We start from the raw sequence: 1,153,433 nt of genomic DNA, 5'->3' as shown, positions 1-1,153,433 counted from the left end.
GACTCCCCTCCTTCCCTTCTATTCTCTGGTCTAATATCTCTCCCTTCCTTCAGTCATCTCTCCCCCGCCCCCCCCCCCCCCCCCCAGTGTAACATTTCTCTTTCTCTTCCTCCTTTCTGCCCCCTGCAGTCCACCTCCCTTCATTTCCTCCTTTCTGGCCCCCCTCCCAGTCCAACATTTCTCCCTCTTCCTCCTGCATGCTTCTCCTCTGGTCCTTTTTCCCTCCCCCAACCAACATCTCTCTCTCTCTCTCTCCCTCCATTCCAACTTTTCTCCTTCCCTCCTTTCTGTCCTCCCTATCCATCTCGCCTTCTCCATGAGTCCAACACTTTCTCCCTCCTGCACGCTTTCTCTCTCTATCCTTGCCTCTTCCCTCAAGTGGCATCCCTCCTTCCCACTCCCCAACCATACATGCTCTCTCCCCATGTACCATCTCCCCCTCCCCCTCCAGTGTATAGCACCTTTCCTTTCCCTCCCTTTCCTTCCTTTCCCTCCCTTTCCTTCCTTTCCCTCCCTTTCCTTTCCCTCCCTTTCAGCAGAACCTCTTCTCCCTTCCCTCCTTCCCCCCCGTCCAGCAGTACTACTTCCCCCTTCCCTGCTCCCCATGTTCAGCAGTACCCCTTCTCCCTTCCCTGTCCAGCAATACCTCTCCTGTCACTGCTAGCGGCAGCTCACTGTGTGCTTTTAACTTCAGCACACAGCTGCCACTAGCAGTAGTTTAGCCCGATTTCATCAGGCAGCCTCGGGGCCTTTGCTAGGCCAGCCTGCTTTGATGATGCGATGTTGGCCGGTCTAGCAAAGCCCCCAAGGCTGCCTGATGAAATGCTAAACTACTGCTAGTGGCAGCTGTGTGCTGAAGTTAAAAGCACACAGAGCTGCCACTGCTGGTCCGGGGGCGCGGAAACGAGGAAGGCAAGAGTCCCTGCAGATAAGCGCATGACGGCAGAAGTCAGCTGACACAGGCACCGGAGCCCCTCTTCCTGCCCTGTGAGCCGCGGCACACTTAAAATCTCAAAAGGCACACTAGTATGCCGCGGCACACAGTTTGCAATACACCACTCTAATTCCTAGGATTTGAGTTCAAGACCAACCATTAACAATGGGTCCTTGGCCATGACTTTGGGTGGGTACTACCACACCACTTCAAATATGCAAAGTCCCAAAGACGTGGTAGTACACAGGCTTTTAAAATATATAACCCCCCCCCCTCCTTTACAAAAACACAGAAGCGGTTTTTGCGCAGGCTGGCGTGCTGAATGCTCTGCACTGCTCCGGACACTCATAGAGTTCCTATGTGTGTCAGGAACAGCGCAGAGCATTCAGCGCACCGGCATTTGCTAAAAAAAACGCTTCTGCAGTTTTGTAAAAGGGGGGAATAGTGTTTTGTTTGGGGGTTGTTTTTTTTATACAGTGCTCACATGAGGAAACCATGAATAAAGCGCACATTGGAACTTCTGTAAGTCGCGGGGCTGCCTTATGTGATGAATCTACTTTGTCTTCATTTGCCTCTGGGACCTACTTGAAAACATGCCATTTATCTCAGCCTGATCTTCTCTGTGAATTAATTAAATTGAAATTGTGCTGACTCCACTCCTTTCATAGAGAGTTATCCTGATTTTATACACTGTGATTTCTGTCGATAACTTCTTTGCAATTCATAAAATACACAATATAGGCTGTATTTGATAAGCTTTCTATCCTAATAGATACAGAATGGGAGAAAGGCCCTTAGTGAATCAGGCACAAAATGTAGAGAGTTGATATTTAAATAGATATGCTCCGAGGGGAGAATTCTACTGGTATAAATTGAGCTCCATCAAAAATTTCAAAGACTAAAGGGACACTCAATGAAGTTATAGGGAAATACTTTTAAAACCAATAGGAGGAAATATTTTTTTTTTCACTCAGAGAATAGTTAAGCTCTGGAATGCATTGCCAGAGGATGTGGTAAGAGTGGTTAGCGTAACTGGGTTTAAGAAAGGTTTGGACAATTCCTGGAGGAAAGGTCCATAGTCTGCTATTGAGACAGACATTAGGGAAGCCACTGCTTGCCCTGGATCGGTAGCATGGGATGTTGCTTCTATTTGGTTTTTTATCAGGTACTTGTGACCTGGATTGGCCACTGTGGAAACAGGATACTGGGCTAGATGGACCACTGGTCTCCCCAGTATGCTTTTTCATACAGTATGTTCTTATGGAGCTCAAAAAGGGGGTTCAGGAAAAAATAGATGCTTAGCACAATTCTATAAATTTGTGCAGCCTTTATAGAATAGTTTATAGAGCCCAGTTCTTAAGCGAAGAGTTTACCATAGTGGCTGGAGCTACAGCCTCAGCACCCTAAAGTTGTGAGACTCAAACCCTATCCTACTCTTTTTGACTTTGGGCAAGTCACTTAATCATTCACTGCCCCAGACACATTAGATAGATTGTGAGCCCACTGGGACAGTTAGGGGAAATGCTTAAGTATCCTGCTTTGTAACCCATTCTGAGCTCCTTAGGGAGGACAGGCTAAGAAATCAAATAAAGTGCTAGACTTATGCCTGACGAAACCTAGGGCTCCTCTTATGAAGGTGCGCTAGCGTTTTTAACGCACACGCGCGTTGGCTGAAAAACTACCGCCTGCTCAAGAGGAGGCGGTAGCGGCTAGCGCGCGGGGCATTTTAGCGCACGCTCTTCCGTGCGTTAAGGCCCTAACGCGCCTTCGTAAAAGGAGCCCCTAGTGCAAATGCTGGCACCCAAATTAGGCACACTGAGGCAGCATTCTGTAACTATCCCCCCCTCTTTACCTAAGGTGCACTAATCGAGTAGTACGCGCTAAACGCTAACGCGTCCATAGACTAATGTACACGTATTAGCATTTAGCGCACACTAAATTGATTAGCGCGCGCTAATCGGTTAGCGCATCTTAGTAAAACAGGGCCAATGTGCACAACTTTTCCAAACACTCATGGCCATGCCCCCTAAGAACATAAGAACATAAGCAATGCCTCCGCTGGGTCAGACCTGAGGTCCATCGTGCCCAGCTATCCGCTCACGCGGTGGCCCAACAGGTCCAGCACCTGTGCAGTAATCCTCTATCTATACCCCTCTATCCCCTTTTCCAGCAGGAAATTGTCCAATCCTTTCTTGAACCCCAGTACGGTACTCTGCCCTATTACGCTCTCTGGAAGCGCATTCCAAGTGTCCACCACTTGTTGGCTAAAGAAGAACTTCCTAGCATTTGTTTTGAATCTGTCCCCTTTCAACTTTTCCGAATGCCCTCTTGTTCTCTTATTTTTCCAAAGTTTGAAGAATCTGTCCCTCTCTACTCTCTCTATGACCTTCATGATCTTGTGAGTCTCTATCATATCCCCTCATATCCCCTATTGAGCTATGTGCTAGTAGAGTTAGGCACCATGCCTTATCGAGTAGCGCACAGCCAAATGCGCATGCAAATTTTAATGAGAGCCAATTAACATCAGTCATTTGTTGTTGGCACCCAATTACTGATGGTTAAGAGCTCATACATCAATTAATTTGCATGCACATTTCAGCAGCATAGCCAGATTTGGGTACCATGCATTGGATCCAGAGGGGAGTGCTTTAAAATGGTCTCTTCCATATTTGAATACTAAAGCTTTCCAGACACAACAATAAGAGCTTAACAACCCTGAAAGTGAATTATGAGAATATAATAATTTGTGTATTTATTTATTCAAATTTATTTGATACCTCCTTAATGAACAGCAAGATGGTAGACAGCAAGTGTGACTGAGTATAGGCAAATATACAATTCTAGTGATGGTATGGTCATAGAAAAATGCTGAAATATCACAATGAACCACAACTAGAACAGCAAAATAGTCTTGGAAATAAGTAAATTAGATCATCATAATAATAATAATGTTTCCTTTTACTATATGGCGCTAGAGGTTTTTAGCATGGGCCGGCAAGATAAATGCTCCAATGCTCATAGAATTCCTTTGAGCATTGGAGCATTTACTTCGCTGGCCCACGCTAAAAATCTTTAACGCTATTTTAGTAAAACTCAGAGAACATGATTAAGGCTTCTATTCTTAGGTGTTAATGACCTGAAAATTTATGTTTGTTGTCCAACTAATTGGCAGTTTTTTGAGGATACAGTGTGTCGGTGTTTGTTGATTTTGTATCAGGTACTATCGGTGAGTACATTTTTCGGTGGAATCAAATATATATATTTAGGAGTTGTCGGCAAAGAAACAGCACAAAAACTGAGAGGATGGTACAAGGCAAGCCAGGTGAAAGTTGTGACCGTACCAGGGGATGTGGCATTTTTCTACTCTGTATCCAATACACACCCATTTAAATTGTTTGGATCCTGAAAGTTCTCTCAGTGTTTATTCATCAAAACCTAAAATCAGAAGGCCTATACATGCTACACTGTTAAGTATGCATTTAAACAACACAGTAAAACATTCATATAATAGAAGAATGATAGGATGTCAACACATGACACATGAAAATATCTTAGACAAAGATAGGTACTGTGTGGGAGTCTATAGGACACTGCCCCTTTCCCTTAAGAATACTCCATCACAAAGCCAAGACCACCTTAAGCCTCTTAGTCCCACCCAAAGGGGAAGTAATATGGGAGAAGTAGAGCCAGGAAGACAGCTGACAAGAAGTATAAAAGGTAGGGCAAGAGTAAGGTTAAGGAGGCCCAGAGAAGAATGAAATGAATCCCCAACATGTGACTTCCCCTGCTGCATGTAACTACCATAACTTGGCTGAGGTAAAACTATTCTTGATTTAGTGCTGGTGAGAGAGAAACTGTGGTCTGGCTGGAGTCAGACCAACATTGGGTTAACTGCTTAGTGCTTCTGAATATAAGAACATAAGAATTGCCATACTAGGACAAACTGAAGGTCCATCAAGCCCAGTATCCTGTTTCTAACAGTAGCCAACCCAGGTCCCAAGTACCTAGCTAGATCCCAAGTAGTACAAAAGATTTTATGAGGCTTATCCAGGAATAAGGAGTGGATTTCCCCAAGCTATCTCTATAATTACATTACATTACATTACATTAGGGGTTTCTATTCCGCCATTACCTTGCGGTTCAAGGCGGATTACAAAAGGTTAATTTAAAAAGGACAGAATTACAATGATTATCTAGAGAGGTAAGTTGTAGATCTTAAGAGCATTTAGAGGTCGTGTTGTTATTGCTGTTTCAGGAATTTCTTGAAAAGTGTGGTTTTTATTTCTTTTCTGAATGTCTTATAGTCTGGGGTGGTCATCAGAAGGTTGGAGATCTGGTTGTCCAGTCTTGCGGCTTGAGTGGCTAGGAGGCCGTCGTGTAGTTTTGTTCTTTTTACTTCTTTGATTGGGGGGGGTATGAATGGGGAGTGCGTTTTTCTGTGTCTGGTACTGGGTGCTTGGATGAGGCGATTGTTCAGGTATGATGGGCTGTCTCCGTGTAGGGTTTTAAATAATATGCAGTAGAATTTGAAATGGATTCTTTCTTGGATTGGGAGCCAGTGTGAGTTGATGAAGGCTTCAGTGATGTGGTCATGTTTTTTCAATGAGAAGATGAGTCTCAAAGCTGTATTTTGGATTGTTTGGAGTTGTTTTATCGTAGTTGCAGGACATGGAAGGAAGAGTATGTTACAGTAGTCCAATATACCTAGTATTAGTGATTGTACTATAAGTTGGAATTGTGTTCTTTCAAAGAATTTTCGGACTTGTCTCAGGTTTCTCATGATTGCGAAAGATTTTTGAATTGTTTTGTTTATTTGCGGTTGCATTGTGCAGCATCTGTCTATGGTCATGCCTAGTAGTTTTATGGTGGTTTGGATGGGATATTTGGTTGCGTTTATGTCTAGGTTGGTTGTGGTTTGGATCTTGTCATTTTCTAGGAGGATGAATTTGGTTTTGTCTTGGTTGAGTTTAAGTTTGTGATTTTTCATCCAGGATGTGACTGCTTCAAGTGTTTGGTGAAGTTTGTCTGTCATGGTAGGTTTAGAATGGTCATATGGGACGAGGATGGTGATGTCATCCGCATAACTATAGGAGGTTATGCCTAGATTGTCCAGATGCGTTCCTAGAGAAGCAGTGTAGAGATTGAAGAGGGTGGGGGATAGTGGAGATCCTTGTGGTACGCCGCAGGGGTTTGACCAGGATTCTGACTTTTCTTTGTTTGATTTTACACTGTAGGTTCTGAGTTTTAGGAATCCTTCAAACCAGGAGTATACTTTATCTGAGATGCCTATTGCATCTAAGATCTGTAGAAGGATGTTGTGGTCTACTAGGTCGAATGCCGCCGATAGGTCCAGTTGTATGAGTAGCATTTTTTTCCCTGTACTAAGTTGTTGTCTGACGGTATCCATAAGGGAGCCTAGTAGTGTCTCTGTGCTGAAGTTTGTTCTGAAGCCTGATTGCATGGGGTGGAGTAGGTTATGGTCCTCTATGTAATTGGTGAGTAGTTTGGCTACTAGGCCTTCTATAATTTTGACATATAGCGGAATTGAGGCTATAGGTCTGAAGTTAGATGGGAGGTTTTGTGGTGCTTTTGGGTCTTTTTGGATTGGGGTGATGACAATTTCGCTGAGGTCAGCAGGGAATGTGCCTTCTGTGAGCGTGAATTGGATCCATTGTAGAGTTATGGTGCGGAATTTTACACTAGAGGTGGTAAGGAGATATGAGGGGCAATGGTTGAGGTCACAGGAGGCATGGCTGTATTTTTTGTAGCATTTGTTGAATTCTGACCATTGTATGTTAGGGAATTGAGTCCAAATGGCTTATGGACTTCTCTTTTTGGAAATTATCCAAACCTTTTCTAAACCCTGCTAAGCTAGCTGATTTCACCACATTCTCCGGCAATGAATTCCAGAATTTAATTACACATTGTGTGAAGAAATTTTTTCTCTGGTTTGTTTTATATCTACTACTTAGTACCTTCATCACATGTCCTCTAGTCCTAGTACTTTTGGAAAGAGTGAACAAGCAATTCACATCTACCCTTTCCACTCCACTCCACAATTGCCAACTGGTTATCTCCTAACCCAGTGCTTTTTTATCGTGGTCCTGGAGTACCCCCTTGCCAGTCAGATTTTTCAGGATATTCACAATGAATATGCTTGATAGAAATGTGTATATAATGGAGGAAGTGTATTCAAATCAAGTTTATGCATATTCATTGTGGATATCCTCAAATCCTGACTGGCAAGGGGTACTCCAGGACTAAATTGACAAACACTATCCTAACCAGATAGGTTAGAGTTGGGCTGGGGGCGGAGCACCTACTTCACTGGTTAGCGGTGATTTTCAGTCTGTTAACTGGCTAAGTAGCTGTATAAAGTTAGGATAGCAAAAGTTAACAGACACCAGTCTGAATATTGGCCAGTGCGTTCCTGGATATTCAATATTGGGAGACATGTAGGCTCCAGTATTGAATATCCAGGGTCAGTTCAGCTTATGGCTGCTAGCAGCTCAGACACCACTTTCTGCCACAGGCTGACTAATGGATGGAATATGTGTATCTACCTGTAGGATCAACCTCAGCTCCAAGGCATGCAATTTGTCTGAATGAGTAAATTGCATTTCTAAGATATTCAGGGACCATGAAATACATGTTTTTGATTTTCAAAGTAAATTCAGGTTTTTAATCTATTGTACCCACTGACAGACTGCCATCAGTAAGGCTAGATCAAATCCCGCTTACATGAAGCACTGTTAAAGGTACCTCACCTGGGTTATCTTGCATCAAAGGATTTCAATAGATAGCCCGCGTGATACTGTCTAATGAGTTACGTACAATGCTTTACTTTTCTTGGGCATTTATAAAGTGCATATGGTTTAGAGCAGTAGTCTTCTCTAATTTTTAAGTTGGTGCCATTTTGGTTCTAAATGAACTGAAGGAGGGCTGCTAAATACGAGAGAACTGCTGACCAGTGTGGGCCACAAACTTTTCATTGGGTGTACCTCAAGGAGGTGGGCATTTCCAAATGCATTCTTGTCATCTATTGAGAAATGCCTTGTCCTTCAAGCATGTGGATCTTCTTCACTTCTATATATACAAAATTACTTCCCATCAAATTTTGTGACAAGCTTAGCTGTGCCTCAGAGACCGAGTCATCCAGCAAAATAGTAATTATTGCTTGTCATCGGTCAGAGTCTCATTCATTGGCAACAGGCATATGCTTGCTGCATCCAATACTTTTTAATTCTTTTTTAATTCTTTTAATTCTTTTTATATATTTGTGGTTTTTTATATTTTGAAAAAATCTTTAAGAAATAAATATCATAAGCATTAATAAGATAGTGCCTATATTTAAGAAGCACTTATCTGAATGAAATGTCAGCACTGTTGTATCCCAATGGGGCCCCGTTTCACCCGATGTGGCTTCGTCAGGGGAGAAGTTGACAGTGCCTGAAACACACAATTGCATTGATTACATCAAACGATAACTTAAAATGCTTTAAAAGTCGTTATGATGTTATATTGATTAAACAGAATTTTTTACAAAATTTAACGTGGCAACTTACGGAACGAAAATTTTCTTGACTTCTCTGTCTATTTTGCTTTTTGAAAATGGCGGCGAACCTGAGGAACGCCGAGATTTTAAATGTCCAATGTGAACCTACCAGGACTTACGTTCATTACGTCACCAATGTAAAAAACGTGATGAGTAAACATCTTTAGAGAGAACCATGTGATCAAACTAGATACAAAAAAAATTTTTTATCTTCAGCCAAAGACTGGCTAATGTGTTGTATCGATAAAGGAATTGAAACCAAAACAAAAAACAGACCAAAACAGAACAAAACAAAACAAAACAGACAAACAGATAGCAAAAAAGCATTATGTTGATATTATGCAAAGTTAGTAATAACTAGACCAATCGATCTTGTCATTTAACCCTTTTGGTTGAAGGGTTTGTAACATAAAAATCCAAAATGTTTCACGTCGCTTTAAGGATAAAGTTCTATCCCCTCCTCTGCTGTTCTTCTTAATGACATCTATAACAAGTCCTTTTAATTGATCAAAGGTGTGACCTGCCTCTAGGCAGTGTTGTACTAAAGGTTCTTTGGTTTGTTTTCTTTTTATATTCGACTTGTGTTCAGCCAGACGGGTTATACTAACTTTGCATAATATCAACATAATGCTTTTTTGCTATCTGTTTGTCTGTTGTTTTGTTTTGTTCTGTTTTGGTCTGGTTTTTGTTTTGGTTTCAATTCCTTTATCGATACAACACATTAGCCAGTCTTTGGCTGAAGATAAAAAAATTTTTTTGTATCTAGTTTGATCACATGGTTCTCTCTAAAGATGTTTACTCATCACGTTTTTTACGTTGGTGACGTAATGAACGTAAGTCCTGGTAGGTTCACATTGGACATTTAAAATCTCGGCGTTCCTCAGGTTCGCCGCCATTTTCAAAAAGCAAAATAGACAGAGAAGTCAAGAAAATTTTTGTTCCGTAAGTTGCCACGTTAAATTTTGTAAAAAAATTCTGTTTAATCAATATAACATCATAACGACTTTTAAAGCATTTTAAGTTATCGTTTGATGTAATCAATGCAATTGTGTGTTTCAGGCACTGTCAACTTCTCCCCTGACGAAGCCACATCGGGTGAAACGGTGGCCCCGTTGGGATACAACAGTGCTGACATTTCATTCAGATAAGTGCTTCTTAAATATAGGCACTATCTTATTAATGCTTATGATATTTATTTCTTAAAGATTTTTTCAAAATATAAAAAACCACAAATATATAAAAAGAATTAAAAAAGAATTAAAAAGTATTGGATGCAGCAAGCATATGCCTGTTGCCAATGAATGAGACTCTGACCGATGACAAGCAATAATTACTATTTTGCTGGATGACTCGGTCTCTGAGGCACGGCTAAGCTTGTCACAAAATTTGATGGGAAGTAATTTTGTATATATAGAATTCATTTGATACTTCCTCAAGTACTTGCATTTTGGTTTTACCAAGTATTGCCATACCATGTCTTCAAGCAATTGGAACACTACCTTTGGGTTCAATATTGAACAAGCAGAATCCATTCTCAATGTACCTTCTCAATATGATATCAATCCTACCGGGAGTGAGAATTTAACCACAGATTGGAACCTTTTTTTCAACCAAAATAAAATAAAAAAATTATGAAGATTGAGCTTAATAGCGGCATCCTTGTAGAATACTGCAAAAGTGAAAGAATCCCCAAGGGTTTAAGAATTAATAAAGAACCCCAGAACTTTAAGGAAGACAAAGAGTTTCTGACTAAATGGAACATGATCCTAAATAAATGTTCCTTCGACCTAATGTTGTTAATTATAGAAAAAAGTAGACAACAAGTTGATGAACTTAAACAAGATTTAGAAAAAACTTTAACAACCTTAAAATTAATACAGTCTCCAGAATTATTCCAAAGTCAGTTAACCACAACTAATGACAACTTACAAAAGTTCAAAGAGAATACTAAAAAATTCAAACTGAAAAAATTCTACAGAGATGAGAAAGATTATCAGAACAACAAGGTGTATCACTGGATGCAGACCAATGAAAATCAAAATGCTGTGGCTTTAACCAACAACGCTGATCCTAGTACTTCTTCAGGCAGCCTTAGTTCTTCAGGAAGCTCTTCCTCAGGAAAACCTTTTTTTGGGGCAAGAGGTGGATTTCAAGCAAGAAAAAAGACGGGGCCGGACTGCCAACAGAAGCAGACCTTGGACAAGATCTCAACAAAAGAATCAATAACAACAGTCAATCTTTCACAATATGAACTAAATTCTGGTGACATAGAACTACTTAACCATGGACTATCGTTTGTTCCGACGGTTCCCAGCAATGAATTTCAGTTCAACATTGATTTTGAAAGATTTATTAGAGTTTTGGAAATAAAACTTTTCTTTGCCACCAAAAAAGATTTTGCAGACAGAACTACAATCGCACCCAAATCAACATGGAAACCCTCTGGTCCTATGGATGTCAATATAAAAGTTTTCAAAGATTTAGTATATAAAGATTGCAAAAAAATCTTCACTCAATCTAATAAAACCAAATTTAAATCAAATTTGACATACCAAGAACACACCGCTTTAACCAACCTTCAACATAACAAAAACATTATCATAAAATCAGCCGACAAAGGCGGAGGGATTGTGATCCAAGACACTTCAACTTACAGAAGTAAAGCTATAGAACATTTACAAGATCCAGCAGCATATATGCTGATTAAACTAGACCCTACCAAAAAATTACAAAACAAAGTACGTAAAATGACAGATATAGCTTTAAAAGCAGGATTCATTACCAACAGAGATTATCGTTTTTTGAATGTGAACCATCCAGTCATTTCTAATATATATTTTCTCCCCAAAATACACAAAGATCCAGTCAATCCACCATTCAGACCCATCACTTCAACTAAAGGGTCTGTTCTTGAACCACTATCTAGATTAAGTACATAAGTACATAAGTAGTCGCCTCCGCCGGGGCAGACCAGAGGTCCATCTAGCCCGGCGGTCCGCTCACGCGGTGGCCCATCAGGCATATTGCCTGATCTGCGGTCCTTGACTAATTTTATGCCTACCTCAACACTTATCTCTAAACTTTCCACTGCTCTTATCTGTACCCCTTATCTGTACCCCTCAATCCCTCTGTGGACCAATTCATAAAAAATGAAGTTTTCAAATGCAAATCATATGTTAGAGATTCCAAACATTTTCTCAACAAATTGAATTCAGTGGATGTGAATGAAGGACCTTTTATAATGGTCACACTTGACGTAGCTTCATTATATACATCTATTCCACAACATGACGCTCTAGAACTCATCAGAAATACACTTGAAAGCCAACCAAAGCCACAATCTGTACCCACAGAATTCATCATTGCGCTTGCAACATTAGCTATGTGTGAAAATTATTTCAATTTTGATGGAAAACTCTACAAACAAACACAAGGGGTAGCCATGGGGGCTACTTTTGCCCCCTCGGTTGCTAACCTCTTTATGATTGCATTTGAAACATCATGGGTTGAATTTTCCCCATTTGAACATCTTATATTTTCGTGGTGGCGATACATTGACGATGTTTTCATGCTTTGGAAAGGATCTGAAAATCAATTACGGGCCTTTGTGTCCTGACTCAACACATGTAACACACATATACAATTTACTTATGCATTTTCCACTGTACGCATTCATTATTTGGATATAGAAATCACTCTCCAACAACAACATTTTCACACACGTACCTTCGAGAAACCTTTAGCAAAAAATACTTTTCTTGAATATGGCAGTTGTCACCCTAGACATTTGAAGAACAGTTTGCCATTCTCGCAGATGCTTAGAATAAGAAGGAATTGCTCTCTTCAAACTGAATTCAAAACTCAGGCGAAAAATTTGAGCAAGAAACTTGAAGTGAGAGGATATCCAGCTAACATCATAAAGAATGCCTACAGACGAGCAAAGTACAATAACAGAGACTTGTTACTAGATGAATCAAAACATCGAGAGGATACTGCTAGCGATCCGGTCTCTACATGTGTTTTAAAACATTCCATCTCCAGTGCTCAGTTGAAGAAGATTATTAGAAAACACTGGACCATTATTCAATCTCTTCCTGAATTTGAAAATCATAAACTACGTTCGCTTTTTCAAGAGGCAAAAATCTCAAGGAATTTCTCAGTTCAAATAAGTTCCAAGACATCGGCATTACCCCGACATGCATAGGGCACTTTAAATGTGGTCATTGTAGCTATTGTGATTTTTCAATTCAAACAAAATTTTTTGTCAATCCTATTAATTCAACGACATATAAATTTAATCATTTCAGCACATGTATAACAGACCACGTGGTTTACATCATAATGTGCCCTTGCCAAAAGTTATATGTTGGCATGACCACCAGACCTTTTAAAACCCGTCTGGCTGAACACAAGTCGAATATAAAAAGAAAACAAACCAAAGAACCTTTAGTACAACACTGCCTAGAGGCAGGTCACACCTTTGATCAATTAAAAGGACTTGTTATAGATGTCATTAAGAAGAACAGCAGAGGAGGGGATAGAACTTTATCCTTAAAGCGACGTGAAACATTTTGGATTTTTATGTTACAAACCCTTCAACCAAAAGGGTTAAATGACAAGATCGATTGGTCTAGTTATTACTAACTTTGCATAATATCAACATAATGCTTTTTTGCTATCTGTTTGTCTGTTTTGTTTTGTTTTGTTCTGTTTTGGTCTGTTTTTTGTTTTGGTTTCAATTCCTTTATCGATACAACACATTAGCCAGTCTTTGGCTGAAGATAAAAAAATTTTTTGTATCTAGTTTGATCACATGGTTCTCTCTAAAGATGTTTACTCATCACGTTTTTTACGTTGGTGACGTAATGAACGTAAGTCCTGGACATTTAAAATCTCGGCGTTCCTCGGGTTCGCCGCCATTTTCAAAAAGCAAAATAGACAGAGAAGTCAAGAAAATTTTTGTTCCGTAAGTTGCCACGTTAAATTTTGTAAAAAATTCTGTTTAATCAATATAACATCATAACGACTTTTAAAGCATTTTAAGTTATCGTTTGATGTAATCAATGCAATTGTGTGTTTCAGGCACTGTCAACTTCTCCCCTGACGAAGCCACATCGGGTGAAACGGTGGCCCCGTTGGGATACAACAGTGCTGACATTTCATTCAGATAAGTGCTTCTTAAATATAGGCACTATCTTATTAATGCTTATGATATTTATTTCCTAAAGATTTTTTCAAAATATAAAAATCCACAAATATATAAAAAGAATTAAAAGAATTAAAAAAGAATTAAAAAGTATTGGATGCAGCAAGCATATGCCTGTTGCCAATGAATGAGACTCTGACCGATGACAAGCAATAATTACTATTTTGCTGGATGACTCGGTCTCTGAGGCACGGCTAAGCTTGTCACAAAATTTGATGGGAAGTAATTTTGTATATATAGAATTCATTTGATACTTCCTCAAGTACTTGCATTTTGATCTTCTTCACTTCTAATTTCCCCTTTCTGTTATAAGCTTATACCATAAGAATATAACTGCTGTCATTCTGAGACAAACCAAAGGTCCATCAAGGTCCAGTATCTTGTTTCCAACAGTGGCCAATCCAGGTCACAAGCACCTGGCAAGATCCCAAAAGAGTAAAATAAATTTCATGCTTCTTATCCTAGAAATAAGCAGTTGATTTTCCCAAGTCCATCTTCATAGTGGCTTTTGGACTTTTCTTTTAGGAAATTATCCAAACCTTTTAAAACCCTGCTAAGCTAAGTGCTTTATCACATTCTATGGCAACAAACTCCAGAGTTTAATTACTTGTTGAGTGAAGAAATATTTTCTCTATTTAGTAGTTTTACTGTATGCCTCTTAGTCCTAGTATTTTTGGAAAGCAATTCACGTCTATCCATTTCACTCTGTATATTATAAACATCTCCCCTCAGTCATCTCTTCTTCAAGCTAAAGAACCCAAGGGAAGTCATTCCATCCCCTCTATCACTTTTGTCACCCTTCTATGTACCTTTTCTAATTCCACCATATCTTTTTTGATATGTGGTGACCAAAATTACACACAATATTTGAGATGTGGTCATACCATGGAATGATACAAAGGCATTATAACATTCTCATCTTTGTTTTCCATTCCTTTCCTAACAATTCCCAGAATTTATCTGCTTTCTTAGCTGCTGCTGCCCATTGAGCAGAAGGTTTCAATGTATCATCAACAATGACACCTAGATCCTTTTCCTGGGTGGTGACTCCTAATGTGGAACCTTGCATCATATAGTTATAAATTTGGTTTCTCTTTCCCACATGCATTATTTTGTGCTTGCTCGCATTAAACGTCTTCTGCCAGTTTGATGCCCAGTCTCCAAGTCTCATAAGGTCCTTTGGTAATTTTTCACAATCCTCTTGCAATTTAAGAACTTTGAACTATGTGTCATCAGCAAATTTATTTATCTCATTTGTTTTTCCTATCTGTAGATCATTTATAAATATGTTCTTTTTTTTTTTTTGTTCAAAATATTTTTATTGATTTAATAGATATAAAATAGACAACAAAAGGTTTCAAGAAAGCCCAACAAGAAAAACGAAGTGACAGCTCCTTTCCAGTACATCATATCATAATAAGATATTATATCGGTATTAAACATAGAAACAGCAAATAATAATAATAAAGCAAATACTAATACAGTCTTCTGGCCAGAATACATTATGAGATAGATAGGGTGGCAGGGCCATGAATTATGTATAGTATCAAAATGTAGGCGAGTATATAAGCCATAGAGATACAAAAGCTTAGTAAAATCCGGTATTATAATTGTGGAGAGGGTCACATTGATTCCTAAGATTCATCAGATAAGAGTCACCAATGAAAAGTGCCAAAGAGTAAAACAAATAAGTGAGTGATGTTATATCGGTAAATGGTCTCATAAGTATTAGTTCAAAGGTCTTGAGTAAAACGGTCCATTAGAATCGACCATGTTTTATCATAAGTGGATAGTGACTTAGAGCGTTCTGCCATATGCCTCTCATATTTAGCATGGAGGCAGACAGTATAAATATGTTCTAAAGTAGCAGTCCTAGTACAGACCCCTGGGGAACCCCACTATCTACCCTTCTCCATTGGGTAGTGAGCCATAGAGTACAGGGAGAGAAATATAGAATGATAATTGGGGCCACGCCAGAGGTCTCAAGGGACTGCCACTGGCTCCCAGGCCTTTCGTTTAAAAATACTGGTTTAGAGGTTATTTAGATAATCTTAATATGTCATAGTATTAGTTTTACCCTTCTTATTTTATTTTAATTAAATTTTAAAATTAGCAGATTCAATTAATTTTTAATATTATAAATCGTCCAGATACATGTGATGGTCGGTATATCAAGCTATAAATAAACTTGAAACGTGAAACTTGTTATCACTTTACAATATATTGTTTTTAAAAACTCATATAAACTGTTTATTAAGGAAAACATGCCATGCCTTTCAAAATAGCACACTGGTTCTTCTCATATGAAATTCAAAAGTCATCTCACTGTGAACTACAGAGATGTGCTTTCAAAGCATACAGCTTCCTTAACAGTTGTATACCCAGAACCCCTCTAAGAAGACCAGAGACATAAAGACAAAGGCTACATCTTAAATTTCTTTAACAACCTTACCACAGGCACGCTCCCTAGAAAACCTCAAAAAGGACTGCTAATCCCTACTTTGTGGAAACTCCGCATTTACAAAATGAATCCCCCTCAAGCTGAAATGAATTGCTTTAATCGTCACAATCCCAGATGATCACTGTTCAGAGAGGCACAGCTGACCACCTGCTATGTGACATCACACGGGATACAGCAGCAGTTCCCCAGTCACTAATTGCTGATCTTCCACACAGCCTGTGCCCTGCTCTGACTCAGATGGTCTCCAGAGGACTGGAGGGCAGACGGGGAAGACAGTGGAAGTGCATCTCTTCTGTAGCTTGGGGTCCATATTTACCGGCCTGATGTGGCCTTCTGCTGAGCCTAGCATAAAAAAGCACTACTGCGGCTCTGCATACAAGGGTAAAAGGCCTCAATCATTTTATCTTTAAAAAGTGATGTGGTCCAGGCATCCTATACTGAAACAAAACTCCACTGTAAAAACAAAAACCAATCAATAGGAATGGGCAATTCAAGAATCAGTCTTAACTCAATAAACAGATGCATCTGAAGGATGCAAAATATGTGGCAGGTGGTTAGATTCTTCCAGCTATTCTTATCATTTCAGCGACTCATTTGGCAGTGACTGATTCAGGGCAGGCGTGCGCAAGCTAAATAAAGCCGTGTTGGGCTCTAATGTTGCAGCCATCATGCTCACCTTGCTCTGAGTGGTGTTAGCTACTGCTGGCATGTACAGCCATGGCTCTCATACCCCACTTGCTAACCAGAACAGAAAGCCGAAAGGTCCAGCTATTCAATGTAAACCTGCAAGATGTCCCCTTAAATCATCTGTAGCCTCAGCTCTTCCATAATCATCACTGCCACCTTCACTTGGGACATAGAAATACGCAGTCCTAGATCTCATTCCCTTAAGCTGACAGAGAAACCGCGGTTGAGCCCAGGGCTCCACGCACCGATTCGGAGAGCAAAGCTAACCCCCGCCACACGCAGGCAGAGCACACACTGCATCCCGTGTCACCGATGTCTGCGCATCCTCATCAACGTGTTTCCAGAAAAACTGCACTGAGAGAGCCCGCCTTTGTTTTAGGAATCGCAAGGTGGCCCTTCACCATGATCAGTATGGGCCATCCACCAATGCCAAGGGAAGAGCCTTTGCTTACAGCACTGGCTGTCAGATCATGCTTCTATCCAAAACAGCCCTCTCCCAGAAAGCAGTCACTGTGCACAGTCATTTAATCAAAGGAAGGATCCACCATACAGCGTATCTTTACACGATTATGCACATAATACATGTATATATATTATGTACAATCTATTGTATGTAGCTACATACTAGACTTAGGCAAATATTAATATGTACACTCATAAGTCCAGGTTTTTTTTAGTATACAGAGAACCGTGGACTATAAAATAAACAAATGCATTTAGATTCTACTTGAAGAGTAAAGTAAAATCTCATGGTGGCAGCTAAGAAAAAAGCAGCTTATCTTCTAAAATGCGGTAGGGACCGTGTCAAGATAATGAGAGGGCAAACAAAATTAAAAAGGATTAGCACAGAGAGAAAGACAAAAGAGACACTGACAGAAGGTGACAGCTAAGCAGTTTTGCCTCTTACCTGAATAATAATGACCCAGGCAGAACAAATAAACTCCTTGCCGTGCAGAGAGCCTTAGATCCCCCATTTGCCATTCATGGCTGCTTCCACGTAATAGTGCAGCAGTAGAGTGCACTATATTTCCGCCTCCTTCAGTAAATCTGGCAAAACGGCGCGTGTGAGTGGCAATCCTGTCAGAGATGCACCATATTCCAGCACCAACGACGGCTGCTAATACGCTGTAATGCTGCACACTGCATCTCTCCTTGCCTCCGCCTCTCTGTGGGTACCAGGCAGCTGTAGCCAACCACAAGCTGATGCTCCTGTGCACTAGTGCCTCCCCTCATCCTCTCCGATGCATATCAGACCCAAGACCCCCCCTCCCCCCTTCTCTTGCTCTCCCCTCCCCCATACCACACACAGAATCTGAGGTTTCCACTTTGTTTCCCTCTCATCCCTTATCCCCTCCCCTCCCCCAGCCCCTGTCATTAGTTCTTCTACCACACAAAGAGATACTGCGAACACACAGACACACGGTGAGAAGCCGTATATCCCTCTCTTGGGTACTGCACTGTGCAACCTCCTTTCCAACTAATTGGAACCTCTCTGACCTTATCAGTGCCAGACTTGCTCAAGGAAATTGGGAAATCACTGGGAAGAGGGGAGGGGGGTTGAGAATGAAGCAGGAATAGCTTGATCATTAGTTGATTAAGATCTGTGCCCAGATGAGAGGCAGCAATGTTCTCCCACAGCAGCCATCCTGTTCCTTTCCAATCATACAGGATGCAGTCTTGCAAACAGAACTGCTGCATGTAGGACAAGACTAGGATAAATGGGAAGATGGGAAGGGTGAATTGGTCTTTTTCTACCATCATCTTACGTAAGAGCATAAGAATAGCCATCTAAACCAGTATTCTGTTTCCAACAATGGCCAATCCAGGTCATAAGTGCCTGGCAGAATCACAAATAGTAGCAAGATTCCAGGCTCCTGCCCACTTAACCCATGCTGAGTGGGCCTGTTGCCGATACTCAGCAGCAGTTAACTGGCAGTTAACTGGCCAGTGCCCCCAAATATGGACACCAGCCTTGTAAAAGTTGGCCAGAAACAGAGTACCCAAACACAAAACTGGGATAGAATATAACCACGTGGGTGATACGTGGAATGATACAAATACAAAACCACCCACTCTATACTTTTACATAAACACCTTAACGATGTTGATAGTGCTCAGAAATCTCTCCTTCCCTTCCCTGGTCTAGAAACCTAGAAAACATAGAAACATAGAAATAGACGGCAGATAAGGGCCACGGCCCATCTAGGCTGCCCACCCTAATGACCCTCCCCTACCTTTGCCCTGTGAATAGATCCCATGTGTCGATCCCATTTGGCCTTAAAATCAGGCACGCTGCTGGCCTCAATCACTTGCAGTGGAAGACTATTTCAGCGATCAACCACCCTTTCAGTGAAAAAGAATTTCCTGGTGTCACCTCGCAGTTTCCCGACCCTAATTTTCCACAGATGCCCTCTTGTAGCCTTGGGACCCTTGAAAAAGAAGCTATATTCCTCCGCCTTGATGTGGCCCGTGAGATACTTGAACGTCTCGATCATGTTTCCCCTCTCTCTGCACTCCTCTAGCAAGTATAGCTTTAATTTATCTAACCGTTCTTCGTACGGGAGAGCCTTCAGTCCTGAGACCATCCGGGTGGCCATTCTCTGGACCGATTGCAGCCTCAGCACATCCTTACGGTAATGCGGCCTCCAGAATTGCACACAGTATTCCAGGTGGGGCCTCACCATGGATCTATACAATGGCATAATGACTTCCAGCTTATGGCTGACGAAACCCCTGCGTATGCAGCCTATGATTTGTCTTGCCTTGGATGAAGCTTGCTCCACTTGATTGTCAGCCTTCATGTCCTCACTGACGATCACCCCTAAGTCTCGTTCTGCTACCGTTCTTGTTAGGATCTCGCCATTAAGGGTATACGTCTTGCATGGATTTTGGCTGCCCAGGTGTATAACTTTGCATTTTTTGGCATTGAAGCTCAGTTGCCAGGTCCTAGACCAGCGCTCCAGTAGGAGTAGGTCATGCATCATGTTGTTGGGCATTGAATCTTCATCCGTTGGGCATTTGCCCATTACATTACTTAGTTTGGCGTCATCAGCGAATAATGTTATTTTACCTCGAAGCCCTTCTGCCAAGTCTCTTATAAAGATGTTGAATAGGATCGGGTCCAAGACCGAGCCCTGGGGCACTCCACTGATCACCTCCGTAATTTCGGAGGGGGTGCCATTCACCACTACCCTTTGAAGCCTACCTCCAAGCCAGTTCAAAACCCATTTCTTCAATGTGTCGCCCAATCCTATAGAACTCATCTTGCTCAGCAACCTGCGGTGTAGTACGCTATCGAATGCTTTGCTAAAGTCCAGGTATACGATGTCCAGGGACTCCCCAACATCAAGCTTCCCCGTCACCCAGTCAAAGAAGCTGGTCAGGTTGGATTGGCATGATCTCCCCTTAGTAAATCCATGTTGACGGGGATCCCGTAGATTCTCTTCATTCAGGATCTTATCCAATTGGCGTTTGATTAGAGTTTCCATTAGTTTGTTCACTATTGATGTTAGACTCACTGGTCTGTAGTTTGCTGCCTCCATCTTTGAGCCTTTCTTGTGGAGTGGAATGATGTTAGCCATCTTCCAGTCCAACGGGACACTGCCTGTACTAAGGGAGAGGTTGAAGAGCGCGGACAGTGGCTCTGCCAAGACATCACTCAACTCCCTGAGCACCCTGGGGTGTAGGTTGTCAGGCCCCATTGCCTTGTTAACCTTGAGCTTTGACAGCTCACCGTAGACACTGCTGAGCGTAAACTCGAAGTTACTAAATGGGTCAACTGAGTCAACCCTTGTCTGTAGCTGAGGGCCGAGCCCCAGCGCTTCTCGGGTGAAGACTGAGCAGAAGTATTCATTTAACAGTTGGGCTTTTTCCGAGTCCTTTTCCACATAGTCTCCGTCTGGTTTCCTAAGACGTACAATCCCGCCTGTGGTTTTACTTCTGTCACTGATATATCTGAAGAAGGATTTATCTCCCTTCTGGATGTTCTTTGCCAGAAGCTCCTCCATGTGGAATTTAGCCTCCCTGACTGCTGTTTTGACAGCTTTTGACTTGGTCAGGTAGTCTGCTCTAGAGTCCTGTTTCCCCAATTGTTTGTAAGAGATGAATGCTTTTTTCTTCTCCTTGATGAGGTCTGAGATCTCCGCAGTGAACCACTGTGGCTTATTGTTCCTTCGCCATTTACTTACTAATTTAACAGCGGTTTGTCGCTTCCTGTATGGTGGCTTTCAAAATCAACCACATTTCTTCCACGCTATCGGTTTCTGCTTGGCTTTGCAGCGCCTGGTGAACAAAGGAACCCATGCCTTGGAAGTTTGTGTCCTTGAATTTGAGGACCTTGGTCAGTGTGGTAGATTTAGTGAAATCTTTCCTAAGATTGAACCATACCATGTTGTGGTCACTGGAGGCCAATGTGTCGCCTACCGAGACCTCTGTGACACTTTCTCCATTGGTAAGTAATAGTTCCAGTATTGCCTGATCTCTCTACTTCCCTTCCCTCCCCTCCCTCCTCCCATCTCCCCTAGTCTGTTACCTGTCTCCTCTCCTTCCTGGCCCTTCCAAGAAGTACCTTTAAAATTCCTGGTGGTCTAGTGACCTCTTAGGGGCAGGAAAGATCCTTACTCTTTCCTGCCCACTGTTGCCCCTGAACTTACCACTAATACATTTTCAAAATGGCTGATAAGACTTCATAGGCAGATTCGCAGAAGTATTGTGAGGCTTCTGCAAGAAGTCTCTGCAGCCATTCTGAAAATGTATCAGTGGTGGGTCCAGCAGTGGCAGGGGGCAAGAAAGAATGGGGTCTTTCCTGCCCTTGAAGAAGCCACTAGACCACAGTTCTTCAACCGCCGGTCCACGGACCGGTGCCAGTCCGCAGAAAATTCCTGCTGGTCCGCACAGGGCCGGCGAGATCAACGCCGTTAAATTTCCTGCCCCGGTGGAGTTTGCGGAAATCTTCTGTTTCTCCCAGCCTCGGGCAATCAAAACAGGCTGCCGACGTCGGGCATTCCCTCTATGAATCTCGCCTATGCGGAAACAGAAATTTTAAACAAAATAGGCGGGACTGAGAGAGGGAATGCCCGACGTCGGCAGCCTGTCTTGATCGCTGCCCCTGCCGAGTCGTCGAAGAGGGCCACGGGGAAGGTGCAAGTAGAAGGGAGATGGTTAGCGTGCACGGGGGGGGGGTCAGCGTGTGGATTGGGACCATCAGCAGCGTCTGTGCTGAGAGTCTGCCCACGTGCAGGATGCGGCAGGTAGGGGCCTCTGGCTCGTCTTGGGTGGCAGGGCCTGCGGTGCAAAGCTGTTTTTGCCGGCTTGGGGGGGTCTCGAATGTGCAGGGCACAGCAGGAGTAAGATCATGGGGAGCCTTCAACAGTGGCTGTCTCCTCTCCTAGCAGCTCTGTACTTACCAGGGCAGTGATTCACTTAGGCAACTTCCCCTTTCCTCAGAGGCAGCAACGGACCCAAGGCTGCCTAAGTAAATCACTGCTGCAGACAAGTACTGAGAGCTGCTGGAAGGAGAGGAAGCCACTGTTGGAGGCTGGGAAGCTGCTGGATAAAGGGAGAGCTGCTACTGCACCTGGAGGGAGGTAGAAGGAGAGATGCTACTGGGAGGGGAAGAGGGAAAGGGATGGGAAGAGAGCTACTGTTAGATAGGGGGAGGAGGGAAGGGAGAAGGAAATGGAAGGAAACAGCTGGCAGGAAGATTAAAGGAGGGAAAAGAGTCAGGGTGGAATGGAGAGATCAGATGAGGGAAAGGGGAGAGACAGGAATGAGAAAGTAGAGAGAGATTGATGCTGGAAAGGGGGTCAGCAGAGAAATGAGAGAGGGATAAAGATGCTAGATCTGGTGTAGGAGAGATAAAAATGAAGAAAGCAGTGAAGCTGGAATGAATGATGTAAAAAGGAGAGAGGAGTCACAGGCTGGATGGAAAGGGGAAAGGGGCATAGAAAGAAGTCAGATACATATGGAAGGGGAAGAGGGCAGACAGTGGATGGAATGGGCAGACGCTGGAAGGAAAAGAGTGAAAAGAAGATGAAAGCAGAGACCACAAAAGGTAGAAAAAAATCATTTTATTTCTATTTTGTCATTAGAATATATCAGATTTGAAATAAATATCCTGCTAGAGACATAACTGGGGACTGCAAAGCCTAACACTATTCCTGTCATATGTGACTGCAGTATTCTGTTAGCATGATATTTCTGTGTAGCATTCTGTAATAATTTGGCTTGTTCAGTTTTCTTGATAGTAGAGGGGATATATGTGAAGGGGAGAGGAGACAGGGGTTTTGTTGGTCCTTGCTCTGAATATTTATATTTATAAAATGACAATTGTACAGAATATTGTTTCTTTTTATACTTTAATGAAATATGTTCAATATAAAATCATAACTGAGGCTTGTGCAAATGGGATCAGATGGTTTGTGGGAACCGAGCTTACGGAGACGGGGCGGAAATGTGTTTTTTTATTTCGGTCTTAGTAGTTTGCCAGTCCACAAAATAATTCTTTTATTTTTGCCGGTCCACGGGTATAAAAAGGTTGAAAAACACTGCACTAGACCACCAGGATTTTTAAGGTATGTCTGAGGAGGGCTGACCTGTTTCCCCATTACTGCAGAATTACCACAGTATTAGGTCCCATTCCCATGACAATACCGCAAAATGGTCTACCGGTACTGTGGTAATACTGGGTAATTTCCTGACACTGTCCACATTACTACATTAATTACCATGGTAACTAAGGTATCACCATAGTAATGGTTACTGTGTCACTCTCTACTTTACATGCTCAAGAAGGCCTTAAGATAGAAAAAAAAATTCCTTATAAAACTGACCCCCTTAGAGTGTGAAGAAGCTTTGCATTTATAACACCAATATACAATAAGTTTAGCCTAGTTTCTGACAGAGAACCTAGTTTTATAAAACTATCATGCTTCTACCTGTCTGTCTTTCCCATGTTATTGGGTAAAGAAATAACTATATTAATTGCTTATGATGGATATTTTCTCTTTAGTTTACAATACTGTTTCTTCATCAGTCAACCTCAGTTCAGAGTGGCGGAGGATAATATACTTGTCTGAGATGTTAATATAGAGATGTATGATATCTCTTTTTGTTCTCCTGTTTTCTCCTTTACTTTTCTTCTCCCTCTCTTCACACTTGAATGGGTTTTTTTTTTCCTCTTTAATTAAATGTTAATATATAAATATCCAAGTTTCTGTAAAAAGCTTTAATTAGTAGCTGGCTACTCTACCTATGATGTGAACACTTTTGTAAGGCTATAAAAAGCCATTATTGCAGTTTCAGCTCAGCCCTCCCACCTACCCTCATCCACCCTGGTCTTCTTTTCTTTTATAGATAGGTCCATGAAGAAAGATTTTTGGGCATTTTGCTAAGCAGTTCAACAAATCTCTTACCATTTTATTTACATACTGCCTAAACTTCAAACAATCCCTCCTGGTTTACCGGTGCCCTCCTACAGTTTACAATTGGAGGAGTAATGAAGAACCCTACTACAATGGTCCCCAACCCTGTCCTGGAGGACCACTAGCCAGTCGGGTTTTCAGGATAGCCCTAATGAATATGCATGAAAGAGATTTGCATTTAATGAAAATGATAGAAATGCAGATCTGCCCCATGAATATTCATTAGGGCTATCCCGAAAACCTGACTGGCTAGTGGTCCTTTAGGACAGGGTTGGGGACCACTGCTCTTCTACTACTACTATTTATTATTTCTATAGCGCTACCAGACGAACGCAGCACTGTACATTAAACACACAAGAGACAGTCCCTGCTCGAAAGATCTTACAATCTAATTATGAAAGACACACTGGACAAAAATTGCAAATCAATATATGCTGCTCGTGTAGGGAAATATAAAGGGAGAAGAGTTAGAGAGGGTAGGGGGCTACAGAGGGAATTGCAATCAGATGTGGTAGGGTTGGTAAGGTTAAGACTTAAATGCAGTTTCAAAAAAGTAGGCCTTCAGCCTGGACTTGAATACCGCCAGAGATGGAGCCCGACATATCGAGTCAAGCAGGTTGTTCCAAGCATATGGTACAGCAAGGCAGAAGGGATGGAGGCTGGAGTTAGCTGTAGAGGAGAAGGGTACAGACATGAGAGAATTACCTGACAAATGTAGTTCCCAGAGCAGAGTATAGGGATAGAGAAGAGATATTGAGGAGCCACGGAGTAAATACACTTGTAGGTCAGTAAGAGGAGTTTGACCTGTAACCTGAACCTCATGGGGGGGTCAGTTTTTTTTTTATAATAACTGGGGTAAGTTATAAGCAGAGTGGGATATATGGTATACTGTATGCCTTACTGCACTGAAGAACAGAGATTAATCAATAACAACATTCATATGCATAATTCTACTTAATGGTTTATAGCCCCAAACATCGCATTTGATGGTAAACAAAATCCTCCACTGCATGTCCTGTCTGTCTGCCTTGATGATATTATAAGGTCAAAAGAGTAGGGACTGTCCATGTCGGGGATAATTTTATTTAAACAAGTTTTATACACAGATAAGGTCTCTTCATTGCAAGCCTGTATACAAACACAGAAGTACACGTGCCAATAGGAGAACGAGTATATTACATAATTTGAGCTTAGTCTTTCAAGCATTGCATACATGCACACATTTATACATACACTGCTGAGGACTATTCTATGATCTTGTCGGTCAATATTCAGCTGACAGTGGTCAGCTTTTTTTTTTTTTTTATGCTCACAATTATCAGCTAAATTAGCCCAGGATATTGAATACCAGGCCATGCCTAGGCAGTGGGATTGAATAACAGGGTTTCACAAGACATGAGCTGGCTGTTTGAAGTCATGTGAGTCCCAGCCAGTAGCTGAGACATAAAGGTCCTGGCTGATTATATGTTGGGATCTGCATAAGGGGATTGTTTTATTCTCTCATGCCCCCTCAAGATGATATAGGACACCCTCAGCCTACCTAACAGGCCTGGTGATCTAGTTGTGGTTTGGCAAGAGTGAAATCCACTCCTTCTCATCCCTAATTAGCTCTGAACAAAAAATGGCCACCAAAAGAACATAAGAACTTAAGAATTGCCGCTGCTGGGTCAGACCAGTGGTCCATCGTGCCCAGAAGTCTGCTCACGCGGCGGCCCTCAGGTCAAAGACCAGTGCCCTAACTGAGACCAGCCCTACCTGCGTTCATTCTGGTTCAGCAGGAACTTGTCCAACCTTGTCTTGAATCTCTGGAGGGTGTTTTCCCTTATAACAGACTCCAGAAGAGCATTCCAGTTCTCTACCACTCTCTGGGTGAAGAATAACTTCCTTACGTTTGTACTATCCCCTTTTAACTTTAGAGATTGCCCTCTAATTCTCTCTACCTTGGAGAGGATGAACAACCTCTCTTTACCTACTAAGTCTATTCCCTTCATTATCTTGAATGTTTCGATCATGTCCCCTCTCAGTATCCTCTTTTCAAGGGAGAAGAGGCCCAGCTTCTCTAATCTCTCACTGTACGGCAACTCCTCCAACCCTTTAACCATTTTAGTTGCTCTTCTCTGGACCCTTTCAAGTAGTACCGTGTCCTTCTTCATGTACAGCGACCAGTGCAGGATGCAGTATTCCAGGTGAGGGCGTACCATGGCTTGGTACAGCGGCATGATAACCTTCTCCAATCTGTTTGTGATCCCCTTCTTAATCAATCCTAGCATTCTGCTCACCCTTTTCACTGCCGCCGCATACTGCGCAGATGGCTTCATCGACTTGTCGACCAGTACTCCCAAGTCTCTTTCCTGGGGGGTCTCTCCAAGTACCGCCCCGGACATCTTGTATTCGTGTATAGGATTTTTGATACCGACATGCATTACCTTACACTTATCCACGTTGAACCTCATTTGCCATGTCGCTGTCCATTTCTCAAGCATGGTTATGTCACGTAATACCACAAGGCTACCGTTAGGGGGTCACAGTGGCCATTTGTTTTATCCGGACCTGCTAGGGGCAGAAGTGAATGGGCTTCACTCCTGCCCAACCAAAGCTAAATTACCAGACATGTTAAGGTAGGCCCAGGGAGCCCTACTAGGACTTCAAGGAGATGGAGGGGTCCTTTCCCAGGGTGAAGTTTGAGGGGTGGCCAGTTCTTGTGGGAAGGTCAGATAATATGGGAGGGGGGGTTCATCTTGTCTGAACAAATTAGGACTACTATTTATGCAGTCCTGCATGCCTGATTAGCTATGTAGATACCGGCCTGTGATATGATTGTCACCTGTATTCTGACTCTGCCCCTGGAGCTCCCCTTTCCTGTCCTTTGTTTAGATGGCCAGTTACTGCTGATATTCAAAGGTACTGCCCGGTTAAGTGCCATCGAATATCAGCAACCAGCTTGCGGAGCAGAATTTAAGCGGGCAGGATACTCTTCTGCTCACTTAGAGTTTTGGGTTTGTTTTTTTTAACTAAGCTGCAGAAGGCACTAATGCATGCTTACCATACCCCCTAAAAATGCTATAGAGCACACTCAAGTATTGGAGCCAGCTCCGTGGATGATATGGGTGCTTGAGCACCCCTAATATTGAGCAAACTCCTAGAGTGTGTCTACAGATGGGTAATTTCCATTGGGTTTAGCACCCCCAATCATTTTGAAAAGTTGGCTCCTATGCCCTCAGGCATCCTGCAGAAATTTTTGCATGTGTGTGTGCCTCTCACATACTATAAAAACAAGCTCAGGGATGGAGAGTAGGTGTATTCCACATTAATTGGTTGGCACACCTATACTGCCATTCACTAACCATGAGCCCTTGCGACCTACAAAATAGGTGTAATGGGAAAATCAGCACGTGGCAATTAATGCTGGAAACAGAAACACTGACCATTTTACCCACAGGGTAAAAAGGACCTTACTACATGAGAATGACTGGCGTAAGGACATGCTGAGGTCACTTTTTACCGGAGGTTGGTAAAGGGTCCCTTAGGGCAATCAGTTCATTCAAAGAGGATATCCAGAAGAATTTATATTGCAGGGATACCAGTGCTCCAAATTCCAACAATGTGAAGAGCTATTGCATACTGGAGACAAGCATAAAATCCCATCAGATCTGTTTTGTGTGCTAAAATATTCCCATTTGTCACACAAAATTCAAAACATTAGTTTAAAACATTGGCATATACTAGAAATATACAGATGTTGCAAAGGAAGAAAACCTATCATTGCCTGTCACGGCAACCTACGGGACAAATTAGTACAATCTGCACTCCCCAACATGAACAACCAACAGGATCAACACCTTGGACATAAACCATGTGGATCATGCTCAGTTTGTAAGCACTCTGGGCTGGATTCACAAAGCAAAGTGATCGTGTACCGATCTGTTTGCGACCCCTTAGTGACCAAATTTCCTTCTGGCCTGATTCAATTACCTCTCTACCGACCATCCTCCGATCCATGCTGGCAAATGAGGGCCATGGCATGCAAAGTAGGCAGGGGCCCAATTCACAAACCAAAACCCTGCAACACCGACTGGGCTGGCCGATCACAAATAAGCGACTGCTGAGGACCAGTCGCTGAAGCCCTTTCCATCTGCCCTGCCTTCTGCCGCCCTGCTCTCTGCCCTGTCAGCCCAAGGGCAGAAATGAATGAAACAGCAGAGCCGCCTTCTTCCGAATAGCACTGCCTGCACTGAGGCAAAGGGAACAGTTTTGCAGAAGTGCATTGGGAGGACAGATCTGAACTGCTTCCAGGCAAAGGAGCATGCTTGCAAACGACATAGCTTCAAAAAAAGAAAAGAGGAAAGAGGGGTTTGTAGGATCACATTAGAGTAGAGGGATGAAACGCTTCCTGCCTGCCCCGAACGTCTGCTGGCCCCGACTCTCCCACCCTTCCCCATAGTGCAAACCCGTGGTTTTAATCCGCGAGCTTAAAAGCGGGTTAAAACCACGGGCTCCAAAGCTTTTTTTAAAAACCCAAAAAACAAAAACTCTGTCGGGACTCTTGCTGATCTCGCTGGTCCAGCACATGCGCAGACCTTCTACAGATGGTCTTTGCATGCACTGGGTTCACTTTAGAGTGATCTGGGCAGGCAGATGGGGCGTTCCTCCCATCGCCCCCATCTCCATATTAGGCTTTGGAGAATTCATCGGACCTGCCCAGTTCGGGCCTGAATCGGACCCGATCAGGCAGGTTGGTGAATCTAGCCCTCTGTGAATATGACAGAATTCACATCCAAGATCCGGAAAAAGATACACACTAAACTTTTCAAGTATATGCACTACAAGCAATGTGGTCTATACTGTATAATCCAATGTCCATTAGGAAAACCAAAGAACAAATTCAAACCAGAATTATTGAACAGAGAAGCAATAATCTCAGAAAAGCAACAGCACCTTTAGTCAACTATTGGGTAGAATATGGCCACAACACTGATGACATAGAGGGATCCTTTTACTAAGGCACGCTAACTGACTTAGCGTGCGCTAATCGATTTAGCACGCGCTAACGATTAGCACACGCTAAATGCTAACACGTCCATAGAATATAATGGGCGCGCTAAATTGGCTAGCGCGCCTTAGTAAAACATTCAGACATCGGTGGAGAGGAGGTTGTCATCAATCAGACCTTACTCAGAGCAGAGCATAGAGCAATTTACAACCTGAATACGGTAACCCCTGCAGGACTAAATGCTGAGATCGATTACATTCTTTTCCTCTAATATGACACATCTTGACTCCAACTTACACCCGTTTGACTTACAAGTGCATACCTTAGTAGAACTCTAAAGGTGGCCAGCATGTTTATACCTTTGTCTAATATTGTCTCTGCAGAAGTTTACGGAAATTGGAATGTCATACCAAGGATACCAGCTTCTACAGAGTTTTCAAATGCTCTTCTCGTCAAAATGGTTATGTCCTGTTACTTGTGTTTTAATTGTGGCCATCATTTGGACAATTATCGTTTGATTATTACCCCGTTTTTATCATTACCGTTTATTTCTATGTTGGACAAGGTTGTATATAGCTGTTACATTTACAGATATCAGAATGCTTGACAAGGTTGAAACTACCAGTCATAACAATTCTGTCACAGATAACTATGCATAGCTCATTTAGTTCTAAGATGATTCCCTATATATGATTTTTTTTATTATTATTATTTAAGCATAGCTTTTGCTCATGTTTCTGCACCAGAACCTCAAAAGTTACATATATTTTGATGTCTTTTATTATGCACATCGGATCACTTTTCTTACGCACATGCCAGCACATTTGAGAGTATCAAGATACATTAGTCAGTCATATTGATCATTTTAGAGCCTCTTCCCACAAGGCAAATGACCTATGAACACCTAAAATATTTCCAACATTATACCTAGCAATGAGAACTCTCTTGCTCTTCCTTATTTTTTCCCATACATGCACTTGCAGTCAGTCATTGGGTCCTTATAGTTTTCTAACACTAAGTTAATTAGTGGTCCCATAATTATGGAATTCTCATCACACATTCACAGCTCTCCTCTGATGTTCTTTGCATCTTCACCCACTTCACACAATACTTTTAATCATGCATCCTTTTAATTATGCAACGCGGTTGCTTGATGACGTCAATTCCCTGTGCTTTTTAGATTGGTTCTGTCATGGCTCCCTCCACTATAGCCCCTTCACCACAGCTGCTCCTTGTCTTATTTCCAGGCATCTCCTTTGCTTAAGATAAGCCAAACAGCCACCATTCTATTAAGGCTGACATCAACATTTATTTTATATTTTTGGTAAGCCCTTTCATGTTTTATGGTTAGAACATGAAGTGCTATGTTGGACCGTGACAGCAGTTTCATTTCACTTTCCGTCTTAGCTCTGTGCCTGCCATGGCCCCCTTTAAACACACTATGAAAGGCAGTGCTAGGGTTAAACATACTACTCAGAAACCTAAGTTACCTTATCCTGCCAAGCTCACTGACTATGCCCATGAAGCCTTGTCTGAGAGCAAACTCTTTCTTGATGAACTCAGTGAGAAAGAGATGGAAACCCTACCCAGTAACAACCCACCAGTATGTAAACCTACAAACGTGAAATTTAAATAGAAACCTGTTTGTAGAAAATCTTGCAGTTTGCAGGAAAACCACCAGGGGAGCCCAAGAGGGCTAAGAAATTGAAACCTCTGTTATTGAGCTCTGTGTCTTATTGTCATTTTCGAAAGCAACTGAGGACACATTTATTTGCTAACTAATCAAATCTTTCTAATCTGTATTATTTTTTAAATATTTGTTAACCACATTGAACTTACCGGTTATGCGGTATAGAAGTGATTTGTTGTGTTATGTTATGTTAGTAGGTGCACACAAGGTTAGGCATGATTTTCCTACTGAAAAGCCGGTAATTTTTCCCACACATTCAGAGAGGACAGGGAAGAGAGAGGAGTCTCTTCCTTCAGGCAGAGAACCAAGCCTAGGTCAATATAATAACCTGGAAGCCATGGATATTATCATTATTATTTAGCAAGCACTGCTATCTGGAAACCCAGAAAGATTTACAAAAAATAGATGCATATACTTAAAACAAATTCATATCGCTCTCTCCCTCTCCCCCGCCATTACCAAATTCATATCCAACCACAATGCATCTATGCTTAAATATTTTTTAAAAGAAAAAATGTTTTCACAGCTTTAGGAAATATAGATATTGTATTGTTTAATGAGATGATCTTTTAAATATTGTGGTCTCAAAGGAGGTGCACTCAACCAATTCATCCCTTTGCTTATCTTCCTACAAGCACCTAATAGATTAACTGAAAAGCTGCTGGTGAAAATTATAAAGCAGCATTACATCATGAGAAACCAGTACTAGCCTAAAATCTTTTGTAATTCCTAATGCATTTCAAACTTAGAACTCTGATTATTTTAAGACCAGAATAATAGTATGTAATTGTGTAGTTTGTGTCTACGTAGTAAGTTATGCAGGCATCTCAAAACCATTTTGTGCTTCGATTCTGTTCTTTTTTGCTAACATCATCTGTGGCAGCTGCTTGGCCCATCTGTGCTCCTCACGGAGCAAAAACATGGTGGTACCCAAGGAAGGATCATCTGCCAATGTGAAAAGGGTTCTAACGCATGCAAGGGAGGTGAAGGAGAACAAGCGAGGGAGAGTAGAATCCTTAATTAACAAGACATAGAAATACTAACAGTACGTAAGTAAAGGATGCAATATTCATAACCCAAGGGAAGGGGTAAAACGCGGACCTCACGGACCTCGCAGATCTAAAACCGCACGTCCTTAAAAATCTGAGGTCCGTGCATTGATAAGTCCGCCTTCGCTTTCCCTGCAGCTCAGCTCAGGCCCCCGGCTCCCTCGCGGACCTCACGGATCTGAAATGCACGTCACATCCTTAAAAATCCGAGGTTTGCGCCACTTTTGAGGTCCCTGCCACTTTTAGTCTCTGGCTCTGACAGAGCTCTATGACAATTTAACTCTGAAGGATCCTAAAGCTTTTCTCTCCCTATGCTTGGATCTGTCAGAGTTAAATTGTCATAGAGCTCTGTCAGAGCCAGGGACTAAAAGTGGCACGGACCTCAAAAGTGGCGCGGACCTCAGATTTTTAAGGATGTGACGTGCAGTACAGATCCGTGAGGTCCGCGAGGGAGCCGGGGGCCTGAGCTGAGCTGCAGGGAAAGCTAAGGCGGACTAATCAATGCACTGACCTCGGATTTTTAAGGACGTGTGGTTTTAGATCCGCGAGGTCCGTAAGGTCCGTGAGGTCCGTGTTTTACCCCTTTCCTTAACCCAATAAAGGGGCTACATAAGCTCTAGCTTGAAGAAATAAAGTAGTATATCTTATATAGTATTATGTATATAATATTTTGACTTTCTACGTGCTGAAATTACAAGAGCTCACAGTGTAGAACAACCAAGGAAAGATCACATTCAATCCCAGACCCAGACCCAGATGTGCAGTAAAAGTGAATTGATAGCAAATACAGATGACACACACAGTAGTTAGCATATTCCCCCCACCCAACAAAAAAAAAGGAAAAATGGGGTAGTAAAGCTAAAAACTCTTTTATTGGTTATTGAGAGGTGAGCTGATATCAAAGATGATGTTGCCATCACCATGCCCAGCTAGTGGCATGCCTGAATAAGCAATCCATGAGGTAGCCTGGGACTAACAAATGCATTGACCTAAATGCCAATCGGATGATTTTGAACCATTCCAACATGGGTTCAAACCAAATTTTACTATGGAAATCCTCTTACCCCCCTCTTTTACTAAGGTGCACTAACCAATTAGCACATGCTAATCGAATTAGCGTGTGCTAAACGCTACAACGTCCATAGAGTAACATGCACACGTTAGAGTTTAGCGCATGCTAATCAGTTAGCATGCCTTAGTAAAAGAGGGCCATAGTGTCGCTAATTTCAAAGATTCAAAATTTACAGGCGCAAAATAAATATGCAGTACTCCTGCAATTTGATTTGTCGGCCACGTTCGATGTTGGTCTGTCGTGATATCTTGACCCGTATGTTATCAGATATTGGCTTAAATCAAGTAGTTCTGAATTGGTTTAGTAAATTCCTTTCACTGCAATCCTATGAGGTATATTCGGAAGGTGCGGTACCACAGGGTTCCCCTTTGTCGCCGATTGTTTAATATTTACATGACCTCATTGAAAAACTTTAGTCTCACATCTGTCGAGACTTTATTCATCTACGCAGACCATATTTTTATTTTACTGGAAGTCGATCCCGATCTCAGTAATTTAGTTTCAAGTATAGACTGTTGCATTTCTAAACTTCAAATGGGGGTGTTGTCCATTCAAATGAAATTGAACGCTGCCAAAACCAAACTACTTTGGGTTGGGCCAAGATTGGAAAATCTCCCTGTCTCTGTCACCGAAGTCTACAAAATCCTGAGTGGAGTAGAACGGGTATAAGTGGATCAATTTTTCACACTATCAAAAATTACAAAGACTAGGGGACACTCGATGAAGTTACAGGGAAATACTTTTAAAACCAATAGGAGGAAATATTTTTTTCACTCAGAGAATAGTTAAGCTCTGGAACGCATTGCCAGAGGATGTGGTAAGAGTGGATAGCGTAGCTGGTTTTAAAAAAGGGTTTGGACAATTTCCTGGAGGAAAAATCTGTGGTCTTGTTATTGAGCAAGACATGGGGGAAGCCATTGCTTGCCCTGGATCAGTAGCATGGAATATTGCTACTCTTTGGGTTTTGGCCAGGTACTAATGACCTGGATTGGCGACCATAAGAATGGGCTACTGGGCTTGATAGACCGTTGGTCTGACCCAGTAAGGCTATTCTTATGTTCTTATGATTTTGTTTCTTAATGTATTTCCTCTTTTCTGCCAGGTTCTCACTCAGAAGTATGAAATATCGAGTACGTATCTTAATATAAAATGTTCCTTTTTAATATGTAATGAAGATTCTTGCCTCAAATCTATTTTCAACTCCAGGAAAGATAACACACTTCCCCCTTCCGTATTCGCGGTTTCACCAATCGTGGTTTCGGTTATTCACGTTTTTTTGTTTGCAGGCTCCGCCCCCCCAAATTACATCAGAGAAAATCGCTGCTCCCAGTGTTGTACAGAGAAAATTGCTGCACTTTTTTCACAGGACAGGTCAGGTTATTCGCTGTTTTAGCATATTCTCTAGCGTTTATAACAGAAAACTGCAAATAACATACGAAAAATTATTCATGATTTTTCCGTATTCGCCAAGTTGTTTTTCCCTATCACCGTGAATATGGAGGGGGAAGTGTAAACAGAAATAAAAGAAAACAGAGAAAAGAAAATAAGAGGATATATATTTTTTTTTTTAGTTCAAAAACTTTTATTGATTTTTCAGAAAATATAACAAATATGATATACAAAAGTAATGCCTTTTACGTTCAAATCTTTTTATTGGAAGGAATAGGAAACAGCAAACGACAAATACAACAATGGCAATGAATAAACTTCCAGGAATACACAAGTCAGTGCGTTGTAGAGGCAAAACAGAAGAAACATCCCCCAGCCCGAACTCCCCCCCCCCCAAACATCCCGTTTCCCCCGTACAAACCCCCCACCCCCATCCCCAAAAGCAAACAGAAGCTAAAAGACGTAACTCCAAATTACCAAAGGCCCGTGCTCTGGTGGAAGTAATAAGAACATAAGAAATGCCTCCGCTGGGTCAGACCCGAGGTCCATCGCGCCCAGCAGTCCGCTCACGCGGCGGCCCAACAGGTCCAGGACCTGTGCAGTAAATTTCTATCTATACCCCTCTATCCCCTTTTCCAGCAGGAATTTGTCCAAACCTTTCTTAAACCCCAGTACTGTACTCTGCCCTATAACTTCCTCTGGAATTGTATTCCAGGTGTCCACCACACGTTGTGTAAAGAAGAACTTCCTAGCATTAGTTTTGAATTTGCCTCCTTTCAACTTTTCCGAATGCCCTCTTGTTTTTTTATTTTCTGAAAGTTTGAAGAATCTGTCCCTCTCTACTCTCTCTATGCCCTTCATGATCTTGTAAGTCTCTATCATATCCCCTCTTAATCTTCTCTTTTCTAGAGAAAAGAGTCCCAGTTTTTCCAATCTCTCAGCGTATGAAAGGCTTTCCATCTCCTTAATCAGTCGTGTCGCTCTCCTCTGAACTCTCTCGAGCAATGCCATATCCTTCTTAAGGTACGGTGACCAATACTGGACGCAGTACTCAAGATGTGGACGCACCATTGCCCGATACAGCGGCAGGATAACTTCTTTCGTTCTGGTTGTAATACCTTTCTTGATTATACCTAGCATTCTATTCGCTCTCTTAGCGGCAGCTGCGCACTGTGCTGTCGGCTTCATTGTCATGTCCACCATCACCCCCAAGTCCCTTTCTTGGGTACTCTCATTCAAAAACATCCCTCCCATCGCATAATTATACCTTGAGTTTTTGCTTCCCACATGCAATACTTTACACTTCCCAACATTGAATTTCATCTGCCATCTCTCTGCCCATTCCCCTAGTTTGTCCAAGTCTCTTTGCAATTCTTCGCAGTCCTCCTTTGTCCGAGCTCTACTAAATAGTTTGGTGTCGTCCGCATATTTTATTATCTCACACTTCGTCCCTGTTTCTAGATCATTTATGAATATGTTAAAAAGCAGTGGCCCGAACACCACTCGTGACCTTTCTCCAGTCTGAGTAGTGGCCCTTCACCCCTACCCTCTGTTTCCTACCTTCTAACCAGTTTCTGATCCATCTATGCACGTCTCCGTCCACCCCATGGTTCTTCAGTTTCTGGAGTAGACGTTCATGAGGCACCTTGTCAAAGGCTTTCTGGAAATCTAGGTATATGATGTCTATGGGGACTCCTCTGTCCATTTGTTTGTTAATTCCTTCAAAGAAGTGCAGTAAGTTAGTCAGGCACGATCTTCCCCTGCAGAAACCATGTTGGCTGGTTTTCAGAAGTTCGTTTCTTTCAAAATGTTCATCGATGTTTTCTTTTATCAGTGCTTCCGCCATTTTCCCCGGAACCGAGGTCAGACTCACCGGTCTGTAGTTTCCCGGGTCCCCTCTTGATCCCTTTTAAAGATAGGCGTAACGTTGGCTATCTTCCAATCCTCCGGAATCACATCTGTTTTCAGAGATAGGTTGCAAATTTGCTGCAGTAGTTCCGCTATTTCCTCCTTTAGTTCCTTCAGAACCCTTGGATGGATTCCATCCGGACCCGGCGATTTGTCAGTTTTTAGTTTTTCTATCTGCCTGCGCACCTCATCAAGGCTCACTTCCATGGATGTTAACTTTTGTGCTTGATTTCCCTTGAAGATTTGTTCAGGTTCCGGTATGTTGGTTGTGTCTTCGCTTGTAAATACCGATGAAAAGAACATGTTAAGTCTTTCTGCGACCTCTTTCTCTTCCTTCACCGCTCCCTTCCGGTCTCCGTCGTCCAGTGGTCCCACCTCCTCCCTAGCCTTTTATTGACTCAACTAAATGCATTTTTGATTAACTTTAGAAGGAAAAAATATATTAGGTTAGTCCAATAAAAAAGGTATCATTTTCTTTTCTCTATTTTGTTTTATTTCTATTTATTGTCTTTAAAAGAGGACTAACACGGCTACCACACCACTTTACTCTCCAGGAAAGAAATTACCCCCCCTCTTTTTTTTACAAAACCATGCAAGAGGTTTTTAGCGCCGGCTGGTACGCTGAATGCTCTGCGCTGCTCTGACACTCATAGGAACTCTAAGATCATCCGAGCGGCGCAGAGCATTCAGCGTGCCAGCCAGTGCTAAAAATCTTTTGTGCGGTTTTGTAAAAGGTGGGGTTTAACGGGTAAATTAAATTGCTGAGCTCTCAAATTTCTAAAATTACTCTAGCTTTGCAAATTACTCTTCAGTGTAAAATACATGAATATAGTGTAAGTTCACAAGCTCCCAATTTACTTTCGTGCTGTTATGCAATTCAGCCAGGATGAGTCTCTCAACTCTCAGCTCTACTACAATACTTTTAAGGAAAAGGAACCATTTGCTGCTAACATTGTCAAAATTTAGGATGGGTGTCAATATTTTGGTGCCATTGAAGCTACCAAACAGGTAAAGTTCAAGATTTCCTAAATAAATAACAGGGAATAGGGAAACTCACAACAGTGATACTCACCCACAGGTACAGGGGTCTCAGCTTCCCCAGGCATGAGTTTTGTCTTGGAGAATCCTGACTAAGGGGCCCTCTTGCAGCACTCTTTCTGGCACTCTGTCCCTATCCTCTTAGCCCATTCAGCATTTGTTACAGCAGCAGCACTCCCTACTCTGGCTTTCTCAGACCTCTGATCATCTCTCTAGCCTAGGTACTCCCTCTTTCTCTTTGCAAGGTTTCTATCTGGGGTCTTTACCTATCTGCTGCAGTGGCTGCCTCTCTCTGCTTTATTTTATTTATTTGTAGGAGGGGGTGGGGGCTCCATCATTGGATTTGCACCCCAGGACACTACATAACACTTAAGAGGCCCCAACTCCACCTACAATACAGCACTCTCCCTTCCACACTTTTCTTCCTGTCCTTCTGCGTTAACCACAGTCTCCCCTTTCCAGGATCTACTTGACATAGTCTTCCCTTTTTGAGTAATTTAGTATACTATACTTCCTCCTGTTCTCCAGATCCTAAGCAGGGGTTCTTTCCCCTTGATCCCATTGGATTGAGGGCCAAGTTGCTGCCCCAGTCTTCAAACAAATATCAGAAAGAAGAGTAGGCAAAACCCATTGGACATAAACTAGAAAGGTTAGCTTAAAACAGAGGCCTGAGTGCTGAGCCCAAAACAAATACTGCATCTGCTAACAAAACCACTACCACACACTCTTAAGGAGTTTCTGACTTTACAAGGGCAAGCAGTACCACTTCAGCCATGCCACCTTCTCTCTAGCTTGATATGGTCCAGAGAAGCAATGTCAAAGAAATCCAATTGTTGCTAGAAATAAAATCCACATCCATCCCCTTCCCCTACTACACAGCACGTGATACACATAGCCATAATATTGGTTTGATGGCCATGTGTTGTGACCTTTTAATAAAGAAATTTTCAACAATGACAAAAGAACATCTCAGAGAGACACAGAACTATAATAAAAGTAACAAGGGATACATGCATTAACCTTGTAAAGCATTCCATAATCCACTTCTCAACCTAGGGATCAATGAGTTCAAAAAAGAGGGACTCAAGTTGAACAGAAGCAATCTTTTTGGGTCCTCTGCCTACAATATATAAACTCTCCATACAGTGGATAGGTTGCAAAGATTGTGAGACAGCACTGCAGGATAATGTAGGCACACCCAGTCTTTGCCAACATGTTCCTGAGGCTAGCTTTTTCTCAAAACAGGAATTTGAAAGAACTTCTAAGTCTGGCGGTACCATATGAACCAGCCAGTCTCAGCGGAATGCAAGGTAGACATAGAAAATGTAGAAACTGAACAACTTATAACTTCACATTAGATATAGAGGAGTTCACCAATCCTGGGGATGGCAGGAAGCATGTGTTAAAATATCAGACAACTTGTGATTCCTCCTTTGTGGTCTAAATTATCCAGTGCCCATGCAACAAGATATATGTTGGGAAGACTTCAAGAGTTTTTCGGGTGAGGATAACTGAACATCGATCTACCATTTCAAGAAGAGGTAGACCAGACACTGGGATCTTTTAAAGCACATAGTTGCAGATTTTTGGTGTTTTGTACTTGAACTTGTGGAGAAGAATATAAGGGGAGGGAATCAGGGCAAAGTTCTGTTAAGACTTGAACAACACTCTTTATTTTTAGATTAAAGAGCTTAAAACCAGCTGGGCTCAACTTTTACATTGATTGGTGGGGTTTTCTATAAAGAGGTTCTTTCTGATGTTTGGTTGGCTTTCGTGGTAGCCAATCAGTGCTATTGATGAACATTTTGATTGTGTCCTACTTAAAGGGTTGCTATTTTTCAGACAGTTTGATCAGTGGGGAACAAGCAGTGCAAGAAGTGTAGCAGTAAGGTGGATAGTCATGTGAAAAATAAATATATTAAAAGCAGATTGACAGACTGAAAAGCAGCAAATCACCGGGACCGGACGGGATCCACCCAAGGGTTCTAAAGGAACTAAGTCAGGAAACAGCGGGTGCAATCCAGCATGTTTGCAACCTATCCTTGAAAACTGGAGAGGTACCAGAGGACTGGAAACTGGCGAATGTCACACCTATCTTTAAGAAGGGATCGAGAGGTGACCCCGGGAACTACAGGCTGGTGAGCCTGACTTCAGTTATAGGGAAGATGGTGGAAGCAATGATCAAGGACAGCATTTGCGAGCACATCGAGAAAAATGGCCTACTGCGGACAAGCCAGCATGGATTCTGTAAGGGAAGGTCGTGCCTGACAAATCTTCTGTACTTCTTTGAGGGAATAAGCAGTCAGGTGGACAAAGGGGAACCCATAGACATCATTTACCTCAATTTTCAAAAGGCCTTTGACAAGGTGCCACATGAAAGGCTGCTTAGGAAGCTGTGGAACCATGGGGTGGGCGGGGATGTACATAGATGGATCAAGCACTGGCTGTCAGTTAGACTACAGAGGGTCAGAGTAAAGGGCCAATATTCTGACTGGCGGGGAGTCACGAGCGGTGTGCCGCAGGGATCGGTGCTGGGGCCGCTACTCTTCAACATATTTATCAATGACCTGGAAACGGAGGCAAAGTGTGAGGTTATAAAATTTGCAGATGATACCAAACTCTGCACCAGAGTTAGGACCAGGGAGGAGTGTGAGGAACTGCAAAGGGACCTCGATAAGCTGGAGGACTGGGCAAACAAATGGCAAATGCGCTTTAACGTAGATAAATGCAAGGTCATGCACATAGGGAAAAAGAACCCGTTGTTCGCGTATAAAATGGGGGGGAGATTGCTGGAAGACACCGGACTTGAGAGAGACTTGGGTGTGCTAGTGGATCCATCCATGAAACCATCTGCACAGTGTGCAGCAGCCTTGAAGAAAGCCAACAGGATGCTGGGCATCATCAAGAGGGGCATATCAACCAGGACGCGGGAAGTCATCATGCCGCTGTATCGAGCGATGGTGCGCCCACATCTGGAATACTGCGTTCAATATTGGTCGCCGCACCTCAAGAAGGACATGGCAGTTCTTGAGAGAGTCCAAAGGAGGGCAACGAAACTGGTAAGAGGGCTGGAAAACTGCCCATATGCCGAGAGGCTGGATAAACTGGGGCTCTTCTCTCTGGAAAAGAGGAGGCTCAGGGGGGATATGATAGAGACCTTCAAAATACTTAGGGGCATAGAGAGGGTGGACAGGGACAGGTTCTTCAGACTAAAAGGGACGACAGGTTTGAGGGGGCACTCAGAGAAACTGAAGGAAGATAGGTTCAAATCAAATGCAAGGAAGTTTTTCTTTACCCAAAGGGTCGTGGACAAATGGAATGCGCTCCCGGAGGAAGTGATCCAGCAGAGTACAGTACAGGGATTCAAACAGGGATTGGACAGATTCCTGAGGGAAAAGGGGATCGTGGGGTACTGAGGGAGGTGCTGGGGTGTTGCATAAGTATAGACAGCTCACCAGGTTGTGCAGGTGCAAGGCCGGAGGGTTAGGACATTGATGTGAAGATAGGACTTCGATGAGAAACCTAGGGGGCAAGGGGGCCCCTTCTGGTGATTAAGGCAGGTCATGACCTGTTGGGCCGCCGCGGGGGCGGACTGCTGGGCGGGATGGACCTCTGGTCTGACCCGGCAGAGGCACTGCTTATGTTCTTATGTTATGTTCTTTTTTGCTATATGGGTAATCAAGCCAGAAGAAAAATTTGAATGAGTCACTTTTAATATTTTAATCAATTAGTTTTGTTTTCACAGCACGCTAACATTGGCCTGAGTTAGCTCCTGAAGAAGAAATGATTCTGAGCTTCTGGGAGAACAGGATAGAAATCGAAATAAATAAATGGACTCTTCCTTTGAGTAGGATCAGAACTGAGTGTCTATTGCAAAGCTAAGTGCCAATTTGATGATTGAGCTGAGTTTTTTTATGTGCAGAAAAATAAAAAAATAATTGAAAAATGTATAATTAGTGGACTGCAGTTAGAAGATTAATAGGAGAGAAGACTAAGGATGTGATGCAACGATATGAACAGCAAAATTATGCTTTGACATATCAGATTATTGAACATTACTGAAATATCCCCAAGTCTTCATATTCTATACAGCTGCACATGGTGGATTTTTGATCTGAATGAGAATTCTTTTTGCATATTGAGTATGTATCATTTTAAGTGAATTCAGATAGCCAAGTGGATTTAACATTAGCACTTGGCCATTTATTGGAAAAATAAAAAATCAACCATTGCACAATGTGTGGAAAATCCATGTATAGACTGCTAAGGCCACTTTCTACCACAGCTTAGTATAAGGACCGCTTAACTATAATAAGCAAAATAGATTAGGAGGGTAGGTAGGTAATACACAAAGAAAAACAAACACAAGACAAAGGACACAAGTCCAGTATTTAACAAATTAATTTGGAAAAGATTTGACAAATTAGGAAGTCTTCAGGGCTGTTTTAAACTTCTCATGTGAGGTTTCAAGACAGATATCAGGGGAGTAAATTGTTCCAAACAGGGGTTTCTAGTATCAACCAAATATAACTGGTGATGCAAAGGAATATATCCAAAGCAAAAAGACTCTGTGGAGAGTTGATGTTCCTGATATAGACCTTATTATAAGTACAGTTTGATAATCCACATAAAAGCACATATGAACAAAAAGGACCCAATGCACTGGATATATTTCTCTACTGTGGAGCCACTGGGTCAACTTCCTTGGTTTTGATGCAAAGGAATAGCCATGAGATTATATTGTGATGACCGAAGGATACAAGCTGCAATATAAGGTATGGACAGATAAGGATAAAATAACCCAAATGGGAAATAAAGATCCTAAAAGGGATCCACCAGAAAACTGGAAGCCAGCAATTTTTCATCAAGAGGGGTTGGTGACATGGCCATCTTTTTTTTAATTCCAAAGAGCATCTTAACTGATGCATTTTAACTAACTGTGATTTTTTAATATGGGAGATCTTGCAGCCCTAGATTAATGAATTAGAGTAATCCAGGCGTGAAAGTGCTAAAGAATGGAGAAAAATGAAGAATGCACGACATGATGCACGACCTACTCCTACTGGAGCGATGGTCTAGGACATGGCAACTCAACTTCAATGCCAAAAAATGCAAAGTTATGCACCTGGGCAGCCAGAATCCATGCAAGTCTTATACCCTTAATGGCGAGATCCTAGCAAAAACGGTAGCAGAACGAGACTTGGGGGTAATCGTCAGTGAGGACATGAAGTCTGCCAATCAAGTGGAGCAGGCTTCGTCCAAGGCAAGACAAATCATGGGCTGCATACGAAGGGGTTTCGTCAGTCGTAAGGCGGAAGTCATTATGCCATTGTATAGATCCATGGTGAGGCCCCACCTGGAATACTGTGTGCAATTCTGGAGGCCGCATTATCGCAAGGATGTGCTGAGACTGGAGTCGGTGCAAAGAATGGCCACCCGGATGGTCTCGGGACTCAAAGATCTACCATACGAAAAACGGCTTGACAAATTACAGCTATACTCGCTCGAGGAGCGCAGAGAGAGGGGGGACATGATCGAGACGTTCAAGTATCTTACGGGCCGCATCGAGGCGGAGGAAGATATCTTCTTTTTCAAGGGTCCCACGACAACAAGAGGGCATCCGTTGAAAATCAGGGGCGGGAAACTACGAGGTGACACCAGGAAATTCTTTTTCACTGAAAGAGTGGTTGATCGCTGGAATAGTCTTCCACTACAGGTGATTGAGGCCAGCAGCGTGCCTGATTTTAAGGCAAAATGGGATCGGCACATGGGATCTATTCACAGGGCAAAGGTAGGGGAGGGACATTAAGGTGGGCAGACTAGATGGGCCGTAGGCCCTTATCTGCCGTCTATTTCTATGTTTCTAATGCTGTAATCCAGAAGTGAATGGATATTGCATGTTGGTATCAACATTCCCAACGTTTACACCTACCATAGATCTGGCTTAATGTTGGTATGTAAATGCAGCAAGGACATGTGAAACTTACAACATTCTGTAAATTACATACGTAAATGGGAGCCTTCCCAAGTCCTACCCAAATATCCATCCCCCTTGTAGAACAGCACTTACATACCGTACTGACACTTTTGTAAGTAAGTATACTCTTGCATGTGTAACAGATAGTATTCTACACAATTACATGTGCAAGGGGTCAGTAATTGCAGGAACCTAGATTATAGAATAACTCTTCATGTGAGAATGGGCAGACTATGTGAACTATATGATCTATTTCTGTCCTCATGTTCTCTGTCTTTATATAGAAAGATGTACAGATTACAGAGCGAAATAGTAGGAAATAGGTTGCTGCCTTTAGCATCCTGTCTCTCTTCCTTCAGGCCTGCCCTGGATGTTTTTTTTTCCCTAGCAAGTTATTCATTAAGTCATCAATAAGCAGGGTTGAATTTCATTACTTACAGTAAAGCCCATCCTTTAATTAAACCTGCTGTCATCTAATGAACAGCGACATAGTGTAGTTCAGGCACAGGACCTCTGGCATCTACCACACACTAATGAAGGAGATAATTCAACCAGAATGTAATACACTATAAATTCCATTCTCTCTCTTTACAAGGTGCAAAGCAGTAATTACCTGAGAATCAGACTTCAAGAATGATTTCAGAATTGCCACTAATGGTATGAGCATTCTGGTGAGGGGTGGGGAGAGGAAGCACGGAGGGGCCCTTCAGCTTGGAGAAGAGATGGCTAAGGGGAGCTATGATAGAGTGGAACAGGTAGATGTGACTCACTTGTTTACTCCTTCCAAAAATACTACTACTACTACAATTATTTCTATAGTGCTACCAGACGCACGCAGCGCTGCAAAGAGTCACAAAGAAGAAGAAAACAGTCCCTGCTCAAAAGATCTTATAAGCTAAACAGCCAAGACAGACAAACAGGATGTCATGGATACAGTTAAGGGGAATAATCAGCTGGCTGGGTTGGACGACAGAGATGTAGGGTTAAGGATTGAAGGCTATATCAAAAAGGTGGGTTTTCAGTCTGCTTTTAAACAAGGTTAGGGAAGGGGCTTGACGGACTAACTCGGGTAATTTATTCCAGGCATAGGGGGCAGCAAGATGAAAGGAATGAAGTCTAGAATTGGCAGTGGGGTAGAAGGGTAACGCTAAGAGCGACTTATCTGAGGAACGGAGTACTCTGGGAGATGTATGAGGAGAGAGATTGAGGGGCAGCAGAATGAACACACTTGTAAGTCAGCAGTGAGGTTTGAAAAAGGTTTGGATAATTTCCTAAAATTCCATAATGCGTTATTAAGATGGACTTGGGAAAGGAATACAGTATAGGACTGTGAAAAGGAGGGATTGTCATATGAGAGTACCATCATGTACAACCAGTTATGAGAGGCACCAGTCCATCATTTAGTTGGAGGGAAAAGCCAATGTAATGTTATGAAAGGGGGGTTGTGATCAGATATCCAAGGGAAATGCATTCCAAAATGTAGGAGCTGCTGCACCAAAACAAGATCTTCTGGTGGAATCCAAATGAATTTGTGGGTTAGAGGGAACAACTGACAATTTTTGTTGAGATGATTGGAGGGTGTGTGACAGAATGTAAGAAATAAGGGACTGAAGAAGGAAAGGGGGGGATCTATTTGGGAGGTCATATGTCCATATTATTTATTTTAAAAATGTATATTCTGCTCATCCCACAGTTCATCTTGGATTACACCTTTGCACCAGGCAGGCAAGTGACCAGGTGATCCTCATACCCACCAGCCACCCAGCTATCTACATTCCTAATGATTGAATCTCCCACTACAACTGCTGCCCTAACTCCTCCCTTCTGGGCTGAAGCCCCTGGAGATAGATCCTAGGTGCAAGAGGATATTGCATCTGTATCTCCTGGCTACAGGATCATTTTCCGCATCACCAGGAGGGTGATCTCCTTTTAGGTGACCTCCCTCCTCCAAGGCAGCATAGAGGCTGCCGGACTGGAGGTGGGACTTCTCTACAATGTCCCTGTAGGTCTCCTCTATGTACCTTTCTATATCCCTCAGCTCCTCCAAGTTTGCAACTCTAGCCTCAAGGAAAAAGATTCATTCTAAGAGCCACGCACATATATTCTTGCCAACTGGGAGATAGTCATACATGTGACACTCGGGGCAAAAATTGGATAGCTCCCCTCTTGCTGCTGGACTACTGTCTGCATCTTATTACTCAGCTGCTTAGTTCAATCCTATTAAAGTACAGGGTATGTTAGACTGGTATAGAAAGCCTTAAGATAATTTGTATGCTTTATTTAGTTTTTCAGTCTTAGCAAGTAATGAAATGAAAATTATATATGTAGTTCACAGGGTGTGTCTTATGAATATACCCCCCTCCCCCGGGCGGTTCCTTTAAATTGTGGAGATCGGTGGATGGCTGCATGCTGCTTGTCGGGGCCCGTGGCGCACAAGCTCGCTAATGCCTTGGCCCGCGACACTTCCTAATTGTGCCGGTCGCTGGTGCTTCGCTGGACGGCTGCCTGCTGTTCTCGCTAGCTCCTCATGAGAACTGAAGCAGCTATTCAGAAGTGGCACACGCCCATACAGCTACGCGCTTGTGCACCACTGGCCCCCAACATGCCGGTAATCAGCAGGCAACCATCCAGCGAAGCATCAGCAACTGGTACAATTAGGAAGTGTTGCAGGCCCAGGCATTAGCATGTGGGTCTCAACAAGCAGCAGGCAACTGTCCACTGACCTCCACAATTTAAATGTATTGCCGGAGGGCTGGGACAGAATTTAAAGGTGCTGGGGGTATGTAAAAATGATAATTGATTAGGGAGGGGAGCTGGGATGGAATTTAAAAGTGTCGGGAATATATTAGTATACAATTTGGTTCAGAATTGTTTTTTTCTTGTTTTCCTTCTCTAAATCGGGGGTGCATCTTATGGTGAGGTGCGTCTTATGGAGTGAAAAATAGATATCTTTAATGCTAAGCCTCTACAACAGGGGTGTAAAAGTCCCTCCTCGAGGGCCGCAATCCAGTTGGGTTCTCAGGATTTCCACAATGAATATGCATGAGATCTATTTGCATGCACTGCTTTCATTTTATGCTAATAGATCTCATGCATATTCATTGGGGAAATCCTGAAAATCCGATTGGATTGCGACCCTCAAGGAGGGACTTTGACACCTCTGCTCTACAACCTCTCTCTTAGATGCCTTTTTCTTTAGCAGGAAGAGTTATACTGCTATTGAAGGACATTGCCGAGATCCTGATTTTAAAAAACACAATTAAATTTGAAAAAGCTAATGGTTGAAATAATCTGCTGAGTATTCTATTCTTACTGATATGTGATTTAAGTTAGATACTCATTGAATGTTAGTTAGCTGGAAGTCTTTCTCGAGCCGCAGCACACTAAACCTAGTGTCTGAGGCTCGAGACACCTGGAAGTGCACAATGTCGCTGTGATGACATCATGCATACACGTGACATCATTACATTGACGCCCACGCATGCGCAAAGGCCCTTCAAACAGGCCAGTGCCGGCAGTGGGGGGTGTCAACAAGGAAAAGGGCCGGTGAGAAGAGTTGACTGTGTACAGGAGATGCCTCTCACCGTGAGAGACTTGTCCTGTACACAGTCAGCTGGCACCTCACCTCCTCTCCACTGTGTCACCGCACACCGTAGCACACAATTTGCATATACTGTGTTAAACAGTAGGCATAGTTATGAGTGGAGAATAGGCATGGTTGAGTTTGGCATCATTAGGCATTCGACAAAGGCAGAGTGAAAATGGAGCGGCAACTATATTTAGGATGCCTAGCAATGCCTAAGTTTGCTTAGGCACCGCTAGGTGTGATTCTATAAATGGTGGCTAGCATTTGATTAAAAACTGCACCTAGTGGTGGCCTGCAATGGAGGCGCTGCTAGGCCATGAGTTGTCTTCCCACAGCATTTTACGTGCATTAGGAATTTGCTTCCTTTTTTAAATATTCTGGGGTTATAATGGCTGGTATAGAATTATGGCAAACTGAAATAAAGTGTGTTTCAAAGCACCTATATTTCTGCAAGAGTCTAGACTAGTGGTTCTTAAACCTGTCCTGGGGAACCCCCCAGCCAATTGGGTTTTCAAGATATCCCTAATGAGCATGTATGAGGTAGATTTGTATATAATAGACTTGACAGGCATGCAGATCTGCCTCATGCATATTCATTAGGGATTTCTTGAAAATCCAACTGTCAGGGAGTCCCCCAGAACAGGTTTAAGAACTACCAGTCTAGACCACATGGTATCAACACTGATTTGATGAAATTCACTGAATAGCCAGATATCTGTCCAAAATCCTTTAAAACACTGAGTTTGAGAGTGACTAGGATAAATTTTGTAAGAAAATGAATGTGTCATCTGTATATACAGTGACAGAATATTTTTCTTACTTTATGCCAATACCTTGTTTCCAAAAAGAGAAAGGTCCAATAGTTTCAGCGGTTTCGCATCTTTGACTTTTGTCAATCACCAACTGCTTCTAAACACACTCAGTGAAATAGGCATAACGGGCACAGTATACAATTGGTTCAAGACTTCGTACAGAATAGGAGTTACCTTGTCCGGAAAGACGATGAATTCTCAAAAAAGCTGGCAGGTATTTTGTGGTGTTCCCCAAGGATTCCCCCTCTCCCCTATACTCTACAACCTATTCATGAGCTCCCTAGGCAACATTACTCTCAACAACAATGCAAGCCTATTATCATACACTGATAACCTACTTCTCCTCATTTCAATAGGACACAACTCCAAAGACATCCCTCAGAGAATCGCCAACAACGTAAAAAAGATACAAATGTGGGCCACACTCAAAAAGCTCAAATTGAACACAGCAAAAACAAAAGCACTGATTTCACAGTTCCCTGCAAACAGTCCCCACAGCCGTCACAGGAACCAAACTAGAAATCAACGAAACCTCCAAAATACTCATGGTCATACTAGACTCAACTCTCCTATCCCATATCTCCAACATACAAAGAAAAACCTTCTACAGCATGAGACAACTTTGACTGATCAGACCCTTTTTCCAGTCATCACTTTGCGATACTGACACAGATAATAATAATAATAATAATAACTTTATTTTTATATACTGCCATACCATAAACAGTTCTAAGCGGTTTACAAGGGAAGAGACTGTATAAAGACAGTGACATTACAGAGAACTTTCGAATTTACATTGGCATGTTAAGTTTAGTCAGGTTTAATTGGAAGTGTATTGGAAATACATCAGGTTGAAGTGGGGTCAGAGAAATTTGACTTTCTAAACGTTTGTTACGAAAGTGTGTTTGAGATTAAGTTGGTTAAACATTTATTCCATTTGCCTGCTTGGAATGATAGTGTTCTTTCCAGGTATCTTTTGTAGGTGCAGCCCTTTAGGGATGGAAAAGTGAACAAGTAGGTACTGTGTGTATTAGTTGTGTCTGGGAATTTGAATTGGTGAGACAGATAGGTTGGGGATGAACCTGTCATGGTTTTGAAGCAAAGGTAAGCAAACTTAAAAATGACCCTTGCTTCCAAAGGCAGCCAGTGTAGTTTTTTACAATATGGGCTTACATGGTCTGATTTCTTGGGGCCATAAATGAGACGGACTGCAGCATTTTAGACGACTCTTAGTCGTCTGATGTTTTTTTTGAGAGATCCCAAGTATATAATATTGCAGTAGTCCAAGGTACTTAAGATCAGGGATTGAACCAGCAGTCGAAAGGAAAAGAAATCGAAGTATTGTTTAATGGTACGAAGTTTCCATAGAGTGAGAAAGCATTTTTTGACTTGAGCATTAGTGTGATCTTCAAACATCAGGCTTCGGTCCAGGGTGATGCCAAGGATTTTGGTTGTGGGATTAATTGGGGACTCTGATCCATTTAGTCACATGGAGGTGTTCACGATCTTGTTATTGGGACTTGCCAAGAAAATCTTGGTTTTTTCGGGATTCAGTTTTAGTTTGGAGTGCATAGTCCAAATGTTCAACCTTGGTAAGAACGGATGAGATGAGTTGTTCAGTCTCTTGGGCCAATGAGGTTATGGGAATAATTGTTATATCATCTGCGTAAACGTACGATTCCAGTTTTAAATCGGATAACATATTTCCCAGTGATGCCATATAGATATTGAAGAGTGAGGGGGAGAGTGGGAGCCTTGTGGCACTCCGCAGGGATTGGACCATGCTTGAGAGTAGGTTCCTTCGCTGTACATCTGGTAAGTACGTTTTTAAAGGAAACCCGTGAACTAATTTAGTACCTGTCCAGAAATTCTGATGGAATCAAGGCACCTAAGCAGGAGGTCATGATCGACAAAACTGTTCGGTGTTGTAATTTGTTCGGAAACCAGATTGAGAATCATATAGGATGTTGAACTTCTCTAAGTATTTTGTGAAGTCGATGGTAACCATACCTTCCATTAATTTAAGAAAGAATGGTTGTTACTGTGTCAACTGCACTATTGTAATTCACTTTATGCAGGTATAAATACTTCCCTCACTCGCAAACTGTCTTAAATCCTTCAAAACACTGAGGCCACCTTTTACTAAGCTGCAGTAGAGGTTTCTACCGCAGCCCAGGGTACTAAATACTCCAACACTGCTCCGATGCTCATTGGCGTTCTATGAGTACTGGGAACATTTAGCGCTCCAGGCCATGGTAGAAACCTCTACTGCAGCTTAGTTAAAGGGAGTGACTAGGATACATTTTGTAGGAAAATGAATGTCATCTGCATATACAGTGAGAGAATATTTTTCTTACGCTATGATAATACCTTATTTCCAAGAAGAGAAAGGCCTGACAGTTCCAATGAGTTACATATATAACTCATTTAAATATTTTGGGAAAGAAGCACATCCATCAACAGATGTATTTAATTCAGCATACAATAGAGTGATGCCTGGAACTCTGCTGCCATCCACTGGCTTAGAATGGAACAATCCTACTGTTTTGAGGACAACTGCTGCAAAACCAGTTACAACTTAGTTTGGGCAAAAATAAAAGTGAAGAAAAAACCACTTTTTTTCTTGTGATTTTAGGGCTCCTTTTACAAAGCTGCACTAGAGATTCTCATGCAGCAAATACGATGAAGTCCATAGGAACTGAATGTGCTTCCTTGCATTTGCCATACAGGAATTTGCTAGCTTGGCTTTGTAAAAGAAGCCCTTAATTTCCTGTAGCTTCTGAAAAGGGGAACAATTCCACAGGGAAAAAAAAAGCACACAAATATTCCAAAAGCACTATAGGATTTCTTCACAATTCATGAGTAAATTGGTGTGGTAGCCATGTTGGTCCACTTTTAAAGGTAATAAACAGAAATAAAACAATTTAAAAAAAGAAAATATTATACTTTTTATTTGACTAACGTAATACATTTTTTATTCAAAAAATATATTAAATTGGTGGAATTAAAAAGGCATCATCTTGTTTTCTTTCTTTTTCTTCCTAATTCTTAAAACTAGAACTGTCTGGGAAGAGTCCCACAGTGCTTTATTTATTAACAGGGCAATTCTATAAACTGACACCTAGAGTTATGTACCAGTCAGGCACCTACGAGGGGCTGCTGACAAGTTCCGAGCCCAACCAAGAAGAGAATGATATGGAACCATGAAACTTCGTTATTCCACACTTTTCTTATCACTTTTAATTTAATTTCATATCATTGAAACAAAAAGTGTCAAGAAAAGTGTGGAATAACTAAGTTTCATAGCACCACATCATTCTCTTCTCGGTTGGGCTCAGAACTTTTCAGCGGACCCTCATATATGCACTAGGCATTATTTCTATAAAAGGTTACACCTATATGCCATAGTGCTTAACTGCAAAAGGAGCATACACATGGGCAGACCAAGGGTTTCTCTCCCAGTTACACATATAATTTATATTATTCTATAAACTATGTGCATCACTTGTGCAATTAAGTGTGCAAACATGCCTACCACTGTCATGGTAGAAAGGGCATGCTTAAACTTGCTAAAATTCTATAATGGAATCTTTGACACCAAGAAAATGCTATATAATTGTTGCCAAGCACATAGTATTGAGACACCTAGACTGAGGCACCAATTCACACATTTGCACAAGACTTTTACTCAGTGGTGTAGTAAGGGTGAGTGCCCCCCTCCCCCTTCCCTGTTTAACTTCTCTGGCGTAAACAGCATGCCCACTTCAGTATCAGCTTGCCCTTTACCGTCACTTCCTAGGCCCGGGTCCCAAAAGTGACGTCAGCCGGTTTGTTTCAGTTTGACGCTGTTGCTGATGCTTTGGGAAATTAGCAGCAGAGGTGGCACAAGAAGAAAAGTGATACTGGAGGGGTGCCGGTCCCGACTCCACCGACTGCGCAGTGGGGCTGAATGGCTGTGCAGTCTCCTGCTAAAAGATATATGACTTTGTAGCCATGCAGCTTAGAGGGAACATTGGTATAGATAGGTCATACAGAAAGCCATTTTCAATATGACATCCAAATCCCAATTTGGTCATTTTGCAGAAGACACACAAAAATCCAGAAGCGAATATGACCATTTTCAAACTGCAAAATGTCTAGCTTGTTTTTTCAAAAATGGTCATTTTTTTCAGATGTGCATCTATCTTTTTGAACCATTAAAAAAAAAAAAAAAAAAGGCCAAAGGAAAAACACACTAAACAAGCCATTGGGATGTGGGAGGGGCCAGCAGTTTTAGTAGTACCCAACTAGGTACAGTAGGTATTCGGTCGGTTTTGGTGGACTCACACTTTCCACCACAAGTGTAGTTGTAGAGTATGATATGGGCCTGGTTCCCCTTCTCTGCAGGTCATTGCACTGCTACGACTGGCTATAACACCTGAAACTGACATACAGAGAGGTATGTACTGTTTCATTTACATCTCTGGGAAGTGGGAGGGGGGTCAGTGACCACTGGGGAGTATGGGAGCGTCATGCTCATCAGTGATCATCTGATCAGTTTGGGCATCTTTTTGGCACTTATTCATCATTAGAACAGGTCCAAACTGTGCCTTGGACGTATTCTTAAATGTATGATTATTGCAGAAAAACATACAAGCCAACCCTAGTCCCACCCACACCTCTATCACGCTCCCTTGCAGTAGCATGTGGTCAGGGGCAGGGCCTTCAGGAGATCTGCCCCACCCCCTAAAGGCCCTGAGGGCACTACTCTGAACTTGATTGGTCGAGTAGGCAATCGTCAGATGCTGCTCAGCCAATCAAATCCAGATCAATACTGTCAGGGCCTTTAGGGAGTTTGGAGAATCCCCAGCCTACGAGCCCTGTTTTTGGGGGGAGGTTTACTTTTTATTTGATGAGTTTGACTGGTTAAGCAGGCTACCTACTCAACAAATCAAAACTGCATCAAGCAAAACGTAAATAAGAAAGTAGAGCTGGAGATTCACTAAATCCCCTGAAGGCCCTCATTATACACCACAGCCCCCTTGAGATTTAGGCAAACTGCAGAAGAACAGTATAGATATCCGTCTAGAAAATGGGTTTTGAAAAACAGCTATCTGCCCCTTTAGGCCATTTTTTAGACATATCTGTGCTAAATGTTGTCATGTACTGACATCTCACATGAAGTCCAAAACACACAGTGATCACTTTTTAAAGAGGTATCTACTGAATAAAGTACATTTAGCCTGACAGCTTCCTTTACATGAACCAAATACATTACACTACTGATATTTTTTAAAATATGTAATTTTATTTGCTTATATTAGTTCATTTTTTCATGCTTAAACCGAATCCACTACTGCATTTGTTAGGATTAATTGCAGTATTTTCACAATCAGTTCAGTGTGAACCATGGTGGGCGTTTCCGTGGTCTTTCTACGATTCTTTTTCCTTCGCCTCCCTCTAAGGACTTTTCCCCTTCGTAGAGGACAAGTGTCTCTATCGTAGAAGCTTGGGATGGTCCTCCTTCCTGTGCTTTTATCTGACCTCGAATTTTGGCAGTCTCCAGGCGAACCTTTTCATAGCAAAAGCCACAAAGGACATGTTTCTGTTTGAAATGGCCACACTCTGGACAGACATCAATGTTGTACTTTAATTTAAAAAAAAAAAAGGGAAAGAAAATGAAGAATCAGAAATTTTTTTTACATAACACACAAGAAACAGTATTAGGAATGACTGAAAACTGACCATGACAGCAAGGCCTCGAACTAAAAAAACTCTGGAGTGACGATGTTCCCAAATGGACTTTATTTGAAAGTATCAAGCAGTGTCTCACTTCCGGTTCACCACACAATTGTTTCCCACGTACTCACCTTTATAGGACCCCCAGGGACCCCTGAAGAAGACTTTTTGTCGAAATACGGACCGTATTGGGTCCTGTATCCCTAGCGGACTAGGTCCTTTAAGGCTCTTATGTGGATGATTCACTTTTATGTGGATGGAATTATTTTATGTGGATGATTTTAGTGTACCTTTGGAACTTTGATACTTTCAAATAAAGTCCATTTGGGAACATCGTCACTCCACAGAGTTTTTTTGGTTTTCTCTGGATTTTCTTCTTTGTGGATATTTTAGGGTCAATTCCTTTTGTTTTTAGCAAGGCCTCAAACCACAATATTGTGTTAGTTGACAATTACCTAGAGATAATCAGCAATTTCTGGAGGGAGAAGTTTCAGTTTCTCTATCACAAAAACTTACATGTGGTGAAACAGAAAGGAAGAATTCTCTAACTTATAACTGTTTCTCCCTATTCTCTACTCTCTACCTCTCAAAACTGCACCGCCTAGAAGACTCCTTCCTCCCAGCACAAGCTGCCCTACCCCAAAAAACTAGCTTTCTTACAACCACCTCTACCCCCAAAAAAACTACACCTACAAGCTCCTCCTCCCCCGAAACTGCCCACCGGCTCTCAAAGCCCCCACCTACAAAGTTTATCTACTATATACTGCCCCTGCCCCATAGCTATTTACCTCCTGCAAACTACCCCACCATCCCAAGTTATCACCACACATGCAAAGCACATATAGAACACAGAGATTCACACTTCACACAGATTACAAACAATTCTCTAACTTCAAAGTACTGTATTTTTAAGTTATATATTTTATTTCCTTTGTTATTCAAAATTTTGCAGTAACATTTTCAGTTGGCTTGGGCAAGACTAGGATTACCAGACATCCTAGAGGACTGTCCGGACTTTCCAAAACCTAACATTTGTCCGGGTTTTGGAAAGCCCTGACGAGCTCCGGCCGCATCTGGAGGCCTCTAAGCATGCACAGATGATGTCACACACATCTGCTTATGCTCCAGGCGCGGCTGGAGCTCAACTGGAAAAAGAGAGAAGTCTTTGTGGGAGCGGGGCTGGAGGCAAAACTGGGCAGAGTCATGTGTCTGGGTTTTCCTGTAGAAAAATATGATAATCCTAGGCAAGACTAGATAAAGGTATTGGCAAACTAGGAACAAACAGTTCAAAGTTTAGATTTTTTTTTTTTTTTTTTTGGGGGGGAGAGGGGGCAGCGCATGTCAGATGTGCTCAGAAGGTTAATTCTAATACTTTTCTGCTTCTCCTCCCCCCCCCGAATTCTACATTCATATCCAAAAACTAGAAAAGATGGTTAAAAATATCTGGACATCAGAGTTCAAAAACATTCATTTGCACTTCTTCAGTCTTCCCTCTTGTGCAAGTAACCATGTCATCCCTGTTTCTAGTATAACTAGTGGGTAGGACCCAGACAATGGGAAGACTGCTTTAGTCACAGAAAGAAAGGTATTGTACTGTATGCAAATATTCCGCTGATATCTCTTTCCATATGTTAGTTTTTTATGGTACACTATTTGATACATTATACACTAGTGTTGGTTCGCTTAATATTATGCTTGTACTTTTACTGTACTCTCTTATTCTTATTTGAATTTGAAATTAATAAAAATTATTGAACATAAAAATTTTTTTGCATAAAATCATCTCTGTTTCTGGGGGGGATGCAGGGAAGAAAATTAAGATTGCGGGGACAGTGAGGAGACAGGGATGAATCTTTGTTCACGCGTCACTCTAGTTGAGATTTACTATTTAGGGAGCTTGAATGAGAGGCCTGCAGATCTTACCCCTTCTCCCTGCAGGGAATAAGGGAGGAGATATAGACCCAATATCTCTCTTTCAAGAATGAAGAATGGAAGAACTCCTTTGGAATCTTGTCAGGTATTAGTGACCTGGATTAGCCACTTTTGGAAACATAGAAACATGACAGCAGATAAAGGCCAAATGGTCCATCTAGTCTGCCCATCCACAGAAAACCATTATCTCTTTCTCTCTCTGAGAGATCCCACATGCCTATCCCAGGCCCTCTTGAATTCAGAAACAGTCTCTGTCTCCACCACCTCTTCCGGGAGACTGTTTCAAGCATCTACCACCCTTTCCGTAAAAAAGTATTTCCTCAAATTACTCCGGAGCCTATCACCTCTTAACTTCATCCTATGCCCTCTCATTGCAGAGTTTTCTCATTGCAGAGTTTCCTCCCGGAGGAGGTTGTGGGGGAGATTACTGTTCTGGGATTCAAACGCAAGTTGGATGCACACCTTCTTGCATATCATATTGAGGGATACGGTAAATCCGGGTCTCCAAAAAGGAGTACCTAAATGGGCCGCCGCGTGTGCAGATCATCGGACTAGATGGACCTCGGTCTGATCCGGTGAGGGCGTTTCTTATGTTCTTATGAAAGAGACTCGACTCATGCACATTTATATTACATAGGTATTTAAACATCTCTATCATATTTCCCCTCTCCTGCCTTTCCTCCAAGTAGACAGATTGACATCTTTAAGTCTGTCCCCATACACCTTATCAGGAAGACTACACACCATTTTCGTAGCCTTCCTCTGGACTGACTCCATCCTTTTCATAACTTTTTGAAGGTGCGGAAGTAGGATACTGGTCTTTATGGACCTTCGGTCTATCCTAGTATAACAACTCTTATGTTCCTATGTACAAGCAGGTGGACCATGGATACCACAGGTTCCTATTTACCTGCTGAGTACCAACACAAGGACCAACAATGCTGCAGATCCTGCAACTAGCCTGTTGGGATGCAAAAACTGAGTATGGTGGTGGTGGAGGTGAAGGCGAAGGCAGCCCTTGCAGTCCTGAAGGGCCCTTCTTCACCTTCATTTATTTTTTAAGCAGTTGGGAAATAGCTGTACGAAAAAAGAAAAGTAAATACAATAAACTTTATTAGATTCTGTTGCCTGAAGTACAGGATGTACCAGTAGATATGAAAATGCCTTTTTATCTATGATCATTTTTGCACAGAAAACAAAAACGTCTCAGATTTAGGATGGTACAATATTTGATAAAACTAGGGGAAAAACCGTTTGGCACAAAAGGGGACAAACATTTTAGGCACACATTTATATGTTGGTAGTTAAGATGGATCACATCAAGAAGCAATATAATAACTGCATGCACAATGAACGTTTTAATGTACTGTGGTTTGTTAAATAGTATCTATAGCACATCTGACTGCTGTCTTCCTGTAAAAAGCAATGCATGTTAATTCCCTTGGGATGCCTTTTTATTACAACAGTATATCAAAATGGCAGCAACTCATAAAAAGTAACATGATCTTAGCACTTTCTACCGATTTTATCACAGTACTCTTGTACCTTATATGCCACTTTCCCTTTCTTCTATGTGACAAATTATTTTAGGGTCTGAATAACTAATGACATCAGTAGTCATTTATCACAGCCTCCTGAAATATTCTGTACTCACTGTACCAAGAGATGAAAGAACCTGATCTAGAAACCTCATTCCGAGACCTCATTTAAAACTGGCAAGGAAAGTTGAATGAAAAATAAAAACCAAAATACAATTTCAGAATGAATTGTGCCACAGGATGCTGAAAATAACCCCCAGCAAAGTGCATTAAAAGGAATTAATTTCTATCCGAAGCCATGTTAGCAAGTCTGATCCTCAAATACCATAAGCAGGTCCAGCTCTTTGGATTTCCATAATGAACATTTGAGATACTTGCTTACATTTACTCCATAAGGAAGGTTAAATTTGCATAGTTTATCTATCCTGAAAACCAGACCTCTTAGGAGGACTTGGTGGAGTGGAATTCAATATCTGTAAGGCAAAACTCCCAAACTATAAAACACTCTTCCACACACACTCGGCCTCTTCATTCTGAGCTTCACATTCCACACAGCTAGCGAGGGTGACCAGGTTACCCATTCCAGAAGGGAGACTTTTTGGCCAGTCCTGGATTTCTGCCACTTCATCTTGGTGCATTATGGGACCTGCAACACTGACTACAAATACTGCATTGCTTTGGGATGTAATTTTAAAACCAGGACTGGCCAAAAAGTCTCCCTTCTGGAATGGGTAACCTTGTCACCCTACTCATATCTAGCCTGGCTACAGGAAGTTACTTTCCCAAGCATCTGGATATCTAAAGTTTGGCTGCCAGTGAAAACTTTAGGCTAGATCAGCCTCACTGCTGCTGAGTTGCAGAAGGGACTTGGACTAGTACAGAAAGAGCAGAGCCTAGACTAAAGCATTGAGATGGGGAAAAGGAAGGAAGGAAGAGCTGAGTGAAGAGACTACACAGATTTGGGGAGGAAGAAACTAGAGGGACGAAAGAGCAAAATAAGGGAGACCGAGAGTGAGAAAAAGCAGAAAACGGAAACAAAATGGGCAAAACAAAGGACAACCCTCCCCAAAAATACAAGCACTAAAAAAAGGGTGCAATATTGTTCCAGTGTTTACTGAATAAACAGATTTTACTTAATTAAAACCCAAAACATAGAAACATGATGGCAGATAAAAGCCAAATGGCCCATCTAGTCTGCCCATCCGGGTTACTGTTAAAAAAGCTGTTTTGGCTCAGTGGTTGGAAAAAGGGGACCCCCCCCTTCAGACATCGGCCAGATTATCTACTATTCATTCATTTACTGTGATTTCTTGGCAATGCTCACCACCCTAGCCAGCAATTTAGCCCTCCCCTCTAACTGTAACCCCTACCCTGTCATCCTGTTTGTCTGTCTTCATTAGATTGTAAGCTCACTCAAACAGAGACTGTCTCCTTTGTGACTCTATACAGTGCTGCATACGTCTGGTAACACTCTAGAACACAGTTCTTCAACCGCCGGTCCGCAAAAAAATGTTGCCGGTCCGCGAAGGATTCGGGTCCCCAGCCACAGCAAAAAGTGCCGGCGTCAGCTGACATGCAACTTCCTGTTGCCGTCGCTATGCCGACACTCCTGCCTTCCACTTCCTACTCCTGCCGCGTATGTCTCCGCACCCCCAGACAAGCAGGGGCAGCTTTGTGTGCTTTTAACTTCGGCACACAGCTGCCCCTAGGCAGTATTTTAGCGCGGTTTCATGAGGCAGCCTCGGGGCCTTTGATAGGCCGGCCCACATCGCATCATCAAAGTGGGCCGGCCTACCAAAGGCCCCGAGGCTGCCTCATGAAACCGCGGCTAAAATACTGTTTAGGGGCAGCTGTGTGCCGAAGTTAAAAGCACACAAAGCTGCCGCTAGCCTACATAGAGGAAACATTTGCTGGAGAGGGAAGGGAGTAGGGGTGCTCCTGGACAAGGGAGGGGAAAGGGCTACTGCTGACAGGGGAGAAGGGAAAGGGAAGGGATGAGAGTTATTGTTGGATAAGAGGAGGAGGAAAGAGAGAAGGGGTACTTCTGGACAAGGGAGGGGAAGGGGCTACTGCTGACAGGGGAGAAGGGAAAGGGAAGAGACAAGAGTTACTGTTGGATAAGAGGAGGAGGAAAGGGAGAAGGGGTACTCCTGGAAAAGGGAGGGGAAGGGGCTACTGCTGACAGGGGAGAAGGGGAAGGGAAGGGACGAGAGTTACTGTTGGATAAGAGGAGGAGGAAAGGGAGAAGGGGTACTCCTGGACAAGGGAGGGAAAGGGGCTACTGCTGACAGGGGAGAAGGGGAAGGGATGAGAATTACTGTTGGATAAGAGGAGGAAAGGGAGAAGGGGTACTCCTGGACAAGGGAGGGGAAGGGGCTACTGCTGACAGGGGAGAAGGGGAAGGGATGAGAATTACTGTTGGATAAGAGGAGGAGGAGGAAAGGGAGAAGGGTTACTCCTGGATAAGGGAGGGGAAGGGGCTACTGCTGACAGGGGAGAAGGGGAAGGGATGAGAATTACTGTTGGATAAGAGGAGGAGGAAAGGGAGAAGGGGTACTCCTGGACAAGGGAGGGGAAGGGGCTACTGCTGACAGGGGAGAAGGGGAAGGGATGAGAATTACTGTTGGATAAGGGGAGGAAGAAAGGGAGAAGGTACTGCTGGACGGGGGAGGAGGAACATTGGAAGGAAACAGCTGGCAGGGAGATTAGAGGAGGGGAAGGAGTCAGGATGGAATGGAGAGATCAGATGAGGGAAAGGGGAGAGACAGAGGAATGACAAAGTAGAAAGAGATTGATGCTGGGAAGGGGGGATCAGATGAAAAATAAGGAAAGAGGGACAAAGATGCTAGATCTGGTGTAGGAGAGAGGGGCATAGAAAGAACGCAGATACCATATGGAAGGGGGAGGGGTAGAGGGCAGACAGTGGATGGAAGAGGCAGATGCTGGATTGAAGAGACAGAGGGCAGACGCTGGATGGAAGAGAGTGAAAAGAAGATGAAAGCAGAAACCAGAGACGACAAAAGGTAGAAAAAAATAATTTTATTTCTATCTTGTGATTAGAATATATCAGATTTAAAATATGTATCCTGCTAGAGCTGATATTAGACATAACTGGGGAGTGCAAAGCCCAGGCAGTGCGTCTTTAGCTTCCAGCTGGCTTAGGGCTCTCTCTGACCAGGAGGCAGTTGCCCTAGTTCCACTCCCCTAACACCATTCCTGCCATGTGTGACTGTGGTATTCTGTTAGCATGATATTTGTGTAGCATTCTGTAATAATTTGGCTTATTCAGTTTTCTTGATAGTAGATGGGATATATGTGAAGGGGAGGGGAGACAGGGGTTTTGTTGATCCTTGCCCTGTATTATTTATATTTATAAAATGACAATTGTACAGAATATTGTTTCTTTTTATACTTTAATAAAATATATTCAATATAAAATCATAACTATTTGAGGCTTGTGCGGATGGGATCAGATGGTTAATGGGATCGAGCTCGCGGGGATGGGGCGGCAATGGGGTTTTTAAAAATTTCAGTCTTATTAGTTTGCCGGTCCACGAAATAATTATTTTATTTCCGCCAGTCCATAGGTGTAAAAAGGTTGAAGAACACTGCTCTAGAAATAATTTAGTTGTACTAGATGAATGGCCTAAATTTGCTGCTGCTCCTTCTTAACTCTGATCTCTGGAGGGGGAAATTATCAAGGTGGAGTAAAAGGCGAGCCTTCACTGCGCCTTGAGTTTTCAGGGGCTACCAACCTGCAGAATCTCTATACTACAGGTTGCTGAATCCCATTAGTAGGGTTGTCCAGAAAAACCTAAAGTTGGAAAAACTGTGCGGATTGAAGTTTTTCCTATGAGTCTGATTGTGTTTTATCAGAAAAAATATATTTTTAAATGTTTTAAAGCCTATCCTGGGGTCGTTCAAAGCCACTGATTACATAGAGCTCCATTTTTCTTAAAAAATTGCTATTTTTACTTAATGGAACAAATTTCTTAGTATTATACTATAGCTATAACTTTATGTTTTCACAATCAGCAATGATACATTGATATGAAAACATTTTATGCAAAAAAAAAAAATCTAGTAGTATTTTATTAAATAAACCTTCAATATCTGCACTTTATTGTGGAAAATAACAGAAATTTAACATACTTCGCTAACAGCTAAACGCATACACTTTGGTGTAGTCATCTACCAAAGACATTCCAAACACTAAAGCATTCAAGGCCCAATTCTTTTTTTTTTTTTTTTTTTAATATCTTTATTCATTTTAACGCTAACAATAAGTGCAACATATTATACAGACATTTTACACTTTAAACAGCACTTAAGTTCAATCAAATTATATTTCACAACAAATACATGTCTCTTCCCACACCTTTTATATACACACAAAATTGCAATCAACAATAAATTAAATTAACGGTATTTCCCCACTTGTATAATCAAAGGGCAAAATCAATAATCACTCCTTACAGAATTTTGTCAATGGTTCCCAACCATCCTTAAATTTTCTATAATAATAATAATAATAACTTTATTCTTATATACTGCCAACAATCTTGCGACTTCTAAGCGGTTCACAATAAAGAGAAACTGCGCCGGCAGCGATTTACAGAGTATAGCAGTGTACATCTGATAGTAAAAGCATTAGTAATAGTAACAACAGTTTATATACTGCAGGACCGTGAAGTTCCATGCGGTTTGCAATGAATTAGAAAAATTCCGTAAATTGATTGGAGCATTCATAGTTATTGATTAGGGGTTGACAGTTTACAAGATCAGATTTGGGGGGATTACGAAGGGGACTATTGTCCTGATTCGTTACCTAGGTATTTCGAGAACAGGTATGTTTTTAGGTGTTTCCTAAATTCTCCATAGTTGTTTGTGTGTGTAATTAGTTTTTCTAAGTCTTTGCCCCATAAGGCTGCTTGATACGATAGAAGTTGTTGATGGTATCTCTTATATTTGCATCCTCTAGCCGGTGGGGAGACAAATTTCAGGTGTGCTCTTCTCTCAGGTCTGCTGGTTGGGAATGAGAAGAGGTCTGTTATGTATTTAGGGGCTAGACCAGATAATACCTTGAAGCAGAGACATCCCAGCTTGAACTTCGTGCGTGCCTCCATTGGCAGCCAGTGCAGGAGTCGGTAGGAAGGGGTTATGTGATCGGACTTTTTCAGCCCGAAAATCAGCCTGACTGCTGCATTTTGTATCAGTTGTAGTCTCTGCATTTGCTTTTGGGAGATTGCCAGATGGGTAATGTTGCAATAATCGAGGTGGCTTAGTATTAGGGATTGTACTAGAATTCTGAATGCTGATGCGTCGAAGTATGCTCTAATGGACCTGAGTTTCCATAGAGTAAAAAACCCTTTTTTGGCCAGGGAGTCCACGTGGTCTTTCATGGTTAGACCTTGGTCCAGTATTACCCCCAGAACCTTCATTGTTGGTTGAATGGGGTAGTTAAGATTGTTAATGCATAGTAATTTTGTCGTGATATGTGGGTGTGGCGAGGCTATAAAGAATTTGGTTTTGTCTGAATTGAGCTTCAGTCTGAATTCTGAGGTCCATTGTTCCATCAGGTTTAGAGCCTCTGTTGCTGTGGGGATGATTTCGGAGGGAGATGTATTAAACGGGATAATGATTGTGAAGTCATCCGCATAGCTGAATACTTTTATACCCCTCTGGGCCAGCTGCGTGCCTAGTGAAGATATATAGACGTTGAAGAGTAGCGGGGATAGTGGAGACCCCTGTGGAACGCCTGATGGGTTTCTCCATGTTTTAGAGAGGTTGCTGTTGAAGCGTACTTGATAGGTGCGGGTCGTAAGGAATTCTCGGAACCAGTCAAGTACCTCACCTCCCAGTTGTAAGGCAATCATACGTTCCAGTTTAAAGTGCGGCATAAAGATTCCCACTAGAAATAATAATTTAACCGGTCCCAGTTTTTCCAGTTCCTCAAAATAAGTTGTATGGCAACTTAAGGTCCAATTCTCAAAATGGCATCCCAACTGTAGGTGGCGGTAGGTGTAAGTAGCCTTAAGCATCTGTAGGCATTAGTAGGCACGAGTCATATGCCTTAAATCAGCGGTCTCAAACTCGCGGCCCGCCAGATACTATTTTGAGGCCCTCGTTGTCCACTCCACAAGTGTCCGGGGGTCGCTGTAACCTCACGCAAGCACTTTCCTGCATTTGTACGCGATTGTGAGGTGGAGTCCAATCGCGTGCAGATGCAGGAAAGCTCTTGCGTGAGGTTACAGCAGTGAGGCGGGCAATGTTCCAGAACGTGTAGCTTGGAGCAATGGTTAGAGGCAGTGCAGCTTGTGCGTGTGTCCGGTGCTGGAGGAGGTGAGAGCTGTTGATACTTTTTCACTTTCTGCATGTTGTGTAGAGCTGAAATTATCAGACACAATTAAGGAAAGATTTAGTTTATAAATCTTTACTTAATTGCTTCTGATAATCCACATTTTGGATTTGTAGGTACTTGGAGGGCCGCAGGAAAAATAGTTAGGGGTCCTTTTACGAAGGCGCGCTAACCGATTTAGCGCTCGCTAAACACTATCGCATCCATAGAATCTAATGGACGCGTTAGCATTTAGCGCATGCTAAATCGGGGTAAAAGGACCCCTATTTTTTCTGTGGCCCTCCAAGTATCTACAAATCCAAAATGTGGCCCTGCGAAGGGTTTGACTTCGAGACCACTGCCTTAAATGTAAGCCTGTAAAACACTGGCCTACATTTAAGGCATTTGTACAAAAATCAGGCACTATTCTGGACGCAGCACCTGCCAGTGATTGACATGCGATAGGCACCCATTTTGCAAGCACCTACCACAGCAGGCACTGACTGTTTCCAGAATCAGGCCCTCAAAGTCATCTTGAGATAGTCAGGATAAAGCCTACAATGCTGTCCAACTCCTTGCAACAAAGCCCCACAGGCTTTGTCCTGACTATCTCAAGAAAACATTGAATGCTTGAGTGTTTGGAATGCCATTGGTAGATGACTACACCAAAGTGTTTAGCTATTAGCAAAGTATGTTAAATTTCTGTTATTTTCCACAATAAAGTGCAGATACTGAAGATTAATTTAATACAATACTGCTAGATTTTTTGCAAAAATGTCTTTTTATCAATGTATCATTGCTAAGTGTGAAAACTTAAAAGTTATAGCTGTAATACCAAAACATTTACTCCATTAAGCAAAAATAATAGCAACTTTAAAGAAAAATAGAGCTTTATGTAATCAGTGACTTTGAGCGACTTCAGGGTGGGCTTTAAAACATTTTAAAAACATTATTTTCTGATCAAGCACAAATTAATGGGAAAAACTTCAATATGCTCAGTTTTTCCAACTTTAGGTTTTTCTGGACAACCCTAATCCCATAGTAAAGGGCTAACACTGCCTGCAGAAGAGGGCTGGCACTGGCTGTCTAAATGTAGGTGCCAGCCCTCCCCCCACCAAGTGAACCCCAAAATATCCACTCAAGGCCCCTCCATGAAACCTATCAACAAATCCTAAGCTCCCTACCCTCCTGAAGGACCCCCCGAGCCTACCATTTGTAAATTGTTTGTGGTCAATGCTCAGGGCAGTAGCGATGACAGGATGCGCCTCCCCTTGCTGCCACTGTAATCTAAAATAGCACCGGTGACCTCAAATGGTAGTTTACTGATACTACAGCTAGGGGTTCATCTTTCCATAAAAGGGCAATATGCTTATTATATACAGGTGTTATAACACAGTACTTAGTAAAAAGTCATAAAAAGTGTACAAGTCTTAATTTCTGGTCTACAAAGAACATCAGTTAAAACTTATAGAAGGGGATAACCTGCAAATTTAAGTCAATTACACGAAACTGGAAGGTTACCTTGACTTTAATCAGCTTGTTGGGATTTCTTCTCCTGCAGCGGTTCACTTCGATTGTGCGCCTTTTCTTAGGAGCTGCCATCCAAAAGATACTATCTAAAAAGCTAGGTGCTTCATCTATTTCAGTATCACCCAGTGCCAGATCAGGAAGAGTGACCGGAGCTTGAACCACTAAAGCTGGATCTGGCAAGAAAGAAAGAAAACATAAGACTACGTTTTAATAGCAGAAAATGCCTAACTGTGACAAACCAAATAGATGAATGGCAAGGGAAGAGAGATCTTTTTAGTAGGAGGGGACAAAAACTAATTTCCAGTCCTAAACTCAAGTTTCTAATTGCTGATACCGTGTTGGACAAAATATTAGCAGGGCCATGGCCTCTGTGGCCCTCCCATCCCCTGCCTATGGTAAATGCAACATCATCATAGTAACAGAATAGATGACAGCAGATAAAGATCTGCACAGGTCATCCAGTCTGCTTAACAAGGCAGCCAGAACTGTACACTTTGATCAATTACTGGAATCACAAACAGGGCAACTGACAATTTGACAAAATGTCAACTAAAATACATAAATCAAATCAGGATAAAAACTTTTTTTTCCCCCAAATAAGGATCTTTGTGTTTGTTATCCATACTCAAGAACATTATTCCATAGAATAGGTTGGTGGTTGGATAATGGGCCTCTTACCTAACTAAATCAGTTAATAATACAAGTGGTCAATATCCCAGAGCCAACCAGACCCAACTTCATAGTATAGTATCAACAGATAATCCCTTTGTGCATTTTACAATCTTACTAATTTTATGCTTTTTACTTCTGATGTCAGTTTTAACTTAGGTAGTCACCCCTGTTGTCAGCAGCAGACAAATCCAGATGCATGGGTTAAATCTACCCACCAGCAGGCAGAGATAGAGGATAGCAGATTGGTGATCCCTATATCTTGGATGGCATGCTCCTTCCACATCCAGTATACTCTATCTCCAGCAGACGGATGGATGGCTTCACCCATGCTTCTGGATCTGCTAGCACGAGTGGCTCCCCTTGATTCCAGCATATTTATTTCAACACTAGCTGATTACCCGGCATTGCCCGGATATTTATTTATCCCAAAATGTCCCACCCCTACATGTCCCACAGGAATGTCCCTCTCTATGGGGCTGAACTTGGACTTAAACGGCATCAGGAGTATCATCTCAGCGAGCCCAAAAACTATGGAGTATTAGACACCCCCTTCCCACCCCCACAGTATTTTCCCCCACATAGTAAGTGATATGTATACAAAGTTTGGTTGAAATATGTCCATGCGTTTCAGAGTTATGCTGTAACACACATACAATCGATGTTACAGCACTCTTATTCTATAAATTCTATAAACATTCATTCATAAATGACCTTCTCTTTAACTCGTTCCCCTTTAGAAACAAGTCATCAGAATGCTAATATCTAACTCGATCCTCAGATGCACCACTCCACGTTCAAACTTATTTCATTACATTAAGTTTGATGTGTTGCACAATCGGTGCTTGTGTGTTCTCAGTGTTAATACGAGACTTATGCACATTTCATCTCAGATGTATTGGGCGTATTGTATGCCAAACATATACCATCTTGCAGGGGCAAATTATAATATATATATATATATATATATATATATATATAAAAACCCTGCCATTTTACATGTAGTGTTTTCTTTTGCTTTATCTATATGGTCTGCTTTTTATTCTGATGCATTATTGAAATGTATGTATAGTTTCCTTGCTGTATTTTACCAGGATATTTTTTTACGGAATTGTTTGTATTATTTCTTGTGTTGTGAGCCACTTAGAACCTCCCCGGTATGGCGACATAAAAATATATTATTATTTTTTTTAAATTCTTTATTCCTTTTTAATCATTCAACAAGTGTACAAGAAAAATCATACATAGTCTCAGAAACAACACTTGATAAATCCATCAAAACAATAACAATTGATATATATATATATATATATATATATATATATATATATATATATATATATATATATATATATATATATAAACCCCTAACCCACCCTCCCTCCCAACACTATTATTAATAATGGTAATTTTAGTTTGAGAGTCGCGCCATTCTTCCCCTTCTATTGTATATTCGCACCGATTGTGCAACACTGGCTGGCTGTTGAAAAAACATGACATCAGTGATATTAGGTGGAGGATTATCGATAATATACATGGGAGGGAAGATTGAAGAAATTTTAAACTTTAGAGAGAAACACTGGATCTACCGGTTGAATACGGTAGCTCCCCACGGATTAAATGAAGAACTAGAATGGGGCTCTCTGATCTAATTCTAGGAGTTATGATTTATCAAGATTTAAGTTTCCATAATGCAGCAGTATAACATTGGAAGTTTTCCTGTATTTATCTTTTGGGGAGTTCTTTGTCCTCCAGTAAAGCAATAGTGTGTTAAAACTAAGGGCTCCTTTTATCAAGCCACGCTAGCGGGGTTAACGCACGCGACATTTCATCATGCGCGTGGCTAGCACGGCCGGCGGTTTAACGCACGTTAAACTGCTAGCGCGGCTTGATAAAAGGAGCCGTAAGTTTCCTCCGCTGCTCAGCGAGTAAATTTTGAGTGATGATGTCAGTACGTTTGCCACGTCTCACTCAGCTGATTTGGCGTGTGAGGTATGAAAAGGGGAGTTAACCAAACCGCCGCCATCTTCATCTACTGGATAGAGTGGTCGAGACTAATGGCGGTGTGATTATTAGGTAAAGAATTTATTAAGAGATAATAGTATTTTACAAGTATATTGGGTGATGTGTATTTTGCTAAAACTTTATGTTTCCACACATGGACCCAGCCTTGAAAAAGCTTTTTGTAGTGAAACATTTTGGCAAAAGAAAGTCCCTAACAGAGACCACAACAATAAAGATTTATTAAAGAACTAAAATATAAAAAGTTTAAAATTAAAAAATGATTAATTAATATACAAAGTTGATCCGGTGAAGATAATGCACATCAAGCTTAACGTAATGAAATAAGTTTGAACGTGGAGTGGTGCATCTGAGGATCGAGTTAGAAATTAGCATTCTGATGACTGGTTTCTAAAGGGGAACAAGTTAAAGAGAAGGCAATACACATACAAACACACACACAGACACAGATACATCTGATTTTATATATATATAGATGGCAGAGTGGGTAGCTATCTTCTGGGGTCACTCTTCCAGCTGACCTCATTTTTAACTGACTGAAAGAGAAGGATAGTTTGGAACTCTCCCACCTCTGCCCCAAAGGATACAGCGCTCTTCATGGCCCTAGACAAGCCAAAAGAGGCGGCGGTCTAGCTCTGATCTAATAAAACTCCTTTCACATTTCACTGATTGACTCGTCCATTCAACAGGACCTCAAGTACATGAAATGTGTCTTACAGGATGAAAACATCTCACCAGCTTTATAGGTCTGCTACTTATCTATAGGCCACCAGAACTATGGTTGCTACACAGTAAGAAACTGCAAGAAATTATCTCAAGCCTCACCTGCCAATTCACATGATTGATACTTATAGGAGACATAAACTTACCGCTACAATCACCTGACAATCCTGCAACTATAGACTTCAAAAACTGCCACCTCACCCTAAGCCAACCAAGCCCTACATGTAAAAAAGGACACACACTTGACTTCATAGTTATCAACTCAATTTATTACCTCTATGATCAAATGAGCACTAGTTCTTTCGTCGGACCACTAACTCTCCTTCTCCATCAATCTCTATATGGGAAGCTCTTCCCATTATATCCCTAAGAAGCTAACTCTCCATAGAGGCAAAATAGACCCAATCAATTCTGGTCCACTGTCACTACTCACCTAACACCCCATCGAAATGATCAACCACTGGAACAGTGTCATAACTCAAAAGCTTGACTCCACTTATCTACTACTGCATGAAAAGGCTGCGACTGATCAGGGCCTTCTTCTACGAGTACCCTTTTGCTACCATGGTGCAAATGTTCATCCTATCACAACTGGATTACTGCAATTCATTATACGCAGGCCTAAGTATCGAACAACTATACAGATGGCCGTTAATACAAAACACTTCAATCAGACTGATTTTCCACTTAAGAAAATATTTGACTACTGTACCTCTATAAGCTGCACTGGTTATCTATAGCACCCAGAAAATACTTCAAAATATCCTGCATTCTGTACCAGATACGCCACTCCAGCTCAGCGGATGCAAAAAGTCATATTTTCTCCGAACTCCAAGTCTCATCCACTAGATCAACACCTCCAAGATGATCCATCCCTCACCAAAAGGAGGCAGACACAAGATCAAACTAACTACCTGGGTTTTAAAAGAAAATTGAAAACATTTCTTTACAAAAATCACCTTTCAACAAGATCCTTTTGACTTCCCAGGATTATCCAAGCTCTGGCTTCTATAATCCCGCAAGCTCCCCATATTTCGCATACACTCTTCTTTGACAATAAATTGCTAAACTAAAAACTAAAACTTAGCTTTGTATACCGGGTCTTCAGCCAGAAAGGAGCTCGACTTGGTTAACAATAACTAAAAAAAATACTGAGAAAAGCAACAGTCAGAAAATATTAATATTTCCGAAGTGTTTAGCAAATAGAATAGTTTTTAAAGATTTACGAAAAAGTTGAAAAGGACCAGGACCCTTTAAAATAAGAGGAAGTTCGTTCCATAGTTGAGAAAATTTGAAACCCAAGGATTGACTGAAATTCTCGACTCCTTTGATTCCTTTCACTGAAGGGAGAGTTTGAATTGTTGGATGCTGTAGTGACTTCTTCTGTATGCCACCCCCCAACACACACATATTTGTATGGGCACTTGATTAATTGTAAATCGCTTTGAACCTTTATAGCAGACATGGGCAACTCCAGTCCTCGAGGGCCGGAATCCAATCGGGTTTTCAGGATTTCCCCAATGAATATGCATTGAAGCAGTGCATACAAATAGATCTCATGCATATTCATTGGGGAAATCCTTTATTTCCACTGGTATTTCACATGTTACCTATTCCAATTTCTCCAGCTGTTTAGGCACTTTTCTTTTGGAGTTCTTTTCCAGATTAGAACATCAGAATTGCCATATTGAGACATCTACCGATTTCACTCTATTATATCCCCCCTGAGCCGACTTTATCATGTTTGTTAGCTTGTAAGCTCTTCTGAGTAGGGACTATCTACTAAATGTAACAAAATACTTCGTTGCATAGGCCTTTCAGTGCTATAAGTGATAAATAGTAGCATCGCGTTTCCCCCCAAATAAGCCTAGTGCGTTGTTATCACTTTGATTTTACCAGAGATCTTAATTTTGTGTCCACTGCTTTTTGCAGCTTTTCTTTTGATAGTAGTGTAACCCACTTTTATGAAATTGTTATCGCTTAGTAAATCGAATAAGCGATCCATCAAATATGAATAGAAACCTGAAACCTATTAACTCCTTTTTTGAAGTTTTGATCATGCATTTTGTGAACCTCCCAATTTACATATACTGTACCTCCTAATTCTATAAAATGTGCTGAAAATTGTGCACGCAAGTTTGGGCACTTACCTGATTTACATGCGCAATTTAACTGAACAGGCTAATTTGTGCTAATTGGCATTTTAACAAGCAATTATTTGGGCTAATTAGAATCAATTACAAGTTAACATACATTTTGTACCTGTGAGTCAAAAGAGGGGGGGCATGGAGACAGATCAGAGGCGTTTCATTAAGTTACAAGTGCTACCAACATTCCCCCGTTCATCTCTCCGTCCAACTGCAGTTCTCTCTTCCAATAAGACACTTAATTCTGCCCCCAAATTGTTCTTTGGCATGCAGTACTCCCCCCAATTCTTCCTCCCCCAGGCACACTTAGAATTTTTTCTTCTGCCCAGCTATCACTGAATCTCTCTCCTACACTCCCCATGGGATACCCTCAAGCTTAATTTCTACCCTCACAAGTGATAAACTCTCAGCTATCTCTCCTCTAATCCCTATTGTACACTCTGTTTTCTCTAGCCCCTTCTGTTTTTCTTGCCTCCCCATCTCTATGGCACACACTCACTGCACTCCCCAAACCGAGTACACTGTCACCTTGCTTTGCCCCTTTCCTCCCACCCTCCCCATGGATACTGTCACATTGGTCTGACCCCTTTCCTCAGCACACTCATTTGCGCTGTGTTCCCTCTCCATCACAGTACATCAGTTACTCTCTCCCCATCTCAAAGACTGCACGCAAGAGGAGGAGGTTAACCGCTGCACACCAGGTCACTTCCACTTCCTCTGCTTAGACCAGTGGTCTCAAACATGTGGCCCGCCAGGTACTATTTTGAGGCCCTCGGTATGTTTATCGTAATCACAAAAGTAAAATAAAACCGTTTCTTGATCATATGTCTCTTTAGCCATAAATGACAATATTATTATTAAGACTTAGCCAAAAGGAAAGATTTATAATCTATAAAGAGTTTTACCTCATGCAAAATTGTCATTTCTTTAATAAGATATTAACTATTTTTTTTGAGGCCCTCCAAGTACCTACAGACCCAAAAGGTGGCCCTGCAAAGGGTTTGAGTTTGAGACCACTGGCTTAGACCTAAATGTTTAGATCAGGGGTGTCCAACCTGCGGCCCAGTGAAGTATTTTGTGCGGCCCTGCTCAAGGGCGATGCAGTATTTTACTCTGCTGCCCCTGGGTGTTTACTGTCTTGCCGGCTCCCTCCTCTGTCTTGCTGCTACGTTTGGAAGTTTTGAAGCCCCAGAAACATTTTTTTCAGCCAATGCGGCCCAGGGAAGCCAAAAGGTTGGACACCCCTGGTTTAGATGGACTGCAGGGTGGCCCAAGTAGTTCATTTAAACAATCTAGTCTAAGTCGGCAGAAGTGACCTGACATGTAGCAGTTCAAGTCCTCTTTCTCCTGCCACATGATTTGAGGGAGGGGGATTCAGACCCAAAGCCAGCACTTCAAGCAGAATTCTGCACTGCACAGAATTCCCCCCCCCCCCAGGAGTACTTCTCATGCCTATCCTTGAATCTTCTAGTTACTTGGAGCTATCAAATCAGACACTGCAAGAGTCAGCACCTAAGAAAAAGATCTGGGTGTCACTGTAGAAGCTATACTGAAATCTTCTGCCTTGTGTACGGCAGTAGCCAAAAAAGCAAACAGGATACTAGGAATTATTAGAAAAGAAATGATAAAGAAGACCAAGAACATTATAACATCTCTGTACTGCTGCATGATGCAAGCTCACCTTGAGTACTGTGTTCTGTTCTAATCATTGTATCTCAAAAAGATATAGCAGAATTAGAAAAGGTTCAAAGAAGAGTGACCAAAATGATAAAAAGGATAGAACTCCTCTTGTATGAGGGAAGGCTAAGGGCTCCTTGGCTTTAGCGTACGCGATTTTTAATCATGCGCTAACCCTTGCGCTAGCCGAAAAATACCGCCTGCTCAAGAGGAGGTGGTAGCAGATAGCGCATCCGGCGGTTTAGCGTGCACTACTGCATGCGTTAAACCGCTAACGCGCCTTCGTAAAAGGAACCTAAAGAGCTTAGGGCTTTTCAACTTTGAAAAGAGATGGCTGAGGGGAGTTAGGATTGAGGTCTACAAAATCCCAGGTGGTGTAGAACAGGTGAAAATGAATTGATTTTTCACTCTTCCAAAAAGTACAAAGACCAGGGGACATTCAATGAAATTGCATGGAAATACTTTTAAAACAAATAGGAGGAAATACTTTTTCCATCAAAGAATAGTTAAGCTCTGGAACGCTTTGCCAGAGGATGTGGTTATAGCAATTAGCAGCATATCAGAGTTTAAAAAAAAAAAAGGTTTGTACAAGTTCCTGGAGTAAAATCTATAGCCTGCTATTGAGGTAGACAAGGTGGGAGCCAATGCTTGCCCTGGAAACAATAGAATGGAATGGTACTATTATTTGGGTTTTTGCTAAGTACTTGTGATTGGATTGTCCACTGTTGGAAACAGGATACTGGGTTAAATGGACCATTGGTCTGACTCAGTATGGATATTGTTATATCTTGTTCCCCCAACCACTACAGCTACTTTTCCAGAACAGCAGCAGCAGAAAAAAAACCACCAACTTAAAGGAGATGCAAGGTCGCAGTCTGCATGCACATACTGTGACAAAAATGGGCAGGGAACCAGCACAGCCAAAAGCACTTGAACGGACATTGTAGCCCAATGACTGCTTTAGATTGCTTTGTCATTTATATTGCTGGTCTGGAGAAGCAGAAGCAGGGAAATGAGGAAGATGTACTGTATACTCAATACCTTCTGCAGAGTTTTTGTGTGCTCCTAGGGTACACATACCACAGAGTGCATACTGAGAATTTATGCTCTAACCCACAGGGAAGGATGCACAGAGCTCAGCACAAATAGAATGCAAATTATATGTATACTATTTGTACTGAATACCTTGATGAAAGAGAGAGGCACAGCTTTTGTGTACAAGGCTATGCTCACAGATCTCTGGTTAGCAGCAGCAACAAGAGGAGGGGGCGGGGGAACAAAAACATTTTTTCAGCCATAGCTGAAGCCTCTTTTGCTGTGGTAAGTTTGGAAGGATTTTTTTCACTGTGCAATTTGGATGCAGCTGTTGGATAAACATGCACAAACAGCAACTATTAAAGCAAAATTCAAGCTATTGACAGCTCCAGATCTGCCAGAAAATTTTGACCTCTGCAAGGTGTGTGTTGCCTGCTGTATATTATATGGAATGCTCATTTCAATACTAATAAGCTCCTGTAATGCATTTGCATAGGATTCTTGATGGCTACCCCCTCCCCAAGAACCCTTTTGTGCATCGGAGACTGAGTTGGAGAAGAGACAGTTCAGGGAAGATATGATAGAGGTCTATAAAATAATGAGTGGCCAGGAAAGGGTAGATGTGAAATGCTTAGAGAAGGTGTATAGGGACAGATTCTTCAGACTGAAGGGGACAGCAAATACGAGGGGGCATTCTGAGAAACTGAAGGGAGACAGGTTCAAAACAAATGCAAGGAAGTTTTTTTTCACCCAGAGGGTCGTGGACACTTGGAATGCGCTACCGGAGGAAGTGATCAGGCAGAATACGGTACAAGGATTCAAACAGGGATTGGATGGATTCCTGAGGGATAAAGGGATCGTGGGATACTGAGGGAGGAGCTGGGATATAACACAAGTATAGGAAGTAAATCAGGTAATGAGTATAAACTAACCTGGTCGTGCATGTGCAAGACCGGAGGGCTAGGACTTCGATAGGAAGGCAGGACTTAAATGGGAAACCAAGGTGGCAAGGGAGCCCCTTCTGATGATTCAGACAGGTCTTGACCTGTTTTGGGCCGCCGCGGGAGCAGACTGCTGGGCAGGATGGACCTGTGGTCTGACCCGGCGGAGGCACTGCTTATGTTCTTTCCAAAAATACTAGAATGAGGAGACATGCCACGAAGATACTAAGTAGTAAATTTAAAACAAACTGAAAAAATATTTCTTCACTCAATATGTAATTAAACTCCAGAATTAATTGCTGGAGAATGTGGTGAAAGCAGTTAGCATAACAGGGTTTAAAAAATGTTTGGACAATTTCCTAAAACAAAAGTCCATAAGCCATTATTGAGATGGACTTAGGGAAATCCACTGCTTAATTGCTAGAATAAGCAACATAAATTTTTTTACTCCTTTGGGATCTTGCAGGTACTTTTGACCTGGTTTGGCCACTGTTGGAAACAGGATACTAGACTTGATGGACTTTCAGTCTGTCCCAGTATGACAACTCTTATGTTCTTACCTTGCACATAAGATTGGCTACAGTCAGCCTTACTTGCACGTCAAGCTTTTGAGGATCGGGGCCCAAATCTTTTCCAGAACTATCACATCAGATGAAAAAAAATTATTCCACATTTTGCCTATCTATATAGATATTTTTAAAACATTTTTCTAGATACAGTTGCTGCATACGCCTAGAACACATTACAAATGATTTAACAGACACACTGAAATATATATTGAGAGGATCACACTGCAGCAATCTCTTATTTACGTATGCACGTAAATAAGCCCCGCCAAGTACGCCTGACTCGCCTCCCCAGCTTACCCCAGGGCTGATACAGCCCGAGTGCCTGAACCATCCTCAGCTCTGCACGCGCCCAACACCGGCGCAAGAAAGGCACGAGAAGCCCAATCCCCTGCCATTGGGGCTTCCACACCACAACACGCGCCATCTTCCGCACTCTCTATGGGCGCACGCCTACTGACGCTCTCGATTAGAGCTTTAGCAATAATAGTAGGCGGGGAGAGAACGTTGGACTATAACGGCTTTCTCTTTTCTCAAGGGACATTTAAGATAAACGAGAATTTCCGGAGTTTCTCCTGAGAGTGAAAACCTGTAATTCTCCTCTACGGTCTCCCCCGTTGAAGCAGTCCACTCGTACGTGTGGGAATCGTAGTTCTTCTATCTACGTGCCGTACAGAGTCGGTTTTCCCAAAGGCGCAAAGTAGACTACAATTCCCAGCGTGCCTCGACGGGAGTGCGTTCCTCCTTCTCCCTTCCAATCAGTAGCGGCACCGGCTGCGCGTGTCAGCGGAGCCCGCCCCGTGAATCTGGTGGGTAGTGGTGTGCTAAGAAGTGAAACATGGCGGAGCGTGGCTACAGCTTCTCGTTAACCACTTTCAGGTGAGGGACGTGATGTAGGGTTCGGGTTTGAGCTTCAGATTCGGGCGTTTGAATTCTTGCTCGGATACCCAGAGGGAACAAGGAAGAGGGCAATGAATGCCGAGGGGCTGATGGGAGCTTTGCTGAGTCACTGGTTCCTGGGGCGATGGGAAACGCTGAGCCCTCCCCCCCCCCCGATTCTCTCTTCTACAATCATTTTCCCTCTTTTTTAAAATAAATTTTTAAGCATCCCTTTTGCGCGTATTCTAGAGAGGGTGGGGAGGAGAGGAGCAGGGTGAGATCTTTCCAAGCTGGAGGGCTGCAGTTTCACTTTTACTTTTGTACATTGTTGCTGTTGGATGACCGCACAGAGGGGTCCAATCTACTACTATTAATTATTTCAGATGTAGGCAGCGCTGTAGAGTCACAAAGAAGCAAACAGTTCCAGCCAAAACAGACAAACAGGATGTCATGATTACAATTAAGGAGGATGGTTAATCAGCAGGCTGGGTTGGAGGGCTGAGGAGTAGGGTTAAGGATTGAAGTCTATATCAAAAAGGTGGGTTTCAGTCTGCTTTTAAACAAGGGAAGGGGAGGGGCTTGGCGGACAAACTCGGGTAATTTATTCCAGGCATAGGGGGCAGCTAGATGAAAAGAACAAGGTCTGGAATTGGCAGTGGAGGAGAAGGGTAACGTTAAGAGTGACTTATCTGGGCGACCTTTTTTCTCCGTCATTACATTACATTACAGATTTCTATTTCGCCATTACCTTTCGGTTCAAAGCGGATTACAAAAAGAGTTATGGAAGAAGGGTTACAACATTAGATCAGAGAAGGTTTCCAAGAGAGGGAAAAGTAGGATCTGGGGTTAGGGAGGGGATGGTAAGAGGGGGGTTAAGCTTTATCATGGTATTAAGCTTTATTAAGGGATTTCTTGAAGAGTGTAGTTTTTATTTTCCATGTAAATGTGTGATACAATAACCTATGAAACAATATGTTTTCTTTGATCCAAGCCAGCTGACAACATTCCTGTCTACAGCACCCCAGGTTGAAGGGGAAATATGAGGGCTGTATTGATTATTTGTTATTCTGTCTCGGCCAAATGGGCCTGTTTTTCTTTTATATAGTGATTTAGTTTGTTAAATTTCCTTATTTCTTGCATTTTATACCTTGGATCCTAATTGTAGACTTGAGCTGAAGTTAAGCTGTAGTAATTTTCCTATTTCCTGTTTGATGTTAACTTGAATATTCTTTATTGGTTTAACTTTATCTTTCTGTACAAGTCGATACTTGATTTGTAATTTGAAATTGATAAATAAATAAAAAAGTGACTTATCTGAGGAACAGAGTTCTGTAGGAGATGCATAAGGAGAAAGAAACAAGGAGAGATATTGAGGGGCAGCAGAATGAACACACTTGTAGGTCAGCAGTAGGAGCTTGAACTGTATGCGATGGTGGATAGGGAGCCAGTGAAGTGAACTATTCTAATTGAAGTGGATCCCAAACAAATATAATTATTATTCTGGAAATTAAACATTTACAAGGAAATTTTAAAAAGAAGATAGCATTCAAAGTAACCACTCTAGACTTTGAAGCCAAAAAGACCTGTCTGAGTTGGGTTGTTCTGGCTACATCAGGCAATATCATTACCCTAGCTCCACAGAAATTCTCATCTTTCTTTTTAAAGTATAACTTCATTATCAAAGATTTATCACCTTCATTAGGCTAAGTTACCAAAATAGTGGATCTTGTCTGTATCTTGTCTTGGGAATCCTCCAAAAAGGCAGTCAAATCTAATTCTCAAGGTACTAGATGATCAACTCCTTGTTCATCTGGTAGCTTTTGCTTAGCAGGAATATACCATATATACTCGAATATAAGCCAAGATATGGGACAAAAAAATGGGGGCCTTGGCTTATATTTGGGCCTTCGCCTACCTGCCCCCTCCCGAACCTGTTGCAGGCCTCCATAGGACCTGCCACAAGACCTTGTGGTCCAGCGGTGGACTGGAACATGAGGGATTCCCCCCTGTCTCCCATCCTGGTCGAATCCAAAACCCCCCGCACACCCCCTGACTCCTCGGCAGCTTCATGGTGGACGGGACAGGAGGAATCTCTTCTGCCTCCTGTGCCTGCCGAAATTGACAACCACATCTCACTCCCACCTCCCTCATGTACCTTTCGAGTCCCTGGTAGCCAGCCAGTGCACGGAGCAGGAGCGATCTTCCTGCCCTCCTGCTCCATTCGAGGCCGCTGGCTGATTGGCTGCTGCAAGTTTTCACAAGTCGTAGAAGATGTAATTCGTTTCTTGTGGGCAGCGAAATTGCTTCGTTCTCCGGTTCATCTGTCAGTACCAGCCTAGGATCTCAATCTGGTACTTTCCGTGCTGTTTTCTCCAGTTCAACAGCAGAGATAGGTGTCGACTAGCGCTATCCATTATGGTTTTAATTATATGTCATGTAGTCTCATTGAAGGCTACAATATTTATGGAAATTGACATGTTTATTGTAAGCAGATACATTGGGTATTAAGATTTAGAGCACTATTACTTAACATGTCATTGAAAACAAGTAAAAACTGATAAAGAAAACATACTACTTAGTTGTAGAAGTATTTGCAGAATACAGATGCAGTCTAATATGATCAAATTCATTCAAAATGTCTTTATAAAAAAAGGTTTGTTCTTATTCTAGCCCATCTGGTAAACTTGTCCAAATTGAATATGCTCTGGCAGCTGTAGCAGCAGGTGCACCATCAGTCGGAATTAAAGGTATGTTAAATTTTTGGATGATGTAAGATTATACTGAAGTATTCTTATTTTATTTCAAATTGTTGTATTGCTCCTTGTATACAGCCACCCTTCAGGCAATAAGAGGGAATTGCGGAGAATGGAATGGGAGGTGGAGACTCACTAGGCAGTCTTGGTGATCTACAATTATGTTATTTGGGTCTTTACTTGATACAGGTGTGCAGCTGCAGAGGCCAAACAATCCTATTTTACTACTTGTCTAGACAAGGCAGTAGACCATCCAGAGGAGCTTTTCATGGTTGTCCAAGAGCTGATAAATGTCTCTGTTTCCTTCATCCTAATGTTCTATCAGATTATTATGAATCCCAATCCTTGGCATAAGACAATGTATCACAAACTGTGTGCTGCAGCAAGATTCAGGGTGTTCTGAGAGATGCTGGTGAAGAGGAGAGGCGCCAGCTGACTACCTATAGGATGTGCCTCTCACGACGAGAGGCACGTCCTGTAGGCAGTCAGCCGACGCCTCTCCTCTCTACACCTCTCCTCCCAGGGTTAGCAAGTACAGGGACCCACCTGGAGGGCCTCCGCGTATGCATGGACATCAATGTGTTGACATCACACATGCATGTGACGTCATCACATCAACGTCCAAGCGTGTCCAGATGCCCTCCAGCCGCAGCTCCGAGTTTAGTGTGCCATGTCTTCAAAATGTTTGTGACATAGTGGCACAAGACGATTTTTTAATATTCTATCACTGGGTATTGTTACTTTTATTACTTGAACAGTGTGGTGTATTTGTATTGATTGGTTCAAGTGATCCTAAGTATGTATAGAATTGAAATCACTCATTATTATTGTTACCCAGTTTGTTAGCCTCCCTAATTTCTGATAACATTCAGCATCTGTCTGTTCATCCTGGTCAGGTGGACGGTAGTACACTCCTATCACTATCCTTTTCCCCTTTACACATGAAATTTCTACCCATAGGGATTCCAAGGTGTGTTTTCTGCTCCTGTAGAATTTTCAGTCCATTCAATTGAAGGCCCTCCTTAACATATAATGCTGCACCTCCACCAATTTGATCTACCCTATCAGTGTGATATAGTTTGCACCCCAGTATGACAGTGTCCCATTGGTTATCTTCCTTCCACCAGGTTTCAGAGACGCCTATTATACTGTATCTATCTTTTCATTTTCATCTTGTTTCTTAGGCTTCTGGCATTTGCATAGACATTTCAAACAATGTTTGTCATATCTATTTATAATTTGCTCAGCAGTTGGCATGGATAATTTGCAATCTTTAAAATCTGTCTGCTCTGTATTTAGTGAAATCTGTTCTACTGGGGCCTATATTGCAATCTCACTATCTGGATGCTCTATCTTCCCTTTTATGGTGATATCTTTTAAAGATACCTTGTTCCAAACCATGTTCTTTTGAGCGACTGTCGGCCTTCCCCCAGTTTCTAGTTTGCTGCTCTATCTCCTTTTTAAATGTTGACGTCAGCAGCCTGGTTCCACCCTGGTTAAGGTGGAGCCCATTTTGCAGAATTGGCTCCCCCTTTCCCAGTATGTTTCCCAGTATGTTGCCCAGTTCCTAACAAATTTAAAACCCTCCTCCCTGCACCATCGCCTCATCCACGCATTGAAACTCTGGATTTTGTCCTATGGTTCAGCATACCATCCTTATCTTTTGGAAAAGATATTATCAAGGTAAGAACATAATCTCTTTTTATTCATGAATAGCCATGTATATGTATTGTGCAGACTTTGTCATACCTCTGATGATGGCGTTCTGCTAAAATATGGCTAAAATATGGCTGCATCAGGTCCTTATGAGAAATTTCACTAGAAAAGTCTTTTTTTTTTTTTTAACCATACTGGTGCTTTCTTGCATCTGGTTTAATTTTAATTCTCATTAATGGACTTTATTTTGGCATTAATGGGTATTTCTATACAGGCTCTGTATTTTACAGTGGTACCTCGGTTTACGAGTGCAACGGTTTGCGAGTGTTTTGCAAGACGAGCAAAACATTCGCAAAATCGGTGCCTCGGAAACCGAGCGCGCTTCGATTTGCAAGCGCCCCCGCGAACCGACACCCTCCCCCCAATGATCCGGCACCCCCCCGCCGCCATTGGGCCCCCCCCGCCGCGACCTGAGGTCCCCCCAACCCACTCGAACCCTCTTCTTACTTTGCTGTAGCCTCCGCAGCGGCACCGGCACCAGCATGTCCTATGCGTGGAGCCGGTGCCTGAAGATCTGCTTCCTGTTCTGTGCCTTGAGCATGTGCGCATACTCAAGGCCTGAGAGTTCACGTCGAACGTGAACTCTCACATCGAACGTGAACTCTCAAGGCCCAGCACAGGAAGCAGATCTTCAGGCACCGGCACCACACACAGGACATGCTGGTGCCGGTGCCGCTGCGGAGGCTACAGCAAAGTAAGAAGAGGGTTCAGGTGGGTTGGGGGGACCTCAGGTCACGGCGGGGGGGTGAGGATCGCGGGGGGGGGAGGGTGCCGGTTCGCGGGGGGCCTTCGGGGGGAGCAATGCCGGTTCTCGTGTGGGGGGGAAGCAGCGCTGCTGGCCTCGGGGGGGGGGGGAACACCTATCAAAGCGAGTTTCCATTATTTCCTATGGGGAAACTCGCTTTGATAAACGAGCATTTTGGATTACGAGCATACTCCTGGAATGGATTATGCTCGTAATCCAAGGTACCACTGTACTTTGAAAGTCTTTTGAGTTGTGCATGTTTAATCACCTAAATATCTTTTTCTTGCTTCTTAGCTGCAAATGGTGTGGTATTGGCTACTGAAAAGAAACAAAAATCTATTTTGTACGATGAACAGAGTGTACATAAAGTGGAACCAATCACCAAACATGTGGGCATGGTGTACAGTGGTATGGGCCCCGATTACAGGTATATTTCTGGTGGGTGAACTCTGCTCACAGAGGGGAGGAGGTTCTTTTGTTTAGATATGCTGAATTGTGAGCAAAACATTTTGAAATTTTCATTATTAGTACAAGTGTCAGTAATTAATCTTTGACTGTATCTTTTACGGTTTTGAATATAGGCATAAGTTTTCCAAAATTTAGGAATTGTTTCAGTTAAAAAAAACTTTTGAAGTGTCATTTGTTCTGCAAGATGAAAGCAGCTCTTTGACATTCTTTGTTGTGACTATTAATGGTTATCTTTGTTTTGGTTTTTTGTATTATGTTTTAATTATATATGTCCCGGCATAATTTGCCTTGGATAAAGGCAGAATATAAATAATAAACTACAAACTGTAAAGCAGTTATTTGTACTACTGTATAAATAGTGTCCACTATCAATCACAGTGTATCTTCCAATTATATTTTTTTATTTATTAAAAAATTTATATACTGCATACAACTATGCGGTTTCCATATCACTTGCATAAAAATCTTGTTTCCCTCCGATTATCACATATAACATAAACATGTCTAAACAACATTGTTAATCGTCCCTGTTATAATAGGCATAGAGCACAAATTCAATCAATTCAGAAATACAAGCAAGCTTTAAATCATACATTGATGTCAGAAAAGGTTATTGGCTATTTAATCTTTTGCAATTTCAGTGACAAAATTATTTAAACAACAAAATATTCATTAAAACATATTACTGACCTGTTGGTGAGTTTTTGAAAGAATCTTTCCACAATATCAGTGTGAAAAACACCAGCATATGCGTAATTATATCGGGTACTTTTAAAAAACCCACTTCAGTTGTGGCCTTTAAACCTCGCAGGGTTGCATTATACCATGTAAAGATGTGTTTCTGTTCTTTCCTACCCAGTAACTCAAATATATCTCCACCTTGTTGAGAAAAACTGTTGCACCCAAAAAAGTTCTCAGTTATCTGTACCCAAAATAATTGTTTATCACTGGTGTTTTATGTGCTGGTGTTTTTTTACACGGATATAGTGGATAGATGTGGACGTGTTGGATAGATTTGAGAAGTTCCTTTGTATTTTTTGGAAGAATAGATTTTGGGCTTACATGCAGTATATAAGATAAATAACAAAATAATAATTCAATTTTTTTACATGTTAGATATCATAAGTGAGTGAGTACTCTTTGTATATGTACAGTATATGTATATTCATGTATTTACATACACATAAATGCTCATGCCTGATGGGTAGTTTTAAGAAATTCATAATGAAAGAATGTCTTAATTAGGGCAAGAGTGGGTTATATATTGTGAATGTTGAAATTTACAAAATATTAGGGCTATATGTTGATTAAATTTTTAAGGTACGCGATTAATCGCATGATTCAAATATAACAGAATTGAACTAGACTTGGCATATACACACAATTGTTTACTGAAAATAAAATCTCCTTTTATGCCCTTTTGTCTAATGATTTTTATAATCGTCTTCCCTTCCTCTCCATGAGTACATCTCTTCCCTTCCCTCCATCCATGATTACCATTTTATCCCTGCTCTTTCCTCCCTTCCATTCCATGAGCACCATCTCTCTTCTTTGATTCTTTCATTATCCCAGGACAAGCAGGCAGCATATTCTTAACGTATGGGTGACGTCACCGACTGAGCCCCGGTACGGACACTTTTAACTAGAAAGTTCTAGTTGACCGCACCGCGCATGCGCGGGTGCCTTCCCGCTCGACAGAGGAGAGCGTGGTCCCCAGTTTCTTCGTTTCCGCAGAGCGAAGAAGACGCATGTGCTTTCAACGGCTGTTGAAATATCCTACTTGCCTTCCCGCTCACGTAATTTTCTTCCTTTTTTGCTTTTTTTCCCTTCGGGTTTCTTTTTCGTCTTAAAAAAAAAAAAAAATTCTTAATTTGTCTTTTCCTTTATTTTTTCTGGCCGGCCCCGGCGGGGCCTGTTGCCAACATACAGGCCTCCGGGTTTGATTTTGCGGAGGCCGTGTTTCCATTCATGCCCCCTCAGCCGGGTTTTAAGAAGTGCCAGCGGTGTGCACGCCCGATCTCTCTCACTGACCCGCACAATTGGTACTTACAGTGCCTGGGTCCAGAGCATCGGGCTGACACCTGCACCCGCTGTGCTACTCTTAAAAAACAACCCTCTCGTGCAACTACACTCTGATGCCGATCCTCCCCGACATCAGGACCGTCACCAAGCCCCCTGGGACCGAGACCGGCACCGCTCTTCTTCCCCCGGTACCGTCTCCATGCGCTCTGGCAAATCTCTCTCTAAGACTCGCCACGCAGAACCATCCACACCACCGTCCCGTCCTATACACACCGACTTCAGAGACCCGGACCTCTGGGAAGAATCCCAACCCGGTACCGACGATGAGGCTTCTTCAACCGACGAGGAGCCCTCCACAATTGATACCGGTTCCAAGCCTGAACAATCCTCGTTCACCAAATTTCTTCGGGAAATGTCAGCGGCTCTCTCTATCCCATTAGAATCTGACTCTAAGAAGTCACAGGCTTTCTTAGATGCCCTAGACTTCGAGCAACCCCCCAAAGAATTTCTAAAGTTACCCGTCCACGATATCTTACAGGAAACTTTCTACAAGAATTGGGAGAACCCTCTCTCGGTACCGGGGGCCCCTAGAAAACTGGATAGTCTCTACAGGGTCATTCCTATCCCGGGGTTTGACAAACCCCAACTACCCCATGAATCTCTTCTTGTCGAGTCCACCTTGAAGAAAACCCACGGATCCAGTATTTATGCTTCTACCCCTCCTGGCAGAGAGGGCAAAACGATGGATAAATTTGGCAAGCGCCTTTATCAAAATTCAATGCTTGCAAACAGAGCCAATAATTACACCTTTCACTTCTCCTTCTACATGAAGCATCTGGTTCAACAACTCTCTTCATTACAAAAGTATCTTCCTGAACGTAAGATCCCTCTTTTCCAACAACACATTTCCAGTCTGCTCCAACTCCGCAAATTCATGGTGCGCTCTATTTATGATTCTTTCGAGCTCACCTCTCGAGCTTCGGCCATGGCGGTTGCCATGAGACGTCTGGCCTGGCTGAGAGTTTCCGACCTCGACGTTAACCACCAAGACCGCCTGGCTAACGCACCTTGTCTTGGTGATGAACTTTTCGGAGAGTCCCTAGACTCCTCCACCCAGAAACTCTCTGCTCACGAGACCAGGTGGGATACTCTCATCAAACCGAAGAAGAAGACTCCGCCTGCTCGCCCCTATAGACAGCAGTCTTCATACCAACGCAGATTCTCAGCCAGACCTCTTCATCCACCTCCGCAACAACCTCGCCGACCTCGTCAGCAACAACAAACTCAGGCTCGCTCCCAATCTCATCAACCTGCCAAGCCTCTCCCTCAGTCAAAACCTTCTCAGCCCTTTTGACTCCTTTCTCCAGGGCATAGCCAGTCTCTCACCAGCGTTACCTCTTCCTCAACCTATCGGAGGACACCTGCAACTTTTTCTCAGCCGTTGGGAGGCCATCACATCAGACCAGTGGGTCCTCTCCATCATTCGCCACGGCTACTCTCTCAACTTCCAGACTCTCCCACCAGACAATCCTCCCGTAGAGTCTGCTTCTCACTCCTCTCAAACCCTCCTCCTTCTCAAGGAGGTTCAATCCCTCCTTCTTCTCAATGCCATCGAAGAAGTCCCCCAAGACCAAAGGGGTAAGGGATTCTACTCCCGCTACTTCCTGGTACCCAAGAAGACAGGAGACCTAACTCCCATCCTCGATCTCAGGGACCTCAACAAGTGTCTGGTCAAGGAAAAGTTCAGAATGCTCTCCCTTGCCACACTTTACCCTCTTCTCTCTCAACACGACTGGCTATGTTCCCTAGACCTCAAGGAGGCCTACACTCACATTCCAATCAATCCGACTTCACGTCGCTACCTCCGGTTTCAGATACAGCACCATCACTACCAGTACAAAGTGCTACCCTTTGGCCTCGCATCATCGCCCAGGGTGTTCACCAAGTGCCTTATTGTGGTGGCGGCCTTCCTCAGATCTCACAACCTCCAGGTGTTCCCCTACTTGGACGATTGGTTGGTGAAAGCACCTATGTCTCCACTTGTGTTACAAGCCACCCAATATACCATCTCTTTCCTCCATCTCCTGGGGTTCGAGATCAACTACCCCAAGTCACATCTGCTTCCCACACAGTGACTTCAGTTCATTGGAGCTGTTCTCGACACCACTCTGATGAGGGCGTTCCTCCCCTCCGACCGTCAACAGACCCTGCTCCATCTTTGCCGTCAGGTGCTCCTTCATCATTCAATTCCTGCTCGGCAGATGATGGTCCTCCTGGGCCACATGGCTTCCATGGTCCATGTACTCCCTCTGGCACGACTCCACCTCAGAACACCTCAGTGGGCTCTAGCCAACCAATGGTCTCAGACCACGGACCTTCTTTCTCATCCCATCTGTGTGACATCGTCTCTTCAGCGATCTCTTCAATGGTGGTTGAACTCCTCCAATCTTTCCAGGGGTCTGCTTTTTCATCTACCCCCTCACTCCATGGTCATCACCACGGATGCCTCCCCCTACGCATGGGGAGCCCACCTGGGAGAACTTCGCACACAAGGTCTCTGGACCCCTCAGGAGCGTCAACATCATATCAACTTCCTGGAACTCAGGGCCATGTTCTATGCACTCAAAGCTTTCCAACACCTTCTCTACCCTCAGGTTCTTCTCCTGTGCACAGACAACCAAGTCGCCATGTATTACATAAACAAGCAGGGCGGCACCGGTTCTCCCCTCCTCTGTCAGGAGGCCATCCGCATCTGGACCTGGGCCACAGCTCGCAATCTCTTCCTCAAGGCTGTCTACATCCAGGGCGAACAGAACTCCCTGGCCAACAATCTCAGCCGCATCCTTCAACCTCACGAGTGGACTCTGGATCCGACCACACTCCACTCCATCTTCGATCGGTGGGGCACTCCTCAGGTGGACCTCTTTGCAGCTCCTCACAACCATCAACTGCCCCTTTTCTGTTCAAGACTCTACTCTCCTCATCGTCTGACCCCGGATGCGTTCCTGCTCAACTGGACGGGTCGGTTTCTCTATGCCTTCCCTCCACTTCCTCTGATGTTGCGGACGTTGTTCAAACTCCGCAGAGACAATGCCACCATGATTCTCATCGCTCCTCGGTGGCCTCGCCAACACTGGTTCTCTCTCCTGCTCCAGCTCAGCTCTAGGGAGCCCATTCCTCTTCCTGTGTTTCCTACTCTACTTACACAGCAGCATCAGTCTTTACTACATCCCAATCTGTCTTCGCTCCACCTGACAGCTTGGTTTCTCTCGGGCTGACCTCTCCAGAAAATCTGTCTCAGCCTGTCCGTCATGTTTTGAATGCCTCCAGAAAACCGGCCACCCTCCAATGTTACCACCAGAAGTGGACCCGGTTCTCCTCTTGGTGTCTACTGCATCACCACAATCCCACCTCTTTGGCGGTGGAGACTGTACTTGACTATTTGCTCTCGTTATCTGACGCTGGCCTCAAGTCCACCTCAATCAGAGTGTACTTTAGTGCCATCAATGCGTTTCATGAGCCAGTACTCGGAAAACCTCTCACGGCTCATCCACTTGTTTCCCGGTTCATGAGAGGCCTCTTCAATGTCAAACCACCTCTGAAGCCTCCTCCAGTCGTCTGGGACCTGAATGTGGTTCTGTCCGCCCTCATGAAACCTCCGTTTGAGCCTCTTGCCTCGACTTCCCTCAAATTTCTTACCTGGAAAGTGCTTTTCCTCATTGCCATCACCTCTGCCAGGAGGGTTAGTGAGCTGCATGCACTGGTTGGCGACCCACCTTTCACTGTTTTTCACCATGACAAGGTGGTTCTGCGCACCCATCCTAAATTCCTTCCCAAGGTGGTCTCGGACTTTCACCTCAACCAGTTCATTGTTTTGCCTGTCTTTTTTCCCAAACCCCACTCTCATCCTGGGGAACAGGCGCTGCATACGCTGGACTGTAAGCGTGCCCTTGCTTACTATCTTGATCGCACCAGGGCTCACCGCTCATCCCCTCAGCTCTTTCTATCTTTCGACCCTAACCGTTTAGGTCGCCCTGTCTCTAAACGGACGCTTTCCAACTGGCTTGCTGCCTGCATTGCCTTCTGTTATGCTCGGGCCGGTCTCTCACTGGAAGGTGCTGTCACGGCCCACAGAGTCAGAGCTAAGGCTGCTTCTGTGGCTTTCCTCCGTTCCTCGCCCATCGAGGAAATCTGCAAGGCTGCCACTTGGTCCTCAGGTCACACGTTCACTACTCACAACTGTCTGGATGCCTTCTCCAGACGGGATGGACTCTTCGGCCAATCTGTGTTACAAAATTTATTTTCCTAATGGCCAACCATCCCTCCTCCCCCTCTGTTAGCTCCACCCATACGTTAAGAATATGCTGCCTGCTTGTCCTGGGATAAAGCACAGTTACTTACCGTAACAGGTGTTATCCAGGGACAGCAGGCAGATATTCTTAGGACCCGCCCTCCTCCCCGGGTTGGCTTCTTAGCTGGCTTACCGTAACTGGGGACCACGCTCTCCTCCGTCGAGCGGGAAGGCACCCGCGCATGCGCAGTGCGGTCAACTAGAACTTTCTAGTTAAAAGTGTCCTTACCGGGGCTCCGTCGGTGACGTCACCCATACGTTAAGAATATCTGCCTGCTGTCCCTGGCTAACACCTGTTACGGTAAGTAACTGTGCTTTCCCTAACACTCCCCCCCCCCCCCCCCCACACACACACACACACACATCTGTTTCTTCTGCTGCCACCCCCTGCATATCTCTCTCTCTCTCTTCTTACTTCTGTGTGCTCCCTCTCGTTCTCTTCCCTCACTACCACTGTTGGCAGCAAGGATGGGTGACCTGCAGTTTAACACTCTTATCATGTGGGGGTGGGGTGCTGAAAAGTTCTCAGCCCAACCAACCAACTTCATAAATTCCGACTGTTATTTTGCTACTATAGCTGAAAAGTGTTGATCATATTTCATTAAGTGCCAATTTACAGAAATGAAATTCTATGTTTTGACATTGTTTCAGATCATTAATTGAACCATATCCACATCATTTTCTTCTTTCTTGCTTTTTTTCACAAATCAGTGTGAACATAAAAACAGCCATACTGGATCAGACCAGTGTTCTATCTAGCCCAGTCTCTTGTTTCCAACCGTGGCCAATTCAGGTCACAGTACTTGACAGAAAGTCAAATAGCAGCAACATTCTATTCTACCAATCCAGGGCAAGCAGTAATTTCCCCCCATGTCTGTCTCAATAGTGGACTGTGGACTTTTCCTCCTGGAACATGTCCAAACCTTTCTTAAACCTACCTGTGCTAACCACTGTAACCACCTCCTTTGGCAATGAGTTCCAGAGCTTAACTGTTCTTTGAGTAAAAAAATATTTCCTCAGAGAATAGTTAAGCACATTTATATATCAGTATTACAATATAAACCCCTGAAGAAGGCTATTTGGCTTAAGCACAGTCCATGTAGGGTCTGTTTCTTAAAATGTTTATGTATATCTTTAAGATTGGATGTCTAGTCAGTCTTGTGGCACATTTAATTAGCTTCTTGAGTATCTTTGACAGTAATGGAGTTGCATTGGTTTTAACAGAGTTCTTGCGCGTAGAGCTCGGAAATTGGCCCAGCAATACTGGCTAGTTTATCAGGAACCTATTCCAACTGCTCAACTAGTACAAAGAGTGGCTTCTGTGATGCAGGAGTACACACAATCTGGGTAAGTAGTGTTTGTATGGGTTTTTTTAAATATATATAAAATGTCATGGAGACATAATTCAGTGTAATACAGGGTTGTTGTTTTTTTTAATATCGGATGTTCATATTCAGATTCCATTATAACATCCACCATTCCACCATATTAATAGTTTTATATTCACTGGGATATTGTACACCAAAATTGTCATAGGTCGCATAAATCCTTCAAACTTAAATTCTCTAAAACATTTTTTTTTTAGCTTCCCATATTTTAATATGTTTTTCATCTTAAACGAGATCCATCACTTTGACCTCACATTTCACTCTACAAGTCTTTGTGAAGTGAAATATGAAGGACATTTCCTTGAAACAGCCTGATGGAAAAACATGGATGTCGGAAGAAGTCTCCAGCTGACAAAATTAAGTTGAGAAACATATCAAAATGTGATAATTTATTGGAAGCTAATGTTTTAGAGGGGAGACAGCCACTGTCGAAGGCTTCCCAGGATCTTGCTCCCGCGCACGCTGACCATCTCCCTCCACCTGCACCTGTACCTGCAGCTCTCTCCCTTCCACCTGCACTTTCCCCACGGCCCTCTTCAGCAACTCGGCAGGGGTGGCAATCAAGACAGGCTTCCGACGTCGGGACCTTCCCTCTCTGAGTTCCACCTATTTTGCTTCAACTTCCTGTTTCTGAACAAGCGAGACTCACAGAGGGAAGGCCCCAACGTCGGCAGCCTGTCTTGATCGCCCGAGGCTGGGTGGAACAGCAGCCTTTCAACACTACCGCAGTCGGCAGTTAATTTAACCACCGACTCGACCTCGCCGGCCCTGTGCGGACCAGCAGAAATTTTCTGTGGACCGGCTCCGGTCCGCGGACCGCCGGTTGAAGAACAGTGCTGTAGTCAATCAGTGGGTGCCAGCACCTATCCTTCTCTCTGGCCCTCTTCCCTTCTGGCACCCCCCACTGGCATCTCAGGGCCTGCCTGGAGGGCCTTCACACACACACATGGACATTGACATGATGATGGCACGCATGTGCGTGATGTCAACACGGCGATATTTTGCATTTGCAGGTGCCTCGAGCCACGGCCACTACCTTTACTTTGCCACGGCTCGAGAAAGTTTGAGGGACACTGATCTAAGGTATTCATCAAAGAACACACTCTTATGATCTAGAGGCAATGACCCAGTACTATACAAGCCAGGCTTTTATGTTCAGGCTTCCCTGGGCAGCAATGGGAAGGGACATTAAAAACATACTTCTTTTAATCAACCAGAATAAAAGTGGCCTTCAGCCTATCATCAAAGAGATCTCACAAAATGGAAATTTGTGCAGAACTTAATCATTGTGCTAGACTTCTAGTGTATGTTCAAGATATTTTAATTCATTAGATCCTTCACCAGACACTCCTATGACTTCAAGTAGAAAGTTTCCATCTGGTAACATAGTAAATGATGGCAGATAAAGACCTGAACGGTCCTTCATGAATAGTCACAATCTCATGCCCTTCTGCCATTGAGGATTTTTAAGCTGCTTCCCTCTCAGCATATCCTGCTCATATTAATAGGTTATGAGCTTCCCAATGTTCACTAATTAATGGAGGGGCTTCTTCATGCCACAGACCCCCATTTTAGAAACTTTCTGTGCTATAGGCCCTTAATGCTGTCCTTACAACCCTTATGAAGCTGCTATTTTAACCTTATGAAGCTGCTATTTAAACTTATGAAGCTGCTATTTAGAATCTGTTGGACTTTAAAAAAATAACATGAAAACTGCGCTTGCTGTGTATGCAGTAAAGGCAACACATGCAAATATCTCTTATGAATACCTAAAACAGTCAAATAAAAAATTGAACAGAAACAGCAAGAGATTTTTTATTTTGGGGTGTTTTTTTAAAATGAAGATTCCCACCTTCCTACCATCTCCTCCTCGTGGGGCCCATGTTGTCTTCTACAGCTTCCTGCCTTGCTGGTCTTGAAAGAATCTTGCAAATGCTCTAGTAAAAGACATTATGGACAAAAGTTAGTAAAATACATTGGCCCTGTTTTATTAAGGTGCGTTAAACACTAACGCGTGCATGTTAGTCTGTGGATGCGTTAGTGATTAGTGCACGCTAATCGGTTAGTGCACCTTAGTAAAACAGGGGGATTATGGTCAAAAGTAAGTTATTATGGAAAAAAATTGGAAAAAAATAATTTTCCCTACATTTTGAATAGAAGCATAGATTTTCCAAATAGATAACTCACTTTCTACAATGTTCACATTTGTTGACTTTTTTATTTTTCCTCAGTGGTGTACGTCCATTTGGAGTATCATTGTTAATTGCTGGATGGGATGAGGGACGGCCATATTTATTTCAGTCTGATCCTTCAGTAAGTACCAGAGTTATATATTTACTCAAATTCCTTTTGTCTAATAATATATAAGGGAGACAGACTTAAATGTTTACTTTATAGAATCACAATGTTAGTGGTTACTTATTGTTTTAGATGCCTTATTTTACATTGCATGTATAATTTTATGTAACATGTATAACTATGTATGATTCTATGTATACTGTATTTTTCGTTCCATAAGACACACCTCACCATAAGATGCACCCCAGATTTAGAAGAGGAAAACAAACAAAAAAAAAAAAATATTCTGAATCAAATTGTGCACCAGCCTCCCTCACTCCCTGCACCCAACCCCACACTCAGGCCCTACACCGCTTTCAAAATGACTGCGTCAGTTCTTGCGGGACTTGCGAGAAATGACTGCAGCCATTCTGAAAATGGGCCGGGCCCAGGCAGCAGTGCAGACAACACGCTCCTGCTGGCCCATATACTGCTGGACCACCAGACTTAAGGGGCGCTTAAAAAGGTACTGTGGGACGGGAGGTGTTTTTAAAGGAAGGAAGGGTGGTGTTTTAAAAAGGTATCGGGGGTGTGGAGTGACATCTTCTCTCCATTGAGGGTGGAAAAAGTGCGTCTTATGGACCGAGAAATACAGTAATTCTATGTAGCGATGTGCTGCTTGTAACTCGCCTAGAATTCCGGTTTGTGAGGATTTGGCAGGATATAAGATTGCACATAACATTTTGTTTAAAGATCAGAAAACATTCAGTGCAACATACAAGGGATGTTCAATAATTTATCTACCTGAGTATGAAAGAAAGGAGCAAGTGTGTTGAAACAAGTCTGAGCATGTTGTGACATGTTTCAAGCTTACTCATGCACAGTTACGACTCAGTACAATTCTAATATTCCAAGTACAGGATGTCAGGAAGGTCCTCATGTGAATCAGGTAAGAAACTGCTAGACTTGGAGCACCGTTCAGTGATATAATTTCTCACAAATGAATGGAAAAAGTCAAAGGAGATCAGTTTATCCTAGTTTATCGTAGTTATCGTCCTACGAAATAAAATTTTGGAGCAAGCAGTTCAACCGAGTAGAGAGTCCATTGAAGCTGACCCTCACACTGTACGGGCTGTGGAAGCAACTTCCACGGAAATATGAAAGAAAGTCGAAGATTTAATTTGTCAGGCAGACAAATTAAGGTTTCTCAAATAGCTGAAGAAATGGGCATCTCAGCAAGTACAGTTTGGAAAATAATTCATAAAAAGTTGAGCATGTCTAAGGTTAGTGCAAGATGGATTTCAAGAATGCTGACATCATGTCAGAAGGCCACAACACTCCCGTGCTGTCAGGAGAACTTGGAGATGCTCCATGAAGATCAAGTGAATTTTTTTCATCGTTTGGTGACTGGAGATGAGACTTGAATTTATCACAGAGGTCCTGAGTCCAAAATAGAGTCAATGCAGTAGAAGCACAAGTGATCCCCCACCCCAAAAAAGTTCAAGACAGAAAAAGCTTCAGGCAAACATACAAACATGATGGCAGATAAAGGCCAAATGGCTCATCTAGTCTGCCCATCTGCAGTAGCCATTATTTCTTCCTCTCTCTCAGATCCCACTTGCCTATCCCACGCGTTCTTTAATTCAGATACAGTCCCTGTCTCCACTGCTTCCTCTGGGAGACTGTTCCACACATCTACCACTCTTTCTGTAAAAAAGTATTTCCTTAGATTACTCCTGAGTCTATCACCTCTTAATGTCATCCTATGGCCTCTCATTCAAGAACTTCCTTTCAAATGAAAGAGACTCGACTCATGCACATTTACGCCACTTAGTTATTTAAATGTCTCTATATCTCTCTTTTCCCTCCTTTCCTCCAAAGTACACAGATTGAGATCTTTAAATCTGTCCCTATATGCCTTATGATGAAGACCACGCACCATTTTAATAGCCTTCTTCTGGACCAACTCCATCCTTTTTATATGTTTTTGAAGGTACGGTCTCCAGAATTATACACAATATTCTAAATGAGGTCTCACCAAGGTCTAATACAGTGGCATCAATACCTCCTTTTTCCTACTGGCCATACCTCTTCCTGTGCACCTTAGCATCCTTCTAGCTTTTGCTGTCACCTTTTCAACCTGTTTGGCCACCTTAAGATCATCACATACAATAACACCCAAGTTTTGCTCTTCTGTCGTTCTCATTTCTTCACCCCCCTAAACTGTACCATTCCTTTGGGTTTTTGCAGCCCAAATGCATGACCTTGCATTTCTTAGCATTAAATTTTAGCTGCCAAATTTCAGACCATTCTTCAAGCTTCGCAAAGTCATGGCAACTGTCTTCTGGGATGATGGACTTTTTCATATCACTGTAAATTGAGTACATTTTCTTATGTGCAAGTAAATAGAGCTAATTATGCCAGGAACGATAGAGGTGAAAGGATGGCCCTTCTGATGCAAAGACAAAGCCATGCCATCAACCATACTTTAAGCTGACAAGAACAAAAGATTGATCTGGTATTGATTCTGGTGCAAGGTTGAGGCAAGATCAAAACATTTTATTCTCATGACGTAACATTCTAAAATTAATATGTAAAAATTTAGAAAGGCTCGTGTCTTAATATAACATGAACATCATTTGTTAGAGTACCTGTTAATTGAGAAAACTTAACAGATCAAATTGTAAGAAAGAATCTGTTATAGAGGACCCTTTTAGAAGCATGTATTAAAATATTAAATTGATACCTTTTTCTGTAGAAACCTTGCAAACAACTTATGCAGACACCTGAAAATCTAGTTATAGAGAACATAAGTGATACAGTTATAAAAACTGGCTCATTGGGTGTTATACCTTAGCATTCTAAGATGATGAAATTCTTATCCATAACAGACTCTTCTGTTGCAAAGGGTTCATAGTCTTAAGCGTGTGAGACTGACGCGCGCCAACAAACGAGCGCCGACAATTCAGCGCAGGACTTCATCGCGCCGAAGAAAAACCTTCTTTTAAAAGGCTCCGACGGAGGGTCTTGTGGGGGAACCCCCCCACTCTACTTAATAGTGATCACCACATTATACTGTAAACTTAACTTTTTCTCTATTTTTTAGGGAAAAAGTTAAGTTTTCAGTATAATGTGGGGGGTTACACCTCCCACACTTCCCAACGCCAGCACGATCCCTATTAAGTAGAGTGGGGGGTTACCCCCACACCCCCCATTGGAGCCCTTTAAAGGAGAAATTAGGTTCTTACCTGCTAATTTACTTTCTTTTAGCTTTTCCAGACCAGTAGAGGTTAATCTTTACAAATGGGTATATATCCAATCATGACCAGCAGGTGGAGACTGAAAACAAAACTGTGGGACAGTATATAATATACTCCCTTCTTTATTTACCTCAGTCTGCCGAATAGCCAAGCAGAACCAAGAACTGGAAAACAGAAAGAAAACAATACTCCGAACAGGAGTAACAACTAACATACCCAAATGCTGTTGGGAAAATGCAGAGGAGAAATACCCGAAGGAAAATGTCCCCACAGCTCGCCAGCTAAGCCAGCCGAGCCACAGCCGCTGTTCTTTAATTCTCCCCGGCCCTAGAAAAATACTAGAACCCGCAGCAAAAAACAAAAACTGCCCGTGAAACAACCCAACAACACAACAATAACAACAACAGACAGGGTGGGGACCTCTACTGGTCTGGAGAAGCTAAAAGAAAGTAAATTAGCAGGTAAGAACCTAATTTCTCCTTCTTTAGCACTCTCCAGACCAGTAGAGGTTAATCTTTACAAATGGGACGTACCAAAGCAGTCCCTCTCACGGGCGGGACCCCCGCATGGCCAATACCAGAACACGCTCACCGAACACCGCGTCCCGATGCGCCTGAACATCTACCCGATAATGTCTAACAAAGGAATGCAAGGAGGACCAAACCGCAGCCTTACAAATATCCACTGGAGGCACGAGCGACGACTCAGCCCAAGAAGCTGCCTGACCCCGAGTGGAATGAGCCTTGAGAAACTCTGGAACAGGCTTCTGTCTCGGAAGATAAGCGTAAGCAATCGTCTCCTTGATCCAGCGCGCAATAGTAGCCTTAGAAGCGCCAGCCCCCCCAACGAGGACCCGCCAGAAGGACAAAGAGATGATCGGATTTCCGGACTTCCTGGGTCCGCTGCACATAAGAGCGAAGGACCCTACCGACATCCAACTTGCGCAGCTGCCGTTGCTCAGAAGAGCCCTCCCGACTACCCAAGACTGGGAGGACCACCGATTGATTGACATGAAAAGGAGAAACTACTTTCGGCAGAAAGGAAGGAACAGGCCGCAAGACAACCCGCTCCCTAGAAAACTCCAAGAAGGGAGCCCTACAAGAGAAAGCCTGTAGCTCAGAAACACGCCTAGCGGAAATAATGGCCACCAAAAAGACCGCCTTCAGAGTAAGGTCCTTCAAAGAACAGCCATCCAACGGCTCGAAAGGCGGGCGCACCAAAACAGAGAGAACCAGATTGAGATCCCAAGAGGGAACAGAGGGCCGTAGGGGAGGCCTGAGCAACTTGGCCGCCCGCAAAAAGCGAATCACATCAGGAATGGCCGACAAACGCTGACCTGTCACCAACCCTCGAAAAGCCGACAGGGCCGCAAGTTGAACCCGGAGAGAAGACCAAGCCAGGCCTCTATCCAGGCCATCCTGCAAGAACTCTAGAATGGTAGGCAGGGAAGCGCGAAAAGAGACCACTCCCCGCGCCCGGCACCACCCCTCAAAGAGACGCCAAACCCGCACATAAGCCCGAGAGGTAGAAAGCCTCCGGGACCCCAACAGCGTAGAGATCACCTTATCTGAATATCCCTTCTTACTAAGGCGACCCCTTTCAAGAGCCAAGCCGTAAGACAGAAGGGAGACGGGTCGAACATGGGAATGGGACCCTGCGTCAGAAGATCGTCCAAGAGAGGCAGAGGAAGAGGATCCGCCACCAGATGCCTCACCAGATCCGCATACCACGGACGTCGAGGCCAATCCGGAGCCACCAGAACCACCAGACCCGGATGGTGAACAATGCGAAGAAGTACTCTGCCCACTAATGGCCAAGGAGGGAACACATACAACAGCCCCTCCGTTGGCCACGGTTGGACCAGAGCATCCAGACCCTCGGCCAGACTGTCCCTGCGACGACTGAAGAAGCGGGGCACTTTGGCGTTGCCACTCGTGGCCATCAGGTCCATCAGGGGCTACCCCCAAGCCTGCACTATCAACTGAAACGCCACGGAGCCGAGACACCACTCTCCTGGATCCAAGAAGTGACGACTGAGGAAGTCCGCCTGAACATTTTCTACCCCGGCTATGTGAGAGGCCGAGAGGTCCAGAAGATGGGACTCCGCCCAAATCATGAGCCGAGCCGCCTCCTGCGCCACCTGAGTGCTCTTGGCACTGAAGGGTCTGGCGAAAAGCCTGCGTCTTCCAAGGAGTCTGACATGGAGAGGCTAGGAAAAGGTCCGGCAGAGAGCGGGTGAACTCCAGGGCATAACCGTCCCGCACCACCTCCAGGACCCACTGATCGGACGTGATCTCAGCCCATTTGGGGAAAAATTCGCGCAGCCGGGCCCCCACCGGAACCAAAGGGGGCGCCGGCAAGGAGTCATTGTGCAGGATGGGAAGCGGGGGAACCGGCGGAGGGATTCCCTGCCCCCCGACGGGCCCCCCGAAAGGGCTGCATGCGCTGGAAGAACCGACCCCGGGAAAACCCTGGAGCCGGGAAAGAAGCAGCCCCACGCCCAGGGCGATACTTGCGAAACTCCTGCAAATGCCCCCGGGCAGTGCCACCCCGAGACGCAGGGCGGGCAAAGTTCTCAGGCAGACGGGGCACCTTTGAGTCCGTCAGAGTCTGAAGCAACTTATCTAATTCCTCCCCAAACAAAAAAGACCCCCGGAAGGGAAATTTAGTAAGCTTAGCTTTGGACGCAGCATCCGCTGACTAAGCGCGTGGCCACGCCAAGGCCATAGACTTAGCCGAGATCCGCACCAAGTCATAAAGAGCATCTGAGAGGAACGAGGCAGCCATCTCAATCTTCGCCACCTCCTGATCCACCAAAGACCAGTCATCAGACTCCCGATCCAGGCCACGCTCAGCCCACCGAAACACGGTGCGAGCCACCAGCCCCCCACAAATAGCCGCCTGGACCCCAAAGGCAGAGACCTGAAAATTTTGCTTAAGAATGTTCTCCAACTTGCGCTCCTCAGAGTCCCGCAAGGCAGAACCGCCCGCAACAGGCACGGTATGCCGCTTAGAAATCGCCGAAACCACTGCGTCTACGACTGGCGATGTTAAAGTAGCCCGATCCCCCTCTGGGATGGGATACAAACGAGCCATGACGCGCGCCAAACGAAACGGCGCCTCCGGCGTTTTTCACTGTTCCAGTATAATATCCCGAATATCCTGATGCATGGGAAAAGAGTGGGAAACGGTACGGATCCCCCGAAGCAGAGGGTCCCCCACACGCGGAGTCTCCGGCGGCGCATCCTCAAAACGCAACACCAAAGAAACCTGTTGAATCAGGTCCGGTAGCTCATCTCTCTGAAAAAGGCACACCACGGACGCCTCTTCGCGGAGGACGGGAAACCCGACAACCCGCCGCCAGCGGCCGTCCCCTCGAGAGGGTCCTGGAAATCCTCAAAAGGGTCCAGGTCCTCATCCAGACCGACACGCTCCTCAGACCATAAATCCTCGTCCCAAGACACCCGCAGACGCTTGGACAAGGGAGGAGGAGGAGGGGACGCCACAACAGAGAGAGGCAAAGCCGCAGGGAGCGCGGAGGAAACCCCACTCCCCGAAACCCCCTGGGCTCATCCGGGACCCCTAGCTGCCTGAAAATAGGCTCTGCACAAAGAAAAAAAGAAATCAGGGGAAAAAACCCCCGAGGGTCCCAAGGGACTCCATGCCAAAGCAGGGGACCCAGCAGAAACCTGCCCCTGTTTTTCCAATACAGGGGGAAGGTCACCTGAGGTGGAAGACAAAATGGAGGGGCCAGACTGTGAAAATGGCGACTTTCCCGCCAAAAATGCTCCCTCCATAGCCTGTAGCGGCTGAGAAGCCTGAACAGTCCCAGCCGCTAAAACAGGCAAGTCGGCATGAGCTGTCAAAACATCAGCTGAGAGGGAAATCCCCAACAACCCGACCGGAATCCCTCCGTGGGCGGTTGGGGAAGACCGGGCTTCCCCACTGCTCCCAGCCGACTCGCGAGGCACCATCGGCGGGGAGCTCTGGGCGCCTGCAGCCGCTGCCGACGGAGCTCCTCCACCGCACCGGCCTGAACACCGCTTGCACAGGCCGGCCGTGAGTGCCTCGCGCCTGGAGCACAATGAGCACTTTTTCCCCTTAGAAGTGCTCATTGCTCCATACGCGACCTAGCTATAAAAAAGTGCCGGTTAGATGAAAAAATACAGTAAAATACAGTTTTCTTAAAGGGAAACAACCCTCCAGACCAGCACTACCTCAGGATTTTTTTTTATTGTTTTTTACAGAACAGACTCCACAGGCTCTTGAAGCAATATGCCTTGCTTGATTTAGGGGGCAAGGCTTACTGCTGAGGCTCCTCTAGAAAAATGTGGGAAGGTGGAGGAAGTGGGGGGAGGGACCCCGCTCGAGACCCGCCGGGTTTGACACCCCCGAGGTCGGACGGACCCCCAAACAGGGCCCGCCCAAGCTCCGTCCGGCCAAAAACAGGGACTATAAACCCCCTAAACAAATTCCAACAGCCCTACCAAGGGAGATGGGTACAGATCACATCAACACCTGCTGGAGACTGAAAGAAGACTGAGGTAAATAGAGAAGGGAGTATATTATATACTGTCCCACAGTTTTGTTTTCAGTCTCCACCTGCTGGTCATAATTGGATATATACCCATTTGTAAATATTAACCTCTACTGGTCTGGAGAGTGCTAAAGAAAGAAGGTTTTTCTTCGGCGCGATGAAGTCTTGCGCTGAATTATCAGCGCTCGTTTGTCGGCACGCGTCTGTCTTGCGCGCTTAAGACCCGTCACCGTTGCAAAGACATAGGAATCTGTACTCTAGGTCAGGGGTAGACAATTCTGGTCCTCGAGAGCTGGAGTTAGGTCAGGTTTTCAGGATATCCACAATAAATATGCATGGGATAGATTTGCATCTCAAGGAGGTAGTGCATGCAAATCCATCTCATACATATTCATGGTGGATATCCTGAAAACCTGACCTGGGTCCGGCTCTCGAGGACCGGAATTGCCTACCCCTGCTCTAGGTGATTGTCCCCTGGTCATGTGTTGCCTGCAGAAGGATGTCAATCGCATCTTTCAACTACGGTTACCAGATGTCCAGGAAAACCCAGACATGTCCTCTGGGTGCCTGGAGGGATTTCCAAAACTTGACAGTTTGTCCAGGTTTTGGAAGGCGCTAAGCTCGGGGTTGTCTGGAGGACCTCTGCACATACATGGGATATTGATGTGATGTCGTCACATGTATGCGTGTGATGTCATCATGCCGATATCCATGCATTCTTCCTCCAAGGCTACCTTCAGCAAACTTCCTTTCAAGGGACAAATGTTGTTCAGAAAGGGTCTGGACAATCTCATGACCAGCGTGGCAGATTGTCTGCAAAAATCTTTACCTAACGAGCCTCTAGAGGTCCGGGGAGTCTGCTCTGCATGGCTCCAGGCACTTTTAACAGTACTCTGATGGAGCCTCCTCTGAAGATCCTTCCAGGGAGCTAGACAGAGATTCTCAGGTCCCAGACGGAGCCAAGCCTCCAGTTTTTGTCCCACTCCAAGAAAGCACGACGACACTAGATCCCGAGCAGTTCCCCTGAAGATAATGGGACGGTTCTTGGAGTATGTGGAGGCTTGGGCATAGATCTCGTCAGACCGTTGGGTGCTAGAGATCATTCAGAATAGTTATAAGCTTGAATTCGCCTAGCCCCTAACAAACTGATTTGTGGACTCTTCTGCAGGGCATCCAGATAAAGCAAGCAAGGTCACAGCTGTATTTCAAAGGCTGTCTTGATCCCCAACAGGCCTGCCAAAATATGCCTTGTAGGCATTACCGTATTTTCACGCATATAACGCGCGCATTATACACGATTTTACAAACCGTGCATAACCATGCGCGTTATACAATTTTTTTTTCTTCATTCTGATCCGGCATTCCCCCTGCGAACCGGCATCCTCCCCCCCCCCGCTCGCGTCACCCCCCCTCCCCCGCGATCCTACATCCCCCCCCAGCACCGCAAAGACAACTATTACCCGATTGGGCACCAGCACCAATGCACAGGATGTGCCAGTGCCAGAAGATCCTCCCTCGTTGGGCTGGGCTGGGCTGGGCGAGAGAAATCCTCCTGCTTCCTGCTCAAAGCCTTCTGGTCTCGCTTTCTCCGAGATAATCTCAAAGCCTAGACAAGCCCAGCACAGGAAGAAGGAGGATCTCTCTCGCACCGCCCAGCCCAGCCCAACCCAATGAGGGAGGATCTTCGGGCACTGGCACATCCTGTGCATTGGTGGCTGGTGCCGGTGCCCAATCAGGAAAGAGTTGTCTTTGTGGTGCTGGGAGGGATGTAGGATCGCGGGGGAGGGGGTGACGCGAGCGGGGGGGGAGGGATGCCGGTTCGCAGGGGGAATGCTCCAGCCCAGCCCAGCCCAACGAAGGAGGATCTTTGGGCACTGGCACATCCTGTGCATTGGTGCTGGTGCCGGTGCCCAATCGGGTAAGAGTCGTCTTTGCGGTGCTGGGGGGGATGTAGGATCGCGGGGGAGGGGGTGACGCGAGCGGGGGGGGGGAGGATGCCGGTTCGGAGTAGGCGGGAGGAGGTTTTAGCATGCGCGGTATACGCGTGTGCGCACTATATTAAAATTTTATTACATAAATTTCTGTTCCCCGCGCGCTATACCCGTGTGCGCGGTATATGAGTGAAAATACGGTACATATCTTAGCGGATACGGTACATATTTATGGAGTACTTTATCCCTCTTGTCATGATAAAATTGGCCACACATATAGCAAAATACATCTGCCTTATTAAAGGCCTTATTAAGTTTACTTAGCTTGAAATCAATCTGGAATATTCCGCAAAAAAGGTAAATTTCAAAATATCAATGTCTTGTTCACAAAAGCAGAATTAGAGGGGAATTCTAACCATTGTCTATACTTTTGTGGCATAGGCAATTAAGAAAGAACACTTATTACCCAGGAACAAAAATATACAAACAGTCCCCGGGTTAAGAATGAGTTCCATTTTTTTAAAAACATTCTTAAGTTGAATTTGTATGTAATTTAGATACTGTACAGTACACAGTCTATAAAAACATTAAAGAAACATTCCTCAAAACAATTTAAATAGAAAGAAAAGATAGGTTTACACTTATTTTTGTTCTTCATCAGTCCCACTGTTTCCTCTCCACCACCACATCTAACATTTCTTCCTCTCATCTCTCTCTTCCCCATGCATCTGTACCTCATGCCTCTCCCACTATTATGTCCAATATTTTTCTCCCTCCCTATGCCCAACAATTCATGCTTTCTTCATCCATGTGCACCATCTCTTTCCCTCTCACTCAGACACCCATGCCCAACAATTCTCCCTTTCTATTCCCTCCCCACCTTAGCATCTCTTTTCCTCACTTCCTCCATTCTGTGTTCCAAGTTCATGCTCCCCTCCCTCACTCCATCCTGTGTGCCGTGTTCATGCTCCCTTCCTCCTTTATTCAATCCTTTGTCCAGTTTGTACCCCTCCCTTCCATGTCCCAACGTGACCCTGCTTCTCCCTTCCTATGCCAATGCAGTCCCTCCTCATCCCTTCCATGCCCCAATGCTCCCCTCTTCGTCCCCCTCCGTTCTGCATCCCAAATTCATGCCTCCCGCGTTTATCTCCTCTGGCTGGCTCCCTCCTCCCAGCCGCACTTCACTTGGCAAAGCCGCGATCGGCGGCTCCTGTACACAGTCCACTGGCCCGGAAGCCTTCCCTCTGACATCTATGGAACAGAGGGGGACAAGAAGAGGTGCGTTGGGAAACGGAAGGGAGAAGGAGGGTCACATTTGGAGAGGAAGGAGAGGCATGTTGGCACAGGAAGGGAGAGGCAGTACTCCAGTTTTTAAGTACAAGTTCAACGTAAGTTGAGCATTCTTAAACCGGGGACAGCCTGTATATAAAATTTTGTTACATAGTGGAATCATAATTGTCTGTGTGCTTCAGGAGCATAAACCTGCCAGTTCAAAAATGAAAGATTAGGTTCTATTAATCCTCTCAGGAGTCCATACCAATGTTCTCTCTAATTTTTCATAGGCTGTGTGCGCATTTTAAAGAAAAACTAAATTTGTGTGCGCTATAAAAATGATTGCCAGAGGGCCCGGAGTTCAGTTATGGGCATTTATGGGCAGATCTTTGAGTTTAGTCTGAATTAACAAAAACACAATGTAATTTTAGTTACACTTTATGTTAGTTACACTTTATGTAACATAAAGTCTCATTTCAATAAACATAAATTATCTCCATTCCTTTTATCATCCTAGTTGCTCATAAAAGGAATGGAGAACCTTTCATATTCCGAAAGGTTACACAAACTGGGGCTCTTTACCCTGGAAAAGCGGAGACTGAGAGGAGACATGATACAGACGTATAAAATCATGAAAGGCATATAGAAGGTGGAGAGGGGCAGATTCTTCAGACTAGCGGGGACAACAAAAAGCCAGTTCAACTGCCAAAGATAACAGAATCACGTGAATGACTTAAAATTTATATTATAGTGCTTCAATAAATGTGATAAATGGGAAATCGGAACAGCTGGTCTTCTGCAACATTTCATTTTAGCAGTGAAAATCATTTTAGGCAAAAATTTATTTTTTTGTGCGTGCTATTTTAATTTGTGTGTGCAGGTTCGGCAAGTTGTGTGCACGCGCACAAGCGCACAGCTTAGATGGAGCATTGGTCTATACGTATGGGTGATAAATCTGTTCCTGCAAACTGGACATGCAGAAGTGTGAATACGTACAGTTTTGAACACCTCCCACATGGAGGCAGAACCCAATGTCTCCTTTTAGTTATGTCCCAAAGCAATCGAGCTCCACTGGAACAGAATACAAAGGATAGGAACAGGGAATGACCCCACATACATTACATAATTCTGTACTGCTCTGTAACTTAGAAACAAGAATTAGAACAACAATGAACAGGAGTTTGTTTAAAACAACCTTAGAGAACCACCCTGCTGAGTGCAACTAGCACTAACAATAAGGGAGCCAGAGGCTGAAGAATGCACTTACAGTATACAAAATTTCTTCACATACAGCTATATTCCAAGCCATATTGCTCCTGGGGATTAGAAAAATTGAAGGGATGCTTCTTAAGTTTGTCAATAAGCCTCTATTATAAAATTATTTTACAGCTAATATTCAATTTTTGTAATGTAGAAAGAGTGACCAGTACACAGAAGATAGTTTATTTTACATTATATTACATTATTGACTTCTATTCCGCCTGTATCTTGCAGTTCTAAGCAGATTACAGTATAAGATAGCTGGACATTTCCAGGAAGTTACAATTTTCAGATCCAAAATTATTTTACCATTGAAAAATTTCAGTGCTATATTCTAATTCTAGAAATATGTATCTATTTTCTCATTCTGGTTACAAAATCTGAGTGTGATTTCAGTAAAGATTATTTTGGTAAATCATAAACACAATATAGAATCAGAAATATGTAGATGATGATGTAGAAGTATGTCATGTTTGTATTTTATTTCTTTAGGGGGCCTACTTTGCATGGAAAGCAACTGCTATGGGAAAGAATTACGTGAATGGAAAAACTTTTCTTGAAAAAAGGTAACATTCAAAGTTGGCTGAATTTTTAGTTGGTGTTTGCCCCAGAAAATTATTGTTATAGGTTGATCAAATATTCTAGTGCAGAAGAGAGTAAACTTTTTCTTTATTTTTACAGTAGGCCATATTCATGGCTCTTGCATGTAAAGGGGGAAGAGTGGTTTTAGTTATCTAGCTGAAGAACAGAAGGCCCTTAGGAGTGCTAAGGAGGGAGACCCTTGGTCCATACAAAAGTTATCTAACAACATACTACTCTTCCTGCAGTAGGATTCTTGGGGAAGAGAGGAGGCAGGGGTCACTGCTATTAAAACTCACAGCCCCTACACTTCCCATGTGTGACAAATTATAGCTTATCTACAGCTCACTTTTCCTTGCTACTCATTTTACAATAGGAGGAAGGTAAGATGATACCAACTCCTGATAATCAAAATCCTCCTTTTCCATAAACCTGTATCACAGGGGAGGACCAGATTGGAAGCATTTTATTTCTGGCATAAACTGTATTTGGTGGCCTTCAGAAGATGCAAGCCACCAAACACAAGAAAAATAATAAAAGGCAAATGCAGGAGGAAGTGAAGGGGCTGTAGCTGTTTTGCAGCACCAGTCAGCTTATCACTTTTTCACCAGTGGTCAAATCTTTTCTTCCTCTTAGCTGATTATTTTTATAGCAGTTTGGGAACTCCATGTTGTGTTCCTAGAGGTCTTTGGATCTTAAGTTTGCATTTTGGAATCTGAGCACAAGGCAAATTACGTTCAGGTACACTAGATTGCCCTAGAGGCAATCGAGGATAAAATGATTAGAGTGGCTTCCCTAGTTCTCAGCCCACTGCTATAATTACAAGGCTGCTTCTTCTCTTTGTGGTAATTTGGCTACTTTATCCACAAGGAGAACACAGATCTGAACAGTATGCTGTTGTGTGATCACATGCTATCTGTTTGCCTTTTTACTATTATTTTGTCTGTTATGCATGTTGTCAAGGCCAATACACAGAATTTTTTGATGAGAAATTTAAAAGTGTTCTGATACATAAACATAGGAGTCTGTACCGTAGGTGAATTTCCTCTGGTCGCGAACTGTAGTAGAAAGATGTCAATCACATCTTTAATTTTCTTCTTCACCAATGAAGGTTAGTGCCCTCTTCAGTTTTTCCTTCTGCAAGTGAACTGAGAAGGTATGTTCTAAACTACTCTGTTCGGTTTTTATTTTGGGGCATTTTTTATCAATTTCAGGAGGCTTTGGTTCCTAAAGGTCCCCAATTTGGGGCAAATCTGCCTGGGAAAGGATGCAGATTCCACATGGGCAATCTGCTGCTTGCAGGGTGACCTCCAGGTGTACTTGCTGAGCCAGCATGTTTGCAATTTGGAAGCTCAGGGACCATTCCCCTGGGAGCTACCTTGTCTTCTGATTTAACCGAGACTTGAGCGCAGGCTGTGGGGCCTCTGAGACCCTTTGAGCTTCAGGGAGCCAACTGTGTTTTTCACTCTCCCTATCACAGCACGAGGATCTGTGGGGGTTGAGGCTGCAAGTGCATCCCTACCTGAACGACTGGCTGATCCAGGCTCCCTCATCTGAGGGTCAGCACACAGCGGATCAGGTGATACAAGTCCTGGAAGATAGAGCCATTTGTCTCCAACACAATCCCTGGAGTACCTGGGGGTCTTGTTCAACATGGGTGCCAGTCTTGTCTATGTTCCAGAGGCATGCAGAGAGCAGGCATCCTGACCAAGCCAGCTGCTTAAGCATGGGACCATCTTCAAGTCCTAAGTTCTATGGCAGCCACAATAGATGTGGTTCCTTGGGCGAGGGCCCACATGCGTTCTCTCCAGCGTATGTTGGTCTCTGCAGACTCTTTACAGAAGTCTGTGCCTTGGACACTGAAGGCCTGGGCCAGCATGGACTAGTGGATCCTCTCTCAGTATCTCACCAGGGACATGCCCCTCTGCATAGCATTCTGGGTGGTCATCATGACAGATGCCATTTTCCTTGGCTGGTGAGCTCATTGCAATCATTGGCCAATTCAGGGACATTGGTCACCCACCCAGAGGAAGTGGTAGATCAACCAGCTGGAACTTCAAGCCATTCGGCTGGCTCTGCTGAAATTGTGGAAGACTCTGAAAGGCCAAGTGGTTCAAGTCTTCTCAGACAATGCTACAGCAGTGGCCTGTGTCAATCATCAGGGGATCACCAAGAGTGCCCCTTTGTCTGGAAGTCCGCTTTCTCTTCAATTTGGCGGAACACCATCTGCAGGCGTGCTCACGTAGCAGGAGTGGACAATATCCAAGCTAACTTCCTCAGCAGACAGGCCTTGGATCTGGGAGTGGACTCTGTCGGTGACAGCATTCTAAGCCATTGTTTGTCGCTGGCATCAGCCACAATTTGACTTCATGACTGTGGCAAAGAACAAAAATTTGGACAGGTTCTTCAGTCAAAGATACGCGCCCAGATGTGCGGGTCTGGATGCTCTAGTCCAGTGTTCTTCAACCACCAGTCTGTGGACCGGTGCCAGCACGTGCATCAGGCCCCAGACAGTGCTCTTCAGCCGTTAGTCGGGCTGACTCCCTCTTCCTCAGTGCTGCAGTGCACAAAGCCATAGGCACATGCTCCTATGTGTGTCCTGCGCCTGAACCGGAAGCCTTTTCTTTGATGTCACGTCAGAGGGTAGGCATCCAGATGAGGCACAGGACACGTGAGGAGCCGCTGCCCACGGCTTTGTGCACTGCAGCACTGAGGAAGAGGGAGCCGGCCCGAAGATAACACCGGGGAGCAGGCCAGAAGGCAAGGCACAGCATGGAGGGAGGGAGACAACAGTAGGGGGAATTGTTTTATTTTTTAATTTAGTGATTGATTTACATCTGCTGTCTGTTCAGGAAGAAATGCATTTGTTTCTCTCTCTCTTTTCCTCTGGGGTTGTACTGCCTGTAAAGTCTTGCATCTTAGGGTTTGTTTCATGGGGACTATGTGGAGACACAGGTGATATGTTCAGTTGTTGACAGTTACTTCTATAAAAAACGGTTAAATGCATTTTGCCTTTACTTTTTTATTTACCCTCGTACAATTGGAGCAGTAACAATACAGAAATATAGAGAATCAAAACACTCGCAGAGATATATAAAAGCCAAAACAGTAGCTACACATTTGCAATAGCCAAAGGAAATAGATGAGCCTTCAGATTTATTCTAAATTGAATTATAAATGTAATCCTATGTAAGGGCAGTGGAAGAACATTCTAAAGAGAGGCACCCTTTGTATAAAAAAATAGAAGCCACTATTTGTCTAATTGATGGGAAGATGGAATATCGAGGGACAATTTATCTGTTGATCTTAGTGCACAAGTAGGCCTACAAATTCTTAAAGGAGTTAGCAATCACTATAGACACAATATCATTCATTGTCTTATGGATAAATGACAAAATCATAAACTTCACCCTCCAAGCCACAGGTAACCAGTGTAGTTCTTTTGAAACAGGAGTGATATGAGTGAATTGAAGTTTATCAGTCAAAAGGCAAGCTGTAGCATTTTGAACTACTTGTAAAGCATGCAATTTATACATTGGCAAGCCCAGATAGACAGAGTTACAATAGTCTAGTAGTGGAGTAATTAAGCATTGTATCACCGTTCTAAAATTTGTAGAGTTCAAAAGAGATGTGTAACAGAAGGTACCTGCTTGTAGAATTTCACCACAGTTGTTTGTGAAGAATTAGCAGTGCAGAATAGAAAAGGATATAATCTGTTTTTGTTTTACAGATACAATGAAGAACTGGAACTTGAAGATGCCATTCACACAGCTATCTTAACATTAAAGGTAGGCTACAGATCCATTTATTAGGTATCTTGTCTATTTTCTAATATTGTTTTCATGTGTCTTATCTTTTTTTTTAATAGGAAAGCTTTGAGGGGCAAATGACAGAAGACAACATAGAAGTTGGTATCTGCAATGAGACCGGATTTAAAAGGCTTACTCCAGCTGAAGTAAAGGATTATTTGGCTGCCATTGCATAAGCAGCATGCCTAGACTTTTTTGTGGGGGGGGGGGGGGGTGAGACTTTTTTCTGCCACTGAAAAAAATATTAGTTTGAAATATTTTTGTTGTAGATTTTGGCATACTGGCTTATTTCTACAAGGTTTTGTTTGACAGATCTTTATAAGCTTACACAAGTATGGATCACAATAAAAGATATCTATTGAGCTTTGAGCAGTTTTTTGTTAAAGGTTTTGTGTTAAAAGTGCTGTAGTTCCACTGTCCAGGAAAACATTGACTGATATAAACAGTTATGTTAGATTTATTTTAAAAAACTAAGCGGGTAAAAATCTTTGCACCCTTATACATTTTTCAAATTCAAATAGGTTTTTTTACTGATCTAAATAATATATGCTACACTTTTAATGCAAAATTGTGACTCTTGGCAAACCACTTAACCTTCCATTACCCCAGGTACCAGTTAGATTGTAAACCTGCCAGGAGAGATGAGAAAAATACTTAGGAATACCTGATTTCTATTCAGAATATTGTAAACTGCTTTGGGTAAATCTCTTCATGAAAGTTAGTTAATAAATCCCAATAAATAAAGAAAAATTCCTTTGCAAAGCAGCAGATGAATCCAGAGACCAGTGGGATATAGCTCACATCGACCAGCAGGTGGAGATAGAGAACTGATTTCCAGTTGGCTTTATAGCCTGGTGATCCTCCTGTTGAATCAGTTTTGCTCTATCTCCCAGCGGTGGTGGAGCTATTTCTCTAGCTCCTAGAATCTAAAGGTGCCTGGTGGATTGGTGATCTTATAGTCTCCTCTGTTGAGCCTTTGGCTCTTCAGTTGGATAGGGGTGCCTGGCTGATTGGTGCCGGCTTTAGGAGTTACACCTGGGCCCTCCCAGGTCCCTGCTCCACCCTCCCCTCCGAGTGATTGAGGGTTTGCCTGCTCTCAGCGTTAGTTTCTTCATTCCAGTTAAAAAAAAAAAAAAAAAAAAACGTTACTGCCTGTGCTGAGCTGTGCCCCGGTAAGGTAGCTTGGATTAATTACCAGCTTTATCCTGATTGAGGGAGGCGGGCTGAGAGCGTGGTGAGTACTGAACTTTGGTTACATTTATTTGTTTTAGTGTTACCTCGAGTGCCGGTCCGGTTGGGAGGGGCGGCGTGGTGATGGACGAAGAGGCTCGTCAGCGGTGTTCACCCTGTGGGAAGCGTCGAACACCGGCGGGCTTGTGCTCAGCGGGGTGCTTAGACGCACCAGCTGAGGATTATTTTTTGCAGGCAGGCGAAGGGGCCAGTTCCCGCGTCCGTGAAGCGCGCTCGGCGTCCCCGCCCCTCGCGGTCGGCTCGGCCTCACGGCGTGGTATTGCCACGGCCGAAGGGGGGGGCGGCAGGGGGGGGGGAGTCGGAAGTGCGGGAGGGCGCGGGGGCTCCGCTCTCCGGCGCCGAACAGGGGGGAGCTTCAGCGGTTGGCCTGGGCTCATTCACCCCGGAGTTTATTATGTTGATGCATAAGGCTTTCATGCTGCAGTGCAGTCAGCCTGCTCCTCCGGTCTCAGGGAACTTGCCGGTGCTTTCTGTGCCCCCGCCTGGTCCCCTGAAAGTGGATGCTGGGGAGACGGCGAAGGGGGATGGTTCTCCTGTGAAATCGCCGATATTTAAAAAGCGCAGGCTTGCGTCCGCAGACGAGCCTATGGTTGTTTCCCCTTTTTCCCTTCCAGAGTTGTTGGAGGAAGGTGAGGTAGAAGAGTGGGAAGAGGAGGATCCCCAGTATAGGGAAGTGGATGACCCTTCCACCCTCCGGCTTTTCCATCGGGAAGAACTTTCCTCCTTAATTTCTAAGGCTTTACTGAGTTTAAACATTTCTCAGGTGGATTCGAAAGTTTCAGGTAACCCTCTTATGGCAGGTACCCGTACGCCACCGAAGGCTTTTCCGGTGCATGAAGCCATGCAGGAGCTGATCTCGGCTCAATGGGATACGCCGGATGCCGGGTTACGGGTAGCAAAGGCCATGCGGCTTTTGTATCCGGTAGACCCGGACGAACTTGAGAAATTTAAATTGCCTAAGGTGGATGCACTGGTAGCCGCGGTTACCAAACGGACGACCTTGCCTGTAGAGGGGGGGGTTACATTAAAGGATGCCCAGGATAGGAAGGTTGAATCTTCGCTGAAGTTATCTTTTGAGGTTGCTGCAGTGACTTTGCAGGCCGCAATCTGCAGCTCTTATGCGGCAAGAGCCTGTCTGCAGTGGTCTAAAGGGATGGCGGATAATTTGATGGAGTCCGGAGGTGCGGTTCCTTCGGAACTGGTTGATTTGGAATCAGGTTTAGCTTATTTAGTGGACTCCTTGTATGATATTATTCGCGCTTCGGCGAAACAAATGTCGCTTTCAGTTGTCTCTCGCAGGTCTTCATGGCTGCGACATTGGGCGGCAGATGCGGCGTCTAAGCTTCGTCTTGTGAAACTCCCTTTTAAAGGGGGTTTATTGTTTGGGGAAGATTTAGAGAGATTGGTAAAGGATTTTGGAGATACCAAAACCCAGCGGTTACCGGAAGATAGGCCTAGGCCCCCTTTGAAGTCCTCGTCATCTAGACCTCGTTTCTGGGAGGTATAGGTCTGGGAAACCGTTCTTTGGTTCCGCGTATGGTGCCTTTTCTTCGGCTAGACCTAAGGGGCGACAGAGAGGTTCCTTTCGTACGACGAAACCCGCTTCCGGTCAGCCAGCTCGTACCCCGGCTAGTCGCGCTCCGCAATGACGGGGTCTTGGCCCCCTCTGCTTTTCCACTAGGGGGACGCCTGTCGGCGTTTTGGGCGGAGTGGGCCAAGATCACGTCGGATCGTTGGGTGTTAGATATTATTCAAGAAGGGTACAAGTTAGAATTCGCCGCTCCCGTCGCCGATTCTTTCTTGGTATCCCCGTGCAATGGAGCGGCCAAGGGAGAGTCGGTCCGCTTAACTCTTCAAATTCTCCTGGATCTAGGGGCGGTAGTACCGGTACCGCCGGAGGAGGTAGGCCGCGGTATTTATTCCCTTTATTTTGTTGTTCCAAAAAAGGGGGGTTCCTTCAGGCCAGTGTTGGATCTAAAAGCAGTCAACAAATTTCTCAGTGTTCGCCATTTCAGGATGGAAACGGTTCGCTCGGTGATTGCGGCCGTACGGCCGGGAGAGTTTCTCACGTCCCTCGATCTCAAAGAGGCGTACCTCCATATTCCAATCTGGCCTCCGCATCAGAAGTTTCTGAGGTTTGCGATCCTCGGCCAGCATTATCAATTTCGGGCTATGCCCTTTGGCCTGGCAACGGCTCCCCGCACCTTTTCAAAGGTGATGGTGGTGGTGGCTGCCTTTTTACGCAAAGAAGGGATTCGGGTTCACCCGTACTTAGACGACTGGTTAATCCGCGCGTCATCCAGGCAAGAGAGTGTGGAGGTAACTCAACGGGTAATCTCGCTCCTTCAGTCGCTAGGGTGGATCGTCAACTTTCCCAAGAGTTCTCTGTCCCCTTCTCAGTCTTTGGTGCACCTGGGGGTCAGATTCGAAACTGGCCTAGGAATGGTGTTTCTTCCCCGGGAACGGGGAGAGAAATTACAGTCTCAAATTCGAGGGCTTCTCGGGTCGCCCAATCCTCGGGTTTGGGATTATGTTCAGGTTCTAGGCTCGATGGTGGCGACTCTGGAAGTGGTTCCCTGGGCTCGGTTCCATATGAGGCCCCTGCAGATGTCGCTTCTTTCTCGGTGGTCCCCGGCTTCTCTGGACTATTGTCGCCGGCTCCGTTGGAGTCCGCGGGTGGCTCGCGGCATGCACTGGTGGCTGACCGAGGTCCATCTGTTCCGGGGCATGCCGCTAGCGACGCCGGATTGGGTCGCGATTACGACAGATGCCAGTCTCCGAGGATGGGGGGCTCAGTGCCGGCAAGCTTCCGTGCAGGGAGTGTGGTCCTCGGGAGAGGCACACTGTTCCATCAATTTGTTGGAACTGAGGGCGATAAGGCTTGCGCTACGAGAGTTTCAGGCCATGATTCGGGACCAGCCGATCAGGATCTTTTCGGACAGTGTCACGGCGGTGTCATATATCAATCGTCAAGGGGGAACTCGGAGTCCTCAATTAGCCGAAGAGGCGATGCTGCTGTTTCGGTGGGCGGAAAGGCATGTTCCGCTTCTTTCAGCAGCACACATTGCGGGTCGCGAAAACATTCAAGCGGACTTCCTCAGCAGGAATCGTCTCGATCCCGGCGAATGGGAGTTGTCTCCAAGGGCGTTCGAACTGCTGGTCCTTCGGTGGGGGCTGCCAGACATGGATCTCATGGCCTCATCCCGCAACACAAAGCGGCCTCGGTTCTTCAGCAGACGGAAAGAGAAGGGCTCGGAGGGGGTGGACGCTTTAGCTCTCCCGTGGCCTCCGAATTCCCTTCTGTATGTATTCCCCCCTTGGCCGATGATCGGTCGAGTCTTACAACGCATCGCTCTCTTTCAGGGCAGAGTGATCCTGGTGGCTCCAGATTGGCCGCATCGGTCTTGGTACGCGGATCTGATGCAACTCGCGTCGGGCGATCGGTTGAAATTCCAGGTGACTCCGGACTTGCTGACCCAGGGTCCAATCTCCATGGACAATCCGGCCCACTTTGGTCTTACGGCCTGGCTATTGAACGGTCGCGGTTGACTAAAAAGGGCTATTCGGATCAGGTTATTGCCACTCTTCTTCGAGCGAAGAAGATGTCTACTTCTACCTCTTATGCTAGAGTGTGGAAAGTTTTTGAGACTTGGTGCGGGAAGCAGAGTATTGCGCCCTTCCAGGCGTCTCTGGCGGCTATTCTGTCTTTTCTACAGGAAGGCGTTTCTAAAGGGTTAGCCTATAACTCGATTAAGGTTCAGGTGGCGGCCATTGCATGTTATAGAGGCCGGGTGTCGCGCTCGTCAGTAGCATCTCACCCGGATGTGGTGCGATTCCTTAAGGGGGTTCACCATATCCGTCCGCCGGTACGGCGCACCTGTCCAGCTTGGAGTTTGAAGCTGGTACTCACTAGGATGCAGGCGGCGCCGTTTGAGCCGCTGTCGGCGGCGACGCTAAAGGATATTACATTAAAGACTGTATTTTTGGTAGCTATGGCGTCTGCAAGACGTGTGTCGGAGCTGCAGGCGCTGTCTTGCAGGGAGCCTTTTTTGCGCATTTCGGATGCTGGGGTGTCGGTGCGGACGGTACCGTCCTTTCTTCCGAAAGTGGTTTCTTCGTTTCATGTGAACCAGAGTTTATTCCTCCCGGCCTTTCGGAAGGAGGATTGGGGGGCGCGTTTCGCGTTATTACGGTTACTGGATGTACGCCGTATGATTCTTCATTATTTAGGGGTGACTAACGACTTTCGCCGGTCGGATCATCTCTTCGTGGTTTTTGCAGGTGCAAACAAGGGTATGGCGGCGTCAAAAGCTTCGATAGCTCGTTGGGTAAAAGAGGCTATTGCGTCGGCTTATCTGTTGGCAGGGAAGATCGTGCCGGAACAGCTTCGTGCACATTCCACTCGGGCGTTGGCAACGTCGTGGGCAGAGTCCGGTGGTATGTCTTTGGAGGAAATTTGCCGGGCGGCCACTTGGTCGTCAGGGAACACCTTTTCTAAGCATTATCGGCTGGACGTGGCAGCCTGTGCGGAGGCAAGTTTTGGCGCTTCGGTGATTGCAGAGGCGACTTTGGCTTCCCACCCAGTTTGAGTTTGCTTTGCTACATCCCACTGGTCTCTGGATTCATCTGCTGCTTTGCAAAGGAATGTAAAATTATGTCCTACCTGTTAATTTTCTTTCCTTTAGAAGCAGCAGATGAATCCAGAGCCCCACCCAGATGGGCTCTCTCTCTCTCTCTCTCTCTCTCTCTCTCTCTCGCACTCTTTCGCTTGTTCTTCGAAATTCTGAGTTCGGTTGGGAGATTGTTGGTGATTATTATTAGTTTCTTACATTTCTAATTACAAGATTTTTCACTGGAATGAAGTTTTTTCCTTTGGTTTGACGGCTCATGCTCCTTTACTGGGATGCTGGGGCAATATGCATAACTGATTCAACAGGAGGATCACCAGGCTATAAAGCCAACTGGAAATCAGTTCTCTATCTCCACCTGCTGGTCGATGTGAGCTATATCCCACTGGTATCTGGATTCATCTGCTGCTTCTAAAGGAAAGAAAATTAACAGGTAGGACATAATTTTACATTATAGATAGTAAAAAACAGTCATTGTAAATCTTCACCCTTTTCATAGCTAACTCTAATTAGCTTCTTCGTCATAACAAACCCAAATTGCTTTAAGGCCCAGTAGTTGAACTGATTTGAGAATCAAGCTGTTATATGACAGTGTTCTTCAGTGTAGGGCTTCTGTGGTGGCCCTCATAATCATTCTGGCTTTTTTTCTGTTACTCTGTGCATCTCTACCCAAGCTCATGAGAGAAAAAGCTACCTGCTTGAAAGACAAAGCATTTCTCAATAGATGAAGAGAATGCATTTTAAAATGCCTATCCTCAATAAAAAGTCTGAAGGCAGGCTAGTGGGGTATATGTCATAGAACTCTCAAAAAAAATCATATAATAAACGAAAATGAAATAAACCACCAAAACTACCAGACACTCAAGAGATTTATCAAAAAAATGAAAAAGTGCCACATTGAAGGAAAAGATCTCAGAAATCCATGCCAAAAGATCATGCAATCCCTTATAGGCTTAAATGTAGATGAGGGTTTCATTCATTGATTCAAAAACCTTCAGTATTAATTGTGCATTGTTTTCGCCATCTTTATTTTAATTTTTTCACTCTTTTTTATATTTTCCTTTCTATTTCTAATTTTTAATTGTTAATTATATCCTATCAGAGAATATGTAAAATTTTTCTCATTCATAAGAGTACAAGAGACTTTTTATCATAAATACTTAAACTTCATTAAGTGTTTGAATTTCAACAAACCACTTATCTGCAGCATAGAGAAGTCCTTGTTTTGCTCCTCCTGCCAACCACTTTTCCTCTCTTAGTAGTAGTGATTTATATTAATTTTCCTAGGGGCAGAAAAAATACTTGCATATAGAATATATATAAACCGCTTTGATTGTCCCCACAGAAAGCTGGTAGATCAAATCGATTACCCTTACCTACCACTAAGGTCAGATGAACAAGATTGTAGTTCTCAACTTCCTTTCTCCACTTCTGTGAACTTGTGTGCCACTGTCTCTAGTCCTCCACAACCACTCCTAAGGATGCATTGAAAGGGTTAGACAGTGGCACTTCCAGGACTTACCCCCCATTTCTAATATGTCCGGGCTGCCTCGCTTTATCTACTTATAGCTTAGCTGGCTCCTTATGGACACATTATTTAAAGTCTGCCTAACTTCCATTCCTATTTGTAGTTTTCTGTAGTCCTCTTTCCAATCCTTAATTAATGCTGAGCAGAAGTATTTTTCTTCATCAGCCTTTACATAGTCTTTTCTCTTTACATTCAAGTCTCACAATGCCACTTTTATACTCCAAAAGCATCTGTTTTGTTCCATATCTATCTTTGTTCTCCTTACTTCTCTTAGCTTTTCCTGATAGATTAGGAATATAAACTTTGTCCATTATATTTTGTTACTTTAGAAAACCACAATGGCTTTTTTTTTTTCTTCAAATGTAATTTTACTTACTCAAAAAAAGCTTATCTATATGTACTTCAGGTGTGAGAAGCCTGGATAAAAGACGCCTTGCCATCAGTATGATGGTTCAATTTTGTTGCAGAGGTGATAGTTTGGGGAAGGGAGGGGGTGGAAACAGCGGCAGATTGTAAAAGTAGCTTATACTGGTTAACTGACATTAGATTAAGGGTTCATTCTCCACATCAACTTTTCTGTCTGCCCAGGCAGTAAAGAAAACCATGGACAATACAAAGAATCTTTTAAATATGCATATCTTAACTAAATTCATGCTGGCTGAACAATATTGTCATAAAACACACTTGTGATTTTCTCATGCACATAAATTCTTGGCAAATGATCATAGCACTAAGTAGCTTGTTTGCTCACATTATTTTCTTTTATTTCTTTGTGGTATTCGCTCTATATGAAATGTCAGTAATTTAAAACCACTGAAAGCCTCTGACCGCTCTAAGGATTTGCCACAACAGAGATACTTCAGTAACTTTGATCACCTCCTTATTAAAGGGAGAGATGATCAGCTTTTACTGACATTGGGAATGGCCCTCCTGAAAATCAGTACTTCTGATTAAAGCTGGAAATTTCAACCCCTTCCTTTATAAAGCTGCGCTAGCGTTTTTAGCGCCAACTGCGGCAGTAACAGCTCAGACGATCATAGGAATTCTATGAGCATTGAAGCTGCTACTGTGGCAGCCGACGCCAAAAACACTAGCGCGGCTTTGTAAAGGACATGATAAATGATATACAAGTACTGTATTTTAATAAAGATAAAATAATATCACATATAGCACCAGTATTTCTTCAAAGCGGTTTACATAAAATCACACTCCCAAAATTGAATAGCAAAAAACACTGGATAACAAATTATTCCAAAGGTTTTGCTTCCTTAAAACAAACTGGTGATCATGATAGATTCCTTCAAATTAAACAAAAATATAATTTCCTACTGACTGTATCATGTAGGAATTTTGAGAAACACGCTGGTATCTTTAATTGACTATAATATATTTTAATGCACAAAGTTTCTGATACGCTGGAATAGTTTGCCAAGGCTAAAAGTGTTTTCCTGCTGATTTTCATTTATACTCAGTGTCGAGTGCATCTCGTTTGTAGTGTCCAACAATAGTCAGCCAACATTGATGGATTTCAGTTGCCCTGATATCTTTTTTCTTTAGTGGCAATGTCCTGGTGAAACCTTTCACCATATTTGTCGCTGACTGCACCAGGATTTGCAGGGAAGCCCAAGTGTGAATGTAGAAAGTGCCGCCCTCTCCAGTCACCTGGAATGGAACCACCGCAAATATCGGGGGAGTACTGTAAACAGGCAGTTTTACAGGGAAATGAGCCCTGTAGACCGGCACACCTCAGTATTTATTTTTTTTAATCAGAACAGACTCCATGGCTCTCAAAGCTAGAGGGCTGACCTACCACGGGGCCAGGCTGCCTGATGAGGCACCTCTACAAAAATATGGGAAGGTGGGGGAGGGACCCAGTACGAGACTCGCCGGGTTTAACACCCCCCGAGGTTGGACGGATCCCCAAACAGGACCCATCCAAGCTCTATCTGGCACAAATAGGGGAACCAGGAGTCCAAAAACAAAGTTCCAACAGTGCTAAGAGGGAAGATTAAATTAGCCTTACCTCCTGCTACCAGAGACTGAGGAAGACAGGATTAGTAGAGGGGAGGCTATACTGATATATAAGTTTGATCTCAGTCTCCACCTGCTGGTAGCAGTGAGGTATAATACCCATCCATAAAGGAACTATACCGGTCTACCAGGTGATACAGAAATGGCCCTTTTAATCTATCTGGAAATTAAAGCTCTAGACGCTGGCCTCCCTTTCTTGGCACACTGGTCAGAACAAAAAGGTGATCTGAAAGGCAAAACTCATTGGTCATTTTGAGGCACCAAAGAAGCACTCAACATCCAGCAAATGCAATGCTTTATATTTTTTCTTAGATCCCATAGGGTGGAAAGCAGGCAAATGGACTTCCTGATTGATATGGGATGCCAAGACCACTTTTGGTAAGAAGGACAGAACTGTAAGGAAAGCCCTGCTTCCATGATCCTAAGGCACGACTTTCTGCAGGAAAGAGCTTGTAACTTGGAAACTCATTTTACTGACATTGCCACCAGGAACACTGTCTTGACAGTAAGATCCAAAAGGGAAACCTCCTATAAGGGTTCATATGGAACAGTAGTGAGACCTTGCAACACGATGTTAAGGTTCCAGGAAGGGAAAGAGGAAGGCAGAAAGGTTACAGAACCTGGCAGGGAAGGAGGGGAGCTGGGTGCAGAGATTGGCAAGGAAGGGAGGGAATTGGATGCAGAGCAAGGGAGGTGGAACAGGGTGCAGGGCAAGGCAAAGGCACTACACTTGAATAGTTACCCCCTCCCAGTTTAAATTTGAGTCAACCTTTTTCCCTCTTTTTTTTTTTTGGGGGGGGGGAGGTTACCTGTTTATATTCAGGTATATATGGTATAAAAAAAGTCTTCCTGTCCAGAACAGCTGAGGGGCATGAAGTTGCTTTGGGGCTTCCCCTGCTGGCTCTGCATATATACGGATGTAGCGGTATATAAGAAATAAATTACATTACATTACATATATGTAAAAGTTGCTTTTCCCTGTGTGAAATGTAACTTTTCCAACGATTGGTGGGTAGGATTACAGCTGCCCTCTACAAAACAGATTTGCATGCAAAGTCAGCTGAACATCGATCGCCATTTTAAAATCAGATAATTAATGAATCTAGGTTATAGTATACAAAATAAAATAGGTGCACTACAATTCCACCTCAGCTCCATCCAAATGCAGCCCCTGAGAATACTTAGAGGTAGTTACCATAAAAGGGTATCCATACTTTGTTGGGTATGTACTTGCAGGTGCAAACAGACCCAAACAATTTTATTGGAGGTATTTCCACACGTAAAGGGTCATGAATTTGATATACCAAAAAGTGGTGTAAGATATATTATATGCAAGTAATTTAGCTTACAGAAAATGCTTTAGAAAGTTATAGAATGATATCTGGAAAGTTTTCAAAGGGAAGCAAACTCGCAATAACAATAGAATAAAAACTGATGGCTGTAGAAAGGCTCTTGCATTTACCAATGCAAAGGCAGTGAGTGTACAACAGTTAAGAGTGCACGGTGCAATTCCCAGCATTTGTGTTCGTGTCTAAACCTAGAGTCCACTTAGCAAGAGTGTAACAGTATCCTTTACTAGACACGGGCAATGCCTATGACGAAATACGGCGCGAGAGCCTCCCTCCTTAGGAATGTCCAAGAGTGGATTTTCCGAACAACTTCAACAGTTCGCAGACGTTAGCGAAGTCGAAGAAAACCCCGGTGTACAAGAGTGATTAGAAGCAAAAAAAAACCCTGCCACATTGCTCCGCTCCGCCTCCCCTCAAGTCCCAACTTTTTTAAACTTAGGCTCGAAGTCGCCTGCGTCAGCCGCCCGTTCCACACGTTGCTTCCGCCGGCTCCCAGAATTCCCCCCCCCCTTTTCTGCCTGCGCCCGCCCGTCCACCGGAAACCGGAAATTGCGTCAGAGGAGGGCGGGATGCTGCTGGCAGAAAGAGGAAAAGCTCTGAGGCCGCCGGAGACAACGTGTATAAAGTGCGGCCGAGGCTGGCGATCTCAAGCCCAAGTTTGAAGGTGGGACTTAGGGGAGGGAGATGTCAGACCACGAGTGGAGGGTAGAGCAGTGGAAGGAGACAGTTCTGAGTGTGGAAGAGAGAGGAACAGACGGCGGAAGAAAGGAAAAGAAGGGAGGGGGAGAGGGAGGTTCACTGGCCGCTTGGGAAAGGAAACGTGTACAGTCGTGAAGTTAGCGAAGCAATACGTTTACCGATCTGGCCTCAAAAACTGTGGTCGCTTTAGTGGAACGGTCTCGGCTCCAAATGCTTTTGCCGACCTTTTAGTTATTGATATAATTGTCGACTCGTTGTGCCTGTTTATAGTGGTTTGTTTTTTTTAAGTTGATAAGTTTTCAGTACTGTAGTCCCTAATCAGGGAGGCTGTAGCCCAGTGTGTAGATGTTGTTTAATCAGGTTTTCTATTCCGCCTTTACCTGTTCACTTCAAGGTCGGATTACATTACAAGAGGTTGGGTCAGTTGTCCAGGAAGTTACAAAGGACAGTTTGACACAGACATTCAGTAGAGTTCCTAGTACAGGTAGATCAGTACAACTTTTAATACAGTTAGGGCATAGTTAAAATACGAGAGTTACAAGTATAAGTAGGTCCCAGGAGTTGCATTAAACAGTTTATAAATGGACTTTTACAATTGCCATTAGGTTACTTTAGGGTTGATTCCCTGTAGTGGCATAGTAAAGGGAGGAGGTACCCAGAGCATTGGTGTCCTCCTCTCTGTGCCACCACTCCTTCCATGTCTTCCTGCCCCCCCCCCCTATTCCACATATGCGCTATCCCTAACATCCCTCCCTCGTACCTCTTAATCATTGCCTGCATAAGTGGCTTCTGCAGCATGCTCCTCGCACCAGTGTTGGATTTCCCTCTGATGTCACTTCCTGGCCCCATGACCCGGAAGTTATTCAGAAGGGAACCATGCTGGCACAAGCAACAGGCAGAAGTTGCTCGTGCTAGTGAAGATAAAACAGAGGTGCGGGGTGGGGAGGGGAATGGCATGAGTGTGGTGTAGTGGGGCGGAGAGGTGCCAGTGCCCCCACTGACTTGGCACTTGGGGTGGTCCGCACCCCTCCCTCCTTACTACGCCATTGGCTCCTTGACTTGTTTTAGAAATGGCTTTAAAAGTTTTTTGAACCTGAAATAGTGGCCACAAGATCTAATGTAAGTGGTAATTGGATCTAGCATTTTGCTAATTGATATTGGATGGATAAGGTAATTTGCCTGGTAGACTTTATGAGAATTTTAAGTGGAAAAGATTTCTGGTAGAATATCTTTTGGATGCACCCTGGAATAGAGTGGCCAGCTCTGTTAGATAGTCAGGGGCATTCCCTCTCAGGATCTTAATAAGAAATATGCTCTTTATATGACTTCACATACTTTTTTCAGGTAGGCTTACTTACTATGCATAGACACATACATAGTTCTTTGCTCTAAAACACATTTATCAAACACAAGGTCCGTGGGCCGAATCCAACCTGCCTGGCTGTTTTATGCGGCCCACAGTGACTCTTTGCCTGACACTGTACTCTCCAGGAACCTCCTTGAGTCCTGACTCCTCCACTACTGACTCCCCACCACTGAAATTTAAAATCTTTGGGCTGCCGACACAAAGCCAGCTTCCCGCTGTTGGTCTACCGGCCCTGAAGTGTTCTTTCTGCAGCATCCTGCCAACATGGGAAGAGATAGTGGTGCAGAAAAAACACTTTGGCCTGCAACTTAGCCTGTGTTTTAGATTTTGGCCCCTTATGTGGTTGAGTTTGACACCCCTGTTCTAAGACATTGCTATCACATCTACAACTAGTTCAAAATGTAGCAGTAAGACTCATGGACATCCCCTTGCTCTTCCCTGCTTAGCAACTGCTTTTATTTAGGAGAAAGAGGTCATTTGTTGCTTCAACAACATGGCAGAACCAGAAGATTCTGTGCATGAGTTTATGGACAATCTATAATCACAATATATAAAACTCCATTAGTGTACAAGAAAAAATGTTTTTTTTTTGCCAATGACTGTATGTGAGCCAAAAGCAGCAATCTTGCTGAACTATATGACATTGGATAACAGTGTTAAGAGGCTCAAAACTCTGAGGCTTTTTTCCCCTGTGATCAGATTAAATTTGATGCAACTGAATATGAAGTAAACTTTTGATATATTTTGAAGTAAATCCTGGATATAATACATTGAATCATTGGGAAATCAATAAGGAATAGCACTATTCACTAGTGGAGTTTTATATATTGTGATTCTTTTGCTGTTTTGTATGAGTTTATGGAGTCATATGTGAGTCATATGTGAGTGCACAGTTTTAAAGGGAACAGTGCTTTACAATCCAAGTATTGTATGATTATGAGATGCTGCTGAAAAGTTCTCAGCCCAGCCAAGAGAATGATGTGGAGCCATGAAGCTTACAAGTTATTCCACACTTTTTTTCGTTTCAGTGATATGAAATGAAAAGTGTGGAATAACTTGTAAGCTTCATGGCTCCACATCATTCTCTTCTTGGTTGGGCTGAGTACATGTCAGTGGCCCTTTGTGAGTTGCCCAAGACAACAAGGAGCATCAGTGGGATTAGAACCTGAGTTCTGCTGATTTCAGAGCCCTGTGTTCTAACTAGTGCTGCCTGATTCACGTTTTGAATCGGTTCACCGATTCACTTCGGGTGAATCGATTCAAATCGATTTAAATTTTAAATTGGCTTCCCGATTCGGACCCTCTCCCCTCGCCCCCTAAAGCAGGAGCGGCAGCGCTGCTCTTGCTGGCCGCTGCTGCACCTGTTTTAGAGGGCGAGGAGGGAGGGTCAGTCGGGAAGTGCTGCGGCCGGCTTCCCTCCTGGCCTCCCTGAAGGCTTCCCTGCGGTCCCACCCCTCCTCTGCCGTCAGAGGAGGGGCGGGACCGCAGCAGAGGAAACAGCTCAAAGCACTGCAGTGCAAAGAGCTGTAACCGCGATCTTCGGCTGAAGCTGTAAGGTAAACAGTTCGGGGAGGCCAGGGGGAACATGGAGGCCTTCCCGGGGGGGGGGGTGCACAGTCTTTCGGGGGGGTGCAGGCCTTCAAGGGGTGAACAGGCCTTTAACGGGGAACAAGCCTTCAAAGGGGGACAGGCAGGCTTGGGGGGGGCAGTCCTTCAGGGGGTGGGACAGGCCTTGGGGGGGGTGCAGGCCTTCAAGGGGTGAACAGGCCTTTAATGGTGAACAGGCCTTTAAAGGGGGGGACAGGCAGGCCTGGGGGGCAGTCCTTCAGAGAGGGGGGGACAGGCCAGGGATGGTGGCATAGGCCTTCAGGGAGGACAGGCAGGCCTTCAAGGGGGGGACAGGCCTTCGGGGGGGAGTCCCTGGTGTAGAAGTACATGGAGGGAGGGAAGGAGGGTTCAAAGAGATGTGCATATGCCAGATTTTGGGGGGGAAGAAATAATGGGTCTAAAAATAGAGAGTGAGAGAGATGATGGACAATGGGAGTTAGGGAGGGAAGGAACAGAAAGGGAGAGAAGTTGGACACAAGGGATGGTGTGGAGGGGGGATAGAGATACTGGATAGGAGGGTAGTTGGACCCTGGGGTGATGGGGAAGGAGGGGGCGATGCTGGATGAAAGGGTAGTTAAGAAAAGGTGGATCTGTGGATGGAGACGGAAAAAAAAGAAAGATGCCAGACCTCTGGAGGAGGGAAGGGAAACGGAAGGGTAGGACAGAGATGGCAGATGGATGGTTAGCAGGCAAAAAGAAGGAGACCCTGGCAAGCAAGTTATCAGAAGACAACCAGAGCCTGGGACCAACAAGATTTGAATAATGACCAGACAACAAAATGTAGAAAAACTAATTTTATTTTCCATTTTGTAATTACAATATGTCAGATTTGAAACGTGTATCCTGCCAGAGCTGGAGTTAGACTGCAAATGTGAGCTAGGATTTAACAGAGAGAGGAAAAGTCTTTTTTATTTGTTTATTTTGTTTACACCACAGCGCCAGTGTGGTTAGGAGAAGGCAAAGGGGGTGAAGAGGCTATAAAATAAACTCACCAGAATGTTTGAAAAAAACACCCAATTGGGCAGGAAAATCGAATCGAATTGAAAAACCAATTCAGTAGGCTGAATTGAATCGAAATTTTTTTTCCTGAATCGGGCAGCACTAGTTCTAACTATTAAGCTACTCTTCTACTTGTGTAATACATACTTGCTTATTCATCGAAACAATCTTTTTTTCTTTCAATGTCTTGTATCCATTAGTTTTATATTTAATAATATGAATAATAGAAAATGCTGAGGTCTGGTGTGTTGTTTTTCCAAGCAAAAGTAATTATTTTGTTTTTTCCTGACAGAAATTATGTCATCAGTATGTCTGTGCAGGCTATGCTTTGTGACAGAATTGCTGTAGCCAAGGAGCTAATAAAGAGAGCAGAAGCCCTGTCCCGCTCACGAACTGGAGGTGTTGAAGGTGGAGCCAAGCTGTGTAGCAAACTCAAAGCAGAATTGAAATTTTTACGGAAAGTGGAGGCTGGTAAAGTAGCCATTAAAGAGTCCCACTTGCAAAGCACAAACCTCACTCATCTCCGTGCAATTATAGAATCCGCAGAAAGCCTGGAAGAGGTGGTTAGTGTTCTGCATGTTTTCAGCTATGAAGATAAGTTTGGAGATAAACAAACATTGGTGGTGGATGTTGTTGCAAATGGTGGCCATACATGGGTAAAAGCCATCGGTCGAAAGGCTGAGGCCCTGCATAACATCTGGCTTGGTAGGGGCCAGTATGGTGACAAAAGCATCATTGAGCAAGCTGAAGATTATCTACAGGCAAGCCATCAACAACCAGTACAGTACAGCAATCCTCATATCATCTTTGCTTTCTACAACAGCATTTCGAGCCCAATGGCTGAAAAGTTAAAAGATATGGGCATTTCAGTGCGAGGGGACATAGTTGCTGTTAATGCATTTTCCCTTGATCACTCAAATGAAGACAGCTACATAAGTAACAGTGGATCTGATGATAGCGATGAAGGCCAAGAGCTCTTCCAGGGTAGCAAGGTAGATTGTGACAACATAGTAGCCAGTGTTGCTTTTCCTACTGAGATCAAAGTAGATGTATGCAATAAAATTAATCTGGACATCACTACTTTAATTACTTATGTTTCTGCCCTTAGCCATGGGGGCTGTGACTATATTTTTAAGGAGCACGTACTGACTGAGCAAGCTGCACAGGAGAGGCAGCAGCAGGTGCTGCCACAGTTGGAGGATTTCATGAAGGGGAAAGAGCTGTTTGCTTGCAAGTCTGCAGTCAAGGATTTCCAGGCCATTTTAGAAACTTTAGGTGGACCTGGAGAAAAGGATCGTGCCACACTACTTATTAAGAGAATTAATGTGGTACCAGACCAGCCATCTGAACGTGCCTTAAGGCTTGCAGCCAGTTCAAAAATCAATGCTCGCTCTATAACCATCTTTGGAACAGGAGAGACATTGAAAGCCATTACAATGACTGCCAACAGTGGGTTTGTTAGAGCAGCAGCCAACCAGGGAATCAAATTTAGTGTATTTATTCATCAGCCCAGAGCACTTACTGAGAGCAAAGAGTCTATTGCCATCCCTTTACCAAAGAGCCATGATGGTGCTGATACATTATGACTGTAGTTATCTGCAAAATTTAGGATCCTTTGGAACTGTTTAATGGAAATGGCTACTGATGGTATCTATTCAAAATAAATATCTATAAATGCATATAAGTTCTTGGTATTTTTTCTACTTTCCTTTAAAACCTATACTTTTTTTTGCTAATTAATCATACGCAGGAGATAACATGTTAAAACCTTGCGTGTTAACAAGGAAATATTTAGTCACCTACCAAAGGAACTGCTTTCAGGAAACACTGTAGTTGATAGATTTTCAGTTGTGTCTAAATAGCAACCAGCATCTTTTCATTTCTGGCTGCATGTTTTCTGGAGTGTTAGTTTAAGGTATGAAATGAATGCATAAGAGAAACTAGTATTGCAGGCTTATCTGTTGACAATGCTGCATTTTAATTTATGAACACCAAGTGTCAGCAGATTAATGCAGACTGAGAAGAACGTGTCCCAGAAAGTAAAATTTTACTGATATGTCATTAAGACAAAGGGCTCCTTTTACGAAGGTATGCTAGCAGTTTTAGTGCGCGCTAGCTGAAATTCTACCGCCTGCTCAAAAGGAGGCGGTAGCGGCTAGCGCATGCTATTCCATGTGTTAAGGCTCTAATGCAGCTTTGTAAAAGGAGCCCAAAATTGTCTGTGCAAAAATTGGGATGCTAACAGAATGTAATGTAACAGGAGAAATCCATTGTTATTGGCAATACTCTTAAATTCAGTTTTACTATGTTTGAACTGAAGACTATTTTGAGTTTTACTGTTGGTTGACCTCTATTTTGTGAAAGACAGAAATGTGCAGAAACCTTGTTGAGTCTTTCTTCCTTAGACCTATCCCATGAATGAGCAAGCCCCAATTGCTGGAGCACCGTAGCAGTCTGGTAATCCAGAGCTTCAGGTTTTAGGCAGCAAACTGTTGTGTTCTCTCCTTCACAGTGATTATTGGTGTTTCACTCCAATATCACATATCATAGTTATAGCCATGTGACCCACTTCAAGTGCCTCTTCTTCATTAGTCACATGCAGCCAACAAATCTCAGTTGTCTTGTTACCCACATTTTGGTGGGTGTCTTCACAATGTGAGGCCTTCTCTCTAGGCATGTTTGGGTGAGGGATGAAAGTACTGGAAGAATGGATGAGAAATGAAGGCTCAGAGAGGTCATAGGCCTGGCTGAATGTGTACATACTGTATGACTTACTACTAACTTGATCAACAAGCAATCAAGGCTTTGTTACCATTTGGATCTTCTTATCTTTGCAAACTTAGATTTTCAGCTCTGACAGAAATTAAATTAAAAAAAGAACAACTGCAGATGCTGGATGATGAAATATGTATTTGCTTGTCGACTATCAAACTGTGTTTTGAGTTAGTTTACACTCAAAAACAAACACATCCATTACATTGATTAGCAATTCTATTCTATCTCCTTTAGTTTCACAGTTGTTACAATTACCCATACATAGCTTAAAGTACTTTAAATAAATAACTCAGATTTAATATTTTGTTGGTTTTGCAATTTTATAATTTCATTTATAATGTGCCGTGAAAAATATTTGCTCCATTTACAAACCCAGCTCCTTAGCTTATATCTGCATCCCTGACTGATCCTTACGGCGGTCCACTGGACCAAAAACCCACCATACTTCAATGACACACAAACCTACAAAGCTATTTTAGCTTATGTTAGGCTATGTTCTTACAGAAAATGATGTAATTTAAACCACCATAGGCTATAGGCTCCTTTTACTAAGCTGCGCTAGTAGTTTTAACGCACGCTAGACGCTAACGCCACCATTGAGCTGGCGTTAGTTTTTGGTGCGTAGCATGGGGGCAGTGCACGCGGCAATGTAGCGCGCACTAAAAATGCTAGCGCACCTTAGAAAAAAAGGAGCCTTATGTCTTTTCGGAAAATGCTTCAATTTAAAAACACCCTAGATTTCCAAATCTGTATGTTATCACTATACTGTAAAAGCTGAAATTTATATCTATGTACACCAAGTTTGGTTTTCCCACCAAAGTTTGTCCTGTTTATACTTTGAATGTACTCTTGTAACCTGTTCTGGGCTCCTTTGGAAGGACGGGCTAAATAAATAGTATGCCAGAGCTAAAAAAAGTTTGAGAGAGACACTGTATTAAAGGGTCCTTTTACTAAGCCCTTTTATGAAGGTGTGCTAAGCGTTTTAGCCGAAAATCTAGCGGCTACTCAAAAGGAGGCGTAGCGGCTAGCGCGTGGTAATTTGGCGCGCGCTGTTCCGCGCATTAAGGCCCTAGTGCAGCTTTGTGAAAGGAGCCCTAAGGTGCACTAATAGATGTAGGAGCCCTTTTACTAGGCTGTGGTATTATGGGAAGCACTAATGCATGTATACCACAGATTATAAAGTGTCCCACATTAGTTTTGGAATAATCATGTGCAATAAAACAAAATATTTTTTAGCGCTGTGGGCACTAATTGGTTGGCACAGCTACATCAGCACGTGCCAACCAGCTAGTGGGTGATTAACCTGGGAGCCCTTTTTGCCTAGAAAATAGGTGTCACCAAATGCTCCTGTGCTAATAGCCACATGCTAATGGGATAATTGGTTCGTCGTCTAAAGCGCGCAAGGACAAAGGCGCGCCGACAACCGAGCATGGACAACTGAGCGCAGGACTTCATCACACCAAAGAAAAAACTTATTTTAAAGAGCTCCGACGGGGGGGTGTTGGTGGGGAAACCCCCCCCACATTACTTAATAGAGATCGCACTGGCGTTAGGGGGGGTTGGGGGGTTGTAACCCCCCTCATTATACTGGAAACAACTTTTTCCCTGTTTTTTTAGGGAAAAAGTTAAGTTTTCAGTATAATGTGGGGGGTTACACCCCCAACATGGCAGCGTGAGGCAGCGCGATCCCTATTAAGTAGAGTGGGGGTTCCCCCCCACACCCCCCGTCAGAGCCCTTTAAAATACGGGTTTTCTTCAGCGCGATTAAGCCCTGCGCTCAGTTGTCCGTGCTCGGTTGTCGGCGCGCCTTTGTCCTCGCGCACTTTTGGCCCGTCACCGGATAATTAGTGTGTGCCCACTAATAGAAAAAAAAAAAAATGGAGAATGTGGCTATTCTACAGCAATGCTAAAAATGGTCTCAGTGTACAAGAAAATGCCAAGCTAATGATAGCACTGGCCACATTAGAATAGCGATACTGGGTTAGATCAGTGGTCCATCTAGCCTAGCATTCTGTTCCACAATGGCCAATCCAGCAGATCAGCATTTTTAAGTGCAGCTTAGTAAAAGGGCATATACTATACGAAATTCATTAGAGTACCTAGTAAAAGAACATGTAAGCCTGGAAAAGGCACCACTGGTTTATGGAGTGGCAGTATATGTTTATTTAAAATTTGATATACCGCTAACAACTTCCGATGGTTTTAAGTGGTTTACAATTATAAAAATCATTTAAAGGTAAAAAAAAGGTAGTCATAGACCATTCATACATGACAATCATTAACTAAAAAACAAACACAAAAAACCCAACCCTGATCATGCCTTCCAGGTTTTATCCATGGCTACCAGTCAAGGTCAGCTAATATATATGGTTGTTTTGAGGAATATACTCAGCAAAAGCTTGTTGGAAAAAAAAAAAGAGGAATTTTAACAATGTTTTAAAGGCTTTGAAAATTGGGTTCCAGAAGAGGGAGCTCCAATATAGAATAACAACATCAAACGTTATACTATCTTTCAAAAAAAAAGTTCATCAGTTAAATTGGTGGTCAGTTGAGAATATATCCTGGTAGAGCAGTACTTTACATACATTATCTTCAAATGTCTCTGTTGGAATAAAATATGATAGTGTGATTTTTTTTTTTTTTTCAGACCACATTCATACTCAAAAATTCAAAATATCATGGAACAAAGAATAAAATACTTGGTACAAAATTTTGCAGCAGCAATATAATGTAGCTTGCAAATATATTTTTGAAGGTTTTATGAATGGTATTTCAGCTCATCACACCATAAAGATTTCTATATTCATACATTTTAATAACTCTCCAGAACTGACCTACAGGAAAAAGTGAGTTTGATAGACCGATCATTTATGATAAAGCTGGAGTAGACACTGTTGCCTCTTCTGATGACTATATTTTAATTCACAAGAAAGTTTTAAAATATCAGTTCTATTTAGTGAACATAACATTAAGGGGATTATCTAATATAATAAAATGCTAGGCCGCGCATGCGCACTCAAAAGTCGTGTTCCCTGATCCGTCGCGGAAACACGAGTGCGCATGCGCAGCCCCGGCTGCGGCGGCGGCTTTCAAATAAAAAAAAAAAAGGTACACAGCTGCGGCAGCCTTCCTCACCCCCGGCTCTCACTGTGCATGGTACCGGCTCCTCTCTCGAACTGCACCAGGATCCAGAGAGGAGCTGCAGCGGCGGCTTTCAAATTAAAAAAAAAAAACCGGCCCACTGAGAGGGAAAGCGGCGCTGGCACTGCCGCCAGCTCAGCGGTGACATGTAAAAATTGAACCGATATCGGAAGATGTCTCTGCCAGGGCTAACAGCAGCAGCCCCCGAAGCTCCTCAGCAGCCTGTCCCGCCCCCTTGAGAAGGGCTCCCGCAGTGTCCGGAAGCGGAGATGGCAGCGCTGCTGCTGGTGGCACTGCTTCCGCTGCTAAGCCTTTGAGCAACGCGCCGGAGCTGAACAACATGGCAGCGGCTGACAGGAGGAGACAGAGAGGAGATGCTTGGTTGATGGGAGATAGAGAGAAGGGAGATGCTGGACTGTTGGGAGGATAGAGAAAGAGGAGGAAAGGAAGGGAGGCCTACTGCTGGACAAGGGGAGCAGGAACAGGTGCTGATGGACAGGGGAGGAAAAAGGAAGGGAGGCCTACTGCTGGACAGGGAGAGCAGGAAGAGGTGTTGATGGACAGGGGGGGAAAGGAAGGGAGGCCTACTGCTGGACAGGGGGGAGCAGGAAGAGGTGCTGAGGGGGGGAAAGGAAGGGAGGCCTACTTCTGGACAGGGGGGAGCAGGAAAAGGTGCTGATGGACGGGGGGAAAAAAGAAGGGAGGCCTACTGCTGGACAGGGGGAGCAGGAAGAGGTGCTGATGGATGGGGGGGGAAGGAAGGGAGGCCTACTGCTGGACAGGGGGAGCAGGAAGAGGTGCTGATGGACAGGGGGGAGGTAAAACAAAGGGAGAAGGGCTGCTGCTGGATAAGGGGAGCAGTGAAGGGGTGGTGGTGGACACAGGGGAGGTAAAAGGAAGGGAGAATGGACAGGGGGAACACGCAAGGGGTGGTGGTGGACAGCCAAAAGAAAGAAAGACAGAAATACAGAAAGTGGCTAAGGAGACAGAGAGAGAAAGAAATAAAGACAGACACACACACACATATTCTAGCACCCGTTAATGTAATGGGCTATAAAGCTAGTTCATTCATAAACATTCATTAATTTCTTTTGGTGTACTGATCATAAAGTTGTTGATGCAATGGTCTGAAGTACCTATTTATTTACCCCATCATTAACGTTCATTATTTGCCACTTGGCCCATTTGTTTGTCTGCACTAATTGCTAGTAAATGACCTCCTAAAATCTGGGAGGGTACAACTAGGTTTATCTAATGATGCAATAAAAGTTGCAGTTACAGCAGCTGGGAGTCATAATTTCCTGGTTTCCAACTTTTCTAAAATTTTGTATCTTTTTGTTGTTGTTTTGACTGCAACGGTTTATCTTTGTATGTCTATATACATGGCATCAGTATGTTTAGAGCAAGGACTCCTTCCAGTTGTTAAATATGAGCTTGCTGAGCTGGTCCACTTGTGTAAACAAAATAAATGCTAGTAAACATTTATCGATATTATACACTGTCATCCTAGCAGCTACATTCTGTATTAACTGCTTCTGAGTGACCAACTTCTTTGACAAACCCAGCATAAATTGATTTGCAATAAACTAGTTGAGAAAGGACCACCTACTCACATAACTACAGGCAGTCCCTGGGTTAAAAATGTCTGACTTATGTCTGACTTGTACTTACAAATTGGTGTCCTGCTTCTCTCTTCCTGTGTCAATGCCCCCTCTTTCTCAATTTCCATGTCCCAATGCACCCCTTGTCATCCTTCCCTCCCTCTGTTATGTGTCCCAAATTTGTGCCTCCCTCCCGCAGGCATTTACTTCTAGCCGGTTCCTCTCTCTCCCTATGGCATTTACTTCTGACCAGTTCCCCCTTTCCAGCCTTGCTTCTCTTCACAAATCTGTGAGCAGTGGCTCCTGCATGCTGACATTAGAGGTAAGACTTCTAGGTCATCCGCGGGCCGCATGTAGGAACTGCTGCTAGGAGGAAGCAGCCAGCCAGAACAGTAGTGCTTACTGGGGGAGGGGGGCAGGGTGAGCCGGGTGCAGCCAGCGTCGTGAACCTCCGGCAGTGGCAGCGTTCACAATTCATTGCTCTGCCGACATCAGGCCTTACTTTCTGCCAGGTGCTGCCAGGAGAAGAGGGAAGGGGGAAAATGTTGCACCCAATTGAGAAGAGAGGGAGGGAGAACAAAGACCATGGGGAAGGAAGGGAAGGAGAGAACGATGTGGAGGGAAGGGAATGAGACACAGATGCTAAACTGGGGGGGGGGGGGAGAAGGAGGGAGGGAAGGGAAAGGAAGGAGAGGCGAGAGATGCCAGGCATGGGGTGAGGGAAGGGAAGGTATGGAGGCTCAGGGGAGCAGTGGAGTAGGAAAGAAAAGGCCTGGTGTTGGTGAAGAGGCATAGGGGAGCAATGGAGAAGAAGAAAGGCCTGGTCTGGAGGCTCACGAATGCGGAGAAGGAAGGCAGAACTCAGGACTGTGGTAAGTGAAACCTATCTTTTTCTATTTAAACTACAGTACTTTATTTTACAGTACTTTTATTTTATGCATTCATATTCAGCCAAATTGTGATTTAAAATTGGAATAAGAATAATCCGGGGCTCTACTGTTCTAAATACTACTGAAATAAACACTTGGAGGGGCATAATCAAAAGATACATATAAGTCCGTTTTGGGCCTAAGTCACTAGTCACCCAAAGTCGGACATGGAAAAAGTCCATTTTCGATAAATACATCCACGGAGCACGTTACAAGGCTTCAAAGAAGGTTTGGATAGGTTCCTAGAGGATAAAGGAATTGAGGGGTACAGATAAGAGTAGCGGTAGGTTATAGGGATAGTCTGGGACCATTGCTCAGGCAATGGGCCTGATGGGCCGCCGCGGGAGCGGACCGCTGGGCGAGATGGACCTCTGGTCTGCCTCAGCGGAGGCAACTTCTTATGTTCTTAAGTACGGCGACCAGTGCTGGATGCAGTATTCTAGGTGAGGGCGCACCATGGCTCGGTACAGCGGCATGATAACCTCCGATCTGTTCGTGATCTCCTGGGCATACTGCAGCACTGTGAAGGCCTATGTCGTTTTTAGATACATCTAAAACCCGGTTTGATTATCAGCACTTGGACGACTTGTCTCACTGATCGTATAAGTGCCTATTTAGGCCGGTTTTTAGATGTATTTCCATTACAATTATGAGCCCCTTGGTCTCTAATTTTACTTTGTTTTTTTATTAAGCTATGTTAAAGCTCAATGCCCATTATTCATATTTGTATTAGGCCAAATAATATTTTTGTTATTCATATTGGCTGAACAGTAATATATGCTATTTGGTACAGCTCTAATTAGGATACTTCTGAAGGAAATATGTGAACTCTGTGTTGTTAATTTTATAACACATTTTTTGTTCATGTAAGTTTACATATAAAAAAGGGCTCCTGTAAAACTGCACAGTCAAATCCAGTGTTATATGGTAACTAAATAAATGTAAATAGTTATTGTATTTAAGTAAGTTTTATTACAAGTACAATACTGTAGAGGTACAGAATACTATTTGTTACTGTTACTTTTACTGAATAACAATTTTTGCAACCTTTACTTAGTTGCATGTGATGCTTGCAGTGAAAAGTAAAAATGGAAGCAAGGTGGAAATGATGATTCCTTGGTAAACCAAATGAAACAGCAAAACCTGGAACAGGATTTTGCTATTACAAACTTCAATATGCAAACAGTAGATTATCTAATCTTAAATCTTGCAGTTCTGTGAATATAGCCTATGCGAATCTTGCAGTTGCTTATATTTGCTGAATTGGTTACTGGTCTCCTGCTAAACTGAACAATGATGAGTTGGGTCACTTTGAAGTGGCGATAAAGCTGAAGCTGTTTGCAATTTTGGTGAGCAGATCTCTGCCACAGCAGACTACTTGTCATCCATTAGAAAATGGCTGCTCACTGGATTGATAGAGCCTTTAGAGAGGAAGTCTGCATGTCTGGCCTTAAGTCTGAAAGGTTCCCACACTTTTAGTGTTCTAGCATCAGTTCTTGAATATATTCAAACAGAGGTTGTCATCGGATGAAAAACTTTTAGAACAATGATAGAAAATGATTATCTGTACTGAGCTGTTGATGCCCCTATACAAGTCATTGGTGAGGCCCAACTTAGAGTGTTGTGTTCAGTTTTGAAGGCCTTATCTGGCTAAGGATGTAAGAAGACTTGAAGCGCTCCAAAAGGAAATAGTGATCTGAGCAGGACAGTGAAAAAATTCCTGGATCAGAGTACTAAAAATTCAGTCTTACTGTTATTGATGGAAATCAAGTGAAAAGCCCCATCAGCCACACAAGTTGGGGCATCCACTAGTTGTTTAAAACCCAAACCCATAATTCGATAAGAAGGCACTGCTGTCTTATTAAGCACAAATCTCTATGATAGTAAAGGGAGGGAGGTGTTATCACATAGGCTACTGTTAATACAGGTTATTTTACTATTTACCTGAGTTATCAGTAAATAGATCTCATTGCATAAAATGGGACCTGTGCTAATATTGTACGAGTTAATGGTAATATAATCCATCTTTTAATGGTAGTCCATGTTGATATAATATTTTCTCCAACTGGGGATCATCCATGCTAGGAGTGCGATAGTGAAATAATCTCCTCTCCCATCTAAAGGCCTCGGCTTAACCAGAAAATGGTTCTGCTCCTCTAACTGGGCATATCGCTTGCCTACAAGGATTCAAATTATCTTTAAATAGCTAACTCCTTTCGCCCTGCTCTATTTTTACTTCCCGGTCTAGGGCTTTTACAAAATAAAAACCCATTGGGAATACACTTCAATTCATCTCTTTCGTTTGAGCCTCAAGTCTCTGCAATCGTCAGATCTTCTTTTTTTTTTTGTGTTTGTGTATTGCTTGATCCGCTCAGTTAGACCATTCCCAGAGATCAAGGATCTTCAGCTGCTGAAGCATGCATCAAATCTTTGTTGCATGGACTTCAGCAATGCCCTCTATAATGCTCTTACTCTTAGAACATTAACATTCTAGCCAACTTATTCAGAATGTGGCCATAAAGTTATCGTCAGCTGTGTGAAAATGATTGTTCAGCAATGACTGCCAGTTACATACAGGATCAAGTTTGAAATTATTACTAATTTTTGTTTGTTTGTTTGTTTTTGCTATTTACTCTAGCACACAGGTGTCAAAGTCGGTCCTCGAGGGCCAGAATCCAGTCGGGTTTTCAGGATTTCCCCAATGAATCTGCATGAGATCTATTTGCATGCACTGCTTTCAATGCATATTCATTGTTGAAATCCAGAAAACCCGACTGGATTCCGGCCCTCGAGGAGGGACTTTGACACCCCTGCTTGAAGCACTACTAAATGTTTAACTGATGTGGTTCTACCTCTGATATGTCACTGTCCCCTCCCCCCCCCTCTTTTTATAAAATCGTGATAGCAATTTTTAGCATAGGCCAGCGCGCTGAATGTTCCACGCTGCACGGAGCACCAGCCTGCGCTAAAAACCTTTATCATTGTTTTGTTAAAAAAAAAAAAAAGGGGGGGGGTTATTCTTCTCCCAGCTTGGTCTCATTTTTTTTTGTTTTGTCTCTCATCATCTAAAACTCATTCAGTTCTTCTATTCGACTCCTTTTGTTTGCATCACCTAGATTATATTGCCTTTTGTTTATATCACCCACCTCCCACTCTAGATTCTGTATTTAACAAAATACAATTTCTCCTTTTTCACTTCTTGAATGCATGTATAAGAGCCAAATCCCATCATTATCCCAGTTTGCTGAGGGATCTGTACTGGACTCCATGTCAAGTTTCTAGATTTCTATCTGCTGTAATTATGTTTCCAATAGGATGTACATTTATTAAAAATGTTGTGGGAAATGTCAATAACCTGAAACTGGAATGCTCCCCAATTTAGGATTTTTTTTTGTGTGTGTGTTTATAAATAAGTGTGCATTATTGCCTTAAAAAAAAAAAAAAGCCTAGAGATAAAGGAGGCTAAAGGTGTGGAGGGCCATTTTCAATATGACATCACAGTCCGACTTTAGACATTTTGAAAAAATAAACATCTAAAATTGTCCATTTTTGAAACTATAAGATGTCTTCCCCCCTCCCCCGAAAATGTCCTATGTAGATGTTTTGGCCCTTAATGCATCTATCTTTTCTTTTCTGGCCATTTTTGAATATGCAAATTTCCACATGCAAAGCGTCCAAAACCAATCCATTTGGACATAGGCAGGGCCACCATCTATACTAGACTGGCCACACAGAAATGCCAGCAAAGCAGTGGGGCACCATAGGGGGGCACTGCTGTGAAATTCAAATAAAGGGTACCAGGTACACATCTCTCCAGGACCCCCAAAACCTACCGGACCTAAATGTCTGCCATCCCGATAGCCCTTCTAATGCATTAGGTGTATCATTCTGGATAATAGGTATTCTCTCCATGCTTGTGAGCTGTGCAGAAGGAATCCACTCCAGGTTTTTGATTCCTCTTCCTTCAACAGAGGGCTCTGCTGCCCCCTTCAGTTTTTCCTTCTGAATGTGCGCCAGAAGGAGTCTTTCTGATCGGCTCTGTATATTTATTATTTTTGGTGGTTTTTTTGGCAGTGTTCAGTGCTCCAGAACTCTACAGGTTGAGAAGAAAGCTCTTCCTGTGTGGAGAAGAAGCAGATTCGAGATCTGCAGCAGACAGGCCAATCCCTCTTTGGTACCTGTTGGCCTGCCTGGAGAAAATTGTGAAGCTCAGGGTCCAGACCGCTAGAAGCTTTGCTCATCTACTGAGTCACAGGGACTTAAATACACCCACAGGGCTCATCAGGGCTCTTCAGGATGCTGGCTGTGTTTTGCCAAAGACAAAATTTACTGCGATGTCTTGTGCTAAAACTTCTAGTGCTGATTAGTAAAACACAGTGGTAATTTGGCTTCCTTTTGTCAAGGTCTCTCCTCAACTTTAAGGGGGGCTTGATAATATGGGATTTCTTATGTATTTTTTTTTCAGTGCAAATATATTGGCTTTGTATTGTTATGTTTCGATCACATTTAAAGAATGGTTGTGGGGGTATCGTTGGGCAGACTGGAGGACAGCCACAAGACATTAGGAGCCTTTATTTACAGAGACGACGAGAGACGAGTCCATATCTTATAATAGTAGCTAAAATACCAAAGGATTTATTTGCAGGAGTGGAAGTAGCTGGTGTATGGTTCACTGACAGAAAAGAAAAAACATACATGACAATTTCTATCTATCTAGATATGGATAGATATTGATTTGCTTATCAATTGGTGTACACTGGTACAATACTTTTATAGAATAGAATATTAGTAGCCATATGGGTCCCAGAGAAAACTGTCTATCTTTTGAAGGACCAACAAAAAGGTATTTTTCATGGTCTTTCAAGATTTCAGTTCTCTTTATGGGAATTACACACCATCATATTATCAATAAAACAATGCATTTATTAATAATTTTATGATATTAATAGGGCTTTTTATTATTAAATCTGCTGTCAATGAAATTTATGGGCGTGAGATTGGAGAAAAATTTAAAAAAAGTGAATAAAAGAAGAGATATACACTTTCAACTGTTGATGTCACAGGAATATAAACCTAGGGAATTCAGAAGTTACTGAGAGACTACACTTGGATAATGAAAGTATCTTTCCCATTAAACCGAACAGAAGGCTAACTTCAGACACGCAACAGGACAGAAAGAAACTTGTAAGTCATGGAGAGTTCAAAAGGAAAGAATTAAGGAGAACATGCAAAGCATCATGGGAAGGGCTATTCAAGTGTTCATGTCATAAACTGATTAACAGCACTTCCGAGTCAGCCTGATCACCAGGGAGTCTGACAGATAAAATTATTTCCCTTCAGAGAGAATCTTTCTGAACTACACAAATGCTTCCTTTTAGAATATCATTTTATGAAAAGGAAGACAGTTAAGAAAGAATAAAGGGTAAACTCCATAATATACTTGACATAATATACTTGACATTTTTTAAATCTGACATTGCACATCAGTGTTGAAGTTCTGAACAAAGCTTTATTTTTTATAGCAGTGGATAAATAATAAAGTGAGAATAATTAAGGACTCCTTTTACCCTTTTACTGGCTGCCGGGACAAATTAGGATGAATCAAGGGGACCTATTAGGATTTATTAATTAGGATTTATTTACCACCTTTTTGGAGGGATTCACTCAAGGCGGTGTACAGCAGGACAAAGTCAAACATAAGCAACAGGCAATTACAGCAGTAAAAATATTCAAATAATAATATAAAGTATGACATAGTGTGCTACGTTACAATATCAATACACAATAGAACAATTTAATAGACAGCCTATGGTATAAGCAGGAACAAATTGAACGGTGCTTATTAACTAGAAAGAAAGGTTCTTATATATATTTTTCCAATATTTTGATTAATTTTATATGATAATTAGCAAGGTATACAAGAAACACAGATATTATCTAAGATAAAACAGTAAAGGTTTCTACCGTGGGCCGTCAAGATAGGAATTCTATGAGCATCAGAGCACTTACCTCACTGGCCCATTAATATTTTCTGAGGAACAGAAACTTTCTTTTGCGGAAGTGACCAGCATATATCCACATATCAAATTTTAAAATTTTCAATGGAAAACAAGCAAGAGAGAAGCTAATTGAATCTCTGAAGTGTGGTTGTTTATAGCTTCAGGGAATCATGAAATAGAGCAGAAGTGTGAGTGAATATTTGCTGCTTTTGACAGTTCAACAACCTTGAGGGACAGAGGAAGGCAGCTGGTGTGTGTAACGTGTCTCCAAGGGCTGTAGAAACCGGAAAAGGATAGTACTGCCTTAAATGAACCTGCAGTGAGATGAGGATTTTGAATCCTTTAGGAAACAGGGAACTAGGAAAGTGTAAGCAGTAATAGGATAATACTACTGTGATTCTTCACAGTATAGTATTGCCAAAAACTTCTAAAGCCAGTCAAAGAGAGTTGTAATTAGCATAGAGGCAGATACATTAAAATTAAATGCATCTGCATTTGCTAAACATAGCAGTCATTAACTAAAGTTATTTCTGCTTGTAAAATAATGGAAGATTTTTTAACCTGCAAAATTAGATCCATAATTGTTTAACCTCATTGCAGATAACATATTGTCACCGGCCAGGGTCTGCGCTAACCTTACAGCGGCCCTCCACCAGGTGGCAGTAAAAGAAAAAACAAGGCAAGAAGACTGAAGTCCTACAGGGGGGTGCTAGTCTGAAATACTAACCACTCCTTCTTTCAGACAACCCAGACACCAAAAAGGCACAACAGTATAAAAACACAAAAGAGTTCAGTTTCAAAAATGAAAAACAAATTGTACAAGTCTTTGCACAAAATAAAGTATTCTGGGAAAACCATGAACATAAACAGTAGTGATAATAGATGGCAATGATTCACTCTGCATAAGAAAGAGACTGTTCAGTATCTGTCAGGTTCCAAGATAGCCACCCAGGTGCTGGCAGTTTGTTGCTGGGCCACACCCAGTTTCCAGCTTGTAGTATTTTCAGGTTTTTCTCCAACAATAAAACAAAGCAAAAATCAATAATTACTTCAGTGCCATGTGCTATCTTATTTCATAAGACTTTAGTTAATGTTCTTATTAAGTCAGGTAAGTATTGTAACCTTTGCAGCTTTGGAAAAGGTCTCAATTGGAAGCTTTTTCTTAAAGCAGAAGAAAAAAAGAAAACCACATTCATGTAAAAGGCAAAACCCAATAATAAAGTCTTGCTTGCAGCAGTTCTCCTGAAGCTATCACCTCTAGTTTCTTAAGTCCTACACCGGGTCAAAATAGTAGCTCCTGGCACAGCTAACAAAAAGGTTTCCAAAGTTCAAAAATAAATCAGAAATGTCCCCAAATACTCAGTTCCTATGTCCTGCGTACACCTGCATGGGATAGGAATAGCAAGGTATTCTCTCTGCCTTCCCCCTTTGGTGAGACTACAGATTGCAATCAGGAAAAAGAAACCTGCTGTTTTTTCTGTGTGGGGACAAAATGGCTTCTCTGCCTGTTTCTGTGTGCTTTCCCTTGGTGCTGCACTGGGCTTGCTTGCCCATGATCTTGGCTAAGAGAACTGGACCTAGGATAGACAGCCCTGCTTGCCTCCTCATCAGGGAAACTATCCTGATGGGCTTTAAAATCCTTTAATCCTGGCTTGCTCTGATAATGCCCCTGTGGCAAGTCAGGAATGTCACTAGACTTGCCACAATCTGCACATTTCTACAACTGTGTGATAGAGGGCTGTGATTGGTAGTATATATGTGAAGCTGGTGGAAATAATTACAATGTGCACGTATAGGAAAGGGACAAAGTTCAACTAAAAGTTTCCTCAGGGACCTTTCACCTCTCAGATGCCTATCTTAAAATATATCTTCCTGTGGCCTTCCCCTCTCCAGCTGAGGGATAGATTCTACAGCAACAGCTAGAAAATTCTTTAGCAAGTTTTCAGAAATTCTGTAGTACAGTGATACCTTGGAATCCAAACTTAATCCGTTCCAGAACCCATTCGAGTTCCAAAACGTTTGAATTCCAAGACAATTTTTCCCATTGAAAATAACAGAAACGGGATTAATCCGTTCCTTGGTCCCACAAACTCAGATTTTCAAATAATTTTAACACTAAATACACTGGATTTTTTTGTAATGCAGAACACTCTCAAATACAGTGCCGTAAAAGAAAGGTAAAGTGAACCTTGATAATGAATGAGTCCAAAGCTCCAGACACCATCCAGTATCTTTCACTCATAAACTCACCTCCTCCTGTGTATTATTGCACCTGATGCAACTTCTTCCCTTTCTAGTGGCCGCTCCCACAACTCGCCTCCTCCTGCGTATGAATGCACCTGACACATTTCCTGTTTACGACAGAAGTGAACGCATCTGAGAAAGAAGTCGTGTCAAAGGGGGCGGGGCGCTGGTGGCGGTTGACTTCACACAAGAGCATGAAAGTAGGACGGAAGAAGGAGTTTAAGTGAGTGGTACCATATCGCAGAAGTGAGGGGAGATAACGCCGGGCTGGGGAGGGTGAAAGAGATGGCAGGGATCACAGGGTGGGAACAGGACCGGACCCCGAATGCATGTGAAGAGGGGTGCTGGGCATGTTAAATTTTCCAGTCTTTTTTCCTCTTTGTCTGGGGCTTACGTTCGGATTCCAAAGCAGCGTTCGGATTCCGGGGAAAAATTTGCTCTAAAAATTAGTTCGGATTCCAAGCTGTTTGAGTTCTGGGGCATTCGGATTACGAGGTAGCACTGTATATTTATACACAAATTGGATAATGTATTTTTTCTTTTAGGTTTCTTTGAGTGGTGGGTAAGAAATAGTGATTGGTGCATGAAAGGGAAGTAAGAGAATCAGCATCAAGATGGGATTTGGGGGATGGGGAGTAGAAAATAAAAGGAGAGAGATGTAAGGTATGGGGAAGGAAAGGATAAGAGGAAGAAGGCTATCATGATTTGAGATAGGGGGTTGAAAAAAGGACTGGAGGAGGCAGAGGAGACTAGAGATAGTGTTGGGTTGTGGAAAAATAAGGATGGGACATTGGAATCTAGAATCAAGTGAGGGAGAAGTAAATGGAGGAAATATTCCTTCTTTCACCCCTTCTCCCTACCTGCGAGCCATGGACTCGAGGGTGAAATACTCACGTGGATTAAAAACTGGCTGGAGCATAGGAAACAGAGAGTGGGGGTAAATGAAAAATACTCGGACTAGAAGAGCATCACCAGTGGGGTGCCGCAGGACTTGGTGCTTGGACCCGTGCTCTTCAACATCTTTGTAAATGATCTGGACATTGGTTCGACGACTGAGGTGATTAAATTTGAAGACAATACGAAGTTATTCAGAATAGTGAAGACACAGGAGGATTGCGAAGATCTGCAACGTGTCATAATCAGGATCGAGGAATGGGCATCAACATGGCAGATGACGTTCAACGTGGATAAGTGTAAAGTGATGCATGTAGGTAACAAAGATCTCATGCATGAATACAGGATGTCCAGGGCGGTGCTTGGAGAGACCTCCCAGGAAAGGGACTTGGGAGTTTTGATCGACAAGTCGAAGCCGTCCACGCAATGTGCGGCGGCGGCAAAAAGGGCAAACAGAATACTAGGAATGATAAAGAAGGGGATCACGAACAGATCGGAGAAGGTTATCATGCCACTGTACCGGGCCATGGTGCGCCCTCACCTGGAGTACTGCGTCCAGCACTGGTCGCCGTACATGAAGAAGGACATGGTACTAGTCGAGAGGGTCCAGAGAAGAGCGACTAAGATGGTTAAGGGGTTGGAGGAGTTGCCGTACAGTGAAAGATTAGAGAAACTGGGCCTTTTCTCCCTCGAACAGAGGAGATTGAGAGGGGACATGATTGAAACATTCAAGGTACTGAAGGGAATAGACTTAGTAGATAAGGACAGGTTGTTCACCCTCTCCAAGGTAGGGAGAACGAGAGGGCACTCTCTAAAATTGAAAGGGGATAGATTCCGTACAAACGTAAGGAAGTTCTTCTTCACCCAGAGAGTGGTAGAAAACTGGAACACTCTTCCAGAGTTTGTCATCGGGGGAAACACCCTCCAGGGATTCAAGACAAAGTTAGACAAGTTTGTAATGAACAAGGAGGTACGCTGGTAGGACTAGTCTCAGATAGGGTGCTGGTCTTTGACCAGAGGGCCGCTGCGTGAGCGGACTGCTGGGCATGATGGACCACTGGTCTGACTCAGCAATTCTTATGTTCTTATGCTCCCCTCTCTCCCCTCTTTACCTTAGATAAAGTGGTGTGGTTGCTGTGTTAGTCCACTTTAAAAGTAATAAATATGTATACTGGGTTCGTTGAATAATTTATCTACCTCAGAAGGAAAGAAAAGAGTTATCAAAAACTTTTTTGTTTTATTGTTCAGTATAGTCCCCTGATAGCTCCATACACTTCATCCACTTTTCCTGCAATGACTTTAACCCCTTTGAAAAGAATTCTGTTTGACTTTCAAACCAGGATGTCATAGCTTCCTTGATGTCTTCATCACTTAAAAACTGCTGTCCACAGAGAGATTTCTTCAAAACTTGGAACAGAAAATAATCTGAGGGATCCAAGTCAGGACTGTAGGGTGCTGCTGCTCCTGAAACCCACATTCTCGGATTGTAGAGCTATTCTTGCACTGCCATTTTAGGCTGTGGCCTGACTTAGACCAAGATGTACTTTCTCTCCCACTTAAAGCATCTTGGAATTTTCCAAGCTGTGTCTGTGCTCTGACATGTTCATCTTTACCAAAGATGGGCCCCTTTGCTTCCAGTGGAATGTGTGGAGGACAGGAACTACATCTGCAGAACTTGGATAATTTGTGCCTGGTTATGGTACCCTTATCTTTATGGCATGATTTGTGGGTCCCTCTGACATTGGCACATAGGCTTCATGATTCTGCTATGTGATCGAAATATACCCCTTCAGGATGGGCAATGATTGGTCTGTAGGGAGGACCCTCGGCGGAGGAAGGAAAAGGGAGCACAGTGGGAGTTAGACAAAGAAAGGTGCTAGAGAGGTTTGGAGTTCCAAAGAGACAAGTTTCAGAGCTGGAGGACTGAGGAGTAAAGTTTGGACTTCATGCACTACCCCTGAAACAAGATCACAGAGAACTGTCTCCTTGTGCCTTATCTGGGCTGGGAAGAGAGTAATGGGATTGTCTGATTTCAGAGACCTGTGAACTTCTCCTCTGAAAGACAAAAGTAAGACTGACAGCTTTGGTGCTAGCTTTTATCCTCCTGCAACATCTGATTCATCAGTAGTGCTGTAATTTTGTCTAAGACCAGCAGACCTTGGGCATGTCTTGGCTGACTGCCCGGAGAGAGAGAGACAATCCTTCACAAACCCGTGGAGACATTCTCTACAACCTAATGGTGAGTTCAGGGATTCCTCTATTGTTTCACTCGATTAGACAGGAACATATGGCAGTTGCCTAAAAAAGGATAGGTTTATGGGGCGTGATAATTAGTTCAGTGATACCTTAGCCGTGTGGTTTCTGTATACATATTCTGTGTCTGATAAAGTTTTGCTAAGTGTTTGCACATGTTGCCTAGCAGTACTGTATATATATTTATGCATGTATCTTATCCTTTTTCCAAAATACTTTACTCTTTATCAATCCACCAAATCACCTAATATATTGCTTCCACAGGTGATAAAGAACCAGTCTTATAATGTACTTAACTATACATACGTCAATGCTCAGGTATCCAGGGATTTTCAGACAGCCACCCGAGTAGCATAACTCATGGTGGTAAAATCCTCATTACTCCCAGCCTAGCATTTATGACGTTTTAACGACTTTTTTTCTCTTTTTACTTATTTCTTCTATGTAGTATTCAATAAATAAATAATTTATATTGTACTTTATGTATATAAAGCCAACTTAGCTTTTATATATATGATTTCTGTCCCCTTAGCAGACACGTTTCGCTACCACTTCATTAGGATGGGAAAATCTTGTTTCATAATGCTTACATGCTTCACATAGTCTCTTCACATATTATGAGAAGCATGTAAGCATTATGAAACAAGATTTTCACGTCCTGATGAAGTGATAGCGAAACGCATCAGCTAAAGGGACAGAAATCATATATATAAAAGCTAAGTTGGCTTTATATACATAAAGTACAATATAAATTAGTTATTTATTGAATACTACATAGAAGAAATAAGGAAAAAAAGAGGAAAAAAAAGTCATTAAAATGTCATAAATGCGGATCCAAGATGGCGACGGCATAGGCAGGCTGTGCGATTGCTCCTGATAGCCCTCTCGAAGTGGATATTATTCCCGGAATTGAGTACAATTTCCTACCTTTGAGATGCCCAAATGGAGAGGGAGAAGCGCCGCTGGGGCCTCGCGGCGCTCCGAGACTTCCGCGGTTGGCAACATTGAGGAGCTTATCCGACGCATGCAGGGAACGTTGACAGGATCAGGGCTACCCCCGCTGGAGACACTGCAGGAGAACGGCACGCAGCAGTCCTCCTTGGGGCTTGAAACCACCTTTAGCCCTGATATGCGAGCACCTCCCCCGCATCCTCGAACGGCTAGTTCCCCGAGGGAAGGGAAACTTCCGGGTATCTGAGTATTTCCTCCTCCGGAGGCAGTGGAGATCAGTCCGGGGGACAGAGATTCGGTTTCCCAGTCCCTTTCAGGGAACCTGAATATGGAGTTCGAGGCTTCAACAACCGCAGGAGATGGATTAGCCCAGCCTGAACAGATATTGGAAGAGCATAGGACTTTACATTTTCAATTTCCTCAGTTAAATAAACCCCAGGAGGTAACATTGGATGCTCTGTGGGATCTGGTTGCTACTATTCCTAAAACTATAATGTCCCAACTAAATCAAGTAGAAGAACGGTTTAAACTGTATGATAAGGATATTCTAGAACTACAGAAAATCACTACTGATAATAAATCACAGATAGAAAATCAACAACAGAATATTAATTCCCATAAAGTAATACAGGAGGCATTAATTAAAGATAATACAAATCTAAGAAGAAAACTTGAATTACTTGAAAATTCTTCAAGAAGTAATAATCTTAGATTAATTAATTTTCCTAAGATTACAACAGCAACTCCTAGAGAAATGATTACTCGTTACTTAACGGAAATATTGGAAATTCCTGAATCTTCTATACCACCTCTTACTCAGGTCTATTACCTTCCTGTTAAAGATATTAAAGATCAAAAGAACTTACAAGAAGCAAATCAAGAGCCTCTGGATGTGACAGCTTTATTAGAATCCTCAGATAGGGAAGTAGCCATACCGACAACTTTGCTTCTTTCAGTAGCTCTTACAATGGATAAAATATGGTTATTGAAATTATATTTTAAAAATAAACATAAAGAATTTTTGGGACTGAGAGTTCAAATGTTTCCTGATTTGGCCAGAGACACACAGAAGCGGAGAAAAGAATTTCTGTTATTGAGACCAGCAATTATTGCCCTGGGTGCTACTTTTTTTCTTCGGTGTCCTTGTAAATGCATAGTCCATTATAAGTTGCATAAATTTGTTTTCTTTGAACCTTCTCAACTGACAACATTCCTATCACTGTCAAGGCTGGAGAAAGCTCAAGATGGATAGATAGATAGATAGACGACTGCTTTAGCACAGTTTTACCTATAACTGTTTTTTCTTCTTTAATTGATTGCTTAAATTCCGTTTATTTTAATCTTGGATCTTATATATGAAGACTTGAGTGAGATTTAAGATACAATTTATTTCCTGATTTTCATATACAGTATTATGTTTGAATAATTTCTTTATTTCTTGAATTTTGCTTTTCTGTACAAGTTTATACTTGATTGTTATATTTGAAAACTTATAAATAAATAATAATAATAAAAATGTCATAAATGCTAGGCTAGGAGTAATTTTACCACCATGAGTTATGCTACTCGGGTGGCTGTCTGAAAATCCCTGGATACCTGAGCATTGACGTATGTATAGTTAAGTATATTATAAGACTGGTTCTTTATCATCTGTGGAAGCAATATATTATATGTATCTTATCCTTAGCATTATTGTATGCCATGGCTTTACTTTTCTATGATTTGCTAGATTTCTGAATAAAAACATTTTGTGCATAACTTGATCTGTTTTATACAAGTGAAGAAGCAAGCAGAAAGTTTGTTTTCTGGGCTTTGTAATTTAGTGCTTTCTCCTAGACACAAGAGCCATATAACTCAGGACTGATTACCTATAATTCATTTATAGCACTAAGTACTCTTACAGGATGGCGCCCTGTGATTGTTGTGATATGAGCACTGGCACATTGTGTGAAATTTCCATCCCTAGTGATGAAACTGTCATAGTTAAGTACATAGGCATTGGAACAGGGGTCGTGGCCTTCCCAAGAATTGGCACTGCTCCAGCCCCCTTCCCTTCCTCCCCTGTCAGGCTCTTCACCTGTGGGATCGGCTTTCTTCTGCCGCAGAGCGGCAATGAACACTGCCCCAGGCCCCTTCCCTCCCAAACCTTGTCAGGCTCTTCACCCATGGGAACAGCTTTCTTCTGCCACTGAGCAGCAATGAGCAGGAGCGTGCCTTGGTGTGCCTGCTCGATGCTGAGCGGCTTGTTGACTGGTTCCCGCAAATTCTCACAAATCCCGACAATTCACAGGAGCCAGTCAACAAGCTGCTCAGCGCCGAGCAGGCATGCCAAAGTGTGCTCCTGCTCTTTGCCGCTGAGCCACAACAACACACTCCTAATTTGCCAAACAATCCTAAACTAGAAAAAACAAGGAAGGCAACCAAGTCACATCAGGGTCTGTGAGGGGGAAGCTCAAAGTGTCTAACTTGGCTCACAACTTACAAACCAAATATAATGTAATATGTCAAAGAACATGTCACATTATAAACATCTTGGGAAAAGGGAGGCAAAAGAAGACTATCTGGCCAGATCTAAGGCTGTCAAAAAGGCAGTCAGGGAAGCCAAACTTCAAACAGAGGAAGATCTAGCACAGAACATTAAAAAAGGGGACAAATCCTTCTTTAGGTACATTAGCGACAGGAAGAGAAACAAAAATGGAATAGAACGCCTTAGGCAATCAGATGGAAACTACGCAGAATCTGATACTACCAAGGCAGAACTGCTAAACGAATACTTCTGCTCAGTATTCACCTGTGAAGCACCGGGAAATGGTCCACAACTACAAATAAGAGACAGCCAAAATGACCTGTTTAGTGATTACGAGTTTACACCTAGTAGCGTCTACCACGAACTTTCAAGACTCAAAGTAGACAAAGCCATGGGGCCAGACAATCTACACCCCAGGGTTCTCAGAGAGCTGAGTGAAGTTCTGGCTGAACCACTATCCGTACTTTTCAATCTTTCCATGCGCACGGGAAAAGTACCCCTAGACTGGAAAACAGCTAACGTAATTCCACTCCACAAAAAGGGCTGCAGAACAGAGACAGGAAATTATAGACCGGTGAGTCTTACATCCATAGTGTGCAAACTCATGGAAACACTGATCAAACAGGAACTTGACAAAATTCTAGACGAAGAAAATTTACGTGATCCACATCAACACGGATTTACCAGGGGAAGGTCCTGCCAATCTAATCTGATTGACTTCTTTGATTGGGTGACCAGTCATCTGGATGCCGGAGAGTCCCTTGACGTTATATATTTGGATTTCAGCAAAGCTTTTGATAGCGTCCCACACCGCAGGCTGTTGAACAAACTAAAATCGATGGGATTGGGGGATACATTCACTACATGGGTAAGGGATTGGCTAGATGGTAGGCTTCAAAGGGTGATGGTAAACGGTACCCCCTCCAAAACGTCAGCAGTGATGAGTGGAGTACCTCAGGGCTCCGTCTTAGGGCCGATTCTATTCAATTTATTCATAGGAGATTTGACCCTAGGACTTAGAGGAAAAGTATCACTGTTTGCCGATGATGCCAAACTATGCAACATAGTTGGCAAAAGCAGTGTGCCCGACTTTATGATGCAGGACCTAAGACAGCTTGAACAGTGGTCATCAACTTGGCAGCTAGGCATCAATGCTAAAAAATGTAAAGTAATGCACCTAGGCAAAAAAAATCCACACAGAACTTACACACTAAATGGTGAAACCTTGTCCAGGACCACAGTGGAACGTGATTTAGGAGTGATCATTAGCGACGACATGAAGGCTGCCAATCAAGTAGAGAAGGCTTCGTCTAAGGCAAGACAAATGATGGGCTTTATCCGTAGGGGTTTTGTCAGCAGAAGACCTGAAGTCATAATGCCACTGTACAGATCCATGGTGAGACCTCATCTCGAGTATTGTGTTCAATTCTGGAGACCACACTACCGAAAGGATGTGTTGAGAATTGAGTCGGTTCAGCGAATGGCTACCAGGATGGTCTTGGGGCTCAGGGATCTCACGTATGAAGAAAGGTTAAAAAAACTGCGGATGTACTCACTGGAGGAGCGAAGAGAGAGAGGGGACATGATTGAGACCTTTAAGTATATTACTGGGCGTATAGAGGTGAAAGATGATATCTTCAGTCTTACAGGTCCTTCGGTAACCAGAGGACACTCGCTGAAAATCAGGGGAGGGAAATTTCGGGGTGATGCTAGGAAGTACTTCTTCACCGAAAGGGTGGTCGATCATTGGAACGAGCTGCCTCAGCGGGTGGTTGAGGCCAGCAGCGTGTTAGATTTCAAGAGAAAATGGTATATTCAGGTGGGATCTCTAGGAGAGTAAGAATCAGGGAGTGGGTCATTGGTATGGGCAGACTCGATGGGCTATGGCCCTTTTCTGCCGTCAATTTCTATGTTTCTATGTTTCTATTATATGATGCTATAGGGCGCTCTCAGTGTGAACCCTCAGTGATAGGAGCTCAGCTCCGACACTTCACTTCTGGGTCAGGGCCATAAGCCTCCACCCGCACACCATCATCGAGCGCCCTGTGTGTGCAGAAATCAAACCAATCAACAATCAAAGTGAGTAAATGAAACGCAACACAAACAACCTGAGCGACCCCCACACAAACCCTGCCAGCCAAACCCCCTCAAAAAACTCACACAAAATCACAAACAAAGTCAAAAACCATACCAAAAAGTGAAAATCATATCCAAAAGAAACAATACTTATCCAAAACTGTCACACAACGGAAAAACCGCTGAGCGGCAGAAGAAAGCCGTTCCCGCGGGTGAAGAGCCTGACAGAGGTTGGGAGAGAAGGGGCCTGGGACAGTGCTCATTGCCGCTCTGTGGCAGAAGAAAGCCGATCCCAGGTGAAGAGCCTGACAGGGAAGAGAGGGAAGGGGGTTGGGTGAAGAGCCTGATAGGGAGAGGCTGGGTGCAGGGGGTAAGGAGTTGGAAGTTTGGAAGGCAGGGAGGAAAGATGCTCAGGGGGCTGGGTATTAAAGGAGGAAAAGAGAGATGCTGCACAGGTGGAGTAGTGGGAAGGGAGAGAAAGAAATGCTGTCAGTGGGGGAAGGAAAGGGATTAGAGAATTGTTGGACATAGGTGTGTGGCGTGAGAGGGAAAGAGAGATGATGTATATGGGGAAAGAAAGAAAGAAGGAGAATTGTTTGACATGATAGTGATGGAGAGAAAGGAGGAAGAAATGTTACACTTGGAGGGATGAGAGATGACCCAAAGAAGGGAGAGATGTCAGACCACTGGAATGGGAAGGAGAGAAAGAGAGATGCCAGACCATAGAATGGAAGGGAAGGAGGGAAGAGAGAGATGGCAGACTGCAGAAAGGAGAGGAGAGAGATGTTAGGGATGAGGGAGCGTAGGAGAGAGAGATTCCAGGCTATTGGAAGGAGAGGAAAAAGATGCCAGACCGTATGGGGGGTAAGGGGGAAGACAGAGATGTCTGACCATGGGAAAGGGACAAGATGGTGCATAGGGATGGAGGGGAAGGGGATACAGAGGGAGGAGATGGTGCACAGTAATGAGTGCGGCAGGGAAAAGATAAGAAGAAATGCTTCTTATGGATAGATGGGAGTAGGGGAGAAAAAAGAGGGAAGAGATGGTACACATGTATAGATGGGAAGGGAAAGCATGGAAAAGTAGATTTTGAGAAGAAAGCAGAAAAATGGAAGAAAGTTGAATGTTAAAAGTTAACGCTAACGATGGATATATGGCAGAAAGTGAAGGAGAGAAAAACGGCAAATGGATAAGTAGCCCTGGATATACAGTTAAGAGCACAGACAGAAGGAAGTGTAGCCAGAGACTTGGAAAGACAGCATGAAAACCAAAATCAGACAACAAATGTAGGGGGAAATGATTTTATTTTCAATTTAGTGATTGAATTGTGCCAATTTTGGGAATTTACATCTGCTTCTATATTTTGTACTGTTCAGAAAGAAATGCATTTATTTCTATTTCTCTGGGGTTGTACTGCAGCAGAGTTTTGAAGCTTAGGGTTTTGTTTATATATATTAGTACTTTTAGTTTGTGGTCCCGTATTTGCTTAAGGGTTATCTGTGTTCTGGTAGGAATGAATGTTGAGAAACATACAGTGTGCTTTGCGTAGTTTAATTTTATGGTTAACTATTATGTATTGCTAATAAGATGATATTGTGTGTCTATATATGAAAAATGAATTAGTACTATTATGGGGCGGGGTCTGGGCGGAGCTTGTGGGCCCCCCAAACAAAAAAGCGTTCCGCTGCCTATGGATAAGTACTTTACTAGACCAGTTCCCAGAGGCAGAAAACCCACTGAATACAGAGCCTCAGAGGCTGCAGAAGTTAGGGCTGCCTATCCTGAAGGAAATGAGCTTGACTCTGACTCAGAACCCATCCTTGAGCCAGAACCTGTGAGAGGCTAAGCAGCAGGAGAGCAAGTTACCTTAGAAAGTTCAGTCAGTTCCCAAATGGTAATATGCCCAGTGAACTGAGAGGGAGCCAGAGAGCATACAAACCTATGCCCCAGCCATGTAAGCTAGGGAGTTTAAAACAGCTCTCAAAGAGTGTGAAAGAGGTAGTTCAGGAAGACCTAGCAGATAGGACTTTTCTAGCCAGGCAAGGGCAAGGCAGAAGCAGGAGCCAATGGAGTAGGAAGGCCCTGAATCTCAGAAGACTACAGATCTGGAAGCCCCAGAAGAAAGCATTTGAAATGCCTATAGCTGACCCAGAACCAATTGATGTGAGTTTGGCAGTTTCTTGCCAGTGAATTGCATGGATATTTTGTTGGGACAGTTTGCTAAGTGAAGTAGCTACCAGGCACTGTATTGAAAAAAGTTTATTTTTTGTTGCACAGAGTGGGGGCTGGGCTGGAGCAGGGCTAGAATTGTGCACAACCCTGATTGATTTGCTGTACACCAGCTGGGACTGAGCATTGAGAAAGCTGTTGGGGTTTTTTTCTGTTGCTTTGGAACTGAGGTGGATTAAGGCAAAGTGAGTTCCAGAATTGTGGTGCAGGGTTCACCGAATAACTCGGTTAGGGATTTTGTGGGTGTTTGTTGAAAGCTTTTGTTAGTGAACCCAGCAATTCTGTCCCAGTTCCCATGGCCTAGTGAGGCAATAGTATTGAAACTGCAAGAGCCTGATGAAGAGAAGGCCTGAGTTATCCAAAGCCCAGGTCTCTATAAAGAAGTGGTGGAATTGGGTTTTGGTTTTTTTTCCTTTCCTTGTTTGGGACTGTATAAAGCTGCCCAGGACATTATCCTGAACTTTGTATTACTTACCTGGGAGAAGTGCTTGAGTTTTTTTTGTGTGTGTGTGTGTGTGTGTATGTATGTATGTGTGTTTTTAAATACAAACTGGCTACTGGTGGTTATCGGAGTAAAAGCCAGTGAAATAGTTTTGTGTTTTTTTTCTTTACTCACTGAGGAGCTATTGAAATTGAGTAGCAGTCAGTGCAGAAAGCTTGTTAATGTTTGTTTTTTGCCTGAACTGTGGATTAAAAGGGGAATTGCAATGGTCTGAAGCATTTTTTGGTTTTTTTTTATAAACCAGAGAACTCTGTATTGGTCTTGTAGGGTTTCCCTCCTTGGGATTCATACCAGGGTCCATTGCTGCCACCTGTCGGTGGTCCCCCACACTCTTCTTGCGGCCCCGGCACGTGACATTTGTCATGAAGAAGCAGCACACCTGTTGAGTTTTCCTTATCTTTTCTCCTTGATTGACTCCCGCAAAGCGATCATTGTGTTGGTGTAACTCTCCCTGGTTATGGTTGCCTTGTGTGGCATGATCTCCAGAAGCAAAAGTCCTTCATCATCCCAGAAGACAGTTACCTTAACTTTGTCTGCAGATTTTTCTATCTTGAACTTTTTTGTGGTGGGAGATGACTTGTGTTACTATTGCATTGACTCCGTTTTAGACTCAGGATCTCATCTCTAGTCACCAAACAATGTAAAAAAAGTTCACTTGGCTTTCACAGAGCATCTCCAAGTTCTCCTGACAGCACTGGAGCCTCGTGGTCTTCTGGCATGGTATCAGCATTATTGGAACCCATCTTGCACTAATCTTGGACATGCCCAACTTTTCATGAATTATTTTCCAAACTCTATCTGCCAAGATTCCCAATTTCTTCAGCTATTTGGGAAACCTTAATTCATCTGTCTAACAAAATTAAATCCTCAACTATCTTGCACATTTCTGTGGAAGTTGCTTCCACAGGCTGTCCAGTTGAGGGTCATCGTCAATGGATTCTCTTGCCCACTTAAACTGCTTGCTCCAAAATTTTGCTTTACTTCAGTCATGTGTTCATAGATCTCCTTTGGCTTTTCCCCTTCTTTTGTGAAAAATTTTATCACTGAACGGTGCTCCAAATATAGCAGTTTCTTACTTGATTCACATGAGGACTCTTCTATCCTGTCTCTTGGAATGTTAGACTCACATTGATCTGCAACGGTACATGAGTAACCTTGAGACATGTCACTCGGGTAGATAAATTATTGAATACCTTTCATAACAAAACAAAAAACACATCCCTGGCACTAATTTCCTCTCACAATACTCCTACCTTCTTTCCCTGTTTCCTGTTTCCAACAGTGGCTAATCCACATTACAAGTACCTGACAGCAGGGGCATAGCTAAAATTGAGGGAGCCTGGCAAAAAGCCCAGGGCCATAGGTGCCAGCTTTTGGGTGCTGTGGGTGTCCAAGCACACCCAATATTTTGGAGACCTCATATGACTGCAAACTCGGTAGTTGTCCTCAGACTCCCCTGGCTTTAGGGGGTCTCCCAAAAACTGGCATGCTTCTCCCTTGTCTCCACCCTTATCCGGCATCCCCCTAGCCATCCCACTCTAACTTTTAAAAAGTAATTACAGCCTGCAGAGGATCGCTGGTGCTGCAGTGATTCTAACAGGACGCTCATGGTCCATCCCAGACTGAAACAGAATGTTATATCAGAGGATGGGCAACAGAGGGAACATGCAGTGGAGGCCGTGGCAGCCTGTTAGAATTGCTGCAGCATAGGCAGAACGATTAAGAGAGCAGTGGAGATGTCTTCTTCGAGGGCTGAATGTGTGGTTTGAACTGCACAGTTCAATATATGACAAAAGATAAAGATGCAGCCCAGGGCACTGCTGTCCTCCTCTTCCTGCCTCTCCTATGAGCCAATCGGTGCACATGGAAGAAAGTGTGAGATACATAACCACATGTGTCTGACAGGACCAGCTAGCTGCTGCCTTTTGGAACTGCCCTTGGACTCCCTTGATTCTAGGGTACCCCATGCAGTTCAAAGTCAAGAGCTGAAATTTGTGGCCTAGCCATGACAACAGAATCGGAGGAGGTCAGGGCCCTGCTCCCTCTATGCTTGTTTTCAGTAGTGACCAGTTTAGGGTTACTAGATTTATGCACGGCGAAACCCGAACACATGGGCCCACCCCATTCAGCCTCCAGGCTTGCCCCATTCAGCCTCCAGCCTGCCCCACTCCAGCTCTACCCTGTCCCCATAAAACCTCATCTTTCTTTTCTGACCTCCAGGCCTCTGAGCATGTGTGGATGCATGTGACATCTGCTTTTGCTCAGATGCCTTCTAGATGCGGCCAGGAAGTCATGGCTTTCCAAAACTCAGACAAACTACCTTAGGGTTACCATATTAAAAAAAAAAAAGAAAACCCTGGACATATTACCCAATCCTGTTCCACCTCTGCCTCTAACACCACTCCATTCTGCCCTCCACCCCTACCCCCAGAAAGACTCCTCTCTTTGCTACAAGCTCAGGCTGCATCTGGAGGGCCTGCAGCATGCACAAATGTGTGTGATCTCATCCACGCATGCTCAGAGGCCCTCCAGATGTGGCTGGAGCTTGTAGCAAAGAGAGGAGTCTTTCTGGGGGCCCGGATATGTCCAGGTTTTCCTTGACGTCTAATAACCCTAAACTACCGGGTTTTGGAAAGTCCATCCAGGCATCCAGACAGTCCTCTAAAAAGAGGACATGTTCAGGTTTCCCCAGACATCTGGTAACCCTAGACCAGTTAATATAGTTAGGTTGTACCACAAGCATTGAAATTCATGATCACTAAAGCAGCTGTGTAAAGTATGTAAGCTGTTATTAGCTAATATTTTGTAGTGGAATGAAGCATAAACTGCTTCCAATTCCCTAAGATTTTTTTAATGTTAAAGTAAATACTGTATTCCAAATTCTTGTTGCTCTATAGAAATATAGTGTTGTCACATTCTTTTCATTTTTTTTAAATAAGTTCAGGCAAAAATGAATGTTGCATTCCAAGCCTTTGCTTTGTTAAAACTGCTAAGATATGTTTTGTCCCCTAGAGGGTGATAACAGCACAGTATATGATGAAATTATCCCTAAGTGCGAAGATTTACTGCTGAGAAAATATTGTGTCTATAGAACCCAGTCTCCTTCCTCTGACAATAGTCAATCTGGGTCACTTGGAAGTACCTAGCACTAGCAGATCTAAATGGGGAAATCCATTCCATTTTGCTCATGCAACATGGAACAAGTGACCAGGCTAATAATGGGCCTGCCTTATAGAAACTTATCTAAACCTTTTAAAAATCTGGTTATATATGACAAGCTTAACTATATCCTCTGACAACAAACTCCACAGCTTGATTATGAATTGGCTGAAGAAAATAATTTTTAATATTCGCTTAAAATCTGAAGGAACCACTGGATGAAACTGTCAATAGTTAAACTTCAACTTAAATAATTTGTTTTTAAAAATCTACTAATAAGTTTTATGGTATGTCCTGTATGCTTAATACTTTTCAAAAGGTAACCATTCCCAATTAACTTGTTTCATACCTTTCTGATGTTATAAGTCATTATCATGTCTCCCTTTCAGTCTGTACAACCCTTTATATTTACATTTCTACTTGGATATAGCAACCGTCAAATTAATATCTAAGACAAATTAAAAATGAAGTGGGGATAACATGACAAAAGGGAAGAAACATAAGGAAGGCCTAGGTTACAATATTTCAGTTGATTAATTTGTTAAAGAAACAAACATATCCCCTATTTTACGAACGCATAGCGTGGGTTTTAGCGCTGGCAGTGGCGGTAACTGCTTCAATGCTCATAGGAATTCTATGAGCTTCGGAGCAATTACCACCGCTGCCAGAACTACAGCCTGCGCTATGCGTTCGTAAAAGAGGGGGATAAATAGTAATTAGAAGCAGAAGCGGGGAGGAAGTGACAAATAGACAGTGTGACGTTGTTCATATTCTTTATAATTTTTCTCAACTTTATTCTTTTTCTATGTCTGCTATATCCTTTTTGGGAAAAGGTGATTAGACCTGCATACAATCCTCAAGGTGTGATCCTACTGTGAATCCATACTGAGGCATTATGATCTCACTTATTTTATTCTGCATTCTATTCTGAACAATCGCTGTTATTCTGTTTGATTTTTTGACCCTTATTATACACTGAGCTGAGAATTTCAATGTATTCTCCACAATGACTACTATATAATATATCTTGGGGATTAAATTAATAAATAAGCATTTAGTAATACTTATCAGAAAAAAACTATAATGCCTGTATATAACAGTAAATAAATTAACAATAATAATATAAACCTAACAGATATAAGAGTTCTCGAATAAATGTGCTGAGTACCACCACTCACACCGGTCATTTGAACTGTAACCAATGGAACAGAGAACCATCATTGCAACCCCATTCTCAGATACTCCTTTGTTATTTTATTTAAACCAATGTCTCTCAAACTTTTCATAGCTCTGGCTCGCTGAACGGAGCAAATGTTTTTCACAACACATTATAATTGAAATTATAAAATGGCAAAACCCACAAAAAATAAATTTGAGAATTGGTTAGTTATTTAACTACTGCATAAAAAATGAAAATAAAATTACTTGCCATTAGTTTTCGAGGACCAATCGCGTCAAAGAATGATGTTTGTCTGGGCAGTTGTATCCTTACGCACATAGACACTCATAACATTGATGGACTCTTGCGTAAGTGACGTTCATGTAATCTATTCTAGAGTACACTTAAGAAGGGAATTTTTTTAAATTAAAGTAAAATTCTGGAATCTCTTGTGGCACACCTGGAATCTCTTCGGGGCATACCACTGTGCTTTGAGAGACACTGGTTTAAATTGTGGTAGAGATATTTCAATGTATTTTAATATAGCTTAGAAGCAGAGTGAGAAAAACTCATAAGCTAAGGTTTAAATAACTGAGTCTGCATGTATTTGTGAATTGTTGATTTCAACTACCCCAATATTGACTGGGTAAATGTAATATTGGGGCATGCCAAGGAGGTAAAATTCCTTGATGGGATCAAGGACCACTTTAGGGAGCAGCCGGTTCAGGAACCGACAGGAGGCAAAGCAACTCTAGTTCATAGTGGAGCATATGAATTGGTGTGGGAGGTAATGGTGCTGGGGTCGCTTGATAACAGTGATCAGAACATGATCAGATTTGATATAATTCCTGGACTAAGTTCACACAGGAAATCCAATAGCATTTAACTTTAAAAAAAGGAGACTATGATAACATGAGGAGAATGGTAAAAAGGAAACTTAAAGGAGCGGCAGAAAAGGTAAAAACTTTACAAAAGGCATGGATGTTATTCAAGAATACCATCCTGGAAGCCCAAACTAGATATATTAAAAATATTAAAAAATGAGGAAGGAAGACCAAACGACAGCCAGTGTGGTTAATGGGTGAGGTGAAGGAAGCTATTAGAGCTAAAAGAGAATCCTTCAGAAAGTGGAAATAGGAACCAACTGAAAATAATTATAAACAGCACAAGGAATGTCAAGTCAAATGCAAGGTGTTAATAAGGAAGGCAAAGGGAGACCTTGAAAAGAAGATTGCACTGGAAGCAAAAACACACAGTTAAAAGCAAGAAGCCAGGAAGAGAATCAGTTGGACCGCTAGACGACTGAGGGATAAAAGGGGCTCTCGGGGAAGACAAGGCCATAGCAGAGAGATTAAATGAATTCTTTGCTTTGATCTTCACAAAGGAAGAGGTGGGGAAGTTACCGGTGCCAGAAATGGTATTCAATAAAGTGGGCTTTTATGGCCACAGGACTCTTAAGTTAGGCTGCGGTAAGATGCCTACCACCACCTAACTTTGGACATCCCGTTGAGAATCCAGTCCTTAGAACCTATAAATCAAGCTTGTCATGCTATTACAGAACTGAAAGAGCTCAAACAGCAACCCTGTCTATGAAGAGGCAGCACTTCAAAAATTATCACACTGAGATCTAGAAAACCAATATAGTATCGCCTCTTGCCAGGAAAACAGTTTACGCTGCACTGTTACCAAAACAGATTCTCAACAAATACAGAATAAGTAACGAAAAGTTAAAAATACAAATATGCAGACAAAACCTGAACCCCAGGAAGACGAAACTTCCATGGAGAACAATAGAAAACAGAAATGCATTTCCTCGGTACTGTGTAAAATATGAGAAGAGATGCACATTCCCACAGGTTACAAATTCCAATTACACTTCAGAAAAATCAAAAAAGGCTTTGTATCTATTCTTCTTGTATGGACATTACTTATAATTTCTTTTTTCAAATTAAATGAGACTATTAGTGGCGTACCTAGTATATTTAAACACAACAAAATCAAAGGCTTGCAAAGCAAAATCCAACAAAATAGATCCCAATCTACCTAGAATGGAGGATAAAAGCCTCAGAAGGCCAGAGGTGAACAGCTATAACAGCATATGTCACAACACCTCATATGTGGACTTAATATCTGCCATAGGCCTAAAAAATCCTCCATAACTAATCTAACTCAGCATGCTAGTGTTTATGTCGGTATCACACAACCATGTTCTTTTGCATTTGTAATTAAGCTTTTTTTTTGTGAGATAAGACTTCTCTCACTAGTTGTTTAGGGCTCTTTTTACTAAGGTGCGCTAGCGTTTTTAGCGCACACGGGATTTTAGCATGCCCTAAACCCATGCTACACTTCTAGAACTAACGCCAGTTCAATGCTGGCATTATGGTCTAACATGCACAGCAATTTAGCGCACGCTATTCTGCGCGTTAAGGCCCTAACACACCTTAGTTTTGGGGGGAAGGTTTGCACTGGTAATAGCATAATATGCTAGTGTTGGTGCTAGTGTGATCTTGTTTTCTACATTTGTAACTGAGCCTTTTTTGTAAGATGAGACTTCTTGCACTAGTATTTAGTTTTTTTGCACTGGTAATAGTTTTGAACAGCATTTAAGCTAGTGTTCATGCCACTGTTATATGGACATGTTTTTCAAGTGGCTGTGTCTTTTCTATTTTTCTACCTATTTTTTAATCAACATGTTTTTTGTTTTAGACACAGCACTTGGATCCCCTGAAGAAGCTAGTATGTGAAATGGGTCCCCGTGGGGGGGCCCAAAAAAAGTGCCGATTTATTATTTATATTTATTAATTGCATCACATGCTGAGTTAGATTAGTTATATGGAGGTATTTGTGTGCCTATGAAAGATATTGAGTTCACATATGAGGTATTGTGACATATGCTGTAATAGCTGTTCACCTCTGGACCTCTGAGGCTTTTTCCCTCCATTCTAGGTAGATTGAGATGTTGTGTTTGATTTTGTACCTAGTATATTTGACACCCAGGGCCCCTCCTTTAAATGAAAAGAAATATTTTTATTAATAATCCATGATTCACACAAAAAGGGTGTAACTAGGAAAAGGCCACATCTTAAACACTGCAGTGAACACTAGAACATCAGTACACCCATTGAAAAACTAAACAAAGACAGATTAGTACAGAATGAACCTGCACAGTCAATGCTAACAGAAAACCATGTCTTTTTCATTCATGCAGAGCTCCGATACACCCTTGTCCAGAATGGAATAAATAATCACAAACTAAAACTGGAAATATGTAGACAAAAGTTAAACTGAACCACCAAGAAGCCAGACTATGCATACAGTGCAACACCACAGAAAAAGAAACAGTGATGTATGCCCCCTAATACTGTGCAAAATTTAAAGAGAGCAGATGTAAATTTGAAAAAAAGGCAAATTAATCACCACTTTAAAATTAACAAATAGAAATAAAACAAAAGATGGAAAATAAGATAATACAATTTCATTGGCCTAGTACATTTTCAATAGCTTTCAGATGCCAAAACCATCTTTTTCAGGTCAGTACAACATACTACAGTTATAGGGCTCCTTTTACGAAAGCGCGTTAGGGTCTTAACACGCAGAATAGCACGCGCTAAATTGCCACACGCGCTAGCTGCTACCGCCTTCTTTTGAGCAGGTGGTATATTTTCTGCTAGCACGCGCTAATCTGGTGCGTTCGCTGAAACACTTAGCGCACCTTCGTAAAAGGAGCCCATAGTATCTTGTCCTGACCTGAAGAAGGTCCAAATGTTAGTCAAAAATATATTAAAATAAGCCTAATAAAAAATCACCTTATTTCCATTTTCTATTTATAATTGTTTATCAACACAGCTACAATACTACTTTATCCTAAAACAACAGAAAGAAAAAATTATTTTTCCACCTTTGTTGTCTCTGGTTTCTGCTTTCCCCATTTTCTCTTCACTCTCTTCTTCCCATCCACTGTCTGCCCTCTCTCCCCTTCCATATTACATCTGTCATCTTTCTTTGTCCCTTCCATAAACTGTCTACACTCTCCCTCTTACATCTAGCCTCATTCATGCTTTTTTATATCAAAAATTGACTACTGAAATGTAGTCTATGCAGGGATTTCAGATTTTAATCTGCGACATCTTCAGACGTTACAAAATACAGCATTAAAATTATTAGGCCATATATGACAAAATTTAAATGACTTACACTTACTCATAAGGTATTACATCTTCAGGAACCAAGCTATTTGAATTCATTAATTATATTATACATTCCTTCTCATATACTTTAATCATTAAAAGACAATAGACTAGTTATACCATCTGTCAAAAGAGTATAATGGGAGACTACTAGAGCTAAATAATTTTTTTGTTTAGCCCCCCAGTTTATGGAACCAATTACCGATTTATCTGCAATTTAGAACCTAATTTTACAGCATTTAAAAGGCTACTTAAATGTTATTTTTTCACAGGCTTTTGGTAAAGATATACCTAGAAACAATCATAGTTACTAGTTTATGATACTTATGCAAATGAGGAGTGTCACCTAGGGAGCAATGGCTTTACTCTGTTTTTAGCAGGTGTTCTATCTATATGAATGTTTTTAGGTTTTTCCTTTTATTTTTATGTAGGGTTTTTTTCCTTTTTCCTTTTTTTTAATTTTTTGCAATTATATTTTACATGATGAAATTTCCCAATCATATAGAAATAAGGAAAGTAATCAAAATAATACAAAGGAAATTAGAACATTGTACAAAGTAGATTATATATTGCTAGTTAGTCCACAATCTTGGGGGAGTGCTATAAGAAAAGGCGGAATTATATCATCATTTCATATCAGTAATAGGAAAAAGATAGTGCCTATAAATGGACCTGATATATTAAGTTGAAGACTGTGGTTGCAAATTAGAGGAAGTTCTTGGGGTGGGGGGGGGGGAACCACTGCTTTCCCAAAAATAAATTTAGACAACTGAGAAGGTGAAAAAAAAAAAGATGTATCTGATTCCTTGCAATATAATTAAATATTTGCAAGGGTATCTCAAAAGAAACTTTGCACCTAGCTGCAAAACTTAAGGACACAGCAATAAAAATTGTGGTCTCTTCTGGGTAACTCTAGCCACATCAGGATACATACAAATTTTTTTATTCAAAAACAATACACCCTGGTGTTTGAAGAAAATCTTCAACAACCAGTCCCGGTCAGAGTCCAACACCAGCTGTAATAACGTTGAAGATACCACTGCCTCCGTATCAGACCTCTCAAGAAAACCAGTTAGGTTCAAGCTGTCTACTGAAAGACCCTGCTGGGCCGCAGCAATCTTTTTCTTTCCCTGAGGAGATCGGAGGATAGGAGGATTCAGGAATTTTCAAAAACGCAGACAGATATCTTTTGAACATATCCATAGCTGGTGCTGAATAAACTTTAGGAAAATTTATTAATCGAAGATTATGCCGGCTGACTGTGTTTTCTAAAGTCTCCAATTTATAATGAATATTCCCACTGTCTTTTATCCAGGTATGATGACCCTGAGCTTCCACTGTTTCTAATAGTTATTATTCAGTTTCCAATTTTATTTTCCAAATCTTTCACTTTTGCTTTTGTAGCAACCTATTCAGACAGCATTTCTTTACAGTGGGAAGATATTGTTAGATATGAGTTCCCAGAGAAACCTTTAATAGCCTCCCAAAATGTTTCCAAGTTAACCACAGCTGGATTTTGTATTGGGGGTCAGAGCCTTCTGTGAGCCAATATTCTTAGTACTCACAATATTCAGAAATAGAGGGATAGCAGATGGGTCTTGCCTTCCTTCTTCCCCCTGTGCCAAACCACTCATTGCTGCAGCAATGTTGCATTGCTCCATTGTCACTGGTGGATTTACTCTCCACCTCATGGCCCCGAAACGGAGCACTCTCGCTCTCATCTCCCAGCGTTAATGATAATGTGAAATGGAGATGTGGCTGATTCGGCGGCTCCGACCATATCTGACTGCCTCGAATGCGGTCTGGAGATCCTCCTGCCAAGGCTAGTTTCTCCAGCTTGCCAAGTCCATGCTCCACAAAACGGTCCATCGGGCCAGGAAATAATCCAGACCCAGGTTCAGATGGAAAAACCCGGGCCTCCTTTTACAATTTTATGTATTTTGTAAACCACTTGGAACTGTTGGAAGCTGAAGCAGAACATCAAATTTTAATAAAACATAAGCCTGTTTAAAAGAATCTACCCCAAAATATCTGTATGAAACGGTACATACCCATCTCTAGAATAGCAGCACCTGGTATGAGAAATCCTAGTAGAGCATCACACAGGTGTCTTAAGTAACCTGGTTAGTGGGCTAGTGAGCCATAGAGAGGAGGACCCAGGCCCATAAGCCATTCTAACCACTATATTTATAGTGGAAAGTGTGAACCCACCAAAATCCTATTCTACTGCCATTTAGGTGCCACCTGCAGCCATAAGAGCCATTGGGGTGGTAGAAAGGTGGGTATAATAGGTTTTAGAGGAGTTTCAGAGGGCTTACCATACATTATAAATGGGTTATGGTGAGATGTACTTCAGACACCCTTTATGTGAAATTCACAGCAGTGCCCTCTAAGGTGCCCCACTGCTCTATTGGTATGTCTGTGTGGCCAGTCCATTACAATGCCGGCCCCTCCCATGTCCAAATGGTCTGTATTTGGACATTATGAACTTGGACAGTTTTATGGTCGAAATGGTGCACAAAGTTGGACATTCTAAGGTTGGACATCCTGGCAGCCAAGACGTCTAAGTAGGTAATAAAAAAAAATAAAAATGGATGCCTTGTGATGTTGCTGGTTTTGAAAATGACCATTTCTCCAACTTTGGATGTCTTGTGGGAAACCTCCAAAGTCGGACTTAGACATCCTATTGAAAATGCCTCTCTGTCTCCTAAAATGTAAAAAGTAGGGTGGTGAAAAAATGGGAAGAGGGAGAATCTCCCTATCCCCCTTCCAATGAGACCCAAGCAAACTTTTAATGGGGGAGCTCCCCTCTTTCAAATTTCATCACTGGTTTCATTCTGGCAATCAAAGGAGTAAGAACTACAGGTAGAAGCAGTAGATCTGACAAATATTTTGGACAACTCCTATAGACACCTAAACATGAGGGTCATGATTTTGAACCATACATCAGAGAGGAAGCCATTGAAGTCTGACCAGTAAAGGAGTTGCATGTTCTCTTGTTCTTTCTGCACCACAGTATTTCAGTGTAAGCATTTGGTAATATGTTTCAAGGAAGCAGAAATGCCCTGATAAAAGCAGTACAATAATTCAAGTAATTTTCACGTCATCATTTGCTGAAATGTCTTATGTAGGGATTTGTGTTGTGTTGAAGTTTTAAGGATACTGTTCACTTTTTATATATACTGTATATACTATAGAGCAGGGGTGTCAAAGTCCCTCCTCGAGGGCCGGAATCCAGTCGGGTTTTCAGGATTTCCCCAATGAATATGCATTGAAAGCAGTGCATGCAAATAGATCTCATGCAGATTCATTGGGGAAATCCTAAAAACCCGACTGGATTCTGGCCCTCGAGGACCGACTTTGACACCTGTGCTATAGAGCTATACAGGTACACTATAGAATAAAGATTTATACACTATGGGGCTCATAATTGAAACAGAAATACGTCTAAAAACTGGCCTAAATCTGCACATGGACAATCAGTACAAGTTGTCCAAGTGCCAATAATCAAACCGGGTTTTAGATGTATCTAAAAATGACTTAGACCTTTTCAGTGCTGCTGTATGACCAGAGCTAAAAGGGGTATTTTAGGAGGAGTGGTGAGGGTGGGATTTGGGGGGATGTGGGCTGATCTAAACTTACCCCCTCTTCTACACAGCCGCACGGCAACAGCCCAGAACCCCTTTAAATATCTATGGGCTTTGGGGTCGTTAAAGCGTGGCAGTCGCTAGCGCGGCTTTGTATAAGATGGGGTTAGTCGTACTGCAAGTTGTGGCCGGCCTTATAGCCTAAATCAGGGCTCCGGAACAATCCTGAAAGTAGCCACCAACAATGCACCAGCGTGTGACCCAACAGGGAGTCACCCTGCAGGACTGAACCTTCAAAAGCATTCACAGTTATTTTCCCACAAGAATAAAGTCTTCACACAAGGAAGCAGTTTTGGAAAAATAAGTCAATTTTACTCATTCAATAAAGCAGGTAAGTAATTTCTCACTCTGTCACAGTAGTCAAGATTCCATGCCTCATTAAAGAAGAAAGAAAAAGAAAACTGCCAAAAAACAAGCAGGCATGAAAACAAAACAGTTCACAAACCAAAATCAAACTTTCTTCTTATGCTTCTTAATTCTCAATTGTCCTTTAGCTCACAGTTCAATACAGAGATTGCTCTGCCTGCTCCAAAGCAGGTATTTCAGTAAATCAGCATACAAGTTTCCTCAATTCTCAGTCAGAAAAGAAAATCAAGAAAAGCCTCTGGCAACAGAAGATGTCTGCCAGGAACAGGAGAGAGCAATAGGTTTTGCCAAAACAAAGGCCTTCAGATAGGCTTTCAAATTCCCTCCCAAGGTGGAAGCAAAACCTCTCCCCACTCTCTCCAAGCCTTCTCTCAAAACCAACATTCAAGAGAAAAAAAAAAAAACACAGCACACAAACAGTTCCAAAAGAACCTCACTCACTGTTTGTGGCTTAAAGCCAAGTCCACCTGCATTGGTTCAGGAAAATTGCATTCACAGCCAGCCCAAGCCTCTTGGAAGTCCATAGGCTCTTCATTCATGTGGGCACAACCTCAGTCTGTTCAGCCTCAGTCAGCTCCATGGGTTGTGGCCTGTTGCCCCTGTTTGGCCCGGAAGGATCCCTAGGGAGGCAAGGCCTAAACTTCCTCCCTAACCGGCTTCCCCCTTTGAATGCCACTGCTGGCTTATCTACCCTAGGGGCGTGCCCTGTTCTGAGTGTGTCAGCTGAATTCCAGGGGCCTCTTGAGCTCCCCCGGTGGTGGCTTGGACAAAATTCGCTCTCTTCATCCTCAGATAAATCTGGCTCCTCCTGGTGGTGACTTACATTATTTTCCTCACTATCATCCTGGGAGATCCTGGAATTTTCCTTCCGGGATTTTACTTTTACAGTGGTGCCTCGCACAGCGAACGCCTCGCACAGCGAACGCTGCGCACAACGAACTTTATGTCGTGATCCGTATAACGTACTTCGTTTCACACAACGAAGTCGCCCGAGCTGCATACTTCCGGGGTTCCTGCGGGGTTGGATCGCAGCGGGGTTGGTCGAGCCGCGAGGGTAGTCTCCTTCTCCTTACCTGCCCTGTCGCAGCCGCACACAGCCGAACGGAAATCTTCCCGATGTCAGCGCTGACGTCGGAGGGAGGGCTTAAGCAAAGCCCTCCCTTCCTCCGACGTCAGCGCTGACATCAGGAAGACTTCCGGTCGGCTGTGTGCGGCTGCGGCAGGGCAGGTAGGAAGAAGGCAATGGCGAACGAAAGAGGGGGGAGGGGGCGGTCCGCCCCGAAGAATGTGCACAGATGGTCAGGTCCCCCGATCGACCGACAACAGGCCCGGCCGACAAACCTCCCTGCCCTGTAGCCGCGAATCTAAATTACCTCTTACAGCAGCTTCAATAATCCAGCTGCTGTAAGAAGGTAATTTAGATTCGCGGCTACAGGACAGGGAGATTTGTCCGACCGGGCCTGTTCTGTTGTCGGTCGGGTGCAAAAGCGCCACAAAGGTGGAGGCAGGGAGGGAGGAAAGGTGGAGTGGAGAAAGCACATGTTGGAGCAGGGGATGAGAGGGAGGGAGAGAAGGGGAAATATTGGACAAGGGCAGAAGGGATGCTAAATCATAGGGTGACAGGCAGAGAGAACAACAGGAAAAAGAGTGGAAGCAATCTTGAACCCTGAGGGTGAGGGCAGAGAGAGGTGGTGAGATGATTGATCATGGGGAGAGGGACAAAAGGGAATAGAGATGGGATAGGAAGATAGTGGAAGTAAAAGAACAGGGAGATGTATGTTTTTAGATGTATCTAAATAAAAATAATAACAAAAAATTTATCTTTTTTATGTCATCTTAGCATATTTTATGCTGCAGAACGAATTATTTTTTTTTACATGTATTCCTATGGGAAAACGCGTTTCACATAACGAACGTTTCACATAACAAACTTGCTCCTGGAACCAATTAAGTTCGTTGTGTGAGGCACCACTGTACTTTTTTTTCTAGATTACCTGGGACCTTGGCAGGCCTTGTGTCTGACTGGTCACAAAGTATAACCAAAAGTTTAATGAGGCTGCCTGGACGGAACTTGTATGTTGTGACTTAGGCCATGTAAAACCTGGTCTAAGTGCCAAAAAGGTAGCCAAAGTTACCAGATAAGCATTGCAGACACAAAGAATAGACCCCTGCACACTGCCCCAGTGATCACTGACTGCCTCCGCCCTCCACAACACCATAAAAATCAGAATAAAAACGTACATACCTGCCTCCAGAACATCAGCACCTGGCATAGTAAAGCAACACAGAAGTGGCTTAAGTAGTGTGGGGAGGGTGTGGGCTAGTGAACTATAGAGAGGAGGACCCAGGCCCATAAGCCACTCTAACCACTGCATTTATGGTGGAACATGTGCACCCCCCAAACCCTACTGTACTGCCATATAGATGCCACTTGCAGCCTTGAGGATTATTGGGATAGTAGACAGGTGGGTCTAGTAAGGTTTGGGGGGCTCACCATGACCTATAAGGGAGTTATGGTGAGATGTTTGTGTCACCCTTTTTGTGAAGTTTGCAGCAGTGCCCTGTAAGGTGCCCCACTACTCTGTTGCCATGTCTAGGTGTCCAGTCCAATACTTTGCTGGCCCCTCCCACATCCAATAGATCCTTTTCTAGACGTTTTTGACTTGGATGAATTTTTGGACGAGAATGGGGTATAAAGATAGACGATTTAGAGGTCTGGGTGATCAAACAGCTGGACGTACACTTAGATAACTCTTGAAAAAACAAAATATTTTGGATATATTTTTCGAGAATGGACTTTAAGACGCTGCCGACTTTGGGCAACTAGTGGCTTAGGCCCAAAACGGACTTAGACGTTTCTTTTGATTATGCCCCTCCACGGAATAAAGATTCTGTGGTATATGATTATCTTAAAAAAAAATCTATTGGGTACTTCTTTATATGAATTATGCTTTTATAAACATTTTTGTTTTGATTTATTTACTTTGATCATTTGCCGTGTTTGGGAGGATTATGGCTTTTTATGGGGAGTCAATTCCTGAATTTACTATTCTTTTGTGAATCATCACACTTTCTGCAGAACATGTTTTGCTTATACTCCTCCTGAATTCCCCCTCTTTGGACTTTGTATCGTGCTTTTTTCTTCTTGAACTCCCTCCACTGGAAAACACGTTCCTTGTCTTTTACGTACAGTAGAGTGAGTCAAATCTCTATTACATCTGCTTCATTTCTATGCAGGAAATCAGTAAGATGCATCATCCTGCAAAAAAAAACCCCAACAACAACACTTTCTCTAAAAAAAATTGTTAGATCACTTCTTGCACTACTTGCCTACTTTGTTAAGTGAGTGATGAACTGATTGATGTGTCTGCTTCTTTAACAATTTGTCTGAAAACTGATTCAAGCATGCCACATTAAATAATGATTGCTATGGATCACAGAGATTTCTTGGGAGGTGAACAAAAAGTGAGAGTGAGAGGAGCAGATATGTAGAGTAAAAGTAGATTGGGATCATAAAACAATTATGTATAGATGAGAGAGATTTCCCCTAGTACACCTCTCTAGTTCACCGCAGAAGTCGCCTTTTAAACATCAGGCGATAAATTATTCTGTGAATAAGGAGATGGAAAACAGAGGACATCTTACTATTAGTCTTAACCTTGGGAAGTAGAGTAAAAAAGATATGACGATCTTTTTAAAATGAGTCCATTGAAGTAAACGCAATCTTTATTGGAAAGAAAGGATAAAGGGTCAAGGCATGCCTAAAATGCAAATACATCAATGAAATGCCTGTTTCGGCAGGGGTACTAATCATGATGCACTTGAAGGTAATTCTATAAAGAAAATGGCAACATTTAGGTGTCAAAAATTTGCATAAATGACTAGAATGTTGGCATTTATATCCATATGTGTGCACTGCACATGTTTATGTAAATGCAAATATTCTGTCTATGCACTATTCCAATGATTCCCAAACCTGGTCCTGGAGCCACCCCAGCCTGTCAGGTTTTCAGGACATCATCAATGAATATTCATCAGAGAAATTTGCATGCACTGCTTCCACTGTATGCAAATCTCTCTCATGAATACTCATTGTGGATATCCTGAAAACATGACGACAACAACAAAACAGCGCATTTATATACCATCTGTGCCAGGAACTAAAGTTCGGTTCACAAAAGCTTGAGAATTACAAACAAATCATTACAGTCCAAAGATTAAAAATGCAAAAAGGGATTGGGACTTGTATACCACCTTTTTTGTAGTTTCACAAACACACTCAAAGTGGTTGATACTATATACAGGTACTTCAAGCATTTTCCCTATAAGATAGAACCACGTCATACCTTAAACTATCCTAGGTATTTATCAAATAGCCAAGCCTTCAACTTTTTTCTAAATCTAAGATAATTCAGCTGTAGCATGAAATCTAATCATATACCTAAAGGCCCAGATTCTATAAACGTCGCCTTAATTTTCTTAATTAGTTTACCCCCCCTTTTTTTTCTACAAAATTCTATGAGCATCAGAGCTGTTACCGCTGCGGCCAGTGAAAAAAAACCACGCTGCGATTTTGTAAAAGGGTGGTTGGGGTTAATTTGCACCGACAATTGAAAGCACCATTTAAAAAACTATTACAAAACCTTAAAAAAATTAGCTGGTAGGCATCTACCACTTTGAGGTACTTGTCTACTCTGAGATGCTACCAGCAAGTAGGCATGGTTAGGGGAGGATTTGGAGGTGTTTTTTTGGTGTGGTTTGACATAGGAGCTGGTAGGCGCCTAACTTGGGCGCACTCATTTAGGTTAAGAAAGCCCTAACCTAAATGGGAATGTACTTGGGGCTAGATTCACTAAGTCCACCAATCAACTTCCGATCCCTTTGTGACCTGATTCACTAACCTCTGTCCCGATCATTCTCCGATCCGTGCATGCAAATGAGGGGGAACAGCATTCAAATGCAGGTAGGCAGCGATTCACTAAAAAAAAGAGGGACACCGACTGGGCTGACTGATCCAAAAATAAGCGACTGCTGAGGACCAGTCACTCAGGTCCTTTCCGACTGCCCTGCTCTCTGCACTGTTTTTCTGCTCTCTGCCCTGAACTCCTGCTCTCACCCCAAATCTCTCCTGCCACCCCGACTCGCCACCCTGCTCTCGCCCCGAATCTCTCCTGCCACCCCGACTCTCCTGCCCTTCCCCGCAGTGGCAAGCCCGTGGTTTTAACCCGCGGGCTTAAAGCAGGTTAAAACCACGGGCTTGGGAAGAAAAAATTTCCTGTTCAGCGATCCGATTCAGTCGATTGGGGGCGTGATTCCGATCGCCCTCATTTGCATGAGGGCGATTCGTGAATCAGCTCCACCGGACACAGATCGGATCCCTCACGGATCGGATCAGATCCATGCCCATAGTGAATCTAGCCCTTAAGGTTTCAATGCCTAAGTTAGGCACCTACTGCATAGGCACCGCTAGGTGCGATTCTATAAACAGTGTCTAGCGCAGGGGTAGGCAATTCCGGTCCTCGAGAGCCGGAGCCAGGTCAGGTTTTCAGGATATCCACAATAAATATGCACAAGTTAGATTTGCATCTCAAGGAGGCAGTGCATGCAAATCCGTCTCGCACATATTCATGATCCTGAAAACCTGACCTGGCTCCGGCTCTCGAGGACCGGAATTGCCTACCCCTGGTCTAGCGGATAATTAACAATTGCAATCGACATGCCTAGAAGTTGGAATCGGGGCCAAAATGTATACTGCAGATTGTAAGGGGATAGATTTGCCTTCTAAAATTATAGCATCACAATAATATATACCGCAGCTACTTCACAGTTCAGTGCGGTTAGCAATGACCAAATACTGTACATTCACAATGAATTATAATCCCAAATATTTAAAAAAATTTTATCAAACAGATAAGTTTTTAACAATTTTCTAAACGTTTGATAGGAATTAGAACCTCATATCAGATTACAGAAACTCTTTTTAAAAAAAAATTCTTTATTCAGTTTTAAAACTGAAAAAAGTGCCAACATACAATATAATAAAAACACAGCACTTATGTTTGTACATAAATATATTAGAAAATCACTTAATCCCACCCCTGGATGTGTGTAGGAATCGGAAACCTTAAATAAAGAACAATCTATTGTCTAACATAAACCTCTAATGGACTCCAAATGGATTTAAATCTTTTACTAGTCCCCAATTGCTCTGATAACATCCTTTCATATCTGTAACTTTGACAAAAGGATTTCCCACCAAAATACAAGGTTTAGTCTGTCCCAGTTCTTACAGTTTTTCAATATTAGCTGCATGGCCACTCCCGTCATGACAAGAAAAAGTCTATTTTTATTTATATCGATTGGACTTTTAGGTTTTAACAATGTCCCAAAAAAGACCACGTCGTATGATAATGGTATGGAAACGCCTAGTACCATAGTAATTTTCCCCCATATAGATTTCCAAAAATTGAGTATTAAGGGATATAGAACAACAGATGATCCATTGTCCCTATTTCAAGATGACAGTGCCAGCATCTATTAGACTTTGAACTATCTAACTTTTGCAAATGTATATAATTTTTTTGGATCCCTGTCCAACAGAAAAAAACAAGTTTGTCTCGTAGATGCTGATGCTGTACATCCGTGGCCATTGAGTAGCAGAAATCTGTTGCTTTGGCTCAATGCTCCAAATGTCCCTTAGGCTTGTTTTTGGTTTTTTAGTCAAATATTCCCATATTAATTTATACCACTTGGTGGCCTGATGCCCTAGGACAGGGGTCTCCAAAGTCCTTCCTCGAGGGCCGAATCCAGTCAGGTTTTCGGGATTTTCCCAATGAATATGCATGAGATCTATGTGCATGTACTGCTTTCAATGCATATTCATTGGGGAAATCCTGAAAACCTGACTGGATTCGGCCCTCGAGGAGGGACTTTGGTGACCCCTGCCCTAGGAAATCTGTCTGGAAACATAGGCCCGGCAAGCTATACTGATTGTTTAAGTTACGCCAATCAGGAAACCCTTTCTGAATGGCCTGTTTCAACTGCAACCATTTAAAAGCTTGAGACTTTGAGATACCGAATGATTGTTGCAGTTGTGATAAATTTAGCATTTTCCCATTCGAGATCACATCATCTAAAGTATGTATGCCTGACTGCAGCCAATGTTTTTAGACTCACCAATTTGAATCTTGGAGTTTAACCATAGAGACTGATACATGGATTATTGTATTGGAATAGGTGTTAAATTAATAAATTTTAGGGTATTCCCAGTGGCATATCAAGGGGAGGGCGGGGGGTGGGCGGTCCGCCACGGGAGCAGCTTTAGGGGGGGTGCACAGCCAGCCCGGTCCCTATCGCGCTCCCACCCTCCCAGCGATAGCAGCAAACCTCCCTCCAGTAGCGTCGGCTGCTTCGCGGCTTTCTCCTCCCTCTGCTGCATCACTGATGACATCATTAGTGACGCTTCACGAGCAGGAGAAAGCCGCGAAGCAGCCAACGCTACTGGAGGGAGGTTTGCTGCTCTCGCTGGGAGGGTCGGAAAAGTGCACTTGGGGGGAGAGATAGGAGGGTCAGCGGGGGTTCGGCTGAGAGGGGGGAGAAGTGGTCTGCCTCAGGTGCTCCAAGGCCTGGCACCATTACCTTCTTTGGGCAACAGCAGCATTTACAATTCACTGCTGTTGCCGGCTTCAGGCCTTGCTCTCTGCTGGGTCCTGCCTACTTCCTGTTTTCATGAAGACAGGACCTGACAGAGAGGAAGGTCTGAAGCTGGCAACAACAGTGAATTGTGAATGCTGCTGCTGCCCGATGAAGTTCAGGACACCAGGCCATGGGTGACAGAAGGAGGAAAGGGAGCAGAGGGGGAGAGAATTGGGGAGAGTGTTGCTGTACCCAACTGTAGGGAATGAAAGAAGATGCCAGGGCTTGGAGGGAAGAAGAGATGCTAGGGCATGGAGGGAAGGAGGAAGGTATGCTAGATCAAGGGAAAAGGAAGGGGGAAAAGAAGGAGGAGATGTCAGAGCATGGAGCGGGAGGGAGAGATGGAAGAAAAGGAAAGGAGAGAGATGCCGGGAATCAGGGAAGGGATGATGCCAAACCGTGAGGTGGGAAGGAAAGAAAGGAGAAGAGAGAGATGCCAGAGCATAGGGGAGGGGGTGGTGACAGAGAGAGAAAAACAGAGAGGTGACAGAGTTGAAATCAATCATGTACAAAGGAGAGAAGGGGCACGGGATAGATAGTTTATGGAAGGAGCATAGAAAGAGGGAAGATGCCATATGGAAGAGAGAGAGACAGAGATGGTGCACACTGGATAGAAAGAGCACAGAGGGCAGTGAATGGAAGGGGTGAGATAGAGGGTGAACAGTAGAGGAAAGGGGTAGAGAGAGGGAAACAGACACTGAATGGAAGTGGGGAGAAGAAGGACAGCTGCTGAATGGAAGTGTGAGGGAAAGGGGGAGCAGATGCTGGAAGGAAGTGGGAAGGAGAAAGAAATAAAGGGCACATGCAGGATTGAGGGAAGAGGATAGAGTTAGTTACTGGAAGGGGCGAGGGAAAGAGGTGGCAAGCTATAGGTAAACAGAGTGAAAGAGGGAAATTGAGGACTGAATAGTAAAAAAGAATTTAGACAGAGGCAGAAAATAAATTGAGAAGGAAGACCAGGGAAGAACAGGAAGAAGGGAGTGGAGAGAGAGATGCCAGAGCAGGGGGGAAGGAGATACCAGACCAATGGGGGTGAAAGGAGAGATGGAAGGGGGAGGCATACAGTTTCTGGAAGGGGTATAGGGGGAGAGAAGATGCCATATAGGGGCAGAGAGACAGTGGATGGAAGGAAGAAACTAACAAGAAGATGAGGAAAGCAGAAACCAGAGAAGACAAAGGTAGAACAAAAATTTTCTATTTATTTATTGCTTTAGGAGACGTGTCACTGTTTCTGTGGTATTGCATTTTATGCAGAGTCCAGCTTCTTGCTGGTTCAATTTAACAATGTATTTCTATTTTATCCCCCCTTTTACAAAACTGTGGAGCGTTTTTTAGTGCCAGCCGTGGTAGTAGCAGCTCTGATGCTCAGAATTCTATGAGCGTCAGAGCTGTTAACACCGTGGCTAAAATCCACACTACAGTTTTGTAAAAGGGGGAGGGGTAAGTTTGTGATGACATTCCATACTAGGCGAAGGTGTTCGAAAGACATGGTTTTCTGTTAAGATTGACTGCAGGATTGATCTGTACTAGTCTGGCTTGTTTAGTTTTACAGTGGGTGTATTGATGTTGTACTGCCTTTTCCTAGGTACTCATGTGTGACATGTGACTTGTTACTAAAAATCATGTTTTTCATACAGATAGGGGGGTGCCAAAAAATGATGGGCCCCTGGTGTCACACATGCTAGGTACGCCACTGGATATTCCAGGGGGCACAAAGAATACTATTGTCCTTGTATATTCTAGGTAACTTAATACTCAAGATATGGCACAAACGCAATGGGGATAATAGATGAGTTTCTAATATCAGCCAGTCCAGAAGATGTTTCATGAGTTCAGAAAGGATCCAATACATACCAAAACTCTTGTCTCACAAGCCAGCCTGATAGGCTGGAATTCTATTGAAAAATTGTTTATACAACCTTTTACGGAAGGGAAAGCAAATAATCTGGAATCACGAGTGAGACGCTTTCTGGTAACAAACTTAAAATGATCAAGTCAGTGTGCCACAGCCTCAAGGAAAGCAAACAAAATGTTGGGTGTCATTAAGAAGGGTATCACGACCAGGATGAAGGAAGTCATCCTGCCACTGTATCGTGCAATGGTGCGCCCGCACCTGGAGTACTGTGCCCAGTACTGGTCGCCGTACCTCAAGAAGGACATGGCGGTACTTGAGAGAGTCCAGAGAAGAGCAACTAAGCTAATAAGGGGTATGGAGGACCTCGCATATACTGACAGACTGAAAAAGCTGGGGCTTTTCTTCCTGGAAAAGCGGAGACTTGGAGGAGACATGATAGAAACCTTCAAGATCATGAAGGGCATAGAAAAAGTAGACAGGGACAGATTTTTCAAATTATGGGGAACCACAAGTACAAAGGGGCACTCGGAGAAATTGAAAGGGGAAAGGTTTAGAACAAACGCCAGGAAGTTCTTTTTCACCCAGAGGGTGGTGGATACATGGAACGCGCTACCGGAGGATGTGATAAGCAGGAGCACGCTACAGGGCTTCAAAGAAGGTTTGGATATGTACCTGGAGGACAAAGGGATTGAGGGGTACAGATAGGAGTAGAGGTAGGTTATAGGGATAGGATTAGAGGTAAATTACAAAATTAGTCAGGGACCACTGTTTCAGGCAATAGGCCTGATGGGCCGCCGCGGGAGTGGACCGCTGGGCAAGATGGACCTCTGGTCTGCCTCAGCGGAGGCAACTTCTTATGTTCTTATGTTCTTAAGTCGGGCACAAGACCATTCAAGGTCTTGTAACAGAGACAACCAAATTTAAATATTCTTAGGCGTATGTGTACATACAAAGATTTCAGAATGAAAGCCCCAGTGAGTGCTAGGTCCCAATCTAACACCACCCACTTATTCAAGCTCTGCTATGAACAGTGAGTGCTTCGACTCGTAGTGAGGGGGAGGAATTTCCAGCAGGTTTTGCACAGTTAAATTGCTGCTTACATGCCTTAAAATCTCCGAAAATTTCCCTCCCTCTTAGTCCTTTAAATATGTATTAACTGCAAAAGTAATGAACAAATTTTAGTATCTGTTCTTTTTATTTATCCAGATTATTTGCTGCTCTTTATCATTTTAAGATACAGTACAGGGCAAAGAGAACACAGCTTTCTTTTTAGATCCTGGGGCCTGATTGACAAAGGCATTTTTGCCCCATTCAGCCTCCTTAAATGGCAGGATGTGAAGTAACCCATTTGAGAAAATGCTAGAGACATCGTGGTGCAGTTATGCACAGGATAAATTATATAAATTATGTAATTATGTATAGTTAAACATAATTATATAGTGCATAAAATACAAACACAATCATTCTTTCTGCCAAGCAGCTCCGCAGCCTTAAATGTTAAGCAGTACTTTTACAGAAGCACAGTACCTTTGTACAAATGCCCAGGCGTGGCACCGTGGGAGGTTGCATACATGCATGGTGGCGGACTGAGCAGGCAGTATTCAAAGAGGTTTGCTAACTGAAATTTTGCTGGGGGGTTGGTGTTTATTGTTTTTAATGGCCATATTCCCTCTTTTTTGCTACCCCCCCCCCCCCCCCATTCCCCATCTAGAGGAAAACATGTCAAGTGTGCTTGAAGATGAGTCTTTAATTTATACCCTATGTTTCTCAAATGGCCTTCAGGGCAGCATTTAAAACTTTATCATCCTGAATGAATTCCATACTGCCCGATTTTGCATCTGGTCCAAAAAAGCAAGAAATGCTGAGATTCCAAGACAGAAGTAATCAGCGTGTTGGTGAAACTTCCAAAGGACAAGCTGTTTTCATCTACAGTAGCAAAAATAACTAAGGATGTGACTTCTTTGTATTCGGTTTCTTAGTGTGCCTTAAAAATTGCAAGAGGCCCTGTGAGATGGGAAGACTGGGCATCAAAATGGCAGACAAAGTTTAATGTGAGCAAGTGCAAAGTGATGCATATTGGAAAGAGGAACCCAAGCTATAGCTATGTGATGCGATGTGTTAGGAGTCACTGCCCAGGAAAAGGATCTAGGTGTCATTGTTGAGGATATGTTGAAACCCTTAGCTCAATGTGCGGCAGCGGCTGCTAAGAAAGCAAATAGAATGTTAGGAATTACCGTGTTCCCCTGAAAATAAGCCCTTGCATGATTTTTAAAGATGGTCTTAATATAAGCCCTACCCCAAAAAATAAGCCCTAGTTGAGAACGACCCCCGAAGCCACCTCAATATTCAAGTTTCAAGTTTAAGTTTCAAGTTTATTAGGTTGCTTGTTGAATCGCTTAATCAAATTTCCCCGACTCCATCCCTGACACTAGTGCTGCCCGATTTGCCAATCATCTCTCCCTTCCTCTCTTCCACCCCAATTCTTCCTCTTTCATTTCTCCCCCCCCCCCAATGTGCAGCATCTTTCTTTGACTCTCACCCATCCCCTTGTGCAGCAGCTCTGAGGCCTCCAAAAAGAACAGCAGCGCTCTGAACGGGCCTTCCCTCTACAGCGTCTTTCTATATCTCCCTCCCATCCTTCTGTGCAGCGGAACCCAACCGATGCTCCCACCTGACATCTCTGAAGCCTCCATGAACCTCAAACTCTGAAGCCTCCATCATCAGTGATGCGGTAAAGAAAAGGCCCCGGTGGGGAAGGCCGTGAAGTAACCCGTTCAGAGATGCTGCCGCCACTGCTGTTTTGGAGGCTTCAGAGTTGGAGGCATGTCGGGCTCGCAGTGGGAGGGTCGGTGGGGTTCCACTGCACAGAGGGATGGGAGGGAGGGATAGAAAGACGCTGCAGAGGGAAGGCCCAACCCTGTGGGAAAGAACGCGAAGCAGCCTGTTCAGAGCGCTGCCGCTGTTTTTGGAGGCCTCGGAGCTGCTGCACAAGTTGATGGGTGAGAGGCGAGGAAAGATGTTGCACATGGGACGTGAAAGGAAAGAGGAAAAATCGGGGTGGAGGAGAGGAAGGGAGAAATGATTGGCAAATTGGGCAGCACTAGCATCATGGAGTTGGGGAGTGTCAGGGTGGCTTCGGGAGGTCGTTCTCAACTCGGGCTTATTTTTGGGGTAGGGCTTATATTAGGACCATCTTTAAAAATCATGCTAGGGCTTATTTATTTAGGTTCCTATCTTTAGGCACCTCTTATAGAACTCATCCCTTTGCATTTGAACTGTTATTGGACCAATTGTCAGGGACCCGAGGCACCCATCTGCTTTAAAAATGAGTGCCGTAACTTATTTTTTAAAAAGTTGCTGAATGTTACTCACCTTAAACTTTCAATGAAAAGTTGTGAACCATAGCAATAGCTTTGAAAATTGTCCTCCCTGTGAATAGCAGCTTTTTAATATTGTGCTCACTACATCGGTTGAGTGGGTGGTGCAGTGGTTAGAGCTCCAGCCTCAGCACCCTGAGATTGTGGGTTCAAATCCCATGCTGCTCCTTGTGACCCTGGGCACTTAATCTTCCATTGCCCCAGGTACATTAGATAGAGTGTTAGCCCACCGCCGGAACAGATAGGGAAAAATACTTGAGTACCTGAATGTAAAACCACTTAGTGCAGTTGCCATCATCTTTCACTGAATTATCTCTGAAGTGTGATAATCTGATTCACTAGGCCTCTATTCCATACACACAGAGTAGGAGAGGAAACTTTGTGAAACAAGCCCATAGTCTTCCAGCCAAAGGGAAATTATTCTTGGACATAAACACAAATTAATCCTCCATTCAAGCATCAAACTTCAACCATTTTTTACAGCCAGCAACTCCTACTCTGTTGACCGTTTCCAAAATAGCTCAAAAACCTCTGGCTTCAAAATAAGCAGAATGGAATTTGGGAGAAGTGATTTATTAGAGGGCTTCACATGAATACTATCAGACTCTTGTAAATTTGTATCTGATGCCAAAAAATGCTGCACGTCACTTGCATTGATAACAATCCCAGCATGCTTTTACTGTCTTTGATGAAATACGTTGGCCATTCTCTGCAGGACTCATCTGTTGGTTATAGCTAAATGACTGCCACAGCCACAGTATTCATAAACTGGTATGAATTATACTAACCATTATCCTGATGAGAAAGACAGACTGTGCTGTTGTAATGGCTGCTGGGGTAGTGCTAGAAACTAGTTTTTGAATACAATATCAGTACATCAGACGAAGTCAACTCCTGTCATTGAAAGCTTATGACTTAATACCAAGTACCTCTAGTCTCTGTCCCATTTGTAGAGATGCCTAAGAAGCAAAGGGCAGGTGGTCTGCAAGATCCAAAATGGTGGTCAAAACAGCAGATCAGCTGAAGTCATAAAAATCAGTTTAATGTAGTGGAGACACAATGCACATACAGACATCTGACACAGGCCTTGTTTTGCCCATGCAAGGGCTACATCAGGTGTTAATTAAACTATAAAACAATAAAGTAAAAATGATAAAATCATAGGACTAGATGCACTAAAGTCAGCGATCGTCACTAAAACTGTTTTCACAGCTCTAGCGATGATCACTTTTACCGACCCGATGCCCAAAACTGTTCATCGTGTGTTTTTTCCCATCGATCACCCATTTTCAGATCCGGCCATGCAAATTTAGCTAAAACCCCATGCAAAGTATCCAGGTGACTGATGCACTAATATTGCATGGCTATGCAAAAACAACAACAACAAAAACCATGGGTTTTAGCTATTTAATAAAAAAGACAGGTCTGCCTGGGGTTTGTTTGTTTTTTTTTAAATTTTTTTTTCAATGGCACAGATATTTTGCATGTGTTACACATGCAAAATATCTGTTCCATAAAAATAAAAATGTCCTCCACCACTGATGACAGCCATATCCAATGACCCCCGAAGAACGGACCCCTGATGAACATAGCACTGGGAATCCCCCCCATGAGAGAAAATTGGCAGGAGGTATGCCCAGTCGCTCCTGCCAATGGAGGCCCCCCTCAAACCATGCTCTACCTTCCCCCTTGAACCCCACTCCCCGAATCCCCCCATACATTTGGTAGACATTGGGAACTGGAGGGAAGCATGGTCCATTCAGGTCTGAGGCCCACCCATAGAAAATGATGGGCCTTCCCCTCCTCGGTGCATCATATGATGCACAGGGAGGAGCCTAAGGCTCTGATAGGCTCAGACACCTAAGGTCCCTCCTGAGGGAGGGACCTGACATCTGAGGGATACAGAGGGAGGAGCCCAAGGCCCTGATTGGCATTTCAGCCTGTTCCAAAACACTGGATGTGTTGAGTCTGAAGTTTTTTTTTTAGTGCAATAAAGTCCCAATTAAAGCATCTCTTTCATCTCTACTTTTGTGGTTTGAGTGTGATATTTCATAGAGGTGTTTCCTCGTTTTTTTGGGATTGCTTTCAGTCCTCACTCTGCCAGGATCATTTAGAATGCAATATGTAAAGGTAGGAATGTCCAAGGATCACTTTTGCCCCATGAAGAGGGGCCACTATACTGAGGAGCTGAGATAAACTGGGGAGAATCCAGGATGGTTCCTTCTTTCTTTCCTTATTGCAGTGGAGGTCTGCCTATATTTAAAATGAAAATGAATAAAATTTCATTCATTTTTTCTTTTGTGTTGTTTTAAAAATGAAGTAAATTGAAAATGTTCTGAGCTGAGAAAGCAGGCTATGGTTTTCAAAAGCTAGAAAAATCTCTTAATGTTAGTCCAATAAAAAAGTAAAGTGAAATCAAAACGGTTTACAAAAAATTAAAACAATGGGCAATAATTTAAATCAATAAAGACAAACAAGGGAAATGGGCATAGACAAATTTACAAATAGCCAAACAAGGGCAGGAAAGTTTACAATATCATGAGCAAAAAACAAGCAGGAAAAGAACAAGGGGAGGGTGGGCTAAAGTGCGGAAAATAAAGAAGAAAGAATTAATTGGCTTAAGATATTTTACCAAATCGCAAATAATGAGAGAGAAAGAGTTACAAAGTGTCAGACTATTAGGAACTACCGTGTTTCTCCAACAATAAGACAGTGTCTTATATTAATTCTAGGCCCAAAAAACGCACTAGGTCTTATTTTTGGAGTATGCACATGATCATCTCTCCCTCCCTCTCCTTCACCCCAATTCTTCCTCTTTCCTTTCTCTCCCCCACATGTGCAGCATCTTTCCTCCCCTTCCCCGTACAGCAGGATCCTTGCCCAGCTTCCCTTCCCTCCCTCCCATCCCTTGTGCAGCAGAATCATTGAGCGAGCACCCACCCGAGCACCCGCACCCGCCGTGCTGCCGAAACCCCAACCTTCCCTCCCTCCCATCTGAACCCCACTGATCTCGAGCGAGCCCTACATACCTCTCAAAACAGCGTTGGGCCAGCAGCACTCTAAACAAGCTGCTTCGGCCTTGTCCGTCCATGAATTCACTCTGCCATGTTACTGATGCTTAGAGATGTACCGTATGTAGGGCTCGCTTGCGGTCGGTAGGGTTCGGATGGGGGTTTCGCTGCACAGCGGGGGTGGATTCTTGGGGAGGGGTGCTCACTCAAGGGTTCTTCTGCACAAAGGATGGGAGGGAGGGAAGGGAAACTGTTAGCGAATCCCGGGACTAGGGCTTATTTTTGGGGTAGGACTTATATTAAGACCTACCCCGAAAATCCTGCCAGGGCTTATTTTCGGGGTAGGTCTTATTTTTGGGGAAACATGGTAGGGTCAAACACCATTTTAAAATAATAAGTTTTCAATTGAGATTTCAATGGCTTCAGAGATTTTTCAGATCGCAAATAAAATGGAAGAGAGTTCCAAAGTGTTGGTGCCATTACAAAGAAAGAGGGGGGAGGGGGGTCTCCTCTTAATGTACAAATCATTTTTCACTCTACAAAAACAAGACAGCTGTAATGACCAAGGACTGGAATACATGCTCTGCAACCTGAAAAACCAGGAAGGTGGGAAAGATATAAAACTGCTATTATTATACACACCACCAGGTAACTGGAACGTGGTGGAAGATGAAATCACTAACCTGATCTCTCCCTACGCCACTAACAACCCCAATCTGGTAGTCATAGGAGACCTAAATCTTCAAGATGATCCAAAAGTATGAAACTTCCAAAGCTTACTAGAATAACTAGAACTCACCACTTCCCCGCAGGTCCTTAAGCGCTAAGGTGGACACTGTCTAGATCTCATCCCACACTCAGTAAATAGACCAGATCACAAGTTGATAGATCTCATTGTATGGGAGCCAGTTATCTGGTCAGACCATCATCTCCTGAATGTCTTCCTAAAAATACCCCAAACAATGATACAAACAGCAAAAGAAACAAAACACATTACAAAAACGTGGTAAAATACCCACAGAAGAATTCTGGATGGAAAGTAATGAAAATTAATGAAAAATTAGAGCCAATAAATGAAGACATAAAGAAAAGCATTATAGCCAGGAAAAACCTAGCAAATATGATTTTAGATAGAATTTCATCAATAAAAACAGGACAACTGAAATGGTAAAATAGCCCATGGTTTACAGAACAACTTAAGGCCATGGGAAAAGAAGTAAGAAGAGCAGAAAAAATCTGGAGAAAAGAACAAAGACTCGAACCCTACATTAACTGGCGGAAAAAATATGAAACAATACAAATTATCAGTAAGCGAAGGAAAAAAAGTCATACTACGATAATCCGATTAACCAATCGAAAAATTCCCCCAAATGATTCTACAACTCACTGATCTCTACAAAAAAAAAAAAAAATATGACAGAAGAATTAGCATCACAACAACCAGGCGCAGACAACTTAGCACATCACTTTCAAGAAAAAATTTGAATTGTGAGGACATCATTCACACATGACCCAGAAGATAACATAGATCTTCACCCAACAAAATACAAGAATGAAGGGATCCCAGCTGACAGATTCTGGCCAAAATTCTAGTCAACACACAAGAGATCTTAAACTGGCTGAAGAGAATATCCATAAAGCACTGTTAACTCATGCCCCCCCTTACTTTCTGCAGTGGCTGACAAATCTAGTAAATGGATGCTTAGAAAATAGATTCTGCTCCAAAACAATATTAGCTATGGCATTGACACATACATAAATCTGCAAACCTCAACCTGACCAAAGTAAAAAACGTCAGACCTGTAGCAGGGATTCCATGGCCTGCCAAACTACTGGAATTCTGTGTATTTACGCAACTAGCTAAATTCATAGACTAAACAGATGGATGCCACACATTGCAACATGGCTTCAGACCAAGGCACAGTACTGAATCTCTGTTATTTGAACTAACATTTAAAATACCGTATTTGCCGGCGTATAAGACGACTGGGCGTATAAGACGACCCCCCAACTTTTAGTTAAAATATAGAGTTTTGTTATATACTCGCCGTATAAGACTAACCCTTCTTCCGCACACCTTCTCTACCGCCCCGGGTGCAGCACAGCCGGCCAGGTTCCCTTACTTTTGTGGCACTTCCCCGACCGACCGACAACAGCCCCGGTCCGACAAACCTCCCTGCCCTTAACCGCGAATCTAAATTACCTTCTTACAGCTGCTGTAAGAAGGTATTTAGATTCGCGGCTACAGGGCAGGGAGGATTGTCGGACCCAGGCTGTTATCGGTCGGTCGGGGAAGTGCCACAAAAGTAAGGGAACCTGGCCGGCTGTGCTGCAACCGGGGCGGGGCGGCCGCCCCTCTCTCTTGGTAGCCACTCGAACCGCGAGGCTACTCTCCTTCTCCTTACCTGCCATGCCTGCAGCACAGAGCCGAACGGAAGTCTTCCCGACGTCAGCGCTGACGTCGGAGGGAGGGTGGGCTTTGTTTAAGCTTTGTTTAAGCCCTCCCTCCCCTCCGACGTCAGCGCTGACGTCGGGAAGACTTCCGTTCGGCTCTGTGCTGCAAGCAGAGAAGGTAGGGAGAAGAAGAGCTGCGTACATCCAGAAGACTGAGCATCCAGCCCCGCAGGAACCCCGCGACCCTCGGAGGCGTCCCCATGGGATCCCCGCGACCCTAGGGGGCGTCCCCACGGGATCCCCGCGACCCTAGGGGCATCCCCGTGCAGCTCTGTAATGTAAAGTAAGGACATGTAAAACAGTACCCGGCGTATAAGACGACCCCCGACTTTGGGGAGGATTTTAAGGTACTGAAAAGTCGTCTTATACGCCGGCAAATACGGTAAGACATCTACAGTTTGACATCTCTTCAGTATTTGATGCAGTGGACCACTCTCTCCTATTTCCTATAGGGGAGAGTGTGGCGCAGTGGTTAAAGCTACAGCTTCAGCACCCTGAGGTTGTGGGATCAAACCCACGCTACTCTTTGTGACCCTGGGCAAGTCACTTAACCCCCCTATTGCCCCAGGTACATTAGATAGATTGTGAGCCCACCAAGGCAGACAGGGAAAAATGCTTGAGTAACTGAATAAACTCATGTGAACCATTCTGAGCTTCCCTGGGAGAACGGTATAGAAAATAGAAAAAATATTTCTCAAATTAAATGAATTTGGAATACAGGGCGTAGAACTACAATGTTTTTCACAATTCTTTTTTCTTTTCTTTTTTTTTAATTAATTATTTATTTATGTATGTGCTTTTCAAAATATAGACAAGAATCCTCTTGTTACAGTAAATCAGAGAAAATAGTCAGCTAGAAACAGAACATATTATATTGGATGTATACAGTAAGCCCATAAAATAATATCACAATAAATTTATACAATATATAAAGAAAACATTTTTTTTAAAACTCTTCCTTAGCCCACTATATTCTTAGTATGAGGGAAGAGACAGTAAAAATGGGAGCTACTTTTCTTTTAAGTTATCCTTGTAAGTGTCTGATTAGATATAATGGAATTAAATATGTATATTTTGTACCAGAACAGCTCCGTAGTTTTCTGGACTCAAAAAAGTTCACCTGATAGAGCTGCAATGAAGTAATTTAAACCGGACTAGAATCCTGTTTCTTGCTTTAATTATTATTATTGTTTGAGACCTCCTTGTCTTTCTACATCTTGATTCCTAAAGGCTCAATATAGTGGTTTTCACAGTTCTTAAGCAATAAAACATATGTAGTCTGGAAAGACGACACAAGATCCTAACAATGGAAGGCCAACTGTGGTATTCCACAAGGTTCACTACTATCACTCGCACTATTTAACATCTATTTAAGAGCACTGGGAAATAACCTGCCCTCGACCTGGGATCACATCTTCTCTTGAAGATGACATCTTTATTTCTGTAAAGCCAAAGAATCCTTCAATAGCACCCTAAAATACCTGAAAAAAACTATCATCAACCCAAGTGCATGGATGATGAAAAACTTCTTCAAACTAAACAAATCTAAAACAAGTTAATTATGGTTTGGAGACAACTCACTGCCTAGCACAGAACTAGAACTATCCCTCCCCCACCCCCCCCCACACACACATACACACCTTTATTGGATTGGACCATATCACGCATATGGTTTTGCAGACTTCTGCAGTATCTCCTTTTCTATTATCTATTGGGAGGTTCACCAGGATTATTGCCATTGTTTGTTGCAATCTGAGGATTTGTTTTCTTTGGAATAAACTTGTTTTGTGAAGAACTTCGGTTCCACTTTTTCTGTTGTTTTGGATTTTGGTGGTGCTGTGGAACATTGATGTGGACTTCCTTGTTTTATTTGCTGAACCAGATAAGTGCCAACCATCCGCACATACCTGGTGCCCAGACATGGGCCCATCATTGAATATTCAGGCATAAAGCCAGCTATGGTTAAAAATTACTCATAGCATTTCCAAGCAAAGAAAAGTTAGAATTATTATAGGTTAAATTACATTTTCTGGTGGGAATCTCTTTGTTATACTTTTAAAATGAAACGTTTGATGGCAATACAGGAGGGAAATTACAGGAAATTTCTGGATGTTTGGGAGCCATTGGCTAAATTTTGTAAAGAATGATAACTAACTTTATTTTACTGACCTTTAAACATACATATCCAGGGTGGGAGGGATTTACATTGGAATTGATTCGGGGATTTTTTTAGGTAGTTTCTTGTGGGTATTTATTTTCTTGATTGCTAGGTGGGAGAGTGGGGGAAAATAATTGCTTATTAATATCTGTAAGTTTATTGTGCTTTTCTTGTAATATTATATGTACATGAATTATTTGCATGCATAATTGTAGTTTGAAAATTTAATAAATATTTTTTTAAAAAAAGAATTATCAGCATCTTGAGAGAAAATGTTAATTCTTTACAGAAATCAACAGGAGAACAAACAAATTTTTTTTTTTTAGAACAAATGCAAAAGGACCAGGGTATAAATAACGGCCAAGCCATTTAACTAGGAAGGAGAGTCTCCTGCCCAATGAAATCAGCAGTGTAGGGTCATCCGCTGTGGTTCAGTGGTACCAGATAATGTCACTGAATATCAGCACTAACCGCTTAAGCTGAAACCGGCCATACAGTGGGTGTTCCAGAGCGCAGTTGGGGCAGGACAACACTTAACCAGTTAAATGCTGATATCCAGCCTTACCTGGATACATTTAATCAGCCATATAGGACCGCATAAAGCTTTTTTGCCAGTTTATCTTTGGCCACTTTAACTTAACTGGTTAAGGCTGACTATCGGCATTTAACTGATTAAAGGCTGTCCGCATATACCCAGATATTCATTACTGGTGCATTAAGCTGGCAGTGGAAAAAACTCACTAACAGTTGGCTATATTTACCCCAATATAGTTATTTTTTGATCTGATCCTGTCATTAGTAGCAGTTTAATTCTGCAGCTAATTTCTCTAGGTTCTACAACATAGAAACATAGAAACATAGAAGATGACGGCAGATAAGGGCTACAGCCCATCAAGTCTGCCCACACCATTGACCCACCCTTTTAAGTCTACTGGCCCCCTTAAGTCAGATCATACAGCTACTCTACTGACCTGCTCTATTAAGTCTATATGTCTATATCCTAGCGACCCTATTCATTGGTATGACCCTCGCAGTGATCCCACATAGGTATCCCATTTATTCTTGAAGTCTGGGATACTGCAGGCCTCGATCACCTGTACTGGAAGCTTGTTCCAATGCTCTATCACTCGTTCTGTGAAGAAGTACTTCCTGACGTCTCCATGAAACTTCCCTCCCCTGAGTTTGAGCGGATGTCCTCTAGTGTTCGAAGGTCCTTTGAGAAGAAAGATATCATCTTCCACCTCAACCCGTCCCGTGATGTACTTAAATGTCTCAATCATGTCTCCCCTCTCCCTACACTCCTCAAGAGTATAGAGCTGCAATTTGTTCAGTCTTTCTTCGTACGAGAGACCCTTTAGCCCCGAGACCATCCTGGTGGCCATCCGCTGAACCGACTCAATTCTGAGCACATCTTTACGGTAATGTGGCCTCCAGAATTGCACACAGTATTCCAGATGAGGTCTCACCATGGCTTTGTACAATGGCATCATGACCTCAGGCTTCCTGTTGACGAAACTTCTCTTGATACAACCCATCATCTGCCGTGCCTTAGATGAAGCCTTCTCCACTTGAGTGGCAGTCTTCATGTCTGCACTGATGATCACTCCCAAGTCTCATTCTGCCGTAGTCTTGGTCAAAGTTTCTCCATTCAAGGTGTAAGTTCTGCATGGATTTCCATTTCCGAGATGCATGACCTTACATTTCTTGGCGTTGAAGCCCAGCTGCCAGATAGAGGACCAACTTTCTAAAGTTCGGAGGTCCTGTTCCATAGTATCCTGTAGATTGTAGCCATTTACGATATTGCATAGTTTGGCGTCATCAGCGAATAAGGTTACCTTACCTTGAAGCCCTTGAGTCAAATCCCTAATGAATATGTTGAAGAGGAGTGGACCCAGGATTGAGCCCTGCGGCACTCCGCTGGTCACTTCTGACGTTTTAGAGAGGGTACCGTTAACCATCACCCTCTGAAGTCTGCCACTTAGCCAATCTTTAAACCATGCAGTTAGTGTTACTCCTAACCCCATCGATTCCATCTTGTTCAGCAGTCTGCGGTGTGGGACGCTGTCAAAAGCCTTGCTGAAGTCAAGGTATACGACGTCTAAGGACTCTCCCGAGTCCAGCTTTCTTGTTACCCAGTCAAAGAAACTGATAAGATTGGACTGGCAGGACCTACCCTTGGTGAATCCATGTTGACTGGGGTCCCAGAGATTCCCCTCGTTCAAGATCGTATCTAATTTAAGCTTAATTAGTGTTTCCATGAGTTTGCACACTATTGAAGTGAGACTCACCGGTCTATAGTTCGCAGCCTCAGCCTTGCAACCCTTTATATGCAGAGGAATGACGTTGGCTGTTTTCCAGTCCAACGGAACTTTCCCCGTGCTTAGTGAGAGATTGAAGAGCATGGCCAACGGTTCATTACAATATAGGATTGTATTACTCATTTTTTCTGTTGTTACTATCTATTCCAGAGCTTACCAGCGTCATCAGCAGACACCTAAAAAAAACAGCCACTGATTATGTATCAGTCACGCAATGGCGCTGTTTATAGAACCGTGGCTTCATGAAAATTAGGCGCCGGAAATGTAGGCCAGAGTTTTCAAGGCTTCCATTTCTGGCACCTACCTTTCATGTTAATTGCAGCTATGGAGGATGCTGCAGCCATCTGGGTTCTTATGATATCTGCAATTAATTTTCATAAGATACATTTGCATATGCTTGGTGCCCAGGGCATGCATATCTATGTCATGCATATTCATGGTCTCTAGGTTAGATTTGGAAGCTTTCTCTATTCTTGGTTTGTAATTGGCAGGCATGAAGCCCTATTGCCCACTTACCCAGTTCTGATATGGATAGTTTAGGCCTGTCCTGCTGTGGTATTTGCAGACTTTGATTATACCCTTTGAAATCAGTGCTGCATGAGCAATAATGCATTGAGACAGGATAGTCAGAAATTCAGGCCTGGCCTAAAATCTCTCTACTGTAATAGGGTAAGTTGGCAGCTATGACAAGGCTATTCTCTAAACTGAATAATCAGCAAAGACAATGAAGAACTTTGGTAGAAAATGGACCAGGAAAAGATACATTCCAAAAGGAACTGCTTTCAACAACATATATGTTTTAAGTTCCACAGTGTTGCATATTTGTAAAACCATGCAGTGACTTGGCAGTCCTCTTTACTGTAAAACCTTCTAGTGTAAACCACTCTTTCTGAAACATCATAGGGCAATATTTCAACTCCCAAACAATGCTTCTTATATACACCAGCTGAGGCATTTAAACTTCTACCCGAATATTCAGCGCCAGTTGGTAGAGAACTGGAATGCTCTTTCGGAGTCTGTCATAAGGGAAAACACCCTCCAGGGAGTCAAGACAAAGTTGGACAAGTTCCTGCTGAATCGGAACGAACGCAAGTAGGGCTGGTTTCGGTTAGGGTACTGGTCTTTGGCCTGGGGGCTGTCGTGTGAGCGGACTGCTGGACGCGATGGACCACTGGTCTTACCCAGCAGAGTCCAGCTTATTGCTGGTTCAATTTAACCTTTGTCTATATATTTCTATTTTATCCCCCCTTTTACAAAACTGTGGAGCGTTTTTTAGTGCCAGCCGTGGTGGTAGCAGCTCTAATGCTCAGAATTCTATGAGCGTCAGAGCTGTTACCTTCGTGGCTAAAATCCACACTACAGTTTTGTAAAAGGGGGAGGGGTTAGTTTGTGATAACATATTCCATACTAGGCAAAGGTGTTTTCTGTGTTCTGTGTATTCGAAAGACATGGTTTTCTGTTAGGATTGATGGTGTAGGATTGATCTGTACTAGTCTGGCTTGTTTAGTTTTACAATGGGTGTATTGATGTTGTACTGCTCACTGCAGTATGTAAGATGCTGCCTTTTCCTAGGTACTCATGTGTGACATATGGCTTGTTAGTAAAAATCATGTTTGTCGTACAGATGGGGAGGGGTTGGCAAGAAATTATGGGCCCCGGGTGTCACACATGCTAGGTACGCCACTGAGTAGCAACTTGGATGAAAAATCACAAACTGAAATTGAACCCAGACAAAACAAAATTCATCCTCCTCGAAAATGACAAATTCCTAACCATAACCAACATAGAAATCAACACAATCAATTACCTCATACAATCCACGCTAAAACTACTAGGAATAACTATAGCCAGATGCTGCACCATGCAACCGCAAATCAATAAAACAATACAGAAATCATTCACAGTTATGAGAAACTTAAGACAAAGTTTGTAAATTCTTTGAAAAAACACAATTTCAGCTCATAGTACAATCCCTAATACTAGGTCTGCTAGACTACTGTAACATCCTCTTATCTCCCCTGCCCTACAACAATAACAAAACAACTACAAACAATTCAAAACACAGCACTGAGACTCAACTCGCATTGGTTTCCAATTCCAGCAAGAATACAATTTAAATTCTACTGTCTACTATTCAAAACTTTATATGGAGACAGCCCAACCTAACTGAACAACCGCCTCATACAAACCACCTCAACCAGACATAGGAAAACTCACACCTCATTCACACCCCCCCAATCAAAGAAGTTACAAGGAAAAGACTATATGGTGGCCTCCTAGCCACCCAAGCAGCTAAACTGGACAACCAAATCTCCAAACTACTGATAGCGTCCCCAGACTACAAAACATTTAGAAAATAAATAAAGATCATACTTTTCAAGAAGTCCCTGAAAAAGACTTAACACAGCAAGTTTAATTCCTTCTTTTCACTAAACCCCCAACCCCAAAACAACCAGCTCTACTCTGTATTTTCCTTGAAAACGACCAGATATCTTTTGTCATACATCTTCGATAACTCTTTTGTAATCCGCCCTGAACCGCAAGGTAATGGTGGAATAGAAATCCCTAATGTAATGTAATATAATGTAACATAAAGGGATCCTTCACATGTTCATCCTCTAATGTGGTATACATCATTCAATGCAAAAAATGCAAAGAAGGATTTTACATTGGTGAAACAGACCAGATACTAAAGACCAGAATCAAATTACATAAATATCATATTAAAAATTGCAATACCAAACTTCTGTCGGACAACACTTTGGAAAAACTGACCAATGCATCAATGATTTTATGGCAAGAATGCTAAAAAGAAACTTTGACAAACCAGGAATGTAAGATCTTTGAAATTAAAATGATGAAATATTTTGACACCTACCAGACAGGACTTAACAAAGATCTGGGCCTTATTTCCCATTACAAAGACATTTAAAACTGCTTTGATACCTCTCTTATCTCCTGCTCACCCACCCATCCCTCTCTTTTCCTATCCCCGAAATGCTTTCATATTTTCCTTATATATACTGATATTTTTCAACAGTTGCATATTTCTGGCCTGAAGAAGAAGGGTTATCTTTGAAAACTCATCATAAAATGCATTGAGTTAGTCCAGTAAAAAAGGTATTACCTTATTTCCTTTATTTTGTTTGTTTTATTTCTGTATATTATCTTGGAAAGTGGACTAACACAGTCACCACACCATGTCACTCAAGTTGTGAAATTGGAAGGGATTGGAATTATTTACAGCAAGTCTTTAACTTCAGAACCAAGTAGATTCTTTGGCATTCTATACCTATAGTATTTGTTCAGAAAAGTGGGGCACTGGAATACTTTCACCTTCTATTGCTGATATAACATACAATAATTCAGGGCATTTTAGCAATTTTAAAGTTCTGTTTACTGTCTATTCCTCTCTACTGTAACTAGCTTGATAGGTTTCTTTTGTTTCTGCTTCTGTGTTTGGAAGTAGGCTGGGGGGTATATTGGTCCAATGCTTTGAAAATCCCATGAAAGCCATACAATAAAGGGCAGAACTAAAACAATTAACCTTGCTGAAGATACATAATGAAAGCTAGCTTTGAACCAAGAATGAATGGGTCTATTCATTTCCAAATGAGCTGTGTGGGTATTAATTGTGGAAAGTGGTTGAACTATTCATCCTATCAGTGTTAGGTTTAGCATTTAGTAGCCTACCTGCTGACCTTTCAGCATCCTTAACTCCTACAGGAACCGATCCCAGCTAGTGTGGCCAATAGTGGGTTAAAGTATAAGAGAGGGTGCAATCTTAGTCACGTGGGATTTTATACCAGTTTTCAGACCAGAACAAAGCATTATCTTCAATAACATATGAGGTGTGATTAAAAAAATTTACGGTGAATATTTAAATTTAAAAAAAAAAATGATTACAGTAAAAGACACATTTGTCATTAATCCCCCTCAAAATACTTCCCCTTACTTTGAGCACAATTATCCCATTGTTCTTGCCACTTTTGGAAGCAGTTCTGGAATTCCTCTTTCATGAGTGTCTTTAGTTGTACTGTCATGACTGCCTTAATGTCCTGAATCAATTCAAAACATTTACCTTTCATGGTCATATTGACTTTGGGGAAGAGCCCGAAGCCACACAATCTTGTGAATAAGGTGGAAGAGGACACACCATAATGTTTTAAATTTGACAGAAATTGCCGTATGAGAAGCAATGTGTAACACAGAGTATTGTCATGATAGAGGATGAAACCATTTCTCAGGTCATTTTCTATGCACATAGAAACATGATGGCAGATAAAGGCAAAATGGTCTATCTAGTCTGCCCATCTGCAGTAGCCATTATCTCTTTCTGTGAGATCCCACGTGCCTATCCCAGGCCCTTTTGAATTCAGACACAGTCTCTGTCTCCACCACCTCTTCTGGGAGGCTGTTCCATGCATCTACCACCCTTTCTGTAAAAAAGTATTTCCTTAGATTATTCCGGAGCCTATCACCTCTTAACTTCATCCTATGACCTCTCATTGCAGCGTTTCTTTTCAAATGAAAGAGACTCAACTCATGCACATTTACATTACGTAGATATTTTAATGTCTCTATCATATCTCCCCTCTCCCGCCTTTTCTCCAATGTATACTGATTGAGATCTTTAAGTCTGTCCCCATACGCCTTATGATGAAGACCACATACCATTTTAGCAGCCTTCCTTTGAACTGACTCCATCCTTTTTATATCTTTTTGAAGGTGCAGTCTCCAGAGTTGTACACAATATTCTAAATGAGGTCTCACCAAAGTCTTATACAGGGGCATCAATACCTCCTTTTTCCTACTGGCCATATCTCTCCCTATGCAACCTAGCATCCTTCTAGCTTTAGCCAACACCTTTTCAACCTGTTTGGCCACCTTAAGATCATCACATACAATCACACCCAAGTCACGCTCTTCTGTCGTGCACATAAGCTGTTCAATCTCTAATCATGTAGTGTTCCTGGGTATAAACTTAGTTTGCACAATTCTATCAAGATAAAAAAACACAATCATCATCACCTTGTTGCTGGATCTTGATTGACATGCTTTTTCACACAAGGAGAATTGGGTGATTTCCATTGAGAACGCTGAACCTTGGTCTCAGGATCATAACCATAGACCCAAGTTGCATCTACCCTGTTGACAATTCTTAAAAAGCTGGAATCTGAAGCAGTACAATTGCACAACTCCAATGAAATTGAAAATGCTGTTGCTTTTGTTCAACCGTCAAAACGCAAGGAACAAATTTCACACTCACTTGCCTCATGTTCAAATCTGTTGTTATAATGTTTTGAATGGAACTATAAGAGATGTTCAGGTCCTTAGAAATTTTCCTAATAGTCAATTGCCTTTTTGATTGAATCATTTTGCATACTCTTTCAACATTCTGTTGTGTTTTTGATGTTGGAGGACGTCCTGATCTCTCCTCATTTTCAACCGATTCACAACTATTATGAAATCGCTTGAACCATTTTCATGGTCTTCACAGCATCACCATAAACTAATTTTAACATTTTGTGTGTTTCTTTACCACTTTTATGCAGTTTAAAACAAAATTTCATGCTAATGCGTTTTTCGTGATCTATGGTTTATGGCACACTTTAAAACACACCTTCTCTCAACCGTAGCTCACAACTGACTGACTGCACTGAACAAATTGAAACTTGCCATACAGTTACTGAGGTTTGTCGTGCCACTTCCCGTATTGAAAAGTCCTGCCTTTCCGTTGGATGGCACCATATTTTTTTAATCACACCTCAAACTTCATTATCCATTCCCAATATGCGGGACAACCATTCTAAAGTCATCAGCATCTCTAACTAAGAGGGGGAAAAAAAAGCCCATCTGTGTCATTTACTATCCCTTTCTTTCCCTGTATTTTATTTATTCGATTTTCTATACCGTTCTCCTAAGGGAGCTCAGAATGGTTTACATGAATCAAGCATTTTTCCCTATCTAATGTACCTGGGACAATGGGAGGATTAAGGCCTAGATTCTTAAAAAAAACGTGTTAAAAAACGATGAGCAGCTGTTCTGGTAGTGAATAAAAAAAGCGAGTCATTCTCCAAAAAACGCTCATGTAAATGAGGCTGGCAGATAGTAGTGAAGACTTGCTAAATTTGCATGTGCCCATCGCTGGCGATAGTGATAGGCACATATGCAGAAAAAAACCAAAAACAAAAAAACCCAGAACACAATAGTAGGAAAGATGCCCTTTCTCTCCCACTACCACACAACACCCCCATTCAGCGGAAGAGATGCCCACTCTCTCCCACTGCCAAGTGAAATGCCCCCCCCTTCAGCAGGAGAGATGCCAATTCTCTCCTACTGCATCACAACACTCCCCCTGCCTCTGACCCTTCTCCCCCATACCTTTAATTACATGGCTGACCGAAGGGATTGCCGGTGGCTGGTTTAAACAGGAGAAGCTCAGCTTTAACCTTAAGTTCCCCTGACTTTGATAAAATTATGCGAAATGCGTCAGGAAGGGGAATTGGCTATTAACTAAAGCTAAGTTATGAATTTATTTATATACTCTGTTTATTAAATGAAATATTGAAATGTGGATAATGAGACAAGGATAAAATAAAATTAGAATAATTACTGGGAATAATGAAGAATACCACCACCTGGAACTGTTTGATTCGGGTGGAAGTCTGACTCTGAACTCCTATAGAGTACTTCATATCTGAGGTTGAATTATAAATTAGTAATGAAAAATAATTGTAGTATTTTCAGCACTTTTGTGGAAATAATTTAGTTGTTGGTGAAAGCATTGTGAGGTTATTCTCACTACACAGAAAAAGAAGTACAGGAAGAAGACTGGAGGGATGTCTACTCCCTCCAGCCAGCTAGCCTGCCTCTTCCAAAATGGGCCTTTCCTTCCCCAGTGCATCCTGGGACCTGGGAGGAGCCTGGGGCTCCGATTGGGAGGTACATTACCACACACTGGGTGATAGTAAGTGCTCCAGAGGCAATTTTTTTTTGTTTAAACGATCACATGGCCACTAATGAAATAGAAAAAAGCGTGGAGTTTTTTGTTTTTTTTTAAAGGCTTTGTTAAAAGTGGCCTTAGCAAGCAGGAAAGACCAGCATAAGGGTGTATTAAGACCAATTCTTGATGCAGCTTTGTAAAAAGACCCCATTGTGTTTCCTATTGTGTACACACAATTGTTCAATCTAATCTAATCTTTGATTTTTTTTTACATAAGAGCATAAGAGATGCCACTGCTGGGTCAGAACAGTGGTCCATCGCGCTCAGCAGTCCGCTCACGCGGCGGCCCTTTTGGTCAAAGACCAGTGCCCTAACTGAGACTAGCCTTACTAGCGTACGACCTTGTTCAGTAGGAACTTGTCTAATTTTGTCTTGAATCCCTGGAGGGCGTTTTCTCCTATAACAGCCTCCGGAAGAGTGTTCAAGTTTTCTACCACTCTCTGGGTGAAGAAGAACTTCCTTATGTTTGTACGGAAGCTATCCCCTTTTAACTTTAGAGAGTGCCTTCTCATTCTCCCTACCTTGGAGAGGGTGAACAACCTGTCCTTATCTACTAAGTCTATCCCCTTCAATATCTTGAATGTTTCGATCATGTCCCCTCTCAATCTCCTCTGTTCTAGGGAAAAGAGGCCCAGTTTCTCTAATCTGTCATCGTACGGCAGCTCCTCCAACCCCTTAACCATCTTAGTCGCTCTTCTCTGGACCCTTTCGAGTATTAATATGTCCTTCTTCATGTACGGCGACCAGTGCTGGGCGCAGTACTCCAGGTGAGGGTGCACCATGGCCCGGTACAGCAGCATGATAACCTTCTCCGACCTGTTCGTGATCCCCTTCTTAATCATTCCTAGCATTATGTTTGCCCTTTTTGCCGCTGCCGCACATTGTCGGGCGCAGTGGCTAAAGCTACATTGTGGGGCGCACTGGCTAAAGCTACAGCCTCAGCACCCTGAGGTTGTGAGTTCAAACCTACACTTCCCCCTGGGACCCCGGGCAAGTCACTTAATCCCCCCATTGTACCAGCCAGTGCCAGTGTCTAGTCTGCCCTGGGTGCTGTCTTGGTGAGGGTTCCAGCACCGCTTCTCCTCTCTGCCCCCCTGCTCCTTCACATTCTTCCCCCCACCATGTGCGTGCCTTCACTCCCTCCCCATCGTACCTCTATCTCTTCGCCGGCGCAAGCAGCAACTCCAACCAGTTGCTCGCGCCAGCATCAGCTCTCCCTCTGATGCCACTTCCGGGTCCCATGCCTAGGACGCGATGTCAGAGGGAGAGCCAGCTCTGGTGCGAGCAGCAGGTTGGAGTTGCTGCTCGCACCGGGGAAGTTAAAAGAGGTACAGGATACAGAAGGGGTATGCGCAGGCAGAGGGGGGAGGGGCAGAGAAGTGGTGCCACCATCCCGGTTGCCTCTCACCCTTGCTACACCATTAGCCCAGCTACATTAGATAGATTGTGAACCCACTGGGATAAACAGGGAAAAATGCTTGAGTACCTGAATAAATTCATGTAAATCATTCTGAGCTCCCCTGGGAGAATGGTATAGAAAACTGAATAAATAGTGTAAATTGCTGTATATCGGTTGTTCTGTATATCTGCTATGTGTGAATTTGTAACTTTGTTGCTATCCTTCCACTATGCATGTAAAATTGTAACCCGTTCTGGGAGTAGGGGCTAGAAAATCGACTACATAAATAAATTAAAATAAATATTGTGTAATAGTGTATGTTATTGCACAAAATGTCACATTCCTGAGCAATAAGGCTCACTATTGACAAGGAAAAAATCCCAAAATGTTGGTGTTTTTTCCTGTCACGTCAGGTTAAAAATGACACAAAACAATGAAGGAACTGTTGACATTTCCCATGTTTTAAACAAATACAAATTCCTGGTGAAGAATTGTTGCCAGAATTTCAAGTTCTAAAAGCTTCACTTTCCAGACTGATTTCCTTTCAGTATGAGAAAAAATAGCTAGCATTTTCTCCATCCATGGAAACATATGGTAAAAACCTCATCAGATACTGACTTTCTTAAAATGTTTCTGTTTATATATATTTTACACCATTATCTAAGGATTTTCTAGTTGCGGCTGCGAAAAATGTCTGGGAATATAAAGACGCTTGTTAATCACAAGAGCACTATCGATGCCAGGAATAAGTCACAAGGCATGAAAGACTTACCGTAGTCTGTAATTACAATCAACCAGGGATTCAAACTATTTTTAAGCATTTTAAATGGGATTAGTAAACCCAATATTTAGCCAAGCATTGAATGAATAAAGTTATACGGATAACTTATGCATATGGCTTTATGAGTATTTTCAGCAGTTCTATCCAGTTAAGGTCATAGCACTGAAAAATAAGAACATAAGAACATAAGCATTGCCTCTGCTGGGTCAGACCAGGGGTCCATCGTGCCCGGAAGTCCGCTCCCGCGGCGGCCCCCCAGGTCCATGACCTGGAAGTGTTCCCTACCTAACCTAAAATATCCATACCCTATTTGCTCAATGTCCTGTAAGGTAACTCTATCTGTACCCTGTAATCCCCTTCGCTTCCAGGAAGTCATCCAGTCCCTTTTTGAACCCCAGAATTGTACTCTGTCTTATCACCTCTCCGGGAAGCGCGTTCCAGGTGTCCACCACCCTTTGAGTGAAGAAGAACTTCCTTGCATTCGTTATGAATCTGTCTCCTCTCAGTTTTTCTGAATGACCTCTTGTTTTAGTTGTCCCTGCTAGTCTAAAGAATCTGATAAAGATTAAAATACATGGGCAAGTTATCCATATCAACTTATCCCCGACATTTTTGTGATCAGGTATAAATTGCTACATTAACCAATAAGTGTCTGAATATCATTGCTCGATAGGTAACTTCTGATGTGGCCCATGGAATGTCCTGGCCCAACTTCAAGTGACCAATGTTAAGTAATTTAATTTTACTGTTAACTCCAGTTAGTAACGTGGAGGGGCATTTTCAATAGGACATCTGAGTTTGGATGTTTTGGGAAATATGTCCAGCAATCCAGTAGAGAAAACATCCATTCTCAAATCAGCAAGATGTCTTTTTTTTTTTTTTTTTTACTGACCTATGTAGATATTTTGGTCCTCAGTAAGTCAAATTTTTTTGGCCATTCTCAACTATAAAGACGTCCATATGAAAAACGCATAAAAGTAATCTTTTTGGATGTTCAAGCAGCTAACATTCTTAGCAAACTGTTCACAGACAGCTCAGCATTCCTCAGTACAGCAGAAGGGTACTCTAAGGATTACTACAGAGAATGTCAAATTAAAAGTCCCAAGTACAGATGTCACTATTTGCTCATATTGTATGGTGAGCCCTCCAAAACCCACCCAAAACATAAGGAACCCACCTGTACACTACACCAATAGCCCTCATGCCTGCAGGTGTCATCTTTATGTTAGTACAGTAGGTTTTGGAGGGTTCACTATACAATATAAGCAAGTTATAGTGACATCTGCCTGTGACTTTTAATGTGACATGTCTGTACAGTAACCCTTAGAGAGCCCTCTGCTCTGCTGTGGAGATGTAGGAGGGGGTGCTAAAACGTTTGCAGCCCAACCAACTTCCTAAATCTGACGATATTTTGCCACTGAAGCTGAAAAGAGTGTTTAGTTTTGCAAATAATGAAATAAACTAAACTAACACTCTTTTCTGTAAGTCAGAGTACTTGCATAAGAATTCAAGAATTAACGTCTTATCAAATTAAACAAATACAGGAAATAATAACCAGCTTCATCTTAATCTCTTAGGCTCCCTCCCCCCGGATTCTATGAAACATAGAAATATGATGGCAGATAAACGCCAAATGGCCCATCCAGTCTGCCCCTCCGCAGTAACCATGATCTCTTCCTCTCTCTAAGAGATCCCACGTGACTATGCCAGGCTTTCTTGAAATCGGAGCTGCGTGAATAATCTAATTGATTAACAAACCAATCAAAATTAGTAGTTGGATGGTATCAATTATTGACATTAATTGGCACTAATTAGGGGTTATACGCACACCTGGTTTTGTGCTTTTCTATAAGCCTGGGTGCTCAACCCATAAGAGGGTGTGGCAATGGGAAGGGCATGTACAGGTCAGGGGCTTTCTGAAAAGATATGCAGAGTTTTCTAGAATTCCAAAAATCTGTGCCCAGCTTGCGTGCCAGTATTTACATCAGGTTTCAGCTGGCTGAAGTCCTCGTGCCCAAAGCTGGATTCAGGAATCCCCACAAGGCACTGTTCTATAAAGGGTACTCATCGTGGAGCACCCTTTACAGCATTGTCTCTCAAACTTTTTTAGCTCCGGCACACTAAATGGAGTAAATGTTTTTCGCAGCACATTATAATTGAAATGATAAAATTGCAAAATTAATAAAAACATAAGTTATTTATTTAAAGTTCTTTAAACTATATATGTGTAATTGTAACAATGGTGAAACTAAAGTAGATAGAATAGAATTGCTAATCAATGTGATGGATGTGCTTGTTATTGAGTGCAAATAAACTCAAAACGAGGCTCGATTGTTGACAAGCAAACATGCATTTCATCATCCATCATCTGCAGTCATTCTCTTTTTTTCTATATACCGTATTTTCGCGGATATAACGCGCACCATTGTAAAACGCGCACAGGGGTATAGCGCGCAGAAATCACGATGATATGTACAAAAACTTTTCTATACCGCGCTCAGGCATATAACGCGCATGCTGCCCGACTCTCCTTTCGCCCGCCCTGACTTTCCGTGCGCTGTCCCGACTCTCCGTTCACCCCCCCCTGACTTCCGTGCACTGTCCTCCCTTGAAGTCCTGTCCCCCCTTGAAGGTCTGTCCCCATCCTGAAAGCCTGATGCCCCCCCCGACGTCCGATACATCCCCCCCCCCGGCAGGACCACTCGCACCCTCACCCCGAAGGACCGCCGACTCCCCAACAATATCGGGCCAGGAGGGAGCCCAAACCCTCCTGGCCACGGCGACCCCCTAACCCCACCCCGCACTACATTACGGGCAGGAGGGATCCCAGGCCCTCCTGCCCTCGACGCAAACCCCCTCCCCCCAACGACCGCCCCCCCCCCAAGAACCTCCGCCCGTCCCCCAGCCGACCCGCGACCCCCCTGGCCGACCCCCACGACACCCCCACCCGCCTTCCCCGTACCTTTGTGTAGTTGGGCCAGAAGGGAGCCCAAACCCTCCTGGCCACGGCGACCCCCTAACCCCACCCCGCACTACATTACGGGCAGGAGGGATCCCAGGCCCTCCTGCCCTCGACGCAAACCCCCCTCCCCCCCAGCCGACCCGCGACCCCCCTGGCCGACCCCCACGACCCCCCCACCCCCTTCCCCGTACCTTTGGAAGTTGGCCGGACAGACGGGAGCCAAACCCGCCTGTCCGGCAGGCAGCCAACGAAGGAATGAGGCCGGATTGGCCCATCCGTCCTAAAGCTCCGCCTACTGGTGGGGCCTAAGGCGCGTGGGCCAATCAGAATAGGCCCTGGAGCCTTAGGTCCCACCTGGGGGCGCGGCCTGAGACACATGGTCGGGTTTGGCCCATGTGCCTCAGACCGCGCCCCCAGGTGGGACCTAAGGCTCCAGGGCCTATTCTGATTGGCCCACGCGCCTTAGGCCCCACCAGTAGGCGGAGCTTTAGGACGGATGGGCCAATCCGGCCTCATTCCTTCGTTGGCTGCCTGCCGGACAGGCGGGTTTGGCTCCCGTCTGTCCGGCCAACTTCCAAAGGTACGGGGAAGGGGGGTGGGGGGGTCGTGGGGGTCGGCCAGGGGGGTCGCGGGTTGGCTGGGGGGGAGGGGGGTTTGCGTCGAGGGCAGGAGGGCCTGGGATCCCTCCTGCCCGTAATGTAGTGCGGGGTGGGGTTAGGGGGTCGCCGTGGCCAGGAGGGTTTGGGCTCCCTTCTGGCCCAACTACACAAAGGTACGGGGAAGGCGGGTGGGGGTGTCGTGGGGGTCGGCCAGGGGGGTCGCGGGTCGACTGGGGGACGGGCGGAGGTTCTTGGGGGGGGGGGCGGTCGTTGGAGGGAGGGGGGTTTGCGTCGAGGGCAGGAGGGCCTGGGATCCCTCCTGCCCGTAATGTAGTGCGGGGTGGGGTTAGGGGGTCGCCGTGGCCAGGAGGGTTTGGGCTCCCTCCTGGCCCGATATTGTTGGGGAGTCGGCGGTCCTTCGGGGTGAGGGTGCGAGTGGTCCTGCCGGGGGGGGGATGTATCGGACGTCGGGGAGTCGGCCGGGCAAGAGGGCTTGGGCTCCCTCTTGCTCCGATCGTGGATGCGGGTGCGGGTGGGAGCGCGTGCGAGCGGTCGTTCGGGGTGGGGGTGCGAGCGGTCCTGCTGGGGGGTGAATTGGGCGTCGGGTGGGGTGGGAACTATGTTTAAAAACTTTTGTATACCGCGCTCAGGCATATAACGCGCGAGGGGTATGCGCGGTACGTAAAATCACGTATAACGCGCGCGTTATATCCGCGAAAATACGGTAATTTCTGTCAGAGCTGAAAATACAAGTTTTGAAAGATAAGAAGATCCAAATGGTAACAAAGCCTTGATTGCTTTGTTGCATGGTAGGGAGTGTATGGCGCAGTGGTTAAAAGCTACAGTCTCAACACCCTGGGGTTTTGGGTTCAAACCCATGCTGCTCCTTGTGACCCTGGGCAAGTCACTTAATCCCTCCATTGCCCCAGGTACATTAGATAGATTGTAAGCCTGCCAGGACAGACAGGGAAAAAATGCTTGAGTACCTGAATAAATTAATGTAAACTATTTTGAGCTCCCTTGGGAGAGCAGTATAGAAAACTGAATAAATAAAACTATTTTCTATTAGCTTTCAAGGACCAATCACATAAAAAAATGATGCTTGTCTGGGCGGTTTTTGATGCTCATAACACTGACAGACTCTTGTGTAAGTGATATGCATGTCATCTATTCTAGTGTATACTTATGAAGGGAATTTTAAAAATTAAAGTAAAATTCTGGCATCTCTGTTAGCATACCCAGAATCTCTTTTGGCACACAGTTTGAGAGACACTGCTTTATGGAGTAGCATGGAGCATTGATTTTTCCTGGTGCCTATTTTTCAGCAGATAAATACCAAAAGTTGAGCAAAGGAATTCGTAATTTCAAATATCAAAAACATTCATTGTATCTATATCAGTGGCCTCAAACTTGCGGCCCACCAGGTACTATTTTGAGGCTCTTGGTACTATTTTGAGGCCCTCTTGAGCAGGCGGTAGTTTTTCATCTAGCGCGGGGGGGGTTATCGCGAGCTAAAAAGTTACGTGCGATAAAGCCGCTAACACGGCTTCGTAAAAGGAGCCCTTAGTCAAAAGGATAGATTTATAAACTATAAAGAGTTTTACCTCATGCAAAATTGTCATTCCGTTAATAAGACATTAACTTTTTTTTCTGAGGCCTTCCCAGTACCTACAAATCCAAAATGTGGCCCTGCAAAGGGATTGAGTTTGAGACCACTGCTCTATATACAGATTTGCTGGCTGCAAGTTACACAAAGGGAGAAAAGGCCTTAGACTCCCCTTAACTCACTTCAATGCTGATCAATTGAACGGGATATCTCATTAATCATCGTTGTTTTGTTTGTACTATCAAAATACTTTACAAAATCAAATTTGTAAAAAAGAAATAGAAAAAAGACTTAGGTCTCCTTTTACTAAGCTGTAATAGCGGTTTTAGCATGCGCTTAGCACATGCTGAATTGCCCTGCGCGATAGACCTTAACGCCAGCATTGTGCTGGCGTTAGCTCTAGCCGTGTAGCGTGGGTTTAGCGTGCGCTAAAATCCTGCGTGCGCTAAAAAAACGCTATCGCAGCTTAGTAAAAGGAGCCCTTAGCTTAATTTCAGAAATCCTGATCCCAGTGGGCCCCCTTTCACCCTAGGCTTCTTCAGGAGATCAGTGAAAACAGTTGAACACAAGTGCTACTATTAGAACCCGTGTATCATCTGTCATAACTTATTCAAGCTTTGTCTTTCATGAAAACAAATGCGCAGATCTTATCCCAGCGCAATCACCGGGCTATTGTAGCTTCATCAACACTGCTGCAACCAGGGCAGGATTAAAGGGTAGGCTAACTAGGCACGTGCCTTGGGCCTGAAGAGTTCAGGGGGGCCCGGAGTGCTGCCTGCTCCAATGACATCAATGTATCTGCCTCAGAGCCCGGCTCCAGATGTCCCAAGTACTGTCGCATCCTGCTTTCTTCATTATTTAGTGCAGCCAAACTCAGTCTTCAAAAAGTAACAGGAAGCGGTTCCTATATGCTGCCCGTAGCTGACCCGGAAGCCTCTCCTCTGATACTGGGAATTTGCGTCAGAGGGAAGGCTTCTGGGCCAGCTAAGGACAGCGTGTAGGAACCGTTGCCTGCAGCCTTTTGAAAACTGTGAGTTTGGCTGCACTGAATAATGAAGGATGGAGAAGGTCCTACTTGGTCTTCGTGCATGGGGAGAGACATAGGGGGCAAATTTGGGAAGGGGGAAGGGCTATTAAGGGGGAGGGTCCAGGAGGCCCAGTGTACTTGGGTGCCTAGAGCCCATCGAAGAATTAATCCTGCCCTGGCACCTCCTATTTTTTCAGCACCATTTACTGAATCTCTTCTTTTGTGTGTTTTTAGGTACAGGGATACCATTCAGAACTATGCTATAGCTGGTTGCAGCAGGCCCTTAATCATTTTTGTAGAATGGAGAAGATAGATTTGGGTAGTTATATTTTTCTGTTCTGCTACAGCTGATGGTACTGGTAGCCTCTGCACACACAGGATAACCCCTAGAGGTTTCCATGAACGGAATGAATGTTCATCATCTGCCCCTGAACCAAGAGGATGGTTGGAACGGTGGTGCTGCAGGTGAAAAGACAAAAGTTGATCCTCCTGATGACTTTACACAGACCGCTGAGCAGAATTTATGAATCCATTCAGTCCTCGAGGCTGGACACAAGACAGCACTGCAAAAATAAAAAAAAAACCTGTTAAAAAAACAAACAAACCTGAACCAGACACCAGACCTCATTTTCATCTCTCTCGATACAGTAATAACTAAATTATTGATCTGTATCTGTTTGGCAGAATGCATCATTCAGTTTGCCCAAACTAGAGTTCTGGTACTAAATGAATTTTATAAAAAAAAAAAATATATAGCAGCCTATTTGTGAAATTGCAGTGAAATGTTTCTTAATACAGGCTTGTGGAGGTAATTCTATAAATGTGCACCTAGGAGGGGGTGCTGAAAAGTTCTCAGCTCAGCCCAACCAACCAACTTCCTAAATTCTGCGCATTAATTTGCCTCCGTAGCTGAAAAGAGAGTTATCTTATTTCGTTAAGTGCCAAATTTGCAGAAACAAAATTCTATGTTTTTTTGGCATTGTTTCAGATCATTGATTGAACCATATCCACGTCATTCTCGTCTTGTTTGGCTATGAACTTTTCAGCACCCCCTTGTATAATTAGGCACCAGCGAGTACCTGGTAAGGACCTATTCTATATGGGAACATAGGTGCCTACTTTGCTTTATAGAATATTAGTGTCACATCTGGAATACTTACTTGGTTTCTTTTCATTTCCTAATAGTTCCAGATCATTTAAAGCAGGTGACTCCCATTTAATTTATTTTCCTGCAGTGTTAGAAATGCTCTACCAGAAAAGAGTAGAGGATTCAGGGGCCTTTCACATGAGCCACGCCAGGATTCACTGCCTCAGTTTGTAAAATGAGCCCTCAGTTTGTTCCTAAGCCATGCAAGTTTAGTGTTCTTTACCAAAGGAATTAAGATCCTTGAATTTTTATTATTCCTTTCAAAAATAATTGGAATCATATCTGTACAAGAGATATTTATTATAATTGCATTTCTTTTTACATGTATATTTCTTTGTTATCTTTGTATTTTCACATAAAATTGTGGGCCGTTTTGAACCTTATTGGGTGTTAGTGGAATACAAATTATATATTTCATTACATTGCAATTTAAGCACCAGCATTTACACCAATAGATATGGTTTAAGTGTTCCTAAGCTCTAGTGATGTATGTGTACCTTGCACTATTCTATAGGTTACATGCATAATTGTGCACCCTCAACCCACACAAACCATCCACCAGGTTCCCTCAATGCCCCCCCACCCCCCGGTTGTACCTTAAGAGGCAGGAATGATATCCTCTTGCTCCTGGCTCTGGCATTCTCATCTTGAAAAATAGTGACACCTGGCCCTGCATGGTGCATCCTGGGATGCACAAGGCAGGGTCAGTCTGCCATAATAGGGAATTTTTCTCTTATATTGCAGACTGACCCCCATCTGGTTCTTTAAAGTCATGGTCAGGAGGGAGGTCATTTTGGGTGGGAGAGTGCCACTAGACATCAGAAATTATGGGTTTGTAGGAGGGGATCCTGCTGCATACCAAGGGACTTTTTAAAAAAAATTTCAGGGGACAGGGAGCGTGGTTTGGTTGGGGTGCCAGTAAAGAAAGGTTTTGGGGCCGGTTTCCTTCTTTGTATTATTGCAGAAAACTAAATGACCTTATGTGCATTCTTTTTAAAGCAATATGTATTAGAAACATAGAAACATGATGGCAGATAAAGGCCAAATGGCCCATCCGCAGTAACCATTATTTCTTTCTCTTTCTGAGAGATCCCAGGTGCTTATCCCATTCCCTCTTGAATTCAAACAGTCTCTCTCTACCACTTCTTCTGGGAGACTGTTCCACACATCTACCACCCTTTCTGTAAAAAAGGATTTCCTTTGATTACTCCAGAGCCTATCACCTCTTAACTTCATCCTATGCCCTCTCATTCCAGAGTTTCCTTTCAATTGAAAGAGACTCGACTCATGCGCATATCTCCCCTCTCCCACCTTTCCTCCAAAGTATACAGATTGAGATCTTTAAGTCTGTCCCTATACATCCTATGATGAAGACCACACACCATTTTAGCAGCCTTCCTCTGGACTGACTCCATCCTTTTTATATCTTTTTGAAGATGTGGTCTCCAGAATTGTACACAATATTCAAAATGAGGTCTCACCAGAGTCTTATACAGGAGCATCAATACCTCCTTTTTCCTAATGGCCATACCTCTCCCTATGCACCCTAGCATCCTTCTAGCTTTTGCTGTCACCTTTTCAACCTGTTTGGCCACCTTAAGATCATCACATACAATCACACCCAAGCCCCACTCTTCTGTTGTGCACAAAAGTTTTTCACCCCCTAAACTGTACAGTTCCTTTGGGTTTTTACAGTCCAATTCCATGACCTTGCATTTCTTACAATTATATTTTAGCTACCAAATTGCAGACCATTCTTCAAGCTTCGCTAGGTCTTTCTTCATGTCATTCACACCATCCGGGGTGTCTACTCTATTGCAGATTTTTGTATCAACCGCAATGAGGAAATCTTACCTGACAGCCCTTCAGCAATATCACTTATAAAAATGTTAAACAGAACAGGCCCAAGAAATGAAACTTGAGGCACACTACTGGTAACATCCCTTTCCTCAGAGCGATCTCCATTGACCACTACCCTCTGTCTTCTTCCACTTAACCAGCTCCTGACCCAGCCCATCCCAAGAGCACTCAGTTTATTTATTAGCCATCTGTGTGGTATACTGTCAAAGGCTTTGCTAAAATCTAAATATACCACATTTAGCACACTTCCTCTATTCAATTCTCTGATCACTTATCCAAGGAAATTGATCACATTTGTCTGACAAGACCTACTTTTGGTGAATCCATGTCACCTCTGGTCTTGTAGTACACCGGATTCCGGAAACTTCACTATTCTCTGTTTTAAAAGTGTTTCCATTAATTTGCTTACCATAGAAGTCAGATGTACTGGCCTGTAATTCCCTACTTCTTTCTTACTTCCACTTTTGTGTATAGGGACCACATCCGCCCTTCTCCAGTCCTCCGATACCACTCTCAACTCTAGAGAGCCAGTTCCTTCAGCACCCTCAGATGTACACTATCCGGCCCCATCGCTTTGTCTACCTTTAAATTAGCTTGGTCCTCATGAACACAACCCTCTGAAAATAGATCAGGGTCTACCACTCTACCATCCCTATTCGCATTTGTCTTCTGTGGTCCCGCTCCTGGATCTTCAGCCATGAGCACAGAACAGAAATATTTGTTAAGCAATTTAGACTTTTCTTTGTCAGCTTCTACATATTCCTCCCCTTCACTTTTGAGTCTTACAATGCCACTTTTGTACTTCTTCCTATCATTGATATATCTAAAAAAATGTGTTGTCTCCCCGTTTTTCCATGTCAGCTATTTTTTCTTCCATTTGTATCTTTGCTTTCCTGACTTCTCAACCAGACTCTCTTAACTTTTCCAGATTTTTTGCCTGTCTTCCTCTTTCTGCGATCTTTTGTAGTTTATGAAAGTTAGCCTCTTATTCCTTACCTTCTCAGCTACTATTTTGAGAACCAAAGCGGCCTTCTTTTCCTCTTACTTTTACTTACTTGCCTCACAAAAAGATTTGTTGCCCTTACAATAACTCCTTTCAGTTTTGACCACTGCATTTCTACTCCTTCCAGACGTTCCCATCCAGACAATAATTCCATGACATAATCCTCCGTCCGAACACAGGAGGTCATCAGCAAAAGCCAACATCTTGAGCATCCGTCTTTGGACAATGACCCCATGAATAGAGTCCTCTGATCGGATCATACACAGAAAGGGTTATGCCACCAGCAAGAATAAAAAAAGGAGAGAGCGGGTATCCCTGACTGAAAAGTCAGTGTAAAGGAGCCATTCACCAGTAACAAGGCCTGTGGACTTGCATACAAAGGCTTCACAGCCTCCAACTATCACCCAGAGATACCAACATATGCTAGAGTGGAAAATAAGAAATGCCAGTTCACCATATCAAAGGTCTTTAAAGGGTCTAGACTAACCAGGATGGCTGGGACTTCACTAGATTAACCAGGATGGCTGGGATGACTGGTTGCCATCACCAACAGCAACTTTCTAATATTAAGGATTGAATGCCTCCCTTTAACAAAGCCTGTCTGATCGTCATGGATTACTGAGGGCAGATGCTGTGATAGACGATCAAAACTTTCAAATACCCAAAGGGGAATATCAGTCACCAGCGGTGTTTCAAATATCGCCGGCTTGCCACATTTTCTACAGATTGTGTCCTTTATAGCTCCTGAAGAAGGGTATCTACCTGAAACTGGACCAGTTATGCCTAGTATGGAAACTGAATTAACATTTTAGAATAACGGACACGAAAACACTGGGCAGCTACCGCAGATAAGTGTATTCACCTCGCTGGCTTTGAACTTTAAACTTGAAACGTCGATAGCACTGCAACATTTTGCTGTAAATTATTACTTTTGTATTAGCACTAGCATTTTATACATCATTAATTATTATTAGTTGTGCACAAGTGAGGTCTATGATGGTGCTCAGTGTGACTTGAAAAAGAGTCCCCTTTACATGTTAAGCCAGGAGCACTGGTTTCCAGCGCACCATAGCTTGGACTGTTACACTGAGACCTCACTACATTATATATATATATTGATACTTTATTATTTCCTGCAATTGTGGGGTTGTGGGCATTTGGTTGTAGTGCTACCTACTTTTCTTGGGTTATATTTGGGGATTGTGATAACAGTGAGTGATAGATGATCAACTAGGATTTTTGAGAGAATCTTCAAATCTACATTAATCAAAGAGATAGGCCTGAAAGCCGCCGGGGTGTCTGAACGGTGCCAGGCTTAGGATGTAGACTAATATAAGCCTCATTAGCATGTAAGGGAATAGAGCCCATGGCTATACACTCCTCATAATAAGCCAATAAAGGCTGACAAAGTCAACATTGCAGTATCTTGTAAAATTCATAGGAGAAGCCATCCGGCCCGGGTGTAGAGCTGCTCTTAGCCGCCCCCAGGGCAGAGAGCAACTCCTTCGGTTGAATAGGGTCATCCAGAGCCTGCAATGCTGTGGGGGAGAACCAAGGCTTCTGTATCAGTGGGGTCCCCAGCCTTATAGATCCAACAAGTAGAAGAGTTCAGAAATCTTAGCAGTAGCAGTGTGTGAAACTCCTTGGCCATCCTTCATACAGGGAATATAACACGAGCCACCTCACTGCTTCACTAGTCTAGCTTATATTTATGGTATATAAGCATGTGTTGAATCTTTTTATACAATAGAGTTTGTAGAACTACTTTCATGGATTGCCAGGTATCAAGATCTTGAGGCAAGTGAAAATGAACATAGTGTCTCCGAGCCCTATACAGCTCCTTTTGCAGCTGCTGTATGTCTTGGAACAAAGCTATATCAGGTGTTCTCTCCGGATGAATCCAGTATGCCATGCACAAAATCCTGTGCAGTCAAACGCTTTCCATGTCCCATTATGATAAACTTTAAGCAGTACAGAATACAGTAGCGTAAATCAGATTTTAAACGCAGACAAGGATTTACAGAGCGGCATAAATTCCCTGCGCCTGTCCAAGAGCAAAGCCGAGTAATCTTGGAAGATCTTAATAGGCAAAGTTTCATATAGCACATCTGTTGTGCATGCTCTATATGCTCACATCAAGTCCACTTTATGCGCATTAAAGATCTTGGCTGTAACCACTCAAGGTCGAGCTGATCCTTTCTGTCTGCAGCCAAGGCGAAGGGCCCACTCGATATGAAAGAGTTCCAGACGATCCTTTATAGGCAGCTCTGATTGCAGCCAGTGCTCCAGAACCTTAGGAAGCTGCATATCAGACACCATTTCAGGGAATCCAATAAGACGCAGATTATTCCATCTCGATCTGTTTTTAAGATCATCCAGTTTATCTGCATATGATGCAAGACGGGCCAGAGAATCCATGCACTGTGTCCCCGCGGAAGACGCCAAGTCCTCCAAGGCAGACATGCTCCTTAAGCACAATGATCCGCTGAGAAGATTCCATCAAAAGTGTCTCCAGTGAGCTAAGTTGCCTGAAAACCTTGTCCAATCTCAGTTCCAAAGCCTGAACCACAGCAGTGGTGAGTTGAAGAATATGTTCCTTGGCCAAAAGCTGTGCACATGATGTGGTCTCCTCCTCCACAGGGGCCTCATGCGGCCTTGTTTGTTCCTTGTCTTTTTTCTGTTTAGAGGTCATTCTTGCAGCTGATTTGGTAGCAAATCTGTCCATAAAGGAGCTCACAAAGATTTCAAGGTGTCGGATGCTGCCAATTGATGAATTTTAAAGCAAGTTTTCAACCAGATGGAGCAGGGGGCCCCGGAGCCAGGCAAAGCGCAACCTGCCTCGCTCAGCTCATCACGTGATCCACCAAAACCTCTTTTTATAATATTACTCCATTAATGATTACCGGTACTTAGTTTCCGGCTAAAAAAAAAAGTATAATTCCGATTTTTCAAATATATTTTCTCTTTTTTAACCTTGTATTCACTATTTCCCCTGAGTTCTTTTTCTAATAAAACGCCAGTATGGCTCACATGCATTAGGCATGGAGTTACAGGAACCTACACAATAGTTCAGTACTGCTGATGTCACGCGTATGAGATGCAATGGCATAGCGAGGGTGAGAGGTGCCTGGGGCGGTGTGTCCCCTCCCCCACCCTCATCTCCCCCCCCCTTTTCTTCACTGCTTCCCCTGCTGCACATATGCCTCCCCTTCCCTTCCCCCGTACCTCTATTTGCTTACCGCTGCATGCAACTCCGTCGCCTCTCCTGCTGACATCACGTGCTATGAACAGCACCCAGAAGTGACATTAGCGGGGGGATAACACGGTCGCAAAGAGCATGTTAAAGTTGTTGCTCACTACAGTGAACAACTAGAGAGGGGGAAGGGAATGGGTGTGTGTGTAGTGAGGGGGGATGGAGAGGAGGAGGGGTGATAGCACCCCACCAACTTGGCGAAAGGGGTGGACCACACCCCTTCTCCCCTGTCCCCCCCCCCAACTCTTACTACGCCACTGGTGAGATGTGAGCTTGATTCCTGAACCCTGACTTTTCATGCTGATCTGGATGAGGATCCTGCATGTTTTCAAACTCTTAAGGCAGTGTTTCTCAAATCAGTCCTGGAGTAATCCCTTGCCAGGTTTTCAGGAAATCTGCAATGAATTTGCATGAAAGAAATTTGCATATAATGGAAGCAGTGTATGCAAATCAAGTTTATGCATATTCATTCTGGATATCCTGAAAACCTGACTGGCAAGGGGTTACTCCAGGACCGAGCTGAGAAACACTGCTCTAAGTTATCACCAAGGAACGAGTCTCCTTTTCCAGTATGAAAACGTGATTTTCTAATTCTTTCACATCAGAAACAGTAACGTCAAAATTTTATCAGTATCACATAATTTTGCATGGTCGTGTTATAGAAACATTTAAAATTCATATTTGTGGTCCTGAAATTCAAATAACGAAAAAAGTGCCAACCCATAAAATTAAGAAGCCCCCAGTCTAAACTTCAACAACGCATTTGTTTAATCAATAAGAAAAGAATTTACTAATAATGAGAGGCAGATGTTGGAAACAGCTTGTTTCATTTTAAATGTATGTGGGTTAACACAATATACCAAAAGTCAAGCAGGATAAGACAGCACAGTCTTATTTATGTCCTAAAAGGTCACATTACATATGCCTGTGACCTGACTTTGAAATGAGCTGGAATGAAACTCAGAAATGCTAGCAAACAGCATGTTATGGACAACCATGGGATTACCCTATGCATTAATATGGCTGATGTGGCCTTCTCCGCCCATGCAGGCTTCCTTTGTTCTGGCTTCATGCCTCTTGCTGAACCTCTGTGTTTGCTTATTGCACTTCAGCAGAAACATTAAGCACAGAGCTAACTGGAAGCAAAGAAAACAGCTGTGAAGTCCCCTTCCTCCAGAAGGTAGGTCATCAGGAAAACAGAACAGCCCGGGCAATATGAACTCACCTCAGAGAATGAGGAGCGTGTGGGGCTATGCTTAAAGCTAAGCCTCCAAGAGAATTCCACAGGAAAACAGGAGAAACCGACACAAAGGGCGAAGGCTGTGGAATCAATGATCTTGATGCAAAAGTTTATTTAAAAGTCTTCACATTAAGGGTGCAGTTTAATAAAAACAATCCAATAATACACAGTACAAAATATTGTGGTGTGGACCGGACACGGTCTTTGTTTCGGTCACAGAAGACCTTCTTCTGGGGTCCGTTTTGATATAACCACAAAATTTTTTTTTTTAAGTTCAATATTTTTATTGGTATATAACAATAGAAAATCAACATATCAATCATGAAAGTAAACAAAAAGTACCGCAATCACGGATAATATGCTGTGAGGCAATCAAAGTACTGTGTATTTGAAAGCTTTGCTAAAACAAGTGTAGCCACCAAACAAGCAAAGGCCTCTTTACACAAGCTGCCAGCTGTCTTGGTGCTGCCTTCCAAATTTTACTGCTCTAGGTAGACACATAGAGGGGCATTTGTTGAGCTGGATCAGCCTCCTTTTCTTTGTCTTTTTCTTTGCCCGATGCCATCTTGACTGGAGACGGAAGGTCCAGATTGTGTCAATGATCACAATGCTGCAAAAGCTGCCTTAATCATAGATAACTTGACAGACACCATTGATTGTCCAGGTAAAATGTTGTTAAGAGAATGCATTATGGAAAGAAAAATACACACTTTATAGTCCCATTGATATATTAATATAGTAGGCCCAATGAGAGCTTTTAATGCCTGGCTTAGCAGCGCCTCCCCCAACACAAGGGTTTTATTTTAAAAAGACCCAAAGCAGACCTGTGTTTTGGCACAAAAGCCCTTGCCTCAGGAGACAACTTTTCACTGTAAACAGGTGAATTAAACAGTGCATACCTGCCTTCAGATATTATGGTTAGTCTTAGAGTAGCAAGCAGGTTCCTGGAATAGACCGGTAGGCAGTGTAGTGAGCTACAGAGATGGGGACTCAGGACCTTACTGGGTGCCCAAAAGGTCGATCATGAAGGCAATGTGAGTCGATCGCGGAGCCCATCCCGGGCTCCGTGATAGACTCGCATTGCCTTTGCGTTCTCCCTGCTTCCCGACGCCGTAAACAAAACAGCAAAAGCACCAGGCCCACAAGCCTTCCCCCCTCCCCCCTCCAGATGTCAATTCTGACGTTGGAGGGGAAGTTCCTGGCCAGCCAATCACTGCCTGGCTGGCCTGGAACTTCTTCTCCGACATCAGAATTGATATCGGGGGAAGGCTGGTGGGCCCGATGCTTCTGTTGTCCTGTTTACAGCATCGGGAAGCAGGGAGAGCTCTGAACTTGGCAGCCTGTTCCCCGATGGTGGCGGTGGGGGCTTGGGTGGGGGGCAGGGAGAAAGAAAGCCAAAGAAAGAAAGGGGTCAGGCAGGGAGACAGAAAGAAAGGGAGGCAGGGAGACAAAGAAAGAAAGGAATCAGAAAAAAAGAAAGAAAGAAAGGGAGCATGGAGAGAGAAAGACAGACAAAGAAAGGGGGCAGGGAGACAGAAAGAAAGAAGGGGGATAGGGAGAAAGAAAGAAAGGAGAGGGGGCAGGGAGAGAGGAAGAAAAAGTTTCGGGAGGGAATGAGGTCTAGGGGAGAGGAAGCATACAGGAGGCTGAAAAAAGTGAAGAAATATTGGATGCACAGTCAGAAGAAGAAAGTGCAACCAGAGACTCATGAAATCACTAAACAACAAAGGTAGGAAAAACGATTTTATTTTCAATTTAGTGATCAAAATGTGTCCGTTTTGAGAATTTATATCTGCTGTCTATATTTTGCACTATGGCCCCATTTTACTAAACCGCAATAGCGGGTTTTAGCGCAGGGAACCTATGAGCATCGAGAGCAGTGTGGGGCATTCAGCGCAGCTCCCTGCCTAAAAACCGCTATTGTGGTTTAGTAAAAAGGGAGGGGGTATATTTTTCTATTTTTGTATAGTTGTTACTAAGGTGACATTGCATAAAGTCATCTGCCTTGACCTCTTTGAAAAAAAAACCGGAATATAAATGATGGTTAACATTTTCTCTGCATACAGTGTGCTTTGTGTATTTTTCAATTTTATTGTTGGTAGATCATTTCGACTTGGTCATTTTAAAAGTAGCTCGTAAGCCCAAAAAGTGTGGGCACCCCTGCTCTACTCTAACTACTACATTTATAGTGGAATTTGTGAGCCTTCCAAAACCCACCTAAAACCTTGTGTACCCACATATAGGTGTCACTTGCAGGCATAAGGGCTATTAGGGTGGTGTACAGTTGGGTACTGTGGATTTTGGAAGGCTCACCATACAATATGCAGTTGCAAAGGTGAGATGAGTACCTGGAACCTTTTTTTATGTGAGATTCACTGTGCTGCCCCCTAGGGTGTCCTACTGCTCTGCTGAGATGTCTGTGTGGCCAGTATACTATGAATGCTGGCCCCTCCTATATCCCAATGGCTTGTTCTGTGCATTGTTGTTTTGGATGTGTTTTTGCTTTTTTAATGGTCCAAAAAATTAGATGCACTGAGCACAAACATCCATGTTTGGTACTGGATTTTTGTGCATGTTTTGCAAAATGTCTAAAATTGGATTTAGACGTCATATCGAAAATGTCCCTTCACATCTCTCCTATTTGAATTTCAGTGCTGTTAAATAAATATAGTTTGAAACTGTTGTAAGATAAGTGGAAAAATTCAAGCTCTATCATACACTGTTATATTATTTCACCAAAAAAACATCACACTTATCTTTATAAATGTAGAATTCTCAAAGATCTTCGTAGTAGTACTGGGATGTAGAAGTAGGACCAAACCCGCACAGTGGAGCGTGAGCCAACCACATAGCGGCTAAAAACTCTTCACCGCTGGTAATAAACTCCACAGTTTCCAACAGGGTTCCCTGTTTCGCATCAAAGCTTCATCAGGAGGTAAAGCGGGTTTACTTATGCTCAATTCCCTGATGAAGCTTTATCTGTAGTACTGGGTAGGCATTTGGATGTAATTTAAGTGTGCATATATTTTTGGACATCCTTTCTTGCTTGAGAGTGTCGACATGCAGTTAAAATATCCTGGGCTTAAGCAATAACCCCTTAATCCTGTAACTGGGTGTTCTTGGATGTGTAAATTTATAGAATACTAGCATTTTCATGGGTAAGTGCATAGTTACATGTGTAAGTGCTAGCCATTCACCTGACAGCTTATTCTGTACGTGTACATATACCCTTGCCACATTTAGGGGCCTGCAGTTACAACAGGTCTATGGCTGGTACAACTGCAGGCACTTAAATGTTTGGTGTGTAGAGGCCGGGTTACACTTGGATTCTATAATGGAATCTTAGTGCTCAGAATCGGCTCTCCCTGCATAGTGCAATAGAATTGCTACCTATGAGATTACAGAGTAAAAAGCATTCAAATAACACTACACACTATAGCATAGTGTGCTAATTCCAGTGTCAGTACACAGAACATCTTAATAGACAGCACAGGAGGTAATGGGAGGAAGAACACATAGACAAGTTAGAGCAACAGGAGTTTAGCTAGAAGAGAGGGTCCACATATGCGCCTTGTTGACAACTTAAGAGAAGTGCCCCCCCCCCCCAGATATATAGATATATGATGGATATAGATGTATAGGTTCCCTGGGCAAGTCACCTAATCCCCAGGTACAATAGATAGATTGTGAGCCTGCCAGGACAGATGGGGTAAAAATGCTTGAGTACCTGAATAAATTCATTTAACCATTTTTAGCTCCTCTGGGAGATCAGTAAAACAAATTGAATAAATAAATGGATATAACAGTCATGGGCCCTCAATCGCTTTGATTATCTGATAATTATTTGATTATCTGACTCCCTTCTGAAGGAATTAAAACTAGAAAAGAACACTGGAAAATTCAAGAAAGGGATAAAGACCATCCTCTTCACAGACTACCTTAATTAATAAAGCAACATAGAGGAGATAGTTGACTAGTCCCCATTAGGAACACTACCTAGAACATGATACAGGTATTATGTGTGCAAACAGGATTAGTATGAATATAGTACATAATACTAGTATTAAATGTGTATATACATAGGATGATTGACTATGGTATAAATGTGTACACATTCCTAGGATGATTGATTATGGTATAAATGTGTCTGTATTGAAAACCATCTAAAAAATGCTCTCTCTGTATAGTAATACCTTTACAGAACATAAGAATAGCCTTACTGGGTCAGACCAATGGTTCATCAAGCCCAGTAGCCCATTCTTATGGTCGTCAGTCCAGGTCACTAGTACCTGGCCAAAACCCAAAGAGTAGCAACATTCCATGCTACTGATCCAGAGCAAGCAGTGGCTTCCCCCATGTCTTTCTCAATAACACTATGGACTTTTTGTCCAGTAAATTGTCTAAACCTTTCTTAAAACCAGCTACACTATCCGCTCTTACCTATTGGTTTTAAAAGTATTTCCCCTGTAACTTCATCAAGTGTTCCCTAGTCTTTGTAATTTTTGATGGAGTGAAAAATCAATCCACTTGTACTCATTCTACTCCACTCAGGATTTTCTAGACTTCAATCATATCTCCCCTCAGCCGTCTCTTTTCCAAGCTGAAGAGCCCTAACCTTTTTAGTCTTTCCTCATATCAGAGAAGTTCCATCCTCTTTAACATTAAGGTCGCTCTTCTTTGAACCTTTTCCAGTGCTGCTATATCTTTCTTCAGAAAAGAAGACCAAAATTGAAAACAATACTCCAGATGAGGTTGCACCATGGAGCGATACAGAGGCATTATAACATTCTTAGCCTTGTTAACCATCCTTTTTTAAAAAAATTTGTAGCATTTTGTTTGTTTTTTTGGCTGCTGCCATACATTGGGTGGAAGGTTTCATCAAATTATCTACAATGACACCCAGATCCTTTTCTTGGGCGCTAACTCCCAAAATGGACTCTAGCATCTGGTAACTATGATTTGGATTATTCTTTCCAATATGCATAACTTTGCATTTGTCTACATTAAATTTCATCTGCCACTTGGACGCCCAGTCTTCCAATTTCCTAAGGTCTGCCTGCAATTTTTCTCGATTAGCATGAGTTTTAACAACTTTGAACAGTTTAGTGTCATCTGCACATTTAAGCACCAGTCCCAGTACAGACCCCTGCGGCACTCCACTGTTTACTCTCCTCCATTTAACTCTACCCTCTGTTTTCTATCCGATAACCAATTCCTAATCCACAACTTAAATTTGCCTCCTGTCCCATGACACTTTAATTTTCTCATGAGCTTCTCATGAGGAATTTTGTCAAAAGCTTTCTGGAAATCTAGATACACTATATAAACCAGCTCACTTTTATCCACACGTTTATTCACACCTTCAAAGAAGTCAAGCAAATTGGTGAGGCAAGATCTCCCTCGGCTGAACCCATGCTGACTCTGTCCCATTAAATCATGTTTGTCTACGTGTTCCACAATTTTATTTTTTATAATTGTTTCCACCATTTTGTCTGGCACTGAGGTCAGGCTTACCAGTCTGTAATTTCCTGGATCTCCCTTGGAACCCTTTTTAAAAATTGACGTAACATTGGTCACCCTCCAATCTTCAAGTACTACAGACGATTTTAGCGACAGGTTACAGATCAGTTTATCAGTTTAAGCTAGTGGTTCCCAAACCTGTCCTGGGGGGACCCCCAGCCAGTCAGGTTTTAAAGATATCCCTAATGAATATGCATGAGAGAGATTTGCATATAATGGAAGTGACAGGTATGCAGATCTCTCTCATGCATATTCATTAGGGATATCTTGAAAACCTGACTGGCTGGGGGTCCCCCAGGATAGGTTTGGGAACCACTGGTTTAAGCATTACAGAAGCTCATGCAGTCCGCTCTAAATTGACTCCCAGTCATTAGTATCAGTATAGAAGCTTTCAATAAACAAATATAAACATAAACAATCATAATATAATCCCCCTAATTGCATACAAAGTTGTGTGCACAAGTTATAGAATACTGTTAGTTATGTGCATGACTTAATATTATTATTGGATGCTAATTATAATTGATGCTAAATACTATAATTAGATGATAATTGGATTTGATGAGAAAACTGTATAACAATCACTGTAAATCATGAAGATGATAAATTTAAATAAAGTCAATTAACAAAGCTATGCAAATTTCATCCTGAAAGTTAAAGACTTGACATTTTGCTCTTGTAGTTCCTCCTCCCTCCTTGAATTCCCCCCTTAATTAATTTTACTGTTTCAAATGAACATTATTGGTAAGATTTAGAAGCATTCTCCTCCCCTATCCCTGCAATCTTCACAATTAAAACAGCATACTTATTTCTAAAGTTTCTTGAGGATCTATGGTCATGGATTGTAACTGAGGCCACTGTGTGCAGCATGAAATAGCTGAAGAAAAAAGAAGTGAGTTTAGCTTCCTCTTTAGCTTCTTGTTTCAGATTGCTAGCTGGCTGGAAAAAGAGTGTGCTACCATTCACAATGTAAACATTTTCTAAATCTATCTGGAAAAATGTATTGAGGGACATGTTGATTTGTGGTTTTAGTACCAGTTGCTCTACCACAGTGTTGCATTCCGGAAAATCCAAAATCAGAACATTAAAATTATGCTTGCTTTTTATGTAATCCGCTTAGATATAAGTGGGATATAATTTTTTAATAAATAAAATGCAGAAGAATGATATACCTGCTAGGTTCCCTCTGCCTTTGTTCCAGATGAGTGTGATGTCATTTTAGGAGAGTTGGAAGGGGAAATCAATAATCACAAAGGAATAATAAGGGTCAGGGTTATTGAAATGAAACAGAAAATGTACACCACAGGGCAGAATGCAGTGAATCCTTTGAGGCTGCATACATTCCAGTCCCCTTAAAGTGTCAAGACCCATACTATCCTTGGCCAGATGTTTTCAGGGAGCAATGCAACTTGCTTTATTCACTGGATCTGAGAAGCATATTTAGGCAGGACAATTTCCTCATACCTCTGATTTGTTGAATTGAATTTAAATTCTTTTCAGAAAGAAAAAAAACTTAGAGATTTAGATGTGCTGACAAACTACTCTGTGAAAAGAATTACCGTAAGGCCCCCTTTTATGAAGCCGCGTTAGACTTTTTTTTTTTCCATCTCCGGCTGTGGCGGTATTAGCTTCAACGCTAATAGGAAGTCTATGAGCATCAGAGCTTTTACCCCCACGGCCAGCGATAAAAAAGCCTAACTCGGTTTCATATTCTAGTTCTGGGAGCATGTTTTGTAAGTATTTATGATGATATCTCTGTGGTACATGAAGCTGTGCATCCAAACTAAAGGCTTCCAGCAACAACAACTGCAATTCTGAAGTCAGGGCCTTACAATCCAATGAAATTACATAATATTGCAGTTGTAAGTAGAAAAAAAAGTGTCTGATGGCTGCAATTGAAACTGAGTAGTTAAGTCTGCGAAGGTCTTAAAGAGGCAAATTCTATAAGAAGTTTCTCCAGCCCAGGTGGAAGATTTTATTAAAGAGAAACCTTTGCTAAAAGTTTAATTTCTAATATTGAGTTTACTTTTGGAGGATGATGTATAATATATATAAAAGCCAATTGCCTGTTCCTAGATAGTAGATAGAAAGAATTGATTTGATGATTTATTTTAAAATACTGGCGTTCAGCAATAATGTGGACTAGGATATGGTTGATTAGTTTCCTTAAATATTTTGTTGTTCCTTGTAGGGAATTTACATTTGCATTTTTTGTGTTCATTCACGAATGTTTGTTACTAAGGTATTGTAATGAATAATCCAATAAATAAAGAAAAAAAAAAAAAAAGAAGTTTCTAAAGTTAGGTGCCCAAATAAATAGGTGCCTAAGGTTAGTTTTGCTTCTGCTGTATATGGCATAATATCTAATAAAAATAATGGGCTTAAGTATCTTTATAATGATCTGGAAATGGGAAAAGGTACAAAAAAGGCCAACCACAATGATAAATTGGATGAAATGACTCCACTGTGAGGCAAGAGTAAAGAGGATGAGGCTCACTGGCTTGAAGAAAAGAAAACTGAGGGGAGAGGTCTATAAAATCCTGGGGGTGAAGTTCCAGATATACCGTGGGGGAAGGGAGAGACAGAGATCAGAAAGGTACTTTTGGATCTTCCAGTGCCGGGAGGGAGGATCAAAATGGGGGGGGGGGAGGAGGGAAAGGGTGTCAGGACCTGGCCAAATATCTTATGCCGAATGACAGCCAGGAACTGCATAAGATCCAATGGCTAGCACATGACAAATTAGCCCCAGATATTCAGTGCCAGTGGTCGGACATGGTCTAGCATTGAATATGTAGGCCTAATTCTGCCCATGGCAAAATGCTGACTACTGCGGACGGAATATTGACTGGAAAGTTTAAAATTTAGGTCTTTATTGTACTGGTAAACTGTGAAGGTTTGCAGGCTTAGTGTGATGTGATCATGTCGCGGCCTTCTATCAGTCTTGCTGCCTTCTCACCGCAGCTTTCTATCTGTTCTCACATGAGATAAATTAAGCCTTTAATTTTGTAAGGAATATGCAATGCAAACAATTATGGCCTATCAGCCATTTCATTTTTCTACAAATCACTTCAGAAAAAGTGCCCTATGTGGTATTGAGGTTCGGAGAATATTTTTAATTAGATTCTTTTGCAAAAATTTTGCATCTCTTCAATAAAAGGTATCACCTAGGATCCATTTTCTCACACATGGATATTCCATTTGAGTCTAAAGCAAAGAGGCTGAAAAGTTGATTCATGGAAAAGTTCAGGGAGGACTGTATTGCATCACCAGATAACAGTTGTAGCACTTGCCATTACCTTGGCGTAGACCATCCTTTGATGCGCATTCTGTAAATATGGAAAGTGCAATTATAAGCTCCAAATCAAAAGGACATTATTATATATTTCTTTCAATGCTTACTCTTTGCCAGCAGTGAGTCATTTCTGTTGCATTAGCAAGCCCTTTCCCTCAATGTTATTAAAGCTGGTACACCACAGTCTACTGTTCTGGGGTCCATCAAGAACCTTCCATGCTCTAATTTGAAAATCTGTGCAGATTGCCAAGGCTTTCAGAGTTTGGGGGATTTTTTTTTTTTTCTTATTTGGAGACTCCCCAAGGCTGAGGGATGTGTGGAAAGTTTGGGGTTTGCCCATTTCTGAGTGCAACTTAATCTACTCTGCATCCACCCACATGTACACAGAAACAAAAGCTTTCCAATTCTAAATCAGTCCTGCCAGTTGAGCCTGTCCAAACTAAGAAACTGAGCTCTTGTCTAACATTCCTTATGAGGCCAATGGGTTTCAAACCTTGTTTAGAAGATTTAGATTTGCAGCCAGTACAGCTGTCCAGGCAGAATGGATGAATACCAGGCACCTGCTACCTGATTTCTTGCCAGGTTTTCAAACACTGAGGAATATTATATACTCATTCACCGGGAATCACTTAAATTATTAAGAGACTAATGTTTTAGCCCATTAAATTCGTTACAGTAACGGGTGCTAGAATAGCCCCACCCATGCCCCGCCTCTATCATGCCCGGACCCTGCCTCCCACTGATCCCAGTCCCACCACCTCACCTTTCACAATTTCCTTTTGGCCCTCCTGACAGGGTCTTTACTTACCCGAGGCGGCAGCAGCTGTCCTGACGTACCAACCTTTCCTCCCTCAGTGCCCCAGCAGTGGTCCTACCATTTTCATCTCTCCCTTTCCCCCTTTCACACCCTCTACCATCTCTCTCTGACCCTGTTTCGCCTCTTTTGCCATCTTTCCATTTCCTGTCCCCCTCTGTCCTTCCCCAAGACCATCTCTCTCTCCTGCCCCCTCCACACTCCCTGAAGTCTATCTCTCCCTATCCCCTATCATCTCTCCTGGTCCCCCTAGTAGCCCCTCTGTCCTTCTCTTCCATCTGTCTCTGTCTCTCTCTCCTCACCTCCTACCTCTGCGGAGCTCTCGCAGCTCCTCTTCTTCCTCCTCCAGCCAGGCTTCAGCCATCTTCCGCCACGGCCTGCAGCCACCGACAGCCGCTGCTGTGGCCTGCAGCCGCCGACAGCCGTGGCGGCCGACATCCACCTCGGGGGATTCTCACACATGCGCACTCCTACCTGCGGTGCCCTACAGCACATGGAAAACGGGAGCACGCAGGTGGAAGTGCGCATGCGCGCTTAGAGCTTTATTATATTAGATAAATGCAATACATATGGCAAGAGACTGAAAATTAAAAAAATTCTCAGAGGGTAAATGGTTATTTATTGTTGTAAATGGGCTTTTGAAAATTGCTCACCCTGGGTCTAGAGGAAGGCTACTAAAATAGTGCGTGTTCTTCACCATAAGGTGTATGGGGTCATATTTAAAGATCTCAATATGTATACTTTAGAGGAAAGGCGGGAGAGGGAAGGTATGATAGAGACGTTTATATACCTATGTGGCATAAATGTGCATGGGTCGAGTCTCTTTCATTTGAAAGGAAGCTCTGGAATGAGAGGGCATTGGATGAAGTTGAGGTGATAGGCTCAGGATAATCTAAGGAAATACATTTTTACAGAAAGGGTGGTAGATGCGTGAAACAGTCTCCTGGAACAGGTGGCAGAGACAGACTCTGTGTCTGAATTCAAGAAAGCCTGGGATAGGTACGTGGGATTTCTTAGAAAGAGGAAGAGATAATGGTTACTGTGGCTGGGCCTTTATCTGTCATCACATTTCTATGGTTCTAAGGCTCCACAGCATATGTACCTTTACCCACAATCTCTCAAATTCTATAAATGGTGCTTTTGAGTAACGCAAAAATTTGGATGCATGTCCAATTTGCACAGGCAACTTAAATAATGATCCAATTGGTGCTGATAATTGTCTTGACAAGCAGTTATTAGCATTAATTAGTTTTAATGTAAATTTACACATGTAAATTTAGGCACAAGGTTTTCACCTAAAATGTACACATAGCACCAAAAAGGGGTGCAGAAATGGGAGGGTCAGGGGTCGGTCAGAGGGTTTCCTCAAAGCATACTTATGGAATTAGGGACATCCACACATAACATTAGGTGTGAGGCTTTTGCAGCACTTTTCTGTTGATTAAAATGGTCTCGCCTAAAGTTAGGCGCAGCTCCCAAGCGTGCTATTCCATAAACTTTTGGGAACATTTATGGAGTAGTGCTTAGGCATGATTTTTCAGCGCTGATTTTTAGGTGCAATATATAGAATTCAGTCCAATAAGGGTAATTTTATAAAGAGGAGCCCAGCTTAAAAGGGCAAGAAGATGTCTTGATATAAAGTTACCTAGATTTCTATTTGCAAAGGCAAATAGATGGAAGTGGGCAAGAAATGTCATGAAGCTTTTGTAATGTTAATTTTTATGCTATGTATGCTTTATATGGAAACTGTCTAGATGTAGATAGTATATAAATTTTAAAAATAAATAAATAAAATATTTGTCCAAATCCTGCAGAAATCACATCTAGATTGATAGCACAGACTTAGGGTCAGATTCTATAAATGGCGCCTAAGTTTGCCTACATTGTAGGCACCTTCTCCATGCAGTTAAGCACATAAGCATTGCTTCTGCCGAGTCAGACCATAGGTCCATCATGCCCAGCAGTCCGTTCCCGCGGCGGCCCCCCAGGTCATTGACCTGTAGTGATCTATTACTCTACTACTCTATTACTTTACAGCCTTTTGTACTATATAGTAACCCTCTAATTGTACCCCTGGATCCCCTTTTCCTTCAGGAACTTGTCCAATTCCCTTTTGAACCCCAAAGTTGTACTCTGCTCTACCACCTCCTCTGGAAGCGCATTCCAGGTGTCCACCACCCTCTGTGTGAAGAAGAATTTCCTAGCATTCCTTCTGAACCTATCTCCCTTCAATTTTTTTCAATGCCCTCTAGTTTTTGTTGCCCCCGCCAGTCTGAAGAATCTGGCCCTCTCTACCTTCACTATACCCTTCATGATCTTATAAGTTTCTATCATATCCCCTCTAAGTCTCCGCTTTTCCAGGGAAAAGAGCCCCAGCTTCTCCAGCCTCTCAGTATATGAAAGGTTTTCCATGCCCTTCATCATTTTTGTCGCTCTCCTCTGGACCCTCTCGAGAATCGCCATATCCTTCTTAAGGTATGGCGACCAGTACTGAACGCAATACTCCAGATGCAGTCGCACCATCGCCCTATACAGCGGGAGGATAACTTCCTTGGTTCTGGTAGTGATACCTTTTTTGATAATGCCCAACATTCTGTTCGCTTTTTTGAGGCCGCTGCGCACTGTGCCGCCGGTTTCATTGTTCTATCCACCAAAACCCCCAAGTCCTTTTCTAGGTTGCCTTCCCCCAGTACCATCCCGCCCATCGTGTAGTTGTTCATCGGGTTCCCTTTCCCTGTGTGCATAACTACAATCAACCGCTAGGTGCTGCTTATAGAATCACATAGGCATTGTTAGGTGCTATAGAGGTAAGCACCAGAACATTATGTCAGGTTATATCAGGCCTAATTTACTGGCACCTAACTCAAATGCCTAGCGATGCCTAAGTAAACCCTGCCTATTGTATACCCCTAACCATGCCTGATTTTTAAGTAGCTATCATTAAGCATTGGAGGGCACCTTAACTTAGGCTTTGCTAGGCGTCGCTCTGAGTTCTGTAGGGAACTCTTAATTGGTTACCTTTTTTTAATCAATTAACTTCAATGGTGCGATCAATTACCATGCCATTTAAGCCTAACTAGGGCACCATTTATAGAATCTGGTTCATAGGCCCTGATTCTACATACAGTGCTGAAGCAAAGTTAGATGGCAGTATGCGTTGTACCAATACCCAACTTAAGTGACCCGCATCCGTAAAAGCTATATAATATCCCATTTAAAAAAAAAAAATGTAGTCGCCTACCTGCACCTCTCAAACTGGTGCCAAAGTAAGCATGGTCAACACTGGAAATGCTGTTAGGCGCCAGTAGATGCCTCTTTAGACATGAGTTATGTGAAATGTAGGCGCCGGAAATTTAGGCCTTCAAAACCCTGGCCTACATTTCTGGCGCCTATCTTCTATACAAGTTGTGATTGGTCAAATGGTGTTGTCACGTGATAGACACATGACTGGTGGCATTTTTGTAGGCAGACACCGATAGTGGCGCTGTATGCAGAATCTGGCCCACAATGCCTACTCAAGAGCAGGGGTAAATGAATGCGCATAAAATAAAAAGTGAATTACAGGTCTGCCCATGCTCTTCCCAAACTCTAACCCTGAACATGCCTTCTGTAGAAATGTCTACTTTTGGGTGTGACCTAATTTTATGAGCTCATATACATATATATGACAGTGATTTGAAAAGTTTGGTAAAATAGCAAGTTAACAACGTATTCTCCATTGAGGGCTATACACTTAGGGCACCTTTTACGAAAGCACATCAGCATTTTAATGAGTGTAATACCGTGCACTAAACCGCTGGTCGCGCTAGCTGCTACCACCTCCTCTTGAGCAGGCGGTAGTTTTTCAGCCAGTGCGGGGATTAGCGCGTGATGAAAAGTCACGCACGTTAAACCCGCTAATGCGCCTTCGTAAAAGGAGCCCTTAGTCTGGTGAGTTTCCAGTTTTTTCATTTGCTATTTTTCCTACAATATGAAAAAGCTGGAAAGTTGCTGGACTCAGTGGCATAGCAAGGGTGAGCGGTGTCCCTCCCCTGCCTCCCCCCCCGCCCGCGTGCACACACCCCTTCCCCATACCTTTTTAACTTCGGTGCAAGCAGCCACCAACTTACTGCCCGTGTCGGCTTCGGCACTCTCTCCAACATCACTTCCTAGGCACGGGTCCTGGAAGTGACATCAGAGAGAGTGCCAAAGCTGACATGGGCAGTAAGTTGGTGGCTGCTCGCACCAAAGTTAAAAAGGTACAGGAGGGGAGGGGAAGGGTAGGGGTGTGCATACCGCAGGGGGAGAGAGGTGGAGGGGTGGCGGTACCCCGAGCAAGCTGGCACCTGGGGGTGGACCACCGCCCTCTCCCCCTTTACTACGCCACTGGCTGGACTCGATGAAGACTTCATTACCGTAAATCATCATTTTACCTGCGAATATGGTAGGTAAAATTACCCTCACTGAGTGGAGGAATTCTTGGAAACAAAGAATGCAGAGAATGCATTGCATTTTAAAAACTTTACACATGATTCTGAAGGGAATAGTGTCCTCAGTTGAGGTTTTACGGGGCCTAATTTACTGGTTCAAGCAATGGCTGTGACTTTTTCCCTAAGCAATTTTCAAACGAATTGCCACAGACACTTCAGGAGTAAAAAAATGTTTTTTAAGTCTTCACATGTTGAGGAAAGTGAGATCCTGCTTCCGCCAACAACATTTTGCTGTCCTTGTACAATCGATCATTCTTTCCAGACTGGACTATTGTAATTCTATCTATCTAAGTCTAACCAAGAAAAATCTTCAAAGACTTCAGCGGATCCAGAACACTGCGGTAGGTTGATCTTCGCAAATAGCAAATTTGATCATGTTTGCCCGCTTCTGTCAAAACTTCACTGGCTTCCGGTGATTTCTAGGATTCACTTTAAATGTACCTGCCTAATTTTCAAGATCCTACACGGCATTCTTCCTCCCCTGATCCCACTATCCTGGAATTCTTCGAGACCTGACACTATCAGATCCGCCCACATACTCAAACTATCTTTCCCCTTGTTAAAAGGCGTCATGTATGCAGGTAAATTAGGGAAATCCCTTTCCTTCAAATTCACTGAGCTTTGGAATAACCTCCCTGCCTCGCTGCGGAACCTAGGCTCATTCCAATTATTCCGAAAACATCTGAAAAACCTGGCTTTTCTCCAAAATGTAAAGCTATCTATTTAAAATGTAAAGCTAGCTACCCTCTTCATAACCTCTAATTTCTTATTATGTCCTTCCCTCATTTATTGAATTACCTATAAACCGTGTCAAGCTCTATCTTTATGGAGATGATGCAGTATACAAACCTAAGGTTTAGTTTAGTTTAGTAATTTTACAAGAATTTACTAAATTTTATAAGAATTTACTAATTTACCAAAGAGGCACTATTTTAAAAGGCAACATAAACACCCAGATTCACATGCACATATTTATAACTCCAACAAAGCCGGTGTAAAATTGTGCATGGATTCTGTTCATGTACCCACATATTTTAGAAAATATGCTTCTGTTCTGCCCAGGCTATACTTCAGGGTATGCCTGCAAATGGCTCACTGAACAGTATGCACAATCTTCCGGTGTACATACTTTATATAATGCACAATTTTAGTCATTTACCTTGTGTAAAACAAGTTTTATATGTAGAAAATGACTCCTATAAAATTCATTGGGAGAATATATGTGTATAAAGTAGGCAGACTGAAAGAGAATGCCTTATTTTATGTCATCTGCTCATATAATAGGTGCTTTTTGACATTTTGGCTCTTTTTACAAACTGGCGGTAGCAATTCCCATGCAGCAAATGTAACAAAGCACATTTAATTCCTGTGGGCTTTGTCGCATGTACTGCACTGGAACTAGCTGCCATGGCTTTGTAAAAGGAGCTCTTTATTAGGCTCCTTGTTAAAAAAAAAAAAAAAAACAACCCCAACACACACATGCACACACACATGCATTTGCCTTCTGTAGATGGGGCTTGAGCTTGATTTTATAAAATAACACTTATGTAATGTCAAAAAAGAAGTCATTTATAAATATAACAAAAGCACCCATTTGCCTTTAGGAGAAGCCTAATGCCCTGAAAGCTGTGGCCAGAAAGCTGGGAAAACCCAATTTAAATCCTACTTTTGCTCCTTGTTATCTTGGACAAGGGCCAGATATTTTGAGATAACTAAATTCCTAAATTTCAGCTTCCACATTAGGTTCCTAAATTTGTGCCCTATGTTCAGCCAAACTTAGGAGGCTAAGTTTTCAATGGAAAATTCATCACAATTTAGAAGCGCTAAAGCTATACTTATAAATTTAGGACTGCCTTTCATTTGGCTGGATTTATGAATCTAATAATGCGCTAAGCTTCTAATTTGTTTTCTCCATCCTTAATCATACCCTGTTACATCCACTTTTTATGCTCCTAAATGTAAGAGTATAGTGAAATTTTGAGTCACACTCGTATGCACTCAGCCAGGGGATGACCTTAGGGATCCAGCCAATCGGAGTCTTAGGCCACTCCCAGTGCATCCCAGAATGCACTGGGAAGGAGGCCTGACTCCAGTTGGCGGGCCTGCCGGCCAGAGGGTGTAGGAAAACAAAAAGAATCCACTAACAGGGGAAAGAGTGTAGTAACCTAAAAACTAATCCCCCCTGCCCCAAAAAGTATAAAGGGTGGGGGGGGGGGGAGAAACAGCTCGAACAACAATATACTAAAGAAATAAATAATTGTGATAAAGGAAAGCCCTCAGTCACACAGCTCGCACAGGGGAATGAACCCTTGAGCTCCAGCTGTCACAAGTATAACCCAATGAAGAGTATTAACTGTGAAACATCCCTGGGCTAACCCAACGTGCTAAAGGTGAAAAATCAATAATAATAAATACAAGTTGTGAAAGCTGTCTCTACCCCTCATCTGGGGAAAGTGAGCAACCAAAATCAGCCAAGCAGGCACAGGTGAAAAACAAAATCAATTGCAGGAAGTACTTAGCTTCCCCGATGTAGCACAAAAGTAGCCAGCCAAGATGAAGCTTGCTGAAAAAGGTCAGGGTGGGTCCGGGTGGGCTTTAGAGGGGTGGAGGGTCAGTCTGGGGGTGGAAGGGTGGAGGTTTTAGGGAATCATGTGTTTGTGGGACAGGTGCCAGCAGATGGGAGAGGGAACCCTTCCTGCTAGGGATTGTTTCGGGGGTACTGACAGGAGGGAGTGGTCATCCTTCCTGCCGGGGATGTTGAGAGGTGTTGGCAGGAGGGAGTGGGCATCCCTCCTGCAACGGACAGTGTTGGGAGGTTCAGGGGTGGCAGCAGGAGTAAGCTTCCCTCCTGCTGGCCGACTTGCAGTGGGGTTCAGAGGTTCCCTGTTGCAGCCACTCAGCTGATCGCAGCAGGAAGATTTCTTTGCTGCGATCAGTTTGAAATGTAGGCCGCATGCAGCCCCGTGAAGTATTTTGTGCGGCCCTGGTTGAGGGCAATGCTTTGTTTTCCTCTGCTGCCCCCGGGTGTTTACCATCTTGCCGGCTCCCTCCTCTGTCTTGCTGCAGCGTTTGCGTGTTTGTGCGGCCCCAGAAACATTTTTTTTGTCCAATGAGGCCCAGGGAAGCCAAAAGGTTCGACATCCCTGGTATAGGCGGTCTGCCTCAGGGTATTTTTGTTTGTGTTTTAGAAAACGTGCATCCCAATTGGCTGGGTACCTACCGGTGCCTATAATCGAGACGCCATTTATAGAATTTGCCCCTAAGATTATAATGACCCAAGTGAATAAAGCTATAGTACCATCACCTAGAATAATGAATTGGAGAAAAATTATAAAAGTAAAGTCAGGGTTAAATCACAACATTGAAGAAGAGCATTCCAAACTAAAAGGTAACTAAGTTTGATGCCATGATATTCAGCTAAGTAAGATTCATAAGTAGCAATCTGAGACGTAATTCCACTATTGTCGTACTGTGGCTTTAGAGGTGTGTTTCCAAAGGAGTAATACTACTTTGATAGCTAGGGTGAGAAGAATATCAAGTAGTTTAGCATTGGCAGCAGGAAAATCCACAGGAACTATGGTGGATCTCAAGATGAGCAGTGGAAAATTCATTGTGGTAGGCCAAGATATGATGTCCGTAACGATATTCCAAACATCTGTCCAATAGGGGGCAACAGCGAGACAATCATACAAAATACAGTATATTGTAAAGTTCCTGGAGATTGCTGATAGGACCAACAAAGTGATGAGTGAGTAGGATTACACTTTCAACTTTTAATGGGAGGCCATAGAGCTTTATGCATCAAATAAAACAATTGATTAATAGGATTAATCAGCGCTTGACAACTCATAATAGATATTAATTGAAGTTAATTGCATTTTAGGTGCATAGCTTGGTAGGCATGATTCTATAAAAGTTAAGTGCCTTATACAAAGCACCTATTTAAAGCAGGCATGGTTAGTGGGTGGATAATGGACATTTTTTTTTTTGAGTTATGCGCACAATTATAGAATATGGGCCAATGTGCACCTAACTTAGGCACAGACATTTAGGTCACGAAAACTCTGGCATACAGTGCGCCTAAAAGTTTTGATGCCTAGCAATGCCTAAGGTCACTTAGGTGGCACTAAGCACTATTCTATAGAGTGTGCTTAACATTTTTACAATCACACTAATCGGTGCTAATATTTTAAACGACTTATATAGAATCAGGGCCTGAGGATTTAATTTCATGTCTTTATAAATATCAATGTATCACTTAGCTGCAAGAACTTTACCGTCTAAATCAAAGTCTTTTAAAACTGATCCAGTAAACAGGCAAAATTTAGCCACCTAAGTTTGAGTAGATAACTTACTTTAGTCAACCAAATACTAGGCTGGCCATAAAGAATTAGGTTAAACGGAGATAGTTTGACAACTAGCTCTGCAGTTCTTCAGAATGCAATGAGAAATAACACTGTCCCCACTTGTGTATAATTTATATATTAAGCCAATGGGGCAGGTCATCAGGCCATTTGACATGAATTCCCTTATAATAGCTGATGACTTACAGAGCTGCACTTCACTTGGGAGTATTTCCAGTGCTACCGTAGAGAACATTAATTCTTCTCTGTCTGCAGTGTGGAGCTGGGTTTCAACACATATAGCAAGGTCAGACTCCAACCTGACAAGAATGGAATTCTCTGTGTTTTTGTATTCTGCTCTGCTGACAGATCCATTTCATAACTCAATAGACGGGTTACAGCTTACTGATCAAAAATAAAAGATGAATAATTTGTCAACTTCCATATCAGTTTAAATTCCCAGGTAATAAAAGCTGTAAAAAAAAAAAAAAAAGGTCCACTGTTATTTTTGTGTTATACAGGAGCTGAAGCTCTTGTTTAGTAAGAAACATGTTGTACTTTTTATTCAAGCTGCAGTTGTCTTTCACTTGGACTACCAAGAAGAAGAACTTGATGTGGGGTTATCAATTTGGTTGCTCAAGCAGGTAGTGCAAAATAGAGCTGCTCATTTGCTATCTGGTAGTAGTCTATGGGATTACAATATTTATGTGAGGAAATATCTCCAGCTCCCAAATCCTGGGATGACTTAACAATTAGACACTAGGCAGTGACCTTGGGTACAGCAAAGAGCACCTGCAGTCAAAGCAAAAACAACAGATCCTAAGATCCTAACAGCCAAACACATATATAAACAACACAAACACACATAAAACTCTTGGTTGGAGATGGTGAACTAGGGGCCTGAAAGTTATTTGTTATGGTTACGATTATCTTTACTTGATATAGTGCCATTCATCCGCAGATGTTAAAGCAGTTTCGCTACATTTACATTTTTTTTTATTTTCAAAAATTTTTATTTTGACAAATTTGCATACAAAGGAAAAGATACAACAGTCGGAACACATACACAACCTATACAAAACTAAAGATAAGATAGTCATCCGTGGGGTTTCTGCATGGAGACTAAAGAACTCAACGAAACAAGTCAAGAACCATCCCCCCATCCCAATCCCACCCCATACCCCCCTCCCTCCCTCCCCTAAATTGACATTTAAATGCCTCCATAGCATAAATGCGCAATGAGGTGAATCTCTTTCAATTGAAAGGAAGCTCTGGTATGAAGGGGGCTTAGGTTGAAGGTGAAAGGGGATAGACTCAGAAGTAACCTGAGAAAATGCTCAGGGTAACGAATTCACAGAATTCAGAAAGGGTAGCGAATTCACAGAATGGCCTCCTGACGGAGGTTGTGGAGACAAAACTGTATTTGAATTCAAAAACAATTGGGCAGGTACTTAGGATCTCTAAGGGAGAGGAAGGGAAAGGAAATGGAATGGATAGGTCATGTGGAGGGCCATTTTCAGAAAGGACATCTAAGTCCAATTTGGACGTTTCCCACTAAACATCCAAAGTAAGAAGCATAGAAACATACATTTTCGAAAGCCAAACCACTAGACGTCCATAAATATATATATTTTTTAATTGTCTACTTGGACGTCTAAGCTGAGAGGAAGTCCAACCCTTAGGATGCCTAACTTTGTACCCTATTTTCGACCAAAGAATCATCCAAGTTGAAAATGTCCAAATCTAGATCATTTGGATTTGGGAGTGGCAATCATTGCAATAGACTAGCCACACCGACATGCCAACAGAGCCACTTAGGTCTGATAATTGGCTTCTTAACAAGGAATTATCAGCATTATTTGGATTTAAATTTATGTGCATAAATTTAGGCACAGGAATTATCAGCATTAATTGGATTTAAATTTATGTGCATAAATTTAGGCACAGAATCCGTGTATAAATTTTATACACAGTACCAAAAACAGGGAAGGTGAAAATGGGAAGATCATGAATCATCAGGGGTGTTCCTCACATTTACACACATAATTATAGAATAAGGGGCATCTAAAAAGAGAACATGCCTGTGTTTTCCTGGACATCTGGTGACCCTACGTTGAACGGTTAAATGAGATGTCCAAGATCACAAAGAGCTGCAGCAGGATTTGAACTGGGCTTCTTCTGTTATCAGCATACAGCAGTATTCAAGTCTGAAACTCAGTAGTTTAGTGAAAATTGTAGTAATGGGCTCATAATCAAAACTTAAACATGTCTAAAAACCCACCTAAGTCAGCTCTTGGTCATCCTAAAAGATAGGTCATCCAAATGCTGCTAATCAAAATGGCTTTTTAGGCCTCTGAATCTCGCTGTGTACCCAGAGCTGAAAGGGGCGCTTCTGGAGGAGAGGTTAGGGCGGGATGTGGGCCGACCTAGATTTAGTGATTCTGCAGGGATAATCGAAAGATTGACGAGATTTCCTAGACGAAACCTATATGTTGTGAGTTAGACAATGTAAAAGCAGGTATACAAGAGCCAAAATGGTATCGAAAGTGACTAGATAACCATTGCAGGGACAAAGTAAAGACCCACACACACTCCCCCCATGTTCACTGTCCCTGTCGCACCCCCATAAAGTTCAGAATAAAAACATACATACCTGCCCCCAGAACATCAGCACCTGCTATATGAAAGCCTAGTAGAGCTGCACAGAGGTGGCTTAAGTAGTCTGGGGGGTGAGCTACTGAACCATAGAGAGGAGGACCCAGGCCCATAAGCCACTCTAACCACTACATTAATGATGGAAAATGTGAGCCCACCAAAATTGTACTGTACTGCAATATAGGTGCCACCTGCAGCCATAAGGGCTATTAGGGTTGTAGACAGGTGGGTATAGTGGGTTTTGGGGGGCTCACCATAACCTATAAGGGAGTTCTGGTGAGATGTTTATCTGGCAACCTTTTTGTGAAGTTCACAGCAATGCTCTTTAAGGTGCTCCTCTGCTCTGTTGCTATGTCTGGGAGGCCTGTCCATCACAATGATGGCCCCTCCCATGTCCAAAAGGTCTTGTTCTGGGCTTTTGGGACTTGGATAAATTTGTGAAGAAGAATGTGGTATAAAGATAGACATAGTGGCTGGCTGGACAATCAAACACCTGGACGTGCAGAGACGATTTTCGGGAAAAAAAAAAAATTTCGACATACTTTTTTGAGAATGGACATTTTGCCACTGCCAACTTTGGGTGACTAGTGTCCTGTGTCCAAATTGGACTTAGACGTTTCTTTTCATTATGGCCCTCCACGTATTTAGAGAAATGGATAAATAATTACTACACAGTGGGATCTCTCCCCTCCTTTAATTATCAGCTGAATAGTGACATTTTGAAAAGGATTAGGGAAGAACTTCAGCTGAACACTGGTACCTAGATAATTGCTACTTGGCCCTTCAAGGAATTGGAGTTTCACAAGCAGGTGGTTGGGCAAGCTGCTTTGTTATTCTTAAGACTTGTGATCACCTTATGAACCTCAGTGATGTCAAAAGGCCAATCAGCATTTTCACTTAGAGAATCCAATCTGAGAAAGTTCTGAGGGCCAGATTCTCAAAACTTAAGGTTGCCTTTAACATGGTCGCTAAACTGGTTCCAGTCAGTTTAGTGCGCATGTATTTTAGTGGGGAATTATCAAAACGGCATATCATAGTCTTTTCCAAGCTTCCTAGAATGTCTGATTCTGTCATGCAAATGGGCTCATCAATATTTAGAGCACTCCGGGCCATTCTTCATCATCACCAAGTGATTCTCCAAGCGCGGCATCAGCTTTTGGTGACTAAAAATCAGCGACTGGTCCGGGGGTGCCGGTACTGTGAAAAGCGCATCTGTGCCATGCATTTTGGCTGTGGCTCATGAAAATAAAAATTACATGATTCACATAAATTATAGTCCTTTTTTTGGGGGAGGGGACAGTTTGGACAAAAGCCCGCTTCTTGAGCGCATGTATTATAGCCGTGTCTTATGTGTTTATGGCTGTGGTTCATGATAAAATTTGACATTAAAAACAAATTACAAGATTTACATGAATTATAGTAGTTTTGGGGGGAGAAAAGGTATAGTATGTCTTATGCGTGCTTATTGAAAGCCGACATTGCATCTCCCCTCCCTTCCTTTCATTAAAGTAGCTCTGGCATGCCTATGATTGACACACCATTTACGCCATTGCTTTCCCCAGCACATACGCACATTTACGCCTCTTTCATGGTGTATTCTGCGCATGTGTCGATCACTATCACCAGCGACTCTTCTCAAGTACATTTAGTGAACCTTCACTACTTTCCGCCAACCTCATTTGAATGCACGTTTATTTGAGAATAACTCGCCTTTTTGAAATTGCTACATTAACGGCTGTGACAGCAGCCCATCGTTTTTTACCACAAAGTTTTGAGAATCTAGCCCTATAGAGGTAAGTCATTGAGCTAACATGTCTGTAAAGTATTACAGAACTCAGCAAAAACAGGAGGCTATTTCTTCAGATTTATAATAATTTTATTTCTTGTATACCGCCCTGCCAGTAGTTCTAGGTGATTCACAACAGAGAGTTAAAAAACATTTCAATTAATAAATACAATCACATACACACTACTTATGAGCAAATTAAAACACCATAGTTAAAATACAATTTCAGACACACAGCTATTAATATCTTAGTTAAATGCAACCTAATTGGAGGAAAAGGTTACAAAAACACAGCCTAATAAAAATACCTTTGTAAACTTAGATTTAATAAAAATCAACATTCTTGTTTATCAAATAAATGAGTTTTTAATAATTTCCTAAATATAGGGAAAGAATGAGCCTGAGCAATCAACGGGCTTATCCAGGAATTCACTTTCCCCGCCTGATATTCTAAAGCAGTGTTTTTTAACCTTTTTACACCCGTGGACTGGCAGAAATAAAAGAATTATTTTGTGGACCGGCAAACTAGTAGGACTAAAATTTAAAAAACCCGTTTCCACCCCATCTCCGCGAGCTCGGTCCCCGCAAACCATCTGATCCCATCTGCACAAGCCGCAGTTATGATTTTATATTGAACGTATTTTATTAAAGTATAAAAAGAAACAATATTCTGAACATTTGTGATTTTATAAATACAAATATACAGAGCACGGACCAACAAAACCCCTGTCTCCCCTTCCCTTCACATATATCCCCTCTACTATCAAGAAAATTGAACAAGCCAAGTTATTATAGAATGCTACATAGAAATATCATGTTAACAGAATACTGCAGTCCCCAGTTATGTCTCTAGAAGGATATATATTTCAAATCTGATATATTCTAATGACAAAATAGAAATAAAATTATTTTTTTCTACCTTTTGTTGGCTCTGATTTCTGCTTTCATCTTCTTTTCACTTTTCCTTCCAGCGTCTGCCCTGTCTCTTCAATCCAGCATCTGCGTGTTCCATCCAATGTCTGCCCTCTCCCCCTTCCATATGTATCTGACTTCTTTCTATGCCCCTCTCCCCTGTCCACCCAGCCTGTGCCTCCTCTCTCCTTTTTACAGCATTCATTCCAGCTTCACTGCCTTCTTCATTTTTATCTCTCCTACACCAGATCTTGCATCTTTATCCCTCTTTCATTTCTCTGCTGACCCCCTTTCCAGCATCAATGTCTTTCTACTTTTACATTCCTCTCTCTCCCCTTTTCTTCATCTGATCTCTCAATTCCACCCTGACCCCCTTCCCCTCCTGTAATCTCCCTGCCAGCTGTTTCCTTCCTTTTTTCTTTCTCCCTTCCCTCCTTCCTTTTCTCTTTCTCCCTTCCCTCCTTCCTTTTTTCTTTCTCCCTTCCCTCCTCCCTCTATCCAACATTAACTCTCTTCCCATCCTTTCCCCTCCTCCCCTCCCCTCCCTTCTAACTCCCTCCAAGTCCAGTAACAGCTCTCCCTTTATCCAACAGCTTCCCAGTCTCCTACAGTGGCTTCCTCCCCTTCTCAGTACTTGCCTGCAGGAAGTTGCCGGTAAATCACTGCCCTGGCAAGTAGGAGAGCTGGTGGGAGGGGAGACAGCCACTGTGAAGGCTTCCCAGGTTCTTGCTCGCACACGCTGACCATCTCCCTCCATCTGCACCTATATCTGCAGCTCTCTCCGTTCTACTTGCAACTTCCTCTTCAGCAACTCGGCAGGGGCGGCGATCAAGATAGGCTGCCAACGTCAGGACTTTCAATCTCTGAGTCCTGCCTATTTTGTTTCAACTTCCTGTTTCCTAACAGGCGAGACTCACAGAGGGAAGGCCCCGACATCGGCAGCCTGTCTTGATCGCCTGAGGCTGGGAGGAACAGCAGTCGGCAGGAACCACAGTCGGGAGGAACCGCAGTCGGCAGGAAATTTAACTGCCGACATGATCTTGCCGGCACTGCGTGGACCGGCAGAAATTTTCGGCGGACTGTCACCGGTCTGCAGACCGGCGGTTGAAGAACAGTGTTCTAGAGTCCTGTCAAATAAAGTTTTATAACGACATGCCCTTGGGGTAGGGAAGATAAACATACCCAAATTTCTGGTATGTTTTTTTGAATTAAACAGTTTCAGATATGGTACCAGATAAGAGGGTAATAGTCCAAAAAGAGCCTTGTAACAAACACCCAAATTTGAAAAACACTCTGGCCCCAATGTAGTCTAGCATAAAAAGGGTTTACATTTCATTATATTATCAGTTCAGATTTGTTGAATTTGTCAAATGATTCTTTCAATTTCTTGAGCTACCATAAGAGAAGCTTATTGGATCTATTAGAGTGTTTGCCGAAGTGTCATTTTGTAAGCTGCACATATAATTCCCTACAGACTTTAATAAGTTCCTCTGAATCACCAGTGCTTTCATTATTTTATGCCATACAACCAAGCAGATGAGTTCAGCCTGTAATATAGCATCATTTGCCTGTATCTGGTCTTTTGTAACATATTAGTTGATTTTTATGATTCAGTGCACTGGTGTAGCCAGACAGGTCGTTTTGGGGGAGGCCGAGTTCACACGGGGGGCACTAGGCATATAGGTATGAGTAGTGCTCGGTATACTCCTAAATAATGCCTTAGAGTGCACTTGACAGATTCTAAGTAAACAGTCTGTTCTGCATCAACATAAACCATATACATACTTATGGAAACTTGGAAGTTCACTGACATTTTTAAATAAAGTTGCATTAGCCCATAACTTAAGCTTTGCCATTATAGTAGACTTGAGTCTGGTCAACATCTCAATACACATCATAGTATCCTGTAAAATGATTACTATAATGGCACATGTCCTTCAGCTTTGCTTTAAAACAAATATAAATGCCTCATTCTCCAGGAATTCGCCATACCAAAAAAAGTTCCGATCTTGGTGTAATTCCTCTTATAAGCCCTTCTGGTCCAAAGCATATTGTGAAGTACCTGTTATACAAAACTTACAAAAATCATGCAAGACCTACAGTATAGAACTAATCTAGTTCACTGTCACACTGCCAACGTAAAGAACATAAGGAAAGCCATACTGGGTCAGATCAATGGTCCATCTAGTCCAGTATCCTGTTTCCACAGTGGCCAATCCAGGTCACAAGTATTTGGCAAAAACTCAAATAGTAGCAACATTCCCTGCTACCAATCCCAGGGCAAACAGTGACTTCTCCCCGTGTCTCTCAATAGCAGACTGTGGACTTTTACTCCAGGAACTTGTCCAAAACTTTTATAAACCCTGCAACAATAACCACTGACACCACATCTTCTGGCAAAACGTTCCAGAGCTGAACTATTTCCAAGTAAAAAAAAATTTCCTCCTATTTGCTTTAAAAATATTTCCCTGTAACTTCATTGAGTGTCCCCTAGTGTTTGTGTCCAATCCAGGTAACAAGTAACACAACAAGAGCCCCTACCTAACAAAATGCAACACAGTAAATATTGTAGTCAGACCTAAAACATCAATATGCCCACTGAGAAACTGAACAAGCTGAATTATCTTTGCGGATAATACCAAAATCTGCAATAGAATAGTACCCCCTGATGGTGTGAATAACATGAGGAAGGACCTAGTGAAGCTTGAAAAATGGTCTAAAATTTGGCATCTAAGATTTAATGTTACGAAATGCAAAGTCATGCATTAGGGCTGCAAAAATCCAAGGGAGCGGTACAGTTTAGGAGATGAAGAACTTTTGTGCATGAAAGAGGAAAAGGACTTGGGTGTGATAGGATGTGATGATCTTTAAGTGGCCAAACAGCTTGAAAGAGTGATGGCGAAAGCTAGAAGGATGCTAGGGGTACATAAGGAGTGGTATGGCCAGTAGGAAAAAGGAGGTATTGATGCCCCTGTATAAGACTCTGTTGAAACCTCATTTGGAATATTGTGTAGCATTCTGGAGACTGGCACCTTCAAAAGTTATAAACAGGATGGACTTGGTCCAGAGGAAGGCTACTAAAATAGTTGATGGTATACATCATAAGGTATATGGGGGCAGACTTAAAGATCTCAATATGTAAACTTTGGAGGAAAGGCGGGAGAGGGGAGATATGATAGAGATGTTTAAATAGCTACGTGGCATTAATGTGGATGAGCTGAGTCTCTTTCATTTGAAAGGAAACTCTGGATTGAGGTAGCAGAGGATGAAGGTGAAAGGGGATAGATTCAAAAGTAACCTCAGAAAATACATTTTCACAGAAAGGGTAGTGAATGCTTGGAATGGCCTCCCATTAGAGGTGGTAGAGACAAAAGGTATATATGAATTCAAGAAAGCTTGGTATATGTATGTTGGATCTCTAAGGGAGATGAGGGGATAGTTAGGCAGACTAGATAGGTCATATGGTCTTTATCTGCCTTCATTTTTCTTTGTTTCTATTTTACAGAAACTTAAATAGAAACTCCATACAGAGTTCCTTGCCTTGGTCACAAATACTGAACACAAATCCTTGCCAAGTGCAGAATAAGTGACCATATACTTATGTAAAATAAGAATATATAGACAGAAATTAAACTTAAACCCCAAGAAGCCGCACTCTACTTGCAGTGCAAATCTAGAAAAGAGAAAGAGAAAAAGCACCCTGCACTCTGGAAAATATAAAGCAGTGAAAATTACTGTAAACTAACATTTTTCCATTCACTGAATTAAAAATAACATTTTTCTTTCTACCTTTCCTGTCTGGTCAGGTGCCTGGGTCAAACAGAGCCTTAGACTCCTCCTCAGTTCATCTAAGGATGTACCAGGAAGGAGGAGGCCCACCATTTTGAAGAGGTGGGCCTGCTGACTGGAGTGAGTAGGCATCCCTCCTGCCGATGTTCATCTTAAAGGTATGGGGGGTGGGGGGGCAGGGGAAATCCCTGATGGCGGGAGGAAGTGGGCATTCCTCCTGCCATCCTTCAATGTAAAGAAATGGGGGTGGGGTGTCGGGGGGGAGGGGACGCCGGCATTGTCGGGAGCATCGAACGGCCTGGAGGGATCGGTGGGAGGGAGGAATTGGGGTTTGTTTTTGGATTTTTTTAAAAATATGTGGGCGAGGGGGGTCTGAGCTGTCAAACCTTACTGTCCTGTCAGTGCCTCAGCCAATCAGTGCTCAGGCACTGACCAGAATGTATATCTATAACAGCTCAGACCCTGCTGGAAAATATTGCCCATAGATGTGGCACAATGAGATTACATGATGGAGAATTGCCCAGAGTGCTCATTTAAATATTAATGAGCCCATTTTACTACTATTTAATATTAATGACCTCATTGTACTACATTTATATGGCAGAGTCGGAAATTGCTATGAAGCTCAGAAAAGACCATGGTGAGCCATTAGCCGGTAAAATACTGACACACTAAACCAGCTGTAATCATTTTAGCAACCATTGTTAAAGACATGGTAAGTTTTAAGACTCCGGCCCTGAATGTGGACATTTACTTTCACAGTTTTGCAGTTTTTGAAGATTTAGGGGGTAATTCTCTACTGGTCACCAAAAGTTAGGCTTTGGGATGATACACACTAAGTGCAAATTCTATATTAGCAATCATGCACATAATTGCTATTATAGACTAGAACAGGGGTACCCAATAGGTCAATCACGATCGACCGGTAGATTGCCAAGGCAAAGTGAGTCGATCGCGGAGCCTATCCCAGGCTCCGTGATGGACTCAATTTGCCTTGGCGATCTACTGGGCCGATCAGCCTTCTTCTCCCCAATGTCAATTCTGCCATCGGAGAGGAAGTTCAGGCCAGCCATTCGCTGCCTGGCTGGGCCGGAACTTCCTCTCTGACGGCAGAATTGACGTCGGGGAGAGGAATGCTGGTCGGCCCGATGCAGGGAGAGCTTGGGAAAGCGGCAGCTTTGGGGCCTGTTCCCCGATTGCGGCGGCAGTGGCTTGGGGGAGGGCATGAAGAAAGAAAGAAAGAAAGGGGGCAGGCAGGGAGACAGAAGGAAAGAAGGGAAACAGAAAAAAAGAAAGGGGGCATGAAGAGAAAAAAAAGAAAGGGAGGCAGGGAGAAAGAAAGGGCAGGGAGAGAGGAAGAAAAAGTTGGGGGAGGGAATTAGGTCTGGAGGAGAGGAAGCATTCAGGCTGAAAGCAGGGAAGAAAGATTGGATGCACAGTCAGAAGAAGAAAGTGCAACCAGAGACTCATGAAATTACCAGACAACAAAGGTAGGAAAAATGATTTTATTATAAATTTAGTGATCAAAATGTGTCTGAATTTATATCTGCTGTCTATATTTTGCACTATGGCCCCCTTTTACTAAACCGCAATAGCGTTTTTTAGCGCAGGGAGCCTATGAGCGTCGAGAGCAGCGCTGGGCATTCAGCGCAGCTCCCTGCGCTAAAAACTGCTATTGTGGTTTAGTAAAAAGGGAGGGAGGTATATTTGTTTATTTTTGTATGGTTGTTACTGAGGTGACAGTGCATAGAGTCATCTGCCTTGACCTCTTTGAAAAAACCCCGGAATAGGAATGATAATTAACATTTTCTCTGTGTACGGTGTGTTTTGTGTTTTTTTTTTTAATTTTATTGTTGGTAGATCATTTTGACTTTGTCATTTTAAAAGTAGCTCGCAAGCCCAAAAAGTGTGGGCACCCCTGGACTAGAGCATAAGTCTGCAGTTATACACCTAACTTAGTCGCAAGAACTTATGCTAGCTCAATGGCTGGTGTAAATGTTTTCACCTAAATGCTGTCAGGCCCCGATGATCTAAACTTACCATACCGTTAATGATCTATGCTAAACCAGTTCTAACTGGTTTAGTATCAAAGTATTTTTGCTTCCGATGCACATAATGGTTCTGTGTGTTTTTTTCCATGCTTCATAGCATCATCCAATAATACTATGTAAATGTAGTACAATGAGGTCATTAATATTAAAATGACCATTCCAGTCGATGCCCAGACATTCCCTGGTGATACACGAAATGAAGCACTGACCTTTAATGCACCAAAATTACTTGAAGGTCTGGAGGTGCCGGTAGTGTGTTAAAAGCGCATCTCAGGTACATGTGTTAAATGCGAGTATCAAGCACATGTGTCAAAAGTGTACATCAGCAGGTCTGGACTGCAAATTGCATGTGAGATGAAAGTTGAAGATACATTTATCATAATTGATTGGGGGGGGTTCCCATATACGTGTATGTTAAAAGTGTGTCTCACACATGTGTCAAAGGCTTATCTAATGCAAGTCCATTAAAGGCATATTCCAACTGATCTGGATCTGCCGATTGCATTAGAGGTGGAAGTTAAAAAAACAACAACGGGTACAGCATATACGGTATGTCCCTGTGGCAGAGTCCAGTCCAGACTCACCAGGAGCCGTGCCCTCGTGCACTCAAAACAGCACAAATAACCACTGTAAAAAAGTGTAACAACAAGAAAGCTTTTATTTTTCTAGAAACCTGAGTCTTTTCCCTCACAGACTCAAGAAACCTGCACAAACAATTGATTAGTTTCATAGCCTTAAGTCACTTCCACATTTATTTATTTTATGGGTTTGGCTTACCCTGCTTCATTAGAGACCAGTTACCCCTGGAGGTTCTTGCACACCTCCCAAACCTTTCCAAGGCTCCCTCAGCCTACAGCTAGGAAAGGGGAAATCTCTCTCTCCCCTGGACTCCTTCCTTCCTCAGAGACTTTTCTCTCTTATAAACATCTCCCTGCTGAACCCTGCTCCCCTGACTCAGCAGGATTTCCTTGTTAAGGTAGCTCAGTACTGAGCTGTAAAGCCCAGTACAGTCTGGGACATGTAGTCCGCTAAGTCTTGGGCTGGCAGCCCCTATTGTATGGAGGTGGAATGGTAGCATTAGCGGAAAATAACCCCTTACTCTTTCACAGTCCCACAGAAGCACTGTAGAAAAAGCATTTGTATTTGCATGGTTTGTTGGTAGTTCTCTGCCCCTCCCCTCCATCATCATGGATGCTTATGACATGTGTCCATGATGTGCCACAATAAAGCACACCTATGATTGACACTCATGTATGAGTTTTAACATAGAGAAATGCAAGGTCATGCATGTAGGGAAAAAGAACCCATGTTCAGCTACAAAATGGGGGGGGATCATTGCTAGGGGTGAACAACATTGAAAGGGACCTGGGGGAGATGGTGGACAGCATCAGCACAGTGTGCGACAGCCTCAAAGAAAGCAAACAGAATGCTGGGTATCATTAAAAAGGGTATCACAACCAGGACGAAGGAAGTCATCATGCCGCTGTATCGTGCAATGGTGTGTCCACGTCTGGAGTACTGTGTCCAGTACTGGTCGCCGTACCTCAAGAAGGACATAGCAGTACTTGAGGAGGTCCAGAGAAGAGCGACTAAACTGATAAAAGGTATGGAAAACTTTTCATATGCTGACAGGTTGAAAATGCTGGGGCTGTTCTCCCTAGAAAAGCGGAGACTTAGAGGAGACATGATAGAAACCTTCAAAATCCCGAAGGGCATAGAGAAGGTAGACAGGGACAGATTCTTCAGACTGTGGGGAACCACAAGTACAAGGGGTCACTCGGAGAAACTGAGAGGGGACAGGTTTAGAACAAATGCTAGGAAGTTCTTTTTTACCCAGAGGGTGGTTGACACATGGAACGCGCTTCCGGAAGTTGTGATAGGCCAGAGCACATTACAGGGGTTCAAGGAAGGTTTAGATAGGTTCCTAAAGGATAAGGGGATTGAGGGGTACAGATAGAAGTAGAGGTAGGTTATAGAAATGGTCAGGAACCACTTCACAGGTCATAGACCTGATGGGCCAACGCGGGAGTGGACCGCTGGGTGCGATGGACCTCTGGTCTGACCCAGTGGAGGCAACTTCTTAAGTTCTATGATGCAGAATTTCCTGGCTCATGCGCTTTCTGTGGACTATTCTGCGCGTGTCAGTCACTTACTTTCTCCAACGACTGATCTGATGGAATTTCCATGGAACTCATTTGCAAGCAAAGTTGCTGCATCGCACGTCTTTTTGAAATCGGAAAATTTACCTGCACTACAATGACCCACGGGATTTTTTTTTTTTTTGTAACTCTTTATAGCAAAAAAACAGTACAGAGAAGCATCAGTACAACGCAGAAGTAATGCATGCAGAAGAACTCCAAAAAACAAGTGCTGCAACCCCCATCCCTCAACCCCCATCCACCCCCCCCCCCTGTAATAGCAAGTACAGATGCTGAACCCCCAATAGTCAAACTACACAGCAAACTAGTAGGTGTCTCAACAACCAAGGAGTTGGAAAGGATTTTAATAGTAAGTTTAGAGCATCAGGCAGGGCCTCAGACGCTTAACTGATAGCATTCTATAGCCTTCATACCTTCATACATAATGCTAGGCATTCCACTGGCCTGACCATGCGCCCCCTTGCAATTGCATACACAATGTGTAGAATTCCAGGGTCACTTATGCACATAACTGTTAATTAACATCAACAGCAACTATGGCCAATAATTGCTTGTTAATGTCAATTAGCCGCTAATTATTAAGTTACTTGTGTAACTGACACTATTCTATAACTTGAATGCACAACTTTGAGGCTAAGCATAAAATTCTGCACACAGGTTTATAGATTTAGGGGGTTTATGCTGATGAAGTATTTCTGGAGACCTAGATGCATAATCTTTTTCTGTATGACCAGTAACTTCCTCATGTCTTCCTCGGTGAAGGCTGAAAAGCAAAGAATTCATTTAATCTCTCTGCTATGGCCTTGTCTTCCCTGAGAGACCCTTTTATCCCTAGGTTGTAAAAAGGATGTTGACCTGTTTCAGTCATGTCCAAGATTTTTTTTTTTTTAATCTTTATTAATTTTCCAAAACTAATACAAAGTGCCAAGATTTATACAAACATTAATAATCAAAATAAGCACTTATATTCAATCAATAACAATGCAGAAGAAAAATATCCCTCCCATCCCTTCCAACACATTTAATCAAAGAATAAAGCAAAGAGATATTTCTCCCCCCCCCCCCCCCCCCCCCCGGATGTGGACCTTGTCCTGGATGTGTATGGAAATAAATAAAATTAAAATTAAAAGATAACTATAATCAAGTAATGAAAGATGTCAACGGGCCCCAAACCAGTTTAAATAAATTATTATGTCCCAACATATCAGCATTCATCTTCTCATATCTATAGCACAAACATAAACTTGCTCAGCAAAATGGAAAATTAAGGCGATCACAATTTTTCCAATTGCGAGTTACCATTTGCATGGCTATCCCTGTCATAATTAAGAAAAGCCTGCATTTATAGCAGTCCATGGGGGGCTTAATATTGTCACCACCTATGCTTTTTTGCCGAGCGGTTTAGGCAGCCTGGCAGTGACACATGACTTAAACTCTGGCGTGAGCCCCTTTGAAGTAGGGAAACCTTTCAAATAGGATACCCATAGGTTACTACCTAGCACAGATGGTGTGTGTTCCTTTATAGAAAATCCATTAGTCAGAATGGCTTCAATGAAAACTATAAGCTTTATTAGGCCACTGGCCTCAGCAACACAAAGTAATCCCGGTCCCACCGGTGGCATGAACTTTACAAAATGAGAAAAGAATTCTTCAAAACAAAATATAATTCAATCTGCTCTGGACTTTATCAAATGCAACACAGTCCTAGCATTTCTCTTCATCAGAGTCTTATAATTGTGTAGGCTATCTGCCATCTGAGTCCAAAGTTCTTTCAGCTTTAATAATGTCCTGCTGAAAATGGCTAGCTGGAAAATACTCCCTAAGCTTGAGCTGTATTTACCAAGCAGACAAACGGAGCAGTCTTCTAGTCAGAGTTTTGTCTAACTTCTAAGGCACTCAGGGTTAATTGACTTTCACAGGTTGCTATAATAATCAGTTAACAGCTGTAAACATGCAGAGGTTTGGTAACATGAAACCAGAGCACTTCCAGGCTGTCTTTCTGCTTAATCTTTGATTTAGCTAAGCTAATGGTTTGTATAGTAAAAAGATATAGGCTCTTGTGCTTTATCCAGCCATTTAATCAGGAAATAAACCTGGCAGTTTCCACTATTATAACTCCTGCCATAACACTTTCCCATTTATCAGCGAGACAGCAGAGAAACAGCAAGGTAAAAGAATCTTTCCCTTTGGACTCACAGTTCTTATGCAATCTCCATTTGTTCAGGCTGTGTTTCAAACGGAGCACTACTCTCTTCAATCATCATAGGCTCAGGCATACAGGATTCTGAAGGACAGTTCTCAACCTGTTCCTCCTTCATGTCCCAATCAGACTCAGCAAGCTGCCCTGACTGCTTCCAGACAAGCACAGCCTCACGCTGGGCTCCCTGCCTCTGCACTGCTCCTGCCTCGAGGGCTCTCCTGGTTCCTTCCTCCTCCGTTCTCTCTAGCTGTCTTCAGAGCCTCGTTTTATGCTGAGGGTAGAAACCACTCCCCTCTTGACTGCGTGGGGGAAGGGCTTTCCTTCCCTCTGCTTGTAACGTTTCTCTCAGGGAAAACTGCTTGCCTGCTTTCTGCCTTCCAGGCAGAGATTTCTGCTTTTGTTTAGCCACTACCTTAGGTAAAGTAAAGCTTTCTTGTTCTGTCTCCATATCTTCCTCACTGCTTACAGGGTAGTCAGCTGAATTACTCTCTTGGGCACTGACCTGGTCAGCCCTTCTGCACAGGGGTTTGTATGATTTACTATATTTCCCTGTGATAAACCTTGGGGGTGCAGTAGGTTTGTCACAATATGCAGCAATGTTCCACATATAACTACCTCATATGTCAATGGAATTATTGATTCCAATATGAGATTAATCTTTCCCCATATTGACTTCCAAAAGTTGAGTATCAAAGGACAATAGAACAACAGATGATCCAGTGTCCCAATGTCTAGATAACAGTGACAGCATCTATTAGATTTAGAACTGTCCAACCTATGTAACCTAACAGGGGCCCAGAAAGATCTATGTAATAGAAAAAAACATGTTTGTCTCATAGATGCTGACGCTGTACATCTCATCCTCCAAGTCCAAATCCGTGGCCATCAGGACACAGAAATATACTGCTTTATCTCAATGCTCCAAATGTCTCTAAGACTATTTTTTGGTTTTTTATTCAAGAATTCAGAAATTAATTTATACCACCGGGCGGCCTTATGTCCTAAAAAATCTGTCTGGAAGCATAGGATATGTAAGCTATAATGAGTTTTTAAGTTTCACCAATCAGGGAACCCACTCAGAATGGCCTGCTTCAACTGCAACCACCTATAATTTTGAGACTTTGAAATACTGAATGATTGTTGTAGTCGTGAAAAATCAAGCAGTTTCCCATTAGATATAACATCATCTAATGTACGAATGCCTGCCTGCATCCAATGATTCCAGAAGATCCCAGATCCGCCTATTTTAATCTTGGAGTTTAGCAATAAGGATTGATAAGTAGATTTCTCTATTGGAATATCTGTTAATTTATTAATAAATTTCAAGGTTTTCCAAGTATCAAATAAAATACTATTGTCCTTAACATATCTGGGTAACCTGATACTCAACACATGAAACAATCGTAATGGGTACATAATTTGCCACTCTAAGTACAGCCAATCCGGAAGATTTTCCATAAGCTTGGGGGGAATGTCCAAGATTTTTTAAAAAGGTGCTCTAACTGAGCAGGTAACCACTGCAGGGATTAAGGCATGAAACTTCTTAATCCCCCAGTTATTGCTGTCCTCCTCCCTCTTCCCTGAAAGTGTAACTGAACAAGAGGGGGTATCAAGTTCTATGATTGGGCATTCTTAACAAACCAGGAACTAAGTCTGAGGATTAGCCTAATGGTTACAGCAGTGGACTTAACCAAGGAATTCAGGTTTACATCCCACTTTAAATGTTGTTTATTTTTGTGAGTCCTCCATACTGTACCTAAATATATAAACCACCTGCAAGCCTGAAGGCTTTGGAAGTGATGTACATTCAGGTACAGTATGCATTTTTCTGTTCCTGGAGTACCCATAAATAGAAAATAAGAGTTAAAGGGAGAGTTGAACCTGGGTCCCTTGGTTTAAAGCCTACTGCACTGGTCATTAGGCTGTTCCTCTGCTCTGCAGGGATGTCTGTGAAGGCATTCTTCTAAGAATGTTGCCAAACAGATGTCCCTGTCCCTGCTTTTTTGCTGTTTGTATGTTGGGTGTTCCAGTTTGTGAAATGGCTGTTCATGCTGGGCGTCAGCAACGTCCAGGTCATGTATTTTAGGACAGGAAATACTGACATATTTCCTGATGGAAAGTACAGGCGAGATAGACATCCATTTTGGAGCTTAGGAGCTGGACTTCTTTATTCTGACTTGGAAGTCCTTTCGAAGAAGGCCCTCCATGTATGTATTATTTGATGCCTCTCAATTATCAATGTTTCTTGCTGATAAAATGCCGAGTTGGAAACCAAACTGAGGGCTGTTTCCTAATAATGACCATCCTTAATAGAGCTCCTTACATACTGTATATTGCTCACCCCCCATTATGGCTGACTTGTGAGAACTGGATTATTTATGTAATTTGAAGGTATTTTGTTCTTAACTATAGCAATAATCAAATTTCAAGCATCCACTTGTTAAGGCAAAACAGAAGAAGAATGAGAAGAAAACATCAATCAACATCACATACTTATGAGAAAAAAAGAATTAAAGTACGTTCCTTATTAGACCACAACTGAATATTAAAGGGGAGCAGAAGAGAAAGGAATGTAGGTCATAATTAGGCAAAACAATATTAATCAAAGGCTTAGGACCTGATTCTGTATAGTGCTTGCAAATTTGTGCGCGTTGCCATTTGCAAGCCCAACTTAATTGTTTAACAAGCTAATCAGTGCTGAACTTGGCAATTAACAAGTAACAATAGCACTACTTGACACTACTTAGAATTTACATGCACGACTTTCTAAGCATCCTATATAATAAAACCCTAGCCATGCATGCGCACTCTTACCTGCGTGCTTCCGTGATCTCTGATCTGTGATCAGTAGGTCTGTGGCCGCAGGAGTGCGCATGCATGAGTCCCCAGCCTTACAGCACCTAACTACACTCGCCGGCAGGACTGGCCGCCAGCGCTGGACTCCCTGCTCTCTACAAGATCGTGGTGTCAGCTCCTCTCATGAGCCGCACCAGTGTCGGAGAAGGCTTCTGATGCTGGCGGGGATCGAGAGGAACCGCGGCGACACCTTTAAACTTAAAAAAAGTAAGTTCTTTGCTGTCTGACCCTCCCTTCCCTTTCCGACATCTGACCAGCTCACATAGTCCCTTGCCGCCCCCCCTTCCCTTCCCTCAGTCCCGACTCCAAATCTGCCGTCTCTAGCAGCGTCTGCAGCACTCTACACACGCTGCTTTGGGGCCTTCTAGTGCCCTGATTTGCTCTGCCGCTTCTCTGATGATGTCATCAAGGACGTGCCAGAGTAAATCAGGGCAGTAGAAGGCCTCGAAGCAGCGTGTGTAGAGTGCTACAGACGCTGCTGGAGTCGGCAGGTTTGTCGGGACTGCCTGAAGGGAAGAGGGGGCGGCAAGGGGCTAAGGGAGCCAGCCAGACCACGGGAAGGGAAAAGGGGGGGTAGGGGAAACGCTGCTGCTGCACAGGGAAGTGGTGTGGGGGGAGGGAAATTGAGGGGGAAGGAATGCTGCTGCTTTGGCTGCTGCACAGGGAAGTGGGGGGATTGAAATGCTGCTGCTGCACAGGGAAGTAGGGTGGGGGGAAATGCTGCTGCACAGGGAAATGGAGGGGGAGGGAATGCTGCTGTGGCTGCTGCATAGGGAAGTGGGGGGAGAGAAATGCTGCTGCATAGGAGGCAGGGAGAGAGACAGATAGATAGAAAGAAACACAGACAGCGGGCGGAAGGGAGACAGAAAGAAAAGAAGAAAGACTCCCGATTTATAGGAATAGCATTACTTCTTCGATTGTTTTCTTAATGTTTTCTCACAATTAATTCTTGGATTCAATGAGGACTTGAGCTAATTTTACCATAATAGTTTCTTTTGTAATCTGCTTAACACTGTTAAATATGGATTTATATGATTGTAATATGTTGTGGTTAAAATTGCTTTTTGTACAAGTTTACTTGATATAATATTGAAATCAATAAAAAATACTTAAATACAAAAGGAAAAGAAGAAAGACACAGGAGCAGGGAGAGACACAGAAAGACAGACAGACAAAGGAGGTCAGGGAGAGAGACAGAGAAAAAAAGACAGCGGGAGGGAGAGAAAGACAGAAATAAAGACAGACAGACATATTTTCTAGCACCCGTTAATGTAATGGGCTAAAATACTAGTATTCTATAAAGTGGTGTCTCTAAATTCTAGTATACCAATCTCAAAAGGGGGCGTGGCCAGAGGAGGAGCATGGGCAGGTTGTGAGCATTCCTAAAATCTAGGTGCACTGTTACAGAATATGTCCAATTTGCGAGCAACATAAGTGCAGGCAATTTGGCCTGGTTTTCATTGGCCTAAATGGGTGCACCTAAATGTTAGTCGTGCCTACGGATGCTAAGCATGATTCTATAAACTGTACGTAACTTTTAGCTGTTTTATAAAATTATGCTAAGTGCCATCTTTTTTTGTACCAGTTTTTTATGTGTCGTTTATAGAATATGGGCCGTTATGGTTAACTTTATTTGATATACCATTTTTCCTCTGCAGATATCAAAGCGGTTTACACTGAACTGAATGGTAAGCAGGTACTCTAAATAGTTTCCCTTCCTGTTCCAGCGTGACAGTCTAACTATGGTCTGGGGCAATGGAGAGTGGAACATGGTGACTGTCAATCTTTAATTAAGCACCTAAATTGGATTTAGGCACCGGTAGGCAACAAAATCTCAGGCACCCTCTATTTCAATTGGAAGTTCTGCTCCGGTCACAATCCGTCAACTAAGTTCATTTGTGGCATTAGGTACCACACATTATTGTCCATTAAATTAGGACCCCTGAAGAAGGCATATTTTTTTCTGAAACACGGACCATGTAGGGTCCGAGTTAGAGAGCTGCACGGGAACGGGGACGACGGGAATCCCGCAGGACCTGCAGGGATCCTGCAGGTTCCCCCTTAGGGTCACGGGGATCCCATGAGGATGCCCCCTAGGGTCACAGAGATCCTGTGGAACATCCCCTAGGGTCGCAGGGATCCTGTGGGGATGCCTCCTAGGGTCGCGGGGATCCTGCGGGGTTCGATACAACTCTAGCAGCAAGGCTCGTCTTCTTTTTCCTACCTGCCCTGCCGCAGCACACATAGCCGGAGGGAGGGCTTAAGCAAAGAGATGCTGTGGTGGGGGAGGGAGTGCGTTTTGAACACAAGGCATGAACTTGGGAAAGAGGATGGAAGAAGGGAGGGAAAGAGATGCTGAGGTGGGGGAGGGAGTGCGTTTTGGACACAAGGCATGAACTTGGGAAAGAGGATGGAGGAAGGGAGGGAAAGAGATGCTGAGGTGGGGGAGGGAATGCGTTTTTGGACACAGAAGGCATGAACTTGGGAAAGAGGATGGAAGAAGGGAGGGAAAGAGATGCTGAGGTGGGGGAGGGAGTGCGTTTTGGACACAAGGCATGAACTTAGGAGAGAGTATGGAAGAAGGGAGGGAAAGAGATGCTGAGGTGGGGGAGGGAGTGCGTTTTGGATACAAGGCATGAACTTGGGAGAGAGGAAGGGAGGGAAAGAGATGGTTGTGTACATGGGAATGGAAGAAAGGAGAATTTTTGGTCATAGGGAGGGAGTGAGGTACAGATGAAAGGGAGAAATATTGTGGTGGAAAGGGAACAGTGGGACAGATTGAAATGGATGCAAGAGGGAGGAATGTTGGACATAGTGGTGAAGGGAATGGAGACAGAGATGTGGCATGGTGCTGGAGAGGGGTGATGGAGAAATGTTGGGCATGGAGCTGGTGGGCAAGCACGAAAGATGAGAAAGGGATAAATGCTGGACCTTGGTAGGAGGAACCAATGGACAGCAACAGAAGAATTTACATAAGATGGGAAAGCGGAAAAAAGAAACTGGGACCAACTTTATGGACAAATAAGTCTCCAGACAACAAAGGTAAAAAACGGAATTTATTGACTAAAATATGTTAGCTTTGGAAAATGTATATAGCAGATGTTTTTGTATTGTGTTCAAAAGAAAAGGAAATGCATTTCTGGTTTTATTTCTACAGTGCTGAAGTACTTGCTGACCCTTGCTATGACTGGTGGGGATCCACAGCACCGACAACAGAGGACCTCATCTAGAAATGGCCAGAACTCCCCTCCACCAAGCACAGCAGTCGCTGGCAACATCCATGAGCCACTGAGGTGCCAGCATCTGTGACTCAGGGATGCTACTGCTGCCTGCCAAGCTTGGCAAAAGGGAGCCCTGGCCAACTGCAAAGGAAGTGCTCAGCTGACAGCTTGGGGGTTCTCATCAGCTGAGTATTTATATTTTATATTTACATTAGATGCTCTGGTAGAAACTCATTTGCAAAGTATGTATTCTTCCCAATTAATATTTCCAAATTAATAAAGTCTCTTTGCTTATTTATAAATGGGTCTCTACCAAAGCCTTTAATTCAGTAGCATAATTAAATGAAATAACTATTTCTGAAGTTTATAGGGACGGGCGGGGACGGAGGGGATTCCTTGCAGGGACGGGTGGGGACGGAGGGTTTCCTCGTGGGGACGGGTGGGATTCCTCATGGGGACGGGTAGGGATGGGTGGGATTTTGGCGGGGACTGGTGGGAACGGGTGGAATTTCTGTCCCCGTGCAACTCTCTAGTTCGAGTCTCATTTCTTGTGAGCATGTACTATCAGTGACTCAATTTGTACCTAATTGACATTTAAGTTGCTTTTTAGCCTGATTTTACTGTTTTTGTTTTGAATAAATTATTTATCCTGGACATTCAGAAACTTGTATTCTTTGTGTTTTAGTATTTATATACCATATACCACTTATAGCTTAGGGGGCTCATAATTTTTTAAAAATACATCTAAAAACCCACTGAAATCAGCACTTGGACAATCAAGAAGACAAGTCGTCCAAGTGCCGATAACCGAAACGGGTTTTAGACATATCTAAAAACAACTTAGGCCTTTTGAGTGCTACTGTACGCCCAGAACTAAAAGGGGCATTTTAGGAGGAGTGGTGAGGACGGGATTTGGGAGGGATGTGGGCTGATCTAGACTGCAAGTATAACCAAAAGTTTAACAAGGCAGCCTGGACAGAAATTGTACGTTGTGACTTAGGCTATGTAAAACCAGGTCTAAGTGGCAGAAAAGTATCCAAAGTGACCAGATAAGCACTGCAAGGACAAAGTACATACCCTTACACACTGCCCCAGTGATCACTGTTCCCCCCTCCCCCCCCCCCACAACAGCATAAAAATCAGAATAAAAACATACATACCTGCCTCAGGAACATCAGTACCTGGCTTAGCAAAGCCTAGTAGAGCAGTACAGAGGTAGCTTAAGTAGTCGGGGGTGGGTGGGTGGGCTAGTAACCCATAGAGAGGAGTACCCAGGCCCATAAGCCACTCTAACCACTACATTTATGCTTTTATGCTGGAATATGTGCACCCCCCCCCAAATCCCCCCAAACCCTATTGTACTGCCATATATGTGCCACCTGCAGCCATAAAGACTATTGGAGTTGTAGATAGGTAGGTTTAGTAGGTTTTGGGGGGTGTTTTTAGGAGCTCACTATGACCTATAATGGAGTTATGGTGAGATGTTTATGTGGCACCCTTTTTGTGAAGGTTGCAGCAGTGTCCTGTAAGGTGCCCCACTACTCTGTTGCCATGGCTGGGTGGCCAGTCCATCACTTTGCTGACCCCACCCACATCCAAAAGGTCTTTTTCTAGGTGTTTTTGACTTGGACAAATTTTTGGACAAGAATGGGATATAAAGATAGACGACTTAGCGGTCTGGACGATCAAAACAGCTGGATGTACAGTTAGACGATTCTCCCCCCAAAAAAAATATTTTGGACGTATTTTTCGAGAATGAACTTTAGAGACTGCTGACTTTGGACGACTAGTGACTTAGGCCTAAAACGGTCTTAGACGTTTATATTCAGGTGCTCAGGTATTTCTCCCTATCTGTCCCGGTGGGCTCACACTCTACTTAATGTACCTGGGTAATGGGGGATTGCCCAGAGTCACAAGGGTGCAGAGGCTGTAGTTCTAACCACTATGCCACACACTTCCCAGGGTTTTCTTGGCCTAAATACTGATGCCAAATTCCAATTGAAGCATCTACCACAAAACACACCCATCTGCCCACGATCTACCCATAACCATGCCCAATTTCTGATAGGCGCCTTGAGTTAGGCACCTACCCAAAAGCGGTAGGCTCCTACCGAGTTAGTAACATACCACTCAATTCATTTTAATTTTTGCCAATTATGAGCTCATTAACAGCACTGATTAAGCTAATTTAAAAATTAATTTAGGGACATAGATTGGCTAGGAGTGCTGATCTAGGCACTTAACTTCAGGCACCATTTATAGATTCTGGGCCGCAATGCATAAAATTATATAAGAGGTGCATAAAAGCATTTGAAGGGGGCTCCAAACATTACAACAATGCTGAAAAGCTTCAGTGGAATAGATGCCATTATATGAAGGGAAGTATGTGTCACTGAACTTCCTATACATTTGCCCTGTGAAAGATGGATGTGATATTGTTACGGCTATGTGTGGATGTCAGGGTTGGCTGGTCTTGAATCAGCATTCTGTAGTTTCACAGTCTGAAGTCTTACCTGTTTTTCCAGCTAATGCTGGCTTTCTTCCAAGAGGCTCATCGTTTTCTTAAGAGTTTGTATTTGGACTCATTCTCTGCTAGGTGATTGGATCAATGGGAGCCAAGATTATCTGGTATACAGAGATGTATTAACTTCTTTAAAACAGGTTCATTGAACCATGAATTTGTAAACATTTTGAAAGTTCATTGAATTGACTTGAAAAAAAACAACAACATTTTAAGAAAAATAAAATCAAAACTGAATCCTAACCTCTCTCTCCCTGATCTTTGGAAAAAGTCAAAGTGAGAGGGTTTGTTTTTTTTTCCAGATAAACTGATTCAAGTTGGATTTTCTAATTATCTGATGTGGCTTTTCCAAATCTTCTTAGAATTTTTGGATTCATTGTAATAGTTTTCACTAGTTCTGAGGGAAATGTGTTCGTTTTGTCAGACATAAACCAGGGCCGTGCTTTTCTGGTTGCAATCTGAGTTTGTGCGTTCCTGCTGCAACATTTTGGATAAATTGTAGAAGCAGGAGTAAAGGCATACAGATCAGTACATCTCAAGTTTTACCAGTATTTTAGAACAGAATCTACTGACATAGAGCCTGTTATAAAATATTGAGAAATGCATGTTTATGTGTTGGGTGCATGAAGCATAAATGTTCATTTTAGAGAAATAGTAACAAGCGCAGGAGAAAATCCCTTCTCACACTGGAGGAAGCAAAAAGCACAGCAAAGGTGACCTCTGGGTTCTAAAGAGTTTTATTTGTTCCAATAAAGACTCAATATGTCTGTGTTTCGGTCTAAACAGTTTGTATTAGGAATCTACAGTACAAGACGCATAAATATGTAAATACACTGAAATTACATATAAAATCATAAAAATGATCATGAAAACAATAAAATGATCATGAAAACAATAAAATGTCATCGAGTGATTAGGAGAGCGAAAAGGGAATACGAAGAGAGGCTAGCTAGGGAGGCAAAAAATTTCAAGTCGTTCTTCAGATATTTTAAAGGGAAGCAACCGGCGAGGGAGGAAGTAGGACCGTTGGATGATGGAGACAGAAAGGGAGTGATAAAGGAAGAAAAAGAGGTAGCCGATAGGTTAAACAAGTTCTTCTCGTCAATCTTCACAAGCGAGGACACATCCAGTGTACCAGACCCAATGAGATCTTCCATGGAGACCAAGAAGAAAAACTGTTGACAATAGAGGTGAGCCATGAGGATGTCCTCCAACAGATAGATAGATTGAAAAGCAACAAATCACCAGGCCTGGACGGGATTCACCCTAGGGTACTAAAAGAACTAAGAAATGAGATAGCGGAAATACTCCAACGAGTTTGCAACCTATCCTTGCAAACTGGCGAGATTCCGGAGGACTGGAAGATAGCCAATGTTACACCTATCTTTAAAAAGGGGTCGAGAGGAGACCCGTGAAACTATAGGCCAGTAAGTTTGACATCAGTTCCGGGCAAGATGGTAGAAGCACTGATAAAGGATAGCATCTGTGAGCACATCGAAAAAAATGGGCTAATGAAAGTGAGCCAACATGGCTTCTGCAAAGGAAGATCGTGTCAAACAAACTTACTGCACTTCTTTGAGGAGGTAAACATCCAGTTGGACAAAGGGAAACCCATAGACATCATTTACCTCGACTTCCAAAAGGCCTTTGACAAGGTACCCCATGAGCAGCTATTTAGGAAACTGTGGAACCACGGGGTGGAAGGGGACGTACACAGATGGGTTAAGCACTGGTTGGCAGGCAGAAGGCAGAGGGTTGGAGTGAAGGGTCACTACTCGGACTGGAGGAGGGTCACAAGCGGAGTTCTGCAGGGGTCGGTGCTCGGACCGCTGCTGTTCAATGTATTTATAAATGACCTGGAAACGGGGACGAAGTGTGAAGTTATAAAATTTTCGGATGACACTAAACTCTGTAGCAAGGTTAGAACTGTGGAAGAATGTGAGGACCTACAAAGGGACCTGAACAAATTGGAGGAGTGGGCAACTAAATGGCAGATGAACTTCAATGTAGGGAAATGCAAGGTCATGCATGTAGGGAAAAAGAACCCGATGTTCAGCTACCAAATGGGGGGATTAGTACTAGAGGGAAGTAACCTTGAAAGAGATTTGGATGTACTGGTGGACACAACAATGAAGTCAATGGCATAATGCGCAGCAGCCTCGAAGAAGGCAATGTTGGGTATTATTAAGAAGGGTATTACAACCAGAATGAAGGAAGTCATCATGCCGCTGTACCACGCGATGGTACGACCACATCTGGAGTACTGTGTCCAATATTAGTCACTGTACCTAAAAAAGGACATGGAGATACTTGAGAGGGTTCAGAGAAGAGCGACAAGAATGATAAAAGGTATGGAAAACCTTTCATACGCAGAAAGGCTGGGCTCTTCACCCTGGAGAGGCGAAGACTCAGAGGAGACATGATAAAGACATACAAGATGATGAAGGGCATAGAGAAGGTGGCAAGGGACAGATTCTTCAGCCTATTGGGAACTACAAGAACAAGGGGGCACTCGGAGAAATTGAAAGGGGACAGGTTTAAAACCAATGCTAGGAAATTTTTCTTCACTTAGAGGGTGGTGGACACCTGGAATACGCTTCCAGAGGATGTGATAGGACAGACTACATTAAGGGGATTCAAAGAAGGATTGGACAAGTTCCTGAAGGATACGGGGATTGAGGGATATAGATAGGGGTAGAGATAGGATCATGAAAGGGTACAGATTAAAAAAATAAATAAATAAATATGGGGATTAAAGGGTTTTAGACAAAGGATCACTTACAGGTCATGGACCTGATGGGCCGCCGCAGGAGCGGACTGCTGGGTGCGATGGACCCCTGGTCTGACCCGGCAGTGGCAACTTCTTATAGATACTGCTAATTTTAATAAAATAAATGCAATGTTTGCATGACGTAAAATACAACATGTCATTTATCAGACTTTACTTCACAACAAAAGTCAGTAAATAAAATCAGTTGTAATCACCGAATAAACAAATGCCATACTGGTGACTACAAATGAATGAAAAATGGGGAGAGCATTTTATTGTTACTTCAACTTGTCTGAGGTGTTCTTTGCTCACATGTTTAAAGACAAAAGACTGTTTTCAGTCCAATTCTTTATATGTGAGGTTGCAAACCATTGGACCCCTGAGGAAGGCATGTTCGTCGAAACACGGACCGTGTAGGGTCCAGTTGGATTTTTAGCACAGTATTTTTTATCATTGTACTTTTAAAATTGAATTATCATGGTTTTATATGTCAGTGTTTAATAAATTATCTCCAGAACATCTGTATCCACAGTTTTTGTTTTTGACTACAGATGAAAGCCATCATGTATTCATACACAGAATAATTTTAAAAACATGAATGTAAACATAATTGTAAAAAAGTGCACAAAGTAAGGTCCATTCATGTTCTATGATTTTTTGTATAAGTCAATTTTGGCCAATGAACAGAAATATATGCAAAAGCATATCTGAACCATTATTGGGAACTTGTAAAAACTGTTTACTTGTGGTTAACTGTTAACTGTTAACTTGTGGCTTGATTGAGCTGGTGGACAACAAAGATACTTTACATAAGCTGTGGAAATAGTGACAAAAAGAAGTGAAAAGAAAGAACATATATCAATATTTTTCAAGCCAGGACATAACTGGTTATGTTTGATCTTAGAAACATAAACAGTTAAGATACGGAAGCACAACTTCTAGTTGAAATGCCATGGCACTACCATTTGGGCCACCAGCACCATTTTGGAAAATGGTGCCGGTAAGGGCAGGAGTGACTGGGGACACAACAGCAGAAATAAGATATGGCTGAGAAAGGAACCTTCAGGAAGTAGGGATTCTGTTTGGTGAGTGAGAATTCTGTTTGGAAGGTTGGGGTAGTCATTGGAGGATGCAGGCGATGATTGAGGGAACTGGAGTCTTTATTGGGGGTGCGAGTGAGGATCGGGGGTTGGGGGTCTTCATCAGAGTGTGGGTTATGGTCAGAGGGGCTGGGATTAATCATTGGGAGCAGTCAGGTGAGAATCAGGAGAGTGCTCAGGGGGATGGGGGTTGACAACTCTGATTGGCCCTTTAAACTGCTGGGATTATTTTTTGGGATTTAACAGGACTTCAAGCGTACATTTACGTAGTAATGAGCTGCCTTACATGCATTTGCATATCTTTGCATGCTCCAGCACCCAGCCCACCCACATTAAGCCACCAATATCTTGTAACCCGTTCTGAGCTCTTCTGGCCCTTTCTTGTTTCTGCTTGGAGCTGTGGAGCACAGCCCTGCACTATCCTGGGCCTGCACATAAGAGCTGTGCCTAACGCTCAGTTCTTGTGCACAGGTGCCAGGCACAGATACTCCCCCTTTCACTGAGGTACTCTGCATAAATAATTTGCATGCTATTTGTGCTGAGCATACCCTGGCAGACGTTGATGGAGCTTGGTGCATCTTGCCTTCAGTTTTGCAAGCAGTGGAAGAGGTGCATGTAAACCACCTCTTATGAATTTTCGTTATGGATATCCTGAAAATCTGACTGACTGTGGTACCCAAGGACCAGCTTTAGGAGTCACTGTCTAAGGCAGTGCTCACTGCATTATAGAACACTTTCAAATGTAGGTACCGTAAATACAGGTAAATAAATAAATAAATAAATATTCAATGTCAGTGACCAGACATGGCCTAGCACTTAATATTGGGGGCTAATTTAGTCGGTGACAAAAAAAAAAACAAAAAACATAGCCAGCTGTTGCCAGCTGAATATCAGCAGGAGATAAGAGAAAAATTCTTTGGTTTAGTGTAAACATAGATAATATTCCCAGTTATATATCTTGTTTGGATGTTTCTCAATTGATGATGAATAGAACTTCATGAGTTTTGGGGGTTATTCTACTTTAACAATAAATGAAAAAACTTTGATTAATTTGTCTTATTTTATTCCTAATTATTTTAAAGTGCTAGTGCAGTTACTAATTCTTTCATAATTGGGCAACTGTAATTCTTTGTTTATTGGAATTAATCAAAAACAATTACAGAGAGTACAGTTGATTTAGAGCACAGCAACTAGGCTTATTTTTCGTAAAGTCAAATTTGATTATGTGTCTCCATCAGGGGCGGCTCAAGGCAATCTGCTGCTTGAGGCGAGGGATGAGTTGGTTCCCCTCCCCCAGCATCCAAAATTAGGGTGGGGAAAGGGCTGCCTCAGCTACTAGGCAAGACTGACCAGCTGCCTACGGAAGCAGCTTCTTAGAGGGTATCAGCAATGCAATACATTAAATCCTGCCAGACTCAGTCAAAGAACCATGTTGTTGTTTCTGTTCTCATATACTTTAACCTGCCTTTCTGCAAAAAACACAATGGAGATGAAAAATGCTCAAATAAGAAGCAAAAAGAGGAAGTAAGTAAAAGAAAAGCTCAGTTTAACACATCATAATAAAATTAGTTATATAGGAGCTGATGTTGTAAAGCACTTATTCCGTTAGTAAGTGCTGTTAACAGAATAAATGCTGATTACAGAGATATTCAATGGTACAAAGGCCTGTATTCTCTATCTGGCTTGCACGATGTCAGGGCGGCGGCCAGCATGGCTTGGGAGTTGAGAAGTCCTGCGCATGCTTCTGCAGAATGGCGGCCGGCTTGAATCGGGAGCCAGGAAGTGCTGGCAGACGGCAGAGGCATCGGCTGAAGCGGGAGGACAGCCGCATGGGGACCCCGAGGGAAGGAAGCCACCCCACTGAAGGAGCTCCAGCACCCACAGGCAGGTACCCACCCCTGGGCCACCATTGCAAACTTTGGTTGTGGAACGAATCTTCTGAGTTTGCATTATGGCCTATGGGCAGGGCAGGATTAATTCTTTGAGGGCCCCTAGGCACACAAGTATACTGGAGTCCCTCTGGCTCTGCCCTGATCCTGCCTCGCCCACACCCCGCCCCCATTTATCTGTTTCTTATTCACTTCTATTTCTTTCTTTTAATTCAAAACAAACAAAGATTAACATGCCAGTGCACAGTTTTTCTTCTATGCAACCCCCAAACATCTCTGAACAAATCCCCCTTCCTTCCCTTCCCACCTACTTACCCAAGACTTTAACTCTGAACTCTTTCCATATGTATATAAAAGTGTTCAAATATATTGTAAAGCATATATATAAGTCTACATTAATAACCAAGTTTATAATGCCTCTCAACTACCTCTACGTCAACCAGCTGTAACCCATATGTATGTATAAACACCCAATCTGTAACTCCTTTAGTACGTTCCACTCCGTGTATGTTAACTTGTAACGAAACAACAAGGCAAGCAGTCCACCAAAGATCGGCAGAAAATAAGGAGATTCAAATCAGGTTTATTCAAGGTGCTCCCAAGAACCATGCCTGATGCATTTCGCCAAACCATATCTTTCATACACACAGAACACAGATTTACCCTCACCCAGTATGGAATAAGTAATCACAAACTAATAATAGAAATATGTTGATAAAGGTTAAACTGAACCGCCAAGAAGCCAAACTGTATACAGTGAAACACCACAGAAACAATGTCACATAGCCCCCTAATACCCTGCAAAATATACATATAGCAGATGTAAATTTGAAGAAACTGACAAACAATCATCACTTTACAAATTAACAAATAGAAATAAAACAAAAATTGAAAATAAGAATATACCATTTTATTGGACTAATCCATTTTTCAATTAACTTTCAGAGGCCATAGACTCCTTCTTCAGGTCAATATAGTATACTGCTGTTACATTGTCCTGACCTGAGAAATGGGGTTTTGGTCTCTAAAAGTTAGTAAAAAATGTATTCAATTAGTCCAATAAAAAGATTATCTTATTTTTTGCTTATAAAAGTTTTATCAATACAACTACAATACTATTTTATTCTAAAGCAACAACAACAAAAATTTTTCTACCTTTTGTCATTTCTGCTTTAATCATCTTGTCTCTTCTTTCTAACCAGTTCTTCTTTCTAGCCAGCATCTGTCCTCTATCTGTCTTTCATGCAGCTTCAGCCCCTTCCATCCACTGTCTGCCCTCTCTCTCTGCCCCTTCCAGCCAGTCAGCCCTCTCCCCGTTCCATATGGCATCTTCCCCCTTTCTACGCTCCTTCCATAAACTGTCTATCTTGTGCCTCTTCTCTCCTTTGTACGTGATTGATTTCAGCTCTGCCACCTCTCCATTTTTCTCACTCTGTCACCACCCCGTCCCCTATGCTCTGGCATCTCTCTCTTCTCCTTTCTTTCCTTCCCACCCCACGGTCTGGTATTTTCCCTTCCCTGATTCTCTGGCATCTCTTTCCTTTCCTTTTCTTCCATCTCTCCCTCCCCCTCCATGCTCTGACATCTCAGCCTTCCTTTCCCCCTTCCTTTTCCCTTGGTCTGGCATACTTTGCTCCTTCCCTCCATGCCCTGGCATCTCCTTTAATTCCCTCCCTTATCTTCCTTCTCCCTCTCTTCTCCCTCAAGTTGGGTGTAGCAAGTCTCTCCCCCTCTGCTCCTTTCCTCCTTCCTCCTGGCGTCATAAACTTCTTCGAGCAGCAGCAGCATTCAAAAGTTGCTGCTGTTGTTGGCTTCGGGCCTTCTTCTGTCGGGTCCTGCCTTCATGGAAACAGGAAGTAGGCAGGACCCGGCAGCGAAGAAGGCCTGAAGCTGGCAATAGCAGCGAATTGTAAATGCTGTTGCTAGCCAAAGAAGTTCATGACGCCACGCCGAGCACCCAGGACAGACTGCTACTCTCCCCTCTCCGACCCGGTCCTCCTATCTCTCCCTCCCTCCCATTGCGAGACTCTAAACAGCACTCTACACAGCACTGCAGCACTCTAAGCAGGCTGCTTCGTGGCTTTCTCCTGCCGGTGATTCCCTCTGCATGTTTCCTTCTGCATGTTTCTTTTCGAACCAAGCTTCAGGCTCTTGTGGAGTTTTCCACACTGAATTCACGGCACCTTTTCTGGTGAACATGTGAGAATGTCTATATTACTGGCACCATATTTATTTGTTTTGTTTTACATCCCATTTTCTCCAAAGAGCTCAGAATGGGTTACAAAGTAATATACATAACAAAGAAGGTGCACGTGACCGGCGCCTAAGGCAATTTCCAGCCCAAACTACTTACTTTGACCTTAGGTACCGCTAGGCGCCTCCAAAGACATGATTACAGCAGCATTTTAAAACTAAACTAAACCTTAAGTTTTTATACTGCATCATCTCCATAAAGATAGAGCTCGGCACGGTTTACAGGTAAATTCAATAAATGAGGGAAGGACATAATAAGAAATTAGAAGTTAAGAAGAGGATAGCTAGCTTTACATTTTAAATAGATAGCTTTATGTTTTGGAGAAAAGCCAGGTTTTCAGATGCTTTCGGAATAATTGGAATGAGCCTAGGTTCCGCAGCGGAGCAGGGAGGTTATTCCAAATCTCAGTGAATTTGAAGAAAAGGGATTTCCCTAATTTACCTGCATTTTAATTGATTTTTAATTGGTACAGTCAATTAGTGTGCCGATGAAAACAATTAACCACCACCACCACCCGCTCTCCTTTTTATGAAGACGCATTAGCGTTTTGTATCACTGGCCACAGCGGTAAGAGTTCCGATGCTCACATGAATTCTATGACCATTGGAACTTTTACCGCCACGGCCGGCAATTTAAAAAAAAAACAACAACACCCTAACACGGTTTCATAAAAGGGGGGTAAGTTAAGCAGTGATAGGGCGCCCACCGCTGCCTAATTAACGGCACCATTTGTAGAATCTGCCCCATCTTGTCTACAAAACTGTGGCACAACATATGTACCTATGTGCCTGTCTAGGCACTCTTTTCCGAGACACTGTACTTCCACGCCAGCAAAGTAGTTGCAGATAACGATAATCCTAAAAGATTCACAGTGTCAGTGACAAACTGTGACCAAGGGATAGATTCACTAAGGACACGGAGGCTGATTCACGAATCGCCCTCATGCAAATGAGGGTGATCGGAATCACGCCCCCAACTGACCGCACGGATCACTCTCCAGCGTTCCTGACGCATGTGTAGATCATCTGTAGATGGTCTGCGCATGCGTTGGCCCTCTGTGCCCAGTAGAGCTGTAAATAAAACTTTATTTTATTTTATTTTTTTTTTACATTTTGCGAGCCCGTGGTTTTAACCTGCTTTAAACCTGCAAGTTAAAACCACGGGCTCGCACTGCGTGGAAGGGCAGTCGAGGCAGAAAGCAGGAGTTATTAGGGTGGAAGAAAGCGGAGAATCGGCGCAGAGAGCAGTAGTTGTGAGCAGGGCGGTGGAGAATTGGGGCAGAGAGCAGGGGTTATAAGGGCGGCAGAGAGCGGAGAACTGGGGCAGAGAGCAGGAGAGGGCAGTTGGAAAGGACGTGAGCGACTGGTCCCCAGCAGTCGCTTCTTTGTTGATCGGCCAGCCCAGTCGATGTTCCAGATTTTGTTTAGGGAATCGCTGCCTGCCTACTTTGCATGCCGTTTTCCCTCATTTGCATGCGCGGATCGGGAGAAATTACTTTCCATCTAATGCTATAAGGAACAGGGAACATGTGAGCCTGAGTATAAGAGATGTGAAGGGTTCTTGTGCATAACTGCAGAAATAGCAAGGTTATTAAATTTCTACAAGCTCAAAAAAAATTACTCAGATGCTTGTGCCACTGGTATGTGGGATAGTGCTGAAAAGGATAGCAGAGGAAACCGGAGAAACTTTGACTTATGTTTCTACAAGGTTATTCACTTTGGGGACCAATCTCCAAGGGATAGGATTAAAGAACATAATGCCATTATTTTAAACAGAGCCTGGGGGCAAAGCTGGAGACAGCATACTATTCTGCCTGACATGGGGGCCGAGCGGGAAATGCCTTTGAAAGTGTTTTAAGGTCAGAATGGAAGAGGCTTTGGAAAAGCACAAATTAGGGATATCCAGCATGTGGTTTTCAGGAAGGGGAGGTTACGCCTCACTAACTTGCTGGAATTCTTTGAGACTATAGTATTCCTGCTGGGACAGGCAAGAGGAGAGAGCAGAAAACAACACAAGCACGCGCGCACACACACACACAAGGAAGGTACTGGAGGAAAGTTCAGTCTGTTGGTTTGGAATCTGTTTAAAGAGGACAACAAAAGAGATGGTAAATAAGCAACCGTAATCGCGGTTTCTAGCTTTCTAGCTCCCAAAGTGTCTTTCTGTCTAAACATTTCCGATTTCTGGAATAGCTGGAAAATGTGTGCATTGAAATAAGGTAGATTACCGTAATGGTGTAGCAGCTTTATCTGAATCTTTGACTATTATTTCAGATGAGCGGCTTAGATGACTGAGTTTGACACTGAGAGCTAGCAATGCGGAGAGCTCATCACCACAGGTTGCCTTTCAAGTGTTAAAACATTGGCTTATAAGGCAGGAAGGTCCCGTGAGCCTAGTGACATTTTTAGTGCATCATCTGTCTCGTTGCAGAGTCACAAAGCTAATGGTACATTGAAAAGTTCAGAGCCAGGTGGGCCCCAGATGCTTTTTTAGACACTCATTATTACCCATTTCATAACCATGTAGCCTCCTACACAGCCTTTACTAAACCTTAGAATAGTGGGCATTTTATATTAGCTCCTATGTAAGTATTCAGTATAGCCCACCCCCCTTTTTTGTAGTATATTTTGTGTACTCCTGGGAAATTCTGTGCAAAATAAATAAATAAATAGAAAACTCTGCAAACTCTGTTTATCGAAATAATACAATTTAACCACTGTCTCTAAGTAATAATTAATATAAGAACATAAGAATAGCCTTACTGGGTTAGACCAACAGTCCCTCAAGCCCAGTAGCCCGCTTTCACGGTGGCCAATCCAGATCACTAGTAACTGGCCAAAACCCAAGGAATAGCAATATTCAATGCTACCAACAAAGGGCAAGCAGTGGCTGGCTACCCCCATGTCTTTCTCAATAACAGACTATGGACTTCTCCTCCATGAATTTCTCCAAACCTTTCTTACAACCAGCTACGCTATCCGCTCTTACCACATCCTCTGGCAACGCGTTCCAGAGCTTAACTATTCTCTGAGTGAAAAAAAACTTCCTCCTATTGGTTTTTTTTTTTTTTTTAAGTTCAAATGTTTTTATTATATATCAAAATAGGTAGGGTACATGTTCAAGGGAAGGGTTACAAGCAATAACACTGCATTTTCTCAGATAAGAAGAAATAAAGGTTGTATCAATGCATATAACAAGATGAGTATTAAACTGAAATATTAAATGTACATACAGGAGAAGCAAATGTATTTATGGAGTATATTATGTAATACTAATTATAAACCATTTAGCAAAAACAGGCTAAATCATTTATCACAATATTTCAAAAGAGGAGCCCAAATAAGATTATAAGTAGAAGAAGAATTGTTTCTCTCAGCTAGTACTTTCTCATACTTTCCAGTTAAGCAGACAGAATTCCACCAAGCGTGGTAATCAGTTTTAGAAAGATCCTTCCAATTATACAGAATATTTTGTAATGCTAATGCCATAAGAATTGTAAATAATTTGGATTCATATATGTCTAACGGAATGGTAAGACCTTTTGACATCAAAATTATAATGGAGAGTGATAAATTATCTGTCAACCCCATAACAGAACATATGGTTTTCCAAACATTGGCCCAATAGTCTGTAAGTTGGTCACAGTGAAATATGAGATGTGGTAATGTACCTATCGATCTTTGGCATGACCAACAGTTAGGTGAGACTAAAGGATCTATCTTGTGAGAAAGAATGGGCGTCCATGTAGCTCTGTGAAACAGGAAATAAATTGATTGTAGTAATGATGCTGCTCTTATGGATTTGAATATAAGAAACCAAAAAGATTTCCAATCTATGGCATCTGAGGGAAGTGACAGTTCATAGGCCCATTTACTTTCAGCTTTGGAGGTTGTTACCGTATTTAACGTTTGGAACAATCGATACCATAAAGAAGCTGAACCGCCCATGTTGGAGATTTGAGAAACATGTGTAAGTAAAGAAGGTTGTAAAACATTTTTAAGAGCATTTGGAAGAGTATTTGATAAACAGTGCTTTAATTGCATCCATTGGAAGTATTGAGTAGGAATAAGGTTAAATCTATTAGTGAGATCCTGGAAAGACAACCATTGATCGGTATCCATAAGGTCTTGAAGGAACTGAATACCTTTACGGTGCCATGCAGGCCAGTAAATCGATTTTCCTTGTATAGCGAATAGTGGGTTATTCCATATAGGTATCATGCGAGATTCAGACCAGGGAATCGGAAGGATTGAATCTATGGCAACAACCGCTGTCTTTGTAGATGATAATATGTGGTCCAATTTATCTGATTTAGAGAGCAAAACACTAGCAATTCCTTGTAATTTGAAGTTACCATATATTGCATTTTCTAGTTGAACCCAGGTGGGAGAGGTGACCTCAGAAGATGTTGATAAAAAATATGACCAACGCCTCAGTAGGAATGCATAATGATATTGTATAAAATTTGGAAAATTTACACCTCCACTAGCTCTACAAGCTTTCAGCTTAGATAGGGCAATACGGGGGTGTTTTTTGTTCCATATGAACTGAGTAAGTATAGAATCCATTTTCTTGTATATTGAACTTTGGAAAATGAAAGGAAGCATGCTAAGTATATATGTTATTTTTGGTGAGATGACCATGCGAATGGACTCTAATCTTCCCCACCAGGATAATATGAGAGGGGACCAATTAGTAGTGCATTTTGACACTATTTCTAGTACATATTCACTGTTATGTTGAATCATTTCCTCAATGGTTGGTCCTAAAAAAATTCCCAGATATCTCATTTTGGTATCTGTCCATTGAAACCCATATTGTGAAATGTCATGTTTAACCTCAGGACAATTGAGCGGCATAATTACAGATTTGTTCGTGTTCAATTTATATCCTGACTCTCGTGAGTACAGTTCTATTGTGGATAATAAGGAAGGCAATGAAGATGGTGTAATGTATAACAAAATATCGTCCGCATAAGCAGCGACTTTAATAATTTTATCAGCTAAATTAGATCCCTGAATCATGGTATTTGCACGAATAGCAATTAATAGAGGTTCTAATGCTATATCAAACAGGATTGGTGAAAGTGGACATCCTTGCCTTGTTCCTCTACTAGGTGAAAATTTGGAAGATAAAATGCCATTTATACAAGTTTTTGTAGTAGGAGAGGTGTATAACACTTTAATTTTTTGAATGAAATTATCAGGAAAACCAAACCAATGTAATACCTGAAACATAAAAGGCCATTCAACACGGTCGAACGCCTTTTCGGCATCCAGACCAATGGCCAAAATCTGCTGTTTCTGAGAATTCTGGTTAGTATGTAATTGAGAAATAACAGTGGAGAATGTATATGTATGATCTGAGGAATATCTACCATTTATGAATCCGCATTGGTCAGGATCTATGATTTTAGTGATAATTGGTTGCATTCTGAGGGAAAGCAATTTAGCAAATAACTTGGCGTCCACGTTTATTAAAGATAGTGGCCTATAATTTGGTATGAATTTGGTATCTTTGTCAGGTTTGGGTAGTACAATTATTGTTGCTTCTGTGAAGGATCCAGTGACTTCGCCAGATTCAATAAGGTGATCAATATAATTTTTGTAAAAGGGAAGCAAAGTATCTTGGAATGTTTTGTAGAACTCCACTGTTAAACCATCTGGTCCAGGTGATTTTCCGATTGCCATAGAATTAAGCGCAGTATACAGTTCTTCTAGTGTAATAGGTAGATCTAGCAAGGACACATCTGACTCATCTAGGGTAGGATGAGGTAAATCCATTAGGAAATCGGATGTGGATGATGTATCCGAAACCATTTCAGAAGTGTATAGGATATTATAATAGTCCTTAAAGGCTTGGGAGATATTTACTGGATTGGTCAATATTGAAGCATCATCTTTTATTATGCTAGAGATAGCAACTTTTTGTTCTTTATGTTTGAGGTATGTTGCAAGGAGATGACCACATTTATTATTATCCGCAAAATATGATGCTGATTGTTGAAATATGGTTTTGGCTGCTGAGGAACTTAGCTGTAAGTTATATTTAAGTTTTAATTTTCCTAATTCAGACAATAATGTGATATCCAAGGGAGACTGTTGGTGTAATGATTCCAATCGTTGTATTTCAGATTCCATCTCATTTAGTGTATTTTTTCTAACCTTATGTTGATGAGCAACATAGGAAATAATAACCCCTCTTATGTATGCTTTGAAAGCATCCCACCATGTGGACCAGGAAGTATGTTCCGGTAAATTAAAAAGAAAATAATCTGATATAGCTGTTCTGGTATGTTCTATAAAATTAGAGTCTTTAAGGAGTGCAGAATTGAATCTCCATTGTTTAGGCGGAGCAGGAGGGGTATGTACTTTAAGAGTTAGTGTGGTGGCAGCATGATCTGAAACAACGATCGGTTGGATACTTGTATCTAAGATATCAGGGCTTATGGAATGGTTTACTAATAGGTAATCAATCCTAGAGTAAGACAGATGTGGGTGTGAGAAGAAGGTATATTCATTCTGAGTCGGATGTAAAAGTCTCCATGAATCTGTCAACTTCAAGGATTCAGACATTTGGTGTAGTGCAAACCAAGCTCTCGGTTTTTTGTATTTGACTTGAGATTTACGATCATTGACAGGATCCATAACTATATTAAAATCACCACCAATGACAATATTTGAAGTAGAGGATGTGAGGATTGAAGCAGACAGCTCATGAAAAAATTCAGGTTTATCAGCATTGGGTGCGTATATATTGTAAACATTATAATTTGAAGATCCGCAAGAGAGTGATACACTTACCCATCTGCCATTCATGTCTGCCGAAGAGGATAAAAGTTTGATGTCAGGACTCTTTCTAATGAGTGTCAATACTCCACCTTTTTTTTCAATCGCTGGAGAGAAGGCAGGTGTAAGTGTCCAAGGAAGCTTGATTTTCCGTGATGCATGGTCATCTAGATGTGTCTCTTGGATCAGTATGATGTCTGGGGATAATCCTTCTAGATAAGACATTACTTTTTTTGCTTTGATATTATTATTTAGCCCTTTTGCATTTAAGGATACAATTTTAAGTGACATCAACAAGACCTAAATATGAATCAGTACATAATACAAGCAAATATTTTGAAATACTGGTCTCCCATATGCACTTAGCAAAGAATTGATGCATTGAAAAACAAATGATACAACCAGTGTGATATATAACAGCATGCAAGGAAAAAACACAGTGGAAAGGTGATGAAAACATCTCTATAAAACTTTCGGGAGTGCAGCTGGGTAGCATGCAAAGAACGGCAGGGAAGAAGCACCCTAAAGTTTAATTTTACAGTGATAAACTACTTATAGTTTATGTAATAGCACATGCAAGAATTTATAGTGGTGCACAGTGAAAAGCACAAGTCCAGAAATAATATTTAAATAGGCATGCATGGTTTATGGATTGTGAGCAGCATGCAGGTGAATCACACACTACTCAAACCTGGTGAATTGGAGTCGGAGCATGCTGCTCTATGAATGATGCCAGGTCCTCAGGGTTGAGAAAATCTTTTGTTTGGTTGTTGAGGGTCACCCTCATCCTGGCAGGGTAAAGCAAGCCATATTTAGCATTCAGCATCTTAAGTTTAGGTCTGTATGAAAGCAGCAGTTTGCGCTTAGCTGCTGTTGTTTTGCTAAGATCAGGCACAAAGAGGATGTTGTCACCCTCATATTTCAGAGGTGCTTTTATTTTAGCACGTTGCATAATTTCTAGTACCTGTTGGTAACGCAGCAGCTTCACCACAACTGGCCTCGGATATTTTCCGTTAGAGATTCGGTGAGAAGGCACACGATGCGCTCTTTCTATCTCAAAATCTTTTGTAAACTTTAAGTCCAGCAGTTTCGGTATCCAGGTCTCAAGATGGGTGATGAGATCTCTATCAGGAATATTCTCCGATAGCCCAAGGATCCTAAAATTGCTTCGGCGAGATCTGTTGTTGCTGTCTTCAAGTTCTCTTTCAAGCATCGCGATTTTGTGTGTTTGTTTATTTAGCTCTGCCACGTTGTTCGTGTTGACGTCCATTTTGGATTCCAGCGTGGTCACACGTGTCTGCAGTGCAGAGAACTCCGTGGTGAGGTTTGTTAGCTTTTCATTTATTTCAGTCGTTTCGGATTTAGTTTCTGTCATTAAATCCTTAAGTTCTTTTAATTCTGCCAGAATTTCGCGGTTCCCGTCAGCAACCGAGTCGGGTAATGGAGTCTTGGACGGTGATGTCGGCTCCGGTTTGTGCCGTTTGTTCAGCTTTTTGTCAGCCATCTCGATCTTTTTCACTCGCACCCGATGAAAAAGCAGGTCTTTAAATGTTGATTTCTGCAGGTGCTATTTGCCGTTGTATGTAGTAAAAGTAGTAATTTATCGATTCTCAAATGTGAGTGCAGGAGCTCCGTTCTCAAGCTGCCATTCTCCACGGGCTCAGCAGCGCCCCCCCCCCTCCTATTGGTTTTAAAACTATTTCTCTGTAACTTCATCAAATGTCTCCTAGTCTTTGTAATTTTTGATGGAGTGAAAAATCGATCCACTTGTACCCGTTCTACTCCACTCAGGATTTTGTAGACTTCAATCATATCTCCCTTCAGCCGTCTCTTTTCCAAGCTGAAGAGCCCTAACCGTTTTAGTCTTTATTCATACGAGAGGAGTTCCATCCCCTTTACCATCTTGGTCGCTCTTCTTTGAACCTTTTCTATCGCCACTATATCTTTCTTGATATAAGGAGACCAGAATTGAAAGCAATATTCCAGATGAGGTCTCACCATAAAGTGTTACAGGGGCATTATAACATTCTTAGTCTTGTTAACCATCCCTTTTTTAATAATACCTAAACTTATAAACAAAAGTTCTTATTCAAAGATGCAAAATTTTAAAGTTTTTGGTGCATATTTTCCCCAGGAATACAGTACTAGTGCATTGAAATTAGGGCTTCTGGCTTTCAGTGATTTTTTTTATTTCAGAAATCCACTGAGTCCAAGGGAAGTTCTGACTGCAGACACCACTAACTTCTTGCAGCTGCTTATGTTAGGTGCTGTCAACTTGTGCTCGAGTCCTAAGCAATTTGATGAACATCATCAGGTTTTTGTGGCAGAATACAGAAGTAGATGGTCAGGCCTTTCTTCTGCAAAGTATAAATTCAACGTTGTCACAGTTGTCGCATCATACTTGATCCTCCGCCTCCAACACTGACCCATTTCCGCTGAAACCTGTCTGCCTTGGGAGGCCCTGTTGGTAGTGAAACTACTGACAGCATAGCTTTCAGCTTCACAGATACGCGCAAGCCCCAATGGCACAACAAGCCCATATACCATGATTGCTGTACCATGTACTGGCTCAGTGTCTCGCAAATTTTCCGGCTGGCAGCACACTAAATCCAGTGCCCCAGCCAGAAGTCACCTGGAAGTGTGCGGAGGCCCATCTGGCCGCAACCCGCCAGTGGAGGAATCCAGGAGGTGCGTGGAGAGGAGGAGAGACACCGGCCATGAGGAGTCATCTGCGCCGGCTGACTTCCAACATACATCCTGTAGGCAAGCAGCTGGCATGGACGACTCAGTTTGCGATATAATGGACTAGCTGCTAAAGCTTGCAGCTATACAATGGTGTTCATAATTGTTGCTATGAATGTCTTAAAATCCTCTTGGACTCCGCAGATTGCCAAATGAAAATGCTGTACATGAAATCCAGAAGCCCTAACCATAGGCAGTAGATCACTCTGCCCCCAACACAAACCACATACACAGACCTTTTCAGGCTATCTCACTTTTAACACTATCTCTCCTACCATCTTACCCTCCTTCAGTGTTCTCTCTTCCCCTCTTTAGCATCCTTTCTGTCAGCTCATCTTCCTTTCCACTTTTCCTTCCCATGCATATTCCCTCAACCCTTGCCTCCCCCAGATCTTCTTCATTCCCTAAAACATGCCACCTACCCAGTCTTTCCTAAACTCATCTCCTTTCCATCATCATCATCCAAACTTTGAGAATAGCGATGCCATCCTTCATGCCCGGAGAGTCCATGACAATGCTAGAGAAGACATGCAGGTGCTGTTTCTTCACCAGGTCACACAGGATGGGATTTTTATAGTGAGGGGTTGGTTTAATAGCTCCTTCACATCTCCCCCAACAAATAGTCCTGTCCATATATGACCTCTTACTTCTTGTTTTCCCCAGTTCTTCCTCCTCCCTCAATGACAATGGTCTACAATATGTGCCTTCTTTAGTTTATAAGGTAGAGGAAAAAAACCAGCAATTATCATCCACAATCCAGTGAGATCAACTTCTTCAAGTCTGTTAATTACAATCATCAATTTAAAATAAGTCCCATCCATAAAAACCGCAGAAAATGTAAATAAGGAATTGCAAAGATCAGAGTTCCAAAAATATCCAGAATATAATCCGTTTGGAAAAAAACCCAAAACAGGACTTATCTTATCCACTTATCTAAACAACTTTCTTCCTTCTAGTCATACTTCTTTCTTAAATGAACACCTGGATCTCAAATATAAACCCCAACAAAGGTCTCTGTTTCACCCTCCAGCTGATTCAGGGGAAAATCCTTAGACACACTGACTAACACACTTACTATTTTTTTTTTTTTTTAATTCTTTATTCGATTTTCAAAAGTGCATTTAATTGATCAACAAAAGCACATAATCACCCATTTTCTCCCCCTACCCCCAATGATTAATCAATAAAACACAGAAAACATGTAAATATCCCAATATTCATACCCTATTAAAATTAATAATATCCTCCCAACCACCCTCCCCAAGTGTAACTATTCAAAGGACAAACTAAAACAAAAAAATAACCCCTCCCCCCCCCCACCCTTCCCTGGATATGTATGAAAATAACGAACACACTTTCAAAATGGTGATCATATATCACAAGATTGATTGATTTCATTTTCTATCCTATCCTCCCCAAAGAGCTCAGGATGGGTTACAGGTTAACATACATAATATACAGTATGCCATAGTTACAGTACAAGTTTTGGTTTTTTTTTCTAGTACAAGTTTTTATCCTAACTCAACAATCTGTAATATACAGTTTACAGGTTAAATTTATCAAAGTTACAGTATAAGATTTTACAATACAAATTTTTATCCTAACACGACACATACTGAGGATTTTGTATCAATATACATTTCTTTGTAATCTATTGCTCATTGGAGGTAGGTGAACAGGTATGTTTTTATTGTTTTCCTAAAGCTGAGGAGTCCTTCAAGGGATCTAATCCATGGGGGTAGTCAATTCCAGTGGGTTGGAATTAGAGAGTTGCGCGGGGACAGAAATCCCACCCGTCTCCACCCGTCCCCGTGAGGAATCCCACCCGTCCCCACCCGTCCCCGTGAGGATTCCCTCCGTCCCCACCCGTCCCCGCGAGGAATCCCCTCTGTCCCCACCCGTCCCCGTGAGGAATCCCCTCCGTCCCCGCCCGTCCCTATAAACTTCAGAAATAGTTATTTCATTTAATTATGCTACTGAATTAAAGGCTCTGGTAGAAACCCATTTACAAAGAAGCAAAAAGACTTTATTAATTTGAAAATATTAATTGGGAAGAATACATACTTTGCAAATGGGTTTCTACCAGAGCCTCTAATGTTTATAAATTTTTATCAACACAACTAATATACTACTTTATCCTGAAGCAAAATAAAAAAAAAGAAATATAATTCTTTTCCTACCTTTGTTGCCTGGTTTCTGCTTTCCTCATGTTCTCATTCAATTCCTTCCATCCACTGTCTCTCTTCCTTCTGCATCTTCCATTTGCTCTGTTACTGTGCCTCTCCCTTTCTTCCCCCTTCCAAATTGGTCTGGCACCCATCTTCTTCTCTCCGCTCCCCCCATAGTCTGGCATCTGTCTTCTTCCCTGCCAGCGTCTTCTCCCTACTCTCTCTTCCCCATTTCCTTTCAGCGTCCTTCTCCCCCCATCTTCCCCATGTCCTGTCAGCGAACTTCTCCCCCCTCTGTCTTCCCCATGGCCTTTCAGCGTCCTTCTTCACCCCCCCATCTTCCCCATGTCCTTTCAGCGTCCTTCTCCACCCCTTTGTCTTCCCCATGTGCTTTCAGCATCCTTCTCCCCCCTCTGTCTTCCACAAGTGCTTTCAGAGTCCTCCCCCCGCCCTTCCCATGGCCTTTCAGCGTCCTTCTCCACCCCTTTGTATTCCCCATGTGCTTTCAGCGTCCTTCTCCCTCCTCTGTCTTCAAGTGCTTTCAGAGTCCTTCCCCCCCCCTCCCGTCTTCCCCATGGCCTTTCAGCGTCCTTCTCCCCACTCCTTCTCTACCGCCCCGGGTGCAGCACAGCCGGCCAGGTCCCCTTACTTTTGTGGCACTTCCCCGACCGACTGACAACAGCCCCGGTCCGACAAACCTCCCTGCCCTTAACTGCGAATCTAAATTACCTTATTACAGCTGCTGTAAGAAGATAATTTAGATTCGCGGCTACAGGGCAGGGAGGATTGTCGGACCGGGGCTGTTGTCGGTCGGTCGGGGAAGTGCCACAAAAGTAAGGGGACCTGGCCGGCTGTGCTGCAACCAGGGCGGGGTGTGGCGGGGCGGACCGCCCCCTCCCTTGGTAGCCACTCGAACCGCGAGGCTACTCTCCTCCTTACCTGCACTGCCTGCAGCACAGAGCCAAACGGAAGTCTTCCCGATGTCAGCGCTGAAGTCGGAAGGAGGGAGGGCTTTGTTTAAGCCCTCCCTCCCCTCCGACGTCAGCGCTGACGTCGGGAAGACTTCCGTTCGGCTCTGTGCTGCAAGCAGAGAAGGTAGGGAGAAGAGCCGCGTGACTGAGTACATCCAGCCCCGCAGGAACCCCGCGACCCTCAGAGGCGTCCCCACGGGATCCCCGCGACCCTAGGGGGCGTCCCCACGGGATCCCCGTGACCCAAAGGGGGAACCCGCGGGATGCCCGCGGGTCCCGCAGGATTCCCGTCATCCCCGTTCCCGTGCAGCTCTCTAGTTGGAATGAAGTGGGAGTAGGAAGGTTGTTTGGACGTTTGCAGTTGAAGGGCATGACCAGGGGGTGTTTTGAGGTGTATTTCATCCTAGGAGCGGAGGGACCTGTTCGGCACGTATAGAGGAAGCTTGGCCATCATGTAGTGTAGCACCATGGTCCTTGAAGGCACAACGTTTAGCTATGGGCAGCCAGTGAGCTGATGATAGAGCCTGAGAGATCGGGTTGCAGGGATGGAGGCTTTTTAGAAGTCTGATTGCTGTGTTCTTCACTGTGAGATCATTTAACAGCGCATTGCAGTAGCGCATGTGGGAGAGGACTAAGGCATAGAGTAGCTGAGTGAAGTCAGAGTCGGAAAAGTAATTCCTTATTTTTTTGCAGCTGTTGCAGGTAGTAAAATGAGGAAGATACCACCCAAGAAATGTGGTTGGAGAGCAATAGGTTGGCATCAAGGAGCATTCCTAGGCTCCCATTCTTACATCACAGATCCCCCTGATATAATCAAAAAAAGCATTCTATTCTACTTCATAATTCAAAACTCAAGGTTTTATGATTTTTAATTGAAAAATCCATTGTTGCTCCTGTTGTCTCAATAATTTACATATCTCCTCACAAGAGAGTTAATTGTACTGGATCAATCACCTAAATGTAAATAATCAAATATAGGACTTTTTTCAGCACAATGCTTTGCTAAAGGTTCCTCAAACTTCCAATAATTAACACAATGGTGATATTCTATTAAATTAGTTTTCAGTCCTCATGAATCTTGCCAAATTTAAACTAATTCATAAGAGAATCAAATTATGTAGATTATATTCCTTGATTCACAAGAAGCCCTTAGGCACCTCCAAAAATGGCACCTGTCCCAACTATGGAGGCTCCTAAGGGTGCCTATGGCCACTGTAGACGTGGTTAATGCTAGAATTAGCCTTAGGAGCAATAGCTAAAGCTACAGCCTCAGCACCCTGTGGTTGTGGGTTTAAACCCACACTGCTCCTTGTGACCCTGGGCAAGTCACTTAATCCCCCCATTACCCCAGGTACATTAGATAGATTGTGAGTCCACCGGGACAGACAGGGAAAATGCTTGAGTACCTGAATAAATTCATGTAAACCATTCTGAGCTCCTTTGGGAGAACGGTATAGAAAATTGAATTGAATAAATTAGGCACCTCTTTAGATGTGATTCTTGTGGAAGGTAGGCACCAGAAATATAAGTCTTTAAAACCATGGCCTACATTTCCAGCACTTACTTTTCATATGGATACGATTCTACAAAGGCATTGTTGCATGACTGACACGCAATCAGTGGCTGTTTTGTAGGTGGCTGCCAATAATGGCACTGTTTGTAGAATCCAGCCCAAAGATCTACCTGATATCAGGTCAACAGGTACCTTCTATCATAATACAACACACAGAACAGCAACCACATTTCTGGCACTCTCCAAGATTATCAACATTCATTATTGTGGAGACATACCATTCATCCGAATGACACTATGAGGGCATTTTCGATAGGACATCTAGGTTGGATGATTTGGGCAAGATGTCCACAAGCCCAGCAGAAAAAATGCCAGACTGCCAGACATCTATCTTTTATTTTTGAAAATGACCTATGTACTGTATAAGTTTTGGTCCTTAGGACATCTATCTTTTTTGGATATTTTCAAAAATAAAAACGTCCACATGAAAAATGCACAAAAGCAAGTTTTGTAGATGTACCCAGGTACCTTGTCTGATGGTGGCAGAGGATTCGCCATCAAATGAGCTGGTTTCGGGGGATTCCTGCCAGCTCAGCTGATAGGGATTCCCCGTGCCAGCTGAGCCGTGGAGCCCTATACCCCTCCCCCCGACATCTCCCAACATTCCTGGACCATCCTGCAATCCCCCCACTTCCCCCAACATTGCTGGACACAAACACCCCCACCCTGACATCCCCCCACATCCCCCAACATTATTGGACTTCCCTGACAGATCAGCAGGAGGGAAGCCCACTCCCTCCTGCCTAAAGGGCTGCATTCTGTGAATGATGGGCCTTCCCCCTCCCAATGCACCTTGGGATGCAGTGGGAGGGGCCTAAGGCCCTGATTGGCTCAAAATGGCGATTTTACCAATGACAAATATTCCCATTCAGAATGACAAATATGCCAATATCTTAGAAACTGAGAGAACGGTAGACTGTTGTTCAAGTGTAATGGATGCATATTGTCATAGCAAGGAGAAATTAGGTCTTTGCTGCTAATTTTATTTCTTTTAGTCTTACCAGATCAGTTCAAATATGTGAGTTATGACCATTAACTAGCAGGTGGAAATAGAGAATGCAATACTGTGCTGAGTCTATAAAGGCCCATGGCAGCTCTCACAATCCAGTATTTTTTAACCAGAGAGAACCCATCAGTTTTATTTCTTTCACTTTTTTAACCAGAACTTTTCTTCCAAATGTTGCCAACCATGAAGCAGAATATAAATAAACATAGAAATAATAAGGGTCTGATTCTTGAATAAAGAATGTCATGAGGAACATCAATGAGATTTCCACAGAGATTCTTGTTGGGAAGTTAGCCTGATCTGGTTGGACTAAAGGAAAGAAAATTGATAGGTAAAACCTATGTAATTTCTCCTTGCTTTGCATCATCACCAGATTAATTCAAATGTGTGGGATATAGACACACAGGTAAGGAAACAGAAGTACCTGAACCAATATCCAAAGCACTGAAAAATGCCTGATCTTTGTAAGCCACATTGATTCTGTAATGCTTTGGGCTTCAGTGCTACTCTGTCCTGAAGCAACAGCAAGCCTGCTGTTGGTCTCAGTACTGGGTGGTATGGAAAATATCCCCAGGACTGAGCACACTTCTGCAGACATCTCCCGAAAGAAAGTGGACCTCAGCAAACACTTAGCAGAAAGGAGACTCATACAATTTTTTCAATAAAGCAATGAACATTTATTTCTCAAACATGAAATAAATATAAATCCAGCACTGAACTGCTTAAAAGTTTCATATCCTAATAAAGTGCATATAACATTTAAAAAACACTGAGATTAATTTAAAGTGCTTTTCTCCCTTTACAATCAGATTAAAATTCTCTTAAAACATTTTTTAAATCCATCAGGGCTTACAAAGAGAAGACAATATTGCTGCTTTACAAATATCTGAGAGGGCAATTGATCTGATCTCTGCCCGCAAAGTTGCCATCCCTTGTAGTAGAGTGGGCTTTAAGCATTGAAGGAGGAGATTTGCCCACCAAAAGATAGATGGACAAGATCATTGCTCAAAGAAGAGCCAATAAGCAATAGTAGAATGGAGGCGTGGCCTAGAAGTTAGAGCTGCTGCCTCAGTACCCTGAAGTTGCAGGTTCAAGCCCAGTGTTACTCCTTAACTCTCCATTGCCCCAAGTACTATAGTTAAATTGTGAGCCTGCTGGGATAGATGGAGGAAAGGTGGTATATCATAAACAACCAATAGTTGGCTTGGAAGCAGAGTCCTTTCCTCAGACTCCAAAGAATGCAAATAACCTATCTGATCTACAGAATTTATTGGTGAGTTCCAGATACCTTCTTAATGCTACCTTCACATCCAAAGATTTCAAAGTAAGAAAGTGCTTCCCAAAATTCTCCTTATGAAAGGAAAAAAAATTGATAGCCTGGCTCAGATGAATTGAAGACACCACTTTAGGAAGGAATGATGGAACTATATGGAATGCAAAGTTGTGTGATTGACACGCAAAGGGAACTATTTATACAGGAGAATGCTTACATTTCTGCATGAATTTCCAAAATCTTTCTGACTGAAGAAATAGCCACCAAAAACTGTCTTCAAAGTGAAATCCTTAATTGTGGCTTTCTTGATAGGTTCAAGTGGCTTTTACTGTAAGGAGTTCAATACTAAATTAAAATTCCACTCAGGACAAATGGCTTGATGAGAAAGATGGAAATGATTAGCATCCTTCAAGAAACAAACTCTGGGGTCCTTTTACTAAGGTGCGCTGGCCACTAAACGCTAAACGCTAACGCATCCATAGAACATAATGGACGCATTAGCGTTTAACACGTACTAATATTTAGTGCGCGTGAGCCTTAGTAAAAGGACCCCTATGAGAGCGAATCAAAAATTAAAGGCAATGGTTAAATTATGCAATAACTAGAACAGAGATAATGAAATGCAACATATGTACTTGAACATTGCCTATTGGATAGTTCGTCCACTCACAGTGCAGCACTCAACCTTTAGTCGTTTGGCAGTCCCAAGGTCAGAAACATTGATGCTCCATTACAAGATTGCACCATCGAAGGACAACGTGCAGTAGTGTCAAGTTTCAAGTTTTATTAAAATTTGATTCAATCGCTTATCACAATTTCTAAGCGAGGTACAGAAAATTAAAATAGGGGATTAAAAATAAAAACACAAGCAAGGTTATTAAATACCTCAATAAATAGACAAACTGGAAAAGAAGGGAAGAGGGAGAGAAGTACATTCTTAAAAGGAAAGAAGACATATAAGGTAAAAACAATTTGGGGATGATTCGGTGATAGAACTGATGAGTGGTAGAGATGTGCTTTCTATGGGTAGAGGGAGTGAACCCAGTGGGAATTCACCATCTAATATTGACTCAGTATGGGCATAACACCATGAATCAATGAAAGGTTCATGAGTGGGTAAAAAAGGTTTAATCAACGAAGGTCGTTTTGGTTGCCCATCAATATCGCACACACATGAGCACATTGACAGGGCGGATGCCTTGATTATAGAAAACTAATGGATAACAGCGTCTCAATTGGCTGCAAATTTGGATATTAGAAATGGATCTGCATTTGCCATAATGCATGATGACTTGGGATACAGGAAAGTCTGCACACGGGTTCCCAAACAGCTTACTGGTCTGCACAAGCAACAGTGTGTGGAGGTTGCAACCCAGTTCCTGAGACAGTATAAAAATCCAAGCATTCTGGAGAGAATTGTCACCGGCGACGAGACATGGGTGCATCACTGCAACCCAGAGAGCAAAAGACAAAGCATGATGAAGTAAAGGAAGCGGTGCTCACCTGGCTTTGGTAGCAGCTGAAAAACTTCTCTGCAGGAATGTAGAAGCTAGATGAATGATACAACAAATATGTCATCCTGCATGGGGATTTTGTAGAAAATTGATATGTTCTGTTGCTCACAGTTACTTCTGTTAAAGCCGTTAAATATATTTTGCCTTTACGTTTTTAATTACTCTTGTATATCAGAATAAGCTGCCAAAGACAACCTCTCCATACAATCTCTACAACAAGCCAACATTACTGCTTGTACTTTCAAGGAACCTAAGACTAAAATATGTAACACCAAAGAATGAAATGATAAGATCAATCATTCTAAATGCCAAGTTTCAAAGATTCTTCAGACTCTTGCATAGGTCTCCAATATAGATCTTTTTCTTGGCCTGCAACAAAGTAATTGACCTCTTCTGAATAACCCTTACACCTTAAACATGACTTCTCAATAGCCATAAGACAAAAGAGGGAGGAATCATCCATGAGAATTGGACCCCACAAGAACAGACCCTTGTGTTGAGGAAGAGGGAGAGCCTGGTCTATAAATGAGATCCACATCATAGTCATCATGCCAATCCAGATAGAAAGATATTCTCCTGAGAACTCTGCCAAGCATTGGCCATGGGAGAAAACATATAAGAACATAAGAACATAAGCAGTGCCTCCGCCGGGTCAGACCATAGGTCCATCACGCCCAGCAGTCCGCTCCCGCGGCGGCCCAAACAGGTCATGACCTGTCTAAATCACCAGAAGGGGCCCCCATGCCACCTTGGTTTCCTGAAGAGTCCTATCTTCCCATCGAAGTCCTAGCCCTCCGGTCTTGCACATGCACGACCTGGTTGGGTTTCTATACTTTCTCAGTATCCCACTATACTTTCTCAGTATCCCACGATCCCTTTATCCCCCAGGAATCTGTCCAGTCTCTGTTTGAATCCCTGTACCGTACTCTGCCCGATCACTTCCTCCGGTAGCGCATTCCAAGTGTCCACGACCCTTTGGGTGAAGAAAAACTTCCTTGCATTTGTTTTGAACCTATCTCCCTTCAGTTTCTCTGAATGCCCCCTCGTACCTGTTGTCCCCTTCAGCCTGAAGAATCTGTCCCTATCCACCCTCTCTATGCCCCTCATGACCTTGAAGGTCTCTATCATATCACCCCTGAGCCTCCTTTTTTCCAGAGAGAAGAGCCCCAGCCTGTCCAACCTCTCGGCGTATGGGCAGTGTTCCAGCCCTCTTACCAGTTTCATTGCTCTCCTTTGGACTCTCTCAAGTACCGCCATAGAAAACCACCCTGCAGTCATGGCTGTGCCAATGTGTCAAGCCCCTCCAAACTGCACTCTCTTCAATGACTGATGCATCGACTGATTTTGGCATTCTATTTTGCTACCATGAAGAAGAGACTGGAAAGCTCCAGTGATGCAGAATGAGGATAAAAACCTCCAACAATTCCATTTCCCTGGATTCAGGGGATGATGCTTTAGTTAGTCTGCTTGACGGTTGTTGATCCTTATAATAAGAGTTATTTAAACTTTGAAGCAATACTAAGGGCTCCTTTTACTAAGGTGTGCTAGCGTTTTTAGTGCACGCACAAAATTACCGTGCGCTACACCACGCGGTATGCTTCTAGAATAACGCCAGCTCAATGCGGGTATTAAGGTCTAGATTGCGCAGCAATTTAGTGCGCGCTATTCCAAGTGTTAAGGCCCTAACACAGCTTAGTAAAAGGAGCCCTAAGAGAAGAGGATGCTCCATGAAACTAACAGCAAACAGACTGAAAACAAATTGTAGAACATATTTTTTCATGCTGCACAAATTAAGCTGAGGACATAGTAGGAAGACTAACAGCATGGAGTTCAAAAGAGGTTTGGATAGGTTCCTGACAAAATGTCCTTAAAATGATAACTAGGAGGACAGAGCTTGCAGGGATGGGGCAGGGACAGGGACAGAATTTGGGGGGGAAGGGATGGGGATGGAGATAGAACCCGCGGGGACGGGGGACAAAATTTGTCCCCACATCATTCTCTACTGACAAATGCAACTAAACAGCTTTATTTCATTTTATTACAAAATGAAACATAGAAAATAAATGTTTGTTATGTTTTGTTTCATTTCAGGGGTAGCAAGTCCTATTTGCAAGTATGCTATGTGTATGAAACAAAACAAAATAGCTCCCATGAAACAAACAATGATATAAACCCCCCCCCCAATGAAACAGTGGTTGTGCATACCCCAAATAATGGGTAACCACCAATTACTAATCCTTCTTAGTGTAGCATTATGCTGACACATGTAAAAGATGAAACAGTGACACATAGGGGTTGATACTGAAAATGATTTGAACATCCAGCAGAGGCTCTTAGTTGTTTAAATCACTTGTCCATGGCTAATCATGGATATTCAGTGGGCACTTATGTTAAGTGCCGACATTCAACACTTAGCTGCACAAGATAACTTCATACATAGGACCGCATAAATGTAGTCATATCTTTATGCCGGTCAACGTATGCAGTTAAGTGCTGATTATTGCACTGAACTGCATAAGTGTTAGCTGGCCACTTATGGTTGGATATTCAATGCTGATGCCCCAAACATTTCCAGGCATTGAATATCTGAGGGTAATGCTAGTGGTGGTCAAAAATTATGGTGACCTCCACTGGCTAAATATATATCCCATAGAATTTAATGGCATAAGGCTCTCATGCATTTCACCAGTCTGAAACTCCTGATTGAAAGCCAACCAGGTCAAGACTGCTGTCACTAGTTGCTTCATGGTTCACTTTATAATTCCAGATCACTCTAAGGTGAAAAGCGTAGCAATTCAAGAACAATTCTATTCTCTTCAGAAAGGATTTCTGATATTAAAGTAGTTGCTTTAATAGATGGGAAATACAGTTCAGCGCAAATAAGTGTACTATCATAAGTCTCTGATCAGAGAATAATAATAAAAGAGAATGTCTGCTAGGCATGAAATAGAATTGATTCTACACACTGGCCAAGAAAGAGATTTATAAGTTACAGAGACAAATCCTGTAAGCCTTAGCTCAGTACTGATGTGACAAAGAAAAAGTAAGTGATACACAATAGCAGCACAACATTTAAAATAACGAGACCTGTATCTTCAAGGGAGTATAATTGCCCTCTTGGGAGAAAAGTGTAAAAGAAGCCAGAATAATACCTGAAGGCCACAATTTGAAATAAATTGGAGATAAAAAAAAAACTAGGTGGGGTTTACACTCTTTCTGAAAGAAAAGGCACAGGGTTCAGTTCTCCAATCTGAAAAAAAAAAAACCTGTAGAAAATCACTGTCATATAAAAGGGAATATTTGGAAGATATTTAGAGAGGTCAAACATATTTTAACATAATTCAATAAAACTGAGACATGTAGAACAAGCCGAGTATGCACATACTATTTATTTATTTAAGTATTTATATACCATTTATAGTCTAAGTGGTTTACATTCAGGTACTCAAGCATATTTCCCTGTCTGTCCCAATGGGTTCACACTCTATCTAATGTACCTGGGGCAATGGGGGGATTAAGTAACTTGCCCAGGGTCACAGGGAGCAGCATGAGATTTGAGCTTTTGTTAAAGAGAAATAAATAGCAAACAAGGAGGAAAATTAGTATGCTTTGGCAAAATATCACATTTTGCCATAGCTAATTTAGGGCTCCTTTTACAAAACGGTGGTAGCAATGCTGCCGCGGTAAATGCATTGATGCCAATTCAATTCCTATGGGCTTTGGTGCATTTAATAAAGCAGCATTGCTACCGCAGCTTTGTAAAAGGGGCCCTTACTGTGGGAGTCACTAACCTGCTGTAACTCAGTTCCACAGACGAGTATCTCCAATAGTAAATGAATAATGCAGGGTGCACTAAGGCCTATTTTTACTGCATCTTAATAAAAGGACCCTTTAGATAGTAAGCTTTGCAGGAATAGGAAAATAGCACAGTTACTTACCTGTAACAGGTGTTATCCAGGGACAGCAGGCAGTTTTTCTCACAAATGGGTGACATTATCTATGGAGTCCCAGTACGGACAGTGCAAAAGCATACTGTCATTTTAACTTCTTTAGAAGTCTCAAGATTGCCCATACCGCGCATGTGCCAGTGCCTTCCCGCCCGACGTCGACTCACAGGTCCATCTTTTCGGTAAAAAAAAAAGCTAAAAAACCAATTAGGGGAGGTGGGAGAGTTGTGAGAATATCTGCCTGCTGTCCCTGGATAACACCTGTTACAGGTAAGTAACTGTGCTTTATCTGAAGACAAGCAAGCAGCATATTCTCACAAATGTGACTCCCTAGCTAATATGACAGGGATGGAGGGAAGTTGGCATCTAAACTGAGAATAAATTTTGCAGAAATGCTTGGCCAAACTGACTATCCCATCTGGAATGAATATCCAGACAGTAATGGGATGTGAAAGTATGTATTGAGGACCAGGTGGTTGTTTTACAAATGTCCTCAATAGGAGTGGATCAGAGATAAGCTACTGAAGCCTTTGCTCTGACCTTATGTGCTATGACATTTTACTTGCCTTCTAGATACACGGCCTTGAGAAATATGTTGTGTGAAATGGCCCAAAACCAGTTCTGCATCACTTCCCAGTAAAGAACCTATGCCTCCATGCTACTTGATTGTCTATCTGGATCAGTATTACTTGGTTGAGTATGTGATCTTGCAAGGTTTGAAGAGCATTGTAAATCACTTGTAGCTCTAGAAGTTTGATGTAAAAAGATTGTTCTTGAATACTACAAGTGCCCTGAGTACAAAGGTCATCTAGGTAGGCTCCTCATCCATACATGGATGCATCTGATGTTAGTGTCTTCTGATGCAGTGGAACATGGAATAGTAGGCCACTGGATAGGTTTGTTAGTTTTTACCACCACTGAATGACTGACAGAGTGAGGAGATGACCTTGGGAAAGTAGATCTGTGGCTTGCAACCATTAAGAGGCAAGAGTCCATTGAGGATCTCTGAGATGAAGACATGCAAATGGGGTTACATGGGCTGTTGATGCCATATGTCCTAACAGTCACATCATATATCATGCTGTGATGGTTTAGAGAGTAGATATGTGCTCGCAGAGGTGAAGTAGAGTGTTTAGTCTCTGTTAAGGGAGGTAAGTATGAGTCAGTTGTGTCCAGTAGAGCTCTAATGAATTCTAGATTCTTGGTTGGTTGGAGATGGGACTTCTGTTAGTTGACTGCAAACCCTAGAAGTTCTAGGAGATGTATGGTTGAGTTGATGAATGACTGAGCAGCTTGAGGTGACAATGACTTTGTCAACCAATCATCCAAATAAGGGAATACATGAAAGCCATAAGAGCAGAGTGTTGCAACCACTACAACCAAATACTTTGTGAATACTCTGGGTGCTGATGCTAAGACAAAAGGTAGCACCCTGTATTGGAGGTGATGTGCTCCTATTCAAAAGCATAGATATTGTCTGTGGGTTGGAGGAATGGGGATATGTGTATATGCGTATATGCTTCTATGAGATCTAGAGAGCAAAACCAGTCATTCTTCTGCAGCAGGGGTTAGAAGGTTCCAAGGGAGATCATGCAGAATTTCTCCTTGACTAAGTATTTGTTGAGAGCACGGAGGTCGAGAGTCAGATGTACCTCCAAGTCTTTTTCAATATGAGGAAGTATTTGGACTAGAACCTCTGGCTCCTCTGCTGAGGAGGTACTGGTGTGATGGCATGGCATTGAGTTGCAGGAGGGTTGAGATTTCTTGATAAAGGAGAGAGGTCTGCTGAGAATTGAAAAGTACTCTCTTGGAGATTTATTCAGAGATTTTTCCTGTAGGCGAAGAGCATAACCTTCTCTCATGACTCCTAAAACCCAGGTGTCAGTTGTGATGAGTCAACCTCCAATGGGGTAGGGTGAGTTGACCTCCAATGGGGGAGGAAGGAAGCTGAGATGAAAGAATGGTGGTTAGGATCTTTAGGAGTAAGTCTAAAAGACTGAGTTGACTTTTCTTGAGATTGGGGTTAGGGTTTTGGAGAACACTGTCATCTGGGATGTTTCTATACTGGAGCCCTAGAGGTTGAAGCTGACTGAGTGAACCATTTTTTGTAGGAAGTAGATGCATGCCTAAGATTGTAATAATGCATAGGTGGCTGGGTTTTACTGTTGTAGCAGCTGAGAGAGTGGACATACTTTGTTCATACCTGGTGATTTTCTCCAAATAACTTGTCTCCTAAACTAGAGATATTGGCCAAATGATCTAGGACATTTGGATTGAGATTCGATACTCTCAGTCATGCTTGCCTTCGCATAGCAATAGATAGTGTTGATGCTCTAGAGGTGACACTGACGGCATCAAACATGGATCTCACCATAAATGTGTGGTTTTCTGAAAGTCAGCCAGCAGGTCTCATGGAATGTATTGTTCATAGTGGGAGAGTTGCTGTACCAATTGTTTGAAGGAAAAAACTTATGTAAAAATTGTAACGGCCTTCTCTACCTGGTGGAGTGCTAGCATACATTCTGTAACTGTAGGACTTTTCAGAGCAGATTCTACCAGGAGAGAGTGATGTTGCAATTGTGGTTTGTCAACACCCAGGCATGACTGGACTCTATAAAGGGAATCCAATTTTCTTGGTGCCACAGGAATGAGCAAAAGTGTTTCCCAATTTTTGAACATGGCATCCCTCATTAGATTATGGAATGGGAGCTTTAAGCACTCCTTGGGGATTTGTTCAAAATCCAGGGCATCAAATAGCTCAGCCCTTGGTTCAGCTTCAGATTCTATTCCGACTCAAAGTTTGCCCCATTTGCCTAATGAATTTCATAAAAGAATGGCTCTCAGGTGGTGATCTCCATCTTGGTGATGAAGGAGATGGTTCTAAGGAGATGCCATAGGATTCTGGAGCCAATAGTTCTGGGTCAGAATAAGAATGACTGGAGAAGTTGCAGAGAGCAAAAAATCTACGTCTAGTCAATTTTCCCAAAACTCATTTGATATCTCCTGAAATATTGGTTAAGAAATATTTTAAGGAAGTTTTGGGAATGGCTGACATAGAAAATTTGCCTCTAACAAATCTATATTATATTCCTCAGAAGAAAAAAGTTTCCATAGAACCGGGTATAGATCAGTTGGAACAGATTGATTTTGATTTAACTGGTTTCTTAGAGGACTCACAGGATATAATCCAAACTAGATCTACACTCTTAATAACATGTACGAGAGAAATAGATAAATCCTTAATAATGAAAGCTTATTTTCAAAATAAACAAACTAAATTTTGTGGAGACAACGTATTAATATTTCCAGATGTGGCCCAAGCAACACAATTAAGAAGAAAATCTTTTTTGGTTTTGAAATCTAGGGTATTAGCTTTGGGAGCCACATTCTATTTAAAGTTTCCCTGTAAATGTTTGATTAAATTTCAGGAAAATGATTATGTTTATTGGGACTCAATGCAGTTAGAACAATTTTTAGAACGTCATGAAACGAGTTCATCTTCTTCTCTCACCACATAATTAATATTTGGAGTTTTTTAATTGTATTCATACACCAGAATGTTTGATCTTTATTGATCAGGATTATATTTAAATATATCTGTTTCATTTTGCCTGTTTTGTTCTCTCTCAATTATGTGGACTAGAGGAAATTATATAGAAGAACCCTTAGGAGGTTATATCATTTGTCTTTATGTTTCTGTAAATTCCTTTTTCTTATTATTTGTATAAATGATAATGTAAAAAAAAATTTGATAAATAAAAAAAAAAAAAAAAAAAAAGAATGACTTGAAAGATCTGAGTCAAATTCCTCCTGGTGGTGGAGACAGATTGGTGGCCTCTAAAAGAAGGAAGCCACTAAGATGAACGTTGACTATGGCGCTGAGACGAGTGTTGAGAAGAACTTCTGTTTCTCCTTCAATGCCGATTGATCAAGAGGGAGGTGCTTCGGTGTCAGAACAATGTTGACCTCATTTTATTCTGATGGTGAGGAGAGCATGATCTGGTACCTGATGGCCTTGTAGAGCAATGCTTGGGCTGGGCTGATACCAATGGAATCGAGGTAGGAGCTTGAGTTGAATGTATTTGTAGCATAACCGCTAACTCCTTCTGAAGCAGCTCTCTTATCTGTTCTTGGATAGACTGCACCGGTACCAAGGATGTCATTGATGATGTGCATCAAGGCATTGGTGACCTTGATGAGGAGACTTGCCTCTGAGGGGACACCAGTTGTAAAGATAGCTTGTAAAGTGAGGCTGCTTGCTTTGACATTTGGGATACATCAACTAACTCGGTACTGGTGCTTGAGATGACACTGATGTATGATGAGTGGATGAGGTGTGAGAATGCTTCTTACCATGTTTTGCAAATGATGTAGATGCTGGTACCAAAGAAGCCAATACTGAACGAGGTACCAATGACAGTGTCAATGTCGAGGCTCCTGGAGATTGTTGTTTGTCCAAATCAGACACAGCAGACATTGTCGATGTATCTGATGTCCCAAACAAATTTTCTTGGTGTTGAAGTTGAACCTTCAAAGATCATTTTTGAAACTTTGAACAGCAACAACAAGAGTTCACCCAGTGCTCAGGACCAAGGCACTTAAGACACCAATTGTGCGGATTAGAGATGAAAAAGGTGCACGTGGATAAAGTGAAATGGAAGGAAATAGAGAGAGGAGATGCACATGGCTGGAAGGAAAAAGGAAGAGGGGAAAAGATGCATATAGATGGAGGAAGGGAGGGGCATGAATTTGGGACATAGAAGGGAGGGAGGGAATAGAAAAGGAGAATTGTTGGGCATGAGTGAGAGGGAAAGCAATGGTGCACATGGGGAAAGGAAGAAAAAGGAAAATTGATGGGCACAGAGAGAGAGAGAAGAGTGAGGTAGAGATGCCTGGGGAAGAGAAGAATGAGAGGGAGACATGTTGGATATGACCGTGGAAATGGAACAGTGTGACAGATTGAAAGGGATGCAAGGGGGAGGAATGTTGGACACACTGTTGGAGGGAATGGAGGGAGAGATGTGGCATGTGCTGGAGAGGGTTGATAGAAAATACATGATTGGTTGAATTCTAACATGTTGTCACTCAATGTCAATAAAACCAAATCAATGATTTTCCCAATTAAGAAAGGTTGTTCTCTACTCTCTCCCATTAAACAAATCTATTCCGATACAGACAGTCCATACAATTAAGCTTTTCACAAACACATAAGCACAAACACATAAGCACAGTTGTTCAAAAATGATCCACCCCCTTAGCTAAACTCCTCGACCACTCTGCTTTAAACATTCTTATTCATTCTCTGGTCATTTCCTGTTTGGAGTGGACTATGGTAACACTTTATACCATGGAATCACCAAGAAAGAGCAAAGATGTCTACAGATAGTTCAGAATACTGCCGTTAAAATCATTTATAAGGCCAAGAAATTTGACCATGTAACCCCTCTTCTAATTAAAGCTCACTGGCTCCCTGTCAATCATTGAGTTACATATAAAACACTACTGTTGACTTTTAAAGCTAGAAAAACAGCCCAGCCGGAATTTATCAATAGACTTTTGAATCCATACACTTCATCACGCACCCTTCGATCCTCTGATCAAAATTTACTAGTCATCGCTGAGCCATATAAATACTATGAGAAATACTATCTTCTCCGTTGTTGCTCCCACCCTTTGAAATTCAGCCCCAAATTTGTTAAGAGAGACACCAGCTCTGGAGAAATTCATGTCTTCTCTTAAGACGTTCCTTTTTAAAGATGCTTTCCAAGTTTAACTGTCCATATAAGGATTTTAAAACTTTTCTTGGTCCATTTCTTTTGGACTTCCATGTTATTACCTTGCCCTCTTGTTTTTTTCCCTGCATTTTCCCTTTCCTTAAAATTACATTGTAGTTCTCCCTATTCCCTTTTGTATCCATTTGTTCAGTCTTCTTATAATTTATCTAGGTATTCTGTTTGTTGTCCTCTTATGTTAATTATTTTACCCTAATTTTAATTGTACAACCACCTTGAAATATATAATAAGGTGGTATATCAAATTTTTAATAAAATTCAAACTTAAGAAAGAGAAATATTGGGCATGGAGATGGTAGGCAGTGGTGAAAGATGCTGCACATGATCCGTGGAATGAAAGAGGGAGAAATGTTGGATGTGGCAGTAGAAGGGGTGTGAAAGATGTACGCTGGATTTCTCGCATTCTCTCTCTTTCCCTACGCCTTTTGCAGCAAGGGAGAGAATGAGAGAAAGATAGTTGGGCAGTGAGATAGGGAGGCATGTTGCCAATGGGGGGTGGAGGAGAGAGGAAGAAAAGTTGGATTCATGGAGGGACAGAGAGAGATGTTTGTTGGACGAACATAATATATTTTAGTACTAGCTTTAAACATAATATATTTTAGTACTAGCTTTTAGAGGACAACACCTCCATCCTTGGATCAGGGTAGTGTAATGATATGAGAAAATAAGTTTAAGTCTCTGAAAATTAGTCAAAAATAAAGCTAGTTCAATAAAAGCATATTACCTTAATTTCAGGGGGGAGGGGGGTATTCTCATTTGCTAACCTTTATAGGGAACTGACAGAGCAACCATCCCTGTACTCCTGCCATCTATCTATCTATATTCATTCCACCACCCAACATCTCCTCTCTGACTGTGTGTCTCTTTTCTCCCTTGTTATTCAGTATTGTCCCATCTCTCTTCCTCTTCCTGGTTTGCAGCATCACCTCTCCCTCTCTTGCCATCTAGTATTAAATCTGTTTCTCTCTCTTCCCTCTGGGAAGGCAATGGGGTCTGGTAGTGATGGCAGCAAACAAATAGGTAGGTGAAGTCACCACTGGGGCTAGGGCACCTTAGCTTCCCAATCTCTTAATACAGGGTATCAAGAGCAGCCAGGCTGGGGATTCACTGAATCTATTGAAAATACCTGACTGCATGCCACTGCTGGGTAGGAAATTATCCTTCTAGCCGATTGGCATGAAATTTTCCAGATGAACAATAACTTCCCTGCCCAATGACAAAGGTAAGAACCCTCTTCCTTGTTGGAAGTACCTTCATTGAGGAAGAATCAACAAATTGCTTCAATTACTCAATGCCCTGAAAAAAAAAATAAAAGATATAATTAGATGTTTGGATTTCTAGTGTAGAGATTCCCAGTAGCATCTTCTTATGACCAGGCAGAAAATCCATAACTGCAGTTCCTGTTTCAAGCAGTTTGCAAAGTCCTGAATGAATTCCTTATGTCCTGATTTATAACTCGATATAGCCAGAGGCTAACTTGACCTCAAAAGAGTCAGGAACTTTCTCTATACTGGCAACATCTTAATTGAGGAGAAAGCCCTGTTTCAAAGAAAAGCTATAACTCTCTCTGTCACTGCTCAGACTGAGGTCAATGCTGAACTTTCTGTAACTTTAGCAAATGCTTTTATAAATGATATGCTTAATGCATTTTTGATGGTATGCACAAGAGGGACAACGAACAAATAACATACAGTTTGCTATGTCTTAATAAAGACCCTGAAGAACTATAAATGCATAGAATAATAGAGTAGATGCATCCGATACCAAAAATATGCTACCATTGTACGTCACATATTCTACTAAAGACACAGTACTGACACAGATATGTGCCGAAAACATCCAAAAGAATCACAGTGCAATCTTTGAACAATCTCCTTCCTACTGTGTTTCCCTGAAAATAAGCCCTAGCATGATTTTTAAAGGTGTTCCTAATATAAGCCCTACCCCAAAAATAAGCCCTAGTTATATCAACCCTGGAAGCCCCTCCTGAATGTCCCTGATACTCTCTGACTCCATCCCTGAAAATAGTGCTGCCCAATTTGCCTGCGGCAGTGCTTTCTAGCCCCCCTCCCCCATGTGCAGCATCTTTCCTCCCCTCTCATCCATCCCCTTGCATAGCATCTTTCTATCCCTCCATCCCATCCACCCATGCAGCAGAACCCCACCAACCCTCTCACCCGTCCCCCTTTGCAGCATCTTTCCATCCCTCCCTCCCTCCCATCCCCCCGCACAGCAGAACCTCACCAACCCTCCCACCATCAGACTGACATACCTCCGCTCCAAACAGCAGCAGCGGCAGCACTCTGAACAGGCTGCTTCGTGGCCTTCCCTGCCGAGGTCTTCCCTCTGCCGCATCACTGATGATGTTATCAGTAACGCAGCACAAGAAACTTGTCCAAACCTTTTTTAAAAAACAGGTACATTAACCGCTCTTACCACATCCTCTGGCAACGCATTCCAGAGCTTAACTATTCTCTGAGTGAAAAAATATTTCCTCCTATTGGTTTTAAAAGTATTTCCCTGTAACTTCATTGAGTGTACCCTAGTCTTTGTAAATCTTGATGCAGTAAAAAAAATTGATCCACTCGTACCCGTTTTACACCACTCAGGCCTAATATACAGGTGCCTAACATAGATTCCTACCTGTGCCTAAGTCAATCCATGCTCAAACTCTGTCCCTAACCATGCCTATTTTTTATATAGGCACCTCAGTGTAGATGTCTACCTCGAGTTGGTAGGAACCTACCGAGTAAGACGCCTATCAGATAATTAATTTTTTAAAATTGGTTTTTAATTAATTTGAATGGTGCTTTCAATTATCAGCACCAAGTAAGCCAATTTTTTTTTAAATAAGTTAGACGCCTAGATTGGTAGGTGCCCCGATCTAGATACCTACTGATAGGCTCTTTTTACACAATCAGGCCTCAATGTCAATGAACTGCTATATATAATTTTGCATTGCCATCTCTCAACTCTATTTTAAATGTTTCAAAAGTTGGTCTCTGTGTGAGAAATAGCTGTTTTCAAATCCAGTAGCATAATGAGGCATGCTAACAGGGCAAATAATGTATGCCATTTAGGGGTAATTCTATAAAATACGAGTTGTTAACATTTACACTCCAGTTATATACTTAAATGTTTAGAATACTAGCATAGACACCAACTATAGAAGGCTTGGGGAGGATGTTTCCCTATCCTACACCACAACTATACTGCTGCAGCTGCTATTGCTTTGCCAATAAACCAGCATCAACTGTGATAAACAAAGAGCCACTTTCTCTATGTACACAGCTGCTGTCTTTGCCAATCCTGTCCCAGCGATGTAGACTTTTCAGAGAGGATGGAACTGGCAGGGCCAGCAGTAGACATATAGTGGAAGTGGTTCTGCACATCTTTTAACTTTCCACTGCTGCTTTTGAGGGAGAAGGGAAATGTGGTGATGGAAGGGGCGCGGGGGGGAGGGGGAGGGCAAAAGAGAACAGGATATGATAACTCAGAAAGACATGCTACATATTTGTTGAGGTAATCATCACAGTGATTTTCTCTCTACTGCTCCATTTCTTTGGAATTCTCTATCCTTAGCCTTGTCTATGGAGCAGTCTTTTATAAAGTTTTGCTCAGCCCTTAACATATAATTGTTTGCAAAAGTGTATGGAGTTTAATTAGCTTTTGGGAAAAAGAGGAGCTGGGGAGAAAGTGAGAGAATCAAAGGGGAAGAAAAAGGGGAGAGAATACAAAGGGGTTCCGAGAGGAATGGGAAGGCCAGGGGAGAGAGTGCAAGGGGAAGAGAAGAAAGGGAAGGGAGGGAGAGAGAGAGAATGAAATGCAAGGGAAGGGAAGAAGGTGAGAATGCAAAAGTCTCTGGAGCTAAAGAATTCAAGAAGAGGAAGAAGTGCAAGGAGAGAGAATAACCTTTCCTACACACACATCCCTTCACCTTCTTTCCTCCTATACCCCATAACTCTCTGTGGAGCTGATGTAAGTGCTTGCACCTAAATGCCAGAGATCTGTACTGTACATAGCTTATAGTATTCTATAAGCCACATGTGTGAGTCCTGCCCTGATTCACCTAGACTCCACCATTGTCTATGCTTACCTGTAAAATAAGTGCCATGGAATATTTGCATGTACAGGTATTTACAGAATAGCACTTATAGTAGGTGCATTTTTGCCATTCATGTGTATATTTACACATATACACATATAAATATATACAGATGTGTGTATATTTATTTATTTGTTTAATTAGTTTTATATCCCGTTATCCCCAAAGAGCTCAGAACAGGTTACAGGTTAAACATACATAATATACAGTAGACAGGTACCAGGTTATAATTTGCCATAATTGCAGTACAAGTTTTATGATACAAGTTTTTATCCTAACTCGACACATACTACGGGTCTAATACCAATATACATAATATACATGCCATTATTGTAAACATTTGCACTTATAACTGGTGCATAAAGATTAGTGCTCACTTTATAGAATTACCCCTAGATGTGCTTGAATCCTTATAAAATTGCACAAGAGTATATGCGCATGAAAGCATGTGCTCAGCAAGAGCACCTATTTTAATGCAATATGGAGGCAATTCTATAACTGGGTGCCTCCATTTAGGCATTCTGAGGCTTCATGGTTGGAGCCCAGTATATAATGGAATCTAGGCACTGAGGTTCCATTATAAAATATTAGTATTGCCCAGTATTAATATACTTAACATTTAGGGCTCCTTTTACAAAGGTGCGCTAGGGCTTTAACGCATGGAATAGCGTGCGTTGAGTTGCCCCGCGCGCTAGACCTTAATGCCAGCATTGAGCTGGCGTTAGTTCTAGAAGCATAGCGCGGGTTTAGCGCGCGCTAAAATCCTGCGTGAGCTAAAAACGCTAGCGCATCTTAGTTAAAGGAGCCCTTAAACTCCAATCTGAATAAAAACAAAGCAGTTAACAGTGCTGAAAATATAAACAATATTTATTGAAACACTCTTATGTTTTGCCTCCCCCCCCCCTTGGGGATGCATCAGGGGCTACTCCTACACAACTTGCTATGCTCTAGACCTGACTGGCAACAACTGGTAACTGCCAGATATAGGAGAACAACCAGTTATTTCCAGATTGATGAAATCTTGGATTAGCATTTTCTGGTGTGATTCAGCCCCTGATACAGCCCTAAAAAAAAGGGGGGTTGGTGGGAGACAAAACATGGCCATGTTGGGCTAATAGGAGTGTTTTAATAAATAAGCTGGGACTTTGGCTCATTTACTATACTATTGTCCCTCGATACTTAAATTTTGGAGATCTATTTGGGATCAAGTGAACAATATATTAGAAAATCCAGTGGCATTGACGTACAATACCATCCTATTTGGTACGTTAATGAGGGCTAAAATCCAAATATCTGCCCGAAATAACAAACTTCTCTTTATAATGACAGGGGTTGCCATACTTTTAAAATGGAGCGTATGATAGCCATACAACAGGGACAGTATAAGAAATTTATGGATGTTTGGGAGCCATTGACAGAATTCTGCAAGGAGTGATTGTTGATTTTGCCCTTTGATCATGCATGTCTAGGGAGGGTGGGGAGTTATTTTTATTTAGAGTGCAATTGTTGGGTATGTATAAAGGGGGAGGTTGATATATGTATTTGTCATAAATATAATTTGATAGAATTTAAGTGTTGTTAAAGTGTAAAATGTCTGTAAAATATGTTGCACTTATTTTTGGCTGTAAAATGAATAAAGATATTAAAATATATATATATATTTTCTATTTTCATCACTGTGATCTGCTTTGTTTTTGTTCAGACTGGCTCTTACCAATTTTGCAGATCAGTTGCCTGTTTGTTTTTGGGAATCTTAACATACCAGCCTTACAACTGATGTAATTGTAGGCATCTACATGTGGCAGAGATGTTCATATTCTATAAGTTATATACATTAAGTGGGAGCCTCCACCTATGTCTCACCCATACCTGCCTCTTTCTAAGCCCCCTTTGCAAATATGTACTATGTAATTTAATCGGGCATTTTCCAAATAATAGGTAGAGGGACATAATCAAATGAGACATCTAAGTCCGATTTGGACGTAGGGTGCTAGTCGCCCAAAGTCAGCAGGGCATAAATATCCATTCTCGAAAAATACATCTAAAGAATACATTTTTAAAAAAAATCATCCATTTGTGCGTCCCAGGCATTTGATTGTTCAGATCACCACTACATCTATCTTTATACCATATTCTTGACCAAAAATACATCCAAGTCAGAAATGTCCAAAACAAGACCTTTTGGATGTGGGAGGGGCCAGCAAAGTGATGGAATGGCTATCCAGATATAACAAGAGAACAGTGGGGCACCTTACAGGGCACTGCTGTGAACTACACAAAAAGGGTGCCACATGTATATCTTACCATAACCCCCTTATAATTTATAGTGAACCTCCCCCAAACCTACTAGACCCACCTGCCTACAATCCCAATAGCCCTTATGACTACAGATGGTACCTATATGACATTACAGTAGGAATATGGGGGGTTTTGATGGCCTCAAATTTTGCACCATTAATGTAGTGGTTACAGTGACTTATGAGCCTGAGTCCTCCTCTCTATGGTCCAGTAGCCCACCCCCCAGACTACTTAAGCCACCTCTGTGCAGCTTTATTAGGTTTTCCTATGCCAGGTGCTGATGTTCCAGAGGCAGGTATGTACGTTTTTATTCCAATTTTTATGGCGGAGTGAGGGGGTCAGTGAACACTGGGGGAGTATTGGGGGGGTCTGTACTTTGTCCCTGCAGTGATTATCTGGTCACTTTGGATACCTTTTCGGCACTTAGAACTGTGTTTAGATCGCCTAAGTCACTACGTATAAGTTCCTTCTAAGCAGTCTCGTCGGACTTTCGATTATCCCTGCAGTACGACTAACATAATACATTATAGCAGATAAAGACCTAAGTTATACTCATTAAAAAATACATGATTAGATTACCTTGTCTCTTCTTTGATATTTCTGGGCCATAGACCTTTAAAGGCTGGTATTGTCCTAGGTTCCAAATGCTGAAGTTGCCATCCAAGCTCACTCCAGCCTATCCAACATCCCGTTGTTTGAGGATATCTACCATAAAGTCTGTGCAGTAACATCCTCATGTTCCATATTAGTGGAGTTCACATTGATGCCCACCCCAGCCCATCCTACACCGAATCACCATATATGGGACACAGACCATGCAGGTCTGTCCAATACCGGCCTTAGTTCTTTAATTTACATCCTTAGTTTTCTAATTAGAGATCCTCTATGTTTATCCCATGCTTTTTTGAATCCATCACCGTTTTCCTATCCACCACTTCCCTCAGGAGGGCATACCAGGCATCTACCACCCTCTCTGTGAAGAAGAATTTTCTAACATTAATCCTAAGTCTTCCTCCCTGTAACCTCAAATTATGCCCTCTAGTTTTACCATTTTTTCTTCTCTGGAAAATATTTGGTTCTATATTAATGCCTTTCAAGTATTTAAATGCCTGTATCATATCTCCTCTGTCCCTCCTCTCCACTAGAGTATACATATTTAGGTCTTCCAGTCTCTTCTCATACTGCTTTTTGTTCAGACCTCTTACCATTTTCGTCGCCCACATCCCACCCACACCACTTCTCTAAAAACGTCCCTTTCTGCTCTGGGCGCTTAGCGAGATTCTGAGGCCTAAAATGTCCCTGGTTATGTCTAAAAAGCCATTTTGATTATCAGCACTTGAACGATCTGTCCTTTTGATCGTCCAAGTGCTGACTTGGGCGGGTTTTTAGACGTATTTCTTTTTTGATTAGGAGCCCCTTAGTCACCCTGCCAGCACTTTTGCAGGTATTTGCACATAAATGCACATAAATGCTAGTATTCTAAACATTCCATCCATGATTAACAATAGTGCATGCTCTCTGGATCAGGGAAAAGATGTGCTGATGGTCCAATTAAATTAAGAGCGCTTTTGATTTGATCAATAACACTCTTCTTTTAATTCAGCTAGAGGAAGTTGGTATTAAAGGAACATCATTAAATTTGTTCCATTCATACTTTTCTCTTCACTCCTTTGAGACAGCTCTGGATTCCATTCTTTCTGCGTCTTACCCATAGCCTTGTGAAGCTCCTCTAGGCTCTACAATACTCTCCTAATCCTCCAGAAGTGCTTCCTGTTCATCTCTGATCTTGTAGCAACTGCATCATTTGTAACCTCCTTTATCCCTTCTTATACAGAATCATCATTACTACTCTGAAGGACCTGCAGTACCATAGACAGCATGCCACATGATGGTAGAGAGGGACCATTGGGGCATAAAGATATATCGTTCGCCAGTCAGTGCAATACTCCATGGTTGGTACGGAAAACAGCACCCGACAAACCTGAGGATGTGGAAAAAAGTTGCTCCAGCATCAAAGCCTGGTAGAACATTAGATGACTCAGGCTCACAGATGGTCTTACCTGGACAATTTGTTGTGTTTCTCCATATTAGGAAGGAAAGCAAAGCCAGGCAAAAGAGAACTCTTAGCCAATCATGGAGCTGTCAATGAAATGCACTACTTACAGTCTCAATCTTGGTCATCATCCTCTACCCAGCCGCTTTTAATGCGCATACTTGTACGGTGCTTTATGCTAATTTTCAAAGAGAAGTACTCACACAGTTTCTTTTTGAAAATGAGGGTAAAATATGCATCTGCTTTAGCTATGTGGACTATCTGAAATTATAACGTTTCAGGGTAAGTTCCTAACCCAGTTCCTAGACTGTTTGATATGATCCCTATCTCGGAAGCCCTCAGACCCCAGAACAGCGTTCACTTTGGAGAAATGCACTGAATCTTTACGAGAAAGAGGGTTTACCTTCTGCTGACCTACAGTACCAAATCAAACATGGCATCACTGGCACTCTGACCTGTTTAGATCAGTGTTATCAGCATCATTTTGGATTTGCCAGCAAAGATTTGGAGGACTTCTTCCAAACTGTGGTGGGATCTGGGGCTGGGAGTTTTGTAGACACAAGAGATACAGTATATTTGGAGTATAGAAGTAGGTGGACCCTGAAAGTCTATTGTGTTTAGGTGGGCCAGAGACCCATTGTTGTGGGGGTTTTCAGAAGGACTGAAAAGTTCATGGAAGATGGTTTATGGCAGTGGCTCTCAACCTTCCTAATGCCACGCCCCTTTAATACAGTTCCTCATGTTATTATTTTTGTTGCTACTTCATAACTGTAATTTTGCTACTGTTATGAATCATAATGTAAATGTATGATATGCAGGATGTATTTTCATTGTTACGAATTGAACATAATTAAAGCATAGTGATTAATCACAAAAACAATATGTAATTATATATTGTGAAATATTTATTTCTTATTACAAATAAATGTATGTGGGCGTATCTGCATGCAGGCGAACCCGCCTGGAGATGGATAGAGGAACAGTATCTCGGTTCCTAAGACCAGTGTTCTTCAGCCTTTTGACACCTATGGACCGGTGGAAATAAAATAATTATTTTGTGGACCGGCAGTTGAAGAACACTGGGCTAAGTCGTGCCCATCTCCACTCAATCTCCGCCCCAGACCCCGCCCCCATAATAGTACTAATTGTAACACCATTTTTTCCATTCATCTTTCATATATACACATATACAATATAATCGTGTTAACAACACATAATGGTTAACCACAAAATTAAAATACACAAAGCACACTGTATGCTTTTCAACATTCATTCCTATCAGAAAACAGATAACCCCATGCAAATGCAGGACCAAAAACTAAAATACTAAGATGCAAGACTCTTCAAGCAGTACAATCCTAGAGGAAAAGAAACAAATGCATTTCTTCCTGAACAGACAAATCAATCACTAAATAAAAAAAATAAAAGCATTTCCCCTACCGTTGTTGTCTTTCTCCTTCCATGTGCCTTGCCATCTGGTCTGCCCTCTGGTGTTATCTTTGGGCCAGTCCACTGTGTGATCAATGCCGCGTCTTCGGGACGGCTCCCTGAGTGCTGAATTGCACACAGCTGTGGGCAGCAGCTCCTCGTGCGCGTCCCATGCTTCATCTGGAAGCCTTCCCTCTGACGTATCAAACAGCAAGAAATGTTACTTATCTCTAGTGCGCAGAGTTTCTGACAAGCCCGACGGGGACCCGTTTCGCCACTGTCATGGCTTTATCAAGGATGCTCAGGACACTGCCAATATCTAAGATTGTGGATTGTGTTTCTTAGATATTGGCAGAGTGTCCTGAGTTATATCCTAACTAGTAGGTTACATGTTTTACCATGCTATTTTTAATGCTGATTAGCACACAGTCCTCAATTTATACTATATCAGCTCAAAACTCAGTTTTATGGTGCTGTCTGCCTCTCTGTCATTAATTCTGCCCTTATTATGAGTGCTCTGCTTGGTTGGATATGAAATAGCAACACATGTAATCCCCTCCCCCCCTAAATAAACAATGGACAGCAATTTACTGTGCAGGGCTGTGATTAGAAAGGAAATGAAGAAAATGAGCTGCAGGGTGCTTTAATGTGAAAAGTGACAGTGATGAATCAAAGGAAACCTGGAATTAGAGAATCAGATATTTTAACTCAGAATCTAAACTAGCCCTGTTCTTCTTGCTTTTGTGTAAAGAAAACACTGATGAAAGGTACCCCACTATAACAAATATTTTTATGTCACAATATGGCACACTAGGGGCTCCTTTTAAGAAGGTGCGCTAGCGTTTTTAGCGCACGCTTGAAATTCCCGTGCGCTAAACCGCACGGTACGCTTCTAGAATAACGCCAGCTCAATGCTGGCATTAAGGTCTAGCGCACGCAGCAATTTAGCGCACGCTATTCCGCGCGTTAAGGCCCTAACGCACCTTAGTAAAAGGAGCCCTAGGCTTCTGGCCTCTTCGCTCCAACCGCCACAATATCTTAGAAAGTCAGTTGGGCACCTCTTCTTCTAGTTACTACAACCACTACTTTTTAACATTTCTAAAGCACTTCCGGCCATAGGCACAAGCAAAGGAAATAGTCCTTGCTGCTTGGAGCTACTTTGGCTCCCAGTTGAGGCAAGAATATTATTCAAGTTAGGTTGTACCTGTTACAAGACATTGTTTATACCTGATTATGTTATTGATCATTTTACATTTACTGACAGAAAACTTTTTTCTTGGCATTTTAGATTATTTACATTTCCTACTGTAAAAGGTTGCATATACAAAAGATTTTTCCATAGAATTTTTATCTTTTCAAGCTGGATCATAGGATAAAACCTTTTCTGTCCTGATAAACTCTAATTCCTATCTTTCCTTTAGAAAAATGCTAAAGAGCAACTTATTTGATAAATTCTTCTGAATGTGATTATTATACACTGTGCTTGATTTTTGTTAACCGCGTTGAACTGAGAAGTTAATGAAGTATATAAGTGAGTTTGTTATGTTATGTCATGTATGATAAACAATATAGTCTGAGAATATAACATAACATAATAGCGAATTTCTAGACCACATAGCCATTAGTTCAATGTGGTTAACAAAAGATTATGCTATGGGAAAATACAATATTAATGAGATGCAAAAAAAAAATTTAGCTAGTCAGGAATCTGGAAAAAAGAAAAGTTTTCAAAAGTTTTCCATAGTGTTTATAGGATATGGATCTGATCAATAATGGATGAAAATCTTTATCATAAAAAACAGCCTGATAAGAAAGACAATGCCCATGATGTTTCTTACTTGTACAACCCTTTATGGTATGGAACATAAATAGGGTGTGGGATTTCTACTCCTCTCAATAGTCATGATACCAAATCTTTCAGCAAGATATAAAGAAGCGGCACCAAAAGCTACTTTGTAATATAAGCATCCCAACTTAAAAATCACCCGGGCCTCCACTGGGAGCCAATGCAACTCACGATAATAAGGAGTGACATAATCGTACTTCTTCAGGCCGTAAATCATTCTTACAGCTGTATTTTGGACCAAGGCCAGTCTAGTCAAATTTTTCTTAGTACTTGTCAAGAATAAAACATTACAGCAATCTAAAATACTCAGAAGTAATGCCTGAACTAAGAGAGTAAAAGCGGTAGCTGAGATGTAAAAGCAATATCAAAATGGAGAGTTTCTCCTGGATTTAGCAAAAGAAGGGACACATGTGATGCATTGACTCAATTAGCACAGCAAAATTGAAAGAGCAGAATTGACACAGATATGAGTGGCTTGTTTAGATGAACCAAGTTTATGAGGAAAAGAGACAGAAGAAAAGATAAGTAATGAGGAACTTTATAAAAGTATAACTTTATGTGGAAGTGGAAGGGAATCCAGTGTAATGGCTTGACAGGAAATACAGTACATGGTTCTGGTAATGTTGAAGGAATTGGGCAGCTGTAGTTTGAACAAATTGCAGTGGAAAAAGATGGCTCCCTAGGAGCTGGTGTACATGCTTGTACCTAAATGCTAGAGATTCAAACATAGTAAGGGGGGGAGGGTGGAACGGTCTGCCCTGGGCGCTGGCACCATCCTCCTCTCTGCCCCCCCTGCTCCTTTCTCACCCTCCACAACCACACATACCCCTTCTCTTCCCCCGTAACTCATTAACGTTTCCGGCGTGAGCAGCAACCCCAAGCTGCTGCTCACGCAGCATAAGCTCTTTCTCTTACGTCACTTCCTGGACCCGCGCCTAGGAAATGACATTAGAGGAAGAGCCGACACTGGCACAAGCAACATAGTATAGTTAGGGCTGTGTTCTGGGCATGTGTTGGGCAGGATTAAGGAGAGGGCCACAATATGGACATTTAACTCTGATTTGAGAAGGGCAAGGAAAGTCTATGTCCCAAAATGTGGATGTTCTAATTTAGATGTGGAATTTGACACAGTTACAGAAGGTGCTCCAACTGAGTAGTTGTCTACTAGAGAGTGAGGGAAGTCACAGTAGGTGTTTTTCTATCCCTGGAGGACTCACAATTTAAGAAAAACAAAAGCAAATTACAAACAGCTGTATTGGGATTTGAGCTGGCACTTTTTCTCTTTCTCTAGATTTACACTGCAAGAAGAGTGTGGTTTCTCGGGGTTTAAGTTTAATTTCTGTCTACACATTCATGTTTTAAGTTTATGGTCACTTATTCTGTATGTAGCAAGGATCTATTTCTGTTCAGTATTTGTGACCAGGACCAGGAATTCTGTTTGTATGCAGTTTCTATTTAAGCATCTGTAATAATTCAGCTTGTTCAGTTTCCCAGTAGGCATATTGATGTTGTAGGTCCTACTGCAATATTTACATGGTTGTGTTTTCCTAGCTAGGGCCCTTTTTGTGTTACTTCTGTAAATTAGTGCTGTTATAGTGAACTAGAGCCCCCTTTTACAAAAATGCAGTAGAGGTTTCTATTGCAGGCCAGTGAGGTAAAATGCTCCGACACTCATAAGAATTCTACGTCAGATAATTTATCTCGCTGACCTGTGGTAGAAACCTCTACCGTGGTTATGCAAAAGCCAGCGTAGATTAGCTCTATAGATTTTCTATTACAAGTACTTCACAATATGCTTGGGATTGGAGAGTGTTTATATTTATACAAAGATTACACCAAAATCAGAACTTTTTTGTAGGGTGAGCTCCTGAGGAATGAGGTGAATGGGGAAAGACTTAAAGATCTCAATATGTATATGTGACAGGCTGAAATACCATTCACTGGCCAGTTGAGGGAGCCTGAGCAGTTGAAACAAAGAGCTAATCTGCATAGAGCTGCAAGTGCTGCTGGAAGCTGAGCACTCACCCTGAGTGGATTGTTGTGCTGAAAAGAACAGCTCCCAGCACAGAAGGCTCAGAAGGCAAAAAACTTCTTTGGGAGCTAGGTGACCTTTGTGGGAAGGAATGCTGTTTTCTGATCTAATCCTCAGTAAGCCTGTAGACTGGCCTGCCTGGTAGACCTTGGGGTGACCAGGAGGGTATCCCTGAGTTGATGACTATCAGAGGGCCTGGTGGTAGTCATGGAAGTCCAGAGGAGTAACAGGAGAGTTCTCACAAAGAGTGACTGAGGGACAGGAAGTCCTTAAGAACAGCCCATAGAGAGAGAGACTGGCTGAAAGATCAGAGAAGTCCTCAGTTCATGCGTCTGGGAGAAGACAACTGAGGGGCTGGGAGAGTCCTCAGTGTGTGCATCCAGGATAAGATGACTGAGTGACTATGATAGGCTTGTAAGGAGAAGCAGCTGGAGGGCTCAGTAGATCCTGGAGTCCAGGCATGGCTCAGGTTTGACAACCAGTGAAGATCTAGAGAGTGGGAAATCCAAGAGTTTGGGGAGTGTAGGGACTGGCAGTGGCCCCACAAGAAGCAGCCAGGAGCGTCAAGGTCCACGACTAAGGGGGTCTGGCAAGCAACCAGTGGAGAGAATGGTAATGGCACAGAAAGCTACCAGAGGAGCCCAGAGTTAGCTGCTTGACAGACCCTGGAGAACATTGGCCAAAAGGTCTGGCAAGCAACCAGTGGAGGGACTGGCGGCGCTGGTAGTGACCGGTGGAGAGACTGGTGATAGCACAGGGAGCTGCTATGGAGGGCCAAGAAAGTGTCAGGGAAGGACCTGGAAGATCTATGGATTCTAGAGGGGGGAGGGGGTGGGGAAGGGACTCTTGGAAAGACCTGGTCAAGATTGAATAAACTATTAGAAACATTTTAACAGGCACCAGGGGATGATATGTGATGTGTACTAATCGCTTGGCCCAGCCACATGATGACAGTATACTTTGGAAGAAAGGTGGGAGAGCGAAGATATGATAAATACCTACGTGACATAAATGTGAATGAAGCAAATCTCTTTCATTTGAAAGGAAGGTTCTTGTTAATGATATGGCACGTGCACCCTATTGCAATGAATGTTTCAACTGCTTGTCGCATACCTTATCATTAACATGAACCTTGCTCATAAGTTATCAATTATAGGCAATACTTCTCTATCTCTTTATACAATTATCATTCACACTCCTGAAGCAGGCCCTTTGGCTGAAACATGCTTGTGTCGAGTCTCAATAGATATAATAAAGAAATTGAGCACCCCCAGGTCACCTTTGCTGTTTTTCTTGCCTTTCTACCTCTGGAAAGGTGGTATCTGCCAAAGTAGGCATGGTTATGGGCAGAGAGAGAATAAGCATCATAAGGCGTCCAACACAGGCGCCACCAAATTAGACAATTGAAAAGCTAGCCTAATGGAACGAGGATTAAGTCTAGGATGCCTAGCAACACCCAAGTCCGCTTAAGCACTGCTAGTTGTGATTCTATAAATGGCACCTAGTGGTTGACCTACAACTGTGCTGAGCAGTGCCTACAATTTAGGTGCTGCTAGGTGCCGTTCGTAGAATCCGGGCCTTAATTACTTCCTCAGGTTTATTTACCATCTGGTCTTCAAGGCAATGTACACAAATTGCAGACCACTAGGTGGCAGCAGAGAGAAAGAAGTAAAAGATAAGTATATTAGGGGGTCATTTACTTTTCTAGCAAAACAGTGCGGTCAATAATTTAAAAAGAATGTTAAGGCTTTATAACTAGTTAGATTTGTTCATTTTCCCTGATGCTCTAATTTAATTTAACATAGGCATTTATAATCTGCTTTCTGAGAACAGTTCAAGGCAGATAACATCAATACATTTAGTACATATGATACAAATGTTTTTTTAAATAAGTAAGATTTGAAAATGTAGCCAAAAATTCCTATATGAGGAAATAGGCCTGAGGAACTGCATGTAGTAAGAGATTCCAGACTTTAGGGTCTCTGACCATGATGGTTCCATTCATGTCACTCCTAGACAGCATAATGTAATGTAATGTAATTTATTTCTTATATACCGCTACATCCGTTAGGTTCTAAGCGGTTTACAGAAAATATACATTAAGATTAGAAATAAGAAAGGTACTTGAAAAATTCCCTTACTGTCCCGAAGGCTCACAATCTAACTAAAGTACCTGGAGGGTAATAGAGAAGTGAAAAGTAGAGTTAGAGGAAAAATAAAAATAAAATAAACATTTTAACAAGACAGCACTGATCTAAATACTTTGGAAGGTAGAAGAGAGGAGAGAAAGGAATAGAAGCAGAAGAGGGAGCCGTTGAACAGTAGAATTCTGGAGAAATTTAAATGATAGAAATAGAACAAAACAAAGACAAAAGGCAAAACAATAGATAAGATTAAAGATAAATCATAAGCTGGAAAGAAAAATAAAATAAAACTTTGTCTTCAATCCACGGTTTCAGCGTCAGTGATGAAGTGGAGCAAGTAAGTTTAGGAGGAGCGATTGACGTTTCCAGAAAGGGCTTCTTCAGGGAAGAGACTTGGCAGACAGTCCCAGGATGCCTATGTCTCCTCCCCTGCGATGTTCTCCCATCCATGCATTCCCTCCCAGACACACTGCCCGTGCCCCAGCCGCTCCAAGGAGGCTGCCCCAGATGAGGCCCACGGTGAATGCAGGATTCTCTCCTCTGCGGGAAAGCCTCCCGAGCCGACAGTCGATCTTCTTAGCGAATTGCATGGGGGGAAGAGTTCACACTCTTGGTAGGATCGGGTCTGTGTGCTCTCGGTGGTTGTGGCTGGTCTCGTTGCTGCTTAGGTGTAAAAGTAGTTGATCTCCACTGCTGCTGATATTTAAAAGCAGGCAGATTGATCTCTCCAATGGACTGCAGGGGGAGGAGTTCACACTCCTGGCAGGATCGGGTCTGTGGGCTCTTGGTGGTTGCGGTAGGTCTCGCTGCTGCTTGTATGTAAAAGCAGTTGTTTTTCTACTGCTGCTGATATTTAAAGCAGGTAGATTGATCTCTTAAACGGGATATAGGGGGAGGAGCTCACATGCCTGGTTGGATCGGGGCAAGGGCTCCTATTATAGGCTGCTTAGGTGTAAAAGCAGTTGATCTCCTACTTCTGATAATATTTAAAAGCAAGCATATTGATTTTTCCAACGGAATGCTGGGGGAAGAGCTTACTTGTTTGGCTGGATCAGGGCAAATGGCTCTCGGTAGTGGTGGCTGGTCCTGTTGTTGCTTAGGTGTAAAAAACAGTTGATCTTCCTAGTGGACTGCAGGGGGAGGTGGAGCTCACACTCTTGGCTGGATCGGGTCTGTGTGCTCTTGGTAGTTGCGGATAGTTCCGCTGCTGCTGAGGTGTAAAAGCAGTTGATTTCCCACTGTTGCTGATATTTAAAAGCAGGTAGATTGATCTCTCCAATGGACTGCAGAGGGAGGAGCTCACATGCCTGGCTGGATCAGGGCAAAGGGCTCTTGGTAGTGGTGGCTGGTCCTGCTGCTGCTTAGGTGTAAAAGCAGTTGATTTTCCTAGCGAACTGCAGGGAGGGTGGAGCTCATATTTTTGCAGGACCGGGACTGTGGGTTTTTGGTGGTTGATGGCAGTTTAAGCTGAAGCTCCTGTCAAATACAATTGTCTCGATGAAGTATACAGAGAAACAAACCCTTTCATTCTATAATCTAGCACCTAAAGTTAGGCTCCCATTGCACATGTATCTTATAAAATATTAGCAATTACATGCCTGACTATTACAGTCACATGTGTAAGTACTAGCTGGGCTGACTCCTGTGGTTGGCGCAGAGCCCCGGATATTCACCGTCAGGCCGTTTCCGGTGACTAAATCTCTCATTTTAGTTCCCAAACTTTAATATATTCACTTAGTTTTGATTTATTCACAAAGCCTAGTATTGGTTTAATCCAACAACTCAGCTTTCATATTACCTGTCATTCCTGTCACATCTGGAAATTCCAGAAAATCTCAACAGCGAAGAGCCCAGACAGTCACTGCCAGGCCGCTTCCGGTGACTGGCATGGAATATGCGGTCTATTTTTGGCTGCTATAAATTTAACTGTCCAAGTTAATATTCAGTGCTGGCCAGCTTATTTTATAGTGGTCAAAGAAAGATCAGCTATTTAAACGGCCCGATTTGGTCACTACACTTGGCCAGTTAGCGCTTGAATTTCACAGAGAGCCAACTAAGTCGTGTAACATAGCTGGCTAGCTGCTAAGTGCTAATTTTTAGCAGCCATCTCATGTTGAATATTAGTGTTTAGCCAGCTTAGAGCTATTTAATTGACCAGGACCCATTCCTGGCTGGATAAGTAGTGCTGAATATTGGGCAATATAATATTAGTGTGCAATTCGGTTAGTGTGTAAATGCTAGGGGGCATTCACAGGGAGAGGTGCATGAGAAGGGGATTTGCACGGCCAACATTTATGCGCGTAACTTACAGAATAATATAATGTAACACTGGGAGAGATTTGGCATAATAAATGCATGAATTTATCCTCTGCTGTTCCTATTTTTTTTTTTTTTTTTTCTTATGGCTATCTCCTATATAGTATCCCTGTCTGTCATAGGCGCTCAGCCAATTAGAGTAGGTTACTTGAGTTAGTAGTGTCTGCATCTTGTTTCCATTTTTGAAGCCACTAGGTTGTCCTTTCGTGAACTTTTAACTTTTCCTGTATTTCCTGCACCTGCTTGGAAGCTCAGACCTTCTAGCACCAGAATCTTCTGGAGGTTTGGGGAAACTTGCAGAGGCCTAAGGAAGTGAAGGAAGGGTTTTGAGCTTGAGTGATGTTCCTGATGGTAGAAGGAACATCCCAAAGTAATTTAAGCTCTTGCTTTGTTGTCAAAATTGTCTATGGTAATCTTCCACCTCTGACCTTTCATCTCTTATTTTTATTCCTACCAAGCTTGCTACTTTTTTTTTTGCAGTTTTAAAAATCAATCTGCCTATACCCCCCATGGGAGGGCACACAAAGGCACTTGTTATTGAAAGAAAGATTCAGAAGTTCCTGGGACCAGAATCAAAACTAACCTGGCATTGTGTGGTGGTATGGGGGAACGACTGCATCCCAGAGAAACCTAAGGGAAAGTGAAGGGGATTTCTTTAACTGGTGCATTTGCATCTAGTCTACAGCCGTTTTCCAACCAAGGGAGTACATGGACAAGTTTCTTACCCCCTCCCCACCCCCCAGTCTTTTCTTCCATCTTTGAGGGAGACCAAAGAATAACAACCAGACAAATTCAGGTTAAAACAATAAGGCCTTATGGGAGATCTTAGTGATCTACTAACTGGCAGAATCTCTACCAAGAATCTCCCTGAGCTATGGGTGACAGCCCATTTTATTAGCTTCATGACATCATTTTATTTATTATTAGCCGTACATAAGTTAGTACATCTTCCAATTACTATACAATTACTTCATTAAGATTCAATGATAAATTGCATATGGCTGCATTTTTCCACTAGATCATGTGATTTCTTGTCATTAGTAATTTTCCCTAACATTAACCATTCTATAATGACTTATAAATCACGCTTTATTGGTTTCGCTCTTGTCAACATTTACATTTAGACAGGCTGAGATCATTATTTCAATGCATTGGACATCTTGTAACAACGTGTTGGCTTAGGGCACAGTGACCGGTTCCCTATTCTAGGACCCATCTATTTCCCAATCTTACAGGAAGTAGCAACTGGTACAAACATCTATTTAAAAACTTTAAGTAACACTCACCAGTAGTGCTAACCAAACAATATTCTTTTCATTGTAACTCTACAGCATTTCTATATCATTCAGCTTCATCTTTTAAGTACTGTATACAGTATATATATTGGTGTCTTTCTTCAAGTATCCCAGGCAAGGAGTGTCTCACACATATTGAGTTATGCCCCTACCCCTTTATATCTTGCTTAGCTCTATTATTGCCATCAGTTCCAACTAAGCTAACTACAGGGAGCAGATTCTTCATAACTGACTATTGGGAATTAGCATCGTTGCTGGCAGTATGGTTTTCCATCAAGGTACTACATTACAGAACTGTAACATCTGTAACTAAAGGAACAGTATTATAACATCTTTAAAAGTACTTCTGAGCTGGAGAGAAGGAGGAAAACTGTATAAATAGTTCGCCATATGTACTGACCTGTTTTTGAAGTTGCTTCATCAAATGAAAGCAACAGTTTTGTCTCCCCTGTTAATGACCTTGCACTGGCTTCCAGTTGCAGCATGAATTGATTTTAAGGTTTCAGGTTAGTAAATGATGGCAGATAAAGACCTGAATGGTCCATCCAGTCTGCCCAGTTTTTAAGAAGTTTTTTATATGGTGACTGTCCAAATTATTTAGAGGCTCTTAGAGTTACTTAGGTACCAATGATTGGTACACATGAACAAATCTGAACCACCAATTTTTTCATGACTAGGTTGTTGTCGTCACATAGAAGACTTTTTAGTACAACCTTTCCAAATTTATGGAAATTATTGTAATCTTCTACTACGAGGGGCCACTGAAAAATTCTTGGCCCAATCAAGAAAGTAGGGGCAGTCTCCAACGAAGACTTAGTCTAGTGATTTTCTACTTTTTTCATTCCGTATTTTTCCGCTGGAATGAAAAAAAAGTGGAAAATCATTGGACTAAGTATATAGCCCTTAATATAGACTGCCCTAACTTTGTTGGTTGGGCTGAGAACTAGTCAGTAGTCCCTCGTACTACAGCTATTACTAATCATCTAAATAGCACTACTAAATCTGTTAAGATGTGAAAATAATTTAACTAAGTTCCAGAAATGTTTGAAAACCTGACTGTAGAATAGACATCATGTATTTAATTGATGTTAGTTTTCTTTTATACCATTTAAAATCTCTTTCACGTTAGGATAAGCTAAGCACATTTTTACCACAGCTTAGTAAAAGGGCCCCAAGGTTACACAATGCCCCAGGAAAAAGATAATGTTTTAGAAAATTTAAAAGAGAACACCCAAATCTAACAAAAACCAAAACAAAACCCATTTCCATCTATGATTCAGAGTCTCCCAGGCAATACAGTGTATTAGGATAAATTCAAACCAGGTAACCTAAAACATTTTATCACTGTTAGGGAAAAATAATCTAGATATCAAATTTTGGTTGGGTTCTAGAAGGAAAATAACTAACAAAGTAGTAATGTTCATATTTTCTGCTAACATACTAGATGACAAGCCTGATTAAATAGTCTCATGATTAATGATTTTTTCCCTTCAGCCATTTCACTTTAGCTCAATCAGATTCGCTGTATTCATTGCCAATTTAACCTGCAAATTATACACAGATACTGAAGATGGTAAAACAGACTCTGGAATTCCCAAGGTTTCATTCTTATAATTCTGAAACATATCTTTCAGGAGAATTATGGAAACCCTGGGAAAACTTTGAATCCTAACAGCAAAAGAAGTCCAACAAGTGCAAAAGCGGCAAGCGAGAAGCAAAAAGAAAACTGCAGTTAAATATTACCACCTTATTACAAACCAAGAGACCCGACACGGTCCGTGTTTCGGAGAACACGCCTTCTTCAGGGGTCCATGGTTGACAAGGTTTGTAAAAAAATCGCAATAAAATGGTATTAGACAATTGCCTGTTTACAAGAAGGTCACCGGCCAACAGTGCAGCGCTAAATAAAACTAAAACGGAAACTGCATTAAATATTTGGTATAATAAACATAGCCTGCATCTTCTACATACTAGTCTGCAGCTTTCTTTTTGCTTCTCAAAATTTGAAATCCTAACATTGCCCCTCTTCAAAACATTTTCCATACTCTCAGGTCTAAATGAAACTGAAATTTCACTATATTAGAACAAACATCTTTGAATGAAGCCACAGTAGTTTCTAAGAGAAAAATTTCATCTTCCATCTTTGTAACAGCCTGTTCACTATACTACTACTACTATTTATTATTTCTATAGCGCTGAAAAGGTGTACGCAGCGCTATACTTTTTAACATACAATAGGCAGTCCCTGCTCAGAAGAGCTTACAATCTAATTTAGACAGATCATTACAGGGTTGGGGAGATTATGGTAGAGGAAATGATACAGTGGGTATAGATATCTGACAGCAGTGAGTAGAAGTTAAGAGTTGAAAGCAGTTTAAAAAAGTGGGCGGTGAACAGCACGTTCGAGTAGTTTGGATAGGAAGGGAAGGACGGAGATAGGGCGGTAGTTGAAGGGGGATGTAGGGTCTAGCGAGGGCTTTTTAAGGAAGGGTATAACTACAGCATGTTTGAAGACATCAGGAACTGTAGCAGTGGAGAGCGAAAGATTGAGTATATGACAGATGGGACGGATTACAGCGGGAGCCACAACTCTATGTTGAAGCTTTATTTTGGCAATAACTAGGGTTACCAGATTTTCCGTTCAGAAAATACACACCCCCTTAGATCCCCCCAGGCCCACCCAGTTCCACCCATCCCCACCCCATCATGCCCCAGTCCAGCCCCCAATCCCACCCTAACCCCACCCCAGCCACACCCCTGCTGCCTACTCTGGTCCGGCAGGAGAGCATTCACGCATGCACGTATGTGATGCGATGATGTCATTGCGTTGCCCTCCCTGCCCAATGGCAATTTTGAGGGAGGCTATTCAAAACCCAGACAAAGTGCTGGGTTTTGAAAAGCAATCCCTAGACATGTATGGGAAAATCTGGTCGTCTGGTAACTCCTGCAATAAAACATTCATTGGATCATACTGCATTGTAATTGAAGAGTTTTGTAATTTAGGCAAACCCAGAACCAATACTTGCTTATCTTCATTGTAACCATGCAACTATTCTAAAATTCTGATTAACAAAATCTTATCAGTGCTACCAGTTGACCAACATTTTTTTTTCTGACACTGTATTACACAAAGAATAAGGGTACGATAAGATGTCACAATACTCCAGGAAAGGTTGCACCATGGAGCGAAACAGAGGCATTATAACATTCTTAGTCTTGTTAACCATCCCTTTTTTTAATGATTCCTAGCATCCTGTTTTCATGTTTGGCTGCCACCACACACTGGGAGAAAGGTTTCATTGTATTGTCTACGATGACACCCAGATCCTTTTCTTGTGCGCTAACCCTTAGCATCTGTTTTCTATCTGATAACCAATTCCTAATCCACAACTGAACTGACTCTTTCATTTTCTCAGGATCCTCTCATGAGGAAGTTTATCAAAAGCTTTCTGAAAATCTAGATATACTACATCAACCGGCTCTTCTTTATCCACATGTTTATTCACACCTTCAAAGAAGTCAAGCAAACTGGTGAGGCAAGTTCTCCCTCAGCTGAACCCATGCTGACTCTGTCTCATTAAATCATTTTTGTCTATATGTTCCACAATTTTATTAATTGTTTCCACCATTATACCCGGCACTGAAGTCAGGCTTACCGGTCTTTAATTTACCGGAACTCCCCTGGAACCCTTTTAAAAAATCGACATAACACTGGCCACCCTCCAATCTTCAGGCACTAAAGATGATTTTAGAGACAGGTTAGCAATTTCATGTTTGAGTTCTTTTAGTACCCTGGGATGTATGCAATCCGGTCCAGGTGATTTATCACTTTTTAACTTGTCAATTTGGCTTAGTACTTCTTCCAGATTCCCCGAGATATCTTTCAGTTCTTCCGCGTCATCATCCTTGAAAACCTCTCCAGGTCTTCTCCGGAGTCCTCTGACCCTCCATTGGCCCTCCAGGTCTTCAGTATCCTCCGGTGCCATTTACTGGACCAGAATAAGTTACCAGTAGCAACCAGAAAGTCTGGCAAATGCTGGAATGATCTTTGGCAGCCCAAGAGACCCAGGAAGAACATGTGATGAAGGTGTAACAACAGTGCCTGGAAGAGCAGAAGTGGAAGACCAGAAGAGCCTGGAAGTGAAGAGGTGAAGGGCAATGACCACTTGGCCCGTTCACAGTATGGAAAACATCAAAACTTGCGTTAGGCACACAAAGCGCCTCTGTAGCCATAATTCACGTGAAAGGTAGGTGCTGGAAATGTAGGCCTTTTAAATCCTAGCCTATGTTTCCAGCATCTACCTTTCACAAAGCCGTAATTCTAGAAATGGCACAATTGTGTGACTGATATGCAAATGGCGGTCATTTTTTAGGCAGTCGCTGACAACGGTGCCATTTATAGAATCCAGATCTTCAGGTACATTAGCGACAGGAAGAGAAACAAAAATGGGATAGAACGCCTTAGGCAATCAGATGGAAACTACGCAGAATCTGATACTACCAAGGCAGAACTGCTAAACGAATACTTCTGCTCAGTATTCACCTGTGAAGCACCGGGAGCTGGTCCACAACTACAGATAAGAGACAGCCAAAATGACCTGTTTCATGATTACGAGTTTACACCCAGTAGAGTCTACCACGAACTTTCAAGACTCAAAGTAGACAAAGCCATGGGACCTGACAATCTACACCCCAGGGTACTCAGAGAGCTGAGTGAAGTTCTGGCTGAACCACTATCCGTGCTCTTCAATCTTTCCATGCACACGGGAAAAGTACCCCTGGACTGGAAAACAGCTAAAGTAATTCCACTCCACAAAAAGGGCTGCAGAACAGATACAGAAAATTACAGACCGGTGAGTCTTACATCCATAGTGTGCAAACTCATGGAAACACTGATCAAACAGAAACTCGACAAAATTCTAGACGAAGAAAATTTACGTGATCCACATCAACACGGATTTACAAGGGGAAGGTCCTGCCAATCTAATCTGATTGACTTCTTTGACTGGGTGACCAGTCATCTGGATGCCGGAGAGTCCCTGGACGTGATATATTTGGACTTCAGCAAAGCTTTTGATAGCGTCCCGCACCGCAGGCTGTTGAACAAACTAAAATCGATGGGATTAGGGGATACATTCACTACTTGGATAAGGGATTGGCTAGATGGTAGGCTTCAAAGGGTGATGGTAAACGGTACCGCCTCCAAAACGTCAGCAGTGACGAGTGGAGTACCTCAGGGCTCCGTCTTAGGGCCGATTCTATTCAATTTATTCATAGGAGATTTGACCCAAGGGCTTAGAGGAAAAGTATCACTGTTTGCCGACGATGCCAAACTATGTAACATAGTAGGCAAAAGCAGTGTGCCTGACTTTATGACGCAGGACCTACGGCAGCTGGAACAGTGGTCATCAACTTGGCAGCTAGGCTTCAATGCTAAAAAATGTAAAGTAATGCACCTAGGCAAAAAAAATCCACACAGAACTTACACACTAAATGGTGAAACCTTGTCCAGGACCACGGTGGAACGTGATTTAGGAGTGATCATTAGCGATGATATGAAGGCTGCTAATCATGTGGAGAAGGCTTCGTCCAAGGCAAGACAAATGATGGGCTGCATCCGTAGGGGTTTTGTCAGCAGAAAACCTGAAGTCATAATGCCACTGTACAGATCCATGGTGAGACCTCATCTCGAGTATTGTGTTCAATTCTGGAGACCACACTACCAGAAAGATGTGTTGAGAATTGAGTCGGTTCAGCGAATGGCTACCAGGATGGTCTTGGGGCTCAGGGATCTCACGTATGAAGAAAGGCTAAAAAAACTGCGGATGTACTCACTGGAGGAGCGAAGAGAGAGGGGGGACATGATTGAGACCTTTAAGTATATCACGGGGCGTATAGAGGTGAAAGATGATATCTTCAGTCTTACAGGGCCCTTGGTAACCAGAGGACACTCGCTGAAAATCAGGGGAGGGAAATTTCAAGGTGATGCTAGGAAGTACTTCTTCACCGAAAGGGTGGTCGATCATTGGAACGAGCTGCCTCAGCAGGTGATTGAGGCCAACAGCGTGTCAGATTTTAAGAAAAAATGGGATATTCACGTGGGATCTATAGGGGAGTAAAAGTCAGGGAGTGGGTCATTGGTATGGGCAGACTCGATGAGCTATGGCCCTTTTCTGCCGTCAATTTATATGTTTCTATGTTTCTATCTCTGTGCCTAGATCGGTTAGACATGCTGATCTATGCATCTAAATTTAGCCATCATTTATAGAATCTGGGCCTCTATGCATAAATGATGTTTCTGTGAGGTAACAGTATGGCACACCCCAGCAGTGACCAGGCTGGCTTTGTACTTACTGCGCATTAAATTTTACAATCAATGCACAGTAACTGCTAATTTTTACCATCTTTTAGTAAAAAGGCCCATAAGTGAAGTTGTAAAACATTATAAAATGTATTCCAGGACAGATTTAGAATCTGTTTGCTACTTGGGATCTAGCTAGGTACTTGGGACTTGGGTTGGCCACTGTTGGAAACAGGACACTGGGCTTGATGGACCTTTGGTCTGTCCCAGTATGGCAATTCTTATGTTCTTGAGTCAGTATTTTCAAAAGCTAATAAAATGCAGATTGGCACAGACAGAAGATGTTAAAGTTTGCTGAAATAAATCTGATTGAAATTGCAGCTGCTTATAAATGTAACATTCCTAATCTGTGAAACCGTGTTCCCCAAAGCAGCAACAGCTGGAACAACTCCTGCTTTCTCTTCATTTGCCTTCCAAATGTTTGGATATTCTTTTATATAGGACATGCATCAAATCATGGCAGCATGCCACAACTTTTTTTTTTCAGTTGCAGGAGGTGTTTGACCTGTCAAAAATTTGCTATGTGTGTCAATTGTATACAGTCTATATTTAGCTGCCAAATTTTAGCTCATTCTTTAAAACAGAGTCTAAATAAAGGATACAGAACATTTGTCACACATAATTTGTACAGTTCATTAGTTTAAAAAGAGTTCCAATAAAAAAGGAACAGTAATTCATCAGTAATTTATAGGCTACTAGAATAATAACTGATATCCATGCAAGTCAACATTTTGGGCTTGAATTAAGCCTAACAGGGGCCTTGTTTTAAGCTTATTTTATGAAGGCAACATAAGGGTTAAGTGCCCTTAAAATATAGACTCCAAAATGGAGTGACGCTATCGCACAAATGTCGACTCACAAATTTACACCTCCTCCAAAGAAGGGTATCCATGTAGACCCAGATTCTATAAAAGACGCTTATATTTAGTCAAACTAGGTGTCTAACTTAGGGCTCCTATTATTAAGCTGCGGTGATCTATGAGCATCGGAGCAGTTCCCTTGTCACCCAATTAATTTTAATTTTTTGCCAATTATGAGTTGCTAATTTCTCATTATCAGTGCAGATTAAGCTTTTTAAATAATTAACACTGGGTTTTACTGAACTGCAGTAGAAACGCAAACACAGCACAACCCCTCCAAAAGTATGCATTTTTGTAGATTTATATGTGGACATATTGACTTTTTAAAATACCTTTTTGCACACATTGACTATTTACGCATGTAAATGCTATTACCGTGTTTCCCCAAAAATAAGACACTGTCTTATATTAATTTTGGGCCCAAAAAAGGCACTAGGTCTTATTTTTGGGAGATCTTATTTTTTTCATTTATAATGATTATCTCTCCCTGCCTCTCCTCCACCCCAATTCTTTCTATTTCCTTTCTCTCCTCCACATGTGCAGCATTTTTCCTCCCCTTTCACCCATCCCCTTGTGCAGTACCTTTCTATCCTTCCCCCTCCCTCCCATCCACCTGTGCAACAGAACCCTTGCAGCTTCAATCCCTCCCTCCTTCCCATCTCTTGTACAGCAGAACCCTTGCAGCTTATATCCCTCCCTTCCTTCCATCCCCCCGTGGAACATTTTTTAATCCCTCCTATCCCCCCCTCCCGCCGGTACTGCCACGCACCCCCCTCTGCCTGCTGACCCTTTCATCTCTCTCACCCATCCAAACCCCTACTGCGAGACTGAAATACAATATCTTATAACAAACTGCATCGTCAGGGGGGGAGGAAAAGCACAAGTGTGGAGTGGGGGCAGGAAGAAGCTGGGGGGGGGGGCACAGAAGGAATGGGAGCATGAAGAGGAAAGAGCGTGGGGTGCTACCGCCACAGGCACCCTCCTACCCTTACTGCACCACTGACCTTATGAACTCAATATTCAACCTCACCAATAGCATACAGTTTGCAAAATCTAACTTAGACTGTTTCAAATCATTCATATATTCAGTGGTGCAATCTATTTAGGTGACCTCAATGGATATCCCATATAATCTTAAACATTTTCCTTGTGCTTTTCAAGATATACCTACTATTTGTGTGGCCCTAGCACATAAATCACTCCATACCAGTTTGTCCCCCATATATTTCTACACTAGTCATTCCTTATACCCTACCTCGTCAATTACGATCCATTGATGCAAATCATTTGGTGCTTCTAAGCCCCAGTCAGGCTCACTATGAAGCTACCAGAAAGTCTATATTGGGTCAAAAGATAAACAGCAGCAACCAAAATAAGTTGACCCTTTGGATCCACAAGAAAGTAGAAGTCCAAAACAAAAGGAAACGTGGAGTCCGATGTTGAACTGTTAAAGGCTTTATTAAGATCCAAAAGTGTATTTAAGCTTAAAAATAATACAGTTTATCCACAACTTTGGTGATTGGAGAGGACCCAACACAGCCCGTGTTTCGACCAAAAAGGTATTCCTCAGGGGTCCTAATTGGTCTCTCCTAAGGTTTTGGTGGATATGTCAGCCTACACTCTTTTCATGGAAGAGGGGCAGCAGCTGACAAGTGGGGAGAGCGACAGGAGCTATGATTACTGGATGCCCAGAAATTGACCTAAAATTCCGAATGGAAATGTTTTGTTTAGGAGCCATGGAAAGGGTGTAGGCTGATATATCCACTGCCTTGGACCATGTGTTTGATAAAGCGGTATATCAAGAATCAATAAACATAAACCTGTGGAAGGCAATTCTGCAAAGGGTGCAGCCAGAATTAAAGGGCAAATTCTATAAGAAGCGCCCAAAAGTTAGGTGCTGAATTAGGCACTGTTCAGTGCAATTCAAGTAAAACTGGATGCTATTTAATGAGTCACGCCGAGCGGTACCTATTTTGGAGGCGCCCCAATAAATAGGCCAGTTCTAGACACAACTAAAAGTTAGGTGCCCATGTGAGCACTTAAGCACGCTTAAGAGCAGCAGTTCTGCAACAAGGTGCCTAGCACGTAGCCTAACGTGAATAGCGCCTATTTTTTTGAAGGCCGCCTAAATTTGTAAAGGTGCCTTATTGCAGAATTAATTCTCAAACAACAACTTACATTACAAACATACCAAAAAATAAAAACAGTTTTATATTTAGCATCACATTTCATCCTTAAGTCGAGATCCGAGCCCAATTTTGGGTGCAAGGATTTGCACCAGGTGAAACCTGGTGTAAATACTGGTGCCTAATTTAGGCATGGATCTCCTTTATTGTTTAATAGTGCGTGTATCTGTAGTAAATGCTCCTGACATGTCTATGCACCTCCCATAGTTACTTTCTTTTTCCTTAAAAATCTTTGTGCGCATGTTTATAGAACACCAAGAAGATGCATGTGTAAATTCATATGGCAAATTTACACTAGCGACTGCACTCCTTTATAAAGTTAAATCAGCAAAATCAGCAAAGTCAACCACTAAAAAGCTAAGTAATTTGGTTGCTGTTTTTCTTAGTGTCTAGCTTACACTTCCTTTTTGCGACCCGATTGTGGGTTAGCTGTTTTAAGTGCTTTCTGAAAATGCTTTAAAAAATATGTATGGGGGTCAATGATTGGAGTTGGAGCAATTGTACTACGCTGATTTCTTCCAGTTTGTGAGTGTCACTGCTGCGCGTAGGCTCCGTTTCTGAGACCCAAGCCCTTCTAGTTGTTTGGGCTTATATGTAGAAGTGTAGTGCTGGGTAATAGCAGTATTTGCATTGGTTCTCTACTATATATTTATATATACTGCTGGGGTATTGTGTTGTAAATTCATATGGCTGCAATTAGCACCAATTGATTGCTAGTGTCTAATCAATTGTGCCTATCAATTGATATGTGTTTTTATGTAGACCCCTGATGCAGGCAGATATGCTGAAACACAGACTGTCGGTTCTTTTAATAAATGGAAGTTTTGATTGCTCAGGACCTGAAAGCCCCTTGTGCTTCTTTTTTTTTTTTTTTTTTTTTTGGTGCTTCCTGGTTGTTTTGTACTTTGACTTCCTCTCCATTTTGACCATCCAATTACTGGCACTAATGGGTCCTTATTCAATTAAATTGCATGTGCAATTTTGAGTACCTTTTATAGAACTGGGGGGAGAGTGGCTGAATATCACCGCTACCTGGATATTTTTCACAGCCTGACCTCCCTCAGCCCTCTACCCCTTTATTATATAAAGCAGTTTACATTTATCACATGCAGATACTTTTCTGTCCCTAGTGAGGGTGGGGTGGGGTTTGGGGGGGAGTTTTTACTTGGGGCAATGCAGGGTTATGTGATTTGCCTGTGCTCATCATGAGGACTGACGCATAGATATAATAAATATTATTGGTGAATACACTGTGAATTTTGCTGGTTTTAAGACATAGGTTACTATGGTTCCATCAGATTGCATGACCGCTAATGCAGGCACAGCCTGCCTTGCTTTGCCTGTTGGCTTTTCTCTTATCCTTGTCGCAAGTCTGTCATCCTGATCCACTCTCTTTGGTTGACTGTTTGCTGGCCAACTTTTTGCTCTTCTCCGACATATATAGAACATCTTGTAAAAAGGATATAGGACAGCATGTTTAAGTCTCCATTTACAGAGGGAGCAGCAATTTTAGAAAGCTGCAGTGGGAAACACAAAAATAGAAATTGCCCCCCCCCCCAACACACACACACACACACACACACACATGGATGTAGGAGCAGTTTTATAAAATTTCTGCTCTCTCTGTAAAGAGACCCAATCCCAGTATGTCCCCCATGGCATTCATCTTCCTCATGTGTTGCCATATATGAAAATCTGAACTCTACTGATATCATGATATTATCACGAAAGGTCTTGGGGCTAGATCCACTTACCAGCTTTGCGTGCCCGATCCGTGGCCGATCCGTACAGATCTGACCAATTCCCAAAACAATAAAATTAAAATGAGGGCGATCGGAGGAATGCCCCTTTCGACCGCACGGATCGCTAGTGTGCGATCCTGACACATGCACAGACCATCTGCTTTCCCTGTAGATGGTCTGCGCATGCATTTGGTGGTCGTTTTTGTTGTGGGGGTTTTTTTGGCGAGGGGTTGGGGGGCCCCAACTCTCTTGTTATCTCTTCAACTAACATCAGTTCTCTTGAAGGACAATCCACGGTGGCAGAAGCCTCTTTAAAAGGCTAACTCACTGGCCCTGACTCTCCTGCTTTCTGCCGTATTCCCTGCTGTACGAGCCCACAGGTTTAAAGCTTTAAACACGCGAGCTTGCACCGCAGGGAAGGCAGCAGAGATCAGTGTGGGTGGCAGAGAGCAGGGGGAGTTTGGATTCGGGGCAGAGAACAGGGCGGCAACAGAGCTGGAGAGTGGGAAAGGACGTTTGCAACTGGTCCCCAGCAGTCGCTTCTTGTGTTGATCAGCCAGCCCAGTTGGTTTGCAAAATTTGTTTAGTGAATCGCATCCCTGCCTACTGTGCATGCCGTTTCCCCACATTTGCATGCGCGGATCAGAATCGGATCGGCAGAGAGGTAAGTGAATCAGGCCGGAGTAAAATCGGGTCGCAAAGGGGTCGCAAACCAATCGGTACATGATCGGTTTGCTTAGTGAATCTAGCCCTTGGTGACTGTTTTGAGAGATCCAATTGTCAAGGCAGAAGTGAGGGACCATTGAACTTGCCCCCCTAGACCACAGGGTGGAGGTGGATGGGGGGTGCGGTGTGTTTTCTGGAGGGAGAGCACAAGGGAGTTTAGAACCCTCAGTGGATTGGGCTGTGTCAGGAGGATTGGTAACATGTGCATCAAGGGGATTTGCTGTGTTATGGGAGCTGCTTTCATGGAGAGATTGAGGCAGGGGTTCCTTGCATTTGGGTAGTTATGGCCTCATGGGGGTTGTTACTGCATGTGGGGATAGATGCTTTGGAGGAGCAGAGCATGATTGGATTTCAGGAGGTGATGGGGAGGGGGTCAGACAATGGGATGTACAGCAGCCATCACCTTACAGCAACCACATATACAACAATGCCTTGAGGCAGCTGTAAATACTGATCTCTATCTTTTTGAGTATGGATGTAGATTCCCTGTGTGAAATGGGAAATCCATATCTATAATGCAGACCCACCCAGGACACTCCCTCTTGCCACCTGTCCAAATCCCCTTCACATCTATAAATCCTGTAACTTCTCTGCATGTTAATGGCCCATGTTCTGAAATGCTATTTATATATGTGTTCTTGTGTTAACTGTTAAATATAGCCACATAACTCTTGCTTGCGCTATTTCTATTGCTAATCTAATCTAATCCCTAGGTTTATATACTGCATCAACTCCACGTTCGTAGAGCTCGACGCAGTTTACAGTAGGAGAAATAGGAAGGAACTACAACAGAGGGCCAATAATGTGGAATAAGCTCCCTGGTACTTTGAGGCTATGTGCTATGTTCTACAGTTCGAGAAGAACTTGAAGGCTCACTGTTTTATGAAAGCTTTATTGGGGTGAAGACTCCTCCCCCAATCAGGTTAGCGCATGTGCTACTTAATAGGACCCTTTGCGGCGCACGCCTTGATTGTTGCACCTCTACTCACCTCACCTCCAGACTGCACGAAGTTCTTATTTTATTGTTTTAAATATTTTTTTAACTGTTCAAAGTTATATTCATTGTTCTTACTTTATTTTGTAGTCTATTTGCTCTCCTCTCCTATGCTGTTGTAAGTGATGCACAAATAGTTTTCTTGTTATTTTATGTATGTATTATTTTATTATATTTTAGTGTAATCCACTTTGGTTTAAAGCTGAATATAAATTAAAATGCATGAACAAATATTAGCATGAAGTCATTAATGGAAAAAACATAAAAAATCAAGGTTTTTACAGCTGTGGTAAAAATGGCCTTAGCGTGCAAGAAAGACCAGCTATGTAAAAGAACCCCTTTGAGACTTGACTATTGTAATGATCTTTAAAGTGGATTAATTAGGACTTTGTGATGACTACAAATAATTCAGCAGATCATTATCAAGCTTATCGATGGAGACCAAAAATTAGATCATGCCACCCCACTTCTTAAAGAAATGCATTGGAATTAAATTTAAATGGTGAATCTTAGCCCATAAAGCTTTCTAGAGTGGGTTCTGATGTTATCCTTTGATTTATTGATTTTGTATATCCCAAGAACAAAATTGCCTTGTTCTCCCTTCTTTAGGCTATGCTTGATTGAATTCCACTAGACAGACATCATTTTATTATCCAATCCCAGCAATTTGGAATTCCCTCGCACCATATTTCTGTGCAGAAACAAATTTTAAAAGATTTAAGAAAGGTCTGAAACATACTGGGCCTGTTTTACAAAGCCGCGTTAGCGGCTGCAGCGCGGTAACGGCCCCGAAGCCTATAGAGATTTAAAGGGCTTCGGGGCTGTTGCCGCATGGCAACCACTAGCGTGGCTTTGTAAAACAGGCCCATTATTTTCCATTGGCTTTTTGCACCTAGTGCTAACTGTATACATGCCTTGAATATCAGTTGGAAAGACTACCTACAGCTGGTCAATGCAATGACATAGACTGAAAATTAACCCAGAAAATACCAAGATCCTGTGAATGGGAGACTGAAATATGGAAATACTTCTGACGAACTCCACTCTAGCAGGTATTAATATTTCCCTAAGTTCTGAGTTTAAAATACTTTGCATATTTATAGATTTCAGGCCTACTATGGTGAGCCTGGGTTGTTGCTATGGTGAGGGCAATTTTTTATCATTAAAAACTAGTCCATCAAATCAGGGCATTCCTTGAGGTGGAGCAAAAGCAAAAAGAGATGGTTGCACAATCATTCTGATAAGTTTAGACTATTGTAATGTAACCTAGCTGGGCCTTTCATATAGACAGCTATACAATTTAGAGGTACTACAAAATGGAGCAACTAAACTGATATGGGGGTGGGGGGGTGACACCCTATTTGATCCAACTGCACTGTATGAGATCCTGTTTAAGCATTTGCTGTCTGTATTTAAAGATCTTGCATCAGATTATTTGAGATCATTTGTATTACTGTATGTTCCACATCATTAGTTACCATAGCAGATGAAGTCTAATTGGACCTGCCAGCTGCAAAGCAATTTCATTTGCAAGAAATGTAGAAACAAAACTATTCTTGGAAAGAATCCCAAACTGTACAATACTTTGCATAAAGAACTGCATAGTACAACAGTTAATGGGCAGTTTCAGTATACCATACATTTGTGAATGAATGCATTTAGTATTGTTTCCATGCTTTGTACTTCTGGAATCCAGTTTGAACTTCACAGCAAAATGGAATTAAAATGTGTAAATTAAATTATTTAAAAAATCAGAAACATTTGATCATTATTTTTAAAAAAATTGAGTTCCAAAAGAAAATCCTTATTGTTCTGTATGGAGGAACACTTACAGGCTGCAGAATACTGAGGAATACTGCATTCCAAAAGCCCTCCATAAATACACACACATAAACTTGGACTTTTGGAGGTCTTGGTTTGTTTTTTAATTTTTTTGGAAATGTATAATTAGTACTCCTTTTCCTGTTTTCTTTTTCTGAGAATCAGTGAATATTGTATAGATCTTAAAAAATAATAATATATAATAAAGACATTAATAAAGATATAAATATATATTAATAAATATATCTAATATGTTGTAATAAGGTTTCTCGGGTGGTCCGTGTAAGTGTCTTTAAGCAAGTCTGTCATCTCAGTGAAACAGGTTTCTTAGATAATCCTTTTAGTAAATTCAAAAGCTCCTGAGGGCTCTTCAAAACTTCCCTTCAAGAAAATACTGGTAAAAATCACTCCAATTTATAAATCTACTTTCTGAGGAGCTCCAGGAAATACTTCATAAGAGAGAGAGAAAAAATCAAAATAGAGAGTTTAATCTAGACATGGGCAACTCCGGTCCTCAAGGGCCGGAATCCAATCGGGTTTTCAGGATTTCCTCAATGAATATGCATGAGATCTATTGGCATGCACTGCTTTCAATGCATGTTCACTGGGGAAATCCTGAAAACCCGATTGGATTCCAGCCCTCGAGGATCAGAGTTGCCCATGTCTGGTTTAATCCATGGTCATAAAGTGAGCCAGTCCAAGTTTTCTCCCTTGAAAATCACCCAAAGCTCCAGGTTAACAAAGTCCCTCCTTGAGGGCCACAATCCAGTCGGGTTTTCAGGATTTCCCCAATGAATATGCATAAGATCTATGTGCATGCACTGCTTTCAATGCATATTCATTGGGGAAATCCTGAAAACCCAACTGGATTGCGGTCCTCAAGGAGGGACTTTGAGATCCCTGTATCTAATATCCAAGATATCTCAAAATCAAGCAACAACAACAAAAACCAAAAATAAAGGAAAGCACATAGGGATTAGGTAAAGCAGGGAGCTTTCAATCAGCTCTTCACTACATAGTTCTAACACTACCAAATAAATTCTTACTTTATACTATTAATCCAAGGTAAGTAATGTTCATAGCAATTTTCCCAACAGTCTTTTAAGCACTGGATGGCTAGACAGGTACCTCCCTCCTACATTTTACTGACTTACTGCAACCACCCATGTTCCTGTACCTTTAGCGCAAGGAATTACATTGTTGGCTCCAATAGAAGTCCATCTCTTCTGGCTCCTCAGATCCTCTGAAGTCAGCTTCAGCCCAATCCATGGACTCAGGACTGAACTCTTCCTTTTCTGCTTCAGTGAAAACTATCCCCTTCTCCAGCCCTGGGGAGGAGGGAGAACACGTATAAGGCCCAAACTCATCTGGCTTTCCCTGGTCAGGTGGTATAACATATTGATTTCTTACCCAAGGGAATTGGGCTTCCTCTCCCGGGGGCTCCTCCTAGTGTTAAGTGTAGAAACTAAAGAAGGAAAATAAATATTAGAGAATGACATGGGGACAAATTTTTCCCTGTCCCCGCAGGAACTCATTTTCCTGTCCCGTCCAGGCGAGTTCTTTTCCTGTCCCTGCCCCATTCCTGCAAGCTCTGTCCTCATCTGCACAAGCTTCAAACACTTTAAAATCATAAATGTCCAAGACTTGTGTGGTTAAGGCAGAGCTTACAGGAATGGGACAGGGACAGCGACAAAACTCGCAGGGAAGGAATTGGGAAATTTAGTTGCTGCAGGGACGGGGACAAATTTGTCCCTCTGTCATTCTCTAGTATTAATCTTTCCTTTTATATGGGAGTGATCCTCCAGGATTTCCCTTGCATGCCTACCATATCCTGGACCTTCAGGGGCTACAGAAGCAGAAGGGGTGGCTCAGGTACCCTCTTGGCCATTACAATATTATATATATACCTGTATATCTAAAACACACACACATACATCCCACACCTATACTCGCCTACCTACACACTGCCTAATAGTTACAGCTATGGGCAGAAAACTAGAAAAGCCTGGCTAAAATCCCACTGTGGCTTATTTCTATTTGGTTGTTTCATGTACAACCTTAGGGAGCCATGCCACACACAAACCAGTTGTATAACGTTATATCTCTATGGGTATGCCTAAGTTTGCCAGGCAAAGCATGAAACACAATATCTCTAAGTTATACGTGTAGGATAGAGATACTCTCTTAGGCTGCCCATATACTCCCCCCCCCCCCTTGCAGTTACACGCTATAGCACTTAGACATGACCTTATGAAATGAGGTCTAATGCACTTACGCATGTATCTGCAAAATTTGGCAACACTGACACAAGTAAGTGGCAAGTAGGTGTTGGCATCAAGTTACGGAATTGCCCTACAGACTGTAAGCTCTTTAGGGACAGAAATATTCCTATGGTACTTGAATATAATTCACCTTGAATTACCACAGAAAAATGTGTGAACTAAATCCAAAATTCTTTCATATACCCAGCTACACCATACATCCCACAAAAAAATGCCAAATACTCTCACCTCACAGCTACTGCGCACACATCTAAATGCCATGCCTCCCACGTGCCCTCCATCCCCACACTGCTAGACACTTATTTAAATATATATTCCCAACACTCCAACCAAATATGCACCCATACAACCCTCCTTCACATATCTCTACATACTAACATCCATACTGCAGACATTTTTTTCATCTCTAACTCTGTTTGTTAAATAAATATTTCAGATTCATCACTAATGCTGAAGTGGATTGATTTGTTTCATATGTTCTTAAAGAAAAAAACAACAAATGACAGAAACGATATGGCATCACTGAAATAGAATTTCCTCTTCTCAAAGTACTCTCTGGACAGTATGTTTATTTAGAAGAAAAGCCCCTGCCTCCGCTTGGCTAATTACATTTTAAAAAGCTGGGAAAACATGCATAGGCTTGACTTGGGAAATGTTCTGGAAGTTAAGCCATGCCTCAGTGTAGCAGTAAGAAGCGTGAAAGAAGACAGAGTGCAGGACGATCTCTTCCCATTTTCAGCACAACTCAGAAACCAGAGATAGGAAACTTGGACAGATCTGTACATTTCACTCTCCCCTACCTCTATTTCCTTTAGTGGGACAACCGATTGAGAAACACGGGGAAGGGAGTAGTTCTGGAATGATCACAACATTCCAAGCGTATTAATTGCCAACAAAACCCCTTCTACAAATCTATGTTGGAAAGAATTCCTGATGCTGTGCCTCTGCATGCTTTCCCTACTTGGCTTTAAATTCTTTTCTCAAGGTGTACAGTTCAGATTCTACTCTTTATTCTTATTCTTACTCTGTAGGTGTGAGATCTCTATTACAAGCCTCCGCCAATGCATCATAGCCTCACAGAGAATTAAAAGTTCCCAGTCCAACTTTGTAAAACGATAAGCTGGCTGTAGCTTATTGGGACAAAATGAAAGTTTCTTGAACCATATTGACCATATCTTCATTCAACAAAGCTGGGTCCAATAATTGAAAGTAGAGAGAGACCTGTTGATAAGGGAGTTAGTCTTATGCCCACAAGTGACCTTTAATTTGCAATTCCTGTAATGATTTTATGGCACGCACACACTGTGGATTCACCAGAACCAACTGCTATTCGGTATACTTATCACTTCATATATCTTCAATAGGAGGAGAAAAAGACCTCAGTGAGTGAGAAAGACTGTGTCAGTGAAATCCACTCTGCAGCCTCAGTTCAATCATAGGTCAAAAACCTCCAGACATGTTCAGTGACCCCTCTCACTTCCCAAAGATCTGCATGAAATAGTGCATACCCTTCTTTATATAATAGCAGCACATGATATGGGAAATCCTAATAGCGCAGCAAGCAGGTGTCTGGAGTAGCCTGATAGGTAATTTCCTTATAAGGGAGGAACAACGTTTTATACATAATTTTAATACCATCAGTCCACATGGTCTTAACATCAATTTAGACTTGAGAACTTGTATGTGAGCATTTATGTTTTCCATATATGTATATTTCCACTGTTGTTTATATATATACATTCTTTATATATATTTATATTTTTTTTAGATTTATTTTTACATTTTTTTCAGATTTTTTTTTCAGATTTATTTTTACATTTTATATTATTTATCAGTTTTCATCTTTTCATTTTTTCTTTTTTATATATATATATTTTTATATTTTTTTGAGTATTTTTCTTATTTTTGTATTATTTATTAGTTTTCAATTTTTATATATTTTTTATTATATGTTTATATGCTTTTATTTCTTTGAGTATTTTTTATGTTTAGATCCATTTTATTTTTATTTTTATTTTCAATTTTTACTTTTATTTTGTGCTCACTTTTACCTCCTCTGATAGATTTCTTACATTATGTCTGGTCATACTTTGTTTCTTTTGTTTTTTGTTCACATGGTGGTTAATTTGTCTTATTGTTACATTATGTTATATTATGTTCATTTCTTTGGAATACATCCTTTTATTTTATTTCTTCACATTTTTATTCTTTATTTGTCTTACGCTCTCTTTTTTCCGTCCCACTGTAGCCTCTGATGACGTCATCACGTACTTTATCGCTTCTTTATTTACAGCGTTTTTGCGACCTGTTCATTTTTCGGTTTTTGCTTTACAGCAAGTAGCGACACGACGGCGTTCTGGTAAGCTTTCTTTTGAATTTTGATTTTTAATGTTTATCGGGTTGTGGCACAACGTGTTTGTTTTATTTTACTGCACTTTTCAGCTTGTGGTATATTTTCACCTTTGTCTAGAACAACTTTTTTAATTGGCTGGTTTTTCAACAAGTTTTTTCCTTTTCACTCGTCTTCTTCTTTTTCATTCTTCTTTTTTATTCTTCTTTCTTTTTATATAGTGGTTTCAGTTGGTTTACGTTTTTTGTTTTAGACATAAACGGTATTCTAAAGTGGTCCATACTCGTGGTTTTATATACCCAAAGATCTCCAAGGTATTGCAGTGTTCTTACATCTTATTCATCTTATTTAGTATGTTTTAATCATTTTTATATTCACTTTTTTAATATTGGCATTTGTTCTCTTTAATGTTAATGATTTATTTTTAAGTATACATTGGTTTCATTGGTTTAACATTTCCCTAATATTTTCTCAAATCTTATACTATATATTGCTTTTAGTGATTATATATACTGATTACTTTCTGTTCATTGATTATATATATTTTTTCTAGTAATAATATATTGATTCCTATTGGTAATATACAGATTCTTTTTGCTCTATTGATAATAATATATTGATTCCCATTGATAATATACTGATTGCTTTTTGTTCATTGATTATATATAATTTTCCCAGTAATAATATATTGATTCCTATTGATAATATATAGAATATCTATATTGTTTTGTTGTGATATCTATATTATGTTTGTTTTTAAATTTATATGATATTTATATGATAAATTTATATGATATTGGTCATTATTCATTTTTATCCTTTATGTTCTGTTCATTAAAGAATATGTTGTTTTGCATTTATATTTTTAAACTTTTACATGTAATTTGCTATTTCTTCATAATGTTTTTATTATTATATGTTTTTTTATTATTATATATTTTATCATCATATTGTTCATATGTTTCTATATGTGTTCATATGATTTTATACATGATTTGTAGACTCCTGACGCAGGCCGTAGGGCCGAAACATGTACATGTCGGGTCGAGTATTTTTGGAAGAATAAAGAATAACCAGATTAACCAGATGAGTTAAAAGACACTTTTATTTTGTGCACCTTTTCTTATTGGACAATTCCACTTGTTTCTACTAGGTAGTGTAGTGAACCACAGAGAGAGGAACCCAGGTCCATATCCCACTCTAACCACTATATTTATGGTGGAAAGTTTGATCCCAACAAAATCCTAATGTACTGCCCTATAGGTGACACATGCAACATAAGGGCTATTGGGATCATAGACAGGTGAGTCCAGTAGGTATTGGGGAGTTTTGAAGAGCTTAGCATCCATTATAAGGGAGTTATGGTGAGATGTATACCTGGCACCCTTTAGGTGAAGTTCACAGCAGGGCCCTCTAAGGTGCCCCATTCCTTTGCTGGTATGTCTGTGTGGCCAGTCCATTAAAAATGTTGGCCTCTCCTACAAGGAAATGGCTTGTTTTTGATGTATTTCATCTGGATTTCCTATTTTTCAAAAATGGCCAAAAAAGATAGACATCTTGCTAGGCTAAGATGAGTAGCAGGTCATCTTTGAAGAAAAAAATATTAGACATCTTAGCTATGATGGCTTTTTTTTGTTATAAATAAACAATTACAAAAATAGTAATTTCTTCTACCCAATATTTGAACATTTTGTAGGAAACATCCAAAGTCGGACTTAGACATCCTATCGAAAATGCCCCTCTATGTTTCAGATTCTCTCATCCTCTCTAAGAGGCACAAACTATCTCTATATCTCTCTCTTGGAAACACACACATACTCTGTTCAGAATGAGATTTGGCTTCTGCACTGACAGGAAGGAAGAAAAGGATTCTCTTCTTTGAGGCCCTGTGGGCTCAAATGAGTCAAAATGGGCTCCAAAGCCCACTCCTCAAAGGGCGCAAGATTGATGGTTTGTCTAGGGTGCCAAATATCTTTGCATTGACCCCGACTAGTAATTATGAAATCAAATTTAATTTATTTGATGTCTTCTAATTATTTAACAGAAATGCTAGCTAAAATAACAATATAGAATTATTTTCATTAAAAACAATTACTTAAATAACACTTTTGAAATCCCAATATTATTTGCATTTATAGTTTCTAAGATACTTGACTCATAGCACATAAATTTGAACCCAGCTTCTAAAAAGTTCCTTAAAAGAAAGTTTTTGGGCGCATAAACCATAAAAATTTATGGCAAACATTGTTTCAGGCACTGAAATTTTCTTAGAAGGCAGAACCAGAGGCATGAGTGTCACGGGCAAAAGCTAGAAGGATGTTAGGGTGCATAGGAAGAGGTATGGCCAATAGGAAAAAAGAGGTATTGATGCCCTTGTATAAGACTTTGGTGAGACCTCATTTAGAATATTGTATACAATTCTGGAGACGTACCTTCAAAAAGACATAAACAGGATGAAATCAGAGGAAGGCTACTAAAATGGTTGGTAGTATTCATCATAAAGTGTATGAGGTCAGACTTAAAGATCTCAATATGAATACATTGGAGGAAAGGCGGGATTGGATGAAATGACAGAGACGTTTAAACATCTATAAGGCATAAATGCACATGAGGCAAGCCTCTTTCAATTGAAAAGAAGTTCTGGAATGAGGGGGAATAGATGAAGGTGAAAGGAGATAGATTAAGAAGTAACCTCAGAAAATACTTTTACAGAAAGGGCAATGAATGCATGGAATGGCCTCCTGGTGGAGGTGGTGGAAATGAAAAATATATCTGATTTCAAGGAAGCTTGGGATAAGTATACTGGATCTGAAAGGGAGAGGAAGGGATAGTAGATGGCATGGATAGGCAGACTAGATAGAACATATGGCCTTTATCTGCCTTCATTTTCTCTGTTTCTTTGTCATTGCTTCTGCTTTCCTTCACAGGTTGGCTGGGGGCAGGAATGGAGGGAAGTTGCACAGGACCCACTTGGGCTACCAGAGTGTTTCTCGTGGGGGAGGGGTGTGCAAGGTCAACTTCAGCCACCAGGGATTTTCTCAGGGAGGGGCCACTTGATTCAACCAGGATTATCTGAAGTGATGTTCTGGACTTCAGATGACCTTTTGCTCCTGTGCTAAAAACTTTACTCCAGTCCTGAGCTGGAGTAAAGATTGTGGAAGTAAAAAAATAATGCCAAAATGTAGTATTTTATATGGGAAAATCAAATAGTGTGGTATATTACATTGACCCTTGACTATCCTAAGTACTAACTCAAAACTAGTGTCTATTCAATTTAAAAAAAAACAAACCAAAAACATATTTAAATAGCAAAATAAAAACCTAAATAAAATGGTTTTACTCACTAACGGAGGCCTGGGATTTAAACACAGAACCAGCAGCCAGGAGTCTAACCACTAGGCCAACTTCTCTCAATGTGTCTAAAAAAATCTCTTTTACGTATAATAAATGTGCTCGGTGTCATATGTTGAAGACCAGTGAATTTGGGAACCATCACTGCATTCCCACTGTCATTCATTTGTCATACTTCAACACAAAATCTGAATAAAAAGGCATTATCAATACCTTAGCAACAGAAATCAATTTACATTATAGTCCTGATAAGTGTAAGAAACTACTACTTACCTGAAACTTATTCCAGTATCCGAGGAGGTTTCCTCATCTTCGTCTGTGTCTTTGTAGCTTTTAAAATGTTCAAAGATTTAGGTGGTAAAAAAAGTATTTTAAAAGGAGTCTTGGTTCCTTAAGAGTGGTCTCCACAATGTGTGCTCCAATTACTCCAATACAAAAAGTTACAAAACTAGCCCCCTTATCTACGAAACTGCACTAGCAGTTTCTAGCGCAAAGAGCCGCATGGGTCATTCAACGCGGCTCTATGCGCTAGAAACTGCTAGAGCAGTTTCATAGAAGAGGGGGTAAATCATATGCTAATAAATCTTCTATAAACTCTCCAAATTTCTATCTTCTTGTACAAATTCCCCAACTCTGGATGAGTTTTGCTGCTTCTTCAAGAGGAATTTAATAGTAGCTGCAAACTGCGCAAAACTCAATCAATATTCATTCTCAAAACCCAAAATCTTAATAATTATATTCACTTTATAAGAGATTAAAATGCTATCATTGTTAGTAATATCACTAGTTCTGAGTACCGTATTTTCACGCGTATAACGCTTTACCTACCGCGCATACCCCTCGCGCGTTATATGCGTGAGCGCGGTATACAAAAGTTTTAAAACATAGTTCCCACCCCGCCCGACGCCCGATTCACCCCCCCAGCAGGACCGCTCGCACCCCCACCCCGAACGACCGCTCGCACGAGCTCCCACCCGCACCCGCATCCACGATCGGAGCAAGAGGGAGCCCAAGCCCTCTTGCCCGGCCGACTCCCCGACGTCCGATACATCCCCCCCCCCCGGCAGGACCACTCGCATCCCCACCCCGAAGGACCGCCGACTTCCCGACAATATCGGGCCAGAAGGGAGCCCAAACCCTCCTGGCCACGGCGACCCCCTAACCCCACCCCGCACTACATTACGGGCAGGAGGGATCCCAGGCCCTCCTGCCCTCGATGCAAACCCCCCTCCCTCCAACGACCGCCCCCCCCCCCAAGAACCTCCGACCGCCCCCCCAGCCGACCCGCGACCCCCCTGGCGATCCCCACGACCCCCCCACCCCCCTTCCCCGTACCTTTGGTAGTTGGGCCAGAAGGGAGCCCAAACCCTCCTGGCCACGGCGACCCCCTAACCCCACCCCGCACTACATTACGGGCAGGAGGGATCCCAGGCCCTCCTGCCCTCGACGCAAACCCCCCTCCCCCCCAACGACCGCCCCCCCCAAGAACCTCCGACCGCCCCCCAGCCGACCCGCGATCCCCCTGGCGACCCCCACGACCCCCCCCCCCCCCTGCCCCGTGCCTTTGGTAGTTGGCCGGACAGACGGGAGCCAAACCCGCCTGTCCGGCAGGCAGCCAACGAAGGAATGAGGCCGGAATGGCCCATCCATCCTAAAGCTCCGCCTACTGGTGGGGCCTAAGGCGCGTGGGCCAATCAGAATAGGCCCTGGAGCCTTAGGTCCCACCTGGGGGCGCGGCCTGAGGCACATGGGCCCAACCCGACCATGTGCCTCAGGCCGCGCCCCCAGGTGGGACCTAAGGCTCCAGGGCCTATTCTGATTGGCCCACGCGCCTTAGGCCCCACCAGTAGGCGGAGCTTTAGGATGGATGGGCCAATCCGGCCTCATTCCTTCGTTGGCTGCCTGCCGGACAGGCGGGTTTGGCTCCCGTCTGTCCGGCCAACTACCAAAGGTACGGGGAAGGGGGGTGGGGGGGTCGTGGGGGTCGCCAGGGGGGTCGCGGGTCGGCTGGGGGGGCGGTCGGAGGTTCTTGGGGGGGGCGGTCGTTGGGGGGAGGGGGGTTTGCGTCGAGGGCAGGAGGGCCTGGGATCCCTCCTGCCCGTAATGTAGTGCGGGGTGGGGTTAGGGGGTCGCCGTGGCCAGGAGGATTTGGGCTCCCTCCTGGCCCGATATTGTTGGGGAGTCGGCGGTCCTTCGGGGGGAGGGATGTATCGGACGTCGGGGGGGGGGGCATCAGGCTTTCAGGATGGGGACAGACCTTCAAGGGGGGACAGTGCACGGAAGTCAGGGGGGGTGAACGGAGAGTCGGGACAGCGCACGGAAAGTCAGGGCGGGCGAAAGGAGCGTCGGGCAGCATGCGCGGTATACCCGTGAGCGCGGTATACCAAAGTTTTTGTACATATCATCGTGATTTCTGCGCGCTATACCCGTGTGCGCGTTTTATACGGGTGCGCGTTATTTGCGTGAAAATACGGTAAATGATTTCAAAGGTATCTGATTTATAAATTAATTCCCAGTTTTAAAATTGTTTATACTATGTACTAAGTCAAAAAATTGAGTAGGCGAAGCTGTATACTTATACTAAGGGCTCCTTTTACAAAGGTGCATTAGGGCCTTAACCTGGAGAGAGGTGGCTTCCAGGGCAGGTCAACAGCAGCAGGCTTACTTCATTGCCGCTGCCAGCAGCCTTAAAATTCAATTGCAGTGGCCAGGGAGGAGGTAGGTGGGGGAGTTGGGAAAGTCAACCGATTCCAGGCTGTAAGCTGACCCTGCCAAACTTGGACAGACTCCCCCCATTTAAAAAAAATCAAAAAACAATGCTTCAATACTAAGACTGTCCTCTAAAAAGAGGACATGTCCAGGTTTTCATGGACATATGGTAACCCTACTCATGCACAAACACTTCAATGTAGCAAACATCTCCATATTGTTGTGCAGGTGTGTGCTCTTTCTTTCTGACAGCCCATACTTTTCAACTCAGCAGTAATTTGCATGCTATTTGCTTATTGCATCAAGGTGCTAAAATTTTGTATTATGCTTGTGTTAGGAAGCCAAGCACAAGACTCTAATGCAGGGGTGGGCAGCCTGCAGCCAACCAGTGAATTGTATGCAGCCTGCAATGTATAAACAATAAAATGGCCAGCAAAAATGTCCTTAACCAGAGTTTTATTGTCAGTGAGACTACTGAAGAATAAAGTAACAAGACTTGCTTGACAATGTTAGCAACTGTTTGGAAAGACAGAAGTATACAGTAACAGACCAGGTTTATTCAGTCATCACTTTGAGTTTTGCTGGCATACTCCCTAAATACTTCTAATGTCCTGACAATCCATTTGTAATCCGCCTTGAACCGCAAGGTAATGGCGGAATAGAAATCCCTAATGTAATGTAATTTTTGTTTGCGGCCCTCTGTTTATAAAGGTTGCACACCCCTGCTCTAATGTGAGGGACATTTTTGATAGGACGTCTAAGTCTGAGTTTGGACGTCTTGGAAAAGACGTCCAGAAATCCAGTAGAGAAAATGTCCATTCTCAAAACAGCAAGAAGTCTTTTTTTTTTTTTTTTCCTTTAATGACCTATCTAGATGTTTTGGTTCTTAGTACGTTTAATTTTTTTTGGTCATTCTCTAATATAAAGACGTCCACATGAAAAATGCACAAAAGCCAGCTTTACGGACCACCTAGCCCAGGGGTCTCAAAGTCCCTCTTTGAGGGCCACAATCCAGTCGGATTTTCAGGATTTCCCCAATGAATATGCATGAGATTTATGTGCATGCACTGCTTTCAATGCATATTCATTGGGGAAATCCAGAAAACCCGACTGGATTGCGGCCCTCAAGGAGGGACTTTGAGATCCCTGACCTAGCAGCTAGCATTCTTACCAAACTAGCCACACAGACATCTGAGCAGAGCAGACGAACATTCTAGGGCACAGGTGTCAAAGTCGGTCCTCGAGGGCCACAATCCAGTTAGGTTTTCAGGATTTCCACAATGAATATGCATGAGATCTATTAGCATACAATGAAAGCAGTGCATGCAAATAGATCTCATGCATATTCATTGGGGAAATCCTGAAAACCTAACTGGATTGCAGCCCTCGAGGACCGACTTTGACACCCCTGTTCTAGGGGATACTGCAGTGAATGTCACATTTAAAAGTCCCAGGTTCACATTACTATAACCTGCTTATTTTGTATGGTGAGCCCTCCAAAACCCAACCAAAATTTACTGTACCCACCTGTACACCATAATAGTCCTTATGCTTGCAGGTGTCATCTTTATGTAGGTATAGTAGGTTTTGGGTGGGTTATAGTGACATGTGTACTAGTGCTGCCTGATTCATCAATTCAAATCAATTCACTTTCTAAAAAAAATCAGACTCATTGATTCAGTGAGTCCTGAGCGGGTTTCTGAAAGCAAAGCAGCAGTGGTGGTGGCCGGCAAGAATTGGCAGCACTCAAAACAGGCTGCTCCTGGTCTACCCCGCTGGGGCCTTCCCTCTGCTATGTCACTGATAAAATCACTGATGACAAGACAGAGAGAAGTCCAGGCAGGGCAGGCCAGAAGCAACCTGTTCAGAGCACTGCCTCTTCCCGCCAGCCACTGCTGCTGCTGCTGCTTTGGGAGGCCCATATGTCTGATCGCATGGTGGCAGGGGTTGGGCAGGAGGTGCTGAAAAGGGGGATAGGAGGGATTGGAAGCTACTGCACATGGGGATTAGAGGGATGGATGGAAAGCTGCTTCACAGGGGAGAAAAGAGGAAGAATTGTTGGACATGGGGTTGAGGAAAGGAAGAGATGCAACAAAGAGGCAGAAAGGGGTGAGAAGAAGAAATCCTGCATATGGTGGAGGGGAGGGAAACATGCATGGAGGGAGAAATGTTGGACATAGGGTGGAGGGCAAGGAGAGATAGTGCATGTGGAAAGAGAAAGAAATGTTGCACATGATGATGGAGGGAAAGAAGGGAGAGATGCTGCATGGAGAATAGAGAGGTTTGACCCAGTGCACAAGGCAGAGAGAGAGAGAAAGAAGAAAGATAATAGACAGTGAGAAAGAGATGTTGGATATGGCAGTGGAAGGGAAGGTACAGAGATGGACGAAGGATGATGAGCAAGGAGAAAGAAGAAAATGTCAAATGGGCAGGAGACCCTTGTGAGCGAGTTAACAGAAGACTAACAGAAACCAGAGCCTGGGACTAACATGATTTAAATAATAAAATGACCAGACAACAAAAGGTTGAAAAAATAATTTTATTTTCTATTTTGTGATTATAATATATCAGATTTGAAATGTGTATCCTGCCAGAGCTGGTATTAGACAGGGAGCATGAGCTAGGATCTAACAGAGGGAGGATAAGCCTTTTTTTGTTTATGTTGTTTACACCACAGCACCAACATGGGGTTGGAGAGGGCAAAAGGGGTAGGGTGGGGTAGGTCGGGGCAGGTGAAGAGGCTACAAAATAAATCCACCAGGATATTTTTTTTTTTTAAAAGCTGATTGGATAGGAAAAGTGAATCAAATCGAAAAATCAATTCAATGGGCTAAATCAAATCGAAAAATTGTCCCTGAATCGGGCAGCACTAATGTGTACCTGGGACTTTTAAATGTTACATTCACTGCAGTAACCCCTAGAGTCCCCCTCTGTTCTTCTCTGCTGGGCTCAGTTGTCTCTGTGGCCATCTGAAACTGTAAGAGGAGGTGCTGAAAAGTTCTCAGCCCAACCAAGAAGAGAAAGACATGGATATGGTTCAATCAATGATCTGAAACAATAGGTTTGGCAAAGGGATTCCCACCAGATCTATAGATTTGAGCAGATGAATTTGGAGCAGATGGGATATTATAAAAAATTTACTGAGACTTGGGGGCCATTGGAGACATTTGTAAAAAATGATCACTAGCATATAGCCTTTAATTTCTAAAAGGAAGTTCACACACATCCCAGGAGGAGGGGGGGGGGGAATATACATATAACATCTGTATGAGATAAAAGTGCTGTTTTATTGTATCATTTGTTTGAATATTATAATGCACTTTGTATTTATTACAAAATTAATAAAGAATTAAAAAAATGATCTGAAACAATATTAAAACATAGAATTTTGTTTCTGCAAATTGGCACCTTAATGAAATAAAATAACACTCTTGTAAGCTACAGTGGCAAAATAATGCTCAGAATATAGGAAATGGTTGGCTGGGCTGAGAACTTTTCAGCACTCCATCATAATATAGGCTAGAATGTTCTGGGGGGGGTTTCATATCTTTGGATGGTGGGAGGGGGGTCAGTGACAACTTGGGGAGTAGAGGGGTTCATGCCTTAATCCATCTAGTGGTCATCTGGTCAGTTTGGGCACCTTTTTAGAATTTAAATGCTTTTAAAACAGGTCTAGCTCCAAATGACTAAAAAAAAAAGCCCTGGATGTTTTTCTAAAGGTTTGATTATGCCTGCAGAACATCCAAGTCCTAAGCCTGCCCAAAACACGCCTCTAACACGCCCCCTTAAGATTTAAATGCACTGGAGACAAAACAACCAGAAAAACATCTGGAAGGTCTATTTTGAGATTGCCCACTTGGACGTTTTGACTAGTAAGACATCCAAGTGCCAGTTTATGCTTTCTTTTTGGAAGTCCATCTTTTTGAAATTGAGCCCCATAAGTATTTAACATTGGTTCTGCTGTGCAAACTTTCTCCCTCTAGCGCCAATGCAGAAAATCTCCTGCATGGTCACTGTGGGTGTTACTCAGTCTTACTGCAGGATAGCAATGCAGAATATGTTTCTGCATTGGTGTTAATTCACTTGGAAATCGTGACCACAAACTGCATGCAAATGCAGTGGATTTTGCTATCCTACAGCATTTAAGAGAAATAAAAGATTTTGACAAGTGGTTACTGCAGAAAAGTTTTCACTACATCTAAGGCAGCGTAGAAGAATTGGTAGAGAGGACAGAGTGTCTAATGGCAACCCTCTCTTCCCCCAACCCATCTCCTCTGCCCCAGATACCTGCCTTTGGCTCTCCCCGATGGTCTAGTGTTCCCCTTTCTTCCTGACAACCTGACTAGAGAGTTGCGCAGGGACAGAAATCCCAGCCGTCCCTGCGAAAAATCCCCTCCGTCCCCACCCATCCTCGCGAGGAATCCCACCATCCCCACCTGTCCCCATGAGGAATCCCCTCCATCCCCGCCCATCCCTATAAACTTCAGAAATAGTTATTTCATTTAATTATGCTACTGAATTAAAGGCTCTGGTAGAGACCCATTTACAAATAAGCAAAAAGACTTTATTAATTTGGAAATATTAATTGGGAAGAATACATACTTTGTAAACGGGTTTCTACCAGAGCCTCTAATGTAAATATAAAATATAAATACTCAGCTGATGAGAACCCCCAAGCTGTCAGCTGAGGACTTCCTTTGCCATTAGCCGGGGGTCCCTTTTGCCAAGCTTGGCAGGCAGCAGTAGCGTCCCTGAGTCACAGATGCTAGCACCTCAGTGGCTCATGGATGTTGCCAGCGACAGCTGTGCTTGGTGAAGGGGAGTTCTGGCCGTCTCTAGAGGAGGTCCTCTGCTGGCGGTGCTTGGGGATCCCCACCAGTCACAGCAAGGGTCAGCAAGTACTTCAACACTGTAGAAATAAAACCAGAAATGCATTTCCTTTTCTTTTGAACACAATACAAAGACATCTGCTATATACATTTCCCAAAGCTAACATATTTTAGTCAATAAATTCCATTTTTTACCTTTGTTGTCTGGAGACTTATTTTTCCATAAAGTTGGTTCCAGTTTCTTTTTTCCGCTTTCCCATCTTCTGTAAATTCTTCTGTTGCTGTCCATTGGTTCCTTCTACCATGGTCCAGCATTTATCCCTTTCTCATCTTTCGTGCCTGCCCACCAGCCCCATGCCCAACATTTCTCCTTCTATCACCCCTCTCCAGCACCATGCCACATCTCTCCCTCCATTCCCTTCACCACTATGTCCAACATTCCTCCCTCTTGCTTCCATTTCAATCTGTCCCACTGTTCCCTTTACACCACAATATTTCTCCCTCTCATCTGTACCTCACTCCCTCCCTATGACCAAAAATTTTCCTTTCTTCCATTCCCGTGTACACAACCATCTCTTTCCCTCCCTTCCTCTCTCCCAAGTTACATGCCTTCTGTGTCCAAAAACGCATTCCCTCCCCCACCTCAGCATCTCTTTCCCTCCCTTCCTCTCTCCCAGGTTCATTACATTACTGATTTCTATTCCGCCCCAACCTTGCAGTTCTGGGCGGATTACAAAAGAGACAACTGGACATTTCCAGGCTAATTACACAGAGAATTCTGGTCATTTCCAGGAGAAGTTACAAGAATAATGGAGCTGTATATTTCAAGAGCTACAAAATGGTGTACAAATAGGAAATAGTGCAGATCCAGTATATATACCGTTAGGGAAGCAGTTGACATGCTTGAGGCTAAAGAGAAGGGAACTGGTGAAGGGGGGAGGAGGGGGGAGTTGCGTTGAGGGGGGTCCGGTTGGGGTTAAGCCATCTGTATAAATTTTTTGAATAGGTGGGTTTTGATTTCTTTGCGAAAATATTTGTAGTCGTTTGTTGTTATCAGCAGGTTGGAGATAGTGTGGTCCAGTTTCGCTGCATGCGTCGCCAGCAGACTGTCAAATATCTTCTTGCGCTGGGCGCCTTTGAGTGGGGGGTAGGTAAAAGGGGTCTTAGTTCTTCTTTGCCTAGTGGTAGTGTTTTGGTACAGGCGGTTGTTTAGGTAATTGGGGACTGTGCCATTTATTGCTTTGAATAATAGACAATATAGTTTGAATTGAATTCGTGCTTGCATTGGCAACCAGTGTGAGTCCAGGTAGGCCACGGTGACGTGGTCAAATTTTCTCAGTGAGTAGATTAATCTGAGTGCAGTGTTTTGGATTATCTGTAGTTGTTTTATCATTGTTGCAGGGCAAGTTCATGCCTTCTACGTCCAAAAACGCATTCCCTCCCCCACCTCAACATCTCTTTCCCTCCCTTCTTCCATCCTCTTTCCCAAGTTCATGCCTTGTGTCCAAAAACACACTCCATCCCCCACCTCAGCATCTCTTTCCCTCCCTTCCTCCATCCCTGTTCCCGTGCAGCTCTCTAAACCTGACTCCCCCCACACTTCCAGACATTTCTCTGGTACTCTACTGACCCCCTTGGTGGAGTGCCTCATCCTTGAGAAAAAATTTTGCCGAGGATGAATGAAGATCAGTGCACCTTCTCCTGAGGCAAAACTCAGATCTGAGTAGCACAATGAGGTCTGTTCATTGCACCCACCAGCCATAAGATAAGTGATGCGGTTTACACAGTGGTGATATGGTGGTGGTTTGGAACTATTGAGGAATGTGATGATGGTTCCTCATATCTCTTGCTTATAAGAACATAACATAAGAACTGCCATCTCCGGATCAGACCCATGGTCCATCGAGTCCGGTGATCCGCACACGCGGAGGCCCAGTCAGGTATACACCTGATGTAGTTTTAGTCACCCATATCCCTCTATGCCTCTCGTAAGGAGATTTGCATCTAATTTGCCTTTGAATCCTAGCACAGTGGATTCCTTAATAACCTCCTTTGGGAGAGCATTCCAGGCGTCCACCACTCGCTGCGTAAAGCAGAACTTCCTGACATTTGTCCTGGACTTGTCCCCCCTTAGCTTCAAACCATGTCCTCTTGTCCGTGTTGCGTTGGACAATGTAAATAATTTATTTTCCTGCTCTATTTTATCGATGCCTTTCAGCATTTTGAACGTCTCGATCATGTCCCCTCGCAGCCTCCTCATCTCAAGGGAGAACAGTCCCAGTTTCTTGAGTCGTTCCTCATATTCCAAGTTCTCCATACCTCTTATTAACTTCGTTGCTCGTCTCTGCACCCTCTCCAACAGTTTTATATCCTTCTTTAGGTTGGGAGACCAATGTTGGACACAGTATTCCAAGTGTGGTCTGACCATTACTCTATAAAGCGGCATTATGACTTTCTCCGATCTACTCGTGATTCCTTTCTTTATCATGCCTAACATTCTGTTTGCTTTCTTTGCCGCTGCCGCGCATTGTGCCGACGGCTTCAGGGTCCTATCTATCAGTACACCCAGGTCCTTACATTTACAGTTCTGAGCACTTCTTTTCATTGAATTGCATCTTTTAGATGTTGGATAATTATTGATATTATTGAAAAAATGCATATTATAAATTAGTACACGATGATAGGGGAACGGCAAGGCAGTGAATAGAGAAAAACTGTGAATAACTTTTTGTATGTTATTTGTGGTTTTTCTGTTAAAACAAACAAACAAAAAAAAAAACACAAAACTGCAAATAACCTGTTCCAGTGAAGAAAGTGCAGCTGGGAGCAGAGATTTTCTCTGTGCAATGCCGGGAGCAGCGATTTTCCTGTGATGCAAATTTGGAGGCAGGACCTTCAATCAAAAAACCGCAAATAACCGAAACCGCGGACCGTGAATACGGAGGGGGAAAAGTAGTTCTGAGCAGATACTTTAAACCAGGGGTGTCCAACCTTTTGGCTTCCCTGGGCCGCAATGGCCGAAAAAAATGTTGCTGGGGCCACACAAATGCGCAAACGCTGCAGCAAGACAGAGGAGGGAGCCGGCAAGACGGTAAACATCCAGGGGTAGCAGAGGAAAACACTGCACCGCCCTTGACCGGGGTTGAACAACATACTTCACGGGGCCGCATGTGGCCCTCGGGCCTCAGGTTGGACACCCTTGCTTTAAACTATTTACAGAAAACCATTCTTTTTTTTTTTTTTTTTGTATATTTGTTGTTGAGGGAGAGAAAACCTGGAGCCCCAAGTTGTTACACACAAAAAGATTAAAGGCTGTCTATTTACTGTGGAGTATCAGAAGTTTTAGGACTTGCAAAGCTAAATCTGAAAATACTAAGCATTTTCCCAAACAAGTTATTGCATCTAGCCTGCTGAATAACAACTGTAGTTTCTCAGGTGTTAGTCTCATTAAAATAAATAAATTAGAAACTGGACAAATGTTTTTCCTGTAGTTTGTTTGTTTTTTATATAATAAGTTTTACCTTCCTTGCAAAAATTATAGTGTTAAATGGAGAAATAGGTTAGGCTTTACTGTTGAGCTTTAATGTGTATTTGTTGCAAGAAGGCCTATGTGGGGCTTTGTGCTTTCACTGTAAGGTAGTACAAGTGAAATCCTTTAACCTTACTGTATAACATTAGAAACTTTTAAAATTTATTATCAAAAATGTACATTTTAATGAAAGATCCATAGTATGGTGATGTCACTAAAATGCTGACATGGGGATTTCATTTTTCTCTGGGTACAGGGCAATCGTAGCAACAGGGAAGAAACAAGACATGGTAAGATAACATCAAGCTGCTGGAAATGGAGCAGTATCAATGCCAAGACAACAAGCATTTGGTTTACAACACAGATGCCTTTCCTATCCGCAGCTCAAACAGAAAGGGCGGGGGAGGAGGGGGGTTGTGCTCCTCCAGACTACCTGCCTCAGAAAGTGGAGAGACGGGACGGGAAAATGAGTAGGTCTCATATTCTTTTAAACTTTAATCTCCTGGGATGAAAGGCCAGCACACCAAAGCCCGCGGGAAGATTCCTGTACGGATGCCGGCGAGTTTTCCCCTCTCCTATGAGGATATTGGAATATTGACACACATCCAGGGTGGAGGTGGCTACCAAAACGACTGCTGCACTCTCGCGGTTGCAGCAAAGCAAACTCCTCTTCGGAAGTGCACTCAGTGGTGGAGGCTGCGCCGCCTCTTCGTCTCGGGGACTAATCACGGCGGAGTGATACACTAGGTGGGGGCGGGGCCAGCCTTCTCTCTCTCTCTCTCTCTCTCTCTCTCTCTCTCTGAATCAAGATCTATCCACGCTGGGACTCGACCCATTCACAAACGCTAATGTGAAAGCCTTAGGTTTTACCGCTGTCGTTTTAACAGCGACGAGAAGCAGGCAACTTGCAAAGCCACCTATCTGCAAGTGCAATGCTACTTTTAAATAAATAGAAAATGATGTATGTGTGTACACAAGACGCAAAAACGCGATTTGTAGCTTGTGAAGATGTTCTAATTATTGTACAGAGCAAACATATTTTATTAGATCCATAAATTTTGTCTCCGTGCTTCACGATCTTTGCGCCGGTTTACAAAGAAACGCGTCCTAAGCCTTTGCAGCGTGTTTTAATCCAATAAAAGATACTAGTTCAAAGGTTGTCGATCTTATAACTTTTCGGAGAGTGTTTTTAGTGTATATTGCCGCGTTAGAGAAAAGAGGGTTTGCTTCTGTGCAGGCACTGTTGTAAAATGACTCATTCCCAGAGCATCTCCGCTATAAATCATAGTATAAGAATGCCCTGCAGGCCCTTGGGAGGATGGAGTGCCAGTAAAGCTCACCTTTCTACCTCTCAAATGCCATGAGTCTGAAGCTTCCTGAAAGCTTTTTGGCATGCCCAGTATCCCGGAGATGTCAACACTTGCCACAGTGTCCTCATCTCCTCTTCAACAGGGATGCGTCTGGCAAGATAAACACTGGGGAAATAAATGGTTTCAAAGAAAAATAAAAGAATGTTTATTTATAAGAGACAATAATGTTAAATGGCTAGATTCACAAAGCAACCCCCAATCGTGTTTGCAACCCATTAGCGGCCAAATTCTCCTCCGGCCCGATTCACTTACCTCTCTGCCAACCATCCTCCGATCCGCGCATGCAAATGAGGGGAGGGGCATTCAAAAAGTAGGGAAGGCAGCGATTCACAACACAAAATTCTCGATCCGACTGGGCTGGCCGATCAACTCCTATAGCGACTGCTGGGGACCAGTCGCACACCTCTCTACCGACTCTTCTGCTCTGTTGCCGCCTCTGCCCTGCTCTCTGGTGCCCCGATCTCGCTGCCTGTTTCAGGGGCTGCAGAAGCCCTGGGGCAGGGGGGGGGGGAGAGCCGTGCCTGTTGACTCCTTGACTTGCTGCATACATCTAGCAAATTAGCAGGACATTACTGCTGCTTTCCCTGCAGTGCGAGCGTGCAGCCCCGCTTTAAACCCGCGGGCTCGCACTGCACGGAACGCGGCGGAGAGCATAAGAGTCTGGGCGGCAAGATTGCCTGGAAGGGGGGAGCAGGAGAACCAGCCCATGCAAAGGAAAAAAAAAGTTTTAAAAAAAAGTCGTGTCTCGAACGGGCATGCACAGACCATCTACAGATGGTCTGCACATGCGCACGGATCACACAACAGCGATCCATGCAGGCAGATGGGGACATCCCTCCGATCACCCCCATCTGCATATTTTTTTTCATGAATTTGTCGGATCTGTCCGAATCGGGCCCGGATCGGGCCGGTTAGTGAATCTGGGCCAAACTGTCCTCAGTCAACGACTTTACTTAGGTTTGGTGCAGTTTTTCAGTGTGTGTGTGATCACACATTTACAGGACATAGAAATTAGTAGTCCCAAAAAAGAAGAAAAAAAAAAGCAGAGAATAATTCAAGAGGTTCAAAGTTACTGCTTCAATATAAGCACATACTTTAAACTACCATTAATTTTTTCTACAGCCTCAGTGTGGAAAAAAAATGTATCACTAGTATTAAGTTAGGATTCTTCTGGAACTAGTAAGATCATTAACTACATCTACTAAGTATGACCCTTTTGCATTACCTTATTGCCTTTCTGGAAAGGAAAACATTCCAATTCAATTATATTTGAATAGTGACCAACTTATAGCTCCAAATTCTACTAAGCATCCAGATGGTCAAGGGGTGAAGGAGAGGATCGTGGAAGAGTAAGTTAACCTATGCACCTGTGATAATGAATCTGTTTTTATGTATTCATGTGATCTCTTCGTATTTAAGATGACAAATTCCCTATATAAAGACTGGCTTTTGACCAGAATTTAGAACATACCTTGTCTACATTTAAGACGTGGATGTCCTCATATATTAATATATTAATAAACAATTCTTAATTCAGAGCACAAGCTAGTGCTCTGAATTAAGCTAGTGCTCTGAATTAAGCTAGTGCTCTGAATTATTTATTGTTTTTACATCAGCAGCTTGCAGCAAAGGAGACATCTTTTCTAACTGAATCCAGTGCCCCTATCTGGTCAAGGGGCGCTTTTACTAAAGTATAACATGCTCTAACACAGTGTTCTTCAACCGCCGGTCCACAGAAATTTCCTGCCGGTCCACAGGGCCAGTACATGCATCAGGCCCAAAACAGTGTTCTTCAACCGCCGGTCCAAGGTGCGATAAATGCGGCGTTATCTTCGAGCCAGCTCCCTCTTCCTCACTGATTCGGTGCACAAAGCCACGGGCAGCGGCTCCTACGGGCATCCTGCGCCTGAACCGGTAGCCTTCTCTATGACATTGCAACGTCAGAGGGAAGGCTTACAGATGAGGCACAGGACGTGCATGGTGCAATTAGTACTATTATGGGGGCGGAGTCTGGGGTGGAGCTTGGGTAGAGATGGGCGGGCCCTGTGTTCTTCAACTGCCGGTCCACGGACCGATGCCGGTCGGTCCATAGGTGTAAAAAGGTTGAAAAACACTGCTCTAACAGACAACAGCATGCACTAAGGGCCAGATTCTATAATAAGCGCCCTAACATGTATTCAGTCCCCGTAACATGTATTCAACCCTCTTAACATGTATTCAGTCCTTCACGCAGTACATAAGAATTATCTCACTGTTACCATTTATCCTCTCAATAGGTTGTTCTGCATATCTGCTATGTGTGAATTTGTAACTTTGTTACTATCCTTCCACTATGTATTACTGAATGTATTTTGCTCTATTACATTACATTTCTGATTTCTATTCCGCCTCCACCTTGCAGTTCTGGGCGGATTACAAAAGAGACATCTGGACATTTCCAGGATGATTACAAAGAGACTTCTACGAGAAGAAGAACATTTCCAGAGGAGTTACAAGAAGAATGGTGTAGTATAGTTTAGGGAATGGGACTCGGCAAGGAGGATTGGGCTATTCCAGTGGATATACAATTCGGGATGCTGTACAGATAGGATATAGTACAGTTTCAGTATATATGCAGTTAGGTAAGCAGTTGATAAGTAGCAAACGTATTGTATCTCTAGCTGCTATACACATATTGCCTTATCGTTCATTGCCTTATCGCCAAATGAGATGGATTGAGTGATACTCTAAGAAATAGCACTGTTCTGTGTCCCCGACCCTGAGGAAGAACTTTGAAATGCGTCGGTGGGGACTTTGGCAGAACTGGTCTAAACTAAGTGGCAATTTTATATGAATATTATTAAGCCATGAAGACTGACTTATTTATTTATTTATTATTAAGCACTGGCACTTTATTACAAATTCAAAAAAAATATATATACACATGAAGAGCAGTTCCGTGAGTGAACCTTCACCATACATTGGTTCCTATGAGGATGGCTACCATACTAAGTAATTAAGTATCGAATATACTCGGTGTGGCTTTCTGAGGAACATGGGGTGGGCATTCTCTGGATATATTTAAGTGGAAACTAAAGTAACATTAAGTGATTGAACTTGATATTTTGTGCACTTTGATTGCATAAACTTAAGGTTTAGATTAGATTAGATTAGATTAGATGCCAGCACTTACACCAGGTTTTATAAAACTTTCGACTTTGGCTCCAACACCTTTAGTTATATATCTACATATGAGGGTTCTTCAAAAAGTTTCCGCTTTCATATTTTTGCGGGAAATGATTGGGGCGGGAGAAGTGGTAAGAGGGCATGTTAGTTGGATGCTGGGAAAAATGTATCACAAAACAGTGATTATGTGGAAAAAGTTATGTAATTTGCTTTTGAAATATTTAATAAATAGGGTTAAAAAAAATAAAAGTGTGGAAACATTTTGAAAATCCCTTGAAGGTGTTGTACTACTACTACCATGTATCACTTAAAGGCATATGCAGCACTGTAAATTTTGACATTTAATAGACGGTCCCTGCTCAGAAGAGCTTGCAATCTAACTTGGACAAACAGACATGACATATAGGGTTAGAACCCAAGGTGAGAGGAGTCAGGAGTTGAAAGCAGTCTCGAAGAGGTGGGCTTTTAACTGGGCCTTGAACAATGCCAAAGACAGAGCCTGCCGTAGGGATTCAGACAGCTTGTTCCAAATATATGGCGCAACAAAGTAGAAGGGACAGAGTCTGGAGTTGGCAGAAGAAGAGAAGGGCACAAATCGGAGGGACGTAGCAGCTGAGCAGAGCTCGGGAAGGGGGGACATAGAGGGATATAAGTGAAGAGAGATAAGGGCAACTCTGTGAGTGCATTTGTAGATCAGTAAGAGGAGTTTGAATTATATTTCAAAATGGATGGGAAGCCAATGAAGTGACTTTAGGAGATGGGTTGTATGGTTCTCACGGAATATGAGTCATGCAGCTGAATTCTAGACAGATTGGAGAGGAGCAAGATGGCTAAGCAGAAGGCATGAGAGTAGCAAGTTGCAGCAGTCTAAGTGTGAGATGATGAGGGCGTGGATAAGGCGTTTGATAGTGTGCTCAGAGATGAAGGGTCAGATTTTGGTAATATTATAGAGGAAGAACTGGCAGGTTTTAGCGATATGTTGTATTTGGACAGTGAAAGAGAGAGAAGAGTCAAAGATGACCCCAAGATTGGGAGCAGATAAAACAGGGAGGATGAGAGTGTTATCCACAGAGACAGAGAACAGAGGCAGTGGGGAGGTGGGTTTAGGCGGGAAGATGAGCCATATTCAGTTTTAGATGTCAGAAAGACATCCAGGCAGCAATGTCAGAGAGGCAGGCTGAGACTCTGGTCTAGGTTTCAGTAGAGATATCTGGTGTGGAGAGGTAGATCTGGGAGTCATCAGCATAGAGGTGATACTGGAAGCCATGGGAGCCGTGCAAGATGTGACTTCTTGGGATTTTGGTTTAATTTATGTTTAGCATTTTTGGTCAACTATTGTGGATTTGGCATTTGTGTTCTCTGTGTATTACAGAGGTCTCTTTACAAATCCATTTAGTGCGAGCTGCTGCTGTAACTGCCCCAAAACCCATAGGGATTTAAAGGGCTTCGGGGCCATTGCTGTGTGGTAGTTGCTAGCTCAGGGAGGGTTAAGCATTATAATACTTGCATGACATACAATTTAATTCTATTAGGAGCTGGAGTTAGAGTTGACACATTTTTGCTGACTCCAGTAACCCAAAAATTGCTTCCGACTTTGACTCTAACTCCACAACTCCAACTCCACATCCCAGTGTATAAGTCTGGAATTTAAAAGTTAGGCATGGGATCCGCATCTAAAGCAATTCTATATAAGGCACAAACCTTCTATAGAATAGTACTTAGTGATGAATTTTTCAGTACTCAAGTTTCAGTGCCATTTATTAAATTCCTCTCATTTGTTTTGTTAATCCAATAGAAAATGTATCATTCTTTCTTTTTATTACCTTTAAAGTGAGCTAACAAAGCAATCACATTCCTATGTCAAACATCAGAAGGGCAAGCTGTCTACAGAGAGCCCAAGGAAGGTCTTAGCAGCACATGAGAAAATCTTTCCACTTGTTAGATTTTGCCTGCAATTTGTTCACCAAACTATCTATCTAGCCTAGCTCCAAATCCAGATTATTCTCCAATTTCTGTCCATAAGGCCCATGTATTAAATTGCACAAAATTTCACAAAGTAATACATTGTCCCTGGAGTTTTTATATGACGCCCAAAATTTGGCATGCTTTAGACATATTTCCTAATTACGCTCACAACTTTTAATTGACAAATGAGCAGTTAATTGGCAATCATTGGGTGCTAACAATCAATTATTGCTGCTAATTGGTAACAATTAAAATTTACATGTGCATCTTCCAAGTTGGGATTCAATAAAGCGGTTCATATCTGAAAAGGGGGCGTGGCCAGGAGAGGAGTACGGGTGGATCAGGGGTATCCCTAGAAATTACACACAGTGTTATAGAATTAGATATCTTATAGTTCATCAGAACCGATCTTAATACAATTTAAATACAGTTTGTATTCTGTCTCAAAGTGCAGGAAATTTGTAGTCAACGTAAAGGGAAGGAAACAGCCTGCCTGCTCTATCAGCTTTGATTAAAGGCAGGAGAGACAGAATCTTCTTGGAATTTAAACCACATTGGTGAAAAAAAAAAAAAAAAATCTAACAATTTATGTTAGTAACAATATTTCTGAATACTCATAAATGGGAATCCATTAGTATTCCCTACTGTGCACTGAATTTAAAACTTCTTTACACTGAGCTCAATACACACATAAATATCTCTCTTGTTCCTACCGTATGTGGTCCATCACCAACACATTTACTGGACATGACCTCTCCCATCTCTTGCCTGTAACAGCTCCCCATGGAAATCATGCCGTTTAGGGGAAACCTCACTCTATTAATCATTTGATACCACTGAGAGATGGGCATGAGAGTTCTTTGTCATGACTCTAACATTACCCCGATTGGTCAAAGCAACACTAACCCTGTGGCTTTTCTTTATATATCCTGCAGCCTCTCTTAATATCTCCTGCAGTTCCTTATCAGAAAAAAAAACCTACAGACTATGGTCTTACCTGAATTCATTGACGTCCTCTTATAGATCCAAGTCATGACACAAACTGTTTGATCCAAATAACTACATGAACAGGCTACATATCCCCTCAGTTCTTATCTCTATCTCCAGAGGAGGCCAAGGAAAAAATTACCAGACACAAAAGAGTAGTTTAAATATTCAAAGCCTTGGGAGCATTTTGGCATCCTACTAAACTGGTAGGATGGCAACTAAAAATCTCACAAATGACTGGCCATTTTATTGCGATTATGACATCATCAATTAATTCATGAGTTGGTACATCTTCCAATTAGATTACAATTGCTTCATTAAGATCCAATGATAAGTTGCATACTCCAACAACAAAACAAACTATGGATGAAGCACAATGCTCTTGACTTTTTCCTTTATTTCTTCGATCAGTAAATCAATGATAAAAGTAATGTCCACATCAACCATCACCATCAATGTCCACATCGGCCAATAGAGCCTTTCTCAAGGGTCTGGTCATTAAATACTACATTAGTACTGTGGACTTGGTCTCCAAATCACAAATTCTGATGTGGAGAATGGAGCAAGGCTGGCCGCTGATGCACAAAAATTGCAGTGTGAAATTTGGGTGCCCTGTACAGAATAGCGCTTAACGCTCATTCTTTTTAGTGTTCAGTTAGGGCATAATGACCTAGGACTCATCTATTTCCCAACCTTGCAGGAAATAGCAGCTGTGACATACATCTATTTTAAAACTTTAACATTTGCTAACTAAGCAATATTATTTTACTGTAACTCTGAAGCATTTATATCTTTTAGCTTCATCTTGATTGAGCGGTATAAAAAATTTTTATGAAACTTGAAACTAGTGTCTTTTCAGGTTCTCAGGCAAGGAATGTCTAATACATATTGGTTATGGGGCACCCTTGTAGCCTGCTTAATACAAACAACACCATCACTACCAGTAAGTGCTATTCTTTAAATGCTATCCAAATTTGGGTGCCCTGTACAGAATAGTGCTTAACGCTCATTCTTTTATTGCCCAAATTTGGGCATCCTTTACAAAATCCAGTCCTTTATGTATAAACTGGATTAATACACAAATTCTCCCTTTCATTGGTGGAATTTGTGAAAATATCTGACTTCACAAGCAGTATAATAAACTATGCAGTACTAGAAGGCAGAGACGCAATGTTGGATCCTGATTCCTAAGCAGAGAGGGAATGTGATGCCCAGGAACACTTTGAAAGAAGTAGAGGGGTGAACCAAATATTGTAACTTCCAGCTGCCAGGTGTGAGCAATCAAAAGATAATTCCAAAAGCACCCCAAAATGAAAAGACCTGATGTGCATAGGAGTCAATTTTTCAAAATTAGTTGGGCTGCTAAACCCAATGGAAATTTACCTCTCCGTGGACAAAGTCAAGGAGTTTGTTCAATTATTGGGGGTGCTCAAGCACTCTCACCACCCACAGATCTAGTTCCTATGAGGTCTGCGATTTAAGTTTGCAAACTCTTCCTAGAAAAAGTGCTACATACCTCATTGCTGAATATCACTATGGACACCTTCAAAATATTCTCCTTGGAAAGCTATGCACTGATGCCAGCACCTAGTCCACCCTTCAAAGCAATTTTGGAACTTTTTCTGGAATGCCCATCAGAGCTGTCCTGAAAGTCATCATAATGTCTTCCTTTCAATATTTCCTTTATCTTCAGGTAAAGAAAAAAAAAATCATCCTTTCTCTCTCTTTTTTTTTTTCAGGGGCTGTCATTGGGGGGTGGGGCATGGTTAGGGGGTGGCTGGCATGATATTTTTTTAATGGGGACAGATTTTGTTTGTGTACAAATGAATTCACCTGCATTTCTTAGCATTAAATTTTGCTGCCAAATTCCATACTATTCTTTAAGCTTTGCCAGATCCTTCCCATGTTGTCCACACCATCAGGGGTGTCTACCCTATTGCAGATTTTGATATCATCTGCAGAGGCAAACCTTATCAGATAGCCCTTCAGCATTATCACTTACAAAAATGTTAAAAAGAAGAGGCCCAAGAAACAAACTTTGCAGCACACCACTGGTAACATCCCTTTCCTCAGAATGAGCCCCATTTACCAGAACTTCTGTCGCCTTCCACTCAACCAGTTCCTAACCCAGTTGCCAATTAGGGGCCCATACCAAGGGCACTCAGTTTATTTATTGGTTGCCTGCATCAAAGGCTTTGATAAAATTTAAATATACCACATTTAGCACTCTCCCTATATCCAATTCTGTGGTCATCCAGTCAAAGAAATTGATCTGATTAGTCTGACAAGCACTGCCTCTACTGAAGTCATGGGAAGAGGATGAAATCAAAGCAAAGCTTAAATGACTCAGAGATGGATTCTTTACAGTCACCATGCATTTATTTTTTTTAAAAAATCTTTATTGATTTTCCAAACAACAACAGTGCAAACACAACTATATATACATGTAATAATACCATGACATACATGAGCAATCATTTTAACACTCTCACCCACCCAATAATTAACAAGAAAACATAAAACCATAGAATCTTTCAATAACCGTGCATTTAACGATTGCGCTAAATCATCGTTAAATACACATATTTTATGCCCAATTATTAAAACATCTCATTGAGGTCTTTTTCATGCTTTCTAGCAGCCTCCAATTGTACTATGCAAATGTAGCACAATGAGGTAATTAATATTAAAACTGTAGTATAACAAGGTCATTAATATTAAAATGGCCTCTCTGGGTGATTCTCAAAAAGGAACCCCCCTCCATTTACAAGGAATTGGCTCCGACATTTACCAGAAGGGTCTGAGGTGTCGTAGCCATACTTTCCTGTCAGTGCCTGAGCTCTGATTGGCTTAGGCACTGACAGGAAAATAAAGCAGCTTAGACCTGCTACCACGAATGGCCCCGATTCCTCCTAAATGGAGCCCAAAAACAGCGTAATGGTCTAGTGCCCCTTGTCATTGCTGTCCCCCCCTCTAATGCCCCCCACCCCATGTGGAAGATCGGCAGGAGGGATGCCCACGCCCTACTACTGCAGGTTTGGGGACCCCTCTAACAGCAAGCTCTTCACCCGACAACCTCCCAACACACCAATCCTGGTGGTCTATTGGGCCACCCCCCTCCGACCCCTCCCCTCATACCTTTTTTAGAAGACTGGCAGAAGGGATGCTGACTCACTTCCGCTAGCAGACCCACCTCTTCAGAATGGCGGGCCTTCAAAATGGCAGGCCTTATTCGAGAGAGGCCTTAGGCACCTGGACCAATCAGGGCCTTAGGCCCCTTCTCGGTGCACCCTGGGATGCACTGGGAGGGAGGAGCCTAAGATTCTGATTGACCAAAGTGCCTGACCCCTTCCTTAGGAGGGGTCTTAGATGTCTGGAACAATCAGAGCTTTAGGCCCCTCCCTGATGTATTCCAGAATGCACTGTGAAGGGGAAGCCCATTTTGAAGAAGTGGGCCTGCAGGTGGGAGGGAGTGAGCATCCCTCTTGTCGGTCTTCAAAAAAGGTACAAGGAGGTTGGAGGGGATTGTGGCCTAATAGACCACTAGGATTGGTATGAGGGGGGCTGTGGGGGGTCTGTTGGGGGGAGCTGCTGTCAGGGGGTTACCAAGGGGGTTGGAGGGGGATGGTCCACGAGACCACCAGGCATGGTAGGGTGCTTTTGGGGGAGGAGATAACTGGCTCTCGGGGAGGGGCTTTCTTTTTTTTTATATAGGCACAGCTGTTTGTACACACACAGGCCCTGATTCTCCAAAGTGCCGTCCCGATTTTAGGCAGCTGTAGGCGTCCTACAGCTGTCTAATCAGCCAATCGGGATGCACGTTTAAAAAAAAAAAAAATGCTCCCCAGGCAGGCCTGAAGGCGCCTCCGGGAGCTTAGGGAGACCCGCAAGATGCCTAAGCTCGTCTAAGGGCCTGATCTGCTATTCCTAAGGCCTGATTGGTCCAGGCTTCTAGAGCCTGGGCCAATCAGGCCTTAGGCTTCGGCGGGAAGGGGCGGGCCCACCTCATTTTGACGAGGCTTGCCTGCCGGCTGGACGTGCAAAACCCATCTCGTCGTAAGAACAGGTTTGGTGGAGTGGAGGTTTGGGGGTTGTTAGCGCCGGGGGGGGTGCGTCTTCGGCAGGAGGGATTGGGCACCCTCCTGCCAGCGATCGATATTGTCGGGGAGGAGGTAGATCGGTAATGTCGGGGGGGGGGCGGTCGGTAGTGTCGGGTGGGGGGGCGGTTGGTAGTGTCGGGAGGGTGCGTCTTCGGGCAGGAGGGATTTCCCTTCCTGCCAGCGATCGGACAGGCCGCGGTCCGCTATACTTATCGCGGCAGAGAGATCCCTTGCCGCGATAAGTGTAGCGGGCCGTGTCTAATCTAACCCAATTCTCTAACCCGCGTCTGTAACATGGACACCGGTTTACAGAATCGGGGTTTAGTTTAGGCTGATTCTGAATAGGACGTCTCTCCCGGGCGTCCTATACAGAATCAGGGCCTAGGTGTCTTGCGGGCCTCGCCTTCAATATAGGGGGCCTGCCTGGGGAGCATTTTTTTAAAAACACGTGCATCCCGATTGGCTGATTAGACAGCTGTAGGATGCCTACAGCTGCCTAAAATTGGGACGCACTTTTGGAGAATCAGGGCCACAGTGTTCTGCACACACAACAGCTGTGCCCATTAAAAAAAAAAAGCCCCTGCTCTTCCTGCTTGCCAGATCAGACGGGGACAGAAAGGGTTGCTTTTTTTTTCTTTTTTGACAGGCAGGCATATAAGCTGACCCAAATATAAACCGAGGTAACATTTTCCCTAAAAAAGGAAAAAAGGTTGACTCAAATATAAACCGGGGGTTAATATTCAAGTGCCCTGTCCTACCAGGTTTTGCACCCAGTCCCCCTTCCTCCCTGCCCTGTGCCCTGTCTACTCTCCCTCCCTCCTGATGCCATGCAGGCCTTCCCTGCATACCTTTGAAATCCCTGGTGGTTGAGTGATGGACCAGAGCAGGAGCAGTCTTCCTGTGCTCCTGCCCTATGCTGAGCCGCTAGCTGAATGGCAGAGTCAGTGAACTTCAAGCATTGGTAGCGGATCCACCATTTACAGTTTTTCATCACGGTAAGGTAGTGCTCTGCACTCATCCTAAGTTCTTACCGAAAGTTGTCACTGAGTTTCATCTCAATCAATTGATTGCTCTTCCAGTATTATTTCCCAAGCCTCATTCTCATCCTAGAGAAACAGCTCTTCATACTCTGGACTGCAAATGAGCATTGGCCTACTATTTGCAATGCACTAAATCACATAGATATTCTCCACAACTTTTTGTCTCCTTTGATCCTAACAAGTTAGAACACCCTGTTTCCAAGAGGACAATTTCCAACTGGTTGGCTGCTTGCATCTCATTTTGTTATGCTCAGGCTGGGTTGCAACTGGAGGGTTGTGTCAGAGCCCACAAGGTTTGAGCTATGGCAGCTTCAGAAGCTTTTCTCCGCTCTACTCCTATTGATGAAATATGCAAAGCTGCTACTTGGTCTTCGATTCATACCTTCACTTCACATTATTGTCTGGAATCTTATTCCAGACGGGATGGGCACTTCGGCCAAGTAGTATTACAAAATGTATTTTCTTAAAGGCCAACTCTCCCACCTTCCCTAGACATTTTTCATATTTTTATATGAGATGGTGGGCGGGCTTATGTTTACATTAGCACAATTTTGAATTAATTTTGACCCAGTTTATTCCTTTACATAACTAGGATCAATATTATTTTGAGTTAGTTTAGGCTGTGCATATATTTTTTAATAATTTGGACTGTTTTAAGCACATTGGTTTATCTGATATTACTAATAAAATTTTGTTTCTTCATTATGATGATGTCATTCATGGGAAGCTCTTTTTTTGCCAGGAGCTGGAACATTGCCATGCCATTTTGCAGCTGAAGAAAGACAGAGCAGCATGTTAAATTCTCAAAAGACTGGTTATTCATGGAGCAGAACACATAGCAGAGCTCACCCGAGTCTCTGAAGCAGCTATAGCACTGGACATTTACAGGGGAGTGTTTATACTACTTCCATGTCGAATACATTTCAGGCCAAAGAAATCTTCTGCTACAGCTAGATATGTTTTGTAGCTGCACATTTGTTGTACTTAGGAAAAGTTTTTATCAATAAGTTATGAAAAACTAGGGCAATGTTTGTTGAAGAAGTTTAGGTGATTGAGGCCAGCAGCGTGCCTGATTTTAAGGCCAAATGGGATCGGCACATGGGATCTATTCACAGGGCAAAGGTAGGGGAGGGACATTAAGGTGGGCAGACTAGATGGGCCGTGGGCCCTTATCTGCCGTCTATTTCTATGTTTCTATGTTACAGTATGCACTCGTATAAACATTGACTTTGCATTGTAAAGTGGTTTGGAGTAGAGAATTAAAACAAAAGAAAGGCAAAGCCAATGTCACAATACAACACAAGGGATTTTATTGAAAGTTCCTTTAGGAAGTCCCAACTAGGATCCTGGTTTCGGCAGAACACTGCCTTCCTCAGGGGACATACCAAAGTGATAACAGGGTATAACAGTGGTATCTCTATTTCAGGCAGTCTTGAAAAAGACCTTTAGGAACGTACTAAAAGAAGTACTGACAGTCAAACTTCTAAAGAAACTTGTCAAGGAACTCTCAGTGAGAACCATAAGTGTTATATCCTGTTATCAGTTTGATATGTCCCCTGAGGAAGGCAGTGTTCTGCCAAAACCAGGATCCTAGTTGGGACTTCCCATAGGAACTTTCAATAAAATCCCTTGTGTTGTACTGTGGCATCGACGTTGCCTTTCTTTTGTTTTACTTCTTGCTTTGCTGGGCAAGGGAAGACTCCTCTTTTTTCAGTCAAGTTGGAGTAGAGAATGACATGAGGACAGGTACCCATTGTTTACAGGGTGGGAATGGGGACAAAGCCTGCGGGGACAGGTACAGAGTCTGCAGGGACAGGGACAAACCTTATCTCCCCTGTCATACTCTATGTAGAAACTTAATATTGGCACCTGAATTCAATGATTTTAAAAATAAAATAAAACCCCAGCAGAAGTTGCTTGTGGATTTAAATGAGCTACTGTTAAATGACCTCATTTGTGTCTTGTCTGCTTTTAATGTAGCATCAAGAGCCTTGTCTGCTAATCAGACTTCTACCATCTGCAATGTCCTTCCATCATATGCCCAGATGCTCAAGCGCCTTATTGTGGCTGTAACAGATTCATCCATCACTGCTAGCATCAAGGAACATTTCCAACATTTAATAGACACTTATTTTCCTGTTCATCCACTTCACAGTTTAGGTTCTTTCCTACACCCATGTTTGAAAGACAAATCCAAGTTTCTTCCCAGTTGATGTAAAAACATAGGCAACTGATTCTTTGGGAAAGCTGTACCACAACCAAATAGAAATGGAAGGCTCTATTTGTAATTTATAAACAGTTGTACAGAATATTGATCTTTTTTTACATTTCAATGCAAAGATTTAGATATAAAATCATATGTTCGAGGCTTGTGCAAAATTGCAAATGAGGACAGAGTCCACAGGGCATGGATGGAGATAGAATTTGCGGAGATGAGGCAGGGATGGAGACAAAGCCTGCAAGGATGGGGTTTGACCCCATAGCATTCTCTAGTTTGGAGATTACCCTTTGAAAAACAAATTTGCATATTCATTTACCTTCTTAATGGCATTAATATACCCCCTCCTTTACAAAGCTGTGCTAGTGTTTTTAGCGCCAGCCATGGCAGTAACGGCTCAAATGCTCATAGGAATTCTATGAGCGTTGGCAGCCGGTGCTCATAGGAATTCTATGTTACCATGGCAGCTGATGCTAAAAACGCTAGCATGGCTTTGTAACGGAGGGGAATAGTCAGTAGCGTTCTTCCCTCGATGGCAATACAATTTTTTATGTTATATATTCAGGGCATAATGAGGGAAGGAGATGCCCGGTGCAGTAGCACCTGTCATTGCTGTGCCATGTGCCCCCCCCCCTGTACTCTTCCCTGCTATGCCATACTCCCCCCCCCCCACACACACACACACCTCTTCAAATCTTCACTGGTAGCAAGCAGTATCTCCTACCTGCTGCTCACACCTGCCTCAGCTTTCCCTCTGACATCATTTCTTGGTCTCATGACCAGGAAGTGATGTCGGAAGGAGAGCAGAGGCTAGAACAAGCAGCAGGTAGGAGATGCTGCTTGCTGCCAGCGAAGATTTGAAGAGGTAGGTGGGCAGAGGGGAGGGTAGCTCCTGGGGCGGTCTGCCCCCCTTGCCCTCTCTCATTATATCACTGAATATACAGTATATTCAGAATTGTGCCATAGTATAGGTGAGCTTTATAACTGAGGGATTCTCCTTCTACCACACCTTTTTCCACTATTTGTAGCTCAGCAATTGTTTGTACTGACTATTGAGTTATTTGTTAGTGATTACAAGAACCCTGTTTAACCATAGTTTAGCATTACCAGTGGCTTGGGGTTTATATCTATTTTTGGTTTACCACAAATTACCCTAGATACAGTAGCTGATTGGCAAGGCATGTTTGCTTACACAGATGCATATGTAAGCTCTGTATTACAAATATCTGAATAATATCAAACATCCGATAAGAGAGACCTTGGTCTCCAGAAGGAAAAATTATGTTTTTACCTGTTAATTTTCTTTCCTTTAGACGCAGCAGATGAATCCAGAGACCAATGGGATAGCACACATCTACAAGCAGGTGGAGATAGAGAAACTGATTAACAGGTGGTCCTATTGGCTAGCACGCCTCCTGCATCTTCAGTATTGTTCCTTGCCCATACATCCATAACCATCAATATGCTTAGCATGTAAAAACCTTCTTTCCCATAACAAATTTCAAAAGGTAATAATACAGAATACAACTATCAATAATAACAAACTTCGAAAGTTGCAAAAGAAAAAATGAGTCAATATCCAGAAAGGGTGGACTCTGGATTCTTCTGCTGCATCTAAAGGAAAGAAAATTAACAGATAAGAACATAATTTTTCCTTCCTTAGCAACAGCAGCAGATGAATCCAGGGACCAATGGGATGTAGCAAAGCAATTCTTTATCTGGGTGGGAAGCAAATGCCGCCTCCGCAATAACCGAAGCACTAAACTCAGCCTCCACATGCGCCCCACATCCAACCGGTAATGCTGAGATAAAGTATTCTTGGAAGACTAAGTAGCCGCACGACAAAACTCCTCCAAGGAAAAAACCTCTGGACTGAGTCCAAGAAGTAGCCATCACTCTGGCTGAATGGTCATAAAGTTCTTCTACCAACTGCTTCCCTGCCATCAAGTAAGCGTAAAGAATGTCCTCCTGGACTCTTCAAGCAATGGAGGCTTTGGATGCTGCCATACATTTGTCGCGTCCCTTGAAGAATACAAAGAGGTGATCTAAACGGGTGGGGGAAGGGAGTTGCATTGGAACTTGATTCAGGGTATATATGGATAGTTTCTTGTGGGTTTTATTTTATTTGAGTATTGGGTGGGAGGGTGGGGGAAAATTTAATTGTATGTTAATGTCTGAAAATTTATTGTGCTTATCTTGTGATATTTTTTTTTTTTTATGTTCAAATCTATTTTATTAAGCAAAAGTAAACACAATAGTCATAACAACCATGGTATACATTTTCAACAAACACCCGCGGAGGACTGGACTCTTATGCCCTCCCCGGACCCACCTCACCCCCACCCCACAGCAAAGAATCCCCAACCCCCCCACCCTCCCTACCCCGACCCCCCACAGATTCCGAAAACTCTTAGGCAGGGAACATCAAAGACACATAGAAGCACTGATTCAGAGATGAAGTCTATTCAAAACACGGCTACGACTCTCAGGAGTCAAAATGTTCAGATACGGAGTCCAAGTGTGAACAAAGTCTCTGCTCCGACGTCGAGAGGAACAGGCCAAACGGGCCTCCCAACCCAGGAGTTCATGAAGGCGATTCCTCCAATACCAGAAAGAAGGTGGTTCAGAAGAGAGCCAGCAACACAGGATACATTTCTTCCTCAAAATAAAGCATTTACTAAGAAATAATTTTTCATAAGAAGTGTACATATGCAAGGAAGAGAAATGGGCAAACAGCATATGAATTACTTGTTGCACAATTGTAGTTTGAAAATCTAATAAAGATATATATATATATACTAGTATTTTAGCCCGTTACATTAATGGGTGCTAGAATATATGTTTGTGTGTCTTTATTTCTGTCTCTCTCTCCCTCCCACTGTCTGTCTCTCTCCCTGGCCCCCTTTGTATGTCTGTCTTTCTGTATCTCTCCCTGCCTCTAAGTCTTTCTTCTTTTCTTTCTATCTATCTGTCTCTCTCCCTGCCTCCTATGCAGCAGCATTTCTCTCCCACCATTTCCCTGTGCAGCAGCCACAGCAGCATTCCCTCCCCCCACACCACTTCCCTGTGCAGCAGCAGCGTTTCCCCTACCCCCCTTTCCCTTCCCGCGGTCTGGCTGGCTCCCTTAGTCCCTTACCGCCCCCCCCTTCCCGTCCCGGTCCAGACAAACCTTCCGATTCCAGCAGCGTCTGCAGCACTCTACACACTGCTGCTTCGGGGCCTTCTACTGCCCAGCAAATCAGGGCAGTAGAAGGCCCCGAAGCAGTGTGAGTAGAGTGCTGCAGACGCTGCTTGAATCGGAAGGTTTCAGGACCCGCAGCCCTTGCTGGACCCGAAGTGAGCTCTGGGGGTTTTTGGTTTTTTTATGCGGGCCCAGCCGGAGCAGGAGGAGAAGCCTGGGAGGCAAGAATTAAAGTCCGTTCTGGCCACCGCTGACATCGCCCTGGCCAGTTCACATCCTTCTGTCCGCCACGGCCGACAGGCTCCGCGCCGCATGCATGCGCCTTCCTACCTGCGGGTCCCTACAGCGCACGGAAAACGGGAGCACGCAGATGGGAGTGCGCATGCGCGCTTAGGGCTTTATTATATTAGATAAAAGAAACCTACAGATTGCGGAGAATGCTATGCACTTGTAAGAAACGCAGTGAAGAAAAGCTCGCCTCCCCATTTCTCCTCCCAGGAAGAAGGAAGGAAAAGTGAAAGTGGCATAAAAGAAAGGAAGACACCACCTTAGAAAGAAATTGTCCAAACTGACACCCCCAGAATTTGTAAATCAGAAATAGGAATCCCCACCGTACAAGTCCTGCAACTCAGAAAACCGCCTAGCTGAAGCCATGGCCACATGAAACACCGTGTTCAATGTCACGGCCTTTTAGAGTCTCAAAAGACAATTTTGTTGAAACGGAGCCTGCTGTAAACTGCGAAGAAGGGCTTCTTAAGAGGTGTACGAATATACTGTACTCCTTTTAGGAGCTGAAGTACATGAAGCTGAGAAGTAAGCGAAGAGCGAGATACCTAGCCCTTGTAACAAGCTAAGATTGCCACTTGAAGCTGAAGGAAATTGAACGCTAAGCCCTTGGTAATACGCTTGTGCCAAAAAAGAAAGAATATAAAACACAGAAGTCTGGAAGGGTGCCAATGCTGAGAAGTACCCAAGAAAGGAAAAGCCTCCAAATCGACTGTCAGCCGCACATATAGAGAGTCTGGCCCCATGGTGGCTGCAGTTTGTTTTGCTGCTGCTGCTGCTCATCCGCTACAGGATGTCTGGTGCAGTACTCGGAGAGACACCCCAGGAAAGAGACTTGGGAGTACTAGTCGACAAGTCGATGCAGTCGTCTGCGCAATGTGCGGCAGCGGCGAAAAGGGCAAACAGAATGCTTGGAATGATTAAGAAAGGGATCACGAACAGATTGGAGAAGATTATCATGCCGCTGTACCAGACCATGGTACACCCTCACCTGGAATACTGCGTACAGCACAGGTCGCCGTACACGAAGAAGGACGCGGTACTACTCGAAAGGGTCCAGAGAAGAGCAACTAAAATGGTTAAAGGGCTGGAGGAGTTGTCGTACAGTGAGAGATTAGAGAATCTGGGCCTCTTCTCCCTAGAAAAGAGGAGACTGAGAGGGGACATGATCGAAACATTCAAGATAATGAAGGAAATAGACTTAGTAGATAAAGACAGGTTGTTCACCTTCTCCAAGGTAGAGAGAACGAGAGGGCACTCTCTAAAGTTTAAAGGGGATCAATTCCGTACAAACGTAAGGAAGTTCTTCTTCACCCAGAGAGTGGTGGAAAACTGGAACGCACTTCCGGAGGCTGTCATAGGGGAAAACACCCTCCAGGGATTCAAGACAAAGTTAGACAAGTTCCTGCAGAACTAGAACGTACGCAGGTAGGGCTGGTCTCAGGGCGCTGGTCTTTGACCTAGGGGCTGCCGCGGGAGAGGACTGCTGGGCACGATGGTCTGACCCAGCAGCGGCAATTCTTATGTTCTTGGGATTCTGGTTTAATTTATCGTCATCATTTTTGATCATCTATTTTGTATCTGGCATTTGTGTTCTCCGTGTATTCTCTGAGATATTCAGTTAGCATGCTATAGTAATTTGGCTTGCCCAGTTTTACCTATTGTGTATGTGTGTGTAAGGGGGGGGGTGTTTATGAGCAGCAAAGGAAACATGGGCTTTCAGTGGCATAGCAAGGGTGAGTGGTGCCCAGATGGTGGTGCCTCTCCTCACCATCTTCGTCACCCCCTGCTCCTTCTTGACCCTGCCCTCCCCTGTCGTGTGCATGCCCCCCTTTCCTCTGTACCTTTTTAATTTTCCAGGCGGGAGCATCATCATGAACTTGCTGCCCATGTCACATCGGCTATCCCTATGATGTCACTTCCTAGACGCAGGGCCCGAAAGTGACGTCAAAGAGAGGCGACATCGACGTGGGCAGCAAGTTTGCAATGCTGCTCATGCAGAGAGCATTAGGTTCAAACAATTTTTGCTGATGCAGACAACAGCAAATACAATGCCAGGGCACCTCAGGGTGCACCGTAAAATAATGATGCATCATATACATAAATATAACAAGCAGGTACAGAAGAAGAGATGCAGAGAACATTAAAGCGGTATGAGGGGAGGGGAGGGAAGGGAAGGGGAGCACGCGTGTTGCAGGGGGAGTTGGGAAGGAGCGGGAAGGCAGAGAGCAGGACAGGTGCCAGCGCCCCTATCAAGACCGTGGCCTGGGGCAGATCGCACCCCTGCCCTCCCCCCATTTTTTAAATACTTTAATAAAATGATTAAATATAAAATCATAACTATTTGAAGCTTATATGGATGGAATCAGACTGAGGTTGCAGGGATGGGGACAGAATTCACGAGGATGGAACAGGGATGGGGACAGAATTCACGAGGATGGAGCAGGAATGAGGATAGAATTCACAGGGATGGGAGCATTGTCCTGCAGTTTTAATGGTAGCAACACCATAGTTGATCTTCCAGAAACCTGGGGCGTTGGGGGTGTGGGTTGAGAACTTTTCAGCAAGCCCTCCTAATTGCTAATGATACTACTAGTACTATTGGATTATTGGTTCATGAATTGATAACAAATGTGACTGTTGGGCAGATTGGATGGACCATGCAGGTCTCTTTATCTGCCATCATTTACTATAAGGGACATTTTCAGTATGATGTCCAAATCCAATTGTAGATGTTTTGCTGGAAAAGTTTATACTTCTCATACTGAACATACCAATTTTTTAACCAGAAAAATGTCAAATGTTTATAAAATTGCTATTTTCCAGACATTTCTGTGCTCAGTTCATATTTATATATGTACCATTAAGAAAAAAAAAATAGTACTAGAGAAAAACACACTTAGGGCTCCTTTTACGAAGCCGTGTTAGTGATTTAACGCACGTAATAGCATGTACTAATTTGCCAGCCGTGCTAGCCGCTACCGCTTCCTCTTGAGCAGGCGGTAGTTTGTCGGCTAGCCCTGTACAGGTCATTGGTGAGGCTCCACTTGGAGTATTGTGTTCAGTTTTGGAGACCGTATCTGGAGAAGGACGTAAGAAGACTTGAAGCGGTCCAAAGGAGGGCAACAGAAATGATAGGAGGCTTGCGCCAGAAGACGTATGAGGAGAGACTGGAAGCCCTGAATATGTATATCCTAGAGCAGGGGTGCCCACACTTTTTGGGCTTGCGAGCTACTTTTAAAATGACCAAGTCAAAATGATCTACCAACAATGAAATAAAAAAAACAAACAAACCCACAAAGCACACTGAAAGGCAGAGAAAATGTTAATTATCATTCATATTCCGGGGTATTTTCAAAGAGGTCACGGCAGATGACTCTATGCAATGTCACCTCAGTAACAACCATACAAAAATAGACAAATATACCCCCTCCCTTTTTACTAAACTGCGATAGCAGTTTTTAGCGCAGGGAGTTGCGCTGAATGCCCCGCGCTGCTCTTGATGCTCATAGGCTCCCTGAGCTAAAAAACGCTATTGCGGTTTAGTAAAAGGGAGCCATAGTGCAAAATATAGACAGCAGATATAAATTCTCAAAACGGACACATTTTGATCACTAAATTGAAAATAAAATCATTTTTCCTCACCTTTGTTGTTTGGTGATTTCATGAGTCTCTGGTTTCACTTTCTTCTTCTGACTGTGCATCCAATCTTTTTTCCCTTCTTTCAGCCTCCTGTTTGTTTCCTCTCCTCCAGACCTCATTCTCTCCCCCAACTTTTTCTTTCTGTCTCCCTGCCTCCCTTTCTTTCTGTCTCCCTGTTCCCCCTTCTTTCTGTCTCCCTGCCTGCCCCCTTTCTTTCTTTCTCCCTGCCCTCCCCCAAGCCACTTGGTTTGCTGCCACTACCATCGGGAAACAGCCTCCAAGCCACCACCGCCCCAAGCTCTCCCTGCAGAAGTGTCGCACTGACCAGCATTCTGCTCCCCGACGTCAATTCTGACGGAGAGGAAGCTCCGGGCCAACCAGGCATTTCTCCCCATTCCATCCAGCCTGAGCCTCATCTTTCCTTGATCCAGCATTTCCCTTCTGTGTCTGTCAGAATTACCATTCCACCTATTTTCCAGCATCACCCTTCTTTGTGTCCATCTCACCTATATCCCTATCTCACCACTTTTTCAGAATCTTCATTTGTCTCTGGCCTTGTCTTTACCCCATGTTCACCATTTGCCCTTTCAATGTCTTTATCTCCCCCCCCCACTTTTTCAGCATTACTTCTGTCTCTATTTCACCTCCTCTTCATGTCCCCTCTGTATGGCTATCCTTATTCAATAGGTCCTGCTTACCCTTTCTCTTCTTAAGAGAAAATGGGACATTCACGTGGGATCTCTAAGGGAGTAAAGTCAGGGGGGTGGGTCATTAGAGTGGGCAGACTTGATGGGCTATAGCCCTTTTCTGCCGTTATATTCTATGTTTCTATCTCCATTTTCAGCTTTCCCCCCTTTTCCTTTGTTACTGCACCCTGTAGCCAGAATCTTTCCACCCTCCCTCCACTCCGGCCCAGCCCAGTATGAAATATTTCCTTTTGTTTCCCTCCCCTCTCTCTTTCTCTCTCTCTTCTCTTCCCTCACCCACGAGTCCAGCATCTGACCCTCTCTCTTCCACCTGCATCCAGCCACACAACCTGCCCTGTGGCCCTCTTCAGCAACTCGTCAGCAACGGTGATCAAGATAGGCTGCCGACATCGAGGCCTTCCCTCTGCGAGTCCCACCTTTGTGGAAAAAGGAAGTTGAAACAAGCGGGACTTGCAGAGGGTAGGCCCCGACTTCAGAAGCGTGTGTCGATCGCTGCTGCTGATGACTTGCCGAAGAGAGCTGCGGAGCAGGGGGTGTGGCCGGATGCAGGTAGAAGGGAGAGGGCCAGATAGGAAGGCTGCTTGAAGAGGTAGAAGCTCCGGAGCATGACACCGACCCCGGCCAGGATGATTTCTTTTTCAGGCTGCTGCTGCCGCCACATCCCCCCTCCCCCCTACACCAAAATGACAAAAAACAGACTAAAGTGGATGCCTGGCGTCGTTACCTTCGTTGTCGGGGAGAGGAAGGCTGATCGGCCCGGTAGATCGGGATGGCAACACGAGTCTATCATGGAGCCTGGGATGGGCTCCGCGAATGACTCACGTTGCCTTCCCAATCTACCAGTCGATTGCGATCGACGTATTGGGCACCCCGTCCTAGAGGAAAGGAGGGACAGGGGGGATATGATTCAGACATTCAAATACTTGAAGGGTATTAACGTAGAACAAAATCTTTTCCAGAAAAAGGAAAATGGGTAAAATCAGATGACTTAATTTGAGGTTGAGGGGTGATAGATTCAAGAGCAATGTTAGGAAATTCTACTTTACGGAGAGGGTGGTGGATGCCTGGAATGCGCTCCCGAGAGAGGTTGTGGAGAAGAAAACGGTGACGGAGTTCAAAGAAGTGTGGGATGAACACAGAGGATCTAGAATCAGAAAATAATATTAAATATTGAACTAAGGCCAGTACTGGGTAGACTTGCATGGTCTGTATATGGCCATTTGGGGGAGGATAGGCTGGAGGGGGCTTCAATAGCTTGGAGAGTATAGATGGGCTGGAGTAGGTTTTGACGGAGATTTCGGCAGTGGGAACCCAAGCACAGTACCGGGTAGAGCTTTGGATTGTTGCCCAGAAATAGCTAAGAACAAAAATATTTTAAAAATTTAAATTGAATCAGGTTGGGCAGACTGAATGGACCATTCGGGTCTTTATCTATTGTCATCTACTATGTTACTATAAGCTCCCTGTGCTAAAAACTGCTATAGTACAAGGGGGCCATAGTTCAAAATATAGACAGTAGATATAAATTCGGACACATTTTGATCACTAAATTTAAAATAAAATCATTTTCCCTACCTTTGCTGTCTGGTAATTTCATGAGTCTCTGGTTGCACTTCCTTCTTCTGACTGTAAATCCAAATTTCTTTCTTTCTGCCTCCAGACCTCATTCCAACCATCATCTCTCTCTGTCCCTCCATGAGTCTAACTTTTTCTTCCTCTCTCCCTGCCCCCTCCCCTTTCTTTCTTTTTAAAAAAATTTTATTTTAACAAGTTTTATTGAATTTTCACAATGCCAAATACACCAGATAGCCAAATCCCCACCCCAAAACATAAAGGGCAATATAAGGCAATACTATCCAACCCCCAAATTCCCCCCTCCCTTTCTTTCTCCCTGCCCCCTTTCTTTCTTTCTCTCTTTCTCCCTGCCCCCTTTCTTTCTATCTGTCTGTCTTTCTCTCTCCCTGCCCCCTCCCCTTTCTTTTTTTTAAATTTTAACAAGTTTTATTGAATTTTCACAATGGCATATACACCAGATAGCCAAATCCCCACCCCAAAACATAAATAATCATACTGGTACTCTTCAATATAAATTTTCCCCTCCCTCTCTTTCTTTCTCCCTGTCCCCTTTCTTTCTTTCTGTCTGTCTTTCTCTCTCCCTGCCCCCCCAAGCCACTGCCGCAGATTTCTCCCTGCTTCCCCGACACCAGGCCAGGCGCGTACAAGTGCCGGGCCCACAGCTTTCCCCCGATGTCAATTATGACATCGGAGATGAAGTTCCGGGCCAGCCACTTCCTCTCCGATGTCAGAATTGATGTCGGGGGGGGGGGGGGGAGGGGAGGGGGAGGTGGGAAGGCTGTGGAAGGGAGAACAGAACGCTTAGGCAACGCAAGTCTATCGTGGAGCTTGGGATGGGCTCCGCAATCAACTTGCATTGCCTTTGTGATCTACTGGTCGATCTCGATCTACCTTTTGGGAACCCCTGCTCTATACCATAACAACACTACTATATTTTTTGCTCCATAAGACACACTTTTTTCTACCCAAGAGTGGGTGGAAGTCTCAGTGAGTCTTATGGAGCGAAGGTACAATTTTGAACAACCCCCCCTGCCGCCGCACCGTTTTAAAACCTACCCGCCCGCCGTAGCCACACCATTTAAAAATACCCTGCCATAGCCACACCTTTTAAAACACCCACCCACCCACCTACTCGCCTGCTGTCGTCGCTACTGCCACTGTAGCTGCACCTTTTAAAACAGCTACCCGCCCTCTGCTGCCTCCTCCTCTGTCGTTGTCATCGCAATCCCTGGTGATCCAGCGTGTATCCCTCCCTCGCTAGCAGCGCACAGGTCAGGAGCACGGATGTCAGCAGCAAGCTTTACGCGCTCCCGCTTGTGCCTGCGCTGTTTTCTAAATGGCTTTGTCAGTTCTCATGGGACTCGTGAGAACTGACGAAGCCATTTAGAAAATAGCGCGGGCCCAAGCGGGAGCATGGAAAGCTTGCTGCTGAGATCTGCGTTCATAGAAACATATAGAAACATAGAAACATAGAAAGATGACGGCAGAAAAGGGCTATAGCCCATCAAGTCTGCCCACTCTACTGTCCCACCCCATTAAGTCAGAGTGCTGCTCGACCCACGTAGAGATCCCACGTGGATGTCCCATTTATTCTTAAAGTCGAGCACGCTAGTGGCCTTGATCACCTGCACCGGTAGTTTGTTCCAGTGATCCACCACCCTTTCTGTAAAGAAATACTTCCTGGTGTCACTACCAAATCTCCCTCCTCTGAGTTTGAGCGGGTGCCCCCTTGTGACTGAAGGTCCCTTAGGAAAGAATATGTCGTTTTCCACCTCGACACGACCCGTGATGTACTTAAATGTCTCAGTCATGTCACCCTGGACCACTAGGTACGGGGGGATGATTTAAAAATAATGGGGGAGGGGGGGGATAATCTAAAACTATTGGGGAGAGTTATCTAAAAGTACTGCTGGGATGATTTAAAAGTACTGGGGGGATGATTGATCTACAAATACTGGGGAGAATGATTTAAAAGTACGGGAGGATGATTTAAAAAGGTATGGGAGGAGGCTGGCTGGCTTGGGACGGGCTGGTTGGGGCTGGCTGGCTGCCACTATGCGTGTCTACCATTAGACGTACCCACCTCTAGACGTGCCCTGTACTCTGTCCTGGCCTACCACTAGACCACCAGAGGGGAGACAGAGTACAGGGTACACCATTTGGTTCTAAATTTTTTTTTCTTGGTTCTTCCTCCTCTACAGATGGATGTGTCTTATGGAGTGAAAAATACTGGTAACTCAAAAAACTAATACAACCAACAGTTACTTATCAAAGGACAGCATTATAAATATTACAACAAGTGTTAGGACACCAGTACATCTCCTATTCTAAGGTGCAGATTTGAAAGTAGAATATGCTTAGGTACTATAGATACCTACATAAAAATTACAAGCTAGCAAAATGCCTTACCTAGACCACAGGCATTGAAGATAAGAATACAAATGTGCAGGGAAAAAAACCTGATATGAAACCAAGAAAAATTAATCTATACACTTGGAGATGGCCTGTGAGTGATGAGGAAGGATTGGGGGTGGGAGGGGGGGGAGACATGTGCAGACTCATTGTGTGGTCTCATGCATAAATCAGTAGGGCCACAAAGTTGCTCAATAGTTCTGCTGGACCTGTATGCATGCAATACAACACTGGAGAAATAAAGACATAGATGCATTTCTTTTCTGCACAAAATACTGACCATCACCAGAATCTTAGAACTGTCTTTTTAATTATACTTTTATGTGTTACTCTTCCTAATTATTGCAAGTGCAGCTGGGGCCTGTTTCATAGATATAGGAAGCCTCAATGAATGAAGTCCTTTATATGTTTGACAATATATGTTCAAAACTTGTGCCAATAAAGTTTCCTGAAGCTGAATCTGAGAAGGGGTGATGACAAGCTCAAACTAAAAAAAAAAAAGGAGGAATGACTTGAGGCACTGGTTGAAAAAGGATTATGAAAACACAGTAACAGTAATGCAGTACATGAAATCTAAAAGACCTGGTCCATCCAGTCTGCCTGACACGTCAGTTAGAGTTGCAACCACCATTCTGTGCAGGTTACACTCCTTCATATTTGAACAGTGGCATTACAACCAGAGCAATTGGCAATTTGTTAAAATGCCTAGAACACATACCCAGTTCTATATGCCACAACATCATGCCAATAGTTTGAAGAGTGGCTTTATAGTCATTATTTTTTTTTTTTTTAAAAACCCAAAAACCCTTAAGATTGAGATGTCAGGAAGAAGGGAAAACAGCAGGAGTGCAGGAAAAATGAGAAAGAAAACAGTAAAGAAAAGGGAAAGAGATTGAAGAAGGAAATTGGGAATCGAATTCAACAGAACAAACCAGAAGGACCGAAAGAACCTAAGGTGGGAAGTAAGAGAGGCCAGGAGAGAAGCGAAAGCAGCAACAGCAGCGGAGAATGTGTGACGTCAGCGCGAGCCCCTCACTTGTCCCCAGAGCACTGGTGGGCGTGGCCGCGCGGCGGTTCTCAGCGGGAGCGGGAATGTCCCTGGCAGGAAGGAGGGGGCGCGCGCGTGTTCCCCTGCCCGGTGCAGCACAGCTGCAGCTCCTGCTCTTCTCGCGCGGGTCTTTTGCAAACACATTCGGGAGGAGGTCGCAAAGGGCGGCGGAGGAGGGCCGTCCGGCCGCGCACTTTTCCTCTTCCTTCTCCCCCCCCTCCATAGTTTTAAAAGTAAAAATAGTAAATACTAATTTTTTTAGATAGGCAGGGGTTGCCGTCCTTATTTGTTTACTCCTTTCGTCTGCGCTGTTTTGGCTGCTAGAAGGGGAAGGAGGTAGGCGAAGCCGTGAGAGGTGAGGTAACCCCTTACGGCCGAGCCCTAACTGTGGTTGCTGCTTTCCCTAAGTCTCAAGTCGGGGGATCCAGCTCCTCCTCCCTCCCCGTTTTGAAAAAGTGCTGAAAGACAGAGGCGGAGAGAGGAGGAAGTCCTCCAACATCTGGAAAACTCGGGACTAAAGGAGGAGGGAGAAAAAGTGGCTGTGTGTATGCAAGAGACCGGGAGAGCCAGCAGAGGCAACTTTTTTTTTTTTTAAAAAAAGAAACACGTGAGTATCTGAGCAAAGCAGAACACTCTTTCTGCAGTTTCTTTTTAAGGATAAAATTTAACGGAAAACCATGTTTTGTTAAAACTGCTTTGGGGTATTTTTTTTTTAAATCAAAAACGTCAGTCAGTGCAAGGAGTGAAGTTGGAGGGATCGGATTACAAGATCTGTGAAGCTGATGCCGAAGCTGGTGGGGGGTGGGAGTCGGTTTGGGGAGACTTGCACTAGAGTAACCCAAACAGCTAACCCAAATTCTTCAAAGCGGAGCCAAGAAAAACAAAGTTTTCTTTTAATGCCGTGTTGATGGGCTCCGAAATCTTTGGCATCTGTCGTGTGCGACGTTACTGCAAAACCGAGGCAGGCTGCTTAAGGGCTTGCAAGCGAGTGATTTTTTTTTTTTTTTTTCGAGCTTGACAGTAAGTAGGTTATTATACAAATCCTACAAGAGACAAAAGTTGTTCTTTGTTCACAGGGCAACGCGCAGCCGCTTTCGTAGGGAGAATTATGGTATTCTTTCTTTGCTGTGCTCTGATTACTTCCCAGTTTGGTTTTAGATTCCGGTTTGCTTTTGAGAAACTGAAGTGAATCTTTTAAAGTTAAGTTCTTCTACTGTATTTTCTCTAAGCGGTTTGTAACACTCTCCACCCCCCCCCCCCCCATCTTCTCTGTTGCATTGTGGATTTGCAAGCGGCTGCCTCTTATAAGCTCAACTCCAGACTTTTGGCTCGAAAACTTGTATTTCTTTATAGAACTCGGTGGCACATCTGGGTTGGAAGGAAGAACTATTATTCAAATGGTAGCGCGATACATTTTCTCCTGGCTGATTTGATTTTGGGAGGAAAGACTTAGCACGTGTGGTTTTAATAAATAAGAAAAAGTGGAAGTTGGGTCTCGGGCTTATTACGGGTTCTGAAAACATTGTCAGCATTGGAGAACTTTATGGAAAGGGGGTGCGTAGAGCTATGAAATATACTAATAGATGCACTCTCTTCTAGGGAAGGAAAGTCTAGGAAGGGGAAACGTTTTAGCGATTGACACAACTCTACTTTGTCCTGCTGGAAGGCGGTATAAAGTAAAAAAAAAAAAAAAAAATACACAGCAAGCCAGTTTGAAATAGTATCTGGCACATTTTAGGTAAATAATTGAAAAAGTTTGGGAAGCGGATATTGCCTTTTATTGCTCTGTGAGCTAAAATTAGAGATATAACTGTTTTCCAAAAGACTACTTGGGCAAATGCTAAACTTAATCCATCTATGCTTAGTTTACGGAGCGGGGTGGGCCTCAGCTGCCTGTGGCTCTACCAACGTTTTGCCCATATATTAGCAAGTAAGGAATTTGGGAGATGGGGGCCAGAGCTTAGTTTGCGCTCACTACCCAACCAGAAAGGTGTTCTGCTGTTATTGCACTGCTATTGCCCCCTTTTCTCTTGCATAGTTTTGCTCCAGGACATTTGATGTTGGCTTTTTGCTAGTTTATATGTATGTGTGTAAGAGCAATTTCTCCCAGCTCTTTGCCAGCTATTGCACATTTTTATAGTTGCCAGTTACCATTTGCAGTGACGGATTCCAAATCTTTCTAAATGATCTTGGTGGCTACAATAAATAATTAGCCTTGTGTTACATCACATTAGCTGCTAGACTTCAATCGCTGTATTGTCAATAATCAATTTATTTTATTATTTTCAAATTTTATCCCACCTGTCTTGGCTCCATGCAGTTTTCTAATTTGATCTATATAACTGCAGAGGATTCCAACTAAGGGTCATTCCAAAGGCTTTCCATATATGACTAATTGAAATTACCAGAATATTTTTGGAGAGGTTAGGAGTCTCTTTGCATGTGGTTGCCTTTGAATAATATAATATCTGTCTGAACTGTGTGGGTTTGTAATTAGAAACATGAAGTCTACAATTTTTTTTTTTTTTTAAAAACAAAACAACCCAAACTTTCTTTTCATGGGTGATTGGAATGGGGATTGGAATTTAAAAGGAATCAAATTATCTCAGAAGAGAAAAGAAAGTGTTTGTGAGGTAACTTCAACTGAAGAAATAAGTTGTTGTTTTGAAAATTTGGGCCATACTGGTTTAAGCAGTCTACAGGGTGACTTGATAACTACTTATTCCACAGTGAACTTTGGTGATATATCATTAAAATAATCATTAGAGAAGATCATTGTTTGCAAACTAAGGGTATGGTGTACATATAAAAGTATATTGTCCTAATTTTGCTTATATTTGTAGGTAAAATACCTCTTGTAAAACTATTAGGATAGAATTAGAACCCAGTGACTATTTTTGGCATACACTTTTGCTCAAGACTGTAATTTTTACTGCAGGAAAAGTACTGAAGCAACACAGTTCTCGTTAGAAGGGAACCCTTCTTCTTTGAGTAAATTTAGGCCTGTAATACAAAGTATTCCCTGGTATTTAAAAAATCTGGTTTCAAGTGAAATATTCAATTTTTTAAAATATTCTTTATACAGTATTTGGGGATTTGGCTCATTCCTTTTTGTAGTAGCTCAAAGTGAGTTACATTCAGGCAGAGTAGGCATTACCCTGTCTCCAGAGAGCTTAACCCCCCCCCTTTTACAAAAGTAAAGCGCAGATGGGAGGGGGTAAATTTGTTCCTGAGGAAGCAGCGGTGAAGTGACTTATCCAAGGTCACAAGGATTTGAGTTTTGGCTTGCATATCTCTCAGTCCACAGCTCTAACTTTCTCATGCTTGATATGACAATTTTAGGGACCCTTTTACTAAAGCTTAAGGTGCACTAATGGAATTGGCATGTACTAATACTAAGAAGCCTGTTTTGTACCTGAGGCCTTCTTAGCATTTTGTGCATACCAATTTGGTTAAGGCCTGCTAAGCTTTATTTAGTAAAGGACCCGCTTAAGGCCCAGATTCTCAACTGATAATGATTTTTCAGGTGCCACTAGATGCCCAAGCTCAGTTTTGTGGTATTGTGGTATACAAAAATAAAGTTATTATTATTATTATTTAAAAAAAAGCGCCATTTAAATGATATTTTTAACTGAATTTCAAGGCACCTAAATATCAGCGCTGGAATCGCGCCTCCATAGGCGCTTTAGGCTGCCTAATGCCACCGTGGGTATGGCTAACACCGAAAGTGGTGTTAGGTGGCAAAAGGGCCTATCAAGGCACCGGAAATATAGGCCTGGAAAACCCTAGCCTACATTTCCGGCTCCTACGATTGCTGGAGGCCTGATTCTGTACCCATCGCGTGATTGACACACGATTGGTAGCTGCTTTTAAGGTGGCCGCCGACAACGATGTTGGTTACAGAATCCAGGCCTTATTGTTGACATTATCTTCAGTCTTTTTGAGAAAAACTGAGTTTCATAAAAAACAGCCCTGGAGGGGGATTGGGGGTGGGGGGTCGAGGGGTCGGGGATTCGGGGAGGCGTTCGTGGGAGGGGAGTGCGTCGAAGGCAGGAGGGCCTGGGATCCCTCCTGCCCGTATCTTAGTGGGGGTGGGGGGTAGGGGGTTCGCCTGGGCAGGAGGGCTTGGGCTCCCTCCTGCCCAGTCGTAATCGGTGGGGGTGGGCTTGCGAGGCAAGAGGGCTTGGGCCCCTAAACATTTGGTTATACCTGCTGTACGCCTAGGTGTAGGTCGTCCCACCTCCCGCCCGCCCTTTCCCCTCCTCTAAAAACGCCTCTTTTCGCCCTATGCATTTTGAGGCAGGGGAAAGGCCTAAGCTGGTTTTAGATACGTCTAAAACCAGCTTTGATTGTGGGTACTTGGACGATCAGGCTTTTTGATCGTTCAAGACCACTTTTTAGACATATTTTTTTTTTTTTGATTAAGAGCCCCTTAACATATATATATTTTAAGTATGAATCATTGTAAGGCATATTGGTGGTGTTGCAGAAGGTATCTTTAATGACCCCTGAAAGTGAACGTCTTGACTGTGGCAAAAAAAGAGTCATGAAATCTCAGGAAAATCTTAAGAAATATTTATGCTTTAAGACTATGGGGTCCTTTTACTAAGGCATGCTAACCGATTTAGTGCGCTAAATGCTAAGGCTCGATTAGTGTGCCTTAGAAAAAGGACCCCTATATTTTGAAAGTTATCCTCTTCCTGTTTGTCAAATTTGTTGTGGATTTTGGCTCAGGAAAACCTAATTTTGTTGCCGTTCGCACTGCATTTGACAGTTTTGAGAGATCCTGGAGCATGCCTTCCAGTATGTATCATGTGAGACAGCTACGGATAGTGTACTTAAAACTGTGAAACTGCTTTCTAGCCCTGGTTTATACACAAAAACACACACACTAGCATTTCTCTCCTAGGCTGAAAATAAAGAAAACCCTATGGTTTAACCTATGTAAATTTAGGTCCTAAGCAGTGAAAGATCTAGAGCCTGGGTGCCTTTATACCTTTCACAAGTATTTGATAAGTCTGTGAAAAACTGAGCCACAGACTGGCAAAGACTTTAAATGAAATTTCACACTTTGATGATTTAAGAAAAAGAAAAAAAAAAACCCCAAAAACCCTGATGTATTGACAGCAAAAGGAGCTGCAAGGCTTTTATATAAGTTGAGCAGTAACGCCAAGCAGCAGTTGGATGTCTCTATGCATTTGTGTCTAACTGCGGAAGAGAAACATGTTCATGGGCAGCGGTGGTTCTTATCAGCAGCGCCTTAATCCCAGATCCCAGCAAACCTTGAGGGCATGCCTCAGATCTTTCTGAATCATGGTAGACTCTCACAGTTTGCAGATTAAAATGTGCCGTGTGTTCCTGGCTTCAACCACAATTTTATGAACTCGCTAAGCTTTCTTTTTTTTTTTAAGATCCCTTTTCTGAAGTTTTTAGGAGCTGCCACAGGCACCGCTGTCTAAAGCAAGTGGCACTAGTTAATTTAGAGACATTTTAAGGGGTTTTCTTATAGCTGTCCCAGTCTTAAAAATAAGTTTAGATATACTGAGGTGGGGGGGGAGGGGGAGATGTGCTCGTGTGCACAAACAATAGCATCCAGCTTAGCATTTAGCAAAGTACCACGATAGCACTGTCTTTATTTTATGAATGGTTACTTCTGAGTGCTGTGTTAAAACTCCAGAAAATTAGAAGCTGCAAATGAAATGAAGTATAACTTTCAGTATTTTAGTTCAAACCTTTCATTGCTTTTTTTTTTTTTTTTTTTAATCAGCTGGTTGTTTTGTATGCTGAAACAAAGTACTATGGTAGCAGGGAAATTCTATAAGCTGGCAGCTAGAGGTACATACCTAGAGGGAAGAGTATGGCACAGTGGTTAAAAGCTACAGCCTCGGCACCCTGAGGTTGTGGGTTCAAACCCACGCTGCTCCTTGTGACCCTGGGCAAGTCACTTAATCCCACCATTGCCCCAGGTACATTAGATAGATTGTGAGCCCTCCGGGACAGACAGGGAAAAATGCTTGAGTACCTGAATAAACTCATGTAAACCATTCTGAGCTCCCCTGGGAGAATGGTATAGAAAATTGAAAAAATAAATAAATTAAATAAATAAACTTAAGTACATCAAAGCCACCGTTAATTCTATAAGGTTGTGCCTAAGTGCCATAATGCCTGACTGCATGGGGGTCAGGGTTGTGGGCATGTCTCCTGATTGTGCATATTCTATAAACTACACATGCATATCACTTGGTGCAGCTAGATGTGCCAACCTATGCCTACCTTTGACATGGCACAAGAGGGCATGCCTAAACATGGGCACACCTAGGCTGGTTTACACTAAGGTTCTGTAACAAAATGTTGGGGCCAAGAATCTGTTACAGATTTGAAGCTAAGCAAATGGCATTGGGGTTCCTAGACTGAGGCACCAATTTTATAGAATTGCCCTGTATACTTGATGGGTGCTTTCAGCTAAAAGTAGAAGTGCAAAGCGCGGACATATGTGTGCAATACACACACACACACACACACACACACATATATCTTACTATATCCTATGTCACTATATTACTTCATCCCAATATCAAGCAATAGTTAATTACTGTATGTTATGTAATATCCATAATTAAAAGGAAAACAGTTATATCATTGTCCAGAAGCATGTCATAGTATTCCCTAGAGAACTTGAGCCAGTTTTTGTGCTTAAAGGTTATTCAGGGAATGAAATTGTGAAAGCCCATTTGTCAAGGTCCTGCATTGGTTTCTGTTGGTTTTCAACCCCCAAATTCATTGTCTGCCTGGCCCGGTCATTAGTCATTAGTGTATTAGCAGTGCCTTCAGGCAATGCCTGCCCAGCATTTCTTCACACCATTATAGCTTTGAAAGTGTACTCTGCCGACTTGTAGAATTACTGCTCTTATTTTCGCTTGACTGGGTTTGAGGTAAGTCCCCTCCCTACCTTCTAGCTCACTGTAATCCTTGTTTTCTTTCAAAGCTGCTTGCTGTGGAGATTTAGGGGAAAAGTTTCTTAGACTGTGCTGGCATCTTACTGTGATTTTGTCGTGACATGCAGAGTACCTATAAATTGCTCCTCTACTAAAATGAAGGGAAAAAAAAAAATAAAATAAAACAACCAAGTCTATCTGGTTAGGTTGTGCTGTAATAGCTGGTATTCTTTTGTTAAAAAAAAAAAAAGGTAAAAGAAAGTGATTCCTTTATAATTCTATCACAGTTTTATTTAATTTTTCAGATCTGAGGAAATGAAGAGTTAGGGCTCCTTTCACTAAGATGTGCTAGCGGTTTTAGCGTGCGCTACAATGCCGCGTGGGCTAAACGCTAACACCTCCATAGAGCTTGCGTTAGTATTTCTCGTTTAGCGCGTGGTTTGCACGCGCTAAAATTGCTAGCGCACCGTAGTAAAAGGAGCCCTTAGTGTGTGGTGTGTTTTTCCACGCCTGGCAGTCCCGTGATACCAAAAGATTTTTATGTTTTTGAAAACACATGTATTACATTAAACAATTCTTTTATCCCCTTCTAATTCTAATTATAAACATTAATATTATATAATATGGTAATACAATAGATTTTACTCTTCCAATTAAATATATCCCCACCTTCCCACCCTCTAATTGTATACATTATAAAAGTTTGAAATGTCAATAAAGATTTACAAAAAAAAGAAAACACATGTAAAATATCATCTCAGTATAATGAACCCAAGACTTCTTAAGAAACCTGCCACAAGTGTAATCCAATTATTTTATTAGATTACAGAAGTTTTATCTACTAGCTGACATCAGTATAGTTGCTCTTCCTTCAGCAAAGGGTGAGAATGCACTGTTCAGGCAAGATAAACAAAACCGTCACTAATACATATTGAATTTTACGTACACTTTTCCTTTTACATTGTTTTTTGTTATGGAAAATGCCCTGTGCGGAAAACATATTTCATCCAGCTTCTGAAAGCTTTTATTTTTATTACGCAAGATATTTGAATATCTGATTCTGAATAGCCAGAGGCAGTACTACTTCAATGCAAAGTCTGCTACTCTGGACTGTGTACATCAGAAACAAAATACCAGTACTACAGATATGAACTAAAAGGACATGTGATTTGGTGTGGTCTGGATTTGGCAGTCTGAACCATGCATACACGGAGTTTCCTGGAAAATAAGATAACTGTATAATTTCATGATTGTATGTTCAGGGCAAATGTGGACTCTGGAATAATTCATATTTCAACAATTTAGAGTTACCTTTGTTTAAAGTTTTTCTTAAGTTATAGAAACTGTGTACATAAATCTAATATGCCTTGGGGACTCAGTTGCTTAATTTTTCTCCAAATCAATGTGCTTAATTCAGTGCCATTAATTCTGTCATTAACAATTATCTGATGGTTTCCCTAGTAAAAATCACACATTTTTTGCACTGGAGCAAGATGGATGCAAACCATTAATAAATGAGCCTCCATATCTCTACAGTCATAAGATAGATGTAAGCTATAACATAAATTGCATATTGAATGCATATTGAAGATGGATGTTTTTAGCTCTTTGTTAAAACATTTTTTTTCTGATGCTGATCTGAAGCTTTCTTTGAGCTAGTGAAGTTTGAAATCCAAAATAAAGTAATATTTAAAAGTAAAACCATGTATAAAACATTTATCATAATACATAAGCACAATTTCAGAAGTTTGAATTTTGGGGTCCTTTTACTAAGGCTAACTAGCTGTTTTAGCACATGCTAAATGCTAACACGTGTGAACGCATCCATTATATCCTATGGACACGTTGGTGCGTGTTTTAGCGCACTCTAAATCAGTTACCGCACCTTAGTAAAAGGCCTAGTTAGTGATAGAGGGAACATGTATGCATGTGTGTGTGTGTATGGAATACATGTATCTATAGAATTTATCCTTGTTTAGAAATGTAATTTTCTGTGTAGTGAAGTTTTCAGAATGTAGATGGCCAAAAAGCTTTTTGAGAAACACTAGTTAGTATTTTCCCTTGGTGTGTGTGTGTGTGTGTATTTATTTATTTATTTGAGAGGGAATATAAATGAATTGATTTTTTTTTCTTTACTTTTTGGCAGGCAGGCCTGTTTTTACAAGTTTCTATATATATAGTAAATATAAGAGAAAGCGTACATTTTAGTTTGTTTTAATTGTATGTTTGATATTTGTTTGACATATGTTATTATGAATGTTGTTATGTAACCCACTCAGAACTGTTTAAATAAATATACAGTGTAATCTGTGTAGTTTATGTTTCTTTGTATCAGGAACTGGTCTACCCAACTTACGGATTCTTCATTCTAGAGAAATTTACGTAATCTGTGTGATGTGATAGTCTGGAGCTAGGAAGATGATCTTGACAGCAGTATATCGGGAATGTGTATCCTCCGATAGCATATCTGGAATATTTATGCATTTTACTGTGGACTGCTCAAAGCCTGGACCAAGTTGTATCTGTTACAGTTTTCTGGAAAGAATAGTATGTTGTTGTATTGCACTCTGGAGGAAATAAGTATCTGAGCGACAGACGCTTACACCACCAGCAGTGTCAACAGAGGAAGTCATAGGGCTTCTTATCAACACAGCTGTAGAGCAGCCGATTGTACTCATCTCAGACTTAGCTCTGTTCTTACTGTATAATTGTGAGAGACAAAGTTTAGATTCAAGAGGCTTGCACAACATACATGCAGTTAAGAAAGATTTTATTATTAATTTTTCCTTATCAGAAAAAAAAATATTAGGGAAAATAAAGGGGTGGAAACTTGGAAGAAAAACCCTAACCTAATAGTTCTGGTTAGATTTTTCAGAACATCAGTTTGACTATTTCTTGGCTCTGTTGCTACAGTTTTATTTTTGTTCTCAGATCTTTTTTTTTTTTTTTAATTTTTTCTTTTGTATCTGAATGAACATATTTCATTCTTATATTCTCATACTTGTTTGACATAAAAGGTGTGCACCTTTTATCGTGTCTTTTGCATCCACTATTCCCCTTAAAAATAAAAAAAAAAAAAAATCTCTTCTTCTCTCTCCTATATTTTCAGTTGTGTTAATGTGATCTCCATTTTGGCCACACATTTTTATGGGTAAAATTAATGGAACTTATGTTCCTTAATCATAAAAATTACATCATAGCACCATACGGAATAAAAAAATTATACATATGCTATATTTGTCATTTGCAAGCTTATGTACATTAAGGGCCCCTTTTACAAAGCCCCAACAGTGATGCTGCCAAGGTAAATGCATCAAAGTCCATTCAGTTCCTATGGGTTTTGGTGCATTTACTGCGGCTGCATTGCTATTGTAGCTTTGTAAAAGGGGCCCTAATATATTTGCATCATTGTGATACCTGTATTTGATTCTGGCTAGAGAATGACATGGGGAAAAAATTTATCACCGTTCCCGCCTAAGGCCCTTGTTATAGCGGGAGGGGCCTGAGGCGCCTGGACCAATCAGGCCCTAGGATACTATGGGTTGGGCAGGGGAGGGGTGGGCCCGTCTCATTTGGACAGAGGCGGGCCAGCTTGCTGGTAAGCCCAAGGGGGTGTTCCTGGGTGTGGGGGGGTTGTTGGGGGGGGGTCCGGCAGGAGGGGTTGGGCAATACCACGATCGTTGGGGGGTGGGTTCTGTCAGCAGGAAGAGTTGAGCACTTTCCTTGCCGCGATTAGGTACACCTGCCGCGTCTACTTGTCATGTAGACCAGCATTTTGCTAGCCTACATTGTAAGTGTCTCCCATTCTGGTAGGGAGACGCATAGGACCGCCTAGGTTCGCTTAAGGCTACCGCCTAGCCTAAGGCGGGCTTGCGGGCCTCTCTAGGCTCCCTGGAGGCACCTTCAATATAGACGGCCTGCCTAGGAAGCATTTATTTTATTTTATTTTTTTAGAAAAAGTGCCTCCTGATTGGCTGATTAGACAGCTGTAGGACGCCTAAAGCTGCCTACAATCAGGAGCACTTTGCAGAATCAATGCCTCATTCTTTCAGTAGATGTTATAGTATGAATCTTAGAACTGCATTAGCCATCACAGTCAAAAAGTTAAAAAAAAAAAATTTTTTAGAAGGCTTACAAGGGTACAGTTTTTCAAAGTAGTAGTGGTAATTGAGCCACAGTTGCAGAATGAGCAACATTTGATTTTCTCCTAATAATTATGGTTTCTAGTTTCTTCTGTATAGCTTAGCACATGCTAATGGAATTAACATGTGCTAAATACTAAGAAACCCATGGGTATAAAATGGACTTCTTATCACTTAGCATGTGCTAATTCTGTTACTGTGTGCTAAGCTTTAGTAAAAGGCCCCCCATAGATGTGACACTTTGGGGCAGATATAACAAACGACTGTGCCAGCACAAACAGAAAATTAAATAAATAAATAAAACCTTCGGGTTTTTCCAGATGAAGCATCACTGAAAATATTTCATTATTTTCAGTGGGAGCTATGCCTATGACACGTGCTCCAACAGTGTCACAAATTTTTTTTTTTTGTATCCAGCATCATAACTAAATTAAAAATACTATTTTTTTCCAGGTTCTTTTTGTATGTGTATGTGTTGCATGAACTTCATTATAAATAGCACAATCAAGAAAGAGAAAACCAACAACATTCATTAGGATCTACACTTACATAGAAGCTTTGAAATTGATAGTAGATAAGGACTGCTATTCCTGATGCAGCACCACAGAGCCTAGTTTGGAGAAAAAGAGCTGATAAGGAAGGTAAATAACAGGAAAGTTAGCTACTAGAAAACTTGTTTTCATTCTTTGGGTTCATGAATAGAATTACTAGAACTGTATCAACTAGCATATCTTAGCATTCAGCCAGATATAAATAATGAAAAATATTATTTGGCCAAATATGAATACCGAATACAAATAATGGGCATTGAGCTTTAACAAAACAAATAATAAAAGAAGCAACCTGAAATTAGAGATCAAAGTGTTTTATTTCAATAGGATTTAATAATAATAATAATAATAATAACTTTATTTTTTCTATACCGCCACAATCTTATGACTTCTAGGCGGTTTACAGTGAAGAGAGCTGGACAATCAGTGAATTACCGAATACAAATAGCGAAGCTGTCACAGTACAGTCGGCAAATTACAGAATACAATTAGTAAAAATACACATATTTCTCAAGTTATCAGCATGGTATTAATCGTTTTAAAATGGTATCTGATTAGGAGATAAATCTATTGAACAGTGCTGTCTTAATTTCTTTCCGAAATGAGGCATAGGTCAACCTAGCTCTTGATGTAATTGCCTAGCCAGGTCTGCTGTTTGCTAGCTTGAAACTTCAAAGTTCTGTTCAGAAAGAACCTGTATTTGCAATCAGTGATCCTTGGATAGGCAAAAAGATTGCAATTTCTGGTTGTCCTAGTGGGGATGTGTAGCTCGAAATGTGGTAAGAGATATGTAGGGGCCATTTCCCACACAAGTTTAAAGCAAAAGCAAGAGAACTTGAACATTATTCGCGCCTCCATTGGCAACTAGTGTAGCAGTTTGTAGTAGGGGCTAACATGCTCGCTTTTCTTTAGTCCGAATATTAAGCGGACGGCACTATTCTTAATTTTCTCAGTTTTTTTAGGTATACCCAAATAAATGATGTTGCAGTAGTCCAATATATATAGAACCAATGACTGAGCCAGTAATCTAAAAGATAGAGGGTCAAAATATTTTTTAATGGTCTTCAATTTCCATAGTGCATAAAAGCACTTTTTTGCCACCAGGCTCATATGTTCGATCATGGTCAGGTGGGTGTCTAATGTGACTCCTAATATTTTTATGGTTTTTGTTATTGGGTAATCGTGACCATTTAGGTGTAAAGATGTTCTGGTAATTTTATCCTTTGGGCTTGCCAAGAAAATTTTTGTCTTTTCTGTGTTTAATTTCAATTTAAAAAAATTGATAGTCCACTGTTCAATTTCAATCATGATATGGGAAATGGGAAATGTGTTCTAAAATTTCATTGGTCACATTATTCAATGGAATTAAAATAGAGATATCATCAGCATATATGTAGTATTTTAGGTTTAACTTTTGTAATAGATGTCCTAAAGATGAAATGTAGATATTAAATAAGGTGGGTGATAGTGGAGAACCTTGGGGCACCCCCAAAGGATTTTTCCAAGAGCTAGAGTATTTCCCATCGCAGACCACTTGATATGATATTTTGGACTAAAAACCCTGAAACCAGTTCCAAACTCTTCCTGAGAGCCCCATTGCGTCTAAGCAATGTAGCATTATTTCATGATCCCAGAATGCAAAGGAAGGGGAAGACCTGCTATTTTTCAGTGGCGGACCTGCTGGCAGGAGGGAGTGGACGTCCCTGCCAGCCATTGAATAAAGGGGGGGGAGGTTCAGGGGTGGAGTTAGGGAGTGTTTGGGGGGCATCGGGGGATGAGGGGCCAGCGGCAGGAGGGAGTGAGCATCCCTCCTGCCAGGGGATGTGTTGGGTGTAGGGGGGGAAGGGTTAAGGGTGGTGATGGCAGGAGGAATTCAGCACTCCTCCTGCCGCAAATATTCAGGGGTGGGGGTGGGCTTTGGGGGTTCTGTTAGGATGGAGTGAGCATCCTTCCTGCTGGGGATGTCTTGGGGTTATATCAGCGACGGAATTTGGCACCCCTCCTTCTGTGGACATTTGGGGGTGGGGGGACTTTGGGAAGTCCGGCAGGAGGGAGTGGGCATCCCTCCTGCTAGTCGACTTTGCAGGGGGGGATGGATTCCCTGCTGCAGCCGCTAAACTGATTGTTGCAGGGAGATTCCCTTGTGGCGATCAGCTCAGCAGCAACGCAACTCTCTAACTGGCGCCTGTGACATGGACACTGGTTAGAAAATTGGGGTGATTAGGTAGGGCTAGGCGTCTGTCCATGAGGACAGATGTGATTCTATATAGGATGCCCGTGTGCGATTCTCAAAAGCCGCTTAATCGACTGCTGAGACTGGACATCCTATATAGAATCCAGCCCAAAATGAACTTCATTTTATACATGGATTTTTCTTCCCATTCAAACATTGCTGTTGGATGTCCTTTTTTTGGGTGCTCCCTAGCCTCATCTAGAATACCCCTCCCTTGATATTTGGATGAACTGCAAAGTTAAACATCTAAACTCTGACTTTGCAAAATCTGGAATTGGACATTTTTTTAGGCATTTTGAGATGCCCCGCTAATTAAAAACTGACTGCCTTTAAGTACAAGATTGTCTGATCACCCATACAGCTTCTGAACTAGCAAAACACAAGCGGACAAAACTTTGTATGCAATGGACTGCTCATTTGTCTTGATGAGCTGTTTTAGTGGGAAGTAAAGGTTTAAACTGCTTTGACTATTTCTGTGTGGGTTTACCTAAAGACCTTCTCACAGCTCTGCCACTCTGATCTACTTGCACAGCTGAAATAAAATGAATTTTGAAAAACAGAAATGTGAACCAAACCAAATACATTACATTACATTACATTAGTGATTTCTATTCCGCCATTACCTTGCGGATCAAGGCGGATTACATCCAAACTAAAAACAAGAATTACATTCCAAATTTGAAGTAATAGAATAAGCGATAAGATAAAACATTTAAGGTTACCAGTGGGAAGTAGAAGTCTTTAGGAGATAAGAATAGGGTGAATTATGGGGTTTTAGATAATGTTTGGTAAATAGAATATTAGAGAGTACTAAGGGTATAGAGAGTGCTGGATGTTGGGTTGGGATTGGTTGTGCTGGATAGGTTTTATGTGTTTTTTGAAGAGTATGGTTTTAATATCTTTCTTGAAGGTTTTGTAGTCTGTGGTTGTAGTTAACAGAGTGGTGAATTGTCTGTCCAGCTTAGCTGCTTTGGAGGCTATTAGGTTGTCATAAAGTTTTTTTTGTTTGACATTTTTGGATGATGGGTAAGAGAATAGTGAATGGGTTCTTCTGTGTCTGGTAGAGGAGAATTGATTTAGTTGATTATTCCAGTAGGTTGGGCTTTCTCCGTTGATAGCCTTGTAAAGTAAGCAGTAGAATTTGAAGTGCACTCTCGCTTCTTTTGGAAGCCAGTGCGAGTCATGGTATGCCTCTGTGATATGGTCATATTTTTTTAGTGAATAGACAAGACTCAGGGCTGTATTCTGCACTGTCTGCAGTTGCTTCATCATGGTCGCGGGACATACCCCCCTCCCCCCATGAGGCTGCATTAGGCTTTTTTATTGCCGGCCGCGGCGGTATTAGCTCCGACACTCATAGGAATTCTATGAGTGCCAGAGCTTTTACCTCCACGGCTGGCGATGAAAAAGCCTAACACGGTTTCGTAAAAGGGGGAGGGGATAATAGGGTGATACCATCTAAGAAAGAGCTGGTGCCTATGCTGTTCAGGGTTAGCACACCTGTTCTAGTTCAGTTTGCAAACAGCAAGGGGGGGATACAAATAAATATAGTTCCTTTGGGAGGAGATCATCATTTGCACTTGGTCAATACTTCCCTGTGCTCACAGTGTAATTTCTCACTTTTCACTCCTAATGGGGATGATAATCAGCATTTCTTTGCTTAACAGATGGCCTCCCTGTTTTCAACAGCTATTTGAACCATGAGAAACTGATGATCAGATCATTAGTAATTTGAATTTTGCTGTTTCTATAGCTCTATAGGAAAACTATTAGGAAGCCAAATAGGAGAGTAGAAAATTGGACAAGAAAATAATGTTGATATATTGTGGTAGGTTTCTTAACTCTAGTTACGTCACTGCAGTATATAATTTTCTTCCATTCCTCAACTTTCAAGTGTGAAAAGAAAAAAAAAAAAAGAAACCTATTCTTTATGGTTCTAGCATTGTTGAGAATGTGTATGATTCAGTGCAGCTTGTTAAAATGCTTTTGCTACTTCAAAAGGCACGCATGCATGCATATTAAAATAGTTTCAGAACTATACAGTTGATCTTTCCATGTATGCTATAATTTTATATTTTTGGGTTGATAATTGTGCTTGGTGCCAAGCTGTCTGCTAGAATATGAGGGGGGGGTGTTAACTAGTTTGCTGTATGAACATTTCTTCTTAGGTACCTCAGCTTTGTAGTAGAATGCGGTAATTGAGAACTTAGCCTGATCGGAGGTGCTGACTTGTCCTTTTTTTTTTTTTGGGGGGGGGGGGGGTTGCATCTTTGGGTATGTGACACAGATCAGCAGGAATCAGGATCATGTAGATTTGATTTTTATTCCATGTAAATTGGACTCTCCATGCACTGTATTCACGGAGGATCTGATGCAGAAAGCTACAAAAATCAAAGCCATGTGCATGCTTCTAACCTGGACCTAATATGAAAGTTTTCCTCTTTGATACAGTAAACCAGGGGTTCTCAATCCAGTCCTTGAGACACACCAAGCCAGGCTAGTTTTCAGATAACCTATGATGAATATGTACAAGATAAATTTGCGTGCATTGCCTCCATTGCGCGCAAATTTATCTCATGCATATTTATTGTGTATATTCCAAAAACCTGTCGGACATGATGTTTCCTGAGGACTGGATTGAGAACCTCTGCAGTAAACTAATGGAATGCTAATTACCACCAGTTTAAAAAGTAGTAGTAGTATGTGCACTGGCAGAAAAACAAGCACACACCACAGCTTACTAATATGCAGCAAAAAAAGTTTACCTTTCTGTCTGCATTTGTGGTGATTGGATCATACGTTGACAGGAAAGAAAACAATTTTAAAAAACCCAATGATTCATCCTGCCCTCCCCCCAATCTAAATCCTTGGTAGTCTAGTGCAGTGTTTCTCAACCTTTTCAAATCAAGTACCCCCTAAGCATAACAAATACCAACCGAGTACCCCCGGTCCACCCCCATAATAATAATACTAATTGTAATGTAATTTCTTCCATCCATTTTTCATATACACACAATATAATCATAATACATAATGGTAACCACAAAATTAAAAAACAAAACAAAAAAAGCACACTGTATATAGAAAAAATGTTAATTATTTATATTTGAGTATTTTTCAAAGATGTCAAGGCAGATGACTTTAAAATATGCAATGTTACCTCAGTAACAACTATACAAAAATAGACAAATATATGCAAAATATAGATAGCAGATATAAATTCTAAAACTGACACATTTTGATCACTAAATTAAAAATAAAATCATTTTTCCTACCTTTGTTGTCTGATGATTTCATAAGTCTCTGGTTGTACTTCCTTCTGACTGTGCATCAAATATTTATTTATTTCTTCCTTCCTCCTGCATGATTCCTCTCCTCCAGACCTCATTTCATTCCCCAACCAACATATCTCTCTGTCCCTCCATGAATCCAACCTTTCTTCCTTTCTCATCCCCCAGATCATTTTTTACCATGGCCTACCAGCCCCAGGCCCATTTCTCCTTCTATTACCCCTCTCTAACACCATGCCACATCTCTCCCTCCATTACTATGCCCAACATTCCTTACCTTGCATCCCCTTCAATCTAATCCTCTCCACCTCCTTATCTAACATTGCTCCCTCTCATCCTATTCTCCATGCATCTCTACCTCACTCCTCTCTATGCCCAATTTTCCTCTTTCTTTTTCCCCATGTGCACCATCTCTTTCCTGCTCACTCACACACTCAGGCCCAACAATTGTCCCTTTCTATTCCCTCCCTCCCTTTCTAAAGTTAAAAGGTAATAGATTTCGTACAAACGTAAGGAAGTTCTTTTTCACCCAGAGAGTAGTGGAAAACTGGAATGCTCTTCTGGAGGCTGTTGTAGGGGAAAACACCCTCCAGGGATTCAAGACAAAGTTAGACAAGTTCCTGCTAGACCAGAATGTACGCAGGTAAGGCTAGACTCAGGGCTCAGGTCCTTGACCTAGGGGCCACCGTGGGAGTGGACTGCTGGGCATGATGGACCACTGGTCTGACCCAGCAGTGGCAATTCTTATGTTCCTTCATATGTCCCAAGTTGGTGCCCCTTCCCTCCCTCCTTCCTTCCTATGTCCCAAGTTGGTTCCCCTCCCTCCCTCCTTCCTATGTCCCGTTGGTGCCCCCTCCCTCCTTCCTATGTCCCAAGTTGTTCCCTCCCTCCTTCCTTCCTTCCTGTGTCCCAAGTTGGTGCCCTCTCCCTCCCTCCTTCCTATGTCCCAAGTTGGTGTCCCCTCCCTCCCTCATTCCTTTCTTCCTATGTCCCAAGTTGGTGTCCCCTCCCTCCTTCCTACATCCCGAGTTGGTGTACCCTCCCTCCTTCTTATGTCCCAAGTTGGTGCCCCCTCCCTCCTTCCTTCCTTCCTATGCCCCAAGTTGGTGTACCCTCCCTCCTTCCTATGTCCCAAGTTGGTGCCCCCTCCCTCCCTCCTTCCTTCCTTCCTATATCCCAAGTTGGTGTCCCCTCCCTCTCTCCCTCCTTCCTTCCTATGTCCCAAGTTGGTGTCCCCTCCCTCTCTCCCTCCTTCCTTCCTATGTCCCAAGTTGGTGTCCCCTCCCTCTCTCCCTCCTTCCTTCCTTCCTATGCCCCAGGTTGGTGTCCCCTTCCTCTCTCCTTCCTATGTCCCAAGTTGGTGTCGCCCCTCCTTCCTGTGTCCCAAGTTGGTGCCCTTCCCTGCCTCATTCCTTCCTATGTCCCAAGTTGGTGCCTACTCCCCCTCACCGCCTTCTAGCCTTTGTCGTTCCTTCCTCCCTCCCTTGCTGAAGCCAGCCTGCCTGTCTCCCTCCCTGCCACACCGAAGCCAGCCAGCCAGCATGCCTCCCTCCCGTGCTGAAGCCTCCTCTCGCCCGGTCTGCCGCCACCACTCGCCACAACTGCAGGAAAGGAAGGGCTAAGCGTGTCCCACAAGCCTTCCCCCCATGTCAATTCTGACATCGGAGAGAAGGTCTGGGCCAGCCAAGCAGTGATTGGCTAGCTCAGATGTTCTCTCCAACGTCAGAATTGACATCGGGGAAAGGCTAGTGGGCTGCGCTTGGCCCTTCCATTCCTGCAGATGCGGCGGCAATTGACGGCAATGACGGCAGGCAGGGAGTGGGCAAGGGGCGGTTGGCATTCAGTACAATTACCCCTTGAGGTATGCATACCGCTCGTTGACAAACCCTGGTCTAGTGGACCTCCGAATACCTTGAAGAAAAGATGAAAGCAATATCTACTCACTACTGCCTCTGCATCTCCATCTTCAAAATAATGGTGCTTGTGCAGGGTCAATCTGCAAAATAAGGGATTTTTCCTCTTTATTTGGTAGTCTGGGTGGAGACTGATCTCACTTAGTGCATCCCTGGATTCAAGGTGCAGGGTTATTGTTATTTTGTTAAATGGCGGCATGGAGTGGGCATTGCTCCTTCCTGCTCTTCAGCATAAGTGGGAAAGAGGGTTGGAGGAGTCTGGGGATTATGAGGATTTACTTTTGGTGGCACTGGAGACTTTTCTGGGGTTGGTGATTAAAGGATATGTTTGTGTATGGGCGGGGAGGGGGCAGAGAGGCAACTCTTAGCTATTTTGCTTTGATGCAACTGCTGGAGTTGGGAGGTGAGAATTGGGTGGAGTGAGCTGTTCTTCTTTTGGTGTTTTCACTGGTGATTGTTGTGGTCAGGAGAGGATTATTTTGTTGGTGGATGGGGTCTTTTACTGCGTTTTTTTGGTATAGTTTGGTGTCTTGGTCTGCATGAAGGGCCTCCCAAAGGGTCCGCCAGCAGGATGTGTCTGCTTTTTCGGTGGCCCTCAAACAGGGTTGAAGAGGAGCAGGAGCTCTGTGGTGGATGGAGACAGACACGATCCTCGCATCTGGAGCGGCATCGAGCGTCGGGACAAGATGGAGGAAAACTTACTCCTTCCTTTGCCTTGCTGTTCTCTGGAAAAAAAAACACCCTTTTGGCTGTCTCTAATAGGGCTGAAGAGGAACAGGAACTCTGTAGTGAGGTTTTGTTTCTTTCTAGAAGTAAGAATTTGATTTTGTCTTGGTTCATTTTTAATTTGTGGTCTCTCATCCATTTTGACACTGTTTCTTATGCAATGTGTAGTTTGTTCGTTGTATTGGGGGGTGATTTGATTGAAAGGCAGGAGGATGGTGATATTGTCTGCGTAGCTGTATGACGTTATGCATAGTTTGTTTAAGAATGTGCCAAGTGTGGCTATGTAAAGGTTGAAGAATGTTGGCAATAGTGGGGAGCCTTGGGGGACTCCGCAAGAGTTATTCCAGGATTCTGATGGTTCATTGTTTGCTTTTACTCTGTATCTTCTTGAGCGGAGGAATCCTTCAAACCAATTGTAGACTTTGCCTGTGATTCCTATTGCCTCCAGTGTTTGTAGTAGGATGTCGTGATCTACTAGGTCGAATGCTGCTGTGAGATAGAGTTGTATGAGTAGCATTTTTTGTTTTTGCTTAGGTGGTGTTTGACTGTGTCCAGGAGAGAGACTAGTAGTGTTTCTGTACTGTAGTTGCCTCTGAAGCATGATTGTGAGGGGTGGAGTATGTTAAGGGTTTCTAAGTATTTGGTGAGAAGTTTTGCTACGAGGCCTTCCATTAGTTTGATGTATAGCGGTATTGAAGCCATAGGTCTGTAATTGGATGGCTGATCTGTTGCTCCCTTTGGGCCTTTCAGAATAGGAGTTATGATGATTTTGGTGACCTCTTGTGGAAATTGGCCCTCTTTGAGCATGTAACTAATCCACCGCATGAGGTGGGTGTGGAATCTAGTGCTGGCAGCTTTTAACAGGTATGGGGGACAGTAGTTGAGGTATCAGGCTGCATGATTGCATTTTTTGTAGAGTTTGTCTAGGTCATGCCATTGTGTGTCTGGGAAGTCTGACCAATTTCTGTCTGCTACATAGGCCTCGTTTTCTATAGGTAGTATCGAGCTTTCGTCAAGGTGGTTTGGGGTCCCGGTGAAGGTGTTTCTGGTTGTTGAGATTTTGTTTCTGAAGAATTCAGCCAATTGATTGGTTATGAGTGGAGGGGCGGTTTTGTTGGCCAGGTAGGGTTTGGTGTCTGCGTTCCTTTAGTAGTTTGAAAAGTTTTTTGGTGTCTTGGATTTCTGTGCCTGATTGGTGTAGTATGACTTTCTTTTTTCTTTTGTTTGTATTGTTTGTTCAGTGTTCTCCAGGTTGTTTTTGTGTCTTGGTTGTTTTTTCTCCATTCTCTTTCAAGACATCTGCATTGTTGCTTGAGTTGCAGTAGTTCGTTGTCAAACCATTTATCTGAGCGTCTGCAGATTCTGGTCTTTTTCTGCGGTTGTGCCCTGTCTTCAGGATGGAGGTGCTTAGGGTGCACCAGTGGTTAATGAAGACCTTGGGGTTTCCATCTTGTATCATGGTGTTTACTTTGCTCTAGAATTTAGGTGGGTCGATCTTTTTTTGTGTTTTGTATGTTAAGCTTTAGTTATTTTGTTTGATTTTGCCCTGTGTCCAGTTGATATTTACTTTTACTAATCCCCAAAATTGCTGTTATAAAAAGTATTTAGATTGATCGTTGGCTTATCAAGCAGGTAAAGTTCAAGTATGGTTAGATGGTCTGGTTCAACAATCTTATTGCACCTTTAGAAAACTGGTTAAGACCTATCTATTCAAAACATTTGTTACTTGATTGAATACTCTCATAGTTTCATATTGTATTTATCATTATTGAAATATTGCCTTTTTGTGTGCTTTGTATCATCACTGGAATGTTGAGTCCTTTTTATTTTGTGAACCGCCTAGAACTTTTTGGGTACTGGCGGTATAGAAAAATAAAGTAGTTATTATTATTATAATTATTATAATTATATTGGAGGTGTACATGCAGTAGTCTGACCAGAGGGTACGTGACCATGTTCCATTTGTGGTGTGAATTTCTGATGTGGTGGGTTTAGATTGTATGTTGATTTGAGGGAGTTTCTGAGTATAAATCCTTCAAATTCTGATTTTGCTATGTTCCAGGCAGGTTAGGGTTCCTTTGAGTGTGGGGCCCGGTAATTGGCAGGCGAGTAGATTCATGTGTGGGGGTAGAGGTTTTGTCCTAAAGCGCTATATTTAGAGTATTTTTAGCCAGGATGGCTAGTTCTCCACCTCGTTTTTTGTCTCTGCAAACTACTTGTATTTTGTAGTCTTGTGATCAAACTTCCGTTTTTCTGGGGTCGGTGTCTGAGGTTAGCCATGTTTCTGTGAGGAAGAGGTATCCTAGTTTTTCTGTTTCTATCCAGTCCTTTATGATCTCAGTTTTTGGGCCTAGGGATCTGATGTTCATGTATGCACATTTTATTTTTGTAAATTCTGTTTTAGTGTTGTGTGATATTTTTGGGTATAGGAGAGTGTCTGCTTGAAGGGGGGGGGGGTTTGATCCTGGGGTGGTTTCGGAAGGCGTTTGTGGGTCTTCTCCCCCAGGTCTGGGGGATGCTGTGGTACATGCAAGTGGAGCAGTCATCCACATTTATATGGTTTCTCCCTGCTGGGTGGTGGTTTCTATTGTTTGTTACTATAATTGGAATTGGTGAGTTCCTTTCTGGAATGTTAGGATCAAGAGTAGTAGAGTGATGACTATTTGTTTCTGTTTATTGTACTATTATGGGGGTGGGGTCTGGCCTGTGACTTAGCCTGTGTTTTAGATTTCGGCCCCTTAATGTGATTGAGTTTGACACCCCTGCTCTAAGAAATCCCACGTTCCTATCCCAGGCTTTCTTGAAATCAGACACAGTCTTTGTCTCCACCACCTCTACCGGGAGACTTTTCCAGAAATCTACCACCCTTTCTGTAAAAAAAATATTTCCTTAGATTACTCCTGAGCCTATCACCTCTTAAATTTATTCGAAGCCCTCTCATTCTAGAGCTTCCTTTCAAATGAAAGAGAATTAAATCATATGCATTTACGCCATGTAAGTATTTAAATGTCTCTATCATATCTTCCTTCTTCCGCCTTTCCTCCAAAGCATACAGATTGAAATCTTTAAGTCTGTCCTCATATGCTGTATCCTCCGGATTTTCCCCTGGCCTCCCGCTCTTACTGAAGCCTGCAGAGAGGATCACTGGTGCTCTACGCGATAATTGCAGGCTACCGCTGTCCTCAGAAGCACACTCCCTCTGACGTGGTCCCACCCCTTCTCTGATGTCAGGGGCAGGATCGTATCAGAGGGAACTTGCTTCTGAGGACGGTGGTAGCCTGCAAGGATCGTGTAGAGCACCGGTGATCCTCTCTGCAGGTTGCAGTAAGAGTGGGAGGCCCCGGGGGTGGGTGGGGGGGGGAAGCCAGAGGACCTGCAAAGAAGGGAGGGAACATGCATGCCTTCAGGGGAGGGGGCCCTGGTCTAGAAGTACACAGAGGGAGGGGAGATGGGGTATTGCTGGACAGGAGGAGGGGTACTGCTGGACAGGGAGTGCAGGGAAGGGGTTCTTCTGGAGAGGTAAAAGGAAGGGAGAAGAGGTGCTGCTGGACCTGGCAGAAAGGGAGGGAAAGGAAAGGTGCTACACATTTAAGGGGAGGCTGAGATGGTGCATGGGGAGAGAGCATGTTGGGTTGGGGGGTGGGAAGGAGGGTTGCCACTTGAGGGAAGAGGCAAGGAAAGAGAGAGAAAGCCTACAGGAGGCAGAAAGTATTGGACTCATGGAGAGGGCGAGATGGATGGGGAGGCAGAAAGGAGGGAAGGAAAAATGTTACATTGGGCAAGGAGGGAGAGATGCTGGATGAAAGGGTAGTTGAGAAAAGGAGAGATGTTGGATCTGGGGATGGTGGAGTCTATCACTGTGGCTGTGAGGATGAAGATGAAAAAAAGGAAAGATGCCAGACCTCCGGGGGAGGGAAGGGAAACAGAAAGGGAGGACAGAGATGGAAGATGGATGGTTAGCACGGAGAAAGAAGGAGACTCTGGCAAGTGATTTAACAGAATACAACCAGAGCCTGGGACTAGAGAATGACATGGTGACAAAATTCATCACCGTTCCCGTCCCCGCGGATAACCGCGGGAAATAATCCCATGTCATTTTCTAGTGTCTATTTCAATCTCGGTCCTTCTACACCAGCATTCTTCGAAGCAAAGCTTGCGGGTCAGTGGTTGTGCCCAATTATACTCTGATTCTTTCCTCTCTCCTTAAAAATGACATGAAGATGGTTTCCCGCGGTTATCCGCGGGGACGGGAACGGTGATGAATTTTGTCACCGTGTCATTTTCTACCTGGGACCAACAAGATTTGAATAATGACCAGACAACAAAAAGAAGAAAACATTTTCAGTTTTTTTGATTACAATATGTCAGATTTGAAATGTGTATCCTGCCAGAGATGGTGTTAGATCGCAAACGTGAGCTAGGATTTAAGAGAGAGAGGAAAAGTCTTTTTTGTTTCTTTATTTTGTTTACACCACAGCGCCAGTGTGGGTAGGAAAGGGCAATGGGGGTGAAGAGGCTACAAAATAAACGCACCAGGATGTTTGAAAAAATACCCACTTGGGCAGGAAAATCGAATTGAATTGAAAAATCAACTCAATAGGCTGAATCGAATCAAAATTTTTTTTTCCTGAATCGGGAAGCACTATTCTGGGTGGGGAGAACCCCCCCAGTAAACTGACAAGTGTTTGCTCTCGTAGGGGGTGGTGTGGGGGAGTTAAACTGCTGTTTTCCTTTGGTTTTCAGGTACTCGGCAGTTTTCACCACACCCCCTTAGTGAGCGCGAACACTTGTCAGTTTAGTGGTAGGGTTCCCCCCCCCCCCCCCCCTCTGAGCGCTAAGAGGAACACTTTTAACGCATGCGCAGAAGTCCTGCGCAGGATTGTCGGCATGGAATTGTCGACGCGGCAATGTCCCGCATGGTTTTGATGTGTCACCGTTTAACCACCTTGTGATTATTCCTTTCCCCGCTCTTCTTTCATGCGCAGAGTACTTCACCTCCTGTTCTGTACTACTCCCTCAGGTTTTTGAAGCCAAAATGCATGACCCAGCATTTTTTAATATTAAATCTTAGCTGTCAAATTCTGGACCATTCTTCAAGTTTTGCTAAAGCTATCTTATCACAAATTTTAGTATCATCTGTAAAGATGCAAACCTTACCAGGCAGTCCTTTCGCAATATTGCTTAAAAAGATGTTTTTTTATTTTTTATTGCATTTTTGAAATTCACTTTTCCCATAATCATAAAGAAGCAACAAAAGAAATATCAGTACTACTTGATCTTACTATAAGAAAATAACAAATCAAGCCCACATCTAGGGAGAAGAAGAGTATTAGCATTATCCCAGGACAAGCAGGCAGCATATTCTCACATGTGGATGGGTGACGTCATCCACGGAGCCCCGACGCGGACAGCTTTTCAAGCAAACTTGATTGAAGCTTTCAAGTTTGCTAGTGCTGCACCACGCATGTGTGTGCCTTCCTGATCCACTAGAGGGCGCATACCCTCCTCATGGTCCTCAGTTCTTAGTTTTCCGCGGAGCCAGAAAGCCCTGTCTCTCTTCTCTGCGTTCTTCTAAGTGCCTTTCTAGCACTGCGGCTTCTTTATTTTGTTAGGGAGTCGCTGTGCGTTTGTTGCTTGATCGTGTATTTCTTTGTTTTAAAAAAAAAAAAAAAAAAAGGACTTTTTATTGTGTTTCTGCCCGGCAGGCCCTTCTTGGGCCTCAGCCATGCGGCTAGGCCTCATTTGGCTGCAGCTGTATTTTCTTCTTCCCTGGCCTCTCTCTGGGCTCACCTCGTGTGAGCAGGATAGCCGGGACCCTTTTTCCTTCGTTGGAATCGGACTGAGTAGCTTCGATCCCCGGTAAGTCTTCTTTCTTTCTTTCTGTCTTCTAGCTGCGTTACCTCGGTAATGCCATCGGCTGAGTCTCAGGCATTCCAGGCATCGAGTGCAGTCGTGCCCGCCTCTACGAGACCTTCGAAGCGTGCCTCCTTTCATGGGAATACTCATCTCGAGGTTGCCCTTTATGGAGCGCACTGCTGCACCTTTATTACCAGTTTCATTGGTACGGTGCCGACTTCTGAACCTCGACGTCGACTGGAGCTTCGTGCCTCGACGTCGACAGGAGCTTCGTGCCTCGACGTCGACTGGGGCTTCGTGCCTCGACGTCGACTGGGGCTTCGTGCCTCGACGTCGACTGGGGCTTCGTGCCTCGACGTCGACTGGGGCTTCGTGCCTCGACGTCGACTGGGGCTTCGTGCCTCGACGTCGACTGGGGCTTCGTGCCTCGACGTCGACTGGGGCTTCGTTCCTCGACGTCGACTGGGGCTTCGTTCCTCGACGTCGACTGGGGCTTCGTTCCTCGACGTCGACTGGGGCTTCGTGCCTCGACGTCGACTGGGGCTTCGTGCCTCGACGTCGACTGGGGCTTCGTTCCTCGACGTCGACTGGGGCTTCGTTCCTCGACGTCGACTGGGGCTTCGTTCCTCGACGTCGACTGGGGCTTCGTTCCTCGACGTCGACTGGGGCTTCGTTCCTCGACGTCGACTGGGGCTTCGTTCCTCGACGTCGACTGTGGCTTCGTGCCTTGACGTCGACTGAGGCTTCGTGCCTCGACGTCGACTGAGGCTTCGTGCCTCGACGTCGACTGAGGCTTCGTGCCTCGGCGTCGACTGGGCTTCGTGCCTCGACGTCGACGGAGGCTTCGTGCCTCGACGTCGACGGAGGCTTCGTGCCTCGACGTCGACGGAGGCTTCGTGCCTCGACGTCGACGGAGGCTTCGTGCCTCGACGTCGACGGAGGCTTCGTGCCTCGACGTCGACGGAGGCTTCGTGCCTCGACGTCGACGGAGGCTTCGTGCCTCGACGTCGACGGAGGCTTCGTGCCTCGACGTCGACGGAGGCTTCGTGCCTCGACGTCGACTAAGGTTTCGTGCCTCGCCGTCGACTGGGGCTTGGTGCCTCGACGTCGTTTGAGGCTTTGTGCCTCGACGTCGACTGCGGCTTTGTGCCTCGACGTCGACTGCGGCTTGGTGCCTCGACGTCGACTGCGGCTTGGTGCCTCGACGTCGACTACGGCTTGGTGCCTCACCGCCGCCTGAGGCCTTGTGCCTCGACGTAGAATGCGGTTGGGTGCCTCGACGTCGTCTAAGGCTTTGTGCTTTGATTTTCTGCCTCAATGTCGACTGTGGCTTGGGGTCTCGATGTCGACTGAGGCTGGGTGTCTCGGCGGATGCTTTGTACCTTCGACGTCGGCTGCGGCCGTGTGCTCCGCGTCACTTGACGCTTGTGCTTCGACGTCGCCTGAGGCTTGTGCCTCGATGTCGACTGAGGCTGGGGGCCTCATCGTCGGCTGGAGCTCTGTGCCTCGTCATTGCCGAGGCTTCGTGCCGTCGACGGGAGCTTTGTGACTTGATGTCGCTTGGGGCTTTGTGCCCTTTGGTTGGCTGTGGCCTTGTGTTTCGAACTCGACTGTGGCTTGGTGCCGCAACGTCGCTGTGGGCTTTTTACCTCGGCAGCGGCTGAGGTTTTGGGCCTCACCGTCGACTGCGGGTTTGCGCCTCGGCGTCTCCAGCTCCTGTTCGAGAGGGTTCCCCGCTTTCTCTTCGGTTCATTCCGGGCAGCCATGACGGAATCTTGTAGTGCGGAGTTTGGTTTCCTGGAGGAGACTCTCTCCCTGCTCCGGCTCTATTGCTCCCGCCATGCGTCATCTCGCTTGGCGCAGAGTGTGGCTGAGGATCCGAACCTCCAGGATCGTCTCGCCGCTTTTACTTGCGTGAGTTCTGCGCTTCTTGAGGCCTCTCTTGCGGTGGCCACTAACCGCCTCTCAGAACGCGACCGGTCCTTCGCCTATCGGGACGCCTTCAGCTAAATCCCGTCTGCCTTGGTGGTTTGGACTCCTTCTCCGGAGGGGCCCTCCGGATACCTTTCTTGTGTTATCTCGGCCTCCTTCGCAGCAGCCGCAATAGCTGCAGCAGCGCCGGGTTAAGGTTCAGCCGCCGGCTTCGGCGACTCCTGGCCGTCTTTTTGTCTATTCTCGCATAGCCTCCGGGCTGCTCTCCTTCTGGGGATTCCTCCCCTCCCTTCGGGAGGGGTGTCTCCGTGTCTACGCACCGGGAGTATAGCCTCACTTCTGTCGGTTGGGCATTCCCATCCTCCCATCTGCGTCTGGTCCTGGCCCTTCGTGACCTGCACTAGTTTCTAGTACGGGAGTGGGTCAGACTCTGCCCGCCCCAGTCTCGGGAGTCCGTCGGGGCGGACCTGGACCCAGTTTGTCTGCGCTCCTTCTTGTCTCGGCCTCAGGGGGAGGCCCTTGTTTGTTTATGCCGGAAGGTGGCCCCTCTGTCCTCGGTCCGCCTCCGGTCTTTTCTGCCTCTGCCTCGGCAGGCCGCCTGTCAGCGCTTGAGTCGGCTGGTGTCTCAGCGGTCTTTGGCCTCGGCCGAGCTGATGCTGATCCTTTTGGGATCAGGGGTCTCCACGGTGGATGTCCCGATGTTCGCCTGGTTTCATCTTCGTGTTCCCCGCTGGACCCGAGCATCTCAGTGATGGCAGGATCAGGATCCCTCTTCCCAGCACAGTGTGGTGCCTCCCTCCTTGACACGCTTGTTTCGTTGGTGGGCCACCTCTTCGTATCCCCGCATCAGAAGGTTCTGCCGATGGACTCCTCGGCATTGGCTTAGGGGTGCACGTCGACGGCCTTCGGACTCAGGGTCCTTGGTCGGGTGCGGACTGTCGCAGCCGCATCAATCTGCTGGAGCTCCGGGCCATTTACAATGCCGTGGTGGATTTTCGTTATTGGTTGCAAGATTGCGGGGTCCTGGTGCGTCCCGACATCTCGGTGGCGATGTATTCTATGACCAAGCCAGGGTGTACAGGTTCCCTGTTACTTTGCAGGGAAGCCCTTCGTCATTGGCAGGGGGCGTTACACCACTGCTTCTTTCTTCGGGCGGTGTATTTCCGGGGCGTGCAGCATTGTCTAGTGGACACGTTGAGTCGCCCTTTTCGGCCGCATGAATGGTTGCTCCATTCTCAGACTCTGCGGCATGTGGTTGTTCGGTGGGGAACCCAACAGGTAGTTCTGTTCGCTTCGCCCCTCACTCACTGGTTGCCTCGATATTGCTCGAGGATGTTCTCCCGGGTTCGCATCGAGGTGGATGCTTTCCTTCTCGATGGAATGGGCAGGTTCCTCTATGCGTTCCCTCCCTTTACTCTGATTCTCGGGTCTTTGATACACCTCCTGTTGGTCTGCGCCACCAGGATCTTGATGGCTCCTCTGTGGCCCTGGCAGCCATGGTTCTCCCTGCACCTCCAGCGTGTCAGGGAGACTCAGCTTCTACCTATGTTCCCGTCTCTGCTGTCTCAGTGTTGCGGTTTCTGTTGCATTCCAATCTGCAGTCTCTACACTTATCAGCTTGGTTCCTCGCAACGTGCCTCCCTCCTTCTGTTTCTCTCAGTCGGTGGGGGTGTTCTCGAGGCCTCTCGAAAGATCTCCACTTGGCAATGCTTTTCCCAGATATGGTCCTGATTTGCTGTGTGGTGTGCTGAGCACCGCATGGATTCGCTCTCTGCCTCCTTGCCTTCAATGCTGGATTATCTGTTGCACTTGTCTCGGTCTGGTCTCAAATCTACATCTATTCGAGTCCACCTCTGTGCATTTGCTGCCTTTCATCGGCCGCTGAATGGGACGCTGCTCTCCGTCCATCCGACGGTTTCCTGCTTTATGAGGGATCTCTTCATTGTATATCCTCCGCTCAAAGCCCCTCCGGTGGTTTGGGATCTTTGTGTGTTCCTGGCTCAATTGGTGATACCTCCATTTGATTCCATTGATGAAGCTCTTTTGAATTACTTCACCTGGCAGGTGGTATTCCTGGTTGCTCTCACGTCTGCTCGCAGAGTCAGTGAGCTGCAAGCTCTGGTTGCGGACCCGTCTTTTCCTGTATTTCATCATGACACGGTGGTCCTGCGTGCTCAACCCCAGTTCTTGTCCAGGGTGGTTTCGGACTTTCCTTTCGATCTTTCCATTGTTCTTCCGGTCTTTTTTCCGAAGCCCCACTCGCCTCCTGGCGGGGTGGCGCTTCACACACTTGACTGTAAGAGGGCGTTGGCTTTTTGTCTTCAACGCACTCAGTCTCCTTGGACGGTTCCTCAATTCTTTTTGTTCTTTGCCCTAATTGGTTGGGACGCCCAGTTTCCAAGCGCACCTTGTCCAACTGGTTGGCTGCTTGTATTTCCTTTTCCTACGCTCAGGCTGGTCTCGCGCTGCATGGTCGAGTCACGGGACATAAAGTCCGAGCGATGGCGGCTTCTGTAGCTTTCCTCAGGTCGACGCCTATCGAAGAGATTTGCAAGGCTGCCACTTGGTCTTCGGTTCATACTTTCACCTCCCACTACTGCCTGGATACTCTGTCCAGGAGTGACGGCCGGTTTGGCCAGTCGGTTTTGCGTAATCTGTTTTCTTGAATTGCCAACTTCCCTCCGTCCCTTTTTGGTTAGCTTGGAGGTCACCCACATGTGAGAATATGCTGCCTGCTTGTCCTGGGATAAAGCACAGTTACTTACCGTAACAGGTGTTATCCAGGGACAGCAGGCAGATATTCTCACAACCCGCCCGCCTCCCCGAGGTTGGCTTCTTTGCTAGCTATCTGAACTGAGGACCATGAGGAGGGTATGCGCCCTCTAGTGGATCAGGAAGGCATACACATGCGTGGTGCAGCACTAGCAAACTTGAAAGCTTCAATCAAGTTTGCTTGAAAAGCTGTCCGCGTCGGGGCTCCGTGGATGACATCACCCACCCACATGTGAGAATATCTGCCTGCTGTCCCTGGATAACACCTGTTACGGTAAGTTACTGTGCTTTCTAAGCAAATAACACTAATACAATCGGACAAATTTTTTTTTTTTTTTTTGCAGTTTACAAAAATGTTAAAAAGAATTGCACCCAAAATTGGTCCTTGTGCCATTCCATCACCAACATCACTTTTCTTCAGAGTGAACTCCATTTACCATTACCCTCTGTTGCTCTTCCACTTAACCTAGTCAATCACTTTAGGGTCCTTGCCGAGAGTTCTTTGTCTGCTCTAGCCCCTGACTCAGGGTGGTGCTGGATTTCAAAGAAACCTAGAGGGCTTTAGGGAAAGAGTGTGGTGCAGTGGTTAGAGCTACAGCCTCAGCACCTTGAGGTTATGGGTTCAAACCTTGCACTGCTTCTTGTGACCCTGGGCAAGTCACTTAATCTTCCACTGCCCCTGGTACATTAGACAGATTGTGAGGCCACCAAAACAGATAGGGAAAATGCTTGAAGTACCTGTATGTAAACTGCTTTGAATGTGGTTGTAAAACTATAAAAAGGCAGTATATAAGTTCCAATCCTTTTTTTTTTTTTTTTTTTTTGCAGTTTTTACACATTCAAAGTGGTTACATACAGGTACTTCAAGCATTTTTCTCTATCTGTCCTGGTGGGCTCACAATCTGTCTAATGTACCTGGAGCAGTGGAGGATTAAGTGACTTGCCCAGGGTCACAAGGAGCAACGTGGAGTTTGAACTCACGACCTCAGGGTGCTGAGGCTGTAGCTCTAACCACTGTACCACACTGTCATCCAATGTAATATCAGAAGTGAGCCAAGTATAGAACAATGAATGAAGCCATTGTGACATCACTGATGAGGTTGTATCTTTAAGCACTGGTGGAATGAGGCATTATGACATCAGGGAAAGTGACTTGTATACTACCTTTTTGTAGTTTTACAACCACATTCAAAGCGGTTTACATACAGGTACTTCAAGCATTTTCCCTATCTGTCCTGGTGGGCTCATAATCTGTCTAATACATCTGTGGCAGTGGAGGATTAAATGACTTGCCTGGGGTCACATGGAGCAGCACAGGGTTTCAACCCACAACCACAGGATGTTGTGTTGCTCTTAACCACTATGCCACACTCTCCTCCTACTTCTATTTAGAAGAGCTTTAATAATTTGAAGGTATATAAAATAAGAGCTTGGATGGTGGTTCAAAATTATTGGATATTACTTTGCAGCAAGCAAGTCTGTGAGGAAACCAAACATTCTTTGAGCTCTGCATATATTTCCCCAAGACCCAATGTAACTAGTTTTGATAAACTTGATAAAGACTCTTTTACCCTTGAGAGAAACTGTAATTTTGTGATTTTTCATTGTGCCCCTTCCCTTCGTGTCTGTATGTATGTTTTCACTTTCACAGAGTTTTTTTTTATCCAGCTGAGTTGTTTTTTTTTTAAATTGGATCCCCTCCCCAAAGACTGATTTCAGTAATGTGGATCAAAGCAGTGCAGATGAATCATCTCCTTGAATACCCAGTTGTTTGTGAAAAATTAAACATGCTATGTTTGCTTGTGTGGTGATTGAGACAGTCCAAAGGCTGATAGTGATCAGTATGAATTTCCCCATTGCTGATGTAATGATGATGAATGCTTTAGCACTTCTTTTTCAGACAGCTCTTCCCAGTGGATGCCAGGCACTAGCTAATGAAATGATCATAACTGTTTCTTAGCATAGGATACAAGAAGTGGGGGAACAAGGTAAACATGGAAAATAGAGAGAAAAGTGATTGTGCCACACCTACTAACCTAGCAGGAAAAAGAGTTGCTTGAAAATAAATGCTTACATGGTTCAGAAAGGTTAGGATTTCAAATTACGGTAAACATATGAGTTCCACTTAAGCGGTAATGTATTTAAAAGCCAGGAAACACTATAATGTTGTTAAGGATTGCTGGGCTGTTACTATGAAATGACTTAACTACCCTTGGTTATTGATGTCAGCCAGTGGTGTAAAGAGGGTGGGAGAGGGCCCGGGGTGGCGGTGCCCTCTTGCCTTCTTCTCTGCCCCTCCCACCATGTTTGCACACCCCTTCCCCCGTACCTCTTTGAGTTCGTCGACATAAGCAGTATCTCTGACCTGCTGTCTGCACTGGCCTCAGCTCTCTCTCAGATGTCACTACCTGGTCCTGCAACCAGGAAGTGATGTCAGAGGGAGAGCTGAGGCCGGCATGAGCAGCAGGTTGGAGCTGCTGCTTATGTCGGTGAAGAGATTAGAGGCACGGAGGGAAGGCAAGACGTTCATGTAGTGGGGAAGGACTGGGGTGGAAATGAGGAGAGGTGCCGGTGCCCACACCAAGATGGTGCCCGTGGCAGTCTGCTCCCGCATCCCCCCTTACTATGCCACTGATGACAGCTCAGTTTGGTTCAAATAATTTTACTGAATAGGGATGTACAAAATAGGAGGAACTGGTACAGTTTAAGGCAATGGTCTTTGCTAATTTTTAAATGAGGGCTGTTTTGGGTCCAAAGGAGTGAAGGAGAGCCGACAAATTTTTCCTACCTTTGTTGTCTTGTGATTTTTATTTTTCTAATCATCTGTTCCCAGTTTCTGGTTGCACTTCCTTCTGTCTGTGCACTTCCTTCTGTCCAGGGCTTTCTTATCCATTTATTGTTTTTCTCTCCTTCACTTTCTGCCCTACATCCATCTTTCAAAATAGAACAAAACACAGAAGACCCCCCTCTCATCAATACTGGGCAAGTTTCTCAAATAATATCGTCATGTAACATTTAAAGGCTTTTAAATATTTAAATTTGCTCTTAAGCTCTTCAGTAAGGCACCACAACAGCGGTACAACGTCACTGAAAAGGTGTTTGAATTGTAATAATAACACATTGCATGGAGCAAGGAATCTTGCTTCTACTGGAGTGGCAAATGTTATGGCTCTACAAAAACTGTTTAACAGTAGACCACTTATCTGAAAAGGTCAGTTCATGGCTCCAACACAGTCTATGTTTCGCTAAGCTACATCAGGAAGCCGGAAGGATAAGCTTTTTGTATTGATTTTATTTGCAGTGTGCAGTGCCTGAGTCCTTTGATCTACACACGTCTTTTTTTCAACATCAAGTGTGTAGATCAAAGGACTCAGGCACTGCACACTGCAAATAAAATCAATACAAAAAGCTTATTCTTCTGGCTTTCTGATGTAGCTTAGTGAATCACTGACTGTATTGGAGCCGTGAACTGACCTTATCAGATAAGTGGTCTACTGTTAAATAGTTTTTGTAGAGCTACAACATTTGCTACTCCAGTAGAAGCAAGATTCCTTGCTCCATGTAATGTGTTATAATTAAAATTCAAGCACCTTTCCAGCAACGTTGTACCGCTGTTGTGGCGCCTTACTGAAGAGCTTATGAGCACATTTAAATATTTAAAAGCCTTTAAATGTTACATGATGATGATATTTGAGAAACTTGCCCAGTATTGATGAGAGGGGGGTTCTTCTGTGTTTTTGTTCTATTTTGAAAGTTTTGCCCCCTTGAGTTTTAATGAACCACAATTTATCAACAGGTGGCTAATCCCTTATAGCACGACACGGTCTCTCCGCTCGACTTCTCATAATCTTCTTTCCGTTCCCTCAATGAAAGTAATAGGAATTAGACGGCACGATATGTTTTCAGTTATGGCCCCCCAATCGTGGAATCTTTTACCCCAATATATCAGAGAATTAAAAGACTTAACCTTATTTAAAAAAACTCTAAAAACATTTCTCTTTAAAGATGCTTATGATTCCTAGCATATTAATAATCGATTCTTACTTAAGCAGCTAAAATTACCCCCCCCCCCTTTTTTTGTTCTTTCCTTTTATGTTTTTCCTTCTCTTCTATCCAAACATTGTAACTTTTTCCCACTTACCTACACAATTCATGTAAGTTTTAACCCATAACAAAGTCATTTTATATGTATGTATTTTGTATGTAATGTTTTAACCCATAACAAAAGTTATTTTATATGTTAACACTAATATTTTATTTGTATATTTTATTATGTTGTACATCGCCTAGTAATTTAAATAGGCGATTCATTAAGAACAAATAAACTTGAACTTGAACTTAATTCAAAGTCCCCGGTCTGTTTGGATCAATCTTTGGCATTAACATAATATTCATCTTTTTTCAATTTTTCTGCTTCCTTCTCAAATCTATCTACTTTTCCATGTCTTCTCTTCCCTTCCCATGTATCCAAATGCACCATCTTCTCCCTCTCTGCCATTCTATTCCCTTCCGTTCATGTGTACCATCGCCTCCCTCTTTCTTCTCCCCTAATCCCATTTTTTCTTACATAACATTTTTTTCCATCTCTCTTCCTTCCCCACCCCTCCTGTCCCTGTGCAGCATTTTTTTCCTCCCTCTCTCTTCCCTTACCCACATCTGTGTAGCATCTCCTCCCTCTATCTCCCTGTCTGATGGGCTGACCTCTTTCTCTTCTCCTTCCCACAGTCTGGCATCTCTCTCCCCTCCATCCTTTCTCTCCTCCCCCTTTATGGTCTAGCATCTCTCTGCCCTTCTCTTCCCTGTCTCCCCTACCTTAGTCTGGAATCTCTATCTTCTCCTTCCCTTCCGTGGTCTGGAATCTCTCTGTCCTCCTTTCCTCTTCCCTCCAGTAGTCTGGTATCTCTCTATCTCTTTCCCTCCAGTAGTCTGGTATCTCTCTCCTCTCCTTTCCTTTTCTTCCCTCCTCTTCCTTTCCCCACTCTGGCATCTTTCTCTCCTTCCCTCCACCCTCCAGTAGTCTGACATTGCTCTCCTTCCCTTTCCCACTTCTTGTGGACTTTCGGTATTCCTTCCCTTCCTTCTTTCTCTCTACCATGGTCTAGCATCTCTGTCCTTCACTTCCCTTCCCTGGAGGTCTGGCACCTTTTTCTTTCATTCTTTCCCATCCCTGTAGTCCATCATCTCTCTTCAGTAACCCTCCTCTCGTGATCCCCCTCACCCCCTATGATCTGGTGCTTGCTCACCCTTCTCCTTCCCAGCAGCTGCTCTTTCACTCTTTGAACTGCTGGCAGTATGAATGAAATAAACATGCTGCCTTTGGTAACCCAGAAGCTTTCTCTCTGCTACTGCTTAGGGGACAGGAAGCTACTGCTATGCAGGGACAGGAAGCAGTGGCAGAAGGAAAGCTTCTGGGCCACCGAAAGCAGCATATTTTCTTCATTCACGTTGCAGACAGCCCAAAGTGTGAAAGAGTAGCTGCCAGGAGGGGGATGGAACCCCAGACTGCAGCATAGGCCACCCAGATGATCTCTGCAGACTGCCATTGGCTCGTGGGCCTTGCAACAAAGATTGCTGGTTTAGGGGATGAAGACCTTTTGTGTATGAAAGAAGAGTAGGACTTGGGTGTGATGGTATGTGTTGATCTTAAGGTGGCCAAACAGGTTGAAAATGCAATGGCGAAAGCTAGAAGGATGGCTGGGAACATAAGAATAGCCTTACTGGGTCAGACCAATGGTCCATCAAGCCCAGTAGCCCATTCTCATGGTGGCCAATCCAGGTCACTAGTACCTGGCCAAAACCCAAGGTGTAGCAATATTCCATGCTACCAATACAGGGCAAGCAGTGGCTTCCCCCATGTCTTTCTTAATATCAGACTATGGACTTTTCCTCCAAGAACTTGTCCAAACCTTTCTTAAAACCCAGCTACACTATCCGCTCTTACCACAACCTCTAGCAATGCGTTCCAGAGCTTAACTATTCTCTGAGTGAAAATTTTTTTCCTCCTATTAGTTTTAAAAGTATTTTCATGTAACTTCATCGAGTGTCCCAAAGTCTTTGTAATTTTTTTGACAGAGTGGAGGGAGAGGAATGACCAGTAGGAAAAAGGAGTTATTGATGCCTCTGTATAAGACTGGTTTAGAATATTGTGTATAATTCTGGAGACTGCACCTTCAAAAAGACATAAATAGGTTAGAGTCAGTCCAGAGGACGGCTACTAAAATGGTTGGTAGTCTACATCATAAGGCATGCAGGGACAGACTTAAAGATCTCAATATGTATACTTTGAAGGAAAGGTGGGAGAGGGGAGGTGTTTAAATACCTGCATGGTATAAATATGCATGAGGTGAGTCTCAACTGAAAGTAAACCTCAGAGTGAGAGGGCATAGGATGAAGTTAAGAGGTGATAGGCTCAGGAGTAATCTAATTGTCTCCTGGTAGAGATGGTGAAGACACAGAGTGTGTCTGAATTCAAGAAAGTGTGGGACAGGCACATGGGATCTCTTAGGGAGAGGAGGAGATGGTAGATGTTGTAGATGTGCAATAGTAGATTTAAAACAAACCAAAGAAAATATTTTTTCACACATGTAATTAACTCTGGAATTTGTTGCTGGAGAATGTGGTGAAATCAGTTAGCTTAGTGGGGTTTAAAAAAGGCTTGGATAATTTGCTAAAAGAGAAGTTCATAGGCCATTATTGAGATGGCTTGGGGAAGTCCACTGCTTATTTTTAGGATAAGCAGCATAAAATCTATTTTACTAGTTGGGATCTAGCTAGGTGCTTGGGACCTAGTTTGGCCACTGGTGGAAACAGGATACTGGCCTTGATGGACCTTCGGTATGTCCCAGTATGGCAATTTTTATGTTTTTATGACTGGATGGGCCATTTGGTCTTTATCATAGAAACATGTTTCTAGTTTTATTTTTGATACTTAAAGTCAAATTTTGCTGCCTCCCGTTTACTCCTTTTTTTTCTTACCAGTCTGATAAAGGAAGAGTGCCGGAAGTTCATGTTATAATAGACTAACAAACCCACTGCATGTCTACTTTGCAGGCTATTTGCTGGCATTACGATTTTAAAGCAGGGGGGGGGTCTAGAAATTAATTATGTACTGGGTGAATAGCCTATGGGAAAATAATAAAGCACCCATAGGCCGATGCTTAAAACCTAACGTCAGTGCTAGAGGTGATTAGCATCAGAATTGCGCTGGCATTAGTGCATGGAATGCTTTAATGGTTTCAGTGCCAGTCCTGAAATTATTAGTACAGACCACATTTAAATGCATGTGAATTAATTTAAATGTGGTTATTAGTAAGTCTGCTGTATGCCTAAAAAAAGGGGAGCTGCCCGGTGCCTGTAGCACTGGAAAACTCGGCAGCATTTTCAGCGTGTCACCAACGTTTCGAATTTCCTCAGCGTGTCGCTCATTGGACCCCTGATGAAGATTATACGAAACACGGACCGTGTTGGGTCCCTCGCCTGGTAAAAGGTTTTTAATCTAATGTTTTACTTTAAATAAAGTCTGCCTGCATCGAGTACAAAGTCTGCAGTTTTTTGCTTTGTTTGCACTGGAAAACTAACATCTGGTCAAGGGCATTGTTGAGGTTTGGTTGAGAGAGGAGGTGTCTAAGGACACCCCTTCTCTCCCATGAACCCAAACACTTACTCTCTCCTATCACTAATGTATGTGAAGGGCCAGTGGTAGGGATTCAAGTGGTAGGGAGTTGGTCCTGGCCCTTGTGGTTCTGCTCAGGCTCAGGGAAGGGACTGGCATGCTTTTTTAAAAAAAATTTTCCTGTCAGTGCTTGAGTCAATCAGTGCTCAGGCACTGACAGGAAAATTAGCTCAAAGTAATGAGCAGCAAATTGCCGCCGCAATTTTAATGCATGCTGGATTTGAACATGCTGGAACATAAGAATTGCCGCTGCTGGGTCAGACCAGTGGTCCATCATGCCCCGCAGTCCACTCACGCGGCGGCTCTCTGGTCAAAGACCATAAGAACATAAGAAGTTGCCTCCACTGGGTCAGACCAGAGGTCCATCGCGCCCAGCGGTCCGCTCCCGCGGTGGCCCATCAGGTGTATGACCTGTGAAGTGGTTCCTGACCATTTCTATAACCTACCTCTACTTCTATCTGTACCCCTCAATCCCCTTATCCTTTAGGAACCTATCTAAACCTTCCTTGAACCCCTGTAATGTGCTCTGGCCTATCACAACCTCCGGAAGCGCGTTCCATGTGTCAACCACCCTCTGGGTAAAAAAGAACTTCCTAGCATTTGTTCTAAACCTGTCCCCTCTCAGTTTCTCCGAGTGACCCCTTGTACTTGTGGTTCCCCACAGTCTGAAGAATCTGTCCCTGTCTACCTTCTCTATGCCCTAACTGGGACTAGCCCTACCAGCGTACACTCTTGTTCACCAGGAACTTGTCTAACTTTGTCTTGAATCCCTGGAGGGTGTTTTCCCCTATGACAGACTCCAGAAGAGCATTCCAGTTTTCTACCACTCTCTGGATTAGCAGTAGAGTTTCTTCTACTGTGAATCTTTTGAGCATGGGCCCATCAGGGCATGGGTAAGTGACAGTGGTTTGTATTCAGAGAGATGTTTATCACTTTGGGGCAATTTTATAACAGGACACCTATGTTGAAAATTCTTAGGAACCTATTTTATATGTGCATATAAAGCAGTGGAGAGGTAGCCTAATGTTTAGTGCAGTGGGCTGAGAACAGGGTTCCTTCTGCAGTTCCTTGTGGGCAAATCATGCAATTTTTTGTTGCCCCAGGTACAAACTTAGGGTTTTTGGTTTTTTTTTTTTACTAAGGTGTGCTAACTGATTTAGTGCACGCTAAGACACCCATTTTATCCTTGGCCTAGTGTTTAGAAAGCTGCCTCAGCACTCTGACGTTGTGAGTTTGATTCTCCCTGCATTTCCTTGTGACTCTGGGCAGGTTACTTAACATTTAATTGCTCCATGTAAACCACTTTGATTGTGTAAATCAGTGTTTCTCAACCTGCGGAATACGTACCCCAGGGGGCAAGCAGGCTGCCTGTTGGATTCCTCCCTGCTCCACCCCCGAAGCTGACCCTGCCACCCGACACGTTCCATTCCCACACCCTCTCTGCCGCAGCAACAGGGACAGGCCAGGCGCATGCAGCGACTGCACGCTGCTAGCCCACAAGCCTTCCCCCAACATCAATTCTGACATCAGAGAAAAGTTTCCTGGCCAGCCAATCGCTGCCTGGCTGGCCCGGAACCTTCTTTCTGACATCAGAATTGACATCGGGGGGAGGGGGGTGGAGGGCAAGGCTTGTGGGCTGGCCACATGCAGTTGCTGCTGCGGCAGGGGGGGGAGTGATGGGTGGGAATAGAGCTTGTCGGGTGGCAGGGTCGGCTTCGGAGATGGGGCCAGGGAGAAATCTGCGGCAGCGGTGATTTCAGCAGAGGGAGGGCAGGCAGGGAGAGAGGAAGAAAAATTTGGGAATGGAGTGTCGGGTGGCAGGGTCAGTTTTGGGGGTGGGGTGGGGAGGCAGGGAGAAATCGTCTTCAGCTTTAGTGTGGAGGGGGGGAACAGGCAGTTGGACTCATGGAGGGACAGAGAGAGATGTTGGTTGGGGAATGGAATGAGGTCTGGAGGAAAGGAAGCATGCAGGAGGAAGAAAGAAAGAAAGAAAGAAATATTGGATGTACAGTCAGAAGGAAGTGCAACCAGAGACTTATGAAATCACCAAACAATAAAAGTAGGAAAAATGATTTTATTTTCAATTTAGTGATCAAAATGTGTTAGTTTTGAGAATTTGTATCTGCTGTTTATATTTTGCATAAGTTTTTTAAGTTTATTAGGATTTTATATACCACCTATCAAGGTTATCTAAGCGGTTTACAATCAGGTACTCAAGCATTTTCCCTATCTGTCCCGGTGGGCTCACAATCTATCTAACGTACCTGGGGCTATGGAGGATTAAGTGACTTGCCTAGGGTCACAAGGAGCAGCGCGGGATTTGAACCCACAACCCCAGGGTGCTGAGGCTGTAGCTTCAACCACTGCGCCACACACTCCTATTTTTGTATAGTTGTTACTGAGGTGACATTGCATATTTTAAAGTCATCTGCCTTGACCTCTTTGAAAACCCCCCCCAAATATAAATGATAATTAACATTTTCTCTGCGTACAGTGTGCTTTTTTTTTTTTAATTTTGTGGTTACCATTATGTATTAAGATTATTATGTGTGTATATGAAAAATGGATGGAAGAAATTGCATTACAATTAGGACTATTATTATGGAGTCAGGGACGGAGTTTGGGTGGATCTGGGGTAGAGCTTGGGCAGGGGTACTCGATTGGTATTTGTTAGGCTTAGGTGATACTTGGCTTGAAAATATAGAGAAACCCTGGTATAAACCACAAAGAATAAGCAGTATATCAAGTCCATCCCCCTTTACCCCTATGGGCATTTTACCATTTCGCAAGTTCTAATCATTAGGGTGTGCAAAATTGTTTAGTGCATCTGTACTCCTTTACACCATTCCTGTTTGGTTTGTTCCTCTCACCTTCCGTTTTATTTCATGATATATTCTCTTACCGGTTTCCCCTTTTGTGTCATGTATGTTAGTTCCCTTGTGTTTTATAATAATTACTTTGTATGTTTCCCCTATTTTAAAAAAATATATATATAATTGTATACAATTTGCATGGAAACTGCTTAGGCTTTTTAAGCGATATATCAAATAAAATAAAACTTGAAATTTAAAACAATCCCTTAGATTGTGATCGCTCCAGGGACAGAGAAAATACAGTACCTATAAATAATATGTAAACCACTTTGGTTGTGCCACAAGTGGTTTACATATTATTCTTAAACCACAAGTGGTTTAAGAATCTTAACAAACAGTATGCCTTTGTGACATAGGCACCTGGAACTAGATTCAGTAAAAATCAAACACACAAATTTACACCCATCTGAGGATGTAAAGGTGTGCATGGACTCTACACTTGTACCTGTGTATTTTATAAAATATGTATATACATCATAGTTCTGCCTCTGCAGCCTAAATTACACCCCTGGGAATGCCTGCATTCAGTCTATGTAGAACAGGGGTGTCAAACTCTGGCCCGCGGGCCACATTTGGCCCAAGATTTGGTCCGCCGTTCCTTCCCTCCCGGCTTCCCAGTTGCATCTTCTAAGCAGCCTACCGAGGATCGCTGGTCGGCTGTAGCGATCCTAGTAGGTTTCTGTAGCCTCAGCAGTATGTTCTCTCTGCCGCCATCCCGTACATCAGAAGAGGGGTGGGTCAGCGGCAGAGGGAATGTGCTGCAGAGGCTGAGGCAGCTTGCTAGGTGCGCTATAGCCAACTGGAGATCCTCAACACCCCTGCTCTAGAAGGACACGTGAATAGCTAGGGTTGGCACTCTTTTCCTCATTGGTCCTCGTGCTTGTCCGTCACCGCTGCAACAGACACCCAATTGGTGGGAGTGAGTGTGCCCGTTTTTGTTGTGGCAGTTGATAGTTTTAACAGCATGTATGTGTTAAATGTTTTGTTTTCCCGCGTTTTCCTCCGCTCCGTGCAATAAAAGAAGCAATCTAGTAAAACCGGATTATTATTAGGCAGCAACAATATGTGTTTGGATGTATCCCAACCCCTCCCCCACTCCATTTTCCTCCCTCCAGCGTCCTGAACTGACTGGACGTGTTATGTTGGGTGGGAGGAGTTGGTGATAGTAGCTACTGCACTTTCTGGTAAATATAGGAACTTGGGTGGGGGGGGGGAAATAATGGGCCTAAAATAGAGGAGAAGGAGAGAGATGGTGGGCAATGGGATGGAGGGAGGAAAGGAACAGAAGGGCAGAGAAGGACACAAGGGATGGTGTAGAAGGGGGGGGGGATAGAGATACTGGACAGGAGGGTAGTTGGGAACAGAAAGGAAGAGATGGTAGACCCTGGGGTGGTGGGGAAGATTTGAAATCCTGTCAGCTGCTGTTAGACAGCAGGCGTGAACTAGGACCTAAAAGAAAGAGGAAAAGTCTTTATTAAGGTGCGCATTTAGCGCGAGCTAAATCAGTTAGCGTACCTTAATAAAAGGGCCTCTAAGTATCTTAAAAAATTTGGCCCGCGACTTAGCCTATGTAATAGATTTCGACCCACTTATGTGATTGAGTTTGACACCCCTGATGTAGAAGTACCTGCAATCTTCTGTCGTGCATACCTTTTCCATCTATATATGGCAGTATAGTTTTATAAGACACCTTTACCAAGTGTACAGTAGGCTTTATAGCTGGAAAGACTTTTATAAAATGATCCACTTGATGCATTTATGAAAGTTGAGCCCTTCCACTATATAGGTCTATAGTCTGTGAAACTTGAAGGTGTGCAAAAAAAAAAAAAAAAAAATTACACATACTGCTTTTGAATCTCTTGAACAGAGTTATGTATCCACTCAAACACCTCAGATACCTCTCTCACAGTATGAAAACATGTGACGTAAGGGTCTATGTACAGCTTACTGTAGACCAGTAAAATATATTATAACCTGGAAAAATAGCAGTATACTGCAGGCCAAATTTTCAGGCATTTAGTTCGCAGCTCATTTGCAGAATGTGGGTCACATTGGGCTCTTTTATCCTGTTTTTCGTTATCATTTATATACACTGGCAGATAGAGGACAACCACCAAAACAAGATTTCAGAAAAGCAACGTTCCTACGTGAGAACTTGAAGCTATTTCTGTGATGCTGAAAAATAAAGTACTCCTGGCGCCTAAATAGGGCACATGTTAAGACATCGAGCTATAAATTATATTAGGGCTGCCTCTGCCAGTTGCTTCTCCTCCTCCTCCAAAATACCAGCTATTCTGATAACAGCAATTTTTTAGTCTTTGTTAGTAATCCAGCAGCATACTTTGAAAGTAATATTAGAAACAAATGGCAAAGAAAGTTCTTGATTTGTGATAATTTGATGCTTGAGATATAGACAAGATTTGTAGGCTATCATTCAAGATATTTAGTACTGGGATGATACCTTATTATTGGTTAAAATCATAAGAGTTACTAACAGTAAAGAAACCAATATTTTTTTTTTTAATTCTAACATTTTTAAGTTGGCACATGCTCAAATCCTAAACAAAACATAAAAGAAATATTTCACTGAGCCATATTAACTCCCATCCCCCACCACCTCCCTAACCCAGAATCCTCCAGATAAAATATAATTTTCTGATGTTTATTTCAATGCATTTAATTCCTTATATATCGCTTGCAAGCTCAAAAGCTATCCAAACAGTTTATATTCAGATAACCATGGGAATACAAGTATTTCTGTCCCATGGAGGTCTTACACTCTTTAAGTTTGTCCTTGAGGCAACAGAGTTAAGTGGCTTGCCCAAGATCACAAGGAATCACAATGAGATTTGAGCCAGGATCCCCTGGTTCTTAACCCACTGCTCTAATATTTAGGCTCCTCCTCCACTGATCCCTGCCTCACTATTTTATCTTTTGCTGCCATTCCTATACTTCTCTATAAATCCCTGTTTTCCCAATAGCTAAAGAATCGTGGCAAAACTGGAGGAAATTTTGTATGTCTAGTATAGCTCTTTTACATAAGGTACATATTATTAGACAACTCTTATCTGTGCATATACTGTTCATCCAGCCCAGTGTTAAGCAGCAGGAACAAAAGCAAAATTCAGAAGGCAGAGTCGTAAGCAATTTTGGGTGGGGGGTGGAGTCAAGCTCTCACTTCAATGTGAAAATAAAATTTACAACAGTGTGTTGAATATTTATTTTCATTTGTGTTGTTCAGGTTCTTTATTAAAAAGCCTCAAATAAATGTATTTTGTAGCCTGTTCTTATTTTGTGCATAAAAACAATCTTATGTTTCTGTAATCAAATTTGTCTTAGATTTCATATATATAGTAGGAGTTGGAGTTGATTGGACAGTAGGAAAGTAAGAGTTGGGAGGGTTTATTGAGATGTGGACTGGTGAGTTAAGCTGCGGCCTTCCTGCTGATTTTCTGAGCTAAGGCTTTACCCAGTTTCTACTATTTAAAAAAACAAAACATTTTTCCTTCAAAATCATAAGTTGTTAAACAGAGCAGTGACTGGAAAACTTGCCAATAGTATATATAGATTTAACCTACTTCTACATTTCAAAAGTGAAAAATTTAAAGAAAAAATATTACATGCTCATTTTGCTTCCTTGTAAATTGTAAAATATATGCTGTTAGGTTTGAATATTATTTTTAAATGAACAAACTTGAAACTCCAAATAAATGCATTTCAGAACTCATGGGCAAGAGAATGAAGACTGAGCTGAAAACTGCAACCTAGGCTAGGAATCAAGAAAAATCTATCATTCTCCTGTTTATCTGAGACTTGCTGGTACCCTACTGATTTTCACTTCAGCGTCTTGTGCGGAAGCTTCAATTAAGGCACTTATGAACACTAGTTTCCAGCACCGGCATTAGAGGTCTGCAAGGGAAAGGGGATTGCCTGGACTTCCTTTCTTCTCTTAATATTCTTGACCCGATTCAATCGGGCTTTCGCCCTTTTTTCTCATAATATTCTTGACCCGCTTCAATCGGGCTTTCGCCCTCTCCACTCTACGGAAACCGTCCTTGCTAAAGTCTCTAATGACCTGTTCCTGGCCAAATCCAAGGGACTCTACTCTATCCTCATTTTTCTCGATCTGTCTGCTTTGACACTGTTGATCACTGGCTCTTCTCGACACTTTGTTCTTGCTGGGATTCCGGGGTTTTGCTCTCTCCTGGTTTTCTTCCTATCTCTCTCGTCGTACCTTCAGATAGGCATTGATTCCACAGTCTTAGACTGGTTCTTGAAATTTTTACGATCCCACTCTTACACTGTTAACATGAATGGCACCATGTCTTCTCCTTGGAGACCGCTATGTGGAGTCCCGCGGGAACACCTCTGTCCCCTATTCTTTTCAACATCTATATGTCTTCTTTGAAACTCATAGAAACATAGAAACATAGAAATAGACGGTAGATAAGGGCCACAGCCCATCTAGTCTGCCCACCCTAATGACCCTCCCCTACCTTTCTCTGTGAATAGATCCCACGTGTCTATCCCATTTGGCCTTAAAATCAGGCACGCTGCTGGCCTCAATCACCTGTAGTGGAAGACTGTTCCAGCGATCAACCACTCTTTCAGTGAAAAAGAATTTCCTGGTGTCACCTCGTAGTTTCCCGCCCCTGATTTTCCACGGATGCCCTCTTGTTGTCGTGGGACCCTTGAAAAAGAAGATATCTTCCTCCGCCTCGATGCGGCCCGTAAGATACTTGAACGTCTCGATCATGTCTCCCCTCTCTCTGCGCTCCTCGAGCGAGTATAGCTGTAATTTGTCAAGCCGTTCTTCATATGGAAGATCCTTGAGACCCGAGACCATCCGGGTGGCCATTCTCTGCACCGACTCCAGTCTCAGCACATCCTTGCGATAATGTGGCCTCCAAAATTGCACACAGTATTCCAGGTGGGGCCTCACCATGGATCTATACAATGGCATAATGACTTCCTCCTTACGGCTGACGAAACCCCTTCGTATGCAACCCATTATTTGTCTTGCCTTGGATGAAGCCTGCTCCACTTGATTGGCAGACTTCATGTCCTCACTGACGATCACCCCCAAGTCTCGTTCTGCTACCGTTTTTGCTAGGATCTCGCCATTAAGGGTATAAGACTTGCATGGATTTTGGCTGCCCAGGTGCATAATTTTGCATTTTTTGGCATTGAAGTTGAGTTGCCATGTCCTAGACCAGCGCTCCAGCAGGAGTAGGTCGTGCATCATGTTGTCGGGCATTGAATCTTTGTCTGTTGTGCATTTGCCCACTACATTACTTAGTTTGGCGTCATCGGCGAATAATGTTATTTTACCTCGAAGCCCTTCTGCCAAGTCCCTTATAAAGATGTTGAATAGGATTGGGCCCAAGACTGAGCCCTGTGGCACTCCACTGATCACCTCCGTCATTTCGGAGGGGGTGCCATTCACCACCACCCTTTGAAGCCTACCTCCAAGCCAGTTCCCAACCCATTGCGTCAATGTGTCACCTAATCCTATAGAACTCATCTTGCCCAGCATCCTGCGGTGTGGTACGCTATCGAATGCTTTGCTAAAGTCCAGGTACACGATGTCCAGGGACTCCCCAATATCCAGCTTCTCCGTCACCCAATCAAAGAAGCTGATCAGGTTGGATTGGCATGATCTCCCCTTAGTAAATCCATGTTGTCGGGGATCCCGTAGATTCTTTTCATCCAGGATTTTATCCAATTGGTGTTTGATTAGAGTTTCCATTAGTTTGCTCACTATCGATGTTAGACTCACTGGTCTGTAGTTTTCTGTCTCCATCTTTGAGCCTTTCTTGTGGAGTGGAATGACGTTAGCCGTCCTCCAGTCCAACGGGACGCTGCCTGTACTAAGGGAGAGGTTGAAGAGCATGGACAGTGGCTCCGCCAAGACATCACTCAGTTCCCTAAGCACCCTGGGGTGCAGGTTGTCCGGCCCCATTGCTTTGTTAACCTTGAGCTTTGACAGCTCACCGTAGACACTGCTGGGCGTAAACTCAAAGTTACTAAAAGGGTCAACTGAGCCAACCCTTGTCTGTAGCTGAGGGCCAAGCCCCGGCGCTTCTCGGGTGAAGACTGAGCAGAAGTATTCATTTAATAGTTGGGCTTTTTCCGAATCCTTATCCACATAGTCTCCGTCTGGATTCCTAAGACTTACAATCCCGCCTGAGTTTTTTCTTCTGTCACTGATATACCTGAAGAAGGATTTATCTCCCTTCTGGATGTTCTTTGCCAGAGACTCTTCCATGTGGAATTTAGCCTCTCTGACTGCTGTTTTGACGGCTTTTGATTTGGTCAGGTAGTCTGCTCTAGAGTCCTGCTTCCCTGATTTTTTGTAAGAGATGAATGCTTTTTTCTTCTCCTTGATGAGGTTTGAGATCTCCGCAGTAAACCACTGTGGCTTATTGTTCCTTCGCTGTTTACTTACTGATTTAACATAGCGGTTTGTTGCTTCTTGTATGGTGGCTTTCAAAGTCGACCACATTTCTTCCACATTATCAGTTTCAGCTTGGCTTTGTAGCGCCTGGTGAACGAAGTCTCCCATTTCTTTGAAATTTGTGTCCTTGAATTTGAGGACCTTGTTCAGTGTGGTAGATTTAGTGAAACCTTTCCTGAGATTGAACCATACCATGTTGTGGTCACTGGAGGCCAATGTGTCGCCCACCGAGACCTCTGTGACACTTTCTCCATTGGTAAGTATCAGGTCCAGTATTGCCTGATCCCTTGTTGGTTCCAACACCAGTTGCCTGAGTCTTGCTCCCTTCATAGTGTTTAATAGCCTCCTGCTGCTTCCGGAAGCAGAGGTAAGTGTAACCCAATCCACATCAGGCATGTTGAAGTCACCTAGCAATACTGTGTCCCCACGCAAGGTGATATTTTCTATATCTCCGATTATTTCCATATCTAGGTCATCCTGTTGTCTTGGGGGTCTGTAAATTATGCCAAGATACAAGCATTTGTCTTTCCCTCTGGCCAAATTAACCCAAAGGGATTCCCCAGTGTACTGGACATCTGTGATTCTCGTGACCTTAATGTCATCTTTAGTATATAATGCTACACCTCCTCCCATTCTGCCCTCCCTGTCCAGGCGAAGCAAGTTGTAACCCGGTATGACCATATCCCACCCGTGGGAGTCTGTGAGCCAGGTCTCGGATATCGCCACCACATCCAGGTCGGCATTCCTTATTTCTGTTTCCAATTCCAGGATCTTGTTTCCTAAACTGTGTGCGTTGACGTACATAGCCCTCCATGTTGTATTTCTGTTATGTCTCAATGGGGATATTTCTGCTTGAGCTATTTGAACACCTTTAGCACTGTTTGCGTTATTTGTGCTTTCCTTAGGCCCCGAACTACAATGTGTATTCCCCATATACCCAGAACTACAGTGTGTACTCCCCTTAGACCCAGAATTACAATGTGACCCATAAATATGATGTGACCCTACTCCCGACTTGAAAGTGTGTGCACTCACCCCCGACCCAGAATTTTGGTGACTACTTACCTCAGCCTCAAAAAAGTATTGGCAGTTTAGCTCGCCAGGTATGTTGTTTATGCCTGTACCCTCCCCCGACTTACCTAGTTTAAAGCCCTGTGGAGAAGGTGGGCTAGACGGTGTCCAAGGACATTCTTCCCTCTTCTGGTCAGGTGTAGCCCATCATGTCCCTGTAGCCCTTGCAGTGCTTCTCCATGGTGCAGAAACCCGAAGCTCATCTCCTTGCACCATCCTCGCAGCCAGTCGTTCGCCCTCCGTATTCGATCCTCTCTGGCTCTGCCCTTGCCCTTCACTGGGAGAATCGAGGAGAAGACTACCTGCGCATCCATCCTCCTCAGCTTCTCCCCCAGGGCCCTGAAGTCTTCAGGTATGTTGTCCGGGGTGCTCCTGGCGGTGTCGTTGGTTCCGACGTGGATTAGAATCATGGGGAATTGGTCTCGGGGCTTGATGAGTCTGTCAAGGCAAGCAGTGACATCCCGGATCCTGGCCCCTGGCAAACAGCAGACCTCTCTTGATTGTAGGTCTGGTCTGCAGATTGGTCCCTCGGTGCCCCTCAGCAGTGAATCTCCGATGACCACCACTCTGCGCTTCTTAGGGGTAAGCCGTACAGTTGATTCCGGAGCTGGAATCGTCTGCTGAACATCTTCTTGTACCTCTGTCTCTGGACCTTCCTGTAGCAGTTGATATCTGTTCCTCAGGGCGATTTGTGGTGTCGATGTAGAGCTGTCCTGTGTGAGAGAAAAAGAGACAGAGTTAGGTCCTCTGCGTTTTCCTGTGGAGGAAGTCACCAGCTGCCAGGAGTCAGCGTCCCCAACCACTTCCTGCATTCCAGCGGTTTGTCTCAAGGTGGTCGTTTTGGACGCTTTGGGTGTTCCCAGGGTGGTCTTGTTAGGTTCCTGTTCAGCGATCTGAGACAGCTCCTGGATGACTCCATCGATGAAGGTCTCGTCGTCTTGGATGCTCCTTAGACGCTGAACCTCCTCTCTCAGGCTCTTCAGCTCCATCAAAAGGCTTTCGTCCAGTTGATCCATTACTTCTGTCTGCGTTGAGACTGTAGACCTCTTTGAGGGGATGGCCTCGGTCTGTACAGAGACCTCTGCCCTCCGTCCTGGTTCCCCTTCCATCTGTACTCGGACCATAGCCATCCCCTGGGTGCTCTCGGTGACTGTACTGCCTGTTTTGATTGAAGTCTTGCTGCTTCTAGTCCTACCTGCCATTACAAAGGTTTATTGTTATTATTATTATTTATAATTTTTTTTTTTTTTTTTAAGTATTTGTTAGGGTGGGGGGGTGTTAGGTGTTGGTCAGTAAGTGTTGAGGGAGGGATAGAGGAAGTTAGTTAGTTCTTGGTCTGAGGGATGGAGTAGTTAGTTAACAGTTAGTTAATTGTCAGTTAAGGATGTATGTTTGTTAGTGTGCTGGGGAGGTCTGTCTGTTAAAGTGGTTTGGGAATAGAGTGATTGGTGAGGTCTGCCTGTTTAGTGAGAAAGATTTTAGTAGCTTGTTGGTGAGATAGAAAGTTGTAAGACTGAGAGTTAAAGACTTGGTAGAAAGTTGTAGATTGATAGTTAAAGACTTGGTAGAATGCTAAAGAAAGACTGAAGACAATTGATTAGTTAGTTAGCTAGGGCTATAGTTGATAGCCCTATCTGGATGCCCTTCTTGAGGCCCTTCGCAAAGGCGCTCTCGCTAAGGCGAGCGCCTTTGCCGCTCGCCTTCGCCGCGCGCCGAACGGCTGTACGCCGTTGGCTCCCTTCCTGGTTAAGGGGGAGTCCGGGCGCTGACGCTGGTGGTGACGTGGAGCGGGTGGGCGGAGCTAACTCTCGCCGCTCCCCGCTCACCGCTCCCACTGTCCTCTGCCTCCTCCTGGAAGTCTTGGCCCCGCTCTCCTGCTGCTTGTGATCTCCCCTCTCTTCTTCAGCAGCCGCTAGCTCTGCCTGCCTCCTCCACGCGGTCGCCGAGTTTTCTTCACCCGCGGCTCCCTTCCTGGTTAAGGAGGAGTCCGGGCGCTGACGCTGGTGGTGACGTGGAGCGGGTGGGCGGAGCTAACTCTCGCCGCTACCCGCTCACCGCTCCCACTGTCCTCTGCCTCCTCCTGGAAGTCTTGGCCCCGCTCTCCTGCTGCTTGTGATCTCCCCTCTCTTCTTCAGCAGCCGCTAGCTCTGCCTGCCTCCTCCACGCGGTCGCCGAGTTTTCTTCACCCGCGGCTCCCTTCCTGGTTAAGGGGGAGTCCGGGCGCTGACGCTGGTGGTGACGTGGAGCGGGTGGGCGGAGCTAACTCTCGCCGCTACCCGCTCACCGCTCCCACTGTCCTCTGCCTCCTCCTGGAAGTCTTGGCCCCGCTCTCCTGCTGCTTGTGATCTCCCCTCTCTTCTTCAGCAGCCGCTAGCTCTTCCATCTATCTCCCTTCAAAACATTATATACATATGCAGATGACATCCTTGTTCTTCTTGAGATAGATTCGAACCTCACTAACTTCACCGAGAATATAATGAAACTCCAATCCTGGGCCCTCACTGTACAAATGAAGCTGAATGAGTCCAAAACATAACTACTTTGGCTTGGCCCAAAATTAGATCAGCTACCCATGCTCATTTCACTACCTTCTGTTCCCACACTACAGATTGAATTCTCAAGTAAAGTTTTGGGCATCATTATTGACTCTACACTTTCCTTTAATGACCATCTCAACTCTGGCAAAAAAAAATGTTTTTTTAATCTTCACATATTGAGAAAAGTGAGATCCTGCTTCCGCCAACAACATTTTGCTGTCCTTGTACAATCAATCATTCTTTCCAGACTGGACTATTGTAACTCCATCTATGTAAGTCTAACCAAGAAAAGTCTTCAAAGACTTCAGCGGATCCAGAACACTGCTGCTAGGTTGATCTTCGCAAAAAGTAAATTTGATCATGTTTGCCCGCTTCTTTCAAAACTTCACTGGCTTCCAGTGATTTCTAGGGTTCACTTTAAATGGACCTGCCTAACATTCAAGATCCTACATGGCATTCTTCCTCCCCTAATTCCACTATCTTGGAATTTGAGACCTGACATTACCAGATCCACCCAAAAACTTAAACTATCCCCTCGTTAAAAGGTGTCATCTATGCAGGAAAATTAGAGAAATCTCTTTTCTTCAGAATCACTGAGCTTTGGAATACCCTTCCTGCCCTGCTGAGGAATCTGGGCTCCTTCCAATTATTCTGAAAGCACCTGAAAATCTGGCTTTTCTCAAAAATGTAAAGCTCACTACCCTCTTTATAACCACTAATTCTTATTATGCTCTTCCCCCATTTATTAAAGTACCTGTAAACCGTGCCGAGCTCTATCTTTATGGAGAGGATGTGATATGTAAACTTAAGGTTTAGTTTAGTTAGTTTCAGCGTATGTTACGGTGGATCCTCCTCTGCTGCCATCCCGCTGTCTATTGGCTTATCCCAAGGCTCTGTCCTAGGCCCTATCCTCTTTTCCCTATATACCCTCTCTCTTGATACGCTGATCTCCTCTCATGGTTTTCAATATCACCTCTATGCTGATGACTCCCAGATCTACCTCTCCATGCCGGATATCTCTGCGGCAGTTCAGGTTTGAATTTCAGCGTGCCTGTCCGACATTGCCGCTTGAATGTCTCGCCGCCATATTAAACTGAAAATGGCTAAAACTGAACTCCTTATCTTTCCCTCCAAACCCGCCTCCCCCCTCTCGCCGTTCTCTATTTCTGTGGATGACGCTATCCTCCTCTCTGTCTCATCGGCTTGCAACCTTGGGGTAATCTTTGACTCCTGTCTCTCCTTCTCTGCTTAGATCCAACAGATCAACAGACCACCAAATCCTGTCGCTTCCTCCTCTATAACATTACCAAAATCCGTCCTCTTTTCTCTAAACACACAACCAAAACCCTTGTCCACGCTCTCGTCACTTTGCATGTAGACTACTGCAACGTACTTCTATCGGGCCTCCTGCGCATCTGTATCTCACCTCTTTAATCCGTTTAAAATGCTAATGTGTGACTCATATTCCATGAGAGCCGCTATTCTCACATTACCCCTCTCAAGTCACTTCATTGGCTCCCCGTCTATTTCCGAATACAGTTTTAAACTCCTCTTGCTCCTCTTGCATTCGCTGTGAAGCCCCCCAATATCTCTCCTCACTCATCTCCCCCTATGCTCCCCACCGTGATCTCCGCTCATTGGGCAAGCCCCTCTATCTGTTCCCTTCTCTTCCACTGCCAACTCCAGACTCTGTCCCTTCTTTATTGTGGTGCCATATGCCTGAAACAGGTTGCCTGAATCAATATGTCGTACTCTGTCCCTGGCAGTGTTCAAATCCAAGCTAAATGCCCACTTTTTTGAAACTGGTTTCAACTCGGAGGATCTAGAACACAGAGGATCTAGAATCAGAAAATAATAGTAAATATTGAAGAACTAAGGCCAGTACTGGGCAGACTTGTACAGTCTGTCTGTATATGGCCTTTTGATTGAGGATGGACTGGGGAGGGCTTCAATGGCTGGGAGCGTGTAGATGGGCTGGAATGAGTTTTGATGGAGACTTCAGCAGTTGGAACCCAAGCACAGTACCGGGTAGCACTTTGGATTCTTGCCCAGAAATAGCTAAGAAGAAAAAAATAAGAAAAATTTAAATTGAATCAGGTTGGGCAGGCTGGATGGACCATTCAGGTCTTTATCTGCTATCATCTACTATGTTACTATGTAACTCTTAACTGCTCCTCAATGCTGTCAGATACCTATACCCACTATAACCTACCCAACCCTGAAATGTCCTGACTAATTAGATTGTAAGCTCTTCTGAGCAGGGACTTAAAATGTACAGTGCTGCATATGCTTTTCAGCACTATAGAAATAATAAATAAATAATAGTAGTAGTAATTTGAAAGATCGACATTTATGAGTACCAGCCTGGGGATATATTGCTAGTTGAGCGATTGCAGTTCCCTAGTACTGAGGTCTCTATACTTTCATAACGCATATAGGTGCTCTTCATGTGAGTTGGGTGTAGAGGGCTTTGTTCCCCTCTGAGTATTTTATGCCAAAACTTTTTGGGGACATTTTGATTTCTTCTTTATCCCAGGACAAGCAGGCAGCATATTCTCTACATGTGGGTAACGTCACCGACGGAGCCCCCAGCGGATGTTTTCGCAAGCAGATTTGCTCGAAGACCTTCAGGCTTGCGATTGGCCCGCGCATGCATGTGTGCCCCTCCTGCCATGCCTAGAGCATGCGTCTCCTCAGCGTGTCCTCAGTTCTCTGTTTTCCGTGGAGTCAGAAGCACTGCTCCCTTGCTTTGCGCAATCTCATTGTCCCTCTTGCACCACGGCTTATTTTGTTAGTTTCTTTTGAGTCACTATGCTCGTGTCTTTCATTTTCTTTCTTTTCATTTTTTTCAGTTCGTCTATTTTTGACCGGGTTCCTGGTCTTCCTTTGGCCGCCTGGCCTCACGGGGCCGCGACTCTCTTTTTTCTTATGTCCCGGCCTCGTTCCGGATTTAAACACTGCACTAAGTGCAACCGGGTTATCTCCATCACCGATCCTCATCGTTGGTGTGTGGAGTGCCTGGGTGCAGAGCACCACGTTGAGTTGTGTCCCTGTTGTGCGACTTTACAACCACGGGCTCTTCGTAGACGGGTGGCCAAGATTTTCCAACTCTTTGGCCCCATGGATCCTGTGGGACTGGCCTCGAGCTCAGCCTCGATGCCCTCGGGTGCCTCAGCCTCGAAGTCCCCGTCGGCCTCGAAGGCTTTGGCCTCGGCCCCTCCTGCTACTCTGGCTTCAGATAAGTCTCTTTTATCCTCAGGTATACCAGCGAAGAAGCCTACCTCGGAGTCTCATATTAGCGCCGCTTCGTCGGCGTCTTCGAGACATCAATCTAAGCGTGCCTTCTCCCTTAGGGAATACTCTTCCTTGAGGTTGCCCCCGAAGGAGCGCACTGTTGCACCTCCGACCCACCTACCTTTGGTCTCAGTGCCTATATTCGAGGACATGCTTAAGGCTATAATTACCATGCAGTTTTCCTCAGTGTTAAGCCAACTAGTCCCGACTTCGACGACTTTGACCTCGGTCTCGACCCAGTCGCGGTCTGACCAGCCTGAGCGTCCCCTTGTCTCTCGAGACCTCAACCGTAAGACTTGTCAGATTCCGGAGTCACCGGTGACTTTTCGAGGGTCCAAGCAGGGGGCTGCTTGTTCCCCCGTTTCTGCGGTGAGGCTCGCCTCTTCCAAACGAGCCTGGTCTTCCCCTCCCCGTAGGGGCAGGTCTCCGACCTTGAAACTGTCCAGACACACACTTGTCCTCGAATTGGACTCTAGTGTTTGTTCTCCATCGAGGCGCTTGCCAGCTTCTAAAGGGACTGCTTCGAAGCCAGTTGGGGATTTTTCCTGTACTTCGTCTTCTCCGAGGCTTTCTCAGCACTTTCCTAGGACCCCGAGATCTTTCCCGGTCCATCTGGCGCGGGGCCGTTCTTCGACTCCCCCTACACGCCTTAGTCGAACTTCTTTGGTGTCCCATTCACTCTGAGGCTCCAGCTTACTATTCCAGGGAAGTTTCTCCCTCTTTCTCAGCTGCACCCCGATCTCGGTCGGAGTCCCCCTGGAGGATGACTCTTCTTCTCGGACCTCATCCTTTTCTCGTTTCATCTCTGACATGGGCAGAGCTCTGAACTTGGATCTTCAGTCCGACTCCCGCTTTACCCAGGAATACCTGGAGGAATTGGGAGTTGACAGTACGCCTCGTGAGGTCCTTCACCTTCCGTTACATCAGGTTCTCCGGCAGACGTTTCTCTGGAACCTGGAGACACCATATGCTGTCACAGCTATTCCCTTCAAGTTGGTGTCCCGTTACCGGACTATCCTGGTTAAAGGGTTTGAAGGTGCTCAGCTTTCCCACCAATCCTTGGTGGTTGAGTCTTCCTTGAAGACGTCTAACCCCTCGAAGGTCTATGCTGCCGTCCCCCCGGGCAGGGAGGGCCATATGATTGACAATTTGGTTGCCGCCTTTATTAGAATTCGATGATGGCAAAGCGTTTCCTTAACTACAGTTTCATCTTCACATCCTACCTCCGGTTCTGTGTTGATGGCCTCCGCTCATTCCGGGAGGTCATGCCAGAGCCTTGGCATCAGGAGTTTTGTCTCCTCGTGGAGACCCTCTCCCAGCTCCACCTGTATATGTTCCAGGCCTCTTAAGATGCCTTTGAATTGTCCTCGAGAGTTACAGCCTTTGTGATCGCCATGCGTCGCCTCGCTTGGCTCCGACTTGTGGATATGGATCCGAATCTACAGGATCATCTTGCCAATCTCCCGTGTGTGGGTCATGAGCTCTTCGATGATTCCATCGAGGCGGCCACGAAGCGCCTTTTGGACCACGAGCAGACCTTTGCGTCTCTGGTGAAACTTAAACCAAAAGCCCCTCCGGCTCGCCAATATGAAATTCCTCTCTGGAGGTATCCTCAAAAATCCACTCCTGCTTTCTCTAGGCCTCCACTGCAACAATAGCAACTTCATCCTAAGACTCAGCTGCCAACCTCGGCGAAGACTGGGCCGTCCTTTTGACAATTCCAGTCTGAGCCTTGGGCTCCCTTCCTCCTGGAGCTTTCCCCCTTCCCCATCGGGGTCGTCTCCATCATTTCTATGCCCTGTGGGAAAGTCTTACCACTGACAGTTGGGTGCTGTCTATCATCCGGGAGGGGTACTCCCTCCACTTCAGTCGCTTTCCCCTGGATCTGCCTCCAAGAGAGTTTCCTTCTGCTCAGTCTCAGCTTCTTCTACTCAAGCAAGAAGCTCAGGCCCTTCTTCGCCTTCGGGCGGTCGAGGAGGTTCACACAGAACAATGGAACTCTGGATTGTATTCCCGGTACTTTCTGGTACCTAAAAAGATGGAGGATCTGCGTCCAATCCTGGACCTCCGTGTTCTGAACAAGTTCCTGGTATGGGAACGTTTCAGAATGCTCATCCTTCCCACGTTGTATCCCCTCTTGAACGAGGGAGACTGGCTGTGCTCACTGGACCTCAAGGAGGCGAACACGCACATTCTGATACACCCGGCCTCTCGCTGGTATTTGAGATTCCGGGTGGGGGATCTCCATCTCCAGCATTGTGTTCTTCCCTTCGGCCTGGCGGCCTCTCCGAGGGTTTTCACGAAATGTCTGGTTGTGACAGCTGCGGCCTTGTTCCTCCGCGGCCTGCAGGTGTTTCCTTACCTCGACAACTGGTTGATCAAAGCGTCTTCTTGTGACGAAGTCCTGCAACGGAACAGACCATCTTGCTCCTTCAGAGTCTCGGCTTCGAGGTGAACTTCCCAAGTCTCAACTCTGTCCATCCCAGTCTCTCGAGTTCATCGGAGCAGTCCTGGACACGGTTCGTCTCCACTTCTTCTTGCCTCGGCCTCGTCAGGAGGCCCTTATCCGTTTGTGCCGAATGGTGACCCATCTGCACTCGTCGCTGGCTCGGCTCATGATGGTCCTCCTAGGTCACATGGCCTCCACGGTTCACGTGACTCCTTTTGCCAGACTTCACCTCCGTAGTCCTCAATGGATTCTGGCGTCCCAGTGGAACCAAGATCGGTACCCTCTCTCTCGATGCATTGTCATGACTCCTTTGTTGAGGAGATCTCTCCATTGGTGGATGCTCTTTCCAATCTTTCCAGAGGATTTCTGTTCCATGCACCTCCTCCGCAAAAGGTCCTCATGACGGACTCGTCGACCTATGCTTGGGGGGCTCATCTGGATGGTCTGCGCACCCAGGGTCTTTAGTCCAGTGCCGACCGCCTTTGTCACATCAATCTTCTGGAGCTTCGTGCAATTTTCCTCGCTCTGAAAGCTTTTTGTCACCTACTTTGCAACCGAGTGGTGCTGATTCACATGGACAACCAGGTCGCCATGTATTATATCAACAAAAGAGGAGGCACGAGGTCCAGGTCCCAGTGCCAGGAGGCGATGTGGCTCTGGGATTGGGCTGTCCGCCGCAACATATTCATTCGAGCTGCCTACATTCAGGGCCAGCAGACCCATCTGGCGGACAAGTTGAGTCATCTTCTGAAGCCTCACGAGTGGTCCCTCCACTCCGTAACACTGTGTCAGGTGTTTTGCTTGTTGGGGGACTCCGGACGTCGATCTGTTCGCGTCCCCCCTCAATCACAAGTTGCCCCGCTTCTGCTCCAGGGTTTATACCCCTCTCAGGATCGAGGCGGATGCCTTCCTTCTGGATTGGACGAACGAGTTCCTGTATGCGTTCCCTCCATTCCCTTTGATTCTGAGGACTCTCGTCAAGCTCAAGTCTTCGCATGCCACCATGATTCTGATAGCTCCTCGGTGGCCCCGGCAACCATGGTTCTCCCTTCTTTTGCAATTCAGTTCCAGGAACCTCTTCCTCTGCCTGTTTTTCCTTCTCTGCTTACGCAGAGTCAGGGTTCTCTCCTTCATCTCAACCTCCAGTCTCTGCACTTAACAGCTTGGTTCCTCACAACTTAATACCCTCGTTCCAGCTCTCCCAGCCTGTTCTGGATGTTCTGGAAGCGTTTTGGATGGTGTCCACTTGCCAGTGTTACCATCAGAAATGGACCCGCTTTTCTTCCTGGTGTAACAGAACTGGAAGTAAACGCAATTAAGTACCCAATACAAAGCACCCTCAAAATTCTGGGAATACAATTAGACAGATGCTGCACAATGCAGACACAAATTCACAAAATCATACAAAAAGCATTCTTCACCATGCGAAACTTAAGAAAAATAAGAGAATTCTTTAACAAAGCTCAATACAGGATCATAGTCCAATCCCTTGTACTAAGTATTGTAGACTACTGCAACAGCCTCTACCTACCATGCCCAAACAACTACAGACCGTTCAGAACACAGCCCTCAGACTCATCTATTCCCTTAGCAAATTTGACCACATCACCAATGCTTACCTAGACTCTCACTGGCTACCGATAAAAGCAAGAACCCAATTCAAACTCTACTGTCTAATATTTAAAGTAACCCATGGTGCCGCACCCATTTACCTAAACAACCACCTATACCGTAACCTCTCACCCAGAATAAGGAGAATTCAGAGCCTATTCTCAATGGTACTCGACGCAAGAAACTATACGACAACCTTCTAGCGACACAGGCAGCGAAAATTGACCCTACCATCTCCAAGCTGCTGATCAAAACAACAGACATTAAAGTGTTCCGAAAAGAAATCAAAACACTTTTATTCAAAAAACACTTCCCATCATTCTAACCTCCTTCCTATTCGCACATGCAGATTCCCCCGTGAATACTACCCCTATAGTAACACCTAATCAATTCTTCAAACCTTATCACCAATATATATTCAGAAACCCAAATAAGCAGCCACTATCTGTAACCAGAAAACTGCTTCCTTCAAGTTATGTAATTCTCTTCTGTAACCTGAATGTGTTGTTATTCTCTACTGTAACCAGTAATATACTTGCTTCTTTGTTATGTAATTCTCCAGGAAATGTAACCTGTAATATACTTACTTGCTTTGTTTTGTAATTCTCCTGGAAATGTCCAGATATCTTCTAATTTGTAATCCGCTTAGAACCGCAAGGCACAGGCAGAATAGAAATCACTAATGTAATGTAATGTAATGTGCTACTTGACAGCAGGAGCCAGTCTGCCTCCTTGTCGGCTGTCCTGGATTATCTGTTGCACTTGTCTAGTGCTGGACTCAGGTCCTCTTCGGTTCGAGTCCACCTTAGTGCTATTGCTGCTTTTCATCAGCCGATTGACAGAAAGCCTATCTCTGTTCATCCTGTGGTTTCCCGCTTCATGAAAGGACTTTTCCATGTTCAGCCGCCCTTTAAACCTCCTCCGGTGGTTTGGGATTTAAATGTGGTCCTTGCACAATTGATGAAACCCCTGTTCGAGCCATTGGCGTGGGCTCACTTGAAGTATCTTACTTGGAAGGTTGTGTTCCTTATTGCTCTAACTTCAGCCCGTTGGGTCAGTGAGCTTGAAGCCTTGGTAGCGGATCCACCTTTCACTGTCTTCATCATGATAAGGTGGTTCTCTGTACCCATCCTAAGTTCTTGCCTAAGATTGTTTCTAATTTTCACATCAAGCAATCCATTGTTCTTCCTGTGTTTTTTCTGAAGCTCCATTCTCATCCTGGTGAGGTGGCTCTGCATTCTCTTGATTGTAAGCATGAGCTGGCCTTCTACTTGAAGCGCACCGCTCCTCACCGTACTGCTCCCCAGCTGTTCATCTCTTTCGATCCCAATCGCTTGGGTTACTCTGTTTCTAAGCGGACCATTTCTAACTGGTTGGCCGCTTGTATCTCTTTCTGTTACTCTCAGGCTGGTCTCTCCCTACCGGGTCGAGTCACGGGCCACAAGGTCAGAGCGATGGCGGCGTCTGTTGCTTTTCTCCGCTCGACTCCCATCGAGGAAATCTGTAAAGCTGCCACTTGGTCCTGTGTTCATACGTTCACCTCGCATTACTGTCTGGATGCTTTCTCCAGGTGTGATGGCTGCTTTGGCCAGTCTGTTTTGCAGCATCTGTTCTAAATTGCCAACTTTCCCTCCTTCCCATTATAGTTAGCTTGGAGGTCACCCACATGTAGAGAATATGCTGCCTGCTTGTCCTGGGATAAAGCACAGTTACTTACCGTAACAGGTGTTATCCAGGGACAGCAGGCAGATATTCTCGCAACTCACACACCTCCCCGTGGTTGGCTTCTTTGCTTGCTATCTGAACTGAGGACACGCTGAGGAGACGCATGCCCTAGGCAGGGCGGGAGGGGCACGCGCGCATGCGCGGGCCAATTGCAAGCCTGAAGGTCTTCGAGCAAGTCTGCTTGCGAAAACGTCCGCTAGGGGGCTCCGTCGGTGACGTCACCCATATGTAGAGAATATCTGCCTGCTGTCCCTGGATGACACCTGTTACGGTAAGTAACTGTGCTTTTTGGCATATTTTAGGTTCTTTAGTGGACCCTACTGTAGATCCACTTGTGGGGCTTATAAAACCTGCTAGGAGATTCTGTATGCCACTGGTTCAGAGAGTATTTGTGGTGAATGTTGATTACCTGGACAAAGCTTGTATTTTTAGTGAACTGTGGCATTCCAAGGTAAGCTGCAGACCATGACAAGGAGCTGTCAATAGGCCAATTTTAGATATACCATAGAAATTGAATTTGAACACTTTCCAATCTGGATATATCATTTCCAGTAGTATTTTAGAAAAGGAGTTGCCTTTTCTTAAATATATGCACCTACCTGTATGTTGTGGCTACATTTGGTGAGAACAACCATTTTACAGTCAGTGGAGGCAACTAGGAAACATGCATGTCTAAGTTTCAGTACTTAGTGGGACTGATTCTATCGTATAAATGTTTAGGTTAGGTGCTTCTAGGCACCGTAATCACAGATGCCTAACAACACCTAACTTAAATTTGTGCACAGTTGTTTTTTTTTTTTTTCTTAAATGGCATGGTAATTGACCACGCCATTAATAAAACGATTTAAAAAAAAATTAATTTGGGTTACACGCAGAATACCGCACACTGCCTAGTGATACCTAAGTTAAGGCATCTATCTGAAAAGTAGGCATGATTAGAGGCAGAGAATAGGCGTGGTTGACTTATGTGTCACTAGGCATCTGTGTTAGGCACCAGGAAAACCCTGGTCTAATATACCGGCACCTATCACACGGACGCCTAGAGACACCTAAGCATGCCTAAGTGCCACTAAGTGGCGCCTAGCAGATAATTGACAACTATACTCACTGGCGCCTACAAGTTAGGCGCCATTTATAGAATTGGGCCCAATGTGTCTAAGTTGGTATTGCAGAAGTTACGTGGTAATACTTTTAAAAAGAATAAGAGGAAATATATTTTTAATTCAATGAATAAATAAATAGTTAAACTCTGGAACTCATTGCTGAAGGATATGATTATAGTAGTTAACATATCTGGGTTTAAAAAAGGTTTGGACAAATTCCTGGAGGAAAAGTTCATAATCTGCTTTTGAGAGAGACATGGGAGAAGCCATTGCTTACCCTGGAATTGGTAGCATAAAATGTTGATACTATTTAGGTTTCTGACAGGTACTTTTGTCCTGGATTGGCCACTGTTGGAAGCAGGATACTGGGCTAGATGGACCATTGGTATGGCTGTTCTTATGTTCTGAGATGTGTATATTTACCATTTTGGAATCCTACATGTCTAACTTTTCCAGTTTAAGTACTGAACCTGCATTCATTCAGCTGAAATGATTTTAGGTGGAACGACACAGGTGGGCTGATGCGCACAACCTAATGCTGGTGATAGAGCTGGTTAGCGCTGGCGTTAATCTGCACAGAATGTATGCTTTAATGGGGGAAACGTGCATGACAAAGATTAGTGCAAATAGTATTTAAATATAGTCAAAGCACTCTCCGACACACGTATGCTGTCAAAGGTTGTCACTATTAAAAAAATCATCAACGTCTTCTGTCGTTTCAAGCTGCAATACGGAATAAAAATTTGAATTTTGTAATAGCGACCCCCTTGCTCATATCAGCATTTTAGGAGACAATTGAAAACGTGTTTGTTTACAAGATTTTTATTCAACTATATATGTGCAGTTTTTTTATTCTATTTTGTAAACTGCATAGTACTTAATGGTATTGCGGTATAGAAATATTTTATGTTATGCTAATGAGGTCATTTTCTATTCCCTCCCCAATGCTCAGAGAACAGTGCAGAAAACAAAGCTGCCCTTAGCGCTGGAAACCTAATACCAGTTTGGAGTTGGTGTTAGGGTGTTTGAAAAGAGGATTTCTATGATATCTCCTTAAAATCTGCCAGCTTTGATTGAATTTGGAAGCAGAAGGAAGCCCCTGGTAGCCCCTAAGCAGCGAGAGTGAGTGAGTCCAAGCAAAGCCAAAAATGGTGCTTGTTTTCTGTGATTAAATATAAGCCTACAGTGGAGAAAAATATTGACAGACTTGTATTTAAAGCTGGCACCAATGTATGCGCCACATGTGCCAGATGTGTTTAGAATTGAGAAGCTGTTTTTCTGTGCTGTTCCTGCACTATTCCCGGATGCTATAGCTCTGGAGTTTTGAGCATCGGCCCATGGGAGATTAAGGGGGCAATTTCCCCATATCTCTCCTGTAGAGTGCTGCTGAAAACAAGCTCTTATTATAAAACCTGTACATACCCAGAAGCAACTGTAAATCACAATGCTGATTCTCTGTGATCATAGATATGCATTCCCTTTCTGAAATGGAGACTATGTGAATAATTTTTGCTCCTGCCCTAGTCCCACCTATACATTTCTTATCTTCGTCATTTAAACATTGTTCAGCTTAACATGTGTAAATCCCGACTTTCTGAAATTGGGGTTTCTCAGTTTGGGGTATCCATTTAAATATTGATATTTTGCATGTGTAAACTGTGACTAGGGCTCCTGAAATAAGGTCCTCTAGTTTATTCAAAATAATTGTCATTTCTGTATATGTCACTTGAATAATAGAGGGTTACAACACAGAATGTGTCGGCAGTCATGCAGGAATATTTGGTATATTTAAGGAATGAGAGTGGCCCATGAATAAAGAAATGGAAATGGGAAATGTGACTGAAAGCTTGAAATGAAAACAGTGACACTGGTGCCTTTATTCATACAGTGCGAGTGATAAAGACCATAAGGAAACCAAGTTGGGCACTGAAAAGCTTTTTCCCCCCTCCCCCTTGTGTTCTACTGCCCCCAGCTATCATTGGCAGTTTACAAACCCATAGTATTCTCCACTATGCTTTTTAAAATGTGATATTATGACACATGTTCATAAGAATTTGAGTAGTACAACACTACGAGATGTAATGTAGCTTCGTAGAGTACACCCCAGGAGGATGAGGTAGAGGAAGGTGTGCAGTTCTTGTTGGTGAATTGGCATGCAGGTAGAAGGCTGGGCACAATGGCTGCTTTCTCCCACAGATCTCTGACCTTCCTGAGGTGTTGCTCAAAACAAAAATAAACTAAAAAAGGATAATTTAGAATACAGTTGTTCGATTGATTTTTGGTTTAAAAAAGAACGACCATATTAGTCCATATTATCGTTTACTTCATTGGCAGCCTTTGGAGACAAGAGAATTATTCAAATTTTCCTGTATCTGCTTTAAGCTGATATCGGGATTGTCTCCAGCTTATCTTTTTCCTCATTTTGTGTTGCATAGACCATCAAGAGAAACTAGAAACTTCTACTTATTTGCTTTGCCAAAAATTAATGGGTGTAGATATAAAACCTTCTTAGATAGGACCCTAGCATTTCAAGCTGGTAGGCAACAATCTTGGTTAGGTAAATGTATTCAGAAAGCTATGTTATCCTATTGCAGTCTTCGGAAATTAATTAAGACCACTTTGTTTGATAAGTTTATTACTTAATGAGTTTTATTATTGAAATTCTATTTTACAAATATTTGTATTTTTTACTGTATTATTGCATTTCGCTGATTGTCCAGCTCTTTTTAGTGTAAAATGCCTAGAACTTTTGGTTATGGCGGTATAAAAGAATAAAGTTATTATTATTATTAATAAATGCTTCATTCTCAGGTTTATTCTTTTATAAGCTAAAATGAGCTCTATGTAATTAAAGCATTTGAAAGACCTGTGTCCTGGAGCCTAGCGTTTTTGAATGCAAAAGTATTTCCTTAAGTTCTTTCAGTGTTGTGATGGGCCCCTGGCTGCGTTGCCAACCCAGCTTCTGGTCACAGGCAATAAAAAGCAAGTTGCTCTGTGCTAAGGTTTTTTTTTTTTCCTCTTTAGTGTTACGAGTACATTTTGCTGTGTTTTGATTTAGAGCTTCTAAGATATTTGAAGTTCAGAGTGTCTCTCCCTCTCTTTTCATTCAGGTATTTGGATCCAGAGAGCAGAAGTAATGAAAGATCAACATGGAGGCCCAGTCTCAGAGCAGCACCACTAGTGAGAAGAAGAAAGTTGAGAATTCCATGGTGAAGGGCTCCACTCGATCAGATGTCAGTGAGAAGGCGGTAGCCTCCAGCACAACTTCCAGTGGTGAGTAACAGCAGGGATTTGCTTGCTGCCGACCTAAGAGCAGTGTATTTTTTTCACGTTCCCTGATTTTCATGTGTATTGAGCACATGCGCTTACAGTCGTGCTTGTTCTGAGGAAGGGCTGAAGAAATTTATCAAACAGGGATGTAAAGGAAAGGAGGAATTGGGGTGGGATGAATGTAATCACCTCGGCTTTTGCTTCAGATGCACAGTTTAACTCTTGTTAGTAGTTTGGGTTTGAGCGGCAGGTAGTAGAAGTTCTGCAGAGTTAATTTTCTGTACCAAGGAAGAATTTGCCATGATTTTTCAAAACAGAGTTTAGTATACTTCAAAGTTTGCTATTTAAGGATGATTTTTTTGCCAGTCAGTGATCAATAATCATATCTGTGCCTTGGTTTAAAGTGTGTAAAAGAAATATGCAATGTAGCATAGATAAATGGCCGATTTCCCTTATTCCCTTTTGCCTCTTTGCACATCTTTCCCCACATCATTTGTGGTTTTCATGGTGGGCTGAATGCAGAAGGGAAGTCTTCTTCAAAATAAAATCCCGTGCCAGCAGGTGCTATATTTCCAGCTATAATAATCCTCCTTCCTGCTGGCATCGTGGCATGTCTTCTTTGTGTTGTTCAAAAAGCAATAAAAGAAAAGAAAAGTAGCCCCCACAAATGGAGCAGGAAGCAAGGAGCAAGAGTGGGGACACAAAGATGCCTCTTATTGGGTAAAAAACGCGAAGACAAAGTCTCAAGTCTGCAAATAATTTATTTGTACATATGGTTATCACATTTCCACAATCAGATGATTGTTTACTGTTGCATTGTATATAGATAGAGCATTTTAACAGTTTTACTAGTGTTTCATTCATGGTTTAAATTTGTGCTCAGGATAATACACCTATTATCCTAATTTTCCCTTATGTTCTGTACTACTTTTATAGATATTTTTATATTCTCATATAGGTATTGTATAAGCATTTTAAATATACATCCAATTTTATGTATGTATTTGCATATTTATGCTTTATGAGTTAGTATATTATGATTTTTCTTTATATTTGTTTTTAGACTCCTGATGAAGACACGGTGGGGTGTCGAAACTGGCTGTGTTTGGGTCATTGTTTAAATTTTACTAATCATTTGCGGACTTGAGACTCTTTGCTCTTTTTTTTTTAACTAAAGGAGAGGCATCTTTGTGTCCCCACTCTTGCTGTTGGCTTGTTTCTCTGTGATGTTTCATGCTACTAGAATCTCTCAATAAGAGAGTAGAACACATAGAATGGAGCCATGGGACTGCCCTCCTAAAATTGGTTCTTACGACATTGTGGTTGTAGAGCATTTATGAAAAGATTTTGAATACATGTCTTACCAGGAATAGTTACTGATGGAATGCGTTGCCAGAGGTTGTGGTAAGAGCGAATAGCGTAGCTGGTTTTAAGAAAGGTTTGGACAATTTCCTGGAGGAAAAGTCCATAGTCTGTTATTGAGAAAGACATGGGGGAAGCCACTGCTTGCCCTGGGTTGGTAGCATGGAATGTTGCTATTCCTTGGGTTTTGGCCAAACATGTGGAGGTTAAGCCACTTCTCAAAAAACTCTTGCTAGACCCTACCTGCCCCTCAGACTATCGTCCTGTCTACCTTCTTCTGTTCTATCCAAGCTACTTGAGCGTGCTGTCCTTTCCTTCATTGCTGCCTTGACTTCTTTCATCCCGACAGACTCTTGATCCTCTTTAATCTGGCTTTTGCCCCTTGCACTCCACAGAGATTGACCTTACCAAAGTCTGCAGTGACCTACTCCTAGCCAGATCTAAGGGCCTTTACTCTTATCCTCATTCTTCTTGACCTGTCTGCTGCTTTTGATACTATTAATTACTGCTTAGTCCTTCATACGCTGTTCTCACTTGGAATTCTGCAAATCTGTCCTCTCCTAGTTTACCTCTCCCATCGCACCTTTAATGTATATGCTGGTGGGTCCTTCTCTGCTGATATTCCGCTAGTTGTTGGTATATCCCAGGGCTCTGTTTTAGGACATCTTCTCTCCTCTCTCTATATCTCTTCCCTCGGTGCTCTGATTTTTTTTATCCCATGGCTTTCAGTATCACCTATATGTTGATGATTCACAGATTTACCTCTCTACACCTAAGATTTCACCTAAAATCCGAGAAAGTCTCACTGATATTGCTGCCTGGATGTCCCACTGCCACCTGAAACTAAACATGTCCAAGACGGAACTGCTCCTCTTTCCTCCTAAATCCTCTTCTTCCCTCCCTCCCTCCATTCTCCGTCTCTGTAAGTAATACTATTATCCTTCTTGACTCCTCTGCTCATATCCCGGGAGTCATCTTCAACTCCGACCTATCATTTTCTACCCACATTCAACAGACTGTTAAAGCCTGCCACTTCTAACTCTAAAACATCACCAAAATGTATGCCTTCTTCTCTGAGCACACTATCTGGACTCTTGTCCACACTCTCATAATCTCACGCTTAGTTTACTGCAATCTACTTCTAACAGGTCTCCCACTGAACATGCAATCTGTGCAAAACTGTGCTGCATGATTTATCTTCTGCCAACCTCGCTACACTCAACTCACCCCTCTCAAATCTATTTACTGGCTCCCTATCTGCCTTCACATACAGTTCAAACTTCTATTATTAACCTACAAGTGTGTTCGTTGTGCAGTCTCTAAGTATCTCTCATTTCTTCTCTCTCCTTATACACCTCCCCAAGAACTCCGTTCCTCAGACAAATTGCTTTTATCTGTACCCTTCTCCTCCACTTCCAATTCCAGACTTCATTCCTTTCAGTTCTTTACCCCCTATGCCTGGAATAAACTTCATGAATATATCCGCCACAGTTCTTTCCTTCCCTCATTCAAAAGTAGGCAGAAGACCCACCTTTTTGAGATGGCTTTCAACTCATGACCCTATTCCTTTCTACCTTCTGCTCACCACTCTAGCCAGAAGTTTAACCATCCCCTTTAACTGTAATCCCTACCTTGCCATCCTGCTTGACTGTCTTGATTGTTTAGATTGTAAATTCACTTGAGCAAGGATGGTCTCCTTTGTGACTCTGTACAGCACTGTGTACATCTGGGAGCACTGTAGAAATATTAGTAGTTCTAGTAGTAATAAGGAGAGGAAAAGGAATAATGAGAGAGAATTCAGCAAAGCCCATGTTTAATGTTCTTCTTAATGCATTTGAAATGCATTTCAGGACAGTTCAAAATATGATCATTTTTTCAGTGTTAAACTAATGTGAGAGCAACTTCCAAGCTCTTAGGGTAAGAAGAAGAATCGTTGACTGTCCTGTATGAAGGGAGTCCATACTAGCTCAGCTAAGGGATTAGCTGTCTTAGTTGAATAGTGGAATATTTGATTTGGAGCACAAAGGTTGCAACTCTAGTCCTGAAAGAATAAGCTGCCAAGAGCTCCATCAAGGAGTAAAACTGACAGAGGAGAAAAAACCAGATTAGGTCAAACAATGCATTCCAGAGGACATGGTTTGCTGAAGTTGACTTTGTCAAGAATACTTCATCTTCATTTTTGTTTTGGATACTTGCAGTGGCTTCCCAATACTATATTTGCAGCAACCTCATCTTTTATTGAGAACTAACATTATACTCGAATATAAACCCATCTGAATATAAACCAAGATACTATTCCGCCCCCCCCCCCCATTTTCAGGGGAAAATTGGTAACTCAAAATTAAATCGAGGGTTTATATTCTACCATTCCACCCCTTACCTTCCTTGTGGTGCCCTACCACCCTCCCTTCTTTCTGGTAGTCTCCCCTCTCCTCCATCACTGCAAGCCCCACTGAACTGACAAACCTTTGTTGCTGCAGTCAGTGCGTGTCCGCATCCCCTTTGGACTGGAGTTGGCATTCCCTCCATCCTTCCGTTTCAAGCGAGAATAAGCCCTCCCCAACCCTTCCATGATATCCTGGTGGTCTAGTGGTGTGTTGGGGCAAGAGCGATTCCATTCGCTTTTGCCCATTCTTTCTCTGCAGTAAAAATGACTGCTCCATGTGAGACTGCCACCGGAAGCCTCGTTGGCCAGAAGCTTACTGTCCTCCCAAATTAAATTTAGAACTAACAATTTAAAAGATTGTTTTCAAAAAGCAAACAAAAACTGAGCTGACCCTGTGACTCAGCTGAGATGTAGAATACTGGTGATCTTATCTGATTGGCAGCTACAGCCAAACTTGAAGGTAGGGAATGAGAAAGCAACTTTTAAACATTAAACATTGACCATTGCTAAGTGAAGGAGTGGCACTAATAAATAGTCTTAGAGAAGACTTCCTTCTTGATTGCCATGGGCAGTCATCTGGAGTAATTGAGGGCCAAAACTCTCCAAACCTCTTTCATGTAGATTTGATTATCAAGCATATCAGATATGGAATTCTCTAGCTAAACAAATTCAAATTATTAGTTTATTCTCTAATTTGTAAAATGCCAAAAGCTTATCTTTTTAAAATTAATCTGTGTCTAATTCGACTTAGGCACCAGTAGGCGTCATAATGTTAGGTGCTGGTATATTAGACCAGGGCTTTCGTGGCTTGATTTACCAGTGCCTAAGTCATACCATGCCTATTCTGCATCCCTAACCACGCCCACTTTTCAGGTAGACATCGGTAGGTGCTGCTTTGAGTTCTGCATGGAACTCTTGATTGTTTAAAAAGATTTTTTATGTTATTTTTTTAATGTCGTGGTCAATTACATTGTCAGTTAAGCTAATTGATCAATTTTAAGTTCAGTGCAGAATTCAGCTAGGCATCCTCAGTCTAGGTGCTACTTATAGAATTAGGCCATTTAGTTCCAGTCTTGGATTTCTGATAACCCATCCTGGTGCATTATGAGACCTGCAGTGCTGAGTTTGATGGGTAGAATCAGGGAATATAGATAATACACTAAACAAGATTGGTAAAAAGGCTCCCTCCAGGTACGAGTTATAATATCATATTTTTGATAGAGCTAGTGTAGACCAGTGTTCCCCAACCCTGTCCTGGAGGACTACCAGCCAGTTGGGTTTTCGTGATAGCCCTAATGAATATGCATGAGAGAGATTTACATATAATGGAGGTGGCAGGCATGCAAATCTGCCCCATGCATATTCATTAGGGCTATCCTGAAAACATGAGTGGCTGGTGGTCCTTTAGGACAGGTTTGGGGACCACTGGTGTAGACAATTGAAAATGATACTGACAACATCTGATTTCAGAACAGTATTGCAAGCTTTGATCTTATTTTCACTAGATTATTGTAATTTCCTATTTTTAGGAATGCTATAGCCTATGATTATAAGGGGGTACAGAAATGTTCTCGCCTAACTAACTTCTAAATTCTGAGCATTATTTTGCCACTGTTGCTGAAAAAAAGTGTTGTTTTATTTTGCAAAGTGCCAATTTGCAGAATCGTAATGCTATGTTTTGACATTATTTCAAATCATTGATTGAACCATGTCAATGAAAAGTGTAGAATTTTCAAGTGTGGAACTCCGAGCTGTCATGAAGTTCATATTCCTGCAGAAGATATACGATACAAACATTGAGTGACAAATGCCCATTATACTTCACAGTGAAGAAGTGGCGTACAAACTTTCAGCATGAAGATTTCAAAGACCAAAAATGCAGCAAGATCTGAGAGGCCTAAAATGATGTTAACTCCTGAAATGATTCACTATGTCCATAATCTGATTTTGCAAATATGTCCATAACCTGATTTTGTAAATATCGGCTAAAAGAATTGCTGAGACACTACAGATATAAAGGGAACTAATACACGAGCAGCTGGGTATGCAAAAGCAATCAGCCAAGTAGATGCGCAAATGCTTGAATGCTGTCGAGAAACGACATTGAATGGACGCTTCCAAGTTGATTTTGAAGAATTTTCAGCAAGCTGGTGCCATCTTTTTGGAACAGCTAGTTACTGTTGATGAAACATGGTTACATCACTATGATCCTGAGATAAAACAATCTATGCAATAGTGACACTCAGGTTCTCCAAGGCCAAGAAATTCAAGAGCAACAGTAAAAGTCAGCATGAAAGGTAATGACAATAGTGTTTTGGGATCAGGAAGGTGCTGCCTATCTTCCAAGGGGCCAAACAGTTAATGCAGATTACTACTGTAACTTGCTGTGCCAATTATTGGAGAGGAAAGTTGCGGAAATTTGTTCTCTTTTTGCAAGATAATGCATCTGCTCACAAGGCTGGCAAAATGATGGATGTTTTGATACAGTTGGGGTTTCAGTGCATAGACCATCCACTCTACTCACCAGATCTTGCGACATCTGACTATTTTCTGTTTCCAAATCTTAAAAAGTGCGACAGTGTTCGAGTGATTTGGAGATGATTGCAGCAACAGAGCAGTATTTCAGTGACCAGATTATCAGTATTTTTTGTAAGAATTTGTCATCATGTGACTGGGCCAAGCAGTTATACCCATCACATATCCAACTCCAGGCACCTTGGTTCTCTGTTAAAACGCAAAACATACAGGGTTACATCCATACATCACACATTCCATTAAAATTCTTGACCAGGACTTCCCAGTTTCTCCTGGTCATCCTCTGGGTCCTTCCTGGACTCCATCTCTCCAGGCCATCTCTCAAGTCCTCTCTCTGACCCTCCATTGGCTCATCAGGTCTCTGACAGCTTCCAGTCCTATTTAGCGGTCCCTCCGCCGGTTGCCACCATGGTCCCTCCACGGATGTTCCTTAGAACTCTGGCCAATGCTCCTAGGGTCTACCAATACTGGTGCCATTACCGGTCTCTCCGCTAGTTGCCACTGTCTCAGCCAGTCAGCTGTCAATCCTTCCCCCATAGCCTTGAACTCTTACAACTTCTCAGTTATCTTATCCTGCACACACACACTGAGGGCTCTCCCAGCCCCTCAGTTGTCTTATTGCAGACGCATGCACTTAGGATTCTCCTTGTGGAGCCACTGCCAGTCCGACACTCCCTTGCCTCTTGGGTCACCAACACCTGGATTCTTCTTCACCGGTCATCAAGCCTAAGCTACTTCATCAACTCCAGGCTTTACCAGACCCTTCGACTACTTCTTAGCTCTTTATTATCAGTGTATAGGCCCCCATGGACTCTCCCACCACTGGACTTCACTAAAGGGCTTTCCGCTGCTGCACTGGGCCCCATGCAGCAGCAGCAAATCAGCATGGCCTTCAGGGCTTACTGGGAATTCAGCCAGAGACCAACATCCCTCCTCCTGAGGATCACCCAGCTCCCGAAAGAGCTTCTTGCATTTTTTGAGCTCTCTTTGCTGGGAGCTGTTCTTTTCAGCACCACAGTCCATTCAGGGTGAGTGGACAGCTCCCAGTAGCACTTGCAGCTGTTATGCAAATCAGCTCTCCTCTCAGGCTCAATGAATTCCACTTCTTGGGCCCCTTTCACTGGCAAGTGACAGGTACTTCACCCTGTCACAGGCTTACAGAAACTTCAGACATGATATGCCAAGTGTGTTGAATTTAGGGGTGAATATGTGGAATAACTGATAAGTTTCATGGTTCCGTGTCATTCCCTTCTTGGCTGGGCTCAGAATTTTTCAGCACCCCCTTGTGTAGTGGGCTAGGTAGCTGTCCAGTTCCTGCCCAGGATAGTGGGATAAAGGGAACATAAAAAATGTATTTGTTGAAGAGCAAGGCTGGGTTCAAGATTAACTTGAGAGGCTAGGCAAGCTGAGCATTAGACTGTTGACTCATTGGAAATAAAGTAGCCCATACCAGATTTATTTTGAACCAAACGCAGCTTTACTAATATGGCACTTTGTATGTTTGCTTTGAAAATGAGCCCCATGGTCAATTACTTACATTGTTCTTCTTCTCCACTACAGAAATACTTAAAAAATATATTATAATACTGTTCCTTTAGTTACAGATGTAACAGTTCTGTATTATAGTACCTTGATGGAAAAACACACAGCCAGAATTGATGTTAACTCTCAATGGTCAGATGTAAAGGATCTAATCCCTGTAGTTAGTTTAGCTGGAACAATGAAAGAAAATCCCCCCTCTGCCTTGGATATCACCAGTTCCTTGTCTGGAAAAGAGTTGTAGCCTTGGATGCAAATACACTGCTTAAATAAATCTCCTTCCCCTTCCCCTGGGTTTTTCTAGAGTGCAGTGGTTTCCCATTCTACCACAGAATGCCAGGCAGGAACTTGGTTAGTTTTGATTTTTGTCGCAGGAACTCCGGAATCCTTGTTCCAAACAGAAGTGCCTTTGTTGTGCCTTCCCATAGGGGTATAGTCAGGCTGATTCTTAAAGCTGCAATACAATGGCAGGCTTGGGAGGAATAAAATAAGGGGCTCTCTCTGCGAGATGGAAGGTCAGAGGTGGGAGGGTACCAATGACAATTTTGGTGGGCAAAGCAGGAGCTTAAATTACTTTGGGGTGCTCTTGCCAACCAGGAATATTACTCAAACACAAAACCTCTTCTTCACTTCCACAGGCCTTTGCAGATTTCCCCAAACCTTCAGAAAATTCTGGTGCCAGAAGGTCTGAGCTTCCAAGCAGGTGCAAGAAACACAGGGACCCCCCCAAAAAAAACAACAGGTTTAAAAAAAATGCCCAACCCAGTAGCTCTGCTTTAGTGGGAACAAAATTCAGGCCAACACTGGAGTCTTATGAACTGTGCTACTTGTTTGTAGCCTCTTAACTACTTGGGTTATCTGTGACTTTTTTATGTTTTTATATTTGAGACAGCAAAGGACCCTATAAAATCCCTGAGGAAGGCATTTTTATTTTGCCGAAACATGGCCCATGTTGGGTCATTTTTATTTAATACATTATTTGATTTATATCCTGTGGGTGTGACTGTACACATCCTTTGTGGATTATTTTTAAGATTATTGTTTGTAAGTTAGTTGGATGCTTATTGAATAAATAAATTTATCACCTGATTTAGAAGGTTTTAATGCTGCATATGTGTATTTTTCATACAATTGTATCTTTTCACTGATTGTCCAATCCTCTTTTATGTAAACTGCCTAGAACTGCTGGTGTTGGCAGTATAAAAGAATAAAGTTATTATTATTAAACTACAAACTGGTACATCCGATCTTCTCTGTTCCTTAATCTTTTTGTTATTTTGCTGCTTCATTTCCTTTATGGAACCTTTTAATGCCATTTGGATTTTGTTGTTTTATCTCTATGAAGCTCTTGTTAGGACAAAGGAGTCCATGGGGCTGGCCAAAGAAGGTGGGATAGTCTCCGTGTAACAGACTGAAGCAAAGAATCCCTACAGGGCCAGTTGCAGTACAATGCACCACAGTTACATTTTGGCTCAACTTTCATCTTTGAGTGTTTATTGGGCTGCCACCAGTATTAACAGGCATACTTAGGCACTTGCACTAGGGTTTTTGGTCTGAGCACTTCCTTGAAACAAAATTCAGAATAGCATTGTGACTCTGGATTGATCGCAAGAGAAAGTCTGAAATTTGACAGTTTTGGTGTTTGCTAGCTTTTTGCCTTGCTCAAGTGAGAGGGACCAAGATGTTTTGTACTTTCACTGGCAGACTAAGCACCTGCCCAGCGGCCGCTCTGTTGCTTCAGTTACTTCCTGAAATGTCCCCAGGAAGTCATTGTCCAGCTCCAGCTTTGATCATAGCTCTTGTAATAGAGGTGAGGCTATGCTGCTAACACTGCTCTAGGAAGGGGTGATTGTTGGAAAAGCTGTTGTATTACCCCTTGCAAATTATTTCACTGTAGTTGAAAGGTTTGTTGGCCACTGGGTCAGCTGATGAAAAAACTGCTGTTACACTTGCTGCTCTGCAGAAGGACTTTTGGCTCCATCTTAAGCTTCCTCTGTAAAACGAAACAAAGTGTGATGCAAAGAGCAGCTATCCAGGGATGGTGGAAAGGTAGCAAATCAGTTCTCCTGTTTGATTTGTCGTGGACCAGCTCTGGGCTGGTTCTTTCTGCACCACAGGTTTGGGGGCATCGCAAATCCCATTACTGTCAACCAGTGAAGGGTAACTCTTTGGCTGCCATGAATGCATAATAAAAACCTGACTCTTTTGGAGCAGCTCTCAAAAACTGAAACTTTCTTTTCCTTCTCTTAAGGGTACCGTAAATCTATGTCTCTCAGAAAATTTAGGCACTCTTTCTCTTTTAAATTGACAGAGCTTTGGAATAACTTGCCACTTTCATGAAGATGTTTAAGTCCCTTTCTTTCATTTTGGAAAGCTTTGAAAACAATTCTGTTTGCCAAACATTTTGGAAATTAGTTATATCAATCCTTTTTTTAATTTAGTTTGCTGCTCTTTTGTATTATTTTTCTTATTGTTAACCGAGTCGAAATCCAATTGGTTATGACCTGGTCTACAAATCTAAGTTTTAGTTTAGTTTTAGTTTCTTTCTCTGCTCTCTCAGCTCATCTACTTTATTTAAAGGAAGTAAGGGATCACTTTTCTTCCTTCCAGGGGTGTCAAAGTCCCTCCTCGAGGGCCGCAATCTAGTCGGGTTTTCAGGATTTCCCCCAATGAATATGCATGAGATCTATGTGCATACAATGAAAGCAGTGCATGCAAATAGATCTCATGCATATTCATTGGGGAAATCCTGAAAACCCGACTGGATTGCGGCCCTCGAGGAGGGACTTTGGCACCCCTGCTTTATGTGCATCCCCTGCCTCTCCTTGTTTCTGTTTTCCAACATTAAGGTGTGGCTGCTGGGATGGGGAAGGGGCAGTGAGGATGCAGCTCAATTTCCTTTCTCTACCACAGTGTTTCTCAAGTCAGTTCTGGAGTACACCCTTGCCAATCAGGTCTTCAGGATGTTCATAGTAACTGAAAGAGATTGACATATAATGGAGTATGTGCAAATCAAGTTTATGCATAGTCTTTGTGGATATCCTGAAAACCTGATTGGCCAGGAGGTACTCTAGGACTGACTTGGGAAACACTGTTTTACCATATCTCCTTCCAAGCCTCCTCCTTCTGTGTTTTCTTTTTCCCTATCTCTCCTTCTTCTCCCTATCAAATTCAGGCAGGATTATTCTTATCCCTTCGTATTTCCTCACTTAACTCTTGCAATCCCTATCATAAACACCTGCTTATTGTTTTATTTAAATAGTGTCTTTGACCAAAATACTGAACAGTAGTATTTATGATTGTCATTTTATAGCTAATTCAAAATAAATCACAATTCCCCATTAAATTTAATTGTGCATGAGAAGGCCAGACAATAAGCAAAAAATATGCAAAGTAAGAGCTCAAGAAAAGATAAGCTGTATTGGTCCCCCTTGACCATATCCTCCAGCAGCACGTTAATTACACAGTTGACACAATAAGAAAACATGAAAAGATTGTGTGTTCAGAAGAAAACATGCATTTATAACTGGGCATATAATGTTATTTATTTAAAAATTTATATTCCACCTATCCCTAGGCATATGTTAACATAAATTATTCACATATGGATGTAATCCAATTCTCATGAACAACAACATTCATATCTACATTCCCCTTTTCCATGTAAAACACAATAATCTAAAAAATAAAAACATCCCCATATAATTGTATTGTTGAAAAATGTGTTCTATAATCTTATGGATGGACTGGATCAACCAAGTTTATTATAACACTCAAGCTAGTCAATAAAGTCTAAAAACAGTCAATAAAAACAAATCCAGTTGGTAGGCTATCCAAAAGATCCGTTCAAAAGAGATCTATTAAAAGCAATTAGTGGTCCAAAGTATATACCAACATATAAGCAAGTGCAAGAATAGTTTTTGATGGTATATTTTGCAGTAATGATGAGCAGTCACACCAAATACAAGTGATATAGCAGTAGAGTAGGCACAATAAAACCAATGTGCCAAATTGGCTAGCAGGTCAAGCAACAGTAGAATGGACAGTAATAATGATAGAAACAGAATGACCCTACATAGCCCTTGTTTCGGCCTGTAAAGTGGCCTTCATCAGGGGGTCTTATAAAAATGTATATGATGCATAAATAATAGTGATTGATGAAAATGTATGAAGATTTAAATAGTGCAAAATATTAAATAGTATGAATACCCATCATAACATCCAAGTGAATGAATGATTATGTGAATGTATAAAAATACTTGCATGTGTGTAAAAGAGTGAGTAAGTTAAGAAAGAAGAAACAGGTTGATAAGAAGTGATACTAAAGAAAAAGATGAATAAAATTGAGTGAATATAAAGAAAAAATAATCATCATACCATTACTGAAAGCAATCTGCCTATTCAAAATGGAAGTCCATATAGAACTCTGAAACAGATGGAGAGCATAAATGACTCTAAACCAGAAAAATAGACCTTAGATAAAAAATTGTTGAAGCACGGTGCCTATCCCAACTAAAATTCCAACTAAAAGTCTAAAACCAATGATTCAGAGCCAAGAGATATAAAAGTTATAATGGATCATTTAAAAAAAATTAATAATTAAAAATTAACCCTTTATTTGGCATTGTTGCTCAGAAGCAACATGCGTTTTCTATGGCTCTTTTGGGAGATCTGTATCTCCAAATGCCTGTTACTTCGCACTGTTGCTCTCGTTCAGTATCAAATTATGTAAAGCAGCTGTTTTACCATCTGCTGATTAAAGGGTTAAAAATAAGACAAATGTTTTTTTTAATAGCAATCAAAAATGATGTAAAATTTGATACAAAAGTATTCCGGACCAATATCCCATCAAATATCACCCTTCGTTACAATGATCCAGATTAAATGCTTCAATATATCTTTATAACCTTAGGCCTCAGCCCCACCACTCCACCGCTAATATATGTTAATAGCATGGAGAATTATGCGGGCCATCATCATCAGCCATAGAAAAATATGTTTTTCAGTATTTCAATTACTTCTTTATATAAGTTAAATTCAAGTCACATCAAGGAGTATAATATGCTTTCAACAAAATCTCAGCCACTTATCTTAACAGCCGGTCTGACTCGGGAGGAATTGACCCGACATGTTTTGCACAAACGTGCTTTATCAAGGGTCCCCCTATAATAAAAGAAAACAAAGGAATCAATTTCTATCCAATGTTTTACCTATAATTTACCTTTAAAACCTTTAACTTCAATAAATTATTCCTACCGTGGCCGATAATGTCATCCGACTTACAACCTATTAGCAAGCAAGATGGCGACGGCGTCTTTTTTTCTTTTTTAAATAACATTCTGAACAGCTGATGTACCCTGCTACATATTGCAAGAGAGCTAGCCAATCAGACGCCCATTCTATTTCTGCATTCAAACTCCTTGGTTCAACGGTATCCAGTTTAAAGATATACCGTTGTTCTTTTTCATTCAGAATTTGCTCCACATTTCCACCCTCCTACCCTTGATCTACTATATCAATCACACGCCATTGTAATTCATCAACTTTATGACTCTTCATTACCTAGTGCTGCACCATAGGGGCTTGTAAGTTTTTATTGGTCAATCGGGATTTATGTTTGTTCAAGTGGACCTTCACCACCCTACTTGTGCGACCCACATATAACAGGTCACAAGGCCACGGTAGGAATAATTTATTGACATTAAAGATTTTAAAGGTAAATTATAGGTAAAGCATTGGATAGAAATTGATTCCTTTGTTTTCTTTTATTATAGGGAGTCCCTTGATAAAGCACATTTGTGCGAAACATGCGGGTCAGACCAGCTGTTAAGATAAGTGGCTGAGATCTAGTTGTAAAGCATATTATAGTCCTTGATGTGACTTGAAAATAACTTATATAAAGAAGTAATTGAAATACTGAAAAACATATTTTTCTATGGTCGATGATGATGGCCCGTATAATTCTCCACACTATTAACATATATTAGTGGTGGAGTGGTGGGGCTGAGGCCTAAGGTTATAAAGATATATTGAAGCATTTAATCCAGATCATTGTAATGAATGGAAACGTTTTTTTAATGTTATTTAAATATAGCCAAAGGTCAAAGCATGTATTCTGTACTTGAGTGTATAAAAACCTATATATAAAACTCCTGTTTTATGGTGGAGAAATCTAACAATGGTTAAGAGAAAACCAGAAACAGCATTCTTCTGTCATGCTTTCATTTTATGCATGATCACATATGGCTCTCTCACAATGTCTCCATTTCCCCATTTTATTGGTGGTATGTTTGCCTCTGATCACTCCTGAGTATCCAAAAGTCTCTCCAGAAAAGCCTGGCTCATGCAATTTTTCAGAGTAGCTATTGCTGAAGCAATCAAGAGCCTATCCCTGAGCCAGCCATGGGTGTCATGTTTATGTGATACTGGGGTTTAAGAAAAAAAAAAAAGGAAGGCAAACCAGGTGACACACACTTTGAAACTCAAAATAAGGCTGCTTAGCTTCAGAATGTAAATGGAAACTTTTTTTTTTTTTTTTAATATATGTTTATTAGAGGAACAAAGCACAGAAGTTATTATTTTTTACCTTGTTAAATCATCTTTAATTAAGTTCTTCCATGCCTTGGAAACTGTTTTTATTTTTATTTTCCAAACATAATATTTCATTTACCAACAAAAAAGGCACAAAGCAGATTAGATTAATAACACCAAAAAAAATATTGTTTCTATACATTTGAAGAAAAGTAAATCCATATTTTTTTTGTTTAGCTTTCCATATCTTGTTCAAATTAAATTTTATTTCCCTTTATGTAAGGGAAGAAAAAGTTGTGTAGATTGCCAATGCATCACAGCTGGATACATATTTGTAAGTTAGAGCACATACCTTGTTTATCCTGAGACTTTACTCCACATGTTTTTGATATAGTAAAATGCAAAAAATAAAAAATCAGCCCCACAATCTCGCAAATCTTCTCTCCCTCGAAAAACCTCCCCTCCAAAAAAAATAAATTTTTTTTTTTTTTTTGTAATTTGGTGAAGAAAATTCATAGCTCTAATTCCTAAGAAAGCTTTTTAAAATTTCTTCATAATCTCAGTTCAAGGATTCATGTGCATCTTTTGCTAGAGAGAAGCTATAATATTAATACACTGGCTTTTACAAAGCTGCAATAGAGGTTTCTATTGCAGGCTGGAGAAGTAAATGTTCCAAAGCTCATATAATTCCTATGATCATCAGAGCATTTACCTCACTGGCCCGCAGTAGAAACCTCTAACGTGGCTTTGTAAAAGGAGCCCATAGTTTAGTGTTACATTGAAAATTATAACAACTAATCAGGTTTAACATGTATTCTACATTTCTGTGAGGAGCTGCTGAAAAGTTGTCAGCCCAACTAACAAAGTTGGGGCAGTCTCCATCGAAGGCTATACATTTAGTCCAGTGATTTTTCTACTTTTTTTCGTTCTGTATTTTTTCCAACGGAATGAAAAAAGTGGAAAATCACTGGGCTAAGACCCTGATTCTCTAATCGTGCATCCCGATTTTAGGCTGTAGTAGGTGTCCTACCACCCTCTGGTAGCCAATCAGGATGCCATTTTCTAAAAAACTTGGGTGAGGAAGGATGCCTACATTGTAGGCATCTGTCGCGCGTCTATAGAGACATGTAGGGGCGCTTACGGATGCCAAAGTCATGGCATGGGAATGGTTTCCTCTGGAAGTGTCCTTGTGCATCTCCGTAGATGTGAGGCAGACCCCTTAAATGTGGGCCTGTAAAATGCTGGCCTACATTTGAGGCATCTGTCAGAAATACTAGCTGCACTTCTCCAAAGGATGCTTCTTAGGTGGTTGCCGAGATCAGCATCCTAAAGAGAATTGGACCCTAAGGGGTTCATAATAAAAAAAAAAAAAACGTCTAAAAAGTGTCCTAAATGGCTAATTGGGACGATCAAAAAGCCTGATCGTCCAAGTACCCATAGCCAAAGCAGGTTTTTAGACGTATCTAAAACCAGCTTAGGCCTTTCCCCTGCCTCTAAACGCACAGAGAGAAAAGAGGCGTTTTTAGAAGAGGGGAAAGAACGGGCGGTGGGGGGGAGGTGGGCCGACCTATACCTAGGCGTGCAACAGGTATAACCAAATCCGTAGGCAGGTTGCCTAGTCGGCACTTATACCTTTTTGACTTAGACGAAGTCAAAACAGGTCTAAGTGCCGAAAAAAGGGCCGCTGAGCTGATGGCCGCTGGTGCGATCAGTTCAGCGGCCCGGCAACCTACCCACCGCAACCATCGCGGCAGGAGAGATGCCTCATCTCCCCTACCGCGATGCCATCACTCCTCTACCCGAACTACCGTGACCCACGGCAGGAGAGATGCCCTATCTCTCCTGCCGTGGGTCGCGGCAGTTCGGGTAGAGGAGTGATGGCATCGCGGTAGGGAAGATGAGGCGTCTCTCCTGCCACGATACATCACCCCCCCCCACACACACACATGCAACATCGGGGCAAGAGGGAGCCCAAGCCCTCTTGCCCCGCGGCAGCCGTGGCACCCCAGACGATATCGGGGCAAGAGGGAGCCCAAGCCCTCTTGTCCCTGCGATCGTGCCCCCCCCACCAAGTACGATTGGGCCAGGAGATAGCCCAAACCCTCCTGGCCCCAGCGACCCCCCCCTCCCCCCGACTGGATCTGGCCAGGAGGGAGCCCAAGCCCTCCTGGCCCCGGCGACCCCCCCCCTGACTGAATCTGGTCAGGATGGAGCCCAAGCCCTCCTGGCCCCGGCGACCCCCCCCCCCCCCGACTGGATCTGGCCAGGAGGGAGACCAAGCCCTCCTGGCCCCGGCGACCCCCTACCCCCACTCCCCACTACAATACGGGCAGGAGGGATCCCAGGCCCTCCTGCCCTCGACTCAACCCCCCTCCCCCCAATGACCGCCCTCCCCGAACCCCCGATCGCCCCCCCACTGACCTGCGACCCCCCCCGGCCGACCCCAAGATCCTCCCACTCCCACTCCCACCCCCTTCCCCGTACCTTTCATTGTTGGCCAGACGGATAGGTACCAAGCCCGCCCGTCCGGCAGGCCAGCTGGTTCCAGAATGGGGCTGGATTGGCCCAGGTGGCTGAAACCCTGCCCACAGGTGGAGCCTGAGGCAGCTGGGCCAATCAGAATAGGCCCGGGAGCCTTAGGCTCCTCCTGTGGGCGGGGCATTAAGCACATGGGCCAATCCGGCCCCATTCTGGAACCAGCTGGCCTGCCGGACGGGCGGGCTTGGCACCCGTCCGTCTGGCCAACGTTGAAAGGTATGGGGAAGGGGTGGGGGGTCGTGGGGTCAGCTGGGGGGGTTGCGGGTCGGCAGGGGGGCCGATCAGGTATTCGGGGGAGTGGTCGTTGGGGGGAGGGGGGTTGTGTCGAGGGCAGGAGGGCCTGGGATCCCTCCTGCCCGTATTTATTGTAGTGGGGGGTTAGGGGTAGGGGGGTCGCCGGGGCCAGGAGGGCTTGGGCTCCCTCCTGGCCAGATCCAGTCGGGGGGTGGGGGTCGCCGGGGCCAGGAGGGTTTGGGCTCCCTCCTTGCCAGATACAGTCTGGGGGGGTCGCCGGGGCCAGGAAAGTTTGGGCTCCCTCCTGGCCCGATCGTACTTGGGGGGGGGGGGTCGCTGGGGCCAGGAGGGTTTGGGCTCCCTCCTGTTCCGATCGTACTGGGCCGGGGGGGGGGCACAATCGCTGGGGCAAGAGGGCTTGGGCTCCCTCTTGCCCCGATGTCGTCAGGGGGTGCCGCAGGTGTCCGGGGCAGGGGTGCTTGGGTACCCTCCTGCCCCGATGTTGTGTGTGTGTGTGTGTTGGGGGGGATTCTGTAACCAGTGTTGTTTCTGACAGACACCGGTTACAGAATCCAGCTTTTAGGCGAAGGACTGGCTCCTCCTTCGCCTAAAAGCCCTTGTGTTGGATGTTTTGGGCTTATGCGTTTTTTTGGTTCATTATGGGGTATAAGTGTAGACGTCGTGGGGGTGTACTTGTAGACGTAGTGGTTGGCTGGGCGTTTAAACAGCTGAAGGTAGAGGTAGGCCATTATCAAAACAGGGACGTTTGTTTTGGTTATGGACACTTTCCCTGCTTCTGCTCTCAACGTTTAAGGTCTTAGGCCAAAAAGGGACTTAGACGGTTTTTTTGATTATGCCCCTCCACGTGTATAAACCTTGAAGGAGACTGCCCAAGCTTTGTTGGATGGGTGAAAACTTTTCTGTGGTCCCTAATATATGGCTCTATTTATGGGTCATAGGTAGAGAATGACAAGGGGAAAAAAATTTGTCCCCGTCACTGCCCCGTCCCCGTGACCGCTGTCCACGCCCCGTCCCCGTAGCATCCATAAAAGCCTCATTACTGCAATATTTAGCTTATTCCTTCCTTATAAATCAAAGTTCTGGGTGCTGAACTAGAGAAAGATGTTCAGCTAGCAGGGCTTTGTTTATAAATTTTTATCAAAACAACCAATATACTACTTTATCCTAAAGCAAAAAAGGAAATAAATATAAATTTTTTTTTATACCTTTATTGTGTGGTTTCTGCTTTCATCATCTTCTCATTCAATTCCTTCCATCCACTGTCTGTCTTCTCTCTGCATCTTCCATTTGTTCTGTTACTGTGCCTCTCCCTTTACCCCCCCCCCCAATTGGCCTGGCACCCATCTTCTTCCCTCTGCTTCCCCCATAGTCTGGAATCTCTCTCTTCCCCATTTCTCTTCAGCGTCTGTTTCTCCCCACCCCATCTTCCCCGGTTCCCTTCAGCATCTGTTCCTCTCCACCCCACCTTCCCCAGGTCCCTTCAGCATCTGTTTTTCTCCACCCCACCTTTCCTCCCTTTCTCCCTCCCTGCCCCTTACCTTCGCTGCAGGCAATTTCTAAATGTATTTTCTACCAGCAGCCGGAGCGTTGAAATCGTGTGTGGCTTCAAGAAAGGTCGTGTCTGATGCAACTTCTGGTTGTGTCAGAGATGACCTTTACGGCAGCCGTACGCGATTTTAACGCTCCGGCTACTGGTAGGAAACACATTTAGAAATTGCCTGCCATGAAGATAAGGAGCAGGGAGGGAGATGATCAGGTGCCAGCGTCAGCGATTGGGCTCAGGCGGCAGCAATCTGGAGGGAGGGAGAGGCTTGGGTGGCGTTGGCGGCTGTCAGTATGGAGGGAGGGAGTGCGATCGGTTATCGGTTACCTCCCTTCACTGCGGAGACAAGGCCATTCACCGCTCCACGGGGCAATCACCTCTTTTCTCTCCCCCGTTTCTGCGGGTTACCTGCGGCTACCCATGGCTAGCTGTGGGTAACAGCCATCGTGTCATTCTCTAGTCATAGGCTCAGGTTTTTGAGTATGAGGCACATCAGCTGTATGCCAATGAATGCTTGAAATTGTATTGGAAACACTTATTTTTGGGATTACAGCTCTTCTCTTACTTACTGTTTGGTGATGCTGTAAATTAAGGTATTTTTTTCATACGTGCATGATATGTGCTTGTAAACAAAGCACAGCTGTACAGAATCCCCTTTGGAGTACGGAAGAAAAGGGCTTATTTTTAAGTATGGATGTGATTTTGTTTACTTTTTAACCCACTAGCTCTTTCCACTGCTTTCTGATATATCTTATTAACTTGTTTAGTATACTTTGTAAAAAGGTTAATTATAAATATATGTAGATTATGAACACAGCTATATATATATATACCCTTGTCAGAATTGGATAATTGTTGATCATAGAGCTTATACCCCCACTTTTACAAAAGCATAGCGCGGTTTTTAGCGCCAGCTGTGGTGGTAACAACTCCTACGTTCATAGGAATTCTATGTAAAGTGAATCCACACTTGATAGATGAACAAAAGAGTGAAAGGTCACAGATTCTCACTTTGCTTTTGAAAGTACGGTAATGAACAAACAGGTTTGCAAGAAAACGCTAACCCCCTCCCCCCCCCCCCACACACACACTCTTCCTGTTGTAGCTTTGGCTCTGTGATGACCTGACCTCCCTGCTTGCTTTTTGGCTCACTGTATTGTAGGTGTTAATTTTGTTTGCCTGTCTTGACCTCTTAGTTGTATATGAAATGGTCAAGAGAGTCCTGTTGTGAGGGCAGAGTCCAGAGGATATTATTACCTGACTTAAACCATTCCCTACTTCTTGATATGCAAAAAGAAAACCATATGGTTCCTAGAAGGACAGAATGCTGTATGTAGCTGTTCCTTAACACTATTAAACATTTTGTAAAAAAAGTAAAATAAAAAATGGTGAACTACTTTTCTAGGATATTAATGTTTGATTAGAATGTCTCTTCGGTATAACTAAACTTCTCTAACTCAACTTGCAGGTTTCCATTAAATATAAACAGTTACAAGAATACATTATTTTTATGTTTTAAATAAAGTATATATCAGATTACCGTAACCTGTGAATGAATACATTTTTTGTTGTTGGTTTATTTTTTTTTTGGGGGGGGGGTGAATTTTCAGTGTTACAGACAAAATTTAACTCGGATATATACAGGGAATGAGATAAAGGATAAATTTACATTTTCACATGATTGCAAACATGTTCACATTAAGGAGAACTAATGGAAATACTGCTGTATTTCTATTAGGAGGTAATCGTATAAAAAAAAAATTTAAAACTACAAAGTAAATTCTACAGGCCTGAATTAAAAAAAACCAAAAACAAAACTTAACAACCCAAAGTTAACCTGTTTCACTTTAAAATTAATAATGTGGTACAACAGTTTTGTTTGTAATGTAACAGTCATTGCTTGTAATAAATATACAAAACCTATGCATAAATAAACTATTTGCTTTATAACTACTAATGGCATTTTATTCACCAAGCTGTGGGCTTACTAGGATCAAAACTTTATCACATTTCAGCCAACATGGTTTGCAAGCGTTGCTAAGCTCTATTTGAGTTAGCTTGTCTGTAGGGATTAGCAAGGTGATGTGGCACAAACCCTGAGCTGCCCTGGAGAAGCCTTTCAATTGCTAACACTGAAGTATGAGTTTTATTAATTCTGCATGACTTTCCCATCATTTCTGCCTGTCCACTTCTCAGTAGAGTCCTCCTGTGAGTATCACAGAGTAGCAGTATTAACCTGCAGTCTTCAAATGAATGCTGGGGAGAGATGATTGAGCTGCATATTCTTACAAACATTGCAACCAGTGGGTGATGACCTAACATCCTGTTAGATGGCCTGGATTTGAATCGGTGGAAACAATTTAGTTGGCATTCATAGCTGACTCACTAAAGTAAGCTGAGGCTCAGGCTTAATCAGTCACACACATAAGCAAGTAGAGAAATAGAAATCTGGTATTACTGTGTAAATAAATGGTTGCCGAATACTGTTATCCCGATGGTAAAAGAGACTAATATACATTTGCTATAGAATTAAGAGATGACTAAAAGGTATACTGTACATTCATCAGCCCAGAAAATATGCATATTTGTTCAGTCACTTACAAATGCATTCACTTTGCAACTCCCCACTGCCTTTCTCTTATTCTCCCTTCCATGTCTTTTCTTCTGATACTGTTTGACCGGCGAGATGCTCCTGTCTGTGCGCTTCCCATTTCATTTGTAAGCCCAGACTTTGTACAGTCTGTTCTGCACACCATGTGCTTGGAGTGACTTTCTTAAACTGGCGTATCTCAAGTTTCATATTTTAAATTTATTAAAATTTTGATAAAACGTTAATCACAAATTCTAAATGTTTTACAATTTAAAAAAAGAGGAACATTTATCATACTATACAATGACTGGACAATACACGACAAGAGGAAAGTGGGGGGGAACTACAATTTAAAAGAAAAAAGAGGACGTATAGGGTAAAAACAGGAGGGCAGTGAAGTAGATCATGTTGCTAAGTTGAAGGGGTTCAAAATGGTAATCGATCAAGGCAGACACGGAAGTCGTTTAGCATTCATATGCATTTTTTTAAAAAGGAAGCATTTGAGGCTTCCTTTAAACTTATCTAAATTTTTTTCAGAATTCCAGATTGTAGGAGCTGTAGTTGCAAATGAAGATGCTCGACGAGTATTAATGAATTTTAAAGACGGTACGTGAAGAAGGTGTTGAGAAGCAGATCTTGGGGCTCTAGAGGGATCATGAGGAATGAGGAGCTTATGTTTGAAAGCAGATTCTTTCATGGCCCTATTGATGTCCTGCTTAAAAGCCCACTTTTTTAAAAAATTGTTTTTAAATTCAAAACATCTGATTCTTCCTGTTTTTGATTTATTTTACTGTACACTTCTCCCTCTGTAACCACTGGGGTTAGGGGCAGAGCCGGCCCGTGAATATAAAAAAAAACGCAAATAATATTCGGGCCGATTCTGCTCCTAACCCCCCTTTCCCCTGGCTATTTTAAGCCCTGTAAGCCCCCCCTTAAGCCTTACCTGGTGGTCTAGTGGGTTTTTGGGGCAGGAGCGATCTTCCCACACTCCTGCCCCGTGCAGATTGCTCACAGGAAATGGCTGACTTCAGCTCCCGTAGTCTCTCGAGCCATTTCCTGCGAGTGATCTGCACGGGGCAGGAGCGTGGGAAGATCGCTCCTGCTCTGAAAAACCTCTAGACCACCAGGTAAGGCTTAAGGGGAGGCTTACAGTGCTTAAAATAGCCCAAAAAAATTAAAATGGGTTTTTGGGTTTAAAACCACGAATAACCGAATCCACAGATTCGGAGGGAGAAGTATAATACTCAAGTAATTACTAGTAATGATTTGTCTTGTTTGTCTGTCTCAACTGTATTGTAAGCTCTGTGGAGCAGGAGCTGTTCTGGGCCTTTCTAATAGCATTGTTGACATGCTATATAGTAGTAGAAAGTCAGATGGAAATAATATTGCAGTAAATGTGGGAGATTATTTATCTATTAGAAAAATGGATCGGGTGAGAAATTTTTTAAAATTGTGCTCGATTCATGCAATTCAGAAGATTTATTAAATAGTTATCAAAGAGGAGGGCAGTTTTCAAAAGCATGTACCTGGTTAGATTGGTAAAAATATTCAGGTCAATATTCAAAAGGTTCTTATACATAGAGACAGATCAAAACTGCTTTTTTCAGTTTCAAATGAATTAAAACTGCTACCGAAACACTGTATAACCACTTTTGGCCAAACAGAAACTGCAGCTGAAACTTATTGCTTGGTTTCATCTGAAAATAAAACCTAAATTTTAGTGTTGTGAGTGCGAACCAATGAGGTCCACTGGGAATTTCCAGAGTTTACAGTCAGCAGCCCTCTGCTAACCCTGCAGGAGATTATTCCCAGAAACTGCATGCACAGGCGGACAAATGGAAGAGCCATTATAACAAGGACTTCCCAACAAGTGTGGCATTTAGGTTCCCAAATCAATGCAGGTGTACAGGAACTTTGTGAAAACATGCCAGAAAAAGAATCACGATTACCAGCTTTTTAAGCTTAGACTAAAACTAAACTAAACCTTAAGCTTATAGATTGCATCATCTCTATAAGAATAGAGCCCAACATGGTTTACAGTAAAATTAAATAAAGCATAAAGGAAAGAGAGATATGCAGTAACATTCATAGAGGTTAAAAATAAAAGAGAATTTACAGATTTGAAAATAACCAAATTTTCAGATGTTTATGAAATGTTTGAAAAGAGCCCAAATCTCACAGCTGTATAAGGGAAATTATTCCAAAGATCAATTATTTTGAAACATAAAGATTTTTTCAAATTGCCAATGAAGATGATGCCTTTCCGAGAGGGGAAGAATAGTTTGAGTTTTTGTATCATTCTGGTTGTGCCAGGTCTTTTAGAATTCCATGACAAAGGGATTAGTGAAAGACAAATGCCAAACAAGACCTTAAATGTTAAACAGGCACATTTGAAGTATATCCTGGAAATATTTGGAAGCCAATGAAGTTGGATCAGCTTATCTAAACTGTGCACAAATAACGAGAGACAGTAGCACTGAAACACTGGTCTGTGCTTTGGACATTATACCAGCCTGATTCACAATCCAGAATTTTAAAAAAAGCACATCGATGTTACTGAATGTGAAGAATATATCCTCTGAAAAATTACAATCAAAAGCAATACATTTCTCAAATTATTTTCTAACATATAAACATCTAAACTTTCACTGTAATATCTCTACTAACACTATAATCTTGACCAGTACTTGTGCTTGAAAACAATCAGTTCAGGTTCCTTCCTCACAGAATCTAGCTTCTGTATGCCACAAACTTGATTAAAATGCTGCATCTTCATCATACTCAACAGAGCCTGGAAATTCTTTAGAATCACCCAAATAGTATCCAAGCCAGAATGTATATAATAATTGAAATAATGAAAGATCATATTTTACCTCCAAACAAAACAGCCTCTGCACCACACATGGATCTTGGCTAATGAAAACTGAAACCATAACCGGTATCATATCTCCACAGTAGTGCTGCCCGATTCACTTTGGTGAATTGATTTGTTTCCTTAAAAAATTGGATTCACCGATTCAGTGAGTCCTGAATCTCTTCTGGGTCTCCTAAAGCAGTAGCAGCAGTAGTGAACAGGGTGCTCCTGACCTGCCTGCCAGGGCCTTCCCTCTGCCACATCACTGATGACATCACTGATGATGCAGCAGAGAAAAGCCCTGGGGGCAGGTTGCAAGCAGTTCACAGCAGCTGCTTTAGGAGGCCCAAAAGTTGAGGTCTCACGGGGGGGGGGGGGAGGGGGGGCAGTGCTGCACAGGGGGATGGGAAGGAGAGATGGAAAACTATTGCAGGAGGGGATGGGAGGGAGGAATGGCATTCCCGTGCCAGCTATGTCAGCATCAAATCTCACTGTGTTGTGGTATCAGCAGCAATTCCCACACTATGCCTGTCACTGACTCTGAAGTATCTCCGCGGCAGACAGCGTGTGGGAATTGCAAACTTTGGAGTACAGGGGAGGAGAGGAAGGAAAGTTGGTGGCACAGGGGGAGTGAAGAGGTAAGAGGAACTTCAGGAAGGAAAGCTGGTGACACAGGGAGAGGGAAGAGGTAAGTAGAAGGAAAGTTGGGGGTACAGGAAGAGGGAGGGTGAAAGGAAGGAAAGATGGTGGCATAGGAGGAGGAGAGGGAGACATGTATGGTGAGTGGAGAGGATGAAATTGCACATCATGGAGGGGAGGAAGGGAGAAATGGTGTATGGAGGGGGATAGAGAGATTTCACATAGGGCACAAGGAAGGGAGAGAGGTGTTAGACATGGGGTAGATGAGAGAGAGATAGATAGGAGGTGGAAGGGAGGAGGGAGATGTTGGATCTAGGAGCAGAATGGAGTAATGGAGAGATGCCTGGAAATGGGAGTGGGGAAGAGAGTGCAGCAGGGAAGAGATAGGGAGATGTCAGGCTACGAAGGTGGGGAGGAGATGCTGGGCTATAAGGGTGGAGGACGAGGAAGGAAAATACTGAGAATGGTAGAACCCTGAGTGTGAGGAGAGGGTAGCAAGGAAATGAATAAGAAGATAGATATGACAGAGGGAAGAAATATGGTAATAGAAAGAAGTACATTGAAGATGAAAGGGAATGGAGGGCTGTGGAAGGGATGAGATGGGGAATAGGAGAGAAAATAGAAATTTGATAGGTAGATGAAAAGTGGAAAAGAGGAGAAGGGTAATAAAGAGGCAGAAAAGAGCTAAAAAGGAATGATGGGAAAATGTTTAAGTACTTGATTGTAAACCGCTTAGACAACTTTGATGGGCAGTATATAAATAATAATAATCAATCTCAGAGGCAGGTGTAGTGAGGGAATAGACAGGAGAGAGTAGAACAGACAAATGGATAGCAGCCACTTATTTATTTAGGCATTTATATTATATACCACCTATCAAGGTTATCTAGGTGGTTTACAATCAGGAATTCAAACATTTTCCCTATCTGCCCCAGTGGGCTCAGAATCTATCTAATGTACTTGTGGCAGCGGAGGATAGAGTGATTTGCCCAGGGTCACAAGGAGCAGCACAGGGTTTGAACCCACAACCTCAGGGTGCTGAGACTGTAGCTCTAACACTGCACCATTCCTTCCTACTTAAAGGAGAATTAGCAGACTACAGGAAAGCAGAAAAAAGAAACTGTAACCAACATGATGGAAAACTAAAACATCCAGATAACAAAGGTAGAAGAAAACCATTTTATTTTAACTGTTTAAATGGAATATGGACAATAATTAGAAAAAATATTGTTTAAATTTTGACAGAATTTGCTAATTGTGTGGGCAGAATTTTGAATTTTTTTGCACAGAATTCTGCCAGGAGTAAACAAAGACGTAGAAAGGGGTGAAAGGGAGAAATCTTACATATGGTGGAGAGGAGGGAGACATATTGGACTTAGGGTGGAGGGCAGGGAGAGATAGTGCATGGGGAAAGAGAAAGAAATGTTGCACGTGATAATTGAGGGAAGGAAGGGAGAGATGTTGCATGGAGGAGAATAGAGAGGTTTGACCCAGGGCACAAGGCAGGGAGAGTGAGAGAGAGAGAAGGTAGACAGTGGGAAAGAAACAGAAATGTTGGATATGGCAGTGGAAGGGAAGGTGCAGCGACAAAGGATGAATGGTGAGCACAGGGAAAGAAGAAAACGTCAGATGGGCAGGAGACCCTGCTGAGCAAGTTAATAGAAGACAGACAGAAACCAGAGTCTGGGACCAACATGATTTGAATAATAAGATGACTAGACAACAAAAGATAGAAAAAAATCATTTTATTTTCTATTTTGTGATTACAATATGTCAGATTTGAAATGTGTATCCTGCTAGAGCTGGTGTTAGTGAGCGTGAGCTTGGACCTAGCGGAGAAAGGAAAAGTCTTTTTGTTTTGTTACACCACAGCTCCGGTGTGGGGTTGGAGAGATCAAAGGGGAATGGGGTGGGTGAAGCGGCTACAAAAATAAACTCACTAGGCCAATTAAAAAAAATCGCCCAATTGGGCAGGAAAATTAAATCAAAATGAATCGAAAAATCAATTCAATAGGCCACATTGAATCAAATCAAAAATTTTTTTGTCCTGAATCGAGCAGCACTATTCCTTAGAAAGGCTAATTCCTAGGCAGCTTATCCCCAATTTACAGATTTAAATTCCTGTTAAACTTTTGTATCAAAAGCATTCATTTGGAGCACTCTGTTTACCATATGAACTACTATGCAGGATCATAACCACATTTGCAATCAAATTACAGAAAAAAAATGCAAGATGGCTCCTCCCTCTGACTACCTTACAATTAATTACTTATGGTCGAGTGGTGTAGTCAGGGCAGAAGTGATCGCCAGTTGCTCTTGCCCATGTCAGCTCTTCTACTCTCAAAATGGCTGCTGTGACCTCTTATGGCAATCTCACCAGATTGCCCCTAGAGGTCATGGCAGTCATTTTGAGAGCAGAGCCTGATGGGGAGAAGCGTTTAGGGATCACTTCTGCCTTGACTACAAGGGGGTGCTGAAAAATTCTCAGCCTAACCAACCTAACCAACCAACTTCCTAAATTCTGAGCTTTTATTTTGCTACTGTAGCTGAAAGAGTGTTATCTTATTTCGTTAAGTGCTAATTTGCAGAAACGGAATTCTCTGTTTTGATATTGTTTCAGATCATTGATCGAATCATATCCACGTCATTCTCTTCTTGATTGGGCTGAGAACTTTTCAGTACCCCCTCGTATGCCCCTGGATTGGCAGGGATTGTAAGATAGGCCCTCAGGAGGGAAAACAAGGGAGGGAGACAAGCAGGCAAAGCACAAATTTTCGGCTTCCACCAAAAACACACAGCTAGTTTTTGCTGAAGTTGAAACCATGACCATAGCCTTTTGGCTGAAACTGAAACTAGGCAGAAAAAAGATTTGTGGCCAGTTTCGGCACCATAACAAAAAAAATTTTGGTCAGTCTCTACTTATACGTTTAGCAGCAGCCTTTACCTGTAGGTCTCCTATCTGTGGATTTTCTGTTGTGATATTCAGTGCTGCACTGTCTGGATAATGTTCAGGTGGAACAAGGGTAGAGCAACTTTTTTTTCTTCAAATTTACTATTCCACCAATCAAATAGGAAAGCCTATTTAGGTGGCTTACATAATTAAATTGTAATTAAAAAAAACACTTAAATTTTTAGGTGGGGTATACATTTTTAAATAAATCAAAGAATAGAGGGCAAAAACAGTACAACACACATAAATCACAGCTGTCACAGTTTCCTCAGGGTTTTTCCAAGGAGCCTCCTATCTAAAAGCTTGCTGAAAAGGAGAGTTAAGAAACATGATGGCACATGAAGGCCAAATGGCTCATCCAGGCTGCCCATCCACAGTAACCATTATCTCTTCCTCTCTCTAAGAGATCTCACGTTCCTATCTCATGCCTTCTTGAATTAAGACACAGGGCCTCTTCTATCAAACTGCGCTAGTAGTTTGTAGTACGGTAGCCGCGCTGAATGGCCTGCGCTGCTCCCAACGCCCACAGTCTCTGTCTCTGCCACGTTTTCCGGGAGACTGTTTCTGTAAAAAATATTTCCTTCGATTACTCCTGAGCCTATATCACCTCTTAACTTCATCATTTGCCTCTCATTCTAGAGCTTCCTTTTAAATGAAAGAGACTCGACTCATGTGCATTTATACCACGTAGGTATTTAAACCTGTATCATATCTTCCCTCTCCCACCTTTCCTCCAAAGTATACATATTGAGATCTTTAAACATGACCCCATATGCCTCATGAAGACCACGCACCATTTTAGTAGCCTTCCTCTGGACAGACTTTATTCTTGTTATATGTTTTTGAAGGTGCGGTCTCCAGAATTGTACACAATATTCTAAATGAGGTCTCACCAGTCTTACACAAGGCCATCAATATCTCCCTTTTCCTGCTGGCCATACCTCTCCCTATGCACCCTAGCACCCAACCCTGTCCTGGGGGACCACCAGGCCAATCGGGTTTTCAGGCTAGCCCTAATGAATATGCATGGAGCAGATTTGCATGCCTATCGCTTCCATTATATGCAAATCTCTCTCATGCATATTCATTAGGGCTAGCTTGAAAACCCGATTGGCCTGGTGGTCCTCCAGGACAGGGTTGGGAACCACTGCCCTAGCATCCTTCTAGCTTTCACCATCACATTTTCAACCTGTTTGGCCACCTTAAGATCTTCACATACAATCACACCCAAGTCCCGTTCTTCTGTCATGCACATAAGTTCTTCACCCCTAAACTGTGGTGTTCCTTCGGGTTTTTGCAACTTAAATTAATGACCTTGCACGTCTTAGCATTAAATTTTAGCTTCCAAATTTCAGACCGTTCTTCAAGCTTCATTAGGTCTTACTTCAAGGAAGATTCTTCTTTGTGTTTTCAAATAACCTGATCACCATTGCCACAGGAAAATTTCCTGGTTATGCATATTTTCATCCTCATCAAATTTGTTTAAATATGTGTGGATTCTCTAGTACTTGTTTAAGTGGTAGGATAAATAGATGGGGGAAATCCCTGTGTGTATACTTTCAGTTTTCAAATATGATTGTGCTATTTTGCCTTCTTCCACTGCCTACAAAAATGATAGGTGCAATATCCACAGAAAGAGCCTGATTCTGAATAGGGTGCCGATATCTACGGCCGCCTAAGAAGCGGCCGCTGATCATGAGTCAATTGCACATTAGTGTCCTATTCGGAATCATGTCTACACTACTGGAGAGAGATGCCGTAAATGTAGGCTAGCATTTTGCAGGCCTACATTTAAGGCGTCCGTCTTGCATCTACAGAGACACGTATTGATGCTTAAGCCCACCCAAGGCCATTTCCGGGCGAAACCATGCCCATGTCCCAGGGCATGTGTGTCCTGATTGGCTGTCAGTAGGATGCCTACCGCCACCCACTTGGGATGCACATTTCGAGAATCAAGCCCAAAATGTGGATGTAAATGTGAAAATGTAAATTTTTCATTTATCTAATTTCTTGCATATTTCTGGTTAAATTTTCTCTAACTTTGAAAAGCCCAATAAAAAAAACCCAAAAGAACTTACTAGTTTTGAAAAGGAAAGAATATGGGTTTGAATATTTACATGAAGTATATGTAGATTTTCCACAAATGGATTGTAATGATTTTTCCTATATACCCAACATGGGAGAAAATATCTGAGTAATTCTACAACCAAATTTATTCCACTTGTGAAACTCCATTGTGGTTGGGCATTAGTTGCCTGCATCAGTGTTGGTTGTAATGTGAAACTCCTGTAGGGTTGACCTGATAGCTCAGTGGGAGGGGCCGGTATTCAGGTTCCTGACCTGCTTCCAGTTCATCAGGTTGGTAAAGGCTGTGGGATTAACCACAGGCAGCGACTATTAAAAATTCCTGTTGCATCAGCATTTGACCCCTCCCCTCAGCCTATTATAAATAATCATTGAGTGAGCAGTAGTGGGACAGATTTTTTTTTTAGCTGGATATAGCATTTATTTCTTATTTACAGGGACTTAGTTTAATTGCAATCACCTACTAGTAGATTTGTTTAGAGAATGGGTATTTTCTCATGTTTTTGTTTGCTGTTTTTCCCCAACAATTCACCAGCAGAGATCTACGCTATCTCCTGCAGCATCTTGAGCTGCTTTTGTGCCTTGTGGTTGATGCATCTTTCTCCTCCCACTTCAAGCCCCCCTTACCCATTGATCTCTGATTTTCCTTCCACCTTTGATATACTCACTTTGGCTTTCCGGAATGGAAATGACATTATGTCATACTTATATCTGCTTTCTAATGTCTGATGGTTTCAGTTTGGCTGCTGTGAAAGCTGTTTGGGAAACCTTGCATGGCATTTACTTATGAAAATAATATCATGTACATGTATAAATACTAACTTTGCACTACTACCCTTTATACATGGAAATGCTGCGATTTACATTCAACTGGATATATCTTGGACAAAACAATTATATGATAATTCTCAGTTTTGCAAAGGAATACATGCATATTTTAAAAGATTTTCCTGTTTGCTTTAGCACCCTCTCTAAGTTACACACAAGTGTTGGTAACTGCTTGTTTTTAAACAGGGTTTATCAGAAGTTGTTGTTGTTGTTGTTGAGGGGGCGTGTGCTTAACTCTCTGGTATTTGAAATAACTTTAAAATGTAAAATATGTGACTTTCTTCATTATCTCCCAGACCAGTCCAGACCAGAGAACAAATGCTTGTAAACTCTGCACAATATAAGGCACTGTGCTGTCAGTAACTCTTCAGTTTTTCTCAGTCTCCAGTAAATGGATATCCTGTGCAGAATTGAAATGTGTCTGGGTGTGTATTCCTGGGTCCAGTTGCAGAATTGGATACCCAATTCAATGGTAGCAGAGCGGAAGGTTGTATGACTTGGTTGGAGTCTGATATGAAACTCCAGGGAAGATAACCTGGGGGAGTCTAGGTCCCCTTTCTGTTCTCTGGCTATTTTCTTCATATTTTATTTTGCTTTCTTCCATTCCTCTTTTCTTTCTGTGTGTTAGGAAGGTAAGATGGTGCAGCTTTGAGGGAGGAAGACTGTTGGGGAGCCAGGAGGTCATGGTATTGTAGCAAGTAGTATTTATTGGAGAATGCTGGAAATAGTGTTCTTCTGTAGTGCACAAGGAGTGGTGCTTAAGTCTTCGGTTGCAGAATTTTTGCAGGAGGGAGCTCTTAAAGGCTGCTTGAAAGGGCAGTAAGGCAGTGGTGTAGTACACTGGGATTGACTCTTAATTCTGCTAGCTCTGGCCTCAGTTGAAAGAGGGACCTACTGTGGGCTACTCTGGAAGGCCTTGAAGAAGCTGGGACCTGTGCTAGGAGCTGTGGTTAATGTATCCATTGATGAACTCAGTGTCAGGAATGAACTTCTGAGGCTGGTCTGAAAGATTTGAGAAAATGGAGAAATGTGCCAGGAGTGGCACTTAGGCCTTTGTCAGCAGCCGCAGTTGTAGGATGAAACTTTAGTGAACAGGCTCAGGTGGGGAAATGTGCTGGGAGCAGCTCAGGTTCCTTTGAATGAGATCTTTGTCTCAAATAAGTTGATGACTGTGGCAGCTACCTTGGGGTACACAAAGTGTGGCTCCCACTGAGATATGCTAGCACTACCTACTGGCTGGCTGACTGATTTGTCTCCTCTCTATGGCAGTCTGCCATAGAGAGGAGACTCGAACTGGCCAGCCAACCAGCCAGCAGTTTTAGCAAAGCACTGCCAGCTGGGAAGGTAGGAGTGCAGAAAGAGGGCAGCGGGGGAGGAAATGAGGATAAACCAAAGGACATAATTTGGGGGGAGCCATGGCCCTCATGTTCTCCTTTTCCGACGACTATGCCTGCAGCTGCCAGTCCCCTTGTGCTATGCGTGTGTGGCTCTGTCCTTCCCAGAGAGCTGTGGTTTGTGGTGTAGCTCATAGCTACCCGCCTCAGATTGGTAGGGGATTAGCTGCAGGAAGTAGCAGGAGGACGCTCTGCTCTTACAGCTGCCTCCTCTGCACCATCACTCTGATCGCAGTCATGATGCTGCAGGAGAGAAGGAGCTGAAATAAGGCCAATTTTTAAAAAAACAACAAAAAACCCCCCACAAAACGAATCTATTTGAATCGATTCATCCAGAGTGAATCGGTGAATTGATTTGAATTGAAAATTGGGCAGCTCTAGGTGCAAGGTAAATCTTTAGGGCAGGTGTAGGCAATTCCGGTCCTCGAGAGCCGGAGCCAGGTCAGGTTTTCAGGATATCCACAATGAATATGTATGAGATGGATTTGCATGCTCTGCCTCCTTGAGATGCAAATCTATCTCATGCATATTTATTGTGGATATCCTGAAAACCTGACCTGGCTCCGGCTCTCGAGGACCGGAATTGCCTACCCCTGCTCTAGGGAGAAAGATTGAATGTGAGGGTGATGAAGAGGGGTCAACTGAGAAAGGAGGTAGGCCTAAGGACTGAGATTGGAGAGAATGGAGAGAGTGGGGCAGGCTCTGCTTCTGATTTGGCTTTTTATAGTTTGTGGTGTGTTTTTGTTGGAACTATTTAACTTCGATGGGCTTTTACCTATAATACTTTCTCAGGTGTGTTGATAAATGTTATGTGGTCAGATTATCTTTATTTTCTAATTTTTCATGATCGGAAATAAAATCTTAAAGTTGTAAGTAGCATCCTATCAATTAGTACAATGACTGTTTTAATGAGGAATGGAAAATATTTACATTACAGCTTTTGTTAAATTTCTTAACACTTTAATTTAAAGTGCTCATTTTGCTGTTAGCTGCTTTTCTTCAATATATTTTTGCCTTTATTTGCTGCTAGTGTGTGGAAATGTTTTCTGTAGAGTGGTTCAAAAGTGATTTGGGCACATTTTGCATGTATTCATGAAGTCTTCATTTTCATTTCTTTCTATTTTTAAAAAATCTTTCTTTTGCAGCCTGGCGGGGAGAGATTCATTATCTATATTTATCTATATCTATCTATCTATATATATAGATGCTTGACCAAAGTATTTTTATCTTTTTTTTTTTTTTTTAGTTGTAGAAAGTCAAGTTTGATTCCAATTATTAAATCTTAGGAGATCATTCCCACATGGTTCTGTAAATGGTAGCTTCATCCCGAATCCTTTCATCTCTTTCCCTGCTCTCCTGGCTTGACAGTTGAAAAGGTCTGACTGTGCCACACAATGGTTTGATTGGTTTCTCTGGGGGAGGCTTTTCCCTTCCTCATCATTTGCCAGGCAGGTGGACCAGAAAGTCTCTAGATTCTTTTGTTGCCTCTCAGAGTCTAAGGCCTTTGACTGAATAAATCCGCCGTCATGGGATAATTTGCTAAAAGGAGACTGAAAGATGTGAGAGAAAAAGCCCCTTGCTACTTGGGTGCTGAATTAATGAAATAAACCGGGCCTCTGCAATTGAAAAATCACCAGGAATGCAATGGGTGGAGACAGGCTTCAGAATGCAAGCCTTATGCCCTTGCAGTAAACGAAGGGAACTTTTAAATGATATAACTAAATAAACTGGTGAGTCTAGCTGCCGGCTATTTGTATGTATAACCACCTCTGTAAAAGGGCTAATGCTGAATACAAGCAGCTCTGGCTGCAGTGTCTGGTTAGTCATTAGATTACGTATTGAAAGCAAATGGGAAGATTCCATATGACAGAACTAAGGTTGAGTTAACACTGGATGAAAAGTAATTTACAGATAGGATGTCCTCAGCCATCACCACAGCTCCCTGATAAGGTTTCATTTCAGAATGGATAGGCGACACTTCCACTTATGGACCCATTCTGAGACACCTGTGATAACAGACCTTGGATTCCTAATTGAAATTGGTTTCCCAAAATGGATTTTCACTTTTGTTGTTTGTGAAAATATTGAGTGGACCTGGTGCCTCCACCGAGAATCCCTGCCTTTTAGAAATGGGGCCAGGAAAGCTCAGATCATCTTTCATAACGATAGTTTTGATGTGACAGTTCTGTTATCTGTCTTATTAATGAAATCATTGATCATTGATGGGGCAAATGATATCCCACATTCCATTCCACTTCAGGCAGATCAATTAGGTACTGGAAAAATAAATGCTTGCAGCTTTTTCAACTTTTATTCCTGCATTTTGATTATTGCAATCAGAATGCTAGATATTCTGTAAGATAAAAGTAAGTTGTATATTTAAAAGCCAAAATGTATGTTAAAATGAACAGTAAAAAATAATGCTGCAGCTGCAACACTGGGTAAATAATTGTGTTCTCAAAATATTAATGTTTGTTGCACAAAAGCCTTTTAGAAATTTATTTCCATTTATTGTTTGGTTGGTTAGTTCCTTTAGGAAGCAGGTATATTTACTGGGGTGAAGGTGTAGGGTGATTTCTTATACTTTACTGTGTATTATCTCTTAATGTTTCTCCAGTCTCTGTGCTAGCATGAGCCAAGCCATTCCATCCCCCCTTCTGAGCTTGAAAGAAGATCTGTGATCAAAGGCTTTAATGATGTCACTGATCTCTGGTGATTGATTAGGAACAGAAGTTCTGAAAAATTTGCATGCCCTTTTCCTCATCACTTAAAATCCATCAGTTTCTACTTTTCAGACAGCTCTTCAGTAAAACACAGAATGGACTTTACTTTTGAGTGTGAGAAAAAAAGAAGGGAGGCAGTAATTTCCTTTTTTATTTGTATTAATAAAGAAAGAACAAAAGAAGCTAAACTATAGTTCAGCCTATTATGTCTATGTAGATAAACATCTATATGTAATATACATTTTCTTTTTCCCCTTGAATAGCCCTCCATCTTTGGTTACTGTTTTTCAGGCAGCATGTTCAGATGACTAAAGGAACTCTTTTGTGCTCAAGGGCTGAAGGGGCACCCCCTTCCCCGAAGTACTTCATTGGTGTTTCTGGGCCCAGCTAGTTCTACTGGAAGGGAGGATCTGAACTCATATACCTTACACAGCTGTTTTAAGCCATAGGGCTGGCTCTACCTGGATTTCTTTTCTTAAAGGCAGTCTAGTTAAAAGTGGACTAAGTTATAGTAGCAGTAAATAAACTATCTTTTAATTCTCTGAATTATCTTTTTATATAATTTTCAGAAAAGCAGAAACTCTTTATTTAGAATCATCCACGAAGCTATCACTTTCATATTTTCTTTCTCATATGTATTATATATATAAAAAAAGTTTGCTTTATTTAATAAACATGTTAAATTAAGGAGCCTGTTTACCAAACTGTAGTAAAAAGTGGCCTTAGCGTATCCTAATACAGGCATTCCCATGTGCTAAGTCTATTTTTTACCACTAGGGTAAAATGGCTGATTTTTACATTTTTTGTATTAATGGCCACATGCTAATTTTCCAATTAGCACATAGCCATTAGCATGTGAACCCCTACCACCACCCATTATGTGAGCGATAAGGGCCGGATTCTATGGGCTAGATTCACGAACCTGCCCGATCTGGGCAGGTCTGATGAATTCAGGAAACCCTAATATGTAGATGGGGGCAATTGGAGGAACGGCCCCCATCTGCCTGCTCAGATCGTTTGATAGTGATCCCAGTGCATGCGCAGACTATCTCTAGATGGGCTGCGCATATGCGCTGGACCTCCGGGCCTGGCATAGATTTTTTTTGTGTTTGTTCTTTTTTTTAAGGAGCCCGTGCACTGCGGGGAAGGGTGGGAGAGTCGTGACAGGCAGGCAGGCAGGCGGGTGTGTGTGTTCGGGGCCGCGACTTTTTTTTTTTTTACATTTGTAGACCAGCGAGCCTGTGGTTTTAACCAGCTTTAAACCCGCAGGTTAAAACCACGGGCTTGCAGTGCGGGGAAGAGCAGGAGCAGGCAGGAGACATCTGGGCAGAGCAGCGTGACATTCGAGGAGAGTAGGCAGGAGACAGATTGGGGCAGAGTAGGGCTTCTATGGAGCTGGAGAGTCGGAAAGACGTTTTTGACTGGTCTCCAGCAGTCGCTTCTTGGGTTGATCGGTCAGCCCAGTCGATTTTAAATTTTTGGTTGATGAATCGCATCGCTGTCCAATTTGCATGCGCTTCTCCTCATTTGCATGCACAGATTCGAAGCGGATCGCAGGAGAGGTTAGTGAATAGTGCAGGAGGGAAATCTGGTCGCAAAGGGGTCGCAAACCGATCGGTACACGATCGGTTTGCTTTGTGAATCTAGCCCTATAAACGGTGCTGGCATCGGTGACTGCCTAAAAATCAGCTGCCAATTACGTGTCAATCATGCAATGGCACAATTTGTAGAATCACGGCTATCTCAAACATAGGTGCTGAAAATGCATGCCGGGGTTTTCAAGGCCTACATTTCTGGCACCTATGTTTGACATGAATCACATTTGCGGAGGCACCTAAGGTTGTTTCTGCATTAGCCACACTTACTTTGAACTTAGGTGTTCTAAGGCAGAGGTTCTCAAAATGTGGTGCACAAGCCGCTTGTTGGGGGTACACACTGTGCGGGTCTCCAACCCCAATTCCTGCTTGATTGCCGCCGGGGATCCCATGATCTCTTCCCTGCCCACAGGACTCTGCCGCTGTTGCTCCCCTCCGCTGAAGCCAACCTGGAAGGCTACTCTACGATGCCAGAGCTGATATCAGAGGGAAGCCTTCCAGGTCAGCGGGGGATCCCAGTTACGTCCTTCTGGTGAGCCGCTGCTCCTTCTGCCATCAGAGGCTCTTGTTGCAGGGACACGGGCAGCCAGTGAACGTGACTGACCCGGAAGCCTTCTCTCTGATGTCAGAGGTGCGTACCTACAAAATTAAAAATGTTTTCGCTTTTGGGTAAGTCTCTTTGGAATAAGTTGACTGGTCAGTTGAGGCTTTGCACTGATCACTACAGCTTTAAGAAATTGATAAAAACTAAGCTGTTTGTAGATGCTTATTTGTGAACTACATCCTTAAAAGTTGCTTTGTTTTTATGTGCAATATTGTATTAAGAACATAAGAATTGCCGCTGCTGGGTCAGACCAGTGGTCCATCCTGCCTAGTAGTCCGCTCACGCGGTGGACCTCAGGTCAAAGACCAGTGCTCTAAATGAGTCCAGCCTCACCTGCGTACATTCCAGTTTAGCAGGAACTTGTCCAACTTTGTTTTGAAACCCTGAAGTGTGTTTTCCCCTATAACAGATTCCGGAAGGGCATTCCAGTTTTCCACCACTCTCTGGGTGAAGAAGAATTTCCTTATGTTTGTACGGAATCTATCCCCTTTCAACTTTAGAGAGTGCCCTCTCATTCTCCCTACCTTGGAAAGGGTGAACAGTCTGTCTTTATTTACTAAGTCTATTCCCTTCAGTATTTTGAATGTTTTGATCAAGTCCCCTCTCAGTCTCCTCTTCTCAAGAAGAGGCCCAGTTTCTTCAATCTCTCACTGTATGGCAACTCCTCCAGCCCCTTATCCATTTTAGTCGCTCTTCTCTGGACCCTTTCGAGTAGTACCGTGTCCTTCTTCATGTACGGCGACCAGGTGAGGGCACACCATGGCCCGGTATAGCGGCATGATAACCCTCTCTGTTCGTGATCCCATTTTTAATAATTCCTAGCATTCTGTTTGCCCTTTTCGCCGCCGCCACACATTGCAAAGACGACTTCATCGACTTGTCAATCAGAACTCCCAAGTCTCTTTCCTGGTAGGTCTCTCCAAGTAGAGCCCTGGACATCCTGTATTAGTGCACAGTGGCATACCAAGGGGGGGGGGGGTGGCCCGCCCTGGGTGCACGGCCCAAGGTGGTGCACAGCTGGCCACTCACCAGGAATAGGCTGCCGTCGGGGAAAGGCTGCCACTGCCATCATCAGGAACAAGCCGGCGCCGAGTTCTCCCTCCCTGCTTCTCTTCCCCGTGAGCCGACCAATTCCAGCCATCCGACGTCAATTCTGACGTCGGAGAGGACATTCTGGGCCAACCAGTCGCTGCCTGGCTGGCCCGGAACGTCCTCTCCGACGTTAGAATTGATGTCGGGCAGCGAGAGTTGGTCGGCCCGCAGGGAAGTGAAGCAGGGTGAACTTGGCGTTGGCCTGTTTCCGATGGCCAGTGGCAGCCTTTCCCTGGCAGCGGTGGCAGCAGCATGTTTCTCAATGGCGGTGGCATGGTGGAGGGCAGGGAGAAAGAAATAAAGGGGGGGGAGACAAGGAGCCAGAAAGAAAGAAAGGAGGGGGGATAGGGATCCAGAAAGAAAAAAAGGGGGCAGGGTAAAACAAAGAAAAAAAGATAAAAATGGGGCATGGGGAGAGAGAGAGAGAAAGAAAGGGGGCATGGAGAGAGAAAGAAAGAAGGGGCAGGGTGAAAGAAAGAAAGAAATGGACACGGAGAGTGAGAGAAAGACAGACAGAGAAAGAAAGGGGGCATGGAGAGAGAAAGAAAGAAGGGGGTAGGGTGAAAGAAAGAAAGAAAGAAATGGGCACGGAGAGAGAGAGAAAGACAGACAGAGAAAGAAAGGGGGCATGGAGAGAGAAAGAAGGGGGCAGGGTGAAAGAAAGAAATGGGGCACGTAGAGAGAGAGAGAAAAAGACAAACATAGAGAAAGAAAGGGGGCATGGAGAGAGAAAGAAAGAAGGGGACAGGATGAAACAAAGAAAAAGTTTGGGGAGGGAATGAGGTCTGGAGGAGAGGAAGCATACAGGAGGCTGAAAGAAGGGAAGAAATATTGGATGCACAGTCAGAAGAATAAAGTGCAACCAGAGACTGATGAAATTATCAAACAAAGGTAGGAAAAATGATTTTATTTTCAATTTAGTGATCAAAATGCGTCCGTTTTGAGAATTTATATATGCTGTCTATATTTTGCACTATGGCCCCCTTTTACTAAACCGCAATAGCAGTTTTTAGCGCAGGGAACCTATGAGCGTCGAGAGCAGCATGGGGCATTCAGCGCAGCTCCCTGCGCTAAAAAACGCTATCGCGGTTTAGTAAAAAGATAGGGGTATATTTGTCTATTTTTGTATAGTTATTACTGAGGTGACATTGCATAAAGTCATCTGCTTTGACCTCTTTGAAAACCCGCGGAATATAAATGATAATTAATATTTTCTCTGCGTACAGTGTACTTTGTGTTTTTAAAATTTTATTGTTGGTAGATCATTTTGACTTGGCCACAAAGGTAAGGAGTAGGGAGGGAGGGGAGCTGCTGAAAGACATCTAGTAATCCTTGCAGGCTTGACTGTGCAGGGAGTTATTTTTGTAAAATCATGTTTTGTTATGTGACTGGCATTATTTAGACTTTAATTTCTATGAATGAATAGAATGAAAATGATATAAAATTACTTGCTTGTTTTTATGTGCGTGCGCTGAAGGAAAGTAGAGAGAGAGTGAGCTGAGGACGCTGAAGGGAAATGGGGAAGAGAGATTGGGGAGAAGACGCTGATTTATAAATTGACAATTGTATAGAATATTGTTTCTTTTTATACTTTAATATAATAAATCAATATAAAGCAATTCAAGGCTTGTGTGGATGGAATCAGGTGGTTTGTGGGGATGAGGAACAAGCTTACAGGGATTAGTCCAATAAAATGGTATTTTCTTATTTCTCATTATTTGTTTTATTTTTATTTGTTAATTTGTAAAGTGGTGATTGTTATGTATCAGTTTTTTCAAATTTACATCTACTGTCTTTATATTTTGCACAGTATTAGAGGACATGTATTACTGTTTTTGTGGTGTTGTGGTGTTGCATTGTATGCAGAGTCTGGTTTCTTGGCAGTTCAGTTTAACTTTTGTCTACATATTTCTATTTTTAGTTTGAGATTATTCCATATTGGGCGAGGGTGTATCTTGTCTGTGTGTATGAAAGGGACATGGCTTTCTGATAGCATCGACTGTACAGGATCAATTGACTGTGAAGGATCTGGCTAGTTTAGTTTTACAATGTATGTGTTGGTGTTCTAGTGCTCACTGCAGTGTTTAAGATGCTGCCTTTTCCTAGGTACACTCTTGTGCGATATGTGGATTGTTAACTAAAAATCATATTTTTCATATAGATGGGGGGGGGGGTGTCAAAAAATGATGGGCCCCGGGTGTCACATATGTTAGGTACACCACTGTTCGTGCATGTGATTTTTGTTACCGACATGCATCACCTTACACTTATCCACGTTGAACCTCATTTGCCATGTCGCAGCCCATTTCTCAAGCATGTTTATGTCACGTTGCAAATCTTCACAGTCCTCCTGCGTCTTCACTACTCTGAATAGCTTAGTATCATCCGCAAATTTAATCACCTCGCTTGTCGTACCAATTTCCAGATCGTTTATAAAGATGTTGAAGAGCATGGGTCCCCACTGGTGATGCTCTTCCAGTCCGAGTATTGTCCATTTATCCCCACTCTTTGTTTCCTATGCTCCAGCCAGTTTTTGATCCACATGAGTATTTCACCCTCGATTCTATGACTCGCAATCTTCCGAAGTAGTCGTTCATGTGGAACCTTGTCGAACGCCTTCTGAAAATCCAGATAAACAATGTCGACTGGATTGCCCTTGTCTATCCACCTGTTTACCCCCTTGAAGAAGTGCAGCAAGTTCGTCAGACAAGATCTGCCTTTGCTGAAGCCGTGCTGGCTGGTCCTCATTCAGACCATGTCCATCAAGGTGATCAATGATGCGGTCCTTTATCAGCGCCTCTAACATATTTCCTGGTACCGAGGTCAGACTCACCAGTCTGTAGTTTCCCGGATCTCCCCTCAAACCCTTTTTGAAGATCGGCGTAACATTTGCCACCTTCCAGTCTTCCGGAATCTTCCCCGATTTGATTGACAGGTTGGCTATTAGTTGAAGCAATTCAGCTATAGTCCCTTTCAGTTCCTTGATGACCCTCGGATGGATGCCATCCGGTTCCGGGGGTTTATCGCTCTTTAGCCTATTAATCTGTCTGTATACCTCTTCTAGACTGACTGTCAGCCCTGTCTTCATTTCCAGCATAGAGCCTGATGGGTTCCGGTATGTTGCCTATATCCTCTTTGGTAAAAACAGACGCAAAAAATGTGTTCAGTTTTTCAGCGATTTCTTTATCTTCCTTTAGTACTCCCTTATATTATCTATAACATTGAAGTTTTTTTTAGGTTGCATTTATCATTTGTAGGAGGTATATGGAGAAATTGTATTGGGATCATGTGTAATTGTTAATTGTAAGATTTTTGTCTATTATGTATGTTTGTTATATGGAAAATGCTGAGATTCCAGGCGGTATATAAATGTTTTAACTAACTAACTAAATAGTGATGGAGGGAGAGATGTGGCATGATGCTGGAGAGGGGTTGATAGAAGGAGAAATGAGCATGGGGCTGGTGGGCAGTGGTGAAAAATGCTGCACATCATCTGGGGGGTGAGGGAGAAATATTGCCAGTAGGGGTAAAGGAGAGAGGAAGAAAAGTTTGACTCATGGAGGGACAGAGAGAGATGTTAGTTGGGGAAGGGAATGAGGTCTGGTGGATAGAAAGTGTGCAGGAGGCAGAAAGAAAAAGATGCACAGTTGGAAGGAAGTGCAGCCAGAGACTCATGAAATCACCAGACAACAAAGATAGGAAAAATGATTTTATTTTAAATTTAGTGATGGAAATGTGCCAGTTTTGAGAATTTATATTTGCTGTCTATGTTTTGCACTATATTTGTCTATTTTTCTATAGGTGTTACTGAGGTGACATTTCATATTTTAAAGTCATCTTGCCTTGACCTCTTAAAAAAATTATATATTAAAAGGGCGAACAGAATGCTAGGAATGATAAAGAAGGGGATCATGAACACATCGGAGAAGGTTATCATGCTGCTGTACCAGGCCATGGTGCGCTCTTACCTGGAGTACTGCATCCAGCACTGGTCGCTATACATGAAGAAGGATATGGTACTACTCGAATGGGTCCAGAGAAGAGCGACTAAAATGGTTAAGGGGCTGGAGGAGTTGCAGTACAGCGAGAGATTGGAGAAACTGGGCCTCTTCTCCCTTGAAAAGAGGAGACTGAGAGGGGACATGATCGAAACATTCAAAATACTGATGGGAATAGACTTAGCAGATAAAGACAGATTGTTCACCCTCTCCAAGGTAGGGAGAACAAGAGGGCACTCTCTAAAGTTGAAAGGGGATAGATTCCGTACAAACGTAAGGAAGTTCTTCTTCACCCAGAGAGTGGTAGAAAACTGGAATGCTCTTCCGGAGGCTGTTATAGGGGAAAACACCCTCCAAGGATTCAAAACAAAGTTGGACAAGTTCCTGCTAAACTGGAATGTACGCAGATGAGGCTGGAATCATTTAGAGCACTGGTTTTCGGCCTGGAGGCCGCTGCATGAGCGGACTGCTGGGCATGATGGACCACTGGTCTGACCCAGCAGCAGCAATTCTTATGTTCTTATGATGATTAACATTTTCTCTGCATACAGTGTACTTTGTGTTTTTTTTAAATTTTGTGGTTACCATTATGTATTAATAAGATTATACTGGAGTAGATTAAATTATAATTTCTGGTGGAATTCCTTATGTCATATTTATAAAATGGAAAGATTTATTGCAATACAGCGAGGATGTGTTAGGAAATTTCAAGATTTGTGGGAGCCATTAACAAAATATTGTACTGATTAGATGACTTTTTTCCATTAAATTTACAGGTTCAATTATGAGGGGGGAAGGGGTAATTTTATGATTACATATTGTGCAAGGTATTGATTATATAATAGGAAGGGGTGGGAGATAAGAATATATCATTTGTACTATTGAAGATTATTAAGTGATATATTTATTGTTAATCTGTTTTAACATATTGACACACTTATTGTAAGTTCGAAAATGAATAAAGATTTTTTTTAAAAAAAGATTATACTGTGTATATATGAAAAATGAATGGAAGAAATTGCATTACATTACATATTATTATTATCGGGGTGGAGTCTGGGTCAGAGCTTGGGCATGTCTGGGAAGGATCCTGGGCAGGGGTATTCGGTTGATGTTTGTTAGACTTAGCGGATTCTTGGCTTAAAGAAGTTGAGAAACACTGTTCTAAGACACCTTTGTAAACGCAATCTAAGCGTCGGTTTTGAGTTTTTTGTTTTTAAAATCACTTTTGTTTTTAAAATCGCTTATAAACGATTTTGCCACTTAAGTTAGGCGTCATTTATAGAATATGAGCCTAACTTAAGCATGCCCTAATTGGCTAGCCCTAATTGGCTAGCATATGACAATGTAGCTCCTCTAACTGCTTAGCGTAAAACATGCTCACTCTCTGCCTCCAGACCCGCTCCTCAGTGGCTAGCATGTAAACATTAAAAAATGATCACAGGATGCCTCAGTGTACTCTGGCTAAGCCATTTCTGTTGAATTATCTGGAACATTTCTCCATTTTGCATGGATCACAGTCAGGATTTAGACCATCATATAGTACAGAGACAGTGCTGGAATCTCTAGTGGATAATTTATGTAGTTTTTTTAGTAAGGGTACCAGTGCTCTGATTTTACAACTGGACTTAAGCAGTGCGTTTGAGCTTGTGGACCACGATAAACTATTAGAATGTCTGGATGCTATAGGCATACATGGTCAAGTTTTGAAATGGCTTGAGGGTTTTCCTAAATTTAGAACTTATCAAGTAAAGCTCAACAGTGAGCTTTCAAACAGTTGGAGTAACCCTTGCCGAATACCCCAAGGGTCTCCACTGTCTCCATTGTTTTTTTAATATTTATTTGGCCTCTTTAGGCAATAGATTATCCCAGTTCAAAATTAAATTATTTAGTTATGCTGACGACATCACTATTTTAATTCCTGTACATACCGTATTTTTTGCCCTATAAGATGCACCTGACCATAAAACGCACCCTAGATTTAGAAAAGGAAAACAAGAAAAAAACCATTCTGAACCAAATTCTCCCTGCCAGGCTCTGCACCCAACCCCACACTCCTTGCCAGGCTCTGCACCCTGTCCCCCCTCCCTGCCAGACTCTGTACCCTGTCCCCCCTCTTGTGGTCTAGTGGTAGGCTGGGACAGGACAGGCTGGGACAGAGCACAGGGTAAGCTGGGACATGGCACAGGGCTGGCCGGGACAGGGCAGGAAAAGGGCTGGCAGGCTTAGTAGCAGGCAGGCAGGCCTAGTGGCCTGGTTGCAGGAAGGCAGGGCCCCCCCCCCCTTTATCTCAATTCCTCCCGCGGTCCAGCGCTGTAGGGCAGGAGCTTTCAGCCTCCTGCCCTTTCCTCCAGCTGACTCCTGAGTGGCAGGGCTCTTCCTCCGGCTGACTCCCGCAGTGGAGGCCAAGGCAGGAAGCAAAATGCTCGCACCTGCCTTCTGCACTGCTTTGACTCTGATGCTGTGTCAGAGTCAGATGCATCATAGTCAAAGCAGTGCAGAAGGCAGGTGTGAGCGTTTTGCTTCCTGCCTTGTCCTGTGCCGTGGGAGTCAACTGGAGGAAAGGCAGGAGGGAGTCAGTCAGAGGAAGGGCCCTGAAGAGAAATGTGAACCACCTAGAACTGTTGGTAGGGCGGTATACAAGAAAATAAATTATTAGTATTAGTATTATGTTGCTGCTTTGCCGGCTCTTTCCCAGTCCCAATGTTGATGGGAGTCCTCGCGTTTCAAGTAGGGCAGTGGCAGTGCAACGTCTGAGGTCCTTCTCCCTTTTCTACAGAGCTGCCGGAGCTGAAAACTTTTTCTTTGTCTGCTGTGGCGGTTTTATGCTGCCTTCCCCCACTGGTGCCGAAATCAGGGAGCTGAAGAGACATACTTCAGCAACTCTTCCTCCGTGCTGGCGTGGAGCGGCGCTGAAGGTAAACTTGTAGACAGCGGTATCTACATAGAGGGAGCCAGCCGGAGGAAAGGGCAGGAGGTTGAAAGCTCCTGCCCTAAAGCGCTGGACCGCCGAAGGAATTAAGGTCTTGGTGTGTGTGTGTGTGTGGGGGGGGTAATTCGCTCTATAAGATGCACTCTTATTTCCAACCAGTTTTTTGGGGGAAAAAGTGCGTCTTATAGAACGAAAAATATGGTACTTCCCTTTCTCAAATAAATCAAACTGTGGTTGAGATTCTACAGATAATTGAATTTTGGATGTCAGAATTTAAATTGAAAATTAATACAGAAAAATCTAAATTTTTCTTTGCATCACCAAATTTAAATGATGATGTTACACCTATTGTTTTAAATGATACAATCTATAGTATCCAGTCAACCATAAAGATACTTGGTGTAATTTTAGATCGTACCCTACTACGAAAAATCAGGTTGACTCATTGGTTCAAAAGGGTTTCTATACTTTATGGAAACTAAGAACTATTAGAGCATACTTTGATATTAACTCCTTTCGATTGTTGGTTCAATCACTTGTCCTTAGTCAGTTGGACTATTGTAACATTGGTCATCTTGCTAGTACTCAGAAAAATCTTCATAGACTGCGCTTTATTCAGAATGCAGTAGTCAGATTGATTTTTCAACTTAAAGAATTATGATCATGTCGCTGATTTTTTATCGTCGACTGCACTGGCTTCCAGTTGAGGAACGGGTTAAATTTAATCTTGGCTGTATTTGTTTTAAGGCACTAACAGGCTTAATTCCTGAGTATCTTATAGAATCTTTTATCATTACAAACTCTAAACATTCTAGAAAATCTCACTCATTATTTTCATTCCCTTCTGTAAAGGGATGTAAATATAAGAAATTTCAGGAACGATTGCTATCTTTTCAGGCAGCCTTATGGACTAGGGATTTAACTCATATTCCCAAATTTGTATCAACAATTTTGACGTGCCTTAAAAATGTTATCTTTTTAGGGAATCTTTTTGGAAGTTAGATATTGGATGTTTATTCATTTGTATTACTAGTCTTTGTGAATTGCATAGAACTTAATGATATTTGCGGTGTACAAGTGAGTTTTATGTTATTTTAATATACAAGTTTAAAATGGAGTGATTGTCATCCCCTCATGAATATTTGTTTTTTCATTCTGGTGGGAATTCAGAAATTTAAATATTATTCTAACAGAATTGAAGACTCAGGCTTGGATGAACTAAAAATGGTTAAGACTGTGTGGGTCTATGTGGGCTAGTTTAATTGTCCGATTTAAAAACGGTGATCAAAGTTCAATGAACTTTGCATACAAATTATTTTCGCAGAGGTTGGCCGTAATCTCACCCCATCAGTTGTAGGAAAAGTGACTTTCACACATGCGCAGAGCTGGCAGGGGAAGCCCAATAGCTGAGCAACAGGGGAAGCCCTGAAGCAACCTCCTGCCACTTAGCTGTTTGGAGCAAGAAGACTTTTTCTTTCTTTCTTTTTTTTTTAATGGCAAAGATGTTGTATACCTATCCCTATTAAAATAAAAGTTGTGCTCCCCCCCCTGACAATGGCTACTTTCCCAATGACGGCCCCTGAAAAAAAAAGAAAGAGAGGCATTAAGGATGCCCACTTCCTCCTGCCTCAGCCACCTAGCCCCCCACACCTCAGCCCCCCCTCTTCTCAATGATGGCTCCCTCCCCAACAACTGCTCCCCAACTGATGCTGCCTTCCTCATGCCTTGGCCACCCTGACCACCCCCACACACCTGACTGTCCAAAACCTGGACCCCTCCATATCCCCACATCCATCGAAACCAAGGCCCCCCCTTCTGAACCCTCCCACCACCCCACCAACAAGTCCTTAAGAGAAGGACCTGGTGGGCTAGGGCGTGTCAGGTCAGAACTCTCCAGCTCAAGCACACCCCTCCAAACCCCGCCCCCCTCATACCTAGTTGTAGAAATTCAGCAAGTGAGATGCTAACTCCCTCCTGCCGGCAGGCCCGCCTCTTCAAAATGGTAGGCCTTACTCCTCCCAGTATATCCTGGGATGCACTGAGAGGGGCCTAAGACTGGCCCCGATACCTAAAGCCCCTCCCATAGGGACCTAAATAGTAGTTATGCTCAGAACAACTTGTACAATCCAATGGGAATTCTGATTCCACTTCCTCAAAACGAGTCAGCGGTATTGGGATTCTTCATCATTCCCCATAACTGGAAATACTCAATAAATATATTTTTAAAGAATTTTTCTTTGTTTTTTTATATTATCTCTTTATTATAATTTATTTATATTTTAAATATAGCTTATATATAGAAAAAGGTTTAAAAGTGCATCACTTATCTTAAATCCTTATCGGTTCCCCTTCCCGACGCGTTTCGGAACTCTTTTTCAAGGTCGGGGAAACTGAAAAGCAACACACACACCATGAGATATTACACCTAAACAATCTCTAAAACAGGCAAGTCTTCTTAATATTTAACTCACCAAGAGATAAGGTTAATCCTCAACCATAGTCTTACTGCCGCTGGCTATCAAAGAAAATGTCCGCGGCGTTCATTCAGAGCATTAAATAATCCCTCCCCCCACGTCACACTCAGTATCATAGCAACCCAAACGACCCAGAGAGCAATTTCAAAACAAAAGGCCCCTACTTAACATCAGCAATCTACTTGGGCCATCCAATCTGAGGTTTCATTTAACCCGGATGAAGCCATAGTTTGAAGTTGAAACATCCAGCGCAATTCCCTCAAGTTTAAAGTACGCTCGATGTTACCTCCCTTCCACCCAACAGTGATCTTATCTAATATTCTCCATTTAAGGTCCGTCAAACCATGTTTACATAATTTCCAGTGTCTAACTAGACTTGTGCTCACTCTAGACTTGTGCTCAGTGAGACGGGTCTTAATAGCCCTGATAGTACGACCCACATATAGTTTGGGACATGGGCACTGAATTAAGTATATGACATGGTCCGAATTACAGTTAGTGTTATGTCTAGCAATATACTTAGTACCTAAAATGGGATGAGTCCAGGTCTCACCTGCCAGCACAAACGGACACCACTGGCATTGGCCACAGGGTTCATGGCTCCCCTTGCTTTTAAATGGAGAGTCATTGCCAAACCCACTGAAGATTCTGAATCAGTTACATTTGTTCAAAACTTTTCCACCCATGCTCCAGAGATTGCCCGCATGGTATGCAACCACTAGCATATTGTTCAACTTGCCATTCCCACCTTGGTTGAACACCCGATATGCTCTTACCGTCAGGGGAAGAATTTAGGGGAAAGCCTAGGGCATTATATCCTTAGGGACTCTCCATTTAAAAGCAAGGGGAGCCATGAACCCTGTGGTCAATGCCAGTGGTGTCCATTTGTGCTGGCAGGTGAGACCTGGACTCATCCCATTTTAGGTACTAAGTATATTGCTAGACATAACACTAACTGTAATTCGGACCATGTCATATACTTAATTCAGTGCCCATGTCCCAAACTATATGTGGGTCGTACTATCAGGGCTATTAAGACCCGTCTCACTGAGCACAAGTCTAGAGTGAACACAAGTCTAGTTAGACACTGGAAATTATGTAAACATGGTTTGACGGACCTTAAATGGAGAATATTAGATAAGATCACTGTTGGGTGGAAGGGAGGTAACATCGAGCGTACTTTAAACTTGAGGGAATTGCGCTGGATGTTTCAACTTCAAACTATGGCTCCATCCGGGTTAAATGAAACCTCAGATTGGATGGTCCAAGTAGATTGCTGATGTTAAGTAGGGGCCTTTTGTTTTGAAATTGCTCTCTGGGTTGTTTGGGTTGCCATGATACTGAGTGTGACGTGGGGGGAGGGATTATTTAATACTCTGAATGAACGCCGCGGCCATTTTCTTTGATAGCCAGCGGCAGTAAGACTATGGTTGAGGATTAACCTTATCTCTTGGTGAGTTAAATATTAAGAAGACTTGCCTGTTTTAGAGATTGTTTGGGTGTAATATCTCATGGTGTTTGTGTTGCTTTTCAGTTCCCCCGACCTTGAAAAAGAGATCCGAAATGTGTCGGGAAGGGGAACCGATAAGGATTTAAGATAAGTGATGCATTTTTAAACCTTTTTCTATATATAAGTTATATTTAAAATATAAATAAATTATAATAAAGAGATAATATAAGAAAACAAAGAAAAATTCTTAAAAATATATATATTGAGTACTTTCCAGTTATGGGGAATGATGAAGACTCCCAACACCGCTGACTCGTTTTGAGGAAGTGGAATCAGAATTCCCATTGGATTGTACAAGTTGTTCTGAGCATAACTACTATTTAGGTTACTCATTTATAACTTGAAGTGAGTCTTATTAGTTTGGTAGAGACCTCCCATAGGGAGGCACCTGGACCAATCAGGACCTTAGGCTCCCTTCCTGGTGCATCCTGGGATGTACTGGGAGAGGCCTGATTGGCTCAGATACCTAAGGTCATTAGAAGTAAATCACTATATTTTGTGGACTGATTTTAATATTAATGACCTTATTTTAATACTAATGACTAATGAGGTTGTTTGCATAGCAGAGATAGAGGCTGCGATGGGCGTATGGAAAAGCATGCAGTGAGCCATTGTGTACATCGGTCGGTTAAATTAGTGATGATCGTTAAATCACAGTGACTTTAGTGTATCCGGGCCTCTTCCAGACTTTTCACTGCTCCTTCCCATCCTTCACCAGATAATGGCATTTATTTGTTTTCTTTTCCTTTTTAACCCTAGGAGGTGATAAGTCCCTGTGAGTTGAATAAACAAAGACAAATGTGTTTTTTTCTGTGCTGGTCTCATGAGTACTCCATAAATTGGATTTGATGCATCTAAAACTGTAATGTATTTCTTCTTGAATGGGAAATTTGGAAACTGTGCAAATTCATATTCTGAAAAACAGGGACAGAGCAAAGCAAGTTTGGATGGATTCAACTGACCTGCAAATCACTAGTAAAGTTACTTCCTCTGGTTTACCATTGACTGCCAAAAAGAGATTTCCTCAGGCAGTTTTATTAATAGCTAATTCCCTAGAGAAAATCTTTATGGCACTAGCTGCAGATAGAGATTGATAACTGTTTATAGGCTTGGATGAGAGTGCAAAGGCAAAGGATAATGCAAATGAGCCTTTTCCTCAGTACAAACAAAGAAATTACAGCTGTAACTCTACAGATTAATTTCAGGGAATTATTTTTCACAGCTTTAAAGTTTATTTCCTCTACCACATTTTATTTATTTCCTAGTATTAAAAATCTGAATCTTAAGCCAAACTATAACTAAAATTGTATATGCTAATATAACAGGATACCTTGTCTTTGGCTAATCATGGTAGATCAGATTGTAACATGACAGATTGAAAAGTCTTCTGCTCAGGTTATCTTAATGTGATACGATGTTGGTTCTCTGCATTCTTTTCCTACATAGTGTTTCAAACCAGAGCAACTGTAAAATTAAAAGAAACAAAACTTCTCACTTTGGGTTTAAATTTGGCATTCTGAGTTCTGGTGAGGAGGGTGTAAAAGAGATATTAGAATAAAATCACATTGAAGGGCAATGGAGAGCTGCAAATAAGCGTTCTGGTAGTTCTTGGGTTTAACCAGCTCCTAGCTTTGCAAAACTCTTGAGCTACACGAATGTCTTTAGAGTGAGATATTCAACTTTGGCAGCATTTTTTCCGTGTTGTAAAATATAATGCTTGGAATAAATGTGGGATATTCAGTGGCCCAGAAGAGTTGATACTTGGCACATAGAGAATGGTAAGAATGTGCGTTATTGTATTGTTTTGTAATAATGTGTGCTAAGATGCAATGAAGCAAAAATTCTTCTGCTTGTACATCCCTGATGTGCCTGTAGGGACGCACTTGCATACACTTATAACCAGATTCTATAAATCACACTCAAAAATGGGTGCCAGACAAGATTGGCACTAAGCTTGATTCTATAAAGGGTTCACACTCTTTATAGAATCATGCTATTGTGCTGATACCCTTGCCCAAAATTATACACCAGAGCTGGGCCTGCTGAAGCCAGGTGTAAATGCTGGCACCCAAATTGGGCCCGTTGAGCCAGCATTTATTTATTTTATTTTAAAAACTTGCCCCCTCCTTTACAAAACCGCGCTAGTGGTTTTAGTGCTGGCCGCTGCGGTAACAGCTCCATCGCTCATAGAATTCCTATGAGCGTCCAAGCTGTTACTGCAGCAGCTGGAGCTAAAAATGCTAGCGCAGCTTTGTAAAGGAGGGGGGGTTAGGGTCCCTTTTACAAAGCTGCGCTAGCGATTCTCCCGTGGCAAATACACCAAAGCCCATTTAGTTCCTATGGGCTTCGATGCATTTGCTACAGGAGAATCACTGCCACAGCTTTGTAAAAGGGACCCTTAATGTACCTATAACCTAGCTTGATGACTGCAAACACACACAAAAATAAACCAATATAAAACAAGTCAAATAAAATTTAGCTCCTAAGAACAAACATCATCCTGTAAACTGCTCATAGACAAAATTGCCTCTACGCTGCAGGGAATTCTTGCACAAACAAGTATGTTTTCAAGTGTTTCTTAAAGGGTACTTTTCTGATAATAATAATAATACTCCTGGAAATACATTCCATAGTAATGACCCAGTGTATGCAACTTGCTGTGCTAGGAAGCTGTGAACAAATTTGCAATCACATGACAAGGTATGTGACTGCTTCAGCGCTGATTAGTTTTATTCAAGCCCTTGATGCAGACCTTGAGGGGGGCGAAACATGAACAAAAGTACAATCCAAATATGTCTGCAGCAAAGCGCAATTAAAACAAAGAAAGAACTGCAGACAAGGGTACAAGATGCAGGCTAGATTTATTGATTAAAATATACTGCAGCTAATATCACCACCTTTATACAAACCAGAGGACCCGACACAGTCCGTGTTTCGGTAAACACTCCATCAGGGGTCCCTAATTTGTTAAGGTTTCAAAACACACCGCAATAAAAATAAATTTGAGCCTGTTTAAAACCAGAAAAAATTGCCGAGAGAGTCTCTCCATGAAAACATCTCTGTGGAGCAAGGAGTGTTTACCAAAACATGGGAGGGGGGAGGGCAAAACATGGCCATGCAAGGCTAGTAGAGTATGTTTTATTCATCTGGTTATAAACACATTTTATATTTCTCATCACTTTGGTCTGGTCCACATCCTTTGCTGTTCTGGATCTTATAGATTTTGTGGAATGTTTGTCCATTTGCCTTTTGGGACCAGCTGAAGACAAGACTGCAGTCCTGGCATCAGCATAATGAATTTCACGTAACTACACATGTGTTATGGGAGTTAGGCACACTGCCTTTTAGAATAGCATGAATTCAAATTCTAATAGGTGCCAATCAGTGATTGGTTGTTATCGAATTTTTGATGGTTAACAGCTTGTTAGACAATTAATTTGTGTTTGCATCAAGTTTCAAGTTCAAGTTTTTTATTTATTCTTGATTAATCGCTTTCTCTAATTCAAAGCGATGTACAATTCCAAATTTAGTTAAAAGAGAGCAAACAAACAGACAAACCAAACATTGGGATTTACAATACTTACAAAGGTTAAAACTTATTAAACTACATTGGGTAAAAATAGGGTTATGAAATACATTCGTTATATAAAAGATTAAACATAGGAAAACACATTAGGAAAAATAATAAATAAAAAATCAGGAACATCTCAGAAACACACCCAAATTTGTGTGCACAGATCTGGGCACCATGTATAGAATCCAGAGGTAAAAGCTTAAACCTTTTTATACCACAGCCAAATAAACTTTCTGGTTGAAAAGAAGTAGTGGAGACCTCGAGAGTTTGGCACAGTTTTTAGGAGCTATTCATCTGTTCATATTTAGCTCATGATGGCAGTGATACCAAACCATTACCAGCCAAGAGATACAGTCAAGTGAAAAAATTAGGACACCCCATGAAATATTCAATTCTTTCTTAAGAAAAGTTCACATATTGATGTCAAATCTTTTTTTTATTTATCTCTGGAAAAGAAAGTGATGTAATTGCAAGTAAACAACAAATATTTTCCTTGATTTACTCCTGAAACAAAATATATCTTAAAATGTATATTCTAATGAGGAATAAATTAGGACACCCCCACATATCCTCCCATTTAAAGTAGCTCAAATCACACACAAGTGTATCATATCATGTGCACATGATTAGAACATTTTGAAGGAGGTTTGGCCTACTTAAACCTCAGACAGTTTCGTGTGCTCATGACTGCTGTGGTGAGAGTGAACACCATGGTGAGATCAAAGAGCTGCCTAAGGCCTTCAGAAAGAAGATTGTAGCAGCTTATAAGTCTGGTAAGGGTTTTAAAAAGATCTCAAAAGAATTTGACATTAGCCATTCCATAGTCTGAGAAAATAGTGTACAAGTGGAGAACTTTCCAAATATTTGCCAACATGCCCAGAACTGGCCGTCTAAGCAAGTTGACACCCAGAGCAGACCGCAAGATGCTAAAAAAAAGTCTCCAAAAACCCTAAAATGTCATCACAGGACCTACAGGCTTTTGCTACTGTTGTGAAAGTGCATGCCTCTACAATTGCTGGGTTTTTTTTGTTTCTTTTATTTCTAGTTTAAAAAAAAATAAAAAATTTTCATTTCTACCGGTCGACTGGAGGGGCAGGCCGCCCGGCCGCAGCCTAGGGGCTTCGACTTTGCGGCGGCTATTTTTCCTTCTATGTCCTAGCCAGTAACGGACTTCAAGAAGTGTAGCCAGTGCCAGCTTGCAATTTCCCTCATGGACCAACACCGTCGGTGCCTCAACTGCCTTGGGCCGGGCCATCAACTGAAGTCATGCGAGCGCTGTGCTACTCTTCAACCTCGTGCCCATAAACATCGTCAAATTTTAGTGGAGAAGCTTTTCGGGATGGACTCTTCAGTCACACCCTCATCTTCTAAAGCGGCCTCGGGTCCACCTTCTACCAAGGGTACTTCTGTCTCCACGACTCCAACCTCGAGCATCATCAAGCCTTCCTCGTTTGCAGCGGCTCTTGCTTCGAGTACATCTGCTGTATCTTTCCCTGGTTCCTCAGGTCAGATAGCTCAGCAGAAAGTTCTAGCAGTGGTCATCAAGGTTGCTAAGACTTCCAAGTTGAAGCACATTTCCACTGCCACTTTGGAACCTCCAGCCAAAGCAGGTGGTCCGGATTCAGACGCGGATCCATCCTTACCGGCTTCTTTCCAGACCATGTTAGAGAAGCAGTTCATTCAATTCCTAACTAATATGGGACCGAAGCTAACTTCTCTAATCCAGCCTGGGCATTCTGCAGACTCCCGCGAGGTCGATCCTCTTCCTATGTCTCCTGCTGAAGCTACACACTCTATGCAGGGAGCAGAGTCTCTGCGAGTGTCTGGTCTGGCATCTATGCACTCAAAGCAAGGAGTAGATTCTTTGCAAGTGCCTCGACAGGAATCCTCACACTCCATACAAGGAGCAGAGTCTTTGGGAATGCCTCGAGATTATTCCATCAAGCCTCCTGAGCTTCAATCTACAGCTTCTAGCCCCATCCATTCCTTGGTGGCAACGTCTGCTTCCATCTCCGAAGCCAAGTCTCGATCCTCGAGACCTGCTTCCAGGCACCACTCTCGTCGTCGATTGACCTACAGGCATAGCTCTTCTTCTAAGGAGCATCCTTCTTCAACTCGAACGACCCAGGCTGCCTCGAGGTCCTCGAGTCCCTCTTGAGGCAAAGCATCAGCGGATCAGCTATCTTTCTCTTCTTTTCTTCGTCAGATGGCTGCTGACTTGGACCTTCAGTTAGATGCTGGTTCTAAATACTCAAAGGAGTACCTCGAAGTCATGCATCTTCCTCAACCTCCTGCAGAGTCACTTAAGCTTCCCCTTCATAAGCTTTTGTCTCAGACTTTTACACGATGCCTGGAGACTCCTTATGCAATTCCAGCTGTTCCAGGCAAGTTGGACTCCAGGTATAAAACTCTACATTGCAAAGGATTTGAGAATTTGCAGTTGTCTCATCAGTCCCTGTTTGTGGAGTCCTCCTTGAAGAGATCCCATCCTTCCAGAGTTTATGCTACTGTTCCTCCTGGAAGGGAAGGGAAACCCATGGACGTCGCCTTTACCAAAATGCCATGATGTCCTCTAAAGTCCTCAATTATAATTTTCATTTTGTCACTTATTTCAAGTTTCTCATTGATCTCCTTCCTAAATTTCTCAGCTATTTAGATACACAAAAGCACTTCGAATTTCAAGAAGTCATAGCTACTCTGTCACAACTCAGATTACATCTTCTCCAGTCTTCATATGATGCCTTTGAGTTGTCTGCTAGGGCGACTGCTTATTCTGTAGCAATGCGCTGCCTAGCCTGGCTTCGCACCATAGACATGGACCCTAATCTTCAGGACCGCTTAGCTAATATTCCTTGTGCAGGCAATGACCTCTTCGATGAATCTATTGAGGTTGCCACCAAGAAATTGTCTGAACATGAAAAATCTTTTGCATCTGTTGTTGGACCAAAGCCTAAGCCAGCTCCTGACAAGCCTACATGCCCTCCTCCAATCTTCCAGAGGCGTTTTGCTCCGAGAGCGGCTCCTTACACTCGTCCGCCTCTCAAGAAACAGCAGAATCAGAAGCAACAGAAACCTCAGCCTTTTTGACTGTTTAAAACAGAGCATAACCACCGTTCTGTCTCTGTCTTCTCTTCCCCCCATTGGAGGTGATCTCCATCATTTTTATCATCGATGGGAGATAATTACATCCGACCTCTGGGTGCTGTCAATCATCAGGGAAGGATACTCTCTTCTTTTCACTCAGGTTCCACCAGAGCTTCCTCCAAGAGAGTATCCTTCCAGTCCATCCCAGACCGCCCATCTTCTTCAGGAAGCTCAAGCTCTGCTTCAGCTCCGTGCCATCGAACCAGTTCCTTCGGAACAGCAGAACAGGAGGTTTTACTCCCGTTACTATCTTGTTCCGAAAAAGACGGGCGATCTGCAACCCATTCTGGATCGCAGGACTCTCAATAAATTTTTAGTCAAAGAAAAATTTTGCATGTTGTCCCTGGCGTTCCTTTATCCCCTTCTAGATCAGAACGACTGGTTATGTTCTCTGGATCTCAAGGAGGCTTATACTTATATTCCCATTCATCTGGCCTCCTGTCAATATCTCAGATTTTGGGTGGGGAATCTACAATATCAGTACAGAGTGCTACCCTTTGGCCTGGCGTCATTTCCCAGAGTGTTCACCAAGTGCCTGGTAGTAGTAGCAGCAGCAGCTCAAAGGAACCATGGTCTTCAGGTGTTTCCCTACCTAGACGACTGGCTCATCAAGGACTCCACATCTCAGGGGGTTATTGTAGCAACCCAACGGACTATGTGGTTCCTACAAAATTTGGGATTCGAAATCAACTTTCCCAAATCCCAACTTCAGCCCTCTCAGAATCTACAATTCATCGGAGTTGTTCTGGACACTATCCAACTCAGAGCATTGCTTCCGCAACAATTTCTGGAAGCTCTCCTTCAACTCTGTCATGCAGTGTCTTCCCGCTCTTCAATCTCAGCGAGACACATGATGTTACTACTAGGTCACATGTCCTCCCCAGTACACGTGACTCCTTTTGCCAGACTTCACCTCAGAATTCCTCAATGGACCCTGGCATCTCAGTGGAAGCAGGCTTGCGATCCACTTTCTTGATACATTGCAGTCACTCCTTCCTTGAGACAGTCTCTCCGCTGGTGGATGCTCTCTTCCAATCTCTCCAGAGGCTTACTGTTTCAAACACACCCCCATCAGAAGGTCCTCACAACAGATTCCTCGACCTACGCTTGGGGCGCTCATCTCGATGGTCTCTGTACTCAAGGCCACAGGATGTCGGTGTCACATCAGTCTGTTGGAACTCAGAGTGATCTTCAGTGCTCTCAAAGCTTTTCAACATCTTCACGTCCAGGTAGTCCTCATTCGGACGGACAACCAAGTGGCCATGTACTATGTCAACAAACAGGGAGGGACGGGATCTTCCTCCCTTTGTCAAGAAGTTCTGAAGATGTGGGACTGGGCAATCTGCCACAACACCTTACTAAAAACTGTCTACATCCAAGGGACGAAAAATTGCTTAGCGGACAACTTGAGTCATCTTCTGCAACCTCACGAATGGACACTTCATTCCTTGCCCCTACATCACATTTTTTCACAGTGGGGAACACCTCAGATAGATCTCTTTGCAGCTCCTCACAACTACAAACTGCCTCAGTTCTGCTCCAGGATATATTCTCCTCATCACCTCGAGGCAGATGCTTTCCTACTGGAATGGACAAATCTCTTCCTGTATGCATTCCCTCCGTTCCCTCTCATTCTCAAGACTCTTGTCAAGTTGAAGAACGCTCATGCCACCATGATTCTGATTGCTCCTCGGTGGCCGAGACAACCTTGGTACTCCCTTCTATTTAAACTCAACAGCAGGGAGCCATATCTTCTACTAGTTTTTCTGTCTCTGTTACAGAGTTAGGGATCTCTGCTTCATCCCAACCTGCAGTCTCTACACCTGACAGCTTGGCACCTGTTAACATAACTCCTCTTCAGTTTTCTCAACCTGTAAGAGACATTTTAGAGGCTTCTAGGAAGCCTACCACTAGACAATGCTACAACCAAAAATTGGCTAGATTTTCTACGTGGTGCATCTCTTGCGATAAGGAGCCTCAACATTCCTCCTTATCTTCTGTGCTAGATTATCTTTTGCACTTATCCACCTCTGGCCTCAAGTCTACATCGATTCGAGTCCATCTCAGTGTAATTGCTGCTTTCCATCAACCTATTGAAGGGAAACCCCTCTCTGCTCATCTGGTGGTTTCCAGATTCATGAAAGGACTTTTCAATGTCAAACTTTCTCTCAAACTGTCTCCAGTGGTTTGGGATCTCAATGTTGTTCTTGCTCAATTGATGAAGCCTCCATTTGAACCAATGTCTACGGCTCATCTGAAGTATCTCACTTGGAAAGTGGTGTTTCTCATTGCCCTCACTTCTGCTCGAAGAATCAGTGAGCTGCAGGCTTTAGTTGCTGATCCACCTTTCACTGTGTTCCATCATGACAAGATGGTCCTTTGTACTCATCCTAAATTCCTACCTAAAGTGGTTTCAGAATTTCATCTCAACCAATCCATTGTTCTTCCAATGTTTTCCCCAAAGCCTCATTCTTACCCTGGAGAATCAGCTCTTCATACTCTGGACTGTAAACGTGCTTTAGCCTTCTATTTGGAACGCACCAAACCACACAGAACTGCTCCTCAACTTTTTGTCTCCTTCGATCCAAACAAGTTGGGACATCCAATCTCTAAGCATACCATCTCCAACTGGATGGCTGCTTGTATCTCTTTCTGCTATGCCCAGGCTGGATTACAACTACAGAGTCGAGTCACAGCCCATAAAGTCAGAGCAATGGCAGCTTCAGTAGCTTTTCTCAGATCTACACCTATTGAGGAGATTTGCAAAGCTGCCACTTGGTCCTCGGTTCATACTTTCACTTCTCACTATTGTTTGGATGTTTTCTCCAGACGGGATGACCATTTTGGCCAGAGAGTATTACAAAATTTATTCTCCTAAATTGCCAACGCTCCCACCATCCCATTCTGGTTAGCTTGGAGGTCACCCATATGTGAGAATAGGCTGCCTGCTTGTCCTGGGATAAAGCACAGTTACTTACCATAACAGGTGTTATCCAGGGACAGCAGGCAGCTATTCTCACAACACACCCACCTCCCCTGGTTGGCTTCTTTGCTAGCTGTCTGAACTGAGGAGACTCGCCCTGTGCTGGGCAGGAAGGCACTCGCGCATGCGCGGCTGTCTCGAAACTTCAGAGTTTCTACAATCAAGTCTGCTTGCGAGGCTTCCGCATTCGGGCTCCGTCAATGACGTCACCCGTATGTGAGAATAGCTGCCTGCTTTCTCTGGATAACACCTGTTACGGTAAGTAACTGTGCTTTTTTGGCGTACACCAAATACAGCATTCCAGGAAAAGAACTTCATACCAACTGTAAAGCATGGAGATAGAAGTGTCATGGTTTGGGGATGCTTTGTTGCAGCAGGACCTGGCCAGCTCACCATCATAGAATCCACCATGAATTCTACCATGTATCAGAGGGTGCTTGAGGAACATGTGAGACCATCTGTAAGAAAATTAAAGCTGAAACAGAACTGCAACACAACAATGACCCAAACATACCAGTAAATCCACCAAGGACTGACTGAAAACTAAGAAATGGAGAGTCCTAGAGTGGCAGAGTCAAAGCCCTGATCTTAATCCCATTGAGATGCTGTGGGATGATTTGAAACTGGCTGTACATGCAAGAAACCCTTCAAACATCTCACAGCTAAAATAATTCTGTATTGAGGAGTGGGACAAACTTTCCTCAGACCGATGTCAGAGACTGGTAGATGGCTACAAGAAGCGTCTCACTGCAGTTATTTCAGCCAAAGAGGGTAAAACTAGCTATTAGGGTGTCCTAATTTGTTCCTCAGTTAGAATATACATTTTTGTTGTTTACCTGCAATTGCATCACTTTCTTTTCCAGAGATAAATTAAAAAAAAAAAAAAAGATTTGACATTGCTATGTGAACATTTCTTAAGAAAGAACTGAATATTTCATGGTGTGTCCTAATTTTTTCACTTGACTATGTGGATGCTTATTTTATTTATATACATATGTGAAGACTTGGAGGGGAAAAAATGATCAAGGTCCATATTTTTGTGAAAATTTAGTTAATGCTAGGGCCTAGTGAATGCTTGCTTTACAAATATTATTACAGTTCTGATAACTTACAGTGGTTCATTTTATATCAAGCAGCATTTAAAATTATCCTCTTAATATACATAAGAGTCTTTAAAACTTTGGAGTTATTTTTCTCTGAATATCAAGTTATGGACATTGATCATTCTTCCTTCTTAGTCTCCATATGTATTTTCAAATTTATGCGCATAAATGTAAATCCCTCTCTAACCCCAGCCCCAGGAACTCCTCCAGTTAGTTGGGGTAAAGTTATCATGTACAGACTATACATGCATAAATTATGCACATAATATGGATATGGACTGCAGTATAAATGTCTTATTTTTACACTGCTTTATACATTTTTAGGACTGGTATGAGTAAGGGTTATTACAAGAGCTAGCATAGTGAAGGTAGGAATGACTGACCACACTGTGAGGGCAAAATGGATGATAGGCTTCAGTGCTGAGTTTGTAAACCCCATGTGAAATAAGGAGAATTATAAGCTGTTACCACTAAACCCTTGTTTATGAGGGGCTGCTGAAAAGTTCTCAGCCCAAGAAGAGAATGATGTAGAACAATGAAACTTCCAAGTTACTCCATACTTTCTTGACACTTTTCATTTCATTTCATATCATTGAAATGAAAAGTGTCAAGAAAAGGATGGAATAATTTGTAAGTTTCATGGCTGCACATAATTCTTTTCTTGGTTGAGCTGAGAACTTTTCAACGTCCTCTTGTAATTGAAACCTGTCTTTTTAGGTGCTTCAGATAGGGTAAAAAGTAAAACACCTTACAGCATAAATTTCTATGGCTGAGTTTGGGCATCTTATCCTATATAAAGGTTCAAAACCATTTGATTTTGATTTTTGCACCAATATTTATTGGGAGCTCAACATGACACATTCAAAAGAATTTTCAGAAGACCCATGAAAAAGTAGTTAATGCTGAGGGGATGGGGAGTAAGATTCAGAATCTTCATTTTGTGGTACTTACCATATTTCCCCGCATATAGACCACCCCAGTGTATACGCCACAAAAATTGCCTATATATGCTTTAAAACTGGTAGATAAGCCACCCCATTGTAGTAACCACGGCTTATCTACCAGTAACTGGGGTGGCCTATAAAATTAAAAAAAATCATCCCCGCCCCATTTACCTCTCTTGCTGGACTCGCTGCTCCTCAAATCGCGGCCTGCATACCTTTGCTGTGCCTTTGCTGTCAGTCGAGTCCTGTGAGAACTGACGGCAAAGGCACGCAGGAAGCAGCGTGGGGTGGGGCTGGAGATTGAAAAGATCTCTCCTGTCCTGCACCGCTGGCCGTGATTTGAGGAGCAGTGAGTCCAGCAAGGGAGGTAAGGGGAGAGGGGGATGATTTTAAAAAAATTGTATAGGCTGCTCCAGTTTTACAAATCGCACCCATTGTGCTGGCTTGCAAAACCCTTATATATAGGCCACGGCCTATATATGGGGAAATACGGTAAGTCTCTTGTTTACAACAACCTTCTAAAGGGATGCCAACCAAAGCCACTAAAAATTGGAAGGTAAGATAATATTTGTTACATAACAATTTTAACTATGTTCATAACTGTATCGAAGCCATCATAGCATAGCAACTAATAAATAAGGTTTTTAAATCAATGATTTCCAAGGACTATATGTATAAAAAGTATTAATACTAAATTACAATTCCTATTAGATATTTAAAGCAAAAATGGTGGATATATCATAAATTATAAAGACTTCAGTCTTTGGAACCTCTTATGATGTATACCATTGCAAGTTCCTGTCTTGTATATTGTTATAATCATCTATGTCCACCACCCCCTACCAAACAATATTATTCAAAACTCATCTCAAAAACTAGTAATTCATCTACTTTATTTAGCATAGCCCAATCTCTTTCAAAATATTCAAAAAAAAAAAATTCCTCCTCCTGCTTCAACATCTCCATCCGCGGACGAACTTTCCCAATTCTTCCACACTAAAGTGATTAATATCAGAACTCACCTCGGACCATCTGTTCCCCCTTTTTCTCCACCCATCAACAATGATTCAACCTTCTTACCCCTCAGTTCTTTTTCTCATTTTAAAGTACCTTCGATTTCCCAATTATCCACCGTTCTACAATCAATAAATTCTCCCAACAATATTATTGAAACCTTTCCTCCACAATTACTCAAAAAAAATTTTTCTTTCTTTGGTCCCTATACAAGGGAGATGATCTCTAAATCTTTTACCGAATGTCACGTTCCAACAGCATGGAAAACCGCACTAGTTTTCCCAAAACTCAAACAATATAATACTGATCCCTCCTTACCTAATAACTATCGTCCAATCGCAAATCTGTCTCTAATTTCTAAAGTTACCGAAAAAATTGTTCACGCCCAATTATCCGATTATTTCGATCAGACGCATGCCCTCCATCCGTATCAGACAGGCTTTCGTACTTCACACTCCACAGAGCTATCATTACTAGGCCTCATTACTACTATACATTACTTTCACGACCACTTAAAATCAGTCATACTAATTTCTCTTGACTTATCTGCAGCATTCGACACCATCGACCATTCTCTATTATTATCTAGACTGACAGACTGTAACATCACAGGTCACGCTCTCAACTGGTTCATATCTTATTTTCATCAGCGTAACTCCAAAGTTAATGCAAAAAACCAACTCTCTTCTTCAGTAATCCAAAATTTCGGAGTCCCTCAGGGCTCCATCTTATCTCCACTATTATTCAATATCTTTCTATCCCCTCTCCTCTCACTCGCTCAATCACTTGGATTCTCTATTTTCGCCTACGCTGACGATATACAGTTGCTTTACCCGATTAACACTTCAAATCCTCTAGATATTACTGATCTAAATAATAAACTGGATATTACATTACATTACATTACATTAGGGATTTCTATTCCGCCATTACCTTGCGGTTCAAGGCGGATTACAAAAGGTTAGTTTAAGGACAGAATTACAATGAATTACAGAATTACCGAATTACAGAATTACAAAGGTTAGTTTAAAGACAGAATTACAATGAATTACAGAATTACCGAATTACAGAATTACAGAATTACAGAATTACAGAATTACATGAATTATAATGAGTAGCTAGAGAGGTAGGATGTAGATCTTAAGGGCTTTTAGAGGTCGTGTTGTTATTGCTGTTTTAGGAATTTCTTGAAGAGTGTGGTTTTTATTTCTTTTCTGAACGTCTTATAGTCTGGGGTGGTCATCAGAAGGTTGGAGATCTGGTTGTCTAGTCTTGCAGCTTGAGTGGCTAGGAGGCCGTCATGTAGTTTTGTTCTTTTTACTTCTTTGGATGGGGGGGGTATGAATGGGGAGTGCGTTTTTCTGTGTCTGGTATTGGTTGCTTGGATGAGGCGATTGTTCAGGTATGATGGACTGTCTCCGTGTAGGGTTTTAAATAATATGCAGTAGAATTTGAATTGGATTCTTTCTTGGATTGGGAGCCAGTGTGAGTTGATGAAGGCCTCAGTGATGTGGTCGTGTTTTTTCAATGAATAGACGAGTCTTAAGGCTGTATTTTGGATTGTTTGGAGTTGTCTTATCGTAGTTGCCGGACATGGGAGGAAGAGTATGTTACAGTAGTCCAATATACCTAGTATTAGGGATTGTACTATAAGTAGGAATTGTGTACTTTCAAAGAATTTTCGGACTTGTCTCAGGTTTCTCATGATTGCGAATGATTTTTGCGTTGTTTTGTTTATTTGCGGTTGCATAGTGCAGCATCTGTCTATGGTCATGCCAAGTAGTTTTATGGTTGTTTGGATGGGATATTTGGTTGCGTTTATGTCTAGGATGGTTGTGGTTTGGATCTTGTCATTTTCTAGGAGGATGAATTTGGTTTTGTCTTGGTTGAGTTTAAGTTTGTGATTTTCCATCCAGGTTGTGACTGCTTCCAGTGTTTGGTGAAGTTCGTCTGTCATGGTAGGTTTAGAATGATCGTATGGGATGAGGATGGTGATGTCATCCGCATAGCTATAGGATGTTATGCCTAGATTATCCAGATGAGTTCCTAGAGAGGCAGTGTATAGATTGAAGAGGGTGGGGGATAGTGGAGATCCTTGTGGTACGCCGCAGGGGTTTGACCAGGATTCTGATTTTTTTTTGTTTGATTTTACACTGTAGGTTCTGAGTTTTAGGAATCCTTCGAACCAGGAGTATACTTTGTCTGAGATGCCTATTGCATCTAAGATCTGTAGAAGGATGTTGTGGTCTACTAGGTCGAATGCCGCTGATAGGTCCAGTTGTATGAGTAGCATTTTTTTCCCTGTACTAAGTTGTTGTCTGACGGTATCCATGAGGGAGCCTAGTAATGTCTCTGTGCTGAAGTTTGTTCTGAATCCTGATTGCATGGGGTGGAGTAGGTTATGGTCTTCTATGTAATTGGTGAGGAGTTTGGCTACTAGGCCTTCTATAATTTTGACATATAGCGGAATTGAGGCTATAGGTCTATAGTTAGATGGGAGGTTTTGTGGTGCCTTTGGGTCTTTTTGGATTGGGGTGATGACAATTTCGCTGAGGTTGTCAGGGAATGTGCCCTCTGTGAGCGTGAGTTGGATCCATTGTAGCGTTATGGTGCGGAACTTTACACTAGAGGTGGTAAGGAGATATGAGGGGCAGTGGTTGAGGTCACAGGAGGCATGGCTGTATTTTTTGTAGAATTTGTTGAATTCTGACCATTGTATGTTTGGGAATTGAGTCCAAATTCTGTCTGCTGCGATTGCCTCTTTTCTTGTAGGTTGGATTGTGATTGGATTTTGCTTGGAGGGGTTGAGGATGAGTGTGGCTCTGGTGTTGGTGATTTTGTTCTTGAAGTGTTCTGCTAAGAGGGTGGGTGATGGTGGAGGTGTGTTCGTGGTAGTAGTGTATGGTTTGGTGTCTGTTAATTCTTTCAGGATTTGGAATATTTTTTTGGAATCTTGTGTTTCTGTGCCTATGAGATTGGTATAGTAGCTTTTCCTCTTGTCTGTTAGTAGCTTTTTGTACTGTTTGTTGATTTTTTTCCAGTCTGTTTTTGTTTGTTCTTGGTTCTTTTTTCTCCATTTTCTTTCTAATCTTCTACACTGTCTTTTGAGTTGGAGTAATTCATTATCAAACCATTGGTCTGATTTCCTGCTGGTTCTGGTTTTGGTTTGTAGGGGTGCCAAATTATCAAGGATGTTGGTGGATACATTTTTCCAGTGGGAGATGAAGTTTTTTGGGTCACAGTCTTGGATGGTTTCGTCTACATTTGACCAGAAAATGGTTGGGTCTATATGTTTGCGTGAGGTATATGTGGTTTTTTTTGATAGAGGTGTGTGTTTGGTTTTGGTCCAATTGATGTTGAAGTTATAGATGTAGTGGTCTGACCATAGGGATGGGGACCATGTTCCGTTAGGAGTTTGGATTTCTTGATTGGATGGTTGGTGAGACATGAATGCTGCAATGTCCAGTTGATGACCTTTTTCATGAGTGGTTTGTGGGTTTAGGATCTGGAAGGATAATGCATTGAGGAAGGATAGAAAGTTATTTGCTGGTGTGGAGGTTGAGTCTTCTAGGTGTAGGTTTAGGTCTCCTAGGATGAGGTTAAAATCAGCTGTTAGTGAGTTTTGGTAGATGAAGTTTTCAAATTCGGGTCTCACTGTGGTCCAGTTTCCTGGTGTTATGTAGCAGAGCAGGCAGTTTAGAGAGTTTTTTAGTGTTGTGTTTGTGAGTTGGCATGCTAGGAAATCCAATTGTGGAGTGGATACTTTCTCAAGTATGTTTAGAGTTAGGGAGCTCTTGAATATTATTGCTAGTCCTCCTCCTCTTTTTTTCTCTCTGCAGGTTACTGTTATTTTGTATTCTGGCGGGCATACTTCTTTTATTCTAGGGTCTGTGTCTGAGGTTAGCCAGGTTTCAGTGAGGAATAGGCAGTCAAGTTTTTCTGTTGTTATCCAATTTTTTATGTTTTCTGTTTTTGGTCCTAGAGATCTGATGTTGACATAGGCACATGTAAGGGAGGTCGTGTTGGTCTTTGGACTGTAAGTTGTTTCCGGGTATATGAGTGTTGTGTGGGTTGTGTGAGATTTTGTTTTCGGGGGTGTTGATCTTCTTCTCCAGATAACAGTGATGGGGTGTTGAGTGTTGGTGTGGTGGTTTGGGTTTCTTGGTGTGAGTATTCTTCTGTTGGGGATTTGGAAGTTGGTTGTACTTGCGGTTGAGGTTGTGGTGGGTAGGTTGTTTGCTGTTGTTTTCCAGCTAGAAATGAGGAGGATTATCAGGATGATGGCTATTTTGTGTGTATTTCGGGAGGGCTTCATATTTGATGTCTGGTTTGGAGTGTTCGGGTTGTTAGGTAGAGGGAGTGGTTCTTTCTTAGAGTCTTGGTTTCGGGGGCGGAGCAGGGCTCCCACGCGGCCCGAGGTCGCTAAAGTTGTGTAGGCAGCTCCCGGTGGCAGAGGAGCTGCTTTGAAGAAGGCAACAAGGTTGCTGGGGTTTCGGGGGCGGAGCAGGGCTCCCACGCGGCCCGAGGTCGCTAAAGTTGTGGAGGCAGCTCCCGGTGGCAGAGGAGCTGCTTTGAAGGAAGGCAGCAGAGATGTTGTGGTTTCGGGGGGCGGAGCACGGCTCCCACGCGGCCCGAGGTCGCTAAAGTTGTGTAGGCAGCTCCCGGTGGCAGAGGAGTTGCTTTGAAGAAGGCAACAAGGTTGCTGGGGTTTCGGGGGTGGAGCAGGGCTCCCACGCGGCCCGAGGTCGCTAAAGTTGTGGAGGCAGCTCCCGGTGGCAGAGGAGCTGCTTTGAAGGAAGGCAGCAGAGATGTTGTGGTTTCGGGGGGTTTCGGATATCTTAAGTGATTGGCTCTTCACCAACAAACTTTCACTCAATGTCGACAAATCCTGCGGTCTCCTTCTCCCCATGAAAAAATCTGAAATATTACCAGGAACAAATTACATCAAATCCTCACCTTTACGTATGGAGACTAAAATAAAATTATTAGGTGTCATCCTAGATAGCGAACTTACATTTCATGACCACATCAGTTCTGTTGTAAAAACTTGTTTCTTCAAACTACGTATCATTCGTTCCCTTAGATCTATTTTAACTACCGACTCGATCAACACCTTAATTCATTCCCTAGTCATTTCCCACTTAGACTATTGTAATTCTCTTCTAAATGGACTCCCCCAAAAAGAACTTCGACGGCTGCAACTCATTCAAAATACCGCTATCAAACTCATCTACAGAATCGGTAAGTTCGAACACGTCACTCCTCTTCTCAAAGAGGCTCACTGGCTCCCAGTCACTCATAGGATAATTTATAAAATCATTCTGCTTACTTTCAAAATTAAACATTCTCACTTGCCCCTATTCCTAGATAAACTATTAATCCCCCAAAGTTCTTCTCGTTCCTTAAGATCAACTGATCAAAAACTACTTTTCATTCCTTCTTTAAAAGAATCCTTCTACACTAGGAATACTAACTTTGCTATAACTGCCCCCACTTTATGGAACTCCCTCTCTCAATCTCTTCGGGACGAAATCCAATTACCAAAATTTAAGACTAATCTTAAAACCTATCTATTTAAAGATGCCTATGCCAAATCTTAATCTTTTCTTTGTCTACTTTTAGATCTCTTTTACAAATCTAATTTTTTTTCTTCAGCGCATATCTCTTATTCCATGCACCCCCGTCCCTTGTGTTATATCCCTTCCCTCTATCTCATTTCTTCTAAGATTATGTAACTTTTCCCTTCCTCCCCACTCATCCTCACTGTCAGGTTTGTCCGTACGTTTTATATGTTTTTATTTTTCACACTAATCTCTCTAAAACACCATTAAATATTTCTTTCTTTCCTATTTAAATTTCATTGCTAACCGGTCAGATATTTGTTTTATGATCGGGATATTAAAAACCAATAAACTTGAAACTTTATTTTTCAATTGCTTAATTTTAAATTTTATTCCCTAATAAATTTATTAACACTTTATTCCCTAATAGAATTATTATTACTAAATTTATTTTAACTAATTTTGAATCTTATTAAAATATATACTGTTTTTAATAATGTCTTATTAAATATTGTTATAATGTATATTATTTTGTATATCATTTTATATAATGAATGAATAGAACAAATAGAAAAGAGATTTAAAATATTGATTCGTGTTAATGTGATAAATTCATATAAATTTAAAAGGTTCTTTTAGAAATTCAATAAATTTATAACTTGAAAGCACTTTTTTTAAATTTCATGAGATGGAAGTGGAAAACCTTCAATTTATTAACAAAAGGGGGTTGGTATATATGTGTTGGATCAGCTAAACCATATGTGCCTAAAATGTGCAAAAGCCTACAAAAACTTCTTAACTATAAATAATATTATCCCAGGACAAGCAGGCAGGTATTCTCACTAGTGGGTGATGTCATCCGACAGAGCCCCGACACGGACATCTTGAAAGCATGTCTTGCTTGAAGAAACTTAGAAGTTTCGAGATGCCCGCACCGCGCATGCGCCAGTGCCTTCCCGCCCGATGTACCGGGCGTGTCTCCTCAGTTCTTTTCTTTCCGCGGAGCTGAGAAGTTTGTACTTCATTCTGCGCTGACTGAAATTCAGTTTTTTTGCCTTCTAATTCCCGCGTTTCTATTTCTTTCTTTGATTTTATTTCAATTTTACTTTATTTTTCTAAAAAAAAAAACAAAAAAAAAACTTAAAATTATTTCTTCCGGGGGTTCGGCCGGGCCGGCCTCGTGGCTGCGGCCTAGCGGCTTCGACCTTGCAGCGTCGATTTTCCGGCCTATGTCCTGACCAATCACCGGTTTTAAAAAGTGCAGCAAGTGCCAGCGTGCGATTTCGCTGACGGACCCACACCGACGCTGCCTTCAGTGTCTTGGTCCGGAACACGTTCCGAAATCGTGCCGGCCTTGTTCCACGCTCACTGCGCGCTCGTTTAAGCGGCGCTGCTTGCTCTGGGAGTCGATGTTCAAGATGGAGACTGCCAAGGACATCTCTACTACTGCGGCTGTTGAGGTTTCGCCGGTCTGTTCGAAACCTGCATCGACGACTCCTGCATCGAGCATCGTGAAGCCTGCATCGTTCACACCGGCTTCAGCATCGAGTTCAGCATCGGCGCCTGCTTCCGTCTCCTCGGTTCAGGTACCGCCTTCCACTGTTCCTCCGGTGGTCATCAAAGTGCCTAAAGCTAGCAAGCAGAAGCACTTGGCCACGAAGGAACGCGAAGACCATACTGGAGGACCCCCTTTCGGTGCGGATCCCTCCATATCGGCTTCGCTTCGTTCCCTGCTAGAAGCTCAGTTTGTCGAGCTTATGCGCACTATGGGACCCCGGCTTATTGCCAACATTCACGGTGAGCTTCCGACCCTGGTTTCAGAGGGCGGTCCGCCCCCTCCCCCTCCTCCTCGTCGCTCAATCTCTCTACTCGACGAGGGGGATCGGCGGAGGGCGGCGGAATCCTCCAGGAGAGCTTCCCTCCCTGAGATGCCACCTTTGGAGCCCATCACACCTCCACGCCAACAGGGTGCTAGGGCGGCTCCTGATAATCGTAGTCCTGGGCATTCTGCATCGCAGGAGGAGTTCTTCCGCACTCCATACCAGACCTGGGTGGCGCTGCGTGAATCCGCATCTCTGCCACCTCTACGATCCACTGCATCAAGCCCTATCCATTCCTTTGAGGCTTCGAAGGACCACTCGATGCATAGAAGATCTCGTTCTCCGTCCCGTCACCGGGAGGGGCATCGATCTCGACACTCTTCTCGGCACTCCTCACGTCATTCGGAGGTGTCCCCGCAGAAGAAGATGCAGCGTTTGGGATACTCCTCGTCGGATTTGTCCCAGCCGGAAGGGCCGGAGTATGAGGAACCATCTACTTCCTATTCTCCTTGCCGATCTCAGCTCTCCCTGGACCCGGAGGCTTCCACGTCTTCTAGCCCGTCTCGTCGGCCGGCCTTGGCGGACCAACTGTCTTTCTCATCCTTTCTCCGACAAATGGCGGATGACTTGGATGTGACTTTGGACACTGGGTCAAAATATTCTAAAGAGTATTTGGACACCATGCATTTACCTCATCCTCCGGCGGAGACACTTCGGCTTCCTCTACACAAACTGCTGGACCAGACTTTCATGCGCTGTTTTGAGACACCGTATTCCTTACCTGCAGTCCCCAGTAAACTGGATGCTCGATACCGCATCGTTCACCACAAGGGGTTTGAGGGAGCTCAACTTTCTCATCAGTCCCTTCTAGGCGAGTCCTCTCTCAAACGTTCTCATCCCTCCCAAGTCTATGCTTCCGTTCCTCCGGGCAGAGAGGAGAGAACGATGGACAAGTTTGGTAGACGTATCTATCAGAACTCGATGATGGCGACTCGAGTGCTCAACTACAATTTTTTCTTTTCTTCATACTTGGATTTTTTCTTGCCGGTGCTCCGCAAGTTCACTCCTTTCATCGATGCTCAGGCTCGTTTCCAGTTTGAAGAGGTGGTGGCGACCCTGTCCCAATTACGCCTTCAACTGATGCAATCCTCCTACGATGCCTTTGAGCTCTCGGCTCGAGCGGCGGCATGTTCGGTTGCCATGCGTCGTCTGGCATGGCTTCGAACCATCGATATGGATCCGAACCTCCAAGACAGACTGGCAAATGTACCTTGTGCAGGAGCGGATCTATTTGATGAGTCCATCGAAACTGTTACTAAAAAGCTGTCGGACCATGAAAAGTCTTTTCAGTCTATTCTACGTCCTAAACCGAAACCTCAGCAGTCTCGTCCATCCAGACCGCCTCAAATTTACCAGCGGCGTTATCAACCGAGGCAGACTCCTCCTGCGAGACAGCCTGCGAAGAGACAGCCTCCGCAAAAGTCTCAGCAGAAGCCTCAGATGCCGGCTGCACCCAAGGCTACTCAGCCTTTTTGACTCTCTTCCAGGGAGCATAACCGACGTTCTGTCTTCCACTGTTTTTCCCATAGGGGGTCGTCTCCATCATTTTTGTCATCGATGGGAGGCGATCACCACAGACCTTTGGGTCCTTACCATCGTAAGAGAGGGATACTCTCTTCATTTCCAACAGGTCCCCCCGGACCACCCTCCAAGAGAGTATCCTTCAAACTTAACGCAGACCGCTCTTCTTCTCCAGGAGGCCCAAGCTTTGCTTCGGCTTCGGGCCGTCGAGCCGGTCCCATTAGATCAGCAAAACCAAGGGTTTTACTCCAGGTATTTCCTAGTTCCGAAGAAGACGGGCGATCTGCGGCCCATTTTGGACCTTCGAGTCCTCAACAAGTTTTTGGTCAAGGAGCGGTTCCGTATGCTGACCCTTGCCTCTCTCTATCCCCTCCTCGAGCAGAACGATTGGTTATGCTCTCTGGACCTCAAGGAGGCCTACACTCACATCCCGATTCATCCGGCCTCCCGCAAGTTCCTCAGATTTCGGGTGGGACATCTACATCTGCAGTATCGAGTGCTTCCATTTGGCCTTTCCTCTTCGCCCAGAGTCTTCACAAAGTGTCTGGTGGTGGTGGCCGCTGCACTCCGGAACATGGGTCTTCAGGTGTTTCCATACCTCGACGACTGGCTCATCAAGGCCCCGTCGGCCCCAGAGGTCATTTCGGCGACCTTGACCATGATTTGTTTTCTGCAGAGCTTGGGCTTCGAGATCAACTTTCCCAAGTCACATCTTCAGCCCACCCAGACTCTCCCCTTCATCGGGGCGGTCCTGGATACCATCCAACTTCGAGCGTTCCTCCCTCCTCAGCGCATGGATGCTCTTCTTCTACTCTGCCAGTCGGTGTCTTCTCGCCCGTCCATCTCAGCGAGACACATGATGGTCCTCTTGGGTCACATGGCATCCACAGTTCAGGTGACGCCTTTTGCCAGACTACATCTCAGAATTCCTCAATGGACCTTGGCTTCTCAGTGGACTCAGGTGTCTGACCCATTGTCCCGCCACATTGTAGTCACTCCTGCTCTACGGCAGTCTCTTCTTTGGTGGATGACCTCTTCGAATCTATCCAGAGGTTTGCTGTTTCACTCTCCTCCCCACCAGAAGGTTCTCACGACCGATTCATCGAACTATGCATGGGGAGCTCATCTGGATGGTCTTCGCACTCAGGGGTTCTGGACCAGTGCGGAACGACTCCATCAAATCAATCTTCTGGAGCTCAGAGCCATCTTCAATGCTCTTCAGGCTTTTCAACATCTGCTTCACGACATGGTGGTCCTAATTCGCACCGACAATCAGGTCGCCATGTATTATGTAAACAAGCAAGGGGGCACAGGCTCGGCCTCCCTTTGCCAGGAAGCTCTTTGAGTCTGGGATTGGGCGATCCGCCACAACACCTTCCTCAGGGCTGTCTACATTCAGGGGAAGGACAATGTCTTGGCAGACAAATTGAGCCGTCTTCTCCAACCTCACGAATGGACGCTCAATTCCAAACCCCTTCATCAGATATTTGCACAATGGGGGACACCTCAGATAGACCTCTTTGCAGCCCCCCACAACTTCAAGCTGCCTCAGTTTTGCTCCAGGATCTACACTCCTCTCTGCCTCGAGGCAGACGCTTTTCTGCTGGATTGGGAGAATCGCTTCCTATATGCGTTTCCTCCTTTTCCTCTTATTCAGAAGACTCTGGTCAAGTTGAGATCAGACCATGCCACCATGATTCTAATTGCTCCTCGGTGGCCCAGACAACCTTGGTTCTCCCTTCTACTTCAACTCAGCAGCAGGGAGCCCATACTTCTTCCAGTGTTTCCTTCACTTCTCACTCAACATCAAGGTTCACTACTTCATCCCAATCTGCAGTCCCTCCACCTGACAGCTTGGTTCCTTTCAACATAACTCCTCACCAGTTTTCTCAAGCAGTGAGGGAGGTTTTGGAGGCTTCCAGGAAGCCTGCTACTCGACAATGCTACTCCCAAAATGGACTAGATTCTCCTCCTGGTGTATTTCCAATGCCACGGAACCTCAGCGAGCTTCCCTTTCTTCTGTATTGGACTACCTTTTACACCTATCTCAGTCTGGTCTCAAGTCTACCTCCATACGAGTCCACCTGAGTGCTATTGCGGCTTTCCATCAGCCTCTACAGGGGAAACCTTTGTCTGCTCATCCTGTGGTTTCCAGATTTATGAAAGGTCTTTTTCATGTCAACCCTCCTATCAAACCTCCTCCTGTGGTTTGGGATCTCAATGTTGTCCTGTCTCATCTCATGAAGCCTCCGTTTGAACCTCTCAACAAGGCTCCACTTAAGTATCTCACCTGGAAGGTGGTTTTTCTGGTGGCCCTCACGTCTGCTCGACGAGTCAGTGAGCTTCAGGCCCTAGTGGCGGATCCACCGTTCACTGTATTCCATCATGACAAGGTGGTTCTTCGTACTCATCCGAAATTCCTGCCTAAAGTGGTCTCTGAATTTCACATCAACCAATCCATCGTGCTTCCAGTGTTCTTTCCAAAGCCTCATTCTCATCCTGGGGAAGCTGCTTTGCACACTCTGGACTGTAAACGTGCTTTAGCTTTCTACTTGGATCGCACAAAGCCTCACAGAACTGCTCCTCAACTTTTCGTCTCCTTTGATCCAAACAAGTTGGGACGACCTGTATCGAAGCGCACCATCTCTAACTGGATGGCGGCTTGTATCTCTTCCTGCTATGCCCAGGCTGGATTATCCCTTCCCTGTAAGGTCACAGCCCATAAGGTCAGAGCAATGGCAGCCTCGGTAGCCTTCCTCAGATCGACACCGATTGAGGAGATTTGTAAGGCTGCCACTTGGTCCTCGGTTCATACCTTCACCTCTCATTATTGTCTGGACACTTTTTCCAGACGGGATGGACAGTTTGGCCAAACAGTGTTACAAAATTTATTCTCTTGAAATTGCCAACTCTCCCACCATCCCATTGGGGTTAGCTTGGAGGTCACCCACTAGTGAGAATACCTGCCTGCTTGTCCTGGGATAAAGCAATGTTACTTACCGTAACAGTTGTTATCCAGGGACAGCAGGCAGCTATTCTCACGTCCTACCCACCTCCCCTGGGTTAGCTTCTCAGGCTAGCTACCTGAACTGAGGAGACACGCCCGGTACATCGGGCGGGAAGGCACTGGCGCATGCGCGGTGCGGGCATCTCGAAACTTCTAAGTTTCTTCAAGCAAGACATGCTTTCAAGATGTCCGTGTCGGGGCTCTGTCGGATGACATCACCCACTAGTGAGAATAGCTGCCTGCTGTCCCTGGATAACAACTGTTACGGTAAGTAACATTGCTTTATGTGCAAAACAGCTCCTTAAATATGAGGAATATAATGTGCAAAACTGCTAATGTTAGATAAAAAAGGAAAAATAGAGAGAAAAAAAATTTTTGGAAAGAAAAAGGCACCATTTAGCTTTATTGTGAGTTGGAACCAGCCACTATCAACGTTGATATGCTAAACAACTCCCGACGTCTCTTGTTTCTGAAAGCGCTATTCTCCCTTTGCAACCTGCCCTCTATGTGGGTCACTCGCAGTGGCTCAACCCAGAGTTTTGGTGATTCCTGAGCTATTTAGGACTCACCTCACCCGAATTCCTTCTTTCCTCTCAATAGGAACCCTATATTCTCTGTCTGCTATTATGTCCTCCTCACAATTGTATCCAGCTTCCCGCCGATGCCCGATGTTTTTCAATGTAATATGAAAATAAGTTAATTCTTTTCAATAACCTATGTACATTTTTCTCCTAACCATTTTGCACCTTTCAATTCACTGACTGCTTAATGTTCTCATATCTATTTATACTCTGTAATTCGCTGATTGTACAGCTTATCTTCATTGTGAACCGCCTAGAAGTCGCAAGATTATGGCGGTATAGAAAAATAAAGTTATTATTATTATTATTATTTGTAGCTATATTGGACAGCAGGAGGGATGATGATTTGAATTACCTGGGTATGGACCCATTGTAACACACTAATAGCTAGCTAACCTAAGAAACTCAGCCTGACCAGCAGATTCTTTGCCCTGTTTATACTTAGGTTTGCCAGTCTTTAGCTATGGATATGGCTGCCATCCATAGAGAAGTTTGGATTGTTCAGATACCTTTGAGTCCTCATGGCTGTACCCTAGATTTCACCATCTGACTGGTTTGCAAGTGTCCTTGTTCCAGATAGATGACGTATTGCAGTTACAGTCTGAACAGCTATTTGAGATGTGATGTTGATGGGATATGTATGCAGCAGTGTGTGTGGTGATTTTTGTCCTGTAACCTGTACTCTGATTACTATGCAGATCTTATTGAATAGCATTGGGGGTTTGTATTTATGGCTTTCAGTGACAGAAGGCTTGGATGTATGTAATATAAGTGTGGAATGTTCAAAATTGTTTTTTGTTATCAACAGCTCCAGCCAAAAATTAAGGTGACAATGTGTGGTGATGTTGCAAAAGTGAGACTGGATTTGAAGATATGGAATACACATTATCTGTTGTCCTTCTCTTTTGAAATAGTATATTGACCTTGAATAGATATGAGTGGTGGTGAGCAAACTTCTTAAATATTTCTATACTCTTCTTAAGTAATTGCCTGAGTGATTTTTTTTTTTTGGTGTATGAATGTTCGAGCAACAGTTTATAAAGTTTGTTATTGATGTTGGAGTTTGTGTGTGTTTAATTTAGATTACTTTTCTACACATGCCTGAATGACTCATATCTTATGGAACTTTGCTATGGAACTAGTTTTATAGAAGTTTGTGGTGCCTAGAAAACCCCTTTCAATAGTAAGAACTACCGTGTTTCCCCCAAAATAAGAAACTTGTCTTATATTAATTTTGGGCCCAAAAAATGCACTAGGTCTTATTTTCGGGATAGGTCTTATTTTTTTCATGTACAATGATCATCTCTCCCTTCCTCTCCTCTCCCCCAATTCTTCTATTTCCTTTCTCTCCCCCACATGTGCAGCATCTTTCCTCCCCTCTCACCCATCCCCTTGTGCAGTATTTTTCTATCCCTCCTTCCCTCCCTCTCTCCCTCCTTCCCTCCCTCTCTCCCATCCCCCTGTGCAGCAGAATCCTTGCAGCAAAAAAATGTTTTCTGCTCTGCCTAGCACAAAGGGCGAGCGCATGCGCAGACCATCTACAGTCAAGGAAGATGGTCTGCGCATGTTCAAGGATCACTCTCCAGCGATGCGCTGTCGGTGGGGGGTGTGCCAACAATTGCCCCATTTGCATACAGGCCTTTTGTGAATTTGTCGGCCTGCATGCAATCGGACACGGATCAGATACAGAAAGTAAAGTTAGTGAATCTAGCCCTAACTCATCCTAGAAAAAGTGCTACATACCTCAATGCTGAATATTACTATGGTCACCTTTGAAGTACTCCCCTTGAGAAGCTATGCACCAACCCAGCACCTAGTCAACCCTTCAAAGCAATTTTGGAATTCTTTTTCTGGAATGGCCATCAGAGCTGTTGTCGTATTAACCTTGATGTCCTGAATGTCATCAACATGTCTTCCTTTCAGTATTTATTTTATCTTCTGGTAAAGAAAAAGTAGGGAGGGTGTTCCAATACAGTTATTTGTTTACTGGCTAAAATCTCCCTCATAGACAGTATTGTGTGATGCAAGAGCCATGCGGGACCATTTTTACACACAACCTAACTCATGCCAAGATTTTCAGTTGAGATTTTCCTGTTTCTCTATCGATGTTTGCTTGGTCTGCTATGCTTTTCACAGTGAGATGATAATTTTGATGCACAATTCGATGAATTTTGTCAGTTCTGCTCATTACTGGCTGCCCTGACCTCTCTTTTATCAGTGACGCTTTCTCTCCCCTCAGAAAAAACATTTAATCCATTTATATGTTGTTATTTTCTTCATGCCATTACACTTCTCCCTCGGTATTCGCGGGGGTTAGGGGCAGAGCCGGACCACGAAGTGTGAAAAACCGCGAATAACTTCTCGCAGGCTCTGACCCACCTCCGCCTTCCCTCTGGCATCCTGGCCTTACCTGGTGGTCTAGCGGGCTTTCAGGGCAGGAGCGAACTTCCTATGCTCCTGCCCCATGCAGATTGCCAATAGGAAATGACTGCCGTGAGTTCCCGTAGTCTCTTGAGACTACAATGAGAGCTCATGGCAGCCATTTCCTATTGGCAATCTACACGGGGCAGGAGCGTAGGAAGATCACTCCTGCCCCGAAAGTCCACTAGACCATCAGGTAAGGAGTAATCTATAGTGCTACTAGACATTTTAAATCCTGTAGGGAGGCGGGAAGGACCTAAACTATGCTTCCCCCCCCCCGAAAAAAAAATCGCAGATAATCGAAACTGCGAACCCCAAAACCGCGAATAGGGAGGGGGAAGTGTATCTCCATAAACTTGGACTAACATGTCCCTGATTTCACTTCCACTCTTGCCAAGTTTAAAATAAATTTAATGTTTGTTCATGCTCTAATTCAAGCTCTGACATTCTCGCAACAGCACACAAAAACTTGCAACAACAATAATGAATGCCACCCAACAAGACATTGCCATACGTCGACATGAACACAGCTGTGAGACACTGATATACCAAGATTATGAAACCTTACTGAACTGTTTGTGCAGTGCTGCCAATGTAAGTGCACAGTGGCAAGTTCATGAACTTAATTGTCAGACCTCGTATATTCTAGAACAGGGGTCTCAAAGTCCCTCCTTGAGGGCCGCAATCCAGTCAGGTTTTCAGGATTTCCCCAATGAATATGCATGAGATCTATGTGCATGCACTGCTTTCAATGCATATTCATTGGGGAAATCCTGAAAACCCAACTGGATTGCAGTCCTCAAGGAGAGACTTTGAGATCCCTGCTCTAGAAGGAAGACAGGAGAAAGGAGATATGATAGAGACACTTAAATATCTCCATGGTGTAAATGTACAGGAGGTCTTTTTCAAATGAAGGAAAACTCTGGAAGGAGAGGGCATAGGATGGTTAAGAGGTAATAGGCTCAGGAGTAATGTAAGAAAATATTTCTTTACAGAAAGAGTGGTAGATTTATGGAATGGTCTCCCGGTGGAGGTGTGGAGACAGACTGTATCTGAATTCAAAATAGCATGGGATAGGCTTGTGGGATCTGTTAGGGAGAGGAAGAGATAATGGATGATGTGGAGCATCAGACTGGATGGGCCATTTGGCCTTTATCTGCTGTCATGTTTCTATTAAAGAATCCCATTTTTCACATAAATAATTACTGATAGATAAAATATATGAGGATAGGTCCTTTTCCCCAGTCGTTGAGAAATAAATAGGGCAGCAGTTGGATGCCATTATACTAAATCAAACCTCAGAAAGTAGGTGGATGAAGCTAATTGAGAAAACATTCTGGGATAACTTATGTCTAATTAATATCTATACTGTATACACCTACATTAAAGTCCCCAGAGGTTTTTTTTTTAAAAAAATGCTAACCTGATTGCTGAAAGCAGTTCTACTTGTGCAATTCTAGAAGGGGTCTTGAATCACATGCACTGTAAAATACCAGCATTTACAAATGCATATTGAAAAAAACATTTTTAGGAAACAGAAATTTGCACATGTAAATCTACAAAACCTGCATATGGAAAGAGGGTGTGATTTGGGTGAGACCAAGGCAAGGCAAAAAATATTAACACATTCCCTATTTCAGAAGGACAGTGCACGTCTATGATCACAGAGATCAACATTGGGATTTACAGCTATTCATGGTATATATATATCTATTTTTAATGCTTGCTTTGGTCAATGCTCTAAAGGAAGATATTTGTGTTGTTTTTCACTCCCAAAATTAATAGTGTTGAGTAATTGCAGGCTCTGTGCTTACTTGGGAACATTTAGATATGTAGGTTTTCAAAATGGCAGACATACAAGTACATATCTGTGTCAACACTTACAGGTGGAAGTTGGCATTTCAGAAATTTGATGTGTAGGTGCTTACACTTAAGACGTATGTTGCCGAGTCACCTATTTTGATGTTTTAGTCTTTGGTAATGTAAAATTTCTACTTCTACCACATTCAGCTGGTACATACATGAAGAGTCTTGCATGTATTTTATAAAAAGTTCTATGTTGGTAGATTATTCTCTAAAACACTACTAGAATTTGACTTTGTACCGACCTGGATGTCTCAAATCTGATTTCAAGGTTCTGTATAAAATGGGGCTTCAAATCTTTTATTCTTCACATTTTTCATAGATACCCCTGATGATGTGGATAACATGAGAAAAGACCTAGCAAAGCTTGAGAAATGGTCTGAAATTTAGCCGCTAAGATTTAATGCTAAGAAATGCAAGATCATGCATTTGGGCTGCAAAAACCTGAGGGAACAGTACAGTTTAGTGGGTGAAAACTTTTGTGCAAGAAAGAAGAGCGGTACTTGGATGTCCTTAAGTTGGCCAAAGAGGTTGAAAAGGCGACAGCCAATGCTAGAAGGATGCTTGGGTGTAGAGGGAGAGGAATGGCCAGTAGGAAGAAAGAAGTATTGATGTCCCTGTATAAGACTCTGGTGAAGGGTTACCATACTTGTATATTCGGCTTCCTCGGGCATATCCTCTTTTTCATGGCTCTGTCAGGGGTCTGGTTGGCTTTTTTAATGTTGTTGTTTTGTCGGGGAGAGGCGGGGGGGGGGGGGTAACAACTTGCATCATAATAGAGAGGCACATGTACACAGCAGGAATCCAGCAGCTGCTCAGGAGAGGAGAAAAAGAAGAGTCCAGACCTGTAGCTGACAAAAACAAACAAGCTCTATATAGGACATACTCAAAATCAGAGTGAGACTTGGAACATACTAAAAGAGGCCATAGGAACACCAGAATGAAGTTTGGAATAAAGTGAGAGGCTGATAACAAAAAACAAAAAAAAAGAAAAGTTGAGTGAGCAGTGTAAGTGAGAGAGAATTGTAGAATAAGAATGTATTGCAGGAGGGGTAAGGGAGATAAACAGGAAAGAGAAAATTGTGCAGAGCAGAAGGGATGAAAAGAGAGTGGAAAGTAAATAATTTTAATACAAATTAACCCCCTCCTTTTTTTTCTCTTTGGGAATTAAAAAGTTTGGAGCTCACACTGTGCATGATAGGGGCTGGAGGTATATAGAGAGAAGCACTAAAAGGGACAGAGGATGGGAAGGAGGACTTAGGAAAGGTGGGGGCAAGGGCAAGACTGGTGAAAGGTGGAGGGGTGGGTCAGGGCAGGGGCGAGACTGGTGGGAGGCAGAGGAGGGGCTGGGGTAGGGCCGGGGATAGGGTGAAGGTGGTGAAGGGGTGGGGTCATGTGTCCTCTTTTTTGACTTCACAAATATGGTAACTCTATTCTGGTGAGACCTCATTTAGAATATTTATTGTGTACAATTCTGGAGTCTGCACCATCAAAAAGATATAAACAGGATAAATTTAGTCCAGAGGAAGGCTACTAAAATGGTTGGTGGTCTACATTATAAGGCGTATGGGGACAGACTTAAAGATGTGAATATGTGTACTTTGGAGGAAAGGCAGGAGAGGGGAGATATGATAGAGATGGATGGAATAGGAGGGAATTCCCTGAAGCAGCCATTCGTTGGTGAAACAAGTGCCTTGTTGGATTTGGACATTGGTTCCTTGTCTTCACTTCAATGCCAGAAATGTGACTGTAGGAAGATCGTTGCGTTTTTGGATCGCGGTCCTGGCTTACATCAACAGCTGTGAAGATAAGTGTAACCTTCCTGAAGGTTCTTTTTCCTGTTCCCTGTGCACAGTGGTGAAATATTTTCCTATTTTGAAAGATTACATTTAGAGAAGTAGTGGAGTTTTTTTATGCCTATGATACAGATTAAGAATGGCTAAAAAACTCATTGGGTTGCCGTCTGCATATAAAACTAGTTGACGCTTTTTTCTCCACTTTACTTAAATGGTTTTTCAAAGGATATTTCCACCACTTGGTTTATAACATTTTTGCAACATTTTTTGTTGAAGTTATTTATCTATTTAGATTGTTATTGCTAGTATTGTTTCTAGAGAGATGTTTAAATACCTACGTGGCATAAATGCGCATGAGGTGAGTCTCTTTCAGTTGGTGCCTGAATGTTTTCAGTATGTATTTGAGATTTATGTTTGTTTAGTCTCAGTTGAACAGGGCGCATCGTGCGTCCCACATAAATCAGATTGCATGGACATTTTAAGATGTATGTATATCACCCCCACAGAATGGCAGGTAGTGTTATTGTTACCCCAGATTTTCTTTTTCGTCTTTGATCTTGCCAGACATCTCCTTCTATTGTATACGCGCACCATTGGCATCTACCACATTTTATTCAACTGAGACTAAACAAATATAAATCTCGAATACATACTGAAAACGTTCAGTCAGCAGCGGTTCAACACTGGTTGCAAAAACAACATGATATAGCAGATCTTCGCTGGAGGATTATTGACTCGCTTGATATAACAGGGGAGGAGGGTAACTTGGAAGAAAAACTAAACTATCAGGAACAACGCTGCTGCTGGCACCGATCTGCACGAGGTCCTTTCGTTTCTTCTGATGTAACTTCCGGTTTCGCAAAACAGGAAGTTACATTAGATGGAAACGACTCCGGCAGGCAGGGAAAAACTGAACGGATCTAGGGGCTGAATCAGTGAGTCCGGTTTTTCTTAACAATGAACCGATTTGAATTGATTCACCTGATTCAAATCGGAAATCGGGCAGCACTACTATGAGCGCTGGAGCAGCATCAGAGCATGTAGTGCCCGAACCACGGTAGAAACCTCTACCGCAGCTTAGTAAAAGGCCAGTGTTTTTTAAAATGTTAAAAAAAATTAAAAAATTGCCTTTTGGGAATTGGCTTCTTAATTGGCTGCGTTTATATAGAATTTTGTAGAATAGTTCTGTAATACAAGAAAGCATCAACATTTGTAGCAAAAATTGTTACCTCTATGTAAAAGTAATAACATTTATAAGATAAGCACTGAATGATGGTGCTCTTTTTGTACACATGAAAAATCCTGAATTAAAAAAGATCAAGTCAATATTGAGCTAAAATGGTCAACATTTTTAAAAAATTCAGTTTGGCAAATAAAAAAAAAAAATAAAAATCTAGCTATTCAGTGCCGTCTATCCAGATGGTAACCAACTCTAAGGGCAGTGGCAGTAAGTGTTTTGTTCACCGCTGATAGCGTTTTCCCTGGATTTTCAAATCTGGGCCCTGTCCAGGCTTTGGCAATCAATATCCAGGTTTTTTTGAGCCAGCTAACACATAGACACATAAGTTTATATTTAGCACATAAGTGGTTGTGAGTTAGTGCATAAAGATATGACAGACTTAATGATCCAATGTATGCGTTAAACCTGGCTGCTCAAGGGCTAAATATCAGTTTTTAAGTGGCCAAGTGCTGACTCTTCCCCCAGAACACCCTCAAACGTAGTCAGATTTGTGTTAGGTGCTAACTGCGAATTTCAGCTGCACTTAACTAGTTAAGGGAGGATTCAACATAAGTGCTAAGTGCACTAGCGCATGCAGTCATGTTAGCATCTTTAGCATGCAGTAATGGGCATCTTTAGCATTTAGCACATGCTAATGTGATTGCATGTGCTAATGCATTAGTGCATGCTAACGTGCTTAGCGCTCTTTATTGAATCCCCCGCTAAGTGCCACTGAAAATTAGTGGCTAGCCCCAATCATAGCAATTTAACTGGTCAGCAGCCAGCTAAATCACTTTGAATGTCAGCCGGTAAACTTCTGGATAGGACAGTTAATGCTGGAGATGTTAGATAGCTAAGTAGGTAAAGTTAGGACAGCCTTTTTCCTGTTCTGACTTTATCCAGATATTTTTGTGGTTAAAAGCCTGAATTTGACCTCCTGGTACAATAAACATTCCCCAGAACTATGGGTTCTTAAATGTTAAGGATGTCAACTGGAAAAAAAGTGGCAAAAATCTCAACTAGATGAAGACAGGTTCAACTGTAAGAAACACATGGCAGTGTATCACCAGGCCTTAACAGCAAAAATATAATATTTCTCTGAAAACATCGTACAAGCTGCAAATTCAACCAAGCAGCTATTTTAAATAATAAACAGCCTACTGCAGACCCCACAACAGAACCAGCCCTCCCAGTCACAACTAACTTGCAATGATTTTGTCAAATATTTTGCCAACAAAATTAAAGGTCTTCATCAAGACTTACAGACAGTCCCATCAAAGTTCCCACCAGCTAATAAACAGAACATTTTTTTCTCTCCCACCATGCACAACCATCTGGGACTCATTCAACCAGGTCACAGAGGAAGCTCTCGAAAAAACAGGCTTACAACCTGTCCTCTCAACCACTGTCTAGCAGAGAAAGTACAAAAAGCGAGCATAGGCCTCATTTAAGGGGCCACTAAAATTAACTCCTCACTTGAGAATGGGTAGCTGCCAAAAACACTAAAAAGAGTTGTGGTGCACCCCCTGCTGAAAAAGATCTCCCTTGATGAGGACAAACTAAAAAATTACTGACCAGTCTAACATTCCTTTCCTGTTAAAACTTATAGAATGGACAAGATCAAATTTGAGTTGATATCTGGACATAGCTAAAACAATCTACTGTAGCAGCACTTAATTTTCAAAAGGGCAACTACGATAAAATGAGGAAAATAATTAAAAAGAAGCTAAAAGGATTGGTTTCAAAGGTTAGGACTGTAAACCAGTCATGGACATTATTTAAAAATACCATTGTGGAAGCCCAGACCAGGTGTATTCTATGTAATAACAAAAGTGCAAAGAAGAGAAAACGTGAGCTGGCATGGTTAAAAGGTGAAGTGAAAGAGGCTATTAGAGCCCCTCAAAATCCTTTAAATAATAGAAAAAGGATCCAAATGAAGAAAATAAGAAGAGACATAAGCACTGACAAGTTAGATGCAAAGCATTGATAAAGAAAGCTAAGAAAAAAATATGAAGAGAAACTTGCCAAAGAGACAAAAACTCATAGTAACAATTTTTTTAGGTATATCAGAAGCAGAAAACCTGTGAATGAATCTGTGGGACTGTTGGATGATCAAGGAGCAAAAGGGGTGCTTGGAAGATAAGACCATAGCAAAGAGGATGAATGAATTTATTTGCTTTGGTTTTTATGGAAGAAGACGTAAGAGATCTACCTGAACCGAAAATGGTTTTCAAGGGTGAAGATGCGGAGGAACTGAAAGAAATCTTGATGAATCTGGAAAATGTACTTAGCCAAATTGACAAGCTACAAAGCTATAAATCATCTGGACCGGATGGTATACATTCCAGAGTACTAAAAGAACTGAAACATGAAATTGCTGACCTGCTGTAACCTGTTGCTAAAATTGTCTATAGTACCTGAAGATTGGAGGGTGTTTTTTTTTTTAAGTTCCTGGTGAGATCCAGAAAATTACGGACCGATAAGCCTGACTTCAGTGCTATATGCTGCTCAAGTGCTATCCATGCTTTTATCTCTGTTTTCTCTAGGTGCCTGCCTCCTCGGCCTGCCTGATCCCAATTGTAATACCAGCATTGCAATCTCAGCCTATACCTTAGTGATGTCTCCTTTAATTTCCTGGAGCCACTGTTTCAGCTCAGATATAATCTGAGCCTCCAGATCTGTCTCCTCCATTCCATCTCAATTTGCATTCCTCCACACTGAACCCATAGCCAGTTCCCTTCTGTGAAGGGAAAATTAATATTTATTTTCTTTACAGTCATCTTTGGGGTCATTTTGCTGATGCTTTATGTCCTTCAAAGCATGTTGAGACAGGGTTGGTGCATCATCAGTTGCTGTTCCTAATTATTCTGCTAGGCCAGTTATATTTCCTTACTAGCAGGCAGAGGCTTGAAGATACATAGTAACATAGTAGATGACAGCAGATAAAGACCCGAATGGTCCATCCAGTCTGCCCAACCTGATTCAATTTAAAAATTTTTTTTTTTTTCTTCTTCTTAGCTATTTCTGGGCAAGAATCCAAAGCTTTACCCGGTACTATGCTTGGGTTCCACCTGCTGAAATCTCTGTTAAGACTTACTCCAGCCCATCTACACCCTCCCAGCCATTGAAGCCCTCCCCTGCCCATCCTCTACCAAACGGCCATACACAGACACAGACCGTGCAAGTCTGCCCAGTAACTGGCCTTAGTTCAATATTTAATATTATTTTCTGATTCTAAATCTTCTGTGTTCATCCCACACTTCTTTGAACTCAGTCACAGTTTTACTCTCCACCACCTCTCTCGGGAGCGCATTCCAGGCATCCACTACCCTCTCCGTAAAGTAGAATTTCCTAACATTGCCCCTGAATCTACCACCCCTCAACCTCAAATTATGTCCTCTGGTTTTACCATTTTCCTTTCTCTGGAAAAGATTTTGTTCTACGTTAATACCCTTTAAGTATTTGAACGTCTGAATCATATCTCCCCTGTCTCTCCTTTCCTCTAGGGTATACATATTCAGGGCTTCCAGTCTCTCCTCATACGTCTTCTGGCGCAAGCCTCCTATCATTTTCGTCGCCCTCCTCTGGACCGCCTCAAGTCTTCTTACGTCTTTCGCCAGATACGGTCTCCAAAACTGATCACAAAACTCCAATTGGGGCCTCACCAATGACCTGTACAGGGGCATCAACACTTTCTTCCTTCTACTGACTACGCCTCTCTTTATACAGCCCAGAATCCTTCTGGCAGCAGCCACTGCCTTGTCACACTGTTTTTTCGCCTTTAGATCTTCGGACACTATCACCCCAAGGTCCCTCTCCCTCTCCGTGCATATCAGCTTCTCTCCTCCCAGCATATACGGTTCCTTCCTATTATTAATCCCCAAATGCATTACTCTGCATTTCTTTGCATTGAATTTTAGTTGCCAGGCATTAGACTATTCCTCTAACTTTTGCAGATCCTTTTTCATATTCTCCACTCCCTCTTCGGTGTCTACTCTGTTACAAATCTTGGTATCATCTGCAAAAAGGCACACTTTTCCTTCTAACCCTTCAGCAATGTCACTTACATACATATTGAACAGGATTGGCCCCAGCACCGAACCCTGAGGGACTCCACTAGTCACCTTTCCTTCCTTCGAGCGACTTCCATTAACCACCACCCTCTGGCGTCTGTCCAACAGCCAGTTTCTGACCCAGTTCACCACTTTGGGTCCTAACTTCAGCCCTTCAAGTTTGTTCAACAGCCTCCTATGAGGAACTGTATCAAAGGCTTTGCTGAAATCCAAGTAAATTACATCTAGCATATGTCCTCGATCCAGCTCTCTGGTTACCCAATCAAAAAATTCAATCAGGTTCGTTTGGCACGATTTACCTTTTGTAAAGCCATGTTGCCTAGGATCCTGTAACCCATTAGATTCAAGGAAATACACTATCCTTTCTTTCAGCAACACTTCCATTATTTTTCCAACAACTGAAGTGAGGCTCACCGGCCTGTAGTTTCCTGCTTCATCCCTGTGACCACTTTTATGAATAGGGACCACATCCGCTCTCCTCCAATCCCCAGGAATCACTCCCGTCTCCAGAGATTTGTTGAACAAGTCTTTAATAGGACTCGCCAGAACCTCTCTGAGCTCCCTTAGTATCCTGGGATGGATCCCGTCTGGTCCCATCGCTTTGTCCATCTTCAGTTTTTCAAGTTGCTCATAAACACCCTCCTCCGTGAACGGCGCAGAATCTACTCCATTTTCTTGTGTAACTTTGCCAGACACTCTCGGTCCTTCTCCAGGATTTTCTTCTGTGAACACAGAACAGAAGTATTTGTTTAGCACATTTGCTTTCTCCTCATCACTCTCCACATATTTGTTCCCAGCATCTTTTAGCCTAGCAATTCCATTTTTTATCTTCCTCCTTTCACTAATATATCTGAAAAAATTTTTATCTCCCTTTTTTACATTTTTAGCCATTTGTTCTTCCGCCTGTGCCTTCGCCAAACGTATCTCTCTCTTGGCTTCTTTCAGTTTCACCCTGTAGTCCTTTCTGCTCTCCTCTTCTTGGGTTTTTTTATATTTCATGAACGCCAACTCTTTCGCCTTTATTTTCTCAGCCACTAGGTTGGAGAACCATATCGGCTTCCTTTTTCTCTTGTTTTTATTGATTTTCTTCACATAAAGGTCCGTAGCCATTTTTATCGCTCCTTTCAGCTTAGACCACTGTCTTTCCACTTCTCTAATGTCCTCCCATCCTAACAGCTCTTTCTTCAGGTACTTTACCATTGCATTAAAGTCCATACGTTTGAAATCTAGGACTTTAAGTATCGTGCGGCCGCTCTCCACTTTAGCCGTTATATCAAACCAAACCGTTTGATGATCGCTACTACCCAGGTGAGCACCCACTCGAACATTAGAGATACTCTCTCCATTTGTGAGGACCAGATCCAATATCGCTTTTTCCCTTGTGGGTTCCATCACCATTTGTCTGAGCAGAGCCTCTTGAAAGGCATCCACAATCTCCCTACTTCTTTCCGATTCCGCAGACGGAACATTCCAGTCTGCATCCGGCAGGTTGAAATCTCCCAACAGCAGAACCTCCTCTTTCCTTCCAAACTTCTGGATATCCACAATCAGATCCTTATCAATTTGCTGCGATTGAGTCGGAGGTCTGTAGACTACACCCACGTAGATAGAAGTTCCATCTTCTCTTTTCAGAGCAATCCATATCGCTTCTTCCTCTCCCCAGGTCCCTTACATTTCGGTCGCTTGGATATTGATCTTTACATAGAGAGCTACTCCTCCACCTTTATGACCATCTCTGTCCTTCCTAAAAAGATTATATCCCGGTATGTTTGCATCCCATCCATGTGATTCACTGAACCATGTCTCTGTGATAGCAACAATATCTAGATCTGCCTCTAATATCAGGGCTTGCAGATCATGAACTTTGTTGCTTAGACTGCGAGCATTTGTGGTCATCGCTTTCCAGCTATTTTTCAGCGATAATCTCCTTTTTTGTATGGATTTTTGTGAGGTAGTGTAACCAGGAACATTCTAGTATTTCTCTGTCTTCAGCAGATGGTGCAGTTGGACTGGTGTAGCACATTATTTTGAAGAGCCCATTTCAGATGCCTTTCTGGTATCCCCTAGTACGCGAGACCTTTTGTTGCCCACTCATTCCGGGAGCTGAGCTAGTGTGAATAGGGGTCATTATTCAATTTATTTTATTGCTCCAAGAAAAAGGGGACTTTTTGACTAATTCTGGATCTCAAAATGGGTCAATGCTTCCTTGATGATCCCCCATTTCCAGATGATCTCAGCAACATGTCCTTGTCACTTTATGGCCTTTGTCTTTTGAAAAGTGGTTTTGCGTGTAGGGGAGCACTTTCAATTCAGAGCCTCTCATTTTGGCCCAAACTCAGCTCTTTGTACTATTTTAAGGTAATGGTTTAAGATTTATTAAGTACTTAATATACTGGTTTTAATACAGTATATGCAAACTGGTGTACTGTATAAAATTAGTAGAGGTAGAAAGGAACATCATAATCCTGATGGAAAAGAGGCTCAATGGTTGTGGCAAAGGTTGTTTTTGATAGAGGTTTATAGTTTTATTATTTATATTCCACCTTTAAACAAGGCGGATTACAACCAAACATACACAATTAAAAAATAATGAAACAAAACAAACATCAAAAAACATCAAAATTGCCAATTCATATAAAAGGCATCAACCATCATACTTTATCTTATAAAACCGGTGGTTTCATTAAATATTCCCTCCACTCATGTGTCAGAATTCGTAACCCTTGATCCTCACCAGTAAAAGACATTTGTCTCCAGAGGGAATAGAGGAAGAGAGAACAAATACTTTGTTTATTTATTTGATTTTTTTAGCTCATTCTCCCAAAGGAACTCATAATGGGTTACAAATCAGATACTCAAGCATTTTCCCTATCTGTCCCAGCGGACTCACAATCTATGTAATGTACCTGAGGCAGTGGAGAATTAAATGACTTGCACAGGGTCATAAGGAGTGCAGAATTTGAACCTGGAACTTCAGGGTGCTGAGGTTGTGGGTTCAAAGATCTGCAAAATCACAAATTGGGCTTGACATAGTTGCTATAGCTATTTTAGCCCTGCAACTGTGCACAAATTTGTTAATATATACCCTTTTTATTTATATTCATAACAATTGAGAGGGGTTCACAGAAATTAGAGTTGCAATCATTCTTCTGTATTTCACATTTTTTGGTTGTATGGACATATTCTGTGTTTCTGTCTTTTACTTTGAAACATTTTCCTCAGTGAAACCATACAAATACAGTATATTAAATTCTCATAAGAGTTGAACTTTTCTGACAAACTGTATCCAAAATTGGTCAGTCAGCGTAATACCCATTTCAGATTCCTTATGGACAAAAGGCCTGGATTCTTATGGCCACTTGCCCTTTGGACAGATTGTTAATCCTTTTTTGTCTCCCTCCCCCAGTCTGTGTTTCTATCTTTTATTCAAAGTAATGAAGTTAATCTGTATGGAGAGAACCTTGCCATCTTTTCTGAATACTCCAGTATTCATTGTATGAGCTTTCTAATACATCATAGAAGGTATTACAGGTAATCCATAAAGTTAAATAAAACTGATCCATAATTCAGAGTTATAGGTTTGCCAATAACAGGTATTGATTAGCTCAGTAAGAATAGATTACTTCCATTTTTATTATTTATCACTGACTAAAACCACAGTGTTTCAGTTCTTGTTAGAAGTTGTATTAAGTATATTTCTACAGCAATGGTCTCAAACTCGTGGCCCACCAGATACTATTTTGAGGCCCTTGGTATATTTATCATAATCACAAAAATAAAATAAAACAGTTTCTTGATCATGTCTCTTTAGCTATAAATTACAATATTATTATTAAGACTTAAGCAAAAGGAAAGAGTTATAAACTATAAAGAGTTTTACCTCATACAAAGTTGTCATTTCTTTAATAAGACATTAACTATTTTTTCTGAGGCCCTCCAAGTACCTACAAATCCAAAATGTGGCTCTGCAAAGGGTTTGAGTTTGAGACCACTGTTCTACAGTAATGGTTCATGTGGGTTGTTTTTTTAAAAATTATTTTTAAAAATATAGTCCTATAGGTATGTTTTTTGTGTAACACTGATTTTACAGTTTCATAGTAATATAATAAATGAGGGCAGATAAAGATCTGTGTGGTTCATCTAGTCTACCCAAGAGTCACATTCATTGTCAAAGCAATGTTGAACCAACGAGCCAGTGGCAGTATTACATTTTACTTGCTAAATTCCACTATAAGATGTCTTCCCCTTCACAACTGAGATTTAAAAGACCTGAACTTATATGGTATAAATGTGGTATAAAATACTCGTACTTGCTCCTGATCCATCCTTGCCATTTTCAGGACCCTATTTTCTAGCTACTGGAGTTGCTGTGAAAACCTGCTCCTTTTCTCTGTTGCAACGCTAAAGGAAATCACTTACCCATGCTCGGACGTAGGTTACTATATCCACACACCTTTGAAGAGACCTTATCAGGACCACTGAGGAAGTTGTGGATGTTCTACATTGCTTCAAAGTTGTGAATTACTTTTTGTTGACTCAAATAAAGCCTGCATCAGTTACAGTCTCCACAGCACCTTTGTTTTGGTTAAAACCTACTCCAGCCCATCCTGATCTGTCTTGGGAAAACCAAAAAAAAAAAAAAAACAACTCTGTGGAGTGACGATGTTCCTAAATGGACTTTATTTGAAAGTGTCAAAGTTCCAAAGGTACACTGAAATCATCCACATAAAAATAAATCATCCACATAAGAGCCTCAAAGGACCTAGTCCGCTAGGGATACAGGACCCAACACGGTCCGCTTTTCGACAAAAAGTCTTCTTCAGAAGTCCCTGGGGGTCCTATAAAGGTAAGTACGTGAGAAACAATTGTGTAGTGAGCCGGAAGTATATAGTATATAGGATCCACTATATATAAAGACAAACTGCAGACCTCACAGCACACCCTGAAGAAAGCCACAGTATGATTGCTGAAATAATAATAATAATTTATTCTTATATACCGCCAGACCATGAATGGTTCTAGGCAGTTCACAGCAGATAAGGCTGAACATCCAGCAAATATACAGTTAAAAAAGATACATCAATTTCTAGAATGTACACAATACATGTTATATTTAAAAAGCGATTAGGAAGCTTGGGTTACAAATTTGTCAAATTGTGTCTTTAATAATTTTCTAAAAAAATAATAGGATGAGAGTTCTCTCGATAAATCTCTTCAAACGACACAATTTGACAGTAGGATATGTGAATATCAGTTCTACCTATCCAGACATGGTTGTCAGCATAGCTATTGTCTCTCGCAACATCACCCCCTCTCTTGCTCTATCTCGGGAACCCGAAGCTTAGACCATCACCCCCATCCCCCTTTTCGCTCTCTGCCTCTCCCTGTTCACGCTTCTTTCTGGACTCTGTAAGGCAGGGAAACTGCTTTGCTCTCTCATTAATTGTAACTTTTATGAATCTTGCTTTCTCTGCACAATATATCTATTCTTTATGCCATCACCTCTGGCTGTGCTTCTCATTTGAGTTTACTTCCTGGTGAATCTTCTGTGAAGGTATTGAACTCGGGACCTGGCGTTTGTAAGGGCGCCTCACATAACCCCACCTAACATTGTGGGGGACCATCCTTACAATGGTGAGACTGACAACTGCAACAAGCATCTGTCTGGATTCATCTGCTGTGACTAAAGGAAAGAAAATTATCAGGTAAGATCTAATTTTACCTTTTGTGCATCATAAATTAACTTAGAGCTGTTGATGTGTTGATGTGTTCCTTTTTAAGGATCCTATATGTATATGCCATGCATTTTTGAACTCTGTCACTGTTTGTGTCTCTACCACCTCTACTGGGAGGGTATTAAGAACATAAGAACATAAGCAGTGCCTCCGCCGGGTCAGACCATAGGTCCATCCTGCCCAGCAGTCCGCTCCCGCGGCGGCCCAAACAGGTCACGACCTGTCCAAATCACCAGAAGGGGCCCCCATGCCACCTTGGTTTCCTATTGCGTCCTATCTTCCCATCAAAGTCCTAGCCCTCCGGTCTTGCACATGCACGACCTGGTCGGGTTTCTATACTTATTTTCTGGTTAGCTTTCTCAGTATCCCACGATCCCTTTATCCCTCAGGAATCCGTCCAGTCTCTGTTTGAATCCTTGTACCGTACTCTGCCCAATCACGTCCTCTGGTAGCGCATTCCAAGTGTCCACCCTGTGGTATTTTCTGATGTTACTCTTAAGTCTACTACCTCTCAACCTCATATCATGTTTTCCATCGCTGGGAAATATTTGTATGTAGATTAATACCATTCAAATATTTATACATCTGTATCATATCTCCTCTAGCTCTTCTTTCCTCTAAGGTATACATATTCAGGTATTCAAGTCTCTCCTCATATATCTCTTGGCCCAATCCTGATATCATTTTTGTCGCCTTCCTCTTGACTGCTTCAAGTCTTACATCCTTAGCAATATATAGCCTCCAGAGTTGAAAATAATATTCAATTGAGGCCTCGCCAATGACTTGTATAAGGGCATTAACACCTCACTTTTTCTCCTCATGATTCCTCTATGTAGCCCAGCATTCTTCTGACTACTGCCACCACTTTGTCACATTGTTTTGCAGCCTCAAGATCCTCAGGCACTATCACCCCAATGTTTTTCTCCCAGTCCATTCATATCACCTTCTTGCCCCCTAGCACATACAACTCTCTTGGATTTTTACTTTTCATTTCCTGTAGAGACCAATCTGATTCTGAAAATGGTACTTGAAAATCAGAACTTCAGCATTTTCTTTATTTGCGGGCAACATTAATTTAATTGAAGTTTTTGTGGGTTCTCTCCACATTTCTGATACAACTTTTCAGTGGAAACAGAGGCAGAGTTTTTAAATAGTACATGGAAAGAAAAATTAATGTCCAGATTAGGATATCAAGAATTTCCGTAGTAAATTATAAGTGGTTATGCAGGACCTCATGTTTGTCTCTCCACATGGAATGGGGCTGGTGATTTTGAAAAGCTGCATGTGAAGGAGGTGGGGGAAAATGTACAAATACCCTCCTCCCCATAAGTGTGGAAGGAGCTTATCAAAATTGCTGCTCCTGCATAGCTTGAGCCAGCACAGCCAGTTTACCCCATCATCTCTTATAATCACCCCCTGACTATGATTCCCTCAGAAACTTGATCTTCTCCCCTATGACATCCACTCTTCATCCCTCCCAAAAGGTGTCTGAATTCTTTACCCTGCACACCTTATGATCTCCAATTCCAACCTTACTTTGGGTCAGTGATGTCCTGTGTATGAAATAGTGATACTTCCTGCACTTATGGCCTGGGATTCTCAGTATTGTATACTATTCTCCCAGGGGAGCTCAGAACGGTTTACATGAATTTATTCAGGTACTCAAGCATTTTTCCCTGTCTGTCCCAGCAGGCTCATGATCTATCTAATATAACTGGGACAATGGGGTATTAAGTGACTTGCCCAGAGTCACAAGCAGTAGTGTGGGTTTGAACCCACAACCTCAGGGTGCTGAGGCTGTAGCTTTAACCACTGCACCACACGCTCCCTAACATAAGAACAGCCTTAGTGGGTCAGACCAATGGTTCATCAAGCCCAGTAGCCTGTCCTCATGGGGGATCAATTCAGGTCACTAGTACCTGGCAAAAACCCAAAGAGTAGCAACATTCTATGCTACTAATCCAGAGCAAGCAATGGCTTCCCCCATGTCTTTCTCAATAAAGGACTATGAACTTTTCCTCCAGGAAATTGTCCAAACCTTTCTTAAAACCTCTAAGCTATTCACTATGTGTACCAGAACTTAACAATTCTCTGAGTGAAAAAAAAATTTCCTCCTATTGGTTTTAAGTATTTCCCTGAAACTTCATTGAGTGTCCTCTAGTCTTTGTAATTTTTGACGGAGTGAAAAATCGATCCACTTGTACCCGTTCTACTCCACTCAGGTTTGTATAGACTTCAATCACATCTCCCCTCAGCCATCTCTTTACCAGGCTGAAAAGCCCTAAGCTTTTTAGTATTTCCTCATACAAGAGGAGTTCATCCCCTTTATCATCTCGGTCGCTCTTCTTTGAACCTATTCTAGTGCTGCTATATCTTTCTTGAGATAAGGAGACCAGAATTGAATGCAGTACTCCAGATGAGGTCATAATATGGAGAGATACAGATCCTTTTCTTGGGTGCTAACCCCCAAGGTGGACCCTAGCATCTGGTAACTGTGTTTTAGGTTATTCTTCCCAATGCGCATCACTTTGCATTTGTCCACATTAAATTTCATCAGCCACTTGTACACCTAGTCTTCCAATTTCCTAAGGTCTGCCTACAATTTGTCACAATCTTAATGCGTTTTAATAACTTTGAACAGTTTAGTGTCTTGTGCAAATTTTATCACCTCCGCTCATTGTTCCAATTACCAGATCATTTATTCATTTATAAATTTTCTATACTGAGCTCAGAATAGTTTACATTAATTTATTCAGGTACTCAAGCATTTTTTCCATCTGTCCCTGTGGGCTCACAGTCTATCTAATGTACCTAGGGCAATGGAGGGATTAAGTGACTTGCCCAGGGTAACAAGGAGCAGTGTGGGTTTGAACCCACAACCTCAGGGTGCTGAGGCTATAGCTTTAATCACTGTGCCACACTCTCCCCTTTATAAATAAGTTAAAAAGCACCAGTCCCAGTACAGATCCCTGCGGCACTCCACTGTTTACTCTCCTCCTTTGAGAAAAATGACCATTTAATCCTACCCTCTTGTTTTCTATCTGATAACCAATTCCTAATCCATTACTGAACTTTGCCACCTATTCCATGACTCTAATTTTCTCAGGAGCTTCTCATGAGGAAATTTGTCAAAAGCTTTCTGGAAATCTAGATACACTACATCAACTGGCTCACCTTTATCCACATGTTTTTTTCACACCTTCAAAGATGTCAAGCAAATTGGTGAGGCAAGATCTCCCGTGGCTGAACCCATGCTGACTCTCTCTCATTAAATCATGTTTGTCTACATGTTCCACAATTTTATGTTTTATAATGGTTTCCATCATTTTGCCCCGCCCTGAAGTCAGTCTTACTGGTCTGTAATTTCCTGGATCTCCCCTGTAACCATTTTAAAAAATCAATGAAACATTGGCCACCCTCCAATCTTCAGGTACTACAGATGATTTTAGTGACAGGTTACATATCACTAACAGCAGATCAGCAATTTCATGTTATTTTAGTACCCTGGGATATATCTATCTGCTCCAGGTGATTTATCACTTTTTAACTTGTCAATTTGGCAGAGTACATCTTCCAGATTCACCGAGATTTCTTTCAGTTCCTTCACATTATCACCCTTGAAAACCATTTCTGGTTCAGGTAGATCTCTTACATCTTCTTCTGTAAAGACCAAAGCAAAGTATTCATTCAGTCTCTCTGCTATGGTCTTATCCTCCCTGAGCACCCCTTTTGCTCCTTGATCATCCAATGGTCCCACAGATTCCCTCACAGGTTTTCTCCTTCTGATGTACCAAAGAACATTGGTATGAGTTTTTGCTTCTTTTGCAAGTTTCTCTTCATATTCTTTCTTAGCTTTCTTTATCAATGCTTTGCATCTAACTTGCCAGTGCATTCGTCTCTTCTTCATTTGGATCCTTTCTCCATTCTTTAAAGGATGTGTTTTTTTTTGCTCTAATAGTCTCTTTCATTTCACCTTTTAACCATGCCGGCTCTCATTTCCTCCTCTTTCTACCTTTGTTAATACATGGAATACATCTGGTCTGGGCTTCCATGAAGGTATTTTTAAATAATATCCATGCTTGGTTTACAGTTCTAACCTTTGCAACTGATCCTTTTAGCTTTTTTTTAACAATTTTCCTCTTTTTATCAGTTACCCTTTCAGAAATTAAATGCCTCTATAGTATATTTCTTTTGTGATGTCACTCCTGGTATCAGCTCAAATTTGATTACGTTATGATCACTGTTTCCCAGCGGACCCAACACAGTTAACTCCTTTACTAGCCTTGCATTCCACTAAGGACCAAATCTAAAATAGCCCTCCCTCTTGTCAGTTCCTAGACCAGTTGCTCCAAGAAGCAGTCATTTATGATGTCTAGGAATTTTACCTCCTAGCACTCCCTGATGTAATATTTAACCAGTCAATGTTGGGGAAATTGAAATCAACAGTTAATACAATCTTACTCATATATAAAGAAAAGAGGAAACTGTTGCCTAAGAAAGCAAACTGCTTTAGCACCACAAAAGCTTCAAACCCCAACTAACAATCCAAATGTTGGGGAAAAAAAGACCTCAGATGAGCTTCTATCCTTGCAATGTAATTTGTACCCAGGTAATACAGTGTCCCATTGATTTTCCGCCTTCCACTAGGTCTCTGAGATGCTAATATCTACCTCATCATTCAGTGCTATATACTCTAATTCTCCTATTTTATTTTTTTAGGCTGCTAGCATTTGTATACAGACACTTCAAATTTGTGTTTTTTCCTCATACCTACAGGCTGCTAAAGACAGGGAAAATTTGAGTCTTTTACTCTGCCTTCCTCTTAAACTCTCCTGGCTTTCTTTCACTATTATTGAAACCTCTCTACTGGGACTCCCTAAATATCCTGTTTCAATAGTATCCTTCAAGGATACCTCACACTGAACCATTTGCTCCTGGGAGACTGTCGGCTTTATCCGCATCTCAGTTTAAAAGCTGCTCTATCTCCTTTTTAAAACATTAGTGCCAGCAGCCTGGTTCCATCCTGGTTAAGGTGGAGTCCATCCTTTTGGAACAATCTCTCCCTTTCCCAGAAGGTTGCCCACTTCCTAACAAATCTAAATCCCTTATCCCTGCACTATCGTCTCAACCACGCATTGAGACTTCGGAGCTCTGCTTGCCTCTTTGGTCTTGCGCATGGAACTGGGAGCATTTCTGAAAATGATATCTTTTCTACCTAAGAGTCTAAATTTGGCTTCCAGAATTTCCCTCCCTCCCACATTTTCCTATGTCATTGGTACCTACATATACCAAGACAACTGTCTTTTCCCCAGCACTTTCTAAAATCCTAAGTGATGAGTGAGGTGATCCTCATGACCAGCAGCCTCCACATGCCTAATGATCAAATCACTAACTACAACAGCTGTCTTAACCCTTCCCTCCTGGGCAGAAGCCTCTGGAGACTCATCCTCGGTGCAAAAGGATATTGTATCCCCTGGTGGTAGATTCTAGCTACAGGATTATTTCCCACTTCACCAGGGTGATACGCTTCTTCTAGGAGACCTCTCTCCTCCAAGGCAGCACAGGGGCTACAAGACTGGAGGTGGGACTTCTCTACAACATCCCTGTAGGTATCCTCTATGTACTTCTCTGTCTCCCTCAGCTCCTCCAAGTCTGCTGCTCTAGCCTCTAGGGAACTTACTCGTTCTCTGAGAGGTAGAAGCTCTTTGTAGCGAGCACACACATATAACTTCTCGCCAACTGGGAGAAAATCATGTAACACTCAGTGCAAAAGACTGGATAACACCCCCTTGCTGCTGGACTACTGTCTGCATCTTATTATCAAGCTGATTAATTAGTTAAACCTTATTAAGATACTAGGAATATATTAGACTGGTATAGAGAGCCTTAGGATTATATTATATGCTTTAGTGTTTGTTTCTTAGATAGTCTTAGGGTTGTAGTGTATGTTTATTTAGTGTTTTATTCTTAGCAGGTAATGAAATATAAAGAGTTCTACTATTGTTCTAATTAGAATAACTGACAATAAATTAAGACTATAAGTAAAGAAATGAGCTAGGGGTGGGCAGGAGAGGGGAGGGCGGGAGTGAATGAAGACTAAGCCAGTCCCTGCTCTGCCTGTCAGAAACTATCTCTAGTAGAAGGTTCAAGCTTACAAAACTGAATTATAAAAGGCTGTTATTCTATGGAGACTATCTAAGTAAAGTTTGCTCTTTTAAGATCTAAACTGTCTATAGAAGGGAACCTACAATTTAGCTTTTCTCCCCAAACCTAGAATGGCTGCTGTAACCCCTAGTGGTAATCTCTTGGAATTACAGCTAGGGGTAAGGCTGCCTAAGAAGGTCATTTTGTCCTTATTTAGCAACCTGATCCTTATCAATAATAATGTGAGATTACTGCAAAGAGCTATGATGGCCATTTTGGAACAAAGTGGATATCACTCTTATTCCCATTAAATATCATCATATGGCAATCAGAGCAAGGGGTTTTGTGCCAGGGACTTGCAGATTTGGTAAATGGCATCGAGTGTTTGCTATTCTATAAATGGTGCTCTGAGTTGGGTGCAGCCTATGGAATACCACACAGTGCCAGGATCCATAGCCAACTTTGGGAGCGAGGATTTATAACAACTGAAACCTGATATATATCCTCGTGTGTAAATTAAGCATGGATCCTGATAATTCTGTTATTATGTGCACGAAATTCTATGTTTGACACTGCTTCAGATCATTGATTGAACCATATCCATGTCATTCTCGTCTTGGTTGGGCTGAGAACTTTTCAGCACCCCTTCGTTGGTACCAAAACTTATATATCTTGTGCTATATTTTGTACATGTGTTCAAAAAATGGCAATAAGTGAGCAATCGTTCCTCTGTCTTGCTCTAGGGAGTTAGTTATCAAGCTGTGTTGAGACTATAACATGTTGTTTGCCCTTAATTGCATGTTAATAGGTCATTAATACAAGTACTGTAATGCATGGTAATTTAAAATCACCATTGGTTAAATAGTAATGAGATGCAAAGCATGCAAATTACACCCTTGTATTAGAGTTGGATAAACAACTCCAGCAAAAAAAAAAAGCAGGGGGTGTTATTCAAGCCCAGACACCTTCATTGAGGCTGACATGCTATCTAAACAGCAGCTCACTCTCTCTCCCCTTCCCCCATGGCCACACCAGGGCCAGGACCCCCTTGAAGATCCCCTCCAATCCAGATCCCCTCTGAATCCCCCTCAAATCCAAATCCAAGCCAGAATAGTATCATGGAGCCTTGCATTTAAGAAAATAGGATCACAATTTTTTAAAGGGTCTGCTTAGGGTCAGATTTACAGAGATCCGGCCTTATACTGGCAGGATTTTCCCTCTGAGCTTTCAGCCAAAGCTTAAATTCTCTTTCAGTAAATCAAATAACCATAAAAGGAAGATGTCCTCTCTTAGCTGTCCACACTTGAACTGGCCTCAGAGTAATTCCACAGCCTACTGCTATGACGCTGCCAGCAGCAACATCCCAGTTGCTGCTCAGTTTCTGCATACCTAATCTAATCTTCTATTTGTATGTCGCACATACCTATTCAGGCTCTAGGTGACATGCAACATGTGCTGACAATGTCACCATGGCTCAAGCTTGATTTTACTGTGAACCTGCAACATTCCCCACCTACTAGTCAGACCTCATTCTTAAGCTATAGCTTAGTTCCCACTGCAGCCAACAGAAAGTAGTGTAGCGTGCCTGGGGTGGTGACACCCCTCCCCCCATCTCCCCCCCTCATCTTCCCCTTTCTTTTTCCTGTACCTCTAGTTGATGTTTTTGTAACGGTCAACAATGTGCTCCTCGTGACTCCGTCGGCTCTCCCTCTGAAATCACTTTCTATGCACGGCACCTGGAAGTGACATCAACGAGAGAGACGACAGAATCGCAAAGAGCACATTGTTGACCACCCCAACAACTTCAACTAGAGTTATGGGGGAAGGGAATGGGAGTGCACGCCTGGAGGGGAGGAATGGAAAGAGGCGTGGGGGCAGAGAGGAGGAGGGGTGCTGGCACCCCCACCAACATGGCGCCCAGGGCAGACTGCCCCCTTGCTTGCCCCCCTTTGCTATACCACTGTCTACAGATGCTTGCCTGGCCTTCACTATCATTGGACCAGTGTGTCTGAAAAAATTATTAAGCATTCTCTACCCTTGAGCTGCTAAAAAAAATAAAATGTAAAAAATATCTGAACACAAATCTAGCCCCTTACAAAAATTTATCTTTTTAAATTTAAATATGGTATATTTTTTTATTCAAAAAGACCCTCATCAAAAAAAAAAAATAAAAATATCTCATTTGTTTTATCAATATTTATTGTAAAAGCTTTATCTGTTTTATTCAAAACCACCTCATATACCAATCTTTACCAACAGTTCACATCATATCGATCTCACATTTACTAAGATGAGTTATCATGATACCACAAAGTGAATGAATAAAAAGATGAGGTCACTAGGTTACATCTGCAACCACAGTGACAAATCCATCACGGGGGGGGGGGGAGGAGGGGTATCTGAGCCAAAAATGTATTCGACCTCATTCAATTGAAAAACAAGTCTGTCAATATTTTGTTCTTCGAAGGAAAAATGGTGATAAAAAAAATCTTCCAAAGGTCATGATCAGTGTAATATCCTCATCAGTGCTATAGTGGTTGCCTAACTTGGATCTTCTGACCTCAGTCTTTGGTTTCACTCAAACTGAGCTTTCTTGAGGAAAGACTGTAGTAGCCATAAATCATTATTTACTAAAACAAAAAGAGAAATAACATTATGTTTATGTTTATTAAAATCTTTATATACCGCATATACAGGATCAAAGCGGTTTACAATAAAATTCTAAGTTATGAAAAGAACTCCATGTGAAAAGAAAAGGAAAAAGTAACATTTTTAATACAAAATATTACATAATAATCTAAATGAACAAAATACAATTAAAAATTAATTAAAGAAAAAATTTATAAATATATAAATGCAGATTGAAGTCCTGAATTTACATCCTGTCAGTATTTGATGCATATTTTTACTTGCATATACAGTATTCAGCTCAGCAGTTAATGTACAAGGTTCCTAAGTTGGCATTTGGGCTCCTGAAATGCCCATGCATGTGTTCTTGCACGAATTGTTGTTGCAGCAATAAGCACAACAACATTAACAGGTCTACCAGTAAAAAAAAAAAAGAACAAAAGCATGCCACTCAACAGTGGAATTCAAGCTCAGTCTTTCATTAAAAAAATGAACTCTTGTTCCCAGCAGAAGTACACTGTGTGATAAATCACCACCATGGAACATCCATCTTTGTTCAACAACAACATATTTCAAATCTTCTGTATTATGTGACATCTGTCACCAATGATCCACTAATGGAGCCTTCTCAAGAACATAGATCGCAGAGCATTGCTCAATAATCCAATGTTTCACTGATCAGTTTTGCCAATATAAATCTTCTTACATGACCAAATGATGGCATATACCATCCTTTTTGCAGAGCAGTTTGAGATTTCAGGGAAAACTGAAATCCTAATTGCAGATGGATAATTAAAAACCCCCAGTGTGTGAATACACATTACACATTGGGGCCTTTTTACTAAGGTGTGCAAAGATATTAGCATGTTAACTGCTAATGCACAAGTTCAGTTTATTACTTTTATTCAGCCTTTATTCAAGGTGGATTGCAACAAAAATGTTCATAATCATAAATATATAAACTTATATAAAAACTTCATTAACAATGCTCCTGTTAGCAAAGTGTCATATTGGTTAGTGTATGCAAATTCACATGTTAGCTATATGTTCTAGGGAGTAGGAATTAAGATAGAAAGGGCGGGGACTGCATATTACAGTAAGGGCTAAAGCAGCAAAAATCAACCATTCCATCTCCAATCTTATGACAATATCAGACAACTTCAAAACATTCAGAAAAGAAATCAAAACCCTGCTTTTCAAAAAATTCATCCAAATATCTTAACCCCTCCTCTTTTACCTCCAGAAGATTCACCTACCTTCAGATAACCTTCCCCCAAATTACCCACCTTAACACCTTCCAATTAAACAAATACCATAAATAGATTGTAACCTACCCTCTCTAACTGAATTCCATATGTATTTTTCATACAGTTCTTCACTGTCAGTTTAATTTCCATCCTATAAATTCACATAGAATTTTTCTTTTTTCAACCATCTTTATTTTCTCTTCTTTATTAATTTCCAGGTACTTTAGTTAGATTGTGAGCCTTCGGGACAGTAAGGGAATTTTTTAAGTACCTTCTTACTTCTCATTTATAATCTTAATGTATATTTTCTTCAAACCGCTTAGAACCTAACGGATGTAGCGGTATATAAGAAATAAATTACATTACATTACATTTATATGGTGCTCAAAATTAAGTGCTAAAAAATTCAGCCTTGAACGGTATTCTGTAAATGACTGGTTGAGTTTCATTCTGTTTATAGAATAATGCTCAGTGGGCAAGTTGTGCACCATTTACAGAATAACATGAGAACACACTCTAAGCCACAAATGACAAATGTAAGTGTTGTCATGTTATTCTGTAAATGGTGCACAACTTGCCCACTGAGCATTATGCTAAATAAACATACATTTTTATTTATATACCGCAAAAGCCTTTCACTTCTATGCAGTTTACAAAAGAGATGGGCTGACCATTGTCAGTGAGCTACAATAGATAGAATATTGGCATCGAGTTAACAATAGTTTCACATCAGTATGCTTTGAAGGGATTACCAAGAATTTTGAGAACAGATGGGTTTTTAATAGCTTTCTAAAAATGCATATATGTTGTTGATATTCTAACCATTTGGCCCAGTTCAGGATCCCTGGAAGCGGCTTGGTATAATAAGAGTTGGTTAATGAATCTTTGACTGAAGGGTAGGTAAAAAATGATCGGGAATGTGTGGAGCGGCTTGGCGATGAGAACAAGAATTGAGCAGTTAGGTAGTTAGGCAGTAGGTCACGTAGGGCTTTGTAGACAAGGCATCCAAATTTGAAGTGAACTCTTCCTTCGACAGGAATCCAGTGTAATTTTTGGTAGAATGGAGTAAAATGTACTTGTACTGCGCTAAATATACTTGTGCTATTATAATGGGTTTACATAGCTCCTCCTTACTAATTTCAACCTAGTTTAGGTATGCTAATGATGTTTTCATTGTGGTAATTGAAGGACTTGTTCCAAAACCCTCTAAGTCCAGTGAAACTGATATGGACTTGGGTTTTTGAAAGTAGCCCTTCATTTTTTATTTTTTTTAGTAAGATTTTTATTTTCAACATCGCAGTACAGGGAAGATCAAATTTTGGGACATTTTCAAAGTAAACACTAGTGCTTACATTGAAAATGTCCCAAACTTTGACCTTCCTAGTAATGTGATAATGAAAATAAAGATCTTACTAAAAAAAATAATAATTCTTTGTTAGTGAAAAGCAAACTGTAATGATTCCTTAAACATTGCATTAACTTTTCAGTATATTCCAATGATTCAATGCAATATTTTTTAATAATTTGTGCCTATGGAGAATAAGAAAGCATATGTGTACTGTGACTCTTCACATTTTTATTACAATCCATTAAGACCTCTGTTAACATTTGCTGCTCCTTTACAAACTGAATTGATGACTTGCCATTGCATAACTCTCAGTTTGAAATATCTCCAGCGCCTCCAAGGCAGAGGAAGGAGAAAGCTTCCTCCATCTTGCTCCTCCTTCCTCCACCCGACGCCACTCGAACAGGAGGGATCTGCCCTGCCCTGCAGACTTTGCGAGCCTGCTCTTCTCCAGCCCATCCGAGGGCTGCTAAAGGCCAGTGTGACCCGGCCTCTCTTCAGCCCACTGCGGGCCGCCGAAAGCTTTTTTTTTGTTTCCGCTCCAGCGCCTCCAAGGCAGAGGAAGGAGGAAGCTCCCTCCATCTTGTTCCTCCTTCCCCCACCCAACGCCACTGCTGCAGGAGTGTGCGGACCTGCTCTTCACTAGAAACTTTGCCCCCACAGCCCACCCAAGAGCTGCCGAAGTCCCTGCAAGACTGTATTAGCAAGCTTGGGCTCCTCTCTGCCTCACCTCTCCGCCCTTCCCCCTCCTTGGCTTATCGAGGTCCACTGAGGGCCTCCAGACTCTCAGCTCCCCTTATTCCAACCCGGATTCTGCCCGTTGTCAAAGTTTACCACTGTTTATACTCCTGTTTCTGTACCATATTTTACTATTGTCTTTGCTCCTGTTTAGATACTAAACTTTTTCTCTGTTTTTTTGCTTAGTTCTGCACCAAACTGTATTCTCTGCCAAAGGTTTTTTTTACCAGTCTCTCACTTTTCGGTTGCCCCGCTTCCCCTAGCACATCCTGGGCTACATACATACCTTAACTGTGCAATCTCCCTGTTACCCATTTACTGCCCCAAGTCTCTCCGCTCTAGGCACCACATGGAAAGCGCTTAGCCGCTAATTGTCCTCACTGATATAGCCCCCCTTTAGTCCTAAAAAAAAAAAAGGCTCTCCTCCCTACTATCGGCCCCGCACTTAGCCAGCTTAATTTAAGTTCCCCTGCTCCTTCCTCAACCAACTCTACTCCCCTTGCTGCAGACTCTCTCACACCAACCACCCCACCATGAACCCATCCTTCTGGATCCTTCTCCTCCTATTCTGCTCACCTCTCTATCCTTCCCTGTGTCTGAAACCTCCCTCCCCCAACCTGCTAACACCAATACCATCTGCCCCGGACTCAGAATCCCCACACTGATACGCACCAGATATTTCCCTCCCAAGAAAAACCCCCGAAAAGTCAACCAAGATTCTCTAAAGCCCCTGCCCTCTGCCAATCTTCCCAACACTGTCCCGGACTCTCTCACCCCAATCCCGACACTTTATTGCAATGCCAGATCCGCGTGCAATAAGACCCAAATCTTGAAAGACCTTCTAGACGAGCTCGACCCTGGATTCCTGTGCTTCACAGAATCATGGATCACCAAAGACGATCTATTCACACAAAATGAACTCCTCCCCCACGGTTACCAAGGCCTCTTCTCACCCAGACCCAATCGAAAAGGAGGTGGTCTGGCACTCCTCTACAAATCTTTCTTTGACGTCCAGCTCCTTGAGACGGGCACCCATGCTTCCCTAGAATATTTGCTTGCCTCAGTCAATGACGAACTCCGCACCCACCCATTGGGCATCCTGTTACTATACCGACCACCCACCCCTTGGACCAAATCTTCCAATCTCGTCTATGAGACCATAACAAACGCCTTCCTTAAATTTCAAAGACTTCTGATCGTTGGTGATATCAATCTCCACCTCGACGACACAAATAACAACGATACATCCGAATTCAATAACTTCCTTACCTCTCTAGGCTTTCCCTCACCCACCCTATATCCCGTTTAAGAGATCAATCTACCTGCTTTAAATATCAGCAGCAGTAGAAAAACAACTGCTTTTACATACAAGCAGCAGCGAGACCTACCGCAACCACCAAGAGCCCACAGACCCGATCCTGCCAGGAGTGTGAACTCCTCCCCCTGCAGTCCATTGAAGAGATCAATCTGCCTGCTTTTAAATATCAGCAGCAGTGGAGATCAACTGCTTTTACACCTAAGCAGCAACGAGACCAGCCACAACCACCGAGAGCACACAGACCCGATACTACCAAGAGTGTGAACTCTCCCCCCCTGCAATCCGCTAAGAAGATCGACTGTCGGCTCCGGGCGGCTTTCCCGCAGAGGAGAGAATCCTGCATTCACCGTGGGCCTCATCTGGGGCAGCATCCTTGGAGCGGCTGGGGCACAGGCAGTGTGTCTGGGAGGGAATGCATGGATGGGAGAACATCTCAGGGGAGGAGACATAGGCATCCTGGGACTGTCGGCCAAGTCTCTTCCCTGAAGAAGCCCTTTCTGGAAACTTACTTGCTCCACTTCATCACTTCATCATGCTTCTATTCCTTTCTCTCCTCTCTTCTACCTTCCAAAGTATTTAGATCAATGCTGTCTTGTTAAAATGTTTATTTTATTTTTATTTTTCCTCTAACTCTACTTTTCACTTCTCTATTACCCTCCAGGTACTTTAGTTAGATTGTGAGCCTTCGGGACAGTAAGGGAATTTTTCAAGTACCTTTCTTATTTCTAATCTTAATGTATATTTTCTGTAAACCGCTTAGAACCTAACGGATGTAGCGGTATATAAGAAATAAATTACATTACATTACATTACATTACCCCATCCCCAACCCACGAAAAAGGGCATACTCTAGACTTCACCACTTTCATTGATCTCACCGCCTTCAAAACCTCAACCGATGACACTCATTGGGAACAAGTTCCTTGGTCTGACCATTTCTTAGGAACTACCTGCCTCCCCATCTTCATGTCACATCTTGACTCCCCACCCCACTCCTATCATTCCATAACCTTCCGCAAAAAAATCTCGAGCAACCTATTCTGGTCCAAATTCCTCAACAAACTCTCCTCCAACCCTAGACCTACAGATCCCGAATCACATTGGCACAACTGGACCGCCCTCTCCGAGTCCACCTACCACTCCCTTGCTCCATTAACCACCAAAACCATCTCCTACCCCCGAAAGGCCCTCTGGTACCTACCTCTTCACAGAGAACTGAAACAGAAATATCGCGCTTTGGAGCGCATTTGGAAAAAATCTAAATCCCCCTCTGATAGACAGACCTGGAGGGCTAATATTAAATTTTATAATTCAACATTAAAAAAAGCCAGGAAAAACTTCTTTGGAGACAAGATCTCTAGATCCAACAACCAGATCAGTGCGCTGTTCAACATCTGGCGCTTGCTAACTACAAAAAAAGACCCATCTTTGCTCCCACCTCTCTATCAGCCGATACCCTTGCAAATTTCTTTAATGAAAAGGTTACCACCCTAAGATGCTCCTTCCCTCCCACAGTCTCCTACAATTCCCTGACCTCTATTGATCTCAACCCTACCTTACCTGTATCCACCCCCATTCCTGCTGACAGATCCTGGACCGCCTTCGAGCTTGTCTCCGAACCGCAAGTCTCCAAACTCTGCCTCAAACTAAAAACTTGCAAGTGCATTTTGGATCCTTTCCCCTCCTATCTATTCGAGAATATCCCTACACAGGCCATCACTTCCCTCACCGAACTTATAAACTCTGCCCTAACATCGGGCCTTTTCTCCCCCGACATGGGACACATTCATTGTCCCCTATACTGAAAAAGGCCGACCTTGATCCCTCCATTCCATCAAATTACCGTCCTATAGCAAATATCCCTCTCCTAACCAAGTTATTAGAATCCATCATATCCACCCAACTCTCATCCTACCTAGAAAGATTCTCTATCCTCCTACCCCACCAATTCGGCTTCAGACCCAACTTCAGCACCGAATCCCTCTTGGCCTCACTAATCTCTAAGGTGCAACAACTCCATTCTCGCAACAAATTTGCTGTTCTTCTTCAATTCGACCTCTCCGCAGCCTTTGATGTCATTCACCACGACATCCTAATCTTCCAACTCTCCGAAATAGGCAGCTCCATAGTCCTAGATTGGTTCTTGAAATTCCTACGCTTCCGCTCCTACACCGTTAACACAAACGGTACCTCATCCCCCGCCTGGAAGCCGAAATGTGGAGTCCCGCAAGGCTCACCCCTCTCCCCTATCCTTTTCAACATCTACATGTCCTCTCTGAAACTCCTTCATCATCTCGGAGAAAGCCCAACTGTTAAATGAATACTTCTGCTCAGTCTTCACCCGCGAGGTGCCGGGACTTGGTCCTCAGCTGCAGACAAGGGTTGACTTAGCTGATCCATTTAGTAATTTCGAGTTTACGCCCAGCAGTGTCTACTGCGAGCTGTCAAAACTCAAGGTTAACAAGGCAATGGGGCCTGACAACCTACACCCCAGGGTGCTCAGGGAGTTGTGTGATGTCTTGGCGGAACCGCTATCCGCACTCTTCAATCTCTCCCTTAGTACAGGTGACATCCCGTTGGACTGGAAAATGGCTAACGTCATTCCACTTCATAAGAAAGGCTCCAAGATGGAAACAGCAAACTACAGACCGGTGAGTCTCACATCAATAGTGAGCAAACTAATGGAAACTCTAATCAAACGCCAATTGGATACGATCATGAACGAGGAGAATCTACGTGATCCCCGTCAACATGGATTTACTAAGGTTAGATCCTGCCAATCCAACCTGATCGGCTTCTTTGACTGGGTGACGAGAAAGCTGGATGTTGGGGAGTCCCTGGACATCGTATACCTGGACTTCAGCAAAGCATTCGATAGCGTACCACACCGCAGGTTGCTGAGCAAAATGAGTTCTATAGGATTGGGCGACACGCTGACGAAATGGATTGGGAACTGGCTTGAGGGTAGGCTTCAGAGGGTAATGGTGAATGGCACCCCCTCCGAAACGACGGAGGTGATCAGTGGAGTGCCACAGGGCTCCGTCCTGGGCCCGATCCTGTTCAACATCTACATAAGAGACTTGGCAGAAGGTCTCCGAGGTAAAATAACATTATTCGCTGATGACGCCAAACTAAGCAATGTAGTGGCCAAGAGTACAACAGACAAAAACTCAATGCCCGACAACATGATGCACGACCTACTACTACTGGAGCGCTGGTCTAGGTCCTGGCAACTCAGCTTCAATGCCAAAAAATGCAAAGTCATGCACCTGGGCAGCCATAATCCATGCAAGACTTACACCCTAAATGGCGAGATCCTAACAAGAACTGAAGCAGAGCGTGACCTAGGGGTGATCGTCAGTGAGGACATGAAGGCTGCCAATCAAGTGGAGCAAGCTTCCTCCAAAGCAAGGCAAATCATAGGTTGCATACGCAGGAGTTTTGTCAGCCGTAAGCCTGAAGTCGTTATGCCATTGTATAGATCCATGGTGAGACCACACCTGGAGTACTGTGTGCAATTTTGGAGGCCGCATTACCGAAAAGATGTGCTGAGACTAGAGTCGGTGCAGAGAATGGCAACCCGGATGATCGCGGGTCTCAAGGATCTCCCTTACGAGGAAAGGCTGGATAAGTTACAGCTCTACTCACTCGAGGAACACAGAGAGAGGGGAGACATGATCGAGACGTTCAAGTATCTCACGGGTCGCATCGAAGTGGAAGAAGATATCTTCCTTTTCAAGGGTCCCACGGCAACCAGGGGGCACCCGTGGAAAATCAGGGGAGGGAAACTGCACAGTGACACCAGGAAATTCTTTTTCACTGAGAGAGTGGTTGACCGCTGGAATAATCTTCCACTTCAGGTCACTGAGGCCAGCAGCATGCCTGATTTTAAGGCCAAATGGGATATATACGTGGGATCTATTCACTGAGTTAGGTGGGGAAGGGTCATTGCGGTGGGCAGACTGGATGGGCCGTGGCCCTTATCTGCCGTCTATTTCTATGTTTCTATGTTTCTATGCCCCTAGAAACTCTCTACTCCTACGCTGACGACATCCTCATCCTCCTCGAGACCGACTCGAACCTCTCTAACCTCGCTGAGAACATATCCACATGTATTACGAACCTCCAATCCTGGGCCCAATCTGTACAAATGAAACTGAATGAGTCCAAAACAAAATTACTTTGGCTCGGCCCAATTTCAGATCATTTACCCACCTCCATCCCACTACCTTCCGGCCCCACTCTTCAGCTTGAGTTTTCAAGCAAAGTCCTAGGCATAACCTTAGACTCCTCTCTCTCCTTCAATGATCACCTCAACTCCCTGGTAAAAAAATGCTTCTTTAGCCTCCATATGTTGAGGAAAGTAAGATCCTGCTTTCATCATTCTCATTTCGCCATCCTCGTTCAATCCACCATCCTCTCTAGATTGGACTACTGCAACTCCATCTATATAAGCCTAACTAAGAAAAACCTCCATAGACTTCAGCTAATTCAGAACGCCGCGGCCAAGCTTATTTTCGCAAAAGGCAAGTTCGATCATGTCTCCCCACTCCTCTCCGCTCCCAGTATACTCTAGGGTCCTCTATAAATGTGCCTGCATAGCCTTCAAGATTCTACATGGCGTCCTTCCTCCCGTTATCCCACTCTTTTGGAACTCCTCAAACCCGCTCTCCACTAGATCCTCCCAAAAACTGAAACTATCTTTCCCATCTATAAAAGGTATATCCCGCGCAGGAAAACTTGGAACATCCCTCCCCTTTAGAACCACAGAACTCTGGAACAACCTCTCATCCCCGCTCAGAAATTCTAGCTCCTTCCAATTCTTCCGCAAACACTTGAAAACTTGGCTCTTTTCAAAAATCTAATCACCTCCCGTTCTCTAGTACCCTGTCCCTCTCTATCTTCTCAGTCCCTCTCCTATATCCCTTCTTTGTAGTTCCTTTCCTCTCAACTTCTGTAAACCGTGCCGAGCTCTGCGCTTGCGGAGATGGTGCGGTATATAAACCTAAGGCTTAGTTTAGTTTAGTTTAGTTTACAAAAGCTTGACATTTCAAATCCTTAAAGATGCAAAAACGGTCCCATTGGTATATTTTTCCACAAGGATTGAGGGTAGTAACTTCTCATAATGGAGTATTTGGGTGTTTCCAGAAAATAGTTTTTTGAAAAATCCTGTTATCTTTTAGAATCTTAGACTTAGGGGTCCTTTTTATTAAGCTGCTGTAAGCACTAATGTGTTCTTTCTGCAGTTTAAAAAGGCACTATGTGCTCACTAGAGGTCTGCACGGGAACGGGATTCCCGCGGTAATCCCACCCTAACACACGGGACTCCCACAGGGACCCCCCTCTAGCCAACGGGACTCCCACGGGGATGGAAGGCTTTGAAGCAGGGTTCGTCCATATAATATAATGGACACGTCAGCCTTAGTAAAAGAGGGGGTTTATAAGTTAATTACCTGAACAGAAAATAAAAAAAGGGTTCCACCAAAGAGATTCCACAAGGAAAACAGCAGCACAAACACAAAAGAAACTGTGGAATTGATGATCCTGTCAGAAGTAATTGCTGCTTTTTATGGGGACGGGCGGGGATGGAGGTAATTCTTTGCGGGGATGGGTGGGGACGGAGAGGATTCTGGCGGGGACGGGCGGAGATGGGTGGGATTGGGTGGGATTTCTGTCCCCGCGCAACTCTCTAGTGCTCACTACTACTACTGCCAATTATCATTTCTGTAGCACTGCTAAATGTATGCAGTGCTGTACATTAAAACAGGTGTCCCGCAGTAGTTTGGGAATTGTAGCATGCTTCCTATATGTTAAAAAAAAAAAAGAGATTTTTTTTTTTTAGCGTGGTGGGAATGAAGAGTAGGCGTGCCTACGCACTAGCCAATTAGCACAGGGCACGCCTATTCTTCAACACCAAACACAACCACATACCTTACACAATAGGTAGTGGAAAAGGTTCATGTACTAATGGACGTGTGCTAATTGGGCAATTAGTGCATCGGCATTAATGGAAAAAATACATTTTTTTAGTGGCATCATAGTGATAAGATTTTGGAATTTTTTAATGTGACCACAGTATTAAGACTTCGGATTTTAAATTATCCTTTTATGAATACTGTCCGTTATCTGGTTTGTCACTGACAAGGTCTCCTGTTGCAGGCTTTTTAGCCAGAACAAGGCCCATGTCGAGTCAGACACTGTGAGTCAAATGCTACATCAGATGATTTTCTGTATGTGTTTTACTATTGGTTGCTATTAGTGTGGTTTGTTTGAAGACCAGGTACACTTTGCTTCTGTCTTTGAAAAAGAAATTACAGCCTCAGCAAGCGGGAAACCCACATGCTAAAACTACTGCAGACCACTTTCTAGTGCAGCTTGGTAAAAAGGCCTCTTAATATTTCCATAAGCAGTATAAACTGTAAGGACCTGATTCTACAAAGTGCGTCCCGATTTTAGGCAGCTGTAGGCATCCTACAGCTGTCTAATCAGCCAATCGGGATGCACGTTTTTTAAAAAAAATGCTCCCCAGGCAGGCCGCCTATATTGAAGGCGCCTCTGGGAGCCTAGGGAGGCCCACAAGACGCCTAAGCTTGCCTAAGGGCCTTAGGCGAACCTAGGCGGCCCTACGCGTCTCCCTAGTAGAGGAAGAGACGCTTAAAATGTAGGCCAGCAAAATGCTGGTCTACATTGTAAGTAGACGCGGCCGCTATACTTATCGCGGCAAGAGATCTCCCTGTTGCAGTAAGTATAGCGCCCGCGGCCGCCTGTCCCATCACCGGCAAGAGGATGCCCAACTCCTCTTTCCGGAATCCCGGACCCGGACCCCCCTCCACCCCAAACTGGTAATCGTCGGCAGGAGGATGCCCAACTCCTCCTGCCGCAACCCCCCGAACCCCTCCTCCCCCCAAACTGATAATCGCCAGCAGGAGGAAGCCCAACTCCTCCTGCTGGAACCCCCCGGACTCCCTTCTGACCCCCCATGCTAACGACGAACCCCCCCAAACTAACCTCCCTCCCCCAACTAACCTTTAAATGTTGGTTGGCTGGAAGGGCCCGCCCCTTCCCGGCCCATCCCCGCTAAATCTAAGGCCTGATTGGCCCAGGCTTTAGAAGCCTGGACCAATCAGGCCTTAGGCATAGCGGGTCTGCCCATCCCCACTAATCCTAAGACCTGATTGGCCCAGGTGCCTAGGGGGGTTCCGGCAGGAGGAGTTGGGCATCCTCCTGCCGGCGATTACCAGTTTGGGGGGTCCGGGGGGTTCCGGCAGGAGGAGTTGGGCATCCTCCTGCCGGCGATTACCAGTTTGAGGGGGAGGGGGTTCCGGGGTTCCAACAGGAGGAGCTGGACATTCTCCTGCCGATGATTGGACAGGCGGCCGCTATACATATCCCTTGCCGCGATAAGTGTAGTGGCCGTGTCTAATCTAACCCGATTCTCTAACGAGCGTCTGTAACATGGATGCTGGTTACAGAATCGGGGTTTAGTGTAGGCCCGATTCTGTATAGGACACCTCTCCCGGGCGTCCTATACAGAATTTGGGCCTAAAAGTATATTTTGTGTTTTAATCTGCTTCTAAAATTGTTCTGAAACATAAGAACATAAGAATTGCCATACTGGGACAGACTGAAGGTCTATCAAGCCCGGTGTCCTGTTTCCAACAGTAGCCAACCCAGGTGCCAAGTACTTTGTTAGATCCCAATAATAAAGCAGTGGATTTCCCCAAGCCATTTCAAGGATGAGAGTGTGGCACAGTGGTTAGAGCTATGGCCTCAGCACCCTGAGGTGGTGGGTTCAAACCCCATACTGCTCCATGTGACCTTGGGCAAGTCACTTAATCCTCCACTGCCCCAGGTACATTAGATAGTGAGCCCACCAGGACAGACAGGGAAAATGCTTGAAGTACCTCTTTGTAAACGGCTTGGAGTATTGTTATTAAACTACAATAAAGGCAGTATACAAGTCCCAATCCCTTTCCCTTTTTAAGTGCACATTATTATTAATTCATAATATTTTTTAGCTGGATATGGGTTGAAGGGATGGTGATGGGTCCCTGGAAGTTGCAATTGCTGCCTGGTGAGTATCGGGCTGGAAATCATTGCACTTACTTTGAGGCACTTGGATGTTCTGAGTGGAAATCTGTATTTTGTTTCTCCAGAGAGTAAGATGTGGAAGCTGATGCTAGGATCCACTCCTCTGGTCACTACTCTCGCCTGAGTCATGAGACAGGCAAAAGTCAGTAATGTGGTCCTGTAAATGAAGCTCTACCACAATGCTGCACAAACATTTTTGACTCAGGACTCCTGAGTCAAAAATGTTCGTGCAGCATTGTGGTAGAGCTTCATTTACATATATCTACATTCTAATGTGCTTTCAGATGGTGTAGTGAATAGCATGTTAACTGATCTTAGCTTGTGCACTAAACCAGTGCCTAGCCTTCAGAAGATTCCATTTCTTGCTTCACTCTTTTTCTGTCAGTAGTGTACTTTATAGACCTCCTTGAAATGCAGGAAAAATAAAGCAGTTCAGGATTTAAAAGCAACATATTGAATGTAAAAGAACCTCTTTCCTCTGCTTTATTTTTGTGCATAATATAAATGAAAAATTTAGTGCTCAAAATTGCTTAAAAATTTCCAGATGAGGGCATGGCACAAAGAATTTTAATACCTAAAGAAAAAAGCCTCAGTAGCTCTTGCAACACTTACTCTCGTGTTCCTTATGTAATAATGCATTGATCACCATTAACCATTTTTTCCCCCCACTGAGTGCCCAGAGGTAGAGTTTTGCACTTCCATTTTATTGTCACCAGTTACTACCTTGCATCTTGTCCTCATCATTCTTATTTTGTAGCACTCACAGAAAAAAAATCAATATTTGGGTCATTGTTTTATGGATAGTCTATAATGCTAAGACCAGAAGCAAAAGTAAAAACACCTTATGGGGACAGTTACTTTCCTTCACAGATTTCACCCAAGTATAACTTGGTCTGTAAAAAGTAAAATACAGCCCCCCCCCTCCCCTGAAACAACCCTTCAAATGAAAATTAGCTTTCAGTGATATTAGTAATTATTTTGTTTTGCTAAAGAAAATTTTTATTGTTTGGGATTTTCTTTTAACATTTTCTTTTTTAATTTAATTTTTTTTTTAACTTTTCTTCTACTTATAGTCTCTGGAATGCTTAACTGCCTTATTAAGCTGTCCTACAGTAACGAAGGCAAAACAATTGGAACATTAGTCATAAAAACAAAGCACCACTCAAAAGGTTCATAATAACAAAAACTGAAACACTCATTTTCCAAGTCATAAATATATAATGGGCCAAGATATTCAATTTTAAAAGGTTTTTTTCACTGTTATTATTAAACTGGTTGTTGGAAAGCTAATCATTTAATTTTTACTAACTGTCACTGATTTGGAGAGGGAAGAAATTGCAGTTCCTTGCCTATATAAATTTCTGATTTATGCAATTTAGGTAGATGTCAAAAGCCTTATTTGCAAATTGTTACTGCTGGTGCTAGGGACAGCACTGCTATTCTGATTATAAAGCATACAACTGCCTTTAATGCTGAGGAGAAAATATTCAACAGGACTCTACTAAAAAGTGCGGTAATTTTGTGCATTTAAACTTGTGGTCTTAAGGTCCAGTAAATGCAATGCTTGTGAAATAAATACAGGGGTGTGCCCAGCATCGGCTCCGCATTTACTGTACAGGATAAATACAGACAACTTTAATACATCCAACATATAGGGCTCCTTTTACAAAGCCGCGCTAGCGGGTTTAACGCGTGCGACTTTTAATCACGCGCTAACCCCCGTGCTGGCCGAAGAACTACTGCCTGTGCGGCTTTGTAAAAGGAGCCCATAGTTGCTTCGGTATTGCCCCAACTGTCAAAAACAACATAAAACCACAGTGGTTCATCCTCTTCTGCCCCCACCCCCCAAGAAAATAAAAACAGGTGTAATGAATTACACTTCTCTCTCGTCATTCGCGGGGGATATGGGCAGAGCCGGACCGCGAATGCCGAAAAACCGCGATTATCCGGCTCTGACCCACCCCCCACCTCCTTGCCGCCTTCCCGGCCTTACCTGGTGATCTAGAGAGCTTTCGGGGCAGGAGCGATCTTCCTACGCTCCTGCCCCGTGCAGATCACCATGAGGAAATGGCTGTAGGGAGTTCCCGACGTAGTCTCGAGAGACTACGGGAACTCCCAGCAGCCATTTCCTCATGGCGATCTGCACGGGGCAGGAGCGTAGGAAGATTGCTCCTGCCCCGAAAGCCCTCTGGTCCACCAGGTAAGGCCGGGAAGGCGGCAGGGAGGAAAAAAAGATGGATTTGTTTTACATGAAGACTGGTTTTTTTAATATTTCCCCTCCCCAGAAAAAATCGCGATTATATGAAACCGCGAGTGCAGGAACCGCGAATGGGGAGGGGGAAGTGTACCATAAGAACTGTGGGCTTCTCCAGGACTGCTGCAATTTCTAAAAAGCAGTTAAAGACCTTGTTTGTAGGAGCTTATCCAATCTAAGATGCAGAAATCTTTAAGGTGATGTGAGATTAGTAACATAAGATAATCAAAAAGGTATTAAGATCATGTGATGAAAAGAACATAATAATGGCTGCCCAACTGTTTTTGTTGGCAGCTGTGACACCTTGTGTGTGGCATTGATCTGTACACTAGCCATTATTGATTCAATTTTCTATACTGCTCTCCCAGGGGAGCTCAGAATGGCTTACATGAATGTATTGAGGTACTCAAGCATTTTCCCTGTCTGTCCTGGTGGGCTCACAAACTATCCACAGGGAGAATTGGTGGGGAGGGGATTAAGTGACTTGCCCAGGGTCACAAGGAGCAGCGTGAGTTTGTAGCTTTAACCATTGCACTACACTCTCCCTCATGCTGCCACTCTGCCTCTGTAATGCCCAAAATCTGCTCCTACGCACGTTAAGCAGCTTGTGCAGGTTTTTACAGTGTTTTAATGTGCAGTAGTAACCAGTGCATGTCTGTGTTGATGTCTACCGCTGGCATACCCATGCACTTTCCGTTATTGTGCAGACAAAAACTAGATGTTTAGCACATGCTAATGCCTTTTATGAGTGCTCATGGTAAAGTAGGTCCCACTGCATAAAATGAATCTGCTGTCAATAAAACGTATTAATATGTATTAACTTTTGTAGCACTGTTTAGTAAATCTAGCCCTTAATTTGCAAAGTGACCAGATTTATCTATAAAGTAAGGGGCTGTCTTTGAGGAGGAGTGAAGGTGGAGCCAGCAATTATCTATTTATTGTCAATATTCACATGCCTCGCAGATAATGTATCGGTTTCATTTAGGCCTGTTGAATAGCAAGCCTAAATTGAATTGGATAATTGCTGGCATGGTCATTGCTTACATGTATATTCAGCAGCACTACTTAGGAGGGGGTATTATTAATCTGTGTTAATAGGTGGGCTAGAAATGTGTATAATGTAGAAAGGCAAATATTATGTGTTTATTTAGTCATTAATGGCAAAATTGTACACTTTTACCATCAAACAGATGTGTTTAAATCAACACAGGCTGCAAAATGAGAAGCAAAGCATTCAAATACATGCAAAGATTCTCATTATTATGCAAATTGAATAACACAGTTTGCATTGAACTTCCAAGCTGTGTTTATTCGTGGGAGCTAGTGTTATTTTTCTGAGCCAAGAGCATCAGGCTGCTAACACATGGCTCGATGTTCCCGAGTACCATCTTCAAGGGGCCAGTGCAATATTTAATATTAAATACAATCCCCTCTCCCCATTAGTATCTCTCCCAAAGAAACATCTTGCTTTCCTCTACACACAGTTCCAACACCAAGATACTTCTAGCACTTCCCAATCCAAGCCCCTCCACTCTTAATCCCCAATCAATGCCCTCCCCCCCAGGCTTAGGTCAGCAAGCCCTAGTGTCTATTGGACCAGGAGAAGAGCAACCCCCAATTACTCCTATCCTGTATAGTTCTGGTTTCAAAATGGCATCTCTTGATCCCTAATGGGAATTTCACATTAGTACACAACAAAAGAGTTGAGAGGATAAGATGTCAAGTAGAGAGCCAAGGATGTATGGTTCAAAAAGTCACTTTATTAGTAGATTTGCTACAATGGCTCAAAGACTCGACAATGGCAGTGTTTCGGCGTCTGTGCCTTTATCAAGAGTCTGTCTTGAATGTGGGCATAGTACGTACGGACACTCTGGGTCAAATGTGGAAACCGGTGTCCAAAGCTGAGCTTCAGATAGACACTGCAGAACACTTCACAGTGTCTCTTGACGCTCTCTTTGATATCATGCCCGATGTTCTCATGAGTGCTGCCCTTGATGTACACCTCAGCACTCGGCTCAACATCCTTCTTGATGCTCACCATCACTGAGGCATGACCTCAGATTTATCTCAGCATTCATCCTCTGACTATCCAGATCTTTCTTCTGAAGAGTCATATGGACTTGAATCAGATCCATCTCCTCCACCTCTTTGCAGGAAGTCGGAGAACCTCTCTTTCACAAAGTTTATTAGGTAGATAGAGCAATCTTTACAAATAAAGATGGCGTCAGAGTCTGAGTCAAGGGCAGAACTTTTTAATGCTTTGGATTACAAAGAATGGCCAAAAGATTGCCTTAGGCTTCCTTTCCATAACCTCATGAAGGATACCATGTTTAAGAACTGGGCAGCATCCCTTTTAGTGCCATTGGCTCCACATAAGCTGGACACTTTATATACAGTTCAGTCTTGTCTAGGGTTTGATAAACCCCAACACCAATCCCTTCTTGTGGAATCAGCATTGTTTTTTATCTGTTAATTTTTATTTCTGTGCGTTCATCTTCGTATACTAACATGGAAGCCACACTCCTTTATGCAAGACATGAGCAAGTTCATTGAGGCTTTAGAATACTCAGGGAAGGTAATATTTTTATATTTCCTTTACATGACGGATTACTGAGTTTGAAAAATGTAATTTAAAAAGTATAGTGCAACCCACTCCTTGTTGTTCCTCTTTAGCTTGTGATCAGTTTCTCGAATGTGGCTTCACAGTCTCTTTTCTGCTTAAGATTCACTCAGAACAGTGCAAAATAATCACAGGATGATCTACAAAATCCAATCATTTCTTATAGATTTTCACCACCACTGTCTCTAGTAGTTGATAGCACAACCAGAACTGGCATTTTTCCTTAAGTAAAATGTGTATAGCTATCCGGCATCCCACATTCCTTAAGATCTGAAACAGTGATGTTATTGTTGATTGAGTCAGTTGGGGAGACTCATTATAAAAGGACACAGACAACAGCAATTTCAGTTGCAGGTCCACGATTGTGGAACCAGTTAACAGGTCATTTGAGATTACGTAGGGAGTTAAAATCGTTTTTTTCTTTAAAAAAAAAAAAAAAATCTTTATTAATTTTCCAAACTGAAGAAAAAGTGCATACAGATAAACATATAGATATAAACAATTAATAGCACTTACAATTGCATAAATATAAAAACCAAAATACCTTATACACCACCCCTATCTGGATAAGTGTGGAAAAATAAAAAAAAATCCAAAAATTAAGGATTGTTACAATTAACCAATTTACAATTTAATAAATGTTTCCAACAGACCCCAGACTTCTTTGAATTTTTTAATTATTTCCCACTTGTTCCGCATACATTCTCTCATACCTATAATATAAGCACAATGTTTCCCACCAAAAGGATACGGTTAACCTGTCATAATTTTTCCAATTCTTGGTTATCATCTGCATAGCAACCCCTGTCATAATTAAAAGAAGTCTGCTTTTATGTTTGTCAACTGGATTCTTCGGTTTCAGTAATGTTCCAAATAAAACCATCTCGTATGTCAATAGCATAGGAACACCAAGTATCCTAATAATCTTTCCCCATATCGATTTCCAGAAATTGAGTATCAAGGGACAATAAAACAACAAATAATCCAGTGTCCCTGCTTCAAGATGACAGTGCCAGCATCTATTAGACTTTGAAGTATCCAACTTTTGTAAACGAACAGGGGTCCCAAAAATTCTATATAACAGAAAAAAACAAGTTTGTCCAAATCCGTGGCCATTGAGTAGCAGAAATCTGCTGCTTTATCTCAATGCTCCAAATGTCTTTTAAACTTGTTTTAGGTTTCTTATTCAAATATTCAGATATTAATTTGTACCACTTGGCGGCCTGATGCCCCTGCCAGTCTATCTGGAAACACAGGCCCGGCAAGCTATAATGATTTTTTTAAATTTCGCCAATCAGAGAACCCTTTCTGGTTTATAATAAATTTAGCCTGCATCCTATTAGGGTCTTTTGGTTTGGTTTAAGGTGGTAATACTAACCAGTGGCGTACCTAGGGTATGTGGCACCCGGGGCCCATCATTTTTTGACACCCCCCCCCCCATGTAAAAAAATTTTTTTTTTTTTTTTGCAACACATACATTGTAAAACTAAACAAGCCAGATCCCGCACAGTCAATTGGTCCTGTAGTCAATGCCAACTGAAAACTATGTCTTTTTCATACACACAGAACAGAGATACACCCTCGCCCAAAATGGAATAATCACAAACTAAAAATAGAAATATGTAGACAAAAGTTAAACTGATCCGCCAAGAAACCAGACCCTGGATACAATGCAACACCACAAAAAACAGTAACACATGTCCTCTAATACAGTGCAAAATATAAAGACAGTAGATGTAAATTTGAAAAAACTGATACATAACAATCACCACTTTATAAATTAACAAATAAAAATAAAACAAATAATGAGATATAAAAAAATACAATTTTATTGGACTAATCCCCGTAAGCTCGGTCCCCATCCCCGCAAACCACCTGATTCCATCCACACAAGCCTTGAATTGTTTATATTAAAGTATAAAAAGAAACAATATTCTGTACAATTGTCAATTTATAAATCAGCGTCTTCTCCCCACTCTCTTCCCCATTTCCCTTCAGCATCCTCAGCCCACTCTCTCTCCACTTTCCTTCAGCGCACGCACATAAAAACAAGCAAGTAATTTTATATCATTTTCATTCTATTCATTCATAGAAATTAAAGTCTAGATAATGCCAGTCACATAACAAAACATGATTTTACAAAAATAATTCCCTGCAGTCAAACCTGCAAGGATTATTAGATGTCTTTCAGCAGTTCCCCTCCCTCCCTCCCCCTTACCTTTGTGGCCAAGTCAAAATGATCTACCAACAATAAAATTTTAAAAACACAAAGCACGCTGTACGCAGAGAAAATGTTAATTATCATTTATATTCCGCGGGTTTTCAAAGAGGTCAAGGCAGATGACTTTATGCAATGTCACCTCAGTAACAACTATACAAAAATAGACAAATATTCCCCCTCCCTTTTTACTAAACTGCGATAGCGGTTTTTAGCGTAGGGAGCTGCGCTGAATGCCCCACGCTGCTCTCGACGCTCATAGGCTCCCTGCGCTAAAAAACTCTATTGCGGTTTAGTAAAAGGGGGCCATAGTGCAAAATATAGACAGCAGATATAAATTTTCAAAACGGACACATTTTGATCACTAAGTTGAAAATAAAATCATTTTTCCTACTTTTTTGTCTGGTGATTTCATGAGTCTCTGGTCCTTCTTCTGATCCTTCTTCTTTCTCTCTCCCCCTGGCTCCCCTCTTTATTTCTGCCTTTCTTTCTCTCTCCTCCTGGCCCCCCTCTTTCTTTCTGCCTTTCTTTCTCTCCCCCTTGACCCCCCTCTTTATTTCTGCCTTTCTTTCTCTCCCCTTGGTCCCCCTCTTTCTTTCTGCCTTTCTTTCTCTCTCCCCCTGGCCCTTCTCTTTCTTTCTGCCTTTCTTTCTCTCCCCCTTGACCCCCTCTTTATTTCTGCCTTTCTTTCTCTCCCCTTGGTCCCCCTCTTTATTTCTGCCTTTCTTTCTCTCCCCTTGGTCCCCTCTTTCTTTCTGCCTTTCTTTCTCTCTCCCCCTGGCCCCCCCTCTTTATTTTTTCTTTTCTTTCTCTCTCCCCCTAGCCTGCACAAAGCCATCGTGCCGATTTCTCCACTTCCACGATTCTTTCCCTACCCTCACCCCCAAGCCAGCAGCCGATTTCTCCCTGCTCCTTCCCCGATGTCCTGATGTCCTGAACTTCATCGGGCAGCAGCAGCATTCACAATTCACTGATGTTGCCCGCTTCAGGCCTTCCTCTCTGTCGGGTCCTGTCTTCATGAAAACTGGAAGTAGGCAGGACCCGGCAGAGAACAAGGCCTGAAGCCGGCAACAGCAGCGAATTGTAAACGCTGCTGCACCGAGGCAGTCCGCTTCTCACCCCCTCCCAGCCGAACCCCCGCTGACCCTCCTATCTCCCCCCCCCCCGTGAACCTTTCCGACCTTCCCAGCGAGAGCAGCAAACCTCCTTCGCGGCTTTCTCCTCCCTCTGCCGCGTTACTGATGACGTCATCAGTGATGCGGCAGAGGGAGGATAAAGCCGACGCTACTGGAGGGAGGTTTGCTGCTTTCGCTGGGAGGGTCAGAAAGGTTCACTTGGGGGGGGGAGAGAGATAGGATGGTCAGCGGGGTTTCGGCTGGGAGGGGGGAGAAGCGGTCTGCCTTGGTGCTCCAAGGCCTGGCGCCATTACCTTTTTCGATAATGGCGCCGATGCTGCTTTCGCTGGGAGGGTAGGAGCGCGATAGGGACCGGGCCAGCTGTGCACCCCCCCTAAGGCGGCACCCGGGATGGACCTCCCCCTCGCCCCCCTTGGTACGCTACTGCCCTGGGGAAACAGCCTGCAACAAGATCGCGCGATGCCAGAGATCTTTGCCTGCTTCGGCTGTTTCCTCCGCCGCGGTCCCGCCCCTCCTCTGACATCAGAGGAGGGGCAGGACCGTGGCGGAGGAAACAGTCGAAGCAGGCAAAGATCTCTGGCATTGCGATCTTGCTGCAGGCTGTTTCCAGACGCGACACCCGGCGCAGGGGGGGGTAACTGGACCGGACCGGGAGCACCCCCTCAGGGCTTGGTACCCGGGGCGGACCTCCCCCCGCCCCCCCCCCTTGGTACGCCACTGATACTAACTGCATTCATAGTTTTTCTTTGTTTTACCTTGTGTTTTGCTTACTACAGACCATGTTGGTTTTCCCTTTAGTTGCTTGTTTCAAACGTAATGGGGACATGAGATGACTCTCTAAGATCAGCCAATCCGGAAGATTCTCCTTGAGTTCAGGAAGGATCCAATTCATACCCTGACACAGAATGAAGGCTTGATGATACCTATAACAATTTGGAAAATTTACCGCCCCTCCCCCCCCCCGCCGATTGTGGTTTTTGCAAAGATACTAAGGGCTCCTTTTACTAAGCTGTGGTAGCAGTTTTAGCGCGCGCTGAATCGCCGCATGCACTAGACCTTAATGCCAGCATTGAGCTGGCGTTAGTTCTAGCTGCGTAGTGCAGGTTTAGCGCACGCTAAAATCCTGCGTGCGCTAAAAACGCTATCGCAGCTTAGTAAAAGGAGCTCTAAGGCTATTCTAGCAGTTTTACCCAGCCAAATAAATTTTGTAAGAATCCTATTCAATTTCTTATAAAAGGAACTTTGAAAATAAACCGGTAACATACTCATTTGCGATGCGAGTGGCTGCGTAAAATCATTTTTTAAAAAAGGAATTGAAAACTTACTTATTTGTATAAACTTTGTTTTACAGCGAAATGTTGTGAAATATTCCTTTTTGATTGAAATGTCTTTGTGCGAGATTTTATATTTGAAATTTTAAAAGATGGCATGATGTAGTAGGGTTACTTGTTGCAGTTTGTTTTGTTGTGAAGATTATGCAAAATATTTTGTATTTGTTTTATTGTAATCCGCCTAGGTTGTAGGTGGAAAAGAAATTTTAAAAATACAGCAGAACCTCAATATTCGCGTGGGTTAGGGGCAGAGCCGGCACGCAAAAATTTAAAAATTGCGGATAATTTTTAGGGCCGGCTCTGACCCACCCCCGTCTCACTCCTGTGTCTCGGACCTTTCCCAGACCTTACCTGGTGGTCTAGCGGCGCGGACAGGATCGATCATCCTACGCTCCTGCCCCATGTAAAACCGTCATCAAAATGGCTGCCATGAATTCCCATTGTAGTCTCGACACTACAATGGGAGCTCACGGCAGCCATTTTGATGATGGCTCTGCATGGGACAGGAGCATAGGATGATCGATCCTGCCTCTCGTTGCCGCTAAACCACCAGGTAAGGTCTGGGGAAGGTCCGATGCAAAGTTTTGTTTTGTTTTTTAAAAAAAATTGCGAATAACCGAATCTGCGGTTACTGAAACCATGGATCCAGAGGGGGAACTGTAAATAAAACAAATAATCCTGTGACCCAGTTAGCCAATTTTGAACATGCTTGAGTCTAAAGTGGGTGGTTCCACTCTGGAGGAGTGCGACTGCATGAGTTCGTTATCGAGCCCTGTGTGCTCCACCTCCGTAGCTGAGGCTGTGGCAGGTGGTGACTTGCCCTTCCTTAGAGGTAGTGCTGGGCTGAATGCATGGCACTGCTGTGAGTAGAACCAATGCTGCATCCTGGCCTGGCGCCACCACATGCTCGTTCTGTGAGAGAGATTGTGTGGACCTGAGCCGAGATTGGGCAGGCATGCCCTCCCAGGCTTGCCTGTAGCTATGCCCCTGCTGTAACCAACTCACACATATTCTATGAGATGCTTTTGTTTTCTGACTCACAGGTTGAAGATCAGTAAGATGTAGCTCTGGATACATCGCAGCTTATTAACTGGCAAAAAAAAATACTGCAGTTGAAATAGGTGGAAAACTCTATTTAACATTCATTCATTCATTCATTCATTCATTATTTTAATTTATTTCCCTCCCTCCCTCCCTCCCAGAAAGCTCAGGGTGGGTAACAGAAGAACAAACACAGTTTCAGAGAGCAGGGTAACTGAAGGAGCGGTGAAGTTACAGAAAACAGAGGGAACCTAGATACAATATTAAAGGCTATCAAATTATCATCAAGGAAAAATGTACAGATTCCATAGGCAGTGGATCGAAGTACAAGGTGAGACTAACATGTTATCATGTACAGAGGAGAATCAGGTGGGACAAAGGACATACATAGTTTAGGGGGAGGGGACTTGGGTCACATAGGGAGCATAGCAAGTTGAAAAGCATATTGGAGGCATATAGAGGGGAAGTTAAGCAGTGGTGTAATCTTGTTCATATAGCTGTTCATATGTCTATTCATATAGCTTGAGGACTTCATTGTCACAGGTCCTTGTAACCCATTTCTGGTCCGAAGCAGTTAGCAGAAGAGGAAGTTCTTTACTGTCTTATGTTAGGTCATCAGGGAGTCCAGAGATCTGATTTGTGTGGGCAGATGATTCTATAACTTAGGGAGGAAGTGGCTGTAGGAGCGTTTATTACATTACGTTATGTAGGTACGTTAGATAGATTGTGAGCCCACCGGGACAGTGAGGGAAAATGCTTGAGTACCTGATTGTAAAAACCGCTTAGATAACCTTGATAGGCGGTATATAAAACCCTAATAAACTTGAAACTTGAAAACTTGAAACATGTGCAGTTTTCAGTTGAAGAGCTGTTCCTAGGGGAATGCCAAGTCGTTTTTCTGTTTCAGAGCAGAGGTGGCGGTTAGGCATGTAGTACTAAAGTTGGGCCTCACCAATCAGGAGCTGCGTGTCAAAGCAGTTCCTGATTGGTAAGGCCTGACTTTAGTACAGGAAGAGGCAGTTGGAGCATACAGCGAGTGATTTCCTTCACTCGCCGGTGCTCTGGCTGCCCTCTCCTGCCTCCCCTGCCCGATCATTCGCGGTTGGAAAATACCGTGAATGAACGGGACCGCGAACCACCGACCGCGAATTCGCGGGGGAGCACTGTATCTACTTTCTGCAAATGAACAGGGTTCCAGAAACTTCTATATAAGAAAAAAAAAAACCATGTTTGTCTCATAGATGCTGACGCCGTACATCTCATTCTCCAAGTCCAAATTCGTGGCCATTGAGACGCAGAAATCTGTTGCTTGATTTCAATGCTCCAAATGTCTCTAAGACTAGTTTTTGTTTTTTTATTCATATACCCAGATATTAATTTATACCACTGAGCGGCCTGAGCCCAAGGAAATCCGTCTGGAAGCACAGGTGCAGACTTAGATTACCGTATTTTCGCGGATATAACGCGCACCATTGTAAAACGCGCACAGGGGTATAGCGCGCAGAAATCACGATGATATGTACAAAAACTTTTCTATACCGCGCTCAGGCATATAACGCGCATGCTGCCCGACTCTCCTTTCGCCCGCCCTGACTTTCCGTGCGCTGTCCCGACTCTCCGTTCACCCCCCCTGACTTTCCGTGCACTGTCCTCCCTTGAAGTCCTGTCCCCCCTTGAAGGTCTGTCCCCATCCTGAAAGCCTGATGCCCCCCCCCGACGTCCGATACACCCCCCCCCCCCGGCAGGACCACTCGCACCCTCACCCCGAAGGACCGCTGACTCCCCAACAATATCGGGCCAGAAGGGAGCCCAAACCCTCCTGGCCACGGCGACCCCCTAACCCCACCCCGCACTACATTACGGGCAGGAGGGATCCCAGGCCTTCCTGCCCTCGACGCAAACCCCCTCCCCCCAACGACCGCCCCCCCCAAGACCCTCCGCCCGTCCCCCAGCCGACCCGCGCCCCCCCCTGGCCGACCCCCACGACACCCCCACCCGCCTTCCCCGTACCTTTGTGTAGTTGGGCCAGAAGGGAGCCCAAACCCTCCTGGCCACGGCGACCCGCTAACCCCACCCCGTACTACATTACGGGCAGGAGGGATCCCAGGCCCTCCTGCCCTCGACGCAAACCCCCCTCCCCCCCAGCCGACCCGCGACCCCCCTGGCCGACCCCCACGACCCCCCCACCCCCCCTTCCCCGTACCTTTGGAAGTTGGCCGGACAGACGGGAGCCAAACCCGCCTGTCCGGCAGGCAGCCAACGAAGGAATGAGGCCGGATTGGCCCATCCGTCCTAAAGCTCCGCCTACTGGTGGGGCCTAAGGCGCGTGGGCCAATCAGAATAGGCCCTGGAGCCTTAGGTCCCACCTGGGGGCGCGGCCTGAGACACATGGTCGGGTTTGGCCCATGTGCCTCAGGCCGCGCCCCCAGGTGGGACCTAAGGCTCCAGGGCCTATTCTGATTGGCCCAGGAGCCTTAGGCCCCACCAGTAGGCGGAGCTTTAGGACGGATGGGCCAATCCGGCCTCATTCCTTCGTTGGCTGCCTGCCGGACAGGCGGGTTTGGCTCCCGTCTGTCCGGCCAACTTCCAAAGGTACGGGGAAGGGGGGTGGGGGGGGCGTGGGGGTCGGCCAGGGGGGGCGCGGGTCGGCTGGGGGGGCGGTCGGAGGGTCTTGGGGGGGGGGGCGGTCATTGGAGGGAGGGGGGTTTGCGTCGAGGGCAGGAGGGCCTGGGATCCCTCCTGCCCGTAATGTAGTGCGGGGTGGGGTTAGGGGGTCGCCGTGGCCAGGAGGGTTTGGGCTCCCTCCTGGCCCGATATTGTTGGGGAGTCGGCGGTCCTTCGGGGTGAGGGTGCGAGTGGTCCTGCCGGGGGGGGGATGTATCGGACGTCGGGGAGTCGGCCGGGCAAGAGGGCTTGGGCTCCCTCTTGCTCCGATCGTGGATGCGGGTGCGGGTGGGAGCGCGTGCGAGCGGTCGTTCGGGGTGGGGGTGCGAGCGGTCCTGCTGGGGGGGTGAATCGGGCGTCGGGCGGGGTGGGAACTATGTTTAAAAACTTTTGTATACCGCGCTCAGGCATATAACGCGCGAGGGGTATGCGCGGTACGTAAAATCACGTATAACGCGCGCGTTATATCCGCGAAAATACGGTAAGTACTTCTGTCCCCTGAGGGTGTACAGAGTACTTGAATGTTAACTCCCATTGAGCTAAATCCAAACAAAGAAAAATGTTACTCACATGTAAATCTGAAAGCTTATAGAACATTTATTTTGGTTCTAAACCATTTGATTAGCTAGGACATCCATTTCCCCCTTCCCCATGGCCTAATTTTACAGTCATAGCTGGTTGGTTACTACCAGCTATATCTACCAAATACTTCCCAGAGAGTACGTATGCTTTCTTGGTTCAAGGAATCTTTGCCTGTCCAGGAACTAAGGTGTACTCTGCTCATAGGCTGACAGAGGTGCTACAGTTATGGCAGCTGTCTTCCTTCTCTCTCTTGGTGAGGGAGAGGATAACCTCTTCATGTTGCACTGAGGCTTGACCAGCACTGGTGGATGGGGGATCCAATTCCATTTCCCCTGTGCTGCAGAGCTGCTTAAATATTGCCTCACATGCCCTCTAAACTAGGTGACCAGCTGCAGACCTTGAAAATAACAAACAAACTTAATCTCCCTTTTCAGGAATTTTCATGAAATAAATTTTCATTTGATGAACTCCAAAATTCAATTCAGAGTATCATTAATTTGTTTGGTGCATCTTGAAAACTAGATTGTTTTTAGTTTTTGCTCACCAGAATTGTCCACTGTTACCCTAAAAGATCATTTTTCCTTAAAATAGAGACGGTCTCCTCTGGACAAGACCTTAGCTGTCAGTTAATGTCTCCTCTGTTAATAAAGGCCTGAGGCAAATTCTTACAGACATGGCATTCCTCTTCTAGTGTTTATATAGTCTATCGGGAATTAGTGCTTAAATAAGTCTGTGGCTATATAGTAGCTTAGATTAATGAGACTAATCTAAACTGTAGTGGGGCAACAGAAAAGGTTTCCCATGATTTAATATGCCAGTTGCTTTTCTTGTCGCACGTGAATACAGTAATAATTGCTTATTTCTTAATATATTTATTCACCAGAATTAAAAAAAAAAAAAAAAAGATTCTACAGCAAGGAAAGAATGACGCATGACAATTTTTTGAAAAGAAAACCATCACCCTGTGTATGTTTAGATCTGAACAGTTTGCTTTAAATAAAGTGGGGCATTAAGATGCTTAGAGTAGTATCCCACCTTAACAAATTGAAAAATTGACAATTGAAGTGATTTCCAAGGAGTATAAGGAGCTTTTTACTAAAGTGCATTAAGCAGTTAACAGGGGAACTAGCATATGGCTGCACTAACACTTAACATGGCGGCTTGACACAGCACATGATAATTCCTGGGGTGACTGCATAGAGTGAAATGAGTGCTTACAGGGTCCCAAATTATATAAGATTTACTCTCCGAACCATGTTTTTCTACAGCACACCATTCGTATTTTGCAATCAGACAGACCATGGCCCACCAAGTATTATAATTTGCATTGTAAAAAATTTTCCAGTTTGACAATATTACCTTAATCGCAATCAACAAGAGGCATTTTAAAATACATGCATCTGATTCATACAGAAAGCTGGACATACTCTTATGATTAAATACTATGACAGCCAATGTTAATTGAGATTCATTATGTAAGATCTTACAAATGGTTTCCCATACTTGTGTCCAGAACTCTTCCAAAGCATGACATTTAAAAATCATGTGATCTACTGTTCCGGTCTCTTGTTTACATGACCAACAAATATTTGAATTTGTATTAGACAATTTTGATAGTCTGTATTGGGTCCAATAAGTCCAATGAATCAAAAAGAATGCCGATTATATCAATGTTGAAGAGTATAATGATCGAAATGTACTTTGCCAGATGTTACACCATTGTGCATCAGAAAAATTACAGTTTGTGTCCTCCTGCCATACATCTCATAGTCTAGTGGTTGAATGATACTTGTGAGATTGCAGCAACCTGTACCACTTTGATGTTTTGCCATCCTTAAAAGAGATCTGTTTGCATAATGACAAATAAGATGGGTCATCATCTTTAAAAGGTCTATAGGTCAATAGGACAGGTTTGGGGTTCAAGAAAGGATTAGATGATTTCCTGAAGGAAAAGGGGATAGAAGGATTACTATATAGGCCCTGGACCTGATGGGCCGCCGTGTGAGCGGACTGCTGGGCATGATGGACCTCTGGTCTGACCCAGCAGAGGCACTGCTTATGTTCTTATGTTCTATCATGAAGAACAGACTTAAGGCAGTGTATCAACTGTAGCCATCTGAAATATTGATTGTGTGGTAACATGAAAGTCTGTTGCAATGTTTCAAAAGATTTCCACTTTGATCCATCCCATAGGTGGTCAATAGTCCAAATACCCAATCTTTTCCATAACTTCCAATCAATCAGACCCCCCTAGATAGTAAATAAAGAGTTATTCCAAAGTGGTGCAATGAATGTATCATTCCACTTTACCTGAAGTTGTTTGTCTAATGGTATGATTGAGGATATTATGATATTCTCTGAAATCAGATTAATTTTTTTCACGAAGGAAATATATTTCAGATTGTTAGTATCCCCAATCGCTTCTAGCATTATCCAAGGTGGGAATGAGTTAGTTCCAGTTGAAACCATCCAATGAGACTCCTGTCTAAGTAAAAACGGTAAGTGATAATCATAGAAACTGGGGAAAGACACTCCTCCTCATAATTTTAACATTTCAGTTTTTGTAGGCCAATCCTAGGAGCCTTATTATTCCATTAAAAATTGACTAATGCTTCAATTTTCTTGTATACATAAGTTGGCAACAAAAAGGTAGCATACTGAGGCCATAATTGACAACTGGAACTATCATCATTTTTATTGTCTAACCTCTCCCACCACAATAATGTAAGGGGAGACCATCTAGAGGTAAGACATTTAACTGATTCCATAAGATGGTCAATATTGTAAGAACATAAGAATTTGCCTCCACTGGGTCAGACCAGAGGTCCATCCCACCCAGCGGTCCGCTCCCGCGGCGGCCCCTCAGGCCTATCACCTGTGCAGTGGTCCCTGACTATTCTTATAACCTACCTCAACTCCTATCTGTACCCCTCAATCCCCTTATCCTCTAGGAACCTATCCAAACCTTCTTTGAAGCTCTGGCCTATCACGGCCTCTGGAAGCGTGTTCCATGTGGTCTCTTCTATAGTAGGCCCAAAATAAATTCCTAAATATTTGTTTCCTAGCTCATCAATGTAATTTTAATTCTTTATGGTGTTAATATATTCAGGGCAATTCAGAGGAATGACCTCAGTTTTAGATAAATTCAAATTATAACCGAATATTAATGAAATGTCATTAATAATTTGAAGTATATGCTTGAGTGGTGTATAAAAGAACATCATCTGCAAAAGCAGATAACTTAAGTTCTCTTACTCCCCACTTCAGTCCTTCTACTCCTCAATTAGATGAGTAAGGGTTCCAGTGCTATATTAAATAATAGAGGAAATAGGAGACACCCTTGTCTAGTACCCCTTTGTGGCCTAAAAGGCAGTTAAAACGAATCATTAATATATAACCGGGTCAGTGGTGAGGAGTATAATATTTTAATCATTTGCAAGAACTCAGGAAATCCAAACCATGACATCACATGGAATATATATGACCACTCAATGCGATCAAACGCCTTTTCGGCATCTAATCCCATCATTACCAATGGAGTGCTGGAATTATTGGCCTGCATAATAATGTTAGTGAATAATCTAGTATTGTCACTAGATAGTTGGCCTTGCATAAATCCATTTTGATCAGGTGATATGATTTGTGGTAATACTTTTTGGAGTCTATTGGCCAAAACTTTAGTGTGGATTTTGGCATCAATATTTATCAGTGATAGGGTTCTGTAATTTTTGTACTTTTAGTGGGTCCTTTCCATTTTAAGGTAGAACTATTGTAGAGGCTTCAGTGATTGACCCATATACAAGACCAAATAAAGATAATATTTGTACAGGAAAGGAATTGCCCTAGTTGATCCTGAAACGTTTGGTAAAATTTTGTAGTAAGTCCATTAGGGCCAGGAGCCTTTTTACGGGCCATCTGTTGTATCACAGTAGTGATTTCATCAATTCTGTGATATTTTGATCTGAAAGTTTGTCATATTGGAGAAATGTTAACAATAAAAATGGATCACTATTAACATCTATTTCAGTCTAGCATAATTTTTTATAAAAACTCTGGAATTGATCGAAGATGTTCAAGTTCAAGTTCACGTTTATTTGATTAATCGCCTATATAAGAAATTCTAAGCAATGTACAGTTAAAACAAATTAAGGGGAGAATGACTATCTAATTATTAAGAAGTTAAAAAAAACGTAGAACAAAATTGTTAACAACTTATCTATAAAAAAGAAACAAATTTAAATAAAAACATATATCTCATTAAAAGCAATTAAAACAATAGTAACTAGCAATTTAGGGATAACACTGTACATTTAGATTAGTGACAGACACGACTGAGAGGAAAGGGGGGAAAAGTTACAAATTTTACTCATATAGAGGTGAAAAAAAACATGTAATGGATAAAACAAAAGGATGGGGAAAAGAAGAAAGAAAAATCAAGAGACTAATTAATTAGTTAGTAAATGCGTCGTTGAATAAAAAAGTCTTCAATTGTTTTTTAAAAGAGATAAGATCTTTGTCCTTTCTAATATATAGAGGCAGAGTGTTCCAGAGTTGGGGGGCTAAAACAGAGAACATATCATTTCGCCTTGTTCCCACTATTTTTAGAGAGGGGATCGATAATAAATCTTGTTGTGAAGATCGAAGGGGTCGTGTTGAATGGTATGGAGTAATCATTCTTGATATGAATTGGGGCGTGTTAAATAACAATACCTTGAAGACTAAAAGAGCTATTTTGAAGGTTATTCGGTGATTAATAGGTAACCAATGTGACTTAATGAATAATGGTGTTACGTGATCGTATTTTTTTGCTTTGTATATAAGTTTTATGGCAGTGTTTTGGATTATTTGTAGTCTTTTCTTTTCTTTTTGCGGTATATTATAGAGCAAAGAATTACAGTAATCTAGTTTGGTGATAATCATGGAATGAACAAACAAGGATATTAACCGATTTTGGTTCTAGGTAAGAAGAAATGGATCTTATCAAGCGGAGTTTATAAAAGCAGGATTTAACAGTTTGATTTATGTGGTCATGAAAAGATAAATTTGTTTTCAGTTACCACTGACCCACCATTACTAGTTTTCAGTGTTTTGTCATGTTTATCTTTTAAATATGTAGCCAACTGATGGCCACATTTGTTATCTATATAATAATTAGCATTGCTAACAAATAACTGTTGGCTAGCCAATTTACTCAGAATTAAATTATATTCGTATCTCGCATGTTGTAAATGTTTTAATATAGTTTTAATATAGTTGTTTATATAGTAATATATATGTTTTAATATAGTTATATTATAAGGTGTACCCTTATGGCTGGCTTCCAAAGTCTTGATTTTTTTTCCTCCAGTTTACGTAATTCTGCCACAGTAGCTCTTTTTTAAATGCTGTGTATGAAATAATTACCCTGGATATATGCCTTTAAGGCATCCCAAAAGGTAACCTAATTTGTGTCCTGTACCTTATTCAACAAAAAGTATCAATGGCTTTTTTAGTATTTTCTATCAAATCTTTATCTTGAACCAAGTCATTATTGAATCTCCATTGTTTCTGTGGTAAGGATTTACATACATTTTTCAACTTTAGGGAAATAGCAGCATGATCAGATACTAATATATCATAAGTTTCAGCTCCATCCACATAAAGTAGTGTAGCACTCACAAGGAAATAGTCAATTCTGGAATATGACATGTGTAGGGGGAGGGTAGAAGGTATATTGTTGATCAGGAGTGAGCCTCCAGGGGTCATGTAAGTTAAATTGTGTCACTAGATCTTGTAATTTGAACCAAGCTCTCAATTTTCTATAGCTAATGGAAAATTTCCTGTCTTTGAAAGGGTCCAAAATTAAATTAAAATCACCTCCAATAATATAAAGCTCATTGTGTCTGTTATTTATAAGATTAACCAGAGCATCAAAAAATACAGGATCATCTGCGTTTGGCCCATGTGCATTCAATAATACAATATTATTCCCATTAATGGCTAAAGTGGCCTTAATAATTCTTCCATTAAGGTCAGTAGAATGAGATAATAGTCCAATATCTGGTCTGTTCCTGATCAACGTAATTACTACATTTTTCTTATTTACTGCTGGCAAAAACAATGGAGGAAGTGCAGAATTAGCAACCAGTTTCTTAGGTTCTGCCTCTGCTAGATGAGTCTCCTGTAAAAAGACTATAAGAGGACTAGAACGGGATATAAAATTCAATTTTTTCTTTTTTTTTTTAAATGAGTTATGTAATCCCTTCATGTTTAGAGAAATACACTTTAATGCCATGTTACGAAAATGAAATAACTGTACCGTATTTCCTTGCATATAGGCCGCCCTAGTGTACAGGTATAGGCTGCAAGAAATGCCTTTGCATGTTTTAAAACTGGTAGATAAGCCGCCCCATTGTATTAACCGCGGCTTACCTACCAGTAATTGTGGCGGCCTAAAACTGGGGCAGCCTATATAATTTTAAGAAATCATCCCCCCATTACCTCCCTCGCTGGACTCACTGCAGCTCAAATTGCGGTGGTGCAGGGTAGGAGAGATCTTTTCGATCTCCAGCTCGGCCCCGCACTGCTTCCTAATGGCAAAGGCACACAGAAAGCAGGGTGGGGCCGGACTGGAGATAGAAAAGATCTCTCCTGCCTTGCACCGCTGCGATTTGAGGAGCAGCGAGTCCAGTGAGGGAGATAAGGGAAGGGCTGATTTTTTAAAATTATATAGATCGCCCTAATTTTGCAAGCTGCACCCACTGTGCCGACTTGCAAAGCCCATTTATAGGCCGTGGCCTATATATGGGGAATTATGGTCTATATCCAGTACTACATACATGCAATAATGATCACTCATATATATGAATACTGGAAAAAGACAATTCTAATATGACTGGATGGACAGCACCTATGCTAACAATAACATAAAACATGTTAATAGAAGCAGATCTGGGATAGATGATCCACAGAAGCAGCAAGGAAACCAGTCTGGTGGGTGTATATATGATGGCTGTTTTTTTGTTTACCAAGGCAGCGAATAAACCTGTAGACAAAACTAATACCTCCATGAATAATATCAAGTTTTATCAATATTACTGGGAGACATTTTTTCTAAGTAGTCCGCTAAATCCAGTGGATTGGAGAAAGATCTTGTATTATTATTGTAGGTTACTCTTAAATTGGCTGGGTAAAACATTCCATACTGTGCCTCCATTTGTTTCAACTTGGGCCTGTTTTCAAGCAGTTGCTTTTGTCGCTTTGCTGTCTGTTTCCTTAAGTTAGGTACATCAAAACTGGACTGCCTTCAAATTTCAATGGCGATTTCACTCATGATTGTTGCATAATTTCAGCTACTTGAGAATAGCACAGCAAACATGCCACTATTAGTCTCGGCCATTTTGCTTGCACATCCACTTTTTTTCATGGGCACTCTGTGCGCTCTGTCAATTTCCAAGTCGTATTTAAATTCAATGGCAAGTAATTTAGGTAAGATCGATTTCAGAAAGGCTATAGTGTTGCAACCCTCTCGCCCTTCGGCAATACCAAGAATCCAGATATTGTTTCTGCTTGACTTGTTGTTGGAATCTTCGAGTTCCTGTTCTAAAAATGCAATTTTCTTCATTTGTCTTTGCAAAGTTTTAATGTGCTCATCAGTGATGCCAATCTTTTGTTCTACCACTCCCAAGCGAGTTCTGAAGGAAGAAAGTTCAGTATTAATTGATTGTTGTTTTAATATCTTCCAGAAGTTCACGCATGGTGTGCAATTTTGTCAATATGGCCTGCGTGGCCTCATCCTCGGGTTTACTAGGATGGCAAAACCAACTTCACCCTTCTTCGATTATCTGGTTTGCTTGTTACCATAATATTTAGACAGTTGAGGATACTAAGTACTTTGACTAGTGAGCTTTGGTATCGACAAAATTGAGACTTTTTTTGATTGCTTCCACCAAAACACTGTTTCTAGGCTGCCATGTTCTGCAGTGCTCGTTAGTGCCCCCCCCCCCCACTATAAGTCTTATTTAGGTGATCCGATGGGAAATAGGTAGCAAGTCACCCAAAATAAAGACAATGTTAATAGTCAGCTGCTATCTTTGATATATTACCTCATACTGTATGCAGAATTTGATAACTTTATATAGCATATATAATTCTTTATGGCATGTATAATTCTTTGTAACATGTTTAACTCTATACAGAATTATATATAGCAATATGATGCTTGTAATCCACCTAGAACTCTAATTAATGAGGATTCAGCGGGATATAAGATTTTGCATAACATAAACCATGAATGCATAGATATGAATAGCTTAGGAGCACTTGAAATAGACTTCCTAAGTTGGTAGGTTGTGCTCCAACTCTGACTTTATTAAAATCCAAGCTACAAGCCTACCTTTTGAGGCTGCTTTTTAATTTATAGCTCCTTATTTACCTGCTCAGTACCCATTTTGCTTTTATTCCTTTGTTAAATTAAACTTTTAGCCCACTTAACCTAAGCGGTTCACATGAATGCATACATAATTATCAAACAACAAAAAGAGACATAAAATATAGTTCAAATTCATAAAAGTTCTTCAAACAATAATTTAAAAAAAGCCTCTACAAATAAAGTTGTCTTCAAGACCTTATTAAATTTCTGTAAATCAGGTAACAACCGAAGAGGTCCCGTCAAATTGTTTTATAACAATACTCCTACCACTGAGATAATGGAAGTTCTCATTTTCTCATAATGTAAGCTCCTCACTAACAAACCATAACATCCCTTCTAATCTCAAGGATCTTGATGGCTGGTACACTTTTAACATCTGTGTCAAGTACATGCACCATCTCTGTGTCAAGTACATGCACCATCTCAAAATGCACCATCTTAAATATCAACACCAAGACTTTATATGGGAGAGAGGAAGAGATAATGGTTACTGCAGATAGGCAGACTGGATGGGCCATTTGGCCTTTATCTGCCACCATGTTTCTATGTCTATGACACGATATTTTACTGGTAGCCAGTGGAGCCAATTTAATAGTGACATTACGTGCTCATATCTGCTTCCTCCACATGTTAACCGTGCGGCTGCATTTTGGATAACATGTAAGGTTCTACATCTTGAGGATGCAATCCCCAGATATAAAGCATTGCAGTAATCAAATTTCTGAAGAATCACTGCTTGAACTACTATGCAAAATCATAATATGATAGCATCGTTTTTAATCTGTTAAGCTGTGTGAGTAGGGTCTGTCTCTTACATGTTTGTGTACAGCGCTGCATACATCTAGTAGTGCTGTAGAAATTGGTAGTAGTAGTAGCTAGCTTAGAGGTGTTAAGATGGGGAGAATTCATTTAAATGGTGTTACATTTAGCAGCATTTGAGCTGCAGTGTTTTGAATGATCTGCAGACATCAATTTAATCATTTTGGAATGCTAGTGTAAATAGAGTTGCAGTAATCCTGGTGGTAATCTCAAGCAAAAATGATCAAAGAGGGAATGCAGGTGGCTTTCCTTGAAGAAAGATGGTTTCTAGTGGGATTGGAGTCTATTGAAATCATAAGCTATGGACTCAGTAAATGAGAGGCAGAGTTATCTGTTCAAATGTCACCTTTAATTTTAAATGGACCTAGTCATTTTTGCATGTACAACATGGTACCAATATTTTGTTTGTTTTGCATGTTAAGCTTCATTTTATTTTAGTTTAGCCACCCAGGGATCTTGTTTAGATGTCCTTTCAGTTGGGTACTAATATCTGAGAGTCTGGACAGAGTCTGGACCAAGAGGGACACACAAACAAAAAAAGTCCAAGAGCCAGGTCACAAATGATAAGTTGAGTGAACGGTTGAATTTTATTTCTTCATTACATTAAATCTTCCATATAGTACAGGTGTAAAGACTTAACACTGTTGTGTTTCGGCAAAACATTGTCTGCATCAGAAGTCAAGAGATTGCATAAATGTGTCACTTAGGGAAAACAGTAAATGTGGTACCGTGCAATGAAGTCAAAGATTATCACAAGTCTTTAAGGCGCAGTCTGTTGCCAGCACCACACTGAGTTTGCAAGAAGAGCTAAAATGTATGTCATCAGTGTAGGGTAGGTGATTGGTTAAAACCCTATGTCATTCCACAAGAGAGTGTGAGCATACTGATCCCAGGGATATACTGTTTTGAGAGCTTTTTTTTTTTTTGAGTAAAGATTTGAACCAAATGAGCCTGTGAATCCAGAGCCCTTTAGGTGAGTGATAATAAATAAATAAATATAAAATTTTGGGTAGTTGGAATTGCTTTTAATAGAAAAGTGTTATGCTGCTTGGATAAATCTTTTCACTTGTTCCAGTTCTTCCAAATGCAGTCCTCACTTTTTTCTGCCTTTTCACTCAGTCCTAGTCCAGCTATCTCTATAGGCGCCTTCTGGGTTTTTCAGATCCTAGAAGGTTCCAACTTTAATCCTGTTACAGTTCACTTCTTAACCAGCTGCTCTCTTCCTCTCTCTCTCTGAGTCACCATGGCTGGGAAAAAAAAATCACGTACAACAGTTACAGTTGAAAAGCAGCTGCAGTTTTTTCCCTTCCTCCTCTGGCTCAATCAAATTGTAGGGAAAAACAATGTTCAGCAATCACAGTTCAAACCTGTTGCCTTTTCTACTCAGTCTTTCTATAAGACCCTGCTTCTTTCTTTGAAACCTTTGTCAGTTGAACTGAGTCTAAAAATTTCCATGTCACTGAAGTTTCTTACCAAACCCTCGACTTTTGCTTCCTCTTTCTCTCTGGGTTTTTTTTTTTTTTTTTTTTTTAATTCTCACCTGTGCCTCTCCGAGTGAGGTTAGTGTCACTACCCACCCAGCTCAAGAACACTGAAGTCCCTTGAGGCTTCCTGTACAGTAGAGGTAAAGACAGCCATTTTAGGGAGGCTAATACAATGGGTAAGAACGAATGGGCATCACTCCTGCCCATTTCCCCCCCGGGCCCCCAGGCAAATGATCAGGTAAGCAAGCTACAGTGGGGAAGGGGGCTTGCATTTCTTGGGGGGGAGCAAATATTGGAATGGGTACATCAGCTTATGTGGGTCCTGGCTAATATTCAGCTTGGACCTGCATAAGCTCCGGCAGCTAGCACCTGAGGAATTAGCCCCAGGTATTAAGTGCTGGTGGACAGACATTGCCTTACATTGAATATCTGGGGCTAATTCTGCTCGTGGCAGTCAGTATCGTACTGATTTCTACAGGCTGAATATTGACCTGTGCATTTTTATTTTTATTTTTTTAGTTTAGATCATTAATAATGCAACAACTATCACTTTTTTCTGGTCTCTGGAAGAAATATGCTTGCTTAAAAAGCAGTGCAGAACTTTCTTTTAGCTAGGACTTGAGTCTACTGTGACATACTATGTGGCAAATTTCTATTAAATATTACCATATATCGTACTGGGGAAAATTCTTGCACATACACCCTTTTCTTGTCAGTCATCTGTGAACAGATCAGGTGGTGAAAGAAGAAGGGATTGCTTGGCTTTAAGACAGTGGATTCCAAATCTATCACGGGTGCTCCTCAGCCAGTCAGGATATCCACAATGAGCATTCATGAGAGAGACCTGTATGTAATTGTTGGGGAGATCTGGTGACTGGCTGGGGAAACCCCAGAACATGTTTGGGAACCATTGCTTTAAGAAAAAGTATTTAGCCTTTCACGCTTTCCAAAAATTGATGTGTTGCTGGCATCTTTGAGCTGATGGTAGTCTTCCCATTGAATATGCATGAGTGTCTTTTACAGTGACATTTCTTATATTGCCGTTGGATCATTCCTCATAGGCAAAGTTGCCATCATTTTGAGGAATACTGTATAGGCCAATACATAGAAAACCATTAGGCAACCCCAGTTACCAGGAAGGACTATGAAATAGAAATGCTTTTCTTTTTCTAGTGAAACTTGGGGAATCAATTTTAATGAAACTGTATGTTTAGAGGGCAAAAGGATTCGCTCCCACAATGAACAACTAATAAGTATGTAACCAGAATTAGAAATGTCCTATCTAAGCTCTGGTAAATTCTAGGAGAGCAATTTTATAGCAAGTCACCTAGACTAAGAGGGCAGGAAGGTGCCTCTTTTCAGCCAATGATCCTTAATTTAGAACATTCCCATGTGAAAATAACAGCTATTGCATGTACATATTGACATATACATGTAAAAATCATTTCTCAAAGGAGGCTAGTGGTGACTAGTGATCACCACGTTTACATTGCCAGGAGGCTTGTTAGGGGCAGGAGAATCTACCTCTATAGGTCAGATACAGTATTTTGAATCTGGGGCTTAGTTGGTACAGGAGGAAAGGGGAACAGCTCATGCCCCATACACTAAACACCAGATAAAATGTCTTGGTGAGTGGTATGGATAGGTCAGGTGGGGGTGGCTAGGGGGTGGTGCTTTGCAATTGGTGTGGTCCTGTGATTAGGGTTTCTAGGGAGCTGGGGGAAATTAATGGAATTGTGTGGATATTAGAGGAATTGTGGGTTTTGGGTGTATGATCAGGGTTGGAGGAATTGAAAGGTTATTGGGGATCAGGGATCTGTGACGGGAGAGTTAGTTTTCAAGAATGAGGCAATACTGGACTGCTAGTAGCGTGGCTGCACTATCAGCAGTTGTGACATGTAGTGCACGGTACTTTATTTATTCATTCTTTTATTTAGCCCATCCTCCCAAAGGAGCTCAGAACGGGTTACAACAGTACGTTCACAGTATAAGCAGGACAAACTTTGGTGGGAAAAACAAACTTGGTGTGCATAGAGGTATAAATTTCAGCTTTTACAGTATAATCCTACCATACAGATTTGGAGATATAGACTTGCATGCTACTTATCCAGGTGCTCACAATCTGCCTCTATCTACATTAAGCAGCTGGCTTTCTTTTTTTTTTTTTTTTTTACCATGGTACGAGCTGGTTTTTTAACATGCGGTAGCCATTAACGCAAGTCTGCACTATCCTGTGCCTTGTGGTATGTATTTATTTCGCTTTCTAACCGGTTGTCCCCAAAGAGCTCAGAACGGCTTACAGGTTAAACATAAGAAGTTGCCCCCGCTGAGTCAGACCAGAGGTCCATCTTGCCCAGTGGTCCGCTCCCGTGGCGGCCCATCAGGCCTTGTGCCTGAACAGTGGTCCCTGATTAATTTTGTAACTTACCTCTAATCCCATCCCTATAATCTACCTCTACTCTTATCTATACCCCTCAATCCCTTTGTCTTCGAAGTACCTATCCAAAGCTTCTTTGAACCCCTGTAGCGTGCTCCTGTTTATCACATCCTCTGGTGGCAGGTTCCATGTATCTACAACCCTCTGTGTGAAAAAGAACTTCCTGGCGTTTGTTCTAAACCTCTCCCCTTTCAGTTTCTCTGAATGCCCCCTTGTACTTGTTGATCCCCTTAATTTGAAAAATCTGTCCCTGTCTATTTTTTCTATGCCCTTTATGATCTTGAAGGTGTCTATCATGTCTCCTCTTAGTCTCCGCTTTTCCAGGGAGAAAAGCCCTAGCTTTTTCAGTCTGTCAGTATATGAGAGGTCCTCCATGCCCTTTATTAGCTTAGTTGCTCTTCTCTGGACCCTCTCAAGTACCTCCATGTCCTTCTTGAGGTACGGCGACCAGAACTGAACACAGTACTCCAGGTGCGGGCGCACCATAGCACGATACAGTGGCAGGATGACTTCCTTTGTCCTGGTCGTAATACCCTTCTTAATGATACCCAACATTCTGTTTGCTTTCCTTGAGGCCGTGGCACACTACGCCGACGCCTTCAATGTTGTGTCTACCATCACTCCCAGGTCTCTTTCAAGGTCGCTCACCCCTAGCGCTGATCCCCCCATTTTGTACTTGAACATCGGGTTTTTTTCCCCTATATGCATGACCTTGCATTTCCCTATGTTGAAACTCATTTGCCACATTTTGGCCCATTTTTCCAGTGTTGTCAGATCTTTTTGGAGATCTTCGCAGTCCTCCATGTTATTGACCTTGCGATATAGTTTGGTATCATCCGCAAATTTAATAACCTCACACTTTGTTCCTGCCTCCAGGTCGTTAATGAATATATTGAATAGGAGCGGTCCCAGCACCGACCCCTGTGGAACTCCGCTCGTGACGCATTGCCAGTCTGAGTAATGTCCCTTTACTCCAACCCTCTGTTTCCTGTCCGCCAGCAAGTTTTTGATCCATCGGTGGACCTCCCCTTGCACCCCCTGGTTCCATAGATTCCTTAGTAGTCTTTCATGTGGCACCTTGTCGAAGGCTTTTTGGAAGTCAAGGTAAATGATATCTATGGATTCCCCTTTATCCACCTGGCTGGTTACCCCCTCAAAGAAGTACAATAAGTTCGTGAGGCATGACCTACCCTTGCAGAAGCCATGCTGGCTTGACTTTAGTTGCCCATAGTTGTCGATGTGTTCCCAGATGCTGTCCTTAATCAGCGCTTCCATCATCTTTCCCGGGACCGAGGTCAAGCTCACCGGCCTGTAGTTTCCTGGGTCTCCCCTTGAGCCTTTCTTGATGCAGCTAGTAGGACTCTATAGGTCTGTATTTTGAAGCTGCAGATATTACATGGTAAACTAAAAGATGATGGCAGATAAAGGCCTGAATGGTCCATCCAATCTGTCCAATGAGTCACATTCATTATCAGCTCATGATTAAGCCAACAGTGAATGTGGTATAAAAATTCTGGATCCTGGTCTTTCTTTGTCATTTTCGGGACACAGATCTTAGAAGTCTGCCCAGCAGTGTTTTTATATTCCTATGTAAATTAGCATATAAAATAAGTGCAACTACATGGCTATGCCCCAGAATACACCTACACATGAGTCACATAGAACTACAGGCCGTTTTCTCATTGCATGCACTTTTATTGGGTTTGTGCATAAAAAGGCCTGTGTATGTGAAAAATCCTTTATAAAAATTACTCCCTACAAGTGCAGTTGAAGGGCCTGATGTACCATGCTGTTTTCCTAGAGAAAAGGTTGCTGCAGCAGCAGCTGGAAAACATCAACAAATTCTTCATGCATTTTCCAGTTCAGTTTTGTCCACTTTAATTATTTGATTGATTAAACTTAAAAACTAATCGTCTCTGCAACAAACCCTCTTGCATCACTGCAAATGACAAAGTATGAGAGTCAAGAACACAGGCTTTTTTTTTTTTTTAAATGGAAAATTAACTTCCTTTTAATGTATGTGTTTTATTAAAGGTATTTGGAGAATCTAGCCTGCCTACTTTTTTTTTTAATAACCACTTTTTGTTCAGAGCAGCCTAAGTGCTACTTTTCTGGGAAAGACTGATATCCTGACTTCGGTTTTGTGATTTAATGATGGCGAGTTTCCTTCGTAAACCAAATTTAGAGTGCTAGAATGCTTATCTTATATCCAGACCTTGAACATAAAAGGCATTTTATACCAGCAATTGTTCATTTAATGAGCAATTGCAGAGTGCAGGATGGTTGCAGGATTGAGCTATATGCACCATTATTGCAAGAAGTATTCTGGAATACCAGAAATAGGACGTAAGCTCTGATCAGGGAGACTGTGAGCACAATTACCTTCTTTTCAAATCCTCCTCTGACACTGCGGGAGGAAGAAAAGGACTTTGAAACTTGAAAGGAAGGAGCTTGCTTTCAACCTCAAAAGCTAGGAGGAAAGGGCTCTGAAATTTGCTCAGTATTCCCAATTCACTATTAGCCTGTTTCTTCCTTTAGCCTCAAGGCATTCTCTGCTTTTTGAAAAGATGTTAAGAAATTCAGTCACAATAGAGAGCCTAGTTTTGAACATGTTTCACTCGGTCCATTGAGGTCTGGTCTTCAGCCTTTGTGTGGGGTGAATTGAGTTGAGCAGCTAGCTGGGTTGGGAGAGGTGAATGAGCAGTCTCTGTGCAGTCACAAATTCCGGCAAAGAAAAGACTACTCTCCTTTCTTTTTTACAATATGCATTCCTGTAGAATCCTGCTAGTGGCAATATGTGAAGCACAGCCTTGTGCTAAAGTCAATACAGACCACTTGGTTTATAGCAACTCTTGTTAAGTTTGTCTTGTAATTGAAGCTGCTGTTGACCTCGCCTGGAGACCATTTGTAAAACCATTTATTTAGCATAAACTGAAATAATAAAGCAGCCTTCTCTTGCCGTGATTGTGATAGGGTGACATTAGTTTGATTTAATGATTAGCCGCCTGACCCCTAAGCTAGAGGGAACAGCTTGAATACTGAGAGTTCACTGGGAAGAACACAGGACGAATACTAATTAGCTTGTTACATTTAGGTAGGCATCAGCCACTTTTAGTTCCTCTAATAGGTGGAAGCTCAGCCTCTGAGAGTGAGCAAGGAAGGGAAAAAGAGTATGAGAATGGAAGAGGAGGAATATCCGCATTCCTAAAGAACTGTGTTCAAGAGCAGAGGTTGCAGAGAACGAGCCAGGGTCTTTGGAATGAGTAGTAAGTACTGTTCTCATGTACAACCAACCCTGTCCCTTGATGGGCTTCTGTATAGTTATAGTATTAGTTGAATGTGACCAGCTAAAGTTCAGAGCAGCAATTCCAATATAAAGTCTGAAAAGTGCGTCATTGAATTGAGTGACGTATTGGGCAGAGTGGATGGGACGTATCGTGTGTCCAGCAAAGGTATTGTCTCAACCTAGCCACTTTATTGGCTTTCTATAAAGAGATTTTATTTTGTGATGACGTAGACAGCACTTTCTGTACTTATTATTCAACTTTTATTAGTGTTCTGTTGAATGTGGGTAATCTGGAGCATTTCTTCCAGTATTTTATGTTGAATAATTTGAAACTTTATTCACAGACCTAAAAGCACTGTAAAATTATTATGCAACTACATCAAGGCCAGTGGAACTCATTTGGTGGATTTAAAAAAAGACTTGACTGTGTGTGTGTTTATTTTTTTTGCTCCAGCTGCCATGGCGTACTAATATCTTTTCAGAATCTGGGCTATTTATTCTCATTGCTAATTTGTAAAGATCTGTTGGTAACTTTACTCTCCTGACTAAGCTTAATGACCCTTATTTGTTAAAAGTTACATTTTTCTAGTTAATAGGGAATCATTTATTCACATTAATTTTGGAGTATGTCAGTGGTGGCAGCTCCAAAATCACTAGGTCACTTTCCGTGGCCCAGAGCCATTTTGAATGCGTTGAGAAACAGAGAGCTCTTTGGAGTGAAAGTTTAGAACAGGATACTTTGACTTTAAGCCATGCATCTGTGAAAGTTTTTACTAATTCGGATGCTTCCTCTGACCCTTGGCTGATGTTAAACATAGGCAAGCAGTAACAGTTGTCTTGTGTTTTAGGAGGTGAAGATTCATTGGCAGATGCTGCTGAAGAAGTGGATTGTTTGCTTAAATTTTTGTTGAAATCTCCCACTTGTTGCCATGGTGGACACTGTGTTTCTGTCAATAATTTGGCCAGACGCAGCCTGCCTGCACTTACCCTTAAACTTCATTGAACAATTCAGTCGAAGAGAACAAGATTAGACAGCTTTCGCCTTTGGCTTATTGGAGTAGTTACAGCCCTTATAAAAGAAAGTCCTGCCCCTTGCCCCCCCCCCCCCTTTACAGACAGTTCTTTCACATTACTCAGCTGCTAGTGATCCTGAGTGCTTGTACTGTCAAGCTTTCATCTACTGTTATCAAAAGTTATTACGTGATACAGGGCATGAGGCGAATTTAGAACAAAATATTAGGTAGAATTTCTTCTAATTGTGCTGTGTGTGTATTTTTTCCTCTCATGCTTTTGTATTTTAAAGGCTGGAAAACAGTAATGATGAGGTTTGAATAGAATACTGCCGAGTGAAAAGGTACCAAAAGTGGGGTTACAAATGACAGAGATAAAGGCTATAAAAGTTTAGAGGATAACTTTCATTTTTGAACGTTTTGTATATTATAGGGTTTAGGGGTGGGCAACACTTAAAAATTTTAATCACGCTTAATCATGGCATGTGAAGACAAAATAAGAATTTGTATGGCGAGGGACAGGACACAGCAGGGGGAAGGCTTCTGGGTCAACTGCTGTCGGCGACCCTAAGAAAAGCCAGGTCTATTAAGGTAAACATGGGGAGGCAGGAGAGGAGATGCTGAACAGTGGGATAGAAAACGAGAGAGAAAGTAATGCTGGAACAACAGAGGGGAATTTTGGTCAGAGTTTAAAAAAAAAATGAAATCATAGTTAGCAAATTAATTGTGCACTAAGGCCAGATTCTATAAACGGTGCCTAAATCAGCAGGCTGCCTACAAAAATGATGCTGTTTAAAGAATTATGGCTAACGGCACCTACCATAAAACTTAAACATCTGCATTGTAGGTCAGGGTTTTACTGGCCCACACTGCAGACACCTAAGTTCTTTTTGAGAATTGTGTCTAATGACGCCTAAGGTCATTTTCGCCCCTAACCACACCTACTTTGACCTTAAGTGTTGTTAGACAGTTTCATGTAGTTGCGATTATGATGCCTACTTTTATGAACAAGTTTTTAATTGTTTCTTAATGGTGTGGTCAATTACCGTGTTGATTAAAACCAATTAAAACAAGTTAGGTGGCGGTAGGGTGCCTACTGCTGCCCTAAGGCTCTGATTCTATAAATGGTGTCTAACTTCTAGGCGGCATTGAGTGCAATTGTCTATCATCCACAAGGCGCTGTTTACAGAATCATACCTAGCGGCACCTAATCGGTTTTAGGCACTGGTAGGCATTGAAACCTTAGGCAGACTCCCATTTATGCCAGGATTTTTATGACCTAAATGAATGGGCCTAAGTCAAACCATGCCCAGAATCCGCCCCTAAACACCCCTACTTTCTGATAGGTGCCTCGGAAAAGAAGCCTGCTTTAAAGTGGTAGGTGCCAACTAAGTTAGGCATCTACAAGCTAATTATTTTGTTTAATGTTGCTTTTCAATTAATGGCGCTGATTAAGCTGACTTGAATAATTAACTCCCCCCCCTTTATGTCAAATAATATTTTATTGATGACAAATCCATAACAGAACCAAAGTTAGAACCACACTTCCAAATACAGTCAAAGAGAACAAGCAAAGAATGTTATGCAACAAAGAATTTTCATATGGTGAGTACCCCCCGTCCCACCTACAACAACCCCCCCAAAACGCCCCCCTTCCCCCCCACATGAGTGTTGAGAGCAGCACAAAGCATTCAATAGCGACGGCTGCCAGATGTAAAGTCCAGAACACATGCCCGAATCCAACATGTGCCCTGTTTCGCTTTAGTAAAGCTTCCCCAGGGATTGAAAAAGAACAAGAAACTCCATCGTCCTCCCGTGCATGCCGGCACAAGAATGACACACTGCTTAAAAAGAACACCAGGCCCATTTCCGGGAGCATTTCTGGGGTATGATGTCAAATCAGCTGTCGATCATCCGTAGAAGCTACCCATTCCACCCGCTCATTAAGCCCCTTAGGCCACAATGTGTCAAGAAAAAAAAAATCCAGCACTGCTCATACTGGTACAATGTGCGTTTAATATCCCCCCTCCTCAATGTTGTCGGGATGTGCTCCAATACAACACACACAAATTCATTAAAATCATGTTGCTCTTTAACACATCCTACCGCTGTCTAACCAGCCAATTGGGACACATGTTTTTAGGAAAAAAGCTCCCGAGGCAGGCCGCGTACATTGGAGGCACCCCCAGGAGCATAGGGAGGCCCACATGCCCGCTTAAGTTCGCCTAAGGCTAGCCGTGGGCGTGGTTTGCCCCGGAAGTCATCTTAGGTGAACCTAGGCAGCCATAAGCATCTCCCTAGTCCAGCGGGAGATGCTTACAATGTAGGCAAGGGATCTCCCTGCCGCCAGTCCCACCTGAACAAATGCGGCAGGCGGGATGCCCAACCCTGAAGATTGCTGGCAAGAGAGTGCCCAATCTCTCCTGCAGGAACATCCCCACCCCCACCCTTGAAGATCACCCTTGAAGATCACGGTGCCGAATCCCTCCTGCCAGAAACCCCCACTGTAGATATCCCGACTCCGGGGGCCCACCACACGTGGACCCACCCACCCCTACTAACCCCTCCCGGACCCCACTCTAACCTTTTAATGTGGGCCGGCTGGTTCCTTCCTGGTGCACGATGGGATGCACCGGGGTGGGGCCTAACACATGATTGGCCCCAGCACCTAAGGCCCTGTGGAGCCTTAGGCACATGGGCCAACTGGAATCTGAGGCCTTAGGCCCCTCCCCAGTGCACCGGGAAGGGGCAGGTCCACCTCATTTCGACAAAGGCAGGCTGGTCGGAAGGTGGGAAGACGCTGGCCAACATGAAAAGATTAGAGGGGAAGGGATTAGGAGGGGTGGGGGGCTCCGCTCATGGGGGGCCCTCAGCGTCAGGATATCTATGGTGGGGGGTTTAGGATGGGGGTGTTCTGGTAGGAGGGATTGGGCACCCTCCTGCTGGCAATATTCAGGTGCGGGTGGGGAGTGTTTTCGAGCAGGAGGGACTGAGCATCCCTCGTGCCACATTCGGGGTGAGAGAACTTTCTTTACCACTGATTGTCTGATGGGATCAATAACTATATTACTCAGACCTGTCATTAAAATGAACAACTAAATATATACCAGTTTAAAATATTTTTTTTACAGGGAAATGTGGGTATCTGGTTTTATGGGTTAGTGCTAGATAGTCTTGGGGATCATTATATTAAGTTTACTGTGGTGAAAGTGTTTTTTTTAAAAAGAAAGCCAATATTTTATTTTTTAAATAAATTTAGTTTATATAATGTTTATCATATGTTATAAACGTACTATTTAAACATAGTTTTTTAAGTTAGATGATCTGAGGTACTTTTTAAAAGAACTTTGTATCTTCTAAAGTATATATTTATATGTTTATTAAATATGATATGCTGGAAGGTGGTGTGCATATGTACATACCACCCCAGGTATTGACTTCCAAGGGAGAATAAGGAAGGGAGTATTTAGATGCAAGGGATAAAGACAGGTGTCAGAACAATAAGTGTGTCAGAGGAGTTGTGGAGGACAGAGGATCTGTCTTTATCTGATACAGTATAGGAGTGCAGGTGATCTTAGACAGACTGCAGTACCACTGTTCTGTAGCTTGTACTATATTTCAGAAACAAGGGATAAGTATTTAAGCTCTTGAAGTTAAGTGTTTGGAACTATGAGCCGCTGGGCCCTGGATACCTATAGAATACCCTTAATACCCTTAAATGATACCAGTCTCAGCATTGTTTAAGATCAAGTCAAAGAGCACCTTGAAATACCAACAAGAACATCAGGGGGAGCGATCAAGATGGCGGCAGGTTGGTGGTGGTGATCTTGAGTTCTTACTTGCTGTTACTCTGTTTTTTTCTTCTGACTTTATGATGCCACATATGAAGCGAAAGGGATTAGTCAAGACTGTTAACTTCTTCAGTCCTAGACTCAACAGCAGATGATATTGAGATGTCACCTCCGCTACTCCCTTCTTATTTCTGGAGAGGTTCCTGCTGTATCTTCGGCTGGAAGAGAGCCTGAAGACATGGGATTGGATGTCATTCTTTCTCCTTCAGATTCCAACCCTCCACCACATTCCATGGATTCTGCGTCCTTGCTGGGGATTTCGAGTGCTGCTGATCTGGAAACCCCGTATCGAGGTGCAATGACTGCATCTTAAGTGGAATGAGTGAAAGAGCACAGAATCTCAGCTGGGAGAGTTTCTCAGCTTGAGAAGCCACCGGTGATAACTCTGGAGAGCATATGGATAGCTCTCCAGAAGCTGGATTCATCTGTTTCAAAATCTTCATCAGAGTTGTTTATACTTGTGAGTACTGTCGATAATTTGAGTAAAAAGGTTAAAAGTTTTAAACAATACTTCTAAACTGACTGTGATTAAGCAGGACATTAAGACATTGCAAGATTTAACATCAGGAATCGTGAAGGATAAAATCTTATTACCATATCTTCTCGCATATAACGCGCGCATTATACGTGGTTTTTACGTACCGCGCATACCCTCGCACGTTATACGCGTGAGCGCGTTGTACAAATTTTTTTTTACATAGTTCCCCCCCCCGACGTCCGATTCACCCCCCGCAGGACCGCTCGCACCCCAACCCCGAAGGACCGCTCGCACGCACCCCCATCCCGAAGGACCGCTCGCACGCACTCCCACCCGCACCCCCACAGCCTCCCGACCCCCCCCCCATCATGTAGAAGCTCCTACCGGTGTCCTGCTGCTTCCTCTTGGCGGTCCCGACACCCGACACGATCGGAGCAAGAGGGAGCTCAAGCCCTCTTGCCCCAGCCAACCGCGGCACCCCCGACACGATCGGGGCAAGAGGGAGCTCAAACCCTCTTGCCCCCCCGACTCCCCGACACGATCGGGGCAAAAGGGAGCCCAAGCCCTCTTGCCCCGCCGACTCACCAACTCACCGACAATATCGGGCCAGGAGGGAGCCCAAGTCCTCCTGGCCCTGGCGACCCCCCCCCCCCGCTAGTTGTTCGGGCCAGGAGGGAGCCCAAACCCTCCTGGCCACGGCGACCCCCCTACCCCCACCCCGCCTACATTACGGGCAGGAGGGATCCCAGGCCCTCCTGCCCTCGACGCAAACCCCCCTCCCCCCAACAACCGCCCCCCCAAGAACCTCCGACCGCCCCCCCAGCCGACACGTGACCCCCCTGGCTGACCCCCACGACACCCCCACCCCCCTTCCCCGTACCTTTGTGTAGTTGGCCAGACAGACGGGAGTCAAACTCGCCTGTCCGGCAGGCAGCCAACGACGGAATGAGGCCGGATTGGCCCATCCGTCCCAAAGCTCCGCCTACTGGTGGGGCCTAAGGCGCCTGGGCCAATCAGAATAGGCCCGGGAGCCTTAGGTCCCACCCGACCATGTGCCCAAGGCCCCGCCCCCAGGAGGGACCTAAGGCTCCCGAGCCTATTCTGAATGGCCCAGGCGCCTTAGGCCCCACCAGTAGGCGGAGCTTTGGGACGGATGGGCCAATCCGGCCTCATTCCGTCGTTGGCTGCCTGCCGGACAGGCGAGTTTGACTCCCGTCTGTCCGGCCAACTACACAAAGGTACGGGGAAGGGGGGGTGGGGGTGTCGTGGGGGTCAGCCAGGGGGGTCACGGGTCGGCTGGGGGGGGCGGTCGGAGGTTCTTGGGGGGGCGGTTGTTGGGGGGAGGGGGGTTTGCGTCGAGGGCAGGAGGGCCTGGGATCCCTCCTGCCCGTAATGTAGGCGGGGTGGGGGTAGGGGGGTCGCCGTGGCCAGGAGGGTTTGGGCTCCCTCCTGGCCCGAACAACTAGCGGGGGGGGTGGGGGTCGCCAGGGCCAGGAGGACTTGGGCTCCCTCCTGGCCCGATATTGTCGGGGAGTTGGGGAGTCGGCGGGGCAAGAGGGCTTGGGCTCCCTTTTGCCCCGATCGTGTCGGGGAGTCGAGGGGGCAAGAGGGCTTGAGCTCCCTCTTGCCCCGATCGTGTCGGGGGTGCCGCGGTTGGCTGGGGCAAGAGGGCTTGAGCTCCCTCTTGCCCCGATCGTGTCGGGGAGTCGGGGGGGGGCAAGAGGGCTTGAGCTCCCTCTTGCCCCGATCATGTCGGGGGTGCCGCGGTTGGCTGGGGCAAGATGGCTTGAGCTCCCTCTTGCCCCGATCTTGTCGGGGAGTCGGGGGGGGGGGGGGCAAGAGGGCTTGAGATCCCTCTTGCCCCGATCGTGTCGGGGTGCCGCGGTTGGCTGGGGCAAGAGGGCTTGAGCTCCCTCTTGCCCCGATCGTGTCTGGGAGTCGGGACCGCCAAGAGGAAGCAGCAGGACACCGGTAGGAGCTTCTACATGATGGGGGGGGGGTCGGGAGCCTGTGGGGGTGTGAGCGGTCCTTCAGGGTGGGGGTGCGGGTGCGGGTGGGAGTGCGTGCGAGCGGTCCTTCGGGGTGCGGGTGCGTGCGAGCGGTCCTTCGCGGTGGGGGTGCGAGCGGTCCTGCTGGGGGGGGGGGTGAATCGGACGTCGGGGGGGGGGATCAGGCTTTCAGGGTGGGGACAGGACTTCAAGGGGGAGAGGAGAGTCGGGGCGGGCGAAAGGAGAGTCGGGGTGGCCAGAGGAGAGTCGGGGCGGGCGAAAGGAGAGTCGGGCGGCGACGGGAGAGTCGGGCAGCATGCGCCGTATACGGGTGTGTGCGGTATATAAAAATTTCTGTACATAGATTTGTGTTTTTCACGCGCTATACCCGTGTGCGTGTTTTACACGGGTGTACGTTATCTACGTGAAAATACGGTAAATAGAAGGGTGGAACAGATAGAAAATTACAATCGTAGACTGAATCTGCATTTACTAAATTTTCTTAAAACTCAATATATTTCTCCCATTGGTTGCCTTTAAGCATTATTTAATAGAGATTTTGCAATTTTTCTCAGAACATCTTCCTCCAGTCAACTATGTTTATTATATTTCAAATAAATTAATTGGAGAAAGCCCTGAGATGGAAGGCAAGAGATTCTAGATGTTTCTGATATTTTAGAGACTTCTCTTTCTGACACATCTGAAAGAGCTACAGTGGTGCCTCGCATAAAGAACGCCTCGCACAGCGAACGCTGCACACAACGAACTTCATGTCATGATTCATACAACAAACTTCGTTTCACACAACGAAGTCGCCCGAGCTTCCACGATCGCTGCCGATGTATTGCATCCTTCCGCGCAGGCACTGCAGGCAGTCGTTAGTCACTGCGCTTAACGCGTTTCACATAACGAACTTTTCGCATAACAAACTTGCTCCTGGAACGAATTAAGTTCGTTGTGTGAGGCACCACTGTACTTTACTGTAGAAATGTAAATGCAATTATAAGACTTTATTTTTGGAATATTCAAGCTTTATTTTGTTGAAAAAAGATAATGGATATTTCCGGATGTTACTAGACAAACGCAAGAATGACAAAAACTTTTCTTAGCTATGAGATCTGAAACTTTAGCACTTGGTGCTTCATTTTTCCTTGCATACCATAAAAATGTATAAGTACAGTAAAACCTTGAATTGCAAGTAACTTGGTATGCAAGTGTTTTGCAAGACAAGTAAAATATTTTATTAAATTTTTACTTGATAAACAAGCAATGTCTTGCAATACAAGAACATATAGTATATACACATCACATCATCACAATTGAATCGATGGTTCTTCTCTCTCTGACACTGCAGGAGTGTAGTGACTGTTCTAAATGAGCAAGGTCTTGCAATATAAGTACATATAGTATTTTGTATTAAAGTTTTTGGGTTGTGGAACAAATCATCTGAGTTTCCATTATTTCTTATGGGAAAATTTGCTTTAATATATGAGTGTTTTAGATTACAAGCATGGTTTCAGAACAAATTATGCTTGCAAATCAAGGATTTACTGTATTTGGGCGTGAAATATGTTTTCTTTATGCCAGAACAACTTAGAATCTTTTTGAATTTGAAGAATTTGATAGCTGGGACCAGCTAAATTTGGGTTGGAAATATGACATTATGAAGGGGTATCCTGCTATGCCTTTTCCTCTTTCTTTTTTTTTTTATATATATCATCATCTTTTGGTATTTCTCCCCGCTTGATTATGGTCTAAGGAAGATATGAGTGATTTCTTGATTGATTTTCATTTGTAATTTCTTTGTTTTACCACAGCAAGAGTCTTCATGTAACGATTGTATAAAATCATTAAATTAAAAAAACAAAACAAAAAAACAACAAGAATACAGAGGTGAAAAGTGAAATGTAGAAAATAGGAGTTTTTAGTCATAGACCTAGACCTATGGAATAGGTTAGTAGAAGCATCCATCAGGAAGAAAGAAAAGGGTTATTTAGGGAAAATATTTTTTTTTAATGGTTATATCTACAGTTGAGTTAAGAGTTTGGGGAGAAGTCGCAAGATTGTTGGCGGTATATAAAAATAAAGTTATTATTATTATTATGTTGTTCTTGAGGTAATATGGGTTGGAAAAGCAAAGTTGATGAAGAGTTAAGGAGTCAGGGGTGAGTTAAGGTAGGGATAAGAATGATGATACTATGATTTTAAATTGAATTGTGAACCAACCAGAACAGCAATTTAGCTGCTGGGGAAGTATATACTCGTATGAAATTAGTAACATCTGATGATTTCAAGTTAGGCAGTCTTTTTCAGTGTACTGGCTGGAGAGAGAGAATGACAGCTTGGAAACGTAGGGCAAGGTTGGAGTGAGATTTACTGTGGATGGGGAGGAGAGGGTGTGACTGCAGAAATTTGGGAGAGGGAGTAGAGCAATGATAGCGGTATTGCTGAGGTTCAAGAAATTGAATTGAATGAATGTACAACAGGGGACAACCCCCACTTCAGACAGGAAAACAAACAAAGGTTTTGCAAAGAAAACTTTCACTATTCTCTCAGAGGTTTATACATCCCAGTCCTTAGCAAGGATTACCAGCACATTACGAACAGTCTTTGCACTTCTTTCTGGGGAAAACACAGTTTGAAAATGACAATCACTTCAAAATAAAGCATTAATTCCTGCTGGTTTTCACAGAATAGCATACCTCCAAGTCCTATTCATGGCTTATCAAGCTCTCGTCCGGTTCCATCTCCATGAGCTGTTCTGTCTGGGTTTCTGGTACAGCAACCACCTCCACCTCAGGCACCTCCAGCCCCAATGGCTACTGGTGGCTCTAATCCAGGGATCTCAAAGTCCCTCCTTGAGGGCCACAATCCAGTCAGGTTTTCAGGATTTCCCCAATGAATATGCATTGAAAGCAGTGCATGCACATAGATCTCATGCATATTCATTGGGGAAATCCTGAAAACCCGACTGGATTGCGGCCCTCAAGGAGGGACTTTGAGACTCCTGCTCTAACCCTTTCAGAGCCCTCAGCCTTTCAAGTTCTCTAAGCTTTTCCAGCCTGGCCTTCCTCGGCTCTAACTCCTCAGCTTTCTGGTTCAGAAAGGTTTAGCCACGCCCCAATCCTCCAGGTGAATGAGATTCCCTGGTAGTTCTAGTTCCTCCTTCCATGTGACTACAGGGAGAAATTCTAAGGCGACATGTGCTGTTGAGAGTAGGCGGTCCTGTGCTCCTATTCCCTCTAGTGGACTTGAGAGGAACACCCTCATACTGTCTGGATTGAGCTTTAAATTCTGGCATAATGTAGGTGTCAGGCTCCACCTCAGGGACACAGCTAGCAGGCATGGGCTGCATATCACAATGTATGTCTGGTCCAGAGTTCTGCTACAGCCATATACAGTAGCTCCCATTCATATCTGTGAGAGCCATTCTGACATTTGAAAAATGTAGTACAGATGAGGAAACATAGCCGAAATAAATCATTTTCTTATATCTCTCTGGAAACCCAATATTTTGTTCAATAAACCTTCCCTAGTTTTAAAGGTTACAGAATTTCCCTTGTAGAAGTTAGAGTCATGGTATCTTTTCAGACTGTGATTCCAGCCTTTTATACCTTTTTTTGACATTTTAATGCCATCTACATGACCGTAGACAACATATACAATATCTTTGTTATTTTTCTCAATTTCCACTTTTACATATCAGAGAAGAGAAGAAATACTTATAACTGTAGCTACAATCCTAACAAGAAAAGGGTAATAAGAAAAACCAAATACAAAATATCAAACATCATCTAGTTGTAACTAAATTAGAGCATTTTTTTCTCTGTTGAAATGTTAGGAGAATCCCCTGGGGGGGGGGGGGAATGGAGAGGTCTTATGGTCTTATTCAGTATGAAAGTTTAATTGCTTGGGCTTCCAAAATACATAATGCACATCCTGATATCTTAACAAATATTAGCAGTGAAATTTAAAGAAATACAGATGTGGCTAATTGGATGCAAGCCAAAAATGTTTTTCTCTTCTGAATGCCCTTTGAAATGTCTGGAAAAAATAGAGGAAGTAAAACCCCAAAAGGGCTTCACTCTAAAGAAAACCTCTTTAGCCATTTCTAAAACAAAGGTAACAATCATAGTTGTAGGGACTTTTCTCAGAATTGACAAGCGTTTCCAAAATACATCAAACATCTAAACTGTCCATAGTCCATTTTTTGAATTGCTGACTTTCCCAGTCATTTGCTTCATGGGGATATCTGTATACAATATGGGACCCCTTTTACAAAGCCATGGTAATGATGCTGGCTTGGTAAATGCACTGAAGTCTATTCGATTTCTATGCGCTTCAGTGCATTTACCTCAGCAGCATCACTACCATGGTTTTGTAAAAATGGGCCAATAGTCCTTCAATAGAAGGTAATACTTCCAGAGAATAGTCCAAGATCTTAATCAAATATTTTCTAAACATAGCCCTAGGAGAGATCAAAGAGTTTGTAGTTCAGGGAATTCTCAAACCAACCAGTCCCCTTCTTTTCTCTCAGTCCATCTATACCACATTCTATTCCCTCATTTATTTCCCATTTTTCTTTAATTTCATCTCCTCCACCACCCTCATCCTCCCTCTGTACTTGTTAATTTTTCTCCTCCTGCATTTGCATAATTTGATGCTTTATATTTGGGAGCAGAAAATGTAATTGCTCTTGGCCTGCTCTACTCCCTAATCATTTTAACCTGTTCTGCTTCTTATTTCCCCTCTTCCCAACCTTCTATTTCCCTCCACTCCCCAACAAAGGCCAGGATTCACTAACCTGCCTGATCGGGCCCGCCCCACCAATTCAGGAAACAACAATATGCAGATGGGGGTGATCGGAGGAACGCCCCCGGCTCGCACATGTGTAGGCTGCACAGACCCTTCCCAGCCGTGACTTTTTAAAAAAAACCCACACTTTAAACTTTTACAGCCCGTGGGTTTAACCCGCTTTGGTTTATACCAGTGGTCTCAAACTCAAACCCTTTGCAGGGCCACATTTTGGATTTGTAGGTACTTGGAGGGCCTCTGAAAAAATATTTCATGTGTTATTAAAGAATTGACAACTTTGCATGAGGTAAAACTCTTTATAGTTTATAAATCTTTCCTTTTGGCTAAGTCTTAATAACAATATTGTCATTTATAGCTAAAGAGACATATGATCAAGAAATTGTTTTATTTTACTTTTGTGATTATGATAGACATACTGAGGGCCTCAAAATAGTACCTGGCAGGCCGCATGTGGCCCTGGGCTGCGTGTTTGAGACCGCTGGTTTAGACACACGGGCTTGCACAGGCAGTTGGGGAGTGCACTGTGCTGATTTCAAAGCCCATATGTGCAAGCTTTGGAGCTGAGCAGACCGGTATGGGTTTTGTGTGTATTGTTTCTGAAAAGGAGGAATCCTGTTACTTAAAACTTTTTTTAACTTAAAACTTTAGTTTTTAGCCCTGCGAGCCCATGGTTTTAACCCACTTTAAACCCATAGGTTAAAACCATGGGCTCGCTGGGTGGGGAAGAGCAGGAGAGCTTCGGGGAAGGGCAGGAGAACAGCGATGTGGCAGGAGACATTCGGGGAAGATCGAGGCAGAGCAGGGTGGCATGAGGGTGAGCAGCAGATATAAGAAGCAGGGCAGCATTTGGGGTGAGCAGGCAGGAGAGATTGTAGGGCTTCCAGTCAGAAAGACGTTTTCGACTGGTCCCCAACAGTCGCTTCTTCAGGTGATTGACGAGCCCAGTCGATCTGGAAATTTGGTGTCTGGAATTGCATCGCTGTCCAATTTGCATGCGTGTTACCTCGGTTGCATGCACGGATTCGAAGCAGATCGCAGGAGAGGTAAGTGAATCAGGCCGGATGGAAATTTGATAGTAAAGGGGTCGCAAACCGATCGGTACACGATCGGTTTGCTTTGTGAATCTAGCCCAAGGTCCAATGCACTTTTCCCAAGCTAGTTGCCATTCCATGCAGGTTTGGCTCATCCATCCCTTTACTGATTCAGACTTCTCACTCTCCTCTACAGGTGATGCTTTCTTTTGTTTTTAGATTTAACTCATCTCCAATTTATGACTTCCAGTTAACCACAGGCTTGGATCATTTCCTTGCTCTGCTCTCCCTAGCTCCAGGCACATTCCTGTTTTCTGGGACTGGTTCCTCATCCCCTTTTGTACTGCAGCACTTACCCTGGCACTCATAGATTCCAGACCAATAGCAACCTTTCTGCTTGCAGTGTCCACATCAGATTCTTCGTTACACACTTACCCTGAGCTTTTGGAAGCCCAACACGGTTCATAGTTTGAAACAAAGATTATATTCTGAGTGGGACAACATGTTCTAGCAGAACAGGGCATAGGGGCATGCATTCATACTAAGCCAATGTGTTCTGGGCTGCCTGTAGGATATTGCTTTGGTAGCTAAGGAACAAGCATCCAGGTCAAAGAGCCAAGTTCAGACCTGGGAGGTGTGATGGCAGAGTATTACCAAAAGTAAAGAGGGGAGCAAGGATTCAGCAGTTAAGCAAGAAGAAAATCAGAGAGCCAAACCAAGAAACACACAATTAGTGAGACAGCATATCCCTTTTCCTCATCCCAAACACTGCCAATGGTCTCCTGCCACCTCTTCCTGCTGCTATGCTACTTCCTTAGGCGCACATAGCCTAGTGCCCCCACCATCTCTACCTCCTGTGGGATGTAATGGGGGAATAATATTTTGAATTTTTGTAAGGAGTGGGAACAGTGCTCTCTTCATGCTCCTTCAGTTCAGTCCCTGACCATAAGCCCTCTCAATATCAGAGCTGCCTAGAGAAAGTATGTTTTTAAAAAGAGAAATTTTCAGTTCATTGTATTTCCTGTTTCCACAACCTCCTCCCCTTTCCCCATCCTTCTACTGAAATTCCATATTGACCCCAGATACCAGCAGCTACCTAAAACTTACCAAGTCCAATTAGTACTATTATATCTCTCACCCTTTGATTCTTGGGCTCGCTCAGTTATGGTGATCAACTGATAGATTTGAAACGTGAGCACAAAAATTTAAAATTATCTTTTTGTTGCTTGTTCTTATTTTTTTTTTCTTCCTAATCTTACCCCTCCTGCCACTTCCATCCCTTTCTTTACCTCTTAGTGCTTCTTCCCTGCAACCTGATCTCTCTTCTCAGAACATTTTCTCAGCCAATCTCCCCTATCAGCTCCCTCCTCTTTGAATCCCACACAGTTCCTCTTTCAGTTCTCATCTCTGTTTCTCTTTCTTCATCCCATCCCTCATCCACTTCTTTGTATCAGAGCCCATGCCCCCTCTACAAGCTTACATTCACTTCAGCTCTGTTCTTCCTTTCACAGTCCATATCTCTTCCTTCAGTATTTTTTTTCCTCTCATAACCTATCAGTGCCTGTGTCTACTCTTTCCTTTCCATGCTTCTCTATCACTTCCTCATTCTTTTCCCATTGCCTTCCTTAGCACTTCTCTCCTCTATGGTAGACCAAAGGCAGGAAGCCTTTCTGACCTACATTACTGTTTTCCTCTACTCCCTGCTATTAGCCCATTGTTTAGACATTCCTTGACTAACCAATAGGTTGAAGAGGGAGGCAGAACCAGTAGCTTAGGAGGCATCAACCTTCTGTCCTGCTTTCCCCTGCAGCCTACTGACTGGCTAAGGATTGTCTGACCAATGGTGTCTCCTAAGCTACTTGTCCTGCCTTCTTTGCAGCTTATTGGCTGGATCAGGAATGTCTGACCAATAGGCTGCAGGGAGAGGCAGGAGCAGTAGCTGCAGGGACACAGCCTTACTCCCTGCAGCTACACAGCCTTACTCCCTGTAGCTCTCCATCAGGAAGATTTCAACTCTGGTGACTGAGCAGTGGTGAAAAAAATATTGGAGTGTTCTAGCACCCACAATACCCACAAATATGGTGCCTACACTAATCTCAAGCTTTTAGAGAACGACAAGGAGAAAATGTTTGTCCCTGTCCCCATCCCTACCCCATTCCTGCGGACTCTGTCCCCATTCTTGCCCCGTGGTTAATCCCCATGTCATTCTCTAATTAAAAGCTCACTCTACTAAGACTCGCGGGCGGAATCGCAGGTGAAGCGTCATGGATTTGATATACTGTACCTCCTTTCTGTGAGTACAACCAAAGCAGTTTACATATTCTATATTCAGGTACTTTTTCTGTCCCTAATGTGCTCACAATCTAAGTTCTATAATCTGAACCTGGAACAATATGGTTTTGTTTGAGGACATTTGTAGATCAGGCAGTTGGATTTTGCTGCATGCCTTTTCTGAGAATTACAGAATGGAAGTTTTAGCCAGAGCAGATGCTTCTTTTGAGGCTTCTTTACTATTGGCAGGAATATTCATTCCACCTCCTCTCATCATGAAGACTGCTTTGTTACATCCCACAAGTGCTGGACTAATCTGTGGAATGATAAGGAAGGCAAAATTATGCCTTACCTGATACTTTTCTTTCCTTTTAGTCTTGACAGAACAGTCTAGAAACCTGCTCTTTTCTCAGTATGCATTATTGTAGTATATATTTCTTCTACGACTTTTCTGTTTAGATTGTCACATTGCTCAGCCAGTTTGCTTGTGGGGGTTTTCTGTTGTGTATTGAGATTCTTTGTTAGATTATAAGGAGGAAGAAGTTTGTCCTCAGCTTGACTTACTGCTTTGTTATTAAGACTTAGAGCAGCTTCATATCATTACAAAGAACAGAGTTCATAAGAACATAAGAATAACCTTACTGGGTCAGACCAAGGGTTCATCTAGCCCAGTAGCCCATCTTCATGGTGGCCAAATCCAGGTTACTAGTATCTGGCAAAAATGCAAATAGTAGCAACATCCCATGCTACCGATCCAGGGCAAGCAGTGACTTCCCCCATGTCTGTCTCAATAACAGACTATGAACTTTTCCTCCAGGAAATTTTCCAAACCTTTCTTTACACCAACTACGTTAACCACTCTTACCACAATCTCTGGCAATGCGTTCCAGAACTTAACTATTCACTAAGTGAAAAAATATTTCCTCCTATTGGTTTTAAAAGTATCTCCCTGTAACTTCAATTCTCCCCTAGTCTTTGCAATTTTTGATGGAGTAAAAAAATTGATCCACTTATACCCATTCTACAATGTAGATCTATCTCCACCTGTTGTAAGAAGGGCATAACTCACAAGTTCTGAACTAATAGAAAGAAAATGTTTTCTTCTTTTTCTATGAAAAATATCAGTTCCTATATTTTAGTGAAGCCAGCCATACTGAATGTTTGTAATATTGTCCCATCCATTTTTCCTCCAGCAAGTCTTGAGCCTCTCTTTGTGTGGTTTATTTTGCAGATTGTGTATTATTTTACTGGCCCTTTCCTAAATTGACTCCATTTTCTCAATATTGTTAAATTGTGTGCTCTCCAATACTCAAGTAGAGTCTCTCTAATTGATATCCACCTGCAACTTTGTAACTTTTACTTATTGCTGTGATGTAACTATTTCCGTGTTGCTATATGGACCTCTTAGTTCATAAATCACTTTGAACCTGTACTGGATAAGTGCGATTCAGATTAGAATATTGCTTTTTTCCATACTGTCAATATTGTGGCCACCGGGCCCTGGTTAGGCTGATAGCACCCCTAGTGGACCACAGGTTTACTACACTGGGCATGCTGCTCAATAGGGAGTCCAGCCCTACAGGCAAAGTATCAAGTAATAGAATCAAAAAGAATCAGGAAACCAGTCTCACACCCAATGCTGTTTTTCCAAATTTGCAGGATTCTAGTTCAGGTTTCTTTATTTCATACCAGTTCAACAGAATGACAAAACACAAAACTTGTAGAAAAAAATCCAGATTAAAGTTTTCAGCAGTTCAGGATTTACAAAAAGTCACTGTGCCCTAACAGTTTCAGCACAGCCTACAGCAACTAGGCCTCACCTGGGCCTAGGCCTTACTCTGGCCCTCAAATCAGGCCTGCTCAGAGAGGAGCACAAGTCCAGCTACCTTAGCATGGCTTTCTGAAATACAATTACAAAAAAAAATGTTCAGGAAGCCCTCAGCTCTTGTCCTGAGCTGAGGCAGGAAAATTGTTAAGTTTGTCTTCACAGCTTACAAAGCATTCATATAATCCCGCCCAAGGTCTTGACAAACTTCTCCCCACACAAACAATTCTCAGTTCCTTCTGAATCCCTTCATTCAAAATTGTAATTCCACCCAGCAAAACATTTGCAAACAAAACTGTGAGAGCTCCAGCCACAGAAACTTAGGTAGCACAAAAAGGTGCCCTGCCTCTACCCTGCATGAGGCTACAGCAGTGCTGAAGGTTCATGCAGCAAACAAGGAAAAAAAAAACCTCTTTCAAACTTAGTCACTGGCTGTAACTCAAGCTCTGGTAATTCAACACATTGTCCATACAAAAGCCCCAAACAGCATTCACAAACAAAACTGTTCAGAGCAGTGGCTTGTCTTGAAAACTTAGAAAAAGAAAACCCACAGTCAGTAGGCCTTACAGGCAACACCTACTTCCATTGTTTCTGCTTTAGGAAATTCTTCCTCCAAAAATTTGTTCCTCCTGAGGTAGAGCTTCAGCTTCCACGCTTGGAGCTATCTCATCTACATCCAAGAGTTCCAGATTATTAGGTTGATCTGGTTTGGTTGGCAGAGCAGTAGAGAGAGAACCTGCCCTTCTCCTTGTCCTCTCTAACTGTGGCTGGCTTTTCAGTGTGTGAGCCACGCCCTGCTCGATTTGTGCCTGCACTACTCTGAGGCTCTCCTTAGCTCCCCCTGTGGATGTCCGGGAAAGTGCAAGGCTTTCTCACAGAGGCATTTTGCCTGAACCTTATGTTAATAGGTTTGGAGACAAACCTTCCAGAGTCTCCATTTCCTCTACCTCTGAGCTATCAGAGAACTCATTTTCTGCAAGGTTCTCCTTAGCATAATTGGGTAATCTAGGCTTCTGTACTTTTCTGGGCTTGAGAATAATATTTCTGGCCTTAGTTCTGACTTTCCCGGGCTTTTAAATGGGAACATGTCAAGCAGAGTCTGACTGGTCACAATATGCAAGCAATTACCTTATTTTTCGCTCCATACGATGCACCCTAGATCTAGAGGAGGCAAAACCAAGAAAATATATTCTGAACCAAATTGTGCCTCTGAACCCAGCCCCCTAGAAAAATAGACAAATATACTGCAGCAGACAGATTTTGATCACTAAATTGAAATCCTATCTTTGTCATCTGGTGATTTCTGGTTGCAGTAGTTCCTTCCTTCCCCCTCACTGCCTTCCAGCCTTTGTCCTTCCTCCCTCCCGTGCTGATTCCTCCTCCCTGGTCCACCGCTCGCCCACTGCTGCTGCAACTCCACAAAGGGAAGGGCCGGTGGCGTGCAATCAGGCCCACAAGTCTTCCCCCGTCATCAATTCTGACATTGGAGATAAGGTCCGGGCCAGCGATTGGCTGAGCCAGACCTTCATCAGGGAAAGACTTATGGGCCCGATTGCATGTTGCCGGCCCTTCCTTTCCTGCGGTGGTGAGTGAGTAAGAGGACGGTGAGCAGCAGCAGGGGGAAGGGGGCACGTGCAGCAGCAGAGCACCGGGGGGGGGGGGGGGAGGGCCACGAGCAGCAGCAGAAAGCTGAGGGGCGAAGGTGTATTCATTCCATAAGATGCACCCACCTTTCTACCACCTTTTTTTTTAGGGGGGGGAGTGCATCTTGTGGAGCAAAAAATACGGTATATTGATAGCTTCCCTCAGTTGCTTTATCACATTGAGCAGTCACGTTGAAGTCATCAGAGATGACTACACCTCGATCAGAGTGTACTCTTTTTTTGCCAGGAGATGACTCTGGGAAAAGAAAACCCTGCAGCTTGGTTGTCAGCCCTGAAAACTCACTCATCACTAATAGTAGACAAATAAGTTCTTCCAAACCTTGCTATTGACCTTAATTAAATATGGCAATATAGTCACTGAGATATATACAATCAGTGTTTACTGCTTGCATTTAGTTTAAGCATATTTGAAGTTTATTCATTGCTTTCCCTCCCAAGTACAGATATTGGTGATGTCAAAAGATTGGCCTTATATTTGGAAAGAGAGAATTGGGGGCCATGTATAAGAAAATGAACTTGATAATTCATTTCATGATTTGTCCATTAGGTAGAAAAGAAATGAGGAAGGGATTTTTCCTTTTTCATGACATATACTTTTGATCTGTGATTTTTAAAAAAATATATCTATAACTATGGGTTCCTTTTACTAAGCGCGTTAGGGCTTTAACGCATGGAATAGTGCGTGCTACATTGCTGCACGCGCTAGACCTTAATGCCAGCATTGAGCTGGCGTTAGTTCTAGAAGCACAGCGTGTGGTAATTTCGTGCGTGCGCTAAAAAAGCTAGCGCACCTTAGTAAAATGAGCCCTATATCTATCTATGACTATTTTTATTCAGAAGTCAACTAATATTTTTCTGCTGGAACCTTTTTCAAGTCTCAAAGAAAAATACCAAGCATGGGCTGTATGGTTTCCTTATTTGCTTTACTTTCTATTTACTACTTTAGTTTTGTTGGTTTTTTTTTAATGCTACACAGTAGAAAAAATGAGCAGGTTTCTACTATGGGTAAATATTCACTAAAACTAGGTTGCTGATTGATTTTGGAAATAATCCAGTTTTTAATAGTACTCACAAAATAGTTGAGACTGAGGAAGATCTGTGCTTCAGTAACAGGAGTACTTCTTTGCCATCCGTATAAATATTTGATTACATAGTTCTGACCTAGTTTTGGAATCCTGAATCTCATACTTTTGCAACCAGGAACAGAAAAAAAAAATGTTATTGCTTAGAGCAACTGCTATTCAAAATTGCAAAAGAGAGCTTGGAATGACAGTGACCTGCGGAATTCACTCTGAAGAAAGAAAGGTGTGTAGTAGAATGCCTCAGGGATCCATCTTGAGACTGATTCTGCTTAATATCTTTGTGAGTGATATTGCTAAAGGGTTATAAGGAAAAGTATGCCTTTTTGTGAATGACATGAAGATTAGCAACAGAATTGACACCCTGGAGGGAGAGGAAAGCATAAAAAGTGATCTACAAAAATAAAAGCTTGAGATACTTGGCAATCAAGCATTAATTTGAAGGCATGTAGAGTGGTGCATTTGAGGTGCAGAAATCTAAAGGAACTGTGTGCAATAGAAGGCAAGAGGCTGATATGCACAGTTCGTGAAAGAGACTTTAGATCAGGGGTGCCCACACTTTTTTGGCTTGCGAGTTACACAAGTCAAAATGATCTACCAACAATAAAATTTTTTAAAAACACAAAGCACACTGTACACAGAGAAAATGTTAATTATCATTTGTATTTGGTTTTTTTTTCAGAGGTCAAGGCAGATGACCTCAGTAACAACTATACAAAAATAGACAAATGTACCCCCTCCCCTTTTCCTAAACTGCGATAGCGTTTTTTAGCGCTGGGAGCTGCGCTGAATTCCCCTCGCAGTTCATGGCGCTGATAGACTCCCTGCGCTAAAAACCACTATTGCAGTTTAGTAAAAGGGGGCCTTAGTGCAAAATATAGACAGCAGATATACAATCTCAAAATGACACATTTTGATCACTAAATTGAAAATAAAATCATTTTTCCTACCTTTTTGTCTAGTGATTTCATGAGTCTCTGGTTGCACTTCCTTCTTCTGTAAATCCAATATTTTTCTTTCTGCCTTTCTTTCTTTCTGCCCCCTCCCCTTTTCTTTCTTTCTCTCTCCCCCTGCCCCCCTCTTTATTTCTGTCTGTCTTTCTTTCTCTCTCCCCCTGCCTGCCTGTCTTTCTTTCTCTCTCCCCTGCCCCCCAAGCCATTGCGCCGATTTCTCCACTTCTCCGATTATATCTCTCTCTCTGCCCCTCCCCCAACCCACCACGCTGATTTCTTCCTGCTTCTTCCATCCAGGCCTAGCGCGTACAAGTGCTGGACCCACAAGACTTCACCTTCGACGTCAATTCTGACGTCGGAGAGGAAGTTCCAGGCCAACCAGGCAGCGATTGGCTGGCCAAGAACTTCCTCTCCAATGTCAGAATTGACGTCGGAGGTGAAGGCTTGTGGGTCCGTCACTTGTAAGCGCCAGGCCTGGCTCAGGTAAGCAGGGAGAAGAAGATCGCAAAGGCAACGCGATCAACCATTTGGGCACCCCTGCTTTAGATTGATGATGTCTGAGAATCTCAAAGTGACAAAACAATGGGACAAGATGATGGCCAAGGCCAGAAGAATGCTTGGCTGCATAGAGAAGGGCATAAGGGAATGATAATGCTCATGTACAAGCCAACAATGCCCCCCCCCCCTTCCTGGGACTGCTGCTTGTACTAGTTCTGACGATTAAGTTTGCAAACTCAACCTAGAAAAATTGCTACATACCTCATTGCTGAATATCACTGTAGTCACCTTCGAAGTACTCCCCTTGGGAAACTATGCACTGATGCCAGCACCTAGTCCACCCTTGAAAGCAATTTTGGAACTCTTTTTCTTGATGTCCTGAATGTCATCAAAATGTCTTCCTTTCAATATTTCCTTTATCTTAAGAGGGCCAGATCAAGTGAGTAGGGAAGGTGTTCCAATACAGTTATTTGTTTTCTGGCTAAAACTCCATCTCAGACAGGACCGTGTGAAATGGTGAATTGTCATGGTGCAAGAGCCATGAGTTGTTGGCAAAAAGTCCAGGTCATTTTCTTCTAACTTTTTCACACAGCCTTTTCAGCAATTCCAAATAGTAAACTTGGTTAACTGTTTGTCCAGTTGGTATAAATTCATAATGAACAATCCCTCTGATATCAAAAAAGGTTAGCAACATTGTTTTGACTCTTGATTTGGACTGGCAGAACTTTTTTGGCTGTGGAGAATTGGCTGACTTCCATTGTGCACTTTGACGCTTTGTTTCAAGGTCATATTGGTACAACCATGTTTCATCACCAGTGATAGCATGGCCTAAAAACATCATCTTGCCTCTCCTCTCCTTTGCTTTTGTTCATCGGTGAGCTCCTTTTAAACTATTTTTGCACACACCTTTCTCATGCCAAGATTTGTAAGATTTTCCTGTTTCTATATCGATGTTTACTTGGTTTGCTATGCTTCTTGCAGTCAGCCAACAATTTTGACACACAATTCAATACATTTTTGCAATGTTTTCATCAGCTCTGCTTGTTATTGGCTGCCTTGACCTTTTTTCATCAGTGACACTTTATCTCCCCTCAGAAAAATGTTTAATCCATTTGTACACTGCCGTTTTTTTATGGCATTATAGTATACCCATAAAGTTGGACTAACATGTCCCTGATTTCACTTCCACTCTTGCCAAGTTCGTTGCTCTAATTTAAGCTCCGACATTCTTGTGACGGCACACAAAAAATAATGAATGCTACTCAGCAAGACACCGCCAAATGGTGACACGAACACAGCTGATATACCAAGGTTATGAAACCTTACTGAGTTGTTGTACAGTGTTGCCAACGTAAGGGTCCAGAGGCAAGTTCACAAACTTGTCAGACCTCGTACATTAAATATCTTGCAAAGGACATAAACAGACTAAGCTAGCCTGAGGAAAACAGCCAAAATGCTATGTGGTCTGCATCAGAAGATCACTGTATGGCAAGAGGATCGATTCAAAGTATAGAGCATGTTCACTCAAAACAAAACTTGTAGCGTTCACAGTTTAAAAAAAAAATAGCATATGGGGGGGGGGGGGGTAACCTGCATAAAAACAGCAGTTAAAATCTTAAAAACAAAACCAAACAAGAAAAAAAACAAAACAAAAAGAAGGGTTTGGAACCTGCATGGAGTGACAGATACAATCCTAGCCACATTTCTGTTCAGACTTGGAAGAGCCATGCTGGCTTTTATCATCCATCAATGGCTATAGAAAGTATGATATTTTTCACAGATGTTTTTCTGGCTTTTGTAGAACCTTGGGGCTGCTGGAATCTTCCATGTCACCTCTGATTTAAACTTCAGAGTTGGGATATTTTTCTGTTGTTCTAAGCTGTCTTAAGCTCCACTATCTTGAAATTACTTGTGTGACAAATAGTTTCCTATTTTTTGAAAACCATAGATTTATAACTATTGGAGATGTAAGACTGATGGTTCTTTGACAAACCAGCCCAGAGAAATCACTGCTTAAATGATCTTGACAGGATCAGAAGACAAGAAGTCAAATCAGGAGTCTTGAAACAAACAGCAGGAGCTATGGATTTGTCTTTTCTTTTTGTTTGGAATCTGCAGATGCTGGTGATACTTTTCAAAATGATTTCTATGGGTTTATTGAGTGGGGAGGGGGGGGGTCATGAGTGTTCTTAGATGTTAGGTGCTCTGTTTATAGTTTATGTGTGATCCATGCACAATTTAGACAGACATTTAGATTTAGGCATAGTTTTCATCTGTGGAATCCCTTTCTTTAAAAAAAAAAAAAAAAAATTGCCTTCATCTTTTTTGAAGAAAACTACCCACTTTACGTGGTAGAGGTGCACACAGAGATTTCATTTTGTTAGTTGCATGCCTACTTCTTCCTAATTTTTCCTGCATCCTTTTGTATTTGCAAAGTATTTGGAGGAAAAGCCCCATGTGGCACTGCTGTCATCAATAAAATTGTTTATAAACTAAAGGATATCAACTTGGATCAGAAAGTTCATTCTACAACTCATATAGCAGGACATACATTAGATTTAATTTTGTCACATTATTTATTCAATTTATTTAATCTAATCTTTGGTTTATATACCAGATCATCTCCCAGTGGAGCTCGACTCGGTTCACTTGTAATTAAGACTAGAGTACATAGCAGAAAACATAGGCGAAGGAAGAACTAATTAAAAACTAAAGTACATAAGAAAAATAACTATAATAATATCATTTTGTTGAGACTTTAGTTAAACCATTTAAAAATTGCGAGAACAACAAAGTTTTCAGGAATTTATGAAATAATTGCAGCTGGCATAAAAGCCTAATGGAGTCAGGAAATTCATTCCAGATCTCTACAGACTTGAAAACAAAAGATCGACTGAGCTTCCCAGCAGATTTAATTCCCTTAAAGGAATGGAAGGCCAACTTATATCTTTGTGTGTTTCTCAAATGGAAAATCTAACGGTTTTCCAACATAAGGGGACAAAAGGATCAAATATTCCATAGAGAAGCTTGAAGATTACGCATGCACATTTAAACTGGATCCTAAAGCAAACTGGGAGCCAGTGAAGCTTTATCAATAAAGGGGAAACATGATTATACTTTTGTTTCCCCAAAATGAGCTTACTGCAGTATTCTGTATTAACTGAAGTCATTTAGTCTGCTCTGCTTAATGCCCAGATACAAGTTACAATAATCTATCTGAGAAAGCACAGTGGATTGTACCAACACTGAGAAATGTTCTTGATGAAATAGTGATCTGACCTTCCTCAACATGCGCAGACTAAAAAAACACTTTTTTGTCAAGCAATTTATTTGTTCATGAAATGTAAGTGATGAGTCCAAGATGACAACCAGGACTCTAGATGAAAAATCTATATGTAGTGAGATACCTGTTTTCAATGTGACAGAAGAAGGAAGGTTTTCTAATCTTGGCCCAATCCAAAGCAATTTGGTTTTGGCAGCATTCAGTTTCATTTGAATAGACAAAGCCTACAGTTGAAGTTTAGAAATACAGCGGTCTATACTAGGGACCAGGTCAAGATCAGGATCAACTTCTAATAAAATGAAAATATCATTTGCATAGGTAAATATAGTATCTGCTGATGAAAGGCAAAAATTTTTCAGAGAAGTCATATATACATTAAACAAGATTGGTGACAGTGGAGAGCTGGATTTCCAAGAGGAGGAAGTCTCATCCTCCAAATATACCTCATAAGATTGCAATGAGAGGAATTTACCAAACCAATACAGTACAACTTGGTTTAAACCAATATCTTATAACATACGAATCAGGATGTCGTGATGAACGACATCAAACACAGCTGACAGATCAAATTGCAACAATACCGCACATTTATTTTGTATCTGTAAATTTTGAATCTTTGAAATTACTAAAGTTTGGACTCTAAACCCATGTTGAAATGATAACAAAATAGAAAATTTCTTCAAGTAGTTGGGAAGTTGGCTAGAAATAATTGACTCCATAATTTTTGTCAAAAGGGATAATATTTGCGATCGGATGATAATGAGAGGGAACTGTAGGGTCCAGATCGGCGCTTTTCAATAAAGGTGTCAAAGTTATGTTCCCCATACTCAACAAAAAGTAACCATTTTCAAGAAAATGATTTAATAGTGAAGTCAGCCATATGATAGCTTGTAAAGGAATATCTCCAAAAAGATAAGAAGGAAATGGGTCTAATTTATAACTGCATTTTTTCAACTTTTCACATAATTTTGAAACGTAAGTTTCTGAGACTGCATCAGAGGTGTTCCTAAAACTATCCACTGGAATTACTGTCGGTCTATTGGGGCTTAAAAGGAAGTCGTCAGGGTTTACAACCAGAAATGTATCTCTAATGAGTGTAATTTTACTATTAAAAAATTTTGCTAACTCCTCCTTTTGAAATTGTGCTCACTAAGGTTAATGAACGTCAGAGCTTAAAAAGGGTATTACTTTGATTATCTGAACTAGCTATATAGTAATTTTTTCTTGCAATTCTAATTTCTAAATTATATTTCTTGATGTTAACTCTCCAAATCTTCTTGACAGATTCTGAATTAGTTTTTTTCCACTTCTGTTCCAATCTTCTACACTCCTGGTTTGTTTTTTCCTTATCAAAAGTTTTTAAACCCGAGGCACTTAACATTCTAATACATTCATTAATCATTTCTAGGCTTGACTATTGTAACACCCTATTTCAGGGCATAACTCAAAAAGAAATAAGAAGATTACAGATAATACAAAACACAGCAATAATAATTATCACTAATTCAAAAAAATATGATCATGTTACACCACTTCTACAAGCAGCTCATTGGTTACCAATCACACATAGAATAACCTTTAAAATTTTACTGTTAACTTTTAAAATTCAACAAACTCATGCTCCGATTTTTCTACATCGTCTCTTGATACCGTATTCTCCCATCCAGGGCACTTAGATCAATACAACATCTATTTATCCCTTCATTAAAAATAATAGGGACCAGGAGATCTACTATTTTCTTGGTTATAGCACCCCAGCTTTGGAACAACTTACCAATATATATTCATAATGAATCTTCTTTAGAAAAATTCAAGCGTTCCTTAAAAAGTTTCTTGTTCAAGGACGCATTTGAAAAACAGACAACATAATTTACAAATCAGTAAATTTCTTAGATCTTAATCAGATTTATGCGTAGACTATAAATTTATCTTTTTTGTTTGTGTGTGTTACGCTCCACATGTGTTCCCCCTAAATGTTTCCTTTCTTTTTTTAAAGATTGTTGTTCATCCCCTTCACCTTCCGTACCAGTCATGCATTAGAATATATAGAATTTGGGGAGTGGCTTAAGGAAGATGGCCGCGGGTAGCTGGAGTTAGACGCCACGGATGTTCCCGGGCTGCTCTTACCTTTGAAATGGTGAAAAGAAAATCTAAACTTCGGGTTTTTCCCGATGAATCTTTGCCAGCAGCTTCGGGCCCGATGGACGCTTTTCTTCAGCGAGGGACGCTAACACAGCCGGAGGATTTCTCGGCTGGGAGAGACACGCTGGCTGAAGCGTTACAGCTCTCCCTTGAGGCAACATCACTAACCCCGGAAGAGCGGAGTCCTCCGAGTCGCCCGGGGGCGTTTGATCAGTCGATGGAAGAGCAAAGTCCTCCGAGTTGTTCGGGGGCGTTTGACCAGTCGACAATGGAGGAAATGTCCCGGGGTGTTCACTCTCCAGACCTGCTGAGATCGGGAGTCGGCCCAGCAGGAGGAGTGGTGAAGCCAAATCGACTATCAGAGCATTCGGAGGAGTTGGAACAGAAATTGCCTCAGGATTTCCTGACACTGACTTCATCACCTGCTGAAGTTCCAGGTACTTTTTCATCAGAGAATCTGGGTGTTGAACTGATACCAATGCAGAGACCCAAGATTTTCAACATGGAGACAATTTGGGAAGCAATATCTAGTTTGCAAATCTCTTTGGGAACCCAAATGCAGCAACTTACCACACGCTATACCTCTGTTGTGTCTGAAAATTTGGAAATGAAAAATAGGATATCCAGCGTTGAAAATAAAGTGGATGGACATGAAACTAGAATAAAAACAGTGGAGTCCCAGGCTTTGGTCTGGGTAAGAGATAGTGGAAACCTTAATTTTAAGGTGGAAATGTTGGAAAATATGACTAGAAGAAGTAATCTTCGGATTATTAACTTTCCAAAATTACCACTTATCTCAGCGCAGGATACATTTAAAAAGTATTTGAAAGAAGTTTTGAAAGTTCCCGAAACCTCCTATCCGCCTCTCACTAAAATATATTATTTACCTACCAGAGTATCTGTTCAAAAACCAAACCAGCAGAATTTGGATGCTGATAGTTTGGATTTGACAAATTTTCTTGAGAGGTCAGGTGAAGAGATACCGGCAACTGCTACGCTACTTGTACAATTTGCTATTGATGCTGACAGGGAATGGATGCTTAAAATGTTTTTTAAGTTTAAAGATGTACCATTCATGACTAAAATACTAAGAATGTATCCAGACGTGTCACGAATGACCCAAAAGAGAAGAAAACAATTTCTCATTTTGAGACCAAGGGTTCTGCAGTTAGGTGCGACGTTTGTACTCAGATTCCCCTGTAAATGTGTAATGACCTATCAAGGGAATAGATTTATTTTCTTTGAACCTCAGCAGCTGACAAAATTTATTTCTGCTAAAGAGCAAATTTAAATTCTTGAGAGAATTTCAGTCTCAACCTAGCTCAACCTAGCTCAAGTATAAAGTTTTTGTTCTTTCTCGCTACCATCTTTTATTTTCTTTGTATTATTTGATAAAGATTTCAGCCATTGTAAAGCTTACTCCCCTCTTGATTGAGGTCTAATGATACAAATCTGTAAAATTTATATTTGGGTCTAATGTTTTTGATGTATGAGAAGGAAATTTTTGCTTTGTTTTTGTATTTCTAATGTATATTTTCTTTATTGATTATGGTCTCATTTTAAAGTTTGAACTGGAGTTGTATTACTTTCTTTGTTTTGACTAATATTATGTCAATACTATAAAATGAAAATAAAGAATTATAAAAAAAAGAATATATAGAATTTGTATGTAATTATATAAAAGAGTTTTGTTTTGCCCCCCATTTTTAAAAAATGTTATACGAATTGAAGCATTTGATATTGTGTACATAACAAAATTTAATAAAAATTGAGCTTGATTAGAAAGGGTACTTCCGTGCATAGCTCACTGATTTGGTTGCTGAAGGGGAGAGAGCTTGAAGGGTACTTTCTGATAATCCCTTCCAGTCTTTCCATAGATTTTCTGACAGCTTATCAGAAGATAGTACAAAAGGTAGTACTTTTTAGTAGATTGGACCAGAAAAACTCTGAGCTGATCTTTTTCCTAATAGTTATAGTTCGTTTCTGCTGTACATAAGTATTAATAGGGGACATAAAAATTGGGAGACAAAATTTCCCAATAAAATGATCCAACCAAGGAACTCTCCAGTGAACCTCATCTAACCTAGTTTGTTGGTGAGTATAATCCGTAAAACTAATAAAAACTAACATATGGCCCTTTTCATGAGTAGTGGCTTTTATAGGTAGAGATAGACTAAGGGCTCCTTATACGAAGGGGCATTAGGGCCTTAACGTGCATAACAGCGCGTGCTAGCTGCTACCGCCTCCTCTTGAACAGGCGGCAGTTTTTCAGTTAGCAAGCGCTAATCTGGTGCTTGCGCTAAAAGCGCTAGCGCACCTTCATAAAAGGAGCCCCAAGTGAATTCAAAAAGGAGATAAAATGTAAAGTGTCTTTGTTTTGAGATGTCATCTAAATGTAAGTTAACATCACCAATTATCAACAGCCTGGAATACTTTACTAGAGCATCAGAAATAGTATGAGAAATAAGTTCTATAGAGTCCTTCCAGGGCACAGGAGGGCAATATAACAAGAGAATTCCTAAAGGATCTTGAGATAGCTCATCGCTAAGTGATACTATCATATATTCCAATTCAGGATAGCTAGCCTTATCAGTCAAAAGGACATTAAAAAATGATCTATAGATCAATCCTAACCCTCCACCCTGCTTATCCCTCCTAGATACTATTAAAACCATACGGGCAAAGCTTATTTTGGGTAAATGAGTCGCTCTGATCCAACCAAGTTTCAGTAATAAACATTAAAGCCAGGGTCAGTATCTAAAAGTAAATCCTTAATAATTTGTTGCTTATTGCACACAGATCTAGCATTACAGTAAAGTTCTGGTACAGGAGTGAGAGGTTCGGTATTCAGATCTGACTGCCTAATACTGGGGTGTCAAACTCAAATCACATAAGGGGCCGAAATCTAAAACGCAGGCTAAGTTGTGGGCCGTATTTTTTTATTAAGATAATTGCCCCCTCCTTTGCTGATGTGCAGTGTGTGCCCCAGCGCCGGTGGCGGCTCCGATGCTCACAGGACTTCTGTGAGCGTCGGATCAATCGCCGGCGCCAAAACCCACACTGCACGCCAGCAAAGGAGGGGGTTAGTCTATAGTAGATGTATAGGGATGCAACCTCTCCAACCCCACGCCGGCTACAAAATAAATAAACAAGACTTTTCCTCTCTTTTAGATCCTAGTTCACGCTTGCTGTCTAACACCAGCTCTGGCAGGATACAGATTTTAAATCTGACATGTTGTAATCACAAAATAGAAAATAAAATTATTTTTTCTACCTATTGTTGTCTGCTCGTTTTGCTTTTGGTCCCAGTTTCTCTTTCTGATTTTGTCTATCTTCTAATTTTCTTTCCAGTGTCTGCTGTCCATTTTTTTTCTCCTCTCTTGCTCCAGTCCCTGTCTCCAACATATTGATTTTCCCTTTCAACTTTTCTCTTTTTTCTTTTCTGCCTCTGTCCACTCAAATCTTGCCCTCTTTCTCATCCCTCTCCTTTTTAAATTTTCAGCTACCTATCAATTTTCCATCTTCTCTTATTCTGTAGCTCTCCCATTTCCCATCTCACTCCTTTCCCAGCCTCCTATTTCCTTCTATTTCTCCTCTTTCCTCTTGGTCCAACATTTTGCTCTGTCTCTTTCCTGTTTTTCTTTTTCCCTTTCCCCTTGATGCTGAACAACTAGGCCAATTCCAGTTGGCCCTGGCACCTAAGGCCCCACCTGTGGGCGGGGCTTGATGCACCTGGGCCAATCAGGCCCTAAGGCACGCCATTATGAGCATGGTGGGCCTGCCAGACGGACTTAGGACCCGTCCGTCCAACTTTTTTAAGGTAATGGGAGGGTGTCAGGGTGAAGTCGCGGGGTTGGTGGGGGGTGATGTGGGGTTGGCGGATGTGGAGGAGGGGTTCGGCAGGCCGATTAGGGGTTTGGGGGCAGTCATGGGAGGGGCTTGGGATCCCTCCTGCCTGTATCTTAGTGGGGGTGGGGGGTAGGGGGGTCACAGGGGCAGGAGGGGTTTGGCTCCCTCCTGCCCGTTTCCGATCGGGGATGGGGTAGGGTAGTCGCTGAGGCAGGAGGGGTTGGGCTCCCTCCTGCCCGATCTGATCGGGGGAGGGGGCGGTAGGGGAGGCGCTGGGGCAGGAGGGGGGAGGGGGTGGATCGCAGCAGGAGAGATGGCTCATCTCTCCTGCCGTGATAGCTATTGCCCCCCCCCGAACCGCGGCACTTAGGGGTGAGGATTGCAGCAGGGGAGAAGCCCTGCTGCGATCCTCACCCTGAAGTGCCACGGTTCGGGGGGGGGGGCAATCGCCATCGTGGCAGGAGAGATGAGCCATCTCTCCTGCCGCGATGGTTGCAGTAGGGGGTAGGCAGGTTGCTGGGGCCGCTGAGTTGATGTGGCAGCTGCGATCAGCTCAGCGGCCCCTCTTTTGGCATTTATACCTGTTTTGACTTGGTCTAAATCAAAACATATAAGTGCTGACTAGGCAACCTGCCTAAACTTTTGGTTATACCTATTGTACGACTAAGTGTAGGTTGTCCTGTTTCCCGCCCACCTCCTGCCCTTTCCCCTCCTCTAAAAACGCCTCTTTTCTCTCTATGTGTTTAGAGGCAGGGGAAAGACCTAAGCTGCTTTTAGATACGTCTAAAACCAGCTTTGGTTATGGGTACTTGGACAATCAGGCTTTTTGATTGTCCAAGTACCCTTTTAGGCCACTTTGTAGACATTTCTTTGTTTTGATTATGAGCCCCTTAGGGACTTTAAGCTTAAGTTATGTTTAATGTTATTTGAAATTAATCTACTTTTATTATTTTTGTAACCTTAGCTTTAAGAAAACTGATAATTACTTTTTGTAATCCCATCTGATTGAGCTTTATTAAGTATACTGTTGTACACCATCAAGCACTAAGGGTTATGATACTATATAAAAGCTTTATTATGATGAATTTTTAATTATTGTTTTTCACTATGCAGACCCTGAAGCTACCATTGTGCATGTATAGATAAATGCACAAATGTGTCCATAAACTAGCTGTGTATAAAACATCAGAGAGAGAGAAGAACCTTCGGCTCAGTTGTGATGTGTGTATACTGTATGTACTTGCCTTGTATATCAAGTTAACATTTAATAAAATGTTTTGCTTGTCTTGCAAAACACTTGCAAACCAAGTTACTTGCAATTCAAGGTTTTGCTGTATTACCATGTAATTTCCTGGAGGGTCACCTAATCTCTGTACTTTTTGAAAGGATTTTGTAGACCTCTAACATATCCTCCCTTAACCGTTTCTTCTCCAAGTTGATGAGCCCAAATCTCTTGAGCCCTTTCCTCATATGAGAGGAGTTCCATCTCCTTAATCATTTTGGTCACCCTTCTTTGAATCTTTGTTACTTCTGTTATATCTCTTTTTTTGAGATATGGAGACCAGGATTACATGTGATACTCAAAGTAAGGATGCATCATGGATCCATACAGAGGCATTATAATATTTTGAGTCTTATTTCTATCCCTTTTCCAATAATTCCTAGCATTTTGTATTCTTTTATGGCTGCAACTGCTCTCTGAGCAGATTTCAATGTATTTCATTGGGTAGCAACTCCTAATGCAGAATCTAACATTAAGTAATATCAAGTAATCAAGAAACCACTTTGCACTTGTCCACATTAAATTTCATCTGCTATTTGGATGCTGAGTCAGTGATGGGAAGAAATAAAATTATATATCTTCAAGCAATTTATTTAGCATTGATGCAATACTTTTTGTTTGTGCAAGGATTTTTATTCTTACCTGTGCTTGCTTTGGTCAGCTTGACAGACTTATTCTTGAATTCACGGGTTGTTTTTTTTTTTTTTTTCCATACACTACTTATATCATTTTAACCATGATTATTACGTGTATGTCTACTGTATGTCTTGTATGTTCTGTAATTACCTTAATATTGGCTCCTTTTATCAAGCTGCACTAGAGGTTTTTAGTGCAGGCTAGTGCTGTAAATGCTCCGACACTCATAGAATTCCTATGAGCGTTGGAGCACTTACCTCACCGCCCCGCACTAAAACCTCTAGCACAGCTTGATAAAAAGCGAGGGGGAGGGAGTGGGGAAGTATGTGTCCATACATCAATCTGGATCATCACTAACATGAAGTGAATCTTTGGGCATATTTTGAAAACGCCAGTAATTTGTGATTTTTGTGGTTAAGGCATATGGATCTTGGTCTGGATAGTGTTAAATAATGTTTTATAGCAGATTTTATTCCATCTTTGGATTCCAAAATTAGCTTTATTCTCTAAATTCTGCTGTCTGTTATCCTACATTTGTTATAAAAATAAAAGACATACAGCAGATAAATGGCAGTGGGTGGTTAAGTTTGATTTAGTTTTTGCTAGTACAGTTCATCTTCTATACTTTGTGACAAATCGTGCCTTTTTCAGTCAGCCAGCCAAAACTTTAAGCCTTACTGTCTACAGGCAAGAAAACAAGCAAGTTGATGTCCATTCAGTTACGATTAATAGCCCCACTGGTAAGTGCATCAGTGAATGGGTGGTGGTGATCTACTGCTCTACTGACACTTGGTCTGAATGGTCTAGTTTTTCAACTTGAATCCTAAAACATATTTTTATAATAGCACACACATAGTCTGTTCTATTCATTTTAGAACTGAGACTGGAGAGAAAGAGAAAAAAATAATCCTGATTCTGATATTTAGTGCACCAGTGAGTGAGTTATCTAGATGACTTTTTTTTCCAAATAGTTATATTCAACTATTCTGTAAAACCTACCTAGGTAAGATTATCCAAATAAAGTTTTCTGGATAACTTAAGACAGGCCTTTCCTTGACCAGAATTAGCTGCCTGACTTTTTGCAGCCAGGATTCCATATCGGCAACACTGAGGCCCAGATTCTTAAAAGCGGCATCTGATCACATGCCAATCATACATTGGCGCAGGTTTCAAAATCATGCCAACGTGAAAGATAGGTGCCAGAAATGTAGGTCAGTGTTTTCTGGGCCTACATTTCCAGTGCCTCTCTTTAGGTGAATCGTTTTCTAGGCACTGGTATGCTCCTCAAATCTTGGTTAAAAATGACATTTGGATGGAGTTTTTAACGAAGCTATGGGCATGCATCTACTGGCACCTAGAAAATCAGTAATGGTTCAAGAATCTGGACCTGAGTAGATAAAGTTTAATCACTGATCCAAGAGCATTTGCTATGCTGTCTTTTTCTGTGGAGATATATATTTTGTGCTGGGCAAAGACTTGTTGAGACAAAACTTAACCACTCAGATGAAGGGAGGGAGGGGAATAGTAACTTTATCCTCCAATGATTTGTCTGTCTGCTTCACTAAACGGGCTGCACATCATTTGAATATTGACCTCCAAATTTTCTATAACTCAAACACAAGTGCTTTTTTCTTCCAGAAGATGAACGTCCTGGACAGACCTATCACAGAGAGAGAAGAAATGCTGTCTCAATGCAACCACAAAGTGGGCAAAGCCTCAGTAAAATCAGTGAAGAGCCTTCAACATCTAGTGAGGAGCGGGCCTCTTTAATCAAGAAGGAGATTCATGGGTCTATATCGCATCTCCCCGAGCCTTCATTACCTTATCGTGGCACTGTTTTTGCTATGGATCCAAGAAATGGTTACATTGATCCTCATTACCGTGAGTATTTGTATGGGTTGGTCATGTGCTTTAGAACAGTGTTTTTCAACCTTTTTTGGGCAAAGGCACACTTGTTTCATGAAAAAAATCATGAGGCACACCACCATTAGAAAATGTTAAAAAATTTAACTCTGTGCCTATATTGACTATATATAAAGTAATTCACTTGAGTGCCACCGCCGCCATCGGGAACAGGCCGGCGCCAAGTTCTCCCTGCTTCTCTTCCCCGCGGGGCCGACCAACTCTTGCCACCCATCGTCAATTCTAACGTCGGAGAGGACGTTCTAGGCCAGCCAGGCAGCGATTGGCTGGCCCAGAACGTCCTCTCCGACGTCAGAATTGACGCGAGTGGTGAGAGTTGGCCGGCCCCACAGGGAAAAGCAGGGAGAACTTGGCGCCGGCCTGTTCCCGATGGCGGCGGTGGCACTCAAGTGGCTAAAGAGCCGCAGTTTGCCGGCCTAGGGACAACACTGGAGGGTGGCCAGCTGTGCACCCCCTTGGGACGTAAACCCGGGGTGGGGCAGACCGCCCCCCCCACCCTGGTATGCCACTATCTGTACCTCACTCCCTCCCTATGACCAAAAATTCTCCTTTCTTCTATTCCCCGTGCACACAACCATCTTTTTCCCTCCCTTCCTCTCTCCAAAGTCCATGCCTTCTGTGTCCAAACACTCATTCCCTCCCCCACCTCAGCATCTCTTTCCCTCCCTTCCTCTCTCCCAAGTCCATTTCTTCTGTGTCCAAAAACACATTCCCTCCCCCACCTCAGCATCTCTTTCCCTCCCTTCCTCTCTCCCAAGTCCATTTCTTCTGTGTCCAAAAACGCATTCCCTCCCCCACCTCAGCATCTCTTTCCCTCCCTTCCTCTCTCCCAAGTCCATGCCTTCTGTGTCCAAAAACCCATTCCCTCCCCCACCTCAGCATCTCTTTCCCTCCCTCTCTCCCAAGTTCATGCCTTGTGTCCAAAACGCACTCCCTCCCCCCTTTTGTGTTCCGTGTTTGCCTCCCAGCCCATCTTTGCAACTTTCTCAGCAAAACGAAGCTCAAGCCGCGAGGCTTGTCTTCTGCTTCCTGCCTGCCCTGCCGCGCACAAATAGCCGAACGGAAGTATTCTCCGACATCAGCGCTGACGTCGGAGGGCAGGCTTTGCTTAAGCCCTCCCTCCGACGTCAGCGCTGACATTGGGGAACGCTTGCGATCGGCTATATGTTAGCTGCAGGACAGGCAGGAACAGAAGACGAGCCTCGCGACTCGAGATGTATTGAACTCCGCGGGTCCCCCGTCCAGCTCTCTCCTGACCACGTGGGGCGGACCGCCCCTCTCCCTAGACTGTGGCCTAGGACCCTGGGGGAGCCCGGGCCCCCTGTCAGCTCCGGGCCCCTGAATGCAGGACTGGTGGTACTGCCCTGATGGCGGCCCTGACCGTACGGCACACCAGGCAACATCTCGCGGCACACTAGTGTGCCGCGGAACAGCGGTTGAAAAACACTGCTTTAGAAAGCAAATTTTCTCAGAGCTGTCTTGTGGGTAATATTTGTCATTCTCAGAAATTGTATTTCCTTGTTGCATTAAAATATTGATACTTTTTGGTGTTTTCCATGGACAGAATTAACAAAAGAAAGCAATTTTCTAAAGCTCAGATTATAACATTTCAAAATTTGGTAGCCTGTTGATAGTAACCTCTTGCTATGAACAAGGGCTTCCAACCTACTCAGCAACTTGGGTATTTGGGTTATCCCCAATGAATATGCATTATGCATGAGATAAATTTACTTATACTGAGTTTCCAGTGCTTGTATATCTATTTCATGAATATTAATTTGGGACATCCTAAAAACCCAACTGGCTACAGTGTCAACTTCTTATGAGCAACGGATGTATAGGAACACATTTATTATTGATATTCACAAAATGAAAAAGAAAAATACTACCTAAAAATAAAATTAACTTGTTGAATTTTTTCTGAGTTCTCATGGTTTTTATGCTATTCTGTTCTATTTCAGTTTTGTTTTTTGTGTTTTAATATTACCAAAAATGTTCTCTTTCAACTTGCCTAGAAACTTAAGATATATAATAAAAACTAAAAAGTATTAAGGGCAATCCTGTAAACTGGTGCCTAGAGGTATGTGTCTTTTATATTTGTCAAAAGGTACCATTAAGTGACGTGACACCTATATGCATCATTATATGCTATTCTGAAAGGTAGCTCCTAAGTTCCATAGCACCTAACTGCAAGGAGGAAGAACATGGATTGGCTTCCCAGGTGTACATATAGAGGCTGATTCTGGAAGCAGTGCCTGCCATATGTCAGTCACCGACAAGCGCCGCTTCCTGAATCATGGCTTGATGGGATCCTAGGCGCTGGAAATGTAGGCCAGGGTTTCATAGGCCTACATTTTCAGTGCCTAGGGTCACATCAGAATTTGGCCAGCAGCACATAGTGATGCCGAAGTCCAGTGCCACCCATAACTATGCCCCCTTCCGGGCTTTGCTGTCATTATTCGCTGCTAGCCACCAGGGATTTAGGTGCTGGTCGGGGAAGCTACTTAGCGGTGGCAATTTTTTTTAAAAAATCCCCTTTTATTGTTTTTAAATGATGTGATCAATTAACGCATTGTTTATCACCAATTAAAACAATTAAGTTAGGCAGCAGTAGGACACCTACCACCCGCCTAACATTCGGTGGCCTGATGAGAATCAGCCCCATAGTTTACAGAATACTATAAATTACGCATCAATTGGCGCATTTAGACACAGCAACTAGCATCTTCCATTGATAATGGTGTAAGAGGGTGCACCAAAACATGGACACCCATGTCAACTTACACAAAGACTTTATAATAGAATTTTGGAACCAAGATGCCATTTTAGAATTGGCAAATTCTATATAGACCGCCTAAAGTTAGGCACCTACATCAGGGCCAATAATTGAAATTTAGTACCTTGTAACTGATGTAAATTGCACTTAATTGTGCGTGGTGCCGGTGCCTGAAGATGTGCTTTCTGTGCTGGGCCTGATAGTTCACGTCAAATGTGAACTCTCACGTCGAATGTGAACTCTCAGGCCCAGCACAGGAAGCACATCTTCAGGCACCGGCATGCACAGGACATGCTGATGCCGGTACCGCTGCGGAGGCTACAGAAAAGTAAGAAGAGGGTTCGGGTGGGTTAGGGGGACCTCAGGTTGTGGCGGGGGGGTGCCCAATGGCAGCGGGGGAGAGGGGGTGCCGGATCGCGGGGGGGAGGGTGCCGGTTCGCAGGGGGGCCTTCGGGGGGAGCAATGCCGGTTCTCGTGGGGGGGGAGGGTGGGAACATATCAAAGTAAGTTTCCCTTACTTCCTATGGGGAAACTTGCTTTGATATACGAGCATTTTGTATTACGAGCATGCTCCTGGAACGGATTATGCTCGTAATCCAAGGTACCACTGTATATTCATTGCAAGCAAAGTTGTATTTATGTGAAAATTTCTGGGTAAGGGGGTCCATAGCTTTCGTCAGATTCTTAAAGGGGTCTGTAACTCCAAAAAGGTTAAGAATCACTTCTGTAGATACCTACTTTATTTGCTATTGTTGCTAGAATGTCTTCTTCTCAAGTGAATAATAATTACCTTTGAAAACAATTTGGCTAACAGATTTCAGAAGAAAGTAATGACTATTGTTGCTTCCTTTGATCTTAAGTTTTCTATGACCAAAAAATGGGATTCATTTGCTAAAGTATGAGCAGGGAATATTACCAATATAATTCAATCTTTGAATAACTGTTCATGTGCATTGAATATTTGTTCAGCAGCAGTTAGAAAGACTAGTGAAAACATTTTGGTTCCTATTGTTCTTATTGTTAAATCATTTAGGGACTTGGCTAGGGATACACAAAGGCGAAGAAAATAATTTCTTATGTTAAAACCAGGAATTATAGCTCTTGGAGCAACCTTTTATCTTCGTTACCCCTGTAAGTGTATTATACAATATAATTCTCAAAAATATGTTTTCTTTGAGCCCTTCCAGCTGACTACTTTCCTCTCTCTATCCCGGCTTGAGAAGGAAAAGAAAGGAGGAGCATAGAATATATTAGATGCCCATATCAGTTAACTCGCATCACTTTTCCTAAGTTAGTTTTTTTTTCTTGATTTCCGTTTTATAGATTACGTTTTGGATCTTTTGTGGACTTGAGCTGATTTAAGTTAATTTGATACTTTTGAAGTGTTGTCCTATTTTTAGATTTCCTGACTTAAAAAGCTTTCTGTACAAGTATATCTTGAATTGTATTTTTGAAAATGAATAAATAAAAAAAATAAAAATAAATCATTTAGGGAAGGCTTTTTGCCAGATCCATTAATCAAGCTATTGGATTGATCATTATCAGATAGACATCTACTAATATCCTCTTTTAAATTTTTGGCTAAAATGATAGAGAAATTGGCTTTAACATAGTTGCAAATATTTATAGAATAACAGGAGCTCTTAGATCAGTTTCAGTGTGGTTTTCAGCATAATTATAATGCTGAAACTTTGATATCTGTCTTGGATTCAATTCATTATGACTTTGTTTGAGGTATCCAGTTTCATAAGAGCATAAGAATAGCCTTACTGGGTCAGAGCAATGGTCCATCTAGCCTAGTATCCCATCTTCATGGAGGCCAATCCAAGTCACAAGTACCTGGCAAAAAACCAAATAGTAGCAGCATTCCATGCCACCGATCCAGGGCAAGCAGTTGTTTCCATCATGTCTGTTTCAACAGCAGATTATGGACATTTCCTCTAGGAACTTGTCCAAACCTCTTTTTTAAATCACCTACATTAATCTCTCTTATTGTATCCTCTGGCAACTCATTCCAGAGCTTAACTATTGTCTGAGTGGAAAAAATATTTTCTCCTGTTGGTTTTAAAAGTATTACTCTGTAATAGGCCACCATGATACTCATTGCACCTTAATGGCCAAGACAACCATGGTTCTCTCTCCTTCTTCATTTAAGTGTATGGAAACTCATCATGCTGCAAATCTTTCCAGCACTGCTGACACAGAACAAAGGATCACTTCTTCATCTCAACCTATGTTCATTATCTCTCACAGCATGGTATTTTTCTCCCACTGAGTAGATGCTTTTACTCTCTTTCCACCAGTTTTAGCTATCATTGAAGCTTCCAGGAAACTTTCCACCCAGCGATGTTACCGTTTCAAGTGGACTCGCTTCACACTCTGGTGTATTCAATATTCTGTACGACCAGAAACATCTCCTCTGCCATTGGTACTCAAATATCGCTTGCATCTTTCCTACTCAGGCCTTAAAACTACTTCAGTCAGAGTTCATCTCAGTGCTATTAGTGTTTATCCCAGGACAAGCAGGCAGCATATTCTCTACATGTGAGTGACGTCACTGATGGAGCCCCGTAGCGGAAGTTTTTGCAAGCAGACTTGCTTGAAGACCTTCAAGCTTGCGATTGACACACGCATGCGCGCGTGCCCCTCCCGCCCATTCTAGGGCATGCGTCTCCTCAGCGTGGCCTCAGTTCTCTGTTTTTCGCGGAGCCAGAAGCTCTGCTCCCTTGCTTCGCACGATATCATTGTCCCTCTTGCACTGCAGCTTGTTTGGTTAGTTTCAGTTGTTTTCCTTTCTTTTTCGCTTTTTCAGTTCGTATTTTTTTGACCGGGTTCCCGGTCTTACTCTGGCTGCCTGGCCTCGTGGGACCGCGGCCGTATTTTCTTCTTACGTCCCGGCCTCGTTCCGGGTTTAAAAACTGTGCTAAGTGCAACCGGGTTATCTCCATCACCAACCCTCATCATTGGTGTGTGGAGTGCTTGGGTGCGGAGCACCGCGCTGAGTCGTGTCCCCGTTGTGCGACTTTGCAACCGTGGGCTCTTCGTAGGAGGGTGGCCAAGATTCTTCAACTCTTTGGCCCCATGGATCCTGCAGGACAGGCCTCGAACTCGGACTCGGTGCCCTCGTTGAGTGCCTCGGCCTCGAAGTCCCCGTTGGTCTCGAAGGCTCTGTCCTCTGCTACTCCGGCCTCAGGTAAGTCTCCTCTTTCCTCCTCAGGTGTGCCAGCAAAGAAGCCTACCTCGGTTTCTCATGTCAGTACTGCCTCGTCGGTGTTGAGACATCACTCTAAGCGTGCCTCCTCATATAGGGAATACTCTTTCTCGAGGTCGCCCCGAAGGAGTGCACTGCTGCACCTAAGACCCAACCACCTTTTGTCTCGGTGCCTATGTTTGAGGACATGCTTAAGGCTATACTTACTACGCAGCTTTCCTCGGTGGTGAGCCAACTAGTCCCGACTTCGACACCTCTGAACTTGAACTTGACCCAGTCTCGGTCTGACCAGCCTGAGCGTCCCCTCATATCTCAAGGCCATGCTCGCAAGACTCGCCGGGCTCCCTCAAGTGATTCTTCATCCCCCAAGTCGCCTGTGACTTTTCAGGGGTCCAGGCCAGGGGCCCATTTTTCCCCCGCTGCTATGTCACGGCTTGCCCCTCCTAAAAAGCCCCGATCTTCTCCGCCCCTTCAGGGCAGGTCTCTGACTGCGAAACCTTCAAGGCACACGCTTGTCCTCAAGTTGGACTCTAGTGTGTGTTCCCCATCGAGGTGGCTGCCAGCCTCTAAGGGTTCTTCTTCGAAACCGGTGGAGGAATTTTCCTTTGCCCCGTCTTCTCCGAGGCTTTGCCAGCTGTTTCCTCGGACTCCAGGGTCTTCCCCGGTCCATCTTGCACAGGGTCATTCCTCGATGCCCCCCAAACATTTTAGTCGAGCCTCTTTGGTCTCTCATTTGCGGGATTCCAAGACACCGGCTTACTATTCAAAGGAAATTTCTCCCTCTTTCTCGGCTGCCCCCAGATCTCGATTGGGGTCTCCTCAGGAGGATGTGTTTTCTTCTCGAAACTCCTTTACTCGTTTCATCTCTGACATGGGTAGGGCCTTGAACATGGACCTCCAGTCTGAGTCCCGTTATACCCAGGAATACCTGGCGGAAATGGGTGTTGATCATCCGCCCTATGAGGCCCTAGGATTACCATTGCACCAGGTTCTCCTGCAGACTTTTCTGTGGAACCTGGAGACCCCATATGCAGTCACAGCCATTCCCTCCAAGTTGGAGTCCCGTTACTGGACGATCCTGGTTAAGGGGTTTGAAAGTTCTCAGCTTTCTCAACAATCCTTGGTGGTTGAGTCTTCCTTGAAGTAGTCTAACCCCTTGAAGGTTTACGCTGCCGTCCCTCCGGGCAGGGAGGGCTGTACGATGGACAAATTTGGTCGCCGTCTTTATCAAAACTCAATGATGGCGAATTGTGTCCTCAACTATAATTTTATCTTCACGTCCTACCTCCGGTTCTGTGTGGATGCTCTCCGCTCATTCCGGGAAGCTGTGCCGAATTCTCGGCGTCAGGAGTTTAGTCTCCTCGAGGAGACCCTCTCTCAGCTCCGCCTTTATATGTTTCAGGTGACCTATGATGCCTTCGAGTTGTCATCGAGAGTCACGGCCTTTGCGATCACCATGCGTCGCCTCGCTTGGCTCCGGATTGTGGATATGGATCCGAATCTACAGGATCGTCTTGCCAATCTCCCGTGTGTGGGTCATGAGCTCTTCGATGATTCCATCGAAGCGGCCACCAAGCGCCTCTCGGACCATGAACGGTCCTTCGCCTCACTGGTGAAACTTAAACCGAAGGCCCCTCCAGCTCGGCAATACAAAATTCCTCTCCGGAGGTACCCACAGAAATATACTCCTTCCTTCTCTCAGCCTCCTTCGAAGCGGCCTCAGCAGCAGTGTCAAACTAAGGCCCAGCCGCCGGCTCCGGCAAAGACTGGGCCGTCTTTTTGACATTTCAGGTCTGAGCCTTCGGGCTCCCTTCCTCCTGGTGCCTTTCCCCCCTTCCCATCAGGGGTCGCCTCCATCATTTCTATGCCTAGTGGGAAAGTCTTACCACCGACAGTTGGGTGTTTTCTATCATCCGGGAAGGGTACTTCCTTCACTTAAGTCACGTACCCCTGGACCTGCCTCCAAGAGAGTTTCCTTCTGCTCGGCTTCAGCTGCCTCTCCTTCTGCAGGAAGCTCAGGCCCTTCTTCACCTTCGGGCGGAAGAGGAGGTTCCCCCGGACCAGTGGAAAACCGGATTTTATTCCGGGTACTTTCTGGTGCCCAAGAAGACGGGGGATCTGTGTCCGATCCTGGACCTCCATGCTCTGAACAAGTTTCTGGTCAGGGAACGGTTCAGAATGCTCACCCTTCCTACGTTGTACCCCCCCTTGGATGAGGGGGACTGGCTGTGATCGCTGGACCACAAAGAGGCGTATACGCACATTCCGATACACCCGGCCTCTTGCTGGTATTAGAGATTCCGGATGGGGGATCTCCATCTCCAGTATCATGTTCTTCCCTTCGGCCTGGCGGCCTCACCAAGGGTCTTCACGAAATGTCTAGATGTGGTTGCTGCGGCCCTGCATCTCCGCGACCTGCAGGTGTTTCCCTATCTCGACAACTGGTTGATCAAGGCGTCCTCTCGCTACGAAGTGCTGCGAGCGACGAATCAAACCATCTTGCTCCTTCAGAGCCTTGGCTTCGAGGTGAACTTTCCCAAGTCTGAGCTCTGCCCATCCCACTCTCTGGAATTTATCAGAGCGGTCCTGGACATGGCTCGTCTCCTCTCCTTCTTGCCTCGGTCTCGGCAGGAAGCCCTTGTTCGCTTATGCCGAAGGGTTGCCCATCTGTCCTCCGCCCCAGCTCGGCTCATGATGGTCCTCCTAGGTCGCATGGCCTCCAGGGTTCACGTGACTCCTTTTGCCAGACTTCACCTCCGTATTCCTCAATGGACTCTAGCGTCCTAATGGAACCAGAATCGGGATCCTATCTCTCAACTCATTATCGTGACTCCTTTGTTGAAGCAGTCTCTCAGTTGGTGGATGCTCTCTTCCAATCTTTCCGGATTCGTCGACCTATGCTTGGGGGGCTCATCTGGACAGTCTTCGCACTCAGGGTCTTTGGTCCAGTGCCGACTGCCTTTGTCACATCAATCTACTGGAGCTTAGAGCGATTTTCCTTGCCCTGAAAGCTTTTTGTCACCTGCTTCGCGACCGAGTGGTGCTGGTCCGCACGGACAACCAGGTCGCCATGTATTATATCAACAAACAGGGGGGAACGGGGTCGCGGTCCCTGTGTCAGGAGGTGATGCGGCTCTGGGATTGGGACATCCACTGCACCATATTCCTTCGAGCGGTCTACATTCAGGGCCAGCACAATTGTCTGGCGGACAAGTTGAGTCGTCTTCTGCAGCCTCACGAGTGGTCCATCCATTCCTTTATCCTGCATCAGGTATGTGCTCGTTGGGGGACTCCGGACATCAATCTGTTCGCGTCCCCCCTCAATCACAAGTTGCCCCACTTCTGCTCCAGGGTTTACACCCATCTCGGACTCGAGGCAGATGCTTTCCTGCTGTATTGGACGAACCTGTTTCTGTATGTGTTCCCTCCATTCCCTCTGATTCTGAAAACTCTCGTCAGACTCAAGTCCTCGCATGCCACCATGATTCTGATAGCTCCTCGGTGGCCCCGGCAGCTGTGGTTCTCCCTTCTTTTGCAACTCAGTTCCTGGGAGCCTCTTCTTCTGCCTGTTTTTCCTTCTCTGCTTACACACAGTCGAGGTTCTCTTCTTCATCCCAACCTACAGTCTCTGCACTTGACGGCTTGGTTCCTTGAGACTTAATGCCCTCATTCCAGTTCTCACAACCTGTGCTGGACATCCTGGAGGCATCTCGGAAGGAGTCCACTCGCCAATGTTACCATCAGAAGTGGACTCGCTTTGCTTCCTGGTGTGCTACTCGACAGCAGGAGCCACTGTCTGCCCCCTTATCTGCTGTCCTGGATTATCTTTTACACTTGTCTGGCGCTGGACTCAAGTCCTCTTCGGTTCGAGTCCACCTCAGTGCTATTGCTGCTTTTCATCAGCCAATTGACGGGAAGCCTATCTCTGTTCATCCTGTGGTTTCCCGCTTCATGAAAGGCCTTTTCCACTTTCATCCACCCCTTAAATCTCCTCCTGTGGTTTGGGATCTTAACGTGATCCTTGCTCAATTGATGAAACCCCGATTCGAACCACTTGCATTGGCTCACTTGAAGTTTCTTACTTGGAAAGTTGTGTTTCTTATTGCTCTCACTTCTGACCATCGGGTCAGTGAGCTTCAAGCCTTGGTTGCGGATCCACCTTTCACTGTCTTCCATCATGATAAGGTGGTTCTCCGTACCCATCCTACCTTCTTGCCTAAGGTTGCTTCTGAGTTTCATATCAACCAATCCATCATTCTTCCTGTGTTTTTTTTCAAAGCCCCATTCTCATCCTGGAGAAGTGGCTCTGCATTCTCTTGATTGTAAGCGTGCGCTGGCCTTCTACTTGAAGCGCACCACTCCTCATCGTTCTGCTCCCCAGCTATTCCTCTCTTTCGATCCTAATCGCTTGGGTCGCTCTGTTTCTAAGTGGACCATTTCTAACTGATTGGCCGCTTGTATCTCTTTCTGTTACGCTCAGGCTGGTCTCTCCCTGCCGGGTCATGTCACAGGCCACAAGGTCAGAGCGATGGCGGCGTCTGTTGCTTTCCTCCACTCGACTCCGATTGAGGAAATCTGTAAGGCTGCCACTTAGTCCTCGGTTCATACGTTTACCTCGCACTACTGTCTGGATGCTTTTTCCAGGCGCAATGGCCATTTCGGCCAGTCAGTTTTGCAAAATCTGTTCTCCTAATTTGCCAACTGTCCCTCCATCCCATTCTGGTTAGCTTGGAGGTCTCCCACATGTAGAGAATATGCTGCCTGCTTGTCCTGGGATAAAGCACAGTTACTTACCATAACAGGTGTTATCCAGGGACAGCAGGCAGATATTGTCGCAACCCACCCACCTCCACATGGTTGGCTTCTTTGCTTGCTATCTGAACTGAGGCCATGCTGAGGAGACGCATGCCCTAGACCGGGCGGGAGGGGCATGCGTGGGCCAATCACAAGCTTGAGGTCTTCAAGCCAGTCTGCTTGCGAAAATGTCTGCTAGGGGGCTCCGTCGGTGACGTCACCCACATGTAAAGAATATCTGCCTGCTGTCTCTGGATAACACCTGTTATGGTAAGAAACTGTGCTTTTTATGCACCTCTTGACAAAAGGCCATTATCTGTACATCCTTTAGTCTCCAGATTCATGGAAGGCCTTCTTCAAACCAAGCCACCAATCAAGCCTCCTTCAGTAGTTTCAGTACTTTCAACCCTGATTAAGCCTCCTTTAACCACTAGTATCTTCATCTTTTAAATATCTCACTTGGAAAGTGGTTTTCCTCATCTCTATCATTTCTGCATGTTGAGTCAGTGAAGTACAAGCACTTGCATCATACCCTTCTTACACAATATTCTACCACGACAGAGTCATTCTCTGAACTCATCCTAAATTCCTTCCAAAGGTTGTCTGCAAATTTCATCTGAACTAGTCTATATGTAGTTCTTCCTGTCTTCTCCTTAAGACCACATTCTCACCCTAGTGAGGCTGCACTCCACACCTGGATTGAACAAAACCTCATTGAAAATCCACTCATTTGTTCTTGTCATTTGATCCTAACAGGCTTGGAGCTCCAGTTACCAAGAGGATAATCTTCACATAGCTCGTGTACTGTTATCTTTTTGCTATGCTTGGGCTGGGCTGCCACTGGAAGGTCATGTCACAACACATAGGGTTAGAAAAATGGCAACTTCAGCAGCTCATATACATTTCATTCCCATTGAGGACATCTGTAAAGCAGCCACTTGGTCCTCAATTCATACTTTAACATCCTATTACTGTCTAGAGAATCTTTCTAGATGGGATAGTCAGATTTGCCAGATAGTTCTGCAGAATGTATTTTCTACATAAAGCTAACTTCTCTCCAACCCATTTGGTTTCAGCTAGGTAGTCCCACATGTGAGATATGCTATTTCCTTGTCCTGGGATAAAGCACAGTTATTTACCTTTAACAGATGTTATCCGAGGATAGTAGGCAGATATTCTCACAACTTTCCCACCTTCCCTAGTTGTCTTCTTAGCATTTTTATTGAGCTGATGGTCCTGCAAGCTGATGTTGGGCAAAAAGGCATTGGCATATGTGTAGTACAGGCAGTCTTGAGACTTTCAAAAAGTTTAAAGTGACAGTACACTTTTGCTCTGTCCATACCGGGTTCCGTGGATAACATCACCCACATATAAGAATACCTGCCTGCTGTCCTCTGATAACACCTGTTACAGGTAAATAATAGTGCTTTTTGGTGTACCACGGGGCTTGGCCCTTTCTACTCTGCTTGCCAATGTTTATATGGTCCCAATCTGTAAATTGTTGGGTTTGGGGGTCAGGCACTGATTACCGTATTTTCACTCATATAACGCGTGCGTTATACACGATTTTTACAAACCGTGCGCGTTATACGTGTGAGCGCATTATCCCCTTTTTTTTTTACACAGTTCCTCCCCGACATCCGATTCACCCCCACCCCGATGGACCACTCGTGCTCGAACATGCACCCGCACCCCCACCCCGAAGGATCGCTCGCACCCCCACAGCCTCCCCACCCCCCCATCATGTAGAAGCTGCCTACCGTCGTCCTGCTGCTTCCTCTGCCGGCGGTCCTGCCCCTTCTCTTAGCCCTGCGTCTACCTGCTTCCTCTTCCGGCGGTCCCGCCCTTTCTCTGATGTCAGAGAATGGGCGGGACCGCCGGAAGAGGAAGCAGGTAGACGCAGGGCTAAGAGAAGGGGCAGGTCCGCCGGCAGAGGAAGCAGCAGGATGACGGTAGGCAGCTTCTACATGATGGGGGGGGAGGCTGTGGGGGTGCGAGCGGTCCTTCGGGGTGGGGGTGCGGGTGCGTGTTCGAGCGCGAGCGGTCCTTCGGGGTGGGGGTGCGAGCGGTCCTGCGGGGGGGGGGGTGAATCGGACATCAGGGGGGGCATCAGGCTTTCAGGGTGGGGACAGGACTTCAAGGGGGGACCGGACTTCAAGGGGGAGAGGAGAGTCTGGGCTGGCCAGAGGAGAGTCGGGGCGGGCTAAAGGACAGTTGGGCTGGCCAGAGGAAAGTCGGGGTGGGCTAAAGGAGAGTTGGGCTGGCCAGAGGAGAGTCGGAGCGGGCGAAAGGAGAGTCGGGGTGGCATGCACGGTATACGGGTGTGCACGGTATATAAAAATTTATTTATATAAATTACAGTTTCCCGCGCGCTATACCCGTGTGCGCGTTTTACACGGGTGCACGATATATGAGTGAAAATACGGTATATACAGATGATATACAGTTTTTCTTTCCATTGAGAAATCAAATTCTAGTACAATTGTATTTTTGTGTCTGTGATTAACTACTAACAAATGTAGTTTAAATATTGTGAAGATGCAGGTTGTTTTCTTATCTGGTTCAAGTACTCCTCAGCATTTTAGTCTAATGTTGAGATCCCTGTTCTTACAGAAATGTTGAATTTAGGAGTTACTCTTAACTCATTATTATCCATGCGAGTGTTTCTTAAGCTTATAACTCTCCCCCATGTGCAAAACTTATTGAGTCCTGCTAATTTTCACATTGTAGTGCAGGGCAGGCTGTACATAGAATGTACTTTAGGCATTACAAACTGCTCAGAATGTGACAGTTCATTTGATTTGTAGGGTATCTCATTTTGAACATATTTCCCTGGTCCTGAAGCAATTACATTGGTTCCCTGCTGTGTGGAGAATTTGGTTTAAAGTTTTGACTTTTATTTTTAAAGCTTGGCATAACAGTATACCCTTGTGTATTGCGACTGCCTTAAAGATTTATAGGCCAGCATGGGCTTTACGTTCCACAGGCAAGGGTCTCCTTAAAGTTCCTTCTTTTCAGGTCATCTGGTTAGATGAGTATTAACAGATTTAGTAGGACATCAGGCTGCCCAGTGGTACAAATTGATTTCTGGATTTTTAAATAAGAAGCCAAAAAATAGTCTTAGAGACATTTGGAGTTTTGAGATAAAACAGTATATTTCTGTGTCTCGTTGGCCACGAATTTGGACTTGGAGATTGAAATGTACAATGTCAGCATCTATGAGACAAATATGGTTATTTTTATTACATGGGATTTTCTGGACCGTAGTTCGGTTACATAGAATAGATAATTCTAAATCTAATAGATGTTGGCATTGTCATATTGATATAGGGACTTTGGATCATCTAATATATTTTTGTCCATTGATACTTAGTTTTTGGAAGTCAGATTGGGGACAAATTAATCTTATTCTTGAAGCATCTATCCCCTTGACATATGAGGCGATAATATGTGGAACGATTCTCCATGTTAAACCCACTTTAGATAAAAATAAAAGTCACCTTTTAATGATTTTGACAGGAATAGGGGTTCAAATGATTACATGCAATTGGAAAAATCATGATAGGATTAATTTCAATTTTTGGTGGGCAACTGTGTGTACAACATATAAATATGAAAAGATAATGGCAGAACGTTTAGTGACGAACAAGTCCTTTAATGAGGTATGGGGTCCATTGACTAATTTTATTATGTTATAATTATGATTATTTTTTATCCTTGTTAGATGATTCCTTTACACATCCTGGGAGGGTGGGGGGGAGGTGGAATATTTATTTGGAAGAGTAAAATTAATTTTTATTATATTGATAGTATAATATATAATATTATTGTTTATAATTAAGATAAGAAGGGGTTAAAAAAATTATTCAATGTAATAATGTGATGATAACAATGTATTTTCATACAGTTTTTTTCTGATTCTTTAAGTGTATACATTATAAAGTTTGAAATGTCAATAAAGATTTACAAAAAAAAAAAAAGTATGGTCTGAACTTCACTCTATTATCATTGATATGGGTCTATTCGACCCCTGGGGCATTCATAACCTGACTGGTAAGGAATTCATGTTCTTCTCCTGTCACCAGTCCTACTCCAGGATCGAATTCTTCTTCACATTGAAGTCATTGATTCCTAGTGTCTTGAGCACAACTATTTTCCCAATAGTAATCTCCAATCATGCACTTGTAACCATGGATCTCCTGCTCTCTTCCCCACACAACAAAAAATATGGAGATTTAATGCTTCTTATTTATCAGACCCCCAGTTTGTCAAGAGAATCAACAAATTAATCACAGAATTTTATCAACTTAATGAAACCGATTCCATCTTGTCCAACACTGTCTGGGAGGCATTCAAATCTTGTCTCCGGGGCGAAATAATAAGTTATTCTGCATGGAAAAAGAAGAAAGATAATGCATCTATAGCTAAACTAGAATCCTACATTGTGCAACTAGAATTAGCTCTTATTCAAAATAATGACTATACTACCCTATGCCAGCTAATCAAATTAAAATATGAATATAATATTCTGGCTATCAGAAAAGCTTTTAAGGATCTATTGATTCAAAAATCTGGCCATTATTCTAATGCTAATAAGGCTGGTAGATTCATGGCTCGATATCTAGCCTATCGAAAACAGAGATGTAGAATCACATCCATCGTGTCTGATGAGGGAAAAACTGTTATGTTTGATACTGATATTGCCAAAACATTTGTTCAATTCTACAATACATTGTTTTCTTCTTCGTTGTCCAACTCACAATCTGCAAGAGATTCTTTCTTTCAGGATCTATCTCATCCATCATTAACTGTTTCCCATCAGGATTCCTTAGACTCTCCCATTATAGATTCTGAAATTATATCAGCCATTAAGGGCCTCTTCTATCAAACTGTACTAGCAATTTGTAGTGCAGTGAGCCACGCTTCTCCCAATGCTCATAAGAATTCAATGAGCATTGGGAGCAGCACGGGCCATTCAGCACGGCTCTCTGTACTAAAAACTGCTATTGCAGTTTGATAGAAGAGGCCCTAAGTTTCTCTCCTCCCAAATGACACCTGGTGCAGATGGTCTCCCCGCAGAATTTTTTAAAGAATTCAATACTGCTCTTGCTCCAAAGTTAACATCCTTATTTAACTATCTTTGGCATAACCCCATGATCAAGGTCGATTTGCTGAAGCATTGGTGGTAGTTCTACCGAAACTTGGACGGAACATTACCAAGGTTGAGAATTATAGACCCATCTCCCTTTTTTTTAAAAAAAAATCTTTATTCATTTTCAAAAGCCAACAGTAAGTTTAACAGATAAGCAAACAGATATTACAATAATCAGCACTCAGTACAATCAAATGATATAATAAATATATATTACCCACCTCCCATACCCTCCCACCCCTTCTTGAACGTGCATAACAGAAATCAAGGGGAAATACGTATGATCAATTCTTACAAAATTTTGTTAATGGATCCCAAACCACCTTGAATTTATTATAGTGTCCCAATTGTATCGAATTCATACGTTCAAATTTATAACTTTGACACCAAAAATTGTAATTTAACCTGTCCCAATTTTTCCAGTTTTTCACAATCAGCTGCATAGCAACTCCTGTCATGATGAGAAGTAATCTATTCTGATTTGCATTAATTAGACTTTTGGACATTAATAAAGTTCCAAACAGCACATCATACATCAATGATAATGGAACTTCAGTATCATAGTAATTTGACCCCATATGGATCTCCAAAATTTAAGTATCAAGGGGCAATAGAACAATAGATGATCCAGCATCCCTATATCGAGATGACAGTGCCAACATCTATTTAGCTTAGAACTATCTAACTTTTGCAACCGAACAGGGGTCTAGAAAATTCTGTACAACAGAAAAAAAACAAGTCTGCCTCATAGATGCTGATGCTGTACATCTCATCCTCCAAGTCCAATTCAATGGCCATTGAGTAGCAGGAATGCTCCAAATGTCTTTAAGACTAGTTTTTCGTTTCTTATTCAAAAATTCAGATATTAATTTATACCACTTGGCTGCCTGATGTCCCAGGAAATCTGTCTGGAAGCACAGACCCGGTAAGCTATACTGAGTTTTTAAGTTGCGCCAATCAGGGAACCCCTTCTGAATGGCCTGCTTCAATTGCAACCACTTATATACTTAAGACTTTGCAATACCAAATGTTTATTGCAGTCGTGAAAAGTCAAGCATCTTTTCATCTGATAACACATCATCCAGTGTGCGTATGCCCGCCTACAGCCAGTGCTTCCAGAGGATCTTAGACTCGCCAATTTGAATCTTGGAGTTCAACCATAAGGACTGACACATGGATTGATGAATCGGAATAGGTGTTAGGTTATTAATAAATTTAAATGTTTGCCATGTGGAAACTAAAATTCTATTGTCCTTATAAAGCCTAGGTAACTTGATACTTAAAACATGACACAAACGCAGTGGAGACAGGAGTTGTCATTCTAAGTAAAGCCAATCAGGGAGATGTTCCATGAGCTCAGGAAAGATCCAATACATACCCTGCCGCATTTAGACTGCAAAATCCTTGCAAAGGTTCTTGCTTCTAGGCTTAAATCGCTGCTTCCTACCCTCATCCACCCCGATCAGGTTGAATTTATGAAAGGCAGGTATATTGGCGATAATGCCCGCACTTTTTATGATCTTATAGATTTGGCCCAGTCAGATGGGGATGCTGCTATCGCCAATTCACTCAATGCCAAAAAGGCGTTTGATATGGTAGAATGACCTCACCTCTATGATTAATTACGATGGTTTGGTTGTGGTAATGCTTTTATACAATGGATCAAGATTTTGTATACTTCACCCATATCTAGGTTTAAAATCAAAGATACCCTTTCTGCAGGGGTGAAGTTGTCCAGAGGCACTAGACAGGGTTGCCCATTATCCCCTCTTTTTAATATTGCCCTTGAACCCCGATTGATAGCTATTAGACACTCACCATCTATCAAAGGAATTCCATGTAACGATTATCAGTTCAAGACTTTGGCCTATGCTGACGACCTGCTCATTTTTATTACTGAGCCTACTACTTCCATTCCTGCTCTCCTCCAGATGGTTTCAGAATTTTCTACATTTTCTGGTTATCACATTAACTGGAACAAATTGGAAGCAATGCCCTTAAATGATAATATGTTTCAATCTGATTTAATAATAATAATAATAATTTATTCTTATATACTGCCAAAGCCATCGTAGTTCGAGGCGGTTTACAATAAGAAGAGCTGGACAATCAGCGAAGGAGTCACAATGTTAATTCAGCGAAGTAGTCACAATGTTAAATCATTGGATACATGTATACAGAATAGAAGAGATAATGAACTATAAATCATTAGGTAACAAATTGGTTAAACAGTTTCGTTTTTACTAATTTTCTAAAACTAAAATAGGATGAGTCGTGCATAATAATGTTACCCAGCCAATTGTTCAGTTTACCTGCCTGGAAGGCTAGAGTTCTGTCCAGAAATCTTTTATAACGGCAGGTCTTTATTGTTGGATGGGTAAACATGTGGATTCTACGGGTAGGCCTAATAGCACAGTCCTGTTTAGGTCCTATTGCATTAAAATGGTCCCCAGTACAATTAAAATACCTTGGTATTCTATTTCATAAACATAGAGATACCCTAATGTCTTTAAATCTAAAATCCCTTCTTACTAAAATCTCTAATTTGACTTTTTGCTGGTCCCCATTTAATCTTTCATGGTAGGGGAGAATAGAAGCGGTTAAAATGACCATCTCTCCTATTATCAACTACGTATTAGGTATGCTTCCTAGACTTGATAATCGATCTTTTTATAAGTATATTAGCTGTCTACTCTCCAGATTTATTTGGCATAACAAACTTCCTGGATGGTTGATCACCCTCAGGGCTCGAAACCACCAGCATGGTATTCTATAGAATCGTATTTAACCTCCCCAATTCCACTAAAATGCATCCACCTTCAAGATAACCTCAAACATCTTTCTTCGCATGACACCATTATTTTTACAACGTATGCTATTCAAGCAATTGGCAAGTCCTCCCCTTCTCCATGTAGACTTTCTTTCTCTGCTCCTATTTGGTACAATCCCACTATTAGTATTGGTGGAAAGCCAATTTGTTGGGCCATCTGGATAGAAAAACATATTTGGTGCCTCAGCCAACTTATACATAATAACTCCTTCCTATCTTTTCAACAATTAACAATCCAAGTACGACCTCCCCCTACAAAGTTCTACAGATGTTTCCAATTACAGCATTGTCTAAGAAATTTAAAATGGCCTGTGTACTCAAGATACTCCTCTAATTTTCAAATTTCTGGAATTCTGTCATTTTGGCATTTCCCAGGGACACACCACTTCATTGTTCTATACATTTTTTTATATCTCCTTCTTCTGCTACATCCTCTTGCTTCAAACGTTTCTGGAATGAGGAGTCTGCCTGGGTGGGGAAGGACGATCAATGACAATATTTTTTCCAATACTCGCAACGTCCCATTTTATCTACTTGGCCTAATGCAATATTTATATACTTTCTCTTTCACAAAGCATTCTGGACCCCCAGCAAGCTACATAGGGCTCACTTAATGGATTCAAATAAATGTTGGCACTGTAATAGTCACCTAGGTGATCTCAAGCATATTATCTCTCCGTTCTGGAAATCTTTCTGGAATATTATATGTTCCTTGCTTCCCATTACTTCCCTAATATCTTTTGACATTATCCTTTTTCATTCTCTCGCTCTATCTGGTGCCCTGGACAAAATGACAAGCTAAATTATTTGAGACTTTGTACACGATGCAGGCAGACTTTATTGTGACAAGTAAATCTTTGATTAAAAACCTTTTACCAAGCAAGGGACCCTAAGTACAGAACAGCAAACCAAACCAAAAGGAAAGACCAGAGGTCCAACTGTCTGCAGTAAAAAACAATCCAGAGCAAACAAACCAAAACTGCAGACTTTGTACACGATGCAGGCAGACTTTATTGTGACAAGTAAATCTCATTGCCCTTACTATACAAATGGTTCTCTCACATTGGAAATCTGCTCAGTTACTCAGTACCTCCTTTTAGTGGGCAACGGTGCTAATTATTCATAATTATGAATGTAAAGCTAACTCAGTTACCAATAGAGGATACAAAATTAATAAAATATGGTCCCCAATTAGGGATCTATCCTCTTTTCCCTAATCGATACGTTCATTCCAACTGGTTTGCCTGCTTTATATCAAGGCTTAACAAAATTTTCCTTTCCTCTCGCTTTTAGCATAGCTGTTTTTTACTCAGCTATGTCATATTCATTAGGTCTCCATGTGTGCTTGATGTTACTCTCCACTTATATAGCTACATATATATATATTTTAATGGATTGATTATCTTTGGATGCTTATTGTTCCTCCGTTGCATCATTACTGTTATACAGTATGTATCATGTTTGATGTACAATTTCCTTCTTTACTTTTGTTTTTCTTGTTTTTTCAAAAATTTCAATAAACAAATTTAAAAAAATGAAGCCACCCCCTAACATGTGTTTCTTCAATCTTTATTACAGTATATCCTGAAGAACAAGTCTTTTAAAAGCCAGGAGTAAAGGTTTAGGAGGCGTAAAGGATGTCCAAGATGAATGTGGTTTAAAAATTGAGCCATCCTCACTATTCTATTCTTTAGCTTCCAACACCTCACCTTTTAATTAAATGTACAATTCTCAAAAAAATTTGTATTTTTGTGTGCCTACAAAAGACAAACCTTTTGCCAGAGCCCCTAGGTCTGTCTTAATTAATTACCTCATTGTTGCTGATTTCCTCTGTTGCTGAGTTTGCGATCTGGTTTCTACATTCTGTTGATAAACTTTCCATTGCCCTCTCACTCCTCTGCCTTCTCCTTAAAAGTTCCCCTTTCTTACTCATATCATCTCCAGAGGAATCTAGATCTGAGGAGACCAAGAATTCTTCATTTTACCAACTTCCTGATTACCACCTTCTACTTTCTTCGTACATTTGCACTAGCTCTGATCTTTATGCATATATACCTTTTGCATTTTCCTTTATACAATAGGCTCCAGATAGGCCTCTCTTTCTAGAACTGCCATTCACATGTGTAATACTAAACTCTGCCCAGCTCTGACCCCAGTAACATTCACTTTGAAAACAGAGATTATTCCCTGTGTATGTTTTTAAATATGTATGTGTCACGAAATTTCTACAAGTAGAAAGCTTTTATGAAATTGTCTCCTCAATGTTGCAGCACTGATAGGACAATTTCAAAGTTGTGCAGCACTGGAGATACCCTCAGTCTGTCAGGGCATGTGTGTGTCAAATAGGCAAACATATTTTTATGTAACTATTCTGGAAAACAATTGAACATATTTTTTTTCTGTTGTTATTTATAAAATCTCTCAAGCTGTTGCTTTTGTTCCATGTACAAATCCACCCCCAAACAAACTACTACTATCCACTCAGTTGTGTCCAACCCTTGAATACACCCCCCACCCCCCCACCAAACAAAACACAAAGCAAATGATTGGTCAGCATTATCATCTGCAGGATAAAAGATAAAGATACACCTTCTGCATGACAATATAGAACTTCAATAAATATACATGCTCCATAAATAAATGACCTCCCGCCCTCTAGCCGACCCCAGCGTTTTGTTTCAGTCGGGTGTTAGGTTCCTGAAGAAGGGCTCCTCCCCAAAACCAGCGCGGTTGAACCTGTTTGCCTGGCGTATTTTTCTTGCGTTTCATTTTGCAGATAAGTACACTATTTGTTGTTTTGTATTTTGATTTTTTGGTTGTATCTTTTTGGGGTCTCGGCTAGCAGGGTTCGTTTAGGGGTCGCTCAGGTTTCATTGGTTTACTCACCTGTTGATTTATTGGCTTGTTTGGTGGATATTTTCACTTTGATTTTCAGCACACTCAGGGTGCTCAATGATGGTGTGTGGGTGGGGGGTTCATTACCTCTACCTAAAAAGTGAAGTGTTGGAGCTGGACTCCTATCGCTGGTGGTTCACACTGAGAGCACCCTTTATTTTGATACCATTCACATTAGGTTGCACGTGGTTTGTGCGGTGTGCACAGTTTGTGACCCTGAGCGCCCCTTAATGAACCTTGATTTGACTAGGTGTGCCTTTTTTGTTGTTGCTAGTTTAGGTTTGTGGCAGTTTTTGGAGTGCATTTTTGTGTGACCATAAATAAATGAGTCAATTCAAATCTTGGGATTGAATCTACTGAAGCTTTTCTCGCCCTAGTCCTGCTGGAGTTCTAGGTAAAACCACTAGACAAGATATTGTTCTCTTCATTATCTTCTTGCTAGCCTTGTTGAACAAACAGAGAAAATACAAATTTAATTTGTTGTTGTAGAATGTGTAGCCACCAGCAGTAATTGTTTTCCTGTGACTGGAAATTGTAGTCTTTAAGATTTCTAATTGGTGCTTCTGTATGGGCATACTTTGAATTTTATAAAACTGTGGCCAGGCTTCCTGTAACACAGAAAAAAGGAAAATATGTTTTAAAGGACAGCTATATTTTCTTATTGCAGGGGGAAATTTTGGACTTTTGTGTATGAGAGAGAGAATAAGTATGGCTGGCTGTGTGCAATGTTGCTCTTTGTCTAGATGTAGTATTCTTCTGAGGAGGTATGATTATCAGGCATAATAAGTGTGTGAGTACAATGCTTTCTTGAGCCACTGCATTATCAGGTATGTGTGTAATCTTGTTCTCTTGGGAAGCCAAGTTTGCTAAAAATAATTTACTTAGGGCCCCTTTTATCAAGCTGTGCTAGAGATTTTTAGTGCAAGCTGGCGTGGTAAATACTCCAATGCTCACAGAATTCCTATGAGCATCAGCGCACTTACCTTGCTGGCGTACACTAAAAACCTCTAGTGCAGCTAGCTAAAAGAGGGGTTAATTTTAAATTTTGAAAATGATTACAAAGAAAGCGCACAATTACAAAAATTAAAATAATCATTCCCAATAATGAAAAAAGAAAATGCAACTTTTCGTTTTACCACATAATGGAAGTAGAATGAAACCATTTTAAAATGGCCCTCTTTTGCTAAGCTGTGGTAGAGGTTTCTGCCACAGCCCAGAGCTCTAAATGTTCCAATGCTGATCCGACGCTCATACGAGGGGCGTTCAATAATTTATCTACCTGAGTATGAAAGAAAGTAGTGTGTTGAAACAATTATGTGCAGGTTGTGACATGCCTCAAGGTTACTTATGCACAGTTGCAGCTTTGAGGAGTCCTCATGTGAATCAAGTAAGAAACTACTAGATTTGGAGCACCGTTCAGTAATAAAATTTCTCACAAGAGAAGGGAAAAAGCCAAAGATCAATGAACGCATGATTGTAGTTTATGGTGAGTCTGCCTCATCATCCTACAAAATAAAATGTTGAAACAAGGATAGGGAAAGTCCATTGAAGATGACCCTCACACTGGACAGCCTGTGAAAGCAACTTCCACAGAAATATACTTTAATTTTGTCAGACAAATTAAGATTTCCCAAATATCTGAAGAAATGAGCATCTCGTGTACAGCTTGGAAAATAATTTATGTCCAAGGTCAAACAAGATGGGTTCCAAGAATGCTGATGCTATGTCAGAAGGCCACAATATTGCAATGCTGTCAGAAGAACTTGGAGATATAGCGGCACTAGAAAAGGTTCAAAGAAGAGCGACCAAGACGATAAAGGGGATGAAACTCCTCTCGTGTGAAGAAATACTGAAAGGTTAGGGCTCTTCAGCTTGGAAAAGAGATGGCTGAGGGGAGAGATGATTGAAGTCTACAAAATCCTGAGTGGAATAGAATTGGTTACAAGTGGATTGATTTTTCACTCTGTCAAAAACTACAAAGACTAGGAACACTCAATGAAGTTACAGGGAAATAAAAACCAATAGGAAACAATATTTTTTCACTCAGAAAATAGTTAAGCTCTGGAATGCGGAATACATTGCCAGAGGTTGTGGTAAGAGCAGATAGCATAGCTAGTTTTAAGAAAGGTTTGGCCAATTTCCTGGAAGCCACTGCTTGCCCTGAATCAGTAACATGGAATGTTGCTACTCTTTGGGTTTTAGCCAGGTACTAGTGACCTGGAGTGACCACCATGAGGACGGGCTATTGGACTTAATGGACCATTGGTCTGACCTAGTAAGGCTATTCTTATATTCTTATGCTCCGTGAAGACCAAATCAATTTTTTTTTCATCATTTGGTGACTGAAAATGAAACGGGTCTATCACAGAGATCCTGAGTCCAATGCAGCTCAAGTCATCCCCAACCCCAAAATATTCAAGACAAGAAAAATCTTCAGGCAAAGTCATGTGAACTGTCTTCTGGGACGATGAAGAACTTTTGCTTCTGGAGTTCATGCTACAGACAACAACCATAACCAGGGAGAATTATGTCAATATGATGATCACTTTCCGAGAGTCAATCAAGGAGAAAAGATGAGGTGCGCTGCTTCTTCTCGACAATGTGCTAATGTACATATCACGACAATCACAGGCTGACATCCAAGAATGTGGGTTTTAGCAGCTGAACCATCCACTCTATAGTACTGACTTGGCTCCCTTGGATTATTTCCTGTTCTGAGTTTGGAAAAAATCTCTCCTTGGACATCAGTTTTCAAGAGATGAAGATATCAATGAATCTGTGATGTCCTGGTTTGAAGGTCAGACAGAAGAATTCTTTTCAAAGTGGTTAAAGCCATTGTAGGAAAAGTGGATGAAGAATACAAAGCTATCAGAAGACTATAAAATAAACATTTTTTGAAAAACTCTTGTTTCCTACTGAGGTAGATAAATTATTGAATGCCCCTTGTAGAATTCTATGAACATTGGAGCAGCATCAGAGCATTTAGTACTCCGGTCTGCAGTAGAAACCTCTACCGCAGTTAGTAAAAGTTTGGAGGGAATATAAGGTATTATTTCCCCCATTTATCTATCCCAAAATAATTTTAATAATGAAAATGGTATCAATTATTAGTTCATCAGAATGGCTTCCAGCTTTGAAGAGTAATTATAAACATACTGTATTTAACTTACTGATTAAAAACCTGCATGGAAAACACCAAAAAGAAGGAAATGTGGTGATCTGGCTACAATAAGAAATTAAGTTTAAGAAAATATTTCTTCAAAACAGTTCATTTGTCCTTTTTCTGGGATGACTAATGATGTTACCATGATCTAGAAGAAATAAGAGTTTGAGAAGTCTCAAGAATTTGAATCAAATTCACAAGTATAGGATCATCACTACCCTACCCTTCCTCCATTAAATCATTAAATGGAACAAAAATACAATTTTAGATATTAAGATATTATCTATATCAGATAATTTTTAGATAATAACTAGGGAGGTTGGCACTCGGCATTGCCACGCTGTGACATATGCTTCTTACCACCTTTCCGTGTATGTCCTAAAATGTTCGCCGGCGTGAACAGCATCTTCTACCTGCTGCTTCCACCAGCCTCGGTTCCCTTCTGTTGTCCAGGAAGTGACATCAGAAGGGAGCCAAGGTTGGTGCGAGCAATAAGTGGAAGATACTGCTCGTGCTGGTAAACATTTCTAGAGGTAAGCGGGAGGGGGGCAGAGAAGAGGTACCGGAGCATGGGATGGTGAGCCCCTTCCCCACTACGCCACTGAGACAGTATCTCAGCAACCTAAGGTTTGTGCCCTTTGAGAATTTTCTAAATATTCTAGGTATCTGTGAAGACCTAAATGATCTTTAATTTTTGCTGCCTCTAGGGACAACTGAGAAGAAAAAAAGACCATGTTTTATCAGTCTTCAAAAGCCTACCATACATCTCTAAAATTTCCCCAACTGTTTCTTGAGAGAATTTTGTCATTTGGTCAGTTATGCCCTTCGGTAAAAGATGATTATATGAAAGTAAAGTCCAAATGTCTTTTAGAGTAACCTTTGCTGAAACTATGGGAAGTCCAAAGTTGTAGAAGTATCTACTAACAGTGAAACTAGTTTATGTATAAGCAACACTTCCTTAATAACTACAGAGGAAAGATTTTGTATCTTGTAAAATTGAACCACTAGAGGGAGTCCTGCCACTGAGTTTATCATTGGAGGCTCCTAGCACAGTTCAGCTTCCTCAATGCCTTCCAAACTGGCCCACAGTAGATCCCTCTTTCAACTGAGGCCAGAGCTAGCAGAATTAAGTGCCAGTCCCAGTGTTTTATACCACTGTTTCACTGCCCTTTCAAGCAGCCTATAGGAGCTCCAACCAAAGACTTAAGCACCACTCCTTGTGTACTACACTACAGAAGGAAAACACTATTCCCAGCATTCTCCAATAATTTCTGCTTGCTGCAATAGCATGAACTCCTGGCTCCGCTGCCAAGAATATTGCCTGTCTGCCCGGGGATCTCTCCTTCCTGCCCTACCCTCCTGTCAAAGCCACCGCCGGGGATCCCTTCTTCCCACACATCCCACTCCACCGAAACCAACCCAGAGAACTTCCCTCCGATGACAAAGCTGACATCAGAGGAAAGCCTTCCGGGGATGCGCAGGCAGCGATTTACACATCACATGTAGCTGACCTGGTTCACATACTGCACATAGCTGATCTGAAAACCTTCTCTCCAACGTCAGAGTTGACATCAGAGGGAAGGCTTGTGGGTCAGCCATGTACAGCATGTGAATCACTGCCTGCACATCTTTTCAACAGGTGCCGCTGAAGGCAGAAGGAGTGAGTGCAGCTCAAGCAAGTAACGGAGAGAGGGGACATGATCTGGAAGAAAGGAGGGGGAGAAGGATTGCATTGGGACATGGGAGGAGCATGATTTTGGGACAAAGGGAGGGAGTGGCATGAACTCAGGACACAGAAGGAAGGGAGGGGCATGAACATGGGGCACAGAAGGGAGAAAGGAAGGGGCACTAATTTGGGACATAGGGAATAGAAAGGGAGAATTGTTGGGTGGGTGTGAGTGAGAGCAAAAGAGATGCACATGAGAAAAGGAAGAAAGAGAAAAATTGGGCATAGAGAGAGAGGAGTGAGGTAGAAATGCAAGGGGATTTGAAGGATGAAAGGGAGAAATGTTGGATATAGTGGTGGAGAGGGAACAGAGGGACAGATTGAAGGCGATGCAAGGTGGAGGAATGTTGGACATAGTGATGGAAGGAGAAATGTGACATTGTGCTGGAGAAGGGGTGGTAGAAGGATAAATGAGCATAAGGCTGGTGGGCAGTGATGAAAAATGCTGCACATGATCCAAGGGATGAGACAGGGAGAAATGTTGGATGTGGCAGTAGAGGGGATGGGAGAGATGCCAGAGATGCCTGGATCTCTCAAGACAGATGGACAGAGAGAAAGGGAGACATGTTGCTAATAGGGGTGGATGAGAGAGAGAAAAAAGTTGGATTCATGGAGGGACAGAAAGAAAGATGTTGGTTGGTGAAGGAAATGAGGTCCAGAGGAGAAGAAGTGTGCAGGAGGCAGAATGAAAGAAATATTGGATGCACAGTCAGAAGGAAGTGCAATCAGAAACTTATGAAATCACCAGGCAACAAAGGTAGGAAAAATGATTTTATTTTCAAGTTAGTGATCGAAAAGTGTCAGTTTTGAGAATTTATATCTGCTGTCTATATTTTGCACTATATTTGTCTATTTTTCTATAGTTGTTACGGAGGTGACATTGCATATTTTAAAGCCATCTGCGTTAACCTCTTTGAAAAAAAAGAAAAGAATATAAATGATAATTAACATTTTCTGTGCGTACAGTGTGCTTTGTGTTTTTTTAATTTTGTGGTTACCATTATGTATTAAGGTTATATTGTGTGTGTATGAAAAATGGATAGAAGAAACTGCATTATAATTAGTACTATTAGTATTGGGGTGGGGTCAGGGGCGGATCCTGGGTGGAACTTGGGCAAGGGTACTCAGTTGATATTTGTTAGAATTATGGGGTACTTGGTTTGAAGAACTTGAGAAAAACTGCTCTAATAAATGGAATTATGAAGTGCTTTGGTCCACTTGATGCTAAGGTCCACAATTCAAGCTGCGCTGGATCCAGTCAGATGCTGTCAGAGCTCGTGCCAAATACTCGCTGATGCAAGCAATGTAGACTCAAGTTGATGCTGCAAACATAACTCCTAATGCAGCACCATCTTCCAGTGAAGACACCCGCTTCTATGAATCAAATAAAGGGGACAATATTGTGCAATTGGAACTAGACCTTTTCATGAATGATACTGCACCTCATATATCCAGTCTCAAGTGCTATTCAACTGTGAAGGAAGTTTGTTCTGAAGAATTTGAGCCTTCCAACAAGCACTTCAGTGGAGAGACTGTTCAGCATCAGTGGACAGATACTTATACCAAGCAGGAACAGTTTAACTGAACATTTTAAAATGCTTTTAATGCTCAGAGCCAATAAGAAACATTTGAAAATAAAGTACTCATAATGTTCATATAGTTATAATTAATAAATAAAGTAACTTATTAACTACCTAGTTAATGTTTTTAGTAACTAGTACAGAAACTATTTACATTCAGGGCTCCTTTTGCTAAGCTGCGCTAGCGGTTTTAGCGCGCACTGGATGCTAACGCCAGCATTGAGCTGGTGTTAGTTCTTGGTGCGTAGCACGGGTTTAGCGCGAGCGGCAATGCAGCATGCGCTAAAAACGCTAGTGCACCTTAGTGAATAGTAACTGAAATCAGTAACTAGTTACTTTATATCCCATGTAACTAATAACGGTAACTAGTTACTTTTTTAACAGTAACTAGCATAGCACTGGATAGCTTTGATGATGATGCAACAGATAAGGTAAAGGATGTTATTTTGTCTTTGAATAATAATACCAATGTTTTAAATTGCTGTTCAACCTCTGTCTTAAAGGTAATGTATGTGACCCTATTTTATTATGTACAAACCGCTTAGAAGACTGATAGGCGGTATACAAATTTTTATTAAACTTGAATTGATAAAAGAGATTGCTCCCATAATTGCCAATATTGTTAATAAATCTTTTTGAGAGGGGAATGTCCATGCCTGTTTAAAAAAACCAATTGTTTCAGGTTTATTTAAAATTTGATTGTATCGCTTATAGTACTTCTAAGCCAGGGGTAGGGCACTCAGGTCCTCGAGAGCCGTATTCCAGTCGGGTTTTCAGGATTTCCCCAATGAATATGCATGAGATCTATTTGCATGCACTGCTTTCAATGCGTATTCATTGGGGAAATCCTGAAACCTGACTGGAATACGGCTCTCGAGGACCAGAGTTCCCTACCTCTGTTCTAAGCGATATACAGTTTAAAAATAAGGGTACAATATTACAAGTTAAGAACATATACCAAATCAAATAAGGACCAACATGATACATAAGGGGCAGGGGTAGAAATACAATAATTATAGGAACGAAACAAATATGGGAAGCACAAATTGGGCTAGCGGGAAAAATATCTGGAACCTCCTAAGATTTGTGTTTCTTTAGTAATGTTAAACCATTACTAAAGGGTCCTAATTTGGATCCTTCTAATATTGATATCGACCAATCTCTTTATTATAATTTTTTATGAATGTTTAGGAAAAACCTTGTTTTATTGCAATTACAGCAGTTGGTAGATAATCATGGAATTCTGGACCAATTTCAGTTTGGTTTTAGAATGAGATATAATATAGAAACCTTGCTTATTTCTGTTTTAGACAGGACATGTAGTGATTTTGATCAAGGTATTGACTTTTTTATGGTAATGTTGGATGTTTCTGCAGCTTTCAATATTATAAATAATCAGTTATTGCATTTGCAAGCCATTGCGGTCTCTGGTTTTCCATTACGATGGTTTGAATCTCTTTTGAAAGATAGGGTTGTTTTTTTTCAAATTAAATTAGAGTCTGAATATTCCTTTTAGAAGTCCATCTTTTCTGGAGCAGTATTTCTCAACTCTGTCCTGGAGTACCCCCTTGCCAGTCAGGTTTTCAGGATATTCACAATGAATAGGCATAAACTTGATTTGCATACACTGCCTCCATTATATGCAAATCTTTCATGCTTATTCATTGTGGATATTCAGAAAACCTGACTGACAAGGGGGTACTCTAGCACAGAGTTGAGAAACAGTGGTCTGGAGTACCCCATGGGTTTGCATTCTCGGTACTGTTGTTTAATAGCTACATTACCGATTCTATGCCAATGACATCCAATTTTACTTTTCCATTAAAGACAATATAGCAGTTATTTTTGATTTTTTAAAATTATCTGTGTACAGTAAAATCTTGGTTAAATGCAACCAGATTGTGATTGAATATGACTAAGACCCATATCCTGTTTTTGTCAAATTCTCAATTGATAATTTTCCTGCATATTTTCTGTATGATGTCTTAAATATTCCTATTGTGAAGAAAATTAGATATGTAGGCATTATTTTAGATTATTCATTATCTATGCTGAATTTACATGATTTTCTGAGTAGTAGCAGTTTTCGTACCAGCTTTTATCTTCCCATTATTTCATTATTGTAATGTTTTGCTTTTGGGGTTACCAAAGTACTTGATTAGGGTCATTCAAGTAGCTCAGAATACCGCAGCACAATCTAGAACCTCCTACTGAAAATGTGCATTGACTTGTTGCCATATAATGTACTGAATTCACCGAATCTTTGTTTAAGAGTTTATATCACAGCCATAGTATGCATGACTTTATATCGGTCAGTCCAAAATGAATAACAGGAGATATGAATTTCAGTGGATGAGCTCTTTACATTGCCCTGTATTATTTTATTCTGTCTTTTTATTTTAACAATATTACATTCCAAAACTAGAAAAGAAAATGGTTTTTAACACCAAATAGCCCATCTCAAGGGGAAACATAGGGGCTGATATTCAGACCACGGAAGTTAGCCTGATATTCAATACCAGAAAATTTCTGGTGACCATCATTGAATATCTGGTCTACTTTTGGCTGCTAAAATATTAACCAGCCATGTTGATATTCAGTACTGGAAACAGGCCTCAACCTGATCGTGTTTCGGCCACTTGGCCTGAATCAGGAGTCTCTGAAGTTTTTTTTTTTAAAAGTGTAAAATGTGGTTATATCACAGGGAGCGTTTCAGCAGAAAATGTAAATGCATAGAATCACTGTCAAATCCCATATAAAGCAGGGTTGCAAATGATTCTGCCTCAGATGAAGTAGTATACCTGAAGGGTCTGATCTATTAAGATTTGCTTTATCTGAGGCGGAACTGTGGAGTTTGCAACATTGCTTTATATAACCTGTGTTATAACCGCATTTTACTTTTTTTTTTTTTTTTTTTTTTAATATCAGAGACTCCTGATGCAGACCGAGTGGCCAAAACACATTTGTGTCGAGTCCTGTTTTCATCTAATTTGAAAAAATATAATAATTAATGGTGCTATAAGTCATTGGGCTCCTTTTACAAAGGCGCGCCAGTGGGGTTAACGCGCGTGACTTTTCATCACATGCTAACCCCCAAGCTGGCCAAAAACTACCGCCTGCTTAAAAGGAGGCGGTAGCGGCTAGCATGTCCGGCGGTTTAGCGCACGATATTACATGCATTAAACTGCTAGTGTGCCTTTGTAAAAGGAGCCGCTGTGTGTGTTTGTTCGTATACTATTTGTGGAGTAATTTCTTCTGTTTTTGTTCTGGATATTCAGCATTGGCCAGCTAAGTTTATAGCAGCCAAAGATAGACAAGCTATTTAAACAGCCTAATTTGGCCATTTGATTGGATTATTTCTCCTGTTCAATCCTTCTGTTAACCTTGGAGTTATTATAGACTTGCAGTTGCAGTTTTGTGAGAACCTTTCTTATTTTGTGAGATTGGTCTTACGCACTGTTGACATTTTATGTGGATTACTTTATTGGTCAGAATTATTCACATCCTATGTGGATTACTGCATACATTTTTTATGTGTTGGATTGGATAAATGCCTGCATCAGGAACATCTATTCCACATTATTATTCATTTTGTTTTTGCACTGCTGCAGAGGAACATGTTTTTTTCCGATTCTAGTGACTCTTCTGAGTCAGACTGTGATTGTATGCTCTCTTGTGCTGAGGTATGGGCCTTTACGTAAGTTGCTGTGTGCTGGGCAAAATCTTCTGGTAAGATATGGCTAAGCTGGCTTGCCTCATCTTCAGCCCTTGTTCTGAGCCTTAATGGTGGATGCTTCCTTCTCTTGTTGGAGCACCTTCAAGGCAGTGTCTAGCTCTACCTTTCTGTGTGTGCTGGTGGCATCCACCTCTTCTAATTATAGCTTTCTGAGTACAGCATCCACGGCCTCTGCTTGCCGTGTTTTATCTGTGGCCCTTTGTCTTTCATGCTGTGCCCAGCCTATCCTGTGTATACTTTCTATCCAAATACAAACGGAATTCTGATGTTCTTTGATATTTCTTGTATACAGCTTTTAACAGACTGGCTTGGCTTTTCTTAGTTTTTCATCCATTGCCCACAATACCTTTTGCCCAATTTCTCTAAGATTTTAAGATATTTATGAATCTCTAACTCCTAGTTTTCCTGGGCTTTTTCAGTCAGTTACTTGTTACTTGGCCAGCATTCCTGCCACTGACAGTGTGAATCTGTAACAAGCTGGGTTCAGTAGCCTTCTCTGCCATGATGCACTACTAATAATAAACCCCTTATTTTTGTCTTTCTTAAAGCTGTTTACAGGTGCTTCTGGCTGTGTACTGTTCTCAAAAAGCAGCAAAATATGCTGGGGGGGGGGGGCACTTTGTATGGCTAGATGTGCTTTATGAATTATTCATGCAGTGTCCAGCTATGCCTATGTAATGGTCAGATTCAATCAAGTTTCCACAAATCTAAACTAAACCTTAGTTTTATACACCGGGTCATCAACCAATTTGGAGCTTGACTTGGTTAACATTAAGAATAGAGTAATACAAAAAAATAGAACAAAATAAATCTAATTTGAAAAAGTAGAATAATTAATTTCCAAAATGTTTGGCAAACAAGACTTTTCAGAGCCTTCCTAAAAGATAAGAAGGGGCTTAAGCTTCTTAGCGAGAGTGGCAAGTTATTCCAAAGCTCGGTTAGTTTGTAGGAGAAAGAATGGTTAAGTTTTATGATAGATTTGATTCTGCCCTTAAGGGAAGGAAAGGAAAGTTTTAATCTCTGAGAGCTCTGAGCCAGGTGAGATCTGCCCACATTCCAGTCCAAAGGGACAAGAGTGATACAGAGGCCAAAAAAGATCTTGAATGCATTTAAATTGAATTCTCAAATGGACTGGAAGCCAATGTAGTTCTCTAAGAAAAGGGGACACATGGTCAAACTTGTGTGTAGAATGAAGCCGGGCTATGCACTAGCTTCATTCAACACACGGCATTTGTGATTTGGAAACCAATTCCACAGAACCTGCGTATTATTTAATGACTGGACCCTTGAGAAAGGCTTTGTTAGCCAAAACACAACTTTGTCGGGTCCATTAGTTTGTAATACGGTTGATGTGGATATTTTTCTTAACATTGATGGAAAAAATAAAGGAAGGTCAATAACATTGTGTTCCGTCCACAGTTTATTTTGTTGTTGAATTACTCCTTTTTCTGTGGAACATTGGGACTTCCCTTTTTTGCTTTTTACAGTTGCATGACTGTAGCAAGGGATACGTGAATCTGAGTGTTCTGTAAGTTACGTGCATAAGTGGGAGCCCTGCCCATGCTCTGGCCATAAATATATATATATATAAATATGTCCCCCTGGCATTTATGAGCTATGTCACATATGTATCTTGTTACAGAATAGTAAGGATTGTTGGGTAAGATTTGCCTCTTTGCGGATGATACCAAAATCTGCAATAGAGTAGACACACCGGATGGTATGAATAACATGAAGAAAGACCTGACAAAGCTTGAAGAATAGTCTGAAATTTGGCAGCTAAAATTTTAATGCTAAGAAATGCAAGGTCATGCATTTGGGCTGCAAAAACCCAAGGAAAAGGTACAGTTTAGGGGGTAAAGAACTTATGTGCACGAAGAAAGAGCGGGACTTGGGTGTGATTGTATGTGATGATCTTAAGGTGGCCAAACAGGTTGAAAAGGTGATGGCGAAAGCTAGAAGGATGCTAGGTTGCATAGGGAGAGCTTTGGCCAGTATTAAAAAGGAGGCATTGATGCCTCTGTATAAGACTCTGGTGAGATCTTATTTAGAATATTGTATACAATTCTGAAGGCCGCACCTTCAAAAAGATATATAAAGGATGAAGTCGGTCCAGAGGAAGGCTACTAAAATGGTGTATGGTCTTCGTGATAAGGCATATGGGGACAGACTTAAAGATCTCAAACTGTATACTTGGAGGAAAGGCGGGAGAGGGGAAATGTGATAGTTGTTTAAATACCTACATAATATAAATGTGCATGAGTCGAGTCTCTTTTTTCATTTTAAAGGAAACTCTCTGCAATGAGAGAGCATAGGATGAAGTTAAGAGGTGATAGGCTCCGGAGTAATCTGAGGAAATACTTTTTTACGGAAAGGGTGGTAGATGTATGGAACAGTCCCCCGGAAGAAGGGGAGGAAACAGAGACTGTGTCTGAATTCAAGAGGGCCTGGGATAAGCACGTGTCAGATCTCTCAGAGAGAGAAAGAGATAATGGTTGCTGCGGATGGGCAGACTAGATGGGCTATTTGGCCTTTATCTGCCGTCATGTTTCTAATTAAGCACTCTACTGGCACTTTTGTGGAAAAGTATCCACTTACTTTCACAAGGGGTGTAAAATAGAGGCACTCAGTCACAGAATTGCCATTTTTGAGTCCTGCAGAATTTTTAGCGGCAGAGCTGGCTCAATCTACAAACCAGATTAGGCACTGGCTCAAGGTGCCAAAATCCCAGTCCAGCATCTCTCCTTTTCTCTTCCCTACTGCTTGGAGGCAAGGAGGGAAAGATGCTGATCTAGAATTGGGATTTTGGCATCCTTTCATCAACAGAGGTGGAGGATAGGTGTGGAACTTGAGATAGAAGGGAACCACTGAGACATGAGGAGAACAGTATGGACCATTTTGAGAGAGAGAGAGCATTTTAGCCAGTTTTGGTATAAGCGGTTCCTTCACCAATCTGGGCATCGACTTCACTGAGTTATAATCATATATCTTTTAATTGGTTTCAGTAACTAATAAACACTATCTGACCCCCTGTTGCAGGCATTTTTGACATTGCAATATGACCCTTGTCAAGTTCATCAACAGATAATTTTGATTATTCCAATTTTGAAAGCCCTTGGTGCTTTTCCTTTTGTTCTATAAGATTGATGTACCAGAGCTTTTATAAAATACCAAAGAAATATGAGCATCCTGACCTGGATATCTTGTTTCCCATTTTGACCTAAAGGCAGATTGGTTTTTTTTGTATCTCAATTTCCAGCTATTCTAAACCCCTTTGTAAGCCCCTCTCCTCCCCCCTTTAAGTAAATGCTCTCAAATATTAGAGGTTTGCCTCTCATGGAATGCTGAATGAAGCATAATCTTTAATTCTTTTTTTTTTCTTTCAAATGACTGGGACAGTGAGTCAAAAAGTGAAACTTCCTTTGTTTCATGTAGTGTGTGTTTGCAAGGGAAAAAAATTTAATAGAGCAGGAAAGGAAGAAAGACATGAAAGGATCTCAGCTGAAGAAGGTCACATTCATCACAGGCTTAGCGTTGCCTTCAAAGATGCCTGGGACAGATGGCAGTTTAAGACAATCATAGGAGAGGCATCCGCTAGTGCTGAGATAAGGGATTCTTGCAGAATTCTACTATCTGGTCCCAGCTTGCTTTGATGTAACTGCTAGTGAGGACTTCTGGGAGCAGGATACGGCTTTCCTCAGCCATAGGTTGCTGCTGTTCAGGCTGTTAAGGTCTTATTACAGTGGTCCTTGAGAATTAATCCTCTTTAAGGTTTACATGGGGATGGTTTTGTCTGAAAGCTCAGTCGGAGACCTTGGTACCACCTGTACAAAGCGTTATTGCGTTCTTTCATTTCTTAACAGTATCTGACAGAAAACTAAAGGGAAACACTGAGCCAGGTTTTGCTACATTCTTTGGTTGTCGCAGAGTTTTTGTTGAACTCAGCTTGAGCAGTGCAAAGCACACAGTGAACCATTAACAGTGAATTGTCACTTTCCTGATACACAGCTTTTCCTGCTGCGTTCCCCCCACCTCCATTTGCAGAGGAAAGCCTTTTCAGTGATTTGCAGTTAATGTAAATGCTTTCTTTTTATTTTATATACATTTTACATATGTAGACTGTATATACAGTACTCCCCTGATATTTGCGGGGGGGGAGGGGGTTCATGGGGGAGACTGCTTTGACACGCTCCCCATACTTTTTTGTAGTCCGTTGGGTCCAGCGCTGTTGGTCGTTTGGCAATCCGCCCTCTGTGCCTGCTCTCCAGCCCCTTTTTTTGCCGCTGTGGCTCTGCCCGCTCTGCTCTCCGGGACCGAAGGCCGCAGCCAAAGTGAAGCAGGCACAGAGGCCACTTATTTAAAGCTTCCGCTGCTCTTCCCCCCCCCCCCCCACCTATCCCCGACTAGCCCCTTTCTCTCCAGTCCTGCCCTGGTCCCCCGGGGTTGGTTTTAAAAGTTTTAAAAGTACTGCTCTCTCCCGCTGCCCTCTCCTTGTCGGCAGTTCGCAGTCGGAAAATACCGCAAATGACCAGGACCGCGAACCGCTGACCGCAAATGACTGGGGGAACACTGTATGTCAATCTATATATGTGTGTATATTTGTATAGATTTAAAGTTCCTCCAGAGCAGTTGAAGTTAGAAATATACTTTACATCCATGGGTTCTGTCCATCATATATAAAAAATTGCCTTGACTTGGGAGAAAGGGATTGGGACTTATATACCGTCTTTTTTTATAGTTATACAACCACACTCAGAGTGGTTTACATAAAGGTACTTCAAGCATTTTCCCTATCTGTCCTGGTGGGCTCACAATCTGTCTAATGTACCTCAGGCAGAGGAGGATTAAGTGGCTTGCCTAGGGTTACAGGGAGCAGCACAGGGTTTGAACCCACAACCTCAGGGTGCTGAGCCTGTAGCTCTAACCACTATGCCACAGTCTCTTCTACTTTCTTCCTACAGTTATTGCCTGTTGATTTTTCCAAAGATACCTGTACACCTGGAATAGACTTCCTAAGCTAGTATGTTAGACTCCATTCAAGCTAAAAGTCCACCCACATTTTGAGGCTGCTTTTAACTTTTAATCCCTTATACACCTGTTCAGTACCCAAAGAGCAGGTACAAATATAAGTGCATAGTTTTCAAAGTAGAAATATGCAGATAATTTTACTTTCAATATCTGGCAAAGTCTGCACAGTGAAAAGTATGATGGTGTTATATAAAAGCCTTTCCCTGAGGACAAGTAGCCATAGTATTCTCACATGTGGGTAACTTCATCTATGGAACCCAGTATAGATACTACTGAGTGAACTTTAAATCTTTAAGAAAACAAGAAGGCAAGCTAGTTCACTAGATCTACAGTTGAGCAAAACAAAGAAGCAGACCAAATAAAATCCACATATAAGGTCTTTATTAAGAGTACTCCCAGGAACACAAGGATGTGTCCCATGTGGCTGCGTATATGGCTGCTTCAGGGTCAAACCAGCTGGTGAAAGGCACGCTAAAAACAAGTATAAATGTGCCTGGGACCATGAATAGAACCAGGGAGTACTCTTAATAAAGACTTTAAATCTTTAGGCAGCGCCCGTACTGTGTTCATGCCGATGCCTTCACACCTGACATCGGCTCACAGGATTAATAGTTCTTTGATTTCTGTGGAGTAGAGAAGCTGTATCTTCAGTTTTCTCTTCAGAGTGTCAAACATTTGCCAGTTTATAATGCCTTCACATAATGATTTTTCAGTGTTTTTCTCATAATTTGTTGTTTTTATTGTGTTCCAAGTATTTTGCCCAACCTTGGTTCATTTTTGTTGATTTTTCGTTTTTTGGCCTTCGGGTAACTCCAAGTCCTCCTGGGAGTATTGACCATTTTGGCATCCTAGTTACTTGAGCATTGGCTGTTTTCCCCTCCATGTCAAAGAGGATACAGAGTGGCTTTAAGAAATATTCTCAATATAATTGGAATATTCAAACAACAAAAGGCATCCTATACTTTAACTAGTTTCTTGTTGACTGAAATGTGCTCAGAACCGTTGTTAGATAGAAATACCACAAAAGGGGTCAAGCTCCTAAATGCAGCTTCCTCGTCTATCATTGCACAGCAGTCTTTAGAGACACCATGTCAATAAGCCATTACTGTTTGTCCTTTTGAAAAAAAGTAAACTTTCTCAAATCCCTTTACCGGATACTTAGTTGAGGTTGCTGAAATGATGCGTTTTGCCAGACCGGCTTCCTCGGAAAACCCACAGTTAACTTCTAATTATAACAAGTATCTCCTCCTTTCTCTAAAACAAATCACAGAAGAGTTTAAGAGAACAACTTCAAACCTGAGTCTTCTGCTCTCTCGCCACCACTGGTGGATACCTCATACTCTGCTGATCTCACTCCGTTTTCCTGTTGGATGACATGACCACCCAAACCTGCTTCCCCATATGTAAAAGCTAACAGCTGTCACTCAATGATGTAAAAGCACCCACCATTTAACCTCCCGATTCAGCCACTAGGGTTCACTGGTATATCCAGGATTGCTGACGTTACCACAACAGTGCTTGCAAGCTGCAACCTTGCTTTAATCGTGGCGTTTCTAAAACAGCAAATTGCAGATCTGCCAGTGTGTGAGATTTTTCCTACCAGTGTTTGGGTTAAAGGTGCTGCACGATCTCCCCGTTGCAACTTGTTCAGATGCTCAGTAACTCGAACATGAATAGATCTGGTTGTGTGGCCAATGTAAAAAAGTTGATAAGGTCAGCTAATTAATACACTACCCCTTCTGAGCCACACTCAGAATGGTGTCTGAGATTATGTATCTTGTTCAAATACAGGTGACTAATCATTTGAGTTGAGGCGGGTGGACACGAGGGAGACGCCAAGCCCGACCGTAGCAGTAAATGCCACTAACACCTTCAGTCTATTGCGCTGGACCTTGTCCCCAGTGGAAATATCGGTGCTGGCAAAGGAGCTGTCATTTGTCCCCTTCCATAATTATATAACACCTTGCAAACATGCATCATTATGAACAAATTTGTCAGAAAATGTAATTTGAAACTATATTTTCACGACAAGGGTGAAAATAGTCCAGACCAAAGTGTTTTGCATAGGCCCTCTGCCTGGAACCCTCCCAGTGCCATGGATTCACATCTCCAGGTTTTCAAAATTTAGTTGAACAAGATATAGACAGGTTAGAGAGAGTTCCTGGAAGAATCAAACGTTATATGTCCCAGTCTCAGCAGCAAGCCATTTAGTCTCTGTCCATGGATCAATCGATGGTCATAAGTACCGCTGATAAGGGCAGTGGCATTGTGATTCTGGATACAGATGTATATTAAACCGAAGCTGAGTCTACTTAGTGATACACAGTATTATATACCTTTATCATATGACCCTACAGTGGAAATCTCTGAGATGGTATCACATCTTAGTGCAAGCCCTGGAAAATGCTATCATTTTGGATAAGGAATATCGTTATTTTGTCCAGAAACACATAGTGGTTCCAGTGATTTTTTTTTCCTACCCAAAATCCACAAAAGTCTAACAGCATAGGGTCCATTCTGAAGCCCTTGTCCGATTTTGTGGATTTCCACCTGAAAAGACTTGTATCTCAAACTTGGTCTTATATAAAAGACACTACTGATATGCTGAGGTTGCTGCAGACGCTGAGTGATATTCCTGAGGGGGCTATTTTGGCTACTCTTGATATAAAAGCTCTGTACACTAACATACCACAAAATGCTGCAATAGATGTCATCTGTGCCTATCTATCCACTTTATCTCTATCATCAGCATGCATTGAGTTTCTTTTGTCAATAGTGCAGCTAGCTCTTACAAAAAACTACTTTCAGTTTGATGCACCGCTCCTTGATAGGCTGCTGCGAGAACTTGTGGCTGCCTATCAAGGAGTGGTGCAGGACCAGCCGGCAGCACGAAAAGCTCGCTGCTGCGTGCCGGCCTAGGTGCGCCGCTGGTTACTTACCTTTACAATCTTCTGGAGGATTTCAGCGGGGGATACATGCTGGACCACCAGGAAACAAACAGGTACGCAAGGGAGGGAAGGAGGAAATGTGGTAATTGTTAGTGTTGGCTGGGGCAGGAGACGGGAGGGATCCCTCCTGTCCCGGCCTAAGGCAGGCCTGCAGGAAGTCCGGGAGGGTTTCGGGTAGTCATTGGGGGATGACACAAATATAAACCGGGATCCCCATTTTTTGGTTTATATTCGAGTATATACGGTAATAAGTCCCAATAAATAAATACCTCTCTCTTGCCCCTTCCCTAGCCATGCTCTCCTTTGAGTTGCACAGGAGTCAATTTAGGCACAAATGGGCTGATTCTACAAACTGCATCCTACTGCTGTCTCACCAGCCAATCGGGATGCATGTTTTTTTAAAAATATGGATGCAGCAAATGACACATATATGGTAGGTGCCTGTCTGGTGCCTACCGTGTTTCACCGAAAATAAGACAGTGTCTTATATTAATTTTGGGTCCAAAAATGCACTAGGTCTTATTTTTGGGGATATCTTATTTTTTTTCATGTACAGTACATGATCATCTCTCCCTTCCTCTCCTTCATCCCAATTCTTCCTCTTTCCGTTCTCTCCCCCACATATGCAGCATCTGTCCTCCCCTCTCACCCATCCCCTTGTGCCTTCCCTCTGCATCATCTTTCTATCCCTCCCTTTCATCCCCCTATGCAGCAGAACCCTTGCCCAACTTCTATCCTTTTCTTCCTCCCATCCCATCTGCTGCATCACTGATGAGGTCATCAGTAACGCGGCACACGGAAGGCCCCGACGAGAGAAGGCTGCGAAGCAGCTTGTTTAGAGTGTTGTCGGCACAACGCTGCTCTGGAGGGAGGAATGTAGGGCTCGCAGTCGATGGGGTTCGGATGGGAGGGAAGGATAGAGGGTCATCGGGGGTTCGGCTGCGCGGCAGAAGGAAGCGCTGCTGCCAGCAAATCCAGGGACTAGGACTTATTTTCGGGGTAGATCTTATTTTGGGGGAAACACGTAGGAACATTTACTGATGCGATAGAGATTTCTAAATGCTCCAACACTGCTCCAATGCTCATTGAATTCTTATGTCAAAGAGGGCCTAAAATGTGTCTAACTTAGAGCATACTTCTTTTTAGGCTTGGGTATTTCTTCCCGTTCATAATTCTGGTTTTGGACCCTCCCTAGTCCTTCCCCAAACATGCCCACAACATGCCCTCTTGTTTGAATATACTACAGTGTTGTGCATCCCTTTTCTGCCTTTGCAAAATCAGGATTTGGGCATTTGAAGTGCATGGACATCCATTTGGGCATTTTGAGACGTCCATAAGTTTTGAAGATAACTCCATAATATGCAGTGCAATATACTTGGACATTTTAAAGAGAGTGCAACAGAAATATATAATATGAGCCCTAAAATGTAAGCTGGATCAAGATTGAACTTTTTTTTATTCAATATTAATGCTATGAGATTTATTTGTTGTTTCCAAATGAAAACGGCATGTAGTGTCAGCAATATTTGTTGTACTTTAAAACAGAAATAGACAGTAAGTATGGGATAACAATTCATTTCTTTCTATTAGGGGCCTTAATATGAAGTGCTTTCTGAGAGTGTCTTAATGAAGCCTGGTTACTGCAACAAAAAAAACCAAATACTTGCAATTTACTTTCAGATTTCTTCAGTATTTCTACATCTAATTCTCTAACTAAATCTGCTCAGCTGGGAATTGTGCTGGGTTTTATGCCGGGGTAGCTGGCTTTGTTCTCATGTTCAGTTCATCTCCGTCTGGAATAATTCAGAAACATATTAGATAGATTGCTGCTTCCTTAAGGCATAATGAAATAACCTTGACTTACAGCCTTGGGGAAATAAGCACACAATCAGGGGTACAGGGAAATTTCTCGATTAAACAAAGAGCTAACTGTACACAAATAGCTTTGCAGCCATTTGCAGAGTCCACTATGCAAATTTCTTGCAGATGTAAAAGCTGAAATTTTTAATCAAGGGTGTCAGTACCTGGTAAAACCAAATGATTTCAGCATGTCAGTGCTTCCACAATGAACCCCAAAACATTTTGATTTCTGATTTTACTGGTAGCCACCACTGTTCTGGTGTCGGAAATCAGGTAGTCAATTGTTATGGAATTGAAAGAACAATTTCTCAGTTTTTTGTTTTTTTTTTAATCTTCTGTTTATAGATATTGTAAAAAAACAAAACAAAACCCTGTTGAAACAAATAGAATAAAATCAGCTGATGCAGAGATGAATTTGAAAATTATACGAAAGCAGAGAGACAATTAAAGCAAATACACATTCTTCAGATTGTGCAGATGAGGCATACCAGATTCACTAGTTTAAACACAATAGAAGGAAAAACTAAGAGAGTGTATAGGTATGCAGGGGGAAAATATACAAAAAGCTAAACATGTTGAGGGGCATAATCGAAAGGAACACTAAGTCTGTTTTTATCCAAGTCGCAAGTCGTCCAAAGTAAAAAAACAGCTTAGGACACATTTTCAAAAAATACGTCCAAATTATTTTCCGTTTCGAAAATGGTCTAACTATACGTCCTGCCGATCTGATCGTCCAAGCTGCTAAATCACATTTTTGTCCAACTTTTCGTCTAAGGCAAAAATGCCTAGAAACAGATCTTTTGGATATGGGAGGGGTCTACAAAGTGATGCACTGGAAAACCAGATATGGCACCTAAATAGTGGGGTACCTTACAGGGCACTACTGTGAACTTCACAAAAAGGGTGCTATGTCTTCATCTCACTACAGCTCCCTTATAGATAATGGTGAGCGCCCCCAAACCACCTCCAAAATCCCCTAGACCCACCTATCTACCACCCCAATAGCCCTTATGGTTGCAGAAGCCACTTATAGGGCAGTACTAAAGGATTTGGGGTTTTTTTTTTAGGGGAGTGCACATGTTTAACCATCAATGCAGTGATTACAGTGGCTTATGGGCATGGGTCCTCCTCTCCATGGGTCCCTAACCCACCCTATGCTTGGCTGCCAGGTGATGATGGTCCGGAGGCTGAATTTTAAAGGTGTGATTATGATTTTTATGGGGTTGGGGGGGAGGGTCAGTGATCACTTTGGTAGTGTGTGGGGGTCTGTAGTTTGTGTCTGCAGTGCTTATCTGGTGACTTTAGGTGGGTTTTTGTGACTTAGACCATGTTTTAAATGGTCTAAGTCACAACGTCCAAGTTCTGTCTATGCTGTGCTGTATAACTTTCAGTTATACATGCAGTAAGACTAAGTGTAAGCCTGCCCACGTCCGGTCCAAATCCTGCCAGCGACACTCCTCCTGAAATGCCCCGTTTAGCTATGGTTGTTCAGTGGCACTATGAAGGCCTAAGTCATTTTTAAATACGTCCAAAACCCGGTTTTATTATCGGCACTTGGATGTTTTTGACTGATGATTTTCCAAGTGCCGACTTAGGCCGGTGTTTGGACGTTTTTCTCTTTCGATTTTGAGCCCCATACTGTATTAGAAAAGTATGTATTACCTAATATTCACACAAATTTTAATCTAACAGGCCAAAAATTTATCTCTCAAGCAAACAACAGCTCTCCATAAACGCTTCTACTTTTCATCACAGCGTAAGTTACTCTCCCAACTGAACCTGCAGCAAGCTCCCTGACTTGTGTAGCCAGTCAGATTCATGCATTAAGATTCCAGGGAAAGCTCATGCCTGCAAATTTACAGAATTATCTTCCTGGATAATATTAAAAAGTTAAGTCTTTTAAAAACTCTGTCAGGTCTTTCCTGCCCTGGGACAACTATAAAATATATATTTATTTGTAACCACTTGTTACATTGTGTTTTTATAAAAGGCACTCACCATATATAAAATCACATGTAATTAACATTTAGCTGCATCCATTTAGGCCAATGAAAACCAGGCCTAAATATCTGCACCTAAGTTATGCGTGAATCAGGCATATTCTATAACAGTGTACTATCTTTTAAGAATGCCTGTGATCTGCACATGTTCCTCCTGTGGCCACACCCATTTTGAGATTCACACACTAGACTTTTCATATACCACTTTATAGAATGCACTTAGACAGTTTAGCGCATAACTTCTAATTTATGTTAATTACCATCAAGTATTGGTTGCACAATGCATGTTGAAGGGAGAAATAGATGTGGGTAGATCATGGGCATGTCTCTGAGTTACACACATTCCTTATAGAATACTATAAATTGTGCGCACTTCAGGGCACACTTAACCAACAGTTATTTTTTTAGTTCAATATTTTTTATTAAGTTTTATGAAAAGATACAGTCCAAATATATATTCAGATATATGTAAGACACTGGGATCTCGAAACTAATAACATTTAGTGTAACACAGCAGTAACTACAATCAATTGTAATTAGGTTTGAAATCTTCTAAGAGAACCAAAGTACTTGGACTGTTTATGAGAAAACAGTAAAGAAAGAAAGAAGGAGAGAAAAGAGAAAGTAAAGAGAAGAAGAGAAAGAGAGAGAGAAAGAGAAAGAGAGAAAGACAGGAGTGTCTATGAAACAGAACTAACATAGGAGTCTAAGAATTTCCAAGGCGAGTTGCATAGTGTCATGTTCATGGATAGTCGAGCAATATTTTTCTTCTCATAAGCATATGATTCAAATTTATGATACATGCACAAAGATTTCCACCAAAAAGTATAATCCAATGATGAAGAGGATTTCCAATTCTTTAATATATGCATAAGGGCAGTCACAAACATAGTGTCAATAAGTTTAGGAGGACAATTCGAAAGAATAAAGCAGGGGTGCTGAGATCTGAGAATTATAATATCCAAGGTAAGTTTATCCGAACAGTTGGTAACATGTTTTATAGTGTCCCAAATGCGAGACCAGAAGGAGCGAACTGGAGTACAGTGGAAGAGCATATGATCAAGGGTTCCGGCCTCCTTCATACAATGAATTCAGGACAGATGGTTAAGACTAGGTCTCTAATTTCTTCTCAATTTGAACAATTCTATACTTCCTTATATAAATCCGAACACTCAGCTTCTGACTCTGAGATAGACTCCTTTCTTACTCCACTGATTCACCCATCCTTATCAGATTCTGTAAAAATGGAACTTGATTCCCCTATCACTATATCTGAAATAGAAGCTGCAATTACATCCCTGCCTAATAATAAAGCACCGGGTCCAGATGGCTTCACTAATGAGTTTTTCAAACAATTTCGAACTCTTTTGGCCCCTCATCTTCATACTTATTATGAATTTTTACATTCTACTCCAGATAAACAATTTAATTTTACTGAGGCTACTATTGTAGTTATTCCTAAACCTGACAGAGATCCCACCTTGGTTAAAAATTTCCGACCCATTTCTCTTCTTAATTTAGATTATAAAATTATGGCAAAACTTCTTTCTCTGAGACTCAATAGAGTGATCCCCTCTCTCATTCACAAAGATCAAGTAGGATTTATTAAACACAGATACATAGGTGACAACTTACGCCTCTTCCATTATATTAATGCCCATGCTAAAACTCTTTCAGATCCTGTAATCGGCCTGGCTGTTGATGCTGAAAAGGCTTTCGATCGCGTCGAATGGCTCTTTCTTTTCCGAATCTTGAAATGGTATAACTTTGGTTCATTCTTTATAAAATGGGTTGAAACCCTGTACAAACAACCCACAGCTCGAATCTTGATTAATAATTCTCTTTCCAACAAATTTTCACTTCACAGGGGCACTCGCCAAGGCTGTCCACTCTCCCCCTTATTATTCAACCTAGCTCTAGAACCTCTCCTTTCGGCCATTCGTCAATGTCCCTTAATTAAAGGCATTTCCACTTCCTCTAGACAGATTAAATTAGCGGCATATGCTGATGATGTTCTTCTCTTTATCCAAGATCCTACTAATTCCCTTCCAGCTTTCGTTAACATTGTCTCTCAATACTCCTTGCTTTCTGGATACTCAGTTAATTGGGAAAAATCGGAGATTTTCCCCCTTAATGACCATATCTCTCCCTCAGACCTCACTCAATTTTCTTTCCCATGGTCGTATGGGGCTGTGAAATACCTAGGTGTCTTGATACATAAAGATCCAATTCACGCTCAAGATCTTAACCTGTCTAAAATCAAAAACATAGTCCTGAACACAATATCTCGTTGGTCTCCACTGTATTTATCTTGGTGGGGCAGGATTGCTTCCATCAAAATGACTCTTGCCCCCCAAATAAACTATATCCTCTCAATGCTCCCATCTTTATGTAAGAAAACATTTTTTCATTGGCTGGATAAAAAAATTTCTGAATTTGTTTGGAATAAGAAAAAGCCTCGAATTGCTCTTGCCAAATTGAAAGCCTCCAAAGTTAATGGCGGTTTAAATTTACCAGATTTCTACTTTTATTATATTGCATCAATGGCCAAATATGGAGCTTATTGGATCACGGACCCCTGTTCCCAGGACCCTCCAGCTTGGTTTGAGATAGAACGATTTATATGTACACCACTACATGTCTCTTGTATGGCAACAATTCCAATCCCTAGACACCTGAGAAGATACTCTCTGTTAAGTGCGACGCAGCATGCCCTTCATCTATTAGATGCGATAGCAGAAATTTCAATCAAAGATAGCCCATTTGTGTCTATATGGAACAACCCCAAACTCCAACACAATGGAAAATCACTTTCATGGAAAAGATGGCAGCGGGCTGGGCTGTGGTTTCCTCATCAAATAACTACTCAGACCTCTATTGTTCCTTTCAACACACTCTGCTCTACATACTTATTACCACCTTCCACATTTTCTCAATGGCTTTCCCTCACTGAAGCAATATCTTCTCAGTCCCTACGATTTGACTTTGAGTCATCCATTCACACTATACGCCATTGGTCTTTACTGGCTATATCGAAAGGCAAAGCAATCTCTTTATTTTACAGCATACTAAGGGACAACTCCTTTATTTTTTCTCCTCATTCCATGAAACACTGGGAATCCATACTAACAACCCCTCTTACTGATGTTGACTGGGATCTTTTTTGGTCCTCGACAAATCGTCCTCTCTTATCCTCCAGAGTTTCACAATCAATGTTCTTCGTCATGTGGAATGCGGTATGGACTCCTTTTCGGATGTGGAAAGCCAAACTTAACCAACAGTTATGACTGCAATTTACTTGGCATAAGTTGACACTTAACTTTAGGCTCACCAATTCAACTTACGCTCTTGGTGTCTCGATTGTTGGTGGCAGTAGGCATCCTACCGTTGTCTAACCAGCCAATCGAGATGCACGTTTAAAAAAACAACAAAACCCACCCGACACATACGAGGGAGATGCATAGGGATGCTTAAGCTTGCCAAAGGCTAGGTGTGGGCATGGTTTTGCCTGGAGTGGCCTTGGGCAAGCTTAGGCGACCTTATCTGTCTTCCTAGGGCCGCAATAGGTACCTGAAATGTAGACCAAGAAAAAGCTGGCCTTGGGGTGGTTAGGCAGGATTAGATGGAGTTAGGCAGGATTCTATAATGGACAGACATGGTTTTATATAGGACGACTGTGTGCGATTCTCAAAAGCCCTTACTCCAAATCTTGAGCTCTTATTGTAATGCTCAATTGTGAACTGTTACACTTCACTGAATATATCTTTCCAATTATACTTATTACTCTTGCTTCATGTCATATACTGTCTTACATGTTGAGAATGTCTTGCATGTATCATATTAACCATATTATATTATATCATATTATATCATGTATCATATTAACCATATTATATCATGTATCATATTAACCATATTATATTATATCATATTATATCATATTAACCATATTATATTATATCATATTATACGTAAACATCTTTCCTTTTTGATTTTGCAGAATCTTCTGAGTAGTACCATTAACCTAAGAGTGAACAATGACAACAATTGCTTCTCTACATTCTGTTATTGCTTTTCTCTCATGGTTCATCTAATTAGGGCATCCCCCCTCCCTGTTGTGGCTATTGCCATGTGAGTCAGGATATATATATATATATATTTTATTTAGTTCAATGAGATACACATTGTTATATATGATTGTTTTGTGTATATGATGATGATATTTTTGTATTGTCATTGCTATACCGCTTCAGTTTTTGACTGTTCTGTTATTATAAAACTTTTTTAACTAAAAAAAAAGAATCAGGCCCTTGATGTCGAGATGCCATTATAGAATTGGTGCTAAGTATATGACAATAAGGCTACAAAACCTTGGCACAAATTTATAGATTTATCAACATTGTGTTTTCAAGAAGACAGGGGAGTAGCCTGCACAAGGAACTAGGGGAGTAACCTGCACATTTACAACTGTAAACAAAGTCATGCGCAGTGACATCAGATTAGATTGGGCATTTTGGTCTTCATCTGCCTCATCTATTGTATTTCTATAAATATTGAGGAGATTGTGTGGGAACTTTCCATTCACTGAACTAGACACCCATGCCAAGTAGAAGCATGCCTTGAACTGATGAATGACTGAGTTAGCAGGCAAAGGCTAGACTATGTGATTCCTAATATATACTGGCTGGTTTCTGCTTTGGCAAATATTTATTCTGCTCACAGGATTCCGTTTGAGCTGAATGAGCACTTGGACTCTGAAGGTGAATTTAGATAAACATCCGCCTACGAACATTCCTTAAATCTTCAAGAAACTTAAGAATTATTTGGATGTATTTTTAACCTGAATAAAATACATCTTGTATTTTTTCTGATGGAATGGGAGAGAGAGAAAAGCTATTTCTGGATGTCAGATTTATTTATTTATTTCTGTGGGATCCAACTTTATAGCAGTTAAGTTGATACCTGTGGTTTTAACATTCTGACCCAAATGGATTCCAAATAAGCCACATACGTGTGTATGAGACCAAGACTCCTGACCCCTGCTTTTCAACTAAATTAGACAGTTTCCAGTACTAAACTAATATAAAAAAAACAAAAAAAACAAAGATGATTTACATTTTGAAAATGGCAGAGAATTTCAAACAGCTTCTAAGAAATGAAATGAAGTGAAATTAACTTTGGGCTCCTTTTACTAAGCTGTGTTAGGGCATTAGCGCGCGGAATAGCGCGTGCTGAATTGCCGCATGCGCTAGACCTTAATGCCAGCATTGAGCTGGCATTTGTTCTAGCTACGTAGGGCGTGGTAATATCCTGCATGCGCTAAAAACGCTAGCACATCTTAGTAAAAGGAGCTCTTTGTCTTGTGCTCAGTTCTCAGTCTGGAAAATAGTTGAAACATCAATCTTTATTTTCCACTTTTGAGGCTTCTCTTTGCCTTGTTGAGCACTGTACAATCTGAAGACCTTATTATATTTAGTAGTAGTACATTTTTTTTTGTTTTCAAAATTTATTTTATAATTTTCAAACACATCAGCATATGACAGACCTTAATATAAAAAAAAAAGAAGTGATTCAGTACCATAAACAATAGGAGTCATAGGCCCCCTCTTAGTGTATTCCAGGATGCACTGGGAAGGGGGTCTAAGACTCTGATTGGCTTGGGTACCTTAGGCCCCTCCCAGGATGCAAAGGGAAGAGGAAGGCTGACATTTTGAAGAGATGGGCCTGAAAACTGCAGGGAGTACTGGGACCGTTGCTATTTAACTTATTTTTAAATGATCTGGAAATTGGAACGAAGAGCGAGGTGATTAAATTTGCAGATGACACTAAACTATTCAAAGTTGTTAAAACACATGGATTGTGAAAAATTGCAGGTGGACCTTAGGAAGTTGGAAGACTGGGTGTCCAAATGCAAATAAAATTTGATGTGGATAAATGCAAAGTGATATACATTGGGAAGAATAACCTGAATCATAGTTACCGGATGCTAGAGTCCACCTTGGGGGTTAACGCCCAAGAAAAAGATATGGGTGTCATCGTAGACAATACGATGAAACCTTCCACCCAATGTGCGGTGGCGGCCAAAAAAGCAAACAGGATGCTAGAAATTATTAAAAAAGGGATGGTTAACAAGACTAAGAATGTTATAATGCCCCTGTATCGCTCCATGATGCGACCTCATCTGGAGTATTGCATTCAATTCTGGTCTACTTATCTCAAGAAAGATATAGTGGCTCTAGAAAAAGTTCAAAGAAGAGCGACCAAGATGGTAAAGGGGATGGAATTCCTCTCATATGAGGAAAGACTAAAATGGTTAGGGCTCTTCAGCTTGGAAAAGAGATGGCTGAGGGAAGATATGATTGAAGTCTACAAAATCCTGAGTGGAGTAGAACAAATACAAGTGAATCGATTTTTCACTCCATCAAAAATTACAAAGACTAGGGGACACTCGATGAAGTTATAGGAAAATACTTTTAAAACCAATAGGAGGAAATTTTTTTTCACTCAGAGAATAGTTAAGGCTGGAACTCGTTGCCAGAGGATGTGGTAAGAGCGGATAGTGTAGCTGGTTTTAAGAAAGGTTTGGACAAGTTCTGGAGAAAAGGTCCATAGTCTATTATTGAGAAAAACATGGAGGAAGCCACTGCTTGCCCTGGATCAGTAGCATGGAATATTGCTACTCCTTGGGTTTTGGCCAGGTACTAGGGACCTGGATTGGCCACTGTGAGAATGGGCTACTGGGCTTGATGGACCATTGGTCTGACCCAGTAAGGCTATTCTTATGTTCTTATGAGTAGGCATCCCTCTGGACGGTCATGCACAGGTACGGGGAAGGGGTCAGTAGGTTGTCGGGGTGAGGCGGCAACGTCAGAAGGTAGTGGGTATTCATTTTGCTGCTGGTGGATTAGTTTGGTTGTCGGTGGAGTGGGCAACCCTCCTGCTGCTAGCGGAGGGTAGTTTGGTTGTCAGATGGGATGACAGTGGCGGTGGCAGGAGGGAGAGGGTATCCCTCCTGCCAATTGGGGGTCCTCTTTCCGCCGTAGCTGACTCAGCTGATCGTGGCAGGGGAGTTCCCCCCCTCCCCCAGCTGAGCCGGCAGGATTCCCCAGCCACGATCAGCTTATGGCTTCTGTGGTCTAGCAGCTGAAATGTAGGCCAGAGTTTTCTGGGCCTACATTTCAGCTGCCTATCTTGGCTGAATCAGGCATGATTCTTTAACTGGTGCCCTCAAGTGATTGACATGTGATCAGCGGCCGCATTTAAGGCAGCCACCAAATTGGGCGCTGGTTACAGAATCTGGGGGTATGTGCATACTGGCTAAAGAATGGTAGTGATCATAATCTAGGTCATGGAAGTTAATATATATCTGAAGAGAGTATTTTTAAAGAAAACACATTTGACTTAAAAGTATAACACACATTTGTACAAACCAAAATGCAAAATGTTGTGACTCACACAGACTGGGCTCCTTTTATCAAGCAACAGTAGAGCACTTGACCATGGGCCAGCGATTTAAATGTTCTGATGCTCATAGGAATTGAATTAGTGTCGGAGCATTTACCTCGCTGGTCTGTGGTAAAACACTCTGTGCTTATTGATAAAAGGAGCCCTATGTGCTTTATCATCTTAAAAGAAAGTGTAAAGTGTACACTTACATCACATGCATACAATTTTCACATTGTAATGTGTGTGTTTTATTTTTCTCTCTCCATTAGTTACTCTCCCAGAACTGTCTTTTTATTGTGACTAAGAAAGTATGGGGCTCATAATAAAAAAAAAAAAGAGTCTAAAAAGTGGTCTAAATGGGTACTTGGATGATCAAAAAGCCTGATCGTCCGAATACCCATAATCAAAGATGGTTTTAGACGTATCTAAAACCGTCTTAGGCCTTTCCCCTGCCTCTAAATGCATAGAGCGAAAAGAGGCGTTTTTAGAGGATGGGAAAGGGCAGGAGGTGAGCCGACCTAGACATAGGTGTACAGTAAGTATAACCAAAAGTTTAGGCAGGTTGCCTAGTCGGCACTTATATATTTTGACCTAGACCAAGTCAAAACAGGTATAAATGCCGAAAAAGGGCCCGCTGAGCTCATGGCAGCTGGTGCGATCAGCTCAGCGGCCCAGCAACCTACCCACCCCCTCACCGCAACCATTGCCGCAGGAGAGATGCCTCATCTCCTCTGCCGCAATAACGATACCACCAAGTGCCGCCAAACGCGGCACTTGGGATCGCTAAAGCGGTAGGAGAGATGAGCCATCTCTCCTGAAGCGATCCACCCATCCCCCCCCAGACATGATCCGGGCAGGAGAAAGCCCAAGCCCTCCTGGCCCTGCAACTCCCAGGTGCTCGACAACGATTGGGCCAGGAGGAAGCCCAAGCCCTCCTGGCCTGGCGACCCCCTGGTGCCCGACAGCCATCGGGCCAGGAGGGAGTCCAAGCCCTCCTGGCCTGGCGACTCCCTAGTGCCCGACAGCGATCGGGCCAGGAGGGAGCTCAAGCCCTTCTGGCCCAGTGACCCCCACCCCAGCCGACAATGATCCAGGCAGGAGGGAGCCCAACTCCTCCTGCCCAGGTGACCCCCACCCCCATTGATATGGGTAAGAGGGATCCCAGGCCCTCCTGTCCTCGGCACACCCCCCTTCCACGATCGCCCCCCTGAACTCCCGATTGGCCCCCCACCCACCAACCTACTAGACCCCCCCTACATCCACCGTACCTGTAAATAAGTTGGCTGGACGGACGGGTGCCAAGCTTGTCCATCCGGTAGGCCCGCCATCCATTGAATGGCGAGCCTTAGGGCCTGATTGGCCCAGGCGCCTCAAACCCCACCCACCGGTCGGGCCTGAGGCAGCTGGGTCAACTGGAATAGGCCCAGTGGCCTTAGGCCTCTCCTGTGGGCGGGGCCTTAGGCACATTCTTAGGTAAAAAACAAAACTAACTTTAAAGGTCCAATGGATGTTTGTCTCCTGAGCTGTCAATGTGCTAGTGTCACTGAAGCAACTCAAACAAAAAGCACAGTGGCTCTCAATGAACAGGGGTCTTTATTGACCAAACATGAGCTGTGTTTCGGCATACAATGCCTGCATCAGGGGTCAGCAACAGTGTTAAAACTTCTTATAAGTGAAAAAAAAAGAACAGCACAATATACCCCAAAACAAATCTGCAGCTAAAATGTTGACTTGTAAGTTAATTTCAAAATTCCAAACTGAAATGGCAGGAACCAAAGACTAATTCTTGTTGATTGAGGCCCTTTGTGCTTTTTGTTTGAGTTGCTTCAGTGTACTTTGGCAACCTCTTCATGTTCTTTTTCACCCTAGTGACACTAAAGACATTTGCTACTATTTGAGGCGCTGCTTAAATAAAGGGAATCTATTGTGATGTATTAAACAAGTAGGGAAAACTTGAACTTTTTTTCCTCTTTAAAAACTACATTGAAATGTACATCAAGTACACATTTCATTTTTAATTTAAACTCTACTATAAGTTAACATTATATAACCCCTGAGATGAGCTTTTGCAAAGACAGTCTAATGAAATTTGGCAGCTTCAACTTAGCAACATCATTTATTCCATTCAACAGGAAAAGCACACCACAAGCAGTTCAATACAGAGTTTAAATTTTTTAATACATAGTGGCTAGAGCAGCTGCCTCAGCACCCTGAAGTTGTGGTTCAATTCTCACTGTAGCTCCTTGTGGCTCTGAGCAAGTCACTTAACACTTCATTGCCCCAGGTATAAAATATATGTATGTATATATATATATATATATGTGTGTGTGTTTGTAGTTGAATCTACTCCACTTTATGTGATATTGCTGTAAAACCTGCTTGTGTATCAAGAAATACAAGCATGGGCTTAAGTTTTTGAGTGACTTCTCAGCAGGGAAGCTCTCTACCTTGGAGAATTACATTAGATGCTTGACTTTCATTACTGCAACGGGAACTCACTACAGGAGTTTCTGATCGTGGAGCTTACAGGGCAAGAGCATAGTAAGATCTCTTCTGCCTCACTTCACCACTAAACCACAAGGGCTTTAAAGGTACGGTCTGCAGGGTCAGGGAGGCGATAGAGAGGTAGGGTGGTTTAGAGTTGGCCGGGACAAGAGATGGGAAGGATTGCTCCTGTCCCATCTCACCACTGGACCACAAGGGCTTCAGGCAGGCCTTTAGTGGGCATCGGGGGCTGGGTAGAAAGGGAAATAGGGAGGAAAGGAGGGCTGGAGGATAGGCAGGGCACTTGATTATAAACCCCCACAGTTTATATTAGAGGCAACCTTTTTTCCTCCATTTTTTGGCGGAAAAGATTACCTTGGTTTATATTTGGGCTAGTTTATATTTGAATGTATACAGTCTTCTATGTTAATCTGAAGCTTGCTTTTTTTTTAAATCAAAATATCATTGTGGTTGTGTGCTTTAGCTTTCTCCCCTGATTTTAAAATACCAAAGTATCATCTTTTTATTAATTTATCTATATTTAGTGAGTATTAAGTTGTAAATCGAAATAATTTTTTGTGCTTACAGTAGCTGCTAACCACTGTTTTTTCTCTTTTCACTGGGGTATTTTCATTAGGTTGAAACATGCTTCAGTTTTTCCTCTTTAAAACTTTGAACATTTAATGAAACAAAATATCTTGGCACTTAATACAAAAATTTCAACCACCTTGGTTAGGAAGTCATTCTGAAAGTTGAAAATGGTCATGTCTGGTTGCCTGAAGACACTGTGTCATGTTTGTTCTATAGCCACAAAGCTAGACCATGTGAACCAAAGTGTTGTATGGTATATGCAAGAACTACCATTGACTGTGTGCATCATAGAGCATCTGATTTTAGATTTTAACTAATAAACATTGATTAGACACATGGTACAAAAAAAAAAAAAAAAGGTATCTGTTTAATAATGAAAAATTACACTTCTCTTAGTATTCCCAAGACTCCCATATCTTGGGTCCCCCACACTATTTTTGTACCTTTTCCATACTGACAACTCCTCAGCTGCACATGCCTGCATGTATTTGATTTCATCACAAAATGCACTTAGTAATGGCACCTTTAACTTAAACCAATAAAGACAGTTTTGAGAGAGATTCCTAGTTAATTGGAAGATGAACAATTAATAGGTCAATATTCATCTACCACGGATAAGGTGGTTTTTTTTTAATGCTGGCTGTGGCAGTGACTGCACCATCTCTTTGGAATTTTATTCCCAACTACATCCGTGAGGAAACATCTCTGTCCCATTTCAAAACAAAGCTGAAAACATTCCTATTCCAAGAAGTTTTTGAAACGTAACTGCTCTTATAAGGGCAAAATACTTATTGACATTTTTATGAAATCCCCTCCCTACTGTTAATCCCTTGACTGTTCTCTTTTCTCAAAAATATTGTAGTTCCTCCCCTTTTTCTGTCTGTTTCTGTTCATCTTTAGTCCCAATTTTTTTCCCCCCTATTTGTTTATTGTCAAATTTTTTATCAGTTTTATCATTGTAATGCTATTTTATTGTACACCGCTCAGAAGTCTGAGCGGTATAAAAAATTTTTAATAAACTTGAAACTTTGGATATTGTGGCAAGTCCAGTGCATTTCCTGACTTGCCACAGATTAAAAGTAAAATAAATCCTGTTGCAAAGGTGAAAAAGCTCACCAAGAAGGTTTCCTTGGTTCATAGGCAGTTGGGGCTGATTATCCAGATACAGGTCCTTCAAGTCCAGTTCTTGGACAGGATAGGTTTGTCCATCCTAAAGGAAAAGCGAATAGAAGCCAGCAAATAAAATCCTTTAAACTTTCCTTAAGGTAACAGGCTTATTTCCTTGATAGCAATCTGCAGCTTGGCCAAAGGGGGAGCCAGAGGGAGTTTGGCCCATGCAGGTCTGGGTGAGGCTCTCACCAATGTAAACCAGAACTTCAGCCAGGAGAGTGTGAGAGGGAACAAGCCAGGCAGAGGAGCAGGCACTACCATGTAGTAGAACCCAGCCTAAACTAAGGCCAGATGTGGAAATGTTGGATCTAGAGGAACCTGCCCAGCTGACTCAAGCAGAACTGCCAGCCCAGGAGGAATACTTGGAAATTACTGGAGAAACTACCTTTAGAAGATAAACTACTGACCTAAAACTAGCTGCCCTGAAGATTAGGGCATGGCATGGCTGCAGGGAAGAAGCTTCAGAGGCTATCTCAATCCATACTGCTGCTGCTATTTTCCTATGCCACATGGAAGTGTGTTTTTCTTAATGCCATATTTTTCAATTACCTTATTGCCTTTTGTGTTTCTGCACATGTTTTGTTTCGTGGAGCTGTTTTTGTGCCTAATGGCTTGTGTAATAAAAGACTGTATCTGTTTTGAAACCAAGCCATCTGCCTCTGACCCTTGTGTGTGATATCTGGGTTGGTCTTTAAAGCGGTGTGGCTACTATTCTGATCCAGCACCTCCTGTAGGGTTTCCACCATCAGGGGTGTCCAAAGTCTCTCCTCGAAGGCAGCAATCCAGTTGGGTTTTCAGGATTTCCCCAATGAATATGCATGGGATCTATTTGCATGCATTGCTTTAATTGTATGCTAATAGATCTCATGCATATTCATTGGGGAAATCCTGAAAACCCGACTGGATTGCGGCCTTTGAGGACTGACTGACACCTATGATCTAGGGAAACATGCCTAGTATCTGTAGTGCCACCAAGTGAAGGGCTGCTGCATTGCTTCTAGTGGACCCTGGGAGGTGACAAAGTGATGTCAGAAATGGGATATAGTGCCCTCTACAGGAGACACCCAAACACAGCAAGGCGAAATCCAGAAAAAAATATTTTTAATTATATATAAACTTTGAGCTTGGACTCATTGTTTCTGTTTTTGCTATAAGCTGCTTTAGAAGACCCGTAATAATTTTGAAAATTGTTATTACGGGTCTTCTGAAGCAGCTGTCGTGAAATGCGTCAGGACCCAGAGCCTTTTGCAATCTTCACAAGCATCAGATAAGTCTTTTTGATATATTGAGTTTTACCACAATGAAAAACCTGTGACATTACAGTTTTTCCAACACTCGGGTTTGTCCTGATGTTTGGTCTGACAACTACAACTCTGAGCACGGTTTTGATATAATATAAGAAAGTTGGTTTCATGCTCTATAAGTATTTTATGTGCCACTTCATGTATGTGTTTCTAGTTTAATCTCTTTGAAGTTGGCAGTTCATAGTTTTCTAATTCCCTGTTTGTGTGATTCCCAAATAAAAAAAATACTTGTCGGCTCTCCTTCAGCCCTTTTGGACCCAAAACAGCCCTCACTTAAAAATTAGCGAAGACCACTGCTCTGAGGTATTCTCTGCTAAAGAAAAAGGAGGTATTTTGCTGAGGGGAGATCAGTTGGGGCTGCTTATAGGAACCAGATGCAGCCTTCTGACTTCTTTTGAAACCACAAGATGAGAAGGGAACAAGAATTATCTAGCAGGCAAATGGTCTGAGTCTGAGCCAACTGTAAAGGCTTAAAAGTTAGTGGGGAGCAGAGAAAATGTGCCCAGAGAGTACCAATAGCAGCAGAACTACAGAATTGCAGGAAGTAGTAGTCCACATAATACAATAGAGCTTAATAAGTAAACATAATATGCATGCACGTAACTGGAGGCGCAGGACAAGTCGTGATTTTAGAAAACAGATTTCTGTGTCTGTCTCTATCTTTCTAACTCAGCATCTCTCAAATTTTTGAGCTCTGACACACTAAATGAAGCAAATGTTTTTCATGGCACATTATAATTGAAAGTATAAAATTGCAAAAACAAAAACAAAAATTAAATTTGAGAGTTATTTATTTAAAGTTCTTTAAGCTATGTATGGGTAATTGTAACAGTGGTGAAACTATTAATCTCTTTCTCCTCAACAACGCATTTCCGGTCCTATCAACTCTCCTATTCCTCCCTCTTAAATTCAATCAATTTGTACCTCGCTTAATCTATTGTAAACCGCATAGAACTTAACGGTATTGCGGTATATAAACTGTTATTATTATTATTATATTAGATAGAATAGAATTTCTAATCAATGCAATGGATGTGCTTGTTTTTGAGTTCAAATTAGCTCAAATGTGGCTCGATAGTCGACAAGCAAGCACCATTTCATCATCCACCATCTGCAATTATTCTCTTTTTCTTGATTTAATTTCTGTCAGAGCTGAAAATCCAAGTTCACAAAGATAAGAAGATCCAAACGGTAACAAAACCTTGATTGCTTTGTTGCTCAAGTCAGTATAACTACTACCTAAAAAATAAAAATAAAATTACTCGCTGTTAGTTTTCAAGGACCAATCACTTCAAAGAATGATGCTTGTCTGAGCAATTGTATCCTTACTCAGACTCATGCAGACACTCATACATTGACAGACTCTTATGTATGCAATGTACATGTCATCCATTCTAGTGTATAGTTATGAAGGGAATTTTTTTTAAATAAAGTAAAATTCTGGAATCTCTCATGGCACACCACTGTGCCGTAGCACACACTTTGAGAGATACTTTTCTAACTCTTTATATATGCTGGCAGCTTGCAGAGATTTGAGGGTCACATGTTCTGGGCATGCTATTTTAGAAGATCACTTGTAAAAACCAGTCCCCCTAAATTTCCCAGTTTCCATTTACATCTACTTCATGTCTTGTATAACTGATTTTCAAGTAATGTGTCATTTTACTGCCACAACTGTGTCAAGTTTCTTGGACAAATGTCTTATTTCCGCCTTTGGTTGTTTTCTACTTGCTCATAGAAAATGGTAAAAACTACCTCTTACCAGGTTTTGTTTGCTTTGGTTTACTTTATGCAACTTTTCTCATTGTTTTATCCTAGTTCTCCCAACCCTGTTTTACTGCTTCATTCTCAGCAAAATAAATAGCCCTGGGACTGACGTGCGTTGACTATTTATTTATCAGGTTATATGCACTTCCTTACTTGCTTTACAGATTAGAGTTTATCAAACATTTATGATTCACAGTGGTTTTAGCATTCATTTTTAAATATATCTTTTATTTAAAGTGATTATAAATTAAACCTTTAAGCAATTTTTTTTTTCTTATAATCTTACTGTTGTTCTGGTAAAAGAGAAGCATTCACAATGGTCCACGGCTTTCAGCTCCACAGATAATCTCTTCCTGGGTTATCATACACTGAGGAGCAGATGTGTGAAGTATTTGTTTAAGGGCTTTTCAAGTGAAGTTGTGCATGAGGTCTCTTTTAGAGCTCAAGACAAGGAAGTGTTTACACAAGGCAGAGGGGTTTCCCAGCCTGGCCAAAGTTCTGCTCAAGTGCTACTCACATTCTGCTGTTAAATTGTTTGCCTTTCTAATGAAGTGATGTGTTTGTTTGAAATATGTGGTAGAAGGTATTTAAACATAGGCTAAAGTAAACTATACAGCAGTTCAAATAAGCCTGAAGATCTGCTTTGTGGAGTGAGGGGAAAACAATTTGGCCACAGAAGGGTAGTTAGGGCACTATTTAAATAATACAGCCAGAAGCAGTGCTGTTGATACGCTCAGTTATAGGTCTTGTGTATGTTTATTTGCACCCTGCTAAGTGAAAGGCGGGCGATATTAATAAATGCTAATGCTTTAATGCTACTGCTTGTTTGGGTTTTTCTGACTGATGCTAGAAAATCAAATTAGCTATATATTTTTTATTTTTATTTGGTGGAATACATGATAAAAATGATCTATATTTAAATAGACTTGAAATCAGACTTTTAGGAACTGAGGATGACAGGTTGCACGTCTGCCTAGTCCCTTAAACTGATTTAACAAACCAGAGTCGCCACAGTGAAAGCAGAGAGCATTCTAAAATTTGCAGACTAGGGCATTTTTTTTTTTTTGTAGTGGCTAGATTGGGTAGCTTAGGAGTTTAACCCTGGCTCTAATCCTGTCTGAATAGAAGTAAACTCTTTATTCTAAGGCTGGTGAAACTGTATCCAGGAAGGAGGTACTTTTGAAGTATTAGAAGTGGGAGAAAATAAAAGTAATCCATATTTGCAGAGGAAGCCACAGAATTAATGGCCAGTGCAGATCAAGGATGTAGCTACGAGTGGTCCGTAGTAGACATGAGCACCTCTACATTTGCTATGAGTGTCTCCCCCCCCCCCCCCAGAAGCTGTGTGCACCCTGCTTTACCTGGCAGGGTTGCTATAATCATCAGATGGAAAAATTCACAGCTTGCCCAGAGTCAGCTGTACTGTGCAGAGAAAGTGTGACAGCAGCACTTTGAGCTGCTGTCACCAGCACCACATGCACACGGTTCTCATGGGGTCATTTTGTGATGCTGATCTTGCAAGAGCAAAGCAAAATACACTCCACAAAAAACTGCCACAACCTAAACAAGATACTACAAAAAGGCAGAATAGTCAAAGGTTCAAGAGAGGGGTCGCTCAGAGGGATTGTAAAACCCTCACTCTAAACAACAAAATATTTTGTAAATGTAAGGAGCCCTCAGTGTGAACGAGCAGCCACGGAAGACCAGCTCCAACGCTTCACAAAACAGGCAGAGGTCATGAACCCCCTCCCGCACACCATCACTGGGCCCCCGATGTGTGCAATAATTAAATAAAGTGAAAACACTCACAACTCAATCACACATAAATTAGGGTGAAAACCAAATGAAAACCTCTGAGCGGCCCCTAGCAGAACCACACTAATTTATGTGTGATTACAGTTTGATTTGAGTTGTGAGTGTTTTCACTTTATTTAATTATTGCACACATCGGGGGCCCAGTGATGGTGTGCGGGTGGGGGTTCATGACCTCTGCCTGTTTTGTGAAGCGTTGGAGCTGGTCTCCCGTGGCTGCTCGTTCACACTGAGGGCTCCTTACATTTACAAAATATTTTGTTGTTTAGAGTGAGGGTTTTACAATCCCTCTGAGCGACCCCTCTCTTGAACCTTTGACTATTCTGCCTTTTTGTAGGATCTTGCAAGAGCAGCATAGGTTAGTATTAACCCACCAGCACTCAACACATTAGCAGCGCTGGCGGCAGCAGCAGCTCTGTGATACTGTTGCCGCGTTTGTTTGTTTTTTCTCTGCACTTCGCAGCTTACTCGGAGCAGGTTCTGGATTTCTTCAGCAGACAGGGCATGAGGATCCCTGCCAGTTAAAGTGTTTTCAGTATGAATTGTGGTGAGAGATGGGAATAAGGAAGGAAAGAAGAAGAAAGGGAAAACAAGTGGAGGCATGAGTGGCAAGTACCCACTCGCGTTAACTGTTGCCCATCCCCGTCCCTCCCAAAATACATTTCTGGCAGCTGATATATTTTGCCTGAAAATAAAAGCTTGCTTTGACCTTGCCATCATATCTTCTTTGAAAGGTGCTTCCGTACCTTCTGAAGCAACGATGTGTATGTTCAATTCAAAGTGTTTATAGAGAATCTTAAGGAGTAAATCTTAGCTGAGCCATTTTGGGCTTATTTGGATTCAGTGCCAATTTCCTTCTTTCTCGTCCTATGTTACTTCACTGTTGTAAGCCAAGTAGAGAGAAAACCATACCATGAAAATGTACCGCAACAGCTTGGTATTACAGTACATTGTCAAAATAATGCGTTGGGGATTTTGCGTACTAATCCTGCAGATTTTTCTGGAATTAATAAAAGATAACAGTCTTTATGTTGCATCTGTCATTTACCACTTGGATGCATTATGGTATTTGTGGATGTAAAGGTCAATTTTAAGATGAGATCAGTAAGTATATCAAGTTCTCTCTTTTCAATACCATTTAATGTAAGAATTGCCCTATTAGGTCAGACCAAAGAACCTCTAGTCCAGTATCTTGTTTCTAACAATGGCTGATTCAAGTGACAAGTACCTGGCAGAATTCCAAAAAGTAGTAAGCTTGTATGCCTTTAAACAAACAGCATTGCAAAAAGAAAACCTGATGTATACATTGTTAAATGACATATAGACATGAATTTTAGTGAGTCTCAGAAAAAATAATAGACGTACCCCCTCTTCTCCAAAACCGCGCTAGTGTTTTTTAGCGCAGAGAGCGTGCAGAGAGCCGTGCAGCTTATAGGAACTCTATGAGTGTTGGGAGCAGCACGGGCCTTTAAGAGTGGCTCCCCACGCTAGAAACTGGGAGGTTAAAAACAGCCCCAAAATGTTTTATTGCGACTTCTACCTGAGCCTATTCCCTCATAGGCTCCAGAAAGGCAAATATATACTTTTAACTTTTATATCTCGTGGCCAGTGAAGCAACCTGATCACTTTAAGCAGCTGCCATATCACATTCGGTCCAGCAACCTCAGCTTTTGGGTTAATTTCCCTATCTCTCTCAGGTTTAAAGTGCCACAAGTCTGGTTCCTACTTCACTTGTTTAAATAGTCTAAACAGAAGAGAATTTTGGAGAAAGAAACCCTTTTTTCCCCCAACAGCAGTCTCGGTTGGCTTCAGCTCAGCTGCCACACCCCAAACATAGACAGTCACCTTTAACAAGCAGGTTCAGTTTCCAGAGGTCTTGGTTTAGAGGTTTACCTCTCTAGTGTCCTCCCGGATGGGGTCTCGGCTAGCTTCCTCACTCCAGTCCTCCCCAGGACATGAATGCAGCCACAGCTAGGGATGGTTTTTCTCCCTCAGGATCCTTGAACTCTGGGACCTCTCTGAATGAGTCTCTTCTGTGGCAGATAAACACTTCCCTACTGAACCCTGCCCCCTAACTCAGCAGGGCTAGCTTGTTAAGGTGGCTTAGCATTGAGCTGTAAAACCCAGTGTGGTCTGGAATATGTAATCCACTCAGTCTTGGGCTAGCAGCCCCTGCTGTATGGAGGTGGAATGGTAGTATTAATGGCAGATAACCCTTATTCTTCCACACGGTGATACACTGCCAAAAAAATCATGGTAAAATAACCCCAACTTTTTGCTGGTGTTATTTCACTGCTCAGGCACATCAGGCTGCAAAGTCATGGCCTGATGCTCCCAGACCAGCAGAGCAGATTATATCAAGGATAACAGGGAAAGTTTGCCTTATTGCAGATGACACAAAGATTTACAAAAGAGTGGGCGTAGACAACGTGAGTAGAGGCAACTGAAACCTTTTATTTTGTTTTGACCAAAACTGAATCTGTGGCTGTGATTTGAAACACAGTTCTGGCAGAACCTCAAATCCAAAATGGTATGACATGCCCCCCTTAAAGAAAAGGGAGTCCATTCCACATCACCCCCTGAATAAAATCCAACACCCATCTCCTCTGAGTCCAGTGCTACTGGGTTGAGAGTATCTGAGGATCTCAAGGTAGAGGAGTGGTCTACTGGTTAGAGTCAAGAATTTCAGCCTTTCTTTGGCTTTTCAATTTTACCAATTATGAATTCAAAACCACATGTGATATACAGAGGATCCCTATATAGAAAGAGGTTGGCTTCAAAACAAAACTTAATGACCTTCATACTTTGAACAGGACATAGGTGTGTAAACTTGCATGAAGCCCTATGGGCAGATTGGATTGACCATACAGGTTATTTACTAGAGAGAGAGAGATGGGGGTTGGGGAGGAAAGGCTATTTCATTTATAGGAGATGTTCGTGTGGCATAATCAAAAAACTAAAACATCCAAAAAATCCACCAAAGTCGGCACTTGGACATCCTAATCACCGGGACGTCCAAGTGCCAATAATCAAAACTTTTCTCCTGGATGTCTAGCAAGACATTTCTCCCACTGTGTTTCCAGAGTTCCAAGGGTATGTTGGAAGGCATATTATGGGCAGGCTCAGGGCATGCTTAAACTTGGACATCTTGCAGCAATAAACTTTCTCAAAATGTCCTGGATGGAACTTAGATGTTCAGAGCTAGACCTGTTTTAGAAGTATCTAAGTGTCACAAAGGTACCCAAACTGACCAAATGACCCTGGATAAATCAAGGTATGAACCTCCCCACACTTCCTCACTCATTACCCCCTCCCACCCCCCCAAAATCTGAAACAGTACATAGGAGCGTTCATTAATCTATCTACCTCAGGAGGAAAGAAAAGAGTTTTCAAACAATTTTTGTTTTATTTTTCAATATAGTCCCCTGATAACTCCATACACTTCATCCACTTTTCCTGCAATGACTTTAATCCCTTTGAAAAGAATTTGTTTGTTTGACCTTCAAACCAGGACGTCTCAGCTTCCTTGACATCTTCATCACTTCAAAACTGCTGCCCACAGAGAGATTTCTTCAAAACTCGGAACAGGAAATCTGAGAGAGCCAGGTCAGGATTGTAGGGTGGACAGTTCAGCTGCTGGAACCCACATTCTCAGATGGCAGCCTCTGATTGTTGACATGCGCATCAGCGCATTGTCGTGAAGAAGCAGCACACTTGCTGTGAGATTTCCTCATCTTTTTTCCTTAATTAATTTCCACAAAGTGATCACTGTATTGGCATAACTCTCTCCGGTTATGGTTGTCTTGTATGGCCTGAACTCCAGAAGCAAAAGTCTTTCATCACCTCATAAGACAGTTGCCATGACTTTGCCTGAAGATATTTCTGTCTTGAACTTTTTGGGGGTGGGGGATGACTTGTGCTTCTACTGCATTGACTCAATTTTAGATTCAGGATCTCTGTGATAGACTCAAGTCTCATCTCCAGTCACCAAATATGAAAAAAATTCACTCTGTTTTCACAGAGCATCTCCAAGTTTTCCTGACAGCACTGGAGTCTCGTGGCCCTCTAACATGGTGTCAGCATTCTTGGAACCCTTCTTGCACTAACCTTGGACATGCCTAACTTTTCATGAATTATTTTCCAAACTGTGCCTGCCGAGATGCCATTTCTTCAGCTATTTGGGAAACCTTAATTCGTCTGTCTGGCAAAATTAAATCCTCGACTTTCTTGTACATTTCTGTGGAAGTTGCTTCCACAGGTCATCCAGTGTGAGGGTCACCTTCAATGGGGACTCTACCTCACTTAAATTTTTGCTCCATAATTTTACTTTGTAGGATGATGGGGCAGACTCACCATAAACTGCGTTCATGGATCTCCTTTGGCTTTTTCCCTTCTTTTTGTGAGAAATGTTATCACTGAATGGTGCTCCAAATCTAGCAGTTTCTTACTTGATTCGCATGAGGACTTTCTTGACATTCTGTCTCTTGGAATGTTAGACTCGCATTGAGGCACAACTGTGCATGAGTAACCTTGAGACATGTCACAAGACTTGTTTCAACATGCTTGCTACTTTCTTTCATATTCAAGTAGATAAATTATTGAACAGCCCTTGTATGACATGAATGGGAACCAGGGAGATTGTAGGTTACTGTGTGTGGGATACTTATGTTGAACTCTGAGGTGTTGTCTCATGCGCTAGATGAGGACTGGGTTCTCCTGGCACACCCGCCTGTAGCGGCACCTGAAGGATTTTTGGTCCTGGTGGATGCCGAAGCACCTCCAAGGCACAAGTTGATGGAGACTAGATTCAGGTGATGGGCCTTCTTAGCTTCACATACACAATTGTTACTTGTAACATGCTGTGCTGGGAGGACTGGGAGTGTTATTTGGGCTGACATAATTAGAGCCTCCTCATATTAGGAGGCCATTGGTGTTATGTAAGCCACCTGATAGCTCCTAAGTCCTTATAGAGCACAGCCTGCCTGTGTCTAGAGTTTAGATAGTGGAGGCCACTGGATGACACTCACCTCTGAAGGGTGTTCCTGATGAGTCGCCAGGCCCTCAGGGAGACAGGGGGGGGGGGAGCCTGCGGTCAAAAAGGTAGGAAACTGTTTGCCTGATCTACACAACAAGATCTATATTTACAGAAGAATTAAAAAAGTAATTAAGACTGGAGAATATTAAAAAATGTATAAGGATGTGAAGACTTTTACAAGACATTGTAAAATACACAAATATTGGAAGAATAAATTCTGTGAAAGAGTTGTGAAAGCAGGGAATGTAGCCATAATAAAAGGATCAAATATTTTATTTATGCAATAGGTATAAAAACAAAAAAATGTAATATATTATCTGGGAATAATTCCAAGAAATCAGCAAGAGTCAAAAAGATAAGTTGATATTTTGAAAAAAAAAAAAAAAAAAAATAGCATATATACTCAAATATAAGCCGACTCGAATATAAACAGAGGCAACCTTTTTCCCCCAAAAAAGGAGGAAAAAGGTTGACTTGAATATAAACCGGAGGTTAATATTCCTCCACTGCCCTGCCAGGCTTTGCACCCCTCCCTCCCTGCTATGCCAGGCTCTGCACCCTGTCCCTCCTCCCTTCCTGCCCTGCCAGGCTTTGCATCCTGTCCCCCATCCCATTCTCCCTGCCCTGTACTCTGTCCCCTCTCCCTCCTTCCCGATGCCTTGAAGGCCTCTACCGGGCCTGCTGTAAGACCTGGAGATCCAGCGGTGGGCCGGAACAGGAGGGATCTGTCCTGACCAACTATCATGTTTACTTCCCTCCTGCCTCCCTTGCATACCTTTCAGTTCCCTGGTGGTCCAGCGGTAAACTGAGGCAGGAGCAATCTTTCCGCACTCTCGCCCCATGCAGATCCACTTACTGAATGGCTTACGTGAGTTCTTGTGGCAACTGTGAGACTGCAAGAACTTGCGAGGTTGCTGCAAGAACTCGCATCAGCCATTTAGGGAATGGATCTGCACAGGACAGGAATGCAGAAAGATCGCTCCTGCTTCGGTTCACCGCTGCACCACCAAGGATCTGAAAGGTATGCAGGCAGGTGAGAGGGAGGTAAACGCCACAGTCGGCCGGGACAGGAGGCGGAGGCAAGAGGGGTCCCTCCTGTTCTGTCCTCTCCTGCTGCTGGACCACTAGGTCTTACGGCAGGCCCGATGGAGGCCTATAAGAGGTCCAGGAGGGGAGCGGGTGGGCGCTGATCCGAATTTAAGCCAAGAGCCCCAAAATATCTCAGCTTATATTCAAGTATATACGGCATATAGCTCTAATGCTGCTGTTGTGACCAAGCTATCACTGTACAATATGGTCTCTTTGAAAACAAAACAAACTTAAAGCAGATGTTGACTTAGATCTGCAGCTAGGGAATCCTTAATTTTAGTATCTGAGTTTTGAAATATTGTTGTTGGCATTTGATTTACAATACTTGTCAGAATATATAGTTAAAGTGATTTGCACAAACATGCAATGTTATCACTGGAAAGAACTTCTTAACATTGAATTTGTGGAAGAAATCTTTTACAGTATTGCTTTTGTTGTGAATGTAAACCGAGTGTAGAAAGATTTAAATATTTAACATTGAACCTGATCAGTAGTTAACAAAATGGTTCAGATTTTTTGATGTTTCAGATCCTTAGTTAAAAAATAATAATTTTCAAAAACCCTGAAGGAGGGTAACGGAATAGATTTTTATAAAGCTGTGCTTGCAAACCTGTTGCAAACTACTGGCAGTTTTTATGCTTCCATTGAAATTTACTGTATATGTAGCAGAAACAATTTTCTGACCTGTTATTTGAAATTTGTATGCAAATTGAAACCATACTACTTAGAGGCAGAAATTCTGTACTTTTGCAAAACTCTTGAAATTTTTCCAGATATATTTCTTCTTTTTAGGGATACCATCTTGTGGTACGGACATGCAGTGCCAATGCTTTGAAATCCTGTGGGACCAAACCACACACACAAAAAAATATTGTAGCTCCAATTCAGGGTTTCTTAATCAGTGATGCCTGCACCCCAAAGGGATGTGGCAAGAAATAAATAGGGTGTGGAGAAGGGTCTTGAAATGTGAGGCACTCTATTGAAATGTTTTAGACAGAAAGAAGACAATTCTTTAGACAGTTATTAATAGTATAACTGTACTACTGTAATTTTAGTGACATGATAACAGTTAGCTCTGTTAGCAGCTACTACTGCTGCCCGATTCACGATTCGAATCGGTTCGTTTTTGTAAAAAAACAGATTTACCGATTCATCCCGATTAAAGTTCATTCTTTTTTCACTGCCGGCCGCCGGACTCGTTCCCATCTAATGTAACTTCAGGTTTTGCAAAACCGGAAGTTACATCAGAAGAAAAGAAAGGACGTGGGAGCGAACAGACCTCGAGCAGCAGACCAGTCGGAAGCATAGGGTATTTTTTGGCTGTCTCCGCATTTCTCCTCTCTTCCCCGCGATTCCACATCTAGTCGAGTAAGTAACTGAATCAGCAGGGAGGGCTGAGAATCGGCAGGGGGTGCTCAGAATCGGCAAGGGGGGCTGAGAATCGGCAGGGGGTGCTCAGAATTGGCAGGGGGGCTCAGAATCGGCAGGGAGTGCTCAGAATCGGCAGGGGGGGCTGAGAATCGGCAGGGAGTGCTCAGGATCGGCAGGGGGGCTGAGAATTGGCAGGGAGTGCTCAGAATCGGCAGGGGGGCTGGTGAGTCTTGGAGGCTGGGGATGGAAGCTGAAATCGGCAAAGGGGCTGGGGATGGAAGCTGAGATTCAGCAGGGGGGCTGGTGAGTCTTGGGGACTGGGGATGGAAGCTGAAATTGGCAGGGGGCTGGTGAGTCTTGGGGGCTGGGGGTGGAAGCTGAAATCGGCAGGTGCCTGGAAAAACTGAGAATCAGGCAGGGGGGCTGGGGAAACTTTGGGGATGATTTGCTTTGGGGAAGCTGTGAATCTATGTTTCTAACTAATTTTACAGCTATGTTATAGTTTGGATGTTCCTATTTTTGACATGATATTGCCTTGGTTAAATAAAATGTTTAAACTTAAAAAGCTGTGTCATTAACAGTGAATCGAATTGAATCGAATCGGAAAATCGATTCAACAGGGTGAATCGAATCAAAACGAAATATTTTTCTCTGAATCGGGCAGCACTAGCAGCTACCAGTTAATAGCATATGTAGCTGATACTAATGGACATAAGGTTTGGGAAGGGGTGTGAAGGTTTCATTGATCATTTAAAGGGGTGCAGCCACAAGCAAAAGTTACAACAGATTTACCAGGTGCATGCAGCGCTGTACATTGCACATGCAAGAGATGGTCCCTTCTCAGAAGAGCTTACAATCTAATTTTGACAGATACAGAGTTGGGGACTATTAAGGGAACAACAGACAAATATGTTGGTTAGGTCAGTCTTTAAACACCTGCTTCAATTTTTAGAACACACAATTAAAGAAGAAAGCAGAAGTAAGGTGAAAATAGTAACTTGTAGCCTACTTGGTGGCTCCCGTATAGAGAGTCATGGGTTTGATTTATGGTTCAGGTCTCTAGCTCCTCAAGTTTACAGAAATAGTTTTCAAGGCCTCTTGGGGAGAGGGAGCCCCAGTAATTGTAAAATCATGATACCTTGTGTTCAAATTTAGGACTCATGATTGCAGGGTTTCAGATGGTGCCCTGGTGCTTGGGTTCCTGGTCAAAGATTGTTGAAGCAATGTCTGAATTAATTAAACTGGAAAGAGGTACAAAATAGGGACAAAATACTTTATATACTCAAATATAAGCTGAAAATTTTGGGTCAAAAAATGGCCCCAAAATGAGGGTCTTGGCTTACATTCGGGTCAGTGCTCCCCTGCCCCCCCCCGCCCCCCCATTACAGACCTCCACCAGGCCTGTCATAGGACCTGGTGGTCGAGCAGTAGGCTGGGACAGGAGGGATCCCTCCTGCCATCTGTCCTGGCTGACTGTGACAACTTTTATGTCCCTCCCATCTCCTCCATGTTTGGGCAGGAGCGATCTTCCTGTGCTTCTGCCCCGTGAAGAGTTGTTCTCTGAATGACAGTCACGAGTTCTCACAGTTGGCTGGGACAGGAAGCGAGAGGGATCTGTCTTGTTGTGGTCCACCACTGGACCACCAGATCTTACGGAAGGCCCGGTAGAGTTCTTCAAGGCTTCAGGAGAGAGAGGGGACAGGGGACAGGGCAGGGAGGATGGGAGGGGGGATGGATGCAGAGCCTAGCAGGGCAGGGGAGGGCTCTTGAATATTAACTCCTGGTTTATATTCGAGTCAACCTTTTTTCTTCCTTTATGGGGGGGTAAAGGTTACCTTGGTTTATATGCATGTCAGCTTATATTTGAGTATATAAGGTACCTGACTAATTGCAAATGAAGACTTTATGATACCAGTTTCCAAAGTGAGCAGGATGCCTGTTAGCAGGAAGAAAATTTCAGGTCAGAAATTAATAAATACATTTAAAAAACCCTAGAAATAAATATCCTGAAAATAAAATGGCAATATGTATTGAACAAGTAATGCAGCATCTCAAGATTACAGTTTTACAGATATGCATCCTAGTTAATTTCAATTGGCTGACTTTACTAGTGCTTTTTCGACTTAAAAAAATAAAAGATACAAAATAGATTAAACAGCAAACATAGATAAAGCTTCCCCCCCCCCCAAGATATCCTAGCACTTGGTAAAATATATGGAGAAGCAACTGATACATCCATGTTGACGCAAGATTCTGAGGTCCCTTCACCTTTTTATTTTTCAGATTCACCACACCTTTTTCCAGCATTCCATCCCCCAGTGCCAATTGATGCAAGACATCATGAAGGACGGTATCGTTACGAGCCAACTCCTATGCCTCCATTGCACATGTAAGTATTCAAGCATTCATGCTTAGTCAGTTTATTTCAGTACCCAAAGGAAGGAAAAATATTGCCTTTTATCATCATAAATCATTCCAAAGGAATACTATGAAGAACTAGCAGCAGAGCATAAGAAAGAATTTTGGAATATGTTTATTTATTTATTTAATTCGAATTTTATCCCATTTCCCGGGAGCTCAGAACAGGTTACGAGCCAACATTTGCAGAAGTTACATTAGACAGTACGTTTGACAATACAATACAATACTGTCACAAAAGGGTAAGGCTAGGTAGTACAGTAACTTGAGGACATTCCTAGGGAATTCCTGGAGAGGCATTACAGAAGATTGGACCAGGGGGGTCTCCAGCTGGTGGTTGTTGGCTGGAGAGAGATCAGAGGGGACTGTTTGCAGTTGGACTTGTAGTTGAAGAGAGAGGCCTTCACTGCTCTTCATGTCACGTTTATCTGTTTGTAGGATCATTGAAGTATATCCATTCAGTTGCCTTTCATAATGATTATCAGGTGAAGATATTTTGATGGCTTATGATATATGTGCTGTAATATCCTATATTAAAAAGCAAGCAACCTTTTGAAACACTGTTGGTAAAGCAATGTTGTTCTCCACGGAAAGGAGGATGTCCCTAAGAATATAAGCATTGCCGTACTGAGACAGACCGAAGATCTATCAAGCCCAGTATTTTGCTTCCAACAGTGACCAATCCAAATCTTAAGTGCCAGACAAGATCCAAAAAAGTAAAGTAGATTTTATGCTTGTCATTGTAGAAATAAACAGTGGGAGTTCCCCAAGTTCATCTTAATATTGATTTATGGACTTTTTTTTAGGAAATTATTCAAACATTTTTTAAAACCATACTTGCAATATCCATTCCATATATGTTAAATCTTTCCACTGAGCATGTAGAAAGCAGCCCCTGTGCCATCAGCATTGCCCAGGCCTCCCTTTGGTGTAAGCTTAAATAGAAACCTACTCTGAGGTGGGTATGTTTATATGGAGTGAACATCCTGCTGTCTTCAGAAAACACTTGTTACAGAAACTGCTTTTCGTAAAGATAAGCAAGCGATTCATTCTACACATATGGAAATAAATAGCTATAAATTGCCTTCAGATTAAAAAAGAGGAAGAATACACACATTGTAAATGAGCAAATGACATGTTTTTGTTGGCAACAATCCATTTCCTATGTTATACTTTCTGTGTGTGTGTGTTTGTGTACAGGGTTAGGCAAAAAAAAAGTAACCCCTACAGTGTTTTGCAGTTTTCTTTGCAAATGCATTAAATTTCATTAAGACATTTTACATACTTATTTAGTTATCATATTTATTATTACCCAACATTTAATTATCTTAAGCTATGTTGATGTTATTGACGTTTTACATTACTACTTAGCAATTTTTTTGTGTTAAAAATGTTTACACTAAACCACGGTATTAATTCAAGTTATTGTTTTCAAAATTCTACATCACTGTGATGACATTAACAGTAAACTAGTGCCTGTTTTTTTTTTCAAATGGTAGTTTTACAATGCAAACATTTTTGATCTCGCAAAAATCACTGCGTGACGCTAAAAAGTTTGTAAGTTTGTCGTGTATGTGCCAACTAGAATAAGAATATCTTTAAACTAGATAGTAACAACAAATACCCCCCCCCCTTTTTTTTTTTTTACTAAGCCATGGTAGAGGTTTCTATCATTGCCCATGGCACTAAATGCTCCAAAGCTGCTCCAACGCTCATAGAATTCCTGTAAGCATTAGAGCATTTAGCTCCCTAGGTAGAAACCTCTATTGCGGGGACCAAATTTCTAAGTGGTTGCTAAGAAAACAGCAAAAATTTCTAGGGGTTACTTTTTTTTTTTGCCTTGGAAGGGCATAATCAGAAGAAATGTCTAAGTCCCCTTTTGACCTAAGTCCCTAGATACAGAAAGTAGGCAGCAGGGAAATTTCCATTCTCAAAAAAACCCATCCAAAATGAGTTTTTTTTTTTTTTTTTTGGAGGGGGGGAGAATGGCCTGCCTCTAAGTTCAGCAGTTTAGTCGGCCAGACCACCACTACGTCTATCCTTACAACACGTTCCCGACCCAAAAATCGCCCAAGTCCCAAATGCCCAAAACAAGACCTCATAGGAAAAGGAGGGGCCAGTCCTTCGCCTAAAAGCAGGATTCTCTAACCGGCATCTGTCATAAACAACACCGGTTACAGAATCCTGGAATTGTTGTGTGTCTCCACCCCCCCTCCCCCCCAAATGTGGCAGGAGAAATGTCCAGTCCCTCCTGCCATGATCCCTCTGAACCTCCCCGGCAGGAGAGATGCCCAATCTTTCTTGCTGGATACAACCCCCAACACACGTGATTACTGGCAGGAGGGTGCCCAATCCCTCCTGCCGGACACAACCCCGCCAAATTTAAAAAATGAGTTTTCAACATAGACTTAAATTTTGGAAATAAAAGTTCACTTCAAATAACTTGTGGAAGGTCGTTCCATAAGGATGAAGACAAAAAGAAAAAAGCAGAATTACACATACATATATATATTGTGGCTGAGCACGGCTCTGCCAGCTGGACAAAGCCTCACCTGGGCCTCCAGGTAAAGATTTTTGTGCCTTTTTTGGGGGAGTTAGGCTGGAAATAAGGAAAACATAAGAACATAAGAACATAAGCAGTGCCTCTGCCGGGTCAGACCAGAGGTCCATCCCGCCCAGCAGTCCGCCCCCGCGGCGGCCCAACAGGTCATGACCTGCCTTAATCACCAGAAGGGGCCCCCTTGCCCCCTAGTTTTCTCATCAATGTCCTAACCCTCCGGCCTTGCACCTGCACGACCTGGTGAGCTGTCTATACTTATGCAACACCCCAGCACCTCCCTCAGTACCCCACGATCCCCTTTTCCCTCAGGAATCTGTCCAATCCCTGTTTGAATCCCTGTACTGTACTCTGCCGGATCACTTCCTCCGGGAGCGCATTCCATTTGTCCACGACCCTTTGGGTGAAGAAAAACTTCCTTGCATTTGATTTGAACCTATCTCCCTTCAGTTTCTCTGAGTGCCCCCTCGTACCTGTCGTCCCTTTTAGTCTGAAGAACCTGTCCCTGTCCACCCTCTCTATGCCCCTAAGTATTTTGAAGGTCTCTATCATATCCCCCTGAGCCTCCTCTTTTCCAGAGAGAAGAGCCCCAGTTTATCCAGCCTCTCAGCATATGGGCAGTTTTCCAGCCCTCTTACCAGTTTCGTTGCCCTCCTTTGGACTCTCTCAAGAACTGCCATGTCCTTCTTGAGGTGCGGCGACCAATATTGAACGCAGTATTCCAGATGTGGGCGCACCATCGCTCGATACAGCGGCATGATGACTTCCCGCGTCCTGGTTGATATGCCCCTCTTGATGATGCCCAGCATCCTGTTGGCTTTCTTCGAGGCTGCTGCACACTGTGCGGATGGTTTCATGGATGGATCCACTAGCACACCCAAGTCTCTCTCAAGTCCGGTGTCTTCCAGCAATCTCCCCCCCATTTTATACTCGAACAACGGGTTCTTTTTCCCTATGTGCATGACCTTGCATTTATCTACGTTAAAGCGCATTTGCCATTTGTTTGCCCAGTCCTCCAGCTTATCGAGGTCCCTTTGCAGTTCCTCACACTCCTCCCTGGTCCTAACTCTGGCGCAGAGCTTGGTATCGTCTGCAAATTTTATAACCTCACACTTTGCCTCCGTTTCCAGGTCATTGATAAATATGTTGAAGAGTAGCGGCCCCAGCACCGATCCCTGCGGCACACCGCTCGTGACTCCCCGCCAGTCAGAATATTGGCCCTTTACTCCGACCCTCTGTAGTCTACCTGACAGCCAGTGCTTGATCCATCTGTGTACATCCCCGCCCACCCCGTGGTTCCACAGCTTCCTAAGCAGCCTTTCATATGGCACCTTGTCAAAGGCCTTTTGAAAATCGAGGTAAATGATGTCTATGGGTTCCCCTTTGTCCACCTGACTGCTTATTCCCTCAAAGAAGTACAGAAGGTTTGTCAGGCACGACCTTCCCTTACAGAATCCGTGCTGGCTTGTCCGCAGTAGGCCATTTTTCTCGATGTGCTCGCAAATGCTGTCCTTGATCATTGCTTCCACCATCTTCCCTATAACTGAAGTCAGGCTCACTGGCCTGTAGTTCCCGGGGTCACCTCTCGATCCCTTCTTAAAGATAGGTGTGACATTCGCCAGTTTCCAGTCCTCTGGTACCTCTCCAGTTTTCAAGGATAGGTTGCAAACATGCTGGATTGCGCCCGCTATTTCCTGACTTAGTTCCTTTAGAACCCTTGGGTGGATCCCGTCCGGTCCCGGTGATTTGCCGCTTTTCAGTCTGTCAATCTGCTTGAGGACATCCTCCTGACTTACCTCTATATGCCCCAATCTTTTGGCCTGCTCCCCACTCATGAGCTCCTCTGAGTCCGGTATATTGGACGTTGTGACAGAGCCGGTACCTGTATTTTCCGGAACCCGGTCTCTGCTCACCCGAGCGCAACTCCGGCGTGCTTCCGATGAAGGAAGGAAGTCCTACTGGTATATCCTTACTGGTCAGAAATCCAATATAAAAATAAAACAAATCAGCTTTACTTGTTCACAGTCACTTTATTCAGTGAAGCGATGATGGGAGCAACGTCTCCCTTAAGCATTCAAAGCAAAAACAAAGTCCAAATAGAATGCTTTATCCAAATATCAAAAAATAAAGTATGGAGTGGACCCACCGGAATGGGTTTACCACTGCTACCTTCAATCAGGCAATTCAGGTAAGTAACAGTTCAGTATTGAAATCACTAACAGAACTCTAGAGGGGTTGTCTTTACCTTAAGAAGGCAAAGGAACCTTTTTTCCCTCACACAAGTTCTGGGCCTCCAAGCTCAGCAAGTCTTAAAGCTTGGCTGTAACCAACAGAGAAGCTGTTGGTGGGGGAGGGGAGTAAAGGAATTCACTTATCACTTTTCTGATACCTCAGAATGCCAATAATGGCCCCACTATCCCAACCTGGATCTTAAGTGAATTCTCCCCAAAATCACACCATTTACTTCCCTCACATTCACATACATGAGTCCCCAATTCAGGCCAATTGAATTAACTAAAAAAAAAAAACGTTTTTTTTTTTTTTCCCTCTTAGCACAAGTCTATGCAGTTTCACACACACAGCACTACTGCACAACAATACTCTTATCAACAGAGAAAAGCTCCTGCCTGCACAAACCTCCAGACCTGCCACTTATCCTCACTCCAGGAGCATGTCTTCAGGCAGTCCAAGGTTTTCTCCCCAATCCATGGGTTCAGGCAGAGCTGGCTGGTTGGCAATAGGGTCAGTGTCAGCTTCCTGCATTATCACATCCTCACAGTCAGGAGCATAATCAGGAGAGACTCTTCCCTGAGCTGGCTCAGGGCCAACTAACTTTCCTCTCCTCAGAGCAGCCTCTATATTGTTCAACCGAACACACCCTGCTCTCTGAGGGGGAGGAGTTACCTGCACTGGTTGCCTAGCTTGTCTTGGGTTTTTCATTATGGGTTTCAGCTGGGAGTGAACAGGAGGAGGGAGGTTCCTCTGGAGCTCTTCTGAGCTGTTCTGCTCCCCTTCCTCTACTCCCTGCAGTTCAGCCTGCTTTAAGTTAAAGGGAAATACACATTTTTCCCTGGGACTAGTCACAATCCTATCCCCGTGGTTAGCTCGCTGTATGACTGGATAGGGTTTAGTCACCGGCAGCTCTGGGATGAGCGGAGCCACAGGGGACGGATTGTGACAACGTGTCCTCGCTCGTGAAGACCGACGAGAAGAACGTGTTCAACCTCTCAGCTACCTCTTTATTCTCCTTAATCACTCCCTTCCTATTCCCATCGTCCAATGGCCCCACCTCCTCTCTCACTGGTTGCTTCCCCTTTACGTAACTGAAGAATGCCTTGAAGTTTTTTGCCTCCCTGGCCAGCCCCTCCTCGTATTTCCCTTTTGCTTTTCTAATCTCTCGGTGGCATTCCTTTTGGCATTTCCTGTGCTCCTGGTGATTTTCCTCCATTGGATCCCTTTTCCATTTCCAGAAGGACACTTTCTTGTCACTGATTACCTTCTTTACTTCATGTGTCATCCAAACCGGGTCTTTTGACCGCTTGTTCTTGCGGCCTTTCCTGAAACTGGGGATGTACAGTTTTTGCGCTTCCTGCAGTGTGTCCCTGAGAAGGGTCCAGGCGCTCCCTACAGTCTCCATCCTAAAGCTGTTCCTGAGCTTCCTCCCCACCATTTTCCTCATAGCAACATAGTTCCCTTTCCTGAAGTTGAGCGCAGTCGTTGCGGTCCTCCCCACTATGGGTGACCCCCTTTCTAATGTGAATCTGATCACGTTGTGATCACTGTTGCCTAGTGTTCCTCCCAGTTCTACCCCTCTTGCAGGCCCCCCTAATCCGTTAAGGATGAGGTCAAGAGTAGCATCCCCTCGCGTCGATTCCTTGACTAGTTGCTCCATGAAGCAGTCCCTCACAGCTTCTACGAATCCTGCTTCCCTCGTGGAGTTGGAGTGTCCCGTACTCCAGTCTATCCCCGGGTAGTTGAAGTCCCCCATCACTGTTACACTTCCAGTCCTGCATTCCTGTCTCAGTTCTGCTTCCAAGTCTTGTCCTATTGTTTCTGACGCACCAGGCGGGCGATAATACAGCCCCAGCTTTATGTCTGCCCTCTTCTTTCCCGGCAATTTGACCCATAGCGATTCTAGCTCCTCTGCCTTTGTTGCCGTATCGATCCCAATCGAGTAGATATAGTCCTTTATATACAGCGCTATGCCTCCCCCCTTCTTGTGGGTCCTGTCCCTCCTGTAGAGCTTGTACCCTGGCAGCGCCACATCCCATTGATTTTCCTCTGTCCACCAGGTTTCTGTAATTCCTATTATATCCAGGTCCTCCCCCTTGGCCATGACTTCCAGTTCACCCATCTTAGCCATGAGGCTTCTTGCATTTGCGTATAAGCACTGTAGGTCCCGGTGTTTGTCCTCCACCTCTGCCTTTACCTGGCCACCTTCCCTTGGGTCTCGGGCCGTTTTCCCGCTCCCGGTGCCTCTGCTGTGCCCTCCGCCTTTACCCTCGCAACTCTCTTCCTCCCCATGTCCCCTCCACCCCACCTCCCCGCTTTTCCCCGAGGAGTACCTGCCCCCTCCTGTGCTATCGTCCCCTGGGCCTTGGTTTGTTCCCCCTTGCCTTGTGTCTCCCCTTTGCCCTGTGGCTCCACCTTATTGCCTTCTGTTTGCACCCTGGTGCCATCTTGTCCTCCTGAATCCCCTGTTTTCCCCTTCCCCTTAGACTTCTCCCAGCAAGTTGCTGTTACCTGGTATTTCCCTCGCTGTATGATCGCGAGTTCCATCGGACCCCCGTCCTCCTCCCTGCAGTCAGCCCATTCAGCATCTTTTCTTGATACTGCTGTCCGAAGCGTCATCAGGTCAGCTGTCGGCTTTCCCCCTCTCTGTAGTTTAAAGCCCTCTCGATCTCCTTCTTTACGTTGGCTGCTAGTATTCTTGTTCCCGCTGTGCTCAGGTGCAGGCCATCCCGCCTGTAGAGCTTGCTCTTTCCCCAGAAGGACGACCAGTTCCTCACAAAGTGGAAGCCCTCCTCCTTGCACCACCTCCTCAGCCACGCATTCACCTCCTGGAGCTCGGCCTGCCTCCTTGCATCTGCCCTCGGGACCGGCAGGATCTCCGAGAATGCTATCCTCTGTGACCTCCGTTTCAGCTTCCTTCCCAGGACCCTGAAAACCAGGTTATTGGAATACTTCTTTACAAGGATCTTGGAATTTATTAAACTCACATAAAGAGAAAAAACATATGCTGTTCAACTGTTGCTTGGCAGCAATTATTCCAGGGCAGCATTTCACATCTCCATGACACAGTCCAGGCTACTATCTCAACTAACAGTTCATTGCAAAAACAAAAATACATTCCATTTCAAAACATAAAAATGCCAAGCTCTAGTATGTGACTAGGTCCTTCACTAAAAAACTCCTAGTCCTCAGGCTCTCAGCGTGCTGGCAGAGCCAGTTCACAGCTTCTGCCAGCCGGGTTTTCACAACTCTCTCCAGGAAAAATGGGAAAACTTTATCATACCAAAACGTTTACTTTTGACACCCACAGAACTGTTCTGTCTTTAAGCTAGCAACAGCCTGAGTGGAAACAAGCCTTCCCAATATTTAGTTGATCCTGACCCGCCCAACTGTTTCCCAAGTGTTATATAGTTTTTACCTCTGGAAAGGCAGCATACAGGGCTTCTGCTGCTCTGCTCAACAGGACAAAATCATCGTGCTAAAGAGAAAGCCTGCACACAATCACGTTCTGGCCCTTTTCCCCTTTCAGCACTGCTTTGACACCCCACCCCTCCCCTTCTCATTTCACTCTTTAAACTCAGGATCAAAATTCCAACAGATACTTTAGCAAATTATAGATGTAGTTACTTCAATCTTCCATATGCTCCTCCTGCAGGAAGTACCGTATTTTCACGCATATAACGGGCGCGTTATACACGATTTTACAAACTGTGCATAACCGTGCGCGTTATACGTGTGAGCGCGTTTTACAACTTTTTTTTTTCATTCCGATCCGGCATCCCCCCCTGCGAACCGGCATCCTACCCCCCGCTCGCGTCACCCCCCTTCCCCCGCGATCCTACATCCCCCCCAGCACCGCAAAACATCTCTTACCCGATTGGGCACCGGCACCAGCACCAATGCACAGGACGTGCCAGTGCCAGTGCCCAAAGATCCTCCCTCGTTGGGCTGGGCTGTGCGGTGCAGGGAGATCCTCCTTCTTCCCTGTGCCGGGCTGGACTGGGCTTTGAGCATTTGCGCATGCTCAAAGCCTTCTGGTCTCGCCGAGATTCTCATGCTCAAAGCCCAGTCCAGCTCGGCACAGGGAAGAAGGAGGATCTCCCTCGCACCGCACAGCCCAGCCCAACGAGGGAGGATCTTCGGGCACTGGCATTGGCACGTCCTGTGCATTGGTGCTGATGCCGTTGCCCAATCGGGTAAGAGATATTTTGCAGTGCTGGGGGGGTTGTAGGATCGCGGGGGAGGGGGGTGACGCGAGCGGGGGGGAGGATGCCGGTTCACAGGCCAGAAGAGTAAGCGGGAGTGGGAGGAGGTTATAGCAGCATGCGCGGTATACGCGTGTGCGTGCTATATAAAAAATTTTTTACAGACATGCTTTGGACCCGCGCGCTATAAAAAATTAATCCCTGCCCCCACCTTAGAGATTTACTGCTCTGAGCTTGCTAGGGGTCAGTTCTACAATTATATCTCCTTGCTTAAATTTTCCACACTCTTTGAATCCTGAAATATCACTCTAGCATTTCCATTATTTCACATCACCCATCTCTTCTCTTAGTTTAAACCATAATTACAAACATAAATTAGTGCCTTGCTTACTCTATCTGGTGTTATGCATTCCTCTCATTCAATGGGTTCTCAATTCATATCTTATTCACTTTCTGGAGTTACCAGGAAACTATCCTCAAAATCCATGGGCTCCTCTCCCTCAAAAGCTCCTTCCTCCCCCTCTGAATAGGTGGGCAGGCACTCCTCTGGAATCTCTATAGGATAGCTTATAACCTGTTCCGGTCTTTGGTCATCTGAACTTTAGAGGCTTCAAGTAACCCATAGGTTCACTAATCCTTCTAGGTTGGCATGTCCTAGGCAAGTGAACTGGCCTTCTGCCTGTTTTCCCTTCCTCGCTGTTCTGTGCAGCTCTCGTATCTCAGCACTGCTATCTGTTTAATTGACTTGCCAGGTGTGGCTACCTTTCTGATTGGCTGGAGTTCTCGTGGACTGACTGCCTTGAGAGAATCAGCTTAATGCTTTGTCTGCTTTGCCACATTATCCCTATTCATTTTTTTTTTTTTTTAATTATCTTTATTAACAATTGCAAAGGAGCAAACAACCCGGAGCAGTCTACCCCTTCTCTGAGTTCTTTCTGGTGTTGCATTTAATCCCTGGGCTTCTTCTGAAAACTAGCATCTTCCTCATGAAAGGATGGAAGGGAGGAAATTATTTTCTTCCCTGTCTGCTCTGCCTTCAGTTGAGCTGTATTAAATGCCCTGGGGCTTACCACGGTCTTGCTAAACCTAGGTATTTTTTCAGTGACAGGAACTGCTTCTTTCCTATCCTGCTTTAAGCTAGGGATTTCCTTAGCTTCAGGATTTTCCCAGTCACAACACATTATCCCTCATTCTATATATAGCAGTTTGAGTTGTATGCACTAATTTGGGTGCATGCCAAATTTGTGTTACTCCTGGTGGAATTCTGCGCCCCCCAAAAAAATCCAAATTCTGTGCACAGAATTTGCAAGTTTATTTGACATTTAAACAATATTTTATTTACTTGTAATTATTATCCAGAATTTCAGTCAATTTAGTATTTTCATTATGTTATACTAGAGAAAATAGCCTTCAAGTTTTTCTCGCTTAAGGCTCCTATTACTAAATCCCTATGAGTTCTGGAGCATTTACCTCACTGGCCTGTGGTAAGAAGCTCTACCACTGTTTAGTAAGAGCCTTTATTTTGTTGAAAAGCAGTTCTGAAAGCTGACATATTTCAATAAATTCAGAATAAAAAAACTTTTTTCTATTTTTTGTTGTTTTAGCAATTTTTCCATTCACTTAGATCCCAGAGTCCCTTTTTCTGCTTTTCTTGGGGGGGGGGGTTCTCTTCCCAGGATTGCCTGTTCATTTGACATTTTATCCCTATTTGTCATGTCCAGTATCTGTCCCCCCCTGTCTCCTGAGCTTCTCCCCTCTGTATCCCTCTCTGTTCCCCTGCATTCCTGATCTCTCTGTCAGAATCACCCATTTTCAATCAATGTCTCTGTTAAACAGTCCTTCTATTCTCCTGTCTCAGAGCACTCTCCCCATCAAGCATTCTCCATGTCTCTCCCTCTTCATGCTAATCATTGCTTCACTGTCCCTGTCTCTGTGCTCAGTCCCCATCTAAGATTTATTTATTTATTTATTCAATTTTCTATACCGTTCTCCCAAGGGAGCTCAGAATGGTTTACATGAATTTATTCAGGGACTCAAGCATTTTCCCTGTCTGTCCCGGTGGGCTCACAATCTATCTAATGTACCTGGGGCAATGGGGAGATTAAGTGATTTGCCCAGGGTCACAAGGAGCAGCGTGGGTTTGAACCCACAACCTCAGGGTGCTGAGTCTGTAGCTTTAACCACTGTGCCACATTCTCCCACTCTTCTCTATGTTTCTGTGCCTCTTGCTGTGCAGGAATTTCCACCACTGAATAAGCCTCTCTCCCCTTCCTACTCAAGTCTGCATTTCTTACTCTTGCCTCTCAGTCTTACTCTCCCCTATCACCTCAAAAGCCAGAATCTCTCTCCCCAATACCCCCAGTCAGCATCTCATGCTGTCTCCCCCAATCTAACCTCTTTGTTTAACAGCATAATTTAATCAAATTTGGGTAATTTGTTCCAAAATAAACCCCCCTTTTACAAACCCACAAAAGTGTTTTGTAGCGCCCACTGGCGCACTGAATGCTCTGCGCTGCTCCCAACATTCATAGAGTTCCTATTAGCATCGGAAGCAGCGCAGAGCATTCAGTGTGCCGGCCTGTGCTAAAAACCACTTCCACAGTTTTGTAAAGGGGGGGAGGGTAAATGTGTGAGTAACAGTTTGCATAATTGACTGTAGAAACTCACTTTTTTCTACTGTGCAATGTGGCATCAGTGTGATGTCATTGTTTACAGCAGGGGTGCCCACACTTTTTGGGCATGTGAGCTACTTTTAAAATGACCAAGTCAAAATGATCTACCAACAAAAAATTTTTAAAAAACACAAAGTACACTGTACGCAGAGAAAATGTTAATTATCATTTATATTCTGGGGGGTTTTCAAAGAGGTTAAGGCAGATGACTTTATACAATGTCACCTCAGTAACACCTATATTAAAATAGACAAATATACCCCCTCCCTTTTTGCTAAACCGTGAATGCCCTGCGCTGCTCTTGATGCTCATAGGCATCCTGCGCTAAAAACTGCTATTGCGGTTTAGTAAATGGGGGCCATAGTGCAAAATATAGACAGCAGTTATAAATTCTCAAAACGGACACATTTTGATCACTAAATTGAAAATAAAATCATTTTTCCTACCTTTATTGTCTGGTGATTTCACGAGTCTCTGGTTGCACTTTCTTCTTCTGACTGTGCATCCAGTATTTCTTCCCTTCTTTCTGCCTCCTGCATGCTTCCTCTCCTCCAGACCTCATTCCCTCCCCCAACTTTTTTCTTGCTATCTCCTTGCCCCCTTTCTTTCTGTCTCCCTGCCCCCTTCTTTCTGTCTCCCTGCCTTTCTCTCTCTATTCCCCCTTTCTGTCTATCTCCCTGTCTTTCTCTCTCCATGCCCCCTTTCTTTCTGTCTGTCTCCCTGTCTTTCTCTCTCCATGCCCCCTTTCTTTCTGTCTGTCTCCCTGTTTTTCTCTCTCCATGCCCCCTTTCTGTCTGTCTCCCTATCTTTCTTTCTTTCTGTCTCCCTGCCCTCTTCCAAGTCACTGCCGCCGCCATCGGGGAACAGTCCGCCGCCGTAAAGAGGATGCTGGAGCGCTGGGCCAACCAACCTTCCCCACCTGACATCAATTCTAACGTCGGAGAGGAAGTTCCGGGCTAGCCAGGCAGCAAATGGCTGGCCCGGAACTTCCTCTCCGACATCAGAATTGACGTCGGGTTAACCTTCCCCGTCGCTTCAGCGTCCTCTTTCTGGGGTCAGAAAGCAGGAAGAACGGAAGGCAACGCAAGTCTATCACGGAGCCCGGGATGGGCTCCACGATTGACTCGCGTTGCCTTCGCGGTCTATTGGTCGATCGCGATCGACCTTTTGGGTACCCCTGGTTTATATTAACTGGGAAAATGGTATCAACTGAACAAAATTGAGCAATTATCAAGTTTTTGCAACAAACCTGTACACAGGTGAGGCTGGACTCATTTAGAGCACTGGTCTTTGATCTGAGGGCCGCCACATGAGTGGACTGCTGGGCAGGATTGACCACTGGTCTGACCCAGCAGTGGCAATTCTTAACTAAACATTGCTGTATGAAGACTTATTGTTGAATTTCCAATAAAGACTCAGGCATGGATAGAGGGACTTATATAATACCTAAAAGTTGGTACAACAGAAGAGTAGTAACTGCATGGGAAGAATTTGATCCATGCATGATCAATACTGGTGTACATGTCATCACACTTGTGTATCTGTTTGGAAAGGAAATTTTGAACAAATTCTGTGCTAAGTTATCTTGGGCAACTGTTGTGGTTTATTCCAATTTTTGAGTCTTGTATTTTACAAGGTATGTGACTATAGCAGGGGTAGGCAATTCCGGTCCTCGAGAGTCGGAGCCAGGTCAGGTTTTTTAAGGATATCCACAATGAATGTGTATGAGATGGATTTGCATGCACTGCCTCCTTGAGATGCAAATCTATCTCATGGTAAAAATGGCTTTAGGCTGCAGGAAAGATCCACATAAGGGCACGCTAAGACCATTTTTTACCACTATATGATAAAAGAGCACCTACATTATTAAGAATGTATATGAGGGAGATTTTGCAATATTTTAATGTGAATACCTTTGAGCCTGATAACCTCTTCTACTTTCCGAGGGCTTCTAGGGAGGTGCTAGATGAGGGGGAAATAGATTAATTAGTATCATCAGACAGTTTGGACACAATTACAAAACGTGCTGCACTCTTGGTAGCTTTCAAAACAGAACTAGAGAAACAGGTTATTTTGAAGTTGTACTTTACTAAGAAACAAGCTCTGTTTTGTGGCCAACGAGTGTTAATATTTCCTGATGTTTCTAAGCAGACTCGAATAAAGAGGAAGCAGCTTCTATTGCTTTGGCCCAAGGCCTTAGCGGTGAGGGTGACCTTCTTCTTAAAATTCCCTTGTAAATGCCTTATTTCATTTGCAAGTGACAAATATGTGTTTCTGGATCCAGTCCAGTTAGAAGATTTTCTTAGAAATAAACCTTTGCAGATAGTTTCTTAAATTGTTATTTGTTTGCTGGAGAGTGTAATTGATGATTTAAAGAATGTGCCACATCTCTTAGCCTGCCAAGATGTTAAACTTTGTTACTTTACCTTTTTTCTTTTAAGCTTTGGCACTCTCGGCCATTTAATGTGGACTTGATCATTGATAAACTATTGCCTTTGACTTTATTTGTTGAGCATTTATTTGCTATGTTTGAACTGGATATACTTTTGTTTTTGTTATGTAAATGTAACAAATAAATCAATAAATAAATTAAAAAAAGAGCACCTACATTTACAATTGTGGAAGATCATTTAGTTTACACAGAGGTAAATAAAGATAGAAATGACCTAGTAATTATTTTTTTTTTTAAAGGGATGGTTAACAAGACTAAGAATGTTATAATGCCTCTATATCACTACATGGTACGATCTCACCTTGAGTATTGTGTTCAATTCTGGTTGCCTTATCTCAAGAAAGATATAGCGGCACTAGAAAAGGTTCAAAGAAGAGTGACCAAGATAATAAAGGGGATGGAACTCCTCTCATATGAGAATAAGAACATAAGAAATGCCGTTGTTGGGTTAGACCAGTGGTCCATCCTACCCAGGAAAAACTAAAAAGGTTAGGGCTCTTCAGTTTGGAAAAGAGACGACTAAGGGGAGATATGATTGAAGTCTATGAAATCCTGAGTTGTGTAGAACGGGTAAAAGTGGATCGATTTTTTTACTCTATCAAAAAATTACAAAGACATGAGGACAATCGAAGTTACAGGGAAATTCTTTTAAAACCAATAGGAGGAAAAAGAAAACAGGTCAAAAGCAGAAACAAAATTGGTTGTCTCCTTACTCCATTTTTCTGCTTTGTGGGGTTCTATACTCGACCTTGATATGTACCTTTCTTCTGTTACCCTGCCCATTTATCATTGTTATGTATGACCTTGTCCTGTCCGACCTTGCTTTGTATGCCTTTGAACTTGTATTGTATTACCGACTGTCCTTTGCCTCAAATATGATATTATAAAAAAAAAACAAAAAACAAACAAACCAATAGGAGGAAATTTTTTTTCAGTCAGAGAATAATTAAGCTTTGGAACGGAGCGGTTAACATAGCTGGTTTTAAGCCACTGCTTACCCTGAATCAGTAGCATGGAATGTTGATACTATTTGGGTTTTTGTTAGGTACTAGTGAGGATGGGCTACTGGGCTAGATGACCCAATAAGGCTATTCTTATGTTCTTATGGCCACTAAGAACAGGGCTAAAAAGAGCAAAGGAATGTGGATATTAGTATCACTCCACGAAGGTATCGCTCCACAAAGTATGAATCAAGAGTATCAGACTTAACAGAACTGCACTAGTGAAAAAAAAATGAAATAAATTTAGCATAGTATGAAGGTCTTTTTTGGCATTGGAACCGAAGCTATGGAATGATGTTAGACCCTTATCATTAGGCATAATATGTGTTTCATCATGTCTCATAATCAGCCATTATGCTGAGACAATAAGAGGAGAAAAGTCTAAGCAATACTTTAGAGAATAATGCTAGTTATTTCGCTGGCTGATTGCATCTGAATGGCTATTAGTTACAGTGCCATAATTACATATGCGCTGAAGAAAAATGAAGTTGTTTTAAAACAAGTCCTCCTCTTTGAACAGAATTAATTGCTATTAGCACTGCTCGCTGCATGCCCAAGTACACATTCAATATTTCTACCAATAGTATTTGGATAGGTTTACACATTTTCTCCCCCACCTCATTACCAGAGTATAATTTCAGAGCAGATTTGCCTACAGGCCTGTAATGAATTTGTGCTGAAGTCTTCCTTATATGCTAGAAAGGAAAGTGGTTATTTATACCTAAAAGGTTTGGGTTTGGAAAAATGTGATCCATTTTGACTTCAAATGATATGACGGAATATCCCTAATGTGTCATGCTTTCATATCCTATCACTAAAGATTCCCATGAAGAATGTTATAAATCATGTTTCCTTTTCTGTAACCACCGTACATTATAGTGTCAATGTTTATAGAGTAGAATTAAATTAAAATCTCATAACATGAAATATGTTTTGTATTAGCTGTTTGACACTTAATTTGCTTGTGAATGAGCAGAGGAAATCACAAATTAACCTGCCTGTGTGTGTGTATGTTTTTTAACTATAGCTTGTTAAGCTTTAGAACAACAGCAATTACAACCCCAGTAAAGCCTCAAAACTTAAAAGCATTTACTAAAATCATAGCACCTTTTTTAATTCAACAAAGAAAATGTGGCTTCCTGAACTGAACTAGTATACCGGTAGTTCTTAATAGTTACTGTATACCAAACATTTTCATCCTTGAAATGGTTATACAAATGTTAGGCATTAGCTGTTTGCTAACAGTTTTCATTTCAACTTTAACTTCTGGTAAACTTGAAGTTCAGGTACTAATCTTCATTTTCAGAATATTGATTTTATTTGGAATAATGTGTTAACACTCTTATCTAGAAATTGACTGTTCAAACACATTGTCAACTCTTGTATAAGTCAAAAGCAAAGAACTTGTAAAAGTGTTGCATGCATGAATTTTTAGCTATTTTATGACATCGCCGGATTAGATGGACCTTGGTCTGATCCGGTGAAGGCGTTTCTTATGAACAATTGATCTGTGTGAGGCTATCCTCATATGTTGGTCCAATAAAAGTGATTCATTACTATATTCCTTTTATGTTTGTTATATAAATTGTAACAAATGTATAAATAAAGAATAAAAAAAAAAAGATTCATAACTTGCAATGATTTCAATAGCTAGGCCCCGGTATGACACCACTTAATTTTCTAATTTGTTTTAAGTTGTATCATGTTACTCAGGTCATCTAGCTTTAGAAATAAACTCAATAGGGCTATCTTCTTCCCTAGACTTTATAACTGATTTTTTAAAAGCAAGATTAAATTTAAATCTCATTGTTTTTTTGTTTAGATCAAATTATAAGATTTGTCTAAATAACTTTTCTGTTCTGTCCCTGAAGGGATCTCAGTTGTGACCAGAACCAGTACTGCTGTTGAACCTTGCATTAAGTCAGGTCTGCACAACTCAAAAATGATCCGGGGCCACAACAAAGTCGGAAAATGTAGTGAGGGCCGCAGGTTGTGGCCATGGCTCGAGGCAGATGTTGCCGTGATAACAGTCCAGCATCTGCCTCCTGTCTTTCCCCTTTGATCCAGGCCTCTCTCTTTCTGTCTTTCTTCTGCTTACAAACCCCCCCCCCCCCATGTCCAGCATTTATTCTCCTTTCTTCCAGGTCTTTCTTTGCCTCTCTCTCCTTCCTTCTTCCTTAGTCCTGAATCTTTCCACCTCTCTGCAGTCTTTTTCTCTCTCTTCCTTCTAGATGCCCCCAAGCCCAACATCTGCCCCCCTCTCTTCTGCCTTCCCTTTGTTTCAGGTCTTTCTGTCTCTCTGTCTTCCCCCTCCCCAGGGCCTGGCATCTCTTCATCTTTCTTCCATTCTCCCCATCCGTGGTCCAACTTCTCTCCCTCATTCTCAAATGCTCCATCTCCGTGTCCTACCTGCCTCTCTGAAGTTTCCAACACCCAAAACTTTGCTTCTCCAACATCCCGCTCCCTCTGCCACAACTTCTTTCCATGTTCCGCTCTGCCGGAAACAGGAAGTTGCGGCAGAGGTAGCGAAAAGTAGTCGCTGGAAAGCTTCGGGGCTGGTTCCTGTCAGTATCAGTGGGAGAAGGAGGCAGTGCTGGCACAGTAGCTGAACCCCCAAGGGCAGGAGAGTGAAGTGAGAGCCATATCGGGCGCAGGCCGGAGTGAGAGCCGTTTTGGGCCGCATACAGCCCGCGGGCCATATGTTGTGCAGGGCTGCATTAAGTAATAATAGAAGTACTGTTTATCATCAGGCCATCTGGCTTTCAGGTGTGGTTTTTCTTGTCTCAAATGTTGGTGTGCTTGATGGGTGCCAGATGTTGTTTGAGACATCCTTGTTGCAGTGTGATCTAGAAACAGAGATCCTGGATCTACTGTATATGGAGGACTGTATCAGCGATTGCTATTGGAACCCATGTGGTATGGGACCATACTGGATTTAGTGCTCACAAATGGAGAGGGTGTCCCTCCAAGGTACAGCATGCACAACCACACACTGTTCTTAATGTGGTCATTCCTTATTCTTGAATCCGCTATAGGAGAAGTGTAGGAGTTTAAGCCACTGGAAATACTGCTCAGTGAAATCAGATGAAGCTGCAACCGTGTTCTTAAGTACGATTCGTACGTAAGTTGGGTGTCTGTAACTCGGGGACTGCCTGTACTACCGTTTTGTGTTATAAAGCAGTGTACATATTACTGTATATGCGGGTTCTTATTTTGTCCCTAGTGAGCTCACAACCTAAATTTTGTTTGTTTTGTACTTGGAGCAATAGAAGGCTAATTGAATTGCCTATGATCACAGGGAGCTGCAATGGGAATTGAACTTGGCCCCTTTGTTTTTAGGCCACTTCAATAGCCACTAGGCTACTAATAGGAGGAAGTGCAAAAGTGGCATTGTGAGATTCAAGGATGAAGGGGAGAAATGCAGTATATAGAAGCTAGTAAAGATAAAACAAAATGGCTTAATAAATATTTGTTTTGTCTTCTGTGGCCAGTACTAGGACCACAGAAGACAAATACACATAGGAATGGAAGTGAAGTAGACCTTGAACAATTTCCAGAAGAATGCATTCACGAGGAGCTTGCTAAACTAAAGGTAGACAAAGGGATAGGGCCAGATGAGGTACATTTGAGGGAAATTCTAGGAATACTGCTGCATGACCTTTTAAATGCTTCGTTAAGAGTCAGGAGTGATTCCAGAGGACAGATGCGGTCCCTCCCTACAAAGGGCTTTTGGCGCACAGCCGGTGCTATCGTAGCTTTGTAAAAGAGGGGGGATACTTTGTACATTTTCTTTTACTCTTTGCATGTCTTTTAGAATTATTCATGGTTTCTACTTTTTCATTTAAATATTTATGTATTTGTGATTTTTATTGAATTATATTTTTTTGTTTTATTGTTCTGCTCTACAGTTTTTGCCTTTGAAAGCCTCCAGGAGAAACATGGTCACATCAGGCATATGTGTTTGTTTTAATTAACATCCTTGCTTTAATTTGAACTTTTGTATTTGTTGGGCTGGTCTCATATTTAGTACATGAAACTGAAGAGCTCTGTTCTCCAAAATGTGAACTTCATGGTGGTTAAACATAATATGGTAATGTGACATGATCTTGAAGGCCTTGAGAATTCTGCTTTGAGGATTAGTCTGCAATTTATAATTTTCTTTAACAACAATGTTTCCCCAAGTGACTATGAATCTTCCCTCTATGCCTATGCCAGGTGCAAAAAAAAAAAAAAATTAGAAAAGGGTGTAGTTTTGCTGTAAGTTGAAAAACTACTGTATATACTCGAATATATGTCGATCCGAGTATAAGACGAGGTACCCTTTTTCCCTCCAAAAAGGAGGAAAAAAGGTTGACTCAAATATAAGATGGGGGGGGGGGTAATATTCATATGCCCTGCCAGAATGTGTGCTCTGCCCCCCTCCTCTGCCAGGCTCTGCACTCAGCCCCCCTCACTCCTTACCAGGCTTTACACCCAGCCACTGCCCTGCCAGGCTCTGCACCATGTTTCCCCTCCCTGCCCTGTCTCCCCTCTCTCCCGATGTCCTGCAGGCCTCCACCAAGCCTGCCATACGACCTGGTGGGCCGGAACAGGAGGGATCCCTTCTGTCTCCTATCCGGACCGATTCTTGTCAATTTTATTTACCTCAATACTGCCTCCCTACTGGTCCAGCGAGAACTGACTGTAGCCAATTGGGGAGCGGCGCCGGACCAGGCGAATAGCATGCTCCTGCCTTCTGCGCCGCTCTGCCCGAACCGAAGAAGAGCCGTCCTGCGAGGGAGTCAGGCAGGAGCGCGGAAAGGGGACTTTTAAAAAAGGTACTGGGGGGAGGGGGGTATTTGCTCCATAACATTAACATAGTAGATGACGGCAGATAAAGACCTGAATGGTCCATCCAGTCTGCCCAACCTGATTCAATTTAAATTTATTATTTTTTTTATTTTTTCTTCTTTGCTATTTCTGGACAAGAATCCAAAGCTCTACCTGGTACTGTGCTTGGGTTCCTACTGCCGAAATCTCCGTTAAAACCTACTCCAGCCCATCTACACCCTCCCAGCCATTGAAGCCCTCCCCAGCCCATCCTCCACCAAATTGCCATATACAGACACAGACCGTGCAAGTCTGCCCAGTACTGGCCTTAGTTCAATTTTTAATATTATTTTCTGATTCTAGATCCTCTGTGTTCATCCCACGCTTCTTTGAACTCAGTCACAGTTTTACTCTCCACCACCTCTCTCGGGAGCGCATTCCAGGCATCCACCACCCTCTCCGTTAAGTAGAATTTTCTAACATTGCCTTTGAATCTACCACCCTCAACCTCAAATTATGTCCTCTGGTTTTACCATTTCCTTTCTCTGGAAAAGATTATGTTCTACATTAATACCCTTCAAGTATTTGAACGTCTGAATCATATCTCCCATGTCTCTCCTTTCCTCTAGGGTATACATATTGTGACCGGGCCTGTCCCTGAGTAGGTGGGAAACCAGGCTCAGACCACAGGTAGATTTATTAATGCGCCTTTTATATGGCTGGATGAACAAAAACCCGGAGGTCGGATTTCTTAGGAACTGGAACCAGGTTTATTCAAGTTTTCAAAAAAAACAAAAAAAAAACATGTTGGAAGATATAGCACGTTCTTCACATTTTCCTTCACTAAGCATAACAGGGGCTTCAGTCCTTGCGCCCGGCCTGGAGCTTCCCAGTCCATAAAAATAAAGCAGGTTAACATCCCAAACCTCCCAACAGCAACAAAGCAAAGGTTTGGCTTTCAAATTCTCCCACAAAAAAAAAAAAAAATGTGTCCAGGGTTAGTGACCGTAGCCAAGCCCAACCTGGGCTAACTCTCAGGAGCTTCTTACCCCTCCAAGTCCTCCAGAGGTAAGGCAACTAAACAGTTCTATCAATTACTTTTCAATTGGGCAGAAGTGCCCTGAGCCTGCTTCAAACAGTGCTAGTGTCCAGGGCTTCAATTAGCCTAGACTGGCTTATTGAGGAAAGGGGCAAGACCTCTCATATCTCATACTCCCCTAAGTCCATGTCTTCCCCGGGCTCACTCTCCCCAGGAAGGCTGTTCATTTCCCAGTCCATAGATCCATAACCCGGGCTGGTTCTCCACCCTGGGTCCTCGGGCTGCTTCTTCCAACCCCCGTCTTGCCTGGGTGTTAGCTCCTTACCAACTGGTCCTTTCCACCGCCCCTCTCTTGGTGCACCCTCTCGGGGTTTGTACAGCCAGGCAAGGTCGCGACCAGGGCCTTCAATCTCCCACCTACTGGGTTGTCTCCTGGATAGCACACGGGGCTGAGGAACGGGAACTCCTTGGAAGCTGCACTCCCTGCTGGTGGCTGGCTGATTGTGATTAGCACCACCTGAGCTACCCTACTGATTTCCCCTTGGTGGTATTTGAGGCTTTCTGACCTGCATACCTCGAGTGTTAACCCCACCCCCTCCTGAGTTGGGTTTAGGTTTCAGAGAAGGAGGAAAGGAGTAATGGGGGAAGAATTCGGTTCAAGTCCCCTCCCCCTCTGGCTCTTAGGCTGGGATATGACCGGGTATTTCTCTTCCCTTCCTGGCTGTGCCGGCTCCATGCCAGGTTTTCCCGGGCCCAGGGCAGGGTGCATGCTGGGTTTCGTAGTTCTTTTGGCTGGGACAGGGGCTTCCCTGTCACAATATTCAGGGCTTCCAGTCTCTCCTCATACGTCTTCTGGCGCAAGCCTCCTATCATTTTCGTTGCCCTCCTCTGGACTGCTTCAAGTCTTCTTACATCCTTTGCCAGATACGATCTCCAAAACTGAACACAATACTCCAAGTGGGGCCTTAGCAATGACCTGTACAGACGCACCCTTAAAGAAAAAGTGTGTCTTATGGAGCGAAAAATACGGTATTCTTTGTTACATGTCTAGCTCCAAACGTCCAAATTGTGCATTGGACATTTTCTAAAATGTTCAATTATTGTAGAAAAACTTCCAAATTATAAGCCTGCCCTAGTCCCACCTAAACCATGCCTCTAACACACCCCATTCAAATATAGATTCACTGCAATCACCATAGAAATCTGTATAGAAAATGAGTTTTGAAAATAGTGAATTGGACAGGTTCGGCGAGAAACATCCATTTGCCCCTTTATTCAAACTTTTGGATGTTTTTCATTTTTTGAAAATGAGTCCCATAACCACAGTAAAAAAACAGCAACAACACACTATACAGTTTTAGTGTTTTTAATTTTTTTTTATTTTACAGGTGCTTTATTGATGTGGAGTGCTTTTTAGTAGAGAGCCATCCAGTTTCCATTTCATTTATTTGAACAAAAATATTAAGAATACACTTTTAGTTTTGATTTATTTACTTTTCTTCTTTTTGTTCACTACTCTTTATTGAACTTTATGTATACTAAGAAACAGAACATATATTCAGTGAATGATTAACAACTAGAAGGGATGCTTATGTCATATTACACTGTTAAAAGTGCAAAAGCCATGGTTAATTCTCACTCACAGTAGATATGATGGATAACTCACCCTGAAGTAAATTTTAACATATGTTACCCTATCAGCTTAAATTTTCTCACAGTATCAGATTTGTCTGCCACAGTTCATAGTCTGCTGTTGAGACAGACAATGAGGAAGCCAGTGCTTGCTTTGGGATCGGTAGCATGGAATGTTGCTACTATTTGGGTTTTTGCCAGGTCTTTGTGACCTAGATTGGCCAATGTGGAAATAGGATACTGGGCTAGATAGGCCATTAGTCTGATCCAGTATAAGCTATTCTTATGTTCACAATAACCTCATACTTAAATGTGACACAAACCAGGCTCCACCAGTAATGTAGGTCCAATGATGATAACCTTCCAATTTAAAATAACTTTTAGGCCTAATGACATCAAAATATCAAAAACTTCTCTCTCTTATCAAAAGAAGCTTGCAATAATGTAGAGATCTCAGTATGATCTTAGAATATGACAATTAGGTGTTTTTTGGGGTTGGTTGTTTTTTTTTTTTTAATTGACATTGGTACACACTGTACTTAATTCCAAAACAAGCCATGTGAGGAGTGCAACATATATTTTGAAGTCTGCACATACGGTAGACTCTAGCACCGGATAATTATTATTCAGATTATTCCTCCCAATGTGCATAACTTTTTATTTGTCCACATTAAATTTCAGCTGCCATTTTGGATGCCCAGTCTTCCAAAGGTCTTTTTGCAATTTTTAAGTGTCTGCATGGGGTCTTTTTACTAAGATGCGCTAACCATTTTAGTGTGCGCTAAATGCTAACTCGTCCATTATAGTCTATAGACGCGTTAGCATTTAGCGCACGTATAAAATGGCTAGTGCACCTTAGTAAAAGGACCCCCGTGTGTTTTATCATCTTCAAATTTAATCACCTCACTTGTCATTCCACATTCCAGATCATTTATAAACATGTTAAATAGCACCAATCCCATTACAGATTCCTGCTGCACTTCACTATTCACCCTCCTTCATTGAGAAAAATGGCCATTTAACCTTACCCTCTTGTTTTCTGTCCAGTAACCAGTTCCTTCCGATATTTTAGTTCTTGGATGGCATTTGCTATAGAATCCATTCAGCACAGGTCCAACCAGATCCTTAAAAGAAATGTACAAAACTGCTAGAAACCAAAACACAACATAAAAAAGAGAGTTAACAGATTTCACCTCTGTTAGCAAAATTCCTACTTAAAAACAATTTTAAAAAAACAAAAGCCCAGAAAACCATTTGCTTAGATGAGCATGATATTCAGCTCTCCCGTGGACAAAACAACTTAACCCAAAAACTCTAAATTTATTTTGAAGAAAATTCTTAAAAGTGATAAAGGCTCAGAAAATTCCTAATCATGCACAGTATAGAAGTTGAAAATGAAACCACAATCATCTTGTAGTAGATATCTGGAGTATTGGATGCTCATTCAAATACAGCAGAAATAGACTCATTCATAACATAAAAGTCTCAAAATGTTCCTGTTTCGCCCTATCAAAAGGGCTTCTTCACGGAGAAAGTAATGAGTCCTCAAAAAGCTGCTTTAGCATTTTACTTCATAACAATATATCCAATATTTGCCAATATTTCCAAAGTATTATATTTAATGCACTATATCATTCACAGCATTCACTGTCAGAAAATGCTCAAGAATAAGTCTACATGTGTTGTGTAAAAGTATGTAAAAAAAAAAAAATTTTTACCACACTCTTGCATGTGTAACTTATAGGGTAACTTAAAAAAAAAACAAAAACATTTTGGACAAATGATAAAATTTCAAAATGAGCACCTTTTTTGATATTCCACACCAGTGTCGTTTTTATAAAATCAGGCCCATAATTTGATATTGAAACTACTGTATATGCTATTAGTATTTTGCTTAAGTTTTATATAAACTGTCAATGAAAATAGAAATGTTAATAAAAAAGAAAGAACAGCCTTGTTGCTATATCCTTTATGATGATTAATTCTGTTCTCCAGCTATAAGAATGCAGGCCGTGAGTATAGGCCACTTTCTGAAGTCTCCTCTGTCTCCTTTAGCTGAATTCCTGAGTCCTTTGTGTTATAGTCAGCAGGCTTACTCGAGTGAGCAGATATTGACTGAAGTATTCACAGTCAGTGAACTGGAAGCAAGCCGACTCTATAGAGGCTGCTGTCAAACCTGTTGCAGCGGCCTCTGAGGTACTGGACTGTGACAGACTTTGCCAGGAACAGTTCTTTCATCAAAGTTAAAAATGGCTTCAGCGAAAACTGAATACTGCCCAGTACTGTCTTCATAGAAATTTCTTGCCGCACATTCTGAATTTCCAAAGGAAAAGAAAAGCCCCATAAAACTGTAATTTTATGTCCACAGTCACATAGATATGGATATTTTATGCTGCTGCTCATTTTTAGATTTTAAATTTAATTACTTGCCATTTCTAATTCTGAGCTTAAGGGTGGAAGGGGAAATTCTACTACAGGCCACCCCTATTTAGGTGCACCTGTAATGCAGGGTGAGAGCCTATTCTATTTAGACCCTTAGATTTTGGATTTTACAGCATAGGCTGAAGATTTTCTCAGTCATAAGAGTACTTGTCACTTAAAGCAATGGTCCCCAACCCTGTCCTGGAGAACCACTAGGCAGTCGGGTTTTCGGGTTAGCCCTAATGAATATGCATGGGCAGATCTACATTCCTATCATCTTCATTACATGCAAATCTCTTTCATGCATATTCATTAGGGCTATCCCAAAAACCTGACTGGCTAGTGGTCTTCCAGGACAGGGTTGGGGACCACTGACTTAAATGGAGTTAATGGTAGATTGTAGTAAGGAAAGCATGTATAGAGGACCATTTTCATTAGCATGAAGCCTCTGTTGGCGCCTTAGCTAGGGCAGCAGAAGTGATGAGGAAGATGAGAGAGGAGGAAGTCAGAAAAGATAGGAAGAAAGTAAGAAAGAATAGAAGACATGCAAAAAGAGGAGTAAAGAAGAGAAGAGAAAGAGTGTGAGAGAAGGGAACAAAGGAGTTAGGAAGATTAAAGTAGAATCCTCAGCAACTATCGAGTTAGAGGGAAGGCACAGAGGAAGTGCTGAATCGAATGAACCTCTGTACTGTGCTTTTCTCATTTGCTGTTGCAAGAAAAGTTTTTCATTTTTTCCTCCTTAACATAGATCCGGTTGAAGTGTAGCCCTTAGTGTTCTGGATTTGGTTAGGCAAACTAGTAACTCTTAGCTATTCATATATGACAGTGCGGCTTTTGTGCAGTGCTCCACAGTATGACTGGAAACCCCCAAACAGGTGACATCCTTTCCATAAAGTATCTTTTAAAATGATGAAAGGTTTCTTCCCCCATTGCCACTTCCTCCCTCATCCGCTAAACTCAACTCTTCTCTTCTTTTTCTAGGGGGGGGGGTTTCCCCCCATAACTACTTCCCCGCTTCAGTCTGGGTTTATTTCCTGCTCTGTACAGTCTTTCCTGCTTTGTAACATAGAAACATAGAAACATAGAAATAGACGGCAGATAAGGGCCACGGCCCATCAAGTCTGCCCACTTCAATGACCCTCCCTATCTATCTTTGCGGATAGATCCCACATGTCTGTCCCATCTGGCCTTAAAATCTGGCATGCTGCTGGCCTCAGTAACCTGAAGTGGAAGACCATTCCAGCGATCAACCACCCTTTCGATGAAGAAGAACTTCCTAGTGTCACCATGCAGTTTCCCGCCCCTGATTTTCCACTGATGCCCCCTTGTTGCTGCGGGACCCTTGAAAAAGAAGATATCTTCTTCCACCTCGATGCGACCTATGAGGTACTTGAATGTCTCGATCATATCTCCCCTCTCTCTATGCTCCTCGAGTGAGTAGAGCTGCAACTTCTTTCCTCTTTCCTTTCACCTCCTATTCCTCTTGTCTCAACTTTCAAGTAGCTCTCAACAATATACTAGCAGATTCTCAAATTAGTAACATTTTGGAACAATTTTTGAAATTTTATAAAACCTTATATTCTTCCGAGCTTGATTCAAATAAGGAAACTGATGGAATAGAATTTTTAAAATTAATTGAGGGACCTAAAATTCCTGAGCATTTAAAGGAATCTCTTGAAATGCCTATTACACTGAAGGAATTACAGACAGCATTGAAATCCCTTAGAGCTGGATCCACTCCAGGTGGTGATGGATTCACTGTTGAGTTTTATAAATCATTTCAAACCACACTATTACCTCAATTGCTAAATTTATATCAGGCTCAACTGAATAAAGGTTGTATTGCAGGTACTATGGCGGAATCTTTAACTATTGTTTTGCCTAAGCCAAAGAAATACCCAACTTTGGTCTCAAACTACAGGCCTATTTCATTAATTAATGTGGATGAAAAGTTATTGGCTAAGACTTTAGCTATGAGATTAGCTAAAGCTCTCCCACATATCAGGGACAGGGACAGGGTTTTTTGCTCAAAGGCATTCTTCAAATAACACTAGACTGGCTTTGCATGTGTTAAATTTATCAAATGTTTTGAAAGATCCAGCCTTCTCGGTGCCCCTTGATGCGGAGAAGGCCTTTGATCGTATGGAATGGACTTTAATGTACCAGGCAATGGATTGGTTTGGTATTGGTTCAGGATTTATACAGATGATTCAAACCTTGTATAGCTCCCCTACTGCTAGACTGTATATTAATAATAATTTTTCAGAGTGTTTTTGTCTGCGGAGGGGAGTTAGTCAGGGATGTCCGTTGTCCCCTTTGTTGTTTGATATTGTATTGGAACTCTTGTTACTGGCTATTCAACAATCAAAGGAGATTCAAGGTATTCCTTATTCAGGTTGGGAATATAAAGTTTCTGCATATGCGGATGATATTTTGCTTCATTTGAGAAATCCGGAATCAACCATTCCACGCCTTCTGGAGTTGATAAATAAATTTGGAAAAATATCAGGATATAAGATAAATTGGGATAAATCAGAGATTCTTTCATTAAATATTCATTGTCAAAAGGGATTATTTGATTCATTTTCTTTTGTATAGAAAGATGAAGGCATTAAATATTTAGGAGTTTGGATTCAAAATACATTGGAGGAAACGATGAGGGTAAATGAAAAATCTTTATTGACAAAGGTTACAGGAATGTGTGAGCAATGGAACCCAATGCATTTGTCCTGATGGGGGAGAGTTCAAACTGTTAAAATGATGATTTTGCCTGTGGTTTGCTATCAAATGAGTATGTTACCAGTTTATTTTCAGGGGTCTTTTATAAAAAATTAAATAGTATTCTAACAAAATTTATCTGGCTTGGGAAATCAGCAAGAATTGCTATGGTATCTTTCAAAAGCCAATTGCGGAAGGGGGGATAAATTTTCCCAACTTTTATAGGTACCATCAATCCTATATCATGCATCAAGGTATGTACTGGATCCTCCCTGAGCTCATGGAAAAATTCTCAGATTGATTGACGTTGGAATGGTAACTCATGTTTTCTCTAAGACTAACTCTTGATAAATCTTAACCAATTGTTAGTGTAGTCCTTAGTCACTTCTCTCTAAAATACTAACTATTCTCTGTACTCTTTTTAAATCTCTAATCTTATAAAGCTATATGGTGCCTGTTTACATATTGCGGCTCCATATACACTGTAAAAAGATTATTGGTCTAATACTAACATACACTTCATTATATGTGTTTATGTATATATATATTAATTCTTCATTTTTTCATTTGTATGGACCTTCGGATATCAACTGGACCATAAATAATGCCCAGCAATCTCTTGTCTTCATCAGTCCACTTTGTTTATTTACTCAAAACTCTAAAATTCATTTAATTTCATAACTCCATAACTATTTCTTCATTGTATTTCATTTTAGTTTACTTCATTTCCTTACTTAATGTCTTTTTCTTCTAATGTAATCTTATTAATTAGCTACTTAGCTTCGAGGTTAGCTCTCAAATGTTCATCAATGCCACCTCTCCCGACATGCATGTTTCAAACAACGTTTTTCTTCAGGGTCGAGGGGAATTGAAAAATATACAAAACTTTTAAAATCCAACTCTCTTCTCAGTTTTTGCTTTTTTTTAAAATTCATTCAAACATTGCAAACGCTAGTGACCTCTCAAATGTAAAAACATTATACTCTGCTTAACATCGTGCAAGCACTTTATCTAAAAGTTGTTACTTCGGGGGTTTGTTTCAAAACATACCTAGTTCAAGCCCAACCTTTTCAGATATAGTTTAATTCAGATATAAGCTTATTCAAATGGAAATTTGCTAAGATAAAGAGTTGTCTCTTACCATTCAAGTGCAGTCTTTCTTCAAACATGGCCACATTATACTCTGCTTAACATCGTGCAAGCACTTTATCTAAAAGTTATTTACAGTATATATGGAGCCGCAATATGTAAACAGACACCATATAGCTTTTAAAATTAGAGATTTAAAAAGAGTACAGAGAATAGTTAGTCCTCTAAGACTAAGCCATGTTCTTAGTATCAAAATGCCTAGATTATATAAAGAAAATAGAATATTAGTAGATACATGGAAAACGTTAAGATATGTTAATGATTTAACACCTATTTCAATACTTAAATCAACGTATCAGACCCTATGGTCAAACTCCAAGATTAAAATTGGTTCATTTAAGGTCATCTGGAAATATTGGATGAAGGCAGGGATACATACTTTAGATGATGTTATTTCTTTTTTTTTTTTTTTATATACATCTTTATTGATTTTTAATCAAGAACAGTGTTATACAATAAAAGAACATTATATTATTGCATTCATTCATAACACTAATATCTATATAGATAACAGAACTATCATTCAATAATTACATTATTATACATATATTAATAACATAAAACCAAGTAAATAATATAAAAGAAAACCAAGTTACCTAAAACATCATTATCAATATTTCTCCCAACCACCCAACCCCCCTCCCTGGATGTGTAAAGATAAATAAACTAAGATAAAAGTAAGATAAAATACAGTATTATATTTGTACAAATGTAATTAATGGGCTAAAATTTTGTTGAATATTCCACTAAGCCCCCTACACTCCGCATTAATTCATTCATATTTGTATATAGTACACACATTCACCCACCAGAAAGTATAATTTATTCTATCATGATTCTTCTAATTGCTTGTAATCAATTGAATGGCTATACCTGTCAGAATTAAAAATAGACGACTTTTATACTTATCTAAAGTGGGTTTAACATGTAAAATTGTTCCACAAATTATAGCCTCATATGTTAATGGAATATTTGAATCTAAAACTAGATTAATTTGTCCCCATATGAATTTCCAAAATATTAATATAAATGGACAAAAATACAACAGATGATCCAGAGTCCCTATGTCAATATGACAATGCCAGCATCTATTAGACTTAGAACTATCTATTTTATGTAATCTAACTGGGGTCCATAAAATTCTATGTAACAAAGATAACCATGTTTGTCTCATAGATGCTGACGCTGTACATCTTAATCTCCACGTCCAAATTTGTGGCCAATGAGACACAGAAATATACTGTTTAATATCGAAGCTCCAAATGTCTCTAAGACTATTTTTTGGCTTTTTATTTATTAATCCGGAAATCAATTTGTACCACTGAGCAGCCTGATGTCCTATTAAATCAGTTTGGTAGCAAAGTATTTGCAGGCTAAAATAAGTTTAAAAAATTTTCCATTCAGGGAACCCACTCTGAATAGCTTGCTTCAACTGCATCCACCTTAATTGCTGAGATTTTAAAAGTCCAAATGATTGTTGCAGTTGTGAAAAACTAAGCAGATTTCCATTCAACAAAACATCATCTAATGTCCGAATATTTGCCTGCATCCAATTCTTCCAAGCGATCCCAGCACCGCCTACTTGAATCTTGGAGTTTAGCCATAAGGACTGTAAAGTAGACTTTATTATGGGAACATCTGTTAACATCAATAAATTTAATTGTTTTCCATGTGTCCAATAAAATCACATTATCCTTAGCATACCAAGGTAATTTAATACTTAATATATGAGACAATCTCATCGGGGACAGGATTTTCCACTCAAGATATAGCCAATCTGGGTAAAGTTCTATGAGCTCAGGGAGGATCCAATACATACCTTGACGCATTATATAGGCTTGATGATATTTATAAAAATTGGGAAAATTTACCCCTCCCTCCACAATTGGTTTTTGTAAAGATACTAAAGCAATTCTTGCTCTTTTCCCAAGCCAAATAAATTTTGTCTATATATTATTTAACTTTTTATAAAAGGACCCTGGAAAATAAATTGGTAACATACCCAGTTGGTAACAAATTACCAGCGAAATCATCATTTTGACCGTATGCACTCTCCCCCACCAAGATAAATGCAAAGGGTTCCATTGCTCACATATCTCCGTGATCTTTAATAATAATGATTTTTCATTTATTTTCATTGTTTCTTCCAAAGTATTTTTAATCCAAATACCTAAATATTTAATACCATCTGCTTTCCAAATAAAAGGAAACTCATCAAATAATACTTTCGTACAATGTACATTCAATGGAAGAACTTCTGATTTACTCCAGTTTATTTTGTAACCAGAGAATTTTCCAAATTTATTAATTAGATCAAGTAAGCATGGGATAGTTGTTTCTGGATTTTTCAAATGAAGCAAAACATCATCTGCATATGCAGAAACTTTGTATTCCCATCCTGCATAAGGAATACCACATATCTCCTCCGCTTGTTTAATAGCCAACAATAAAGGTTCCAAAACAATATCAAACAACAAAGGAGATAACGGACATCCCTGTCTCACTCCCCTTTCCAATCGAAACCGCTCTGAAAAAGTATTATTAATATACAGTCTAGCAAAAGGGGAGCTATACAAGGTTTGAATCATTTGTATAAATCCAGAACCAATACCAAACCATTCCATAGCTTGATACATAAAAGACCATTCTACGCGATCAAAAGCCTTCTCTGCATCCAAAGAAACAGAAAAGGCCGGATCATCCATTTTCTTTGCCAAATTTAACATATATAAGGCCAATCTAGTATTATTTGAAGAATGTCTTTGAGCAGCAAACCCTGTTTGGTGTACACCAATAATATATGGAAGAGCCTTGGCCAAGCGTAAAGCTAATAATTTCGCTAATATTTTCCCATCTACATTAATCAATGAAATGGCCTATAATTAGCAACCAACAAGGGATCTTTATTTGGCTTCGGCAAAACAATAGTTAATGATTCTGCCATAGTACCTTTTATACAACCATTATTCAGTTGAACCTGATATAAATTGAACAAATGGGGTAACAATATGTTTTGAAATGTTCATAAAAATCAACCGTATAGCCATCACCACCTGGAGCGGATCCAACTCTAAGGGACTTTAATGCAGATTGTATTTCTTTTTGTGATATGGGTGCTTCTAATTTTCCTTTCACATGTTCGGGAATTTCAGGGCCCTCAATCAACTTTAAAAATTCCAACCCTTCTTCTTCTTTAGATAAATAATGCTCAGAAGAATACAAGCTTGTGTAAAATTTAAAAAACTGTTTTACTATATTGGTATTTTGAAAATGAGATACCATGTTTTCATCTTTAATTGCTGTAATATTTACTCTCCTCTTTTTTGCTTTTAAATAATTAGCCAGTAATCTTCCCGCCTTATTTGAGTTTCTATAATATAAAGCCTTAGCAGACATCAACTGTTTCCTAGCCAACTGAGAAGAAATTTCATTATACCTAAACTTGTATTTCAAAAGAGCCTGAAAAATAGTTGGATCCCACTTTAACTTCAATTGTATCTCCAATTTAGCACTATTTTGTTCCAATATAAGAAATTCTTTATTTAATTGTTTTTTAATATGTGAAGAATGTGAGATTATATGCCCTCTCAAGGTAGCCTTAAAGGCATCCCATAAAGTTTCTGTATTTATTCCTTCTGAATCATTAATTTGAAAAAATTCAATTACTTTCAACTGAAATTCTTCTTTAAATTTAGAGTCTGCCAGCAATGTATTATTGAATCTCCATACAGGTCTATTATTCTCTTGTCCACTTAGACTACAAACAATCCAAACACCTCCATGATCCGATAAAATAATCGGATCTATTGATGCCCTTGTTATCTTGTAAACTAAATTATCTGATACAAATATATAATCAATTCTTGAAAATGATTTATGTACATGAGAGCAAAATGAAAATTCCCAATCATTAAACTGGAGAATCCTCCAAATATCTTTTAATCCACAAGAGTTTACCAAATTATCTAAACCTAAAGATTTTATAAGTTTACTAGGTTTTTTATCCAATATTGGATCCATAACTGCATTAAAGTCCCCTGCCAATATTAAATTGGAAGCAGATGATGATAATACCAACTTTTGAAGCTTATTAAAAAAACTCCATTTGATTCGAATTCGGGTCATATATATTGAATAGCGTCAAGGTATCATTCCCTGAGTTCATTTCTATTTGGATCCATCTTCCCAACGGATCCATAACTATCATATTAAATGTTGCTAAACATTTTTAATGTATCAAAATAGCTACACCAGATTTTTTCCCCATAGCAGGGGCAAAAAAACAATGTTTAACCCAATCCCCTTCCAATTTTTTAGACTACACTGCTGACAAGTGGGTCTCTTGAATACAATATATATCCGCATTTTGCCTTTTCAGAAAAGATAATGATTTTTTTCCTTTTTATCGGGTGATTAAACCCATTAACATTTAATGAATATATTTTCAAAGACATTTCAATAGAATTTCACAAAGAACCGAACTAAAAGTCCTAAAATAAACCAATTCCCACAGAAATCAATATATCTATTACACATCCAGCTCCCTCCCATGATAAACCCCTCCCTTCCCCCTACCCCCATCCCTTATATAATATGAAAGCTTGAATACGCACATCCAGACCAGTAATCAAGACTCATCCAGGCAGGCATTAATTAAACCATTAAATGATTTCCCCAAATATAGTTAATAGGGAATAATAAGAATAAGCAATATTACTACTGACAATAGAATAATCAAAATTATTACATATCTATATATATACTATCATTATTATTAAATATATATTATTATATATATTAAATCCATTAAAATATCTATAAACATATACAAATAAGTAATATATCTTTATAATAAATTAAAAAAAACCCTCTAATAACTTATAATAAAGTATTTACTTAATTTTCAAATAATTTACTGTAATCAATTGTAATTATAGTATCCATAGAATCAATATCTAGAAATATAATTATAAAAAGACAAATATGAAATTAGTTAATAACCAGAGCGACATCATATATCATTGCTATAACCTTAAGTTCATAACCTATCACATCTTTTAAAATTTATATATGCTAAGAAATAGGTAATAGAACTGCCAAACATCAAATTATAGCACCCAAACAAAGTACAATTACAATTACATTACATATAAACATTAATCAAATTAAATAAATAATCAATCAGTAATATCTATCTATTAAAAATTTATAAACCAAGCCAGTATATTCATAAACAAGAAGTAATGATTACAAGAATCTCATTGTAATTTACAATGAAAAAACAAAATCAGGTATAGAAATCTCCCAATTGAGACCTATAATTAATTATAATTACTTATATATAAATATAACCATAAGTTATTCTAATAAAATCCTACTCATTATATCAATCTTTTAAAAATTCATTTAATAATCATTTTATAATAACCCCCCAATCCTCATAAACTACTATTACCATGAAAAACTGTCCTTGAACATTTAATATATTATGAAACTCAAACCTTTTCCTAAACCTCTTTTTATTTTTTTTTACATTTTTCCTTTCTTCCCCCCCTTTTTCTTTCTCTTTCTGTACAGTTTAGTTTAAAATAACTTATATTAGTAAATTTATCTAAATTCATTTAAAATCAATTGAAGCATTATACCAAATAAATCAATTGAATGCCAAGATATCTAACAAATAAAGTCTGAGATGCTAAACCACTGCCCAACTTCAAAAATCAAATGCTGTACCCATCCTATATAGTAGCTAAATACATCTAACATTCTAATCATACTCGCTAGTCCTAATTACACTTTCTCAGATTCAGACATTGGGATGCCGTTAGCTCAAATAACCAAAGAAATCCACAGAGATAAGAAGGTCTTGAATGGAATGCAAACAAGTCAATCTTCCAGATCTTATGTCAGAATCCCACAATCATGTGTCAGAGCTGTAACACTAGAACCGCCAAGTTTGCTGAATCAAAAGTGTCTCCAAAGCATCACTTCAAAGTTAGTCAGTGAAAGAGTAGCTAACAGTTATTCCGTACAAAAGCAAAGATCTGATGTTAGTCCAGTGCCAGTTATCTGAGTTATAGAAGCTTTCCAACCCAATTCTTCACAGAAAGCTGTTCTCCAATTTATAAACAAGAAAAATAACCAGAACACCACCGTATCAGATCCTGAGGTAATGTCCCATAGTCAGGTGTAGTAAAATGTGTCAAATATCGACAACTCAAGATGAATAGTAAATAGTAGAAATTAAACTACCAAGCTCCGAACCTGCCATCCAAAAGAGGCAGGAATAACATACGGCGAACAATAAAAATTAGCTCAAGCCGCAGCAAAACACACAACTCCAGTCTTTTTATTAATAAGACACCAGTATTTCAAATGAGATATAAAGAAGGAAAGCCATCATTTCATTTTCAAAATATAACAGCTGCTCATGTCAAACAGTTAAACTTCAACATTCCATGCAGCCATTACTGCTGAAAACAGATCTACACAGGAGACAGTTAACTTTTTAACACATGGGTTCATTTTGTTGAGAAATGTAGCTTTTTAGTTTGTTTGGGTCATCATATTTTACAGTCCGGTTTTCATGAGTAACCCTCATGATCGCTGGGTAAAAAAGTCCATAAGTAGCTCCCAGTTCCTTAAGCTGTGGGCGAAGTGATAAAAATTCCTTACGTAGTTTAGCAGTTTTCCTTGCAAAATCTGGCCCAAAGATTATATTGGAACCTTGAAACTTTAATTGCCTGTTTGATTTAGCAAGTTGCAGAATCTCAAGTGCCTTTTGAAAGCGGAGCACACGAAATATTAAAGGTCTGGGTCTTATCTGACCGGTAGGCATATGTGTAGGAATCCTATGGGCACTTTCTATTTCTAATGGGTGCCCAGCTGACAGGGGAAGTAATTTAGGAATCAAGATTTCCAGAAAGGAAATACAATCTTTCCTTAATTCCTAAGACCCTTAAATTATTTCTTTGTGAGTAATTTTCATAGGACTCCACCTGCTTCTCTAGTTCTCTTAATGTAGCCTGGTCTTTTCCACACTGCACTTGCCCCGCTTCATTTTATACCCGACACTCCAACTGCTCCATTCGTCGGTTAGCAATTTCCATCTGTTTTTTCAGCTGGGTAACTTCCTCTTTTATGACAACCATATTCTCCACCGCTTCTTTTAAAATCTGCTTAATGGCTCTAAGCTCTTCTCCGATATCTACTGAATCAGTTACATCTACAGGTAAGGGAGTGTTAGCAGCCATTGAAGTATCTGATTTCAAATGCTTAGATTTCGTTCCTACACTACTGGCCGAGTCACTTTTAGTTTGTGAAAGTGACAAGGGTAAAAATCGCCGTTAGGGAATATAAGACTTGAATAACGTGCCTGGGTAGAAGAGCCTCTGAATTATCCGGCCATCTTTGTCGCGCTTCAAGCCACATCCCCCAGATTCAGATGATGTTATTTCTAATGGTAAGCTGCTTGATTTTTCACAATTGCAGCACAAATATGGTCTTAACAAATCACAAAATTATAAGTGGTTGCAATTGAAGTAGGCCATTCAGGCAGGGTTCCCTGAATGGAAAAATCTTAGTGATAAGTATAGTTTGCCTTTCTTGTGTTTTCAGGTGGACTTTCTGGGACACCAGGCTGCTCAGTGATACAAATTGATATCTGGATTTATGAATAAAGAAACCAAACAATGGTCTTCGGGATATTAGGAGCATTGATATTAAGCATCAAATTACTGCATCTCAATGGCCACAAATTTGGTCTTGGAGGATGAGATGTACGGTGTCTGCATCTATGAGAAAAACTTAGTTTTTTCTGTTACATAGAGCATTTTGGACCCCGGTGCGTTTACAAAAATTAGATTCCTCTAAGTCTAATAGATGTTGGCACTGTCATCTTGAAGCTAGGACATTGGATCATTTATTATTTTATTGTTATCTGATACATAGCTTTTGGAAATCTATTTGGGGTCGAGTTAATAATCTACTTGAAAATCCTGTAGCGCTTTCATATGATACAATATTATTTGGTACATCAATGAGGGCAAAGAGCCAAATTTCCTCTAAAAATAATAAACTTTTACTCATAATGACAGGAGTTGCCATTCAACATATGAGAAATTGGAAAAATTATGATAGACTAATTATAGTTTTTGGCTGGTATAGATAGATGATTAATATGCAGGTCCTGAACCTGATGGGCCACCGCGTGAGTGGGCTGCTGGGCATGATGGACTTCTGGTCTGACCCAGCAGAGGCACTGCTTATGTTCTTATGCTCTTAATTTCTGATTCACCCTCAAACATAAGTAGATTAACTTATTTTACAAGAACATAAGAATAGCCATGGATCAGACCAATGCTCTGTCTAGCCCAGTATCCTGCTTCCAACAGTGGCCAATAGGGTCACAAGAATCTGGCAGAATCCCAAATAGCAGCAAGATTCCATGCTACCAAGCACACGTATAGTAGTGGCTTTCTCCTTGTCTACCTCAATAGCGGACTATGGACTTTTTCTCCAGGAACCCGTCCAAACCTTTTTTTAAACCCATATATGATAACCGCTGTAGCCACACACTCCGACAATGAGTATTAGAGCTAAACTATTCATTGAGTAAAAAAATATATATTTCTTCCTATTTGTTTTAAAAGTATTTCTATGTAATTTCATTAAGTGCACCCTAGTCTTTGTACTTTTTGAAAGTAAACAATGGATTCACTTTTACCCATTCTGCACTACTCAGAATTTTATAGACCTCAATCATTTTCCAAACTGAAGAGCCCTAACCTCTTATGTTTTTCCTCATAATACAGGACTTCCATCCCCTTTATCATGTTGGTCACCCTTTTTTTGAACCTTTTCTAATTGTACTATGTCGTTTTTTCAAATAAGACAACCAAACTTGAAAGCGATACTCAAAGGGAGGTTGCACCATGGAGATATACAGAGGCATTATAATATTCTTCATCTTATTTTCAAAATGGAAAGAGTATTAGACATTCAGCAAGGACCTTTAAAAAAATTCAATGATGTTTGGGAGCCATTAACAAAATATTGCACGGATTGATTATAACTAATAATTTATTTTTCCCCTTTAGTCTTATTAAAGTATAGGGTGGGGGAGGATGAGTTTATTTTAATGATATTTTGTGCTAAAGTGTTATTGATATTTATAATGGAGGGAGGGTATTTATTATGAATTAGTCTTTGCTGGATTAGTAAGTGATATTAAAGTGTACATGATTGTATTTTGTCACACTTGTTGAAAGTTTAAAAATGAATAAAGAATTTAAAAAAAACACAAAAAAAACAATATACTAGCAGCAGTGGCTTCATAGTTTTCCTGAGCGATGTATGCATTCCTGCTTTGGTTCCTCAGTCACTTAATTCAGTTATGTTTGTTTAAAGTACATTTTGCTCCATGGAGTCACATCTGTCATGGAATGCATATGTTTGTCAGTCAGTCTGTTGGGGAAACAGAGCAGAGAAGGAACTCAAAGTTGGAGGGGACATGACAACTATTGGCAAAGAAAAAGGAGGAGGCTCATTGAGGTGCTGGTGGTAAATGACCGTGAGTGATTTAAGTAGTTATTTTAGAAGTATTTCCACATGTCAAATAGCAGCATTCACGTTTGTAGATTGTATACATGTACACATGTATAAATGGTGATTTCAGAAAGTCATATGATAGACACCACACAGAGAGTTCAAGGGGGCTTGACTTGATTGGGACTAAAATATACATATGTATTCCCCATTTTACAAAGGGAATAAATATATCTGAAACAAAATTTCCCCATTGAGTTTTATAACAGAAGCACACCCACATGTTTTTAAAAAACCCTCTTCTTTTGACCAGGGTTTTACATGAGAATTAAATGAGTAATTCTCCTTAATCCCCCGCTGTTTATTTCTGCTCTTCTGGTCACATTTTTTCTCTTCCACCACCAGATTCTTCTGACCACACTTCACTATCAGGCTGTTCTAGACACAACCAGGCTCTTATTAACATACTTCCCTGGACAATCTGCCCACCAAAGATTGTGACGATCACTCTGGTTACCACCAGTCCCTCCAACCATCACTTGGATCTTTTGGTTGCTTGCAGTACCATTACTAGTCTCTTTACTGGTTGCCACTGGTCCCTCCAGTTCTTCCGCTGGTCACCATCAGCCAGCATACCCCTGGTGCACTGGTCCCCACAGACCTTCCTGCCACCAATCAGAGCCACAATACCACTGATACACTGATCCCCATGGACCTTCCTGTCACTGGTCACTCCATGAGAATACTAGCCCTTTGGTCTCTGGGGTCTCAATGGTCTCTCAGTCTATGGGGACTCTCCTGGTCACTCAGTCTTACCCCAAAGGACTCAACTGGTCACTCACTCTTCCTGGCCATGGTTGGGCATCAAGCTCTGGTCCCTCCTGGACTCTCCAGTCACTGCAAGCTCTATCAGTCATGGGCTGGTCAAGGTTAGGTTTACCAAGGGTTAAGTTTTTGGCAGTATTCCTCCCCTCAAGAGTCACCTGAGCGCCAGAAGGATCTCTACATTTCCAGGTGCTTTTTTCTGGATGTCTTGTTTTCAAATCCCTAGACACTCAGGGTGAATAGAGAGCTTCCAGGTGTCTTTGCAGCATCCATATGCAAATTACTCCTGCTGCTGGGTATTCCCTCTGCCAGTGACAGGACATATGCCTCGTCACGGACATATATTACAAAAGGCGCTCCATTTAACAGAGCCTTTTGTAAAATAGTGCTGGAACTGAGCATGTCCTGACTTGGATGTTTTAATTATAGTCTCAAATATTTTGTGTAAATTGAACCTTACAGTAGGGTTTCCATATTTTATTTTGTGATTTTGGGGCTGAAGCACCCCAGAACTATTTTACCACACTTTAGTATATATGCTCCTATAACCACTCTTCTAGTACAATGTATCTAGTGGTCCTGAACGCTAGGGTCTTGTGCCTGAACTAGCAAATTGTTTGCAAAAAACTGTCATTCATGTTTTCCAACTCCATCTTCTTCCCAGGGAGCTGCTCCTGCCCTTTCAGTTTGTTTTCTGTAAGCAAGTTGCTCAGAAGTGCTTTTGATCTGCTCTGCAGTTTTATTATTTTCGTGAAACTTTTCTCAGTGTTCTTTGGAGGCTCAGTGTGCAGAGGTTCCCACTTGGTGGGACCTTTACTTAGGAAAAGACGCAGACTTGCATGGAAGTCTGCATTTGACAGGATCAGCCCCTTGGGGCACATAGTGAGCCACTCTGCAGGTATATTTTGTAGCTCAGGGGCTATCCCTGCGTAGCTGCTTGCATCCCTGATTCAGTCAGGATCTTGAACACAAGTTGGACTCCTTCCTGGCTCAGCCAAGATTAACAGTGGGCCAGCTGCATGGTTCTCCCCCCTTTCATGGCATGGTTTTCTGGGGTTTAGATTCAGTCTAACCTTGGTCTGACTGGCAGCCAGAAGACCAGGTTCATCCAGCGAATCTGTGAGGTAGATTTCTTCTCCCTTGATTCCAGCTGAAATCCCATGCTGAAGCAGGCAGATACCACATGACACAGTGAGCAAGGCTACAAGTATTGAAGGCTAAGGGGATAATCAGAGGGTCTTTAAAAGTTGGATTTGGGGATTTCTGACCCCAGAGCCCAAGTTCCCCTCCTCTAAAACTCCTTTTCCTGTTATTTTATTCCTACAGGGAGGTCTCCAAAGGCCATTATTGGTGCAATTTTTCTGATGGTGGCTATCTTTTTTTTCTTTTGTCTCCATCTGCCTCATAACCTCTTGATTTTGCTTAAAATTAATTGGGATGGACTCCTCAGGCTTTTTTTATCCCTATATCATGCCAGGTTTGCGCTGTATGACTAGCTGAGGAGCATCCATGTCCCGTGTGCAGCAGACCACATGAGGGAGGGGGCGGGAGCCTCAGGCTCAGCTTCCTCTGAGACCTACAGGGCTAAGGATCCACAGGAGGCACATTCCCAGGGGAAGATATCCTTCCCAAGACTCTCCGAATCTGTATTGGCTAAGCACAGACATGTGGGGGCTGCTGAGGCCAGAAGAACTGCAGAGGCCTTGACGGGGTCAGAGAGAACCCCAGTACAAGGCTTCACCCCAGATTTTGTGGAATGCTTATTTTAACTGCCGAGGGTCCTCTGTATCTGTTAGCAGTGCAACAATGGGGTTCTCCCCTCCAAAAGTACCTTGACCAGACTTAAACCAGGAGGTTCAGTTTGTCATGGACTGGGAGGATTGTAAGTCTGATTCCATGCCACTTTTTATCCCAGGAATTAGTCTCCCTGGTAGAGTCTGCTTCTGTGCAGGAGGACAGTGATCAAGACGTGGAGGTAAGCCTGGGTCAGTGGAAGACTCCACAGCACGCCAACTTTTCAGGATCTCTGCACTTTCAAATGTTATTTCACCTCACTGGAAGAGTTACAGCTAGAAGTCCTGCCAGCTTCCTCTTAATGCTCAGTTTTGAGCAGTTCTTTGGCTCTGACCATGTTTTTTTCCCTTATGTCCAGACATCACTAAGCTGGTTGCTGACCACTGGGACTTGCCCAAGAGATCTCTTCGAGTGGCTAAAACTGTGGCCAAGATATATCCGATGATGTCAGATTTCCAGCAGCGATCTATTTAGCAGAAAGTGGATTCACTGGTGACTCATGTCACTAAATGAATTTCCCTTTCTAGTGAAAGAGGGGTGATAAGGATCCTCAGGACTGCAAAGTGGACATGCTCCTTAAGCATCAATTTGAAGCTTTGGACCGTGTCTTTGAACTCCGGTCCTCGAGAGCCGTATTCCAGTCGGGTTTTCAGGATTTCCCCAATGAATATGCATGAGATCTATTTGCATGCACTGCTTTCAATGCATATTCATTGGGGAAATCTGGAACACCCAACTGGAATACGGCTCTCGAGGACTGGAGTTCCCTACCCCTGCTTTATGACATGTACTTGTCACACTCACCTGTCTGACCTCACATCCAATAGATGGGAAAGATCTCCAAATGCTCCTCTCTGGGGTGAATTATATTGTGGCTGCTCTTTATGATCTTATCAGAGTTATAAGTAAGGTCTCGGCCCATGCTATCTCCAACCGATGGATGCTCTGGATTAGAAAGTGGGCAGGAGATGCTACCTCTAAAGTTACACTTAGCAGACTTCCACTTCAGGGGCAGATACTCTTTGGCAAGGGCCTAGGTGACCTTTTGGCCAGTGTGATGGACCGTTGCTCCAAGTACCAGCCAACCCCGGACGGCCTGGAGGTTAGATCAGGGCAATTTTTGAGGTTCCCGAAGATTTTGTACATATTTGGGAAGCCAAACGACACAAAGACCCTTTCAGGGATCACATCAAAGATTTAGCGGAGGCAGGAAACAACAAGCCTTGTTCTCTCACCCCTCACCAGCTACTAAGAAAGCACAATGATGCCATGCCAGGGGCCGAGCTACCCCTAGATAGGGGGCAAACTGTCAACATTTTGGTCAGTCTGGTCTCAGATTTGTGCAGACAGCTGGGTTCTAGACTTAATCCGGAAGGAGTACAAAATTAAATTCTTTGCTCCCCTGCCAGACCACTTTGCAACTTCTCCAGATGGCCAGAGAGAGCCCTCAAAGTTCAGGCTACTGTAAAAAAAAGTTACTGACTCTGTGGGCCTTAGAACTGGTCCAAGACGCAGACATGTATTTGTATTTCACTGTGAATTACTCAGTCCTCTTTTATTTTGTTAACTGCATTGATCTGCAAGTTATTGCAGTATATAAATAAATTTTTATGTTATATTATATACTTTATCATACCAAAAGAAAGGCTCAGGCAACTGCAGTCCGATTCTCAAGTAGGTCAATGCTGCTCTGAAGACCATGCATAGAGACCATTCGATTGGTCATAGTGGCAATGGCACAGGGGGAGTTTCTCACCTCCCTTGATCTGACGGAGGGGGAATTTCTCACCTCCCTCGATCTGATGGAGGCTTATCTTCACATTTCCATTTTCCCTGCCCAAAGGAGGTACTTGCAATTTCATGTGCTGGAGCAGCATTTTCACTTTACCAAGGTGATGGTGGTAAAGTAGCACACCTCAGCAAAGCTGGGATTCAGGTGCACTCTTATTTGGACAATTGTCTTATCAGAGCCATGTACAAGGAGGAAGGCGAGCTGGTGGTTCTGAGTGTGGTGCAACTCCTCCAGGACTTGGGCTGTATAGTCAACTTCAAGAAGAGTCAGCCTCAGTTCCTGGAATACCTGGAAGTCTTGTTCGACACAGCCTTGGGCTAAGTGTTTCTTTCAGAACTATGCAAACTGAAACTACAGAATCAGATTTTGGAGCTGCTCCAGAGATTGGTTCCCATGGTGTGGCATTATCTGCAGGTCCTGGGGTTGATGGCAGAGATCATAGAAGTGGTTCCTTGGGCCAGAGTGCACATGAGACCTCTCCAAGGCTCTCTTCTTTCTCTTTGGTCTCCTCAGTCGGACTTGTTACAACAGCTGCTCCCCTGGCTTCCTACAGCAAAGAGCAGCCTACGATGGTGGATGAGGTCAGCTGCCCTTTCCAAGGGCTTGCCTCTTTCTATCTTCTGCTGGGAGAAACTAATGACTGATGCCAGCCTTTACAGTTGGGGGTCACTGTGATGGGCAAACTTAATCATCTCACTTGTCATTCCAATTTCCAGATCATTTATAAATAAGTCATAGGATAGAAGGCAATATTCAGTTGTGGATTAGGAATTGATTATTGGACAGAAAACAAAGGGTAGGGTTAAATGGCCATATTTCTCAATGGAGGAGGGTAAATAGTGCAGTGCCACAGGGATCCATTCTGGGACCAGTGTTATTTAACTTATTTATAAATGATCTGGAAATTGGGATGACAAATGAGGTGATTCAGTTTGCAGATGACAGACTGAAAAATTGGAAGACTGGGCATCCAAAAACCAAATGAAATTTAATGTGGATAAATGCGAAGTGGTGCACAATGGGAAGAATAACTTAAATCATAGTTATCAGATGTTAGGGTCCACCTTGGGGGTTAGCGCCCAAGAAAAGGATTAGGGTGTCATCATAGACAATATGATGAAACCTTCCATCCAATGTGTGGGGGCAGCCAATAAAGCAAACAGGATGCTAGGAATTATTAAAAAAGGGATGGTGTAACAAAACTAAGAATGTTATAATGTCCCTGTATCACTCCATGATGCAACCTCATCCTAGAGTATTTCTTTCAATTCTGGTCTCCTTATCTCAAGAAAGATATAGCGGCACTAGAAAAGGTTCAAAGAGCGACCATATGAGGAAAGACTAAAAAGGTTAGGGTTCTTCAGCTTGGAAAAGAGACGGCTGAGAAGAGATATGATTGATGTCTACAAATCCTGAGTGGAGTAGAAAATTACAAAGACTAGGGGACACTTGATGAAGTTACAAGGAAATACTTTTAAAACCAATAGGAGGAAATATATTTTCACTCAGAGAATAGTTAAGCTCTGGAACCCATTGCCAGAGGTTGTGGTAAGCCAGATAGCGTAGCTGGTTTTAAAAAAGGTTTGGACAATTTCCTGGAGGAAAAGTCCATAGTCTGTCTTTGAGAAAGACATGGGGGAAGCCACTGCTTGCCCTTGATCTGTAGCATGGAATGTTGCTACTCCTTGGGTTTTGGCAGGTACTAGGTACCTGGATTGGCTGCCGTGAGAATGGGCTACTGGGCTTGATGGACCATTGGTCTGAACCAGTAAGGCTATTCTTATGTTCTTATATAGAAAACTGTTGTTATTATTTTTCTAGGCTGAAATGAAGGTAGATATTTATGGTGACTTTTCGGGAACTGTTTTGAGGGTGACGGGACAAAAGCGCGTGAGACTTCGGCGCCAAAATTGCAGCGCAGACAATTCGGCGCAAGATCCCAGCGCGCCGCCTAAAAAGTTACTTTTAAAGAGCTCCAACAGGCGGTGTGGGGGGGAACCCCCCATTTTACTTCATACTCTTCGTGCTGCCATTGGGGAGGTGTGAGGGATGCAACCCCCCACATTATAGAGAAAATTTAACTTTTTCCTAAAAAATCGGGAAAAAATTAAGTTTACTCTATAATGGAGGGTTCCAACCCTCCCCCACCAAGCAACGCGAAGAGTATGAAGTAAACTGGGGGGGGGTTTCCCTCCACACCCCGCGTCGGAACTCTTTAAAAGTAACTGTTTAGGCGGCATGCAGGGTTCTTGCGCCAAATTGTCTGCGCTGCAATGTCGGCGTGCCGAAGTCCCACGCGCGAATGACTATAAACCGTTTTGAGAGCAAGGTCAGGCAACAACTAGCAAATCTGATTGATCCAGTACATTAGTACACTTGTTCTACAGAGGAATACAGACAGGCTAGCACCACCACTCTACACTAATTTTATCTAAATACCTCCAAGATTTACCTTATTAGGGAAAGTGTGTGTGGCTGAATAGCTATTGCTGTACATTTATATGTTTGTTACATTATATTATGATGTGAGTAAGTAGTATATTTGCAAATGTATGTTAATACTATCCAATTTTGTATACCTGTCAGAGAAGCCCACCAGCCAAAAAAATCTCAGTCATTGCAGCTGGTTGCTTCTTACAGCAAGTGAGGCTTGACTTCACCATTTTAGAGAGCAGATTTTGTAGTAAGAAATAAATGTTACTCAGCATCACAATGCAGGCATTGATGGTTCTGTTCATTTGTTGTAATCTGAGAGGCTATCTAGGCAGTTTGCCAGAATAAAGAGCACCTTCTACACCAGCAGTGAGCAAAGAAGCAAAGGTCAACTCCATGGAGATATCCTTATTCTGATCTCTCAAAAAGGAGAAGAAAAGGAGTAGCATTTTTATTTTATTAAATTGACTTGAGATGGCCATGGGTGGCACAGCCAACTTCACCCCACTTAAGGCCTGCCATCGAAACTGTCACATTTGTGGCAGTCACCATTAACTGTTTGTAACTTGGTGCATGTGCACAGGGAGGGGGGTAGAGAGAGAGAGAGAGAATGAGAGAGAAACATATAAGGATGGTTTGAAAAGTCTGGTAAAAAAGCAAGCCAAACAACAAAGTCTCCATCGAGGGTTTGACACTTAGGGAGAAATTCTGTATAGGATGGTCTCGGCAGCCACCTGAGAATCGCACACCAGTGTCCTATACAGAATCATGTCTGCCCTAACGGACAGACACCAAACCCTGCCTAACCGCCCTGATTCTCTAACTGGCACCCATGTCACAGGAGCCGGTTAGAGACTAGTGCATAATCCCTTGCCATCAGCTGATCGTGGCAAGGGAATTCCCCTGCCACAATCACCTGGGCGGCTGCGGCAGGGGACCCCCCTATGAAGTTCCCCAGCAGGAGGACTCCCTTTTGCCGCCACTTCTCAGACTCCCAGAACTTCCCCCCCCCAATGCACTTGTAGACCCCCTCCTTGCACCCTCCCCCTCAAATCTGGCCCACATTTAAGGCGCCTAGGGTCCTGTCAAGCCATGATTCTGGAAGCATTCTGATTAACATATGTGTTGTAGTAGACCAGTGGTCTCAAACTCAAACCCTTTGCAGGGCCACATTTTGGATTTGTAGGTACTTGGAGGGCCTCAGAAAAAATAGTTAGTGTCTTATTAAAGAAATGACAATTTTGCATGAAGTAAAACTCTTTATAGTTTATAAATCTTTCCTTTTGGCTAAGTCTTAATAATGATATTGTAATTTATAGCTAAAGAGACATATGATCAAGAAACTGTTTAATTTTACTTTTATGATTATGATAAACATACCGAGGGCCTCAAAATAATACCTGGCGGGCCACATGTGGCCCCCGGGCCGCGAGTTTCTGTAGTAGACCAAGCCACAAGAAGTGCAGAATCTATTACTTTAACTGCAAGTGAGGCACTACATGTTTATCTGTCCTTGCATCCGTGCACTTTGTTGTTAAACAGTAGTAAAAACTTGATGGGATAATTGTTCCAATTATAGGCAAAAGCCTGTATCCAGCTAGGTTGATCAGATGTAAAATTGACATCCAGAAAACATCTAGAAACAAGTTTAACAATGTATGCAGTATGGTATTCCCAAAAACTAGGAAAATTAACTCCTCCATCCTCCTTTTTTAGCATTGAGTTTTTTAAGAGCAATGCGTGGAGGCTTATTGTTCCGTATAAATGCTGTAAGTATATTTTCCACTTTATGATAGAAATTTATATTGAAATATATCGGCAGCATGCTCAAGATGTAATTAATTTATAGTATCCAATCTTCCCCACCATGATAATCTTAATGGTGACCACTGCTTAGTTAGTTATTTAACTTTTTGAAGCACAAATTCAATAGTAAGTTGCATAACTAAATTAAAATCCCCACCAATTATAGAATTCACGGGAACCAGTCAAGAAGCTGCTCAGCGGCAGAAGAAACCGGATCTTGCAGCAGCCACCACTGACCGGGTTAGCAGTGGGGCAGGAGCGCGGAAAGATTTCTCCTGCCTGCTGCACCTCTGGACCACCAGGGATCGGCAGAGGTGGTAGGAGGACAGGGCAGGGAGGGGGGACAAGGTGCAGAGCCTGGTGACGGCCTGCAATAATTCTGGAAGGGGGTGCAGGCCCGAATATAAACTGGGACCCCCATTTTTGGGACAATTTTTTAGCCCCAAAATCCCGTTTTATATTCGAGTATATACGGTAGTAGTTCATATAGAAAATAGTTCAATCCCAAATACCTGATTAAACATACATTTAAATTCTTAAAAGATTATTAATAAGCAAACTTCATTTACAGAGACGAGGAAGCAGTGGACTTGAGGTCATCAGTTGAGGTTACAGGGTGGGAGCCATAGATAGGAGCACTAGCAGGAAATACTTTTCACAGAAGGCATGGTGGATGCCTGGAATGCCCTTCCATGAGAGATCTGAAGACCGAATTCAGTGATGGTATTCAAGAATGGGCGTGATAAACCGAGAGGAACATTATATAGAAAAAAGGATAAAATCCAATTAAAGCAAAACTTAATTGACCTCATAACTGGAATGAGCTTTGACGACTGCTGCAGAGATTAGGAAATAAGATCAATGTCAGACGGATTTCTATAGTCTGGGACCCATAAATGCCCAAAAAACAGATCAGGATCGGGGCTGGAGTGGGCTCTAACAGCAACTCCAGTACTTGGGAAGTAGGACCGGTGTGAGGCAGACTTCTATGGTCTGTGCCCCCAAGCTGGCAGGGAGAGACAGAGATTAAGTTTGCCAATATTTAATCACGAGGAAGTGGAACCAGGGCATATTCAATTCTGGCCACCTTGTTGGGCGATTAGAGGGATGGTGAATGTCTGTATTTGCTGACATTTACTATATTTTGTGCTATCTTTGCACCAGTCATCTAGCATGTGATAATGTAGCTGCAGTAACGTATCTGCACTGACTGATTTACACAGGAGTGCCTACTGTCATGCCCCCTCAAAAAATATTTTTTTGTTTAGCATACAGCGTGCACATTTATCAGTTACCACAGAATGCCTGAGAACAGTCTGGAGTACTCCATTTTAACCTATGTTAGCACCTAATGCTGGGAGGACGGGATATAAAACCGAATAAATAAATAAATAAATGCAGTTTAGAAAAAGCGCCCCTAGGCTTTTTCACAGCTCATCAGGAAGGGAATTCCGTAATAGTCCTATCAAATGCCCAAGCATGAGTTTCGGTTAAATATATTAACCATATGGAAAGAACATCTAACAGCAGTTGATCAATCAAACAAAAATTCATGAAGGCCTATAGATTTTTAATATTGTCCTAATAAATTATGGAGGCACTCAGTTCAAAACTTTGTAGATTAGAGTCTAGTTGTTTTCTTTATATCCTGACTTGTTGAATTTGGTGTGTGAAATTGCCCTAGCAGTTGCTCAATTACTATATAGAGGAGGAAGTATAAGTGAACGTAAGTTACAGGATAGGACTACTAGAGAATGACACGGGGACAAATTTTTCCCCCGTCCTGTCAAGTTTTGTCGCTGTCCCTGCCTCATTCCTGTAAGCTCTGCCTTAACCACGCAAGCTTCGAACACTTATGATTATTAATTGTTTGAGGCTTGTGCAGATGAGGACAGAGCTTGCAGGGATGGGGCGTGGACAGAAAAAGAACTCGCCGGGACAGGACAGGAAAATGAGTTCCCACGGGGATGGAGAAAAATTTGTCCCTGTGTCATTCTCTAAGGGCTACCTTTTTATTAGATTAACCAGTATGTTGCAAACTTTGAAACTACTCACTAATCTCTTAGTCCAGTGAAAAACTATTTTGCCTATAGCTTGTTTGATGATCTTTATTTCTACACATGTAGAAGAAACTACTTCAATGAATTCCACCCCGTCCCCCCCCCCCAAAAAAAAAAAAAAAAAAAAAGTTGTTTTTTGTGCATGTTAAATCTGGCTGTATTTGTTCATGGCACTAGTATATTTACTCATCTACAGAGTGCTCTTTGATGAGGTTTTTTCATGTGCCCTCATTGAAGTTTTTTCCAGTGTACTTAAGCATTAGATTAGTCCCTGTTGAAGAGCCTTTGTTTTCTTTGTAGAGTTGTTTATTTTGCTTTCTTCCCACATGGGATCCCAGGCATTGCACTGACAAAGTGCTCTTGTGCATGAATTACATTCCTGTGCATGTGAATGGGGGTGGGAGGAGGGGGGTTTCTTCTAGTACTGTTTGTGTGATTAGTCTTCTACTTCAGCACATAAACTGGTTTTGCAGAACCAGCCACTTACAGAGTTCCTCTAACAGGGACACTTAACTATATATATATATATTTTTAATCTTAGTACAAAGGACTGATAAAAAGTTCTCAGCCCAACCAAGACAAGAATGATGTGGAGCCATGAAACTTACAAGTTATTCCACACTTTTCTCGACACTTTTTGTTTTGTTTCATATCATTAAAACAAAAAGTGTCGGGGGGGTTGGGGATTGGAGTTGACTTATGCCTAAAAATATGTTCTCTATTGTGTTCTGTATTACTATTTGTGGTATTTAATAAAAATGATTTAAATATATAAATAGTACAGGGGTACCCACACTTTTTGGACTTGCAAGCTACTTTTAAAATGACCAAGTCAAAATGATCTACCAACAATAAAATTTAAAACAGCACGAAGCACACTGGAAAAAAAAAAATAAAAAAAAAGTGTCAAGAAAAATGTGGAATAACGTGTAAGTTTCATGGCTCCACATCGTTCTCTTCTTGGTTGGGTTGAGAACTTTTCAGCGGCCCATCATATGTAAGGGTGCTACTTCATTTCTTTTATAAAAACAAGAAATTGTGAGTGAGGAATCATTTGATTAAAACCAAGAAAAATATTCACAAGGTTAATCTTTACAGTTTGGGGAGAGGATTTGTGGTGTTTCTGGTTGAATATTTTCTTTTGCATTTTACTTAATGACTTTGTATCTGCACATTGGGCCTGATTTTATAAACGGCACCTAAATCGGTAGGCACCTATGAACATGACACCTACTGCATGTCATTCAAAGTTAGGTGCTGTTTATAGAATTGTCCGGAGAATGCTGCATCCTGGTGATTGAGATTTCACACATCTCTTGAGAACGCATGCATTCCTGTCCCGGATTGATTACTGGCTGACCTCCAGCCCTTTTTTTCAAGGGTACATTCGGCAGAGATTGGCTCTTTTGAAATTTCAAAGCATGCCATGATTTCCATCTTTTTGAGTTTGCAGCACCTTCAAAGTGGTGCATTCAACTATCAATGCCTTCTTTTTTTTTCTGTACTCATCCTAAATTTCAGGATTTTTTGCGTAAAAAAGATGCTGCTCACTTATCCAATCTCATTTTGTTTTGGGAGGCGGCAAAGTAGTGTTACAGGAAGAAATTATATCTTATGTTGTCATCAAGAAAAGGAGAGGGATAGAGGGATAGAGCGCCAGAAATTTGGAAGTTATCGAATTCGTCTCTACGGGCTCAATTACTGGCCTTGAAGGTACCTTTGCAGGAATTGCTTCATGGCTGTACTAAAAAATCTTTAACATATTATAAATATAAACTTCATTTATATGGTAATACTCGGGGAAAATTTTTGGCAATATAGTGAAACAATCTAGAGGACCCGTAAAAATTTTGCAACAGACTAATCAGCGTGGGGTGAAGGTCCAAACAGATAAATTAATAATGTATTTTTCACTTATTACCAGTCTTTGTAAACTAAACAATCAGAATTGTTGGATGGTGACATTTGCTTAGACAGCTTATCCCTATGAAGTTATCAAGTCCCTATATCAGAGGATGAGGTTTCTTTGGCTATCCAAGCCTGTTTAAAGCACCTGGATCTGATGGGTTTTGTTTGGAATTTTACAAATTATTGCGGGAAAAGGTGACACCTTTGTTGACTAAGATCTTCAACACGTATGTTTGTTTAGGCCATCTTCCTGATTCCCTCAATATAGCTCACATTATAGTTTTATTAAAGCCACATAAAGACCCTGAACAATCATTTTCTTATCTCCCTTCTTTGTGTGGAAGCTAAACTTTTTTCCGAAATATTGACCAGTCATTTGGCTAATTTCTTGCTCCTATTCAGGTGGGGTTTCTTTGAGGGCGTACTGCCACTAAAAATCTGAGAGCTATCTTACCTTGGTCTCAGCTGGTTGGCCTCTGGAAACCCCAGACTTTCTAAATTTCTACCTGTTGTTAGTAATTTGCAATTTTTACCTGAATCAGATAATGTTACCAAAGAGGTGAAGGATGCAGTGAGGGAAAAGAAGGACTCATTTAAAAAATGGAAAGCGAGAAAACAACCGAGGCTTGGGACAGCCTCAAAGCCAACCAGAAGTGCCACAGGGCAGTGAGAGAAGCCAAAAGGGTCTATGAGGAAAAGTTGACGCAAGAGGCCAAAAACTTCAAGCCCTTTTTTAGATACGTTAAGGGGATGAAACCGGCTAAGGAGACAGTGGGTCCTCTCGACGACAATGGAAGAAAAAGATACATCAAAGACAACAAATAGATTGCGGACAGATTAAATTCCTTCTTTGCATCTGTCTTTATCAAAGAAGACGACACATCAATACCGGAGACATTGAAAGTATTCAAGGGAGAAATAGAGGAGAGCCTCACCACAGTGGAGGTGGTTCTGGACCAGATATACTATCAGATTGACAAACTAAAAAGTGACAAATCCCCTGGTCCAGATGGAATTCACCCGAGAGTATTCAAGGAGCTAAAGGTAGAAATTGGAGAACTACTGCAATCCCTTGATAATATGTCAATTAGGACCGGATGGATACCAGAGGACTGGAAGATAGCGAACATCATCCCAATCTTCAAAAAAGGATCAAGAGGAGAACCGGGAAACTATAGACCTGTGAGTCTCACATCGGTCCCTGGGAAAATAGTCGAGACTTTGATTAAAGAAAGCATAGTCCGGCATCTGGATACCCATGATCTGTTGAGAGGTAGCCAGCACGGATTCAGGAAAGGGAAGTCATGCTTGACGAACCTACTTCAATTTTTTGAAACGGTGAACAAACATGTCGATAGCGGAGAACCGGTGGACATAATATACTTGGACTTCCAGAAAGCGTTCGACAAAGTACCACACGAGAGACTTTTCAGAAAACTACAAAGTCATGGAATAGAAGGGGGTATACTAAGATGGATAGGAAATTGGCTGGAATACAGAAAACAAAGAGTAGGCATAAATGGGGAGTACTCGGACTGGAAGCAAGTAACTAGCGGCGTGCCTCAGGGCTCGGTTCTCGGGCCTATCTTATTCAATATCTTCGTAAATGACCTGGATGAAGAAACGACAAGCCTCATCACCAAGTTTGCAGATGACACAAAGCTTTTCCGGGCAATCAGATCACAAAAAGACAACGAGGAACTCCAGAGAGATTTGAACCAACTTGAGAGATGGGCAGAAAATTGGCAGATGAGTTTTAATGTAGAAAAATGCAAAGTGATGCACCTGGGCAGGAAAAACAAGGAGCATGAGTATAAACTGCTAGGTATAGCATTGGGGAAGAGCGAACAGGAAAAGGACCTGGGGGTACTGATAGACAGGAATCTGAAGCCGTTGGCTCAGTGTGCGGCGGCGGCGAAGAAGGCTAACAGGATGTTGGGCATGATAAAGAAGGGAATCACGAGTAGATCGAAAGAGGTCATAATGCCGCTTTATAGAGCAATGGTCAGACCACACTTGGAATACTGTGTCCAACACTGGTCTCTGTACCTGAAGAAGGATATAACATTACTGGAGAGGGTGCATAGGCGAGCGACGAAGCTAGTAAAAGGTATGGAGAACTTGAGCTATCAAGAACGCCTCAGAAATCTCACCCTTGAGAAGAGAAGACTGAGAGGGGATTTAATAGAGACTTTTAAAATATTAAAAGGAATCGACAAAATGGAGCAAGCTCGCTCACCGACAAAGTGAAAGGATGGAGAGCAAGAAACAGCGTTATTCACTTTGTCAAATGTGACTCGGACAAGAGGTCATGGACTGAAGCTAAGAGGGGTCAAGGCCATGACAAATGTCAGAAAGTTCTGCTTCACACAGCGGGTGGTGAACGCCTGGAACTCTCTCCCAGAGGATGTGGTGGAGGAAACCATCATTTTAGGATTTAAGGTAAAATTGGACGCACATCTTGTGGGACACATTGAGGGATACAAATGATTAAGGTATTCGCCCAGGTACGCCTGGCTGAGCCTCCGCATGTGCGGACCACCGGACTGGATGGACCCCAGGTCTAATCCGGTGCAGGCATTTCTTATGTTCTTATGTTCTTATAAGCTGGCGCAGGCAGGAGTCACCTTATTGTCTCATGTTTTGCAGGAGGATGGTACCTTACACTCGTGGGCCCACTTGCGCCAGTGTTGTCATTTACAACTGAGTGATTTTTTGGCATATAAACAATTGCAACATTATGTCCATTCTTTGGATATTCAAGGGTTGTTATTTCCTATTGATTCCAAAATCCTGGAGTTTGTAGAACCTTTATTTGGAAGACGGGTTTGGGGTTTCTGGCTTACATAGAACCCTTCGGTGTTTGGTTGAGCCGGTGGGCAGGGATGCATTGCACTCTCTTTGGAGCAGGAAGGTGGGGGTGCTGGTGGATTCCCTGGACCTTCTTGTTCTGATCAACCGGATGCCGGGGATTTCAGTGAGTGCAGAGATCTCAGAAAATGTCAATTTTAATTGATTCACAGGGCATATTTTACAAAGAGTCAGCTGTATGCTTCCAGATTTGAGTCTCCTATTTTCAGAAATGTTCCCAGCAAGCCCATACTTTTTTTCATGCGTTGTGGTCCTGTCCGACAATTCAGCGGTTTTGGCAGACTGTCCTCGCCTTTGTAGAATGCCACTTTGCAGTGCTCCATTCCCTTGTTGGCGGTTGGACTTTTGCTTGATAAATTTGGAGGCCTTTCGTCTTCCTACACGGGACCATCGTCTTTTTTATGAGAAAAGTGGATATTTTGGGAAAGAAAGAAATATTGTCAGTCTGGGTTGGCAATACAGTTCCATCTTTTTGGGCATGGTGGAATCACCTTCATGCCTTATTATTTCTTGAGTTACGTGTGGCCAAACTTACCCCTAAGCGGAAAAAGCAGTTTCTTCAAGTTTGGACTCAATATATTTACTCCTTGCCTGTTAAGGCTTAGAATGATATCTTGAATACTCTATGACAGTGTTCTTCAACTTTTTGACACCTATGGACCGGCGGAAATAAAATAATTATTTTGTGGGCTGGCACCGGTCCGTGGACCAGCAGTTGAAGAACACTGGGCTAAGTCGTGGGCCAGACCCCACCCATCTCTTCCCAATGTCTGCCCCAGACCCCGCCCCTTAATAGTACTAATTGTAACACCATTTTTCATATATACACACACAATATAATCTTATTAACAACACATAATGGTTAACCACAAAATTGAACTACACAAAGCACACTGTATGCTTTTCAACATTCATTCCTATCAGAAAACATATAACCCCCATGCAAATGCAGGACCAAAAACTAAAAGTAATAATATTTACAAACAAACCCTAAGGTGCAAGACTCTGCATGCAGTACAACTCCAGAAGAAAAACAAATGAACAGACAGCAGATTAAATTAATCACTAAATTAAAAAAAATAAAGTCACTCCCCCTACCGTTGTTGTCTCCCTCCCTCCATGCTGTGCCTTGTCTTCTGGCCTGCCCCCGGTGTTATCTTCGGGCTGGCTCCCTCTTCCTCAGTGCTGCAGTGCACAAAGCCGTAGGTAGCGGCTCCTCACACATCCCGCACCTCATCTGGAAGCCTTCCCTTTGATGTTGCGATGTCAGAGAGAAGGCTTCCGGTTCAGATGCAGGATGCACATAGGAGCCTCTGCCCACGGCTTTGCGCACTGCAGCACTGAGGAAGAGGGAGCCAGCCCGAAGACAACTCCGCATTGATCGCACCATGGACTGGCAGCTGAAGAGCACTGTCTGGGGTTTGATGCATGTGTTGACCCTGCGCTCCGGCAGGAAATTTTTGTGGCCCGCCACCAGTCCACAGACCGGCTATTGAAGAACACTGCTCTATGAGATGGAATAGGCCAGATCATTTTGGTACCAGGATTGTTGGCTGCGAGGGAAGAGAAACTCTTTTTTTTTTTGTGAGGAGGAGGAGGAGAGGGCGGAATGGCATTTTTTTTCTTCTTGGGGGGGGGGGGGAGTCAAAGCTCCAAGGGACTTGGTTTCTGCCTGTTGGGGGTGGGGTTACCTTTATAGAATGATTTGGGTCTAGTTATACTGGTTGTTATTTGGTCAGGTTCCTAGTGGGGGGCTATGAGAGTTGGTTGCATTTGTGGGCTGCTGGTGGGATGATTACTGTATTTACTATTGTTGAGTGTTTTTGAACCACACTTATTTTCTTCTTGCACTGTTACATTTGTCATGTTTCATGTCTTTTGTACCTGCTTTCATCTGGGGGGGGGTGGCGGCAGTTGGGAGGTATATATTTTTTTTTTCTAACACTGGTAACGTTGTTGCATCTTACTACTGCTCTTGTGTTATTGTGTTATGTGTTGTCATCAATAAAAAATTGTTCTACCTTAAAAAAAGTATTATTATTTTTTATCATTTTCTCCCTCCTTTACAAAGCCGCAATAGCGTTTTTAGCGCCGACTGTGGCGGTAGCAGCTTGGAGGCTCATAGGAATTCTATGAGCATCGGAGCTGTTACGGCGGGCGCTTAAAATGCTAGGGCGGATATGTAAAAGAGGGAGTTTATAATTAAAAATCAAACCATTTTAAAACTCTAGGTTTGCCTACTTGCAATCTTAAGCTTGAAAATACCATAAGTATGATGATCACTGGGAGTGTGATTGGAAGAAAGGAGATCATTTATTATTCTATTGTCTATTCATTATGAATTTTTGGAAATCAATTTGGGACCAAATTAACTGTTTATTAGATAACCCAGTGGCATTATCATATTATATTATGCAATTTGGTATGGCAATGAGAGCAAAAAATCAGATATCTACAAATAATAACAAATTATTACTTATAATGACTGGGGTTGCCATTCAACAAATTACATATAATTGGAAAAATTAGAGTAGATTAAATTATATTTTTTGGTGGAATTCCTTATGTCATATTTATAAAATGGAGAGACTTATTGCAATACAACGGGGATGTTTCAGGAAATTTCAAGATATTTGGGAGCCATTAACAAAGTATTGTACTGATTAGAAAAATCTTTTTTCCCTTAAATCTACAAGTTCAATTGTGAGGGGAGGGAGGGGGGTATTTTTATTGTTACATGTTGTATAAGGTATTGATTATATGATAGGTAAGGGTGGGTAGGGTGGGAGATAAGAGAATATCATGTACCATTGTTGATTATTAAGTGATATATTTATGGTTAATTTGTTTGGATATATTATCACATTTGTAAGTTTGAAAATGAATAAAGAATTAAAAAAAAAAAGAAGGACACATTTTAAACAGAGAACAAGGGGAAAGGATGAGATCACAGGCAGTGTGTGACTTGCCGGTGTATGTGTGTAGATGCATAGCGCAGCCACTCAGAGAGGGTGAGACTTCATGATTAATGGTGTTTATTCTTGACAGACGCTTCCTTTATTTATCTGCAATACACTTTGGCGATTTTATCAGTTACCTGAATGAAAAATATTCAGTCATCCCCAATATTGCAGTGTAAATTGAGTAGAGTCACTTTTTATTATATCTTTCAGCCTTATCATCTACACAGTAATTTTCTAGCACAGGTTTGATATGGAAAGTCTGGATTTAGCTGTACTTGACACAAAGCCTTTGCAATTTCCAGTAAAGTTCAGGCTGCTCTTAGAAACATATATATATATATATGGAAAAAGAGAGAGAGCGCCAGATATATAAAACCTTCTCTCCTATCCAAGCAATTTGAGGATTTTAAGGAATAAAGATAAAATGCACATACCTGGGTATCGTTTAATATGGAAACATCTAATAAGTGTGAAGTCACCGTGGAAGGTTCCTCGGTGTTTAAGCCTATGTCTCAGTATAGAGCTTTTTTTTTTTATGGCTGCATAGAACCACTTGCTTCTAATCAATCATCATCCAGCTCTAGTCTGCAGACAGGCAGACCCTATCCTTCATCCTGGGACTAATTTCAGAGCTGAAGACCATAATGGCAATATAGTACATTAGTCACTGCGATAACAGTCAATGGCACAGCTACGGAGCAAGAAAAGGAATTCTTGTTCTCAAAGTGTGTTAGAGAAATAGGAGCAAATGTTAAACAAATGTTTATTCATTTAGCAAGGTTGACAGTATTAAGTGGAGAAGCAGATGATACTGTATTGCCACTTATTAAGCATAGCTTTGGCATGCTGGTTAAACACATCAAGGCATCACAAAATTCTGACTGAGAAGAAGACCCTCTGTTTATGTGGTTGCATCGGAGAAACTATGCTGCATGTGCATTGTATATTGCCAATGAAACATTTTACATCATCACCTGAAAGCAAAAGTGTCCTATGTGTGTTTGACGCAAAGCAGAGAAAATGAGAAGTGAAGTATGATGTGCTCATTATGAATCATTAATAATATATCAAATTTTGAGTATTTTAACAGTAGAGTAGTAAAGTATCAGAAAAGCAATTTGACATTGAAGAAGTTCTTACAACAGTGTACTGAAATTTGTCTATCTCAATGTATGAAAAAAATTACACTTTCAACTCTTTTGCTCTTAGGTGATGACGTATTAGTCATAGTCTGCCATTAATATTAATATGGGAAAGGAGTGGGATCCTAAATCTGTTTGCACTGTGTAGTAGTGTTAAAGCAGGCAACATCTGTTTAGAATGTAGTTATTTCTTGGCATCTTGCTATGAGCAGAAGATATTCCTCCTTCACATTTTGGTTGAGACTGAGAATCTCTAAAAAAATGGGTGTGTTAATGTTCCTAAACCATGAAGGACATAATTATGTTATTATAACAGCCAAACCAGCAGGATTAAACCCTCTGTTTGAAAAAATAAAAAAAATCTGTGTATAGTATTGTGTTATTTCTGTTTTTTTGATAATGCTTGTCAGCTGTTGACTTTTGTTTTGGTCTTCCATTTTATTTTTAAAATATAAGATGCTAGTAGACTTAACAAACAGATAATATTGATATAGGCTTAATATTATGGATGTCTAATTTTCAATCTGCTTAAAGCAAATGAGTAATTAAAGGTTGATGAATATCCCATATGATGCTACACAGAATCAGATGGAAGCAGGGGCTTTAGGGGCTGAGATTTTAGGAACCTAATGGCCCTAGTGTTAGAGCTCAAAAAGGAGCGGTTCTTCATATTAGTATCTTTTCACTCTTGTACAATGTTCTAGTCATTATGTGAACTGAACACGCTGTAAAAACCCTCACCCACGCCCTCGTCACCTCTCGTCTGGATTATGCAAAGTGCTTCTCACTGGTCTACTGCTATACCATATCTTGTCTAGATTTGTTTTAACATTTTATTGTATGTAATCATTTTGTAAACCGTTTTGATATAAAATGGTATAGAAATTTTAAAAATAAATCAATCTTTTCACTTCAATCTGTTCAGAACGCTAGGGTTGTTATACCCACATTCCTCCTCTCAGGTCGCTTCACTGGCTCCCAGTCCATCTCCGCATACAGTTCAAACTCCTCTTACTGACGTTCAAGTGTACTTGCTCTGCAGCTTCTCAGTATCTCTCCTCTCTTCTTATTCCCTATGCTCTCCTCCAGGAACTCGGCTCATCAAACAAGTCCCTCCTCTCTGTACTTCTCTCCTCTACCACCAACTCCCATATCCATCCCTTCAACCTTGTTTCGCTGCATTCTTGGAACCACCTGCCTGGCTCGCTATGTCAGGCTCCATCTCTGGCAGTATTCAAACCAGACTAAAACCCCACTTATTTGAAGCTGCATTTAAACACTGACCCAAACATCATGTCTGTCTGTCAATCCCTTAATAGTCATCTACTATCTTTAGCCCCCTCTGTATGCCTGTCCTAATTAGAATGTAAGCTCTTCTGAGCAGGGACCGTCTCTTGCATATACATGGTAGTGGTACCTTGAAAGTTCCAGATACAAAATGGGTTGTGAGGAAATGATGTCAAAAACATACAGCGGTGGACGATCCAAAGCAAACTTTATTTAGTCAGCAGCATAGACTCAACACTGACAGTGTTTCGGCAGTTCTGCCTTTGTCAAGAGTCTAATCTCTCAGCACAATATGTGTATTGGTCCTGGACTTGCAATTCACATTCATCAATCTTGGAGATATTGAAGGGAGAAAATCTGCCGGCAACAGTGCACACGGCAGTGTCACAAGTGAAGGCCTGTGAGAGATCTACAGAGCAGTGTATGCTAAAGACCACGACTGCAACCATATTTAGGAATGACTAAGCATCAGTATAAAATTTTATTCTGCCAAACAGTGGAGAAGGAAGGGCAAGGGATAGAAGAGGGATGGAGAGAAGAAGGACTCAGTTTCAGGGGGCAAACTTGGGTGGGAATATGATGGTAGAAGAAACCAAGAAAGAGAAAGGACAAAAGATTGGGCATGATGGTGTGTGTGTGGGGGGGAGGGGGATAACATGAATACATGATGGAGATATAGTACGATGTGCTTAGGAACTCCTAACAATTATGTCTCAAACAATAGGCATAGTTGTTAGGCATCGTTAGGTGTCTTGACATAGGCGTCACCAAATTAAGTGACTGAAAAAATGTCCTAATGGCGTGGCGTCTATGTGTAGGATGCCTAGCAATGCCTTTGCTTAGGCGTCCCTAGGTGCAATTCTATAAATGGTGCCTAGTAGTTGATTGACAACCGCGCCGCACCGTTTATAGAATCTGGCCCATATTCTCTTGTCTCAGGTCTGAGACAGTTTAAGGCTGACTTGATAAGGCTTCGAGGTTCAGAAAATTAAAGCTATAGAAAAGGCTTTCACAGCATGACATCAGAGTGCCTAAAAGGAGGCGCAAACGTATAGAATTGCCCTCTATCGCCCTAATTCTATATATGTCATTCAAAATTGTATGTGCAAATATGATCCAGCACCCAATTTGCTCTTGCAGTTTAATTGATAAGCCAATTAGTGATGATAATTTGGCACTATCGATGATCTGTGCTAATTGGAATTAATTAAAATTTGCACCCATATTTTTAGGCACTGGGATCCACACATAAAATGTGTGCATGGATCCAAAAGGGAGGCTCAACCATGGGAGGGCATGGGTGGATCTGGGTATTACTAGAATTTGCATGTAGTGTTATAGAATAAGGGAGATGCGTGCCTAATTTAGACATAAGAATTTACATCAAGTTATTGCTTTGTATAAACCTCATGCCCAAAGTTGGGTGCAGATCATGTCACTTAATGCTTCAGTAAATGACACCCAACTCTGAATGCTACTTATAGAATATCACTGAGCACTCATTTTTAGCAGTGTTCAAATTTCAGCACCATTTAATAATAATATATTTATATACCGCAATACCTCACAGTTCAGTGCGGTTTACAATAAGAAGTAAGAACTAGAGAATGATACTGGGGAAAAATTTGTCCCCGTCCCCACGACCACCATCCCTGTCACCGCCCCGTTCCCGCGACAACTGTCCCCGCCCCATCGCCGTCCCCGCGACCACTGTTCCCGCCCCGTCCCCGCGACCAGTGTCCCCACCCCATCCCCGCGACCACTGTCCCCGCCCCATTCCCGTCCCCGCAACCACTGTCCCCGTCCCTTCCCCGCGACCACTGTCCCCGCCCCATCCCTGTCCCCGCAACCACTGTTCCTGCCCTGTCCCCGCGACCACTGTCCCTGTAGCATCCATGCAAGCCTCAGTACTTCAATATTTAGCTTATTCCTTCCTTATAAATCAAAGTTCTGGCTGCTGAACTAGAAAAAGAGATGTTCAGCTGGCAGGACTTTGTTTATAAATTTTTATCAACACAGCCAATATACTACTTTATCCTAAAACAAAAAAAGAAAAGAAGTAGAATTTTTTTTTTCCTACCTTTGTTGTCTGGTTTCTACCAAGCACGCGTTAGCATTTAGCACGCGCTAAGTCGATTAGTGTGCGCTAATCGGTTAGCACACCTTAGTAAAAGAGGGCCTAAATCTAGTAATGAAAAAAAAACTTAAATAATATTTTTGGGCTGCAAAGACTGCATTTAAGGAACTGGATAAGAGTGTTAAAATTCAATGTAATGATACTTATGGGGCTTCTATTTGGAATAATTCTAATTATAAAGTTCAAATAAGACAATTGATTGGAAGATTTAGAAGGAGGTTGGGATTTGGCAAATTCAACATTTAAGAAATAATGAGGATTGGGCCTTGTTTTGTGATTTGGTTGATAAACATGTGCACTGCCCTATACACCCCAAAACCCTTTTTTACTGGCATATAAGTGGCTCCTGCAGCCATAAGGGCTATTGGGGTGGTAGATAAGTGGGTCTAGGGGATTCTGGAGATGGTTTGGGGGGCTCACCGTCACCTATAAGGGAGCTGTAGTGAGGAGCAGACATGGCACCCTTTTTGTGAAGTTCACAGCAGTGCCCTGTAAAATACCCCACTATTTAGGTAGCATGTCTAGGTGTGCAGTCCATCACTTTGCAGACCCTTCCCATGTCCAACAGGGCTTGTTCTAGGTGTTTTTGATTTGGACGGAAGGTTGGACGGAAATGTGGTATAAAGATAGATGATTTAGTGGCTTGGACGATCAGATCGGCAGGACGTATAATTAGACGATTTTCAAAAGTAAAAAAAAGTTGGACGTATCTTTTGAAAATGTGTCTTAGGCTCTTTTTAACTTTGGACAACTTGCGAGATGGACGTAAACGGACTTAAGACGTCCCTTTCGATTATGCCCCTCTATGTATATTATGTAAAATTTAATAAAATATTTACAGAGAAAAAAAGAATGGTGTGGATCCACATGTCCTCTTTTTTAACTTTAAACAACAGGTAGCCCTAATCTCAATGAGAAGGATCAACTTCTCCTTTTCTTCAGTGAGGTTACTTGATTAGCTTTTTTTTCTAAAAAAAAAAAAAAATCAAATTATTTTCCCCATAGAGACAGAATAGGAAGAAAATAGTGTCATAGTATACAGGCCCATAATATGTGATCAAAAACCCACAGGCATTAACCAAGGCACTAACCACAGGCACAGTTAAATTACACATAGTGTATTCCGACATTCTTGAAATTACAACTGAAATGATTTGGTCTTTTTCCCTTTAAGAATGAAAAGCAAGTTGTGGTTGTAAGTGTTAAAGCTTGAACTGGGGGACATTGACTGCTCTTCCGACTGATAGAAATCGGAATAGTACTGGATATACAGTACTCTTCAAATTGTTAAGGGGGTGGGGGCCGTCAGACAAACAAGGAGACATGATAATCTTAAATCCAGGTTCCGTAGAGGAAATTGGTCTAAATGTATTAGAAATACTGTAATAGAAAGAGGACTTGGGAATGATGCCAAAAGGAAGCAATACAATTAAGAAAAGCTGAGTTGACATTCTGAACATTCTATTTGGCTTCAAGACTTTGTACTGGGATTTCCTTGTTTAACACATGTGCTTGGGAATTCTGATGCTCTGGGATTAATTGACTTTAAAAGGTGCCATGGGACCAGCTTGATGGCTCGGTGACTTGTGCTGCACATGGTTTTAATTTGATCCTTAGACCTGCTGTCTGCTAATGAGGTCAGCATGAGCTGGAGGTGCTTCTGAAGTCATCACTGAAGAACAGTGACATTAACATGTGACATTCAAGGCATATAATAATAAATAATACTTATATGTATACTAGTTTCCAGTAGTCTGTGGTCTGGCACCCTACCAGGGACTGTCATTTCACTGAGTGAGTCATAAAGAAGAGGAAATATAAGAGGATAAAGGATTGGGTACAAGTGGATCAATTTTTCATGCCGTCAAAAATTACAAAGACTAGGGGACACTCAACAAAGTTACAGGAAAATAGTTTTAAAACCAATAAAAGGAAATATTTTTTTCACTCAGAGAATAGTTAAGCTCTGGAATGCGTTGCCAGAGGTTGTGGTAAGAGCGGATAGCGTAGCTGGTTTTTAAGAAAGGTTTGGACAATTTCATAGTCTGGTATTGAGAAAGACATGTGGAAAGCCACTGCTTGCCCTGGATCGGTAGCATGGAATATTGCTACTCCTTGGGTTTTGGCCAAGTACTGGTGACCTTGATTGGCTACTGTGGGAATGGGATACTGGGCTTAATGGACCATTGCTCTAACTCAGTAAGGCTATTCTTATGTTCTTGTGACTTGTGGTAACATATGGTTAGTAGTCCATAGGAAGCTCCAGGAAGAACTAAGAATCACTTAGAGGCAAGTTCTATGAGCATATATAGTATGGCCCTGATTCTACAAAGTGCTGCCCCGATTTTAGGCAGCTGTAGGCATCCTACAGCTGTCTAATCAGCCAATCGGGATGCACGTTTTTTAAAAAAATGCTCCCCAGGCTGGCCGCCTATATTGAAGGCGCCTCCAGGAGCCTAGGGAGGCCCGCAAGACGCCTAAGCTCGCCTAAGGGCCTTAGGTGAACCTAGGCGGCCCTACGCGTCTCCCTAGTAGAGGAAGAGATGCTTAAAATGTAGGCCAGCAAAATGCTGGCCTACATTGTAAGTAGATGCGGCCGCTATACTTATCAAGGCAATGGATCTTCCTGCCGCAATAAGTATAGCGGCTGCAGCGCCTGTCCGATCACTGGCAGGAGGGTGCCGAACCCCTCCTGCCGGAACACCCCCTCCAAATTCGCAATCGCCGGCAGGAGGGTGCTGAACCCTTCCTGCCAGAGCCGCCCCTGCCCCCCGAAACTCTAGATTGCCGGCAGGAAAGTGCCGAACCCCTCCTGCCGGAACACCCTCCCCCCCCTCACCAAACTCCCAATCGCCGGCAGGACGGTGCCCAACCCCTCCTGCCAGAAAGCCAGACCCCCTCCGGACCCCCCATGCTAACAACCTCCCCCCCGATGACTCCCCTAACCTCCCCCTCAACTAACCTCTCCCCCCAACTAACCTTTAAATGTTGGCCAGCTGGACGGGTCTTGCTGCCGTCCAGCCGACAGGCCCGCCTCATCGAAATGAAATGGGCCCGCCCCTTCCCAGCCCTTCCTCGATAAGTCTAAGGCCTGATTGGTCCAGGCTCTAGAAGCCTGGACCAATCAGGCCTTAGGCATAGCGGGTCCGCCCATCCCCTCTAGCCCTAAGGTGTGATTGGCCCAGGCTCATAGGCACCTGGGCCAATCAGGCCTTAGACTTAGCGGGGATGGGACGAGCCCGTCTCATTTCGATGAGGCAGGCCTGTCGGCTGGATGGCAGCAAGACTCATCCAGCCGGCCAACATTTAAAGGTTAGTTGGGGGAAGGAGGTTAGTTGGTGGGGAGGTTAGGGGAGTCATCGGGGGGGGGGGGTGGAGGTCGTTAGCATGGGAGGTCCGGCTTTCTGGCAGGAGGGGTTGGGCAACCTCCTGCCAGCGATTGGGAGTTTGGGGGTTTCCGGCAGGAGGGGTTTGGCACCTTCCTGCCGGCGATCTAGAGTTTCGGGGGGCAGGGGCGGCTTTCCAGCAGGAGGGGTTCGGCATCCTCCTGCCAGCGATCAGACAGGCAGTTGCTATACTTTTACCTTGCCGCGATAAGTGTAGTGGCCACCTCGACTCTAACCCGATTCTCTAACCGGCATCTGTAACATGGACGCCGGTTACAGATTCGGGGTTAGTGTAGGCCCAATTCTGCATAGGTAAATAAGTCTACAGTACAGTTCTATAGAAAATAATTGCTTTTAGAAATAGATAAGTGCATGATTTCATGGGGACAGCAAAGTTATTTAAACATTTAAAGTGGAAGGAAGGAGGTTTTTATGCCGATGATCGAAAGAAGGGGTACTAGATACAAAGAGTCAACCCCAATAATTTCTGAGGCTTTTCCTCCTTCTAGATCTGCATATTAGCAGTCAGCTGTTTACAAAGATTTGTTAGAAAAGGATGAATGTTTTGAAAAGTGTTGATCATATATGCACAGCAACTATATTCACATTAGTTTTTTGGGAGAAAGATGATGTTTAATCACCATGGACCCCTTTTTTATTAGTAGTCCATAGGAGCAGGGGAGACCTTGTGATTTGTCTTCCAAACCCCACCATCATTAAATATACCTCTAGAATCAAAAAGCATGATAAGATTACTTTTATAACTGGGCAACTATGTTGCCAGGCACATAGAACAGTATTGTTACATCTGTTTTGTAAAGGCTACATGTGTTTCTATGTGGCTTTATAAATTTACCCCACCAGAAGGTTGGCACACACATTTATATCTGCTTTGAAGTGGGTGTGTCTATGTGTATATATGCACTGATATGAATCCGTTTCCAGTAAGTCAATCTCAGCCCAAGGAGAGCTTTTGAGTATTGGGACCTAAGTCAGGCACACAGGTTGATGATACCATCCAATGGTGTAGAGCAGGGGTGCCCACACTTTTTGGGCTTGCGAGCTACTTTTAAAATGACCAAGTCAAAATGATCTACCAACAATAAAATTTTAAAAAAGCACAACGCACACTGTACGCATAGAATTGTTAATTATCATTCCTATTCCGGGGTTTTTTCAAAGAGGTCAAAGCAGATGACTCTATGCACTGTCACCTCAGTAACAACTATACAAAAATAGACAAATACCCATCCCCTCCCTTTTTACTAAATCACGATAGCAGTTTTTAGCGCAGGGAGCTGCGCTGAATGCCCTGCGCTGCTCTCGACGCTCATAGGCTCCCTGCGCTAAAAACCTCTATTGCGGTTTAGTAAAAGGGGACCATATTGTAAAATATAGAGAGCAGATATAAATTCAGACACATTTTGATCACTAAATTTAAAATAAAATCATTTTTCCTACCTTGTCTGGTGATTTCATGAGTCTCTGGTTGCACTTTCTTCTTCTGACTGTGCATCCAATCTTTCTTCCCTTCTTTTAGCCTGTATGCTTCCTCTCCTCCTGACCTCATTTCCCCCCCCCCCCAACGTTTTCTTCTTCTCTCCCTGCCCTCTCTTTCTTTCTCTCTTCATGCCCCCTTTCTTTTTTTCTGTTTCTCTTCTTTCCTTCTGTCTCCCTGCCTGCCCTCTTTCTCCCTCCCTGCCCTCCCCCAAGCCACTGCCCCTGCCGCTGCCATTGGATAACAGGCCCCCAAAGCCGCCCGCTGCCGGCCAAGTTCTCCTTGCTTCGGGCCCACCAGCATTCCTCTCCCCAACGTCAATTTTGCCGTCGGAGAGGAAGTTCCGCTGGCCAGAACTTCCTCTCCGACGGCAGAATTGACGTCGGGGAGAGGAAGGCTGATCGGCCCAAGATCGACCTATTGGGAGAAATGCTGCCGGGCCCTGCCTTTGAGGAAACAGAAAGTAGGCAGGACCTGGCAGTAAGAAGAGCAAATCGCAAGCTTCACTGACCTGGCTCTAACATGTGCGTGCTGGCTTCCCTTCTCTCCCCCCGCTCCCGGACATAACTTCCGGTTTCAGAGGGAAGAGAAGGGAAGCCGGTACAAGCACACGTTAGCCCCCGGAGCATAAATTCTCCAAGCTGTTTTTTGTTTTTTTTTCAAATGTTGAGCAGCGGAGGCAGCAGCAGAATTCAGGAGCAGGCCAGTCAGGAGGGGAAAAAAGAAAAGGGAAGAAGGGAACCCGCTCTGCGATCGACTGGGGTCGCCTGAGCGAGCGACCTGTTGATCGCGATCGACGTATTGGGCACTCCTGGTGTAGAGATTAAATTGCTCTCCCACAGCTCAAAACTTCAGTTCAGAGTTGCTTGCCAATGCTATAGAATAGCATCAAGCTTTTATTAAAATTTGATTTAATCGCTTATCTAATTTCTAAACGAGTTTACAATATATATAAAAAAGAGCATGAACATAAAAATGGCATTAACAATACCATTAATAATTAAAAAACAAACAAACAAACAAAAAATTACAAAGAAACATCAACTAATAATTGGCATATTAAAAAGGGATAAATGAGACATACAGACGGGAGACAAAAGGAAATAGGGTTAGAAATACAATTTGGATAGGAACGAAAGACAAGGAAAAAAACAAAAGGAAAGAGCTCATTGCTGCTTAATTCCTTAAGAGAGTTAAAAAGGATAATGTAAAATTTAGGGTTCCTTTTATCAAGCCGCACTAGCAGGGTTAGCGCGCGTGACTTTTATTCACGCGCTAACCCCTGTGCTGGCCAAAAAGCTACCGCCTGCTCAAGGCAGGCGTTAGCGGCTAGTGTGGCCAGCAGTTTAACGTGCACTATTACGCGTGTTAAACCACTAGCGCGGCTTGATAAAAGGAGCCCTTAAATCAAATGTTAAAAGCTTCTTTAAATAAATGACTCTTGAGTAGGCTTTTGAAATGTTGGGGATTAGCTTTCAGGCCTACAGCTCTGTCCAGCAGCCCTGTCTATTCAGACCTTCCATTCATCAGGATTTCACCTCACAGAAACCCAGCAGGGGCACTCATATACCTAGGAGCCAATAAATGTTAATAAACCCTCCTTTTCTGTAAACTTTGGCCTACAACTGTTGCCTAACTTTAGGTGCACTGTCCAGAATTGCCTTTTAAATGTCTACGAATAATAAACTATTCGTGCTAGTAGAGATACAATTTGGTGGTAGAATGTGCCCATCTGAGTCTTGAGCACAAAAGAAAAGGCAAAGGAGACGTCTATCCAGCCAAGCAAAAACTCTTCATTCTTTAAAATCAAGGTCCCAACAAGGATCCAAGTTTCGGCATATATAAACGCCTTCCTCAGGGGACACTGAAACAAATGACTGTAGACTTAAAAAAAAAAGAACTTGGTGAAAGCAATTGGAGTAAGAATGACGCTGGAAAACAGTGTGTCTTGAGGGAAGAAATTTTTATTGCCACTTCAGTTAATTTTCGCACTGTTGCACGAGAAAATATGTTGAGAAATCAAAGACTGCAACCAGTTCTACAAACATCCCAGAGGGAAAGCTCGAAAGGAGGTTCCTCAACTATATCAAGAAGAGCAGGTCACAAGTTCAAATAAGCATAATATAGGTATCAGCTTAGGAATAGTTGTGGAGGCAGTTTTCAAACTGGAACAAAATACACAGGTAATTGTAATAGGTGTATTTGCATCAGTTCTTAAAATTAAACTTTGTAGGCATGTTCACTCTGAAACCTGTGCTGGGTTACAAGAAAAACCCCATGGATACCTACTTTTGCGTTTTCTACAATTTTGTATAATATATATTTTTATAGTTTATATTTATTTATCTCACCTTTCTTAATATTGCTCCAAGTGAAGTAACAGTAGTGCAAGATTAATAACCATGTCCATATCAAAGTGCACAGATTTAAAAATGCAATCTATATGTTTGTTTAGATTTGATTTTATACCTTCCTAAAAGCTGCCCAAGGCTAGCTAGTTAAACAGTATGCAACAAAGGACAATTTAATAGATGTATAATATAGATACACAGATCCAGTCCATTAAAACTCATTCATATCATTCTTAATCAATCCAGTCTAATTCCCCAATCTAACTGTGCCCCTGGGAGCACCACCTCATAATGCAGCCAAAAGCACATGATGTGGTACAATGCACTTTATCCCATGTGAAGGAACACAGTTTTCAGGCATTCAGATGTTTTGCCCAGATAAATGGTTTTCAAAATTGTCTTGTGTTAATTTTTTTTTCTTTTGTCTGAGGCTGCTGTTTGCACAGTCAAATAGTAATATTTGTTTGTTTCTCATATTTTTCAGGCCTACAGCTCTGTCCAGCAGCCCTGCCTATTCAGACCTTCCATTCATCAGGATTTCACCTCACAGAAACCCAGTAGGGGCATCAGAGTCTCCTTTTAGTCCACCTCACCCTTATATTAACCCTTATATGGACTACATGAGATCACTGCACAGCAGCCCTTCTCTCTCTATGATCTCAGCAGCCCGTGGACTCAGCCCTACAGATGGTGAGTTTCAGAATGCTTCCTCTCTTTAAAAGCAAATGACCAGGGCTTTAACAATGATACATCTTTAATACCCACTCAAAATGTTATAGCAAAAAAAAATTAAAAAGGAAGGGAAAAAACCCCTCATAATATTTTCTGGGGGCATTAAGCATTCAGGCCCATGTTCTATAAACGGTGCCTTAAGTTAGGTGCTGGTAGGTACCCTACTGGTGCCTAACTTAACGGCAAAATGCAGTTTAAAAATAAGTAAAAGTGTTTTTTTTAAAAATGAAATACTCCTGCATCGCAGCTACAGAGGTGCTTTACGATGCCTAATGCCACTGTAGGTGTGGCTGACACTGACAGTGGCGTTAGGCGTCATATAGCGCCTCCTTAGCCATGATTAGACACTAGAAATGTAGGTCTTGAAAACGTTTGTCCCCTTACACTTTATGACAGACATGTCAAACTCTGTCCCGCAGGTTAAATCTGTCTCACGGTGCATTAATCCCGACAAATCTAAATTCTTCTTAGCCACCCCCAATGACAAAATCAAGGACACTACTATTCAACTGAAAGGAACAACTTACCCCCTCGAACCCACCCTAAAAATTCTGGGAGTCACACTCGACAAAAACTTATCCTTAGAAAACCACACTGACCTCACGGTCAGGAAAAGCTTCTCCATACTCTGGAAGCTACGCACCATAAAAAAATACTTTGACGACACTTCTTTCCGCCTACTTGTACAATCTTCCATCCTCAGCATTCTTGACTACTGCAACATCATTTACCTTAACGCCACGAAGAAAACTACCAGGAGACTAAAAATAATCCAAAATACCGCTGTGCGTCTCATCTTTGGCCTAAAGAAATGGGAACATGTCACCCCCTTTTACCACCAACTTCACTGGCTGCCATTTGAATCTAGAGTTATTTTTAAATTCGCTTGCTTCTGCTACAAATCGGTAAATGGTTCTTCTCCAAGTTACATCAATCCTCATTTTAACCGGTACTACACAAACAAGAAATCCCGTAGAATTCAGCTGTTTGCTTCCCCTCGCTAAAACTTTGTCACCTCAAAAGATTCCTAGACAAAACCTTCGCCTTCCAAGCAGCCAAGCTGAACTCATGGCTTGCCCAAATGATTCTCGAGGCCCCCACGTACCTTGGCTTCAGAAAATCACTTAAAACTTACCTTTTTAGTGAACATGACCCCTAAGGAACCCCCAATCTTCAATACTCTTCGCCCCCCCCAATTTGCCCCTTGCTCTTACCCTCCTCCACGATAGCTGCTCCTTTCCCGACCCCCCCCCCAATCTCCCTCCCTCCTCTATCAAGTTCGGTTAAAATTGTCATATAGCTGATAAATTGCTGTAAATCTATTGTCAACGTGGATCCTAATCTAACTGATGTAAACCGCCTAGAACTCGCTGGGTATGGCGGTATATAAGAATAAAATTATTATTATTATTATTAAAAAATTATTATTAAAAGTTGGCCCACCAGACATTTACCATTTTTTACTTAATCTGGCCTGCTGGCACGAACCGCTGCCACTACTCTTCATGAGTGTCTGCCTTCGCCTGGTCTCCTCTTCAAAGCAGCCTGCTGAGGATCGCCGGCCGGCTGTAGCATACCTTGCAGGCTGCCATCGACCTCTTTAGCACGTTCTCTCTGATATGATCCTGTATGTCAGAGGAAGGGCGGGACCGCGGCAGAGGAATGTGCTACCTAGGTCGATGGCAGCCTGTGAGGTTTACTACAGCCGGCCGGCAATCCTCAGTAGGCTGCTTTGAAGAGGAGACCAGGAAGCCGGGATGGAGGGAGGGTAGGAACAGTAGACCAAATCTGAAGGTGAGATTGGAAAGAAGAAGTGGGAAAACATGCAGGCCTTTGGTGTGGGGGGGGGGGGCCCTGGTTTTAAAGTACCCGGAGGGAGAGAAGGAGGGGTCCAGACATGTACATGCCGGACTGAGGGGAGGGGGTGAATGGGGAAGAAATAAAACAGAGGAGAGGGAGAGAGATAGTAGACAATGGGATGGAGGGAGGGAAGGAACAGAAAGGGAGAGAAGTTGGACACAAGGGATGGTGTGGAGGGGTGATAGAGATAATGGATAGGAGGGTAGTTGGGAAGAGAAAGAAATAGATGGTGGACCCTGAGGTGGTGGGGAAGGAGGGAGAGATGCTGGATGAAAGGGTAGTTGAGAAAGGAGACATGGTGGATCTGGGGATGGTGGGGGCCTATCACTGCAGCTGCAGGGATGGAGATGAAAAAAAGGAAAGATGCCAGACTTCCGGAGGAGGGAAGGGAAACGGAAGGGGAGAACAGAGATGGCAGATGGATGATTAGCACGGAGAAAGAAGAAAATGACAAATGGGCAGGAGACCCCGGCAAGCGAGTTATCAGAAGACAACCAGAGCTAAGGACCAACAAAAGGTAGAAAAAATAATTTTATTTTGTTTTGTGATTACAATATGTCATATTTGAAATGTGTATCCTGCCAGAGCTGGTGTTAGACAGCGAGCATGAACTAGGACCTAACAGAGAGAGGAAAAGTCTTTTTTTATTTATTTTGTTTACACCACAGAGCTGGCATGGGGTTGGAGACATTGTAACCCTATACTTCAACTAAGACTAAGCCTTAGTCACTTAGAGGTCCTTTTATTAAGGTGCGCATTTAGCGTGCAGTAAATCGGTTAGCGTACCTTAATAAAAGGACCCCTAAGTATCTTAATTAAAATTTGGCCCGCGACTTAGCCTTTTTTTTCAGGTTTCAGCCCCTTATGTGATTGAGTGTGGCACCCCTGCTTTATGATGATGATCAGTGACTATTTTAGCAGCTGCCCTCTGAACGGATTGCATCCTGTTTTTATATTTTTTTTAAAGTTGTGGGTTTCTGAATTGTATGAAGTACTTTAAATGAAGTTTAATCAGAGATGTATGAAGAAGCACTATCACTTCCTTTTTCTTGCTCAACGTTTATTGTCTTTATGCACCCAAGCATTCTTCTGGCTTTTGCCATTTCCCTTCCTACCTGTTTGGCCACCTTGGCCGTTCTTTTATCAGTTCATTTAACAACCTATAAATGCAAATTTAAAATATTGCTGTTAACTCATTGAACATTTTGAGCTTATTTCTGCAGACTTATTGGTGCTTTATAGACTGGATCAATCACTCCACCCTCTTCAAAAGCAGAGTTTACCGACCTTCCCTCTAGGATTTTAATCTAGAATGCACGAGACATTCTTCTTCTTTTCTGTATCTAGCTCCATTGAGATATGAAATTTGCTCTTGCTAAATGATGAATAATATTTAACTGACAGTGGGTTCAAAAGGCTGGAGTACAGTTTCTTAATGCTGCTTAAAGTAGTTTCTAGAGTACAATAATTGCAACATAAGTAGCTTTAGGGTTTACTAATTGCACACTATATGTCAAGTCTGTGATGCATAAGAGCCGACTTTGTGAGTGCCAGTGGATGCTGAGGTATACCCAATATCGAGCAAGATCCTTCACTGTGTCCTGGGAGGGGTAATTTTGAATTATGTTTAGCATCTCCCAATCAGATAGGGAAATATGATAAAGTACCTGAATGTAAAATCACTTAGGATATAAGTGGTATATAAATAAATACAATAATCTAATCTAATCTTCTATTTCTGTGTTGCTTATACCTAAGCAAGCTCAAGGTGACTTATAGAGAGGGGCAGAGATGGAGAAGGGAGGAGGAGGGGACAGGGAGAAGAGAAGAGGTAGGAAGAGGGGTTGTGTGGAGGGGGAAGAGAGAGTATGGTGATTAAGTGTCAAATAGATGAATTTTCAGTTTCTTCCGGAATATGGTGTGATTAGGTTCTGTTCTGGTCGTTTCTGTAAGGTCATTCCAAGTTTAGAATCAGCTCCGATCCCCATAGGGAGGAGCGATGGCAAATCGGCCGAAAGCCGTTGCCAATCGTAGCCGGGGGGGGGGGGGAGGGGGCGGAGAAAGGGGGGGGGGAGATAAGAGAGGAGTGGGAGGGAGGCCGCCCCCTTTTCAGCGAGGCAAGAGCTAGGAGAAGGGGGCAGCATCCCTCCCGCCCACCCTCGACTATTGTCGCAGCCATCCACCTGGAAGGTAAGCACAGCATATGTCTAAAAGGCATACATCTGGGCAGTGTTAAGAAATAGGGCACGTCACCTTGCTTGGACGGCAGGGAGGCCAGGCCATGAGCTTCACTGCAACGTAACGCTGATGAGAGGACACCTCCTTGAACGGGAAGGGTCCGGCGAGCCGGGGAAGCTTGTACGGCCCCCTACATCTTGCGGGGAGAGAGGCATATGCTGTGCGGCTGTTGTTATGTTATGTTCACATCACGCATAATTGTTATTCTGTTCAGTTGCTGATAAGTTAATGTTATCTTGCGGTTATGGCTGCGGCCTAATAAATTCCACTCTGAGTTGAAAATGTCTGAGTGTCGTTTGTTATCAGGTCAGACCTGCGGGGGAGAGCAACAAGTGCTGAGTGCACGATTTGTTACTCCTAGAAAGGTGAACATGGAGTGGAAAACAAGTTTGTATTGAAGATTTTTTGTGGAAGGAAGATTTAGAAGTATTCTGTTAAGGTTTCTGCGGGAAGTAGACTATGCCTTGGAGAAGAGCAGGATGAGAGGAGCCACAGAGTTTCCGTAAATTATGCGGTGAATGATGCATGAAGTTTTGAAGGTTACCGTATTTTCACTCATATACCGCGCATCCGTGTAAAACGCGCACACGGGTATAGCGCGCAGGAAACTGTAATTTATGTAAAGAAATTTTTATATACCGCACACACCCGTATACCGCGCATGCCGCCCCGACTCTCCCGTTGCCGCCCGACTCTCCTTTTGCCCGCCCCGACTCTCCTCTGGCCACCCCGACTCTCCTTTCGCCCGCCCCGACTCTCCTCTGGCCCGCCCCGACTCTCCTCTCCCCCTTGAAGTCCTGTCCCCACCCTGAAAGCCTAATGTCCCCCCCCGACGTCCGATTCACCCCGCAGGACCTCTCGCACCACCCCCCCCGACGTCCGATTCACCCCCCCGCAGGACCGCTCGCACCCCCACTGCCTCCTCACCCCCCCTCCATCATGGAGAAGCTCCTACCGTTCTGCTGCTTCCTCTTCCGGCGGTCCCGGCCCTTCTGTGAGCCCTGCGTCTGCGCTGCTTCCTCTTCCGGCAGTCCCGCCCTTTCTCTGATGTCAGAGAAAGGGCGGGACCGCCGGAAGAGGAAGCAGCGCAGACACAGGGCTCACAGAAGGGCCGGGACCGCCGGAAGAGGAAGCAGCAGGAGAACGGTAGGAGCTTCTCCATGATGGGGGGGTGGGGAGGCTGTGGGGGTGCGAGCGGTCATTCGGGGTGGGGGTGCGATCGGTCCTGCAGGGGGGGGGTGAATCGGACATTGGGGGGGATGGTGCGAGTGGTCCTGCGGGGTGAATCGGACGTTGGGGGGGAACTATGTAAAAAAACGTTGTAAAATGCGCTCATGCGTATAACGTGCAAGGTTATGCACGGTTTGTAAAAATCATGTATAACGCGCGCGTTATATGCGTGAAAATACGGTATTCGTGATGGAATGGGTAGCCAGTGCAGTTGCCTGGTAAAGGATGTAATCGAGTCATATTTTGTCAGATTGAAGATTAGACTAACAGTTGTGTTTGTATGAGTTGCATTTTGTGGATTAGAGCGGTATTGATTCCCATGTAAATGGAGTTGCAGTAGTCCAGTTGTGCTTCCTTGGGCATTGAAGTATGTTATATCCTTGAGGGTAGAGGTGTGGGATTTCTGGGCTGTCTAGGTCTTTTAGCCATGTTTCTGCTATAAATGAGAGGTCTAGGTTCTTGGTTGTGATTAGGTCATTTAGGAGGAACAATTTGTTTACTACTGATCTTGCGTTGATATACATGCAATGGATGGGGGAGGATTTTTTCCTATTATTTGATGCTGTCGATGGAATTGCAGATTGTTTCAAGTTTCAAGTTTTTATTATTATTTGATGAATCGCTTATTCAATTTACTAAGCGATGTACAACATTCTAAAAAAAGAAGTAGGTTACAAAAAAGACTAACGAAATAACATAATTCTTAAAAATAAAACAAATGTGAATTAGTGGGGTAAAAAGGGAAAAGTTACAAATTTTTTCTTAGAGGGAATAAACAAAGAAGGAGAAAAACAATAGGGTGGGGAAAGATTTTGTGATGGTTTTTGTGATTTCGTGTATGGTTTGATGAGGGGTTGTTTTTTCTGTCTTTTGTTGTTGCTATTTTTGTTCCAAAGTATAGGGATGGCATTTTGGTGGGATTCAACACTCTTTGAAGTGGTGTTGTAGGGGTCTAGGGGTTTTGAACTTTGTTGTTTAGGACGCCAAAAGAAGTGGGGGTTGTTATTGGAGGGTGTGTAGTAGTGCTGCCTGATTCAGGAAAAAAAAATTTTGATTCGATTCAGCCTATTGAATCGATTTTTTTGATTTGATTCGATTTTCCTGCCTAATAGGGTGTTTTTTTCCAAACATCCTGGTGGGTTTATTTTATACTTATTATGAGAGGGAATTATAATCACAAAAAGAGTGATAATAATAACACTGCTTTAATTAGTCACCCATGCCAAATCTGTAAATCTCTTTATATATAAAATGACCACACAGTATAATACATGCTTAATAGTGAACGCTCAGACCCACAACTATATCCCAGTGAAATATCATGGAGAAGCTGTGTAAAGAGACCATCATTGCTTGTTCACAGTCTCTCACACCATTACATATAACATTAGATCTTAACTGCATCCACAGCTCCTGAACTAGGAACAAAAACTACTTATCTTAGTAAGGTGGTACTGTGGTCTTTACAGCTACTCTGGGTACATCTTTAATCACCACAACTGCACAAAATGCATGTTCACCGACCCCCCAACCCAGGTTTCATTGGTTGGCTTCATCAGGAGGGGTACTACAAAACAAAATTACACCCTGTCACTCATTCATCTCACCAAACCAAGCAAAGTTCACCAAACGCATTGAATCATACACTGTAATAGAGAAGCTCAGTCAACTTCAAATTATACTTCTTACAAAACTAGCTACAGGCTTACCAGGAGAAGCAACTTCCTTCGTTCAGCACTCTGGCATCACGTTACACACCAGAAGGCCACACCCCCTAAATACTTTCTCTGCTGCAAACGTTCATTCTGTGCAAGCTCACATAACTGACAGCTAAATTTGAAGCCAGTCAATTTCACTGTTTAACCCTACTGGGGCCAAAGTGTGCCACTGAAAAATAAACCTGTGTTCACGATACAACAAATACTGGGAAATATTCCCTGTATCTTTATAGGCATGAAGCAGCACTGTATATTTAATATCTTCAGCTGTGTGTTTCATTTCTACCCAATGACTGACAAAAGGAGCAGATTCCCTTTTACAGCGAATATTGCTCAAATGTTCAGCTATATGAACTTTGACCACTCATCTAGTGTGACCTATATAATACATCTCACGGGGGCACACTATACAATATACTACTCCCCGGGAAAGACAGTTGGTCCCAGTACTTAAATAAAATCTCTTACCACCAGAACTTGGGATACTTAATTGGTCAGTGTGCAGAACATATGAGCAATATACACATTGCCCACAACATTCATGGGGTCCCAATGTAGGCTGACGATCCCTGTGTTTCAGGATCTCAGCCAAATTTTGCCCACGTGTAAAAGCAAACCGAGGAACTTCATTCATACCATCATGTATCTGTAACACTGACCAATACCTGAGGATTATCTGCTTGACCTGAAAGCTGTGGCTAGAAAAGGGTAACACACACACCATAGCCCGTTCATTCCTACGTTCATTCCTACGTACCATTCACGCTGACAATTTATATATAAAGAGATTTACAGATTTGGCATGGGTAACTAATTAAAGCGGGTTTATTTTATAGCCTCTTCCCCTTTGCCCTCTCCTACCCACACTGGTCCTGTGGTGTAAACAAAATAAACAAACAAAAAATACTTTTCCTCTCTGTTAAATCCTAGCTCCCAGCTCTAGAAGAATACACATTTAAAATCTGACCTATTGTAATCACAAAACAGAAAATAAAATTATTTTTCCTACCTTTTGTTGTCTGGTCATTTTTCCAATCATGTTGGTCCCATGTTGGTCTGGTTGTCTTCTGATCAGGCTCTCCTTCTTTCTCTGTGCTAGCCATCCATCTTCCATCTCTGTCCTCCCCTTCTGTTTCCCTTTCCTCCCCAGGAGGTCTGGCATCTTTCCTTTTGTTCATCTCCATCCCCCCGCAGCTGCAGCAATGGACCCCACCATCCCCAGATCCACCATCTCTCCTTTTCTCAACTACGCTTTCATCCAGCATCTCTCTTCTGTGTCCCTGTCCCTATTCTCCTCTCCAGTACTATCTCCCTTGTGTCCCTGTTCCTATGCTCCCTCCATGCCCAGCATCTTATCTCTCCCCATATCCAGCTTCTTCTTTCTCCCTTACCTCCCATATCCACTTCCCCAGGTACAGGCTTTCTCCTACTATCTCTCCTGCCATCCTGCACCCTGCCCATCTACTTTGGAGCAGTATCTGTCCCTCTTGTACCCTTCCCTTTGTGGTCTTATGTTTCTCTCTCCATTAGTCCAGCACCTCTCCTCTCCTTTCCTCCACCTCTTTTTAGTTTGGTCTCTCTCTTCCTTCACTTCACCCCAGGTCTGACATCTCCCCTCCCCTCTCTTATTCCTTCCTCTGTACAGGCCTGCCTCCCCACCGTGAAGGCACTCTTCCTCCTGCCTCCTCTGTACAGGCCTGCCTCCCCACTGCAAAGACCTGCTCCCCCAGCAAAGGCCTGCCACCCCTGCCGTGAAGGCACTCTTCCTCTTCCTCCCCGCATCAAAGGCCTGCTCCCCCCGCATGCCTGCATCTTCCCCGCTCTTACCTTAAGGCTAATACAATAGCCTGCAGGATCGCAGATACTATAGCGATCCCTGCAGCTGCCCGTCGTCCTCAGCGGCATGTTCTCTCTGCCGCGATCCTGCCCCTGACTTCAGGGGCAGGATCGCGGCAGAGAGAACATGCCGCTGAGGATGACGGGCAGCTACAGGGATTGCTATAGCATCTGCGATCCTGCAGGCTACTGTATTAGCCACTCTCGCAGGACTCGTAAGGAAACAGAGGCACAGCCAAACAATCTCTGCGGCAGAACAGGATCAGCAAAAAAGCTCCCGCCAGTCCACAGGGCTACCGCTGGCTCCCACTACAGTCTATCGACTCCTAGGAAGCACACCATCTTCTCAAAGTTTTGCTACATCCGAAAGCAGTCTCCCGAAGCTCAGTCCACGCCGCTTCCCCCACAATCGTCGAGGAAGGAGTCTCCAGCAGAGGCAATACTCTTGTCTGCCGTCCGTGCATTCACAGCGGGCGCCGCCCCAACACTCCAACCAGCTCTCTGCCTCTGCTCTCCTCTCGGCCGCGTCGGAACATGTGGGCTCGCAACAGAAACGCTACAAGGAGGAGCTCTCCTCCAGCCAGCCAGCCATGGTGAGTTTAGAGTAAGTAATTAATGGGGCAGCGCTAAATTTCTCCATGCTAGGGTAGAGTCCCGGTTAACTCTCACACTAGTCAGTCATTGAATCGGAAGGCTAATTTTTAAAAAAATTGAATTGATTCGAATCGGTGAATTGATTTGAATCGGGCAGCACTAGTGTGTAGTGTACTTCCACTAGGCTGGAAATGCAAAGTATAGGGAGAATTTGGGTGAGTGGAAGTTTCATTTTGAGGATTTGAAGATCTTAAGCAGAGCCTAGAATAGATGGAGAGTCTTTTTTTTTTTTTTTGACAGGGAGGAGGTGCGTCAGGAGTAGGGAGAAAGCTAGGTGGGGGGGGCCGCCAGATGCTTGAGGCGAGAGAGTTTGACTGAAAGGGTGATTAGGTTTTGTTTGTGGGTTAGATGGTTGGTTTCTCTAGCTGGAAGTCGCTGCTCTCAGTTGCTGCGCATAGGCGCAACGTCGCTCTGAATAGCAGCGCTCTGCCAGGGATGTTAGGAGGCGGAGTTCATCTCCCAAATCGGTCCGACCAAAATCCCTGTGGCGGAAGACTGCTGAGGTACTGGGGCAGCTCCCGTTGACAGTGGAGCTGTCCCGAAGAAGACGATCTTTGAAGTGTAGCGCTGCTAGGCATATTGGGAGGCAGAGTTCATCTCCCACACTGGCCTGACCAAACTCCCTGCAGCAGAAGCCTACTGAAGCGCTGGGGCAGCTCCCGTTGGTAGTGTAGTCACCTATGTTATGATGCAGGCATACTTTGGGTAGCACTTTAAAAAAAAAAACCTTAATTTATGTTGAGCAAGTGTTTATCTAATTTCGGCATTCAGACAGCTTTTTTAAATAGTAATACTAGCAGAAGAAAAGCAAAGAGAGAGCATTTTAGATTTAGCTCTTTTCTTTTTCAGCTGTATTTCAAGATGAGTTACATTCAGGTAACTATCTCCAACTGAATGTCCAGGTATGCGTCTAGCCTAGTGATCAGCTGGTCTCCTCCAATATTCAGCATCTGGCTGGCTGGCTAAGTTCAGCGGCTAGATAGACCTGCCTAAAAAGCTGGTCTATCTTTGGCCATTAGAACTTAGCCAGCCAGCAATGAATATCGACTTAGCCAGCTATGTCTCGGCCAACCAAATATCCCCCAGAAATTCAATGCCTGTTGTTGGATATGGCACTGGCATTGAATTTGCAGATTTTCTGTGATCTAAATATCGGCCCTATAGAGTACAAGCAAACCTTCAGAGCAAGTATAAATTTATATTAGAGGATTTGTGCACTGTTGGCAGTCATTGTATGAACTTTATTTGGCAGATTAATCCTGTATGGTGTATCCTATCACTACTGTTTCTAATAAAGACTGTTTTTGGTTGTAAAGACATCCCCCTTGTCTTTCCTTGTTGTTTTGTTTGTATCCCTTCAGTGCCATTTTTCAATGTGGTAGCATAAAATCAGAAGCAAGTGGGCAGCCTCTGTCTCGGGGGGGGGGGGGGGAGGGGGGCAGAGAATTCTGAGGGGTATTGGACGGGCCAGTTAGGGCCCCCATCCTGTTTTCTGTGGAAAGGTGTACAAGGTGCTGTTTGGACCACTAGGGAAAATCTTTGTGGGTGGAAGTAAGGAATTTGAGGTCCTGGAACACTTTTGGGGTTTTGAGGTTCAGGAAGACTTATGGGAGTTTAAAAGAAGGAATCTGTAGAGTCCAGGATATTGGAAGTATCAGCAAAGCAAACTCTCATAAAAGAGCAGAACCTCTAATTTATATGAACAATTTATTTAAAATACTCAACATGGCCATGCTTAGCCCACAGGCTGCATCAGGGGTAGAACAGAGTATTCAGGTGTTCAGAATTCCACTCCATACATTGTTTATTGCCAAAACATTTTCTTATGGATTTTTTAAAACTTAAAACACACTCCTACTGGTCATAAATTGACAGTCTCAGCTCATAGAATGTGGAATTTTGAATACCTGCATACTCACTGTTTTATCCCTGATTCAGCCTATGGGCAAAGCATGGTCATGTTGGTATTTTTAAAGAATTTGTTCTTTTAAATTATGGAGGTTCTCCTCTTTTGTGCTGTTTTGGAAGTGTCCAGGGTGATTCAGTGTGAAGATGCTGGGAGGAGTGTTGGATCTGTGCTAGTGTCAACTGGAGGTCTAGCACAAACCTGTGTGCACTTTCATCTAGACTAGAGCATTTTCTAATTGTACTGCACGTTTTTGTACTCAGTCTGTTTATATGTTATTTAGTTACCGCATTGGGGAGCAATAATTTAGTATTTCCCTTGCATTTGATGAAAAACATTTGCTGAGCTTTAGCGCATAGTTCTAAGGCCAGTTAACTGCATGGGCATGTGATTTTTTCCATCAGAAACAGCAGTACATGTACATTGATCATACAAAACTATGTCCATTGTTCCCTCTCCTAACCAACCTCTGTCCTCAGAAATGCCTCAAAACAATGTGGGTAGACGTAAACATGTTAAACAGCACATGCACCTTTTTACCCATATTGATGCTGAGTAATATTGAGAGAACTCATAGCCATGAGTAAAATGTTGTTTTAGCTGCAGAAATGCCTTTGATCATTGCCATATCAGTGCTTTACTAAATTACAGCTGTTAATAATTTTGTCTGTATTGGATCTGTATTGGAATAATAGATAATGCAGAGTGTGAGATCACTGAAGCACTTGCATCAGGATTCCATGCAGTTGATTCCCATAGCCAGGATGCCCTTGTGCGGTATCGGCGTGAGAGGTGTTGGTATAGGGAAAGGGTAGGTTTGTAGGACAGTAAGTTAGCGCATGTGGGATAATTTTAATGGCAGCATGTGTGTTTGGGTGTGTATTAAGTTAAAGTTTCAAATTTATTTGATATTACACTGATAAAAGAATAAAGGGGGTCAATTCAGCTGGCGGTAGCGGGTGTTGCTTTTTTAGCTGCCGGTGGCATTATTCCTAGATACTCAATACCCACTAGCATCAAATATCCAGGTTTATACAGCCAACCAGTTCTGATACGACATAACCGAGGCATGTAAATTGTGATGTTGGATTTGTAATAGTTGAGAAATCAGTACGATGATGAAAACCAGAATATCTGTAATGATAAAGAATCTATTATAGCAATTGCCAACCCATGGCATATTATATGTACTGAGTTTTTAAAATGTTTATTCTCCTTCCCCTCATGAAGATTCACACAGTAATACCATTGTTGAGGCAGGTTCCAGATATAACATGAGAAAAACTAGAGGTAAAAAAAAAAAAAAAATATCTAACAGAGCAATATGTACTAGATTGAAGTTGGGTACTTCGTATTTCATGTGTGTGCGGGAGAGCTTAAGCTAGCTCATGGAATGAAAGATTTACAGATTTTTCATGAATGATATTTGAAAGTTTGTTATCTGATGATGTACGCATTCTGAATGGTAGAGTGCTGGAAACGGATATTCAGCACTTAACTGCCTAAGTGGCACCACATAAAGATAAGACTGTGTTTTTATATGGCCCGATTTAGCCACTTAACTGGGTGGCTAACTGTGCAAGTGCTGATCCTACCCTTGGACCACTCACAAAACAGCAAGCTTTCACTTTAGCAGTCTGTGGTGATATTCAGTGGCATTAACTGATTGAAGTGCAGGCTATCGCTGGATAGTTCTATACAAGCTATTTAACTGGCCAGGAGCTGTTTCTAGCCTGTTAAATCTCTTTGAATATTGACCCCCTAAGTTGCTAGAAAATAGATCATTTTGTATTTTAAGACTGCATAGACATGAATTTTTTAGATAAAATACAAAACAAACAAAAAAAACAAAAGAGTTTACACCGAATAGTGTGAAAAGTAGCTATGGATTTTGGTTTTGATTTCATTAATATGGGTTTGTTAAAAAAAAAAAAAATGAAGAAAGCCACTTTGGAGAGTGGCCTGAGGTTGTGGGTTCAAACCCTGCACTGCTCCTGGGCAAATCTGCACTGTGACCCTGGGCAAGTCACTTAATCCTCCACTGTTTCATGGTACATTAGATAGATTGTTAGCCCACTGGGACTGATAGGAAAATGCTTGAAGTACTATATTTTTCGCTCCATAAGACGCACCTGACCATAAGATGCACTCACCTGTAGAGGAGGAAAAACCAAGAAAAAAAATTCTGAACCAAATGGTGTACCCTGTACCCCCTCTGGAGGTCTTGTGGTAGGCCGGGACAGGGTACAGGGCATGTCTAGTGGTGGGCTCGTCTAATGGTAGGCACATCTAGTGGCAGCCAATCAACCCCAAGCCAGCCAGCTAGCCATCCCCCAGCTAGCCCCAAGGCAGCCAGTCCCCAGCCCTGCCAGCCTTCCGTCTTACCAGTCACCACAAAATAAGGAAAGGCTGATGCCACGTGGCGGCCCTATGTGCAGCAGCTTCAGCCATACCCCATTCCCAGAGCTTTAGGCCTATGTCCAGCTCATCCCCCTCCCCCTCCTAGCCCCCACGCTTTTCCGTACTTTCTGATCCGGATCACTGCCGCAACTCTGCCGATGACAAAACAAAAACGCTGGACATAGGTGGCTGGGTACTCCCAAAAATGGAGGCATTTCACTAGGCTTAATGATGCGGTGCACCTGACTCATGCTCCAGATACACTTATGCCACCGGAGCTCCCAAGCCTCACTGTTGCTCACCACGCTGACTCGGCCATCGATGCATGTGCCTGCAAGGACGGAGGCACGTTGCTGCCAGGCGTCCCGTCTCCACAACTTGCCCCTGTTTGCCGAAGGAAGAATGCTGGATACAGGTGGCTAGGAGCTTCCGAGGATGAAGGCACTTCACTCACCATCTCTTTTCCGGCAGCGGCAGAGCGGTTTATGACACAGGCACGCACTTTTTGCATGCCTGCTTGGTCCCACGCTGCGCTCCAAATGGCTGCCATCAGTTTTCGCACAACTCGCAAGGACTGATGGCAGCCATTTGGAGTGCAGCGCAGGACCAGGCAGGCACGCAAAAAGCGTGTGCCTGCCTCGTGCACCACTCTGCTGTTGCCAGAAAAGAGCAGGGGAGCAGGAGCGCAGAAAGCACGCATGGAGCTGGAATGGGAAAAAAAAGGTACGGGGTTTTTTTTTTTATATTCGCTCCTTAAGACGCACCCTTATTTCCACCCCCTTTTTGGGGGTGGAAAAAGTGCGTCTTATGGAGCGAAAAATACGGTACCTGTATGTAAACCGCTTTGAGTGTGGTGGTAAAATTACAAAAAAGGTGGTGTACAAGTCCCAATCCCCTTTCTGTGAGTTTGCCTCTGAGCACAACTGGGCATCTCAGCTAGCAGCATGTTTCAGAAATATTTCTGAACCAAAGGGAAAAAGAAGAGAATAAAACAGGCAAACACTTTTTATTCAGAAATATGAAGAGCATGTGTAGAAATTGGAAAAAAAAGCCCACAGCGCTTATTGCATGGAAATTATTTTGCCATTTTAGTTCTGTGCTCACGGCCATTCAACGAACTGTATTTAGGATGCCCTGGGAGGCAGCGTGTGGTTAGTAGGCAGAGAGTTACTGTGATATGTTTCACTAGCACACATTCGTAATCACGCTCAAACTTGTGTGTCCAGTTCCACATGCAGGAGTGAGCCCAGCTGAGTACTACCACCAAATGGCACTTCTGGCAAGTCAAAGAAGCCCCTATGCTGACATCATTCCTGCTGCAGCAACTGCAGGAGCTGGTGCAAGTGCCCTTCATATGGAATACCTGCATGCCATGGAGAGTAAGTATCCACCTGTTTAATATTTTGTTTGGATGTTTTCAACATAAAGCTGATTTCATGCTGCAACTATGCAGAAATAAACAAAACCTAAACAGCAATTGTCTTCCAGTTAATCTGTAAATGGTTTATTTGAAAAGTGATTCTACTTGTTTTTTATTTTTTTTTTTAATGGGTCAAATTTTGTATGTTTGAAATTGGAAAAGATTTTAGTTTTCTGTAGAGGTTACAGGACTCATCTCTTGCCGTCTGGCAGCTCTGTTGACGCTACACAACACTCCAAATTTAATTCAGTTTCCTTTCTCAAATTAAACTTTACAGCAAGTATATAGTTTAGAAATAGGATATGCTTATAAAGAAGTAAGAAAGCCTTTCTGGATCAATATTTGAAAATAAAAGCAACTGCATGATCCTATGGTAGGACTACCAGAACTCACACGATGTGGTTTACATAAGTGTTTGCTGGCCCAGTGATTTTGTGCATGTTATTTCCCTTGTGGGAAATTTAAACTCTGGGGAAAGGTTTGCTATTTTAAAACTGGGCAAACAAACTGACTAGCAGATATTTTTATGCATATTTTAAGTAAGATTGTTTTAAATGGTATGCAAATATGCAAAGGGTGTTATGCTCATTAACCCTCTGATAGAAAATATTGAAGTGAGAGTTAACTGATGCTGATAGCTCAGCAGCCTTATTTTGCTCCTTTTTGTTGTTTTTGGAAGAATGGTACACCTGGAAAACATAAGACAAAAAAGGGTCTAAAATTCTCCAATCAATCTTAGATACACCACAAAATAGTTGTGAGAAATCTATCAATACAAACAAAGACAAACTGCAGACGAGCGAACAAGATGCAGGCTATGTTTATTAAAACAATTATTTATTGTGGTTAATGTCACCACCTTAATACAAACCAGGGGACCCAACAAAGTCCGTGTTTTGGTATCAAATCAAATCTCAACAGAAATAAAAGTGAGCCTGTGTTGAATGAAATTAATCGCTGAAAAAAAAAAGTCTCTCTTGTAAAGCTTCTAGAGAGACTTTTTTTAGGGATTAATTTCATACAACATAGGCTCACGTTTATTTCTGTTGCCGTTTTATTTGATACCTTTACAAATTGGGGACCCCGGATGAAGGCGTGTTAACTGAAACAAGGACTGTGTCGGGTCCCCTGGTTTGTATTAAGGTGGTAACATTAACTGCAATCAATAATTGTTTTAATAAACATAGCCTGCATCTTGTACGCTCGTCTGCTGTTTGTCTTTGTTTGTGCTGCTCGTGTTTCACAGCAGACCAGTTGGATTGTGCTTTTGTTTTTGAGAAATCTATCAATGACATTATGGGATCATTTTTTCAAAGACTGTTGATTGCATAGAAATAGAATTGTCCCACATAAATTGGTCATATACAGGATAGCCTGAGAGCCTTGTCTCGATGGGTGAAGTGTAACACAGGTCTGGGGGGAGCCCGCATGTCGCCCATCGGACAGGCAGTTAGGTAGGGGGATGAATAGTTAAGGGATTGGGTAAGGGAGTTTTCGTATCATAGGGGTTTAATTTTATTGGTGGAGGGCAAGGCTTTAAAGCCGGGACCTTGGAGGACCCGGCTCCTTCTGGGGTCCACCAGAACGGCTTTTTCCCACCCGCCCACCCATCCTTTGGTTTTGGCTGGTGATGGTAGCTTGGGATAGTGGTTCTCCTGAGCTACTGGGTCCTGGGGCTCATCCGGCAATGAGCGGTGGGCTGGCTGGGACCTGTGCCTGGGGGTCAGGTGACCTGGTTAAAGGGGCATGTGGGGCATGCCACCCCTTGGATTCTTGCTGATGTGGTGGTGTCGGGGACCACATATACCTGGTGGCTCGGGAGGAGCTCTTATGGTTATGTTATGTTAATTTATGCTATGATATGTTAATGCTGTAATTTTATTGTTGATCAATAAACAGAGCTGTGGCTATTTACTGTGTAGTGATTGGGATAGAAGTGGGGCTGGAGGGATGTAGTTGGAGTGGAGGTGTTAGCATGGGGACCGCGGAGCCTATCCAGATCCCGCTGGAGTGGAGGAATAGCCTAACAGTTAGTGCTGTGACCTGAGACCCCAGAGAACTGGATTTGATTCTCAATGCAGCTTCTTTTGACTCTGGGCAAGTCACTTACCCCTCCATTGCCTCAGGTATAAAATAAGTACCCGTATATAATATGTAAACCACTTTGATTGTAATCACAAAAAGGCGGTATATCGTCCCATCCCCTAGTTGTCTGTTTTCCAAACTGAAAAGCCCTAACCTCTTTATTATTTGTCATCCTTCTCTGTACTTTTGTTAGTTGTATTTATAGTTTTTGAGACGGAAACAAGAATTATAAGTAGACATTATTCCTCCTCTTCCAGTCTTCATTTCTCTTTTCACTTATCAACATCCTGTATTTTTTTATATTTTTATTTTATTTTATATTTTATATATTTTTTATATATTTTTTATTTTATATTTTATTTTATTTTATTTTATTATATTTTTATATTTTTATTTTATTATTTTTATATTTCCACCATTTTATATTTCCAGGCACCTCCCGCACACGTAATACCTATCTGTTTGCCTTCCCCTCCCTGAAGGGCTGTATCTACAAGAGATTCCTTGATAGAACATTGTCATTCCAAGCTGGCAAATGGAATAATACGCCGTCCTACCATGCCTTAAGGAAATCAATCAAAACCTATCTCTTTGACAAATTTCTCTGACTCTTCCCTGCCTTGTTGTGTCTCTGATATACTTATTGCATAACCGACCTATTTCCAGCCATACCTAACCATTCTCGACTCACTAATGGAATTGAATCCCCCCACCAATGTAATTGACATTATTCTCTGTAACTTCGCTGTATATGTACAGTCTCTTCCTCTGTAAACCGCTCTGAACTGCTTCTGGTATTGTGGTATACAAAATAAAGTTATTATTATTTACCTCCTTAGCCTACTATCCTAACCTGTATCTCTCATTTCTTCACCAGCTTATTTCCCTATCTTTACCCACTTTCTAGTCCCCATTTTCATTCTTTTTACTCATCTCCTTCTCACCCTCATCTACCACTGCTTCCCTGTTACTAATCTACTCTCCACTTCCAGTCCCTTTCTTATTTTATCTTACCCTCTGATTCAGGTTCTCATTTCCAATTGTATCCACTCATTTCCACCCTCTCTTGTCTCCTTTGAAGACCTGACTCCTTCCTTTGACTCTTTTCTTATTCATAGACTTCTGCCTTTCTCGCATTTCCTCAGCATCCACTTTACCACTTCTTCTCCAGCATTCTCCTACCACTTTTGTTTCCAGTGTTCACTAATCATGCCTTCCATCCTCACCCTTAACATCTGTCTCTGCCCCTCCATCGTCACCCTGCCCTGCATATATCAATGTTTCATCCCTTCCCCTACCCCACATTATGGGGGTAATTCTTTAATGTAGGTGGTAACATTTACACACCAATTATATAATTACATCCAAAAATGTTTAGAAGAATGGCATTTGCATTTATATATGGGCATAAATGCCAAAATTCTGCCAAAGTGCTGTTTTCTAAATACATTCATATCCTACATGGGCAGCAAAACAAAACAAAAAAAGGAGGAAAGGGGTCCTCACCTTTACTAATCCCTGCCCTGAAGATGAACTCATTAAATAAAACCAAAGCTTGGACTTTGCAACTCTTAACTTTGTCTCATGCTTTTGTCACAGTATTTCGATTACACTATGTAACAAAATTTAATTTATTTTTTTTTTGTTCCTGGGTAATAAGTGTTCTTTCTTAATTGCCTATGCCACAAAAGTATAGAAAATCGCTATCATTCCCCTCAAACTTTGCTTTTGTGACCAGGATACTGATATTTTGAAATTCACCTTTTTTGCTGAACATTCCAGATTGATTCCAAGCTGAGTAAACTTAGGGGCCCTTTTACTAAGACGTGGTAGAGTATTACCACATGGCAAACAATACCGTAGGCGCTCCGCACTTGCCGCTGTGGTAGAAAACAATTTATCATCCAGCAATTCAAGCAGTAAGGCTTACTGGGACTATGGGCAAAGATTGGCAAAGGAAGGGGCATGTTGGGAATTTGTGTACCTACAATGCTCTGGCATGCTGCGGTAAAGGCGCGTGGCATTTCTTACCGCTGGGTTAGTGAATGAGTCTTTACTGCCTACAAAAAGGCAGGTGGTAAGGGCTTTTCAGATGCACTGTTACTGCAGTGTGTATTGGCGAAAACTTGCCTCTCAGCAGGCACGCCTATGAGCTGTGCTTTTTTGACCAGTGGTAATTTCTGAATTGTCACATGCCAAAATCAGCAATAGCACCTGCTACTCTAATTTTGATCATAGGCTTTAGTAAAAGGGTGCCTTTGGGTAACTTCATGAATTTTCTAGAACTTACCATTAATATAAATAGTAATACAATATATAGCAGTACAGTAAGTAGTACAGATATCTTAAGCCCACCAGCTCAGTTCAGTTCCAACTGCCTAAGTGGTAACATATTTGCATTGGTTTAGATGGCATCCAGAGGCCACAAATATTCGACAGATGTATTTTACTATGTATGCAGCCAATTTATCCAAACGAGGGGAAAAGTACTCCATAGAAGCATTTGCTAAGATGTGCGATGCCTACAAGACATATTTTGGCAACGCCTGTTGGTGATCAAGACAAACCTTGGGCACCTCACTTCACATCAAGCACTGCCAAAAAACTCTGGAAGGTAAGACAATTTTGTTTCTCACTAGGATGGCAGAACTTTCTGCTATAAAAATTCTTAGAATGTTTAATTTTTAAAAATATTTAAATTTTAAAATTTTAAATGTTATATGAAAAGATATCACATATGAAATATATTGCAAGAATCTCGTACACATTAGTCATACGTGAAATAAATGTATTGTTTTCATTTCCACAATTTCATTTTGTTCTTCTACAGGATGGTACAAAGGCAAAAGAGAGCCATGAAGTTTGCTGTCTCAAAAATTTGGCAGGAACCCCCTGACTACTCAAGCAATTGCTACTTCTGCATGGTGGACCCTTCCAAACGTTGAACTGGCAAGCATGCATCTGCACTGTCATATATGGACATTCCTTCATCTATCGCCTGGTGCCACATTGCCCTGAGCTCCCCATACCCATTGCCCCAGAGAGAGAGCAGCTGTCTTCAGAAGAGAGCAAGAAGTCAGGGAGTGAGGGAGATATTGTAGAACCAGTTTACAAAATCAGTGGTGCAGCTGATGAGAGAAACCCATACTATCCAAACCAAAAAGACCTCAATGACTTGATCAGAGATCTTGGTCTCACCAAGTCCAGTGCCGAGCTTCTAGAGCTCAAGCATTGAAACTTGTTGAATGAAAGTGTATAAGTCACAGATCAGAGGAAGCATCACCAAGCTTTTTCTACCTTCTTCACCATCAAGATGGAATCTGCTTCTGCCACATTGTAACCAGTCTAAGGCAATTGGTATTGCTTGTAACCCGAAAGATTGGCATCTCTTCATTGACAACTCATCCATTTGCATCAAAGCTGTGCTGCTGTATAATAGAAACAAGTACCCGTTTCTTCCACTGGCTCACTTAGTGCACCTCAAAGAGGATTACAACAGCATCAAGATCTTACTAGTTGCCTTGAAGTATGATGAGTACAGCTGAGAGGTAATCAGAGACTTCAAAATGATTGTATTCCTAATGGGTCTCCAAGGCAATTATACAAAGTTTCCCTGCTATCTCTGCCTTTGGGAGAGCAGGGACACAAAGGCGTACTACGAAAGACGGGACTGACCACAGCGGACCAAGTTGTCTGTGGGGAAAACAACATCAAATGAGAACCACTGGTGGACCCCTGGAAGATGCTGATGCCACCACTGCACATTGAAATAGGCCTAATGAAACAATTTGTCATAGCTCTAGATAAGGAGTTGGCAGTCCTCAAGTACCTTCAAGATATCTTCCCTAATCTGAGGCAAATGTCAAAGCCTGTGTCTTTGTTGGACCACAGATAAAGACGATACTGGAGCAGTGGCGTACCTAGTATATTTGACACCCAGGGCTGATCATTTTTTAACACCCCCCTCCTCTGTATAAAAAATATATTTTTATTAATAATCACGAGTCACACAACAAGGGTGCACCTAGGAAAGGGCAGCATCTTAAACACTGCAGTGAGCACTGGAACAATACACCCATTGTAAAACTAAATAAGCCAGATTAATACAGATTGATCTTGCACTGTCAGTGCTAACAGAAAACCATGTCCTTTCCTTTCCCTCGCTCAGCATGTAATAATTAATTACAGACTAAAAATAGAAATATGTAGATAAAAAGTTAAACTAAACTGCCAAGAAGCTAGACTCTGCATACAATGCAACACCACAGAAACAGTGACACATGTCCTCTAATACTGTGCAAAATATAAAAATGGCAGATATAAATAAGTTAGACATTTTACTGTTTCAAAAAAAGGCCATTTTCCCTATCTGATATTTGGTTGCACTTCCGAAAACGTTTAAACTTGGATTTAGACGTTATATGAAAAATGCCCCTCCACAGGATTTAGTACATTTTTAAATTCCAACAACCCTATTCAAAGACGTTCAAATTTTTAATGTTTTCATTACAAATAGTAAATTCCTTGTGTTTGTTCCTTTTATGTTTTCTTTCTTGACTTTATTGTAGTTCCTTCCCCTTCCCACGTATAATCAATTTGGTTTGTCCTTAGTCTGTAGATGTCTTTGTGTTAAATTATTATATCCCGTATTTTTATTAATATTGTACTATTGCCTAGAATTTTGATAGGCGTGTAATCAAATTTTAAATAAACTATGAAATTATAAATCAATTAAAGCTGAATATTAATAAAACACAAATAGTACTTTTGATTAGCTATCCTGTTGCATCATTCCTTGATGAGCAGCACGCTGATTTTTTACACTCAACTTCTGGCTGCACTACTGTTTTGCATACAACAGATGTGTCTACTGGATACATGGACTCCTGAGGAAGGCTAGTATGCCTAAAATGAACTGTTTTGAGTCCTTGTTTTACATCACACATTATCTATAACAGAATACAGACATTTTTAAATGACCACCTGTTTTAATAATTCAATATACATACTTTCTTGTTGCTTTCTTGCATTTTTGCATCATTTCCTGTAATCATCCAGATACAGTTCATTTTTATTCCATTGTTTTTCATATTTCTTCTGCTGTGGATTTGTTTCCCCTCTGTTGTGGTGTTTTAACATTTATCAACATACTGCCTTGGTTCATCTAATTTTAGTTATCCCCACTATTTGTTGCTTTAGCAAATGGGCATGGTCTCAAACTCATGCAGCCCACCAGCTACTATTTTGAGGCCCTCGGTATGTTACCATTGTTCTGGAACGTTGCCCGCCTCACTGCTGTAACCTCACGCAAGTGCTTTCCTGCATCTGTACACTATTGTGAGGTGGAATGGAGAGGAGTGAGGTGGGCAAGGTAATCATTGAAGGCAATGCAGCTTGTGCATGTGTACGTAATCACATTACTTTAGGGATATCTATTCCGCCATTACCTTGTGGTTCAAGATGGATTACAAAATAATTATCAAGGATATATTATAAAAAGATATTACAAAAGGTATCTGGTCATTTTCAAGGAGAGTAATACATGAGTATGGCTAGCTGTTGTGGGTTGGGGGCTTTAGTGAGAGGCGGGATTTGAAGTTATTTCTTTTTTCAGGAATTTCTTGAAGAGTATGGTCTTTATTTCTTTTCTAAATGTTTGGGGATGCCGTCAGTAGATTGGCGACTTGGTTGTCCAGTTTGGCTGCTTGGGTGGCTAGGAGGCCATCATATAGTGTTTTCCGTTAGACCGCCTTGATTGGTGGGTGTGTGAATGGTGTGTGTGTTTTCCTATGTCTGGTTGAGGTGTTGTGGATGAGGTGGTTGTTCAGGTAGTTTGGGCTGTCTCCGTATAAAGTCTTAAATAGTAGACGGTAGAGTTTAAATTGTATTCTTGCTGGAATTGGAAGCCAATGTGATTTGAGATATGCTTCTGTGATGTGGTCGTGTTTCTTCAATGAGTAGATGAGTCTCAGTGCTGTGTTTTGGATTGTTTGTAGTTGTTTTGTTATTGTAATCTCATGAACTCTTGGGAAATTCAGCACCTCTTCTGGCAGTGACTGCTTGATGTAAGATGGCGGTTGTGTTGAGTGCTGGAGGAGGTGAGAGCTGAAGGCAGTTGTGGACGTGACCCACCGGACACTTAAGGCACAAGTTTTCCAGGCACAAGTCGGATATTGATTCTTCCTTCTTCAAAAAAGTCTAGAGGACTACACCAAAATCTGTCTCTTGCAGCTGATACTTTAGAATCTGAATCACAATTTTGCATGAGGTAAAACTCTTTATAGTTTATAAATCTTTCCTTAATTGCTTCTGATAATTTCAGCTATACACAGTTGAAAGCAGTGCAACATGCAGAGAGTGAAAAACTATCTAAACGTCACTTTGCAAGTTGCACTGCTTTCTGCTGTGTATAGTTGAAATTATCAGAAGCAATTCAAGAAAGATTTATAAACTATAACGTGTTTTACCTCATGCAAAGTTGTCATTTCTTTAATAAGACATTAACTATTTTTTCTGCGGCCCTCCAAGTACCTACAAATCCAAAATGTGGCTCTGCAAAAGGTTTGAGTTTGAGACTGCTGACAGAGATTGCAGAGAGTGGGACTCCCATGTATAAATTATGGAATACTATGGGTTATGCACATGGTTTCTAGTATTTAGTTGTGAGCCACTCCTATGGCTGTTATAAGTACTCACACTACACAGCATATGTGTGTATATAGTAGAAGTATAACAAATGGCATATTTTTCTATTCAGCCAAATATATAATGGAAGCATTGAGCTTTAACCTAACAAATAATAAGAGAAATCAGAGATCGTGTTTATCTTAGTACGATTTAGCAAAGTAGAACTCCAGATTATTCGTATTCAAATTTAAATCACTTTTTGGACAAATACTAGTAATGTATTTAGAGCAGAATCAAACTGAATATGAATATTCAGTACAGCCCTAATATATACCTAGTTATGCTAAGTAGGCGCCTATTTTTTCTTTGTAGAATAGGCACTACGTAGCTGCATTATTATAGAATTACCTTCCACCTGTCCTCGTCCACTTTCCTTTTCATCCTGCTGCACCAACTTCCTTCTCAGAAGCCCTCCCCAAGCATCTGTCAATGTTGGCCCCTTTTTCCCAGCATTAGACCTATCTCTAGATTCTGAGCCCCTCTTTCACCTGTCCACTTGTTAGTCCCCAGTAACTGCACCAAGTCCCAACTGCTGCATAAACCTCCAGACTCTTCTCTTACCTCTGCCTCCAGTATCTGCCAACATCTTCCCTCTCTCTTGCTCTTTCCCTCTTCTAGCCTCCCCTATTTCTTCCTTCCCTTCACGGTCCAGCATCTTCCCCCACTTTCCTCACACTCAGCCGGCCTTTGAGCCATCATTTCCCCTCCATCTTCCCATCTAACTCCACTATCTATGGTTGCACTATTTCTCTTGAAACCTCTACCGTCCATCCATCTTACTTTATACACTACCAGTACAGGACTAAAAGAAGCAACAACCCTAATTGCACTCTATGATAGTGTTCTTCAACCACCAGTCCATAGAAATTTCCTGCCGGTCCACAGGGCCAGCATGTGCATCAGGCCCAAAACTGTGTTCTTCAACTGCTGGTCTGCGGTGCAATCGATGTGGCATTATCTTCATGCCGGCTCCCTCTTCCTCACTGACTCAGTGCACAAAGCCACAGGCAGTGGCTCCTACGTGCATCCTACGCCGGAACCGGAAGCCTTCTCTCTGATGTTGCAACAACAGAGGGAAGGCTTCCAGATGAGGTGCGGGACGCGCATGGAGCCGCTGCCTGCAGCTTTGTGCACTGCGTCAGTGAGGAAGAGGGAGCCGGCCTGAAGATAACACCAGGAGCATAATAAAACAGCCAGGCAGGAGCAGGCCAGAAGGTAAGGCATAGCATGGAGGGAGGGAGACAATGAAGGTAGGGGGAATTATTTTATTTTTGAATTTAGTGATTGAATTGTGTCAATTTTGAGAATTTACATCTGCTGTCAGTATATTTGCACTGTTCGGGAAGAAATGCATTTGTTTCTTTTTCTCTGGGTTTGTACTGCATTCAGAGTTTTACATCTTAGGGTTTGTTTGTACTTTTGGTTTTTGGTCCTGTATTTGCATAGGGGTTATCTGTGGTCTGGTAGGAATGAATGTTGAGAAACATACAGTGTGCTTTGTGTAGTTTCATTTTGTGGTTAACCATTATGTGTATATATGAAAAATGAATGGAAAAAATAGTGTTACAATTAGTACTATGGGGCGGGGTCTAGGGCGGAGATTGGGTAGAGATGGGAGGGGTCTGGCCCACGACTTAACCCAGTGTTCTTCAACCGCCGGTCTGCGGACCGATGCCAGTCCACAAAATAATTTTTTTATTTCTGCCGGACCATAGGTTGAAGAACACTGCTCTATGAAGTCTTTGAATCTCTGTGCTTCATCCACTTCTGCGTTCTGTTCCTCTGACTCATTCTTTCTGTTTCTAAGGGGCAGGGGGCAGCAGTGGCCTGAGTGCAGTGGTTCCAAGTCTCCACTGTCAGAGGTTGGTGCTTGATTTACTGCTGCTGGTGCCACAGGCCTGGCAAGATGCATTAATGGCTCTGGGAGATGGGGTCCAAAATGTGGGGTTATTTGTGTCTCGCCCCTTTCCAACATGCTTGATTGACATGGACAGTTTAAATAGGAGTGCTTAAACCTTTGACCCTTTGTAATTGGTTCATGTGTGTTACTGCCTCTGTTTTAAAATTTGGAATAGAAAAGTGATGGTGCTGTTGGTGCCTCCCTAGCCTTCCTTTGGCCATATAAGTTCTCTCCTTGCCCATATTGGCTGCTCCACAGAGATTGAGATACCACACAATATTTTTTGGTAATGTAGAAGTGCTTTGGGTTTGAAAAGGTTAGTAAACATTATTCTAAAACACGTGGATGCTTTATACAAAACAAATCTGTTACGGTGTCTGTTCTCTGGAAAAGTTCACAAGAGGGATAAATTAGGTTTACTGAGTAAAGTGCTAGACTAAACTGTTCCAGGGTCAAGCGGGGAACACCAGACTAAAGTAGACAAGGATTCATGTCAGTGGCTAGAAATGCTGTTATACTGGTGAACAAAGGGTGAGATGATTTATGTTTCAACTTGTGTAAGTATATCCTATGAGGAACATGGAGGAGATCATCACATCCTTACAGCTACTCAATTCTTTATCCTTGAAGGCTGTTATGGAAGTCTAATTTCATTTGTTTTTTATGGAAGAATGGGTTTACTTAAAAAGGCTTCTTCAGTAAGCTAACAGTGCAAGTGCTTTTTTTTAAATTTCATTAATGAGATGCATACATATTTAATCCTATTGAATATGGATTGTTTTAATAGGGATCGTAGATCTGAAATTTATCATCATAACAACTTCTCAATTAGAAATTGTTTTTAGCATCAAAGGTACAAAAATGCATAGGAGTATTATGCAAATGAGTGATTTTAAGCAGTAAATAGAGAATTAAAATAAGAGTGAATCCTTGAAAGGTCGCTCAGTTTCACCTTCCCTATTTGATGAGAATGTGTTCAGTCAGGTAATAGCTGCTTTTGTATAAACAGAGGATGAAATTACCCTTTTATGATGTAAAAACTAATTAAAACTACCCTAACTTGCGTGGGTATACAGTAAATTAATTGTCATTAAGTGAGAATCTGAGTATCTCATCATTCATCACTGTAAGAATAAAACCTTTTCTTCTTTGTCAGAATGTTAGATTAGTACAAAGAAACAAAACAATTAGCTGCAGCCCAAATGAAGATGCTGGCTCTTTATTTTTTATTTTTTTTTAACCGAATACCCAAGTTTGCATTTAATAAGCATACATTGTGATTAATCTAAAGCTCTTGTTTTTTATTTGAAAATTCTCTTTAGGTTTTTGGTAGTAACACAGGAAAATTTCTGTTGCTGTGGATAGCAGTATTACAGATCATTCCTATGTTTTCATTTTTTTGAAATTAATTATCTTTTCTTTTGTAAGGCAATTGCCATATTCTCATGATAGAAGGCTGTCTATCTGGCCTTAACCTGCTAAAATAACCTTTTTTTTTCATCTGAAAATGGGTCTAGTGTAACATGCGATTGATTGCAAGGCTGAATGCTTCTGTGTTTGGTTAATTTTACAAAAATTTAAAATGACTTTTGAGCCTGACTTACCAAGATTTTTCTTTCATTTTGTTGTCTGTAATAAAAACCTTAGATAAATACAGATCATTTCCCCGGAAATCTTCAGTACCTTTGCTATCCTTGTATTGATATTCTTGGCATGCCAACCCCTATTAACTAAATGAACACACACTGGGCCCTTGTTTTCTAAATGCTCATTCCATTCTGTATTTGAAAAAAAATTCAATTTGAAATAGGGTCTTTTATATGAAAAAACTTCAAGATATATTTGCACATCACACCTTTCAAGAACAAGTAACCCTTACAGTCTCCCGCCTTTTTCTTTACTCATCTGTAGGTACAGCAACTCAGATCAGAAACTTATGGCAGTGGTTTGCAGAATACTTAAAGGAATTATTTTTATATTCAACTATTTTCAGTGCGCTGTAGTATATCTTTATATAGCAGGGGTCTGTGGGTCAACTATTTAGATGCTGTACCTCAGTATTACAGGGTGAGACAGGCAAATGCCACCACTCCTTTAAGAGCAATTCTCACCGTGGGCCTCATCTGGGGCAGCCTCCTTGGAGCGGCTGGGGCACGGGCAGTGTGTCTGGGAGGGAATGCATGGATGGGAGAACATCGCAGGGGAGGAGACATAGGCATCCTGGGACTGTCTGCCAAGTCTCTTCCCTGAAGAAGCCCTTTCTGGAAACGTCAATCGCTCCTCCTAAACTTACTTGCTCCACTTCATCACTGACGCTGAAACCGTGGATTGAAGACAAAGTTTTATTTTATTTTTCTTTCCAGCTTATGATTTATCTTTAATCTTATCTATTGTTTTGCCTTTTGTCTTTGTTTTGTTCTATTTCTATCATTTAAATTTCTCCAGAATTCTACTGTTCAACGGCTCCCCCTTCTGCTTCTATTCCTTTCTCTCCTCTCTTCTACCTTCCAAAGTATTTAGATCAATGCTGTCTTGTTAAAATGTTTATTTTATTTTTATTTTTCCTCTAACTCTACTTTTCACTTCTCTATTACCCTCCAGGTACTTTAGTTAGATTGTGAGCCTTCGGGACAGTAAGGGAATTTTTCAAGTACCTTTCTTATTTCTAATCTTAATGTATATTTTCTGTAAACCGCTTAGAACCTAACGGATGTAGCGGTATATAAGAAATAAATTACATTACATTACATTTATTAAATACAGATCATTCATCTCTAGCTTTCACCACCACCTCATTTCCACTAGCTTTTTTGCAGGACTTGTGTTTCTGTACTGCCCATTCACATCCATTCCGATCACATGGTTCTCTTCCATTCACCTACTCTGCCTGTCTCATCATTGTGGACAGCTTAAGCTTGCCTTGTTGATTTGAAGGAAATAGGGGCAGAAACCACATTGACCACCTCTTTCCATACTTTCCCCCTCCCCTACCACATGTACCCCTTTTCTTACTCTTCCTTGCGTTCAACTCATTCATTTCCTCAAATCTACCACCTTTTTTATACACTGCCTTGCCTCGCTCATCAACCTCTTTTTCTATCGTCCCCAAGAATGTGACCCCTTCACCTCCACCAATATTTCCCCTTTCCCCCACATTATCCTCCACTTCCTTCAGCAGCATTCATTCTCTCTTTATTTCCCCTTCTCAAATCATATATCCCCTCGTGATCCAGGATACCTCATTCCTCAGTCAGCCCTTAGTTTTATCCCAATCCTGGCAGCACAAGCTCTCCCTGTGAGTGTTACATCTCCTTCCATTCTGGTTTTTCTTGTTTTTTTCCAAAGTGCTGGTGATGAGACAGTGGAAAAATAGGAGAAGGGAAGGGATGAGATGCAGTAGAACAGAAAACAATTGCTCTGCTCACTTTTGAAGCACTCACATGCGCTTTTATCTTACCCTCTCCCCTCCTGTATGAGTAAAGGAAGGGGTTGAGTCTGGAGCACAAAAACAATTGCTCTGCTCTACTCTCCACCTCCTTCCCTCCTGTCCACTGCAGGGCAGTTATTTTGTCTGCCTGAAATTTGGGGTTATTGGTCAATAGATTTGGGGTTATAATACTGGTATGCCCATAGCTAGTAATGCACTTGATTATCAGGGCTAGGGATGTTATAGAGAGAACATTCCTGGCCCCTGGTGGGGAGAACCTAAGGGATAAATAGAACAAATATTTCAATCAGGATGTGAGAAGTAGTTTAAATAGCAAATAATAATAATGAAGTTCTTGTTTGAATTTCTAGTCCTCTGTGGCTGAATGGTACCTGGCTAGTTACCAGTAACCTGCTGGATTCATCTTACATGTTTCGGGAGTGTTGTAGACCAGTGTTCTTCAACCTTTTTACACCCGTGGACCGGCAGAAATAAAATAATTATTTTGTGGACCGGCAAACTATTAAGACTGAAATTTTAAAAAGCATGTCTCCAAGTCAAAGAGTCATTCTTCCTCCTCTTCCTCGGAAACTATAGCCACAACAAATGTACTGGTTCCTCAAGTCTCAGTGTCACATTTGGAGGCTATGATTCAGACCGTCTTGGATCGTCACTTTGGTAATCTACTTGCCAAACATACTCCTACCTTGACTCTGCTTTCTGCAGTCCAGCTTGAGCACTCAGCAGTATCACAAGGAGTTGATACTGGCTGTGCCTCGAGCTGATCCTCCTCACTCTACAAGGAGTCGAGTCTTTGGGAGTGCCTCAAGAGGATTCTACACACTCTATGCAAGGAGTCGAGACTTTGTGAGTGTCTCTTCTTGAGCATAAGCACGCTACTCAAGTTGTTGAGTCCTTGTCAATTCCTCGAGATACCTCTACACCAGGCGTTCAATCCCTTTTGGTGTCTTGATCTTGCTCTCCAGCCTCCAGCCCTCTCTCTTGTATAAGGCATCGCCCTTCCCGAGGCATAGGGCAAAGACTCCTCGACTTTCTTCTCAGCGAGACCTGCTTGGTTCGAGGTACAGTTCTCCATATCATTCGAGGCATCCATCGAGGCACAGATCCTCTTCTCGAGACAAGCCTCATCTTTCCAGGCCTCGAGATTCTTAGAGGCCTCCAACTCTGAAGTCGAGGACACCACCTCCAGCCACTGCTGCTTCTTCTCCTGCGAGGAATTCTATCCATTCTCTCAGTGAGTCGTCTATACCTGCATATTCAGGCCTCCCACCTCCCCTGGTTGGCTTCTCTGCTAGCTATCTGAACTGAGGAGAGAGGTGCCCTGCACTGGGCTGGAAGGCACTCACGCATGCACGGTGCGGCAGTTGCAAACTTTCTAAAGTTCTACAAGCAAGTCTGCTTGCGAAGCTGTCCGCATCTGGGCTCCGTGGATGGCATCACCCTTATGTGAGAATATCTGCCTGCTGTCCCTGGATAACACCTGTTAGGGTAAGTAACTGTGCTATATGGCCTATCTAGTCTGTCTAAACATGCTATCTATTATCTCATCCTCTTATTTATTTATTTGATTCATTTTATATCCCATCCTCCCCAATGAACTCTAAACATCCTATTGAGTCTGCCTAAAAATGCCATCCCCTCCTCTTATTTATTTGGTTCATTTTATATCCTATCCTCCCCAACGAGCTCAGAACGGATTACAAAGTTAACATACATATGTACAGTATTCTTAGGTCGTCTTTGTGTGACATATACAGAGAGTCAGTTAGCATACAATCTGATTATTTTAAGCTAACATAGTTCTCTTCCGTTAACTTAGATAGATAGGTATTTTTGTGAAGAAGTAGATTTTTATTCTCTCTTAGAGATTTAACATACTTGTCCCAAGCAATTTCGGAAAGATTTTAAGTCCTATCTATTTAAACAGTACAATACTTAATAGATATCAATACTCCAGAGAAGCTTCACCTTCGTTATCTGCCTTGTGAAACACCTTAAGGTCCCCTTCTCCTCGAGGTCACCCTTCCTTGGAGCAGATATTTTTTTCTTCTTTCCTACATCAAATGAGTAAGGAATTTAATATTACTTTGGACTCTGATTCCAAATACTCTCAAGAATATTTGGAAGAAATGGGTATGTCTCGTCCTCCTGCGGAGTCTCTCAAATTACCCATTAATAGTCTTCTTTCTCAAACCTTCAGGAGAAATCTTGAGACACCTTATTCCATTTCTGCTGTTCCAGGAAAGCTGGAGTCTCCTTACAGGATGGTCCACTGCAAGGGCTTCAAGAAATCTCAGTTATCCCATTAGTCCCTTCTCATGGAGTCTTCTCTGAAAAAAAATCAATCCTGCCAAAGTTTATGCCACTGTCCCTCCTGGAAGAGAGGGCAAGACCATGGACAAATTTGGTCGCCGTTTGTATCAAAATTCTCTCATGGTGACTAGAGTTTTGAATTACAATTTTGTTTTCTTTTCTTATTTCAAATGTTTGGTTGACACACTGCCTGAATATTTCAAATATATTCCTCAATACCGTCTTCCAGGCTTTCAGCAGACCATCACCATTCTGACAACTCCGCATGCATCTCCTTCAATCTTCCTATGATACATTTGAGCTTTCCTCAAAGGTCACTGCCTTTTCAGTGGCGATGTACAAGCTTGCCTGGCTCCGCACTATAGACATGGACCCTAATCTTCAAGATCGTCTGACCAACATTCCTTGTCAAGGAAATGAATTGTTTGATGATTCCATCGAGGCAGCTACTAAACTATTGTCTGAACATGAGAAATCGTTTGTTTCCATTACTCGTTCTAACCCTAAGCCTTCTACTTCTAAAGGCTTCAGACCTCTTCCATCTTACCAGAGGCATTTTCCACAGAGAGCAGCTCCTTATACAAGAGCACCCCCTAAGAAACAACCATATCAGCAGAGGCAGCAGAAACCTCAGACTCCTGCTGTGCCTAAGGCCTCTCAGCCTTTTTGACAATCTAATACAGAGCATAACCTCCATCGTTCTGCCTCTGTCCTCTCCCCTTCCCATTGGGAGTCGTCTCCATCATTTTTACCACCACTGGGATATGATTACTTCAGACCTCTGGGTGCTGTCCATCATCAGGGAAGGATACTCTCTTCATTTCATCCAGATTCCTCCAGATCTGCCTCCAAAAGAGTATCCTTCCAATCCATCCCAGACTGTCCTTCTTCTTTAGGAAGCTCAAGCTCTGCTTCATCTCCGTGCCATCAAAGAGGTTCCTCTGGAACAGCAGAGCAGAGGGTTTTACTCCCGTTATTTCCTAGTTCCCAAGAAGACGGGTGATCTGTGACCTATTTTGGACCTCAGAGCCCTCAACAAATTTCTTGTCAGAGAGAAATTTTGGATGCTGTCTCTGGCATCTTTATACCCCCTTCTAGATCAGAACGATTGGTTATGTTCTCTAGATCTCAAAGAGGCTTACACTCACATTCCCATTCATCCAGCCTATTGACACTTCCTCAGATTTCGGGTGGGGAATCTGCATTTCCAGTACAGAGTGCTACCTTTCAGCTAAGCTTCATCTCGAAGAGTGTTCACCAAGTGCCTAGTTGTCATAGCAACAGCTCTGCGGAACCATAGGCTCCAGGTGTTCCCCTACCTGGATGACTGGCTCATCAAGGATTCAGCATCTCCCAAGGTTATTGTAGTGACCCAACAGACTTTCCTAAGTCCCAGCTACAGCCCTCTCAAACTTTACAGTTCATCGGAGCTGTTCTGGACACTGTCAGACTCAGAGCATTCCTTCCTCTAAACTAAACTAAACTAAACTTTAGGTTTGTATACCGCATCATCTCCACATTCGTAGAGCTCGGCATGGTTTACAGGAGATGGGATAGAAAGGAACTAAAATAAAGGGTTAGAGGTCCAAGTATGAAGAGTTTTTAAAGGGCTTAGAATGCCAGAGATGGAGTAAGTATCACATTTTAGAGAATAGCTAGGTCTTCAGATGTTTGTGGAAAAGTTGGAGAGAGCTCAGGTTCCGAAGAGGGGAGGAAATAATGTCAGGCTGCTTTCATTAATCTCTGCCACAAAGTGTCTTCCTTGACTACCATTTCAGAAGACACATGATGGTTCTCCTAGGTCACATGGCTTCTACAGTTCATGCGACTCCTTTTGCCAGACTTCACCTCAGAATTCCTCAGTGGACCCTGGCATCTCAGTGGGCGCAAGCTTGCAACCCACTCTCTCAACACATCAAAGTGACTCCTTTGTTGAGACAGTCTCTCCACTGGTGGATGCTCTCTTCCAATCTCTCCAGAGGTTTACTGTTTCAAACGCCTCCTCATCAGAAGGTCCTCACAACAGATTCTTCGACCTACGCTTGGGGGGCTCATCTCGATGGTCTCCGTACTCAAGGCCATTGGTCCAGCACGGATTGTCAGTATCACATCAATCTGTTGGAACTCAAAGCGATTTTCAATGCTCTCAAAGCTTTTCAGCATCTTCTTCATGACCTGGTAGTCCTCATTCGGACAAACAACCAAGTCGCCATGTACTATGTCAACAAGCAGGGAGGAACAGGATCTCTTCCTATTTGCCAGGAAGCTCTACAAGTGTGGGACTTGGCAATCCTTCACAACACCTTCCTCAAAGCTGTCTACATTCAAGAAGAGAAAAACTGTCTGGCGGACAAATTGAGTCGTCTTCTACAACCTCATTAATGGACACTCAATTCCTCGCCTCTTCATCACATTTTTTCTCAGTGTGGGACTCCTCAGATAGATCTCGTTGTGTCTCCCCACAATGACAAACTACCTCAGTTCTGCTCCAGGATATATTCTCCTCACCGACTGGAGTCAGATGCTTTTCTACTGGAATGGATGAATCTGATTCTCTATGCGTTCCCTCCATTCCCTCTCATTCTCAAGACACTTGTCAAACTCAAACAGGAAATACCACCATGATTTTGATAGCTCCTCGGTGGCCCAGGCAACCTTAGTACTCCCTTCTACTTCAACACAGAAGCAGGGAGCCACTGCTTCTACCAATTTTTCCTTCTCTGATTACACAGAGTCAGGGGTTTCTACTTCATCTCAACCTGCAGTCTCTACACCTGACAGCTTGGTACCTCTCAACTTAACTGCCACTCTACAGTTTTCTCAATCTGTACAGGATATTTTAGATACTTCTAGGAAGCCTACCACTAGGCAATGCTACAATCAGAAATGGATTAGATTTTCTGCTTGGTGCAACATTCATCACAAGGAACCTAAATCTACCTCCTTGTCTTCAGTATTGGATTACCTGTTCCATTTGTCTCAATCAGGCCTCAAATCCACATTCATTTGAGTCTATCTCAGTGCAATTGCTGCTTTCCATTAACCTATTGAAGAGAAACCCCTTTCTGTTCATCCTGTGGTTTCCAGATTTATGAAAGGTCTTGTCAATATCAAACCACCACTCAAACCGCCTCCAGTGGTTTGAGATCTCAATGTTCTTGCTCAACTGATCGAACCTCCTTTTGAACCAATGGATTCAGCTCTTCTTAAATATCTCACTTGGAAAGTGTTTTTTCTCATTGCACTCACGTCTGTGGATTGCAGATTCGAGTAACAGCCCACAAAGTCAGAGCCATGGAAGCATCAGTGGCTTTCCTCAGATCTATTTCTATTGAGGAAATCTGCAAAGCTGCCACTTGGTTCTCGGTTCATACATTCACTTCTCATTATTGTCTGGATACTTTTTCCAGACGGGATGGCCATTTCGGCCAGGCAGTTTTACAAAATTTATTCTCCTAAGTTGCCAACTCTCCCACCATCCCTTTTTGGTTAGCTTGGAGGTCACCCACATGTGAGAATATGCTGCCTGCTTGTCCTGGGATAAAGCACAGTTACTTACCGTAACAGGTGTTATCCAGGGACAGCAGGAAGATATTCTCACAACCCACCCACCTCCCCTGGTTGGCTTCTCTGCTAGCTATCTGAACTGAGGAGAGAGGCGCCCTGCACTGTGCGGGAAGGCACTCATGCATGCATGGTGCGGCAGTTGCAAACTTTCTAAAGTTCTACAAGCAAGTCTGCTTGCGAAGCTGTCCGCTTCCGGGCTGGCTCTTCAGCTTGGAGAAGAAATGGCTCAAGGGTGATACGATAGAGGTCTATAAAATACTGAGTAGAGTGGAAAGGATAGATGTGAATCGTTTGTTTACTCTTTCCAAAAATACTAGAACTAGGGGGCATGTGATGAAGCTACTAAATAGATTTAAAACAAACCGGAGAAAATATTTCTTCACACAACGTGTAATTAAACTCTGCTAGTGAATGTGGTGAAATCAGTTAGCTTAGCAGGGTTTAAAAGTTTTAGATAATTTCCTAAAATTAAAGTCCATAAGCCATTATTGAGATGGCTTGTGGAAATCCACTGTTTATTCCTAGGATAAGTAGCATAAAATCGGTTTAACTACTTGGAATCTTGCTAGGTACTTTGGGCTTGGGTTGGCAACTGTTGACCACAGGATACCTAGCTTGATGGACCTTCGATCTCTCCCAATATGGCATTTCTTATGTTCTTATAATGAGCATCTAAGTTTTATAGAATTGGTGCCGATATTGGTGCCTAACTTTAGTCAGTCTTTATAGAATCAGGGCCCTAAACAATCGTGGTGGGATTAAAGAAGATGTATTAACAGCCATGGTTGTAAATATATATAGTCAAAGCAAAAACCAGGAGAGACACCTCCACACACACAATCAGAGCCAACAAACAACAGTGGAGGTTTGAAGACAAAGGTGTGCAATTTTATTCAACACATCATAGTCTTGTGTGGTGGCTCGAGACGCCCGTGTTCCGGCTGGTACGGCCTGCTTCAGGAGCCTAACATACATACATAAACAATAAAACCATAAATATATGATCTTATGTAACACACAAGGAAAATATCAAACAAGAATAAAAAAAAACATTAAAAAATTAAAACAAGAGTATCAATATCAAAAGATTAACATTAAAACGATTGGGGGAGAAAATATATGAGTAATTGTGATCGTGAGTTAAAAAGGTATGTCTGCTTTTTGTTGCTTTACATGATTGTGGTTATATATGTGTATATTCATTATTACAGTTTTATTTATTTATTGTTGCATCATTTTAATGTTAATCTTTTGATATTGATACTCTTGTTTTAATTTTTTAATGTTTTTTTTATTCTTGTTTGATATTTTCCTTATGTGTTACATAAGATCATATATTTATGGTTTTATTGTTTATGTATGTATGTTAGGCTCCTGAAGCAGGCTGTACCGGCCGGAACACGGGCGTGTCGAGCCACCACACAAGACTATGATGTGTTGAATAAAATTGCACATCTTTGTCTTCAAACCTCCACTGTTGTCTGTTGGTTCTGTAAATATATATATATTCAGTTACTACAGTCAGCCTTAGTGTTAAAAAAAATCCGGCCAGAGCAGAATATCCTGATAAAGCACTCAGCAACTGAGCTAGTGGCAATAGTCAGTGTGTTCTCCAGATAACTTATCCGTGTAACTTAGAGCAGCCTTCTATCTGTCCTAAGTTATCTGAAAAACAAAATGAATATTGCTTCTATCCAGATATGTTCTGAGGCCACGTATAGTGCCCACCTTATCTGCATTGTATCAAGGTGGTCTATAAGGACATTCAGAGGCACTATCCAAAGAGGTGCTGTTTTCTAGATAGGTGCTTTAGAATATTGACGTGTGTGTTTATAATGTATAGTTTAAATGTGCTGTATGGCTTGAACAATAAGCACTTGAGCTTCTTGGTTGTTAGTGACATTATTATAATGTGATATGTAGATGATACACCATGTACACAGTAAATTGCAATAGGGAACTTCTTGTAAAATACCATGGATATAAGTTCAGCCATCTCTTAAAATCTTGCCACCAATATTTTCATTGGATTTTTTGAATGAAAGATGTTCTAGGCAGAACAATGATTCTTACAGGAAGCAAGTGCCCCAGTGGAAAGTTGATATGAAGATTTTGGTTTCCTGTTTGCTTAGGCTGTACTATTGTCTCGGTGCATGTAGTAAATTAATGATGTGGATGCCTAAGCAGCCGTCAGATTCATAAATCACCAGAAATGAGAGGGGTAATGCATAGAAGTCTTTTCCTTTTGTTTAGTAATTTATCATTTTGCTTGAGCATTAATAAACAGAACTCTCCAGGGGTAAGTCACTGGAAGATACATTTTTCTTCCTAATTTTCTTCAATTGTAGCTAGTAGATCACAGGTGGGATGTGAAGGCACTTGTCAGAGCAAGTCAGTGTTTTGTGACTCTCTGTGCACAGTGAGGGTAGTACTGAATAAATGAGTATTATGCTACTTCTGCAATCTGATCATGCTTTGTTATCATGACAGGCTCCAGGTTCCCCAGCCCTAGGCTGTCAGCCAGACCAAGCCGGAAGCGCACTCTGTCCATATCACCACATTCTGACCATAGTTTTGACCTTCAAACCATGATCCGGACTTCTCCAAACTCCTTGGTCACTATTCTTAATAATTCTCGCAGCAGCTCTTCGGCCAGTGGCTCATATGGCCACTTAGCTGCAAGTGGAATGAGGTAAGAACTCAGTTGCTGACTGGCTTATACAATACTCTTTGATTTCTTTGTGCACTGCTCTCTGTGAACTCACACACATACCTACACCAGCATGTGATAGAAATATATGCCTGCATCCATAGCAGAAAAAATATACGTATGTATAAATTGGCCCGAACTGGTGTTTATCTATTGCATATCCCAGTATGCAAATAAGTACACAGTATTCACATTGCTTATGCAAGTATGTTTTATTTATCTTAGAAACAAAAATAAGATGTTGATCAGGAAAGAGAGATTAAGACAAATGCTTTGTTTTCAACTACTAGGTCTTACTTGCAAAGAAAAAAAGATAAGGTGACTTGTTTAGAACCATATGGAGAATTATTGGAAGGGAGGTCTTGAACTTATATCCTAGGGCTTCTGAATCATAGGCTAATTCTTGAATTGTTAGACTATTTATCCTCACTTGAACTTGAACTCTAGTTGAAAATATGAGCTAACAGGAGGCACTGGGCATATTCTAGATGCTGAATAGCCTTTTCTCAATTCATTACTATTTAAGATCAGGTACTGGAATCTTTAGGGTTTTATCAAATTTATATTTTTATTGTAATTTATAACCAAATACAACCAGTAGTCATAAAACACAGCGATAGATCTCTAAGTTGTTATTGTGGTTCATATTTTGTATGAAAATGAGTTTTTTTTTTGTACAAGACAGTTTTGTAACATGGAAACGTGAATTTTAAATTGTTATGTGGTGATAGGGAAAAAACCTACAGTTTACTAAATTACTATGTTCTTTGGAAAGACTTGGTGCCCAAGGCTTGATTCTTTAAAATCCTCTAGGCCTCAGGAAGACAAGGTTGGGTTTAGGTGAATAACAGTTCCTATAAAAGGGGATAGTCACCATTTTTTGAGCACAAAAATATGCACATCATAACCTATAAATATATCATCATGAGCAAGTTGAAAATCTGATGCACCTTGCTGTCCATCTACAGACATACTCTCAAAACCTCTCTCTACCCAAATGTATGCCTTTTATTCATTTTTGGCAAACCTCAGCCATGAATGTATTTACTCTTGTCTGTTACTAATCTAAATTAAGGCAAGGGTTGTTGGAGTTTTCTAACCCTTATTACTTGCTATAGAAATGATTTTTAAAATTTTTAAAAATTGTAGTAAAATAGGAAAGCTACTCTTGTACTAGTTATCTGCTATAAACATTTTAGAAATCAGGGATGTACCGTATTTTCACGTAGATAACGCGCACATGGGTATAGTGTGCGGGAAACCGAAAATATGTTTAAAAAATTTTGTATACCGCGCACACCCGTATACCGCGCATGCTGCCCCGACTCTCCCGTCGCCGCCTGACTCTCCTTTCGCCCGCCCCGACTCTCCTCTGGCTACCCCGACTCTCCTTTCGCTCGCCCCGACTCTCCTCTCCCCCTTGAAGTCCTGTCCCCACCCTGAAAGCCTGATGCCCCGCCCGACGGTTGATTCACCCACCCGCAGGACCGCTCGCACCCCCACCCCGAAGGACCGCTCGCACGCACCCGCACCCCCACCCCGAAGGACCGCTCGCACGCACTCCCACCCGCACCCCCACCCTGAAGGACTGCTCGCACCCCCACAGCCTCCTGACCCCCCCCCCATCATGTAGACGCTCCTACCAGTGTCCTGCTGCTTCCTCTTGGCGGTCCCGGCCCTTCTGTGAGCCCTGCGCCTGCGCTGCTTCCTCTTCCGGCGGTCCCGCCCTTTCTCTGATGTCAGAGGTGTGGGGTGCGGGTGCGAGCGGTCCTGCGGAGGGGGTGAATCGGACGTCGGGGGGGGGGGGGAACTATGTAAAAAAAAATTTGTACAACGCGCTCACGCGTATAACGCGCAATGTTATGCACGGTTTGTAAAATCGTGTATAACGCACACGTTATATGAGTGAAAATATGGTAAGTTAAATTTCTGATTTTGTCTTATGAAAATGTTCTGCCTTTAAAGAATGCACACAAAATCAACTTTATGCACATAAAACTCCAAATTAATGTGCATGTAACTGATTTGTGTACATCAAGGCACTTTTTAAAGGCCATTATAATTTTCTGCTTGGGAGATCACGTTCTATCTTTTCAAATACTTTTTTAGCATATCTGGATGGCTGTTTTAGAACTTTAAGCAGCACTTTGCTTCTTAATCCCATAAAAGACCTTCTCGGGCATAGCATTGCCATACTTGGTGAGACCAATGTCCATCAAGCTTAGCATCCTGATAATAACGCAAGCTAATCTAAGTCACAAATACCTTGCAGGATCCCCAAAAGTAGATTCTGCAGGGTCAGCGTTCAAAGTGCTTTAATCAGCCAGAGGGGCATTTTTGATATGACATCCAAACCAACACGTCCAAAATTCCAGTGCCAAACATAGTCATTTTTGAGCAAGAAAGATCTCTCTTTTTTGGTTTGAAAATTGCCATAATTTAGATGTTTATGTGCTCAGTGAATCTTTCTATAAGGGCCATTTCCAAACAAAGATATCCAAGGGAAAAATGCACAAAATAAGGCATTGGAAGTTCTGGGGGCCATCAGTCTTACTAGACTGGCCACACATATATCCTAGCAGAGCAGTAGGGTAGCCTACGGGGCACAGCTGTAAACTACACATAAAAGATCCCAGGTCCATATTGCATCATAACCCCTTTATGTTATATGGTAAATCCTCAAGAAATAGCGAAAAATGTACTGTACCCAATTGTGCACCACTACAATAACCCATATTCCTGCAGGCGTCACCTCGTATGTGGGTTCAGTAAGTATTTTGTAGTTTTTCAGGTGCTCACACAGGTGACAGGACTAAATCGCGCGAGACAACGGCACGCCGACAACTGAGCGCAAGGTTGATGGCGCGCCGAAGAAAAGCACTATTTTAAAGGGCTCCGACGGAGAGGTTGAGGGGGAACCCCCCACTTTACTTAACAGACATCGTGCTGGCGTTGTGGGGGATTTGGGGGGTTGTAACCCTCTTCATTATACTTAAAACTGAACTTTTTTCCCTAAAAAACAGGCAAAAAGTTTGGTTTCAAGTATAATGAGGGGGTTACAACCCCCCAAACCCCCCACAACGCCAGCGCGATGTCTGTTAAGTAAAGTAGGGGGGTTCCCCACCAACACCTCCCGTTGGAACCCTTTAAAATAGTGCTTTTCTTTGGCGCGCTGTCAACCTTGCGCTCAGTTGTCGGCGCGCCGTTGTCTCGCGCGATTTAGTCTATGAACCGCTCACACATTCCACTATACTCCAATGACTCGCTTGCCACTTTATGAGAAATGGCCATTATATCTGCAGCTGCCAAAGAGCCTAGTTTGCACTGTCCCTTTCACCTCTTAAGGGTGGCTGGGAGGGGGTCAGGAACTCCTGGGGAATTAAGGAGGCGTCATGCCTTTATTTCTCCTGTGGTCATCTGGTCAGTTTGGGCACCTTCTTGCACTTAGGGCTCCTTTTACTAAGGTGCGCTAGCGTTTGTAGCGCGCGCTAACCCCGCGCTACGCGCCAAGAACTAACGCCAGCTCAAGGCTGGCATTAGCGCCTAGCGCGCACGCAATGCATTGTGCGCGCTAAAACCGCTAGTGCAGCTTAGTAAAAGGAGCCCTAAGTTATTGAAACAGGTCTAGTTAAAAACATCCTATTTTATAACTTAATTGCAATAATCTGTCTGTTGAATTTCAAATTAATCAGGACAGTAACAGCTGATGGATAGAAAAATGACCTAATAGAGCTCTATTGTGCACAGTTTGTAAAATGATTGCTTCACGACTTGTCCAATTTGTTGTTTAAATTAAAGTTGTGAGTCTGGAATAACTCCAATACATGAACAGTATTTACTCTAGAAATTTCTGTATTCTGTAATATAAGTGGTGAAGGTAAAACAGAGTTTTCTTTAGGTGTAAAAATAATTACCTTTGATTTATCTGGATTAATTTTTTTAAAAAAAGAATTATTCATAAACATAATAAACATCAACATAATAAAATTACAAAAATAAAGGTAAATTGAATACAGGAAATATGATCCAAACAGTATTGTGTTAAATCTAGCCCATGTATTAGGACTGCTTTGATAAGTAACAAATATAGGGGGGGGGTCTTTTACTAAGGCACACTAGCCGATTTAGCACATGCTAAATATTAATGTGCGCTAAATGCTAATGCATCCATAGAATGTAATGGACGCGTTAGTGTATGCTAAATCAGCTAGCGTGCCTTAGTAAAAGAGAGGGATTTCTAACAGGAAATCATACTTAGCTCTTCCACATATCTTACAGAAGGCAAAATTAAACTTTTAATCTATTCACCTTTGTCCTCAACCTCTACTAATTCTTTTTCAGAAATTGTCTGAGGTACATTTTTATCTTGAAGAAATAATACCAAATAAGAGGGATCCATAAACGTGTCTTTATTCTTTCTTAACTCAACCAGGCATTTGCAAGGGAATTTAAGAAAAAATTAAGCCCCTATAGCCAAGATAAAAATGTACCTGGATTAATTTTTAATTTATGATTCATAAGCCAGTCCGTTACTAATTGTAATTTATCATCAACTTTAGTAACTTCCTCAGTATTATATCAAAAGTATAAAGAATCTGGATATCAACTGCATAGGCAAACATAGTGAAACCTAATGTTTGTTCCAGAGTCAGAAGAGGGGAAGTGTAGAGCCCTGTGGTACTCCTGAATCCATAGTAAAGGAAGCAGATGTAGAATTTGCAAATGATACTATATAAGATTTTTGTGCAAGATACAAATTAAACCATTGCAAAGCAGTATCTGTAAGTCCTATCTGCTTAAAATGATCCATTAAAAGAGATTGATCAATAAGATTGAAAGCTGCTGATGGATCTAATGATAATATTAGTACATATTTAAATTGATCATAATCTTTATAACCATAAGTAGTTAATCCAAGCAAAGATATTTCTGTAGTTCAAGTTCAAGTTTATTAAAATTTGATAAATCGCTTATTACATACTAAGCGAGTAACATTAAAATATAAGATAGATCAAGAGTTCATTATACATCAAAAAATGGTTAAAAACAATCTGACAAACAAACAAACTCAGATACATAAGGGAATGGAAAGTAAGAGAGAACAGTTACAATATTGATATTTATCATAATTATGAAGAAAAGAAAAACCAAATAAGGGAAACACATGAGGAATTGGATTGGGATTGGTAAAAATGAATTATTTAAACATTAAATGCATCTCTAAATAAAAAAGTTTTTAAATTATTTTTAAATTTACAGAGATCTTTAACTTCTCTTATATGTCTGTTTTTTTTTCTTTCTGTCTCTCTCTTTCCTCGGCTGTCCACCACCATCCCTTTTCCTGCTCCCCCTGTCCAGCAGCAGCCCTTCTCCCTTCTTTTTACCTTACCCCCTGTCCAGCAGCACCCCTTACCTGCTCCCCCTGTCCAATAGGACCCCTTCTCCTTTCCCTGCTCCCCCTGTCCAGCATCCGCTAGCCTGGGCAGACTCGGGGCTTTTGCTAGGCCGGCCCACCTCGCATTATCGAAGTTGGTCACCTAGCAAATGCCCCGCGGCTGCTGCGTTTGCTGGTACAGGGGTGAGAAGAGGCGTCCCGGCAGCGACAGTGCAGGAGTCAAACCGCCACCGCCGCTGAAGTCGCTGCACGCATTGCAAGCTGTCGCACGCGCCGCAAATAGAATATGGCCACGGAAGCACACAGCACGCTGTCAGGGATCACGGCCTCCTAAATGCGCATGCACTCTTAGGGTTTTATTATAGAGGAAGCTCTTGAGATGATGACTGTGTAAATGTTCTCAAAGTACTAAAGGGAACTGAATAAGAAAAACAATTTTCTGAATTTAGAACAGGTGAAACACCTGTTTGAATAGAGTTCCATGTTTCTGATCTTAGTCTGAAAGTTTGAAGCAAGCAAATGTGCATTAGGAATATGATCTAAATAGCAATTTTTTTTGGTTATAAGTAGTTAGTGATTTTACTATCATATAAGATCACTATATTTGGAGCTTTTCCTATTTTAGATGTATAATATGTCTTTTTTGCTTTTCTAACAGCCTGTTTATATTGTGGCCATTCTGGAAGATTCCAGGGACCAGGTCCCAGATCACATAACCCTAGCCGAGCGTAGACAGGAGTTGGTAGCATGCAAACTCGTTTAAGAATAAACAATTCAAAATTCAGATCCACTACAAAAATCTTGCTTTTATTTAGTTCATCACTCAGGCATATGGAAAAAGCTCAGAAAAAAAAACATTCAATGCACAATCAAACAAAAACACAGGGACTTTTCCCTTAGGCAAATAAAGTGAATGCATTTCACCACAAAACAGTCTGAACTTTTCCAGCAAATTTTAAACTCCACAAAAATATTCATCTTTTTTTCTTGAGTATTGTTCCTACCTTCCTGCAGGCTTCAGTCTGGCTTTAGTCAGCTGTTCCAGACTAGCAATATCACTCAGTACATTGCAACCATGAAAAGTCAATTCCTCAATCTTCCAGCACTGCTTTTAAATTCACAGTCTCTGCAACTTCAGCACTAGAGAATTTTCCTTGGGTTTGTCTTGATCTATCTGCCCAAATGATCAGCTTTAAAACAGATCCCTACCAAAATCCCAACTGGATTTTACTTCTCTACAGTGTCATTTCAATTGCAGTGCACTTTCCCAAAACAGGCTTGGCATGCAGGAATTTTCTCAAAAAAACACACAAAAATAATATTTTCCTTTCATGCCAGAAAATAAGGCCTGCTTTCAGGCCTTCTTTCTCGTAAGGTTGCTTTTCTTAACAAACAGTTTTCCTTAAAACTGATTTGTACATTACTTCCAATTCAGTTCAAACACGCAGTATTTCCTTTTATCAGCCACTCACTTTAACCGATTTTAGCTCACAGCCTGGAGTTACTGGATAACATCATCTTCACTATAGATACTAAGGCTCTCTGCCATTTCTACATTTTTTGGACAAACAGTTATGGTGTCCCCTGGAGCCTCCCAATCCTGGGTTTCTACCTGTTCCTTATACTATGGTGTTCCATGTTACTCCTCAGACTTGCTAAAAGCTCTCCAGTTCTGTGACTGCCTCTTGCTTCTAAGGGGTCTACCCTTTCTCTCCCTGCAACTGGGCAATTAGTTCTAGGTTCAGGTGTGTTTCTAACCCTGATTGCTTCTGTGTTCTGTGGTTTGCTGGACTGGTTTAAACCAGTCCTAAGTGTAATGCTGGTTGGAGTTGCTCCAGCCCTGGGTTTAGGTTTAACCTGACCCTACCTAGCTGGGACTTGTAGTTCTGCCTTTACTTCTTTAGTTTGTGGTCTAGGAAATACACTTCTCCTTCCAAATCCACGATTTCAGTACCCGCAGATTCAGTTATTCACGATTTTTTTTCCAACAGAAACGCTGCATCCCGGACCTTCCCTAGACCTTCCCTGCTGGTCTAGCGGAGACGCAGGGCAGGATCGATCATCCTACGCTCCTACCCCATGCAGAGCCATCATCAAAATGGCTGCCGTGAGTTCCTGATGTAGTCTCGAAACTACAACGAAAATTCACGGCAGCCGTTTTGATGACAGCTCTGTACGGGGCCGGAGCATAGGACTATTGATCCTGTCCCGCGTCGCTGCTAGACTACCAGGTAAGGTCTGGGGAAGGTCCGGGATGAAGGAGGGAGGCGGGGGTGGGTCAGAGCCAGTCCTAAAAGTTATTCACTATTTTTCAATATTCATGGGCCGGCTCTGCCCCTAACCCCCCCGAATATGGAGGGAGGAGTATAACAGACAGGTCTTTGGGGACTCAGACCCAGTCTAAGGACTGTTTCTCAAAGATGTTTTATTTCCCTACAGTATCTTAGGCTGTGCCCAGGGTCTTGTATGTGTGGAAACCTATGCAACTCACTTCCTTTGGCATCTGCCCCCTGATACTGCAGGTGTCCCTTTGAGCTCACAGGGTCTTCCCTGTGACAATATGCATGTACTATAGATATAAATATCAATATAGCCATTTCTGTGAGATTTCTATGCCAACTTCGCTCAGATTGTCTAAGTTAACGTTTGATTTGACGAAGTTCGTCACTATACTATGCAGTTTTCAATCTTGAAGGATGTTTCGTCGACAGAGGTTTCATTGGTGCTAATTTATTTAATTACCCTGCTCAATGCTTGCATTTCTCTCAATCTTTTCCAATTTATAGAATATATTTGCTCCTGCCTCCCCTCTTAAACCTAAGCATATCACCTCTGTAGCTTTCCTAGCAGACGGTACATTCAAACCTGATTTCCCTGTACCTCAGCACATGACCATGCTACCTGATGCATATAGATGGCACTGAACACTATTTTTATTCATTAAAGTCAAGAAATGGCTTTCTACCAGAAATTTTTCTGAGTCCCAATTTTCAGTAACCATATATGGTCAAAGTCAGACTTAATATTCTCTGAATTTGTGTTGGAATTCAGCAGCTCCACTGGCTGATTTTTTTCAATGCTTCTCTAGAATCGAAAGTGGTACCGGAGGATTGGAAAAGGGCAGATCTAGTTCCTCTCCACAAAAGTGGAAGTAGGGAACTACAGGCTGGAATTCTGACTTTTGTGGTAAGTAAATTAATGGAAATGCTTTTAAAACAGAAAATAATGATGTTTTTGGAATCCAGTGGATTACAGAATCTGAGGCAAAATGGATTCACTAGAGGCAGGTCTTGTCAGACAAATCTGATCAATTTCTTTGACTGGGTGACCAGAGAATTGGATGGAGGGAGTGCACTAGATGTGGTGTATTTAGATTTTAACAAAGCCTTTTGACAGTGTTCCACACAGGCATAAATAAATTGAATGCCCTCAGGATGGGCCCCAAAATTGTTTATTGTTAGCTTCTATACCACTACTAATGACTGGGGAGTCAATTCTGATGGACTAGGTCAGGAACTGGTTGAGTGGAAAGCAACAGAGGGTAATGATCAATGGAGATCGCTCTAAGGAAAGGGATATTACTACCATGTTTCTCCGAAAATAAGACAATGTCATATATCCATTTGGGGCCCACAAAAGGCTCTAGGTCTTATTTTTGGGTAGGGCTTATTTTTTTTTTCATGTACATGATCATCTCTCCCTTCCTCTCTATCACCCCAATTCTTCCTATTTCCTTTCCCCCACATGTGCAACACCTTTCCATCCTCTCTCACCCTCCCCTCTGTTTCTCTGATTCTTTTAACTTTTTTTTTTTTTTGTAAGGTCAATGTCCATGCATTTGATTTATTAGTTTTGTGCGCTTATAATGGAATCAACTGTTTACTATTGAACTTCTCTGTAGAATTTCCTTAGTCTTATCCACTAGCCTGCGTCCAGCCACATATAAGCTTTTACATTCACAATTTTCTTATTAAATTTATCTTGGCTACCACCTAGTAAATTAAGGTTCGTTTTATAACATTTCTGGTTTTGTATTTGAAACTTTTGCTTGAATGGTAGATACTTTCATAATCTAATCTAACATTGACTTTTCTAGACCACCTTTACTCAATGAAATAGATCTTAAAGTGGTTGACAGTAGTGAAACTCATTAGGAAAAAAAGAAAAAAAGTCAAAATCAGGATTTTGTTAAGAACTTTTCAAAACAGAAAAGTTTTTAAATGCTTATGAAATATTGAATAAGAAGAAATTTTATTCATCAAAATAAGGAGATCATTCCATGCTTGAATTGCTTTGTAGGAGAAAGATCGTTCTAAAGTTTTCTTAAACTGAACAGACTTAAAGGAAGGAAATAATAGGAAATGATGATCCTTTAATCTGGAGGCTTTACTGCTACAAGGAAAAGGAACTGATAAAAGAAAGCGCACAGGAGCCATATACCATTGAAAATTTTGGAGAAAAAACAAACAAGTTTAAAAGTTATTGGAACCTGAAGGGAAAGTCAATGAAGCTCAGTCAGAAGAGGGGACACAGTATGATCAAACGTTTCTTTTTAAATTTTAATCTAGCAGCAGTGTTTTGCAGAAGTTGAATTTTTATTAATAGAGGTTCAGTAATCCCACTATACAGAGAATTGAACAGTCTAACTATGGTAAAATAATTGCTTGTAGCTACTGTATAAATTAAAGCAAAGTGATTTTCATAAAAAAATAAGTGGTACACTATGCTGAGAATCATGTCCAAACTTTCTTACAGAAAGTTTTGCTGGAGAAGTTTCTATTTTAATTGCCATAAGAGCTGATGTGTTCTTTAGAGTTGGGGATATGCGTGTAACTGTAAATTCTGCCCATGCTCTGCCTAGACTGTGCCTATATGCAAGCCCAAGTTTAAAATATGTGTTATGCAGGATGCAAAAACCCAAACCAAAGAGGAAGAAGGAAAGAGCCCCTACAGATGAAACCAAAAGTAGGAGAGAACCAAGGAAGTTCCAGCCAAAGTTTGCATAAATACTTTTTTTATTCAAAAGACACGGACCATGTTTTTGTGGATGACTGCCTGCCTCAGGGGTCTCATTTCACTTTTAACTTCAGTTGCCATTTGCTTTTTATAGTGCCTTATTCTAATCTAATCTAATAATTCATTTCTATACCGCATAACCAAAAAGTTCAATGCAGTTTACATAAATTTCAAATACCATACAGAAGGAACAGATTAGTTAAATACTAAGAAGAGTTTTCAATTGCTTTCTAAAATCATAATAAGACTTAGAACAAAGTAGCAGAGATTTTAGTTCCCTGTCCCAGAGAGCTGCTTTGTAGGCGAGCAGACTGTGATGAAATTTTTTATACCGACATCCTTTAGTTGATGGGAAACTAAACAAGCCATGAGTACCTTGCTGATGTTTGGATCCAACAATGGAGAATGAATCGAGAAGATAAATGGAAGTCATACCAAAAAGAACTTTATAATAAAAACACCCAAATTTAAATTTAACACAAGCCTCAACAGGCAACCAATGCAATTCTCTGTAAAAGGGACTGACATGATCATACTTCCTCAAGCCAAAAATCAAGCGAACTGCAGCATTCTGGACTATTCTCAACCTTGAAAAATTATTTTGAATGACTCCCAAAAGAACTATATTCCTATAGAACTATATTATCAGAAGCAAACTTTTTTTCCACAGTAATATAATTTTTCTCACCCTGACCCTTGAGGTAGGCGATCTTCTGCCGAAACACATCTGTGTCAGGTCTTTTCAGTTTCAACTTTGGCTGGAAGGTCATTGGTTCTCCCCTACTGTTAGTTTTACCTATGTAAGATGCACCATGCACAGAATAGTGCTTATGCAGAATTTTGACATTTACATGTATTTTGTAAACATACAGGCGCATATATGCCATTATTCTAGTAAACTTTCATGTAATCAACTGTATAGCTGTTCTTTTGTAATTTTCAGAAATGTCTTGCATGTATATATTTGAGGCATTTCCTGTAAAATGTTGTTTACTGTAGAAATTTCCCAGGTAAAAAAGAAAAATTAATCTAAATAATTACTCATAGAAATACTTTAAATGAGAGATCATTTTAGTTAATATTAGATATTGCATCTTCTGCATGTAAATCAAGGCTGTTTGAGAGAGAAAACTAAAGGAAAGAAAAAGACTAAGAAAAAAAGTATCTGTTAACAGCTGTTTCATAGTAAATTCCACATCTGTGACAAGAAACTGAATGACCTTATTAATAAGAGACCCACAAAGTTAGCCACAGAGTATGTTTTTCATTACAATGTCTGTTTTGCTTTTTCTTGACGTCAGCTCTTAGAACTTCATATGCTAATAGCATTGCAATATAGTTTACTGCTCCTCCTATTCTGGAAGCTCCATGTTCTGTGCCCTAAATAAAAGGGCACTTACTGAGTATCATGGCAAAACTTGCTTCGGAAATACATGTGATGTCCTATTTTACATAGAGGGATATTTTTGATAGGATGTCTAAGTCCGACTTTGGACGTTTCCCGCAAAATGTCCAAAGTCAGAGGTGGAGAAATGGCCATTTTTGAAAATGGCAACACCGCAAAATGTCCAAAGATATTTTTTTTTAATCACCTTAGAAGACACTTCTGTGAACTTCACATAAAGGGTGCCAGAAATGCATCTCACCTCCTCTCTGTAACTCCTAACTACCAAAAGAAATGTTTCTCCTTGTATAGTGCTATATATTCATTTTCAGCCCATTGCAGGAATACCATTTTGCCACAGCGGTAATGTATCGATATCACTGCTCACATTTTCTATAGCAGACATTTTATGTGGGGTATTTCAATGCATAGTGATGTTTATTGGCAAACAGCGATGCCGTCTGTAGACTCCAATGTCCCAGATGTTTATCTTGGCAATTTTTGAAACACACTATACATTTTAGGTGGTTTTTTTTTATTATCACTGTTAGATTTTGGATGTCTTCCTGGCAACATCTAGCTTTGGATTTGACATCATATTGAAAATGCCCCTCCACATCATTTTTTAAATATGTGGTGATCAGAATTATTATATTCTGATTCCACACAAATCACTACACTGAGAATGTTGACCTTAAATGAGGCTAAAAATATTCATAGTGTTAAGGAACATGCATAATTTTAGCCATGTTGAAGGAAGGCAGTTTTTAGACAGCTGATATATACTCAAGGAAATGACTTAGATAATTGCTTTCCATTCCTTTTCAGATATGCAAAATTGTTCTGTTGATATCAGCCCCTATTTTTTAAAAAGATTGTGTGTCCAAGGGTAAATGTAATGTGCCTTGCAAAATCTAATCTGTGCAAAAAGGTGACAATTGATTGATCTGCAATTATTTTGTATCCACAACGGTTTTCAAAAGGAACGTATATGCCCTTTCACTTTGTACAAAGTCTGAAAATTGTCTCTTTAAAGAAGATGATGCATAGGGAAACAAGGCAGCTAAAGCTTGCTGAAAGTACTTTTTGCACGGTTTACTTATTTGGCTTTTCTTTCCTCCCTTGTTGGTGATCTGAATATCAGCTACCCACTTAATAATTACTTGCCTCTACAGTAGTCGCTTTCTGATTTTCCAACAGGTGACTAAGGGGGAAATTCATTAATGTGTGCTACTTACGGTTAAGATGGGTTACTTTACCACAAGTTGTGTGCTATTTTAGCACAAGGTCTCATTGGATAAAAAGGGACTAAAATAGCATGACTTGTGGTAAAATAACCTGTCTTAAGAGTAGCACACATTGATGAATTTTCCCCCTACATCCTTAATCAGTCTTGTTAAGGAAGAGAGAGCTTCCCTAGGAATCTCGATCAATGCAAGTTTAGATTAGACATTCCTTAATTAAAGTCATAAGGCTCACTGCGATTGGTTGTCAGAACTGGTATGCTAGAAAACGGGGAAGTGTCTCACAAAGAACATACATTCAATTCCGTTTATAAACTGTGGCATTTTTTTTTTTTAAGTGAATTTTGTGGGGAGTCATTGACGAGGAAGGAAAAGTAAAATACACCAAGCTAAGGTGGAGGAGTGGGAATGACGGTGACTGCAGGCAGCTGTTTTAGAAATATTAAATAAAATCAGATTTTAAAAATCAATTTCAGAGATGGAGAGAGTGAGAGCAGAAGAAAGTGGCATGCCTGAGGTTATACATAAAAACAGAGAGAGAAAGTGGGGGAAAGGATGAAATGAAAGAAGAAAAGGCAGCATTCCATACCCCTTCCAGCAATTTCTAACTCAAAACTATTTTGCTATACATATATACATGGTACTTACCCAAACTCTAAATGTTTTTATATTCATGTATGGATTTAGGTGACTTGACAGAGGTAGGTGTTTTTACTATTTTCTACTGTCGTGGCTGTTTGTGCACAGTAATCTGTTCGGTACTTGCATAAGACCATAGTGTGAGTTTTATTTTAAGCAAAATTGGTTAGCTCTGTTTTTGTCATTTTTGTTCAATGAAAAGGTAAAATGGGATGTTAAAATGTTTTGTTCTTTGATGAATGACTCGTACACCAGAGAATAAATTGAACAAACTGCCATGGAGCTTGGTGAACATGAAATCAGCTATTAGAAGAAAGCTTGAACAAATTCAGAGTCAGATATGCATCTTTTGATTAATGCCCTATCAATCATCCATAGTGGCTACCTTGGCTTTAAGTCACACAGTAATCATTCATTCTTGCTTACAGGAGTCCTGGCAGGTACTGTAGGCTGTAATAACTGAATATTATTACTTATTTCTCCTGAATGCTTGCTGGGAACAGTTACTAGTTCCAGAAGTTTTCTGTCTTGCTCTGTCACACAAATGTAATTCCAGAGTGAAGGCGTAGAACCTGGATATTTTTTGGAATTTTGGATTGAATGCTGTTGGTAGCAAGATACTGGGCTAGATAGATCAATGGTTTATCCCAGTATGGGAGTTCTTATATTTTGTGTTCCTAGGGGAAGCGCTCCCAAAAGGCTGATAAAATCCTAATAGGGTGTTTTCTCAATGTCCTGTCCTAAATTCTGAACACTGTGATGCTATGGTGTTCTCACAAGAGACAATAGTAGTGTTGCAACACTGTACGCATCCGATTTTGATTTAAAGCAATTGGGTTGGATTGATTTGATTCGATATATATATGGCAATTTACATTAGTTTTAAGCAATGTACAAAGATAAAAATACATAAAGCATTACCTTTAACACAATCAAAAATGGTAATGTAACATGACAATCAATTACAACTCAATAATAAAGCAACAACATTAATAATTTACTATAGTAAGCATAATAATATAAAATATATAATCAGGCCACTGAGTAGAGAAGCCAATGGTTATGGGTTGGAATGAATTGCATCTAATTGTGAAATGCAGTATGTTCAGAAAGTGAGCTTGAAAGTGATGGTTATTTAAATTATAGACCTTAAGGAATAATTAGATAAGATACGGTCTAGGGGGCCCCGCAAAGGAGGTGGTAGTAGTAGGGCCACTAGGAAACAGTGATCACAACATGATCCAGTACAAACTAGAAATGGGAACATCAAAAGTGAAGAGAACCACAGCGATGGCACTCAACTTCAGAAAAGGGAACTACGAAGCTATGAGGAAAATGGTGAGACATAAACTCAGAAACAGCTCACGGAAGATGGAGACCGTAGAGAAAGCCTGGTCCCTACTCAAGAACACGGTGCAAAAAGCACAAAACATGTACATCCCCAGGTTTAGGAAAGGGCGCAAACAGAACCAAACAAAAAACAAGGTGTGGATAACAAAGGAAGTGAAGAAGGCGATAAGCGACAAGAGATCATCATTCAGAAAATGGAAAAAGGACCAAACTGAGGAAAACCGGAAGGAACACAAAAAACACCAGAAAGAGTGCCACCGAGTGGTCAGGGAAGCAAAAAGAGAATACGAAGAGAAGCTGGCTGGGGAGGCAAGAAACTTCAAACCGTTCTTTAGGTACGTGAAGGGGAGGCAACCGGCAAGGGAGGAAGTGGGACCATTGGATGATGGAACCAGAAAGGGAGTGGTAAGAGAGGAAAAAGAGGTAGCAGACAGGTTAAACAAGTTTTTTTCGTCGGTCTTCACGAGCGAGGACACATCCAATGTACCAGAACCTGAGGAGATTATAAGTGGGGATCTAGATGAAAAGCTGGAGCAAATAGAAGTAAGCCATGAGGACGTCCTACGACAGATAGATAGATTAAAAAGCGACAAATCACCGGGCCCGGATGGAATCCACCCAAGGGTACTAAAAGAACTGAGAAAGGAAATAGCGGAAACACTCCAGCAAATATGTAATCTATCATTGAAAACTGGGGAGATCCCGGAGGACTGGAAAATAGCAAATGTCACGCCTATCTTTAAGAAAGGATCAAGAGGAGACCCGGGAAACTACAGGCCGGTGAGCTTGACTTCGGTTCCGGGTAAGATGATGGAAGCACTTATTAAGGACAGCATCTGCGAGCACATGGAAAAAAATGGGCAGCTGAGGGAGAGCCAACATGGCTTCTGCAAGGGAAGGTCTTGCCTCACAAACTTACTACATTTCTTTGAGGGAATAAACAGCCAGATAGACAAAGGGGAACCCATAGACATAATTTACCTCGACTTCCAAAAAGCTTTCGACAAGGTACCCCACGAACGGCTGCTTAGGAAGCTGAGGAACCACGGAGTGGAGGGGGATGTATACCGATGGATTAAACACTGGTTGGCGGGCAGAAAACAGAGGGTTGGAGTGAAGGGCCAATACTCAGACTGGCAACGGGTCACGAGCGGAGTTCCGCAGGGGTCGGTGTTGGGACCGCTCCTGTTCAATATATTTATAGACGATCTGGAGACAGGGACGAAATGTGAGGTTATCAAATTTGCAGATGACACCAAACTCTGCAGCAGGGTTAGAACCACGGAAGACTGTGAAAACCTGCAAAGGGACCTAACGAAGCTGGAAGAGTGGGCCAAAAAGTGGCAGATGCGTTTTAATATAGAGAAATGCAAGGTCATGCATGTTGGGAAAAAGAACCCGATGTTCAGCTATACAATGGGGGGAACATTGCTAGATGTGAGTACCCTTGAAAGAGACCTGGGTGTGCTGGTGGATACAACAATGAAAGCATCAGCACAATGCGCGACAGCCTCCAAGAAAGCAAACAAAATGCTGGGTATCATCAAGAAGGGTATCACGACCAGGACAAAGGAAGTCATCATGCCACTGTACCGTGCAATGGTGCGCCCGCATTTGGAGTACTGTGTCCAGTATTGGTCGCCGTACCTCAAGAAGGACATAGCATTGCTTGAGGGGGTCCAGAGAAGAGCGACGAAAATGGTAAGAGGTATGGAAAACCTTTCATATGCCGACAGGCTAGAACAGCTGGGCTGTTCTCCCTGGAAAAGAGGAGACTTAGAGGAGACATGATACAAACTTTCAAGATCCTGAAAGGCATAGATAAGGTAGACAGGGACAGATTCTTCAGACTGTGGGGAACAACAAGTACAAGGGGGCACTCGGAGAAACTGAAAGGGGATAGGTTTAGAACCAATACCAGGAAGTTCTTCTTCACCCAGAGAGTGGTGGACACATGGAACGCACTCCCGGAGGTAGTGGTGGGGCAGAAGACACTACAGGGATTCAAAGAAGGTTTGGATAAATTCTTGAAGGAAAAGGGGATTGAGGGATACAGATAGAAGTAAGGATAGGTTTTTTTAGGGCAGGGAACACTTGACAGGTCATGGACCTGATGGGCCGCCGCGGGTGCGGACCGCTGGGTGCGATGGACCTCTGGTCTGATCCCGGTGGAGGCAACTTCTTATGTTCTTATGTTCTTATTTCTGTATAAAATAGCATTTTGCTTGAAGCAGTTGCTTTCTATAAAACTGACTAGGATGTAGGCACCTAACTTCGTAGGGATGCTCTCTACATATGAGGGGGTTCTGAAAAGTTCTCAGCCCAGCTAACCAACTTCCTAAATTCTGAGCGTTATTTTGCCACTGTGGCTGAAAAGAGTGTTACCTTATTACGTTAAGTGCCACTTTGCAGAAATGAAATTCTATGTTTTTGACATTGTTTCAGATCATTGATTTAACCTTATCCATAATCATTCTCTTCTTGGTTGGGCTAAGAACTTTTCAGTACCCCCCTCATTTGCATAAGGCTTTCTAACTTGGTCAGAGGCATGCCTTGATGCAGGATTTGTAGTTAAGCATGTATTATATAAAATATGCAAATAGAATAAACTGGCAAATGTTTTAGGCAGCATGTGCAAATGTGTACGTACATCATTCCTTCCGCAAAATTTGCTCTGTTTTAATCTAGTCACAAATATTTAGCATAACAGGTTCTACACTCTGGAATGCACTTCCCCATCCATTCATCTGGAAGAATCCCCTATGAGATTTAAAACAAGACTTTAAACTTTCCTATTTGAAGACGCCTTTGCCACATGTCTTTTCACCTAGCTGCCTGCTGGTTGAGGGGCCTGAATGCTGGTGATCTGACCTTTTCAGTTTACTTTCCGATTTTTGATGTATTTCTTTTCATATCCTAACTCCCGCTCAGTTGTAAAGTACCCATGTCTGTTTTATTATTCCCTCTGTGAGACATTCCCTAATCCCTATTTGTCCTGTTTGTTTTAATTAGATTGTAAGCTCTATCGTGCAGGGATTGTCTCTTACATTATAGTGCTGCGTAAGTCTAGCAGCACCATAGAAAAGATAAGTAGTATTATATCTCTGGTGTGAATTGTTATTAATATTGTAAACTGCTCGGAAGGGAGTCTCATTGGGTGATATATTGAGCTTAATACTTGAAAAACCTGAAACTTTAAAAATCAGTATAATTTATGTACATTCCTGCTGCTCAAGTTAGGCAGCCTGATATAAATTACCTTCCTTCTATGCCTTTGACATTGCATAGAATTTGGCAAACTACAAAACAACTCTTTTAATCTGTTAGTCTTGGAAAAGTGAATATACTGAGCTGTGCATTTACTGGCAGGTGAGGAGCACATAGGGCTCCTTTTACAAAGCTGCGTTAGGATTTTTTTTATCGCAGCAGTATTAGCTCCAATGTTCACAACGCCACAGCTGGCGATTAAAAAAGCTTAGCATAGCTTTGTAAAAGGGGGGAGATCATTTGCTAATGTGTGTTTTATGATATGGATAAATTTGGGCCATTTATCTTGCTAAAGAGCCAATTTGTATCTGCTAAAGAAGGGGCCAATATTGGATAGGGGCAAAGGTGAAACCGAGACTTACACATTTAGGAGGCAATTTTATCAATTAGTTTTCACGTGTAAAGGCCTTTACAGCATGTAAAACAGAATTTAGAAAATTCCCCCAGGGGCCTATGTGTAATAACAGGAAGGCAAATATTTTACATGATCTGGGTGTAAGCATATTCTGGGGCGGAACAGGCTAACTGCAATTTCTTCTGATTATTTATTTATTTATTTCGATTTCTATCCCGTTTTCCCAGAAGCTCAGAATGGGTTACAAATTGACATTCACAAGCGTTTGAAGACAGACTAGTCATGACAACAAATAGGTTATAGTAGACAATCACACAGCTTATTCTAGAGACCAGACTGGTCAAAGCGAACAGTACTTGGAGAAGTATATTGAGAAAGCAGTCATTTACCCCTAGTGTTTTATAAACATACCTAGATGCTTATCTGTTTTTATAAAAGTCAAATATTTGACCTTCACATACAGGCGACCTGTAACAAAATTACCTTCTTAGTGGTGACATTCAGCCACTAAATGAATGATACACATTTAAAATTAGGCCTGTCAAATAGCAAGCATAGCTTTAAAAAAGATAGGCACCAGTTCAGTCCCTGGTGAGGCTTATATTCAGTGGCTAAAGGTGGAGCTTGCACTTACAGTTTTGCCCCTAATTCTAGAAAGTTGCACACACAAATTGGCAACTAGCGTACAAATATGTGTACGCAAGTTATAGAATAAAGTCAGTTTAATAATGAGCTGATAATTGATGTTAATGCGCAATAATAGGCTATAATGGGCCTTTATTGCACCAATTACCTGTTATTTTAATAAGTACCTTTAGTCAACATTCTATAAATTCTTTTTTTGTTGTTGTTAATCTTTATTCATTTTTAAAACTCACAATAAGTGTAACATATAATACAATCATTTATACTTTTTTTTTAATTTATTTTATTTATAACATTTTACAATATTACCAAGCATATACATCTTGTACAGAAAAGTGAGATCAAACTACATATTAAACTATAATTCCAAAATTAATATTTGCTACAAGGAAATACCAATCTAGCTGTTCTCACACTAGTCCTCAATATTATTGGATCCATTATTAAGAGCAGAACTTATATACTTCAAATTAATTAAGCAAGAAAAATCCTTGTCTAACTAAAGTGCAGGGAACTAATTTCTCATAGGCGTTATTACGTTGTTATTCCTTTTTCAAGACGTTTCATTGAGAGAAAACTAATCAATTGAGATGGCTCTGTAAATATATATTTCAATGATAAATATCTAACTACACATTTACATGGATATCTCAAGAAAAAACTACCCCCTATTTGAGTCACTCCAGATTTTAAAATTAAAAATTCTTTCCTTCTTTTTTGAGTCTCTCTAGAGACATCAGGGAAAATCTGAATATGTTGCCCCAGGAAGTCTTTAGACCTATTTTTAAAGAAAAGTTTTAATATCCAATCTTTGTCTGGAGCCAAAGCCACAGACAACAAGAGAGTAGCCGGAACCGCCAACTCTCTATCTGATTGTTCCAATATTGCTGAAATGTCCAATGACCTCTCCCGGGGTTCCTCCATGTTTTCTTCTTTGAATTGGGGCTTAGCAGGTAAGTAATACACTCTTGTAAAAGGAGGTAAGGAATTTTCGGGAATTTCCAAAATTTCCATAAAATATCTTTTCACCATTTCTCTGGGAGAAGTTGACAGGATCATTTATACTTTAACATCATCAAATTCTAACTCGCATCAAATATCCCCCCTCCCTTATACCCAACAGTTATTCATAAGCAAAAGAAATCATAAAATATTCCCACCCACCCCCACCCCACCCTAGACGTGTATGAACAAAAGGGAAAAAAATAATATTTATTCTATGCAGTAATTTCAATCTTTACAGTATCTTGTTAATGGCTCCCAATTAACCTGAAATTTCTTAAAATTCTATAAATTGTCTGCTAACGTTCCAGAACACACAGCTTCCAAGGAAGCCTGGACCAGGGAGTGGCATGGGTGGGTCTGGAGGAGGGGGGTGTCAGACAATTGCACACATGATTTATAGAATACCTGCATTTTACATGCCTGCCAACAGTTAGGTGATGAATCAAAAAACAATGTTGGCATTAGCAATAAAGCTACAAAGATAAGTGTTGTTCTTCTTCAACCACTAGTGTTTGCTAACTAGTGGTTTTTTAATTGTTTTGATTAATTAATTGTAGTTTTAGATACAATAATAAAACCATTGATATTGATAAATAGTAAAATTTGAACCCAAAGATAGGTATACAGTGCTCCCCCGAGATTCACAGGGGTTCCGTTCCAGGAACCCCCGTGAATCTCAAAAAAACGCAAATACGGTTTTTCATGGGGGAGCCTGAAGAGGGTAGTGGGAGAGGGCAGCAGGAGAGCAGCCGGAGCACAACAAGTGCAGGAAATCACTCACGGTTCGCTTCGACCGCCTCTTCCTGCACGGTCAGGCCTTATCCAATCAGGAGCTGCGTGTCAAAGCAGCTCCTGATTGGTTAAGGCCCGACTTCGTGCAGGAAGAGGCGGTCGGATCGAACCGCGAGTGATTTCCTGCACTCGCAGCGCTCTGGCTGCTCTCTCCTTCCTCTCCCGCTGCCTTCTCCTTGTTGGCGGTTCGCGGTCCGCAAATATGTTGGTCCGTGAATGACCGGGACCAACAACCGGGGGAACACTATATCAAATATAATAAAACGGATAAATTAAAGGGGAGGAAGGAGGTTTTGAAGTAAATGATTATATTAGTATCCAGGATGAGGACTTGAAATAACATCTATGTTAGAAGAAGTCCCTGTACTGAGAATAGAGCATCTATATGATACTTCAACCTCCTAATTTATTTCTCATGTGGGTGAGTTTGTTGATAAATATGAATGGTATAAAATATAGTGGGAGCATAAATGATATATTAAGTTATAAATAAAATTTTGACACCAATGTGCATTGTATTTCCAAAAACACTGTATAAATTATCCGTAATACCCCCTTGTTTTTTGACTGATGGCAATTGATTGTGGGTAGGATATCTCATGAGGTGATCTGTGTTTGTTTTCTGAATAACAGTTAGGTGATGATCATTTATTTCAGCCATTGAGCTAGTGTAAGTGCTCACCCCTAAAGGTAGGCATGTAAGTGTGGACTTATTGTAATATTCTATAATGCAGTTTGCTCACACAACTGCTGTTATAGAATTTGGTCCCAATTCTATAAATAGTACCTAAGACATAGGCAGCAAGGGACATGGCATATAGCGCCAGTCAATATTCAGTTAGGCGCCGTTTATAGACTCACACCTAGTGGCACATAAAATGGATGTGGGTGCTGGTAGGTGCTTGAACCTTAGGCACCCCCCATTGATGCCATGGTTTCCATGGCCTAAATACTAGCACCTAAGTCAATTTTAGGCACTTAACATGCAAAACACGTCCAAAATCTGCCCATGATCCACCCTGATCAGTTTTTTTGACTGAGTGACCAGAGAATTGGATAGAGGATGTGAGCTAGATGCGGTGTATTTAGATTTTAGCATTTGAAGCCTTTGACAGTGTTACACAGACGTCTAATAAATAAACGGAGGGCCCTCGGGTTGGGTCCCAAAGTGACGGGCTGAGTCAAGAACTGGTTGAGTGGAAAGCGATAGAGAGTAGTGATCAATGGAGATCGCTCTGAGGAAAGGGATGTTATCAGTGGTCCGCCTCAAGGTTCTGTTCTTGGGCCTGTTCTTTTTAACATTTTTATAAACGATATTGCTGAAGGGGTGTCGGGTAAGATTTGCCTCTTTGCGGATGATACCAAAACCTGCACTAGAGCAGACATGCTGGATGGTGTGAATAACATGAAGAAAGACCTGGCGAAGCTTGAAGAATGGTCTGAAATTTGGCAGCTAAAATTTAATGCTAAGAAATGCAAGGTCATTTGGGCTGCAAAAACCCGATGTGAATGGTACAGATTAGGGAGTGAAGAGCTCATGTGCACAACAGAAAAGCGGAACTTGGGTGTGATTGTATGTGATGATCTTAAGGTGGCCAAAGAGTTTGAAAAAGTGACGGCAAAAGCTAGAAGGATGCTAGGTTGCATAGGGAGAGGTATGGCTAGTAGGAAAAAGGAGGTATTGATGCCCTTGTATAAGACTTTGGTGAGACCTCATTTAGAGTATTGTGTACAATTCTGGAGGCCGCACCTTCAAAAAAAAAAAAAAAAAGGATGGAGTCGGTCCGGAGGAAGGCTACTAAAATGGTATGTGGTCTTCATCATAAGCCTTATGGGGACAGACCTAAATATCTCAATCTGTATACTTTGGAGGAAAGGTGGGAGAGGAGAAATATGATAGAGACACTTAAATACTTACGTAATGTAAATGCTTATGAGTCGAATCTTTAATTTGAAAGGAAACTGCAATGAGAGGGCATAGGATGAAGTTAAGAGGTGAAAGGCTCATGAGTAATCTAAGGATATACTTTTTTACAGAAAGGGTAGTAGATGCATGGAACAGTCTCCCAGAAGAGGTGGTGGAGACAGAAACTGTCTTAATTCAAAAGGGCCTGGGATAGGCATGTGGGATCTCTCAGAGAGAGAAAGAAATAATGGTTAGTATGGATGGGCAGATTAGATGGGCCATTTGGCCTTTATCTGCCATCATGTTTCTATGTTTAACCACACCTACTTTCTAGTAGGCGTGTACCCAAAAGCAATAGGCACCTACCACCCAATTAATTTTAATTTAAGCTAATTATAAGGTACTGATTGCTAATTATGGGTGCAAATTAAGCTTATTAAATAATTGTTAGGCATCTAACTTTAGGTGTCTTTTACACAATCAGGGCCTTTGTGCCTAACTTTATGCAACCTTTTAAGAATTATCCTCAAAATTAGTGGCAGTATTCATCCATTAAACTGATAATTTATGCAAAATAGCTTTAAATGCAAAATAACTTTAAATGGATAGGCACCGGCATGGTCACTGGTCAGATATGTATTCTACAGCTCTAGTTAAATAGTGCCTCTGAATTTTTTCCCACTGTTTAACTTTGTACACTGACCTGGCCACTTGAACATAGAGACTGATGCTCTTTTACTTGATGGTATTTTCTTTCCTGTAAGAGGATTTCATTTCCAATTATTTATTTATTTGGTACTAGATGGCACAAAACTGTTTTTTTGGCACAGGTTTGTGGGCAAGAGATGTCTTTAGACCATAGTGCAATTTGAGAACTGGCTGGAGCCTAAAGAATGAGTTAGAATAATGAAGCGATGACATGTATAATGGACTTTAATAGACACTTAATGTTGTTTAACTGCAACAGAGAGAAGTTCTCTCCCATTGGAATATTTCCACATTAAACTCATTGATCACCAATTTCAAAGGGGAGAGGTTAATCCATCAGTTTCTTTAACCAAACAGCACTGATGGAAATTCTTTAGGTGACATTCTGGATGAACTGGGCTTTCCATCTTTACAAATAAATGAGTGATATGACAAGCATGGTGTTCAAAACACATTTAACCAATTGATTTTCTCTCCTCTTGTAATAAGATCTGGAGACATATGAAAGAGCTTAGTCTGAGCCAAGATTAAAGGAATCGCTTCACATACAAGATAACATAGAGAAACTACAATTGCCAATAAAAATCCTATAAAATCTCTGGTCACCTTTCCTCCTTTTATAACCAGTTTACTGTTGCAGTAAATTGATATTATTGAAACTGTGTTCTGTTTTATTTCAGATCTCTAAAACATTATTGTTTATGCAGTGTTTCGGATGTTTTTCAGAATAAATAGTGAATTTGTGTGTTCCTCCTTTCAACAATTTGTGCAAAGGTGGGATGTAGCAGCATTTTTTTTATCAACAATTTCTGCAACATCACATGGGATTTAGCAGCACTTGACATTCTGTTTGGCATATTAGAGCTTTTGAATTTTATCTTTTTAAATGTTCTCTGCTAGGTAATTATGTTTCATTATACTTTCAGTGCTATACAATTATTGCATTCCCTGTTTGTCTTCTTTTCTCCTAAAACAGTCCCACTGTGAGTTTCACATATCCTCCTACACCTGTATCTCTTCAGCAAATGCACCAGCAAATTATAAGTCGACAACAAAGCATAAGTTCAGCTTTTGGACATAGTCCACCACTCATCCATCCAGCTCCAACATTTCCTACCCAGAGGCCTATCCCAGGCATTCCCAGTGTGCTGACCCCCGTACAAGTCAGTTCTGGTCCTTCTGAGTCTTCACAGGTAAGCACTAAGAAGAAAACATCCACAATATGAGATTCTCAGAAACACATTGTGAAGTTTAAAATCAATCACTCCCCTCCCACCCCCTCCTTTTACTAAACTGCAAAAGTGGCTTTTAACACTGGCTGGCACGCTGAATGCTCTTTGCAGCTCCAGGCACTCATAGAGTTCTTATGAGCATCGGGAGCAGCGCAGAGCATTCAGCGCGCTGGCCTGCGCTTAAAAAAACGCTTCTGCAGTTTTGTAAAATTTAAGGTTAAAAAAATTGGCTAACACTTTTTGCAGATTTGACATATCAAAGGAGCTATTCTTTGGAACTGGTAAGAATGTTCTTAATCTCATGATGTGTTTTCTAACTTTAGTGCTGATTTTTTTTTTTCTGGGTCACACAATGTTATGCAGATATAGAATAGAGGTGTGAAGATGAACAAAACTGAATGCACGTGATATGAGCTTTGTTGAAATGGCTTTTCATGATTTATGGTGAAACATTCCTGAGCTATATAAGCAGCATTTGGCCTATAGTTTTAAATACAATAAGGGCCATATTCTATAAATGGTGTCCCAATTGTAGAAGGTGGTAGGTATCCTACCGCTGTCTAACCAGCCAATCGGGACACACGTTTTCTAAAAAAAACAAACCAAGGCAGGCCTCCTACACTGTAGACATCTGTCGCAGTTGAGGGAGATGCATAAGGATGCTTAAGCTTACCCAAGTCTGGGCGTGGGCATGGTTTTGCCCAGAAGTGGACTTAGGTGAGCTTAAGCACCCCAAGGCATCTCTCTAGAGCTGCGAAAAAGGCACCTGAAATGTAGGCCATTGAAATGCAGCCTACATTTCAATTAGATGCAGCTGCTGAACTGATCGCGGCAAGGAAATCTCCCTGTTAGTGACCGCGGTAGGGAACCCCCGAGCCCCACCGCAAGTCAGATGGCATGCGGGATGCCCAATCCCTCCTGCCGCAAACTGTAAAACAATCCCTGGCAGGAGGGATGTCCACTCCCTCCTGCCGGTAACCCCCCCAAACATTCCCAGCAGGAGAGATGCTGACTCCCTCCTGCCCCCCAAAATCCCTGGCAGGAGGGATGCCCATTCCCTCCTCCTAGTACCCTCCCAACCCGCCCCCCCCCAGACTCCCCTTTACCAGGTAGGCCGGCCAGAGGGATGCCTACTCCCTCTGGCTAGCAGGCCAGCCTCTTCAGAATGGTGAGCCTTCCCCCTCCTGGTACATCCTGGGATGCACTGGGGATGAGCCTGATTGACCCATAGTAGGGGCTTTAGACACCTGGGCTGACCGGAGTCTTAGGCCTCCTTCCCAGTGTATTGTGTGATGCACTGGGCATCGCCTAATACTCTGATTGGCCAGATCCCTAAAGCCCCTCCCATGGGAGGGCTTTAGATATCTGGCCAATTGGAGTCTTAAGCCAATCCCAATGCATTCCAGATTGCACTGCGAAAGAGGCCTAAGACTGGTTGGCCCAGGTGCCTAAAGCGTCTCTTATGGGAGAGGCCATAGGCACTTGGGCCAATCAGGACCTTAGGCCTCTTCCTGGTGCACTGGGAAAGGGAAGGCCCTTCATTCTGAAGAGGCGACCCTGCCAGCCGGAGGGAGTAGGCATCCCTCCGGACAGCCTACCTGTTAAGGTTATGTTGGTGGGGGGGTCTGGATGGACTTTGGGGGATGGGGGTTCAGAGGATGTTTGGGGGGCTTCCAGTAGGAGGGATTGGGCGACCCTCCTGCCGGAGATTGTTTAGGGATTTGCGGTAGGAGGGATTGGACATCCCTTCTGTCGCGGACAATGTGTGTTTTGGGGGGGGGTGACAACAGGAAGGAGTGGGCATCTCTCCTGCTGGCCAACTTGCGGTGGGGTTTGGGGGCTCCCTGCCATTGCTTTCTCAGCTGATCGTGTCAGGGAGATTCCCTTGCCGCGATCAGCTCAGTGGCAACGCGATTCTCTAAACAGCGTCTGTTAGAGAATCAGGGTGGTGATTCTGTATAGGATGCCCATGTGTGATTCTCAAAAGCTGCTTAGGCAGCTGTTGAGACCGGGCGTCTTATACAGAATCAGGCCCTATGCGCTGAATGACATTCCTCAGACACGCTGTCTTTCCCCATAATTACCTAAAGTACAAACGTTAAGCATTTCTAATTTTGTAATATGTTTTGTCAGAGTAGCTTCTGTTTTGCTCAGGTGGGTTTACTAGCACTTACAAATTTGAATCACAATGTTCATGTTTTAAATAGGAACACCATTCAGAGCCTTGTACCTGTGTGCTGCTGATATTATACATTATAAATGTAATGGTGACTTTGGATAATCATTCTGATTATAGCAGAAGATACCAATGGCCATTAATACAAATAAATTCTTTTTTTTTTTTTTTTTTTAACCCATGATGATTGAAAATAGTGATAATGACTAACGTGAGAAAATAACTTGGCAATGGTCTTGGCCACTAAGCTTAAATAAACTATAGTGAATTTTATTGGAATGTTCACTTTGATTTTTGTAAACTTTTAATTGTGCGGCTGATTTTATGACTTGATATTCTTGTCCTTTAATATAGTTAATTAACAATTGGTAGATATCTTTGTTTTCATACATGCTTACCACTGCATAATTTTGTTTCAAAAAATCAAACACCTCTACAGCAGAATAAGCCCACAAGTGAGTCTGCAGTGAGCAGCACTGGTGATCCGATGCTTAACAAGCGTTCCAAGATAAAACCAGATGAAGATCTTCCCAGCCCTGGTGCAGGAGGCATGCAGGTAGTGCACTAAGGTTCCATTAATCAGCGTATCATCTTTCTGGCAAGGGCAATGTCTTTAGCATATCTTTGAGGCATCCTCTCTATCTTAGCCTGTTGTCAATTAAACTCAAAAGGCCAGTTATAAAATGAAATCAAAGCTCATATGATCTGGAAGCTCCAGTTTAGACATGATGTAGAACTTGCAATTGAGAGGTCTCAAGTCTCACTAGCATTTTAGAACAGAATCTGCTATCATAGAGGTTGTTCTAAATTACTAGAGAAAAGGACATAGATGCACTCAGTCTTTCTCAAAATGCAAAAGAGAGAAAAAAAAAACCCCTCAAAAATGGTTACTTGCTCACTGTGCAGAGGTTTATCTCCATTTCCTCTGTGAAGGTAGGAACTGGCTCTGGCAGTGGCCATGCTTTCAGCTCCTAGGCATGGCTCTGGAGTCTGAGGTTCTTCAGGACCCTGCCATTCCATGGGGTCCTCTTCCTGGATCTGCTGCTTAGGCTGGATAGTTCTTTTTAGCCACTGCTCCTTACTGCTCTGGTTAGTTTCTGCAAGCTAGGCTTAAGTTTGTTAGGACCACACCCAAACCTAGCTGAAGGGAAAGCAGGCTTCAGCTCCCTCTGGCTCCTCAGGTGGTCACTCAGGAGATTTTCCTCCTCTCTCCTAACAGGGCTCTGCCTAGGCTCAAATTAGCTTGAACGGCTTTCTGATATAAGATTGCTTCTTCTTATGGCGTGGAAGCACTGCTTCACTGCTCTCTTGTGTGTTAGGGCTGACTATGGTCTACTCTGAACTGTCACAACATCCATTTGAAAAAAAAAAAAAAAGTAAAATATGTCTGTGGGGTTGAAAACTAGCACATCCTTTTCAATCTGGTTTTAGGAAATTTCACTTAACAGAGCAAATATTAGCATCCTTAATGAATGATTGTTACACTTCTTTAGATCAGGGTAAAGCAGTGCTGTTAATATCATTGGATTTTACTACAGCCTTTGATTTAATAAGCCATTTTCTGTTATTATCTCAACTAGAATCTTTAGGCCTATCAGGGACTGTTTTCCAAAGGTTTGAATCCTTCTTTACCGATAGAATGTTTAGAGTATCATTCTCATCTTCTATTTTTCATTTTAACAAACTTTCTTGTGGTGTATCACAGGGTTTGGTATTTTATCCAATGTTATTTAATATCTTCTTGAGTCCTTTGGCATCAAGGATCCAAGAATTTCAAATTAAGAGCTATTTCTATGCAGATGACATTTTATTAGTAGTTCCACAAAGATTGAACAATCTTAATTTAGCACCTTTACATCAAAATCGCAACAAAGAGAGAAGACCCAAATTTCCACAGGAAAAGAAGAGCAATTCCAAACAAAAAACAGTGGAAACACAATGTTCTTGGGCCTTCTTTTATTCAGTAAATCCTTATTAAAAACAATCTTGATTTAGCATCTTTACAACCATGTTTAGACATGATTGTAAACTTGCTCTGAACCCTCAAAAAAATCTACAATTGCTCCCTTTTCGCGTGGTCAACCAATCACTTTATTGAATAACATGAGATATTTGGGAATCCGATTAGATGTTTCTTTATCATTTAACTTGCAATTAACTTTTGTCATTAGATCTTGTTTTGAATTATTACATGAAATTCGATTGATACGTCCTTATATAGATAAAACTTGTTGCGAATTATTGATTTACGCATTGGTTATTTCAAAGTTGGATTACTGCAATATCATTTAAAGGGGGGGTTTACATCAAATAATTGTTGTCTGGATGGGAAAGTCTGGATAGGAAACTCTGGAAGGAGAGGAAATGTGGTGGGCAAAACTGAAAGAGGCGATTATAAGGGCGACAAACCTTTTTGTGAGGCAAGTAAGTAAAAGTAAGAGGAAAAGAAGGCCTTAGCACCAAATCCAGGCTATCCTATAACTTTCAGCAGGTGAGCAATTTCACCTGCTGAAAGTTGAAAAAGAGCAAAAGCTCATTCAACTACTTAGAGTACACAGATCCTAACTGCTGCTTTCAACCACAACTTTCAAAGCACTGTTGTGGGGTTTATAATCATGTCCAGCCCTGTCAGGAAAAAGATCACGTGACAGGTCAGCTGAACATGAACCAGCCAATCCGGGCAGACCATGTCAGTTCATTCACAAAACAGAATGATTGAAATCACATGAGCTAAAAACAGCTGATACACAAAGAAGGCATACTAGAAAAATACTGCAGACAAAATAAAACTGAAATGATGGCATGATTAACTATAGAAATGCTGATGGTAATCAGTAAAAATAGAACCGATCGATGCTTGTATTTAATCCATGGGGCTGCACAGCCTGGAGCTGAAAAATCCAAAATTGCTCCCTGTGCTGGAGTTGAAGGCTTCTTTTGCCGTCCCTAGGATGAATAGGAATCTGATCAAGTGCCAAACAGCGTAGCTGAAAAAAATCATGCTTGTGAGTATCACAATGTTGAACCATCGGAGCTGAGGCTAGTCCTCTCTTTAAATCACTTCTGTGTTCCTTTAGGCGTAGTCTCAGAGGACGTGAAGTTTGTCCCACAAAATAAGTCTGCAGGGGCAAACAATACAGTAGATCACATGATCAGATTCACAAGAGGTATGAACCTTAAGTTGGTAGCGTTTCCCATCACCAGGATTAACAAACTCACTGCAGCTAAGCATAATATCACAATTGCTGCATCTCCCACAGGGACCACGTGCTCCTGAGTTTCTAATGTTGGAATGAGGAACCGCCGGACTGAGAATTTGTTTCAAGTTCTGAGTTCTCTTGTAAGCAAACCTGAGTGCGTATTGAGAGAAGGCAGGTAACATTCTCACCAAAGACCAATGCTTCTGAATACTTCTTGTTATTTGAGGCACCTTGGTAGTATAACGCCTGGCTGAGCCTCCGCGTGTGCGGATCACCGGACTGGATGGACCCCAGGTCTGATCCGGTGCAGGCATTTCTTATGTTCTTATGATCTTATATACATGATGGTACTGTGCTCAACCTTTTGGGTAGAATCCAAAAGCAGATAATCCCGATTGGCATACAATGCTCGTTTATATGCTTTACGTATGACTGATTTGGGAATCCCCTGTCCAAAAAGTGTTTAGACAGTATCTTAGACTGTACAATGAATTCATCCCGCGAGGAACAGATTCTCCTGTACCGGAGGAACAGAGAAAAAGGCAAACTCTGTTTAAGGTGAAGGGGTGAAAACTTTCAGAATGTAATGTGTTGTTTCTGTCAGTTGGCTTGCGATGAACAGACGTAGAAAGAATATTTTGATCCCTCATAATTTCCACATCTAAAAATGTGATGTGTGTGGTACTGCATTGTAAGAGAATTTTATCTTGGGGTGGCAGTTGTTAAGCCAGTCAACAAAAGAAAGCAAACATGGTTGCCCATCCAAAAGAAAAAGATATCATCAATGTACCGCATCAAAGTCAACCAGAAAATCAGTGGGTATTCATGTTAGGAGAGGGACGTTGGATCCAAAATTTAGAAATCACTGTCAGAGCCTCCTCCTAAAGAATGACAGTGTAAAGAGAGTGAACGTCTAGCGTAACCATCCAAACTTCAGAGGAGTCAGTGAACGAAATGTTAGTAATCTTGCATAGAAAATCTTATGCACTTTAAACCTCATTTGCCATGTCACGGCCCATTTCTCGAATGTGTTTATGTCACGTTGCAGGTCTTCGCAATCCTCCTGCGTCTTCTCTACTCTGAATAACTTCGTATCGTCTGCAAATTTAATCACTCACTTGTTGTGCCAATTTCCAGGTCATTTATAAATATGTTGAAGAGCACGGGTCCAAGCACTGAGCCCTGCAGCACTCCACTCGTAACGCTTTTCCAGTCCGAATATTGTCCATTTACCCCCACTCTCTATTTCTTATCCATCAGCCTGTTTTTAATCCACGTGAGTATTTCACCCTCGATACCATGTTTTGCAATTTTTCAAAGTAATCGTTTATGCGGAACCTGTCAAATGCCTTCTGAAAATCCAGATATACAATGTTGACCAGGTTACTCTTGTCTATCTGCTTGTTTACTCCCTTGAAGAAGTGCAGCAAGTTCATCAAGCAAGATCTTCCTTTGCTGAAGCCATGCTGGTTAGTCCTCATCAGATTGTGTCCATCAAGGTGATCAATGATGCGGTCCTTTATCAGTGCCTCTACCATCTTTCCTGGTACCGAGATCAGACTCACCGGTCTGTACTTTCCCGGATCTCCCCTCGAACCTTTCTTGAAGATCAGCATAACATTTGCCACTTTCCAGTCTTCTGGAATCCTTCCTGATTAGATCAACAGATTGGCTATTAGTTGAAGCAGTTCAGCTATAGCCCCTTTCAGTTCCTTGATTACCCTCGGATGGATGCCATCCGGTCCCGGGGATTTATCGTTTTTAAGCCTATCAATCTGCCTGCATACCTCTTCTAGACTGACCGTCAACCCAGTCAGTTTCCAATCTTCTTTTCCTGCATATAGCCTGTCGGCTTCCGGTATGTTGTGTATATCCTCTTCAGTAAATACAAACGCAAAAAATGTGTTCAGTTTGTCGGCGATAATTGTCCTCCTTTAGTACTCCTTGTATTCCATGGTCATCCAACGGCCCCACTACTTCCTTCGCAGGTCGTTTCCCCTTAATATAGTGAAAGAACGGCTTGAAGTTTTTTGCCTCCTTGGCTATTTTTTCCTCGTAGTCTCTTTTGGCCCCTCTTACCACCTTATGGCACCTGCTTTGATGTTGTTTGTGCTTTTTACTGTTTTCATCCGTTTTTGACCTTTTCCGTTTCTTAAACGAAGTCTTTTTGTCTCTAATCGCTTCCTGCACTGCTACAACGAGCCACGCCGGTTCCTTGTTCTTTTTCCTCTTGGATCCCTTGTTGATACGTGGTATATATAAATTTTGCGCCTCGGTGACTGTGTCCTTAAAAAGGGACCATGCTTGCTCTAGCGTTTTTACAGTGCTTATCCGCTTCTTAATTTTCTTCCCCACCATGAATCTCATCCCTTTAGAAACATAGAAATAGACGGCAGATAAGGGCCACGGCCCATCAAGTCTGCCCACTCCAGTGACCCTCCCTATCTATCTTTGCGTATAGATCCCACATGTCTATCCCATCTGGCCTTAAAATCTGGCACACTGCTGGCCTCAATAACCTGAAGTGGAAGACTATTCCAGCGATCAACCACCCTTTCAGTGAAGAAGAACTTCCTAGTGTCACTGTGCAGTTTCCCGCCCCTGATTTTCCACGGATGCCCCCTTGTTGCCGCGAGACCCTTGAAGAAGAAGATGTCTTCTTCCACCTCGATGCGGCCCGTGAGATACTTGAATGTCTCGATCATATCTCCCCTCTCTCGACGCTCCTCGAGTGAGTAGAGCTGCAATTTCCCTAACCGCTCCTCGTACGGGAGCTCTTTGAGTCCCGAGATCATCCTGGTGGCCATTCTCTGGACCGATTCCAGTCTCAGCACATCCTTGCGGTAATGCGGCCTCCAGAATTGCACACAGTACTCCAGGTGCGGTCTCACCATGGATCTATACAGTGGCATAATGACTTCAGGTTTACGGCTGACGAAACTCCTGCGTATGCAACCTATGATTTGCCTTGCTTTGGATGAAGCTTGCTCCACTTGGTTTGCAGACTTCATGTCTTCCCTGACAATCGCCCCTAAGTCTCTTTCTGCTTCAGTTCTTGTCAGAATCTCGCCATTTAGGGTGTAAATCTTGCATGGATTTTGGTTTCCCAGGTGCATGACTTAGCATTTTTTGGCATTGAAGCTGAGTTGCCAGGACCTAGACCAGTGCTCCAGCAGAAGTAAGTCATGCACCATATCGTCTGCCATTGCTTTTTTGTCTGTGCTTTTGCTCACCACATTGCTCAGTTTGGCATCATCGGCGAATAATGTTATTCTACCTCGGAGCCCTTCTGTCAAGTCTCTTATATAGATGTTGAACAAGATCGGGCCCAGGACGGAGCCTTGTGGCACTCCACTTATCACCTCCGACATTTCGGAGGGGGTGCCATTCACCATCACCCTCTGAAGCCTACCCCCAAGCCAGTTCCCAACCCATTTGGTTAATGTGTCGCCCAAACCTAAAGAACTCATCTTGCTCAGCAACCTGCGGTATGGCACGCTATCAAATGCTTTGCTGAAATCCAGATAGACGATGTCCAGGGACTCACCAACATCCAGCTTCCTCGTCACCCAGTCAAAGAAGCTGATCAGATTGGATTGGCAGGATCTCCCCTTAGTGAATCCATGTTGGCGGGGATCCTGTAGATTCTCCTCATCCATGATCCTATCCAATTGGCGTTTGATTAGGGTTTCCATTAGTTTGCTCACTATTGAAGTGAGACTCACTGGTCTGTAGTTTGCTATCTCTATCCTGGAGCCTTTCTTGTGTAGTGGAATGACATTAGCCGTCTTCCAGGCCATCGGGACGTTACCTGTACTAAGGGAGAGATTGAAGAGCGCGGATAGTGGTTCCGCCAAGACATCACCCAACTCCCTGAGTACCCTAGGGTGTAGGTTGTCTGGCCCCATTGCCTTGTTGACCTTGATTTTTGACAACTCGCAGTAGACGCTGCTGGGTGTAAATTTGAAATTACTAAACGGGTCTTCAGTGGCCATCGTTCTGGATCAATGTTTTGCCCCTGTGTCCAGGTTGAAGTAGATCATATTGTGATCACTGCTTCCCAGCGTCCCGTCTACTTCTACACCTTGCGCTGGTCCTCGTAGTCCATTTAGAATTAAGTCCAGAATTGCATTTCCTCTCGTAGTTTCCTTGACAAGCTGTTCCAGGAAGCAATCGCCAACAGCATCCAGGAACTTGGTCTCCCTACTGCAGCCAGAGATGCCTAGGTTCCAGTCTGGATAATTGAAGTCACCCATGATAACTGTGTTGCCTCCCTTGCAGTTGCGTTTAATCTCGTCCGTCATTTCTCCATCAATTTCTTCGGACTGCCCTGGAGATCGGTAGTAGATGCCGATCTTCATTTCCATTCCATTTGTTCCTCGAATTTTGACCCATAGAGACTCTACCTTTTTTTCGTTTCCAGCGTGTTCTCTCCCAGCACAACTGCCTATTAATATTACCAGGAATATAACCAAATACGATATTTAGTAAATTCATAAAGAACAATATTCCTTCAATAGAATAACAAGACAGTTTTTAACATCTATAAGAAACTTACTATCAGTATCATTAGCTAATTATATAACAAGATGGAAACTTTAAAAAACAATAAACTAATAAGAAGGGATCACAAATCATAACCCCATTAATCATATGATAATAATAAAAATCAATAGAATAAAAACAAAATCACTGGGTTTCAATAAATTATTTCCCTTTTGTGTCAGACAAGTACTGGAGGTAAGGTTGTGCCACAGGGCCCAGGAAGTGAAAACTGAAGCTGGCGGTGGCAAGGATAGTTTCCATGTTGAATTCTGTCACTGGCACTCCTCCAGCAGCTACTTGAGGAGCAAACATGGCAGCAGGATAAACCACTGAAGAGGTTCCAACCACCAAGCACAGGTCGCAGAGATCAAGTTCCTTCTCAACTTCAGTAAGAATATTAAAATCCAGAGTCTCTCCAAACTACACAGCATGAGGACAGAGGAGACCAATGCAGTTCTTTTGATGACAGCAAGGAAGCTGTTCAACAGGGATAATGGCATCCTGTTCTTTAAGATCTGGAGCACCTTTCCCCACCAAAGCAGGACAGATGGGACTGTTATAATTTTCAGCCACACTCCCACAGTTGGTGCATTGTGTTTTGAACAAGCTACCATGGATCTCTAGCAGGTTCATGGAGCCCACCAGCCTCTGTAGTTCATCAATATTCTGAGTGTTAACCATCACATGGCGACCCTGCTTGCTTAGCCTGGACTCACACTCTGTAATGGCGATAGTGATAGAACTCCCACATACAGAAGGGCTCCGTGCAAATGCCTCTGGTGTTACCAAGCGCTGAGCTTGCCACTTTCTCCACTAGCCATCACCTCCTTGGAAGGTGGGTACTCCACTCTCAGCACTCATGCTAGCCTCTGTTACTATGGGAATATGTTTGGCTGTGGCAAAGGTATCCCGAAAATTGTTCAAACTAGAACTAGGACGGGCCATTGCCAGTAAAATAGCTTGTTTACTAGGAGAAGATAGCTTTAGCCCTCGATGGGAAAATATGCCCAGCTTCCTGTCACAAAACTGCAGAAGAATCATCAGGATTAATTAATTATGACTTTGCCCAAAATCAGATTTAATAACCGCAGTTATACAAACAGCATATAATTAAGGACAAAGAATCCTGAAGGCAACACACCAAGAAGGAGGTGGTGACCGTTCAAACAGAGGTGGTCTCAGGTCCTGCACTCTGATGAAACCAAAAGCTGCCGGAATAAAGCGCCAAGGCTAGCGCTCCTGCCACTGAACCGAGTGGGTAGAATTTTCACAATCTTACCTCACAACCGTATAGTATAGTATAGCTTCTACGTTCAGTTCTCGAGATCAGCAGCACCAGTAGCATTACCGCCCAACTTTAACTGAAAGTCAGCTGCCTGTCTAATTTCACACGCAGCCACTGCTATAGCAGGTGTCTCCATTTTGTTAAAAAAACAAAAAAACATTGAAGTTCCGCCCCTTCACATACTATCACGTTTTTCACTGGTTCTCGTTAAACCTACCATAACTTCCACAAAAACACATCCTCTAAAACTGATTTGTGAAGGAATTTTAAGTACCCCCCCCCCCCCCCAGCTCCTGGAAAAAAAAATGACTTTTTGGGTGAGCTGCATAGAATTAAAGTTTGGGCCAAAGCCGGGGAGATCTGCCTTCCCTGTAGTGCGATCCCGTGGGTTTAAAGCGGGGCTGCACGTCGCAGTGCAGCCCCGCTTTAAACCCACGGACTCGCACTGCAGGGAAGGCGGCAGAGAGCAAGAGAGTCTGGGTGGCAAGAGCAGGGCTTGGAAGAGGAGAGTTGGCTCGGGTAAAAAACAAAAGCCAGCAATAAAAAAAAAAATCCGGAAACAAAATGCACGCGCAGACCATCTGCAGGGAAATCAGATGGTCTGCGCATGCATCAGGATCGTACACTTGCGAGCCGTGCTATCGGAGGAGGACGTTCCTCCGATCACCCTAATTTGAATTTCTTCGTGTTGTGAATTCATCAGGCCTGCTGTAATCAGCCCAGAAAAAAGGTTTGTGAATCTAGCCCTTAGATGCTAATTGCTGCTTTTCTGCACCTATTGTATTGTATTAAACATTTAACCTGCATGCACAAATTAGCTATGCACACAGATAGTGTTTGGCTTAAATTCTGTATATGGTATCCTATTACCACACCACATGCACTATTTGCCTCTAGCATCAATATTTTCTGTGAAACTGATTCACTGAAAAAAACACACGATAGCCCATGTTAATACTAGCGCAGGTTAGCATGCTTTAGAGCAGTGTTTTTCAACCTTTTTATACCCGTGGACTGGTAGAAATAAAATAATTATTTTGTGGACCGGCAAACTATTAAGACTGAAATTTTAAAAAACACATTTCCGCCCCGTCTCCGCAAGCTCGGTCCCCGCAAACCATCTGATCCCATCCGCACAAGCCTCAGTTATGATTTTATATTGAACGTATTTTATTAAAGTATAAAAAGAAATAATATTCTGTACAATTGTCATTTTATAAATATAAATATACAGAGCAAGGACCAACAAAACCCCTGTTTCCCCTCCCCTTCACATATATCCCCTCTACTATCAGGAAAACTGAACAAGCAAAATTATTACAGAATGCTACAAAGAAATATCATGCTAACAGAATACTGCAGTCACACATGACAGGAATAGTGTTAGGGGATTGCCCCCTGGTCAGAGAGAGCCCTAAGCCAGCTGGAGAAGCACTGTCTGGGCTTTGCAGTCCCCAGTTATGTTTCTAGCAGGATATATATTTCAAATCTGATATATTCTATTGACAAAATAGAAATAAAATGATTTTTTTCTACCTTTTATTGTCTCTGGTTTCTGCTTTCATCTTCTTTTCACTCTTTTCTTTCCAGCGTCTGCCCTGTCTCTTCAATCCAGCATCTGCCCCTTCCATCCACTGTCTGCCCTCTCCCACTTCCATATGTATCTGACTTCTTTCTATGCCCCCTCTCCTCAGCTTGTGCCTTCTCTCTCCTTTTTACATCATTCATTCCAGCTTCACTGCTTTCTTCATTTTTATCTCTCCTACACCAGATCTAGCATCTTTATCCCTCTCTCATTTCTCTGCTGACCCCCTTCCAAGCATCAATCTCTCTCTACTTTCTCATTCCTCTGTCTCTCCCCTTTCCCTCATCTGATCTCTCCATTCCACCCTGACCCCCTTTCTCCTCCTGTAATCTCCCTGCCAGCTGTTTCCTTCCTTTTTTCCTTCTCCCTTCCCTCCTCCCCCTATCCAACATTAACTCTCTTCCCATCCCTTTCCCTCCTCCCCTCCCAGCAGCATCTCTCCTTCTACCTCACTCCAGGTCCAGTAGCAGCTCTCCCTTTATCCAGCAGCTTCCTAGTCTCCAACAGTGGCTTCCTCCCCTTCCAGCAGCTCTCAGTACTTGCCTGCAGCAGTTTATTTACTTAGGCAGCCTTGGGTCCGTTGCCGCCTCTGAGGAAAGAGGAAGTTGCCGGTGAATCACTGCCCTGGCAAGTACGAGAGCTGCTGGGAGGGGAGACAGCCACTGTTGAAGGCTCCCCAGGATCTTGCTCCCGCGCACACTGACCATCTCCCTCCACTTGCACCTGCCTGCAGCTCTCTCCCTTCTACCTGCACCTTCCCCGCGGCCCTCTTCAGCAACTCGGCAGGGGCGGCGATCAAGACAGGCTGCCGACGTCGGGACCTTCCTTCTCTGAGTCTCGCCTATTTTGTTTCAACTTTCTGTTTCCGAACAGGCGAGGCTCACAGAGGGAAGGCCCCGACATCGGCAGCCTGTCTTGATCGCCCGAGGCTGGGCGGAACAGCAGCCTTCCAACACTACCGCAGTTAGCAGGAAATTTAACCACTGACTCGATCTCGCCGGCCCTGCACGTACCGGCAGAAATTTTCTGCGGACCGGCACCAGTCTGCGGACCAGCGGTTGAAGAACAGTACTTAGTGAACCAGCACAGTGGTTTTGAAAACTGGCCCTTGAGCATTTAAAAAAAAGATGGGTAAAATGGGCTGATTGCTTCAAAAATAAATATTTTTGTTTGTTATAGAAATATGGGATCTTTATTTTATTTATTTATATTATTTGTACACCGCAATACTTTATAAAAACTAAAAAAAAACATTATATGTAGACTATAACAAACCATCTTGTGAAGTAGCTTGGGAATCAATACTTTAGAGATAAAACGGAAATCAGAATTTAAGCTGTGTTTTCCTCTTCATTCAGCAAGAACTCATTCTGAGCTTTAGTTAATTAAGTGGATTTTTTTTTTCCATAGGCCCTCTACCTTTGCTCCATTTAACATTCACTTCCCACCACCTCTGTTTTACAGGAGCAGCCAGAAGGAATGACTCTAGTCAAAGAGGAAGGGGACAAAGATGAAAGCAAACAAGAGCCTGAAGTGGTGTATGAGACAAACTGCCATTGGGAAAGCTGCTCCCGAGAATTTGACACACAGGAACAACTAGTGCATGTAAGTTAATGACATTCAGGAACAGGTTTTAAAGCTATGTGACCTTTTTTTTCATGGAAGTCAGGTCCTCTGACCCTGTGCTGAGTCAAGTTTCTTAGCTAGCAGCAGCTACAGCCTAGAGAAGGCTTTATGAGTTTCTGAGAATAAAGAAAACTCTGAGGCACAATGCCTTGACCTGTTCAGTCAGCTAAAGCTTAGTGTAAAATTCAATAAAGTCTTCAATAGAGAATGTAATGGCTCTGATCCTGTAAGCCAGCAAGCAGTATTTTGAGTTAGAGACTTTGATAGTTATTGAGTTATAGTAAGCTGGACATGAATTATTATTAACCTTTAGTCAAGTTTGGAATTTTTCCTCCCCTTAAAGAAGAAAAAAGGACTGGGAGGGTTTGAAAAAGTGTCTCCCTTCCAGGGTGTTGATTTTTTTTCCCCCCATATCTATTTACAGTAATTTTCTGTGTAAACTTGGGTGACACTATTCCAGCAATAATCAGACTTTTGTTTCTCTGGTCACCTGAATGGAAACAAAACCTAAAAGACAAAAGGAATCTTTATTGGCATAAAGAATAAAGGACCCTATTTCTTTGTCCCTTGTTGAACTTTAGTATCTTCATTGTTGGATATTTTGAGTGTGTACTTGAAATATTAGTAGTTTGGGGATTATAGATTGTGAAAATTAATAAATCATTTCAAGAAATAAGGGCCATGTTTAATAAATCTTAGTGTGTGCTATGTGTTGAGCAGCCTATTTTATTCTTATAGGCCATACATCACTTAAGATGCACTAAGCTTTAGTAAATATGGCCCTAAGGTTCTTTTCACAGAGAAAAACATGGGTTTAACAGGATCAAGTTTAAAAGTCATCATAGATTTTGGAATTTGAGATCTAGAAATGTGTATATAAATGTAATGGCTAAAACTCAGTATTAACATGACTCAATAGATGTAGCTCTGTACCTAAGGGGTTTGGTTAATTTACCCTGCCCTATTTTACCTGAACTCCAATACTAGTTCTTCCTGCCAGCCAAGACCAAGAATATCAGGAATTCATAAACTACTCAGGGAATCCACCAAACATTAACACCAGTGAGAGAGGATGAGGGAGGAATATGTAGTTGGCTGATACAAAGACTCTAACTGGGTTATTAGCCAAAAGGATTATTACCAAACCAGAATCATTTTTATTAAAGTAACAAAAAGGTATGAGGACTTAAAGCTGTGGAGGGGCATAATCGAAAGGAACGTCTAAGTCCGTTTTCACCTAAGTCGCAAGTCGTCCAAAGTCAGACACAGCTTAGGACACATTTTAAAAAAATACGCCCAAAATAGATATTTTTTCTTCGAAAATCAGCTAACTATACGTCCAGCCATCTGATCGTCCAAGCTGCTAAATCGTCCATATTTATAACACATTTTCATCCAAATATTTGTCCAAAGTGATGGACTGGACATCCAGACATGGCACCTGAATAGTGGGGTACCTTAAAGGACACTGCTGTGAACTTCACAAAAAGGGTGCCCTACAGCTCCCTTATAGATCATGGTGAGCCTCCCAAAACACCCCCAAAACATACTATACCCACCTGTCTACAACCCCAATAGCCCTTATGGCTGCAGGAGCCACTTATATGGCATTACAAAAGGGTTTGGGTTTTTTTGGGGGAGTGCACATGTTTCACCATGAATGCAGTGATTACAGTGGCTTATGGACCTGGGTCCTCCTCTCCAAGGGTCCCTAACCCACCCCCAAGATGACTTAAGCCGCCTCTGTGCAGCTCTACTAGTCTTTCCTATGGCAGGCTGACAGGTGCTGATGTTCTGGAGGCAGATATTTAAAGTTGTGCTTATAATTTTTATGGGGGGGGTCAGTGATCACTGGGATAGTGTGTGGGGGTCTGTACTATGTGTTTGCAGTGCTTATCTGGTCACTTTATATAGGTTTTTGTGCCTTAGACCATGTTTTAAATGGCCTAAGTCAGTGTTCTTCAACCACCGGTCCATGGACCATTGCCGGTCCACAGAAATTTCCTGCCGGTCCACAGGGCCAGCACGTGCATCAGGCCCAACACAGTGTTCTTCAGCCACCAGTCCATGATACGATCGATACGGCGTTACCTTCGAGCCAGCTCCCTCTTCCTAACTGATTCAGTGCACAAAGCCACAGGGCAGTGGCTCCTATGGGCATCCTGCGCCTGAACCGGAAGCCTTCTCTCTGACGTTGCAACATCAGAGGGAAGGATTCCAGATGAGGCACGGGATGTGCAAGGTGCAATTAGTACTATTATGGGGGCGGGGTCTGGGGTGGAGACTGGGTAGAGATGGGCGGGGTCTGGCCCACGACTTAGCCCAGTGTTCCTCAACCGCTGGTCCACGGACCGATGCCAGTCCACAGAATAATTATTTTATTTCTGCCGGTCCATAGGTGTAAAAAGGTTGAAAAACACTGGCCTAAGTCACAAACTCCAAGTTCCGTCTAGGCTGTGTTGTAAAACTTTCAGTTATACATTCAGTACAACTAAGTCTAGCACGGCCCACATCCCGCCCTCGACACTCCTCTTGAAACGCCAAGTTTAGCTCTGGTCTTTCAGCGGCACTGGGAAGGCCTAGGTTGTTTGTAAACACGTCCAACACCTGTTTCGATTATTGGCACTTGGACATCTTTCTTTTATGATTGTCCAAGTGCTAACCTAGGCCGGTTTTGGATGTTTTTCTCTTTTGATTATGAGCCCCATATTGTATGCTCAATAATGCCAAGTTTTATACCAGTGGCTAATGTATCACCAAAGTGACAAGAAAATTATTTGGGCTAGATTTACAAAAAGATGCTAGCATGAATTAATGCGAGTTATTTGCAACAGGTCTCATTTTATCCAGTAGGACTGCTGTTTTAACTAATAACACAAAAAAGGACCTATGTTCCCAAACCACTGGTAAATCCAAAGCAAAGCAACGAGGAAAAACAGCCTCTGGATGTCACAGGAACCATAGGTTAAAAAAGATTTTATTGAGAACAAATGTCCAAATGCAAAAACATTAACACAGATAATATATTTGGAGAATTTTAAAATTCCAAATTGTACATGAAAATAGCAACAAAGAGCGTCAGAGTTGGAAACATGTTTCGGACTTGTGACATCCAGCGACTATTGTTCCTCTTTGCTTTGTTTTGGTTTTAACTAATAACACATCCTAATGGTGTTAGTATGTGCTAGTATGGTAGCATACATTTATTAAATGTAGCCCTAAGATTATTTTAGGTGCTTCAAGATATTTGCATAAGAAAAATGTATCACCACTGCATTAAGGTTCGGATTCTCAAAAAGACGTCAAAGGTTAATCACCAGCAGGTGCCTAGATCATGCCTACCAGCGACTAACTTAAGGGTTTTAATTGGTTCTAAATGGCACGATAATTGGTCATGCCTTTAAAAACCAATTAAAACCTAATCAGAGCAAAACTTTAGGCAACGCTAGATGGCCTCCTGGACCGGCGCCCAAGTCCATGGCGTCTAGCATCACCTAGTGATCTCGAAGCCCAGAAATAGGTGTGTTTAGAGGTGGCGCTGGGCTTTGGTGTCACTAGGCAACACTAGCTGTGATTCAGGAAGGACTCTAGGGACCGGAAATATAGGCCTATAAAACCCAAGCATACATTTGTGGCACCTAAGGTCCATGGGAGCCGTGATTCTGGAAGCAACGCTTGTTGGTGATTGACACACAGGAAGTGCTGCTTACAGAATCCAGGCCTAAGTAGCTTTTAAGTATAGTTACCTTCCTAAAGGTTAGTATTTCAGCAGATACAAAGGTGATTAAAAAATGTTCTAGGTCTATCATTGAAAAATAGAAGAATTTGAAAACTATTTTTATATGTAGTTATAAATAAATCTATTCCTAGCAAATTATTTTCTGAACGGTAAAAGCAGATATTTTAATTACAAGCAATCATATTTAAGAAAGAAAATAAATTATGCAGAATTGTAGTAATTATCCCTCCCTTTTACAAAACAGTAGCACGGTATTTAGCGCCTGCTGCAGCGGTAACAGCTCCGATGCTCCTAGGAATTCTATGAGCATTGAAGCTGTTACCACCGTGGCTGGCACTATTAACCACACTACGGTTTTGTAAAAGGGGGGAGGGGTAAATTAGTCATGGGCAATAAAAATTATTTAGAGAGCATGAGACTTAGGGGTCCTTTAATCAAGCTGCGGTATGGGTTTAACGTGTGTAATACTGCGCGTTAAACCACCTGCCTCACTAGCCGCTAACGCCTGCATTGAGCAGGCGTTAGTTTTTTAGCCGGCTGCGGGGGTTAGCGCGCGGTATGTCCGCGCTAACCCCGCTAGCGCGACTTGATAAAAAGACCCCTTAGCTTTTATTAGACTAACATAAAAATTTTTAAAAGGTAATCATGTTACAAAGATACTTCTATTTTAATTCCTCTGAATAGCAAAACCAATTAAATTTTAGAACATTTATTATATGATGACTGAAATTGAACAATGGACAATCACGTTCAAATTGAAATTAAATACAGAAAAGACAAAAGTTTTCTTAGCAAGCCCAAAGGATAAAATTACCAGAATATCGTTACATCTAAATGGACATGACTATCCAATTTCTAAAACTATAAAAATATTAGTAGTCACACTAGACACACATTTGACTATGGTTGAACACACGAATATAGTGATGAAGAAGTGCTTTTATGCACTATGGAAATTAAAGACCATTAAAAAATACTTAGACCCTTTATCTTTTAGATTATTGGTGCAGTCTTTGGTTCTATCAAGATTAGACTACTGCAATATCGTTTATTTGGGTGTCCCTAAAAGAACAGTGAGAAAATTAAGACTAGTACAGAATACGGCTGCCCGCTTGATATTTGGATTGAAGAAAAGCGACCATGTTAGTCCCTACTATAGACTGTTGCACTGGTTACCAATGGATGCGCGAATAATGTTTGTTTTCTTCATTTGTTTCAAGCAGGCTTGGGGACTAGCTCCTAACTATCTTCTACCTCATTTCGTGCTATACAGCCCTACAAGGACAACCAGAAATCGCAACTTATTTGCATACCCAAGGATCACTAGTTGTAAATATAAGTCCTTTTTGGATAGGTCTTTCATGTTTCAAGCAAGCAAACAGCAATCTTGGCTAGGTAACTACATCAATGGAACTAGGCTGACTTACAGTGCCTTTCGGAAAGAAATTAAAACTGTATTTTTCGACAGATTTATCTCCTAAACAGAAGTTACACTAAATTTATATTTTCATCCTGCCTATGTCTTGAGTAATATGTTGTACTTTCACTATTTGCATTTTGTAATTCGCTGATTGTCCAGCTCTCGTCAGTGTGAACCGCCTAGAAGTCATATGACTATGACGGTATAGAAGAATAAAGTTATGTTATATGTTATGTTATAGGAGAACATAAGAACATAAGAATTGCTGCTGCTGGGTCAGACCAGTGGTCCATCGTGCCCAGCAGTTAGCTCACAGTACAGCCCTTAAGTCAAAGACCAGGGCCCTAACTGAGACTAGCCTTACCTGTATATATTCTGGTTAAGCAGGAACTTGTCTAACTTTATCTTGAATCCCTGGAGGGTGTTTTCCCCTATAACAGCCTCAGGAAGAGCGTTCCAGTTTTCCTCCACTCTCTGGGTGAAGAAGAACTTCCTTTTAGCTTTAGAGAGTGCCCTCTCGTTCTCTCTACCCTGAAGAGGGTGAACAACAATTCATTATCTTGAATTTTTCGATCATGTTCCCTCTCAGTCTCCTCTTTTCATGGGAGAAGAGGCCCAGTTTCTCTAATCTCGCACTGTACGGCAACTCCTCCAGCCTCTTAACCATTTTAGTCGCTCTTCTCTGGACCTTTTCAAGCAGTACCCCGTCCTTCTTCATGTACGACGACCAGTGCTGGACGCATTATTCCAGATGGGGGGTGTACCATTGCCCGGTAAAGCGGCATGATAATTTCTCTGATCTGCTCGTAATCCCCTTCTTAATCATTCCTAGCATTCTGTTCGCCCTTTTCGCAGCTGCCATGCATTGCATGGACAGCTTCATCGACTTGTCGACCAGTACTCCCAAGTCTCTTTCCTGGGGGTTCTATCCGAGTACCGCACCAGACATCCTGTATTCGTGTATAAGATTTTTGTTATCGACATTCATCACCTTACACTTATCCACGTTAAACTTTATTTGCCATGTTGCGGCCTATTTTTCGAGCATGTTTGTCACGTTGCAGGTCTTCGCAATCCTTCTGCGTATTTACTACTCAGAATAACTTTGTATTGTCTGCAAATTTAATCACTTCACTCTTCGTACCAATTTCCAGGTCGTTTATAAATATGTTGAAGAGCACGGGTCCAAGCACTGAACCCTGTGGCACTCCACTCGTGACGCTTTTCCAGTCCGAGTATTTTCCATTTACCCCCACTCTGTTTCCTATCCGCCAACCAGTTTTTAATCCACATGAGTATTTCACACTCAATTCCATGGCTTGCAATTTTTTGAAGCAGTCGTTCATGCGGGACCTTGTCGAATGACTTCTGAAAATCCAGATATACAATGTCAACCAGCTCGCCCTTGTCTATCTGCCTGTTTACTCCCTCAAAGAAGTGCAGCAAGATCTTCCTTTGCTGAAGCCATGCTGGCTGGTCCTCATCAGATCGTGTCTGTCAAGGTGATTAATGATGCGGTCCTTTATCAGCGCCTCTACCATCTTTCCCGGTATTGAGGTCAGACTCACCAGTCTGTAGTTTCCCGGATCTCCCCTCGAACCTTTCTTGAAGATCGGCGTGACATTCGCCACTTTCCAGTCTTCCGGAATCCTTCCCGATTTGATCGACAGATTGGCTATTAGTTAAAGCAGTTCAGCTATAACCCCTTTGAATTCCTTGATTACTCTCGGATGGATGCCATCCAGTCCCAGGGATTTATCATTTTTAAGCCTATCAATCTGCCTCCATACCACGTCTAGATTGACCGTCAACCCTATCAGCTTTCCGTCTTCGTTTCCAGCATATAGCCTAATGGGTTCCAGTATGTTGTGTAAATCTTCTTCAGTAAATACAGACACAAAAAATGTGTTCAGTTTGTCGGCGATTGTTTTGTCCTTCTTTAGTGCGCCCTTTATTCCATGGTCATCCAACTGTCCCATCGCTTCCTTCGTGGGTCGTTTCCTCTTAATATATTAAAAGAATGTCTTGAAGTTCTTCGCCTCCTTGGCTATTTTTCCTTCATAGTCTCTTTTGGCCCCATTTACCGCATTATGGCACCTGCATTGATGTTTGTGCTTGTTCCAGTTTTCATCCGTTTTTGACCTTTTCCATTCCTTAAACGAAGTTTTCGTGTCTCTGATCGCTTCCTTCACCTCTACAGTGAGCCACGCCGTTTTTTTGTTGTTTTTCCTCTTGGATCTATTGTTGATACGTGGTATATATAGATTTTGTGCCTCGGTGACTGTGTCCTTAAAAAAGACCAAGCTTGCTCTAGCGTTTTTACAGTGCTTATCCTCTTCTTAATCTTCTTCCCTACCATGAGTCTCATCCCTTTGTAATTCCCTTTTCGGAAGTTCAGTGCCGTGGCTGTCGTTTTGGACCGATGTTTCTCCCCTGCCTCCAGATCGAAGTGGATCATATTGTGATCGCTGTTTCCTAGCGTCCCTTCTATTTCTACATCTTGTGCCGGTCCTCGCAGGCCATTTAAAATTAAGTCCAGAATTTAATTTCCTCTAGTATTTTCCTTGACAAGTTGTTCTAGGAAGCAATCACCTACAGCATCCAAGAACAGGTTTATTAGAACAGGTCTATTAGAATCTTCTTCAGTAATCTTCCAGCATGATCTGACAAAATGATCAGATTTATGCTAGCCTTTGTGACATTTTGAATTAAAAGATCCAAAACTAAAAATAATCAATTCTTGAAAACGATTTATGTACTTGGGAACAAAAGGAAAATTCCCTAGCATTAAAATGAAAAATCTGCCATATATCCTTTAAACCACATGTATGTACCAAATTATCTAGACCAGGGGTGCCCACACTTTATGGGCTTGCGAGCTACTTTTATAATGACTAAGTCAAAATGATCTACCAACAATAAAATTTAAAAAAAAAACACAAAGCACACTGAAAGGCAGAGAAAATGTTAATTATTCATATTCCGGGTTTTTTCAAAGAGGTCACGGCAGATGACTCTATGCAATGTCACCTCAGTAACAAAATACAAAAATAGACAAATACACCCCCTCCCTTTTTACTAAACCACAATAGTAGGTTTTAGCACAGGGAGTTACGCTGAATGCCTCATGCTGCTCTCTATGCTCATAGGCTCCCTGCGCTAAAAAACGCTATTGCGGTTTAGTAAAAGGGAGCCATAGTGCAAAATATAGACAGCAGATATAAATTCTCAAAACAGACACATTTTGATCACTAAATTGAAAATAAAATCATTTTTCCTACCTTTGCTGTTTGGTGATTTCATGAGTCTCTGGTTGCACTTTCTTCTTCTGACTGTGCATCCAATCTTTCTTCCTTTCTTTCAGCCTCCTGTATGTTTCCTCTCCTCCAGACCTCATTCTCTCCCCCAACTTTTTATTTCTGTCTCCCTGTTCCCCCTTCTTTCTGTCTCCCTGTCTGCCCCCTTTCTTTCTTTCTCCATGCCCTCCCCAAGCTACTCGGTTTGCTGCCACCATCGGGGAACAGCCCCCAAGCCACCGCCGTCACAAGCTTTCCCTGCAGAAGCGTCACGCTGACCAGCATTCCACTCCCTGACGTCAATTCTGACGTAGGAGAGGAAGTTCCGGGTCAACAAGGCATTTCTCCTCATTCCATCCAGCCTGAGCCCCAACTCTCCTTGATCCAGCATTTCCCTTCTGTGTCTGTCAGAATTACCATTCCACCTATTTTCCAGCATCACCCTTCTTTGTGTCCATCTCACCTATATCCCTATCTCACCACTTTTTCAGAATCTTCATTTCTCTGTCCTTGTCTTTACCCCATGTTCACCATTTGCCCTTTCAATGTCTTTATCTCCCCCCCCTCACTTTTTCAGCATTACTTCTATGTCTCTATTTCACCTCCTCTTCATGTCCCCTCTGTATCTCTATCCTTATTCAGTAGGTCCTGCTTACTCTTTCTCTTCTTTGTGTCACTATCTCCATTTTCAGCTTTCCCCCCTTTTCCTTTGTTAATGCACCCTGTAGCCAGAATCTTTCCACCCTCCCTCCACTCCGGCCCAGCCCAGTATGAAATATTTCCTTTTGTTTCCCTCCCCTCTCTCTTTCTCTCTCTCTTCTGCTCCCTCATCCACGAGTCCTGCATCTGGCCCTCTCCCTTCTACCTGCACCTGGCAAAACCCCCCCTGCTCCGCGGCTCTCTTAAGCAACTCGTCAGCAGCGGTGATCAAGACAAGCTGCCGACATCGAGGCCTTCCCTCTACGAGTCCCGCCTTTGTGGAGAAAGGAAGTTGAAACAAGCGGGACTCGCAGAGGGTAGGCCCCAACGTCAGATGCTTGTGTCGATCGCTGCTGCTGAGTTGCCGAAGAGAGCCGCGGAGCAGGGGGTGTGGCCGGAAGCAGGTAGAAGGGAGAGGGCTGCTGGAAGAGGTAGAAGTTCCGGAGTATGACACCGACCTGGGCCAGGATGATTTCTTTTTCAGGCTGTTGCTGTTGCTGCTGCTGCTGCCGCCATGCCACCACGCCCCCCCCCCCCCCGAAATGACAAAAACAGCCTAATGCCCGGCGTCGGCGTCTTTGACGTCGGGGAGAGGAAGGCTGATAGGCCCGGTAGATCGGGACGGCAACACGAGTCTATCACAGAGCCCGGGATGGGCTCTGCGATCGACTCACGTTGCCTTCCTGAGCTACTGGTCGATCGCGATCGACGCGTTGGGCACCCCTGATCTAGACCTAATGATTTTATTTGTCTACTTGGTTGTTTTATCAATTATTGGATCCATGACAGCATTGAAATCTTTGGCTACAATTAAATTAATCGTAGCCAGTGATAGAATAATTTGTTGGAGTGTTTTAAAGAAATCTGCCTGATTAGTATTCGGTGCTTAAATATTAAAAAGCGTCAGAGTATGTTTTTCTGAAGTCATATTAACATAGAGCCATCTACCCAATAGATCAGCTCGGAAGTTATCGAAGTTAGCAGAGACAGTCTTGTTAATCAGAATTGCCACCCCTGCATTTTGACCTACTGCTGGGGGAAAAAAACAATGTTTTATCCAACCATCTTCTAATTTGGCTGCCTCCATTGCTGATAAATGAGTCTCTTGTATAAAGTAAATGTCTGTGTGTTGCTTTTCAGAAAGTTAAGAATCTTTTTCTTCTTGTTGGGGTGATTGAGTCCATTAATGAGTATAATTTTAAAGCCATTTCCTTATATATAGGTACTATCAAATGAAAATATAACTTTTTTTGCCGAAATTATAACTAATTTTCCCACATATATCCAGAATCCTAAACTAAAAGCCCCCCTCCCTCCCCTAACCCGTCCCATTAAGTATCTCAAAAACTTGGGGGCATGCATACTAACTAGCAATTGCCACCCTCCACCAGGCACCCTAAATCTTCCCAATAATTAATCCTCCCCATTTAATAAATAATACAATAAATTATGATTCCCAACTATATTAAACGACTAAATTATTAAGCATGAAATATTCAATATAATTCATTTAGCCCCTAGCAGTTTAAATTAAAATAATTTCTTAAACAATACAGTATTTTGATATTTGAATAATATAACATTCAATGGACATTTTGTTTAAAATTACTCACCACCCCTAGATAATATGAATAAGTCTTACCAATCAATAAAGTAAAATTAAAACCTCCAATTTATCATAACTGAATTAAATAAACAAGTCAATTCATCCACCCTTTCATAAATAATAGATTTCTGTCAGTAATAATTAGAATGAAATAGTCAATAAAAACTTGAATTAGTAATACTAATCAATTAATTATTGTCTCAAATGTATTAAACATGTCAGAATCTCAAATATTCTATTACTGATATTATACTGATTTTAAAATCTGTGTTACTGTAAAAGAAATTTAATATAACATTCAATTAGTTATTCATTTAATATTATATTCAATCACACAGTAACCAACCACCCTACCGTACCCATTCATTCTTATACTTGTCATTCACAACTACCCTAAAAATAAAAACTCCCACCCCAACTAACTCCATTACCATTTGCCAATTCAAACATCCCTCTACATCTACTATCTGTCCATGCATCCTTCAGAATTATAAGCCAGAGCATTATAAATGTATAGCCATTATCCCCCATGTACAGACTACATATAGCCCAGGAGCTACCAATCTCAAATAAACACACCACAAATACCCCTGCCATCCACAACCAGGGAACTTCCAAACAGCACCCACCCCACATTCCGCAAACAAACAAGTAAAGTCTCCCCAGGCATTCCTGCTGGGAGTGCTCCAAAACAGAGCTGCTATCGTGACATCAGAAGCCCAGGAGAGGACTGCAAAGGAGCTGATATAATACAGAAGGCATTCTCCAGTCTTTGCAGTGGAAATCTCTTGCCCATTTCTACCATGAGCCTCTCATGACCAGTCTCAAATAGATGCTAATGGGACAAGTTTTTCCCTGGGTTTAGCTCAAAAATCCAAACATGGTTTACTTCTGCCTGCTTCCAGCCAACGTGTTAATTCCCAGGAGGAAGAGGAACTCATTCAGAAAGAAACCTCCCTGATATATTCTCACCAGAGGCCACACATTCTGGTGATTAAAGCAGACAGCACCAGTGGGCTAGTTCTGGGCCATTAGAGTGTCTGAAATTTTCTTAGCTGGTCCCAGGATCCTTTTGTGGCCACTGAAAGTGTTTGGGCCATTTCAGGCCATTTGCGGTGTGCTGTGTTGTTTAGTGATATCATTCCATCAGCGTCACAGAGTCGGGGCATGTGCAGGGGATATTTGCCGGTTTAGCCTTGTCGGTCCTCTATTTTCACTCACTTAAGTCTGTAGCATCAAGGTTGCCACTGAAGAAAAGAAGAGAAGTCTGGCCATGTGGGGAGAGGCTCCGGAGATCCTCCCTCGCAGATTCATATGTGGGTGAAGTGTGGGTCCTTCATCTCTATCGAGAGTTTGGCATGCAGGAATCACTGTCAAATCATCTTAACCACACTGTCAAGGCAGGCTCGTGAGAATGACATGCGCCAACAGAAGTAATGCTTTCGCTGTGATCCAGTCCCTTCCCCTCTCCCCAACCTCGGTACGGTGCCAGTACATTGCAACGTCACCATGGCACACAAAGTGGCAGAGCCTAACCGACTCGAGGCTTGGAAAACACAACAACGCTCTGGCAACAAGAGAGCCGCAGCTGTAAAAGAATCCGTTCCTGTCTTGTCTGCACGGTAACGTGAATAACGCTTTAAAAATTCAATCCCCAAACATCTCTAAATAAGTAACAGCTGTTTTTCCTCACAAAATCAACCAAAAATTAAATTAAATAAAACAAAACAAAAATGATCCTTACAGTTTTCAAGTTAGAATGACAGAAGTTTATGACATCCCATCAGCAAATTGAGAAATATATTCTTGCAATTTTACAGGGACCTCATAATGAATGGTCTTGTTAATGTGTGTAACCCTCATTACTGCTGGGTATAGTAATCCGGATACTGCTCTCATTTGTCTTAGTTGTGGGCGAAGTTGCAAAAATTGCTTCCTTGTATTTGCAGTGGCCTTTGCAAAGACAGGGAAGAATAGAATACCTGCCTCTTGCCATTTTAAATTCCTTTTCTTTTTGGCAGCCCTTAAAATTTCAAGTGCTTGTGGGAAACTTAGTACTTTAAAGATTATTGGCCTAGGTCCACCCTGACCATTAATTCGCTGCAAAGGTATTCTGTGTGCACTCTCAAAATCTAATGGCTGCTTGAAATTTTAAGAGAGTATCTTAGGGATAAAATCTTCCAGGAATTTGATGGCATCTGCACCTTCTGCTCCCTCTGGAAGACCAATCAGTCTGACATTGTTCCTTTTGCCTCTGTTATTCATTTCCTCGAGGTCCTTAGTGTAACCCCCTCCTTCTCAGACTGAGGTAAAAGGTATCCCTCTTGAAATAAAATTTATTTGTAGTCGTGAACACCGACGGTTAAATTGATGCCTTTCCCCAGGAGAAGGAGTGAATTTCATTAAAAAATAATAATGAATGTAATAATAAAATGTAATGTAACCTGGAAATAAAAGTGTTAATTAAACCATTAACAAAATAAATATAAAGAAGCACTAAGGACTCTAAATTGAATATAGAAATAAAATTTAATAACCAGTTACTGCATAAACACTCTACATAAGAAGTGCCTCTGCTGGGTCAGACCAGAGATCCATCGTGCCCAGCAGTCCACTCACGCGGCAGCCCAACAGGTCCAGGACCTGTGTAGTAGCCCTCTAGCTATACCCCTCTATCCCCTTTTCCTTCAGAAAACTGTCCAGTTCCTTCTTGAACCCTAATACCGTATTCTGTCCTATCACACCCTCTGGAAGTGCATTCCAGGTGTCCACCACCCATTGGGTGAAGAAAAACTTCCTAGCATTGGTTTTGAATCTGTCCCCTTCCAACTTTTGCCAATGCCTTCTTGTTCTTGTGGTTATCGAAAATTTGAAGAATCTGTCCCTCTCTACTTTCTCTATGCCCTTCATGATCTTGTAGGTCTCTATCATGTCCCATCTAATTCTCCTCTTCTCCAGGGAAAAGAGCCCCAGTCTCTCAGTGTATGAAAGGTTTTCTATACCCTTTATCAGAAGTGTCGCTCTCCTCTGAACCTTCTCGAGTATCGCCATATCCCTCTAGATAATGAAATTCTGCTTCCCCTCTACTCAGTTCTTTAATGGTCTCTTACAAAGCTGCACTAGCGGCTGTGCTGCGCTAACAACCCAGAAGCCCATAGAGATTTAAAGGGCTTCGGGGATGTTGCTACACAGCAGCCGCTAGCGCGGCTTTGTAAAAGAGGCCATAAATGTCCAAGTAAAATCTTCTTTGATCCCAGAATAAAAATCACTAATGTAATATAATTAATTGTGTTTCACCATCAGCAATTACTGTGCAGGATTATTTAAGAATAAATTATTTAAGAATAGATTATTTAAGAATAAATTATTTAAGAATAAATAAATAAGTATTATTTATTCTTTTAAATCCTTTGTCCAGGGAAACCTAACTGATGGGTCTAAGAACACTTTCTTTAAATAATGTATCTTACAGCCTCCAGCTTCTCTGAATTCTCCTTTTTTTCCTCGGGTTAGTGTATTGGAAGCTTTCTGTCCTTTCTGTGTAGGGGTACCACGTTGGTGCGCTGTTGTTAGTAGATCTCTCTCTCCCTGGAACCAATCTACTACTCTAACTAAAACCAAATCAATAAGAAAAACCCTATCCTAAATCTAATAACCCCACAGTTGCCTAAAATACTTTCTAAGCTAAGAAAAAAAACAGATAATTGATGTTTCCTATATTATTTCCTTCCCTAAAATTTCCTATATATAATCACAAAACTCAGCCTTCCTCTAAACATTTCATGCATATAAATCTTTTCCCAAAATCCCTAAAATCTTTACACAAATTATTCCCAGAAAAAGATTTCCAAGGCAGTTTCCCTACTTTGCTTCACTAATAGTCTCTCACAACATTCCACAGAAATCTGTCACAGGACATCTCATTAACCTCTCTAGAAATCAGCACCACAGACTTAGTACACACAGACTGAAAATGTCTCCAGAAATCAGGTTTCAAAAGCAGTTCACAACTTTGCTTCACCAGTATTCTTTCACAACATTTCCCAGAAGATTCTCACAGGACATTTCATAAAAACTTCTCCAGAAATCGAATGACAAAATTCTTAATCAAGCAAAACCTTTAAATTTGGATCATGAAAATCTTGCAAGTCTCTAATTACTATAACTTCCAACAACCAAATTTAACTTCAACCACCTAAAAAAACTTATCAATCTTAAATCAACATCAAATTTATTCCTCAAGAATAAAAACCTACAATAGTTACCTTAATAAAAACCACACAAGTCAAAACACCTCCATTCAGTTCCAAGTCACCCTCCCAACTGTCAAATCTGACAGTTAGAATATTCAAGCAGCTGATGCTAAAACTCTGCACTAGAACAGCAAACCTGTGCAGAAAATCAACAACAGAATTCCAAAACTGCACCAATACAAAAAATACACAAACCAAACTTCTCAAAATAGGAAAAAACACAGATCTTACCTTCCAGATTTTCTTTACTTTTAAAACCCTTTAAAATCTTCTTTAAACCCTGTTTTTCTCACTCAGGTAACTTTTAACCCTGGTTATATTTGCCACCACAAAAGATAAAAAATTTCTGTCAAAGACTAAGAAAATTTTTATACAACTACCCCCCTGAGCAAACTTTTCTAAATTATTTCAAGGATACAAAATAGGAACAGCAGAAATACATATACAGTAGGCACTCTTCAATATACATAAATTATTTTCCTCAACACATATATTTTCTCACAAAAAAACATTTAGGACTTCTTTTACAAAGGCACGCTAGTGGTTTAACGCACGCTAAACTGCCGGCCGCGCTAGCCACTACTGCCTCCTCTTGAGCAGGCGGTAGTTTTTAGGCCAGCACAGGGGTTAGCGCATGATGAAAAGTCACGCACGTTAACCCCGCTAGCGCGGCTTAATAAAAGGAGCTCTTAGATTGCCAACCATAGTTACATATATATGCTGTTTTTTCACCATCTCATAAATTTATCATAAGATTATTTTCAACAAAAATTTCCTCTAAATAACACTCAATCTGTCCTTTGAGATCAGAGTTTTTTCAGAATTTCCACATTGAAATCTCTCCTTCTGGATGCATCTCTTTAATTATTGGGTTTGGTTTGGTTTTTTCTCTTTCGTAGTCTTCCTTTCAATGTTTTTGTCTTGCCTACAAATCTGTGTTCAGACGTTACTTTCAATCCATGACACACACTTTCTTTTCTTCTTATAATTGTAATACAGTCTCATTTGCTTTTCTGTAACCATTCTCTGAGTATTTTGCTAGATCTTCTCAACAGACTTCTATTCCATTTGTATTTTCTAGATTTCTCCAATTCATACTTATGCTGTCTTGATCCCATACTAGTTGTGGGGAAACATTTGAGCAAGGACTGTCTCCATAAAAACTGTGTACAGCATTCCAAATGCCTGATAATACCTCAGAAACAAGTAATAATTGCCATAGTAGCAGTAATAATTTAATCTGGTAATGTTCACTCTTAATTACTGCAGAAACAATAATAATAATAATTTTATTCTTTTATACCGCCATAACCAAAAGTTCTAGGCGGTTTACACTAAAAAGAGCTGGACAATCAGTGAAATACAATAATACAGTAAAAAATGCAAATATTTATAAAATAGAATTTCAATAATAAAACTCACTAAGTAATAAACTTATCGAACAAAGTGGTCTTAATTAATTTCTAAAAACTGCAATAGGATAACATAGCTTGCTGAATACATTTACCTAACCAAGATTGTTGCCTATCAACTTGAAATGCTAGGGTCCTATCTAAGAAGGTCTTATATCTACACCCATTAATTTTTGGATAAGCAAATAAGTAGAAGTTTCTAGTTTCTCTTGATGGTTTATGCAACACAAAATGAGGAAAAAGGTAAGCTGGAGACAATCCCGATATCAGCTTAAAGCAGATACAGGAAAATTTGAATAATACTCTTGCCTCCAAAGGCAGCCAATGAAGTAAACGATAATATGGACTAATATGGTCATTCTTTTTTAAACCAAAAATCAATCGAACAGCTGTATTCTGAATTATCCTTAATTTCCTTAGAATAATTGCAATAGTAGCAGCAATAAGTTAACTCTTAATTGTTCCTTGAGGTGAAACCACCTCCTTCTTGACCCTTTGAACAGGAATCATCTGCAGATATGACTTGAATGGTTTGGGTTTATCTAACACATCTCTCTTGTCGTTTCTTTTCAATCAGAAACAACTTTCTCCTTCTTGGGCTTCTATTCAGTCCAATTTTCTTCCATTTATACTCCTTAGTTTCTTTTGGGTTTTCCTCCTTCTCCATCTCAGAGCATTCTTTATCTACTTCCTCAGAGTATTCATCCCGCTCTGTTTCCTGCTCACAAACTGTTTGTTTCTCACACTCTTCAAAGGTAGAGATTGGCAACATCTCAACTTCACTTGGCAAAATCAAGGGAGTTATTTCAATGGAACCCTCTGTCACCTCCTGTTTGCCATCTTTATGGTTCTCCAACCTCTCAGGATCCTTGGTTTCCTCCAGACTCTCCTGTATCACAGCATCTTGCTCTTTTTTTTTTTGCCATAATCAACTCAGGATATGTATCTTTCATACTTTCACCTGATTTAAGGAGGTCATTATCATCAAAATCCAGTATAATGACATCTTCAACCTGGATTGTAACTATTTTGTTGTCATCCTTTGCTTCTTCCATAGATGTGCTAGCAACCTCTTCTTCAGGTTCCGCTGCTTGGTAGATGAAGCAGAAGAAGATGATACTGATAAAGTTGTAGCAGATTTTGGTGATGCCACACCAGAAAGTCTTTATCATCACTTGTTTCATTTTTTGATTCGTCAACTGCTTTTTTTTCCAGGCCAGTTTCCATATTCTCTACACATTCCACTGTATCCATTTTTTCTTCATCTGAAAGAAGTGTTGAAGCAGAACTTCCATTTTCTTCACCATCATCTTTATGATTTGCATTTCTATCTTGTTCACTTGTATCTTGACTTTCCAATTTACTTTCTTTTGCAAAATTTTTCATTGAAGCATCAGCACCACTTAACTTATTAGTGTTCTGTTTCAGTTTCTGCACCACCAACTCTAGCTGTTCTTTCAGCCCATCAAGTTTCCTTTTATACAGGCTAAACATTTTTTCCTGCCATATCTTATTCCAGATTTCAGTATTTTCTTCTTCATATGCAGGCATTCTTACAAGTCCCAGACAGACACCGTTTTCATAAACAGTATACCACTTCTCAGGATGTGGGCTCCCTGCACGACTGTCTGGACTTGGGCTCCGTTCCCGTGGACTCTCAGGCCTTGCATACGACTTCCTATTTGGGCTTTCATCTCTGGCAGACTTTTGAACATTGAGGTCTTCTAACCTAGCACGACAAAACCAGATAAGGTGTCCTGGTTGACCACAATAGTAACAATAGACTGATTTTCTCTCACTCCGGTTCTGTTAGAAGGAATATCTTCTCCATTTTCATATCTTTCTGGGGAGTATTGTTGACTCCTATTCTGCTGCCAATATTCTTCACGATTCCACTCTTGCTGCTCAGACCAAGTATCAAAATAATCTCCTCTTTTCCTCCTGTCATTAGGGAACTTCTGCCTATATCTTGGCCATTCAAACTCTTCTTCCTCTTGACCGTGTCTCCTTCTATAGATCTAGCTCTCTTCATCTCTGTATTTTGCCATTTACAATGTAGAAAAGACTCTGTCTCTCAGGAAGATTTAATGTTATCCAGGAAAAATTTTAGTTAACTACAATGCAATTCATCACCATTTTTATGTAACAATGTAATTCACCACAATGCAATTCAACATAAAATAAGCACATCAATTTCAAATTTGCTCACAGGTCCTTTTATAGATTTCAAGATTTTTAGGAATATGAACCCCCAAAATTTTGTCAGATGTCATAAGCAAAAATCTATCCTGCAGCCGACTATGCCATTTTATGTAACCCCCTTCTTCTCAGACTGAGGTAAAAGGTATCCCTCTTGAAATAAAATGTATTATTATTATTTTTATTTTTATATTACACAGAGACTGAAAATTTCTCCAGAAATCAGGTTTCAAAAGCAGTATCACAACTTTGCTTCACCAATATTTCTCTCACAACATTACACTAGAATCTGTCACAGGGCATCTCATAAAATCTCCAAAAATCAGCACCACAGATTTGTTACTCAGAGAATCTTTCAAACATTTCCCAGAAGATTCTCACAGGATATTAGATTTAAACTTTCTCCAGAAATCAGCACCACAGACTTGTTACTCAGAGACTGAGAATTTCTCCAGAAATCAGGTTTCAATAACAGTTTCACAACTTTGCTTCACTAATATTTCTCTTACAACATTACACAGGAATCTCACAGACAAATTTCCAGAACATTACACAGGAATCTCACGGACAAATTTCCAGCATCAAACAGTTTCACAGATAATACAATTCTTCACATCAGCCAGAAAGAAATGTTTTCACCCTTGGATAAATACCAGAATCTATATATCAAATCTCAACTTCCACCTAAACCTCCAATTCCTATTTAAACTTAAATAAGTTACATACAGGAGGAAATAGTTTTCCACTTAATGAGTCAGACTCTGAAACTCATTGCCAGAGGATGTAGTAGCAGTGGATAATGTATCTGGGTTTAAAAATGGTTTGGACAAGTTCCTGGAGAAAAAGTCCATACTCTGCTATTGAGACAGACATGGGGGAAGCCACTGCTTGCCCTGGGATTGGTAGCATGGAAGGTGACAGGTCAAAAGCGCGCAAGACAATCACGCGCGGACAAAATCGCGCAGACAAATCAGCGCTAAGACAATGGCGCTCACAGACAATTGCGCTAAAGACAATTGCGCGCCATGATATCTCCATGCAAGACAATTGAGCTGCTGGCGCTGAGTTGTCTTGCGCTGAGTTGTCTTGCGCTCAGTTGCTGGCGCTGAGTTGTCTTGCGCTCAGTTGCTGGCGCTGAGTTGTCTTGAGCTGAGTTGTCTTGCGCTCAGTTGCTGGCGCTGAGTTGTCTTGCGCTGAGTTGTCTTGCGCTCAGTTGCTTGCGCCGAGTTGTCTTGCGCTCAGTTGTCTTGCGCTCAGTTGCTGGCGCTGAGTTGTCTTGCGCTCAGTTGCTGGCGCTGAGTTGTCTTGCGCTGAGTTGCTTGCGCTGAGTTGTCTTGCGCTCAGTTGCTGGCGCTGAGTTGTCTTGCGCTCAGTTGTCCCGCTCGTGCACATTTCGGAAAATAATTTGCGCTCAATTGTCTTGCGCTCAAATGTCTCACGCTCGGTTGTCTTTGCGCTCACTTGTCTTAACGCTCAATTGTCTTCCGCTCATTTGTCTCACGCTGAGTTGTCTGCGCGATTTTGTCCGCGCGCGATTGTCTTGCGCGCAATTGTCTATGAACCAGCATGGAATGTTGCTACTATTTGGGATTCTGCCACGTATTTGTGACCTCAGTTGGCCACTATTGGAAGCAAGACTAGTCATACTGGGTCAGACCAACAGTCCATCTAGCCCAGCATCCTATGTTCTTATGGAAAGATGTTGTGGTTTTCTCCCTTTTTTCTACACAGGGATGGTTATCAACAGTAGTGCATCTGACAGTACTGTGGGAATTGTAGAATGTGAAGATTTTCTCTGTCACAACTCATTTAATGCATCCAGTGTCACAGAAATTCTACATGTTAAAGGTTTCTTCTGCTTATACTTTCTCTGGTGTGGTATACTGTATATTATTGCTTGATATTGGCAAGACATTTCAGTCCATTAAGACCAGTGGTCTCAAACACGCGGCCCGGGGGCCACATGTGGCCCGCCAGGTACTATTTTGAGGCCCTTGGTATGTGTATCATAATCACAAAAGTAAAATAAAACAGTTTTTTGATCATATGTCTCTTTAACTATAAATTACAATATTATTATTAAGACTTAGCCAAAAGGAAAGATTTATAAACTATAAAGAGCTCATGCAAAATTGTTATTTCTTTAATAAGACAGTAACTATTTTTGCTCAGGCCCTCCAAGTACCTACAAATCCAAAATGTGGCCCTGCAAAGGGTTGGAGTTTGAGACCACTGATTAAGACCTATATTTTTGAACATTGTGACTTCTATCAATCTTTCATTCTCACGAAAAGCAATATTCTGTTAATGATTTGCTGTTTTGTGTTGGACATTGTAAATCAAACTTCTTAGTGTTATAGGTTAGCTAGTTTGGCTTAGTCAAGTTTTATTTTTAAAAAAAAACCAAAGAAATGCAGAAGAATTAACAGAAATCAGATGTCCTCTAAAGTCTTTCCATAGTGGTAATGATCCTTTGAAGCTGAGCGGTTTGGGGGGGTGGGGAAGGGAGGTAGTGGATGCTTCTATTTTGAAAATTGCCTCAAGGAAGTTATGTACTTACATCTTTCATCTACTCTTTAGCAAGCACAATTGTCAGGGTTAATTTATGCACATATGGTCTAATTTTCAAAAATCCACACATAAATCCAAACCCCCTCCCCTACCCCACCTTAGAAATGGTTCCACTAAATCCAAGCAAATTTACTGTGTGGACTCTGCACAGACTTAAATTTACATGCACCTTGGGCACATAATTTTATAAGCCTATTAATGTGGATAAAGCTTTGCGTTACGCAACGAAATGCAAGTATGCACAGGTTTAACATAAGTGATTCATTAGCCAACAGGCAGGATGCTTTCCTGAACAATTTTTTGACATCCTGCTTTATTTATAGCGCCTATCCAGTTTCCCCCTCTTCCTCCTTACAGTTAATAGAAAGATTCATGATTCTTCATGGTTGTCTATCTAGTGTCTGACAGTGCCGGGTGCCTGTGAAAGCAAGTCACTATCTATAATTGATATCCTTCTATGGAATAGGGTGCTGACTGCAATTGAAGGGCTTTTGCTGAAAGCTCTTAAATCCTGACAAGTTTCACCCCTTATTCTGGTTCCGTCATTGAACTGCACTGCTGGAACTGCAAGCTTACTTGAACGTGGTGTGAGGGAAGCATATGTTACACATTAGCAAATCCTCCCGTCTTCCGTTAATAAACGAGTAGATATCAGCATTTGACAGCCCAAGTTTATGTGTCGGGCAGTGTCATTTACATTTCACCTTTCAAAGGACTGCTATCATTGCATTGCTGTCCAAACATATTAAATATTGTTTTGTTTCCAAAAAAAAAAAACAATTTCTTTTGGATTCACATTTTGCTGCTAAGGCCTCTGTGAGTAGGTTGTTTTATGTTAATTACTTTGCCAAGTGAGATATTCTAATTTGGTTCAGCTGAGCTCAAGTTTATTTTAAATATTTGATAAATATGTTTGCATTGCCCAGAAGCAGAAGAGAAATAAATCTCTACTTTGCTCCGTTTTGTCTTTTCCTAGCAGTCAGTTTAGACAGAATGAAAAATTGTGTTGTAAAAAAGACAGATAAGATAAAAAGTTTTCTGATGATCTCAAGAAAAAAAAAAGTTTCAATTTGTGGTCCAGCAGTGGCTTTGAGTTACTAGTTATTTTTTCTACTTTCATAACAAATCAACACAAGATTCTGTTTTATGATTTTATAACAGATATGCATCTTCTTGGGGCTTTTTTTCCTCATTTTTCCTTTATGGTAAAAGGCATGGATAAATCAGGTTCTGAGTATCCACCCCCAAATGTCATCACATTTGTTACTTACAATACTATGAATGCAGTGTGAATTACAAAAAGATAACCTCCATAGTAATACCTTTCTAGAACAATTCTAATTTAAATATAAGCAACGTTTTATGTAATTATTGAGAACACTTCCTTCATGATTTGAAAACAAAAATTACAGTGTACAAACACTCAAAAAATGAAAGGCAGGTTCCTCTCCCTATACCCCCTCCCCCCTCTCCCAGCATACACACTTTGCATAAAACACAATTATTTTTTAATTTCTTTTATATTAACTTTAAAATCCCTTTATGAATGTGCTTGGTGCATTTCTGCAGGTTCTGTAAGGGTGCTAGAATAGTCATTTGAAAGATGAAAGAAGACTGAACTTAGATTTGACACAAGATTTAGAATTCTGCTTTCCTAAAGTGCATGTGTGAATATTTTATGTTTAGCAAGGGCAGCACATAGTCTGGCACATCCCTACTGGCATGCCTGATTTCTGTACTTGCCAGATATTTATTACTATCTCCCCCCATAGTTTATTGTGTGTAAAAGTACTTCACTCTGTCTTTTTCAAGTCCTGTGCTTTAAAATCAATGTGTTAATTAATCAGAGTTTACTTCCCACTGAGTAACAGTTTGCTTATTCACTTGTGTGCATATCTACGGTATGTGTTTTTTAATTTAGCCACATATACATTCCATCTAATCCAGCTAAACCCGTTTTTTTTGTGAATAACAACAAAACATCCTTAAAAGAAAAATAAACATCAAAATGCTTCAAGGAACATGGCAAATTACAATTGAAACAATGAAACGGAATTCTTCCATAATAGCTAGCATCAAAATCATAAAACATAAAGAGCACAGAAGCAAAGAAGTCATAACCCAAACGGGAAACCAAAGCTAACCACAAGAAAAACTTTAAGCTATTTATGAAAGACAAAGCAATTTTTCTCAAACTTCATAGAAACATAGAACATGACGGCAGAAAAGGGCCACGGCCCATCTAGTCTGTCCACACTAATGGCCCACCCCCTAACTACCTCCATGAAGAGATCACACATGCCAATCCCATCTTTTCTTAAAATCTGGCACGCTGCTGGCCTCAATTACCTGTTGTGGAAGATTATTCCAGCGATCAACCACCCTTTCGGTGAAGAAATATTTTCTGGTGTCGCCATGAAATTTCCCACCCCTGATTTTCAACGGATGCCCTCTTGTTGCCGTGGGTCCTTTAAGGAAAAAGAGATCCTCTTCCACCTCGATATGGCCTGTGACATATTTGAACGTCTCAGGCCGTATCGAGGCCTGAGACTTGTAAAGAACGCTACAATAGTGGGCCAGTCACTAAGAACCCAGATTTCCAAATAGTCCTCTACAGGTAGCATTAATAGCAAATTTGTTCCTGAAGAATGCAAGGTCCAGCTGATTTGCCAAAAATATTGCTCAAATATATATGAGGGGCCACTGAAAAGTTCTCAGCCCAACCAACAAAGCTAGAGCAGTCTCCATCGAAGGCTAGTCACACTTAGTCCAGCGATTTTCCACTTTTTTCGTTCTGTATTTTTCTGACGGAATGAAAAAAGTGGAAAATTGCTGGACTAAATGTATAGCCCTCAATGGGAGACTACCACAACTTTGTTGGTTGGGCTGAGAACTTTTCAGCGGCCCCTCATTAGGTCCTCTTCCCCTTAAGGCCTTAATCAGAGCAGAAACCTTAAAAATAACGCTGTCTCATAGCCAATGTGTGGCCCTCAGTTTTGGAGACCTCTAATCTTGCTATCCACAGCCATGCAGCTAGAGTTTGCCTGCAGTGCCTTAACTTTAAATAATGAGAAGCAGTACCGTATTTTCGCGGATATAACGCGCACCATTGTAAAACGCGCACAGGGGTATAGCGCGCAGAAATCACGATGATATGTACAAAAACTTTTCTATACCGCGCTCAGGCATATAACGCGCATGCTGCCCGACTCTCCTTTCGCCCGCCCTGACTTTCCGTGCGCTGTCCCGACTCTCCGTTCACCCCCCTGACTTCCGTGCACTGTCCTCCCTTGAAGTCCTGTCCCCCCTTGAAGGTCTGTCCCCATCCTGAAAGCCTGATGCCCCCCCCGACGTCCGATACATCCCCCCCCCCCGGCAGGACCACTCGCACCCTCACCCCGAAGGACCGCCGACTCCCCAACAATATCGGGCCAGGAGGGAGCCCAAACCCTCCTGGCCACGGCGACCCCCTAACCCCACCCCGCACTACATTACGGGCAGGAGGGATCCCAGGCCCTCCTGCCCTCGACGCAAACCCCCTCCCCCCAACGACCGCCCCCCCCAAGAACCTCCGCCCGTCCCCCAGCCGACCCGCGACCCCCCTGGCCGACCCCCACGACACCCCCACCCGCCTTCCCCGTACCTTTGTGTAGTTGGGCCAGAAGGGAGCCCAAACCCTCCTGGCCACGGCGATCCCCTAACCCCACCCCGCACTACATTACGGGCAGGAGGGATCCCAGGCCCTCCTGCCCTCGACGCAAACCCCCCTCCCCCCCAGCCGCCCCGCGACCCCCCTGGCCGACCCCCACGACCCCCCCACCCCCCTTCCCCGTACCTTTGGAAGTTGGCCGGACAGACGGGAGCCAAACCCGCCTCTCCGGCAGGCAGCCAACGAAGGAATGAGGCCGGATTGGCCCATCCGTCCTAAAGCTCCGCCTACTGGTGGGGCCTAAGGCGCGTGGGCCAATCAGAATAGGCCCTGGAGCCTTAGGTCCCACCTGGGGGCGCGGCCTGAGACACATGGTCGGGTTTGGCCCATGTGCCTCAGGCCGCGCCCCCAGGTGGGACCTAAGGCTCCAGGGCCTATTCTGATTGGCCCACGCGCCTTAGGCCCCACCAGTAGGCGGAGCTTTAGGACGGATGGGCCAATCCGGCCTCATTCCTTCGTTGGCTGCCTGCCGGACAGGCGGGTTTGGCTCCCGTCTGTCCGGCCAACTTCCAAAGGTACGGGGAAGGGGGGTGGGGGGGTCGTGGGGGTCGGCCAGGGGGGTCGCGGGTCGGCTGGGTGGGAGGGGGGTTTGCGTCGAGGGCAGGAGGGCCTGGGATCCCTCCTGCCCGTAATGTAGTGCGGGGTGGGGTTAGGGGATCGCCGTGGCCAGGAGGGTTTGGGCTCCCTTCTGGCCCAACTACACAAAGGTACGGGGAAGGCGGGTGGGGGTGTCGTGGGGGTCGGCCAGGGGGGTCGCGGGTCGGCTGGGGGACGGGCGGAGGTTCTTGGGGGGGGGGCGGTCGTTGGAGGGAGGGGGGTTTGCGTCGAGAGCAGGAGGGCCTGGGATCCCTCCTGCCCGTAATGTAGTGCGGGGTGGGGTTATGGGGTCGCCGTGGCCAGGAGGGTTTGGGCTCCCTCCTGGCCCGATATTGTTGGGGAGTCGGCGGTCCTTCGGGGTGAGGGTGCGAGTGGTCCTGCCGGGGGGGGGATGTATCGGACGTCGGGGAGTCGGCCGGGCAAGAGGGCTTGGGCTCCCTCTTGCTCCGATCGTGGATGCGGGTGCGGGTGGGAGCGCGTGCGAGCGGTCGTTCGGGGTGGGGGTGCGAGCGGTCCTGCTGGGGGGGTGAATCGGGCGTCGGGCGGGGTGGGAACTATGTTTAAAAACTTTTGTATACCGCGCTCAGGCATATAACGCGCGAGGGGTATGCGCGGTACGTAAAATCACGTATAACGCGCGCGTTATATCCGCGAAAATACGGTATATGCGTCCTGGATATATGGTAGTGTGTTGAATCCTTCCTTAAGTATATGCAGAAGCCTCAGCCCCACCATTCCACCGCTACAGTGCTTTCTAACAGCGGGAAGAATTATGTAGTGTGTATCATCGGCTTCCCCATTAAATTCATTTTTATCTTTAATAAATAACTTATTAAATGTTTTTTAATATTTTATGATATATAAGCCTCTAATATTTCATTTTATATAAATTTTGGCACTTATCTTTACAGCAGCCTAACTCGGGAGCTATGACCCGACATGTTTCACACTCCCGTGCTTTATCAAGGGTCTCCCTAGAAAATGGAAGAGAGAATGCCCTAAGTACATTACCAAACATCCCCCTTCCTTCCCTGTTATTTCTCACACTATCCGTCTAATATTTTAGTAAAGTCTTACCGAGGATATTCCTGTCATCTGACTCTATATGTAGTTTAAAAGAGAAATATGGCGGCGGTGTTATATCTCGGCGTTTAAGTACTAGTAAAGTTTAGAAAGTTTCCACCCCCCGTATCCTATTGGATCTATATTCAACCAATCAGTGAGGTCCATTCAAGTTCCCCATTCAACCCATTAGGTTCCACAGTGTCAAGTATAAAAATATATCTCTCATTCTCATTCAATTTCCTCAAATCCAAATTCCTTTCCCTCCATCCCACCCCACAATTCTCTCAATGACCCGCCACCTAATATCCTCAATCTTGTGATTCTTTTTTATCCAATGGTCTACCAAGGGAGCTTGACAAACCTTATTGGTGATGTGAGATTTGTGTTCCGTTAACCTCATGCGTACCGGTCTACTCGTACGTCCAATGTATATCAGATCACATGGACATGTTATAGCGTATATTACATCTGTTGAATTACAATCCGTGTCATTTATGAATTTTAAGGTAACATCCCTTCCTGGGATCTTCCAATACCTCCCCTCAATGGCTGTAAAACACCATTGGCATCTCCTGCAACACTTGTGTTGACCCCCTATCTCTCTCTCCCTCCGCCCGTATTTTTGAAAGTTATATCTTTGACCTAACGTTATACCCCTCAAGTACGCTATTCTGAGGAAATCCTGCAAAGCTTGATGCATTTGTACTATATGCTAATGCCGTCTCATGATCGTAACTACTACATTAACTGCTCGTGAAAAAGGGAGAATGCAGGTCAAAATATCATTCTCCACCTCTTGCTGGGTGTCTGACTCTTTCAATAAGAGCTCTCGTTGGGCAAATCTAGCTCTTATATATGCCTGTTTGGTGGCTTTTTTGGGATATCCCCTCTCTCAAAACCTCTCAGTAAGGAGGTTCTCTTGCCTCTTAAATTCTTCCAGAGTTGAGCACACCCAATGGGCCCTTAAAAATTGCCCTATAGGTAAATTAAAGCGTAACTTTTGTGGGTGAAAACTATCAAAATGGAGCAACGTGTTGCGTGTCACCGGCTTCCTGTATAAAGATGTATGTATCTCCCCATTCATCACCATGATGTTTGGTGGCATGTCATTGTGAACTTAATATTATCATCTACAGAGTTCAAATAATGTAAAAAATGTTCAAGATGTTCCCTAGTCTCTTGCCATATCAGGAACACGTCATCCAAAAAACGGACCCAAAATAAAATTTGAGAATAGTAAGGCACCCCATAAACAAAGCGATCCTCAAATCTAGCCATATAGAGGGCAGCTACCGATGGGGCCAAAGTGGCCCCCATAGCCACCCCCTGGATCTGTTGAAAAAATTGCTCTTGATATTGAAAATAATTATAATGGATGACCCAATGCGCCAACTTCATCAAGAACTCCGTAGGGATTCGCTGGAGGGAATCCTATGTTGTAACACTTCCTCTATCACCTCTAATGCTTGGGTCTGTGGAATTTGAGTGTACAGGGACGTCACATCAATGCATTTTGCATATCGATGTCAAGTTGTGCCAATTTCCTCAAAAAATGCGATGAATCTCAAATAAATGATGTAATTTGTGGGACTTCGTCCCTTAAAAAATAATCTATAAACTTTGAGAGAGGTTCAAGAATAGACTGGCGGGTGTTCACAATGGGCCGCCCAGGTGGATTATCTTAGGTCTTATGTATTTTAGGAACAAACAAAATCTTCGGAATCCTTGGATATTTCTCAAACAGGAACGTATATTCCCTCCTAGTGAGAGCTCCCCCTTTGAAATATGTGGTAAGGCAATCTAATATAACCCCCGCTAAATACTCTGTAGGGTCTTGGTCAAGCTTCTTATATGCTTGTGAGTCACTAAGTTGACGTTTCGCTTCATTTTCATAATCTCCTCTACTCATCACTACAGTGGCCCCTCCCTTGTCTGCCTTTGTATTAATTATATTATCATCCAAAAGTAGCTCCCGTAGACCTTAATGTTCCTGTCTAGTAATATTGTAGGAGTCTACATTTTCCCATTGAAGTTGGACTTGTCTCAATTCTCTAACAACTATTTCCCTAAAGGCATAGATAAGGGGATCCATGGGGCCTGGAGGGACCCATCTTGATTTAATCCTGCAAATTTCTACTGACTTTTTAGAATCAGCATCATCTTGATCACTATCTAATTCCTGTATATCTTCTTTGTCCTGTTGGAAAAAAACTTTCAATTTAATGGGGAAGCCGATGATGAGCACCACATAATTCTTCCCGCTGTTAGAAAGCACTGTAGAGGTGGAGTGGTGGGGCTGAGGCTTCTGCATATACTTAAGGAAGAATTCAACACACCACCATATATCCAGGACGCATATACTGCTTCTCGTTGTAAAGTTTGTTCTGGAGTGAGAAATATATAGTATTGCCTTACATCTTTTTGTTTTTAACTTTAAATAATGGCAGACCCTTGTAGATTTCTACTTTATATTTCCTGCTCTCTTTGATCTGCACAACAGAATCTGATGATAGCTGCTACCCAACTTGTGTGTGTCTTTGTCAGTTCCTGATCCTATCTCTGAGCCCGTCCGCTTTTCTCAAGGCTGAAACAGCATGCTTTGTTGATCTCTGCTGGTTTTTATCAGGGGATAAGGATGTGCAATTTTCATACAGTCAGTTTACTAGGATACATACCCATTTACCCATGTAAATTGGGTTGTTGTTTTTTTAATTGTTCTCTTTATTCCCAGGCATCAGTACTATTATACTAATATGGGCTGTTGACAAGGAAGGAAATCAACAAGATCCACTTTTCAGGGATAAGAAATGGATCCTAGGGAGATAAGACACCATGAGGGATGGGTACCAAATGCTAAGAACAGTATACTTAATAGTTTGAGAGCATCCTTTGTTGAAGGGAAGGTTGTGATCAAAGGGAGGAGCAAATTCATGGCTCATAAGGCAATTTTCCTCAAACCTTAATGACACTAGTAAAGACTTGCACAACAGTGTACCAGTCACTAAGAACCCTGATTTCAAGGTAACAGGTCTACAGTAACTACAAAATAAGTAGAAGATTAGTTCTGATGAATATAAGAATAGCCTTACTGGGTCAGACCAGTGGTCTATCTAGCCCAGTATCCCATCTTCACGGAGGCCAATCCAAGTCACAGTACCTGGCAAAAACCCAAATACTAGCAGCATTCCATGCCACCAATCCAGGACAAGCAGTGGCTTCTCCCATGTCTGTCTCAACAGCAGATTATGGATTTTTCCTCCAGGAACTTGTCCAAACTTTTTTTTAAAACTAGCTACATTAACTACTCTTACTACATCTCTGGCAACACATTCCAGATGTGCCAAAAAAAATGTTACTATGGGGCTCATAATAAAAAAAAAAGTCTAAAAAGTGGCCTAAATAGATACTTGTACAAAAAGCCTGATCGTCCAAGTACCCATAACCAAAGCTGGTTTTAGACGTATCTAAAACTAGCTTAGGCATTTCCCCTGCCTCTAAACGCATAGAGCGAAAAGAGGTGTTTTTAGAGGTGGGGAAAGGGTGGGAGGTTGGCCGACCTAGACATAGGCGTACAGCAGGTATAACCAAAACTTTAGGCAGGTTGCCTAATCGGCACTTATACGTTTTGACTTAGACCATGTCAAAACAGATATAAGTGCCAAAAAAGGGGCCGCTGAGCTGATGGCGGCTGCTGCAATGAGCTCAGCGGCCTGGCAACCTGCCTACCCCCCACCGCAATAATCGCGGCAGGAGAGATGGCTCATCTCCCCTGCCGCGATAGCGATACCACCAAGTGCCGCCACACACCTATTATATCAACCTCATCATTCAGTGCTATAGACTCTAACTCTCCTACTTTATTTTTTAGACTTCTGGCATTTGTATACAAACCCTTCAAATTGATTTTTTTCCCTTGTATCTACAGGCTGCTGAGAAGATGACAGGGATAACTTGACATCTTTACTCTGCTTCCCTCTTAAGCACTCTTGGCTTTCTTTCACCATTTTTGAAATCTCTCTGCTGGGACTCCCTAAATATCCTGTTTCAATGGCATCCTTCAAGGATACCTCACACCCATCCATCCGCTCCTGGGCGACTCAGCTTTACCCCGCATCTCAGTTTAAAAGCTGTTGTATCTCCTTTTTAAACATTAGCACCAGCAGCCTGGTTCCATCCAGGTTAAGGTGCAGTCCATCATTTCAGAATAAGCTCCCCTTTTCCCAGAAGGTAGCACAGTTCCTAACAAATCTATATCCTTCAACCACACATTGAGACACCGGAGCTCTGCCTGCCTCTTGGGTCCTGCGTGTAGAACAGGGAGCATTTCGGAAAATGCTACCCTGAGGGATCTGGATTTCAGCTTTCTACCTAAGAGCCTAAATTTGGCTTCCAGAACCTCCCTTCCATATTCTCCTATGTCATTAGTACCTACATGTACCAAGACAGCTGTCTCCTCCCCAGCACTATCTAATATCTTATCTATGTGACGTGTGAGGTCTACCAACTTTGTACCAGTCAAGTAAGTGACCAGTTAATCCTCACATCCACCAGCCACCCAACTATCTACATGCCTAAAGATTGCATCTCCCACTTCAACGGTTGTCCTAACTCCCCCTTTCTGGGCTGAAGATAGATCCTCAGTTCAAGAGGATATTGCATCTGCATCTCCTGGTGAGCAGGTCCTGGCTACAGGATCATTTTCTGCATCACCAGCAGGGTGATCTCCTTTTAAGAGACTCCCCTTCTCCAAGGCTCACAGAGGCTGCCAGACTGGAGGTGGGACTTCTCTACAATGTCTCTGTAGGTCTCCTCTATGTACCTCTCTGTCTCCCTCAGCTCCTCCAAGTCTGCAACTCTAGCCTCAAGGGAACAGACATGTTCTCTGAGAGCCAGGAGCTCTTTGCAGCGAGCACACACATATAATTTCTCGCCAGCTGGGAGATAATCATACATGAGTTATTTGGCAACAAAATTGCTCAGATAAATGACACCTCTTCTCCTTAAGGCCTTCTAACATAAGCTTATGTTTTTATGTTCTTTAAAATAACTCTTCCTAACTGACAATTTGGGGCCCTTAATGGCCTATTAGTAGACATACAGAGAAATGGTGTTGAGTGCAAGGAGAAGTCCTTCAGATAGTGCCAAAAAAATAACAGAATTCATAAAGTACAGGACAAACATAGAGAAGCATGAGTTGTGAGGGAACTAAATAGTCAGAGAGCCTTATGCTAATCAACAAACATCTTTGCAAATCAGTACCAGTTTTTGCAAAATTCAGCTACAGGATATATGATGTAACTAAGTTTCGCAAGAAACATTTATCTTTGTGCCATGGCTAGGAATTTTGCACATTTTTCACAGCGGTAACATATAATTTTATTATATATTTTAAAGATGTACCACATGGCAGCTGCTACATAAAGAACTCATTTAGCCAAAATTGGAGGATGGTGCCTTCCCCTGAGGAGCCTGCATGCCCTGATGGACCACCATCAGTTCCTGCATCCCTTCTGAACACCAATATGGAGCTAAAATGTGATACACCTTACATCAGTTAATCGGGGCATAGCCCCATCCATCCCCCAGGTCTCCGGATGATCCTGCTCTGTGTTGATGGTGGCCATTTTGATAGGGGGAACAACTGGGACAGGAACAAGTTGGAATTGCTTCTACCCTTTGTCAGACCTCCTGAGTATGCTAGGGTTGCTTTTAAACTTACTGTAAAGTACCAATGTCTGTTTTATTATTCCCTCTGTGAGAAATTCCCTAACCCCTATTTGTCTGTTTTGATTAGATTGTAAGCTCTATTGAGCAGGGATTTTCTCTTACATGTTTAATGTACAGCGTTGTATACATCTGTGCAACACTATAGAAATGATAAGCAGTAGTATTAGGTTCCTGTTAGGATAGATAGGAAGCTTTCTTGATATTAGGGATAAAGCTTAGAGAGACAGGGCTTCAGGAGGTAATCTCTTATTTTCTTGAGTTTTATTTTGCTAAAATATATGCACAAAGACTTTTCAGATCCTCATTTTCATGATTCTTGGAATTGAATAACTGTTTTGCAAGCCATCTTATTGTAGCAAATGCTAATGGTAAAATTAAATGAATGACTTTGAGCAATACTTTACTGCTGCAAATTGTACATTTGTAAAATGACTTCACACTTTAGTAAATAGGATCCTGAGAATTAGTAGGGTGTATGATATTAGAGCAGGAAGGGAAGAGGGGTAGATTACATAAGCCTCTAAGACTTTTTCTGTCATTAAGCTGTTTCTACAAAAAACACAAAATAAGAAGCATTTCTAAAAATGGAGCACATTTCTTGCAGTCAGTGTGTGTCTGCATACATACACTGAAGTGCTGTTTATGTTGGTATCTAATCGGTAAAACAGATGGGTGATGGTTGTATGGATTTTGCTAGGAGACGCAGTGTTAGTTGCTGCATGGAGGTTAAAATACCATTATTGCTTGTATCACAGAGCTGAGATGCTGCAATTCCAAGGGCCAGATAAAGTAGTGAGGCTGAAAATGAAAGAATACTCTAACTGTATTCCTCCTCGTGTTTAGCAGAGATAAACTTCAGTGGAGTCTCAATGCTCTGTTTAGCTTCTGGCAGCAGCCTTAATTGGTAAAATGCAGATTGTTTTTTTGTGTGTTTTTTTTTTGGGGGGGGGGTTGATCAGGAGAGGATTATTTTTATCATCTGGGGCATCTTATTTCAAGATGAAAAGGCTTTGCTAAATTACAGTGCCAACATTTTTACAAAGCTTTTTTTGCCAATTGACATCTCAAAAGAGAAAATATGATTTATTAGGCTATATTGGCTAACATTGAGTACTGGTCTATATATCACTGATTTGTAAAATTGCTGGATACAAATTGCTGTTTTTATGCAATTCATAACTCGTGTTGCTGGAATTTTTTTTCTATTTTTATTGTGTGAAACCTTGTCACTGATAGGTTCTTTTTTCTTAAAGAGAAATGTTCTTTTAAATCCATCTGGTGCTTTTACAATGGTTTTGCTGATAAGCTGGCAGAGTAACGATTAATAATGAGCCCTGTCACTATCAGTACCTGCTTGTCGATTCTCTGTAGCAGGGCTGTCTGTTCAGCATAGAAAGTATTGATTAAATAAAAATTGCTATTAGATTGTAATGTGATCCATAATCACAAACGACGGTGGACATTCCTCTTTCAGAGATTCCCGAGCCATGCATCAAGTTTTCTCGTGCAGTAATTTATATTGCGCTGACACTCACACTCATTAGGGTTATCCTTTTTCTCTATGGGGCAGGAAAACATTAGACTTAGATAGAGTAAAGAAAGAGCAGCAACAGCATAGCAGGAAGTAGATCAGGAGGTCTACTACACCTGCCCGAAACATGCAAAAAACATAAAAGAATGTTTGCTATGTGCTATGATGGCATGCGTGCCGTGCTTCCTAAATCCACGCAGTGCATTGAATACTCTAGATACGGAAAGGTCAATATTCAAGAGAGGCTCCTGACTGATTAAATTACTTCTGCAGGGCACCTAACTGGTTGGTGCCTCTGAATATCAGTACTAAGGCCCCGATTCTATAAAAGACGCCTGTAGTTAGGCACCTAGATGGGCATGGATTGAGTTAAACACACTCTTGTAGGCCAAAAAAACCCTGGCCTAAGGATTTTAACACCTAGTGGTGCCTAAGACTGCTAGGCACGATTCTGTAAACGGCCCCTAGTAGTTGATTGACAACCGGACCAAATGACACCTAGGAGTTAGATGCCATATATTGAATCAGGCCCTAACTTCTAAAGCCATACCTGGTGACTTTGTGAGTGGTCAATGGTGGAGTCAGCACATATTTGTTTGTTTGATTTTTTTTTTTTTTTTTTTTAGCCTGTCCTCCCAAAGGAGCTCGGAGCAGGTTACAAATCAAGCTTTTTCCCTTTCAGTCCCATCAGGCTCACAGTCTATCTAATATACCTGAGGAAGTGGAGAATTAAGTGACTTGCCCAGGGTCCCAAGGAGCAGCACAGGGCTTGAACCCACAACCTACGAGTGCTGAGGCTGTAGCTCTAACCACTAAGCCACCCTAAGTCACAGACTGTGTACTTGTATGAAAAGAGTCACTATGGAGGGATCAAGGATGTGAATCTTGAGTTTGCTGGTGAACCATTGTAGGTTTTTTTCAAAGTATGAAGATAGTGTTGGGATTTCTTGTTCAATTTCAATATTGGACTGTACTCCCACTCTTAAGATTTATGTTTTTCAGCCATTTTAAATTGTAAGTACCAGTATTCAGCACTTGAGTGCCTCTATTAACCGGACAAATTGGACTGCATAAAACTCAGTCCAATCTCCATTCAGTTTCTCTTAGGTGGTTAAGTGCTGAATACCACACATAAACCTATGGCCTGGCCGTCCTGAGTTGCCGAGGGGGAGCCCTATCTTGGGCAGTAGTGACATAGTGGAACCACACAATGCATGGGAGAAGGCAGTGGCAAACTACTCCTGTACTCTGCCGTGAAACATCACAGGGTGGATTCCTCGCTGTGCATGTTGCCATGAGACAGTGGCCGACTCGGTGGCATAATCCATCCATTGTACAGAACTGGGTAAGGGATAGCAGGCTGCCCTTAGCCAGAGATCAGTGCCGGTACCTGGACAAAGGAAAATGCTGACTGCTGCCATCTGAATATTCACTTCAGAGTATTTACCCCTTGTTTTACTAAGGTACGCTATGCGTTTTAGCACACGCTAACGCGTCCATAGACTAAAATGCACGCGTTAGCATTTTAGTGTGCGCTAAAATGCCTAGCGCAGTTTTATAAAAGGAGCCCTTAATGTAGTAGAAAATGATCTTGAACTATATAACAAGTGAGGTTTGGGGGTTTTGTTTTGTTCATTTTTACCAGAAATTTGTGCTGAGTTGAACTAACCATGTGAAGGATTTATTTACAGTGGATTAGTGCAGCCTCTTATGGCACTGCTAATAGCAGAGCGACTCACAATATCATAAAGAGCATGACTGACTGCTCAGAAAAATGAATCATATTTAGGGGCAGTAGGAATAGTTTCTGAAGAAGAGCTGTTGTCAAAAATGTTAGCCTGAAGCAGTTTTCACGCCAACAGTGCTACATGTAAGGATGTTTGTTTGTGGTACACATTCAGTAAATCAACCTGACTTTCTGTGCCAGTAGCCCCAGCGCCGTGTTAACCACCGAATACTTCAGTGAATTGTCAATGACGGATAGCGCATGGAAAATAATATCCCATGATCCCTTACCTTGTAGAAGCAGAAATATAGAAGCTGCTCATAAATGTCACTTTCTTCTCTCATCCTAACAGGCACAGCAGTTTTTTGTTTTGTTTTTTTTAATAAATATCACATTTCTCAGTATTCAAAGAGATCTGTTTAGTGGCTGCTCAGCGGCCCTCAATACAACAGTGCCAGTTGCTCCTCACCCAAAAGAATAACGATAGTTTTCTTCCCACCCCAGACCCTTGTTCCCTTTTGTTCCCTCTGACTCCCAGCTCTCTCCTCTTCAGAAAGGCAAATATAGATTTTTCCAGTGCAATAGGTGAAACAAGTGGGTAGTGTCCCCCATGGCCACATGCCATCTGCAGAAGGAATCCAGCAGGCATTCTTTCCCGGCGCAATCCCGCTCCACATCTGCTGCGTCTCCCAATGGCGTTGCTTCTCTGGGCATGTCCATGTCTCAGTCAGCCGTTGTTCCTTATCTGCCTGATCCTGGTCTTTATGCTGATGACCAGCTTGCTGACCCCTTATTTCAAGCAGATCTTTCAAGAATGGGGAACCAGGGACTGTATGCTGGATCCTTGGATCCTTCAGGGGCTCTAGGACATGGATGATCCCACAGTTCTGTGCTTATTTCAGTCTGTGGCTTTGCCGGATCTTATTTTTGAGTCTTTGCAGGAATTACATTCGGTTACTCAACCAGCTCCGTCCTTTTCTTCCTGGCTTTGTGGTGCGTGCTCACAGTCTTCCACTTTTCCCTGGCACCCTGATATAATCATTTTAATATCAGAGCAATGTAACTATCTGGAATGTGCTCTTATGTTAGCAAGGACCATGTCTTGCTTGTACCCTCTGGCACTGGAGTGTCCACAGGTTCTGGATCAACCTAGAGTGGAATCTTTGGTTACGCAGGTGCCTGACTGAACCTCTCTACCCAGGGAAAGTCCTATGGTGCTTACAGCTTACAGATATGCAGGACCACTGTGTGAATGTTGTCCTCCAGAGGCTTTTTGATGCAGCTGCTTTGGGAGCATCTGTTGTCGCACACACCTCTCTGTCTTGCCTGCACACCCTGGAGAGTTAAGCTGTAGATCTCAACTTCTTTTGGTTGGGTCAGCTTATGTGACTGCCACTATATATGCCTTATGCGGGTTTTGGCGTTTTCCTTTTCTGCCCGCAGAATGTTCTGGGCTGGTGATTCCACTTCTAAAGGTTTCTTTGGTGAGACTTCCCTTTCAGGGCAGTGGTTATCCTGAAAACCCATGACCTTTGGAAGATAACAGGGCTTTTACCCATTGAGCCACAGCAGCTTCTATTCAGGTGCCTCTTCCTGACATGTGATATGATACCTGAGGAGATCATGGGTCGAATGGTCATTGGTTCAAAAGGTCATAGGTCGAAAGGTCATGGGTTTGAATCCCAACCAGCTACCCCAGCACATATTCCTATTTTATTAGTGCCATTCTACCTTCCAGGAGCACCATGATGATCTCACAATGAGGTCACCATTGTGCAGCTGGAGATGTCCATTTGCTCTGAACTAGAAGCCATGGTGAGGTCTATATCTCTTTTTTTGTTGTTGTTCTTAACCTTTTGGAAACAAAATTATTTATGCAATATATATATATTTTTTCATGAGCCTTTCTTGCTTAATACAGCTCTTTCAAGACTTTTCACATTGCAGCAACCTTTACTCAGAAAAAGAGAAGCTTTTTAAGTAAGCAATATAAAGATATCTTTTTTCATGAGCTGTGCTTGTTAATGAATCTTTTCCTATAATTAGCAAATACCATTGCTGTTTGCCCACAAAAATAGAAGATTTTGCATGCGATATATCTGTATTCATGTGCCCTGTTTATGTGGTGCATTATTAAATGCATTTTGAGCTTAATAAAGCAAAAATAAAAGCCCCATAAACCTATTTAGCAGAACACATTGGAAACGTCCAAAGCCCACCTAAATTCGTCCACCTAACTCACGTCTCTAAATCGCCCAAACCACGCTCAAAAGTAGACCTGCTATACAATGCCTATAAGACCTAGTTTTACAATTGTTATGTAGCTCACTAGCTCACTCTGGCACACTGGTTAGACCTACAACCTTCCACCTTGGTTCAAATCCCATTCACTCCCTGTGACAGAAGAGAAAAATAAAAAATCCAATTATAAAAAAATAAACTATAGTGGTGCCAGCATTCCACTGCTTACGATTTTAATGACAAACAGCTTAAAATTGTCATTCTAATAACATCATAATAATGAGACACGATGTTGTACACTTTTTATTACATAAAACCTTAATTAATGCCATACTCTACAGTATCTTAATATTCTTATTGTCATTCATTATTCACAGAAATTTCATACTTGTTTTTTTTTATTTTTTCACTTCATAACAAAATCCTTCTAAACTTCATTCAAATCCTTATATGGCCTCAGCGGCTACACTCGAGTGTCATATTTCATGTAATACTCGAGCATACAAGTAGCCAACTTCCTCATCGGCCTTTAAATAATTTTCTTACTGTTTAAATATAGTTGAAATAAATATATAACTTAATTTGCAAAAAAAATATCTCATCTTATGTAGATATACTGAATGGGGTTCCAAAGTGAATTCAGCGTTTCGCCGAGTGTAACCACTGAGGCCATATAAGGATTTGAATGAAGTTTAGAAGGATTTTGTTATGAGGTGAAAAAACAAGTATGAAATTTCTGTAAATAATGAATGACTAAACTAAACTAAACTAAACCTTAGGTTTGTATACCGCATCATCTCCGCAAGCGCAGAGCTCGGCACGGTTTACAGAGGTACAATAAGAATATTAAGATACAGTAGAGTATGGCATTAATTGAGGTTTTATATATTAAATATTGCCTCCACTCATAAATATTAATATAGTAAAGCCATCTAATTTATTGACATCTAAAAGGCGATTCTGTAAAGGACATCTAACTATTTAGATGCACCTAGATTTGCTGAACGTTATGCTCTATAGTGCGTCTATGCATTATAGAATTGTGTTTAGCTGGACATCTATACAACACCTAAATGTAGAAATCCTTTACAGAATCTGCCCCTTAGTTTATATCTGATTTTATTTTATGAGTTTGCTGATGAATGTTATAAAACGCAAATCTGACCATGCCTCCCCACTCCTTGCCAAACTTCACTGGCTCCCAATAATCTCCAGAATCCATTTCAAATGTTCCTGCCTGGCTTTCAAGATCATTCACGGAATCCTCCCTCCTCTTATCCCACTGTCTTTCAACTCCTCCAGTCCCGACTCCTCCAGAACTGCCCAAAGGCATAAACTAGCCTTCCCCTCTCCACGCGGCATCCACTATGCAGGCAAACTGGGAAAATCCCTTCTCTTCAAAATCACAGGTCTTTGGAACGACCTCACCACCCGTTGCGGAACCTGAGCTCCCTTCAGTTATTCCGCAAACAACTGAAAACCTGGCTTTTCAGCAAATTGTAAATCTATCCTTCCCCCCTTTCTCTCCCCCCTTCTACACATAAGTTCATGTAATCCTTTTTCTTCTTCTCTACCCACTATTTTAAGTTCTTGTAAACCGTGTCGAGCTCCAAACTCATGGAGATGATGCGGTATATAAACTTAAGGTTTAGATTAGATTAGATTAGATTAGACTTATGTTGTGTGTTTATGCTATGTTATTGAGTAATTGTATTGTTTTATTTTATGAGTGTGATGTAACCCACATAGATTTTAGATATGTTGTTGATCAGCAGGTGTCTAGTAAGTTAATCCCCAGTCACTTAGTCCCCAGTCAGTTAATTTTGAAGGGAACTCAGATCCAGCACAGAATGTCCACATGGTTGGATGTTGACAAGGGAAGAGGGCTTGAAGGGAATGGTGCCATCCGTCTACTACATTATTCGTGTGAGCGACTCCAGAATGAACGTCCATGAATTTGTTTGAAATATCTGGTGGAAATAATTCTGGCACATAGTTTTCTCCTCTGCCATGAAGTTATCACCCATGCACGTATGTGTGTTCAAAGTACGACAGAAGTGTTTTCATACTTTCATTCTCAGGTATTGCTTCAGCCAGCATCTCAAACAAATCGACAACATCCTCAGTAGGAACATATGCCAGTGCAGCTGCGCACCTCACCAGGATTCTCAGTTCATCGCCTTCGTCGCATTCTTTTCTCATACCTAGCTTACTGACCTTATGTAAAACTGACTGTGTTTTTTTCGCCACGGCGGAGTACTCCTTAGATTGTTTCATTGCTGCTGTTTTTTTCAAAGGCTAAGTCTTTGTTTGTGGTTTGATTTGATACCTTATCCACCTGGGACTTCTGATGAAGGCGTGTTCACCGAAACACAGACCGTGTCGGGTCCTTTGGTTTGATTCAAGGTGGTAACATTAACCGCATTCATGATTTTGGTTTAATAAATTTAGCCTGCATCTTTGTACATCTGTCTGCAGTTTTCTTTGTTTTGGTTTGTGCTCTGTTCACTGCAAATTGTGTTGGATGTTTTCTTTTTGTTGTTTGTAAAACTGACTGAGCCAGGTGGAAATAACAACCAGTTATTCGAGCCATTGCAAAATGAGATCTGAACGCATTCATCGCAGCGATTTCAATATCAGCACCACTTCAGGTGCAGCATTAGGGACAAGTTGTACAAATGCGTCGAGCAATTTAGATTATGTACTGTAGTTGTTGTCGTGTTTTGTAACAGGCAGTATACTGCTAGTGGTGTGACTCATTTGGCATGTTGAAAGTGAATGATATACTGATGATAGAACGTTCCATCAGCAAACCAGATTTTGCTTCTACCCAGCTGTTCAAGCAAACACTTATCACCAAACATCATGATCCGTATATCGTCACCATGATCCTTGGAGTCATATACTAAGAAATCATTGAATTTCTCTGGCACGTCAAAATTTTCATCAAGTGGCAATGGAGGCAGGGCAGTCTGTGGATTTCTGGCCCTGACCCTGTTTCTATGTCTAATAAGTGTTCTACTGATGACACTTTATCACAGCATTGCATTAGTACCGCAGGTGGAAGGCCTACAGTAACTGAGGCCTGCGACGCTAATGGAGTCGCTGTCGTCTCTAAAATGTTTGTCTTCACTTCTTTGACAGCTTTTTCCGCTAAAACTTTCTCCTTATTTCCTTTGTGATTATGAACTGAGAAAATGCGTACAATTCTGTCTTCCATAGTCACCAGCCTCGCCATACACTTATGCGATACATATTTACTGCACCTCCAACTAACTTTCTCCACACCATTTATATTAGGATTTTCATTAGTAACTTTTTGTAAACCGCGTTGAACTAATGGTTGCGCGGTCAACAAGCACGATGTTATGTTATGTCATTCTTTGACTGCTTCTTAAACCAAAACTCATATCCCTTGTGTCTGTAACAACTGACTAACCACTACGCCCTTGGGGAGAATGGGTGGAGGAGATAAATTGTGCCTCTATTAATAGCCCACCCTAGACTTCAGAAAACCCATTATTTCTATTAATAGCCTGGCTATTGATAGCCATCTTTACCTAGCTACATATTTATCTATATTGGTAATTGTCATAAACCTAGGTACTCACAAGAATTCATTTTTAGTTTCTCAATGAACCTTGGTGCAATAAATTGCAAAGCTAAAAAGGTGAAGATTTTCCGTATGCATTACTTCATGATCAAGATTTCTTTGAAAGTGTAGAAAACTAAACAGAGAATTGTTAAAACCGGTACATAATGTTTACTGAGCTACAGGCTGCTGCATAGCAGCATTGCATGAACTGCACATAAACAAGAACAAGATATGATCTTATTGCAAAATAATCCTTTTTTTTTTTTTTTTTAATAAATCTTTATTGATTTTCAAACTTTGACAGTGCAATACAATGAATTGAACATAAACACTGCATAAAACGCACTATTAAATACACAATTAATATATAAAACAATCATTTTCTCCCCCCTCCTCCCAATTATTAAAACAAGAAGTCATATTATGTGATTACAATATTATAATTAAGTAATTTTAATAATCAAAATACATTTCCCTCCCACCCACCCCCCCTGGATGTGTAATATATGATAATCCTTAATCACATTAGCCTTCATCTCCCCCATGCCTTTGAGCTCCCAAAGCCAACATTTAAAACAAGAACACCAGAGTACAGTCTCAATGAAAATGAATTTCTGTTATACAAACAGAAAATAAGCAGCTTTCCAGTGTCATACTGTACATGTGTAACCACAGCATCAAAGACAAAAGAAATATAGGTCATGCTGTATTATAATCATCTATATTTTTAGGATTAGATACCATTTTTCCTTTATACTCATTCCCATAGGTTCCCAGGGCAGCTTTTTTCTCCAAGGTGAGGAATGTAATCGCTGTAGGATTGTACCTAGCTTGTTGCATTTAAATGGATGCAGAAAACTCTCCAGGGCAAAGCACGGTATTTCCTTTGTACAGAAGCCAAAAAATGGACTTGCCTATTAGGAATTTCCCGTCTTTAAAATTGGATCATTCATGCTGAATATGTGTGAAATCCACTGTCAAATAAAAGCAGCTACTCAAGTTGAGGCATGGGACCCAAAATAAATGAGAGTGAGGTGGTCCATACAAAAAGAAAATGGAACATATTAGCAGGAGATGATCAAGGTCTAGATTTACTGAAGTGTGAGATATTAGCAAATATGTCTCTTTTCTTAAAATGAGATGTATATTTAATAATGTTCATAGTAGCATAGCTAGGATGAGATGGGCTCCCCTATCAAGTTTCAAGTTTATTTGATTATTTGATTAAACGCCTATCAAAATACTAAGCGTTGTACAATAATAATTAAAACGTTGACAAAACCATCACTTCAAGGAAGGGGTGCATAATTTCCAAAGCTTGATCTTAAGGTGACCAAACAGGTTGCAAAGGTGACAGTGCAAGCTAGAAGGATGCATAGGAAAAAGGAGGTATTGATGACCCTGTATAAGACTCTGGTGAGATCTCATTTAGAATACTGTGTACAATTCTGGAGACTGAACCATCAAAAAGATATAAAAAGGAAAGAATTGGTCCAGAGGAAGGCTACTAAAATGTTGAGTGGTCTTCGTCATAAGGCATATGGGGACAGACTTAAAGATCTCAATATGTATACATTGGAGGAAATCAACAAAGAAAGGGAACACTCAAGAGTTTCAAATCCTTTAAACTTATGATGGTGCTCAGAACCAAAGGTGGAAAAAAACTCACAAATGGGGACAGACCCCGGACTGTGTTTTCAGAGTCTATCATTGCACCATTTTGTTGCCAGTAAGAAATAATTTTCAATATGCTAATTTAAATTCATAAAATACGCAAAAAGTCTTTCCAATAAAGTGCATATAGTTGAATAAACAAACTTAACTTAAGTGCAAGTGCTTTTTAAAAAGTATTCTTTGAAGATCTCACTGCAGCGTGTGTGGCAGGTCCTGATGCGTTTCGCCAGCGGCTTTTTCAGAGAACTTACTCCCACTAGCTGTTAAGCAGTGAAAAAGCTTCTTCCTGAAACAAAAAAGGTGAAATACGCTGTTCAGGGGTTTACACAAAAACTTATTCTAACAAACTCACAATGCTGCTAGGTGAATACCATGTTGTCCTTTCACAAATGCTTCATTTCCGGTTTGCTGACGTCCACCCCTTATACGTTTCCTGGTTTTAAAAAACCACTGATGTTGATCATTCATGGAGGAACGCTCACCACTCGATCCACTTAAACCCTCTGGAACCACTGTTTGCCAGTGGAAAATCCAAAATTGTTCTTCCATAGCCATGTTTTTATATTTCTCCCTCATTTCAACCATGGATCCTCCATTATTACAAATTTTAAATCATCTAAAGTGTTGGACTGTGCTTGCCAATGTAACGTGAGGGGGGCTCCCACATCCCCCCGACAAATCTTGCTGAGATGCTCGTTGGTTCTGGTTATGTGTCCTATATAGCACATCTGGCAAGGGCAAGAGATCATATACACAACCCCCTCAGTACTGCAATCTGTATATTGTTTCAGCCTATGATTTTTTTTGTAAGCGTGAATGTATGATTTCCTGAGTTTCAATAGCATGAGTGCATATACTGCACTGGCCACATTTGTAGTATCCCATGGAGATCAAAAAATTACTGCTATTTAACCTTAAAAATTGAGAAGTAGTTACATTTTCCTGCTGGTTCCTGCCCCTGGAGTAAGCAAAAGTGGGACATTGATCAAATGCCTCAGGTAGTTGCAAAATATGCCAGTGATTCCTTATTATCTTCTTGATGGCAAAAGCCCTATAGGAATATGGTAAAGTACATACTAGACGGGGAGTCTCCAAATCAGTGGAATTCTCCAAAAGCTGGATGCGTTGAGCATACAGCGCCCTCTTGTATGCCCTCCTGATTACTGGGTATCCTCTGATCTTAAACCGTTGCCACATGTCTTTAGATCTGATTTCATATTCCTCAATGGTGCTACACAAACATCGTAACCTCAGGAATTGACCCATTGGTAAGTTGACTCTTAAATGCCTAGGATGGTAGCTGTCAAAACATAGGAGATTGTTCCTATCAGTGTCCTTACGATGTATAGTAGTTTCAAATTTACCTTGAATCTGACTAATATGAATATCCAAAAACGCGATCTCAAAATGTTTGATGGTACCTGTAAATTGCAAATTTTGATCACAAGTATTAAATCACTGTAGGAACTGCTGTAACTTTCGAGGAAAGGCAGGAGAGAGGAGATATGATAAAAGACGTTTAAATACCTACGTGGCGTAAATGCGCATGAGTCGAGTCTCTTTTATTTGAAAGGAAGCTCTAGAACAGGGGTGTCAAAGTCCCTCTTTGAGGGCCGCAATCCAGTTTGGTTTTTAGGATTTCCCCAATGATTATGCATGAGATCTATTAGCATACAATGAAAGCAGTACATGCAAATAGATCTCATGCATATTCATTGGGGAAATCCTGAGGGACTTTGACACCTGTGCTTTAGAATGAAAAGGCATTGGATGAAGTTAAGAGGTGATAGGCTCAGGAATAATTTAAGGAAATACTTTTTTACAGAAAGGATGGGAGATGCGTGGAACAGACTCCCAGAAGAGTTGGTGGAGACAGAGACTGTGTCTGAATTCAAGAAAGCCTGGGATAGGCACGTGGGATCTTTTAGAGAGAGGAAGAGATAATGGTTACTGCGGCTGGGCAGACTGGATGGGCCATTTGGCCTTTATCTGTCATCATGTTTCTAGGTTTCCATTATAATTAATAAAAGTCAGGGGGGGGGGGGGAAAACACTTTTTCCCTACCATTGTTGCCTGAGTATTGCTTTGGTCTCTCTTCCAGTTTGTTTGTTTGATTTCTTTTTTTTATTTCTTTTTTTTTTTTTCATTTAATTCCAGGGTCTTTTCTCCTTTTGATGCTTCTCTGTGTCAACCTTCCATCTTTCTTGTGTCCCTCTGTCATTGTCTCTATGCTCAATGGTTTGCAGCAAAGGCAGCACTGAAGGCTGCTCTTTGTCCAGCAGGGCCTTTCTTCTGCTGCATCCATCCTCTTTGATGCAACTTCCTGTGGGCAGGAGCTGTGAGGAAAAGTAGACAAATGCTAAGATGGAGAGACTTTAGCCTGAGAGGTGGAAGGGGAAGAGATGAGGAAGGGAGGGAGCCATTTCAGGCAGTCCCTACTATTGGGCAGCCCTGAGCATTTTGTCCGGGCTTTCTCAATAGTACCTTAGGGGTAAGGATCTGTGCTCTTGTCTGTGAAAAAAAATAAATTTTAAAAGAAAGCCATGACATTGTTTTCTGCAAGTGCTTGACTCGCTTTCTGTTTCAGTCAATCAGGTATTTTGAGTAAATGCTAGCCTGCCATGGAAGTCAGCTGATTTTTCAATAATGTAAAGATTACATTGTTAGCCACATTTGAAATCATAGTCTTTCTAGTAAGGCCTAGTACATGCTCAACAGCGTTCAGTACACTTTGATGCATTTACATTAGTTACCTTGAAGAATTGTGTGACTCTCTTCTAACCAATCTTAAAATATTTTTCATCATCAAATAGCTGATGTTTTCCAGTCAAACTCACCCTTAGGGCTTATGTAAAATCCAAACCAAACTAACAAAACATGTAGATTCAAAACCCTCATCACTGCCCTTGTACATTGAGCTCAAGACAGCCCGGGGAGGGGGGGGGGGAGAATGTTGTTTGATGTTTATCCTCGGATTATTTTGCCAGAAACAGGGAACAAGAGTGCAGAAAGCATAGGCTGAAAGGAAGCTCACTCTCACTGTTTCCAAAATGTGTACAATATATACACCTACATAGTTACTCTATAGTATCTCATGGGTCTGTTATTCTCAAGAATTATGAACATATATAAAGGATAAATTAAATCTACTTTACTTCTGCTAATGTTTCTTGCCTTTTTTAAGTGTTGATTATGTGCAGAGATCTGTACAGGCAGCTCCTTATGATTCTGGGGAAGTCACTTAACCCCCCATTGCCCCAGTTCAAAATAAGTACCTGTATTTAATATGTAACTGCTTTGATTGTAACCACAGAAAGACCCATCAAATCCCATCCCCTTTCTCCCTACTACTTATAGATGCAGTATATATAGAGTATTGTGATGGGGTCAGATTGCCATAAGGTAGTCAGGTATTTAGCTTTATACAAAATATCCTTTTGTATTTTATTTTTAAGGAAATTGTCCTGGGTCCTACTTAAGCAATGAAAGGGTATTCCATTGGCCTGTTTTCCCATTTGGCCGTACTTCTTCCAATGATTTTTGAGCGCCTAAGTGGAGGCACCCCATTATGTCGTTGCCCCTATAGTATTGAATGGGGAGGGGAATGGACAAGTTATTGATGGGAAATTGGAGTGGATAGCATTTAGTATATCGTAATGCCACACAATTGCTATCATTGCAGATGCTGTGGCTCAGGTCACTTAATGCCACCTCAGTAGAAGACAAGAGTAGAAGGCAATGAGAGCATCAAGTTTCAAGTTTATTTTTGACTTATTGAATCGCTTAATTTAATTTGCTAAGCGATTTACAGATAAAAAAAGGTAAATACATCAGATTAATTATAAAAAGAATACATAGGTTTGACACACTATCATACAAAATAATAAATAATGTCATACAAACTAACAGATACATGGGGGAAGAAAGGGTAGAACTACAATCGTATGTATAAAAGAGAACATAAATGGTAAAAAAAACAGGTAGGGTAGATATTGGGGGAATAAAAAAAGGAAAAAATTAATAGTAATCGTTAATTAAGCTTATAAATTAAACGCATCTTTAAAAAGGAAACTCTTCAAAATGCCTTTAAACTGTTTCAGATCATTTTCTTCTCTTAGATACTGGGGCAAGCTGTTCCATAATTGTGGGGCTATTACAGAAAAAATATCAGGACGACGAGTTCCAATAACTTTTAGTGATGGAACTGTTAAGAGTTTTTGATTGGTAGATCTTAAAGAACGTGATGTACTATGGGGAATAATAATTTATTAATGAATTGAGGTTCATTTGTAGACACACTTAACATATAGTAAACCATTTCTTTTGCAGTAACTACACAGACAGATGCTAGGAACACTCCCAGTAATTACTGCAGAGGCTATTCATTGATTTGGACACTTGATATGTGTTAACTATAAACTTTAGCACAATCTGAGTTTTTTTTTTGTAAAATAAAATTAAAAAATGCAGTGTCTGTGCTTTAAGCCATCTGGTGACATAGAAAAGGGGATCTGCTTCTGTTTTACACAGCTGCAGCTGAAATCTAGTCCTTTGTAACATGTTGTATCTTTTCTTCTTTGAATTTGCTTTTCTTCTTTGAATTTGTAAGTATTCCCCCATGCTGCTACATGGGCCTCTTAACTTGTAAATTGCCTAGAATCTGTATTGGAAAAGTGTGATCAAGAGGTCCTGATTAAATTAGAACACAGGACTCAGCCACTGCTTCTGCTGTGCGTGCTGTATGAAGGAATTTGGTTAGTTTTTGTCTTTGTTTTCTTGGATTGTAAATTTTCATTAAATTTTCTGAGACAAGTATAGTGTCATTTCTTACAACAGGTAGCTAAAACAACAAGTGCAATTGAATGTGTGCTAACAAAGCAAAACAGTCAATACTCTATAAAACACACCTATTGTTAGGCACCTAGAGAATCAGTTTGACCGCTTGATGACCGAGGGATAAAAGGGGCTCTCAGGGAAGACAAGACTATAGCGGAGAGATTAAATGAATTATTTGCCTTGGTCTTCACTGAGAAAGATGTGGGGGAGTTAACGGTGCCAGAAATGGTATTCAATTCTGATGAATCGGAGAAATTCAAACAAATCTCTGTAACAATGGAAGATGTAATGGGTCAATTTGACAAATTGAACAATAGCAAATCTCCTGGATCAGATGGTATATATTCCAGAGTGCTGATAGGATTGAAAAATGAACTTGCAGAGCTATTGCAATTTGTAATTTTTCTTTAAAATCCAGTATTGTACTGGAAGACTGGAGGGTGGACAACGTGACACCGATTTTTATAAATAGTTCCAGTGGTGATCCAGGAAATTATAGACCAGTGAATCTGACTTAGGTGCCGAGCAAAATGGTAGAGACTTTTATAAAGAACATAAGAAGTTGCCTCCGCTGGGTCAGACCAGAGGTCCATCATGCCCAGCAGTCCGCACCCGCAGCGGCCCATCAGGTCCATGACCTGTTAGGTGGTCCCTGACTTTTCCTATAACATATCTCTACTTCTATCTGTACCCCTCAATACCCTTATCCTTCAGGAATTTATCTAAACCTTCCTTGAATCCCCGTAGCGTGCTCTGCCCTATCACAACCTCCGGGAGCGCGTTCATGTGTCCACCACCCTCTGAGTAAAGAAGAACTTTCTAGCATTTGTTCTAAATCTGTCCCCTTTCAATTTTTCCGAGTGCCCCCTTGTACTTGTGGTTCCCCACAGTCTGAAGAATCTGTCCCTGTCTACCTTCTCTATGCCTTTCAGGATTTTGAAGGTTTCTATCATGTCTCTTCTAAGTCTCCGCTTTTCCAGGGAGAACAAAATGAAAGAACTTATATTTATCTTGTACTTGTACTTGTGTCAGAGGGCCTCCTCTGCCAGATCCTGCTCTGATCATCAGATCCTTCAACTGCTTTGTCGTTCGGTTGGCTGGTGCAGAAGTCTTGACTGGATTTAATGGCAGGCCTCTCCAGAGACTACTGTTTCTTCAGGACTATTTTCTGAGTTTGTTTGTTTTTTAATTTAATTTACTTTAATTTAATTTTATTCTTTTTTCATTATTTGAATTGTACCTTTCCCTCACCATTCTTGGAATTTTGTTATATCTTTACTATTTTAATAATTATTTACTCAGGTACTTTAGCTAGATTGTGAGCCTTTAGGACAAATAGGGAAGTTCTAAGTACCTAATTTTATTTTATTATAAACCACTTAGATCTATAATATGCTTAAGTGTGCTATCAAATGTTAATAAGTAAATGTTTAAGTCACCTCCTTCACATCAGTCTAATTCCATATAACTGTCTATCTAAACTGACCAATGCATAAAACATTTCTTTTAGGGCTTCAGATATGCCAATCGTTGTTCGCTATTATTTTTGCGATACAACCAAACATTTTTTAATATTTGGCTATGGCTGTGGCTTCTTCATTTGCCCATATATTCTATAAATAATTTTTGTATTATTTTAAATATTTTTTAACCTTTTTTTGAAAGTGTTTCTCAATAAATATATAGATTTGTAAAAAAGTTCACTTAGCTTTTCCTTAATAGGATCAAATCGGGGTTTGTCACATCGACATGTTTCGCCTGAACGGCTTTTTCAAGATATCAACCCCTATTGAAAGTAAAAGCAGATATTACCACATCTTTCCATTTTAAATGATTAATATCCCTTAAGGGGACCACACAGCATAATCTTCATAGCTAAATGCTCACCCTTCGTTTTACTACCAGACCATCCCGATATTCAATGCTCTTTTGATCTTTCCAAGATGGCCGCGGCGTCTTTTTTCTCCCTTTAAGTAGCACGGATATAAAATGGCGTATTATATCTCATATAAAGGAAGGGTGGGAGGGTGGAAATTACAAACGCAGACTGAATTGGTTGGAACAGAAATGGATTTTCAAATTAAATACAGTGACGCCGGGGGGTTTAAACCAAGAAATTGAGTGGAACACTTTAATCTAATGGGATGTTCCTGATTCGTCAGTTGGGAAATGAGGTCATCAAATGAGGGTGGTACTTAAAGGGAGAAAAAAGACGCCGCGGCCATCTTGGAAAGATCAAAAGAGCATTGAATATCGGGATGGTCTGGTAGTAAAACGAAGGGTGAGCATTTAGCTATGAAGATTATGCTGTGTGGTCCCCTTAAGGGATATTAATCATTTAAAATGGAAAGATGTGGTAATATCTGCTTTTACTTTCAATAGGGGTTGATATCTTGATAATGTCCTATTATGGATTAAGAACTGGTTGAAAGACAGAAAACAAAGAGTAGGCTTAAATGGTCATGATTCTCAATGGAGAAGGGTAAGCAGTGGGGTTCCCCAGGGGTCTGTGCTGTGACCACTGCTTTTTAACATATTTATCAATGATCTAGAGATGGGAATAACTAGTGAGATAATTAAATTTCCTGATGATACAAAGTTGTTAAATCGCAAGAGGATTGTGAAAAATTGCAAGAGGACCTTAGCTTGTGAGACTAGGAGACTAGACATCAAAATGGCAGATGATGTCTAATGTGAGCAAGTGCAAAGTGATGCATGTGGGAAAGAGAAATCCGAACTATAGCTATGTAAAGCAGTGTTCTATGTTAGGAGTTACTGACCAGGAAAAGGATCTAGGTGTCATTGTTGAGGATACGTTAAAACCCTCAGCTCAAAGTCCAGCAGCGGCTAAGAAAGCAAATAGAATATTAGGAATTATTAGGAAAGGAATGAAAATCAAAGATGAAAATGTTATAATGCCTTTGTACTGCTCTATGGTACGACTGTTCCTCGAATACTGTATATAATTCTGATCGCCATATCTCAAAAAGATATAGCGGAATTAGAAAAGGTACAGAAAAGGGCAACAAAAAATGATAAAAGGGATAGGATGACTTCCCTATTAGGAAAAGCTAAAGTGGCTAGGGCTCTTCACCTTAGAGAAGAGATGGCTCAGGAGTGATATGATAGAGGTCTATAAAATACTGAGTGGAGTGGAAAGGGTAGATGTGAATTGCTCGTTTACTCTTTCCAAAAATACTAGGACTAGGGGGCATGCAATGAAGCTACTAAGTAGTAGATTTGAAACAAACCGGAGAACATATTTCTTCACACAATGTGTAATTAAACTCTGGAATTCATTGCTGGAGAATGTGTGAAATCAGTTGGTTTAGTTGGGTTTAAAAAAGGTTTGGGTAATTTCCTAAAAGAGAAGTCCATAGGCCATTAATAAGATGTCTTGGGGAAATCCACTGCTTATTCTTAGGATAAGCAGCATAAAATCTGTTTTACTACTTGGGATCTAGCTAGGTACTTAGGATCTGGGTTGGCCACTGTTGGAAACAGGATGCTGCACTTTGATCTGTTCTTAGATTGGCGCCATGTAGGCATCTACACTGAGGTGCCTATCCAAAAAAGTATGTCCAATTCAGCTGAGAGAAATTATCTCGCAGCGTTACCAACCTTCATTCACACTTAAGATATATTATTTTTCATTTATTTTTCACTGTTCCTCAGCGGGCCACCATGCACTCAAGCATTCTCATAGGGCATGGCTTTACGCTCCCACTCCTCATTGGAACCAGCGTATATTTTTTTCTTATTATACTTCTTGCGCTTTAATTATAAATAAATTATAAATACTAAAAGTACTTAGCTTTTAGCAAGACGCTGTGCAGGGGAGTTTGTATAAATACACCAACATGTTTCGCCCGTGCAAATTGATGGGCTTTATCAAGGTTCCCACTCCCTCTCACAAACATTCAACCACCATAGCGTCCAAACGAAATGTAGGAGTGGGAGCGTAAAGCCATGCCCTATGAGAATGCTTGAGTGCATGGTGGCCCGCTGAGGAACAGTGAAAAATAAATGAAAAATAATATATCTTAAGTGTGAATGAAGGTTGGTAACGCTGCGAGATAATTTCTCTCAGCTGAATTGGACATTGTTTAATTTCTTCATTCTAAGATATTTTATTATATTAGTGCTGAAGTTTATATCCAAAAAAGTAGGCATGGTTAGGGGCAGAATTGGAGTGTGGATTGTGTTAAGTGCCAGCAGGCACCTACCTTAGCTTTTCTTGGCCTAAAATGCCAGCAACTAAGTCTAAGGGCTTGGCTCCTTTTACAAAGATGCGCTTAAGCATTTTAGCACGTGCTAACCACATGCTAAACCTAACGCGTTCATGTTAGTCTACGGACGCGTTAGTGTTCAGCACACCTTAGTAAAGCAGGGGGAAAGTCTTTGATGCTGACTAGAGTGATTCTGTAAACAGAGTCTAACTTTGACCGACATGCAGTAGGTACTGTTTTTTTAGTTGCCGTTTATAGAATCAGGCCCTAATCCTCCTCTTATACGAAACTGCAATAGCAGTTTCTAGCAAGGGTAGCCGTGCTGAATGGCTCGCTGAATGGCTCAGAGGAACTCATTGAGCATCGGGAGCAGCGTGGGCCATTCAGCGAGGCTCCCCGCACTAGAAACTGCTATCACGTTTTCATAAAAGGAGGCCTAAGTGTGGTACAGACCTCTTTCTGTAGAAAATAATATGCTGCTAAGACAGGAAAAGTACAAATAACATTGGCACATACTCTCAAATGATGGAAAAAGAATATGATAGGATTTCAACCAACCAAAAAGAAGGTACTTGTCCAAGGCATTTGTTAAAGATTTCAAAGTGTTTTTCTATTTGTCCAATTGATTGAAAAGGACCACTCAAAATCTCTCACCCTCTACAAATTGATGAAATTTTGTTGACCAGTCCAATAAAAGGGAGGCTCTAGGCCAGGAGTGTCCAACCTGTGGCCCGAGGGCCGCATGCAGCCCTGTGAAGTATTTTGTGCGGCCCCGGTCGAGGGTGATGCATTGTTTTCCTCTGCTGCGTCCGGGTGTTTACCGTCTTGCCGACTCCTTCTCTGTCTTGCTGCAGCGTTTGCAGAGCCCCAGAAACATTTTTTTCGGCCAATGTGGCCCAGGGAAGCCAAAAGGTTGGACACCCCTGCTCTAGGCATTTTCGTTTAACTGCAATAGACAACCTCACTGCTAGAAGCAAATAACTGATTAAATCATGGCAATCCAACATCTGTATTTGCATTGAGGAGTGGCATTGCTAATGCATAGGTACCCACCACTCTGTCCAGTAATCTGGTAAGTGAGCTCCCATATCAGTGTCCAAAATGGGAGTAGCTTAGAGCAGTCCCAACAAAGATGTTTAAAACTACCAATGTCCCCACAATTCCAGCATTTATCCAAATAAGCATCATATATCCTGTGGAGTTTTGGAGGGGTATAATACAATCTCTGTATCAATTTGTATTGCAAGTCTTGGTGAAAAGTTGATAATGCAATCCTTCTACAATTGAAGATGATTATTTCTCATTGTCTTGGGACAAGAAGAGCCATAGATCTCTTTCCAAGTGTTGTCAGTATTGATCCAACAAACTTTAATAGGAAGATAATATCACTTTATAAAACCATGCTATGAGGCCTTTAGTTGACAGAGCCATAGAATAGACTGTGAGGGACTCCACGGTCTGTATATGGCCGTTTGGGGGAGGATGGGCTGGAGAGGGCTTCAATGGCTGGGAGAGTGTAGTTGGACTGGAGTAGGTTTTGACAGAGATTTCGGCAGTTGGATCCCAAGCACAGTACCGGGTAGAGCTTTGGATTCTTGCCTAGAAATAGCTAAGAAGAAAAAATTTAAATCGAATCAGATTGGGCAGACTGGATGGACCATTCGGGTCTTTATCTGCTGTCATCTACTATGTTACTATATATTGGATTCAGTGGTTAGAAAAAGTCTGCCTTATGTGTATGTAAGAAGTGTTCCAGTTGTAATAAGGCAAATGAGTGTGGTTGAGTCGGGCAACATTCCAGAATCTGAGGCCTGTTGATTATTTTTCCATCCAGTATAAGATCCATGACACAGTTTAAATTGTTTTGAGCCAGCCACCCAAATCTAGCATTTCCCACTATACTGGTCAATGGAGAAAGTTTCACCTGAAAATTTGTAAGGGTAATGTCTTTTATTGAAAAATTTGAAATGCAAGTCAAAATAATTAGCACAATGAGAAAACACTGACAATAATTGGAAAACAAAGAACATCGCAACAGTAGCATATCAAGATCAATCACCTTTCATGTCATTGAGAAAAAATGAGAAGAGAGATTCAGCATGGAAATCTAACACTCCCATTTACTAACATGTTAGAGGTTTCTAATATGGCCCGGAGTGCTAAATCTCTGATGCTCATAGAATTCCTATAAGCATCAGATTATTTAGTGAATTGGGCCATGATAGAAATCTCTACCGTGGCTTAGTAAAAGAGGACTTAAATTTAAAAGTAGCACAAAAAGAAGAATAAAAGAAAGGTCAATAAATAAAAATAGTCCCTTCTCTATCCATTACTAGCCCTGTTGTTCAACTGTAAAATGTGAGTGACGTTTGGAGATGTGGAGGGGCATAATTGAAAGGAACGTCTAAGTCCGTTTTCGTCTAAGTCACAAATCGTCCAAAGTAAAAAACAGCTTAGGACACATTTTCGAAAAATACATCCAAATTTTTTTTCGTTTCGAAAATCGTCTAAGTATACATCCTGCCGATCTAATCGTCCAAGTTGCTAAATCATCCATCTTTATACCACATTTTCATCCAACTTTTTGTCCAAGTCAAAAATACTTAGAACAAGCCTTGTTGGACGTGGGAGGGGTCTGCATAGTGATGGATGAAAACCCAGACATGGCACCTAAATAGTGGAGTACCTTACAGGGCACTGCTGTAAACTTCACAAAAAGGGTGCCATGTCATCATCTCACTACAGCTCCCCAAACCACCTCCAGAATCCCCTAGACCCACTTATCTACCACCCCAATAGCCCTTATGGCTGCAGGAGTTACCTATATGCCAGTACAAAAGGGTTTTGTGGGTGTATAGGGGAGTGCACATGTTTCAGTATCAATGCAGTGATTACAGGGGCTTATGGGCATGGGTCCTCCTCTCCATGGGTCCCTAACCCACCCCCAAGACGGCTTAAGATGCCTCTGTGCAACACGACTAGGCTTTCCTATGCCAGGCTGACAGGTGATGATGTTCTGGAGGCACAATTTTCAAGTTGTGATTAATATTTTTATGGAGAAGGGTGATCACTGGGGTACTATGTGGGGGTCTGTATTATGTGTTTGCAGTACTTATCTGGTCACTTTCGGTGTTTTTTTGTGACTTAGACCATGTTTTAAATGGTCTAAGTCACAACGTCCAAGTTCCATCGATACTGTGCTATATAACTTTCGGTTATACATGCAGTACAACTAAGTCTAAGCCTGCCCACGTCCCGCCCAAATCCCGCTCTCGACACTCTTCCTGAAATGCCCTGTTTAGCTATGGTCGTTCAGCGGCACTGTGAAGGGCTAGGTCATTTTTAAATACGTCCAAAACCCAGTTTTATTATCGGCACTTGGACGTTTTTGACTGATGATCGTCCAAGTGCCGACTTAAGCCGGTTTTTGGAAGTTTTTCTCTTTCGATTATGAGCCCCATAATGTTTGTTATTATTTTTGTTAGATGGTTATTTAGATAAATAATCAAACAACAGTTTGCAATGGTTAACCACTGTATTCCACACATGCCAGGTTGTTGCAAGTATTGGATATTTCTGCACCAAAGGATTGACTTGTGTACTGCCAAGAAACGGAATAGTTCAAATATCTAATGAGCCTAACATAGATTGTTCCAAGACTATCCATTGTTGATCCACGCGATATCTCCTCCAGAAGAAAATAGACCTCAAATTGGAGACCTGATATTATTTCTTCAAGTCTGGTAGAGTCAAGCCCCGCTGGTCAATTGGTAACATTAAAGTCTTCAACTTCACCCTTGACTTCTTGCCAGCCCATAAAAAAGGCAGAGCCCAGTTTAGGTCCTTAAAAATCTTATCAGGTATACAAGGCACTGATTGAAACAAGAGCAGTTAGTAGAGAGCCAAATTCATTTTGATCACATTCACCCTCATTATAAGAGATTGCAGCTAAAATCTTCCATTTATTTAGGTCCTCTTTTATTATCCCCAGAATCCCTCGTATAACGGATTAAAGTGAGTAGGTGAATGCATGAACCCTATATATCTCATTTTAAGGGAAAGTTCTCATGCCAAAAGAAAAGAAATGGTTAGAAGACAGAACTGAGAACCAAGGCCACAAGTTTATAATCTGGATCTACCACTGCCTGTGAATTTGAGGAATATTTTTATCCGTTTCAATCTGCTGAGTTGTATTTGAGAAAAGTTATTGTTGCTATTCTGGCTACTGTTTCCTTTCCTTTTAAAGCCTTTGGCTGTAATACCACATGAAAAGTACAATATACTCCCATCTGCTTTATAGGTACTGTTTCAGAAGTGCTAATAAATCTTTGTTGTTTAGGATGGCAAAAAAATAAAACATTATTATTATTGAAACTGACTTTTGTTAAAAGAAGTAGCTCTCTTTTGCCTTTAAAATCTGAGCCCTTGAGGATATTTTAAATGTTTCCTTATTAATCCCCTATCTTAGTTGTGTCAGCTGAATCAATCTTACTATACATCAGAGGGACAACTGGAGAGGGTAGAAAACCCCTTCATTGATCTGGTTTCTTTATTGTAGCAAGAGTGCATAATACATTATTACTTAATCTTTAGAATATCAGAATGTTTGTTATGCACATTCTGAGACAGAGTTCAGAAAATCTGTAAATTATTGCATGTGAAATTCTACAATGTGCACCTTATTTTAACTCCCAAAATGTCTTCATTATTTGCTTTGTTAGCCTTCTTCCTACCTTGTTGATTACCATCCAGTCAATTTCACTTTTAAAATCTATCTATATGATGTCTAGCATTATAAGCAAAACTTCAGATTTTCAATTATACCCAAAAGAACTCTAGTAAAACACCCTTGGAAGGATATTTTTTTTTTCTTGTTAATCAAAAATCTGATACCCCATCTTCCTTGCAGCAACCTTCTACTCTCTCTACCCTGCTGGCAGTAGCCTAATTATATTGTCATATGCAAGAAAAGTTTCAAAATATGATGGCGATGGGCCTGGACAATTAGGAATAAAGAAAGAGAGACAGAGCTGGGATGTTGGCAGCCTTGGGTGTAAAGGGGGAGAAGATTCAAGATGCCTCTTCCACAAAGGGTATTTTTAAAGACATTTAAACAAATAAAACAAGTATATGCAAAGAAATTTCTTCATGTACAAATGCCTAGACTTCATGATGATTTGGCAGGATATAAGATAATAAATTTATGCAGGTAAATGTGTGTACAAGATATAAGAAGAGGAATTCTTAAGACAGTTTAAAATTTTTTTGTGCTGTACAGAAACTTCACTACTGTGCTCTATATGACTTGACCACCTGGTACAGTAAAATCTTGGATTGTAAGTAACTTGGTTTGCAAGTGTTTTCCAAGACAAGCAAAATATTTTATTAAACTTTAACTTGCTATACAAGCAATGTCTTGGAATACAAGTACATACTTAGAAAATGTCCAGCCCACTCCTTATATACTTCTAAATGTCCTGACAATTCATATGTAATCCGCCTTGAATCGCAAGATAATGGCAGAATAAAAATCACTAATGTAATATAATGTAATACAATACACAACTGAGCCAATGGTTCTTCTCTCTCTGATGCTGCAGAAGTGTAATGACTGTTCTAAATAAGCGAGGTCTTGCAGTACAAGTACGTATAGTATTTTGTATTAAAGTTTTTGAGTTGTGGAACAAATCGTCTGAGTTTCCATTATTTCCTATTGGGAAATTATTTTAGATATACGAGTGCTTTGAATTACAAGCATGCTTCTGAAACGAATTATGCTCATAAACCAAGGTTTTACTGTATTTGTTTTTGTCAGTTGGGCAAACAAGGCATTATATGGAAGGGGACTTAAGCAGCTGGGCCAATCAGAGCTTTAGCCCCTTCCCCAGCACATCTGGGGAGGGGCCTAAGGCTCTGATTGGCCCAGACGCTTAAGGCCTCTCCTATGGGAGGGCCAAACAGATGCTTGAGGGCCAATCAGAGCCTTGGGCCCCGCCCCAGCACATTCCAAGATGCACTGGGGAGGTGAAGGCCTGCCATTTTGAAGAGGTAGGAGACATCCCTCTGACCTGCCTTCTTAAACAATTATTATTTGTGCGTTTATTCTGCACATGTGCCGATTGCTTTCACCAGCGATCAGCGCATGCAAATTTAGCAACTCTCCGCTAACCTCATTTACATGCGTGTTTTTTTAAGAATGACTTGCCTTTTTGCAATTGTTTATTTATAACAAAAATCCTCAGACCACCACAGATGACCTCAGTGGGTTTTGCTGTTTTGTAATCTGACAGAATGACTTGCCTTTTTGAAATCATTATAGTATCAGCCGTGACACAGCAGCCCATCGGATCTTACCGTATACATTTGAGAATCTTCCCTTAAGTTCAGTACGACCCCATCCCGCAAGGGTTCCATTACCAACTTCTGGAACAGTTCTCCTTGTACTGAATCCAAGATATCCCTACTTCTAGGAGATCGTGCAATAGAGATACTCCAATCAATATCTGGCATATTAAAATCTCCTATTAGAAGTTCTTCACTTTTAACAGCTATGTTATGAATGTCTTCTATTAAATCTCTGTTCACGTCTTCCATCTGTGAATGAGGATTGTATACCACATCAACTTAAATATACAGTACTCCCCCAAAATTTGTGGGGGTTCCGTTCCAGGAACACCCACAAGTTTTGAAAAACCGCAAATGCGGTTTAAGGGGCTGATCTAAGGCAGGAGAGGGCAGCTGGGGCGCCGGCAGGTGCTGAAAATCATTTGCGGTATTTTCTGACCACCTCTTCCTGGTACTAAAGTCAGGCTGCACCAATCAGGAGCTGCTTTGACACGCCAGATAGTGTGTCAAAAGCAGCTCCTGATTGATGTACCCATGACTTTAGCACAAGGAAGTGGCAGTCAGAAAATACCACGAATTACTGAGTCCGCAAACACATGGGGGTTTACTGTATTTTCCATTCCCTCTTTCAAGGTTAACCCACAGTGCCTCTTCCTTATGCTACAGATCCTGCAATTGTGTGGCTTTAAAATAATCTTTTAACATAAAATGCTACTCTCCCTCCTTTTCTTCTTACCCTGTCTTTTCTATGATAGCTGTCAATTGTAAGATGCTTTCTCAAAATATTAAAAGATTTATAAGGCAAAAAACTGTTACATCTTAAGAAGTAGCAATCAGATTTTGATTTCTTCCAAGAGACACATTTAAATCTTTTGAATGTTAGAGACTACTAGAATCTAGAATAGACTTTCCCTTGCCCCTTCTTACCGTACCAAATGCACTCAACACTTTATATGCCGAATACACCTATTTATTGGTGCAAATTAGCGTCAACCACAAGGTGTTAATTGCCAGTTATTGGAGCCAATTAGGCTTATTAAACAATTAAGTTGTACATGCAAATTAGTTAACTGTGTTCACTGATTTGAGTACACAACCATATACAGAATTTGAGGGTAACTGCTTTGTGAATAACACAGATCCACTTACAGTGTCATCACCTGCTCAGGTGACACTTAACTGCATTTCTTGGCGTGACGCTGCTGCGATAACAGCATGAACCCAAGTGCTAATTCTCAAGTTATCAGCTTAATGCGCTTCAGTAAAAGAGGGTCATAATCTTGCTGCCCTGTGTGTTGTTGCTGTGAGTTGTCAGGATGCTTAAATATTGTAGGGGTTACTGTTATTTTCCCTGTATAAATAAAAAGATGTCCCTTTCTATCTGAGCTATAACTGTTCCTCTTGAATGTGCAGCTGAGTATTATATATATATATATATTTCCTTCAATTACTGCAGAACATCAGGTAGTAGCTAAGAGCTTGTTTATGGCTATTTCCTTTCTCCTGTTTCTCCCAATGTGCAGGTTTCTGAGAGAGTATTTAAATGAGGTCATGTTATAATTGAGGTGTATGTAAGAATGTTTGTTTTCTTGCCCTCAAGCCAGGGCTTAGCTTTTGTCTCAAGCTTGTCTAGTGTCCTTCTGTCATTCACCGGATGTTGTTGACATTAGCAGAGTATCTTAATAGAACTGATAATGCTAGTGAGCAAAGGTAGTGAGCAAAGGTTGCTCTAAAACTAAGTAAAGGATGTTTATTCAGCTTCTGTGAGATGTACAAGACATTTAGACTGCCTTTTTTTTTTCAATTACAGAACATGCATATTATTATTATTGGCTTGTTTCAGTAACTAGCATTTTGCTAGAGCCGTTTCTAATCTTGGACGTATAAAGGGTGTGAATCAAAACCTTAAGGAATATCCAGTGCAGCATTAATACACTTCTCCCTCCATATTTGCGGTTTCAGCAATTGCGGTTTTGATTATTTGGTTTTTAGCTTGCTGGCTCCTCCCCCCAAATTACATCAGCTTGCATAGAGAAATCGCTGATTCCCAGCATTCCCAGTGTTTTGCCTCTCCTTCAGGCCAGGCCTCCTCCCACCATGTTATTCACGGTTTCACTATATTCACGATGGTTTTTAATAGAAAACAGTGAATAACATATGAAAAAGTTATTTGCGTTTTTTTCTGTAATTGCAGTTCTGTTAATCCCCTATCACAACGAATACGGAGGGAGAAGTGTATGTCCATCCAAGCTATAAAATGTAATATTTTGCCATTATTATTTAAGTGATGTTTCTTTTAATTTCCTTGCATAATAACTAAACTGCTGGATATGTTTTCCTGCAACAAGAAAATCATTTAAATATGGTCTGTAAGAAAGAACTGAAACCATGCAAAATCTGCAGAGAGAATTCCTAGAAAGATGACAAAGACAAAAGTCATCAGAGAGGAGCATTGGTTTCCTGACTATTCTGTAAAATCAATAACTAGACAGAAATTTCATAAAATTTGTAATGAGGTACTTCTCTGTTTCAGCTCATAATTTTATTGTAAATCTTAAGACTTCATTCTTAAAAGGATCTTCTCCCATTCTGGGTGTAGTGAACATTTTTATTTAATAAGGCTTGGTTTATTTATCTACCACCCAAGGAGCTGTGGTGGTCAGAAAGCCATTGAGGTCATGTTTCAAGTTTGTTTATTTTTGATATACCGTCTATCAAAACAGATGTCTAAACGGTGTACAATATAAAAAGATTGTAGAAAACTGTTAAAATGGGTAAATAAAAACAATATTTTGTTATAAATTAAAATACTACGCAAATTCACATTAATGTACATGAGATTCATGACACTTTGTTTATATTTTTACATTTTATTTATTTAGCACATAAACAATGACCATATTCATGGTGAGAAGAAGGAGTTTGTGTGCCGGTGGATGGACTGTTCCAGAGAGCAAAAACCATTCAAAGCCCAGTATATGCTTGTGGTACATATGAGAAGACACACAGGAGAAAAGCCACACAAATGCACTGTAAGTAAAGTAACTAGTAAATCCACATTTTATTACTTTTAATACATTTGATTTAACCCATTACTTGCTTTGTTTTTATTTTGTATTCTTCTTATCTTCCGGATTGTGTTTTCAGATGCTGCACAATATTTAGCAAGGAAGTTCTTTCCTAATGAAATCAAACAATTTTGTTTATTGTTCTTGAATTAAACTGTAGTGTAATGTTTTTTATTTATATTTTACAGAATTTCCAAAAAAAGAATTGAAAAATAAAATGCATGATCAATAATAGCAGACATCAAAGATTTCCATTTCCAGACAATACTTCACATCACAGGGAACAGTGACTAACTCAGCAAGTAGCTGGAACAAACCAATATTCAATAGGCCTTACCTCCCCCCCCCCCCCCCCCACTCCACACACACACACACATTACATCCTTAAAATAGAAAAACATGACTAAAACAATGGGCCTTATATTTAGCCAACAGTGATGAGCATTTGCTCACCACCAATAGAATTATTCATAGATATTCAAAGCCAGAACCTGTGCAGGCTTCAGCTTTGAATATCTTAAGCTGTCTAACACAATAATAATAATAATAATAATAACAGCTTATATACCGCAGGACCGTGAAGTTCTATGCGGTTTATAAAGATTAAAAGATGATACAAGTTGAACGAACTTAACATAGGTGACAGATAGAAACATAGAAAATGACGGCAGAAAAGGGCCACAGTCCATCAAGTCTGCCCACTCAATTGACCCTCCCCCTTACTGTCCTCTTGGAGATCCCACTCTGATGACCCCGCCCTTTAACTCTACCCTCTTAAGAGATCCAACATGTGCATCCCATTTATTCTTAAAATCTGGCACGCTGCTGGCCTCGATCACCTGTACTGGAAGCTCATTCCAATGATCAACCACTCTTTCGGTGAAGAAATACTTCCTGGTGTCGCCATGAAATTTCCCGCCCCTGATTTTCAGTGGATGCCCTCTTGTGGCCGAGGGTCCTTTAAGAAAGAAAAAGTCATCTTCCACCTCGATAGACCTGTGATATATTTAAATGTCTCAATCATGTCTCCCCTCTCCCTACGTTCTTCGAAGGAGTATAGCCGCAATTTATTCAGCCTCTCCTCGTACGAGAGATCCTTGAGCCCCAAGACCATCCTGGTGGCCATTCGCTGAACCAACTCAACTCTCAGCACATCTTTACGGTAATGTGGCCTCCATTATTGTACACAGTATTCCAGATGAGGTCTCACCATGGTTCTGTACAAAGGCATAATGACCTCGGGCTTCCGACTAACGAAACTTCTACGGATACAACCCAGCATTTGTCTAGCCTTGGATGAAGCCTTCTCCACTTGATTGTCAGTTTTCATGTCTTCACTGAAGATCACTCCTAAATCTCGTTCTGCCATAGTCCTAGCTAAGGTTAACAATTCAAGGGAGCCATTATCGAAGATAGAGAATTGTAAGGGTCAGTTGTCTAGATACTCCAGGAACAGATATGTTTTTAGGCGTTTCCTGAATTCCCCATAAGTGGAGAGGCGTGAGCAATTGTTCTAGATCTTTACCCCATAATGCTGCTTGGTGTGAGAGAAGGTATTGGTGGTGTCTTTTGAGCTTACATCCTCTAACGGGGGGGGGGGGAACGAAGTTCAAGTGTGTGCTTCTCTTATGTCTGTTGGCTGAGAAGGAAAAAAGATCAGTTATATAATTAGGGGCTAGGCCATATAGTGCTTTAAAGCAGAAACAGACGAACTTAAACTTTACGCGTGCCTCCATCGGTAGCCAATGCAGCTGTCGGTAGTAAGGTGTCACATGGTCGAACTTCCTCAGCCCGAAAATCAGTTTGACCTCTGTATTCTGTATCAGTTGTAGTCGTCGCATATTCTTTTGGGAAATTGCTAAATAGTAATCAAGTTGACTCAGTACAAGGGATTGTACTAGAATTCTAAATGCTGACCTATCAAAATATGCTCTAATGGATCGAAGTTTCCATAAGGTGAAGAAACCCTTACTGATCAAGGAGTCTACCTGGTCTTTCATGGTTAGGACATAGAGGGGTCCTGTTACTAAATTTATTTATTCAATTTTCTATACTGTTCTCCCAAGGGAGCTCAGAATGGTTTACAACATGAATTTATTCAGATACTCAAGCATTTTACCCTGTCTATCCCAGTGGGCTCACAATCTATCTAATGTACCTGGGGCAATGGGGGGATTAAGTGACTTGCCCAGGGTCACAAGGAACTGTGTAGGTTTGAACCCAGAACCCCAGGGTGCTGAGCCTGTAGCTTTAACCACTGCGCCACATACTCCCTGATTAGCGTGCACTAAATGTTAAGACGCCCATAGGAATGTAATGGGTGTCTTAGCTTTAACATTTGCTAACCATTAATGTGCACTGAATTGTCTAGAATGCCTTAGTAAAAGGAATCCATAACTGCTTAAGTCGATATTCAGCCCTTAAGCAGCCATGGGTTAGCACATAAAAATAGAACAGATTTATATGCTAAACTTGGCCACTTAAGGGCTGACTCCACCCCAGGAACACCTCCAAAATAGCCGGCTTTGAATCAGGAACTAGCTGCAAATTTCAGCAGCATTTGTCAACCAGCCAATTTAACCGGTCAGCGGCCAGCTAAATTGTTTTGAATATTGACCCCCACCACTTCTGTTTTCTCTAACAAAAAAGACTCTGAGCAGGGTCTCAATATACAGGTAATTTGTTCCCTCATGTGTAGTAGGATATTTACAGTGAAGTAATAATTTAAAAAAAGAACTTGAGCTTTAAACTGTAAAAAGTATTTCTAAGTTGAACACCATGGGATGCATCAGGAAAAATGGTTATTTGCTGATCACAAAAAATGCAAACTCTTCTTAATACAGTAACACTGGCTTTTACAAAGTCATGGTTGAGGTTTCTACTGTGGACTGGCGAGGTAAATCCTACGACTCTCATAGAATTCATGTGAGAGTCAGAAAATTTACCTCACCAGCACATGGTAGAAAAGGAGGCCTGTCTTCAGCACTGCATATTTCTCTATTTCTCCTTAAAATGTAATCACCAGAGATGCCCTAGAAGAAATAATATCCTGAGACGATTCCCAAAAAAATCTGACAGATGAAATATTATTTTGAAAAAGATATAGAGATCGTTTTACTAGCCTGTGATAAGTATTGAGGCTTACACATAACATGCACTGCTGCTGGGGCACACTCAAGCATCCCACAGTGGTTCTGGAATCAGCACATGTTTCACATTAAAAGTTTTTTTTTAGCACTTGGGAGCATGTTTGGAGGCAGAGAATGTACATGACTATGCTTTTTGGTTAGTGCATGGGCATTGCCACACGCTAACTGATTAGCACAGGATTAGCATGTGAGACCTTACTGCCTACATAACAGATGACGGTAAAGTGGGGAGTGTGTGGCGCAGTGGTTAAAGCTACAGCCTCGGCACCCTGAGGTTGTGGGTTCAAACCCACGCTGCTCCTTGTGACCCTGGGCAAGTCACTTAATTCCCCCATTGCCCCAGGTACATTAGGTAGATTGTGAGCCTGCCGGGACAGACAGGGAAAAATAATTGAGTACCTGAATAAATTCATGTAAACCGTTCTGAACTCCCCTGGGAGAACGGTATAGAAAAATTGAATAAATAAAAAAATAAAAATAAAGGTTCCCATGCTAATTACCATGCCTAATGAGGAATTTGGTGTGTGGCCATTATCGGAAAATAGAAAAATCTGTCTTTTACTGGCAGCGCTAAAAATGGTCTCAGTGCACAGGAAAGATTCAAGTTGGGGCTACCACAGGCTACAGTTTAGCACTTTCCTACCAAACTTTCAGGAAGTCCATTAAAACAAATCTCTTTGATAAATTTCTCTGACCCCATTCCTGCCTAGATGTATCTTTAAAATACCTCCAGATAAATGTCATTAAACTAAACATGCAAATGTAATCTTGAATATTTTTTGTAATGTCGCTGTCTGTATAGTCTCTTTCTCTGTAAACCGCTCTGAACTGATTGTGGTATATAAAAATAAAGTTATTAATATTATTGCTTGGTAAAAGGGCCCCATAGCCTTATAATTAGTCAGTTGCAAAATGTTGTTAAAGTAATGGCACAACATACATAGGAGAACAAATGGGTTTTAGGAAAATTTTGAATCCTAAGATTCATAGTTCTAAGGGCATTCTCCGTGGATTTCATAATACCTTTAATTTGAATAGTTGTAGCTGCCTGGATAGTACTGATTCTTGTCTGAGTCTGACCCAAAGTCTCCCCCACCATTTGCAGCCTTAGGTCACGATCTTGAAATTTATTTACTATTTTTTTCAGAGAAAGTAATTGGGTCAGAGCACCTTGTGGAAGTTGATTACTCTTGTTCAGTGGACTCCAAATGTTTCTCAGTGATATTTCTCCAGAATTATCCCCTTAAGAAATGCCTATTGTACTATCAAAGGAGCAGAACAATAGTATAGAAAGAGATGAAGTCACTGAAATGTGTAAGGGAACCCCTGCAGATTTTTTGCTAACAGAAGACCCACACTTGGACCTATTCAGAGTCAAAAGAGCCCTTGGGGTGGAGGAAGGAGGAAGGAGGGGTCCTCACTGTAAGCTTAAGAGATGACCCCAAACAGAACCCTCACCTAAGGTTGTTGGATAATATGTTTGCCAATAGAGCTGATTAGTAAAGCCATAGGTGTCAGAACGGGGGGGAGGCTATGGAGCTATGGCCTCCCCAAAAGTTGGCAGTTGCTGGTTGGTGCCTGCCCTCCCACCCACCCGTTTCCTGGCATTGTACTTTAAATCTTTGGAGCAGCCGCCGCACAACGTCAATGAGCAGGCCTGCCCCGGTACCCTTCAGGAGGAAGTAGTGGGTGGAGTCAGGAGCTGGTGACTGGCTGTGCTGCAGAATCCCGCTGGGGCTAGGGCGGAGCACCTGGGCCTCCCCCCCCCAAACCAAACAGTGTTCCGCTGCCTATGAGTAGAGCCACATGGTTTTTAACTTTCTTCTTCTCCATCTTGATTTTGACTCATAAGGGAACACTCTAGTGCCTCCAAGATATCACCTAAGGAGCACCAGAGGAGTGTGTTTTCCTTGATCTCATGCCTATTAGTTCACACACCTTGTGTCTGTGGAGAGACTTTTTTATAAGGATTGCAGGGAATGATATTCTGGTAACACTCTCCTCCAACTCCTGCATATTGAGAGATTGTTGGCAGCTTGCCACACTACTCACTGCCACCTTTGACATCAAGCACTCAAGATAACACCAAACATCTGTAGTGCAACTTATAAACTGAAATGGAGTCAGCTTGTTGGTTGGTCAGTTCTTTTCCATTTAAGCTTTGGCTCAAGTAGACCAATCAAATCCAGTGTAAATGCCATCAATTAAATAGTGAGAATACAGTTTAAATTAAATTACATTATGGAAGCAGAAATAAAAAGTTATTAAGGCGAGTGATTCCCTTAAGACTTACATAAAGCCCAGGTAAAATCAAGCACTTTCTAAAACTCTTTCCATGGCTCAGAGCTGGTATAAAACCTGACAGGGATATTTTTCTCCCATAAACAACTATTCCCTTTGGGCTAGATTCTATATAGGACTCTTACATTAGGCTGCCTAGTGATACCTAAATAGTTTGGGATCCATGCAGAGCCTTTTTTTAATTAGCTTAATCAGCATTGTAATTGTCTAAACTGGTTTTTAGGCAATGAAAAAAATATATATTAATTAAACAATTTAAGAGTTTGGTGCCAAGCTCTTAGGATGCCTAAGTGAAGATGCCCTCTCACACCTAAGGACACCTACTGATGCCAGTCTGAAATAGTAGGTGTGGTTGAGTTAGGTGTCATTAGGCATCCAATATAGGTGCCAGTAAATTAGGCCAGTGAAAACCTAGCCTAATGGAGTGGTGTTTACCTTTAGAATGCCTAGCGACACCTATGTCCATTTAGGTGATGTTAGGCGTGATTCTATAAACAGCACCTAGTGGTTGATTGACAACTGTGCCAAGCACAGGGCAGGATTAACCAATAGGCCCAGTAGGCACGTGCCTAGGGCCCGAAATGGTCAGGGGGGCCTGATGAAGGAGGGCATCAACATTGTTTTATCCAAATTGCGATGGGCCCTTCCAGCATCGATCGGCAACATGGGCCCCCCAATCAGCAACGCCCCCCCCCCCCCCATCGACGGAAAGTAAGACAAGCAAGCAACGCGGGTAATAAAGGCAATGGGAACTGTAATTTTGCAAGTGGTGCTGCTTGTCCAAAGCTTCCCTCTGACGCAGCTTCCTGTTTCCACCTGGGCACATGGTGGGGTGGGGCAGGACAGGGGGCCCAATGTACTTGTGTGCCTAGGGGCCCTCGACAAATTAATCCTGCCCTGGCCAAGCAGCACCCACAATGTAGGTGCCATTAGGATTTTTTGTTTTTTTCTCCTGGAGTAAATATTTGCAAGAATTTATTCCTTGATTATACCCAAAATAGGACAATATGATGTATGAGGCAGTTCTTATTCAGACTTATGTCTGGTGCTAGTCACAAGTTACTGCCTGAGCCAATAATCCTTCGTGTGCAATCAGAATGGCTCATACTGATGTCCATTATTTCAAAAAAAAAGTTTCTTCATCTAAAATCTCTTTATTCTTAAAACTTTTTCCCAAGGAGAATTATAGTGTTGGCCAATTTTTCTTTGGGATAAAACAAAACAAAACATAGTGTCATATACAATTATAGAAGAAAAGAACTATAGAGTAAAATTGACTAATTCTTATCCACCTAGAATATAGGTTCCAATGGGGCTGATATTGAACCTGCAGCATTTAGCATTTTTTAAAACACTTACCACCATACTTAAACTGAAACCACTTATTTGACTCCAAACCAGAAGTGTTTTCCAGATAGCAGCCATATTCAGGCCAATAACTGGATAAGAAACCAAACAAAAGTAGGACAGCCTTTTTACTGTCTTAACTTCATCTGATTAGTTATTTGACCCCTGGTCTGAAGATGACTATAACCAGATAAACTCTAGCTCCACTCAAGGTTCGCCCATAGATCACCCCAGAACTGTTCATATTGTGTTGAAGTGTTCAGAGGATATTTTCAGCCGTACAGTCCGGTTGGTGCTGCTAAATACCCTGCTCGCTGGCACATTATCCAGTTAGAGAAACGCAAAAAATGGAGTCCCAAATGTATTCCAGACAAGAATATTAAAAAGTCTATAATCAGTGGCTTGAAGAAAGACACTACTGCGGTAACTCAGCGTTTTTTTTATTGTTATGATCCAATCAATGCTCTGTTGATGTGACCCAGTTATCAGTGTCTGCTGACTAGATAAGTGCCTTTCAATATTGCCCAGTCATATGTTATTTATTTATTGGGCTTTATTAACCACCTTTATGAAGAGATTCACCCAAGGTAGTGTATAGCAGATACAGTTTAATATATGTATATGTGTGTGTATGTGTTACTAATGTTCCTTTAAAAAAAAACATTTTATTCTTTACACTTTTACAAAAGCATTGCATGTTGTTTGCAGTTTGAAGGTTGCTCAAAAGCCTACTCCAGACTAGAAAACTTGAAAACCCATCTGAGATCTCACACTGGAGAGAAGCCATATGTCTGTGAACATGAAGGTTGCAACAAAGCTTTCTCGAATGCATCCGACAGAGCAAAGCATCAAAACAGAACACATTCCAATGAGGTTAGTGGGCAAGCAATAAAGACAGTCAAAATAGTTTACATAGACCTGAAATTAGTATCTTTTAACACTCTGAACATCCTTCCAAATGAAACCCCTAATTTTGCCTGCCAGAGATCTGACTTCTACAGAGAGAATTCAAAAGAGAGTTCATATTTTCTGTTGACATTTCTGTGGTGCCATACTGGGTTAGACTAAAGATCCATCTAGCCAAGTTTCCTGTTTCCAGCAGTGGCCAATCCAGGTCACAACTACTTGGCAGGATCCTTAAAAGCAGCGGTGTAGTAAGAGGGTGCAGGGAGGGGGTGGGGGTGGGCCGGTCCGCCCCGGGTACGGTCTTCCTAAGGGCACACAGTACAAAATGAGCAAAATCAGTAAAGACCTTAAATTAGTGTTCAAATCAATGATGCTTAGATAAACAGTAAAAGTAGAACATTAAAGACACTCTATGGTGCACAATGATATTCAAAACAGAGGAGAAAAGACCTCAAAGAACCCTCGGAGTCCAGTCAATAGAAAGACACCGATTTAGGGCTTGGGGTACTATCATAGGTCAAAACCTCTGTTTGAATTCATTAATTTTTAATTTAAAAAATTTAATATTTTTAATATTTAAAATTTATTGTGTAATCAATTTTAAATTATCTCTTTGAAATTCATTTTCTCTCATACTTTATAAAAAAGAGAGAGCTGGCAACCATTTAGAATTTTAACCATTAGCAACACTAAATCTGGCATACTGAATTGAATTGAAAACAAGCACTTATCATTTCAAAAACCCGACAGAGGCCAGATCTGTTTCACACTAACAGGCTTCTTCAGGGGAAGTGCTGAGACTTTTTTAAAATTATTATTGCCAGTGTCAACTAATGAATAATTGCTTGGTCATATATGTTAGAGCTGCATCATAATCTTGAGTTTTGTCCAGCCAGGCCGATTGAAGACACCATACCGGTCTCCGTTCACACGAACAGCTAAAAGCAGTGGTGTAGTGGGAGGGGGTGGAAGTAGGGGCGGTCCACCCTGGGTACGGTCTTCCTAAGGGCACGGCAGCCCTCCTCCTCTCTTCCCCTACCCGTTGCCATCCCCCTACCTTTTTCACTTCCCTGGCGTGAGGTTGCTGCCTGCTCGGCATCGGCGCTCTCTCTGACGTTACTTCCAGGACCCGCCCCTAGGAAGTGACATCAAAGGGTGAGCTGACACCGATGTGGACAGGCTGCTCACACCAGAGAAGTTAAAAAGGTGCAGGGAAGGGGTGGGGGATGGACACCAACGTCCTAGGCGCTGCTCACCCTTACTACGTCACTGCTTAAAAGAACATAGATTTTATTCTGCTTTTTGCCAGGAATAAGGAACCACTTTTCCCAAGTCTACCTTAATTATGGTTTTTGGAAATTTTTTCCAGAAACTTGTCCATATCTGTTTTTTTAAAACCAAGCTACATTAACTGCTTTTTCTATATACACAGCACCAATGAATTGCAGAGCTTAAATATGCATTGTAAAAAAGTATTTTCTCTAAAGTGCACTTCTCAATAACTCCATGGCATGTCCCCTAGACTTTGTACTTTTTGGAATATTAAACAACTATTTCAATTTGATACATTCCTCTCTACTCATGTCAGAATCAGAGCTCTTGTTGCTCAAGTTCTGGAGGAAGAGTGAGGGCTGTGGTCCCTGACAAGAGCTCTCACTACTGTATGTAGAATAGATGGGGCAGGGTTGAAAAATGGCAAACCTGGGTAGTTGCAAATGTTTATTCCTTGTGCCATCGTCCACTGGTTCTCAACCCAGTCAGGTTTTCAAGGTTCCAACAATGAATTTTCATGCACTGCCTTCTATGTATAAATGAGGGGCCATTGAAAAGTTCTCAGACCTATCCAGGAATGATGTGGAGCCATGAAACTTATAAGTTATTCCACACTTTTCTTGACGCTTTTTGTTTCAATGATATGAAATGAAACAGAAACTATACCTACACTGAAAACTGTGTCCACTTAAATTTGTGGCCAGTGGATGTATCCACAACTCCACAACTACCGTTTCCCCCGAAAATAAGACACTGACTTATATTAATGGGCCCAAAAAAGGCACTAGGTCTTATTTTCAGGCAGGTCTTATTTTTTTTCATGTACAATGTAAATCTCTCCCTTCCTCTCCTCCACCCCAATTCTTCCTATTTCCTTTCTCTCCCCCACATGTGCAGCATCTTTCCTCCCCTCTCACCCATCCCCTTGTGCAGTATCTTTCTAAACCTCCCTCCCATCCCTCTGAGCAGCAGAACCCTTGCAGCTTCTATTCCTCCCCTTCTGCTGCAGAACCCTTGCAGCTTCTATCCCTCCCTTCCTCCCATCCCCCTGTGCAGCATCTATCTATCCCTCCCATCCCCCACCACCGCCGCTGCACACCCCGCATACACACACACATTCCCGCTAACCCTTTTATCTCTCCCTCCCATCCGAACCTCGACCGCGAGCCGAAATACTTGGAAACAAATGGCAATGTCGGCAGCACAGGCTGCAACGCGGCCTGCCCTTCTCATGTCCGGGTGTTCTTCTGCCATATCACTGATGCCATCAGTAAAGTGGCATGGGACGACCAGGCATGAGAAGGGCAGGCCGCGATGCAGCCTGTGCTGCTGATGCTGCCATTTGTTACCAGGTATTTTGGTCTCGCAGTCAGGGTTCGGATAGAAGGGAGAGATGGAAGGGTTGGCAGGGGGGGTGCGGGGAAGCGCTGCTGCCGATGACTAGGACTTATTTTTGGGGTTAGGGCTTATATTAAGACCTAACCCGAAAATCATGCTAGGGCTTATTTTCGGGGTAGGTCTTATTTTCAGGGAAACACGGTATTAAAGAAATGGGCTTCAAATCCGCAGATAGCTTCTGACTCTAACAGCGAGATAACAGTCTCTCTTAGTAAGTCTTCTTTATTCTCTTTGGGAAAGAGACCAGAGAAGAAAAAAATTCCTAAATAGGAAAAAAAAAACCCTCTCTGGCCAAAAAACGCACATACAATTTCTCAATGTCATACAGTCACTGACCCAAATATAAGATAAATAAAGACCTTGCAAAAATAGAAGAGTAATTATTCTAATTGTCACGTAGCCCAATCATGCTGTTTCTTCGTGGCGTTCCAGTTTCTTCTATATATATCAAGTGATGATTGTAATCCAAGTGAATAGTCTTTCACTCCAAAAGTTCTCTTCTCAATCATCACCATTCTCGACAAGAGGCTATGGCCTTGTTTCGCAAGTGTTGCATCAGGAGAACAGGTCAAATAACTTCAAACTGCTCTAGATGAACAAGCGGAATCCGTTTCTCTTAAAGGCAGTATTGATGACATCATATTCAGCCAGCAAATTAGATTACATAATTAATTTAAAGAGAGGAGGAATTTTTAAAATGTCTTTTACCTTTGCATTCCTATACTTAAACATCTCAAATTATTTATTTAAAGTAATTGTTGGATAACAGGCCCTTTGACACAACCTAACATCAGTTTATTCCTCTTTGATTTACCAATTAGAGCTGTTACATCATTCTGCTATCTTGGTGTCATATTGAATTCCAATCTTAACTTCCAAGTTCAAATTTCAAGTAAAATAAAGGGAAGTTCAACTCTATGGAAGCTCCAAAGTTTACATAGTGCACTTGATCTGCCTTCATTTCAGAGAGGATGTGGTAAGAGCGGTTAATGTTGCTGGCTTTAAAGGTTTGGGCAAGTTCCTGGAGGAAAAGTCCATAATCTGCTGTTGAGACAGACATGAGAGAAGCCACTGCTTGCCCTGGATCAGTGACATGGAATTCTGCTACTATTTGGGTTTTTGCCAGGTACTTGTGACTTGGATTGGCCTCGATGAAGATGGGATACTAGGCTAGATGGACATTGGTCTGATCCAGTAAGGTTATTCTTATTTTCTTATGATCCATGCATTTTTAGTTTCTTGCCTGGATGGTCTTCCATCTTCCCAGGAGAAGCAATTGCCAACTGTTCAAAGCACTGCCCTTCAGTTACTCTGCAGGGTCAAGAATTATGATCTTATCACCCCATTATTTATCAAAATGCACTGGCTACCAATACACTATTGTAATTTGTTTAAAGTTCTTTGTTTAACTCCCTGGGTCAAATTCCTTACCTTGCCTCTTTAGTCATTTCATATACCCCCAGTAGGGCCAAATGATCGCAAGCTGCTCATTGATTAGGTTTGCCTGGACAAAGACAAGTACACTACGAATGTACCAGGCAATCCTCCTTTTACTACCTTGCTCTAAATCTGTGGAACGACATGCCCCCATATATTTGATCATAAATCTCATTTTTCTGATTGGCCCAGGAGCCTAAGGCCCCTGGGCCAATTAAGCTCTTAGGCCCCTCCCCGGTGCATCCCACAATGCACCAGGAAGGAGCAGGCCCACCATTCAGATGAAGGTGGGACTGCCAAAAGATCAGAGGAAGCATCTGCTGGCCAGCCAATTTCTAAAGGTAGGATGAGGTTCATGTGGGCTAGGGGGGGGGGGTCCAGCTAGGCTGGGGGGTATGGCTAAGCTGGAGGTGGCCTACCTTCATGGGGGGGAGGGGTCTGTCAGGAGGGACTGGGCATTCCTCCTGCCGCAATCATTACAGAGGGAGTTGGGGAGTGTCTGGCAGGAAGGCCTAGGCATCCCTCTTATTGGGGGATGTGGCAGCAGGGTGGGGGCAGGAAGAATTGGGCACTTCTCCTGCTGCGGACATTCAGGGTTGGGGGGCTGGCTTCGAAGGTCCTGGCAGGAGGGATTGGGCATCCCTCCTGCTGGTAGTCTTCAAGTGATAGGGGGGGGACAGGCGGGTCTCTGACAAGGCCGCTAAACTGATCGCAGCAGGGAGGTTCCCATGCCAATCCATTCAGCGGCAAAGTTTACATGAAGGCGTCTGAAATGTAAGCCAGCAAAATGCTGGCCTTCATTTCAGGCACCTTCCATGGGCCTAGGGAGCTCACCTAAGGCCACTTCTGAGCAAAAGCACACCCACACCTAGCCTTAGGTGAGGTTAGGTGACCCTACGTGCCTCACTAGGTTCCCGGAGGCTCCTACAATGTAGGCAGCCTGCCTCAGGAGGTTTTTTTTTCAAAAACGTGCATCCCAATTACCTTTTAGACAGCAGTAGGATGCAGTTTATAGAATTTGCTCCATAATGTGCATGTAGAAATAGTAAATGTATTTAATTGGAATAAAACCAATTGTAAAAATAACATTCTATCCTTGCAAACTGGTAGAAACCATATGTATGCAAGATTCCAGGATGCACAAAACGCTACACAGATCCCAGCTCTCTCCGAAAACATGTAAAGACAGTGCATGGCCCGGAAGCACATGTCACCAAGAAGCAGCGTGGTGATATCCATCCCAGGCCTCCGCCTCCTAGAGACTCTGGTAGCCATTCGCAATCACGATCACCAGGTCAGCAAGCTCAGGGTATGATTGGCGAGCACAAAGACCTCAACAGCACTACCTCAAAGCGTGAAGAATGTCTGCAAATGAAAGCTGTCAAGACAGAAAAACCAATGGTATGTAGCATGCATTTTGTGACCCTTCAGTGTTTTATTTACGTTCAATCTCTTGCAAACCATTTTCAGAGCAAAACTGTGCGAGTTGTTAGAGAAGATTCATGTACAGCGCCAGCCAACTGAACTGATCTGTGACTTGCAACTTGACGCTATGTAATTGTTTTATACAAAGCAGCTTTTTTATTGGTAGAGGTGTACGTACACCAAATATATGTCCTACAATCAGGTTGTTATGTTACTAAGCCTTATTTATCTATTCATATTAGTACTTGGTGATATTTGATCATTTTAAGTGTGGTCTTATATGCTTGCTTGTGATAAAAAGTTGTAAGGCAAAGATGAATGGCTCTACCACACTAATAATATACGTAAAGTTACCTTCTAATTGTAAGTGGTCCTTTCACTAAAATGTGTTAAGCAGTTAGGGCCAGATTCTATAAAAAGCACTTTTAGTTAGATATCTAACTTAAGTGGTAAAAAGCCATTTAAAAACCAATTAAAATGAGAAGGAAATAATTTCTGAAGTTGAAGATGAGAGTTTTGTCTCTAGGGGCATCTTTTTACCTGAAATTTCCTTGTAAATGTTTGGTTAAGTTGCAAGACGTTGAGTATATTTTTTGGGACCCCATACAACTACAACAATTTTTAGTTGCAAAAGAACAGAAATGAGTTTCTATCATCTGCTGAGAATAAGAGGAGATTAAATTAAATTAATATCCCATTTAGTAAGGAATGATTCAAGGTCATTTACTAGTACGGACCGTGGATTATTGTCCTTTAGCTTTTCTTGAGTTTCTCTTGTAATAGAAATAGTAACATGTTCTCCCCATTAATGTGGGCTTGAAAGGAACTATGTATGTATGATTTATTTTGTATTGTTCCTTTTTCTGATTTATTCCTTTTTTCTTTTTGAATTATTGAATATTATAAATGTATTCAAAATTACAATTTAAAAAAAAAAAATGGGGGGGGGAGGGGGGTTAAATGTAGGTTCCCACTGGCGCCTAGAAAAATGGCACCTTCATTGTGGCTACAGAGGCACTTTACGATGCTTAACACCACTATAGGCGTGGCTAACACTGGAAGTGGCATTAAGTTTTGTAAAGCACCTCCATAGCCCGCTTCACATGAAAGGTAGGCACCAGAAATGTAGGCCTTTAAAACCCTGGCTTACATTTTCAGCGCCGACCTTTCACGAAGCCGCTATTCTAGAAACAGCGCCGTTTCGTGATTAACACGCGATCGGCGACCTTTTTTTAGGCAGACAAAGGCAACGGCGCCATTTATAGAATCCGGCCCTTAATGCACCAATTAGCGTGGGATTGGTACTTCATTGCATGACAGCGCACACTTATTTGCTTGTTAACTTCATGGTATCTTAGAGTTGGAAACTGAACAGGTTATGAACAGAGAATGAGTGTGGGCTGCACACTTCGTCAAGAGGAAGGGATAAGCGTATGTATGCTAACTGCAAACGGTCTTGTATGTAGCAAAGAACATTTCAATGCTGCAAATGCAGAGGACAGGCTGGGCACACCCACAGCAATTTTCTTTGCACTTTTGAATTTTTGCTCTTAAAGAGCAAATGAATGCAAAAAATGTACTGCACTTTAGTAAAAAAGCCCCTAAGTGTATTTTGCTTGGCACTAATTTTTCTAAGCCAAATTTAAGGAGAAAATCAGAAAGAAAAACACGGAGGCCAACTTAAGAACAGATAATAGATTAATTCAGACAGATGTCCCCTTGTGCCTAAACTAAATTGCCAGATTCATTTTCATAGATTTATATATTTTATATACAGAAAGCTTTATTTTGTTTCTATGTACTTTAAATGATTCTTGTATCCTTTAAAATACTTAATAAAAATTATTGAACTTAAAAAAAAAAAAAAAAAGATTCATTTTCAAAAACAGTGATAGGCAGCTAGATTAGCTGGTTTGAAAATATGCCACCACTAAATAACTAACTATAGATTATCAAAAGGGGGAAATATCACAATGTGTTAAAAAGCAGGTTTTTATCACACCTTATTTGCCAGAGGAGTTTCGAACCTGGGATATCTCAATACTTGTGGGCTCCTTTTACAAAGGTGCGCTAATGTTTTTAACGCAAGCTATAGCGCGCGTGCGCGCTAGCCAAAAATCTACCGCCTGCTCAAAGGGAGACGGTAGCGGCTAGCGTGCGGGGCAATTTAGCACACGCTAAGGCCTTTGTAAAAGGAGCCCTGTATGTTATTGACTCCTGGGCTATTAGAATAATGCTGATTGGGAGTAACTTCTCAAGCATGTAATTCTAAGTTCCTGGGAGCTTTGGGGTACAAAGCCAATTGATACTTTAGAGCTACATCTTAAAGGGACCATGTTGTGCCACTCAAAAGACTGGAAATAAGGTTGACATAAGTGATGTGTTCACAAAATTAAATATTTTCCATTCTTTCATTTATGAACTATTTAGTAGTTGAATATGAAACATCCTTTTATTTTATGCTATTTTTTTAATAACCATCTAGGACCAGACTTGTGGTTTACAACCAAGCTATTGCTTCTTTCATTTATAAAGCTAATACCAAGCTTTCTAATAAGCTATGTACAAGGAAATATTTGGCTGTAAAATGTTGTTAAATGACCATTCTGCAAATTTCAAACACTTTGCATAGTGTAGAGTACTTGACAGAAATATAAATAGATTACATTACATTACTATTTGTATTCTGCCAAAGCCCTTAAGAGTTCAAGGCGAAACACAATAAATTCAACTACTGGAAACAGACCCAGTTAAACATTATATACTACCAAATACCTTAAAACACAATAAATGCAAATCATAATCAGTTTCAAGATAGAAATTTCTTAAATAAAAATGTTTTCAAAAAGCTTCATAAAATTCATATAACAAACTTCTGATCTAATTAAAAACAGCAAATCATTCCAGATTAGAGGTGCCTGATAATTAAAAAAATATGCATTTCATTGCGTAAGTGACTTAATTTGTTTTTGGGAGGAAAATTGAAGGTAAAAACTGCTTCCTTCCCAGACATTCTCGGTAGGTCCCCATTAGTTAATGCAGACATTTTGTACCTAATGTGCCCTAAATTTTTTCAATTTGTGCACCTTACACACTTTAGCAAATAGGCCGTATAGACTTTTATTACATTATTGTCACAAAAAAATCTGTAGTACCAAACAACAATGAAATATGCTGTTTAATTATTTTTTTTTGTGCTCTCCATATTATCTATGCTATGCTTAATAGCTTAATATATATATATTTCTCTATAAAAAGCAGCTTAATACCTCGTTGCTGTTATATTTCCTCACAAATATCCTATATAATAAAACGCTAGCCACGCATGCGCACTTACCTGCGTGCTTCTGTGATCCCTGATCTGTGATCAGTAGGTCCGTGGCCAGCAGGAGCGCGGATGCGGCGGCCAGACAAATCGGGAAAGTGGAGAAACAGCACAGCCGGCGACTTCCCCCTCCCGCCCTCACTCAACGCCAAAACCACCTCCGCCAAAGCCTCCTCCTTCTCGCCGGCTCACCCGCATTTAAATTCAGAAAAGCGCTGCACCGCGCTAACGCTGGCCTCGCCATCTTCTGTCCATTGCGGCCCGCCCTCTCTGGCTACTTCCTGTTTCCGCTAGGGTTGGCCGCAGTAGATAGAAGACGCCGAAACCAGCGGTAGCGTGGTGCAGTGCTTTTCTCTGAATTTAAACGCGGCGCCTGGGAAGGGGGCGGCGGGAAATGCTGCTTCTGCACAGGGAATGTGTATGTGGGGGAAATGCTGCTTCTGCACAGGGAAGGCCGGGAAATGCTGCTGCTGCACAGGGAAATGTGTGTGTGTGGGGGGGGAAATGCCGCTTCAGCACAGGGAAGGCCGGGAAATGCTGCTGCTGCACAGGGAAGTGTGGGAAATGCTGCTGCTGCACAGGGAAGTGTGTGTGTGTGGGGGGGAAATGCTGCTGCTGCACAGGGAAGGCCGGGAAATGCTGCTGCTGCACAGGGAAGGGTGGGAAATGCTGCTGCTGCACAGGGAAGTGTGTGTGTGTGGGGGGGAAATGTTGCTTCTGCACAGGGAAGGCCAGGAAATGTTGCTGCTGCACAGGGAAGTGTGTGGGGGGGGATGCTGCTTTTGCACAGGGAAGGCCGGGAAATGCTGCTGCTGCACAGAGTAGTGTGTGTGGGGGGGGGGAAATGCTGCTGCACAGGGAAGGGTGGGAGGGAAATGCTGCTGCTGCTGCACAGGGAAGTGGAGGGGATGGAGAGGGAAAGGGGGCCTGGGAGCAATCTTGGTTTGCTTTGGGGGAGGGGAGACAGAAGGGGGCCATGGAGAGACAGAAAGACAGGCAGGGCATTAGAACGAAAGACAGAAGCACAGAAGGCAGGGAGAGAGACAGAAAGAAAGAAAGACAGACAGGGTGCCAGAGAGAGAACCAAAAAGAAAGAAACATAGAAACATAGAAACATAGAAATAGACGGCAGATAAGGGCCACGGCCCATCCAGTCTGCCCACCGCAATGACCCTTCCCCACCTAACTCAGTGAATAGATCCCACGTATCTATCCCATTTGGCCTTAAAATCAGGCACGCTGCTGGCCTCAGTGACCTGAAGTGGAAGATTATTCCAGCGGTCAACCACTCTCTCAGTGAAAAAGAATTTCCTGGTGTCACTGTGCAGTTTCCCTCCCCTGATTTTCCACGGGTGCCCCCTGGTTGCCGTGGGACCCATGAGAAGGAAGATATCTTCTTCCACTTCGATGCGACCCGTGAGATACTTGAACGTCTCTATCATGTCTCCCCTCTCTCTGCGTTCCTCGAGTGAGTAGAGCTGTAACTTATCCAGCCTTTCCTCGTAAGGGAGATCCTTGAGCCCAGCGATCATCCGGGTTGCCATTCTCTGCACCGACTCTAGTCTCAGCACATCTTTTCGGTAATGCGGCCTCCAAAATTGCACACAGTACTCCAGGTGTGGTCTCACCATGGATCTATACAATGGCATAATGACTTCAGGCTTACGACTGACGAAACTCCTGCGTATGCAACCTATGATTTGCCTTGCTTTGGAGGAAGCTTGCTCCACTTGATTGGCAGCCTTCATGTCCTCACTGACGATCACCCCTAGGTCACGCTCTGCATTAGTTCTTGTTAGGATCTCGCCATTTAGGGTGTAAGTCTTGCATGGATTATGGCTGCCCAGGTGCATGACTTTGCATTTTTTGGCATTGAAGCTGAGTTGCCAGGACCTAGACCAGTGCTCCAGTAGTAGTAGGTCGTGCATCATGTTGTCGGGCATTGAGTTTTTGTCTGTTGTACTCTTGGCCACTACATTGCTTAGTTTGGCGTCATCAGCGAATAATGTTATTTTACCTCGGAGACCTTCTGCCAAGTCTCTTATGTAGATGTTGAACAGGATCGGGCCCAGGACGGAGCCCTGTGGCACTCCACTGATCACCTCCGTCGTTTCGGAGGGGGTGCCATTCACCATTACCCTCTGAAGCCTACCCTCAAGCCAGTTCCCAATCCATTTCGTCAGCGTGTCGCCCAATCCTATAGAACTCATTTTGCTCAGCAACCTGCGGTGTGGTACGCTATCGAATGCTTTGCTGAAGTCCAGGTATACGATGTCCAGGGACTCCCCAACATCCAGCTTTCTCGTCACCCAGTCAAAGAAGCCGATCAGGTTGGATTGGCAGGATCTCCCCTTAGTAAATCCATGTTGACGGGGATCACGTAGATTCTCCTCGTTCATGATCGTATCCAATTGGCATTTGATTAGAGTTTCCATTAGTTTGCTCACTATTGATGTGAGACTCACCGGTCTGTAGTTTGCTGTTTCCATCTTGGAGCCTTTCTTATGAAGTGGAATGACGTTAGCCATTTTCCAGTCCAACGGGACGTCACCTGTACTAAGGGAGAGATTGAAGAGTGCGGATAGCGGTTCCGCCAAGACATCACACAACTCCCTGAGCACCCTGGGGTGTAGGTTGTCAGGCCCCATTGCCTTGTTAACCTTGAGATTTGACAGCTCGCAGTAGACACTGCTGGGCGTAAACTCAAAATTACTAAATGGATCAGCTGAGTCAACCCTTGTCTGCAGCTGAGGACCAAGTCCCGGCGCCTCGCGGGTGAAGACTGAGCAGAAGTATTCATTTAACAGTTGGGCTTTCTCCGAGTCCGTTTCTGCATAGTCTCCCCCTGGTTTCCTGAGGCGTACTATCCCACCTGAGTTTTTGTTCCTGTCACTGATATACCTGAAAAAGGATTTATCTCCTCTCTTTATGTTCCTTGCTAAAGACTCCTCCATGCGGAATTTGGCCTCTCTAACTGCTGTTTTGACTGTTTTTGACTTGGTCAGATAGATTTCCCTGGAGTCCTGTTTCCCTGATTGTTTGTAAGAGATGAATGCTTTTTTCTTCTCCTTGATGAGGTCCGAGATCTCCGTAGAGAACCATTGTGGCTTATTGTTCCTACTCCGTTTACTTACCGATTTAACATAGCGGTTTGTTGCTTCCTGTATGGTGGCTTTTATAGTTGACCACATTTCTTCCACGTTATCGGTTTCTGTTTGGCTTTGTAGCACCTGGTGAACGAAGTCTCCCATTTCTTTGAAGTTTGTGTCCTTGAATTTAAGGACCTTGGTTAGTGTGGTAGATTTAGTGAAACCTTTTCTGAGATTGAACCATACCATGTTGTGGTCGCTGGAGGCCAATGTGTCGCCCACCGAGACCTCTGTGACACTTTCTCCATTGGTAAGTATCAGGTCTAGGATTGCCTGATCCCTTGTTGGTTCCAACACTAGTTGCCTTAGTCTTGCTCCCTTCAAGGAATTTAATAGCCTCCTGCTGCTGCATGAAGCAGAGGAAAGCGTGACCCAATCCACATCAGGCATGTTGAAGTCACCTAACAATACTGTGTCCCCACGCAAGGTGATATTCTCTATATCTCCGATTAATTCCATATCTTGGTCATCCTGTTGTCTTGGAGGTCTGTATACTACGCCAAGATACAAGCATTTGTCCTTCCCTCTGGCCAAATTTACCCAAAGGGATTCTCCAGTGTACCGTACATCTGAAGATGGACAGACAGCAGGAGGGAGAAAGACAGAAAGAAAGGAAGAGAGAGACAGGCGCAGGGAGAGAGACAGAAAGTAAGAAAGAAAGACAGACAGACATATATTCTAGCACCCGTTAATGTAACGGGCTTAAACACTAGTATATATATATAAATATCTATCTATCTATTTATTTATATATATATATATATATTTGTAAGGAAATATAACAGCAACAAGGTATTAAGCTGCTTTTTATAGAGAAATAGGTCATAAGATTATAGGCTAGTAGCTAGAGTTACTATGGTGCATGAACATCATTACCACAGATCCTATTTTATGCAATGAAATCCATTTACTAATAGCACATTTTAATGGCATTAGCACATAGTAACTCTAGCATTAACGTTACCTCTGGGTGGAATTTATGGCTCACAGTCTAAAATTAGAGTGAAATTATTTGGTAATCAAGATTTCTGTCTACTATTCCCAGTGGTCTCAAACTCAAACCCTTTGCAGGGCCACATTGTGGATTTGTAGGTACTTGGAGGGCCGCAGAAAAAAATAGTTACTGTCTTATTAAAGAAATGACAATTTTGCATGAGGTAAAACTCTTTATAGTTTCAACTCATGCAAAATTGTCATTTCTTAAATAAAGACATTACCTATTTTTTTCTCCGGCCCTCACAGTTAAAATTTAACATCTTTCCTTTCTCAAAACTGACACATTTCAATCACTATATTGAAAATAAAATCATTTTCCCTACCTTTGTTGTCTGGTGACTTTATTTTTCTGTGCTCTCAACTATGTTTCAGGGCCTTTCTGTCTGTTGACTGTTTTTCTCTCCGTCTTCACTTTCTGCCTTGCATCCAACTTTGGCATTAAGTTAACATTCAATTTTTCTGCTTTCTTCTCAAAATCTACTTTTCCATGTTTTACCTTCCCTTCCTATCTCTCTCTCCTTCCCTCCCTAGTTCCATGGTCTGACATTTCTCTCCTTCCCTCCTTCCCCCCCAGTGTAACATTTCTCTTCCTCCTTTCTACCCCCTGCCGTCCATCTCCCTTCCCTTCCTTCTTTCTGGCCCTCCTCCCAGTCCAACATTTCTCCCTCCTTTCCACCAGTCCAACATTTTTTCTCTTTCTCATGCATGCTTCTCCTCTGGTATTCCTTCCCTCCCCCAACCAACATCTCTCTCCCCCTCCATGAGTCCAACTTTTCACTCTCTGCCCTCTCCCCCTTCCCCAGTGTAACATTTCTCATCCCCTCCTTTCTGTCCTCCCCATCCATCTCGCCCTCTACATGAGTCCAACACTTTCTGCCTCCTGCACGCTTTCTCTCTGTGTCCTTGCCTCTTCCCTCGAGTGGCATCCCTCCTTCCCACATCCCAACCCAACATGCTCTCTTCCCATGAACCATCTCACCCTCCCCTCCAGTGTGTAACACCTTTCCTTTCCCTCCCTTTCTGCCAGGTCCAGCAGCACCTATTCTCCCATACTTTTACCTCCCTGCCCAGCAGTACTCCTTCCCTCCTCCCCCTGCCCTGCAGTACTATTTCTCCCTTCCCTTCCCTGCTCCCCCTGTTCCTTCTCCCTTCCCTCCCTCCATGTACTTCTACACCAGGGCCCTCCTCCCCCAAAGGCCTGCCTCCCCCCCGAAGGCCTGCATATTCCCTCCTTCATTAAAGCGTCCTCCAGCTTCCCCCTGGCCTCCCGGCCTTAGTTTCAGCTAATTACCGCAGCCTGCAGAGAGGATCACCAGTGCTGTAGCGATCTTTGCAGTCTGCCGTAGTCCTCAGCAGCAGGTTTCCTCTGCCATGGTCCATCCCTCCTCTGACAGGGGCAGGATCGTGGCAGAGGAAACGTGCTGCTAAGGTCTACGGCAGCCTTCAAGGATCACTACAGCACCGGCGATCCTCTCTGCAGGCTGCCGTAATTATCTGAAGGTAAGAGCAGGAGGCCAGGGGGGAAGCCGGAGTACGCTGCAAGGAACAGGCAGCACTAGTACAGACTGCGAGCTGCAAAATAGTACCTGGTGGGCCACGAGTTTGAGACAGCTGCTCTAAGCTGAACGGGAGTCCTCCACCTGCAGCCCTTCCAGTAGAGAATACTGTTTCACTCTCATATTTTCAGTAGGGAGGGACAGGCAAGCTCTGCAGGAGACCTGCCTTCCCTAGCAATTGAAAACAAAATCTTGATGCACCAACCCTACAGGGAACAATGAAGGAAGGCAGTCTGTCACTGCAGTGACCTTTGCTGACATGGGAGCATTAGTGCAGGCTAATTTGGAAGGACAGTTCATGACCCAGAAATCCCTCCCTGGAGCAGAATACCTACTTTATCTGAGTCTAGGAAAAGTTAAATTTTAATTATAATAAATGAGGATCATTTAATTCTGCATGCTTCAAAAATTTGAGTTGAATAAACGTTACTGATATTTACTGTCTGGACTGGAAAATTTATTTTTATACTAATCCAATGTTTCTTCTATCTAATGCACTAAAATGACTTGTACTAACTTCCTAAGGACAGTGGGTAATAAGGTGAGGGGCTTTTAACTTTTATAGAACTTTCTCATAGCAGTAATTTTACATATGTTGGTCATGTCATGGTCACAGCGCTTCTGGTGGCTGCTATATTCCACCAATCATTCATCATTCAAACTATATGTCTGTCTTGATTCATCATTGTTTGCAGCTTGATGTGACAACTTCTCCTCTCCATCACGAGATTGCTGTTTAAATAAGAAAAGACCAATCATGTAGTTTGTTTATGCTATACACTTCCCCCTCCGTATTCGTGGTTTCACCGATCGCGGTTTCGGTTATTCGTGGTTTTTTGTTTGCAGGTTCCTCTCTCATAATTACGTCAGAGAAAATCGCTGCTCACAACATTGTACAGAGAAATACTCTGCACTTTCTTCACAGGAACAGGTCAGGTTATTTGCGGTTTTAGCATATTCTCTAGGGCAGTGTTTTTCAACCTTTTTTGGGCAAAGGCACACTTGTTTCATGAAAAAAATCACGAGGCACACCACCATTAGAAAATGTTAAAAAATTTAACTCTGTGCCTATATTGACTATATATAAAGTAATTCACTTGAGTGCCACCGCCGCCATCGGGAACAGGCCGGCGCCAAGTTCTCCCTGCTTCTCTTCCCCGCGGGGCCGACCAACTCTCGCCATCCGTCGTCAATTCTAACGTCGGAGAGGACGTTCTAGGCCAGCCAGGCAGCGATTGGCTGGCCCAGAACGTCCTCTCTGACGTCAGAATTGACGCGAGTGGCGAGAGTTGGCCGGCCCCACAGGGAAAAGCAGGGAGAACTTGGCGCCGGCCTGTTCCCGATGGCGGCGGTGGCACTCAAGTGGCTAAAGAGCCGCAGTTTGCCGGCCTAGGGACAACACTGGAGGGTGGCCAGCTGTGCACCCCCTTGGGACGTAAACCCGGGGTGGGGCAGACCGCCCCCACCACCCTGGTATGCCACTATCTGTACCTCACTCCCTCCCTATGACCAAAAATTCTCCTTTCTTCTATTCCCCGTGTACACAACCATCTCTTTCCCTCCCTTCCTCTTTCCAAAGTCCATGCCTTCTGTGTCCAAACACTCATTCCCTCCCCCACCTCAGCATCTCTTTCCCTCCCTTCCTCTCTCCCAAGTCCATTTCTTCTGTGTCCAAAAACGCATTCCCTCCCCCACCTCAGCATCTCTTTCCCTCCCTTCCTCTCTCCCAAGTCCATGCCTTCTGTGTCCAAAAACCCATTCCCTCCCCCACCTCAGCATCTCTTTCCCTCCCTTCCTCTCTCCCAAGTCCATTTCTTCTGTGTCCAAAAACGCATTCCCTCCCCCACCTCAGCATCTCTTTCCCTCCCTTCCTCTCTCCCAAGTCCATTTCTTCTGTGTCCAAAAACGCATTCCCTCCCCCACCTCAGCATCTCTTTCCCTCCCTTCCTCTCTCCCAAGTCCATGCCTTCTGTGTCCAAAAACCCATTCCCTCCCCCACCTCAGCATCTCTTTCCCTCCCTTCCTCTCTCCCAAGTTCATGCCTTGTGTCCAAAACGCACTCCCTCCCCCCTTTTGTGTTCCGTGTTTGCCTCCCAGCCCATCTTTGCAACTTTCTCAGCAAAACGAAGCTCAAGCCGCGAGGCTTGTCTTCTGCTTCCTGCCTGCCCTGCCGCACACAAATAGCCGAACGGAAGTATTCTCCGACGTCAGCACTGACGTCGGAGGGCAGGCTTTGCTTAAGCCCTCCCTCCGACGTCAGCGCTGACATCGGGGAACGCTTGCGATCGGCTATATGTTAGCTGCAGGGCAGGCAGGAACAGAAGACGAGCCTCGCGGCTCGAGATGTATTGAACTCCGCGGGTCCCCCGTCCAGCTCTCTCCTGTCCACGTGGGGCGGACCGCCCCTCTCCCTAGACTGTGGCCTAGGACCCTGGGGGAGCCCGGGCCCCCTGTCAGCTCCGGGCCCCTGAATGCAGGACTGGTGGTACTGCCCTGATGGCGGCCCTGACCGTACGGCACACCAAGCAACATCTCGCAGCACACTAGTGTGCCGTGGAACAGCGGTTGAAAAACACTGCTCTAGGATTTATAACAAAACAGCGAATAACATACGAAAAGTTATTTGCAGTTTTTCTGTATTCATTGAGTTGTTTTTCCCCTATCACCGCGAATATGAAGGGGGAAGTGTATATCATTTTGTATATCATGTTAAATGTGGCCAGGTTATTTTGGTTTGATGGAAGCTGTCTCAGTCTGTTTTGCAATCCAATCGACCAATGTGGAAGCAGAGAATTCTGAGTATCACGTTACATTTGGGAGCCTGTTTGCTAAATCATGTTGAGCATTTGCCTTGCAAATTACTGCACGGTAATGGATATTATAGGACTACAGTAATGGTTAGTGCATGTCCACAACAATTACTCTGCACTAAATCGTGCAATAGTTGCTCACTGCAACAGGGGTGGCAAAAAGGTAAAGAAAGGGTGACTTTTGGGCATGGGCAGTGCTTGCAATTAGCACATAGTAACTTACCTACATGCCATCGCTGCTATGGAGTATGATTCACATGCCGCTTCCTGGAAGTGCTAAATATACCTAAGCTATCGGCATGCATCTAGCATGGCTATTTGTGTGATAAAAAAATACAATCAATTGTTACTTGGTCAGTATCCCCTCCCCCTATTGATCCCCAGACACTGCTACCCCTTTGCTAGTTAGGATTCAAATGTTCTGACTCCTAGCAGTAGTCTTGAGGTAGTACCTCTAGAGGTCAAGCTCCCTAGCTCCTAGTGGTAATACAGCATGAGTACCACTAGGGGTCAGAGTTGCCATTTTGAACCCAGGCTGGAGATGGGATAGAAGCACCTGGGGATCACTCCTACTCTACACTGTTCCACCATGGATATACCTGGTGAGTGTCAGGGAGGTGGGGGGGGTGGATGTGGATGTGGATGCTGATAATGGCAATCAGGAAGATCATTTTAGGGAAGGCTGATGCTTATTTTGAGGATCAGGGTCCTTTTCTATTTACTGCAGGCCCACAGTAAATGCTTCAGCAGATAGCACAGATGCAAAATATTGTTTTATCTCCTGATGCACTTTACATGCAGTAAGTGTCTGCCCTGCGTGGTAAATGCAGGACAGACAGTGGCCATGCTGCCAACAGTTACTGCACAAATTTTACAGTTACTGTGCATTAATTTTTGCAGGTAATGTATAGTAACTGCAGAACTTAATATGCTTTAGTAGAAAGGCCCCTTCAGTGCAGATCTGCATGCCTGTCACCTCTATTATATGCAAATCTGCTTCATGCATATTCATTATGGGGCGCCAATCCCGCAGAGGACTTATGCACGCTACCTTAAAACAGTTCCTGTTAGCGCTTTGGGGCAGACCCCCACCACTAAACTTACAAGTGTTTGCACTCACATTGGGGGGGGGGAGAGAACCCCCTACTATACAGAAAACTGCCGAATACCCAAAACCCAAAGTTTAATGGTGGTGTCCCCCCCCAACAGCAGCACAAACACTTGTAAGTTTATTGGGGGTCTCCCCCCAATCCCCCCTTACAGCACTAACAGGAACTGTTTTAAGGCAGCACAATGTCCTGCGTGCTTTCTTTACGCATCCTCATTAAGGATATCTTGAAAACCCAACAGCCTGGGGGTCCCCCAGGACAGGTTTAAGAACCACTGCAATAGACAATAACAGAAGTAAAAATATTCAAATTGCAATACAAAATATGGCGTAGAATGCTACATTATAATGTCAACACAATATGAGATAAAACATTTTAATAGACAGTACAAGGTGTAAGCAAAGATGGGACATTTGCCAGTCCTTTAACAATGTTGCACTGCCAAATAGTACACACTAAATGCCGAGCTACCCAAAGGAATAGAGCGGGTGGCTCGGCATTTAGCTCAGCAGCACAGGTTTGTAAAAGGACCAGATAGATAAATAAGATGGAGTAACCACAGAAAAGAAGGAGACTAATTTGGAAGAAAGTTGCACATGAGGTCAGAATGATGCTTGAAAATTATCTAATTTATTTATTTTAAAAATTTCTATACCGTTTACAACTAAATGATTAGCAAGATATACATACATAATCTTAAAACATAATAAAATAAACATACAGAGAAGTCTTAAAATTCATAGCTAAAAAATACTAACATAGCTTTGAATAAAAACAGAGCTTAAAAACAGATAAAAGTTAATATGTCATGGATACAGATTAATATCGTAACTGTGGATCATAAACAGTTCATCTTGTTTACCAAAAAAAAAGAGAGAAAAGTATGACTAAAATAAAGCATCAACAAATAACTGGGTTTTAAGTAATTTTCTAAACATACCGCTCTCGCAACAATTCCGTATCTGTCTTACTAAAGAGTTCCAAATCTTGACTCCTGCACAGTAGAGTCTTTTTACCAGGATCAGCCAACCTTGAATGAATGTCCTGTTGGATGTGTAGGAAACAGCTGTATCTTAGCATTTTTACTTTTATGACATGTTGGTTAAATCAAATCAAGCTGCAGTTTTTCCTGGAAAACTGACTGGCATATTTTCTACTCTTCTCATAATTCTCAAAATTGGCCCAACAGAAACAGTGGTGTAGCGAGGGTGAGAGGCATCAGTTGTGCTGCCCTCTTCTCCGCCCCACTCTTTTCCCTACACGCTCCTTCCCCAGCTCCCTCCACTGCCATGCGCATGCTGCTTCCTTCCCCCATACCTGTGTTCCTGGCACAAGCATCAACCCCCGACCTAAACTAAACTAAACCTTAGGTTTGTATACCGCATCATCTCCACATTCGTAGAGCTCTGCACGGTTTACAGGAGATGGGATAGAAAGGAAATAACAATGAAAGGTTAGAGGTCCAAGTATGAAGGGTTTTTAGAGGGCTTAGAGTGCCAGAGATGGAATAGGTATCAGATTTTTGAGAATAGCCAGGTCTTCAGATGTTTGCGGAAAAGTTGGAGAGAGCTCAGGTTCTGAAGAGGGGAGGAAAGGTTGTTCCAGAGACCTGTTGTTGTGTCGTGGGCTCTCCCTCTGATTTCACTTCCTAGGTGCGAGTCCTGGAAGTGATGTCAGAAGAAGAACCGATGCAGGCTCAACAACAGATTGGAGGTTGCTGCTCATGCCAGGAATGTTACAGAGGTACAGGGGAATGGAAGCGGCATGCACGCAGTTGGGGGGGGCGGAAAGGAGGACAGATGCCGTGCCCCTACCAAAGCACCCAGGGCAGACCTCTCCCCCTTTACTATACCACTGAACAGAAAAGAGAAGAATTCTGTTCTTTTCTTTTATTTCTAATACCTAACATCTATGATCTCACTCTTGCAAAGTACTGTATAATAGTCTTTAAAAGTCTGAAAATAGAAGAGCTTCTACTACCGCCACTAAGCTCCTCAAATCATTTTTTTTTTTATAGAACCAATAGTTTCTTCCTGTCTTTTCGTGTATGTTTGGGAGAGGGGTGATTGTAAGTCAATTGGAACTAGCCTCTACTGAGCCTTCATTTACAAAAAGCCATAATATTTGGAACTCGCACCCTGCATGCAAACAACTCAAAATTCACCACTTAAATAAAACACTTACAATATTAAACTTTGGCAGAAATTTGGCCACAGCTTTATTAATTAACATACTCCAGTAACAATGCAACTCCAATTCATACCTCTCATCCTAGGTGGCCTTCCTGTTTCCCATCCCAACAGCTAGTCGGTCCTGACCTAGCTGCTTATCCCAACATCCCAATACATTATATTCATTCCAAATATCCCATTTGCAAGACCTGCAGTGTCGCCCGGCCTCACCTCAGTCTGTGGCGGTGCCGCACACAGCATTCAACATTATATTTCATAGGTATTTCCCCATAATCTCTTGGCCACCTGTAAGGAATCCCTTCTCATTTACCACCCAAGCTGCAACCGCCAACCCCCCGTTGCACCCCTTGCCCACCTACCCAAGCACACATCTCTCATATTCAAACAAAACACCCCAAACAACTGGAAACATACCAAACATAACTCGCCCCTCCCCCCCCCAACACCACACCCACCCACCAAAACATAGACAGTGACCACAGAACAATAGGGTGGGAAAGGGCGGGTATTAAATCCTCAAACTACCCTCACAATTCCCAACTTTCTATCTCCTCATTACTGCCTACCCTCCTCAGACCCCAACCTCCCACAAACAAACTCCTCACAATTCTCCCGCCTGAATCAGCCAATTACCTTTTCTCCCATTCCCACCAATCACAATCCTTCACTCCTTGTTACCAATCACCAAGATTTCCTCTTCCCATTACTTCACACCTCATCACAGTCCCCATTCATCTCTTAATTATTCAAACTTCCTACCCCCCCCCCAAACTTCCCCCTTTTTTCTTGCAGGGCTCGTCCAATATTATGAGCCCTTTGATTATTTCCAAAGGGCTTACCTTGTCCTCATTTCCGTTCTTAAGCTTTTCCCCCCTTTATTTATCCTAGCTGATACAATTGATAATATTAGGCCAAGGACCATAGAACAGATGCACTCTAAGTGAAACTAGGATTACCAAACGTCAGCAGGCAGCATAGTCACTGAACCATCCCACCAGGATGATTGTAAATCTTGCATTTGTGATAAATACTGTGCTCTGCACTTTAGAATTTTACAGTAAAATGACAATTTAGTCCTCAAAAGATGTAGGACAAAAATTGATGAGTCGGACCAAAGACCACAGTAGTAACAATAGGGTCCAGGTTGCCAAAATCTATGGAAGATTTTATGATGTTCTCACGAAGATATAAAATTATAACAATGTCCGTGAAGCTCCATTAGCAAGCGTGTATGAAGCCAAAAACATGAGAAGAGATAAGAAGTTACTGGAATCTGAAAACAGCCTAACTGAAGTAAATCAAAGATGGAATGCTGTGGATGGGCCATTTGGCCTTTATCTGCCATCATATTTCTGTGTTTCTAACCATCCAAATTTGCATGATTATATTCACGTCCTTTCTTCTTTCACAATCTTTTTCTCTCTCGTGTTTTGTTTTGTTTTGTTTTTTGCCATTTTTAGCCCAACCCTGCTCTTGTGTGGCTGCACCACTAAGTATGGTATACAAGAGGGTGCTGAAAAGTTCTCAGCCCAACCAACCAACTTCCTAAATTCTGAGCGTTATTTTGCCACTGTAGCTGAAAAGAGTGTTATCTTATTTCGTTAAATTTCAGTTTGCAGAAACAAATTTCTGTGTTTTGGCATTGTTTCAGATCAGTCATTGAAACATAGCTACGTCATTCTCGGTTGGGCTGAGAACTTTTCAGAACCCCCCTCCCCCATATTTAAGGATTTAAATGAATCAGTACCTTAGGGGCATAGAGACCTCTAATAAGAAAGCATTGCCATTAGTTCATGAACGGGATTCTGCTGTTGTATGTTTCGATCCATTTAAAATGTTTGTTTGCTTTACAGAATGTACCTTATCTTAATCTCTTGTTTGTCTGTTTGCCTTAATATTTCTTTAACACAGACATCTCAGCCAAGCCCTGGTGGTAAGTCTTCATGCAGCAGCGAGCAGTCCCCCATCAGCGACTATTCCAACAGTGGGATCGAGCTTAATCTGAACAGTGGAGGTAGTGTAGGAGACCTCTGTGCAACTGAAGAAACCCCGATCATGGACTCTACCATTTCCACAGCAACCACTGCACTCAGTTTACAGGCCAGGAGGATGATGACAGGGACCAAATGGATAGAGCAAGTGAAAGGAGAAAGATTGAAACAAGTTAATGGAATGCTCCCAAGACTGAACCTCGTTCCACCTTCTAAAGCCCCAGCACTACCACCTATTGTTGGAAATGGTGAGAAATACCTTATCTGTTTCTTTTTTTTTTATTAATTCTTTATTCGTTTTTGAAATCGATTACACAGTGCAAAACAGATGAACAATCAAGTATTTTAACATATTGCACTTTATTCCAACAAATTGATGCAAAGCTGTTTAACCCCCCCCCCACACACACACCCTAACCCTTCCCCCCTCCCCTCCTGGATATGTATAACAATCTTTCATGAATCAAAGGGAAATAATGTTAATAATTCACATTTATATCTAACAATACTTTGTTAACGGGCCCCAAATTTCCTTGAATTTGCTATGGTGTCTGCTCTGTAAAGAGTTAATATGTTCAAACTTACATATCTGGCATAAGGATTCCCACCAGAAACTATAATTTAAGTTATCCCAACTTTTCCAATTTTCCATTATAAGCTGCATGGCTACTCCTGTCATGATGAGGAGCAATTTATTCTGGTTTGCATTGATTGGTTTCCTGGGGAATAATATCGTTCCAAACAATATTACATCATATGATAATGATAATTGAAATTCCAATATCATAATAATTTGACCCCAAATGGATTTCCAGAATTTAAGTATCAAGGGACAATAGTATAGCAAATGTCCTATATCGAGATGACAGTGCCAGCATCCATTAGATTTAGAACTGTCTAACTTTTGTAACCTAACAAGTGTCCAAAAAGATCTATGTAACAAAAAAAAACAGGATTGTCTCATAAATTCATATCTATTTCAAATGCATTTTTATTTTCTCCCTCTCTTCCCCAAGACTTTGCTTTCTGTTTGGTGTCTTAGTTTATTTTTTTCAAACTTTTCGAGGGGGGGAGGGTCCCTCGCAAAGCTGCACATTCTTTCAAAAAGCCACTTTTCTATGATTCTGAGATAAATAATAATAATAATAACTTTATTTTTATATACCGCCAGCTATCTTGCGACTTCTAGGCGGTTTACAGTAAAAGAGATTGTGAATACAATAAAAGAAAATATGAATACAATAAAGAGAAGCGTTACGTACAATGAATTAAGGAGTTTAGCAGTGTACATCTCAATACAATAAAGAGAAACTTTACGTACAATGAATTAAAGTCAATGCTATATATTTATTCATTCATTGGGAATTAACAACTGCTTTTAAGATTCACCCAAGGTGGTGTACAGCAGGTTCTCTGTTTTGTGCTGTTCTGTGGTGCCATTATTTTGAAGTATTCAGTAAAATATGAGAAACATTTGCCTATATTTAATTTCATCAAAACTCTTTCATTCATTTATGAAACTCAGATGTGTGGTTTATAGTTTATTTAAAACTTTCTATACCACTCCAACTGGCAAAGCAGAACTAAGTGAACTCAGCTGAACTGAGGCCCCACCTACTACCTCTTGGGCCTGATTAAGCAGCCCTTTAAAGCACAGTTCTTCAACCGCCGGTCCGCGGACCGGTGCCGGTCCGCAGAAAATTCCTGCCGGTCCGCGCAGGACCGGCGAGATGGACGCCGTTAAATTTCCTGCCCCGATGGTGTTTGCGGAAATCTTCTGTTCTTCCCAGCCTCGGGCGATCAAGACAGGCTGCCGACGTCGGCCATTCCCTCTGTGAGTCTCGCCTATGCGGAAACAGGAAGTTGAAACAAAATAGGCGGGACTCAGAGAGGAAAGATCCCGATATCGGCAGCCTGTCTTGATCGCTGCCCCTGCCGAGTCACCGAAGAGGGCCGCGGGGAAAGTGCAGGCAGAGAGGAGATGGTCAGCGTGCGCAGGGGGGGGGGGGGGCGTCAGCGTGTCGATTGGGGCCATCAGCAGCGTTTGTGCTGAGAGTCTGCCCACGTGCAGAATGCGGCGGGTAGGGGCCTCCGGCTCGTCTTGGGCGGCAGGGCCTGCAGCGCAAAGCTGTTTTTGCAGACTTGGGGGGGGGGGAGTCGCGAATGTGCAGGGCACAGCAGGAGTAAGATCATGGGGAGCCTTCAACAGTGGCTGTCTCCTCTCCTAGCAGCTCTGTACTTACCAGGGCAGTGATTTACTTTGGCAACTTCCCCTTTCCTCAGAGGCAGCAATGGACCCAAGGCTGCCTAAGGAAATCACTGCTGCAGGCAAGTACTGAGAGCTGCTGGAAGGAGAGGAAGCCACTGTTGGAGGCTGGGAAGCTGATGGATAAAGGGAGAGCTGCTACTGGACCTGGAGGGAGGTAGAAGGAGAGATGCTACTGGGAGGGGATGAGGGAAAGGGATAGGAAGAGAGTTAATGTTGGATAGGGGGAAGGAGGGAAGGGAGAAGGGAAAAAGGAAAGAAACAGGTGGCAGGGAGATTACAGGAGAGGAAGGGGGTCAGGGTGGAATGGAGAGATCAGATGAGGGAAAGGGGAGAGACAGAGGAATGAGAAAGTAGAGAGAGATTGATGCTGGAAAGGGGGCCAGCAGAGAAATGAGAGAGGGATAAAGATGCTAGATCTGGTGTAGGAGAGATAAAAATGAAGAAAGCAGTGAAGCTGGAATGAATGATGTAAAAAGGAGAGAGGAGGCACAGGCTGGATGGAAAGGGGAGAGGGGCATAGAAAGAAGTCAGATACATATGGAAGGGGGAGAGGCCAGACAGTGGATGGAACGGGCAGACGCTGGAAGGAAAAGAGTGGAAAGAAGATGAAAGCAGAGAACACAAAAGGTAGAAAAAAAAATTATTTTATTTCTATTTTGTCATTACAATATATCAGATTTGAAATATATATCCTGCTAGAGACATAACTGGGGACTGCAAAGCCTAACACTATTCCTATCATGTGTGACTGCAGTATTCTGTTAGCATGATATTTCTGTGTAGCATTCTGTAATAATTTGGCTTGTTCAGTTTTCTTGATAGTAGAGGGGATATATGTGAAGGGGAGGGGAGACAGGGGTTTTGTTGGTCCTTGCTCTGAATATTTATATTTATAAAATGACAATTGTACAGAATATTGTTTCTTTTTATACTTTAATAAAATACGTTCAATATAAAATCATAACTGAGGCTTGTGCAGATGGGATCAGATGGTTTGTGGGGACCGAGCTTGCGGAGATGGGGCGAAAATGTGTTTTTTTATTTCGGTCTTAGTAGTTTGCCGGTCCACAAAATAATTCTTTTATTTCTGCCGGTCCACGGGTGTAAAAAGGTTGAAGAACACTGCTTTAAAGGGCTGCATATCAGTCAGGCCTGCACCGTCAGTGAGCCCCGCCAAAGAACCCTTCGTGCAGACCAATTAGGACCAAGCTAAAATCTGTGCCCAACTTCACCCGTTAGTAGTAACAGTCCACAAAGCTGTTTAATTGAGGACCAGTGCATCGGAGGAAATCACTCTTCAAATCCACCTTTGAGTTTCAAGGCCCCCAAATTTGGCACTGCCCCCTGACCTGTTTACATCAGACCTCCTTCTATCTTCAATTTAGGAAGGTGCTGAAAATGCATCTGTTTTCATTATATTCTTGCTATGATTCTTAAGGTCAATGTTGCTAACCTTATTAATCTTATGTAAGCCCCAATGATTCCCAGTTGACATTTGTGGGGAATAAGAAACAATATGGTATGGTAAGTGGTATAAAATCTAAAAATGGTAAAAAGAAAAGAACTCTAAAGAAGATGCTTTCAATTCCAAACTCCAGCCCACCTTCTAAGCACCAATATTTATCTGTAATTCTACTAAACATCACACCGGGGGTCGGGCTAGGCTCCTAGCCAAGATTTTTGGAAGAGCAATGTTTTTAGGTTTTTATGAAACAAAAGCATGGTGTGAATATCTGTGGGTAGTGAATTCCATGTTTTTCTAGTTTAATAGTTGAATGAGAGGCAGTGTAGCCTTTTATATTTTATTCCTTTCAGGGATGGAAAGGGTAATATCAAGTGGATGGTGTTTTGTTGTTTGGCACATCTTCCTAGTAGCTCAGCAAATTTGTGAAAACTATCAGTGAACTCTCCGTGTAGGGTCATGAATGTTAGATAGCATAGCTTGAATTTGACTCGATTGTCAACTGGGAGCCAGTGTAACACTATTAAGTAGTGATGTGACGCGGTTGAATCTCAATTTGTTGACTGAGTCTTGCAGCTATGTTCTATATTAGTTGTAGGTTTTTGTTAATTTCTTCAATAGTCCTGAGAGAAGTGCATTGCTGCAGTCTAGTAGTGATAGGATTATCGATTGGACGAGTATCCAGTACTGTTGGTGGAAAAAACAGGGTCTAATCCAGGGGTGTCCAACCTGCAGCCCAAGGGCCGCATGTGGCCCCGTGAAGTATTTTGTGCGGCCCTAGTCGAGGGCGGTGCAGTGTTTTCCTCTGCTGCCCCCGGGTGTTTACCATCTTGCCGGCTCCCTCCTCTGTCTTGCTGCAGCATTTGCGCACCCCAAAAACATTTTTTCCCGCCAATGCGGCCCAGGGAAGCCAAAAGCTTGGACACCCCTGGTCTAATCCTTCTCAATAGGATAAAATTACATGTATAGATACTGTAGGAATTATACGCACTCAGGCCCAAATTCTATATATGTTACCTAAACAATTGGCACCAATTAATGTGGTGCTTAGTGCAATTCTATAAAAGTTAGACCCATATCCCACTCTAACTACTACACTTATGGTGGAATATGTGAGTTTTCCAAAATCCACCTACTGTAACTACATATACGGTACTGTAGGTGACACTTGCAGGTATAAAGTCTATTGGTGTAGTGTACAGTTGGGGCCAGTAAGTTTTGGGTGGGTTTTGGAAGGCTCACCATACAATATAAGGGGGTTATGGTGAGATGAATAGCTGGGACTTTTTATGTGTTCACTGAAGTGCCCCACTGCTCTGCTGGGATGTTTGTGTGGCTAGTCTACTAAAATTGCTGGCCTTCCTAAATCCCAATGGGTTGTTTTGTGTGATTTTACTTTGGACTTTTTTTTTTTAATTGTTTTCATAAAGATAGATTGTGTACAAACTCATCTGAGAAATTGGCATTTTTGAAACAAAAAATGGGGCATTTTCTTGTTTTGAAAATGTTCATGGTTCGCTGTTGGATTTTTGTGAGTGTTTAGAAATTATATTGAAATTGCCCTTCTATATGACAGTAAATAAATAAAAATGTATCTTTTATTATAACTTACATCAAGCTCCATAGTCATCTAGCCTGTGTGTCATTTGTGTTTTTTCAGGTTTCCAGACAAGCAAGTGTGGCAATTCAGGAGCATCCATCACTATTCTTCCAAACAGAAATGAACCTTCAAGCATAGACATCACAGTCTTAAACATGCTAAATAACAGACGGGATAGTAACACCAGTACAATAAGTTCTGCATACTTGAGCAGCCGTAGGTCCTCTGGAATTTCCCCCTGCTTTTCAAGCCGAAGATCCAGTGAGGTTTCTCAAGCTGAAGGAAGACCTCAAAATTTGAGTGCAGCCGACTCCTATGATCCCATTTCCACGGATGCCTCAAGACGATCAAGCGAGGCAAGTCAGTGCGAGGGACTGCCAAGCATCCTTAGCCTTACCCCAGCACAACAATACAGGCTAAAAGCAAAATATGCTGCGGCTACAGGTGGTCCTCCACCTACTCCACTTCCTAATATAGAAAGGATGAGCCTAAAAACACGAATGGCACTTTTAGGTGACTACAGAGAATCTGGGGTTTCTCCCTTATCTAACATCAATGTTCCACGAAGATGCAGTGATGGTGGAACAAGCAATTACAGCAGAAAGTACTTATTTCCACATGAGAGGATGGGGAATGGAATACGAAGAGCTAGTGATCCTGTTAAGATGGTCTCTGACAACCTTTCCCATGCTAGAGTCCACCGTTTCAATAGTCTTAATAATATAAACCCTCCTGCTGTGCATCCTCCATCCATGGAAAAGCACAGTTTTGGCCTCCAGAACTACACATGCTCTGAAGGAGGTTCATTACACAACATTTATTTCCCCTGTCCTCCTAGCATTAATGAAAATGTGACTTTGGAAGCCATTCTCATGGAAGCAGAAAACAATCTGAATGATGACGATCTTCTGCCAGATGATGTTGTTCAGTATCTAAATTCTCAAAATCAGGGCACATATGAGCACAGTCAGAGCAGCGTTCCTGACACAGGAGGGCAAAACATCTTGATGGGAAGTGGTATCTACAACTTCAATCAGCCCCATCCCACAAGCAGTCAGATAAGCCAGCAGCATCACAGTCCTGAGCAAGTTGGCCCTGACGTAAACAAAAATGACTTGCCAATTCAGTGGAATGAAGTAAGCTCCGGAAGTGCCGATTTGTCTTCCTCAAAGTCAAAAGATGGGCATCGCTCCACATTTCAGCAGTCTCGAGCCCCTGGACTGTATAATAACTTCATGGTACAGCCGCAGAGTCTGACAAGAAATGGGATGGCTCGGCAAAATGGTTATCAGGATCATATTGAAAATGCTTCACACTGTTTACAGCAGAACCGAGTCGCAAACCATACTGGTGGTTCTTACAACATAGAGTACAGTGAAGTCCTGAAGAGACAGGCAGAGAATTCTGCCATGATGGACACATCCTGTAGTGTAGCAATGCAAGGGCTAAAACTAAGAAATAATAATGTGCAAGAGAGTGGGAGCCAGCAAATTTTTATACCATCCATTTTGATAGGTGAGCAATCAGTAGATGTAAGTAATGGGATGCAGAACAATATTGTTCAACAGCAGTTTTTGCAAAGTCAGCACCCTGCAAATCAACACACAAATGAAAGTTTGCATTTCCAGGAAACCAGTCGGTCCAATCAGATGCTGATAGGACAGACCAGTCCTACCTCACAGGCCACGCTTTATCTTGGGCAACAGAACTGTCTACCAATGCTCCAAAACACTGGAAACCAGCAGTCAGGTTTGATGATAACAAGGGGTTACCAAACATGTACAAACTATAATGGGAACAAGCGGCAGAATTTGTTGAGGAATAACATATCACAGCTTCAGGGACATACAGGTGATGGAAACCAGATGTGCAAGGTAAACAGTGTTAAGATCGAGATGCAAGATCAAATGCAGCAACCCTGTACTAATGTGCAGAATTACTCAGGTCAGTTATATGACCAAATACTTGGCTTTAATCCACCAAACATGAAGACAGGCTCTTTCTCCATTTCAGAAATGAACTGCCTTCTGCAGGAAACTAATGCTGAGAATACATCTGAACTTCTTTCTCCAGGGACTAATCAAGTGACAAGCACAGTGGATCACATTGATAGCAGCAGTTTAGAAGGGGTGCAAATTGACTTTGATGCAATCATAGATGATGGGGACCATGCTAGCTTAATTTCGGGAGCACTGAGTCCAAGTATCATTCAGAATCTCTCACACAATTCTTCACGCCTCACCACCCCACGAGCGTCTCTTACATTCCCAAATATGCCTGTAAGCACAACCAACATGGCAATTGGGGACATGAGTTCTTTGCTGACTTCTCTTGCAGAAGAAAGTAAATTTCTTGCAGTTATGCAATAGAAATTTTAGGAGAAAAGACATAGCTGTTGAAAGATAAGTGGCATATCTTTTAGCTGTGTGTTCTTTTGTTGTTTTGGGGAGGGATTGGGGTTAGCATTTTCATCCCTCTAGAATGGGATGTACTCCAAGTATATTCCTTTTATGGAATACAGACTCTGAAAACCCTATGTTGTAGGGAGAAACTGTCTTCCATTTCAGTTTTGGATCAGTATTGCTTCCCCACCTTCATGTTCAATGTCTATATGCTTCCTCTGTGTTTTATTGTGAACCAATGTACATGTGCAATGTGCATGTTTGAAAAAAAAAAAATATCAAGGAATAATGTTTTTCCATTTTTATATTGCACAAAAGAAACACATTTTGTATAATTGTTGCTGCATCTTATTATGGGCACAGAACATATTAGATATGTTTGATAACTGCTTTAAATGTGTTGTAGCAATTTGGAACACTAGTTTTAAACTCTGATTTACCCAGCCAATATTGGAAGCATACATAAAAGAGTGAAATGTTCATTCTATGTATATGTAAACATCCGGGTATAGTTAATACTGGCTAGTCTGATGTATAATAGTGTCTCTGTCACCTGTCCCTTCATAGGTACAGTCCCAGCAGAGTATTAAGAGTATTAATGTCAATGTAACATTTCATATTGTTTGTGCATTTTTAAAAAATATTTTGTTTTGCTTTAGCTTTTGTAACTCATTACAAGTTTTACAGGAAATCAAGCGTTTCTGAAAGTGGCATACCCATCGCCTTCATTTTTTTTAATTCAGTGTATACAGAGCATATGTCTGGTATCATAATGGTGCGTATTTGTGTACAGCAATTAAGAGAGCATTCCAAATGGGCTTACATAAATTCCATATGTGTGCACCTGCTTGCATTTCATGCATCTCCTTTAGAGATGAATTTTAATGGTACGTGTTTTTGTGCTGTTTTTGTATTGTTATTCTTGACACACAGGATGTTAGAATTACAATTGCTTCTTTCTTCTGTTCCGCTATGGGGTGTCCTTTATTCAGCAGTGCTTATTAAGTTCCTGAAATGTATGTGCCTTATTTTATGTTAATTCTTTAGAAGAGGGACCAAGAATATTGCCATATTTTTAGTGTTCCAGTTGTGCTAGAGTTTCAGCAAAGAGCACACCACTGTTAATATTGTCTTAAAATGTTTTATAAACCTGTTTTGTGTATTCTTCTTCATGCATTGATTGACAAAACCCTCCGTTGATAAGTTACTATGGCACATGGTGCAGACTTGTAAGATAAAAGACACATTTTGTTATTTTTTCACTATTATTTTTAGTTTTTTAATGAATCAATGTGTAATCATTTTTTTAGTATTATGTAAATACATTTTTGTGTACTAGGTATAGAATTACAGTGTAAAAGGCTTAGTGCCATTTATTTCTTACATCCGCAGTTCTGGTCTGATATGGTATACCCAAATTTCAGAGCAGTCTGAAGACTGTAGCACTGTGTACATATAAACTGTATTTCTGCTTTCAGAGCCACTTAGCTCTTTTGTAACAAAGGAAAAACAACATTTCTTACAATGTTAATAAAACAGAAGAAATTTGTACTTTGTTTGCCCTTTTATTTTTTTGAGGTTGTAGAGAGGGGGTGGGAATGGTACATCATTTTATTGCCTTGCATTTATCTGGTCCGTGAGATGATTTCCATCGTTGAAGACATGATTCGGCAAGAAAGGCAGAAGAGTTGTATGTAAATAATTTGTATAGCTAACAAATTAGTGCACTTGAATGACAACATTTTTTGTTGACCTTTATTTCTGTTTTAATTTAACACCCCCCCCCCCCCTTTTACAAAAGTGCAGAAGAAGTTTTTAGCACCGGCTAGTTCGCTGAATACTCTGCGCTGCATTGACGGTTATAGGAATTCTGTGAGATCATCAGAGCAGCGCAAAGCATTCAGCGCACCAGCCAGCGCTAAAAACCTCTTCCGCACTTTTGTAAAAAAATGGGGGGGAGAGGGTAAGTAAAAACCTTTTAGAAAGCTATCCTACAATATGCTGGCGTCATTTTCTTTAGAACAACAGTAGATTCATTTTCTATGCTTCCCCTTGGCAACTCATTGAAATACATATTTATGCAAAATTAATTTTATTTATTCATTTAGATTTCAAGGTAGATAACAAAACATTACTTATTTTATTTAAAACACGTATTTCGCAAATCACAAACGTCTCTGTGTAATACAAAAAAAATTACAAATAAAATATTACAATCAATCAAAACAAGCACTAAAATCACAAATAAAATTATTCTGAACATCATCAGTGAATTTTTACCTCATACAGTTCCCTTCATAAATAAGCAAAAGCTTCCTGAAAGAAAAATGTTTTGAGAGCTTTTTGAAAGGAAACAAAGGAATCTGCATCCCACAACCTAGGGCTCATGACACTGAAAACTCTAGAACGGATTGTAACTTTGGTATAACATGCAGAGATGGGACTTCAAGAGATGTTGATACTGTGATCTCAGCGGACAAGATGGAATATATGGACGAATCAAAGGGCTCATAACCTTCAGCAACATACATAATGTCAAATAAAAACAATTGATAAACATAAGCACACAATCACCATTCATATAAAAACAGACCAGTCTGCATTTACGATTCTGTGTTAAGCTTTTTTATTGCAGGCCGCAGCGGTATTAGCTCCGACTCTCATAGGAATTCTATAAGCGTCAGAATTTTTACCGCCACGGCTGGTGATAAAAAAAAAAACCTAACATGGCTTCATAAATGGGAGTTAGCTTGCGGTGATCAGAATTGTTTTTAAGTTTAAATATTTAAATTCAGTGGACTGAATGGGGCCTCAATATCCAGTGTTAACACTGAGGCCACTATCTTAAGCCTGGAGTTGACATGGGCAGTATAGATGTGGGTTCACTCTGCTTTGGCTTAGACTATTGGGGGAGGGGCCTACAAGTCAAATAGGAGTCTCCAGGAGGAGGGAAGAGGAAGTAAGCTCAGGGTAGGTGGTGTTGGTGGGGAGTTTGGGAAAGAAGATACAGGAGGAAAGAGAAAAAAACGGATTGGACCGCTACCCAGAACTTAACCAGGTACTGGCTAATATTCAGTGTTGGTGCCCGGATAGCCAACTGGGGAGAAATGGGATTGCTTTATGTGTAATCCTACGAAAAGTCCTTGTATCTGTCCAGTTAGCTATTCAGGCATGGCAGTGAATGTCACAGGTGCACAGATGCGCTAGCTGCACCCAGACTCTGCTTTTAGACCACCCCAGCTATACTCAATATGGAGAGGCAGTCAGTGCTAATATACAGCAGCAGTACCCAGTTAAGAGCGAATATTAGCAGATAGCTGGACAGAAGTGATTTAATTGTGCAGGAGCCTCTTCTGCCTGGTTAATTGCTTTGAATGTTTACCCCAGAATAAATAACACAAGACAAACTCAAAACAAGCACTCCTATTTACCACACCATCTACCAAACCTACATTGAATTTAGTTAAACCCTGTTTAGGTCCTAGGAAATAAACATCATCCACATACAGCCAATTATGGTCAAATATATTTTTATTGAGCAATCAAGAAAGCAACAGGCAACACAACAAAATACAAATCCAGCTCAATAGAGTATAAAGTGACCCCAAAAGAATCCCCCCCCAATCCCACCCCTGGGTCCTCCTTCAAATACAATGTAGCAAAGAACATGAGAAAAGAAAGTAAAACACCAAGCGAAACAGCAACACAGCCGACCTCGGGCCGCGTGGGAGCCCTGCTCCGCCCCCGAAAAACACAGCGACACCTCTTTAACTTAAAAGCAGCTCCTCTGCCACCGGGAGCTGCTTCAGCAACACAGCCGACCTCGGGCCGCGTGGGAGCCCTGCTCCGCCCCCGAAAAACACAGCGACACCTCTTTAACTTAAAAGCAGCTCCTCTGCCACCGGGAGCTGCTTCAGCAACACAGCCGACCTCGGGCCGCGTGGGAGCCCTGCTCCGCCCCCGAAAAACACAGCGACACCTCTTTAACTTAAAAGCAGCTCCTCTGCCACCGGGAGCTGCTTCAGCAACACAGCCGACCTCGGGCCGCGTGGGAGCCCTGCTCCGCCCCCGAAAAACACAGCGACACCTCTTTAACTTAAAAGCAGCTCCTCTGCCACCGGGAGCTGCTTCAGCAACACAGCCGACCTCGGGCCGCGTGGGAGCCCTGCTCCGCCCCCGAAAAACACAGCGACACCTCTTTAACTTAAAAGCAGCTCCTCTGCCACCGGGAGCTGCTTCAGCAACACAGCCGACCTCGGGCCGCGTGGGAGCCCTGCTCCGCCCCCGAAAAACACAGCGACACCTCTTTAACTTAAAAGCAGCTCCTCTGCCACCGGGAGCTGCTTCAGCAACACAGCCGACCTCGGGCCGCGTGGGAGCCCTGCTCCGCCCCCGAAAAACACAGCGACACCTCTTTAACTTAAAAGCAGCTCCTCTGCCACCGGGAGCTGCTTCAGCAACACAGCCGACCTCGGGCCGCGTGGGAGCCCTGCTCCGCCCCCGAAAAACACAGCGACACCTCTTTAACTTAAAAGCAGCTCCTCTGCCACCGGGAGCTGCTTCAGCAACACAGCCGACCTCGGGCCGCGTGGGAGCCCTGCTCCGCCCCCGAAAAACACAGCGACACCTCTTTAACTTAAAAGCAGCTCCTCTGCCACCGGGAGCTGCTTCAGCAACACAGCCGACCTCGGGCCGCGTGGGAGCCCTGCTCCGCCCCCGAAAAACACAGCGACACCTCTTTAACTTAAAAGCAGCTCCTCTGCCACCGGGAGCTGCTTCAGCAACACAGCCGACCTCGGGCCGCGTGGGAGCCCTGCTCCGCCCCCGAAAAACACAGCGACACCTCTTTAACTTAAAAGCAGCTCCTCTGCCACCGGGAGCTGCTTCAGCAACACAGCCGACCTCGGGCCGCGTGGGAGCCCTGCTCCGCCCCCGAAAAACACAGCGACACCTCTTTAACTTAAAAGCAGCTCCTCTGCCACCGGGAGCTGCTTCAGCAACACAGCCGACCTCGGGCCGCGTGGGAGCCCTGCTCCGCCCCCGAAAAACACAGCGACACCTCTTTAACTTAAAAGCAGCTCCTCTGCCACCGGGAGCTGCTTCAGCAACACAGCCGACCTCGGGCCGCGTGGGAGCCCTGCTCCGCCCCCGAAAAACACAGCGACACCTCTTTAACTTAAAAGCAGCTCCTCTGCCACCGGGAGCTGCTTCAGCAACACAGCCGACCTCGGGCCGCGTGGGAGCCCTGCTCCGCCCCCGAAAAACACAGCGACACCTCTTTAACTTAAAAGCAGCTCCTCTGCCACCGGGAGCTGCTTCAGCAACACAGCCGACCTCGGGCCGCGTGGGAGCCCTGCTCCGCCCCCGAAAAACACAGCGACACCTCTTTAACTTAAAAGCAGCTCCTCTGCCACCGGGAGCTGCTTCAGCAACACAGCCGACCTCGGGCCGCGTGGGAGCCCTGCTCCGCCCCCGAAAAACACAGCGACACCTCTTTAACTTAAAAGCAGCTCCTCTGCCACCGGGAGCTGCTTCAGCAACACAGCCGACCTCGGGCCGCGTGGGAGCCCTGCTCCGCCCCCGAAAAACACAGCGACACCTCTTCTAACTTAAAAGCAGCTCCTCTGCCACCGGGAGCTGCTTCAGCAACACAGCCGACCTCAGGTCGCGTGGGAGCCCTGCTCCGCCCCCCGAAACCACAGCGACACCTCTTCTAATTCAAAAGCAGCCCCACTGCTTCAGCAACACAGCCGACCTCGGGCCGCGTGGGAACCCTGCTCCGCCCCCCGTAACCACAGCGACACCTCCACTAACTCAAACACTCCGAACCAGACATCAAAAATGAAGCTCTCCCTGCATACACACACACTAGCCACCCTTTTGATAATCCTCCTCATTTCCAGTTGGAAAGCAGCAGCAAACAACTTACCCACCACAACCGCATCCTCCAGTACAACCAACTTCCAACTTCCCAACAGAAGAATAATCACATCAAGAAACTCGAACCACCACACCAGCACTCAACAATCCATTACTGTTACCTGGAGAAGAAGATCAACACTCCCGAAAACAAAATCACATCCAACTCCCTCAACACTCATATACCCGGAAACAACCTACATTCCCCAGACCGACACAACCTCCCTTACATGTGCCTATGTTAACATCAGAGCACTAGGACCCAAAACAGAAAACATAAAAAATTGGATAAAAACAGAAAAACTTGACTGCCTATTCCTCACTGAAACCTGGTTAACCTCAGACACAGACCCTAGAATAAAAGAAGTATGTCCGCCAGGATACAAAATAACAGTAACCTGCAGAGAAAAAAAAAGAGGAGGAGGACTAGCAATAATAATCAAGAACTCCCTAACTCTAAACGTACTTGAAAAAACATCCACTCCGCAAATGGATTTCCTAGCGTGTCAACTCACAAACCCAACACTACAAAACTCACTAAACTGCTTACTCTGCTACATAACACCAGGAAACTGGACCACAGTGAGACCTGAATTTGAAAACTTCATCTACCAAAACTCATTAACAGCAGAATATAACCTCATCCTAGGAGACCTAAACCTACACCTAGAAGACACAACTTCCACACCAGCAAATAACTGCCTATCCTTCCTCAAAGCCTTATCCTTCCAGATCCTAAACCCACAAACCACCCATGAAAAAGGTCATCAACTAGACATTGCTGCATTCATGTCTCTCCAACCATCTAATCCAGCAATCCAAACTACTAACGGAACATGGTCCCCATCCATATGGTCAGACCACTACACATACAACTTCAACATCAGTTGGTCTAAGACCGAACACACACCACAATCAAAAAAAAACCACATATACCACACGCAAACATATCGATCCAACCATTTTTTGGTCAAATGTAGATGAAACCATCCAAAACTGCGACCCAAAAAACTTCATCTCCCACTGGAAAAAGATATCCACTAACATCCTTGATGATCTGGCCCCCCTACAAACCAAAACCAGAACCAGCAGGAAATCAGACCAATGGTTCGATAATGATCTACTCCAACTCAAAAGACAATGTAGAAGATTAGAAAGAAAATGGAGGAAAAAGAACCAAGATCAAACAAAAACCGACTGGAAAAAAATCAACAAACAATACAAAAATCTACTAAGGGAAAAGAGGAAAAACCACTACACTAATCTCATAGGCACGGAAATCCAAGACTCCAAAAAAATATTCCAAATCCTGAAAGAATTAACAGACACCAAACCATATACTACCACCACGAACACCCCTCCACCATCACCCACCCTCTTAGCAGAACACTTCAAGAACAAAATTACCAACACCAGAGCCACTCTCATCCTCAACCCATCCCATCAAAACGCAATCACAATCCACTCTACAGGAAAAGAGGCAACCGCAGCAGACAGAATTTGGACTCAATTCCCCAACATACAATGGTCAGAATTCAACAAATTCTACAAAAAATACAGCCATGCCTCCTGTGACCTCAACCATTGCCCCTCATATCTCCTTACCACCTCTAGTGTAAAATTCCGCACCATAATTCTACAATGGATTCAATTCACGCTCACAGAAGGCACATTCCCTGCTGACCTCAGCGAAATCATCATCACCCCAATCCAAAAAGACCCAAAAGCACCACAAAACCAACCATCCAACTTTAGACCTATAGCCTCAATTCCGCTATATGTCAAAATTATAGAAGGCCTAGTAGCCAAACTCCTCTCCAATTACATAGATGACCACAACCTACTCCACCCCACGCAATCTGGCTTCAGAACAAACTTCAGTACAGAGACACTACTAAGCTCCCTTATGGATACCGTCAGACAACACCTTAGTACAGGGAAAAAAATGCTTCTCATACAACTGGACCTTACTGCAGCATTCGACTTAGTGGATCACAACATCCTTCTACAGATCTTAGACGCAATAGGCATCTCAGATAAAGTATACTCATGGTTTGAAGGATTCCTAAAACTCAGAACTTACAGTGTAAAATCAAACAAAGAAAAGTCAGAATCCTGGTCAAACCCCTGCGGCGTACCACAAGGATCTCCACTATCCCCTACCCTCTTCAATCTCTACACCGCTTCCCTAGGAACGCATCTGGACAATTTAGGCATAACCACCTATAGTTATGCTGATGACATCACCATCCTCATCCCATTTGACCACTCTAAACCGACCATGACAGTCAAACTTCACCAAACACTTGAAACAGTCACAACCTGGATGGAAAAACACAAACTTAAACTCAACCAAGACAAAACCAAATTCATCCTTCTCGAAAATGACAAGGTCCAAACCACAACCAATTTAGAAATAAACACAATCAAATACCCAGTCCAAACCACCATTAAACTACTTGGCATGACCATAGACAGATGCTGCACTATGCAACCGCAAATAAACAAAACAATTCAGAAATCATTCGCTGTCATGAGAAATCTGAGACAAGTCCGAAAATTCTTTGAAAGAACACAATTCCAACTTATAGTACAATCACTAATACTAGGTATATTGGACTACTGCAACATCCTCTTCCTTCCCTGCCCTGTAACCACGATTAAACAACTCCAAACAATCCAAAATACAGCTTTGAGACTCATCTATTCATTGAGAAAACACGACCACATCACTGAAGCCTTCATCAACTCACATTGGCTTCCAATCCAAGAAAGAATCCAATTCAAATTCTACTGCATACTATTTAAAACCCTACACGGAGACAGCCCATCATACCTGAACAATCGCCTCATCCAAGCACCCACTACCAGACACAGAAAAACACACTCCCCATTCATACCCCCCCCAATAAAAGAAGTAAAAAGAAAAAAACTACACGACGGCCTCCTAGCCACCCAAGCCGCAAGGCTGGATAACCAGATCTCCAACCTTCTGATGACCACTCCAGACTATAGGACGTTCAGAAAAGAAATAAAAACCACACTTTTCAAGAAATTCCTGAAACAGCAATAACATCACGACCTCTTAGTAACTCTAAAACCGACATCTGATCTACCCATTACTGCTCTAACAACAACAAAAGAACCTCCACTATGACCAACTATTAATTCTCTTACAAACCACCTCACCCTCAACAACCCGTTTATGTTTATAAAATCTACAATCAATGTAACTCTGTACTTCTAAATTAACCTTTTGTAATCCGCCTTGAACCGCAAGGTAATGGCGGAATAGAAATCCCTAATGTAATGTAATGTAATGTAATGTAAATACAAACAAGAGCATCAATTAAGTATTCGGCTACGAGCCAGAGGGGTCAAAGTAGACCAAAAAGGTTCCCAAGTGGTCTGGAAAAAGCGGCCCTGGCGAGAAGACATATCAGTCACATCCTTCCGCTCCCACATCAGAAGGGAAATCATTCGGCATCTCCAAAGGGAATAGTCCGGAGCTTCGGCCTCAAGCCATTTCAGCAAGATGCATTTCAGAGCAACCTGTATAGACCACTTTAGGAAGGCTGCAAGTCCTTTAGAATGTGGGAAATAATGAGGAACAGTCCCAAACAAAAGCAAAGGGGAGCTACGAATGTTGACATGCCAAAGATTCTCCACAAATGCAAAGATAGCAGTCCAAAAAAGCTGTACCTTAGGGCAAGTCCAGAACATGTGTCCCAAGCTGGCTTCCGGAGCCTGACAACGAAGGCAGGCTGCGTCGGGGCGGAAGTGGGACAAATAAGCCCTTCTAGGAGAGATATATAAACGAAAAATCAATTTAAAATGTTGTTCCCAAAAGGTGGTATATTTACGAAAAGTAGACAGATGGCGAACCGCCTGAAGGAGTATATCAGAAGGCAAATCAACAGCAAGATCACAAGACCAAGCATCCCGCAGCCGGGAATGGTCAAACAAAGGGCATTCATCTTTCAAGTGGCAATGATGAAACTTGAGGGGGACCGGTTGTTGGGAGCCAATGGTAAAAGCCGTGGACAACGACTCTTGACAGGAGGCCTGCAAGGAGCTAGGAGGTAAGGAAGAAAGGTAATGATGGATTTGCATGTAAGCAAAGTAGTCAGTAGAGGGAAGATCAAAGTCTGTTTGCAATTGAGCAAAGGATTTAGGGGTACCATCATCATCAACCAAGTGAAATAGATAACGAATGCCCCTTGTTTCCCACCGAGCAAAACTCGGCCCATCAATCCCAGGCAGGAAAGACCCGTTAAAGCGAAGAGGCAGAAAGGGAGAGATAGAGGGAGAAAGAGTGTGAAATTTACAGACCCAACGCCAAACCTTCCGCAAGGGTCGGTGCAGTATTTTCATAGAAAGAGACTCAGGTTCAAGAGAAGGAATAGAATGCAGATAGGCACTAAAGTGAGCAGAATGAAAACAGGAAAGTTCCAGAGAAGTGTTAGTGAACGCTGAAGTACCCCTAAAGAGATCATTAATATGTCGCATGCCACAACCAACTGTCAAGTAGCGAAGATTCAATAGGCCCAAACCACCTCTATACCAGGGAGTCGCCGCCCACTTATAAGACAAACGAGGTCTCCTACCAGCCCAAAGAAATTTCTGGACCAGGCGCCCCAGTCTGCGCTCGTCCCGAAAAGTCAAATAAAGGGGAAGAACCTGAAAAACATAAAGCCAACAGAGAACTAAAAGCATGTTATACAAATGTACTCGACCCAGAAGTGAGAAAGGAAGAGTTTCCCAAAGGTGTAATTTATTTTGTAGAGCCTGAAACAATGGCGTCACATTTAACCGGTACAGACTAGATAAATCCAGCGGAATGGTAACCCCCAGGTTCCGCAAAGCGGAATCAGCCCAACGAAGAGGAAAAGCACCCCTCCATGAAGTTCGTAAATCCGGTGGGAATGGTAAGGCCAAGGATTTATCTAAATTGAGAGACAGCCCTGAATAGAAACCAAATTCAGAAATGAGATCCAGAGCTGCCGGGAGAGAATCTTCAGGCCAGGTAAGAATTAAAAACATGTCATCCGCGTACGCCAGAGTCTTAAGTTCGAAGTCGCCAACCGAGAGACCCCGGACCTCCGCGAACCCCCGAAGAGTGCATAACAAGGGTTCCAAAGAAAGAAGAAACAATAGAGGGGAAAGAGGGCAACCCTGCCGGGTACCACGAAGTATAGGAAAAGAGTCTGAGCGAGTCCCATTAACAAGCAGAGAAGCCAGCGGATTGGAGTAGAGGGAACGCACAGCATCCAGAAAGAACCCCCCCGAGCCCCACATACTCCAAGGTACGAAATAAGAAAGACCAGTGAATGCTATCAAACGCCTTAGAAGCATCTAGACTAACAAATAGAGTTGGAATTTGGCGAGATTGACACTGAGCAAGAGCAAGAAGTACCTTGCGGACATTGTGGACAGACTGACGGCCCCGAACAAATCCAACCTGATCCTCATGGATAAGCAGCGGTAAATGAGGAGCCAAACGATCAGCCAGCATGCGAGCAAATAGTTTGAGGTCAACATTTATTAAAGAAATGGGGCGATAAGACCCCGGCAAATCCACTTCCTTACCCGGCTTCAATAGCAAAGTAATAAGAGCCTCGTTCGCAAAGCGCGGAAAAGAACCACGGGTAGTGGCTGCATTGAAATATGCCAACAAAGGTCCATAAAGAGTTGGAGAAAGAAGCCGGTAAAAGGCACCCGAGAACCCATCCGGGCCCGGAGCCCGATCCGAGTGGAGCGTTTTGCTGGCAGCCTCCAGTTCAACCACCCGAAACGGACTGTTAAGAGAAGAAGTCACTTCCGCAGATAAATGAGGAAGACCAGAAGAGTGAAGATAGTCCGTCAACAGGTCCAGCGATGCATCGTCCGGAGCATCATACAACCGGCGAAAAAAGTCAAAAAGGACCCCAGAGATTTTAGAAGTCTGGGACACCACCCCACCATTCCTGGTCCGTAAAGATAGAATCGGCTTCCTCCCAGTCGTAGCAGTAACTAAGCGGGCCATAAGGAGTCCAGGCTTGTTCCCATAACGAAGAAATCGGTGTTGATAAAAGGTTTTACATTTTTGAGAACGAGAATGAAGAAGAGAATTCAAAGCTGCCTGAGTAGACAGATAACATTCTCGAGTCTCCCGGGAAAGATGGAGAGAGAAGGCCCGCTTCGCCGAACGCAAGGCTCGTTCCAAAGTAACTATTCCTTGATTAATGCGCTTGGTACGGGCGCACAAGAAAGAGATGATATGCCCCCGGATCACCGTTTTCCCAGCCTCCCAAAACAAAATCAGGTCATCCATGTGAAAAGCATTATTGGTAGAATAGTCATCCCGTTGAGTCTGGAGAAAAGTCCGAAATTCCTCATCCCGGGCAAGATAAAAGGGAAACTTCCAGGACGAAAGCAGGCAATATGTAGTGTCCAGGACGACATCCACCCAGATCGGAGCATGGTCAGAAATTGATAGAGAGCCGATCTCAGCCGACCGAACAGAAGAGAACAAGGAAGAAGACAAGAAAATATAGTCTAAACGAGACCAGGTGCCATGGGCACGAGAAAGATGAGTATAGTCATGGACTTCAGGGTGAAGGAGACGCCAAGGGTCCACTACAGAAAGAGTATCACAAAAGTCAGACCCTTTGCACCGGAAGAAGAAACTGAGATTTATCCAAATCAGGACTCAGAACCAAATTAAAATCTCCCATAAGAAGGAGAGGATCCCCAGGAAACTGAGAACAAAGTGTAAGCAGGTGTTGTATGAAGGCCGACTCCCCCGAATTGGGGCCATAGACCACCGAAGAAGATAGGAACAGGCCCCCAAGGTAAGACGCAAAAGCAGAGATCTCCCATCAATGGCCTTATCAAGAACTTGCACCCCAAGCGGAGAAGATTTCCGAACCAACACTGCGACTCCACCATGACGACCCTGAGAAGAAGCAAAATAAACCTCCCCAACCCAGGAACGACGCAACTTAAGATGTTCCGCGTCAGTCAGACGAGTCTCCTGCAAACAAGCAACATCCGAGTGACCACGCTGCAAGGCAGCCAAGATTTTAGCCCGCTTCACGGGGGACGTAATACCCCCAACATTCCAAGAGGTGAGTCTAAAAGGGGTACTCAGGTCTGAAAGTTAGGAAAAGACACAGAAAGGAATGGAAAAAAGCAGAAAAACTACTCCAAGGGCCCAGCCACCCCCCAGAGCAGGAACACAGAATAGCATCAATCAAAAAGAGAACCAAGGAAAACATTCCAGAAGGTAACATAATAAAAACAAACGGAAGGAGGACCTCCCACCCCCCAAACCCAACCCATCCCACCCTATCCCAGTACCCCTTAACTACCCAACCCATCCCAACACCCACCCCCTAGGAAAGAAAACCCGCTCCACAAAAGGGGAACAGAAAGGAGTCACACAGAGATGTAAGCGGGGCCCCAAATCCCCCAATCCCACTCCCATCACACGCACCCCAGGCACTACAACACTCTGCCATTCAGCCAAACAAACCCCATCAGAAGCCAGGAGAAACCAGTGCCCAAAATGTGGCAGTGCTGCAAAACCAAGGGGACAAAGAATCCCTCGAACTGCCAGTACAACATCACCCCCCCACACACACACACACCTCCAAACAGCGCACCATCAGTCCAACAAACGAAAAACAGAAAAAAGAAGCGAACCCCAAACCATGTGAATTCCCTACAAGCCAAGGAAACAAGCAGTCTCACCCCCTACCAGCCAAACCATTCAAACACACTCACAGCAGGAACGAAGCCATACAAGACCCCATAAGCAGCCCAACCAGGCAGGATAGGGCATCCAAGCAAAGCGAACAAGGATCTGACACCCAAAGGCCCACAAAAAGGAAAGGGTCAGCAGGTGTCCCAGGAAAGCCCCCCAGAAACTGATCCCACCACAGAGCAAGCTGGTGAGGATAGCGGCCCTCGCAAGAAGGCGCCTGAAACAATGGTACAGCAAGGGCCCCCTCAGGCACCGCACCCAGGCAGGCGGCCCGCTAAAGCTCCAAGTAAGCACAGCAGTAGGCAACCAACCAAACAGGCAGAACCGGGTCTGCCAAAAGTGCAGGGCAGGGGATACAAGGAGGCGATGACAACAACAGTCATGGGGTCAAAGTCAATGTAGAAATGTATAGACACAAAAGAATAGCCAAAGCAAAAGCAAGGGAGTTTTAACACTCCAACAGGGGCCAGAGTGCCAAAGGGTCCAAAAGGAAACAGGGAGCCATCTGAAAGTCACAAAGCTGGGTCCAGCATGCTAAAGGAGAAGCACTCCACAGAAGAATGTTAGGTCAGCGCAGCAGCCATGACAGGAAACTCAGGGGACCGAAGAAGGCCCTGCTTCACCGAGTATCGCATCCAGATAGGTTTGCGCGGCTTCAGCTGAGTGGAACATCCGCCATCCCGAAGGGGTCCAGATCTTGAGCTGCGCCGGGTAAAGAAGCTGAAATCTCAGTTTGCGGTCGTAGAGAGCCGAACACACAGGAAAGAAGCACCTCCGGCGTTCCTGTAGCGCGGGGGCGTAGTCTTGGAACAGGCGCACAGGGTTGTCCTCAAACGAAAGAGTAGTCCTCTTCAGCCGGTACTGCCTCATTAACTCAGCTTTAACAGCCGAGTTATGAATTTTGAAAATGGTGACACGAGCCCGCTCTCGATCATCAGAGCGCCGGCCCAGGCGGTGTGCACGGTCCAGCCGCAACAGTCCCACCCCAGACGGAAGCGGCAGCGCCGCTTGGAGCCAGGTAGAAAGAAGTCTGGCGTCAGAGACCGTCTCGGGGAGACCCACCAGGCGCAAGTTGTCCCGCCTCGAGCGATTCTCGAGGTCCTCCAGCTTTTTGGCTTGGCGCTGTAATTGCGCCTTCATGGAGACCAAATCAGCAGCGGAGGCCGAACACGTGTCCTCAACTCCCGACATGCGGCTCTCCAGTTCACCCGTGCACCTGGTGGTCTCCCCCAACAGAGCTTCAAGCAAGGTTAGCTGGCTAGAGAGGTGGTCAAATCGGGAATCAAGAGCTCTCACCACCGAAGCCGAAAGCGCTGCAATATGTGCCTCAGACAAGGGACGCGCGGAACCCAGATCCCCCGCCGCCATTTTAGGGTCAGGCTGCGCCGAACGAGTCTCCCTGTCTTTAACTGCACGGCTCGGCTTACTACTCATGACCGGGCTCGTCTGCTGCACGAACCGGTCCATACACAATCCAAAATGCGCGGGCCAACAAAAACAAGAAATTTAAGGAATTGAGAGATTCGGGGCCCCGGAGCACGAGTAAGGCACGTCTTACTCGGCTCAGCACATCACGTGACTCCACAGCCAATTATATTGTCCCAAAGCTGCAGTAAAAAAAATAAAGAGAGACTCTAATAATTTCTTAAATTTGCCAAGCTTATTCTGTTCCTAATTTGAATGGATAGAACATTCCATTCTCTAGGACCAGCTGACAAAAATCACAGTTCCTCTTTTTTTTCCCCCTTATTCACTGCAGAAATCAACAGCAAGCTTGTTTCCTTAGATTAGAGAATGACACGGGGACAAATTTGTCCCCTTCCCCGGAGGAATTCAATTTCCTTGTCCCTTTCCTGTAAGCTCTGCCTTAACCACACAAGCCTCGAACACTTATGACTTTAAAGTGTTTCATGCTTGTGCAGATGAGGATGAAGCTTGCAGGAATGGGGAAGGGACAGAACTCGCAGGGACGGGAAAATGAGTTCCCGCAGGGACGGGGAAAACTTTGTCCCCGTGTCCTTCTCTGCCTCAGATCTTAAAAAGGCTTAGCTGGCTTATACATTTTCAATAAAACTGACAGAGGCCTATATTCTCAGCACATTAACAATCAGTAACAAAACTTTAAATTTTACCAGATGGTCTACCGGCAACCAATGAAGATGCATATTAATCAGGCTGAGCATCACATGATCATAGGAAGAAATACCTGTTAAGAACCACGGTGTATATTCTGTACAGTCTGAAAAGGTCTCAGAACAGATGACAAAAATTCCAAGATAATGCATTACAATAATCTAATTTTGATAAGACTATACTTTGCCGAACAGTTCAAAAGTCATCAAATGGTAACCTAGGTTTATCCTTATTAAGAAGTCACAATCCCAAAATAAAGACTCTTTAAACATATTCCTTATATATGATTTCACTGTGTAATACTTAAACATTTATAATATGATTCACCTTCTTAATCCTTTGCCCACATACATCAATCTGAGCTGGCATATACAACATGGTAGATTTACCCACAAATATAAAATTAACATATAAATTCACTTTCTGAGAAAATTCAAAACAAGTTTATTCTACTTCAGCCAATAGGTAATACTGTTTCTAATCTCTCCAAAGATTTGGTAATATTTAGAAATAAAAACAAAGGAAATAAGATTTTTTTTATTGGACTAACTCAATGCATTGTATAATTAACTTTTGAATGTAACCCCTTCTTCAGATCAGAAATACAATAATTACTTTATTTCTTTTGGTTTTATTTCTAAACTAGTCTTTAAGCCCGTTACATTAATGGGTGCTAGAATAGATGTGTGTGTGTTTATTTCTTTCTTTCTTTTTCTCTCTCTCCTCTTGGCCGCTTTCTGTCTCTCTCTTTCCTCGGCTGTCAACCATCACCCCTTGCCTGTTCCACCTGTCCAGCAGTAGGTCTTCTCCCTTCCTTTTACCTCCCCCTGTCCAGCAGCACTCCTTACCTGCTCTCCCTGTCCCTCTTCCCTGCTCCCCCAGTCCAGCAGCACTTCTTCCCTGCTCCACAGTCATTCTTCCCTGCTCCCCCTGTCCAGCAGCACATCTTACCTGCTCCCCTGTTCCTCTTCCCTGCTCCCCTGTTCCTGTTCCTCTTCCCTGCTCTGCCTGTCCAGCAGCACTCCTTCTTTTCTCCCCCTGACCCTCTTCCCTGCTCCCCCTGCCCAGCAGCACTCCTTACCTGTGTCTCTCTTTCTCCTTAGTGTTTTGTTATTTTTTTCAATCTGTCTCTTTAGCCCCCTGTCCTTCTGTGAGTGTCTGTATGTCTCTGTCTTTGTGCATTGTTGTTTTTTTTTTTTTTTTTTTTAAATCTCCTGATCCCCTCTGTTTGTTTGTTTGTCCTTGTGCACTGTTGTTTGTTTGTTTTTTTTAGCTCCTGATCCCCTCTGTTTCCATGGCAACCCTGTTCGCGGATGTGAGAGCCGTTTTGTGTTGGCGGGTCTGGCGTTGCCGTGTAGGGCGGAAGCAGGAGGCGGGGCCTCAGCACCGGCCAGGCGGCGTCTGGCGTTAGCGTGTAGTGCGGAAGCGGGAGGCGGGGCCTCAGCAGCGGTCGGGTGGCTCGCGCCGCCGGCCCCCAGGAGCTCAAGGCCGGCGGCGGACATGGCTGGCGTGTAGGGCAGAAGCGGGAGGCGGGGCCTCAGCAGCGGTCGGGCATCTCACGCCGCCGGCCCCCAGGAGCTCGAGGCCGGTGGCGGTCATGGCTGGCGTGTAGGGTGGAAGCGGGAGGCGGGGCCTCAGCAGCGGGCGGGCGGCTCGCAACGCCGGACCCCAGGAGCTTGAGGCCGGCGGCGGACATGGCTGGCGTAGCATGGTGGAGTTCGGTGACGTAAAACCCGCGCATGCGCAATCGTGTTTCCGCGACGGATCAGGGAACACGATTTTTTTACTGTGCATGTGCGTCCTACCATTTTATTATATTAGATATTACCTTGAAAAAAGTGGACTAATACGAGCACCACACCATTTCACTACAAAGATTTAGACAGAAAAAAAATTTCACTTCATCTGCATAAAGCCGATAATTTACATTCAATTCCTTTAATTTTCAGCCTAATGGTATAAAATAAATATTAAAAAGAGAACAGCTGAGAGGGCTGACCCTTAAAGCACATCTGTCTCAACTGTCTGTAAAATGGCGAATTCACCATTCCAAAAAGATTCCTGTGTTCTAGCAGCTAAATCGAATATACCTAGAATGTAGAATGTGTGTAATAATGTTGAATTTTTGGAGCTGCTGAGCTCATTGATGATGGCAGCATAGATTCTAAGGGCTCCTTTTACTAAGATGCGCTAGTGTTTTTAGTGCACGATAAAGATTAGCAAAAGCAAACCACGTGCTAAATGAAAAATACTAATGCAAGCTCTATGGAGGCGTTAGCGTTTAGTAAAAGGAGCCCTAAGCTCCTACATCTTCATCAAGAATCAAGTCAGATAAAGATTATAAAAGACATTATAATAAATAATATTTACTAAGTAATATCATCTAAACACCATGGAGCTCATAATTGAAATGGAAATATGTCTAAAATCCTGCCTAAATCAGCACTTGGACAATCAAAAAGACAAGTCATCCAAGTGCCAATAATCAAAATGGGTTTTAGACATATCTAAAAACAGCTTAGGCCTATTCAGTGCTACTGTACGCCCAGAGTTGAAAGGGGCATTTTAGGAGGAGTGGTGAGGGCGGGATGTGGGTTGAGCTCGATTTAGTCGTACTGAAATTTGCTGCAGTGCCCTGTAAGATGCCCCACTACTGTGTTGCCATATCTGGGTGTCCAGTCCAACACTTTGCTGGCCCCTCCCACATCCAAAAGGTCTTCTTCTAGGCGGCTTTGACTTGGATGAATTTTTGGACGAGAATGGGGTATAAAGATAGACGACTTAGCAGTCTGGATGATCAAACGGCTGAACGTATAATTAGACAATTCTCGAAAAAAAAAAAATATTTTGGACATATTTTTCGAGAATGGACTTAAGACACTGCAGACTTTGGGCGACTAGCAACTTAGACCCAAAACTGACTTAGATATAATTTTTGATTATGCCCCACCACGTCTACAGGAAAAATGGGGAAAAGACATAAACCAGAACCTACTTTGCCTTCTAAAACTCCATTGAACAAAAAGGACGAACACACCTTCAAAGAGATACTCGAAGAACTAAAAGCCATCTTAAATGGCTGACACAGGTAGAACACGATCTGGAAGAGGCCAGCAATCGAACGCGCAGAAACAGCATAAGACTAATGGCCTTACCTGAAGGTAGGGAAGGTAAAGACATAATTAAGTTTTTAGAAAAAATGATTCCTTCATTCCTAGAAATTCAATTTGTAATGGAATTCAAAATTGAAAGAGAACACAGATCTCCCTCCCACTGACAGCTCAATAATAAAAAATACGACCAATTGTATTAAAATTGTTGAGGTATATACAAGTGTTAGATCTTATGCAATAGATAACAGAACACCCATAAAATTTGAAGGCAAAATGATTCCTTCACTTCTAGAAATTCAGGCCCTGATTCTAATAATGGTGCTGTAAGTTAGGAAGTGATAGCCACCCTAACAGGCCTAATTTAATTCTTTTAATTGGTTCAATTGGCACACTAATTGACTACACTGATTAAAACCCAATTAAAATGCCGTAAAAAATGGAGGCGCCTCTGCCATTGTCCCAACTAAGGTGCCTTGTGGTGCCTACAACCACTGTAGGTATAAAGTTTTAGAAGGTGTGGTTAATGCTGAAAGTGGCCTTAGGCTCTGTTAGGTGCCTCTGTACATGTGATTCTTGTGAAAAGTAGGTGCCAAAAATATAGGCCAACGGCACACAAGGCTGCTGCTACATTTCCGGCGTCTACCTTTCACAAAGCTGCGATTCTTCAAACTTCACAATTGCATGATTGACATGTCGTTGGTTCTGCTTTTGTAGGCAGCCACCAATTACGGTGCCATTAGGAGAATCTGGTCCTCAATTTGTAAAGAAAATCGAAAGAGAACACAAAATTACTGAGGTATACACAAGTGCTAGATATTATGTAGAATGTGAAACTTAAAAGAGTACCCATTAAATTTAAAGGCCATACTATACTTTTTGTCCTTGATTTAAGTAAAAACATAGTCCAGATAAGGAAGCAGTTAATGGAATGCAGACTCGGACTGAAAGAAATAAATGTGCGCCTTGGCTTTTTTTTTTATCCAGCATGCATGAAAATTACATAGCAAAACCATACCAAAGACTTTACCAACACTTTGGCACTTGCAGCTTACTCCGATAAAATCTAAAATTAGCAGCTTACTCCGATAATGTCTAAAATTACACATTTTTCCTAGTCTCATAATCACTCATCCTTTCAATGCTTGTATCTTCTTTTGCCTATAAATTCGAACATGCATGTGATTTTACTCTTAATATATCCTCTATAATAAAACCCTAAACACGCATGCACACTTAGGGTTATGTGATCCCTGCCACCGTGGTGTCTGCCTCCATGCCGAATTCAATTTTCGAACATGGAGGCAAGGAGAACACACTGGCGACTCCCCCTCCCACCCTCACTAACCAACTGCTGCGGCGCGCTGCTGCTCCCCTTCAAAACAGCCTGCTGAGGATCTCCAGCCAGCTGTAGCAAACCTCACAGGCTGCTCTCCACCTCGGTAGCATGTTCCCTCTGGCGCGATCACGTGTGTCAGAGGAAACGTGCTACCGAGGTGGAGAGTGGCCTGCGAGGTTCACTACAGCTGGCCAGCGATCCTCAGCAGGCTGCTTTGAAGAGGAGTAGCAGCGGCAATTCGTGCTGGTGGGCCAGAAGACACCAAGAAGCCAGGATAGAGGGAGGATAAGAACGGGAGCAATACAGGCAGGCAGGGGGCCAGGATGAGAGGGAAAGGGGGCTGCTGTAGGGGGAGGGGTGTGCTGTGGGGCAGTCAGCAATCACGCTTTGCTCTGGGAAGGGGGGAAGAGAAGGGGGCCACGGAGTAGGCAGGCATGGCACAACAGGGGACCAGGGGGAGAGGGAAAGGGGGCTGCTTTGGGGGGAGGGGTGTGCTGGGGGCAGACAGCAATCATGCTTTGCTCTGAGAGGGGGGAAACAGAAGGGGGCCACGGAGCAGGCAGGCATGGCACAACAGGGGGCCAGGGAGAGAGGGAATGGGGCTGCTTTGGGGGAAGGAGTGTGCTGGGGGCCAGACAGCAATCATGCTTTGCTCTGGGAGGGGGGAACAGAAGGGGGTCACAGCAGGCAGGCATAGCACAACAGGGGGCCAGGGAGAGAGGGAAAGGGGAATGACAGACAGGAGGCCAGAGAGACAGACAGAAAGGAAGACAGACAGACAGCGTCCAAGGAGAGAGAGAGAGAGACAAAGAAAGAAAGACAGACACACACATCTATTCTAGCACCCGTTAATGTAACGGGCTTAAAGACTAGACTTTTTCTCATTTGTGTAGTGGTATTTAGTGCTTCACTTACCTGAGAGTTATACTTATCTGGAGGCTTTGTCATCCAACCCCAACTATAGCTTACTGAACAATTTACAGCTTCCCTGAACAGGTTTTGTACTAAAAGCAGGATTCCTCTGAATGGCCAAACACAAACTCACTCTGAGTTATATTGGCAATTGTATGAAGCTCCTATTCAGTTAACCCTTACTTCTGTAATCTTAGTGTTACCAGCCAGACTCTGTATTTCTTGAACAGCTTTCTTTAACAACATGAAGTAAAGAATGAACACTTATAATTGATGACTTCAAGGCAGTTCAACTTTGTCACAGAATCTTCTTGCTCTACCAGCCCCTCCTATTCAAAAAAGGAGCTGAGAGTGTGTCCACATCTTGTGGAAATAACACTATTCTCCAGTCTTAGATATAAAACTAAGCTGTGAGATTATTGGAAATAAAGGTGAAAACCTGGTAGGAGAAAAATGCTAGTCTTAGGTTCTCATACAACCATGCGGTCCACAAACATAGCAACTGTTCTCTCTCAGACTGAAGAAGAGCAGCAGTCTTAAGCTCTGTAGATGCAGCCTAGCTCTCTGGGAGAAGCAGCGCCCTCTGGGGATTTAAGTCCACAGAGCATACCTTACTTATACATCTTAACATAAAATACTTAAACTTGTTCTTATATAAGAAACTGAGCAAATGCCTACATAAAGTGCGGGCAGAACACCACCAATTCTAGTTTAAATCCCTCTTCATTAGGTTAGCCACTTTGGTTCTGAAGACATTTCTTTCCTTCTTTGATAGATGGACACTATCATTGCTCATCATACCTTGGAAAATCATCTCATGGTCTAGGAAGCCAAAACATTCTTGATGATACTATCTGTACAGCCACGCATTCTTCTCTATTTTGGCATTTACCTTTGACAGGGAGGATTGATGAGAACACTGTTTTACCTTCTGTCCCAAAGCCCTGAAGTCACTTGTGATACATTTAAAAGAGTGCCTAGCAATATCATTTGTGCCAACATGGAAGAACAGCATTGGATAATAGTCAATAGGCTTGGTGAGTCTTGACAAGCTCATTTTCAATTTTGTTATTTAGCAGACAGCATAAACTTTCGAAAAGGGAATTGCGAAGGGATGAGACTCATGGGGAATAAGATCAAGAAGAAGATAAGCACTGTAAAAATGCTAGAGCAAGCATGGTCCCTTTTTAAGGACACAGTTACCAAGGCGCAAAATCTATATATACCACGTATCAACAAGGGATCCAAGAGGAAAAAAAAGGAACTTGCGTGGCTCACTGTAACGGTGAAGGAAGCAATCAGGGACAAGAAAACTTCATTTAAGGAATGGAAAAGGTCAAAAATGGATGAAAACTGGAATAGGTACAAACAGCATCAACGCAGGTGCCATAAGGCGGTAAAAGGGGCCAAAAGAGACTATGAGGAAAAAATAGCCAAGGAGGCGAAAAACTTCAAGCTGTTCTTTCGATATATTAAGGGGAAACGACCCACGAAGGAAGCAATGGGGTCGTTGGATGACCGAGGAATGAAGGGAGTGCTAAAGGAGGACAAAGCCATCGCCGACAAACTGAACACATTTTTTGCATCTGTGTTTACTGAAGAAGATATACACAACATACCGGAAGCCGACAGGCTATACGCGGGAAATGAAGACGGGAAACTGACAGGGTTGACGGTCAGTCTAGAAGAGGTATGCCGGCAGATTGATAGGCTTAAAAATGATAAATCCCCAGGACAGGATGGCATCCATCCAAGGGTAATCAAGGAACTGAAAGGGACTATAGCTGAACTGCTTCAACTGATAGCCAATCTGTCAATCAAATCGGGAAGGGTTCCGGAAGACTGGAAGGTGGCGAATGTTACGGCGATCTTCAAGAAAGGTTTGAGGGGTGATCCGGGAAACTACAGACCAGTGAGTCTGACCTCAATACCGAGAAAGATGGTAGAAGCGCTGATAAAGGACCGCATCATTGAGCACCTTAACAGTTAACCACCTAGTTTGGGCTCAGGCCTTCCCAGCAGTGGTGCACCTTGACCCAACATTAGCATGAAGGGAACAAGCTGGGCTCCCGTAATCCCCTCTGCTTCACTCACTTCATAGGTCAGCAAGAGCGATCTTCACATGCTGCCTGTTGCTAACCCAGAATACACCCCTCTGCCACGTTCCACCCAGGCAGAGAAACAGAAAGTGGTAACAAAGGGGATGGGATGCAGCAGTGGGGAGACTTCCAGGTGGCAGGCACACTGTGGAGATCACTGGCACTGACCCATGAAGAAAGCAAAGCAGTCATGACCACAGGAGCCCAGTCTGCTCCCTCCACACTGGCAAGAGGAGAATTGTGGGTGAAGTAGGATGAAGGAAGGAAAGGGTAATGCTGAGTGTGGTGAGAGAGGGGAGTTAGAGGGAGACTTCCTGGACATGGGATGGAGGGTACTGGGGAGGAATGGAGAGATGCAGCAAAAGGATACAGAGGGGCTAAAAAGGATTAAATCTTATAGATGGGATAGGGGTAGGTCTAGAGAGGGTGAAAATGTTAGATATGGGGCTGGAGGGGATGGAGAGATGGTGCATGAGAGAGAGAGGGAGAAATATTGGACATGATGGTGGAGGGAAGGAAGTGAGTTGGACCCAGGGCACAAGGGAATGAGGGAGAGATATTGAACATTGGGGTGGAAGAGAGGGAGGGACAGATATATAGGAGGTAGAGAGAGATGTTGGATCCAGAAACAGAAGAGAATGATGGAGAGACATGAGAGAGGAAAGAAAGGGAGAATGATAGACAATGGGGGAGAGGGCAACAGGGAAGAAAGAAAGGACAGGGATATGAAAGGCTACAAGGATAGGGAGAGGAAAAAGATGGAGCAGATGCTTGGCCAGAAAGGCGAAGAGAGGAAGAACAGGGAATGGTAGAACTATGTGAGAGGGGGAAGAAGGGATAACAAGGAAATGAATGAGAGGATAGTAATTACAGAGGGTAGAAATATGGCAATGGGGAGTAGATGAAAGATGAATGGGAATAGAGGGCTGGGGAAAGAGTGAGGTGGGGAAAGGGAGATTTAGTGGGTGAGAGAAGAAGATGGAAATTTTATAGGTAGTTGAAAATTAAAAAGGAGAAGAAGGGTGAGAAAGTGGGTAAAATTTGAGTTGACAGAGGCAGAAAAGAGAGGAAAGAGCTAAAAAGGAGCAATCAGTATGTCAGTGGCAGGTATAGTGAGGGAATAGAGAGGAAAAAAGACAAATGACAGCAGCAGCTTGAAAGAGAATTAGCAGGTGACAGACAGGAAAACAGATAAGAGAACTGGAACCAAAGTGATGGGAAAAAAAAGTCCAGACAACAAAGGTAGAAAAAAAAAACCATTTTATTTTAAATGGAATATGTTAACTTGGGGAAATGTGCATAGCGAATGTCTGTATTGTGTTCAGTAGAAAAGAAAATGCATTTCAGTTTTTATTTCTTCTTTAGGTTCCCAGGTCATTTTTTGCCTATACATTTTTATTTCTAATTTGTGATCCCTCGTCTGTATTTGGTGAGGGTCCATCGTTGTGATAGTAGTGGCAGATGGGGAAATTGGAGGAGAGGCAGGGAAGAGAGGGGATTGGGGAGGGGGACCCTCCTTTATTTTTTGACATGGGCCCTTATCTACTGTATATCCAAGCCAATCCAATTCAATCTTTAGGCTTTTTTATACCGGGTCATCCCTGAGATAGGGCTCAACTCGGTTTACAGTAATTATTTTTTCACAAAAAGCAAGATCATTACAATAAGAGTATTCTGAAATGAGAACATTGTAAGTTTATGTAGGAGTAGTGATTATTGTATGTTTTTTTATCTTTTTTGTATTTGTGCTGAAAACTATTCGGTATACTGGAATTGTTAACCATGTCAAACTATATGGTGTACTGTGATATATAAATATAATTTTATTTTATATTATACTAACACAGAAACGTAGAAACATGATGGCAGATAAAGGCCAAATGACCCATCTAGTCTGCCCATCCGCAGTAACCATATACATGTATAATACTAGTTTGGATTGTAATGGATTGGATTTATTATCCTTGACATACCGCTATGACAAATGTATTAAGCTGTTTACAAAACTACAAATAAAAGTTACAATATTATTAAATAAAATTACATATAACAATGAATTTCAAGTCACAAACTGTATAATGTAAATATTTCATCATTCTTGACCCAGCCCTAATTTTTTTCCATAATACTAATTCACAGATCCATAGTAATGTTGGAATAAAATTGATGAGTAACTTTTGAAAGGCACGATTAAGACAAATCATCATAAAAACCATTCAATAAAGAGTTCCAGAGAGCTGATCCGACATCAGAAAAAGCCCTACTTCTAATAAACTCCAGTTTAATTTATTTAGGATCAGGAACTTTACATTGATCCATTTGTATTTTACCAATTTCTTGCACAAATACTCTGGTGACCCTTGCTCTTTTGCTGATGGGGATCTCTCAGTATCTTCAGCTGAGGACCTCCTCCAGAGATGGCCAGAGCTCCCTTCTACCAAGCTCTGCAGTCATAACAGCATCCTTAAGCCACTGACAACTAAGCATTGTTAGCATCGGTGGCTTAAGGATCTTGCTACTGCCTGCCAAGCTAGGTAAAAGGGATTTCTGGCAACTTTCAGAAAAAGTCCTCAGCTGATAGAGCTTGTGGATCCTCATTAGCTAAAGTATTTGCATTTTGAAGTGGGAGTAGGGCATGGCAGAGAAAATCTTGTGCCCACCGAGTTTATTTCTGATTTACTATCCCCCCACACTATGGGTATTTACTTTCTAGGTGGTTTACAACTCTAATGAAGGGGAAAAGGGATAGTCGGATATCAGTGAGAAACATTGCATGAGTAGTGAGGATAGGGGGCAGAAATATAAATATTTGAAAGATAAGAGGGGATGGAGAAAAACATAGCAGCAGCTTTTTTGTTTCTTTGAAATTCCGCTGATATTTAGATAAACATGAAGGGAAAAGCATAATAGAACCAGGATTTGAGTATACGAGTATGCATCTTTGAAGGGCTGCATGCATATCATCACCTAAAATTGGCTGCCTGACTACGCCACTGACCTGTAACATAGTAAATGACGGCAGATAAAGACCTGAACGGTCCATCCAGTCTGCCCTTTAGTTATACAGTATCCATTAAAAATGAATGATTAAATTAACTTGCCTCTTCTTTGATATTTCTGGAAAAATAGACTGTAAAGTCCACCTGGTATTGTCCTAGGTTCCAAATGCTGGAGAAGGGCATCTCAGTCTGTACCCCTCAGAGGGGAATAGTAAATATCCTAATAGTCATTGATCCAGCAACTTTGGAAATTTTGAGCTTCAGTTCCTCTTCTCCCTGGGATGCTCCAAAACTGCATACTTCTTCTTCAGTTTGATGGCAGAGTCGAGTCACGGTATCTTTCCTGCAGGGCATGGTGATCAGAGTCCAGTTGTCCTCTTTCAGCAGAGCTGCTTCTTCCCCGCTGCTGGAAATCGTTGATGCTTTATGAAGCATTGCATCAAATGTATTTCTTTTTTTTTTTTTTTCAAAATCTTTATTCATTTTAAAAATTAACATCAAGCGCAACATATTATCAAACAATTTACAAAATAAAGCAGCACTTAATTCCAGCAATTGATATAATAAGTACATATCTCATCCCCCCACCACCCTTTCATACAGTATAAAGGCAATCAAGAGTAATACAAAAGACCAAGATAAGCAAATTACAATTGAAAAATAAATTAAGTACATATTCCCCCCACCCACCCACCCTTCCTGGATGTGTATAATCAACGGGGAAAACTAGTAATCAATCTATACAAAATTTTGTCAATGAGTCCCAAACCTCCTTGAATTTCTTATAATGTCCCAATTGTATCACACTCATACGTTCAAATTTATAAGTTTGGCACAAGGATTCCCACCAAAAACTATAGTTTAACCTATTCCAATTTTTCAAAATAAGCTGTATGGCAGCTCCTGTCATGATAAAAAGTAGTCTATTGTTATGTGGAGTTATTGGACTCTTGGCCCTCAATAACGTACCAAACAGCACTACATCATACGCCAATGCCAATGGAACTTCCAGAATTCTATTAATTTGACCCCAAATAGATCACTAAAAGTTAAGGGCTCCTTTTACTAAGCTGCGATAGCGTTTTTAGCACACACAGCATTTTAGCATGCGCTAAACCCACGCTACGTGGCTAGAACTAACGCTGTGCAGAGGCTGTGTGGTGGCTGCCTGAAGATTTAAGCAAACATTGGGAGAAGGGTGGACGGGAGGGCCAAAACCACAGAATTTGGGGGGAAGCTGTGGCCCCTCCCGTTCCGACACCTATAATCTGAGGTAATATATCAAAACTAGCAGCTGTCCAATCAGTTAGTGTTTATCTCCCATAACTAGGCATGCACACTTTACACCAGAACTATGGAGGCCTTAAGTACTTGCATCTAAGTGCTAAGCTAGTATTCGATAAAAGAAGGTTAAGGCACCTACTTTTTTTTATCAATTATAATAAAAGGCTAAGCGCGCATGCGCTATTGAAAGATCGTGATTCCTGGTGGCGTGAGGTGTGCTTCTGTGCAAATCCTCATGGCGCCTGCGCTAGCTGGAGGCACGTGAGTGTGCAGAACACGCCAGCGACTCCTCCCTCCCGCTGCCGCTCCTCTTCAAAGCGGCCTGCTGAGGTTCACCAGCTGCTGTAGCAAACCTCGCAGGCCGCTCTCCACCTTCCCGACATGGTGCTGAAGAAGGAGCCGGGGTTGCCGCCGCTGCCACACTCACAGTCTTCCTGCAGCCCCGCCCACCGCATTAAGCAGGAGAACCTGCTCGACGATCTGGGCCGAGAGGTGAACGATGCAGCCCCTGTCCTAGACCAACACCAGCTCCAGTTGGAGGGATGGAGGGAGGGTAAGAATGGGAGGGGGGTAGAAACGGAAGGGGGCCACAGGACAGGCAGGCATTGTACAACAGGGGACCAGGGGGAGAGGGAAAGGGGGCTGCTTTGGGGGGAGGGGGCAGATAGCAATCATCAGGGGGAAAGGGAAAGGGGGCTGCTGGGGGGCATAAAACTATAATGCTTTGCTCTGGGAGGGGGGGAGACAGAAAGGGGACACGGAGAGACAGGTAGGCATGGCGCAACAGAGAAATACAGGTAGGCAGGGGTCCAGGGAGAGAGAGACAAAGAAAAAAACCCAGACAGACAGACATCTGCTCTAACATCCGTTAATGTAACGGGCTTAAAGACTAGTATAGAATAATGTCCTAAGAGGACACCTATTTATAGAGCACACAGTATAAAATTACCTCTATAATACACTCATTCTCCCTTTCTATTCTGTTCTTCCTGAATAAATATAGCCTGCCCTAGTATAACTAGATGCCAGTCATGTTTCTCTACGAACCATGTCTTTGTGACTGCCTTAATATCCATTTTAGCCTCTATATCTAGAACCTTATTTCTCATACTATGGGCGTTATTATACACAGCTTTTCAGATGTTGCTTGTTTCCCCCTTTCTGTAGAGGTATTTAATATTTTATTTGCCTAAGGACCTTTATTTCCTTGAAAGTTTGGTTCACCTACTGCTTTTGATCTTAGTTAAAAGTCCGCATCAGAAAGTTAGCCAGCCTGCTCTGGAAGACACTTTGCCCTATTGTGAGAGATGGATGCTATCGTTGTTTAGAAGACCCTTTGGAAATCATCTCGTGCTCCAGGAAAGCAAACACTCTTGATAACAACACTACACAGCCATGTACTCTTCTCTATGATGAGAGTTTCTCTGCTCTGGTCTTTAATTTTGTCAGGGATAATCAACAAGAACATCACCTGTGCACTTATCTGTTTCACCCTCTCATCCAGAATCATGAAAATAATTTTTGATACATTCAGAGGGAAACCTAATGGTATCATTTGAGGTAATGTGTACAAGCAGCATCAGAAAATAATAGACTTGATGAGTCTCAGCAAACTCTCTGTTACATCTCTGAACTTGGCACCAGGCAACCAAACCCACTTCTTTGGTAATCATGTCTGGTCAGCAGATGGACATCTTTGTACCCCTGTGATGGACTGTGTGTTCCATCACCATGGTATTGGAGATCAACTTCAGAAAAGGGAAGGGCGAGAACTAGGACCACAGAATCAGCCCCGTGATCAAGAAGTTAGCTAGAAGAAACCTTAACCATAAAATCAATGGAACTGGAAAATGCTGAGCAGAGAGGCAGAAAATTAGGACCATCCAATCGGAACCCAGAGTCTATGGTTTCAAGTTTCAAGTTTTCAAGTTTTATTAAAAGTGTGATGAATTGCTAAATCGTAATGCAAAACGATGTACAAGTCTAAAAACGTATAAAAGCATTTTGCAATTAAGGGGGAAAACCTGATTGATATACACTGAACAATAAACATGAACAGACCCAGAGGGGAAAATGGGGGAAGAAATACAATATGTGATAGGAAAGAAAGACGAAAAGGGAAAGAAAAGAGAGAAAAATTAGCAGTTAAACGCATCTTTAAAAGAAAACATTTTAACTTTCTTTTGAAACTGTTGATAAGATGATCTTCCCTTATATGTATTGGTAATGAATTCCATAGTTGTGGAGCAACGACAGAAAAAATATATTGCCTTCAGGTATTGATAGATTTCAGAGTAGGAATGACCAACAAGTGTTGGTTATTAGATCTAAGTGATCAGGTGGGAGTATAGGGTATAAGACACGCTCAATAAAGGCCGGGGTTTTGTGAAGTATTGATTTAATAGTTATAAGCAGATTTTATAATTTATTCAGTGTACTACTGGAAGCCAATGAGATTTTTCAAGAAGTGGGGTAACATGGTCAAATTTCTTTGCCTTCCAAATAAGTTTGATGGAAGTGTTTTGAATAAGCTGTAACCGTCTAATCTCTTTTTGAGGGATTCCTATGAACAGAGCATTGCAGTAGTCAATTCTAGATATGACCAGCGAATGGATCAAGATATTGAGTGATTTGAGTTCTCACTATTTGGAAACCAAACGGATTTGTCTTAGTCTAAAGAATGTAGATTTGACTACACTGCTAATGTGTTCAGGAAAGGATAATTTCTGATCAAAAATGACCCCCAGTTTCTTAATTGAAGTGACTGTTTGAAGAGTAGTACCAACTAATGTAATGGGATCGTTAAGACTGATTCCCTCTTTCCAAGGAAAGAGCATTACATTGTTTTTTTTGACGTTGAGTGCCAACCTATTTATATCAAGCCAGTGATGAATTTGATGAAGCTTTTCATTAATAAAAATAATTTCTGCGGGATTTTCTGGATCGAGGGGATGAAGAAGTTGAATGTCATCTGTGTAGGCAAATGCACTGAATCCTATCGACTGGCAGAAAGTTATCAGAGGTGCTATAAAAGAGGGAAGCCTCAGCAAAGCTGAATCTTCCTCACCAGTAGACTGAAGAGAGCAGAGCTTCAAAGTTGACTGGACTAGATTCTATTCAAGGTGAAAGTCTGTGGGGCTGATTTTCAGAATGATTAAAGACCACTGTATACTCAGTGTTGAGCCATTTATGGCAACTGACCTTGAATATCCCGGTTTTTAAAAAGATGGCTAGCCAATTATCTCTTAGCCAATATTCAGCACTAACTATTGGCAAGCACATAAAGACTGCTATTTTTGTGGTCCTACCTATGCACTAATCTTGGCTGATTAACACTAAGAATTGGGGTTTATATCAGAACAACCCCTGGAATACTCCCAGGGTCACTGGATAGTGTTTTGGCTCTAACCAGAAATTTGCAGATGGGATAACCAGGTACCTCCCACTGAAAATGGCCGGGTAGCTGCCAAGACACAAGTTAATAAGTCAGCTGCTATTGCCAATTAGTTAACTTGTTCTGAATATGGGGGAACTTTTTTATGGTGTGTGTGGGGGGGGGAGTGCATGGTTTAAACATACAGCAAGGGGAAGTAACTGACAATTGATGCTATGAAGGCAGTAGCAGTTGGGTAGGCCACTTTATGTCCTGAATGTTATGTTTCTCTTTTGTATTGTTGCATTGTTTATTCAGAGTGAAGGCTTAAAGAGGAATTCTTGTGGATTTATTTTCTTTTTGTTTGGGCTATTCTTAAATTAAATGATTACTTTGAGTCCTATAATTTCTTGTACTTAATTATAGTTCCTTCCTAATTAGTTCCCAGGTAGTGTTGCCCTGTTGTTGTACCCTTTCTAATAAAAATGATTACAAAAAAAAAAAAAAGTGAGCTACTGGCACTAAAGAGTTGTTAGATGGAGATTATTTCTCTCTTGTTATAAGAATTGTCATGAATGCTTTGTATAAGGTGTATTTCTTTTATATTTTTCAATTTGTAAATATTATGAAACTTAAAATACAAAAACTGAACTGTGATTGTAGAAAAAAAAAGGAACTTGAAGGTTTCTGGGTCTTCTGGAGAGGATCTAGATTTAACATAGTAATATAGTAGATGACGGCAGATAATGACCCAAATAGTCTGCCCAACCTGATTCAATTTAAATTTAGTGTAAATCGTTTTTTATTGTTGTACAACAAACAAACACAGCAAATCAGTAACACAAGTTCGAGAAAACAAAAGTACAACAGGTAGGTTTTAATTTCTCCCCCCCTTTAACCCTTCCGCCCCCCTAATGCGCACACCACATACCCCAACCACCCCCCTCAAGCCATACCCAAGCCCCACAATTTAAATCTTTTTTTAAAAAAAATTTTCTTCTTAGCTATTTCTGAGCAAGAATCCAAAGCTCTACCCGGTACAGTTCTTGGGTTCCAACTGCTGAAGTCTCCATCAAAGCTCACTCCAGCCCATCTACACCTTCCCAGCCATTGAAGCCCTCCCAGGCCCATCCTCAACCAAAAGGCCATATACAGACACAGACTGTGCAAGTCTGCCCAGTACTGGCTTTAGTTCTTCAATATTTACTATTATTTTATGATTCAGATCCTCTGTGTTCATCCCACGCTTCTTTGAACTCCGTCACCGTTTTCCTCTCCACCACTTCTCTCGGGAGCGCATTTCAGGCATCCACCACCCTCTCCGTAAAGTAGAATTTCCTAACATTGCTCTTGAATCTACCACCCCTCAACCTCAAATTATGTCCTCTGGTTTTACCATTTTCCTTTCTCTGGAAAAGATTTTGTTCTATGTTAATACCTTTCAAGTATTTGAACGTCTGAATCATATCTCCCCTGTCCCTCCTTTCCTCTAGAGCAAGGGTGTCCAACCTTTTGGCTTCCCTGAGCCGCATTGGCCAAAAAAAATGTTTCTGGAGCCGCATAAATGTGCAAACGCTGCAGCAAGACAGAGGAGGGAGCCGGCAAGACTGTAAACACCCAGAGGCAGCAGAGGAAAACACTGCATCACCCTTGGCCGGTGCCGCACAAAATACTTCACGGGGCCGCAGATTGGACACCCCTGCTCTAGAGTATACATATTCAGGGCTTCCAGTCTCTCCTCATACATCATCTGGCACAAACCTCCTATCATTTTTGTCGCCCTCCTCTGGACCACTTCAACTCTTCTTACATCCTTCGCCAGATAGGATCTCCAAAACTGAACACAATACTCCAAGTGGGTCCTCACCAATGACCTGAACAGGGACATCAACACCTTCTTCCTTCTACTGGCTATGCCTCTCTTTATACAGCCCAGCATCCTTCCGGCAGCAGCCACTGCCTTGTCACACTGTTTTTTTGCCTTTAGATCTTTGGACACTATCACCCCAAGGTCCCTCCCCCCGTCCGTGCATATCAGCTTCTCACCTCCCAGCATATACGCTCCTTCCGATTATTAATCCCCATATGCATTACTCTGCATGTCTTTGCATTGAATTTTAATTTGCCTGATATTAGACCATTCCTCTTACTTTTGTAGATCCTTTTTCATATTTTTCACTCCCTCTTCGGTGTTTACTCTGTTACAAATCTTGGTATCATCCGCAAAAAGGCAAATTTTTCCTTATAACCTTTCAACAATGTCCCTCACAAACATATTGAACAGGATCGGCCCCAGCACCAAACCCTGAGAGACTCCACTACTCACCTTTCCTTCCTCCGAGCGACTTTCATTAACCACCACCCTCTGGCATCTGTCCGACGGCCAGTTTCTAATCCAGTTCACCACTTTGGGTCTTAACTTCAGCCCTTCAAGTTTGTTCAAGAGCCTCCTATGAGTCAGGTTCATTTGGCATATTTACCTTTTGTAAAGCCATGTTACCTCAGATCCTGTAACCCACTAGATTCTAAGAAGTTCACTATCCTTTCTTTCAGCAACACTTCCATTATTTTTCCAACAACCGAAGTGAGGCTTAGTTTCCCGCTTCATCTCTGTGACCACTTTTGTGAATAGGGACCACATCTGCTCTCCTCCAATCCCCAGGAACCACTCCCGTCTCCAGAGATTTGTTGAATAAGTCTTTAATAGGACCCGCCAGAACCTCTCTGAGCTCCCTCAGTATTTCCTGGACTCACTTCAGAGCTGAGGAGAGTTTAATTAAGGTCATTGGATTACATCAGGGAGAAAGAGGCTGATTCTATAAATGGTGCTTAACTCCTATGCTACGTTTGGCACCATTGTCAATCAACCACTAGGTGCTGTGTACAGAATCACGTCTAACGGTGCTTAAGCGGCTTAGGTTTCGATAGACGTCCTAGAAGTAGGCACTGGTATATTATACCAGATGTTACTTGGCCTATTTTATAGGCACCTAACTTAGATGCCTAGCAATGCCTAAGTTAACCACAGCTATTCTCTGCCCCTAACCATGCCTACTTTCAGAAAAGTTTGGTTAGGCACCAGAGAGCACCTCGACATAGGTATTGTTAAGCGTCCTGAGTTAGGTGCCAAACTCTTTTCAATTTAATATTTATTTTTTGATTGGCTGTTAACTGGCACAATCAATTACCAAACCAACTTAAATAAAAAGTTGTGCGCTAATTCCAGTTGGGTATCACTAGGCGTCTTTAATTGGGCGCCTAGCAGCACCTAATGTAGGTGTCCTATGCAGAATCTGGTCCTAAGTGCATCCCATTGTGGCACCAAGCAATAGAATTGTCCCCTATGTCCCTCTAACACAGTGGTCTCAAACTTGCGGCCCGCCAGGTACTATTTTGAGGCCCTCAGTATGTTTATCATAATCACAAAAGTAAAATAAAACAGTTTCTTGATCATGTCTCTTTAGCATAAATTACAATATTATTATTAAGACTTAGCCAAAAAGAAAGATTTATAAACTATAAAGAGTTTTACCTCATGCAAAGTTGTCATTTCTTTAATAAGATATTAACTATTTTTTTTTCTGAGGCCCTCCAAGTACCTACAAATCCAAAATGTGGCCCTGCAAAGGGTTTGAGTTTGAGACCACTGATCTAACATATCCAGAAAATCTGATACAGATACAATAACAAACAAAAAAAGATGTTAGGGATACACATGCACACATAATGATCTCATAAACCTTTATCTCCAGAAAATAGGGGAAATTAGAGATTTGCAGCTTCCTAACTCAGATATAGGTATAGTCAGGCAAAATGAAAAGTAGAACAGCAGTGCCACCCTGTGAATTTCCAGATGTATTGTGCATGAAGATTTGTGTGCATTAGATTCTAGAGTGTGGAAAGGCTTCTCATAACTACTTTCCATAACTGCTTGGTTAGAATTCAGGGCAGATGCAAATTAGGCTTCTGTCATTCATGGCACACCCCTTGAGTAATGTTCCAGCTCTTAGTCCTAATTTAGCCAGGCTAATTCTGGAGCCTCCCTGTTCATCTACTTTAAACAAACAAATAAACAGCAGTTTAGAGGGTTAAATCATTTTGAATATTGACCAGCGGAAAAAAGATTAAGGCATAGGCAAACTAGGCACGTGCCTCAGGTGGGGGGGAACCCTGTCAAATGTGCTCACGATTCAAAATGCTAGGACTACAAATTATCTGGATTTTTTCAGGATTCTAAAAAGTTGTATATGACTTGTCTTAAAGCTAAAAGGATGGATACAATATTTTTCAGAGTTTAGCCCACTATAGCTCTCCATGAATTCCCTCTTTCCAGTGCTGAGACTTTGGTAGGCTCCAGTGAAAGGGAAGGCTGCTCTAGTCACAGGAAGTTGGGGCTGAGCTGCAAAGCCTGTGGTAGAAGCAGATCGCTGCACAGGGTCTTTGAAGAGAATCAGTGAAACTAGTGAGTGGTCCTCTACTAATATCTCTCCAATGACCCTATCAAGTAACCAACCCTAAACTTCTTCTTCCCTTCTAGTAATCCTCAATTCTCCCCCTTCCTCAATTTTCTCCCCTTCGCCTCACTAGTTAACGCCCCCCAAATTGTAACTCCCCTGCATCAACTGTGTAAGCGCCCTAGAACGAAGGCGAGTTGCGAGTGTGGGGTCTGCAGCGGCACGAGGTGTGGTGACGTACTAAGCGCGCATGCGCACTCTCATGTCCGCGACAGATCAGGGAACACGACTTTAGAGTGCGCATGCGCGGCCTAGCATTTTATTATATTAGAGATATATCTATCTATCTATATATATAGATATATATATATAGATATATAGATATATATCTATATATATATATCTATATATATATATATATATTTTAAGTACTGTGTCCCTTCTGGTGCTTCCCAATCCTTTTACTTCTGATCCCTATTTTTATAAAAGTACTGTTCCACTAATGTCCCCAAATCCCCATCTCCCACCTCTCTGGCATTTACCAGCTTTTTTTTCTGGGCTCTCTTCAGAGGCAGGCGTGATCGCTAATTTCTTCTGCTTAAGCAGTTCCCTATTTAACATTATGTCCTTTAAGCATACCAAATGACAGTGGGTTCCTAATGACCTAAAATTAATCTTGAAAGGGTGGTAGATGCGTGGAACAGTCTCCCGGTAAAGGTGGTAGACACAGAGACTGTGTCTGATTTCATGAAAGCCTGGGATAGGCACATGGTATCTCTTAGAGAGAGGAAGAGATAATGGTTACTGCGGATGGGCAGACTGGATGGGCCATTTGGCCTTTATCTGCCATCATGTTTCTATCTATTTATACCAGTGTGATATACAGACAGAACAAATAGATACAGTAGTAAACAAAGACATTCACAAATTTGTTCTAAAAGAAATGCTATTGATAGGTAATTTCAATATGCTGAATTTTGATTTGGAGATTCCTATAGTTATATTGTGGAAACAAACACTAGCTTGTGCTCTGTTTAACAATTGCTTATTAATATATCGATATATGAAGACACACACATCTTAAAGGCAGACATAGTATGTTCTAAATTCTGGACAAAAGCGAGCCTCTTATATAGGGAATAGAGAATGACATGGGGACCGCTTACCGCGGTAAACTGTGGTCACCGCGGTAAATCCACAGGGATGGAGACATTTACAACTGTTTTACCACAGGAATGGGGACAAGACCTTTCACCGCCCCGTGGGAGCGGTGAAAATTCTTGCTCCTGTGGTAAAAAAAATTACGCCTGTGTCAGACTCGGCATCTCCCCCCTAGCTCCTCTTGCGCCTCTTTTACCTTTAGAAGCTAGCCATGCCACGATGAAGACAGAAGGAACCAAAACCAAAGTCTGAGACCAATGTAATTTGAAGAATAAAATTACCAGACAACAAAAGGCAGAAAAAAACTAAATTTATTTTATATTTTGTGATTAGAATATTTCAGACTTAGAGGATGAAATTTGGCAGGCAGTCTGGAAAAATTTGTTTAAATCCTCTCGATCTGCCAGCGTTCTTCAATCTATATTCTTTCTGTTGCATAGAACTAACTGGACCCCAATTAAGGTAGCAAAACTCTCAACTGGACTTTCTCTCATGTGTTGGTCTTGTAACTTGCAGGAGGGCACTTTAACGCATATGATCTATGATTGTGCACACTTGGGGCTCCTTTTACTAAGCTGCGATAGCGTTTTTAGCAGGCGCTTAGCGTGCTCAGAATTGCCACGTGCACTAGACGCTAATGCTAGCATTGAGCTGGCATTAGTTCTCGCTGCGTAGCGTGGGTTTAGCGTGCGGGGCAATTCTGTGCGCGCTATAAACGCTATCGCAGCTTAGCAAAAGGAGCCCTTAGTGAATTATTAGACTAAAGCATGGGAAACTATTTCTAAAATCCTAAACATATCAGAATCTCTGAGTCTACGCATTATTATACTAGGTCATCATGGACTCCTGCATTCACTGGCTGATCACAACGCACGTCTGCTCAACATATTGATATTTCTAGCCCTTAAAAATATATTACATTGCTGGAAAGACATGTCTAAGGTGAACTACAACACATGGTGGAATACGCTATGCCTTACAGTACAATATGAAAGCGTTATAGTGGAAAAACACAAGGCCATGAGTTCCTATACTAAAATATGGAGTCCGGTTAACTCCTATTGCAACACAGGCTGACGAAATTCAGTTCATGTGCTGAAACATGACTGTCATCATTTAACCCTGGCTCTTACTTTATGGCTCATTCCCAATATTTATATAGGTGTATGGCTCCGGTGTCTCTCTGTGTTTTGGAAATTAATGCCTAGCACAGTTTTGAAAAAAAAAAAAAAAAAGCCACTAAATTCTGGTCTGTTTTCATTTTGGCTTCAGTCTATTATATACATTTAAGAATATAAGAATTGCCATACTGGGATATCAAGCCCAGTATCCTGTTTCCAACAGTGGCCAACCCAGGTACCAAGTAACTGGCAGAAACCCAAAGAGAAGCAACATTCCAGAGCTGAGATTGTGATGTCATAATGCCTTATTCCACCAGTGCCTAAAAGCCAACCTCATCAGTGATGTCACAATGGCTTAATCATCCTATACTTGGCTCACTTAAGAATTGCCATACTGGGATACACTGAAGGTCCAGCAAGCCCAGTATCCTGTTTCCAACAGTGGCCAACCCAGGTCCCAAGTACCTAGCTAGATCCCAAGTAATAAAACAGATTTTATGCTGCTTATCCTAGGAACAAGCAGTGGATTTCCCCAAGCTATCTCAATAATGGCCTATGGACTTCTCTTTTGGGAAAAATATCCAAACCTTTTTTAAACCCTGCTAAGCTTCTGCTGCTTTAGTTATTTATTTTTTAAAATCTAAACTGCACAAAGCTGCTAAAGCTCCAAAACTCAAATTGTTAATTGATTTTGATAATTATCTATCTTTCCTTCTCAAATTCAGCAAAGAATTTCAGGGAACCTTAAGAAAGAAAAGAGCATCTCCTCTATCAGAATTAGTGATTCTCTATAGGTCATGCTTTAAGGATTCCTTCCTTGAATAGTTCTTTGTGGCACCTCTCGCCTGCTTGCTAGTCATAATCAAAATTGCTAACTGTCCATATATTGCCTTTTTTCTGTGAAATCAAATGTTTGATTTGGAGGCATACCAAGAATGGGATCATTCCCAAAGTTGTAATAACATATCTTTGCTGACGTTTCTTAGTAACCTGTGTAAATAGGAAAAATACAGTTTCACTGCAGGGGATTTGATTTAGTCACGTTTAATGATGGTTAAGCAACACATAAAAAAAAAGAGAGCATGGAACGTATACGCTGAAAACAAGAGAATCATATATGTTGAGTTGTAATTGCTTTTTCTAGTTTAGCAGCTGGTTTTTGCATTCAATGACCTATTCATAAAGGCAGGAAGTCAGCCTCTACGTCATTTCTAAAACCTAAGCGGTCAGCCCTATTCACCTCCACCTGCAGTTTGTTCCCCACTTGGTAAATAATAAGTGAATGGCAACTTTTGCTGAGAGAATTGATATGTGTCATATGTCCCAGCAGTTTTCAAACTTTTCAAAAGATATTAGCGAGAGCTATTATTCATTTCACAATCATTCTTGCAGCTAGGAAGATGCCCTATAATCCTTTGAAAGGTTTATGGTTAACTACTGTTTAAGTAAATCAGTGGGCCTGACTGTACTTGTAATTTAAACCAGGCGAGGCTTAGGTGGGCTATGGCTGAACATTGACCAGCACCCACCTAAAGGATGCTGGTGACCTCTACTATCCATTTCTCCCTCCCTCCTTCCCAACCCCCTTCAGAAACACATAAGCCCCCTCCTCCTACCCTCCTATACCCCAGAAACACATCTCTCCTTTGAAACCCTTTGGTGACGTGCTCAGAGAGGAAGGGTTGGGTCTTGTATTATACTACTGCTACTATTATTAATTATTTCTATAGTGCTACCAGACTTATGTAGCGCTGTACAGAGTCACAGAGAAAATGAAAACAGTCCCTGCTCAAAAGAGCTTACAATCTAAACAGTCAAGACAGACAAACAGGATGTCATGGATACAGTTAAGGGAAATGGTTAAGCTGGCTGGGTTGGGGGGGCTGAGGAGTAGGGTTAAGCATTGAAGACTATATCAAAAAGGTGGGTTTTCAGTCTGCTTTTAAACAAGGGAAGGAAAGGGGCTTGGTGGACAAACTCGGGTAATTTATTCCAGGCATTAGGGGCAGCTAGATGAAAGGAACAAGGTCTGGAATTGGCAGTGGAGGAGAAGGGTAAAGCTAAGAGTGGCTCATCTGAGGAACGGAGTTCTCTGGTAGATATATAACAGAGGTGTCAAAGTCCTTCCTCGAGGGCCGCAATCCAGTCGGGTTTTCAGGATTTCCCCAATGAATATGCAAGAGATCTATTAGCATACAATGAAAGCAGTGCATGCAAATAGATCTCATGCATATTCATTGGGGGAAACCCGACTGGCTTGCGGCCCTCAATGAGGGTATGTGACACCCCTGATGTATAAGGAGAGAGGAGAGATATCAAGGGGCAGCAGAATGAACACACTTGTAGGGACAGTTTGTCAACGTATCATTTCATGAGGCTGATACAAAATGCTGATGGGTTTGTTTTTCTTTCCCTTTTTTAAATAAGAACATAAGAACATAAGAAACGCCCTCACTGGATCAGACCGAGGTCCATCTAGTCCGGCGATCCGCACACGCGGCGGCCCATTTAGGTACTCCTTTTTGGAGACCCGGATTTACCGTATCCCTCCATATGATATGCAAGAAGGTGTGCATCCAACTTGCGCTTGAATCCCAGTACAGTAGTCTCTTCCACAACCTCCTCCGGGAGTGCATTCCAAGCACCTACCACGCGCTGTGTGAAACAGAATTTCCTGACATTTGTCCTAAAACTGCTACCACTCAGTTTCAGTCTATGTCCTCTTGTCCTCGTCACATCAGAATATTTCAGTAATGCTTCTTTTTGGTCTATTTTATCAAATCCTTTTAATATTTTAAAAGTCTCTATCAAATTTCCTCTTAGTCTTCTCTTCTCGAGGGTAAACAACCCCAGCTTCCTGAGTCGATCTTTGTAAGTCAAATTTTCCATTCCTTTGATAATTTTCGTGGCTCGCCTCTGCACTTTTTCCAGCAGAGTAATATCTTTTTTAAGGTATGGAGACCAGTGTTGGACACAGTATTCTAAGTGCAGTCGGACCATTGTTCTATAAAGTGGCATCATGACCTCTTCCGTTCTACTCGTAATCCCCCTCTTAATTATGCCCAACATCCTGTTCGCTTTCTTCGCCGCTGCCGCACATTGTGCCGATGGTTTTAGGGTACTGTCAATCAGTACCCCAAATCCCTTTCCTGCTCGCTTTTTACTAATTTAACCCCCAACATCTTGTACTCATATTCCTTGTTTTTGCTTCCTGGATGCATCACCTTGCATTTGTTTACATTAAAATTCATCTGCCACTTTATCGCCCATGTTTCCAGCTTGTTCAGATCTTTCTGGAGGTCCTCGCAATCCCTTAGAGAGCCAACCGCCTGACATAGTTTTGTATCATCTGCAAACTTTATTATATTGCATGTTGTACCCTCTTCCAGGTCGTTTATAAAAATATTGAACAAGATAGGCCCAAGAACCGAGCCTTGGGGCACGCCGCTAGTCACTTTCTCCCAGTCCGAGAATTTCCCATTTATGCTAACCCGTTGCCTTCTGTTTTCAAGCCATTTGCCCATCCATCTGTGTACTTCTCCTCCAATTCCATGGCTTATTAGTTTCTTCATAAGCCTTGCATGAGGGACTTTATCAAACGCTTTCTGAAAGTCCAAGTAAATTATATCCACTGGTTCCCCACGATCCATTTGTTTGTTCACTTTCTCGAAGAATTGTAGTAAGTTTGTCAAACATGATTTCCCTTTCCTGAAACCGTGTTGACTATCCCTTATTAGATTATGATCTTCCAAGTGTTGTACGATGTTCTCTTTGATTAGTGTTTCAACTATTTTCCCTGGAACCGATGTGAGGCTCACAGGTCGGTAGTTTCCTGGATCCCCTCTTGATCCCTTTTTGAAAATTGGGATGACATTTGCTATCCTCCAGTCTTCTGGTATTTGTCCAGTTCTAATTGACATGTTAGCCACTATTAGTAATAGTTCGCCAATTTCCTCCTTAAGTTCCTTTAATACTCTCGGGTGAATTCCATCCGGTCCAGGGGATTTGTCGCATTTTAATTTGTCAATCTGGGAGTAAATCATGTCCAACATCACCTTCACTGTTGTTAGGTTTTCCTCTGTAGCCCCTGTGAATATCTTCCCTGTGTCCGGCATTATTGAAGTGTCCTCCTTGGTGAAGACTGAGGCAAAGAATGTGTTTAACCTGTCAGCAACCTGTTTATCATCTTTAATTGACCCTTTCTTTCCATGATCATCGAGAGGTCCTACCGCCTCTCTAGCTGGTTTCTTTCCCTTTATATATCTAAAAAAGGGCTTGAAGTTTTTGTCCTCCTGCGCTATCTTCTCCTCGTAGATTTTTTTAGCGTCTCTTACCACTTTGTGACACTTTTTTTGGTCAATTTTGTGACAGTTCCAGGCTTCCATCGTTTTTTCTCGTTTCCATATTTTAAACGAGTTCCTCTTCTCCCTCACTGCATCTTTTACCTCTTTGGATAACCAAGCTGGTTCACCATTTTTCTTTTTACTCCTTCCTTTGGTTATCTTCGGAATGTGTAGATTCTGTGCTTCTATGATGGTGTTCTTCAGTAGAGACCATGCTTGTTCAACTGTTTGGATGTCTGCTATGCCCTTCTTTAGCCGTTTTCTAACCAAAGTTCTCATGCTGTTATAATTTCCTTTTTTGTAGTTGAAGGTCGTGGTTTTAGTCTTGATTGGTTTCTCTTTTCCGTTGCCAATGGTAAAATTGATCATATTGTGATCGCTAGTCCCTAGAGGGCCGTAACTTCTACATTTGCTGCTCTTCCAGCAATGCCATTTATGACCAAATCCAGGATTGCATTTCCTCCTGTCGAATCTCTTACCATTTGTTCAAGGAAGCAATCACTTAACATTTCAAGGAATTTTAACTCCCTACTGCAGTTTGACGTTGCCAATTTCCAGTTGATCCCCGGAAAGTTGAAGTCCCCCATGATCGTTGTATTTCCCGATTTACTTCTCTGAGTAATTTCCTCCATCATTTCAATGTCTGTTACCTCGGTCTGTCCCGGAGGTCTATAATAAAGACCAATTCGTGTATCTGCTTCTTTTCGTCCTGGAATCTTTATCCAGAGTGACTCTAGTTTACCATTTACTTCTGTATCTCCTTCACTAACCGACTCTATGTCTTCTTGGACATACAGGGCAATACCCCCCCCCTTTTTGCCCGATCCTATCTCTTCTATATAGTCTATATCCTTTCAATGCCGTGTCCCATTCATTCTCTTCATTCCACCATGTTTCTGTTATTCCTATGATATCGAGTTGTTCTCTACTTGCTAATTCTTCCAGCTCGCCCATTTTGTTTCTTAAGCTTCTGGCATTGGTGTACATACATTTAAACTGCACTAATTTACTGGATTTACATGCCCTCACATCCTTTTTTGTATCCATTTGATCTTCTTCATCGGTTTTTGAAGTATCCTCCGGTTCTTGCCGTATATCAGAGTGATTGCTTGGAGTTACCTCAACAGGATATCCTGGTGTCCGTGCCATCGACCGGTTGTCGACTGTCGGCTCTCCCCCGAACTTTAGTTTAAAGCCTTCTCAATGGACTTCTTTATATTCTCAGCCAGGACCCTCGCTTCCTGCTTTGCGAGGTGCAGCCCATCCTTTCTATAGAGCCCGCTTTTTCCCCAGAATGTTGTCCAGTTTCGCACGAAGTCGAATCCCTCCTCCTTGCACCAATGCCTCATCCAGACGTTCACAGCTCTCAGTTCATCCTGTCTCCTTTCGTCCGCTCTCGGAACCGGAAGAATTTCCGAGAAAGCCACCTTCACCTCCCTAACCTTTAGCTTCCATCCCAGTGAGCGAAGCTGGTCTTTCATATCTTCCCTGTCATACTTCCGCCCGCAAACATCGTTGGTTCCTACATGGATAAGCACAGCCGTATCCTTTCCTCCTGCTCCATCTAAAATCCTGGTGATCCTGTTGGCCACATCCTTCACTCTTGCTCCAGGCAGGCAGGTGACCATTCTATCTTCTCTTCCTCCCGCAATGTGGCTGTCCACATTTCTTATTATAGAATCTCCGACTATAATCCCAATCTTCTTTAGTTGGAGGTTCCTTGGGGGTCTTAAGTCTGTATCCTCAGCGTAAGTCATATCTTCTGTCATCTGCATCATATCCTCAGATGGTCTGTCTTCTGTGCTGATTGGATTGATTCCCCTTTCTTCTTCAAATTCTCCTCCTTCCTGGGTTATTTGGATGCTGCTCTCAAGCCCTGAGGTCTCCACAATCTGATGGTGGGCTTCTTCGATGTATCTCTCCAATTCTTGAATCACCACACTATTGCTAGACTCTTCAATCGACCTCCCATGTGCGTGATTTGCCTCTTTATTGGTGAGCAGTTCTTCCAGTTCCTTCACTGTTCCCTCCAGCAGCCAGACTTGCTGTTTCAGGCTTTCCAGCTCCCTGCACCGGCTGCAAATGTATGCCGAAGTCCCCGAAGGGAGGTACTCATACATACTGCAGCCGGTGCAGAAGACTGGAAAGCACATCTTCTGGTTTCCGTTGTTGCTCATAACCTGTTCCACCACGAAGCTGCCTGCTGTATATGTATATATGTATTGTCCCTCTGCACCAATAAGTATCAGCGAGTCCTCCTACCAATTAGTTTCCTTGCCTTTGTCCCTACCAACCGTCTGAGTTTGTTAAATTAAGTTGTTGTCCTTCCTTCGTGTCTCTCTCTTAAGGCGTCTTCGCAAAGGCGCTCTTGCTGCGCGCCGAACAGCCGTGCGCCGTTGGCGCTCTCTCTTTTAAGGGGGAGCCGAGTCGCGGAGTTGGTGACGCGCAGGGGGTGGGCGGAGCTAGGTCTCGCCTACCCCACGCTGCCTGCCTGTGCCGCGGTTCACCTCTTCTCCTTAAGTAAGTAGATTAAAATGTGCTTACAGAACGCTGCTCCGGTTTCTGTCTCCTTTTCCAGCTACAACGTTTGTTCTGCAACTCTCCCCTTTAAGGGGGAGCCGAGTCGCGGAGTTGGTGATGCGCAGGGGGTGGGCGGAGCTAGGTCTTGCCTACCCCACGCTGCCTGCCTGCGCCGCGGTTCACCTCTTCTCCTTAAGTAAGTAGATTAAAATGTGCTTACAGAACGCTGCTCCTTGAGCCAATCACCACTCAGGCACTGACAAAAAGGGCGATTTTAGCAATGAGCTGTGGATTATGGCTGCAATTTTAAGGTGGCAGTAATTTGCATGCTCATTGCTTATAGCATGCTGCAGTGCTAAGTTTGCTAAGGAAGACAAGCTGTCTGAAATTCCCATAGTAAACAGAAAACAGGCCAATTACCACACATTCTAGAGAAGAAGGGGAAAAGAAGATGTGATTAAACTTAAGAGTTTCCCAAGGGTCTGTGCTGGGACCACTGCTTTTTAACATATTTATTAATGATCTAGAGGTAGGAATAACTAGTGAGATAATTAAATTTGCTGTTGACACAAATCCACATGTTCATTTACCCCTTCAAAGAAATGTAGTAGATTGGTGAGGCAAGATTTCCCTTGACTAAATCAAGTTGGCTCTGTCTCATTAATCCATGATGTTGTATACGTTTTGTCATTTTGTTCTTTATAATAGTCTTTACCATTTTGCTCAGCTCACCAGTCTATAATTTCCTGTATCACCTCTGGAACCCTTTTCTAAAAATCGGCGTTGGTCTTTGTCAATGAGGAGTTAACAGAATGACCAATAACAATGCAAAGAATGACCAATAACAATGCAAAGAGAATGCCCAATAACATTCAGAATTGTAACTAACAGGAAGTAAAGAAACTGTAGTAAAAGTTACATCTGAATCACAATTTAAAATAGCATAATATGCACACATGACTTTGTAGGCAGAACTCCCACCACTACCACAACTACCACCACCCAATGTAGAATTTTACCTAAATGCAGGGAAGGGATGGAAAAGAGGCAGGAAGGGAAACCCAAAAGTTAATATATGTTATAGTAATTGAATTAACTCTAAGGCAAGCTGTTACCACAAAAAATTAACTATGGGGTTGATATTCAAAGTGATTGAGCCAGTTGGAAGGCTCAGGAAGTCTCTCAGCACCCGTGTTTCTGTTTACTTCTTGTTTCTCGTTTGAAACTCACTTTGGCAACATCGCTGGACCCAGGAGCAGGCAGGGAGGCTTGCCGCCATGGGAGCGCACTCCGCCCCTCCCCCCTCCCGACGGGACTACGCTAAACCAATAAAAGATTCAGCGCCTAACAGCACGCTGTCTAAGACGCTCATAGCACCTTTGTGAAGCGAACAAGAAGCGATCCACCCCACAACACTACCAAACGTAAAACCAACCGAAAAACAGCAGCCAAACCACCAAAGACCCTTCTACCACCTTTCACCAACCACCAACCACCAAACAAACAAACAAAAAACCCCCCAAAATGAAGCTAATCTCACGAGCCCAGCACTTCATACTGTTAATCCTTCTTTTAGCCAGCGGGAAGATAGCAGCAAATAACCTCCTCCCTACACTTGCTACAGATATAAATAAATCTCTCTTCCAAAATAGGAGAACATCAAGTGACAGAAACTCAAACCTACAATCTAACACTCTACACTCCATTACCACAGCATGGGGAAGAAGACCAACACACACTTAAGACTAAACCACACCGGCACACCAAATAACTTATATATCCAAACACAACCCACAACTATCACACAGAGATATCCACACTGAAATGCGCCTACTTAAATATCAGAGCGCTAGGTCCAAAAACAGAGCTTATAAAAACCTGGATAACACAAGACAACCTGGACTTTCTTTTCCTCACAGAAACCTGGCTAACCTCACTCAGACCCCAGAAAATCACTCAGACCCCAGAAAAACTGAAGTCTGCCCACAAGGATACAAAATTACAGTGGTCTGCAGAGAAAAAAAAAAGAGGCGGAGGCCTAGCAATCTTAATCAAACAAGATCTAACCCTTAATATAATTGAGAAAACATCTAACCCGTACATGGACCTTTTAGCTTGCCAACTCTCAAGTACCACACTAAAAGACACACTAAACTGCATGAACTGCTACATAGCACCGGGAAACTGGTCTTTAGCAAGAACCGAAGTGGAAGACTTCATATACCAAAACTCACTAATAGCAACCTACAACCTATTCCTAGGAGACCTAAATCTACACCTAGATGATCAATCATCCAAACAAGTAGACAACTTTCTCTCATTTCTCAAAGCCTTATCCTTCCAAATGCTAAATCCACAAACAACTCATGAAAAAGGCCACCAACTTGATATTGCAGCCTTCATGACCCACCAACCATCCTTAACAGAAATTCATACATCTAACGGAACATGGTCCAGATCTATCTGGTCAGATCACTACACCTACACTTTCAACATCAACTGGACCAAAAACAACAAAAAAACTATAACAAAACTCAATAAAGTAACATACACCTCAAGCAAACACATTGAACCCTCCATATTCTGATCTAAAATAGATGAAACTATTCTAGAAAACAACCCCGAGGACTTCATCTTACATTGGGAAAGACTATGCTCCAACACCCTTGATAATTTAGCCCCACTGCAAACCAAATCCAGACCCAGCAGGAGATCAGATAAATGGTTCGACTCCGAACTGCTACAACTCAAAAGACAATATAGACGACTAGAGAGAAAATGGAGAAAATCGAACTCGGATCATACAAAATCCGCCTGGAAAAAAATCAACAAACAATACAAATCACAATTAAAGGACAAGAGAAAAGCACACTACACCAACCTAATAGGCACTGAAACCCAAGACACCAAAAAACTATTCCAAATTCTAAAAACCCTAACCGACACCGACACCTACCTGACCACTAACAATACTACCCCCCCCCTCAGCCACTCTATTAGCAGAACACTTCCAAAATAAAATTACCAATACAAAAGCTACCCTCAATGACACCTCTACCCATCCTAACGAATTCACAATTCTCCCCTTAGATAGAGATTCTACTGCAGCAGATAGAATATGGTCTCAATTCCCCAACATACAATGGCCCGAATTCAACAAATACTACAAAAAATACAGCCATGCATCCTGTGACCTCAACAACTGTCCACCACATCTCCTAAAAACATCCAGCACAAAATTCCGCGCTCTTCTAAACTGGATATAAATCTTGCTAATAAACGGCCACTACCCTACCAACCTCAGCAAAATCATCATCACCCCGATCCTCAAAGACCCCAAAGGACCGATAGACCAAACAGCCAACTACATACCCATTGCCTCTATTCCACTCTACGTCAAAATAATAGAAGGACTAGTTGCCAAATTCCTCTCCAATTACCTAGAAAACCATAACATACTCCATCCCGCTTCAGAAACAACTTCAGCACGGAAACACTACTAGGATCTCTCTTGGACACAGCCAGACAACATCTCAGCACAGGAAAAAAAATGATGCTCATACAGCTAGACCTTACCGCTGCATTCGACTTGGTGGACCATAATATTCTACTACAAATCCTGGATACAATAGGTATCACAGATAAAGTATACACATGGTTTGAAGGATTCCTTAAATCAAGAACCTATAGAGTAAAATCAGACAAACAAAAATCTGAGCCTTGGTCAAACCCCTGTGGAGTTCCCCAAGGATCCCCTCTATCCTCGACTCTCTTCAATCTCTATACAGCCTCCCTCAGCTCTCACCTGGACAAACAAGGCATAACCTCCTACAGCTATGCCGATGACATTACCAATCTCATACCCTTCGATCAACCTGAACTCTCCATGACGAACACAATATACCAAACACTAAAATCAATAGCAACCTGGATGAAAGATCACAAACTGAAATTGAACCCAGATAAAACGAAATTCATCCTCCTAGAAAACAACAAAATACCAACCATAACCAGCATTGAAATCAACGCAATCAACTACCCCATACAAACCAGCCTAAAACTGCTAGGAATAACTATCGACAGATGCTGCACCATGCAACCGCAAATCAATAAAACAATACAAAAGTCATTCTTAGTCATGAGAAACTTAAGACAAGTTCGGAAATTATTCGAGAAAACTCAATTCCAGCTCATAGTTCAGTCCTTAATACTAGGCCTACTTGACTACTGTAATATCCTCTACCTCCCATGACCTACAACCATAACAAAACAATTACAAACTATCCAAAACACAGCACTAAGACTCATCTACTCATTAAAGAAACATGATCACATTACAGAAGCATATCTCCAATCACATTGGCTTCCGATCCCAGCAAGAATACAATTTAAATTCTACTGCCTACTATTTAATACTTTATACGGAGACAGTCCAAACTACCTGAATAACCGCCTCATCCACAACACCGCAACCAGACATAGGAAAACTCACACCCCATTCTCATACCCCCCAATTAAGGAGGTCAAACAGAAAAAACTATATATGATGGCCTCCTGGCCACTCAAGCAGCCAAACTAGACAACCAAATCGCCAATCTACTGACGGCATCCCTCGACTACAAGACTTTTAGAAAAGAAATAAAGACCATACTCTTCAAGAAAACTCTGAAAAAAGAAATAATATCGCAAGTCTCAAACTCCACCTCTCACTAAAGCCAACTACCCCAAACAAATAACCTTACCCATTTCTTACTCTTTTTGAAAATGACCAATATTTTTTTTTTTTGTAAGTTCTTGTTGTAATACATCTTGGATAATTCTTTTGTAATCCGCCTTGAACTGCAAGGTAATGGCGGAATAGAAATTCATAATGTAATGTAATGTAATTAAATTGTCTAGAAACAACTCCAGGTGAGTTAAATCACTTGTGCGGGGCTAAGCACTCATATTTGGCAGCACTTAACCACCAAACTCAAAACCAGCTATTTTGGGGATGTTCAAGGGTAGAATCATCACTTGACCAGTTAAGTGCCGATATTCAGCATAAATGTCAGTTCTTGTCTATGTGGTTTGCCATAGCTGGTTAAGTGCTGAAAATGGCACTTAATCGGCTATGGTTTTGCTGGCTCTGTAAGCTTGGAAATTCAGTGTTAGAGCCGGGTATAATGCCTGTGATGATCAGCAAAACATTGATCTCCAATGGCTGAATATCGACCTTTCATTTCTACAGGTGTAGTTAATTGTTTCTGTTCTAACAGGTATTGTGTAAACATGGTAATGTATATAAGCGTGGAATCTGTTTACTTTCAAATGCCTTTCAGTTTTCAAACATTATTGTGGAGAGTTTGCCACAGTACATATTAATGGGAAAAACTTACCATGGTTTAGTAAATATACTACTTATTGGGAACAGCATTACAAATTGGTCTTAAGACTGTATATCTCCCCTAAAAGGGCTTACCTCTCTGGGTTTAGAGAAACTGCTGCCAGTCTCCGCTGTGCTGCTCCTGAAGCAGGCTTGGGTCATATGTTTTGGTCCTGTTCTGCCATTCAGGCTTTTTGAGAAGCCATTTTTCTTTTTGTGGAACGGATCTGGCAGATACGCATCCACCATTCCCCTTTACTCCTATTTGGGGTTCCTCTTCACTTTTCCCCTCGACGACCAGGAACTGCAGCTTTCCTCCAGTGGACAGTAACGATAGCCTTACAGTGCATCCTGCTTAAATGGCTGGAGGTAGAGAGTCCTGATTATTCTCTTTGGCGATGTCGCCTGATCCCTTGTTGCAGTGGGAACGCAGAGACGTAACTGACTTTTCTTCCCTACTTGAACATATATTCCAGCGGACCTGGGAGCCTTTTTGGAACACCCTGACCCCAAGGGCTCGTAGTCGCTTATTGAACTGTTGATCTATTGCTCTATTGTCTGGGGCTGCTGTTTGCATCTTTTGCTTTCTTTGGGATTTTTTGTATTTCCAACCTGTTTGGTATCTTGGGGTGGACTTGAAGGAGGACCGGGGGGTGGAGGGGGTTGGGGGGTGCCCACTGGGGTGGGAGTTGATTAGTATTGTTTTACTCATGTGCTTGTCTTCCCTGTTGGAATGTATTCTCTTTTCTTGTTCCTGATTTGCTCCTTTTGGGGCACATGGTCATGGGACTCTTTCAGGGAATTTGGCATTGGAGTAGGGGTTGCATGGGTGATCTGATGGGGGGGATTTTTCTTCTGATGATAATAATGTGAGCTTATTCTGTATTTCGTTGTACCTTTGTTTTTCTACTTGTTGAGCTCAATAAAATATATTTAACCATAAATAGGACCCTTAGAGCTATATAATGTTAAACACAGTTCCATTTCAAAACCCCTTAGAAACATAGAAACATAGAAATAGACGGCAGATAAGGGCCACGGCCCATCTAGTCTGCCCACCCCAATGACCCACCCCTACCTTTCTCTGTGAATAGATCCCACGCGTCTATCCCATTTGGCCTTAAAATCAGGCACGCTGCTGGCCTCAATAACCTGAAGTGGAAGACTATTCCAGCGATCAACCACCCTTTCAGTGAAAAAGAATTTCCTGGTGTCCCCGTGCAGTTTCCCGCCCCTGATTTTCTCGGATGCCCCCTTGTTGCCGCTGGACCCTTCTCACCCTTCTGATGGTTACAGAGACATCCATCTGCAGACAAGACATGATGTCCTGGGAGGTATGCTGTCTGCTTGGTGCCTTGATTCTTTGACCATATAACAGTTTCAACAGCATGAACCCTGTTGAACTCTGGAGTACCTCCCTGATGGTGAACATTAAAGAGGGCAGAAGGGAGTCCCAGTGTTTCTCACCTTCGGCAAAGAACTTGCAGAGCATTTGCTTTAAGGTTTTATTAAATCTTTCCACCAAACCATCTATCTGCAGGTGGTATACTGATATTCAAAGGGTCTTCACTTTCAACAAGTCGTAAACTTGTCAGAGTATTTGGGACGTGAAAGTGGCCCCTGGTCAGTCAGGAATTCTTTCAGAATTCCTACTTCTGAGAAGATGTCCTACATGTTTGTGGCCACCTTTATTACCTTCATATTTCGTAGAGCTATTGCTTTAGGGCATCTCCTCGTGGTGTAATCCAGAAGTACAAGGATGTACTTATTTCCTTTCTTGTTACATTCCAAGGATCCAATGAAATCCATGGCGACCCATTCAAAGGGTGTACCAATTATATTGGCATGGGAACTAGAGGGGCTGGTGGAGCCTTCAAAGCACTGCTCAATTGGCAGGTGGGGCAGAAATCCTCTCTATTTTTTCCTTTCCCAAGTTTCCCCCCAGTATGTGACCATAAGCAAGATACATCACCTGTAATCTGAACACCTAGGGAGCCAAGAGCTGTTCTATTTCTTCCCCTTATCTACTTGGTAAATTAAATTCCCTTTTGCCTTGAAATAGGGGAAATCTGGGCAGGGTACTTCCATCCATAGATCCTGGGGTTCTTTTATAGTTATTGCTCAGGCTCCTGCTTCCCTGAGGGACTCATCTTCCAGTTGGGCTTGCCTAAAATTCTGGAAGGGCTTTCCCACACTTCAGTCGGGTAGGACAGCTAGGAGTTCTAGTTGGATTTCTACCTCTTCTTTTGGACCTTGGGTTCCATCTACTACTGCCCCCTACACTCTGTGGGCCTGGGTCTTCTGTGTGGGTTTCTGTGAATTGTATCTCTGCTTGCTCCCCGGTTTCAATAGGGATCTGGCCCCAGCAGGAGAAAAATTTCCAGGAAAACTCCATCCTCCGGCTCTGGGTGTTCACCAGATGGCTGCACCCAAGCTTCTCCGACTTCAAGAATGTCTCTTCCTAGCATAACTGGATAAGGAAGCCAGGGTATTACAGTGACCTTCATCTGGACATGTCTTTGGGGCAGCCTGAGAGTACCCTGAAGGTGGGGTATGTTCTCCGTTCACCATGTCATATCAGATCTGCTGTTGCTTCAACGCTTCCCTTCTCACCATGGTCATCACACTGCTGGAGTCCAGTAGGGCCATATATCATTCCCCATTCAATTTGACTTCCCTCATACAGGTATTCTGCTCCGGGACGGATGGGAGGGGGGACTTTCCACAAGGTTACAGGGATGACATTCTACTATATTGACATCCATATCCTCTTTGCTTTTCTCTACAGTCCCTTGCAAAATGTCCTGAGACCCTGCATGAGAAACAAACAGTTCAGCCCATGTTAAAGCCTCCCAAACTCTCTGCGGCGCACGCCGAAGGAGCACGCCAAAGGAGCAGTTCATGCTCTTTAGTGCGCTCCATCGTGCGCAAACTGAGGGCGCCACATTTTCTATTCCCTTATTTTACACTATTTTCTTGCTTGGTTTACTACTTTTATCCAATATTTTTTCTTTTCACTATATTTTAAATTTAGAATCAGTAATCATCTTTAATCTTAGCATCTTAAAGGCTAATATGCTTTCAATCAATAATAATATCCCAGTTCATTGGGGCCACCGTCCTCTTTCTAAAAATATTACTTTAACTCGCTCAAAAACAACTTTGAAATCCCTACCTCCCTTAACCTTCCTAACCCAATTTCATCTAATCCCTTTTCTCAAAACCTTAATGTTCCCAAGAGAAATAATACAAATCTAACAATTGGCTTAATTAATGCTAGATCTATTAAAAATAAACATCATCTTTTAAAAGATTTAATTCTAGATCAGGGATTCCACATACTTTGCATCATAGAAACTTGGCTTACAGAAGGAGAGGAAGCCTATTTAACCTATTGTTGCCCCCCAAATTACAGCTATTTTTAGAATCACCGCCACAACCGTAAGGGAGGTGGATTAGCCATCATTTTTCAAAACGGTCTGATCGAGTCTTGCGATCAATCAGTAGGTAATGTCCCTATCGAATTTTTACATGTTAAAATACATTCCTACTTCAAACTTGATCTTCTTTTACTTTACGCTCCTCCTCCTATAGGACAAAATAATATTTCTACAATGCAAAATTTAATACTTGACCATTGCACAGCCTCTACCCATCCTCTGATCTTAGGTGACTTCAATATTCATTTTGAAGATCAAACAAATTCAATTACAAAGGACATGCTTACCTTTATTAATTCCATTAACTTATCTACAATTATTCACCAACCAACTCACACTGCCAAGCACACTCTTGATATGATATTTGTACCCAAAAACTCATCCGTTAAATATTCTGAGCCTCTAATTCATCCAATACCCTGGTCTGACCACTATCTTGTATCATGTAATTTTACATTTCAACAAACTATTTCGGACCTTTTACCTAAAACTCCTAAAATAATTTCATATAGAGACTTCTCTAAAATCGAATTGAACGACGTAACCACCATCTTTAATTCTATTAGTACAACGTTCCATTCTTCTTCTTTCGACGAACAATTACGAATTTGGGACTCCACACTAAAAGATCTCGTTGATACTAAAGCTCCTCTACTATCTAAAACTATTTCATATCACAAACTACTTCACCCTTGGTATAACGAAGAACTTTCGCTTTTGAAACTACAGCTGAAATCACTGGAAAGAAAATGGAGAAAAGATAAATCTACCAGAAACCTACAACTATATAAAGAACAAGCATTATTTTACAAACAAAAAATTAACCAAGCCAAAAATAATTACTATAATAAAAAAATTATTGAAGCAAAAAAATCCATCAGCTTTATACTCTTTAGTGAAGTCAGTTTCTCCCTTAACAAAAAACAATATTACTCAAAAATGTTCTCTTTCAGCTCAGGAAATTGCAGATTATTATTCCACTAAACTAAATCTTGTTCGAAATACATTTCAACCAGCCACTTCCTTTCAACCTTTAGATAACAATAATGCTTTATCTATCCCCACATCCAAATGTTCCAAATTCAAAATCCCAATAATAAATGATATTGAACTCAGTCTACGTAAAATTAATCTAAAGGGTACTCGTGATGAAATAATACCGCCATTCTATTTAAAAAAAAATTTTTCTTGTTTGGGTCCTTTCATCCTATCTTTAATACAAAACAGTTTACTTACAGTCTCTCTTCCCCAGAAATGGAAAAAATCCATAACTTTTCCAATTTTGAAAGATCCTAAAGTTACTCCAGATGTAATTTCCAATTATTGCCCTATTGCAAACATTCCTTTTATGTCAAAACTTACGGAGAGATTGGTATTCGAACAACTCTCAGATTTCATTGAAACAACCAACGTCCTTCACCCACACCAAACCGGATTTCGAAAGTTCCACAGTACAGAATATTCTATGATAGGATTGACTAATAACATCCACTACTTTCTCGATCACCATAAATCAGTAATTTTAATCTCCCTGGATCTAACTGCCGCCTTCGACACCATAGACCATGATCTATTATTAGATCGTCTAGATTCAATTGGTATTAAAGAACAAGTTTTGGCTTGGTTCTCTTCTTTTCTTTCAAATTGCTCTTCTGTCATCAGCTTTAATGATAACACTTCCAAAACCTATTCTCTAAATTACGGCATCCCACAAGGCTCAATACTTTCTCCCCTTCTTTTCAATATATTCCTTTCTCCACTTCTAAATTTAACTCAGTCTCTAGGTTTTACAACTTTTGCATACGCTGATGACATACAACTTATTCATCCTTTAGACCCTGAAAACTTGGATGATATTACAAGTATCAATAATAAACTTGTCTCAAAAAAAAATTGGCTTTTCACAAACAAATTGGCGTTAAATCTCAATAAAACAAAAACAATGCTCTTCTCTTGGAAAAGAGATACAAAATTAATTTCCCCAATTACCATTAATAATACTGTATTAGAATTGGTTACTTCGATAAAAATCTTAGGCGTTTTGATAGATGATAAACTTACTTACCATAACCACATCTGTAACACTGTTAAAACGTGCTTTTATAAATTACGTTTAATTCGTTCAATTTCCAAGTTTCTACAACCTAAATCTATTAATATTTTAATCCATTCCTTAATAATTTCCAAAATAGACTACTGTAACTCTCTCCTTATTAATATCACACAAAAAGAAAAAAGAAGGCTGCAATTAATACAGAATACTGCTGTGAAATTAATTTACAATGCAAAAAAATATGATCACGTCACCCCTCTGTTAATTAAATCTCATTGGCTCCCGGTAAGCCACCGCATTACTTTTAAATTATTACTCTTAGTTTTTAAAGCCATAAATTTTAACGAGCCACAATTTATCAATAGGTGGCTAATTCCCTACAACACTACACGATCTCTCCGCTCAACCTCCTCTAACCTTCTTTCGGTTCCCTCGTTGAAAGTCATAGGTATCAGACGACACGACATGTTTTCGATTATGGCCCCTCAGTCATGGAATCTCTTACCTCAATATATTAGAGAGTTAAAAGATTTAGCCGTATTTAAAAAAACACTAAAAACATTTTTTTTTAAAGATGCTTACGATTCTTAATATTTTAATAATTATTTTTTAACTGATTAACTTAGGTTTCCCTCCTATGTGTTCTTCCCTTTTATGTTTCTCTCTCTTTCCTGTCTAAACATTGTAATTTCCCCCTACTTGTCCTCACCACTCTTGTATGTTCTCACCTATAACTAATATTTTTTTTATATGTATGTATTTTTGTATGATAATTATTATCGCATAACAAAAGTTAGTTTATATGTTGACACCAGTGTTTTATTTGTATTTTTTTGTGGTATTGTACATCGCCTGGTAATTTAAAATAGGCGATTCATTAAGAACAAATAAACTTGAAACTTGCAAAATGTCCTGAGACCCTGCATGAGAAACAAACAGGAGGGACTACGTCCTTCCTTCGGCTCCCTCTGAGTGGTCATGCCCCAGGCTGGCTAGACCCTAAGGGCTTCAGCCTTTGCTGGGATATTTCCTCTGGGCACTTCTTTGCTCCAAAGTCAGGGCTCTGGCTTCATGGAGCTGAACCCGAAACCTCCTCCTTGGCTCCTTGCCCTTCCTGACTTGCCCTTCCTGACTTGCCCTTCCTTGACTGTCCCTTTGGTTAGGAGGTCTGCCTCCCCTTCGCTGGTCTCTCCATTCATCATGGTCACCTTGAGCTTGGAAGAAGGCCTCAGCTGCTTTGACGGTGGACTCTACAGAAAGGTATGGCTGTCACTGTACCCCAGTGGCATGCGGTGAGGGCTTTTAGGGGATTCAGTGAATCCCTAGCTTTACAGCCTGGCTTTTTTTATTAAAAAAAAAAAAAAAAAATTGTTAACTTTTTACTTCATGCAGTTTGATTTGTTGAGCAGGCAGCTTGCTCAACCAGTCAAACTGCATCAAACAAAAAGTAACCCCCCCTCAAAAAAAAAAAATAGGGCTCTTGGACTGGAGATTCTCTGAACCCCCCCTGAAGGCACTGACAGTACTGAACTGAATTTGAATGACTGAGCAGCATCTGCCTGTTGCCTGTTCGACCATTCAAATTCAGAGCAGTGCCCTCACGGCCTTTACTATACTAAGGCTTCTTTTGAGCTAGTGCCACATATACTTTGGGCCACAGCCCTCTAATGTGTTCTATAACCTGCTCCAAATGGCTGCAACTTAAAATCAGTGAAGAATGGGAGTTTTTGGATTCACTTATGATGACTAGTATTACACTTCCCCCTCCGAATCTGCGGTTTCAGCATCTGCGGATTCGGTTATTCGCAATTTTTTTTTTAGGGGGGGAAAAAAAAAGCTTCGTTTCAGACCTTCCTGCCTCCCTCCTGCCTTCCCCCCGGCATCCATCGTAGGCTCGATATGGGATCTCATGGCAGCCATTTCTTATTGGCGATCTGCATGGGGCAGGAGTGTAGGAAGATCGCTCCTGTCCCAAAAGCCCACTAGACCACCAGGTAAGGTCGGCACAGGCTGCCCAGCCCAGAGAGGAATGATCTTCACTCTGCCCAGCCCGACACCAAAGCGGGGAAAGAGGAGACGGAAGCACCTGCACTGGCCCCTGCAAACACGCATGGAAGGAGGCGATCGGAGGCGGAGACCACCAGATAAGGTCCATGGGTGGGTCAGAGCTGGCACAAAGTTATTCGCGATTTTTCACACTTCGTGGTGCGGCTCTGCCCCTAACCCCCGCGAATACTGAAGGAGAAGTGTGTGTGTGTGTGTGTGTGTGTGTGTGTGTATATATATATATATATGTGGGGGGGGGGTCTAAACAAGGATTCTGGGTTGCTAATTGTCAAGGGCTCATTATTTTCAAGATATCTTTAATGAATACTGTATGCATAAGATAGATTTGGTATATAAGGTACGTAATAAGCATGCAAATAAACCTAACTAGTTTTTAAGCCCGTTACATTAACGGGTGCTAGAATAGATGTGTGTCTTTCCTTCTTTCTGCCTCTCTCTCTCTCTCTCTCTCTCTCTCTCTCTCTCTCCTTGGCCGCTGTCTGTCTTTTTTTCTTTCTGTCTCTCTCTTTCCTCAGCTGTCCACCACCACCTTTTGCCTGCTCCCCCTGTCTAGCAGTAGGCCTTCTCCCTTCCTTTTACCTCCCCCCTGTCCAGCAGCACCCCTTCTCTTTTCCCCCTATCCAGCAACAGCCTTTCTCCCTTCCTTTTACCTCCCCCTTGTCCAGCAGCACCCCTTTACTGCTCCCCCTGTCCAGAAACAGCCCTTCTCCCTTCCTTTTACCTCTCCCCTGTCCAGCAGCACCTCTTCCCTGCTCCCCCTGTCCAGCAGTTGGCCTTCTCCCTTCCTTTTACCTCCCCCCTGTCCAGCAGCACCCCTTCCCTGCTCCCCCTGTCCAGCAACAACCCTTCTCCTTTCCTTTTACCTCTCCGCTGTCCAGCAGCACCTCTTCCCTGTTCCCCTGTCCAGCAGTAGGCCTTCTCCCTTCTTTTTACCTCTCCCCTGTCCAGCAGCACCCCTTCACTGCTCCCCCTGTCCAGCAACAGCCTTTCTCCCTTCCTTTTACCTCTCCCCTGTCCTGCAGCACCCCGTCACTGCTCCCCCTGTCCAGCAACAGCCTTTCTCCCTTCCTTTTACCTCCCCCCTGTCCAGCAGCACCCCTTCACTGCTCCCTCTGTCCAGCAACAGACCTTTTCCCTTCTTTTTACCTCTCCCCTGTCCAGCAGAACCCCCTTCCCTGCTCCCCCTGTCCAGCAACAGCCCTTCGCCCTTCCTTTTACCTCCCCCGTGTCCAGCAGCACCCCTTCCCTGCTCCCCCTGTCCAGCAACAGCCTTTCTCCCTTCCTTTTACCTCCCCCGTGTCCAGCAGCACCCCTTCACTGCTCCCTCTGTCCAGCAACAGACCTTTTCCCTTCTTTTTACCTCTCCCCTGTCCAGCAGCACCCCCTTCCCTGCTCCCCCTGCCAAGCAACAGTTCTTCTCCCTTCCTTTTACCTCACCCGTGTCCAGCAGCACCCTTTCCCTGCTCTCCCTGTCCAGCAACAGCCCTTCTCCCTTCCTTTTACCTCTCCCCTGTCCAGCAGCACCTCTTCCCTTCTTCCCCTGTCCAGCAGTAGGCCTTCTCCCTTCCTTTTACCTCCCCCCTGTCCAGCAGCACCTCTTCCCTGCTCCCCCTGTCCAGCAGTAGGCCTTCTCCATAGCAAATGCCCCGCGGCTGCTGCGTTTGCTGTTCCAGGGGTGAGAAGAGGCGTCTCAGCAGCGGCAGCGCAGGAGTCAAACTGCTAACACTGCTGAAATTGCTGCACGTGCCACAAGCCATCACACGTGCTGCAAATAGAATACAGCCACGGAAGCAGACACCACGTTGTCAGAGATCACGCCCTAAGTGCGCATGCGTGCATGCGCTCTTAGGGTTTTATTATAGAGGATACATATGAAGCATTCTGAAAACCTGAACTCTTTGCGGTCCTCAAAGACCAGTGAATACCACTGTGCCAGACTAATAAAACTTGTATTGCATGAGTGCCTCTGCTGTGTAGCAGAAGTGTGCCAAACTCAAAAGTTCTTGTCAGTTACAGCTCATTAGAGCTATAATGATTACATATTGTAGTTGATTAGGGCAACAAATACTAGAGGTCTGTCCAGCACATGCATTTTTCTGATTGCCTCGCAGCTGTTTCTGGGTGGTAGGTTGTCAAGAGGGAAGCATAAGACAGACTGTGTCCCATTTGTGACCTATTAATTCCACAGTGATTAAAATTTACCTTTGCCACCCCAAAAAAGTGGTCACGATATGCTCCTAATTTAGCAGCCTCCCCCATCATCATGCAGGCTAGTTGGTTTGTTTTTTCCCTCCCAAAACTTGTTCAGATGTGTTTCAAAGCTGGTGTTGTAACTATGATTTTCCACTGGCACAATGTTTGCTAATTTCATCACCCCTCGAGCTCTATTGCAAAACTGGTTTTCTCCTATTACATAAGGAACTTTTCACATTCAGTTAACACTCTTCTATTTTTATGGCAAACACCACTTACTACTAACTTTTTCAAAGCCACATTGCTTCAGTATTTGCAACGGCACTGTTTATTTTGCTATATGCTTTCATGCTGATGGAACTTTGTTTTTCTTTTCTTCTAGATTGGCGGGATCAGAAACAGACCGTGAGGATAAATTTGTACGTGGTGTCTGGGTCTGAAAAGGGAATGTTTAGGTTTGAGTGTTCAACTCCCCTCCCCCACAAAGAACTTTATAAAAGGTTCTCTAAATGTTGAATTTCTATAAAATATGTACGCTGCCAGAAGAAGCTCTTTTACAAAGGAATACTTTTTAAAAAGTATGGCATCACTTCAACGTGTTCAGTGACTTGGGGCTCCTTTTACAAAGCCGCGCTAGGGCCTTAACGCGCGGAATAGCGTGTGCTAGCTGCTACCGCCCTCTTTTGAGCAGGCGGAAGATTTTCGGCTAGCGTGCACTATAGTGCGCGCTAATCTGGTGCATGCGTTAAAAACACATGCACATGTAACCGGAGCCCTTGGGCTGGCCGCTGTTGGAAACAGGATACTAGGCTAGATGGACCCTTGGTCTGGTCCAGTAGGGCAACTCTTATGCGCTTACCTAGCAGGTGTAAATGCCCCTGTGGAAATTTTCTCTGTCATTTGTCTTGGATATTTTTTTAAAATTGTATATTTAAGAGTTTATGTTCCAGGTTATAAGAGATTCTTTAACAGTAGAAAAAAAAAATCTGTTTTCCGTTGTACACTGAACATATATTGCATTTGCTGGATATCTTTCTGATGGAGTCAAATATAGAAAGGTGACGGGATTAAATTGTGCGAGACAACGGCGCGCCGACAACTGAGCGCAAGGTTGACGGCGCGCCGAAGAAAAGCACTATTTTAAAGGGCTCCGACGGGGGGAGGGGTGTGGGGGGAACCCCTCCACTTTACTTAACAGACATCGCGCTGGCGTTGTGGGGGGCTTGGGGGGTTGTAACCCCCCACATTAAACTTAAAACTGAACTTTTTCCCTAAAAAACAGGCAAAATGTTCGGTTTCAAGTATAATGAGGGGGGTTACAACCCCCCAAAACGCCAGCGCGATGTCTGTTAAGTAAAATAGGGGGGTTCCCCACCAACACCCCCTGTCGGAACCCTTTAAAATAGTGCTTTTCTTTGGCGCGCCGTCAACCTTGCGCTCAGTTGTCTGCATTCAGTTGTCGGCGCGCCGTTGTCTCGCGCGATTTTGTCTATGAACCATATAGAAACATAGAAAATGACGGCAGAAAAGGGCCACGGCCCATCTAGTCTGCCCACACTAATGGCCCATCCCCTAACTACCTCCATGAAGAGATCCCACCTGCCAATAACCATCTTTTCTTAAAATCTGGCACGCTGCTGGCCTCAATTACCTGTTGTGGAAGATTATTCCAGCGATCAACCACCCTTTCGGTGAAGAAATATTTTCTGGTGTCGCCATGAAATTTCCCACCCCTGATTTTCAACGGATGCCCTCTTGTTGCCTTGGGTCCTTTAAGGAAAAAGAGATCCTCTTCCACCTCGATACGGCCCGTGACATATTTGAACGTCTCGATCATGTCTCCCCTCTCTCTGCGTTCCTCGAGTGAGTACAGCTGCAACTTACCCAGTCGTTCCTCATACGGGAGATCCTTGAGACCTGAGACCATCCTGGTGGCCATTCGCTGAACCGACTCAAGTCAAATATGGGAGTCAACAGGGCAGAAAAACGGAGTGGAGAATTCATGGCGGGGGGTTCAAGTGGTTATTCAATAAACAATGTTATTCTTTTACACTGGGGCTGAGGAGGGGAGGGGGTTATTGGTGTTTTATCAGTTTAAACTAAAAATCAGTAGTTCTAGATACATGTGTACTGCACTGTGAAACATGGACAGCACGAACCATGCCCAGAACAAGTGTATCTACAAATAAATGGTGCATTTTCTATGAAGCTGATTTACACCTTCAAATCTGATTTTTACACCTGTACATGCTGCCTAAACATTCTGAAATATGACCATATCACTCCTCTTTTAAAAAAAGAACATTGGCTCCCTGTCACTCATCGCATTACTTATAAAATCATATTACTTTCCTTTAAAATAAAACTCTACCATTTGCCCTCTTCCTAGATAAACTTCTTATTCCTCAAAGTTCTCCACGCACACTAAGATCAACTGACCAAAAACTTCTTTTCATCCCCTCCTTAAAATATTTCTACTATACACGGAAAGTAAACTTCGCCGTAACTGCACCTACTCTTTGGAACTCCCTACCACAGCATCTCCGCGATGAACTTCGACTTGGCAAATTTAAGACTGGTCTTAAAACTCTCCTATTCGGTGATGCATTTAATAATCATTAGAACTATTATTCTTTTTCTTCCTTTTTAAAACAATCTCTTTGACAAAGCAACCCCTCCCTTTATGTACTACCCAACCCCTACTATCTCCTTTCTTCTTCTTTAATATGTAACTTTACCCATCCCATTATTCTACCCTCACACTCCAGTACGTCTGGTAATTGTTTGTTCGTCTGTTTGTTTGCTTTATTATATGTTCACACATTTTTATTTTTCTCAATTTTCCCTATCTTTTTAATTCATTGTTAACCAGCTAGATATTAATTTGATGGTTGGTATATCAAAATCAATAAAACTTGGAAACTTGGATCACCTCCTGTATTTTCAAGTCTACAGGACAGGTATAATCAGGGCAGGATTAATTCTTTGAGGACCCCTAGGCACCCAAGTACACTGGGCCCCCCTGGCCCTGCCCCCACCCCGCCCAAGTCTCGCCCCCATTTATCTGTTTTCTTCTTTACTTCCTTATTTCCACTTGTATTTCTTTTGTTTTTTTTTATTCAAAACAAACAAAGATTAGCATACCAGTGCTAAAAAATGCTCTACAGTTTTGTAAAAGGGGGGATAAAATAGAAATACTTAGACAAAGGTTAAATAAAACCACCAAGAAGCTGGACTCTGCATACAATGCAACACCACATAAACAGTGATGCATGTCCCCTAAAGCAAAAAAATAAATAAATAGAATTTTTTTCCACCTTTGTCTTCTCTGGTTTCTGCTCTCTTCATCTTCTTGTCACTCTCTTCTTTTCATCTTCTGTCCTTCTGTGCTTCTTCCAGAAATTGTCTGCCTCTCCCTTCCATCTCTTCTTCCCCCCCCACCCCCATTGGTGTGGTATCCATCATCTTCCCTTCCCTCCTCCAATGGTCTGGCATCTCTCTTCTTTCCTCTCCTCCCCTTCCCTTTCCCACACCCCCATAATTGGGCATTTCACTCTCTCCTCTCCCTTCCTCCCACTTCCATCAGCATCTGCCCCCTTTCTCTCCCTCCAACCCAATTCCATACAGGATCCTTCTGCCTTATGTCTCTCTCCACTTTCTTTGCACCCCAATTCCATCAGCATCTTTCCCTTTAACCCAATTACATCCAGTATCCTTCCCCTTATATCTCCCCTTCCCCTGCACACCAATTCCATCAGCCCCTTTCTCTCCTTCCACCACCCTTCCATATCACCCTGCCCCCTTTCTCTTCCTCTACCACCTTCCATAACATCCTTCTCACAACCCTTCCATACCACCTTGCCCCCTTTCTCTTCCTCCACCTCCCTTCCATAACATCCTTCTCACAACCCTTCAATACCACCCTGCCCCTTTCTCACCCTCCCTCGCTCCTTTCTCTCCCTCCACCACCACCATGCTCCTTTCTCTCTCCCCCTCCAAACATTGCAGCTGCCGGCTCTGCCTGCTGAGCTCCTTTGTCCAAAAGCAGCATTGGAACAGCTGATGGCAACAGGTTACCCCCCCACGGCAACGGTCCCCCCGTGGCAACAGCCCCCCTCACAGCAACGGCAATGGGCTTCCCCCACAGCAACGGCAATGGTCCCCTCCGCAGCAATGGCAACGGATTCCCCCCCCCCCGCAGCAACAGCAACGCGGCTGAATCTGTTACAGGAAGGTCCCGTGATGACTGCTTCTGCCGGTCCATCCCCCTCCGATGTCACTTCTTCCGGAGCAAGTAAGTGATGTCGGAGGGGGATGGACCAGCAGAAGCAGTCATCGCGGGACCTTCCTGTAACAGATCCGGCTGCGTTGCTGTTGCTGCGAGGGGGGGGGAATTGCCATTGATGTCAGGAGGGGGCCGTTGCTGTTTAAAAAAATGGCAAGGTGAGTCATCCTCCTTCAGCGGGCCCCCCTCACAGTTTCAGGCCCTAGGCACGTGCCTATTGGTCCTATTGATTATTCCAGCCCTAGGTATAATTTTCCATTCAAAGAAAATTTTTCTCCTGCTGTGACATCAGCTAGGAGTAAAGCTACAGTCTGCCACATGCTCTCACCTCCATCACTACTGGAAAGTTCCAGATACTCACTCATTTTCTGAGTGTTTTCCTTTCTTCGATATATTACTGTAACCAGGGTTAAAAAAAAAAAAAAAATATATATATATATATATATATATATATTACGTGGGGGAGGATTGCATCATACTCTTAAACTAGGGATAAAGGGTCGGCTATAAACCACTATTCTACTTCACCCACAACCCCATATGGAGCAAAAGTACACCCTCTGCAACACTAAAAGGCCTATCACATACACTCATACTGCAAAGGTGTTAAACCAACAGGAGAGTAAACCCAACAGAAAAAGAAAAAAGAAGTGGAGAAAAAGCCTCAGTTCTGCTTCATTTGGCAAAAAACTCCACTTCTCCAAACACTACTGCATCCACACAAAAACTGTAAAGCAAAAAAGCACTACTGTTGGGTTTACTCTCCTGCTAGTTTAACACCTTTGCTGTATGAGTGTGTGTGATAGGCCTTTTAGTGTTGCAGAGAGTGTACCTTTGGTAAATATGGGGTTGTGGGTGAAGTAGAATAGTGGAGGATTGCATCCCCAGGAACATTCCTGGACCTATTCATGGGTCCGGCGATCGAGCCGGATCCAGGAAGAAGGGGCCAGTAAGAGCATAGAGACAGGAGTACCCAGCCTTGTTTCTGAGCCACAGGGGACCCATTAAACTGGAGGAGGGCTGGAAGAGCTGCAGATAAGACCCTGATTTGGGTCCAGCATGGGGCTGTCTTCTGCGGGCACCCAAGCATGCAAGGAGGCCTGGAATTAGGCCTATTTACTGGGGTGGCCCAGAAGAGAGGCTTTGGGCCTGAAGGATTCCAAATATTTAATAAAATTAAATTTTAAATGCTGGCCCAGAAGGTTCTGCAAGTTGCAGGCTCCTCAGAACAGTTTAATTTATGTATTAAAAAAATGTTTCTTATTGGGGATATAACTTTGGGAAAAGTAATTTTAAGGTCCTGAGAGGTTATTTATGTGGGCTCTGGAGTTAAATTGGTCTTGATTTTACATAAAGAACTAAAATGTTAAAGAGTCCCGTTTTGGAGTCTGGGGTTTTAAAGAAATGGATCTTTCAGTTGAATTAAAATTAGCACAAGTAAGAGACCTGAATTAATATGTTTTAAGTCCAAAACCAAAGGTCTAAATCCAGACCACTTAGACAGTGTGACAGGAGAGTGTGGTGCAGTGGTTAGAGCTACAGCCTCAGCACCTTAAAGTGCTGCTCCTTGTGACCTTGGACAAGTCACTTAATCCTCCACTGCCTCAGGTACATTAAATAGACTATGAGCCCCCCAGGACAGGTAGGAAAAATGTTTCAGTATCTGTATGTAAACTGCTTTGAATGTGGTTGTGTAACCACAAAAAGGCAATATTATTTTTGATTAAAAATAGAGACTGGAATCTCCAGGTGTTTGAATTTGGTTGTAAACTCTTTCCTGATTGTCTGGCTTTGCCTGTAAGACTCAGTTCCAATGTCAGTTGATAAAGAGCAACAGCGTGTCAGATTTTAAGAGAAAATGGGATATTCACGTGGGATCTATAGGGGAGTAAGAATCAGGGAGTTGGTATGGGCAGACTCGATGGGCTGTGGCCCTTTTCTGCCATCAATTTCTATGTTTCTAATGGTGAGGAGCAGAAGGGCTCGGCTATATATGAGAAAGATATTTGGTAGAAAAAGTGAGAATTTGAGCTGTTTATGTGAAAAATTGACTGAGATAAATAAAATTCATGTGGCTGCTGTGGGAGGAAGGTTTGAAAGTGAAATAGAGGAAATGCTACTGCATCTCTATGTTAATGCATAGGAGCTGTTAAGTGAAACCCTTCTGAGGTTTAATTAAACTGAGTAATTGTATGAGGATGGCTTGAAAAGTTTTGTAAAAAAGCAAGTTAAACAACGTAGTCTCCATCAAGGGCTATACACATAGTCCAGCGAATGAGTATCGGAGCATTTACCTTACCGGCCTGCAGTAAGAAGCTCTTCTGCGGTTTAGTAAAAGGAGCCCCTTGTTAACTGCTGTGCCACATTTCTAAGGCATCCCTATTCAAACATGCACAGATCTTGAATTCACTTACATCAGTCTGCTTGGCGCATTCACTGCCAGTAGAGGGCACTCTAGCATTAAAGAATAAACCTACTTCAGAGACTGCCATTAAAATCTAACTCCTCCAAATTGCTGAGTTAGTTAGGGCCTTTGATTTTAAGTTCGAAAGTCATATATTGCCATGCTTATTTTTAAAATATTTAAATGAAAATGCACATAATCAGTGTTTTAGGGCAGTGTTTGACAATCTTTTTTTTGGGGGGGGGAAATGATCTCATGATCATGGCCAAATAAAACTATGATGCCGTCGGATGTGCAGAATAATGATGCAACTTTTCTCTCTTTCATCATTACCTCTCTCGATCTCCCTAGCTCATTCTGTCCTCTAACACTGAATTCAGGTGCTCACCCCTGACCAAACCTGTGCAGGAGAGCTGATGGGTGCAAACGTCCATCAGCTCATAGGAACTCATATACTATAGCTGAGGAGGTGCCCATACATTCCGAGACATGGTGGGTAGGTAAGAGAGTATCAAAGTCAGGTAGTTATCCAGTGAACACTGATTTACATTTTTTTATTCTACTGAAGTGTTTTATTTGTGTAAATCATTTAAAATCTAGAAAGGTAACCTGTAACAATAGTGCCATTGTAACTACCATTCACAAACAGAAACAAAGCAGAACAGCTGGATATAAAGAGTTTTTTTTTTCTGCCACAGACATATAAATAGGAGGAAAGCCTTAAATTTTATGAATAACAAGAGATTTAGGAAAATGTAAAATAGTAAAGCTCAAGGGTCCTGCATCTTGCAAACATGGCACAGAATGACACTAGCTCTCACTTAAGTTATTGGCTTGTAGCCTCACTATGATATGCAAAAACCCCATCATCCATTTTTATGCTTTCCAGAATTAAAAAAAAAAAATATTCGAGACAATTGTATAAAAGGAATCATTATCTGCCTAACTTGATGATCCCTTGTGTCCCGATGGCCATCCACCACATTTTAGACAAGAAAAGCTCTTGCCAGCCTGATTTCCCCACACTCTTTTAGTAAGCCTTTCCCTATCACCCTTCCGAGGTAGCCAAGAAAATCAATTTTCTTCTATTAGCCTAAGAACTCCAGCACTACTTATGACTTCCCATTCCCAAGTCATCCAAAAGGGGCCTCCACATCAGACAGGAAAGGCTTCTGATTCACTTGCCTTATCCTAACCCCATGTAATGACCTGTAAATGAAGATGAGGAGAAGGGATCCCTCTTTTGCTTTCCCCCACTGGTTCCATAGGCCAAAATGGTGCTGAGCGATTTGATGCTCTCCTTTGTTCAGGTTCTAAGTGGTTTGACTAATCTGAGATCAATTCCATAATATAATGAAAGGAGTAAAATAATTATGCTGTTATTACTTATAGACAGTGAAGTCCAATTGAATACGATGAGACAGAGGAAAATGAGTTGCTCAAATCTCATTCATTGAAATGAAGAAAATGAATTGCTCAAACTCATCTAGAGAAGTGGGTAGGTACAATGTACATGCCTTCTACTTTATTTTATTTTAATTTATTTATCTATCGTCTTTCAAGAGTTAATGGACCATTTGGTCTTTACGTTTTGTTTCAATTTCTCTGTGACTTGTAAGTGGATACTGTGCTATACCAAGAATCACCAGTAGGTGGTGCTGGGGAATGAACTTGGAAGTGATGAACAAGGTTACAGGGAGAAGCTGGCAGAGTCATCAGCAATGGTGCTAACTGTTACTGCTTCCCAATGCCTATAAATATTTAAATACAGATCCCTTTCTCCGGTGAACTCTAATCTTAAAAGTTCTGAGTTTAGAAATAGAAATTTAGTTTTACAAATGTAAGCTTAGTGGCATAGTCAGATTTTAAAATGAAAATGAAGTGTGAAGAATTACAAAAACTGGTCACACAATCCTGCTCAGGTAATTTTGTTCCCAATATGAACATGGCCACCCACGCCACGTTAAAGACAACAAGATAAAAGTGCTTCTTTCACAACATCTTCCCTTTGGAAGGCTCTGATCCTTTCCCTTCGATATGAATGCTCACACATGAAAATTAGGACAGGCCTTAAGACTCACCTGTTTTCCCTTCAGTGGGAAGTATGCTCACACTGGGGCTCAGTGGAGTTAGTCTCCCCCTCTAGACAGTAAGGAGATCCTAAGTGAGTTCTGGGGAGGGAGGGAGGTACTCTATGTGCAGGGGTGGTTCTCATCTTGGGACAATTGGGATGGTAGGGGCAGGTGTTTAAGTCACCAGCCTCTCTTAGGACTAGACTCACTAACCTTCGATCCATGTCCATTTGCATGCAGGCCGACAAATTCACTAAAGGACTGCATGCAAATGGGGGCGATCGTTGGCACGCCCCCCCATCGACTGCATTGATCGCTATAGAGCGATACTTGAGCATGCGCAGACCATCTTCCTTGCCTGTAGATGGTCTGCACATGCTCTCAGCTGGAAACTTTCTTTTTTTTTTTTTTTTTTTTGCAAGCCCATGGTTTTAACCTGCTTTAAGCCTGCGGATTAAAATCATGGGCTTGCACTGCGGGGAAGGGCAGGAGAGATTTGGGGCGAGAGCAGGAGATCGGGGCAGGCAGTAGATCGGGGCTGAGAGCAGAGAAGCAGTGCAGAGAGCAGGCTGGCAGAAGGCAGGGCAGTTGGAAAGGACCTCAGCGACTGGTCCTCAGCAGTCACTTATTTTGGATCGGTCAGCCCAGTCGGTGTCCCTCTTTTTTTTTTTAGTGAACTGCATCCTTGCCTACTTTGCATGCCGTTTCCCCTCATTTGCATGCACGGATCAGAATCGGATCAGTACACAGGTTAGTGAATCGGGTCAGAGAGACTTCGGGACACAAAAGGGTCACAAACCGATCAGTACACGATCGGTTTGCTTAGTGAATCCAGCCCTTAGAGGCTCTGGATGATCCTACTCTTTCCACAAATAACATAGCTTGTGAGGGTAAATGCAAGTTGCATTGATTTGCATATTAAAGTAGTGGTTTGTATGTTTGCATCTCATTAATTCACACTCATTGTGCTATCAAGAATACTTTAATGGCAAAGAACATACAAATTAGCCATTCATGAGAGTGATTCTAAGGAGTTGCTCTGTTATAGGCGGTAGGAAAATGTGCGAATGCTAGGGTTGCCAGATTTCCTCTATGAAAAAAAGAGGACAGCTGGTCATGTAATGTAATGTAATGTAATTTATTTCTTATATACCGCTACATCCGTTAGGTTCTAAGCGGTTTACAGAAAATATACATTAAGATTAGAAATAAGAAAGGTACTTGAAAAATTCCCTTACTGTCCCGAAGGCTCACAATCTAACTAAAGTACCTGGAGGGTAATAGAGAAGTGAAAAGTAGAGTTAGAGGAAAAATAAAAATAAAATAAACATTTTAACAAGACAGCATTGATCTAAATACTTTGGAAGGTAGAAGAGAGGAGAGAAAGGAATAGAAGCAGAAGGGGGAGCCGTTGAACAGTAGAATTCTGGAGAAATTTAAATGATAGAAATAGAACAAAACAAAGACAAAAGGCCCTGTTCTACTTCCAGTTTTGTCCCATTCCACCCTCCACCGTACTCCCACACAAACCTCACCAAGCTTGGAACTGCATCTGTGTTTGAGTGGATGTCAATGTTATGAAATCACGTGCATGCGTATGTATTGTGAGAGTTTGCCTATGGCTGTTATTCAAATTCCTAAGCATGGTGCTAGAGAGGGGTGAAAGAAGAATAATAATAATAGCTTTATTTATATCCCGTCATACCTTTCAGTTCAAGATGGTTTACAACAAAAGAGGCTGCAGGAATGCAGCTAAGTTACATCAAGAGCATGAAGTAGGAGTAAACAAACAGGTTTGTAACATAATTATATATATCAGAAGGCAGGAGCATGCAAGTAGACGTAGAGGAAATTGTTTGAGGAAGTTTAAACGAAAATGTCAAATAAATGGGTTTTTAGTGTTCTTCTGAATGATTGGTATGATGATGAGTTAAGGAGTAAGTCACTTAGAGTATTGTTCTAGATTCCTGCTTGGAAGGAAAGTGTCTTGTTGAGGAATCTTTTGAATCGGCATGCTTTGGGATTTGGAAAGGTGAATAATAGTGTTCTGCGTGAGAGGCGGAGTTTATTTTGGAGAACAAAGTGTTTCAGAAGGTAGATGGGAAGGAGAAATGTTGGGCAAGGGGGGTGGTGGGCAGTGGTGAAAAATGCTGCATATGATCCGGGGAATGAGAGAGGGAGAAGTGGGAGAGAGGGAGTGGGAGAGATGCACCCTGGATCTCTCTTCCTTTTTCCCCACTCCCTGTACATAGGGGAGGGGATCATAGAATGCTGAGATAAGGAAGGCAGGGAGATAGGCACAGGGAAAATATTAGAAATGCACATATAGGAGACATGGGGACGTATAGAAGATGCTGAACATGGGAAACAATACATACACAGAGACAGAAGATGGTGAGCATGGAGAAAGTGTCAAATGGTCAGGAGACCCTGGCAAGTGAGTTAAGAGAAGACAAAGGAAAACATAGACTAGCGCCTGAGACCAACCCGATTTAAAGAATACAACAAAAGGTAGAACAAAATAATTTTATTTTCTATTTTATGATTAGAATATATCAGATTTAAGAACATAAGAAGTTGCCTCCGCTGAGTCAGACCAGAGGTCCATCCTGCCCAGTGGTCCGCTCTCGCGGCGGCCCATCAGGCCTAATTGCCTGAACAGTGTCCCTGACTAATTTTGTAACTGCCTCTAATCCTCTAATCCTATCCCTATTACCTACCTCTACTCCTATCTGTACCCCTCAATCCCTTTGTCCTTCAGGTACCTGTCCAGACCCTCTTTGAAGCCCTGTAGCGTGCTCCTACTTATCACATCCTCTGGTAGCACGTTCCATGTATCCACCACCCTCTGAGTGAAAAAGAACTTCCTGGCGTTTGTTCTAAACCTTTCCCCTTTCAATTTCTCTGAGTGCCCCCTTGTACTTGTGTTTCCCCGTAATTTGAAAAATCTGTCCCTGTCTACTCTTTCTATGCCCTTCATGATCTTGAAGGTTTCTATCATGTCTCCTCTAAGTCTCCGCTTTTCCAGGGAGAAAAGCCCAGCTTCTTCAGTCTGTCAGTATATGAGAGGTCTTCCATACCCTTTATTAGCTTAGTTGCTCTTCTCTGGACTCTCTCAAATACCGCCATGTCCTTCTTGAGGTACGGCGACCAGTACTGGACACAGTACTCCAGGTGCGGGCGCACCATTGCACGATACAGTGGCAGGATGACTTCCTTCGTCCTGGTCGTGATACCCTTCTTAATGATGCCCAACATTCTGTTTGCCTTCCTTGAGGATGTGGCGCACTGCGCCGACGCCTTCAATGATGTGTCTACCATCACTCCCAGGTCTCTTTCAAGGTTACTCACCCCTAGCGGTGATCCCCCCATTTTGTAAGTGAACATCGGGTTCTTTTTCCCTACATGCATGACCTTGCATTTCCCTATGTTGAAGCTCATTTGCCACTTTTTGGCCCACTCTTCCAGCGCTGTCAGATCTTTTTGGAGATTTTTGCAGTCCTCCTTGCTTTCAACCCTGCTGTATAATTTGGTGTCATTCGCAAATTTAATAACCTCACATTTTGTTCCTGCTTCCAGGTCGTTAATAAATATATTGAACAGGAGCGGTCCCAGCACCAACCCCTGTGGAACTTCGCTCGTGACCCATTGCCAGTCTGAGTAATGGCCCTTTATTCCAACCCTCTGTTTCCTGTCCGCCAGCCAGTTTTTGATCCATCGGTGGACCTCCCCTTGCACCCCATGGTTCCATAGCTTCCTTAGCAGTCTTTCATGTGGTACCTTGTCGAAGGCTTTTTGGAAGTCAAGGTAAATGATGTCTATAGATTCCCCTTTATCCACCTGGCTGTTTACCCCCTCAAAGAAGTATAATAAGTTAGTGAGGCATGACCTGCCCTTGCAGAAGCCATGCTGGCTCGGCTTTAGCTGCCCAATGTTTTTGATGTGTTCCCAGATGCAGTCTTTAATCAGCGCTTCCATCATCTTTCCCGGGACCGAGGTCAAGCTCACTGGCCTGTAGTTTCCTGGGTCTCCCTTTGAGCCTTTCTTGAAGATGGGCGTGACATTTGCTATTTTCCAGTCTTCCGGAATCTCTCCAGTTTTTAAGGATAGGTTGCATATTTGTCTAAGTGGCTCAGCTATTTCGTTCCTTAGTTCCTTGAGTACCCTTGGGTGAATGCCGTCCGGACCTGGCGATTTGTCACTCTTTAGCCTGTCTATCTGCCTAAGGACATCCACTTTGCTTACCTCTAGTTGGACCAGATTTTCATCCTGATCTCCTTTTACGATCTTCTCGGGTTCCGGAATGTTGGTTGTGTCCTTCCTCGTGAAGACTGAAGTGAAGAACTCATTTAGCCTGTCAGCTATCTCCTTTTCCTCTTTTACCACTCCCTTTCTGTCTCCATCATCCAAGGGTCCTACTTCCTCCCTTGCTGGTTGCTTTCCCTTGACGTACCTGAAGAATGATTTGAAGTTTGTTGCTTCCCCCGCCAGTCTCTCTTCATATTCTCTTTTTGCTTTCCTAACCACTCGGTGACACTCCTTTTGGTGTTTTTTGTGCTCCTTTTGGTTGTCCTCTGATTTATCCTTTTTCCATTTTTTGAATGATGCCTTCTTGTCACTTATCACCCTTTTCACTGCATTTGTTATCCACACTGTGTTTTTTGTTCTATTTTTTTTTTTTGCACCCTTTCCTGAACTTGGGGACGCACAGGTTTTGTGCTTCGTGCACCGTGCCCTTGAGTAAGGTCCAGGCTTTTTCTACGGACTCCATCTTCCTTGCGGTGTCGTTGAGTTTCTTTCCCACCATTTTCCTCATGGCATCATAATTCCCTTTTTTGAAGTTCAGTGCTGTCGTTGTAGTTCTTTTCACCTTTGATGATCCAATTTCTAGCCTGTACTGGATCGTGTTGTGATCGCTGTTTCCTAGTGGGGCTAGTACCACCACCTCTTTAGCGGGTCCCCCATGTCCGGTGAAGATTAGATCAAGAGTGGCATCTCCCCGTGTTGGTTCCGTGACCAGTTGTTCCATGAAACAGTCCATCGTGACCTCCAGGAATTTGGTCTCCCTCATGCAGTTTGAGTGCCCTATACTCCAGTCTATTCCCGGGTAGTTGAAGTCCCCCATCATCACCACACTTCCACTTTTGCATACCTGCCCCAGTTCAGCCTCCAGATCCTGGTCGATTTCTTCCGTTTGTCCCGATGGGCGATAGTACAGACCTAATTTTATGTTTGCTCCAGTTCCTCCGGATAGCTTAACCCATAGTGATTCCAAGTCATCCTGCTAGAGCTGGTGTTAGACATAACTGGGGACCGCAAAGCCCAGGCAGTGTTCTTTAGCTTCCAGCTGGCTTAGGGCTCTCTCTCTGACTAGGGGGCAGTCGCCCTAGTTGCACTCCCCTAACACCATTCCTGTTATGTGTGACTGTGATATTCTGTTAGCATGATTCTTCTGCGTAGCATTCTGTAATATTTGGCTTATTCAGTTTTCTTGATAGTGGAGGGGATATTTGTGAAGGGGAGGGGAGAGAGGGGTTTTGTTGATCCTTGGTGTGTATTATTTGTGTTTATAAAATGACAATTGTACAGAATATTGTTTCTTTTTCTACTTTAATAAAATAAGTTCAGTATAAAATCATAACTATTTGAGGCTTGTGCAGATGGGATCAGATGGATTGTGGGGATGAAGCAAGGATGGGGGCCAAGCTCGTGGGGATGGGGACTAAGCTGGCGGGGATGGGACGGGGACAGGGTGGGTACAAATTTTTTCTCTGCGTCATTCTCTAATTGGAAGGTCACCAGTGAACCCCCTTTACTTGAAAGGGAAGCTATAGTTTAAGTTCTTGCCACTAGCCACACCGAGAGCTCTACACAGGAGAGAGGTTGGTGACAGCATATGACATCATTGTATTGACATCCGCGCATTCGCAGACAGGGCAGGATTAATTCATCGAGGGCCCCTAGGCACACAAGTATATTGGGCCCCCTAGCCCTGCCCCGCTCACGCCCCACCCTGCTCCACCCCATTTATTTACCTGTTTTCTTTACTTCTTTATTTTCACTTGTATTTTTTTTCTTTTATTATAAAATTCAAAACAAACCACAAACATTGCCATACCAGTGCACAGTTTTAGTTTTATGCAAGCCCCAAACATCACTGAACAAAACCCCCCTTCCTTCCCTTCCCACCTAGTTGCCCAGGACTTTAACTCTGAACCCTTTCCATACGTATATAAAAGTGTTCAAATGCATAAGTCTATATTAATAACCAAGTTTGCAACTCCTATTAATAACCAAGTTTGCAACTCCTCTCAACTGCCTCACTCTATGTCGTCCAACTTTAATCCATATGTATGTATAAACAACCAAATCTGTATCTCCTCTGGTGTGTTCCACATGTATGTTAATTTGTAACAAAACAACAAGGCAAGCAGTCTGTCAAAGAATCCAATGTGGAACAAAAGAAGATTGGCAGACAATAAAGAGATTCAAATCAGGTTTCTTCAAGGTGCTCCCAGGAACCATGCCTGATGCATTTCGCCAAACAAGGCTGGTCAATGCTAACAGAAAACCATTTCTTTCATACATACAGAACCATCCTCACACAGTATGGAATAAGTAATCACAAACTAACCCCCCCCTTTTTTTTTTTTTTTTTTACCAAAGCATGGAAGAAGTTTTTAGCACTGGCTGGCGGGCTGAATGTTCTGCGCTGTTCTGACGATCAACGGAGCAGTGCAGAGCATTCAGCATGCTGGCTTGTGTTACAAGTTGAAGGAACGGTACAGTTTAGGGGGTGAAGAAACAGTGATCCATATACCCCAATACTGAATAAAATATAAAGATAGCAGATATAAATTTGAAAAAAAGAGAAATAACAAATCACTTTACAAATTAACAACTAAAAATGAAACAAAAAATTGAAAATAAGATAATACCTTTTTATTGGACTAATACGTTTTTAAATTAGCTTTCAGAGGTCAAACCCTTTTTCCTTAGGTCAGTGAAGTATACTACTGTTACAGTATCCTGTCCTGACCTAAGGAAGGAGAATTTGGTCTCTGAAAGTTAGTCAAAAATGTATTAAAATTAGTCCAATAAAATGATCACCGTATTTCCATTTTCTATTTCTAAACATTTATCAACACAGCTACAATACTACTTTATCCTAAAGCAAAAAAAAAATAGTTTTTTTTCTACCTTTGTCATGTGGTTTCTGCTTTCCTCATCTTCTTGTCATTCTCTTTCTTCCATCCATTGTCTGCCCCTTCCAGAAACTGTCTGTCTCTCCCTGCCATCTCTCCTCTTGACCCCCTCCCCCTTGGTCTGGCATCCATCATCTTCCCTCTGTTCCCTCAAGGTCTGACATCTCTCTCCTTCCATCTCTCTTTCCCTCCCCCCTGTGGTTTTTAGCATCTCTTCTCATTTCCTCCGCTCAGAACTGATATCTTTGTCTCCTTCCTCGTTCTCTGGCATCTTTCTCTCCTCTCTCTTCCCTTTCCTTTTCTTCTCTGGTCTTCCTTCTTTATTTTCTGCCTCCGTCTACATTAAATTCTTTATTATGCAGTCCTCAGTTTCCCTCTTTCCACTGTGTCTACCCACAGCAAGCCTTCACTCCTTTTCCTTCACCCCTCCACTATCTCACTAACTCTATCTTCTTCCCCCATCCAGAATATGTCCTCTTTCTTTATCCCTCCTTCCATCCAGTATGTGTTCTCTTTCTTCACTTCCATTCAGCATTTGCTCTCCCTTCTCCCCACTTCCATCATCTGCCCCTTCACTCTCTTTCCCCCCACTTCCATCATCTGCCCTCTTCTCTCTCTCCCTTTTCCCCACTTCTATCATCTGCCCCCTTCTCTCCATCCACCACAGGCCCATCTCTCTCCCTTCCTCTCACCTTTCTTTCCAATTTTGGCAACAAAGTCAGCAATGCCCCTCCCCCACCTGCGATGACACTCAAGATTGGCAATGGGCCCCCCCCCACGATGACACTCAAGATCGGCAATGCCCCCGCCCTCCACGATGACACTCAAGATCAGCAACAGGCCACCGCCAGCATCAACAGCACTTTAAATCAGCAGTGCGATGCTCAGTTCAAAGCTTCCCTCTGACTCGAACTGCCTGGGCAGAAACAGGAAGCTGTGTCAGAGGGAGTTTTGGGCTGAGCACTGGCCGATCTGAAGTGCTATTGATGCCGAGGGGAGAAGGAGACCCGTTTCCAATCTTGAGTGCCAGAGGGGGGGGGGGGACATTGCCGATCTTGAGTGCCGGGGGGGGCTTCAGCATGCCCCCTCACAGTTTCGGGCCCTAGGCACATGCCTATTGGGCCTATTGAATAATCGGGCCCTGTTCGCAGATCTCCCTCCAGACGTGGCCCTGAGGTTGGGGACTTCCAAAACCCAGACAAACTGCCCGGTTTTGGGAAATCCCTCTGGGCACCTGAACAGTCCTCTAAAAAAGAGGACATGTCCAGGTTTTCCTGGACGTCTGGTAACCGTAATGAATGCCCTCTTGTATAATACAAGTTAGCAGAAAAGTGCATGTCAGGTTATGATGGCAAGTACTTTCAGCGGGCATGTGAATGGGCAGAGTTTAAATGGAGCATGGAAATGTCCATGTAAATTACAGTAGTGTAGAATTTGCTCTTAGTCTGAGTAACATATAGACATGAGCATTTACATATCGTGCCCTATATGTAAGTGCATCTTCCTTTGCTTACACTAGTATTTTATAAAGAAAAGAAGATGCCGTTATAAAATAGGCTTGCAATGGGTGCCTTATTACCCTCTTATCCCAGGTACCCTGTAATACGCTTCCCCTTATGATGCTTAACCCCTCTTAGATGAAGAATTAAGATGAACTAAAAGAAAGCTAAACACCACTGGGGCTGGAAGGAAAGACGACAAGGTTAGGGACTGAAAACAGATTCAAATTCAATTAAGAAAGATAACAAAACTCCCTCCTTCCCCCACCCCCCCCAAAAAAAACCCACCTAGAAAAAATCCCAGCAATACTGGGTACTCAGAAAATATTTCCACTGTTATACGTCTTCTCCAGGGGATACTGCTGCAAGGGTCCATTTCTAGAGTGAAATTCTGATTGTATAGCCAGATTCATAACTGACATGAACCAAAACTAGAAGGGGTGAGTAAGAATGTGGCGAGCATCCTGCATTTGCTTTCATTCCCATGATCGTGATGGGCTGCTCAGCAAAATATGGCCAGAACACATGGATGGGGCTCCATAAATACACTGCATGGAACTTGAAGGGGCTCCAGAGGGCAATTAATCACAACTGACAGTGACGCACTTGACAGCTTTCAGTACATTTGAAAGGCAGTCTACTTATCTCGTCATTTTCTTATCTCCAATTTCAGCAAGATCTCTCAGAAACGTTAAGCTATTGCTAGGGAAAGAAAATAAATTCCTTAACACAATGTCATTTTTCTTAATGTACTGTAGCACTTTCAAGCACGTCTGAAGAAAGTGTTCCAGCCTCTCTGTACAACCTAATGAAATTTCATTTTTTTTTCCCTTGTATCATTTTGAAGAATTGTTGAATATGCTGATTTTGATATATAAAAATCATTAATGTATCTTACTCTCTGCCTTATTTTTTTTTTTTTAATGATAGATTATGGTTATATTTTGAAATGATCAGGGAACAGAAGCAGTGTTCCCTCTAAGCTGACGCGTCCATTATAGTCTATGGACGCATTAGCACCTTGGTAAAAGAAGGGGATAGTCTTGCCAGTGGGGGGTGCTTATCATTATCACATTTTCAATACAGCTACTCCTCCATTACCTACTTACCTGGTTAATGACCGCTCAGACTTACGACCAGCTCTCTGACCAGTAGGTAGAAATGGCAGCGCAGCATCCTAGTGGTGAAGCAAGCCAGAAGCGATCTCCTGCCCGTGAAATCTATAATCAAAAAGTAAGGACACAAAGATGATTCTGGAAGGAAAGACATCATCTATATTGTACAAGATGATTCTGGAAGGAAAATTAACTACTTTAAAAGGGGAAGAAAAACATTTGAGGGAAAATTCTAAAACCAGCGCCTAAACTTAAGATGTCGGTAGGCGCCCTGCTGGCGCCGAAGTTAAATGAAAAATGCTGTTAGAAATGGCAAAAAACTAAAAGAGTGAAGCACCTACCAACTACCAATCACTGCACCGGAATTGCAATTAGGTAGACGCTTTAGGCCGCAGAACGCCAAAGTTGGTATAGTCAACCTCGGAAGTGGCGTTAGGTGGGCTAAAGTGGCTACCTAGCTGCGATTCCAGCAGTCATCAGCTGCCTTTTATTTAGGTGTCGGTAGATGCTTCAACCCTGCCTTAAAGCGGGTAGAGGAAGGAAAACTGTTGGTTACATCTTTAAATGATTTTCAATTCTTTTTGAGACAACACCACCTCAGTTGTAACTTTTTGAATCAAGTATTCAATTTCCTGAAGCAGGATCAAAACGGGCCATGTCGGAACCTGCAATTTAAGCTAAGTTTGTTATTTTGCAACTTCTAATTTTACGTGAATGTGATAGACTGTGGGTACACAGCATATTGAATATTTTTTTATATCAACTGCAGTACACGAAACGCCTACCTGTTCACCTTTCCCTCCCTAAAAGGCTGCCTCTACAAGAGATTCCTTGATAGGACCCTAGCATTCCAAGCGGGCAAATGGAACAATTGCCTAACCGCCCTCATCTCCAACTCTCCGCCCTACCAATTGTTCAGGAAGTCACTAAAAACCTACCTCTTTGACAAATTCCGCTAACTCTCCCCTCCCTCCTTCCCTGCCCCCCTCCCTGACCTCGATATGCCTCCAAACTCTCTGACTTCACTTACCTTGCCAAGCCACTATATGGCCTCTCATAATCAATCTCTGTTTTATCTAAATGTCCTGTCTGTGTCATGCCTTCATATTATATGCCTTATCATTGCCATGTATGTAACATCGCTGTAAATGTACAGTCTCTTCTTTTTGTTAACCGCATTGAACTTCCATGGTATTGCGGTATACAAGAATAAAGTTATTATTATTATTATTATATTGAACATGCGCTGATTGGGTGGTGAGGCGATATTCTTGGGGTTCGCCCCTTGTTTTTGCCTCTATGTCTCTGAGCATATGATTCATCACAAGTTGATATGATTGCAAATAAATAACATCTGAACAAGAGAGTGATTTTGTATTAGATTTGCATTTTTGCATCGGCAGGGCGCCTACCGACACCCACATTTAGGCGCTGGTTATAGAATTTCGCCCTATGTTCACATTTTTAGTTTTTTGTTGTTGTTTTTTTTCTTCAGATCTGGTTTTATTTTGAGCATGGAACAAAGATATAGAATTGTGGATAGTTATAACATCGAGATATTTATGAAATAATAGCTATGTAAATCCTTTCAGCGATTAAGTAGTATATGAAAGTTATTTTACTTAGTTGATGTTTATTTGAAATATTGAGAGACTAATCTTGGACCATTTACATTTAATTGTAAGTTATAACTAAATGGCATTTATGGGAATAGATATATATATTTTAAAGGTCTGGACTTGGAACACTCAATAGCGTTAGTGCAGACTGTGTCTGAAGAGCTGTTTGATATGTACATTGTATATTTTTAATTATTTATGCTCATTCTTAGGATTTTACAATGATTTTAGATTCAAGTCTTACAAATCTTATTTGGATCTTACAATGATTTTACATCTGAAATTGAAAAAGTCTTCTATTTGGGTATATAAGGATATCAATGTACTCACTGCACTATTAGCACTTTAATGTTGGCTTATCACATGGTTTTATTGTGCCCTTCAGTATTTTTTTTTAAGAACATAAGAATAGCCTTACTGGGTCAGACCAATGTTCCATCAAGCCCAGTAGCCCATTCTCACGGTGGCCAATCCAGGTCCCTAGTACCTCGCCAAAACCCAAAAAGTATCAACATTCCATGCTACCGATCTAGGGCAAGCAGTGGATGTCTCTCTCAATAACAGACTATGGACTTTTTGAAACCTTTCTTAAAACCAACTATGCTATCCGCTGTTACCACAACCTCTGGCAATGTGTTCCAGAGCTTAACTATTCCCTGAGTGCAAAAAATATTTCTTCCTATTGGTTTTAAAAATATTTTCCTGTAACTTCATCGAGTGTCCCCTAGTCTTTTTAATTTATGACACAGTGAAAAATCGATCCACTTGTACCCATTCTACTCCACTCAGGATTTTGTAGATTTCAATCATATCTCCCCTCAGCTGTCTCTTTTCCAAGCTGAAGAGCCCTAATCTTTTTAGTCTTTCCTCATGCGAGAAGAGTTCCATCCCCTTTATCATCTTGGTCGCTCTTTGAATCTTTTCCAGTGCCGCTATATCTTTCTGAAGATCCAGCTTGCCAGCTTGCCTGAGTTCAGGGCAGGCAGGTGAAGTCGAGCAGAGGAGGGAGAGAGGAGAAAATCCACCGAAGAAGGCACGAGGGAGTAGAGAGAAGGCAGAGGGTGAGGGGCTGAGGTGAGAGGTAGCTCCGCCCACTCCCTGACATCACCCGAAGCAGACTCAAAGCTCCCCCTTAAAAGGGGAGGAGCCAACGGCGTGCGGCCGTTTGGCGAGCGGCAAAAGCGCTCGCCTTAGCGAGAGCGCCTTTGCAAAGGGCCTCAAGAAGGGCCATGTCACTACACCCAAGGACACCAGGGAAGGACAGCAAGCAAGCAGAGAGGGATAGAGAGAGGACACCAGCAGCAGGCAGAGAGAGAGAGAGAGAGAGAGAGAGAAATGTGGTCTCACCATGGACCTGTACAGCGGCATCACCACCTCGGGCTTTTGGCTGACAAAGCTTCTCCGGATGCAACCCAGCATTTGTCTAGCTATAGATGAGGTTTTCTCCACCTGATAGGCTGCCTTCATATCTTCACTAATGGCAGTAATCATTAGTGAAGATATGAAGGCAGCCCATCTGGTGGAGAAAGCTTCATCTAAAGCTAGACAAATGCTGGGTTGCATCCGGAGAAGCTTTGTCAGCTGAAAGCCCGAGGTGGTGATGCCGCTGTACAGGTCCATGGTGAGACCACATCTGGAGTACTGTGTACAGTTTTGGAGGCCACACTATCGGAAGGATGTGCTAAGAATGGAACCGGTTCAACGATTGGCCACCAAGATGGTCTCAGGGCTCAAGGATGTCCCTTATGAAGAATGACTAGGTAAGTTGCACCTTTACTCTCTCGAAGAACGCAGAGAAAGGGGTGACATGATAGAGATCAATACGTTACTGGCCGCATTGAGGTGGAAGAAAATATCTTCTTCCTTACAGGTCCTACGGCAACAAGAGGGTATCCGCTGAAAATCAGGGGTGGGAGATTCCATGGTGACACTAGGAAGTACTTCTTCACCGAAAGGGTGGTCGACCGTTGGAATGATCTTCCACTTCAGGTAGTTGAGGCCAGTAACGTGACTGACTTTAAGATCAAATTGGATCAACACGTGGGCTCACTTCAAAGAAGAACTTAGAGGGGAGAGTTATTTGAGTGGGCAGACTTGTTGGGCCGTAGGCCCTTTTCTGCCATCATATTCTATGTTTCTATGTTTCTATGACACCAGCAGCAGGTAGAGAGAGAGAGAGAGAGAGGACACCAGCAGCAGGCAGAGAGAGAGAGAGAGAGAGAGGACACCAGCAGCAGGCAGAGAGAGAGGACACCAGCAGCAGGCAGAGAGAGAGAGAGAGAGAGAGGACACCAGCAGCAGGCAGAGAGAGAGAGAGAGAGAGAGGACACCAGCAGCAGGCAGAGAGAGAGAGAGAGAGGACACCAGCAGCAGGCAGAGAGAGAGAGGACACCAGCAGCAGGCAGAGAGAGAGAACACCAGCATCAAGCAGAGAGAGAGTGAGAGAGAGAGAGAGGACACCAGCAGCAGGCAGAGAGAGAGAGGACACCAGCAGCAGGCAGAGAGAGAGAGAGGACACCAGCAGCAGGCAGAGAGAGAGAGAGAGGACACCAGCAGCAGGCAGAGAGAGAGAGGATACCAGCAGCAGGCAGAGAGAGAGAGAGAGAGAGAGAGGACACCAGCAACAGACAGAGAGAGAGAGAGAGAACACCAGCAGCAGGCAGAGAGAGAGGACACCATCAGCAGGCAGAGAGAGAGAGAGAACGACAATGGAAGCAGAGGGAAACCAGAAGATGAGCTTTCCAGTGTTCTGCACAGACTGTCATATGTATGACTACCTCCCCTCGGGGAGACAGTCATATGCATGTGGTCGATGCCAGGAGCTGGAAAGCTTGAAGAAGGAAGTAAAGCAACTAGAGGACAAGATACAGGAGCTAGAAGGACTTCACACTACAGAGGACCCAATCAGGACAGCTATAGATTTCATGAATGAGAGACACATTGAGGAGGAGGTCAGGGAACTCGAGAAATTAATTGAGGAAGCCTACAGAAGGAGAGTGGAAGAAAACGAACTTCAAATGAACGATGAAGTTACACCAACACCAACATGGAAGGGAGAACAAGAAGCAGATGACCTCATAGAAGACACCCACAGAGGAACATCGCACGAGGGGGAAAAAATGGCTAGTCGATGCCCAGGAGAGGAAGCAGCGAAGCACACCAAGGACATTGGCCTGAGACTGAAGCGAAACCTAAAGAAGGGAAAGTCAGCGATCCTAGTGGGAGACTCAATCCTGAGGCATGTGGACAGCGAAATAGCGAGGGAGAGAGGATCAACTGGTGACCTGCCTCCCAGGAGCGAGAACCAAGGACATCGTGGACAAAATTGGAAAGATCCTGGAAGGAGCGGAGATGGAAGAGACCACAGTAATGATCCACATTGGGACGAACGATGTCAGCAGGAGAGACTACAGAAGCACGCTGATAGAACAGTTCAAGATTCTGGGAAGGAAGCTGAAGATGAGAACCCAGAAGATAGCTTTCTCAGAGATCCTACCAGTACCAAGGGCAGATGTGAAAAGGCAGGAGGAACTACAATCAATAAATGCGTGGATGAGGAGATGGTGTGAGGAAGAAGGGTTCCACTTATGGACGGCATCTGAGCGCAGCGGGAACAAGACTTCTAGCAAACAACGTCAAGAGAGGAATAGAACAGGCTTTAAACTAAGAAGAAGGGGAAAGCCAACAGTCGACCAAGCATCGACGATTCGGAAGAAGGTATCCCGTGAAGATACCGAGGGGAAAAAAGGCTTGGAAGAAACAATGGACAAATTACAGGAGTTGACTAATCCAGAAGAGGAGGTTAGAAGGATTGTAACAAAAATGAAGAAACTAAAGACACTGGGAAAGGAAATGAAGACAAGAAAATACCAGGATCTAAATTGCATATATACTAATGCAAGGAGCCTAAGAAACAAAATGGGGAATTAGAAGCCATGGCCAATGCAGAGGACATAGACATCATTGGAGTCTATGAAACGTGGTGGAATGAAGAAAACAAATGGGATACAACACTGCCGGGGTACAAGCTCTATCGCCAGGACAGGTCAGGACAGAAAGGAGGTGGAATAGCCCTATACATAAAAGAAAGCATGCAATCGACAAAAATGGACACAGCAGAGATGACCAACAAACTGGAATCGCTATGGGTTAAAATACCGGGATGGAAAGGGCCTGAAATAAAGATGGGCCTATACTATCATCCATCCGGGCAAACCTTTTAGGATAAACTAGCTTACTTGCAAGAATTTGCACCACACTTTAATATATTGTAAAACTTCAAATTACATGAAAAAAAAATTGTGCAAGAACACACTTATGCAAAGGGCTGCCATATGGGGGTAGTTTGAAAGGTCTCTTGAGGGCCATTAATCACAGCTGAGAGGGACATACATATTTTACATATTGAAAATAGCTGTTATAAAATCGCACACGAGTATACCATGCATATAAAGTAGATGCACTGCTTTCCTTGACATAGGCAGAGACACCCAGGAGCAATATAAATCCTGGCTCTCCATCCCATGTACAGTAAAATTATGGTGTATTTTTAATTCAATTTCCTGCCAAAAGTATGATAAGAGTTTAGAATGTACGATATATTTTTATGATCCCGTCCAACTAAAATTGTATCTGGATAATAAATTTCCTGTTCAGTTGGGGTTTAAGAGAGGATAAATTCCTGTATTTTTTTCTTTTATTTTTCTACTAGGGACCGAGAAAGTAAATGTAAACCGCTTTGATTGTACTACAGAAAGATGGAACTGTATATCAAAGCCAATTGCCCTTTTAACCTTTTACTCCCCTTTTGAATTTATTTTGCTAGGATATTATTCTATTTTCCGCTCCCTGAATGGCTGCCGTGAAAACTGGCGGCAGCCTTTCTGGAAGCGGCGCAGGGCTGGGTGGGAGCTCGATAAGCTTGTTCCTGCATGCCAATCCGGGTGCGTCGCTGGCTGCTGATCACGAGATCGGCAGGAGGGGCTCAGTGCAGGATACACCGCTGGACCACCTGGGAAAAGGTATGTGGGGAAGTGGAGGGGTGTGTGTGTGTGTAAAAAATTGTTAGTATCGGCTGGGATGGGAGATGAGAAGATCCCTCCTGTCCCAGCCTAACGGCAGGCCTGCAGCAAGTCCAGGAGTTTGTCGAGTGGTCACTAGGTAATGACCCGAATTTAGGACGAGACCCCCATTTTGGGGCCATATTTTTGACCCAAAAATCTCATCCTATATTCGAGTATATATGGTAAGTCTGCATTTTGGTGTCTAAACTCTAGGCGTGAGCACTTACGCCATATCAGCAGTTTCTACTCCATCGGCCCTACACACCAGAAAGGACACTGCCTAGACCCAATTCTTTCCTCCAACTACTCAGCTACCATATTCTGCAATACCACCTTTCCCCTCTCTATCACCTGTTAACATTCAGTATTCATCACCCTACCCCCCCCCCCCCAGATCCGGCCAATCATCACCAACACATTCAGGAACTTTTAGGCTATTGACCCCAGAGCCCTCTCCACTGCCATCTCATCCCTCTCCTCAACTACTATAATCACACAAGACTGTCAACCAAGCCGTCCTCTCTTATAATACCATTCTCTCCTCTGCTCTAGATACCCTTGATTCTCCAAACTCACATCTTGTTAGGCATGCCAAACCCCAACCCTAGCTCACCCCCCCCCCCTCCGCATCTGCTACCTGCGCTCATGTGCCTGTTATGCTGAACATCTGGCTTAAATCCCATGTGCACGCTGACTTCATACACTTCAAATTCATGCTGACATCATTCCAGTCTGTCCACTTAACCACGTCTCTTAGCTCCAATCCTCACCGTCTCTTTACCATTGTAAATTCCCTACTCAAACTACTCTTGCCGCCTATTCCCCCTTCAATTTCTCCTCAGACAATGGCAGAGTTCTTCTACAACAAGATTCAGAAGAGTTACCTTGAGCTCTCAACCAGGCTGCTTTCCCCTCCCCTCCATCTGCTCCTTCCAATAACCTCCCCTCAACACCTGACAACCTCTCCTCTTTCTCTGAGATCACTGAGGAGGAAACCACATGTCTTCTCTCATCCTCCAAACCCACTACCTACTCCTCCGATCTGATTCCCACTCAGTGCTATCTCGCCCTCTGTCATTCCTGCTATCTGTTACATCCTCAATCTATTGCTTTCCACTTCAACTGTTCCTGATGCTTTCAAACATGCCATTGTCACTCCCCTCCTCAAGAAACCCTCACTGGACCCAACGTATCCCTCTAACTATTGCCCCATCTCCCTCTTTCTCTTCTTATCCAAGTTACTTGAACGCAATGGCGTACCTAGGGTTTGTGACAACCGGGCCCATTGTTTTTTGAAACCCCCGCCATCATTTTTGACACCCCCCCCATGTAAAAAAAATATTTTTAGTAATGTTCCCCCCCCCCAGGTGCAAGCCATGAGATGGGTGTTCCCAGCCTGGGAGTCATGATCCGGGAACTTCCCTTCTCCTGGCCTGGTGCCAAGGCTTTTGGCAGTCCCTGTGGCCAGCATGTTCCCAGCCTTCTCTCGTATCTGATGGCCCTTTACCTTCCATGAAGCTGAAAAAACTGCTGGCCTCGGCAGTGATTCAGCTCCGTCGCCCACGGCTCCCCTTCCTGCTTTCTATGTTTGCCTCTGCTGCAATCCACCCGAGCAGAAACAGGAAGTTGCATCATTGGCAGACGTGGAAAGAAGGAAGGGGAGCCACGGGTGACGTAGCTGAATCACTGCCGAGGCCGGCTATTTTTTGAGCTTCATGGAAGGTAAAGGGCCATCAGATACGAGAGAAGGCTGGGAACATGCTGGCCACAGGGACTGCCAAAAGCCTTGGCACCAGGCCAGGAGAAGGGAATTCTATGGAAACAGCCCTTACTGAGGTTTCCAATGACCTGTTCTTGGCCAGATCCAAAGGCCTCTATCTTCATCCTTCTCAGTCTGTCTGCTGCCTTTGATACTGTTGATCATTGCCTACTTCTTGATACCCTGTCCTTGTTGGGATTCCAGGGTTATGCCCTTTCCTGGTTTTCTTCCTATCTCTCCCATCACACCTTCAGTGTATGCAATGATGGTTCCTTTTCCACAGCCTTCCCACTATCAATTGGTATACCTCAAGGCTCTGTCCTGGGACCACTTCTTTTCTCAATCTACACTTGCTCACTTGGAGCACTGATCTCCTCCCATGGTTTCCAGTATCACCTCTTTGCTGACGACTCCCAGATCTACCTCTCTGCACCAAATATCTCTACTGAAACCCAGACCAGTCTCAGCCTGCTTGTCCAACATTGCTGCCTGAATGTCTCGCTGCCATCTAAAATATAATATGGCTAAAACAGAGCTGCTCATCTTCCTGCCCAAACCCACCTCTCTGCTTTCCTTGTTCTCCGTCTCTGTGGACAACACTCTTATCCTTCCTATTTTGTCTGCTCGTAATCTCAGGGTGATCTTTGACTCCTCTCTCTCCTTCACCATCCAGATACAACTTATTGCTAAAACCTACCACTTCTTCCTCTATAATATTACCAAAATCCGACCCTTCCTTTCTGAGTACACTACCAAAACACTTATCTATGCCCTCATCATCTCGCTCTTAAGACTACTGCAACTCGCTACTATCAGGCCTTCCGCTTAGCCATCTCGCTCCCCTCCAATCTGTCCAGAATTTAGCTGCACGACTCATATTCCGAGAGAGCCACTATACTCACATTACCCCTAACCTAAAGCCACTTCATTGGCTTACCATCCGTTTCCGAATACAATTCAAACTCCTCTTACTGACATAGAAATGCAATCACTCGGCTGCTCCTCACTATCTCTCTTCACTTATCTCCCCCTTTATTCCCTCCCGTGAGCTCTGCTCAACTGGTAAGTCATTCCTATCTGTGCCCATCTCTTCAGCTGCCAACTCCAGACTCCATCCCTTCTACCTTGCTGAGCCATATGCTTGGAACAAGCTGCCCAAATCCCTATGGTGGGCTCCATTTCTGACAGTGTTCAAGGCCCAGTGAAAAACCCACCTTTTTGAGAGTGTTTTTGACTCCTAACTCCTCTCACCTTGGGTTCTGCATCCCCAACCCTATAAGTCATATCTGGCTGTCCAAGTTAGATTGTAAGCTCTTCCAAGCAAGGACCATCTATAAATGTCAAAATGTACATCGTTGCATACCTTTCAACGCTATATAAGTGATTAGTAGCAGCACATAGTTAAGGTATTACATGTTAGACTGAATCTCTATAAAACCACTCGTTTAAAGTTCTAGTATGATCACAGAATATAATCCTCCCTGTCCCTTTCTCTGTAAAAATACCTTTAGGAGCCCTTTAACTAAAATTTGCACTTACCATGGAGTAACACAGGATTTTATCAACCAGGCTTTACAATGTTACATGGCACCTTTGAGGGATGCTCTCAATGTTTCTATTGCAGGTCGTGTGTTAGTGTTAGCTCACTGTAGTGTAGATGTTACTCCTGATGGAATTCTGCGCATGTAAAATAATGGTTCACATAAACAGCTGGGGGAAGTAGTGCAGTGGTTCGCTTCCTCCTCTACTGCCTGTGTCTGAGGAGATGAGGAAGTCTGCACTTGTAGAATTCCGCCAGGAGTAAAGTATAACACACTAGCTGGTTAATGCTTCCATGCCTGCCCTCTGCCCATGACATTCCCCTTCAGGTAATAAAAAAATCTGAAAATGTAGGAATGTACAGTTTAATGCTCAGAAAAAGACAAACTAGTGCAAAATCCCTTAACTGTTGTGTGGTAGCTTGTTTCCGCACATGAACCCACGCATTAAGTACTTTAGTATAAGAGACCCTTAATATACAAAACTGCCTATAACTAACCCCCCTCCCCTTTTTGTTTTTTATTTTTACTACCACGGCCCTGAACGCTAAATGCTCCAACGCTCATAGAATTCCTATGAGCATTGGAGCAGCATTAGAACATTTAGTGCTCCAGGCTGCGATAGAGCTTAGCATAGAACTTCACGGTATTGCGGTATATAAGCTGTTATTATTATTATTATTAGCAGTGGCGTACCTAGGAGGGGTGGGGCGGACGGGTGCCCCGGGTGCACGCCCCAAGGGGGTGCACAGGAGAGAGCTGAACAGGGACTACGGGGGACCCACGGGGTTAAATACAACTCAAGCCGCGAGGCTCGTCTTCTGTTCCTACCTGCCCTGCCGCGCACACATAGCCGACCGAAAGTCTTCCCCGATGTCAGTGCTGACATCGGAGGGCAGGCTTTGCGTAAGCCCTCCCTCTGATGTCAGCGCTGACATCGGGGAAGACTTCTGGTCGGCCATGTGCGCGCTGCAGGGCAGGCAGGAAATAGAAGACGAGCCTCGCGGCTTGAGTTGTATTTAACCCCGTGGGTCCCCCGTCGTCCCTGTTCAGCTCTCTCCTGTGCAAGTTAAGTTGCTAAGATGAGGGCTGGGAGGCAAACGCGGAACACAAAAGGGGGGAAAAAGTGCCTTTTTGGACACAAGGCATGAACTTGGGAAAAAGGATGGAGGAAGGGAGGGAAAGAGATGCTGAGGTGGGAGAGGGAGTGCGTTTTTGGACACAAGGCATGAACTTGGGAGAGAGGATGGAGGAAGGGAGGGGAAGAGGTGGGGTAGGGAGTGCGTTTTTGGACACAGAAGGCATGAACTTGGGAGAGAGGAAGGGAAGGAAAGAGATGCTGAGGTGTGGAAGGGAATGCATTTTTGGACACAGAAGGCATGGACTTGGGAAAGAGGAAGGGAGGGAAAGAGATGGTTGTGTACAAGGGGAATGGAAGAAAGGAGAATTTTTGGTCATAGGGAGGGAGTGAGGTACAGATGAGAGGGAGAAATATTGTGGTGGAACGGACAGATTGAAATGGATGCAAGAGGAAGGAATGTTGGACATAGTGGTGAAGGGAATGGATGGAGAGATGTGGCATGGTGCTAGAGAGGGGTGATAGAAGGAGAAACGTTGGGCATGAGACTGGTGGGCAGGGGCGAAAGATGAGAAAGGGATAAATGCTGGACCATGGTAGGAGGAACCAATGGACAGCAACAGAAGAATTTACAGAAGATGGGGAAGCGGAAAAAAGAAACTGGGACCAACTTGATGGAAAAATAAGTCTCCAGACAACAAAGGTAAAAAATGGAGTTTATTGACTAAAATATGTTAGCTTTGGGAAATGTATATAGCAGATGTCTTTGTATTGTGTTCAAAAGAAAAGGAAATGCATTTCTGGTTTTATTTCTACAGTGTTGAAGTACTTGCTGACCCTTGCTGTGACTGGTGGGGATCCCCAAGCACCACCAGAAGAGGACTTCCTCTACAGACGGCCAGAACTCCCTCTCCACCAAGCATAGCAATTGCTGACAATATCCATGAGCCACTGAGGTGCCAGCATCTGTGACTCAGGGACGCTACTGCTGCCTGCCAAGCTTAGCAAAAGGGACCCCCGGCCAACTACAAAGGAAGTCCTCAGCTGACAGCTTGGGGGTTCTCTTCAGCTGAATATTTATATTTTATATTTACATTAGAGGCTCTAGTAGAAACCCATTTAAAAAGTATGTATTCTTCCCAATTAATATTTCCAAATTAATAAAGTCTCTTTGCTTATTTGTAAATGGGTCTCTACCAGAGCCTTTAATTCAGTAGCATAATTAAATGAAATAACTATTTCTGAAGTTTAAAGGGACGGGCAGGGACAGTTGAGGACGGAGGGATTCCTCACGGGGACGGGTGGGACTTCTGTCCCTGTGCAACTCTCTAGTGCACAGCCGGCCACCCTCCCTATTCTGCCGCTGCTGCTTTCCTTAACCAGCAGCAACGGCAGTAAACAGGGGTGTCCGCGGATGCTCACCGGCGTTGCACATCTTCTGGCCGGCTCCCCTGCTGAAAGCCGTGGGTGTCCGCTCCTTGCACGATCCGCAGCTGCATCAGAAGCGTTCCCTCTGATCGCGCGAGGAGCGGACGCCTGCAGTTTTCAGCAGGGGAGCCAGCCAGTCATGCTGGGCAAGGAAGGGGGGGAGGGTAGACATGCTGGGCAGGGAAGGAGGGAGGGAAGAAATGCTGTACAGGGATGGGGGAAGGGTAGAAATGCTGCACAGGGAAGGGGGGAGGATAGAAATACTGCACAGGCAAGGGGGAGAAATGCTACAAAGGCAAGGGGGGGAGACATGCTGCTGCTGCTGCACGGGGAAGGGAGGAGGGTAGAAATACTGCACAGGCAAGGGGGGACACATGCTGCTGCGGCAGCACCCAATTGGGGAGAGAGAGGGAAGGAAGGAGAAGGGAGAGGAACCAGAGATGCCAAGTCCATGGGAGGGAGGGAAAGGAAAAAGGAAAGGAGATACCAGACCATGGAGGGGGAGGAAGAGATGCCATGGCATGAGGGAAGGGAAGGAGATAGAGATACCACACCATGGTGTGGAGTGGGTAGGAAGGAAGGAAAGGAGAAGAGAAAGAGAGTGATGCCAAAGCATAGGGGAGGGGGTGGAGACAGAAAAATGGAGAGGGGTGAAGCTGAAATGAATCATGTGCAAAGGAGAGAAGGGACCCCAGATATACAGTTTATTGAAGGGACATAGAAAGAGGGAAGATGCCATATGGAAGAAAGAGAGGGTGGACAGTAGATGGAAGTGGTAGAAAGAGAGGAAAGAAGCTGGGTGGAAGGGGCAAAGAAAGGGCATATGTTGCATGGAAGGGAGAGAGGACAAATGCTGTATAGAAAGAAGAGAGCAAAGAAGATGATTAAAGCAGAAACGACAAAAGGTAGAAAGATTTTTTTGCTGCTTTACTTAGAATCAAGTAGTATTGTAACTGTATTGATAAAAGTTTATAAATAGGAAATGGAAATAAGGCAATTTTTTGGACTAAACCCCTTTCCTCAGGCCAGGATACCATAACAGCAATATACTGTACTGTTCTGAAGAAAAATTTGGCCTCTGAAAGCTAATTGAAAAATGGATTAGTCCAATAAAGTGGTATTTTCTTATTTCTCATTATTTGTTTTATTTTTATTTGTTAATTTGTAAAGTGGTGATTGTTATGTTTCAGTTTTTTCAAATTTACATCTACTGCCTTTATATTTTGCACAGTATTAGGGGACATGTGTCACTGTTTTTGTGGTGTTGCATTGTATGCAGAGTCTGGTTTCTTGGCGGTTAAGTTTAACTTTTGTCTACATATTTCTATTTTTAGTTTGTGATTATTCCATATTGGGCGAGGGTGTATCTCTGTTTTGTGTGTATGAAAAGGACATAGTTTTCAGTTAGCATTGACTACAGGATCAATTGACTGCGGGATCTGGCATATTTAGTTTTACAATGTATGTGTTGGTGTTCTAGTGCTCACTGCAGTGTTTAAGATGCTGCCTTTTCCTAGGTACACTCTTGTTGTGCGATATGTGGATTGTTACTAAAAATCATATTTTTGATATAGATGGGGGTCTATCAAAAAATGATGGGCCCCGGGTGTCACATATGCTAGGTACGCCACTGAAGCTTAGTAAAAGAAGGCCTACATTTTTTCTTGTTTGCAGCTATGTGGTCATTTTCAGTGCCATTAAACCGTTTTTCTACACTGAAAATGACTGGTTAATGCTGAATTCAAAAGTGGCTATTTCATGAGCATTCCAGGGGCGGAATCGAATTAAGTACTAATATTCAGCCCCTCACCATATAAGTAAACCGTTTAAATCAGGCCGCTTAAATAGCAATCCTATCTTTAAGCGGGTTGACTTATGCAGTGAGGGGCGGAATATTGATTTATCTGGCTATGTGTCAGCTGGCTAAAAACCGACCAGATATTCAATACCGAAGCTAGGACAGGCATTGAATATCCAGAATTAACGCCAGTGGTGAGCAGCAAAACACTCACTGCCATCGGGTACAGTACTCCCCTGAAATTTGCAGGGGTTCCGTTCCAGGAACACACACAAATTTTGAAAAACCGCGAATGCGGTTTTGAGTCTGTAAAAAGCAGGAGAGAGCAGCTGGGGCACCGACAGGTGCAGTAAATCATACATGGTGTGCTCCATGGGGGAGAGGAGGAGGAATCGTCTGTGCAGAAGTTTGATTAGCTGACCAGGGGGGGATAGGAGGAGGAATTGGCTGTGCAGAAGGCTGATTCGTGGACTCATTTCCTGTATCTTCTGACCGGAAGAGGCAGTCAGAAAATACCGCGAACACTGTATATCTTTTTCTTGAATGCTAGACTGGCAAAGAAGTACACAGAAGGAGCAAAGGGGGAAGTTCTACAAACAGCACCTTAAGTTAGGTGCTGGTAGGTGTTACTGCTGATAGGTGTTACTGATACTACTATTTCTCATTTCTATAGTGCTGAAAGGCGTACACAGCACTGTACATTTAACATAAAACAGACGGCCCCTGCTCAGAAGAAGTTTCAATCTAGTTTGGACAGTCAGACAGGATATCTCAAGGTTGGGGAGATTCTGTTAGAGGAAATAATACATGGGTATATGTATCTGATAGCAGTGAGGGGGAGTTAAGAGTTGAAAGCAGTTTAAAAAAAGTGGGCTTTTAGCTTGGATTTGAATACTGCTAGAGACGGAGCATGACGTATTGATTCAGGCAGCCTGTTCCAGGCTTATGGCGCGGCAAGAAATGTAGGCCTGAAAAACCCTGGCCTACATTTCTGGCGCCAATCTTTCCTGGAGGCGCAGTTCTTTATACAATGCCATCGCGTGATTGACATGTGATCAGCGGCCGCCAACATCGTCACCGCATAGAGAATCTGGACCACAATGTCTCTACTGGCAAACAGTAATAAATTAAACATAGCATGATATAAACAAAGGAATAAGACAAGCTTTGCCATTTATTTTGAAGCACAGTACAAAAGCACTCATACGATACATCCATACAACGCTTCAAGAGTGATGAAAGCTGAGTATTTAGAGCAAGTCACACAGTAATGAAACAATTTGTTGTTACATGGACCCTATCATTACTGGATCCCTGGGTTTATTCTGAAGAAACTTCACAGAATGCTCTAGCAGCAGAAAAATTGTAGCCATGTGTAGGGGAATAAGGAACGATTTGTCAAATATTCAGAATGAGAGATGGTAATCATTTTCATGTGACCCATCTGAAACATTATAAGCCAAAAAAGGGGCTGAGCAGGATTTGGCCGGATCTGTCAGATCAGTGATGTCACCCGCCTTCTGTTTCCTCTAACCCTGTGATTAATAGACGTGGGACATGACTCCGGTAGGAGTGACATCACTGGCAGCTGAGCAAACTGACGGGCTTTAGCTGCTCTGTGATGACTAATGAGAGGCTAGAAACATGTGACGAAACAAAAGAGCTCTTCAAACCAGAAGAGTGCCACTGCCGCTGCAACACGGCAGCCGGGACCACCAAGTTCATTCGTCTGCTTAATTTTACAAACCGATGTTATTTTCATTGGCCCAAAACTCAGCATTGCCTTTCTAGTCATTATAATAAATGATTGTTGTAATTGGGGCTTTTTTTTTCCCCCCCTTTTAAAGGCAATAAAAAGGTCTACCCCCATCTTTGGCCATGGGATTGCTCAAAACATGTCCTTTCTTATCTCCAACTGATATAATGCCCTTTTCTTTATCCACAATTAATTCCTTCCAGCTTGTATTTTTTTTTTTCAAGTGGAACTCAATGTATCTTTGGTGCTTGTATTAGAATGACAATTAGAATACTAAAATAAAAATAATAATAATAAAACACGGAGTGCACACAGCCTCTAGTTAATCTCTGGAAGAATGCTGCCTTTTAATCACATTTGCTTTTCCAAACTGATAGGGACTTATGGAAATCCTGCTTGCTATTTAACCTTTGCAAACTTGACCTTCCTAAAATTAGAACTGGGCACCTGGAAATATTTACCAACTGAACTGAAATGCACTCTGGTGGAAGTGCTGCCAGCGTACATCGAATCTCTTTTACTATGGGGTGTAACAGCAGTTGCATTGTGCAGGTCCTGACTGAGAGCCTCTGAAGTAACCTGACAAAAGGTCAGACATGTGGGACCCTTTCTATCAAGTTAACTCTCGCTCCTGAAGCAGGGCCTCATTGCACTCAATAGCAAGCATGCCCAAAACTAGGGATATGTACTTGTGAGCGTGTGTTGGTGAGTTTATAAAAAATGTAGCACATGTTAAAGTGATTTCAGGTGCATGCAATGATGAATAATAATAATAACTTTATTTTTGTATATCGCATTACCACAAGCAGTTCAGAGCAGTTTACAGAGGAAGAGACTGTACATATACAGCGATGTTACAGAAAATATTGTCAAGTTCATTAGTAAATTTCAATTACATTAGTAGGCCGAGAGAGGTTAGGTATAACCGGAAATATGTCAATTAACACATGTTAAGTCGATTAGTGAGCTGTAGAACGATGTAGCGCACATATGAAAATCACTATTCAAGTCGATGTGTGAAACTAACTGAAAAAACAAACAAACACCCTCAAATCAGAAAAAAACTGGGGAATAAAATGAAATCATAACAAAATTTCTTTTCCCTGTGCACATGGCTACCCAAATCTATCCCTACAACTCTGCTCTCTTCTCCCTTCTGCCCTTTGTCTATTCATCAATCAAAGCTCCAGTTCTGCCACAGGTCTCTGGAGCTTCAGTACAATAAATATATTCAATAACTGTGTCGATACTCAGCAGCATTACCAAATGTTGTAGGCCAACTGTTTTGCTCTCCCAGTGCATGAGGTCATCACAGCTCTGAACATTCTCACTTGTGGTGCCAGCTCTGTGTAGGCAGGAAGAGTGAAGTATGATGGTAGAATTATGCCAGGGGTTCCCTGAGGTGATTTGTGTGTGTAGGGGGGTGGGGGTGGGGGGAGAGGCAGGGGCACTTATTTTCTCCTGGGAAGAATGAGTTCATCAAAGAATCTTTTTGATGAAGTCCTGCAGAGCAACAGAGAAGTACAGAGCTAGTTGTATGGCTATTTTGCCGATCTCTTAAACTATTTGGAGATCACATGCAAAATTATTTTTCTAACTAAGCTACAAGCTCATAACTTCAATTATGAATTCATCCTTAAGCATTTCAGGATATAAGGACACTGGAAATATTCATTTACAAATGCCCATATGGTCTAGTCCAATGTTTCTTAAACCTGTCCTGGGGGACCCTCAGCCAGTTGGGTTTTCAAGCTTTGCATATAATAGAAGTGATAGGCATGCAAATCTGCCTAATTCATATTCATTAGGGATATCTTGAAAACCCCACTGGCCAGGTCTCCCCCAGGACAGGTTTAAGAACCACTGGTCTAGTCCTTTGCCTTGATTTATTCACTTGAAATATCACCTCCTGTACATTAAAGTGCTGTACAAAGTAAAATAATACAAATGAAGTAAAAATATAACACGCCATAAAATGCTCAAGTGACTAGTTGATACATTTCATGTTTGTGTCAAGTACACGTGTATTTGGAATGCAGATGAAATATTTTTCAAACTCATATGTGGGAAAGTTAAATAAGGATTTTACAGTATGGTTGTGGCTCCCATCCTAGACTTTTTTCTACCCTTGTAAGTTTGATTTTAGGAATAGTTCTTAGACCTAGTCTATGGAAATATATCTCATGCAGATTCATTGTGGATATCCTGAAAACTATACTGGGTGAGCGAGTTGAGGGTCTCCAATTTGGAGATAGAGGAATTTAGTTAACTGACAACAGCTAAACCCCAATTGGCCCACTGATTTGGACCAGTGGTCTTCCTTACTTGTTTTCTACCACTTCGGGTAGATAAGCATAGAGATCCCAAATCTCACATCGGCACCAACTCATCCCATATTTTTTTCACCAGTCCCCTAAATCAAACTCCTACCACTGCAAAATATCAATCTGGATAGACAAAGTTTTGCTTCCAGACCGTCTGCCCGGTATTCAGCACTATGTAGCCAGGAACGGCTAAATAGAGATATTCAGTTAGCCAGGAACGGCTTCTGGCTAGCTAAATAGCACATAGCCGCCTCAGTGCTAATATTCTGTGTGATATGGCTGCTGAATATTAGCATCCAGCTGGCCATATCATGAAATTCAGACCATTGGCAGACTAAGGGCTCCTTTTACTAAAGTGCGCTAGCGTTTTTAGTGCACGCACAAAATTACCGCACGGTACGCTTCTAAAATAACGCAGCTCAATGCTGGCGTTAAGGTCTAGCGCGCATGGCAATTTAGCGTGCGCTATTACGCGCGTTAAGGCCCTAACGCACCTTTGTATAAGGAGCCCTAAAGCCCTCTTTTACAAAGGTGTGTTAAGCACTGTAGTGTGGATTTAGTGTGCACTAAATCCACACATGCGCTAACCGCTAACGCGCCCATAGGATAACATGCATGCGTTAGCATTTAGTGCGTTTAGCGCACGCTAATATTTATCGCATGCTAAAAAGCATAGTAAAAGAGGGGATAAGTCCAGCAGCCCAATCAGGCCATTTAATAGCTGGTCTATCTTTGGTCTCTATAAACTTAGTCAACCAGTGCTTAATTTTGATGTAGTCAGTTAAATTTATCGCAGCCAAAAATTGACCAGATATTCAGTGCTGGTCACCGGAAACAGCCCAGCACTGAATATCTGGGCTCAGTACCGACCACAGGAGTCAGCCTGGCTAACTCCCGTGGTCAGAATATTGGCCCCTTTGTAGCTGCTGACATAATAGCAACTGGCTGTGAAGAGTTCATGAAGATGATGGTGGGACAAAAAGGTTACCACTAAGAAATCATTTAGGGACCCTTTTTCCAAACAATGGTAAAAACAGCCTTAGCATGTCCTTATGTGGGTCATTCCCATGTGCTAAGGCCATTTGTACCACAGGGGTAAAATGACCAATTTTCCAATTTTTCCTATTAATGATCATTAGTGTTTGAACTTCTACCGCCATCTATTTTGTAGATAGTAGGGACTCACATGCCAAAATTGTGCTAATCGGTTAGTTCATCGTAGTGCCCATGTACTAAACAATTAGTACAAACACTGGACCTGCCCCAGTGATATAAAATACATTTTAGTTTTTAGCATGCAGGAAGCGCGCACACATGCAAAAATTACCATGGGATTCCTCGGCATTCCGGGGAAAATGGTGGAAGCATTGATGAAAGAAAACATCGATGAACATTTTGAAAGAAACAAACTTCTGATAACCAGCCAACATGGTTTCTGCAAGGGGAGATCGTGCCTAACGAACTTATTGCACTTCTTCGAAGGAATTAACAAACGGATGGAAAAAGGAGACCCCATAGACATCATATATCTAGATTTCCAAAAAGCCTTTGACAAGGTGCCCCATGAACGCCTACTCCGGAAACTAAAGAACCATGGGGTGGAAGGAGATGTATATAGATGGATCAGAAACTGGATGGCGGGTAGGAAACAGAGGGTAGGAGTGAAGGGCCACTACTCGGACTGGAGGAGGGTTATGAGTGGGGTCCCGCAGGGCTTGGTGCTCGGGCCACTGCTATTTAATATATTCAAAAATGATATAGAAACAGGGACGAAGTGCGAAATAATAAAATTTGCGGACGACACCAAACTATTTAGTGGAGCTCGGACTAAAGAGGACTGCGAAGAATTGCAAGGGACTTGAACAAAATAGGGGAATGGGCGACGAGATGGCAGATGAAGTTCAACGTTGAGAAATGTAAAGTATTACATGTGGGAAACAGAAACCTGAGGTACAACTATACGATGGGAGGGATGTTATTAAATGAGAGTACCCAAGAAAGGGACTTGAGGGTAATGGTGGATATGACAATGAAGCCGACGACATAATGCGCAGCGGCCGCTAAGAAGACAAACAGAATGCTAGGAATAATCAAGAAGGGTATTACAACCAGAACGAAAGAAGTTATCCTGCCATTGTATCGGGCGATGGTGCGTCCGCATCTGGAGTACTGCTTCCAATATTGGTCGCCGTACCTTAAGAAGGACATGGCGTTACTCGAGAGGGTTCAGAGGAGAGTGATGCGTCTGATAAAGGGGATGGAAAACCTTTCAAACGCTGAGAGATTGTAGAAACTGGGTCTCTTTTCCCTGGAGAAGAGGAGACTTAGAGGGGATATGATAGAGACTTACAAGATCATGAAGGGCATAGAGAGAGTAGAGAGGGATAGATTCTTCATACTTTCAAATAATAAAAGAACAAGAGGGCATTCAGAAAAGTTGAAAGGGGACAGATTCAAAACGAATGCTAGGAAGTTCTTCTTTACCCAACATGTGGTGGACACCTGGAATGCGCTTCCAGAGAGCATAATAGGGCAGAGTACGGTACTGGGGTTCAAGAAAGGATTGGACAATTTCCTTCTGGAAAAGGGGATAGAGGGGTATAGATAGAGGATTACTGCACAGGTCCTGGACCTGTTGGGTCGCCACGTGAGTGGACTGCTGGGCACGATGGACCTCAGGTCTGACCCAGCGGGGGCATTGCTTATGTTCTTATTCTTTCTGAAGTAAGCAGAAGCTCGGTAAAAGGGCCCCTTAATTTGCCGTCCCATTCTTTGAAATGATTGTCTTCTACTAGCCAGGCTTGCGCTATTTTAGCTCTCACAATATTTTGTTTGAGTTCTATTAACTGTAGTGAATGAATGAATGAGCACATAACCTGTACACGCTAGTGTTTCACTAGCTAAAGAAGTCTCACATTCCTGCAGAAACAGTGGATCCAGAAGGCGGGCATCTGTATGATGCCTACTCACCCTCCCAAATATTTGTATTCAGTTTAGAGTGCACATCTGACTTCTATTACATATTTATTTATGTCTATGTTCATTTTTGTGTTTGCTATACTGCCCTTTCTGAACATGACACATAAAATAAAAGCTCAGAAAATGAACTCCGTCTAAAATAGGAAAGATATCAATCAAAAGAGCTCACATAGAAAGTAAACACTTAAAATATATAACCGAGCATTCAAGGATTCATGGTCCCAGAAAGATCATAAGGCAAAACAAAGAAAAATCCAATAGGTCTGCAGTGAAGGGAGAACAAGAAAAACAAAAAGAAACTACAGAAAGTGATGTACAAGATACAGGAACTTTTTATTGAAAATCACTAGTGTGTATTCCCAAAAATGGAGATCGGACCCAACACGGTCCGTGTTTCGGGGAAACACTCCTTCCTCAGGGGTCCAAGTTGTGCTGTTCTACACTAATAGAGAATCATATGGAGTACAGCGATGTAGAGAATCATATGGAGTACATCCTTACAATTCGTGGATTGCAGGCAATACTTCTGTAATACTGACGCGCAGTGTGAACCCTAGATGTGAAAGTGAAAAAGATCATGACACCCAGAGTCATAATCTCTAAAAGCTCTAGAAAACAAATGTGTCTTCAATCGGGCTTTACATTTCTTTAGGGATATTACTTTATGGAACTTTACAGGTAACACATTCCAGAGGAGTGGGGAAATGTAAAAGAATGCCGAGTTATGTGTGGATTCCAGATGTGCACATGATAGAGGTGTATAACCCTATGTAGTTTTTTTCAGACCATCTAAGGGCTCCTTTTACTAAGGTGCGCTATCATTTTTAGCGCACGCAGGAAATTGCCACGTGCTATGCTTCTAGAACTAATGCCAGCTCAATGCTGGCGTTAAGGTCTAGCGTGCGGGACACGTAGCATGCGCTATTCCGCGTGTTAAAGCCCTAACGCGGCTTAGTAAAAGGAGCCCTATGTAAGAACATAAGAATAGCCTTCCTGTAGTTTTATTTTGCCCTTTCTCCTATTGTGGCTTAGGATACATATATATATATTTTGTACTTATAATATATAGAATTATTTTTATAAAATATGTAATTGCTTTTTTATGTATATGTGATCTGTCTTGTGGTTTGCTCACGTGCAATCAGTAATGTTGTCTATACTATTTAGGTAGATGCAAATCCTTTATATGTTTTTATTTAAGGTTTTGATAAAGTGTTTAATTATGCCATATATTATGTTTTTAATGCTGCCTTATTTTGCCTTTTATCATCTGGTTGCATTATGTTTTCATGTTTTTATTGCTGCTTTATTTTGCCTTTCATCCTTTGGCACGGTTTTATTGTATTTTAGAACATATGTTCTTTCTCCTTTTTATGATATATATATATATATATGTTTTTATACATATGTTTTAATTCTGCAGTTTGTTTATGTCCAATTTGCAATGTTGTTATGTATATGCTTATTCCTTCATATGAGGTGTTTCTAATGATGTCAGAACTTTCACTTAATGGGTTGACCACTAAAATTCTCTATCACCTTTACCATCACCAATCTGTTTTACTTATTTCTTTAGATCATCAGCATTTGGCATGATAGATCAGAAGCTTCTTCTGTCCCGATTGAATGAAATTGGCATTAAAGACCAGGTCTTGGACTGTTTTTATCTATTTTTATAGATCGTTCTTCCAAGGTAGTGTTTAATTCTACATCGTCTGACTCATTTACAACTGATTATGGGATTCCTCAGGGTTCTATTTTATCTCCCTTACTTTTCAATATTTTTCTGGCCCCTCTTTTGATTTTGACATTAGGGCAATCTATCAGGTTTACAATGTTTGCCTATGCAGATGAGTCCAACTAATACACCCGATAGATCTAAATAATCCTTTAAAAATAAAGTTTATAAACCAAAAATTGGAAACGATTAACGTACATATGCTTTCGTTGAACATTGAAAAATCTAAAGTAATGATTTTTCCCAAGGAAGGACATTCTTTGCAATCTCCTTTTACTTTCAAATCTCAACCTATTAAAACCGTACCTTCACTTAAATTACTTGGAGTAACTTTTGATAATAAATTCAATTATCACTTTCATATCAGTACAGTGGTCCAACATTGCTTTTATAGGCTACGTATGATCAGATCATTATCGAAACTATTAGATGCCGCAGCTTTGAATATTTTGATTCACTCTCTTGTGATTTCGTGCATCGACTATTGTAATGCCCTTTATAAGGGTATAACTAAAAAGGAAATACGAAGACTTCAGATAATACAAAACACCGCTGTAAAAATCATATTCAATGCAAAGAAATCTGACCATGTCACCCCCTTGATGCAAGAAGTCCACTGGTTGCCAGTGGAACACAGAATCATTTACAAAATTCTTCTGTTACCATTTAAGACTAGACAAAACAATCAACCGGAATTTATAAATAATCTTCTTACCCCTTATATTCCTTCTATTTCCCTAAAATCAACAGCTAATAATCTTTTCTCTATACTGTCACTGAAGTTTATATACACAATGAGATCTACCATCTTCTCGGTCACTGCCCCCTCTCTTTGGAACAGTATTCCAAATTTTTTATGCGAAGAATCAAATCTTAATAACTTTAAGACGAAGCTAAAGACATTTCTCTTCCATGATGCCTTTGAGGCCTAACTGTCCTTTTAAGAGCAACTGAGTGAATATACTACTGAGCTTACAGCAGCCCTCCCTCTTGTTTTTTCTTTAATTGTTTTCTTTTACTTTGCCTCATGTAGTTCTTGCCTTTTACCCTATGTTCCTGTTTGTCTGTTTTTAATAGTTTTAAAAAGTTTTTTATAGTTAGAGTTTGGTGACGTAGTGTCACGTCAAACTTTTATTTTATTTAAAGTTTGTCCTTTGTTTTTACAAATTTGTACACCGCCTAGAAGACTGATTGGGCGGTATAAGAAATTTTAAATAAACTTGAAACTGTTTGGTTACGTTCAGTTTTTAATTTTAATTGTGTCTCACTTTGTTTCAACATGGTCTCTTAGACTCTTTTTTTTAAAATTCTTTATTGATTTTTCAAACATCAACAGTGCAAAACACAAATATGTATACATATAATAAATCAAGAAAAGCACATACATCTACAGACATATATGAGCAACCATTTTATCCCACCCACCCAATGACTAAACCATAAAAACACAAAAACATAGATTATTTCAATAGCATTTTCCTATTTAAAATAGTAATGTAATCCCACCCACTTCCCACCCACCCTGGATGTAAATACTCAAATGGCTAAAATGAAAATAGAAATAATCCCCCACACCCTTCCCTGGATATGCGTGGAAATAAACAAAAATTAAATTAAAAACAAAAGACAACTATAGTGAAGTAATAAAAGATGTCAACAGGTCCCAAACCAATTTAAATAAATTACTATGTCCTAACATGTCAGCATTTATTTTTTCATACCTATAGCTGGAGCATAAATTCGCCCACCAAAAAGGAAAATTGAGGCGATCATAATTTTTCCAATTACGAATTACCATCTGCATAGCTATCCCAGTCATAATTAGGAAAAGCTGGCATTTATAGCAGTCCATGGGAGGCTTAATATGCAATAATTCCCTTAGACTCTTGATAAAGGCATAGAAGCTGAAACATTGCCAGTGTTGAGTATTGGATCTATATTGACATATTCATCAATAGAGTATTTTCTGAACTATACATTCCCGGCTGATCTGTTGACATCTTATCCTCGTGACTTCTTCATTGTGTGATTTTAAGAGTCTAACATTTTTATTTGGGTGAGATGGATCTCTGCTCTGCCTCAGCGGAGGCAACTTCTTATGTTCTTATGCCTCACTGGGCATATGATCTTTGGACATCCATACTCCCTGCCAATGACCAGTGTAAAAAGGGAGTATACTGAGGGCATCCCCATGAAGGCTGTTGAAAAAAAAGGGGAAAGCATAGGTCACCTCTGTTGAAGAAACAGAGGTGAGAGAAAGTGAGCTTGGGGGTGAGCAAGTTTCAAGATTTATTAAGCAAGTAATGACCCCCATGAGCAGACCAGGGAAAGATTGTCTGAGCTGGAGGCAGGAGGCAGATGAGGGAAAACTGCACTTTCTGGGAGTAAGGATGGACAGGGAAGGCCAGGCCTCAGTGTAAATCTGGCAGTTGGGGAAAGAGAGCCGAGCGGGACTTTAGTGAGTAGGACCAGGGTTACACTGTGTTAACTTGTTAGCCCACATTAAACAGCTAGTACTGCTTAGCACATGCCCCTATAGAGAATGACAGGGGGACAGAATTTGTCCCCTCAAAAACATCCCCATGTCATTCTTTAAGGAGAGAGGGAAGGATCAGAGTATGAATGGGCATAGACACTGACCCTCAAGCCTTGCATTGAAGAATGCTGGTGTAGAAGGACTGAGTTTGAGATAGACACTGAAGAATGGCACGGGATGGTTTCCTGTGGTTATCCCCCGGGGACAAATTCACTCCCTTTCTAGATGTTCCATTTGCAAGAATTTCTACTGTCAAATGAAGCCTTCTTTCTTTACCTTCTAATAACTCATCTCATTTAGATCCATTCCAAAATACAAGATGCTGGTCGGCTTCCAGAATTATAGAAATCTTGGTTTTATGCATAAGGAAAGTCCGTCTTAATCAACCGCAGAAACTTTTCAGCCTTTCACTGCAGTGTGATGAATGCCTTTAAGTATGCCACATATCCTTAAAATGGTCTCTATCAGCTGGGGATGAATGACTAATACGTAATCAGAATGTCTAGGTGTCTTGAAATCAGCTCCTCCTGAATAACTTTTTTGCTTCATCCGTAAGCCTGTTATTTAATTGCTGCCCTTTTGCAGTCTCCTTGCTGGTGCCGTGCCCTATAGAGGAGACTCCTGAGGGTGCCTGACCAAATTGGATGAAACAAGGTGACACAGAATAGAAGCTATTTTTCTTTCCAGGATAAAAACTTTTTTTTTTTTTTTTAGTGTTGTGAAATAGCCTAAGTACAATAGAGATATACAGGAAAAAAGCTTGTTGAAAATGAAAAATTTGCCATAAAGCAGCCACACTTTATTCTAGGAAGAGTTTTCATGCTGTAATTCCCCCCCCCCCCACCCCTCCCCCATTTTACAAAACCGCAAGAGCGGTGGCCCATCAGGCCCACTGTCTGAACAGTGGTCTCTGTCTAATTTTACAAATTACCTCTAATCCTATCCCTCTAACCTTACCTCTACTCTTATCTGTACCCCTCAATCCCTTTGTCCTCCAGGTACCTGTCCAGACCCTCCTTGAAGCCCTGTAGCGTGCTTCTACCTATCACATCCTCCGGTAGCGCGTTCCATGTATCCACCACCCTCTGGTGAAAAAGAACTTCCAGGCATCTGTTCTAAACCTTTCCCCTCTCAATTTCTCTGAGTGCCCCCTTGTACTTGTGGTTCCCCATAATTTGAAAAATCTGTCCCTGTCCACTTTTTCTATGCCCTTCATGATCTTGAAGGTTTCTATCATGTCTCCTCTGAGTTGTCGCTTTTCCAGCGAGAAAAGCCCCAGCTTTTTCAGTCTGTCAGTGTATGAGAGGTCCCCCATACCCTTTATTAGCTTAGTTGCTCTTCTCTGGACTCTCTCAAGTACCTCCATGTCCTTCTTGAGGTACGGCGACCAGTACTGGACACAGTACTCCAGGTGTGGGCGCACCAATGCACGATACAGTGGCAGGATGACTTCCTTCGTCCTGGTCATGATACCTTTCTTAATGATACCCAACATTCTGTTCGCTTTCCTTGAGGCTGTGGCGCACTGCAGAGAGCTTTATTTCCTTCCAACCCCACTCCCATTCATAAACACTGTCAATCATATGGTGGGTTTACAATCTATCTGGGGGCAATGGGGGGATTAAGTGACTTACCCAGTGTTACAGGGGGCAGCATAGGTTTGAACCCACAATCTCAGGGTGCTGAGGCTGTAGCTTTAACCACTGCACCACACTCTCCCACTAATGAACCACTAATGTGGGAGGACTGCTGAAATGAGCATAAAACGGGTGGGAACTGTGCGTTGTAGCTATGAGAGAGGCCATCGCTACAGATTACCAATTAACATGGCACATAAGGAAGAAATCCAATGCCAACTGAAGTGGTTGTGATGACTAACTCCATCACCTGCTATCTGCCATTTCTGTTAATGTCTGGTAGCAATATTTTCTCTTTGCTAACTGCTATGGCAAAATGCTGACTAGCCTCTAACAACATAGAGGTTTCACAGATAGTTCATTAAAGCCCCCTTTTACAAAGCCGCAGTAGCAGTTTCTGCCTTGGGCTTGTGAGGTTAAATGTTTCAACATTCATGAGCGTCGGAGCATTCACCTCGCTGGCCCACAGTAGAAACCTCTACCACAGCTTTGTAATAGCCAGCATAAGTTTGGTTGACGTTGCATGGTACCTTCTTAATAAATGAAGCTCTATATTTAGCAAATATTCAATCTGTTACCTGTAACACTTGAGGCTGGGGGATCTATGATGGAGTTTTTGTACTACATGAAAGATCTTTGGTCAACTTGACACTGTCATTTTATCATCTCTCTGGTTTGAAATATATCTCCATTTAAACTAAATATCTTGTATGTAATTAAGGGGGCAAGGACTTGGAAACATCCAGACAGAAAATTTTATAATAGTATAAGAGATTTTGCCTCTTTTATTTCTCCTATAAGAGAGGGATGGTAGTTAATTTTTAACACTGATACCATTAGAACCAGTAAGCCAGTCAGATATGCAACAATATTGACTATTAAGGACTAGCTAAGCAGGAAATTTACAATTGGTCTGCTCTGCAGAAATGAGGCACTCTCCTATTTAGATTTCAATGCAGCTTGTGGCATGTATGTTGTGATAAAAGTCTACTTAAAACTGAGGGCGTTATCACACAGATACTTCACTCTACCTCCAAGAGGAGCAATTAAATTCTGCAGAAAACTGTAGCTCTGGCCAATTTTCTGAAGTAGGTTTTGCTGGTGCACAATTGCAAAGAAACTGCTTTCTGTGAGTTCTCAGCTCAGTAGCCTTTTCACCTAATTTTTGCAAATGCTCCACAAACACACCATTTGTGTTGAGCCAGCCAATAGTGCCTGTGCAATTTTGCCACTCTCTTACACGTGCTATTCACCATTGCAATGCATGTAGATCAGGGTTGGGGAACGAGGCCCGCAATCCAGTCGGGTTTTCAGGATTTCCCCCCAAAATATGCATGAGTGTTATTTGCATACAAATAGATCATGTTGGTGAAAATCTTGAAAACTCGACTGGATTGTGGCCCTCGTTCTCCATCCCTGATGTAGATACTCACAGCACTCAGAGCACCACAGTTAGCCAGCTCTCGGGCTGACATCAAACAGTTTGGCACAGCCCTGCTTTTCCAAATTTTCAGATTTCAAAGTTGATTATGAAATACATAACCAGACAACCAGCATCAATTTTCATTTCCAGACATGGCAGAACAACAGCTTAACTTACTGCTCTTTGATTCTCTGGCTGTCAGATTGTTTAGAAACCCAAGCTCTTCATAAACAGAGAATTTGCTTGCACTGACGTTACGTTGCCAACTCCATCTATCTTTGCGATGGCTTCAGAGGCTTGGCTAGGCTTCAAATAAGCTGCAAATAAGAAAAAGAAATTGCAGTTTAACATGTGGAAGGTATCGTAAGATGCTGGATACAGTGTGAAATAACTCACATTGCCTCAACAGCTTTTTTTCTGTATATATGATAAAAGAAGGTGTTTGCAGCATAAAATATTTCAAAGATAACCATGCTAGTAGGAAAATAATGCTGCGATATTGTTCTGCGAACTGCAGGAAATGATGCCATTTAATAACAGCATCAGCGAACCAGTCAGCTTTCAGAAAACTTTGCCATATTGTATCAGCTCAAGAAGTAAAAAAAAAAAAAAAAAAAAAGAATAGGCCCACCTTTTCTTTGCCAGCTTGGGCTAAGACATTCAATATGTCACTGAAAATCAAATGTGAAGGAGTTTCAAGTCAGCCCTCTCCTTGTAGAGTGGAGAAGTAGCCTAGTGGTTAGAGCAGCAGGCTGTGAACGAGAGAGACCAGGAACTGAGACCCACTGACATTCCCTGTGTTCTTGGGCAAGTCACTTAACCTAGGGTTACCATATGGCTCCAGAAAAAGGAGGATGAATTGAGACATCCGGGTTTTACTTCCATTGCTTTCAGTGGAAGTAAAACCCAGATGTCTCAATTTGTGCTCTTTTTTTCTGGAGTCATATTGTAACCCTAATTGTAACCCTCCATTGCCTCAGGTACAAATTTAGAGTGTAAGCCCTCTGGGGACAGGGCAATACACAATGTACATGAATACAACTCATCTTGAACTACCACTGGAAAGGATGCTGATAGAGTAAGTATACATCATTCCCCAGTCATGGTGCATGGGTTGTCATGCCACTGGGGCTTGTGCGCATCTGAGAAGCTGAAAGCTATGCCGTCGGTTGTTTCACTACCAGCAGGGCCTCCCAAGGCAGACAGGTTTCAGTGGAGATGTCAGACTAACGATGTACCACCTATCTGGACAGCAGCAGATGGGCAGTGTTGGATGCAGAGGATTGCATTTGATGTGACAACGGTAGCAACATCGAAGAAAGGCCTGACACTCTACTGTAGTCTGCCATGAAGACTTGATGTTCATCAAGTTGCTAGGACTTGAACATGAGTCAATGGCACCTAACAATACATCAATAGAAATTGGAAGATAAAGAGAACAGGGACAAAAAAGTAGCATTATCTTACCCTTACAATGGAGGTCCTATCCTCAGTTGAACTTCATGTTTATGATTTGAAAGACTGGCTTGAAATCAATCCATAAGCATCAGCTGCAGTCAGAAAACTGGTCCTAATTGTTGAATCTACATAAGAGTTGAAATATAAAATGATTGCGTGTGCGTTTTTGGCACATTTTCTTTTCATCAGTGGCAGGAAAAAATGGTAGCAAATTGTCACATTCTGACTCTTTTAGACAATATAGTACATGGACATCTTGTCTGTGCTGTGTTCTGCAGAGTACGAAAGCAGATCAGCAAATGCTTTTGCGCACGATTCAGTGTTTAAAATAGTCAGTAAATCATCCAATTTCTGTCAGCTGAATAATGAAATGGCAATCAGCCATTTTCTGGTGGCTGGTAGGATTAAAACATTGCTGATTTATAAAATGTAGATAAGTTGCTCTCAGTATGTTAGCATTTCTCCTTTTGGCTCTCACAAGAGTATCTGAACATGCCTAGAAACAAACTTACAAATGTATTCCAGATCACTCAAAAACACTGAACTGTGGTTTGAGTCTTGGCATCAGCCCTCCAGTTAGAAATCATAGCCACACTCACATGAATAGCGATATCTCCGATTTGAAACCTGCCAAAACATTTTTATAAGCAGAAAAATATTATTTCGTTCATTCTTGTTCCAGAGCAGAGAGGGGGAAGGAGATAACTGGCACCATTAACAACCAAAAAAGCAATCAGAATCTTTTTTAAAAAAAATTTATGTTAGGAAAAAGGTCATGAGTTGCCTTTTGTTCCATGTATGAAAATATTGGTGTGGGACAATTGCTTTGTCAATAAAAGTAACTCCACAGAGCACTGCAGTTATTCAATTGTCTCTAAAGGTTGTGAGTCAAAGAAACATTTTAATCTGATATACTGTTATTTGCATAGATTGCTATGGATAGAATAAGGACTTACCATTCAAGTATGGTGATGTCGGCCCACTTTACCATCCAGATGATAAAGAGAAATAAGGAACTTTTCTTGCCTCTTTTCCTAACTGACCTAAAAAAAGTTTAAAGAAGTCTTTTCTCAAATAAGGCTATCCTGAGAAACCTGCCTTTCATACTCTAAGCTGTCTTATTGGTCTAGCCTACATGCCCACCCATATGGCCCATTGCCCAGGGGCAGTGCTTTTAGCTTCTGGGACTCTTTCAAAGCCATAAGGCCCTTATGCTGTCAAAATGAATGGAGGTATTGACAAGGAAGGTAATCTCGGTGCAAGTCATGGGGTATCGGAGCAGTTCTGTTTATTTTGGGAGGTGTTGCCTATGAATCCAAGATGAGCACAGAGACCTAGCGTTCATGAATACCATGGTGATCAATGACTTTAGACCCTGCCTTGTTCTATTCACATAAACAACTCTTTTTTCCACAACAAATTAATCCTGTTCTAGCTTTAGAATCATTATATATTTAGACTGGTAATTCTAATTTCCCTAAGAAAAGCAAGTCAACAAATCACTGTATGTCGTATGCTAAAAATCAGAGCTGGCTTGTCCTGAAATACTGGAGCCCAGCTCATTAATTGTACCTTCCACCAGTAAAAAGCTAAGAGAGGGTGCTGAAAAGTTCTCAGCCCAACCAACCAACTTCCTAAATTCTGAGCACTATTTTGCCACTGTAGCTGAAAAGAGTGCTTTCTTATTTTGTTAAATTGCCAATTTGCAGACATGAAATTCTATATTTTGACATTGTTTGAGATCATTGATTGAACCATATCCACATCATGCTTTTCTTGGTTGGGTGAGAACTTTTCAGCACCCCCTCATAAACTAGAGTGACAAAATCAGAAAGACTTGATTCTGCTTATGTTCACCCCATATGAACTCCAAGATAACTGGTCACTTCCTGCACTGCCCTCTGTCTGCCAGCAGGTGTTGCTGTAGGCATACTAAATCCTAAATTGAGAACCGATGAGAGCAAGGAAGAAGGAAGGGGAAAGAAGTTTTGGACATGGTATTTAAAAGGCAAAAAGACAAACAAACTTCTGGAATATTGTAATTATGCTAATCTATGATGATGATGAGGTGGGGAGAAGGGAGCTGATGCAAGAGTGGATAGAAGAAAAGTCCAAAAAGGAACAATTACACAACACATACAGGTTAAAGAGGAAGATACAAGTATGGAAGCCAACTGACTGTAAATTAATAATCAAACCCCTTCCCAATTCCTATTTCTCAGCTCAAAAAGTAGCCAGTGAGTCACAAAAGACTGTAAAGTCCTTCCTTGTCTTTGAAGGGATGCCAAGTCCTCTACCTCCTTCTCACTAGCCCCTTTCTCTTTATCCTGTTTCTCTCTGTAGCAGAGGGGGAGTAGGTTTCGGTGATCCAGAGCTCAGGGAACCTGTTGAAACTTGCTGTGAAAGCTTCAATTGGCAGCTGCAGACAAACTGGACAACTTTATGTTATGTGTCTTAAACTCAGCAAAACAACATAAAGGGAAGCCCTATCTTTTCATCTCGATCCCATTTTTTCAAAGGTTTTACTATTTCTCGCCCTGCTCATGAAAACACTGGCAATGCATCAGCCCTTACCAAACTCCACATGGCCCTGAGAAGCTGATTAAGCTCTATCTGACCTTTTTTTTTTTTTTTTTTTAAATAAAGAAAGCTTTCATATAGTTCACTTTAACATGTGTTATGCACAACACTGCAAATCATTCAAAGTTATCAGGGAGTGAGGTAAGATTTCTATTCTATGAATTAGAAATTATTGCACAGAAAGTATAACTGCAGAACCATCTGTAATGAGCAGAATTAAAAATTAGGCATTCTGTTCTTATGCTTTGGGTTTGTTTGTTTTTCTGAAACTGAAAATTAATATTTTTTTTTTCTGTCCATTTTACATTGCCGTATGCTTCTCAACACTTTTCTTTTAGGTCAGGTAGTCACAGATATAACACAAGTCTGTGAAGGGAATGATTAACAGCCTCTTTTACAAAGCCATGCCAGCAGCTGTGTTGCGCTAATGGCCCTGAAGCCCATAGAGATTTAAAGGGTTTCGGGGTCGTTGCTGCGCGGCTTTGTAAAAGAGGCAGTAAGTCTCACTATCTTAAGTTTGAAGCATCAAGAAAGTTACAGAAGAATATAGCTCATGGTTCTTTGCGCAGATGTTGGTTGACATACATTTATGCATACATATACATACAGTACTCCCCTGAAATTCGCCGGGGTTCCGTTCCAGGACCCCCCCCCCCAATAATTTTTTTAAAACCGCAAATGCGACAGGAGAGACAGGAGAGGGGAGCTGGAGAGGCAAGAGAGGGCAGCTGGAGCGCACCGGCAGGTGAAGGAAATCACTCGCGGTCTGCTCCGACCGCCTCTTTCTTTAGTAAAGTTGGGCTACACACCAATCAGGAGCTGCATGTCAAAGCAGCTCCTGATTGGTGTAGCCCGACTTTATTACAGGAAGAGGCGGTCGGAGCAGATCACAAATGACTGGGTCCACATGATTTGTGAACTGCAAATTTATGGGGTAACACTGTATATCTATCTAGTTGTTTGTTCATACGTATATAAGAACATAAAAATTGCCATACTGGGACATACTGAAGGTCCAGCAAGCCCAGTATCCTGTTTCCAACAGTGGCCAATACAAGTCCCAAGTACCTGGCAGAAACCCAAAGAGAAGCAACATTCCAGAACTGAGACTGTGATGTCATAGGCATTGGTGGAATGAGGCATTAAGAGCCAACCTCATCAGTGATGTCACAATGGCTTAATTGTCCTATACTTGGCTCACGTAAGATTTGCCATACTGGGACACATTGAAGGTCCATCAAGCCTAGTATCCTGTTTCCAATAGTGGCCAATCCTGTTCCCCAGTACCTAGCTAGATCCCAAATAGTAAAACATATTTTATGCTACCTATCCTAGGATTCTCTACATTTTATGTTAATTGGGTTTTCTATTCTGCCTTTACCTATTCAGTTCACAGTCAGATTACATTACAAGAAGTTGGGTCAGTTACCCAGGAAGTTACAATGGACAGTTTGATACAAACATTCAAAAGAGTTGCTGGTACAGGTAGATCAGTACAACTGTTAATACAGTTAGGCCAGGGATGGGCAACTCCGGTCCTCGAGGGCCGGAATCCAGTCAGGTTTTCAGGATTTTCCCAATGAATATGCATTGGAAGCAGTGCATGCAAATAGATCTCATGCATATTCATTGAGGGAATCCTGAAAACCCGACTGGATTTTGGCCCTCGAGGACCAGAATTGCCCACCCCTGAGTTAGGCCATAGTTATGAGAATTACAAGTACAAGTAGGTCATGGACTCTTTATTTTATCTCAGGAGTTGCAATAAACAGTTTAGAAATGGGCTTTTATAATTGTCATTCAGTTACTTCAGAGTTGGCTCTGTGTTTTGGTGCAGAAACGGTTTTAAAAGTTTGTACCCAAATTTGGGTACTTAGTGACAGGATCAGTGCCCAGTTTTGGACATGAGGATTTATACCAACTCAAATCTGGTGTAAATCCTTGTGCCTAGATACACTGTGCACAATTTCCAGGAATGCCCCCGATCGACTCATGATGCTCCCATGGCCGTGCGCCCTTGGCAAATCGACGTGGAAAATTTACGCATGCATCTTTATGCAATCCTGCCTAGGAAGATGCGTGCATAAATTCTAATTGTTTCCAACTAGCACTAATAATTATTAGCACCCAATTAACTGCTCATTTGTCAATTAAGTTGTATGTGCAATTATGGAATACGCATGATATGCACCAAGTTTTGACACAGAATTGTGGCACCATATATAGAATGGGGGAGGGGGGGCGGAATGTGTACTCAGTGAACTGAGTAGTTATTAAAGAGATTACAAATGATTCCTAAAATGTTAAAAGCTGGTGGTATTTTTTAGACTAACCAATTTACTGAAGCACAAGCTTTTGAGGACAAGAGCCTGCTTATTAGATGACACTTTCAGTCTTTTTCTAGTCCATTTACAATGCTTTAAGCCTGGGGTGTCCAATGTCGGTCCTCGAGGGCCGCAGTCCAGTCGGTTTTTCAGGATTTCCCCAATGAATATGCATGAGATCTATGTGCATGCACTGCTTTCAATGCATATTTATTAGGGAAATCCTGAAAACCCGACTGGACTGCGGCCCTCGAGGACCGACATTGGACACCCCTGCTTTAAGCAATCTACAGTAGTTTACAATGTTTTAAGCAATCTACATTGCTTTTGGGCAACCTTTTTTGGGGGCAGGAGCTATCCATTTTTGAGGGGGTATGAGAAAGACAACTGCGTTAGTACATCAGTTTAACACGTGCCTCTTTGTCACCTGCTTTCCATGGACAGAACACTTCTAAATACTAAATGAACATAATATTATGAGAACAATTTCCACCATGGGGATGAACCATCCCAGTCACTGACGCAATGACGACTGAACCAATCCAGCTCAAGCTCGCTCCAGTCTGACTGATACTAAGGTCTGGAGAGAGAAGAATCACTCGTTACAGTATTCATATAGCAAAGAGTGAAATGTCCGACTGCTCGCCTAGTACGAAGAACCTTCCTTGGCAAACAGGTAAACCAGTGCTTTGACTTCTGTCTCATTCAAGCCTGACTGTGATCGGTTGACTACTTCATTGGTCATGCAGCTGTCTACTTCTAACTCTCTGAAAATCAAGCTGGGTTTTGAGGACCTGAGGGCTGAATAGTGGCATTTTGATGATTTAGATATTTGTAAGGAGCAGCAGTGTTGCTGAACATATGACAAAAAAAAAAAAAAAATCATTTCAGTGTAGATGTGCATGCGTTTTCTCACATATGACTACAATGGTGTGAGGACAATTCTAACTGTATCTTATGTGTGTTTTTCCATAGTTTGGTCCAAGTAATATTTCATTCTTTTTCTTTTTAGACTGTCTTTTGAAACCTGTCATGATTACAGCACCGGTTGTCTATGAGATATATAATATTACAATGCTGAAGTGCCATGCTACATAACAGGGTCTGTGTAAAAACGGTGTTTGTAACAGAGTTTTCTTATAATGTGTCATACAGGCCACGGGTGTATGTTGCAAACTACAGTATAACATGTCAGCTATTGTGGATAGTTTAGTGATTGGATTGTAGCTGTCCACTATAATCCAGGCTTCCTCTAAATTATGTGCTTTGGAAACTTTTCAATGCTTTTATTGATGACAGCATGCTTTTTTTTTTTCTTAAACTGTCACATCACAGGTCAAGTTCTGTGCACTGTGTAAGGTGAAAAAAAATCCCTGAATAGACCGAGTGTCTGCAGAACCGAGTGCATGCCCACGGGAGAACTTTAGACAGAGAGAGAAAAAAAAAGGGGCAAAGAGGAGCCCCTCATTTCAAAGCAAAATGTTCCTTCTTTAGTATTTTTCTAAAGTCAGTCATACAAATTATGTTAAAGTGGATGATTCAGAATGGTGACATCATGAAATCTGTCACATTATAAGCTGAAGTTTTGCACAGACCACTGGACATCTGTCTAGTGCAAATTATATCTTATGCAGTCCATGCAATAAAGCAGAAATGGTAATATGCTGTACTGTATTTTCACATAGGAGCACTTCAGATACACATGGTGTTCCCATATAATGTATAAGCTGTGTGTCAGAATGATGCAAAGCTCTATTTGGTGTAGAGGCTGAAGACACACTGTTAATGCTCTCTCATGCAGTATTACCAAGTTCACTCTTTTATATTATTTTGTTAATTCTTTGGCTTATTTATTTCTATATCTCTATCTGCTATATATGTACAGCTCTATTTGGACAATTGTATACATGTGGGTGGATGTGGCTCAGAAGGGGAGAGGGGTTCTGGAACAAGGATGGACGAAGAGACCCCTTTACCAAGACTTCTACCTTCTGTGCCCTGCGGCGGCTGCTTCAGTCTCCCAGTTTCATCCTGTCCTTTTCCAGTAAGGAAAAGTCATGTGGTAAACTTCACAGTGCGCATTCCTTTCTAACTTCAAGTCTTTTGCAAAGCCACCGGATGGATTACTAGTATGCAGAGTTGTAAGCTTGTAAAATAACTGAAAGGGGAAGAAGTCTCTACTGAGGTCTGCTTAAACTTTATTAAAAAGAAACAACAACTAAACTGGCTTTAAACATTCTGTTCCGTAACTTCCTTTTCTCTGTTAACACTTCTGCACCCCCCCCCCCCTCCCAGTACTGCCAGTGTTTCTCATCATCTTTGGTGCTTATTATGAGACACTCAGGGTGTGTGTGTATTATTTGGACTGTATTCACAATTCTATTCTTTTCACTTAAGATGAGAGCTTATAGGAGCAGTGCTGAAATACATACAGCAGAGGTAAAAGAGACATAAAGTTCTGAAAAAGAAGGGAATGAACCGGGAGGAGAGGGAGAGGGAGCAGGGATAGCAGCAGCAAGCATGACAATGGTGATATTTGAAGAGAGGTGTGTGTTAGGGAGCACTGAACATAAGGAAGGCAGCCTGTCAGAATATGGGCTGTACTCCCCCTCCCTAATCATAGCCTTTACTCATAGACAAAACTCCCTCCCTCTCATTCACTCACTCACTTCAGACCAATCGTCCTCCCTGTCTCTCTCTCTCTCTCTTTCCCTCTCTCTCTCTCTCTCTTTCTCTGAGACAGAACTCAGAACTCTTTTCACTGACAGCCACAAATATCTACAGCAATTCACTTCATCCTGAGAGAACCTGCAGAGAAAAAAAAAAACCCCACCACCAAACTTCTGAGAAAACTTTCTGCTCCAGAGATTTTGTTGAAGAGGAAAAACTGTGTGTGTTGGTAGGCTGGCAAAGGAAAGAAAGAGAAGAAAAAGTGGGGCCTTTTACAAAAAGGGGGGGGGGCGGCGGCGGGGGAACACCACCACTTTGTTGCTGCCAGGATGCCTATGCTGAGAGGATTTCTGTTGGGGCTGTGCTGGATTATAGTGAGGAGTTCCCCAACTCCAGGAGCTGAGGGACAAAGTGTGGCGAGTGCCTGCCCATCCTGTGCCCTCTCCAGACTCGAACAGGATGTGCCCATTTCCCAGACTGACATGGTGGAGGCGGTCAAGAGGCACATACTGAACATGCTGCACTTGAGGGACAGACCCCACATCACCCGGCCAGTACCGAAAGCAGCTCTTTTAAATGCCATCAAGAAGCTGCATGTGGCCAAGGTGGGCGAGGATGGCGATGTGGAAATTGAAGATGACATTGCCAGGAGAACACACATGAATGAACACCTGGAGCAAACCTCCGAGATCATCACCTTCGCAGAATCAGGTAGGATGGGAACATGCAGGAAGAGAGATGAGGCTGTGCACCCTTTGTCTGCCACAAGACAGGATTTTTTTTAAAAGTTATAGCAAGTCAGTATAGTTCAGAGGGAAGTGGGGGGGGGGGGGGGTTTAGGAAGGAAGGGAGAAAAGAAACAGAGGAAAGCACAGTTTCTGCAGATTTAGCTTTGCTTGGAGATCACTTGTTTAGATTTGCTATAGTCAAACATGAAAAGCAGTGAAAAAAAAAAGTTGAGAAATGTGAGACAGGACAGCAGCCGCTAAAGGGCTTCTATACTGCAAAAAAAATGGTCCTTGAAATACCAGTGGCAGATTTACTGTTTCCTCCATGAAGCTTCTAGGAAAGAAAAAAGGAGACTCTGCTAATGGATTCTCGGGAACAGAGTCACTGTAACATGGCAAAGTAGTCCATATGTCACTTAAGCTCGCCAACAAGGGGTCTTAAACACAGCAGAGGCAAAAGCGCCGCGTTACCCTCAAACCTTGCAGTGAAACTGAAAGCAAACGCATACAGTTAGGGGCAGTTGTTTCGCGCAGTAGCCCGGCTGTGACTTTTGCGCCGGGGGTGGGGGGTGGGGAGGAGGCGATCTTTACTTTCCGTGCAACCTTGACTACATTTTTCACACCACTTTTCTCTCGGTCATGCATATTAATAAAAAGTTCAGCGTGCAGCGTCTGTAGAGAACTGTTTCTTCGCGCGGGGTGTGTGTGTGGGGGGATGATCTAAGACCAGCTGTCAGATCTCCTTTCTTTAGAGATTGTTATAAAACCACGTCGTCTAACAATAAAAGCTAGAATAATAGCATGATCCCATTCAATCCGCCGCCCCCACCCTAGGCAGACGTGACAGGGCAAAGCTGGCAGGGGGGAACGGGAAGTCTTTGGGGTTTTTTTTCCCCAAAAGTTTGCTGCAGCCTTCTAAACAGGGGGGGCCGGCGCTCACAACCTGTGGACTCAGATCTTCTCTTCAGCAAGGAGAGAAAGCAGACCGTCGCGCGCCGGCTCGGAGGCGTTTTCCGGCCTTCGGGTGACGGGATGAGCGGGGGGGGGGGGGGGAGGTCGTGCTTCCATTATAATCGTATCCCCCCTAGTTCACGAAACCGTCTGGTTTTCAGGATGCGACTGAAAATACCTCTTCTTTCCCCTCCCCGAAAGGGAAAAGCCGGCGGTGCGCCGGCCACCTGCTTTTCAGCCGCACGCCGGCGCTGTCTTCCGTCACCTGCGCAGAAAAATGGTTCCTCCCATTGTGTGAATTTTTCCTAATGCGCCCCCCTGCTGCTTTCTAAACCGGTGCTTCTCTGCCGTATTACACTTCTGAATTCACTGTGCTGCTTTTTTTTTTAATACTGTATATCTGTTCCACGCTAAATAGAGGAGGATAGACAGTTTGGGATTGGACACCGCTTTCAGGAAGGCATTGCGTAGTGATCTTTGTTGGCAGGGGTCCTCCCTAGCCAATGACAAAATATGCCCCCGTTCCACCGATCTTTGACGATAAATGGGGAATGTCCGTCGGCGCTATTTCCCAGACTTCTTAACAGTTGCCCCCTCCACCCCCCCCCCCCCCCAATGGCTGGAAATGTCAAAGCACCGCTGTGGTTAAGGAGAAGAGACTGTCTCAGATGACTGTGTAAACGGATAAGATGACTTGCCCTTTGTGAAATACGCGTAGGTCGCTTCTGAGCAGTTGTGAAATACAGGTTAGTGCTGATTAACACTGAACGTGGGAGAGCTAGCCTGCTGGAGACAGGTACACACAATCGTGTGCCCGTAGGGTATCAAAGAGCATGATTAAGAACGTGAGATTTCTGATTTTTGACATGCTAACTGCCTTAAGGCGTGTTAGATAGGTCTCAGGTAAGGATGGAAAGAACAACTCGTATGCAGTTCTTTAATTGTGGATCTGAAGCTAGCCATTCAAATACAAAGGCTGATGATAATGGTGCATTCATGAATGCCTTCAACCTTTCTAACGGGTTGGCCTGCTACCGCTTGTAAGTGGACCTCCCATGCAAATGAGCCCAGAAATGCATTGGGATTCACCAGCTTTGAGCTAGTTTTTTGCGGGTTTCCGACCCATCAGGGGACAAAAATTAAGGAAGGAGAGATGTAATGGGCAAAAAATGACAAAGTAACTGTCTAGGCATCTGACACCCTTGTACATGCAAAAATCCAAATGTGTTGGACGTCACGTGGAAAAGAACAGCATAAGACATATAAGTAATTATATACACACAATACAGTACTCTCAGTTAACCAGCTCCCATGGGGATTGATAGATGCCAGATAAAGGTAGTTTCTGGTTGCTTGAGAGTTACTATAAAAATAGGCCTAATTAATACTATACCCCATACTATGCCATACCATAAACTGTTCCAGGCATGTGGTAGGCAAAGCGTGGGCATACTCAGATGTGGCGTGCCAGGTTTACACTTAAATATCCACCAGAAATTGATTTTATTTTCATTTTTATTTAAAGTAGTACAGTATTTATTTGATTTTTTTTTTTGCTGGTTGCTTGAGTCTACTGTATACATATACAGTTTCGATGCAGTGTTTGCACAGTTCCCTATGCTAATTGAACTGTGCTGTAATTTGAATTTTTTTTCTCAGAATCATTGCTTCACTCGAAAACTAGGGGAAGCTCTGTGCATAAATAAAGAGGAGAGAGAGACAGGGACAATAAGCAATTGGAGGGGAGTGGGGGGGGGGGAGGTGCAGTGAGCGAGTGAGAATGAGTGAGGAGAGAGAATGAATATATATCTTGCTGGTGTCATCTGAGGACAGGATTTCTTGAGCTCCTTCCTTGCATAGGTATTCTTCAAACCGAAGATGAATAGCACAGGACAAAGTTTAGCAAATCATTCTCTATTTCACTGCCATCCCATCCAAATAAAAAATGCTTTAGTATGTACTGGGCTTCAGTTAGCAGTCTAAGATAACCAGTTAAGCTCAAAGGCTTCTGCTGGGAATTAAAAATCTGATAAGACAGTCATAGGTTATTTTCCAAATCTGAAAATCAATTACTGTACTATATTCAATATTAAATGATTCTGTGCCATAGTTTCTTCTGCTCTGCTTTCTTGAGAAAGGCAGAACCAGACAGTAATTTGCAATGCTATTAAGATCTTTCGTGTCAGTAACTAATAAGCTGGCAACTTAATGGATCAGATACACAAAATGAGTTGCCAGAGGCAGTCAGAAGAAGAACAGAAGCAGCACATAAATGCAACACCTCAGAGTGCAAAATTTGCAGAAAGAAAAGGCATTTTTCTATTTTGAATAAGAAGCAGTGCTAAACTAATGTGCTTGAAAAAAAAATTAGGAAAGGCATAGACATGGGAGGTTTTCAGCGTCATAAATTCATGTCATCGCTATCTATTTTCTTTTCTTTTTTTACCTTAGTTTATTCAAATTTACTAAAAGATGCCTCGCATATCAAGAATAGTAATGAGGCAGTGACCACTAGAGGGCGCACGCCGAAGACTTTTCTGTTCACTTGGAAATCCGCACCCACGTCTGCTCAAATCCTGACTCTGCATGTTTTTTGTTTTAATTTTAAAAATCTTCACAATTAGTTGAGGGTTTTTTTTTTAATTTTTTCTCTCCCTCCTGCCTCTTTCTTATCTTGTGTAAAAGACAAGAATGCTCAAGAGTGGAAAAATGTCTGTCTCTAAATGACTTGGAGGACAAATAACAGCAACTAAAATTGGAATCATTGTACAAGACTTGCTAGATCACTGGGAGAGGAGACACTAGTTTTAGAAGTAAGGGTATTGTGAAAACTCTTTAGAGCATTTCAGCATATTACATTTTATAATAAGCCTTTCTGCTCTTTCCTCTGTAGTGGGTTTGCTCTATTAATTTTATTTTTTTTAATAATTATTTTTGCAAAGGGTTATGAGGTCATGGAAAATGCATTAGTCCAGCTCTTCATCAAGAGAGGAGGGAGTAGCAGCATGTATAGGGTGGGCAGTTTGGAGGGACCCCTTTGAGCAAAAGCCTTCCCTTTAGCCTGCCCCATTTACAAATTGAGCAAACCAAAGAAAGTGAATTCTGACAGAGGATGTACTTCTTTATTTATTCCATTTTTTTTAGCCCATCCTCCCAAAGGAGCTCAGAACAGATTACAAATCAGGTACTCAGTCATTTTCCCTATTTGTCCTGATGGGCTCACAGTCTATCTCATGTACCTGGGGAAGTGGAGGATTAAGTGACTTGCCCGGGGTCACAGGGAACAGCACAGGGTTTGAACCAACAACCTCAGGGTGCTACTGTGGCTATAACCACTATGCCACACTCTCCTCATTTGACTGATTAAATGCTGACTAAATCTATATCTCATAGGAGTAGCTTTTGTGAATTTTTTTTAAACCCTGGGCTCAAGAAGAACATAGGGGTCTATAGATTCAAGCATATTAACATAGGGCTACCATATGGCTCCAGAAAAAGGACGGATTAAGACATCTGAGTTTCACTTCTATTGAAAGCAGTGGAAGTAAAATCTGGATGTATTAATCCGTCCTCCTTTTTCTGGAGTCATATGGTAACCCCATGTTAACAGGAATGCAAGCGTTTAACATATGTAAAATGTACAAACCCATATATAGGGAGAAAGTCTGTAAATGGTACTCCAGATTCTATATTGGGCCTCTGGGATCAGTACCCTTTATAGAATTTTGTGTAGCGCTGTGATTCACGCCTAATTTTAGGTGCAAGGAGTTACACCAACTGAAACCAGATGTAAATCTCAGTGTGTAAGTTGGGTGTGGATTCTAGAAATTCTAAAGCATTGTGCGTATTTTAAGGGAGCCCATGCCCTGTTTGCAGAACCACACGGAAACACTTAGGTGTTACTCTATGAATGGGCACCTAAGTGTGTTTTCACACACATCTGACATTTCTGCCCCATTTTGGTGACTCTCAACCAAAAGAGCTCTTTGTTATGCATCTAATGTTCAGTACCATACATAGAATTTCCCCCTTAATGTCTGCAGCAGCTAACACACTTGTATGCAAGTCCATGTTATCTCACTTTAAGCGTAAGGCTTAACACACAAAAAAAGTTAAGATGAACTGTGAAGCACGCAAATGTATGTTAAGCAGTTCTGGCTTCATTAATACAAGTTAAGAAATGCAATTTGTATTAAATCACCATGAGAAGGATAGGTAAGCTGATCAATTGGTTTATTTTTCTATTTGGATGTTTTATTTTACTTCGCATAGAATTGCAGAATATAAATTTTTTAAATCAATCAATCAATGACCATTACCCCTTCCTGCTTCAAACAAGGGTATGATCCAGTCCGTTCCACCTAATGGAGGCCCTTGTTTGATGGGGGAGAGCCTGGAGTGGGTGGATCAGATCATCAAACATTCTTTATGTCAGCTATTGGGAGCCGAGAGAGCTTCCACCGGGCCTGTGTTAGATCCCATTCAGCTGCCTTACTGGTAATGGTAAAAGATCTGCATGGACTAATGCAATGACTTACTGGTACATTAGATAGATTGTGAGTTCACCAGGACAGACAGGGAAAAATGCTTGAGTACCTGAATAAGTTCATGTAAACCGTTCTGAGCTCCCTTGGGAGAATGGTATAGAAAATTGGAAAAATAAATAAATGAGATAAATATAAATGACCTATGTATTGATTGCTTAATGCTCCATGTGATAGAAGCTTTCTGTCTTTTAGTACTCTACAGCTTCCCAATATCTCTCCTTACTTGTCTCCTTCTATGCCTCCACCCACCCAAACTCCATTCATTGGGTAAGTCCCTCCTAACGGTACCCTTCTCCTCCACTGCCAACTCCAGACTCCGTCCCTTTCTTTCTTGCTGCACTCTAGGCTTGGAACAGACTTCCTAAGTCAATATGTCAAACTCCGCCTCTAGCAGTATTTAAATCCAAGCTAAAATCCCACTTTTTCGAGACTGCTTTCAATTCCTAACTCTCACTCACCGTAAGATACCTATGTCCATCCTATCATTCTTTCTGCTAGAAACTCCCCAACCACTATATATCCTGTTTGTCCAAATTATACTGTAAGCTCTTCTGATCAGGGACTCTCTTTTACATATTATATGTACAGCACTGCATATGCCTTTCAACGCTCTAGAAATGATAAATAGCAGTAGCACATCAGGCATTACAATCCTAGCTAATACCTGCATAAGGCTCAGTGCAGGAATGGTTAATTGCAATGCTGGCTTGTGCATAGGCCCTTAGGGAATGACGTGAGGATAAATTTGTCACCGCAGGATCTCAGTATCCCCGTCCCGTACCCATAAGTTCTGTCCTTGCCCCATTCCAGGAAGCTCTGCCTTAACCACACAAGCCTCGAACACTTATGATTTTAAAGTGTTTGAGGCTTGCGCAGATGAGGACAGAGCTTGCAGGAATGGGGCAGGGACAGGGACAGAGCTCGTGGGGAGGGGACGGGGATCGAGAGGTCTGGTTCTATAACCTATTGCGTCCACTCTGACATCTTTTGGGCTTAATTTTTTTTCTCCCAACTCCACACCTCTCTATAAATAAACAATACAGAAGTAGACTGTCCTGTTCGACATAGTCAATATTTAATTCAGATTTCAAGACATAAAAGGAAAATAAAACCCAACAAACTAGACAGTTCATGACAAAGTCAGGAAAATAGGAGCTGGAAGAAGGTTTATTTGCTGTATCTCATTAGGCCTGCATGAGGGAGGACTTATGGAAACAATTTAGAGCACTACATCTGCATATAGTGTGGTTGCAATACAGCTTTCCATTGATCAGAGAGCAAAACTGAGCAATATTTGTTTAAGTGAGGGCTAACTGCAGCTTCGGTTTGGATGTATTACTTACCTTTTCCGAATCTGATCTGAAAGTGAGTTATTTCAGGACTGCACGTTATATCCCTGCCCTAGTGGGTTCATAGTCAAAGTTGCCCACGAGGCAATAGAAGGTAAAGTGGCTTACCCAAGATCACAAAGGGTCAAATACTGTAAATTTATTTGCATTTATATCCCGTCCTCCCAGGTTACAAGTTTACATACATAATAAAACATAGCAGGGTATAGTAATGTAGAGCATGTGGTTAGAGCCACAGCCTCTGCACCCTGAGGTTCTGGGTTCAAATCCCACACTGCTCCTTGTGACCCTGGGCAATTCACTTAAATTCCCCATTGCCCCAGGTACATTAGATAGCCTGCCAAGACAGATAGAGAAAAATGCTTGAGTACCTGAATGTACATCACTTAGGTTATAAGTGGTATATAAATGCAAAATACGTAATAAACAATACATTTTGAATCATGGCATCATAGGACAATACATAAGAGAGCATGATAGTACTCAAAAAGCATGGCACTGGAAGTCAGGCGCTGGGAAGATCCACACTAAACGTATAGAGATGGACTGTATTATTTAGTAACCTATAGAATTTTGTAGGTCTTAGGCCTCCTTTTACGAAACTGCGATAGCAGTTTCTAGCACGGGAAGCCGCGCTGAATGGCCCGCGCTGTTCCCGATGCTAATTGAGTTCCTATGATTGTCGGGAGCAGCGCGGGCCATTCAGCGTGGCTCCCTGCACTAGAAACTTCTATCGCAGTTTCATAAAAGAGGGGGGGGGGGGGTAAGTGCTTTGAAAATGAACCCTATACTCTGTAAATGCGCACAGTGGCGTAGCGAGGGTGCTCGGTGCCCGGGGCGGTGGTGCCCCCTGCCCTGCCCTTCTTCCCTGCTGCGTGCACGCCCCTTCCCCGTACCTTTATAACTTAGGCGCGAGCATCCACCAGCTTACTGCCCGCTTCGGCGCTCTCTCTAACAGCACTTCCTAGGCGCAGGTCTCGAAAGTGACATCAGAGAGAGCGCTGAAGCCGCCGCGGTCAGCAAGTTGGTGGCCGCTCACACCAAAATTTAAAAAAAGGTACGGGGAAGGGAAAGGGCGTGCGCACACGTGGCAGGGGGAGGAGTGGGAAGGGGGCGCCCAGGGCGGTCCGCCCCCCCCCTCACCCCCCCTTACTATGCCACTGAAGGTGCATGCCGTTTAAAGAGCTTAGCTTAACACGGATTTTGTGTCTAACCTTAGGTGCCAGCATTTATACCTGGTGAAACCTGGTGCAGTTACAGCTTAATAATAAGTCCTGCCAATGAGTTTTCAAAATGAATTTCAAAGATTTATGAGATATGAAATTTATAGGAAGAATGCTTTATGTAAACTCTTAATTGAGCTGATGAGGAAGCTAGCAGCAGACATCACTGCTCAACATGAAAGGTGGTTCCGTTGAGCGCAGCTTCTGAAGGTTCTTAGAAGTTCTAAAGAGATTTATGTAGAGATCAACAGCTTTTGAACTATAAGTGCATTTCTTTGAATGTTCTTGTCTGGTTATGGCTCACTAATTTGCATTACTAGTATCCCAAAAACCCACATGGATTTAGCATAGCAGGAAAGTGAACTGAAGAATTCCCCTCCTAGGGGACAGAGCTTCAGATTTTCAGAATCGGTATGAATCCCGGACGCAGCGGGAGTATACTTAGTCCCGCGAAACGCAGGCTGCGTCGGAAATGAACGATGGCAGCAGCAGCAACGGTGCTTTTTTAATTGTGGCAGTGCACAATAAGAAAATAACTGCTGAGACATCAGAAAGGTAAGTGCAGTTTTTTACTGCCACATGAATGAAATTGAAAATATACGGTTTAGATAGCGGTTCTGATTCTGTGCTTACAGTTTTGCGACTTGAGTGAAGCACGCCACCTTAATGATTTTGAAATATGAAGTTATGCAAAAACACCTTTTTAAAAAAATAAGAAAAAGTGAAAAATTAACCCTCCCTTTTACTAAACCGCGATAGCAGTTATTAGCGCAGGGATCCGCGTCGAATGCTGGGCCATTCAGCGCGGCTCCCTGCACTGAAAACTGCTAGCGCAGTTTAATAGAAGAGGCCCTAAATTAAAGTTTTTATCATTAATAAAGAAATAAATAATTTTTGAAGAGTATATTTGGTGGTAGGGGGAACTAGAGCCTATGATGTGAATGGCTCATAGACAACCCCGCGAAAGACAAAGGCGCGTGCCGACAACTGAGTGCAAGATGGAGGCGCGCGCTGAAGAAAAATACAGTTTTTAGGGGCTCCGACGGGGGGTTTTGTTGGGGAGCCCCCCCAGTTTACTTAATAGAGATCGCGCCGGCGTTGTCGGGGGTTTGGGGGGTTGTAACCCTCCACATTTTACTGTAAACTTAACTTTTTCCCTAAAAACAGGGAAAAAGTGAAGTTTTCAGTAAAATGTGGGGGGTTACAACCCCCCCAACGTCCCCACAACGCGGCGCGATCTCTATTAAGTAAAGTGGGGGGTTCCCCCCCACGCCCTCCCGGCGGAGCCCTAAAAACAGTAATTTTCTGCGGCGCACGCCTCCACGCTGCGCTTAATTGTCTGCGCGCGCCTTTGTCCCGGCGAGCTTTTGACCTGACATCAATGTGAATAATAGCAAGTGAACGTTTGTTCACAGAACAACTCTTAGCTGGTGAATTAGCTCTAAAATCTGAGGCTCTGTCCCCAGGAGGGGAATTCTTCAGTTCACTTTCCTGCTATTCTAAATCCACGTGGTTTTTTTGGATACTAGTGTTGGATACTTGATAACCACGGGTTATTTGTTCTTTTTTGTTATACTCACTCATTTTCATGACACAACAAGCTGGACTGAAAAATTGATGACCAAGTTTAAGGCACCTATTTTTCAGCAGTTGTGCATGCAAACCGCAGCATTTTAATAACATTAAGGGCCATTTTCGATAGGACGTCTAAATCCGACTTTGAACGTTTCCCGCAAGATGCCCAAAAGTCAGGGCGAAGAAACATCCATTTTTGAGCATCCCAGTTTTGTTTTTTTTCCCTTTTGAAAATCACCTAGTTAGACATCTTGACCACCAGGACATCTAACTTTCTTCAGGCATTTTCAACCAGAAAAACGTTTAAGTTCAAAACGTCCAAACCCAAGTCATTTGGACATAGGAGAGGCCACAATTTATACTACACTGACCACACAGACATGCCAACAGAGCAGTGGGACACCTAAGAGGGCACTGCTGTGAACTTCACATAAAGGGTGTCAGGTACACATTTCACCATAACCCACTTATAGTGTGTGGTGAACCCTCCAAAACTTTCCCAAACCCACTATAACTATCTGTCTACCACTCCAATAGCTCTTATGGCTCCAGGTGGCACCTATATGGCAGTATAATAGGATTTTGCTGGGCTCGCACTTTCCACCATAAATGTAGTGGGTAGAGTGGAATATGGGCCTAGATCCCCCTCTTTATGGTTTACTTCACCACCCACCAGGTAACTCCACACACCTGCTTGCTGCTCTACTAGGCTTCCCCATACCAGATGTTGCTGTTGTAGAGACAGGTATGTACTGTTTTATTCAGATCTTGGGGGGTGGGGGGTTTGGGGGGTCAGCGACCACTGGGGGAGTGTGGTTGTGTCATACCTTCATGCATCCAGTGGTCATCTGGTCTGTTTGGGTACCTTTATAGCACTTAGATGCTTCTAATCAGGTCTGTCTCCGGATATCTGAATCGTGTCCGAGATGTCTTTGGAAACGTTGGATTATATCACTGCAAGACACCTAAGTATTAAGCCCATCCAAAGTCCACCCATAACATGTCTCCAACACGCTTCCTTGAACTTTGGATGCACAGTGGATAAAAGCCTAGCAAGAGGTTTCGAAAGTTGGTTTCGAAAATCAGCACTTGGACGTCCTGGCGATGAGGACGTCCAAGTGCCAGTTTATGTCGTCTTTTGGCTATTGTCCTTTTTTTAAAATGAGCCCCATTGTGCCTAACTCCTAGTAATGATCCCTGATCTGCCCATACTCATTCCATGGCCATGCCCCTTTGAGTTGCAGGTTAGAAAAGAGAGGCACGCATGTGAAAGAATCATTACTAGGGCAGATGTGCATGCAAATGAAAACTGTTGCCAAGTAACTACAATTATTGATTGTTAACTAATTTGTACCCAGAGCTTGGATTTGTGGGCAAATTTATACACCCAACATTTGGTAACCTATATAAAATCCAGAGGAAAGTGTCAATAGGAGAGGTAGGACTTGAACTCTGGCTTCACAACCTACTCCTATAATCACAGTGGCGCAGTAAGAGTGAGCAGTGGCCAGGGTGGTGGCGTCCCTCCCCCGCCCTCTTCCCCGCCCTCCTGCCGTGCATGCGCGCCCCCTTCCCTGTACCTTTTTAACTTCTCCAGCATGAGCAGCATGCCCACGTCGGTGCCGACTCGCCCTTTGTCATCAGCGAGAGCGCCAGGGAAGTTGAAAAGGTACGGAGGAAGGCAAAGGGGACGCGTGCACGGCACTGAGAGGAGCGGAGAGGTAGAAGGGTTTTGCGCCCTTAGGAAGACCGCCCCTGGGGTGGACCAACCCCCGCACCCCCCTTACTACGCCACTGTATAATCACTAACCCCCCTATTGTACGTAGTACAAGACAACATAAGATAAGGTAGTGTCTAAGTGCTTTAGAGCACAACTACAAGGGGATGTGCATGTGGATGGGTCATGGGTGGGGCATACACTTGCATGAAAAACTTGCAGAATGCTATAAGTTGAATGCTTATGTGCTAACATTTAGACACTAGCATTTACTGTACATCTGCCTCTTACACGGCACAGATGATAGCGCCTAGATTTTGGCATGCATATGTTGGCACGCTCTATTTCATAATGAAATCTTGACAAGTGGATTTTTGATGTCTGTTAGTGGCCTTTATGGATTTGACCTCAGGTCACTCCTGGAGTAGTGGCCAAATGGTTAGTGCAGTGGGCTGACAACCTGAGGAACTGAGTTCAAGTCCCACTGCAGCTCTCTGTTACCTGGGCAAGTCACATAACCCTCCCTTGCCCCATAATGGTCAATACACAGCCCATGTCAAGTTGTTTAGGAGACACTCATTAAGGGATTGTTGTGCATCACCAGTTGGTTTGTTTTTCTGTTGCCTCCACTATCCCTTTCATGAGTACATCGCAAAGAAAAAACAACTCCCCATACTGATATTCTAAATGCCTATTGGCCAATATTCAATGTGAGGTAACCAGCCGGGATCGGCTTCCGACTAGTTAATGTGCATCTTGGTGGCTAACCAGGCATTTAACTGGTTATTGCCACTGAAAAATAAGCTAGTGATGTTGGGGGATGGGGGTTTTCCGGATGTCTGACTACTTAGGTCCCGATATTTAAGACGTAAGCAGTCAAACTAAGTGGGCAAATGTGGCCGCAAAAAAAGCAGGCCTATCTTTTCCTTCTAAACTATGGCCAGTTAAGTCTGAATATCACCTAAACTGTCCATGTTCTAGCCAGTATTGAAAACCCCAGATATTTAATGCCGGTCATGGGAAATGGCCAGGCATCGAGGGTCTGGGTTTAACGCCAGCGGTGGGCAGTCAGTGTGCTGCCTGCTGTTGGCTGAACATCAGGTGGCTAATTTTCAAATATGGTAATGAAAGTGATGCAAAGCATGGAAAGGGGATGGGATTTGATATACCACAATTCGATATGGCTGCAGTCAAAGCAGCTTACATGTCATATACAGGTACTTATTTGTACCCAGGGCAATGGAGGCTTAAGTGACTTGACCAGAGTCACAAGGAGCTTCAGTGGAGACTAAACTCTGCTCCCTGGTTCTGAGGCCACTGCAAGCAGATTCTCCATTTTGGAACAGCAGCACCAGTCTTATCAATCATAGAGCTTACTATTGCTTTGCCAAAATTGGATGATAGCAGAGCTCATTCATTCATTCATTCGTTATTTATTTATATACCACTTATATCCTAAGTATTATTATGTTTATTCAAATTTTTAACCACACTTCAATTTAGCAACAGCACGGTTTACAAATAAATAGGAAAGAGAGAAGAATGCCATTAAAACATAGAAAAGCAAAAAAAAGATGAACATAAAATCCAAAATTAAAAAAAAAAAAATCAAAATTAATTAGAGTCAAAATAGTCTAAAGAATTGCCAAAGAGAGGACTCTGCTCCCAGTATTTTCAAGGACATGCTAGACCAAAGAGATGAGTCTTAACCATTGACCTGAATTTTACATAATAAAACTCAGGGCGAATCACAACTGGAAGAGAATTAAGCTCAGAACCCATCAGCTGGACTTTTAGATTTCATTTGCTCAATTATACAGCTCCTTTATATAAAGAGAGAACCCAAAAGAGCCCAAAGCATTGTGCAGTGGCATAGATTGTGTGTCAATTCCTTAAGGAGGCCACATTTCACTGTTCTGAGAGGGTCAGCGCAACACAAGTCTCCATCAACCAGTTCACTGAAGCCATATGTGTTCTTAGATTCAACGACAGCTCAAATGTATTTTCTTGCTCTCCTGCTGATACCAAACTGATGACTTGCGGCTTCTCAAAATTTGATGTGACCTGAAAGCAGTGGCATAGTAATGGGGGGAGGGGGGAAGAAGGGCCCCTGGGTGCCATGTTGGTGAGGGCATCGGCACTCCTTCTTCTCTCCGCCCCCTCTGCCTCTTTCCACTCCTCCCCTCACCACGCGGCCTGCCCCGTCCCTTCTCCCCAACCTCTAGTTGTTCACCGCCGCAAGCAACAGCTTCAACGTGTTCCTCGCGACTACATAAGCTGATGTCACTTCCGGGTGCCGCACATTGGAAGTGGCATCAAAGTGAGAGCTGCTGGGGTCGCGAGGAGCACGTCAAAGTTGTTACTCGTGGCGGTGAACAGGGGGAAGAGGGGCCATGCGCACGGTAGGGGGAAGTGGGGAAGGAGCGGGGCGGTGGAGACGAGGGTAGGGGCGCTTCTCACCCTCGCTATGCCCCTGCCTGAAAGTTATTGACTGTGGCATCCTGGGCAGTTTTCAAACTCAAAAACAAGTCTCTTGAATAGCAGTGAGAGTGAAAGAGAGAGAGAGAGAGAAAACAGTTCATATTATGTGTTGTTTACCAGAACTCCAAACCGTTGACTCACTTGGAACAGCAGCTCAGTCCATACAGTATTATTTTTCAATAACCTTCCCAATCCTTACATGACGGCTTTGATGTTGATCTTTCCTTGCTCTGTTTTAACATTTCACTAATGGCTTGCTTCTATCTTTCTGCCCCGAGAGTGAACGTTTAAAAGCCCTGAGACTGCTGTTAACACTTTCCAGAACCAACTATCAACAGTCGCAGAAAAACACACAAAACCTTTTTTTTTTTTTTCCACACAGCAAAATGCACTCTTTGAGAAGAACTAACCAAGTCCATATGCCTACCCTGATATAGCAGGAATGCATCCCCTGAACAAAACCTCTGCACTTTGGTATATTGTATTATACATTAACATAAGTACTACTTCATGCTCTCATGATCAAATCACCCAACAGAACGTCTTACTCATTTCAAGTTCTGCCAAGAACATGGAGTATTTATCAAAGGAACTCCCCCTCATCATCAAACTCACGATCATCCTCCTTCTGCCAGCAAGTTTATTCATAGGAGAAAACCATCCTAAAATATGCTGTTCTTTGGCTTTTAGCTCGTTCCTCAGCATATTTACCATTACAGTACTATAATTACCTTATGCAGGGCACATTTAATTAAAAACAGAATCCACAAATAGTATTTTCACTGAAGGAAAAAAAATAGCCTTTTTCAGGGAATTAGAAAGCCTCATTGGCATAAGGGTAGCTTTCGCCATACATTTTAAAAGGAAATTGCACTTAAAGACTAAGCCCCCCCCAATCTTTTTTACAAAACCACGAAAGCGGTTTTTAGAGTTCCTTGAGCGTCGGGAGCACAGAGCGTTTAGTGCAACAGCCTGCGCTAGAAACCGCTTTCACGGTTTTGTAAAAAAGGTGTGTAGGGGGAGGGGTAACTTCTTTTTTTTTTAAAGTAAGGATCTATATTGCTAGTAAAAGTTTATAGTTTTCAAGTTTATTCATATTTGTTATACTGGCCATCGATGAGTATCTGGTTGGTTTACAATGCTAAAACAATATCAAACATAAAATTTTAAAAATAAAAAGGGGTGGGGGAACATGGTTAAGATGATTACATTTGACATAAATGATACAGAAGGAGATAGGGGAAGGGGAGAAGAGTAATTACATCAAAAAAATAAGAAGAGGTATTAGGGGATGGGTTCTCGTGAGGGAAAGTAAGAAGGACGCTGCGATTGGAAGAACAATGTTATTTTATTGTTTGGAATGCGTCCTGGAACAAAAAGGTTTTAAGATTGGTTTTAAGTTTATAGTAGGAAATTGGGCAGCCACCACCACTTGGATCACTAGCCCCCTCTTCTATTAAACTGTGCTAGCAATTTTTAGCGCGGTGAGCCGTGCTGAATTCCCGCGCTGCTCCCAACACTCATAGAGTTCCTAGGAGTGTCGAGAGCAGCGCGGCTCACCACGCTAAAAACTGCTAGCGCAGTTTAATATAAGAGGCCATAGGTCTCTGGCAGGCCTGTTTGTTCATAATCCAAATTTCCTGGTCACTTGGTACACGCGGTCATGAATTTTGTCACAGATGTCATTATTGTGCTGCACATTAAAAAAAAAAAGTGTAGGGCTGAGCCAGCCTTCATGACTTACAAGAAGATTGGATGCCAGCACCTATAGAGTAGAGTAATCCATTTTTAATCCATTTCCCTATATATTTCTTATATCTAGAAAACATAAATGCTGAGCAGTGACTGATTTCATTTTTAATAATCATAGTATAGATGAGAACAGGAAAACTCTGAGGTCCTAAAATACTGAGTAATGTAAATTCTGTCAAAATGTTTATTGCGATGATCATTACCACATTCAGATCAAATTAACATCTGCAAAATCACAACTAATTTGTTCTTCTTTGTTTCTCTTTAATTTAGGACCTTCCAGAAAAGTTCTGCACTTTGAAATCTCCAAGGAGGGCAATAATTTGTCATTGGTGCAGCAAGCCGATCTTTGGCTCTTCCTTAAACTCTCCAAGTCCAACCGGAGCAGGACCAGAGTAACCATCCGCTTATATCAGCAGCATCAAAAAGTGGTTCTTCAGGGCCTAGAGGAGGATCAGAGGCCAGAAAAGGCAAAAAATGAGTTTCTTATAGCAGAAAAAGCTGTCGATACCAAGAGAAGTGGCTGGCATACCTTTCCTATCTCCAAAAGTATCCAAGGCCTCTTGGATCAAGGCACAACTTCACTGGACATCCGAATAGCATGCAGTCAGTGCCAGGAGACTGGAGCCACAACTGTTCTAGTAGGGAAAAAGAAGAAGAAGGACGGGCAAGAGAAAGAAGGTGGGGGAATCACGGCAGCAAGTACAGGGGCTAAAGGAGAAGAAGAGGAGAAGGAACAGTCCCACAGGCCTTTCCTTATGATCCTGGCCAGACAGTCAGAGGAGCATCCTCACAGGAGGAGGAAACGTGGCTTGGAGTGCGATGGGAAAGTAAATATCTGCTGTAAGAAGCAGTTTTTTGTGAACTTCAAAGATATTGGTTGGAGCGAATGGATCATAGCACCTTCTGGCTACCACGCCAACTATTGCGAGGGAGATTGCCCCAATCACATTGCCGGCACTTCGGGCTCCTCTCTTTCCTTTCACTCCATGGTTGTCAATAATTATCGTATGAGGGGCCATAGCCCCTTCACCAGTATCAAGTCTTGCTGCGTCCCCACCAAGCTGAGGGCAATGTCCATGCTTTACTATGATGACGGGCAGAATATCATCAAAAAAGATATCCAGAACATGATCGTGGAGGAATGTGGTTGCTCTTAAAAACCAAGGCAGCAGTGCTAGTGAGAGCAAAATGAAATAAAGTCAAAACAAAATGAGCTGACCACCACCTAAAGACCACAGGAGAAGACTAAAGCCAAAGGAAGGAGGACTTCATTTAGTCAAGCCTGCAGCGAAATTTGACTGTCTGAAATGACAACCTGGCATTAAATGACCAGACAGCCAAGTTTCTGAATAGTGTGTTCATTCGGCATATTTCTGCAGTGCATACAAATATATATATATATACATACATGCATACATATAAAGATGAATTTGTGTGTATGTATATATTTATATCCATATGTATTTGTATGAGGGGCTTCTGAAAAGTTCTCAGCCCAACCAACCAACTTCCTACATTCTGAGCGTTATTTTGCCACTGTAGCTGAAAAGAGCGTTATCTTGGGCCCCCGTTTATTAAGCTGCGTTAGGGTTTGATATCACCGGCCGCTGCGATAAAAGATCCGACGCTCCTAGAATTCCTATGAGTGTCGGAGCTTTTAACCGCAGCGGTAAAAACCCCTAACCAGGCTTAATTAAATGGGGCCTTATTTTGTTAAGTGCCAATTTGCAGAAACAAAATTACCTGTTTTTGAAATTGCTTCAGATCATTGATTGAACCATATCCACGTCATCCTCTTCTTGTTTGGGCTGAGAACCTTTCAGCACCCCCTATATATATATATCAGATTACTTTGGTAATGAAATAAAGCGCAGGTGTTCAAAACTTAGTCCTCTGCCCTATCTCAGCAAATATTCAGAGACCACAAAGTAACATTTCACTAAGGTGCTTAAAGATCTTAGAACTATGCAACCAATTTGGTTTGAAACTGTTTACCTGAGTCAAAAAAAAAAAAAAAAAGAGAGAGAGAGAGAGAGAAAGAAAGACTATTTTTATTGGAAGAACAGTATCATGTTTAATTTTTGTTTTTAATTTGATGAGAGATACTTGAAAGGAACATGTTTGACCACTCATGGGAGCCAAACATTTCTTTGTTTTATAAAAAAAAAAAAAAACAACGAAAAAGAAAAAAAAAACCAACTAAACAAAAAAATAAAAAAGCAAACAAAAAATTGGGGGTGGGGGGATTGTTTACTATTTGCACTACAATGGTGTTTGACCTGTCTAATCCTTATTTAACAAGCATTTTACACATATGTGTTTAAAAGCTGCACTTAATGTGAGCTATACCAGAACTGCGACAGCACACAAAAAATATAACTATTTTTATGATTATTATTATTTTGTACCTGGTTAAAGACTAGACATATACACCAAAGATGTTTGTATGAGCCTTTAACAGTCTGTGTGTGGTTGAGATATTCATTCAACAAAAGTCAGGGTTTAAGGTTAAAGGGTAAACAGGAATGCATTGAGGCAGAAAGACCAGCAAACGACGAGTAGTCTGAACTTGACTCCTTTGCATTTGTGAAGGGCAACTTCTAAAAGGGGGTTTTAATGCTAAAAAAGAAAGTAAAGCACTTTGGAGCAGACAATTTCATTGGTTTCAACAGAATGGGATTATTCTTTGAAAAATACAATTTTCTCTTTAATTCCAAATTGTGCCAGCAGATTGAAACAAATTCAGACACCCATGAATATTTATAAAAGTCTGGTCTCCATGATAAAAGGTGTATTTTTCTGTAGACTCATAGCTCATAGCAATAGTGCTACGACAGTTTGGTGTAAGTTAGGTCAATAGTTCACTCTTTTTCTTCTAGTTTCTATTGTATTGAAATAATTGTTTCTGTAGGGTCCTCCTACTGTATAAATGCCCACAGGATAGTCAGAGATTTCTCTGCTCTTCGTAATCAAATATTTGATACTAACATCACTCCATTACATCCTAATGGATGAACATGAAATACAAGCCAAATAGCTGATGAGTGATCTCAGGTGGGAGAGGGTTTTTTTTTTTCTCTTTAAAGAGTTTTGTGATTATGTGGAGAGGCACAGAGTTTCAATTATTTCAAAAATACCTAATAAGTCGTACAATTTCAACAACAAAAAAAATGAAGCAGACAGATGGAGATTCTATGATTTTCTAAGACCAACAGAAGGGAAATGAGATCTGCTAAGTAAATGGATTGATCATGGGAATGATGGGGTATTGATTGCTTAAAGCAGTAGTTCTCAAACCTGGTCCAGGAGGCACCCCAGCCAGTCAGGTTTTCAGGATATGCACAATAAATATTCATGAGATCTACATAGCAATGCATGTAGATCTCTCTCATGAATATTCATTGTGGACATCCTGAAAACCTGACTGGCTGGGGTGCCTCCAGGATCAAGTTTGGGAACCATTGATTTCAAGAATTCATAATCCTTATGGAGTAATTTTAAAAAATGTTTTCTGCAGAACATATTTTTTATGCAGAAAGTGGCTTTTTTAAAATTGTATAGATTTATGCACATAAAAAGTAGATGCACTTAAAGCCTGCTTGTACTTTTTTTGTGGACCTTGCATAGGTATTCCCATGGCACAGTGTGAGAAAGGAGAGGTAGCGTTGCAATAACATGCATATGTTATAAAATATGCGTGTATTCGCACAAATATATACCTTCAAGCAGGTGTAAATTTCTGTGAGAAAAATTGAGCGTGACGGAGGCTGTTTCTGAGTTTTCTGAGTGCCTATTTTAAAGGCACAAAGCTGCCTATGTTGCCTGTATTAAATAGGCGTGAAATAGGCACCTTTTTGGACTTTTCACATAGGCGTCATATAAAAATATTGTCCTCAAATGGCAAAAAGTTGTGTTTAACAATAAGCGATATGAGTCTCTCATTTCCTGCCTAATAATTAAGTTGTATTATAAAATGTAATTTCCAATACCTGTCCTGCAATGTCCATCCATTAGGGCACGGGAAGGTTATAACTTTAAATATTTATATACATAGTTTTCTAAAGATGTTAGTAAAAAAAATGTTTCTTGGGGTGAGGAGGAAAGGTACTATTCTAGGTTTTTTTAATGTTTTTTTTTTTAATTTTATTTTTCAGCCACCATCTTTTGTGTCTGTCTTTGTGTATAGCTGTATGTATGTACGTATCTAATGAGATGCAAAAAAGATTTCCCTTTGTGTATAAATATCAAAGTACATGCTTATAGCTGTTTTCCATTTAATTTATTTCACGATATTTAGTTTACATAGTAGAGCTAATGGGTTATTCATTTATGTGCTTTTTATACAAATATGTTTTACAGACTTGTTTGCAGTTTGCAAAAGAAAAAAATATGTTTGAAAGCCAATTATTGATCAAAAGCTAACCACCCCTTTTACAAAAGCATAGCGCGGTTCTTAGTGCCGACTGCGGCAGTAACAGCTCCGACATTCGTAGAATTCCTACGAGTGTAGGAGCTGTTACTGCCGTGACTGGCGCTAAAAACCATGCTACCCTTTCCCCCTCTTTTACAAAGGCTTTTTAGCATGTGGTAAATATTAGCGCGCGCTAATCATGCGCTAAACGCTAACGCGTGCATGTTATCCTATGGACATGTTAGCGGTTAGTGCATACATTGATTTAGCGCATGCTACATGCGCGCTAAAATGCTTAGTGCACCTTTGTAAAAGAGGGCCCTTATCTTAACACTCCAGTTGCAATTAAAATTGTGCGAGGTTTCCAGGTGTAATACAGTTTGCCTATTCTAAAGTTTTTATTGGGTTTCATTAAGTGTCAAACAACATATTAAATAAAGACTGTCAGTTACTGCCCTGTTTAAATAGAACATAAAATCAGAATTAGTATTATTTTTTTTAAAAAAAGGATATGCTGACATAGAGTCTTAAAAAAAAAAATACAGGTGTGCACATTGAATGAAGAAAGCATAGAAATTTACAGGTGTATATACCTACATTTATATGTGGAAGTTGTTATTCCACAATCTACATGAGTAAATATTGACCCTTTTTTTATAAAAATTAAGGTACAATAGGTATTTTCCTATCCACAGGAGGCAATGGACAGTTAGGTGATTTAGCCACTTCTCTAACCATTAGGCTTCTCCTTCCCATACATGTGTATGCCTGCCGTTTTGCATACCTACACGTGCACATGTCACTAATTAACAACAGAGGCCTCAGTCCTTATTCCCTTGTGCTTTCCCCCTCCCTCAATTTGAAAATAAGAGGGAGAGTTACCTTAATCCCTCCTGTTAAGGGCTGGCCCAGACAAGCACTTATTACAAACCTCCATGTGCAAGAGAGAAGCTGTAAATGCAGATGTTGATATATGAGGATATATGCATGTAGATTTTAGTTTCACCCAAGTCCCCGCCCAAATCACACCCCCTTGCAATCTACATGTAGTGAGGTATACATATGTAAAAACTGGCTTTTGAAAATTGTGTGTCACACATGTATATGTTATAGATATAGAAATGCAGGTATTTACATTTGTAAATCACAGAGTTCTAAAATAAGAGTCTTAGTTTATAACATCTAAAATGACCCTTCTGCTCACCAACCTACCAGCATCACTTACCTGAAACTAAACTTACTGTCACACGTCACACTCAGAGATTTGGGAAATCTTAACCATCGGAGTTTAACTGTAGCACCGGTATATTCTGAAATGTAAGGAAGTCTGAATGAATCCTTATCCAGGCTATCCTTAAATTCCAAAGTTTACTTGGTGTCCTTTAAATTAGCAGACACAAAGATTTTATGGCTCTAAGTAACATGAACATACAAACAGAAGCTTAAGAAATTAATTCTTAACAATGCTAGAAGGCAAAAGAATAAATGTGGAGTCTAACCCTCCCTTTTACGAAGCCAAGTTAGGCTTTTATATCGGCGGCCATGGCGGTATTAGTTCCGAGGCTCATAGAATTTCTACGAGCTTCGGAAATAATATCACCGTGGATGGCGATAAAAAAAAAGCCTAACGTGGCTTTGTAAAAGTGTGTGTGGGGGGGAGGGGGGAGATAAATCATTTTAAAAAAAATCTATTAAGTTATCACCACCAATAACTGTATTCCACCTTCTGGTAGCTATATGCCCTGTTTTCATATGCCCACTCATGCTTCTTGGCTCAGCCATGAGGTTTTGAATTTGTGGTTGATGTTAGCGAAAGCACAGGGAAATGAAAATGTATATGATAAAATAGAAAAATATGCTAAGCAACATTGACTGTGGGTCCAGCACAAGACACTATCATTTTGTTTAAGACTGTATGCTTTTGAATAGCATTAAAAATGGCCACTGTATTTTAACTAGTTTATAACCTCTTGAAAATACTATCTACAGATAGCTGCATAAAAATTCCCTCTTATATGCTAATTTAATTTCCTATTGCAAAAAGAAAGTTGAATTAGACTTCTTCAGAATTGCTTTGTTTGCTTCGTAGAAGCACTGAGATTAGGTTGAAAATGCCAGTCTTTTATGTCATATGTCAGATTCTGACAGTCTTTGAAACCTCGGAAGACTTATGCCAGGCCCCCATGCTCTTTGTAGCAAATAATTCACAGTAATACCACTATTGCACATTAAAATGGGACGTATGTATAGGTCACCCAAAGTTGAGTACACAATTTTGCTCATGGACAGAAGATCCATGTGCAAAGTAATTGACTTAGCTGATGATAACCAATAATTTGCGTTAACAAGCACTTAATTGGCAGTCATTAGGAGTTACATGTGGATCTATAACATGCAAGCCTAAATTTCATAGCAACTCCTAAAGGGGATTTGGCCATGGGACAGTGTGGATGAATTGGAGATGTTCCCAGAATTTAGGTGCAGTATTATAGAATACCTGCATTCCCATGTCTAACTGTTATTCGTTGAGCATGAGCATTTATGCCCACCTTTGGCAGCTTAAAAGCTCGTTCCGACAGTTAGGCATGAAATGTGAACTAAGCTAGTATTCTATAAAAGATACTCCACCTGGAATGACCTTTATAGAACACTAGGTTATTGTGGATCATCCTAAAACCTAAGTTTGGGTGATCTGTACAAAATTTCCCCCTTCCCCCCCCCCCCCCCCCCCACACACTAAGCGTTAGTAAATAGGGCCTTTGATGTGCGCTGCATTTTCCTGAAACCATTAACAGGGCACCAAATTTTTCAAGGGGGATTCTAGCGACTCTGCATGTCATCGTAAAGAAGTGAATTAATGCTCTGTTTTGAAGAGGTCTGGTCTAAAAGGGGGATTGCAAAATTAATTTGAAATGAAAAGCCTTCTCGCTTCGTTAGGCAGTGATAGAACAGCTCGCATCTAGAGAGTGTAGGCGACATCATGGAAATTATCCCAGGCACGGCCTCATTTTTGAACCCAGTAAGATAAGGATCGATTAGATACAATCAAACTCCCATAGGAAGAGTCAACTTGTTCCCCTTTCATTCCAAAGCTATCTGAACATCCTAGGTATATCCTGCTACCTATATGACTCTGCAAAGGAGGGACTCCCTGTTTGTGACTTGGCAGGACCTGAAACATATCTCCTTAATTACTGATTAGAATAAAAATAATTTGCAGCAGATATATCCATATTCCAAAACTTGTATATCAATAGACCTTTGTGGGCAATGGGGAGATTGCCAATCTCCCTTTATATAAAAAGGCCTAACAGTCACTGGCCTTCTGCACATCAATGGTTAAAGCTCACTACAAAGGATTGAAGCTCACTACAGATCTCTTGTGTGATTCAAGGAGGTGAAGAGTCTAATAGAACTTTCAGTAGCAGTCAGAAATTCTTTTGGCCTAGACCAGGGGTCTCAAAGTCCCTCCTTGAGGGCCGCAATCTAGTCGGGTTTTCAGGATTTCCCCAATGACTATGCATGAGATCTATGTGCATGCACTGCTTTCGATGCATATTCTTTGGGGAAATCCTGAAAACCCGACTGGATTGTGGCCCTTGAGGAGGGACTTTGAGATCCCTGGCCTAGACCTAGAGTGCATTGCTATTTATTTGCTATCTGAAATACAATAGATCACTTTTCTATGTTTATCTCCCATGAAGATCTGCTTTTCTTCCTGTATTTATAGATTTAGAAAACAAAAAGTGGCTGATCAGTTGACCATTCCCTCAATTAATGATAAAACCCAAGATATTTTGAAGCTTTTTTTTTTTTCTTTTTTGCATACCACAGTACATGCATCGCTTTAACCAATGTCCGTTCTGCTTAATGTAATTAAAGTTGTTAATTTATATGAATGCATTTCAACTATGTCGATGGTTTTCTTAATATTTATTATGTAAAAGGATTGGTATTTTTTTTTTTTCTATTTACCGTATGTTGAAAGAGATAACAGTTTGTTTGCATCTGTTTATAGTAGAAATTATTTATTTTAACAGCATTCCAGCAGATATCTTCGTATAATTGGAGGGCATGCTAGCTATAACTTTGTACAGTTTAGTGAGCAATATTCATCCGCTCTTGATAGTTTTTAGGCTCTCTGTGAAAAAGAAAACCCATCTGATTTGGACATTTGTGTTTATTTTACATCTTTTTGAATGGTTTTGCAAGGGGGAATACGCGGCACGCTTTGTGTCAGAAACTGTGCCTGCATATTCAACTCATCCCTACTGTAACTACCAGAGACACAAGGACAGAGCGTGAGAAAGACTACTTCTTTGAGTTAGGGATTTGGATGTTCTAGAGATGTTTGCATCAGCTGCAACCTTACCATGTTCTTTTTTGTTATCTTGCCCTATGGAAAAAAAAAAAAAAAGAAGAAAAATGAGTGAAGTGAAATCAATAAAGGAAACTTCACTGAGCATTGTCCTTGCGTGTGATTCTGGTTTTCCTTTCTTTTGGGAGGAGGGAAGAAGGAGTTCATTGCTGTATTTTTCAGTGCCTTTTGGGTTCATCTCATACATTCGATTAAATCACTTTATAAGTACGCACGTTAAAACTGTTGAATGCACCCAAACTGATTGTGTGGGTGTTAATTTGTAGATGCACAGAGCACAACTGACTTTGGGGCTCATTTTCAAAAAAGATAGATTTCCAAAAGACAGCACTTGGATGTCTAACTGTACTAGTCAAAACGTGCAAGTGGGCATTCTCAAAACAGACTTTCTAGACATTTTTTCTGGTTGTTTTGTCTCCAGTGCGTCCAAATTTTAAGGTGACATGTTAGAGGCGTGTTTTGGGCAGGCTTAAGACTTGGACGCTTGTCAGGCATAATCAAACCTTTAACAAAAGGTCCTGGGCTTTTTTTTTTTTTTTTTTAGATATTTGGAGCAAGACCTGTTTCAAAAGCATCTAAATGCTACAAAAGGTGCACAAATTGACCAGTTGATCCCATTGGTCACGACTCCCTTCCACCACTCAAAGATGTTTAAAAAACCCCCCAGTACATTCTAGCCTGTATTATGAGGTAGTGATGAAAAGTTCTCAGCCAAAGCAGCTTCAGATGTTAACACAGAAATCTGAGCCCAGAGAGCAGAAATTACTGCAGTGAATGTCACATTATAAGTTCCACGATACAGATGTCACCATATCTTCTGTTGTATAGTAAGCCCTCCAAAACCTACTTACTTACATTAAGATGACACCTGCAGGCATAAGGGCTATTGTGGTGTACAGTAAATTTTGGGTGGGTTTTGGAGGGCTCACCATACAATATAAGCAACATATAGGGCTCCTTTTACGAAGCCGCATTAGCGGCTTTAGTGCACGCACCTTTATAGCGCGAGAATAACCCCTGCGCTAGCCGAAAAACTACCGCCTGCTCAAGAGGAGGCAGTAGTGGCTAGCAGGGCCGGCAAATTAGCGCACGCTATTACGCGCGTTAAACCACTAACACAGCTTCGTAAAAGGAGCCCATAGTGACACCTGTACCTGGGACTTTTAATGTGATATTCACTACACTACTTCTTAGATGAGCCCCATTGCTATGCTCAGTTGTCTGAACAGTTTTCAAAGAATGCAGGCTGCCTAGAGGAAAACATTTGCATTTCTCATGTGGACGTATTTATATTTGAGAATGGCCAAAAAAGATAGATGTATTAAGGACTAAAATGTCTACATAGGTCATTAAAAATAAAAAGATAAACGTCTTGCTGTTTTTAGAATGGACATTTTCTCTACTAGATTTCTGGACCTCTTTCCCAAAACATCCAAACTCAGACTTAGATGTCCTATCGAAAATGCCCCTCTATGTGCATAAAGGGGCCCGTTTACTCAGCTTAGCGAGCGCTAATGGACATTAGCATGCGCTAAATGCTGCATGCACTATTTTATACCTATGGGTCACGTGTCTATTAGCATGCGCTAAGCTTTAGTAAAAGGTTCCTTTAGAAATTTTAAGGTGTCCAATGTGTGCTAACAAATGCACATCCCTAGGTAAAATGCCAGTGGCAATTACCCTGGCCTACATTTCTGGTGCCTAGCTTTGTTGTGAATCACGCCTAGGTAGGAGTTTTACAGCACCTAATGCCACTTCTGGCATTAGCCATGCCCTTAGTGGCATTAAGTGCCAGAAAGCGCCTACGTAGGCGTGATTCTTGCTGTTTTTTGCCATTTTAAACAGCATTTACCAATTAACTTAGGTGCTGGTAGGGTGCCTACTGGCGCCTAAATTTAGGCGCTGTTTCTAGAATTTTCCCCAAAAGCCATGCAGTCCATAGGTATACATAGGGTTACCAGACGTCTGGATATCCCCGGACATGTCCTCCTTTTGTCCTGGCACTTTGTCCAGGTTTTGAAAAGCCTCCTCAAATTGCGTTGGGCAAGAAGGAAGTCCACGCAAGCGCAGATGTCACGCTCAGTGCAATGTCATCGTGTAATATGCATGGACTTCCTGCACGATGCAATTTATGGACAAGAGCGGGCAGCGGGGAGTGGCAGACAAAAGCAGGCAGTGGGGGTGGGCCTGGGGGCAGGATTAGGGCAGGGATGAGTGAATCTGGGTGGGCCTGGGGGTAGTTCCAGAAGTCCAGATTTTCCAATTGGAAAATCTGGTAACCCTAGTATACAATGGGCTGCACAGCATTCAGCATACACTAAATCCATTAGTGCACTTTAGTAAAAGGACCTCTGAGTGTGGTGACATCATGATTATAACTGCATTATCCATAATCTTTTCCTTTTTTGCACTCAATACATGACCTTTCCACAGAAATAGCTTCAATATCATTGAACATTTCTTTCCACTTGTTTTGACTCAGTTAAGTAGATTTTGCTTGCTTTGACCCTTCATGGCCATTCTTGGATTCAGATTTAGAGATTTTGCTTTTTTTTTTTTTTTTTTACTAATTCATAGAAAGACTGGAGCTCTGATTACAATATGGCAGCCTTATTTTTCTGTTTTGAGTACTGCAGTATCTGACTGTTCACTTCCATCATTTTTTTGCTCAGTGTTCACTCGTACATTTTAGTCCATACTTATGTTATCACTGCAGTAGAACAACAGGTGGTCTACGTAGTTCCTGTCCTAAAGATGACTTCATCAGCTTCTGATTTTGATAAAAGTGTTTTCCTTCTTTGTAGTAGAATACATCATCCTACCTTCTAATGATGTTCTTTCTAGACCCCAGCAAGTTTTCTTCTATATGTTTGAGTTTCCAGGTCAATCAGAACCACAAACCCTCATTTGCAATTATCTGGGGATCTTTCTTTATACATGCTACCAACTTACCTTACCCAGCCATTGCTGTGGCTGTCCTTGGATTTGGTCTATGCATTAGCACTCTTTCCTGGAGCCTGTAATCATGGCCCTAAATCAAAGTAGTAGGTGCTGCTGTTGCTTGATAATTGGAATTCTTTTGCCCCAGAGTTGAGAATATTTCCTCTGAAGTTTTCCCAGCTCTCTGGCCAGCCCAGGAAACAGACCTGACTTACAGCACTGTTACTTTAATTCTGACTTGAACATGTGGCATTAACCTAATCAAGGGCAGACTGACAGTGATCTGGGTCCCCTAGACAGTAAGGGTCATGGACCCATAACCACCTATCAAAATTGATTAAACTATAGAATCTATGGGGAGAGTGGCCCCTACTGTTGTGGGGCTTTAGGCACTGCTTTATTGTCTCAATGGCCATCTATACCTGAGCCTGACCCTAAGCTACAGTAAGCCAGTAGTGGTGACATGCATAATGTCAATTTTGCCCCCAAACTGATCACACATTCTATGTCCTTCAAAGTTGCCCTAGCACATTTGGATTTTTTTCTCATTTAAGGAAGTTCCCTTATTTTCAGTGAAAAAAAAAATTAAAAACATCTGCTTATACTTTTCAATAAATTTCACGAGTTTCTAGAAGCTGGTGTCCATAATGCAATCCTACCTGAATGCAGCCTTACAATCTCCAATGAGACCATCATCAGTGCTCTTCTGCTAACTTACCAGCAGAAGACACATGTATAGTCATGTCAGCAATTCTCATATTTAAGAGATCACATTTGCCATCCTGAAATGGGTTGCAATATACCTTGTTCAAATGAATTGCCTTACCTTTCTGCTTATTCCACGTGTTTTGATTGATCAATAACAGATATATGAAATAAAATAAGGAAATAAATGAATTATGGTGTTGCTCTTTAGAAAGTACACATATGCATTATACTCAATCAGGTTTATGAAAAATGAAACACAACAAACAAGCAAAAAACTAGAAATAAAGGGGCCCTTTTAATAAAGGATGTTAAGCACTAATGGGGTAAATTCTGTAAAATGTATCTAAAAAGATAGGTGCCCATCACACCTAGGTGCCTATCACAGAATCGCGGCTAACTGAAGCTTCTTGTTGGTTAGGTGCCATCGACTCGTGTTCAAGTCCTAGTGAATTGATGAATTACAGATCCAAAAAGAAATTGGTTTTGTGCTAGTTTTGTAGAGTCCTCTAGCGTCATCCCCATGGTTGCTTTCAACATGTTCAGCCATTTGATTGTAGGTTGCCTTCCTCGCCTGGTTCTATCGATCTTCCCAAACATGATGTCATGATGTCCTTCTCCAATGATTTTTCTCTTCTGACGGTGTGACCAAAATGAGACAATTATAACTTCATCAATTGACCTTCAAGTGACATAGCCAGTTTGATCTCTTCCAGAATCGATTTGTTAGTTCTTCTGGCGGTCCACGGCATGCATAAAATCATTCTCCAGCACCAAAGCTCAAATGAGTCAATCTTCTTTCCGTCTTGTTTCCGTAGTGTTCAGCTTTCGCATTCATAATTGACCATTGAGAAAATGAGTGTGTGAACAAGTCTGATCTTCATTTTCAGTGTTATTTCCTTGCCTCTGAATACTTTGCTGAAAGCCTTTATTGAAGAGCGACCAAGTGATATTCTGTGGAGTATTTCTTCCCTGCTAGTTGCTTCTTACAAAGAGCCTAGGAGATTGAAATCCTTTACAACTTCTATCGTCTTCAAGCTCAAAATCATCATTTTCTGTATTCATGATCTTTGTCTTGTTTATGTTCAGTTCTAATCCTATGTTATGATTTTTGGCTTTGACTTTTCTCAGTAGATACAACATGTCTTCTTTGCTGCTGGTGATGAGCTTTGTATCATCTGCATAGCACAGGTTATTTATATTTCAGCCACCAAATTTGAAACCAATGCTCTTTTCTACCAAATTTGCTTTTTTGAAGATGGCTTAGCTGGAAAGGATGAACAGGTAAGGTGGCAAGATGCATCCTTGCCTGACAGCACATTTTATTGGAAACCAGTGTTATACCATATTCTCACTGCAGCTTCTTGAGTTTCGTAGAGGCTCTTTTTCAGCTGAGTTATGTGTTTGGGTATTCCCATTTGTGCTAGAGTTCCCCATAGTATATCATGATCCACAGTCAAAAGCTTTGCTGTAGTTGATGAAGCAACAGTATAGGGGCTTTTGGTATTCTTTGCTATTCTCCAATATCCATCTAACATTGGCAGTAATGTATCTTGTTCCTTGACCTTGTCTGAAACCAGCCTGAATTTCAGGTAGTTCTTGCTCAATATATTGTAGACTTTGGTGTATTATTTTCAGCAATATTTTGCTGGCATGTGGAATTAATGCAATCATTCTGTAGTTGTTACAGTCCTTTGCTTCTCTTTTCTTCAGTGTAGGTATGAACAGTGATCTCCAATCGGTTGGTCTTGATTTTTCCTTCCAAATCTGTTGACACAGTTGAGCCTTTGATTAATTCAATTGGAATACTGTCAATTCCATGTGACTTACTTTTTTATAAAGATTTAATTGCTGCTATGACTTCTTTTAAAATATCTGGCTCTTCTTCAGCATCAGTTTCTAGTTCCATTTCTCCAGTGTTATCCTCATTGCCTTTTTTATATGAATGTTCTATCTATTCTTACCATCTCTTTTTAATGCTTTCTGGATCATTCAGTATCATACCATCGACATCTTTAAGCATTCTCAATCGAGGTTGGAATTAATGCTGCAATCTCTTAATTTCCTGATACACTAATCTGCTTTTTCTGTTTACACATACCAATTCAATTTTATGACAAATATCCTTGAGATATTGTTCTTTGTCATGCCAAATTTGATGTTGAAACACTCGGTTTATTTGTGATACTTTTTTTCTATCACCAGAAAGCTTTGCTTGTCTTGTTCTGCTGCTTTACTGGTTTCTTCTGAGATCCAAGGCAATTTCATGGCTTTGTTTCTCTTCTGGAGTGTTGTTTTAACCTCATTACTAATTACGGTTATGATGTCATTCCATAATTCTTTGGGCTGTCTATCTCCTGTATCAAGAAAGGCAAATCTGTTGTCTAGATTTGTCCAATAGTCTGAAGGAATATTTTCAATGTCATATTTTGGAGGTCTCTAATGATCTTCTTGCGAAGCTTTATTTTGATCTTACATGACAGAAGCTCATGGTCGCTTCCACAATCAACTCCTGGTTTAGTCTTTGCAGTCAAAATTCAGATTTCCATCTCTATCCTATGCAGATGTAGTCAATTTGATTTCAATTCATGCCATTTGGGGAAGTCCATGTGTACTGATGGCATTTGTGGTGTTGGAAATGTGTATTCATGATTGACAGTTGGTTCATTTTGCAAAACTGTACTAAGATATCTCCAGCTTCATTTCTTTCTCCTATATCATGCTTTCCAACCACTGCATCTTCAGGTGTACTTCCTACTTTTGCATTGAAATCCCCCATAATGATCAGTAGATCTTATTTTGGCATTTAATCTATTACATATTGAAGTTGATCGTAGAAGAATTCTACATCCTCATCTTCTGGGTCTGTCAGAGCATATACTTGGATCAAGGTGACATTAATCTGTTTTCCATGTAGACAGACTGACATGACTCTATTACTCAAAACATTGTACTTTAGTACCGTCTTTGATAGCTTATTGTTGAGGATGAATGCTGTGCCATTTTTCCTGTGTGTTTCATGACCAGAGTAGCAGATCCAATGCTCGTTTGATTGAAAATGGCTCTGTCCTGTCCATTTAAGTTCATCTGTTCAACTATCCGACAATTAAGGCCTGCCACTACAAAACGACAGAACTCTCGCCTACCAGGCAGGCAAATGGAACGATTGGCTGGGTAACATTATCACGTATTCCTCATCCTATCTCAATTTTAGAAAATCTGTAAAAACGAATTTGTTTAATCGATTTGTAACCTAAGAATCTTATAACTTTCCACTTCTTCCACTCTGTAAGCTTGTATTCGATGACTTTGTATTGTGACCACTTCGCTGTTTGTCATCACTTTCGTTGTATCGACTTATATTCGATAACTCTTTATTGTAACCACTTCGCTGATTGTCCAGCTCATCTTGATGTAAACCGCCTCGAACTATCATGGCTTTGGCGGTATATAAGAATAAAATTATTATTATTATTATCAAATCAATTTTGTTTTGTTTTTTTCCATTTGATCTTTAACAATTTCCAATCTTCCTTGATTCATGCTTCATACATTCCAGCTTCCGATCTCTGTTTTCTGAAATTGAAACTTAGACACCTGTAATGTAGGCCAGGGTTTTAAAGGCCTATATTATAGGCACCTAAGTCCTTTAGAGGATTGCTCCTAGCGACACGTAAGTCCTTCTCTATCCCTAAATATGCCTACTTTGGAGTTAGGCACCACTAGGCGCCTGTGATAAGCACCTATCTTTTGTAGAATCTCACCTAAGAAGATAGGCATCTATCGCCCACTTCATTTTTTATTTTTTTCAATTATGAGCTTGTTAAAGATCATAATAGAAGTCAATTTATTATTTAAGTTAGGTGCTTAACTTTGGGCGCCTCTTATAGAATTTGCCCCTTAGGACCCAGTTCTATAAAGTGTGTCTAAAATTTAGGCAGCCAACTAGTAAGGTGCTAAGCATAAGTCTATAAAAGTTAGGTGCACTTTATAGAATCATGCTTAGTGCCACCTAAGTGAGCAAAGGTGTCACTATGTCTCCTAACTTTAGGTTTACCCTATTTATGCCAGTGTTTTCTTCACTTAAATACCTGTGCCTAAGTTAGGCATCTAATGATGTTTAATTCACAAAGAGGAACCTAACTTGAAAACATGCCCATGATCCATTCATAACTATGCCCACTTTTAGTTAGGCATTTTGGCCTAGGCGTTTACATCTATAGGACCAAGTTTTTTGAGTTAAGTGCCTAGCTTTCAATTAAGTCCAATTAAAGTCAATTATGAGGTGTTAAGTGCCAATGAAACCTATTAATCAATTAAATTAGGTGCCTACATTGATTATGACACCAAGCTACATAGTATCAAAACTACAAATTTATGTCCCCAACCGAACTCTGAGATCCCAAGCAGAAAAACAGCTAGCCATTCCACTCGGACGCTCACTCACATCTGAAAAAGCCCGGAAACGCTCTTACTCCCATTTCATACCCAGATTATGGCACATCATCCCCCCATCTGTCAGACTGTTAAACAGTCTATGGAACTTCAGGAAGGCCTTGAAAACCTTTCTCTTTACAAACCCAGTTCCTGGGCTTACATCTGCATCCCTGCCTGCCCCTTACGTCAGACCACCGGACCAAAAACCCACCATACTCCAATGATGCACAAACCTACAAAGCTATTTTACCTTATGTTAGGCTATGTCCATACAGAAAATGACGTACACTTCTCCCTCCGTATTCGCTGTGATAGGGGATTAACAGACCCGTGAATACAGAAAAACCATGAATAACTTTTTCATATGTTATTCACTGTTTTCTAATACAAACCATTGTGAATATGGTGAAACTGCGAATAACATGGTGGGAGACAGGCCTGTTCCTGAAGAAGAGGCAAAACATTGTAAAGAAAGTGCTGGGAATCAGTGATTTCTGTATGCAAGCTGATGCAATTGGGGGGGGGGGAGGAGCCAGCAAGCTAAAAACCGCAAATAATCGAAACCGTGAATGCTGAAACCGTGAATACGGAGGGAGAAGTGTAATTTAAACCACCATAGGCTATGTCTTTTCGGAAAATGCTACAATTTTAAAACATCCTATGTCCACTAAGTCTATATTTCCAAATCTGTATGTTATGACTATACTGAAAAAACTAAAATTTATACCTCTAAGCACACCAAGTTTGTTTTTCCCACCAAAGTTTGTCCTGCTTATACTGTGAATGTACTGTTGTAACCCGTTCTGGGCTCCTTTGGGAGGACAGGCTAAATAAATGAATGCATAAATAAATACAGTGGTGCCTCGCACAGCGAACGCCTCGCACAGCGAACGCTGCGCACAACGAACTTTATGTCTTGATTCGTACAACGGACTTCGTTTCACACAACGAAGTCCGTGGTTCCTGCGGGGTTGGATCGCAGCGGGGTTGGTCGAGCCGCGAGGGTAGTCTCCTTCTCCTTACCTGCCCTGTCGCAACACACAGCCGAACGGAAATCTTCCCGATGTCAGCGCTGACGTCGGAGGGAGGGCTTAAGCAAAGCCCTCCCTTCCTCCGACGTCAGCGCTGACATCAGGAAGACTTCCGTTCGGCTGTGTGCGGCTGCGGCAGGGCAGGTAGGAAGAAGGCAATGGCGAACGAAAGAGGGGGGAGGGGGCGGTCCGCCCCGAAGAATGTGCACAGCTGGTCAGGTCCCCCGATCGACCGACAACAGGCCCGGCCGACAAACCTCCCTGCCCTGTAGCCGTGAATCTAAATTACCTCTTACAGCAGCTTCAATAATCCAGCTGCTGTAAGAAGGTAATTTAGATTCGCGGCTACAGGACAGGGAGATTTGTCCGACCGGGCCTGTTCTGTTGTCGGTCGGGTGCAAAAGCGCCACAAAGGTGGAGGCAGGGAGGGAGGAAAGGTGGAGTGGAGAAGAAAAGACGCTTAAGGGGGGAGAAGGCCGCTGAAAGCACATGTTGGAGCAGGGGATGAGAGGGAGGGAGAGAAGGGGAAATATTGGACAAGGGCAGAAGGGATGCTAAATCATAGGGTGACAGGCAGAGAGAACAACAGGAAAAAGAGTGGAAGCAATCTTGAACCCTGAGGGTGAGGGCAGAGAGAGGTGGTGAGATGATTGATCATGGGGAGAGGGACAAAAGGGAATAGAGATGGGATAGGAAGATAGTGGAAGTAAAAGGACAGGGAGATGTATGTTTTTAGATGTATCTAAATAAAAATAATAACAAAAAATTTATCTTTTTTATGTCATCTTAGCATATTTTATGCTGCAGAACGAATTATTTTTTTTTACATGTATTCCTATGGGAAAACGCGTTTCACATAACGAACGTTTCACATAACAAACTTGCTCCTGGAACCAATTAAGTTCGTTGTGTGAGGCACCACTGTATAGGATTTGCTAGTAAATGCATGATTAATGCACTGAAAAAGGCTTTCGTGACTATGCTAAGCAGTTTTGTGGTAGTGTGCCTTTTCTACACATTAAACTGAAATTTCCTGACAGGGAGCATGCCATGGATGGAGAGTAGGTGTGGAAGCGTCAGCCAGCTGGTGTGCTACCCTTCCTGTGTGCTAACTGGTTAATGGCAAAGTTAAAGTGAGACCACTGCTTCCTATACAAGAGGTGCTAAGTGCTTCTGTACTAACCATGAGCAGAGACCATGTGTTAATCTGAATGTTAACCAGGGCAGGATTAACCAATAGGCCAAGTAGGCACGTGCCTAGGGCCCGAAATGGTCAGGAGGGCCCGATGAAGGAGGGCATCAACATTGTTTTTTCCAAACGGCGATGGGCCCTTCCAGCATTTATTGGCAACGCGCCCCCCCCCCCTTCTCTAATCGACGGAAAGTAAGACAAGCAAGCAACGTGGGTAAGAAAGGCAACGGGAACTGTAATTGTGCAAGTGGTGCTGCTTGCCCAAAGCTTCCCTCTGATGCAGCTTCCTGTTTCTGCCTGGGCGCATGGTGGAGTGGGGGGTGGCAGGGGGCCCAGTGTACTTGTGTGTCTAGGGGCCCTCGACAAATTAATCCTGCCCTGATGTTAACCCATGATCTGTGATGCAAAATAGTAGGTACATCCTCTTCCTGATGTAGCAAAGGTTTTGTGGTTGCCACGTGTTCAAATTTTGAATTATAGAGTGTTAAGGCCAAAATTTAATGCATTATAGTAGAAAAGCCCCAAACTCTTAAAACAGTGTTCTTGAATGTTTCTGGAAAAAGTTATCCAAAGTTATGGAAGCAGACATCAAGAACCTTCCAAAGTGAAGAAGGCTTTAGCCATAAAACTGTCAAACCTAGTTAAAATATTCTGCAAACAGATGGCCAAATGTAAACAAATGAAGGCAAAAACTATTAATAGCATAACCCTTCCAAAGACATAAATATCATCCAGAGTTAAAGAGGATTTATGACATAGTCTTCCATTGTAAAACTAAAGGCAGAGGGTTCATCGGTGCCAAAAAAACACGCCCTTGGGCTATTGATGACAAAACTCTAAGCTTAGGTTCAGAAAACCTTTCTTTTACAGTTTAGAAGTCAATTATTAGTTCCCAATTAAAGGAAACATAAATTCAGTTTTTCTCACCACTCTAACACTCAGGGATAATATTCTAATCTAGTCTTTTAAACATTTTCCCTAATAATTGTAAAAAGTTCCATCACACTGGTGGATGAATTGACTTCTAGCACAAAGCAAGTTTTTGTGAGTGTGAAAGAAATTGATTTGGTTGCTGGCACCTTTCACCCACCTCAGCCTGCAGAAAAACAGAGAACTCCAGAAAAGTCCTACATCCCAGTTCTAAGAACAGCGGGGAGGGGTGGGTGGGGGGGGGGGGTGACATTTCTCTTCTGGTCTTTTTGCCTCCCAAAGAGTGAATATTTTGGCTTATTCAGGTTTTCTCAAATAGTTCCTCTCAAGTTCAAAGTGCTTTTCTTGATAAATACTGCCCTCACTCATCTCCCCCTATGCTTCCTCCTGTTAACTCCGTTCATTGGGTAATTACTTGTTATATGTACCCTTCTCCTCCACTGCCAACTCCATCCCTTCTATCTTGCTGCACCATATGCCTGGAACAGTCTGCCCGAGCCATTATGTCAGGCTCCATCTCTAATCCAAGCTAAAAGCCCACTCATTCGAGGCTGCTTTCAATTCCTAACTCTCACTTACCATAAAATACCTACCTCTGTCCTATCATTCTCTCTGCAAGAAATTCCCTAACCCCTATATGTCCTGTCTGTTTGTCCAAATTAGATTGTAAACTCTTTTGAGCAGGGACTGTCTATTACATGTTAAACATGCAGCACTGATTGCCTTTCAGCGCTCTAGAAATGATAGTAATAGTAGTACTAGGAATATTCAAGAATGAATATTATTTGGGATGGTTCAAAATGATAAACATAAAAGTTATTCATGGCAAGAAGGAGATGGAGCCACTCCAGATGTTCCATTAAGAGCTTTTGCTCTGCTCCTGAACTGACACTAAGGCCTAGATTTTCAAAAAACCGTGTAAAAAACTGACGGGCTGCTGTCGCAGAGGTTATAGTTGCAATTGTAAAAAAGTGAGTCATTCTCCAAAAAATGCTCATGTAAATGAGATTGGCATAGAGTAGCGAAGACTCACTAAATTTGCATGTGCCCATTTCTGGCTACAGTAATGGGCACATGCACAGAATAAATGAACCCGTTCAAACCCCCCTTCCCCCCCAACAACAGTGGGAGAGATGCCCAATGCCTCCCGCTGCCAACCAACACTCCTCAACTCCCCTCGCCAGAGGGAGAGATGCCCAATCTCTCCCACTCAACTGACATCCCCCCAACTCCCCTCAGCAGTGGGAGAGTTGTCCACGCTCTCCTGCTGCCATGTAACCCCCCTCCCCGTGCCTCCAACGACCCCCCATACCTTATTTTCAGACTGGCTGGAGCGATGCCTACTCCCTCCAGCCAGCTGGCCTGCCTCTTCAAAATGGTGGGCTTTCCCTACACTGGTGCATCCTGGAATGCACAGGGGTGAGGCCTGAGGTTCTGGCCCAGGTTGTTTAAGGCCCCTCCTATGGGTGGGTCCTTATGTGTCTGGGCCAATAAGAGACTTAGGCCCCTCCCCTGATGCATCCTGGCACTGGGCATCTCTCCTGCTGCTAAGGGGAGTTGGGGGGATGTTGGTTGGCGGTGGGCGACATAGGGCATTTCTCCCGCTGCTGGGCGGGGGAGTGTCAGTTGGCAGCGGGAGAGACAGCATCTCTCCAAATACCAATGGGGGCTATAATGCAAAGTCAAAACACATGCCACAAGATACACTTTTAACAGTGCTGTCATTGTACCAGCACCCCCAGACCAGTTGCGCTGATTTTTGTCGCCAAAAGCTGACGCCGCTCTTGGAGAATGTCTGCAATTTTAAGAATCTACTGGAGTGCTTATTTCAGTGTTGAAGGGCCCATTTGCATGGCAGTGTCAGAGACTGCTAGATAACTCGTTAACGACTGAGATAATCCGTTTTGATATCTTCCACTAAAATGCTTGCAGGCTAAACCGTCGGAAACCAGTTTAGCGACCGCGTTAAATTTTTGGCAACCTGGAATAAATGTTTAAGCAATTATGAGGTGGAAATTCCTTGTTATCGGTGCTGTTTAAGCTTTTTAAATAATTAACGTAATTATTTAGAACTGCCATCTCCGGATCAGACCTTCGGTTCATCAAGTCCGGCGATTCGCATACGCGGAGGCCCAGCCAGGTGTACACCTGGCGTAATTTTAGTCACCCATATCCCTCTATGCCTCTCGTAAGGAGAAGTGCATCTAGTTTGCTTTTAAATCCTAGAACGGTGGATTCCGCAATAACCTCCTCTGGGAGAGCATTCGAGGTGTCCACCACTCGTTGTGTGAAGCAGAACTTTCTGATATTTATCCTGGAGTTGTTCCCCTTTAGCTTCAGTCCATGTCCTCTTGTCCGTGTCACATTGGACATTGTAAATAATTTTTTTCCCCGCTCTATTTTGTCGATTCCTTTCAGTATTTTGAAGGTCTCGATCATATCCCCTCGCAGTCTCCTTTTCTCAAGGGAGAACAATCCCAGTCTCTTAACCGGCGCCGATAACAAGGAATTAGCACCTCATAATTGGTTTACACTTAAATTAATTGAATGGTAGGAGTCTACCGCTTTCAGATAGGCGCCTAGTCCAAGGTATCTACCAGAAGGTTGGTGTGGTTAGGGGCAGATCGGGGGATGTTTTGCGTGTAGGTGTCTGTTTTGGACTTAGGTGTCCGTAGGTACCTAATTTAGGTGCTGGTATTTAGGCCAAAAATAACCCCTAGCATAAATAGAATGCATCTAAGTTTAGAAAACCTACCGGTGCCTAAGTTTACTTTGCGTGTCACTAGGTGCAGTTCTATAAATGGCACCTAAATTAAGATTGACATGCGCTGTGTTCCTCAGCGCTGTTTATAGAATTGGGGCCCACATGCTTTTGACCTTTTTATTGGCCTTCCAGAGCCCTTATCCTGAATATATTAGCCTGGCTCAAAGTAAATATAAGTCGACCTGGGACAAAGAGCCACACAGCTCACACTGAGCCTGTTTCCTAAAGCACACTGACCACTGGATTCCATATAGGTTGCCCAAGTTTGAGTGTGGATTACAGAACCATGCATAAGCTAATTTGCTGATTAGTCACTAGCAATTAATAATTGGTATTAACAAGCACTTAGTTGGTAGTAATTAGGAGTTATGCGTGGATCTTGTCACAGGGCTGCCTCTGTTCCTAGTGAAGAAGCCTTACAAAAAGAGGGAGGTCAAGTTAAAAACATTAAAAGTATTCCTAAGCCTGCTAGTTTAACTCCTAAAGCAGCACCTAGGAGCACTCAAAAGCCAAGCCTTCCTATAGTTAAACCTCCTCAAGCCATGCCTACAGCATCTAGAACTGGTTTAGCTTTTCCCAAACCAGTTGTAAGAAAGCAACCAGAGAAACTACATGTCCCAGCAGCCAAGGGGCTAGTGAAGGGATAATGCAGGGCTGGAATACAAGCCACTCCCAATCAAGATGAGACTGGTTTAGGCCAGATTAGAAGGGCTCAGGGGGCAGGCTACTCACACTCACCAGCAGTGAGAGCTAATCAGCTCACTGCAGGTAAAGAAAAGGCTGTGACTCTCACACACAAGGAATTCCAGCAAGTCAGAGCCACACAGCAAAAAGAAAGCAGCAGACTACAGCCCCAGAGAACCAGAAAGCAGCAGTCCACCTCAAGGCAACAAACTAAGGCAGAGGTTTGTGATGAAGAGGCTAATGATAAGGTTGACTGTTTTTGTGCAAGATAGTGAAATGGCTGAGAATGACAGTACCTATGATTTGGAAATAGAAGGTACTGAATTGCCCAGCTGAGACATAAGCTGAGAGCCCTTGTTAATAAGGGAGCTGGAGGGAAAAGTAAAGTCTGCTCAAGTTTATTGAAAATGCTGAAGTTTTGGTTTTTGAACTTTAAATACATGCCACAGGCAGCCATTTTGGTTTGGGATCTGGTGAGGGGATCTTCCAAGCTGATCCATTGAGGGAATTACTGGAGAATATCCCACTCTTGGGGTATTCTGCCTATAACCCTAAGGAGTTTGGCCTGTTGAAGAAAAGCTTTATGGTGATTAAGGCTTTTACATTTTGGCTTGAACTAGAATTGTTTTGTTTTGGTATGTGAGTGTTGGAAACATAGACACAGAAAGATACAAACCTGAAAACCATTTTTTTTGTTGGAAGTTGTGTTTGTGGTGGAACAATAAACTTTACCACATAATTTGCACCAAAGTTTTGAACTCTTTCCTTCATTAAAGCAGTACCAAGCTACCAAACAACCTCACAAACCGCTCAGCCGAGGTTTGTGTGCAGTGGGTTAGGCCACTTGCTGAGCCCAGCTTGGCTGCGCCTGGTCACAATCTGCTATATGCCCTATTCTATAACATATGCACCTAAAATTCATAGCACACTTCTCCAAAGTGGCCAATGGCCATGCGAAGAGCATGGGTGGGTCGGGGGTATTGCCAGAATTTAGGCACATTATATGATACTGACAATTAAACTTATAAACATCCTAGAAAAAATACTACTTATCTCATTGCTGAATATCACTACAGTCACCTTCAAAGTACTCCCCAGCACCTAGTCCACCCATCATGAAACTTTTTCTGGAATGACCATCAGAGCTGTCATTATATTACCCTTGATGTCCTGAATGTCATCAAAATGTCTTCCTTTCAATATTTCCTTTTATCTTAAGGTAAAGAAAAAAGTAATTGGGGGCCAGATCAAGTGAGTAGGGTGGATGTTCCAATACAGTTATTTGTTTACTGGCTAAAATCTTCCTCACAGACAGTGCTGTGTGAACTGGTGCATTGTCATGTTGCAAAAGCCATGAGTTGTTGGCAAAAAGTTTAGGTCGTTTTTGTCTAAACTAAACTAAACTAAACCTTGGGTTTATATACCGCATCTTCTCCGCAACGTGGAGCTCGGCATGGTTTACAGGAATTGGGAAAGAACGGAACTCCAATGAAATTATAGAAATAAGTATGAAGAGAGGTTTAGAGGGCTTAGTGTACCAGAGAGGGAAAGAAAAGTTACATTTTAGAGAATAGCCAAGTTTTCAGTTGCTTACGGAATAGTTGAAGGGAGCTCAAGTTACGAAGTGGGAGGTAAGATTATTCCAGAGCTCCGTGATTCTGAAGGGGAGGGAAGACCCTAGTTTATCAACATGGGATATGCCTTTTAAAGAGGGGAAGGATAATTTTAATTTATGGGCGGATCTAGTGGAATTTGGATTTGAGGAATTCCAGGATAATGGAATAAAAGGAGGGAGGATGCCGTGTAGGATCTTGAAGTTAAGCAGGCACATTTAAAGTGGACCCTGGAGATTACAGGAAGCCAGTGGAGCTTGGACAGGAGTGGTGAGACATGGTCAAATTTACTTTTTGAGAAGATAAGCTTAGCAGCGGTATTCTGGATTAGTTGGAGTCTATGGAGGCTTTTCTTTGTTAGGCTTAAGTAGATAGAATTGCAATAGTCCAATCTGGAAAGGATGGTAGATTGGACGAGGACGGCGAGGTGGTTTTGATGGAAGCAGGACCTTACTTTCCTCAGCATGTGAAGGCTGAAAAAGCATTTTTATATCAAGGAGTTGAGGTGGTCGTTGAAGGATAGTGAAGAATCAATGGTGATGCCCAGAACTTTGCTACAGAACTCCAACTGTAATGAAAAGCCTGAGGACAGTGGGATGGAGGTGGGTAGTTGGTCTAATTTAGGGCCGAGCCAAAGTAGTTTCGTTTTGGACTCATTCAGTTTCATTTGAACAGTGAAGGCCCAAGATTGGAGGTTCTTTATGCATGAGGAGATGTTCGCTGAGAGATTAGTGAGGTTCGAGTCGGTCTCAAGGAGGACCAGGATGTCATCGGCATAAGTGTAAAGTGTTTCTAGGGGGGATAGATGGAGGAGTTTCAGGGAAGACATATAAATGTTGAAAAGAATAGGAGATAGGAGGGAACCTTGTGGGACTCCACATGTCGGTTTCCATGGGGAGGATGAGATGCCATTCTTGGTGACGGTGTAAGAACGGAAACGTAAGAAGTTCGAGAACCAATCAAGGACTGTAGAGCTAATGCCAATCTCGGAGAGTTGGAAGATTAGAATGTCATGATGGACAACGTCAAAGGCTGCAGAAAGGTCGAATTGAAGGAGAACAGCACATTTATTATGAGAAAGAAGTTGTTGAACCTTAGAGATTAGTGAGGCCAAAAAGGATTCAGTGCTGAAGTTGGGTCTGAAGCCGTATTGATAGGGTAAGAGAATAGAGAAACTTTCCAGATAGGATGAGAGTTGGGAGGATATGATAGACTCTAGCAATTTGGTTAGGAGAGGAATATTTGCTATTGGGCGATAGTTGGATGGAGTGGAGGGATCCAGGTCAGCTTTTTTCAGTAGGGGGGTCAACGCAATATGTCCCATTTCTGGGGAGAAAAGGCCCGATGATAGGGCAGAGTTTATAAGTTTGGTAAGAGATGAGATGGCCTGTGCGGGAATTTTCTCAAATAGGTATGATGGAAATGGGTCCAAGGTACATTTGCAGGGTTTCAGTTTCAGGCAGAGTTTGAGGACCTGCTGTTCGGAAACTTGCTCAAAGGCAGTCCAGGATCTGTTTACTGGGATAGGGTAGGAGACATTTGGGTTAGGGTTGGGAATGGAGGACACCAGAGAGTTGAAGGAGACTGCAGGCGGGAAGGAGCTTCTTAAGGTGGTGACCTTACCGTTGAAGAAGTTTGCTAGGACATCGGCTGATGGGGAGGAGGGGAGCATGGAGGAGTCATTTTTATAAGTTAAGGAGCGCCAGATGTTGAACAGCGCACTATTCTGGTTGTTTGATCTGGTGATCTTGTCACCGTATAAGTTCTTCCTTGCTTTTTTGAGTATAGTATTGTAGAGCTTAATGTTGACCCTCCAGGTCTGTTTATCTGTAGGAGATTTAGATTTTTTCCAGATGCGTTCCAGAGATCGGCATTTCTATTTCAGTTCTCTGTGAAATGGAAGATACCAGGGTGCCTTGCGGGAGTAGGAGATGGTTTTAGTATAAAGAGGGGCGAGGGAGTGGTAGGTGGACTCAGAGATGGTAATCCAGTTGTGCCAGTTGGTTACTGAATCTACAGGCATAGGCATGGAGGAGAATTGGTTGAGAAATTTGGTCCAGAACTGATCGCTTGAAATTTTTTTGCGGAAAGTAATAGAATTAGAGGTATGGGGTGGAGACCCAAGGTGCGACATGAAGATGGGGAGACTGAAAGCTCCTAGGAAGTGCTCGGACCAAGGGACGTGATCCCAGCGGTTGTCGTCGGTTGAAGTTTTGTAAGCAGTAAGATTGAGGAAACTGATGAAGTCTAGTGTGTGACCTTTTTCATGGGTTGGAGAGGATGCAGGGGGGGAAGCTTAGAGAGGTGAGGAAGTTATTAAATTCGGATGCATCTTTGCTGGTCTAACTTTATCACCAGCCTTTTCAGCAATTTTAAATAGTTAAGTTGGTTAACTCTTTGTCCAATTGGTACAAATTCATAATGAACAATCCCTTTGATATCAAAAAAGGTTAGCAAAATTGTTTTGACTCTTGATTTGGACTGACAGAACCTTTTTGGTCTTGGAGAATTGGCTGACTTCCATTGTGCACTTTGACACTTTGTTTCAGGGTCATATTGGTACACCCATGCTGCAATTCAAGCTCTGACAATCTCACGGCGGCACACAAAAACAAGCAACAATAATGAACGACACTCAGCAAGACACTGCCACACGTCAACCCGCACACAGCTGTGAGACACTGATATACCAAGGTTATGAAACTTACTGAGCTGTTTGCCAACATAAGCACCTGGTGGCAAGTTCATAAACTTAATTGTCAGACCTCATATCAGTCTTTGGCAGGTATAAATGCTTGTGCCCCAAATTAGACCTGAACTATGTGCTAGTATTCTGTAAAAATTATTCCATGTAGAGCATCCTTTGCAAAATACCAGCTTAGGTTGGATCATCCCAGAGCCCGATTTTGGGTGCCATTTATTGAATTCCCCCTACATGGGTCAACTATCTCTTTTTCCTGCTGATAGTTGAAGAGACAATTTATTAAGCCATGCCAAAAAAAAAAAGCTATCATAATGTGTCTTAATGGTTAGTTTTAACATGGATTACATTACAGTGAATAAGGCTGTCTACTAAATTGTGCTAATAAAATACAGATCATCACAGAGTAGGATTTTATCAAATCACTATCATAAATTTACAAATACAGCTCTTAAATACCCAGGACCATAACTATTCATTGCAGGACATGCTTTTGATATTTTTGCATTTTCTAAGGTTTTTGAAATTATGAATGTGTATGAAACATGGCCTTCCACAAAATTGCCCATCCTGTAGGTCAGGGAGTACGCGAGCTGACCGCTGCCGCTCTTTGCCACCGTAACTGCAGGAAGGGAAGGGCCAGGCATGAGCAGCCAATGCACGCTGCCAGCCCACAAGCCTCCCCCCGATGCCAATTCTAATATCGGAGAGAAGGTCCGGGCCAGCCAATAGCTAGCCTATACCTTCTTTCTGACGTCAGAATTGACATCGGCTGAAGGCTTGTGGGCTGGCGCCTCTGCACGCGCCTGGCTCTTCCCTTCTTGGATTTGCTACAGCAGTGGGTGGCAAGCGGTGGTGGATAATGAGGGGGAGGAAGAATTGGCGGCAGGTAGGCCAGGCTTTGGCATGGCAGGGAGGGAGGCAGGCTAGTTTTAGCGACGGGCCATGAGGGGGAAGGAAGAATTGGCAGCGGGTAGGCCGAGCTTCGATGCAGCAGGGAGGCAGACTGGCTTCAGTGGTGGACCGGGGGAAGGAAGAATCGGCGGTGGGTAGGCCAGGCTTTGACACTGGAGGGAGGCAGAATGGCTTCGGTGGTGAACCATGAGGGGGAAGGAAGAATCGGCGGTGGGTAGGCCAAGCTTCGACACGGGAGGGAGGGAGGCACACTGGCTTCGGTGGTGGACTGGGGGGAAGGAAGAATCAGCGGTGGGTAGGCCAGGCTTCGGTGCGGGAGGGAGGCAGGCAGGCTGGCTTTGGAGGAGGGGGTGGGACAAAAGCTGGAAGGCAGTGAGGGGGACATGGGAAGGAGGAAGGAAAGAGAGAGAAAGGCTGAGAAAGACCGGAAAAGGGGGGGGGGGGTTGTAAGCAGAAGAAAGATAGACAGAGAGAGAGAGAGAGAGAGACCTGGACCAAAGGGGAAAGACAGGAGGCAGATGCAGGACTATGAGAGGTGCACATAGAGGGGAAGATACCCTGAGGAAGAACAGAGAGATGGAAGATCATAACAGAGGAGGGAGAGAGAGGGAGACCTGGAACAAAGGTGGTGGTAGGTACAAAGGAGAACTGACACTGGATCTGGGGAGGGTAAGCAGAAGGAAAAGAGAGAGAGACCTGGACCCAAAGGGGATGGAGCTGGATTGTAAAAGAAATGTTGGATAAGAAAAAAAGAAATAGAGAAATATTGGACGCACAGTCAGAAGGAAGTGCAACCATGAAATCACGACAACAAAGGTAGGAAAAATTATTTCATTTTCAATTTAGTGATCAAAATGTGCCAGTTGTGAGAATTTATATCTGCTGTCTATATATTGCACTATATTTGTCTATTTTTCTATAGTTGTTACTAAGGTGACATTGCATATTTTAAAATCATCTGCCTTGACATCTTTGAAAAAAACCTGAAATATAAATAATTAACATTTTCTCTGCGTACAGTGTGCTTTGTGGGTTTTTAAAAAAAATTTTGTGGTTACCATTATGTATTAAGATTATACTGTGTGTATATGAAAAATGGATAGAAGAAATTGCATTACAATTAGTATTATTATTATGGGGGTGGAGTTACAGGCGGAGATTGGGCAGGTCTGGGGCGGAGCTTTTGGGCCCCTCAAACAAAAAAGCATTCCGCTGCCTATGGTATGAAAGATGCACAAGGTTGAGGATCAGCCTATGGTTTCATATCAGTGATGTGTACCATATTGTGGAAGGGACTTGTTTTTCCCTTGATCATAGAAACATGATGACAAATAAAGGCCAAATGGCCCATCCAGTCTGCCTATCTGTAGTAAACTATTATCTCTTCCTCTCTCTAAGAGATCCCACGTGCCTATCCCAGGCTTTCTTGAAATCAGACACAGTCTCTGTCTCCACCACCTCTTCTGGGAGACTGTTACATGCATATACCACCCTTTCTGTAAAAAGTATTTCCTTAAATTACTCTGGAGCCTATCACCTCTTAACTTCATCCTATGACCTCTCATTTCAGAGCTTCCTTTCAAATGAAAGAGACTCGACTCATGTGCATTTATGCCATGTAGGTATTTCAACATCTCTATCATTTGAGGCTTGGGATGCCATAGACCAGACGTCCATGTTTTGACCTCAAGGATTGCAAACTGGTCATTTCTTTCAGAATTCTTTTATGAATATGCAGGATGTTCACTGCTTCAATTATATGCAAATTCCTTTCCTACATATTTATTAGGGATATCCTAAGAGCCTAGCCTATATGTGGCCCGCGAGGACTGAACTCGACAAGCCTGCTATACGAGATTCAACATTCACAGTCCCTGGGGGCTAGAGAGCAACAGTCATTGTACAATGGTGATATCTGGCTGGATTTAGGGCCCATGATGGTAGGGGGTCTGTGAAGGGAATGTAATCAATTGGTGGGAATGAAGGCTAATGGCACCAGATCCCAGTCTTTGTTTTAATTTGGAAATGAAAAGGAACAGAAGGAAACTGTCCGTTACAAAAAAGAAACAAGGAGGCTGATTTATTAATCCAAGCAAAACTTTGTGCAATAGCATAAAATATTTTTCTTACTGGGACTTATATGTAATTGAATCCAGTAGAAAAATATATATAATTTTGCTTGGGAAACGGTGCAAAATAAACACCTACACCTCATAGACATGATTATTTTCCAAAATTTGGCCTGCGATGCAAATTTTTCATGTAATCTGGTCTGTGAGGATATTTATGAGCTGTTTTGCATTACCAGAACTCCTTAATTAGTAATGGGGTCTTTTACTAAGGTGTGGTAGCCATTTTAGCGCTCACTCAACGCTAACATGTGCAAATGCGTCCATTATATCCTATGGACACATTAGCATGTAGCGCATGCTAAAAAAGCTAGCGTGCCTTAGTAAAAGGACTACAATATGCATAAAATTGTGTAAAATATTTAGAAGATGGTAAATAGTGTCACTGTTGGCTCTTTCCGCTTACAAAGCACCATTTGTAAAATGTTTCTCTTCTCAGCATATTGGCATCTATGACTGAAGCCTTGTTGGTTGGCTCAACTCCTCTCAAGCTTCAGATTGGACAAAGCTAGCCTCACGACAGCTTAACTTCAGTCAATGTGGGATATTTTTTAATTTGCTATCCAAGGGCTGGTACCGTCTATGGTAATTCCTGCTTGGCTTATGTCTATTATGCAAAGACATTCTGCTGGAAAGCGGCCCTCAGTTAAGTCAGACTGGAAAAGACCGTGCATGATGTATTCATACAACAGTTGAGATTAGGCTGTTAAGTTTATTATTCCTGGCCTGTTCCTCTGTCTAGAAAACAAAAAAAGAAAACAAAGATGAGTGATATAAGAAGTACTTTAAAAACATTAAGGAATGCTATTAGAGCTGTACTTAAAAAAAAAACACACAAGTGTTAAGCAGATTTTTTTCATCAGGAAAGGAGGATGAATCAACTTAAAAAAAAAACAAAAACCCAAAAACCTCAGACATGGACACAACTTCAAAGATATGAAAGGAACAGTGGCCTATAAACATTTGTAAGAATCAGACATGAGCACTGAACTATTGGCTCCTGCAATATTCTTTATACAGTATATCATTAAATTTGGAAGACTAGACTGCAGTGAAGAATAGCAGAATAACATGGCTCATTGACTTAGGTTCTAATCAAACATGCAGTATATAATTTTCTGAATTAGAATGTGATCATTCTGCTTTATTGTTCCATTGTCTTGATTGTTCTAATGAACCTGAACACTTACATGTTCCTGAGGGTATGTTCCTGTAACTCACTAAGGGGTCCTTCTACTAAGGCACGCTAATTGCTAAGGCACCCATAGAATATAATGGATGCCTTAGCATTTAACGCATGCTAATCTTTAGTGAGCCTTAGTAAAAGGACCCCTAAGTCAAGAGCTTCCGGGTTTGTTCAATAGTGGGTGAAAGGATCAGAAATCCATATGTGTGCGGGCTGCATGAACATTTTAAATTGCTATAACAATTTATAATGATCAAAAATGCGTAAATCTCCTGTGATATTGTGCTTTTCTATCTGCCATATTGCTTCAAAATCATATGTGTTAGGTGAAAATATCTCTTTTGCTCAAAATTTCAAGAGCACCATGTCTCAAGATTGGGTGGGTTGCATTTGGTCAACAGGTCACATGTCGGACACCCCTATACTAAGTAGTAATATGTGCCAGGAACATTCCTGAAGTGAGACCACCATGTAATCCATTCTAAACTGACTAACCGGGTAGTCTGAGGAAAAAAATCCATAGTTAAAGGGGAATACTGAGAAGAGCAGGGTGTGAGAGAGAGTAAACACAGGAAGACCCTAGTAGGGTTGGTGCGTGCTCTAAGAGAAAATTATGGCCCCAGAGATGAAAATAAATTGGTATTCTGCCAGGAGTGCTTTCTGTCTATGAACCCAAGATGAAAGAGGCTGCAATATCTACAAACATGATTAGAAAATAGATTTTGTGAACACTCTGTATTCTACTGCTGAGGAAACTGGTAAATGTCAGGGTGTCAGCAGAGTTCTCCTGCAATAACTCTGTTCAATGCCTTAAACTTATCACTAATTTAGAAATGTAGTGAATCTCCTTTATCATTGACTTGTTTCATACAATGACTATATGCACATACCTTTCCTTTTTAATTTTGGTATATAGTAACTCATGCACCTTCCCACCCCCCACCCCCCAATCAACAACTCTCTCTGTCCCTCCATGAGTCCAACTTTTTCTTCCTCTCTCCCTGCCTGCCCCCTGCCCCCTGCCACCCAACACACTCCATTCCCTCCCCCAACTTTTTCTTTCTCTCTCCCTGCCCCCTCCCCTTTCTCTCTCTCTCTCTCCCTGCCCCTTCTTTCTGTCTTTCTTTTTTCTTTCTCTTTCCCTGCCCCCTTTATTTTTTTCTTTCTTTCTCCCTGCCCCAAACCACCTCCACCATTGCCAAATGCCCCCAGCAAACACTTCCTCCTCTTATTTCCCAAATTATGTATTTTTCTTTTAGTTCCCTTCCCCCATTACAGCACATTCTCCCTCTCTGATTTCCTGTCACCCTCAAAGCCTATTTCTTCTCCACTGCCACAGCTCCACTCCAAGTTTCTGTTTCCATCAGTCTGTCACTCTTCCCTTTAGAACTTTCAGACACTTCTGGCTCTTCATAGCAGCATTCTCTGTCCCTCCTATTAACCCTTCAATTCACTTCATCCCTTTATAGTCCCCTCTATTCCTTCCCATGACTTTACTCCCAACCATGCACCGAGCCCACAAGCCTCCCTCCCCCAACATCAATTCTGATATCAGGGGGGGAGGGGGAAGGCTTGTGGGCCCGGCGCTTGTGCAATGAATGCACTCACCTGGGTTTTGCGGTGTCGGGGAAGCAGGGAGAATGCAAAGGCAATCGACTAATGTTGCCCATGCGATCTACTGGTCAATCACGATCAACCTTTTGGGCACTCCTGGCTTACAGGAATGGGACAGGGACAGCAACAAAACTCGCGGGGACGGGGAAAAATTTGTCCCCGTGTCATTCTTTAGTTGGAAAGTATCCCTGAAGTTGCCTCCAGTGCTGAAGATCTGATATTTCTTTCTTTTTTTTATTATTTATTTATCATATTTTCCAAATACATATCTAGTATCCACTTGTACAGAAAAATGAAGTTAAGTGAGGAAACAAACAAACATTACAAATCGTAATAATATAAACGACCATAATAAGGAATTAAAGCTTAACTTCAGCTCAAGTCCTCAATACCAGGATCCAGAAAGTATATTCAGTGAGCAATTACTAAAAACAAATCAGGGAAAGAAGAAAACAGGAAATTAAATCAGCTGAAGGAAATGTCCAAATTAAACAATAAGCACTCATGCTGTCCCTGCCTTCAGGCGAGCAGCCGACAAAAAAGGTTGTCAGTTGGGTGGGATCAAAGAAAACATATTTTTGCGTTTGATACTGTATCACACATTTGCATGGGTGATGGAGAAAAAAGGTTGCGCCAAGAGCAGTAACTCCTGGTTTTAAGATAAAAAAATTCACGACGGCATTTTTGTGTATTTCGTGCCAAGTCTGGAAACATTTGTATTTTATATCCAAGAAATTCTTTTAGTTTATTTTTGAAGAAAAGTCTAAGCAGCCAGTTTTTATCTGGTGCTAAGGCTACTTTAAGGAGTAATGTTGCCAGTATAGCCATTTCTCTGTCCGAACATTCCAATATCATTGAAATATTTAGTGGCTGCTGATCATCTTGTGGTTTTTGTATTTTTTGATGTTCTTCTTCTTCTTTTCGTATAGGCAAATAATAAACCTGGATAAATGGTGGCAACAATTCTTCTGAAATTTCTAATACTTCCATCATATAGCATTTTTAACATATCTCTAGGAGATATTGTTGCTACTCTAGGAAAGTTAATTAATCTGAGGTTATTATTACGAGAAAAGTTGTCTAAAGATTCCAGTTTCCTTCTCAGATTTATGTTATCTCTCACTAATGTTTCTGTAATCTGTTTAGAAGCAACATTTGAGTTTTTAAGGTCTTGTAAGTCAGTTTTAAGATTTTTAATATCAGTTTCATGAGTATTTAATTTTTGTTCCAGCTGAAACAATTGAGTTTTAATTGATTTGGCCAGATCTACCACGAGATCCCAAATGGCATCCAGAGTTACCTCTCGGGGTTTCTCTAATGTGATGGAATGTTTTTCAGGTTCAGTTTTTGGGTTCACACCAACTGACCTCTCCTCCTGGTGGCGATTCCTGATCGCAATTCACCATCTGATTAGTAGAAACCTCAGGCTCCACAGGACTCTCCTGCAGATGTAGGTAGTCCAATTCCAAGCTCCCCTCTCTGATATCCAAAGCCTCCAGGGATAAAAATTCACCGCCTTCCAATTGCTCCTCCACCCATGGGGAGCTGGCAGTCTGAGGAAGAGGGGGAGGTGCTCTGGCGTCAGGGCTCAACGTGATCTCCAGTCCCGGGGAAACCACCTCTGTCTCGCTACAGAGTGCCTCCAATGGGGGTGCCGACACTGCCAACACTTCCTGCATTTGGCGCAGGAGCTCGTCAATATTACCGAGCCTGGCTGCACCGGAACGCTGCGAGGCTCCAGCAGCACTGCGGTTCCTCCTTTTCAGCTTTTCAGAGGTAAACTTCTCTTAGAAGCAAAGAAAGACAGATTCTCGCTCGAGCGTCTGTGCCAGAACGCTCAGCTGACCGTTTCATCTGCCATCTTGGATCCTCGCAAGACCTAATATTTCTTGCTTTTAAGGTAGGATGATCTAGTGTGAATATTGTAGAGTGTTTGCATGGAATTACTGTTTGAAGGAGGAGGATTCTCGAAATTTACCATGCCTTTAACGATGGTTGCTAAACTGGCTCCAGCCGGTTTAGTGTGGCAGCATTTTACCAGCCGATTATCAGAGCGGCTCACCGTGGTCTTTTATGAGCTTCTTGGCACACTTCAACTCTGCCATGCAAATGTATTACAACGAGGCCATTAATATTAAATTGGTAGTAAAATGGGCTCATCAATATTTAAAGGAGCACTCTGAGCGATTCTCTATCATCGCCGGGTGATTCCCCAAGTGCGGCACCTGCTTTTGACGACCAAAAATTAGCAGCTGGACCAGGGGTGCCGGTACTGTGCAAAGCACGTCTCAGGCATATGTTTCTGACTGGCTCATCATAAATTTTTTTTAAAATACACCATAAAAAGCACACTTATCGCACGCATGTATTAAAGGTATGTCTTATGTGCGCTTGTTGAAAGCTGACGCTTGCACCTCCCCTCCTTTCCCCTTCATCCATTAGTGCTGGCATGCCTATGATTGCCACAACAGCATAGCATTTGCTGGTATTTCTCCACCCCTCATATGACATGGGCATATATTGTATTGCAATAAAGTGTGCACATGAGGAGGTGTAGCTTTTCCTGGTACATGTACACCTCTTTCCGTAGTCTTTTCTGCGCATGTGCCAATCGCTCTCACCAGTGAATCATCGCATGCAAATTTGGCGAACCTCATTTGTGTGAGCAGTTTTTCGAGAATTACTTTTTGTCTTTTTGAGATTGTTACATTTACAGCTGCAACAGCGGTCTGTCAAATTTTATCACCAATATTAGAGAATCTAGCCCTCGGTCTTGTTTAGTCCTGTAAACAAGGAGCCAAGGTAGGAACCCAGGGCCAGAGTGGTTTGCATTTTTAGAAGATAATATTTAATTCATGTTCTATCTCGTCCTCCCCAAAGAGGTCAGAATGGGTTACAGGCTAACATACATAATATACAGTTAACAGGTTACAATGTGCCATAGTTACAGAACAAGTTTCTTTCCTAACTCGACCCATATTAGGGAACTAATATCAATATACATAATACAGTAAAACCTTGGATTGCAAGTAACTTGGTTTGCAAGTGTTTTGCAAAACAAACCAAAACATTTGATTAAATTTTAACTTGATATACAAGCAATGTCTTGCAATATAAGTACATACAGTATACACACATCACAACTGAGCCAATGGTTCTTCTATCTCTGACACTGCAAGAGTGCAGTGACTGTTTTAAACGAGCAAAGTCTTGCAATACGAATACATACAGTATATACCAGTGGTCTCAAACTCAAGCCCTTAGTGGGGCCACATTTTGGATTTGTAGGTACTTGGAGGGCCGCAGAAAAAATAGTTAATGTCTTATTAAAGAAATGACAACTTTGCATGAGGTAAAACTCTTTATAGTTTATAAATCTTTCCTTTAACAGTTAAAGGAAAGATTTATAAACTATAAAGAATTTTACCTTAAGCAAAATTGTCATTAACTATTTTTTCTGTGGCCCTCACATTTAAAGTTTAATATCTTTCCTTTCTCAAAGCTGACACATTTCAATCACCTATATTGAAAATAAAATCATTTTCCCTACCTTTGTTGGCTGGTGACTTTATTTTTCTGTGCTTTTAACTATGTTTCCAGGGCCTTCTTGTCCTTTGACTGCTTTTCTCTCCATCTTCACTTTCTGCCTTGCATCCATCTTTCAAAGATGCAAGGTACAGGGTGAAGTGTAACAAACAAAATGGAAACCAGAAAGAGGATTGGATATAGTAAAACAAACTGGCTTCAATAGAAGAAAAGGAGTGATTGAGAAGTGACCCAATTAGGCTTGAAAAACTGCTCAGAAATATGAAACTCTGAAAGGAAGGCTGTTAAACCTCCCTTGGAGGCTGGCAATTTGAGTTTGTTACATGTCAGTCTCCAGAGCCGTGATACAACTGAACATCACGACCAGTAAAAGTATTTAGCTAATGAAGAACTGTAGAGTCACACATGTCCACATTTGTTACTCTCTGATTTTCATCTACATCGGGTCTCCTGAAGCAGGATTCGAAACGGGGCCACATTGGGACCCCCAAAGACAATAAACAGAGCTAAGTAACTCAGTGGTGGCAGTTTTAACTTTTACCAAATGAAGACATTTCTTGCATAAAACAGAAAGACTTTGAAACTTTGTTTTTTCAAACATCTTTGGAGTTTTTGAGTGTGCCCATAAACTTGTTAAGTTTGCAGTGACTGGAAGGTGAACTCTTCTCCAAGGGAGGTTTAACAGCCTTCCCTTCAGAGTTTCATATTTCTGAGCAGTTTTTCAAGCCTAATTGGGTCACTTCTCAATCACTCCTTTTCTTCTATTGAAGCCAATTTGTTTTACTATATTGCATCCATCTTTGCCATTAACTTAATATTCAATTTTTCTGTTTCTTTTCAAAATCTACGTTTCCATGTCTTACCTTCCCTTTATCTCTCTCTTCTTCTGTCCCTATTTCCATGGTCTGACATCTCTTTCTTTCCTTTCTCTCCCTCCCTCCTTCCTTCCTTCCTTTCCCCTGGTCTGGCATCTGTCTCCTTCCCTCCCCCAACTTTTTATTTCTTTCACCCTGCCCCCTTCTTTCTTTCTCTCTCTCTCCATGCCCCCTTTCTTTCTATATGTCTGTCTTTCTCTCTCTCTCTCCGTGCCCCCTTTCTTCTTTCTCTCTCCATGCCCCTTTCAGTCTGTGTCCCATCTGCCTTCTTTCTTTCTGTCTCCCTGTTCCCCCCTTTCTTTCTTTCTTTCTCCCTGCCCTCCCTCAAGCCACCATCAGAGAACAGGCCGGCGCCAAGTTCTTATTTCTCCCTACTTATCTTCCCCAGCACGGGGCTGACCAATTCTCGCCACCCGACGTCAATTATAACGTCGGAGAGGAAGTTCTGGGCCAGCCAGGCAGTGATTGGCTGGCCAAGAACTTCCTCTCTGACGTTAGAATTGACGTTGGGTGGTGAGAATTGGTCGGCTCCGCACTGGGGAAGATAAGCAGGGAGAACTAAGAACTTGGTGCCAGTCTGTTCCCCGATTGCGGTGGTGTTAGCCTATTCCCCGATGGTGGCGGTGGTAGCATATTTACTGGCTGTGGTGGCGGCCTGTTCCCCAATGGCGGTGACTTGGGGGAGGGCAGTGAGAAGGGAAGCATGTTGGGGACCCCTACTTTAGGCGAGCCGCACTCAAGTGGCTAAAGAGCCGCAGTTTGCCGACCACTGACATAGGCCAATGTGAAGAAACACCACCACAGGAGAAATCAGGGGGGGGGGTCAAAAAAAATTTCTGTGTGTCAGACAATTGTATTAAATCAAAGCCTATGTGAAGAAACACCACCACAGGAAAAATCATAAGGGGTTAAAAAAAAAAATTTCTGCATTGCAACCACCACCACAGCCTGGGATGCCTCGTTGCTTGGTTCCGGTGCTTTTGGGCGAGCTGCAGGGCAGAGTGAGCTGTGCTGCAGGGCAGAGTGAGCCGTGCGCTCTGGATCCGGGCTGAGAGGGAGCGGAGGGAGGCTGAGATCACGAGATTCACAGTGCAACCCGGCAGCCGCTAATGCCGCCTAGAGACGCAAGCCAAAGCGGGTGGAGGGAGGCTGAGACTGGGAGAAGCACAGCGCCACCAGGAGGCCGTTTGCCGACATTCCCTCCGACGCAAGTCAATTACAGCACTCGCGGTCTGTACACGATTGTCCTCTCCACAATCGGAAAACTTGTGAAGTGGAGAGGACAGATCGCGGGCCGCAAAATAGTCCCTGGGGGGGCCGCATGTGGCCTGCGGGCCACGTGTTTGAGAACACTGGTATATGCATCACATCACAACTGAGCCGATGGTTTTTCTCTCTCTGACACTGCAAGAGTTTAGTGACTGTTTTAAGCGAGCAAGGTCTTGCAATACGAATACATACAGTATATGTGCATCACATCATCACAACTGAGTCGATGGTTCTTCTCTCTCTGACACTACAAGAGTGTAGTGACTGTTCTAACGAGTGAGGTCTTGCAATACAAGTACTTATAGTATTTTGTATTAAAGTTTTTGGGTTGTGGAACAAATCGTCTGAGTTTCCATTATTTCTTATGGGGAAATTCGCTTTGATATACGAGTGCTTTGGATTACAAGCATGCTTCTGGAACTAATTATGCTCGCAAACCAAGTTTTACTCTATACGGTTTATGGGTTACAATTTACCATACTATGAGCAGTTCTCATTAAATTATACGATTTGATTTTTTTTTTTTTTTGGTCACTTGTGCTCCACTACACCAGCTACAGGATGAAATGTGCAGTGACATCACAGTCTTTCCAAGGATACTTGAACACAAAGAACACTTGTTAGCATACAATTGTTTAAAATTGCATCAATATTTATAAGGATCTAGCTGACTAAGAACGGATTTAGCTCGCTAAATCTAAGACTTTGAAAATAGATTGGATAATCCCTAAGGCCTAGATTCTAGTAACGGCGTCCTGAAGATAGGTGGCGGTAGGTGTCCTAGCGCCATTTAACTAAACAATTGGGACACACGTTTCAAAAAAAATCAATGTGGCAAACAGCGACTGTGTTAAAGGCACTGTTTGTATGCCTAGGCACGCTTAAGAATGCCTGAGCCTGGCATGGATGTGGTTTATGCTGGAAGTGGCCTTGGGCAACCCTAGCGCTTCGATAGGTGCAAGCCAGGTGCCTTGAATGTAGACTTGTAAAATGCTGGCCTATACTTATGGCGCCTGTTTTAAAAACAGCCCGCGCTTCTATGGATGGCACTGATGTATGATTGATACGCGATTGGAGGCTGTTTTTAGGTGGCCCGCTAATATCGGCACTGTTTATAGAATCCGGGCCTGTGTCCAAGAATGATTAGGTCACCAAATGAAGGCAGAATCAGTAGAACTCAAAGAACAGCAAAAATGTCCTCTAGGCATAGAAAACATCTGGCAGAATCTCAAAGAATAGATCCAATCCGTCTCACTTATATCCAGGAATAAAAGAGAGAGAAATAGAGAGAGTGTGTGTGTTGAAAAACTGAAAGAGATGTTGGATCAGCAGTGGGGGAGGGAGGGCGTGAAGAGAAATTGAACCATGGATGAGGCGGGGTGGAGAGGGAGGCAGAGAGAAAATTTTATGCTTAACCACTTTAGGCTCAGGCCTAACCAAAATTGACCGGTTGGCTATGCCACTGATAAAGGCCCTAATAAAATTTTAAAAAGCATAAAAATACACGTCAGGTGAATGTGTCTATACCTACAAGCAGGCACAATTCCAGTCATGTGCTAATATTTTATAAAGATATTTAGGTGCTTATGTGTCCTTAAAATAGCAGCTAGTTGCCTCCTTATAAAATCCCCTTCTGTATATATCTCAAGCTGGTACACAGTGTTAACTTTGCTGACATCATGGCTGTCTCCTCTACATACTGTATCTGCCTGGTAATGGGCTTCTTTTACAAATCGCTCTGATACTTATTGGGATTTAATGGGCGTTGGAGAGTTTGCCATGTGGCAGCCGCTAGCACAGCTTTGTAAAAAGGTGGTGGTTGCCGGGGGGACGGGACAGGACGGGACAGGGAATGAGAAAAACATGTAACTTGCATCGGTTGACAAAGATTCCCTTGAGTTATTATTTTTTTTTATTAAGTGTATGCACGGTCATCTTTGTTTCTCTGTTATATACGGTATTTTATTTCATTCCAAGGCCTTGTTGTCATATTTGTTTTCTTTCAGGACCCTTTTTCATTTTGCTTGTTGTGGAAATAATGATCACTTCTTGCCAAATAACTCTTGCTATTTATTTTAAAATTTTTTTTAAAAAGCATTTATTTATTTGGTACACTATCACCAAACAAAGCTGTTTCATTGCTTTTTTTTTTATGCTTTCATTTCGAAAAGGCATGCTTATCCGTTTTTGATACATGGAAGGATTCTTTCAGATATTGTATTGATGTACCTGTAACTATTAAGCCTTCTTTTTGAGTCTCACACAGAAGGTGATAGAATGCTGGGAGATGAAGGCAGTTAACGTTCTGCTTTCCTCTTGTGAGTGTAGTCTCTAATTCTTGTCATTCTTCTAGCAAAGCTCCAATGTGTATTTTTTGCTAGGACAGCACTGGCCTGTTACATCAGGTCTTTGGCACGTTGATCAGTAAAGACTTTTTTACACTCCTCCCAACTGGAACCTTTCAGATGCACTGGAATGTTTACTGTTTTTAAGATTTGCTTCTTAAAGGATTTTGCTCTTTCCTTTGAACAGTTGGCAATTATAGCAAACTCTGCATTCTTTCATTTCAGCCTCTTTCTCCTCAGTAACTGGGAAGTATCCCTAACACAGAAAGCTGTTCTCTTCTTAGAAAATGGTATTGTAACATTGCAGTGCTTTCAAGAACATGCAGAAAGTAGGGAATTCTGTTTCTCAAGGTGGCTGAGACTGCACTCCTGTGATGAAAAGGCACTTTCTTTACCAAAGCATTTTTCTGGAATATAGAAAGCTCTGGAAATCTCTGTTCCAGGAAAGTTTGACAGTGCTCGAAAAAGTCGGATCTCTGAGATCAGCTGTTCAAGTGATTTGTTTATTAAGAACGATTTGCATAAGCAAGCCAGTTTTGGTTTGAGGACATCTGCCTGGAAAGCTTGGTCTGGATTCCATAGGCCCTCTTTTTTACTAAGGTGCGCTAACTGATTTGCACGCGCTAATCGATTTAGCACAAGCTAAAGTCCGCATGTTAGTCTATGGACGTGTTAGCGTGCGCTAATCGGTTAGCGCACCTTAATAAAAGAGGGGAATAGTCTTAAGATAATGAATATACTGTAGCTGCCATAAAGACCCTGGAGCAATGTTCATGCTTCACTTGTCTTAAACCAATAGTCAAGACATGGGCTTAGATCCTTCCAAAATGTAATTTAAAAATGAACTGTAGTTTAATGCAGTGGCGTAGAGAGGGTGAGAGGCGCTTCTCCTCCACTCTCTTTTCTGCCTCCCCTCCCCACTTCCACATGCTCCTTCCCCGCCCCCTCCTGTCATGTATGTGCCACTTCCCTTCCCCCGTACCTCTGTAATGTTCCTGGCATGAGCAGCACCCCCCAGGTTACTGTAGCGCCAGTGTCGGTTCTTCCTCTGACGTCACTTTCTAGGTGCGCAAGGGAAGGAAGAGGAGGATGGGTGCCTGCGCCCCCCACCAACATAGCGCCCTGGGCGGACCACCCTCTGCCCCTCGTCCCTTACTACACCATTGGCTATTATGTGGCACAGTCTTGTGCAAAACTGCTATAACTGCAAATTTTACTTTGGTTTAATAAAAGGTTCTTCTAGTAATGTATTGCAGCAGGCAACACATATAGAAATAGAACAGAAGGTCATGTAATGTAACACCTTTTCAGAAGCTCATGTAAACCACTCTGAATTGACTCCCCAATCAGATGGTAAACTGCTTGACTTTTCACGATTGCATCAAACATGTGGTCTTGCTAATTCTCAAAGTTATAGATGGTTGCAGTTGAAGCAGGCCATTCATGAAGGGTTCCCTGAGTGGAAAAATCTTAAAAATCAATATAGCTTGCCGGTTTTGTGTTTTCAAGTGGACTTCCTGTGACACCAGGCCGCTCAGTGGTATAAATTAATATCTGTATTTTTGAATAAGAAACCAAAAACTAGTCTTCGTGACATTTGGAGCATTGAGATAAAGCATCAGATTACTGCGTCTCAATGGCCACAAATGTGGACTTGGAGGATGAGGTGTACGGTGTCAGCATCTATGAAACTGAAAGGTCACTTGGACACACAAAGTCAGAGGCGTGAAGAAAGTACAAGAGGTTTATTACAGCATACTGGACTCTAGTGCAGTTAACAGCCTGCCTACTAGAGTGTTAGAATCAGGAAATGCATGGACTTTTATGCCCTTTCATTAAACATATTCAAACTTAATATATGCAAAAACTACAATTTTCATTTGTTACTTCTATAACTTTTCTACAATTATTATTGGTCCTAAGCCAGCACTTATGATAGGTTCAGGGATACAACTTATAGTCCTATAGGAAACTAGCTCACTTCTCTGCTTATCTAAATCTTACAGGTCTAAATGTTACATGTACAGAAGGGCAGGGTACATCATGGCTCAAACTCTTATCTATTTAGCTTACAATGTGGTAAGGTAGGGACATACATTTTAGGCAGATGAGGTCAGTAGATTGTACACTGTTTTCAGCTATGTAGGCCAGAGCAATATTTTAAACAGTTAACCATTTCATGACCCTACATTCCGCCCTTTCAGGCTGGCATACCTAAGGAGCCAAGCCTGACAAAATAAAGTTAGGGGTCAGGAAAGTCGGGGTCCCCAGTGGGTAAGGGACGATACTGGGAAAGGGCAAGGGCCAATGCAGCAGTGGAACTGTTGACAGTAGAGTCCATAATTCAGTGGAGCAGCTTTATGGCTATGGGGACCACACAGGGCAGGCAGCAAAGGAGCAGAGAAGACAGGGCGGCAACCAGCAAGATGGTCTTTATTGCTGAACCAGAGGGCAACCAGGAGCCGAAGGTACCAGAGATCCAGTCTGCAGTAAGGTCACGCCAGGTCTGGACCAGGAACATGAGCCAATTTGGTGACACGATCCACAACGTCCTCAATCACTTTACTCAAGTTCAAGGCAGCAGTTGGTGAGGTTGAATTTACCACAGACATCACCTTATGTCTAGAGCTAGGCAGTTCTGCTAGATAGCAGTGTGCATTTTAGCATTCGCTCTGCCAATGGTACTCAAAGCTCGGGTGGTCTCATTAGTTATCAGTTCGAGTACAGCTTGTAGACGAATAATGCAGTTCAGCATATAGATTGGGGTCCGATAGCCCCAGGTATCGTCCTCGGTCCATGTGGCAGGTCCGTAAACAGCAATGATCCATTCTACTGGACAGTCATCACCCCATTCACCTATTTTAAGGGAATTGGTGGAAGTAGACCGCTTTTGGCGACCCCTGGTGTTGAATACAGGGGCTCCCAGGTGTTCACCATCGGCCAGCGGTAACAGGAAGAAGCTGAGACAGATCATGCAAAGTACACATGTACCAGTCCAGTTAGCAGACAACCAAGAGTAGGCAAACAGATCACAGAGCCAATATCAACTATCAGGAGCTGACCATCATTCATAGGAAGTTCCATTAAGCAGTGTCTGAAGGGCGCTGAAGACAGTGGGAAGCAACAATAGAGGTTCGCAAGGCCCAGCGTGAAGGTCGTGGACCTGACGTAAAAGTGAGGGTCTTTGAAGTCAGGTTTAACATGTCCAGCTGCTTTGCCTCCCATAGCCACTGTTCTCCCATACCATCCCTCCTCATACAAAACAATTGCTAACATTAAGAGTCTGTTCATGACCCTACAAAACAAACATGGTTTTTTTAAATTACATAGAGCATTTTGGACCCCAGTTCATTTACAGAAATTAGATAGTTCAAAATCTAATAGATGTTGGCATTGTCATCTTAAAGCTGGGACTTTGGATCATTTACTATTTTATTGTCCCTTGATACTTACATTTTGGAGATCCATTTGGGATCAAGTGAACAAAATATTAGAAAATCCAGTGGCATTGACGTACGATACCATCCTATTTGGTAAGTTAATGAGGGCTAAAAGTCAAATATATGCCCAAAATAACAAACTTCTCTATATAATGACAGGGGTTGCCATACAAATCATTTTGAGGAATTGGAAGAACTGTGATAGATTAAATTACACTTTCTGTTGGGAATCTCTCTGTTATACTTTTAAAATGGAACGTTTAATGGCCGTACAACAGGGACAGTATAAGAAATTTATGGATGTTTGGGAACCATTCACTAAGTTCTGTGAGGAATGATAATTGATTTTATTTTATTGGCCCTTAAGCATATACATCCAGGGGAGGTGGGAGGGTTTTGCATTGGAATTTCATTCGGAGAATATATGGAGGTTTCCTGTAGGTATGTACTTTTTCTGATTATTTGATGGGGATGGGGAATGGTTGTACATTAATGTCTGTAAGTTAATGTGCATTTCGTGTAAACTTATGTATATTGAAATTGTTTGTTTGCACTATGGTAGTTTGGAAATTTAATTAAGATTTACAAAAAAAAAAAAAAAAAGAATTGACTCCCCAGTCATTAATAGCCTTATAGAAGCTTTCAACAAACAATATCATTTCATGCTACCTTAATAGGTGTTAAGTACATCTGTGTTATCTGCCATGCTGTATACTTCAGTGGTCTCAAACTCGCAGCCTGGGAGCCATATGTGGCCCTCCAGGTACTATTTTGAGTCCCTCAGTATGTTTATCATAATTACAAAAGTAAAATAAAACAGTTTCTTGATCATATGTCTCTTTAGCTATAAATTACAATAGTATTGTTAAGACTTAGCCAAAAGGAAAGATTTATAAACTATAAAAGAGTTTTACCTCATGCAAAGTTGTCATTTCTTTAATAACTTCCTCTTAATTCGTATTGTGAATAACACTATCACCTTACAAACAAACGCTGTCACACAAGTCAGTACTCACTACCTTATATAGGTATTTAAGAGAAAAACAGGGGTCTCAAGTGCTCACAATCAAAGGCCCGAGATATACTTCAAAGCCAGTGAATGATGTATTGAGCTATCATCAATCCCGTTTATTTTCTTTAATAAGACATTAACTATTTTTTCTGAGGCCCTCCAAGTACCTACAAATCCAAAATGTGGCCCTGCAAAGGGTTTGAGTTTGAGACCGCTGATATACTTAGAGATGGAATCTAGGTAGCACTTAAAAATTGGTGCTGGAAAAGCTTGGTGCTACGTTCAGTTTTATAAAGGACATGTTCTCTTTTAAAAATCACGGTTAGCCTCGATTCCTGCACCCTAAATGTGAGTGCAGGAATCGAGCTGGTGTAAATACTGGTGCAAGATGAAACAAACCACAGTGGAGATAGGAAAAGTGTTGGTGTGCAGTTTATTCAGCAGTCGTAAAAAGTCTGTGCGGTGGCTCGACACGCACGTGATTCTAATTCATAACACTTCTATGAGGTGCATCGTTTACTATAGTCAACATCTTTCAAGGATTTGAATATATTGAGTAAGGCTCCTGAGGCAGGCCAAATTGGCCGAAACACGTGCGTGTCGAGCCACCGCACAGACTTTTTACGACTGTTGAATACACTGCACACCAACACCTTTCCTATCTCCACTGTGGTTTGTTTCATCTTGTTTGGATTGTGGAAACCTTCTCCTGGTTTTTCTGTAAATACTGGCGCCCAATTTGGACTCGCTGACCTGTCGTTCTCTGACAACCCTTGCAACCTTTCAGAAGGTCTGTGACACAGCCGTGCCCTGCCCATGGCCACCTCCCCTTTTGAGTTGTGCGCTATGGTTATAGAATAGCACACAGCCATATGGGCGTAAATCCTAACCGGTGCCAATTAAAGTCAATATTTTGTTTGCTAGTGGCCAATTATTGCTTGTGAAGGGTTCATTAGCCAATTAAGTTGCATGTAGGGTTACCATAAGGCTCCAGAAAAAGGAGGATGGATTGAGACATCCAGGTTTTTACTTCCATTGAAAGCAATGTAGTGTGTGGTGCAGTGGTTAGAGCTACAGCCTTGGCACCCTGAGGGTGTGGGTTCAAATCCCCCACTGCTCCTTGTGACCCTGGACAAGTTACTTAATCCCCATTACCCTGGGTACATTAGATAGAGTGGGAGCCCACCAGGACTGATGGGAAAAAATGCTTGCGTACCTGAATTATTTGTAATCCACATAGAATTGTAGGATATGCAGAATATAAATTATTCAGAAAAATAAGGAGGACAGATTGTGTCAGACTCTGTCTTTAGCAGTATTCAAATCCATGTTAGAAGCCCACTTTTTCGAGGCTGCTTTCAGCTCCTAACTCCGATTCACTATAAATTCACCTATGTCCTTCCTATCATTCTCTTTCTCTTTCCAAATTAGATTGTAAGTTCTTCTGAGCAGGGACCGTGTATTACATGTTAAATGTACAGCGCTGCATATGCCTTTAAACGCTATAGAAATGATAAATAGTAGTAGTAGATTGAGGCATCTGGGTTTTACTTCCACTGAAAACAATGGAAGTAAAACCCGTACGTCTCAATCCGTTGTCTTTTTTTCTGGAGCCATATGGTAACTCTAGTTGCATGCGCATCTCAGAATCATGGTCACATTTAGGCACCTGAATCTGGGAGCCTTATATAGGAGGGTTAATTGTACTTTTCTCTGTGGTAACTATGGAAAGATACTGGGGAAGCCCCCAACAGCTACAGACCATTAAGTTTTACATCTAAGATGAGAACTCTTACATTTTTACTGCTCTTTATTAAGTCCCTTTAGAAGAAAGTTCAAGGAGAGTTTGCATTTTTCGTCTCTATTTTTTTTCTAAGCGACTTCCCTTCAGCAGCAAATTTCTTTTGAACTTATTGATATCTGAGATTTTCACTTTTCCAGATTATCTTTCAACGTTTCAGTCTTTTGCTTACATTTATTCTAAAGGGCATGGTCTAAATTTCTTTTGGGTGAAAAGAAAGAGCAGGTAGCATTGTCTGTACTATAAAGAGGTCAGCTTGGGATAACCGTCAAGAGGAGGATCAGCATGCAGATGAACCTTTGACAGCAATCACGCAGGGAAAGCAGCAGGCCCAGCACAAGCTGTCACCGCCAAGTGGATGAGCAGCAGGGAATGCCACAGGCCAGACAAAACAGAAATCTTCAGGAGTGATGTTTGCTGTTCTAATTTTATTTGCCAAGCTAACCGGGCTGTGGTCTGAATATCAACCAGTGCCCAGTGACTGCATGTACCTGGAGGCTGGACGTGGCCTAGCTTTGAATGCCCAGTCTCAATTCAGCCTGCAGTGGTCACAGTTTAAAAACGGAATATCAGGCTTTTAATATTCTAGAAATGCCCTTAGGTAAATGAATGACCATGAGGGGACCGACTAATTTATCTCCACTTTCTCTATGTAGAGACATAATAATAATAATAATAATCAGTTTATATACTGCCAGGCTATAAATTTCTATGCGGTTTACAATAGTTAAAAAAAAAAAAATCAATAAAAGAAGTTGAATAGAACTAAAAAAGTTAAAAAGCCAATAATTAGAGACACTAAAATGATCAAAATAGTGCATAATAAAATTTTTACGAATTAGCTGCCTAAATATTTCTAAAACAGGTGTGTTTTTGGATGTCTTCTAAATTCCCCATAGAAATATGATGGCAGATAAATGCCAAATAGCCCATCCAGTCTGCCTTTCTGCACCATCCACTATAGCCTTCTCTCCCTAAGAGATCTCATGTGCCTATCTCACTCTTTCTTGAATTCAGACATAGGGCTCCTTTTACGAAGGCGCGTTAGTGGTTTAACGCGTGTAGTAGCATGTGCTAAACCGCCGGCCTTGCTAGCCGCTACCGCCTCCTCTTGAGCAGGTGGTAGTTTTTAGGCTAGCGCGGGGGTTAGTGCGTGATTAAAAGTCACGCGTGCTAAAGCCGCTAATGCGGCTTTATAAAAGGAGCCCATAGTCTTTGTCTCCCCCACCTCTACCAGGAGACTATTCCACGCATCTACTACCCTTTTTGAAAAAAGTATTTCCTTAGATTACTCCTGAGTCTATCACCTCTTAACTTCATTCTATGCCCTCTCCTTCCGGAGTTTTCCTTCATTTGAAAATATAGCTTACAGTAAAACAATAAACAGTCAATGATTCAATAAAATAACATATAAATATATCAATTTGTCAGCAGTGTGGGGAAGCTCCAGTGATTGCTTAATAGGAGAGAAAGGTTTACATAAATAAATATGCTTTCAATTGTTTTCTAAACTGAACTACTTTTGCATACTTCAGTCAGCAGTATGTTCAGTTATAGGAAGTTTCATCCCCAACAATTCATCCCCCATGTTTTGCCCCAGTACATTTTGCCCCCAGAATGTTTGCCCCCACACCCTTGCCCCCAGGATGTTTTACCCCTCCACATTTTGCCCCTGGGTCCTTTTTTTTTTTTTTTTTTTTCCGAATTCTGTCACCTGTGGTTTGAGGGATAGCTCACCCCTGCCACCTCCCACATAGACTTCCCTGTCACCTACTATCTCCTACTGGTGGGACTTCCCTTATTCACCTTAACTTTACAAAGAGGTTTAGGGGTCTACCCTCACACCCAAGTTGTTTTCTGACATTGTCTTTCCCTGAGGATTTTCTCCTGGGGACATTTGGCTCCCTGTGAAGGGACGTACACCCCATCATACAGAGTCTCAGCAGTAGAAAGGAGGGAGGGGGTCTTGGAGAGCTTTAATGGGCTAAACTCTGAAAAATATTCACATACTTATCCATCCTTCTGGCTTTAAGACAGGTAATGTAAAACCTTTTAGAATCCTGAAAAAATCCAGACAGGTGGCAATCCTAGACCCTGAATTGTGAACACATCTGACAGGGCCCCCCTAAACTATGAGACATTCTGAAAATAATCCTGAATATAATGAATGGTTAACCTGGGGGGGGGGGGGGGCGAAAGGTGTAGGGAATGATGAAAAGTACCTAGAGGCGAAATGCAGAGGGGAAAAACATCATGGAGGTGAATGGTGTTGGGACAAACCTTCCGGGGGTGAAATGTAACTGGGGGGTAAAATATGGAGGCTGAAATGTGGGAGTGAAATTTTCTGATCCCAAATTCTACTCTCCATTGAATAGACTGCCAATATACATCTTTCAGTATAGGAGTAACAAGGCTGCATCATGAAACATTTGATAAAGATGTGTAGCTGCACCAGTGGTAAGGCATATAATCTACAAGCAAAAATCCTTAGACACAGGGAATTCCAATAATCTAGTAAAGGTACATCCTGTAGGCAGTCAGCACCTTTCCTCCTCCCTGGCACCTCTCCGAGACTCTTATTTTTCAACCCCTCCCACTGGCGGCTCAGGGCCCCGTCTGGACAACTAGTCTAAAATTTGTCTGGGAAAGCAAATCTTTGAGTCTCCTAATCAATTTTCATTAAAAACAAACAAACAAACGTTTTGCAGTGTATTCTTAACTTGAGAACAAAGTGATAAAGCAGAATCTACCATGATACCTGGATACATTACATCTGTGATTGTAAGAATTTTCAAATTATCAACACTTAATGTATTAGGGACAACAGATGGAAACATATTCCCAAAGAGAAATAAAACATAAGAACATAAAATACTCATCAGTGGCATAGTAAGGGTAGGAGATGCCTGAGGCAGTGGCGCCCTCCACTTCTTACTTGCCCCCTCCTGCTCCTTCCCTTCCCATCCCCCATTCCACACTTGCGCTCCCCCACCTCTTAATCTTCGTCGGCATGAGTGGCTTCCACAAGCATGCTTCTCGCACCAGCTTTGAATTTCCCTCTGATGTCACTTCCCGGCCCCGTGACCTGGAAGTGATTCAGAGGGGAACCAGGCTGGCACGAGCAACAGGCAGAAGTTGCTCATTCTAGCGAAGATAATATCGGAAGTACGGGGTGGGAGGAGGGATGGCATGAGGGTGGTGTGGTGTGGCAGGGCGGGGTGGAGAGGTGCCAGCGCCCCATTGACTTGTCACCTAGGGCGGTCCGCAACCCCCCTTACTACACCACTGATATTCATACTGGGTCAGACCTGTGGCCTACTTAGTCAGTATCCTGCTTCTAGCAGTAACCAATCCAGGTCACAAATATCGGACAGAATCCCAAAGTGCCACAAATTTGGACTTGGAGGATGAAATATACGGTGTCTACATCTATGAGACAAACATGGTTTTTCTTATTACATAGAGAATTTTGGACTCCTGTTAGGTTACAGAAATTAGATAGTTCAAAGTCTAATAGATGCTGGCACTGTCATCTCGAAGCTGGGACTATGGATCATTTATTATACTGTTGTCCCTTGATACTTAAATTTTGGAGGTCCATATGGGATCAAGTGAACAACATATTGAAAAATCCACTGGCATTAATGTATGACACCATTTTATTTGGTACAATGATGAGAACTAAAAGCCAAATATCTAATTGAAATAAGAAACTTCTATTTATAATTACAGGGGTTGCCATACAGCTCATTTTAAGGAATTGGAAGAATTAGGATCGATTAAGTTACAATTATTGGTATTACATTTTTAAAATGGAATGTTTCATGGCCATACAGCAAGGGCGTTACAGAAAATTTATGGATGTTTGGGAGCCATTGCCTAATTTTGGAAAGAAGAATAATTGATGTTATTTTATAGACTTGTAAACATACACATCCAGGGTGGGGTGGGGTGGGGGAAGGGAGTTGCATTGTAACTTGATTCAGGGTATATATGGATAGTTTCTTGTGGGTTTTATTTTATTTGAGTATTGGGTGGGAGGGTGGGGAAAAAATTTAATTGTATATTAATGTCTGAAAGTTTATTGTGCTTGTCTTGTGATATTTTATGTATATGAATTACTTGTTGCACAATTGTAGTTTGAAAATCTAATAAAGATATTAAAAAAAAGGGGAGCAAGATACCATACTACTAATCCTAGGGGTAATTAGTAGTTTTACCCATGTCTCTATTGATAGCAGATTATAGACTTTTCCTCCAGGAACCTGTCTACGAATATACCCTTTTAAACCCAAATATACTAACTGCAGTTACCACATCCTCCAGCAATGAGATCTAGAGCTTAACGATTTGTTGAGTGAAAACAAATATTTTCTCCTATTTACTTCTGAAGCCTTACCTTGTAAACTTCACGGAGTGTCCTCTCGTCTTTGTACTTTTTGAAAGAGTAAACAACTGATTCATATTTATCCATTCGACTTCACTCAGGATTTTGTAGACTTCGACCCTTCTATCATACCCCGCTTCAGTTTTCTTTTCTCCACACTGAAGAGGTCTAACCTCAAGCCTATCCTCGTATGAGAAGAGTTTCATTTCCATAAACATTTAAATCATTTTCAGCACACCATGTTAGTACTATGTGAAAATCAGATACTAATTTCAAAGAGTGGCTGTTAGCTTGAATGGAATCTCATCTGCTTGCAATCAGAAATTAATATTTAGCTCCTGTAAATTTTTTAAAAGTGGAGCCATACATCAATTGAAGTCATATTCCCTGGGGAAAACCACATTCTTCCTGATTCCATTCAAACACAACATCCACAAAATACATCTGCTATTGTTGTCTTGAGAAAAGGGAATCAAGAACACCCTTTCCAAACAAACTGCACTAACCATTTCAGTAAGATAGACTGAAAGGTATCAAAAGTGACTGTTTAATCTACAGGTAATAAAAGGCCCTTTAAAATATTACCCCACAGGCTACACTCATAAATGTACACATTGTGCCAAGAGATGTGTGTTTTTATGTAGAGCCTAGGGTCCTGCTAAGAGGTGATAGCAATGATCTCTAGAGACTACTAAAGTAGTATTTTACTTTGATATGACATCATTAGTTATTAGAGCAGTATCTTGCAAACTTTACCAGCTGCGGCACACTAAATTGGAGACCGTGGCTGGAGGGCACACGGAAGTGCATGAACGTCGCCATGATGGCATCATGTGCATACGTGATGTCATCACATTGACATCCATACATGCGCTGAGGCCCTCTAGACAGGGCCCCGGTTCACCAGTGGGAAGTGTCGCAAAATAAGAGGCGCGAAGAGGAGGAGAGATGCCAGGGGAGGAGGAAAGGCTCTGGCGGTGACTGACTGCCTACAGGATGTACCTCTTGCCGTGAGAGGCAAAAAGCCTGATCGTCCAAGTACCCATAACCAAAGCTGGTTTTTAGACATATCTAAAAACAGCTTAGGCCTTTCCCCTGCCACTAAATGCACAGAGAGAAAAGAGGTGTGTTTAGAGGAGGGGAAAGGGCGGGCAGTGGGCGGGAGGTGGGCCAACCTACACTTAGGCATACAACAGGTATAACCAAAACATTAACAGGTTGCCTAGTTGGCACTTAGACTTTTTTGACTTAGACGAAGTCAAACCAGGTCTAAGTGCCGAAAAAGGGGCCGCTGAGCTGATGGCCGCTGGCGCCATCAGTTCAGCGGCCCGGCAACCTACCCACCGCAAGCATTGTGGCAGGAGAGATGCCTCATCTCCCCTACCGCGATGCTATCACTCCTCTACCCGAACTGCCGCGACTCGCGGCAGGAGAGATGCCCTATTGAGCCAGGGGGGCTTGGGCTCTCTCCTGGCCCAATCCAGTAGGGGGGGGTCGCAGGGGCCAGGAGAGCTTGAGCTCTCTCCTGGCCCATTAAATCGGAGGAGGGGGGGGTCGCCGGGGCCAGGAGAGCTTGGGCTCTCTCTTGGCCCGTTAAATCGGAGGCTTGGGCTCCCTCTTGCCCCGATATCGTCGGGGGTGCTGCGGCTGCCGCGGGGCAAGAGGGCTTGGGCTCCCTCTTGCCCCGATATTGTCAGGGGTGCCACGGCTGCCGCAGGGCAAGAGGGCTTGGGCTCCCTCTTGCCCCGATGTTGTCGGGGGGGACGCGGTTCGATATGGCAGGAGGGCTTGGGCACCCTCCTGCCTGGATCGTTGTGGGGGGTGGTTTTTTTCTGTAACCGGTGTTGTTTTTGACAGACACCGGTTACACAATCCAGCTTTTAGGGTGAAGGACTGGCTCCTCCTTCACCTAAAAGCCCTTTTGTTGGACGTTTGGGGCTTAGGGGCATTTTTTTGGTTCATTATGGCCAAAAAGTGTAGATATCGTGGGGGTGTACTTTTAGACGTAGTGGTGATCTGGGCATTTAGTAGAGGCAGGCCATAATCAAAACAAGGATGTTTGTTTTGGTTATGGACACTTTCCCTGCTTCTGCTTTGAACGTTTAAGGACTTAGGCCAAAAGGGGACTTAGACTTATTTTTTATTATGCCCCTCCACTTTTTTATATAGAGAAGAGGCATGTTAAAAATGATCAGCTCTGGGTATCAGATATGCTAGGAATGCCACTATAAAACTGAAGTCTTCCATTTCGGCAATATTCTTCAGGCAACACTCTCACAAACTGAACATAAATTGATACCTGTGCAGCCCAATTAAAATTTAAATAAAGCACTATATATCAATTGTACAGTATGAAAGATGGATCTTCAGAAGTGCCTCCACTTGGTTTTTCTATACCACACTGGTTTGCACACTACAGTCATTGATCCATTCCTATTTTATCACTTCCTTCTTGCCTAACCAAGAAAAGCCTCCACAGACTTCAGCGGATTCAGAACGCCGCAGCTAAGCTTGTTTTTGCGAAAAGCAAATTTGATCACGTCTCACCACTCCTGTCTAAGCTCCATTGGCTCCAAGTAATCCCCAGGATCCACTTCAAATGTGCGTGTCTGGCCTACAAGATCCTACATGGCATCCTTCCTGCCGTTATCCCTCTATCCTGGAACTCCCCAACCCCTACTTCCTCCAGATCCTCCCAAATTTTTAAACTATCCTTCCCTTCCATAAAAGGTATTTCCCATGTAGGCAAACTTGGGTCATCCCTCCCCTTTAGAATCACTGAGATCTGGAATAACCTCACCTCACCTCCCCTCTCCGAACCTCAAGCTCCCTCCAACTCTTCCGCAAACACCTAAAAACCTGGCTATTCTCAAAACTGTAACACTTCCCCCCTCTTAGGCCTCTCACCTTCCCCCTTTACACCTAACTCTTTAATCTCTCCACTGTAGTTCCTCTCTCATATTTCTTCCTGTAAACCATGCCGAGCTCCGCATTCGTGGAGATGGTGCGGTATATAAACCCAAGGTTTAGTTTAGTTTAGTTTAATTTTAAATATACTTTTATTTGTTTTCATATTATTTTTGCCTTATTTTAAAAACCAAAAACTTATCAGGTACATATTTCAACTGTTGACTGGAGACTGTTTCCGACATGTTTTACCTATTGGCTGTTTCAAGGATGTCCCCAGCAATAAAAATATATATGTTAAAACCTCTATTTTCAGTTCTTACTTTATTATTATTATTTTTAAATTCATTCTCACTTGCATGTTGCTGAAATATTTTTCCATTCATCTTTTTGATTATCTCTCATTCCTGAGCACCTTCCTTTTTATCAAGATGGTGGAAATGTTTCTTCATTTCCTTTTTATATTTTCACTGACATCCCAGGACGTATATACAACTGAGGATGTGATCTCATTGTATATTAAAATTCCACAAGAAGAGGCATTGAAGATCATAGACCATATTCAGGAGCAGAGAGGGAAACCCATAAGAGGAGATCTACTGGGTTCTTGAATGAACTGGACAGGTTGGTCATTAAAGAAAACTACTTTGGGTTTGCTGGAGATTATTACCAACAAATCCAGGGAGTAGCGATGGGCACTACATTGGCCCCATCGGTAGCTACATTGTTATGTGGATCAATTTGAAACCTCATTTGTATACACATCTGAAAAATTCTCATCAGTTCTCTTATGGAAAATATTTCTGTTCATATGGAAAGGCACAGAACAAGAATTAATAGAGTGTGGCCATAAGGTTGAACATGGGAAATTCATATGTACAATTTGTGATGACCCATGATTCACAAAAGGTGGCATTTTTGGATTTTACTATTACGAAACAGGGATCTAGGCTAGACATCCCATTATTTAGGAAGCCGGTTGAACAAAATATATAACTTAAGTTTCATAGTTTCCATCCATATATATTACAATATAATCTTCCAGTGAGCAATTTTTTTAAATTGAGGCGTATATGCTATAATATGCAGTTTCTCAAGAGTCTCATATTTTACAACATTTTCGTGGAAGGGGTTATCCTATAACAGCAATATGTAAAGATTATAAGAGGGCGAAATTTGCTCAACAGCATTTCTTACTTAAGGAGACTATAAAGACAACAGAAGATGCCCTATAATGATATCACTAAACAATTGATGAATTTTATACTGCAATTATTGTCATAATAGTTTTTGGAATCCCCGATAGTGGCATCCAAAGGAGGAGACATATCAGAAAATTGGTAGCTTGATATTGGTATAACATTCCAAGGGAAGTGAATGCAATTTGCGCCCATAGTGAGTGTAGAGCATGTCAATGGTGCATCTTTACTATCGGCGGAGTGGAATGGAAAGTGTCAAGAATATAAGTGGTAATTAAATCAATATCTGAGACAAATTGTAGGAGCAAGAATATAATGTATGCAATAATTTGCCCATGCAATTGGGTTTACATAGGACGCAGTAGTAGATCGGTTCATTTATGTCTTAACAAACAGAAATCTAGAATCAGTACTGATACCATGCAAGCTCCCTTAGTTCAGCATTGGCATATACAGAAACATCAGGTTGATGAGATAAAATGGAGAATAAGTAATAGAAAGGTGGGAGGGTGGATATTATGAGAGAATTCTAAACTATAAGCAACAGCAGTGGATATTTAAATTGAATATAGTGACTCAATTGGGGTTGAATTTAGAGATTGACTGGATGACATTACTATGGGGCCTGGGATGTTAGTGAAGATATAAGAAGAAAGGAAGGGACTCAGGAAGGAGAGATGTGGCATAATTAAGGTAAACAGAAAGATGAATGAAAGAAAATTTCAGTAACATGAAAGTTATATATGAAGTGATTAATGTCGTATGTGAGAATGGATTAAAAAAAAAAAAAGTAAGAACTGAGTGAGGCGGAAGGGGGTTAACATACATATGTTTATTGTAGGGGACATCCTTGAAACAGCTGATAGGCGAAACATGTCAGAAACAGTTACTAGCCAACATTTGAACTATTGACCAGATAAATTTTTACTTTTTAAAATAAGAAAAAAATAATATGAAAATAAATAAAAGTATATTTAAAATTAAAGAAAGAAGTGATAAAATAGGAATGAATCAATGCCGACTGTAGTGTGCAAACCTCTATGGTATATAAAATCCAAGCGGAGATTCATGAATAAGGACACGGTACTACTCGAAAGGGTCCAGAGAAGAGTGACTAAGATGGTTAAGGGGTTGGAGGAGCTGCCGTACAGCGAAAGATTAGAGAAACTGGGCCTCTTCTCTCTCGAACAGAGGAGATTGAGAGGGGACATGATCGAAACATTCAAGGTACTGAAGGGGATAGACATAGTAGATAAAGACATGTTGTTCACCCTCTCCAAGGTGGGGAGAACGACAGGGCACTCTCTGAAGTTGAAAGGGGATAGATTCCGTATAAACATAAGGAAGTTCTTCACCCAGAGAGTGATGGAAAATTGGAACGCTCTTCCGGAGTCTGTCATAGGGGAAAACACCCTCCAGAGATTCAAGACAAAGTTAGACAAGTTCCTGCTGAACAAGGACGTACATTGATAGGGATAGCCTCAGTCAGGGTGCTGGTCTTTGACCAGAGGGCCGCCACATGACAGCAGCATGTGGCAGCAGCGTGTGGCAACAGCAACAAGTCTTATGCTCTTATGTTCATAAGGAGACGTCTAGGAGCACCCACAATGACAGCAGACTTTTAACTAGATAAAGTCTGGACAGCCTTTTTACTGTCCTAACCTTACCTGGTTAGCAGACTGAAAATGATCACTAATCAGATAGCTTCCAGCTGTATTGCCTCTGTATCGCTCCATGGTGCGACCTCTCCCTGGAGTATTGCATTCAATTCTGGTCTCCTTATCTCAAGAAAGATATAGTGGCATTGGAAAAGGTTCAAAGAAGAGCGACCAAGATGGTAAAGGTGATGGAACTCCTCTCCTATGAGGAAAGACTAAAAAGGTTAGGGCTCTTCAGCTTGGAAAAGAGAAGGCTGAGGGGAGATATGATTGAAGTCTACAAAATCCTGAGTGGAGTAGAATGGGTACAAGTGGATTGATTTTTCAATCTGTCAAAAATTACAAAGACTAGGATGACACTTGATGAAACTCTGGAACGCATTGCCAGAGGTTGTAGTAAAAATGGATAGAGTAGCTGGTTTTAAGAAAGGTTTGGACAAGTTCTTGGAGGAAAAGTCCATAGTCTGTTATTGAGAAAGACATGGGGGAAGCCAATGCTTGTCCTAGATCGGGAGCATGGAATATTGCTGAAGGAGGGATGAGACTGCTTTCTGTGAAAGAAAACAGTGTTAGAAATGGAAGATCAAAAGCATCAGTGCTTTCCATAGCTGGGGTGAAGCTCTAGAATTCTGAGGATTTGCATGGATCGTCTACAATTTAAGAAAAATTTTAATGAAATAGCATTGAAGAACGACTCAGCATTGGTACATATTGAACAGAACTTTGATGGTTTCATACTCTTGCACTTTTTTTTTGAGTGTGATGCTTATGTGTGGCAAGAAGGGATTTTTAGTTTGATTTTATGTTGATTATATTTTGTTAGATTATAAATGCTATAAGAAATAATATGTGCAATGTATTGTTTGATGAAATATTATGTATGTTTTTGTATGGAAACCGCTTAGGTTTAAGCAATCTAGAAAGCTTGAAAATAAATAAATAAATAAAATGAATTGCTACAAAGATGATAAGCCTATTGGGTGGATGGAGTGAGGCTGAGGGGAGAAGACCCAATGCAATTCTGTAAAAATCTCTTCCTTGCCTACCTGAGACTGCCCACCCTCCTGCCCATCTATGTCTAGGGTTACCAGATTTCCGGATTTACCCAGACATGTTCTCTTCTGGACGGCTTTTCAAAACCCAGCACTTTGTCCGGGTTTTGAAATGTTTCTTCTACAGATCGCGTCGGGAGGGGGGCAGGGGGTAAGAGGGAGTGGGGACAATTTTTGGAGGCCTAGAAGGAGATCATGAGGGCTTTAAAGGTAAAAGGGAGTTATGTAAGTCCAGACCGCTTGACATGTAGCCAGGGTTGTATACCGGTAACTGTCTTATGCGGGTCCCGGTTGAATATTGACCAGAACCTGCACAGGCTTCGGCACCTATTCCCATCCCATTTAGCCCCCAATATTCAGTGTCGGTGCTCGGCACTGAATATTTGGAGCTAATTTAGTTGGCAACAATAAACATTTTAGAAAACGTTTACTACCACTGGCTGAATATTGAGAGGTAAGTTTGTAAGCCCTTCATAAACTATTCCATTAGGAGTAGCCTAATGGTTAATATAATGGCCTCAGAACCTGGGGAACTAGGTTCAATTTATCAAATTCATTGAGTTTTGATGTGATTAAAACTTTCAATGTACTTGTGGTCAAATGAAATTTTGAGCTGAAAAGTGAGAAAGGTATAGGATACAGAACTAGGTTCATTCCAGCTTCTTGCGACTCTGGCAGGTCACATAAAACTCCATTATCTCAAGTACAAAATATATTTTTGTATATATGTAAACCATTTTGATTGTAAAAACAGAAAGGTAGTATCCTATCCCCTTTCTCATTCTAATCAAAAATGTCAGCAAGAATTCCAGAAAAGAGAGAGGAGACATTACTGCCTGGAGGAGAGGAGGTACTCAGCGGCTTTGTTTTGAGTATATCATCTGTTCCCAAGGCCCCTAGCTGATGCCAGTGCGGGAGGGGGGGGGGGAAGCACTGGAGATAAGACCTCGCCGCTTCCTGCGGCTGACTGAGAGAGAGAAGACATTACTGCCAGGAGGAGAGGAGGTATTCGGCAGCTTTGTTTTGCTTATATGATCTGTTCACGAGGCCCCTCGCTGATGCCAGTGGGCATGGCAAGCACCGGAGATAAGACCTTTCCGCTTCCTGTGGCACGGCCGCAGGGTGTCACCCCTTGTGAGCCCTATGGAACCACGGTGGAGCATACAAAGTGGTTTGATTGAGTTTATTACTTGATTTTCCATTTTAGACACTACTTGATCTGAAAAAGCACAAAGCTTCTACAGGACCCTGTAGTAAAGCCTCACAGTCCAAACATCCAGAAGAGTAATATTCTGAGATATCTCCTCATTAGGCAAATTTCCAATAGGAAACTCAACCGACTGCAATTTATTATCTCCTAGTGAGGATTCTAAATGTGGTTGTTGTAATATTTGGTCTGAGGCTGTCTTCTCTCCTATAGGGGGAATACCATTTGAGCAAGTTTCCCCAGGAGAGAAGTATGAAATGGATGGACCATGGGAAATCCTTTCCTCCGAACTTAATAAGGCACCCAATAAATTTCCTGCGATAGGAGAGGAAGAGATAGGCTTAGAAACCAATACTAGATGTTTTTCTATAGGGCCTGGAAGTGTCGGTATACTACATGGCAATAATTTAGGCTTTACCTTACATTTCCCCATACCCAAAGAACAAACAAAGCAAGAAATAATAAACTCAATCAAACCACTTTGTATGCTCCACCGTGGTTCCATAGGGCTCACAAGGGGTGACACCCTGCAGCCGTGCCACAGGAAGCGGAAAGGTCTTATCTCCGGTGCTTGCCATGCCCACTGGCATCAGCGAGGGGCCTCGTGAACAGATCATATAAGCAAAACAAAGCTGCCGAATACCTCCTCTCCTCCTGGCAGTAATGTCTTCTCTCTCTCAGTCAGCTGCAGGAAGCGGCGAGGTCTTATCTCCAGTGCTTCCCCCCCCCTCCCGCACTGGCATCAGCTAGGGGCCTTGGGAACAGATGATATACTCAAAACAAAGCCGCTGAGTACCTCCTCTCCTTCAGGCAGTAATGTCTCCTCTCTCTTTTCTGGAATTCTTGCTGACATTTTTGATTAGATACTACCTTTCTGTTTTTACAATCAAAATGGTTTACATATATACAAAAATATATTTTGTACTTGAGATAATGGAGTTTTATGTGACTTGCCAGAGTCGCAAGAAGCTGGAATGAACCTAGTTCTGTATCCTATACCTTTCTCACTTTTCAGCTCAAAATTTCATTTGACCACAAGTACATTGAAAGTTTTAATCACATCAAAACTCAATGAATTTGATAAATTGAACCTAGTTCCCCAGGTTCTGAGGCCATTATATTAACCATTAGGCTACTCCTAATGAAATAGTTTATGAAGGGCTTACAAACTTACCTCTCAATATTCAGCCAGTGGTAGTAAACGTTTTCTAAAATGTTTATTGTTGCCAACTAAATTAGCTCCAAATATTCAGTGCCGAGCACCGACACTGAATATTGGGGGCTAAATGGGATGGGAATAGGTGCCGAAGCCTGTGCAGGTTCTGGTCAATATTCAACCGGGACCCGCATAAGACAGTTACCGGTATACAACCCTGGCTACATGTCAAGCGGTCTGGACTTACATAACTCCCTTTTACCTTTAAAGCCCTCATGATCTCCTTCTAGGCCTCCAAAAATTATCCCCACTCCCTCTTACCCCCTGGCCCCAGCTCACGGTCAAAGGCCCTCTCCTCCTTTCCTGAATGAGGACCCCCTCTCACATCCTAACACTGTGGACCTACCTGATGATCCTGGAGGTCTATGAGTTAGGGGTAGGAGCAAAGCTCCCTTTGCAGCTGGCCTTTTGTGGCAACTCGAGGAACTACAAGCTTTGCTTAACATTTTGCTACTTTGTTCAAAAGGATGAATCTCTGCATCTGGATCAAGAGAAGATTTACCCATCCCCACCTCATATACATTTCAGTTAACCACTGTGGTAATCAAGTGACTCAGAATAGCCATAACTGCCATCAATTTTTAGGGACTGCTGCATGAAAAGGTGTTTTATTTTTCTTTCCAATGTGTGTCCCTTAGTTCCAAATTTGACATCATTCTGAAGACATAATTTTTCTGTGGGTCTGTAGATTTCAATTCTCTCTTCTTTATGAATAAATAACATATTTTTATACTGTGTCTCACCTTCATTTCACATATATATACTCGTACATGCAGATATCAACAAAATATCTTTCCCCTTTATCTACTAGTAATCCACATTCCATAAATCAGCACTTAAATTGCTTCTTCTGGTTGGTAATTTTTTTTTGCCAGCAACTGTCACATTAAATTACTTTTGGTTAGGTTACTTGCTTTGAACAGGGGAAGTTACTTGTGTGGTGGTCAGCTGAAGCTATTTAGCTGTTAGCGCAACCACCAAATTGGTTTTCAAGGTGTTGCACCCTTCTCTAAAGTAGGTGAAAAATCCATGGGCACAGAAGTAGCTGCCAATTCTCAAAGAGAAACTGTGGAAAAAATTATTTTTTTATGCAGTGCTCAAGGTATATTTTTAATATTATCCTTTTAGTGTTCACAGGATACATTCAGTATTTAACACACTTCATTGTTAAATGTGTCCAAGTATATTTATGAGAGGAACTAGTAGGTTTTAGGCAGGCTTTTTTCCCCCGCTGGTTCTTATTCTACAAATGATAAGGTTCTTAACTTTATTAAACTGCTTTTGTCAAGTATCATATACCCCTAACTCCTCTTCCCCTATTAACTTGACCTCAGAATAGGAAGAGAAGGTTCCTCTCATAAGAACATAAGAACATAAGAAATGCCTCTGCTGGGTCAGACCCGAGGTCCATCGTGCCCAGCAGTCCACTCACGCGGCAGCCCAACAGGTCCAGGACCTGTGCAGTAATCTTCTATCTATACCCCTCTATCCCCATTTCCAGTAGGAATTTGTCTAATCCTTTCTTGAACCCCAGTACCGTACTCTGCCCAATCACGTCCTCTGGAAGCGCATTCCAGGTGTCCACCACACGTTGGGTAAAAAATAACTTCCTAGTATTTGTTTTGAATCTGTCTCCTATCAACTTTTCCGAGTGCCCTCTTGTTCTTTTATTATTCGAAAGTTTGAAGAATCTGTCCCTCTCTACTTTCTCTATGCCCTTCATGATCTTGTAAGTCTCTATCATATCCCCTCTAAGTCTCCTCTTCTCCAGGGAAAAGAGACCCAGCTTCTTCAATCTCTCAGAATATGACAGGTTTTCCATACCTATTATCAGACGTGTTGCTCTCCTTTGAACCCTCTCGACTAACGCCATATCCTTCTTAAGAAACGGCGACCAATATTGGACGCAGTACTCCAAATGCGGGCGCACCATCGCCCGATACAACGGCAGGATAACTTCTTTCGTTCTGGCTGTAATACCCTTTTTGATTATACCAAGCATTCTATTCGCTCTCTTAGCGGCCGCTGCACACTGTGCCGACGGCTTCATTGTCATGTCCACCATTACCCCCAAGTACTCTTATTCAATAACATCCCTCCCATTGTATAGTTGTACCTCGAGTTTCTGCTCCCCACATGTAATACTTTACATTTCTCAATGTTGAATTTCATCTGCCATTTCGCCGCCCATTCTTCTAATTTGCAACTTTTCGCAGTCCTCTGTAGTCCGAGCTCCATTAAATAGTTTGGTGTCGTTCGCAAATTTTATTATCTCGCACTTCGTCCCTGTTTCTAGATCATTTATGAAGATATTAAATAGCAGCGGCCCGAGCACCGAGCCCTGCGGGACACCACTCGTGACCCTCCTCCAGTCGGAGTAGTGACCCTTCACTCCTACCCTTTGTTTTCTACCCTCCAACCAGTTTCTGATCCATCTATGTACGTCTCCTTCCACCCCATGGTTCTTCAGTTTCCGGAGTAGACGTTCATGGGGCACCTTGTCAAAGGCTTTTTGGAAATCTAGATATATGATGTCTATGGGGGTCTCCTTTGTCCATCCGTTTGTTGATCCCTTCGAAGAAGTGCAATAAGTTCGTTAGGCACGATCTTCCCTTGCAGAAACCATGCTGGCTGGTTATCAGAAGTTCATGTTTTTCAAAATGTTGATCGATGTTTTCTTTTATCAGTGCTTCTGCCATTTTCCCCGGAACCTATGTTAGAATATAATCTAACCACTTTCTCTTTTGGTAGATCCTCAAGGACACAAACTTGTATTGGTAAATCTAGCATTGTAACTGTCGCAAATTTAATCTGTAATCATAGGCAGCGGAACAGTTTTTTGTTTGGGGGAAGGGGTCCCAAGAGCTCCACCCTAGACCCTGCCCCAGACCTGCGCAAGCTCCACCCCAGATCCCGCCTCCATAATAGTAGTACTAATTGTAAATGCTATTTCTTTGATTCATTTTTCATATACACACAATATAATCTTATTAACAGCACATAATGGTAACCACAAAATTAAACTAAACAAAGCACATTCTTTTTTCCCTCCGCACCCCTACAAAGCATTTCTTCCTTTCTCCTCCAACCCCATGTGCAACGTCTCCCTCTCTCTCATTCCCTCCCTTGCTGCAAAGGGAGAGGGGAAAGAGAGAGGGATCCAGGGTGTATATCTCCCATCCCTCTACTGTCACATCCAACCTTGCTCCCCCTCTTATCCCCCGGACTGTGTGCAGCGTCTTTCACCCCTGTAAACAAGCCCTATGCCCAACATTTATCCTTCTATCACCCCTCTCCAGCTCCATGCCATCTCTTCCTCCATTCCCTCCATCACCATGTCTAACATTCCTCCCTCTTGCATCCATTTCCATCTGTCCCATTGTTTCCTTTCCACCACCGCATCCATCATGTCTCCCTCTCATCTCTCTCTACCTCACTCCTCCCCCATCACCATGTCCAATAATTATTTCCCTTCCCATGCCCAATTCTCCTCTTTCTTCCTTTCTCGATGTACACCATCTCTTTTCCTCTCACTCACACCCATGTTCAACAATTCTCTTTCCCCTCCCCTCCATCCTATGTCCTAAGTTCATGCCCCCTCCCTCCTTCCTTCTAGCCTTTGTCCCAAGTTTGTGCCCCCTCTCTCCCTTCTGTGTCCCAACATGTTCCCTCTCTCTATTCTATGTCCCAAATTCATGCCCCCTCACTTCTTCCTTCCTTTTTCCCATGTTCATGCTCCCTTCCTTCTGTGTCTCAATTTGTCTCTCTCCCTCCTTCCCTTCTGTGTCTCAATTTGTCTCTCTCCCTCCCAAGAGTATATACCTGTGTTCTGGCTGGCTCTAAAACATCCAAGTAGGCTTCCTCCTCCTTCTTTCCAGCTGCACTTCTTTCTTCACAAAGTCACAGGCAGAAGCAGAGTATTGCCAGAGGTCCTGGTGTGCTGGTTGTACGGCCACGCAGCTTAGAGGCAAAATTACTTTATACCTTTTCACTTTTTATCTAAACAACTTTCTATCTCTACTATTACTATTAATTATTTCTATAGTACTACCAGACATATGCAGCGCTGTAGAGAGTCAAAAGAAGACAATCCCTGCTCGAAAGAGCTTACAATCTAAACAGACAAACAGAATTTCAAGTTTCAAGTTTGTTTATTTTTGATATACCGCCTATCAAAATAAATGTCTAAATGGTGTACAATATTAAAAAAATTGTAGAAAACCGTTAAAATGGGTAAATAAAAACAATATTTTGTCATATATTAAAATACTAGGCAAATTCACATTAACGTACATGAGACAAAAGGGAAGTTGGGAAAGGAGAAGTTGTTTAAAATACATCAAAGTAAAAGGGAAGTGGCAAGACATTAGGGAGGGGATCGCTTCAGAAGAAGCGATTGATGTTTCAGAGCTTCACAGAAATTAGAAGTTTGAGAAGTAGAAGCTGGTACTAAAGAGTAAAGGCATCTTTAAATAGAAAAGTTTTGAGCTTGGTTTTACGTTTTTCAAGCGAGTTCTCTAATCGAACATCTAATGGGATAGAAACATAGAAACATAGAATATGACGGCAGAAAAGGGCCTTCGGCCCAACAAGTCTGCCCACTCAAATAACCCTCCCCTCTAAGTTCTTCTTTAAAGTGAGCCCACGTGTTGATCCCATTTGTTCTTAAAGTCAGTAACTTTACTGGCCTCATCTACCTGAAGTGGAAGATCATTCCAACGGTCAACCACCCTTTTGGTGAAGAAGTACTTCCTAGCGTCACTATGGAATTTCCTGCCCCTGATTTTTAGCGGATGCCCTCTTGTTGCCGTAGGGCCTGTAAGGAAGAAGATGTCTTCTTCCACCTCAATACGGACAATAATGTATTTGAACGTTTCTATCATGTCACCCCTCTCTCTGCGTTCCTCGAGAGAGTAAAGGTGCAACTTACCTAGTCGTTCTTCATAAGGGACATCCTTGAGCCCTGAGACCATCTTGGTGGCCAATCGCTGAACCAATTCCATTCTTAGCACATCTTCCGATAGTGTGTCCTCCAAAATTGTACACAGTATTCCAGATGTGGTCTTACCACCTCGGGCTTTCGGCTGACAAAAGCTTCTCCGGATGCAACCCAGCATTTGTCTAGCCTTGGATGAGGCTTTCTCTATTTGATTGGCTGCCTTCATATCTTCACTAATGATTACTCCCAGGCCCCGTTCTGCCACAATTCTGGTTAAGGTCTCACCATTCAGAGTGTAGGTTCTGCATGGGTTTCTGCTACCAAGGTGTATAACCTTACACTTCTTGGCATTAAAATTCAGCTGCCAAATAGTAGACCAGTGCTCCAGAAAAAGTATGTCCTGTGTCATAGCGTCGGGCATGGTATCTCCACCCACTCTGTTGCATAATTTAGCATCATCGGCAAATAATGTAATTTTACCCCGAAGTCCCTGAGGCAGATCTTGTATGAAGATATTAAATAGGATTGGACCCAGGACCGAGCCCTGCGCTACTCCACAATGCACTTCCGACTTTTCAGAGGGAGTACTGTTAACCACCACCCTCTGATGTCTGCCACTGAGCCAGTCCTTAACCCATGCAGTTAATATTTCTCCTAGCACCAACAAACTCATCTTGTTCAAAAGTCTGCAAAGAAGAGGCAGTAACTGAAAAAATGGATTTACGAGGAGTGTTGTAAAACAGTTCGCGTTTGACGGTATGGAAAGTAAGTTTTGATTGTTAGATTGGAGGGTCCTGGATAATGAGTGTAGGATCAAAAGTTTATTTATAAATGCTGCTTGGTTAGAGGTTTTTGTTTTAAAGGTGAGCTTTTGTTTAAAGGTGAGCTTTCACATTTCTTATCCTTGCTTCCCATTACCACATTTTTACCCTTGTATACTCATTCCGCCCACTCATCTCCTTGACAACTCTCTCTCATGGATCCACCATTTCTAGCATCTCCTCTCCATGTTGCTTACTCCACTCTTGTAACCCAGCATTTCCTTACTCTCTTTCTTTCTCTCTCCTTCCAACAAGTCCAACATCTCTCCTTTCTGCCCTTCCACTCCCTCCTCCTGTCTACATCTCTCACCCCTTCCAGGCCCCAGTCCAAATCCCCTCTGCCTTTCCCTGTCCATCTCTCCTCTCCCTCCTCTGTTCCAACCCAAGTTGTCCATCCCTCCTTCCCCCATCTTACCCTCTCCCCCAAATCCATCTCTCCCTCTCCCCATTTTGCCCTCCATATTCATTTCTCCCTTCCCCCTCTGCCTTCCCCATATCCATCTTTCCTTCTCTTGCTCCCTCTGTCTTCCTCCAAATCCATCTCTCATTGTCCCCCTTCTGCTTCCCTCTGCCACCTCTCCCTGTCCTCCTTCTAACCCCTCTGCCATCCCCAAGTCCATCTCTCCCTGTCCCTCCCAAATCTGATATCTTTTCCTCCCTTATTTTATTCCTCACATCTCTCCCTCCTGCCTTCATTTGAATCCAACATCTTTCTCTTCCTTTACTCCTTCTCCCAGGTCAAGTTTCACATTTATTAATTTTTGATATCACACAAATCATGTAACAGCTAAATGGCTTACATAAAATATAAGTACAAATAATTAAAAATAAAAATGTTAAAACAAAATAGTTATAAAAAAATATACAACACAGGAGGATAAGTCCTATATGCTCCCTCTCTACCTTCCACTCCTCTCCTGAATTTGAAATGTCTTGGGTGGGGCCTTATTTTCTAGGGCATTCTGGTGGAAGAGGCACCTTGCCGGTCAGCATGCTTACTGGTCGACTCTTTCTGCCATGTCCCCTTGCCGACATCTACTCCTTCCCACCTCCTGCTTCCCACCACGTGTCTACCTTTAATATCTCATAAAAGCACAGCGCTGTCCTGCTGCTAATCCCAGCGTCTTTTCTCCACTGCAGCCTGCCCTCTCTGACAACTTTCAGTTTCCACTAGGGCTGGTCACAGTGGAGGGAAGGAACTGAGGCTGACGTCAGGGCAGTGCTGCACTTTTACGAGAAATTAAAGGTAGACATGCAGCAGGAGGGGGACGGAGGAGTAGATGTCGGCGAGGGGATGTGGCAGAGCGTGCCAATCAGCAGGCATGCTGGCCAGTAGCAAGATGCTGCTCCCAGCCTTGCAAGAAGTGCTTCTTTCTCCGCAGGATCACCGTCAGACCCTGTTATAATATTACTGGCAATTTGGGGGGAGGCCATGGCCCTTGTTCCGACACCTATGTTGGCATTAGGTCCCTAGTATGTGTTGAGTTAGGATAAAAACTTGTATTGAAAAACCTTGCACTGTAACTATGACAAATTGCAACCTGTTAACTGTATATTATGTAAGTTAACCTGAGCTCTTTGGGGAGAACGGGATAGAATCCTAATTAAATAAATAAATCATACTATGGTCATCATTCAAACCATGAGGTCAAATACAGAAGCCTAATATTGCATCCTTTTTGAATGTTAATACTGGTCTCATAAGATTCTTTACTACAACTTTAATGACAAGAAATATTTACATATGTTGCTGTTTTTGGAAGAATAGGTTAAAGAAATGAAGAGCCCAATTTAATAAGTTCTTCTTACTTATATGCTTATAGCAAAACCCGCAGGATATTAGATTAATCAGTTCACATAATGAGGTAAAGGAATGCTTGACTACACCTGAATAGTTAATTTGGAAAAGTAGTATTTCTTTGCGATGATTTAGTATCTTGTTTCATAGTCTACTAATTGGTTCATGAATGATGCCTTACAACTTTGAGACACGGCTCTGGGGGCCTGTATTTAGCTTAAAGTCTGAGATACTCAGATACTCAATGAAGTCATCCCGATAAAAATGTTACAGATTTCACTTCTGCTCTGGACTTATAAAACCCCCTCTAACTCCCCAAAGATAGGAAGTTGCTGGGCTATTAACAATGTTGTTCTACCCCCAAACAAAAGTGTTGAACCTCCCTGAGAGATTATAAACTACGAAGAAATAGTTCTCCTTCCCCTGTTAAAGAAAGCACAAACCATCCCTGCCCTGTTCCTGTGAGCTCTGTCCCTGTCCCCGTGGACTCTGTCCTTATTGCACAAGCCTCAAACACTTATGATTAAATCTTTTATTAAACATAGAAACATGATGGCAGATAAAGGCCAAATGGCCCATCTAATCTGCCCATTTGCAGTAACCATTATCTCTTTCTCTCTCCAAGAGATCCCAGGCCCTTTTGAATTCAGACACAATCTCTGTCTCCACTACCTCTTCTGGGAGACTGTTCCATACATCTACCACCCTTTCTATAAAAAAGTATTTCCTTAGATTACTCTGGAGCCTATTACCTCTTAACTTCATCCTAAGCCCTCTCACTGGAGAGTTTCCTTTCAAATTAAAAAGACTCAACTCATAAACATTTACATTATGTAGGTATTTAAATGTCTCTCAAGAACAACAATCAAAATATCAATTAATTCAAAAATCTAAAAAAATGTTATTTGCCAGAGTGGTGGAAGCACCCGTTGAAAACCATTTACTCAAAAGTGGAGAAAAAGCCTCAACCATTAATATGCCGTCTGCATATTATTGATAGTTGAGGCTTTTTCTTCACTTTTGAGTAAATGGTTTTCAGCGGGTGCTTCCATCACTCTGGCAAATAACATTTTTTTAGAATTTTGATTTAAATGTCTCTATCATATCTCCCCTCTCCTGCCTTTCCTCCAAAGTATACAGATTGAGATCTTTAAGTCTGTCCCCATATGCCTTATAATGAAGACCACATACCATTTTAGTAGCCTTCCTCTGGACCGACTCCATCCTTTTTATATCTTTTTAAAGGTGCGGCCTCTAGGATTGTACACAATATTCTAAATGAGGTCTTATACAGGGGCATTAATACCTCCTTTTTCATACTAGCCATACCTCTCCCTATGCAACCTAGCATCCTTCTAGCTTTCGTTGTCACCTTTTCAACCTGTTTGGCCACCTTAAGATCATCACATATATTTACACCCAAGTCCCACTCTTCTGTCATGCACATAAACTCTTCAATCCCTAATCTGTACCGTTCTCTTGGGTTCTTGCAGCCCAAATAAGAAGGCTCCAAATTATACAAAATACAGCAATAAAAATTATTACTAACTCAAAAAAATATGATCATGTCACACCTCTTCTACAAAAAGCGCATTGGTTACCAATTTCACACAGAATAATCTATAAAATTGCACTGATAACCTTCAAAATCCAACAAACCAATGCACCAATATTTCTGGATCATTTTTTGATACCATATTCTCCAGCTAGGACACTTAGATCAATGGAACAGCATTTGCTGACTATCCCTTCTCTAAAAATAATAGGTACCAGAAGATCTACAATTTTCTCAGTCATAGCACCCCAGCTTTGGAACAATTTACCAATTTATCTACGTGGTGAAACCTCATTAGAAAAATTTTAAAGTACATTAAAATGCCACCTGTACAAAAATGCATTTGAGACATAGATAGGATCATTTATCTGTCATTAATTCCAGGCTCAAATACTTAATTTTAACTAGACCTTATATATAGGTCACAATCTCCCCTATCCTCTCTTTAGGCTTAGCCATATTTTTAAAAACATTCTTCGTCACCCTCCTGATGTTGTTTTTTCCCTAAATGTATTCTTACTTTCTTCAAAGATTGTAGTTCACCCCTCTTCCCTTTTGTATCGCTAATTACTCGTGTATATACATTGTATGTTTATTTGTATAAATTGATTATTTTTGCCTCCTCATTTTAAATTGTCATGCGCATTGAAGTATTTGATATTGCGTGTACAACAAACTTTTAATAAACTTGAAACTTGATCTTGCATTTCTTAGCATTAAATTGTAGCTGCCAAATTTCAGTCCATTCTTCATGCTTCTCCAGGTCTTTCTTCATATTATTCACAGCATCTGGTGTCTACTCTATTGCAGATTTTTGTATCATCCGCAAAGAGGTAAATCTTACCTGACAACCCTTCAGCAATATCATTTATAAAAAATGTTAAAAAGAACAGGCTCAAGAACAGAACCTTGAGGCACACCACTGGTAACATCTCTTTCTTCAGAGTGATCTCCATTGATCTCTACCCTCTGTCGCCTTCCACTTATCCGGTTCTTGAACCAGCCCGTCACTTTGGCATCCATCCCAAGGGCACTCGGTTTATTTATTAGACGTCTGTGTGGAACACTGTCAAAAGCTTTGCTAAAATATAAATACACAACATCTAGCGCTCATCCTCTATCCAATTCTCTGATCAAAGAAATTGATCAGATTTGTCTGACAAGACTTACCTCTAGTGAATCCATGTTGCCTCCAGTCCTGTAATCCACAGGATTCCAGAAACTTGACCATTCTCTGTTTTAAAAGTGTTTCCATTAACAGACTTACCGGCCTGTATTCCCTACTTCTTCCTTACTTCCACTTTTGTGGAGAGGGACTACATCTGCCCTTTGCCAGTCCTCCAGTACCAATCCTGACTCTAGAGACTCGTTGAAAAGTTGAGTCAGCGGAGCTACCAGAACTTCCCTAAGTTTCTTCAGCACCCTAGGATGTACACCATCCGGCCCCATTGCTTTGTCTACCTTTATTTTAGCTAGCTCTTCACGAACACAACCCTCTGAAAATCAATCAGGGTCTATTACTCCTCCATCCCTATTCATGTTTATCTTCTGCGGTTCCGCTTCCGGCGCTTCAGCCATGAACACAGAACAGAAATATCTGTTAAGCAATTCGGCCTTTTCTTTATCAGCTTCTTCAGATTCCTCCCTTTCACCTTTGAGTCTCACAATGTCAATTTTGCACTTCTTCCTATCATTCATATATCTAAAAAATGTCTTGTCTCCCCGTTTTACCGTGTCAGCTATTTTTTCTTCCATTTGCATCTTTGCAATATTCTATACAACTGTTTATAAATCACAAACAAAACTTTCCATTTCTATCTGGTTCTGGTACAACCTTCCCAAAGATTCAGTTCCCAAAGATTCCATTTTTACATCATCTGGGGAAGGTAACTGAATTGTCTTTCAGACATGGGTATAGGAGAGAACCTAAACTGTGTAGTGAATGAACAGGAAAACAAGTGTCCATTAAATGTTCCTTGATGCCAGCAATGATTGATGAGTACAGTAACAGTAAGACGCTTTAACAATTGGGCACATGATGGAAGGACGTTGCAGATGGCAGACAAGACACAAATGATGTCAGTAATTCATTGAAAGCCAAAAGCAGCTTCTGCAGTTGTTTTTTTTGTTTGTTTGTTTTTTAAATCATTGAATTCGGTTGCCAATTGTCTAAATTTTAGAGAATGACAAGGGGGACAAACTTTGTCCCTGTCCCTAAGGGCTCTGTGCCTATCTATGTCCTTTCCCCATAGGCTCTATCCCCATCCCCACCCCATCCCTGCATGCTCTGTCCCTATCCCTGCCCTGTGGACCCTGTCCCCATCCCCGCTCCATGAGCCCGTCCCCGTGTCATTCTCTAGTGTACACATTATATGTAGGTACTTTGTCCCTAGTGGGTTCACAATCTACGTTTTTTTCCACATGGTCACAAGGAGCTACAATGGGAATAAAACCCAGTTCACCTGGTTCCAAGCCCACTGTACTAACCATTAGGCTGCACACAATTGCTAGTATAGAGTTAGCAACAGTCCACAGTTATGCACCTAACTTTAGGTGTGTGTTTACTCTAGTGCAATAGTTAGTGTGAATGCTCATGCCTAACTCCTGACAGTTAGACACGTAAACTGATAGTATTCCATAATTATGCGCATAAGTACCAGGCATGACCTTGACTCACCCCACTTTTATTTGAGTGCTTTGGATTTTAAGTGCACAATTTGTAGAATACCGACTAGGGACAGGTATGGGCATAACTGCATATTGGTGCTCTTTAGCACCAATTAACATCAATTATAACCAATTGGTTACTAATACAAATTAGCAGTTAATTAAGCAATTAAGTTATGTATATAACTGGCACCATCCTGTAATCTAGGTGCACAGCTTTGCACGCACTATGCATAAAATTGTATGCACAAGATTATAGAATTAGGGGGGGGAGGTGATGGGTGATTTATCACAGGGATCAGCAAAGCACTGGCTTCGTGTACTTCAAAACACATTACATGAGGGATAAGCATTAATCTAGTACCTGAAATTGTTCTTCCTCAGTGTAGGCCAGTGTCTCACAAACTTTTTCAAGCCCGGCACACTATGGGCTCCTTTTATGAAGCCGCATTAGCGGTTTAATGCGCGTAATAGTGCACGCTAATTTTCCGGCTGCACTAGCTGCTACCACCTCCTCTTGAGCAGGCGGTAGTTTTTCGGCTAGCGCAAGAGTTAGCGCGTGCTAAAAAGTTGCATGCGATAAAGCCGCTAATGCGGCCCTGTAAAAGGAGCCCTAAACTTGGGGCTGCATCTGCAAGGCCTCTGGACATGCGCAGACGTCGATGGGATGATGTCACACGCATGTGTGATATCATGACGTCTACATCCCTGGAATTACTACACCAGTGGGGTGGGAGTGGGGGGTGCAGAGAGGAGAAGAGGTACCGGGGGTGGAGGAAAGGTACCAGCGCTGGCTGACTGCCTACAGGACATGCCTCTCGTGTCATGGCACACAGTTTGCGATACACTTTAGGTCTGTGGCTGTCTCTCCACGTGTACTTTTAGATACACTAAAAGAAGGAAGTCCTTACAGCCTGTTTAAGTCTGCAGAGAAAACCAAAAAGTGTATATTTTAAAGGATATATGTTCTTTCTAATTTCAGTGAAAAAAAAATGGCAAAAGACAGGTGCAAATATTCACAGCTATTTTGTAACTGCAGTAAATTTGAAAAAGAAAACCAATGTGTACTTTCACTTTGGAAAATCAGTGCAAACTCCTTGATACAAAATCATGTATAGGCTTTGTCTTGGTGGGAACAGCTTGAAAACTGTATCCTAACAGGACATAAGAACATAAGATTTGCTGTTGCTGGGTCAGACCAGTGGTCCATCGTGCCCAGCAGTTCGCTCACGCGGCAGCCCTTAGGTCAAAAACCAGTGCCCTATTTGAGTTTAGCCTTACCTGCATATGTTCTGGTCCAGCAGGAACTTATCTAACCTTTTCTTGAATCCCTGAAGAGTGCTTTCCCCTATAACAGCCTCTGGAAGAGCGTTCCAAATTTCTACCGCTCTCTGGGTGAAGAAGAACTTCCTTACGTTGGTATGGAATCCAGTGGCGTACCAAGGGGGGGGCGGTCCGCCCCAGGTGCCAAGCCCTGAGGGGGTGCTCCTGGTCCGGTCCGGTTCCCCCCCCCCGGCGCTGGGTGTCGCGTCTGGAAACAGCCTGCAGCAAGATCGCGATGCCAGCGATCTTTGCCTGCTTCGGCTGTTTCCTCTGCCACGGTCCCGCCCCTCCTCTGACGTCAGAGGAGGGGCGGGACATAGGCGGAGGAAACAGCCGAAGCAAGCAAAGATCGCTGGCATCGCGCGATCTTGCTGCAGGCTGTTTCCCAAGGGAAATGAAGTGGGGAGGCCGGGGGAATGAGCATTTCTTCGTGGTGGTGGTGGTGGTGGGGCCGAGCGGTCCATCGAGGTAGTGGGGGGGGGGGGCAGCAGGCCTTCAGGGTGGGGCGGGCAGGCAGACCTTGTGGAGGGGGGGGGGGAGACAGGCCTTCAGGGGGACAGGCAGGCCTTCGGGGGGGATGCAGGACTTCAAGGGGGGGAACAGGCCGTCGGGGGAGGTGCAGGCCTTGGGGGGGGACAGGCCTTCAAGGGAGGGCACAGGCCTTCAAGGGGGGACAGGCCTTCGGGGGGGTGTAGGCCTTCGGGGGGGGCAGGCCTTCAAGGGGGACAGGCAGGCCTTCGGGGGGGTGACAGGCCGTGGGGGGGGTGCAGGCCTTGGGGGGGGACAGGCCTTCCAGGTAGGGCACAGGCCTTCAAGGGGGGGACAGGCCTTCAAGAGGGGAACAGGCAGGTAGGCCTTCAAGGGGGGGGGGACAGGCCTTCGAGGGGTGTGTAGGCAGTGGCGTACCTAGGGTATGTGGCACCCGGGGCCCATCATTTTTTGACACCCCCCCATGTAAAAAAATATTTTTTGTAATGACCATGAAACGGAATAAATGGCCAGAATAGAAACAGGCAGTGAAAATTTTCTTATATTCCAAACATAACATAACATAAATTATGTCTGAATTGTCATGACATCAGAAGTACATATGGAGTAGTTGCAGGTGATGCTTGGGACAGTTCTGATTGTGTTAGTTCGGTTTTATGTGTTTTTTGAATAGAAGGGTTTTTATTTCTTTTTGAAGGTTTTGCAGTCTGTGGTCGATGTCAATTGATTGTAGAGTTGGGGGTCGAGTGTTGCAGCTCGAATGGCTAGGAGGTTGTCGAACAGTTTTTTTCTTTTGACGTTTTTGGTTGGAGGGTGTGTGAATGGTGCGTGAGTTCTCCTATGTCTGTTTGAAGTGGATTGAATTATTTAGCTGAAGAAATTAGTTACCCCCTCATCCCACACACATTAATTCTCTTCCATTTTTGTTCCCATTATAAAAAACACTGATAAGTTCCCAGAAAAAAAATACATTAAAATAAGAAGTGAAAACAAAGGCCCCTACAGATGAGAACATAACATAAGAATAGCCTAACTGGGTCAGACCAATGGTCCATCATGCCCAGAAGCCCATTCTCATGGTAGCCAATCCAGGACATTAATACCTGGTCAAAACCCAAAGAGTAGCAACATTCCATGCTACCGATACAGGGCTAGCAGACACTTCCCCCATGTCTTAATAACAGATTATGGACTTTTCCTCCAGGAACTTGTCCAAATCTTTCTTAAAACCAGCTACACTATCTGCTTTTACCATAACTTCTGGCCACTTCATTTTTAAGTTTAGATCTTTCCTTTCAAACAGAGACCTTGCTAGATGTCAAATACAGCACAAGGTAACTTCACATGGACTTAGCTGTGCAGGAAATGTGAATCTCCTCATACACCCACCATATAGTGCAAAAATGTGCAGAGGTCTGTTTTTTTCTTTCGATCACTACATAGCCTAATGCCACACAAGCAGCGCTGTTACAAACATATTCTGTAGGTCAATGCTAAGGATAACAAAATTTCCTTCCTTGGACCAGAAGGAGATACTGATAAACCACTGGAAGAGATCCCAAAACAACACCCAAAGACCCACTCAGTGTGTGAACCAGTTGAGTGGAGTGGACTAACTGGGGGGTGGAAATGGGCCGGGAGTTTGCTCAGCAGAATTTCCCAGACCACCTCTTTCTCTCAACACATTGACACGCTGCCACCACCACCACTAGGAACACCTCACTGGGTAGGCCAGCTATGCTATAAACTTTATAAAACACATTATTATATTTTCTTATAAAGCACATATTTTAACTGAACTCTCTGACATCCTCAGCCTTTCCATTCACAAAAATAGAAGGAAGAAAAGTTCCCATTTCCTGCTGTCTCATGTCCCCGGCCTATGCAATATTTTTTTTCTGCAAACCCTTCAAAAGTCTGACCAAATCCTCGTTTCACTTGCATTATAAAGTACTGAGGATGCCATCTCTCCCCAATCCCAGGTCCTAAAGTCTAAGACAGTAGCGCAAACTAATGCTGCCAGATTCAGGAAAAAAAATTTCGATTCGATTCAGCCTATTGAATTGGTTTTTCAATTCGATTTTCCTGTCCAGTTGGGTGATTTTTTTCAAAACTCCTGGTGGGTTTTATAGCTTTTTCACCCCCTTTGGCATCTCCTAACCACACTGGGGCTTTGGAGTAAATAAAATAAAGAAACAAAAAGGACTTTTCCTCTCTCTGTTAAATCCTAGCTCACTTTGCAGTCCAACACCAGCTCTGGCAGGATACACATTTCAAATCTGACATATTATAATCACAAGGGGAGCAGGCAGGCAAGGCCTTCAAGGGGAGGACAGGCCTTCATGGGTGGGATGCAGACCTTTAAGGGGGGGCAGGCCTTCAGGGGAGGGGAGGCCCTGGTGTAGAAGTACACGGAGGAAAGGGGGAGGGGTTCAAAGAGACGTGCATATGCCGGACTTTGGGTGGGAAGAAATAATGGGTCTGAAAATAGAGGAGAGAGAAAGAGAGAGAGATGATGGACATGGGTTTTAGGGAGGGAAGGAACAGAAAGGGAGAGAAGTTGGACACAAGGGATGGTGTGGAGGGGGGAGATAGAGATACTGGTTAGAAGGGTAGTTCGGAAAAGAAAGGGAGAGATGGTGGACCCTGGGGTGGTGGGGAAGGAGGTAGAGCTGCTGGATGAAAGGGTAGTTAAGAAAAGGTGGATCTGTGGAGGGAGACAAAAAAAGGAAAGATGCCAGACATCCGGGGGAGGGAAGGGAAACGGAAGGGGAGGACAGAGATGGCAGATGGATGGTTAGCACGGAGAAAGAAGAAAGAAGGAGACCCTGGCAAGCAAGTTATCAGAAGACAACCAGAGCCTTGGACCAACAAGATTTGAAAAATAATCAGACAACAAAAAGGTAGAAAAACTAATTTTATTTTCTGTTTTGTGATTACAATATGTCAGATTTGAAATGTGGAGGTATTGCTCTATATGTTAAGGAGGGAATAGATTCTGTTGAAATGGTTACAACAGAAATGAAAGAGAAGCTTGAATCACTCTGGATCAAAATTCCTGGTCAATATGGCGCAGATACGAAAATTGGCCTTTACTATCGTCCACCAGGACAGGCGGAGGAAACTGACTCAGAAATGATGGAGGAAATCAAACAAGAATGCAAGACAGGCAATGTAATTATATTGGGAGACTTCAATTTCCCAGGGATAGACTGGAAACTAGCAACCTCCAACTGCGGCAAGGAAGCCAAGTTCCTGGAGGTGCTAGGGGATTGCTTCCTGGAACAAATGGTAAAAGAGCCGACAAGAGGCAACGCCACCTTGGACTTGGTCCTAAATGGCCTCACGGGACCGATAACAGAAGTGGAAGTCATAGTTCCACTGGGAACGAGTGATCACAATGTAATCAACTTTAAACTTGACATCGGGAAAGGGAAACATGCCAAAACCTTAACCACCACCTTGAACTTTAAAAAGGGTAAATACGATAGCATGAGAGCCATGGTAGAAAAACGACTCGAGAAGATGGTGGACAAACTTGAAACGGTTGATCAGGCATGGACCCTACTGAAAAATACTATCACAGAAGCACAAGATCTCTACATTCCGAGGATTTCCAAAGATCGGAGAACAAAGAGCAAAAGAGAACCGGCATGGCTTACCATACAGGTGAAGGAAGCCATAAAAGAAAAGAAGGACTCTTTCAAAAAATGGAAATGCATAAAGACAACCGAAGCCTGGAACAAACATAAAGATGATCAGAAGAAATGTCACAAGGCGGTGAGGGATGCAAAACAGGAATATGAGGAAAAAATAGCCCAGGAGGCCAAAAACTTCAAGCCCTTCTTTAGATACGTGAAAGGGAAAAAACCTGCAAAAGAGGCAGTGGGACCCCTGGACGACCAGGGAAGAAAAGGGTACATCAAGGAAGATAAACAAATCGCAGACAAACTAAATTCCTTCTTTGCGTCCGTCTTTACGAAGGAGGACACCTCAACAATACCTGAAGCGGAGAAAGTGTTTGCAGGAGAAATAGAAGACAGCCTCACCACAGTTGAAGTGGACTTAGACCAGATATACTATCAGATCGACAAACTTAAAAGTGACAAATCCCCTGGACCGGATGGGATTCATCCGAGAGTCTTAAAGGAATTGAAGTTTGAAATCGGAGAGTTATTGCAAAAACTTGCAAACCTGACAATCAGAACTGGACAGATACCGGACGACTGGAGGATAGCGAACGTCACCCCAATTTTCAAAAAAGGATCGAGAGGGGAACCGGGCAACTATAGACCTGTTAGTCTTACGTCTGTCCCTGGCAAGATGGTTGAAGCACTGATCAAGGATAGCATAGTCCGGCACTTGGACGCATACGACTTGATGAAACCCAGTCAACATGGATTCAGGAAAGGGAAATCATGTTTGACTAATTTACTCCAATTTTTCGAGACCGTGAACGAGCAAATTGATAGTGGGAAGCCGGTGGACATAATATACTTGGACTTCCAGAAAGCGTTCGACAAAGTTCCACACGAAAGACTTCTCAGGAAACTACAAAGTCATGGCATAGAGGGGGATATACAAAGATGGATAGGCAAATGGCTGGAAAACCGAAAGCAGAGAGTGGGCATAAATGGGAAGTTCTCCGACTGGGAGAAAGTGACTAGTGGTGTACCCCAGGGCTCGGTACTTGGGCCGATCCTTTTTAATATTTATATCAATGACCTGGAGGAAGGAACATCCAGTGAGATCATCAAGTTTGCAGACGATACAAAACTATGCCGGGCAATCAGATCGCAGGAGGATCGAGAGAAACTCCAGAGCGACTTGTGTCGGTTAGAAACATGGGCGGAGAAATGGCAGATGAAGTTCAATGTGGAGAAATGCAAGGTAATGCATTTAGGCAATAAAAATAAGGAATACGAGTATACAATGTCAGGTGCAACTCTGGGGAAGAGTGAACAAGAAAAGGACCTGGGTGTACTGATAGATAGGACCCTGAAGCCGTCAGCACAATGCGCGGCAGCGGCAAAGAAGGCAAATAGATTGTTGGGCATGATAAAGAAAGGAATCTCGAGTAGATCAGAGAAAGTTATAATGCCGCTTTATAGGGCAATGGTCAGACCACACTTGGAATACTGTGTCCAACATTGGTCCCCCTACCTAAAGAAGGATATAAAGCTGCTGGAGAGGGTGCAGAGACGAGCAACAAAACTGGTGAAGGGTATGGAGAAACTGGAATACGAGGACAGACTTATAACACTAGGATTGTTCTCCCTTGAGAAAAGGAGACTGCGTGGGGATATGATCGAGACCTTCAAAATACTGAAAGGAATCGACAAAATAGAGCAGAGAAGATTATTTACATTGTCCAATTTGACACGGACTAGAGGACATGTAATGAAGCTGAGGGGGGACAGGTTCAGGACTAATGTCAGGAAGTTCTGCTTTACTCAGAGAGTGGTTGACACCTGGAATGCTCTCCCAGAGGAGATTATGACAGAATCGACCATCCTAGGCTTCAAGAGCAAACTAGATGCATATCTCCTTAAGAGAGGCATATAAGGATTTGATGGACTATAAATTACGCCAGGTGTACACCTGGCAGGGCCTCCGCGTGTGCGGATCGCCGGACTTGATGGACCGAAGGTCTGATCCGGAGAAGGCAGTTCTTATGTTCTTATGTTCTTATGTATCCTGCCAGAGCTGGTGTTAGACCGCAAACGTGAGCTAGGATTTAACAGAGAGAGGAAAAGTCCTTTTGTTTCTTTATTTTATTTACACCACAGCGCCAGTGTGGTTAGGAGAAGCCAAAAGGGGGTGAAAAAGCTATAAAATAAACCCACCAGGATGTTTGAAAAAAACACCCAATTGGGCAGGAAAATCGAATCGATAAACCAATTCAATAGGCTGAATCGAATCAAATTTTTTTTTCCCTGAATCTGGCAGCACTAGTTTGCGCTACTGTCTTAGACTTTAGGACCTGGGATTGGGGAGAGATGGCATCCTCAGTACTTTATAATGCAAGTGAAATGAGGATTTGGTCAGATTTTTGAAGGGTCTGCACTCTGCAGAAGAAAAAATATTGTATAGGCCTGGGACATGAGACAACAGGAAATGGGAACTTTTCTTCCTTCTATTTTTGTGAATGGAAAGGTTGAAGATGTCAGAGTTCAGTTAAAATATGTGCTTTATAAGAAAATATAATAATGTGTTTTATAAAGTTTATAGCATTGCTGGCCTACCCGGTGAGGTGTTCCTAGTGGTGGTGGCAGCAGCGTGTCAATGTGTTGAGAGGAAGAGGTGATCTGGAAAATTCTGCTGAGCAAACTCCGGGCCCATTTCACCCCCCAGTTAGTCCACTCCACTCAACTGGTTCACATACTGAGTGGGTCTTTGGGTGTTGTTCCTGGGTAGTTGTTTTGGGATCTCTTCCAGTGGTTTGTCAGTATCTCCTTCTGATCCAAGGAAGGAAACTTTGTTAACCTTAGCACTGACCTACAGAATATGTTTGTAACAGCGCTGCTTGTGTGGCATTAGGCTATGTAGTAATTGCAAGAAAAAAACAGACCTTTGCACATTTTTGCACTATATGATGGGTGTATGAGGAGATTCACATTTCCTGCACAGCTAAGTCCTTGTGATGTTACATTGTTCTTTCTGTATTTGAAATCTAGCAAGGTCTCTGTTTGGAAGGAAAGATCTAAGCTTAAAAATGAAGTGGCCAGAAGTTATGGTAAAAGCAGATAGCGTTGCTGGTTTTAAGAAAGGTTTGGACAAATTCCTGGAGGAAAAGTCCATAGTCTGTTATTAAGACATGGGGGAAGTGTCTGCTTGCCCTGGATCGGTAGCATGGAATGTTGCTACTCTTTGGGTTTTGACCAGGTACTAGTGACCTGGATTGGCTACCATGAGAATGGGCTACTGGGCATGATGGACCATTGGTCTGACCCAGTTAGGCTATTCTTATGTTATGTTCTCATCTGTAGGGGCCTTTGTTTTCACTTCTTATTTTAATGTATTTTTTTTCTGAGAACTTATCACTGTTTTTTATAATGGGAACAAAAATGGAAGAGAATTAATGTGTGTGGAATGGGGGGGTAACTAATTTCTTCAGCTAAATAATTCAATCCATCTCAACCAGACATAGGAGAACTCACGCACCATTCACACACCCTCCAACCAAAAACGTCAAAAGAAAAAAACAGTTCGACAACCTCCTAGCCATTCGAGCTGCAACACTCGACCCCCAACTCTACAACCTACTGACCTCGACCACAAACTACAAAACCTTCAAAAAAGAAATAAAAACCCTTCTATTAAAAAAACACATAAAACCGAACTAACACAATCAGATCTGTCCCAAGCATCACCTGCAACTACTCCATATGTACTTCTGATGTTATGACAATTCAGACATAATTTATATTATGTTATGGTATGTTTGGAATAATGGTTACATATATGAGGTTCCATAAAATAAAATTTTCACTGCCTGTTTCTATTATGACCATTTATTCAGTTTCATAGTTATTACAAAAAATATTTTTTTTACATGGGGGGGGTGTCAAAAAATTATGAGCCCCGGGTGCCACATACCCTAGGTACGCCACTGACGGAATCTATCTCCTTTTAACTTTAGTGAGTGCTCTCTAATTCTCTCCACCTTGGAGAGGGTGTACAATCTCTCTCTCTTTACTAAGTCAATTCCCTTCAATACCTTGAATGTTTCGATCAAGTTCCCACTCAGTCTCCTCTTTTCAAGGGAAAAGAGGCCCAGTTTCTCTAGCCTCTCATTGTATGGCAACTCCTCCAATCCCTTAACCATTTTTGTCACTCTTCTCTGGACCCTTTTGAGTAGTACTATGTCCTTTTCATATACGGCGACCAGGACTGTTGTCAAATGCTTATATGGGGGTAAGGAGTGAACTGGCTATCTAAAAATTTCCCTCCATCCATGCAGCTACAAATCTGTGTGTTCTTTTTAGCCACATTTAGGGAAAGTGCTCCTAGTGATATCCAGTGTTTTGCACTCTCACATGAATGATTTTTCCTCGGTTGGCAAGAAGTTACTGTATATGTGTGTGCTCGCTGCAAGGAACTCCTAGCTCTCAGAGAATGAGTACATTTCCTTGAGGCTAGAGTAGCAGACTTGGAGGAGCTGAAGGAGATGGAGAAGTACATAGAGGAGACTTACAGGGATGTTGTGGAGAAGTCCCATCTCCAGTCTGGTAGCCCCTGTGCTGCCTTGGAGGAGAGAGGTCTCCTAGAAGGAGAGCATTACCCTGATGAAGTAGGACATAATCTTGTAGCCAGAACCTCCCCACCAAGGGATGTAATATCCTCTCACACCAAGGATGTGTCTCCAGGGGCTTCTGTCCAGGAGGAAAGGGTTAGGACAGCTATTGTATTGGTGATTCGATCAATAGGCATGCAGATAGCTGGGTTGGCGTGAGTATCGCCTGGTCACTTGCCTGCTTGGTGTGAAGGTGGTAGACCTCACGCATCAATTAGATAGGATTTTAGATAGTGCCAGTGACATAGGAAAATGTGGGAGGGAGATTCTGGAAGCCAAATTTAGGCTCTTAGGTGGAAAGCTGAAATCCAGATCCTACAGAGTAGCATTTTCAGAAATGCTCCCAGTTCCATGCGCAGGACCCAAGAGGTAGGCAATGCTCTGAAGTCTCAATGCGTGGTTGATATGATGATGCAGGGATGAGAGATTTAGATTTGTTAGCAATTGGACAACCTTCTGGGAAAGGGGGAGCTTGTTCACCAATTACCTTAACCGGGATGGAACCAGGCTGCTGGTGCTAACGTTTAAAAAGGAGATAGAGCAGCTTTTAAACTGAGATGCGGGGTAAAGTCGACAGTTGCCCAGGAGCGGATGGATCAGTGTGAGGTATCCTTGAAGGATGCTATTGAAACAGGATATTTAGGGAGTCCCAGTAGAGAGATTTCAATAATGGTGAAAGAAAGCCAGGAGTGTTTAAGAGGGAAGCAAAGTAAAGATGTCAAATTATCCCTGTCATCTTCTCAGTAGCCTATAGATACAAGGATAAAACACAATTTGAAGTGTCTGTATACAAATGCTAGAAGCCTAAAAAATAAAATAAGAGAGCTAGAGTGTATCCATATGGATATAAATTCCATGTGTGAAGGGAAGGGATATAAAAGTAGGGATATAAAAGTAGCGTCCCCCGGGACAGAATAGGAGACAGATGAAGAAATGTTTTCAGAGATTAGGAAAGCTGGCAAATTGGCCTACAGTATAATAATGGGTGATTTAAACGATATACAAAAGAGGTAGAATAGAAAAACTGAGACACAGTGAAATAAACAAAGCTATTTTCTTCTAATGCCAGAGGAGGAAAAGCGTAAAAAATCAAGTGGAGAAAAGACCTCAGTTAAAGCCACAAATTACTAGGAAACTACTGTTATAGCTAACAAGACTAAGAATGTTATAATGCCTCTGTATCGCTCTATGGTATGACCTCACCTGGAGTATTGCATTCAATTCTGGTCTCTTTATCTCAAGAATGATATAGCAGCACTAGAAAAGGTTCAAAGAAGAGCGACCAAGATGGTAAAGGGGATGGAACTTCTCTCATATGAGGAAAGACTAAAAAGGTTGTGGCTCTTCAACTTGGAGAGATATTATTGAAATCTACAAAATCCTGAGTGGAGTAGAATGGGTACAAGTGGATCGATTTTTCACTTCATCAAAAATTACATGACTAGGGGACACTTGATAAAGTTACAGGGAAATACTTTTAAAACCAGTAGGAGGAAATATTTTTTCACTCAGAGAATAGTTAAGTTCTGGATCGCATTGCCAGAGGTTGTAGTAAGTGTGGATAGCGCAGCTGGTTTTAAGAAAGGTTTAGACCAGTGGTTCCCAACCCTGTCCTGGAGGACCACTAGGCCAATTGGGTTTTCAGGATAGGCCTAATGAATATGCATGGAGGAGATTTGCATGCTTGCCACTTCCATTATATGCAAATTTCTCTCATGCATATTCATTAGGGCTAGCCTGAAAACCCGATTGGCCTGATGGTCCTACAGGGTTGGGAACCACTGGTTTAGACAATTTCCTGGAGGAAATGTCCATAGTCTGTTATTGAGAAAGACATGGGGGAAGCCACTGCTTGCCCTGGATTGGTATCTTCTTGGGTTTTGGCCAGGTACTAGGGACCTTGATTGACCACCGTGAGAACAGGCTACTGGGTTTGATGGCCCATTGGTTGTACCAGTACGAATATTCTTATGTTACGATCTTAATGATATCATAATGCATTATGGTTATATTTGGAGCTCCGCAATTAGTATTATTTTATTTCAATTTATATCCACTTTTATCCACAGCAGAGTACAAAAAACATACATAAAACGACATATTCTGTACAAAACCAGACCCCAAACAGCAATAAAACAAAGACAAAAAAATCAAACAGCAATTCTACAATCATCACAATCTCAATTCAAAGTCAGTCTGTGATAACAAATTCTGTTTCAACAATCTTCATCAGTACCCAAGCTCTGTCAACAATTTATTATTTATTTGCCAAGCCAAGCATCTAAAAGGATGCACCAAAATCTCTGCATACTATTTCTTTTAAACTGTTTGCAAAGAATGATTTATTTGAGGACTTGGACTCAAAATAGATAGTCTAAAAATGAAAATTAAGGCTGATTCAGAGTGACTAATTCTGTCTATGATGTGGGGCCTTGAGCATCTGTGCAGATGCTCAAGGCTCCGCAGTGACCCAGCATAGAAAATCAGCATCAGGCTCTTTCAGCACCAATATGCATATGGTAACCACAGTGCCAGTCAGTGGGGGAAGTAGGTGGACATCAGTAATGATCATCTTGGGTGCAAAGGGAAGAGGGGGGAGAAGGGCAATTTGGAGTGGAGGGTAACAGCACCAGTGGCCTTGGGAGGGGGGGTGGGCCTTGAATATAAACCAAGACCCCCCATTTTTAGACCATTTTGGGGGCCAAAAATCTTGGCTTATATTTGAGTATATACAGTATATTTAAATGTTCTGATTTAAGTGAATATCTCTCAGAATATCTAGGTAGAAATAACGAGACTATATATCTGGCTATCTTAAGCCGCAACATAATACTGATGAATATTGACCTCAAACTGTGTAAATACAGCTCTATATTTTTATACAGAGACAATTCTCTAAGCGGGTGCCTTCATTTAGGCACTTTGATGCCACACCAAAACTGTGGTACCCAGTTATAGAATTGCCCTCTAAACCCTCCATTGCCTCAAGTGCAAAACTTAGATTGTGAGCCCAGTAGAGACAGGGAAATATAGTATCTACAGTAGGTGAAATCATCTTGAACTAAATTGAAAATGCCTTCATCAAAACCCTGCCCCCCCCTCTACCCAGTGGCTCTTGCTCCATCAGTGCCCGGATTCAACATGATGCCAAAATCTCTGTAGTGGCAGTCTCACTTTATTACCGGTAGGGGTCAAGCTGCCAAATGAGGGCATGCGCCAAGCAATTATACAAGCACTAGCCCCTTAAGAGCTTCCCTGGGAACTTTAGACTCTGTTTTAGTGACCCAATGCACCCAGGGAAGGAAATATGATGCCAGTTCAAAGCTGTTATTATCTCTTCATGAATAATGCAACTTGTGAGATCATTCATTTTGCATAATAATAAGATGATTTGCATGCTTTGCACTGCATTATTACTTAGCCTGTATTGTGCTAAAAAAATGTGTGTTCAGGGCAAATATTTGCCATTTATGTAGCATATCTTATTTGGCAAAAAGCATACATTATTGTTGTAATGCACATCTTATGCATTTGAAAGATATTTATTGGCTTAAAATACATTGCACTGTTCGCCAGTTTATTCTTATGTAGCTCAATAACCTATTGCCCAGACTGAGAGGAAGTCTGGTCTAAAAAAAATAACGTTCTATAATGATTATTATGTCAACAAATATGTTATGTCCCAGCTGAAAATATGTGTATTTACTGATTTTGACCTCCTCATGACCATTTCTGGCAGAGTCATTTGCAATATACAGGCTGTGGCTATTCTTCCAAAAAAATATTTCCCAGTTACTCAGTATGGCAATGCAATGCTTTCTGTACAAAGTTATATAACATGGCTTGACTGAATTCATGAGAATAATTTTTGCAAGCAGACCTGACCTTTATAACACTGCATATGTTTTTGCAAGGCAGCGTTCCAGAAGTCACTGGGTAAGTTTCAAATGATTGTTCTTTAAGTGCACATTTACTTGCCACATTTGTACAACATAACAGTTAAATTATCTCCTTATGTCAAGAATAAATGCAGCTACTATAGGTTAAGTTGTTCTAGTAACTGCTCTTATAGCAATCGCTTACAGTTGAAATGCCCTTGAGAAAACAAATGGATTATGTAGCATTTCCAATTTATCCAGGATAACTCAGAGCTTTTGATCCAGTCCTGGTGTTATCTAGTTACATGCATGTGGACATAGGGTGGATTTCCGTAAGGAAATGTCTCTATATTCATGCATCTGGAGAATAATTTTGTAACAAGGCACTTAGGCAGTGAAGGCAACATATGCACCTACTGTATGTGGCTTCAAAAAATTTCCCTCTGCACCGATTCACATGACCTCCAAGGTAGGCGTAATTCTGCCTCTTAAGTTTGCACGGACAAAGTTGGCCTTACCAATTGTGGGGCCCCCAGTGGTTCTCCTGTCAGAATCTCCTGTCTTAAAAAGTGTGTTTTTCTGTAGAGGGCTTTGGGCAATGGCAGTGATTCATAGACTATTGCTGCTGAGCCTGGAGCTAGCTCTCTGTTTCATTCCCCCCTTGTGAAAGCAGGGGAGAGCTGCTCTGAGAGTCTATGAGTCTGATTACTGTCTCTGTCCACCCAGATTTGGCAGTGTCTAACTTTAATTGTCTCCATTGTGTAGAGTTAAACATATTTAATGACGGGCAAACCTGGATGCATGACCCTGTCCTGTTCCGCCCTCCAACCCCACATTGTTTTGCCTCCAGCCTTGCCCCCAAAAGCCTTATCTCTTTTTCCCCCGACCTACTGGTCCCGTCTGGAGGGCCTCTAGCACGCACAGATATGTGTGCCATCATCCGCACATGCTTTTTGAAGGCCCTCCAGACGCGGCTGAAGCTCGCAGTTTTCCAAAACCTGGACAAAGTGCTGGGTTTTAGAAAGTCTGTCCGGGAACCTGGACTGCCCTCTATGCGGAGGTAGCTGTGCACATACCCTGCACCACTTTCTAAGCACCTTCTTATCACATCTATTCTTCCTCTTTCTCCATTCCATAGAGGAGGTGGCTGATGACTCCCATCATGATAACCTGCAGTAATGCTGAGGAGTGGTACCAAAGAGAGCACTGTAAAACCAAAGAAGTTTTGGGTTGCTCTAGAGTCACTTCTACCACATCTGGAGGTGAACTCTACAAACCTGAAAAGGTCTGCCAAATAATCATGGTCTATTATATTATGTACAATCTTGCAGTCAAGTGCAAAGCTCATGTGCTAGAGGGACTGGAGCTGCAGGATGTGGACATGGAGAAAAATGTACCACCACCCACATCTATTCTGCTTCCCTTGGGCTCAGTGGATGACACCTAGATCTTTTTCCTGGGCAGTGACTCCTAACACAGAACCCAGCATCACATAGCTATAGTTCAGGTTCCTCTTTCCCATATGCATCACTTTGCACTTGCTCACATTAAACATCATCTGCCATTTTGATGCCCAGTCTCCCAGTCTTGCAAGGTTCACTTGCAATTTTTCAATCCTTTTTGTGATTTAACAACTTTAAAGAACTTTGGAGTTGTTTAGACCTTTCACATTAAGAGATATGCAATTCAGTGGCATACTGGAAATAAGAACATAAGAACATAAGATTTAGAAAATACAAGTGCTATACTAGAAAACAGTACAACAATAGTACATGCACATTGTAGTAACTCTCTAGGCCAGGGGTAAGCAATTCCGGTCCTTGAGAGCCGGAGCCAGGTCAGGTTTTCAGGATATCCACAATGAATATGTACGAGACGGATTTGCATGCACTGCCTCCTTGAGATGCAAATCTATCTCATGCATATTTATTGTTGCTATCCTGAAAACCTGACCTGGCTCCGGCTCTCGAGGACCAGAATTGCCTACCCCTGCTCTAGGCAAAGGAAAATGCATATTGCATAGAGCAGGGGTAGGGAACTCCGGTTCCGCGAGAGCTGTATTCCAGTCGGGTTTTCAGGATTGCCCCAATGAATATGCATTGAAAGCAGTGCATGCAAATAGATCTCATGCATATTCATTGGGGAAATCCTGAAAACCTGACTGGAATATGGCTCTTGAGGACCGGAGTTCCCTACCCTTGGAATAGAGAGAAGGACCACTGGGTCAGTGAGAGAAGAGAAACAAAAGGAATGAAAACCAGCAAAATGTGGCAGTGAACATGTTGAAATAGTATGAACATACTGTGGGACACAGTTACAATAAAGCACTAAAATCATTAAACAGTAATAATTGCAACTTGAGTTACGATGCTTTATTTCTGTTTTGTATTTTTTCTTTAAAACAATAAAACTTATTGAACTTAAAAAAAGAGAACTTTGGGGTCTTTTTACTAAGGTGCGCTAACGCTTTTAGCGCACGCACAAAATTACCGAGCACCAAACCGCGTGGTACGCTTCTAGAATAACACCAGCTCAATGCTGGCATTACGGTCTAGCATGCACGGCAATTTAACGCGCGCTATTCCGCACATTAAGGCCCTAACACACCTTAGTAAAAGAAGCCCCATATCTCACTAGTTATTCCCATCTCTAGATCATTGATAAATATGTCAAAAAAACAAACAGTGGTCCCAGCACAGACCCTTGAGAAACCCTGCTATTTACCCTTCTCCATTGAGAATATACTGTATAGTGACCATTTAAACCTACTCTTTGTTTTCTCTCCTTTAACCAATTCTTATTTATTTATTCAATTTTCTATACCGTTCTCCCAGGGGAGCTCAGAATTCAGGATATTACCTCCTATCCCATGACTTTCTAATTTCCTCAAAAGTCTTTCATGAGGTACTTTGTCAAATGCCTTTTGTAAATCCAAATACACAATATTGACCGACTCACCTTTATCAACATATTTCTTCACCCCTGTGAAGAAATGTAGTAGATTGGTGAGGCAAGATTTCCCTTGACAAAATCCATGTTTGCTTTGTCTCATTAATCCATGCATATACAGTACAGTATACTGTATATGCTATGCAATTTTGTTCTTTATAATAGTCTCTATCATTTTGCCTGGTACTGATGTCAGACTCACCGGTCTATAATTTCCCGGATCACCTTTGAAACCTTTTTTAAAAATTGGTATCATGCTAGCCACCCTCCAGTCTTCTGGTATCATGCTGGATTTTAAATGTAAATTACATATTACTAACAATATGAGCTCTGTAAGTTCATTTTTCATTTCTAACAGTACTCTGTTCAGTTTGTCAAATTGCCTCATTACATCTTCCAGTGTTACTGAGATTTGTTTCAGTTTTTCAGATTCATCAGCATTGAATACCATTTCTGGCACCAGTATCTCCCCCACATCTTTCTCAGTGAAAACCAAAGCAAAGAATTCATTAATCTCTCCACTTTGGCCTTGTCTTCCCTGAGTGCCCCTTTTACCCCTTGGTCCTCCTGCAATCCAACTGATTCTTTTCCCAGCTTTTTGCTTTTAATGTGCCTAAAAAAGGTTTTACTATGTCTCTTTGCCTCCAACGCAATCTTCTTTTCAAGGTCTCTCTTTGCCTTCCTTATCAGGGCCTTGCATTTGCCTTGCCATTCCTTTTACTGATTCCTATTATTTTCAGTCAGATCCTTTTTCCACATAGGGAGTTCCACCAAAAGCTATAATTCAATCTATCCCAAAAAGAGTAATTGTCATGCAGCAGGGGAATTTTAGAACATTTCAGGATATTTGGGAAACATTAACAAAATATTGTAATGAATGAATATAATTTTATCCCCTTAGATGTGCACATCCAAGGTAGGAGGGGTAGAAGGGTTGGGGATATTTTGGTTTTCTTATAAGTGCAAATAATGTGGAGAGGGGAGAGTTATTATATGTCTTCTTATGTTTGATGAAAGTCATTGTATATGGGGGAGGGAGGGTTATGGGATCTGAATTAAATTTTAATAGGATATTAAGTGATATATTTAAATATAAATTGATATTATATGCTGTTGCACTTAAAATATTAAAAAAGATCCTTCTTCCACTTTTTGAAGGATTTTCTTTTAGCTCTAATAGATTCCTTCACCCCACTTGTCAATCACACCAGCTGTTATTTGGTCTTCCTTCCTCCTTCCTTTTTAAATAACATAACATAACATAACAGTTAGCTTATATACCCCAGGACCATATAAGCTCTATGTGGTTCACAAAAGAATAAAGTATACTTGAATAAGGAGAGCTAGTTGCCTAAATATTTAACAAATAGATATGTTTTTAAATGCCCTCTAAATTCTAGGTAAGTGCTAGAAGTTGTGAATATATCTGGTCTGGGTCCAGAGAAGAGCGACTAAGATGGTTAGGGGGCTGGAGGAGCTGCCGTACAGCGAAAGATTAGAGAAACTGGGCCTCTTCTCTCTCGAACAGAGCAGATTGAGAGGGGACATGATCGAAACATTCAAGGTACTGAAGGGGATAGACTTAGTAGATAAGGACAGGTTGTTCACCCTCTCCAAGGTAGGGAGAACAAGAGGGCACTCTCTAAAGTTGAAAGGGGATAGATTCCATACAAATGTAAGGAAGTTCTTCTTCACCCAGAGAGTGGTGGAAAACTGGAACGCTCTTATAGGGGAAAACACCCTTCAAGGATTCAAGACAAAGTTAGACAAGTTTCTGTTGAACAAGAACGTGCGCTGGTAGGGCTAGTCTCAGTTAGGGTGCTGGTCTTAGACCAGAGGGCCGCCGCGTGAGCGGACTGCTGGGCATGATGGACCACTGGTCTGACTCAGCAGTGGCAATTCTTATGTTCTTATAAATTTTTGATCTTTGCAGCTGCTCCTTTAAATTTATTTTTTTTACTATTCTTCTCATGTTGTCATAGTCTATTTTTTAAAAGTTAAATGCTGTTGTATTAGATTTTCTGAGATTATAACAAATCTGATGATATTATGATCACTGTTATCAAGTGGCCCCAGCAGCATTACCTATTACCAAAATTGCTTTGCTTCTTGTTGATTCCCGAACCAGCTACTCCATAAAGCAATCCTTGATTTCATCAAGGAATTTTAC

At 42.5% G+C, this 1,153,433-nt stretch overlaps 5 protein-coding genes, 1 long non-coding RNA gene and 1 pseudogene across 9 annotated transcripts; 4 read left to right on the top strand and 3 right to left on the bottom strand.

The window, feature by feature from the left end:
* Window positions 1–53,042: 53,042 nt before the first annotated feature.
* Window positions 53,043–75,216, bottom strand: MRPL32 (mitochondrial ribosomal protein L32). Its single transcript, XM_033930287.1, has 3 exons — window positions 74,911–75,216; window positions 64,822–65,003; window positions 53,043–53,401 (listed from the first exon to the last, which is right to left on the bottom strand). Exons 1-3 carry the CDS (start codon window positions 75,035–75,037, stop codon window positions 53,147–53,149), a joined length of 564 nt encoding a protein of 187 aa, XP_033786178.1. The 5' UTR covers window positions 75,038–75,216; the 3' UTR covers window positions 53,043–53,146.
* Window positions 75,217–75,303: 87 nt separating this feature from the next.
* On the top strand, window positions 75,304–108,224 carry PSMA2 (proteasome 20S subunit alpha 2). Of its 2 annotated transcripts, none has more exons than XM_033930285.1 (8): window positions 75,304–75,489; window positions 78,160–78,236; window positions 80,998–81,130; window positions 88,769–88,891; window positions 91,164–91,245; window positions 103,962–104,035; window positions 107,779–107,836; window positions 107,917–108,224. In XM_033930285.1, exons 1-8 carry the CDS (start codon window positions 75,449–75,451, stop codon window positions 108,031–108,033), a joined length of 705 nt encoding a protein of 234 aa, XP_033786176.1. In that variant the 5' UTR covers window positions 75,304–75,448; the 3' UTR covers window positions 108,034–108,224. The 2 variants fall into 2 exon arrangements, with proteins under 2 accessions (XP_033786176.1, XP_033786177.1); XM_033930286.1 differs by lacking the exon at window positions 75,304–75,489 and adding an exon at window positions 76,102–76,157.
* A 10,947-nt stretch (window positions 108,225–119,171) lies between these two features.
* C2H7orf25 (chromosome 2 C7orf25 homolog) lies at window positions 119,172–124,995 on the top strand. The gene is made up of 2 exons (XM_033930284.1): window positions 119,172–119,308; window positions 123,609–124,995. Exon 2 carries the CDS (start codon window positions 123,625–123,627, stop codon window positions 124,900–124,902), a length of 1,278 nt encoding a protein of 425 aa, XP_033786175.1. The 5' UTR covers window positions 119,172–119,308; window positions 123,609–123,624; the 3' UTR covers window positions 124,903–124,995.
* A 245,078-nt stretch (window positions 124,996–370,073) lies between these two features.
* GLI3 (GLI family zinc finger 3) lies at window positions 370,074–930,299 on the top strand. Of its 3 annotated transcripts, XM_033930273.1 has the most exons (15): window positions 370,074–370,640; window positions 434,286–434,448; window positions 611,908–612,150; window positions 682,244–682,349; window positions 751,549–751,754; window positions 766,865–767,017; window positions 789,549–789,750; window positions 814,451–814,667; window positions 817,322–817,438; window positions 828,962–829,102; window positions 890,476–890,625; window positions 898,167–898,331; window positions 903,582–903,872; window positions 920,945–921,272; window positions 926,416–928,724. In XM_033930273.1, exons 2-15 carry the CDS (start codon window positions 434,325–434,327, stop codon window positions 928,722–928,724), a joined length of 4,752 nt encoding a protein of 1,583 aa, XP_033786164.1. In that variant the 5' UTR covers window positions 370,074–370,640; window positions 434,286–434,324. The 3 variants fall into 3 exon arrangements, with proteins under 3 accessions (XP_033786164.1, XP_033786165.1, XP_033786166.1); XM_033930274.1 differs by lacking the exon at window positions 370,074–370,640 and having other exon boundaries at window positions 434,325–434,448; window positions 926,416–930,299; XM_033930275.1 differs by lacking the exon at window positions 370,074–370,640 and having other exon boundaries at window positions 434,325–434,448; window positions 817,325–817,438.
* Window positions 824,782–825,572, bottom strand: LOC117355822 (annotated as a pseudogene).
* Window positions 920,995–1,037,296, bottom strand: LOC117353847. Its single transcript, XR_004538046.1, has 4 exons — window positions 1,037,113–1,037,296; window positions 1,035,823–1,035,962; window positions 1,006,964–1,007,074; window positions 920,995–921,116 (listed from the first exon to the last, which is right to left on the bottom strand). It is a non-coding gene; the product is annotated as an uncharacterized LOC117353847 (long non-coding RNA).
* A 7,367-nt stretch (window positions 1,037,297–1,044,663) lies between these two features.
* Window positions 1,044,664–1,063,235, top strand: INHBA (inhibin subunit beta A). The gene is made up of 2 exons (XM_033930276.1): window positions 1,044,664–1,045,388; window positions 1,061,275–1,063,235. The coding sequence occupies exons 1-2, from the start codon at window positions 1,045,007–1,045,009 to the stop codon at window positions 1,062,159–1,062,161; spliced, it is 1,269 nt and encodes a 422-aa protein (XP_033786167.1). The 5' UTR covers window positions 1,044,664–1,045,006; the 3' UTR covers window positions 1,062,162–1,063,235.
* Window positions 1,063,236–1,153,433: the final 90,198 nt, after the last annotated feature.

This window comes from Geotrypetes seraphini, chromosome 2 (assembly GCF_902459505.1).
Source record: "Geotrypetes seraphini chromosome 2, aGeoSer1.1, whole genome shotgun sequence".
NCBI lineage: Eukaryota > Metazoa > Chordata > Amphibia > Gymnophiona > Dermophiidae > Geotrypetes > Geotrypetes seraphini.
The sequence above is the reverse complement of the archived record's forward strand: the minus strand, read 5'-3'. Positions and strand labels throughout refer to the sequence as shown.

Bases quoted from the DNA above. Each gene is read 5' to 3' on its own strand.
- MRPL32 (XM_033930287.1), bottom strand. From the start codon at position 75,037: ATGGCGCGTGTTGTGGTGTGGAAGCCCCAATGGCAGGGGATTGGGCTT. The intron at 65,004-74,910 runs GTAAGCTGGGGA...CTTTCTTGCCAG, and splicing joins CGGGCTGTATCAGCCCTGGG to ATCCAGCTTTAGTGGTTCAA. The intron at 53,402-64,821 runs GTAACCTTCCAG...TTTAAATTAAAG, and splicing joins ACAAGCTGATTAAAGTCAAG to TACAACATTGATGTCTGTCC.
- PSMA2 (XM_033930285.1), top strand. From the start codon at position 75,449: ATGGCGGAGCGTGGCTACAGCTTCTCGTTAACCACTTTCAG. The intron at 75,490-78,159 runs GTGAGGGACGTG...TTCTTATTCTAG, and splicing joins TTCTCGTTAACCACTTTCAG to CCCATCTGGTAAACTTGTCC. The intron at 107,837-107,916 runs GTAGGCTACAGA...TTTTTTTAATAG, and splicing joins CAGCTATCTTAACATTAAAG to GAAAGCTTTGAGGGGCAAAT.
- C2H7orf25 (XM_033930284.1), top strand. From the start codon at position 123,625: ATGTCTGTGCAGGCTATGCTTTGTGACAGAATTGCTGTAGCCAAGGAG.
- GLI3 (XM_033930274.1), top strand. From the start codon at position 434,325: ATGGAGGCCCAGTCTCAGAGCAGCACCACTAGTGAGAAGAAGAAAGTT. The intron at 767,018-789,548 runs GTAAGTATCCAC...TTATCATGACAG, and splicing joins ATACCTGCATGCCATGGAGA to GCTCCAGGTTCCCCAGCCCT. The intron at 921,273-926,415 runs GTGAGAAATACC...GTGTTTTTTCAG, and splicing joins ACCACCTATTGTTGGAAATG to GTTTCCAGACAAGCAAGTGT.
- INHBA (XM_033930276.1), top strand. From the start codon at position 1,045,007: ATGCCTATGCTGAGAGGATTTCTGTTGGGGCTGTGCTGGATTATAGTG. The intron at 1,045,389-1,061,274 runs GTAGGATGGGAA...TCTTTAATTTAG, and splicing joins CATCACCTTCGCAGAATCAG to GACCTTCCAGAAAAGTTCTG.